This window comes from Lycorma delicatula, chromosome 8, assembly GCF_047948215.1.
Source record: "Lycorma delicatula isolate Av1 chromosome 8, ASM4794821v1, whole genome shotgun sequence".
Lineage (NCBI taxonomy): Eukaryota > Metazoa > Arthropoda > Insecta > Hemiptera > Fulgoridae > Lycorma > Lycorma delicatula.
In genome coordinates this window covers 21,182,460-22,147,284 of record NC_134462.1, presented here as the reverse complement: position 1 = coordinate 22,147,284, position 964,825 = coordinate 21,182,460, and the positions used below count along the sequence as shown (strand labels likewise).

General features: G+C 29.9%; 15 protein-coding genes, 1 long non-coding RNA gene and 1 other non-coding gene across 35 annotated transcripts; 7 read left to right on the top strand and 10 right to left on the bottom strand.

The window, feature by feature from the left end:
- Nucleotides 1-14,226: 14,226 nt before the first annotated feature.
- Nucleotides 14,227-156,128, bottom strand: Taf1 (TATA-box binding protein associated factor 1). Of its 4 annotated transcripts, none has more exons than XM_075372406.1 (29): nt 155,953-156,128; nt 119,899-120,558; nt 112,181-112,408; nt 106,342-106,524; nt 103,964-104,083; nt 96,589-96,776; nt 91,725-92,117; nt 84,837-85,077; nt 80,999-81,133; nt 68,766-68,989; nt 63,204-63,324; nt 61,116-61,257; nt 60,595-60,725; nt 59,667-59,888; nt 55,166-55,291; nt 53,935-54,068; nt 53,399-53,567; nt 48,590-48,740; nt 41,420-41,695; nt 39,569-39,774; nt 37,348-37,530; nt 36,946-37,188; nt 32,280-32,424; nt 31,744-32,037; nt 29,310-29,452; nt 24,923-25,054; nt 22,675-22,798; nt 19,745-19,927; nt 14,227-14,643 (listed from the first exon to the last, which is right to left on the bottom strand). In XM_075372406.1, exons 2-29 carry the CDS (start codon nt 120,541-120,543, stop codon nt 14,453-14,455), a joined length of 5,673 nt encoding a protein of 1,890 aa, XP_075228521.1. In that variant the 5' UTR covers nt 120,544-120,558; nt 155,953-156,128; the 3' UTR covers nt 14,227-14,452. The 4 variants fall into 4 exon arrangements, with proteins under 4 accessions (XP_075228521.1, XP_075228520.1, XP_075228522.1 ...); XM_075372405.1 differs by having other exon boundaries at nt 14,228-14,643; nt 24,917-25,054; nt 155,953-156,127; XM_075372407.1 differs by having other exon boundaries at nt 14,229-14,643; nt 24,917-25,054; nt 48,599-48,740; nt 155,953-156,126.
- A 13,252-nt stretch (nt 156,129-169,380) lies between these two features.
- LOC142329296 (uncharacterized) lies at nt 169,381-204,145 on the bottom strand. The gene is made up of 9 exons (XM_075373742.1): nt 204,021-204,145; nt 200,401-200,556; nt 197,698-197,828; nt 192,596-192,722; nt 190,594-190,719; nt 188,189-188,275; nt 178,171-178,311; nt 175,130-175,252; nt 169,381-169,547 (listed from the first exon to the last, which is right to left on the bottom strand). Exons 1-9 carry the CDS (start codon nt 204,115-204,117, stop codon nt 169,426-169,428), a joined length of 1,110 nt encoding a protein of 369 aa, XP_075229857.1. The 5' UTR covers nt 204,118-204,145; the 3' UTR covers nt 169,381-169,425.
- Nucleotides 204,146-220,787: 16,642 nt separating this feature from the next.
- On the bottom strand, nt 220,788-346,092 carry LOC142329033 (inositol polyphosphate-4-phosphatase type I A). 2 transcript variants are annotated; one of them, XM_075373288.1, is made up of 21 exons: nt 345,546-346,092; nt 310,228-310,305; nt 286,884-287,039; nt 284,889-285,089; nt 277,478-277,632; nt 268,555-268,716; nt 258,887-258,940; nt 256,483-256,647; nt 253,367-253,578; nt 248,858-249,018; nt 247,854-248,037; nt 246,519-246,609; nt 245,289-245,402; nt 242,799-243,442; nt 241,427-241,616; nt 238,923-239,156; nt 232,282-232,499; nt 227,578-227,861; nt 226,123-226,254; nt 223,646-223,781; nt 220,788-222,233 (listed from the first exon to the last, which is right to left on the bottom strand). In XM_075373288.1, exons 1-21 carry the CDS (start codon nt 345,661-345,663, stop codon nt 222,101-222,103), a joined length of 3,822 nt encoding a protein of 1,273 aa, XP_075229403.1. In that variant the 5' UTR covers nt 345,664-346,092; the 3' UTR covers nt 220,788-222,100. The 2 variants fall into 2 exon arrangements, with proteins under 2 accessions (XP_075229403.1, XP_075229404.1); XM_075373289.1 differs by lacking the exon at nt 258,887-258,940.
- A 29,596-nt stretch (nt 346,093-375,688) lies between these two features.
- On the top strand, nt 375,689-451,733 carry Trhn (tryptophan hydroxylase). The gene is made up of 12 exons (XM_075373209.1): nt 375,689-375,773; nt 397,727-397,821; nt 408,539-408,643; nt 411,198-411,411; nt 414,353-414,450; nt 418,404-418,471; nt 422,677-422,727; nt 437,618-437,763; nt 438,495-438,630; nt 441,763-441,889; nt 443,682-443,911; nt 448,541-451,733. Exons 2-12 carry the CDS (start codon nt 397,732-397,734, stop codon nt 448,782-448,784), a joined length of 1,509 nt encoding a protein of 502 aa, XP_075229324.1. The 5' UTR covers nt 375,689-375,773; nt 397,727-397,731; the 3' UTR covers nt 448,785-451,733.
- On the bottom strand, nt 405,083-405,166 carry TRNAL-UAA (transfer RNA leucine (anticodon UAA)). The gene has a single exon. It is a non-coding gene; the product is annotated as a tRNA-Leu (tRNA).
- A 3,854-nt stretch (nt 451,734-455,587) lies between the features above and the next one.
- On the bottom strand, nt 455,588-473,611 carry Arp6 (Actin-related protein 6). Of its 2 annotated transcripts, none has more exons than XM_075372626.1 (7): nt 473,379-473,611; nt 467,648-467,762; nt 467,356-467,548; nt 464,847-465,036; nt 459,310-459,508; nt 457,564-457,829; nt 455,588-455,989 (listed from the first exon to the last, which is right to left on the bottom strand). In XM_075372626.1, the coding sequence occupies exons 1-7, from the start codon at nt 473,453-473,455 to the stop codon at nt 455,860-455,862; spliced, it is 1,170 nt and encodes a 389-aa protein (XP_075228741.1). In that variant the 5' UTR covers nt 473,456-473,611; the 3' UTR covers nt 455,588-455,859. The 2 variants fall into 2 exon arrangements, with proteins under 2 accessions (XP_075228741.1, XP_075228740.1); XM_075372625.1 differs by having other exon boundaries at nt 464,847-465,039; nt 473,379-473,610.
- Nucleotides 473,612-473,701: 90 nt separating this feature from the next.
- Nucleotides 473,702-485,252, top strand: LOC142328693 (splicing factor C9orf78). The gene is made up of 6 exons (XM_075372627.1): nt 473,702-474,118; nt 475,085-475,199; nt 477,348-477,499; nt 480,597-480,815; nt 483,547-483,680; nt 485,030-485,252. Exons 1-6 carry the CDS (start codon nt 474,003-474,005, stop codon nt 485,182-485,184), a joined length of 891 nt encoding a protein of 296 aa, XP_075228742.1. The 5' UTR covers nt 473,702-474,002; the 3' UTR covers nt 485,185-485,252.
- On the bottom strand, nt 481,264-523,197 carry Hsdl2 (Hydroxysteroid dehydrogenase like 2). 2 transcript variants are annotated; one of them, XM_075372624.1, is made up of 9 exons: nt 523,056-523,197; nt 522,051-522,214; nt 520,486-520,699; nt 514,486-514,691; nt 505,872-506,081; nt 503,221-503,451; nt 501,520-501,648; nt 493,470-493,626; nt 481,264-481,280 (listed from the first exon to the last, which is right to left on the bottom strand). In XM_075372624.1, the coding sequence occupies exons 1-8, from the start codon at nt 523,067-523,069 to the stop codon at nt 493,514-493,516; spliced, it is 1,281 nt and encodes a 426-aa protein (XP_075228739.1). In that variant the 5' UTR covers nt 523,070-523,197; the 3' UTR covers nt 481,264-481,280; nt 493,470-493,513. The 2 variants fall into 2 exon arrangements, with proteins under 2 accessions (XP_075228739.1, XP_075228738.1); XM_075372623.1 differs by lacking the exon at nt 481,264-481,280 and having other exon boundaries at nt 487,023-493,626.
- A 412-nt stretch (nt 523,198-523,609) lies between these two features.
- On the top strand, nt 523,610-540,114 carry Lamtor5 (Late endosomal/lysosomal adaptor, MAPK and MTOR activator 5). Its single transcript, XM_075373736.1, has 4 exons — nt 523,610-523,838; nt 524,702-524,763; nt 529,259-529,373; nt 539,892-540,114. Exons 1-4 carry the CDS (start codon nt 523,804-523,806, stop codon nt 539,956-539,958), a joined length of 279 nt encoding a protein of 92 aa, XP_075229851.1. The 5' UTR covers nt 523,610-523,803; the 3' UTR covers nt 539,959-540,114.
- On the bottom strand, nt 537,586-573,060 carry LOC142329288 (man(5)GlcNAc(2)-PP-dolichol translocation protein RFT1). The gene is made up of 9 exons (XM_075373734.1): nt 572,719-573,060; nt 567,705-567,907; nt 564,154-564,343; nt 560,666-560,920; nt 556,466-556,726; nt 553,612-553,862; nt 550,812-550,940; nt 546,327-546,447; nt 537,586-540,269 (listed from the first exon to the last, which is right to left on the bottom strand). The coding sequence occupies exons 1-9, from the start codon at nt 572,776-572,778 to the stop codon at nt 540,114-540,116; spliced, it is 1,626 nt and encodes a 541-aa protein (XP_075229849.1). The 5' UTR covers nt 572,779-573,060; the 3' UTR covers nt 537,586-540,113.
- A 53-nt stretch (nt 573,061-573,113) lies between these two features.
- On the top strand, nt 573,114-610,650 carry LOC142329290 (mitochondrial S-adenosylmethionine carrier protein). Its single transcript, XM_075373735.1, has 6 exons — nt 573,114-573,321; nt 573,924-574,080; nt 583,860-583,969; nt 596,697-596,967; nt 601,557-601,695; nt 604,821-610,650. The coding sequence occupies exons 1-6, from the start codon at nt 573,250-573,252 to the stop codon at nt 604,954-604,956; spliced, it is 885 nt and encodes a 294-aa protein (XP_075229850.1). The 5' UTR covers nt 573,114-573,249; the 3' UTR covers nt 604,957-610,650.
- Nucleotides 610,651-611,389: 739 nt separating this feature from the next.
- ValRS (Valyl-tRNA synthetase) lies at nt 611,390-675,896 on the bottom strand. Of its 2 annotated transcripts, none has more exons than XM_075373732.1 (21): nt 675,672-675,896; nt 669,738-669,914; nt 667,017-667,144; nt 663,080-663,244; nt 658,624-658,825; nt 656,678-656,773; nt 655,590-655,782; nt 655,313-655,437; nt 650,189-650,334; nt 649,892-650,008; nt 648,266-648,356; nt 647,620-647,796; nt 644,563-644,684; nt 643,402-643,658; nt 639,357-639,877; nt 630,686-630,829; nt 623,585-623,794; nt 621,148-621,271; nt 614,553-614,722; nt 613,694-613,941; nt 611,390-611,739 (listed from the first exon to the last, which is right to left on the bottom strand). In XM_075373732.1, the coding sequence occupies exons 1-20, from the start codon at nt 675,816-675,818 to the stop codon at nt 613,720-613,722; spliced, it is 3,534 nt and encodes a 1,177-aa protein (XP_075229847.1). In that variant the 5' UTR covers nt 675,819-675,896; the 3' UTR covers nt 611,390-611,739; nt 613,694-613,719. The 2 variants fall into 2 exon arrangements, with proteins under 2 accessions (XP_075229847.1, XP_075229848.1); XM_075373733.1 differs by having other exon boundaries at nt 639,711-639,877; nt 675,672-675,891.
- A 4,709-nt stretch (nt 675,897-680,605) lies between these two features.
- On the top strand, nt 680,606-724,355 carry LOC142329388 (suppressor APC domain-containing protein 2). Of its 2 annotated transcripts, XR_012757485.1 has the most exons (9): nt 680,606-680,888; nt 681,828-682,051; nt 684,980-685,278; nt 691,897-692,185; nt 698,152-698,360; nt 701,983-702,129; nt 706,630-706,851; nt 712,315-712,643; nt 723,253-724,355. XR_012757485.1 is itself a non-coding variant. In XM_075373950.1 (8 exons), the coding sequence occupies exons 2-8, from the start codon at nt 681,844-681,846 to the stop codon at nt 712,450-712,452; spliced, it is 1,512 nt and encodes a 503-aa protein (XP_075230065.1). In that variant the 5' UTR covers nt 680,606-680,888; nt 681,828-681,843; the 3' UTR covers nt 712,453-714,984. The 2 variants fall into 2 exon arrangements, 1 of the variants encoding a protein (XP_075230065.1); XM_075373950.1 differs by lacking the exon at nt 723,253-724,355 and having other exon boundaries at nt 712,315-714,984.
- LOC142329389 (putative palmitoyltransferase ZDHHC24) lies at nt 715,032-729,285 on the bottom strand. 4 transcript variants are annotated; one of them, XR_012757486.1, is made up of 3 exons: nt 728,622-729,278; nt 720,025-720,223; nt 715,424-715,560 (listed from the first exon to the last, which is right to left on the bottom strand). XR_012757486.1 is itself a non-coding variant. In XM_075373953.1 (2 exons), the coding sequence occupies exons 1-2, from the start codon at nt 729,257-729,259 to the stop codon at nt 715,316-715,318; spliced, it is 252 nt and encodes an 83-aa protein (XP_075230068.1). In that variant the 5' UTR covers nt 729,260-729,285; the 3' UTR covers nt 715,032-715,315. The 4 variants fall into 4 exon arrangements, 3 of the variants coding, with proteins under 3 accessions (XP_075230068.1, XP_075230066.1, XP_075230067.1); XM_075373953.1 differs by lacking the exon at nt 720,025-720,223 and having other exon boundaries at nt 715,032-715,560; nt 729,253-729,285; XM_075373951.1 differs by lacking the exon at nt 720,025-720,223 and having other exon boundaries at nt 715,157-715,560.
- A 9,158-nt stretch (nt 729,286-738,443) lies between these two features.
- Nucleotides 738,444-833,309, top strand: LOC142328751 (DENN domain-containing protein 1A). 4 transcript variants are annotated; one of them, XM_075372756.1, is made up of 15 exons: nt 738,444-738,585; nt 742,943-743,113; nt 752,829-752,966; nt 754,904-755,039; nt 756,601-756,654; nt 764,033-764,290; nt 770,281-770,382; nt 772,415-772,642; nt 774,763-774,939; nt 779,582-779,614; nt 783,580-783,809; nt 787,006-787,198; nt 799,528-799,887; nt 806,465-806,498; nt 832,611-832,772. In XM_075372756.1, the coding sequence occupies exons 1-15, from the start codon at nt 738,569-738,571 to the stop codon at nt 832,622-832,624; spliced, it is 2,145 nt and encodes a 714-aa protein (XP_075228871.1). In that variant the 5' UTR covers nt 738,444-738,568; the 3' UTR covers nt 832,625-832,772. The 4 variants fall into 4 exon arrangements, with proteins under 4 accessions (XP_075228871.1, XP_075228870.1, XP_075228869.1 ...); XM_075372755.1 differs by lacking the exon at nt 806,465-806,498 and having other exon boundaries at nt 799,735-799,887; nt 832,611-833,309; XM_075372754.1 differs by lacking the exon at nt 806,465-806,498 and having other exon boundaries at nt 832,611-833,309.
- A 4,909-nt stretch (nt 833,310-838,218) lies between these two features.
- On the bottom strand, nt 838,219-915,117 carry LOC142329334 (uncharacterized). 4 transcript variants are annotated; one of them, XM_075373820.1, is made up of 8 exons: nt 914,643-915,117; nt 912,283-912,441; nt 877,427-877,518; nt 873,134-873,300; nt 862,657-862,870; nt 859,937-860,091; nt 850,901-852,472; nt 838,219-840,390 (listed from the first exon to the last, which is right to left on the bottom strand). In XM_075373820.1, the coding sequence occupies exons 3-8, from the start codon at nt 877,437-877,439 to the stop codon at nt 840,328-840,330; spliced, it is 2,184 nt and encodes a 727-aa protein (XP_075229935.1). In that variant the 5' UTR covers nt 877,440-877,518; nt 912,283-912,441; nt 914,643-915,117; the 3' UTR covers nt 838,219-840,327. The 4 variants fall into 4 exon arrangements, with proteins under 4 accessions (XP_075229935.1, XP_075229938.1, XP_075229934.1 ...); XM_075373823.1 differs by lacking the exon at nt 912,283-912,441 and having other exon boundaries at nt 850,901-851,139; nt 851,536-852,472; XM_075373819.1 differs by lacking the exon at nt 912,283-912,441.
- Nucleotides 910,380-930,703, top strand: LOC142329335 (uncharacterized). 2 transcript variants are annotated; one of them, XR_012757471.1, is made up of 4 exons: nt 910,380-910,475; nt 914,297-914,476; nt 919,602-919,846; nt 930,141-930,703. It is a non-coding gene; the product is annotated as an uncharacterized LOC142329335 (long non-coding RNA). The 2 variants fall into 2 exon arrangements; XR_012757470.1 differs by having other exon boundaries at nt 910,384-910,460.
- The last annotated feature ends 34,122 nt before the right edge of the window (nt 930,704-964,825 follow it).

Below are 964,825 nucleotides of genomic sequence, written 5' to 3'. Positions count from 1 at the left end.
GAGCATACAGGAAAGTTAAGGAAAATTTTGGGGTACATAAATTAAAATCTAATAATATGCAATATAAGATGGGTGGAATATATTGAAGAGTTATACGGAGGAAATGAATTAGAAAATGGTGTTATAGAGGAAGAAGAGGAGGATGAAATGGGAGAAACAATACTGAGATCTGAATTTAAGAGAGCATTAAAAGATTTAAATGGCAGAAAGGCTCCTGGAACAGACGGAATACCTGTAGAATTACTGCGCAGTGCAGGTGCGGAAGCGATTGATAGATTATACAAACTGGTGTGTAATATTTATGAAAAAGGGGAAGTTCCATCAGACTTCAAAAAAAGTGTTATAGTCATGATACCAAAGAAAGCAGGGGCAGATAAATGTGAAGAATACAGAACAATTAGTTTAACTAGTCATGCATCAAAAATCTTAACTAGAATTCTATACAGAAGAATTGAGAGGAGAGTGGAAGAAGTGTTAGGAGAAGACCAATTTGGTTTCAGGAAAAGTATAAGGTCAAGGGAAGCAATTTTAGGCCTCAGATTAATAGTAGAAGAAAGATTAAAGAAAAACAAACCAACATACTTGGCGTTTATAAACCTAGAAAAGGCATTCGATAACGTAGACTGGAATAAAATGTTCAGCATTTTAAAAAAATTAGGGTTCAAATACAGAGATAGAAGAACAATTGCTAACATGTACAGGAACCAAACAGCAACAGTAATAATTGAAGAACATAAGAAAGAAGCCGTAATAAGAAAGGGAGTCCGACAAGGATGTTCCCTATCTCTGTTACTTTTTAATCTTTACATGGATCTAGCAGTTAATGATGTTAAAGAACAATTTAGATTCGGAGTAACAGTACAAGGTGAAAAGATAAAGATGCTACGATTTGCTGATGATATAGTAATTCTAGCCGAGAGTAAAAAGGATTTAGAAGAAACAATGAACGGCATAGATGAAGTTCTACGCAAGAACTATCGCATGAAAATAAACAAGAAGAAAACAAAAGTAATGAAATGTAGTAGAAATAACAAAGATGGACCACTGAATGTTGAAATAGGAGGAGAAAAGATTATGGAGGTAGAAGAATTTTGTTATTTGGGAAGTAGAATTACTAAAGATGGACGAAGCAGGAGTGATATAAAATGCCGAATAGCACAAGCTAAACGAGCCTTCAGTAATAAATATAATTTGTTTACATCAAAAATTAATTTAAATATTAGAAAAAGATTTTTGAAAGTATATGTTTGGAGTGTTGCTTTATATGGAAGTAAAACTTGGACAATCGGAGTATCTGAGAAGAAAAGATTAGAAGCTTTTGAAATGTGGTGCTATAGGAGAATGTTAAAAATCAGATGGGTGGATAAAGTGACAAATGAAGAGGTATTGCGACAAATAGATGAAGAAAGAAGCATTTGGAAAAATATAGTTAAAAGAAGAGACAGACTTATAGGCCACATACTAAGGCATCCTGGAATAGTCGCTTTAATATTGGAAGGACAGGTAGAAGGAAAAAATTTTGTAGGCAGGCCACGTTTGGAATATGTAAAACAAATTGTTAGGGATGTAGGATGTAGAGGGTATACTGAAATGAAACGACTAGCACTAGATGGGGAATCTTGGAGAGCTACATCAAACCAGTCAAATGACTGAAGACAAAAAAAAAAAAAAATGATATCAGCAAACATAACCTAACACTCGCTTATATTGCTGACCTCATCTAAATAACTTTAAATATTAAACTGTCCAATTGGAAGGCAGTATACAATAACCAATTATTTCGTCCAAAAATAACATTAAAAAAAAAATTACATTGTGCATTATTGAATTACAAATTATTGGTGAGGGTACTCTGTAATATTAGAGATGTAAATTGGGTGGCAGGAATCATATTGATGATTTTTTGGAAGCTACATCAGTCATTTTCATGTCATACGCAACTTCTCATATATTAAGAAAAAGTAAAAAAAACCATCATTATCACAACAATAAGATGGTAAAATTTAAAAACTATGGTAGAGCAACAAACCTCTCTTGTTATTGACGATTACCAAAACAAGATATGCCATGATTGACTTTTGGATGCACATCTTTCTAAATAATTAACCTCTTCTACTATTCAAGTTCTATACATTATTCCATGAAACAAAAATAATTATCTAATTAAGGAAAAATGTATTGAGAATGATAATTAAAATGTGCTGTTAACATTGTAAATATAGAAAAAAAACCATTTTGTTCAACTTTTATATGTAATTTGAACAAAAAATTTTATTGATGAAACTTTTAGGCGAATTTGGTTAGGTATTAAAAAATCCTGTATGTCTCTTAAATTTAGACAAAATTTTAATGAATCAATCTTACAAACATTCATACTTAAAAAAATCATGGGTCAACTCTTATGAAAATGAGTATTATGAAAATGAGTATCATTTCATATGAATCCTACAAAACAAATTACTTTTATCACAATTAAGGTTAGTCAGCAATTATAATTTGTAAATTAGATAACTGTAATTAACACAAACATCATATTTTTCAGACCTTTATAAAATGTTTAAAAACGTTGCATCAAGAATATTAAATTTTTCAAATTATTTCAAGAGTTTCAAAACCAGACGGGAATGCAAATTATTTTCAAACCCTTACATTACAGTACATGAAGAAAAAATTACTAAATACAACTTAAATTAATTTTATTCAATTTATTATACTCTAACTTAAGTATAGACAAATTAAAATATTGGAACAAAAATAAAAAACAACGGACTAGTAACAAAACAAACCTCTTAAAAGTAGATTCAAACAGCTACATCAGACAACAGATTTACATCGATATCAACAAATCGCAATTCAAAACTGATAGTAAAATATCAAGTAATATTATTTTTAATAATTAAATATTGCATAAAGGCTAATCAATGAAAACTATTTCAAATGAAACTGAATATTTAAACTGTTTTAAAACAATGACTAAAATCTATATAACTATACACATGTGTCTAAAACGATCTGCGATGGAAGCTATTTAAAACAAAATTTTAAAATATTTCTTATCAAATTTCATAAAAAAGTATTGTATTAAGTCACCACTTAAAAACGTTTTCATACGCTTTGGCGACAAAATTGTGTCTGTTGTAAAGTTGTTTCCATGTCGTGTCGGATGAAATTAAAACGGGCGTTTTTTTTTAATTACGCAGAACACATGTTAGTTAAAATTTATTCGATAAATGTGGATTTGAATTGTGTGTAAATAAAATAAATCTTTATTCTGATCTACACATAAAAATACATTACACAGATCACGGTCAATTTAATATAAATTATAAATATAAAAACGAATAATAAGATAAAAAATATGTTTTTTTTACAGATTTTGTTAACACGAAAAACGGCTGGTATGGTGTGGTATAAGTTTAATCAATTATAAGCAGCTCATCTGATACAACAGCTCCCAAATTTTTCATCGGTAAAAAATTTGGAAGTAATGATGATAATTTAATGAGATCGCCAAAAATTGAAAACGTTGTCTTTTTGGTACGCTAAATTTAAAATATTTCCACAAACTGGGAAATGGCTGCGGCAGTAGACAATTTTTTCGTAAAATCTACTACTATGGAGGGCTTCAAATGTTTGTTGGACCTTTGTTTTTATACCCATTTTTTATGAATTTAATGAATTTTCTCTGATTTTTTGTTAATGTGATGTATTTTTTTTTTGTTGGAATACTATTATATGCATTTGCTTGTGTAGGTATTTTATAAGACATAATTCTATGATGTCTTAGGCAACAATTGTATTTGATAGATTATGCACCTTATTGAAAAAGGGTCCATCCATTTGAAGTGACCCAAGTTGACATTAAAAAAAATTGAAACTTACTTGTTTCCTACATATTTCAGGTTTTTAAAACTATTTTTTTTTTTTTAATTTTTATTTAAGCAGTAACCTGTGACGGTCGTTTTTGTTACAGTGCGCACACCTATTTTTGTGATTGTAAGGGTTTATGGAAAAAATCATAACTAATAAAACTATTGTTCTTGGAAGGATGAAACAAAAAGCAATTTAATTATATTTTCTCAAGGTAAAAAGATTGGTCCAGTGGTTTATTTACCTACCTCTCTTCTTTCTATGAGAAAATTACTAATAAAGTTGAACATGGAAAATAGTGAATTGGTAATTTTTTTCAAGAGGTAGGGATAACATACACAGTTTAAATCATTTTTTTTATATGTAGGTATATGTTAGTAGTTAAATAAATAATATTAATGGTGATATAGTTACCCCTTAATTTTTATGAATTTTTGAAAACAATTTTTTTTTTAAATTCCAATTTTGGCTTAAAATAACTCTGATTGGCCTGGTGATAAAAATCTCAAATTTTGACAACTTGCAGTGTTTTTGTAAATGTTTATGATGAATAAAAAGGTTTCTTGTGTATTCCTAATGAAAATGTTATAACCTCTCAAAAATAATGAAGAATCTGTTAAAAGCAATACCATTCTTACTTACTAAATAAATGCTTAAAGGGGGTTTCTTGCCTTCTTGGCATCTTAATATTTTTATACTTATAGTTGAAATAAACTTGTTTGAACCATTCAACTGCAGCATTCTTATAACTGGTGCTTGGAAGTAATTTCCAGTCAGGAAAATTCATGTTGCAACATACTGATTTAGCTTTGTAGTTACAGACAGGTCAGTCTGACATTAGTCAGCGACTAGTTCAAATCTTTACTGAGTGTCTTAAATTTCATCCTGTGTTTATTAAATAAATAAGTTTTACTTAATAATATTATATTAGCAAATTTTAAAAAAGTTAAATTTTTCAAGTAATTTAATGTAAAACAATGGAAGAACAATGTTCCATAGGGATTTATGTGAATGACGAGTGTTATAAAACAGTGTATGATACAGTACCAAAAGAACTCATTAAAATTTGTGAATTTAGTGATGATAACCAACAACTTATGTTTTTATGTGTTAATTCAGATGTCATTAGTGTTTGTAAATATCATGTAAGAAAGTTTTTGTCAAAATTCAGTCACCTGTATGGACAGTTCTGTTGTTACCCTAACTTAAGACAAATAACAGTAGAGCAAGCACTTGAAGAATACACTTTTCCAGATTTAAGTTTAGTTCCTGGGATGTCTCTTTGTGTTAACCGATTCAAAAGTATTTTTTTCTCAGCAGAACAAAGAACTATATGAATGCGAAGAAGACCAATAGCAATACATTGAACCACATCACAATATTTAACAATTGGATGCTGCTTGTAGCATTTTGGTTGTATCACCTCCATTGAAATTGAAAAAATTAAGCACTGATCAAAGGCTATCAGCATTAAAATTTAAAATAAATAAGGTATCTGAAAAATTAAAAAAGAATCTTGAATTCTGTTTTGACTCAAAAGTTTCTGAAAATGAAAACTCAGCTCCATCTTCTTCACATGAATATGATGATCTTATTTTAAAACTAACAGAAAAATGTGTTCTTCCTTCTAAAGAAGATAAGGTTAAAATTATCAGTTTACTTCTCCAATCTTGGACCAGATCTAAAATAATATCGTTGTTCAATGTGTCTGAGCGTTTTAGTTAGTCTTACAAGTGAATTTAATGAGCAAGGCATTCTACCAGAGTTAGGTAAAATACATAAAACAGGAATTAGTAATGACAATTAAAAAAAGCTGTGTAATTTTATGAAGATGACAACAGCAGGCTGTGTCCTGGTAAAAAGGATTGGGTTAGCAGGCATGTTGACAGTGTCAAAATGCATAAGCAACAGCGCCTTGTTCTGATAAACTTAAATGAATTGTATGTCTCCTTTAAAAGTGAAAACCCTGAGAAAAAAATTATAAGATCAAAATTGTATGAACTCCGCCCAAAATAGTATATCTTCACTGGTGCATCTAGGATTCATACAGTTTGTGTCTGCCTCCACCACCAGAACATCAAACTCATGATTGACGGCTCCAAACTTAATGTTGATTATAAGGAATTAGTAGATATATTTGTTTGTGACAAAGATAACTACAGCTATATGATATGTGCACTTGACATGCTCAACTTTTTCAAAGAGTATGATGTGTTTCCAGATACAATAATGTACAAACAGTGGTAGCAGCTGATAGGGCAGAGATGATTACTGTTCTTCAGACCAAAGATGATTTTTTAAAATCATTAGTGGAAAAATAGGAAAAACTGAAAACTCACCATTTCATGTCAAAATCTCAAGCTCAGTTTATCAACAAGAAAAGATAAGAATTAGGTGAAGAAGAATGTTTGGTGTTGACAGACTGCAGAAAACTTTTAATTTCTTGTTCAAGATGAAATACAAAGCTTGAGTCAACAGACAAGCCACAGTTAACTCTTTTGTGTTCTATTTCAAGGAAAATGATATATTACAACACAAAAGGGTCTGTATTTTAAGTGATCATTTGAAGCACAAAACAGCAACATTTTATTGCTTTCAGAAACAGACCATGTTAAGGAAGTACATCAGAACATGAAAATCTCATCTATTTTACTGATGATGCTTCAAGTCAGTATAAAAATAAAAAGAATTTTGCTAATTTGTGCAGTCACAACAAGGACTTTGACCTTGAGCCGGATGGCACTTCTTTGGATCATCCCTTGGGAAAAATGCCTGTGATGGTGTGGTTGGAACAACAAAACGAGAGGTGGCAAAGGCAAGCCTGAAAAGGCCATTAAACAGTTAGATACTAAACGCTGAAGAAATGTATTCATCTTGCATTCACAAGCTGAAAAACATAAAGTATTTTTGATTGCTGTTAGTTCTAGAAGCTACCACAAGTAGGTTCCTGACTCAGAATACATTGTAAGATGTTACTTTACTTCAGACTCCAAGGACTATGAAGGCCATCCTTTGTCAAGTATTGCACCACTTTTACTTAAGGAAAAAGACTCTATTGCTTGTCTGTGTGACGATCAGTGGTGGATATTAGTCTTGAAAATGATGATATCCAGGTTCATTTTTTCCACCCAGCTGGACCACGCACATCATTTCAAAAGTCTCAACAAGGAAAAGTGTGGGTGCCAATTTGCAAAGTCCTGAGAAAGTTGACACTTGAACTAACTACATTGATGGGTCATTCTTACATAATTTCAAGAGAATTAACAGAAGAGATATCACAGCTGTTGGTTAACCACACTAAATAACTTTCATTGCTAAAAAACAGGTTATTTCATTGAAGAATAATTAAAATTCTGTTAGTTAATTTTTTCTTTGATAGTGTTTTCAAAAATAAATAATATAAAAATAAAAATGAATTCTTGAAAAAAAGATTTAGGCTACTCATTAAAATTTCAGTTAGGGTAATTTTTCAGTTTTCTCAGTTTGGGAATCAAAATTGTATTAGGTTACTGATATTGGTTAAGTTATCATTAAATTATGACCTATCATTAATAATTTAAAATAAACTATTTTAAAAATATTGAAAAGTCAACTTCACAACAAATATAAAAAAAAATGTAAAGTGCAAAGAAGACAAGAAACCCACTTGGAGCACTTATTTAAATCACTTTTAACAGGTTTTTCATGATTTTTGAGAAGTTATAACTTTTTTGTTAGTAATACATAAGAAACTTTTATTTTCCATTAACATCTAAAAAAACACTGCAAGTTGTCCAAATTTGAGATTTTATCACCAGCTCCATCAGAGTTATTTGAATTTTTAAAAAAATTGTTTTCAAATATTCATAAAAATTTAGGGGTAAGTATATCACCATTAATATTATTTATGGTAAAGTTACTAAAATATAAAAAAATAATTCAAGCTGTGTATGCCATCCCTCCCTGTCTGTTGAAAAAAAATTACCAAAGTGAAATTTCAGTTTTTCATGTTCAACTTTATTGGTAATTTTCTCATAGAAAGAAGAAATATAAGTAAATAAACCTTGAACCAATCTTTTACCTTGAGAAAATATGATTAAATTGCTTATTGTTTCATCCTTCCAGGAGCAATAGTTTATTAGTTATGATTTTTTTCCGTAAACCCTGTCACAGTCACAAAAATATGTGTGCGCACTGTAACATAAATGGCCGCTACAGGTAAACTGCTTAAATAAAAAGTTAAAAAAAAAAAAAATAGTTTTAAGATCTTGAAACATGTAGGAAACAAGTGAGTAAGTTTTTTGGGACACTTCAAATTGACCCAAAAGAGAGTTCATGTGAGGTCAGATTGTGGCTTTTTGGACGATAGTGTATGTTATTATTCTATATATTTATTTGTATTTTAATATTTTAGATGCTTGAGTTTTAAAGTGTGGTTTGTTGGGCAGATTATGTTTTTAATTTTATCCATGTCTTTCTCCAGACTGGAAAACACAAACAAGTATGTATTATTTTATGTTCATTTACTTTCTGAACTTAATGGCATAAACATCTAATTTGATATAGATTGGCATACAGTATATATTACATCCTGGGATTTTTATGTCTAAATCAGTATTACTCTTGTTTTAATCGGTGTTCATAATCTCATTTCCAGAAGTATAAATCTTACCTCTAACACTTAATAAAGAGATGCCTGTATGATTTGGACATTCTCTGGTGACTGCTTTCCTATAAATTGATAGATTATTGTTACCTCCAAATCCTTTGATATAATCTTTGTCTTCTGAGCTTATTCCAAATCTCTGACCATATTCTTCCCACCCTTATAACGTTTTATCATCTTGACTATCCCACTACATCCAGCCATTTTTTCCAATTTTGTTCTCTTCTGAACTACCTGCATTTTCCATCTCACTCTTCAGTTAATCCCTGACAGCAATAATCCAAATTATTCCCTGCTATCACCTACAAAAAACATTCCTTCAGTTTTAACATAATATTCTCTTTTATCAATTTACCTTTCTAAATTTTTATATAATTTATTGCTTATTTGGGCCCTTTTCTGACATTTTTATAAAATTTAAATATAGTAACAACTTATGATTTGATTTTATGCTTTCTATGCCATAAAATCTTCCTTTATTTATAATACAGGTAGTAGTTTGAAAGAGAAGGCTTGTTATAGAATATACTTACAGAAGATGGAATTTGCAGTTACTAATACCCAAAGCTAAATGGACAACTTACAATACACTATTCTCATTTTAAAACTACTATAATTAGGCAATTATTATGTAATGCAGTACGTATTATATAATTTCTTCATATTTTTTTAATGTGTATCTTAATACACATTAAAAAAATATGAAGAAATTCAGTTTTCCTAATTGGTACTATTAAAATTGTTGATCAATCAAGTAATGTTTTTTTAAAATAAACTTTTAATATATTGGTCACAAGATATACTATATTCATTAAAAATGAATTAGAAGTATTGTCTGAAGAATAATAAGTTTCTACTTACAGGCCATAGTATTCAGCTGTGTGACACAAAAACCAAATTTTATGTAAAGTGATTTTAAAAAAAATTTACTTCATCTTTGATAAGACAAAAATATTCTGAACTAAGACTAAAAACAAATTTATACAGTTTGGTTTGGTGAATCATTAAAAAAGCTTAAATTTAAAATTACTATTTTTGGGTTGGACAGCATAATACTTTGATCTACAAGAAAGATACCTTATCTAAAAGTTTTAAAGAACACATTTTAAGGGCTTGTAAAATATTTAAGCGAGTCACAAGATTGTCAAAGTAATAATAAAAATTTCACATCAATTTAAAAATAATTTTGGCGTATTACTCTATAGTAAATAAGAAAAGTATTGTTCTGGAAATTGAAATCCAGTATTCTTCATATCTTTCTTTCTAAGTGAAGCAAACAATTTGCAATTTTCCATGAGCATGATGAATCATAATTGCAGAGTAATATGTATACAGTTAATAATACATCAATGAGTTACCTCAACTATAGTGAGTAAGAGTTACACTAAAGACACTGCAATTGGGAATTTTATTTCTAAGAGTGAAAGGCCTAGAAATTGCTGTTCCTACTTGAACACAGAATTTTCAGTCGTCTAGGAATCCTGTGATTAAGCCCAGTACATTACAGGCGCATGATATTATTTAAGAGTATCATATACGAAGGTTATTTTTTTTTCAAGGTCCGATCGGTCACAAAATAAAAACCCGTGCAAAAATCAGATCAACCTTTGCGCATATGTGTTGCGCAGCGTCTCTAGTATGGACTTCAATCACGCCGCGTCACTTCGTTTAGTTCTGAACACGCAGCTAGCACGTAACATGTCTACAACAATAGCATCTCCCGCCAAGTGTGTGTGGTAATTCAATTTCTTCAGGCTGAGGGGTGTAATGCAGCTGAAATTCATAGATGAATAAGTAATGTGTACGGTGATACTTCAATGAGTGTCAGCAAAGTGGGACAATGGTGCAGGAACTTTAAAACAGGACGTACAGATGTTCATGATGCAGGTGGTTAGGGAGGAAGCGAGTGTAAACCGATGATCTTGTTGAGCAAGTGGATGAGGCAATTCGAGAAAATCGAATTCGGTTCACAATTTCTGTATTGAGTGATTTGTTTCCTGAAATTTCAAGGTCAGCTCTCTACACCATTGTGAGTGAGAGACTTCAGTAATGCAAACTGTGTGCGAGATGGGTTCCCAAGATGCTGTCCGACCATCACAAAACAATGAGCCTCCTAATGTTTCTCCAGCGCTACCACAATGAAGGAGATGATTTTTTGAACAAAATTGTCACAGGGGACGAGACATGGGTCCATTTCGAAACTGAAGAAACAAACGAACAATCCAAACAGTGGATGCATTCTCATTCTCCCAGTAAACCAAAGAAGTTCAAGTGAACCTTCTCCAACAGAAAGTGTACGGCTACTGTGTTCTAGGACCGGAATGGAGTTCTCGGTGGAATTTATGGAACGTGGCACGACCATCACTGCAGTCTCATACTGCGTGACTCTTCAACGTCTATGAACGGCAATTCAGAATAAGTAGAGAGGAATGTTGTCATCAGGCATTGTCTTTCTCCATCACAATGCTTGGCCGCACACTATAGCTGTAACAAAGAAGCTCCTGCAGCGTTTGATCACCCACCATACAGCCCGGACTTAGCTCCATCCGATTTTCACCTCTTTGCTCACATGAAACGCTGGCTAGGAGGAAACATTTTGGCACAGACATAAAGCTGCAGACCAGTGTAGAAACATGGCTGAAAACACAGGCGGTTCTGTTCTATGACGAGGGTATTGGAAAGTTGGTACCACGCTACGATAAATGTCTAAATTGGAGTGGTGACTATGTAGAGTAATAGCATAACTATGTAAGTACTTGTTACAAATAAAAAAAAAAATTATTTTCACTGTGGTTTTAATTTCTTGACCGATCGGACCTTGAAAAAAAAATATCCCTTGTAGCTTGTCCAAATTGAAGGTGACAGCAGCAAAGCATTGGTGCATTACTAAAGCACTTAAGGCTTCTTTTTTATTTTTTTAGTTGATGATTATTAGGTGATCAGACATTTGAATTTGCACTTCTCAAATTAGAGAAAAACTGTGATAAGAGATTTCTCAAGATATCACAACATTCTGTGATTTACCATTTTCTCTATCAGCGATATGCAAGGTACTTTAATTTTAAGGGAAAGTGCCCTATAAATGATTTATAGTATATTCCGAGTGGAATGTTAAAAGGAAAAATTGATTCTCCAACTGATAGAGTGCTTTGTTTGAGGTGTAGTTTGTGCTGAAATTCTGCACCGTAAGAGTTAGTGCAGGGACTAAATAATATTTTATTCCTAAAATACTAGTAATATGTATGTAGGGCTGTTTTTCAGTTGACAAACAGATCTTACTGTTTCTCCACACAATGAATGTGGAGGCATAGTTCTACAGAAGATTCAACATACTCTTAAAACAAGCATCTGCATTCTCGAAGGGTTGATTGCAAACTGTCTTTGTGTTAATAAAAATTACATTCCAGCATGAAATTGCAATGTTACATGATACATAATTATACCCCTTTCTACTGAAAACATTTATTTTGAATACAGGTTGGGGATGACCATTTTATCCTGATCTGGACAATTTAATGGTCAATATCAAAAACACGTATGAAGCTATGGATGTGGACTTTTCACTAAAGTTTTTCCCATACAAATCTACTGGGAAATGATGTGTAATATGATAATCATGCCATTTAAAAAATTAAAGTTCAATTCAATATGGCAGACAATAATTTCAAACAAAATTTGCAGTAGTTTCTTTGATACTGTAATCAGTTCTGGTAACTTAGTCACACTCTGTTTTCTATAATTAAGCCGTTTCTGTATATTTATTTTCATTAGGCTACAACAATACTAAACCAATTATTATGACAAAAAAATTAGTACTGTTTAATTTTTCAAAGAATAAGGCATGAACATAAAACAACTTATACAGGTCTAATTAACTATGTTTTCCTTTATCAACATCAGTAAAGAATAGTCAGCAAACATTTATAGATGTGCAGAATAACCTGTTAAATAAGAAGAATCTGACAGGGAAGGTCAAGGTACTGAACCAAAAGAGAACTAGAAAAGAAAATGACTAAAAACAAGAATCCAATGCTCTTAAATCCCATGACTTTGCCTCAATCACTTGCAAGTCCTTCAACATTTTTTTGGTATATTGAAAGTATTACATTTTTTTTGTAATTTAGTTGGTAGAATCTAAATAACAAAAAAAAAAATTATCGTTAATTCATATTTTGATTTGTACGATTCAGTTCTTGAGTAATAAATTATTAGAAAATTGATACATAAAATTAAGACGTATAGTAAAAACAAAGTATATCTAACAAAAATATAATACAAAAATGTTTTCACACTAACATATCCCATGTATGCAGTACTTTGCTTTTTTATAATATTCTTGTATATTAAATTTAGTATCTTTGGGTATAAATTAAGTATAAAATTAATTCGAAAGAATACTGGTTTATATATGTTGTAATGTCAAATTCATTTAATTGATGTAATCATTTAACATTTTAATGAAGGAATTTTTTTATATGTATACATAAAGCTCATGATTTATATAATATAAATGTATTTTATGTCTAGAAATGAAATTAACTGCATAAAATGTGGTTTATTCAGATTGTTACATTAATTGTAATGTACGGATTAATATCTCTGTCATCACTCTAACATTTTTCAAAATGTTAGTACATGTACTCATTTAATGCCTTACATGAGTATAAATGAACAATGAGCGAGATCAGATTGTGTATTTAAACACAGATTTGTTAAAATGTACAAAAAATAATCAAAATGCATACAAGAAATAATTACTATACTTATGTTATAAAGAGGAGCCAGAATTTGTGACTATGTATTAGAAGCCGATATGCAAAATCTACCAAATCCATTTATTTTTGACATTGAGATGTTCAAAACTTTCTTGATGTGAAGTTTTGAGGGTAAATTTGTAACATTTTCATTAAAAAAGCCTGAAAGATTGTGTTAAAAGAGGTAATTTGGAAATATCAACTGAAGGGTGAATTACTTTTTGGTCACCCTAAGGTGAAGCCTAAGACTCTTATAAAACATTTTCATTGTATTCAGTTCAAGCTTTAAGTGCCTTTAAAGCTTGCAAAAATCACAGATGCTAAATGCCTTTTGATACTTCACTTTGTAAGAATTGGTGGGTTTAGGGTGGGTATATTCAACATTGTCTCAACACTTTCTGTCTCATATCTTGAAAATATGTTAACTAAAAAACTTGAAATTTGGCATAAATATTTGACTATACATGTATTCCATTCTAGGTCAGCCTGATTTTCAATCCATTTTTTATTTTTTTTTTTATTTTAGTAAACTATATATTTTTTTATCCTTGATGAATAACATTGCACTAAATTAGACTGACTCATTACAATAAATAATTTCTCCAATAAATAAACCTTTAAGCCCTATATATTAATATTTTTATTTTAATTCTAACAATCAAGTGTGATTAAAGAATTATTATTTATAAATTGTGATGTTGAAGAATTTAAATAAAACTGATTAATAAGGCAAAATGAGAATACTGAGAAAAATATCCTCAGAAAATTTCAGAATCTCTCAAAGCTTGTAAAAAAAAAATATAAAACTGCTGAGAATAACTTCTACAAAAATAAAATATTCCATTAAATTGATGATTCTTTGGATGCTACATTGCTACAACAAAATTATTAATAATGTAAGGCTAATAATGTGATATGAAACACACACATCTGAGTAGAAAAGTAAAGTTTTTTATTATATTTTATTTAAATTTAGAGAAAAATACACCAAGAAATATTAATTTACATAAAGATAAATTTGTCCTACATAAACTATAACATTTACTCCAAAATTATTTACACATTTCTATTTCAAAACAGAAAACATAAATGAATACTATCATTAAACAATTATATATAAATATATACAATTTCTGCATAATAAATATGTATATTTTTAACATATATCTACAATATTAATAATTTAGAACCACAAATCTCCAGGTTTTTCTTCAATGTCTTCATGTTTAATGATTTGATTTTGTCCTGATTCATCATCAGATTCACTAACAGCCAAATCATCATGAATTTTAACATTATTAGACTGATTCTGAGGTAATCCTTTCATAAGGAAATCTGATGGATCATAATTTGGATCAACATCCATACTCTCTTCTGAAAAAATGAAAATAAAAAATAAAATTTACACAAATATAAATTGATTAATTATAAATTTTTTCATTTGAGGGATTTTAATTACAAATAAAATAAAAGTTTGTAATCTTATACGTACATCTTTCAATGGAAATAATGGATTCATTATTTCTGTTAAATTCAGTCATAGCGTATAGTGATGTTAATGTTAACTTTCTAGATGATTTTATTCTTGTGATGAATGAATTATTAATTTAAGTTAGTAAGTCAATAAATGATTACATTTATTTCTTTAAAAGGGTGATCAATAAGATTCAATTAGAAATTTGAAAATCTTGTTCGAAACCAAAATTGGGAAAGCATAACAAAATTAGCTTTGATGAAAAATTTTACAATTTTCATTCATTCATTACAGAAGGCTGTTTTTTTCTAGCTTGTCCTTTAGTAAAAAAAGAAACAGTTTACGGATAAAAAGAAAAATGCATGGATTACCAAGGGAATAGTTAAATAGCTCTACACTAAGAAATCTCTGTGAAATATCTAAATATAATTTGTCAGATTAGTTTGAGTATTATTTGAAAAATTATAAAGGATTTTACGGTAAAGTTACTCTTACTGCTAAACAATTAATTTATAACAATTAAATAACTAAAAGTATGTGGATGGTTATCAAAAGTAAAAGTGGATTTGAAATAGGTTGATAATTTCACCAAAAATACAAAACTACTCGTCCATAATCTCACCCCTATTCAGGTAGCAGAAGAATTTAACAATTTCTTTTTCAGAATTTTTAACAACAATAATATTGATCCATGTTAAACAAAGCCATTAACCTTAAATGGTTTTGCTGATTAATCAGAATTTTTATTTCCTGTTGACAATCAAGAAGTTAAAACTTGTATTCTATGTAATGAGTAAACTATTCAGTGGGTATTGATGAAATTTCTGTCTGTATCTTAAAAGAAGTTGTAGAACACAGTATTCCCTAACTGCTTTAAGAATTCCTCTCTCTTTATTCCCCTCTTTAACCCTCTCCTGGTCATTATTTCAACTATTTACGAGGGATATCTCTAAAGTAAAGACCACTGGGAAATTTATCTCCTTAAGGTTGTCGAACTTGTGTCGTTCATGGGCACGCTAGTAATGTACACACTGCATTGTTATCTGTAAGTTGTTGCATTGTAGTGTCTTTGATTACGTGTGAGTTATTACGTTATAAAATGAATAGGAAAATTGATGTTGCTGCCGACTGTGAAATATGTGGTATCATATGTTTTTTTAAACCATCAAAATGTTAAGCTGGCTAAATTCATAGGCAGTTGGTTACTGTGTACAGTTATAAAGTAATGAATGAAAAAAATGTCCAAAAATGGTATGAAAGATTTAGAAATAACAGAATCAGTGTGCATGATGAAAAACATTCGGGGAGGCCCTCGATAATCACCAAGGACTTCAAACTTGTCGCTCAATGATTTCCGACCTGGCTTCTTCTTTTTACTGATGTTTCAAGAGCTGTTATTGTTCGCATTGTTCATGACCATTTAGGCTTCAGAAAGGTTTGTGCACGCTGGGTGCTGTACGTCCACATGTTGCGGGTCCAACACGTGATTTATACTGAGAACATTTGGATGGGAAATTTACGATCACCTACCACATAGTCTGGACTTAGCTCCTTCTGATTACCATTTGTTTGGGAAATTTAAAGAATTTTGAGTGATAAGCAATTCACGGAGACCAACTTAAAAATGCTGTTAATCAGTGGCTAAATGGAGTGGCAGCAGAAGAATATGATGACGGTATATTGAAGCTGGTGTATCGCTATGATAAATGTCTTATTAATTCATGTGGCAATTATATAGAGAATTAGTATAAGGTATGTAGTTTGAGAAATAAAAAAATATATATAAAGTTTTAAAGAATAAATTTTTTTACAAAGAAACGGTCTTTACTTTTTTAGAAATAACCTCTTGTATATGGTGGTACTTACCTGATTAATTTGAAGAAATGTTGATTTCAGGTTGATCTTCACTCACATAATGTTTATTAATATCTATCACTACAGCAATAAATATGGTCTATACTTAAAAAGCCTACCATTAATATAAAAAATTAAAACTAAAAAAATTCAACTATTTTTTATTGGGACACTTCAACACCTCTCTTTTGATGATACTCAAGGAAACATACCATTCTACATAATGGGAGATTGCACTGTTTACATTTAAATGAAGACCATAAAAACTCCCATGTATATCTATTCGAATAAAGGCCTTCACTTCAGCAGGTGTTACAAGCTCCCAGATCAATGATATTTTTGGTTTGCAGGACACAGTTAGCATAATTGTTTATTTCTGTGGCAATTATGTTGAAAAAACTCATCACCACTTAAAAGCATTAAAAAAAAAATCTAACTCTGGATCACAGTCATGCAGAAATAAATTAGATTCTGTAAAATTATTTTGATTTACCCAGTCAACAGCTTGACTGGGTAAATCAAAACTGGGTGATAACTATTATCACCTCTGGTTCCATCATCTAAATTTTTGTCATTATCGCTAGAATCACTATCGTCAGAAACATTACTACAACTAACAGAAGATTCACTATCACTTAAAACACTAAATCTTCAATATCACTGTCAGAAACCTGAATGGCTCTCATAGAAACCATTTTCATGTACAATGAAAATCAACAATGAGTTTCAAAACAAAACACAGCTGTTCAGGTCCAAATCAGATGGTTAAAAACATTGTACAGTGTAGAAAAATTAAAAACAACAGTACTGTGAAAGTATTATAAAGGTTTTGTCCACAAAAATAAACTAGATAGCAGCAATAGACCCATATAGCTGACATGCGACTTTATGCGCTTTGACCAAGAGGTTAGCATAGGGTGCCGTGTGATTTTGTGTGTCATGATTGGGACACGGTTAAGAAAGATTTGACTGTTGAGTTACAAAATTACAGACTAATTTTTTTACTGTCTGTATTCAAAAAATGATTAAAACTCGGCTTTTAACATTTCTTGAAAATCTTGCCAAATAAGCAAACTTTCAGTATGGTTTAAGAAAAAAAAATTGTCAATAAACACACAATTTCCCAGTTTTTAAAAGATATTTTAAAGTGTTAGGTAACAAAAGATTATTTTTTATTTTTTTGTTATTTGAGGAAAGCACACTTGCTTTAATTCCAAATTCTTTTGTGATAAAAAACTTAATAGCTATGGCATCAGAGGAGCTGCTACAACTAATTAAAATCATACCTTACTAACTGTAAACAAATAGTTGATTTCATATTTCATTATACAAAGTAAAATTTAGGTCCTTATTTCAAGATAAGTCCTTATTTCTCAATATAAAACACCTGCTTTTTTGTTGTTTATTAATGACCTGCTTCAAAATCTTGAGCCAAATATTGTAAACCTCTTCATAGATTCAACTGTACCTATTTCTGAAGATAATTATTTAAAAGGAATTGAGAGTTGTACGACAGAAGCTCAAAAATTATTCACTAAATGGATTATAACCATATAATTCTAAATATGGATAAAACTATTATGTTATGTTTCTTAGAAAGCTGTAACAATGCTGAACGGGTGGACAGAATTCCCATTAATCTTAATGATAGTATTTCTGTTTCCTATAAAGCAAAATTTTTGGAGGTTTTATAAGCTTACAAGTTCTCATGGCATCAAATTGATTTTGTTTATAACAACATAAACTGTTCTGTTTTGTTTTGAGATTATTATGCCTGCATATGTATTCCTTCATATGGTATAATGTCATCTCTTGTGGCTCTCTCAAAAAGTCGAAACAAGTTTTTAAGATACAAAAATGGGTTGTCAGGTCACTGTTATTAGTGCTTAAACATAAGAATCTTGTATATTTAGTAAATTAAAATTGTTAATTAAAGTATTTAAATGTATGAATATGCAATCTTTGCTAAAAAATAGTTACTTATTGATAAAAAGTAACACTACTTATCTTTATCAAAATAGACAACAGAAACTGTTTTTTAATATAATTAAATTTTCAATTGGCATTGTTTTGCTTCAAGAAAATGCTCACTTGAGCTCAGCTGCAACAACTTAAGCAATGCTTAAAAAATTTGTCTATGAAGTATTGAATATCCACCATTGATCTGTCTGTATGTTCCCTAGCTATTTTCAATTGTTTCATTAACTAAAAGAATTTTCAGGAGACAATAATTTAAAAAAAATATAGTGAGATAAATAAGTAATCACTGAGAATATGATTTTTTATATACAAGAAATCAGTTAGTATCTTTTTTTTTATTCATCAGTAATTTGATTAGTTTGATCCTTTCATTCATTCTGTTTTGCTTTTGTTAATCTTTTAACCTGCATAATTACTACATCCTACATTTCAAGGTATGTTCATAATCTAAATCTTATCTTCTTCATTACCCTTCTTTCTATCACATTTCATTATCTTTTTTTTTATTCTTATATTTATTTATTTTCAAATTGAATTTTTCTGCTAATAATAAATTCATGCCATTTAGAATTTTTATTATCTCAGGTTTTAGTTTATGACAAAGATATATGCTCAGGAAAAGTTGAAATTTTTTTCTCTTAAGATTACAACATTCTTTAGTTTTTTGTCAACTTAAACAAAATAAATGGTATCTACATCGAAAAAAAAAAAATTTGTTCATAAGATCACATTTTAAGTTTGTTATTCCCTGAGAAATTTACATTCTTGTGACCATTATATTATATCAAAAAGTCATAAATAGGGATTTTCAGATCAGTTTTCCTTAAATATTTCTGCTTTAGACATGAAATAAAACTAAACATATCTAGCTGGAGATCGATTAAAGGAATATGAGAATTTTGCTGATTTCAATTAGTTTATTTTATATAACTAACTATGAACTAATTTATTACGCTAGAAATTAGTAAAGAAGTATCACCTAATACAGAGGACATGAACTGTGCTCTTGTGCTTGTGTGTAATAAAAATAAAAAAATGAAATAATGCATTCTATAAGATATTTTATGAAAACTAGTAAGAAATGTATTAAAATGGGTGGCTTATGGAAGAATAATAAATATTTCGAGAAATTAATTAAAATTTTTTTTATTAGTTGAATGGAGTTACCCTGATGCTGCTGAACTGAGGTATCAGGCTGGTAATAAGCAATATTTCCAAGTTGCATCATTGCCTCAGCAGCTTGCTGACTATCATCATCAGGTGCAGGTTCACCTTCCCCTTCGCCTTCCACTTCAGCCTCACCATCACCCTCAACCTCTTCCAATTCTTCATCACTTGAGAACTGTAAATCTATAAAACAAATTAAAATAAGAATAATCGCTTATGATATTTTTTCTAAACCTATAAAAAGAATGCACTCTAATAATTAAATATCCTTTATAATTTGATTATTTCACTACAATAACATTTTTCATCCTTAATGTAAAATGTTCTTTTACAGTGTGCCCACAGCAATAGATAACTGCTTCTTGATGTTAAATTAAAATTAAAATGTACTGGACATATTGCTGAAACAAAAAGTATGAACATTTTGGGAGCCCAAAAGCGATTTAAAAAAAAATTCTTTTAACAAAATTATCTTTGATGAAAAATTCTAATGTTTTTTCAGAACCCTTGCCCTTAAGTAAAAATACAGTTCTACACTATGGAATTTCTGTAAAATGTGTAAATATAAAAATTATTTTAAAAACTACAAATGAATTTATGCTAAAGTTAAAAATTCTTTGAAGTTGAAACTAATATTTCAAATATAAAGAACAAACATTCTTGGGTATTGATGAAATTTCTGCCAGTATTTTAAACATTTTACATGCTATTATCATTTCTTTTAATACTGAACTAATTAATCCTTCAACAGTGGGATTTAAACTGAGGATCTTCCAAATGAAAGGCAGAGGTACCACGGATATTGGCAGAATGGCAGACTTACTGTTATAATAATAAAATAAAGGGCTAGGTTTAATACATTAAATGGAAAAAAATAAAGTTCTATAATGAAACTCAAGTTATTTGATAATTATAGCAATGTACCATAAATAATAAAATGAAGTTATTATAAAAATGAGGTTGGTGGCAAAGAAGTATACAAGTAAGAAATGTTTTTTATTTTCTTTTTTAAATTAATGCTAACAAAATTTTATGATATTAATCTTTCTAAACAAGTAATTGAAAAATTCTGCAACACTATTTACAAATACTATGATGATCCAGAAAGTAAAAATTGTTTGAACATTCCATACACACAGCTTCACTCAGAACAATAGGTCAAAGGTCAGCTGGTCTTGTTCTACTATTGCTGTACACCTTTGTAACTATAGCGTGACACAGAGTGATTTTGGGTGTATTTATAATGAATTAGAAATCAGAAAATCCAACTGTGAGAAATGATTGGTCATATTTTTTTGAATGTTGAAGATGTTTCATCCTGTGGAAATTTGTCAAATTACTGCCATATATGATGTCAGTGTAATGAATGAAGGAAACATAAGGAAATGGCGTCATTTATTTACGGCAAGGAGAACATCTGTACATAAACAGCAACACTCAGGACGTCCTACATTAATTACTGAACAACTAAAAGAACAGACTGATAGACATGTTAAAAGAGAACCTTTTCACATTACATGAACTTAGTGATAAATCTCCTGTATGTTCATGATCTCTGTTACATGAAATTATGACTATTCACCTAAATTATTGTAAAATTTGTGCCTGATGGGTACCAAGAATGTTAATTCTTGGAGCGGTACCGTAGAGATGGCAATGAAATGCTGAATTATATAGTGACTGGTGATGGAACATTGGTTTTGCGTTTCACCTAGAGTTTATACACTGAGAGTAAACGTCAATCACTTCAATAACATCATTCTTGATCGCTTTCAAAGCCAAAAAATTCAAACAAACATTTTCAAAATGAAAAGTAATGGTTGCAATTTTTTGGGATTGCCATGGGATGTGTGAGGTTATGCCTTGTGGAAAGACAATTAATGCTAACTTTTATTCAAAAATTTTGATGAAACTTCGTTGTAATTCAAAATTGCCAGTGTAATCTTTTGATTTGAGGAGTACGTTTGCTTCATGACAATGCACATCTATATACTGCAAAAAACTTGTTAACTTCTCAAAGGTTTCGGATATGATGTCTTTAATCATCCGCCATATAGTTCAGATCTTACTTCAAGTGAATTCCACCTGTTTACAAAATTGAATGAGTTTCTTGGCGAAGATTGGTATGCAAGTGATGATGACATCAAGAAAGAAGATGTTTGTGAGTGGCTTAATGGACTGGTATACTTTTCTGACAAGGGTATACAAAACTTAATGTGATGGTTTGACTAATGCTTGAACTTAGGAGATGATTAAGTGGAAAAATAAGTTAAAAAATATGGATTATGTTGCATATATTAAAGTTAAAATAAATTTGTTATAAAACAAAAACAATTTAAGGTCTTAATATTTTAAAATAAATATAAAATGCACATTCATTTAACAAAATTACACCACAACAAAATCAATTTATTTTTAGCAAAAAAAGAAAAAAGAAGAAATTACAATTATTAATGTTATTGAAATATGTTAATCATATAACGTCAACATTTATTTTATGAAGGAACAATTTACTGTTATATACTGGAAATTTTTAACTGTTGCGAAGAGTTGAGAAGAGTATGATACAATGATTTTCAGTTATTCTGTAACATTTTATATGATTTCTAAGTTTTATATGTTAAGTAAAAACATAAAATCCAATATCTCCAACAAAAAATACACAAAGTTAAAAAACCTACCACCATGTGCATCCATGAGCAGCAGAACTGTAAATGATAACATACAACTGTGTATAATGTGAGTAAAGTTTTGATTCTGAACCACAAACAGTACATAAATTACAATAAAAATATCTCTTAAGAGGTTTTTTTTGGAATTATGGTTTTGAAAGTTTCAACACTTAACAAAAAAATAATCTATTCATTTGGTAATTAAATATATTATACCAGTAAGATACAGCTTAAGAGAAAAAAGTAATAAAAAAATACCTTCTTCAAGAACACCGGCTTCTTTTTTAATTCGTCCTCTAATATCATGTTCTAAGTCACCTTCCACATCTACAAAATCAAAATCTTCCAATCTGCTCTTATCATATGGTGAACTAGTATGGCTCTATTAAAAAAAAACACAAAACAAAAAAATAAACACAACCAATCGTTATGAATTAAAAAGGAACAAAAGATTTCAGAGACAACAAAATTTATAGGTAAAGTAAAAAAATTACCTATATTGAAGTTGGAAACATTGGTTACTTACGAGGAATTTGGTTTGTTTTTTCACAATTATGTTTATATGTGTTTTGAATTTAGTAATAAGGTAATGATGAAGTGGAGAATTTGACATTGTGGATTTGCAATAAATCTGTTTGCTAATTTTGAAAATGTACAGCAAGTTTAATAATTATTTTAATTTTATGAATACTGAAGCAGAATACCAGTTTTAACTCATCAAATGTCCTATCATGGGAAAAAAGTGGAAAGATGTAATCGTGAGAAGAAAATTAAGTCATTAAAACTGTCATTGGAACAATGAATGAGTAAAAGCTGCTATACTGAAAAGGTCCAATATATTCAAGCAAGATATTCATTCCCTCTAATTGCAATCATTGCTGAGTCCTTCATTTACATATTGTTTTTCACCCATTTATCTTGCTACTGGGATCTGGGCAGTTGCACGACAATGCCCTGGCACACATGGCAACAGTTTTAACAAGTTATTACGCCACAAATCAAATCACCATCTTATCTCACTTGCCCTATTCACCCGACTTGCTCCAGCAGACTATTTTCTTTTACAGAAACTCAAGTTAAAGATGAAAGGCTGCTTTTTTGATGACATTCCGACCATCCAAAGGGCTTGCAATGAGCAGGTGAAGGAGGCGTTGAACAGGCTCTACCAACGCTGCAACACGTGTATAACTAGAGAAGTGTTCTATGTAGATGGCTGATGTAAGTAAATTCATTTATCTTTAAATCTGCACTTTTACTTTATTTATTTCTGGAACTTTTCAGACATACTATATAATAAGTAATATAGTAATTATGTTATACAATAACTTTAACACTAATCTTCATGGCAGAGTGGTAGTGTCTCAGCTTTTTATCCAGGGGTCCTGGGTTTAAATCTGTCAGGCAAGGCATTTTTCATACATTATAAAATTTGAATTTCATATTTCCACATATATGGTTCTCTAAACTTCTGTGGTGAATTAATTTACCAAGTAAAAACCATTAGGGTATGGAGGAGTGCTAATGGGTATGATGCAGATAAAAGTGGTAAACAAAAAATAAGGATAAATTTCTGAAATATTAAAGTCAGGGATGGCCAGAAAATAATGTCTGTTTTTAATACGTAACATTTAACTGATTAATTTAAATCAATTGAAAAAATGAAACAGACATTATTGTCACTTTCCTATAAATTCTCCGAAACAGAATACATGTCTGTCCCACTGGTAAAGAGTTTGTTAAATGTTTGTAAACGTTTCTGCCTGTCTCTTCTCATAAGAAGTTTTAATTATTTCTTTCAGTCAGTTATTTATCACTGACAAAATGCTTTTCTCTGATATGATGTTCCTATAACTTTCTGAATAATTGAAAATAAGAGAAAGAGAGCAAAGTCAGGATTGTATCTCAGATGAGTTGTGGTTTCTGCAACAAATGGGTGTGTGCATATTAAGATTATTCCAAGTGAGTCTGCCTAAAAGTGTTTTTGAGATTCAGATGAAGATTTCTGACTTTCCTTATAAGCATAGACAATTTCTAACTCTAGACAACTGGCAAGAATAATAACACCTGCAAAAAAAATTACTGCGTGTTGTAGATTTATTTGCTAACATATGGGCAAAATCAGTTATTGATGATGAACTGTTTCTGGACATTTCACACAAATGATACACATTCATGATATCTGGTATAAATATGTTAACATTAATGTTCTATGAATCTTTTTAAGATTTCTTTTTTGCTGTAAAAAAATTATGGAATACTAATATTGAAAACTAATAAGGATGTACTTATTGTAATATATTATCACTTGGACTGGAAACTCACACAGATTCTGGTTTGGTATTATTTAACACAAGAGAAATTGTGCTCGTAGCAAAGCAATAGGTGGATATTACTTTTTGAATATTCCTTGTAAACTTAAAAACAAACAATAAATGTGATATTTAATATCCTGGAAAAAGTAACAACAGTACACTTACTCTCATATTACATCCATACTTACACCTACATGATCTTCTTGTTGATAATTTTCATCTTCAGCTCCTAACCATGTACCAAGAGAATCTGTTTCTGCTTGTTCAAGGGCTCTTTCTTGAACTAAGCTAATATTTTGTTCCAACTGAGTCAAATGTTCATCGTACTAAAAAAAAATATAAACTCCCAATAAGCTTTAAAAATAGTAAAAAATAGTTTAACAAAATTTTTAAACATACTTATCACTTCATATAATATAAAATATTAAAATAACTGAACAGTAAAAAATAATAATTATAACTGATGTCTAATATATTAGCTTTATTTTATTTTACGTAAATACTACAGCTATTGAGAAATTAACTTACATTTTGCTGTGGTTTGCAAAAGAGTGGGGCTAGCAGCACCATCTTGGTGATTGCTGCCTGACTCAGTAACACATTGAGTTGTACTATGAGTCTATGGGAAAGACTGTGACAAGACTTGTTGATTTTTTACAATTGTATAAAATGTGTTCTGTGAAAGAAAATCCCACCAGTTGTGAAGTAAGATCGGTTGGTTATTAAGTTTCTTTTGGCAAAAACTGCAAACCCATTGAGATTTATTGGGAATTATATGATGTATATAGAAAGGCTTTAATGAATGAAGATGCAGTGAGGCAGGGGTGTATTATCCACCCATCTCAGGAATGACAACCTGTGACTGTACAAGACTACACTTCTTTTACATTCATATATATCATCCTCTGAAGTAATACCTCATGGTGGTTTTGGAGGTTAAAATACAGAAAAAAAAGAGAGAGAGGGGGTACTATGCTTAAAAGTGGGAATTTAAATGTATGATGAAAAATGATGAGGCTGTTCTGATGAACAAGTAGCGAAAATTGATGAAAAGATTAGGACTAATTGGCACTTTACCATTACAGAGCTTTCATTTCAGTTTCTAAAAATTTCACATAGCCTTTTGCATGAAACTGTGACAAAAAATTTGGGTTATTATAAGATTTGTGTTCGATGGGTTCCAAAAGATCTATGAGAACAACTGTTTTTTGGGACAGAAAAAGGGGTGGTATCCTTGGTTGAATTAATGGAGTTTGCTGCTACAATAATTGGGGCAAAGTTTAGTAAAACCCTAAAAATCTATGGAGAACAATTCAAAACAAGCAATGTGCCATGTTAACATCTGGGATTTTCTTAATCCATAACAATACAGGGTGTTTCATAATGTTCTTAGGAGTTACAAAAATTCAGTACAAAAAAAGTATTTCACTTATCTAAATGAAAGTTGTAAGAGGTGATGCAGGGACTCAAACAGTTTTTGTTAAAATCCATAAATTTTCAATATGTGCTCCTCTGGTGACACAGCACACATCAGCACGAAAGTCTAGCTCTTGCCAAACTTGTTCTAACATGTCATTTTCGATAGAGTTGATTGACTAAGTAGTTTACTCAATAGAGTAAACAGACTAAGGAAGTTTTCACTGAGTGACTGAAAAACCGGCAGCAGAATTTTTTGATTAAGGGTTAAATTCATCCACAGATATGAAAAGTGTCTCAATCTATTTGGTGACTATGCAGAAACATAGTTTAAGGGTATATTTTCAAATTGTGTATGGTAAGAGATTTTTTTTCAACAGCTGTGTTTTTTATACCAAAACGTAAGCTACTTTATGAACAACCCTTGTACTTATCTACCTTGTGCTTAATCACATAACTAATTCAATAGAAATCTAACTACTATTTTTAAATTTAAAAAATCCAAAAACTTAAAAAAAAACATTAAAAAATACATATACTTGGAAATGTTGCAAGATCTTGATCATATTAAAAACTCCTGCAAGCTGTTATGGTGTAAGGGTTATTACTCACTCTAAAAGAAATTTGCTGAACTTACAGAGAGGAATTATCTTGGTAACTCCCATAATTTGTATACTGATAAGAAACTTGGAATGAAAAAACATAATGCTCCACTATTTTTAATGAAATAACAAGTATTCAAGAGAGAAAGCAATGTAGGAATAGTTAATTAAAGATTAAACATTGTTATATTGCTTATCTATTTTGTCGGCCTTTCCTATATTAGAATGTTAGAATGAAAGTGAAAAATATATAAATTAAAAACAAAACTAAGTATCTTAATTATGAAATTTTGGGAAAATTATTTTTAATAATAAACAGATATTTTTTTATACATGAATTTTGTTAGTGAGTTGGTCCATTAATAGAATTATTCCTATACTGGAATGAAACATAATTTAAAAAGGGTACTAATTTGTTAGGTGAATATTTAAAGATCAATATATATATACATATATATATATATATATATCACATGTTTGTTTATATCTTCACTGGAGTTTAAAATTATTTTTTACAAGGTTGATGTTACATTATTATAAGTAATAGTAATTAAATTGTTTAATTAATTAAGAAAATTAACATCACAATCTGAATTAAATTGTTTATTATAATTTCTTTAAATAATTAAGTAATAATATGTTTTTTCCAGAATTCATTTCTCTTTGCTTTTTGATTTATTGCAATGGACTTCATTTTTTTCAGGCGATATTACTCTGGGCAATTGTTGTTTTTCAGTCTATATGATCGGTGGTTTGTAAACACAAAATTGTTATCATCAATTAGCAGAATTATAGAAACTGATATTTAATTATTTTTATTTTACGCATATTCAAAATTAGCCAATAGTAATATATCATTTGATATATCTGACGAGGATAATCATATCATTGGTATGATTTAGCTTACTTCAGAAAGTTATAAATGGGCTTCTGTTAAATTACTTTCTATCGTTCATGACTTTGATGATAAATAGTAGAGTAAAAAATATTGAAGATTTTTCTGAAATTGATTTTTATCTAGTGCTTTTTACCAGAACTGTAATTGTGACAAAATAAACATGTATCAAACGTGAATTACTATGCAGTATCCACTTTCATTTAATTCTTGGATTAAAGTATAGTTTATTTTAATTTTTCTGTATCTATGCTATTCCAAGATTAACAAAAATAGACTATTAGTCAATCCTGGATAGTGCATAATCTTAATTACACACCTATATTTTTGAAACCATGTCTTGTAACAAATATTTGATATTTTTAGTGTACTCCATTTTCCAAATGAAACTTCTAAGAATAAAGAAGATACACATTATAAAATAAGACTTTTTCAGAGCACAATCATAATATAGTTTCAATAATTTTCCTCAATTAACGATTAATCTCAGTATCAATGAAAGTATTGTCATTTTCAAAGCAGATTGGCCTTCTAACAGTTTATATCTCTCGAAAGTCATCATTTTAAAATAAAATTATTGGCATTATATGGAAAAGAAACATTATATTTTAGAGATTACAGTAATCTATGTAGGATCAAGAATTTTGAAGATTCGTTGAAATGACGATTCTTACAATCTTGGTGTGTCAGAAGCAAATACTGAAAGATTATGTAGACAAGAGTCGTAATATTTTTAAACAACTGGTACAATAATAAGTGCTGTTCAATAATAAGATAAATGCTTTTGGCACAATTAGAAAATGTAGGAAATGCATGCCCCAATTTTCAATGAATTGAACAAGGGTGGATCTTAATCTTACTATAAGGACAACAAGCTTGCAGTCAAGTGGAAGAGTGATGTTAAGCTGATAACAATACACGACAAAGTTCTAGTAGATGTGATAAGTATGGGGTTCATCCAAAAAACCAATCAAAATCTAAAATGTGTTGATGTGCTGCTTTGTAGAGTTTAATGTATTTGGAAGTAGATAAAATGATGTGAGAAACTGACATTTCATCTTTTAGATATTATTCTCAGTCCTTATTCCTTATATAAAACCAAAACTCATAAAAATACTCCATTAGTTAAATTCCAACTTGTAGTAATTAACCAGCTTCTTGAAAACTAGTGGGGCATTAATTTCTGTCAATACTCTGCTTAACTTGACTCAACAACACATTCCTGACTTGGTACTCACAACAGAAAAAGAACAAAAACCATCCAGGCAATGCTATGTTTGTACAACATGTAAACATGTAAACATGTATGTTTATACAACAGTAAGAGAAAGAAAAAAGAACAAAATCTCGTTTTATGACTTAAATATACATACCTTATGTATGCATTCCTGTTGGCTGATTATCATAAAATAATAACTGATAAATAATAAATAAAAAATAAATCAATAAATAAAGAAATAAAAAAAATAAATTCTTTTAATAACTTAGTATGTAATATTTTAAAATGGGTTAATAAAAAATGAAAATTTATTAAGTATAACTCTTTCTTTACAAGAAGAATAATATTTAAAAAACCCGACCCTAAGGAATAGTAAAGGATAAAAATTAGCCTTACACCACTGATAGCAGCATTTCAAACTAAAAAAAAATAAAAATATTTATACTTACTTCTTCCAAAGTAGCCTTGCAAGTTTTCACAAGTGCTTCTGCTTTTTGTGTATATGGTGAGTCTTTTCCATTATATATAATACAATTTTGGAGAATCTGTTCAACATCAGCCACAAATTCATGACGGCTGTGATATTTGTGAGCTGGAAATAAAAATAATCACAGCAAAACTTAGTAACATTTTTCATTGGAATTAAAAGTAATGTGATAGTGGAAACATTTTATAGATGTGAAATTTAAAAACTGGGTGACTTAGTTTCACAAACAATACTTTAACTTACAAATATTTTACACTTTCCTAACTTTCTATTACATAGCATGAAAAAAAACGTTTCAGGCCACACTGTTTTTACTATTTAGCGGTTCCTGGTTTGAAAACATATGATCATGAACAATTTAGATGTTTGTAAAGTTTTAATTAATATGCATAGTGATTTTAAAAAATTTCTTAAATACCATGTTAGTATAATATTACAGAAAGTTATTATAATGGTTTTCCAGCAACCATTAATTCATTTTTATATCTATTTTTTAAAAATTATTTTCATTTAAGAGTGATTTAAGATTTTTAATTATTTATTACAATTACTTCACTACTGTGTAAAGCTAGAGATGCTTAGGCGAGTGCTGGATGCTTCTGATTAGCTAATGGTGGTTGCCTATAAACTGTTTCAAGAACTGCTCTTACTAGAACAGAAAACTGGTTATGAATCAAGGCTATTTATTTATTTTGAAAGCCTGTTTATATATATGTCTACTTATATATTTTATATTTATCCATAAAACAGCCTAGGCAAAGAAAAACTGTTAATGATATTAAATGGGCTGTATTTTAGTCTATAAATTATGATGTTTGTAAATAAAAAAAAAATACATTTGAAGGATAAATTGCTCTTGCTGAAGTAACTCATTTACCAATAGCATGTCAATTCATGTTTAAAAAAACCCTCTACTTATTAATATTTAAAAAAATAATTGAAAGAACGTGCATTCTTTTCTTCTTAAAAAACTGATACAATATGAAGACAGTGGTTCTCTTTTTTTAATATTGACTCTGTAATGAACAGATTCCAAATATGTATAGTACCAATCGATTTAAAAACCAAAATAAACCCAATTTGCAATTTTGTGCACTGATCTATAAATACAATGCTTTTTCCCCACTTAAATCTTTTTAGAACTTTTCTGTTAAGTATCAAGAAGGTGAAATTAATAATTTTTCTAAGTTGTATTTTATTACTCTAATATTAATTACTAAATTACATTATATAAAAATAAATTAATTACATTATTATTTTTACACACCTAACCTTTATTGCAGAGACAAGTAGCCACTGGCTATGTCTCCCAAAATTTGATCAAACAAATCATGATCTTTGTGACATTGGTGCTACAAAACTCCACCAAGTAAGAGTCCACCAATCCTCGACTGTGCCATACTTCACTTTATTTCATTGCCATGTTATCTTTCAACTCTGCCAACTGACTGTTTAACAAATGTCAGCACATACTTCTTGCATATAACTGGACGAAACTACTATACTAAAGTGATTTATTTCTAACTCTTGTTCACAGAATTTGATAAATGACAGGCCCTTTGCCAACAGTATAAAAATACAATTTTATGAAATGTTAATCTCGTACTCTTCAGCAATTTATCTTGATGAACCTGTTTAACTTACCAACAATGCTCTTTGATACACATCAAACAATCCTAAACATAAATCATACCATGCACTTGGCATCCACTTGTGAGTTATACAAAATTCAATTCTCTTATAGAAATGCGACTGCATCTTGTTCTTAGTTAACACAGTCAACTAATTGTATGAAATTAATACTGACAGATCTACGCACAATGAAAGTGAAACAAAGATGGATTAGCCGGCAGGCCAATCTAATTAATCACTCAGTGACTCACATTACATCCTATCTGTATTGTATGATGATTTAATTTATTACTGCTGAATGACTACATAATCACATAATAAAATAATATTTTGTACAATAACATAGACAAAATACTAAATTGACACTTAACGGAAAATATCAATATTTTTTACACCTAAAAGGGAAGTTCCTTTTTTATCAGTGAGGGATTGTTGCTACATAATTATTTTTTCTTACAATTTGACATTAAATAGAAAAAAACATTGCTGTTAAAAGATCCATAAGTATATATATATATATTTATATATATATACTTATAAATTACTTATATATACTTATATATATACTTCTTATATATATATATATAAGACTAATACCATATGAATAAAACTATAATGAATTTAAAAATTACACACAAAACACTAACTTTAGAGTAATAATTAAGCCACTGAAATACTAAGAAATATCAAACTAAATAATAAATTATGCAATAAATATAATAAATAATACTGGTTACACCTTGTAAAAAGAAACTCATACATACATTTAACTTTTTTGGCGATAGTCTCTAAATCCATTGGACATTTTATGATGTTATAATAATCTTTAACTAATTTCTTATTAACAGGTTTTACAAAAGGCCATGATTCTGACATAGTTTTCAATTTATTATTTACAACATTATCTAATATAAATGTTAATGCAACTTGATCATTATCATCTAATAATGGATTAATTGCTTTTTCCAATCGCATAAGTCGTTCTTCCTTCTCACCAAGACGTTCAACACACAGACTTAACATTCTCCTAGCAGCAACAGTCAATGAACTCTTTGCTCCTACAAAAAAAAAAAAACAAATTTCAAATGATTACTCATAAGAGAGATCTTAGAAATCAAAAAAATAAAAACAGTAATAAATATTTTTTTTTTTAAGTTAATAAAAGAAAGAATTATTTACACTATTCTAAAGTTTACAATTTGTTTGTTGGGCACGAAAGTCTACACAAAAATGTAAAACATGTTTATTCTTAAATTTACATTAAAAGTTTATTATTTTGAAAGTTAATTTTCATACAAACCGTTATATAATGTAGAATTCTCAACTATCTGGTTGACATCAGCTAAAAATTCTTCACGGCTTTGATATTTTTTCTGCCTTAAATTTTCTCTGATAGTTTGCAAATCCATTGGACGAGAGACAATTTTATAATAATCTGGAACATCCTTTTCAAATGGATAAATTAAAAACATTATAATGTTAAAATTTCTGAAAACTGAATATTTTTACAATGGACAGGCAGAAAGTATCTACATATCATAACAATGTCTCATTATCAAACATGAGATAGCTTCAAAAATATCCAAGAATACAATTATTTTACAAAATCTATTAAGTTTCACATTAGATTTCCTTCAAAATAGTTTCCATCAGTGGCTACACTTTTTTCACAATATTCATTTATTTTATTAATACATTTCTGGAACCCATTCTTAAAAATTAATCTTTAGCTTATTCTTTGGCAACAATCAATTAAAAAATAATAATTGTAACTATAATAAAAAAAAAAAAAAATATGAGGGATGTTCAATAATCAACAAGACAAACTGATGTAGAGAAAAAACAGTTCATTCAATGACAATAAAACTTTTTGTGAGTCAAGTTGGCAACCTTGGGAACACGTTTAATCAGCTGTCCAATCATAATTAAACTAAACATAACCTCTTTTATTGATTTCAGAATGTCAGCTCCACTTGAAACATGTACGCCAGAAGAGTTATAAGATTTGAGTAATAAGATGAGTAATTTGAGTAATAAGATGAGTAATAAGATTTTTGCTTTCAGAAGGTGTCAAATGGGTGTAAATTTACTCAAGAATGTTGAAACAGTATGGTGAAAAGTGTTTAAACTGCAGTAACATGTATAAGTGGGTAAAACAGTTTAATTCGAGCAGATCAAGTGTGACTGATCTCCATTGCTCTGGAAGACCAGCTGAAGTTTTAACTACTGCACTGCAAAATTGCATAATATCTTATTTAGAAGACAGGAGAGTCAAAATTTCTCAAATTGCTAGTTTGTGTTGGAACCGGCATTCAATCATTCATGATGTGCGGAATTATCGAAAAACATGTTCGAGATGGGTTCCAAGACAGTTGACTCAAGCCCACTAAGACATCCAGATTTGCATTTGTTCTGAGCTCAAAGAATGGTTTGAAGCGGAAGGTAATGAATGACTTTCTACCTGTGATGAAATGTGGATACACACCATTTCACTTTCTCAAAAGGTGTGATTCTCTTGCATGACAACATATGTTCCCACATCTTCCTTACAGTCCAGACCTTGCCCCATCTGATTTTCATTTGTTTGGCCTGCTCAAAGAATTTTTACATGGCAATAAGTTCAACAACATTGAAGTGGTCAAAAAAGCAGTAAAGGAATGGTTCAAACAGCACAGTAGACTTCTATGTTGTGGGAATCAGAAAGCTCACAGAATGGTGGGAGAAATGTATAAATGTTGCTTCTAGAGACTATGTTAAAAATTAGTTTAAGTTTCATTAACATTGAAAAAATTGCTTTTTCTCTATATAAATTTGTCTTGTTAATTATTTAACCTCTCTCATAATAATAAATTCTTCAAAATCAAAATACATAACAAAAAATGCTTATGAACAAATAAAAGTATAAGTTTTGAATTATACATGCCTTCAATCAAGCGTCTTGCTTTATTTTAAATATGATTTTAGATATTTTTTTTGCTTTAATTATTCTTTTTGTTCTGGTACTTTATTAGTTTTTTTGGAATTTTCTTATTTTGAGTTCAATTTTCTACTCAATATTTTTTTGCTTTTAATAAGACATTTATAATATATTAAAACCATACATTATACTTTATTAAAAAAAAGTTATAATATTTACTTTAGTAATGTTAAATAAAGAATTTATTATATAATGAATTGACCCTTTCAGAGTCAATTAATTTGAGAAAACAAATAAAAATTTGCTGGTATCAAGCTGTGAGAATATGGTGGATAATATAAAGATGTTGTTATATTTATTTATATTGGCAAAAACAAACTGACACCCAATTATAATTAACCTTAATTTTTTTTTATGACGATATGAATTTTGAAGCATATGTGAGCTGCTGAACCTTATAAGGAATTAAACCTAGAACCTACTAAAAGCTGGAACCTACCTAATATAAAGTGGGACACTACCAATTGAAGGTAAGTAATATGTCATGAAAAATAATTCTTGACTGGTATGAGTTGATATGATTATTATTTGATTCCTAGCTGGCATTTGGATTGGATCAACTCCTAAGCCCAAATGCTGGTGTGGGCACCAATTGTTGTCTGATTTCATTAACAAGACGCTTCCATGAATGGCAATCTTGGCTGTTGTCCTGGTCTCGTTGAGGTTTAGCCTGTGGTTTTTTTTATATCATCATCGATTTGCTTGATCCATGTTTTCTTTGGAGCTGTTAATTGGGCTCTCCAATGGGTGGGTCGTTCCATGCCACAGGAGTTTGTATGGTAGTCAGTTTCCCCCCTCTTCTACAGATATGGCCAAACCATCACAGTCTTGATTTTTTGAATCTGTTTCTCGATTGTTGGCTGCTGTTCACAGCAATGGCGGATATCCTCCTCATTTTGGATGTGATCATGAAGTGAGACCCTGATGATCTGGCACAGGGATCATATTTAGAACATCTCAAGTTTGCTCAGGTCTTACGTAGTGTCTACATTTCTGCTCCATACAATAAAATTGACAGGATCAGTGTTTGAAAAAGATGAACTTGGGTCTTCAATAAGATGTTGCTTTGTTACCACAAGGACCACTTCAGGGAAGCAAATGCTGTGGTTGCTTGACCAATTCGACTGTGGATTTCTGCAATAGCTGCTACTTTCTTGTGGACTAGTGACCCCAAATATTTGAATTCTTGCAATTGTTTAATTTGCGCACTATCCAGTTGGACGATGATGCATAAGCTGTCTGTTATTAATAAATGTGTCTTGTCCACATTTATTTTCAGGCCATAAGATTGAACAATGTGGGAGATATCATAGAGAATATCATTGGCCTCAGCATCACTGTCTGCGAACATGCCACTGTCACTGGCAAACATCAAGTCAGTCAGAAAGCTATCTTCTTCAAACTGAATTCCTTTTCTGCCCTGGAAAACTTGTTATATTATGGAATCAACCACAATGTTTAAAGAGGAGTGGGGAGGCAACGTCTCTCTGGCAAACTCCTGTGTAGATGGAAAACTCCTCAGATAACTCATTTAAAATGTGTATCTGACTTGAAATAGAAAAACCAAACTTTTTCTTTTTTTTCTAAAGGTTTACTTCTAACTAACTGTATCATGTAAATAACAATGAACACTAGATTTTTCTTGTTTACTGTTTGACCTTGTAGTATGAATTACAACATTATACAAAAAGAAATCATGTGAATAAAAAAAAACTTACCACAAAGCATTTACATGATTGCACCAATGAAAATTACAATGCTTAAAATAATATTAATTAACTGACATTTTATTTGAGGATTGTGTAAAAAGCCATGCCTTATCTTCAATGATTAAACCTCAGAAGATTTTTATCTTGATCAGCCATAATAAGATCTCCTGCAAGTGTAATTAGTATTTCTTTCTGATATGCAGACAACATTTTTGGAACAGTATGTTAATGAAAAGAATGCTTACTCAAATCATGGTGGAGAATTATATGGAAACTTCCCACTGATACTACAACTTATGATAAAATAATTTGTCAACAATTTTTTTCAACTACTTCGACCTTGTTTTAGTCATCTAGCTGGGTACAGAAGCTTACGCTTTGAATATCATTATTAGCAGCACAATGTTTTTCAAGGAAGTTCTTACACCAGTCATAAATTTTTGTTTTTTCCATTAACATTTCACTATATACCTTTTAACTTATGTCAATATTTTTAACAATGATTTTTAAGCCAAAACACAATAATTGATACTAGTATTCTGTTCAATGACAAATACTTTGACTATGATTACATTCCATCCAAAAGCATATGACTGTTATTGTTATTATAAGAAATAATAATTTAATGCTGTCTATATTGTAACATCATGAATGCAATAAATTTATAAATCAATAATTTCCTCATTTTGGCAGCTTTTTGAAGCTATCTTGTGCAAGTGTTATTATACACATATTTGAGAGGCTACACACAAAATTATAACCAAATAGAAACTACCAAAGAATTAAAGAACATTAAGTTAATCTGAAGCAGTGCATAATTACTAGATTGATTGTGTTCTCCAACCAGTTTTCCAAGTACTGCTGGATCTGAATGTGTGTGTATATAGGCAAATGGAATTATCGCTACTGACTTGCCAGGCCTGACGTAGCTGCAGACTTGGTGCAGTGTAAGTGTAAATGTACCGGTAAACTTGTAGTCTAGAACAGACTCAGGTTGACCACTTCTCAGACGTGTGGTTAATTGAAATCCAGCCACCAAATAACACTGGTATCCACAGTCTAGCATTCATATCCATATAAAAGCAACTGCCTTTACAAGGACTAGAAACTTAGAACTCTTGACTTAAAAAATCAGCTGATTTTTTAAGTGTAATATTTGCTATGTTTAAAAAACTGATTAATATTGATACTGTTGTGTTTATATCTTAAAATTATATGCAATATAAAAAGTCTTAATAAATAAATAAATAATAAGAAAAACAAATAAGTTCCTTTATTACCTTAGCACTAACTGGAAATAAAAACGGTTGCACATCAGGAAGATCTCTCATTTCATTAAGAATGGTTTCAAGAATAGTAGATAAAACAACAACTGGATCTGTACGACGTCTGTTAGCTGGTTTCTGCTGCCTCTTAAGATAATCACAATGGAGTTCATTTGGTGGTTTTCTACGTTTACGATTACTGACCGCTTCTTTTGGAACTTTTAATAACAATGTTTTTCGTTTTATCTCTTCAGCATGCTACGTAGAAGAAAAACCAAACAGTTAATGGAAGATAATTTTTTAAAGTTACTAATAAAAACTATTCCATCACAAATTCATGTAAAAATATCATCATTTTACAACATTATAAATTAGTTTATCTTTTTTGTTTAATTTAAAAAAAAGAAATCAGATTACCTTCAACAATTTGGATGACAGTTTCACTTTGGTACCATCAACATTAACAAGATCTTCATCTTCTTCATTAAGCTGCTTTTCAATTTCTTCTTCTTGTTCCTCAGTCATGGCGACATTCAATGGTGGAGCAGGCGCTGATGACTGATACAGTGGGCATGACTTGTTGGTTCTCATGTGGCCAACCTAATGATAAAAAATACATTATACAATAGATATGTTCATTTATAAAAAAAAAAACACAAAAAATAAAAATTTTAATCAAAACTAAGATCAATTCAACTGAATAATACAGTAAATATAATAAACTTAAAAAAGAAGGGAAGAAAAAACCTTAAGCAAGGTAGATTGAAAGACATTCACGGACTATTTTAGAAAGGCCATCAAACTTGTTTGTGAACTTTTAATTAAGTAGATTCTTACTAAAACTACAAAGGCTTTCTAAAGCTTTAAACAATTTTATAAGTGAGTTTACTTTTATCACAATTTTAGAACAAATATCTACAAAAGAATGGTTGAACTTCTAGAAAGGTTTAATATTTTTAATTGTAAAAAATTTAGTCTTTTAAAAAAGTCCATAAATAATAGCAATTTTTCATTGGTAATTTTTTAAAAGTAATTAATAAAAAAATTGACATTAGAATTATTTACCATTTATATGAAGCATTTGATTAGGTGCAGAATTTAAAATATATAGGGGTAACATCCATTAGTAAAGACTAGTTCATCTCTTATTTTAATAACAGTACCTATTTCACTGAAAATGATCAGATCAGATCTAAAGCAGTTCTGGTTAGAAGTAGTGTTCCTCAAGGATTTGTATTATTTCTTATTTTTATCGATTATTTCCCTGATTCCCTTCCAAAGTACCATTCTATGTTACTTCTGATGGTACATGTTCTTATCCATAAAAACGTCATTCACTTCAGGCTGCTACTAATAGTGTCATTCACAATTATACCTAATTAAATTCAACTTTTCTTTGATGAATTTGTCTTTGTAAAACTTTTAACTGAATATCTTCCATTTTTTACAGTCCAAACATCTTCCTTCATTAGTAAACATCCTGATCCTTTTTGTTGAACTTCATTTATCTCCTTTTCTTTCTTTCTACTTTCTCTTTATGATCCTATTTGACAAAAATTTCTACAAAGATATGCCTCAAACAAGATGTCTTCCTGATTGTTATCATCAAATTCTGGTCTTCTCTTATTCGCTGCAGTACAATTTCATTTCGCATATTGTTGGCCCATTTCACTTTCTCCATAACAACATTTCATAATTATTCAAATATCTGTCTTTTGTCTTTCTGAGTATTTACATTTCAGATCCATATGATGGCATACTAATTTAATTATACTTTTATTAAATGTCAATAAAACTTCTATTATTAATTTTTGTAGAAAAATATTACCCCCTCACACGTATTTTATACAGAATATTATAAAGAAATTTAAAATCAGTAATTTCATCTGTCAATTTTTTTTTTCTTCTTTTGATGAACTGACTATTGAATATAAGTAAAAATAAATTTTTAAATATTGCCTTGTTTTCAAAATCTGTCTAATGCTTTTTACTGTAGCAGAAAAGGCTGTTTATTTTAATTATTATCAGTCCATCATTAGCTTTAGTATTTAATTATTAAGAACAGCTAATAAGTAATAGAAAAGTTTTACTTGGTCAAAATAAAGATTCATCGAAAGAGTAATTAAAGTAAGCAGCAAATCTTCAGATAGTCCATATTATATTTATATTTTTCCTGTTACTTTCAGTAACAGGAAAAATAAGTGAAATTTTTATGAATGTTTTTTTTTTTTTTAATAAGTATAGGAGACATTCTTGAAAATGTCACCTATATTAAGCTAATGTCATTAGCTTTAAAAACGATTTGAATTGCCAACACTATTCTACTCACACTATTAATAAGTTTCACAAAAATTTAAATATTTTAAAATATGTACTCCTTTATAATAAAATTTCCAAAATTAGTAAATAGTTAAAAAAAATCATAACATTTATCTCTTTATGATTAAAACATAAATACAACTTTTATACTGAACCACTTATACGAGGTGTGTGAGAAAAGTAATGACTTACCAACTTTTACTTACCAAGCTTTACATATTTCACTTAACTATACAAATACAGATTTGTATTGAAAATATTTTATTACTAATAAAATAAAAGATACATTTAAAAATATCACTGTTTTTATACTACTTACATTTCCACAAGCACCACATTTAAGTTTTAAATCAGGTTTCATCTTGCTTGGTTTACGACGTCTTGGAGGTGTTGGATGCTGTGGATTAGGCAACTGATGGTGTTTATGGTGATTATGATGATGATGATGGTGAGATTTATGCATTAACGGATTATCAGTATTTTCACCATCTCTGTTACGATTCAAGAATGGCTGAGATGACATCACTATAAAATAAGAAAAAGAAACAAAAATTATACCCTAAGTTTCCTTTTACCCTGTTTTATTGGAAATGGTAGGTAACTCTTGATTTTTCAACAGAGACTATTGTCGATGTATTTGAACTGTTATACAAGTGTTGGTGTTTGAAAATGTTACTGTAATAGTTGCTGATGTACTAACTAAATTTCATTTTATTTATAGAGTTGTATTAGTGTTTGTAATATATTAAATCGTGTTTTGTACCTTTTATTAAAAAAAAAAAAAATTAATGAAATTTTTAAAGAAAGCGACTCCCCAACATTAGTGAACAAATGATAATATATATTATGAATTATATATTAGTTCTGAATAAATTTCAGCTAATTCAATCTGCTGAAAAGCAAGAATTTATTAACAGACAATAATAAATAGTAAGTAAATAAACATAAAAACTTAGAATAAGATAAATCCACCAAGAAAAAGTAAACTTGCCATACAAAACTTTCCTCCAACTATATATTCTATTTTTTGTTTTGTTTATTCACACTTAAGTATTTTAAAATTAACCATTAAAACATGCTACATAAAATGTATATATGTTTCTTTTTATTTCCTTGTTATAATTCTTCAATATGATCCTAAAAAAAAATTGCTCTTTTTCCATATCATTATATTTTAGTTTCTCATTTTTAACAGGATTCATATTTTATCTGGATACTTAATAATGTTAAATTATAATTTATTTGTCAATAATAGCATTCAGCCAATATTTATTTATTTTTTCGTCGATTTTTGGTTTTGGTTGATGAAATTACACAGAAGCTTTGAAGCCTGTAAATGGAATACGAAAATGGAATTTTGTATATGAAAAATGCCATGCATAACCGAGAATCAAACCCGGGACTTCCAGATGAAAGGCTGAGATGCTACAATCCATCATAGAGATCAGAAAAATGATAATTTTCACTAGTTAATTTCATTATCTTTCAGAATTTCACTTGTTTCTACACTCTCTTTCTGCACTGTAACTTGGTTATTGAAGACTTGGTTTGAAGACTCATTCTAAGTTTTCTTTAAAATACTTCATTCATTGAAAAGATTCATTTTCTCTGCTACTTCATTCAGCATCTTTTCTTTGCCTCTCCTCACTATTTACTACTTGTGTAATCATCTTTCTCATGTTCTTTATGTAAAATATTTTTAATATTTTGATTTTATTATGCAACTCATTATTTTAACATTTTTGATTGTTGCCAAGTTTATCAGAATATTCAATAAAACATATATAGTAATATATTAAATTCTCATTTTATAGGTACAATTTTCAAAAAAATGTGAATAAAAAACAGAAATAAATTTCCAATAACAAGAATTCTTGTGCTACACTATAATGTATAAATGAATTTGTAGTTGTTAATTTGATTCAATAAAGTAGAAGATTTAATTATAGAGTGATTCAAAATAAACAGCATTTTTTATGGTTATTATAGTACAAACAACATTTATTTTATAATGCTAAAAGTTCATGTTTTGTAAAATAAATAAATACGTTACAAACCTTTGTTGGGATATCATAACAAAAATACACTTACAAATAATGAACAACAAATAAGGAAATAAAAACAATCCTTATTTGTTAACAACATAAGAAAGCAAAAAAACTAAACTCACTCGATGGATTCCTTCCAAATGCGCCTCCGGTGATTCTCTCACGTTCTTGATTTCGTTTTATGCGTCTTAACTGTTCTTGTATTCTTCTCTTTTCCCTCTTCATTTCCTCTTTCTGAGCATCATCTAATGTTGCAAATTGTCTGATAAAAGCTTCATCTTTTGTAGTACGTATTTTAACATATGTATCAATAACAGCTGGTTTTCTTACAACTTCCATACGTGTATACTCTTTACCTTCTGGATCTCTAAATGTTCGGTATATTTTCAAAACACGACCTGCAAGAATTGATCACAGTACAGGAAAATATGATAATTAATATTTTGTTTCTTGATGTGATAAAATCAAGCAACATTAATAAATGTAGAAACGATTATTTTAATTCACATACAATTCAAAAAAATCAAAATAGTAAAAAATTAAAATAACATATTTACATTAAGCATGAAAAATAATACAGCCAAGGAAATAAAACATGTAAAATCTGTAAAAAAAACACACCACAATTAATCAAACCACAATCTAGTATGAAATAGATTGACAAAAAGAAAGTAACTTTCACCTAATCTCCCACTTAATGATATAACTAAGAATGAAAAATGCTCTCATGACTACAGCATCCATCCTTCTTTTACAAAATTTCATTTGAGTAAAGTGAGTTAGCAACTTAGTTCTTAGTTCAAAATTTGATATTATTACTACATAGTAGTATTGAATGGAATGAATAGTTGACGCTCAAAGAGGATTTTTAATTGTATATCCATCAGTAATCATAGTTTTTAATTATTTTTATTTAAAAAAAAAACCTAGACAATGTTTTAACGAAATACATTAGCAGTTGAATTTCCAGAAAAAATTTCATTTGCCAAAATACTGTTGTTTTATTAACAATAAAAAATTAACACACATTTTTATTGGTTTTATCGTATTTAAATAAAACAAATTTCAAAGTGTAATTTCATAGAAACAAAATTGTTTTTATTTTTTTAAATTTTTCATTACTAAGGTCAAGAAAGCAAAGTATTAATTGCTAAGACTACTGGCAAAAAATGCTAATATTATTAATAAATGTGAAAGAAAATCAATCGGTATGAAGCTGATAATTTGTTAGGCAAACTGGGTAGAGTATTTTCATCATAAAAGAGGACTGCCTTTCCACTGGAGATACTTAAATCACTGGTTTGGGTTTTTGTGTAACCCGTCTATATAGTTTTTAGAGAATTCCACATGTGGAATCACCATTCCACTGAGCCAAAATAAGTAATCATCCTTATATAATACAGGTAGATCAAAATAATTTACAAAGTAATCACATTACCATATGACATTAGAGGAAGAAAGTTGATCAGGAAGATTGACTATTCTAAACTGTTTGTAATGTGGCCTGGGAATGAAACAATCTATTTTATATAATTTTTGTACTAAAATGGCAACCTAAAATAGTACATGAATAAAGAGTATTTAAAAGAGTGTGTTGAACAAGATGAGGGAGCAGTGGCTAAGATGTTGGGGGAAAATGGAGAGAAGGAAGAAAGAGTATATGCAAGAGGAGAAAAAGGGTTAGACCCATGATGATAATGAGAAATATGATGCTCAGTGATCTGGAATGTGCTGTGCTTGTGCCAGATTACCTGTTAGAAGGATGAATATCATAAGCAGGTGAGCGAGGGAAAGCATAATCAATAAAAGACTATACAAATACAACAAACATAACAAAAAATATTAAAATAACAAAGAAAAATGAAACAAAATAGATTAAAATATTGAAAAAAATTCAGCAAAAACTGAAGATGCACAATATGGTCAACTATCAACAAATCAGTGAATAAAAATTAATACAAATATAAGTATCTTTCCCATAAAAAAGGAAGGTGCATGGGTTTGTTTGATGCATGTGCTCACATTTCTATTTTAGCTGATATTGGCGCAGAGTGGACCACATGGTGTGCCACGCAGCACACAAACGATTTATACTTCTCGAACAATTCATTCATAACGATTGATAGTTCTTGATATGAATGATATAACTAAAATTATATTGCTTTGGCAATAAAAATGGAAAACGCTGGGGTTAGAACTGTCCTAAGAATCGCAACTCAATAAATGGCTAAAAATGTTCAGGAATTTAAAGCTTTTTGTTGTAAAAGTTTTTGTTGTTGTTAGTATGCCAAATTCATGAACATTGTTTAGTTATAATTGGCAAAAATATTTAACAAAATTATGTGTAATGAAACAGAAACCATATACCATTTTTGCGGCAGGTCATAGGCCCGACTTTTTTCTAGTGGTATTAATTTTTATTATATTAAGATATGATAGTAACTACTTCAATAAAATTAAAGAAAAATTAAATTATGAACAGGTAAAAATTGTATAAATAATATGAACCACAAATGATGAATTCTTAACAAAATAAATTACAGCACAAACTTGTTAAACTACAATGATTTTATTAAATTTATAATAATTTAAAAAAATAAATAAATGAAGTACAAAAATAATTTCCTTGTAAGTCCAGTGAAAACAATTTAATTATTAACCCTCTCAAATCCAAATTCACATAGATGCTGCTACCTTTTACTACAATACTGAATATCTAACATTCTTCTGTGTTTTTCTGTATCTTTTTTTTAAATGTGCTGTCGTTTTTTTGACAGATATTCTTTTTTTAGTCTTTAAATATCATTTTTTCTTTAAGATCATAAAATCTTTTTCAAATGAATTATTGCATTTATCAATACTTTAAGTTTGATTAATTACTGTATATTTGATTTGAAAGTTATTTTCTGGCCTTTGTAGCAATTTGGAGACCTTCATTCTCAAAACTTTTTTTAACACTTGAGTTACTACAAAATGTATCAACTACAAATGTTAGCCTAACAATGCTAGGAAGGGGCAAAAAATAAATCAATTATGATAATCCTAGCAGAAATATGAATTACTGTGGAGATTCTTTATTACATACTTGGTAAAATATGAAATTTTATACCTTCTGCAGGGAGTATTGATTTATAAATAAATGCATCAGTAAATTTTTTAAAATAATTTAATCAATTTTGGACATAAAAAATATTGATAAATTGGATGTTTATTTAATGTTTAGCTTCATTAGTCAAATTTAGGTTTATAATTAACAATGATTTATGGCGCTTGTTAAATCTGATATTAAATGATCTATTAGTTGTACTGTTATAAATATGATAGTTTTCACGTAATATTTCATATATCAGATTTATAAGACAAATTTTTATTTTTACTTTTGTAATTAGTTTATTTTTTAGACATAAATAGATTAGGTCTATAGTTCAGTGTTTCTCAACTTTTTAGTATTTACGACCCAATTTTCAATCAAATTTCCATCACGCTCTCTCATATAACAACAATGTATACAATAATAATGTATTTTGATGATAAAGCTACATTACGACCTTAATTACAAACCTTAAAAATTACCAAGAATAAGTAAATTTATTGATACTTGGCAACACTGATCCACTGCATTGACAAAACCAGATCGATGCCTCTATTGCTCTCTGTGTTATGACCATCATATCGGATATTCTTGCAGTTTTGCGAGAAGTTCTGATATGTCTTGAACACTCTGGAATGTCTGCACAAACATGCATAAATGCTGCAGTTTGTCCAATTCCAGCCAATCGAGTTGATCATTCTATTGTTAACGAATCTATTGTGAATGTGTGTATGTTGTAATTTGCGTGTTAATTGTAATTCATGGTATTAAATATTCATGGCAGTAGATTTATACAGAATCATGGACAAATTTTTAAGTAGGCGTAAGTGAGCATTAGATGATAATGAAGGATCAACAAGTGCAATGAAAATAAAATCAAGAAAATATTCTCAAGAATACTTAAATTTTGGGTTTACCAGTATTGAAGTAAATGAAGAAGAAAGGCCCCTGTGTGTCATTTTCTCAAAACTTTTGGCAGCAGACAGCATGAAACCTAATAAAAACATTTGGAAGCACTTCATAGTGAATACATTAACAAACCCTGAGAATTGTTTGAATTAAAATTAAATCACATGAAAAACAAACTTTGTCTGTGAATGAAAAAGCTTTACTTGCCTCTTACAAACTTTCATATAAAATAACCAGATGTAAAAAGTCTCACACACACCATCTGCAATTGAGATTGTAGGAACTATGAAGATAATTTTGCCAAACAACTGCAGTCCAAACCTCTATCAAATGATACTGTTGCCCATCAAATTGGTTATATAGCTGATGTACAGCATCAGTTTTTTTGGAAGTTGCATGACAAACTGTTTTCAATTCAGCTTGATGAGGCAACAGATAGCAATAAAGATGCTCCTTATATTGCCTATATTTGATTTTGTGATGGTCATGTCAGCAGTAGAACTATTTTTCTGCAAACTCATAGAACCCAAAGCAATAGCATTCACATTATTTGCTACCTTAAATGATTTTATAAACGAGCCAAACATAAAGTGGAAAAGTTGCATCAGAGTATGCATCGATGGTGTTTATTCTGGAAGATTCCAAAATATACAAGCCACTTGTGAAACAAAAATCACCAAGTGTGTTTGGACACATGCATGATTCACTGAGAAGCTCTGGCTTCCAAAGAAATGAATCCTGGTCTGAATATCATGCTAACAATGATTGTAACCGTAGTAAATTATATAAAAATGAGACCCCTAAAATCAAGAATCTTTTCTGCAATTTGTAAAGACAAGGGTGCAGTACATTCACTATTACTATTTTATTATAAGGCAAGATGGTTATCACATGGGAAATTTTTGCAAAGTGTTTATGAACTAAGAGATGAAATCGCCATTTTTCTAGAAGAGTAAAACCTGCCAGAAACTGAGAAGTTTCAAGATGGTTTATTTGAGATAGAATTAAGCTACTTGGTCTAACATATTTGAGAGATTAAATACCTTAAACCTTCAACTCCAGGGAGGAAATATACATATGTTGGATATGAGTGATAAAGTTAATCCTTTTTGTAGAAAACTGGAATTGGGGAGCAGAAATTTAAAACAAAAAAATGTAGAAATGTTTGTAATGTGTATGAATGTGTTAAAACTTACAAGGCTGAAGAAAAAAATGTGAAAGTTGTTTTTGTAACCAATGAAAATTATTTAGCTATGCTGGCAAAGAATTTTAAAAAGCATTTTCTTGCTGATGTCAACTTGGTAGCAAGTTACGAGTGGGTTAGCGATCCATTTCAAAATACTCCCAAAGGGCTCTCATCTGCCGAAGAATAAATCTTAAATCAAAAAGACAATCAAAAGACAATTTAGTAATAAATCACTCTTTGGATTTTGGGCTTGGATGGATGAGTTTTCTGCACTAAAAGCAGGAGCAATTCGTATACTATTACCATTTTCAACATACTACCTTTGAAAAACTGGATTTTCTGTGGTGGCTGCTTTGAAGACAAAATATAGATCTCAGCTAAATATAGAAAAAGAACTTAGTGTCTATTTCTAATATTAAACCTTTCTTCAAAAAACTTTTTCTGCAAGACAGGCCCAAGGGAGTCACTAATAATTATTAAACTTGTCTTTAATTTAGTATTGATAAGTTAATTATTAAATACACTGTGCAGTACTGATACAATTCTATTTATAAGTGTATTATACCATTGTAAATGTGTATTTTATTATTTATTATGTCAAAATGTATTTTGTTTTACTTTCCTTATAGTAAATTAATAAATTTTTTAAATAATATTTTCTTTTTAATATGCTCGTGCCCCTCATTTAGTGTTAATACACTCTAGCAGGGCGCGCCCCACAGGTTGAGAAAAATTACTATAGGCTGCAAAAATTGTATGGCTCTTTCTTAATAGGATTAATAATTTTTTTAAGTTGGAATAAACATGTACCAAATATTAAAATAATTTTTCGAACTGACCTTAAGATTCCTGATCTTGAAATGAGTGTGTATAGGAAAAAAGAAGAATCACACTATTTTTTGTTTATAAGTTTATATATATAAGTATATAATTCTGTATATAGGTTTATATTCCTGAATTCAGTCTTCATTCCTCAATAAATATATTAGAGATTGAAATAAGAAAAAAAAGTTCATATAAACCATATGTCTGAAATCGCTTTATAGATTTATGGCTACCGAAAAATTTCGCCTAGATTTCAGTTCTCCTGGTGAAATGAAGTCACATTGAAATTTTTAAGGGGTTATATAAGGGTAAACTTGATGGTTTCTTTTATTTACCTGAAAAATGGAATGAGGCAGGTCCCAGAATTGTGTCTCCTGTAGTTTTCATGATAACCACTATAAAACTAAATAATTTGGTGACAAAAAACACAATGAGTTTAAGATTGAAGTAAAATAACTTAGTTAAATGACTAATAAATATGTAACTTTTACTATTAAGAATTTATTTCTGAGAAAACTGATGTAATAAAGCCAATAAAAAAACAACATAAGATCAACTTTTATGCTTAAAAACAGGTATAATTAACAGGCCCTTTCGTACTAGAACTACATGTCATGGAGAGGAATTAGCTGGAATTTTTAAGCAATAAATTTCTTAGTGTTTGAAAATTTCTCATTGGCAAAATGAATTGAAATGTACTACCAACTTGATGAAGTGCCAACACATTTCACAAATGAAGTAGACCAATACTTAGATGAAATATTTACTGGTAAATGGATTGGACACAGAGGGCTGGTAAATTGGCCATCTAGATCTTTGGACCTTACTCCATTAGATTACTGTTTATGGGGTTGGATGGAATGCAAGGTGTACAAGCAAAAAGTAGAAACACGTGAGGAAATGATTGTTAGCATTCTCAGTGAACAATCAGGTTAATACAGACTTTTGCTGAAATTGGTCTCAACAATTAAAAATTATAGAATTCTCCAGTACATATATCTATATACAAAATAGACACTGATTACAATGATTACACAACACAAAATAAAGCAAAACATAAAAATATTATCCAAAACAGAAGACTATATGTTAATTAATAATTTATAATCAACTAAACAGATTTATTTTTATATACAACAAAACTATTTCTTAATACATGCAGTATGCACATTTTAAACTAATAATGCTGTTCAAACAGTGTTTATTTAAAACTTACGAAAAAGGTTAAAAAAACCTTTATAAATTCAGCAGCATTTATAAATCTAGGTAAGAGATACTTGCCAGGCTGACCAGTATAATTTGTAAGAGAATGATTATCCTCCTCTTCTTTTTTTGAATCCTTTTTCTTTCTAGGATCATTCATATCACCTCCTTCACCCATTATCATTTTTCTTAATTCTTGTCTTTCTTGTTCTTCTTTTTCCAGTGACAACTAAAACAAATGAAGTTAATAAATGATTTTCACTTCTTATAAATAATAATGATTTCACAATTTGAAATACAATAAAGTGAATGCTTTATTCACAGATAACTGGAACAAAAATCTTATATTCCAAAATTTAATCTTTAGGTTATAAGAGAGAGTTAACATCCAAGTATTTACTGTAAGTCTCAGTTTTGTAAGTGTAGTTTTTGTGCAGGTTGGTGAGGAAGTTATAATGTTGCACTGCCAGAATGGTGTGAACACACTCATCTGAGTGTGAGCATCCATATTTCTTTCTACAAGCAGCAGAAGCTTGTCTCATTAAATAAATCTTTTATTCTGATCAGTGAATAATATATTCACTGATCAGAATATTCACAAATGATCAAAATGATTTATAAATTGTTTCAGGAATGAGTACAATTAATTATAAGATAAAAAAAATTGATTAAGTCCATATTAAAAGTTACTTCAAATATAAACACCTGACATAATGTTAAGGCGAATACATTAAATATAAAAAATAACTATTGTTTCCCTCTCATCTTATAAACTTTCACTACATCTCACCAACATCAACACACCCAGAGGGAACCAAAATGCAGTGCACATCGACCAACCACGTTTATAAAACTTACTATATTTGAATAGAAAACTTTTATCAAATTTTTATTACAAAGAGTCTGATTTTTGCTAATTTTGTTCGTTTTTCATTCTACTGATATAACCTATTGATTCAGGAGCTATTGTAATGTTTTCATGTACAAGTTACTAGTGTCAAACAATTTAAATTTTGTATCCTAATAAGTGACTGAGGAATTTCCTAAACTGTCGGAGACAGGTTGCAATTAAGATTAAAACTGTTTCTAATTGAAATCTAGATAATCATTAAAAAAATTTCAAAAACTACATTAGACAATGTATAACAAAATAAATAAATTTTGTGTTACAAAATACATGGTTTAAATCCTAAAAAATTCTACAGAATATATTTCTATTTTAGTAAATAAAATTAAAAAGAATGTGATAATAAATAACACAAATATCTGCAAAAAACTACACCAATGTAAACAAATAAAAATTACTTAGGTCACTGATAACATGAGATTGTTGCTTCATGTTGCAACTGTAGTAGCATTAACGATAAAATAATTATAATAATGTGAAAGAATGGAATTTTATATGTAACATTGTATAGACTGACTCTTCGCAGAACAGTTGATAAGATCACTGATTATAAGGGTTTACTATCTATGAGATCTGTTGAAAAGGTTCTTGAATTTTTTAAATAGTTGATGCAAAATCATACATTGACTGGTAAATGATGCTATGAATTGTCATTCTTTCGCAACTTATCTGCCACCATATGAAGATGAAAGTTTGTCACAACTTCTGATGCAGGATCACAGGGACAGTCATGTTGCTATCTGTTAAGAATATTTTGATTGTATTAATGATAATGAAAACTTTATAAAACAAATGATAACAGTTGATGAAACATAGGTTATGGATTCATGGGACAACAAAGGAGTAATCTTAATAATGGCTTGGAAAAAAATAACTGATATCAAATCAAGCCCAAAAGGTCAAGTTGAATGAGAAGTTGATGAACTTTTTTATAGTGATGGCGAAGATACATCCTGAAAGTTAGATCAAAAATGTTTCTAGAAGTGGTAGGGGTGAGGCTCATCTCAGAAAGGAAGACAACTGAAGGAAATATGCTCATGGATATGGATATAACTAAAATATTTTGGAACTTTTTAAATATATCGTTGTTCGCTTAATTATGAAAACATGTATTATTAAAATATGTTTTTCTCTAAAGCTGACTTTTTTTCACTAGTCTGATTTTTTATGCTTTTTTAATGAAAACTGAATAGAAATACGAATACAACTGCCTTAATGGTTTGAGACCTGTTTAAAATATGTGTTAACAGAATAATTTTGTTATTACTTAGATTCCAATTTTTGTGAAAAACATAGGAAAATTGAGTAATATCTTATAAAATAATTAGTCTTTTTTATATTAATTGTACTATACTAATATACTAATTTTTATATAATTTTATATACATTTTAAGTATAATATGTTAAAAACAGCTAATAGATAGTTTCAATGTAATGTTAGGTTTAAAAAGAAAAGGAACTCACAATAAGATATTTAATTTAATATACTTATCAAGGATATTTATGATATGTTAAGTTAAACCAATCTCTAAGCTGAAAACTGCAAACATATATTAAGAAAGATTTGCTAAGAAAGTTTACTTTTTTTAAAATATCATTTTTTTGTAACTTGTGCAGGAGAATATGGAGGAGAGTCAAAATTTAAACTTAAGCCATAATCTTTTAATCCTAAATCTATAACTACATAATTTATCTAAGATTGGGCAGGGAAAGTAATTCTTTTAAGAGTAATAACATATTCTTCAATTAAAAACTCCTTTAACTTTATTATAAAAAATTTCATCATCTAGGTGTCAATATCACAGAGTAATTTCACCTTCAACTTCGGCCATCAACAGTACAGCAACCTATTCTTAATTGCAGATCTTTAAAAGATTGCTAACATATACTTAATGACATTCTTTTTTAGCTTAAAGACTATTTGTTTAAATGTCTTTAAAAACAGCACTGAGCAATGTATATGAGATCGATCCAAAATAAACTGTTTTAATCAATCATCACCAAGCCAAGAAAATAATTTTAGATCAAAAATACTTTGAACATATTTTTTGAAACTGTAATCTAAATGGTCATTCACAGAGAAGTTACAATCAACCACTATAGTTAAGAATTTCATTAGTGATGATCGCTGTGTAGTATTACTGATCATGACAATATTATTTTCTTTTTCGCAACATTTACTTTTAAAGGTTATTATGCGAATCTTGCCTCCTGGTGTATTAAGAGGGTAATTCACTGGACCATAGAGGTGCTGGATTCATCAATAAAGGAACGCTATTCAATATTATTAGATAATGTTTATTTTCATATTGTTAGATTATTATTTATTAGTAACTAAGTGTAGATATTTTACAATGGTTTTGTCTGAATGTTCACATTAATTTCATATTACATTATACGTTTAAGTTCACTCTTGTTCCACTACATTATAAACTGAATGACAATATGTTCCTGAAAAAGAAAGTAACAGTCAAGAACTAATTTACATATGACAAATAGTTAAAAAGAAGAAACTATACACATGCTTCCATGATTGAACATCTATAATATTGGAATTATTTTCATTTATTAATAAATTACATCCAATGAGATGTTGAATAGCTGAATGTTTAAATGAGATAAGTTCCAAAAGTGGTGCTGGCTAGTGAGAACTTTCAGCAACACATGCTGTTTGACGCATCATGCTACCATTGTAACAAAAGAAGTAAACATGAATATTAAATTCTCTTGTTGGAATTTTAACAAAATGAAAGTGAACAATCATGAAGAACAATGTTTGTATCAAATCTTGCTTTAAACTTCAGTACAATTTTCAGAGAAACAATTAAAATGCTTCAACAAGACTTTGGGTAAGGCTGTGGGAGCAGTTTGCAGTACCACAAATGGTTTATAATCATATTAAGCAGGGCAGAACATCAACTGAAGAAGATTTTAGACCTGGTGGGACTTTCCACATTAACAAACAATAACATTTATGCAATTTATGCTATGGTTTGTAGAGATCACCGTTTAAATGTATAAGAGAATTTGAGGAAGAGGACATAGGCATAAGATCATGCTACATAATTATAACAAAAAAATAGCAAGTTGCATCTTCACAAAATTAGAGTTGCATCCACTGACTATTGACCTCAAAAGAGAATCGGGCTGATAACAACTGTCAAGACATTCTTGACTATAAAAACTCTTTAAAAAACATTATAACAGAAGATGAGACTTGGGTTTTTGTCTGCAATGCGGAAACTGAAATGGAATTACTGCAATGAGTGGAAAAAAATTTCAGCAACCAAAAAAACCATGCAGCATTTGTTTCTGTAGTATTTTACATGACCAAGCCAGCTAATTTTACTTGACTTAAATCTGACAATATGTCCTCCTTGAAACATATTTTCAATTTTGTAATTATAATTTACTTTCTGTACCTCTTCTTCACTGACAGGAGAACATATTTTTCTTACCATTTTTTATTCAAAATTCGTCTAAGTATTCATGTTGGCTGCTGTTAGAGTCAATGCATCACCACTGGTCCGATTAATGATTTATAAATTGTCATTCTGTTGTTACTGCATATTTGTTTTGATTTCAACAAGTTCAATTTAGTGTAATATTCCCTTTCTCCTGTCATTATTCTGTTATTTATTTCACTTGAGATGTTGTAATATATAATATATATTCGTACTAGCACTCAATATGTGTCTTAGATCATTTGAATAAAGTATTACTTGCCTCTTTTCAATCAATCATGATAGCTCATTGATATATATATATATATATATATATATAATAAATGTGGGATAAACATTAACAGAATTTTTAATTTTTTTAACATGGTACACTGATCATGTTTTCTGTATAGATATAAAGCACTTAATTCAATAACCTACTGGTAAAAACTACATAAGAACTGAATTTTTTATAGAATCATTCAAAAAATACACAAGCTATAACAACAAATAATATAGTTATATTACAATAATTACCTGAGTACTTGTTTTTTTGTTAGCTAACATATTTTCTATATTTTTCCCCATTTCTTCAATGTCTGAACTATCTTCATCAGAACTTTCACCTTCATCAGTCGATAGAACTTCACAGGATGACAAAACTCTGTTCTGTAAATCAAATATCCTTTGACATTCCTCTTTGTACCTAGAAAAATAAATGAATATTGTTAAACAATATAATTCAGACTAGGATCCTCTCCATGTACAAAAACGAATTTTTTTTTATAACTAACTTAGTGCTCAGTTTAAAAAGCAAAGCTTAAGTAGAAATGAAGAGTATTATTCTTTACTTTAAAGTTTTTTAAATTAAAATTATTTTTTAAGCTTATTTTATTATAATAAAAAAATATACAAAGACATATTAGCATCAATATAAAATAGTTGAATAAATAAATGCTTAATTGAACTACTGTACAACATAATCTTCAAAGTCGTATATAGATAGTGCATTATTAAAAAAAAAAAAAAAAACATTTTAAAACTAGTATTTGATAAATTTAGTTTCAACTAACCTTTCTTGATGTTCAGCAATTGAAAATCGATTGCCTCTAGAAAATTTAGTCATTCCTTCTTCACCAGCTTTAGCTTTTTCAGTAGATAATGTTCTAACAACATCAATAACTTCCCATCGAGATAATTTTTTAATCTGCAAAAGGAAGAATAAAAAGCCATAAATAAAAATAAAAAACATTAACAATTTAGTTAAAAATTCTTAACAATAAGATTAAAAAAATATCCTATTTGTACCTTATGTATAAAAGTAATTAAACTGATGAAAATCATCTGGCATTAAATCTGGGCTGCAAGGGATCAATTCACTTGTAGCTAAGTGATAAAATATTTCACCATCATAAAATTTTCACTGAACTATTTCACATTCTTAACTATAATTTACTGCATTTCCATCAGACTCACAAATCTGGTAAAATATGTCGGCTGGTATCGCAATCCTCACGTAAAAAACAGATTTAACCATTTATTTTTCATAAACCAATTTAAAAAAATATTTAAGGTTTTCACAAATATGTTCAAAATAATGTTTACATACAAATTGCTGTATTTGTAATGATGTTAACACCTTATCAAAGGCAACTTACATGGTAATCACAGCTCAAAATGAAAACTATAAAACTGTAATAAAAGTACTCAGTATTAAATACTTAATTTCTGAATACATCTAATATTCTTGTTATTGCAAGTTTCTGTATCAAATTCTAAATTTTTTTCATGGAATCAAGTAAGATTATGACAAAGAACCGATGAATAAAGTTTTAAATCCTTAAAATGTATTACAAAAATTGTATAAAAATGCAAAATCTATAAATCGATACAAATATCTTTTTGTTGTTGAGCACCATAATCTTTTCCATAAAATTAAGATTACTATTTAAATTGTAAATGCCCTTTCTCAGCTGTGTATAATCATTGAACATTTAAAAAATCTATTATTTTAATTTTATAAAAGGTGAAATTCTTAAACCTAACAGTATAACAATTTCATACTATAGATGGATAATACCTTGGTATTTTTTAAATATTAAACTGGCTCAAAATTTTGCTTAACTTGTATTTTTAATGAGAATTTACAAACAAAAAATTTCCTCAATGATGAAAATTAGATATAATTTTTGAAATTATGAAAATGATAAACATTTTTAAAAGTATACTAAATATTAAACAAAAAAAAAATCAACATACATTTAAAAAAAAATAGAATCAATAAAACATGAATAAAATACCAACCTCTTCTTCGGGTACTCCAAATTTTCTTAATAAAGCTTTAGCATTATTTAAGGACAATCTTCTTAAATCAGCATCTGTACCAGTTACAGTTCTTTTAGGCTGGGCTTCTTGTTCTTCTTTACTTTGCTAAAAACAACAAATTAGTAATACCAATTTAAAAACAATTAAAAAAAAAAAAATTAAAAATAATTGAATTAGTATAGTAAATATAATATTTCTCCTGGGAAAATCAAGTTTCTTACAACAGCACAAATTTAATGCAACATAGTAGCTATATATGACAAAAAGAGCTTTTTCAAGTTACAGAAGTAGTATATTAAAAAAAATTCTTTTGTAGTTCTGTGCAAGAAAACTGACTGGTTATTTTATTTTGTTTCCTTTTGAAACAAAATAAAAAATTAAAAGTCAATTAATCAGTTCTATTCTAAATTTTACAAAAAAAAAACTGATCCATAAAAAATAGTTACATGTCAAAAAAGCACTACAATAAAAAAAAAAAAACAAATTTCAAGTCACTTACCACTGTGACTCATTGCGTAAGTGCATATGACAAATATACCACTGTACAGTCAACATAACCTCAACTTTTTTTGACTTTAATTTGACCCTAACTAAAGAACAACTCCATCAATCTTCATCAAATTTTCACACGCACAACTTCAGGTGCACTTCTTCAGCATACATAAATTTCAATGAAATTGATCTACTTTCGGAGACTTTCAAGTCAAAAACTTTTATACAAAGGCCTATATATATATATATATATATATATATATATATATATATATATATATATATATATATATACACATTTTGTACTACTCCTCATATCCCAAAACATAAAGAAAATTCATTTCCCCCCTACTTCCACCATGTGACTTAAAGTAATACAATTCTTTCTTCAAAAAGTCATTAAAAACACTTGGAATAACGTAAGACAGCCCTACATTAATATATTATAACAAAACAACAAATATATCATTTGACTTTTTTAACTTTCACTGGAGAGTTTATTTTTAGTTTAGGAAATAATGTACTTATAAAGTTAAACACCATTTAAAAACTTTTTAAGTGTATATATATATATATATATATATATATCCTCCTCTATGAATCATGAGACCTTGCCGTTGGTGAGGGGGCTTGAGTGCTCAGGGATACAGAGTAGCTGAACCGAAGGTGCATCCATATCGGAGAGGTATCTGTTGAGAGCCAGACTAAGGAATGATTCCTGAAAGAGGGCAGCAGCTCTTTCAGTAGTTGTTAGGGACGTGAGTCACAATGACTTAAACGGCCGTATCAACATCACTCAGTCCTCTGAGTGCTGCGCAGCTGAAAGCAATGGAAAACTACAGCTGCTTTTTTTCCAAGAAAATGTGGCTTTCTGCATTTTCACATAGCAATAATGGAGGCGCCTTCCTTGGTAAAATATTCCGGAGGTAAAATAGTCCCTCGTTCGGATCTCCGGGTGGGGACTACTAAAGAAGGGGTCACCAGAAAATTAAAAAAATAACATTCTACGAGTCGGAGCGTGGAATGTTAGAAGCTTAAAAAAGGTTGGTAGGCTAGAAAATTTAAAAAGGGAAATGGGTAGGACAAATGTGGATATAGTAGGAATTAGTGAGGTTCGGTGGGAAGAGGAAGGCGACTTTTGGTCAGGTGATTTTAGAGTAATTAACTCAGCCTCAAATAATGGGCAGGCAGGAGTAGGTTTCGTGATGAACAAGAAGATAGGGAGGAGAGTGGAGTATTTCAAAACGCATAGCGATAGAATCATTGTAATAAGGATAAAATCAAAACCTAAACCGACAACGATTATTAACGTCTATATGCCCACAAGCGCCCATGATGATGATGAGGTAGAGTGTGTATACGAAGAGATTGATGAAGCAATTAAACACGTAAAAGGAGATGAAAATTTAATAATAGTTGGAGATTGGAATGCAAGCATTGGAGAAGGCAAGGAAGGAAATATAGTGGGTGAATACGGGCTGGGCAAAAGGAATGAAAGAGGGGACCGACTTATAGAGTTTTGCACAAAGTATAATTTAGTAATTGCCAACACCCAATTTAAAAATCATAATAGAAGAATATACACTTGGAAAAAGCCAAGCGATACTGCAAGGTATCAGATAGATTATATTATGGTTAAGCAAAGATTTAGAAATCAACTCGTTGACTGCAAAACTTACCCTGGAGCAGACATTGATAGCGACCATAATTTGGTGATAATGAAATGTAGATTGGGGTTTAAAAACCTGAAGAAAAGGTGTCAGATGAATCTGTGGAATTTAGAGAAGCTTGAGGAAGAGGAGGTAAAGAAGATTTTTGAGGAGGACATCGCAAGAGGTCTGAGTAAAAAAGATAAGGTAGAAAATGTAGAAGAAGAATGGGAGAATGTTAAAAAGGAAATTCTTAAATCAGCAGAAGCAAACTTTGGCGGAATAAAGAGAACTGGCAGAAAACCTTGGGTTTCAGACGATATATTGCAGCTGATGGATGAACGTAGAAAATATAAGAATGCTAGTGATGAAGAAAGTAAAAGGAACTATCGGCAATTAAGAAATGCTATAAACAGGAAGTGCAAACTGGCAAAAGAAGAGTGGATTAAAGAAAAGTGTTCAGAAGTGGAAAGAGAAATGAACATTGGTAAAATAGACGGAGCATACAGGAAAGTTAAGGAAAATTTTGGGGTACATAAATTAAAATCTAATAATGTGTTAAATTAAGATGGTACACCAATATATAATACGAAAGGTAAAGTCGATAGATGGGTGGAATATATTGAAGAGTTATACGGAGGAAATGAATTAGAAAATGGTGTTATAGAGGAAGAAGAGGAAGTTGAGGAGGATGAAATGGGAGAAACAATACTGAGATCTGAATTTAAGAGAGCATTAAAAGATTTAAATGGCAGAAAGGCTCCTGGAATAGACGGAATACCTGTAGAATTACTGCGCAGTGCAGGTGAGGAAGTGATTGATAGATTATACAAACTGGTGTGTAATATTTATGAAAATGGGGAATTTCCATCAGACTTCAAAAAAAGTGTTATAGTTATGATACCAAAGAAAGCAGGGGCAGATAAATGTGAAGAATACAGAACAATTAGTTTAACTAGTCACGCATCAAAAATCTTAACTAGAATTTTATACAGAAGAATTGAGAGGAGAGTGGAAGAAGTGTTAGGAGAAGACCAATTTGGTTTCAGGAAAAGTATAGGGACAAGGGAAGCAATTTTAGGCCTCAGATTAATAGTAGAAGGAAGATTAAAGAAAAACAAACCAACATACTTGGCGTTTATAGACCTAGAAAAGGCTTTCGATAACGTAGACTGGAATAAAATGTTCAGCATTTTAAAAAAATTAGGGTTCAAATACAGAGATAGAAGAACAATTGCTAACATGTACAGGAACCAAACAGCAACAATAACAATTGAAGAACATAAGAAAGAAGCCCTAATAAGAAAGGGAGTCTGACAAGGATGTTCCCTATCTCCGTTACTTTTTAATCTTTACATGGAACTAGCAGTTAATGATGTTTAAGAACAATTTAGATTCGGAGTAACAGTACAAGGTGAAAAGATAAAGATGCTACGATTTGCTGATGATATAGTAATTCTAGCCGAGAGTAAAAAGGATTTAGAAGAAACAATGAACGGCATAGATGAAGTCCTACGCAAGAACTATCACATGAAAATAAACAAAAACAAAACAAAAGTAATGAAATGTAGTAGAAATAACAAAGATGGACCACTGAATGTGAAAATAGGAGGAGAAATGATTATGGAGGTAGAAGAATTTTGTTATTTGGGAAGTTGAATTACTAAATATGGACAAAGCAGGAGCTATATAAAATGCCGAATAGCACAAGCTAAACGAGCCTTCAGTAAGAAATATAATTTGTTTGCATCAAAAATTAATTTAAATGTCAGGAAAAGATTTTTGAAAGTGTATGTTTGGAGTGTCGCTTTATATGGAAGTGAAACTTGGACGATCGGAGTATCTGAGAAGAAAAGATTAGAAGCTTTTGAAATGTGGTGCTATAGGAGAATGTTAAAAATCAGGTGGGTGGATAAAGTGACAAATGAAGAGGTATTGCGGCAAATAGATGAAGAAAGAAGCATTTGGAAAAATATAGTTAAAAGAAGAGACAGACTTATAGGCCACATACTAAGGCATCCTGGAATAGTCGCTTTAATATTGGAAGGACAGGTAGAAGGGAAAAATTGTGTAGGCAGGCCACGTTTGGAATATGTAAAACAAATTGTTAGGGATGTAGGATGTAGAGGGTATACTGAAATGAAATGACTGGCACTAGATAGGGAATCTTGGAGAGCTGCATCAAACCAGTCAAATGACTGAAGACAAAAAAAAAATATATATATATAAAATTAACATCAAATAAGAAATGTCTAGCTAAAAAATATATCCTAACCATAACAATTCATTAAGGTTAAAAAAAAATTTACATTTTTAAAGAAAGTTAAAAACAAACTTACAGTTGGCTTGTTTGGCATTCGAACATAGGAAAATCCTTCACCACAGCCTGTTGGATCAGCTGGTCCAGTTAACTGAAGTAAACACTTTCCTTTCATTGCTTGTATATAAGCACGTGTCGTATTCCAAGGAGCCACTTTGACCTCATCATCCATTTTTAACTGCATTTCTTCATCATCATCTTCACAAGGCGTAAATATAAACTTTTCTCCATAACCAGCATCCTATAATGCGAAATATAATTCATTAAATGATCAGATATTGTCAAATACAATCTGAATTTCTCAAATAATAGACCAACACCTGAAGTAAAGTTCTATTAAACATTGAACCAGAAGAGTGTTATTTAATTTGATTCTGTTGGCCCACTTGTACAAAGAATAATTTAGAACTTCAGATTTGAAAGGGCTATTCTTTGTTTATTTTTAACAGCATGTGACTTATATATAAATATATATAAACACTAAATGCTCTCTGTTTATACTTTATATTACTACAAATGTTCACAGAAAGTGAGAAACATTTTCAAATTTTCATTAGTTTTTTAATAAAAAATTTTAATTAAATTTTTTATTATATTTAAAGTGTGATCTTTCATTTATTTTTACAGCATAATGAACAAAAAAAAATTATATTCAAAATATTTAAACAATGAAATCAATAACAGGAGCTTGGCTGAGATATTCCAATACAGAAACCAAACATTTAGATGAATTTTTTCTGACCACACTTATTTTGTTCACTTTTCAAATAACAACACTGGAAAAATCCTCTGAATCCAGATAGCTATTCAAAATTTATATCTTAGGCTAACAACAAAACCCAAAATTGTAAGAATTTATTGTCAGAAATTTTCTTAGTTAAAAACTAAAAAAATTACAAATTTTTTTATAAATATTAAAACATAAATATCATACAAATAAAACACACTTTTAATCTTTGTTCTGCTGCAATCATACTAAAATATGCACAACATTGTTCTGGTGAAACCATTGCTCGTATTTCCTCTTCAGTAGGTAATCGGAAATCAGGTTTAATTACCCACCAGTTTGAATCCATACCTGAAAAATAGACATGCAATATCATTATATTCTTACACAAAAAAATACAAGCAGTTTTCAAAAGCAATTAACATAAAACCATAAAACAGATTAAAAAAAAGTACATAAATATCAAATACGATAATAAAATTTACCTTCATAAGATTAGAAATTTTTTATTGAAAACAAGTTCAACTACATCTAAAATTGCATTTATACGAAAGTATAAATGATGCAAAACATGTAAAATAATTTTTATAGTTATTTGTAATCTGATAAAAAGATTAAGATCAGTTTGTATTTTTAAGTATAAAAACTAGGTTTTTATTAAACTTTAAGGTATTTTTAATAATAAATAAATAGGATGCAAGAGGAAAGTAAGGATAAAAAGGATAGGTGCCATACCATTACCTGTGCGCTTGAAATCCGCACACAGCTTAAGTCTTTTCCGAATGCTGCTCTCAGAATGTGAAGGAAATGCTTTCTTAATATCATCCATTTTAATTCTACGAGGTACATCTTGACTTTTCCAAAACAGACGATAAATAAAGACCTAAAAAATATAAGTATATTAAAGATAAATAATAAAATTAATACTTATATCATTTAGATCTGCATTAGTTTAAAAAATTTTACCCACAGTCCAAGAGAACATTAAAAAATGGAAAGTTATGTATTTTATTGTTGTTATAAATAATCATTTTTATAATTATTTAAAATAATGGTAACAATGAACAAATATAATGAAAATAAATAAAATCATGCCTGGAGAGTATATTTCTATTGTTTTTTAAATAAAAATAAAAATGCTATTTTGAAAAAATAATTATATTAGTATAAAGATAAAATTCAAATTTATTAAAAGAAAACAATGAATAATAGCTTAACTAAAATTAATTACATCTAATTATTAAATTATCACTCATTTTGGGGTAAAAGTGAATGTTAGGAAAATGTAAGTAATAAGGATAGCAGAGCAATGCGTATTTATACAAAAGAAAAAAAGCGTTGAACAAGTAAAACAGTACAGGTACTTAGATAGTATGTTGAACAGAATATTACAAAAGTGAAAATAAAAAATAATATAAATGAGTAAGAGTAGAGTAGAATATATAAGAATAAGAGAGAGTAAGTATCTCAAAACTAGTGTTAGAAGGACTTTTTTTACTACTTTAGAAAAAATACGTCTCTAGCATTTGTCCCAGCTTTCAGCCATAATGGTCTTTTGAGAAGGTAAAATTAAATTGGAGTAGTTTACTACTAATTTTATTAACTACAGTTACACTTATTCCGTACTTAACAACTTCTTATAGTATAAGGTTAATATTCCCACAAAGAGTAAAAACAGACGATACTTTTCTGGATGTCAAATCTACTTTAAACATCTTTCACAAACTGCTGCTTAAAACACTTATGAATTACTGTCCACTCAGTGAAAATCCCTGAAATCAAGTATCTAAACAAAATAACAAACATAAAAAATTATCATATATCCAACTAACAAAACATGCAACAGACAAATTCAGCACTATAAAAATTAAACTGCAATAACTCTATTAAATATTATATTGGGCAGATTGACACAAACTCACTCACAGATACTAGAATATATCCAAACATTGTACCTAACAAAAATCAACCTTTATAAATCACATCACAGACACAGGATATCCATAGAAAGACATTAATCACAATATACAGATTAAATACAGCAAATCAAAAACTCAACACACTTGAACTTGATACAAACTCGCTAAATTTTCCAACAACAAATAAAATTAACTAACACAACATATATAATTTGATTACAAATTAAAAGGGTTTCCTAATCACTTATAGATGTGCATCATTCATAACAGTCTCACTGATAAATCCAGTGAAGAAAGAGTTGCAAAATTGACATTTCCATAATTTGAAAGTAAGTTTCTGACATTTCCCTAATTTGAAAGTAAGTTATTAATCATTTTTATGTCTGCTTTATTTATAAGAAGTATTTACAATAAAGAAGGTTTTATAATTATAGCTAGGTAATGCTAAAAGACAAGTGTTCACAATTTGCATTAAAAAAAAACACCAAATATTTTAATGCATAAATTAGTCTCTCTTTATTTTTTTCACAGTATACTCTAAATTAGTTAAATCTTGCATAAAACCTTATCAATATATATATATATATATATATATATATATATTCACGAAACTGTGCAACTTTGAACATTTGACACTTAGTCATTCATTAGACCTCCTTTTTTAAAAATATATTCCATTATTACATTATCAATAAAACAGTGCTAATACAAAACTGAACTAAGGCGAAATATTCCAACAAAGTATCAAAAATACTTATGTACAGAAAATCCAAACTTTTTTGCTTAATGAACAGCTTAAAATTCTTAAATAAATACTACTGAATAAAATTATTCTTAATTAGATGGGTATCAGATGTATTATATATGCCTTAATATTCAAAATTATAACCTTATTCTATAAATTATGTACCTGCAGAAAATCACGAACAAAGTTATTAGCTCGTTTTGAATTTGGACCTGGTACTTCATATAATGGACATAACTGGCCTGCAGCAAATAAAGAATCCATTTCTCTAACACAGTATTGATGTCTGTAATAAAAGAATTAAAAATATATATATATATATAAAATAGATGGATATGTGTTTAACTGAATTACACAAATATTAAAATTTTATTTTATTAACAAAATTTTAATTATTAATTAACATTTTTTATTTTTTAATTCAATTAAAAAATGAAACATACACACATACACACACACACACACATATATATATATATATATATATATATATATATATAAAGACATGTAAACAACTATTGTTAATAATAATAATAATAATACTTACTATATGTACACCATAAGTGTAAGATAACAGTAGAACTGTACATATGATCATATATCATATAAATATATTTATTATATTTATAATATTATAAATACTATATTTCACTAATCTGTTAGTCTGTTCCAATTTTCCAGGCTTACCTATGTTCAGGCTTTATCATATATTTCTACTTTTCTCTCACCAAAAACAACTTCTCTTTCATGACTTTTTTCTCTTCCAATTTCCTTTGTCAATGTACCAAACCATCTCTTTCTGGATTTCCTTCTAGAACTACTGCTTTTTCTGCTTAAATAGTTATTTTCCATAGGTTTTCATTCTGCATTCTCTGCAGATATGACTCATTTTAATTTCTCTTTCCCAACGTCTTGTTTTTTTTTTCAGTGCACTTCTCAGAAATTTAATTCCTATCCTTGCATTTTATTTTTCTTCTTCCTTCAGCACCTAAATTGTTACAACCATAAAACCTTCTGAACTTTTGACTAAAAGTATGTAATGCAATAATGCAAGGTGGTAATCAGAAAAAGGGGAAAATCCTGGAAGTGTTTAAAGAAAAGTCAAGTATGAAGATTGTAGGAAATAAAATATATGAAATAATCAGAGGTCGGAAAAGAGGTAGGAAATTTTTCTGTCCAGTAATTAAGAACAAAATTCTTGAACCTATTACATAAAAATTGGAGTTTGGATGAAAAAGTAGAGATAAGAATTAAGGAGATAGAAGAGGCTCTAAAGAAGAAGAAGAAAATGAAGAAGGCACCACCAGGAGATATTTAAGTATCAATAATTATTATAAAACAGCAGATGTGAGGTCTACAGAGGCTCCAAAGACTATTTTACAGTGGTATAGGAGAAAAAGTATACCAGTCTATTCAAAGAGAAGAGCTATTATACAGATTCATAAAAAGTGAAACAGAAAAAACTATGTCAATATTTATATTAATACCAAATTCCTAATAGAAATCAAATTTGGTATTTGAGAAAGTGCTAACAACAGAATAAGAATTGAGAATTTTTTTTATACAAATGTATGAAAAGAAATGGGATTATCAGAAACATTTAATTACAGTGTTTTTTGGACATTAAGACAAGCAACAGTATCAGAAGAAAATGGCTACAGAAAGAACTGGAGAACTATGGTGTGGAGGTGATGATAAGTGTCATGCAAAAGTAATAATTGGAAAAACAGACTGGTACTCAATCAAATTAGTAATTTTGTCAGAGAAGTGCCTCTCTCTGATGTTTATATTAGGAACAAATGGAATATGTTAAAAAGGGTAAAGCGAAGGTGATTCAGAATCTGGGAATGCAGATGTTTACAGATGACACAGTTATTTCAGGATAAAAGAGGAAAATTATCAAAAGGTGTTGCATAAACAGAATAAACAGTAAAGGCAAGGATGGGAATTAATTAGCAGTTCATTGGGTGTTCATAGAACTCCTTCTGAAGGAGGCTAGGGTAAACTAGTAGTTTATCTTAGTTTTTTCATGTTAGGTCAACCAAGAATTAACTACATGAATAATAGAAAATACAATACACGTAAGTATAGTCTAGTGGAGCGTTTCTCAACCTGGGGATTGTGACCCCCATGGAGGTGACAATGAAATGAAAGGGGAGGTTACAAATTAGCCTACAACTTTACATTTATGCAATGAAATTATTTTATGAGAAAAAAATCATTAATTATTAACATTTTAGTTACAAAATAAGTATACATGTAAAGAAAATAAATTAATGAGATGATTGTATTTGTTTTTCATTTAAAAGTTTCTCGATATGTGGATCTACATTAGAAACATACAAAATCAAATTTTTTTTCAAGTGATAAAAGAGGATTCCTATACTTAGTTTTAAGCACAACCATAGATGAAAAACCCTTTTCACAGAGGTAAGACATGGTGAAAGGGATTAATTTTTTAATGTTTTTTTGATTAAATTTCCATATTCACTTTAATGAGCAAGCCAAAAACGTATCTAAATCTTCAGATATGAATTGTAGTTGTAACATTTTTTGGCAATTTCGATGAGCTGGTCATGAATCTCAATTGGTAACTTGCAGCTGCAACAATGTTTTCACTAAATGGATTCAGTACCCATCCCTTTGAGAAATAGTTTTTTATATTCCGGGAAATATTCCACCAACTGAATTTTTAGCTCATACTAATGTATTTACATGCTCTCCAAACTGAGGTGAATAGTAGTGTCTTTTTTCATCCAAATTTTTCTCAATATAATTGGAAATGAGTGGAAACAAATCAAAATTTTTTTTAAGGCGAATAATCCAGATATCAAGCTTCTTAATGAAAGCATGAACTTTGCCTGTCATTAATAAAATGCCTTTATCACATCTCTGTAAATTCACATTTAAGTCATTTAAATGTGAAAATACATCAGCTAAGTAAGCCAACAACAAAATATGCTCATTATTCGGTAAAAGCATTGAGAATGGTGTTTGTTTATCATTATTAATTCATCTTGCAATTCCAATATCTGGGTTAACAATTTCCTCTGTGATACCATCTGACTTCTACATGGAAAATAAGAGGTTTTTTCTTTTTGCCCATTTCATTGCATAATCTAGCTAATAGCCTATTCTGTAATGGTCAACTTTTAATAAAATTAACCATTTTCACAGCTTTACAAAGAATTTGTTTGAGATTTTCCACCATATTTTTTGTGGCAAGACCATGTCTGTGATGGAAGCAGTGTGTCCATTCTGCCCTTGGTATAAGATGCACTTTTAAGTTTTTCAGAGATCCATTGTTCTTTCCTATTATCGCCTTTGCACCATCACTACATACTGTAATACATTTTGTCCAATCTATGTTATAGTTTTTAACAGCTTCATAAAAAACATCAAACAGACATTGTCCTGTTGCACAACCAGTTACTGATATGCAAAGCAACATATTTTCTTTGACTGATCTGTCCCTATTGCATTCATATTTCACAAAACATAAGAACTGAGAAATGTTTGTCACATCTGTTGATTTACCAAATTGAATTCCATAAAACTCACTTGAACTTACTTGCTGAATTATCTGATCACAAACATCGGCAGCCATGTCATTGATTTGCCTTGATACTATATTGTTAGAAAGCGGTTTATACTGCTGACCGCATGACATGTTCAAACATATCATTTGCATGTTTGAACATGACGCTCTCACAGGAAATATTATGCAGCAGAACAAATTACAAGAAGCACGTATACATCAAGTTGTAACCTATAAATCACTCCTCATGTTTGTACACTTCATACAAGCATTTTCATACTCATCACTATCAACACTGCTAAATACTTTATTTAGCAGTGTTATTTCACTGGATTGGGGTAGGGGGTTGTGAAATATTCATTATTTTTATTTTTTTACTTTTTGGGGGTTACAGAACCAAAAAGGTTGACAGTAGCACTGGTCTAGTGTACGTAGACCCTAGTACATACACCATGCAATATGTTATACAGTAGATTTCTACTTAAAAGATTCCATTTCAGCTTTTCTCACTAATAGCAGGATATATTGCATATTTTAAATGCAATTAAACTTTTTTTTAAACCAATGTTATTTATAGTTAATTTACATAAAAACTTACACAGAATATATTATTTTTTGGTAGGTATTTTTTCTTTTGTTAGATCAATTAAAAAAAACTTATTAAAATTATTGAAAAAAAAAGAAAGAAATATTTGGTATTAATTTTTGATAATTTAAGGTAGTCCTAATTTTGTTCACCATGAAGTATTAAACCTACTTCCATATATTTAAAACACTTTATTCTTGATTTATATTGCAGGGATTTTTAGATATCCTTACAAAAACAATATGAAGTGATAAATGGAAAAATATTCAAGAACAGACTATAAAATATGTATTAATATTATATATATATATATATATAAATTCTCTATAAGGTTAACTAGAAATTTTTATTTGTTTATGGCAAATTAACAAAGTTATTTATTTCAAACCCAAAAAAGTACATTTTCTGACAAAACGTTTTCATGTTTTACTCTGTTTTTCTCAAAAGCTATGTGAGATAGAGGTCTGGGACCTCCACTTTTATTCAATTTTTTAGATAAAAAAACCATAAGGGAGCACCAAATTTACCCCTCAATTTGTACCCCAAGAATTTTAGTACAGTTTAATTTCACAAAGTGAGCAGAAAGTAAAGCTAAAAGTTGTGAGCCGAAACTCATAAACAAACCATTCTGACCTAACTTCTTTTTTCTTACTTTTTGGCTACTAAAACATTCTTGAGAGATTGCCTGGCAATTTAAATGGAATATAGATAATTCTATTGGATTATAAATAAATCCAATAATAATCCAATTATTATTGGATTATAAAAATATAACTGTGCTAATAAAATTTAATATTATGTATGAAATATAAACCACCAAAACACAGTAATTAGGTAAGTTAAACTTATCATACTAATTTCCAAGAATCAATTTCTGTGGCATCCTGCATCTTCAGTTGGTATTAAATTCTATAATTACATTACAATAAACTCCTTTTAAAAAAGTTGTTATTTTAATTTTATTTTAGATTGTTCTTTGTTTTGAAATTTTGAAGTATTATGAATGCATATGCAAATTTTGTTGTTCAGTACTGTTATCACTAATTTCAATGTTTTGGTGGTTTATGTTCATATAATATTAAATATATAAATCATTGCAATTAATAATGGTAAGTTTAACTGTCTTATTTACTACGTTTTGGTGGTTTATATTTCATTTAAATATAAATGAAATTAATATATATATATATATATATATATATATATATATACATACAATATTAACTGCTTAACCACCAAAACTCAGTAACAGATAAAACCTAAAATAAACTATTACAGATAAAACCAATTGCCATTTTGTGTGGAGTTGTGTTGTTCATATATTTTTTGTGGTTACTAATAGTGTTTATGTTTTCTAAATTTTAAGTGTTTTAATATTTACTTTACGTAATTATAGAATTTATATAACAATTGATGATGCAAAAGTTGACTACTGGTATTGCTATCAGTATTTGTTATTGTGTTTTGGTGGTTAAGTTGTTAATATTTAATTTAATTAGCACAGTGGTCAATATGATAATGAATTATTTGAATTTTCAAAAAAAAACAATAAAAAACAAGAAAACACACTTTTTTTTTTAATTAATAGTAAACATATCATCACCTTGTACGTATAACAAGAAAATCAGAATGTGGTATATTATGTTCATATATAGGAACTCGATACATATTATTTTCGAGAGCTTGTATTGAGCGACCAGGAGGTAGAACACCGAGAAACGGAGATGTATGTGCATAAGCAATTTCACCATATTTATACTCTTGAGGACCTTGATCCTTTCCAGCCTTCCTTTTATAATAATTTTTTATTTTTGTGCACATTCCAACCTATTAAAAAAAAAACACTGAATAAATAAATGAAATTTTTACAAAATAAAAAAAAATTCTGTTTAGCATGATCATAATAAAATTTATGTATTTTAAACAAAATAATATTTAAAAAATAAATAGCACATTTTTACTAAAGGAAGAATTATATTAATATTATTGTTAACGTTATTAACAAACTCAATAGTTAATTCTTTTTCAAAATAAAAGAATGTACAGGAGAGAAAATACTGTAATACATAAAGCAAATAAGCTAATAATAAATTGAAGAAACAGATTTATCAAATGATGGTTCAAAACAAATGAGGACTTTCTGTAACAATTTGATTTTTATAAATTGTATCTTCCTAACTCTAACACAACTACCAGCCAGTGTTCATTATGGTATGTTTTAAGCTTTAAGTCATACTTACACAACCTATTCCTTATTTTAGCAGTCAATCACTCTTATGACGTCAAAATGAGAGGTGCCAATATTGTGCAAAAATCATGAAATTTCTCAAGAACAAATAGGTAAAATCCAATGAAATATTTACTAAACTTCAAGGAAAGTTACAGAATGAATATTAATCACAAGCAAGAGTTTATGATAGAGAAAAATCAATTCCTGGAATAAGAGAGCTCTAAGATAGGAAAAAAAATCACAATTTTATTGACCAACAGCTATAGCTACTCCTTATAACTACTGAAATTAATGGAAGTGTTTGGGCCTATTTGGTATTTCTACAACTGTCATAGAAATCAAGAATTATGTTGGAAAAAAACATTGTACATAAACAATATAAAAATGTATGAGTTCCTCACCTCCTCACCAAATAATAAGGAAAAATGTTTAGCAGCTATGAGTCAACTTCTTTAACCCTTACTAGTTTTTGATGAGATAACTCGTCATTAACTACCTTGATAAGAATTGCCTATGACAAAGTAACTCATTATCCACTTTTTTGAAAAGTGCTTCTGATGAAATAATTCATCATTATGAATTGACCTGTTTTTCGATGAGTTACTGCAATGTGAGTCAGTCTAGTACCATTTTTACTATAATTTTACAGTGAAGCGCTAGTAACATATCAGTTCTCTATTTTACATGTCTTGTTTCATACCCTTCTGAACAGCTGAAGTGCAATTGTTTTTGTTATTTTGATTGTTCCTTAAGTTTCTTAAGTGTTTATTTTATAATTTCTTTGTGTTATTTATTGTTTTTCATAATTATTTTTGTATAATTTTCAGTCATACTTTTATATCCAATTGTTTGTGTCTATTGATGTGACTGTAAGTAAATAAGAAATAACAGAATTGTTTACTATAAACTAACTTTAGTAAATTTTTATAAGAGCAAACAATCTTCGTGTTATTATTTGATTTACTTAATAGTGTTTCATAATAATAATGATATAGCAATTAGGTATTGTAAATGATATTTATTAGTACAAAATGGTCTGTTCATCACGTGTACATAATAGTGATATAATTGAACTCTTAAATATTATTTTTTATATTGCATGATAAGAAAAGTATATAAGTAGATCCTTAAATTAGTTTTTTGTTGTATTTCATTACATAGATCAAAATTATGTCAAAAGAAGGGAAAATAACCAAGGTATAGTGAGAAAATAATATGATTTTCAACTAAAATAAAGAACCGTTAAAGGGTTAATAATCTGAAAATTTAAAAATAGAAAGAGAATATTTTTCATTATTATAGCCTCCAGTGAATTTTGGGCCCACAACCAAATTATAAATCAAACAGAACTAAGTATGCAGTGGAAAGACTAGCACCAGCTTCAGTGTTCATTCTTATATTGCTGCTTAACATACTTCTGGTTTCATTCCAGGGAATGTTTGAATGTATAGACTGACTTATTTACATGCATGGCCCAGGTATTCATATTTAAAATGATTTTAAATGACTGTTAAGATGTATTTGAGAAGGGTTCATTGAAATTCATTGATTAGTATCGTTTCAAGTATTTCCTGCAAACTTGTTTGAAATTATAGAAACTATAATGGAACAAGGAACATTTTTCTCTGTCTGTGCTTAGAATAAGTTTGATATTCTAGAATGCTTTTTTTCATATATACTAATTCTAATAATGTAATATAAGTATAATTACTAAAGCTAGTATTAATAAATCATGATTAATTTTAACATAATACATAAAATTATTAATGAAAACAAAGCACAGTAATATAAACTAATACAACAACTAAAATTCATAGCAATTAAGTTATGATGTTATAAATGAATATAATAATAATATTGCATTTAGATTAGACACAAAATGTAAAGGATAATACAGGGTCATTCACGGGAACCGGATGTTTTTAAAATAATCATAAAAAATTGAATATTTACTTTAAAAAAGTTTTATTGGTACTGAAACACTTGTTAAATCAAAGCATTTGTTACTTACTCATGAACGAAAAATTATGTCCGGCAAGTGATGTCCATTTTGGGCAATACATTGTTGTAGCCATTCACGGTAACTGGCCTCAATTCTTTGCAGCATGTCTACATCAATCTGGGTGATGTGATGACGAATTGCGATCTTTAGGTCCTCTAATGTACGCGGTTTATTGCTGTGCACACACGATTTCAGAAACCCCCACAGAAAAAAATCACAACTACTCAAGTCGGGGGACCGAGGGGGCCAAGGAATGTCGCCGAATCTGGAAACGATCCGTCCCGGAAACAAGTTACGGAGAACAGCCATCGTTACCCTCGCTGTGTGCGCTGTAGCTCCATCCTGCTGGAATAACACATTTTGAAAATCGATTCCCTGGTTTCGTAACTCAGGGATGAAAAACGTATTCAACATCGCAATGCAACGATCAGCTGTTACAGTTACGGCAGCGTCATTTTCTTCAAAAATATATGGTCCAATAACACCGACCTTTCCTATTGCACACCAGACAGTAACCTTTGGGCTATGAAGTGGTCTCTCGTGCAGCTGATGTGGGTTTCTTTCTGCCCAATACTGGCAATTCTGTTTGTTGATGAAGTCATTCAGATGAAAATGGGCTTCGTCACTCATTAACAATAACAAATTTTCATTTTCTTCAAAAATGGTAAGCATTTGTCGACAAAATTATAATCGCTGCGTGAAATCTTGCTCGTTTAACTGCTGCACGACGGCTGTCTTGTAAGGATGGAAATGCAGGTCTGTATGCAGAATTCGTCTTACCGTATTACGATGGATATTAAACTGACGGCGAAAATCTCGCTGAACAGCAGTTACAGATTCGTCATTTCGCACAAAACTGTCATACGCGTACAGTCGTTGGTCTAGCATCCACGGCTCCATCTCAACAACTAAAATGTAAATGCTATGAACAAAGGAAACGTCAGACACCAGCCACGTGCCCCTCCCACCACGAACGCTCGAGTACAACTCACTTTAAAAATATCCGGTTCCCGTGAATGACCCTGTATATACAACATTATTTCAAGTTCATATTAAAAAATATCTTTTTATTAATTTATTGTTGAACTTATCAAAATTATGAATCTATTTCATAATTTCATTAATTTTAAATATACTAATATACTTTATGATGCTATTATAAAAAAAGCCAGCAAAGAATTGCACTCTGAAGGCAAAATTAAAATAACATGAATAACCCATATTCAGAAATCATCGTAATAAAAATTTAAAAAAAAATTGGTTAATCCATTCTGAATGTATTAAGTAAAAAATAATAGCTGAGGATGAAAAATTAGGTTTGTTATCTGCCATCCTTGAATGATACTACCCAAATGCATAACTAAAATGATATTAATGTAATGGAATTATCAAATTAGTACAAAATTGTGATAAGTCCACAAATAACAAAAAAGAAAAATGTTTTCTCTCTGCCATCCCTTTATGGGGATCTGAATAATCCCAAACACCATCAGAAAATATTCTAGTTACCTATGGAGCGTTACATTTTGAGATATTGGATCTGTGATGTCCATATTTCCTGCCCTCTTGACAAATTGTAACCAAATTGGCATCAGTGCTCAATACACAGAAATCACCATGCCAAATTTTATTCAAATTGATCCATTTATTTTGTAGATATCAAATAAAAAAGCAGGTCAACATCTTTCCAGACATACTTAGACATAGACATCTTTCCAGAATTTTTCAATGGTAAAATTGTGATCTTTGTTAGTTATAAAAATCGAGATCTGCAGAAACCCTGACATACAATTTTTGAACAGGTTAGCATACTTTACCTGGTACAGTGTAAAATATAACTAAATAATCCAGCTATAAAGATAGGAAAGTAATAGATTTAGAATATTACGTTTTATTTATTTTATTAAGATAAAAATTATTTTTGTTTCTTGTGGTATGGTTCACTTTCATTAACCTTTAATACTTCAATTAAATAATATGGAACTTCACCAACTATTATCTAACAAATTTAACAAATAGATGTAAAGTTAATAAAGTTTTCAACTGACATCCACTTATATTTGTTTAATATTGGGATAATATAAGTTCTGTTAAGTACTTATTCACTTGGTGAAGTACTTATTTTGAAGAATTTGAAATCTAAACATATGTGTTATATTTAATATTGATATTTTAAATTTTATAATATAAATCACCTTGTACAGAATATTTAGATAAGATGTATCTTACCTTAAATTTGTCATGAAAGTATTTTCGCAAGATCCCATAGCCTCAGTCATGACTGAATTATTTAATTAAATTGCATATTATAAATTAATAAAATATTAAAAATTAAAAATAAAATTATTAAAAAATTAATTAAATACTAAAGTATTTTTAATTTTTATTTTACAATTTAATTAAAGAATTTAATTATGACTGGGAATGTGTGATACTGCAAAAGTACTTTCATGATATATTTAAGGTAAGATATGTCTTATCTAATATTCTGTTAAGGAGATTTATATTACAGAATTTAAAATATAATTTAATAGCACAGAGGAATAATATGAATCTTAAAATGACTAATAGCAGTAAAATAATTAATACTGATAATATACTAAATAGTAAAAATGTAGTACAATAATAATATATATTAATAGTTTGGATTTATGATTTAAATTACTGGATATTCTACAGAAAATCTAACCTTCTTATTAATTTAATTGTAAATAAAACAAAGATTATCATTGAAATGTAAATTATTATCAACCATTACTCAAAGGTATTTCAAATAATTTTCTTCTTTAAATAATCATTCAACAAATGACACATGTAATCAAACAGCATCCTTGTTATTAGCATATATTTAAATTTCTTACAATTTACTTTTAATCCATTTTATAAGTAATCTTTCATAAGTTCTAACTTAATTTTCATAGGTCTATATTGGTACAATTTATTATTAAGATGTCATCTACAAACAAACATTTTTGACATAGCCCCTGAAATAAATCTGTTGAGGTCACTTACAAATAAAAGAAACTATAGTGCTCTGGACACACTTCACACCATAATTACTTTCTATTTTTGATAATCTTGAGCTTATTGTTAATTTAATAATTAATGATTTTCTTCCATAGCTTCCATCACTCTTACCACACATCTATAAATACTACTGAAAAACACATCTCTTACAGTTTCTTGTCTCCAATCATTTAGTACAAGTTTTATAGCAGATTCACATTATGATGTGCTTTAAAATCAGGTTGGCATATTAATACGTCATTTTTTTAACAACAGCTGCTTTTGTTTTCCCTGTACCTCATTTCCCATTTCCTCTATTCTAGAGAATGTTTGTTCTTTACTCTTTATTTCTGAATAAAAAGTTTTATTCTTTACTTAATAAGAATTGTACAATTTTATTCTATTCTTTGTGTTTAAATAATACGAGGGATATCTCTAAGTAAAGACCGCTGGGAAATTACACTCCTTAAGGTTGGCAAACCTGTGTCATTCATGGCCACGCTAGTAATGTACACACTGTATTGTTGTCTGTAAGTTGTTGTGTTGTAGTATCTTTGATTATATGTGAGTTATTGTTATAAAATCAATAGGAAAATCTATGTTGCTGCCAACTGTGAAATACGTGGAGTCATATGTTATATGTTTTTTAAATCATCAAAACGTTAAGCTAGCTAAAATTCATTGGTAGTTGTTGCTGTATACGGTGATAATTTAATGAATGAAAGAAACATCCGAAAATGATGTGAAAAGTTTAGAAATAACAGAATTAATGTGCATGGTGAAGAGACCTCGATAATCACCGAGGACTTGTTGAAACGCCTCGATGATAAAATCAGAGAAGATCATTGCTTAATGATTTCCAACCTGGCCCTTCTTTTTTCTGATGTTTCAAGAGCTGTTACTGGTCGCATTATTCATGACCATTTAGGCTTTAGAAAAGTTTGTGCATGTTGGGTGCTGCACGTCTTAATGAACATCACAAAAAAATTTGAATGGATCTGCTTTGGAATTTTTGATGCGCTATACAGAAAAAGGTATGAGTTTCTTAATTCAATTGTTACTGGCGATGAAACATGGATTTCGTGTTAAATGCTGGAGAAAAAAAATCAGTCAAATGAATGGTGTCATTCTCAATCACCAACCAGACCAACAAAGATGAAGCCATTTGGGTGCAAACTGATGGCCACACCCTATTGGGATTGGTTTAGCATACTGCTTATTGATTTCATGCCACGTGGAATGACTATAAATGCAGAAACCTACTGCGAAACTCTACGTAAGTTACAGTGTGCCATTCAAAATTGGCGACTTGAGTGGCTGACTGACAGTGTCGTCCTGCTACATGATAACGCATGTCCACCACATGTTGCGGATCCAACACATGATTTACTGAGAAGATTTGGATGGGAAATTTACAATCACCCACCATAAAGTCTGGACTTAGCTCCTTCTGATTACCATTTGTTTGGGAAATTGAAAGAATTTTTGAGTGGTAAGCAATTTGTGGGTGACGATGAAGTTAAAAATGCTGTTAGTCAGTGGTTAAATGGACTGATGGCAGAAGTATATGATGAGGGTATATTGAAGCTGGTGTATCGCTACAATAAATGTCTTAATTCATGTGGCGATTATATAAAGAAGTAGTATAAGGTATGTAGTTTAAGAGAAATAAAAAAATATTTATAAAGTTTTCAAAATAATTTTTTTTTACAATGAAACGGTCTTTACTTTAGAAATAACCACTCGTAGTAATAATGATTTGATTTTTCAATATTTTGTCAGGACTAAATCTAAGGAAATTTTGTAATATTTTAAATGTATAATTCTACGTTTATCATTTATAATTGTAATCAATGAACAAAATATTATACACTTGTTAAATTTCTGTTAGTTATATACTTTAAAGATTTCTGTCAATTATCATAATTTTCTTATGATAAATTTTTCATTTCAAGTTCCTTTGTATTGATTGTTTCATTGAAAATGCTATGTTTATATATTGCATTTTTTTTATTTACAAAAAAACAAGAGACTGCATTTACATATTAGGAAGACAATGTTGAACATGTGAAAAATTAAAAGCCTCAATGAAAGAAAAAGAAATCTCTTTTCATCTGGTATCATTAAGCATGCTGTGTGTGATGCAGGAGGAAAGGTAAATAATTTATCTACCGATTCTAGAGCTTGACATAAGGAAAAAAGTTCATACAAACATATGTTCAAAACACTTCGTTATTGAGTTATGGCTAGCAAAAATTTTGCCTGGATTTCGGTTCTCCTGCTGAAATGAGGTCATACTGAAATTTTTGAAGTTCCTAAAATACAAAAGCAAATCAACTTTTATCATTAAAAACAAAACAGAATAAAACTCAACAGAAAAATGTTATAATTTGTAAAAATTAAAAAAGTATCTGTTTTTAGTACAATAAATCTCTGAAAAATTAAGTTAGTAAGAATAACTAACTGTATGCCTCAAAATTAATATGAACACTACTCATTGTGGTCATAAAATTGTGTTGATAACAAACATTAGGCAGTTTAGTTGTTTTTGACATAATTTTGATTGTGTTTAATTATTTTTGAAAACCAAGTATTGTAGCATTTTTGTGTTTGTTGTACTCTAAACTGTACTTACATTTTTCCAATTGAATCTGAATTTGAAAAACTGAAATTCCATTTTGAATTCTGTGTTTTGAAAAATGCTACAACTCTTCACTCATGAAGAATAAGCTGATATGATTTTTGAATAAGCTGATATGATTTTTGAATAAGATGATATGATATGGTTTTACAGCGTTTGTGATGCAAGTGCTCCAGCTGCGGTGGAAAAATACTGACATAGGTATCATGAATGAGTAAACTGTCAAGTATTTTGTAGTATTTTTAATAACCTTTGTGAGACTGGTATACTTCCCAGCACTCATGTGTAATCTGAATGTCAGCCGGTACTTGGTAACAAAAGGAAAAAGATTCTTCAAATGGTACAGCTTAATCCTACAAGCACGTGAAGAATTTATACAAGACTCAAAATTCCACAATGTACAGTATGGTGGACATTACATGCTCATAGAATGGGTCCTATCATGTTCAGAAAAATCAACACCTCCAGCTTGGTGATCATGCCAGAAAACTGCAGTTTTTTCAACAGGTTAACAATAATTACCACTTGATTCTGTTCATACTATTTTTGGATGAAGCTACTTTTACCTGTAATAGGATAAACACTCAGAATTCACATCGATGTCTGAACAAAACCAACATGATGCAGTGAATCAAATTTCCAGCAAAAATCTTTGGTAAATATTTGTGTGGTATGATCGACAACCAATTAATAGGCCCTTTCATATTAGAACAACGTATCATATGGAGAGATTATCTGTAATAATAATGTATTTCTTATAATGCTTGAAAATTTGTAATTGGCAAAACAAACTGAAATGTACTATCAACTTGATTGAGTACAAACACATTTCACAAATGAAATTAGACAATTTTACATGAAAAATTTACTGGTAAATGGATTGGAAGTAAAAGGCGGTAAATTGGCCATCTAGATCATCAAACTTTACTCCCTTAGTTTACTGTTTACAGGGAAGGATGAAATGTGAGGTATATAAGCAAAAAGTAAACATGTGATGAACTGTTCACTCGCATTCTCAATGCACTACCTACCTCATCAAGGAATGCGAAGATATCATTAGGTTGGCAACAGAAAATGTAAGGAAACGAGTTGAAAAGTGCATCAATGTAAATGGTAGAATTTTCAAACATTTATTGTTAATTAGTTCAGAGTAAACCACAGTGAGTATTTTTTTTAACGTAAATTATTTAAAGTATTTTAATTTAAATTTATTGTACTAAAAACAATGCTTTTAATTTTGATAAATTTATAACATATTTATGTTAAGATTTTGTTCTGTTTTGTTTATTTCGTTAATTTTTTTGTTTTGTTTAACAGTTAATTTTTTTTTCATGGACTTTATTACATAAATTCAGAATTAAATTCTCTACAAGTTTTGATAACAAAATGTGTGCATTCATTTATTAGTCATTTAACAATGTTATTGAACTTCAAACCTAAAAAATGTTTTTGACATCAAATTTTTCTGATTTGCATTGGATATCATGAAAACTACAGGAGATAAAGAGTTCCGTGACCTGTTTTATTTGATTTTTCAGGTAAAAAAAAGAAACCATCAAGTTTAGCTTATATAACACCTTAAAAATTTCAATATAAATTCATTTCATCAGGGGACTGAAATCCAGCAAAATGTTTCACTAGCCATAACTTGATAACAAAGTATTTTTGGAAACATGTTTTTGATATCATATGTTTTGTATAATATGTTTTGAATATCATGAACTTTTATCCTTATTTCAAGCTCTGGAATCTGTTCCCAAATTATTTATTTTCCTCCTAAATCACCCTGTGAGTATATATATATATATATATATCAATCTTCATTATCCATATATAAGAAATTTTATATTCTTCAATTAAATATTGTAAAAATTGCTGGTTTACCAACATAAAAGCATGATACACATACACAATGCTAGATTAAGTGATAAAAATTTGGAAATCATCATCTACTCAAATAGGATATTTTTTACCTTATCTAAAATGTAGTGTTGATATGATATATTCAATTGCCACACATAAGGGTCAATGAAGGAAATTTTACGAAGTAAACAGTTCAAGAATAATGATGAGGTCATTGAAGCTGTTTGAGAAGCAACAAAAAAGTTTCTTTGAGACTGGAATTAATAAACTTTCATAGTGCTGGAACAAATGGATTGCTGTTGAAAAGTAATAGGAAGCAAATTTTAATTACAAAGTAAGTAAAATTTATAGAAACAGATTCTAATTACATTTAAAATCAAAAGATTATTGAGAAACACAAAGGATTGGAAAAGTGTGTCAAATCAGTGATGAAACTAATAATGGAATAAACAAATTTTCAAATTAAACTACTACATATATTGGACGAACAACTAAAAACTGAACCAAGTTGTCTCACACTGTAATTATTTGAGCGTCACATTTAATAGTTCTACTACTAGCATCATTATTTGGTTATGCATGTTACTACTCTCATCTATTGCTGTCAGTGTAAACTGCTTCACTGGTTTTTTCTTTGTAGTTATGTTTTTCTAAAATGCCTTATTCAATCAGTGAAAGGTTGCTGCAGTGTGTGTTTTGGATCCTTTCAAGAAATGATCAGATACTCACAGAAAAATTTCTGAATCCCAGTATCCCAGCAAAGAGTAGCACACAATTTAGTTAAAAAATGGAGTACAATGGGATCGGTCTCAAACACAAAATAAAATAAGCGATCTTCCATTAGAACTCCAGAAGCTGCATCTGATATTCAAAAACATTGTTGATGGACAGGTAGACCCAATGCTATACTTCATTTCAGATGAAGCATAGTTTCATTTATCTTGGTACGCTAATTTACACAAAACCAGGTACTGGATGACTGAAAATCCTCACTGGATATTTGAGTGTCCACTTATTTGATTTGAATATCAATATATTGTGAACTGTTTCTGGTAATCATATAGTGGGACTGATATATGACTGTCAATATAAAAGTGCACCATATAATTATTGAAGAACTCAAAGCTCAGTTAACAGATTGTGAAAAAAGAATGTGGTTTCTCCAAGAAGACAGAGAAATGTCACACATCAAACACGTCATGCGTTAATTAAAAACAGAATGTCAGCAGAGGGCAGTTGCACTCGCATTCCCCAGATTCATCTAGTTATGATTTTTTCCTACAGAACTGTTTGAAGGATAGAGTTTATAAATTACATCAAGGTAAACATTTAACAAGAAATTTACAACATCGACAACGTATTGCATCAGATGACTTTCAATATGATCACTCAAGCAAAACTGTATTGCTCATTTCAAATATTTTTTGTAAAAATATGGTAAACATATAAACCTTTGACAATGTAAATACAGAATTTAATTTAATTTTCATCTTCTTTGGTTCATAAATGTTACATGTTACAATTGTGTTAAGTTTGTAGTGGTTAGTTTGAAGTTGCACACCTACATGAAGTAACAAGTAATCTACAATTTTTTTATAATTGTAGGTAATTACCTACAGTTACTATTCTAATTATAGTTAGATATCTATTTCTTATCAAAATCCACCAGCCTATGAAATATACATCATATAAAACGTAAAATTAACTACGAAAAATAAAAACATTTTACCAATCAATAATTGAACATGGCAAGGCAAAAAATACATTCAAATAAATATAAATATGTATGTATGTTAAAAATGAGTTCTTTGCAGTCATTAGAGCAAATATATTTATTTAAAATAACTATGCTAATCATTACAAAAATGAACAGTCAAAGGAAACACTAGTGTGATTTTATAATGAACTACTATTATTTATGGGGGAAAAAAATCATCTAAAATTATGGAAAAAAAATATGCATACAATTTTTTAAAATGTAATAGTCAGTTCAAATTGTTTAGTAGTTTATACAGATAATAACTGGATAACAAAAACCGGTAACTTAAATATTAATAAGGTAAATGTATGTTGCTAAAAATTAAAAGAATTTACCTGATTAATCAATGGTGGATGTTCCTCACAAAATTCTACTAAAATAAGATCACCGTCTTTTCCAGTTAAATCTTCAGGAGTTCGCATAAAGAATACATCACCACCACCAGATGCAGCACGTTCTTGCTCTCTTTGCTACAAACAAAACAAAAAAAGAAAAACATAATGCAAAACCAATTTAATGATTTACATACAGAACAATATCACTCAAAATGAACTTAAAGTTAAATATTTTTTAAAGGCTATTTTTATAATGCACCTTTCAATTTCACTAGAAATATAGTATATGAGGTAGAAAAAAAAGATATTTTAAAGATGTCTCAATGGGCCTAGTGAATAAAAAAATAAGTAAAATCTTACCTTAAAAATCTGAAGTAATCACTTCAAATGGGGAGAATAAAAATTAAAAGGCAATATCTAGTATTAATGTACAAGTGACATGTGATGCGAAGGAAAGGTTCACTAGCACAGACGCGCAGTGGCCAGGAAGTTTATATGATGGCAGGCAGCATTTGACGATGAAGTGCAATAAAAAGAAAAATGCCAATGTTTAACGGCAGGTTCTGCTTGTTAGGTGATGGCAGTTATGGTTTATCTCCAAGGTTCTTTACACCCTTTCTACTATGGATTAATGGACAACAGGAATGATTCAATTTTTTACATTCCAAGTGAGGGTCATTAAAACTGAGGTTCCCGATGTTGAGGAGTATAAGGGTATCTATAGAAAAACCTGAGAACAATAGTATGCTGGACAGTTTTACATAATTTGTCAAATATTTAAGTGACAATTTGGAATTACCAGATGAAAATGTGGATGAATATCCAGATGAATGTGTGATGATTGGGGTCCATGGACCCAGGATGAATTTAATTGATGAAGATGAGATAAAAACAATGAGAACAAAAACGTCTTGACATTTTAAGATTATTGAATTTGTAATATCCCTTCCTTTGTAAGTACGATAAACACATAAAAATTAAATGATAAATAAAAAAATACACTATTTTGCAAGCACAGCTTTTGCCAAGCCAATCAAAGCATCGAGGCAGCTTGTTAAGCTGAAGCGACAAGTTCAATAGAAGAACCTGTTGAAGTGCTGAAGGTCATCTTGATAAGGATTCCGTTCAAGCTTAACAGGCATGCCATTTTAGGCAGCCAGTTTATTGTTTGTATAAAATTTAAAAGAAGGGATAATGGGTTTTATAAGGATATTTCATATCTTTATCAAAACTCAAGTATATTTGTAATTGTGAGAAAATGTTACGACCTGTGATAGTTATGTCATTTCGTTCATCTTTTTTATTCTCGTATTTCTCTTTCAGTATTTCCATTAAAAATTTTATAATGCACCAACATTCTTTTTCCATTTGCACTTTAAAAAATTTTTGCTGTTCAGCAAAAATTTGGCATAGCTCTGTTAACATTAGCCGCTGTAGTTCTGATGCCGATAATTCTGATGTTTCTTCTGTTTTGTCTTTGCTTTGAAAACAATGTTCTCTTATTTTCTTCTTTTTATCTTCATTTCCTCCACTGTTGGGGGAATTTGGAATATCAATAGGATTTTCATAATCAACTGTGGCAGCCGATTTTATCTAATAATTTCATTCACAATAGTCTTCATATTGTTCGCATTTTATTTAACTGCGGAAATGTAACTTTTTTGCCAATCATATTACTAAATTTTTCCATTAAAGTTGTCCATGCCTTTTCTTTCTGTACAGTTATGTGAGGCAACATAGATCTATTTAATAAAATTTGATTATCTTTTAAAATTTCAACGAAACACATCCAATCTGAAGAAAGTAATTTGCCATCCTCAGCTGGCCATGATGACTGCTTTTTTCACAGACGGCGACAAAAGAACTGAAATCAGCTAAGTGAAATGACAAAGGTTTGGGTTTGTTGCACCACATGACAATTGATTACATCGTTCTGTAAGTCAATCATAACATAAAATATAAACAGATGAAGACAACACTTCATACATTTAAGTACTCACTTTAAGTGAATACTTAAAATATTTATTACGCTTTTCCAAGTGATCACTTACCTTAAAAGTAAATGTTTATTCACTCTTAACCCACTGTATACTTAAAAGCACACACAATACTCAGAAAAGAACACTTTTAAGGTAGGTCATCATTCATGAGTGATTTTTTTTTATTCACTAGGTCCATTATCTACACCAAAATCTTTCACATGTTATTAGAGGCACATAATACATCTGTTATATAATAAGTAATCGTCTTTTTTATTTTTTTGTTCAAAACAAATGCTTAATAGTTCATTACAGATTTTTTAATTTTTTCAATCGATTCAAAATATAATTTTCCATTCTTTTATTTTCACAGGTTTCATTTCCCAAATAAGTGAAACTTCCAATCTCTCTTAAAGGACCCATCAAGTTTAATATCTGTTTTTCCATCTCCTTTCCAATCTAAATTTTCTTATTTCTTAACAAACAACCACTTCCACATGTTTCTTTACTTATTTTACATGTACTCTTCTTTATAACATCATCCTACGCATTGATCTTGGACATTTTGAACTTTTCCCCTGAACTTACGTCATCTGTAAAAATCATTCTACCATCTTTTTCTCTAACTTTTCCTTTTTCTTGCCTATTCATTCCTCTAATCACAAAATTGAATAGTGTTAGGGATAGGATACTTCCTTATTTTAGTTGACTATTTACACCAATTCTACTGTACTGCTGAAGAGAATTCTAATTATTCCTCTATTTCCTCATTATAATTATTTCTCAATTACAAAAAGAATATAAAATTACATAAAAAATATAATTATTAAAAAATATGGTACTTTTTTGTTAATTGTCCACACCTGAAAACTTCTCCTTTACAAAATATATTGCTATGAAATAGATTTTTTCATTTATATTTCGTTATTAGTATTATTGTAAAAGTTTTGAATTACTTAGTCATGTAACAATACTACAATTTACAATTACTTTGAGAGCAATATCAGAAAACCCACTTCAAACGAACAATGAATTTACTCTTTAAAATAATAATGTTATCTATTCAACTGGAAAATAAATTTAGAACGTCTACTTTATTTGTTAAGATGAATAAATTATATTTTGTTTTCCAGTTGTAATCTTATAGAGAATTTTCAAACTCCACAATTTATGGCATAACAAAACCAATGATGTAAGATTTTTACAACATCTGGTATCTTGTTACAAAGAGATGCAACAAAGGTCATAAAATAAAATGAGTTTAGCTATAGAGGAAGAGAAAAAACGTTAAATATATTGCAAACAGAATGTCATATCTATATATACAATTGTTCATCCATTCTGTTCAGCCATATTGCTCAGCAAAATAAGGAACCAAATGAAAATATTATTTCCTATTTGCAGTTACGTAGCTATGATACCGTAACGCCATTTGTTTGTGCTCATACAGCTCCTGGAACAACAATAGTGTCTGATAAGTAGCAGATCATGTAATAAGATCCAATATTAACACTTTACAATTAATCACATTGAACATTTTGTTGATTCAGTATCTTTTGTTGTTGGTCAATATATACAAACGATTGTCTACCAAATTTCAACACAAAATATAAAAGTGGCACAGCAATTTATGTGAATTTCTGTAGTGGCATCCTCCTCCTCCTAACATCAACCGGCTTGAACAAATTTGATATAGTATTAGGAATAGTTAGCTTCTAAATTGCATAATTATATTGTGAGCTACAACTTGAAAAAGTAAAGGATTTCATGCTAGGGAAGAATTAATGGAAAAGTACTAAAATTATGCATGTTATACTTAAAGTTGGGTTTAAAAAAGAAAACAAATAATAAATAATTACTTTAGCTTTTTTTTTAATATGTTTGAGAAGTGGTAAAACAGTATGAGGTCCAGGATGACTGAGTGGTCCGTGTGAATATCTTTTCATAGGAGGTCGATGGAAATTTCTTAATCTTATAGGACCCATATGAGTTTGCACAAACGGTGCTCTAAGTTCAACAACTGGTGTAGAATGCTGAATGAGATTTCCTCCACCCACTTTAAGTCTTAATGAAGTTTCTGATGAACGAGGCATATAATAGCTGCAAATAAAAATAACACACACTTCATAAAAGAGAGAATTTAACCATTACAGAATGAAAGTTTACAAATAAACACTTAAATACACAAAATAAATCTAATTCGATTTACTGATTTTGTAAAACAAGGTAATAAAACTTTAAAAACCTCACATGTAGCCCAAGACCTTAAGATATGACTGGTTACACAGAACTTCATAGGAAAAGAAATTCAATGTCATAAACTATTATTCTGGAAAGGTTTTAAAATATGACTATTTGCTTTTTTGATGGTGCTGAACAATAATTACAAAATTAAGATATTAATCTAATTGAATTTTTTCAAAGGTGGCTTTGCCCTACCAGTGGGTAGAAAAATTGTACACTGCATCAAAAAAGACAGGTGTTAAATAAAAAAAATCCAGTCAGATGCAATCAGGAAAGTTACCAATGGCATATAATGAGATGGAATTGTCTAAGTAGTACAAGAATGTGACTCATTCAAAGCTCCATAAAGGAGTGGGAGCAAAAATATTTTTCCTTTTCTGTCATTTCTGGACTCAGAGTCACATTCTTGTACTACTTAGACAATTCCAATCACTGTCAATTTCTTAGACAATTTTGGCCTAATTCCAAATTCCTGTACTTCCACAACACTCCTATTCTCTGAACTAGCCCATGCCGACTTCTACCTGTTTCCTAAAGTGAAATTTTTGTTTAAAGGGAACAAATTTAACTCAATTCAGGGTGGAGTGTGGACTGAGAAGCATGGTGGACTAGTTCCGCAAGAACTAGTGGATTTATGTTTAGTTTTTTTGACTAACGTGGAAGAATTATGTGCGGGGAACATTTTCATACATAAATTGTCAAAATTGATTAGTTAGTTTTTAGGATATTGATTTTTAAAAACTGAACTGTGTGAAGGCCACATGGTCAAGCATTCTTGTATATTAAGTTTTGTGTATTTAAGTATTTTGTACATGGTTTAATGTGTTCTACAAACTTGGTGGTGGTTATTAATTACTTTTAAAACCTGTAAATTTAATAGTGTTTTTTTAGTGTAAATTTAATAGTTTTATCATTCAAGTTAGTAATAGAATTCAAACCACATGTTTGCTAAATTTTTAGTTTTAAATTTTATTTTTACAAACAGTGCATAGTTACATAGAGTAGCCTTCCGTGAGTGATTTGATATTTAATTTATATCGAATTTCTAACTTTTAAGCCATTTATGGGTGAACTTCTGGTTTGCCACACGTTTGCTAACTTTTGTGTTTCGGAACTTATTTTTATTTTCAGTGCATAGCGACATTAAGTACGTTCTCGTGGGTGGTTTGATGTATTTATGTTATATTTCTTAATTTTAGGCAGTTTACAGTTAAACTTCTGGTCTACCATGTGTTTTGAGTCGTATTTTGAGTACATATGCGTGTTGTTATGCCAATCCATATAGGCATCCCTGACTTTGGGACCTAACCCCCCTAGGTGCAGTTGCAAAAGCAATTTCATAATTGATTTGCCTTGAGCGTAAGCAGTTTATGTACTTATCAAGGGGCTGTATCTTCCAATTTTACTGGTACACGAAGTACAGGATGGCAATATATACTATATTGTAGCTACGCATATACGGCATAGGTTTGATATCAGCCTGGCACATATCAGCTTTGTGTTTTTTGTGGTTTTTTTTTTTAATTAGTTTGTAAATTATTGCCGGTCGGATCGTGTTTGCTGACGTCACTTGTTAATTGGAAAATTTTTATTTTGCAAGTAGTACGTGTAGGCAGTGACAGACAATTTTATTTTCATTTCCTACGTTTCTTGTTCTGCCAGGAGTCTTGTGGCATTCTTGCCTCCCCCTAACCATGTAAAACCCTTATATTCCCTTCAACCCCCTTTTTAACTCCCCTAATTTTCACTACTTTACTATCTTCTCCTTATGCACTCTTAATCCTCTACCATCCTTGTATCCCCTCCCACTCTTTTTTCTTTTTCACATGATTCGCAATGAAGAACGCATTCTTTAAGTCAAAGAGATCGTTGCAGGGGTTTCCAGTTGCAAAAGGAGGTTCGGACTCGGCAGTGGCTTCTAGTACAGGTAAAACAATCCCCCGGACATCAGAGAAGGTCAGGGCTTCAACTTCCAAAATCGGAACTGCGGCTGAAGGCGGGGCCATGTTCCTGGTTACAAAGCCAGGACAGCCATAGTGGATTTGAAGTCGCCCAAGCAATCGAGCTCATTGGACCATCTCCAAAAGCGGAAGTAGTGCATTGAGGATCTTGATGTGGTGGCCGAGCCATTGGTTGATGTGGTCAAGAAAGTTGCCAGCCATGTGGGTAGCATGCTCAGACACTTTGACCGAAAAACTAAAAAAGAATTGAAGTCTGGGTTCATCGAGTTGCAGGCCATAGTGGAGGAATTAAGAGTTCTTTCCAGGGCAGTTGGTACACAATGAAATGGCATTGATGTTGCCACACAGACGCCAGTAAAGGAGGTGGATGGCATGCTGCAAGACAAAGTGGAGGAGGGCTTGCTTAATGATCTATCCAGAAATGAGTTGAGGTGATGTTGCTCAAGAACTGGAAGAAATATTTCTTGGCAAGGTCTATCGTTGAGAAGGTGGGAAATTTATGACGGTGGGAATGTTTTCACCATAGTAGATTTGGCAAAACTTAGAGATAAGGGTGTGCTCACTCATGTCAGTCAGCCGCTCCTGGGTATGATTAAGGCGAAGAAGCTCCAGAAAGGTACAGTATACACTCCTCTGTGGCTGTTGTTGACGAGGACATGTGCTCACAATACAGAATTGCATCGATTTGGATGGTAGTGACGAGGCACCCTAGATCCGCTTTTGCATGGGTTCGCAAAGGCAAGGTTACAGCAGAAAGGTATTCTGGACAGATGTGTTGTCGTCGAGCCCAGGGTATTGTTCCTGGTCAGGAAAGTGCTAGAGAGGGTTGGGCGCTATGATGATGTGCACTTTTTACTCCTAGTGTATCCAGGAGGTGACATTGCGACCGACATGTCGGATGCAAGCAGAAATTCCATCCACAGAGTGGAGATGGTTGTTATATCTGCAGAGGGTAAGGGATATGCCGATGTGCTCAAAAAAGAGGGAGGCCATGGTAGTTGAGGGAGCAGAGGTACTCTATATGAGAAAGGGCCTGAGGGAGGAACTGGAAATAAAAGTGAGTGAAAAGAAGGAGACTTCCAGTACCATCAGAAGGTTGATACAGGAGAAACTCGCAGGTGCTAAGGTGGTGAGCAAAATCTGGTGGTGGTGGCATCTTTTACCAAGGGCAGAATGGCGCACTCCTTCATATATATGATCATGGCACAAAAAATATGCCAAAAAATCTCAAACAAATTCTTTGTAAAGCTGTGAAAATGGTTAATTATATTAAAAGTTGACCATTACAGAATAGACTGTTTGCTAAACTAAGTGATGAAACAGGTGAAAAGAAATAAAATCTCTTCTTTTCCATAGACGTCAGATGGTTATCGCAGGAGAAAGTTTTAACTAGGTTATTGGAATTGCAAGACAAATTAATAATATTTTTCCAGGATAAACACCACTCTCAATGTTTTATAGAATAATGAGTATAAGTCACTGTTGGCTTACTTAGTTGATGTATTTTCACATTTACATGACTTGAATGTGAACTTACAAAGACGTGATAAAATCATTTTATTAATGACAGACAAAGTTCAGACTTTCATTAAGGGGCTTTTTATTTGGATTATTCACCTTCAAAGCAAAAATTTTGATATGTTTCCATTCATTTCCATTCATATTAAGAAAAGTTTGGATGATGAAGAGACTTTTATTTACCACAGTTCTGATAGCATGAAGGTGCTGTCTGTGAGCTAAAAATTCAGTTGGCAAAGTATTTCCCGGAAGATAATTATTATTTCTCGAAGAAATGGGTACTGAATCCATTTAATGAAAACATTGCTAAGCTACCAGTTGATATTCATAACCAACTCATCAAAATGTCTGCCGATAAAATGTTACAATTCACATCTGAAGATTTAGATATGTTTAAAGTCAAATTTAGTCACAGAAACATTAAAAATATTAATCCCTTTCGCCGTGTTTTACCTCTATGAAAACGGTTTTTTGTCTATTTTTTTTTTTTTGGAGGGTGAAAAACATTTTCACATTATCATTGCTCAGAACAAACATAATAAAATATTACAAAAAAAAAGTAGTGGAATAGAGATGCACGGCCTTAAGATATAGCAAGATATTCGACAGCATACTGTTTCTAGAATACCTTGGATGTTAGCTCCTAATTTAAATTTGCGATGCAATGTTGCATAACACACACAGTCCACAAGGATGTGGTGTATCTTTAGTTGCTGTGAACACAAAGTGGTGGTACACTGAGTAAGATTTGTGTGTCCAACTTGGAAATGGCAAATAACAACGTCCTTTCGATGATTTCCGAATAAAGGATTCAATGGAAGCACAGTATACTTGATGGGTTAGAATTTATTATTTTCTGCAGCAGTTCAGTCACCTTGCCACTTTCTTCAAAGAGTGTATTTAATATAGAATTAATAAAATTGGTAGTAATAAGAGTCGTAAAAGACGGTTGGCTACATGTGTCTTTAGCAGCGGAATCTGCACGTTCATTAACTGGGATTTCCACATGGCTAGGGATCCAGCAGAAACTCACTTGTGTGTTGTGGCAGTTCAACTCAGTGATACATTATGATTTCAGTGACAATAGGATATCTTAGAATACAAATCTTTTAAAGCTTGGAATGCACTATTGAATTACAACAAATAAGGATGTGACAGTATGTTTGGTTAATGATATTCAAAGCCTTATTGGTGGTGTACAGTTTCTAAATATAGGAATCATCTTTAATAATTTGAAAACAACTTGCTTTTGTGTGTTTCTAACATAGATCCACGTATGGAGAAATTTTTAATTGAAATACAAATGCAACCATCTCATTAATTTATTTTGTTTACATGTGTACTTACACATTTGCAAGTACACATTTGTATTCGCACACTTGTGCCGGCCTCCGTGGTGTGAGTGGTAACATCTTGGCCTTTCATTCAAAGGCCCCAGGTTCGAATCCCGATCAGCATGGCATTTTCACACATGCTACAAATCATTCATCTCATCCTCTGAAGTAATGCCTAACGGTGGACCCGGAGGTGACAAAAAAAAGTGTTTATAATAAATGATTTTTTTCTCATAAAATAATTTCGTTATTGTTTAAGTCTAAATGTCTATTTGTTTAAGTCCCCAGGTTGAGTAACACTACATTAGACTATATTTAAGTGTACTATATTTTCTAGTATTCATGTGGTTAATTCTTAGTTGTCCCAACATGAAAAAACTGAGATAAACTAGTTTTCCCTAGTTTGCAAGCTTTCAATGAAGAAGTTCTATGAACGCCCAATGAACTGCGAATTCCCAACCTTGTGATTTTAATCTATTTATTCTATTCATCTAGTTCCTTTTGATAATTTTCCTCTTTTATCCTCAAATGACTATGTCATCTGTATTCAACAACTGTGTTCCAGATTCTGAACCCCCTCTCTTTTACTTTTTTAAGTATTCCATATGTTCCTAATACAAATATCAGAGGCACTTCTCTAATGATTGAGAAGGCTAATTTAGCAACCACCCTTTCATATTACTGTGACCCCCCACCAGGTTCGGAAACTAATATAGACTAAGCAAAGTTCTTACTGTTAAAAATTTATATATATTAAATAGAATTTATAACAAAAATGTTAGCTATGGTATAATTGCACAGGGTCAGCTAAAAAAAAAAAAAAAAAATATCATAAAGAAATTAAAAACTATACATAACAAAATAGTAAAAATTAAAAAAAAATCAAATAAAAATATTAAATTATCATTAATTTATTTGAAAAATATGTATTAGAATCTTTTGAGTCATCATTAAAATGAAACAGCTCTACACTATGTAAAAACTTGTAATTTCTCTAATATAAGATATAAATCCAATCAATTATTGAGAATATATAAAGAAATTGGTAGGAGGAATCATAAATATATTGGTATGTATTATTTTAATAAACTGCCTCTTGAAATTAAAAGTCTAGAATCAAGAAATTATTAGAAAAAGGCTTAAGATGAATGAACTTGAATTAAGGCTACTTCACACTGATGAATACTTAAATGACTGTATTGGATGATATCATTATTTTTGTTTTTAAGTTCTAGTTTTAAGTTTTTGTATTTCTTTTTCTTGTATTTTTTTGTATTTGTTCACCTGACTGCGTACAGATGCCTATTTATTAAATAAATAAATTATATAGCAGAAGTGACAAAGGAGAAACAAACATTGAGCTTGGGAGTTTATTTTAAGAGATAGAAAGATATTTTTGTTTACAGTTGTATAGTAACAGTATGACGTTGCACATTCCCCTTTTATCATTGGTGCATCTATAAATATAATATAATTATGTATTTGTTACTCTAACCTATAAACAAAGATGACATACATTTTTAAAATTTACTCCTGCAAATTCTACTCACTATGGGGTCTGATATATACTTACTTATGCTGATATACTTACTTAACCTTGAAACAAACAGGATATTCAGCAGATGTAATTATAATAATAACAGTAAACATGCATAAAAAATTATTTTTTTGATAAAATGTTGATAATTACCTATCATTGGAAACATTGAATGGATCTCTGTCTGGAGATTTTGGTGGTGGTGGTGGTGTATCTTCCTCTAAAACATTAATCACACCAGCTTTTCCTAAAAGTATTTTAGATTTTTTCACATGAGGGTGTGGTATTTTAACTTTAACAGGTGTAACAGAATCAAGACGTTGTTTAGAAGGATCTACATCATTAGGTATGCCAAGAATAATATTTTCATCATTTGGATCCAATGTTAAAATTTTTGGTTTTGGTATATGTGTCATAGCTTCAGCATCCCAAATTACTTCATCTTCCCACATTCCGTAAACTAATTCTTCATTTTCAACAGGAAATATTGAATACCAAGTATCATCACCATTTTCTTCTCTGCCACTGGGTGGTTTGTTCATCATTCTGCAACAGATAAACAAATCATAAATTATTGTAATAAATAAAACATTCAATTATCATTATAAGTGAGAGATTAATGATCATTACTGGCCAATTAATCAGGTTCTTGCAGTATTATAATTATGATAACCCTGTCACCAGCTGTATGTTTGTGCAGGTCCAAAATGTTATTACCGAATAATTGCACTGCATGTTTGTAGGGTTGTTTTACAAAGTTTAAAATTGAACTTGATATGGTTATGCTGTTCTTTCAGATCTGCCATTGCAAAATTGCAATCACAAGCAAATGTGATGATCGAAAACTGCTTGCCACAACAAATGCATCCATCCACTTACACTGGAGCAGCAAGGCATACTTATGAACATACTTACTTACGAAGGATTTATTAAGCTGTTATCAAAATCATTTGATTGTATAAAAATTTCTGGAACTTTGGTAGCATCTCATATAAAGATCAAATGCTCATAGCAGAGGTAATGAATAAGACAGTTGATATAAAAAGCTAAGGGCAAAAAAATGAAATTACAACACATTATCAGATTTTAGATTAGAAAAAAAAATTTAAAGCATGTTTTATCAAATAATCCCTGGATTTAATTAATTACAACTTCGTTATATTACCGTACTGTACTATACAACCCACAGCAAGTCAAATTCTTTATGGAATTCATAAATAGAAGAACATTTAGAATATAAATTAAATACCAATTATTAATTTATGAAGATTTTATTAATAATTTACATACTTGATGAGCAGTTTCCAAAATATTCCTAAATATACCTCCCAGATCATTCTATAATTTATTATTATTATTATTATTACAACTGTATGTTGTACACATTATTATTGTTATGGATCCCACAAGGAATCATAATTTATTTTTTTTAAACGTTACAAAAAATTTTACTTTCAAGTTACTTGATGTATTATAATATATATTCTGAAAGAAATTATGACAGTTACATAACTTCCAGCACAAAAATTTTGGAAAGTCCTTGCAAACTCTTGTAGGAGCATTAAAAAAAAAAGGTTTAAACACATGAAGAAAATAATCTCACAGAAAACATTTAAAAAATTAACAGGTAACCCCTTAAACTAATCTGATGCCAAATTTCCTTCTGCCAAAAAGTATTCTACTATTTTTACATAAGATTAACATAACAATACCAAGAAAAAATTCATAAATGAAAATCTGAGCATTAATGAATACAAAAAACATTTAGGAAAACACATGTTATTTTGTCCAGAACAGTGCAAATCATTAAAAGAAACATCAAAGGCAAAGAAACTGATGAAGGAAACAAATTATATAGAAAACAAAAAATATGGATGAGGTACTTTTAAAGATCTATTATGAAACAAAAATAAAACTGAAAAATATGAACTTTATTTATTACTTACAACTCTTCAAGAGATTCTGCTGCTAGTGACTTAAACCACACAATGACATTTTTTTCAATTAGTTGTTATCGTCAAACTTTTGTAATCAAAGTCACTGTTTAAGATGAAAAAAAAAAATAATCGCTTGGAGCTAACTCAGGGCTAAAGAGTGAATGATTTAAGATTTCCAATTTCCCAACAATACAACTGCCTCACTGTCTGATTTACTGTATTTGACCAGGCACTGTCACACAAAAACAAAATCCTGCAGGGTAGCATCCCACGTCATTTGTTTTTTATAGCTCTTCTAAAATTTTTAACATTCAAAAATACATACTGGCATTCACAGTAGTTCCACGATCACTGAATTTGACAAGAAACTAAATTTGAAATGCTCATTTGGGTAAACTTGGGGGAGCGGAGCAAGGGAGAAACAGTCAGCTGGGTGGTAAATATGCATGATCCATAACTCGGAGGAGCTGAGTTTGTCCGAGCAAGAGGGAAACAGTCAATTGTGCATGGCTTCTGTGTTTGGCTGGATTGATTACACTTTTAAAATTGATAAACTATAATCCAGATGAATATTATTTTCTAAGATTTGCATGCATGTGAGGTCCCCAGTTACCCACGATGCGTCAGAAGTTGCAAGAATAATTGAGGAGCTTTTTCCTGTTGGGGATGTTGCACTGGAGCATGAGGAGATGAATGTGGGAACAATGCCAATGTTCACAGTAGAGGAACTTAGGGCAGCTGTACAGAGAGTTCTCTTGGAGAAGGCACCTGGTCCTGATTGCCTACCAAATGCGGTAGTTAAAGTGGTAATAGTAGCTGAGCCTGAGACATTCTTAGGGGGTATATAATGTATGTTTGAGCAAGGGAATTTTTCCTGCATGGTGGAGGTGGCAGTGCCTTGTCTTGATACTGAAGCCGGGGACGGATTTGGCGCTCCTGTCATTCTACCATCCATTATCAATGATTGATACATTAGTGAAGATATTCGAGAGAATAGTACAACAATGACTCGCCTGCGCTGTGGAGGAGGCTGAGGGCTACGCGGCAATCAATACGGCTTCAGAACCGGCAGATCTCCTCGGCAGATACTGTAGCGAAAGTAAAAAGCTTAGCTGAGAGCACCATTGTGAGTTGCCAATACTGCAAAGGGAGGATGTACACTCTGGTTACACTTGATCTGCGTAATGCATTAGTCAGTGTGTAACCCATGTTACAAACAGAAATGTGGTGCAGGGATTTCACATACTGCAATATTTAATGTGAATTATTTGTTCATATCTTGCAGACAAAAGATTCATATGGTGCAATTGAGCGGCCAGTTGACAGGGGTGTTCCTCAGGGTCGGTCCTTTGACTGACCCTCTGGAATATTACTTATGATGGGGGTTTAGCATCCCACTGCCCCCTAAAGTAACAATAATTGGATTTGCAGATGACATAGAACTTGTCATAGAACCCGATATCCTGAGGGAGGCTGCCAACAAAATCAGGGACTCCTACACTGCTGTTGGAATTTGGATGGCTGAGGCAGGACTCAGCTTGACGCCGGAGAAATCCGAATTTGTGGTTATATCTTCTGCCAAGTATTTACCTACCTTGTCAGTTGAGGTGGATAGGAGATTAGAGTCAAAGAATTATAGCAGGAATTCTACCTAACTGTGGGGGTCTGGGGCAACTGCGAAGGAGGTTACTTACAGGAGTTGCATATAGCGTGCTGCTATACAGTGCAGAAATCTGGGTAGACATAGTGCGGTACAGAAAGTACAGAGGGAGGATTGAGGCCTTACATAGGAGCTGCTGCCTCCAGATTGCGACAGCCTACAGAACTGTTTCTCTGGAGGCTGCAGAGGTCTTGGCAGGGATGCTTCCTGTGAACTTAGCAATTGAATAGAAGAGAGAGGCAAGAGAGGCGATCAGGAGGAGCTGATGAGGGCATGGCATAAAAGGTGGGACAGATGTGAGAAGGGCAGGTGGACCTATAGAATAATGAAGGATGTTGGAAGATGATCCAGAAGAACCCATGGCTTGCTGGATTTTAATTTAACTCAGCTGCTGGCGAGCGATGGGGGATTTAGAGAATATCTATTCCATTTTGGGTTGGATTACTCAGATGGATGACTGTGAGGTTGAGGAGAAGGTGTTCCATGTGTTCTTTTGTTGTCCTTGTTAACACAGAAAGAGAGGAGATGATAGATGCCATTGGAAGAGACATAATGTTTGAACCAGAGGAACTGATGCGAATTATGCTGTATGGTGAACAATATTGGTCAGCCGTTTCCGGATTTGCAAGAGTGATAATGATGAAATTATGCATTATCGAGGAAAATTGTAGGCCAAGAAGGGATCCTTGGAGGGTGCAGAGGCGGAAAGGTGCGTGGCTGAGAGCCTAGGGGGTTTCCTGTATGTGTGGGGGTCACCTGGGTATAATGAGGTTGTGGGCACTCTGCTCCCGCATCAGATGGTGACCCGTGAGATAAGTATGCTGTAGTGTTTGATTGCCTGTGAGGTGTTTGTTTATGTGATTGGATGTGACTGATTGATATGATGTGATGTGTGGAGTGTGCGGCATGAGGTATGTATTCTGGAGTGATGATTGGATGTTGTGGAGTGTGTGGTGTGATTTTAGTTTGATGTGAGGTATCTTGTGGATGTGTAAGGTCGGTGTCTACAGACTGGTGTCTGAATTTGTATGAGGCCGTATTCCCCCTTCTTGAAGTAATGCACACCAGCTGTACCTGGAAGGGTGGGTAGCCAGGGATGGAGGTTTAGTCGGTAGTGTGCAGGAACACATACACATTTAATAACATCTAACAGAACCTGTTAGCAAGCCTAACCCTGCCTAGGCACCCAAAAATGGGATTCCTCCACCTCTTAAAAAAAATCATTCATTAAATAATATATGTTTCTATTTATTTATGTATATTATCTGTTCTAAAAAGAATTGTAATTCTACCAACCTAAGCATTATACTCATAATACATAAATGAAAAAATAAATTTTCAAATAACAAATTGCCATAGAATATTTTTACATAAATGTAATGATTACAATTTAGTATGTATAATTCAAAGTGCAACTTACAAATGAGGTTTATTCTGCTTATTCGAAGTATTCCCTGGATTAGCAATTTGTATAGTTGCCAATCGAACATTAGCACCTGGTATCTGAGGTATACCTTTACCAGGCTGACTGAATGCTTGAGCTGTACGATTACTACTACTAGGTAACCAACCTGCTGCATTTGTCTTACAATTCAATTTTTGTAAAACCTATAGAACAATAATATAGATAACAATTCATTAATCTATTAAGCATATATTTATTATTAAAAACTGACAATGCAAAAAGTAATAGACATAAGTGAATCTACAGTATCTTTGTTAATTAGGTTTATTTATCAAAAAATTAATGAAATTAAGTTAAAAATAATAATTATAATAAAAATTATTTGTTTTAATAATTGATACATCAAACTAAGTAAAACAGTTTGAACAAAATTATAATAAGCACATACTTAAAGAAAAAATTAAAGGTAAAGTTGAGAGCTTTAAAAATACATTTTTCCTATCAGTATAAGAAAGTTAAGTTGCACATTAATTTACTGCTATGGTGCGCTAATAATTTTAACATCAGTTAATAATGTAAATAATTCTAATATGACTTACTAAAGATCAACTACACTGTGGTTAAATGTTTTAATTTATTTCTAATAGTATCAGAACGCTGTAGAAAGTTAGTTCTGTCTTCTTGAACAAGAGGTTAACAATTGAATTTAAGACTAGCTGGTTACATTTTAATGCTAACAGCTTCTCAATGTTGTTACCTGATCACAAATCTGCTGTTGAGTTCTAATTAATATGTATTCATCTGTCAATCTGACAATGTAACATCTTACAACACAAGATACACAACAGCTTACAGGCCTTCATTCAGTAAAACCGTGCAGGATATCCAGACTTCTGGAAAACTGTATGAAATCATTTCCAATACTAAATAGAAAGGAAAAAATGCATTCTTTTCTTTCCTCATCTAGTATCTAAGTAGGAGGGATGGATTCTCCAAGTTATCTAGCCATTTTTTTCTTGGGCCTATTCCCAATTATCTACCAATTCAATATTTTTGTTACTGATCTTTCTTCCCTCATTATTTTAATATATTCAAACCATCTAATTTTACTCTCAGTACTTTGTACAACACACTTTCTATGTTTGTGAACATTTGCTTTTTCTTAACACAATCCCTGTCAGTCTTGGCAAACCATGCTTGTAAGAAGTGTCATCCCCGCAAATTATAGCTTACTTTCTTCCTGTTGTTTCATAACCAAGCCTTTGACCAAATATCAGAATTGATGTGAAGTACACGTTTAATACTTGCACAACATTACTAGTGTAATTTTCTTGACTCTTCCTTACCTCCATAGTAATCCTGTTACACCATGACCAAAATTTATACTCTTTATTCTTCTTACCTCTCTACTGATCTTACTAAGCTCTGCCAAATACCAGAATTAGAACATTTTACCTCTTCAAGAATATAATTTTGTAATTTTTTCTTTTTTCCTTATGTTTATTTCTTTACTTACACTGACATCCCATTCTGCAATCCTTTCGTCCCAAACATCAAGACATTTTTGAACCTTTTTTTCATAAGGGTGAACTTTCACCCTACAAGAAAATGCTGCCAGGAAACAGTCATAATTTCCTTCCTTTCTTTTTTCCTAGTATTGTCTTTAGTACTTTACAATGAATGTTCAAAATGGAAGTTGTTATTATTATTGCTATTACTTTTTAGAAATTTTCAGTGCCACCAACTGCTATGGTCATTAGTCAATAACAACTACAACAGTAAGCTAAGAATTTGTAATCAGGATCATTTTACTAGGGTAATCAACTAGAACTAGTTTACTAAACACGACTTCCTAATTCTTATTTCACATGCTTCAACTGTTCAGGAGATGACAACTTAATGATATGTTCATCATATTATAATTATTTGGTTAATTTATACTCAAGCTGGTAATTTATACTACTTTTATTATTTTAAATGTTAATCTTAGTAGTTTTTATTTACATTTCAGAAATTAGGAATTTTAATAATTATATTTCATTAAATATTGTCTTAATCAGTATAATTAATATAAAAATATTAATAATAAGAACAATAAAAAAAACCAACTTTTGGGTGCTTTCGGCTATTTATATAATTGTCAGGATAAGATATTTAAAAATTAGTTACACATAGCTGTTTGCTACACCTTACAAACATAAATATTTATTATGACATTATACTTAAAAATTTTTTAATATCTTATGTCCTGACAAATGTATGAAAAAATATATATATATATAATACAGTGCTGTATTTAATGGCTGGCCACAAACATGTTTAAAAAATTTTTTAATGTTTTTTAAAGTTGAGGATTTTTAATTATTTTAATTAATTATTTGACTACATATATTATGTAATATTATTGTTGGGTAAAGTTAACAAAAAAACACAGCTCGTATTTGCCAAAAGAAATTGGACTTTAATGAGAAAGAAAACAACTGAACTTATGTTAAATCATAACCTTAAAAACTAAAAAGAAAATTATGAAAATAACATAATTTAATGATACATAAGAATATCAACTGAAATCAGCATATGAACAATGATATTAAATGAGAAAATACATGAATATACATTTTTAAATACACATTTTGACAATATACAATTTAACAACTCCTGAAAACAAGAGAACATAAAACACCTTATTTTCAATTATAAATTTAATTTTATAAATTTATTTTAATTATAAATTTAGAAAAACATAACATCAATAAACATAGTATGTCTGAAAAACTATTGCATTGCTGACAAATGCAGTAATATTGAAAATTAGGAATGAACAAATGTCATTAACTTAGAAAAATGAATTACAATAATTTCAGTATAAAAATCAGTTAATTACAATAATCAAATTGGAATAAGTAATAATATGTAAATAGAGTTCATTTTGGTAAATAAGCAATCTTGAAAATATAAAATTGCAAAGTCCTAAAACATAATTGCACATCAGGAATAAATTGTTTTAGGTTAATTTTAGAGCAGAATTATGAACACAGTTCATGAGTAGAAAAAGATTAATCTCGAGGATTAACAAGATACAAGATTAAATTGTAGAGTTAATTATCATAACTACAAAATTGAAATTAATAAAGCACGTAAAATAGGTTGCAGCTGAACAATGACACAACCTTATGTAAGTAACCTGTCGTGACTGTACTTAAGTGAGTAAATGGTTTTGTGAACTACACTTGAAAGTGAAAATGCATAAGGTACGATGAACTGAATGTTCCACAAATTTTTACTGATAAAATAACTGTTTAAACATAATAAATAATGAAAATTAGACTTGCCTGTAGCACACAAATATTAGTAAACGACGAACTCATGAATGAAGGTAAATGAATACATACAGTAATTCCTGGGCGTAGTCCGCCGTGGTGTATCAGGAATGCAGGGGTGAGACATGATGTAGAGTTAGGCTAATACGTAGTATCTGAGATATGTAGCAACGAATTTAGAGATTCTGCATCGGTGAAAATGTAACTGCAGTCTGAGAAGATTCAGCGTCGATAGAAATGGCAGTTTGTAGTAATTGAAGCACTTTCAACATAGACGTAATATAGTGAATTTGAAGAATAACTTAACAAAGAAACGAGGCTGGACGAAGTAAAGAAGTGACTGAGTCCATAGGTCTGCACACCAAGAAAGTCTGTCCTGGACTGAAAAAATGATGGCGTGATAAACATAGAAAATTGTGAAATCACGAAAAACTGACGAGTAGAACTAGAAAATATTTTTGACAGAGAAATACCGCAACGTTTATGAAGACAAAGAAAGTATTAACATTAAGCAAGAGAAAGAACGGCAAGCTGGTCCCCGCCCGGGGACCAGCCTATTCATCCAAACAACATGAAATACTGAACTGGAATGAACAATGCTGACGTAGTGAGAAGAGGGGGAAAAAGCACGCAATGGACAGAGGAGTGTGTGTGTGTGTTGACAACACGAGCTAGTGTGCTGGTATTGGTAAGACAAAGAAATTAGCATAGACGGGAAGTTTGGGTAAGAAAGAACATATCGAAAATTAATATTATAAGCAAACAGACCATTAAAAGAATTACGTAAGACAGATAAAAATTGTTAAATACGAACGAGCAGAGGAAATGACGTAGTCGCAGACAAAGAAATGTATATTTCTAGGAACTTGACAATATTGAAATGAGCTAACAAAAAACAGTTAAAAAATTAATGTGGTTAAATAGAAATTGCTTTTATGAAACATTGCAACCACAGCAGATAAAAATAATGATAAAAACATTATTGAAAATAAAACAACTTTACGCAAAATGGCGTAAACAATTATGTTTAGTGTTTTATTAATGTGTAATTAATTATTTTAATAGACTGATGATGAGGAAATTCCTCGAAAGCGCTTTTGATATATAGAAAATAAAAATAATAAGATAAGGTAAGAGCTCCTATTGATTCTGTACTTTGGTGGATTGTGATGAATTTTGTTTATGCTTTTAGAATATATATATTTTTTATTTTGCTGAAATTCATCTTTTTAATTTTCATACTATTACTCTGTACTGTAAAATTATATTAAACCACCAAGAACAGAATGTTGAGATAAGACATATCTTACCTTAATTTTTCATTAAAGTACTTTTGCAGGATCCCGCATCCTAATGATTGAAATAATTGCATTATTGCATAATAAAGATTAAAAAAAATACTAAAATAATGAAAATTGCATTTTAATTTACAAGAGTGCTGCTACCTCTTGCAGTTTTTATAAGACCGTCTCCCTCAAACACTATCTGGTGATTTATCAAATTGAAATTTTGACTTTTTCAGAGAATTCTGCTTAACATCATAGGCATAATCTTCTAATTAAAATAATGAAAAAAATTTATTATACCATTATATATGGTCTGAAAATGTTTTGTTAGCTAGTTACAACTAGTGAAAGATTTCCCCCTGACTTCTGCTCCTCTACTGAAATGAAGCACTACTGAAATTCTCAGAAGGTAAATTAAGATGTGAATTTAGTGGTTTCTTATGGTTTTTGACCTGAAAAAGTTTTTAAAATAGGACCCACAATTGTATTACCATTATTTTATTCTAAATAGGGTATAAATAAACAAAAAAAATTGAGTTCAAAAACACAGTTTTTCAACTTTAAGCACAAATAATCTTTTTAAGTTGTCAATACAAAAATAAATTATTAGTTAAAGAGTATTTAATTCTTAGAAAATTGATGTAAAGAAAGTCAATAAAATATGAATAATAGTGCAAGAAAATAATGTATTCTTTAATGCCGAACAATAAGTACCAATATGGAAAATACTGAATTTATATTTTAGACTAAAATGAATGGCATTCTATTATTGGATAAAAATGGTAAAAATAAACTAAACTTCTAAAACCAAATAAATTAACATAAGATTTTCTTATATTTCATCAACAGTTCAAAATGTCAATCATCAACCTGAAAACACATTTCACCACAAGTTGCAGATGAGATGGAATTTTCTAGCATTCATGGGCAATTTTTTATTTCTTCAATCGCTCATGTGATTCTTTGTAAAAGTTCATTTGCATGTTCAGATTTTTGTGCATACACTAACGCTTTCATACATCTTCACAAACAGAAATCCAAGGGATTCACATCAGGTGATCTAGCTGGGGATAGTTGAGGTCCATCTCGACCAATCAAGTGGTTAGGGAAATGTTTCATTCAATAATGAATAATAGGACCATAAAAATGGGCTAGTGCGCCATTGTTGGAAATACATATCAATCCTTTTACTAAAAGGAACATCCTCTAAAAGTATTGACAGCTCATTTTGAAGAAAGTTCAGGTAAACATACCTGTGAGTCTACTGTTGAAAATGTGAGATAACATTACCTATTATCCCACACCAGACATTTAATGAAAAACGGTGTTGGAAATTAGTTTCAATGGTTTCACGAGGATTGTCATGTTTCCAAAATATTTGTTTCATATACTGCTTATCCCACCTCTCGTAAATGTTGCTTCATCTGTAAATAATACCAGCGATGGAAGCATGTTGTTTTGTAACAACCATTGACAATAATTCAGCTGAAGACTGTAATCACTTTCTTCCAGACAATGAACTGGTTGAGGATGACACAGTTAGAGACCTTCATTGTGGAATATTTGCCATATACTGTTGCATGGAATCCCAAAGATAATCAATGAGAATGCAGATAATCAATGAGTACTAGTAGCTGTACTTCGCTCTATCAAAGTAAAATCTGCCCATTCACATTTGTTTTCTGTTCAGATATTATATTAAATGTTCTACTTTCCCTTAGGTGCCAGTGAGTATCTGCAAATACTTGCCGGTTAGGAGTGTTTGGATTGGGAAATCTGCCAGGATATTCTTTAATGGCTTGTGTAGCATTATCGTTACAAGATGAAATGAATGTCGGCATATTCCTGATTTGTAAACTTATACAGCATTTCTCTTTTACTATAAAACAAATCACTAACTAATTATTATCAATAACTTTTAAAATCATTACAAATGAACTACTTACTTCTCAAAAACTAATTAACAAGAAAATTAACTTCTCAATAATAATACAGCACACTGAAGCAAAATTCTGAATCGTAACCATAATAATGTTTGCAGAGCTTTGGTGTCAGGGAGATTAAATGTAGATTTCCAATATTGTACAACATTACAGTGCCCTGAAAAGGAAATTAATGCACTACTAACTACAAAATAACATAATAATAATATAGGTAGACAAATACGTATTAGTGTAATTTTTCTGTTATTGTTTGATATGAAAGTACAATTAAATTGCTGCTGTGAGATGATGTTGGTAGATAACTCACTGCTATTATTTTTGTAAATATTATTTTTTGGAAAATATTACATACAACATTAAAATCATTACTAAAACTTATAAACATTCTATTTCTGATATTAACTCAAATTTAGAAATACTAGAAATTAATACAGATGACAAAATTAAATATTTAGAAAAATATTACATATATAAATACAAACAAAATTTCAATTTGATAAACCACCAGTGTTTAATGGAGATGGTCTTATAAAAATTGTAACAGGTATTATTATACCTGCATATTATTATATGCAGTCGCATAAAATTAATATGCAATTTTCATTATTTTAGTATTTTTATTTCTAAATTTTTGTTATGCAATAATGGAATTATTTAAAAAATGACGGAGGATGTGGGATCCCACATAAGTACTTTCATGAAAAATTCGGTAAGATGCGTCTTATCTCACTATTCTGTACTAGGTGGTTTATTTCATAGAATTTAAATACATATATATTTAATATTTTGTTGTTAATAGGTAATCTGTAAGTTTTTAAACAAATACTTCATTTTCACGAACCTTGTGTTTAATTTCCTCTCCATTCCAGACAACATCATCTTCCCAATGCAACTGTGATACCATTAAAAATGTATCATCTGGAAATGAATTTTCATCATCCTCTTTCTCATCTTCTGATTTCTAAGGTTTGGAAAAATGTGAAACATTATACAAAGTTAACATGCATAATAAAATTTTATTTGTAAATTTACTGGCATATGAAAAATAAGTTACACTGAAATAAATTACTTAAAACTAAAGTTACCTTCATTTCATGCTATAATTTGATCAAGAATCCTAATTTACACAATATCCTAATATATACAGATTTATTTTTAAACTTTTAGTAATTATCAATAATTGAAATAAAAAGTCATCAGAGCAGCATCCTTTCACAAGAATTTTATACTAATCTTTTTTTTAATTCAACTATTTTTTTTTGTTCAAAAGTCCACTGATCATTTTAAATTTTCTCAGACTACATTATTCAAATATTTTGAGGAAAAATTAGAAGAAATTTTATTGTTAACACATAACAAGTATTAAAATGGGGGATTTTTGTTGATCACTCTCTACAAGCAGAATTCCACAAGCAGTAGTATTGATATATATATGTTTCGCCAACCAGTTTTCCAGCTACTGCACTGCCGGATCTGGATATGTCTATAGACAATGCAATTACTGCTACCAGCTTGCCAAACCTGACATAGTTACAGATATAGTACAATATTAAGTGTAAATGTATCAACAACATGTAGTCTGGAACCGACTCAGGTTGACCACTCTGATGTGTGGTTAACTGAAACTTGACTACCAAAGAACACTGATATCCTCAATCTAGCATTCAAATCCATACAAAGGCCACATAAAGGCATAACTGCCTTTACAAGTATTTGAACATTAGAACTGTTGACTTCAAAAATCAGCTGACTTTGCGATGATGAGTTTAATGATAAATATGAAAATGTTAAATATCAACATTACACACTACAACTTATTTCAGAATTTAAATTGGTTGTTTCAGTTTTAAACGGAAAGGATAATTTTCAACAACCTGAAATCAAAATATAATTGTTTAAAGTGGTTTCTTGTTATTGTAGTTTTGATTTTTTATTATATATCATGATATGCTAGGAATAGCTATAAAAACAAAGAGGAACAAACAACAATAAAACAAATAGAAAGAGCAAATCAAGATGAAAACTATTAAAAGAATAAGAAGTGAATAAAACTTAATGGCTGGGACATGAGTAATTAAATTAATATTCAATTCAGATAACAGAATTATCTGTTATAAAGATCATGTTAGGAATGAAAGGTGTTCTAATTCATGGATAATAAAAAGGAACTGCTCTAGGATTTGTCAAGAAAGATCAAGAAATACTATAGAAAAATCTTCAACAGAATAGCTTTACAAAGTAAAAATTCAATGAATAAAACACAAAGGGTAATAATACATAAAAATAAAAACTACACGATAAAACCACTCCGTTGATCTCTTGGCAGAGTGATAGCATCACAGCTTTTCATCTGGAGGTACCAAGATCGAATCCTGGCAGGCAAGGCATTTTTCGTAAGCTATAAATTTCCATTTTCACACTCCCACGTACAAGCTCGTTTGTAAGCTTCTGTGATGAATTATTTCATTAATCAATTTGGATCATAGTCATTTTGATCAACTCGCACACAATGCCCAAGAATGTTACATCACAAACAACAGAAATATACTAATATCATTAATGGTAATACTAACTATATGGTTAGCTATCATACAACTACCTGAGTAATTTAGCACAAAAGACCTTGGAAAGAGAATCACTTAAAATAAAATCATGCAGTGATATAGGAAACATGATAAGATCAAACTGAGATATCAAGAAAACAGAAAAGGAATGGATATAAAAGGGAGGTTTATGTAGTCTATTTGAAGAAGCCATCCAACATCAAGGAGTCTTTGTCATCCATCTCTGTCTTCCATTCAGAGGTTTCTGTAGTTTGCATTCAGGTCAGGCTTGGCAAATAAGTAACTTAATTTAAACTGAACATCTGAATAAGTTGAAGAATAATAAGAGAATTTTCCAATAAAACTAGCCTGAGTTTTTTCTTCAGTTTTAACAGAAAGAAGTTTATCCTTTGCCCCATCTTCAGAACAGACCTGCGAGAAAATATAAATTTTTTAAAGATAACCTCTAGTACATTTTGACTAAGAAGAAAATGAAGAAATAAAAAATAATTTACAGTTGAAAAAACCAATATACACAAACACATGCATGATGTCATTAACAAATTTACAGCTTTTTTTAAAAATAGAATTAAATCTAACTTACAAAAAAAAAATAAAACAATGAATTTAATTTCAATAAAATACATTTAGACAAAAATATTGCTTAATAGCTTACCTTTTCTTTTATTTTAAATCCGTAATTGAATCCTTCACCAGTTTCCGGGACATCAAGCATATCATACCAGACCTGTGCTGGACCAAATCTCCAATCAGCTACTTTTGGTCCCATATCAGAGTTATCACCATTCTCTTGAGTTTTATTCTGTATTTTATCTTCTTGTGGTTGAAGAAGTTTTTGCTGAAAGTTAAAAAGTAAATTTAGCTATTTGTTATGAGTAGCCATTATCCTAACAGTATGCTTCCCAATGGGGAGTTTTACTCTTTAAGACTTTAGGGGTTGGCATTCCCACAGCCCTAACCTATACACATACACCACATCACAAACACTGCACAAATTACAACATAAACCCTTACTCAGCAACATTTTACACTTGCATTCGGTGTTGTAACATTTTACAAAACATAACCGTAACCCAAGGTGGAAACTCATGTCGATGGGTGGATGGCTCTATGTAGTGAGTCTCAAACAATATTCTTTGGACATCAGAGTGAAGCCAGTTGTACACAGCCCTAGCTCTAGTATGTGCTCTTGATGGAGTGGTCATTGTACACAGCCCTAGCAATAGTATGTGCGTGGTCTGATGGAGTGGTTTGTTAAATTGCTGGTACTCATGTGAACTGAATGCCAATCCCAATAAAAAATCTTTTGGTGGTTGCTGGTCCACTTCAAAAACCAAAAAAAATTGTAAGTTTGGAAAGACTTCGACCGATGTTGTCGGCTGAAGATGTGTAGGGCGGCAAAGAGCCAAGTAATGTTAACAGAGAGTGCTAAGTTATTTAATGTAAGATTTCTTACAGCGAAATGTATGGAAGAAGGTAAATCCTTTTCTAGCGTTTCTCTCTTTTTAATAAATAAATGCATAGTAACAGCTTGCGGCTTACCAAAATCAATTAAAAAGCTTAGGATTGGAATAATAATAATAATTGAGGTGAATAATAATAAACAGAGCTGGAAGCTCGTAGCTCTTAGGTACGTAGGGAAGGATTAAGTGATAGTGGGACCACTTAACACACTAAGTTTCAGCAGGAGAGTGATTTTCTGCCGTGACGTAGCTGATATTGAACTATCAGGGACTTGACCAACGACTAATATGGGTAACACATTTAAAGGAGCTGAAGATAAAATGTCTAAAAATGCTGGTTATGCTGAGAGTACTATCTAATACTTGTTGGGGAGCTAATTGAGTATGTATATATCGCTTCTGCTGAGCTCTGCTTCATTCCTGCTTGGACTATGGTTGTGTGGCTTATTCTTCTGCATGGGCCACCGCTCTTAGTCCATCATTCATTATCCGGCTGCTAAAGAAGCGTTTTGTTCTAAGCAGAAAATGAAGAAATAAAAAATTATTTACAGTTGAAAAAACCAATATACACAAACACATACATGATGTCATTAACAAATTTACAGCTTTTTTTTTTAAATAAAATGAAATCTAACTTACAAAAAAAATAAAACAATGAATTTAATTTCAATAAAATACACTTAGACAAAAATATTGCTTTAAAGTAAGTCTTTAAGTCTACTAGTAAAGAATGGTGAGCGCTCTTTGTAATAGACAAAATCAATTGATCTGCTCCTATGTAGCTCCCACTAAAACATAACTAAATCATCCTAACTTTGATGCGGCATGTTATTTGATATGAGGAACAGCCAAGATCTACTGCCTCACTAGCCATCAGAGCTCATCGCCCATTCTTAACTCTAAATATATTACCACCACTACCTCCTGTTACTCAATGTAATTACTTGGTGGCCTTATCTCATGAATTTTGAGTCTTGGTCAGTATTAAAAAAAGGATACAAATCCTGTGATTTTATGTGAAAATTTTTTAATGTTGTAAATAGTGTGAATCCTGATGCCATTGTTTATACGTTTATGGCTCTAGACATGATAATTCTGTTGGTTGTGTTTTTGTGGTTGGCAATAGAACACACATGTCTGGCCTTCCCAACATCTGCAGTGTCTTCATTGTGGAGCTGTTTGCTATTAACAAGCCTTAATTATACTTAGCCCAACGTTCCAACATGTACTTGTGTGTACAGATTCCATGAGCAACTTACAGATGATTAGTGACATGTACTCCAAACACCCTTTTGTCTGTGATATGCAGTCTGTTATCTCTGAAATGACTCAGCATAACACAATTGTGAGATTCCATTGGATCCCTAGTCATATTGGAATTTCAGGCATTAAGTGTGCTGATCGTGGAGCACTCTTGTGTGGTGTAGTAATGTACACCACATTCTTGTACACTGTGTCTGCTATACGGTGTTGCAGCAATAGTTTAAACTACGGGCTAACATCCAAAATATCTTTGGTAACAATGTATTGATGTTATCTAATCTCTTACAATTTCTTAAAGCCATGCATCTGGATTCAAATATTAGATTAAAATTGTAATGTGTTTGCCTTTTTACAAATGGCAATTTTGTTGTTTTATGTTAGATTTTTAATATTGTAATTTTGGTTTTATTTCACACGTAGCATACCGCATAGGTATTTTATATCTATTTAATTTTTAAGGTAGATTTTAACTGTTAATTTTTGATTATTTACTATTGTAATATTGTGTCGAGTGCTGATAACATCACCTTGATGGGTGAAAAAAAAACAAACACAGTATGCTTATTAATTATTATTCTTCCCAATTAGTGTAATTTTTGAGTAGGTGTTTTTCAAAAACAACATTCCTGTGTAGATCAACCAATTTATTTTAAACTTTGCCTAAATTTCTGGATAGTATAAGTTTTTATTACAGTCATAAATATTGTTTTCAAAAAGTAACTATACACGTCATATAATAGACAACAATACATAACATTGATTTACTTTACAGTAGTTTGAAACAGTTTCCATGAACATAATATTTCTTCTTGTTCTCAAAAAGTCTCAAAATTTGTTCATATGGAATGTTATTAGTGAAATTGCAAATAATAGTTTGAAGTTCGTGGAGGATGTGGGGTTTCCTTGATAAACATTACTTTTTGCATAACCTCAAAATTAAAAATGTAGTGGGCTTAAAGTCATAATGAGTTGGCCACAAACCCTTAGAAATGATTTGATCTCCAAAAACTGCTTGCTAACTTCATGGACTGCCTGCCTGTAAGCGTGGTTGCACTAAACATTATTAATTTTTTTCTTGGTTAGTTCTCCTGCGAACTGGTGAATGATTTCATAATAACAAGTTGAATCTAATGTTTCTGTGTAGAATATTGGACTGAATACTCTTCTCCTGGATATTGCAATCCACACCCCAATCTTTTGAAGATTTAGAGAAATTTCACTTAAGACATATGATTAGATGACAGACCATAAACATGATTTCTGAGTATGCAAAATTATAATTGTAACCATGATAATTGTAACCATGCCCAGTCAGTATAGAAAACAGTATAAATATCATCAGTATTGTCCACTGAATTAGAAACTGTTCAAACCATTCACATTACTGAATTTGTTTTCCACATCTGAAACCAATAATTTTGAACCACTTTTACTTTATGAGTTAAGACTGAGCTTCTTATGAACTGCCTTGTGCTCAGTTGCAACACTTTTGTTTGTTTTTCTGTGAAGACTACTTTCATTAAGTACTGATGGTAGCTACTACTGATTAAGTACCTTGACGCATAATCCATTACTGATATTTGGCCAAATTTCTTGATTGTGCTCTTACATTACATCAATTAGGAACCAGTATACCTGAAAATCTAATGGAAAACTTTTCTTTCACTGCCTTTGTGTACTCACCATGCTCACAGAAGATGTATTCAACAAAAATTATTCATTGTTCTAAAGTTAAGACCATTCTGAGTCCACACAGAAATACACAGTTTCAATTGTTCAAACAAAAAAATTAACAACAAAGAACCAAACACAACTTCTCACTTCAAGGTTATCAGCCTGACTGAACTGTAGAAGCAAACAGCATACAATCCAGGATTACAAAATTTTGCAGAAAACATTTTAAAAAATGATAGCTATTTCAGTATCACTATCTATTTAACTTTTTTTTTCTAAAAAAAATAAAACATTTTAATATCTTGTTAAAATGGATTTACTGCCATGTTATAATATCAACTGTATAATTAAGTAGCAGCTGCAAAATGGTAATATATTCTGTTTTTGATCAGTTTTTATTTTACAATTTCATTGTGAAGTTACCTGTCTAAAAAAAAAAAATTATTAATGTAGGTATATTTATCACACTAGTAAATAAATAAATTAGCTGGATGTATATTACTAGATATAGTTAATATTAAGATTCAGACAATAGAGTAGCAGTTAAAATAGCACGTTTTACTTTCCCAGCTATAAAGATATATGCTGCTATAGCAATAACTGGAAAGTATATAGATTGGTAAATAATCTAAAAAAAATTGAACTTTTTTATGTTTTGTGTCTTGTTAAAAAAATTTAACAAAAAGAAAATAGATTTAAATAAATTATAAACAATCTGTGAAAGGATTTTTTTATTCCAATGCTTCGAGTTCAAACATCTATTTTTGTCAGATGGACATTTGTGTGTATGTTGGCCTACTTCTTATAATTCTGGATTTGATGGTATATGTAACTAATTTTCTTCAAACTTGGTAAACAAGTACTACCTTCAGGGGGTAACATTTCAACAATATATCGTAAGTGGTTCTTATTTTCATTTGTTCCAGAGTTATAGCCAAACAAAATTTTAATTAATGAAATATTTGGATCTTTCAAGGGGAAGGCAGATCGATTGGAATCAGACTTCATCTCATTTTTTATTTGATTTAAATATATTGATTTATTAATAATTATTAACCTGTGATTGTAAAAAAAAATTTATAATAAATAATTCAATAATAAAAAAAAAATGTAAAAATATCAGAAGTTATTAATGAAATAAAATTTTATGTACTTTTCATTTAAAAAAAATGTGTACATATAATTTAATAGGCATAAAAGGAAGTTATGTGTGTCTACATCAGATTTTTTAAACTTATTATCGCCTATTAGAGATTATTTTCTTAAAAATTATTTTTTTCTGAACGCTTCCTGTTGAGTACGGGGGAGGCCTTCCAAATGGAAAAAGGATTTTTCTACAATTTCAAATTTTTAATGCTCAAAACACATTTTGTTAACCAATAAAGTTACTAAAATTTGTTAATACCTCTTCCCTGATGGGGGAGCTCCCAAATTAAAAAAAAAGCATAGGCAGAAAGTTTTTCAAAAATAGATTGCATACCAGTAAGTCGGGAAAGTTAGGCAATTCATTGCCAGATTTTTTACCATGTAATTTGATTGAAGAGTTGGAGGAAGAAAGATTACCCAGTTTAAAGAAACATCACAGATACAGAACTAAAAAGTGTTCTTAATACTTGTAATTTTATATTTCACAGTTAACACAATTCACTTATATGCAATAGAGGAATAAAGATTTTAAATATTTTATAAGTATATAATCTTTTACAGATTTTTTTTTAGGGCAATAGTTATTAATGTATAATTTCAACAAAGAAAAAAGAACTGGAGTTTTAAGAATTAAATAATACAATTATTTATTTATTAACTCTGATGTTCTTGTTTTTTTATCCATTCTTTTATGAACTTCCCAGCAAACTCTACCAGTACCATAAATAAATTGAAAATAAATACTAATCACCAATTTTAAATGATATATATATATATATTTAAAAAATATATATATATATATATATATACATATATTTAAAAAAAAAATATATATATATATATATACATAATTTTTTAAAAAAACACTGGAAATATTATTACCACAAATTCTACATCATCTTTCAAACAAATTTCAGTAATAAAATATTATCATACTAAATTACATACCTCATCATCAGATGAAAGCAAATCTTCTGTAGGAGAAGGGCCATAGTTAAATGTCCAACCACGCTTTTTTGATTTATAACTCTCCTGATCAGAACCAGAATCAGATTGTTGAAGCTGTTGTTGTTGATTCAAATGTTTACGGCGTTTACGACGTTTTCTAACACTTCGCCAAATCTGTGGAAGACTACTCGGTTTGCCTGGACCAAATAATCGAGAAAATCGTAGTACCTATTTTAAAGTAAAATGTTATACTAATAAAGTCAGATTCATGTTTAGTTTAAACAAAAGTTTAGTTCTTTGAACAGCTAGTTTGTCAGTTGTTTTGCCATCTCGTACATGAATACAATCCTAGTAAAATGAATAGAACAATTTCAAACATGAATGATAATACTTTTACATGGCAGATAAATTAATACTTGTTAAGTACACAAAAGGGTAGATGAGTACAAGAAAGTGATTAAAAATAAATAATGAATTAAAATGATGAGAATTTATTTGAAAGATGATAATTTTCAATAAAAGAAAAGAAATGTAAGTATGATATTATTGTAGTAGGCGATCTACCACTGTAGTTAGTTAGCTCTTAAATGGTACCACTGAAGTAAGAAAATAAATAAAAAACTAACACGTCCCTAACTAACCTTGACTAGCGAGCGAAGGTTAAGTTTGGTTAGATTATATTTATAATTTCATTTATTTTTTTTCTATTTCAATATAGCATTTCAGTGGCACCATCTAAGAACTAACTAATTACAGTGGTAGGTCACCTACAACATTAATACCGTAAGTACTAATTTACAAATGATTGTAATCAACTGTAAACTACTAGCATACAGTAACATAAAAATAATAATCACATTATAGTAATAATTTTTAAAGGCATAATCTACTATTGATGATGCTGATAAATTTACTGATTCTCTTAATTATTATTACTACTCCTTTTTTCCCTCTCCTTTCTGGAACCGCTCTTGGAGCATTACCTCTGACTGGGGAAGTATACAGCCATCAGATGCCAGTATGCGGAGTGCCCATGACCTCATTGCACAAAGACGACCCCCACACGCTCGGGGGGGCTCTCTAAGCGTTCAGCTGCAGGCCTGTCCAGCCCAGCACCTTCCGGCGTCGAATTCCCTGTCAAGCTTCTTCTGAGGCATACACTTCCTTAACGTAGTCCTCTATAGCCTTCCATTCTAGGGGTTCTCTCATCATAATTCTCTGAATGTCTTCTGGATTAAACATGATCTCTGTGCCCAAAACTTCCAACATCTCTTGGCATTGATTCTCAAATCATGAACAACTAAAATAAGCATGTAAAGGGGTCTCCTATTCAGCATACATGGAACAAAGGTCTGTGTGGTTCAAACAGAATCTGTAAAAGTAAGCTCTATAGCCTCCATGGCCCACCAGTAACTGTGTTAAAAGAGTAACCCAATGAGCCAAGAGTCCTTCAGTACCAGCTTCTTATATCTCTGACAATGTGATGCGTCCACCACCCTTTCGCCTCACCTGCTTTACCAGATTCCTAGCAACTCCTCTTCTATGTAAGGAAATTCTCCACTTATTGACAGGAGATAGAGATCCCGATGCTCAAAGTCTCTTCCTTTTCTCAATCAGCAGACCAATAGGTAAAAGGCCAGGCACAACCTCGGCTGCCTCCTTAGAAACTGTGCGAAAAGCACAGATTATCCGTAAACAGCATCTCCTGAGTGAAGCCTCGAGTTGTCCTAAATATTTCACGTACTTAGTGATGCTCCCCCACAATTCAGCCCCATACAATACCATGATGTATGCAATGCCCGCCAGCAGTCTCCTCTGCAACTGGGTCAGGCCACTGCAGTTGGGCAAGAGACTGGCAACCAACATTGTCTTCTCCGCTTTGGCAGTCGCCTCGATGGCCTGTGTTCCAAACCAGAGCCTCATGTCAACCCAGACCCTGAGGTATTTAATCGTAGGTCTGGCTTCGATCCCTCTTCCCTCCAAGGTAAGTTTCAGCTTCAGGCGTCTCTTGAAGGAAATTGCCAACATCTCTGTTTTATCGGAGGCAAGCATAAAACCCACCCCCACCATCCACTCTTTGATGGCTTGATAAGAATTGCACATCTTAACTGTAGTCTTGTGAACTGTGCCAACCTCCACCGCCAAAGCGAGGTCATCCGCATTTACCCACCAGGGTCACCCCTGGCGGAAGGGATATATGGAAGATCCCATTATAAGACAACACGCAGATAGTCAGTTCGAGGACTAACTCCTGTAGTATTCCTCTGTATAGCTTATGCTCAGTTGTTGTTCCATCTTCCAGGCAGCAAAAAAGCCTATGCCCAGTTAGATATGACTTGATCATCTGTCAGAGGTACAGCAGAATTCTGCACACCACTAGCGACCCCATTATTGCAATGTGAGAAATGCAGTTGAATGCATTTTTCAAATCAAGGGCGACAAGGCCTCATGGCTCTCTCTGTAACCTGGCATACAGCGCCCACCACATCAATGATGGACCTCCCCTTTTGGAAGCTGTATTGGCTGGCAGAGAATCCGCCTACCCTCTCCACCACCTCGGATATTATGCGTTGGAGCACATGCTCCAACACTTTCGTTAGGGCGTCTATCATGGCCAACGGCCAGTATGAGGAGAGCAACAGCGGGTCCCTCCCCAGTTTGAGAACTAAAACCAGCTGCTGGCATCTCTACCTGTGGGGGAATACTCCCTCTGCGAGGCAAGCATTATATACCTCAAGAAATACATCTGGAGTGGCCCAAACCCCCATCCTTATCACCAAATTCGGCAACTGGTCCAGGTGTGCCCATTGATTATGCCTTGCACTTCTTGGGCATTCTGCGTAGCAGGGATCATGAGTCTCATCCTCCTTTACACCAATATAGTGTATGGCCTACCCCAAGGATCTGCCTCTAACTTCGCAATTAGCTCATTCCATGGTTTCTGTTTCGCCTCTTGAATGCATGATGCAAGGTCCTTTTTGGTCTTCTTATATTGGGCCACACATATATCCCTCAGGACAGGAAAACTAGCCCTAGTCATTTTCCTTCTGGCTGCTAAACACACCCGTCTCTTGTTGGCAATCTCTGATGACCACCAACCGGAAGGTCAAAAGCCCAAAATCCCAAAAATTTGAATTTTGGACTTTTCTTAACTGCAGTAATAAGCCCTCATTGAGAGCTTTTCAATGATGTATCATACGTGGTACATATTTTCATTGGTTCCAGTTATAACTAAATGAAATTTCAATTAATGAAATATCTGTATCTTATAAGGGGAAGGCACATCGGTTCAAATCAGACTTCATCTCCTTTTTTTTAATTTTTTTTTTTTAATTTAAATATATTGATTTAATAATAATTATTAACCTCTGATTGTAAAACTATTTTTACAATAAATAATAATTCAATAACAATAAAAATATATGAAAAAATATCAGACGTTATTAATAAAAAAAAATTTTGTTTTTTTCATTTGAAAAAATGTGTATATGTAATTTAATAGGCATACAAGTAAGTCAAGTGGTGTCCACATCAGATTCAGTGAAACATTTGATTATTTGTTATTGTTTTCATTTTGTTGATGGTAACATCATAATAATTTAAAAAACATAGTATTAGATATAAGACACATTTATTTAAAGAGTAATAAAGGGACTTTTACTGTATCCCAATATTTCAGGTAAGATTCTTGAATTAATTGTATACATATTTGATGTTAACAACTAATACTTTAGCAATTGTGTAACTGTCCACTTTATTAAAGAATTGGAGGATCGTATCTCACTTTCAAGTTTAAATGAAGTACAGCAAAAAATGTATATATATATTTAATAGGTGTACAATGAAGTCATGTATTGTCCTTATCAATTTTTTTATTTTATAATAAATTGTATATTTTTTAATGTGCCTTTGATCAAGGTTTTAACACAGTTTCCTTGAGTCACCCAGAGAAACTCTGTGTCAGTTCCTTTTTTTTATTTTATGGAGTAGCATATGTATCAATTCCAAACATTACAATATAATGTATTATTATATGTAAATCGGAATAAACGATTTATTCATGTAATTCTTTGTTCTAATTTCTTATATATTTGAAAAATCTTGAGTAAAATAAATTTTAAACTTAATTGTGACATCGTAAGTATAGATTTTTATTACTGGATTATTAATTTAATTGTTCCTGCGTTAGTATTATTATTTTTCTGCTGGCTAATAATAATTAACAAATTTTTACTGTCCTATTTATATTCTAATTTGTTTTTGTTGTTTTTCTTAATTCACTTTTTTCTGGTTGCGCTTTTTCTTTCTTTCTTTGTACAGATTTACTCTTAATTTATGTTGATACAAACATTATCTAATGTCAATGGTTTAAGTGAATTTTTTTAGAGGTAATAAAATTAATATTTAATACCAGAGTATAAAGAGTGCTAATAGAAATTTTTATCATTTTGGTACTTATTTGGTATTTTACCTTACATTGCCTTAACAGAAATATGGACCCAAAATTATGGAAATTGATTAAGATTAATTTTGACGGATGGTATAAAAGGTTAAGTAAGTTCTAGTTTGCTGAGTATGGCAATGTGTTCACTGGTCATCAATAAATTTAGTACATATTTTTGAGAAGTTCCAGGTAAATTAATGCTTCATTAAGTGATGCAATCCATGTCATGATGAATAGTGATATTGAAGAATTTTTTAAACACATATACACTCACAATTAAATTCACTTTTATTTGAAAACCCGTTATAATGATTACATTTAAAAAAATATATATAGATGTTTTGCCATTGAATAAATCAAAAGTTATATAATTTGTTCAACAATCAATAAACAGGTTTCTCGTGAAATCTGTATGATATTAACATTAATTTTCAATTTTAGTTTGGAAAAGGAGTATTTTTCTACTGGGTTGGAAATTGGTAAAGTAATTCTTATTTTTAAGTGTGGAGTAGAACCAGGGATTGAGAATTACATAACAATATCTTTAGTGTTAATTTCTTTAAACTTTTTAATTAGTTTACCGAAGTTGGATTAATAAATTTCTTAGAAAGTAATAAATTCTTTGCCGATTCGTAAAAAGGCTTTCTTTCCTGGCACAGAGCAGAATTTCACTGTTCAGCTACATAATAATTTAAATGATCCAGTATATAAAAGGGTTTCTGAATTTTTCCTTATGTAAGAAAAGTCTTTGATACTATAAATCATGATTTATTACTTAAAAAGTTGAAGATTGAGAATATAAAAAGGTTGCTATTGAGATGATTAAGATCATACCCTCTTCAAAAGGCAACAGTTTGTTGTGATAATAACAAAAGTGAGTCTAATTATGGTACATAATTTTAGGAACACTATGGTGTCCCACAATAGTTTGGTGCTGGAGCTGTTTTTGTTTTTAATCTATTTATGATTTATAGTACCCTTAGTTTAATAGTTTAATAAGTACTTCTGCTGATGTCCAACCATTATATATCGTGCTGCTGATGTTAAAACATTGAATGAATCTAAATAGGGTGATCTCAACAATCTAACTTTACAGACTCTAGTTGTATACTAGTTGTACTAGTTGTATAAACACAACTAAAATATCTTAACTAAATTTTTCTCTTTCTAATTCTTTCTCATTTCATGTTCCCTTGTGTTATCATAAAATTGATATGTGAGTGTTTCTTATAGCTGATATAATATTAAAAAGTGATATACATACATATCTGGGAATGTTTGTTGATGATTAATTGTTATCGTTCGATTACATAAGTATGTAGCATACACGGATAATATTTGCAAAAACTTATATATAATTTTTATTTGAAAAAAGTCTGTCCATTTTATGTTTTTAGAAATGCATACTTTGACTTTGTTCATGTTAAATTAAATTGTAATCTTGCAGTAGAGTATTTATCAAACCAATAGAAAATATAGCATAAATCTTTTCTTCCTGTGATGAGAGGAAAGTTGATTAAGACATAATCCCATCCAATTTTAATGGAATATAAAATTCTGCCACTTAAATATATATATATATATATATATATATATATATATATTTATTTAAGGTTTTACTTCTATTTTTCTTAATAACTGGTAATTTGGGGGCAACTGATGATGATGGAGGAAGAGTCCTTACTGGATATATCCATTTACAAAGCCTAATTCATCACTTTAAAAAAAAAAAAAGTATATATATATATATATATATATATATATACTTTTAGGACCAGAATTGTTCGAATGCTTTATCTTCTTCTATAAAATGTAGTAATAATATAAATGTTTTAAACAGCAAGTTAGAAAGTAATTACTCACTCTTGTTTTGAATTTAATAACTAAGTGTTCCAAGCATTCCTGCACTGATGTACTACTTTGGAAGCATTTTATAGTTGAAGGATAACTGAGCAACTACAGAAATAATAGATTGTAAAAACTTGTGCATATGGTTGAAAGCTTTTCGCCCTTTGCATGCAGTAACAGAAGGGATTAAATACGGAAATTATGATTTTAAATATTACATTTATTATTTTTCTATTTTTAAGTGGCTGAAAATTTACTGTAAATCTGTAAACAACTTCATTGTATTAATATTGTAAATGCTTGCTAATATTTGTAAATATTTATTAATATTTAAATTAATTTTTGAAATCATTAGTACAGACTTGAATGGTTTTGTACACTTTATTATTACCTTAATTAAATATTAACTCTAAATTTTAGCACATTTGTTATATTCTATTCCTTCAAATTTTGCTTTGTGTATTCTAACTTTTGTCTTAATCCTAGAGTTATTATCTTCTGTAATAAATTAAAAATAAAACTGCATCTAGTATTGAAACAGCAGTTAACTAACTGGGACCAATGATTTCTACCTACTTCAACATCTCGACTTATTTCTACACACTGTTTCCTACCTGTATGATATTATTTAAACCGCCAATTGGCTACTCTAATTTATGCATTTCTATAAATTTCTTTTTTTCTGCACCCACGTTGTACTGAACTTACTTTAGTTTCATTAGGAAATTTGCTAGAAAGAGCAATCTCCAGTTACGAGCTGGATCTTACTTTGAACATACATATATTTCATACCGATTCAAAATCAATGCCATCTGTAATACCATGCTAAAGGGATTAAGTTGCCATTTTGAAAAAAAAAAACTATCACCTAAAGAGTATTTAAAGTTAATTAATAAGTACTTTATATATATATCTTCCTTATGAAAGTTTATCATGCTGATTTAGAAATGCCACGGTGGTTCAGAAAGTTCTCAGCCCGCACAAAGTTGGGTAAAGTATGACGGCTGTGGTATTTATCAAGTATGATCTTTTTTTTGTTTGTATGCTGCAAAGTTTCAGAAGCAAGTGTTTAGTTGCTCTTTTATAGCGATTAAGTAAACGAAACAAGTTTTGACAGTTTCTAAAATTTGAAGTTTAAGCTCTTATACAATAAGAGCTTTAAAAGATTTTAGCCTACTGGACACACAAAAAGTTAGATTACACTTTACGGTTAGATTAAATCTTCTTCTTCATTTTCAATGGTAAAAAAGTGGGCTGCTACATTTAAACATGGTTAGGTTGTACATTCATTCAAGCTGATGAACACTAGGGCTACAGCTAGAATTGAATATTAACTACAGTACTCTAATAATGAGCTTTCTTAAACATCTCATAATCAGAAGTATAATACACATATAAATTTAAAATTACTTATTTTTGTCATTACCTTATCAACACGAAAGTCAGGAAATAATTCACGAACATCAACATCAGCATATTTTGATGGTAACATTGCAGCTAAAGGAGTCTCTAATTTACGTTTTCTCATCTCCTCTTCAGATACATAATTGTTAATATTACCATTATCTTTATCGCTCAATGGAGGTGGTGGAGGCATAAGCTGAGAATCATTTTTAAAAGAAGTTGGTCCTTCATCATCAGCATCATAATCGGTAGTATCATCCTCTCTTTTAATAGCAGATTGTTCTTGAAATTCATCAGCCAGTTCATTAATATCAGAATAATCAATAGCCGATGGTGATTTAATAGCATATCCTTCATCATCTTCATCATCATCATCATCGTCATCATCATCATCATCATCATCGTCTTCATTATTTTCTTGTTTTATATTTATATCACCATTCTCAATAGTACCTAAATTGTTCGACTGATTATTTTTACATTCTGATTCATCTAATAGTTCATTTATTAATGAATTCAAACCTAATCTTTCTAAGGAAACTAAACTTCTTTTCGATTCACTATCTAAAATATCATCATTTACCAACTCTCCAGATTCATCAATATTTCCAAATAAAATATTGGCTAAATATTTACAAGATTCTTTCCCTTCCTCTTCATCAGCCATTATTTTTCATTTAATCTAAAAAAAAATAAATAAGAAATGTGTTAATATTTTCTTTTACATAGATCACACTTTTATGTGGATTTACATACTGTCTCATTCTGGTAGAAAATTCATTATAAAGTGAAACTTTGTAATGTCATGCAGATAACTAAAATCTTCATAGCATTTCCAAAGTTTTCACTTACATATATAATACTTTATAAAAAATTGTTTTGGTCAGAAACAATATATCTGTTTATCCACACACATCAACAGGCTGAAGCCCAGAAACATTATTTTTTTAATAATTTAAATATTCATTTATTTAAATAATTAATGAAAAATGAATTTCTAAGCGAGTGAAAAATGCCATGTTATCAAATTTTGAGGTATCTCATGTTTCATTATTGAATGTATATATCATTGAATTGGATTTTAACTGGATTTAATTAAATTTACTTTAAAATGTCAGTCAGGTAACCCACAGGACTTTTCATCGCACTCACGAGAGGGATTTGCCACTCGGTTGGGAAGAACAACAAGGAAGGCTTCTTGTGATACTTTATGGAGCACCAGACGGGGAGTGATTGTTAAAACGTGTGGCACGCACACCTCCATGGGAGAAAGTGGGGAAGGAGACATGTGATTGAGAATACTCACCCTTGTCTCCGGAACCCAGGAGAGGGACTGAGACACAAGATACTTGCTCTCCCACACTGCTGAGAGGTCATACATCAATATCAGCGACGGAGGAGACCAAAGCAGGTGGAGGTCGTAAGGTGGAACAGGAAAGAGCCGTTAGGGGTCGATTATGATCTGAGAGGACCAGCACATCATGTAGCTACTCGCCCTCAGTCTACTCCTCGGAGGATGACGTTTCAGGAAACGTCCCTGCCTCTAGTGAAATCAAAAAGGAAAATTATTTTGTAGAAAAAATCAAACAGAGTAATAAACACCCTACATCATGCTCTCCACCATTGAAAGGTCACAAATGGAAGCAACAGGCGATTGGAGGAGGTTCCATGGAATCTGACAGGGAGTCCAGAGCTCGTTTAACCAGGGCAGCTGATCGAGGCCACACGACACCATGAAGCAAGGAGTGTCCAGCATTAGAGGGCCCTGCAATCTTCCCTGCTCTCTTAGAGGGCCCTGCTCTCTTAGTTAATTGAGACAGTGAGCAGAAACTGGCCAAGCAGTGTGATGGCATGAGTGAAACACATCATGGAAGGCTAGGCTGTGGAGGCAGATGTGTGCCAATTCGTTGATCTAGCTTCAGTTAAATCCAGTGGTGGTCAGGGGATGTATTGCGGTGTCGCTGCTGGAGACGTTTGGAAGATAGTTCCAGGTTTCTTGAGCGAGATATGACTAAACTGCCCTCATGGCGCTTTACTGTTTTCTTTAACTCCGAGGTCAGGGAAGTTGCATTTCTACAGATGATATTGAGAGCCCTAAGAGGCATTGAACAAGAAACATCTACGGCTACATTCATCTTGCCACGCAACGAGTTTGGACGATGTGTGGAACAGTTAGTCCTGTATTTATTTGGAGTCAAGGTGGTAGAACTTGGAGGCACCACTGGGAAACGGGATACAGTGACTCCATCTACTCGGCGTTCTACCCCGGATGAAGTGGAGAGTGGCACAGTGGTTGTGCGGGCCTCTGGGCAATTGTACGCCAATTTAGAAAAAACAGTTAAACAATCAGTAGTGGGCCAAGAAGTTGAAGACATCCAACCCGTAAGACAAAGCAATGGCGGAGGGTTGTGCATTAGAGGGAGAGGTGCGGAGAAGGCTGCTGCCTTGATGAGGGTAATTCGAGATAATGCATCAGATTTGAAGATTGACCTAAAATCGAAGGACAACAGGGGCTCGTTAGTGCACATTTCTGATACTGAAAATGATGTGACCGAGGCTGAGGTTGCAACAGCACTAAGGAAGCGATCGGGGCGGACATAGAGGTATGGTATGGCCAAGCAACTAGTAGCATGACAAGTAAGGATCGGGTGGGTGCATGGTAGAGTCCGGGTACGTGACCCGGAGGAGAAGTGCTTTAGATGTCTTGGGCCTGCACCAATTAAAGTACCAGACCGCACCAATTTGTGTTTCAACTGTAGCCAGGAAGAGTACAAAAGGACCCAGTGTACCTGCCCAAGAAGTTGTGCGATTTGTAGTTCGGGGGGCCACATGATGGACGATTGTACAGCACGAAAATTGATTCTTGCAGCTGAACATAGGCAGAAGTAGGCGCTCGCTCGATGTTTGTTGGGAGGTGGCCCTCCAACATTCCACTGAAGTTGTTCTTCTTTTCGAGCCACCAGCCTCGGTTATTGCAGGCTCTATATGGCTGTTGGGACACCTTATCAACTGCAGCGATTGGTTTTGTTAAGACTGGCGTACCGGTAGTGGCCATTGGCTCAGGAAAAGGCTTTGTATGAGCGAACACAGGAGTTCTAACAGTTTTTTCCTGTTACTGCTTCCTGAATACTGGTACCAAAGGATTTCTGTCGTTTCTGGATGGTATGTTCATGAAGCTCCACCGCCATCGAGCCGAAATTCTGGTAGTTGCCGGAGATTTTAATGCGAAAGCAACTGATTTTGCTGGGTCTGTCACTGACATCAGGGGCCGACATCTCAGGGAGAGAACGGCGGCTATTGGGCTGGTATGGTTGGAACGAGTAAGTTACAACGTTTATGAGAAGGTCATGTTCTTCTTCCACCATAGACCTGACTTTTGTGACGGGTAACAGGGTACGCGACTTTAAAACCTGGGAAGTTTTGGACGCATAATCGATGCCTGATCATCTATTCTCGAATTCGCAATTCAGTTCTCCATGGGAGTGTTAAGGACAGACAGAAAGATCATCTCCAGGCGGGGGGATACATTCGGTTTGGGGAAATTATCCAAGCTCGACTTACTAATACCCTGTCGCATGTGGAACTGGTGGCGGTTATTCAGAGGGCATGCCCGGCAGCAGGTGTATTTATCAACTGCAACCCCTCTCGTCATGCCTACTGGTAGAAAGATAGGATCTCCCGTCTCAGACGAGAAACAAGGGCAGCTAGACGATCCTTCCAGCGGACTATGAGGAGGGGCTCAGAGGACGCTCAGCTCCTAGCCCGACGTAATTTCATGGTGAAAATAGCGGCGTACAAGGCAGAAATTAAAGAGGCCAAGAACAAATGCTGGAGAGACCTTTGTCGACCCAGATCCTTGGGGCAAGGGATTTCGGATTGTGGCGGGCAAACTTGGGAAGAGAGCTCCAGTCCTTACAGAACAACAAGTTGAGGAGACTGTGCGGGAATTATTCCCGAGTGACGACGACCCTCCGAGAAAAAAGATAGTAATTGATACCTCTTCTCTATTCCGCATGGAGGAATTGCTGTTGGCTAGTAAGAAATTGAAGCCACGAACAAGCCCGGGATCAGATAGAATTCCCACAGAGGTTGTGCGCATTTTAGTGGAGAAACCCCCGGGAGAACTTCTCAACATCATGAATGGTCCGATCATATCCCGCGGGAATGGAAGGTATCCCGCTTGATTTTACTGCGGAAGCCGGATCGTCAACTCGCCAACGGTTACCAGCCGATTTGCTTGACTAACCCGTGCAAATTACTAGAAAAACTGATTGACGCAAGACTGAAAAATGACATCGACCTTCACGGAAGATTCTCCGAGAATCAATACGGCTTCCGTAAGAGATCAGCCCCCGATGCGGTATATTGTCTAGTTACAGAGGCGGCGTTCTTGATATCAGAAATGCGTTCAATATGATACGATGGGGAGCCGTGTTTGAGGCCCTGCGGGAGAAGCGGATCGACAGTGAAATACGGAGACTTATTCAACGGTGATTCGAGGATAGGCATCTGACGTACAAATGCACGGACACCCAACTCCGATTCCCAGTTATGTGTAGGGTGCCACAGGGATCGGTAATTAGCCCAACATTGTGGAACATAGGGTTTGATGGTGTACTTCGATTACAATACCCAGCGGGAGTCATGTCAGTAGCCCTTGCAGATGACCTTACACTCGTAGTTTCGGCGAAAGACGGAAACGAGGTAGTTGCAATTGCCAACGAGGCTATTAGAACAGTAGTGTTGGCTATAGAGTAGAGGACTTTCTATATCTTCAGACGAAACATCATTTGTATGTATGGCCGGCAGACGCCCCCTACCTCCGCTGCAGATCAAGGTTGGATACACGTTTGTTTCCAAAGTAGTAGTACGGAAATAGGGGTACGGCGTCAGGAAGTGACGTCATTCCAAAATGGCGGCCGTCCGCCATCTTGGAAACGTCACTTCTGACGTCACTAATTCAAGATGGCGGTGGTCGGCCATCTTGGATTGTGACGTCATTGGCGCCGGTGCCCCGTCAATGTTGCCTACTTGATTTATTTTGTGTCGAGAGTCCGTCAGTGTTGCCAACTTGATTTAATTTGTGTTGGCAATGTTATATATTGAAGTAATATTTCAAAGGTTGGTAGCACTGTTGTGTGGCGGTTGGTTTGAATTAAATAAATAATATTTAAAGTGAAAAAAAATTCTGTCGGCTAGAGGATTCGAACCCGGTCATGACGGGACGCGACCGACTGACGCCTTAAACCAATCGGCTGCGATGACTCCCTGATGTAATGAGTGAAAAATGTTCTACGTAAGCTGTGAATTTTAACGTCACATGAGTCTGTACACACACACACACACACACACACACACACACATACATATATACACACAAGTGAATAAAAAAAAAATTAGATGTACCACGAGGATGATCCTGGTCGTCCAGGCGATGGCGTCGGGAGGCGTTACCGCGAAGGAGAGAGGTTCTCGTCGTGGATCGTGCACCGGGAGGCGGTGGCGGCGGTGTCTGCTGCGCGTGTGTTTGCGTGCGTGCGTCAGCGGATTGACGCAGATGTTTTTACCGTGCGAGATGCGGCGCTCGACTGAAGAATTGTGGGACCGACGTGGTCTAAAGTTGTCCGGTTGACCAATCGCAGCGTTGGAATTCGAATCGGCGCATGCGCACTAGCCGTTAGTGCGTACGTGCGAACCGGATCGTCGTCTCTAATAAGGGCGGATGCGATAAAGAATTTTTTTTTATAATTATCGGGTCACTAATACAAAAGTGTCTTGAGTTGTAACCGGCTAAATCCAGTTGTGTTTGTATATAAGTGAAAACATTTGTGTGATTTCATCATTCGCAATCTGTTATTGAAAGTGAATACATCGATCGCAGAGAGATCATTTGATTTCATCATTCGCAATCTGTTGTTGAAAGTGAATACATCGATCGCAGAGAGATCATTATATTTTCATCTTAATTAGCAAGGTAAGTTTTCCTTAAATTAAATTTAAAAAAATACAATTAAAAGAATACGATATAAATTTAAAAAATAAATACTAATGGGACAGTATGGTATTATCAAATAACTTTCAATCAAATCAAATAAATTATTTAATTAAATTTTAAAAAAAAATACAATAAAAAAATAGATTATAAATGTAAAAAAATAACTACAATAAAAAATACTTTTAAACAATTAAAATAAATAATATATATAATGAAAAAAATTTCTTCTTCTTCTGTTATTCACTGAAACACACAAAAAAACAATGTTACGATATATGTTATTTAAATTTGTTTCAGATATTACAAAAAATAGAAATGGTATCACCGGTAGTTATCCATGCAATAAATAACAACGTCATCCGTCTTCGATGGGACCTGTCTCACTTTGAGGAAGTATACCTTCATTCAACCCTTTTGCGGTATCAGACCAACATCCTGAATAGTTTGAAGGAAGAAGGCAGACGCTTTGATGGCAACATAAAATGGTAATTAAAAAAACGTTAATATTTTTTTGTAAATGTACTGTTTTTATCTTTAAAAAAGTAGTCAATATGTACTAAAATTATTCTGTATCTACAGGTACGTTGCTGTAAATGTTGAGTTGATGAAACAGACACATCTCGAAGACGGAGTAGAAACAACATTCACCAATTTGTACTTGCATGGAAAAACTAGAACGGTGATAAATTTGGACGATAACACCGACGTTGTTGAAGAATCGTGGATAGAATCTCTGGAGAAGATTATAGAGACACTAACCAAATTCATCAACAACGGCAGCGGGTGGGTAATGAGTAAAATAATTTATATTGATTTAAACATTATCCGTTACCGTCCGTTATACGGCGCCTCTAGTTCATTTATAAAAACACCCAGCAAACTTGTAAAAAGAGAGGCAATAATTAATGTAAAAAATCCGCATGATGAAAAATGTTTCCTATGGTCCGTACTACCATGCCTGCATGACCAACAAGGTCGTAACTATCGTCAGAGTTGGTATGCACGCTTTGAACATGAAATTAACATGAACCGGATATCATATCCAGTAAAGGTAAAAGATATTGATCGCTTCGAGGTGTTGAACCCCACAATAAGCATCAATGTCTACGGCTATGAGGAAGATAACGATCGCGTGTACCCGGTGCGTGTTACCGAAAACCGCGATCGTACCCACTGCATACACCTATTGCTGCTTGCAGGGGAGACAAGAGATAAATTCCATTATTGCCTTATAAATACCAAACCTGGTATGAACGGGCTATCTCGTCTCCTTTCGGGTCTAACAAAGAGTCGATGCAGCAGTCAATATTGTCCGTATTGTCTCCACCGTTTCAGTTCATCAGACCCACTTGTCGCTACACAAAACCTAAACCAACATTTGATCGAGTGTAAGCGACACGGTGCACAATGGATAAGAGTACCCGATCCCGCTAAAGAAAAGGAATGTGTGATGAAGTTTAGGGACTACTCGTCCACACTACGCGTTCCGTATACGGTGTATGCAGACTTTGAATCATTTGTACATCCGATGGACACTGCCACCCCTAAACCAAACACTAGTTTTACCGATAAGGTAGCCCATCATCTTCCGTCCGGGTACGCCTATGTAATCGTCGACGAGAAAGGGGAGATTTGTGAAAGTCCTGTAATCTACCGAGCGAGAACCGATGGTGAAAATATCGTTGAAAAGATGCTGGATGAATTTCTCGGTCAAGCCGATAGATTGCACAAAATTGTGATTACCGAAAAACCGGTGGTGATGACTCCCGAAGACACTGAAACATTTCAAAGGGCTACCGAATGTTTTCTTTGTCATTGTGAGTTGACCGATGACCGTGTACGTCATCACTCGCATACCACAGGGCGGTTTCTCGGTGCATGTCATAACGAGTGCAATTTAAATTGTAAGCGCACCGAGCATATTCCAGTATTTTTTCATAACCTCCGCGGTTACGATAGCCATCATATAGTTCAAGCTTTGGGAAAATATAAGGATGATGTAAAAATAAACTGTATCGCCAACACGTCCGAGCAATTACAGTCACTGTCCGTCGGTCCGTTTAGTTTCTTGGACTCTTTACAATTTCTTTCGTCGTCGCTCGAAAAACTTGTGGAAATCTAGTAAAAGATTGTCAGGACAAAGACACCGTATTTAAACGTCTCACAAACTGTTACCCACTACCCGAGAAAAGAGATTGTTTAATCCGTAAAGGCGTTTACCCGTACGAGTACATGACCCATATAAACAAGTTTTTCGAAACCCAACTTCCACCGCAGACGGCATTTTACAGTACGCTAAGAAGAGAGAACATAACGGACGATGATTACGTCCACGCTCAAAACGTGTGGGAATCGTTTGACTGCAATACGTTAGGCGATTACCACGATCTTTATCTTCTTAGCGACGTATTATTGTTGGTAGACGTCTTTGAAAATTTCCGAAGTACGTCTATGCAATATTACGGTTTGGACCCCTGTTACTTTTACTCCACCCCCCATTTCACGTGGAATGCCATGTTAAAATTTACCCAACAAAAATTGGAACTGTTGACCGACATAGATATGCATCTGTTTGTCGAAAAAGGTACACGAGGCGGTGTAGCCATGATTTCAACCAGACACGCCAAGGCGAACAATCCAAACATTCCAGATCAGTATGACCCATCCGAACCCACATCCTGGGTTCAATATTACGATTGCAACAACCTTTACGGAACAACCATTATTGAGCGCTTACCACACGCTAATTTTAGGTGGTTGAGTACTGAAGAGATTGATAATCTCGATATTAACAGCGTTGACGATCGTGGCGAAAAGGGCTACATCTTGGAAGTGGATCTTGAGTATCCACAAGAATTGCACGATCGTCACAAGGATTACCCTCTCGCACCAGAACGGTTAGTACCAACCGATGATATGTTGTCCCCCTATTTGAAGGACATAAAGAGATGTCCCGTAAAGAAATTAATGACAACATTGTACGACAAACAAAAATACGTTTTATATTACAGAAACCTAAAGTTGTATACTCGACTAGGACTGAAAGTGAAAAACGTTCACAGAGTTCTGGAATTCTCCCAATCGCCTTGGTTGAAACCGTACATCGACTTCAATACTGAAAAGAGTGCACAAGCACGAAACAGTTTTGAAAAGGACTTTTTTAAGTTGATGAACAACGCGGTGTACGGCAAGTCCTTGGAAAACGTACGAAACAGAATAGACTTCCAACTGGTTACTAACGAACGTAAATTAGATAAGGTGATTGCAAAACCGAGACTTAAGGCTTGGTACATCTATAACACGGATGTCGTTGGGGTAAGTCTGAAGAAAACTGAGATATTTCTCAATCGTCCGATCTGCATCGGATTTACCGTACTGGACATTAGCAAAATGATCATGTACGAATTCCACTATGACTACATAATAGAAAAGTACGGTCATAATATAAATGTTCTAATGAACGATACGAACAGTCTGATGTATCATATCGTGACCGATAACGTTTACAACGATATTCTTCACGATATCGATCGGTTCGATACTTCAGATTACCCTCGCGATCACACATGTTTTAGTAATACTAATAAGAAACGACTTGGTAAATTCAAAGACGAGATGAATGGAAAAGCTATTCGTGAATCTGTCGGACTTCGTGCTAAGATGTATAGCATTCTCGATTTCGACAAGAAGAACGTTGCAAAGGGTATTCCTAGAGTATCCATTGCAAAGGATCTTAGACACGATCTGTACAAAAAGTATTTTTAATGATTCCGTAACGTATACAAGCGCGTACGGAATCATAAGCACTTTGCACAATATATTTTCTATTAACAAGTCAAAGAAATCGCTTTCACCGTATGACGACAAACGTTACATATTAGAAAACAAAATCGAAACTATTCCTTACGGTCATTATAGCATAAAAAAAAGAAAAGGACCCGCCAATGACAACACTTCCCGAAAGAGACCAAGAATCGAAAACGATGTCCTCATAGCCCATGGTCATGACTACATACAAAGAAGCCAGAGAACCGAAGACCACATAGACCACGATCATGACTATTTTTAATATTATTTTATCATGCGGCTATATATTGCCTTTCTTTTATTTTAAGTGAAAAAAATTATTTATAAAAAAATAGGACAAAGTATATATCTAATTACATAAATAACTTTTTTCAAAAAAAAATTTAATGTAAAAAAATATGAAATATGAAATGTAAAAAAAATTAGAATTACTTACATCAATTACTGTCGTCGTCTCCCTCTCTCATGCGATGGTATCCCAACATATCTCGTCGACAGACGGGACAATTTCTGCTGTATCTCCATAATTTCCTCACACAGTCCTCGCAGTATCGATGACCGCAACCCGACAACTCAACAGTAACCGATTCTGTTAAAGAGATCGGACATCTGTCGGTTGTCGGGTTACCATCATCGACCTCATCCGACTGGCTTGAATTAGCGTTGGGACCTGTTGCAGAACTCTGTTTAGAGTACTACAATGAGGTCGTCATGGTCGTGGTGTTGAACTACTATCCACGTCTGTGACCTCCCGACGACGACATTGATGACCGCGTTGAACACGGTGATTGGTACTATGTTCATTGTTATCACTTTCAACATCGACAATTTCCTGAATAATGTGTAATTCGTTTTCCGGTGGTTGATCATCATTGTTGTTATTGTTGTTGTCATCGTCGTCGGTGTTGGGATTGAAATCGGTCGCGGACCCATCGGATTCTGCAACCTCTTGTTGATGATGGTTAGATGGTGATGACGGTGGAGGCGATGCATCAAAACGAGCGGCTAAAAGCATTGCCCGTCTTCTTGCCCTCAATATAGCATTTGATAAATCAGTCGCCGCGTGTTCGACCTCGGAGTGGTCATACATATTTCTGAGTATTCGGTCCTTTATCTCCATTAGGTCCCGAAAAGCGATCATTAATTCATCAATCTCGTGTTGAACTGTATAATATGTCATTGTGAATACTTGTTGAATACGTAATGATGACATTTGAAACGTTGAATGCAGAATGATATATATATACAAAAAGAAATATTAAGTAAACTGCAATCTTATCAATTTAGTTTATGTACTGTTTTTAATTGCAGTGTCAGCGATAACAAGTACGCGGTTACCAATTAATTTTATTAAAATACAATTTTAACTGCAGTGTGAGCGATAACAACTATGCGGTTTTGATAAAACTTCTTATAACAAATAAATATAATTATTATCATCAAGAGAGAGAGAGAGACGTAATGCATTTCATAATAAAGAAATAATTATTGCATATAACAATAAATAAAATTATAAAAATAAACTAAATTTAAAGAAATAATTATTAAATGAATTAAATTCTATATAACTTATCAGCGGAAGTTGCATTCACATAAAAAATAATTGGAAAATAAAATAAATTGCATACGATAATTTAATTGCGGTTATAAAGTCAACTCTTTGTATAAATTTTATTTTCGGAACTTGCATTCAGATAAAAAATAATTGGCAAATAAAACAAGTTAATTTTATAAGAGATAAAAAATATTATTCGAAACTTTATTCATTCTTGCGTTAACACTCAATCATAATGGAACGTTCTTTTTATGATAGAGTCCATACATGTTACAGGGTTACTAGAAACGGCAACAAAAAGATTTATACGCCGTTATGGCCACATATGGACAATCCGTTACTTTCCCCTCTGATCCTAGCTATGCATGGAATTGGGAAGAGACAGACAATCCGTATGTGGAACATACACAGCGTATGACATCTTGTCGGTTTTTTCGGTAACCGTTTAAAATGTAAAACGACACTTTATGTAAAACGGTCCTTTTCAGGACCACCCTAAACCCCCCGAATCGATCACACATTAAATCTTTAACCGATCTGCACATGTGCAGATCGGTTAATGATTTATCATTGTTATCGATACGGCCGGTGCCAAGGCCGGGATAGTGGTGAAGCGGGTAAAAAAAAAGAATAAAGAAATAAAGATCCTTTTTTTTCTTCCTATTCCTATCCAAACACACACACACGAAATACGGTCAGTACAACAATGAACGTCAAGGCGTCAATAGCTAAAGAGCTCCATCGACAGGCGCGTCGAAACTACCCCACAAGACGCGATGAACTTAAAGGTATTTCAGACCTAAATCAAGCTGACCTTGTTGAGATGATACCGTATGCTAAATCGAACAAAGGTTATCGTTACATACTGACGATGATAAATTGTTTTTCTAAACTAGCATTTGCCGTACCGATTAAAACCAAAACCGGTACGGAGATCGCTAAAGCCCTCAAACCCATATTGGATAAACACAAGATGCGACATTTTCAAACCGATTTGGGTAAAGAGTTCTACAATCCGTCGGTTAAACGACTATTACAGTCGTACAATATAAAACACTATTCCACACATTCGGATAAAAAAGCGTCGATAGTCGAACGATTTAATCGAACACTGAAAACGATGATGTGGAGAAAATTGACCGAACAAGGAACCTACAGTTGGTTAGAATTACTACCGAAATTGATCGCAAAATACAACTCCAGTCACCGCACTATCGGAATGAAACCGAAAGATGTAAATAAGCGAAACCAAGCCGCTGTTTTACAGCGGTTAAATACGGTACTCTATCGAAAACCTACTTTACCGAAATACAATGTCGGCGATCGAGTGCGTATAAGCAAATTTAAAAAGACATTCGCCAAAGGATATCTACCGAATTGGACGAATGAAATATTTATCGTACATAAGGTACATGATAATATGCGTCCGTGTACTTACACGTTGATCGATGTTCACGGTGAGGTGGTGAAAGGTAAATTTTACGCTGAAGAGCTCACTAAAACTAACGTTACAAATAATGTGTATTTAGTCGAGAAAGTCTTACGAAAAAAAGGCGATAGGCTATTTGTAAAGTGGCAAGGGTTCGATGGAAAACACAACAGTTGGATACATAGGGCGGATTTGGTGTAGTGAATCGATCAGTCATAAACATGAAGTTGGAACGTCAACAGGTCGGTAATATTACGCTAGAAAACTTCGACGATTATACAGGAGCCGGGTGTGGAGAGGGAAAAAGGTCTCGTCATTCACCTCTTCTAACGAATACAATCAGATGTATTATCTGCGGACCGTCTAATTGCGGAAAAACAAATGTCCTATTCAACTTGCTGTTCTCACCGGACGGTTTACGATTCAGAAATATTTACGTGTTTTCTAAATCGCTGTACCAACCGAAATATAAGTTTCTAGAACAAGTCATGACTGGTGTCCCGGAGATCGGCTTTTTTGCATACTCAGAAAACGATCATGTGATGGCACCCGACGAAGCGGAACCGAACTCGATAATGATTTTCGACGATGTAGCTTGCGAAAAGCAACATAATATTCGCAAGTACTTTGCGATGGGACGACACAACAACATCGATAGCTTTTATTTGACTCAGACATATTCCAGTGCCGGGAAGCACCTTGTACGGGACAACGCAAATCTCCTTCTTATATTCAAACAAGACAATCTCAACTTACGTCACATATATCAAGATTATGTAAATACCGATATGAAATTCGATCGGTTTAAAAGTCTGTGTGGTGTTGCATGGAGAAAACCTCATGGATTTTTGGTTGTGGATAAGGAGAGCGATATCGATGGTGGACGATATAGAGTAGGCTTCGATGTTTTTGTAAAAGATCAGTTGATAGTCGGTAACAATGGCAAGCATACACACCTACGAGGACGGAACACCGTACGCTAACGCCATACGTTTTAGACAAAAACCGCAAAACAACTTGTGTTCCAAATATTTTAGCGACCGTCAGAAGTTTTGCGGTAACTACGTCTGTCATAAAGTGAACTACTGTGAAAATAAAGACCGACGATGCTGGCGACATGTAAAAAGAATGAATCGTGACTATCCGTTGGTCGTTCTGTTGATGATTACTAGCGAAGGTAAGATTTTCAATAAGCGTATATGATTAAAATTTTTAGAAGAATGTGACAAATACGAGATGCCAATCGAACTGGTGATATACGATAAAAACATGTTCAACACCACAATTCGACACGGATGGAACTTTATTTCAAGATTTAGACCCTCTCCGCTCGTGTACAAAAAGCCTTTATTGGAACTTCGAAACCGGCATGCATCTATGCACTACACAAACGTTTACATGCACATGTTGGAATACGGTAGTCGTCTAGAAGGAGCGAGATGCTGTAGAGTGATCACGAACGAACTATTCCTATCAGGTCGCCAAAAACGTTGTACCGCTTAGCGTTATCATACGGTAGAAAATGTTTTGTGGACACGGCTTACGGAGTACAATTTACCGACGACGTACTGGAAACATTACCGATAAGACGAGGAGGATTATTGTTCGACATCGTGAACAACAGGGCGCAGGCGCTCTTTTCTGGCGAGTTTCTAAACGAAGCGCTACCTACGTTGCGATTATACGCCGATTCGTTCGGATTGAAGTACAACGAACGACGCGAACTGTTTGAAATCTAAAACGAAGATCTGCTGCGAAAGTGTTGCGAATATGCAGGAGCGAAACCGGACGAATTTTGGTTGTTGAATAGCTATCTGTTGCATTTACATTCGGAAGGTGACCGTCATCCGATCAGACGACTTTCCACACGGTACTTGACAAAGGTACCACAACGCGATCACTCAACGGTTGTGGATATTCCGCTGTGGGTTGGAAATGTAAAAAGGGCTGTTGTCTTTAAAGACACAAGCACGAAACTCATGATACCGTCTATCGATCAGGGTGTGACACAATATTACCGCGAATTGTGCAATACCAATCGTCGTCCGGTGAGAATGAATGTTTCGTTAATCGATGTTATACGTTTCCTACGCAGAACCAAAAAACATGCAGTGTTCTTTACATCGGTGGAACTAAGATGGTGATGTGATCGACTGTTTTCCGATCATTCGTAACCACGATGTCGAACAAGAACGAGGTCGATATGCCATCCTCGTCGTCATCATTGTCGTCTGCGAAGTTGGTAATGGAAATCGATAGAATACGAGATTCGATTAAACGAAAACATCGCGCTATTACGCAAGGAATAACAGAATCGGAACAAATTATTGAAAAGCAATTTAAGCCTATTGTCGAACCGCTCCGAGAACTTAATCAATCGTTTAAACAAAAGTACGATGTTAAAAAAGAACAAGAAGAGAATGCAAATGGAGTGGTTGAAAAGGAGGAGGTGGTGGAAGAGACACCGACAGTTATGAGAAGACTCTTTAAAACACCGACGTCGGAAAAACAGTTCGTGAAACCTGTAGACCCGTCGACACCGAAAACGATGGGGTTTCGTGCAAAACATTTCTTGGATCTTACCGTAACGGATAAAGGTAAAAAAATAAACAACGTCTACGGAGTTAAAAACATTGACGATCAATGGATGATCGGAACAAAACCACTCCAGTTCAAAGGAAATAAAATAGTTATCGACAACAAAACGTATAGCGGTTCCAAAGGTTTATATCAATTGATTTTTTTGAATGAGCTTGTAGATTATACAAACAAAGATTTAAATAACTATAAGAAAATATAAGAAACTACTGAGGCGCATAAAAGTCAAAATACCGGTCGCATAATTTCCAGTCGATCGTTAAAGTACAAGAATATTATCAAAAGACTGTTTCCTCGTACGCACCTTCCGTCGGAAAGCGGTCATGACGACGAAAGTCCAATAACCGGATCGGGTCTGTTGATGAGAGCGAAGAAAACGGTTAGACCGGATTACGTTTACTGGGACGATCCGAATGAACTGTGCGATAGACGGCGACTTTTATTGGTTTCGAAACGTGCGGGTCATACCGGTCATAATAACGAAATAGTTTCGATCATAGAAGAACTACAAGAAGGCGGATACATAAAGGAGGGTAGTACAGGGAACTTTTTATTTTAGACAGTCTGAAGATGAGTATCGACAAGTTCGGTCGTTCTCAGGTTGGGAGTGCAACCGCCCAACCACCACCAACTCGGATCGTCGAAACGTTTGACAAAACCGCCGATGGAGATTTCGATATCAAAAAAAGACGTTTGTGCAACGTCGGACCGCCTGTTGAAGATGATGATGGTGCAACAATCGGTCACGTTTAGAAAATGTTCGTAAAGCAAAGCGAGTTGAATAATAAATACTTACCAAAGGTTTCACCGATGGACAACAACGCACTCTCCTTTTCAGAGGCGATTGTGCGATATCGCCGATCCAATTGTAAAAACAGATGCCGTAACTGTCGACTATTTACGGAAAAACCTTTTCGGTAAAAATGAGACAATTAACGCGAGAGCGTGCGTTATCGCAAATGCTGGTGCACCAATTAATAGCACAGATCTCACTACAAAGTCATACGTAGACAAAGTGACAAATGGGATTTTTACGAGTAAAGACGGTGTTGTGGATATCCAAAAAAGTGTTATAACAAACGCCAAGGCACCTTTTCAGTTGACTGACCTCGCGACTAAAGGATATGTCGATCTAATGAGGGGTCAATTGAAGAAAACGTTGGTGGAAGAGTACGTAATGCATAGCGATCTAAATCGTGTATTCTTAGCGAAGAGTTTTAAAGATGATGACAACGCAATTAATTATGAAAATAAGCGATTATGTAGAGTCGGTGATCCTGTCGAAAAGACGGACGTCGCAACAAAGTCCTACGTGGACGATATGGAATTACATATACAAAAATTGATTACTGCGACTAAGGGATATATCGATGACACACTATTTAGGTTCTACAAATTTCTATTAAACATTAACGACAACGCTAACAGAAACTTAAATCAACAAACGCTTATGAGTGTACTAACCGCTGACAATCTTCACCAAAGCGATTCTGTAAACACAGATCTAAGTAGTAAAGATACAATAGAGAACGAGGATGTGACAAAAAATATGGTGCGTCCACCGATCACTGATAAGACATTGAAGAATGAGGATGTTAATAAAAATATGATACGTCCCCCGGTCTCGGATGATGTGAATAAAAATATGGTACGATTGCCGAACACGGATCCAATGTAAGATGGTGGAATGTAGTTAACAAGCTCATTGTTAGTCCGACATGGCAAGAGTGAGGAGGTCAAAACGTTCTTCTCCTGTTCGAAAGGGTAAGGTGAGAAGATCTAAACGAATAGCCAGTCTTAAACGAGGCGGTGGACTGTTAACAACTCTAACAGCAGGAGCTGCAGGAGCGTTGGGATCTTATATTGGCGATAAAGCATTAAAAGGCGTCAAAAAGGTTGTGGGTACGGTTGTAAATAAAGGGATCGATTTACTACCGATAGAGTTACATATTCCGGGATATCAGTACTGCGGACCGGGAACGAATTTAAAAAAACGATTAAAGAGAGGCGATCCCGGTGTAAACAAGTTGGACGCCGCTTGTAAAGAACACGATATCGCATACGCAACGTACAGCGATAACGAAACAAGAGCGGCAGCAGATTGTAAATTAGCCGATAGCGCTTGGGAAAGAGTTAAAGCTAAGGATTCGAGTATCGCGGAAAAAGCTACGGCATTGGCGGTTACAAACGCGATGAAATTAAAAGCAAAGTTCGACGGTGGAAGAGCACGAAGACGAACAAAAAGGAATAATATAAAACGCCTTGTCGAAATGATGAAACAAAAAGCGGGCGCTGCAGGGCAGGGATTATATCTTAAGCCCTACCCTTTGACCGGATCGGGGATGGGCGGTAAAAAAAACGTCGTCGTCGTCGTCGTCTCCAATAAAGGGAATACCAGTGCGACCTCTATCGAACATAGAACTAATGTGGTACGCGAGAAGACTAAATATAGCAGATTTTAGAGGGGTCTTCATGTTGGACGCATTACCCACACAACCGAAGACTAACGAAACTGCGATTGTTAATCTTGACCGCAGTACCGGTCATGGAACACACTGGGTATGTTATAGAAAACGTGGACGGATGGTGGACTATTTCGATAGTTTCGGTAATCTGCGTCCACCTAACGAATTGATGCGTTATTTTCCACTCGATTCGATTATAAATTTCAATTATAACGCCAGACAGAATATAAACACGGTTATATGCGGTCATTTATGTCTTGAATTTCTCAGTCGTGATTCGTCAGCCTACAGGTAAACGTGTTCTGCATAAGTGGAAATACGTCGGTCTTACACGCTACATTCTTTCCGTCATTGGATTTGTCTGATGGCGAATGGGAATTGGCGTTGATAAACTTAACCACATACAACTCGATTCCAAATGTCGAAGAGGGAATCAACAACACACTTACTGTTGTACCAAAGAAACCTCAAAAACCGATTAAGCTGACACTAGCAACCGGATCGTACGAAGTGGATGATATCGCCAAACGCTTTAGCGATGAACTCAAAGACAAAAGCAAAATAGATTTACTTATGCGTCCGAATAACAACACGTTAAAATGCGAACTTAAATGCAGTGCCGCGATCGATTTGACATCAACGGATAGTTTGGCACTGTTGTTGGGGTTCGAGAAAACTAATCTGACGGCGAATATATGGCACGAGTCATCGAAGCCAGTCGCCATTAACAACGTGAACACCGTACGGGTCGAATGCAACCTTATACGAGGCTCCTATACGAACGGATCAGAGGGACACGTGTTGCACGAATTCACGCTAAGCGTACCGCCTGGTTTCAAAATAATCGAATCGCCGAAGAATATAATCTATCTACCGGTGAATACGAAGAGCTTAGACGAGATCGCCATAAAGTTTACCGATCAAGACGGAAAACCGATAAAATTTCGCGGTGAAACCGTTACGGTGAGATTGCATTTACAAAGGAAAACGAAGTAAAAGGAAAGCCAATAAATGGGGTTAATATACAATAGCGCTGGTACTAGTAGCGAAACGTCACGCAAACCGATCAGTCTACGTGCAAACACCAAAGCGTTAACATCGCGTAACGTGTTGTTTCTTCGAAAACTTGGTTTTACAGTTTTGGTGAATCCTAATGGCAGCGATAGGAGCGAATATGTTGGACGTCGGTGAAAGTTTTTCGTTCGACAACACGATCACACAGTACGAATATCATACCCATCTACCGTACGCTTCGTCGACTTACAACAACAACGATGAAATCCGGATTCCGATACACCAACAAGATGTGTACACGTTACCGCATTAAAGCTATTTGATGGTCGAAGGTGCGTTAACTACTAAAGCAGGCGATAAAAAGGCAACGGAATCGTGTTTAACAAACAACGCGATACCGTTTCTCTTCGAGGAGATACGATACGAGATAAACGGCGCGGAAATGTGTCGCGTACAAAAGTTAGGAATAACGACAACGATAAAGAATATTCTTTCGTTGCGTAAAAGCGAAGAAAATATTTTGGAAAATTTCGGGTGGAAGTTCAACGCTACGGATAAGTTCGACTTAGATGAAACCACTGGAAGATTTTGTTTCTACGTACCGCTGCGTATGCTGATGGGTTTCGCCAAAAGACTACAAACACATAATATTGAACGTCAAACAAGAATTGGTCTTGCTTAGATCTTCCAGCGATGTGAACGCATTAGTGTCTTCCAAAGAGGCACCTGATTCCAAGTTGAAAGTGACTAAGATAGCGTGGAAAATTCCGTATGTTCACGTTGCCGATACGATGCGATTGCAATTGTTGAAGGTCGTAGAACGAGATAGACCGTTAGCGATTGCTTTTCGTACATGGCAGATCCACGAATATCCGGCTCTACCACAAACAAACATACATTCACGGACGGTAAAAACATGTGCGCAAACGGAGAAACCGAGATACGTGATATTCGTTTATAGACGGACAGAAAGGATAAAGCTACAAAATCATTGACGCTCTTCGATATGTGCGAGTTGGTAAACGTTCGTCTGTATTTGAATTAGCAGTACTATCCGTACGACAATCTACAGGGAGATGTGAATATGATGTATGAAATGTTCGCCAGCTTTCGGTCGGCCTATTATAACAAACCGGAGGACGAATGTCCCGCTTACAGTTTGGCGGATTTCAAGTCCAGTGTACCGTTAATAGTTATCGACTGTTCCCGTCAGAACGAATCGCTTAAAACAGGAACAGTAGATGTACGTATCGATTTCGATACCAAAAACAATATACCAGCCAATACGACTGCCTACTGTCTCATTATACATGATAGCATCGTCACCTACACTCCGCTCACTGGAATAGTGAAAAAACTTATGTAATGCGGGAGGAATTTGAGATCGATCAATTAGGTGGTGAACGGGGAGAGGAACGTAAAAAGCAAATATTGTCAACGTGGCGACAGTTTACGAAATGGCTGATAACATTTAGTGTATTTAAAAAGGGTATTGCAGTTGGAATAATCGTAACACTGTTACTGGACGACTTTTCGCATGAATCTTGTACAACGGTGAAACCGATACGGTGTAGAGTGACTTTTTCTGCACAATCGCCGGTTAACATACCGTTAGTATGGTGTAATTCATCGTCTGTGGAGGTTTTGTCCATTTTCTACAACGCTACAGTATCACCATCATCTTCAAAAAACGTGTCTGCTGGCGTAGTTAGCAACAACACTACATCGTCACCTTCAGAAAAAGCAATAGTGTTACCAAAGGTAATTATCGACAAAACCGCATTGAAGAGGAAAACCATAGTGAATGTAAAATCATCATTACCTTCAGCGAAGACAACAGTGTTACCAAAGGTAAACGCTACCAATATCTCATTACCTAACATAACGTTACATGCACATGATGATGCTGACTATGATGGTCCTCTAAACGAGGAAGAAGAACAGGTGGAGGGGGTAACCCCCACCACTTCTACTTTGAAAGTATAAAAAGGCTTAATCCGACTGCGTACACAAATCAGTAGTTGTTGAGCATCCGTCATGGAAGGAAGTGGTGTTTATTCGCCAGACGACGTTCAATCGTTTCTATTCATGAATGATTCTTTGCATAACATCGATCACCATCCTGAAGTTACGAAACCGAGTGAGAAGGAGGTTAAATCGAAACCAACGAAGATCCGCAAAAGGAGAAATCCGCGTAAAAAATCTTATGATAAACCTTCTTTAGTTGAACACACGATCACAAAGACCAAGACTAATAAGAAGCAGAACAAGAAGGACAAAAAGAAGGTGGGTAAGGGGGAGGAGAACGAAGGGATATCCCCCACCAACATTGTGATTTCATAGACATCGTCGGTGGTTACATATCGCCATCCTCATACACGGATGAGCGATCGTCATGGAAGGAGTTATCGAGTATCACGGCTTTCTCGGCAAACGAGGTGAATTTATAGTTAAAGAACTTGCTGTTGTCGGTGATGGAAACTATATGATTCTTCACTTTCGATCACCGTACCCAAAGTCTGAGTTGACATCTAAATACAAACGGATGGCCGGATGGTTGGAGAGGAATTTTCACAAAATCGATTGGAATTACTGCGAAGTCGTATACAACGACGATATCATGAAGGCGTTATGTTCGCAGTTTGCCACAATACACACCAAAGGGCTGGAGAAAGTGGAATTTTTGCGACGGTTTCATAACGATGTTTGTCAGATACCGGACGGCGCACCGAAACCGAATTCAAATTATATCGTAAATTGTCCGTACCACACGCACAAGGAGAGTGGAAAATGTGCGTTACAAACCGGTTGTTTCTACATGGAGTGGTTGAAGATGTGTAAAAAGCCGTTGGATCTGGTGAGAAGCCGATCGATTGCGATCGTTTGCGAACACAAACGCGGAAAACAAAGAGGAATTGGCAAAAAACGGTTATTACTATTCCTTCAACGAATTGTGTGTAAAATGTTGTTGGTGTAACGAAAGGATGGATGTGCATCACCACTCAACTCGTTGTCAAAACTGCATCAAGGAAAACGTACCGCTTTCGTTTGAACATGTTGTTCCACGTCGAGTACTGCTGTAGAGCTCAGTCTGCTGCAAGATGTTGATGAATCAACTTCTTTGGTTAGAGATCTCAATTATAGTTATTGCCTTCTATCTTGGTTTTATGCCAGGAATATTATTTATGCTTGCACTGAATCACTTGCAAACATATACAAAAAAAAATATACAAAAAGATTCGTATGTTTTACAGTAGGCCTATTGGGGAGAGATTTCACTCATGTAAAAAAAAATCTCAACGCGCCACGGTTGCTACCTCGTGGGTGGTGTGGAAACGTAGCCGTTTTTTTAAATTTAAAATAACAAGCGGGAAATAAAAGGAAGTACAGTCCATAACAGTCGCACTGATAAGGTATATATATTTGTCGCTCTGCTCACTACAACATTCATTTCACAACACAGCTGCACATCAGACGAACATGGGTGAGAGAACATCGACATCATTCGAACTTGCTAAAGCAAGAGTGGTTACCAGTATTAGAAACTTGGTGCGCAGTATCTCCAGTGTGAAGGGTGCAGATGTACCCTTTTTAGAATCGCTTAGTGAGGCATTAAGAAATATGAAATGTGCAGTAGAACGAGGTGTTATACGGGATGAAGATTTGACCAGTACACTGCGATGTAAAATATGTCTGATTGCACGTGTAGGAGCAACGATACTACCGTGCGGTCACACATTCTGCATAGATTGTGTACGGTATTTAATACAACACAACCTTCCATGTGGGATGTGTAGACAAGCGATGACTGGCAATATAAAAATCTATTTCAACTAGTCACCTCTCCGTCTTTCCCAAACTGTCCTTTTCAGGACAAAAACATATTACACAAACAACACAAAATTACACGCGTAGACAAAACAAAAAACACTTTAAACCCCCATACAATAAATTGTACCTAATTATTGTTTTTTAATTTAAAAAAAACGATATTTATTTACATTTATATAATGTAGTGGTTCCAAGGCCCGTGACACGATATGATATTGGATTTATCCACTATCAATTGTGTTATAAATGGCGAGGAGAGTGTTTTATAGTAAACCTATTGCATTTTTTTCTCCTTAAAAGTCCTTCCGATGTGTAATTCCATCCGCAGTTTAGCGATGGACGTTGACATAGCCGCATCGGTGTGGACGATTAGATTTTTTCTGAATCGCCGCGTAAGAACGTTGCGTCATCTTATGAAACTTACAATTGCTGCGTTTCCTCACGCAACAAGTATTACCGCAGATATACACCGTTTCAATACGGTTAGAGTGGTTTTCAATTACGACGCCACTTACGCTGAACTTCACGACGGTTTACAAGAATATTTAGACAGTTTAAAAATAGATACTGTAGACGGCTTGTGTAATTATATTCACTATAGTGACGACCCGATATAGTAGCGATGAAAACGTTTAGCGATTCGGTAAACGAATTGAGGTTTATTGCATCGTATATTTGCAAATATTGTTTTATGATGCTTACCACCCACTTCGATGTTAATGATGAAATACATGCTTTCGATTGTAAGAAATTCGACTATTGCGGTCGTGGTCTACCAGAATACGTATGTTCGTGCGAATCGATTATTGAAAACGTGAAAAGAATGCACGCTATGGTACGTGCAAATAAATACGAAGTGTTATGGGAAAGTCCGCTCGCCTGTACAGTTATCGATAGTAACGAACTCTATCGGTTGTTTTGCAAAATTGTCGTGGAAATAGGGGGTAAGAAGGTAAATCACAATTGCAATTGCCATTCGAGTGTGAGCACTGCGAATGTTAAGATGGACACCGTAGCATTTATTAACGTTTTCAACGATGAATATTGTTTTCTAAAGAAGATACCGTACAAGAGGTTGACCGATCTTGATATCGGTGTGAGCTACGTACTGTTGGAAATGAGAAAAATATTTACTCAATACGGCGAACTCCGTATTTGCGTAATATTGTTCGACAGCGAATCGGATGAACCGGACAGCTTTCAAACCTTATTATCAAAGACGTATACAAACAGATTTACCGACGATGAATTGAACGTTGTAAAAAATCATTCGATGAAATTAACTTATTTTGGGAAGAAAAAACTCGCCAACGGAGACGTTGACGCGTTCAACGAGGATATAAAAATAAGTTTGTAAAATTTTGCACGAGTGTTTGTAGGCCTATTGGGGAGAGATATCACTCGCATAAAAAAAATCTCAACGCGCCGCAGTTGCTACCTCTTGGGTGGTGTGGAAACGCAACTCGAACAAATGTATTTTTTTGTGGTGGTGGTAAAGGTTTTTAAGACTTATAAAATTTCTCTCATCCTCTCACAACGCGAATGTACCTTTACTCGAGAGGCTTTAAATCAATTAAATTCTTAAATGTACATAATTATAATTTTGTGTAAGTCTTTTTTGCTTTATTCTTTTTTTTCTTTATAGGTCTTCGGTATTGATTATTATTATTGTTTGTTAAAGTTTGTAAATACTGAAAAATCTCACCAATATTTGGATCGATATTTTCTTTATTATCGCACTCTATGTCGTACAATATAAATTGCTTGTCGGTAACAAGATCCATTGTGAATAGCGTTCAGTGGACCGTCTCTCAGTGAACGTTATAAAAGTAATTTTTAATTGATACGACTGAACGCAAGTTATAGATAAGAAATTAAAATAAATACGATTCGTGGAATTATTTATCGTGTCGATAAGAACAAAAAAAATAATTGCTTGTGGTTTGGAAAGAAAAAAATATTTATCGCGTTGATAAGGAAAAAAATAATTGGCTCGACCGGATGTGGGTAGTAGATAAGAAATTAAAAATAGATACAATTCGTGGAATTATTTATCGTGACGATAAGAATAAAAAATTATTTATCGCTTCGATAAGAAAAAATAATTGGCTCGACCGGATGTGGTTAGTAGATAAGAAATTAAAATAAATACAATTCGTGGAATTATTTATCGCTTTGATAAAAAATTAAAATTAATATTATTCGTCGATTCTTTGAATACCGAATGCGGATGTTGATAAGCAGATTTGTGGGTATAAATAGCCATTCGTAACCGTCCTAGTCTCATTCTAGAGCTAAAGTTTGAAGAAATAACAACACCATAATGACTGACGGTAGAAACAATTTTATTCACCAATTGAATAAGCGTCTGGTTGCAACCAACCTAGAGACGAAGATCGTTGGTGATCTAACAATTGGGAAACCGTACGAGGTTGTATGGTTGAGAAAAATTGGAACGCGGTATGGAAAAAGTATCGTGTGTCGTTTACGCGATGGTGAGGAAACGACGTTCAAAGTTTACTTGCCGAGAAGGTTTGCGGAAACACTGAAAGAGGACGAATTTGACACAATAATGGAAATGAAACTTAAACTCGTCTTCAAAGGACGCATCGGAAAAGCCTTCGATGTGGTATTCGAATAATACCAGGTAGCTATTCAAACTGTCCTTTTCAGGACAACAACACATTAAACAAACAACACAAAATTACACATACATACACAAAACAAAAAACACTTTAAACCCCCATCAATAAATTTGTAACTAATTATTGTTTTTTTAAACAAAAAAAACGATATTTTTTTACATTTATTGAATGTAGTGGTTCCAAGGCCCGCGACATGATGTGGTAATAGATTTATCTACTATCAGATTATGTTGCAAATGGTGAGGAGTGTTTAAACAAAAACGATCTTAGTTCTTTGTTTTTAAAATTTCTCGCGAGGGGCGTCTTAGTCGTCTGCTAACGACAATAAATTTATTCGTACTTCTGCATTTGGTGTGAACGGTTGAACATCGGGAAAATGAATATTTTATTGTGTGTACAGATTTTGTGTTACATTATAACTACTGTAGAGTGTCACCATTCGTTATTCTACGAAACGTATATGCAAACGTTAGCTTTTCGGTGTAAAATACCGCAACAAAGATCCGTACCGGAAATGAGTCTTTTGAAAGATTTAAATTCTCAAAGATTTATTTTCAGACCGGTTTGTCGTTCTACATCGTTGTGATATAGGTTCGGGTTGTTGCCAGAGTCCTGAATTCGTATGCCAACCAGATGTTAATGGTATCGAAAAGGTGATAGTCGAAATTAACATAACAGAACAGTTTATTAATAACACTTTGAAAATGTATCATAGAAAAATTGTAGCTTCAAATCATACAAAATGCACTTGTCAGGATATCACCATACCTATCAGATGAATTTTTTTCGAATTGTGGAGGGGAGGTTGTGACATTCTGATTCGTTGATAGCAGGGTGTGGTAGTTGTGGTGGTGGGGAGGAGCTTATAAATACAGTGTAACTGAGTGAAGCAGTTTATTCGTTGAGAAACGTTCGAGTTGTAAACATGATTCAGTTTAGTGAAGAAGATGTACGCGTGCACGTCGGTGACCAACAACTGACGACTGTGTTTTAAATTAATACACAGTTACGTATATATTGTCGATTTATCTGAACATGATTTCGATAAAAACGGTGATAACTTGGCCATAAGAGTGGTTTTCAATGATGATGATTTCGGATATGGACGAAAATATTATTGCGAATTTGAATGCGGTGAACAAGCTATCGCACTCATTCACAGCAAAGAAGTACTGTTTTCTGGATTCTACGGTGACGACGGTAACGTAAAGGCGTTCAAATTAAATCGTTCGTCGAATATGAATTTGAATGCGTCAGTGTTAAAAAATCTCAATACGTCGCATCGAAAAAATAACGTACTCGCTGTAAACGTGTATGCTGCAAACGAAAGAAGAAGAGTAACAGCTAATGTAGCGACGGACGGAGGACTTTTCTTCAGAGGTCGTGATGAGGTAGATTGTTCTGCCGATGGTTGTGACGACGATACCCAACCGCTGTTGGTAGCGAACGACACAAATGAAAATTCAGAATTCGATTACGTTAAAACCAATCGATATATGAAAGGACGTCACATCGCTTCTCTTTATTTTATTTTATACAAGAATACGAAACGCAAAGAAGAGGATAAAGAAAACCGTCAACGAATTTTTTAATTTCTACGATGTTTAAATAAGTCCTTTTAAGGACTACAACACATTACACAATCAACACAAAATTACACACATAGACAAAACAAAAAACACTTTAAACCCCCATACAATAAATCGTAACTAACTATTGTTTTTTTTTAAAAAAACGATATTTATTTACGTTTACTGTATGCAATGGTTCCAAGGCCCGTGACATGATATGATATTGGATTTATCCACTATCAATTGTGTTACAAATGGTGAGGAGAGTGTTTAACAAATCTTTTAAGTATTTTCAAAATAGAAGAAAGTGGTGCGATAGACATATGCTTGCAATATTACGTTTATGTATGCGAATCATTATTTCTTTACTTCTTTACAAGGGCGTGATGTTATAAACGACAAACGCAGATGATGAGTAGTGATAAACTTACACAAGAAGGCAGGTTTCGCATACATAAATTAGACAGTTATCTTGGGATTTTTTTGTTTCACATAGATGTCCTTTCTTGTATGAGTTTATCATTACTCATCATCTGCATTTGTCGTTCATAACATCCCGGTCTTGTAAAGAAGTATCATGAAGTTGTTTCTTAAGATATATATAGTGGAGTGTTTTTTAGGCCTACTGGGGAGAGATATAAATCTAAAAAAAAATCTCAACGCACCGCGGTTGCTACCTCTGGGGTGGTGTGGAAATGCAACAACACTCTAAACCCCCATACAGTAATGTAAAACTATTTTTTTAGAAATAAAATTTAGTCGATCGGCATTACTGGATGAAGGTTCCAAGGCCTGCGGTGTAATCCGACGTCAGATTCACCATCTGTTGTCGAATTACACTTGCGAATGGTGAGGAGAGTGTTCCAACACATAAATTCATTTCATAACTTTTTTTTATTTTACAGATCCAGACACAACCGGATTTAACCGGTTACAACAACTCAAGTCACTTTTGTATTAGTGACTCGATAATTATCAAAAAAATTCTTTATCGCATCCGCCCTTATTAGAGACGACGATCCGGTTCGCACGTACGCACTAACGGCTAGTGCGCATGCGCCGATTCGATTGGTTAACCGGACAACTTTAGACCACGTCGGTCCCACAATTCTTTAGTCGAGCGCCGCATCTCGCACGGTAAACACATCTGCGTCAATCCGCTGACGCACGCACGCAAACACCGCCTCCCGGTGCACGATCCACGACGAGAATTTCTCTCCTTCGCGGTAACGCCTCCCGACGCCATCGCCTGGACGACCAGGATCATCCTCGAGGTACATCTACATTTTTTTTTTATTCACTTGTGTGTATATATGTATGTGTGTGTGTGTGTGTGTACAGATTGATGTGACGTTAAAATTCACAGCTTACGTAGAACATTTTTCACTCATTACATCAGGGAGTCACCGCAGCCGATTGGTTTAAGGCGTCAGTCGGTCGCGTCCCGTCATGACCGGGTTCGAATCCTCTAGCCGACAGAATTTTTTTTCACTTTAAATATTATTTATTTATTTAATTCAAACCAACCGCCACACAACAGTGCTACCAACATTTGAAATATTACTTCAATATATAACATTGCCAACACAAATTAAATCAAGTTGGCAACACTGACGGGGCACCGGCGCCAATGACGTCACAATCTAAGATGGCCGACCACCGCCATCTTGAATTAGTGACGTCAGAAGTGACGTTTCCAAGATGGTGGACGGCCGCCATCTTGGAATGACGTCACTTCCTGACGCCGTACCTCTATTTCCGTACTACTCAAAGTACGATATGTGAAGCATTTAGGAATCTGGTTAGACCATCGGCATACGTTTGCCGTGCACGTCAAGAAAAAAGCGGAGAAAGCAGGGACGATGGCCCTAAGTAGACTCCTGGGTAATATGACGGGACCGTGAGCATCGAAACGGAAAGTTTGCAGCCACGTCATTAGCTCAATGTTGTTATACGGAGTCGCAGTCTGGTCGATAGCTTTAGGATGTGAATCGTGTAATACTGGAGGGTGTGTAGAGACGGATCGCCCTCCGCGTCATTTCCGCATACTCTTCCGTTTCGACCGAAGCAGCACTTCTCATTGCAGGTGTTCCCCCATTTCAGCAGTTAGCAAGGGAGAGAACTGGAATAGTCCAGGGTGCGGACAGAAACGAGATGAATGAACGCCTCCTCCCCGCCCGCTGGGATCAAGTTTCCACTGACCGATGGACTCACCGTCTGATCCAGCAGATCGAGCCGTGGGTCAACCGCAACTTCGGTAAGTTATCCTACTGATCGACTCAATTTTTGACTGGCCATGACGTGTTCCAGGTATACTTACATGCCAGACAACCCCCTCTGTTTATACTGTGGGGAGTTGGACACACCGGAACATGTCGTGTTCGACTGCCGAACGTGGGTCACCGATCGCCACGGCTGTGAAATGGTCACCGGGCCCCTTGCAATCGAGAACATCATCGAGCGTATGTTGTCCGTTGTGGAGGAGTAATAACCAAGAAAGAAAGAGGACAATAACCAGTTTTATCTTCAACAGAAAAGTCGAGACGACGGAGCGGCGAGGAGATGAGGGATAGCCACCTGCGGAGCTGCCGTTCGTCGGTAGTGATGAGACACTGGGACTCCCTCGTCCCTTCGTGAAGAAGACCCAACACCCTGTGTGGGTCCCTTCACGATGGGTCCCTCCCACATTAGAGGACCGAGTGTCGGCTTGAGAAGGTTCACTGGAAATCCGAAGAAAGCGACCGGATGGCGGAAGTGAAGGGCAGCTCCCTGCGGAGCCGTCGTTTATCCGCGCTTGCGCAGGTGGACGGCGGTGATGATGCACGGAAACTCCGGATTCCCCCTTGCCCAAAGAGGCACCTCCTGGGGCCGTGTAGTGCTCGATCGCGGATCCGGTCCCAGGATGGAGAGTTGATGAGGTAGTTAGGTTTAGTCGATAAGGCGCAGGCATACATACGCACTTTGATAACAACTAGCGGAACCTGTTGCGAGTCGAACACTTTGTCCATAAATGAGAAAAAAAAATTCTTTTCAAGGCTGCACAATAAATTTACACAACGGAAGAAACATTAAACACTGAAAGGTATATTATTTTTAAAAGATACCTTTTTGTTAAATATCCCCCTTTATGAAATCCTTTCCTCTACAAAACTTATTAATTTTGAAAAATATAAACTTACTCATTGAAAAGGCTAATTATTGCTAAACATATAACATTTTTTCAAACATGTTGACAATGGCAATGAGATGATGGTGGTATAGACATTCATACAAATATCTATCCAAGATGGCATTTGCTATGCCACTGTTACATTTGTGTTGATGATGTGACCGACTTCTACAATCTTTCAACAGTTTGCTGACTGGATATTGAATCAACAAAATTGTCTATATGATTAACAAAAAATGTTATGGGTAATGATTACCTGTCATTACAAGCACATAACTTATCACATACTATTTTTATTCCCAAGGCAAAACGTATGCAAATAATCATCAATAAGAGATTACGGCTACAATTTGACCAACAAATGGAAAGACTTTTTTCATTTTCTTGGTTATTCCACCATAAATCAGAGGCTTAACTGATAATCTCCTGGTATTAATTTTTTTTTTTTAAATAGTGACTCATCCAGATAAGTAACTGATTTTACCCAGATAAATTCTGGGTCATTCCACAACAAATCAACAAAAATTTATGCACTTCTAAGATTCATGTCCAGTAATTCAAATAAAATTTACAGACTTGGCTCTGCCCATGAAGTGATGCAAAAAAATATTTTTTTCTGTTACTTAGTTTTTTGTGTAGGACCCCGTAAAAAAATTGCAAAAAGCAAGGCTTGGGTAATTACAAAAGAATAAATTTTTCAGCTCCAATAAGGGTTAGGGAGCTCATTTTGGTGTCATTTTAAAGCTCTTGGAATGGGTTTTCATACGATATGTAACTTGACAAGGCTTTGTGATATTGGTGGTTCCAGGTCACCAAAAACATTATTTGACCTTGAATATATCCAAAGTGTATTTTTTAAATTTGAAAAAAAAACAATTTTTTGCTTCCTAATTTATTGTACATGTGGTAAAAATTTCACAATGGGGTCATGTTAAAAAATTGTTTTTTAATAATTAGGTACAGTAGAATATTCCAATTGTTCCCCCTATGTGGCAATTGCTAATTGAGATTCAATCAATGAAAACCCTTCCCTTCCAGTCATCCAGACTGGGTCACTTGATGAGGCAGAAGAGTAGCATATCATGACACACACTCCTGGTGCAACAAAAGTACGTACATGTTTCATCTGTTGAGACAAGTGAAGTAATATTCAGTCTGGATCACCTCTTGGAACAGAAGGTTCAATGGTGTATTCCCCAAAAGGATTGTTCATATCTATAAAGTGATGCAAAAAATATTTTTTCCAGATTTTTCAGTTACTCTTTGTTAACTGAGCTTGCCTTTCTCTACAGGTTTGGAGTTTTATGACTAATTCATCACAACCTAAAATGTACTGTTGCAATCCATTTGAAAAGTCAAGTCATAATTCCTGTAAGAAAAACCTAAGTGTAACTTGGTGGAAACATTTACTTTTCTTAAACAAGGTTACAAAATTTGTGATACTTGCCGCAAACAGTTAGAAGCATCTGCTAAAAATAATGCTGAAGAATCTACTTCTGATGAAGAATTTCAACAATTAGATCCTTTATGTTTCCCAGAAAAATATGAAGCTGTAAATGCTTTCAACAAAAATTTGATTGTTTTAAATGAAATGCCTATTCACAAAAAACAACTATGTGAAAGAAAATACTGTCAGGAAAAGCTTAAGAAAGCAGCAGCGGTGTTCAAAAGCTGAACAAGATGCTAGCTATTCCTCTCTCCTCTGACCGTGAAATTATCAATCAACTGAAGGAAAAATTTAATACTACAGATGATAAGAACATTAGCATGCAAATATTGGCAACGCTCCCTAAACGCTGGGCTTTAAAGGACATTCAAGATGAATTTGAAGTGTCAGACAACACTGGAAGGAAAGCTAAAAGCCTGGCTAAAGAAAAAGGTGTCATGTCATGTCCTAATCCTAAACCTGGTAGAACTTTAGATTTTGAAACAGCAGAAAAAATAACTGATCTGTATGAGAGTGAGGAAATAAGTTGAATGATGCCCAGAAAAAAAAATTATTTCTCTTACGATAAATGAAACACGAGAGCAGTTCAGAAAAAATTATTTCTGTGTAATCTCCGTGAAGCTTTTGAATTGTTTAAACAGAGGTATGCATTGCTGAAAATAAGATTTTCAAAGTTCTGTGAAGTCAGGCCAAAGTTCTGTGTTCTTGCAGGTGCAAGTGGAACCCACACTGTTTGTGTGTACAACACATCAAAACACAAAACCTATGCATTGTAGAATAAAAGGATTGATACAAGGTGATAGACCGATTAAGTCTTACAGAGATATGACAAATGTAGTGTATGCTAATCCAACCGAAACTTGCTACTTTGGAAACTGCAAAAATTGTGAAAGGATTCAAGCTCAACTCCATTGAAAACATCACCTACAGACCGTGGATACAAGTTGAAAAAGAACATCTTTTGAGACATTAGTCAAATCTAGTGAGCAATTCATCTGTATACTTTTTGGAAAACTTCTGAAACTTCTTCAACACTCATTTCTTGCTAGTCAACAGCTTAGTTACCTCACCCATCTGAAGCAATCTCTGAAAGAAGGTGAATATGTTGTAATCTGCGACTTCACTGAGAACTATTCATTCATTTTCCAGGATGCACCCCAAGGTTTCCACTGGAACACATAGGCAACAGTTCACTCATTCACAATCTATTTCCCATCACCCATTTCAAAGATCCAACAACAAAAACATTAATGCATACATCTCTTGTCATAACTTCTGACCGTCCCACAAATGACACAATAGCAGTGCCCCCTTTTCAGAAATATTTAATTGGTTTCATACAGTCTCATTTTACCATAAAACCGAGCCTGATCTGCTACTACAGTAATGGTGCTGCTTCTCAAACTCAATTTTCTCAACTTCTGTTACCATGAATCAGACTTTGGGATCAAAACAGAGTGGCATTTTTTTGCCACATCTCATGGCAAAAGTGCATATGATGGTGTGGGAGGGGCTGTTAAAAGACTTGCAGCTAGAGAAAGTCTTCAAATGACCTACAATGACCAGACTCCATGACAGTTGTTTGACTGGGCAAATGGACACATTGAGTCAATACATTTCCATTACAAAGCAATTGAACAGCATAAAGGAGAAGAAGAGGCTTTGAAGCATAGGGTAATGACAGCAAGAACTATACCAGGTACTCAGAAACTCCACTCTTTTGTTCCACTAAACATGAATCACATGCGAGTGAGGGTGTCTTAATTTTCTAACAACTCACCAATAGCAAGTACAACAAACATTGAGGATGATTTTGAATTCACAGAAATAAATGGGTTCTTGATCTGCAGATATGATGGGCACTGGTGGTTGTGGTGTGTTCTAGATTCAAATGAAGAAAATCAAAAACTGAAGATGAAGTTCTTACATTCACATGAACCTTCACCTTCCTTCCACTACCCAGACTTTGAGGATGCTCTTAGTGTACATAGGAGTGATGTTATTTCAAAATTAGATCCCAGGGTAAATCCAACAGGAAGAGTTTATAAGCCCTCAAAGCAAGATGTGGACAATGCTAATCAGAAGTAGTAAAAAGAAGGTACATTGTGTAATTCTTCTGTAAATATCTTCTGAAGCTATACGAATTTCAATTAACTGGTGACTTCATTATTTTATTTCACCATGATCACATTGCAAATCCAATATGAAATGTCACATGTACAACACATTAGGAAGCAAAAAAAAATGTTTTCCCAAATTTTAAAAAGAATATACTTTGGATATATTGAAGGTCAAATACATTTTTTGGTTACCTTGAACTATTAATGTTACAAAATCTAGCCAAGCTGATATATCACATCCCAACGACACCAAATTGAGCTCTTAAAAGAGCTGAGAAAATTAATTTTTTTAATTACCTGAACCTTGCTTTTAGCAATTTGTTCACTTTTTACAGGGTCCCGCACAAAAACTGAGACTGAAAAATCTGAAAAAAAATTTTTTCATCACTTTATAGACATGATCAATATGTGAATTTTGATGAAATTTGTGATGGTCAAGTTGTGAGGCTTGTTAATTTGACATGAAATGACCTTACTGTAGAGCATGAGTTAAGACACACAAATCTCATTTAATAGTTCCAATCTGCGATTGCATTATGACTGAGACAAAATTCTGTTCCACAGATTTAATGGATATTAGTTCAAGCTGTATTACAATTATACAAATTATATACGAGTACTTTATTTAACTTACTGAATAAAGTAGGCCTTTTAAATTTTTTCTCCATAAATAGAAAATATTATTATTTTAAAAAGCATAACGGATAAATTCAGCATTAATGTAGTAGGCGATCTACCTCTATAGTTTGTTTTTAAATGGCGCAACTGAAACGCTATATTGAAATAAGAACATAAATAAAATTATAGGAATAATCTAACCATATTTAACCTATGCTTGCTAATCTTGACTAGCGAGCAAAGCAAGTGTAGGTTAAATTTGGTTGGATTATATCCATAATTCTGTTTATTTATTTTTTATTTCAATATAGTGTTTCAGTGGCACCATCTAAGAACTAACTACAGTATTAGATTGCCTACTACATTAATAACATAAATTCATTTTCTGAAAAGCTTACTTGATATTAGTCCCCACCGACAAGTAATTCTAGATCATAGTATTACATGTCTATGTAATTCAAAAGTTGTACAATAAAAACAGTAATATAAAACAACTTATTTATATATAAGTAACATAACTTTTATACAAGTTTTTATGATGGAGGACAATTAACAGAGAAGTACTGATTAAAAGAACATAATAATATGAGTCTGCAGTGAAATTTACAGGATTTCAAGATATTATTTTTGGAATTCACATAAACGTAAAACTTTAAAATACCATACATTATTTTAATATATTCTTCCAGTTAATAAAATATTGAGAAACCCTCACAAAAAAGCAGGGGCTACCACATGAAAAACAGGAGGAGCACTTTTTTTCATAAATACAATAATAGTAGACCTATCTTGCACATCTGAAGAATCTTTTAACACCAATGCTACACATATTTTACCAGTTTATACATAAATGTAGATTTATCCTAGGAATAGACACACCACTACAAAATATAATACAGTAATTACAAAGTAGTCAATTAATAACAACTAACTTGAGTAACATTTATAAGTTATTTACTTTACAAACAACACTATTGAACCACTTATCAATAATAACTATCATATCGAATACCCAACATTCTAAAGCATAATATAACATAATCAACCTACACAATATTTATAAATTTCTAAGAACTAAAAAGATGACAACTTGAATAATAGATAATATGACTTTACTATCCATCCACATGGTGACTACAGTAGTTGGCTAAATGTCACACATATGCAAATCAATTATCAATGCAACATACTGTATAAAAGTACAGTAAACTAGTAATTCATAGCTTCAATTACTGAAATTTAAAATTTGTAGGAGTCCTAAGTAAAGAACTGGCATGTAATAACAAATTGTATGAAATAATTAATTTAGTCTACATAGTAAATAAACGTTTAATTCTATAACGGTATCTATTCACAACAGAATATTGTCTTATTAGTAACTTCTCAGAAAATGACATAATAAAACAATTTTACAAAAATAAATCTTAATAATTAAATAATCAATAACATGTGAAAAGTGATCATACACTAAACCACAACATTTTAAAAGTATTTCTGATAATAATACATAAAATTATTCACGTACAGTATACCAGTCACAGATTTATACTATCTATCTTGTAAACAACAACTTTATTCGTAAAAGTTTTTTCATTAATGAAACATTGTAATGTAAATACTTACAATTTAGTGCAACTTCATATTATAAACTGCAACTAAATTAAATTTAATTTCAACATAAAATGTATTTAAACACAAACGGATAGATTAATAAACTGAATCTCAATCACAAACGTTTATAACCTCAATTGTTTTATTAGCCTAGCTGTATACGATAACAAAGTACAATGTCAGACCAACAAAATTACTTACTTTGCGTACAATAAAGATGAACTAAAAATCGATCTACTTTAGAAATGACAATAATTGCTAAAATAGATCACTTTTAATAAGCATTTATTTATTTTTCTTGTCGTTCATTAACTAACTATCTTCACACAACAGACAACAGAATAGTGATGGGATGTCTCGAATGAAAAAGTAGTAACAATTCGATTACTGAAATATCTCGAGATATCTCGATTTACTAACTGCATCATTCGAATGATGTTCTTGTTTGGAATACACACTACTAATTACTAATGTAAGCGAATACTACTAATGATAAGAATGATTAGTAAATTTTACTACTATTTTTAATTCGTCACTCGCTCACATTTGGAAGATGAATAGGGCAATACTAAATGAATACTAAAATACTAAATGAATAGGTGAATACTAACTACTAATATGAATACGAATGATGTTGAGAAGAATCTCAACTACTACCTTTCATTTTCACGGGAGTGTATATTTTAACACACAATTACTAATTCCAGCAACGAGACATTTATTTTCAGACGTCATTTATCGGTACTTGGTTCAGTATGCTATCACCACTCTTCCTATTTATTTTTAAAAAAATGTTTAATTCGTACTCATCGTAAGCTGTATGTTATCATTTCCAGGTCTTAGAAATTAACATATCGCCACACTATTATTATTCCACTTTCACTTAATTACACAAAAGATATCACTTAAATAAAATGCCAGAATTATGTATTAATTTTTTTTAATTAAAAAGAGAAGAATTTGATGTAGCACAGCTAAATTTTTAACTACAAAAATAATTATTAATATTCTTTCAGAAAATATATCAAGATAATCAAATAAAATAAAAATTAAACAAAATAAATGTTCTCCATCACTTTCAAATGCCATTTATAATTTTTTTTTAAACATTAGCGTACGATCTATTTAATTTTATTCACAAAAAACACATTAAATTATGATTTTAATTTTGGCACGTAAATTTAAAAGTTATTAAACTTAATATCAGGTAAAAAAAGTTATGAAAGATAAATCAATTTAAAATTCTGCGTTAAATAGCAATTTAAACAAATTTTTTTCCCAGGTTTTTTGGATAGTCTATTCCTACACAAATTGGTTAGCTGTTCAGCCTTAGAAAACACTCTTTTTGAAGGAACTGATGTTGTAGGTATACAGGAGTATTTTAAATTTATCTCATATAATTGAGATAATGAATTTTTATGCAATTCCCAAATTCAAAAGGATTTTCAGTCTCTTTAGATGTGGCGTTTCCAAATATTGTTGTATTTGGAATATTCTGGTTGTTGCAGGGGTCATTGTTATTTGCACTATAATTTTTCTTCAAATAAACTCCAAAGATATTGTTAGAATGTGTTGTGTCTGAGGTTCTAAAATTTTCATTTAACGGCAGAGTATCAACGTCCATTCGCCTTGAATTAATTAAATTTGTAATCTCATCAGTTATCCATTTTTGGGCATGCTTTGCATTTTCTTCTACTCCAAATGTCTTTTTTTTTAAATCTCAGATCAACAAAAGTAACTTTGGCTAATAATTTATTACCTACCAAATGGCCAAGCCTTCAAGTAAATTTTGCCAATAACTTCAAGTAAATTTTCTTTAAAATTAACTCCAACATTTGTTTTTGGGATTAAAAAATTTAATGTATGTTGCAACCTAATAAGAGAACAATTAATGCCACTACTGGATATTTTTCTTCTGACAAGTTGACAGTCATTTGCTGAACAGGCTTTAAAACAGTAATACAATCGATGACGATTATCCATTCTAAGGCATCCAAATATTGAGGAGCATTTGGAATTTCAGATGTAGTAATTTTTCATTTAACTGTAAAGGTTCTTTCCATTTTAAGCGCTCTTTTAGGTTTGTAGTATTGCTGAAAAACTTTAAATATTTTTTTTGAAAATTTTACAAGAAACTTTTTTTGTCTTCATTTTTAGTAAAAAATGTTCAAATGATTTATGATTCCCCTCTGGTTTTATAATTCTACTCTATAAATACAACTAAATGTGAAAGTTTCTTAATGGCTAAATTATAAACAAAAAATAATGAAACTCAATAAAACCAAATTTTAACAGAGTAGTCTAAATGAGTAAATTCTATTACGTAATAACCCCTTATAATACTAAAATAAATGAAAAATTCTGTAGACTGAATCAAAAAACTAAAGAAACAAAACTTAAAAACGCTATTATTTAACACTGACTGAAACGGTAACAAATAACACCATATGAATTAATGCATGATTTATAAACAAAAAACAAAGATACCAAAATATTAGCGACTGATTGAGAATGAGATAAAAATTTAAATAGAACCACTGCATTTGCAGAAAATAATTTCTAGGGAGGGATTAATTGCGGTGCCAGTAACCAGTAGACAATCATAACTTATGAAATAATTCATTAGTAACAGCTATTAAAGAGTATTAGTCAAACTATTAATATTATTCAATGTTTGTATTTATGAAAAAATATTAGTAATATTCATATTTAGAATGAATTATTAGATTATTATTTATATCATTCTATTACTAATATTTTGATTATTAAAATCATTCAATTTTGTCCATCACTACAACAGAACACTGCTGATATCCACTGAATCTGGTCATAATGCTCAGTAATTCTAACATGAAAATAAACGATGCGACTTATGCATTTACATGTTATATGTTATTTCAATATCGTTTGGATTGCTGTAGTTTACAATAGCATTCATTAAAATCAAGTAATTTATTAAAATATATATATTTAGCTTTCCTACCAGCAGCAACGCTAGTAAGTTGTTCAATTAGACTCCTTTCCCAGTATTTTCTACATTAAAATCCTAATCTTTCAAATTATGAATCAATTCTCATTCGATATCTGAAGGAATTACTAATTTAAAATTCTTGATGTGATAGAAGAATTAGCTAATATATTTAACTAATTCATAACTATAAGAATGTGTACATCCCAACACCACCAGTTACAAATTGTTCACCTTACAAAAAAAAGTCATTAGTTTTCTAGTTTAAAATATAAATTTTATTAATTAATTTATTTTTATTGGTATCTCTCTAAGTATAAAAAGTACCACTTTTATTACTCATTACTTTATGTTTATGTGTGTAAATTACTTTTATTAGGTCTTCTATGCTTATTACTGGACTCTCTGATACCTCCAAAAAAAAAAAAAAAACTATTTCAAACCCAAAGAAATGTAGTTCTAGGGACAGGGAGGTGATCTGAACAATTGCAATGGTGACAATACATTTATTTCCATTGTCACCTAAAAAAAATGGTGAGTTCAATTGCCTGCCAGCAGTATTTCTGTTTCAGATGCTTGTCTTTAAATAAATATTTTAGATTTTAAATATTTAATATGAAATGTTACTTTTTAGGAAAATGCATCCATATTTTCTAACTTGATGTTTTGATACCTGTGACATACCACATATTAAAATCTAATAAATTTTCTTTTTAAACAATCAGCTGCAGCACACTTTACTTACAAGTATTCCGTATTTATTTGTATCAATTTTTAAAACTAAATATTTATATATATATATATATATATATATATATATATATATATATATATATATTTAGTTTTAATATATATATATTTAATATATATATAACTTATACAACATATAAATATTATTATTTAATAAAAATGACAGCTCAGTTTTGTTTTCAAAAACAACAATCACAAGCTGTCATTATAATACTAGAAGGGAAAACTATCTTAAAATGAAGTTTTTAAATGAACTGTTTAAATGAAGAGTTAAATATAACTAAATATTACAAAAATATTTTAATATCAATCAAAATTCTTTATGTAACAATTTAAATTATCTTTGTACCAATTTTCTCTTAAAACTTAGTAATATATATAAATGATTTTTTTACATCATTTTACTGAACTTTTAGAATGGTTGCAGATGTAAATTAATACCTCCAACACCATTATTAACAGATTGTATTTTGTTTTAACGTGTCATTTTTGTGTAAATATTTTGAATTAATGATTGAATCACATAATGTTAAGTTATTCTTATGAACAGATTTCGAAAATCAGCTGAATTTAATACTGATACATTTTTATAAGTATGATACTATCCTTTGTTCATACCCAAACTCCTTTAATCTCCTCCTTTCTGCACACTTTAGAACAGGGAGAATTACTTATATTGAGATTCTCCTTCTAACCTCACTCAAGATATGGTTCAATTTTGAAATCCCTGCACTCCATCACATACACCTCCATTGCCATTAAGTCTGTTTCTCAACTTCCAAGTTTCGGACTATAAAAAATGATAATTGTAACTACTGTATTATAAATATGTGAATAAATCTACCTTCATGTCTTTCCTTAACCTGTCTGATCCTACAGTATACCACATTTATTAATGAGTTATTTACCCGGAATCACGTGATTCCAGGTTTAAGCTCCATTCCACACTGCCTTTTGCAGTGTGGAATTTTAAGCATGAATATATATAAATTATTACATTCTTTAAGAAATATTTTCTGTTTTTACTCCTGCAACCATCTATCTGGCTTTTTAAATCGTATTTTTCATATGTTCCTACATGTCCACCAGGATGGTCTAGTGTCATTGCAAATCAATTGTTCAACAGCTCATTTTCGAAGTCGAAGGTTCTGAGGTTCAAATCCTAGTAAAGGTTAGTTGCTTTTAAACAAATTTGAATACTAGACAATGAATACTGGTGTACTTTGGTGATTTGGATTCAATTAACCACACATCTCAGTAATGGTCGGCCTGAGTCTGTACAAGACTACACCTCATTTACATATCATAATGTCATGTATATCATCTTCATCTAATGGGATGTCAGGGAGGGGGTTGCTTATTGTTCACTAGTTGAACAAATAGCAACATACTTATTAAAAGAAATAAAAAAATACATTTTGTTAATTTTCCTCATCACATATCTAGTATCATGATCTTCAAAAGCTAAAATAACCTGATGATTTTCAAATAATTATGAATATAGATAATCATTTTCTACCTTTATTGTCACACACCTACTACATCTGTCTTATGTTCCTTTATAACTTTGCTAATAAATATGTATCTTATAAAATGTTGGAGGCAGATAAAAACCTGGATGAAGACCTTAACCATACCAAATAATTTTGTAAAGAAAGATTTTATTGCAATTATATTGAACCATAAAAACATAAGATAATTAAGAGAAGAGCATCACACCCTTTTCTTGAATCTAAAAAAAAAAAATGATGTATTTCTTTACTGTTACTTCATTTCTTTTACTAAGCACTGTAAAGTAAGTATTACCCCTACATGATGTATCAAAAGTAAACCAATTTGTAGTTCTCCTATCTCTACTAATTTCCTGTTTTTCATCTTTATTTTACTGTAATAAGACCGGTATAATGGACCTGGGTAACAGATTTCTACCAATTAAGAAGAAAGTAGTAGAAAATATAATAATGAGAGAATCCAGAAAGAGGCTAAAAGAAACCCTTTTAGTAAAGGTAACAGGTTTGTTTAACAATCGTCTTTTATAATACTGCCCACTGACTCACCTAAACAGATGTTGTTCTGTGAGAAAAGTTACCAGATCAGGTTTGGAATTTCATAGGAATATGTGAGGACAAACAATCATTCTCATGCTTCGAGTTGGTCCTGGTCCGGCAGGTAAAGGGGATAGGAGTATAAATAGTCTGGGTAAGATCAGCGAGATGTGGGTCTGTGAAAGAGTGCTACAATGAGTCTGCAAGATGTGAGTTCTGCAAAATCAGTCAAAGTGAGATGTTATCATGTAAGTCTGGGAGAGTGTTAGGACAGAGGAATTATTATGCGAGTTTGACACAATTAAGGTGATTTCACAATTAATTCCAGTAAACGAAAACAAGAAATGGGTTGGTGAGTTAATGTAAGACTATGAGTGAACGAGATAATGCTCTAAATTTCATTCATAAATAGTTAGGGTAGTTTTATCTGTGAACTGCAAAGGTATTTGCAATGAAAGAACTTTATACTTGTCTTATCTATTGTGTTATTGTTGTTAATACAATAGTGGTTAAAAGCTTAACACTAGCAGTGATGCTAATATATTTTGTCAATGGAACTGCATTCTGCTTTTCATTATTTATCTACCTGTGAATAAATCCTGATAATTACTTTAATTTCTGTTTTGTATGTAATCACTGTCTTTATTATTACTATTATTAATATACAACTGGTAAAATATACATTAAACATATTCCAAATATTCCATGTAAAATTACTTTATAATAATGTAATCAAAATTCAATTTCTTTAGGACAAATTAGTTAATTTATCCTAACATTAGTTTGTTAATTTGTTATATAACATACACTGACTTTTTTTTTTATCAATGACAAAATACTTCTAGAACTTATTTCACTTTAATTCGAAAATGGTAGTTCAGTTTCATAATTTTTCTCTACAGAATAAACCTTGAATTACCTCTACAACTCTTTTTATTCTTTATCTTTCAATAAATATATAAACCATTTATCAACAATTATATATGTAACATGTCCAAGTGCTTTCAGAAAGTAATTTCCAGCATCAGGTACACACTAAGTTATTATATATGTAATAACCTAACTTAAAAACTAATTCCAAAAGTAATGTTTTTGAAAAATTTCATATATTTTTAAATAATAACAAACTGATATATGAGCAAACAAAATTTGATAACATTTTATTCAAACACATATTGAATAATAATTGTTGACTTTTAGGTTGGCCAGACTGATCCTCTCCCTCAACTATACATAACAAGACCACTATATGGACAAGATGTTCTGCGTTGACATAATTTTAACATACATGACGATCAATTGTTAAATATACAAGAAAAATTTATATAATTACTATGTGAAGTTTTATTTATTATTATAAACAAAATCAATCACTATTATTATTGTTGTTGTGATTACTGTGACTATAATTTGTTTATTAGTTACATTTATTATTATTATTGTTTGCTATTGCCATTATTCTAATTATTATTGTGAGTTGTTTATTATTGTCACTTATTATTATTACTATTGTCATTAATATTATTGATTTGTCTTTTTTTACTTATGTTCTTTAAATAATAAGTTGTAATTATACAAATATTTTCAACTACCAATCTCTCAATACCCTGATTGAGGAGTATGATAATACAACTTTCCAGCAGAGGAAGACTAGAACTTGCTAATTCTGACAATCGTTCCCGGTCCCCTGTTTAAACATAATTAACTAATGAAAGCCACCTTCCCTTCATCTGGCACTTCAGCTCATCAATCAAAAGAATTTTTGGTTAAATAGTTTGGGTGATGAGGTACTAAAAAGTTTAATATTTTAAAATATCTTTGTATGAAACATTTTTGGAACTTTGACTGAAGGTTCCCAGTCTAAAAGACACCATATTTGTTTGCAAATAATAATATTCACACATTTGTCTCAATATTTTGTGAACAAACTGAATAATTCTTTTAATTATTGAACTTTGAAGAAGGTACAGAATTAATCACACAGTTTGATTAGAGGATTTAGGGCTTAAAATAAAGCAGCATGTTTTTTATAGTGATATTTTTAATGTAGAAATTTTCTGAATCAATAACTAAATCACATTCTACAAGGGCTATATGGTCCCAACGAATAAAAACTGTGATGTATTTCATTAAAACTAATAATTTATTTGGTCTAATTAATTTTACTTATTTGGTTTAATCAGTTAATTTATTAGTCTGTTTATTAAAACTGGGTGATCTGTTCTCAAGATATCATAATTTTAATGTCCTAAGTCAGGACTGTTTCACAATTTTCATGGATAAGCTAAACTGTAAGTTTTTGCAAAAACATTTTATTGGCACATAAAATCAAACTGTTTATTTCTTACTAAAAGCCTTTGTTGAGGAGGTATCTCTTTTGTTATATAAAAAAAATATTTTTTATTACTTTTAGAAAGATAAGAATTAAGTTTTTTTTTCTAGAGAACTCTATGATTGATTTAATCTACAACACCCTCTTGATTAAGAGGGTGTTATATTTTACAGGGTTGTTTTTATGTAGTGCTGTTTAGTGTTACTAACCTATGATAAGTCTGTGACTCCCATGAGAGAAATTTACAAGTAGCATGAATTTTATTTGATTTTACATTTAACAAAATTGGGCAGTTTCGTCTGTAGATATCAGAGATTTTGAAGAAGCTATATGTTTCACCTCTTTTGTTGGTAGGCAGTAATGTAATTTTTCATTGTTAAGTAAAAAGTAAAACATTTTTCAAATGTTAAATACTTACTATATATACTGTTATAAAATCTTTTTTTTAAGCTACCATACTAAGACTTCATTTTTCATATATCCAAACAGTATTATAAGTTTTAGAGCTAATACTAAGGTTGTTTGTTTAAGAGAAATGTTTTAATTTTAACATATTAATTGGTAATAATAAATATTGTAAATTTATCTGTAGAATATCCAAAAAAAATATATAGTTGCTATTAATAATTTGATGTATCATTCAGGATATATTCTCTTAATGCATTGTACATAGTATTAAGTTTAGTTACTTTGTGTATAGAGCAATTAAAGAATAAGTCTGAAAAGTAATTTCTGAATCATTCATATTATAAATTGGGCAGATTGTGAAAAAGATTGATTACAATAGACATAATCTTATGATTGAACCAGATAATCTATCAAATTAGCTAAATAACTTATCTTAGCTTATAATTAATTCATTTTGCTTATTCCATCCATCTTTAGCTCTACTAAAAAGTATTGTTTGTTTATTGTGGCAGCCAAACACGTAAAGATAAGCAGACTGATGGACTATGCAGATTTTCAGATAAGCTAATTTTGACATTCTATCAGTTGCCATTGCCAGCATTTTTTTCCAACTAACATACTCTTGAATACAAGAGAAATCCTACACCAACCAACCTTAATAAACCCACTAACTCAGCCCTAATAAAGTGAATCAGGCTGTTTTGATGTAACAAAAATAGTGGTTTCATAAATTTCATCTTGAGTACTTTTATTTTATCCAAATAATGAGTCTCCATAATTTCACAATTAAAACACAGTGTTGAGATAACTGTTGATCTTAACACTATTAGAACTGTCTTTCAAAAATTGTATTTGAATTAAGCTATAATTCTACACAAACTATTTGCTGTCAACTGAGCTCATTCCATGCTATTTTTGTGGGATTATTGAATGTGAACAGAAAACATCATAACTACATAAAAGGATTCCCTTTGCAAGGTAATACAACTTCACCCCTATTTACAATCTTCTGTTTTTTCACGCTTGGGGACCTATGAAATGAAACTTCATTGGTTTTTCTAATATTTAATTTCAAAACCTTTTTGTCGCAGTAACTTAAAAATATCAAGTATTAATTGAAAATCATAAATGGGATTTGCCAATATCATAATATTAATGGCGGATAACAGCAGAGTACTTTCCACCATAAGAGTAATCCCCAAGCTTCATGAATATTTGAAAATCTATAACATTTGCTCAGTTATACGAGAAAAAAAAATGGTTCAATGTTTCATTCTGTAAAACACCCTTGATGTTTTCTTGACATAACTATCTCTTAACATTTAGGATCACTATAGTACAATCATAAAACACTGATAATATTCTTAACATTTAACTGTTAAAACCCATAACATGTAACTTTGACCAAAGCTTTGCCTGTTTCACTGAATCAAAAAATCACTTCAGGTCTGCTAATATTCTAGATTAATAAGCACTCTTTTTCAGGAATCCAGATGTTAATTTTTTATTCAGAAACTCTATGTTAATGCAAAAGTTTCTTTTCCTTCTAAATCCAGATTGTCCCTCCAGAATTAAGCCCACTTCTTAAGACAAAAGATATTGTCTTTTTATTTAAAATACTAGTGAATATTTTTATTATTGTGTTTAGTAAGACAATTGGATGGTAATTATTTGATATTAGTGGATCACCACTGTGAGGTTCATCCTCAATATTTGCTTTACCATCTTCTGATACAGGAAATTCTATTTTCCATCTATCTACTTACAATATTTCAATCAATAGTTTTAACACCACAAATGGTTAAAATTTTCACAATTTTATATTTCTGCCAGGATTATCAAAATTGATTTGACTGTTATTTTCTGACTTTCCTAGTGTCAGATGTTACTCTAACATCTGTAGTTAATGTGTTTTGGAATACTTCCATTTTCAAAACTATTTTTAGCATTCAATCTTCTTGAGATGGGATTGTTGGATATTAGCTCCTCCCATTCCCCAACCCTGTCATGGCTTCTTCTACTTTGTCCCTCCTGCTCTAACAGTTCTACAATTTCTTTAAACTAATCCTTGTGAGTTTTTATTTTAACAACTTTAGATTTTTAAAAATTACATTAGATTGGATGTGTATTTGTTCATTAATTATGTCCTGTCCTTTGAATTTTAGCTTTAATATTTCCATGTTTTCTGCATATACCTTTTCTGCATACATATAAATTTAATATTTTCATAGATTCTATTATTTGATTGGGAATACATCCTTTTTCTATCAATGTGTTGCATAATTTGAATCTATATTCTTGTTAAATACTTAAAAATAACACTGTTTTACATTTTGTTAGTACAGTTAAAATAATCCAATATGTATGTGTGTGTGTGTGTGTGTGTGTGTGTGTGTGTGTGTGTGTGTGTGTGTGTGTGTGTGTGTGTGTGTGTGTGTGTGTGTGTGTGTGTGTGTGTGTGTGTGTGTGTGTGTGTGTGTGTGTGTGTGTGTGTGTGTGTGTGTGTGTGTGTGTGTGTGTGTGTGTGTGTGTGTGTGTGTGTGTGTGTGTGTGTGTGTGTGTGTGTGTGTGTGTGTGTGTGTGTGTGTGTGTGTGTGTGTGTGTGTGTGTGTGTGTGTGTGTGTGTGTGTGTGTGTGTGTGTGTGTGTGTGTGTGTGTGTGTGTGTGTGTGTGTGTGTGTGTGTATGTATATATACAAGAACTTATATATTCATTAAATCTTGTTTTAAATTTTTATCGCGTTTGTCCTACATAGCATTAAAATCACATTCTAGTTGGTATACTCCATCTGTGTTGTAATTTTTTTATTATTTCTAAAATACCATCAGGAATAAATTTATTCCTGAAAATATTACATTATACAAAAAAAGGAAAACCTTTAAATATTCTAGAATACATGGAAATATAAAAGCTAAAATTAAAAGAACAGGACATAACTAATAAACCCAAACACTTAGTCTGATGTAATGTTTAAAAATCTAAAATTTTTAAAATAAAAAATCAAAAGGATCAGTTTAAAGATGTGTAGCTCCTTTAGAGGAGAGGCAAAGCAGAATTAAAGGCCATGGCATTGGGGATGGGGAATGGAAGGAGCTTAATATCACTATTTGTTCAACAATCCCAACTTGGGAAGCCTCAATGCTAAAAATAGTTTTGAGAGTGGAGGTACTCTGAAACACACTACAAATGAATTATAGAGTTGAAGTGATAGGAAAGGCAGGAAATAATACTCAAATCGACCATAAATGGTTTTTTGATGACAATGAATGTCACTAGCACTCACATTTTCCACCATTAAAAATTCAATCTCTGCTTGTTGTTTTAGATACATTCACACACTAGGCATACTTAATTCCATACTGATAGTGACTGACAGAAAATGAGAGTCATGTTTTGTAATGTTAGTAGTGAAAGATTAAATGAAGATTATATCTAGTGGTGAACGCATCTTCCGAAATCAGATGATATGGAAGTCGAGAGTTACAGCGTTCAAATCCTAGTAAAGGTAGTTACTTTCATACGGATTTGATTATTAGATCGTGGATATTGGTGTTCTTTGGTAGTTTCAATTAATCACACATCTCAGGAATGGTCAAACTGAGACTGTACAAGACTACACTTCATTTACACTCATACATATCATCCTCATTCATCCTCTGAAGTAATACCTGAACAGCAATTCCCAGAGGCTAAACAGGAAAAGAAGAGAGTAGTAGAAGATTAACTACAAGATGGCATTTTGTGCGATATTTAGTTCTACTGTTACATATCAGTATGCTTACATTTCAGCCACCCCTTGTAGATAACAGGCAAGAGAATAGCTTTACAACTTGTTGATAATATTAAGTACAGTATAGACAGCAAAACTGTTCATTTATTGTTGTTCTACATAAGTTATTACAAGTTCTGCTGTACTACTTTAGAGTGATATCAGAACACTATTGTAAAAGTACATGAATATTGTAATATTATTTAGTAAATCAGTTGATTCACTTTAACAGAAAACAAATTAAAAAAATCAAAATTGTGTTATACTCATTTTCACGTTATTGTACAAAGTAAAAAAAACATACTAAAAAAATTACTTTTCTCTAATAATTTTAATAAATTATTATTTTAAATGGCAGAAATTTGTTTTTTTGACATTTTTTCATCAAACAGATTATTAATCTAAATGAAAATTAATCTAAACATCATTCCATCTTAATTGAAACATGTTTTTTTTTTAATAGGAGAACTTTAGAGCAATGATATGTTGGGTCATTTCAACACACAATGTTGTCTTTGATGAATTTCTACTACTGTAACTAGTCTAAAAATTCCTCATAATAATTTTTATCAATTTATGAACATCTGAAACCTCTCCACTTCCTTTCATACACAGATTTCCATCAAATCAATACTGACAAACTTACTTGTTTCTAAATGGGTATTAATCATAACTTTTCACAGGTAATGCATTCATAAATGTCAATGCAATTTATCATATTTACACAAGATCACAATTACTTTAAGAAATTCTATTTGTGAAAACTTTTAAACGAGTACTTTAAAAAAAAAATTTAATAAATATTCCAATTTGTATTGTAAACAAAATCTGTACTAACAGGTGCATATGTAATTGAATTAACAAACAATAACTGTGGTATGTGTAAGATGACCTTGTAGCTAACTATACCATTCTCAGTCTTCTGTAAATTAAGAACAGAAAATGCCTCTGCATAAATAAGAACATGAGAAATCAGTTTGATTAAAGCACATTGTATTCTTATAACATGTGTAGAAGTTATACATACAAATTATTTTACCTTCAATTTTTCTTGTTTATTGTTCAGAATGCCCAGTGTCTCGAATTATTAATTATGGAAAATTATTTGAAGAAATAGTTTTGGAAACTATTCTTATTTGAGAACTATAAAATTACCCATTTTTTTTTTGTGTTGTATATAGTTGAAAGGCATCTATTCAAAGAGGCTTCATCTCCAAATCAAACTAAGCAGTGTGTACAATCTCTAGTTTAAGATGATAAATATTGGTATTCAACAACATATACAAGAATGAAGTAAAAGTATTGAGAATGAATTCATTTTATATAAAACAAAAGTAAGAACAAAAAGTACAGAGCATCTTCTTTAATAATTTTACATCAAAAGAAACATGAATAAAAATGTTTATGTAAGAGTACGAGTACAACGACTTTGTCTAAAATTAAGATGAAATCCTCTGTTTCCTGTATTGCTTTCAGTAGAATTAAGAGCAGTAACTACATATAAAACAAATGGTCTAGACATTGCTGTAAAAAATAGAAAAATAATATTAGTAACAAAGTTCAATGATTAAAAATATATACTATATGTGTGAGGGCAGTTTTGAAAGTATGGTAAAACTGAAAAAAAATTTAATACTTAAAATATACAATAACATATCTATTTATTCCAATAAATTTCAGTTCTAATCGTCTAAAATGAAATCTGATTCTTACTTATTTTTCAACATTATTCTTGTTCTGCTTTAAATACTGTTGTTTTTTATATCTTCTTCACTTCCACTCCCCTTTGCCTTTCTTTTCATCCTTGTATTATTTTATATCATTTCATTGCCAACATGAATAATATTTTTATCAGACCATGCTTACCTCACAAGACATCTGTTGCTTTTGGCTTTGCCTAGTCTACTTTCATTAAAAATTTGTAAAAATCAGACTTATAACAGTTACATTTTAATTTTTTTATGATTCATTCCTCTTGACAATGTCTCCTGAATTAGGGTAAAAAACATTCGTCCTCATGTGACATTACTCTAAAAATGACCACTGCCTAAAATTTTAGGTCCTTATTTTTCAATCTGTTTTTTGGGCTTTTGTAAAGAAATTGAAATTCTGAGTTTGAAATGTTTTAGGTGCTACACTTTGATCACTAAACTCATACTCATTTCCACCTATTTGGGAAGCTGAAGGTATATCTTTCAGGAAAATGATTTTTATCAGATTGACAAGTAAAATCAAGATCAAAAATTCTTGAAAAATATAGATGAAATGTTTATTTAAAAATATTATTCAGAGTGTATTTTAAGGCTAGTGTCATGATCAAACAAATGTATAAAACCTTGGGGTTAATATTGAAAGATAGTTGAGATAAATTTCACTTTGGAACATAATTGAAAGTAGTTAGCGTGACCTAGTGATTGTCAAAAAATTTATTCGATTTTAGATGGAGTAAAAAACCAACAACTTTATCACTTCGGGACATTAGCCACTAGTATGGCATTTTTTTCAAACTCTATAGAAATTTTATCCTCAGACAGCCCACAGGTCAAGTTCACTTCTCCCAATAAAGAAGTAGCTGCTCTGCCAACTACTGAAGTTGTCAATATGGTATATACCACAGATGGAGCCAAGGTAGTAGTTCGATAATTTCATAAGCAGTTAATGTACACCAAAGTTTAATTTTCGGGTTATGTTGTGTTTGTCAAACAGCATGAGGGTTCTTGTTACCCAAATTTGACAATTGTGATGGTTAATGAGACCAGAAATATGAGAAGATTAGTCATCAGAGAAGATTCATCAGAGAAGATTAATTTTTCTAAAAACACATTATCTTTGTTCATTTTATCAAGAATGCCCATGGCAAAATTTTAACGGCATGGTTTATCGTCAATTTCAATTGCAAGCACTGACTGAATTTTGTTTGTTTGAAATTTTTGGTGGTTGTCGATGCGGTACTCCCAGTTCTAATTTAGATGATGAGTTGATTTACTTGGGCTTTTCTGAAAAGTTTCTCTTCCTCGATCCAAAACTTCCTTGTAGATGGGAGGTCTGCCAGCACCCCTTTCTGTAGCCTTAAACTGTTGATATCAATGTTTAATAGTCTATTAGGAGGATCACAGCCATTCTCTAAATGAAAACGTCTACAAATAGTAATAACAGATCTGAATTCATGAAACCATGGTATGCACATTGCTTTTTTCTGCATGGTAGCCATTATTAAACTACGATTCACCCGTTGTTAATCCCACTGGCGTGTTCATTCAAAGTCTTCAGTAAGTCGTTACACTAATGTTTAAAAAAAAACCACATGCTTCATTGCTTTGTTCATTTTCTATTAACCCTTAAAATGCTCTGAATAATTTATGTTCACTCTGTACGTTTTGATAATGTGTTCAGTTACACAGAGTGATTCACAAGTATTACAACTTCTATCTAATTCTACTTTTAAGCTGTTTTTATATGGAGATTTGAAACATTTGTAAGAGTTTATGGATTAACTATGTTACCTTTTGATGATAATACTGAAATTTTGCTCCTAGTGGGGCAGCTCTCAACAAGAAGAAAAAACAGCATGAAGAACAGCATATCTCTGTAATATCCCAATCCATAATGGCAGACGAACCAAGTTCAAAATTTTCCAATTATTTGAAATAAAATTGAATATTCATTAAGTTGGAGGTCTGTAGGAGTGGGACACTTTGCTTTTAAGTTACTATAAGAACCATAACTGCATACTTTCTGAATTTATATTTAAATTTATAAAAATAGAGCTGTTACTCACAAGCCATTCTTTGAAATGGTACATTTCAAAATAGGAGCATGATTAAAAAAAAGTAGCACTGTACAGCTCATAAATATCTTATAGCTCATCTTCATATATATTACAACTCATAAAAAGTATAAGATCATACAGCTTTACTATATGATCTTATACTACTACCCAAGTGTCTCATCGTTAAAATGTTTACTGGTTGCCATTTTTAGACAAATAATAATAAAAAAAATTAGAAATATTGCAAGGTAAAAAATTAAGTACAGAACGAAAAGATTAACTTAATACAAAGTGAAGTAGTATGCTAATTCTAATTCTATTGGAAATTATGGAAAGGGTAGGGGGCTGTAACATCACTTTTTAGAACACTAAAAAGCAAATATTCTGATCTAAAAATTTTGAATAATTCTAGGGCTAGTATACACCAAGCAGCAGTTTCATACTTTAAAATAAATCAATATGAGATTAATTTGGCAAATGCCAAATTAATTTTTTTTTAATGTTTCAGTGTTGAGTAGTTACTACGAAAGCACTGTAGTCAGTTTTTGAAAGTATCTGTGAAAAATATTAAATGAACAATTTGGTAAGAATTGTATCAGTTCAAAGTTTTTTTTTATAACAAAATGTTTGTTTTTCAATGCCCCTTTAAAATGATTTGTCACAGCCTTAAACTTTCCATTTAAATTTTTGAGTCTCCCTCCTTGGATGCTTGGAACATAGTGATCTCATATTAAAAAGTAGATTGCTTCATGACAGCAGCATTTGCTACATTTTATTTTTCTATATTTAACTATTAAAAAGTTAAGCTCCATTAAGACTTTGTATATATATATATACTGGACCCCTAATGTGGTTATTATCCTAATGTTTTTGTGTGAGAATAATACTGAATAACAATTGAAGCCTGTTCAATTTATAAAAGCTATCAGTATATTGTAATTTCATCAGAGCAACAGTTTGGTCAGCATAGGTCTCAAAACCGTGAGTCGATCTAAAGTATGCGGGGGTTCAGCATAGTCAGTCCCCACCTTAAAGACAGTAGTTAAAAAAGTATTTTGTATCGTTCTTGGCATTACCTGACAAACACCATGAGAAGATAGGTAATCGAGAAGCTTTGTTGCTTTTTTTTCTTTATTTTATGTTTTTTAGTCAAGTAACCAGAGACAGGTTTAGCCAGTTGTGACATGTTGCCTTGCACATAAAATAACAGTGGCAGTGTGGCTGTGTTGGTTGAGTTGCTACACTTTAAATCACATCTTTAAAGCTACTTTTTTCGATAATCAAAAGAGATAGTGATAAAGATAAATGAAATATTTTTTGTAGAAAATTTAATTTCAAATGTTGCAAGTGACTTTCAAATTCGATTTGACTTATGGTTTAACCACAGTAAAGTTGAATATTGGCAAAGAACATAATCTGCTTGTTATCATAAGCCATTAAGACGACCACCATCTTGAAATGGTGAAACATTTTGTAATGGCAATCAATAGTCCTGTGTTCTTCCAAGGTATAAAAGCTATTTTCATAAAAAATTCCAGCTCGGTTGAGTAGTTTTTGTGAGAGAGTATCAGACTCACAGGAACCACTAGCATTTTATGTATATATATATTTATAAAACTCTAGTGGTTATATATAACGTATATATATAAAGAGTGTTCTCTGAGTTAGCTAAACTTAATGGATTGAATTAGAACAACAAAATAAACAATAAAGATCAAGTGGATATGGATAAATGCCCTAACTTGCTTCATTTTCCCTCTTTACCATTTTGTATCTTTTCTATTCTGTTATTATGGATAATAGAAATTATTATTAATTTCTTTTTAAATTAGTAAAGGAAATGAAAACAGGAACATAATTCAAGAGTACATAGTTCTTCCATTCACTTTAAACAATTTCACCCATATCTTACGTATTTGAGAACAGATTTGAATAAATGGGATGTCATTTTTTTTTGTTGTAATAAATAGATTAAAATTTTATCTAGTAAAACATAATTCAACAAAACTAATATGTATTGAACTATTAATGATTAATTAATTTAAGGCCATTTCAGAATTTTCAAATGATACATTTTGGAGTTTTTAAATATACATTTTCAAACTTATTTATTTTGTACAAGATTTTGGTCATTGTGTAACAGTAACCAAATTTCACTAAATCATCTCAATCTATTCTTAACATTTAAATATTTATCAGAAAAACACAAAATAACACAAATAAAAACAGAATAGGATGTTTACATAAATAGGAATAGGATGTGTACATAAACTTTTTATTTATGCAAACAAACACCCTATTTTGCTTTTACAACTTCTGGGACACCATACATCTGAATATATGAGGCTTATTTTTTTTTCAAGGTCCGATCGGTCGTGAAATAAAAACCCGTGCAAAAATCAGATGAACCTTTGTGCATATGTGTTCCGCAGCATTTCTAGTATGGCCTTCAATCACACCGCTTCAATTCGTTTAGTTCTGAACACGCAGCTAGCATGTAAACATGTCTACAACAATATCATCTCCCGCCAAGTGTGAAGTGCGTGCGGTAATTTGATTTCTTCATGATGAGGGGTGTAATGCAGCCGAAATTCATCAACGAGTAAGTAATATGTACGGTGAAACTTCAATGAGCGACAGCAATGTGCGACAATGGTGCAGGAACTTTAAAGCAGGACGTACAGATGTTCATGATGCAGGCGATCAGGTAAGGAAGCAACTGTCAACCGATGATCTCGTTGAGCGAGTGGATGAGGCAATTTGAGAAAATCATCGGTTCACAATTTCTGTATTGAGCGATTCGTTTCCTGAAATTTCAAGGTCAGCTCTCTACACCATTGTGAGTGAGAGACTTCAGTATCGCAAACTGTCTGCGAGATGGGTTCCCAAGATGCTATCCGACCATCACAAAACAATGAGAATGGACGAATCCCTAACGTTTCTCCAGCACTACCACAATGAAGGAGAAGATTTTTTGAACAAAATTGTCACAGGGGTCGAGACATGGGTCCATTTCGAAACTGAAGAAACAAAAGAACAATCCAAATAGCGGATGCATTCTCATTCTACCAGTAAACCAAAGAAGTTCAAATGAACCTTCTCCAACAGAAGTGTATGGCTACTGTGTTCTGGGACCGGAATGGAGTTCTCTTGATGGAATTCATGGAACATGGTACAACCATCACTGCAGCCTCATAGTGTGACTCTTCAACGTCTACGAAGGGCAATTCAGAATGAACGTGGCACACGTTCTGAACGTGGCACTACCTCTGATACATATTGACAACAATTTTTTTCAATCCATAAACAAAAAATTTAATTGTTTTGTCAAACTCACTTTGTATTGTTGTTAAAGCATTTCCACAGAATCGATCATACGGAATAGAAGTACCATTAGAGAATGATGGATTAGGCACAACAATATAATTTGTTACACAGTTTGTGCCATTGAGTGGTATACCTAAAACATAAATTAGCAAAAATTAAAATATAATATCTTGTAATTTCATAATCAATTATTTTAATTTCTAAAAAATAAATTAATAGATTCCTCTATATGCCGTTGAAGTTATAAGTGTATTCAATACAAAGAATTATAATTATAGTTTAAGAAAATGGTGTTATACAAAAGTGTTTGTATGATAGATAAAACTTACCTCCAGAAAGCACTTATTCTGTGTATTATATTAAAAAGTAAAACACCTTATATATACAATTACAGTTCTATTTTAACATACATGTTTCTGAATATTCACAGTCATTCAAACAATTTCTAGTATAATGATGATGTACATACAGTATTACGGTAGAAAGTGTTCTTAAGTTACATTGGTAATCTAATATTTTATTTTAGCTGATTTATACAGTTATTATCATAAAAATTAACACTTACTTTATGTTGCATAGTAAAACAAAATTAAAAATAGTAAACCAAACAATAAATTTCATTTTAACATTAATATTTTATGAATTATACAAATACGAGTTAGAATTATTAAAATAAAAAATTAGCAGAATAATAATTTATTCTGGTATATAAAATTGGGCTATCAGATTTTTTTTATCTGTTAAGAATGATTTATGAGGATCATTTTTAATAAATAAAAAAATTCTAACATTATCATATGTTTATATTTATGAAATTAGGCAAAAATTAGTCACTAATTCCAAAATTAGCAAAAATTCAACAAAAAAAATATTCACGTGAATCAAACAGGACAATGGAACATTTTTGTATTACACAGCATAATATTTCTACCTACAAGAAAGTAGCTTATTCTTCAGTTTCAATTTTTATTAAATTACCTATTAATCTACAAGATCTGTCTATAATCAATCTGTGGCTGTTGCTGAATCAGGTGCCACCCCTGGTAATGGGGTATGCTTGCTAACTGTGGTTGGAGGGTACTGGGTAAATAAAATACCCAGGGTGGAGAAAAACTCCTGGAAGAAGACCCATACAAAAAATTACCTGGTTCTCCAGGTTCGGGGGTTGGGTTGCATTAGGTCAGCAACCCAACATTTGAAAAATATTCTACCACTAAAAGTCTTGATCAAAAGCTTTGAAACAAGGACAGGAAAAATAGGATAAACTAAAATGGAAACATAAATTTCTATAGCTACATGAACTGTGCAAGGAATTAATAATAAATGTATGGAAGTGTTTCAGGAGTTGGATAAAATGTCGGTGGATGTACATGTTCTTATGGAAATAATGAAGAAGGGAAACAGGAATGAAATAATTGGAAAGTATATTAACTTTTACAGTGGCATTAGTAGGGATGAAAGAGCAAAGAGAGGGGTAAATATTGGTATTTATCAGAAATTAAACAATATGTTAAAAACTAGGAAGAAATTGATGAAAGGTTGATCCTAGTGGAGCTTAACATATATGGAGGTGCATTAATAATAATAGGAGTGTATGCTGCAAATGATGATGCAGACAAGTTGACAACAAAAGTTTTATGAAAATTTGTTGAGAGTTCTCACAGATATTAATCCTTGAAAGGAAATCATTATGCTTAGGGATTTTAATGCATGGACAGCAATAGATAGTAATAGCTTGATTGTTGGATAATATGGAGATGAATGTGTAAATGATTTTACACATTACTCGTCATTGTTATTTACAATGATCCTGGGCATTGTAAATGAAAATGGCAGGAGATTAATGGATACGTGTAGACGACTAATTAAACATTTTCAATGGATTTTTTCTCCCCATAAGGTAATACACAAGTTCACATGGATTTGATCACCGAAGAACTTTAGGTCAATTTCAATATTATTCAACATCAGAATTCCACAGAAAGGAATAGACACAGGAAACAATTACCTAATTCACTGTTCTTTGTGGACGATTAGGTGGTGTTGGCTAATGATGCTGAGGATATTTCATGTATGCTAAAGAAGTTAAGAAAGAAATACTTAAATGGGCATGAATATTAATTTAAGAAAAACAGGATATGTTGTAATAAGTGGGAAAAGACAGAATTTAATTGCAAAGGCGAAGGGGGTGCAAAATTATAACAAGATTAAGTACCTTATTTCTGAGGATGGAGGGTGTGAGATTGATATCAGAGTTAGAATTGGGCATAGAAGAGCGGCCATTTGGAAACTGAACAGTTTGTTCTGGTCATCAAAGATAACAATCAGAACTAAGCAGATGTATAATATGGTAGTTGCATCTACTGTGACTTATGGCACAGACAGAAAGATGTGATGAGAAGGGGTGCCAAGGGAATTTGTGTAAGAGGATTGATTGGTGAGGAAGATTGTATGGACAGAAAAGTATGGAGATCGAGATGCAGGATGCAAAGAAATCTATAGGAACCTCACTTAAAGTAGAGTAAAGTAATCTACAAGTAATCTTTAGAGTGATTTACTTAAAACTAAATTCAAAAAGATTCCTTTTTAAAAAATATTTTAAAAAATTTGTTTTAAAAAAATATGTTGTTCTGTAAACAATTTTTTTAAATAATATTAATTAGATAAATTTTTTAATATTGGCTCAATTTGTTCTTAAACATTTATTCAAATATTTATTTATTAACAATTCAAAAATGTTATTTTTTATTAATTTCATTTATTTCTTATCTTCAAGTAGCTACATCACTATTACTTCATATATAGACATTTTTAATATCTTAATTTGAACTATAACCTTTTTTCTATTTTATTCATTAACTTTGTATATTTTAACGGTGTACTGATCAAGGTTTATCAGTGGTTTTCCTTCATCCTTCCAAGAAAAGTTGGAGCAGCTCCTTTTGTTATCCAAGTAATAGAACACCTGGTATTCCAGACATGATCTATATAATACATAATTATGAGCCACCTGAATAATGTATTTTTCTATTTATTTATATCCATATTTACCTAGCTGATATGTTGTATTACTAGAAACAGTAAAAGAATATTTATCATTTGCGGCTTGTGACCACTGAATGGTACAGTAACCAGCTTCATTTCTTATACACACACCATAATTTAATCCTGCCAACTGTCTGTTTGCTAAACCTGAAATCAAATTATAATAAAAATGCTTATTAATAAATGGTTGATATTATGCTCACTGTTACTTTACAATACAGATTTCTTACCCTTCCTTCACAGTACAATAATCAGTCAAGCAACTGCCTACAGCCACAATAAGAGGGCTGCCTACAGCCTGCTAAGAAAGTGCATTGGATCCTTCACAAAACTAGGGCCCTCAGGTGCATTGTTGTGAGATTGAAAGGCACTAGCACCAAGAGGCTTTCAGTGGAGGGACTGAAGAGGAACTGCATTGGGAGAAGGAATTGCTAATCTCCCAAGAAATAACCCAAGTAAAAGTATTTTCTACAAACACAATCTACAAAGTATCAGAGCGCAATCCCAAATTCTGTTTATCTTAAAAACAAGTTAAAAAATAAATATGCACCAGTCATTAAAAAATTAAATACACACCAAATAAATAGAATCACCCAGCAGCAAGAGAATTATATAAAGACTCTACAATAAATAGGGGATAAAACATTCCCTGACATCCTTGCATTCTGTTCCATTCCTGTTACTTTATAACAAATTTTCTGGTTAAATGAATTAAAAACTCCTGCATGTCCTCAAGTACTTATATGGTTAACAATGATACTTATATGGTACTTATGGTAAACAATGACGGTCCTTGGGTTCTTTTGATTTTGTACAGTTCCAGTTTTAAGAAAATTTATGTTAAATGTCATATTGTTGTTTTATTGTTAAATATAGATAAGAGAAATTTCAGTTATTAATATCATTTAACAAACAGTTGGTGGTAGTATGATCACTTATAGTTCAAACTGATTAGCAAATTTTTAGTGCTAAGTGCAAATGCATGTTCATATAGACAATCCCATTAAATTGTTTGTTCTGTTGCATTGTACTTGTTTGTTTTATTTTTAAAGTAAAAGGATTCTCTAAGTCTGATGGTTTTGCATATAAAGGCAGGAAATTTCAATAAGAATCATGCCATTGTTCTACGCTGTATTGTTTGATTAAATCTACAGAAAAGGATCACTTTACAGTACCCGAATTTTCAACGAGAAGAATACACCAATAGAAATCCACACAGACTCCAACGAAGTCTGGAGCTTTGACTCAACTAGAAAGAAGGCGCGAGTAGAACAATCTGCTTATCACGTTGGTCTATGAAATCATACTGCACTGAGGATCAGTCATTTGGACAGTAATAATTTGATCTTGTGCATGTAGGCCAGTAGGAGGATGAATTTTAGGCTACAAGATATACTAACTGTACAAGATATAATAACTGTTCCCCCAACTTTATACTTATGGGGGGAACCTCTACTCAAGCGCAAGATTATGTAAGTCTGGACCGAACCTAGACAGTCTACACCAACATCAACGGTACTGTTACGAAAGTAATCGGCCCTTCACTTGCTAATCAACAGAACGTTGATATCACAAGAAGCAAGAGTGTGAATAATCGATTTGAAGAAAACTACGAATCTACGAATTAACCAGTTCGTTGACTGTCTTCGACAGTTGATCGTTAACAAGATTAGTCGAAGTTTCTTACCCGTTTTTTCGAGGAAGCAACTGCTTTATGCCAGAGATCCACGGGAGAATACTATTCATCGTATCCGTGCAATGTACATGACCACATTCACACGCTAAAAAGCAGATACCCAAAAACAATTCTGCATCACTTCAACACCGTGTACCCGTGCAAGGGAAAAGGAATTACCAGATGTACATAAAAAAAATCTTATCTGATTCATAACAATGATTACGTGATCGAAACCGACGAATGGTTCTTTACTATCTTGAGAACTGATCTAGTTTCGAATCTGTTTCCCGGAATTCCGACTGGTGTGGATTCGATGTTACGTTTCAACAATGAGATACGTGTTTTTTTGTTTTTTTTTTAAATGACGGACATTATGAATACCGCAAATTCTTCAAAAAGAACGCGAGAATAGGTAAGATCGGTTACGAAATCTTTGGGTTGGGTGCTACAGTATCATTCTGGTACAGTTTGACTTGACCATTAATTTCATAATTAACGTTTATCAAATTCTAAAATCAAACAGCAGATAGCGATTTCAATTCACTGCAGAATCTGTACTGTTGATTATCTGCATATATAGGGATTTTTTTTGGATGTAAGTGCTGCAAAAGAGACAACATTTTTTACCAGGTTTCGGGAGTTTAGCGTCTTTCTATACTCTTATCGTGCGGCCGAAAATGATACCTTCTGATCGGTACAAATTTTGAGAATTGCCTTCTCCTGTTTAAAAGTGCGGCAATCTCGTGAGTAGGCTGAATGTAATCCCCCACAGTTAACACATTTTTCTTTCTCCTAACATTCAGAGTCATTGTGGGCTTCGTTTGCGCATCGAGCACAGATTGCAATGGTCTGGCTAGAAGATGTAGTGTAGCCATATCTACGACACTGGAAACATCGCCTAGGGCTAGGAATGAATGGTTGTACTCGAATAGAAATGTAACCTACTCTTATTTTCTCCGGTGGTACGAAAAGGTACCGCCCTATCAATATAAGACAGGGAGCAGGTTCCTCTATTCCACTATGACGTTTAATAATTCGTCTCACCTCAACAACACTTTGGAGACGAAGATCATCGGTAATCTCACTGACATAATGCTCCAAAACGACCCGACGAAAGATTACCTCAGCTGGTATTCAAGGATTTTTGGCGTACCTTTTTTATGTTAATACCACCCATGTTAATGAAACGCAACCGGGATCGACTCCGTAACTAATTGTCTCAATAAGTATCGTATCATACCTCAATTTCCTGATGTTTTTAGGTGAAACACTTGAGCCTGTAATAACTTGATTGATCAGGAAAGGTGAGACCATTTGAAGGGAGCCTCCTTCCTGATTGTGTTTAAGAACAACAAATCGTACATTATTATACAGTGGACGAGATACGTCAACAGTTAGCGTGTTCTCATCAACAGCATTTTTATCCTCATCAGACAACGCTGAGAGATCTTTTCACTTGTTTTCGGGTGATGGTTTTTTCAGATGATCACCAACCATCATACGGGTTTCTTACGAATTTCCATACAGTTCCCACGAGTCCCGGCGATATAACAGACCACTCCAGCAGAACACACGCGTTCTAGAGCTAGAGCTAAGTGCAACTGGGTTCGCCCAGGTACTCAGAGGGCACCGTTCGAGACTCACTACGTAAAGCCATCCACCCATCGGCACGATTGTTTCCACCTTGGGTTACGGTTGTGTTTCGTAAGGTGTCGCAACATCACTGAGTGTATGTGTAAAAAGAAATAGTGTAGAATGTTGTTGTGTAAGGGTATATGTTTAATTTGTGCAGTGTTACTGGTGTAAGTATTCTGCAGCTCAGTGTGTAGTGGTAAGAAAGGCTGCAGAGGCCAGGCCTGTGGGGACGCCAACCCTCAAAGTCTTAAAGAATAAGACTCCCCGTCAGGGAATAAAATTTGTATTTAACAAATTAAATAGGGGACTTGAATCCTCAAATTCAAATTTTTTGTTTATTCTTTCGCATTTTTACTCTTTAATGATTTTAAATATGCTGAAATCATGATTATACATGAAATATATTGAACAAGGGTAAAATACTTTATGCCCTAACTCGCAAATACATCTGAGTTGAATGAAAGCATCAATTTAAAAAAAAAGAAATTTAGTTTCATTTAAATTTGAAAATGAATGCTTTAATTCAGTATTGATTGCTGTTCAATCATTTAGAATATTTTTCATGTCCTGTGTACATTAATAATGATGGAGATGTATTGAATACGAAATGGGAAATATTATTTTTAACTATATACTCTAACTCAAGCGTAAGGGAGCGGAAGACTAAAATGGAATCATTTCTTAAATATTTTAATCATATTTGTTAACTTTGATATGATTTTTTTTTTAAATTTATAAATTATTATAATAAATAAATTCATTTTCGGTATTTAAATTTATAATAAATAAATTTTTATAAATTTATTATAGATTATAAATTTTTTGATAAATTATTATCAATTTTTTTTCGGTATTTAGTTATAAAGTCATGTTTAACTTTTCTTCTAAAATTAAAATTGAACATTAAAACTACAAGCAGATTATAATAAAACTGTAATATGCATAAGATAATATCCTCGTTTCTTCATTTTTTTCAAACAACAAAAACATCATAAGAGTCATTATATTCATCACGGCCTTCGTCTTTATTCATCGAAAAGGTCTTTGAAACAGAGGTCCAATCTTAGCAGCTCAAACAGTTCCATAGTCATCAGATATCGCTTGGACGCGAGTATCCAAGCGAGTAATTGTCTCTTGTTCACTTTCATTAATATTGACTCGAAGACGGTAGTAACTCACTGTGGCGACGCTTCTTTACTGAAGCCATCCTTGTTCATTTCTTTGAAACGAACTTCATAAAAATCCATTTTTCATCCACTTAAGTTCGATTAAATTGTTTTAAACTGGACCGCTCAATCCCTTCATCTTTGTTCAGTTCTTCACCAACGACAACGGCTTCGAAAGGGTAACTGCTTGCGGCAAATATTTACTACGCATCTACAAAACAGTATTCGGATGGTGCAGAATTGGCTCGTAATTCGAGAAGTATGTATCATGAAATTTAAACGATACTCACCTTTCTAATAAAGATGTGCTTAAGGTAAAAGATAGAACCCGTATATTACTGCATTGTTACGAGTCTGAAAAAAACCAACTTATTGAAAGGATTGCAGAAGTATAATCGAATGATAATGATTATTTATAAGGTATAGGTATAAAAAGGTATAAGGTATAGGTAAAACGTATCCTCCTCTATGAATCATGAGACCTTGCCGTTGGTGAGGGGGCTTGAGTGCTCAGGGATACAGAGTAGCTGGACCGAAGGTGCAACCATATCGGAGAGGTATCTGTTGAGAGCCAGACTAAGGAATGATTCCTGAAAGAGGGCAGCAGCTCTTTCAGTAGTTGTTAGGGGCGTGAGTCACAATGACTTAAACGGCCATATCAACATCACTCAGTCCTCTGAGTACTGCGCAGCTGAAAGCAATGGAAAACTACAGCTGCTTTTTTTCCAAGAAAATGTGGCTCTCTGCATTTTCATATAGCAATGATGGAGGCGCCTTCCTTGGTAAAATATTCCGGAGGTAAACTAGTCCCCCGTTCAGATCTCCGGGTGGGGACTACTAAGGAGGGGGTCACTAGAAAATTAAAAAATAACATTCTACGAGTCGGAGCGTGGAATGTTAGAAGTTTAAAAAAGGTTGGTAAGCTGGAAAATTTAAAAAGAGAAATGGATAGGATAAATGTGGATGTAGTAGGAATTAGTGAGGTTCGGTGGGAAGAGGAAGGCGACTTTTGGTCAGGTGATTTTAGAATAATAAACTCAGCTTCAAATAATGGGCAGGCAGGAGTAGGCTTCATAATGAACAAGAAGATAAAGAGAGTAGAATATTTCAAAACGCATAGCAATAGAATCATTGTAATAAGGATAAAATTAAAACCTAAACCGACAACAATTGTTAACGTCTATATGCCTACAAGCGCCCATGATGATGATGAGGTAGAGTGTGTATACGAAGAGATTGATGAAGCAATTAAATACATAAAAGGAGATGAAAATTTAATAATAGTTGGAGATTGGAATGCAAGCATTGGAAAAGGCAAGGAAGGAAATATAGTGGGTGAATACGGGTTGGGCAAAAGGAATGAAAGAGGGGACCGACTTATAGAGTTTTGCACGAAGTATAATTTAGTAATTGCCAACACCCAATTTAAAAATCATAATAGAAGAATACACACTTGGAAAAAGCCAGGCGATACTGCAAGGTATCAGATAGATTATATCACGGTTAAGCAAAGATTTAGAAATCAACTCATTGACTGCAAAACTTACCCTGGAGCGACATTGATAGCGACCATAATTTGGTGATAATAAAATGTAAATTGGGATATAAAAACCTGAAGAAAAGGTGTCAGATGAATCGGTGGAATTTAGAGAAGCTTGAGGAAGAGGAGGTAAAGAAGATTTTTGAGGAGGACATCGCAAGAGGTCTTAAAAAAGATAAGGTAGAAAATGTAGAAGAAGAATGGGAGAATGTTAAAAAGGAAATTCTTAAATCAGCAGAAGCGAACTTAGGCGGAACAAAGAGAACTGGTAGAAAACCTTGAGTTTCAGACGATATATTGCAGCTGATGGATGAACGTAGAAAATATAAGAATGCTAGTGATGAAGAAAGTAAAAGGAACTACTGACAATTAAGAAATCCTATAAACAGGAAGTGCAAACTAGCGAAGAAGAGTGGATTAAAGAAAAGTGTTCAGAAGTGGAAAGAGAAATGAACATTGGTAAAATAGACGGAGCATACAGGAAAGTTAAGGAAAATTTTGGGATACATAAATTAAAATCTAATAATGTGTTAAACAAAGATGGTACACCAATATGTAATACGAAAGTTAAAGTCGACAGATGGGTGGAATATATTGAAGAGTTATACGGAGAAAATTAATTAGAAAATGGTGTTATAGAGGAAGAAGAGGAAGTTGAGGAGGATGAAATGGGAGAAACAATACTGAGATCTGAATTTAAGAGAGCATTAAAAGATTTAAATGGCAGAAAGGCTCCTGGAACAGACGGAATACCTGTAGAATTACTGCGCAGTGCAGGTGAGGAAGCGATTGATAGATTATACAAACTGGTGTGTAATATTTATGAAAAAGGGGAATTTCCGTCAGACTTCAAAAAAAGTGTTATAGTAATGATACCAAAGAAAGCAGGGGCAGATAAATGTGAAGAATACAGAACAATTAGTTTAACTAGTCATGCATCAAAAATCTTAACTAAAATTCTATACAGAAGAATTGAGAGGAGAGTGGAGGAAGTGTTAGGAGAATACCAATTTGGTTTCAGGAAAAGTATAGGGACAAGGGAAGCAATTTTAGGCCTCAGATTAATAGTAGAAGGCAGTTTAAAGAAAAACAAACCAACTTGGCGTTTATAGACCTAGAAAAGGCATTCGATAACGTAGACTGGAATAAAATGTTCAGCATTTTAAAAAAATTAGGGTTCAAATACAGAGATAGAAGAACAATTGCTAACATGTACAGGAACCAAACAGCAACAGTAACAATTGAAGAACATAAGAAAGAAGCCCTATCTCCCCTATAGATGTTCCCTATCTCCGTTACTTTTTAATCTTTACATGGAACTAGCAGTTAATGATGTTAATGAACAATTTAGATTCGGAGTAACAGTACAAGGTGAAAAGATAAAGATGCTACGATTTGCTGATGATATAGTAATTCTAGCCGAGAGTAAAAAGGATTTAGAACAAACAATGAACGGCATAGATGAAGTCCTACGCAAGAACTATCGAATGAAAATAAGCAAGAATAAAACAAAAGTAATGAAATGTAGTAGAAATAACAAAGATGGACCACTGAATGTAAAATAGGAGGAGAAAAGATTGTGGAGGTAGAAGAATTTTGTTATTTGGTAAGTAGGATTACTAAAGATGGACGAAGCAGGAGCGATATAAAATGCCGAATAGCACAAGCTAAACGAGCCTTCAGTAAGAAATATAATTTGATTACATCAAAAATTAATTTAAATGTCAGGAAAAGATTTTTGAAAGTGTATGTTTGGAGTGTCGGTTTATATGGAAGTGAAACTTGGACAATCTGAGAAGAAAATATTAGAAGCTTTTGAAATGTGGTGCTATAGGAGAATGTTAAAAATCAGGTGGGTGGATAAAGTGACAAATGAAGAGGTGTTGCGGCAAATAGATGAAGAAAGAAGCATTTGGAAAAATATAGTTAAAAGAAGAGACAGACTTATAGGCCACATACTAAGGCATCCTGGAATGGTCGCTTTAATATTGGAAGGACAGGTAGAAGGAAAAAATTATGTAGGCAGGCCACGTTTGGAATATGTAAAACAAATTGTTAGGGATGTAGGATGTAGAGGGTATACTGAAATGAAACGACTAGCACTAGATAGGGAATCTTGGAGAGCTGCATCAAACCAGTCAAATGACTGAAGACAAAAAAAAAGGTATAAAAATATATTCAAAGTGAATATTGGTAAATTAAGTGTTAAAACGGATGTTAAATTAGTAACAGCGACACAGCAACAGATAGTTAGCCGATCGAATATATAATTATGTTGTAGATGAAAATGACACCAATTAAAACAATCTCAATAAAGTAAACTAAGTTGTGATACTGAAATAGATTTAATGTTAATACAGATATATTAAACTATATTTATATCTATATTAAATTATTAATATACGTGTATATTATGCTGTTGTTGGTATAGCAAATCTAAAATTTCAAACAAGTGCAAAATAAACTTAATTAAACTTTACAGTTCATCGACTTCAGTCCGATCAAATTGTTTTAAATTGGACCGCTCAACTCGGTAAATAGTATAGTTAGCACCGCATTTTTGCCGGGAGTTCCAAAGACTCGTTCAAAATATAAAGTCGGATTACCGTTCGCTAAGATGAATACGGACGTAGTTAGCGAACCCACCGGGTTCGTCTAGTGGTGAATGCGTCTTCCCAAATCAAATGATTTGGAAGTCGAGAATTCCAGCGTTCAAGTGCTAGTAAAGCCAGCTATTTTTACACGGAATTGAATACTAGATCGTGGATACCGGTGTTCTTTGGTGGTTTTTTTCCTGTTTAGCCTCCGGTAACTACCGTTAAGATAATTCTTCAGAGGATGAATGAGGATGATATGTATGAGTGTAAATGAAGTGCAGTCTTGTAAATTCTCAGTTCGACCATTCCTGAGATGTGTGGTTAATTGAAACCCAACCACCAAAGAACACCGGTATCCACGATCTAGTATTCAAATCCGTGTAAAAATATCTGGCTTTACTAGGATTTGAATACTGGAACTCTTGACTTCCAAATCAGCTGATTTGGGAAGATGTGTTCACCACTAGACCAACCCGGTGGGTTTCTTTGGTGGTTGGGTTTCTATTAACCACACATCTCAGGTATGGTCGAACTGAGAATGTACAAGACTACACTTCATTCACACTCATACATATCATCCTCATTCATGCTCTGAAGTATCTAAACGGTAGTTACCGGAGGCTAAACAGGAAAAAGAAAGAAAAGAAAAGGACGTAGTTAGCGATATAACATGGTGTAACAATGTAGCTATGTCTGCTATATAGCAGAACAGCAGTAGCATGATTCTAATGGTAATTTTTAGCCTTTATATTATATGTAAAACTATAATAAGGCTTAAACGACCTTTCAACAGTAAAAAGCAACATAACGGAAAATTTATTTAGATTGTTTGTACTGATGCATTTTACACATGGGACTGAGGGCTATATCAATGAGTATACTAATCAGTTGGCACTTTGAATAATCAAGATATGACCAACCATTTCAAGATAAAATTTTTTAAACTGCTGATATTTGAACCTAATTATTCAAAAATAAATTAATGTTTATTTTATAAAAAATAATTCATTTTTAAACAACTTGTTTACAATGACCTCGATCTTGGGAGTCCTAATTCCTAGATTGTCCCAGAACTGGCAATTTGTCCTACTATTATGCTTAAGTTATACACAGCCATTCTAAAATTGTGCTTTTTCTACAGCCATTAGTTTATAATTTTGTTAATTATGAACATTAATAGTAATATAATATAGTATAATTAAAAATAAGAAAGATTACTTAAATACATATCAAAAATAAGAAGGAATACATAAAAAGAAACAAAAATTATTTTTATGTTTATAGTTTTTATAAATTGATAAGTTGTATTGTTTGATTATATAAAATACTTAAAAATGTAAGGTTAAATATAATAGATAATAACCTGAACCTCAATTATTTATTTTATAACATAAACCTAACATATTACCTCCACCTGCTGAAGATGATGGATAATAATTAAAGCTGTAATCAGTTCCTTCAACACCAGTAAAATATTTAAGACACCCGGAAGGAGCTGTGAACAATAAAATGTAATGCCAATGATTTTTTATTAATGATAACAAAAACAAAATTGTAATGAATCTGATTAGAAAACATTAATATTATAATTTTTTAAATTTAGAAAGCATATTTATTTATTACAATCATTACATTTCATTAGCTGTCATAAATGAATGGTTATATGTAACCTGAGATGAGATTAAAGTTTAAAGCCATTAAATAGATTAAAAATGGTAAAGTCATTTCAAACAACAATAAGCATCTCAAACCAGGAATGGTTCACATTCCAAACTAGAAAATGTGAGTAATTAGTAGTGTATTCCATTGTTTTCTTAATTGAGCTGAATAAATTGTTATCAGTATCCCAAGCCCCCTGAAATGGAGGTGATACTCAAAGAAATCACCTCTAAAAATCAGTCACTGTACTCAGTAAATGAATTAAATTCATTAAAGAGTGAATAATTATGACACTTACGAGTATATGGTGATTATTTTACTTTTACTTATATAATTATGACTTTTACTTGTGTATATATTATTTATAAAGGTTATAAAGTATACAGGTAAGTAAAGTTATACAGCTTATAAAGCATTGAAACACATAAGTAACTTTTCAACCATTTAAACATAGACAAATTAAATTTAACAAACACCCCTACCTTGAAACAGTCATTTTTCAATATGAGATCCATCCCCCACAAGCACCTGTGAGGATCAACTCAAACATTTTAAACAGAAAGAGTACGGTTCCGATACATTATATTAAAGGACAATGGAAAATAAAAATTTGGCTATGACAAAAATTCTGACCATTTAATATTTTTTATTAGTTTCAAAAGTGGATCCCAACTAGTGGTCTCATACTGAAAAATAAATCGTTTTGAGATAACAATATTTAACAAATTTTATTTTTTTAGTGTTTCACTATTAAGCTGTTATTTAAGAGGTATTATAGAACACTTTATAAATTAATTATGAAAAACATTAAATGGCCATCATTTTGATTACAGTTGTTGCGGTCCGAAGTTTTACATCAAAATTCCTGTTTTTCAATACACTTTAAAATTATGTGTCATATAACCCTACCCTTTCTATTTAAAATTTTTAAATTTCTTCCTGGATGCTTTGAGTATGGCGGGCTAATACTGGAAAACTAAGCTAATAGCATTGGCCGAATTTTGCTTTTCTGTATTTAATTTTTTTAAAGTTATTTACGGGTTTCAATACTTTATTAACACTGTAAGTATTAGAGTATGAAATTTAGAGATCCAGTAAAGATTAAATATATTACTTGATCACATAAAATGTGTTTCCTACCAACCATTTCAAAATTAGCTTCATTAACTGCAGAGAACTCTACAGTATCACTCAGGGAGAAAAGCGACTGCATCATAGTTTCAAAAGTATCAAAGCATAATTCCAGTTATTTAGATTGTGAGTAATGAAAATGAAAATCTAAATGGAATTGTTGATCATAATTGATTTAGAAGGATTAGATACTGCCAAAATAATCTTATTGTATTAGTAATATTGTAATTACTCTTTTCAAGATCACTGGATGTCATTGATTAATAACTTTTTAAGAGGTTTTTTTTTATTCAATGGGTGATGAGTAATAGTTGGAGCTTTTCCAAACAGTTGTGCTAGTTGCCATTTTGAAATTGAAAGTTTAATAAAAAAAATGATTGTATAGGTTGTACTGCATTATAGGAAGAAACATTAATGCAAACTTTCATAAAAATCAGAGGATTCATTTGGCTATATAATCACAAAAAACATGAATACCCAAAATTATAAAAGGTCAAGATAGAACAGAACTTTGCTTTGTTCAAGAAATTACTGAAATACATTAGTTAATGATTTTATTTAAACAACAGTGATAATTAAAAATATTATCAGAAACTTCATTTACATTACCTAATAAATAGTAAATATCCTAAATTCCTAATTCATAATACTATTACTTTGATGGACATCATAGCCCACAGATGTAATGAGTGGCATACTAATCAGATCCCAGATGATGTCTTAGGAACTATAAATTTCAGTCATTTGAGATGTTCTAATCCCTGCAATATCACCAGGAACAGACATTTTTATTCTCATAATATCGTAGGACTTGTCAAGGATCATTCCAGGATATCCTGTACACCCACTAACCCACTAGATATTTTTTACATCCATTGGGTACCCTGAAAATGTTAACACACTAAATAGGATAAATATATGCAAACATACATTTTGTATATGCTTAAGATTATATATGCAGTTTACAACTATTGTTTATAGTTGAACTTCATACTGAAATGCTACTGATAAAAATTTACTTGCCTCTATTACTACTGTTGCATGCAATTTGTGAGATCTGAAGATTCCATCTTCTATTACAAACTGCAGAATTTAAACTATCAATTGTGAGCAAGTGGCTATTACTTCCAGAAACAAAATCAACATAGACTGAAACAGTTGGAAAGAACAATGAAATCATTAGGAAAAGGAACAAAGGAAAATATTGATTAAAAGATTTTAATGGGATGATTTTATAAGAAAGAATTTTATAAGTAAAAAAAAAAAAAACTTCTATCTTAATTAATATGAATCAAAACTCGAAAACACTTTTTTGAGAAAAAGTTATTTACAAGCTTAATGAGTAAGCCATTAAAAAGGGTGATAATAAACAGTTTTTTCTCAGTATTTTTTGATATGTGTGTATTAGAAATTTTATACAGAATATGAATTTCTGAAAATTATATTAAAAAAAAACAAGAAGAATATTGATGTCTGAAAAATAAATAAATAAATCGAGAAAAGGTGAAATCGGGAAATACCTTAAAACAAGTGTTAACGATAAGCTATAAGGGTAATAAACAGCGGGTTGCCGTAGCATTGTTGTTACCTTTTATTGTAGGGATTACGGCGGCCCAACAATGCTACGGCAAACCGCTGTTTATTACCCGTTATCACACTTGACAGCTTGCAGTTATCACACAAATAAGATTTAAGGTGTTTAATAGCTAACTCAGTGTTGTTATAAGAAGGCAGTTCTTTAATTAGCAAATCTTGCCTAATGCAATCAATGGCCTTATTTAAGTCGAATAAAAGAGTGGCAGAATATAATCTTTGAAAACAGTTCAAGATGTAATTTACAAAGCTCAAAAATGCTTTACTCATACTTTTACCTTGCCTGAAACCAAACTGTGAATTTAAAATTAATGTATTATTTTCTAAAAAAAATTAGTTAAATGAATTTTTAATAACGTTTAACATTTCTTATAGAACTGATAAAATAAAAACCAATAAATTGGTCAATAATTTGATAAATCTTCATCATCTATTTTTTATACAATAGCAACAATAACTGCAACTTTCAAACTATCTGGGTAGATAGATCTAGTAACATAATAATTAATCAGGAGCCTTAAAAGAGTCATTGTTAAAAGAGGCACAAATTTAATAATTGGACTAATTAAGCCATAACAATCTGGACAAGAAATATTTTTTAATGAATTAATAATGGAAAGCATCTTGTGTGATTCTACTATAATAATAATAAAAAATTCAATTGCTTTAAATTTATTATTAAAAGTATGGCAGCCTAAAGTTATGATTGATACATTTAATAAATTCTTAGATATGTTAATAAAAAAGTTATTATAGTCATCTGGAATGACAATAAAGGATTGTTTGTAATTTTATTCCTTTTTTTTGCTTAACAACATTATAACTACAACATTTTTAAGTGAATGGATAATAATATTTACTCATTTATTTAACATTAAAAAGCAGATATTCAATGTTACAATTATAAACCGTTTTAATGACAAGAAAGCAATTCCAGTTTTAATATTTCAATTACCTCTATGGTATCATAATTAGATAAATCTGACAACATAATATAAAGTATTCCAAAAGTGTAATTTTATTGTATACATCAATAAAATCACAAGATGTGTAGGAATAGTGTAAATTTTTAATTACAGTTTGTTGAGCAACTAACAATAAAATGCATGGCTATTGCAAAATGGTTTTAATGTAACCCTTAAACCATCAAAAATAAAAAGCACTAATTTTCATTTAAAAATAATAATTCTGAAGTTATTCTTTAATGAAACAATGTATTTAACCAAATTCTCGATTCTGTAAAATTTTATTTATTCTTAAAGGATTTAATTAAAATTTTTTAATTTAATTAAATACTTTTTTATTGAAAGACAAATCTGAGTCTGTCTTTCATCATGTTGATTCTTACAGTAAATATTTATTTATGGGAAACTATATTAGTGTAAAATAAGAACAATAGAATATGAATTAATAATTTCATGAAAAAAATTACCATGTTGTCCAGTATTTTCCCCACATATTTTTGGTAAGTATTCATTACCCAAATTTAAAAAATCATTATTGCACACTCCATTACCATTTGGTTCAGTAATACTCATTTCTATAAAATCAATTCTCATCTGTAAATAATGACAGTACTGTTAAAACCTTAAAAATACAATTATTTTAATATATATCTATAATTATATGTTAATAAACACCTACTTAATTTTAAATCATACAGAGTGTCCATAAAATTATAGTGGGGTTTTAAATGATTTTAAGTTAGGAACAAAGGATTGTAGAGCATATGAACTGAATGTTAAATGAAAGAGGCACTCCAAGTTTATGTGTGCAACAGCTAGCATATGCGCTAGGTGTTTTTTTTTTAAACTCCCCCAAGACAACCAGCCCACGCTAAAAAGCTTAACATAGTCGCCTCAGGGTTTCATGGCAGCGCAGTCTGCCCTCCCTAGCTCATCCGAACTCGGACATCCCATCGGGGGTTCTCGTGCCTCCTCGAAAACATACTAATCACCTCTTCCGGTGATCAGAATTTTTCTCCGCAGGAGAGCACCCTTCCAGTCCCTATTGTACCTGATCAAGACACACATTTCGTTTGCCCTTCACAGTTACGCGTCCCCCATGCCATCATCGGGGAGCTCCGACCCACCCACTCTTGCGCCTGAGTAGGCCCGAACACCCTAGGCATAGAGGCTGCCTCCCTGGCCCCTACATGCATCAAGATGGACTTGTACCTGTCCTTGAGCTACCACGCATTCCCATGACCCCTCATTACTTGTTGCGGCATACCTCCTTCGCCGTCAGCGGTAGAGCACCGCATATAATATCCCCCACTCCATGTCCATTGATATATCCGGCAGCATAATCGGCAGCATAATCCAACAACAACTAAGTAAACACATTTCGACGCCTCTTTTGACATCGAGGGCCGTGTGCACGTCAAGGGGAATCCTCCTGCCTCTTCGCGCTAGGTGTTTCCAGTCATGCAAGTTGCATGTGCATGTTAGTCATCATGTTTGTGGTGCAAAGAAAGTTTCAATGTATGTTGTGGCTTGCTATGTTTGAGTCATTTATGTGTTCGGTGTGATACTGTTGTGTATACAATGAAGACCTCCCCACATGAAAATAACATTCGGCAATGGGACAAACAACTCAAAGAAACAGGCAGCCTACTGAAGTGAACATGTTTCTTGTGTAACTCAAAGAAATCCATACGGAAGTGTTCTAGACAGTTGGGCATTCCTAAAACAACTGTTCACAATGAGGTAGGTGAATAAAAATCAGTAATTACTAGTCAAGTATAATAAATACTGATTAAGTATAATAATTACTTAGAGTTGGAAAATAACATTTTACTATTGCTGATAAGTAATAACTGAAAGGAATTGGAATTTTTGTGTAGTGTACTGAATTATGTTCAGTACTTACTGATAAAACGATTTGTTCTCGCGGACACATTTGTCGCTACAAAATTAAGTCGTTTTTGCCTGTAATTAAGTTGATACGTTATCACATTTGTTATCTATTCCTGCAGTTTGTTCTTGAAGTTGGAAATTGATCCTTTATTGACCTACTGCTGTATCGATATACATATTTCATACCACTACTAGAAATGCTTAGTGACAGCGATAGTGAAACGCAATTTGATGGATCCTTAACAAAAGCAGAACCTCAAAACTGAAATAAAAAAAATAAATACATAGACAACAGGTAACAAATGTATAAATATAAAAGGATGGGAAAAAGATTTTATTGAGATACTGGAAATATATGAAAACCCTACTGTAAATAAAATACCAGACATGCTTGCTGCTGGAGTTGTTACAAAACAAAAATGTGGCGAAACAAGTATGACAGATGAAGCATCATCTCTGAGCACAACTACTGAAGTTACTAGTCAATGTTCAGAAAAGGAAAGAGCTATTCCGAATGGGAAGAAAACTAGGTATGAAACTGAAGAATTGGTTGCTTTATCCGCAACTGACTTACAGTGACTGGTTCTTATCGAACAGCTAGACTTGATCAGAACACAGAAGAAACACAAAGATTTAGAAATGCAGCTTTTACCAAATGAAATTATAAATCAGATAAAAATAACCCACTCCCACACCAAACAATGATGTGAAAATTTTTTTTATCAGATTATCTTGTGTTGAATTAAGTTTCCTTATTTTATTGTTTTGTATTAAATAAAAGAAATAAATAAGCTTTCCCTTAACATTTTTCCTGAAATTAAAAAACCACACAAAAAAAAGTAAAATTGCAATAAAACTAAATAGAGAAAATTATTACAGAGCCGACAACCATCTGGTTGATGTGGAACAGTCTATTCATTGTGGTCAATCCATAATAAGATTGACTAGATTGAATAGGTTAACCAGACTGTAGATCTGACCAATTATTTTTATTTTGTGTTTATTGGTATCCTTTTTTATTCCTTTTATTACATAAAATTAATTAATCATTATATAAAAATACGTGACAAATAAAAGTTACTATTACTTGGTTAAGTTCAACAATTATATGAAATTATTTACAATAATTTTTAAATTATTTGTAGCAAATTAGCCGTAATTTGATTTCGCTTTGCCTGTCCTTTTCATTGAAGCTCTAAGTCTGTGATTTGGATATTGTCTTCTTAACTACAGCTTCTTCTTCCTCACATTCTTGACATCCCTCTTCATTTACATTAAATTGATCATGAAGGGTTTATCCTATATAGTACAACATTGCATAAGCAATAACTACATCTGGCACTTTTCCCAGTTTCACTCAAACTAAATTGGTTAATATTGGAAATCACATTTTCATCTGACCAAACATTCTTTTCGCTGTCACTCTTTCTTTAGAATGCTGTTTGTTAAAAGTCTTTTCTCCTATAAACCGTGGCCGACTGAATAGTGTTAGGAGCCAAGGAGCTGCACCATACCTGCTGTCTGCCAACAAACGACACCATTTAATTTGGATATTTCTTTACACACTGCTCCGCCTCCAAATGCGGCTGTCATGAGTGCTACCAGGTCTCTCAGCTTCGATGCTTGTTATTCTCTCCTATGTGCTGCATGTGACCTGTACGTTAATGGTCATGTAACCCTTTCTATTGATGTAGGAATCACCAAAAGCTTTTGTTTTTTAATCTCTAAATGAGTGCAGTCGACTGCCCTGATTGCACTAGGCATTTTGAACTTTTTACTTCATTTTTCTCTAGCTTCTGCAATTTCATTTACAGTTTAGGGAAAATTAATCCAATCAACAGCTTTGGAGGTAACTTTCTCTAGAAACATCATTAAATATTTAATAGACTGTAATTCTGTGAACTTCGAAATCTTCGGCAACACCATTTTGATAGCCTGGATCAGACAAGTATCTTAAAAATATTTCCATTCTACACTGGGTGTTTACAGCCCCTCCTCTTGTTTCATTAATTTCTTGTAAAAACAAGTTACTTAAGTATTTCACAGATTTACGCTTCCTAAAGTTTTCAGGTTTATGTATTCTTGAGAAAACAGCCATCTCTCTTGTTCAGTAGAAACTTTCAGTATGGGTCTTATATTACTGAAAAAAACCTACAGTAATTACTGATGATTTTAAGTAATTGAAAACTTTTATTCACTCTTTTTAAAGTATTTACTGGAAAGAACCAGTAATTTCATACATTTTCAGTCAAATACTAATTAAGTAAAAAGAATACTACCAGAAGTTAAAATGTGACACAATTACTTATTCTTTATTCACCTAAACTTCAGTATTTATTGAAAAATGACTCAGTTAAAGTAATTACTGATTTTTATTCACTTCCTTCAGTGCTTAAATAAGACGGTTATGTTTTACTGCGCACAAAATTCAGGTGTTATAACATCTTTATCCATAGGACAAAGTGAAACGATTTGATTTTGGTGTAGACATACTGGATAGGTTAGAGCAGAATGATGATTTTTTTAAAACAAGTTCATTTTCAGCAACGTTTCATGTTTCTGGACGAGTACTCAGCATAATGTTTGTATATTGGGTACTGAACTTCCACATGCCATTATTGAACATAAATATGTACTGCAACATCAACATGCCATTATTGAACATCAGTATGTCAGTGAAAAAGTGAATGTATGGTGTACTACTGGATGAGACACAGTTATTGACCCCTTGTTTTTTTACTGCAAAAACAATGACAGGGAACACCTTCCTGGATACGTTAGAAGGGTATGCAGCACCCCAGATACGTGAGAAAGAATTACATTTTCACATGGAGCTCCTCCACATTTCTGCAACTGTGCAGAATTTTTTAACGAACCATTTCCTTAGTGATAGGTCAGATGAGAAGGGTGGACCCCCACAGTCTCCACCTCTTACTCTCATGGATTTCTATTTTTGGGGTTACATAAAAACACAAATGTATTCTGTTCATGTTTGAAGTCTAGATAATTTAACTAGGAGGAGTTGATTTTTCTATCACGCCGGATGTTCTCTGCCATATATGACAAGAGACTGAATATTGTCTTGATGTCTGGAGGGCAACTAAGGGAGCAGCACATATTGAAATCTACTGAACAGGTAAGAAACATGGAGTGTTTCTCTTACATTTAACTCTCTACAATACTTTGTTCTAAAGCTATAATCATTTATAACCCCACTATTATTTTACAGACACACTATATACCAACAATATATAAATTTGATAAGATTTTTTCCTTAATTTGAAGAGAAACAACTAGGCCTATTACTTTATAGGGTTGTAAAAATTGAACAACTGGCAATGTTCAAAGAAATTTTAAACTCACTTTTGCTGGCAAAGCAACTAAATATGGGTATACATATTCTATTTTGTTTCTTGATAGGTTGTAATAACTTTTTGAAGGTTTTTCAAGAGACATAATCACAATAATAAAATATGAAGACAAAGAATTATAAATTTGATTACTTCATGGTAAGATTATTTATTTATAAAAAAAAGGTTGTAATAATTCAGTGTTGACAAGATATATTTTTTTGGTCCATTATATTACCATAAATAATGTAAATAAGCAAGATAAATATTTGTTTTAATATCTATATAACTTTAGTAAATATATGTATTTCATTTATATTAACTACCTGGCAAATTCCAGAATTAATTTTATTGACTGTTATGGTACATGATATTCCTGTACTATAAGTGCTAGGATAGTTTGGGTTAACAAAATATGTAATATTTGCATTGCTTGTTCCTCCACATGTTCTTTGATCTGCAAAAAAAAAACACTTAAAGTTAGGTAAAATTATTTAAATATTAACTACTAATGTATTTAAAAGTTTTGACTGATAATTTAATATGATGTAGAAATAAACAAGTTTATATCTCTGTTCGCATTTTTATACCTGAGTGTGTGTGTGTCCGCGCGTACAAAGGAACCCATACACAAGGAGTGATCAAAAAGTACCCGACCCTGACTCAAAAATACAAAAACTTACAACAAAAATAAATAATACTTAACTTAAAAACAAAAATTCTTAACCTACTTAGTTCAACTAATTTCACTTATCTTATTAGGGTCATGAAATTCACTTGTTCCCAAATGTGTTACATCAGAACTCATTTGGATAAATGAGTTCTGATGTACCAGCAATGTTTTCATTGTTGAAACCATTTTTTCATCATTTATAGTGAGCACCATTAGTCCTCTTATTGCATTTCTCTTGATCTCTTTGCAGTCTTCGAATTTCTTTCCTTTAAGCAGAATAAGCTTAGAGAGAACCAAAAATTGCAGCATTGTTGGAATAAATTTTCATAACAGATGAAGGTCATACTGATTGCCTTTTCTGATTATCAAGGCATGGTTAATCACGAGTATGGTACTCAAGAACAGATTGTCAACAAAGAGTACTACATAACTGTTCTTCGTCAGGTAACAGATGCTGTTCAACATGAGAGACCACAGCTTTGAGGAAATGGGAATTGGAAAATTCATCATGACAATGCTCCAGCCCATGTACCACAACTTATCCAAATTCTTGGCAAAATATGGGATTGAACATCTTCAGCAGGCTCCGTACCTCATTAGAGATGATTCGCTGTGATTTTTGGCTCTATCCTATGCTTAAAGGAAGTGAAACCACTTCTCACTTGATGAAAACAATTTGGATTCCAATGGCTTTTTCAATGAGCTAAATGCATTGTATATAAACACATGTCGAGTCCACCAAAATGCAAGTAATATTCAACCCGTCTGGCAATTTTTTTTTTAATGTTTGACCTCTTGAAGTTTGTATAAATTTATGGATAAGGAGACTGAATGTACTTGAATTTATTTTGGTATAAATTTCAAATAGTTAAAATTTATATAAGTACTGAAAAAGAACAGAAACAGGTGGAAACAGCAGTGGTGCTAGGGGTTTGCCAGCAGGCATAACACCATACGATAATGATGATTGAAAAAGACTGACAAAGAGTGGAATAATTTTCCCAGCTTCACTGGGAAAGTTAGATATATCCAGCTACCAAGGGGTAGCTGGTTACTTAACAGGCTACTCAAGAGGAAAATTACGTGGAACATTAAATTATGTAAGTATGCAAATAAAGACTTGTAGAAAAATTCTTTTACTTTTTGAGTACAGTTTTGAGGTATGGGATCACTGATGACCATATTTCCACATCCTGTTTACCAATTGTAACAGAATTAAATAAATCAGTGAACTATATTCAGAAGTCATCATAAAAAAATTCATAAAAATTGGTTAATCCAATCAGAAGATATCAAGCAAAATTAAAACTGATGAAAAAAAAATTGTGCTTATTATTTTCCATGAATGAAATCTTCCAAATACACAATCAAAGTAATTTATTAATGTAATGGGATCATCTAATTAATACAAGAATATGACTGACTCCAGAAATGAGAAAAAAATGTTTCTTGCCTCACCCCAATATGGGAGGTTGAATAACACCATCAGACAGTATCTTAGTTATTTAAATTAATTAAATCATGTGGAAAAAATAACTATTCTTTGAGTATAATTGTAGTATAAGGGATCAATAAAATCTATCATATATCCCTTCCCCTTTGACCAATTAGACCAAAATGAAATGGCATCAAGCCCTTATATTAACTTCAAAAAATAGGTAAAAAGAGGTAAAACCACTTTATAGACCACTTCATATAAAAGAGGTAAATAGATGATCGGTCTTTTTTTTTTAGAAATCATTGTGGCAAATTTCATCCAAATTGGTCCATTCAGTCTGGAAAAATCAAGCAAAAAACAGGCCAATATACATATGTATGTATGTACATACATCTTTCTGAAATTTTTCAATATTATGTTTTTTGCTTAGAGAAAATGTTAAGATTTGCAAAAACCTTGGTGTGAAAAATTTGATCCAATCAGCTACTTTCCCTTAAATAGTATACTGTAAAGCTTATACAGTGTAAGTAAAAGTATTTTTGCTTTTTAATATCGGTTTTCTAATTTTTTTTTTATTCACAACTACTGCAGTAACAAAAAGCCTCTATTAAGACTATTTTTAAATCACTGCAAGTAGTTTTCATAAAATAATTAATTTAAAGAACATGAAATTTACAAAATTTATTTTGGAAATTTACTGGATAATTAAGAAAATTTATGAGGAGTTGATTTATAAGTAGGCAGTTGTTCCTAAAATCAACCAAAAAATGTAATGGAATTTAAAAACTCTTTATGGATTCGATTATATGTTATCATCAATATATGGTATATTAGGAGTAGTATATTTAAAAAAAAAACTATTCCTAATAATTTTCTATACAAAAATAGATAAATGATATTCACTGTTTTAATACTGACAAACACAGCAGACTCCTTTGTTATTAGCACAACTTCCAGAACAGACTCCATTCCTTGCATTACACTGTCTTTGTGTCAGACAAACACCTTGTAAATTAGTACTTGTTCGGCATGGGTTTCCAGGTAGAATTCGGTAGAATGGGAATAGAAATAAAACTGTTAAAAAAAACCCCAAAAAGTTAGACATTGACTGATGAATAACTAACAGATAGTAACAATGTAAATATAAAAAATAAAACAACAGTTCAGTGTAACAATGATTAAAAAATTGTTAAATTTCATAAAAATAAATAAAATTTGATATCTCATGCTTCCAAATTACTAACTTGAATAATTTATAGAAGAACGAAATGAAAAAAGGTGCACTAGATGAAGGGCAAGTTTAATAAAAAGCATAGGAATACAATTTTTAATTGTAACAGACAGATTAATTTTAAAAGGCAAGATGATTAAAACAAATTATTCATGACAACTTGAAAAAGCGTTTGATAATAATTAAGACTAGAATAGAATATTTAAAATTTTAGGGAAATTACGGTTGAAATATATAAAAAGAAGACTTTTAACAATTTAATATTTTACAATTTGTTGTTTAATTTTTTACAAATTGTTTACTACCATTTATACAATTAGGTAATATTACAAAGTATAGAATGTGTCATTAAAATACATAATATCTTCCTTAAATTTTTACTGTTAATGTGAATTTATTAATTTGTAAAATATTGTGATACAAAAAGCAGTGGAATAATAATAAACTATAAAAAAAACTATACTGCATGTTCATAAAGTATGGAAACGTCAAATAAGCTTTAAACCATTAAACATAATAAAATAAACTTTAGCAAATAGAACTAGCTTGAAGAAATTTATTTATTTTTTTTGTATGATACCTTCATAACCAAAGCATCCAGGAGGCAATTAAAAAATTTAAGTCCATAGGGTAGAATTGTGAAATACATTTTAAAGTGTGTTGATAAACAAAAGTTTTAACAAAAAAAACGTTGTGTTACAATAACCCTAATGAAAATGGCAATTCTTTTTTTTATTACTTACTGGACCCCAAAAAAGATATGTGTAAACAAAACAGTAGTCGTAAATAAACTATACATTTAATATTTTTTATCACTAGTTTCGAAAGGGGTCTACAATAAACCACAAGTAGTGCTCCCATATAAAAAAAACCATATAATTTTGAAGTAAGAACAATTACTACACTTTATTTTTTTAGTGTTATACTATGAGTAGTTAGTTACTTAATTGGTAGTGTATACCATTTTCTAAAACTACCTGTGAAAAACATTTAATTGGTACCATTTCTGTTAAGGTTGTAATTAAAAAATTTATATGCAAAAATTTTTGATTTCAACAGCCTTTAGAATGATCTATCATAACCTTACCCTTATCAAATAAAATTTTTCAGTTGGGATATGGAGATCTTATACTGAAGAATAGATTGTTTTGTAATAGGAAGATAAATTAAATTTAATTCTTTTCTAAGTTTGAAGTTTGAAAAGTCATTCAGAACATCTTGATTTACATTCGCCTACATACATACATACAGAAAAAATAAAATTAATACAGCTATCATAATAAACTACTGCAAAATATCACTGTATTTAAACTGGACATGTATTTTACATGTAGCACTTAAAATCTTAGCACAGTTAAAATAGTATATCATTTACTAATATATTAAATAGACCAGGGCACAAGTAGACTATATGACAACATTTGATAATGTGAAATCATAATAGTGGTTTCACTTTGTATCCTAACCAATTTAAGATGACCTCCAATAACAACAGCTCTGTAGCAACATCAACGAATAAGTAACTGCATCATGGTTCTGAAAAAAATTTATTTGTTTTTATAACTACACATCTTTTTTGGTAAATAAGTATGTAAACAACTGTTAACCAGCTGTAAAAATTTCATGTATAAACAACTGTCAAACATTTTTTCATCTGTAAATTTTACGCTAATAAGACAGTCATCAAATATTTAGAGTTACAAGATTTCATGGCAAAAAATGTTAGAATGTATTAATTTATAAGAGTCAAATAAAAAACTTCATTTATTTATTTATTTTAAAGTAACAACAGGCTTTCACTCGATTACAATTACTTTTTGAAATATTTTTTTAAAAATATTAAGTGAATGAAAAGTACAAAGCAACTTCACCAGGATTGGAACTCAGAACCTTCTGGATGAAAGACAGAGATACAACATTAGTTGGTAGAATAGTAATATTTTGTAAAATTCCAGTCACTATTATAAATTAGTACAACTTCATAGAAACTAATTTTGTTTTTTAATGCAACCATGAAATTATTCAGATTTTTAACTTCTTGCCATGCATGGTTTAAAAACAGAATAACATAATTAAAAGGAAAATGTATGATTATTTCAAATAGATGCACATTAACGATTTTATGTCTGTGAAAGCATCTAAATCACACACTCTTTGTTGTATATGGTAATTAAACATTTCTGATAATGATATTTATAATGTCTGTAAGATTCTATAACGAAACAGTTGTAGACAATATAACATGAATCACTACTGAAAATGGGTTGACTACACTCAAGAATAATAAATATACCACACCAGGCTTAATGGGAGATGTTGTTTCTTGTTGCCTACTTCACTGAACTGAATATACTGTCAATGAATATAATATATTACAAGCTCACTGAAATAATGTAATATTCATCTCTATAAGTGACACCTTCACTCTGTTCACCAGATGAAAAGGATAAATAGTGAACATCACTATTATCAGAGAATGCAATTAATGAATGGTGTCTCTTGTAACTTCAGATCCTTTACCATGGACATAAAAATGACTGGAATATAGAGTATAAAGAAAAAGTCAATGTACTTCTTTCTGTGAAACATTACATTATATATGTTGCAACTAAGCAAGGAACTAATAAATCTATATTGTGATGAAATACTGTAACAAAAATTACATTTGCTGTTGAAAATAAAACTAATTTTGGTCATGAAAAAATTTATTAAATAAAATGTTATACCATACAGAAGTTTTTAATTCTTCCTCAAATTCAGAAAAACGACGGGGTAGAATTAAACCTTAATTAAATAAATTATTGCCACTGATTGAAAAACTAAAGAAACATATTTGTATGTAAAATTTTATTATTTCGAAATACATTATTTTCAATCTGAAATATAAGTTACTGTAAATTGCACAACGGAAATGTATATCATATAACGAAACCAAGTATGAGAAACATGATTAACTAATTCAAGGTTTACTTTTTGGTATAAAAGTAATAAATAATATAATAAGAACATGTAAGAACAATATGTAAGAACATTTTCAATCAGAAAAAGCAATCTGAATGATGAATTCTATTACTCAAATGCTTTACATATTTCACTAACATAAAAATATTTAGGAAGAAATAATGTAAAACATCAAAGTGATGTTTTCCTTTCTGTTGTAAAAAAATTAATTATTTTTACCACCTTCCATTACACACTTAATAAGGGAAAGAATATTTAAAAAGACATCATTAAAAAAAAAAAAAATTTATATTAAGAATAGTTGAAAACTAAACATAAATAAACCAAAAGTTTAGGAGTTACTTACATCGCTTTGATCTAATAGAATATGAATTTACTTCATCGTATGTAAATGTAATACAAAATATAATAAAAATAAACACATATACTGTTAGACGTAACATTATTAAGAAGTGGTCTTACCGAGGTTTACTTTATAAACTAAGTATGTTACTAAAGTGATTTGAATGGAAAAGGCTTTGTTTTTTTAACAAATTAACACATTCTATTAACACAACAAAACTTTTATGTCAAACTTGACACAATAGATACTGTATTACATTTATATACATCAGTTTTTTTTTCAATTGTTTGTAAGATTTCAAGGTAGAAAAATTGTAGAACATTATGAATTGAAAAATATGAAAGATAAAATTATAATAAATTGATTCATAAATAATTAACTCAAATATTTTCACTGCTATATTACTTAAATAATATATCAATTTTACTTTTATGATATTATAATTATCTCAAACAAAGATAATAATGAACAGAAATAAAATAAATTAACAGAAACAAACTACAAACAAGGAGAAAGCTATGTTAACAGTTTAAAATAATGACAATAAAAATAAATAAATAAATAACCACTGACTACAAAATGCTATAAATTGAGTATATTTCTTTCTGTATGTGTTCACAAAATAAAAAAAGAGATACAAATGAAAACAACTATTGAATAAAAATTTACAATATTGTTTTAGAAAAAAAGGAAAAGTTTTTTAACTACTTGAACTCCCATTTGACCTTGCTAATCCAAGCATTTGTTTATCATAGTTAATAGGTAAGATCCATAAGGAAACAAAAAAAATAGAGAGCCAAGAAAGATAAACATTATTTGTTTATATTGTAATTTAAAGGAAAATTTAACACAAAATTACTTTACAATTTTGGTGGAATAAACAAGAAAGAATGAATGCATGCAAGGAAAAAATAAAAAAATAAATAAATAAAATGCTGATGGAAACTAGGAATGATAAGACAAAAATCAAGCAGTTAATAAATGTAGGAGAAGGATTGGAAATCATTATTATTCATTTTAGAATGAAAAATCTATTGGGAGATTAGTAATATGATGAAAATAACAGGACGATTTTACCAAAGTACCATAATTTTAAATATGGGCTAAGGAAGTACAATGAAAAATATAAACAGCCAATTTTTATAAGTTACCATACATCACTATTCTAACACAGAATCATGGGTAAGACTACTAGAAGAGAATGAAGTACTGGGAATAGTAGACGACTACAAGTTTCTAAGAAGCATGTAGGACAGATGAGAAGCTTAAATAAAAAATGCTACATAAGAGATGATGTAGGGTATAGAGTCCTGCTTAAAAAACTGAAAAGGACAAATTAAGATAGTTTGGGCATTTGTAGGAATGCAAAATGTAAGCCTCTACAAAAAAAAATTAATCAAAGCATTAGTGTAAGATCTAGAGAAAAACCAAGAAAAAGATGGCTAGATTGTTAAAGGAAGAGAACAGTAGAGGAAAAACCTTTTGCTGAAGAGCAGTGGAGAGATAGAAGTTAAATGGATATCTGCGATCTGGAACTTTTCTTTTTTTTTGTTTAACCTCCGCGTCCGCAGTTAAGCATTTCTTTTTGCAGAGGATGAGATGAATGTTTTGTAGCGTGTGTGAAAAATGTCATGCCTGACCGGGATTCGAACCCTGGACCTCCAGGTGAAAGGCCGAGACACTACCACTCATGCCATGGAGGCCGGCGATCTGGAACCTAACCAATAATAACTGGATGGCAATATGAAAAAATTCATTGGTAGAATAATAGTTTCCTGTAAGAGAAAATCCAGTGAAACCCTTAAAATGAATAAGTAATTTATTAAAAATGATAATGGAAAAGTAACGTTCTTTCTTATAAAGGAAAATTTTATGGTGTTACACAAAAATAATAATTCTAGTTTGATTGCAGTAGTTATTGTTATCTTTTAGCAAATAAGTAAATATATCTATCGTATATCCCACAAAAAGATACTAAATCAAAAGCATGGGACCACAATATATATATATATATTTTCTTTTTTGCAACATAGTTATTTATGGTGCAAAAATATATGCACTTCATGTACATGCATAAATAAATTAGATTTCTCATTTACTATGTTAGTCTACATAATTCATATGTTTGTGTGCCAAACAATGTCTGACAATCAATTTTTGTATCTTAAAAACTTTCTAGACTTTTGTATCTTGACTATCTAAAGGAGCCCCTGAGAGATTATATTATATCTCAAATGGAAATATTCTTAAGCATAGTAAACATTTAACAATCGTAATAAGACTAGCATTTTATTAATGTTTTAAATCAAATCAATATGATTTGGTCTTTTTTTTACAGATAAAATTAGTTTCATTTTACCATGATAATTTATTGCCTAACAAAACAATGAGAATTTAACATTATCTCTAATCTGTGTATTGCCTAATAAAATGTCAGGTCTTCATAAAAAAAAAAATACATTAACTTTGCTGAATATAGTAAATACAATAAACTTTACTGTATACAATAAAGTAATTGAATAAAAATATATTTGTTTATTACTTTAGATTTATTTAGTGATTTTAAGTTTTATTTTGAGTTAGTAATTCAATAGATCTATGTATTTTATTTTGCATTAAAATAAAATTATTGTATAGTTTTTCAGATTAATGTCTTTTCATAAACAATGTCAACAGAGTGATAAAACAAATGTCGTGCTTCCTACTTATATTAAATATGTATTTAATATATACATTGTGGTTATCCAAAACATCCTGCACCATAGGGGAAATTTCTGTGTCTGGTTGCGGGTAATGATGTTATTGTAGGAGTTGTGTTTGGAAATCTTCCAGTGTGTGACTATGAAGGTTATTCACATAATGTTAGTAATGAATTTAATAAAGTTCATCCTGAACATCAAGCAGTATCACACAGCACTGTGAACATTACTTGACAACTTTAAGGGGGATGGGTAATGTTACTGATTTGCCCCACTAGGGAAGACCATGGACTGATGATGCACTTACAAGAAGCTGTAATTGTCAAAGAAAATTGCTATGGCAGTTCAAAGAAATCACTGGTAGAAGATTGCTATAGCAGTCCAAAGAAGTCACTGGTGAACCAGCCTGTAACTGAACATTGTTTCATCAACTTTCCTTTATATCCTTGAGGAAGGAAAAATTTCACCCATGCAAGCTCCAACACTTATTGGGGGATGATCCTGGTCATAGGCTGGAAATGTGCAAGTGGTTTTTGGGCAGGTTTGAGGAGAATACGGACATCCTATTCTTTGCAGCTATCTCTTAAGTGAAAGGTGAAGTCAACAGACAAAATATGCGCTACTGGTAACAGAACCCTTGGGTCTGATCACAGAGTGGTGTGGTGTGGTGTGGTATCATTGACCCATACTTTTTTGGAAAAAAGTGGATGGCAAGAAGTACCTGCAAATTTTAGAGATTGGCTGATGCCCACATTGGAGAGAGTCCTGAGTGGTTCAGGCAAGACATTGACCCACCACACTATGCAAGTGTTGTACAGCACTGGATGGATGAAACCTTTCTTGAACTCTGGGTTGATCACAGAGGACCTGTTGAATGGATTTCACTGTCATCAAATTTGAATTCTATGGACTTTTCATTCTGGGAGTAACTGAAGTCATGGGTGTACTGTGTGAAAATTTACAATGTGGCCCACCTATGCATCAGGATTGAGGGCTAACACCATGCCAAAGACAATCATTATGGTTCCAGGGTGTAAAACAACCTGAAATTCCACCTAAAGATCAGTCAAGAATATGATGGAGGACATACTGAACAACTTTGCCTATGGTGTAGACTAACCTGTATAAAGTGATATGTTTGATAGTTTATATTGTAAAATAATAATGTGAATACAGTAGTAATCAGTTATCAATGAAAAGTCTAATAAGACTTTCCCGAATGAATATTATTATTACTGTTCTCTCTATTATTAATTCATTTCTAACAAAGTTATTATCTCTAACTTTTACCTACGCTAAGTTATATAATTTACTTTATCTCAGGTTTCATGGTAAATTTTATTTATTTTTTTTAATTATTAAAATGATTTTCCATAATTTTGGAGTCCTACACTTGAATTATAAAATTGATATTTTATATCTCATGCATTTTAGTAAATCTTACATTAGTGCGTTAGAATCAGTTATTGTGTAACGATTACAAAATTTTAATTTTGGTGGCCATTTTGAGGTAAACCTGATCGCTGATCATGTATTTTCTAATCCTCTAATTATGCTTAATCTGAATCCGAAATCAAAATCAAAGACAAGAAGTGATCACACACATATATATTGAATGCAATAACGAACTGTTTGCTTGAAAATCCTAGTCGGTAAAATAACACAGTAACATGTTTGGATAAGTGGATACTGTACTGAAAATCAGTATCATGGCAACTCATTCAATTTCATCACATTTTTATTGGATCTGAATATATAAACTATTTGTTTTTTTTGATTACTATTTTAAGACCAGTAAGCCTAAACTTGAATAACATCATAACAGGTTGAAGAACAATAATTTTCATTTTAGCAAGCACAGCTCATTTCAAAAATACATTTTTTATTTTGATATGCAACAATCAAGGAAATGAAATTTAAGCAAACAGTGGTAAAATAAAATATAAAATATTTAAAAAAAAATTTATTGATGATAAATAATAATATAAATAAATTAGCATTTTAATTTTTTTTTGGTAAAATGTTAATTATTTTGGTGTAACTGCTTAAAAATAAATAATATAATTGCATAAACTAATTATTAAATCTTTATATTAAAGCTACATTTCTCAAAAGATATATAATAATTACATATACATAATACATAAATAATATTATGCTTAAAAAAATATAATCAACTATATTATATTAAACTAAAACTAAATTATAAATAAAAGCTGTAAAATATAATGTTATCACTGAACAAAATATATGTGCGCAATATTTAAATTATCAAAGTAATAAAAAACCAGTATATAATATGTAATTAACTGTAGTGTTTTTATGGCACACATATTAAGCATTTTAATTTTATAGTAATAAAGCAAAAACATAAAAAATAATATTCTTCACATTAAACCTTATTTTCTAACTAATAAATAATTATAATGCTTTATTTTTCTTTATAGGCCTAATTCATTTCTAAAAAATCTAATTACGATTAATAACAGTCATAGGCTATATATCTTCAGTTAAAATATAAAAACTCATTAGTTATTTAATACCAGAATAATATTTTTTATTTTGTTGCACAGTTAATATGAATGAACTTAATTCAAATAAATTGAATTTAAAATTAATAATTTTTCTTGTAATATAATGTGTTTAAAATACAAATATCAAATTATATACACAATATAATATCAAATGTAAGAAGCACTTTTACTAATGATTTATTTCTTAAAAGAAAGTGGTTGCACCTTAAATTCAATGGGAATTTTAAAAAAATGTTCAAAATTTTCAAGTTATTTCCTAAATTTGTGAGTACACAGTGACGAATGGTAACAGATTCTTCCCTTTATGTTACACCAGTAGTAGAAATAAATGAAGCACTAATCTTCATAAACTGAACCATGATAGAATAGGTGGTTTTTTATAATTTAACAATTAAAAGCAGTTGCAACAAATTAGTTTCTCCTTATCAAATGCTAATCATAAACTGGTCATAATTCCAGGAGGGATGACAGCCTCTAGATCTTGGAGTAAACAAATCAGTTAAACATCAAATTTGAATACAGTATAATTAATGATTGTTACAATAATAATCACTTGATTTTATATCTAATGACAAAATAAAAATTGAATCAGCAACAGAGATTGTAAAATGGATTTCGAGAGTTGTCTCCAGATATTAAAAAATAATTTTTGATATACTGTTTATGAAGCACAGAAATTCCCTTTTGAAGTTAAATATTCTGTGGAATGATTATATGCAATTGAACCCAATTTTGTATCTGACTCCTGTTAACAACTCTGATATTGATTCAACAGCTGATAAAAATAAAAGCAACTGAAGAAATGTAAAAATTTAATCAAAATAAGTGAATAAAAATTGAAAATAAGATTGAAAATGCTTTTGGAATAAATAAAATCTTCATTCAGTTTTTAATAAAAAGAAACAAATGACAATAAAAAAAATAATTTAAAATAACCACTTTTAATAAAATCAAAACATTTAATTTTACACCTACAGATATTAACATAATGGGCGATAAGTTAACTGAAGAAAATGTGGATATACAATAAAGAAGGTGAGTTTTAAGATAATCCTTTATTTCTACTTTTTAATTTTCTAGTTAATTATTTTCAATATATAATTTCAAATTTCAACTATAGTCATTCTAAAATATTTGGGACAGATATTTTTAGAAGCAGTTTTTTGAACTTTAACTGGCTCAAAATATTTAGCAAAATGAATTATTCCAGTTATTACAATCCTTAAAAATACAATGTTACAAAAAAAATATTATGGTTTAGAATTATAAGTATACTGTAATAAAAACTAAGCATTTTTTTATATTTATAATATAAAACGGGGAAAATATATACACTGTAACTCTCAATATAAAAGTCAAACATAATTTTGGAGGATTAAAGAGAAATCAAACTCCAATAAATAAACTGAGAAGAAATTATTATAAGTAATAATTGTTTTTCAGATCAACTCATTACTACAGCACACTGAGTATATATTCCTAAGAGGACATAAGTAATCATTTGTGTTCATCTTCGCAAACTGATGCTGCTGAGTTATTTAATTTTAATTGAAATCTGTACATTTAATAATTTATATGTTTAAAAAAATCAAAACAATAGTAGAATGGGATTTATGTACCTTAATAAAAGTGAAAAATAAAGCTTACTAAAAATGGGTAGTTCAAAATATGTTGTATAATTAGACAAAGCTTATTGGTTTGATTTGGAGAACCAAATACATAAAATGAATACTGACTGAGGGACTAAATTATTACACTTTATGCTATTACACATGCAATGAAATGGGCAAAAATAATCCACAAAATCATAAAACACATCAATGAATACATTAACACATGAACAAATTATTTTCAGTTATTTTTTTAATTTGAATAAAATAATAAATGTTACGATTTATATTTAAATATTATTACAGTTTAATTTAACCTTTAATAGTATAAGTTGATCCTTGTATTATTAAATAAAAGAAATTCTGAAAACTCAGCTTGTAAGGTAGGATTTACAGTAAATATAGGATAAAGATTGCTATTATGGGAAATATATCAAAAGGACATTGTTAAAAATAAAAAAACTTCACATAAGTAGATATTTTAGAAAACGTTTCATTATGATTATCAACACTAAATCTATTTTTTCATAACACTCAAATCAATAAATTGACAAATTGAGTGTAATATATTGAAGAAACTATTAACTTATTGATTCATTTTCTATTTCTCATGAAAGCATTTTCAGAGATATCTTCATCGTCATTAGTTTTTTTTTAAAAACTCAATTTTAAAAATCACAAATGTTAGAAAAAAATTTATAAAAAGATTCCATTCACAACTTTGTAAAGTAATATGAACTTTTTATGTACTAATTTTTACTTTTAATATTCCTGACACTTAATATTAAAAATTCAGTATTTTAAGCAGAAAAAACTCATGGTGGTATCACATATCATTCTTTAAAAAATTTCAGAATAAATTAAGGTAAAAATATCTTCTTTGTATTTTATTGCCAAAATGAATTCATTGATTTAATCATTATCTAGTTATTTATACACTGAACAAAGTAAAAATTCATAATTTTTATTGTAAATATACATAAAGATATGCTTAAATTACAAATTTAAGTTAAAGAAATTTTTTTTTTACAAATGATATTAAATTTAGATGATTTTAGAAGAAAATGTTTTACATGATGTGGTGATTCAGAAATCACTCCATCTTATAATGTGTTTTTCCCAGTGGTCTAAGATGAACACATTAAGTGATATGAGGTATATTTTCCTTTTCATCTTGATGACAAACAGTTGCCTCTTATCTTGCTTAGAAGCAAGATAATTCATAATCAGAAGTTTAGAAACTTCTGATTATGAATTAAAAGACTTCAATGTAAAAAATGTATAAATAAAAATAAAAGATGATTAAAAAATATATAAATAATAAATTGATTACTTTAAATATAAGTACATTGTTAAAGAAACAATTTTTTTAAATGTTTATTTGTTGCTACACAGCTATCTTTGATAACAGATGCCCAGACATCTGGGCATCTGTTATCAAAGATAAGTATGTAGCAACAAATAAACATTTTAAAAAAATGTACTTTTACAAGACTGCCCACAAAGGAGTGTAATGTATTTAGGGTGTATGTATGTAAGTATGTTCTACCATAGCAGCTTAATGGCTGAACTAATTTAAACGTATGACCCTGCGTTGGAATCCTTACATTACCAGTAGTGTTGTAGGCTGTAAAAGTATGTACAAAATTTTTGAATAATTTGCATCTCACATTTCAGATATGAGGTTTTCGAATCATTCAGAATGAAGTGTTGAGATGCAAGTTATTCAAAAATGACTTCATCTGATAAATCTTTACAAATTATCATTTCATAGATCAAATGATCAATTTTATTTGTGTAACTAGTGTTTCTATACAACTGCCCAAAAAAGAGTGTAATTGTAATTATGTATATATGTACTGCCACCATAGTAACTCAATGACTGAACCGATTTAGATGTATGATCATGCGTTGGAATCCTTACATTACTGAGAGTGTAATAGGCTTTATAAATATATATATGTAAAAATAAATATATAAATAAAAAATTCTCACTTGCATACTCTTTAATTATTCTGTATTAAAGAGCAATATTATTCAGCAATGTTTTTTGGCAGTCATGTTTTTTAATTTTTAATACTTAACTCTTGTTAATAATGTACTTATATTTAAAGTAATCAATTTATTAAAATTAGTATAAAATGTTTTACATAAAATTTATTTATTTTTTTGTTTAATTTAAGGCTACAACATTTTATAAAAAAGTATAATAAAAAGGCTTCTAAAAAAAAAAATCACAAGGAAAAGTAAAAATAAATTATTAAAAACAAACCAATAGATAAATAACATTAATAATTATTAAGTATGCAAGTTTATTGTACATAAAAAAAAATTTACACAATAAAAACCCTTGACAAATGAAAAACATGATCCTAGGCCAAAAAATTGTTTACGTAGGCCATTATTATCTTTTAATACTATAATTCTATTTCATATGATACAATAACAACAAAAAAAAATATATACATAACAAACTCATTTACCTATATCACAATATCTGAAATACTTGCTTATTTAATTTGTCAATATTTGTACTCACTCAGAGCCGCAGATAAAGTTTTCAAGCTTTTTAAAGTAAACAACGTGATCATTTATTCAACTGTTGAAGTAAAGGTTTCCTGATTTAATTTTAATAATAAGACATGCTTCCTTAAAACTGATTACCCTTGAACTAGCAACTAAAATTTTCCAAATTGGCAAAAAGCATTTTCAGCAATTCTGTCATTCACTATTGATATAATTTTGCAGTAAGCCTATCAATCGATACATCAAAATAACCACTAGCAGAGATGCTAATTATTATATTGCAATGCATATTTTATTTTTTTGAAGTTACAGGCCTTTTTATATAATTATTGAATGACTGGTTTTTATAAAATTTCAAATAACACCCCTGTTTAAAGTTATCTAGTAATTAATATAAAACTAATTGTTTCAGTTAGCAAACAATATAGTTACAGAATTCCTTTATAAATAAACATTATAAAGCATCTTCTCATTGATATGTTTAATTTCTAGAACACAAATCCTAATTTTATGTGTTTTTTAAGATTATTTTATTAAATACCTACAGAGTAAAAATTATTTTTGTTTAAGTGCACCCTTTAAATATTTTACTTGAAAGTTAGTAAGAGTTCAGTCATTAAGTAACTGTCATAAATAAAAAAAATATGATGTTAAAGAGGAAATAAAATACAATCATTTCAAGGAATTAAATTAAAAAAAATTATATAAAATCAGAATCTAAATGAATGATTTAAGAGAGTTAAATAACTGTTTTATCACCAAAGCACTAAAATTTTTACTTTAGGAGTTGCAGGGTTTATCCCACTAATTAAATCCCAAGTCCGTTTTCATTAACAATTCCTAAGCGAATCCTTGTGGATCTTTCACTATAATGTATCTTTATTGAAATAACTGAATTCTATTTAGATTGCATTTAATTGAATAAATTAATTATTGAGCATTCTATTACTCATTATTTTTTCAGTAACTGCTGTAATAAATATTTGCTATAAATTTTTAAAGTTTGTTTTGAAATTATTTGTATTTGTACGGGTAACATGTATTATTGGTGTCAATCAAAGGGAGACTATGGGAAAAGCATTTTTTTATTACTTTAAAGATTATATTTTGTTTATTATAATGACTGTTCACAAATATGTGTAAAATAAAATATACCACCAGTTTATTTATTTAATATGTTCTGGGTTTAATGTGTTTCCACACCATTCTAGTCGGAAATGGAAGTTCCTGATGGTGAATATGTTTACAAAGATAACATTAAAGATGGAATATAATAAAAATAACAATGAATTTGAGATGATGATGGGTGAGCAGGTACCCTGTCAAGGTACAAGGTCATGAAGAGTGAGTAAGAAAATTATGAATGCAAAGCTTTTGATCAGGAATTTAGATAAGTAACTAGTGCAATGCACAGTACAGCACTGCTTGTAACTTCAGACAGCTTGAAAGTTCAGGAAAACAGATCATTGTAAAATATAACAATCTTGTACAAAAAACCAAAAATTTTATTAAAAGAAAATTTTGCATCCAAAAAATAACATTAAAACAAATTAACCAATCTGTATATCAATCTCAACTTTATTTCCTACTTTTATGAAGTATTTAATCAATATTATTAAAGTAAAAATGAAAAATTTGTGTTACATATTGATAACTTATGAACTTGAATTTTACTTTTATAAGGAATAAAAGGTTTTATCATAATATTATATTACATGTTCTTTTATTCATATTATCATCAAAGGTAAACTTTTTTTTATAAACAATAATTTTTCTATGGTATGGTTTGCCTATATAATAGTTTAGTTTTATCTTGAAAAATCAGGTATCAGCTGAACATATTTTGCTAAGTAACAAATGTGGTGATTTATGAAAACTAACTGGACAACTGTGTGAAAATATTATATTATTAATAATATAATATTAATAAAATTACTATTAATATTTATATATTAAGTTTAGTAAACTGTAATCATTTATTTACAAATTACTTCCAAATTTACATCACAGAATTATTCTGAAAAATGAGTAAAGTACAAATAAGATTTAATAAGTACTTTATCATCATTTCACCCCTGAAACCTAACACATACTACATTTTTATAACTTACTAAATTCAAATAACATAAAATGAAAAGCATGCCCTGATAATTTCAGGTTAATTAAACTATTCTATGCCTTAACTATATTAAAAAATATTATGCTAAACGGTTATATATTTGATGGTTAAGAACCAGAAAAATGCATTTGTAAAAATCTTCCTTTTTTATTTTTTCAATATTTTGAATAATTTTTTTCTTTGTAATATAAAGAAAAAATTATTAAGATGCTCTTTAATCTTTCTATTTACTCATTTTTTTAATTATATATTTGTAAAAATTGGTTTTGTTGACAGTCAGACAAACATATCGGTTCATGTTTTGTTGTCTTCCAAGAAGCTGAAGGCTTACAGATATATTTCTCTGGTTCTGAGCCATAAAGATGTGTATTGATTCTTGAACAGAGATGTGTATTCAATGCAAATTATTATGTAACATGTGCTATTTTAATTCTTTCAGATGCATTATTTATTTCTTTAAAATGGTCTAAATTCACGATTATGAAAATTTCAGAACATGTCAAGCATCAATCACATGTCAGAACTTAGGAAAGAATTGGACTGTTTTATCATATTAAAAAAGAAGATATTTAGAAATTCTCTATAACTCTAGATTTTTAATTTATTCAAGGTATATTAAGATCATTGAAACAAATTTAAAATGAAATATATATTTTTCTTATTCGGAAACTATAATAATTTGTTAGGGAACATTTTCATAATTAATATTACACACTCTACACTGCAGGGTGGTAGTGTTTCAGCCTTTCATATGGAGCTCCTGGTCAGACTTGGCATTTTTCATTTGCTAGAAATCTCCATTTTCACATTCCCACATGCAAGCTTCTCTGTAAGCCTTTGTGGTGAATTAACTGGTAAAAAAGAATTAAATAAGTACATTTTTTAAGATTTGGCCCTTAAAAGTAATATTGTCTAATCTTATAAAATATTTTAACTAATTTTCAGTGATAATGAATACAACATTTAAAAAAATTTAAACATTGACACATTTATATGTGTAAATCAGAATTATTTAATATTAATATCCAAGAGAAATGCTCTATAAAAACTAAATACTTTGGTTTTAGTTTACAGAATTTTATATTAATACGAGACACATTTGATAATTTTTATGATTTGTAGAGTAATTAAAATTTCATTTTTCAAACAATTCTTCATTTAAATATACACATTTTTTCTCAAAGCTACAAGATTACAATTTACATAAAAATAATATTAATTATATAATCTCCTCAAAATAAAATGTAAGATGGGCATAGATTTACAGGGTGAATACTTACATAATTCATTAACATAAAAAACTTCAGAATGATTCCAACATTGTATAGTATAGATGCTAAAATGTACAGAAAGAAAAATTGACTAAAAATTCAACTAAAAAACCTTTCTTCAGAAATGTTATGTTTTAAAGCAAAGGAAATTTATGAGCAGATGTAGTAGTGAGAACAGATTAATAAAATATATAAAAAATTGTTCTTTTTAAAAACAATTCTTTTAATAACCATACTCTCTGTACCACTACATTTTTTAATTTTTATCTTTATTTTAATTTTAATTTATTTGTTTATATTGTATGTTCACATATGTAAAGATTTTTACATTTTATTTTTTTAACTTAATTTTAATTAATCGATCTTTAAAATTTTTAAAACAATTTTTTATATTTTACATCACGTTTTAATTATAACTAAACATCTTTTTAACTTTTGTATAAGCTTTAAAAGTACGATAAAGTAAATTAAAATTTAATTAAAAAATTTTTAATAAAATTTAATTAGTTTAAAAAATTTTAATATAAGATATAAATGAATAAGTGATATGATATTATATATTGCGAGTTTATGATGTTTTCTGAAGTATGTGTATATAAATATAATGCAGCTGATGATGGGAATTAAGTTTGTGGAAGTGCTTCTGCTTATGTAATGAAATAAGGTAAGTCATCCTATTTCAATTATTCTCTATGGTTGATCTATTAAATATAAATTAATATAAGAAATATATGATAATGATGATACAAAAAATACTGATGAACTGCGGTACATGCACAGAAGGAAATCATAGAAATACTGAACCAAAACTGTACAATCTGCTTATAATTTAGTAGAAAATGAGATTATTAATTACTGCAGATATTTTTTAAACTTGAGGATAAATAATTCCTGAACCGATTAGAAATTATATTTCATGCTCTCAAAATTTATTTTTATTTTTTTCCTCAAAATGAGTATATAAATTGTTTGCTTTACTCTGTCTATCCCCACCATTTCTTATGATTACAACATATATAAAGTACTTTGGCTACAAGTAACCCTATTCAAGATTTTCTTTCTCAGAGAATAACAATGTTCATTACAGCCACTCCTTTATGATGTCTTACATAGGAATGCATTTCAACAGGATTGGCAATGCTGATGTCTGACAGCATATTTGTTTCAATAACAAAGGCAACAGGAAACTATTCCTATTTCCTCACTTCCCTGTAAAGCTTGGCATGGAATGTTTGTAATTCTAGCAAATAGCTTTGTCTTTTTCAGGAGAAACTGGTATCTTATGTTAGGATGTTTATATATGGGAGTTATAGAAAGCTTAATATTACATCACCTAAAAGACAGAATTAAAAATAAATAATGAAGAAGATATTAGTACAAAGAGCAAAAAATAACTAACAGCTTATACCAGACTTAAAATTTTCAGAAAATAGTTTGATGCCAAACCAAACACTTTTTATGTTTGATGCACAATTATTTATTTCAAAGTGCTCAGAATTAGCTACTGTCTTATACTGGTTATAATTAGGAGGCTTTATCCAATAAACACCTCATTCCAGGATGGGCTATTTGTGTATTCACTGGATAGAAAATAAAGTCTCTACAATTAAAAGAATATTGCACAAAGATCATACATTTCAACATAAATTTAAAGAAGTTGAAATCTAAAGAAGCATTATTAAACAGTCTACATCTTTAACGTAGATTGAATGGATTTCTAATAAAAAATCCTATGGACAGGGAAAGGGGTATATTGTGATGCTCAACCCCAGAATTGTGTGGTACAAGGAACATTCTATATATATATATATATATATATTATTTATTTATTTAAATTCTATTAAATAAACCATCTAGAAAAGAATATTGAGATAAGACAGATCTTATCTCAATATTCTGTACTAGGTGGTTTATTTAATAAAATTTAAATATAATTTAACAATACAGAGAAATAATACAAATTTTAAAAATATTAATTTCAGTAAAATATATATGTAATTTTCAAATAATTCAAATAATTCATCAATATACTGACCACTATGCCAATCAACCTCAAAAAATAACAACCTAACCACCAAACACCGTATAGAAAAATCTAAAAAAGACTGAAGTTGTGTTGTTCAAGTTTTGTGGTTGTTAGGGTTTATGTTTCCTAAATTTTTAAGTTTTTATTTCTGTTTTGTTTTTTTATGTAATTGTGAACTGTGTTTGGTGGTAAGGTTGTTTATATATATATATACATACATACCATTCAGTCAGATCCTCAATGGAAGGTACAGAATTAATTAGGCTTCATATAACTAGAATATATCTTTGCCTCTGATACTCTTTTACAAGATGTACTTTTTATACAGAAAGATTTATAGGAAAAATGTTTAAATAAAATTTATTGGATCTTTGTTCTGTCACCTGTATCAAAATTAAACCCACCATAATTTTCAACACCAAATGAAAAAATTTAACATTAGTTAACACAACACAAATAAGCTATATAAATTTAATGTATATTTCTTTCTACAGTTTAGCAATATGTAGCCAATTGAACAGTTAGTTCAACAGCTGAGGTTCCCATGATTAAAACAGGGACTTAAAAAAAATTTAGTTTTCAGAACTTTTTTTGTCTTTCATTATATACATACAATATATAAACACTAATATTATTTCTAAAAAATGTAAACAGGATTTTAATGCTTACATTTTTCAGAAGGATAAAACGTTTCTACCATTTACACTATACTAACATACAGCTAAATAAGGCTTAAAATAATATGGTACACTTACATCTTTAAGTGGCCCTTACAGATTTATTGGTTTATTTTAAAGGAAGACTCAATTATTTCCCACTGTCAGCAATCAAATAGGATCTGATTATTACCTACAATATAAATGAATCATGATACGCAAATCAGGCTAAGTTGCAATCATCATTAAATATGGTGCTCAAGGATTTAAAAACTAACACAAAACAGTTAAAAGTCATATATAAAAATAAAAAATATAAAAATGGTGATTCCATTTTACAGAAATCAAATTATCTATAAGAACGTGGCATAATAGATTAAACAGACAAGCCATTTCATTGGCAGAAGCACATAAAATTATAGGGCACCTGTTAATACAACAACAAAAGAGGTTTAAAAAGAAAATATAAATTTTTCAAGGCACACCTTCCTTTGATATCTGGGACACTAATCGAAGACAGTTATGAATATCATTTTTTATTGGTCATCTATAAACAAAATATTAACATATTACATATAACAATTTGTTATGAACAAATAAGATATGATGTATTTGAGTTAAAATGTATTCAGATTCCATGTAGATAATTAAATGGTATGCATTCTGAAGTCATTATAAATAGCCAACTTTAAAGGCAACAAGAACTTCAAATCAAACAACATACAATATTTATATGAATACACAATGAATGAATACCACATCATACATAAAATTATTTAATGAAACTGAACTGAAAGAAGGAATGCAATCTTTTACAACACTTTCTTCACACTATTTTTGTATAGATGAATATCTACAATACTGCAAACTTTATTATATATACACTTCCTTTTAATTACTACTAACACAATGGCTTTTTTATATGGCATTATACACCCATGACATATTTAACTGCTTTCAAAATTTCAATAAATTGAAATGATTCAATGTAATTTAATTTATTTCTATTTAATTTAAAACTATTCCATAAATAATGCTGATTCAACTTTTCTTTTTATTTATGTGCTACTTATGAATAATAATACACTTAACTTGCATCTACTGTAATTATTAATTGTATATCAATTAACATTTTCATTAATTTAATTAAATTATTAAATCTTATAAACATATATTAAATAACAATAAATTAGCTTTTTTTTTTTAAAATTAAAAGATTTAACTACAGTAATTTCATGACCATAAGATATGATTTTATCTTCAGAAAACAATTAAAAAAAAAATAATCTGAATTTTATAAAACTAAGTTGAAATATATAATATAATTGCTACAGATGTAAACTAAAGTTAAAGAATAATTACCTTCAGTTTATGCCTGAATTGTCACTTTTTAGTAATAAATAATGTTAATTCATATTTTCCAGTCAACTGGAGTTGATGACTATTTATAACAAAATAATAACTATTCTATAAAGCTAAAATGATTCTACATTAATGTTTTGTTAAAATATCAGATTTTTAAATGTATAAAAAAATCTGGTTTTTTGTGGTATACAAAGAATCAGCTTGAAATGGGGAGAACAGAATCAAAATATTATAAAAATTATAGCAATAAAAATGCTATAATTGTTAAATGCTAAAATTGTTATATAATGACAGATATAACAATTTGCCAATAAAAATAATCTTTTGACAAGGAACTGGTTCATATACAGACATTCATTAAGTAATATCTATAAAGACACAATCTGAATGTGAACCTAAGAATTACATAGTTATATAACAGTATTAGTAAACCAAAATGATTTGACTGTAATCAGACGTTGATGACCAGTTCATTGATGACCATTACATTTTGCAGAGGGCTAAAGCAAAAACTTCAATGACATAAAGCAATGATTGATTTACAACATATGTTACTGAAGCAATGAAAGAAATAAACCTTAATTTTTAAGCAATAATTCTTAACAAGCAGTTAGAATATTTTTAAATGAGTACAATATTAGAAACATTAGATAATCTGACAATTAATTGTTTTTTAATTTTGTCATAAAATGTTTTTTAATTTTTTTAATTTCTAATATTGTAATGCAAACTTTTTGTCCAATGAATCCACTGGTCTTGAAAAAACTGTAATCAAACTTATATCATTAAGAAAATAATTTATAACATATAAAGTAAGCTAAGAAAAATAATAAAGTTATCAAACTCTAATCAAAATTTGAGATACAGAACAAATATTCTAAAATGGAATGTAAAAAAAAGTTAACAATAACAAATAAAAAAAGGAAAAATTTAAATATAACAACTTTCATCACATCATGCATTTATAGTCATTACTTTACTACAATATTTATCTCCCATTAAAGCTATTAAAATAATTATAATTCTATGAACATTTTACAATAAAATTATATACTTATTATAAAAAGAAAACTAGTTCCTTTAATACAATATAACAGTAATAGGGTTAAAATAGTTGTTAAAATTATACAACATTTATAAATAAATATATTTATATGAATATGTATGTATATGTATATGTATATGAATATGTAAATATTTACAAATAATACAAAAGGAAGTTTTAAGTTGAGCAGATTATTTACATACAGTACACACATTATATGACAATTGGCACACTATGTTTGTGCAGAACCATAAGTACCAGCTGGTGGTCTATATAATTTTGGCAGCGTTAATAATTGAAGACTATTAAATGCATATTTCCTTGCACCAGTATTCTTGTATGTATTTTCTCTTCTACATCCCTCACTGAAAAACAAACAAATAAAATAATAAAAATAGAGAAATCATGAAACAATAGCTACCTGAAAGTTCCCAAAATATAACTCTAAATACAATCAATCATACCTGAATCTTATTCACCACAGTCACCTTAAAGCAGCTCCTTGAGAGCTCAAACACCAATTCCAGCACTTCTGTCACAAATGGAATACACCCTTAAAGTATATTTTGGTGAGTGAATTCAGTCACCGCCTATGATTATGCTTAAATTTCCTTTATTGTGTCAAATTTTTGCTCTTTTAAAAGTTTTTTATTTTATTTTATAAAATCACTGCAAGTTGGGCAAATTTAAGATTTTTATTGCCAGCCCCATCAGAGTTATTTGAAGCCAAAATTTGAGTTTAAAAAAAAAATTAGTTATCAAAACTTCATAAAAATTTAGGTGAGAAGTATATTACCATTAATATTATTTATGGTAAAACTACTAACAAATACCTACATATAAAAAAATAATTCAAACTGTGTATGTCATCCTGCCTCTTGAAAAAAATTATCAAAAGTGAAATTTCACCATTTTTCATGTTCAAAATTATTGGTAATTTTCTCATAGAAAGAAGAGATGTAGGTAAATAAACCACTGGAGCAATCTTTTACCCTGAGAAAATATGAATAAATTATTTTTTGTTTCATGCTTCCAGGGACAATTGTTATTCTTATTGTTATTGTTTTAGTTATGATTTTTTCTGTAAATCTTTACAATCATAAAAATAGGTGTACATACCATAACAAAAATGGCCACCATAGTTAAACTGCTTAAATAAAAAAAAAAAAAAAATAGTTTCAAAGTCCTGAAACATGTAGGAAACAAGTGGGTAAGTTTCAATTTTTTTTTGAATTGGTCACCAGCTTATGTTTTTTTGGGACACTTCAAATGGATTGACCCAGGCACTAAATTGAATTCTCAATTTTCCTCCACACATCACTTGCTCCAGAACACTATGGTATGGTTCTTAATTATCTCTGCTAGTTTTTCCTTTTATTGCTCTGAGAAACTTAAAGCAATACTCCTGACATAAATTTTAAGTGGTCTTTATTACAATTAGCCACAAATAAATGACAATTATATTTTATACTAGCTTCAGATCCTTCAATTTCTAGGATGCAACTCAAAGAATTTTTTTCAATAATCCAATATAATATAAAAAAATTAAAAATCAAGACTTTTAAACCTTACACATTTAAAAAAATTCAGAAAAATGCAGACAGACAAAAATTATTCTGGTATTTTTATTAGAAAAGACTAGCCTGAAACATTTTTTCATTAAATTTAAAGTTCAGCTTATAAAAACTCTCAAGTTTCATAAAAATCATAAATTCTTAAACATAATAGATATGAATGTAATAAATTCCTCAAAATTCAAAAAATGTTTAAAACATACCTTCTCATACAATCAAGTGCTCTTTGAAATTCATGTTCTGCTAGGTCATATTCTGAACGGAGAATACTGCATTGTTCTAAAGTGACCGACATTCCCGTTCTATCTTTTGCACTTTTACAGCTTGTAAATCGTAGACCTTAAATAAAATGTTTTGTTTATATTGTATTGTTAAAGTATAGTTTATATTGAGTTATAATAATATTTAAATGAATCGTAAAAATATATAACACTTAAACTTCATAATCTGTAACCAATAAACTGATTAAACAAAAATAAAGAATTTTTTACCTAAATTTTATTTTACTTCCTAATAACAATACATCACTATTTTTGAAGCCAGAAAAGAACTTTTTACATCATGATGAAAAGATCAGTAAAACACTAATTTACCACAGTAATTCATTAATCAAAGGCCTATTTTACATATATTCATTTTTTTTTTGTTGAGATAATCAACAAAAGTTTGAAAAGTGTGCATAAATTCTATAATGAAGCTGAAGATACAAATGAAAGCACTGATATAAGTGCTATTGATATAATGAATATATAATGATATAATTGATGCTATTGATATAAGTGGTTTTAAATGAAGATTTTTTGAAATCTTATTTTCATTCCCTTTTTAACCAAATAATGCAACAATTACATTTGTAAAACAAATTTAAAAAATGACTTGATTACAAAAATATTTTATAATTTACTTACATAGAACTCCATAATATCTCTTTGTTCGATAAATTTTACAGGTACTCTACTACTTCTTCTCACACTATACCCTATACAGTACATGGTGTTCACATCTGGGACAAACTTGTTATTCTGGGAAACAGGACAACCAGGATGAGTACCTTGGGATACTACAATTTTTCGCTAATGACTATATGTAAACTGGGATAAGCAGGATATTCAGGAGTATCATGAAATAGCACAGGATATTTAAAACTGATACTCCAGGATATGTCCCACTGATATCTTAATTCCCCTTGAATAAAAGGAATATTTACGTAACATTCTACAAATTTCAGGAAAAATAGAAAGCTCCTAGCTGAGTATTTGTAATTCTTTTGAAAAACAACAAAAAATATAGGATAAATGTTAAATAATATGCTACAGTAACAGGGTGATTTGCAAAAGATCTGTAAACCTTTTTAATCAATAAATTTCATATTTTGGTTAAATGAGTTTGGGAAATTATGTATTAACAAAATGATAATAATTTAATCTTTGATGTTTTAATTTCCAGCTCTCCTCTACCAATTGCTTTATTGGCCAAACATTTTTTAGTAAATTAAATTCTTTTTTAAATTTATTTTTACTAACTTTACTAATACATCCTTTTTTTGATTCTTATGAATACTTATTTTTCTCGAACATTGCGTAGGTTTTGTACAAAAACAAAATTATAAAAAAATGAGAAATTTCTAATAAAATTACTCTATATTTATCATATCCTAGGAATTATAAACATCAAATCTCAAGAATATACAATAGGAAGTTCTATAGGTATATCTCTTAATCTCCCTGCCATGGATATAAGCAGAATGATTATTTTTATTATCATAGGCATGGTTTTACAATATCATGGGATTTGTCATGGAACATACTTTTCTTTTTCTGTTTAGCCTCTGAAACCACAGTAAGGTATTACTTCAGAGGATGAAATGTATGAATGTAAATGAAGTGTAGTGCCACGGATATAAGCAGAATGATTATTTTTATTATCATAGGCATGGTTTTACAATATCATGGGATTTGTCATGGAACATACTTTTCTTTTTCTGTTTAGCCTCTGAAACCACTGTAAGGTATTACTTCATAGGATGAAATGTATGAATGTAAATGAAGTGTAGTCTTGTAGAGTCTTACGTCGACCACTCCTGAGATGTGTAGTTAACTGAAACCCAACCACCAAAGAACACTGGTATCCATGATCTAATATTCAAATCCATATAAAAGTAACTGCCTTAACTAGGAACTGAACCTTAGAACTCTCAACTTCAAAATCAACTGATTTGCAATGACAAGTTCACCACCAGATCAACAAGGAACATATTAGGATATCCTACTAGGACATCTTCCAGCTACTTTAAGGACATATTCTTGAATTTTGGAGGAGAGGTAAAGTTATATTGCTAGGGAAACTCTTTTCCAAGAACATGTTCTGATTTGATAAGCTGGGTTCTGAGTCTTACCACAAATGTATTGAATTAATAGAATAATACAGATAATAGATTGATGTGAAAAAATGGATTTTAGATAGAAAAGCATAGGACACCTGTTTCTCATGAAACACTATGTTTATGAAGCTTGAAACCTGCTCATTCTAAAATACACATATATTCATTCATTGCATTTATTAATTTCAGTAAACATAGAAAAAAATCACCACAATACTCATCACAATTGTTATCACATCTCTAGTTCATGTCAATCAATACATTCTCATTTAATAAAATAAGAAAATAAAATCTATCTACCTTTCATTCTTCTGCAGATTCGTGAAGACAAATGTAAAATTTCAACATTTTTACTTTTATGAGTATTTACAACAACCTTTAACTGATCAATTAATTCTGACAAAGATGGTGTTTGTGGCGCACTTATCGGTCCTGAAAAGTTGAAATATAAAACAAAATAAGATAAACTAATCAATAAATTATATTTTTTTTATTATACAACTAAACTTGGATGAATGAAATGGAAATAGCAGTATATTGAAGAAAGCCGAAGAGATAAATGAAAGAGAAAGAAAATAAACAGGGCAGATGTATAAGTAGGAAATAGACTGAATGAATGTGTAAATAAAGTATAAAATTAAAGATTTAAAAAACTGACAATTCAAAAAATTATTAAAAATATGATGTTTACCCTTTTTTGCCAATAATAATTAAACTAATGGTAATAAATAATATTAACTGTAAAATAAGTTAACTTTACTGCAAACTGGTAAACAGTATATACTGCAGATACATGTATGATATCTTCTTTTTCCTGTTTAGCCTCTGGGAATTACCATTTAGGTATTACTTGAGAGGATGATGTGTATGAGTGTAAGTGAAGTATAGTCTTATACAGTCTCAGTTTGACCATTCCTGAGATGTGTGGTTAATTCAAATCCAACCACCAAAGAACATCAGTATCCACGATCCAGTATTCAAATCCATATAAAAGTAACTGCCTTTACTAGGACTTGGACACTGAAACTCTTGACTTCCAAATCAGCTGATTTGGGAAGATGTGTTCACCACTAGACCAACATGGTGGTAATATGTACGATACCTATTCAAAAAGTACCATACTTTTTTCTTAAAAAGTATTTTAATATAAGTGATAAAACTTTATATAATGCAGTAGTAGTACATAATGTGAGTAAATAACTTTTTGTAACCTCATACAGCAGCTTAGTTGTTGATCAGTAGCTATTATGTATACTTGTGTAACAGGGGATATCACATTTTTTTATTTTGTGCATAACAACAGAATGCATTGTAAAATGTACTTGCATTCAATTCTGCCAAAATCTTAGTGATATCCAAAGGCAAACGATTCTATAACCATGTTCAAAATGATCATTTCAAAATTTGATGGCTTTATCTAATTTTTTAAAATTAGCCAGTTCATAAATTTTAACCAAAATCAATGTTTGCTAGCATGCTGTGAAGTAAAAAATCCAAAACTTTTGAGCCAATTCAATATATATTTCATTAAAATTTTCTATAATATCAAAATTCTTTCTTATATATTTCCAAAGGAAATATATAAGAAAGTAAATATGTGGAAGTGATGATTAAAATTTGAAATGTTCAGTATTAATTTGAATTATAATGAATTTGTTATGTAAACAACACTTAAGTCTAAAAACAAAAATAATATCCTAAGAAAATATAAATTTTATTTCTACCCAATTTATAACTGATTAAAATAATTATTACCTCTTTTTTCAGTAGGAATATTAAGCTTGCGGAAGCGGTGAAAATACTGATTAACTCTATCAAAATTATCAACATTACTCCTTTCTTGAGGACGTGTGTCACAAAGACTTTCAGCTAAAGTTGCCATTTCATTAATACCAACATTAAAAAATACCGGAGTAACATGAAATGATAGAGCAGAAGGCGTTGATAATGGAAGTAAAGAATGAACAGCATCAGGTACTGGTAGTAAAACTGTTATGGCAGACCTTGAACCAACTACTCTTGGTATTATTTGAGTATTTCTAAATTATGAAAGAAAAAAAACTTAAAAACAGTCAAAACTTTTATTTTAGCAAAATAATTAATATAACATTTAGCAAGATTTCTTTTTTAAAATAGTTCCTTTGGGTAACAGGCTGACCTAAAATTATTTTTAAAGCAACAGAAATAAGTTCATGTTCACAAACATTTAATTTATTATAATCAAATAAAAATGATACAAACAGGAGTACTACTTACACAATAAATTTTATTTACAGAGATGTTCAATATGCCATTCTGTTTCCAGTTATGCCTGACCATGTTTCAACATACTTGAAAATACATACTGAAGCACCACAGGAGTAACTGCATTTACAAATTCAATAATACTATTTTTCAGTTCATCCAAGATATGAAACTTGTTCTTGTACAGAAATCCTTTCATCTCTCATCATAAATAAAAAAATGTATATGTAAGGTCTGGGGAAGTTGGTAACCAAATAGGCTCTGAAATGAGCCGAAGGTAAAACTTCACGCAAGAAATTTAATGAAACATTGTTGGTGTGTGTCATTGCTCCAGTTCCTTCTCATTTAAAAAAGGGCCTTCTTAATTTAGTTAGCTGATGAAAGGATAAATGATTCCATTTGATAATATTCTAAGCTTACTATATTTGGGAAAAAATGAATAATTATCTGCTTTTAAGATATAGCACACAAAACACAGGTTTTTTTTGTCATTTAACGCTCATTCCAAGATTTCATGAAGATTACTCGCAGACCACACCTGACTGTACTATTGTTGACAAGGCCTAATAAAACACATTTCATGTGAAAAAATGTTATATTGAGAAAGGAAAATCTCCAATCTGCTCCTTTTTCATTAATATAAAATCAAAAAACTACTGACAATATCTAACACATTTAAGAAAATCAATATTGTGTAACTGATGCACAGCAGTTATTTTGCATGTAATTTGGATATAATTTTTAATGTTTAGTGGGTGCTCAGTGCATTCTACACCTTGAGATTTATCTCTGTTGTGCCAATTTTCTGATAAAGAGTTTATTGGACTTTGAGCTGTACAATTAGAAATATCATCCAACTTTTTCTATGTTAGGATAGGCCTTCTTGCCTTGGATGTGTCTTTGACAGGTCCAGTTTCAAGGAATTTATCAATCAAGATTTGAACAGCATTGCGATGTGGGGCACTGAAGTCTGGAAATCTTTAATGGAACATTTCCTTTATGTAGTCTATGTTCTCATAAAAAAAAAAATTGCAACCATTGTCATAGTTAATAAAAAAAAAAAAAACACTGTCAACAATGCAATATGGAAATCAGCTGTTAATTTCACTGCTGACAATATCAAACACAAGTTAAATTGTATTTTATTGATTGAGATTCTGCTTTTGTTTAGGTGCACAGTTACATTTAGGACACCCAATATAAATCTTTTCAATCTTTATTTATTTCTTTACTTAAGCACTACTTCTTGACCTTATGCATAACATAATATACAATAATTCTAATAGCTTACTACTTACACATTGTTTCAATAACCAGAAACTGATGTATGTTTGCTAACTATACTATTGTACCACTATTTGGACAGAGTAAAAATATACTTCATGGACTATAGTGATAAAATTTTGAATATTTATTGTTATTCAATTTTTAGTTGATAAAAACAAAGATTAATATACAACACTGCAAAACAACTTATAAAACAACACTGCAAATCTATACTTCATCAAATTAACCAGGTGTTTAACATGTTAAACAAAAAATGCACAGATACAATTCAAATTTAATACATAATTTAACTGCACTCACTAAATACGTCCTTATATGATACAAAAAAAAAAAAAAAAATAAATGCCAGCAATAACTTCAGTTAGAACTACAGTGTAAATGAGCAGTACTAGTATCACTTAAAATGACTACAAAGAAATATTGTATTCTGTGTAATAACTATTCTGTTGTAATGAAACTACTTCAGTACAATATGGGGTGCAGTTAAAATTATATGCGATGTTATAACTATAAATTTATGTAAATGAATTTGAGTACTTATAATATCATTTTTTAACATAGTATCCTTGTGTTTCAATACACTTGTTCCATTCATGGACACAAGCTTTTTTATGCTTTCAAAAAAAAAGTCTCTGACAGAACAGTTCTTATTCTGAGGTGAACTGATAGCCTCTAAATGTTTCTTTAAGTGGACCGAGTAAGAGGAAATCTAAAGGGGTGAGAACAGTATTATATGGAAGCAAACTTCATTTTCTGGAGGGTTTCAACAATGCTAGCAATAATGTGGATGAACAATGTCATACACACAATACATTTTGGCATCTCGCTATAAAAACTACTAAATATAACTGTTGTGTCCCCTTCTAACTATGCTACAGTACTGAACCATTTGAGTCCCAAGAAACTGCACGTATAAATTTTCCTGCTGATATGGTGAGTTTCTGAACATTTTTTTGGTGGGTGTTTCTATTCTGTACTCTGCCATTTACTACCTGACTTATAATAGTTGATACATGTTTCATCACCAGTGATTGTTTGTAGAATACTGCGAGTTGTTTTAGTATTCAACTTTTATAAGCTTTATTAAAGCCAAGTTTATGATGGATTTCATGTGCAGAACTGTGACTAATTTATTATGATGTAAATAATCGATGATGTCACTACTGGTGGCAGTGGATGGTCATATCGATTCTTCTTCATATAAATAAAAACACTCATTAGTGAGACCACTTCTGAATTTTTCAATCCATTGTATAGACAGTCTGTTACTGCAAAACACTGTTCCCTTATTGTGATAAGAATTTGATTCATTTCAGCAAATGTTGCACCTTCTGCTCACAAAAGATGTTTCATTGACTGCTGCTTTTTTTTTTAATTGAAAATGGAAATCAGAAGAACCTGTTAATGTTAAGGCAGCCAAAACTGAACTACCTTAGTGTTTAACAACTGTGGCAGTAATTATACAACATTTTCACTTAATAAAAGATGAGCACATGATAATGCTATAAATATAACTGTTTCGACTAACTCTGGTAATAAGTGGACTGAGTAAGCTTATACTTTTGTATTCTACAACAATGATACACTCTGTAGTATTTCTTATTACATAAACAAACACACTGGATAGCTTTTAAGAAAAATAGTACTGTCTTATTAATTTTTTTCACTAAATGTCATGGCAAATAAAAATGATAAAAATTCATTTAACAAAATATCAAATATAATTATAAACTTTTGAGTAAAAATACCTGAAAAAAAATTATAATACTGTTTACTAACTAAAACGAGTTTATTAGGAAGAAAAATGAACAAGGAAAATTTGTATTTCAACAAACTCTAATAGAAAAGAAGAAATGAAACAACAAGGTAAAACCATCAATAGACACTTAGATAATGTGATCTATTTAGTGCAAATTATAAGGCCCTTAAAATTTATAATTATCAGTTAATGAAATTTGAATGATAAATTATTACTATCCAAGTGAAACTTATAAAATTTTTATATATCTTTTTTTATAACTAAAATATTATGAATGCTGATTTTTAACATTACAAATGAATGATAGCTTTTAATTGCAACAGCCAGGTAAGAAGGAAAGAAATACAACAACAAATATCAGTTATATTTTATGAATATATTGTATTTGTGAATATATTCATATTTGTATTTGTGAATTATGTACCACTTCTTAGTGTTTTATGTAATATTCAGATGCATGCAAAGTGTATGAAATTGGCATTTGCTGGATAAACATGTTGCAGCATTTTTACCTTCTATTATTTTGTCATGTGCTAACTTATTACTTATATAAATTCAAAAAAATAAATTACTACCTTCCACAGAGATGTACAGAGCTAGGTATTAGTTTACAAAAGAAATCTAAGAATCCATATCTTTGTTTACCAAACATGCATATCAACCAATCAAAGTTTGACAACCAATTTGCTCATATTTTTAAAAATTTTGTTTACATACACTGTTTTATGTAACAGCCAACAATATTTTTCTGCATTAGTGTTACTTAATTTGTGATTAGTATGTAGAGTTGGTGGTAGAATATGCTATATGGATGTAAAGTAGAATTCTATTTCTAAAAAAAAATCAATTTTATAACCTAAAATATTACTAAATTATAAACTTGTTTCATTTAAATTCATAGAATAAATACGAAAGCAGTGCTTCATTAAATAAATAAATGATTTATTTAAGTTAGGTTTCTGATTTTTTTTTAATTATTAAAAAACAGGTGTTGTTTATTGAAAAGCTGTTTTTTTTATTACTTTAGATCAGTATAACAACTTTTAAGGAAAGATATGGTAAAAAAACCCAATTTCTTTCTGTTGTTAATTAATCTTCCGAATTATTAATTATGTTTGAACAATAAACATAAGAATTTAGAGAAAAATACACTGTTAGCAGAAGCTTACCTAGTGTCAGGAGGGCATCTTGTAATAGTAAATGTTACAGTGCGTAAATCTTCAACTGCAATAGCCATATCACCCCACATATCAATTTCATCGCCATAATAACTAAGGAGCGCTTCAAATGAGACAAGTGGACCAATAGAGCTAAGAATAAGTAAGAAAGTAGGATCTGGCTTTTGACACCAAAGTTTTGCCATCAATCCAGTTACTAGAGATGTAAGCTGTTACAAATCATAAGATAAAATATTAAAGACAAATATACAAAATTAACAAAGTATTACAAAATTGTAAAGAGAAAATTCTAAAAACTGTAAAAAAAACCAACATCAGTACATGTTTCAATTATTAAACAATCATCATCAGCAAAGTAGAAGAGAATCAGTTAAAGTAAATATAATACAAGAAAACAAAATTAATTAAAGCAAAAAAATACTTTCTATTTGAATTTATATGAAAAACAAAATGAAATATTTTTTATTAATATAATAAGATGTTGATCTCTATGGGGAGTGGTAGCATTTCTCCCTTTTATCTCATCTGGAGGTTTGGAGTTTGAGTTCCAGTCCGGCATGGTATTTTACACCCACTACAAAAATTTAATATCATCCCTCATCGGGAATTCTAATGGGTCTGATGTTACTATTATATGATTAACAAAATAATGAATATTATTATTATTTAAAACAACAGAAGGCAAAAATGCTAATACACATTATAAATTATGTAATTATAGCAAAATGAAATTTCTAAGCTGAACAATAAGTAAAACAAGAAGAAACTATGATGAAAGTAATTCACTGAATAAAAACACTGTTTACACTTAATGAATTCCTGAGATATATATGAAATATACATATTATCTAGTCATTACATGAGTTTTGAATTGCAGAGTGTATCATGAAACATGAAGTCATGCAATACCGATAACCCATTACCATCACATATATTCCCATGATTACAGACTCCATTAGATAAACTAGTGCACTAGTAAATGTGCTTCATAGGGTGGCAATTCAATATTTTGTTGGTTTGCCTTCAACTGACGATCCCACTTGCTGATAGAGCAGATTCTTGTGTAAAATTTTCAATATACTTTATGTAAGCTTCAGAATGTAACAATCTCTGCAGGCAAGGTGGTACAAGCAAGTACAATAACAGCTTGTCGAGACAACATTCATTCTGAGAGTACTGTGATGGATTACTTCTAGACTGATTCATTAAATCAGATGTCATGGCTGCATTTAAAAATGTATATCTCCTTCACATGCTGAGGAAGTCTGTGTAATGATGAAATTGTGCACATGGTTTCTTCATTCTCATGCACGTCTTCCACTAGCATTGAAATTCAAGCTTTCACTATGGTGACTACAGCAAAATATTATTGACAACAATATTTTATTATTTTTAGCTACAATATTGCTGTAGCAATATTTTACATGACCATTGGCTTCGGCTACATGTTTGATACAATCACTGTCACTAACATCTTCAAACTGATAGTTTGAGGATGGGTTATAGTTATCCCAGTATAGTTATGGTTTCTCTTAGCGAAGATTGAGAAAAGAAGTTTAGATTATTTGGAACATGAAGAGAATAGAAGATATGAGACTCTCTAAGAGGATGAAAATGATACAAATGAAAGGAAGGCGACCAAGAGGAAGACTACATATGAGAGGAAAAGACTACTTAATGTAGTCTTTTATATGAAAAAAAGAAGTGTTTTTGGGAGATGGTGGTGGTGGTAAAGGAGAAGGAGCAGTGTTGGAGTGAAGATTGTGAGGCTTGATTGATAACTGATTAGTAATGATTTTGTTATATGAGAGTAAATAAGTGATTCTTATAGTATTTTTCATGCTGATTTCAAATATGCAATCAGAATTCTTCTATCAGGCTTAGTCTTTTTGTAACTACCACTCTTATTTTCAGGTAGTATCATGCATGAACTCCATAAGCATAGCATTTTGTGAACGCAAATACATTCACAAATATCCCCTCTGCCATGTGGCCAGTGCCATACAGCCAAGAGCTTCCAATTCCAGTATCACCAAAACATAGAACTTAAATGAAGATGAAAATGTCAAATCTTGTGCTGATATATCAGACAATGAAGAGATTCAAAATTTTTAGAAAATAGATATACTGAACCCCATTTAATTAATCAGAATTAAGTGATCTTGTTCGGGATTTAAATTTATCAAAGAATCAAGCAGAAATACTGGCATCAAGACTGAAAGAATGGCATTTTTACAATCCAACACTAAAATAAGTGCCTTCCATGACAGACAGTCAGAATTTGAACATTTCTTCTCTCAGTATGAAAACTTAGTATACTGTAATGATGTGGACTATTTACTGGAAGCTTTGGGATATATGCATCCTGACAAAAGGCGACTTTTTATTGATTCGTCAAAGCTGTTTGAAAGCTGGTCTACTTTACATTGGAAATAAATACCCATCAATACCATTAACATACGCTGTTGACATGAAGGAGTCTTATGAAAATATGAAACTTGTATTGAGCAGGATTCAGTATGGGAAATATTTACGGCATATTTGTGGAGATCTGGAAGTAATAGTGCTTTTATTTGGACTGCAACTTGGATACATTAAGTTCCTGTTGCTTTTTGTGTGAGTGGGACAGCAGGGATAGGAAAAACCATTACATAAAAGAGAAGTGGCCAAAGAGAGAGGTACTGACTATAGGAGAGAAGAAAGTTGTTAGTCAGGCATTAGTAAACCCAGCAAAAGTTTATCTTCCACCACTACACATTAAGCTAGGTTTATTAAAAAAATTTGTTAAAGCAATGGATTGCAATGGTGCAAGGGTTTAGTTTCTAGAAAACAAATTCCCTAATATAAGTGATGCTAAAATAAAGGAAGGTATATTTGTTGGAACACAAATAAGAAAACTAATGAGTGATCCGGCGTTTGAAGAATGTTTGAATGACTTTGAGGTTGCTGCAAGGAAATCATTTCAAAATGTGGTAAACAACTTCCTTGTAAACCAAAAGGCCAGAATCTACAGATTCTGATACTACAGATTGTAAGTGAACTCCTTCAAAACTACAAAAAACTTGGGTGTAACATGTCATTCAAAAACAATTTCTTATATTCACATTTGGATTTTTTCCCTAAGAATCTCAGCGCCTATCAGCGATGAACATGGAGAACGCTGTCACAAAGAGATATCTACAGCGGAAACACAATACCACGGGAAATGGAACCAAAAATGTTTGTTGACTACTGTTGGAATATAAAGCGGGATCTACCTACAGCAAATTACAGCAGAAAATCCAAAAGAAATAGATATTAGGTAAGTACAAAATGCATATAATGTATTGTCATATTACGTTCACTATACATTTTTTGTTTCAAAAGAAATTTCAGTTATAAAAAAACTGAGCCTGATAGAAAAAAATCTATTAACATATATGAAATCAGCATAAAAAATACTATAAGAATCAGCCATTTACTCTCAATTAACAACAAAAAATTTAATTTTGTTGACCAGAGTAACCAGCCCTCAGTGACCTGAAACAGGAATTGAATGTGCAAGAATATATGCATATATTCTTGCAGATATACGCATTGCATATATTCACTGAATATATGCATATATTCAGTGGAGGACACGCATCAGAATGAAGAAATTATGTGTATCTTTTCCATGGGCTAGTTCAATATATGAAAGTAATGTTCAAATTTTAAAAAGTACTGGTGCTTTAACTAATATTACAAATAATATTATGAGATTATTTACAGAAACTTAATTATTATTACAGACACATATGGAGTTTAAGTTGATATAATTTAATTTCTGAAACAATCTCCACCATAATTTTCTGAACACTTTTCTAATCTTTGTAAACTTTTGAATGTTCATTTTCAATTCACAATTGTTGGCTGGCTGTATCTTGTAGACCTTGGCTTTCAAATATCCCCAAAAGAAAAAAAATCTGCTGCTAAAAAATCTGGTGACCAGGCAAGCCAGTGATATCACCATAGCTGAGGAACATTCTTTTTAACATGAACACAATTTCAGCAGGTATGTGAAGGGTAGCTCTATTTTTTGAAATCAAAGTGCACATTTTTCATCTGATAAAATGAAATCCAGAAATTGGTTCAATAAAAAAATCTTTCAGCATTTCGCAGTAGTATTCACTATTGATGGTTACAGGAACACCATTATCTGTTTAAAAAATAAAGATCTAATAATCTGATACAAAGTTACTGCAAACTACACAGTCATTTTTCTGCTGTGTACTGGCTTTTGGTAATACTTGAGGGAATTAAAACCAATCAGATGAAAACGAGCATGAGACATTACAATGTAATAAGTACGCTGCGATTTCTATTCATCAATGCTAAACATTTTTTGTACTCACTCACTCACTCAACTTGTGAATAAGCTGCAAATATTCACAGCAAAGTGATGAACACTTTGAGAAGATATGCAAAGTGCCATGGTGTGGCATCAAGCTGATCATTTTAATTAAGTTTTGGGTGATGGTAAGTTGACATGGTTTACATTTTTAGGATTGATACCAAGGCGACAAACAAACATTCTGGTACAAACCAACATTCCATGTTGAATAATTCTAAACAACGCACAATTGGAAATTACTATAATTTTGGTGCTCAGCAATACTGGTGATTAGCTGTTTATGCCCTGCCTTTATATATATATAATGTATTATCTTATTAATATTTTTAATGCACATAATATCTTTTGTAGTTTACTGAAGTAAAACTTTTTGATTTATCTATCACATTTTTTTTCAGTGTAAGTATTTATCTTTACTAATTCCTATATCTACTGATGATAAGAGTAAAAACTGAAATGCACATCCAACTTTACATTTTTACTTTTTGCCAAAAATCTTTTAGTATTTTCTTTAGTTATATGGCTATTTCAATCATTCATTGTAGATCCTTATTGTAATAACAAATATTTAAATATTTATGCATTATCTTAGAGAAAATCAATCACTAAATAATTATTTTTAATAACCATAACAAACACAAACACACATAAACTTAGAACATTTAAAAAATTATTCTTCAAACAAGAAGAACTTATTATAATACATTCAATAAAACAACAGATCAATGAAATATGACTGCAAACATTAACTGTAACAGATAAGTTTAAAACTAAACCGTTTAAAAAATGAAACAGATAGAGCATTCCAAGTGGCATTTGTTCATTATTTATTTGTTCTTTTCTCTTTCCAAAGGACTTTATCTGAATTTAACAAAGTTTTAGAAATATTTTTGTTTGAAATAAAATGATCATTAATCTCAAGTAACAGCAATCAAGTAACACATAAATCAAGATTGAATCTACTTCATTATAAGAGAGAGAAAGAAAATAACAATAAAAAAATAAGATAAAATTATTACTAACAGAAAAGAATAGCTAATGTGAAAAAAATACATTAAAAGGTAGGGTTTCTTGAAATATTAGTTTGATAAAAAATAAACCATGAAAAAATAATAATGTTAATTAAATTATAATATTACAGAATATATGAGAGTAATATTTTTCTTACTGATACTTTCATCAAGTACCTTGATGAAAGTATCAGTAAGAAAAAGAAAAATCAAATGTAATCTTATTTGTTATTTCATATTTTAACCCTAAAAAGTATAATTATTAACATTCTATTAAGTTAAAATTATATGAATAATTTGTTGATATATATTATCAACATTACCTCTAGGGCCACTTTTGAGGTTTCTTATCACCAATGCTATATTCTCAAGGGAGACTTTTTTAAAATTAAAACTTAATGATCTACTTTCAAATTATAGGGAAACTTTTCTTAAGAGAGCTTTTCAGGGCTAATTATGCATTCCTTCATCAGTGAAGTTACAGCACTGATATTAATAGCACCTATCTGTTTTAGCACATTTCGGAAAAGCTCCTTTATAATATTTTTTTTTTTTTTTGTCTTCAGTCATCTGACTGGTTTGATGCAGCTCTCCAAGATTCCCTATCTAGTGCTAGTCGTTTCATTTCAGTATACCCTCTACATCCTACATCCCTAACAATTTGATTTACATATCCCAAACGTGGCCTGCCTACACAATTTTCTTCTTCTACCTGTCCTTCCAATATTAAAGCGACTATTCCAGGATGCCTTAGTATGTGGCCTATAAGTCTGTCTCTTCTTTTAACTATATAATATAGTCAAATAATATATTTAATCTACATTGTGTTTATTCATTTGTTACATTTTTTTTGTTAAATTTTGCTTGTTTATGAATTTAATATTCAAATGTACTTCAATATTTGACAGGGAGGTCAAAATCACAAAGAAAAATATTCTAAATATGGAATACACATGAATTCTTTATAATCTATTTAAAATAGATATTTTAACCATTAACGAATTACATAGTTAAGAATATACTAAAAATTTTTACAACCTCTAAGAAAACAACATGAAATTAATTGCAAGGACAATGAAAATTTCTATAGCTTATTTTATAGTTTTTTTAACTGCTACAAAGCAGCAGTTAAAAAAACTTAATGTTATATCATAAATATAACTGCAAAGTTGAGTAATGGACTTCAGTCATTTATTTATTCTCAGAATTATCTGTAGGATTTACTGTAATATCTATAAACAAATACAAACCGCTTGGGAAAAGCAAACGTGTCTTCTATAACGAACATTACAAGCTCTTTGAGCAGCCCGCCGATCCTCTTGTACTCTGAACACACTGTGAGTTAATCTAGCAGTCTTAAGGAGTCCGTCCATTGCTTGTCGTAATTTTCTCATACTTGGCCTCAATTCTTGTGTCCAATCAGTCATTGTTGCAAAATCTAGTCCTTCGGTAAACTTATTCCTTACAACTGTTGCACAATCAACCTGTCAAAGAATTAAAGAATAAATAACTAAACTTACAACTTTTCCAAGTCTAAAGATAGAAAGTAAGGGATGATAATTTAAAAAAAAGATAAATAAATAAAACAATGAGGAAAAAATTGTGATTCAATACTTTTATATAACATATTCATAAAAATCTGTTACAACTTGAGAAATCAGCCAGCTGAATAATGCTATTTTCAATTCCTAAACTTCTTTGAACCATCTACCCTACTAAAGGGCATTTGTATGTGTGTCTGTCTGTATGTGCGTCCCCCTTAGCTTAGCACCAGAATGTACCGATCACTAGTGGAAAATCCAGATTCGTTAGTATGTCTCGTGGTGGTCAGGTGTATACTTGTTATATTATTATTATCGATAGATATGACCTTCTTGAACACACACACACACACACACATATATATATATATATATATATATATACTGATGGTCCTGCAGTTTCAGATGTTAGTTCTATTTACTATTTTTAATCTTATTATTTATTCACTACTTTTGAACAAGCAATTCAAACATTTAGAGTGAAAATGCAGTATTATTCAAACATATTGTGTCTTTTTCTGTAAAACAGAAAATACCTTTTTCTGTAAAAATGTAGTATAAGAAAGTTTACTTATTTACCAATATTTAAATATGAAAATGTATTTCCCATGGGATTTGGTTATATCTTATTCTAAGCTAATGTTTAATTAACAAAATTCAAACAAAAAATTCAACTTATAAAGAAGAACATAAAAAAAACTAAAGCTAAAGCATAGCCAATTAAAGTGTTAAACTCAGTAAAACCCAGTAAAAAACTAAAACATTTCTATATTTAAAATATTCTTTAAACATCTTAAAAAGTAAAAATAAGAAAAGAAGTTTCCTAAGTTTATTGGTTATTAAGAATGTAGTCAGCTATCACTAATCTTTTCAATAAAAAAGAAGGCAATAACTTTTCACAGACAATTCTACTTACAACTATCACTTAGAAAAATGTATCAGGTCTACAAAAAAGAATATCAGAGTTTTAATTTGTTGCAATACCTCTTGGATGAGATGTAAAGTGTTGATTTAAGGCTAGAATCAAAGAACAAAAATAACAGTTTTAGTTGTGCATGGTTATTAATTGCTTCCCTATCTTATGGCTTGAAAGTACCACTAGCAAAGATTATACTCCTGAACAGAAAACCTGTGTTTTACTGTTTGCTAAATGTGAATCTGTAGTTACAGTTCAATGTGTGTTCCGTAGAAAGTTTAATTAACAATAACATTCATCGATGGCATAATCACTTTGAAACAACCAGATGTTTATGTAAAGAGAAGTATACAGAACTGAAGGTGTTTGAAGAAATTTTAATGTGTCAGGGAGTCTTTTTTGTGTGATCCTAAAAAAATTTGCTAGGAAGACTGGGAGTGAACTAGCAATGCCAGTGACAACGGTGTGAAATGTTTTAAGGAAACTCTTATACACGTGCCCACATGGTTTACAGGTGTTAACAGGTTTTGAATCCAAATGACTACAATGTGCATGCCAACTTTTCAATCAAAATGTTGTAGCATGAACTTTCTTTATTGAATTGTGTTTAGTGATGAGTCAAGATTTCAACTTAAGGAAAAGTTAACATACATAATGTCCATATCTGGGAGGGGTCAGAAAATTTCCATGAACTCTAATAATTTGAAATGGACTTCCTAAAATTAAATATTTCCTGAGCAATATCCTGACAGCAAGTTTACAGGCTGTTATTTTTCACTGAAGCAAGTGTAACAGTTTTGGTCTTTTGGATATGCTACATACTTTCCTCAACTGTAACGTGGACTAGATAATTTAATTTGGGAACAAGATGATAATACAACTGTACTAGATTGGTTGAATGATGTTTTCCCCAACTGCTAGAATCGGTTGTCATGGACCTGATAGCAAAGCTTGTTTGCAGTTGCCTCCATTCACCCCATCTGATTCCATTTGATTTTTTCTTTGGGGTTTTATAAAGAATCTTGTAAACGTGCACAACCTACTGATCTAACCAATTTGAAGTACATGATTGGAGTAGTTGTTGCTTCTAATATTTCAGACATGCTGGTAACGGTATGGGACGAACTCTCCTATCAGATAGATGGGTGCTGTGAGATGACATTTGAACACTTGTAGGGAAAAACTGTAAAAGTTACTGTTTCATTTTATTTGTGATTTAATTTTTAACCAGAATAAAGGGACTAATTATGTCTGAAAGCAGAGGGTCATCTTTAGTTTAGACAATTAATATTATTACCGCTTTATTTATAGCATCGTCACTGTTTGTACGAGTAGCACTGGCACGAGGTTGAGTAACAATAGCAGTTACAGCTGTGGAGCTGGTAGGTTGAATGGTTACTACTTCATGTTGCTGCTGTAGTTGTTGGCAATTAGATGATAATTCACTTCTAAAACTTCTTGACCTTCCTATACTTCTTTCAGAAGATCTGATGTAACAAAAAAATACAATACGTGACATTACTTACAGTACTTAGAACAAAACAACTAAATTAAACCTTAAAACTAAAAATTTTAAAAATTCATCTAATTACAATAGTAATAACGGATAGAAAAAGAAAATAACTAATATCTAAGTGCTTACATGAACCCTCTCCCTCCAAAAAATGACACATACTGTTAATTTTTTAGTAAGTTCAATCTGAACACTGATTTGTTAACATTTACTTCTGGTACTACCTTTTTTATAATTCAAATTTTGGGTAATTTCAAATGAAATCAACTGGACTTATTTTTTTCTGATAATGTAAACAATTTTATCCATGTTGCTACAGTCAGTGGCAACATTGATTTTCCTATTCATTTTATAATGTAATAACTCACACGTAATCAAAGATAATACAACATGACAACTTACAGACAACAATACAGTGTATAAATTACTGGCATGGCCATGAATGAAACATTTTCACCAACCTTAAGGAGAGAAATTTTCCAGTTTTGCATCTGCTGAATTTAATAGTTTCATCAATTTACTTGGATTGAAAGCCATAAAATATTAACATTGTAATATTAAAAACTGGAATTAACTTATTTCATATAGAGTTACTTATTATAGAATTTCTTTGATATAAGAAAAAATGTACTGCTTTCAAATTGTAACTAAAAAACCTAGGACAGGATTATCTCCCATCAATACCACTATATTTTCATTAAAAAATTCTACATTAAAATATTTTTCATTACAGCTTCGCAAAGATAAACATTAAAAAGGTTTCCATCACCATGTTAGAAAGGTTTCTGGTTTATGAAAGGCTTATACGTTATGAAATGATTAGTACTAATTTTTTCTGGTTTCACAGTATTTCACTTTACTGAGAGGCATTTATTAAAAAGGTTTATTTAAGATACAAATTAAAGTTTAGTATAATTAAAACGTCCTGAGTATAACAGTTTAACTGCACATCTCATAATTGTACAATTCCCAGAACATCTTAATATGCTGTAACATTCTAATAAATTTAATGGCACGAAATAAGATTAACAAACTGACAGCAGAGGCAGTTTGCTTTAACAGGTAAGTCAAGTTAAATAACAGCAGATACAGTCTTCTTACAAAAATATTAATGATATAGAAGTCGGTTATGTATAAAATTTATATAATTAATTACCTTAATCTTACAGCAGGAGAGCCACAACGACCACATAAAAATTTAACTTTGCTGACTAGGCACATTACACTGGCTTCAATATTTAATTGAGTTAAATCCCATGGTTCTGGTTCATCAGTTGGTTTATAATAATTAGCTGATGGAGAACTGCACATCGCATGTGTATCTAAAAATTTTCTACCTATCTCACAATCAAAACCATTTGACATTGTTGAGTAACCGTTATTTGGTTGTGGATGGTCCTCTTCTTGTTCTTCATCTGTTTGAGCATTCTTTTCATCAGCTAAATTAGAATTTTCATCAATAGAATTTTTTTCAATACTTTTCTCATCATCTTCTGCATCCGGAAATATAACAAATTGTTTCTCACTATCGTCATTTTTATGTTTAATATTTGCTGAAGGAACATTCCAGAATCCTTTTAAACAACGAGGACTATCTGGAGTAACCAATTCATCAACATCGGGTGACTTTAATTCATTAAAACTAAGCTGTTGTGTAATACGACGGAACGGTGATAATGTTAAACTTTCTTCTCCACTACTTCCACCTGTCTCTTCTGATAAAGAGACTTTATGTTCTTCAACAAATGATAAAGCTTCTTCTACTAGGCCTGGGTCCCATAAACTTAATAGAATACGAGTCTAAAACAATATAAAATATAAAGATAAAAAATTTGTAATTATATTTAAAAAAAATATGAACACAAACAATTAAAAATGATCACAAAACTACAAACTTACTATTTATTCATAATTATGATAATATTAAGTATGCATTACATCACATAAACCAGTTCTGAAAATAAATTGTTATGGCAAATTGATTAATGATGTAAAAACTAATGACATTTATCTAATATATTGTTAATGAAAATCGTAAAGTGCCAATTTTAATATGTTAAAAAATTATATATTTGTAAGAAAACACAACTCAATCAAGATACTTTCTTAATGAAAGTATAACATAAAGTGGCAATGAAAGATAAAATCAAATGTATATGGCTGCAATTTGGTTCCAGTAAAGAATAATTCCTTTCATACAGCTCCAAATAACTTAGTCATGAAGTCTTTAGTATCATTATGAAGTCTCTTAGTCTGATTTCAAGTATACAGTAATTGATTCTTATATTAACAGCATATATTGCAGCCACCCACCCAAATGAAAAATGGATCTAATGTACTCTAACTTCAGAATGTTTCCTCTAGTTTCTCTGCATGCCTTTTTTTTTAGTTAGATAGTTCTTGAGTGTGTGTATGTGCGTTTTCATCAAACATGACTTGCCCACTCTCTTCCCAAACCTCATATTTCAAGATGAAATTTTCTGAAAATATTCTATAAACATCTACATCACAGTTAATTAGCAAACTGAAGTAAAAGGTAATGAAAAATGATTAGTTTATACCTCTATTGTAAATAAAATGTATAATTCTTGTTTTGATACCTTCAAAATATTTGTGACAAAAAAACAACACATCCATTTAATTCCAAATCATTAGAAACACTATAGTAATTTGTAATGTTTTTGTACATGACGTTACTGGTTAAATTACTACCGTTTTAATTATGATTAAACAAATTTATTTAATACAATCGCTAAAGAGACAAAATAATGCTTCAGCTGGTTTTGTGACCTTCTTTAGTGAATGGGTTGATGTTATTCAACAAAAAGAAACAATTCATTGCACTAAGATATATATTAATAAACATGACAATAAATATCTTAAACATTTAAAAAATCTGGGTAGAAATGTAATATTTAAAACTAAAAAAACAATTATATAAAAATAAATGTTCAGGAAGTATATAAAATGAATTTCTACCACTAAGAAATGTTCATCAATGGATAGGAAATAACTTTAAAATAAGATACAGTGAACTAAATGAAAGATAAACAATCATCTGACAACAATTTTATTAATGCAAATCAGAAACTCAATAATATTGTCCACTTAATATTCTAGACATGTACAGAAAAGGACCACAAATTATACATGAGTATATATACTTATTGAATGTGAAGTATAATTACACAGAACAATACAGATGACAAATGAATACAAAACAAATGATTACACAAAAATCAAATTTAAAACATTACAAATAAATTTATGTCATAAATCAAGAAAACTAAATTGCAATAATGTAAAATAATTGACACTGGTTTGTCTTAATAAATCTTAATAAAGAGGAAAAAAAACAATAGTTATTTATGAACAACAGTTTCTTCTATTCAACCACTGTAACAAAAGAAATTATTTAAGATTTTAACAAATATATTTTAATAGTTAAAATAATAATTTAAATGTACGATAATAAATAATTATTTAAATTTACTGTCTAATGTTTGAAACTGAACTTATAAATTAAATTAAAAAAAATAAATGCAGAAAGATAGAGCTTCTATCAGTTAAGTACATTTGAGTTGAGTACATTAAAAATGAACTATGATTATTAATAAACTGAAACTGCAATAATGAGATTATTTACCTTAGAAATCATATCTTCACAAATTGGAAGCATACCAGCTGTTTGTTTCTCTTTTGCTAATTTCATTAATGCTCTCATTGCATCAACAACTTCTCTACGCAATTGTTTAATTGCCTAAATAAAAAATTACATAATTAGAAATTCTTACTAGATTAAAAAAAAAAATTAAATCACTTAAAATGAAAAATAACAGAAAAAGCATTATAATATTTATCAAACTACTTAGTAACAGCAGTGATCGTAATAGAAAATAGATGTCTTAGTAATCAGTTATGAAAATATTTTCAGGTAATATTTAAAAATACAGAATTATTTTAAAAATCTGACCATATCTGATTTCTCACTTAACAAAATTATACACTTATTTATTATTTAATTCCTTGGTTAAAAAAAAAATAATATTACACATATGATGCTTCCTAGTAATAAAATAATTTAAAAAAAGTGAAATCAACTAATCTTTTCAGTTCTTTAAATTTCAGTTTTTTGAAACTGCTGTCTAATTAAGAATTGATTGATCCTTTAATTTAATGCCGATCTTTGTGGTGGAGTGGTAGCGTCTCGACCTTTCATCTGGAGGTCTCAGGTTCGAATCCCGGTCAGGCATGGCATTTTTCATACATTACAAAATTCCATTTCCATATCCCACCCACAAGTTTCAAGATTCTGTGGTGATATGATCAAGCAAAAAGAAAAAATTGCCAATCTTAAAATAAAAACCAATTATAAGGGTATTTTTTGTTAAGTCTGTACAATTCTTTTTTAACTTATTTTATCTAAAATGTGGATAGATCTACAAAAAAAATAATCAAACTCTTTACGAACAAAAAATGTTTCTAAGAAATTAAGTTAAGAAACCTTACGTCTATCATTATGCTACAATAATCCACTATTAAGCAATGATGGTGATAGAGAAAAAATCTAATCATTGACATAGATAATTTATTTTTTTGTTTAAATTATCTCCTACTTTAGTTACATGGAAAAACATTATAACAGGACTTCCTTAGGAAGTTTCCTCTGTTGATCATCAAATTGATTTGTTTAGTGAAGAGAAACTCTTCAATCCACATAAACAGAAAGAAGTAAATACAAAACTAAAAACAAGTTTTGGAATTAATTGAGAATCTCCTCTTTTAACAAAATTTGGTGAAATATAAAAATAACGCACATACACATATGGTGCTAAAATAAAAATTAAAAAATTAAGTTAAAATTTATTTTATTTACCTGAATAGCATCACTGGCCATAGTAATTTTGTTAATACCAGGCCCAGTATTAGCTCCTTTAATAGGAGACTCTTTTAATTGCTGAAGCAATCTGTAAAGAAAAAATTATTTACTGTGATATTCAATATACCAACAAATGTCCAATTTTAATGGAGTGAAAAATAAATAAATGTTTTATTCTGATCAGTACATAAATATATATATATTAAATAATACAAAAATCATATAGATTAATCAGGAATTCTCGATGATTAAAAAAAGAAACTATCCGCCATTTGCCTGAATGGATCAAGCAAAACTGTGATAAAACTTGAGATCAGTGGAACAAAGTAAAATAAAAAATTAATTACAAACGAATCTATGTGAATGGCATTTATGGCCAAAATTACAAATGCCACTATTTTGTTTGCAGATTAAATAAGAAATGCGTATGATAAGTTGAATATTTCATTGCTAAAGTTTGACCTTTTTTTTTTCTAAAACTTATTCGTTGAATAACTTGAATAAAGTATTAATACCCAAGACAGGCTGTCAAGATAAAAGTTTTTACATTTATTTAAAGAATAACGGCTGGTTACTTACATTCAATAAGTCACACTGCACTCTATGAATGCAGTACATTATTTAAAAAAAAAAAAAAATGGAACATAAGTCAAGCCCATGTAATATGATGCACGTACATGGAATTGTAAGATTTCCACTGTCCCTACCAATGCTGCATATTATATATAATATTTGGTCTGAAAAGTTTAAGATGAGATGTCTCGATTTTTTATGATTTTATTAATGGTGCTACATATCTAGTGCCAAAACTCACATTACCTGTCATATAACACCATCACACATTTAAAATATCAGGATTCCCATTGGTCTCTACTTACCCGCCAGGCGGTGAAAAAACTTTTTTTGTCAATCTTCAGACCAATTTTTTGTCTAACATTTTTTTTCAACATCATGATACTACTGTAAAAAGCAGTTGCATTGATTACAACAAGATTTATTTCAATCAGATTAATAGGAAAAAAAGTTATGTACAATCAAACATAAAAAAATATATACCGGTCAAATATACAACCTCCTTTTTTGAAGCTGGTTAAAAATTGGTAATATTACATTTTATTACAATCAATATTACAAAGAAGTATTACTTTGTAGTGGAAAGAGATTCTGAAATGACTTTTCTTTCATCAATTAGGAGCTAGATCTATCATCTAATTATTTTTAGTGAAAAAGAGCAATTTGCCATATTGTCTTTATTCAACCCAGTTATTCAATTGTATTTTTAAGTAAGAGATTGTTTTCATTATTTAAAATAAAATAGATTTTTGGACTTACTTAATTAGGCCACCATTTTTTGATTTATGTGAATGTGCAGTAAATGCTCCGACAGTAATTATATCATAAAAATCACATTTTTTAAGTGTATCATTTTGTACCCACATTCGTTGTAAATGAAGATTAATCGGTGCAAATTCTAATGAACGATCATTTTTCCTAGAACTTGGTTTAAATAAGCTTCCTGAAAAAAAACCACTAATTAAATGACAAAATTATGTTATAATTATTATTAGAATTATTGAAAAAATTATTTAAAAATCAAAAGCTAATCTGAAATGCTTAAATCATCCTATGGCGAGTTTAAATCAAATGAAACTAAAATTGAGGGCATTGTACTCAATTTTTAGCCAAATTCTGTTTACACTTTAGATTAATAATGTAATAATTGTAATTACTAATCTATAAATCATTCGTATAATTCTGACTAATAAGCAGACAATATTTCTGTTACATATAAAAATAAAAAATATAACAATTACAAAATAAATTCCAATATAAAAGTTACATATACCAAGTGAAACTAAACAAAAATCATTTCTCAGTTAATATTAAGATGAAATATAAAGATTCCATAATAAGAATATGATTGAAGCCAATGAAGAGAAAATTTTGTTTATGGCTGAGGGGGCCATAAATAATAATTTATAGCTGAGGGGGGCGTTTCATTTAACAGGTTGCTGAGTCAGTGACAGAGATAGTGTAGCTGTCTTACAATGTATTTAACTACCTTGAATTTGGAATTTTTCACACACTACAAATTCATTTCTCATCTTGACATAAAATTAAAAAAAAAACAACTTTTCTACTACTACTTAAAGGAATGAATAAATAATTAAGAGAATACACAATTAATCTTTTTATCATATGTAAATCCAGGAAAATCACTTAACTACAAATATTTAAAATAACTATAAGTAAACAATTTTAAATTAGGAACAAACAATTGAATTTAAATATGTGATAAAACACATGAAATAAAATACAAAAAAAAACAGGCATACCTCTATGAGCACTTAGATTTTCTTTAGCTTGTGAATATAAATGAAGCAAGAATAAATGTCTATCCAATAATTCAACTTGCCTAGTGTGCCATGGTTCTACAAGTTCTCCCATACCTGCCACTTCTTGTAAAAGCTCTTTTTCTTCCTGAATCCATAAACCTCTGTGAAAAAAGGGAAAAAATAAAACATTAAAAACAGAGAGTAATATATCTAAAAAAACATATAAAGTATGTACAATATTCATACCCACAATCAGTTAAAATTCAATTTTCCCTGGATGTAGATTTAAATTCTTAACAACTTGTTAATAAGTGGGAAATTCTGACTTTATAGTGATAATCAACCATTAAATAATTGCTATTCAATTTTGTTAGATTCATTTTTATATCTGTATTGAGAATAATGGGATTTAAGTACGCAAAACCAAGACTGAATTTATATTTTCAGTGTTGATGAAAAAATAATAAGGATACTGCTGTCATTCATGAATAATTCCATGTGAGATTTCTTAATTCTCCATTACCAACCCGTCAGCAGTTGCAAAAGCTACATAAAATTTGAAAATACTAACGGCATTAGAGATGCACCACAAACAAGTACGTCTAGATCTAATTGAATCTTAGTAGGTGGAAAACTAATACTTTGATCCCTGCAAAATATGTTCCAAATTCCAAATATTTTAGTTTTCTGACTTCAATATTTTAAAAGATATTATATATATATATATAATCACACTATGTATTATCATATATCAAAATCAAGGTTTAAGCTTCCATGTCGACTTTTGTGTAATATGTAGAAACAAACTGTCAACAGAATGTTACTAGATTCAACAAATCTAAATAAGTTTGGTTAAGTTAAACCATTTCTTTAGTTTTTATTTAAAAAAAATTTGAACTGAATACTTGATTTTATTTGAGCATAATCATCAACCAAAATAATGATGAATCTATACATTATGTACTTGCTACATATATGGAAGTAGGGCGTAAAATTCCAGGCCTGGATAAGAAAACAACATTTTTCTGGGGATATTTGATTTATTTTTCAATGTAGTCACCATTAAGGTCTATATACTAAGTCCAGTGTTCTACCAGTTTGGTACGTTGATTTATTCAATTCCTTAAAATAACCATCTACGATGGCAATAGCTTCACTGATGGTCAAAAATATCTCCCCTCAAAACCATTTTTAGGTTAGTCAGTGGGAGCCAGATCAGGTGAATATTGAGGGTGCTGGAGCAATTTGAACTGTAATTCGTTGATTTTTGCCAATACAATGACTGAAGTGTGAGCTGGAGGCATTGTCTTGATGGAAAAGCACTTTTTTTTTGCCAAATACAGTTGTTTTTCCTTAATTTCATTGCTGAGATGCTGCAATAGGGTTGCATAATATTTAACATTTATTTTTAATTCTTTTTAATCAACGACAATTATTGAAAATTAATGATATAATCATGAAAATTATATTTAATGTAACTATAATAGATCCTAAATGAATATTGTATAAGTAAAATGAAAGTGAATTTGATACAAAGAAAAAAAACATGTTTATACATATATTTAACACTGCAGTATATTAGAAGGTTGTATAATTATTTTTATAAGATAAAAAATGAATGATATATATAGGATGAAAAAAGAAATCACAATAAATTTAGCCAACAGCAAGAGGCAGTGAAGAGTAAACAATAATAATATTAATAAATGTACACTTCTCAAAGTAAAAAGAATTTGAATTTTTTTTGCGCAGTATAATGAAAAAGTCATAAAAACCGTTTAATGTATTGTCAGTTAGTAAAATACTGCAGGAAAATAATAAGCATAAAACTATTCGCAAAGGGAAGTGTTTTTTTATTATTTATTTTATTAGAGATCAGAGTTTTTTTTTTAAAAAACCATTTTGGGACATTAGTAAAAAGGAACCAGTACCTTAAAAGCTGGCTAAGTATTGTATACTTTCCCAGCTATGCTGTTCATTTTATCTATAAAGAAGTAAAATTTCTTAAAAAAAAGAATTATTATTTAAAAATTGAAAAAATAAAGCAGTATAACTTTTATGAAAGTAATGAAAAAAATTGCTTCTACACATGCCAAAACTATTTTAATTTTAATAGCTCTTTAAGTGATGAAGAAAAATACATTTTTTTCAATAATTAAAATGAAAAGTTAGAGACAAAAAAAACACAATATATATTTTTTAGAGCGGGGAATAAATTTTAAGGAAGGTTTTCTAAAAATATTCATATACAGGTTAATTTTAAGTGCTTCAGTAAAATGTTTTCTCTAAATCTAACAGCTCCTTCAATAATGGCTAAAATAATAAAAAGAAAATTTTCAAAAAACTTTTCTGAATTTTAGGTTTAGTCTATAATTAAAAAAAAATTAGACATTTTTTTGATAACTCTACATTTGAAATGTGAACTCAAACAAATTTTGAAAAATTTTAAATTGAAAGGAGAAAAACAAAAAAAAAATTAAATTTTAAGAGGTGGAGATTGATTTTTTGAAAATATTTTTCTTGATTTTTATTATAAGAATTGTAGGTGCCAAATTTACTTTAAAAAGATTTTCTCTAAAATGCCTCTGAAGAAAATTGAAATTGTTTTTTTCACAATATCACGCATCCTTAACAAATTCTGAAAAAGAATTAATATAATCAATGCTCCATAAATTTGAAGAAAATCAATTTGATCAATCCTGAGATATAAGGTCAAAAGGAGTGCAACACACATACATATGATTTTTTGGTCTACGTGAGCTAATTGGACACTAAAACATAAAGATTTACAAAGAACCAGTTAACCCATTTTTGACATGATTACTATACTTTCCTTTTAATACAGCAATGCTATCTATGTTCACCAGGAAATTAAAATTTATGAAAAGAAAATACCATTTTTTTAAAAATAATTTTGGATGATGGTTTCCTCTTCATAAAAATTTTCTTCTTTAAACACTTAGAATAACTTATAAATTTAGAAACAACAACATAATTCTAAATCTTTTGCAGGAAACATGTGGAATTTTGACCAAGTTGTTTACCTAGTATTAAATCAGTTTACCAAACTGAAAAAATAATCCTGATGACATTACCATATTGTCATAATTCACACTGTCAACATTATTAGCTGTCAACATACATTCATTGATTCCTAATAATTCATTGTTTTGAACCAATACGTAAATATACAGTTCATATAAACAGTATAAACCATGAGCTATTTATTCATTCTTTAAGAATAAATTACTTTCCAATGTACTAAAATGTAAAAGCTTGGAATACAGATTACATCGTTTCCTAAATAAACATAGCAATGGAGAGAGATTTCCAAAATTCAAAATCAATGTTATTTCAAAATCAGTTCCAAGAGATCAAATTCTGAAATCAAAGTACTTTTATGTCCTACAATCAAATAATGAGCAATCTAAAAACAAAAAAAAAGTGTTAACTCAAAACAGAAGCTTTATAAAACAACAAAGTAATAAAATTAAGAATGTATGCATTCAAAACATTTCTTCATCAACCCTTTTTATTTATTATTATTATTTCCCAAGCTGTGAGAAGAGAGAATAAATAATAATACTGTTTCCAAAAGAAAAGGATGGTTTGATTTGTTTTGTTAGAATATATTACTTCCAGTCTTTCTTATGGTTTTGATGCATACTAGTATATGTATATTAGATAACATACATACAAGTATATTAGATACAAGTGGCATTTAACTAATTTGGTTTATCTGAGAGTAATAATGTTTGTTATATAGTCAATCCGTGTGAACAGAATGAATGTCACTTGAATGGCTAAATATCACTTGCATTTAGTAGGCTTGGCATGCTGATATGAAACTGTATATTTGGCTCAGTGAAGCAGTAGGGAAACAATTTAATTCTCATTTTTTCTAATAAGTTGGCATGGGAAGGTTGAATGAGAACTATGACATTTTCAGGAGTACTAGTGTCTCATGTCAGATTGTCTACAACTGTTTGATTATGTCACTTTATACACATACATTATTATTTTTTAACTTTACTGTTTGCTACATAACTGTGTAGTGTATATTTTTTTTCAATGAAATAATAATGAATAATATTTGTAGTTATCATAGTTCTTATTTGTGTTAAAACTAATTTCAAACAGTTAACTTTTATCTTCCCTCCATTAATAGAATTAATCATTTCAGTAGTTCTTAATTTATGACATAAAGTAAATTAGCCTCCTTGTTTAAGTTGACTATAAATAGCAATAAAATATATATAACATTTATAAAAAAAGAAATAAGGTAATATATCTAAGACAGTACATAATCTAACAATATCTCTTAATTTTTCTATATTATATCTTTTACAAAGTGCAAGGAATTTGATATCTCAGTACCAAATTTACTTCTACCAACTGATGTGGGTTTTTCTTTAAATCTAACAATTTGCAAGTTTTTTATAACTAGAGCTAAGAACACTAGTTCACATATAAAATTTAATCCAAATTAAATTAAAAATAGGAACTTACAAAAGTTGTTGTGGAAACTGAAAACAAAGATAACTTTCAGCCATGATTTCATGAACACTAATATCACCTCCAAGACCAGAATGAAATCTGTAAGTCTGAACACAAGCATTTGCAAAAAGAAGTCTCAGCTGACCTTGATGTGGTAATTTTAATTTAGTGCCGAGACGAGGCGGTAAAGATTGAGATCTTCGATGACAGTAAGTCTTAACAGCCTAAAAAATGGATTAGAATATATTTTATTTAACAATACAATATACACTGGTCTATTAATGTTAAAATAATGTCACTTCAGTAGTTCAGTCTGTATAGCAGCTGATTGGTGTGCTAAAAACCTGATTTTGATTTCTAGTTTGGGCTATAATCGTTTTATCAGTCACAATTTCATCTTGTTATTTTTTTTAAAGCAACATTCTTAAATGGTTGATTTCTGTGTAAGCAAAAACTTCTGCAGTAACCGTGTTACTGGATAAGTTTAAAATGTATGCAGTTATTAAATCCATATATGTATATATGGATTTTTAATTAAATTAATCATTTTAAAGTCAAGTAGAGACTGCTTGTATTTATCACATTGTTTTTATTTAAAATTTCTTAGCATTACCCCTTCCTAATATACCTTATACCAAAATATTATACCCATATATGTAACATAATTTTGATCGGCTAATTATCAGTGTCTTTATGTAATCTTTTTGTCCCCTAAATTTTGTTAGTGGAATATCAGTCAATCCTGGTTGAATTCTCTGAAGAGGAACATATTTTTAACAAATTTTATAAATATTAAAAAATTACAATTACTCAGCTTATATCATTAAAATTTACTTTGAGGCAACATATATATTGAAATAAAGGAAAAGAGTACACTATTACTCACAAATCCAAGATTTCCTCTATAACGATTTTCCAAGCCAAAAATTAGTAAAGTAGAGCCAGATTCAAAATCACTTCATTCTCCTGATTACAAGGCAAGATAAACACTGAAGATGAACATTCATTCTTCAATGTTTATTCCATCCCCCTGTAATATTATATACTTATAATGAAAAATACATGTATGAACACACTCGTGAAATGCCTCTTTGGATATTACCTTGAACTTGGCATGTAATCTCATCTATAGTTGAAAAACATTACCTTGAGTGTCCTTTTAAGTTGGGAAATAAGGAAAAGTTACAGGGAGCTATGTCTGGAAAATAGGATGGTTGCGACATCATGATGATGTTATGTTTTGCCAAGAACTGTTGGATAAATAAAGCAGTGTATGCCAGTGCATTTTCAGATGCAAAATTGACTAATTGTATCTCCAAAGTTCAAGTCACTTTTTCTGGACTGCCTCATGCAAACTGCGTGAGGTAGTATTCCTTGTTGATTGTATGGCCTTTTGAAAGGAATTTGTAACGAACAATTCCATTGTAGTTAAAGGAAACGGTTAGAAGGACCTTTACATTAAGACCAGATTTGATGTGCTTTTTTTGGTCTTGGCTCCTCAGAAAATTTCCAATGAGACAAGTGAGTCTTCGTCTTGACGTCGTAGCCATATACCTGCATTTCATCATCAGTTATGACACATCACAGCCAGTCAGGTCATCAGCAACGTCAGCAAGCATTTGTTTGGCAATGATAATTCGATGCTGTTTTTGTTGAAAATTTAGCAGTTTTGAAACAAGCTTTCCTGCCACCCATTTCATGTTCAAAACTTTAGTACAAATCACTTTGTATAAGCTGTATGAAATTTCCATTTCTTCACCAACATCTCTAATGGTGATTCTGTGATTAGCATGCAATGTCTCTTTAATATTTTCTACATTTTTATCAGAGATTGATATGCTAGGATGCCCAGGAAGTTGCATCATCTTCAATGTCTTCTAGACCTTCCTGAAAGTGTTTGTACCAATTTGTGGTTGTGACATAGCATTGTTGCTAAAAGCCTTCTTTAACATTTTAAATGCTTCTGTACACTTAATTCTGTTTTAACAAAAAAATTTCAGGCAAATTCACTGATCCAACATTTCACCACACAAAAATACCAGGAATGTTTTTTTCTTGCTTTTTCACTGCGAAACACAAACTAAGCATTGCAACTCGCTGAGAATTAACACGTATGTGACTGATATGATAGTGCTACCAATATACAAAAAATAGATAAACTCAACTGACATGATACAGAGTGCGCAATTAAAAAATTCTTGTTACTTTTTAATCAGACCTCATATATCAAAATAAAAATTAATATAAAAATACAAATAACTTAACTCACCTAAGTAAATATTTTAATCACCTGTTGCTATAAAGTAAAAATCTACTGATTTTACCTATATAAATGATTTATTTAAATAAAATTTTTATAACATGAAAACATACAAAAATATAAATATTAAAAAAAAACATCAAATGTGTTGTTACTCATATTTATATGAGGTGGATATTATATTTAGTATTATATTATTTTAATCATACTTTTATGTTTGTTTTTATAAACCAACCATAAATAATTTAGAAGGTAAAATGGACATGTTAAAAATAATATTAATGAATTAAAAAAAACAAAAAAAACAATGAACATAAATAAGTTAATGAATTCACAAGAAAATTGTAAGGAAGATATCTTGTTTAATTTAGCAGAGAATATAATATATTTCAGTGATTACAAAAAGTGATAATCTATAATTTAAATTATATATAAATCTTTTATAAAGTAACAAAACTAAAAAAGTTAAAAACTTTTATTCTGCAGAATCAAATAGTGTAATTTTTACAAATGCAATAATTTTTAAGAAAGAAATGATGATGAAGGTATTAGAGAAAATGTGCTCAATTAAGTAAATGTCATCATTAAGGTAAGAATGTCTTCCTTAATTTTTACTACTTAGGTTAATTTATTAATCTGTAAAATATTAAAATAAAAACAGCAGTGATATTTATAATAAAATATTTAATAATATGTATATCTAAATAAAAGTAAAGAAAAGCTTCATTCCTCTCCAGTACTCCTTTCCAACTGAACATTCAACATTCACAGTATATTTGCAATTTTATTCTTAAGACCAGAACACAAAATAATTCCTAAAACTAAACATAAAATTAACTAAAACTTTACTGATGACTGTTATACTAACAGAAGCGAAATCTTTAGAATCATTTTGAGGTTGTGTCCGACAAGGTGTTGATTCAGTGCTAGGGTTGTTAGTATCTTCTCTTTCCAATGACCAAACAGTTAAGCTCAGAAATCCAACAGTCGATCCTGAACTAGATTTAAGTGGAATACGAATTCTTTCAGATTCCTAAAAATAAGTTAAACAAGTTTAGTTTTAAGTAGTTTACGTGACAATTATTGCTAAACTAAAGTTCATAAGAATACTACTGACAACTATCTTGATCCAAACTAAATCAATGCATGTTCTTACTTGTATACTTAAATTTTTTAACTCAATTTAAATGGGTGTAAACTAAAATAACATAAATGAAAGAAAACATAAACTTTCTTTATTAAACATAAATAAAGAATATATTGTTATCCTGCATAAACATAACATAATTAACCTAAAACTAAATAATAGCACTAAAGTAACAATAGTTAATAATAATAAAATGTCACATACAGTAATAAAACAGGAAAAGTAAATCAATTTAAAAACGATGGATATCAGTTAGATATTGCCCGAGACAATATCTTAGACTATAATAATATGCTGAAGATACCACTTTGGGGAATAATTATTGAATTCCTGGACTGTATTTGAGACTTTATGTAATATTTTCAAAGGAGAAACTAATACTGTGTCAGAAGTAGCTTAACTGACATAATAAAAAAATTAAAAAAAGTCTACTGAGAAATAAGAAAAGTTAATATAACTTAGTAACACAAAGACATATAGGCCTGGTAACAAACTAAGGGTTACAGATGAGAATGTGCAAAAAAGAAATGGTAACAAAGACAAGTTGTCTTAAACTCAAAATTTAAGTATTATAAAAAATATATTTAAAGATTGGACAGATCTCAAATGAAAAGATACAAAAATAGGAAAAACGTTAATAACATTTTCATATGGTAGCGAGATCAAAAAATCTGAAGAAAACAGAAAAACTTCTGAGAACAACAGAATAAAAGACACTGCTGTATAGATACAGGCCACTCATCTGCACAGGTAAAATGTTACAAATGCTATAAAAATGTTCCTTGATTGACATCTGATCTCACTTTTCAGTAGTCCCCTAATGACTACACAAAACTATGAAATGACTGTGAAGTCATTTAAATTATATGCATTTCTGATGTACCTTGAACATTCCTGAAAAGTGATTTTCTTTCCAGAAATTAGTTAAGCACTACTAACAAGTTTTTTTGATATCAAAAATATAGACCCTTCAGTTTTAATTTATGTGAAGTTACAAAGGGTAAACCTGAAGCGTGCTAACAGAGCAATATGACCAATTTGCTGATAGCAGCCAAAGTCTGTATAATTCTTAGGGAAGAATGAGATGAACTGCTGTGAAGTATGAGCCAATGTAGTTCATAGCTTGACATTCATTTTCACTATAGGTTAGTCCTCTTTGACACCTTCTAAGAACAACTTAGAAATTATCTGATTTCAATTGAATTCTGGAGACACAATCCTCACCTCAAAAAAAAAAAAAACCAATTTCTTTGTCACTTTATTATCTGCTGTACGTTTATAACAATTGCTATTTCTTCTAATGATGCAAGTTCACCTTACCCAACTATAATGTAAATTAGTTTCCCAACACAACTGATTATAACTATATAACAGACAACCAGGGTGATAATAATTCTCATGAATGAACAATCAAATTTTTTTTATGATTTCATTACTCTGAAATGTAAGTTATGAGTACTCAAAATGTTTTAAAACCATTAATCCAAAAATAACTAGGTTTTCAAGAACTTTAAAACCTGATAAAATTTTCAAGTATAATTTATTGGTTGCCAACTTGCCGACTTTTATCTAAAACTTAACATACTCAGGCTTTGTGTGAACTAAAATATAGAGATAAGATTTTCCATTTTCCCAAAACATGACTCCATTTTCTAGAAACTTCTCATAAGGAAGTAATCTTGTTCATAACTTTTTAACTTCTCCATTGCTTTAGATGATTATTAATTATAGTTGTCTAAGCTGAGAAATTACTGTGTCCACTCATTATTAGCCTGGGCTGATTTTGAATACAAAAACTGAATACCAGAAAGTTATTGACTTCCAATATATACTTTCTGATGATGCAAATACTTGAATGTTTAATTTAACACATATAAACTGAACTTAAACAACCACATCCAGCAAACATTTAAAAATTTTGTTTTATAATAAAATATGTATACAAATAAATGTGAAATGCATGTAATTTAAAACAAATATTAAAAAAAAAATTATTATTATCCAGACAAACATGAAAATTAACTAATAAAAGCGATAGATAAGAAAGCAATAGATAGAAATTAAAATGACATACAGTCAAACCAATAGATAACTAAAAATACAGATTAAAATTAAAATGCAATACCTTGTTAACAGAGTTTGGCCATTTTTTCTTAACTGTGGACCACATGCATAATTTCTGTTATCAACAATGAAAAGATTAGAAGAAGAAAGAGAATAAACAGCAAAAATAAAATTGAAAAACAAAATATGCTCACATACGTATATATAAATAAATCACTCATAAATAAGAAATGCAGAGATACTCAACTGTATATTTTCTGACTGCCAGTATAGTTTTTTCAAACATATGCATTTTAATTTTATACCACTTCATTAGGTTCATTATTCTACATTTGATTTTTATAAATGCATGTATAATATCTATCTAATTTTATGAAACAAACTAAATGGAAAATAAATAAATAAAAAAATTAATACTGACTTTAATTCTGATAAAATTATTCAATATTTATAGTGTGCTTTTTAATATTTGTTTCATCTTAATAGTAAATCGCAAAAGATATAAACATAATTATGTACAATAAATATTTTCCAGACATGATGGCATAAAATAATGAACACATTTACTTCAAGATGGTGGTATACCACTGAAATGTTAAGAAAACATTTGAATACATTGAACCCTGTTATAAATGTCTATAAGGGAGCACTCATTATTTATTCAGGAATATTGTGAGATATTAATATGTTTTTCACACTATGTTACAAAATTAAAATAGATCCTAGATAAGACAATAATTTACATCCTTACAAGCTAATGATTCTGCAATTAATAGATGTTTTGATGAACAGCAAAATGAAAATAAAAGGATGTGAAGTAAGGATGAATATTAATGGCTGAAGTCATATTTAATAAACCAATCTTTATACTATCACCAATGTTAATCAATAGTGAGGGCATTTTCATTGTACATATTGCATATACTCACAACTAACCAACAAATTAAGTCACTGCGATTTAAAAAATATATATTATTGTTAAGTGTAAAGTAATCCCTTGTTAATTGAAGATTATATGTATTCAGTTTTAGCTATTCAAGTTCTATAAACTCACTAAAAATTTTTTAAGAATAATAAAGTCTTCTAATCACAATAGTGATTAGAAGACTTTTAAGTTATTTAAATACTTCTTCCTAACACAATATTGCTAAGACTGCTAGTTGAAGTAACTAACTATACTTAGTTTTCAAAGTTATAACTACTTAAGTTGAATTTTTAGAGTTTATATAGTGTGTAAAAAAATAACTGAAATTTATACACTACAATTTTGAAAGAATTATAAAATACTAGATTGTATAGTCAACATTACTGGTTCAGTTAAAATAATAAAAATCATCAACTTTGCATGCTAAAAAAATTACATAAAGGATGTTGATCATATTGATAGAGTAATGGGAACAACACCTGATTAGAGATAACAGGAATCATTATTCTATCACACAAAATTAACAAAGAATTTCAAGAAATCTAGCCCTTTAATATTGCATAATTTGTATAATTATAAATAGATGAATTCACAAAGAAGGATCTAATGGAATTAATAATACAGCAATGAGATGATTTTTTTTTACTTAGTGAACATAAGGATGGAAGCACTTACAAGAAAATTGATTATGAAATAATAGGCTGAAGAATGTAGTTTGATGAAATCATTACAAATTCATATCAGATCCATTCATGAAATTAAGTGTTAAGATCAGATAGGAAATTGAAATTCTAATGGAATCATAAAAAGATTTACAGATTTAAAAAAATAAAAGAAACAATAAAAGTTACAATTTTCTTTCATCAGCATCAAATTATCTTTTTCCAAAAGGTTAACAGTTTTGAATAACAAAAATTAGACTTTATAATAGAAGGAATATTTAAATGAATAAGTTCAATGAAGAAGAATACTATACAAATTTGTTGGAAATAGTTGTAAATACCAAATTTTTTTTTATACAACTAAAATTATTTGTAAATTTAAGATGAACCATTTCATGTTTTAAAGAAGCTCACTGTTTCTTCAAATGTTTACAGTCCCGTTATTTATGATTTTCATATTTGCACCATTTTCAAAAAATTTAAAAGTCATACATTTTTTAAATAATCAAAATAACCAGTCCTGATTGCAATAAACATTACTTGAGAAACAGTCAATAACTGAAATACTGCTGATGAAAAATATCCAAAGTAAACAGGAACAATCTGAAAAGAGTAGTTGTTAGAAAGACAAAGAGTAACGTTTAAAAACTTATTTTATGTATTAAGAGTTATCCTTTCCTTAGATTTTGTTCAAGTTTTTTTAAAATAAACCTCAGGTATGAAACAGAAGCCAAATAATAACACATCAGTTCAAATTAATCTTTTTAAGTTTTGAAAAAGAAAGCAAAAGCACAAAGTATTAATATCTAACTGATATCTGATCAGTGAGAGATTAAAACCTCAATTAAATATGAATCGGTCAATATGTAATGAAGCAATTAAATTTTATATCATTTTCTTTTCTTAAACTGGTGGTTTATATACCTTACTGCTCAGGAAAGTTAAACAAGGCTATACTTACAAAAACAAAGAAAACTATACTATTTCAGTTCAATCTATCTTGCTAAAGGTAGCTTCTACTGTGTGTCTTCAAAATCACATCTGGAACAGGTCCCTGGGAATGTTTACTTATAATGGAATAGTTTTACATTCTGCAGTGAGAAGATAAATCATGGACTGATTTATGAAGACTTTCACTTGAAGCTGAGATCATATGAGTATTGCTATATTTCATGATGACATGAAGTGTTAAAAGAATAACTTTCACAATTAGAAGAAAGAAAGGCTGTGTTATATCCAGGTGACAGTTTAGTTTAGATGTATCAGTTTGGTAGTAATGGGAGTGCAAAAGATTGCAGCACTGAAAGCTTAGCAAGTGACAAAAGAACTTGGATATTGTACATCTTATAACCAACAAGAAAAGGAAGCTTTTTAAGGGTATATGCCCACTTGGTGGAGAATAAAAATAATATATATGAAAAATCTTTTTTTTTTAATAAATATCTTATATTAATAACTGGTTTACACTTCTTAATATTTAACAAATACATTAAAATTTATCCAAAAAACTCTATTTTAATAAAGTCTTAATTTATGTTTCTTTTTCGGAATGTAAATCAATGTTGTTAATCACATTTCTCTGTAATACGTTGTAGATCATTTTGGTATGTTATTAAACAAACGTGAATATAAATTACAATTATGTGTAGAAAATAAACATTATATAAAGATATCTCTTACTGAAGAAAGTGAGCACTCTGCATGAAAATTTGACCACTCAAGAATTTCAAAACTGTTTGTCTCAAGATAACTTTATACTGTTTTTTGAGGTTACAAAGGAAAAAAAGTTCATAGGAACTGGAAAAGATGTTGGTTGGCCAAAGAACTAACTTGTTTAGTAATCTTAATTGTTTGCTAATATCCTTTTTTTGCACATTTTATATTAAAATCTTTAGTACAAAAATGAAACTCAAATATAAAAAAACATACCTTAATATTTCTGTAATTGGCTGTTTTGTGAGAACGATTTAAAAGAAATAGTATACATGGTGATAAGAAAACAAAACTTGTATAAAACTGCTGTTTAAAATTCACAAAAGTAAAATGACTTTTAGTAACCATCTTGCGTATTAAATAGGTAAGATAACAAACAGGATTCAAGAAAAAACTGAACTATTTGTTTGGTTTTTAACAGTTTTATTAACACCAACGTAATTTATGTAACAGGCAGCTTTTTAAGAATGCTATATTTTGATTGATATTATATAATTGATGACCATTATAACAGGGTTCTTCAATATGATATGTTTGAAATTATATAAAATAAATAAGCTTTAAAAATATATAGATGAGTACTTCTTTTAATAAATATTTACATAGCTTTCACTTGAAAAAAACATCTATATTGTTAAAATAAGTCATTATATAAACGCATCACTCCCAATAATAAATATCAATAAAAGATACAAATAATTATAATTAAGTAAAGCAAAAATACAACAGACGAATAACTGTATGACATTGGCTCCAATCTTTAAATTTGTCTATTTTTCTATTACTGGAGAAGTGCAGGTCCACTAATAAAAAAATTATTCTTAAGGCATTCAGACACAAATTAGTTTTTTCTCAATTTCTGTCCAGAAGACTACCCAAACAAAATTCAAAGCTACAGTTTCCACTACAGTAAACTTTAATTGTACAAGGTTTGTTAAAACAAAAAACAAATGTTTTTAATTATGTGCCAATGGAGATATTTAGTGATGTGCGGTTGGCAGCATTGTTTTCCGCATAACCTCCTCTCTAACCACATATTCTTGGATTGTTGATATCTCATTTAGTTTTTGTGTTATTGTTATTTGAGTGCAATATGTTTAAGTGTTAGTAGCAATTTTTGTAAAGTACGATTTTTTGATGATTGAACTTCTGTTTCAATGTTGTAGCCGTAAACGCAGCTTTCGTATCCCATTATGATCCTTTGCATGAATGTTTTTTTATCATCATCGGCTTGTTCAAGGAGTTGACGGCAATTGTTCACTTGATGTTGTTTCTGGTATTCGGTCATCAAACAAGGAACACACTTTGCTACAACCCTATGCATGTTCAATTTTTCAGTCAAAATGTCATAGCATGATCCAGTCAAGATGTTAACCCTTTCTGCAAGTTCTCTGACAGTCAATTGGTGATTTGCACACACCAGATTCTCGATTTTCTGAACGTGTGTATCATCAGTTGAAGTCGAAGGCTTTCTTGGTCGAGGGTCATCTTCAACTGACTGACGACCACTTTTAAATCATGAAAACCATTCGCAGCATTGCGTATGACCCAGAGAATAATCTATGTAAACTTGCTTCAAAACCTGAAAAGTTTTTGTGGAAGTTTTCCCCAGTTTCATGCAAAATTTTACGTTGTATCATTGCTCCCAAAAAAACGCACATTACAAAAATCGCTACTAACACTTAAACATGTTGCACTCAAATAACACTAACACGAAAACTAAATGACATATCAACAATCCAAGAACATGTGGTTTTGGAGGAGGTTATGCAGAACACAATGCTGCCAACCGCACATCACTAAATATTTTCATTGGTGCATAATTAAAAATGCTCTCTTTTTTTTAACAAACCTCATATCCTCCAGTTTTTCCACAGTTCTTACTTAGTTGTGTTTGGTACAAACAGAAACAGTGAAGCATATGACCATATTCTGATGGTACTTAACCAGGTAAGAAGAGATTGACATTAAGAAATGGACAGTAGAGATAGAAAATAATCAACGGCACAGGGACTATGAACCTCAAAATTTTACAGCTTAACTCTGTTACATTTTAGTGACTGATAAAACAGTAAAAGTAATAATTTACAAAATTAATTAAAAGGTCTCACAAGTTTTGATTCATAAACTGAAATTTTTTTAACTCATTACATCAAAATGTGTGATTACTGGTTTTGATAGGCTGCAAATGTAAAAAAAAAAACTTATTATATTTTTTTATGTATCTTTGAAAAAATAAAGGAATAATTTTTTATAATTTAAAAATTTATTTACAGGAAGAAAAATAAAGTGTTCCCCTTATAATGATCTCTTTGATAATGGTACAAAAGAACAGAAACTCAGAACAGTAGTGTATAAGACTCGCATATTTAATAACAGCATTCCTAAAATAAAAATTTTTATGCCACAAAAATATTTGTTTTCCTTGGTCCTTTTTTAAACAATAAATTGCCTATGGATACCAATACAATATTTTACATAGTTTCAGGGGAGAAAGAAAAAATGGCTAAGTTTTACAGAAGATATTGACGCAAATTGTGTAGTGTTACAAGATGACATGGATGGATTAGTAATTTGAAAGAATTTTAAGTATTCTTTAAGAATAGGAATATTGATTAATTATGTTTTCATTTTTTTCCTCTAGTAGTAATATCTATCAGCTAAGGATATGTGCATGTTCCTATTTTTAATGAAATTATTCATTTTGATAGTAAAAAAAAATGTTAATCTGGGTTATCTAACTATAGCCCACTGGGTTAGTCTAGTGGTGAATGCGTCTTCCCAAATTAGCTGATTTGGAAGTTGATGGTTCGAGCGTTCAAGTCCTAGCAAAAGGCAGTTACTTTTATGCAGATTTTAATAATAGATCATGGATACCAGTGTTCCTTGGTGGTTGGGTTTCAATTAACCACACATCTCAGGAATGGTCGAAGACTACACCTGTACAAGACTACATCTCACACTCATACATATCATCCTCGGAAGTAAACCTGACGGTGATTCCTAGAGGCTAAACAAGAAAAAAGTAAGGGTTATTTAACTACATCTTTTTTTTAATTTAATCTCATATAATTTTTTTTTTTTTTTTAATTTGTTTTGTTTTAGCAAGACAAGTATTTTGTTCTATTCTTCTTTTTGTTTAACTTTTTCAAAACACAAACTGAAATTAAAAAAAATTTTCACATTATATTCTTTGTGTTTCTTCTTTTTCTGTTAATGATTATTGAGAATGATATAAAGGAATGAAAACTAAGTTTTACGTTAAAGTAATAACAAATAAATAAAAAAAAAGTAAAAAATATGCTGCAAGAGATAAAAGATCTCCATTACTATTTTAATGAACAAAAATGAATTCAGCAAGCAAAAGATGTTAAATTTTTTTAAAGAAATCTGTATGATTTCAAAATTTTCATACTTAGACGAGTAACATTATTCCCGCATAGCAAGCATTGTATTTATATACTGCATTAAAAATAAAGTTACATCAATAAAGTGCTAAGTTGCACTTTATATGAGAATCTAATTTTACCTGAACTATTAATTTGTAAGTCTATACATATGAATGAACACATTTAAATTTGATTAGATTATTAATGGACGTGCCTGTAATCCCTCTTCATGGAGCCTTATCATCTCGTGTGCTTTTGTAATAGCAAAACGTGATGCGAGTAAGCAATAACTATTATCATTATACAAAATAAAAGTTTTAGAAAATAAATGAGCAATGATTTGGAATGATGTGAAGCAAAGTTCATTTTTGAACTGTGACAAAACCTTACATGTGACAAAACCTCGGTGCATTACATTCCTCCGCAAGATGAAGCAGACTAGTATACAATGGTGATAAAAAGAGGAAGCAGATCTATTGAAGGAAAAAACATGGTTTGCCTGCTGGTAATATTCTTGCCACATGTTTTTATACTATAAAGGGATGGTGTGCATCATATTTTTTTTTATGATAAGAGAACACAATAAATGTGCATATTTTAATTAAATTAGCCAAGGTTGAGAAAGACTATCAGTCCAAAAGACAGGAAATTACAATATAAATGCACTGCTCCTATGTAACAGTGTACATTAGTCACTACCTTAGTAACTAAATAAAAACTACTCAAATGCATTAGACAGTTCAAATTACTTCCTTGTAGCCAAGCGACTATTTGTCTGGAGCATTTAGAAACACTGGGAAGTCAATGATTTGAAACAGTGAAGAGGTAGGACACTTAATATAACTTTGAAATGTCTCACAACTTTTTACATTACATGAATAAAACATTTTTCATTACCATAAATGTTTAAAAGGTAATGTAAATACAGACTGAATAAAAAAAAAACTGCAACCAAGTTTTGGTTTATACTTGACTGTTCCTCATATTTTCATGTTAACTTTGTGCTATACAGTCAATTACTACATAATACACAATGGTAGGCCATAATCTCAATGTTTACTGATCTTTCTGTTTATACAGGATTATGCATGGATGGCAAAATCCAATTTAATGAAATCTTATTTTATTAAATAAAAATATAAATTTTCATCATTGAAATTTTAGCCAAGTGTTAAATCTTTTCTAAAAATATCTGTCAAAGAACTACTCCCTCTAAAGTAAAAATAATTTTTGGGATTCACTTACTCAGGAAACACTTAGGTAAAAAAAAAATTAAATCTACTTAATTAAACTCAAGATGCGTTTTAGAAAAGAACACTTCAAACAATGAAAATTAAACTTCAGTGACGAACAGTTGTATAATTGTGCTGAAACTGCTTTGTATTATAAACTATTGCCAACAAAAACATTAGATGCGAAGTGGGTACCAAATAAGTCTGGCATGAAAATGAACAAAGAAAGGGTAACTTTTCTTTTGTGTGCCAATAAGTCAGGAAACCATAAGTTGAAGCCGTGGCTCATTGGTAAGTATGCCAGCCCAGGTTGCTTCAAACACATTAATATGAATTCATTACCAGTTATTTTTAAAAATAATAAAAATGCTTGGATTACGTGTAAAATTTTTTTAACGTGGTTTAACGACAAATTTGTGCCTTGTGTTAAAAATTACTTACGAGTTGAGTTTGAAAATTGGAAGAAAAAGCTTTATTACTTCTTGACAATTGCCCTGCTCATCCGCCTACTGACTTGCTGAAATCTACAGATGGGAAAGTAATAGCAATGGTTTTACCCAAGAACACCACATCTTTGATCCAACCATTAGACTGAGGAATTATTCAAACATTTAAAGCTTATTAACAATGAGAGCTACTGACTAATATCGTTAATTCAGAATTACTTCTAATTCTGAGTAAATTCTGTCACTTGTAACAGAATTTCTTAAAACTAATTAAATTAATTTATTAAAGTTTTATATACAGTGCTGGAACAGCATGGAGTAACATAAATTCTATTACAATTAAAAACTGTTGGTATTGTCACAGAATAATACTGATGATATTGAAACAGGAAATGCTCATATTTTTTCTGACATACACGCACTGGAATTGTCAAATTAAACTGGGCAAGAATTGTTTGCAAGTGGTCTCAATGAGTGAGTTCAATAAGACAATCAAACAACACCTGTTGCTCATTACATGACCTACGAAGAAACTCTAAACTCTGTTCTACAACCTAACAATAATTTGTCGAAGGAAGAAGGGAAAGATGCTGCAGAGGTTGTTGTTACAGAAAGGTCTACACCCTCAATAGAAATTCTGGAAAATATAAATAGTGTACCTAATAACATGGATGGAGCAACAAATTGATAGTGATGATCGACATTTATTGCATTCACAAAGAAGTATAAATTCATATATTATAAAGAACAACCGTGAAACAAAAAACAATTACTTCTTATTTTAAAAAATAATTTACATTCAAAGAAAAAATGTTTTATCTTTTGCACTTAACTTAATTCTATGTAAGAACACATTATAATGTATTTGCTTTTTCTATTAAACCATTATTGCTTAATTTTTTCGCTTATTTTTTTAAATGATCCCCTTTGTGATTTAAAATTTACTTCTACAAATAACACGAGTGTTACGTAAGTCCCCCGACAACCATGTTATAGCGGGGTTACACTGTATTAGGAAATGTTATCCTTATTAAGGAGCAGGTACAGAACACTTATATGATCAAATGAAGCCTAAGTCATACAAATTTTAGAACAAATAAATTGTTTTTACATCTTCAAATCTAATTTTTAATTACAAATTAAAAACAAATGTTATAAAAATTTAAATAAAAATATACAAGAAAATAAGAAATTATACAAACTTTTCCATGCAAAGCAAAAGAAAAATTCAGCCATTTTTTTATTTTTTAAATTTCATGCAATGAATAAGAATGGGATAAAAAAAATTATTTTTAAAACTCTATTGCGGATAAAAGAGGTATAAAGAACCATACATGAAAGAAATTTAATTTCTAAACTGACCTGCAATGCAGCTAATGTAACAGTTGCACTACCAATAGGTGTAGCTGTCTGTGAAACTGGTTCGCAGACATCATATGCAGTCAGCCTAATTCTTGAATTACCAGTTAAACCATCACTAGCTCTAAAGCTGACTGTATTTAAAAAACTAGGATTACTGCTTCTCTGTAAATTAATTACAACTTAATTATATTTTTAAATATTAATTCAAAATAAAACTTACTTAACTGATATAACCTTTCTCTATATTCAGTACATAAGGTAGAGTTTGAGTTGCAATCATTATTTCAAATTTTGATAAATTAAGATTAATAAGCTTAATATTTAAAAATATTATTAATTTTGATTAATTTAAAAAATAAAAATAAATAAATAATTTCAAATAAAAAAAGATTCCTGTAACTGATATGTTAAATGCCTTGCCATATCCTTAGTAAATCATTAAAACAACATTATAGTAGTTATAAGTTAACAAAAGCTTGATTTTGAAGAGCTATAATCATATGAAAGATTAAAAAAATTGAGTTTTCTTACTTTATAAAACATTCTTCTTTTACAAGTAATTTTTGAGTTTCAATTTATTTGAAGAGAACCTGTAGAATTAAGGCAAATTAAACATAAAAATTATCTTGTTTGTGGTATAGAACAATTTCATGTACTGCTTCATTAACAGATTACATAATACACATATTTAAAAATAGTTTTATCTGTTATTTATTTTTATTTTCCTGACTATTAGTTGTATTTCTGCTGCAGCAGTGCGCCCGCAAGGACATGCACGTGCGCGCCCACACACACACACACACACACACACACACACACACACACACACACACACAGGGAAAATAGCATTCAGCCAAAATTTTGGGTATTGGGGTTTTTGTTAATGTCACCATTTCAAGACCTCTTAAGTACAAAAAACATAAAAAATGTTATACAAATATTCAAAAGATATTTGTGCAAATATTTACATGTGTTGGCCAATATTTTGGTTAATATCTCTAGTCTGACTCTACATAAATTCTTTGAAAATGGCTCAAAAAATTTCTATTCATGGGGCTTTAATGGCATTAAATTTTGGACAAAATCAAAAAAAAAGGGGAAGGGGTAGTTTTAGCCATTAAAAATTTACAACCTTTTATATAGTGGTTGTAGAAAATTAAGATTTAATACAATGAAAGTACTTATTCAGTTTTTTATTTAGAATTCCAAGTTTTAGGTCAATCAGATTTAGGAGAAGGGATATTGAAAGCTATTATATAAAAAGATTTTGAATCATATCTTGAAATTCCGCTAACCAAAAAAGGTTAAAATTTAACAAAATATCTGGCTATAAATATCCCAGCTTTGGCCTGATTTTCAACCTGATTTGTAAACAAATTTTTTTTTGTTTTATTTTGCTGAATAACATCAAACTGGACCAACTTATTAAAGAATTACTCCAATAAATAAACTTTTAAGCCTCAAAAACGAAGTAGCCGAATGGGACAGCAAATAAATAATATATCAATTTTTTAAACTTAAATTTTAACCACTGAAAATCCAACTGTATCTAATGTAGAAAAAAAAAAGTTTTTTAAAAATGAAGGTTCGATAGGTCCCAACTTAAGAATTATATTTTGTTATTTCTGATAATTCATCTATTTTTCAAGTTGTGGCTGTAATTAAAAATGTTGTATGAGGTAGGTATTGAGCAAAGGAGTTAAAAAAAAATTGATTTTTATTTTGATAAATTTTTTTTTGGTGTGATGTTAATTGTGATGTTGCTTAAGGGCTGATTGGCTGCTTCCTGACGAATCTGGGTTTGGATGGCTGGTCTTACCATTCAGTACGTTACGGCTCAAAAAAACCTGGGTGTTATCTTTGATGAGAATTTTTGATTCAAGGAACATCGACAGTACGTAGCAAAAAGGGCCATTGATGCTTTTTATGGAATCCGTAGAGTAATTCATCCCGATTGGGAGTTGAATTACTGTACCATGTGTATCCTTTACAAAGGTGACAGTAAGGCTATTATGCTATATGATGCACCTGTGGGCTCACCGCTTGGATTTTAGGTGTTACGTGGACATTTTGCTGTGGGCCCAGCGACTCCTCTTGCTGGCTGTTATAGACGGTTATAGAACAGTCTCGTGTTATAGCTGGAATCAAACCAATAGATAGCTTGGCTAATGAGCATAAGGAATGCTATATTTCCAAGTTAAATAATCTATTGACGTCCGAATGAAAACAGGAAAGATTGAAAACCAGGGCCTTGCGTCTTGGAAAGGTGGGACGAATCCCCCACAGGTCACTACACGCATGGTATATTTCCTATAGTGTCTAATTTAGGTGCGATTAGATGGGTTTCCCCCAATCAGTATATCATACAGTTTCTCTCCAAGCATGGTGCCTTTTGGGCAAGTTTGGCTAGGTTTCGTTTGGTGGATTCGAGCCAATGCCCGGATTGTGGGACTATGATACAGTGGTTGGACCACATCCTCTATATCTGTCCCCGATATGAGGTCGAACGTTCACGAGCTGTTAGGGAACTTGAGAGGCTACATTCCTTTCTGAATTTCCGTATTAACTGGATGGTCCGCAAAGAGTGGTCTATAGTGGTTGGTTTTCTTCGTGCCCTTGTGGTGTATAGGTCTGTAGAGGGGGTTTAATCGAGGTATTTGATCGTGGTAGGATCCCAAGTGCTAGAATTCTGGCCTAGACATTGGATTGGTTGGAAGTAGGCACGTTGGCATCGTGCCATGGTTATATTGGTGTTGTTGGCGATTTGATTTGGGGCTCCTGTGGGTGGGGGTGGCTGTGCTGCCAGGGTATAGTAGCCTGTGCGACCAGGGATGTGGCTTCATTCCGCCAGTGGCAGTCCTGATCATGACTTGGTAATGCCGCATGAGATTCCATGATGGGACAGGTGGGAGTGCGGGGTTTGTCCCCATCTCCTGGGCAGACCGGAATGAGGTTACATTCCCCTTGTTAGGTGACCTAAATTGATCGACTTTTTTGGGTCTAAGTCTGAATTTCTATGTTGCGTAAAACATAATTTTGATTGGTATGAGTGTTGCACTGATTTAACTTCAAACTTGTTCGTTTTCTGAGGCATTCACAGTCATGAATGGTGCTGTCTAATCTGGACTAGGCGCAGGGTTCGCGCTTCCGCGGTTTCAGTCAGTTACTTTGAGGGAATCATGTTAGGTTGGATGTAAAGATGTCCGTTTGAGGCCTACTTGAAGGCAAAATTTGATTTGTATTTTACTGATGCAAATGTCTGCTGAGGCATTTACATCGGCGGCATCCCAACCGAGGCCTGGCTGATGACTGTGAACTGTAATCAGTTAGAGGGTCTAAAGACAACCTCCGGTAAAGCCCCTCAGGGTTTGGAATGGAGGGGGTGGTGTGGCAACCGGTAACGTCACAAGGTGAGTGTCTTCCCCCTGCGGGGTTGGGATGTGATGTTAATTGTACTTTAAGCATTGAATAATTAAGTCATTAATATTTTAGAAACCCTATGGTATATTTAAAATAAAAATCTACAAGGGCAAAACCAGAATAGTTTTGTAACCCCTTTGTTGGCTTTTTCTTATTTTGTGATGGTTGTCACCACGGTTGTTATTTTGTAATGATTGTGGTTGGTAGTATGGCAGTCATAAAAAAAAATACAATGCTAAAGATGGAAAACATATTTTCATCAAACTATAATTTTAACAAAATTATTAAGGTATGATAAATTTCAATTAACAATAAAGGAAAAACAGCTGTGAAGGAAGAACTGCAATTAAAATGGAAAAGAACTTCCACCAACTATTACAAAAGGAAATAGATGAAAAAAAATTAAACAGTGCTGAAGGAAACCGTTAGAAGCAGAGTAAATAATACCACTGCTAAAATCTAAACTCTGTATACTTATGATATAAAGGGAATACATAAGGTATACCAACTGTACGAATACACTACATCAGTACTGCTTATATTATAAAACTTAGTCAACTTTTGATAAATAACACATATACAGAATTTTAATTCAGCTGGTTGCCTAGCCAGCTTATTAGTCTGGTTAGAAGCAGCTATGTAATATAAAGGCAGCTCTAATAAAACATTATTAATTTAAAAACACATTTTGCCAAAATTATAATGATTTGTGGTATTCCTTTTAAAGAACTATTTCATCTATTTCTTTTTTGAGTTTATTTTTTTTTATTATTTTTTTTTATAATGAATAGCTCTAAATGTAATGTATGTTTTTAAATATATTTATTTTTTGTGACCATGGGTGGTTAGAATTTAAATGTAGTGTAATATTATTTGTTGTATTGTTATTTGTTGTCTTATAGGATTATTTATTATTATGTAATTATGGTAGTCCGGTGAGTTTTGGGGGTGATGGTATATAGGGATTAATATATTGAATGGTAATTTAATTTATTATAATTAAATATTGGTTTATATTTACATATTACATTTTCTACAATTCTTAAAAATTTGTTTGTTGGGCGTTTTATTTTTTAAAAATTATTCCTTTAATCTAATCTGTACCTATAAAGCAACTTGTCTTGATTGACTGATTCATCGACGCCCAGCAAAAACGTAAGATAAATTTAAGACAATTTAAGGTAAAATGATGAAAATTTTAAATGACTTTCTGAAATTCTGAGTTTAAAGGGTTAAAATGGATTATTATTATTATTTATATTTTTTTATATTACTTATACTTTTTATATTACTTTATATTATGACTTATTATATTTCTTATTTGATTCTTATCCAAATTATCCATTTTTTCAATATTGTGTTCAATATCAATTGTGATATTCTTCATTTTATTACACCTGCTCATCATTTAAATTAAATTTGAAAGCGTTTTGTAATTATTAATTTTTCTTTATCAAAAATATATTAGTAAAATTTTTAAATTGTTATTTGATTCTGTTTTTTAAAATTATTTTTAAGAGAATTAGGTTCTTGAAATTAGATGTTAAAAATAAAATAGTTCATTGTATAATAAGTACACACCAAATACTATTATGGATAAGATTTGTAGATGATGTTTTAGTCATATACAACCCAATTATAAATAATGAACATCTGATCATTTTTAATAAACTTAACAATCACAATAAGAAATTAAAATTTACATACAAAATAGAAAATAATAGAAAAATACATTTTCTAGATGTTGAAATTGAAATAAATATAATAGAAAAGTCAATTTTTAGAAAACCCAGAACAAATAATATTACAATACATTTAAATTGTAGTCACCAATGATCACAAAAAATTAATATAAATAATAACATGAAATTTAGAGCTATTCATGATAAAAAAAAAAAATGAAAATAAACTCAAAAAAGAAATAGATGAAATAAAACAAATAGCAATAGTTAATGGTTTTGATGATAAAATTAAAAAAAATAAAAAAATACTGTGATAATCATATAAAAACACAACAGCAGGAAATAGTGCACAAAGATTAATAATAGTTTTTCCCTAATATAGAATTACACAAAATAATAAAAAAAAATTACTAATGAATATGATAAAAATAAATACAATAAACATAAACCAAATAATCAACTTGTAAAATATCTAAAAGATAATAACAATAATAGTCCGCTACGGAAAGAAAAAAAATAACAATAATAGAGAAGATTGTAATAATATTTATATTGGTAAAATCAACAAATTATTAAAAAAAGATTTACAGAACATTATACAGCATATAAAACCAAATAAAGAGGTATATTTTATGTAGCTGACCATTGGTTAGAATGAACATACTATAACTCATTACAAAAATAACTTAGATTTTGGAAATTTGTAATAATGATAAAAAATGAATATACTCAAGAAATATTACACTTAAAATATAAAAAAAAAAAATATATAAAATGATGAACCTCCAAATCGCATTCGAAAATGATGATTTAATTAAAAACATAATAAAAAAAACAATCTAACGGTTGGCAATAATGACAATAGAATAAAGAAAAATATGACATTTTTAAATATTACATATCGTTCCAGTACTGGACAGCAGAATTTGCATATTTGTCTATAATAAAATTCAAAATTTAAAAAAAAAACAATTTCAACAAATTGTATTTATTTATGATTTATAATTTGTCAAAATTGTTTTCTGGAAATTCAATTGTTTTAATGTAATTATAGAGTTTAATAACAACTGAAGATGCGGGATCCCATGAATATCAATTCTTGTAATTAATATGGTGTTTAACTTATCGATTTACTTTGTTTTGGTGGTTTATATTTCATTTAATATTAAATTTTACTAGCACAGTAGTCAATATGTTAATGAATAGTTTGAATTTTCAAAAAAATATATACATTATATTTTGTAATATATATATATATATATATATATATGATACCATAAAGTTATTAAGCACCATGAATTCCACTTAATAGAGTAATTAATATTAATAGGGTAACTTACTTCAAATGTTATACATTCAAGCTTTGCCATGTCATTAAATTCTGGAATCATCTTCATTCATAGAGTTATTACATTCATAGAGTTATTACATTAACTCTGATTAGTCTTAGTAAAGTTAAGAACTTAGTTAAGAACTAGTCTTAGATTAATCTTATCGTTATTATTATTGTGCTGCTTGTTTTATGCTTGTTGTTATCTATAGTACCCTAGATATGTGGATGAGTAATGTGTATTTAAGCAGAGAAATGTTTAAAGATAAATGTATAGGGTTGTGTGTGCATTTGCATGTTTGTATATGTTCACTCACAAATAATAACATTAGTTAATTTCAGTATCCTCTACAGTTGTTGAATTCTTATATTTAATGCAAAATTCTATGTACTGTTTTTGCTTTGTATAATTGATCTGGATGTGAACACTGATTATCTCTTTCTTTTAATAACATTGTAGTGGCAAATATGGTTAAACAGTGATTATTAGATTCTAAGATTTACTATGTACCAAATTTATAATGTAATTATCAATTTTGAAATTAAGGAATATATAATAATATAATTAAAATGCCTGTTGCTTTGTGTAAATATGTGTTTGTAAATTATGTGTAAACATTAGGAAATATAATAAATTGTTGCATTATATATTTTTTCCTTTATCAACAGATAATGTTGCAATCTATTGAATGGTTCTTATAACACTGCATTGAACTACGTTGATTCAATATTTAAATACTCTGTTAAATAATTGATATGTAAGCAGCTCTGTATGTGGTAAACCCCTGAATACAAACTACTGAATAAATAAATATTCAAACTTTGACACAGAAGTTTTTTATCGCCACAACTAATAAAATAAATTACTATAAAATGTATAGAAACATAGTTATATAGTCTGTTATGGCACTGAAACTGACCATGCATTTAATTTGTTTGGCTACATACATTTGCTACAGCATACATTACCAATATAAATAACCTTGTCCCTCTTACATTTAATATGAATGAATGAAATAATCTTCTTCTGTAGTACTTAGCAAAATATTAGAATATTATTCAGCAGTTGAAATGTATGCATTTCAAACTCCATAATCATTTAATTTCTAAATCAATCAAACCACCCTCAGCTGATACAGAATGCTTCTTCATTTTCACCTTGTACTAAAATATGTCTGAAATATTGATGCCTATTCACAAAGAGCTGCCTCATTCAGAGATCATTGAAAACAACAGTGTAAACTTATTACATCTTTCAATACTTGTCCTTAAATTACATAATATTACTTATAGTTAAACACAATACCTGTTTCAAGATTTCATTTCAATCATTTCTACAATAATTGCCTATCTTAAATTTTTTACTTCCATTTTTCTACGATTATATCACTGAACAGTTATGGTTCCTATATAGTCCTAATAATTATACTAATTACTTATTCAATGAAAATTAATCATTATAATGATTTTTTTTTAAATGTAAAATAATCATTGCATACTAGAAAAATCATACAAAAGCAAAATATATCACAGCTAGTATGTAACAAAAATTTTCTAACTAAACTGTTCAGTTAGATATTGTAATAAAGGTTCATCAACTGATCAGGAAAGGTAAGAAAACTGATATTTCTAAAATTTTAAATTCCCACTAAAAAAAAAACAATACCAAAAACACAGTACTGGAGTATAAAAATACAGAGAAAATGAAATTATTAAAATAAGCTGGAATAGAAGAATATTTAAGTGGGATGAATTGGTGAGAGTTTTAAGTCAAGAGAGATTCCTCTTGATAACTCCTTAAGTGAAAATTCACATTAGGAAGGGTTAGTAATAAAGATAATATATTATAAAATTTTGCACAGGCAGATAACATATAGTAGTGAATATTCCTCTTTTCTTTTATGCAACCCTTTATTCAGTTATCAGTAAACTGAATGGTTGTAAATCAACGACACACTGAAGAACTGAGAACATGTATTTCTTCTTCTTTTTTTCTACTTTTATATAGTGTTATCTTTTCCTCTTGCTGCTCCCTGAATCATTCCTCCTCTGAGAGATCTTCTGAAAATCTTGTATTTTACTGTCCCTCCAACCTCTTTTTAGTTTTTTCCTCAACTCTTACATGTATTCTTTTTACCTTTCAAATAATTTACAAAAGCTATTACTACTGAGGTAGTGCTATAAATATAGTGACTAGTTGTACATAAAATAGCAGTAACTTCTATCATGTCAAACATTTAAAATTGTAAAAAAAATTCCTTAAAAAGCAAACGAATTCAATTCTGTATTAAACAAAAAAAAACTTCATAGTTTTAACCAACAAGTACAAATGAATACCAGGTCAAACACAGTAACTTAATATAAACTACTACTTGAATTAATAGCAGATCTTAAATATTTATAAAACTTGAGTAATTCAATAAATTTATTATAGTATTATAGTAAAAATTGGGTAATAATTTGATAAAACAAGATTGTCAAGATAGTTTACCTCAAAAACTTCAGTCTTTGCATATTTAAGTAAAACACCTTCTTGTGGTAGATAGACTTGTACTAATAATACAGGATTTGGTGGCCGGCCGTTTGCATCACAAAGTAAATTATCACAAGCCAAAGATATTTCACATAATGGAAGTTCACATGGATCTATAAACAATTAAAAATTATAGCACCCAACTGCATATTTCTATTACTTTATTGTTGCAAATAAACTGAATTAATCCATATAAAAAAAGAATAAAAATAAATTAAGACTGAGTATAAATCAAAAACCAATATTTACCAATAATAACAATAATTAATAAATCAATAAGCGCATACCATAAAAAATTAGCAACATATTGTAATATGATTAATAGCGCCATAAACTGTGTAAAAGATAATATTGAGTTAAATCAACAGATTAATCTAATAAAACACGTAACACCTGAAAATGATTATAATGTAAAGGACAATAAATTAATTTTAAAATGTCGCTTGAATATAATAATAAATTAATGAACTTACAATTTTAAAAGCACAAAAAGTAATAATTTACAAATACCATTAAATTATAATACTAACACGTATAAATATTTTTAAAAACTTATTAAATAAAAAACTTAATTATGAAACTGTATTTAAAACAAGCAATACAAAATTAGATTAATTAATAAAAGAATATACTTATAATATTTATAAAAAAGCATGAGTTCATAAAGTAGTATACAGAAAAATTACAATCCCATGAATATAGTAGATATTTAGTAATACTGATCAGATTAGAAATATTAAATGTGCATTATTATCAAAAATAGATAACATGCAAATTATTATAATAAATAATAGTAAATTTAAATCCCTTACTCTTGAAAAAATATGTGTAATAAAAAAGAGCAACAAAAAAGTAATTAATGAACAAGTTAAGTTTAAACATGATGATTGGGCTTCAGAAACAGTATACTGATATGGTAAACAAACATTCCTATATTCCAATTTTTTGAGATGCACTTTATCTAACATATATAATTATATACATTTTGATGATGCAATGACCTCTGCGAAAGTGCTTGTGAAGAATAGAGAAAATAATACGCAGTAAATACGTGAAGATTAGTTTTTATAAATACTGTAATTATATGTATATATTAATGTAATTAATCTTTTTAATATTCTTATTATTTCTTTGTAATATAAAATTATATTTAAATTCTATTAAATAAACCACAGTACAGAATATTGAGATAAGACATATCTCACTTCAATTTTTCATGAAAGTACCTTTGCGGGATTCCACATCCTAGTCATACTAGAAATAATTGCATTATTGCATAACAAAAATCTAAATATAAAATACTAAATAATGAAAATTAAGTGTTAATTTTAATGAGTGTTGCTATCTACTGCAGTTTTTATAAGACTATCTCCCTCATAAACTTCTGATGGTTTATGAAATTGAAATTTTGTTTGTATTTATACGTGTAATATTTTTCTAACATATTTACTTTTATGTCATCTTTATTAATTTCTAATATATCTAGATTTGTGTTAATATTACAAATAGAATGTTTATTGTTTATGAGATGGTCTGCCATGTAAGATAAACCTAATTTATAATTTTTGTAATTTCTATAATGTTCAAGAAATTTAGTTTTATAGATGTATTTGTTCTTCCTATGTAACACCATTACAATCATTACATTTTAATTTTATAAATTCTATACATGTTGTTTATTTTATTATTATTAATTTTGTTTGTTTTTTTAATATTTAATTAGGTGGTTATTAGGTTTGTATGCTGGTTTAAATACTTTTTTATTTTAAGTTTTAGTAATATTTTCAATGATATTATTAGAGTGTAAATACTTGTATATTTTTCACTCTTTTTGGTGTCCTATTATATATTGGTTGTGAGGTAGTTATTTTATTATGTTTTTATAGTTTTTTTTATTAATATTATTAATTAAAGTAGTATCATATCTATTTTCAACCACTGTATGTTTTATGATGTTCATTTCATTATTCAACTTTTCTTTGTTATAATGTGTGAATTGGATTACTCCAATAATCATATTTGCATATGTGTTAATTTTATGAGACCAAGTGCGATTTGATTTTTTACGAATTGTTACATTATTTGATTTAGGTTTTCTAAACACTTATGTTTCAATTTGGTTGTCCTTGTTTAATTTGATACTGACATCTGAATAATTTTACATGCTATTATTATTTATTTCAAATCTGAATTTTAAATTTTCATTATAAGAATTTTATTTGTTAAATATTTTTAGATGTTCATTGTTCATTACCAGGTATACCTGTTCATTATTTGGGTATTTCCATTGTTCATTACCTAGGTATATAATGAGAATATCATCAACATACCTTGTCCATATTAAACCTTTATAAGAGTTATATCATGTATAAATTAATTTACTCTCAAAATCCTGTAAATATATTTTTGATATAATTGCTGATAGTGGAAATCCCATAGGTAAGGTATTTTTTTTTTGTGTATAATATCTGTTATTAAATTCAAAATAGTTTTCTTGACATATATTTCTTATAATAATGAAAACTGCAAGAGATAGCAGCATTCATTTAAATTAACGCAAATTTCATTATTTTAGTATTTTATTTTTGGTTTTTATTATGCATTAATGAAATTATCTCAATCATGACTGAGGATGCATAATCCTTTGAAAATACTTTCATGAAAAATTAAAATAAGAAGATACGTCTTATCTCAATATTCTATACTAGGTGGTTTATTTAATGGAGTTTAAATATATAGTGTGTCTCACAAAGAGGTATAAACATTTAATTTAGTATCTGTCACTCATCCATTCCTCCACAGATTCTACTGAAACTTTACAGACCCATTAATGAATGACCTTTTCTGTAAATGTTCTGTGAAAATTTCAACCTTCCAGGATTTATAGAAATAAAATGGTGGCATTCAAATAAAAAAAACATCAATTTTAGATAAACCACATTTTTTATTCATTACAAAATAGCTGGTAAAAATGAATAAAGACAGATTATAATTAGAACCAGAATAATTAAAAACAGTTAGATAATTATTCATGGTTATGACTAATTATTAACTTGTTTTACTCAATTTGAACAGCTGTTTAACTTCAACATCTGTTTTTAATCATTTTTACCAGCTATTTTTTAATGAATAAAAAATGTGGTTTATCTGGAATTGATGTTTTTATTTGAAAGCTGCCATTTTGTTTATATAAATTCTTGAAGGTTTAAATTTTCAAAGAACATTTTTAGAATCTTCATTAAGAAGTCTGTAAAGTTTCAATAGAATCGATGGGGGAATGGGCAAGTGATACTAAATCAAAAGTGTATACCTCCTCATGGAACACACTATATATATATATATATATAATATATTTCTTTTAAATAATTTTTTTTTTAATAAGTGGTCTACCTGAAAAGTAACTTATATCTTAAATACAGCAAGTAAGAAATGGGATTAAATATTCAATTTTAGCACAATACTATAAACTTGACAAAGTTTACAGAAAGAGTGTAAAGAGTATGGGTGTTACAGAGAAAATGGTGTAGTAAGTTTGGAAATAAGAAGACAGATTTCCATGAAGAAGAAATAAGTAGTTGGCTGACTGTTGTGAATGATAAATTTGTTAAGAAAATTGATGACTCAGTTTAAGATAATCAGCAATTTAACATTTTGGAGCTTTCAGATTCATATCCTCAGATTTTTATGATGTGATCACATTAAAACTAGACTATCAAAACCTTTAAAGATGGTAAACTTTGTAAACATTTTCTATGGGGAAATTATGGTAACTTCTTTCGGAACAGAAAAAGAGTCTTGTTGGTTGATTTCAAACAAGTTAGTACCACAACAATTTGGAAGAGCATCATAAGACATTAAAAAAGTTAAGTGCTATTTAAAATAAACATCATGGTACGTTGAGCTCTGATATTATTTTCTTGCATGACAATGCCTAAATATATATTGCCAAGCTTAACTGCAACAATTCTGATGCACAGTGTTTGATCATCTAACTTCCTTAAAGACAAGATTTCACACTTAGTGATTCTCATATTTTCAAAGAAATGGTTCTATACTACTGCTTTGATAACCATGAACCAACTGCCTGAATGCTGACTGGCAACAATGAAGAAAAGTAAGTAAATATATCATTTTAAGCTGTATTTAATAAAAATTTTGCAGTTGTATGGGTATTTTTTTTTAATGAAAATAAGTTACTCTCTTGATAGCCCACTTGATAAACACATATTAACTACTGTGCTTTATTTATAATTTCAATATTAGGAGATGAACTTCCATGTATAGTAATTAAACAAAACTCACCAATTGAAGTGCTTTTCAAGCGTTACATCATCTTCAGTCTTGATTACAATGTGTATACATTTGTAAAATATTGCAGTAACAGTATTTTTTAACAAAAAAAAAAACCTTTTGAAGTGATTTCTTTGTATCTGATAAATTATTTTTTTAGATTACTCCAGAAATTGACTAATCACTATAAAAATGTTCTTTGTCTTTTTTATAACACTTACTTTTTGGCTTAGAATAGCTCCTACTACAAGAAAGAAGCCTTCTGTTGTGCGTGGCTATATGCAAAGTCTGTTGTTGGTATAGTTACTGTATTATTTGTTAAATGTTGGGCTTTAAATCAATCTTTTTTAAAAAAAATGTATTTTAGGGTTTTTTAAAGGTATAATGAATTAATTCAGTACCATGAATTTTATTTTCAAACAAAAAAATAAGGAAAGTAATAATAAAATGATTAATGTAAAATAATAGTCACAATTTCAGATTGGCAACATTCATTGTAATTCTGGACTATACGTACAGTATATGGGCAAAAAACTAATCAAAGATATTTTGCAATTTTTCTATGAATCAAATGAAACATATTATTTAGATTATTTGAAGTTTTTTCAACTGAAATGGGAATTCTGTCTTATATGGGTTTTTTGTTATTATTAAAGAAATTTCCATGTTAAACTTATGAGTAAAAAAAAAAATTATTTTACTGTAGACAGTTAATAGAAAATATTACATATAAAAATTGCTAGCAAGAAACAAAATTTACATAGACTCAAATTTCTGATCATACTTAATTGTTGAACTTAATTTTTAAATAGCTGGACAGTCATGTCATATGTGATTTTCATCCAAAATCTATTGAGAAATAAAGTAAAATTTTTTTCAATAACTACCAAAACCACAAAAATATTAAAATCACCAAAGAAATAAAAAGAGAGAAAACAATTGGTATGAATATTTTTAAATACATTTATTTTCAGATTGGATTCAATATTGTATTGCAAAAGTTACTCAAAATAACTCGCATTATTCAAAGCATTCAGTTTTATTCAATAACTTAGCTACACTGTGTATAATTATACGTATTTTACTGTTATAACCAGTAACCCCTGATTACAAAAAGGATACAGCAAGTTAACATTTTCTATGTAATAATATATGTTCCACTAATAATTCTACAGAAATAAAAAAATAACACTGGCTAAATGACTGCCAGAACCTTGAGAAATAAAAAAACTTCATGGATGTAATCTGATTTATTCAAAGAAAGTTTTCAAGAACATTTGTTCAAAATTTTACTAATTTGCAATTTTTCTAATAAAAAGAGTCTCTTTGTCATATCTGAAGTTTTCCCCTATCTGAAACATGTCCTTTCTACATTATTTGGATTATAATTTATTCTAGTACTATAAACTGATTCCCTCAAGCATGAAAGTTGATCAATGGCTATCAGAACATGGTGAATGTAGAATAATTTTTTAAAATTCATTTTCATCTGTAATGTGTCAATAACTTATTATAACTTTACATAACTAACTTTGTTTAATATTGGACTGCCATCTGTTTGAAAATTATAAAGACCTAAGTATAAAATTTTATACTGGAAAACTGCATTAGCCAGTTAAGTCTGTTTTCTTATAAAAAATGTAATTTTTTTATCATTCTACTATATATTACTTGGATGAGCTAAATCTTTTTTTCCCCTTGGTATCACTATTCTTTCATCATTTAAGAACCACAAATTAATTTATCTTATTACTTCAATACATAAGGCTTACCTATTTCAGATGTTTCATAATTTAATGCTAATAATCACTAATTCTTCATTATTTACAGAAAACGTTTTTACTTTCTATAAGCACTTTTTTCTGGGATTATATACAAATATATTTACAGTGAACATTCACTTTATTTTCACATATGAGAAGGATGTGTTATTTTACAACGCTCAAATGCAATGATGATCAAAAAGATGATGCGAAATCTATGATAACAATAGTTAAAATACTTAAGACCGAATAAATGATTAACAATCAATTTAGAAACAACCAAATTAGCAAAAAAAAATTAGAAATGAATACCACCAACAACTTACTCTAACTTTTAATCTGAACTAATTTAAATTCATCAAAATTTGAAAAATAATTGAAAAAGTATTTAATTTATTATATCTTTTAAACTTTTTTTTTTTTTAATAATTTTGATTACGTTTTTCTTTAAAAAAAGTGTAATTTGTAAAAAAAAATGTAAAATTGTATATATAAGAAATGCAAGAGTGAGAAATCTACATCTTGAAAAAATAAGTAAAAGAATGTAGAGAAATTATGTTACATAACTATTACTGGGCAAACTCTTTTTTAGAATGCAGAGGAATATGAATTTCTTCTTTTTTTCACGTTAAGTTTTTCAACTAATTTTAAATTTGGGGCAAATGGATGGTGGTATTTTTTTAAACAAAGAGCGACTGAATATTAAGTGCTAAAAATGAAACATGTTTGGAACAACTTTTCTGTTCTAACTTCATTAACAAAAAAAGCTAAAATTTTATTTGATTCATAATTAAGTGACATAAAGCATTTTTAAAAACAATGCTTCAAACTTCAGTCTATATATTTTTTAAACAGATAGCAGCCAACATATAGCAGCTGGACTGAAGCATTAATTAGCTTTCAAGACAATAAACATTCTTTACACATAAATAAAAGACTTTAATTCAAAATCAAAATATAACTAAAAAATAGAAGTATAACTGAAGTGTTACCAAGATGCTCTTCTGATGTACGCTTCACCTTTAGATACCAAGGTCTACAGCCCGACTGTATCAAACTAAGAGTAAGCAAAAGAAAAATTTACTTATTTACTCTTATAGAACACAAAGTATGCTATTTAATTACTAAATATAAACATTTTACCATAATATTGCTCACAAGATGTAGTATCCATTTAAAAAATCAGGGTAACTGCATAATACCTAAGTAAAATTACATAAAAAAATGAAAATTACAAAAATAAAGGACGATAACAATACATTCATTTTAAAAAGTATTTGAAAATAAATACTATAAATTAAATTGAAACACATTACCAAGATGTTGTCCACGACGCAACCTCCACATCTGAATATCAAGATCAGGGTCCTGACCTCTACGAAGTTCCATCCTCTGTTGTAATGCTAACAACTGTGATCGCATACTCTCATAACTGCCAAGCTGTATTGCTTCTAACCAAGCATCTCGTTCTTGTTCAGAATGAGCAGCAATATGTTGACTTAATCCACCATCAAAAACTACAAAATAAAATTTAAAAAAATTATATGGTAAGAATATATAACCTACAAGATATCTAAAACAACAACTGGAACAAACTGAACCTATCAGTATAACTTATATATAGAAACCTATATAAGTTAAAACGTATAACTTATTTATAGAATAAATTTTCATGTCAATGTATTTGCTAAAAAAAGTTAATTTTGTCAAAATATGTACATAAGTCTCATAATTGTGATGGTCATAGATGACATGCCATGAGTCAAATCATTCCCAAAAATTGTATAGCCATAAGCCATTCTCAAGAATAAGATGAATTGTGTTTTAGGCATATTACAGAAATTTAGAAATGAAATAATAACCCAAGCCCATTGGAATGTAGATAATACAGGAATTTAGCCCTACAAGTGATACCCTCACTCTGATCAATATAGAAAAAGAGTGATTGCAATGAATATATTTGTCAAATTATTAATTTAAATTATCACCTGACGATCAACAACTTAACTTAGACTATCAATTAAGTATAACATAATAAACAGGAAAACAAACAAAAAATCCATGCCCTTACAATACCTAGGATAACTCGGGGAGTAGCATCCTGGGAATTAAAGTGGATGAAGAATGACACGGCTCTGAGAAATGACCAGAAGCTTTGACTCTGGCAAATAAGAACTTGAGTGTTAATGCACAAACACAAGTGGAACAAACAAGGATATAATTACTGTTAGTAGAAATAAAGTATAATCTCTCTAATTGGGGAAAAATATGAAATTATAATGAGTGCAACTAAGGGGAAGAGCATTTAAGAATGAAGAACACCAATGATTGTAAAAGAGGTTAAAAGAACCCGATGCTAATGACTTGCACAGCAAGTTCTCAAATTTTTATATGCCTGTCCTTGCAGATAAAAACATAAATGTGATTTTGCATCAGTCAAAACTCCAATGGGCTTTCATAATGGTGAAAATTGGTGACACTTGTTCTGCCTAATTTAAACTGTTCGATCCACTTACAAAAATTTTCACAATTAGATACTTTTAACCTTCACAAGTAAATTTCAACCAGTTTCATATCTTCAGAAAATAAAAATCTTGTCACTGCATGCTGTTCTTCTATAGTAAACACTTTGAGCAGAGTTGACATTTTGAGATTTACAAAAAAGATTAAAACAATGGATATTCTTTTTTAGCAGCTGATATTTTCTATCAGGTGCGCCAAGTTAAACCTTAGACATTTCAATTTATTCTATTAAATAGTTTTTCCAGTGTTACCATTTGTCTCCTTGATTACTGAACGACTTTCATATTTATAGTACATGTGTTCCTAATCTAAAATTCATCTTTCAGATTTACCATGATTATTACTCTGGGAAAAAGGATGCCACTTTAAATTAAATGAGCTGTGGTCAACCTAAACTGGTCAACCTAAACCTAAAAATGATTTTTATTGGTATGAACCCTAGAATTAAAATTTCAGTGGAATACAAAATTTTGTTAAAATACAATTTGAACTAATTGGAAACTTAACCAATGTAGGTGACCAGTCTCATTTTTACAAACTGATGAATGTATTCTGGGCATTTCACCATGTGAAACTTGTGAATATGAGCAGGATTTATGGTTTATCAAATATTTATGCAGGAGATACTATATCATATGACCAAGGATGTTTACAGTCATGATAAAAATTTTATACTAGTACGCATGTAATGTACTACTAACATAAATAATTAAAATCAACAGTTTAATTTATGTTACAAATCACATGGATATTTTAAATAAAATCAATAGAGATTAAACAGATAATACCTAGACTAAATCCAAATGGTCCTTCAGTAGAGGGTGTGTCGATTTTAATAGTGCACTGTTCCAGAATTATGACGCCGAGAGGCTCTGACCATTGATCTCTTGATTTAAAGTAGAAAAGGAGGTTACCTCTTAAACGACACCACCGCTCTAAACTGACTGTAAATTAAGAACCAAACAAATATTAGTCAACTAAATAAGTAATAATTAAAATAATACAACTAACATTTATTTATTATTGAGTAACCACCATAGGAATATAGATTTTAATATTTATCAAAATTAAAAATTATTTAATTGATAATATAACCAGAGTTATTTTTATAAATTAACAACTACAGTTATGCTAATTTTTTAAAATTTATGTTAACAGGATTAATGTTCATAAAAATTTCTTATCAGTATTTCCTCACACCTTGTATGAACAGAGTAAGCAATCAAAACTAATTAACTCATTGTATGATCAGTTAAAGTTTTATAAGTAGATAAATTTAAAATCTTACTTTATTAAACAAATATTTTCAACCAATAAAGAGAATAATAAAACTACAAATATTCAGTTATTAAATTAAAACTTTTATCAAACTTCAAATTTCATAACTTGTTTTTTTTTTTACAGATAATGAAAGTATTTTTTCTTATAATGATCAATTTATTACATAGCTTGTGTAAAGGAATTTGGTGTAGAAATTTCATAGCACATGAAATATTCCAAACATGACTGGGAATTAAACCTGGGACCTTTCAAAGTGAGAAGTTTTGATGCTACTATTCTATCAAGGAAGTTGTTAAGTGATAACCTATTTAACAAATAGATTACTTTGATAGATAATAATTTTAACTTTTTATCTAATACATTTATGTTAATTACAATAGTTTTAATAACTGGATAAAGTAGACAATCTATTAAAAACTTTTTTAAGTCACACCACCTATGCAATATCTACAATTACAAGCTAACAATGTGACATCAGTAAAGGTTGTTCATGCTGGGGGTTGATTTATTCATTTTCAAACCCTAACCAGGAACTGAACCTGGGTCCTTTGGTGTACAGCATCTTTATTTTTTATAAAATTTATTTATAAACAATAACACAGCATAAAATTCATTTTACAAAAATTAATACATATGCTCAATATATGTATAAACAATGTAGAATATGTTATTGTACATATATATATATATATATATATATATATATATATATAAACAAACATTTGCACATATAAATTAAGACATAGCATGTATATAGATAATATTTGTATAAAACATTCATCATGCTTTGTAACAACATGCTCTACAAACAACAGCAATATTTAAATATCTGTACACGAAATGAATAATTTAAAAATAACACTGACAGCTCAAGAAACAAATACTGCATGCATACCAAAATTTACAATATAAAAAAAAAATAATTATACAAATCTTCTACATAACATTTTTTAACTTAATGAAAGGATACTGTTAATTATGAATAACTTTATATTTGTAATGGATGAATATTAAGTGTTATTATTAATATTTCATAGACTAAATTAACTAATTAAAAGACACACTAAGTTAATTAAACATAATTATATGACACTATTAAACTTCAACAAAAAATCAAGTAAAATTAGTTTAATATGTAACATTTTATTATCTCCATTATAACATTTTCAGTCACGTTTGTGCCCATCTTCAGTGGCCACTGTCACTATTTTTCAATATGGCATCAGCTGATGCTATAGCTGGATTTATTTTTTATCTACGTAGACATGTATTTATAATGTGGTCAAAAAGTGAATTAGATTTGAATAGTTTTCATGTACTTATACATATTTCATTATTATTACACAATGTGTTACAATCACACAAAAACCAACCATAAATGCATAGGATTACAAGTTCAATGCAAACTTACCAATTTACTTAAAAAGATTACTATAAATTTGTTCTGTTTTATTCTTGGCCTAATTGTATTTTTTTAAATATATATTTGACTGCTTTGTGTATCATATTGTGTGATATGTATTTCTGTGGATGACAATGTGTTGCTTTTCTAAAATCTCAATAAACTATTCTATTTTTTATTAATGTTTGTTCCTAATTTAAAAAAAATACTGATCTAATATTTTCATTGTTCTACAGAAATTTTAATTTTTTAGTAAGGATGAATTTAATTTATTTATAAAATGACTGTTTCTAATTTTTTTATAAAAGGGTTAAAAAATTACTAAAATTTTATCTACATATCTTGTCAAAAGAATGATATTGTATGAATGGGTTAACAATCATATACCTAAATAAGGTGTCTTAAAATTAAAGCAAGATTTAAACTGTAGCAATTTTTTTCAGTTCGGTTGGCAATGCTCCCTGAAGGAAATGTAGTAATCACAATCTGGTTAGTAATGATGATGGAGAGTGTTGTGTTGAAACTGTCAATGGTGCAATTTATCATGAGATGGTAATAGCATTTTTGCAGCCTCAGTTGTAAACCATAGATTTTGGCTTGGTGAGACATTCTTCCAGCAGGATGGCAGCATGCGAAACCATTGAGATGTTAAAGCAGAAATTTTATAGGCAGCAAATTTTGAGCAACAGTGAACTTACACCATGTGACTTTTATCTCTGAGGATTTGTAAAGTCCAAGATATTCGGCAATACATACCAACCATTCCTGAACTTGAAGAAATCTGACGTGTTATCACAACAATTGAGCCAAAAGTCTATGAAAATGTGATTGTAAATTTTTTCAAAAGATTACGCAAGTATCATATGAGACGTGGAGAACATTTGCAGAATGTTCCCACATTGTATTTCAACATGTACTTCCCACATTTAATCAGAGTTTACTCTTTCAAAATATGTCACAATTTTGCTTGCCAATTCATGCAGAAATAAAGGTTTATTTTGTAAATTCAAATTCTGCATTACTATGGGGGCACCTATTTCTCAAAACACATAAAAATTTCACTCATAATAGCACATAATGGAAGCCTATCAGTAAACCATCATCCTATACATAAAATTTAACATTGAATGTAAAATAATTTTGTTTATAATAAACTACTAGTAATGATTGTAAAGAAATATACATTGGTAAAACTACTAAATCCTTTTAACAGATATTTTTAGACTTATCAGTAAAAAAAAATAAAAGAAAGAATTTTTTAAATGCTGTTGGTCACCTAACTATACACCAACCTACAATAATAAATATGGAACATAATTTAGATATAATAATAATAAATTGGAGTATTTAGAAAAATGTTATATTTACAAATATAAAAAAAATAAACATAAATGAACAGATAAATTTTGAAAACAATAAATTGTTTAAATTGATACCTGTCTTTGTGGTTGGCTTAATTTTAACAAATTTTAAATCGGTTTATCATGAAAACTACCAGTTTTAACATATGACAAATATAATGAGTTACTGAGATTTTATTAAAATAACTAATGAAGAATGAATATATTCAAAAAATGTTTTTTTATTAAGTTTATACTGAGCTGGCTATTAATATGGTGTGTTTATACATGTTTTTTTATTGATAGTTACATTTCAAGATATCTACGTAATTGTGGTATTTTATTGTATAAGTGTAGAATATCAAGAATTATCTGAATTTTGGTGTATTTTTGTTAATATCCATAGGGTAGTTGCTAAAAGTAAACAGGTAAAAATAGTTAACTGGTTAGTAGGTTAGTAATCATTTAAAGTAGTGTTTTATTTGTCAATAAAGGAAATTAAGCAGTTAAAAAAATTTAATTTTTACACGCTAGGATAATTTTTTTTTAGTGATTTTGAGGGTACATATTTTTTTTTTGAAGATTACACTGCATCTAAATTTTTTAAATTTGTGATCAATTTCCTCTAAGTCTTGTTTATATACATCAGCATGATGACTTTTTTCTTATTTATATTTATTTTCCATCAGAAGAGTCTGACATGGCATATATCTATTTGTGTGGGGTAGGAATTTTATAGTCTTTTACATCTATGAGGTTATCACATATCATGGGTATGTTGAGTAGTCTCTACACCATACATCTAAAAGAAGATCGTTTATATGAATTGTTGTGCCAACAGAAGTAATATACACTGATGCCAAAAAGAGAATCAGCAACACCAGCCATTGAAAATAGCATAGATGACTGAATATGTTATGATATGACTTTATAAATGTTACATTAAAATAAGCTTGGTTTGATTCATTATTAAAAATTAACAGTTATACATAAAATTCACACCAATCATCACAGACAAGAATTATTATTAATATAATGATTATTATTTATTAAAACAGTACATTATAATGCACTATTAATAATAATGCACAAATAATAATTTTATAATGTACTCTAATGAGGAATTAATAGATGGCAGATCCTTACACAACTATCATTCCAGTTGTTCCTAACCTAAGTGACTGCTTTTTGGTTTTCTTATGAAGCCCTCTCTTTTGAAATCACTTTTCTCCTTTCCTCTCCAACTGTTCCTCAAGACTTATCATTATCAATCTTTTCCCTTTCAGATCCCTATTTCTTAATCCCATTTCCTTTAGTATATACATAGGAGTGCTCTATCCTCAATATTCTGTTCAGCATTTCCTCATTTCTAACTAGTTCACCCATTTTTATTTCCTCCATACCCACATCTCAAGAGCTTCAATTTTATCCTTCTCTTTCTTCCTTATGTCCATCTTTCATATTCATACAACACAATGCTCTATTATTGCAGTATTTGACCTGCATTTTCCTTAGTCTAAATGTATACCACGGCATAAATTTTTTTTTTTGGGGGGGGGGGGCAAAAAATGCTTTCCCATTATCCTTGTCCAGGTCAAAAAAATAACAAAAAATCTCCTTATATTAAAATATTAATAAAGTAAGGTTAAAACTACGATGAAAACTTAACATAATGATAGAATTAAAACTAAAATAATAAAAAAACGTAACCGTTCAAATAAAATATAACAACAAAATAAAAACAAAATTTATGGTTGCCTAACATTAAATTATAATGTCAGGCATGTTAAATTAATATATTATAATGTATATTATAATTATAATGTCATAATTATCATTGACGATCGGTATTTTTCTAATGGCAAAAACTTCCTTCAAATGCGCAAATCGAGATGTAGATCTTGGAATGCATCAACTGAACTTAAGAAATGCACAGAAGTTAACCCACAAAATTAAACAATAGTGACTGAATTTAAATTTAACAGACAACTTAATAGTACATAATAAAATAATAATTCTTTCTCTGTTTATTTGAAGATTTCAGATCTTAACATGGGCCCTCGAAATGATCTAGGGAAAGCTTTGATTATGATAAATCAGAGCTTGTAGCATTAATACATGTATCAGCAACAGCAAAAAAAAAGAATTAGATAATAGAGGCCTTTCTACTTCAAATTTAAAACAGCAGCCCAATGATCTATGTCTCAGGGAGTGCCGGCTCCAATATAAGGTAGAGTTGAAAAATGAGTGAGATACACCCAGTCTGTTTAATTGGAAAATTTGATTGCATGGCAGTAATTTACGTAGTATGAAATTTAGAACCACACACAACAAAAAAAAGGAAGTAGCACTACACAACAGGCACAAATAAAGAAATGGGTACAAAGAAAAAGGAAGAAATTTTAACATAAAATTAAAATAATAAAAATTGAATTATATTCAATATGTAATCAAGAAATTTGTTACTAAATAACAAGATTAGAAAAAATGCTCCTACCAGGTATTATATATTTATAACCTAACATTCATCCAACTAAATATTGCTAAGATTTTTTCGTTCAAACTCTGAACAAAAGTCAAAAACACATAACAGTTAAAATGATTAATTAAATATTATTTTATAACAAATACTACAATTACACAACTTCTACCAAATGTTATTCAATATGTTTGTGGTTAATAATATGTAAGATACACAGCACAAATATTAATCATTAATATGTAAATATAAAAATGCTTCAAAATTTTAATTAAAGGAACCAAGTTATTAAAACATCTTATTTAATTAAGCAGAACTTACCTTAAATGCTCCAAAATGTTATTAACAAATTAGAAAAAAAAATTAATTTTATTTTTTTCTAATACCATAATATAATTATTGGAATTGTCTTCTTAAAGGAAATAAAATTGAATATAGTATGTTTTTAAACACACTACAAATAATATTAGTTTTGAATCATAACATAAGAGTGAGAAGAATAATTATTAGGGTTATTCCATATCAAATCAATGAAAATAAATGTACTACTCAGATTCATGTCCAGTAATTCAAATAACATTTACAAGTTTGCCTCTACACATGAAGTGATGCAAAAAAAATATTTTTTCTTATTTTTCAATCACTCAGTTTTTTGTGTTGGACACTGCAAAAAAGTAAAAAATTGCAAAAAGCAAGGTTTGGGTAATTACAAAATAATAAATTTCTCAGCTCCTATAAGGTATAGAGAGCTCATGTTGGTGTCATTTTAAAGCTCTTGGAATGGATTTTCATATGATATGTAACTTGGCAAGGTTTTGTGATACTGATGGTTTCAGGTCACCAAAAATATTATTTGACCTTGAATATATCCAAGTGTATTTTTTTTAAATTTGAAAAAAACAATTTTTTGCTTCCTAATGTATTGTACATGTGGTAAACATTTCATAATGGGATTGCAATGGGATAATGTTAAAAAAAATTATTTTGTAATAATTAGGTACAGCAGAATATTCCAATTGTTCCCCCTATGTGGCAATTGCTAATTGAGATTCAATCAATGAAACCCCTTCCTTCCAGTCTTCCAGAGTGGGTCATTTGATGAGGCAGAAGAGTAGCATGTCATGACACGCACTCCTAGTGCCACAAAAGAATGTACACGTTTCATCCTGTTGAGACAAGTAAAGTAATATTCATTCTGGATCATCTCTTGGAACAGAAGGTTCAGTGGTGTACTCCTCAAGAGGATTCATCATATCTATACAGTGATGCAAGAAAATATTTTTTTCAGATTTTTCAGTCACTCTTTGTTAACTGAGCTTGCCTTTCTCTACAGGTTTGGAGTTTTATGACAGTGATCACCATGAACCACCAACTTCTACAACTTCAAGTAAAAAGTACTGTTGCAATACATTTGAAAAGTCATGTCATAATGCCTGTAAGAAAAACCTGAGAAGTGTAAACAAGAATTTGGTGCAAACATTTACTTTTCTTAAACAAGGAACAACATTTACGATACATGCTGGAAACAGTTAGAAGCTCTGCTACAAATAATGCTGAAGAATCTACTTCTGATGAAGAATTTCAACAATTAGATCCTTTATGTTCTCCAGATAAAGATGAAGCTGTGAATGCTCTGAACAAAAGTTTGATTGTTTTAAATGAATCACCTATTCAGAAAAAAATGACTATGTGAGAAAAAATACTCTCAGGAAAAGTTTAAGAAAGCAGCAATATTGTTCAAAAGTAATATATTGAACATGGATTCAGATTCTGAACAAGATGCTATTCCTCTCTCCTCTGACAGTGAAATTATCAACCAATTGAAGGAAAAGTTTAATACTATAGATGATAAGAGCATCAGGATGCAAATACTGATAATGCTCCCTAGAAGCTGGACTTTAAAAGACATTCAAGATGAATTTGGAGTATCAGGCTACATTGCAAGTAAAGCTAAAAGCCTGATTAAAGAAAAAGGTGTCATGTCACGTCCTGATCCTAAATCTGGCAGAACTTTAGATTTTGAAACAGCAGAAAAAGTAACTGATCTGTATTAGAGTGAGAAAATAAGTCAAATTATGCTCGGAAAAAATAGATTTTATTTCTCTTAAGATAAATGGAAGACGAGAGCATGTTGAGAAAAAATTAATTCTGTGTAATCTCCGTGAAGCTTTTGCAATGTTGAAACAGAGGTATCCACTGCTGAAGATAGTATTTTCAAAGTTCTGTGAACTCAGGCCTAAGTTCTTGCAGGTACAAGTGAAATCCACAGTGTATATGTATGTATAACGCTCAAAAATGCAAAACTCACGGTTATGCATTGAATGAAAGAAATGATAGAAGATGATAGACTAATTAAGTCTTACAAAGATATTATGACATATGTACTGTGTGCTAATCCAACTGAAGCTTGCTACTTTGAAACTTGCAAAAATTGTCCTGGGTTTGAAGAAGTCAAGGGAAGGATTGAGAAAGCTTTCAAGCTCAACTGCATTGAAAACATCACCTACAGACAGAAGCAAGTTGAAAAAAGAACATTTCTCGAGACATTAGTCAAACCTACTGAAGAATTCATCAGTATGTTTTTGAAAAACTTTTGAAACTTCTTCAACACTCATTTCTTGCTTGTTAACAGTTCAGTTACCTCATCCATCTGAAGCAATCTCTGAAAGAAGGTGAATATCTTTTAATTTACGACTTTTTAGAGAACTATTCTTTCATTCCCTAGGATGTAGCCCAATGTTTCCACTGGAACAATGCACATTCAACAGTTCACCCCTTCACAATCAATTTCCAAGATCCAAAAACAAAGACATTGATGTATACATCTCTTGTCATAATTTCTAACTGTCACTACTAGAGCAGTAGACCTTTTTCAGAAACATTTAATTGGTTTCATACAGTGTCATTTTACCACAAAACCAAGCCTGATCTATTACTACAGTGGTGGTGCAGCCTCTCAGACTCAATTTTCTCAACCTCTTGTTACAATGAATCAGAGTTTGGAATCAAAGCAGAATGGCAATTTTTTGCTACATCTCATGGCAAAAGTGCATGTGATGGCGTGGGAGGGACTGTCTTAAAAAGACTTGCAGTTAGAGTAAGTCTTCAAATGACCTACAATGATCAGATCATGACTCCATGACAGTTGCATGACTGGGCAGATGGATATGTTGAGTCGATACATTTCCATTGCAGTACAATTGAACAGCATAATGGAGAAGAAGAGGCTTTGAAGAGTAAATTATAGTAAAAACTATACCAGGTACTCAGAAACTCCACTCTTGTTCCACTGAACAAGAATCAGGTGCACGTGAGGGTGTTTTTGTTTTTTAACAACTCAACAGTAGCAAGCACAACAAATACTGAGGATGATCTTGAATTCACAGAAATGGTTAGGTTCTTGATCTACAGATATGACGGACACTGGTGGATGGGTATGATATTCTAGAAAATCAAACAGTGGAAATGAAGTTCTTACATACACATGGACCTTCACTTTCCTTCCACTACCCAGACTTTGAGGATGTTCTTAATGTACATAGGAGTGATTTTATTTCAAAAGTAGCCCAGGGTAAATCCAACAGGATGAGTTTATAATCTCTCAAAGCAAGAAGTGGACAATGCTAACCAGAAGTTGTAAAAAATTAATGTACACTGTGTAATTCTTTTGTAAATATCTTTGGAAGCCAAACGAATTGCAGTTAAGTGGTGAGTATGAACAAGTTCATTATTATATTTCACCATGAACACATTGCAATCCCATTATGAAGTGTTTACTACTTGTACAACACACTAGGAAGCAAAAAATATTTATTTTTCAAATTTAAAAAAAAAAATACAATTTTGGATATATTCAAGGTCAAATAAAGTTTTTGGTTTCTTTGAACTATTAATGTCACAAAATTTTGGCAAGTGATACATCACACGAAAGCTCACTCAAAGAAGTTAAAAATGAAACCAAGTTGAGTTTCTAGCTCTTATAGGAACTGAGAAAATTAATATTTTGTAATTACTAGAACTTTGCTTTTTGCAATATTTTCACTCTTTTACAAGGTCCTACACAAAATACTGAGCGACTGAATATCTGAAAAAAATATTTTTCTGCATCACTTTACAGATGTGATCGATCAATCCTGTAAATTTTGAATAAATTAGTGATGGTCAAGTTGTGAGAGGCTTGTTGATTTGACATGGAATGTCAAATCAACAAGCCTGTAAGATAATAATCCAGTTTTGATTATTGGGCCAAATGACAATTCATGGTGACAATTCATTCCAAAAGGAGATTTGCTCAATGTTATACTTATTTCCTCCAGGACAATGTTTCTCCTTACACTGCTATTTTAAATATGACAATTATATAAAAGAAGTGATACCTACTACTCCATCCTCCATATAACCTAGATTTAGTGCTATCATAACTATCACCATCTCTTACGTTTATCATTTGAGGAGAACAAATTAACTCAAAAAAGATCAAAACCTCTGTACAAGGATGGATCAACAGAAGACCAAAAGAATCCTCAAGTGGGATCATGAAACTTTCTGACTATGGGAACAAGTGCACTGCAACGTACAGATACTGCCACTGTAATGCAGAAGATTGTTACTTCATTGTACTCTGTATATAAATAATACATAAATGCAATTTCTTTGAATGATTTAACACTATAGCATTTAAGTTAATAGAAACTTTGTTAAACAGAATGAAATAAATAATAATGCATTCGATAAAATTGTATTTTTTATTTCCTGAATAAATGTACATGAACAAGTTTTTCACAGAAATTTAAATTAATTTATTATAAATAAAGAATTTCATTATTAAAAATAAATAAATTTAGAAATTTTTATTATTTATTCAGTTTTTTTTATATACACTAGTAAAGATTATAACTAGAAATAAAAATAAACCATAAATTAAACATTACTGACTTTAAAAAAAAAGGTCTATAACATTAGTATGCATTTTGGGGCAAAAAAGTGACAAACTTAGTGCATACTTTAAAGGATATGAATAATTTAAATGAATCAGACATGCACTAAATTATATCTGGTATTCTCTATAGTTAATACAAAGTTATTTGATAAATATTAAAATTCTCATGTAGGGAGATATGAATTTTTAAAATCTTAATCATTTAAAAACTTGTAATTATTTGACACAAAATAGTAAAAATAATTATTATTTAAAAAATAAATAGAGCCACAAAAAAAATTTACTGGGAATTAAATATTCTTTAAAAAAAAGTTATCAAAACAATAAAGTAGCATACAAGTATGGTACACTTTGCAACCTCTAATTTAACCAGGGAGGCATTAAATATAAGCTTCCCACAGATTAAATATGGTCTAAGTTGAAATATCTATCTTTCATTTGAATTAATATCGACAGATTTGATTCATTAAAAAAAAAAATTTCTACATTTACACTTTCATTTCTTTTGGCATAAGTAAAAATAGAATTTCTCATAATAACAAGTGTTTCAAAAAGGAAACAACCTTAGAGTAAGAGTGTATAACTAATACACAGATACGTTATTTGTCATATGGCAACATTTAATTCAAGGTTAGCTAAATGTTAAAAATTACTGAAATAACTTCATCAAGTTCAGTGGTTTCAATATGCATTGCTTCACATTGTTTTCAAATTATAAGCATGTGTTACACATTTATTTATTTATATGTATAAATTTATTTCATGTATAAATTTTTCAAATAATCCTGGCAATTATAACCACTGAAATTCTTAAGGATGTATAAGTGTTTTAACTTGCTTACCGTGAAAACCATTTAGAAATTACCTTTCCTAATGAAGCTGTCAAAAACTATTGAGGACTATATATGTTATTTATATATGTTATATATATGTTACTTTATTGAAATAAAATAAGACAATAAAAATGCTTATAGTATTATCATCAGTTTTGATCTATTGTTGATCAGAGAAGGATTGAGATGTTACATTGTATTTATTTTAGTGATGAAGCTTGATATCACCTGGATGACTATATGAAAAAAAAAAAATTTACAGAGATTGTCTCTAAGTTTTTACAAACAACCACTAAATGGTGTTATTGAAATGTGACATTACTAATTTTGTAAAATCTGACTTTTTTATTATTACAACAATGATAGCTCAGAAATCGGCCAAGTAGTTTGTTTAAAGTGAGCATTTAAAAAAAATATTTTTGTGAAAAAATGAAAATTTCACATGAAGGTTTTCATTAGATGATTTCATTTTGATTTTAGTAAGGGCCTAACTCAACAACAATGCCTTGAATTGCTTCATTCAACTTTTGGTAATGAGCCACCATCAGAAAAGACTATTTACATATGGTTTGCAGAATTTCATCGTGGTCATGTTTCTGTTAGCAATGAATTTTATGAAGGTCAACCAAAATCAGTAGTTGTTTCAAAGAAACATTGATTCTGTGCGCAACATGATTTAAAAGAATTGGCATGTGACTTACTGTGGGATAGAGGCACCCTTAGGCCTATCAAAGACTACAGAAAACTTGATTTTGCACGAAAATTTAGCTTTGAAAAAGATCTGTTCCTGAGGGATTCCTCATAATTTGATAGAAGCTCAAAAGTAGCCTCATGTCAACTGGTTTAAGGAAATGCTCAAAAAATTTGACCGAGGAATGCAAAATCCACATACAACATCGTAACAGAAGACGAAACTCGGATATATTCGTACGAGCCGGAAACCAGCAAAAATCAACTACTTGGACATTTCAATATGAACCACATCCTACAAAAGTGGTTAGTTCGTGAAGCACTTCAAAGAAAATGACCGCTTGTTTCTTCGGTTATAATGAACACCTAACAACCAATGCTTTTGAGGATCGAAGAACAGTTAATGCTGAATGGAATACAACAATCTGTTTGCCAGAAGTCATCAATGAAATCAGGAAAAACAATCAAAAACTTCGCATCATTCTTCATCATGATAATACCAGCTCTCACACATACGTCAAATTGATTATTTGATGGAAAAAAAAAACCATTGAATTAATGTCTCATTGCCTGTATTCACCTGATTTATCGCCTAACGACTTCTTTTTGTTCCAGAATATCAAACAAAAAATGCGTGGACAGTGATTTTCATCACCTCAAGAACCTGTTGAATCCTTCCAAAATCATGTTTTTGAGACACCAACTCCGAGTGGAAAAAGGTTTGAGAATTTGTTCGAACGAATGCAAAAGTGTATAAATCTTAAAAAAGCGAATATTTTGAGAAACAGTAAAACGATTTGTATCAAAAAACGTTTTTCTTTAATTGTTTTTGTAAAAACTTAAAAGGCGGCCCTCGTACCAACTTAATAATTTTGTGCCAACTTCAAAGTCGAAATTTAAAGGTTGAAAAAGATAAATACAGTATTTTTACTTTTGGAACAGTTTTTTAAAGCAGGATTTATTTTTATTTCACATTTATTTAAAACATGGACACACCTACAAAAAAGCAGCACCCATATGGAAAAAACCAACCAAAGAAACAAAAAAAAGAAAAGAAAAAGTCTTTAAATTGAGATTATTTGCCCTTTAATAAATGTCCCACTTAAATTATGTTGGAAAACTTTCAACAACACTAAAGGAATGCCTCAAAAAATGAAAAAAAAATATTCAAAATTGTTCCACATGGTAAAGAGGTTCCACATGACTTGAACAAACAAACAAAAAATTATGTACTGATCACATTGAGAACCTCCTGATTGAAATCAGTTCATAACACCACATATTGATTACATTAGATAATCCGAGGCATATTCATAAAGTACGGGCCGTTTGGTTATTAAAAAGAATTAACTCGTGAGAAAAGGTTTTTACTTACAGTTAGTTTACTACATATCTACTTGACTTTTCCACATAATCGCCATTCTGTTCTAAGCACCTTTCGTAACGCTGCAACAGTTTCTTTAATCCTTCAGCATAAAAGTTCGCCGCCTAGGAATTGAACCAGTTGACAACGGCAGTCTTGAGTTCCTCGTCGTTTTCAAACCGTTGCCCCCAAATCACTTTTTCAAATGCAAGAAGAGGAAGTAGTCGCTAGGTGCAAGGTCGGAACTATATGGAAGGTGGTCAAAAAGTTCCAACGAAAATCTTCAATCTTCTTCTTGGTTAAAGCGGCGGTGTGAGGACGCGCGTTGTCATGGAGGATTACGTCGGCCGACAGTTTCCCGCGTCGTCGGTTTTGGAACGCACGTCACAGTTTGGTGAGCGTTTCGCAATACACCTCAGCTGTAATTATTGATCCACGTTCTATGAAATTAATCAAAATTAACCCTTTTCGTCCCAAAAAAAAAAAACGGTAGCCAACATTTTGCGACTCGAGTACGGAGATTGCTTAAACTTTTTCGGTTCTAAGGAACTTGAATGGCGCCACTGCATTGACTGTTGTTTTGATTCTGCGTTGGTGTAGGATATCCACGTCTCGTCGCCCGTAAGAATGTGGGAAAACAAATCATCTCCATCTTGTCGACAGCGGTCCAAAAACCCTAGTCTACTGCACATTCTTTGCTCTTTGTGTTGGTCGGTGAGCATTTTCGGTACCTAAGTTGCACATAATTTCTGATATACGAGCTTTTCTGTGACAATCGTGTAGATAGAGGTGCATCCAACATGCGGAAATTCATCAGCCAGAGCACTCACTAATCGTCAATCGCCGATCGCATCGCAGTTTTCGGTTCACTTGTTCCACGATTTCGTCGGTCTGAATACTAGGCCTACCACTCCGCTCTTCGTCATGCACATTTGTGCAGCCATTTTTAATTTGTGCACCATTGTCTAATCTTTCCTTCACTCATTTCTGTAGGTCCATACACTAGGCACAACTCCCGATGAATTTCAGCGGCTGAAGATCCTTTTGCACATAAAAATCTAATCACAGCGCGCAATTTACAACTGGCGGGAGAAACGATTGTCGTAGACATTGCGATCTGCATTCACCGGCAGGCAAACGATTACGAAATCAAAACAACTGCAGTGGCTTTGTAAATAGACGATAGATGGTCTTGCATGCGTGAAACTGTGTTCAGACCCGCTAATATTTAAGTATATGCCGACGGCCCTTTATGAATATGCCTCGTAAATATACAATACGCAATTTAAATTATCCTTTTTTTTCCTGTTTAGCCTCCGGTACTACCGTTTAGATAATACTTCAGAGGATGATATGTATGAGTGTAAATGAAGTGTAATCTTGTACATTCTCAGTTCGACCATTCCTGAGATGTGTGGTTAATTGAAACCCAACCACCAAAGAACACCAATATCCACGATCTAGCATTCAAATCCATGTAAAAATAACTGGCTTTACTAGGACTTGAACGCTGGAACTCTCGGCTTCCAAATCAGCTGATTTGGGAAGACGCGTTCACCACTAGACCAACCCGGTGGGTCAATTTAAATTATCCTATTTTTGAATAACGAAACTTTATTGCCAAACATGTTTTAAAATTGTTCATTCTAGCATGTATCACATGAACTATTAAATTTACCCAATTGAAAAATAATAGTACATTCAGTGGTGTATATAAATGATTAAGATACAACTTACTGTTGCACACAATAAAAGCAAATATACCATTTCTTTATAAATTACCTTCACTTTTTAACATAACATAGAATAAGTTCCTCCCTCAACTGAGGCAGTTAACTGCCTCATATGTGTATATATATATATATATACATATGCGCGCGTGCGCGTGTGTGTAAGTAGCTATAATTTTATTAAACATGTTGCTTGTGTTTCAGATAATAATTATTACCAAATATCACCAATGAATATATCAAACTAACAAGCTTACTACTAAAGACTAATCAATTTATACAATACAAATTTTCAAAAGGGGTAACTAAAATGGTATGCATAGTCGTTCATAACTTGCAAATGAAAAGTGATAGTCAAATGAAACAATTTGGCTAAACAGTACACTTAATCTGGTACAAGAACTTATATTTATTTATCCACATAGTCTCCATTTACAGCTAAGTACTTCTCCAAATTTGAACCAGTTTTTTCATTGCATCAATTAAAATTACTGGCAGTCTTTCCTTGACCCACAACCTCACTGTCCATCATCCATAAAGGACGATGTTCATCATCCATTATGGTTGATATCATTAAGGGTGTTCATTATCCATAGTGAAATGAACATCCTTAATTTTCTCTAAAATTGTGGAAAGGAGTGAAAATCGGAGGGCACCAAATCTGGTGAGTATGACGAAAAAGAATAGATTTAAATTTTAATTTCACAAGAGCCTCAATGTTTGCACACTTTGTGAGTGGCCATGCATTATCGTGTTTAACACAATACACACACTTCCTAAGGTTCTTAATATCTCTATTATTGCACAGAATATACAGTCAACCTAGCTTCTAAGAAGTCAGTCACATACATGTGTTTAGAATCCCAGAGCACTTCCATTACAATCTTTTTCCGAAGGGTTATGTTTTGAATCTTTTTTTGATTGTGGTGACTCATAGTCCTGGTATTACATACTCCTTGTTTTTTTTTGAATTTGCATTCAATTTTTCCACTGTTAAAAATTCAATCAATGCACATAGTTTTAAACATGTTGACATAGCACACATATTCAACTCCATAACAATGGCAACTGACAGAAAATGAGAGGGTGTGGGTCAAAAAGTTTTGAAATGTTAGTAGTAGGAGAATGAAACTACAATATACCAGAGTTGCTTTGGGTGACATTTTGTTCTCCTGTTACATTCCAGAGAGTTTTACATTTCAGCCACCCCTTATATATAAAAAATACTAAATAAAGACAAATATTAAAAAAAATTAAGGATGAAAGAAAACTGAAAAGAACCAAAGAGAAAAAAAATAAACATTTTAGGGTTTAATGATGAATTGTTTTTCTTTATGTTTTTTCCTGAAATGAGAAGGGGGGTTTATTGCTAGAAGAAACATCCAATTTGCGATTAAATAAAATTCTGAGATAATGAAATTATATAAAAAGAAAAATTAAATTAATATACTCAAATTTTCAACATTTTATTAGGTAGTAGAATTACAAAGGTTAGTAAAAGCAAAATAAAACTGGAATTAGTAAAATAAGATTTTACCCAGAAATTCTGCTATAATTTAGAAAATATAGATTATGAATTAGAAAGATACTCTTAAAAAAATTTATGTGGATTATAGTGTTTTATGGCAATGAAAAATGAACAATTTGAAAAAGAAGAAATAAAAACCTCTGAAATATGGATTTACAGGAAAATGTTGAAAATTAGGTGGCTCAATAAAACACGATATGAAGAATTTTAAAGAAAAATAGAAGAGGACAGAAACTGTCACAGAATATAGTAAAGGCACAAACTACATGTTGTAGGCCATCTTCATTCAGTTAATTTGAAAGCAGAGGATGTGTTAATGATACAAACAGTATACTGTGAACAGAGGGGGTGGTGTGGTGACTGGAATCATCACAAGGTGTCTTTCCCTTCAAGGAGTCAGGATTTTATAAATAGTAGAGAAAGATAAAGATTGGAGTTTACTAAAAAAAGAGTACTGAGGATGTAGCTTGTAAAAATGCTTAAGAAAAAATCAACAAAAAACATAAAGGAGAAATAAACAAAAATATGAAACTAGATAAAAAAATGACTGTAAAAACCAAAAAAACTCATGTAGGTCTTATGTTACCATAAAGAACTGAGAGTTTACACAGACACTGATTTGTATATCTGTTAGTAAATATGTTTCCTGATATTGTAGTGTCTAGATAAAGAAAAACTACACTCGATATTAATTAACCTCAATTGTTTAAAGCTGGGTCCAATCAAATATCACAATATAACATGATTGGATGAGAATTCACAACTCACATCACATCAATGAGATCAAACAAGTATTAAGAACGGAGAGATGAGAGCAAAGATATACCACTATATCATTAAATTGCATCATCTTTCAAGTGTGGAAAGAGCTTAACAAAGTAGTTTATTAAACAGCATATTCAATATAAGCATTTAATTTTTATTTCATACTTGTTTTTATTTCTGAATTTTAATCCCTGACGTGTTGTTATATAATAAAACCATGGTTAATGTATTTTACCTTCATTCCTGATGAATGGAAAACATTCATCAATGAATGTTTTCATTCATTGATGAATGAAAACATCTTTATTCAACAATAAAGATGTTATCTTTATTGACAACTTTATTTAAACAAAACACAGCTATATAAAAGTTTTTTTTTTGTTAATATTACATCTCCTACCACACGTGATCAAATTTAAGCATTAAGTGCTATGTGAGTAATAAACCTACAAAAAATCAGAATGTGACACACAATAAATTTACTTATTCAAAATTAAAATAAGCAACAATCAATAGTATTAAAGACACAAATGTCAAAATTATTTCATTAAAAGAGAAGAAAAAATCAAAGAATACAACAAAATCTTTTACTTAAAGTGAATGGATCCTACCCTAACATAAACTACTAAAAATTAATACTGTATGAAAGTGGCAGCATATCCACAATGGTTGCTGGATAATCATTTTTCAATAATCTTCACAATTTTTATAAGAGTAAACAGTTTCATTATAGTTGCAAGAATAAGAAATGAATGAAATATAATAGAAGTGTACTACTATCAAGTTGCACGCACAGTGTCAAATCACCAGTGAAACTGCAGCTACTAGGAACCTGGCCATTCATAGTAGAAAGTGTGAGCAAATTTTGCTTATTATACTCAATCAAGAACTCATTTAAGTAATGTGTCCTTTAAGTAGTATTAATTCATACTGCTATAAAAGCATTTTACCCCACTTGTATATAGACATGTGCTCATTCAAATAGAGTTCCTCAGGTTTTACAACAATCAAGAATAATTTATATAAATACAATTTTCTCAGGGAATATGTTTTATTCATTAATAGGGTTCCTTTTGTTAGAGAAACAATGAATTTTTTTCTTTAGCTCTATAATAAATTTTTGTTGCAATAAAAATGCTACTGGTCTTCAATTTTGTTAAAGAAAGAACTGCATGTCGTGCATATAAGCAGAACAACAGCAAGCCAAATTCCTTTGGAAAAATAGTAATATGGGACCATCCATAAATTACATAAGCATTAAATAATTTTCAGAAATTATGGCTCCTAATTGTGATCTTTCAGTTTTAGAAGACATCCTTTTTGCAGTTCTTATGCAGAAATTCAAAAGTTCAAGAATAAAATTAAAAAATAAGGTACTTTGCAAAAAAGTGAAACTATATCTTTACTAAATACATTTTTTTAATTAACATTTAAAAAACAATACTGTACTAATTGTTTTAATTCTAAATGAGAAATCACTCGCTGAATTATATTAACGTTTGATAGAATATTCCTTAAATACATTCATGTATTTAAAATACAATGTCGGGTATTTAAATGTCAGTTTCATTATTATAAATACAAATATATTTTATTAAACTTTTATGCAAAGTAACAAATACAGAATTTCTAAAAAGAATTTTATATAATTTGTGCTTTCTTTCTTAATACAAAAAGTACTTTATTAAAACAAATAAAAACTCCTGACACATGGCATTACTATTTTAAGTCAATAAAAATTCATACATCATCCACATGTTTAAAAAAAAAGAAAACTTTTTAATAAATCTGTAGCTATTTTAACCTTAAATTACATTTTGAATTTTCTTTTAATTTTAAAATTAGGTATTGAAAAAAATTGTATTATTTTGTTTTAGTTTTACATACTAATATTGGGATATATAAATGTCTACAAGGAATCTTATGTGAATATTTTAGAATACATATTCACATGATTAAGTGAGGTGTGGCAAAACCTGATCATATTTATATAATTAATGGACGGCAAAAAAATAATCTCAGAGGATGACATCTGCTGACTGAAAAAATCAACATGTCACAATGTATCAAAAGTCATAGAGTATTAGTTAATAAACACAAGAATAGAGCATTGAGCGACAGAAATTTTACTAAATTAAATGAAAAAGTATACAGAGTGCCCCACGAAGAAATGGAGAAACTTTCCGGACATGTACTACTGGATTAAAATAGTTCATATAAACATAGGTCTGGAAACGCTTTGTTTTCGAGTTACGGCTAGCGAAATATTTCGCCCGGATTTCAGCTCTTCTAATAAAAAGAAGCCCTACTGTAATTTTTGGGACCCAACTTCAGGAGTAAAGTTGGTGGTTTCATGTAATTTGTGCTGGTAAATAGAATGAAACAGGTCCCCGAACTGTAACTCTGGTAGTTTTTAGATATTCAACGTAAAACACAAAATTTAGTGTCGAAACAATAGTATAATAGCTTTGTTTAATGACAAATGCGAAAGATTTAGTAGCAAAACTTGTAGAGAATCTAATTTCGAGAAAATTAATGTAGATAAAGCCAATAAAAACACATAAAAATCGTTTTTCACTGAAGCAAAACAGACAGAAAATCGTATTATTCTTTCTGTATCTAATAAACATGCTTTTAAAAACAAAACCGCTAATCACTGAAAATAATTTTAAAATACAAAATTTATAAAACAAATTTAGCTGAATATATTCAATAATTTACATAGAAAATAAAAACGTAAAAAACTAAATTGAAATGTATGTTTTTTAGAAGTATTTAAAAAAAAGGTTTATTGTACGGTTGGCAATACTTATAGCTGGTCAACAATGAATATTGTGCACTTCGTTTGTAACTGTTGTCATAAATTATCATTCAGATAAAGGAAGTGCAATGTTATATCGAGTGTAAAAATGCCGTTTCAGTTTTCTAACGAGGAATATACCGATATAATTTTTATTTATTGATTTTGTAATGGAAATTCTGAAGCTGCTCGACGTGAATATGAGGAGAGATTTCCTGGAGGCGGATTCCAAGTACTAAAACTTTTTCTTCGGTGTATCAGCATTTATGAACGGGTCATTTCCAACGTATTCGTTTTCTGCTGAACGCCAAGTAAATCATCGTGATGAACAACATGTGATTCAGCATATTCAGCGTAGCCCAAAGCGAAATTTACGTCGCACTAGTTTGTCAAGAAACTACGTGTGGCGCATCCTACGGGAAGAGAATCGTCATCTTTTCCGTCTGCAGAAGGTTCAAAATTTGCGGCCATCAGATTACCACCAGCGGTTAAACTTCTGTCTTTGGCTTCTAGACAACGCCGGTAAGGTAAATTCTATTTTATTTACTGATGAAGCCACTTTTAAGAGAAACGGAGTCTTCAATTCTAAAAATAGTCATTTATGGAGCGAAGACAATCCACATGGTTCTGCGGAAACTAGTTTCCAACATAGATTTCACATAAATGTTTAGTGTGACATTACTTATGACAAAATTCTGGGACCATTTGTTTTCAATTATGTAAACCTTAAGGGAGATGCAAAGTTCATTTCTTGAGAAATAATTTTCCAGTTCTTTTGAAGGATGCAGCTTTACAAATCGCAAATGATTTTCCTGCACGATGGTGCAACGTCACATTTTTCTTTAGTAGGTAGAAGTCACTTGAATGTAAATATCTTATACTGAACTGGAAATTGTATACCAATCAATCGGGCACCACGATCACCTTACTTAACGCCACTAGATTACTTCATTTGGGGCCGTATGAAAACGATAGTATACCAACAAAAAGTTAATACTAAAGAAGAGTTAAGCATTAAAATACGAAATGCTACTGAATTTATACGAAACAATCCTGAGATGATACGCAAAGCCACCGGAAATATGTTACATCGGGCAGATTGCTGTGTGTACTGCGAAGGAGAGAATTTCTTCGAACAATTATACTGTAACCAAAGTTTCTCTGTTAACATTCATCATTTCTTTAATTTTTTTTGTTTTGTTATATTAAGAATAATGTTTATTACGTACAGAAAGAGTAATACGATTTCAGTCTATTTTGTTTAATAAAGCCGATTTTTAAAAATTATTTACTTTTTATTGGCTGTATTTAGAAAATTTTTTTCATAGTTAAATTCTCTACAAGTTTTATTATTAAATATTTCACATTTATTATTCATTTAACCAAGCTATTGTACTACCCTAAAAAACACTCGTTTTTCGACACCGAATTTTTTGTTTTACGTAGGATATTTTTAAAACTACTGGAATTACAGTTCTGGGACCTCTTTTGTCCAATTTCCCGGCTCAAATTACATAAGTGACCATCCAACATTATTCCTTAATTTGGGTCCTGAAAATTACAGTAGGACTTCTTTTTATTAGAACTAAAATCCGAGCGAAATCTTTTGCTAGCCGTAACTCGAAAACAAAGCGTTTCCAGATCTACCTTTATATGTACTTTTTTCATTATTTTTTTCAGTAGAATATGTCCTGAAAGTTTCTCAGTTTCTTCGTGGGACACTTTGTATATCCACAAGCATAAACGAAAATATATCATGTTAGTTATAATGTTCAGAAAATCACTTAGTTCTTGAATTCATACATCAATTAACACAAGTATTTCTGAACAAAGTTGGTAGAAATGATTACTTGAGCAGATTTACATTCCTGGACACGATTCAATATGTTTCAAAAGAAGTACCAAACAATAAAAATCCAGTATTTATTATTATTCTTTGCCAAACTGATTCTTTATAACATTTTTAGGAAATATTTGACGTTACATTATTTACAGAGAACACTCGATTCATTTGAATAAAAGCATTCATTAATCTCCGATATTGATGACTGTGATCGACTGTATATTTGACTCCTACATAATTACAAATAAATAAGGATTGGACTTGACAAAAATTGTATTGTTGGTCCTATGTTCTTTGAAGAACCTGTTAATGCTGTGAGTCATTTTTATCAACAAGCACACAGAAACAATCAATTATCCTTGGCTCTAACAAAATGATGCTGTACAGGCAGGATAAAAAGATTCTAGCATGGTGTCTTTAAAAACCACTATCACCTCAAAGGACCTTTAGTTCCTTTGATCACTGAATTTGAACTTACCAAATTACTTTCTATTGGAATTGGTAAACCAAAGAGTGTGTCATAACTGATCAAACATGCTTGAACAAATGAATTTGATAACTGTATAAATACTAAGTATTCCGTGAAATCAATACTCAATAAATATTCCATGAAATAAATACTAAAATTCCATGATTAAAGATTTTTTAGATGAAAGTGAATCTAGTATTGGACTGTAAATCCTTACAAGGAGACTGCCACCACTAACTGATATCAGAAATTGTAAAAAAAATTTAAATTGTAAATAATAAGGATGAAAAATGAACTAAGCAAGAACCATCATGATTTAAATTTTATATTTTTTAGTCGATTAACAAAATAAAGGCTCTTAATTGCTGTTATTTTTGAGAGATGAATTTTAGAGCACATAAAATATACAAAGCCTGATCAAGAATACAGCTTGAAACCTTCCAGATGAAAGGCATATGTTATTCTATTGCGGAGGTCGGCAGGAGTAATGAAATCTAACATATGTATCTCTAATACTTTGATTGTATAAAATAACAACAATAATAAATAGTGTTAGTAAATAGCCTAGAAATTATATTAAACAATTATACAACTGTTCTCATGTTGATCTTTTTTTTTAATTTACTTTTTTATACATGCTATTGACCTAAACATCAATTAGAAAAGATACCTTTGCTTGCTCCACTATAGCAGCTGAGTTCTCTGAGCCCTTTTGACCTTTTCCCTCTTTTGCTGTCTCTATCTTTCCCTGGAACGTTTTAGAAGATGTGACACCTCCCTGGAACCACTAGTAGAGCCAAATCCCAGACCACCACCTTTGTTATACTGCATTAGCTCTTATAGAGAGAATAAGTAGTACCTTTGTACTAGGAACCTCTAATGCATTGACTTAACCCTAGAAATACCGATTTAATTATATGCAACATTAATAGCTTGTATTATTAAGATCGTTTTCACATATATTGAATGAAAACTATTATCAAAATAAAAAATTACTAATAAAATGAAAAAAATAAAATCTTTTTATTAAATAAATGAACATATTAAAAATATAAAGATTATAACATTTAATATGCATTATTATGGTATTCTAGGGTTAAATTTGTTAAATAAATAAAGTAATAAAAATTTTACCCCAAAATAAAAAAAAAATTAATATATATACAAAAATACGTTAAGTAATTCCAAACCTCATTTAATAAATAATAAGTTAAAGATTAGAACCAAAGAAACCACAGTTTATTGAATAAAACATGAGAGGTTCCTTTACGTACTAATAGAAGTGAATAGAATAGATAAACACAGGAAGGAAATAATATCCTATCCTGTGAAAAAAAAACACAAATTAAAAAAATATATATGTATAAGAAAAAAGTGTATACGAACAAAAAAAAAACAACAAACAATCACACAAAATAAATAATAAAATTAATGAAAAATTACTGACTGTTAATAAATCTAAATAAAATAGTTATGTTACAGCAGAGTAAATTATGTTGAACTGTTATCAAAATTCAAACTATAACAAACACATAAAAAAGTATATTAAATAAACTATCACTAGCGTGTATATATATATATATACGTATATATTTATATGTGTTATATTTATATAACAGCATAATCTCTTATGCAATTTTTTGTTATATATTTTATTATTAATCGTTAACAAAGCCGATATGATCTGAATTTTCGCTTTTTGATATTATTACAAAATTATTACATTTTTATCAGTATTTTTTATTGTTAATGTAAAATAACTAATTTTTTAATATTAGTTAACCAAATATCATAAATTTAATGTCTGAAAAAATAATTGATAATGTACGTTATAAGCAGAGTGCGAATAACTACAAATGTATGAATGCACACACATACACATTTTGTTAAGCTGTTTTTATTGTTTAATGACATTCAAATCCACCTACACAGTAAAACAGAAAGATATTCTTACCTTGTCAATTCATTCTATACAGATGACATATTTTCTGAGGCAGTATATCATCTTCAGTTCTTTTTATAAATAATAATGAATTTCAAAAAAATTAGGCTACATATATCATGAGTATAATAGAAATTTATAAAGGCGTATTTATGTTAAAGTCTTCAATGAAAATAATTACAAAGAATTACATAGTACTTGTGTAACACATGTCATTTCTAAAATTTAGTGCAACAAAAGAAATAAATTGATAGATTAAACAAAAATTAGAATAATTTTATAAGGTAACAATATCTTTCTTTTGTTAAAATGATTAGGTGTATTCAATGATTAGAATACCAAAAAAATCCAGCAGTCATAATAATTATAACTAAAGTTTGAGGGCAAACTAAAATTGCTGGTTTAATCAATCTAGCAGAACTAATTAGAAGTGTTTATTCATTTTTGACTTTCAAGTAATGTGAGAAATTTGTATACCACGAAGTCAAACATTTATACAACTTTTTGAAAGCATCTATTTGTTAAAATAAGAAAGTTTTACAAGGTCATTTGATAAGTAGATGTTAAAGAAACATATCTAAATAAGAAATATAAGAATTTCAAAATCAAACACTGGCATCATGTAATCAATTCACTTGGTGATGTGATTAGTAGTTTCAGAGTGAGTAAATTATTCACAGATTAAATGTTCATATGTTGTAAAAGTTGTTTGAATCAGGCAAATATTTTACAAGTGGATTAAACAGTTCAAAAGTGGCTGAATAAGTGTTAATAATAACTAATTCAAAGGAATAATGATAGACTAGAGGAACCTCAACTCCAGCTCTAGAGTCGCACATTAATTAAACTATTTAAGGAAACAAGTAAATTGTCTTTCTTTTCTCCTTAGACTTTGGAACCACTGTAAGGTATTAACTTCAGAGGATGAATGAGGGTGATATGTATGAATGTAAATGAAGTGTAGTCTTTTAGTATCAGGTCAACCATTCCTGAGACGTGTGTTAATTGGTGAATTGTTTCTTCTTCTTTAGCTTTTGGAACCATCGTAAGGTATTACTTCAGAGGATGATATATATGAATGTAAATGAAGAGTAGTCTTGTACAGTCTCAGGTCGACCATTCCTGAGATGTGTGGTTAAGTAAAACCCAACCGCCAAAGAACACTGGTATCCGCAATCTAATATTCAAATCCATATAAAAGTTATTACCTTTACTAGGATTTGAACTCTTGACTTCAAAATCAGCTGATTTACGATGACGAGTTCACCACTAGATCAATCCGGTGAGTTAGGTGAATTGTGTAGAAATAATTGAAAATTGTAATATAAGCATTGGTATAGTTCACTTAAATAAAACATGTGTAACATAGTTTCCAAAATGGCTCTCATTATTATAAAGATATCAGATATTTTTGTAAAAAAGCACTCAAACAACATTATTTTATTGAAGAAGAAGAATTTTTAGAAAGAATAGTGATATGATGTGACCTGCATCCATTATAATGAGCTAAAACTGAAAGTGGCAAAGCGCGAAATGAAAACTTCAGTCTTCCAGTCAGGAAAAGTTGAAGTTCAAGTAAGCAATCAATGAAATCATAGCAATCTTCTGCGAATTGAATCTTCTGTGAAAATAATGGTCCAATTTTCTGTGAAGGCCAACATGTTATTAATAACCAATACTGCAGAGATTGGTAGAAAATACAGGCAACTTTTCAACTTTTTAAAAAATGGAAAGTTTGTAGAGAATAGAAGCACTATTTTTTCAAGATTATGCTTATCTATAAATTTCATCTGTCATATCTAAACTACTATAGAAGAATTATGCTATAAGGTTCTGTTACAGCCAGCTTACGAGATCTGTTCAGAAAATAACCCAAAGTTTTAAATTACGCGCCAACGTAGATATTTAGTGACGTGCGGTTGACAACATTGTGTTCCACATAACCTATTCTGTAACCACATGTTCTTGGATTGTTGACATCTCGTGTAGTTTTCATGTTATTGTTATTCGGGTGCAACGTGTTTAAAAGTGTTAGTAGTGATTTTTATAATGTGCGATTTTATGCTGATTGAACTTTTGTCTCAATATAGCAGCCGTAAACCCAGCTTTCGTCTCCCATTATGATTCTTTGCATGAATGTTTCATCGTCATTGACTTGTTCAAGAAGTTGCCAACAAACGCCCATCTCGTTGTATGTTCAATTTTTCCGTTATGATTGAGCGCTCGTACGGTGAGGTTGTGCCTGGGCAGTTGTGGCTTATTTTTAGCGACAGAGTATTTAAACTGTGTTCAATATTTTGTGTATATGTTTGTCATTTAAATAATACATCCATAAGATATTCTACTGATTGTATATTTTTTACTCAAATTTGATTTTCACGCCTACTTTAATATGTAGTGTTCTACTTGTCTAAAAACAGTTCGCGGATCGAAAAGTATTATGCGCACCAAATATAGCCGTAATTTTCACCCACAGCGCGTTAATCTTACTCAAGAAGAGATTAATTTCGTCGAGCACGAAAATAAAACTTGGAGGTGTGCTATCTGTGAAAATGAAAAAAGAAAGTGCTGCGCTGCAATCGGCAGCTAAAGGCGGTTCGATTACGATAAAAGATATTGTAGTTACTGAACGAAATCCGCAAAGAAAATCGGGAAATGGAGAGAAAATTGAGGTATCACAGGGAAATTGAAGCGCTATCAAAAGAACTCTTAGCTCAAGAAGAAAAAATGCAACACGTCCTAAGGTTGACGATCTGTCAGGTGATCTAAAAACGGAAAAAAATAATTTTGCTAAACAGAATTAGTGAACTTAAACAGTATTCTCGTGCAAATAATTTAGAAACAGTACGTATACCCGAACAGAAAATTGAAAATTTTTAATTTAGTAATTAAAACGTCGCTAAAGCTCTTGTCTACCCGATATCTGAAAGCGACATAGATGTGTGCCATAAGCTGACAAACAGAACTCAAAAAAGACCGGCTACGATCATAGATCCTTTTACCAGAAGATCTGTAAAAGATGTCATCTTAAATAGAAGCTGAGTCAAGAGGGACTACTCAACGAAGAACCTGGGGTTACCAAACGATAATCCAGTGTACATAAATGAAAATCTTTCAGCTGATCGTAGTAAAGTGTTTTTAACGGCAAGAGAATTGAAAAAGGAAAAGGGTGTCACGTACCTGTGAGTACGTAGCGGAAAATGTTTTTACGCAGAAGTGATGGTGCTCCTGTAATTATGCTTACTTCGGTTGATTACGTTAATAAATTTAAATAGTACTTTGTTAAAATGTTTATTATTCACGTTTTTCTTTATTTTGTGTAATAGCGTTTAGTGTTTGTTCTTAAATAGTGTTTTGTTAAGTTTTTTATTATGCTTTTCTTTTTTCTTTTATGGATGATAAATCTTCATTTCTAATTCGTCAAAATATAAAGAGCATGCGTAAAAATGTTGATTTATTCTTAAATGATATTATTGTTTTTAAGATTATTTCCTAAAATAATAGTATTAACTGAGATATGGATTTATGATGAACTAAATAATTATCAAATGGCTGGATATAATCATTATCCCAAATGTAACGAAACTTATTTCTGGAGGTAAAGCAGTGTACTTGTAAAACGACATTCCAGTCGAGGTCGATGAGGTCAGTTTCTTATCGGCTGACGGCATTTGTTTATCTTTGCTGATAATTATAATATTTTTACTTTTTATAGATATCATTGGTCGATAGCGGAGGTATTTATTAATGAGTTACGTAATTTCTAATATATTAACTATAGTAATCCTATAACGATGCTTGTAGGAGACATAAATTTAAATCTTTTAGAGGATAACGATACTGTTAATAAATACAAGTTTTTGCTTTATTAAAATGTATGGAGTCTCTGGTCAACACCCCTACGAGGTTAGATACAAACTCTTGCATAGATCATTTTTTCATTAAATGTAAGCAATTCAAAGAAATTTCTTCAGATTTTTTTTGCTGATGTCGCACATCACATGAATATTATCACAGATTATTCCCTTATACTTATCTGGAGTGATATTAAAAAGCTTATATATAAAGTAAAATCAGAATGTAACACAACACTCTATATGAATATAGTGTTATTAATTTAGTTCAATTTAAATATGAGATCTTAAAGGCTGATTGGAATAAAGTATTTAATGAAAAAGACATAGACAGAGCTTTTGAGCTATTTTATGAAGTTTTAATGTTCTGAAAGAGCAAAGAGTTTAAAACAAAAACTAAAAATGTCATCAAAATTAAACCCTTGGTGACGGATAATTTATTAAATAGAATTTAAAAAAAAAATTGTTTAAAAAAAGTTAAAATCAACCGTATAATTTAGATTTAAAAAGATATTACAGTAGGTACATGGGGGATTCAGGTCTTATTTGTACAAATTTGGGCTCGAAGTGTCTAAAAATTGCCCGGAGTGCGAGATAGAAGAGACCCTCCCCAACATGTATTCTTTCTGTACCCGCGATTCGCCATAGAGCGGAGAGAGATGCTTGGCAACCTAGGATGTGAGCACATGTTTCACCCTGAGGATACCCTACGGATCTTATTACAGGTAAGGCATAGTGGAAGACTGTGGAAAGATTCGTCAGGACGGTCATGAGGAAGCTGCATTTATATGAGGAGTCCCGCAGAGGAGAATGGCGCCGGAGGTCGCGGGGGCGGACAGGTTCTCGGCTGAGTGCCTAGGGGTCCCCCGTACGTGTGGGGATCGCCTGGGTGCGATGAGGCCGGGGAAACTTTGCTCGAGCGTCTGATGATGGCCACTGGTAAGTGGTGTGACTGTTTTAGATTTCTGTCTTGAATGCTGTGTGGGTGTGTATCTCGTGGGTGTTGTGAATGTGAGAAGCTTTATCCTGTTTTCTGCATGGTTATAGTGCGATGTTGTTGTCGGGGTTTATATTTGATGTGTTGATTCCAGTAGTGTTGTTTGTGTCATGTGTGACATCCTGTTGGTTTGTTATGACTGTGTGTGCGGGCGATTCCCCCTTCCTGATGAAATGCTTTATAAGCAGTACCAAAAACGGGGAAGCCAGGGGACGTTGGTCGGTAGTGCGCAGGTATACATACGCATTTAATAACATCCTGCGGAACTTGTTAGCGAGCGCCCGTAAATGGGGTTCCTCCACCTCTTAAAAAAAAAAAAAAAAATTAAAAAAAATACTTATATGTGATACAAGGAAGGCTAAAGAATTATGTTTTAGAAACTTTAGTAATAACACTGGTAATACTAGGGAACAGTGGAAACTAACTGATCAGTTAATGGATAAAAAGGATAAAAAAACATGAAATAGACGGAATTAAAGCCGAGATAAATAAATAGCCAGATATTTAGTGAGGTTCAAAAGGTTTCGGATATTTTTATTAACTATTTTTTAGGAATCGCAAAGAAACTAAAAACACCTCTTGAGAAAATTACAGTTCAGAATCAATATTTATATAACAATATTTTTACCTTAACCGACGCCACTATTTTCCTAGAGCCTACACATTATCTCAAGATTGAAAAAATTATAAAGTCTATGAAAACCAAAATGTCATCTGGTTTCGAGATTTCTTCGTGTGTGAACATATTTCTCATGTTTTTGCGTATTTAAGTCTGCAGTCAGGTAAATTTCCAGATAAACTTAAAGAAGTAGTAGTAGTTCCTATTTATTAAAAAAGATATAGTAATTATGTCGGGAACTTTAGGCCCAAATCCCTGCTTTCACGATTTTCAAAGATTCTGGAAACTGTAGTAAAGTCAAAACTGGTTAAAATTTTTAACAAAAATAATTTTTTCAATGTTAATCAATTTGGCTTTCAGAAAACTTTAGGCACTAAAAATGCCTTACTTAAATTTGTCTCACAGTTGGTAAACGGCATCAATGAAGATTCTAAAGTTGGCGCCCTCTTTCTGGATATCCAGAAGGCTTTTGATGTCGTTGATCATAATATATAATTAATAAGATGGAGCAAGCGGGTATAAGAGGTTTAGCCTTTAACTGGTTTGAATCCTACTTAAAGGGAAGGACTCAAAAAGATAAAATTAAAAATACGCTCAGTAATGAGGGAGTATTAGAATTCAGTGTCCCTCAAGGGTCAGTTTTGTGCCCAATTCTGTTCCTAATTTATATAAACGACTTCTGTTTTGGAAAATTTCAAGGTTATTTGACCTCATATGCAGATAATATTGCCCTTTTTTATAGAGAAAAAAACTTTGAAATCTGTCGAAGAGGACTTTAAAATTAGGTAGTGATTAACCAAAAACGGAATTACGTTAAATGTATCTAAATCACATACATAATCGTCCAGTTAAAGGGTGAGAAAACTCTCCGCCCCGCATGTTAGAAATCATAATCTCACTTGCTCTAGAATAGCTGGGTGTAATTGCGATAGCATTGATCAAGCGGTATGAAATATCTACGGGTAAACTATTGATTGTAATCTTTCATGGGAAAAACATTCTTAGACTAAAGAATGAAAAGTTATGTTACGTGAGAAAGTTTTATTATCTTCGAGATTTCTGCCGGATGGTATTCTAAAAATGCTTTACTTGGCTTTGGTTTGAATCTCGTTTAAGATATGGAATTGAGTGTTGGGGTGATGCGTATTTTAATAAAATCCAACCTATAGTGATAGACCATAAACATCTTATACGTATATGTAGAATACCTGCTAGGACACATTTATTCCCGTTTTTTTTTTATCTTGAACTTGCTTCCTTTGAAGCATTTATACTTGTTTAAGGTGCTTAAAATTTTCTTTCTTAAATATAGACTAATTGACCGAGATATGCGAGGTAATTTTGTACTTCCTAGACCCCGGAAGGAGTGTTTTTGTAGATTTTTCAGTTATATGTCACCAAAGGTTTACAATTCTTTGCCTATTGTGTGAACGATGGTCTAGGCTTAAATTCGTTCAGAATTTTGTTTGAACGCTGGCTCATTCAGTATGAAAACGTTGAGTTCTTTTTTGATTCAACTGTGACTAAAATTGACAAGTTATCCTAGGGAAGCATAAAGTTTATGGCTTTCGTGAATCACATTTTGACTTCTAATGACAAACTGAATGATTTTCCCTCTCTTTAATATTTCTATAATTTATAGTAATGGTTAAATTTCTATCAATATCTTTAATATTGTTCAATGCTTTAATCATAAATTGATACTCCTAAAAGGTTTGTCCAATCTACTATTAAATCACAAAAATTATTATTTCATCATAAATGATTGCATCACAGTTTTAAATTAGAAAACTATAGTTGCTCTTGTGACCCTGTTGTTCAATTAGAAGCTACGGGTACTAACTGTTGTAGTTCAATAGAAGTATATATATATATAATTCATAAGCTATGTCTAATTTGTAACTCTGTTGTATATTGTAAATAATATTGTATTGTTTGTCTTAAAAAGTATATTCCTATTTTAGAAAATAACTTATTTTCGGTCGAAATGTCATGGCATGATCCAATTGCGATGCTAATCTCTTCTGCAAGTTCTCTGACAATCAATCGGCGATTTGCACGCACCAGATCGTGGATTTTCTGAACGCGGATGTCATCAATTGAAGTCGAAGGGGTCTTCCTGGTCGAGGGTCATCTTTAATTGACTGACGACCACTTTTAAATCGTAAAAACCATTTGTAACATTGTGTACGATCCAGAGCATCATCTCAGTAAGCTGTTTCAAAAGCTGAAACATTTCTGTGAAAGTTTTCCCCAGTTTTACGCAAAAGTTTACGTTCTATCTTTGTTCCCGAAAATCCCAGATTATAAAAATCGTTACTAACACTTAAATAAGTTGTACTCAAATAACAATAACACGAAAACTAAACGAGATATCAACCATGATGAAAGTAACAAGGTGTAGCATTGCGCACAGTATTCGGCGCGCATGCGTATACGCTCGTCCCAAAATCTCGTTTTCTACCGTGTTATTTGAATATATAAGTAAGGGATTTTGGGACAAAAGTTTTTAGTTGTACAAAAATTTTCCAAAATTTTAAATACATGATAATGATTAAACGAGCTAACAATCGAATATTTATGAATGATTATTCACTTTCAATATGAATTAGTATTATTTGGTACTGATAAAGTTGTAATATTTATTAAAAATAATAAAAAAATTTTTTTTAATAATCCTTAATAAAAATAAATATTTTATACAAGTCTATTGATTCTTAAGAGTATTGAAATTGATTGTTAATTAAGATAAAATTCAGAATAATGGATGAAAACCTAAACAAACAAACAGGGGACACATCTTATGAAGTGCAACTGACACAAAGTCTTCGTGTAGCGTGTGTGGCTCTATGGTAACGACTTTTGCTATTTTTGGTGGGGTTCGATATCGAATCACCGATAATTTTTTTTATGCTCATAAAATATTTTTTTTACTAATTTTTCATTTATAATGTGAAACTATTTAATGCTGTTAAAATGGAAAATCAACTAAATGGGAGATAACTTATTTCAAAATTTTATAACTAAAGATATTATTTATTTTGGTCAATCTTCGGAATTGATGATTTTTTAGTTTAATTAAAAATATTACCACAAAACAATTTTTGAAAGAAATTGCTTTTAATAATCTAATTTACACGGGAAAATGAGATATTACTTATTTTTTTACGGATACCAAAATGAGTATTACTTTATAATACTGAAAAAAATAAAAATAAAAAGTTGTTTAGTGAAAAATAATTTTATATTCAACAAACATATTTTTCTAATGAATCAAATGAAATGCAAGGGATTTTCTAGGTAAACCATTTTAAACCGCGTGCAATAAAGAGAACAATTGCAAAAGGGTCGGTTTTGGTTTTTATGTTAATGAAAACTATGTTATTTTCTATTTCATGTAAAATGTTTCCATTATATTTTCATTTTGAATTAAAATAATTAAAGTTAATTATTTTCTGAACCGCTCTGTATCTAATAGTACATTAATAATTAATTCAAGGTAAATTGTTTATTAAGAAAAATTATTAGAAATTATTATATTGTTAAGAAATAAACGAAATTAATCATTCAGATCATAATTCTCGATTCCACGTACAGTCAATTAAATTTTATATAAATAAACAAAAAAACTTACACTCCATATTTATTTGGAAGTGCGTGTACACGCACACGTGAGTACGGCACTTCCTATTTATAAATATTAGAGTAAAAATCCACATTTCGACGCCAATTTTCATATACGTCAATAAATTTTATTCTTTTATGTTTCAAAAGTTTGTTTATTTTTGATAATTCTGCCTTTAATCACATTGATGTCTTGCTTCTGTTTGTGCGCCAACCGCATAAACGAATTTAAACATCATGGCGGGAAAAGGATTTTGGGACGAGCCACTGCGCAACGCTGGGTGTGGGACACCTTGTTACTTTCATCATGATATCAACAATCCAAGAACATATGGTTACAGAAGAGGTTATGCGAATCACAATGCTGCCAACCGCACATCACTAAATATCTCCGTTGGCGCGTAATTAAAAATTTTCGGATTTTTCTTAAGATACCTAGTACATGCCTGACCTTATCGTATTACTTTTTGAAAGGGCCCCTGCAAGATTCCATAAGTGGAGTCACATCTCATAGCAAAAGAAAGTAAAAAATTTACAAAATTGTTTTATGCTTCAACACAAAGAATGTTTTCCTACTGACCTGTATATATATATTTACAAAATTCATACAGTAAAGCAATGAAAAAAAGTTGAATAAACCACCTTAAAATAATAATTTCTGTTATTTTAATCATTTACTTATTAAATGAATCTTGTAGAATTGAAAAAGGGAAAAGGAGGGAAGCATATACAGTTAAAAAGAAAGTTAGAACTTAATAGCAAAAGTTAGAACAAAATTGTAAAAATTCACTGGAAATTTGTTGAGATATTTTCTCTGTGTTTTGTCATAGATAAACAGGAATGATTATGATGATGATGATGATGATGATAACACTGAAGCAATATATACATGTATTAAGTTATACCACTAATATGACACAACAATAATACATTATAATTACTACATTAAAAAAAGTTCATGAAATATCTTTCAACATATGAAACAAATAACTTTAATAGCTAAATCATTTAGAAAATTATTAAAAATTACATTTTGCACAAGAAATAAATAAATATATATATATATATATATATATATATATATATATATATATATTTAAATATAAAATATTTATCTGTTCTTTAACTAACCAAAATAATTTAAAAAAAAAAAACTGTTCTTATGCAAGTAAAATAATTTTGAAAACACTATCATGTATGAATTGAAACATCATTATGTTGTACTCATTAATATCGGATACAAAAAAAGTTCTTCATTACAAGATTTTGAAATCTACCTAACTCCAGATTAAATGCAAGTTTAACAAAGTGGCATTAAAAATTCCTTACATTGGCATAGAGAAACTCAACAAAAATTATAAACACTTCTATGAACTATAACTTTAGGACAATAATTATCTGAAGGGTAATAATTATTTATTATGGTAATCAGTCAATCTGAATAATAATGTAACATGCAAATACAAAATAAAGTAAGAACATATCCTAACTAGGGCCTAAAATTAGCAAGCCAGTAAAACTGGATAGTCGTATAGCACTCACAAAAAAAGAAAATATTAATAACATAACAATTAAAACAGAAAACTGAGATAAATGCACAAAGAAGGTACAACACAAATTTATAATTAACAATAATACTATAACAATAGATTAACAATAACAAATAACAGCTACTCTTGTATTTAAAATAAGAAATAAAATTAATATTGTTTTTATTCAGCTAATAAAATAGGTTAGGGTAAAAATGCATACGAATACATAAAAACACACAACGCATACACATAATTATACTAAATACCTGTAATCTACAAAAAAACTCAAAATCTGTAATATGTAATTTTTAAGAGGATAAAATTCTATTTTTAAATAAATAAAATAAAAATTATGGTAAAGAAACTACATATTAGTAAACCATGACTTTATAAATTTGTTAATAAAAAATTATTACTATAACATTTCAAAATTGTAACAATAATACAATAATAATTTGACTGTAAAACTAATTGAATTCACTGACTATGGTACGCAGATGGGAGTTATTATATATCTTACAGTATACTGATTAAATTATTTTCAAAAATTATGTTATTAGCATTAAGTCAATTTAGAAATAATGAAACTAAAATATAAAAAAAACACTAGAGCAAAATTGCTATCTATGGAATTTCTTTCTTTTTCTGTTTAGCATCCGTTACCACCATAAGGTATTACTTCAGAGGATGATATGTATGAGTGTAAATGAAGTGTAGTGTGTAGTCTTGCAAGTCGACCATTCCTGAGATGTGAGGTTAATTGAAACCTAACCACCAAACAACACTGGTATCTAAAATGTGTAGTGTTCAAATCCATAAAAAAGAAACTGCCTTTACTAGGATTTGAACCTTAGAACTCTCGACTTTGAAATCAGCTGATTTGTGATGACAAATTCCCCATTAGACCAACCCGGAGGGTTGCTATTTATGTACTACCACAATCTATGAATTAATTCTAAATATAAGTAATAACATTATTATTATTACAATTTAATCATTAAAGGAAATTAGAAAAATGAAAAGCATTTAATAATTACTTTTCTTGTTTCATTAAACATAAAGAATAATTTATATATGTAGCTAAGTAAAGTGCATAATAACAAATAAAATGTTATATATGTGAAAGAACTCTCAATGGTACATTACATTATATATCCAAAACAGTTAAAACATGTAAAGAGTATAGAAAGTATAAAAGTAAATAAAACTAATAAGAGATTAAATTTAGGTTTTACATGAAGCTATATGATTATTTTAGGTTATATGAAGCTTGAATTTTACATTACAATATTGAAACATAAGTCATGTAATTTTTAGTACAGCAGATTACATCATTAAACAAAAAGGCCAGCTATTATAAGTTTCCAATACAATGAATAATTAATGTTAATATTGTAGCTTTTTATTGTAGTTAATAGTGTAACTTTAATTATTATTAATTTTGGAACTTAAAATCTGTTTGTTCTGCTTCATTACTTACATACTAATTAACAATTTTATACACTAAAATATGGAACACTATACAAAATATATAAAATAATGTCTATTTGTAATCAACTTATGAGAATGTTTGATCTTCATCAACGTAATCATTAACTATTATAATAAGCCTATTCAATAATGGTGAAGTGTACTCATGAAGTTTCATAAACAGTGCCGATGAGTTCGTTCCTCCTCTCAACTCGCATAATGACTGATATATTTCATGGATAAATGTCTAATTAACAAAAATATTGTGCTCTTATCACATAAAAGCTGAATTTAGATTTTAGGATTAGTAGGAGGCCTGGTTAACTTGATAGATTCAGATGGTAGGTCTGCTTTTTGTGTAACTGGTTAAAAAAGAAAATTTCTAGATAATCCCACAGATACTTATCATCTCACTCAAAACAAATAAAAAAACTGTTAATAGTCATGGTAAATGATGAGTTTAAAGCTTAATAATTCATTTTATTACAATGGACAAAAATTTTGGATGATTATATTCTATTCCCTGATCACTTTTCCATGACCAATTTCATTTCAATTAAAATTTTTCTTCAAAAAACCTATGATGAACAAAAGAAAGTATCCTTTTTGGCTAATTTTAACCTAGTACCACTTTACACCTACACGGTGTGCAAAAAAAATGCCAATTAATTTTTTTATTAATTAACCCTCATTGTCATCACCCAATTTTGACAAGATTTTATCAGCTATTTTCAAAGAAACAGCTATTACATCGGTTAATGGTCAATTGTCTACTACTGTTTCTCTTTTTACAGTTAACCATTGACCATAGAAAAAAAAACAGGAATAAGAAAAAGGGAGGAAAGTAAAGGAAGGAACAATCTACCCATATAGGGATGCCTCTGTTTGGGATACACTACTATCCAGACAAGACCATGTACCAATAATTATCATCAATCAGCCAGTAACTTGATCCATGGAATAATAATTAATGAAAATTGACAGTAGGCGTTAGTTGTGCTACGTTAAATCGTAATTCCATTAATTTCAATGGTCAATTTTAAAAATTAAAAAAAATCTATTTGTAAACTCAAGAGGAAAACATAAATAAAAGCAAAAATTAATGCAACGATGAGTACTATTTAAAAAGCATATATGTTGTTTTAAAATTATTGCTACGTTAACTGATGTAGAATAAGTACTGTAACAATCATATCATATCACAGAATGTACCCTTCTGTGGTAAAATGCTTATAAAAATGTGCCAACGAAACATTCTTTTACAAGAGTTACAGTACATTCTCCATACTGATGCAAAATATTTAATCACATTTTTTGATACAAATATAAATTTATTTATGAATTTTCTCATATATATTACATATATAATTTAATAATAATAATACATATAGTAATATTAAATATAAATATTATATCAATCTGATCAATCCAAGTACAGAATTAATAAAATAAATTAAATAGAACTACACCTACCTCATTTCATAAACCAAGCAAGAGCGCTTTCACAAGTACCTTGCATCATCAATTGCTCTATCATTTTTCAAATGTTTTGTCGCAAATTGCACATTAACATTAAAATTGTAAAAAGATCCTTTTCCAATTAAATTAAAACAGAAATAAAACTATTTTTTTTTTAGATATTCAAAATTTTAAATTGTAAATTAAAATTAAAAATTGCATATATACAAAATATGAAGTCATTAATAAAAAAAAAAATTAAATTAAAAGTCAAAATTAAAAATAAAATAGAAATCCATATAGACTAACTAGCCAAAGTTATCTCACTAGAGTTGAAATATTATGAATTATCAACATCTAAAGAAGTGCTACTATCTACAGCAGCTTTTATGATTGCGCCATCCTCATAATATATGTAGGTTGATCAAATTAAATTTACTATTATATTTATAAATATAAAATCTTTCTAAAATGTCAAAAACTCTATTATTTGTATTAATATTGTATTTCTTAATTTCCAGTACTTCTAAATATGTATGGATATCAGATATTGAATGTGTATTAATAATAAGATGATCAGAAACATTAGAGAAACCCAATTTTCTACTTTTGTAATACCTAAGTGTTCATCAAATCTAGTTTTAAAGGATCTAGTGGTTTTACCTATATAAATTTGTTCATAATCATTGCACTTTTTTTATAAATACCACACAAATTGTGTAAATCATATGAAGCAGTATGTGTATTATTTTTTAAATGATTATTTGTCTGGTATGCAGGTTTAAATAAATTTTTATCATAAACCCTTGTTGTTTTCAACAATATTATCAGTATATACATATTTTAAATATACATTGTCAATTTTCTGTGTGTTATTTATTGGTATTAAATATGTATTATTGTTAATTTTTTACATTTGTTTTTTGTATATATTATCTACTACAGATTCGTGATAATCATTATATTTAGCAGTTTGTTTTATAATATATATTTCTTTATTTAATTTATTATTACTTCCATTATACATTGTCTAACTGATTGCTTTTATAACTATGTTCATATATGTATTAATTTTGTGTGACCACGGGTGATTTGAATATCTATGTATAGTGGTTTTGTTGGTTGTGGGTTTCCTATGTACTGAAGATATGAATTGGTTATTTTTATTCCTATTATCTATTTCAATACAAACATTTAAGTAATTTGTTCTCCTATTTTTATCAATTTTAAAAGTAAATTTCAATTCATTATAGTAAGAATTTAACTTGTTCAAAATTATTAAATGTTCATTATATATAATGGGATTATAGACCACAAAAATATCATCAACATACCTAATCCAAAGTAAAATATCATGAATATAAGTAATGCTATAAACAATTTTACTTTCAAAATTTTGTAAAAATATCTCGGATAAGATGGCTGACAATGGAAAGCCTATTGGTAAGGCACTGTCTTGAGTATAAAATTTATCATCAAACTTAAAATAATTCTGTTGGCAAATATTTCTAATAATAATGATAATATTATCAATAAATAAAGGGTCTTCATGAAATTGTATTAATTTATTTTTTATTATGTTGACTGTTTCATCTATGGGTATGCTAGGGTACATGTTACTAATGTCATAACTAACCATCCTGGTGTTATCCCCAATTTTTAAATCTTTTAATTTATTTACAATTTCGTATCCATTCTTTATATTATATTTATAATCTAAATTCATTTTGATTCTAAGTAGTTTATCTATTATTTTGAAGATGATGTAAGAAGGGGTGGTTGTGAAATTAATTAAAAGTCACATAGGTATACCAGGTTTATGTATTTTCATCAATCCAGTTAATACAGGTGCACTTGGTTCAAAAGGGTACAACCTAGAGAGATCTGTTAAATTATACCATAACTAAAAATATTCTGGTATTTTGTTATTAGACTTTCATTATTCTTAAAATTTTTTTGGTGGGGTCATTTATTTAAAAAAAATTATTTTCTATATATTGTTCAATCAAATTTTTATACTTTTCAGAGTACATGATGACAAGAATGTTTGATTTTTCTGATTTTAAAATGATACTATTACTGTAATTTAATTTATTTTTCAAATTGTATATTAACTTTTTATTTAAAAAAAAATTCTGTGGTATTTATAAAATAAAGTGCGATGATTGTGACCAAATTTACATAGGTAAAACCACTAGATCCTTTAAAACTAGATTTGATGAACACTTTAGATATTACAAAAGTAGAAAACTGAGTTTCTCCAATGTTTCTGATCATCTTATTAATAATATACATTCAATATCCAATATTCACACAAATTTAGAAATACTGGAAATTAAGAAATACAATATTAATATAAATAATACGGTTTCTGACATTTTAGAAAGATTTTACATTTATAGATAAAAAAGTAAATTTAATTTGATCAACCTAATACAGAATATGAGGATGACACAATCATAAATGCTGCTGTAGGTAGCACTTCTTTAGACATTGATAATTCATAATATTTCAATTCTGTATAGTCACATAATTTTGGCTAGCTGGTCTATATGGATTTCAATTTTATTTTTATTATTAATTTTAATTTTAACTTTGACTTTTAATTTAATTTTTTTTTTTTTATTAATGACTCATATTTTGTATTTATGCAATTTTAAATTTTAATTTACAATTTAAAATTTTGAATATAAAAAAAAATTAGTTCTATTTCTGTTTTGATTTAATTGGAAAAGGATCTTTTAAGAATTTTAAATTTTAATTTTAATTTTAATGTGCAATTTACAACGTAAAATTTAATTTTAATTTCCAATGAAAGATTTGAAAAATTATAGAGCAACTGATGATGCAAGGTACCAGAGAAAGCACTCTTGCATGGATTATGGAATAAGAAAGATGTCATCATATTTTATTTTATTAATTCTGTACTTGGGTTGATCGGATTAATATAATTTGTATAGTGCGGAGGAATATGATTCCCGAAAGGACAGATTTTAGAAAAATATTATATAATACATGAGTGTAAGTCAAAAAGTAAAAGTAAATTTGGATTTCCCTCCCAATCACATATATGGCAGCAATGATAGTTCTGCTGTAACTCATAGCCTCTACCAGCTGTTCATTTGAAAGTACTGTTTCATTGTTAGCTATTTTTGATTGTATTTGAGATACAGCTAACCAGTGACAACTACTGTGAGCTACTGCGTTTACTGAAGCAAAAAATCAAATCCAAAAGACATGGTAAACGTTCTAAAGACGTGATTTTGCTTCAGGATTTTAACGCTCGACCTCACATGGCCAAAAAAACAGTCCTTTGCCTTAAAGATCTCGGTTCTGAGCTGCTGGACCACCCTGCATACAGTTTGGACTTTGATCCAAGCGATTTTCATCGTTTTAGCCCATTAAAAGAAACGTTGCAAGGGAATTATTATCAATCTGATATCAAAAGGCCATAGAAGTAAGTGGTGAAAGATTTTCTGCACACCAGACTGAAACTTCCTTCCAGGAAGGAATTCAAAAGCTCGTTAAAAGATGGACTAAGTCCATAGAAGTAGGAAGGAATTAGGTTGAAAAATAATACATGTATCATTTATGTAAGTACAAATAAATATATTGATTTTTTGAATTTCACTTTACTTTTTGACTTGCCCTCATATAATATTTATATGAGTATAAATATTATACTCATTTCATTATTTAAGTTATAAAAATTAGTGATTCATTACACAGTTACTTTTAAAATTAAAATACACTAAAGCATTTTAAATTAATTTTAAAAAATTTAATTTGTTAACTTAATTTTTTTTTAAATTATACAAATTTTTTAGGTTTTAAGCTCATCAACAAAAGATATAGTGTTACAAATTTAATATAGAAGAAGGTGCCAGAATAGTGGATGAACCATTACTGATTATAACCTTACAAGTTAGAACAGAGGAATAAAAAGAAAAAAAGAGGAAAGTAAGAAAGTAGGCAATCAACCCACACAGGGATACTTCTGACTTGGGTATACTATTGTCTAGACAAGACTATGCACCAATTATCATGAATCTCTCAGAGGCTTGGTACATGGGATGGTAAATTTAATTACAGTTATGCTTACATGTATAGCTAACATATATTTTAAGAAAACAAATTATGTAAAAACTATTGATAAGGAAGGTATAAGGCAGCAGTAATAAGCAAGAGATTGGTACATGTTCTCAGTGGCTACTGCCTGAAAATTAAAACATAGCACTAGCTGTGATCTACGGCTTATGGTGGATTACTGTGTCATACTTTGTTATTGGTAATTATGTAAACATGAGCTGAACTGAATAAAAATGATAATGATTTAATTTAAATTGCAGAAACAATGGTATATAATACTAGCTCATATAGTATATTTTCAGCTCATCAGAAAACTTTTGAAATGATGAGATTTGAGAACCATATTCAGTGTTGATGTCCGTTTTCTAACATGAAAACATTGATTAGTCAAAAAATGTATCAAATTAAATGCAAAAAACAATCCTACACTCTATTAACCTAATAATATAAAAATTATTTCTGTCAGCAACATAATCCAGTGAACATGAATAATAAACATAAACATCTTATCAATGCAGTATTAAATAAACAAAAAAAAGATGATGTAATTCATCACAGTTGTAATAAACACAATACTGCACTCCACAATTAATACAGAATTAACAATAATAAATTCATACTACAAATTAACAATAAAAATTATGTCAAAATCAAATTTATGTAATATTACAAAATCATTACAGATTTAACCATTCTACTTTAGTTTCGTAATACTAGATATTACAAAAATTTTTCAAAACTTGCTTTATACTTTTACAGTTTTTTACATCCGCACCCTTAATTTATCCCCGTACGGGAGGATGTTTGCAAAAGTAATTGGTACAATATTGTATTGTTACCCGATCTTAGTAACTGCAAAATTTCATCAATTGGCAATGTCAGAAAGTATGTTAAATTAAGGATGCAAGATTTGAGGACAAACATGAAAAAAAAAACACTCTTGAGTTAAAGAACAGCAAGTAAAAATAAAACTGATTTAAAATAACTCTAAATACTTTTTTTAATACTGTATCCTCAAACAAACATTTACACAACCAAAACTTATTGATAAAAAAAATTACAGACACAAAACAGGGTTAAATAACAGAGTAGCTTATTAAGAAATAAACATGTTGTGATTATAATACCATGTAGGTCAAATAATAATAATAAAAAATGGATGTAGACCAGTATTTTAACCAGCATCAACTAATCAGGCATTCAGAAAAAAATTAATATCTTAAATACTGAACAAAAATGTACGTAATCTAAATAAGTAACTTACATTTGAAAGGCAGTAATACAAAGTTGTCGGTTTATGCGTTATCACAGAGTGAGATAGGCCAAGCAGAGGGGAGTAAGTTAGATTAGATTTGATTTATTTATTAACTAATATGATAGGAATAGAAAGGCCTCTTTAACCTCAAACTATTGACAGAATACATACAATAGTTTGTATTTTATTAATATTTATAATAAATACTATTTGAAAATATTTCATGGTAATGAATGTTTCATGAAAATTTCACAAAATTATTAGTTTTTTTTATAATATAACTTTCTAAACTAACATCATAATAATTTCACTTTCTTATGACCATCTTCACAGTCTAGTATTAAAGTATTTCAATGTCAAATCAAATGTTGTGGTGGTGGTTTTTAGAGTATTAAGAAGATATTTATTATTCAATTGAAAGCATATAGAAGCAATGCCAATCTTTCATATGTAAATAAATTACATAAAATAAATTGTTTTTTTAAGCATTTAAGAAAAGTAATACTGACTACTTTGGCTAATAGATATAAATGCTAAAGATCACTTGTCTAAAGAGGAACTGAATCCAGCACTGTTTGATAATTGCCAAATTTTCCTATTTGTAGGCAAATTTAATGGAAACAGCTTGAAATTTTTGACATTTTAATAATTTTCTATAAACTTTTAGTTTCTAGGATACTATTTCCTTAAAGTGTTCAAACTACAATAACCTCCAGCTTAAAGTACAATAGGTCCCAGATAAAACTATAGCTTACACTGATTTTTCAACAAGTTACAATATCTAAGCTGATTGTCCCTCCATACCTATTATTTCTTTTCTATCTTTGTTCCCTTGTTGCTTAGATAGATACTATGAGAAGTCAGCTACTCCCTTTGCTTTGTCTGTAACATTCAGAAAGTAGTAACCAGTAGAATAACTATTTTCTTGGTAACATATGATGTTTCTGAGGATAATCTTTGCTATCTGAGGATTGCACAAAAAGTGCCTACTACACACCCAAGATAAGGGATATTGACTCTGCTTTGATTATTAGATCTAAATGTTAAAAGGTAAGACCACCTACCTAAAGAAACTGAACCCAGTTTATTAAAAAAATATGCAGATATTTAAAATTCAGATATATATTGAAGAAAACCAATCTTCCTATTTATTTTAGAATAAAAGAATCTCAATGTGGATGCAGTAAAACCGTCTTGTTTAGAACTAAGGTCCATGATCATTAACACACAAGCAGTAAATTCCAAGAGTATTAGAAATAAACTAAAATTTTACAAATTACTATCACTCCCTAAAAAGAATGATCTAACCTTTAACCACAACAAAGCATAGAATGAAATTAATTTATTAAACTTATCTTTATTCAAGATAAAATAATGAGCTTTGCAACAAAACAATTATCAAAATAATTGCAGAACAAGATTTTCCTCAAAATAAAAATTTTACTTAAAATCTGAAACTAGACAACCAATCTGTTTACTAAAGAATCATATAATTAGACACCGGACATGAAATAGAGATAAGAAAGTAAGTAAATAAATTAAAAAAGAAAAAACAGTAATCAAAAATATAAGTTGACAAATAAAGAAAACTTATAAAACAATAAAATAGGTATTTTAACAAAGATTTTAGAGGAAGAATAAAAAATAAATATCAACTACTGTTGTCATTTTAGGCAATGTAATAAAAAGCATAAATTTAGCTTAAGATTATCTAAACACTCAATTCAGATTACTCACCATGACATAATGCATGCCTGTTGTATAAGCAGATAAATAAATATTTACCTAAAGTAAGACAGCATAAATCTTAAACCAATTAAAGAGATATCCTGGCCTGAACATAATTTAAGGGAGGAATAACAATTTAATATTTCTTAAGATTGAAAAACACCCTTTCGCAAAATGATTATTAATAAATTTAAAATCTAAAAAGGCTATTACAGATTTGTCCATATCATACATAGTTCAATAACAAAATTTCTGTATCTTTATTGATAAAGTAAGTTTCCCCAATTATTTAATTCTACTTTATTGTACACATTTTTTAAAAAGCTATTGTTACTGCAATTTATTTTGTTGTACATACTTTTTCCTCAGTAATTCAGACTATGAATTTTTAACAATGAAATGTTCAACTATATTTAGTTTTTAAGTAACTTTTTTTCTAACAGTTTTTGAGTTAATCTTGTATTTTATAATTTATTAATTCAATAAATTTTGTACAAAAATATTTCTACATTGAAAGCACTGCAACTCAAAATTATAAAAATGGTACATCAATAATTGTAAAGCTTAAAATTATTTATTATTATAAGTATTATGGATTAGAAACCATTTCATTTAATCCCATTTTTTAATATAACATAACATCACTAATTGTGAATATTAAAATAAAACTGAACAAATTACAGGTAAATAATATAGTAAATAAAAGTTAAAAAATTAAACTTCATTAATATAACTATAATAATTAGTATAATTTATACAAATACAAAAACAAGAATTAACTATTTATGTAGTTAATATCGTTAGCTCACTAGTGAAGTGATCAGCAATAACAGGGACTTTTGTTCCATCTCCAGAGGTAATATAAATTTAAAAAGTAATTGAATTATATAGTCAACTGATCAGTTAATCAAAAAAATCTGATGTGGACACCACATTACTTCCTTGTATGCCTATTAAACTACATATACACTAATAACGCCTATTACACTAATAACTTCTGATTTTTTTCAGTATATTTTTTTTATTATTATTGAATTATTACTTATTGTAATTATTTTTTACAATCAGAGGTTAATAATTAATTATTTATAAATCAATATATTTAAATTAAAAAAGAAAAATGAAAAATGGAAAAAATGTTTCAAGCCAAAAAAATTAACAGAAAGAAAATGTTGCAAACAATGAAAGAAGATGATAAATATAAAAAGGAAGAATACATTAAGACCAATTGAAAGAACAAAATGATTAAGAAAGGATGATGAATATATAAAGAGAGAAAATTTGAAAACTAGAGAACGTGAACATAAATTAAGATAAGAAGAATTATATCAAACCAAAGGGCAATTAAATGATCGGTAACAAAAAACAAACAAATGAAATTATGATTAACTCCGACTATTGTTTGACAATATCAGAGGAGTAATGAACTAAAAGATAAGAATTTTTTGCAATTTATCAAAGATTGGGCATGTACGCGTCAGTGTATATGTTGTTCTTGTGAGGGTCTATTTTTTGGTCACTTTGTAGTTAACTTTAATGTAAATAAAATTAAACAGAAATTAAACTAGAAAATCCAAAAATAATACGGTTCTAATATAATTTTCAATTAATATTAAATAATTAGATGTGTTTCACCAAATCTATTTATAAATACACATTTTTAAATAACTTTTTCTTCAAATTTTTTTTTTATTGTTAATAATTTATTGTACATTTTGTTTAACAATCACGGGTTAATCATTATTAATAAATCAATATAATTAAATTAAAAAAAAAAAAAGTTAAAAAAAGAAAAGGAGAAGTTTGATTTGAACCAATGTGTCTTCCCTTGTAAGATCCAAATATTTCATTAATTATAATTCTATTTGGCTACAACTCTGGAACCAATGAAAATAAGTACCACTTGTTATATATCGTTGACAAGCTCTCAATGAGTGCGGATTGCAATCAAAAGGGGAGGTGCACAACTTGATGTTACAACAGTCCTAAATTCAAAATTTCAACATCCTACGGTTAATCGTTTTTGAGTTATGCGAGATACGTATGTACATAGTACAGATGTCAAGCCGAAACTAGTCAAAACAAATTCAGGGTTGGTCAAAATGGATATTTCCGCTAAAATCTGAAAACCGAAATTTTTCGTGATCACAATACTTCCTTTACTTCATACAAGGAAGTAAAAATGGAACAAGATCAGTAATCAAACAGTTTCAAATAACAACTGAACAAATGATGCATTAAAAAAATTATCCTGTGAAAATGTATCAATTTTCCACTAAAAACTTAACTATTTGTAATTATTTAACTGAGGAACAAAAAATCAACTGAAAAATTACAAAGTAATAAATAATGGAAAAAAAAATTATGTTAGAACGGCAAATCATTTCATTAACGAATAAATACTTCTTTTCAAATGAAGAGAAAGTACTTTCAAAATTAAATTAGCTTTGGTTTTTTGCATCCAGGGCTCTATTGATTATATTGCTCTGTCTGCCACTATACTTATAAATGAAATTAGGTAATAAACAATTAATCTAGATCAGTCTGGAAATAGTACGAATGACTAGAAGCAAATAGATAAAATTTAAAACAACTCTTTTATACTGTAATAATGAAATAACAAATAAAACTACAAGTAATATATATGCAATGGTGTTACTGGTAATTATTTGTTTATATAAACCTTTGTTCATAAAAGCTGTCTGCTTTTAAATGATATATAATTAAAAGACACCATATGTGAAAAAAATATGTATATATTATAAAAGCAAGGTAAATAATGAACTAAACTGAGCTTAAACAAATAATTTTGTCTAAGGTTTAGAATCTAAAATCTACCCACAAACAAAGAACATATTAATTACAATAAATTAATCTATAACAATAACATTCAAAAGAAGAATACACGTTAGACACATTATGAATAACTGAATACTAAACTAGTTAAAAAGAAAATAAAACAATGATCTCACAGTTAGATTAAACAATCATTACAATAAAAAATGACAATCTTAATGTTTAAATTCACATATACACACATTCATATGAACATACTGCTCACGCAGTATACAACTACCCCTATAAATGATTAATTTTTTTAATAATGATACAAAATAACAATATAAATCTTAAACATAAATGGAAGAAAAACTACAATCATCAATCATTACATTTAAGAACACAATTGTAAAATACAATTAAACAATTAATCTAGATCAGTCTGGATTATAAATTAGAATTAATGCATAAATTACAATTATTATATAAATATTTAAAAGATAAAAAAGAAAAATTGATCAGATCAGAAAAGTACTCAACTGTTATATTTTGAAGTAGACAATGATAATAAAAGAAACTTGAAATAGAATAAAGGAACAAAAGGTAATCTTCACAATGAAAGAAACAATGAGGAAAACAATAAACTTAAAAAGATTAGTATGAAGTTACATTTATCTTGTAAGGTCCTTTTTTTACAATTCATTTAAAAATTATAATTACATTAATTATATTTTTATATTGTTAAGGGTTATAAAATTATATAATTTAGGGGTAAAATTATCTAGGAATAATTGAAGAATAAAATATCAATGTACTAAAAAACTAAATCTAAGAAATAAAAATCTAAAATTAAAAGAAAAAACCTCAGAATCATTACAATTTAAACATTTTTTAAATTAATAACCAAACAGAGAAGAAAGAAAAAATTTTAACAATGATAGCAAATTTTACCCATTTCCAACTACACTAAATGAGATATTCAGTAGATTTTGGCTTTCCAATAATCTGTGTGTGTGTGTGTGTGTCTGTGTATGTGTGTTATGTGTGTGTGTGTGTGTGTGTGTGTGTGTGTGTGTGTGCGCGCGCGCGCGCGCGTGTGTGTGTGTGTGTGTGTGTGTGTGTGTGTGTGTGTGTGTGTGTGTGTGTGTAATACTAATAAATTATTAAAAAGTTTATAATTAAATTGAAAGACAATAAATTTTAAAATATTTTACTGATATTTTAAAATAAAAAAATGCATTTTAAAATAAATTACTGATTTTATTTTACAAATATTGTACAATTAATTTTTTTTTGTAAAAAAAGTATTAAAAAAGATTTGGTTTAATTGACATTTTAAAAGTTTACAATTTTAAATAATTTTCATTGCTGACAATCATGAATAAACACATACTGAACTTAATATCTGTTTTCATTTTATTAAAAAATGTAATATTAAAAATTTATCAGATTACTTCACGGAATGTAGCCACCTAAAATAGCAAAATTTTCTTTATAATATTATGAATAATTTTATTGTTGCAAGTTTAATATAATGCAAAAATTTTTAATACATTACCAAGAGATAAATTTTATGGTTATTAATAATAAAAAAAATATTTTAATAAATACCACACAGCTAATCGAATAAACAAAACAAAGGATCTTCAAAAGTAAAAAGTTTATAATGTGAGGATAAATATCTTATTCATGGAATATTACATAAAGTACAAATAAACATATATTCTGCTTAGTTTTATACTCATACATTACTTTAAAAATTTTTCAGACACTTTGCTTGGGAATTTTTAGTAAATTGAAAAGAGGGTTTTTTAAATAATATATCCCCCCAAAAAAAATAATAAAGCATCTCAAAAATGTTTAAGGCAACATAAAACTAAACATAATTGATTGAATGTTTATGTATACTTTATGAAAAAAAGATTATTGTTCCTGAGATATTTATCTCAAATGTAATCAGAAAATATCTTTTTGATTAAAGTTGTAAATCTTAAGAAAACAAAAAGAAATTATACTGTTCAAAGGATAATATATGTATTAAGAAAAAAATTAATTTTGAGGATTATAAATATAATGAAATAAATCAAATAAAAAGAATCTGAATCTTCATTTAAAAAAAAGTCATTGTATGTATGCATGTAGTTATGTTCCACATCTCTTACAACACAGGACTGATTTCAACCAAACTTGGTTGAATTGGTCAATCATTATTCACTAACTGAGCAAAAATAATGTTAGACAACCCTATCACAACTGTTGGTGGGGAGAGGGGTGAGAACATACTACATTTTAGATTTTTCACAGTAGTGGACATTAATGATACAATAAAGTTTACCGTAGAGTTTTTAAAGTCACTAAACCCTCCTGGAATGCCACACATTGTCTCCAGGTTAAAATAGTTTCTGTCATTATGTTATGTGTAATTTAGATCCACCAAAACTTTGCAACAGCACAGGCTCAATATGAAACATAAGCTAACATCATAGAAACTATAATATTAACAGAAAGTGAGAAAGGTCAGCACATGTTCATTCCTCAGATAAATTGATCCCAACTGATTTATCCTTTATTTTCAAGTGATTACGATTTCCTGTTAGACTTGCTTTTGCCATCACAATTAGCAAGGCCCAAGGACAATCAATACAGTGGTGTAAAGTTAATAACTGCCAGTAAATAAATAAAATCAATTTTACACCAGAACTTAAAAAATAATAATTTTTCAATTCTTTTTTTTTAATTTTGACGTTTGACTTATGACTGTCATTAGATATATAAAAACATTCTGCCCGCATGAAAAATACCTGTCATAAAAAATGAAAGATGAGAAACTTTATATATATAGATAGTAAGCTAAGTGCTCTCTGGATGCAGAATATTTTTTCTCTATTAAATTTTGACTAATTTTCTTTAATTTTTACATGAAAATACTCTGAGAATCAGAATAATATTTAATTACATATTATACTATAACAATCCAATAAATAATAACAGGAGACTGAAAAAAATATCATTCATTTTTACAGACTTTTCAAAGAAAAGTACAGTATTATTTTTGGTCTCGCACTGTGGGATGGGGGGGTAAATTTGAATTTTCTTTACATTTTGAGATATGAGAATTACGAAAATACCATTTATGTATAAAATTTTGTGGCTCACAAATCTCCAAAACTACTACATAATTCACCAAAATATAAATGTGCTCTGGTAGTTTATCTGGTGGAGTTATGCATTCAAGAATTTGATAAAGATTGTTTGAGTTATTCTCGAGTTATGCTCAATTGTTCCAAAAATTTGAAAATGTTGTGGCTCAAAAACTATTACATCAATTTCACTGAAATTTAGATATGCTGTAGTAGAATACTTAAAGTTACGGATGTGAAAATTTGATGAAAATTGGTTAGGTTATTCTTCAGTTATGCTCAATTTAAGGCAACAACAGACAACATAACCTCAGTTTGAAGTTATGTTGTCAACATAACTTCAAATTAAAGAAATTTGATGAAAACATTTTGATGAAAACATAACCTCAAATTGAGGTTATATTTTAATGATTTTGTATTTGTGTATTTTTCATACACGCTTACACAGTGAGTCACAGTGGTGAGTGAGTTTAAACTTGATGCTTGTATGTAGAATCTACTTGTTATTTTTCATAATTTCATCAAATTAAGGTTATGATAATTTAATTTTCTCATAAATAGAAAATATATTTTAATATTAAATAAAAGAAAATTATAACTTTTTTTTAGTTGTCAGTTAACTTATGTTTTGTTTTTTCCTGCGCAAAATAAAATAAAATGTTAGTTTAAGAGAATTAAAAAAAAAAAAATCACAATATATATAAAAAACTTACAAAGGGATAAAAAGAACTTCACTAATTAAAAAAACAGGAATGATCAGAACAGGTTTATTTAGAAACTCATAAAAAAGCTTAAACATACATAAGAAAAAACTATACAGATTGAAAAGAAAACTCCCTTTTTTGTAATCAGTTAGGATTCTAGACAAAATATCTTATTTGTAAAATAAAAATTTATAATTCTTATAGTTAACATACATTTAGGTATCTGCAAAGGAAGAAAGAGATCAAAATAAAATAACAAGTACTCACTGAATAGAATACTGGAAATACTCAACTAAGAACAGATTAAATTAAATGTAAAACATAAATGCCTTTTCCGTCTACTGTAATATTATTCAATACCATTAAAAATATATATAGAACAACAAATACCATTATCACCAATGAACAAAGAGAACGGCTATAAATTTCAGTTCAAGAAATAGAAAAAGCTATTAATTTAGCTATAAATTTTTATTTATATTCAAAAAAAGACAATATGTATATTATTAGCAACTGAATCAAGATATAAAAAAAATTATGATTCATAATATTTCACATAAAAAGGAAATTGATGAGTAATCATTTAATTTAATAACGAAATGCACCAGTTACCAATTATTAGAATAATAAATAGAACATTTTTTTAATAAAAAAAGAAACGTATAAATTCAATTGAATAGGATGGGTATGAATAAGCTGGGATGATAAAATGAATAATTAAGAAAATTCAAAAGAAATATGCAAGTGCATGTGTGTTTTACATATATAAATTAATTATGTTCATTATTTATTTAAAAACCACCTTCTTGGTCATGAATTTTCCTCATGGAGGTAAGCATTTACAATGCATGTAATAACAGGATGTAAGTATTATAAATATTGTGGTTTTCTTTTTTATCATATTAACATTCCAGAGTTGAGGACAAGTCACTACTCACCATACATTTTGGGAATATTTCTGGACATCATAATAATATTTGAAAATTCAAGGTTATGTTGCCCAATGGAGGATATTAGGTATTTATAAATTATTGTTTAGATTATATAATCTAACAAAATGACAGCCTTAAAATGTAAATGTACATCAACAGGGGATGACAAAAGGGTAATATTTTTTACCTCTTTTTTTTTTAATATAAACTACATCTTATCTTTCTACTAAGCATACCTGCAGTTAATAAGCACTTTGCATTTGGTAAGCTGCATTATTACCGGTTGTGGACGATCCTAAGAAGAAAGTAGAGTTTCATGAAATTGATGTCGGCAACAGTAGAGGAATTCGCTTAAATAGAGATTTATACCACAAAGTTATTATTTTTTTACAGAATATCAAGTCATGGACCAAGAATCTACCACATCCACCCTATGTGGCCTTGCACTATGTTGAAAGGAAATAAGTTGTTCCAAGAAAGAAAGAGTTTAAACAGTAAAAGTGATTGGGTATGGCCAGTCAAGAGATCCAAGAGTTTCATTTTATATCAAAATAATAGATAAACAATACAGAAGATATTTGAGAGAAATAAAGTATTCTAAAGAAAAAGACTATCTTTATGGCCAGCCGATTAAATATGTAGTTAAGGTAATTGAAGTATGGCTGGAGTAAATCCTTATTATGCGTTTCCCCTTTTTCCAGGTTATAGATGAATAGTGTTTATAGTAGCACTGAATATGTTAGATCAACCTTTAAAATTCATTCTTCTCTACAAGATAAAATAATACATAGATTTCATTTCTAAGGCCTTAGAACTCTATTCAGGCAATGTTAGCATTCTACCAGCAGGAAGACAACATTATTAGAAAGTTAATAATTTGAGAGTGAAATTATTTAAAAAGTTTTCTACAATTAAACTTCTAAACCAACTTGCATTTTTCAATTTTAGGAATTGAACAGCTTTTATCAAATAGGACTCATAAATAAAAGATTCTCTCAGCTGGATAACAAAAAAAAAATTACGGTACAAAATTATTCCTTTCAGTTTGTTATGTTTGTAAGAATTAGCAATGATCAGTCACACAGTTCTGCTTCTATCATAATTCTACGAGTGGTTTTTTTCTTATACTGGATAAACAACCAAACATTGTTATCACAAAAAAAAAGCACTGACTGGTAAAATATAAATAAACTATGAATAAAATGGTGTAATATTTACGAAAAAGGGGAAGTTCTATCAAGACTTCAAAAAGAGTGTTATAGTCATGATACCAAAGAAAGCAGGAGTAGATAAATGTGAAGAATACAGAACAATTAGCTTAACTAGCCACGCATCAAAAATCTTAACTAGAAATCTGTAGAGAAGAATTAAGAGGAGAGTGGAAGAAGTGTTAGAAGAAGACCAATTTGGTTTCAGGACAAGTATAGGGATAAGGGAAGCAATTTAAGGGCTCAGATTAATTGTAAAAGGAAGATTAAAGAGAAACAAACCAACATATTTGGCATTTATAGACGTAGAATAGGCATTCGATAACAAAGACTGGAATAAAATGTTCAGCATTTTAAAAAAAAATAGGGTTCAAATACAGAGATAGAAGAACGATTGCTAACATTTACAGGAACAAAACAACAACAGTAATAACTGAAGAACAAAAGAAAGAAGTCTTAATAAGAAAGGGAGTCCGACAAGGAGTTCCCTATCCCCGTTACTTTTTCATCTTTACACAGAAGTAGCAGTTAATGATATTAAAGAACAATTTAGATCCGGAGTAGCACTACAAGGCGAAAAGAAAAAGATGCTACAATTTGCTGATGATATAGTAATTCTAGCTGAAAGTAAAAAAGATTTACCAGGAGCAATGAACAGCATGGATGAAGTCTTATGCAAGAACTACTGCATGAAAATAATGAAATGTAATAGAAATAACGAAGATCGACCATTGAATATAAAAATAGGAAAATATTTGTTATTTTGTTATTTAGGAAGTAGAATTACTAAAGATGGACAAAAAAGTAGCAATATAAAATGCCGAATAGCACAGGCGAAACGAGCCTTCAGTCAGAAATATAATTTGTTTACATCAAAAATTAATTTAAACGTCAGGAAAAGATTTTTGAAGATATATGTTTGGAGGTAGCTTTATATGGAAGAGAAACTTGAGTGATTGGAGTACCTGAGAAGAAAAGATTGGAAGCTTTTGAAATGTGGTGCTACAGGAGAATGTTAAAAATCAGATGGGTGATAAAGTGACAAATGAAGAGGTGTTGCGGCAAATTGATGAAGAAAGAAGCATTTGGAAAAATATAGTTAAAAGAAGAGACAGACTTATAGGTCACATATTAAGACATCCTGGAATAATCGCTTTAATATTGGAGGGGCAGATAGAAGGAAAAAACTGTGCAGGCAGGCAACGTTTGGAATATGTAAAACAAATTTTTTAGGGATGTAGGATGTTTTATACCAAAATGAAACAACTAGCACTAGATAGGGAATCTTGAAGAGTTGCATCAAACCAGTCAAATGACTGCAGAAAAAAAATTAATAAAACTTGTATAATTTTCCAGACAATCTTAGAACAGATATAAAAAAAAAACAAATTAAATGTTTCAAGTAAGTAAGTGAGTAAGTAAGTAAGTGTACATCAAAATAAAACAACAATCTCACAAATGAATCACATACGTAAAAAAACTTGCATCTTAATAGAAATAATAAAATCAATATACAGAAACTATGTAAAACGATGACAACTGTCCATGAGCCAAGTCACTTGAATGCAAAAATGTAAATAATTTTTTACCTCAGTTTTCCAGTAATTTCTATGAATTTTCACATGAAAGTACTTCATCATCAGAAAAATATCTTACTTTATATATAAATTAAACAAACCAAAAATTAAACTAAAATTAAATAAACCACATAGTACCGAGTCTTAAAGAGATTAATTTCAGTAAAATAATTTATATATACATAAATATATAAAACTTCGCTGCAACTATTCAATACCAAGTAATGGTTACAAAAAAAAAGGTTAAGGTAATATCTTCAAATGGTCTAAGATGTCAACATTTCAGTTTAAAAATATTTTACAGTTTTAAGTTACATAGAAAAACTTTTCAAGACCACAACAGGAACCTCCCCTAGTTTCTCTACAAAATAAAAATAATCGTCTAAATTGATCCATTTGGTGAAAAATAGGTCATGAACATATATTTTTAAAACATAATATGGATTGAATTAAAACATCCTACTTTTTTCTGTCAGTCCATAATATCATAAGCAATAATAATATATGCATACTAGAAATAATTGATGTGTAAAGGCCATCCATGAAAAATAAAAAAATAAGGGGAACACCCAAACAAAATATAATTTTGTAACATGTGGGTTTGGAAGATTTACAAGTGAATAAATGAACAAGCTGTAATTATGTTTTATACAACAAGTGAGAAATAAACAATTACAAAAAATTATAATAAATGTAATTAGTTATGAATCAAAGAACTGCATTAAGGATTGTTCGATTCTGGTGATTACGAAAATGAAATTCATCTGCTTACAATATGATTGTTCCAACAAATGTATCATTTTTATCACATCCACATTTTTTTAACTGGGTACTTATTTACATTAATAATTTTAATTCAGTATTATCTTATAAAAAACTAGACAGATAAACTCAATGTTAAATTAGTACACAGAAAATAGTTTCATATCATGTTTTTTACATTCACAACATAAGACTAACTATATTTCAGAGCCAAGCTCTGTAATAACTTCTTAATCAAAGATATACAAACATTACAAGAAGAAGCAATCACTTAACATGTGACATACATGTTAATAGTTCTGCAACATGGTTTTTATAATACAAAAACTTATTTTCTGTACTACAATACAGAACTGAACAGAAGATAATCTCTAATGAAATCTTTTCATAGATCTTGTATGATCAGTTATTATTTGCATATACTGAGTATATATATATATATATGAGACAAAAACATAAGAAAGACTGGGTCATACAGTATACAGCAACATCCATTTTCTGTAGTGAAACAATAGATTACATACGTACTTCAACTAAGCACAGAAGTTTGTGTATTAAAATAAATAAAATTTTTGGGTCTCTACTTCCCTTTGACAGAATTATTTTTAAAAATGTGAACATGTACTAATGTCAGTACAGCACTAATTAGTAGAATAGTATCATGTACATTGTCATAAAATCATTTTGAAAAAGAGAAGTAACCTCCAATACGATATATTTTTATGAAAATGTTTTATGCAAAAATTGCTATAATATAAGAGATAACAATTTTTAAATGTAATCTTTATTATTTATTTTTTATCTTTATGCCATCAAATTTCACTTCACCTTGTTCAATTTTGAAAAAATATCAGTGATGAAATGGGATTCTACAAAAAAACAGTTTTAGAAATATATGATAAGAGGGTTTCAATACAATTCTGAATTGCATTTATTTTTTCCATTAACTGAAGTACTGGTGATGAATCAGTTATTATTATAAACCCTTTTAGACAATAATTCTATTGATTTATTTAAAAATTACAAAAAGAAATACTCAAAAACCATTTACAAAAATTATATTTTATAAGAAGTTATGCATTTCATATATTTTGCTCAGTATTATGTACATAGTAAATTAAAAACACAAAAGATAAAATTTAAATATGAATAAATTATATTAAACACTACAGAAACAATTTCTATATTTGTATGTTAAGTACCACAACCAAATCATTGTAGGTAATCTTAGACAAGTCACTAACCACCTCCAGGAATAAAAAGCATCCTGTGCCTGATATAGTAAAGTCAAAAGTACAGAAGTTTCCCATAGCTTTCTTCAATTAAGGTGACTATATCGTTGCACATCAGAATGCCAACTCATAAAAGAGTGATGAAGATAATACTCAGTCCTAAAAGAAATAAGTTCACTTTATTCAATACAGTCTGGTCATATACTGAAAATCATAACTTTCACAGAAATCAACTATGTCTTCCCAAGAAACTTTAAACTTTCTACCTGAGGTTTAAATAGTGCAAGCTGTATTGACATTTTAAATTTTAAAAACTAAAAAAATTAATACAACTTCTTAGTAAATAGTCACAGTTGAAAAATAATCACTCTCCTAGCTGAGGTGAAGAATTCAAATAACATACACTACATTTTACACTAAGAGGTTTTCTTTTAACTTGGATTGTCTATCATTATCATTGTTTTAATTTTTTGTTTATTTTTTTTTTATAAATTTAAGCTTTTTGTATGTTTTTTTTAGAGAGTTGACATTTATGTTTATTAATTTTCTTTAATAATACTTTGTATTTTTGAGTATATCTTAAATTTTGCTTTTGTACATATGTTTGTTTTAAATGAACTCCTGTATATCTATTGTTAATCATCTTTAAGACAAAAATTCCTACCTAATTATTAATTTATTTTTTCTGTTCTAGAGTGTTTCTCTTTGTAATGTTACATTAAAAATCAGTAAGCATAGTTCTTTGTATTAAGTACAATTTGACAGTCACAAATAAACAACCTTATAAAGTCATGGTTTATAAACTAACCTAACATTTTATCTTAACGGATTGTAATGCTCTATTTTAAAATCAAGTTAAAAATAGATAATATATTTAATGTTATGCTACATTCAATTAAGATTTTTAAAACTTCTAACACTTCTTTAAATGATACATGCAAATACATCAAAACATAACCTGAAAAAAGTCATAAGAGACAAACAATTAATAATTAAAAAGCATGTAAAACTTCATAATCACAATAAGGAAACATCTATAGGTAACTGATTATACGGAACATCAATTAAATTCATGCAAATGACTCACTCTCAGTTCGGCGAAAAAATCCTTCTTGCCTTTCGCGAAGAAATAGGACACCTTCCTTATCAAATTTCTGGGATGGCTGAGTAGCTAAAGTTTGAAGTTCTTGTTTATTGAAACGCATTATATATGTGTGAATATTTTTTAAGTGTCAACAGCCAACTTGTTTACTTTAATAATAAATACACTTACGTACGTCGATTGTAGTTATTACTACATTTTACGTACTATGACCATTTGCATAAATATTTAATATATCATTATAAATAAAACGTAAAACTAATTTATTTAATGATAACAATACGATACGGAATACATTTTTTGGTTTATTTCTATTATTTGCATTATATAGGTAATATCAATTGAGTGAGAGGGATACAACCCACGTTGAAATATTGCTTTACTATAACTGAAACGTTTCATTTGTTATGCAAAACTTATCGATGAAAATATAACGATTTACACTACACTAGAAAATAAACATTTTCACTGATGCTATAAATTTAGGAGAGCTTGCTGGTGACCTGACAACCGGAACGGCCACCAACTTCGATTTCTGACCCCCCTACCAAGATAACCCAGCTGATCTCAAAATTACAGCAGCTGTTCAAAAGATATGACGGCATGACTAGTGGCGCTCCCAAATCGGATTTTAAATTGAACTTTTTAAAAAATTAATTTTTGCCGCTAAATTTATACAGCGGTGTTTACCCGATTGTAGTAGATCGACTCGTAAGAAAAAAATCATTAATAATTAGATGAAGGAAAGGTTTACGGCATTTAATAGTCAATGACTTTGGTGATCCCCACCTGAACACATTCCTATCCCACTCGCAGATACACCTTTGTTTACAACATTCAAGGGTATATGACGATCTTTTTTTTGTTTAATATGACGTTCTCAATGCTTTAAATTAACAGCTTCTGTAGACAGTTACTATGATATTTTTATTTGTTATATGTGGTTAATATGTTATTAATTAATTTATTGTAAGTTAGACCTAACATAGAACATAAATAGTATCATGCATAGATCGGCGAAGTAGACGATTTCCTTTCTAAAAAAAACATGCATGACTGTGAGTAGAGTTATTGTTTCGGTCCCATAGTACCTACCGTTTAGTAAGTTAATACAGTGTCAAAATGTATTTTCTTCTTCAATGGTTTGAGTAAATAGTAATTAAATTAGCTTTATTGCGTATATTACAACTGCAGAAGATTATGTTTTTCAACATAGAAAAGAATTGCTATTGAGAATTAAAAATGTATAATGTTTTTAAATTTGTGTTACGTAAGACTACAATTTCGGACTATTCAAAACTTATACGTTATCTGAGTAAGCAAAAATACTATGTATTTTAAGTTCAACTTCAGAAATTCATTTGTACGTGTGTTTGCGGTGTAACTGTGGCCAAATATTGTCGACCTTAATTAAATTTTATAGAATGGTTTTTGCTATTATGTGGAACAATTTTTGTGTAAAGATTTTTCGTAAAATTTTACGTTTCAAAATGGCCGCCAGTGCGACTGTTGGAAAGACCACAATCTGTCGTACCTCGCTATTGGTTGTTGGTGGGTGTGCTCTATCTATTCATTTCTTTGTAAATATTAACTTAGTTTATGTTTACTGTAATACAATAGTTGAAATAACTGTTGAAAAGTACATTTTTTAAAATTAAAACACCACAATGGTATTGCCATTTTACTTGTAATATAATGAAGGGAGTACATCTTCGACTTTTATCAGTCATCGACAACCGGTTTCCTGGAAACAGACCTTATACTCAATATTATGAAATATTATAAACTAACATCTTGTCGGATTCATAATTATCGTACAAAACAAGACTGTCTTAGATTACATATTTTGATTTTATTTCATTTTTTTAAAATAGTAATATTTTTGGACGGGACATATCGTATTCGTCAAATTGATTGACAGCTAAATCCTTTTCTTTTTCTGTTTAGCCTCCGGAACCAACGTAAGGTGTTACTTCAGATGATGAATGAGGATGATATGTGTGAATGTAAATGAAATGTAGTCTCTCAGGTCCTGTTAAAAACAATGAAAAACAAAGTCACCCAGAAAGAGACAGGTGAGGTTATTTCCCTCCGGAAAGGCCGAAACGAAGAATTAGAGGTGAGGATAAAAGGAGCGCAGAAGGCAGGAGAACTCACTACTCTTCTGAGAGATCGGGCAGCAGAACTTCAGTTGGACCTACGTTCTAGGGGTGACAGAAGGACTGTGGTCCATATTAAGGACCTCGATGTAGACACAACCGAAAAGGAGGTGAGAGAAGCGGTTTCCAGAGTTATCGGCGCGGGGGAGACATTCCAGGTCACCTCCCTCAGAAAAGCATATGGTGACACTAAAAACGCCACCGTCATCACGACACATAGAGGCGCCACAAAGCTGGTGGCATCAAGACTACGAGTTGGCTGGGTCCATTGTAGGACCTGTATTCGTGTAGAAGGAGAGCGCTGCTACCGTTTTTGGGGCACCGGACATGGTAGCAGAGACTGTAAGGGCCCGGACAGAACCCGGACAATCTCTGTTATAACTGCGGTGGCGCTGGACACCGTATCCGGGAATGCAGAGAGGCTTCCAGATGTCTTGATTGCAAAAGCCTGACGCACAGAACAGGGAGTGTAGACTGTACCAAGCGGTATGCTTAAAGTATTGTTAGTTAACAATAACAGAAGTCTCCTCTCCAATGACTTGGTGGAGGAGATCGCCAATAGAGGTGGCTACGATTTCATCGTGGCAACCGAAAACCGAACCGAACGTCTATTCGGTTGCTAGGTCACAGTGGATGGCTGACACTGTTGGAAATGTGGCTATAAGAAGAGCCACGGGAAGCAGGGGATTCGGCCTTCGCCTCAGAGCCGAGGGAACTCTGGCCATCGAATTGGATGAGTATGTGATATTTGGTATATACATTAGTCCAAATGTGTCTACCGGGGAATATCAGAACAGGATGATTCAGCTACAACGCCTGATAATACAGTCCCCCAAGAGAGTCATCATTTTGGGGGACTTTAATTGTAAGACTATGGCCGCCGGTGCGGAGTCTACCAATGCGAGAGGTAAAGCCCTGGAGGATTTTCTAGCGGCCACTGGCACTGCATGCCTAAATAACGGAACGCCAACCTTTAGAGCTAGAGGACATGAGTCCATCCTAGGCCTAGTGATAATAGATGGAAGAATGGCCCTAAATTTAGCCGCGGTAACTGTATTGGAGGAGGAGACCGGTAGTGACCATTTGGCAGTATCCTTGGAAGTTATGAACCCACTTGCAGCTCCTACTTTGCGGAATCCCATCCGTAGGCTGACTGAGAGACAGGTGCGGATAGTTGTAGAGAGATCTGCACAAAGAATTATTGAAGTCAGGAGGCTAAATCCCGATATACTACAGAACATCATTGGGAAGGAGATCTCTAATGTGCCGGTCAGAGATGTTAAACAATACTTGGTGTACTTGTGGAATCAAGGGATTGCTGACCAACGGACAGTTTTGCAGCGGTGCAAACGGAGGGCCCAGAGGCTGAGAGCGCGTGTAGGTCTGACGACTGAAAGTGAAATAGCGATTGAAGATAATAGGACGGCTTGCAGGAGACTGAATTTCCTTATCAAACAGGCTAAACGAGATAAATGGAGGGATTTGTGCGATGAGTTAGATGCGGACCCTTGGGGGCGCGCCTTCCAGATTGTTACAAAACGCCTTGGAAGGCGTCTGCCAGCTCTAAATAAGGATAAAGTGGCACAACAAATGACTATACTTTTCCCGCGGGGGGAAACTGAGAGACAAGGTACAGTCCTGTGTGAACGTGGCAGGTTTACACAGGACGAGGTGACTTCTGCAGTCAATAAACTGAAGAATAAGAAAAGCCCGGGCCCAGATGGGGTTCCGGCTGCAGTCATTAAAGGTCTAACTAGGATCGTCCCGTGGGAGATGACGGACGTCGCCAGTTATGGTTTACAACACCGCACATTCCCAGAGTATTGGAAGGCAGCAAGAACGGTCTTCCTACCTAAATCAGCCGCTAGTCTTGGCACCAACGACTACCGTCCAATAAGCATAATAAACAACATGGGCAAAGTCGTGGAAAGGCTTGTAGCAATCAGGCTACAAGATGAATTAAAAAGAAACAACAACCTGCACACTGAGCAATACGGTTTCCGTATGGGTCGCTCGACGGTAGACGCAATAAATAGGGTGGTGCGATGGGCAACTGAGGTCCGACAGAGACCTCCGGTTTTGGAGGTGTCCCGCAGGGATCCGTATTAGGACCCCTGCTTTGGAACGTCTTTTATGATTTCGTGTTTCGGCTTAATTACCCAGACGGCGTTACTACCGTAGCATATGCCGACGACGTTGCTGTACTGGTTGAAGATCGGGAGCTAGACGATGTGGAGGCAAAGGCTAACCTCTCCCTTAGATTGATAGATGAGTGGCTAGCGAGAAATAGTATGGAGGTGTCTCCTACCAAAAGTAGGTGTATCCTCTTCACGGGTAGACGGAGACTTAGCGGTGTGAATATTGCGATCCGTGAAGAGGATATTACTGAAGTTACTAGCACAAAATATCTGGGGGTTGTGCTAGATAAGAATCTAAAGTTTGGCAGGCATATTGAAATGGTATGCAAGAAGGCTTCATCGACAGTAAAAGCGATCAGGGTGCTGTTTGCTAGACACACAGTACCTAGAACGTCAAGAAGGAGGCTCATCACGTCTGCGATGGTGTCGTCTGTACTATACGCGGCATCAATATGGACTGATGATTTAAATATACAAAGAAACAGACAAAAACTGACAAGTATGCATCGGGTGACGCTATTAGGTGTAGTGGCAGGTTACCGTACAATGTCGTGCAACGCGTTATGTGTTTTGGCATCAGTTCCGCCAATTTACCTACAAGTCAACGGTAGGAGGCTAAGGGCGGCTGGTCATAATAAAATTTAAGCAGAAGAGGTGGTCAGGTATGAGTGGAAGACGGTCTGAACCGAGTCATCAGTAGCAGAGTGGACCAGGCGACTAATACATTAATTAGATAACTGGCTGGACCGGCGTCACGGTGACATGGATTACCACATTACCCGATTAATGTCTGGCCATGGGTGTTTCAGCACCTACCTCAATAGAATTGGTAAGAAGGAGTCGCCTGTTTGTGAATATTGTCAGGGCGTAGATGACACCGAACATACGCTGTTCGAGTGCCATAGATGGGTGCAACACCCCCAACGATTAGTAGATGAACGCATTGTGACGGGAAATCTTGTGGAGTGGATATTGGCCTCTGAAAATAACTGGAAATGGTTCGCAAACTTCGCGAGAACAGTTCTCCGTACGAAGGTGGAGGAATATCGATGCCGGGGTTACTAGAAAGCTAAGTGTAGGGAAGGATGGACAGCCGCGTCTCGGAGAACCCGTATGCTTAGATGTACGGGTTCCTGTGAGGGGATGGAGACTCCATGGGAAAGCTTTCGCGAGGGGTTAAGTTAAGACCGAGACCCGGCCGAGGGTGTTGGTTTTCTGGGGGTGCTTGCGCCCTTGGTGCTGACACCTTTGGTTTGAGGTAAGGCATAATGACCCGGTTCCTGGGGGGGGGGGGGGGGGTGGACATGAGGCTATGTACCATTACGGTACGTAGCCTCATTTCGGTACATTGCCTTAGTATTGAATAATAATGAAAAATACTAAGGCAATACTAAGCAATGATTATTATGATTAAAGAAAATAATAAAATAAAAATATTTTCGATTTCGTAACAAAATATTGTTAAAAATCAGTTGGATGGATAAAGTGACAAATGAAGAGGTGTTGCGGCAAATCGATAAAGAAAGAAGCATTTGGAAAAATATAGTTAAAAGAAGAGACAGACTTATAGGGCACATATTGAGGCGTCCTGGAATAGTCGATTTAATACTGGAGGGACAGGTAGAAGGGAAAAATTGTGCAGGCAGGCAACGTTTGGAATATGTAAAACAAATTGATAGGGATGTAGGATGTAGGAGGTATACCAAAATGAAACGACTAGCACTAGATAGGGAATCTTGGAAAGCTGCATCAAACCAGTCAAATTACTGAAGACAAAAAAAAGCAAAATATATAATCTGAAACGAATGTTACTTTTTTAAACCTTAATTTGTATTTTTACTTTTCCGGCTATAGTTCTATATTGCTGCTCTAGCAGCATAGCTATAAAGGGAAAGTACAGGGTTAAGTCAACATTATGGGGATCGTGGTTTTGCAAATGTTGACGTTCCAGACCTTCTTAGTTCAAAAACAAAAGTTGTTTTATTTAATTAGAAGATGTATGTACGTACTTTTGTTGGCATGCACTTTGGTTAACATCTCCGCACTGGCTCAAAATAAATTCTTCGAAAATGGCAAAAAAAATTTATATACAAGAATTGATGGCATTAAACTTTGGGCAAAATTAAAAAAATCTGACAACAAAGTTGTAATTTTTTCCTGGCATTGGTTATTTATACTTATATAATATAGTGTAAAATTAATTATACATGAAAAGAATTACCTATGATTAATTTTTTGGAGTGGGGGTAATTTATGATGAAGTTTTATTTACAGTTATGTTTTTAAATAAACCAAAATAATGATTTAAAAATTTCAAAATTGGTTTTTTTTCTGCTCCCACCTCCAAAATTACAACCAAGAATCTTTTTTTGATTTTTCTACGTTTAGTATGTTTAATGGAAAAGGTCCACTAACAAATGTATAACCAATAAAACGTTACCTAAGATTTATTTTTTGGGGGGATATGAACTATAATGAAATTTTGTGGTAATATCATTACTAAGATTCTTAATTTTAATACTATTAAAATTTTAAATAAACCCAAAAAAACTTTTGAAAAATTAAAAAATTTATGTTTTTAAACTTTTATAGATTCTCCCAATTTTTTTTTATCACTTGCACTACTACTATGCCTAGGAAGACAAAAAAATTCTGTTAAAAAGTATGCAGTAAAAATAAATATAAGTTTTTTCGATTTTCGGGAAAGGAAGAGTTTTGGGGAATTTTTTTTTAAATAAGAAGCATGTACACAGTACTGAGTTTAATATAAACTTGGGTTATGTTTGTAAAGTTTTGAAACCCCAAAAAACCCACCCTCCAACCCCTTAAAGATATTACCCCAAAATTCTACCAACAAATTGCCTCATGTACACGAATCTCTGTGCAAAACTTTTATCAAAATCTGTTGTTCATCCAATCAAACGTTATTAAGCTTCAAATAAGTCAACGTACGTACATATATACGAACATGACACCCCCACGTATTTTGTTATCCCTGGGTGATGAAATGTGGAAAAATGAAAAAAAAAAAACTATACCCCATTTTTTGACTGATTACCATACTTTTCTTCTTGCAGCATAATTCTCTGAGTTATGATACCAGCAAAATAAAAAGAAGGGATTTTTTTGTCCTCGCTGTATATAAAATTACACCAAATCGACTGGACTTATTGAAGTAAATAATTACTTCAATAAATAAACTTTTAAGCCCCCCAAAAATAGGACCCTAACGGGACTAATACTAAAAATATCTTCTTTTTTTTAACTTTAATTTTCAAGACTGAAAATTCAATTGTAGGGTGTCACTTAAGTTTTCATACATAGAAAAATAAACATTTATTTTTATGAAAACCATTTTTACTTTCCCGTCTAGCGCTGTAGTAGAGCTATATCTTTAGAAGGAAAGTTTTATAATCGGTCCAATTTGGGAATATGCAGTTTTCACCGGATCTTTACGTTCTGACACCTAAGGAACCCAAAAAACCGGATGGAAATTTTCCGGATGTTCGTATTTACGTGTGTGTTCGGTGTTGCGTTATAAATTTTACCTTATATTTCCAGAACTACTCGACCGATTTTGACCAAACTTGATCAGAGTACTTCTATGTATGAGGCGTTAATACCATTAAAATTTCAACGTAAAAGGTCAAGAGAGTGAGGCTGTAGAGCAAGATCACCCTAGTATCTCGAAATTTCGCCTAATTAAGGAAAATTTGTTAACAATTAAAAAATAATATTTACAAAAAAAGATTTGCAAAATCGTACCCCCATCCCAAAAAATGCTGTAAATAAATTAGTCGCTAAGTGGATATACTGCGTCGTCAGCACCCCCTCTTACTACAAGGAGTGCTTATGTAGCACTCACATACAGCTTTTGTAGTCGACTGTTATGTTGAGACGTCACAGGTGAGCGGTAGAGTTAAATAAATGAATAATATTTAAAGTGTAAAAAAATGGTCGCTAGTACCACCCGCGCGAATGAAATACGGTGTGCGTACGTGGCGCTTTAGTTAGAATCATTGAATTAAATAAACAAAAAGCATTATATTTAAATAAAATGATAAATATTTTAAATTAAGATATGTGTGTAAGCCGTGCATCAGAAAAAAGCCGCGGGACGAGAAAGTTCTACAAATGTGTTAATGAGCTTTTTATTTATATAATATCCTCTACATAACTAAGATTATTTTGAAAACACATTTCGATGTGTTGAAGAAACACGTACAAGCACAGCTAGAGTAGAGTTTCACCTGTAATAACAAAAATAAATAAAAATGGTTTTCACAAAAAATTGTTTATTTTTTCTATATATAGAAACTTGTGGGACACTACAATATTAATATAGATGACATTTGAACTTTTTAAAAGAAGAGAGTCCCGTCGGACCCGACTTAAGAATTTTTTATATTTTATCTATTTTTCAAGTTGTGGGTGTTATTAAAAATTTCATATGAGGTAGCTGTCGAGCAATTTTTTTTTTAGCAATTATACTCCAGATATCAGCATAATTTTGATGATGAAAACATCAATTTGGTTAAAGGAGTCAACTGGAATTCAAAAGATTTACTCAGAATTTTAATTTTTTTCGGTAATTATTTTTTTAATACATACTTTTATGTATATTTACTGAACATTTTGATTTTTTCGCAATAATTGTATTTAAATATTGTATTAAGTCACTTAAAAACTCTGTAGCATATTTTTTTATTATGCAGAACTATCCGACAATGTATTACTTTTTGTTTCGAAGTTTATTTTTTGGGTTGAATTTTTAAGTGTCATTCTCATATCCATGTACTAAGATAATTTTTCTTATGTCTTATTCGATTCAAAATTTTAGTTTGTATAGAAACCGTAGTAAAATGAATATGGAATAAATGTTACATTATTAAATAAATTTAAATTATTTTTAATTTATTTTATAAATTTAAGCAATATACATTTAAGAAAAATGTACTTAATTTATAGTTTGATAAACAAATATATATATTTAAAATTATAATCTTTAAGGAAAAGTAGACCAAGCTTTCAGAAAATAACTAAAGAGTGAGGCTTATTTTATGTTGACTAAGAGAAAACAAGGAATCACCATCAACTCAAGTGTACTTACTTCAATCCACAGAAATTTCCATTTTACTCTAACATTATTCCAATACTTTGATTCAATCAATTTCAAGGCCGATAACAAATAGATATTTACTGATAAAACAAATTTTGATGACGTAATTATCATCACAAAGCTATTTATAATTGGTTATATAAAAAAACGCATCGATGGATATTCAGGGCATATCCTTATTTCACTTATTATAAAAAAAGTTATAGTAGATGAAGAAATAAAAAGCTGCCATTACACTATAAAGTGTCAAATGTGGATAAAAATTATGTAAATTATATATCTTTATATATATATTTCTTGTGTGCGTGTGTATGAAAGTGAACTCCTCCTAAACGGTTGGACTGATTTTGATGAAATTTTGTGTGTGTGTTCAAGGGGATTCGAGAATGATTTAGATTCACAATTTGGTCCACTGGAAAATGTTTTTTTAATTAATTTTTTATTTATAAGTAGTTGTTGATTTTGGAATTTTTTACACTAGATCCGGCAGACTGCACTACCATCGCAGTATCGAATATTCAATAATATTCTATTTTAATTTTAGTTTGTCCCGACAGTTGGTGCTGCGATCAAATTGAGAAAAATATTTCGTAATTTTGTGTTATTATTGTGTTACAAAAAATCGCAAGAAAACAGTTTTTTAATAAATAAGAGGCTAATAAATGGAAATGTAAACAAAGGAAAACCAATCAGATCAATGCAAGATGGCTGCTGTCAAACACAACGACCAATCACAAAGAGCCCGTATGGCCGTTGCCAATGTAAACAAAATCACAACTGATTAAGTAACAAGTAGGCAGCACTGCGATCGCGTTTAGAATTTTGCACGTATTGAGAAATATTATATTATTATTTATTGAAATAACGTTTTAAAGTGTAATTAAGAAATATACATTGTGCAAATTTGTAAGGTACAGTATTGAAGTGAAAATGTTTTTTTAATTTATTTATGTGTTGTTGATCTTGGGATGGTTACGGTTCACAATTGGGTCCGGTAGGCAGAGCTGCGATTGCGTTCTAGAAGTTTTTTTTTAATTTTTGGTTTATCAGTCAAACCCGGTAGTTGGTGCTGCGATCGGATTCTAGGAATTTTTTTTATTTTGTTGCTTTTTCGCATATCAGTTACTTGCGTCGTAGCTTAGTACATTAAAATTCGTACTTAGAGAATAGTTTTAATTAAATCCGATCGGTAGTGCTGTTCTGACAACTGGATTTATTTACATTCTGAATTTTATAAAGTTAAAGGTGAAATTTTATAAGGTTCCGTAATGCTTTGTAAGTTTCTTAATGTTCAGTATTAATTGTAATGATTTTGCAGTCACAACACTTTTCGTTAAAAAATTATTTTCCACCGAATACTGTGATTAGAGAGTGATGTGAATTAAATCCGATAGGTAGTGCTGTTCTGACAATTGGATTTATTTACATTCTGAATTTTATAAAGTTAAAGGTGAAATTTTATAAGGTTCCGTAATGCTTTGTAAGTTTCTTAATGTTCAGTATTAATTGTAATGATTTTTCAGTCACAACACTTTTCGTTAAAAAATTATTTTCCACCGAATACTGTGATTAGAGAGTGATGTGAATTAAATCCGATAGGTAGTGCTGCTGTTTTGCCATTTGGATTTATTTACATTCTGACTTTTATAAAGTGAAAGGTTAAATTTTGTTAAATTGCTAATGTTCAGTTTTTAAGGTTTTATGAAACTTTCAATTGTTGTCATTTAATCTATATGTATGTATACTCAGATCTAGCAGTAGCGAAGCATTGCCGAGTCTGCTAGAACTGTGCGCTTATGGAGAATATTATATTATATTATTATTTATTAAAATAACGTTTTAAAATTTAATTAAAAAATGTACATTGTGCAAATTTGTAAGGTGCAGTATTGAAGTGAGTATTTTACATGAATTTTAATGATGTATACACGTGCATTCAATAACAATCAACTTAACCTACAAAATTTAAATTGTCAGTTCTCATTTGATTCTATGCAACTTATGAAGTATTGAACGGCTTTTTGAAAATAAAAATTTAAGTTTGTAAAATAAATTATAATATTTATAAAATTAAAATATAAGTTACTTATAATATAGTTTAAGTATATTTAAAAAATTGAATTTATAATGTTTTAGCCGATTAATTTTATAAAAAGCTTTCTAAAATTATTTTTAATTTACAATTATCTAAAATTTGGTAAAATAGATGTTAAAATAAAGAATGAGAAAAATGATAAAAATTTCTACTAAAATTTTAACTACGTTGCTTTTTTACAGTGCTTTAATTTTTTTATTAATTGATTAATTAAGCTGTTACATGATTATGAAACATCAAAATTATTAAATAAAAAAAAAATATGTAGGAGGTACTTTTTTAGAATGATGTTAAGTGAAAATTAGTAGTAATGTGGATGAAAATTTATTAATTACACTAATTATTAATTTTACGACGTTTTGATTTTTTAATTCAATTTTCATCGGACATCTCAATATTTAGTGAAAATATATATTAACCATACTACACATAATTAATAAATAAACCCATTACAATAATACAACAATCACAAACTGATAATATCATACTAATAGTCATTTTAATGAAATTTAGAACACATTCCTGCTAATTTTAACTTAATTAAGTTACTTATATTTATGTGTGTGCATTTATTACAGAATAATGCCGCGTCAGGACAACGTCTGTCGGGTCCGCTATCAGGTTGTATAAAGCGTATTTAGCCTTTGTATGCCAAAATTGAGAACACATTTATTGTTACTGGAAATAACATTATGAAACCCACATATGCACCATTTTTCTCGATAACCATCTCCCATTTTTCTGGAAACACCGTAATCCCGTTGCTGTAGAATTTCTGTGGTTTCTGGTCAAAAAATTGTGACACGTGCTTTTCACAGGCCTCTTTTGAAACTAACTTCGGGGAGTTCTGCAGAGACCGAAACAAGTGAAAGTCTGACGGTACCAGGTCCAGACTATGCGGTGGATGCATTAAAACCTCCTACTCAAGATCTTTCAATTTCTGATGAGTCGTTAAAGATGTATACGGTCTGGTGTTGACAACCAGATGTATATGGTCAGCGTGGTATATGACAACCTTTTTGTTGGCCAATTCAGGCCGTTTCTTTTGAATTGATAGATGCAATCGCGCTAATTGTTGACAGTAAAGGTCTGAGTCTATCGCTCTGCCCGGCGACCGCTGCTCGTGAAGCACGATGCCCTTCCAATCCCACCAAATACACAAATATCCTTCCTGGGAGTCAGTGTAAGCTTTTCCAGACTGCAGAGCTTCTTTCTTCGCTTTGACTACGATCTTTTTTGCACGTTGTCATAGGTTATCCACTTTTCATCACTTGTGATCAATCGCTTCAGAAATGGTTTGATTTCGTTACGTTTCAGTAGTGATTTGCATATAGAAATTTGATCGAGTAAATTTTTTTGAGTCAGATCATGTGGCACACAGATCTTGAGCTTCTTTTTGTAGCTAGCTTTCTCCAAATGGTTTAATGCTCTTTGGTGATAGATGTTTAGGTCATTGGCGATGTCATGACTGCTTATATGCCGGTCTTCCTTGACTTTTGCCAGAATATAATTCAGTCTTTCTGTGATTGGTTACCCACTGCGAGGAGTGATCTTGAACATTGAAATTACTAGAATGAAAGCGACTGAACCATCTTTAGGCTGTTGCTTCTGATAACATATCTTGCCAAATATATTCGTAGGCTTGCGCAGAATTTGCGCCTTTATCGAAATAAAATTGTAAAATGTAGAGCAGTTTTGCGGGAAGTTCACTCATTATCATAGCGTAATACCTTACGTCTGAGTTTAAGAATTACAATAATTTTTATCCACCTACTATCTTCAACTACCAGCTGTCAAATGACATTCGGCCTGATGACTACTGCGATACATACATGCTGAGATTTGGCACGCTAAACGCTATCTCGTGCGAAAAAGGCTTACTACTTTTTGACTACCTATTATATATATGTATGTATATATACATATACCGTGTGTGTGTGTGTGTGTGTGTCTGTCTGTGTGTGTGTGTGTGTGTGTGTGTGTGTGTGTGTGTGTGTGTGTGTGTGTGTGTGTGTGTATGTGTATGTGTGTGTACGTACCAGATGCAAATCTTAACCGATTTTGACGAAACTTGATGGGATGACGTAAACCTATAGGAACAATACATAATACCTCGAGTAGTATAAAAGAACATATGATACTATCAAAACATGAAATACAAAAAAACACCGAAAGTAACATTCTTTCTTTTTTAACTAAAATCGAAACCCCTCCTTCTGACGCATTTTATGTGACGGAGTTTTTTTTTTGTTAGAGAATCAAGAAATATCGAGATCTGTTATACTTCCTACGTAAAAGATTGGGTGGGGGGGAGGCAAAATTTGACTTTATTATTATATTTTCTTTAATATAGTAAACAGTATAGCTATATAGTGGATAAGGATATAGCAAAGAAATTAACAAAAAAAAAAAAAATTAACAAAACGTTTATGGAAATTATTTCCCTTCCACATTTTTCACGTGTAAGTAAAATTAACGGTAAAAAAAGCCAGGACTTTTTAAAATGCATGTTATTATTTAAACACTCTAACAGCAGAAAAATATTGTTCCTGTAAGATAGATTTTTAAATTTTATTTTTAAAAAGTTAACGAGAAAATCTTTTGAACCGATCGGTAATTTGCTAAAAATGGAAACGAAATTATAATAAGGGCTTTCTTGTATTCCCAAACACTAGCCTGATACACATGAAAATACTTGTGTTGTTTGCTTTGAAAGAGATAAATTCCATTACTAATTTTTAGCCAGTAGGTGACTAATTTATTTTAAAAACAAATTGGGATTAGCGCACTGATAAATAGAAATTAATGGATAAATAAAAATTTTTAATTCTCATTACATTTGGCTACACATGGTTACCAGAACAATGATCTGACTTATATGACTAATGATCTCATTTATATGTTTTCAAAATTTATTTTTACTTACTGAATAAACACTAAAATATAATACCTAATACAGTTTAGTTGAAAATACATGTATTTGAACATAATAAATATCTAATATTAATAAAAAAGATGCGAGTTTTAGACTTTAAAGCTACATACAATTTGGTTTGATTTTTTGAGGATAAAATAGAAATCTATATAAGAATAAATAATTTAGACAAAAGTCTCAGATGTTGAGACAATTCGAAAATCCTAGACTCTTATTACTACTTAGACACACACACAAACACACACATGCATAAAGTATTGCATACAGCGTTTTAATAGAATAGCCCCTACGGGCTAAGGGATCTCATGGGGGGAGGCAACTCAAAACATTTTAATGGAAAGGGTAAAGTTGAGTCAGATCAATTTAAAGGGCATCATAAAAAAAAAAAATTGACGTAAAGATGCTTCGACTACGAAAAATTTAACCAAATTGGAAACCATTTAATATTTTTCAAAGCTATTTTTAAAAGTACCGAAAATAGATTATTTTGAGATAGAATTATTTGTTAAATTTTATTTTTTCGGATTATATTTTTGAGTAGTTATTTAAGAGCTACGTTTCATCTCTTTTGAAAAAGCGATTCGTCGAAATTAAAAATGTCCACAAATCCTTTTTTTAATTTTTTTGCGTACGTTGCGTAATATGAACATACACATACCGTGGTTCAGGTAACTAAATTGGGAGGACGGACATGGAGACGAATGATTCCATTAGAAAAACAACCCTTTCGACAACAATTTCACGTTGGTCCATACGAATAGGAACATAAATCACCATATCCGTCCATAAATAAAACTTAAAATTAATAACCGCCACCAAATAACACCCAATAACCCGCCCGATAATAGAAATACAGCAATAAGGGATATTGTCCAGGCTCCGCAATCTATAGGGAGAAATAATGAAACTCCTGCCATTCTTGCGTTCAGTTTCCTGCCAATTTAAATGTAACTCCTCAAAAACATTTCCAATGTAAAAAAAAAGAGGATGTCAAGACTATCTTTTACAAAATTGCACTGTGACAAAAACTAATGATATCATCGCAGTACACCAGTACTTTACTTAATTTTAATTAAAAATAAATTTTTTTGTTTAATATATATATATATATATATTTATATTAAACAAAAAAAACAAGTTCTGCAACGTTTTTCTTCAATTGGTGAAATGCTTCTTATTTGAAGTGAGTGTCAAATGTTCAAAATGAAGTCAGTACTGTCTTATCCTTTCACAGTTCTTTTTTTGTTTACAGCTACCAAAATAATTGTTTAGAGGTTTTTCAATATATTTTTTTTTACATCAATACAAATAATAGATCAGTATAACAGAACTCAAATATGGAAGAGCACGATTCAAAGAAGGAAAGTTAATATCTTTGTAATGTTACCGGATAGGATGCAGCTGCAGTGAACAGCGTGTCAGATAACGAGCTTCATTCTACATTTACTGCCACCTTTATACTACTATACATATGTATATATATATACACACATAGATAGGGATATACACACACATAGGGTCACGCAACGTTGACTATTGCCAGTTCACTCACTAACTTATTCAACATGTACATCCATTCATACATTGACACTAACTCTTTCTCTCTTCCACCTTTCCACTGAATCGCATCTCATCCAGCTTTGAATAAAATAAAATTTAATTAACTCCAACCAGAGAGAAATCCACGTTATTTTATCAATAATATAATACTCTACCTAACAACACAACAACAGGTGGTAGATAACAATTTTTAGTCGGAAGTCATGAAAATTTCTGACTAAAAGGTCGTTAAAACATATATATATATATATATATATATATATATATATATATATATATATATATATATATATATGTTTTATATGTATATATATATACATATTGTACTCAAAAATAATAATAAATATAATAGAAAACTAAAAATAAAAATACTATGAACAAAATTAAAACAGAAATTCTATCCTTGATAAAGTGAACATTCTTAAAAACTGATCGAATATCCTAGAGTAAAATTTTAAATTGAAACGTGTATTGTAAGGATAAAACAACAACAACAGTTTAAAACATATTCAATAAAATGGCTTTTGTAAAATTAAATATTCGAAAATAAAAACCAGTTTATGAAAATAACTTTATGCTAGATGCCAGGGATGCGTTTGTAAATTTTCCAGTACCAAAATATTTGATTTTGTATTGTAGCAGTTTGTAAGGATATGGTTCAAAGCCACAGGCCTACATGTCAATCAATATTATGAAAATGCATATTTATTTTGATGATTTTATTGACAAGAAACAAAACTTATCTTTTTCATGTCAAAATTTTAACTATTTTTCTTGAATTTGATTTTTAGTGACTTATTTTGTCGCCGTTGTCTACGAATGTCAAAAAACAAGGACCATTTTCGTGCGATCTGAATTTTATGATTTACAGCAATGTCGTTCGTCATACGCCATTTAAGGAAGTAGATGAAACAATTTATTTTATTAAGAAATATTATAACAATTAATACTTAATGTTAAAATAAAATGTAGACCAGACTTCAAGTTAAAACAAATTTGATGTGAAAGGACAATTTTTAATTTCTCCCTAAAAGCAGTATCGAAACAGCGTTCCGTCATCAATACATTCCTGTTAGATGTCGATTCAATCGTTAGTGTCTTACTAGTCTACTAGGAATAAAAATTCAATTTTCCGAGTGAAATATAACGAGTTTAGTTTATTATTAAATATACAGAACAATAACGTCAAAGATAAAAGTTCGATTTTTAAAGAGGGTAACACTTAAATCACCAGTTACAATCTCTCGGATACTATGAGCAAACATCCAATAAAATATGTACCTTAAGAATTTATTTTGGTTCCTTTCAAATTTATATACAGAATTATTATTATAAGGATTCATATAACATTGCTACTCCGTAACAGAAAAATAAATTTATAACGGGTGAGCCAATAAAACAAATGATTGTTATTTGTAGATTTAAAAAAAGTGGTTAAGAATTGTATGACTTTCCCAGTTATGTCAATCAAATCAATTTTTTTTTTGTCTTCAGTCATTTGACTGGTTTGATGTAGCTTTCCAAGATTCCCTATCTAGTGCTAGTCATTTCATTATACCCTCTACATCCTACATCCCTAACAATTTGTTTTACATATTCCAAAAGTGGCCTGCCTACACAATTTTTCCCTTCTACCTGTCCTTCCAATATTAAAGCGACTATTCCAGGATGCCTTAGTATGTGGCCTATAAGTCTGTCTCTTCTTTTAACTATATTTTTCCAAATGCTTCTTTCTTCATCTATTTGCCGCAATACCTCTTCATTTGTCACTTTAACCACCCATCTGATTTTTAACATTCTCCTATGTTAGGAGAACTTTACATTGAACTGCTAGTTCCATGTAAATGCTCTCTTAAATTCAGATCTCAGTATTGTTTCTCCCATTTCATCCTCCTCAACTTCCTCTTCTTCCTCTATAACACCATTTTCTAATTCATTTCCTCCGTATAACTCTTCAATATATTCCACCCATCTATCGACTTTACCTTTCGTATTATATATCGGTGTACCATCTTTGTTTAACACATTATTAGATTTTAATTTATGTACCCCAAAATTTTCCATAACTTTCCTGTATGCTCCGTCTATTTTACCAATGTTCATTTCTCTTTCCACTTCTGAACACTTTTCTTTAATCCACTCTTCTTTCGCCAGTTTACACTTCCTGTTTATAGCATTTCTTGATTGCCGATAGTTCCTTTTACTTTCTTCATCACTATCATTCTTATATTTTCTACGTTCATCCATCAGCTGCAATATATCGTCTGAAACCCAAGGTTTTCTACCAGTTCCCTTTATTCCGCCTAAGTTTGCTTCTGCTGATTTAAGAATTTCCTTTTTTAACATTCTCCCATTCTTCTTCTACATTTTCTACCTTATCTTTTTTACTCAGACCTCTTGCTATGTCCTCCTCAAAAATCTTCTTTACCTCCTCTTCCTCAAGCTTCTCTAAATTCCACCGATTCATCTGACACCTTTTCTTCAGGTTTTTAAACCCCAATCTACATTTCATTATCACCAAATTATGGTCGCTATCAATCAAATCATAATTATCAAAATTTTGATTTAAGTTTTTTTTATTTTAAGAGCTTCCTTACTCTGGGAAAAATAGGATAAAAAATTTATAAAGGAGTAATACCTAACAAAAATGATCTGATGTGGATACTACATGAGATATCATTACTACTACTTAATTACATATATTTTTTATTACATTTTTCGTATTTTTTTCTTTTTTTTTATTGAATTATTTATTGTAAATTTTTTTTACAATCAGTGGTTAATAATTATTAATAAATCGATGTATTTAAATTAAAAAAAGTTAAATAAAACGAAATAATCCTGTTGAAACATCGTGTACGGGCTGGTTTTAAGTTCTCTGCTATTAAGAAATCAAAATTCTTCAAGTATTTTTCGACATATTAACTCTGAAGTAATGGTAACAAGATTCTCATAATTTTCCTAAAAAAAAAAATATGGACCGATTACTCTAGAAGATGCTATTGCACATCACACGATGATTTTATTACTGTGTAGTGGCTTGATTAATTTCATCAGGGCTGTTCGTTACCTTCCTGATATCGGAAGTTTTGTTTATTCATTCATCTTCATAAGTGGAAATGTGATTACTAAATGACATGACATTGTGTAATGAATCTCTGTTTCATTCTGTCTTTTTATCTACTTTCTTTGAGTACGTTATTTTCTTGTAAATAGATCAGTTTTATTATAAATGAGTACAGTTTTTGATAATCAATTTTTTAACAAATTAATCGATTTCGTTTACAGGATTTAAATGAAATTTCCAAAGATGATGAGATCTACTTGGAATCGAGAAATATTTTTCAAAGAACATACAAGGAGAGTTGAAACATGTAAAAAACCAGTGCCCTTGTTGAAACGCAAGTCTTCTGACGGTCTGCGTAGGCGTTGTTCTGATTCAGAGTGCCGTAGAGTGTGGTTTCAGGATAGATACACTTTTTTAATAATCAAAACTGTCCCTTTTCCAGATTTTTTAACCTCGTACTTATTTTTGGGCTCATGAGGTTGATAAAAAAGGATTTTTACACTTTCAACCGGACAATGTAAATTTACAACTTAGTAGTGCCACTTAAGTGACGGAAAAAAGTTTTGTCGGGGTATTTGTGAGCAGCATTTATTGAGACATCCGTTAACAATTAGGGGGCCTGGGATCCGTGTTGAAATCGATGAGACTTTATTAGTCAGAAATATAATGTTGGTCGTGTTGTGCAGCAGCAGTGGGTATTTGGTGGAGTGGAGGTCGGTACTAATCGTTGTTTTTTCGTACCATTGAAAGATTGATCGGCAGATATACTTTTATCAGTGTTGAAAGATTACGTTTTGGAAGGGTCTATTGTTGTATTTGATGTGTGGAAGGCACATTCTAACATTCTTGACCTGGGATTCATGCGTACTGTCAACCACTCAGAAAATTTCATTGACCCAACAACAGGTGCACGCACTAATCGAATAGAGTCCATATGAAAAACGACCAAGCAAAAGCATAAGGAACAATACTTCACACACAGAATGTTACTTCAGTAGTACATGTCTGAGTTCACTAGACGCTAGTTGTGTAGTGAAATAGATTTTCTTATTTTTGGATGTATATTAGTGAAGGGTACCCTTGTGTTTTAATTCTGTTTGTATTTCAATTGTTTCTTATGTCAAATAAAGTTTAGTTTTGTTTGTGACGTCAAAAAATACGGAGTTGGACTCTTCTAAATAAGTATCCCCGTTACTTAAATGTTTATTGGGGATCTAGTTGAACGGTTTGCGGTTCTTTTAGATACTTCCACAAAATGGTCAGTTGTGGAGATAGACAAGGATTTTCCTTAGTGAAAGCTACTGCTGTCAGGTAGCTATTTAGACTGGAGAATAAACAATTTATTGAAATGTTTTGAACGAAAGCGTCAAAGCAGTTACGTGTTGGTTTAATACTGGATAAAAATACCTCTATCTTCGGAGGGATTATAGGTGGAAAAAGTATCCTTTACCTGGAGGGGGTATGGAGTCACGTCTTAGGGTTTTCTTTGTCTCGATTCGATATCCGACTACAATAGATCGTCTCTTTCTCTCTAGCTATTCTCTTCTCTTACCCCTTTTTTCTTTGGTTGTTTTTTGGGGTTGACTGTACGTCCAATAGCCAGGATAAGGAATAGCCAGGAGTACTGAACGTGTTGATGAAAAATCAGTATAATTTATTAAAGATCGAATATACATAGAGATTTTTTCGTAGTTGTGTTTTGTATTACTCTTTAAATATCTTACACATTAAAATATTGTCAATCGATTGATTTATTTACAAATACCAAATATTAGTTATAAATTCTAAGATGAATTTTTAGTATACATTAAATAAGTTTAGCAGTACAAAAAAAAAATTATCACTGAAATATTTACAAATAAATATTGTAATTAAAATTAAATTACTTAAATTAAATAATAAAAATATAAAATTAAAATATAATCATACTTTAAAAAGTTAAATGTGTTTACGAATATAAAAAAATCAATTTTTTTCGCCGTGATATTTAATATCTAGTAAAGATTTGTAGACATTACATTTTTCAGCCTTTAGATGTAATGTACACAAGGGCATTTCATTGTTTGATTCGCTATTGTTTCTGCACAGACGAACATCGCTCAATCTCTTATTAAAACCGTTCCAATTATCTTCCTATCTGCTTTATAAACACCGTCTCTTTCACTCCTCATTCCCCCACTCATCTCCAGTTCGATATACATATATAATACCCACTATGTATTATATATAGCTGGTGTCCCTCCATATTTTGAAGCATAATTAATATTGTTCTATAAATTGACCGGACAGAGTATATCAAATCGATCAAATGCTATTGTTATAACCACATAATATCTCGTAAGCTATTATCCGATAGATTACTAGTACTGTTATAATAGTCACGTCTGATAATTATACTACTAGGTGTTGCAGCAGAATACGTAAACTTTATTTTGAAAATAATTAAAAGCAACAACACAAAAACTAATTTTAAAGTACTTTTATGTATAAGATAAAATCTGCAAATAAGTTCCGAGACTAAAAGTAAAATTTAAAAAAAATGACATACAAAACAAATTGTCCTGACTGACTCATCAACGCACACCTCAAACCACTTAATCTAGGTAGGTGAATTTTGGAGGTTCCATTATTTATAACGTAAGTACCCAGTAAATCAGGACTTTAGATTTTGGAAAACTCCTTCAAAATGGGAGTAAAAATAAGGAGGAGAAAGAAATTTTTTATGAACATTCTACATCTTATGAACCGATACTTTAACTGTGAAAATTACTCTTTAGACTATTTAAAAAAAAAATATTTTACCATTTTTCAATAATCCAATTTGAGGAGTAGAACAGCTGGCTGCAAAGTCTTTATGGAAGTTCTATTTCTCAGGAAATGAAGGTTTACACTCGTAAAATTTAACATTTTTACTTTTGAAACAAAATAGGTAAAAGTTTCACCAGTTTTCAAAAGTTCAGTTTGGTGAAGAAGAGGGTGGAAAATGTATGAAAATTCTAAATTTGAACAATAGGCAATGAATAATGATTATATTTTAGGAGATAACCCGATCTCCAGTGCTAATCGGTTGTGGCCAAGGGCAGTCGGTGTGGTTGTTCCGTGAATATATTTCTTATATCCTGAGAATGTCTTTTTGAGTCCACAAGACAGACTTCAGTTTCCTCTAGAGCTGTGTTTTGCCATGATAATCAACATCTCCCAGGGGAAAACTCTGAAGATGGCGGGAATTGGCCTTCGGGAAAATTGCTTCTTTCATAGATAGTTTTTGTGCCCTGTTCCAGATGTCCTGTTCCTGGGCTCATCTAACTCTTCATTCTCGCACCAGAAGGTAAAACCGCTAATGTAATTTACAAAGAAGTGCTGAAATAAATTTTTGTGTAGAATTTTCTATTTGCCTAAAAGAAGAATAGTCCACGAACGCTAAACTTCTAGCAACAAAGTCTTCAGTGTATGAACATTCTCACGATAAAGCCAACCATTAGAAACAATTTGACAAGACCAAAAGTTTTGCCAAAGTAAATAGATTAATTTAAGCCTAGTGAAAATTATCCTTTAAATTTGATAGAATTTTAACAAAAATTTAACTTTTTTTTAAAACTTATTCTAGGTATAAATCCAAAGTCCACCCGTGCAAAGCCGCGGGGAACAGGTACTATGGGATACAAAATAAATTCAGAATTAAATTGCATTAAAAAATAATCTTATTATCAGTTAGCAAAGTTATTACATAACATGAAAAAGTTAAAAGCAAACATCGTTATTAATTTTGGAATATGAAATCTGAAAAATCCTCCACCACACATCTGAGATTCCCTAGTTCTTTTGATAAAATTTTGGATCATTTTTTCACATAACTACAGTTCAATGCAGTCGATAACTCTATGAATTTTTGCTATTAGTTCAAGAATCGTTCTTATATTTTCGCAGCATAAATTCTAGTCTTAATGAATCCCCAAAAGAAAAAATCGTACGATGTGAAGTCACACAATTTTGTTGGCCAATTCAGTTTGTCGTTATGGAAGATGAGTCACCGATTGAATTTTTGTAACAAGTAAATGTTTAGACTCGTTGTACGGCAGGTGGCGCCATTCTGCTGGAATTAAATTTGATCTAAAACCGTGCTATCTAAATGAGGCCACTAAAAGTTGAATATCATCTCACTATAATGTTAATCATTGACAGTCACTGCATTTCTTACCTCATTTTCAAAAAAGAACGCCCGAGTTACTTCACCAATATAAAATTTGCATCAAACTGTCACTAGTCGGGTATCTGAGTATCCATAGGCAGTTCTTGAATGTTTTTAAAATTACCTCAAATACGACAATTCTGCTTAATAACTTATCCAATAAAGTGGAATTCGCCTTGTTACGAAAGATGATTTTCTTAACAAAATCACTGTCCATTTGTTGATTTTTTTATCATCCAATCAATGAATACTCAGTATTTCAAAGGACATTTGGCTATAATTACTTGAATGGGTGCGGATGCAGATCTTTTGTTAAAATCCGCAGCATTGTGCTTTTTGAAATGTCCAGAGTGCAATGACCGACGGGCACTGAGGTTTTGGGGTATTCCGACACACTAACGCTCACAGCGGCAATATTTTCGGCTGAACAGCCGGCCCAAGGTCAGTCTGTGATTCTTTGTCACCACCAGATCGGTTTGTACCAATTTTTTCACTAGTCGTCAGGTTTTTTAAATTAGTACTATTTAAATAAAAAATAACTAGCAGAAAAGTACGGTATCTATAAAAGAAGAATTTTTAAATTATAATTTAAATAAATTGTTGGAAAGTTTTTTTTAAATAGTTCGGTAATTTATATTAAAAAAATATGACTACAGAAATATAATATGCTTCTTTTTTTATATCAAAGTATTGTGGTGAGTTACATGAAAGTAGTTGTATTGTCTAGTTTGATAGAGATGGATAGTGTTATTTTTCTTTTGTTATTCGTTTAAGCAAAGATTGCACATTCATAAATATAAACACAAGGATAATAACATTTTTAATTTGTTAAGTATAAGTCTACATAGGTCTGCATAATTCAAACTTATGGATGCCAAACAATGATCTGACAGTCCATTTTTGATCTCGTTCTGATTTTTTGAGGGAACCCCAAGAAATGATATTATACTTAAGACCTGAGTTATAGGTTAGTCGTTAGTATAATAAATATTTAATTATTATGACAAGCTTAGAGTTTTATTAAAGCAAAACAGTACGGTATGATTTTATTGCAAACGAAATCGGTTTAATCGTTCCAAGATAATTTTTCATCTAATAAAACACCCTGAAATTTGTCACTATGGGTAACAAAAATGTTATCATTATCTTAATGGGAATTCCCTTTATTCCATTACTAATGTTACATGTACTTGAGATGCACAATGCAACGGTTTTATCCATATTTAAATTTAGATTCATCCAGCGAATCATTTTTTGAATTGCTAATGTAAAATCTTTAATACTTTTTAAATAATTATCTTCAGATATAGATACAGTTGTAATATCTGCAAAGAAGATAATGAATGGTTTAAGATTTTAAGGCAGAACATTAATACAATAAAAAAGACAACAAGTGGTCGAGGATAATTCCTGCCGCACTCTACGTTCTTTATCTTGAAGTGAGGATTTTTCATGTCCTTAAAATCATCTTCACATGTTGCGAAAGTAGTCCACTTTCACGTGTTAAATAATTACAATAACTGTAATCTTAAAAAAAAAAATTGATGGTTTTATGTAAAAAGCTTCTTACACTTCAAAAATCACAGCATTTCTATAAAACTTTAATGATATTGCAGAAAAAAGTGTGGTCTAGTGAATCAAAAAGATTAAATATTTTTATTTCTATTCATTTTTCCTTGAGTTTATATTAACGAAATACTGGTAACAAAATAGTCATTCTTCTTTTTCCATGCCATTGTTGCCAAACATGTTCCATGCCAAACTAAAGATGATTAAAAAAAAATTCCTAGTAAGCTTAGTATTAGATAATTGTTATTTTTGAGGATAATCCACCAATTTTAGGAGTATTTATATCTATCTATCTTTGTCAGATGTCACCTGAAACCTTTTTTGGCTTTGCGTTTAAATTATATCTGCTACTTTTTAATTTTTTTCTTTTTTAGATAATTCATAATATAAAGAAATTAAAAGGTGCATCAAAGCAGATAAACGACTAAAATTTAAGTTAAAAAGAATAATTGATAATGTATTTCCCTTTTTAATTCGGTCAATAATGCAGTCGGCTTTTAATTAAGAAGATCTTTGGTTTAATTCCCAACAAACGTCTTCATTTTTTCCATTATTTTATTGTCATCATTTCCGTAAAAATATAAGAAATTATTTATAACTGTATTATTCCTGTTGATAATAAATGTTTTAAAATAATTTATTAATTTTTAAGTTAATTAATATTTAAATAAATATGAAGGATTTTTTTTCATTTAGTGTTTTTAACATAAGATTTATGGAAAAAAAACGATACTAATGAAGAATTAATTAGAAATAACTTATCAGCTACTGAATTTCTAATGTAAATATAGATTCTGCTATTAAATGGTAAGGATATTGAACTCCTCTTGAAAATGGAGGAAGGATGAAACTTAATATGATTTCAAATTTAATCTTCGAAAGACGAAAATTTAACAGAAGATAAAATAAGATAAATTATTACCTCAAGCAAGGGAGAGATATAAATGTTAGTTCATTAAATCAATGTCAGAAGAAGTATATTATTTATGAATAAAACAAAAAACCAACGAAGAAAAATCTTCTTTTTTTATTTTATCCTTTAGTTCATTCTTATGTTCTTATTGATCGATAAATGTTATTTGTAAAGTAGATCAGAATTGTAGAGGTGGCTACTGTAATGTGCTGATTCTGTTTAGAAGTGAACAGAAAAAAAATTCTACACCAATCTCATCACAAGAAAAGTGATATAAATTCACCAACGAGGGAATCTGAAAATAATTTTTGATTAAAGTATTGTAATATTTAGGTAATAATAGAATAATATGTATTATTTCTTAAATATAATTTATTTAACATTAAAAAAAAAACAGTTATAAACGTTGATATCAGGATCGAACTCAGAAACTTTTACTACCTACTCGGTTGAAAAGGTGAACAATTTGTTTTTTCTTCTTTTTTGTAGATAATATACCGGTTATAAGTTAATCACTTAATATATAAATAAAATTACAAATTTTCTTTGTATAAAGAAAAAAATAATAAATGAAATAATTTAAAAAAAAGATTTTGTAATCATTATTTAAAAGCAGCTATTTTTACCAGGATCGTTCAATGAAATAGTTAAAGAGAAAAATGAGTCCTGAAAAATGATTATTTATTCAATTACAATGAAAAAATCCCTTTCGGCATACCGGAAGGCGGAGATAGATTTTACCGGTGCTAAGTAGGGGATAAAAAAAATTTTCATCTTAAAGTTAAGAAAAACTTCACATTTACTTAATATGACAATGGCTTCATGTGAAAAAAGTTTCACATGTTTAGCATACGACAAGAACCATCTTAAAATTCCAGCAAAATTTTGGTCAGCCCTTGCCGTAAGGGTTGATCATATCAAAAATAGTTTCAAATGTTTTAAGTAATGTTTAGAGGACTAACGACCATCTTAAACCGATTCAATACTGTGCCTTTTAATGTAGATATGGTTTTTTTGTCTTCAAAACCCCATTTTTTCACCCCCTGGGCCAACGATTGGTGATATAAAAAATCGTTATTTAGATAAGTTTTAGGCCCTTGTCCATAGAATAGTAAGAACTTTATACGAATTCGATATTTTACTTAATAAGAAAGTTATAGCGATATTTATTTATTTATTTTTTTTTTGAAAACGCCAACCATTTCCACCCCCACGGTTCGATTTTGGCCGTTAACGAACTCGACTGATATTTTGGATCGATTTATTTCTAGGGAACAATTTGAAAGTGACTGGCGCAAAATTACGGTAGTAATCGTGTCTGCAAGAAAGTGAAATATATATATATATATATTTAAGCTGACGGTGGTTTTGGGGTCTGGAGGATGTGAAACGCGAAGATATTACGTAGCTTTCTTACGAAATCTACTTAAAAGTTACTTTTCAATATAATCCCCGGGTACATTTAGAAACTTGTCCCATCTTTCTATGAGCTTTTTTATTCCAACAGTAAAAATTTGTTTTCCCGGTGCCTTGAATGCGGTCCTTCTTGGACCGCATTCTTGTATATTCACTGTTGCCGAAGTCGGTGTCTCATAAAAACTCTTCGAGTGAGCCGAACAAAAAATCAGTCTGACGATGAGAGATCGCGTATGTAAGGTAGATGTAGCGAAAACTTCCGACCCGACATTTGAAGTGCCACTTTGAGCGGTATATATTAACAGCTCTCCCGTGCTTTTGAACGGATGGGGACTAGCGTTACCGTGCACGAAGAATTTAATGTAGTATAATTAGTATATTATTGTGTATCAATCAGAATAAAATACTCTTTAATTATTTTCTACAAACCTTAAAATTTAATGAAATTGATATTATTACGGATATTTGTATGTAATTTAATGTTTAAATGAAGTAATACACTTTACGAAAACTTTTACGCATAAAAGTTTAAATTGTCATAATGATACTTCTGGTTGTTTTTGAAGAGAAATAAGTACTCCATATCATTATTACTAACTAAAGTATTAATTAGTTCCCTGCTGCGTACTTCATGGAGCCAAACATTCTGTTACATATCGATATAACCAGCCCACCGTAATTCTTTATTTTTCTGTTTAGCCTCCGGAACCACCGTAAGGTGAATCCTTTAGAAGATGAATGAGGATGATATGTATGTAAATGAAGTGTACAGTCTTGAAATGTAAGTCTTGTCCAGTCTCAGGTCGACCATTCTTGAGATGTGTGGTTCAACGAGGAAAAGTTAATATATCGTTTTCAGTTATAGATCTCCTAAAATCTCAGTATCCCGAAATAAGAATTCCAAAGCCCCAAACCTAAAATCGAAAAAAATTCATACAGCTTGTGAAACTTTGGAAACAACATCTTTCGTAAATTGGTTAATACGACTTTCAAGAATAGTATTATTATTTTTTATTTGTTGGACAAAACTGGTTGAACCGTAAAACTAGAAATTACAATTGATTACGCATAAAATATATTCCGTTTTACGTATGTTATCCTGGTAGTGAGATTTCAATGTATCATAATTTTAGACTTTAAATTAAAAAAAAAAATTACGTATATTTAAGAACAGAGTTTTTTTACCTATCGTAACTACAGAATTGTATTGCCCGTCATCCCAACTACTAGTTTTTAAGAATTTAAATTCTTTTCCGATAGGGTTTCAGCAATGCAGCCATTTAAAAAACAAAATAAGTTTCCTACTAAGCACAAAGTAACAGCAACCCTCTTTGTGCTGAGTTTCCTACTCAGCACAAAGTAACAACAACCCTCAACAAAGTATACAATATAGATCAGACTTCGTGTTAGTATGCGTTTTTACTATGTAATATGTGAAATAATAATATACTTTTTTTTTTTGTAATAGACGATCGAGATTCCCGACAGTTTTAATTATAATTTCTTATTTCCTTAACAATTCTTTTTACTTCCTTGTTCGAAATAAAGGAAGTACTGTGATCGCGAAACATTTCGGTTTTCAGATTTCAACGGAAATATCCATTTTGACCATCCCTGATTCCATTTTGACTAGTTTCGGCGTGACGTTTGTACGTACATACATACGTACATAAGTATAGTATGTATGTATAACTCGAAAACGATTAGCCGTAGGATGTTGAAATTTTGGATTTAGGACTGTTGTAACATCTAGTTGTACACCTCCCCTTTTGATTGCAATCGACTGAACCAAAAGTGTCCAAAAAAGACAAAAAAAAAATTGGGTTTTGGACATTTTCTTAACTGCAATAAGCCCTCATTGAGAGCTTTTTAAGATATATGATAAGTGTTACTTATTTACTTTGGTTTCAGAGTTATAGCCAAATAAAATTTTCATTAATAAAATATTTGGATCTTATAAGGGGAAGGCGCATCGGTTCGAATCAGACTTCATCTCCTTTTTTTTCTTTTTTTTTTTAATTTAAATATATTAATTTATTAATAATTATTAACATCTGTAAAAAAATTACTATAAATAATAATAATAATAAAAGAAAAAAATGAAAAAATAACAGAAGTTATTATGAAGTAAAATTTTATATACTTTTCATTAAAAAAAAAAAAATGTGTAATTTCATAGGCTTACAAGGAAGTCATGTGGTGTCCACATCAGATTTTTCTGATAGTTTACTTACAAAGTTATGGATCGTTGAAAAGTAGAAAATACGCTGTATTTAATAAGTAATTTTCCATTATTTCTAAATGTTTTCTTCAAATAGATAAAAAATTTATCGAAAGCATTGTAACAAATAAAAATTTATTAACAGTTAAGCTTTTAAAGTTAAACTTATTAGCAAATAACAATAAGTTTAAATAAAGTAAAAAATATATACATTTTTTCAACCAAGCCTTTTGTAAAATGTAATGTTTTAAACATCAGTTTTCTCCCGTAATGCATACTACAGTAATAGCTCTGAATAAATTAATTATTTTTAGTAGCACATTGATGAAAAAAAGTAGAAACATAGTAAATGCACTTAACATATAATATTGGCAATAAATGGTCAGAGGATAACAAAACATGACATTTTTATTAATGATTAACATTGATCTTTATTAAAATAACGATTTAAAAAACTCAAGAAATTTGTTCTGGATAAATAAATTCTAAATGACATTCGTTTAAGTTAAACGGTAAACATAATTTATCTACAGAATATAACATATATACAAGTGTGCGCGCGTAACTGAAGGGGGTAAGATATACAGTTCGAATTGGTTACCATATATTAGTTTTAGTAAAACAAAGAGAAAATCGCCCAGTGGAAAAATTCATGACGTCACTAAAATGAACCAATAGGGAACAAGCTTTTCACCACCTCATGATCTATTTAACCACCCACTAAAACACCCTACCGTTATACCAACCCGCAATCAGTTCTCTGCAAAAGGCACTCGGCACAGTAGACCCGTTTGGAACGTAACTCATCGTTTTGAAAGCTTCTGATTTACATGTAAGTTAGAGTATTTGATATTAAACTTATCACATTTAGTACTTAAAAGTTTCTGAATAATTTTTAATAACATAACATACAAATAGAAATGAAAGTTAAAAAAATATATGAATCAATCAATTAATTAACGTTTAACATTTGTAAGGCGTTAAAATTTATTTTTAAATGGTGGTTTGAATTTAATGGTACAATAATTTAAATAAAATATTATGAAAAATAATTATTGTATTTTGAGTTTATTTAAAGGAAGCAGACTTAATACTTTTCAAAATTAATTTGTAATATTTTAAAAATAGATACATTTTTATTAGTGTATGACAAATTTTATATCTAATTTATAACTTTTTTCATCAAAAAATAAATTTATAATTTAATTTAGCAAAATTTTGCTTTTTACTTCCTTGTACGAAGTAAAGGAAGTAAAGTTTCAGCATGACGTCTGTACGTACGTACGTATTTATCTCGCATAACTCAAACACAATTAGTCGTAGAATGTTGAAATTTTAGATTTAGGACTGTTGTAACATCTAGTTGTGCACCTCCCTTTTTGATTGCAATTGACAGAACCAAAAGGGTCCAAAAAAGCCCAAAATAAAAAAAATTGGGTTTTGGACGTTTTCTTAACTGCAGTAATAGGCCCACATTGAGAGTGTTTCAACGATACATGATAAGTGGTATTTATTCTTATTTGTTCCAGAGTTATAGTCAAATAAAATTTTAATTAATGAGATATTTGATTCTTACAAGGGAATGGCACATTAGTTCAAATCCGACTTCATCTTCTTTTTTTTAATTTTTTTTTTTTTAATTCAAATATATTGATTTATTAATAGTTATTAACCTCCGATTGTAGAAATATGTTTAAAATAAATAATAATTCAATAATAATAATATAAAAAATATCAGAAGTTATTAATGAAATAAAGTTTTATGTACTTTTCATTTAAAAAATATATATATATGTAATTTAATAGGCGTACAAGGAAGTCATGTGGAGTCCACATCAGACTTTTTTTCTTAATTGTAATAAAATATTGAATCATTAAAATATTTTTTTCCGTACATGTTTGTTGGAATACCAACAAGGAGTTAAAACCAAAGGTTTTAACTCCTATAAGAAAGCGAGACTAATACAAAAAAATACAATTTTAGCCAATAGTACGCAGTAACAAGGTATAAAGGTAGCACCACACCCATCTGTAATAAAGAAAAGTTTATTTCATATATTATGAATAAATATATTATTCTGATTGGTATTATATATAAAATCACGTCAACAATGATAAGGTATGCTACTCCAATTACAAAAACGTAATTTGCTCCATTTCTTGATTTGTCCTTGAGACAAATTTATTTTTAATACGTCATAGGGTTTTTAAGTTTTTAATGACTTTGCAATAAATATCTATTGCATAAATTACGTAATATAATTGCGAAAAATATCAAAATTTTCAATTAAAAAATTTAGGTACGATTTGACTAATCTGTACAAATGATGTTTTTACCTTAAAAATTATACAGTATTAAAATTATAATTGAGAAAAAAGAAACAAAATTCTTAGTAAATCATTTTGGGTCCCGGTCGATTCCCTTGACCAAAAGATTCGTTTTTACCATCAAATTATACGGCATTTAGAGTATAATTGCTTAAAAAAAAATAACATTTTTAATAAAAGATCTGGATTTCATACTTGACATCTAAATCCGGGTGCCATGGACTTTTGAACAAAATTAAAAAAAAGGGAGGGGTATTTTTCATAATTTTGAATTTTTTACTTTTTGTTTAGCGGTAATTGAAAAAGTCTTTAGAAAGTATTTATAAAGTTATTTAAAATTCCAAATTCTAAGTCGATCGGATTTAGGAACTCATAAACGAGGATATTCAATATTAAACAGTTTTCTCTCACATCTTGAAAATCCTTGGACCGAAAAAATTGACAATTTGGCACAAATATTTGATTATTTATATCCCAGATTTTTTATGCCGATCTACATGGCAGAGAGGTAGCGTCTCAGCCTTTCATCCAGAAGTATAGGATTTGAATCCCGGTCAGGCATGGCAATTTTTCATATGCTAAAAATTTCCAACGGGCTAATGGCTAAAGCAGTTGATGCCCGTAAAACTGAAAAAAAAAGAAATATACATATATACTCGTATATTTCAGCTTCAGTCTGATTTTCAACCGTCGGTGAAAGGAGTATCACAGTACCCATTTTTACTTATTTATTTATTTATTATTTTTTTTGTTAACTAATTTTTTTTAACTTCATTGAATAACATAGCACCAAATTGCATCATCTTATTGAAATAAATAATTACTCCTAAAAATAAAATTTTAAGCCCCAAAAAACGAGGACCCTGAACACTTGAATTTTAATTTTCAAGACTGAAAATCCTCCGTCTGTATCAAATATTAATGTAGCAGACACGAGAACTTTTTAATAAAGGATGTCTCACGGGATCCGGACTTAAGAATTTTCAAACTTTTTAAAATGTTTTATAATTTTTAATATTTTATCTGTTTTTAAAATATTTATTAGCAACAGCTATTTGGTTGTTGTATGAGGAGCTAGCGGAAGGAATCAGGAGCACGAGAAGCAAAGATGCAAGGGGTCAAATGGGACCCCAAAAATGTTCTTACTAAACGTTTTGATTTTTTTTTACTAATTATACTCTTAAGACAGAATAATTTTGAAGATAAGAGTTATCTTATCGGTCGAGGGGATCGAGTGGGAAAAAATCTTTTTACTTAGGTTTTTGATTTTTTTGCGATTGCGGATCAAATCTTTTTCCAGGACCGGTCAGCCAAACGAATAAAAACAATATTTTCGCTATTAATAATAATAATAATAATAATAATAATAATAGGTCAAAAATCAGATATATATAATGGAATTTGTTTAAAAACCATTAATATTATAATTAAATTAATATAATTTGTATCCCTTATCTTTATTGTGCGATATACCAAGCCTTCTTTTCTGTTCTATTGTAAAAAATAAAATAAAATAATTATTTCATTAAATGATTATTATTAATGATAAATAATGAATGGCGAATTAATGATTATTATTATTATTATTATAACCATTAATAACTTACACTTAATAATAATACTCATAATTTTTATTTATTTCATTTGATGTAATAAAATTATTAACGTCATGGCTCTAAAATATCTATACTATTACATAAAGAGGAAGAGGGTTTTTTGTTCGGAATAAACGAAAAAATTACCCGATCTATCGCTTATATATTTACCCATGTTTCTTGGTGTAACTGAGAAGGTTTTTGAATGTACTTCATCTCGAAAATATATATATATTGATTTTTAATTCTTTTTGAAACCCTGTTATTTTTTTAATTTTTCGGTAACAAATGTAGAAAATCAGTTTGATTTTTGGTGAGTGTCATGTCAATAAATCAATTTCTAGAATTTTGAAATTCGACCTTGAAAGGGGATCAACAAAGATAAAAAGGTTTTGAACAATGATTTTAAATATTTTCCAATCCCGACTATGATAAACGAGACATTCAGTAGATTTGGGATTGCAGATACTCTTTAGACAGACTGCCAACTAACTGTACACCACATCCTTGTGGATTGTATCTGTTATGCGGCATTGAGTCGGAAGTTTAAAATAGGGGAAAATTTCCGAAATATCCTAGGAAATAATTAGACGATGTTATCGAATGTTTTACGATTTCCGTTTATATTCAAATATTTGAGTTTTCTGTAGTATGTTTCAGCTATTTATGCCGTTTGGCGTATGGCAGATGGTAAATTTATTATTTTAATTTACATTATTAATGTAATATTTCATGTGGTTTTATTTAAATTTTAGCATACATCTCAGGCGTTTTCCATTTATGCTGTGTTTTCAACATTTTATGTTACTGGGTTTTAGTTTTTAATTTTTAATATTTATTCATTTACTATATAAAAATATCGTGTCCGGGCGCTGATAACGACACTTCGTTGTACGCCCAAGAAACAAGGATCTTTATTTTCATCAGCAGAACATATCCTGAAAGTCTGGTACATTATTTGTGAATTATTCCTCATATATAACGATGTAATTACAAATTAAAAATAAAATATCATCCGCTATATAAAAAAATTCAAGATAAATAAAATACCCTAAAAAAAATCTGATGTGGACACCACATGACTTCCTTGTACGCCTATTAAATTACATACACACATTTTTAAAAGTACATTGAATGTTATTTCACTAATAACTTCTGATTTTTTCATATATAATTTTTTTATTGTTATTATTGAATTATTATTTATGGTATTTTTAAAAATATATAATCAGAGGTTAATAATTAGTAATAAATCAATATTTTTAAATTAAAAAAAATTTAAAAAAGGAGACGAAGCCTGATTCGAACCGATGTGCTTTCCCCTTCTAAGATCCAAATATTTCATTAATTAAAATTTAATTTGGCTATAGCTCTGGAACCAATGAAAGTAAGTATCACTTATGATATATTGTTGAAACGCTATCAATGAGGGCTTATTACTGCAGGTAAGAAAGTCCAAAATCAAATTTTTTTTTTGATTTTGGTCTTCTTTGGACACTTGTGGTTCAGTCGATTGCAATAAAAAGGAGAGGTGCACAACTAGATGTTAAAATAGTCCTAAATCCAAAATTTCAACATCCTACGGCTAATCGTTTTTGAGTGATGCAAGATACATACGTACATACATACATATGTACGTACAGACGTCACGTCGAAACTGGTCAAAATGGATTCAGGGATACTGAAAATGGATATTTCCGTTGAAATCTGAAAACCGAATTTTTTCGTGATTACAATACTTTCTTTAGTTCGTACATGGAAGTAAAAAAAATCTAATCCTCTACAAAATGGTTTAGAAAATTACAAAATTTTATGGTAAATGACTCTATGCTGAGCAGTCCAAGTAGGAAGCAAAAGCTTAACATACAACGTAGTAAATTTCACCTAAACACACCATTATTAACTTTCTGCCATTTCCTTCTGTTCTTTATGAATAGTATTGAATGTACTTTGCATAATGAAAGTAAATTAACCATGTCAGGACAAGTATGTTTATTTTTAAAACAAAGTGCAATCTGTATATAACTATTACGTGCGAATTCAACGGTTTTTTTTGTTTTTTTTTTTTAATTGGCTCTGATTATTAAATCATTAAAAATCGATTGTTTATTACTGATGGAAAAATAATAAAATCTATAAAAACACGATTGCCGAAAAAAGACATTGTTAACAAATATTGCTCTTTTTGTACTGGTTTGGTTCATCGTGATTTTTTTTAATCCAGTTTAAATTTTGAAAATCGGAAGATTGGTTGCGAAGATATAACAACATTTCCGAATAACCGTAATCTGTTAGATCGATAGTGTACCTGATGCATACAAAAGTTAGCCTCTAACCTACATAAATACTCCGTTTGAATTTTGAAAATCGGACGATTGTTTGCAGAGATATTATAAGAGCACCCCATTGCACCTCCGAAACAGCGCCTCAGGGGCAGTCCGTTTTTTATCAATTGATGGAGATGATTGGTCTAGCTTCGTACGAGGTGCTCGTATCACTTCACCACTCTAGTTTCACACGCAGTCCTCCACGGAAACAGAGATTTTTTTAATTTATTTAATATTGAGTTAATGTGAATTTAATTTTATTATTTTTGTATTATTATTCATACGATTCATTAGAGTCATTATTGTTCAAACCCAGCTCAAACAGTGATAGAGGCTCACAGTTCATTAATTCAAGTCATTTAAGGATTACAACTCAAGGTCATACATTTAAATCGGTTCAGTCGTTGAGCAGCTACGATGGAACATACATACTTACACACTGACAAACATAAATACATACAGACAAACATACACCCTAAATTCAAAAATGAATATACCCTGAATGATCACCACACTCTCTTTTAAAAAGAGGGTGTGGTGATCATTCAAATGCAGTGTTTTGTAGTATACATTATACTATAAGTATACATTATATTATAAGGCTTTTTCCCTCAATCATAGCAAAGTTCTATTATTATTTATTATTTTTTAATACAGGTATTTTTTTTTGTATTGTTTGGTAAATATTTATTTTTTGGTTACTATTTAGGCTGATTCTAAGTAATTTTTTTTTAACAAATCAAAACGATATTTTTAACAATCAAAGCACGCATCTAGTTGAAGATGTTTTAAAAAAAATTCCCCTACCTTGAAACGGTCTATTTTTGGGTATGGTATCACCACACCCCTAAACATCAAGGGAGCTCATAGAAGAGTAACTCAAAAATTATAAATTGAAAAAATTGGAATGTGACACACCATATTAGACGGCAATGAAAAACAAAAACTTTGATTTGAATAAAACATTGAACTACGATAACCAAAATGCCGGCCATTTAATAATTTTCTCAGATAATTTAAAAAATGACCTACAATACATCCCCTAGCAGCGATCTCACATCGAAAAATAATTCGATTTGAAGTAGAGGCATTTGCAAAATTTTTTTTTTTAGTGTTTCATTGTTGAGCGTAAACCAGTTTTAAAACTAGCTGTGAAAAATATTAAATGACCGCCATTTTTGTTAGAATTGTCGTAATTAGAAGTTTTTACATTTAAATTTCTGATATTCAATGCCTTTGATGTCACAATCTTGCTTATTCCAGCCATAAGTTTCAGTTGCTTCCTCTGGTAGTTACGAGCATTTGCTAAATTTAATTTAACTATATTTATTACTTAAGAAGTAATTTAAGGGTTGCCATATTTAACGAACATCTCTTTAAGAGAATGTAGGAAAAATAAAAAAATATTAATAAGAGTATTAACATGTAGAGTGCAGTACGGTATATCACAGTTTTATTGCAGCATAGTCGTATAGCTTAGAGAAGCAATACTTTTTTTTAATAAATTATTTTAATTTTATTCAATACCATTAACAGTTACATACTTGTAAAGAATAAGCAAACTTCATAACAGACTATTCTATATACGAATATCAACAAGTTATATCGGTTTAATAAAATATAAATTATTTTATTAATAAAATATTAAACTATTTCTTAATACATTAACCACATTATACATTCACACACATTCACCACATTATACAGATTAGATAAAAATTACATACCGTAGCCTACAAATAAATATTTTAATAAAAACAAAATATGAATACGGATTTTCCTTGCCGGCAATATAAAGGGAAAAGTATGATGATCGTGTCAAAAACATCGAAGCTATCGGGATTTATTTTGCAAATCTTTACATTTTAGGGTCCAACTAGTTCATCTTTCTCTTTTTTTGTTTAGACTCCGTAATACCGTAAGGTATTACTTCAGAGGATGATATGTATGAATGTAAGTGTAGTCTTGTTCAGTCACAGGTCGACCATTCCTAGTTCACCTGGCTGGTCTAGTGATTAACTCGTCAACGCAGATCAGCTGATTTCGAAGTCGAGAGTTCTAAGGTTCAAATCCTAGTAAAGGCAGTTACTTTTATACGGATTTGAATACTATATCGAGGATACCGGTGTTTTTTGGTGTTTGGGTTTCAATTAACCACAAGTCTCGGGAGTGGTCGACCTGAGACTGCACAAGATTACACTTCATTTAGATTCACACATATCACCCTCATTAATCCTCTGAAGTAATACCTTACGGTGGTTCCGGAGGCTAAACAGAAAAGAGAGAGAGAGAGAGAGGTCAACCATTCCTGAGATGTGTGGTTAATTAAAACCAACAACCAAAAAACACCGGTATCCTTGATCTAGTAATCAAATTCGCATAAAAATAACGCCTTTATTAGGATTTGAACCTTAGAACTTTCTACTTCGAAATCAACTGCTTTGTGATGCGAGTTCACCACTAGACTAACCCGGTGGGTTAACTAGTTCATCTAACACCGTTTCTCAATTGAGGGTGGGTGGTTCGCGGTGATATGATTGGGGGTTCGCGAAAATAGCCTAAAACTTTACACGTAAACAATAATGAAATCGTTTTATGATAAAGAAAAATATTATAAATCTACTACTTACGTCTTATAAGTGCTCATGTAAAGAAAATAAATTAAGGATATAGTTGCATTTATTTTTCATTTAAAAGTTTTTCCATACGTGAACCTATGTTAGAAACACACAAAAGCAATTTGTTTTCAAGTGATAAAAGACAATTCCTGTATTTAGTTTTAGCGCAACCGTAGAGGTAAAACCCTTTTCACATAGGCAAGACGTGGCGAAAGAGATTAATATTTTCAATCCTTCTGTGAATAAATTTCCATTTTCGTTCGACAAACAAGCCAAAATGTTTATAATTATCAGATGTGAATTGTAGTTGTAACGTTTTATCGGTAGACATTACAGCGAGCTGGTAGTGAATCTCAATTGGTAACTTAGCAGCTGCAACAACGTTTTCACTAAATGGATTCAATACTCATCCTCTTTGAGAAATCATTTTTATCTTCCGCGAAATACTCCACCAACTGAATTTTTAGCTCAAGAAAATCTTCATATTATCCAAACTGTGGTGAATAATAGTGTCTTCTAAATTTGTTAAGCTTAACCTGTATAGCGGTCGGCCAAAATTTCGGGTATAGGGATTTTTGCAAACATCGACATTTCAGGATCCAGTTAATCCAAATAACACAAAATTATAGAAATTTCCAAAAGATGTATGTACGTGTGTGTTAGCCTATATTTTTCTTAATATCTTTGGACTGACTGCATAAAAAGTTTTCGAAAATGGTCCAAAAAATGTTTGTATATGGGGTATTGATGGGATTAAATTTTGAACAAAATTGACAAAGGGAAATGAGGTAGTTTTAGCGGTTTTTAATATTTTACCTTTTGTGTAGCGGTCATAAAAATTTCAGCTTTAGCATGATGAAAGTTCTTCAGTTATTTAAAATTCCAAAATTTTAAGTCATCGGATTTAGTGATGTGGAATATTCAACATTATTTTTAAACAGTTTTTTCTCATATCTCAAAAGTCTGTTGATAAAAAAACACTGAAATTTATTAAAAATATTCGACTATATACATCCCAGCTTTGGCCTGACTTTCGATAATATCATCAGGGTACCCATACATTTTTTATTAACGCATAATTTTTTTTTAACCTTGTTGAATAACATAGCATAAAATCGGACTGATTTATTAAAGTAATAATTTCTCCAATAAATAAAGTTTAAAGACCCCCAAAAAACAAAGAAGCTGAATGGTATTCATACTTAAAATATCAATTTTTTTTGACGTGAAGTCTTATAAATCGATGAACGCCGGCAGCACGCACGAAAAAGCATGACTCATTGTCCCGTTCCGCCTGAGCCGAGCATACGAGCGAGAGCGCGGCACGAGCAAGAGAGAGGTACGATCGGCCTAAGCGTTCGGTTTGTGCCGCATCTATCTCTCTTCCACTAGATTTATTGTCATTGATTTGATTTCAGTTTATTTCTATAATTAATTATTCATGATTATATTTAAACAAATTATTTAAGTTAAACTTGCAAAAACTATAAATAATATTTAAAAATTGAATATTAATGTTTTTTAACCAGAATTTCGATTTAATTAACTCGAGTTTCAAAAATATTTAGAAGTTTTAATGACAAGTTGAACCGCCTAACCGTCGTACAATGGAATATACTATCATGTCAAGCAGGTTTTGGCGGGCTTTTCAAAAACAGCAATTTCATGAATTTGATTTATGACTTCAATTTTTTAAACTATAATTTTCATGTTTGAAAATCTGACTGTGTCCAGTATTAATGCGGATGACATGGAAAATTTAAAAAAATGGATGTTCCATAGGACCTGACTTAAGAATTAATATTAATTTTTTTTAATATATGATACTATATCTGTTTTTCAGGTTACACATGTTATTAAAAATGTTATACGCGGTAGCTAATAAACAAAGATATCAAACGGAACCCACATTTTTTTATTAAAAATTCTGATAACTCTTTTTTTGCAGTTATACTCTAAATAGTTTTAATGATAAAAACGTCAGTTGATTGAGGGAGTCGACTCGGATCCAACATTTTTTACCGAGTTTTGATTTTTTCTCAGTTATACTCGTAGTTTTAATATTGAAAAAGTTTTTAAATAAAAACGTCATTTGACTCAAATTTGTTTTACTGAACTTTTTGACCAATCAGTCAAACCGGTAAAACACGATTTTTGGATCGTTTACAATGTTAATTTAAAATTAAATAAATTTTACTTAATTTTTATTGTATTATTTTCATTTGAAAAATCTGTTGAACATATCAGAGAGTGCCGGGAATGTTCTGTAATATTATGCCGTTTCTTCTAATACAACCTTTTTAATGTATGGCAACCACCCTTTTTTCAACAGTTTAACAAAGAAGAATAAAATTTAGCAAATGCTTTTATCCTGACTATTTTTTGGTATAAGACAACTTCACCTTCAAAGTTCCCAAAGAGAATAACTCAAAAATTTTTAATTGGAAAGAGTAGGAGGGTAGTGAAATATCATTTTAAAGAGCATTAAAAAATTAAAGTTTTTACTTAAAAAATATTGGGCCTGAACAAAATGGTAATTTAATATTTTTTATTGCTAGTTACAAAAGTTGCCTATACTACACTCCAACACTAGTTGGAGTCTTACACTGACGTTGTGCTTTTAAGCCGTTTAAAATGATTCGTCACAATACGATCCTGTTAATTTAAAATGTTTGTGTTATCCGAATGGTTGCTCCCTTAATGCTTGTTTGAAGGTTTTGTGTCTCATACCAAAAAATAGATCGTTTTGAATTCGAAATAGGAGCATCTGCTAAATTTGCTTTTCTATATTTAACTGTTTATAAGTTATTTTAAGGATTCCCACGAACTTTGTATATATAATTTATATCCAGGCTTTACTCATCACAAATAAACCATGGGGGTACAATATACATTATTTTACATTTTAAACACCCTATATATACAAAGTGTATATAAATATAATATATATATATACATTTATTATACACGCTGTATGTATATGTATAGCTGTATATATATACAGACTGTATCACGAAGTTCTCCTGGGACTTTCATAACCTATTCTACACGTGAAAATAATGGAAAAAGTTCATATAAATTATATGTCCTAAAATGCTTCGTTTGCGAGTTACGGCTAATGAAAGATTTCGCTCGGATTCAGCTACCTCGGTGAAATGAGGTCGTATTCAATTTTTAAGACGTTAATTAAGGGTTAGAATTAGTGATTACTTATGTTTTTGACACAAAAACTGAATAGAATAGGTCGCAGAAACACATCTGCAGTAGGTTTTAAGAAATCTGAGATGAAAACCAATAAATTGGGGTAAAAAAACCCTGTTTTTTATGTTTGACATTCGATAATGTTGAATTGGTAATAAATACATAAAAATCATGAAAAAAACTCGTAGACAATTTAATTTTCAATAAAATGATTAATCATAAAGCGCTCGCGTCTTGAAGAGTTTCACAAGCGCTCGCGTGGAGGCATTTGGCCGCCCACTAATTCCTGCTTATATTTCACGTTTTACAAATTTTTTTCAACATCAAAAACGGAAGTTTAAATAAAAATTTATATTTTCACATATTTAAAAACAAACCTTTTATAAAAATAAATGAATGACATTTGTTTTCAAGTGTGATAAATTAAAAATCCTACATACACGATGGCAAGATATGAAAGATTAAAAATTTTCAATAAATGAGAAAAAATGTAAATATAGTAAAACAATAAGAAATAAAGCAATGCAGTTAAACTATTTACTAAAAAAACAAAGTTTTTAAAGTTTCTTGCACCGAAGTAAGCCATCACTGTCCTTCATCTTTATTTACAATTTGAGCAAGTAATTTGTTGCTAAGAATGTTTTTTACATACACATCTTGGCAAATAAGATAAGCTAATTTACTTGCGGTGATTTTTTTCGGTCCATATATACAACTACGAATTACTACTCGTAATTAGTCGGATATTTGATACTAACGATTGTGCTGGTTGTAATCCGTACTTTTATAAGAAAACCTGAAGATCTTTTTGATAATTATTCTGCCCTTTCTTGCACGTTACATTCGATTATTTTTTTTATCTTCAATATGAATGTGTATTTTCTTCTTAGAGATTTTTGATCGGGGTTGTTAGCATGAAAAATTTTCATCGAATTTATTCCGGCGATATCTATTAAGCGGAAAAATTTAGCCATTGGCCACCGCTTAGTTCTTCTAGAAGTCGAAATTCTTGAACACATTCGATCGACAGTGACCACACCCGCTTTTGTAAAATTATAATCTGTTACATGCAACGGCTTTCTAGCTATCTACTCATCGACTTCATCAGCATCATGCATTGTTAACAAAATCATCACAACCTTTTTTTTTTTCTAAGAGAGAACCAAAGTTTTGAAACCCAAACTGGTATTTTTTGGGAATCAAATGCCTATTTTCAGTTCTTTTTGTCATATATTATATAAAACTACAACGGCATTGAAATCCAGTTAGCGTTACATCAATTGTAACAAATTTCCCTGGGTTATAAGAAATATGGCAGTCTAATTCAAAATGATTCAAAATTAACCAAAAATTTCAAAATTGGAACTAGTTTGTAGGTGTTACAACGTTGAACTCTAGTATTTATATAATCGAAACTGAGGCTTCTCAATTGAAATCAAAATCGATTATCACTGAAGTTAAGCTAATTTTTCCTTGTCAATAAAAATATTTCTTTATTTTACAATATTATCGATCATATCACTATTAAGTATTCGAAAAATACAATCCGGCTCTGTTTTACTTTGGTGGGAAGGTCCTTTAGATCCAGAGAAAACCGTCACAATATTTTTTGATTTAGTTTCTGACACTGTTGCAGCAAAATCAGAGGCCCATAATGAGTAGCCGTCTTTACCTATGAAGAAGCGAAAGTTAGATTTTTCATCGACAGTTCAAATCGATTTCAGAGTCACTGTCGTGTTCATCTAGTTCGATATTTTGCAGCTCAAAATCTATATCACTCTCATTATCTATATTACATAGTTCGTTCTCGTTTTCAAGGTCTTCCAGTTCATCGAAAACTTGAAGGTATTCAATTTGGTGTATGAAATACTTTCCCAAAAATACTAGCAAAATTATTTTTTACGTAAAAGTTTTCTGCTTCTAATAGAATAAAAAACAAATATGTTTATACCAATTTTAATAAATGCAACTATAACACATTTAAAACAAATAAAATAATAAAAAATATTTACTACATTTTGGTTTAACGAACAAACAGCTAGTTGAAGACGACGAGCTACAGTGGTCAGAGTGAACGCTCGATTTATATCACAACGGATTGCGTAGGCGGCAGATTGGCCACCTAGAGACTCTTGGGATTTACCTTTTTCGCCTCTCCATCACATGGTCAGCAGTCAACATAATAACGGGACCTTGTCTCTGATTAGTTCATTTGAAAAACCTAAAGAAGGCCCAACTGTCTTGTAAATCTGCTTACTAAAAAAATTTTAAAAATTTAGCCCACTACATGAGTGCTTGAAGGTTGATAAATAAAAACACACACACATTCTTCAGTAAAGATCACAGATTACACTTAATATGAACCGCCCACCGTGATTACTTTAATATTTATCCAATAACAATTGGAAAATCGATAAAAATTAAACCAATGAAAACGCACATTCTTCATTCAGTATGCACCGCCTTCCTAGATTATTTAAGTAACTATCAATAACAATAGGAAAGCCGATAAAAAATAACCTTCAAGCGCTCGCGTCCTGGAGAGTTGCACAAACGCTCGCGTGGCGGCAATTTGGCTGCTCACCAATTCCTGCTTATATTTCACGTTTTACAATTTTTTTTTACCATGAATTACTGAAGTTTAAATAAAAATCTATATTTACACAGATTAAAAAAAAAATATTTTATACAAATAAATGAACGATATTTGTTTTCTAGTGTGATAAATTAATTACCCTAATTAAACGATGGCAACTAATGAAAGATAAAAAACTGCAAATATGCAGTTTATAAGCAGTTTTATTATGTTTTACAATACAGTAAAACATAATAATAAATAAAGTAATGGCAATTAAACTATTTACTAAAAAAAAAAATCGTAAAAAACAAATTGTAAAAAAAAATAAATAAATAAAAAGTAGAAGTATTTACTACATTTTAGTTTAACCAACAACCACTCAGTAGTAGACGACGAACTACACTGGTCAGAGTGAACGCTCGTATAACACAAGGGATCGCGTATGCGGCAGGTTGGTTGCCCGCAGATCCTTGGGAATTAACTTTGTTTTTGCCGCTTCCTCACATGGTCCAGCAGTTAATATTATAACGGGAACTTGTCTCTAAATAGTTCATTTGAAAATATCTGAAGGCCCGACGGCTTATTAAACTCCTTACTAAAATAAATAAATAAAAATATTAAAAAGGCGGCCAACCTGCCGCTTACGCCAGCACTTGTTAAGATAAAAGATAATAAAACAAAGAAAAGTTAGAAAAATTCGAATTTTACTTAGAAACAATACATTACCACATTTGTCAGAAAAGTACTTATTTAATGGTTGGTGATTTGAAACATTTGTAAAAACAAAATTTACTGTTAAAAGATTTTTATAAAATTGGTAATTACACAACAGTTTTAATATAAAAATAAGCAAAAAAAACTTAATTTTTATTTTGAATTCGGTAACAAATTAATCGGTTGTTAATAATTGTTCTTAATTTGGCACCCAGTTTCAAAAAGTTGAACTTTACAGAATTAAAAAAATATATATATATTTTTTTTACATTTTTAGTGCAGTTTATTTTATTTTTTTCATTTTATGTAAAGTTAAATAACATTAATAACAACAAAATATAATTAAATTAAAAAATTCAATTTAGAACATGTTTTTAAAAATTACAAAAAATAAATTTTATTCATTTTATATATATTAATTCGTTTAATACCGTAACATCATTTTTTTATTTTATAATCAACTGTATTTTCTGTGAAGCTGTAGGATGGATCAAGAGAAACTTTAGTAAAACCTTGATCAGAGCATCATCATAAAATACATTAAGTACCATTTAAGTAAATTAATACTCAGTGAATACTTTTAAAAGTTCTTAAATCATTTATTTAATTATTATAATAAATAAATTACTTGATTTACCTTAAATTTAATTAATAAAGAGTGGAGGTTTTCATGATGATAATTAAAAGTAATTGACAATAATAGAAATATTCATTTTAATATTTTTCAACAAAGAATTAGTTGACGTGTTCCTGTTTACATTTAAATTACTGAAATTTTTATATGGTATCTGTCAAGATTGACTGTAATTTATTTTGGTGCATCCCCATATTATATTTGTTTTATACTTTGATAAGCAAACAGATTTTGACTTTTGGATTTCGGGCTGCCTAATTGTTTTTTAAATTTGTAAAATTTGGTAATTTATCTTTTTTAATTTACTTAAAAAAATTTGTAATATTGATCAGTTCTATGTAACGATGGCAAATAAATTTTAAAATTAAAAAAGATAAATGTGATTAAAGTCCATATTAATTATTTAAAATAAAATATTAAATATGAAAAAAATATTACAAAAAAGTTCATAATTTAAACGGTGTAAATAAAAATTATTTGAAACATATTCATTCATTCCCACGAGCTAGTCTAGTGGTTAACTCGTCGTCGTAATCAATTAACAGCTGATTTTCGAAGTCGAAGGTTCTGACATTCAAATTCTAGTAAAAGTTAGTTGCTTTTATATAAATTTGAATATTAGACATTGGATACCGGTTTATTTTGGTGGTTGGGGTTCAGTTAACCACACGTATCAGGAATGATCAGCTTAGTCTGTACAAGACTACACCTTATTTACATGTCATACTATCATCCTCATCTCATTGGGCTGTGTGGAGAGTTGTTTCATATTGCTCAATAGTTAAACAGTTTAGGAAAATAAATATTCGCATTAAAAAAAATGAATTCTTTTCTACACAAATTGATGGGAAAAGTTATTAACGAATCGATAATTAATTAACCACGTCAATGGAAGTAATAAAGCCGATTCTAGCCACAAACTTCGAAAAAAAATTATTTTCTTAAATTAAAATAATTTCCTTCAATATTTTATTAAAATAAAATAAAATAAGAAAAGTAAAATCTTATTTCAGATTATATGAAAATGTATAAATGATTAAAACCTAAAACAGAAATAATTAACGAAAATGTAGCAAACTCTTGATTAATAAAGATTCAAAATAAGAATTTAAAATTAAACGAGAAAATGGTAACGTCGAAATAAATTAGAAAAGTAAAGACCAAAGTGTAGGTCATGATGATGAAAATTATTTGACAGTACAAATAAATTCAGAAAAAAAACGTGATTAAAGTTTTAATATGTGTGAATACCAAGAAAAATATGCCTTCTCATTAATAACTGGTAATAATATATTCGCTAAGAAAAAATACTAACAAAAGTTCGATAACCTATAAAAATATAACATACTTATTTTTGCTAAAGTAACCAATTTTAAGAATAATCAAACGTTAATTTGAGTAAGTTTTCTTTTATGAAATAATTTAAAAATGTTTTGATAATTAATTGTCCTTATTTTGTGTATTTATTTTCTTTAAAATGTTACTAATTTTTATTTATTCTTGGCATTTATAGACATAGAAAAGGCATTCGATAACGTAAACTGAAATAAAGTGTTCAGCATTTTTTAAAAATTAGGTTCAAGTACAGAGATAGAAGAAAAATTGCTAATATTTACAGGACATTTACAATACAACATAAATAACAGCAACAAAACAATACAATAAAACATAACAAAATATAAATTGAATAAAACAGCAACATTATTAATTGAAGAACGTAAGAAAGAAGCCGTAATAAAAAAGGGAGTCCGACAAGGATGTTCCCTATTCCCGTTACTTTTTAATCTTTACGTAGAACTAACAGTTAATGATGCTGAAGAACAATTTTGATCCGGAGTAGCAGAACAAGGTGAAAACATAAAGATGCTACGATTTGCTGATGATATAGTAATTCTAGCTGACAGTAAAAAAGATTTAGAAGAAATAATGAATGGCATGGTTGAAGTTCTACGCAAGAACTACCGCATGAAAATAAACAAGAACAAAACGAAAGTAATGAAATGTAGTAGAATTAAAGTAGATGAACCACTAAATATAAAAATAGGAAGAGAAAAGATTACGGAGGTTGAAGAATTTTGTTATTTGGAAAGTAGAATTACTAAAGACGGACTAAGCAGGAGCGATATAAAATACCGAATAGCACAGGCGAAACGAGCCTTCATTCAGAAATATAATTTGTTAACATCAAAATTTAATTTAAACGTCAGGAAAAGATTTTTGAAAGTATATGTTTGGAGCGTAGCTTTACATGGAAGTGAAACTTGGACGATCGGAGTACCTGAGAAAAAGATTAAAAGGTTTTGAAATGTGGTGCTATAGGAGAATGTTAAAAATCAAATGGGTGGATAAAGTGACAAATGAAGAGGTATTGCGGCAAATTGATGAAGAAAGAAGCATTTGGAGAAATATAATTAAAAGAAGACAGACCTATGGCCACATATTAAGGCATTTTGGAATAGTCGCTTTAATATTGGAGGGATAGGTAGAAGGCAAAAATTGTGCAGGCAGACAACGTTTGGAATATGTAAAACAAATTGTTAGGGATGTAGCATGTAGGGGGTATACCGAAATGAAACTACTGACACTAGATAGGGAATCTTGGAGAGCTGCATCAAACCAGTCAAATGAATGAAGACAAAAAAAAATTTATTTCGTTCAGCGTTAAAAAAAAAAATGAATAAACGTTCAGTATTTTGAAATAAATAAATAAAATTTATTTATTTATTGTTTATCGTTTCCTATATATGTAAATAATTATATAAAAGCATTTGAAATTTCATTGTTAGTAGTTTAAAATATTATTCTCTGGATGGATTTTAACCATTTAAATTTAAATATGGATAAAACCGTCGAATTTTGCTTCTCAGGTAGATGTAAAGTTGTTAATCGTACTGATAAAATTCCAATTAATTACAACGATAGTATTTCTGTTGGTCATAAAGCGAAATTTCTGGGGTTTTTTTTACATACACATTCTTTTCATGTGTACATCAAAATCAATTGTATTACTTAGCATTTAAGAGCCATTATTAAAACTAAGCTTGTCAACATTATTACATATGTATTATCTATGGTTACATTTTATATATACATATATACACCAACCTGAAGTAAAATATAATTTTCTTGGAGCTTCAAAAAATCAGAACGAGTTTTTAAAGAAACAAAAATTGGTTGTCGGGTCATTGTTTGGCGCCCATAAGTATGAATCCAATATTTACAAAATTAAAGATTTTTCATCTATTCTTGTGTTTATGTTTATGAATGTGTAATCTTTGATAAAAATAATAGTCATTTACGAGGGTTGTCTGAAAAGTTTTGAGCCTCAACATGAAGATGGCACCAGTCGTCAACAAAGGTTAGGGAATGTAATCGCGCATGCGTTGATAGGTACTCGCTAGAATTTCAGCCATTTTAGACGCTCAGTTGTTTGATAATAGTTTGAAAAAGTCACTGTGATTTTTTTTTGCGAAAATGAAAAAAATCAAATATCGTGCCCCGATTAAATACTTGCATTTTAAATGCAATACACCTACGAAAATTATAACCGAGTTGGATGCTGTTTACGGGGACTCTGTCCTATCATTTGCCACCGTGAAAAGATGGGCAGCTGAATTTAAACATAGTATTAGCTACTAGGTTGATGATGAGCTTCCGGGACGGCCAAAAATTGCAACCACCATCGATATTATCAAAAATGTTCACTAAATGGTACGGGACGACCAACGAATTAAGGTTAGAGATATAGCAGAGGCTATGGGCATGTCGAAAGAACGTGTTTGTCATATATTAACTGAAGAATTGGATATGCGTAAGCTATTCGCGCGTTGGCTGCCGTATTTGCTTTCTTTAGACCAAAAACGCATTCGAATTAACATTTCCAATGTCCTGCTGGAGCAATTTAAACAAGAGTCAGATTTTTTGCGTCGATTCATAACTGTAGATGAAAAGTGGTTCCACCACTACACGCCTGAGACGAAAAATAATAAAAACAGTGGACTGAAAAGGACGAACCTGCTCCGAAAAAGGCGAAGACAGTTCCATCCGCCGGGAAGGTAGTGGTGACTCTTTTTTTGGGGATAGAAAAGGAATTTTTTTTATCGATTATCTTCAAAAGGTAAAACAATAACAGGATAGTATTACACATCATTAGTTGAGGAGCTGAAGGTAGAAATTACAAAAAAACGATCACATGTTAAGAAGAAGAACGTGCTTTTCCATCAGGACAATGAGCCTGTTCACACTTCAACGGTCGCCACGGCTAAAATTCACGAATTGCACTTTGAATTGGTTGACCGCCCATAGTATTCACCAGATCTGGCCCCAAGCGACTTTTTCCTGTTTTCTAACATTAAAGTTTCGGTTGGAGTAAAGAGATTTTCATCGGATGAGGTTATCGTATAAGGTAAACGCCTATTTTGCGGAGAAAGACTTTAGCTACTATTTGGAAGTGTTAAAGAAGTTAGAGAATCGCTGAAAAAAGTGTATCGAGTTGAAAAGAGACTTTGTTGAAAAATAAAACTGTATTTGAAGAAAAAATATGTCTATCTATGTTAGGCTCAAAACTTTTCAGACAATCTAGGCATTGTTAAAAAAACAATATTCATCTCAATCAGGTCAGACAATAGAACTATTTCTTTCTTTGTTTTTCTGTTTAGTTTCCGGAACCACCGTAAGGTATTACTTCAGAGGATGATATGTATGAATGTAAATGAAGTGTAGTCTTTTACAGTCTCAGTTCGACCATTCCTAAGATGTGTGGTAAATTGAAAGCCAACCACCAAAGAAAACCGGTATCCACTATCTAGTATTCAAATCCGTATAAAAGTAACTGCTTTTATTAGAATTTGAACCTTAGAACTGTTTATGTATAACTAAATTTAATATTTCCAGTGGACGAGAAAGGGCCATATTTTAATGCCGTTATAATTTTAATATGATGAAACCGTTAAAAATCTCCCCATTATTTATTAATAGTATGCCATTAAAATATTTTCTTTTAACAATATTAAATCTGTCTAAAAATATTTTAATAACAGTAATTTTACTCTGAATTTCCTGCATAAAAGTACAAAGTTTGCATAAATATGTGTTCAAATAATTTTCATTAACGCCTTCTGAATTATGAATTATTTTTTAGTTATTTTTACCGATAGATAAAAATTACATAATTTACCGTATATTTTCATATATGTTTTATGTTTATGTTTTATGTTCATATATATATATATTTTTTTTTTTTTTTTTTTTTTTTTTTTTACTTTCTTGGTATCATAGCTCTAGAGCTACGCTGAAAGAAGGAAAGTATGTTGATCAGTCAAAAAATGGAGTCCGGGTGTTTCATCTCGTACTTTGTATGTACGTGCGTTGACATATTTGAAGCTTAATAATTTTTGACTGGATAAACCAGTTTTGATGAAATTTTGTACAGAGTCTCATGTATATATGACAATTTTTTGGTAAAAGTTTGGGGTCAATATCTCCAGGGGGGTTTTGTGGGGTCAATTTTCTCAAAATTTTGAAAACGTAACCCTACTTTATATTAAGTTCAGTACATACATGCATGTTTACCTTAACATTAGATAAAAAAATGTCTCAAAATTCCTCCTTCCCCAAAATTTAAAAACGCTATCTTTTTATTTATTGCATATATTTTAACCGAATTTTTTTAATGTCTTTCTAAATATCAACTTTTTGAATTTTTCAAAACTTCTTTAAGTTTATTTAAACTTCATTAAAAGTTAAAATAATAAATTTTTAGTATTAATATCACAATAAAATTTCATCATAATTCACCCCATCCCTAAAAAATAAATCTTAGGTAACTTTTTATTGGTTGTACATTTTTTAGTGGAATTTCTTCCATTATAAACTCCCATTCCATTCCATTATTTTTTTCTTCCATTATAAAAACTTTAGTGGAGTTTCTTTCACTTAACATAGTAAAATAAAACAAATTCTTGGAAGGGGATTTTGGAGATGGAGAGAAGAAAAAACTTTTGGTTTATTTAAACACATAATGATAATTTTACAATAAAATTTCATCATAAATTACTCCCGCTCCAAGAAATAACGATTACGTAATTTTTTTTCATGTGTAACTATTTTTCCATATATAAGAATAAATAACCAATGTCAGGAAAGCATTATAATTTTATCAGATTTTTTTAATTTTATAAATTGCGTATTCTACGGGATTGTTTTGATCAAGATTTTACCATGGTTTCCCTTGATACAACCAGGTACATGCGGTAGGGAGTTAATATACTTTTATCTGTGGAAAGCATATCTTACCATTCCTGACGTGATGTAAATAACGTATTGCTATGTACCGATCAGAATAAAAGATTTATTTATTTGTTGTTTTATAAAAACCCAAAATTCGTAACAGTTACTAATTAACAAATACGGAATTCTTTGAAAACTTACTTTATAAGTTCCTTTTAAACCGTTCTTAAAAGCGAGAAACTGGATTTTTGGTTCCATATTTTCAATTCTTATTCTGAAAACGTCTCGTGATAAAGTTTAAATAGGCAGTGACGTACTGTTGAGTTACTGAATTTATGTTTTACTTAATGACAAAACCTCACTACATCATTCATCACTAATTTTCCCATCTCTTGAACACCTAGAAAACTGAAATTTAATATATTCATTCCTAAAGATGTTTCTCGTGAAAAAAATACAGGTTCTTAAGTTAGTTTTAAATAAAATAATTAAAAGTCGATTAAGATACTGTGTAAAATTATTTTTTTTATATCTAAATGACTTTGTTTTCTTTTGGTTTTAGAAATAATGAGTGGATCTGGAAAAGGTCTACTCGGTCTGTGGTTATATAGAACCGGTGAACAATGGGCTTTGAAGGAATCCGTACCTAAAACACAGGTAAATATTTTTGTTTTATAATTGTAAAACTTAAAATGAAATTGTATCAAAATTAAATACAAAATTATTACTTCTTATTTAACTGAAAAGTGAAATTTTTTTATAAAGTATATTAGTCTTATTTTATAAATAAATCAGAATGTTTGAGTGTTAGTTTATCTGTATAAATATGTATAGTTTATCTATAACAAATAAGTAATTACGAATACAGTAAAAAACTAAAGAATCAGTGGACTGATTTGAATCATTTTTTTTACCAATTTATTTACTAAACTTTGAGTATGGGTTTAAAGTTTAAATTTATCCAGATAACTGGATTCATTATTGGGTAAAGCAAAATGACTAAAATAGAGTAAATGTCGTATTTTATACGATAATTGTTTGTGGGCATAAATATTTTGAATAATTGACACTAATTGTGGTACACAGTTCCCATGACTAAATTTATAAATTCATTTATGAGAATCGGGTTGGGTTCCTGATATCGATTTAATAAATAATTTTTGTTCCTCCAGATGTTCATATAGCTCTTAAGAAGGACATTTTTGAAGTTTTACTTTCCAAACGAATAATTTTCTAATTTAACAAGAAGAATTTTGTATTAAACGGGAAAAGTTGTTGAGCAAGTCAAAAATGGGGTATAGGGTTTTTTGTAGATCTTTACATTTCAATTTTGTTTGGATGAATTTTATAGGAGCTTTATTAAACCAAATATGTTGCCTACTGCATATATAAACATTCAATTTTTTTTTTCAAAAAATCACTCTTAAAATTTAAATATATATATATATATATATATTTTTGCTCTATCTCGCTTCGGTTTTAATATTATTAATTTTTTTTTTTAATTTTATACATCATATAGAGAGCTATCAAAAAATGTCTACAATTTTCAAAAATTATAAACCCCTGAGCTTAAAAATGAACTTATTTTAGCCACATTTAAAAAGAAGTAATTTACTAAAATTAGCCAGCATTTTGGTTGCAAGCATTTACAATTAGTAACTTAAAAACCAGAAACTTTATTTATCTCTTACGTTTTTAATTGAAATTTATATAAGTGGACCACAGCCGCCTTAAACATAAAATAAATTTGGCATTTACTTAGTCAATATATTTATAGCTTAATAAAAAAAAATCCCTTTCGGCATGCCGGAAGGCAGAGGTAGATTTCACTGGTGCTAAGTAAGGGATAAAAAAGATTTCCACCTTAAAATTAGAAAAAATTCAAATTTTCTCAATACGACAATGGTTACACGTGAAAAAAGTTTCACATATTTGTCATCCCTTGCCATAAGGGTTCGTCATATCAAAAATTGTTTCAGACAAAGGGTTAGCTAATGTTTAGAGGACTAACGACCACTTTAAACCGATTCGATATTGTGCCTATTAAGAGAGGTATGACTTTTTTTATCTTCAAAATCCCATTTTTTCCACCCCCTGAGCCAATGATTGGTGACATTAAAAAATTTTACTTAACAGTGTTTTAGGCCCTTATTCAAAGAATAGTAGGAACTTTCAACGAATTCGATATTTTACTTAAAAATAAAATTATAGCGATATTTTGTGTTTTTCGAAAAAGCCCTACCATGGTCCGATTTTGGCCGTTAAAAAACTCGACCGAGATTTTAGGTCGTTATATTTTATGTATCAATTTGAAAGTTATTGGCGCAAAAGTCAGTTATCGTGTCCACAGTAAAATGATATATATATATATATATATATATAAACTTTTGAACTGACGGTGGTTTTAGGGTCTGGGGAATGTGAAACGCAAAGATATGTCGAAATTTCCGGAAGTCGAATCATGGTACCTATTACAATCGGTAGCTTTATTATGAAATCTACCTAAAACAATGTTGACCTTCCTAGATAGCTTTTTATGTGAAGTATAAAATTAAAAAAAATTTTTTAATATTTAAACCGAAGGAAGATATATTTTAATTTTAAGAGGTGAAGGAAAACTTTTTTTTATAAGCATTGGATAACAAATTTGATTTAAAATTTTTCTTTAAAATGCCTCTCAAAAAAACGAAATTGATTTTCGGCGATATCCTTCCACCCCCTTATCGAATTTTGAAAAAAAGATTAATGTATCCATTGCCCCATATATAGAAATATTTGAGCCAGATTTGAAGAAAATCGATTACGTTAATTCTAGAGATATAAAGCCAAAAACAATATGACACACATACGTACGTACGTACGTACGTATGTATGCAATATATAGTTTTTTTTTTTTTAATAATTACTGCAATAAAAATAATATTTGGCTGAATAGGACTTTACCAAACTACCAAATACCAATTTTTTTTTTTTAACTTTAATTATCAAGATTGAAAATCCAACTATATTTAATACTAGCTCCCAGTCGCAGCTTCGCTCGCGCTATATGGTTACTTTACGTTTCCCATGTTGGTCAATCTTTTTATTTTATATTTATTAGTCAAGTAACCGGAGGCAGGTGCAGTTAGTCACACATACAGTAACGATGGCATATCGCATTTCCCGTTGCTCAGTTGTTTCAGTCGAACGGGATTGGGCTGTGTGTATTCAGTCGCTTTCCAATCTTGACTGTCTTTCGTCTTCAGTCTCTGCCGCACGAACAGTTTTCATCATACGTGCTTTTCTGTATTTCTCCCGATTGAAGAATGTCTTTAGGCATATCTTTTAGGCATTTTAGGAATGTCTTTGAAGCATGTCTTTTAGGTATGATGTTTTGCAAAAAAATCACAGAATTTAAAAGATTGCAGTTAAATACTTTACACAATTTAAATCAGTAACACACACATGATAAACAAAAGCAGCTATTTATTTATGTTTTTAAACAGCTGTAAAAAATTGTAAATGAATGAATCGTAAAAATTATATATGCATGTGCGCTAAATCAATTTAAACTTTCTTTCTTTTTCCTCTTTAGCCTCCGGTAACTACCGTTTAGATAATTCTTCAGAGGATGAATGAGGATGATATGTATGAGTGTAAATGAAGTGTAGTCTTGTACATTCTCAGTTCGACCATTCCTGAGATGTGTGGTTAATTGAAACCCAACCACCACCAAAGAACACCGGTATCCACGATCTAGTATTCAAATCTGTGTAAAAATAACTGGCTTTACTAGGACTTGAACGCTGGAACTCTCGATTTCCAAATCAGCTGATTTGGGAAGACGCGTTCACCACTAGACAAACTCGGTGGTCAAATCAATTTAAACTTAGGAATAACTAACTACGTTAAAACCTCAGCTCTTTTCAAAATTAATCAATCGAAAAAAATGTTAGCTAAAAATTAAATTTTTCTTGAAAATCAAAGTCATTTTGAAAATTAAATAAGCTTTAAGGAAGAAATAAAGTGTTTTAAATTTCGTTATGTCGGAGGTCCAAAAAAATTAGCTTATGTTCACCGCAGGGCTTCAAAGTGTGTGCAAAAGTTTAGACAAATATGTCCGGTAGATCTCGAGTTAAGTTGGAACAGACAGACAGACAAACAAACATTGATTTTTATATATATAGATTAATGAAGATGATGTGGGAGTTTATTTAAAAAGTGGGTCCAATTGGACTCAAGATTTAAATTATTTTTTTTTTATAATTGTGATAGTTTATGTAATTTTGAAGTTTTGCTGTTATTAAAAATTTTACATGAGTTCAAGTATGGGGATCAAACAGGATCCAAATCTTTACTAGAAATTTGTTTTATTTTTTTTTAAGAATTGTACTCTAAATACAGTATAATTTTGATAAAAATGTCATCTGGTCAAAGGGGTCATTTATTTATTTCGTTTTTTTTTTTATTGTACTTTCATGACGGAGTAGTAAGTTTTTAAAATGGTATCATATTTCATCTACAGTGTTAGTCTTTCACGTGTATTATACAGACGGAAGTGAAACGGGTTATCTGATGAATGCCGTGCAAACCAACTCAAATGGTAATAATGTAATTAAATATCCTCCCAAATAACATATCGTATTACCATCTAAAAAGTAAATTTTATCTACGCTACGCATTTTTATTTTACTTATTTGTATTTTTATGTAAAAACAAAAACAGGTTTTTAAATTAAATTTTTTGTCTTGATAGTTTTTAAAACTGAAATTGAATAGTAAACAAAGAATTTTAAACGGAAGCGGTTGTGGCGTATAATTTTTAAAGGCCACCGAAGAACAAAAACGTATAAACAACGTATTAAATCAGCTATTTAATTTTGCTCACAGCTAGTTTCAAAACTGATCTAAAAGTACATTCCAAGCAGTGGTCTCATAGAGAAAAATGGATTATTTTAATGTAGAAGCATTGGAAAATTTTCGTATGTTTTATTTATTTATTCTAATGTATCATTGTTGAGTAGGTACTTAGGAGTACCGGACCACTTGTGAAATTAGTTGTGAAAAAAAGACCGCCATTTTGGATAAGGTTATCGTAACCCGATTTTCTTTACGTCATAATTTTTGCTTTTTGACGCCCTTTAGAGGATGAAATGAATGATTTGTAGCGTGTGTGAAACTGCCATGCCTGAACGGGATTTGAACCCGGGACCTCCGGATGAAAGGCCGGCCCTTTAAAATTGTGTGTCACAATCCTAACCTGTCCATTTGTAATTATTGAGTTCCCACTGGATGTTTGGGAGTATGGTTGTCTCATACCAAAAAAATAGATCGTTTCGAGGTAGGAGCATTTACTAATTTTCATTTTTCTATTTCAATGACTAAAAAGTTATTTAAGGGTTATCATACTTTACAAACATACTTGTATGTACGAGGGTTATTTTTGTTCAAGGTCCGATCGGTCGCGAAATAAAAACCCGCGCAAAAATCGGATGAATCTTTGCGCATATGTGTTGCCCAGCGTCTCTAGTATGGCCTTCAATCACGCCGCGTCACTTCGTTTAGTTCTGAACACGCAGCTAGCACGTAAACATGTCTACAACAATAGCATTTTCCGCTAAGTGTGAAGTGCGTGCGGTAATTCAATTTCTTCTGGCTGAGGGGTGAAATGCAGCTGAAATTCATCGACGAATAAGTAATGTGTACGTTGAAACTTCAATGATTGACAGCGAAGTGCAACAATGGTGCAGGAACTTTAAAGCAGGACGTACAGATTTTCATGATACAATCGGTCAGGGAAGGAAGCGACTGTCAACCGATGATCTCGTTGAGCGAGTGGATGAGGCAATTCGAGAAAATCGTCGTTCACAATTTCTGTATTGAGTGATTCGTTTCTTGAAATTTCAAGGTCAGCTCTCTACACCGTTGTGAGTGAGAGACTTCAGCACCGAAAACTGTGTGCGAGATGGGTTCCCAAGATGCTGTCCGACCATCAAAAAACAATGAGAGTGGACGCCTCCCTAACGTTTCTCCAGCGATATTACAATGAAGGAGAAGATTTTTTGAACAAAATTGTCACAGGAGACGAGACATGGCTCCATTTCGAAACTGAAGAAATAAAAGAACAATTCAAACAGCGGATGCATTCTCATTCTCCCGGTAAACCAAAGAAGTTCAAGCGAACCTTCTCCAACAGAAAGCGTATAGCTACTGTGTTCTGGGACCGGATTGGAGTTCTCTTTGTGGAATTCATGGAAGGTGGCACGACCATCACTGCAGCCTCATACTGCGTGACTCTTCAACGTCTACGAAGGGCAATTCAGAATAAGCGGAGAGGAATGTTGTCATCAGGCATTGTCTTTCTCTGTGACAATACTCGGCCGCACACTGCAGCTGTAAGAAGCTCCAGCAGCGTTTTTGTTGGGAAGTGTTTGATCACCCAACATACAGCCCGGACTTGGTTCCATCCGATTTTCACCTCTTTCACATGAAACGCTGACTAGGAGGACAACATTTTGGCACAGACATCGAGCTGCAGACTAGCGTAGAAACATAGCTGAAAACACAGGCGGCTCCGTTCTACGACGAGGGTATTGGAAAGTTGGTACCACGCTACGACAAATGTCTAAATCGGAGTGGCGGCTATGTAGAGAAATAGCGTAACTACGTAAGTACTTGTTACAAAAAAAAAAAATTTATTTTCACTGTGATTTAAATTTCGTGACCGATCGGAACTTGAAAAAAAATAACCCTCGTATGTGTGTGTACACGTACTGTATATGCACCAAATACAGGTGTGTATAATGAAAAAAGCATTAACTGACTTGAAAATACCTCTAAATTAAAGAAAAAAACATTTTTTTTTAAATTTCTTCTTTAAGTTTTAGTTTTCTGATTCGGCGAAAAAATTAAAGAATTATCACTTTTCTAAATCTTTAATGCAATCTAAAATCTAAAAATATAAAAAACCATTGTTTTTGAAATTTTTAGTATGTTTTTGAATCTGATATTATTTATTATTTTTGTAATTTGTTTAGGTAATACATTTTTAGTCATATTTTATTCAAAATACGGATTAGGTTTGCTTAAATCACTGTATTAAAAGCACAATCGGTATTTAATATCAAAATAAATATTTAGTAACACATCATTTCGCAGTAACAATCGATGAAGACGTAAGCAATGATGACTAAACAAAAAATATTTGCAAATGTTGATAATATAATTTTTCGTATAAAAATACTTTCACTAAAGTTATCTAGAAAATATTTTCACCAGAGCAGCTTCTTTTCTAAAATAAAACAATCATCGTAAATAGAAGATTTAGTGAGAATAAGACTCTGGTCATACATAGAGAATAAAATATACGGGTCAAATTTATACGGGTCCATTTTTTTAAATCAGTCGAGGGTTGGTTATAAAAAATTTATCTAAAATATCTTGCGATACTTTTAATTTTTTCCTTTTGACAATCAGTTGAAATCGAAAAAATCTCGATTCACCATATCTTTTTGTAATAATTCATTACCTTAGGCAGCCCCTCACTACATTTGTTAAAGTACAAATAATTACAACATAATATATGTATATATTATATTTAAATATTAAAAATGTTAAGTTAATTTTTTCTTTTTAATTTAAACGTAGTTTATTTTTTGTTTTCTATTAAAAAAAAATTATTTGAATTTTATAATAAAATGATTTTAAAAAAATGCATTTAATTCCCAAAATAAAATAAATAAATAGCAAACGTAACTAAATAAATTTACGTATTAATTAAAATAAAAAAACTAAATTGTTTTACGATTAGTTGTATAAATTACAATATAAGCTAAAAATAATTATTTTTCCGTGATTGGCCTACTTTTTTAATTTTATTATCTAATTTTTTGGTTTTTATTCATATTATTATTATATAAACAAAGACAAAAAATTAATGTCAGGTGTGGGGTTCGAACCCACGCTCCCGTTTGGGAACCAGAGCTTAAATCTGGCGCCTTAGACCACTCGGCCAACCTGACTTGACTCTTGCGGAGTTCTAGCATAATTTATTTCAGTAACAGAGAATACTATAAAATAATTATAAGTAATAAAACAATACATTTTTTAATGAATTCCTGAATAAGAAGTCATCGTATACATATAAGTAAGTACTTACACAAACATTAACTTTATTGGGAACGGAGAAGTTAGTAATAATTATTATCTACTATCCATCGTTGAAGACATACGCAAAATAAACACGTATCTAACACAAATAATATTAAATATAATGATTAATCATAATATAATTGACATTGTGCAATATAACTTAACATTGTGCAGTTTTGGCAATACCGTTTTGCAGTGACTGCAAACAAAATAAATTTTAAAATAAATAATAATCCTTTGTTAATTAGTCATTAAATTACAACTTTTTGAATTTGGTGCCAAATTAAAAATAACCAAGCACAACTACTTAATTAATGAAGATGGATAAAGAGGATCAACCCAACATACCTTAATACTTAATCCAGTGATTCCCAAACTGTACACCGCGGCCTCTTCACAAGGGCGCCGCGAAATATTGTAAAAGCTTCATTATCCAAGAGATTTATAATTATTAATTTTAAAAAAAGGATAAATAATGATGATAAACGAGTTTTATTTATTTTTATCTCTTACTTACGAGTAGCCACACTTTTACTTAGGATAGGGCGCCATGGAAAATTTAATTGAAAAAGGGAAAGTTTGGGAACCACTGCCCTAATCACTAGGGACCGTTTTTTTCGTTTAAACAAAATGAAAAAAAAGACATAAATAAAAAACAATATTGTTTTAATTCGACTTTTTTAAGTGATTTTATTTAAATTAAAAAAACAAATAATACAAACTGGAAAGTGTGAGTTACTTGAGCGCCGACTTTCAAATTTTGAAGTTTTTTTGTCAATTAATCCACAATCTTACTTTTAAACCTTATTTTTAATAAATGTTAACATTTTTTTTTTATTATTCCTTTACTTTCCCGTGTAGCGCTGTAACAGTGTTATAACTAAAAAAGGGAAAGTATTATAATCGGTCCACAAAAAACCAGATGGAAATTTTCCGGATGTTCCTATGTACTTGTGTGTATACGTACGTGTATGTACGTATCAACGTGTATAAGGTGTCTTGACACCTTATATACCTCCAGAACTACTAGACCGATTTTGACCAAATTTGGTCAGGTTACTTCTGTATATGGGGCACTGGTGCTATTAAGTTTTTGACTTAAAAGGTCAAGGGGATGAGGCTGTAGAATCAGGTCATCCTCAGTATCTTGAGATTTCGCCTAATTAAGGTCTTATTTTTCTTTCTTGTTAACAATTAAAAAATAATATTTGCAAGAAATTTTTTTTTTCAAAATTGCACCACCAACCCAAAAGTGCTCTAACTAGTGGCTATGGATGTACTGCGTAAATAGTACCCCCTGTCACCGCAAGGAGTGCTACTGTAGCACTGACGTACAGCTGTTGTAGAAAAATATTATATTTTAGTTATAAGTATTTTAAATAAGTTGTGTGTGTGTGTGCGCGCGCGCGCGCAAGCTGTGCATCGCAAAAAAGCGGCATGACGAGAAAGACCTACAATTGTGTTGTCAGCTTTTTTTTATTATATATAAATACTACTTGAGAAACGATTTGTAAATATCCGTTTTCATTGAACATATTTACTTAATACTAAATTAATACATCATTATGATACATATTCTGACAGTAGTGTTTTCAGGCAAAATTAAGGAAAATTTACTTTAAAATTTAAGGCGGAATAAAAACTCCTTGCATCTCAGAGAACTTAAAATTGATAATTCCTTTACAAAGTTATTCTCTACCTTTTTTCTTATCAAGGATTTTCCTTTATTTGGTTAGTGTTTTTATTTTAGGATTATCCATATTTTAAATAAAAACTAAAATAAACATTTTTAAATTAAATAAACATTTAAAAAAATAAGGAATCGATTTTTTAAAATGTAAAAAATTATTTTTTGACAATTCTTCTTTAAATTTCGTCCTTTTAAAATCTACGCCAAACTAAGGATTAATAAGTTATAAGTAAGTTATAACTTATAATAAGTTGTAGATAGTTATTAGCTTTTCATTTGGTCCCCGGTTTTAAAAATTCAAAGTTAAAATAAAAAATAAAATATACAATTTTTTTCTATTTTTTTAAGTAAGTTTTGTTTTATTTCTTCTTTTTTCTTCTTAATATTGTGTTTCTGCTAAAAGCGTAACAGTTTTTAATAACCTTTTGAAAGTAATTTTCATCTGAATAAAAATCGTATTTATTCATTGTTGATAAAATCCCAACAAAAAAGGAGAATGGATAGAACTTTGCCAAACAAAATCAAATCGTTCGACTGCCACCCTTATACCCACAAAAATAATTTCATTTAATATTAGTATAATATAAGTTTAAAAAAATCTGATGTGCCAACGACATGACTTCCTTGTACACATATTAAATACACACTTTTTTTTTAAATGAAAAGTACATAATATTTTATTTCATTAATAGCTTCTAATATTTTTTCATTGTTATTATTGAATTATGTATCATAAAATTTTTCTGATTCGAACTGATGTGCCTTCCCCTAAGATCCCATATATTTCATTAATTAAATTTTTATTCGGCAATAACTCTGGAACCAGTGAAAATAAGTACCAATTATATTGTTGAAAAGCTCTCAATGAGGGCTTATTACTGCAGTTAAGATAAAGTCCAAAATCCAAATTGTTTTGGAATTTGGGCTTTTTTGGTTCAGTCGATTGCAATCAAAAGGGGAGGTGCACAACTAGATGTTAGAACAGTTCTAAATCCAAAATTTCAACATTCTATGGCTAATCGTTTTTGAGTTATGCGAGATACGTACATACTTACAAACGTACAGACATCACGCAGAAACTAGTAAAAATGGATACTTCCGTTGAAATTTGAAAACCGAAATTTTTCGCGATTACAATACTTCCTTGTATGTATAAAGAAGTAAAAAATTATCAAAATATTTAAATTAAAAATATATTTTTAAATAGCTCTCCCACAGTTACAGCAACTCCCTGATTTTTAAACCATTTTTGAGGAAATAGCTCTTTTATAAATAGTGATTTATTTTAGAAGTGATAAAGGACCCTACTAATTAATTAATAATCTGTATAATTAATAATTTTAAATGAAAAATAAATGTAGCCACTTTTTCATAATTATCTTTAAAAATAAGATTGATAATTAAAAATACCTCATACAAGTATTTATAACTTAAATAAAAATTATTTATTAACAATAAACAAATTATCAGTTGTGGTAGTAATGTATGAAAGAATGTTCCCATTCTTTGTTTATTTATGTTATCTAATAATAATTATAATAATTTTCATTAGGCAAGAGGAGAATCCTCAACTGTCAGCCAGGAATGTCACAATTCTGTTATATTCTCTTTGAAGAATCAAGTTGGAGGTCTTGCAAGAGCTTTACAAGTTTTCCAGGTAAATTAATAAAACATTATTTTTCATCTGCAATATACTACTTGAACTTAACTGACCATCTGTGTTGTCTAACCTGACCCCCTTTTATTTGTCTTAATATTTCATGTTTATTTAACATTTAATTTGTTTATTATATTTAAAATTTTTAATAATAATAAAGTATTGTATTTGAGGTATGAATCATGAAATCATTAGAAGTATAAATAATAGGAGAAACAAATTTATCTGCCAGATTAAATTTAAATGTTTTACAGATGTTCATTATTTTTGTTTCTTTAATGAATATCTTTAATATCTTAAACCCCAAGTGGACTAGGGCTTAAAATTTCCTTGGGATAACACGAATATATCCACATTGTGGTTACTTGTCTAAAGGTAGTTTAATAGGGCCAGTAAACAGACCAGGGTAATGAATTTCTTCTAATTAAAAAGAAAGTATGAGAAAGTAATAATGAAAAAAAGAATGCAGAAGTAACTAAAAGGGATCCTTTACTCAGGCTAAAAGGTCTGTTTAACAATCTGATATTTGTAATACAGACAATGGCTGCTCCAACAGCTGTTGTTCGACGAGAAGGAACTACTGGACCGGAATAAGAATTTAAGGGGAAATGTAAGGGCATGGACAATGGAAATTATTATACTTCAGCAGTTAAGGAATGAGGCCTAAGCAAGTAGTGCTACGAGGCTGTGTTCAACATGATTGTGTGCATCAGTAAGCACACAATCGTAACGAGTGAAGAGTACGTACATCACAAGCATTCCAGTGTGGACAGTGGTTGAATGCAGGAAGTTGTTCAGTGAGTTGGTAAATAGTAGTGAAAGTGACAGTAATAAATTCATTCACAAATTGTAGGGTAGTTCTGTTGTAAACAGTAAAAGAAATATCTCAATATTGCTTACTGCAATCTTGCAATATTGCAAAAAGCAATGTTTGCATAAAATGGAAACGTATGAACTTTACTTTTTTCTTTTTAACCTTCAGGACCACCAGGTTTCTTCAGACGATGAGATGAATGTTTTGTAGCATGTGAAAATGCCATGCCTGACTGGGATTTGAACCTGGTACCTCTAGATGAAAGGCCAAGATGCTACCACTCGTGCCACAGAGGCCGGCATGAACTTTAGACTTGTCTAATCTTATCTTGTTGTTAATGCAATATTAGTATTAATATTAGCGGTTATTTAATGTTTTTGCTAAATTAGACTGTATTCTGTTTTTATAACTCAACTATAAACAAATCTTGTCCTTATCTGAATTACTATTTTGTATATCATATACTCACTATTATTATTGATGTTATTGTTACTATTATTATTATTTATTTGTTTATTTTATTCTGTATGTTTTTAGAGTAATAAATTGTATTTATAAGAAATTTTTACTTTGTTGGTCTCTTAATATCCTGATCGAGCCATGAACATGTGACATAGTTAAGAATAATCAACATATACATAGACAAATTTTGCTGTATTTATTTATTATGTATGTATATACATGAGTAGATGCATGTTAGATATACATACATATTATATATGTATGAATATAATATGTATGTATTAAACATTTTCTTGTAGTTATCAATCTATTTTATTGGTATAAATTTAGGGTTTGTTGCTATTCTCCATTGCTTCTGTTTCTGAATTACTCTTTTAATCACAACAAATTTTCTACATTTTACATCCTTATTTATGTGTTTTATGTAATCCTTTTACCCATTACTCTATTAACAAATTATCTAAACCTGGATAACTATTGTAAATATATGACCAACCAAACTGGTTAATCTCTTTACAAGATTCTGTTAGAAATTTTGTACTCTTGTATTTGTTTTAAGACTTTCTCCTTTCATATTAAATCAACCCTGTGGAAGTACTGTACTTCAAAACCTATTTTTTCTTTGTTCTTTTCCTAACATCCATATTTCATTACCATAAAAGCACATTACATTTTAAGAAAACTTTTCTAATATTTAGATATATAGAAGATTTTTTTTCTGTACAAAACATTTCTTGCTCTGCCAGTCTGATTTTCTTTACCTTACTTTGTTCATTCTTTGTTTTAATTCCTTAATAGCAAAATTCTGTCACTTCTGGTATATAGTGTCCCTTATCTTAACATTTAATTTCCCATTATTCTCCTTCTTCTCACATTTCATTACCTTTGTTTTGCTTATTTTTCAAAATGGATTTCACTCCTACAATAAATTCATACAGTTTAGTATGTCTTGTAATTCATTTTTGGTTTCTGCTGAAAAACTAGTACAATGTCATCAACAAATCTTAAAATATTTATTTTCTCTTCTTCAATAGTAAATCCAGTTTAACTGTTTTGGTACAGCCATGTGAAAAGTTGAAAAGCAGTAAAGGAAAAAAAAACATAGCCTTCACTCACTTCTCTCTAAATTAATTATTCAGATGAAGATTTCTTCATTTTTTACTCAATTAGGAAAAAATGTCTAAGTTATTTGCATATGTATCTAATTTAATATTTCACTGTATATAAATTTTTATCAATAGTAAAATAGATTTTCTTTTTTTTATTAACTTTGAACAGGATTTAGGTGTAAATGTATTGCACATTGAATCACGTCGATCGGGTAGAAGAGAATCTGAATATGAAATATTAGTAGATGTTGAATGTGATAATAAAAGAATGGATGAATTAATTTCATTGTTAAAAAGAGAAGTGGCAGCAATTAATCTGGCTACCTTTGAACAAGGAACTGATTTACCACCACCGACACCTTTATCAACTACAGCAAGCTTCGGTCAGTAATTGATTTATTAATTTTATTTTATTATTTTATTTTAAATTAGCGGTATATAAAATAAATAAATTTAATATTTCTCATAATTCCTTCCAAGTTTAAAGTTTAAATTTTCTTATTTTGATAAAAAAAAATAGTTTTCCTCATAATAAGGTGAAACCTAACTAAATTTGACATTAGATCTTAAATAGCCTTAGTCTGAAATTCACAAAATAGTGTTAACTGAATAGCTGAAGTATATTAAAACCCAAAGAAATTCAAACTATTATATTTTTAATTAGAGTTGAACCTATGTCCTACAAAATGGTTAAACACCTGAATGACTTATATTTACATCTATTTATATAGGACTTGTGTCCTATACATAAAATTTGCTCATAAATGATGTCATTAAATTAAAAATCAGAATGTAGACTCAACTTGACATACTGTGTGAAAAAAACATTTTTATCCACCATAATAAATAGATAAGTTAATTCATTAAAGGTATTAAAAATGAAAAGTAAAGGAAACAAAGAAGAAGAAAATGGATGGGAGAAAAGGAGTTGAGTGTAGATTTATCCACCCAATTAAAGATTACCCATACCTATCCTTAGATATGCCTTCAGGTTATTATTTATTAACTGGTATATAGATACGGTGTTTATAAAATATGGCAATCCTTAAATATCTTTTCAACATGTAAACCTAGAAAAAAAAGAAATTTAGCAAATGTCCCTAACTTAAAACGACCTACTTTTTGATATTTTCACCATAATCCAACCACTCAGGGGAGCCCATTAAAGGCACAACTCAAAAAAAAAGAGTAGAGTGTGACAGATCATTTTAAAGAGCATTAACAATCAAAAATTTGACATAATAATGTTTGGGCTATGATAACTTTAAATAAAATGGCATTTCATATTTTTCACAAATAGTTTTGATTGAGATCTAAGACAGTTAAGTGATCTACCTCTTAAATAGTTTCATATCAGTGAAATTATAAAAAAAGAAGAAATTTAGCAAATCTTCCTAATTCAAAAGGATCTATTACAATTTTTACATTTAAAAGTTTTTCCATTGTTTACTATTATTATTTCTATATATATTCATTCCAAAATTTGGAAATGGAAAATTTTTAAATGGAAGCGGTAGGGTTGTGATAGATCATTTTAAAGGCCAATGAAAAATAAACATTTCACATAAAAAAAAATCAGGCCATGACAATTCTAACCAAAATAGTGGCCGCTTAATTATTTTTTTCAGATAGTTTAAACAGTGGCCTACAATACATCCTCAGTCATACCGATTAAATAGATATGTTCCAGGTAAGTTGATTTGTTAAACACAATTTTTCTATATTTAACAGATGAAAAGTTATTTACCTGTTACAATACTTTATGAAATCATACAACAAACATATATATATATATATATATATATATATATAATATAAATAATTACATTAAAAATAATTTTAACTCATTATCATTGAGTGGTTTAAAGAAAATTTTTTTCAAATTGATTTCATATGAACTCTATTACATCATAATTTCTCTATTTACCTTTTGTATTCTATACTTATTTTAATTAATCTGTTGTTGTAATTAATATTACCATAATCTTAAGCTATAAAAATATTAAATAAATATTAAATATTTTCGTAACCTTTTGTAATGTAATGATTTTTTGATTTATAATTATCAAAATCATTTTCTGTATTTATTATGGCCAATACATTCAATTCAATATATAAAATATAATATTCATGTTTATTAATATATATGTAAAAATTTAAATCCATAAATTGAAAGAAGTTAATGCTAATTAATGATTGAATGTACAACTGTTCGTCCTACTAAAAGCGCTTCCGGAAGTACTTTTGTACAAAACATTTTTAATATGACGTCCTACCGGCAGGACAAACTCCTTTTAAACATTTGCATAAACAGGCCTTCCGGAAGGCTCTGCAGAGTTAGACATTCCAAGATCGACAATCCGAGACGATATTCCGAAGGACTTAGAAATTAAATGTTTTCGTTCAGCCACAATTAATTCCGAAGTGCAAACGATAAAAAGAATTTCATGTTCTCAGATGAGCGTGCAATTTATCGCAGCTCTCGTAGCCGAAATGTTTTTTTTTCTGGGCGAAAGACAATCCTCACTTTTTTTAGAAAATCAAACATCATCCGCCTCATGTTATGATTTCGGCTGGGATGACAGCTGAACATCTCCTTGGTCCTTATTTTTTCGGTGGCGTAGTTAATAGATACAGTTTTCTGAGGATGATCGACGAGTGGTTGCTTCCAGAATTAACGGCAAAAGGGATCGTTAACATCATTACTTTTCATTAAGACGGCGCTCTAACGCATTTTGGTTTGAATGTTCGCAGACGCCTCAATGAAATTTCTCCGAATCGCTGGATCGGACGTGGCTCAGAAAAGTTACCGGCTCCATTGCCTTGGCCAGCAAGAGGTCCTGATTTCATCACATCTGATAATGTACTCTGGAGTTTTGTAGAAAAAGAGATCCGAAAACGCATTTACGTCAACAACGAGCAGCTCCAAGAGGCTGTTCAGTCAGCATTTGAAATGATCACCCCTGATAAGCTGTTGCGGATGAACAACCGGACACGGAGGCGCATACAGCTGTGCTTTGAACATGGTGGAACCCATACAGACATTTTAGATCCGCAGAAAATAAGCTGCACCTACCCTAATAGTTTCATACCTAGCGTAAAAGAACGTCCCACCTGCTCTGTACAATATAAAACATGAAAATTACTAATTTTGAAATTTAAAAAGTAGGTGCATCTAAAGTAAAATTTTATTAACTAAACAAAAAAAGGTCTCTTGCAGTTACAGGACAAAGAAACATGAATCTTTTTTTAATTAAAACTGTTAACCCCCTTCATATAACTATGTTTAAAAACCTGTTTAATATCGGTAATTTTCAATTACAGATTTTGATGATATACCATGGTTTCCTAAAAAGATTTCCGATTTGGATAAAGCTCAAAGAGTACTGATGTATGGAGAAGAATTGGATGCAGATCACCCGGTAAGTTTAATTTAAGTAAAGAATATACAATAGTATATTTTCAATAAAATTTTTCAGAACCTTTTGGAAAAACCTTATTTATAAAATTATTTATTAGTGCAATGTAATTTTAATAATATAATTATTTTATAAAAATAAAAATTATTTAGAATCTTTATATTTTCAAATTATACATTCATTTAAATTAAAATTTAACATACAAGTAACTATAGAATAGAGAATGCTCTATATTTTTGTTGTGTATAAATCTTCTTTTTTTTTAAATTACATTTAAGAAATTTCTTTATTCATTAATAGTACATTACGCAACGAACCTCGTATAATGATAGCCATTAAGGCACGAATGCGAAGTAAGTTACGACCCGAGCTTTGGCGAGTGTCATAAACTTCGCAAGAGCCAGGCTCAGAATCGATTTAATTAAGAAAAGGATAAAAAAATAGTGTAATGTATAGATACTTAATTATCTATTGATGTACTTTCAAATTAACCTCTCCTTACTAACTACTAAATCGGATTAAAATGAAAGTTAAAAAAAAACGAAAAAAAAACAAAAAAACAGCTGATACATTTAACAGTACCCGCTTCTGATTGGTCGGTAGTTAAAAGGAGTAGGCTTTTGATTGGTTGAACACATGTATTATAATGAAAATCTGTTTCATTACGACCTTCATTGTGATACAGATTCCAGGTGCATCATTCAAACACTATAATACAGATGCAAAAAAAAAAAATACTATATAATATTGTTGAAAAGATAGTGAAATATTCGGCAAGGGCAAAACTTTCCCGGCTGTACTTGTTCAACAAAATTTTTAAATGGAAATACAATCAAATTAAGTTGCTAAATAAAATTTATTTAAATTTTAAATAAAAATATTATTGTTATTATTATTGAGGCTTTTACGAATGCAAAAATTATTAAACAATATTTAGTGACATGAAATGAATAACTTTATTAAACAAAATAGATGAAAATTAAATTGTGAATATTATTTTATTATTAATAACTGTAAAATAGTATTTTTATTGGTTAAAGATCAAGTACAGGAAGCAGAATTCATCCAAAATTACGAAAAAGGTCAAAATGTTCAATAAAAAAAAAGATTTGGGTTTGTTTTAACTCCCGTAGATCAAATGATGGTTTTACCTTTAAAATTATGCAGTATTTAATAGTACGAGTATAACTGCTAAAAAAAAATCAAAAGTTTACTAAAAAAATTTTGTCTCGTCTGACTCTCGTTTGACAGCTACATCATGTAACATTTTTAATATCAACCATAACTTAAAAAAAAAAAAAAAAAAAAAAAGTTTTATAATTCTTTAAACCGATCCCTTTTCAAAAAGTTCCCATGATGCCATATTAATCCTAAATACAGTCGAATTTTCTATCTTGAAAATTAGAATTTAAAAAACTGATACTTTAAGTACGAGTCTCACTAAGCCCCCTTGTTGTTTGGGACTTAAAAGGTTTATATGGAGTAATTATTTCCTTCCTCTGCCGGATTTGGTGCTATCTTGTTAAACAAAGCTAAAATAATTATTGTTTATTAAAAAAAAAAAACAGATGGATACTGTGATGCCCCCTTACTCGATGGAGGACGAAAATCATGCTAAAACTAGGATATATGGATAGTCAAATTTCAACCTTTTTCCTGATAAGGCAAAAACAGTGTAGAAATAATATTGAACTTCCCCACGTCTAAATCCGATCGACTTAAACTATGAAATTTTAAATAATATAATAAATAAACTTTCGTCGTACTAAACCGTAATTTTTTACAACCCCTACACAAAAAATTTAAAAAAATTAAAAACTGCGAAAGCTACCCCCCCCTATTTTAATCTAGTCCAAAATTTTCATGGTTCGGCAGAGAGCTTGTTGAAGAGTGTGGGATATCAGCTGGATCATGTTACGAAATTTTGACCGAAAAATTGAAGATGCACCACTGGTTTTTTTCATCATGACAAGCACCAGCCCTCAGACCCATTCAGCCTTCAGAACTCGTGAGTTTTTGGCTAAACACTCAATCACTGTTCTTCCCCACCCACCCTACTCACCTGACCTCGCTCCTTGTGACATTTTCTTGTTCCCCAAACTCAAAAGACCTTTGAAAGGAAGAAGATTTGAGGCGAATCCCGAGATTGAGGCAAATGCGACGAAGGAACTGAAGAACATCACAAAAAGAAGCGTTCCAGGACTATTTCCAAAAGTGGAAACACCGTTGGGATAAGTGTGTGCATCGGAGAGGAGAGGACTTTGAAGGGGGATCCAGACAAGTAACTTCTAAAAAAGTACATTTTGTTTTATGACGTTAGTCTACGTATTTTTTGAACAGACAAGATAGTAAAAATTAAATTTATTTATTATGAAAGCAAAACATACTAAACTTCATCAGCTTTTAATGAATGTTAAAAAATCCGATGTGGACACCACATGACTTACTTGGACGTCTATTAAATTACATATATACTTATTTTTTAAAATGAAAAATACATTAAATTTTATTTCATTAATAACTTCTGATATTTTTTCATATTTTATTTTTTATTGTTATTATTGAATAATATTTTTTTTTTTCATTTTTTTTACAACCAGAGGTTAATAGTTGTTAATAAATCAGTATATTTAAATTTAAAAAAAAGGAAATGAAGTCGGATTCGAATCGATGTGCCTTCCCCTCGTAAGATCCAAATATTTCATTAATTAAACTTTTTGGCTATAACTCTGGAACCAATGAAAATAAGTACCACTTTTGATATACCGTTGAAAATTCTCAATGATGACTTATTACTGCAGTTAAGAAAAAGTCCAAAATCCAAATTGTTTTGGACTTTCGGCTTTTTTGGACACTTTTATTTCAGTCGATTGCAATCTAGAGGGAAGGTGCACAACTAGATGTTACAACAGTCCTAAATCTAAATTTTCAACATCCTACGGCTAATCGTTTTTGAGTTATGCGAGATATATACTAAATACATACGTACAGACGTTACGCCGAAACTAGTCAAAATGGTTTCAGGGATGGTCAAAATAAATATTTCCATTGATATCTGAAAATCGAGATTTTTCGCAATCACAATTCTTCTTTTACTTCGTACAAGAAAGTAAAAATTTCACTAATTAAATCAATGCACTTTTTAACTCATTTACGATCTTCTCATGCACTTACAAGTTCCACTATGAGGGCAACATTATCTAAAATTCGAGCAATTACTTTATCTCGAGTTACGAGCTTATAAACATTTTATTCGTTTAGTCCCATGATCAATAATCTAATGGAGTGAGGTCTGGAGATCTTCAATTAAAAGGTCCTCCACGACCTATCCTTTATCCACCAAAATGTTCATTTAAAATTTCTGTTTACATGATAATTAGAAGGTTCAATCTTTTCTCTTATTTTTAATTCTAAAATAATCTCCCATAGTGTTCTTTTTATGGTGGACACTTGGGAATCTTCTTTTATACATAAATATAAACTGCTTTCTATTTATTAAAGGCTATGTGAAAGAGTAAAATATAAAATACTGTAGTTCGTTATTTTATAGATTGATAGTGACGTCTACGTTAAAGCGTGGGTAATAAAATAAACAATATTATAGATTCCCAGCATTGTTTTTTTTCCACCTGTAATAATTTCATCCATCTCATTATTTTTATTAAAATCAGACTAAGTGTAAATTTCCGAGTTTATAAGTACAAAATAAAGTGAATTTTAATTTATGATTTAAAAAACTGATTGTTTATAATTCCGTTAAAGAAGAGAATTTAATAATTTGATCGTTCACAACTATAATACAAAAACTTTAAAAAAAAATTATTAAAGAATTTGTAATTTTTTTTTTTAATTGTATTTTTAAATCAAATGGACGAAATATTATATAAATATCAACAAATATTTCTACAAATATGTTATACGAATATTTTGTGAATGAAAGTTTATCATTTTTCTAGGGATTCAAAGATCCGGTCTATAGAAAACGGAGAGAACAATTTGCTAACATCGCTAATTCATACCGATAGTAAGTATAAAATTATAATAAAGTAATTAACTATCTATATAATATAGATACAATATAATTTATTTATTTTTATTGTGTATTTTTTTTATAGCTAATATTTGATTATTTCGTTTACATACATTTAACAGCGAACGTTCGTATACAGAGTGATCAACTCAAGATGGCCACCAATGGGATTTTAGAAGTTATAAGTTATATGAGAAACAAGCTCGTGTATTTTAAACGCAGCCGTTACGGAGCTTCGAGCTGACGATTGTAAAATCAAATATGGCGGCAAACTTCATTATTTAAAATGGAAATTTCATGATTTTATCTCATGGTTTTTAATGTTTTTACCGTAAATTTTTAAACTTGTTTCCTTAAATTTTGCGTGAAAATACATTAAATACCATCATGAAAAGCTAAAGAAAATTATTCTATAATAATTCATTACAAAGTATTGTCGGTAAAAAAAAAAAAAATAATAATATTCTCATCTATGTAGAAAAAATAATTTTTAGTTTTAAATATAAAAATTACGTTATTTTGTACTTCCTCTACAAAATAAAAAATAAAAATAGTCTTTAAAATTGGCCCATTTACTAAACGATTAGACTTTTTTTTTTCTTTTTTTTTCTCTTTCCGTAGGGGGAGGAAAAAGCTCTACCAGCTGCCGTCAGGCCCGCACTGACGGCAGTGTGGGGCTCTCACCCGCTAAAAAACCTCCCCCCCCCTATCATGCAGAGGCCGGATCTAAGCCATATGGTTTGTACAGTCCCTGCATCATCACCCAGACACTCTACTATCCGAATCCGTATGACTAGAAGGCGTCCCCAGGGGGTGATCGACGAGCGACGACTCCGAGGAGCTCCCGTCGCCCACCACCAGTTGCTGGCCTCCCGTGATCACCCGTTATCGAACTCCACGTCTGTATAGATCCGCATCTGTTCAACCTGTCGTCGCCTCTCTTCATTGGCCTTCCCTCCTATCATTGATGTAAACGATTAGACTTAAATCATACATAAAAAAACCTGGCACATAAAAAAGAGTTGTACAGTGTGGGTAAAAAGTACAGTTAGATATTTCGATAAACATATCTATTATTTGATTACGATTATAAGTGTTATTGTTTATTATTTCGTAGGATTGTAATTTTGTATGAATACAAAAAAACAGTAATTTCAACACTGATGTCTGGTTAACATTAACATTATTGTGAATAACATTGTTAACAAAGGTTCAAGGTTCATTTATTGGCTTGGAAACAATTCATTTGGCCGTGTGCGGACACTCACAGCAAAATGTGATGGAGCGCCGTCTTGTTGAGGTATAACGTTGTCAGCTATTCCTCTTGTCGTTAATTCTGGAAGGCACCACACGTTAATCATCTGAAGATAGCTGTGCTGGTTCACAGAACCATCAAAGAAATACGGTCCAAGCAGATAGTCTGCCGTTATCCCTGCCCAAACCATAACATGCAGAGGATTGCGCTCGATTTCCTCATAAAAGTGCGGATTGTCTTTTGCTCAAAAAAAGACGTTACAATTTTATGAGCTACGATAAATCGCACACCCGTTAGAGAACATAACGTTTTTTTGATCATTTGTATGCGGGAAGCGTGCGAGCAGCATTTCACATGCATGCACACGTTGATCCAAGTCACGATCACTCAACTCATTCGCTGAGGATGGCCGAAAAAATGAAACATTCAAATCTTTCCGCGTGTGGTGTCGCACAGTCGATAGCGGAATGCCTAATTCTACAGACCGCTTACGGGTTGACTTCATCAGTGATTGTTCAATTGATTCCGCCACATCAAGCACAAGTTTCGGTGCGAGTCGTAGGCCTTCCGCTACTTAGTTCATCGTGAACACTTCCCGTTGCAAAGGTTTTCTTCTCCCATGCGAATAACGTTGGTCGTGATGGCGGCGGTTTTCCAAACCGCATAGCGAAGTCCCTCAAAATGTCATCGTCTTCTTTGTGTCCTGACCTTCGTGAACCCATACAGAAGTCACCAAGAGCTCCTCAACAGTGAAAGTACTTGTATCCGTCATCTTTTAACTCGAGACTTTTGTTTCTGCTCAGCCTCCGGGACTCACCGTCAGGTATTACTTCAGAGGATGAATGAGGATGATATGTATGAGTGTAAATGAAGTATAGTCTTGTACAGTCTCAGGTTGATCATTTCTGAGATGTGTGGTTAATTGAAACCCAACCACTGAAGAACACCGGTATCCACGATCAAATCCTGCCTTTACTAGGATTTGTTAACTCGATACTGTCACGTTTTTCCCACGCTAATCAAAGTAACATGCGGAGGACTCAGCTTATGGCGGGAAATAATAATAAAGAGTCAATCTGTTCAACAATAGTAAAAAATATACCGTTTTTTGTATTGTTTTGTTTCCATAACAATGTCTAACATAACATGTGTCCGTAACATGTCTACTGTACTATGCTATTAACTTGTAAATGGATTTTTCGCCCACAGTGTATAACTTTCCCACTCTATTAGAATTATTTTCCAGCCCTGAATGAAATTTCCCGAATAAATAAAAAAAGTGGCGTACTAATATAGTAGAACACCTAATCAGTACAAGAATGTAAATTTAAATCCAAAAACAAGAAAAAAGTGAAAGAAATTTATGCCCTCATCCTTTTATGGGGGTTTGAATAATACCAGACACAATCAGAAGGTATCTTAATTACCTAAAGGGTATTAAATTAAGTGAAAAAGTTTATTTACCTTTTGAGTAAAATTTTGAGAAACGGGACCATAAAGTACATAACTTCCTGCCTCCTTAAACGATTGTGACCAAATTTTATCTGAATTGGACCATCTGGTCGAGAAATACCAAGCAAAAGACAGGATAACATAAGATACATGCTTTCAGAATTTTTCAATACTAAGACCATATTTTTTATTTAGAGAGAGTTATGAATCGTCAAGATCTGCAAAAGTCACTGCATGCAAACTTTGGCCACTTTTCGTATTATACATTACATATAATATACATTATATAGTATATTGAGTAGATATACAGTTTAACTAAGAAGCCGGGAAAGAAAGAAACGGGAAAAATTAATTCCTTCTTTGCTATTAAATTTTGTTAAAAACATAAAACTATTTTTATTTAAATATCACTTTACGAATAAATTAAAATATTTAACATTATCAAACTTTAATGCCTTAATATTTGTCTTCCTGAACTATTTATTCCTTTCTGTAATATCAATTAAGCGTTGAAGAAACATAACATCTGTAATCGCTTACCATTCGTTGTAAGCCAATGTCACCTCAAAAATTTATTACTGGCAATCTGTTACACATTTCTTGTTTTAGTTTTAATATATACAAACTTGTTAGCACCTAAATTATTGTCATTCTCATCCCGGTTTACAACCATTATAATTTATGTTCATCATTTAATTCTTATTACGCGTATTTATCAATAAATTAAAAGCGGTAATCATGATAAAAAAATATTTTTACCAAGATAATTATCGTCATCGAGATAAATACGCCTTTCAAAGGTAAACCGCGTAAATAGATCATCGATCATATATCGAATAATCGGGAGTGTACAGTACGTAACTATAGATACAAATATTACATTTGGTCGGCCTCCGTGGCGCGAGTGGTAGCGTCTCGGCTTTTCATCCGGAGGTCCCGAATTCGAATCCCGGTCAGGTATGGCACTTTCACACACGCTAAAAATCATTTATTTCATCCTTTGAAGTAATCCTAACGGTGGACCCGGAGGTTAAAAAGAAAAAATATATATTTCGTTTATCAAATGCGTTAAGATCAAGCTCTGTTTATTTGGAAGGGATTTTATTTAAGGATTTGGTATAATGAAGAAAACATATTATGTTTTTGCGAATCTAAAACTAAAAATATTAGATTTTATAGATTTAAAAAAAAACACGGTATTAGATTACATATGAAATCATATTATAATATTTATGTAATTAAAATTGATAGATAATAAATAGAGATTTTCGTTTTTTATTTACTAATATGTAAAACATAAGTATGTGAGGCTTTCTTATGTTTTCAGAATGGAGTTTCAGTAAACTGTAAATTCCCCCCCCCCCCATCAACAGCAATTTGGTAGTAAGGTAGAAATAATGCTTCCCGCATACAATCAACAGTGCTTTGAAACTCAATCTCATACTATAATCATTTTTAAACTTAATTTGTTTATTTAATTTTTTGCTTTCAGTGGTCAACCTATACCTCGAGTACAATATACAGAAGAGGAAATAAAAACCTGGTACGAATTTTTCATTCACTACTTTTTTAACCTTGATTTTTGTAAATACTTAACATACAATAGATAAGGTAATAATAATATTAAAATTATATTTAATAATATTAAAACCATATTTTTTTTTAACATTAACTCTAACATTTATCCAATGTAATTAAATATTTCTTCTTATTATTATTATTATTATTCTATATTATATTATTAATGTAATTAAATTTATCTAACATTTCAAAAAATATTTATACTTCATATTCATGAACATAAAAAAGGGATTCTTTAGTAAAAAAAGATAGAAATAATAATAATAAAAATACTATAGAAAAAAGTAAACAAAGTTGATTAAACGAAAAATTTTCAGATAAATTTAAAAAAATGAGGTAAACAAACTGATATTTAACAACGCACGCACACATACACACGTTAGTATAGTTATATCTCAGACATCTAACTAATTAGCATTAAAATGTATATTATACTAAGTGCCAAATAACTTGGCAAGTGATTTTTTACGAGTTAGTGTTTCTCAAAAAAAATAAAAATGGTAGAATAAATTACACAATTAAATTCAAAATTTCTTATATAAAACGTATAAAACAACTCTTGATCGTTTTCTTTTTTATTTTTATTGCCCTGAAAATATAAAAAAAAACAAAGCCTTTTAGGAGATTTTTGGTCAAATAACATTTAAACTAGCTAAATAACCGATAACGATAAAAATTTCTTATTTTAATATGTTTGTACAGAGTGTCCCACGAAGAAATGGAGAAACTTTCAGGACATGTTCTACTGGTGAAAATAATGAAAAAGTTCATATAAACATAGGTTTGTAAACGCTTTATTTTCGAGTTACGGCTAGCAAAAAATTCCGCCCGGATTTCAGCTCTTCTAATAAAAATAAGCCCTACTGTATGATTTTTGGGACCCAAATTAAGGAGTAATTTTGGTGGTTTCTTATCTAATTTGAGCCGGAAAATAGGATAAAACTGGTCGTAGAACTGTAACTGCAGTCGTTTTTAAGATATCCAACGTAAAACACAAAATTCAGTGCCGACAAACAAGTTTTTTTTTAGGTTTGTAATACAATAGCTTTGTTAAATGTCAAATAAATGCGGAAGATTTATAGCAAACATTTATTATGACATTTATAACAAATGTCATAAAGATATATAACAAGATTCCTCATTTATAACAGATGCGGAATTTAAATTATTACATTACATATAATAATTTTTATATAATTAATATAATAATATTTTAATTATAATAAAATTACTATATAAAATATTTATTTATGTAATAAAATATTCATATATGGATTAAGTTTAACAAATTTTCTTAAATAAAGTTTTCTCTAAATCGATCACTTCCTTAAATAGAGGCTAAAATAAGAAAAAGAAAGTTTTCAAAATTCTTCTGCATTTTTGATCCGGAGTCTAAAATTTTTTTAAATTGTAGGCACATCTTGATAGCTCTATAAAAGAAGCATAAACATTCAAACATTTTTTTGTAAATATTTAAACCGAAGAGAGTAAGAATGAAAGAACAAAAAACATATTTCAATTTTATGAGATTGGAGTTGATCTTTTGAAAAATGTTTTTTTTTTTTATTATTTATAAATGCATTGTAGATAACAAATCTGCTTTAATAAGGTTTACTAAAGTGCATTCCATATATTGTAGTAATACGAAAAAACTAATTAAAAAATCTGATGTGATACTACATGACTTCCTTGTACGCCTATTAAATTATAAATAGACATTTTTTTAAATGAAAAGTACAAAAAAATTTATTTCATTAATAACTTCTAATCTTAAATTTTTAATATTATTAATGAATTATTATTTATCGTAATTTTTGTTTACAATCAGAGGTTAATAGTTATTAATAAATCAATATATTTAAATTTAAAAAAAAAGTTAAAAACGAAAAAAAAAGGAAATGAAGTCGAATCGAACCGATGTGCCTTCCCCTGGTAAGATCTAAATGTTTCAATAATTAAAATTTTATTTGACTATATCTCTAAACCAGTGAAAATAAGTACCACTTATGATGTATCGTTGAAAACCTCTCAATGAGGACTTCTTACTGCAGTTAAGAAAAAGTCCAAAATCCAAACGTTTTGAATTTTGGGCTTTTTTTGGACACTTTTGGTTCAGTCGATCGTAATCAAAAGGGAAGGTGCACAACTAGATGTTACAACAGTCCTAAATCCAAAACGTCAACATCCTAAGGCTAATTTTTTTTAGTTATGCGAGGATCATACGTACGTACAAACGTCACGCCGAAACTAGTCAAAATGAATATTTCCATTGAAATCTGAAAACCCAAATTTTTCGCGATCACAATACTTCCTTTACTTCGTACAAAGAAGTAAAAATGAACTTAAATTTGTTTAAAACTAAATTATAAGAAAACAAATGACACAATTTTACTAAAAATGTTTAAGTTATACCTTTAAAATTACTGTTTATTAATCGCCCCAAACATTTCACATAATGCAGTCTACCCGTTTCATGATTACTCATTTTGTTTTTAAAAATTAATTTTGATATCTGATTATAGGATCCTTAACTCTTAACCGGTTCGTTTACACTTTTCAGTTTATACATATCTACTTGAGATTCTAAAAGAATATTTTGAAAATTATTTAAACTCGGATGGTCTTTGTAAAACCTTTCATTAAATTATGACTGAAATGATTTCAGCAATTTCTGGTTCTTTTTAAACTACGAGAGCGATCTTAAAAGTAGTGAGAAAACAACTGCAGTTCGAAAAAGCTTTATTCTGAACCTACATTTACAAATTCCTTTTCAAAATAGTCTCCCTTACGTGCAACTTACTGCTTCCAGCGCTTGATTCACCTTTTAAACACGAAATACAGGTCATCTTTCGAAAGCCCTTTGAATTTCGCCACCAGAGCTTTTACGACCACTACATTCGTCTCAAATGTTTGCTCTTTCAGGTCCTTCTTCACCTTTGGGAACAGCCAAAAGTCCCACGGAGCAAGATATAGGCTGTATGGATGTGCGAGGAACCGTTTTAATTTTTTTTGTTAATATTCAAAAATTTGCAGACTATCTGAGCGACATGCGGACACGCATTATTGTGATATAACAGAAGTTCTACAATTTTTTCTAGAGCGTCGGCATTATCTTAAGCATACCAGAGAGCACTTCAGTCGTCCCTGTAGGCACCTGATTTCGGTAAATGAATCCTTCATGACCAAAAACGATTATCATTATGGCTTTACCTGCGCTGCGTGGAGCTTTCACTTTTATTGGTTAAGAAGTTGCTTCTATTGGAAGCTTTGCTGTTTCATCTTAGGATCATAATGGAACATCTAAGATTCGCAAACGGTTACTACATTATGCAAAAAGCGTGTTCCTTTCTTCTTGTAGCGAGCCAATAATTCTTTGCAGACAAGTACTCCATTTGGTCAGGTATTAAGAGCCGCGGAATCCAACGACACGCAACGAGTTTCTTATGCATCCGCTCATTCAGAATATTCGTATTTATTGCTTTTTGAGATGTGTAGCAGTTCCCACAATTGTCGCACACCAATACAACGATCTTCTTGATGACCCTCGCTGCGTTCATCGTAACGTCGTTAATCGACGTACTCAGTCGACTCGCTCTCACTATGTCTTTCACGCTTTCTCTTCTAAAAAATGAAGCATGCCGTACGAAAAGCTAATGAATAGAAATTGCACACCATAGTGATGCGTACGTTGAGATCGGCCGGACAAGATCAGAAATTAATACATCCGTAGATCTTTTAAAACGCGCCGTTACAATAAAAAATTAGGTAATATGTCTGCACCGGTATGGCCATGACATGCATAGAGTATATGACAAGAAGGACTTTTGGAATAGAAGAGGCCGTGACCATTCCTAGTCTAGGCCATACAAAAATATATAGCGACGATGGAAATGAATTCTGCAGTTGTTAACAAAGAAGAAGATTTTATGATAGCCTTTTTCTATAAATTTTGAGGCAAAGTTTCATAGTTGGGTTACGATATAAAAGTTTCTATTAGGTAGTTAACCGGTCGGAATTTCGAAAATCATACATTTTTCCCCTGATTTGTACGTTGCAATCTGTTCAACTAGCGAACAGTAAGCAACCCTCCCTCAACTGCCCAATCCGATGAAAATGAAATATATGACACGTAAATGAGGTGTAATCTTGTACAGAATCAGGCCTACCATTCTTGAGACGTGTGGTTATTGAACTCCATCCACCAAAATACACCGGTATCCAAATAATTTTGTTTACTATTCAAACCCGTACATTTATTATTTAATTTGTTTTTATTATAAAATTGTTACATTGTATATTAAAAATATTGCATTCTTCTTTATTATACGTCGAACCAAAAGTTGAGGAAGGTAAATTTAAATCTAATCTCTTCAATTATAGCGGATTTCAAAACATGGGTTCATAAGATTAATTTTTCTTGAAAGAAAAGTAATTTGTTACATTCTATCACTTTTTATAACGAAGAAAATGATTTCAAATACATCTTACATAGGAAAAATTATAATGGTGTGAAATATAAATCTATTATTGTAATATTATTCATTCAATTTATTCCAATCATTCAGTTCAAACTCAACTCACACAGTGATAGACTCACAGTTCATAGTTCATTAATTAAATTCATCAAAGTTTATACTTCAATCGGCAAATCTTCACTACTACATATATATATTTACTAGCAGACCCGGCAATGCTTCGCTATTGCATGATTTGATTATATATATAGATTAAATGGACACAATTGAAAGTTAAAAAAATATTACAGAACTTCACAAAATTTAACCTTTCACTTTATAAAAAAAGTCAGAATGTAAATAAATTGAATTGGCAAAACAGGACTACCTGTCGGATTTAATTCAAACCACTCTCTAAACACAATAGACGATGGAAAATAACTTTTTAACGAAAAGAGATATGGCTGCAAAATAATCACAATTAATACTGAACATTAATAAACTTACAAAACATTACGGAACTTCACAAAATTTAACCTTTCACTTTATAAAAGTCAGAATGTAAATAAATCCAATTGTCAAAACAGCACTATCTATTGGATTTAATTACAACTACTCTCTAAACACAGTAGTCGGTTCAAAATAGCCCTAACGTTTTTTCTACTGGTCAAATCGCGGATTTCATTAGCTTTAAACCTTCTCCGGACAACGCTAACCATTTTGAAAAAAACCCGCGCATAAATCGGTTCAGCAGTTTTTTAATCTATAGTGAACATACATACGAACATTGCCTTTTATGTATATATAGAAGAAGAAAGAGTGTTTGTATATTTGTTTGTTTGTTTCGTTAATATCTCGTCACCGGCGCCACCTTTTCACGTAACTAATGTATATTCTGAATATGAGCAAAGTCAGTCCATAACTTGAATTTTTCTAATTAAATCAACCCCAGTGCCACCTAACGGGTCCATTTTTCGTAAAAATAATATTTTTTAAAATTAAGTTTTAATTTTAGATAAAATTAAAACTTAAAACTACTATCACAGGAAACAAAATCCGGAACGGGTATAAAAGGCCCATTCTCGGATAACAAAAACACTAAAAAAAAAAAACACTAACATGTAACTTAAAACTACGTTAAAAACTAACATATTAAAAATAAATAAAACTTAAAACTAAAAAAGGAGATAAAACTTAAAACTATTATGTTTAAAGTCTTACAACTAATATCACAGACGAATTTGTAAAACATAAAAAAATATGAATATATATATATATATATATATATATAATTTGACAAATTCCGATAGGGAGTGTAAAAGGCTCGCTACTCGGATAACAAAAACAATACATAGGACTAAAGTAATTAAATTTTTATGTTATGTTAAATTTTTTGTATTAACCCTATACTACGAAAAAACAGAAACATCCGGTTTAAAACCTCTTTATCATTACACAAGATACCACGGATGTTTCTGGGTAGTTTAAATTTACGACGCAATGCCGCATAACATATGCAGTCCACGAGTATGTGGCGCACAGTCACGCGGCTGTTGTATCGTGCGCATATAGGTGCTTGTCCTCTTGTCAACACGTACTCGTGTGTGACCCTCGTGTGTCCTATCCGCAATCGACAGAGAACTACTTCCTCACGCCGGGGTTTTCTGTATGAGGAGTCCCATGGTAACACAGAATCTTTAATCTGACGGAGTTTATTATCAACGGTAGCCGTCCAGTCACCTTGCCACCTTGCTCTTATTGATTGTTTTACATAGTAAATAAAATCAGAAGTATCAACTCGGGTGGTGAAAGGAGGCTGGTTACATGCTTCTTTGACAGCGGAATCTGCATGTTCATTACCTGGAATCCCTACGCGGCTAGGGACCCAGCAAAAACTTACTTCTGTGTTGCGATTATTCAACTCAGCGATTGCGTTATAAATTTCAATGACGATAGGATGTTTGGAATAACATCCTACGTCAGTAGCTTGGAGAGCACTACACGAGTCACTGCAAATAAGAGTTTTTCTATATTTAGGGTTAATGATGTTTAGAGCCTTATTTATAGCGTATAGTTCAGCGGTAAACACACTCGTAATACCGGGTAGACCAAACATATAAGTTCTTTCATTGACAACAAATGCACAGCCAACTGTATCGTTTTGTTTCGATCCATCAGTGTATACAACCGCGTCTGGTTTCATTTTGGAGAGAACACACTGAAACATTTGCTGGAAGACAATAAGTAGTGTTGATTGTTTATTGTATGTCGTAAGGTCAAAAGTGAAATTTATAAGGTTTATTCTCCACGGAGGATATGAGCAAGGATACGTAGGAAAAAATGACGGTGTGTCAACATTTATATGCTGCAGCAGACGCCGGATACGGACACCTACAGGTGCAGTACGACGTGGATGGTTCTCATACTTTCCTAGATTAGGATTTCTAAAGACTGAGTCAAGAGCCGGGTGATTTGGCTGTCCTCTGAGACGAGCAAAATAACATAATAAAAGCTGGTCTCGTCTATCCCAAAGTGATGGTTCACCACAGTCTACAAGTAAGCTTGCGACAGGACTTGATCTAAACGCGCCTGTGGCAAGCCGAAGGAAAGCATGATGTACACTATCCAGCATTTTAAGCACGGTTTGACGAGCTGAAGAGTAGGCGACACAACCATAATCTAAACGGGAGCGAACAAAGGAATAGTAGAAACGTATCATACATGACCTATCGGCTCCCCAGTTGGTGTTAGTAAGGACTCGCATCATATCTAGAAGTTTGGAACATTTTGTTTTCAATTCTTTTAAATGTTTGACCCAAGTAAGACGGCTATCAAAAAATCATCCACACGAACACGAGCCGTTCGGTGATTTAAGAATCCCCGGATAAAAGCAAGCATATTGGCCTTGATTCCCCATTCTTTGAGAGTGTTAAGAATACCACGTCGCCAGGCTGTGTCATACGCCTTTTTTATATCGAAGAAGATAGCGACGAGGTGCTGGCGATTGAGGAAAGCGTTTTGTATGGCTGTTTCTAGTGACACTAGATGGTCAATGGAAGATCGTCCTTGTCGGAAACTACACTGTTCTGGCGATAGAAAGCCATGTTTCTCCAAGTACCATGTAAGCCTGCGGTTTACCATTCTCTCCATTATTTTACACAAAACGCTTGTTAATGAAATAGGGCGGTAGCTTGAGGGGTTGGTTTTGTCTTTACCAGGTTTTAGTACTGGTATAATAAATGCTTCTGACCAGCCGGGTGGGAAGACTTGTTCGGAGAATAAATCGTTGAAAATATTCAAAAGTTGTTGTAGTGCCGAATTAGGAAGGTGTGAAAGCATTGAAAGGCGAATGTTGTCCGGTCCAGGGGAAGTGTCCCGTGAGTTTTTAAGTGCATGTAACAATTCCTTAAATACGAATGGAGTGTTTAATTCACCAACCGAATCACCAATGTTTAACGATAATACTTCTATTTGTATCTTGTACCTTTGAAAATCGTTATTATATGATGAGGTGAGAGACACCGAGCGGAAAGAATTTGCTAGACTATTTGCCACTGTTGAAGGTGATGAAAGGAGTTCTCCATCATCAATAAGACCGAGAATAGATTGTTTCGGTGATCCGAAAATTGCACGAATTTTCTTCCATACATTAGACGTGGGAGTAGTGCATGAGATAGTGCTCACGTATTTCGTCCATGAATTCCTCTTAGCGTTCAAGAATACCCGACGGCACACCGCTCTAGCCCTGCGGTATAAATTTAGTTGTTCTGCTGTAGGCCTACGATTAAATTTGGGTAGTGACTGCCGTCGATTCCTAATAGCATTTTTGCAATCATCGTTCCACCATGGAACGAAAGGACTTCTAGGATTACCCGATTTTTGTGGGATATATCTGTTGGCATTCTCAAGTATCATGGACGTAAAAGAGGAATATTGGTCGAGGATGTTTGCTCCATCGTCATACTGCGATTGGAATGCTTTATGGTATCCACTCCAATCTGCCTTTTCAACAATCCATCTCCGTGGCCTTCTTTTAATCTCGCAGTCTACACCGAAACCAATAATAATTGGTCTATGATCACTGCCGTGAAAGTCATCACAAACAGACCAATTAAAATGAGGGAGTAAATTCGGCGAGCATATGGAGAGATCAATATTAGATACAGTACCACATGATGACATGAATGCGTGTGATCCATTATTCAGTAGACAAAGGTCAAAGTCTTGTCTCACTCTGTTTATCATATTTCCTCGAGTGGAGCAGAAGATTGAGCCCCAGGAAATATGATGGGCATTGAAGTCTCCTAGTATTAATGATGGAGATGGTATTTGCGTGAGGAGATTTGAGACATCTAAAGCACTGAACTCAGTGTTCGGTGAGAGATACAGGTTGCAGATATGCAATTTGAAGGAGATAGAGACCTCTATTACAATAACAGGAATGACAGTGGTTAGTTGAATTCTTGTAGCCGACACCCCATTCTTCATGAAGATAGCCACTCCACCAGTCTCCCTACTGTCTACTAGGCAGTCGTATCTCTCACAGAAGTATCCTCCGAGTGTAATTGGGTCATGTTGTAGAAGGTGAATTTCTTGGAAACACATGATTAGTGGATCATGTGCGTGCGCCAATATTCTAATATCTTCAATGCAGGACCGAATACCTCGAACATTCCACTGAATAATAAGCTCCCTTTACGGGGAGCTTATTAGGTGGCTTACTGCCAGCTGTGATAGTCGCTACTCGTGCCGGTACGACTTTGGGAACAGGAACTTTCGTATGTATCACACTGTTAGATTCACTAACTGCGACGGAGGACTTTTTATTCATTTTTGTCAGGTCTGAGATAGTGGCTGTAAGTGAAGCTACTTGATCAGAAAGCATCTGAACAAGTTTTTTAAGCTCATTGCAGGATCCGCACTGCTGATTATTAACATTTGTAGGAATTTGTTTAGATGTACCGGTGGCAAAAGATACATCTGGTTTAACCAGGTTCCGTGAATTGTTTATCTTTTTTATATTCTCTACGTGCATCCGGGAACGATAGTTTTTGCTCCGTACAGATTTTGAGAATTGCCTTTTCTTCTTTAAAAGTTGGGCAATCTCGGGAGCGGGCTGTATGTGGACCACTGCAGTTTGCACATTTTTCACTTTCTTCGCAGTTAGTGTCGTTGTGACCTTCTTTACCACATCGAGCACAGATCTCAGTTTTCGTGCAAGATGTTGTAGTGTGACCAAAACCTTGGCATCTGAAACATCGCCGTGGGTTGGGTATGAATGGTCGTACCCGAACCGAGAGGTAACCCACTTTAATCTTCTCTGGTGGAACAGGGAGATTGAATGTTAGTATAAGAGACGGTGTCGGTTCTTCCGTTCCGTTCTGCCGTTTCATTATACGTTTCACTTCAACAACATCTTGATGGCAAAGCTCATCAACTATTTCAGAGATATCTATATCTAAGAGGTCTCGACAAAAAATTACACTCAGGCTCATATTTAACGTTTTCTGGCTTTCTGCACTAATATTTATACCACCCATATTACGGAGACGTAAGATAGATCAACTCTGTTCATCGTTGAATGTTTCGATCAGAATCGATCCGTCACGTAATTTCCTGATATTCTTCGGGGAGCCACTTGCACCTGTTATAGTTTTGTTTATTAAGAAAGGTGAAACCTTTTGAAGGGAGCCACCACCGAGTGTAAATGTAAGAAATATCAGTGTACGTTGTTGTTGTGTAATTGTGTATGTTGTAATTTATGTAGTGTTCTTGGTGTAGTATATGTGTATAATGTAAAGTGTTCTGCAGCTCATTGTATAGTGGGAAGAAAAGCTGCAGAGGCTAGGCCCGTGGGGACGCCAACCCCCAAAGTCTTAAAGAATAAGACTCCCCTTCGGGGCTTGCGAATGTAATGGCTGTTCATGGAACACATGTGGGTTCTCTGAAGACCATATTCTGCCATTTTTACTGATAACATATCCGTTAAGATGAAACCAAGCTTCATCGCTGAAAAATCCTTGTCTAGAACAGATATGTCATTTCGAATTAAACTTCTAAACCACCGACAATACTGCATTCGTTTATCCTTATCTGGATCTTGAAGCTGATGACTTACGTTAATCCGGTACGGATGCAATTTCAGAACTTTAGTAATCCTATGAACACTTCCGTAAGATAGCCCAATCCGGTTAGAAAATTTTTGAAGAGATTGTTTTGGAGAACGAAGAAGTGTTTCATTTATCCGTCTGCTTTTCGGCAAACTGCCGTCAGTTACAACATTTGGACGGCCGATACGCTTACGGTCTTATACACTACCTGTATCCCAAAAACAATTGAATAAACGACATATAGTGAATTAATTTGACTGGCACATTAGCATCTGGAAAAGCATTTAATAATTTTCTTGACACTGTCAAGAAAATATAATGTATTATATTTTCATACGATTGACACATCTCGTACACTCACAACAATAACGACGTATTGCCCTTGAGTAAGAGACGTTGCTACTCGGACTAAACAGTCTGCTTGGTGCCACGCCCACTGTTGCCCGGAGACGTTATCTAACAGTACTACCATACAGTATTCTGTCACACAAAAAATTACTCTAATTAAAATATCTTTTACAAATTTAACTAACATTCCTACAAAGCAAAAAAAATTCGGTTGCGTGACTTTACGATCACCTGTATATACATCCTCGTAGTCAGTTATTTTTACACGGATTTGAATACTAGATCGTGGATACCGGTGTTCTTTGGTGGTTCAATCAACCACAAAGATACACTTCATTTACACTCATATATATCATCCTCTGAAGTATTATCTGAAAGGTAATTACCGGAGGCTAAACAGGAAAAAGAAAGGTATATATATGTATGTGTTTGTGTATGTATATATATTATGTATACAGCATATGACACTCGGTAACGCAAGGACGATGACGGTTTTATTTTTATAAAGCCTTAAACTAAAGTGCACATTTTTTCTGCCCCGCTAATAATAATAATCGCGTCGCTTAAGTTGCAATACATCATCTATTAGTATGGTTAAATGTTATTTATGAAGAAATATTATTTATTTTTGGCTAATATAATAATCATGTTCCTGAATTTGAAATATCATGATTTTAAATTGCGTGCGTTTTTTTACTTAATGTTGAAAAAATATCATCTTCACATTTTTTATATTGTTTCGAAGAATATTATTAAAAAAAGTGTTTCATCCATAAATAAAGACGTTTTTTTATCAATTTATCAAAAGAAATTAGTTAAAAAATTAAATATCAAAATGTGATTAAATACAGGCTAATATTTAATGTAGCAATGATTAAATCATTACCAAAAAAAAAAATAAATTCTATGAACAGTAACAAGAATTCAAAATCCCTTCGAATTTGTTCACAGTATAATATAATATAATAACAAGGCGTTGTTGAACGGCTCGTCAAAATGTCAACATCAGAATCGGTTTAGAAAGTTTACTACGAACTGAGAAAGGGATGGATATCTTGAAAGGGATAATCAAGTCAATTAGGAGATGTACAGCTCCTCCCTATACTTGAAAAGCAAACCCTTCCTATCACTCACTTCCACCCTATTCCATTACTATTGCTTCCATTCAGTCTAAGAGTAGAAACAAGGGTCGAATAAGTCAAACGTGTTAAAAGATAAACTAAGACAATTTTATTTTAAAAGGAGAAAAGAGTAAAGTAAATTATCGAATAGTAACATGATCATATTTATTTTATTTCTCATTATTTCGTAAAAATTAATAATATATTTTTCAAAAACTTTTTAACATTAATTACTATTTTTAATGCAAGCAGTTTCTCATCAAATTGTAGTTTTATCTTTTTGAATTTAAAAAACAAAGCAATTCCTTAATGAAAAAAGTTCATGTATAATGCATTATTACTTACCAGAAATCGTACATTATTTTACATTACCAATATGGCTTTCTCATGGGTGAATCTTTATATGAAGCTCCTACAGGATAGTTTATTCAGGAATGCAAACTGCATTAAGAGAAAGAAATAGAAAAACTTAATTACATAAGTGCACAGTAGTTTAACAAAACAATGTACACAGCATTAAAACACGTGCTGTGATGGTTTAGTTGACCTATTCTAGATTTAAAATAATATGCCTTATAATTTTTTTTTTATTCCAATTATAAATTTAATAAACTTTTTGTTTTACATGTTCAAATTTCCTGAAAATATTTTTAATAATAACATTGGTAATTATTGATTACATTGGTAATAATTGAATATATAGAAACTTGAATGAAATTTTTTACTTAATCAGAGCTGGAGTTTCAATATACAGTATTCAGGGATACATTTTATTAAACAATAGATAAATGCCTAGGGCCTGTAATTCAGAGGTCCTAACTCCTTGAGTACAGGAAAAAATAATAAATTTAAAAATATTAAAAAAATTCTTTTTTTTTCTTTTACCTTTAATAATATAGAATAATATATCATTATTTTTAAATAATACAAATAGATGTCATCCTAATAATTGACAAAGTAATAAAATTGGATTAATGCCATTGGTGGATCCAACGTGGGCCACGGCAACCCCCTTTGAGATTTACATGGTGTAATTTTTAAAAAGATAAAAAATAACTAACAAAACAAAAAATCCAAAAACAATAAAAATCTTTTTTTGTTTTTAAAATCAAATAAAAATACGAGAAGTGGTCTTTTTCTTTTTTTCTGATGTCGAAGTAAATAAAAATGAATACAAATGTATGTTTATTTTAAAAGGCACTAAAATAAACTTATTTATTTATTTACAATACATTTTATAATTTATATTTACAGCACGTCCAAGTTAACATTGCATGAGGAAAAAATGTGACTAAAGATTCTAAATCAACCACTTGAATCAATAGTCATAAGGTAACAAGTACAGATGGGCTGCAAGCATCTTTTACAACTGTTCATGTATTGTATATTAAGCACTGTTATTTTCTTTTATTATTATCAATAATTAAAAAATATATATTTTAATTATTACTATTTGTACTCAGTACAGATATTAATATTTAATTTTGCACTGTTTATCTATTGAATTTTCAGTTATCATTACATTTATTCTATTTTTTTTTTTTTTTTTTATATCACTGTCTTAGTATAATTTTTTTCAGTTAAGATGTAAACAGGACAAGTCCACAAATATGATAAAACTGTACATTCATACTGAAAGTAGAAATATTATTAACAACATTATTGTATATTTAAATGAAGAAAATGCAGGTAGATTATTTTATCTACTTCAATTGCAAGCTGTTAATTCACATTTTTCCTGAATGTGAAGTTAAGTTGGTCGTGCTGTAGATTGGTGTTGATCGTAATGTTAAACTGATCAAGATCAGGTGCAATGTTAATTTGATCATATAGTATAACTAGGTTACATAATTATACCAATTCCTTTTAAATTTTATTCCCTTTCTCTCATACACCTGCTGTAAATAATGAATTACTTTCATTACATTTCCTAATTACTTATTTAACTTAGCTAATCTGAATGTAAAAATTTTTTTAAATTAATTAAATCTTTTTTCACTTTTAGTTGTTTTTTAAGATTGTTCTTTAGAGATTATTTTATTTTAAACTTTGGCTGGCTAAGCAAATCAGCTGATATATAAAGCATACAAAAAACATTAGAGGTCATGAACAGTCTTTTATGAAGTAAACTATCAATAAACATAACAATCAATGAAACAAATATTATCTGATTATCACATTCACGTCATTGAACTATATTAATCATTCAATAGTTTTCCATCACTGATCAGTAATGACTTTACTTATTAATGAATTATTGTTAACCAGTTCAATTAAAATGCAATTACAATAAATCATAAAATAAAATAATATATATAGTACTCATTATTTTTTAATAATTTTATCAAACATGGCCCATTGGTATGATTATACAATAAATAATTAAAATATAAAACCCACTTACCAACAATCTTTTAATGTGTCCTAGCGCTTTCAGAAACGAATTCCATCTTCAGAAACGTAGCATTTTTTTTATATTAACTAAAACTTTGTCGTCATGAGTAGAAATGTTATGTAAATTGAGTCATGTGTTAAAATTGTGTTGACTTAACGTCCTGTCATAATGAATGTCTCTACCGTTGTGTAATGTTATCTACATAATAGTGGAGACATTCATTATGACAGGACGTTAAGTTGACACAATTTTAACACATGACAACAAAGTTTTAGTTAATATAAAAAAAAAATCTAAGTTCCTGAAGACGGAATTCATTTCTGAAAGCTAGGATGCATTAAAAAATTGTTGGCAAGTTGGTTATTTTATATATATATAAAAATACACACATTTATTACATTACAAGTTGCTGTTTTTGATTTAGGGGAACAGTTTTTCGTGAACTTCATAAGCTTTATAAAATACATGCTTGTCGAGAATACTTAGAAAATTGGCCTGAGCTTGTCAAATATTGTGGTTACCGAGAAGACAACATACCCCAGCTTCAGGATCTTAATAACTTTCTAAAAAGTAAGTAATTTTATTTTTTTTAAGTAATCTTTTTTAAATTTAATATTTTATTATTTTTTCTGTAATGAAAAAGTAACAGTAATTAATGACTTAATGTAAACATCAAATAATTTGTTTTTTTTTTTTTTAATTTACATCCTTAACAATAATTTAAAACTATTAAATAATATTCCATACTTTGTAATCTTACTGTACTATAACTGATAATCTCTTAGTATAAATAAAATAATTACATTTTTAAAAAATCAATTTGTTTTAAATCAACTATGTGATAAAAGGTAAATATTTTTGATCAGATTATATATTCTAAAACAGTACTACAGCTGCAACATAATAGGGTCTTAACCACAGCATTTAAATTTTAACTTGTGACAAATACTACAGAGAATATTTTTTCAGAATTATTTCCATTGGGTCAACTATATTAAAAAAATTAATCACTTAATAAATAAACACACAATAAATAAATACATGCTAATAAATACCCACAGAATTAATGATGAAATTAAATTCAATATTTCATATGTATAAATCTTTGAGTCAATTTTGTAAAATACAAAGTTATATGACATTACCTCATTAAACAAGATCAATTTCATCAGTACTCACTGTATAATAATGTTATTCAACAGCTAAATAAACTTTAAATAAAATTATTCCCAAGAAAAATAAAACCAGTTTAATAAATGTAAACGTTTTCCTATGTTTAAATAATATTTTTAACTTTACAGGAAAGACAGGATTTCAGTTACGACCAGTAGCCGGCTATCTTTCACCAAGAGACTTTTTGTCTGGCCTTGCATTTCGTGTGTTCCATTGTACTCAGTATATTCGTCACAGCTCTGATCCATATTACACACCAGAACCGTAAGTGTACAGAACTATAATTGTGTAATTATTAGAAATATAAAACAGTAATATTGAAATTTAAAATAAATGGCTGATGTAATGTACTTATTTTAAATTTAATGCTGTAATAGACTGTTAGTTTTTAATAGTACTGTTGCATCTATATTTTTTTTGTAAGCTTACTGTGTTAAGAGTATTCATGAAACTGCACCAATATCAGGGACTGGTTGTAAAGAGCTTCATGAAAATATAGTTCATTAAAATCCACAACCATAACAGCCCAGATCACAATGACTATACCATATAAAATATCACAATTCCTTTTGCAGTAATGACCTCAGACAAGTTTAAACACATATCTAAAGAGGAAGATGAGATAAATTAAATGACTGGGAAAAAAGTCAGACTTTGATGCTGAAATTCAGCCTGCAATGATCAATTGATTTAAAAAATTTGAAAGAATTTCTTAACCACAATAAACAAACAAGTACCAGGATAAAAAAAACAACCAGTTAGCAAGAACAGCGATCTGCCCAGAGAAGTAAATCTACTGTAATCTCACCATTCTTGTGTTAGACACCTGCATCAGTGGCGAAATGCAATTAGGTTTGACCAAACTACCAGACACAGTATGATCTTATTTTGCATTTTGTTTAATAGAAATAAACACTTTTTACTGTATAGATAATATATCTGACGACCAGATGAAGACTCCACAGGAATGGAAGATCCAGATACAAATTAATAACATTACACAAGAAAAAAATAGGAGATATCTGTTCCAAGTAGCTATACAGGTACTAGAATTGATTCTAATCAGCTTATATCAACTATTTAAACACTCAGTTAAAAGAACAGATGAGATTTCAAGAAGGGAGTATAAATTCTGTTGAAATATTACTCTGAAATAGCTAAACGAAAAGAGAAGTTAAATTGTGAAATCCATAATATATTCTTGAATTAAAAGAAGACGTTTGGGTAACTAGAAGAACAATGTGGGCTTAATATGCCTGCTACGGTATAAGAGGGAGTATGTAAACAATTGAATAAGAATTTAAATGACACCTGTGATGTAATGGCACTAGACTCTTGTTTCCTGTAAAATAATAGTCAAATTTTACAAGCAGTAAATATAAAATTGGAAAATTTATACTATTTAATTTATAGTTTGATAATAACATAATGTTATGGGAGAAAAATAGTGACTTCAAATATTATTGGATACATAACTGGAAAAACTTATCTTTTTTTATATGCTTATAACAATGTAACAATATTCCATTCAACATATAATACAATTTGTAACGAGCAGAAAATAACCTGGAAGTAAAAGGTAAAAAGCATTCCTAAGCAATTAATCTGAATAGTATAAAACGATGTTATATAATCAAGATAATGAACACGCTGGATTTCAAATCTATTGAAAGTTTGGTTATATACACTGTAGGAGAGTATATCACCTATATGTTGTATGTATGTTAGGGATCATAACACATTGATACATAGATTTTCTCCTAAAACTGAGATGAGAACAGTTGTATAGAGTAAATCGCGAAGCGAAAAATCCCGTTTGAAAAAAGATTTTATCGGATCGCGTTAATTAGTTATTAACGATTAAAGTTAAAAATTTTTTGACTGTCAACCATATGATTTTTTGATATGTGTGTATTGGAAATTTTATACAGAATATGAATTTCTGAAAATTATATCAAAAAAAAGAAAACAAGAAGAATATTGATGTCTGAAAAATAAATAAATCAAGAAAAGGTGAAATCGGGAAATACCTTCAGACAAGTGTTAACAATAAGCTATAAGGGTAATAAACAGCGGTTTTCCGTAGCATTGTTGGGTCGCCATAATCCCTACAATAAAAGGTAACAATAATCATCAAAATGCAATAACACCAAGGTCATTCGTAAAGTTCTTGGCCTGATGCCCAAATTCTTGGTGCAAGTATGACCAAATAACTATATTTGTCAAGTATTAAATGTGTGGTAGGAAGTCTCAAACATGTGTTTTTTCTTGCTCGTTTCTGACAATTGAATAAAGCAAAAAGTTTTCTGGAAAAAATTGAAATTCAGCTGTTATAAAATACTTTATTTTTAAAGGTTTAATCCAGACAGGTATATAAAAAAATTAAATACTACTTTAAAGGAATCTTTCCCTTCATTTCTAATTGTAAAAAGCAGGCACTAAATTTAAATGTGCTCATACATCTGTCCAAGATGAATGCTCAATCACCCAAAAACCTCTACGACCAATGAAATCATCACAAAAATCCTCAGTGTCATATTAAATGATCACCAACTGAAGGTACATGAGCTTGCTGACATTACTACCATCTTGACAGATTGTGTTCATTACAATTTACACAATGTTTTGTGAATGAAAGAATCTTCCACTCAATGGGTGCCAGATTTGTCAACAGTTACCCACCAACCGCAAACATATATGATCTGATACTTCTCAAGAGCATTTAGACTTATTTAAACACAATTCTGCTGAATTCCTTCAATATTTTATAACAGTAGATGAAATATGTTTTCAGTTACATATCTATCAGAGACCAAATAATGGGTGGGAGAGCAGGTGAGTGTGTTAAACAAAGTAAAAATGGTTCCATCTGTTGAAAAAGTCATGGGTATTGTTGTTTCGGATTCTCATAATGTGGTGCTCATAGACTACTACCTGGAAAAATGCAGCACCATCACTGGGAAGTATTACACTTCACTACTGTATGATTGAAGGCTAAACATTCACATGTGACCAAAAAGAAATTGCTCTTACAGTATGATAATTTGCCTGCACACATGTCTTGGGTTGTTATTCCAAAACTGCGCTTCTAAATACTTCCAAATGTGGCTCCAAGTGATTACTTCTTCTTCCCAAACTTGAAGAAATGATTCTTTGGACAAAGACACTTCAGATTATGAGATTAAAGCACACAATCGCTTATTTAGCGATTTAGAATTGGATTAACTACATTATACTGAGGATATTAAAAAAATTGGGAAGTTGTAAGTTTAAACGTATTAAACTGCAAAGAAAATCTGTATTAAAAAATAAAAATTTCTGATAATCTTATGTTTTCTTAATTAGAATTGACTATTGAAAAAAATTGTTCATTATTTTTTTTTTTCAATATCTCAGAGACTGCTGTCATGAATTACTAGGACACATGCCATTACTAGCAAATCCAGGTTTTGCACAATTTTCTCAAGAACTTGGGCTCACTTCTCTTGGAGCAACAGATGAGGATATTGAAAAACTAGCAACAGTATGTACAAATTTAACATTAATTTTTCAAAAATATTTACTGTAATCTTTTATAACAGTCATAAACCACTTCATGCTAATGATTAGTTGATATTATTAATTGTAACTGCTTTCACAGAGTATATGTTGTGTATCATATTGAATTAGTATCTTTGTTATTAAAAATAATAAATTTTTATTTATCCCACTGTAACTTATTTAAATACCTCACTGGCTCAGTCAATGCCAAAGGTTTTACATATATATAAGGGGCATGCCACAGCCATAAATGTTGTAGGAAACCTGACATGAAACACGTTATTTCTGAAATGGAACAATCATTCTCAGGAAAAAACTCACGCTTACTAAGTAAAGTGAGGAGTGAAGTGGTATCTGTTGCCTTCACCAAGCAATATATACTTTGGTATATCAGCATTCAAATCAAAATGTAAGTGATATTTTATCTTACAAGTGACATCTTCATTATAAATACCATATAATGAACACCATTATTCCCAAAGAAAGAAATCCTGACTAGTACCCCCTATACTTCAGCGCTTTACATTTGTGCTGAATAACAGTTAAAAATTGTAAATCAACAAATTACTATACTCTTTCTGAGAACAAAGCATTATGCATCCTAGTTCTACTTAGTTCTAGTGCATACTAGATCGTGGATACCGGTGTTCTTTGGTGGTTGGGTTTTAATTAACCACACATCTCAGGAATGGTCGAACTGAGAATGTACAAGACTATACTTCATTTAAACTCATATATATCATCCTCTGAAGTATTATCTAAACGGTAGTTACCAGAGGCTAAACAGGAAAAAGAAAGAAAGAAAGTTCTACTTAGTAAGGGAATGTTTTACGAATGAAGGATAAATAAACCAAATAATTTAAACCTTATGTAATTATGTATTAAATTAAATCAGCTAAATAATATTGGCATTAAAGTTCATACATGAAATCAGAGCTGCAGTTTATTATATAATTATCATTTATTTTTGTATGGACTCAATCAAATAAATACAGTCAAAACAACTGACAAATGATGGATTCATAAAAATATAAATAATAGATTCACTAGTGCTTGAACACATTTAGAGAATAGCATGATTTAAGAAAGGCTAAACTTGTTCTTGAATTTTGAGTGATGGAATCATCATATGATGAAAACATTTTTTCATTATACAAGAAAACAGTTTTAATTAATATTTTAAATTGTTATTTATTCCACTTGTCCAGTTATGTGTAAATAAAAAAATAAAATACATAAAAACGTTATGAAAATGATTTAATTCTAGTATTTTTACAGATACAGAGAATGAAATCTTCAATTTTCTACCAGATTGGTTTGGGCTATTATTCAGGTTAGCTGGTACAAGAAAATAGCTTCTAATTAAATATACAGATGAAATTAGCCATTAATTTCATTAAAAAAATTGTTTATATGAAAAGTACGATAACAGCAAAATTATTTTGTCAGAATTCCACTATCCTTGAAGCAATGATGAATGAGATTTTCCTTATAAGCCAAATATCAGCAGATATTTAATTTGCCATGTGTTTTAATCTATTTCAGAAATTCCAGTTCGTTTTACTAATGTTAAAACACTTCCAGATATACAAATTTTCCCAATTGTACAAAAGTCAATTGGATTATATTTTATAATTGACAAATTTTCCAAGAGAATGAAATGTTTAGATTTTTCTACTAATGTTGCAAAATAGTTAATATTTTGCATTGTATCATAACAAGGTTCTCATAAATGGCATAGTTTATACCATTTGTTTACTTTGCCATTGTTTCAGTTATATTTCTTTACTGTGGAATTTGGATTATGTAAACAAGATGGCCAGCTAAGAGTTTATGGAGCAGGACTTTTATCATCGATTGCAGAACTGTGCCATGCAGTTACAGCAACAGAAAAGACAAAAAGATTCGATCCAGAAATAACTTGCCATGAAGAATGCATAATAACATCATTTCAAAATGCATATTATTATACTGATTCTTTTCAAGAAGCTACAGAGAAAATGAGGTTTGTATGAATATTGAAAATAATGGGTAAGAAGAAACTTTAATTTTATACAAACTGTGTGAATATTACTAAGAAATTTAAGTTTATAAACCAGTACAATACAAAAATCTATCTTAAACATTATTGTAATCAAATCAATTGTAAAATATGATTATGTTCAAAAACTGTTTTCAAAATTTTTACTGAAAATTTAAAAAAATTAAATGGTCATTTCAACTGTTAAATAATTATTATCAGAAGATACTGAGGAAGTAGAATGTATAAGAAATAAATTAACTAAAATCAAATGAATGTTGAAATAATAAAAAATAAATGTTAATTCATAAACAGACAATATTTTATGGGCTTATTAGCAAATAAATGATAGCGTTTTGTAACTACTGTTTATCACTAAAAATTTTGCATTATTTCATATTTTCATTTATTTTCCTCTACATACATTTTGCTCTGTACCCACAGATGATGATTTGTTTAAAAATTGAAATGGCTATATAGTTTAAAATTTTAAGTAAAATTTTTGTCAACAGTTTTTGAACAAAATAAATAAATTTTCTATTCTGATTGTCATATAGTAACAAATTACATAGATCATGTCAGGAATGAATAGATAGTCTATTCCATGAATATGAAAATGTACTGCCTCAGTACTTGCCTGGACGGATAAGGGAATCGTGATCTATCAATCACATTGATCTGAGCAGCATAATCATAATTAATTATAGAATAAAATTAATTATTGGAGTACAATTTATTAATTATAAAAATTAACTATATTTTAATACATGTAACTAAAATTCTTATCATTTATTTAAAATATTAACAACAGAATAATATTATAAGGTAGATATATGAAGATACAACATATAAAAAATAATTCAGGAGCCATTACTGAAAATTATTTATTTAAGCATATATTTATGTACTGCTTGAATGAAATGCTAAAAATTTTAAGGTCTTTTTTGTAATTAAAAATCATCAAGATAATATTGTAAAGAAACTCTTTTAGTAGTAATTTAAATAAATTACTGAATATATTTTTTTAAATGATTCAGTAATTAATTAAAAATTGCAACAGAAGTATAATAAGTCCCTTTCTCATATACTAAGGCACTGTCTTGAAATACTAAAAAACAGTTCTGCTGTCTGGTGTGATAAAATTTAAAGTTATTTTTTAAGAATAACTATTCTTTTAAGGAACGATTGCACATTCATAAATACAAACAAAACATTAAGTAACATTATATTTAATTTTTTAAACATTGGTCAGCATAATTAATACTTACGGACACCAAACAATGATCCATTGTTATGCACTGGATAAGAAACAGAATTCCAGAGTCGAACTACAGACTAAAAACAAGGCCCGAGTCATTTCCACCAAATATCAAGGATGTACAGGCTCTTTATGTTCTTGCAATCATAGATGGTGAACCCAGCAGGGTAAAACCTGCACCTATAGACTCAATAATAGCATAAGGAAAAGGGGATGGATGATAAAAATAGATGATCTACAGGATGGATGATAAAAACAGATGATCTACTATCAGGATAGTTTACAATCTTTTCCAGAACCCTTTTTACTTAGGTAACTGCTATCCAGAAGGTTTTAGTACATTCTTACAAATTCCAAACCAAATAAAACCCAATGTTTATCTTTAATTAATTATGTTTAAGTAGCTTAATAAAAAAAAAAGTCTTATTGAAGAGCTTTCTTGTGTATTTTTTTTCATACAGCTTGGATTTCAGCAGATAAATTGCTTTGCAATTTTCCTGCAACAATTTCAGTCCTACAGGATTTTGATACACAACTTTTGTTTAAAATGATAAACTGTAATGCAACATACTCATTAATCCAGACCCCTATATATTTTATTTTTACTAAAAATTACTGAATAAATACTGTTTAAGTTAAATTTGTCATGCCTTATAAAAAGTGTTATAACTTTTATCTTAATTCTAGTTGGATTTTAATTATTTTAAAAATTGATGAAGTTTTTTACACTATTATTACCAACCGACCGGGCTGGTCTAGTGGTAATATTTGTCATCGTAAATCAGCTAATTTTAAAATCAAGAATTCTCAGGTTCGAAAGTAGTTGCTTTTATTCAGATTTGAATATGGTGTTCTTTGGAGGGTTTTTTTAACCTCCAGGACCACTGTTCAGTATTGCCTCAGAGGATGAGATGAATGATCATTTTTGTACCGAGTGAAAATGCCATGCCTGACCAGGATTCGCACCTGGGACCTCTGAAAGGCCAAGATGCTACCAGTTGCGTGGCGCAACTGCCTCCGTGGCGGAGGCTGACATTCTTTAGAGGACGGTTTCAATTAACCACATATCTCAGATATGGTAGCCTGGATCTGTCCAAGAATACGCCACACTCACATGTCACAAACAAGAGACGTGGCTGCCTAAGGACTCCAAATCTAAAAACTGAATGAGATATCTGGAGACTTCTGAAATATTCATAAGAAACTAACTAACTACTACTGAATAATTTATAACTTAAAGGAATCTGAGATTTAGCAATAAATGATCTTAAAAATAGTTTACGCTAAGACATTTCATTAAAAAGATAAGAGTTCTTTTAAAATATTGTAATGTAATAAACTCAAATAATCATAACACCTTGTACTTTACAGAACTCACTGATATATGATGTGAAATACAATTAACTGTTACTGTTGTTGGTGTTTCTCATAACATAAGTAAAAATATATTCCACATTTACAGAACTTGGTCAGTAAGCGTTAGATAATTAATTCAACTAAACAAATAAAAATATTTGATGAAAGAAGTACACACCAACGTTTTACATGACTATCCTAGATTTGAAATTACATTACTGGAAAGGAGTAAAACATTTTAATTAATGAAAAAATAATTGAATATAAATGTCATGTACATATAGATTATATATGTAAACTTATTTTCTATAACTACTAATTTGGAGAAAACTGACTAATGTCATAACTATTTTTGACATGAATACACTATTGTTTTAATTTATTCTAATAATTTTGGCCCCTATCTTATATTTAGCTGGCATTATGGTCATTAAACATCATTCCATGTAAATGACAAAAAAAAAATGGTTGGAAAAACTGTGCATTGATATCTCTATTTTTGATACTAGCCTTTAAAAAGCCTGCTAACTGAGGGTGGTTATTTATTTATTTTAGGTATCTAAATTTTGACTAATCATAGATCACAAGAAACTCACTTAACATTTGTGAAATTGAAACAAACTGTTTAACTGTTACAGATAATGTTAATTAAAAAATTTGTATTAATTTATGTTAGGAGCACAAGAGCTCAAGATGTAATTCTCCAACCTTTAAGCAGTAGTATATTCTACCTTGAAATGCTCTCATTGCATTTGGTAGCATATCAGTAAGGGTAAGAATAAGAAATTGACACACATCAGTTATCCTGTTCTTCAGGTTTTCAATATGTGCTATAATTGTCTTGTATATATACAGTGAGCTTTAAATGGCTCCACAAGAAAGCATCCAGTGCTCTGGAAAATGCTAGATATTCCAGTGGACCTCTCCAACCTATTTCTCCCATTTCTCTGGAAATTCAGCATTTAAGAATTAATCCTCTATAGTTACTGGAAAATGATTTCACCTGACAGTTAATTTTTCAGGATGATAAGTCATAATGTTTCTAATGAGTGGCACAATTTTCTCCTTTAACGTGTTGAAATAAAGTTTCTGTAAGATTGCCATCAGTGAATAACAGCATAGCTCTGATGCAATAAACTGTAGCAAGCGTTGAAGTTCCTCAAATCTGTGATAGGGTAAGTGATAGTTTTATTCAGAGCCAATGGTAATCTTTAATGAATGCTTCAAAATGACTTCAAGATCACAATCCAGAAGGGAAAGAATGCATTACAACAGTTGGTACCAAATGCTTTTAATATATTGAACTGTGACAAAGATGAACTAAAGGAGTAAACAATTTTGTACAAGCTAAATTTAACATTAAGTTACTGATTAATATGAATGCCGCTGAACATTCACTGGTATACTGGTACTCAATGGCAGTGAATGATACTGACATTTATTGGCTTTTTTATTGGTTCAAAAAATTTTTAAAGAAAATCATTTTGAGTATTATTTTTTTAGGTTGCACAGTTATCAAAAGAAGCAACTTCAGTCAGAAAGCTTTTTAATGGGTAATATCTTGAAAGCAGATAGAGATATAGATACACTGTTTTTACTGTCAATTTTTTCGCCAAATTTTATACAGTATATCATATGACCGTCTAGTTAAATATAATCCAGTATGGTGGAATCATAATGGTACCCAAAATTCAAATTTATGTACAAAATACAAATAACATTAGTCAGGATTCTATAAATTAACATGAGTAGAAAAATTACAGGGTAACTTTATACATATCTTGTTTAATAGTTAGATATACATTAAATCTTTATAAACTGATCCTATATCTCTGTCTATGTTATCAATTAATTGAAAGGTGGAGTTAGTCTTTCTATATATTTTGGGAAATTTTCAAGTTTGGTTTTGAATTTTAAAGCTTATATAATTTTTATGAAACTTTCCAATTATGTTTGCCATTATAAAATTTAAAATGAGTATTATTATATTTTTTTTTTAGGGCATTTGCTGCAACAATTAAAAGACCATTTGGTGTACGATACAATCCATATACACAGAGTGTAGAAGTATTAAGCAATGCACAAAAAATTGCAGCAATTGTTTCAGAATTGCGAGGTGATCTATGCATTGTAAGTAATGCTTTAAAGAAAATCCATGAACAAGATGAAACAGTTGATGTAGAAGGTATAGCAAACATGTTACATACTGGATTACAAATTGAAACTGAAAAGGAGAAAGAGTAAGATCCACCCTAAACTAAAATGTAACAATTAAGTTTAAACATATATATATATAAAATTATATGAATTATTTTTTCACATATACAGTAAGCTAACTTAGCTTATCAGTAAAGAATTACTAGAAAAAATTAACTGGGCTAGCAAGATATGACCACATAAAACAAAGAAAAATTTAACAAAATTGGCAAAAATAGTCATAGAAAATTAAAAATAAATATTAAAAACAATATTTAGATGAGAAGTTTTCTAAAGCAATACAACTTAATAATTACATAAACACTAGAAAATGCTACCTCTGCATATTTTAGAAACCCATTTTTTTTTTCATTAACCTACCAATAAAGTACTTGGTCTTGTACAATACTTATTAGGTTTGTAAGCACTAAATTGTTACTGCTGTTAAGTGAAACTCTAATCCATAAAACATGTTTAGCATGGGTATTCAAATCCAAATTAAGACACTTGGAATTGAATCTGTGCAGCATCATTACGAAATGGCTATCATAACAGCTGATTAGTGATTCACTGCTTACCCGCTAATTAAGTGAATTTACAAAAATACCTAATATTATTTTTTTTTGTACAATTACAAATGGGTCTTACTTGCATGAGAAATTTTACGTTTCTGAGTAAATGTACAGCTAGAAGACTGAATACCCCTGCTATCATAAAGGTTAAATTTTATTTATTTTTTAAAAATCTAATATAGATTTAAATTTAAGAATGAAAAGAATTACATGGTGTATATTTTAATGTTTGGGTACTTGTGCATTAACCAGCACATATATCATTTTACATAATTCTCTTATTATGTATTTATTTATCTAATGCTAGTCTTAAAAGTAATTTAATTAAAAAAAAACATTAAAAATTTATTGTTTAATAACATTAACATTTAATTTTAATGTTCGGTTAATTAAGAAGGGTTTATTTTTTACATATTCTAAGTTTGGTTAGATTATGTTGATTTTGTTTAGTGATGTACGTATGTGATGTTTGTTTGTATATCAACATAACCTAAAATAATGTGTGTGCCGATTAATGCCATTAAGTACCAATGTACTTGGACATTAATCAGCACACATAAGGTACTTGGGCATTAATGTGTGCATTGTTACAATCACACATTTTGTTTTCTCAATTGTAATAAAATTTTATATTTTTATAACTTTAAAAAAAATGTAATGTTTCTTTGAAAAAAAAAATTTCTCGTTAATATGTATATGCTTATATACATATATATTTTTTTCAATTATTTTTTACTGACACAACTGACAATATCCATTTAAAAATGTCAGTGAATAAATAAATATATTGTTATTTTTAGGCGTTTTATAGAAAAAATGTAGTATGTCATATTGCATGGTGCTACAAACATAAGTGACAAATGAAGAGGTATTGCGGCAAATAGATGAAGAAAGAAGCATTTGGAAGAATATAGTTAAAAGAAGAGACAGACTTATAGGCCACATACTAAGGCATCCTGGAATAGTCGCTTTAATATTGGAAGGACAGGTAGAAGGGAAAAATAGTGTAGGCAGGCCACGTTTGGAGTATGTAAAACAAATTGTTGGGGATGTAGGATGTAGAGGGTATACTGAAATGAAACGACTAGCACTAGATAGGGAATCTTGGAGAGCTGCATCAAACCAGTCAAATGACTGAAGACAAAAAAAAAAAAAAAAAAAAAAACAAACATCTGAAGTTTGAATTATCACATGGTTTAATACCGGAAAAAAATTATTTAGAAGGAAAACAATCCTTTCAAAATGTTTTAAGTACTATATAATTTACACTGTAACTAAAACTGACTTTCTAAAGTCTAAATTACCTTTTACTTGTTTTTAATGGTCAGTCTTGAAATGTATAACTATTTTAATAAAAAAAATAATAATTTAAGATTAATAACCACATAAGTTATTACTACTTACCATATAAGTTATTAGTAAGGAAAGATAAGATAAATATTTTTAAGTTTAAAATATTATGGAGTATCTGGCAAAAAAAATTTTTAAATGCCTACTAAATGTTATACAGACGTAATAAAAATGTAAACATAACTAATTGTAGATTATTAATACATATGACCTGATCATATATTATTACCTTATTACCGACCATAAATAAAATATACATAGTAGTAAATAATGCTTTTGCAGTGTGCTTAGTCATAAGATTATAAAAGTATTATAGTTGAAATTATATTATTACATTATCTGCAATATTTGTTAAATTTATTACTAGAAAACAAAAAAATAAATGTATATAATATACAATTCAATAGCTAGAAAAAAAATTATCTAAATAATGTATATAATGTCTAAAAAAAAGAAGAAAAATGTAAAATAAATGCTTTTTCATAAGATAATGAACTATGAAATACAGGCCTGAGTAATAAATATACAAAATAACACCATAAACAGAAATTGGGTCAACTGAAATAAAAACAATAAAGGATTCAGATTCCTGTGTACATGTGTGTGTATATATATATATATATATATATATATATGTATGAATGTAAAGGAAAAAGTTTATTAAAATTCTCAAGAACTCAGAATGTTGAAAACTGAAGAATGATTTGAATCAAGAAAATACATATTGCTCTGAAAGAAGAAGTAGTATAAAAACAAAAAATATAAGAGTTGTATTAAAACAATGTTTCATCAGTATGAAAAATTATATATATATTTATTATTAATATATTAAAACATATTCTTATTTGCATTAGCATACTTTACAGGCACTATAAGGATATGAGTAGTTAAACTTTATATTCATAATTATGCTTTGCTAACAGATTAATTTTGTTAGAATAACATTGAATTATGAATTATACAATTCAGTAACACTTAGCTCATAAAAATTATGAATAAGATTGTATCAGATTTATTGTAATTAATATAAATAAATGTGCTTAAGCTAGAATTATAATAAATTTATTCTATTCAGCAAAATATTTTATTTATTTCACTAAACCCAATAACTTGAAACTAATCATAAGACAAATAAATTAAAAAAACTAAAATATAATGGAAGTAAAGGTCGACTGAACTGCTAATAGCGCAGGTCTGAGCATAGCATTTGTTACTAAAGTTCTCCTTCCTCCACATAATATTAAATATAGGCTGTAAAAACATAATAGTCCTGGAGCCAGTGCACTTTTTCTGGACTAATTTACATAAGGTTGGAAGTGAGTAACATTTTTAGTTTACTAAATGGCAGAAAGAAAAGGTCAGTAGAAAAATGTTGTGCAGATGTTTTTATTGAAAATAAGCTGATAAACTTGTAACATTTTATGTGATTTTTTATTTCTTTATAAATTACTGACCCACAACTAACTCAAGAACCAATTTGCATCTTGGTTGGTTCAGGGTCATAAGCAGTTATCCTATTTCTTTGAATTTCGAATTTGGTTAAAGAAAACAAGCAATTTTTTTTAACAAATATTTGATCTAAAATAAATACTTATACAGATCTTACTTATGTTAGGTCAATTGTTTGTTAAATGATTTATTAGTTTGTTGTAAGTTTATCATCTTACTATCAATAAAAGCAATGACAGAACATTTCCCTAAGGATCTTTTTTGTCTACCATATACAATTTAACAAACTTCCAACATGATGTAAATTAGTCATGAAAATATGCATTACCTCCAGTACTGTAAGGGTAAAGAGTTACAGAAGACATGCTAATTAAAGCACATATGATATTGTGTAATTACATGAGAGGCAGCTGAAATATAATGGGAAAATAAAATTTTGCACAAAGTGGCAGATGCCGCCATCATTTAGTTTTGTTCCTCTATATGACTCGTTGGCCCACAACCTCTCGTTTTCTGTCGGTTGACATTTTTATGGAGTTATGTATATCTGCTATGTAAACTCATCTACAACAATGTGCAGCGATCAAATTTTTAATAGCGGAAAAAGTGAACACTAGTGACATTTATCTTGTCTAAAAGTCATTTGTATGGAGATGAAACTGTTGAGTGAATTACTGTGAGTAGGTGAGCAATAAAAATTTTGTGCATCACAAGTTAGTAAAGCGAATATTGAGGATGAACCTTGTAGTGGTCAATCAGATTCTGAGGCTGATGAGAAGCACCAAAAGCTACCTGAAACCTGGGTTGAGTGTAAATTCCATGTGATACATAAAGATATTAAAACACATTAAGAAATGTGTATGTCATGTCTGACACAATAACACTCAGCCATACACACACATGCAACTGCTGAGGCTCTTGTGAAGTTGAAATTTGAACTTACACTTATCAGTTTTTGTGCCCTGTGATTTTCACTTCTATCTGCAATTAAAGAAGGATATCAAGAATATTCATTTCACCATGGATAATGAACTGAAAAACTCTATGAAGTAGCATGGATCAGGAAAGACCACCAGCATTCTTCATTTATGGAATGAGAAAAGTGGTTCTCTGTTGCAAGAAATGTGTGCCTGTAAAAGGTGACTACATGGAAAAATAAATATAACTTTTTGTAGAAAATAAAATGCATTTTTATGCTGTATTTGTTTCATTTGCGAGTTATTAGTGACTGGCACTAAATTTCAGCCACCTCTGTATTACTACAGTTTTATAATTAAACAGCATTATCATATATGCAAATCAAACAAATAAAATATAATAAATAATCAGCATTTTGTAAAACACAATTTAGCATCCACACAAATGCTTACTTCATTTTACAATGTGTTGTTACAATAATAATATTAATTTTGGAGACTAATGAAAATATTTAAAATTTTGAAACTTAATATTGAAATTACTAAATAAAAAGTAATACTGCAACTCTTTAAAATTTGATTTAGATGTCAATCCCAATTAAAAACAACTACTACACAAGTAGTTGTTTTCACAAGTAGTTTTTCATCCGGAATTCCTTGCTGAATTAAAAAAGTCAAGATTTAAGAAACTGAAAAGTAATATTTTTAACTGTGTAGTATAACTTCTTAAGGTCAGTTTTATAATTTTTCAAGTTTACTTAAACTAAATGTTAATAATCCAACAAAAACAGCACTTGAATTGGATCTGTGAATTTTGGATTTGGTTAAAGAAAACAGGTAATTTTTTGCTTGTTATCATTGTCAGCACAAAAAGTATGCGTAACATCAACCTCCCCTTTTTTTTATTTTGAAGCATATAACATTACATTTTGTTTGAAAAACAATATCATTCATCTGGCCTCCATGACTTTGCTCGACTTAGCCAAGTTTATCAGCAGAACTTTACAAGACTTTTTTGCACTTTCAGCTTGAACTCCACTAACAAATTGAATATATTTGCTTTCAAGTCATCAATTGTTTGTGGTTTGTTGTTATGGACTTGTCTTAACCTACCCTCAGAGAAAAAATTCTAAGGGAATCAAATCACATGGATCTTGATGGACAATTGGCATTACTATTTCATGAAATTATCGAATCACCAAACTTTTGATGGATTAACTGAATTGTTTCAACACTTGTTTGGCATTTCATTCAAATCAAAATTTTTAAAATTTACAAACAAAAAATCACGAATCATAGCTTGATAGTGATCACAAGGAAAAAAAAATGGCTCGATACCGCCAACCCATAATCCACACCAAACACTTTTTTTTTTAATATAATGGTAGCTCTTGAATCATTCGTGTGGTGGATTCATTCCAAATACAGCAATTTTGCTTGTTTACAAAGTAATCAAGCCAAAAGTAAGCCTTATCAGAAAAGATGATTTTTTGATGAAAATATGGATCCACTTCGAGCTCCTCTGTAGAGTCCAATTAGCAAACCCTCAATGCAAAGAATGATCGCATGGTTTTAATTTTTGAGTTAGTTGAATCTTTTATGGGTTAAGATCAAAATATTTTGCAAAATTTGCCATGTTATTGAAAAAAGGACCAATTCTTGTGAACAATGTGAAATCAATAAATTTTGATTTTCATGAAAACTTGCACTTACAGCAGAAATATTCTCTTGACTCCTTGCATTTCTTTTGTGAAATGGTATTTCAACATCAAGCAGATAAAAATTTTCTTTGATTTTTTTTTAACTAAATGATGAACTATGTTTTTGTTTGATCAATTATTGATATCATAAATATCATGAAGCACACGATACATAACTGTAACCGACTCCATATTTCAATAAATAATTTTTTTTGATTTGTAAATGTAGTTGAGGTGTGTACCATTCCATAGTGATTTATCATAAATTACTGAAAACAAATGATGCTTAAAAAATTAAAAAAAGTCACGTCACCATCACAATCTGTCAATTTTTTGCACTCAATTTTAAAGACACCTTATAAAAATAAACCACTCACAAGAAACATAAACATGAGAAACCTAATGAGTCCTACTGAATGTAAACTAATATTCCCTAAAATATGAGAATAATTGATATTCTGATACAATTTACAGCCTGATATCTATGTATTGTTAAAATATACGAATCAAATACACAACAATAATACCAACAAAAAATTAAACATCTCCAAATCACGTATATAGATGATGTAATTTGTTTAAAAGATCTTCTGCTTATGTTATTTGAAAAAATATACGACAGGACCAATTGTTGAGAAGAGAAATATCAAAACCATAAAAGGTGAATCAAGAAACTCAATTTCTTTTATGCCAGTTAAAAATTTAACTGCAAATAAAATTTAAAGCTTAATTTAAAATTTGGTATGAGTCAGTATAACAAAAATATTCTGGTGGAAAAGCAGCGAAATAAACTTTAATGCAAACTACAAAGATTTAAAACTCAGTGTTTACTGTATGTTCTGAAATAAAAATATAAGACCAAATGTTAATGACAGAAATGTTTAATGTATCTTCCTCTTTGCATCATAGAGATTAGCCACATCTGAGTTCCATTTCATTTTAAATAAAATTAATAATTAAAGATATAAGAAAAATTTTTCTTAAAAAATATATTTTAAAATATTTACAAAATTACACAAATTCTAAGTAAATTCAGATAAAAAAATTAATCAGTATAAATGCACAAATTTTAATTCACTGGAATAAAAATTAAATAGTTGTACTCAGGAAATTCAAAAGTATTTCACAGTAACATTTAAATATCAAATCGCTCATAGCATAATGCATGACCTTCTTCTTCAAATTCTTCCTTAGTAACACAATATGAGTAGAATTCTGGATTTTTACTTAAGTAAGTCCCACCTTCCCAAGCATATGAAACAGGGCTAGAATGAAAAAAATAAGCAAAATATTATATTTATTTTAATGCTGCTGTAATAAAAGATATAAACTTCAGTCCAATTATGACTGATAGGTATATGTGTATATATATTTATTTAAATACTAGAGCAAATCACAGCACCCTAGCAGCAAAATATAATAAATTTAGTAAAATTATTTTTTTTTACTTGCTGCTTTTCCTTTTATCACTGATCCAAATTTATCTTGAGTATGTAACTGTTGTTTGGGATCATGACTGTTATTATATAAACAAAATGATTTGACATGAGATACATAGGCCTTGAATATTTCCCACAGTAAGTTGGATCCAGTGGCCTGGAAATTGTTCATTTAGAAAATCATGCACTTAAAAAGCAAACGAGCTAGAATGCCATCTTGCAGCACACAGACATATTCCATGATAACCTTCTTTTAAAGTCAAGGAATTAACCATCTTTCCAACATTTGCAAATAAAAAACACCATTCATGAATTCTTCAAAAAACATGAACAAATGAACAAGTATTATGAAGTCATCTTGGGCCATATCATAAGATGTGGCAAATTCCTTTCTGATTCACTCACAAAATGAGGACTTTTTTGGCCCAAAAACCCAAATTCCTGTCTCGTGAACTGTGATTAATTGCACATTCTTCAGAAAACAACACTCTTGGGTGGGATACCATACATGGAAATCATGGCAGAGTGCAACATGCTGTTCCATGTCTCAGATGGAAAAAATTAATATTTTTCTTAGCTTAAAAACCATAATCCGGCTTGTGAACTGTGATAAATTGCACATTTATCAGAATACAACACTCTTGTGCGAGATACTGTTTTTGGAAATCATGCTAATAAAACATGGCAGAGTGGAACATGCAGTTCCAAGTCTCCATCTGATAATTCATTCACAAAAGTGATTTCATGTTCAGGTGTTTTTCAATATTCATTGTTGACTGCAATATATTAAATTTACCCACTCATTTACGAATAAATTTAATTATAGACTGCTCAATCAAATCAGCAATAGCTCACATGTTTGCATTCTTCTTTCATCACTATGCAGGCTTTCTTTAACATTGCTGGAAGAAAATGCACATTTTTTCCAATTTAACTTTGCTGCTTTATGATGTGAGTCTTCATTGAAGTGTTCACAAAATACATTCGTTATTTATAAGATTGTTTGTCCTGTGCTTCATTATTTTCGTACCCAAACACTTGTCACAAACTGTTCCTCAATAATAATGGCATCTAGAGAGCAAGAAAGTGTCCTGTGTAACCTGGAAAGTACAGACACTCAACAATGATAAACAAATTATTTGCTAGGAACCAAATAATGAGTGCCTTTCAAAACAGCACCAACATGTTAACTGCACAGAGCACAGGAACTTCTTGGATGCCCAAAACAATATAAGCAATGCTATGGAGCAAGTACTTAATGCAATGATGCTATGGGTGCGATGGCTATGATATATTAGTTCTTACTAAAATAATTCAAATAATAATAAAAAGGAAAATCTATAAATTAATCTATTAAAAAAAAATTAACAACTAAATGCAGAAAACATAAAAAAACATACTTTTCTGGAACAGTTACTCTAACATCATATTCTTCTGGTGCCATTGCTCTTAATTCTTTCTGTAGTCTTTCTTGAAATCCTGGGAAACATGCACATCCACCCACTAATAAAACATTGTTAAAAAGGTGAGGCTGTGTTTCTGGTGGGCAAAGTGAAATACTTTTGACAACACATTCAGCAATTCCCATTTGTGATATACCAACATCGGATGGATGAAATAATAATTCAGGTACAGAGAACCTTTCATTATTTAGTCGCAAAATTTGCTGTAACAGAGAGAATTACTGTGTTAGGGAAAACAAAATTTGCAACCAAAATCAACACATATTTTTTAATGGTAAATATAAAACATTATAACTATTAAGGATCAAGATTTAAAAAAAAAACTGAGTTAGCAAGATAATGAAGTCATTAATGAATTAAATGCAATATTTATTTATTTCTTTTAACAATTAAATACATTTTTAATTGATTTTACTTCAATTTTTATCTTCATCGGGTAATTTCAATTCTGGGAGCTGATTATTTATAGGTTGTAATGACTTATTTTTGAGTAAGCAAAATTTACTTATCAATTGCCAGTAGTAGTTTTATGCTATTTAGTCATACTCTTCCTGCATAATAGTAGGATTTCTGTCTCACGATCACCATAAACTTCACCCATTTAATAGTCAAGTAAAAGATGATGATACTATGACAGAAAAAGATGTATCTCATAAAACATTGACTGAGAAGTAAAATGTAATAATTAAGAATCAATAAGTCTTTCTTATACAAAAAACCAGGTTATCCTGTCCATGGGCTATTTATGGAAATAATAAACCTTTTGTGGTAGGCAGTACAAGTATAAAGTTAAGTTACAGATTAAGTACATTATACTTCTATGATAGGAGAAACATCCAGCAATCTATATGAAGTGAAAGTATCAGACTGAAATACAATTGCACTAGAACTACTGCCCCTTACATACACATAATTGATGATGTTAAAACTGGCATCATACAGAGTTGTTGCTCTGGATGATAAGAAACAAAATGACTTAAATATTTTTTCAAAGGTGAAAACCCAGAAAGGCTTTAATCTCTTAAGAAACATGTCTTCGTATTTAAACATTTTTAATGAATTGAGGAAAAGCTATGCAGAATATATAACAAGGCAGTTTATAAAATATGAAAATATTTTGAAATACAGTTCAGGTATTTTAAACTGACCTGTTTAAAGATTTTATTTTTTACTTAGGTTTAAGTTATCACTATTTCACTGCTATTCTGACAATATTAGAAATAAACTAAATTGAAAAATCTTTACTTCTGAAATGATTAGGAGTATTCTTGTTTTTCACCATGATTCCAGGAACCAGAGTACAAAATGTTAGATCAAGGACTTCCTTGGCTAACATGGTATAAAAACAAATACTTCCCCATTAACAAGCACTCATTCGTTTTTTGTTTTATACTTGTAATATAAATAATTACTGATAACATAATAATCATATATAGTTTTTCATGTTGAAATATATACCCTTTTAACTAAGTAGACAAAGAACTGGTCATGCATGAATAGTTACAAGGGAGTGTAAAATCCTCAAAGACTTTTCTGTAGCAATTTTAATAAATCTTTTGATGGGGCAATTACAATTTCAAAGTAAAAAAGGTAGAATTATATAAACAAAACATCATCTTGAATGTAAATATACATGTGTAAGTATCACAACAAGAATAGTAAGTAAGAAAAATAATAAATTACATGTCCCCCTTCATCTGGTTCTCCAACTGGTCTTACATAACCACGACGTATTGAAGTAAAATCTGGTAACACATAATCACGAGCAATTTCATTAGAACGGCGTGCAATCCACATATCTTCCATAAAATTTTGTGATACAAAGCATGAATCTTCTTTCACTTGATTCATGACATATGTTTCATCCATTACATGTAACTGTCTGAAAAATAAAATACAGAAATGTTTATAAAATGATAAAAGACACTATATAATCAACTTATCACAAAGGAATAAATCATAGTCTATTAAATAATACTGCATCAGGTATCTAAAGGCATTTTAAAGTACCTTTATATACCTTTACCACTTATACTGCCTTTGTAACTGCACATTTATATGTACAATTGTCAAGTGAGTAAGATTCAATGATTTGAAGATGGAAAAGATTTTTTTCAGCCAATACCACACACACGTGCGTGTGTCCACACAGATATGTTTAGATATTGTCACATGATTATATCACAACTACAATTATTTGTAACATACAGCTGCAGAAGTATATATACATCCTTATACCTTATATATAATTAAGAAAGCCCTCACTGAATTAAGTCATCTTATTTTCTGAACAGCTAGAAAACCAAAATTGGACTTAGTTATTCCCATCTGTATCTTAAGAAAAATACACCAAAGTTCTTCTGAATAACTCAAGGATTAAATTAATCACACTGTTGTAAACAGTTATTCATCTTATCTTTTAAAATCACTGTTCTCAGAGATGGTAACAATCAGATACTTGAAGCTTTCCACTTTTTTGAATCTAATATTTTGTTAACACAAAGTAATCATTTTAATAGCTTACTTTCATACACTTTGATTTATTTTCCTTAATGCATAGCCGCTTTTTAATGGATTCATGATCAACTTTAAAAGATTATTTTCTATATACGTTTTTCAATTGACACTCATTAGCAAGTGCCAACATTTTCAGCCTCTCCATCAATTTCTGCCTTAATCTTCTTACTTTTCATACAATAGTCTCCAAAATAATATTAAATAAAACTGGAGAGTATCTGTCTAAATCTAGAAACAAGATTGAAAGTTTTATGATAATTTGATCTTCTCTTAAACAAGACTTTTATCTTGAACTAATAACACACACCTTATATGATCTAATGATCTCTAGAATATTAAACTCTTTCACAGCATTCTATAATTTCACGGGATCAATTCTTAAAAAAATCAATTCCTAATCTTAAAAATTTAATTATTTGTTTTTTGGAAATAACTGCATCAGCAAGTATATAATAAAATGTTTCTCAGTATGCTAATCTCAGTAACTTTTGCATTAATTTAAACAATTTTTTACAGTAGAATGTTAACTGCCACAGTGACATATTTGTTGTTAAGCCATATCAACAAGTGTTTTAGCAGCATGCAAAATGTTAACTAAACTGTAAGAATCCATAAGCTAATGAAAGATTTGGACTTTGAATGAACCGAGAAAGCAAACATGTATCAATTCAAAATATTGTAAAATCACTCCTGGGTAAAAAGAGAGAGCTGAGAACTACGTAAAATTGGTGAGTGAACCTCTTAAAAACTTTAAAAAACTGGGATGTCAAAAATTTTGCATTCAAACTTGCAGTTTTTTTTATCCTAACTGTTAGTAGTGTTAGTGAAAAGCATACTAAATGTTTACTCCAGAATATATAAAAAATGAAGCTTGAATATGCTTGAAAATTACTAGCAAGCTGGAGACTGAAAGAACTACATAATTCCTTAAAAAAATGAGGTCTTTTAAATCCATGTTACTAAAAAAAACCTCCCCCCCATTCAATTTTTGTTTGCGGATTTGAAATCAGCAGAAAAATAATATCAGACTCAACTTATTGAATCCACATAACAAAAAAAACACTTCTTTTATAAACCAGTGTTATACATTATTTCTTTTAAAGTTTCTTTCTTATATATGGTTTTATGTGTTTTCAACTAAGAATAAGTACGGAAACTGTTCAGAGCTCTGATCCACAAGTGCCAACTTTTTAAAAATCGTTTATGTTGTAACCATTCTAAATTTTGTTGGTTACGAACGATATATATATTATGTCATAAAGAAAAAAGTTTCAATATTTTAAAAAGTAGTTAATATTCATTTGGCTTAGCTGATATTAAAAACAGAAAATAGGCAATAGTATTATATTATTTTAATAGTTAAATAAAAGTAATTAGTTTGATAAGAAATTGTATTACATAACTTTGTTTTTTGATGTATGACATGGTCTGGATAGCCAGACGGTTATGTCATCGTGGACTGGTGTGAGCATATACATTCTCAGAAAAAAGTGTGTACGTGCTAAAATATGAACGGGCGTCTGGCGGGGGAAGCCAGACTGACATTCTTTGTTTCGGGGCTAGTGTGAATTTAGCAGTCATGGAGTGGAGACGTGTTTTGAGTTGGCTCGCACAGAAGTGGTGATGTGTTCTTTGTTCGATGAGACAGGACAGTGAGACTGGCTAAAAAGGTATATTCGATGCGAGGTCATCATTATTTTTATATGTGCAGGAAAGTATCCTTATGTATATGAAGAGAAAAATTAATGATATGATTCAAAATATATGATTCCATATAATTCTTATATAAATAATATGTTTAACTAACGTTAAAAAAAAATTATTATCTTCTTGTATTGTTAATGTTAATTACGTTATTTTATATTTTTTAAATATGACAGACGAGTAGTGTGGAAATGTGTTTTCTATGATTCCATATATATGATTCAAAAATATATGATTCCATATAATTCTGATATAAATAATATGTTTAACTAACGTTAAAAAAAATTATTATCTTCTTGTATTGTTAATGTTAATTACTTTATTTTATATTTTTTTAAATATGACAGATGAGTAGTGTGGAAATGTGTTTTCTATGACTCCATATATATGATTCAAAATAATTTTGATATGCTTAATGTGTTCAATTTATGTTAAAAAATTATTTTTCGTATTGTTCATGTTAATTATTTTTTTAATTTTAATAATATACATGTGATCAGACTACATAGCCCTAGTACATTTTTTCGTTGTTCTCCCCTTAATTTGAATTGTTTTGTGATTGAGCTTTTATTTTATATTGATTCTATAATGAGCTTTTCAAATTAAATTTTCTTTTTTTTTAATTTGGAAGTAAGCTCGCAATGTAGACTAAACTCTTGAAAGCTAGTCTTTGTCTAGGTACTTAAAGGACCTAATTTTATAAGTAAGCAAACATAATAATAAGTAATATTACTATTGGCTGTTAAGTAGGCGTACTTTTAATGTAATGAATGTGGATGAACTGCAACACTAACAATACTGCACAAACAAACAGTCAGATAGTAAGAAATTATTAATTTTATCCAATAAAAATATATAATAATTCATTCAATTTTCCAGAAACAGGGTAATATATTTTTTCCTATCTAATCATAGATATATTTGAATTAATACATAATTAGATAACTATATCTGAAAATAAAATACAATAAATTAAAAGAATCTAGGCATTTCAAAATTAGTTTACCAGCTAATAACAAATCCTAGTAAAGGCAGTTAATACAGATATGAATACTACTAGATCATGGATACTGGTGTTCTTTGGTGGTCGAGTTTCAAGAAACCACACATCTCAGGAATGTGTCGACCTGAGACTGTACAAGAGTACATTTCATTTACATTTATACATATCATTCTCATTCATCCTCTGAAGTAAAATACCTTACGGTGGTTCCAGAGGCTAAACAGAAAAAGAGAGAGAGCTAATAACAACCTACAAGTGAAATTCTGACAAAATATTAATTTTTTGGATGGCAACATAATTTTTTTTATAATGGTACATTTACATAATTTTAAGAACAATACTCAGATTATAACAAAAATGAAAAGAAAACTACACATAAAAAAATTAAATCAAAAATTCAAAAAAATAATTGAAGTTGACAATAGTTTATGTATGTATTAAAAATTTATTCAAATAATTAAACGATTTTATACTTACTGCATTTATGTTTTATATCTCCATTTAATACTTTTATGATGATTATTTTTTCTTATAATAAATAAATTAAAAACATAATTATACTTTTAAATTGTACACAGGTTTTTAAAATATTTCAGTTATTAAAATTAAAAAAAAATTATTAAAAAATGCATTCTTAAGAAATAGATATCTTTCTCAAAGTATTCAATGGAGGGAGACAAAAAGAAAGGCGGTACACAAAAAGATTTTTAGTTAATTTTAATAAATTATTATAGTTTGCTGTTAGGATGCAATTTACAGAATTTACTAAAAACTACAATTTAATTTTATGATTCAAATTAATATCTCAGCAATTACCACTTCTCCAATTAATGTACCCAAAACAATGAATTTTCTATTGACTATGTTTTTAAAACCAAACTTAAAAACAGTAATGTAACATCACACTATACTCTTGTTATAAAACAACTCAAAAAAAAAGAAGAAATTTTTCAACAAAAGTTATAAATGAAGACGAAAAATATAAATAAAATAATATAAAATTGACTACAGAAAACCAGAAAAATTTATGCATTTGAATTGTGGTCCATAATGCTGATTACTATAGTGGTCTCATTTACAGGTCAATCAATTATAAAAGAAAATTAATGTTACTATCAGTAAGTGGGCATGTAATTAATTGAAATAGCAAAAGAGATTATTGGAAGTATTACAGTGTAACTGTTACTTTCAGCAAAGAGCTAACTGGATTTGCGTTGTGAAAAAAGTAGCCTTTGCAGCACAAATTAGTACACCTAACTCACTCACTTAATATGAGGCATATTTTTAAAGTAAGCACCGTTTTGAAATTCCGCCACTACTACACTCTGGTCGGCATTCCACACATGCGTATTGTGTACCCACATCAATTGGCAAGCCAAAGACACCTTTACAGAAATATTCAACTGTGTTTGTTTGTTTGTGAGTATTTAAAATGCCTCTGCTGATCGAGAATCCCGCCTACTGTGAAATAGATGGTGTGATTTGTTTTTTTAGTGCAAAGTGCGTGAAAGCAGCTGAAATTTATCGTCAGATCAGTGAATTGTACGGAGAAAACATTATGAGTGATGGAATGGTACAAAAATGGGTTAGAGCTTTTAAAGATGGCTGCCAGAAAGTTCATGATTAGAAACAGAATGGATGACCTTCTGTCATTACTGAAGAGTTTCCTCAAGTTTCAAGAAGTGTTGTCTATGAAATTGTGACCAAATGCTCAAATTATCGACAAGATGGTGTCAAAGCGACCATGTTGCAATGGTTATTAAGTCAGGCGGCAGACTTCTATAATGACAGTGTTCAAAAGCTAGTTGCATAATATGACATGTGCCTTAATATTGGTGGCAATTATGTAGAAAAGTAGATTAAAGTACAGGCTTTCACATAAAAATAAAATTGTTAAGAATAGTGTACTTATTTTCTTTTTAATTTCAAAATGGTGCTTACTTTAAAAAAATGCCTCACAGTTAAAAAACCATTATATACTATACCACTAACATACCTATAAGAAATAATTTCTTTAAGATGATTAGTTAAAACTTTTCCACCAATATCAATTCTTCTTATGCCAAGTTTATATTTTTTATCCTTAATATAAGGAGCTATGTGAGTAAAACTATAACCAGCATCAATTACCATACAACATAATGAATCTGGATTTTTTTGTCGATAATGATAATTACAAAGATCACCTGCTGCTGACAAAAAATAAATAGATTAATAAATAAATAGGCGTGTGTGCACACACACACACACACACACACACATATATATAATATAAGCCATCAAAACACATTAATTACATAAGTTACACTTACCATATTAATTTCCAAGAATCGATTTTTGCAGCATCCTTCATCTTCAATTGGTATTGAATTCCATAATTATATTATTATTCTTAAAAAAAAATTTGTTATTTTAATTTTATGTTATTTCTTTTCAAATTTTGAAGTATTATGAATGCATATGCAAATTTTGCATATGCGCTCATAATACTTCAAAATTTCAAAACAGGAACAACCTAAAATAAAATGAAAATAAAAAATTCTTTAATGACTTTTATTATAATGTAATCATAGAATTCAATACCAACTGAAGATGCGGAATGCTGCAAAAATCTATTCTTGGAAATTTATCTGGTAAGTTTAACTTACCTAATTACTGTGTTTTGGTGGTTTATATTTTATACATTATTAAATTTTATTGACACAGATCAATATGTTAAAATATATATATATATATATATACATGAAGCAACAATAAAAAAGTAATAAAGTTTTAAAATGTTAATAAGTTTTAAATTGTAATAAGCAATAAATAACTGGATAACACCTACAGTAAAATTTTATATTTCATTTTTCAGTGACTAATATGATAAAAACATACTACATTTTAACACCATCAAGGCCAGTTTTTCAGTATATGTATGTGCTGGCATTACAGCCTGTTGCTGTAAAATAGAAGGGTTGGGATAAACCCATCAATGCACTAGCTGCATTTCCCTATTCCTTTTCTTTCATGGCAACAAAGTTATTTGTTATTTTAACAACTCTAGCACACAATATGACACTTCTTTATAATACAGAAATTAGTTTTATTGATTTTAATTTGGGTTTCTCAGTTCTTTCAAAATTATACTTTTCCAACATTTCTTTTTAAAGACAAATTTACTTGTTTTCAAGTTTTTAATTTATTAACCAAGTAAAATAACATAATTATGTATATTATAAAATATACATATTTTATTTTTAATATCACATTTTAATTTTTTCTTATCAATTATATACTATAAATGCTGTAATATCAAAACATATATGTCAATCTTTTTTAAATACATATTTTGTGCATCATGATAAAAATTAAAAATATATCTTAAATCATTTAATCGCTTCCAGAATTAAACAATGTGGGCTAAAATAGTAAAACTAATAGTAAAATAGGTAATGTAGCTACTGAAGATGATAAATGCTTGGGATGCCAAAAAATTGCAATAACTGACAAAATCACCACAAAAATCTACAATGCTGTATTAAATATGAATAATCGTCAAAACTGAAAGTGCTTGCCATCATTCCAAACCTCCTGACAGACCTTGCCCATTACATTTTTCATGCTGTTTTGGGTATGAAAAAACTTTTCGTTTAAAGGGTGTAATGTTTATTAACAGTTGACCAAAAAATGCACTGACTGAACACTTCTCAAGAGTGTTTTAGACTTAAACATGATTCCACTGTGTTCCTCTGACTTATATATAACAGTAGATAAAAATGATGGCAGCATTCATCATACCCTAGACGAAAGAAGCCATTCTTGTTCATCTAGAAGCCTTGTTCTAGACGAACAAGAATGTTCAATACAGAAACTTATGGGTACTGTTTTTTTTTGAGACAATGGATGTCCTGCTTATCAAATTTAGAGACTGTAGAAATACTGTGAATGCTGATACATTAAAAGTACAGTGAAACATTAAAAATGTTTGGAACTATAAAAAAAAAACACATGAGATGCCATCCCATGAGATTTTGTTTTTGCATTATAATGGCCTATGTGTCACAGCAAATAAAACAGTGAGGCAATTTGGAAAGATTTTTTTGAAAAATTACCAATTATCTTACCTACAGCCTAACTTAGCTTCTAGAGATTATTTTCTTCTTCTTCATCTTTAACAGTAGCCATCAGAAAGATCTGACAATGACAATGAATAGAAAAATGGTGTCACTTAGTGATTAAAGTCACTGGCACCAGAATTCCTTGAAAAGGTAATGAAGAAGCTACAGAAACAATATGAAAAATGTATGAAGCTGAAGACAGCTATGTAGAACAGTAGTAAATAAACATGGTTTTTATGTGTAAGTAATAAAGTTTGTTCATATTTTTTCAACTTTGTTTTATTTAATAAAAAACACCTTACATTAAAAACATGCCTCATATATACTATATAATATTGGGGAAGAATATAAGTCAATATATACAATAAAATATGTTATAAGAAAAAAAAGAAAAAGTTATACCGCTTATCCTTAAAATAGACTGACACTCATACTCTTCAAAGAAAATTTCATTCATAGCCTCTTGAATAGAATTGAAGTTAAAAAATGGCTCAGTAACAATAAGAGGTGTTTCAGCAAAATTAACTGGACAGCATTCTTTACTAAATATGTAATCCCACACAGTTTTTTGAACTCCCCAATTAACTAGATAACCCTAAAATAAAAAAAAATCATAAAATTAGTTTGATATATTCATCAAATTACAAAAGTGGAAAATTTAACTAACAATATTTAATGGTAAAAACCAACTTACCTTCTGAAAAGGTAATATATAAAAAAGGCTTGATGCATCACTACATTCTTCCACTTGACTTCCAACAAACCGACGTCTCTGACTTTTAGCTTTCATAATACAGTTTGGGACAACTCTGTGAAATATAACACAACAAAATTATATAATTAAAAAGATGTAAAATTCAAAAAACTTCATAAAGAAGTGATGCTTACACTTATAATTAATATAAATCACATCTCTAAGTTACTAGAACTATGCTTACATGAAATCTTTCTAATACGTAATTAAATTTAAGTAAATTGATAGATTAATTGGTAGATTAAGTAATGCTCTCAGTACACACTATTACTGCAGATGGAACTTAAAAGTGGTGAGAAAACCTAATCAGTAGGTGCTCAAGTAATATGTTTCATATGCACTTATTAATTTATTAGTTTTTATCACATTTAATAGGAGTGTACAATTTTTATTTGTCAATGTTAAAATAAAATAAATAAATCTTTCATTCTGATCGGTAGATAATTTCATTTTTATAAAATTAAATTTAATGATCTATAACTTGTTAAAGGGGGACCGACTTATAGAGTTTTGCACGAAGTATAATTTAGTAATTGCCAACACCCAATTTAAAAATCATAATAGAAGAATATACACTTGGAAAAAACCAGGCGATACTGCAAGGTATCAGATAGATTATATCATGGTTAAGCAAAGATTTAGAAATCAACTCGTTGACTGCAAAACTTACCCTGGAGCAGACATTGATAGCGACCATATTTTGGTGATAATGAAATGTAGATTGGGGTTTAAAAGCCTGAAGAAAAGGTGTCAGATGAATCGGTGGAATTTAGAGAAGCTTGAGGAAGAGGAAGTAAAGAAGATTTTTGAGGAGGACATCGCAAGAGGTATGAGTAAAAAAGATAAGGTAGAAAATGTAGAAGAAGAATGGGAGAATGTTAAAAAGGAAATTCTTAAATCAGCAGAAGCAAACTTTGGCGGAATAAAGAGAACTGGCAGAAAACCTTGGGTTTCAGACGATATATTGCAGCTGATGGATGAACGTAGAAAATATAAGAATGCTAGTGATGAAGAAAGTAAAAGGAACTATCGGCAATTAAGAAATGCTATAAACAGGAAGTGCAAACTGGCAAAAGAAGAGTGGATTAAAGAAAAGTGTTCAGAAGTGGAAAGAGAAATGAACATTGGTAAAATAGACGGAGCATACAGGAAAGTTTAGGAAAATTTTGGGGTACATAAATTAAAATCTAATAATGTGTTAAACAAAGATGGTACACCAATATATAATACGAAAAGGTAAAGTCGATAGATGGGTGGAATATATTGAAGAGTTATACGGAGGAAATGAATTAGAAAATAGTGTTATAGAGGAAGAAGAGGAAGTTGAGGAGGATTAAATGGGAGAAACAATACTGAGATCTGAATTTAAAAGAGCATTAAAAGATTTAAATGGCAGAAAGGCTCCTGGAATAGACGGAATACCTGTAGAATTACTGCGCAGTACAGGTGAGGAAGCGATTGATAGATTATACAAACTGGTGTGTAATATTTATGAAAAAGGGGAATTTCCGTCAGACTTCAAAAATAGTGTTATAGTCATGATACCAAAGAAAGCAGGGGCAGATAAATGTGAAGAATACAGAACAATTAGTTTAACTAGTCATGCATCAAAAATCTTAACTAGAATTCTATACAGAAGAATTGAGAGGAGTGTGGAAGAAGTGTTAGGAGAAGACCAATTTGGTTTCAGGAAAAGTATAGGGACAAGGGAAGCAATTTTAGGCCTCAGATTAATAGTAGAAGGAAGATTAAAGAAAAACAAACCAACATACTTGGCGTTTATAGACCTAGAAAAGGCATTCGATAACGTAGACTGGAATAAAATGTTCAGCATTTAAAAAAAATTAGGGTTCAAATACAGAGGTAGAAGAACAATTGCTAACATGTACAGGAACCAAACAGCAACAGTAATAATTGAAGAACATAAGAAAGAAGCCCTAATAAGAAAGGGAGTCCGACAAGGATGTTACCTATCGCCGTTACTTTTTAATCTTTACATGGAACTAGCAGTTAATGATGTTAAAGAACAATTTAGATTCGGAGTAACAGTACAAGGTAAAAAGATAAAGATGCTACGATTTGCTGATGATATAGTATTTCTAGCCAAGAGTAAAAAGGATTTAGAAGAACAATGAACGGTATAGATGAAGTCCTACGCAAGAACTATCGCATGAAAATAAACAAGAACAAAACAAAAGTAATGAAATGTAGTAGAAATAACAAAGATGGACCACTGAATGTCAAAATAGGAGGAGAAAAGATTATGGAGGTAGAAGAATTTTGTTATCTGGGAAGTAGAATTACTAAAGATGGACGAAGCAGGAGCGATATAAAATGCCGAATAGCACAAGCGAAACAAGCCTTCAGTAAGAAATATAATTTTTTTACATCAAAAATTAATTTAAATGTCAGGAAAAGATTTTTGAAAGTATATGTTTGGAGTGTCGTTTTATATGGAAGTGAAACTTGGACGATCGGAGTATCTGAGAAGAAAAGATTAGAAGCTTTTGCAATGTGGTGCTATAGGAGAAGGTTAAAAATCAGATGTGTGGATAAAGTGACAAATGAAGAGGTATTGCGGCAAATAGATGAAGAAAGAAGCATTTGGAAAAATGTAGTTAAAAGAAGAGACAGACTTATAGGCCACATGCTAAGGCATCCTGGAATAGTCGATTTAATATTGGAAGGACAGGTAGAAGGAAAAAATTGTATAGGCAGGCAACGTTTGGAATATGTAAAACAAATTGTTAGGGATGTAGGATGTAGAGGGTATACTGAAATGAAACGACTAGCACTAGATAGGGAATCTTGGAGAGCTGCATCAAACCAGTCAAATGACTGAAGACAAAAAAAAACTTGTTAAAAAATGCAATCTCATTAAAATATTTAGATTTCAAATAATTTGGATTATCAAAATATTTTTATAGGTTAAGTAACAGTAAATTTCTGAAAAAAATTAATAAAAAAATGAAAATTCTGGACTCCTATTTCTCAGGTAGGAAATTTTAGAAAATATATATTTTACATTCTCTAGTATTTAGATTTTGATGATGAAAATAGGAAAAAATCTGAAACAGCCACATGGCTTATTATACATATATATATATATATATATACACACCCATTTTCTCTGGTATGGCCCTTAGGTGTTTTAACCTATTAATCTGAAATGGATAAATAAGGAATAATGACTCTACTTGGTACTAGACCAACACCTAAACACCTATGGCCCTTAGGTGTTTTAACCTATTAATCTGAAATGGATAAATAAGGAATAATGACTCTAGTTGGTACTTAATAAAGAGTTATAATATGATGCAGATAACAATGATTTTAGTAACAAATAATTTAAGTAACTGCTGATACTGAATGAAGTGAAGAACAAAGATTACTGTAAATGTGAAATACAAGGGAAAGATGATACAAAGTAAAAAATAGTGATATCTATTAAGTATCTTCCAAACAGTGAAAACAAATATGAAGCTTCCTATCTGCTGTGTAATGGGTAGAAATCATTAAGTAGATTCTACTTATTGTGAGAAATATTTACTCACTTCTATTTACTATACAAAGTGCTTCACAAAGTACCTCACAACTTCAAAAGCATGTAAAAATTTACTGATATAACATACAGATTCGGTTGAGATCTAATCTCATACAAAAACACATAAAGTTTGTCACCCAACATTCACTTTGATTCAATATGGTCTCCATTTGTAATGGAACAAACATTGACCTTAGGACTACCACAAATGTGCTGCAAAGTTTCATGAGGGTTTTTGCTACCCCATATTTGGTAGTTATGGATGTTCACCTTGCTACTGATGTGAAATGTTGACTTATCTATAAAAATGACATTGTCTAAAGAAATACTGTTGTCTGCAATTCCATCCATCATTTCCACACAAAACTACAGCCAAAAACTTTGTCCTCATCTGTAATGCGTTGAACCATGGTTTCAACTACAATCGTTTATGTAATATATGCTTAAGTCATTTGTGGAATGCCAGTCTCACGTGACGCACATCAACTTGATTTCTTTGAACTACATGCAAAGCTTCCTCTGAGTTGTTTTACTGCAGCTTTAGGAACACATGGGCATTCTGGTAATTTTGTATGTTTAACAGAACAACCTGTCTCAATGAAGATTTGGTGCCAAGAGTAAATTGTACACCTACTAGGAGGCTTCCTACCATACTCTCTACAAAAATTAAGTTGAACTGCAAATCATGAAACTAAAACATATAGTAAGCAGGTTCCGCACTAGTAAATGTATCAATTTTTAACAACACTAGTGGCTGAATTTGGTACTACTGAACTACGTGAATCAAAACTTGATGTGTTTTGCTATGCGATGAAACGTCAACTGAATCTGTAAGTTAACTAAATAAATTTTTAAATGTTTTTAAAGTTATGAAGTCCTTTTTGAATCACCCAGTATTTCCGTAAATGGTAGTTTAATAACCTTACTATTTCACCATGCCTCATAGCGAGATACATAAAATGGTCACATGAAGAACACTGAGACTAAATTCTACATATCAAGTAAAAGTGATGATGATTTGGATAAGATGGCAGAAAACTATTCAATGACAAGAAAAATCAATGGATGGCTGGGTGACCATCTTTTTCATATCTGGAAATAACAGCAGTTATCACTTACTGGGGATGGAGAACACCAGTAATGATGTTAAGAAAAAACCAATGGAGAGAAGAAAATTTACAAAAATACTTGGAAAGGAATTTTTGAGATAGTAAATCCTGATTACAAATTTAAGTCTTCTATGAATATTACAACCAACAAGCAACTTTTTGGAGGCAACTCCTACAGTATTCAAAGGAATCAAATGAAAGCAGAAGTATAAATATAAGCAATATTTGCAATATAACTAAAAATTTCATTTCAATTTGCAAAGTATATTTATAAAAATCTTATAAAGCTGAGGTACAATGAAGAGCAATTAAATTTTTGTAAAAAAATGACTGATATTTACATAAAAACACGTTTTTCAAGAGAAAATATCTTGTTTTATTTTAATTTATTTGTAAAAGTTTATGTAAGAAATTAATTTTTCTTTTATAATTACAACCTTTTATTAGATATAAAAATTATTTTTATATGATTTACTTTGTATTTGTAATAAAACTGTTATGAAATAACAGCTTTTTGTGATAAATTGTGTATTTTTACATACCACGTAAATTCTTATTGAGTACACTTTAGATTAACTTGATTTTTAATGAAAATTCCAAAAACTTCATTGATGAAATTAAACATGAAATATATATTTATTTAAACACGGCTAAACGTTAAATAAATATTATCATCAGTTATAACAATATAAAACCTTGGTGAAAACTATAGAATGTTAACTAATTAAAATTAATACTAAAACGATAAGAAACCATTCTAAAGACTAGATCAGGTTACTTTTCTACATAATTGTCAATTTTTTTAAGGGAAATTCCCGCCAGACATTACTGTCAAGGAACAGAATTTCAATAGGTTATGTTACTTGACATACGTAAACTACACCATTAATTAATTTTGACGAGTAAAAGAAAGATATTACTAAAAGAAACTTAGTATGATTTATTTCCTAGAGAGATTTCAATGAAAATAAAACATGTTTATAACCACAAAAATGATGTAAATATAAAATAAACTTACTTCGGCGAGTTGGCTCTCGAAAATTCAACTTTAGCAGTATACGCTCCATTATCCAATATATAGGCATTGTCTACCATAATTACAAAACTATCATCTGAATTAAGAAAAACTTCACTAACGTAAATCTATTAAGCGGGCTTTCATTCGTTAACAAGCGTGCAAACATCGGTAAACAAAACATTCCGTAGTAAAATTTACGAGGTTTGAATTGCTACCAACTTACTTCAATATCTTCCACCTCTTCTTCTACTTCATATTTGTAATAGTTAATAATGGTGAAATGTATGTTATTAAAGTTGTTTCAAAGAAACTATTTATTTTAAAAACAAAATATAAAACTTTTTTCATTCACATACTTTCTATAAAAAACGTTTATGTGCATTGTAGTTATGATAGTAGATTCTGCAGTGTAAATTAATGGCAGCTGATGGTTGTAAATAAATGAATTCAACTCAGGTAGTATAGGTTATGAAAAGATTTTGTGAAAATTATATAGAATTTCATATAATAAATCTTTTAAATAATTACAAAGAGAAACAGGAGCCAATGTGTATGTGTACTTATTTAAAAACTGATGTTAATTTATTTTAGATTAATAGAATTTGTTTGAAGTGAAGGTTAATAATGTCTGTTGCTGAGGAGCAAGTAAAAATAAAATTTAAGCCGAGAAAAAAACCAATCCGTAGAAGACATGAAAGTGACGAGAGTGAAAATGAAGCCGAAGAAACGGGCAGTGTTCTGTGAGTTCTTTTATTTAGGGTAATTTATTTAAACTACTAGTGCCCCATTTTTTATCCATACTTATACCCATTTTTTTAACAGATTTGAATGCTTTTATTAATACATTTATTTCTTGTATTTTATTTAAAAGATCATTTTTTTCGAAAGTACTTGTATGTAATTAGTTTAAAAACTAGTTTGTATCATGAATCTAGTCCTTTGTTTAAAACTGAAGTTATTAAGTCCAAGAATGGTATTCTAATACATTTTTATATACAAGAACGTATCTATTCAGTATATGTGTGTTATTAATGAGCATGTTTGTACTATTACTGTGGTTCAATTTTAATTGACATTTAAGCCTACAATTGTAAAATAACTTTAAAATGGAAGTGGATTGGTTATGCTTATATCTGGTCTACTTCAAGAGTTAATGTTAATATTTGATTTGAGTTGTACAAGAACTTCATTACAATATATTTATGTTTATACAAAAATTTATCAATAGCTTATAATTGCCATAACTAAAATTTTTTAAGTGATAGAAATATGTTAGAAATTCCATAATTTTGTCTATGAAAAGTAAAGTTATTTAAAAGTTTAAGAATAATTATTATAAATAAATTAACATTATTTTGTAGCATTTAAAAACTTTTTGGTAGTAATAATTATGATATTAATTTACTTTACTTATTAATTAGCTTACATTGAATAACAGCTATTTTGCATAAATCTTTACTTTTTTTAGGCTGTTGTTTACATCCCTAACTGGCATATATCATTAAAGTTAAATAATATTTTTAATATCCAAACTGAAAGTTTAACAATCCAAGATTAAAAAAATATGTACAGAGTAAATTGATTCATTACTTTCACTACATATTAAGTAGTAAGTATTTTGAAGTAGTTTCTGTAATATTTAAATAGCAAAATAAAGTTTAGACATATTTATTATCAATATTGTGTTTATGATCTATTTGTTTTAGAAATAAATTGGAGGAGATGAAGACAATTCAGAAATTAAGACAACGACCAAATGGTGTTAGTGTTGTCAGTCTTGCTTTGGGTCAAAAGGTTTCTGAAGAGGAAGAGTGCCTTGTGGTCAGTTAATTTAACTAAATTAACTAATTAAAATTATATTGATGTGGCCATACCCCTCCCCCGCACGCGGACACACACACACAATGTTCAGGATACCAAAATTACACCATATCAGGTTCATATCAACATTAAGTACTATTTTGCTTTGTTTTCCTTCTGGCCGCCATTTTGTGATTTTCAACATATAGATTATTTCTTGGGAACAGGTAAACAAACCTACTTTAATTAAATTTGGCAGATCTAACACAAGTGTCTTGTTCAAAAAATAAAAAATGTTGATAACTGTCACCTTCAAAAATTTCAAAATGGCAGCCATCATAGTTTTTTAATCTTCAATATATTTGTAATTATTTCTTTGATCAAATTTTTAATTATTACAAAATTTATTTTGCATTTTATTTTTAACAAAATGACACCTCAGTTGTAAACATCTGTTGACAAACAATCGAGTTATTGCAGACAATTAACCCAGCAGTACACTTGTTTTTACCTATTTTTATTTTTTCCACTATGTAATAAAAATTATTAATAATAGTAATTTAATAAAATTTATCAGCTTGCAAGCATACTGCCTAACCAGGCAGTATACCAGACAGTTAACCAACTGTCTTCAATAACTTGATTGTTGTCACAAATCTTTACAAATGTGATGTCATTTTGTTAAAAATAAAATGCTTAATAAATGTTGTAATAAGCAAAAATTTGAGTAAACAAATAATTACAAAAATATTGAAGATTAAAAAATTAAGATGGTTGCCATTTAAAAATTCTTGAAGGTGAGGTTTTAAAATTTTTTATTTTGTAAAATAAAACACTAGTCTTAGATTTGCCAGAGTTAATTAAAGTAGGTTTACATGTTACTGAGAAATGCTGAAAATCACAAAATGGTGTCCAGAAGGAAAACAAAGTAAAATAGGACTTACGTTAATATGAATTTTTTGTTCATTTTGGTGTCCTGAAGTTTGGGGAATACATCCTGGAAGATTTAGTATAAAAGTAACAATATATGTAGTTGAAGAACTGTTATAGTTAAATTTTTTTAATATCTTTGTATGATCAGAGAGTGCTTTATATTTTATTTCTTAAATTTGCAAATTATCTTAATCAGTCTTAACATAAACTGACAATAGCCATGGTTTCAAAGTTCGTAGTCAGCCCCAATTTGATGTCTATCCGTTTATTCTTTGCAAATGTTACTAAAGAGTTGATCTACATTTTTATTGAATACCATAAAATTTAAATCTCAACAAAATCTCTTATTCAGGTTTTCTTTTTATTATTTATTATGGCTCGAAAGAATAATTTGTTGCATTAAATGATTAAACATCCACATCCAAAACTGACTTTTGATTTGGCTGGTAAAGAAAAAAATACTGGTAAATAAAAGATTTTATTTACTTAACCTGTAAATAACCTTCAAATCTGCCTTTACTGTATGGAGATATATACAGTTTACTGTACAGTAAACTATACATATCTCCACATAGTCAAGATCTATGTTCTATAGTTCTATGTTCTAGAACTATAGAACATAGTTCTATAGTTCTATAGAACTATAGAACATAGTTCTATAGAACTATAGAACATAGTTCTATAGTTCTTGACTATGTGAACATAGAACATGTTCTATGTTCACATAGTCAAGATCTATCTTGAAAACAACTTTTGTAGACTCTTAATTAAGAACTCCATTGCCCAGGGTACCCACCCAGTTATTAACTCCATCCAAGAGATCTTGGAAATTGCATCAATTTGCTTGCAAAAAACTAATCTCCAAATAACTCAAAGTTGTTAAGAGTGAAAGCAAGTTCCATATTTTATCAATTGCTGTCCATCAGCACTGAATGGAGTAGTTAGGAAATGGGGATGTAATGAGATTATACTTTCCTGACTGCTATTATACATGTATCATCTGCTGTAATGTTAATAAATTTATTTTCTAAAAAACCATTAAAACATCAGTTTTGGAGTAGCCTTTTTACTTTTCAATAAAATAGAATTTATTTGCAGATTATTTTAACGTATTAAATGATTTTACTAAGAAATTATGTAAAGATTATTATTACATAATTACCAAGGTAAAAATTTGATATTAAACAATTTTTGTGTTTGTAATTATTTATTTTGGTATTATTATTATTATTGCAGACAGATCCTTTCAGAGTAAAAACAGGAGGGTTAGTAAATATGGCAGCATTAAAATCTGGAAAAGTTAAACAGACAGTTGATGATGCTTATGATACTGGAATTGGAACACAGTTTTCTGCTGAAACCAACAAAAGAGATGAAGATGAGGAGATGTAAGTGAATATCTCTTTATTGATATTTGAGATGCAGTTTAATTTATTTATTTTTAAAATGGCAGAATTTTATTGCACTATATTAAGAATTAGAAAAACTGGCTTACCTGATAGGCTCCTGTCATTAAGCTTAGTGTGCAACAATTTACATGAATTTTACATATGCAGGCAGGTTTTCCCCAATAGATGACACAAAGAAAATATTGGTTCACATGAACCTGTCTGTGATATCAGACCCATATAACCTGTAGTAGAGAAGAAGGGATTGAAGATAAGGAAAAGATGTAGATAATGAGAAAGAAATTTTTTCAGAGTAACTGCAGAATAAAACAATCCCTAGGATTGCCTCTGGTCTAGCCAGCATATATTTAGTTCATTCTAAATCTCTTAGGTTCTGTATTTTATATTGTTGATTTTACTTTGTAATTCCAATGTCGTTTAAGTTTATTAATATAAACATAAATGTTACTCCTAGAGCCTATATTGTTTCATACATAAAAGCAATAAATGCTTATTTCAGATTTATTTTCTGAAATGAGCTTCTTTTTATAGAAGACCAGGCATATTGTAATTTAACTTAATCATCATCTTTTGTGGCTTACTGGTAGTGTCTTAGCCTTTTATAAGGAAGATCCTGGGTTCGAATTCCAATTAAGCACAACATTTTTCATTTGCTATAAAAAGTTTCATTCCATATTCCCATATACAAACTTCAAGCTTATGTGGTGAATTAACCATTAAAAAATTGAGTTGGAATTAAAATATAATGTACAATTATTTTTAAAATCTTAAAACACGAAGGCTGTTGAATACGAAGTAATTCAACAGCCTACGAAGTTAGTTAGATACGAAGGCTGTTGAAAAAGTAATGATAAAAACACTCTACAGAAAAAAATATTTATTCAGTCTTCCAAATCTACGTGCTCGTTTTCAAAGTAACCCCCCCTCAATTCTAATACACTTTTCCCACTGATCCTGTCACTTTTTAAACACAAATGTTGGATCATCTTTCTCGAGCTCCTTGCAGGACGCCTGAGCTTTGATGACTCGATTAGTCTTGAATTTCCATTCCCTGAGCAGAAACATGACTTCGGGGAACAGCCAGGAGCCAAATCTGGATTGTATGGTGGGTGGGGTACATTTGTAATGCTGTGAGCCTTCAAGAAATCAACTACAGCGTGAGCAACGTGGGGGCCACGCATTGTCATGATGTAGTAAAATTTTGTTGATATTCTTGTGCGGCCATTTTTTCTTAAAATGATGCAACATCATGATCAAAACCTATTTGTAATAATCTGCTGTGATCTCATGGCCGAAAATGCACTGCCAAATGAAATGTCTAGACATGCGGTGAACTCCCTAATGATTAGTCGTCATTCTTCATGGACAGTAGTGACAGCTATATTCTTTACAACCTTGGTGCGAGACATTGAAGGGTGCTCCTCAAATGGTTCGTTAGCAATGCTCTCTCTATCCTCCTTGAACACTTTATACCACTTGTAGAAGGTCACCTGGTTCTTAACATGCTCATCATACACCATAGTTAATAATTCATGTGTGTCTTTTCGGTTCTTCCCAAGTTTCACTAAAAATTTCACATTACAACGTTGCTCTAACTTTTTATCCATGCTGGACATGGTAGGCAAATATCGAACACACGTTACGTGAATCGTCACATACATCCACTCACTGCACTGATAGACGTGAAACTGACACGTACTCGTTATAGATGGCTAAAAGAATGGGGTACATGATGGTATGCAGTATTACCACCCTTTGTAACACATTTTCTCTCAGGGTCACTATTATCATTACTTTTTGAACAGCCCTTGTACATATGCTATAATTGGTTCAATTGTACAGTAAATTTTAAATGAAGCACTTCATTATAGGGCTCAGTACTACTGCTAGACTGTTTATGCATCATTGCTGATAGGGATCAGAAATACTATTCTGAAATAAAGGCTTCTTAGAATTCTGGTAGCTGAAGAATGTAATAAAAACCTAACATCTTGACATGGGTCAGATGTTTCTTATAAGAGTTTTTTATGTCAGTTATCTGTTGTTTATTATAAACACCTACATTCATTACCTAATGCCCAGTCCTGGGCAAACAATAAACTATCCCTGATCAGAGGCAATTCATCTAAGTTGATTATCCCTTTTTCCCCTATGATCATCTTTTACTCTTACTTCTTGGATGAATATCGCGGGAATCAGGTCAAATGCTGCCCCATTCAATCTGAGACGTCTCCTGCCATCTTTTGGTAATTTCCCACTTCTTTATTGGATTTCAGTGAGGTAGTTTGCTGTAACTAAGGTGCTAACTGAGAAAATTCAGACCTATATTTTCTTTATAAAGTGAATCTACTCTTGGATCTAATACAAAAAATCTTTGATGATAAAAAGTTGATGTAATTGGAGAATTAACCTTACAGCTGTCATTAATTATTTATTAGAAACAAAACAGCCATTTTTTTCCTAAATTTGAAAATTACTGTGACTAAGCTATAATGATTGATCATTACAGAAGCAAAGCTGGTGAACAATGTATGAAACACATTATCTTACTCAACACAGGAAGAAGAAGAGGTATATATTTAGAGGAAAAAGTTTGATATAGATTTTCAGTCAGCTAATATTAGTGACAATTAAATAAAAATGCTTACAAATTTAATTATGATGCAAGTCTGAGAAATACCACTGTTATGCCAAGCTCTTCAAATTGCTGTAGAAATGACATTAGTGATAATGAAAATGTCACCAGCATGTATAAAACTATCAGAAATTCAAGAAAGCTAGGGATTTGTATTTGCATCAGTAGTAATCAGTCAAAGTAATCGAAATGACTAGTCATGGTTATTATCTCCTAAAGAAATTTACAGTTTTTTCTTTAAAAGATGATTCTCTCTTTTTGTATTCATAGATATGAGGTCCTAAATCCATAAATTCAGAGAAAGTCTCAAAGGAATATTATTAGATGTTCATCTTGAATACATTTTGTGCACTTGTGTAAGTGAATTTCTTTTTCATGATAAAAATAAAATTGTACTTTTATAATAATAGTGTCATTATTTTACTGTTTTTTTTTTTTAAGGATGAAATACATCGAAGAACAGTTATCAAAAAGAAAAGGAAAACAGAAAGAAAGTGATGCGGATAAAAGTGAAGACGGTAAAGGGAAGTACTGTTCTCCAGAAGAAGCTGCTCTTCAAGCAGTACCTAACCATTTACGAGCTTCTTCTACGCAACGATCAGAAGAAATGCTTTCAAATCAAATGTTGAGTGGAATACCTGAAGTGGATTTGGGCATTGAGTGAGTTTACTTCTTATATTCAAGAAATTTCAAACCTGATGGTTTTAAATATTTGATATTAAAATACATTAACAAATTGTAAACGGAAAATTATTTATATTCATAACTCCGAGGGAACATTATTTAAAAAAAAAAAAAAGCTATAATATCTAACCTATAAATCTGGTAATATGCTATGCTATACATAATATGCTAGGTAAGCTACACTATTTAGCGTTCCTTTGAGCATCAAATTTTATTTATTACGGAATCTTGGTCAAAATTCAAAATTATTTTCCCATAAAGATTACTTCAAATTTAATTTATTTTAATTCTCACACCTCAAAATATTTTATTAGAGTTCATCCTCAGCAAATAAAATAAAAAAAAGATTGGGGAGAAACCTCCATTTAAAATTTAAAAAATAGTTTTTGTGAAAGGTCCAGAATTGTACGTAATTTCTTCATTCTCATTAATTGACTTTTACTGAAACACATTTTGAAAACATAAATATTACTAAAAAGGTTATGGGTTTCCTCTGCTATTTTTTTTTAAATTAAGTTTCAGTAAATTAAGAACTAAAGATTTTTCATCACATTGGGGGCCAATGATTAATATTTCGAGTGAATATGTATTCTAAGTGTTTAGTCATATAATTGTTGATATGTACAGTTAAAATAACTTCATTCATTAAGTTTTGTTAAAATAGGTTCGATCATTCATGCATAATCTCATACAGATTGTAAAATGAAGAGATAAATTGAGATAATGAGCACAAAATTAAAATAATAATACCATTGAGCCTAAGTTTTGTATAGAAAGTAACTAACTATAACACAAATAAAAAGCATCTAGATATTATTTACAGACATAACTTAATGCAGTGCACAGCTGCTGCTTATTGTGAAAAATTACATCGCTCACTTTTCAAAAAATTGTCGCAACAGAAATTTCTGTTAAAATAAATTATATGTGAAAAATTTGCTTAATTTTAATAAATGAAATACCAAAATAAGTATAGTCTGTTTTCTAAATCTTATTTGTGAAAACTATATGGCTATATCGTAAATAATATGATTTAAGATATATATATATATATATGAGGTGTGTTCAAAAAGTAACAAGAATTTTGAAATTCTGTGGGTTGCATTAGTCTGATTCTTGGGATTTTTTTCATTGTTGCCTGAAAAGTGTCTGTACATTTTTAGCCATATTGGATGTTCAGTCTGTTGTCAGCTGTCAAAAGGATAACATGTATTTTGGTACGATAGACAATTTTTTATTTGTATAAATAATGGATCAGAGAATTTGTATTACATTTTCCTATAAGAAAGCAATAAAGTGTAGCAATGTTTTAAAAAATTTAAATATTGTTTTTGGTGAGTCTGCTGTGAGTAAAGCAAGGGTTTATGAGTGGTATAAGCATTTCCAAGAAGGTCGTGAAGATGCTGAAGATGACAAGTGTCCCGGACGCACCAGCATGTCAACAACCGATAAAAACATGGAAAAGACGGAAGAAATGCCGAATCACAATCTGAGAAGTCGCTGATGATGTTGGGATATCATTTGGCTAATGCCATGAAATTTTTTCAGATTGTTTTGAGTATGAAATGTGTGACAGCAAAATTTGTTCAAAATTGTTGAATTTTTAACAAAAACAGCAGTGAATGGAAGTTGCTCAGGAGTCACTAAATGAAGTCAACAATGCAGAACTACTGAAACGTATCATAACAGGTGATGAAACATAGATTTCAGATATGATGTTGAAACTAAGACTCAATCGTCCCAGTGGAGGCATTCTGGATCACCAAGACGGAAAAAAGCTCGACAAGTACAGTCGAATGTGAAGGTTTTACTTTCTGTATTCTTTGATTTTAACAGCATAGTACGTCATGAGTTCTTGCCACAAGATCAAACTATCAATAAGGAATATTATCTACAAGTTCAATGCCGTTTGCGTGAAGCAATCTGAAAAAACGCCTGGATTTGTGGCGAAACAATTCATTGCGCCACAATAATGCACCTGCTCACACTTTATTGCTTGTTTGTTAATTTTTAGCCAAAAACAACACTGTAATGACACCATATTCGCCAGACATGGCCCGTGTGACTGTTTTCTATATCAAAAAAAAATAAAGAGAATCTAACTCTTAAAGGGCTGTCGTTTTACAAGCATGATGAGATTAAACGTGAATAGCTGAAAGAGCTAAACACTATTCCAAAGATCGAGTTCCAGAAGTGTTTCGGGGATTGGAAAACTCGCTGGCATAAGTGTATAATATCTAATGGGGACTATTTTGAAGGGGATAACATTAATAGACGTATTAATAAAATTCTTGTTACTTTTTGAATACATCTTGTATTTGAGTCTGTGATTCAAAATATTACTACATGAAAAAATGTCATATTTTACAGTGCTAAAAAAACACCTTGAAATATGACACTCTATAATGAACTTATCTGAATAAATTTATGCCTAAAACTATTCTTCGAGCAAACCAGTCTCAAGTTCAACAAACACAATAATGCTTTAGATCACACAGGTATTAATGAATTTTAAGAAATTAATAATTCAAAATTATTATAAATAAATAACTATTAATTCTATATAACTTATATTTTTATGAAATATTTTATCTTAGGTAAGAAAACTTCACCTAGTGTTAATGGTCATTTAAATGCCATAATATGATGTCACTTTTGTATTAAAAAAAATCATCCTCTTTTAATTGCTAATTTTATTTTATTTCAGTGCCAAGATAAGAAATATTGAAGCAACAGAAGAAGCAAAATTGAAATTGTTATGGGATCAGCGAAGCAAAAAAGATGGTCCTTCACAGTTTGTGCCGACAAACATGGCAGTTAATTTTGTACAACATAATAGGTGTAAGTTATAAACAAAAACCTATTATTTTTGGTTAGTGTTATTAAATTTTACCATTTGTTCTTTTTTCCTGTAATAATTTTGATTATTATTTTCTTTATTCTATTTTTCAAATATCATCCCATGTTCTTTCATATTTCTCTATCATAAATATTTTACATATATGCTGAATTTATTTACACTTTGAAAATATATTTTTTTGTCTTTCCTAGATATTTCATAATGAATGCATTATTTTAACATAATATTGATGATATCTTACTACTAAAAACTTAAAGTAAATTTTTTTTTAGACCTAAACCCTATGTTGGGCAAATTTCATTATATCTTTAATTCGTTTTAAGTCATTTTTATTAACTTGCAGCATAATTTCTACAATTAAGATGTCTTTCTTTTTTGTTATTCAAAAATAACTTCCAATATGCTAGTAAAAAAAAAAATTATTAAGTTACCTTGCTTCCCATTATTAACATTGTTTTTCACATAGTTGCCAGCCTCACGTACGGTGTAAAATATCACACCAGTTTTTACAAACTCTTTGAATTTAACTTCCAGGGTATCCAGCAGGTTACTAATCCCACCATCAGCTTCTCATCAGTTTCAAAAAACCATATTTTCATTTTGGTGAACAGAAAATTTCCCCTCAGTATCAAATTTGGACTGTTGAGGAATAATAAAATTATCTCCCATTTGAACTGTTTATGTTTGTACAATCTTTGGAGTAGAGCAGCACCACATTATCAGCCAGAAAGTATAATTTTCTGGCACCATTTTCTCACATGGCAGAGTAGAGGCACTGTATGATTTTTATCCAGAAGTTATGGGTTTGTCTTGGTCATTTACTCATGGCATTTTTCAAATACTTCTTAACTCATTAACATAATTAGTAACTTTTATAGAGTGCCAGCCTGTTGTTGCTGTATAAATAAATAAATAAATTATTACCTTAAATGTGAAATTGTAGATAAATCTTGGCAGCAGTGTGTCCTGCATGCAAAAACTAACCACATACCATCTAAGTCTCACTGATAATAATTAAATGCCATCATAAACGGCTAATTAAATGCCATCATAAACGACTAATTTACCAGCACTGAATAAAATATATGGCAGATTGGTATATTATGAGTCTATTAACCGCTGGTGGCTACTTCGTATATGCCAATGCTATTTTTGAAAACCAATCGAAAATCAGTTTTGGAATAACCGCTTTATATCCTAAGCAAATGGTTTCTTTCTTTTTAAAAATTAAAAAGTAATAATTAATTAAAATTAAATAAACTAATTGCCATTAAAGTTTTGTATTATTCATACTGAATCTTAACTGTATACATACGTTTTTCTTCAACAGTTAATATAGAAGAATCAGGTCCGCCACGTAAAAGAGATAAGGTTGAACCTGACAAGAAGAAAGTAGTTCCAGAAAAAAGAAACAGAGAAAATGGAGAAAAAGCTACTGATGATTATCATTACGAGAAATTTAAGAAACAATTCAGGAGATATTAAATAATAAATTATTGTTTATTTTAATGTATATATTTATTCTGTAATAAAAATTTGGTAACCTATTATTATATCAGTTATTTATTTAATTATTAGTTAGTTCTTGTTGTGATTTGTCTTTTACTTTATATTTCTTATTTTATACATTTAATTAAAGATTAAGAGAAAAATAAAAATTGTCTTATTTATATATATATTTTATAATCTTTGTTATAAATAGTGAATTTTTTCAAATTTACCAATTGAGTGCTCATAAAAAAAATTTGTTTGGGATTCCAGAAAGTATTACTTTAAATAATAAAAAGAAACATCCTAAAATAGGTATTACTCCATTAAATAGGCAATTCAAAATAGTTCTCAATTTAAATGCAAGAAAAATTTGATTTTAACGAGATATTTTTTGTCAATCTATAAAAAAAATTTGTTTGGGATTCCAGAAAGTATTACTTTAAATAATGAAAAGAAACATCCTAAAATAGGTATTACTTCATTAAATATGCAATTCAAAATAGTTCTCAATTTAAATGCAAGAAAAATTTGATTTTAACGAGATATTTTTTGTCAATCTATTTACATTCTAATCTGTTATTATTATTATTATTATATATTACATAAATATTTTTTCCTGAAACTTTTTTTACAATTTGCTATCTGTATGAACTTGTTGACACCAAAAAAAAATTCATGATTTCTATTATAAGCAATGAAATATAGCAAAACCTTTTAACTTACAGAAAATTATAGATTGTATTATCAATTTTTATATATATTTAAACTATTTATATAATAGTATACCATTTATTTATATATTTAAACTTTTTTTGTATTTTTAAACTATTTTATTACTTTTTTTAATAAGAAGCTTTTTCCTAAGGTCCAACAAAGTGGATTTGTCTTTAAAAACAATTCCATTTGTAGGATTTTCTACAATACTAGCTGTTTTATCATAATTTGATATTAAAACACTATACAATTTTTTTTTTTTTTTTAATGATTAATTCATAACATAAGCTTGAAGCTTGTGCATGAAAATATGGAATGAAAATTTTTGTAGTAAATGAAAGATTAAAAGAAAAATAATCAATTTTTAAAATTTTTTGTTCAATTACAAAATAAAACGTAATATTGTTAACTCTTTAATTTTAATTATCCTTAAATGCTATCAATAAAAAAATCATCAGTTTTTTAATTCCTTGAAGTTGTTGATTCCCTGAATCAACAGTTTTTTTGAATTCCAGAGTTTCTCATAAATAAGAAGTATACCAAATCTTAATAACAACAAAATGAAAGAACAGCCAAACACAAAAAATAAGGCACAGATGAACAAACACATGAATTATAAAAGCAAAACCACATACAAAATGTCAAACTAACAGACAATTAAGGTTTTGTCAGTAAAAAATCTAAATATTGCAAAACAAAGTAAAAAAAAAATTTACGTTTGCATGAAAGCTAACTTAAAATAATTCATAAAATAATTCACTTAAATAATTCATTCATTAAAATTATTTGTATATTTAAAAAATATATCATCAATATGGGAAAATTTAAGGGCTTCAATAAATTTAATCAATTATAATATGTCTCGCATAAAAATTTTCTCCATTCAAAAATAAACCCATAAACACCAACTTGTTTAAGCACGACATATTTACGTCAAAAGAGTCCAACATAATTTTATGTTTTCAAAGTGTGGATAATAAATTTGATTAAGTAATATTAAATTTTGACTGTGCTCTAATTGTACCTTTAATCCTTTTTTGGAACAGTGAAGTAGAATACAAGAAGTTCAGTAGATTTATACTAATAAAGATGAACATGATATCGGAAAAAAATCATCATTATTTTATGTTCTTTGTAAAGAAACTTTAATAACAAAACAAACATTTGTAGTTATATTAAAGATACAAAATACACTAGTATAAAAATACATAAAAACACAATAATACATAACAAATAACAGATTTTAAATTCAATATAAATTAATAAGTATAGATAAGACTAAAAATTAATTTCCTTTTAATCAAGCACTCAAAGACAGTATCATTATTAGATTAACTTCTTAATTGCTGATTTACTAGTCCACCCCCAAAAAAAACCTTGAGTATTTTTCCAGATACTTCACTGGATGTGGGGTTATAAATTACAAAACAAAACACTCATTTTAGAAACTAATTAGATACTTATTTAATATATATTCTCAAAACTGGAACGAATGAACATAAGTTTACCACTGAAAAAATTGTTTCAACGAACCCCTAACTAATTAATTTTGTGGTAGAAAGAACATTTTACCAATATTAATTTTTTATAGACAAACCCTAAAATCAAGATCTTCAAAAAATAAATCATCAATATGGAAACCAGAAAGAACTATTATTCGATTTTTATAAAACTTATCAATCAAAGCCAATATATTATCATAAACTTAAGATATGTAATACCTTGTTGAATAATGAATTCAAAATACGGTCCACAAAACTTTTGTGAGTATCTTGCTTTAAGTATAAGATATTAAAATAGTTTATTCATTTGTTACAATGACCATGAAAACAACAACATTCATGTGTAGAAAACTATATGGCGCATAATACAAGACACTCAACTCATTTGCAACAGTTAGGAAATAATCAATGTAGTAACTAAGTAGTTTTGGAACTGATAATTATTATAATTCAGAAAATACTATTTTACTCATAAAAATACTCTTATGAGTATTTTTTTTAAGTGGCAATTTATTTTTAAAATCACTAAATTGTGTAAGCTTGGAAAGGTATGCAATTCAATAAAATATACAACATCCCACAATTTCAACAACATTGTGTATTACATTTTGTGTAATACAACATTGTATATTTATGAATGTTTTTTTTTTTTTTTTATTTTACTGGTCAATCAAGCACCATAATTTTAATTTATACAGTTGATAGTATATTACACTTGAACTTTCCTCCCAATTAGTGACAAAGAGAATTTGTTTGGTGGTGATTCTAATTACGATCCTACTTAGGATAATATTGCAACTGGTTATGATAGTGATAGAATTGATGAAAATGATGTGACTGACAGGAATTCAGATGATAGAAAAATAGAGGCTAATATTGGGATTTGCCTGCAGTTGGTGATTTAGAACCAGAAGAGATGGAGGTAAATATATCACAGCTAAAGGTATAGGACAACTAGATAATTAGGCACCTCTAAAAGATGGTGAAGAATTGAATGAAATTATTTACAACCCATTGATGAGCCTGTTTGAAAAGATTCAGATATAGTGACACCACAAAAAAGTGCATTCCTTATGATTTCTAGAAATTGTCACTGATACTAATAAATAAAATTGTTTTAGAAACTAATTAGTATGCACAGCAGCAAAAGGTTTCTCAAGAAGTAATTTCACTCAAAAGCAAGGATTAATAAATAGGAACCTACCATTACAAAAGAAATTATCAGCTTTTTTTGTAAAATTATTTACATGGGTTTGAACCCTCTACCAACAATTAATCACTGGAGGAATGATTCACTATATTCTATCCCTTTAACTAAAGTTATGAATAGAAACAGATATGAATAATATGAGCGTGTTTCATTGTTGTAACAATAAAACTGCATCTCCTAATAATATATTATATAAAATTAAGAATATAGTAGATCCAGTTGTTCACAATTTTAGGATGGCATTAATACCCAAAAAAACTATGTGTATCAATGAAAGTATAATCCCATTTTTGGTGAGACTATATTTCAGACCGTATGTAAAGAAGAAGAGACGACACAGGTACAGAATATAATACAAAATGGTATCGAAAAGTGATTTTTGATCTAATTTTGACAACTGCAATTATTAAAGGTCTAAGTATTTATAAGACTGTTGAAAATCATTTCTATTACAGAATTGAAAGAAGATTGTAAATGTTATATTTTCCAGAAATGAGATATAAATAAATATTCAACAAGAACATAAATTGATTTCAAAGCAATCAAACGTAATTGCTACAAATATTACTACAAAGAAAAGGGTAAACAGTATGCAAAAAATCGAACAAATAGAGTGAAAACAACCTGTGCTAAGTGCAACATAGAAATGTGTGCAGTTGTTTTATCAACTCCCATGTTGCAAATATTAAGTAGTTTCAAGTCTAATGAAGTAATAAGTACTATATAGATTAGTACTATATAATATAGAATATATAGTATAATATATAGAATAGTACTACATAGAAGTAATGTACCATATATGATTCAAGAGTAGATTTTTTATGTGTTTGTTAAGTTTTTATTTCTTCCATGTTCTAAACTACTGTAAGAAAACTAATATACTTTCAAAATCCAGTCAGCTAATGAAAGTACACCTTATTTTTATTATTTTCTAACAAACATACATTTTATTAAATAGCCAATACATTAATCCTTATTTTTTTTGTAAATTACTATTTTCATGTAAGGTGCTCAAGCTACATCCACAGCTACAAGGAATTCATACACCTCGCACGAATTTTGGGTCATAATACCTACATTAGATATATCTAAACCATTTTAAATGTTTCCTAATAGAACACATAGGTTTACGCATGAAAAAAGCACAAAAATAATACCCTGTATATTTTTGACTTTGTGCTTAAAGAATTGCATACTGAGGTATCTATCCATAAACCCCAGTTGGCACTCAACCTGTTAATAGCATTTTTAATAATTTCATAAAAAGACAGTACAATAAAAACTCTAATAAATCACGATATTGCATAACAAAAAAACAACCACAGATGTGTGTAACCCATCACCTTAACTCGCCATATATAAAGACAAACCTAAAATTTTGATTCGTTCAGAAACCAAATACATTCCATTCCAATAAATATTTTCTTACTTGTTTTTACCATCTGGGGACTGACTGTTTCATAAAAAAACTAATATGAAATTTAAAAAAAATCTGTTTTTTACAAGTATACAAGTTTTTTTGTATAAAGATATTCTTTTCTTATAAATTATTTCTTAATATATTATTATTATAATAAAACATTACAAATTATTAAGTTTTTACTTGTTTTACATAAGTCAACTGCATCTACATAGCAGTTGTTTGGATATTTATTCATTTATGTTTTGTTTTCTTTAATATGTTGAACCACAATCAAAGAAACATTATAAACTATTTTTTTAATAAAAAAATCTTTGAATTATTCGATGCATATTCATTGACAATAATGAAAAAAAGCGTGAACAAAAATTTTATTTATATAAGGCATAAATAAGAAAAATCTAAGGAAAAGGATAATGGTAAGCTACACTAATTAATTCATAGTGCACGGTAACACACAACAGGTTTTTAGCAATAACAATATTACATATGTCATTAATTTATTAAAAATATAATGCTAGAAATTGCAATAAGGATCATTTTATAAATAATTCATGTTTGTGTCTCATTGAACCCTAAGGAAAAGGGGGTCCTCTCAGTTTTGAATTTTGACTGAGGAAATATGGCCATTGTGGCTGTGAATTGCTCAATTCAAAAACTAGGCTTCAAGTAACGTTTAGTAATTAGGCTCAAATGGCAAACTTCATAAAGGCCTATAACCATTTTTTCAAGATTAGAACTCACCTTGTTAATATTTAAAAATTGTCTGTGAAATTAGATAACTAAACAATATTATTGTCATGGAGAATATATCCTAACAATACGTAAAATTTCTTTATATCTACTTATAAAATCTACTTAATAACATCTTTATTAATAAAAATGTTAATAAAATAATACAGCATACTTTTTAAATGAGTGCAAATAGTTAATTATAATTTTATTTAAATTAAGATATCAAATTATCCAATTATATTTTTTCTAATAAACTTATTTACCGATTGTCTTCTAGTTCATGGCAGATTTATTTATTTTTAGGATAAAATACAAACTGGAGGGAAGTCCAGACATGATGTTTAACTTTGTACACCAGATAAATGTAGCAATATTTAAAAAAAACAAAATTGTTTGTCTTGATAGATATAGGAATTGAAACTCCATGCAGAGTGGATCTAATCTGACACACATACATACACACACACACACACACACATAAAAAAAGTGTAGAGCTCAACATGCCGTAGTACTAACAGCAACAACATACTTCATACAATGGAAAATATGGATCTTAAAAAAAAAATTTCTCCTTGATGTGGATAAACTTACTGGTGCACAAGAAAAAGGTAAAGTATTATATTTTTCCATCTGTTGGCAGTGGTTTTACATAATCACTTGCCTACTAGTACACTGTTTTGATTTGTCATATGTTCAACTCAGGCAAAACGAAAAGTGGTCATTATCAGAACAGTGAAGAATTAAAAATATATGGAAAACTTTTAGTCCAGAAACTAAAAGTTTTAGAACTAAAACTGGAGATTTCAGAAACAGAAAAGAAGTTAAAAGACATATTTAAAATTAACTGAGCGTATGTGAATATTCTCTCTTCATGAGCCCATTGATCCTATGAACAATGTAGACCTTAAAAAAAATCTAGCTGTAATGAGATAACAATCTAATTGTGAATTGTTTTAACAATAACAACTTTCCTACTAATGAAGAATATAAAAATGATTTCTTTACTAGAAATTAAAATATTCTGCTTTACTATAGCTCATAGCAAAATGTTTTTGAATCTATGGTAAATAAAAAAGATGTATTGCTATGAAGTATGTATTCATTTATATGTGATCCTTTTTAATATTGTGTAAATTTCAGATATTTCACATCAAATAAAACAAGAACTCAAACACTAAAAGTAATTTAATGGATTAATACAATAATTGCATATTAAAAAAAAATAAAAAACAATTGTCTTTATAACTCTAACTATTCATTGAAACTGGTGTAGAAAAACAATAATCTTTCTTCTATTTGATTGATGGATTCATCATTTTCATTTAATTTTGGAAATGCATCAATATTTTCTTCATAATCTTTTCCTATGCTTTCTTCCATATTTGAAAGATTACGTAAAGCTATAAAGAATTTTACAATATTACATGCATAGAACGGGTTTACCTAAGGTGAACAAGAAAAGGAAACTTTCCATTCAGTCCTTCAGTAAAAAATCCACAAAGTAGTACATTTTTCAATGGGCTCTAAAAAACAGCACTTGTGGTATATTTTCAGCATTTGGTAATACCAATGGTATAGGCCAAGGCCTAAAGTGATATATGGGGTCTCCAAGAAAAGCCCTCCTGGAAACAGCTTCCATTCTGTGACACAAATATCTGATCTATAACACTCAATTGTTGTTTTCACTCTAAAGTCAAATAGTATTAACATAAAAAAAATTTAAAGCACAGACAAGTATCAAATCTATTCAATGATTTTCATTTTTGTCCATATAAGCTGGTTTATTTTCACTTGGGACAAGTATTTTACTAACATACCATCAATGACATCACAAATGAGTAGGCATTCCAGCCAAATCACTAAAAATTGTTAATAAATCTACTAACATCGTTGGTCCAACAAACAGTACGGTTAAGTAGAGAACTGTTTATCACAGTGAAAATGTTTTGAGTAACAGTGCCTTTTCAAACATCATGCACATCTTTAAAACAACAGAATCATGAATCATTGTCCAGCCAGTGCAATACTATTTGTGTTATTGGTGTAAGCTACTTATTTTTATTGGCTTTGTGCTCAGGAAAGGTTCGATGCTAGTTAACACCATATTAAAGTTTTTGAAACATAACCTAAATCTTTTTCTGTACTTGTATATTTTTTGGAGGTATAGATATGATATTCCTGATCATCTCATATTAACTTTGCTTCCATATCAATTGATGATGCCAAATTCATTTTATTTAATTTGAATGACTAAAAACCACAGGCATAAAATCAAACACCAACTGTAAATGCAAAAACTAATAAAATAATTATCAATATTGTTATATTTTCACCCAAAAATCTGGGTCAAAATTATAAATCTAATATGTTTATGAAACAAACAGAATTTGTACACTTGTATACACAATTTGTAATATAACTGGTAGTCCTGCATAAAATACTTTATACACTAGTATTTTTATGAAAATACTAGTATTATAAGTATATAGTTTATTACTTATTAATTTATTTTTAATTTTTTTTATGAAACAGGCCCCTGGCTCAAATAGTTAATTTAATACATTATTATAAACATACATTATAACTGAATATTTTTATAAAAAAATGTTTACAAATATAAAATATAGTTCATATACGTAAATATAAAAATCTACTTTTAAAAAAAAATAATATACATACATTTTTGTTTTTATCATACCTCTTAAAGATAAACCATTTATTTCTAAGTTAACATTTACTGGATCATAACTTTGCTTTTAAAGCACCCATTAATTTCTCCAACTTCATTGCTTTTTGTAAATTTCCACTGATCTTTAATTTACCAGTCATAAAAGCAGCAGCTGGTTTCAGTTTACCTGAAAATGGATTTAAAATATTCATTTTGAACAATAAATAATATAATATTCAATAATACAACACAAAACCTACCTAGATTCCAGACATACAGACCAATTCAGTATTAAAGCATTTTAAATAAAAACATTACTTATTCTTTATAAAACTTCAGAACCTTACTTTTTTTACAATTTTGCTCCAATGTTTTAATTTCATGAGGGTACAGTATTATGAAATATACGAGATAGAACAATCTAATTTATTAATTTTTTCAACCCAGAAAAATAAAATTTCTCACATCTACTAATCAATACATTAAACTATAATTTATATATATATATATATGTAAAACAACAAAATAAGCACCAAACACAGTAACAGAAAACCTAAAATTAATACAAAGACTTTCATGGATCCTGCACCATAAGTCGGTACAAATTTCTACAATTACAATTATTAGCACAGTGGTCAGTATGTTGAAATATTTAAATTCATACATAAAAATTTACCTACTGCAATTAATTGATTATTATCATTATCTGTATTAATGTTAAGTTGATTGTCAATAATTATGAATGAATTTTTAAACTGAGTATAAAACATAAGCTCACTACTACAAAGAAAACATTTGGTCCTTGGGCCATTTTCAGTCCAATTATATTATTTATTAATTTCCAGTTATATATTACAATAAAAAATAATTAATTAAATATAACTAGCAATAACATGTTGTAAAAAAAAAGAAAAATAAATTTGTAAAATATTAGAAAAATTTAAAACTAAAATGAATAACTTACTTCATATTCTGAGAGTATGATCTCAAACTAACTCTCAGAGTATGTTGTTAATTCTCTGAGTATAATCAGATATAATTTTTTTTTTTTTCTTTATATGCTTTATAATTTGGTAGGCAAGTTCATTTACTAACACAGACTTAATGGATGTTATTTTTAAATTATTTAAAAAACAAAAAAATTAAATATATAGAGTACAAATTGATTATAATGACCTAGGGACTGGGTGAATTCAGTTGCTATAGCCAATAGTCAAAAACGATATCGACCAATATATGTAACTACTGTATAGAGTTTCCAGTATTGTACTTTCTTTTTCCTGTTTAGACTCTAGTAATTACTGTTCAGATAATACTTCAGAGGATGATATGTATGAGTGTAAATGAAGTGTAGTCTTGTACAGTCTCAGTTCGACCATTCCTGAGATGTGTGGTTAATTGAAACCCAACCACAAAGAACACTGGTATCAATGATCTAGTATTCAAATCCGTGTAAAAATAACTGACTTTACTTGGACTTGAACGCTGGAACTCTTGACTTCCAAATCAGCTGATTTGGGAAGACGCGCTAACCACTAGACCAACCTGGTGGGTTTCCAGTGTTGTACTAAATAGTATTAAATTTATTTTATTCTTTTCCTGTATTTTATGTTTGTGGGTTTTTTATTTTTATTTACAAATATAATAATTATATATTAAATACAATATAATGATATACGATATAGTATTCATATAATTTTTACTCCATAAGGTTTATTTTATTTTTGTATTTTTCAGAAATATATTTCTTATAAAACAAACAATAGAATAAAAGTACAATTATATTTTACAGTGAGAAAATTTAACACTGTTTACCGTAAAATGATTTAAAAAACTTTTAATACATAATGGTTAAAATAAAAGTGTAAAGTATGAAAAATATGAAATTAACAATACAATAAGAAAGGTTTTTATAAAAACGAATTAACATAGTCAAAACTACTAAAAATGTATTTAACAAGTAGCAATTCAAACATTTTTGATAAAAAGTCTGTGTTTAATGTTTGCTGTAAACAGCAAATTCAATATTTTTATGTATGGTATTCAAGGTTTCTTTAGGTTTTGATTTTGTCCACAGAAAGAAAAAATTGCTGAAGGGTTGAAATAGCAACAAAAGTTTCCTTACAACAGTATGTTTGTATTGTTATGAAACAGTCAGCAGTTTTAATTCTTCTTTAGCATCATCAAACTTTTCTGTTTCTCTCACATTTTCGGCAACTTCTACAGAGGCCAACATGTCATCATCTGTTAGTGATGGAGCTGTTTATATCTGATCATCGACTGTGACAAAGTCATTGAAGTCAGTAATTTTCATATTTTCAGACAAATCTAACTCATTAACCCATTGGTTAAACTGTTTTCACTCGTTGTTAAATTAAATGTTCTTGATAAAAAAACCGGCATGTGTGAAACAATTTCATATTGGTCTTTTGTCACTTTATTCCATGCTGTGGAAGCCATTAAACTTGAAGTACATTAACATTTTTTCAAACTTTAATTCTATGATTTCTAACCTCTTAACAACAAAAGTTTACAAAAATGAACCTTGAATGCCCTGGTCTAACAGTTGTAAAATAGAGGTTGTATTTGGAGGTAGAAAAATAAGTTTAATTGACTGAAGCGATTTAACATTTGGGTGAGCAGAGCATTTATCAACAAGAAGTATCTTTTGCTTCTTAGCTCTAAGTTCTGAATCCCACTCATGAAGTATTCTTTCAAACAACTTGGACATCATTCATACTTAAGAATTGGATTCATACTGCACTAGCAAGGACTTATGTTTTTAAATCAGCGAGGTTTCTTTGCTTTTCTAATAACTACCAGTCTTCTCTTATCTCTATCTGTCATGTTTGCTGCAACCAAGAGAGTTATTCGTTCCTTTGACATCTTCCCTCCAGAAGATTTTTCTCCCTTAAATTTGAAAGTTTTATCTGGCGTCAGCTTGAAGAAGAGAGCCATATCATCTGCATTATAAAATTGATCACTGGAGTATCCCTTCTTAGTTTAGGTCAAAAGTGTTTAATTTTTGGTTGCTTCAGATGGAACACCAGATGACTAACCAGAAATCTTTCCACATGCAATATCATGATGATTACGAAAGCATTGGATCCAGAAAGAACATGGACGAAAATTTAAATTCAGTTTTAATGCAAAATGCTCGGTCTTCTGCAATAGAATTGGTCCATTTATTGGAACATAAGAACTTCTTTGAATCTTGAACCATTTAAGTAATGCTTCATCAAGTGCTTGATACTTCTTATTTTTTATTTATATTTCTTATTTTTTTGGATGAAAAGAACTACTTCTCTCATATGTTTCTTTAATTTTATCTTGATTTTTCCAAATTGTTCGAGACAATTGAATGATTCACTGATAATTCTTTACAGATATCAGTGTTTTTTTCCTGTCTGTAACCTACAAACTATGTGTGCTTTTTCTTCTACAGATAGTGATTTTCTTTTAGACATTTTAAAACCCGTAAAAAGAAAAGCAAAAAGTAAAAAGTAGAACTATATATCGAATTAGATGTAATGTAAGATCAATTAGTGATACGTAGTGTTTTATGTTAACTTAACAACTGATGAAGGCGTAATGGTAACATTTTTTTTATGACTGTTTCAAAAGAAGTTGTTAAATACAGGACAAAATGCTGAGAATGATTCAACGCAGGTTTTGGGAACAAAATGACAGCTTACTGCAAACACAATTGTGACACTGTTACTACTGTTCAATTACGACAGTTCAAACGAATGGTGAATACAGTGCAGTATTTACTATTCTACATAAACATCTGCTCTATGTCTTAACAATATAAACTTTGCTATAGCCGACTAAAAATTACTTATCTAAAGATAAATAAGGTCGTTATTCCCAATTTCATTGTTACAGCTGATGTAGTTATAGCAAGTATTTTTTTTATAAATGGTACTAAATTAATACATACCAAACAGGGACCAATTTTTTCGTTGTTACAGCTGATTTGTTGTTATTAGCAATGTCGTTATAAAAGGTTTTTCTGTATATTATTTTTTTCTTCACATTTATTTATTTTCTCTGGTAACTACAGGCCTAAGTTACACTTTTAACAATTAAAAGTTGCCAAAAAGTTACACTTTTAAGTCCTTCACTATTAAAGTGAAAATAATGCTTTTCTCTTGAATATTTTAATTTTACTTTGTACTATTTCTGATGATAAAAGATACCCTTTGAAATTAATACATATGAAACGTATGAAGTTAAATGAAAAGTAGCAGCAAAATACATAGAATAAGAGGAAATATTCATTTTTAATATATAAATAAGAGGGGGGTTATATAAATAAGAGGAGAGGAAACAAACTGATGTGGAACAGTTGAAAGTAGATTGAGCAATTTTTAAACATACTTAACTTTTTAAGTATTGAGATTGTTATTCAAACTTTTATATTCAGTTATCAGTTGTTAAATGGCAGAATCATGCATATCTCAACGTTATTTATGATCTTTGAATTTCCAAACAGGGTATTTACGAAGTATGGCCAGATAACTGACTTACAAACAGAAATTGAATCGAATGGGTCTATGTTCGCAAACATCTACCAACGAGCCAATAAGGGAAAAGACACTTCCTTTCATGACGTCACTACCAACCTAAATAAAAAAAAAGATAAAATGGAAATATAGTTTAACTTGTACAAATAATTCAAGGTGTTGCTGTCAGATGATAAGGTTATATTTACCACACTTTGGGGTTCTAAAGAAATATTCCCAGCCTGTTTCCAAAACCAATGTGATAATCTCAATGGGAAATCATAATGTGAAGATCTGTTTCAGTCTACAATTTGAAGAAAATATTAAGGTTAACCGATTAGATGAGTTCCATCATGACAATGCCATAACCCTTGATAAACAATGGAGAATTGAGAATTAAGGGCAATGACTTCAATTTACAACTTACAGTGCCAATTTAGCTCAGAATGATTTTCATCTGTTGGTCAGCTAAAAACACATCTGAGCTAGAAATATTTAGTAATGAAAATGTTGAACTTTATGTTCAAACATGTTTAAGATAGCTTGACTTCAATTTTAATGAAGGGATGGGATAAATGTATCAATATTGACAGATTAAGTTAAAAAAAAATAAATAAATAAATAAAAAGACTTCAGTAAATCTTACAACTATTTTTTACGAACAATTGAAGTTTATAGTATATTAATAATAGAAAATCTGTTTGAATTAAAAAGAAAATTGTGATAATTATAACTAAACTACAGTATATCATTTGGAAAAACAACAGGGGCAATGTATTTATGTTGTTTTCATGTGTGAAGTAACTCGTCTACATGTTTTTGATCATTTTATCTATATTCATTTTTTTTCTCATCATTTAACAATGGGCAAAGGAAAATGTGTGTTTAATGTTAACCTGCATCAGGAATACAAATTTTTGAAACTGTATAGTGACAGTAACAATGAACGTGTTTATTGTACATTATGTACTGGAGAATTTTCTGTTGCACATAAAGGAAAGGGTGATATTGAAGAACACGTGAAAACAGATAAACATAGGAGGGCTATTAATGATACTGCTTCAGCAAACATAAGAGATTTTTTAAAGCCAATGTTGGGAATAATAATAACAGTGATCTGGAGTGTGCTGCTAAAGAAGCTATTATCTCATATCACACTACTAGACACGAACTTGGTTTCAAAACATCAGACTGCACATCTAAACTGGTTAAAAAGTTATATGACCCAAAATTTTCATCTACTAGAACCAAAACCAAGGCAATTATTGTTAATGTTATTTTGCCATTTATATTTGATAATATGTTTCATTCTTTGGAAAACATTAATTACGTAACAGTAACGATGGATAGCTCAAACAGAAGTGAAGTAAAATTTATTCCAATTGTTGTAAGATATTTCAGTCTGGAAGAGGGAATTCAAGTTAAACTTTTAAATTTCAATGAAATGTCAGGTGAAACTGATCAAATTTTGACTCAGTATCTCTTGCAGTGTGTGAAAAATACAAAGTTGAACAAATGTTGGCTTGTTATACTGCTGATAACATTAACAGTAATTTTGGTAGTGTGAAGAGAAAGGAGAATGAAAATGTGTTCAGAAAAGTTCAAAGTGATTTAGATAGACCTATTTTAGGAATTGGTTTTTCAGACCACATTGTACAAAATTCAGTACAAATAGCATGTGATTCTCTACCCCTAGCCATAGAAATTATTGTTATAAAAATTTATAAATATTTTTACATATAAGAGTAAGAGTAACGAAACTGGAAAGAGTTTTATTTATTCGTCTACATTAATGTTATCCCATTCAAAATAGTCCCCATTAGCTATTATACGCTTATGCCAGCACTTTTTCCAATTCCTGAAACACTTCTGGAACTCGATCTTTGGAATAGTGTTTAGCTCTTTCAGCTATTCACTTTTAATCTCATCTATGCTTGTAAAACGACAGCCCTTTATGATTCTCTTTATTTTTGGGAATATAAAACAGTCACACGGGCCATGTCTGGTGAATATGGTGTCTGAGGTATCATTACAATGTTGTTTTTAGCTAAAATTTAACAAACAAGCAATGAAGTGTGAGCAGGCGCATTATCGTGGTGCAAGGCCATGAATTGTTTCGCCACAAATCCAGGCGTTTTTTTTCAGATTGCTTCACGCAAACGGCATTGAACTTGTAGATAATAATCCTTATTGATAGTTTGATCTTGTGGCAAGAACTTATGATGTAGTATGCCGTTAAAATCTAAGAATAGAGAGAGTAAAACCTTCACATTCGACTGTACTGGAGCTTTTTCGGTCTTGGTGATCCAGAATGCCTCGGACGATGGAACCTTAGTTTCAACATCATATCTGTAACCCATGTTTCATCACCTGTTACGACACATTTCAGTAGTACTGCATCGTTGACTTCATTTAGCAACCTGAGCAACTTCCATTCGCCACTTTTTTTGTTCGAAATTCAACAATTTTGGAACAAATTTTGCTGTCACGTTTCATACCCAAAACATCCAAAAAATTTCATGGCTTGAACCAACTGATATCCCAACATCATCAGCGACTTCTCTGATTGTGATTTGGCGATCATTCATAACAATCACTTTTACTTTTTCCATGTTTTCATTGGTTATTGATGTGCTGGGAAATCCGGGGTGTTCGTCATCTTCAACGTCTTCACAACCTTCTTGTAAATGCTTATACCACTCGTAAACCCTTGCTTTACTCATAGCAGACTCACCAAAAGCAATATTAACATTTTTAAAAGATTGCTACATTTCATTCCATTCTTATAACAAAATTTAATACAAATTCTCTATCCATTATTTATACCGATAAAAAATTGCCAATTGTACCAAAACATATGTTATCCTTTTAACAGCTGACAACAGATTAAACAACCAATATGACTAAAAATGTACAGATAATTTTCAGACATGTTTACCAATACAACAACAAAACATTTCCAAGAATCAGACTAATACAACCCGTGAATTTCAAAATTCTCATTACTTTTTGAACACACCTTGTATTTGATGAATGCACATTGTTGAACCAGGTAATTCAATACCAAAGGGTAGGTTGTGGTTCAAGTTCTGAAAAAGTACCATATACTATTGAAGAGAAGTGAAAAGCAATTTTTAATATGTTTAAAAGACTGATATTTCATGCTGCAATATTTCTAAAATGGTTGAGTTTGTGATGTCTTTGCCTGGGACATCTGCTTTAGTTGAGAGTTTTTTCAATTATGGGGAACATCTGGTCTGCAGAAAGGAATAGACTTTCAATATCTACTGTTAAACATGTGCTAAATGTTAAAATTAATTCACAACTTTCTAGCTGTGAATTTTATGATGTAATTAAAACAAACAAACCATTTCTGAAAAAAGTTGTCGGGTGAAAGGTACAACTGAATAAATAAAGTTTAACATTTCAGTAAACTGTTAAGACTTTTAAGTAATTTCAAAAATATGTCCTGGGTTGAACCCAAAAAATGAGGAAAATGTGACTATTATTTACATAAATAACCCAGAATTATGGTAAAATAAATTAAATAACTATGAATAAACTGAACATACCTGAGAACATTTCAAAAAAGTTTTTAGAATCCATCGTTAAAGTAGCGTCTGGAGTTGATGATGGTTTACCTTTTCCAGCAGCACCAGATCCGGATTTTAAATCAACAAACCATATACCTTCTTCTGAACCTATAAAATAAAAACAATCTTATGTCATTCAAACAACCAGCAAGTTAACTACTGAATCAGACCTATTTCATGAGAATAAAATGGGGAATTCATGGATGGTCATCTCTTTTCTCAATTAACAGCATATAAGGAGATAATTGTAGCTACCATTGTATCCAAAAACCTTTCATTTCCTTTATCAATGAAGATGAAGTATCCCTATCAATTAATTATGGTTAGATGGGAAAGTCATCAAATATATGCCAAGTTTTAACTGGTCTCAATCAGTTTTGAAACTCTAAATAAGAGAAATAAGACAGTCACTGAGCTGACCTTGACATAAACAGTAATTACATATAAAATTCAGCTATTATAAAAGGTCTAGTAAAGATTAGGTAAAAGGTAGTAAAGATTATCATAAGACAAAAAGGAAAGCATGGGACAGAAATAGATGGAGACAATGCTGCTGCCAGGGACCTGCCAACAGGTAGAACACAAATTAATTTAATAATGCATGAAAACATGATACAGCAATAACTTCTTTATAAAAAAATTCCTTTCAAAGAAGTTAATCTGGTAGAATTCCCTAATCTAAAACTACTGGAAAATAGTGATTTTTTTTAACTTCACCTTTGGGCATTTAACCCATTTATTTATAAAGCAGTTATGGGCAAATATGTTTTCTGATTTTTATAAAATTTTACAACAAGGTTTGTGGTTATTAGATAGAACGATGTGTATTGATTTTTCATAACATTTTCTATTTCAAAATGGCAGCTAGTAGAGATGGTCAAGGTTGAACATGAGATCTCCCTTTACTTCCTGATAAAGCCATAACTATTGCTCACCCTTCCTTGGGTAGTGTCAGTGCCCATTCCACAACTGATTAGATATCATTATTTCTAGTTTCAACCACTGTCTAAGTAATGCTAGCATACTGCATAATCAATTTTGGCAGTACTCCTTTTGCAAACGCTCAATACATACTCATTCATTTTATAAATTCAATTATTTTGTTGAATAAATTTGTTAAATTCAGTATAAAATGAGTGGGTTAACCAAGTGCAAAACTACTAATTACAATTTTCATTTATATGGACTTTATCAGTGAAAGCACAAATGGGATAAAAAAAAAATTAATTTTTTTTCTGAATGAGAAGTATCTAGAAATTTTTTTAGACATTCAATGTACAATGTATAAAAATTATAGCTAACCTGACATAAGTGGCAAGTGTTATTATTAATTATAATTATATTACATTTTGATAATGTTAGAATAATCATTACTCACTATTACTTTTTTTTTTAATTTTCAAAGGATTAAAAACATAAATAAGAAAAAACTGTCACACTACAGAAGATATCACGAGAATATTTAGAACAACATCTACACTTAAATATTGCCACTGAAGCATGGTTGCAAAACCAGTTTTGCATGAAAAAAGTGAATTACCAATTATTACTAAGGTTTTAATAAATTCAGTTAAATCCAATTAATACAAATTTAATCCAATTTTAATAATGTTTTTTTAAAAAAAAGGACAAACAGGCTACAGTCATTAGAAAATATATCCAATGGAAATCTATACAAACCAGTAACATTAAACTGAAATATTGCTTGTGTTTTGGAGACAAGTTCATTTGATAAATTAGCTTCGATGGCATTAAATATTCCTTGTACTGATCCACCAGATGGAGCAGCTGATTTAGAGGATTCTGATGAAGTTTTATTTTGTTTTTCATGAAATTCTTTTGCACCAGTACCAACATTATGTGTTGTGTAACCATCCAAGAAGAAATCAGGCATAAGATTATCTTTGTTAGCTGAAAAAAAAACGAATTACAGAATCATGTCTACAATTACTACTATATACATTTTCATATATGTGATATTTACTATTTTTAGTCTAATTATAATTTAATCTTTTTTTAACCAAGTTTCTTTTAACCGTTTACTTTATCAGCAATCTCAATGAAACTGATATGTATGATGTTACATATCAATGAGCGTATGATACATTACATTATAATAATTCATTAATCTAATACAACAACGCTGAAAAGGTTCATTGCAGGAAAAAATAATGACTACATTAGCAGGAATTTCCTCATTCAAAAAGACAAATAATATAAAACAGTGATTATAACAATTTTTATTATTTTGTATTCTATAATGTTTTCTATTAGCTAGTTAACATTTAAAATCTAATTCAACTGATGTTTTCTCTTCCTGATTCCTGATATTTAACATTCTTTATCTATTTTGTTAATTGTTATCCTGTGCTCCATTTCCTTTTATTTAATTTCAAATATATATATTTTCAAATTCTATTGAATAAATTAGTACACAATATTGAGATAAGATATATCTTACCTAAATTTTTCATGAAAGAATTTTTAAATTAAAAGAATAAAAGACTCTACAAAAATTAAGGTAAGATGTATATCATATCTCAATATCCTATACTATGTGGTTTATTTAATAGAATTTAAATATAATTTAACAGTACAGAGAAATAATATGAATCTTTAGGAGATTAATTTCAGTATATATATATATAAAAACACATACAGAATGTTCCAGGATGTATTCCCCAAACTTCAGGTACTGATTCAAGACACGAAAATGAGCAAAAAAAATCATATTGACATAAGTCCGATTTGGCTTTGTTTTCCTTCTATATGCCATTTTGTGATTTTTCAACAAAAAATTATTTCTCAAGAATGGGTAAACCTACTTTAATTAAATTTGACAAATCTAAGACTACTGTCTTATTCTACAAAATAAAAAAAATTGAAAATGTTCTTTCAAATATTTCAAAATGGCGGCCATCTTAATTTTTTAATCTTAAATATCTTTGTAATTATTTATTTGATCAAATTTTTACTTATTACAAAATTTATTAAGTGTTTTATTTTGAACAAAAGACAACATGTCATTTGTAAAAATCCATTAACAAACAATGGAGTTATTACAGACAATTAACACGAATGCAAGCTGATAATTTTTATTAATTTACTATTATTATTTATTATTAATAACTTTTTTAGTGGAGGAAATAAAAACAGGCAAAGAATTATCAGCTTGCATTATGGTGTGCAAGCAAGGAATTATATTTATATTAATATTTATTTATATATATAAACTTATTTTAATTTATTTATCAAATTTAACACAGTGTAATATGCAATTAATGACTTTTACAAAGTAATAACAAATTCAATTTAAAGAACAAATAAACACAAAAGCATAATTTAGTTGAACTACAAAATGAACTATGAAATTTATAAATTCAATAAATCAAACGATAACTAAACTCATATAAAATCGAATTAGTGACATCATATGCAGCAATTAATTTATCTGACTTTAATTTACTATTTCATCTGTTTAATCTGTACATACAAAATTGAAATTTACACAAAATGAAAATTATTTACTTTAAAGTAAATAATTTTAGAGAGAGAGAGAGAAAGAGAGAGATTTTGGATTATATAACCTGTTCCATGACATTCTGTAGAAATGAAACAGTTAAACTTTTATGTGAAAGTTTAGGCACCTGATCTTTTAATACAGATTTAAACAACAAAGATTATCATAAAACAAAATAAATAAATTATATTATTACTTTTATTACAGGGCTAAGCAAAGCATAATAAAATATTTAAAGTAAAAATAAAAAACTTACTTGAAGTAATAAAAATAAGCTACAGATTAATATTACCGTGAAAAATGAGTAGCCTATTACCTCCCTATTTTAACTGCCTATCACTGGATTGACCACAATTGTAAACACATGACATTGAAGTATAATTTTTATTGTTAAGCAATAAAAATTTAAGCGGTAAATATAGCATAATATTCTAGCATAGTATTATGAGTATATCTCAAAATTAAAAAAGCATTAACACTTAGATCTGCAATAGTTCTACCTGGGTATCTAAAGGAGACACCCAACCTGGTATTTACAAGACCAGAAGTCTACCCCCACCCTGTATATCAACTGAACTTTCTAAGTTCTGATGAGAAATACTATGTATTTCTCATTATATAGAATAAGTAATTTTATTCTATACAACTTTCCAATGTACAGAGCTTCTATATAATGAATAGTTTAAATAAAAACCATTTTCTCTAGTGAAACATTTACAAATACATACATCACTATAAAACTAAATCCTGCAACCAAAAAGTAAAAATGTACAATTAAAAAAAATATGTATTTGCTCAAATATCAACTTACAAGGATCACATGCATACTGATCCAATTGTACTTGACTCAAACCTTCCTCTTTCAATACATCTTCATCAATATAAAAGTTGCCTGTGTTTTTACTATTGGCTGGATCACGGCAAAATATAGCATAAGCAGCATCAGCAACTATCTCTGGCTTTCTTGAATGCCGACCTGAATCAGGTCCAGTTAACATTTCTATTGCTGCTGTGTGAATGGCTACAAAGAAAAATAACAGAAAATTAAACAATATAATTTCAAATGCAAACATCAATATACACTTTAGCCAGTCAGGGCTCCCTTCACTTGCCTTTCCCTTCTAGTCAGGGGCTCTGCGCCCCCTGCATTCATTAGACTCATGCTTGTGAAAATAATAATGATAAATGAAAATTAAAGCCTGTTCAATTTATAAAAAACTATCAGTGTATTGTAATTTCTTAAGAATAACAGTTGGCCTCCATCTACAAAATATTAGTTATAACTGTTTACCCATACTTTGTATGGTAAAAATGTATTTTGCCCGGTTCTTAGCGTTACCCAATAAACAACACTAGGAGATGACTATACTATGTTTCTTTTTTTTAATTATGCTTATTTTATGTTTCTTAGTCAAGTAACTGAAGGCAAGAACAGTCAGTCACATTTCCACATACAGTAACAGTGGTTGTGTTGGATGAACCGCTGCACTGTACACAGTTGCACTCCTTAAAAAAATTGAGAACAAAACTTGAAATGGTTTTTAGATATTTATCTGAAGAGTATTTGCAAGCCCCAATTTAGTTAATAACTTGTTTAGTATAATCAGAAATGGGGAAAATTTGTTCCCCATTTTAAAATTAGTTTTTAGATGTTCGCATGAAGATTGCACATACCAAAAACAAGTTATTATCTTCATTTATTACAGAGAAATTAAAAAAATAACAAATTTCATTGTTTACAATTTTAATCCTTTAAAAAAATCCTTCCTTAGCATCCACTTACACCATAAGAACGCATATACAAATTTTCATTAATTTACCTTCTGCAGTTTTTGCTGGGTGTTTATGAATCAGTCAGTCAGGACAAGTTGCTTTAGAGGTACAAAAGATGACTATTATAAACATATATTTTAAAATTTTGGTTTTCAGTTTTAAAAAAAAATCTTAATGCAGGTAGTTATAAGTCAAAAGTTTAACTGATTGATGCCGCCTCTATTGTTGTATGCTGCAAAGTATGAGTAACTGTGTACACCTTTGCTAAGTTATTGAATAAAATGTTGAATGATTTTAATAGTATTTGTGGATTTTATATCAGAAAATGTTATAGATATGTTAATAAATGGAATTTTATAGTGAAGCAAAATTTAAAATTTTTTCAGGACATTTTCTCTCATATAATTTACTAGGATAATTTTTGTATTTTTGCAATTTTGATTGTTGATAACTCATAAAAAAAGAAATAGTTACAAAAATCAGGTATCATTATTATTATTATTTTATCAATTTTTATTTGTATCATATGACCATATTGCTGTTTAAGAAATAAAATATTTGGTTCAAGATACAGATTCAAGTGATAAACAGAAATTTATAACCTTCTGTCAAATATTTTTATAGTTGTACACACTTGTAATAATTGCTATCATTTAGCACATTCGATTTGTAAACTCATTACAGACTTCTAACATTCTGTGTAGAACAATGGATGTATCTGCTTATATCCTTTGACCTTTATTTTTATAATAGTTGTATGGTAAAAACCCTCCTCTATGAATCATGAGACCTTGGCGTTGGTGAGGGGGCTTGAGTACTCAGTGATACAGAGTAGTTGGACCGAAGGTGCAACCATATCGGACAGGTATCTGTTGAGAGCCAGACTAAGGAATGATTCCTGAAAGAGGGCAGCAGCTCTTTCAGTAGTTGTTAGGGGCGTGAGTCAGGACGACTTAAACGGCCATATCAACATCACTCAGTCCTCTGAGTACTGCGCAGCTGAAAGCAATGGAAAACTATAGCTGCTTTTTTCCAAGAAAATGTGGCTCTCTGCATTTTCATATAGCAATGATGGAGGCGCCTTCCTTGGTAAAATATTCTGGAAGTAAACTAGTCCCCCGTTCGGATCTCCGGGTGGGGACTACTAAGGAGGGGGGTCACCAGAAAATTAAAAAATAACATTCTACGAGTCGGAGCGTGGAATGTTAGAAGTTTAAAAAAGGTTGGTAGACTGGAAAATTTAAAAAGAGAAATGGATAGGATAAATGTGGATGTAGTAGGAATTAGTGAGGTTCAGTGGGAAGAGGAAGGCGACTTTTGATCAGGTGATTTTAGAATAATAAACTCAGCTTCAAATAATGGGCAGGCAGGAGTAGGTTTCATAATGAACAAGAAGATGGGGAAGAGAGTAGAATATTTCAAAATGGATAGCAATAGAATCATTGTAATAAGGATAAAATCAAAACCTAAACCGACAACGATTGTTAACGTCTATATGCCTACAAGCGCCCATGATGATGATGAGGTAGAGTGTGTATACGAAGAGATTGATGAAGCAATTAAACACGTAAAAGGAGATGAAAATTTAATAATAGTTGGAGATTGGAATGCAGCTTTGGAAAGGGCAAGGAAGAAAATATAGTAGGTGAATACGGGCTGGGCAAAAGGAATGAAAGAGGGGACAGACTTATAGAGTTTTGCACAAAGTATAATTTAGTAATTGCCAACACCCAATTTAAAAATCATAATAGAAGAATATACACTTGGAAAAATGTATCAGATAGATAGATCAGAAAAATGTATCAAAGGTATCAGATAGATTATATCATGATTAAGCAAAGATTTAGGAATCAACTCGTTCACTGCAAAACTTACCCTGGAGCGACATTGATAGCGACCATAATTTGGTGATAATAAAATGTAAATTGGGATATAAAAACCTGAAGAAAAGGTGTCAGATGAATCGGTGGAATTTAGAGAAGCTTGAGGAAGAGGTGGTAAAGAAGATTTTTGAGGAGGACATCGCAAGAGGTCTTAAAAAAGATAAGGTAGAAAATGTAGAAGAAGAATGGGAGAATGTTAAAAAGGAAATTCTTAAATCAGCAGAAACGAACTTAGGCGGAACAAAGAGAACTGGTAGAAAACCTTGAGTTTCAGACGATATATTGCAGCTGATGGATGAACGTAGAAAATATAAGAATGCTAGTGATGAAGAAAGTAAAAGGAACTACTGACAATTAAGAAATCCTATAAACAGGAAGTGCAAACTAGCGAAGAAGAGTGGATTAAAGAAAAGTGTTCAGAAGTGGAAAGAGAAATGAACATTGGTAAAATAGACGGAGCATACAGGAAAGTTAAGGAAAATTTTGGGATACATAAATTAAAATCTAATAATGTGTTAAACAAAGATGATACACCAATATGTAATATGAAAGTTAAAGTCGATAGATGGGTGGAATATATTGACGAGTTATACGGAGAAAATTAATTAGAAAATGGTGTTATAGAGGAAGAAGAGGAAGTTGAGGAGGATGAAATGGGAGAAACAATACTGAGATCTGAATTTAAGAGAGCATTAAAAGATTTAAATGGCAGAAAGGCTCCTGGAATAGACGGAATACCTGTAGAATTACTGCGAAGTGCAGGTGAGGAAGCGATTGATAGATTATACAAGCTGGTGTGTAATATTTATGAAAAAGGGGAAGTTCCGTCAGACTTCAAAAAAGGTGTTATAGTCATGATACCAAAGAAAGCAGGGGCAGATAAATGTGAAGAATACAGAACAATTAGTTTAACTAGTCATGCATCAAAAATCATAACTAGAATTCTATACAGAAGAATTGAGAGGAGAGTGGAAGAAGTGTTAGGAGAAGACCAATTTGGTTTCAGAAAAAGTATAGGGACAATGGAAGCAATTTTAGGCCTCAGATTAATAGTAGAAGGAAGATTAAAGAAAAACAAACCAACATACATGGCGTTTATAGACCTAGAAAAGGCATTCGATAATGTAGACTGGAATAAAATGTTCAGCATTTTAAAAAAATTAGGGTTCAAATACAGAGATAGAAGAACAATTGCTAACATGTACAGGAACCAAACAGCAACAGTAATAATCGAAGAACATAAGAAAGAAGCAGTAATAAGAAAGGGAGTCCGACAAGGATGTTCCCTATCCCCATTACTTTTTAATCTTTACATGGAACTAGCAGTTAATGATGTTAAAGAACAATTTAGATTCGGAGTAACAGTATAAGGTGAAAAGATAAAGATGCTACGATTTGCTGATGATATAGTAATTCTAGCCGAGAGTAAAAAGGATTTAGAAGAAACAATGAATGGCATAGATGAAGTCCTATGCAGGAACTATCGCATGAAAATAAACAAATACAAAACAAAAGTAATGAAATGTATTAGAAACAACAAAGATGGACCAATGAATGTGAAAATAGGAGGAGAAAAGATTATGGAGGTAGAAGAATTTTGTTATTTGGGAAGTAGAATTACTAAAGATGGACGAAGCAGGAGCGATATAAAATGCAAAATAGCACAAGCGAAACGAGCCTTCAGTCAGAAATATAATTTGTTAACATCAAAAATTAATTTAAATGTCAGGAAAAAATTTTTGAAAGTATATGTTTGGAGTGTCGCTTTATATGGAAGTGAAGCTTGGACAGTCGGAGTATCTGAGAAGAAAAGATTAGAAGCTTTTGAAATGTGGTGCTATAGGAGAAGGTTAAAAATCAGATGGGTGGATAAAGTGACAAATGAAGAGGCAAATGGATGAAGAAAGAAGCATTTGGAAAAATATAGTTAAAAGAAGAAACAGACTTATAGGCCACATAGTAAGGCATCCTGGAATAGTCGCTTTAATATTGGAAGGACAGGTAGAAGGAAAAAATTGTGTAGGCAGGCCACATTTGGAATATGTAAAACAAATTGTTAGGGATGTAGGATGTAGGGGGTATACTGAAATGAAACGACTAGCACTAGATAGGGAATCTTGGAGAGCTGCATCAAACCAGTCAAATAACTGAAGACAAAAAAAAAATGGTAAAAACAGGCTGTTATTGACAAAGCCAACAATACTGTATTCTCACATACATTAGAAATTAATTATTCATTACATTTATTATTTTCTTTTGTTTTACTGTTGTCTCAACCTTCACAAACAATTTTTTTTATAATGTACACAATATTACTTATATATTCCCACATGTTTTAATAAATATATTTATCTCATGTTGGAAAATAAATACTGGATAAAATAAAATTACTATTTCAGTTCTGTCAACTGTGGTTGACAGAATAGTATGTTGTTTTACTTAAATTTAATTTTTTTTAGCCTTCATTTTATACATAATTTTAATTACAAACATTTTTTTATTTTATTTTTTATTTTTTATGTTTTATCACTATTATAGTAAAAATATATATCTATTTATATTGTGCATTTTATTCATTGATTTTTAAGAATACCTATTAGTAAACAACTTCCTTTTTGTATAACACAAATTTAAGTAATCTTCTAGTAAATGGTCAATAAAAAAAAAAACATTACTTTAACGTTTGTATGCATTAGAACCATGAGACAAAGGACATCTATTTAATCTGATTTTTAGTATAAATTTTGTTATCAAGAAAAAAGAAAAACATTAATCAACTGATTAAAATCTATTTTTTAAATAAATTAAGTAACTTAAAATATTAATAAAAAAAAACTGTGCTCTTTAGGTACAGATATCAGTGTTTTATTAGATAAGAAGATGTCTTTGACAATGTCAAGTTCAAATAGAATAAGCTACGGAACTATTAAAATACCAAGGTAAATTGAAAAAATAAATTAAACAATTGCACCTTAATCAGAAAACAGCTATGAAAGCAAAGGATTTACAAACTGAGTAAGTTGACATAGAAAAGAATAAGGAAGGGCTTTTACCTATCATTAACCACGTGTAATATTTACATTGAAGGTATGATAAAAAATATGTTCTAGAAGGAGATAAAAGGGAATTTTGGAGGGAAAAATAAATTATATAAGGCTTGCATACAACAAAATATTTTTAATATAAATATTGCTAAATATTTAAATACTACTACTGAAATTGTTTTGCTGAACCTATGATTTGGCATGAATTTAAGGATCACTTCTTCACAGACTGCTATTTTTGTGTGAAAATATATTTATATTTTCATTAAAAAATAGAAAGTTCATAAACTATGCAGATGTATCCTCAGCTCCAAAGCCAGTACCACATAGAGAGGAGTTACCTGTAATTGTACCACCATCTATTCCAACACTGAAGAACAATCTGAAAATGAAGTAGATGATGTAGAGGATGTTGAACAATTTCTTCCTACATCTGATGAGAAATCGCCTTATTTAATTCAACAACATGAGCTTCTTGATTTAAAGTTATCAAAGCAGCAAGCTTAACTTCTGGAGTCTAGACTGCAAGAATGGAATCTTTTAGCGGAAAAACCAAAAGTTACTACGTTTAGAACATGAAATAAGTCTTTCAACTTATTTTACTAAGAAAAATTCATTGTGTGTTTATACTGATGTCTATGGCCTGATGAAAGAATTTGAAATTCAGCATATTCCTGAAGAATGGTGCCTTTTTATTGACTCTTCTAAAGTTAGCGTGAAAGCAGTTTTATTGCATAATGGTAACAAACAGCCATCCATTCCATTATGGAAGAGCTCATGCAGTCGACATAAAAGAAATATATGAAACAATATCATCAATATTAGAAGCAATAAAACACAAAGTGCATATGTAACCAATTTGCAGTGATCTGAAATTTGTTGCGTTACTTTTTGGTACAAGGTGTGTTTAGGAAATGTTGTTTTCTTCATCTTCGGAATAGTCATGATACAAAAAGTCATTAATACGTAAAGAATTGACCACTGGGCAGAACTTTGTAGCTGATGAAAAAATGTAAAGCATTTATCATTAATTGAAAGTAAAAAAATCATACTGCTGCCAATTCACACAAAACTCGGACTCATGAAAAATTCTGTAAAGGCACTAGAAAAAGATGGAAAAGGATTTAATAATTTAAAAATAAGTTTTCCTAAATTGCGTAATGGTAAGCTCAAGGAGAGTATATTTATCAGTTCGCAAATCAAGAAACTGTTTAAGGACTCAATTTTTGACAATAAACTTGGCGAATGAAAACTAGCTGCATGGAAGTCATGCAAAGACGTTGTTTATGATTTTATAGGTAACAGAAAAGACGAAAACTATGTTTTTTTTTTGTTAATAAGCTGTTAGAAAACTACAAACGTTTAAGATGTAGGATGACATAAAAAATTCATTTTCTACCTCCCACCTAGACTTTTTTCCTGAAAATTTGGGCTCTATCAGCGATGAGCAAGGAGAACATTTACATCAGGATATTCTGACCATGGAGCATCTGTACCAAGGAAGATGGGTGACTACTGTTGGTTTTTGTTAATAGAAATTGATCAAACATCGTACAAGCGAAAAAGTTTGCAACATATAATAAAAATTAAAGGTACAACAATTAAAATAATTTAAACTTTTAAAAATTGTTATTTTAAAGACATTTCCAACAATTAAGAATTTTAGAAACTGTTATTTTAAAACTGTATTAATATATTTCAATTTATCTGTGTTTGAAAAAAGAAAAATTTAGTTGATTAAATTTTAAATGAATACATATAAATAACAATATTTTTTTTTTTAAATATTGATTTCACAGTTACTACGCATTTATTGGTAAATAGATTGTGTGTCTAATTTATATGTATCAAAAAAATGTAACGTATTACAGAAAATTCTGATAAATTCTGAATTCAGCACCTCAAAATTAGTTAAAACACCATGTATGATTCCAGATACACGAAAAAAGTCTTTTATGTATTTTGTGATTTTTAAAGTATTTTAAAGTATGAACCACTTTCTTCCAAAAAGTATGGTCCAATCAGGTGTGTTTCAAATGAAATAGTTTGATTACATTATTATTTTAAAAAACTATTTACATTTTATTTTATCAATGTGAATCCCATTTCTAACTTTATTACTTTCTACCATAATTTTTATATCTTTAGTTAACCTGTGAAATAATAAACAAAAATTGAACATCTCAAATAAAAAAATTATGAGTTTGAAGAGAATAGCAGATATCAGGGGCGGGAAAGAATCAGAAGAAGAACAGAAGTAATGAACAGAGAGAAGGCAGAGAATAAGATCTGTGAGAGTTGACAACTAGTGAATTCTACTCAAATGTCCTATTCAGAAATCCAGGATTGGTGGACAGGACTGACTGAGAACAGCGATTCTGATTAACATGTCACTGTAGTGACCAGTTCCTTTAGAAATCACGGTATGTGATTTCATACACCACTAATAATTAAATATAGCTTTACTGACATTTTTCTTACTTCTTATAATACATCTTTCAATTTATGAGAGGACTACTCATTTAAATATGTAGTAGAATCACCGGGTTGTAAGGGATTCAAAGCATTATAATCTCAATCAAATCCCTTACCAAAATTGTGATATTTTTAATAAAAATATACAAATAGTAATCGGTAAAATTAACTATTAATGTTGTGCACTAGTAAAAGTTAATAGATTTGTAATAATATAAAAATCAAATAATAATGCTAAATAAAAACTTACCAGTCTTTGGCCAAAGAGCATTGACAGCAATTTTATCATTACGAAATTCTTCAGCCATTCCTAACACGCACATAGACATACCATATTTTGCCATAGTATAAGCAACATGATCCCGAAACCAGTGAGGTGTCATAGTCAAAGGAGGACTGAGATTTAATATGTGTGGACTAGGGCTCTTCTTCAAATACGGTAAACATACTTTGGACCTGTAAAAATAAGGAGAAAAGATTTCACAAGGGATTATTTTACATAATAATAACCCGTGAGAGATTTCTTGTCCCCCATCGGGCGCATCCCCAGTTGGCAGAAAGGGGAACACTCTGCAGATGTGATGGGTATAGGGGAAATAAAATACCCCCCGCGGACCAAAACAGGAACAAAATCCAAGCAGCATCTGTCTCAGAGTGAGCGGGTAATAATAAATGGTCAGTGTCTGCAATTCATGTCAGGATCGGCTGGTATCACTACCTGGCAGTAGGTATAAAATGTACACTAAACCCATGTAAATGGAGAATAATAATAAAGCCTTGGATAATATGGATGAACAAGGATGTGGACGGGCTGGTCCCCATTCATCCTATATGCGACAGCCCCCTGTGGCCTCTGATGGAGTCAGCAGCATAGAGTCGTGTAGAACAACTACTGCTGCACCACTTGAAGAAAACGGCGCTTAATACTATCATGCCGAGCCCACTGCTAGTGCTTCGCAGGCAATGCCTGTGACCACTGATGCTGGAAAACCAACACATTGCTTAAAATGGACAGACGAAATGAATGAGCACATCGTGTGCTATTACTATACAATAACTAGATTGGAAAACAACATGACAAGGTACAGCGTTCCATTATATCAGCAGTTCATACATAGATCCCCGCAGTAATCAAACCTGACAGAACAACGAATTGCAGACCAAATGCGGGTCATTGAGAAAAACAACCAGATCACAATGTACACGCTAAAGAAAATAAAGAATGAAGTCAGAGAAAGATTGGAACAAAGAAGTAAGCAAGACCAACCAATAGCACAGGAACTGGAAAGGCTAACACCAAATATTGTCGACAACACCAGCAATAATGAGAATGCAATAAGTGATCATGCCACAAACGCTAGTCAGGAGTCTCCACAGAATATACTGAGAAATATAAATCAAAATGACTTGGTGGAAGAAGTAAGAGAAGAATTTCAAAAAGCTCTAATGGAATACGGTGACCTGGCACCCCTCAACGACCACGATTACCTAAATTGCTGTATCGAAAGAATACCTCAATACTAAAACACATGGTAAATAAAGAAATCTAAAATAAAATATCAGAAATAATAGAAGAGGCAGAATCTAATGGAATAAGTTTAGAAGAAATAAATGGCTTAATCTACTGTGGGACGGTAGCTGTTTTAAGAAGCAACTCGCAAAAAATATTAGCAACACCAAAGTTAGAGATCAAAAATGTTAACCCACCTTGGCAGAAAATACTTGAAAATAAAACAGAAATGATACAGAAAGAAATTGGGAAATTAGAAGCATACAGGGAAGGAAAAGTCAGATTAAGGATAAAACAAGAGGTGAAAAAAATTATTAGCACGTACTAAATTAAAAGTGCAGATTATACATTAGAAATGAAAAAGCAAAAACTAGCTGTCCTCACAACGCGATATAAGAAGTCAAACAGAATAAGAGAAGAAAATAAAAACTTTGAACAAAATACGAGAAATTATTTTACTGAAATGTCAGAGGAGAAAAACAGCAACTTTGAACTACCATCCAAAGAATAAGTGGAAGAATTTTGGAAGAACATCTGGTCGAGTAGCACAGAACATAATAAAATGCCACCTGGATAAAAGCAGAGGGTGAAAAATGGAGAAACATCAAAACAATGAATCACACTCAATGATGTGAGGGAAACAGTTAAGGCCATTCAGAGTTGGAAGTCACCAAGATTGGATAAAGTGCATAACTTTTGGCTAAAAAAGTTTGATGTGCGCACCCAATATTACCAGAGGCATTTAATGATATAATTGAACATCCAGAGAAAACACCTTAAGTGGTTAACAGAAGAGATAACATTCCTTTTGCTCAAAAGTAATAACATGAAAGACCCATCTCAATATAGAACCATCACATGCCTTAAGACAACATATAAATTACTGACAGCAATTATTGCTAACAAAATATACAAGCACCTGGAAACCAACAAAGTCCTCCATTTGGAGCAGAAGGAAAGTGCAAGAACAGCTAGGGGAGCAAAGAGTAAATAATCGTAGATACGGTAACCACGCAACAAGACCAATACACTAAAAGAAATCTTTGGATGGCTTATATAGACTATAAAAAGGCATTCGATATTGTGCCGCACTCATGGCTGACGAAGATCTTAGATACCTATTAAGTTGATGAAAAGACGATTAGGTTCTTGAGGCATGCAATGAGTTCTTGAAGCATGATACTAATCGCAAACAGTGCAACAAGAAAAATACAAACAGAACCCATAAATTTAAGTAGAGGAATATTTCAAGGGGATGCTCTAAGCCTGCTCTGGTTCTGTATGGCTGTCAACCTGCTCTCAAGCATGCTAATGGACTCTAAGTACGGTTTCAACATTGAGCAGGAGATTATAAACTGGCACACCTATCCTATATGGACGATTTAAAGATTTATGGAGGGACTGAACATAAGCTGCAGCAACTGCTCAAACTTGTCGAATTGTTCAGCGAAGACATTAAAATGGAGCTTAGTCAATGCTAATGGAATAAGTGAATGCAATATAAACGTCATTGTGAAGGGAAAGTTCTACCAGGCACAAAATTATGACCTGCAGATCCAAGGTAGCACAGAAGCAATGAAAGAAGAGGACATGTGCAAGTACCTAGGATGCGATCAAAAAAACTGGAGCAAAAGCCATTAAGGAATAACTTAAGAATACATATGAAAAGAGGTTAAAATTAATTTTAAGATTGGAACTTAGTGGGGGGAAATAAAGTGAAGGCAGTGAACACATATGCAGTACCAGTACTTACGTATGCATTAGGTGTAATAAAGTTCAGTGAGACAGAGTTAGATGAGTTGAACAGACTCACTACAAAAATATTCTACCAAGAAAAGTCTCCCCATATCCACTTGTCAAAAGAAAGATTCACACTCCCGAGAAAGGAAGGTCGAAGAGGAGTGCTCAAAATTAAAAATCTATGCTACGGCCAGAACAAAAACTTAAGGGATTTCTTCCATAGCAAGCCAACACGTCTTCTATCAAGCCATCGTAGCGACAAACCAAAACTCTATATCATTAAACCTAGCCAACAGGACTAACAACGTAGAACACAACAAAGAAAGTAATGCAGATAAAATTCTAGATTGCGGAAGGAAAGAGCTGCACGGGAGATATACACACTGTCTAGACCAGGAAGGAGTTGACAAAGCAACTTCAAATAATTGGCTTGTGCAAGGAAAGTTACAATCGGAGATGGAAGGCGTTTATACGTAGCATACCGGATCAAGTAGTAGAAACAAGAAATTTATTGTTAAAGAAAATAACAACAAATTTAGGCTATGTATGCAACACAATGAAACAATAGACCATATAATCACTGGCTGTCCGATTCTAGCTCTGATGGAGTACACCAGGAGGAACAAGTGGCAAAAATTGTACACATAGAATTCTGCAACAGATACAAGTTAGAATTTCTAAATAAGCCCTACTATACTTATGAGCCAGCCGTCTTTTTGGAGAACAATAACGCAAAATTTTCTGGAATCAAGGAATTGTAACAGCAAAACCCATCAACTTTAATAAGCCAGATATAGTAGCAGTTGACAAAATGGAAAAAGTAACTTACCTAATAGATGTAGCCATCACATCAAGTAACAACATCAACATTAAACACAATGAGAAGCTGCAGAAATATACAGATTTTTGTAATTTTGTGTCTGATTTCATGTCCACCACTTTACATTCAACTCGATTAAATATTAATTGTTTTTATTTATTATTAATTCTAGTACTGTAAATTAATATCAAATTAAGTAACAATTTTCTCACAATAAGATTTAATATTAAATAATAATAAAACAATTGATATTAATTTTTCATTTTTGAATAATTTTACACAGCAACTGTTACTGTTGATCATGTTAACAATGTAAAAATGAGGGTTTTTTCAACAGGAATGGTATTCAAAACTATCACAACCAGCATATCTTGAGCAACAAGAATCCTCATGGTACCTTCAAAAGTAGCCATTAACAAAGATTTTCCCTGAACATATGGACAGGTATTTTTAATGACAACCTTTTGGGTCCCGCCATTCTACCAAATCGTTTAAATGGAGAGAAAATCATCTTGATCATTTAACTGAAAATCTTTCAAATTTTTTGGAAGACCTACTCCTCAAATAAGAGGAAATATGTGGTTTCACCAGGATAGAGCTCCAGCACATTTCAGTCAGTCAGTATCAAATTTCCTGTATGAAACTTTCCGTGAAAAATGGATAGGCAATGAAGGGCCAGTACCCTGGCCTATCTGATCACCTGACTTAAACCCTCTTGACTTCTGCTGGTGGGAACCATTTGAAACATATTATTTGTTTATTCAACTCAACATTGAGGATCTTCAACAGAGGATCCAAAATCAATTTCAAGAAATTAGGAATGTTCCTGTCATTTTTTAACGGTTTAGACAGTCTTTCAGAAAAAGAATAGAAACTTGTGTAATTTCTAATGGTGGACACTTTGAACATCTCTGATAACTTTTAACAATTGTTAATTGTTTAAGTACACCTAATGTTCTGCAATAAATAACGTAAGATTATCACAGGTTTTATTTTTTTAATTATTAGGTCTATTACTGTGAAAATATTACTACTTAATTTGATACTAATTTACAATACTAGAATTAACAAGAAATAAAAACAATTAATATTTAATCGAATTGAATGTAAATTGGAGGACATGAAATCAGATACAGAATTACAATATAAATTTTCTGCCATAACTCGGCTATTTGTCAAGTGATTTTAAAAAATAAAATGTCATTTTGTTGGAAATAAAATGCTTAATATTTTAGCAATAACATAAATTTTGATAAAACTAATATTTACAGAGATATAACGGATTGAAAAATAAACATGATCGCCATTTTGTAATTTGCAAAGGTATTTAATTCTTGATTTTTTGCTAATTTTAAAACTTTATTACCAAGACGCTTACCGAATATTAATGTGATTCCTCTATCTGAACTTGAGATATAAATTTTTATATAAAAATAACAAAATGGCAGATAGAGGAAGAACAAAGGAGAAACTGTCATTTTTCCTAAGGATATATTTTGTTTAGTTTTACAAGTAGAATCTGAAAAAATATAGCCAGCACACCATTTTAAAAAAAACACACACACACACACAACATATATATTTAAATTTTATTAAATAAACCACCTACCTAATACAGAATATTGAAATAGGACATATGCTGAAAGTAATTTCATAAAAAATTAAGGTAAGATATGTCTTACCTCAATATTCTGCATTAGTTGGATTATTTAATAAAATTTAAATATAATTTAACAGTGCAGAGGAATAATATGAATCTTAAAAAGATTAATTTCAGTAAAATAATACATTTTATATATATATATATATATATATATATATATATATATATTATTATTATTATTATTATTATTATTATTATTATTATCAATAATAAATAAAATAAAACTATCACTTGCTGCTTATTCTTTTTATAAAATCATATTTTCACATTTTTTAACAATCTGACTAATAAGAGGGTAACGTCCTTATTTTTTTACTTAAATTTTTAATAAATATGATGAAGCAATGTGCACTGCGAAAGTGCTAATGTGAACTTTTAAGAAGAAAAAGCAATAAGTGATATTTTTATTTTATTTAGTATTGATAGTAATTACACACTGCTAGAATATATATATATATTTAAAAAAAATCTAGTACAAACATTTTTATATATATATAAAAAGTAGTAATAATCTTACACAAGAAATGTTCCTCTTGTATTAATATTATGCATTAAATCATATCGTTTCATATCAGTTTCTAATGTACCAGTTAAATTAATAGCACTAGCATTGTTAACTACAATATCGATTCCGCCAAATTTTTTCACTGCATTTTCAACTGCAGCTGTAACCTGGCTTTCTTCACGTACATCAACAACACAAGGTAAAGCTTTGCCACCAGCATCTTCAACTATAAAAAAGATATTAAATCATCATCAGCCATATATTTAATAGTAGATAAAACCTTCTTTTTTTCTTTTTTTTACAATTATTCTAAAAAACATATACAAAGTTTTACAATTTCTTTTTGAGGTTTTTTTATGAATACTCTATCTTTCAAGATGGCCCTATTAATATTATAAATGTATGTTATCAAACATTTAATTATTTCCCTTGAGGAGATTGGCACATAACTTCAGAACAATAAATGAAAAGGTTTGTTGATACTGGTTTCTATAATCTATCAACTTCCACGCTATTCTCCAAGTTTTCTTTTTTACACATAAGTTTTAGAGTCTAAAAACGAATAAAACAACAAAGAAATTTAAACTATATGATTTTAGATATTCAAAATGAGATATCGATTTAAATTCATAAGCAACTAGTTAAGTTAGTTGTCTTGTATGATGTTAAGGCAATGAATGAAATAAATGGAAATAATATGAAATGTTTTCAAACAATAGAATGAATTTATTTGAAGAGTATTTCAGGTGACTTTTAAAATCAGCTTTATCCATGACAATCAACAACAAAAATTATTTAAAACTACAAACTTTTGAAACAATAAACTGAATCAAACTACTTGTTTAGTTTTTAAAATAAACAGTTTGATGAACCGAACCAGTTGACTGATGTATTATACAGTAAATCTAAGTTTCTTAATTCTGAAACACAAAGAAATTAATAAATAAATAATTTATGATATATAAAATTAAGCAAGGTCCACAAAACTATATAAACTAATATGAGTGAGAGATTATTGTTAATAGATTGAAGCAATTAATTCTGTGAATATATAATTATTTTTAAGCTTACTCACAATTCACTTAAAAGTTGACCAATATGAATATGGAATTTTTTAGCACAACAGAAGCAAATATCACAAAGACATTTCTACTTTAAATAAATTGATTATTCTGATAGGTACTTAATAATGAATGCATTACATAGATAACATCAGAAATGTACAGACTTGCTACTTCATACATAAAAAAAAGTAACTCCCCAACATCTGCTTGGATGAATCAAACAGAATCATGATAAATCCTAGTTCAGAGCAGAATCAAAGAATACACATTTAATTATAAAATAAAAAACTGATGTTATTAAAGTCCATATTAATTATTTAAAATACCAACACATGAAATAATAATGAGGTAAGTACATGAAAATACTAAACATAAAAAATATCTTAATATTACTGTTAGTTTTTAAATCCTAAACAACGTCTGTAAAAATTATGCAGTTTTATTAAAGTCAGTAAATAAATAAAAAGAGGCTTTGAGAGGTGAAAAAGAATTAAAACCTGATATTTTATTTACTTTCTTTAGCAGCAGTGTAAATAGTTCCTGGAAGTTTTGGATGAGGTTCAGCAGTTTTAGCAGCAATTACAATATTTGCACCATCTTGTGCAGCTTTTAATGCAATAGCCTTTCCAATACCACGGCTTGCTCCAGTTATAAATATTGTACGACCAGCAAGCTTCCTAAAGTGATAAATAAACAAGATATAAAGGCAATTAAAAAGACATACTACCTATTATCAAACAAAATTAGTAACAAAGCAAATAAATATATATCATCACTACATACTTACTTTAAAATTAAGTTCATAGAAGATTCTTTTTATTAGACACATTAGGATTTTATTATGAAAGTACTCCATGCTTAGTCTTCCTCTTACTGAAATTTAATTTTCATACGAGGACACATCCTAAAAGAATATTTTTTATCTTACAAATAAAAATATTATCTGTTGTTTATAATACATATCTTTCTCAAATAAATTAAAAAAGAAATATATCTATATCAGAAGAAATAATTAATATAACTTCCAAAACAACAGAATTATAACATGCAAACAAAATCATAAACTTTTTCCAAGTTTTAGATATTAAGTATGGTTGTGAAAACAAAAATATATACTTCACTGTGTAAATAAGTATAAGTGTTCATTTATTAAACACTCTGCAAGCAGAATTATACAATAAAGTAACACTGGAAGAAACGACATTAAAATATCAAGTAAAAATTACACAACTTTTAACTTTTACTTAGATCAATCTTCTAATAACTTCAGATTACATACATAACAAATAAAAATTCTATTTTAGTTAATTATGGATGCAATTTCAGCTCCACATTGTCACTTATTTCACCGTAATAAATGACTTTGAAAATACGATGGAAAAAATCAAATGATAATAATACTGTAATTTGTTAAAACACTATTTTAGCTTTAGTATAACCTAAATTAACACTTATAATTTTAATTTGAAAGAAAATTCATAATTAATTCTATTTTTAAGAATTTATAAAGCGCTTTACCCTGAATTAATCATTATCGTATATTAATTAATTGAACTCAATTATGACTGAATGACTTTTAAAACTGAATATAAACTCCCTAATTGACATTCCAAAGTCTACGCCAACTTTACAACTATTCATTACTGTTAGAATAATATGACCTATATTTTGTTCTATGAATAAATTCCCTTATTCGATTAGAAGTTATTGCTATCTATTATTATCTCATTAAACTAACACTTCCAGTTGATATAATAGATAGCAGCACAACACGAATGTGTAGTAATGGAGATTCTTTCTACACAGTAACCGAAAAATTGGAAATACAAAATTTCCTCTATAACTTGTTACATTTAAACTTAATTCATTGTTAATTTCATAGGGAGATTTTTTTCTTATAATATATAGCTCTATTTTAATGATTTTTCGCGACAAGAGTAGGATCTATTAGAATATTTCCATCTCTGCTGAGAAAAAACCTTTTATTTTCTTTGTTTTTTATCGTATTCAAATTATACCATAATTTTAACCTTTTAAACTATAGAGTTACATAGTGAATTGACCATGATACGATTGCATTCAACGCACTCTTAAGGTTGAACGTAACAAAAATATAAGCTTCGTTATCTTCCCTATAGAACTATCCTTTCCGTGAAACAAAGTTTGATCATCTGTTTATTTGAAGCCACTGTCAGATTGTAAACTTTGTTTAAGTTTCAATATTTATTATAAAGTTTGTTCTTTTACGAAAACAATATTTTACAAAATGGAAAAAAGTTTGGAATCTTGTTTGCATGAAATGTGAGTTGTAGAAATATTTTATGTATATTTGTTTATTATAAGGTTATGTCTATTTATTTTGCAGGGTATAACCTCAACTTTATTAGTCATCCAGTATACTGAATAATACATGTATACCTGTGTTTTTGCTTATCAAAATATAGTTTACCTGTTGGTTCCAAACTGTTATATATGAGATCATTTGTACTCTTCTGGTAAATGTGCTAGAGTAGCAGCTCCAAATTCATGACTACCAGACTGCTCTTACTTTCTCTTCATAAAATAAGCCTGAAACTGATTTAATGTATATATATTTTATACATGTACAAAGAAACATTACTTATGAGATATACATTTTTGTTTAAGTTGTTGGTAGTGGTAGTTTTTGCTTGTTGGATTATTATATTTTATGGTATGGTTCTTGAATTAGATGAGGAATGATTTTAATGACATAAAAAGTAAGTTAGTTATAGTTAGTAAATTAGATATATATATATATTTCTTTATATGAAGTAATTATTGTTATATGGTTTTATTCTAATGGAGAACCATTGGTTTAGTTACAATTATGGAGGTTTACAGTTTCAGTTTTATTATAAGTTGCTTAAATGTATTTATTTACCTATAACCTTACCAGTGTTATAAAGGAAATTATTTTTTTACATACCATCAAAAAAACAACTGAATTACCCACGATTTCATTTTCATTTATAAAACCGAGGCCAAAGTTGTGTATTAATTGGCAAAACATGAAATAATTGTATTTTACATAGTGTTAGATAGAACTTGAATGCTTTAATTATTGTTTTCCATTTTTTTTAAATATGTTAGCATTAAATACTTAATGAAATAATTTCTAATATTATGTTTTTTTTTATTTTTAGACAAAACAGTGATGATGTAACAGGTTGTCTTGTTGCTGATAAACATGGACTTTGTCTTACTGGTAAGTGTAGTGGTAACTGAAAAACCTATGATTTATTTAACATTTTTTTTTTACTAAGATTTCTTTAATCACTAAACAATAATTGCCACTACGAGCAGTGGGAATACTATCATTAATTTTATTAAGTGATTTTTAATTTGTCTTATGCAATCATTTCATATTTTGGCTTTTTTGACATACATTGACAGACTTTTGTTACTGTCAGTGTTTTTTTTTTGTTTTTTGTTTGTGGGCGAAAAACACCTGGGCGTTATCATCGCCCAGTAGTTATTAAAAGGGTAAAATAACTCCAAAATAATAAACCATACAAGGTGTAAACGTAATATTAATCATATAATAAAAATTTACTAAAACAAGCCAAGAAGGCAAAATAAAACCCAAAACTAATACCACAGACAAAGTTGATAAAATATAAAAGCTAAAATAATAGAATAAAGAAAGTATAAAAACTTACCTAACTCCTATGGGTTGTGCAAAAATTCCCTCCCCGGATAGTAAAATGTGTTGTGTGTTGTAAAATGTGTCAGCATGTTGATTGGTCATACTGAGTGATGTTTGGAAAATCATTGAGTTGATGCAATCATGGCCTTGTGAGCAACGCATAATCTGGTAAACACATTTGGGATGTATATAGACTACTTATTATTCTATACAGGGGACGATCCGGGACGTATTTCCTAAACTTCAGGTACTAATTCAGGACACCAAAATGAGCAAAAAAGTTAACTTAAGGACTTATTGACATAAGTCCTGTTTTGCTTTGTTTTCCTTCTTGACGCCATTTTGCAATTTTCAACAAAAAAAATTATTTTTCAGGAACGGATAAACCTACTTTAATTAAATTTGGAAAATATAAGATTACTGTCTTATTCTACAAAATAAAAAATTTTGAAAATTTCACCTTTAAACATTTCAAAATGGCAGCAATTTTAATTTTTTAATCTTCAATATCTTTGTAATTATTTGTTTGATCAAACTTTTACTTATTAAAAAATCTATTAAGCATTTTATTTTTAACAAAATGACACCTGATTTGTAAATATCCGTTGACAAACAAATTATTGCAGACAATTAACCTGGCAGTACACTTGCACACTGTAATGCAAGCTAATAATTTTTTTGGCTGTTTTTATTTCCTCCACTAAATGTAATAAAAATTATTAATAATAAATTAATAAAAATGATCACCATACATTACAGTGTGAAAGCATATTGCCTGGTTAATTGTCTGCAATAATTTGATTGTTTGTCAATAGATTTTTACAAATTGTTCAAAATAAAATGCTTCAATAAATTTTGCAATAAGTAAAATTTTGATCAAATAATTACAAAGATATTGAAGATTAAAAAAAATTAAGATAGCCGCCGTTTTCAAATTTTTGAAGGTGGCGTTTTCAAAATTTTTTTATTTTGTAGAATAAGACACTAGTCTTAGATTTGCCAAATTTAATTAAAGTAGGTTTACACATTTCTGAGAAATAATTTTTTTTTGAAAATCACAAAATAATGTCCAGAAGGAAAACAAAGCAAAATAGAACTTGTCAGTATGAATGTTTTTGCTCATTTTGGTGTCCGGAATCATAAGTACATGAAAGTTCAGGGAATACATCCTGGAACACTCCATATACCACTGACTTTATTGGGAGCCCATAAAGATACATTCTGTTACTGAAAGAATTTTTTTTTCTAAGTGATAAAATTTGTAAAAATATAAATTAACTGAAGTTGTGTTTCATTGTCATGAAGAAGGAAATCATTTATTTGTAAAAATAACCAAAACCTACGTATACTTTATGCTGTTGTAATGAATGAGGTACCTACTGCTGGATGCAGCATGTAAGATATTATTTCTATACTTCAGTATTATTGTAAACCTACTGATTAATTTTAATTTGACAAAAAATGTTTTTCTTAAAACTCTTACCAAGGATAAACCTTGACAGTTTAACTCTCTCCTTGAGATAAGTATAGTTTTTTCAAAAAAACTACTTTTGAAAAATATTAACCAAATGTTATTTTGAATGTAAATTTATATATTTGAAGGACTTTGGTAATCTTTATGTTAAGAACCCACTCCTAAAGTATATCTAAATTTTAAGATGCTTATGAGCTGATTATTATTTTGTACAAGTTGAATTAATATTTTGATTTAATTCTGTTCATTTGTTAATCATCAAATGGTATTGAATATAGTTGGATAAAATATATTTTGTAAGCATGATATTTCAAAATGAATAATATCAATATTTTAGTGCCGATTGCAAATAATATTATTTATTTAATTAAATTTATTTTTTATTTTATCAAGTAAAAAATATTATGAGTACGTATATTCCTGTCCGATGTATATTACCTATTGGACTTCCTAAAAAAATTGGAGATTTCAAGGTAACAAAAATGAACTGTAAGATTGTTGGTTGGCACTCCTTAAGTATGAATCATATAGACCAATATTTAGAAAATTAAATTAAAATATTTTATATTTATAAATGTGCAATCTTTGCTTAAAAGAATAGTTGATTGTTAAAAAATAACACAATATCTACCTCTACCTCAGCAGATGAACAGAGCTGGTTTCATGTAATTCAACATACTTCAACTTGCATGAAAAGACCTTATTATGCCTCTGTTGCTATTTTTAATAAATTACTGAACCATTAAAAAACTTTCCAGTAGTTTATTTAAAAGACAATTAAAATATTTTGTTTTATATAAGCAGTATTAACTCAAGATGAATTTTAAATAATATTAATTAAACAATTTTTTTTTTAATTTGTATTTTCTGAATACTGTTCAATTTATCCATAAATATGTGCTTGAATAATTTTATTAACACCTGAATTGTGGATATTTTTTTAGTTATTTTTGTAATACCAGTATAATGTATCTTTATATATTTACCTTAACATTATTTCATCATCATCTGGTGTTCTGCCTTACAGTCACCGGCTCCACCTGACTCTATTCATTTAAGTTACCTGACTCCATTCATTTCTGTCCTAAGCCTTCTCCTTCATCATGACCTTGTGTTTTCCATTCTTCACCAAATTTATTAAATTCACTTCTTCCTTGCTTCCTTTCTCCTTCTAATACAGTTTTCATGATTCCATTTCCTCGAACCATATGGCCTAACTGATTTCCTTTTCTTTTATGAGCTTCCTTGATAGTGCTATTTCTTCTTTAATCCTATTCATTACTTCCTCGTTCCTCACTTTATCCATCCCATCTTACTTTCTCCAAACTCGCATCTCAATCCAGTTCCTCTACCTCTTCCTCATCATCCATCCTTCATTTCTATACTAGACACTCCACACATAGCATCTGGTAAACCTCTTCCTTAATTCTAATTTCAGACTTTTTCTACATAGTAATTCCCTCTTCTTACTGAATACTGCTTCCTTTGCCATCACTATCCTTCCTTTTGTTTCCATTGTGCTCTTCCAGTTCTCTGTTACAGAAGTATGCATATCTGTAATTTTTTACTTTTTCTATTTTGTCCTTACCGCTAAATTCTCTTTGTTGTTAACTTGCATTAATTTACTTTTTCCTGTATTTATTTTCATTCCTTCTTCCAGGGCTGTTAATAATCTTTGAAGTTTGTCTGTACCAACAGCTAGAATTACAATATCATCAGCAAATTTATGGGTTCTATTTTTTATCCTCCTATACTTATTCTTTCTTCTAATGTATCCCTTTCATATTTTTCAATATAAATATAAAACAGTGTCGGTGAAAGGCAGCTTCTTGATTAACATCTCGACTTAGATCCATTCAGTCAGTCATATTCTTATTCTTTTTTCATTGCTACTATTTGACTTGCGTATAATTCTCAAATTAACCTAACAGTATTTCATATGTTTATATTTAAATAATTAATTTGGATTTTTAATTACATTTACGTTTTACATTTCTGATGTGATGTATATAATGGTATTTGCTTCTATAGTATCAAAAAACCTCTGTATTCATTGGTCAAGTTTTAAGTGAATATAATAATAATCTTTTACTTTTATTAGTACTATGTAATTTTCAAGTCCTTGCTCACTTTTATAAATCATAAATTTTGATAATATAAATGTATGAAATTTCTGCTAACTATATTGAATGTAAAATAAGTATAATGATATTAAATATAAGTATATTGATACTAAATAAGTATATTGATATTAAATATAATAATTTGTTAGGCTTTATTAATATATTTATGAAAATAATTTTATTTTCTATAAAATAGAATATTTCTATAGCTATTTTGTTCTGTACATGCACATTATTTTTGTAATTAATGTATTTAAGTATTTGTTTTACAGTTTTAGATGGTGCAGCTTTTTTTTTAATCCACAACTTAGTGTTTCTTTAAGAACATTACATAATAACATTTGCTCTTGAATAAAGTATAAATTTGTATTTAATATAACTTAGTTAAATCAAAACTGTAATTACTGTATTAAGAAAAAAAAGTTTAGTTTTTGACATTACTTTTTTTATTCCACAGCTATGGGGAATGCTAAACCTGAAAATACCGGTATCATATCTGCATTTGCCAAACAAGCTGCCAAATTGGAACCAACAGCTGATATGCCAGTTATACTTCTTGAAAGTGATAACAGGTGATTTTTTAATTTACATTTTAATACCTTCATTTACATACTTGCTGATCAATTTCTCACACAGAGTATATATATTTTATTAAAACCATCAACTTTCAGATATTTCTTAAAGATTTTGAAAATTAGTTTTCTTTATTTTATTTTATTTTACTGTAATTTTAATTTCTTTCTCAATTTTATAGTTCTTAGTAAAAAAAAAATGTTTCTTCCTTAAAAAAAGGGTAAAATATAAAATATTACAATTTTATAGTAAAAAAAAAAATTACTAAACCTTTTTCCTTCATTAATTTAAAATTAAAAATAAATAATACTTACAATATTCAAGAACAAATAACAATAAATTATTCCAACAATTAACTAGCTCCCAGAAAAAGTACAATATGAATCACTAAAAGAAAGGAAAACAGAATAAAATCAGAGATCCAAATCAATATCCTTTACTATGTAGTAGTACAGTGTAAATGAGCTTTTTAGAAAAGTTTGACAACCACTTACCCATAGGCTAGCCAGGGAAAGAACTAACCTTCTTTCTATGACTTTTCTCTTTTTAGCAGTTAAATGAAAAGAATTAATTCTTTGTGCTAAAAATCTCTAAAAAAAATTTAGATTAGTGATAACTTCTTTAAGATATTTATCAATTTAAAATGATAAAAACAGAGCCTTGACTCGCTCTTCTACGCTGTATAGTTTCGAAAATAAAATGCGTTTTATAAACTGAATAACAACTCACAAACTGTTGAAGGTACAGATCTGAAATTTAAGGGGTGATAAATTAGTAAGATTGGTCACCTTGTGTAAAACTGTGGGCAAGATTAGTGCAGTAGTTATTTAATGTCATGAATCTTCTGTTCCTATAACAAAAACATGAAAAAATGATAAAAAAAATTAACATCATAAAACGCAGAATAAAATTATGTAAATTTTTATGCGACTTGTTTTGAAACCGGCTAGATATTTGTTTTTTAAGGCTTCAAATTTGAGTCATAATTTCTACAGCTCACAGTAGTTATCCAATCTGATTTTGCTTAGTCTTTCCTCTCAAGTCTCGCACATCGGTATTAATAACAGTGTACATGGTCATACCACAAAGGCAAATGTTTACAGATTCTAATTTAAGGCTGTTTTTCAAATAGCTCAGTATATTTTTAAGAATTATATGAAAAAATTTCTGTTGATTAGTTTAATAACATGCGTTTATAAATAAAACAAATTTAAACTGGTTATTAATTCAAAAAAATAGAAAGTTATGTTTACACTCTTACATGAAAGATATTAGTTTTTAAATTTACTAGTAGTAAATGGTGTTCACAAACAAGTAAAACTTTGAATTAAATTAACTGTATTATTGAAAATTGTGTTAATTGATATGACATAACAGTTGTAGGGGACCTGACATGAGTCACTTTCAATGTAATTTTTATGCTTAACATTACTCTTTCTGATGTACTCCAAATAGATGCTGACAGTACATGAAATAAATTAACTGTTATCCAATGACTTACCAATCACAGCCACTTAGCTATTTATAAAAAAAAAAACAGTATATTTGCATGATTCAAGCTGTTGCTTACTTATTTTTAACGTTGTATTTTAAAGTGTATGTCTCAGTAAACATTTTATATACATATATCTCACCTCTCCATTCTTCAATCCATGTTAATGCTCATAATCTGTAATGATTTTGTTGATAACATTGTCTGTCTGATTTCCCGTGGAAAACAATATTTTGATAGTTACTTTATAAATACTGTTCAATTAAAAAATTGAAATAATTTTATTAGTATAATATTTTTACCAAATTATTACAGTTGGGATAAACCTTCTCTAAAATATGTAAAAAAAGAAATAATTTATATGCCAGTGACAGGCTCTTTTATAAATTATGTTTGACAGAATTATTATCAATATAAACATTAATTGTACCATTCAGTTGTAGAGTGAATTTGCATCTGTTTGTTTGAATTCTATAGAATTACTATTTAGGTGGAATTTAGCTGCAACTGAAAATACCTCATTCAATAGCGTAAAAATTATCTTTTCATGTATTACAATAATAATAATTTAGTGTCAGCACGACAAAATATTTTTAAAAATAAATTTAAAAAATTATTAATGATATTGTAAATTAAGTGAAAATTGTACAAAGGTTGTTAAGTAATTAGAGATAAATAGCACTGAGTACAGCAACAATGATCAAGTCAAGAATGTGGTACAAGAATCACTCAGACTACTCAGGTGAACAATTCTTTACTACTGGAATAAGAAAACTCACAGAAAGTTGGGACAAGATGGGCTCAATGTAGGCACAGGGATTACATTGAAAAGTAATGTAAGTTTCATTGTCTTTAAATAAATAATATTTTTCCATAGTCGTCTGTTTATTATTGAGTGACCCTCATAATTTCAGAGGATCTTTTTGAAGCTAATTATGCTGAACATATTATTATCATAAGTGGCATTACTGAGGGAGTGTTGTTAACTTTGCCTGTCTTAAAATTATTAGCATATTCATTTACTATATAGTTAAATAATGATTATTTGACTAAGAAAGATGTCTTGAATACTTTGAAACAACACTGAAGGTGTTACGTAACTAAACCTGCAAAGATTTTCTGAAGCATAATTTTTTAATATATATTGAAAATGATTTTTTAATCAAATTGTCAAGAAAATTACCAGAAAGAAAATGACAACATACAACTAAATTACTATTTTATTTTGGTTTTAAAAAAATACAGATGAAATAATTAAAATTATTTACAACATACATTAATTAATATTATAATGTTGAAAGTAAAAGATCAGTGGAAAAAACTTCACAGCCTATCTTCTTACAAAATTACTAATCTTTACTAATATTATAACTTTATATTAGAATACATAATTTATTAAATATAAACATTAACAACAATAAACATATAAATATTTTTTTTTTTATAATGGATATAACTTAATTTTTAAAAGTAATATATGGAAAAATATGGTCAACAGAAAGGATTAGGCAAAATTTTAAAACATGGAACATTAATAAATGTATAACATTTGCTAAATTAGTTTATATAAAGGAGTAGAGATGTTGTTTTATCCAGTAAATCTGTCACTAGTTAGCTTTTTATGCAATCTGAGAAAAAGAGACCCTGGACAATCAACAGCTATAGAAGGTAATATCAGGCACCAGTAGGAGGTAGCTGTTCTACCCCCTCCTAGAAGGTGCCAGAGTATCATGGTACAGCTGGAACCAGGGTGCAAACTGACCCAATTTAATCTGAGGGAGAAGGAATAAGTAATAAAGCACAAGTAAAGGGACAATCAACAAAAATTAGTTTCAGGCCAGAATGGCCTGACATGAAAATAATAATGAAATTTTATCTTAAATTAGTCATATCTTTCATTATAATAATAGTGTAAACACTTTGTTCTCAGGAGTAAACTTTTTAGAATAACCATTTTCAAACATATGTCTATGATAAAAAGTTGCAAATCAAATGAAATATTCTTGTTCAATGTACCTGATAATGGTAAAAAAAAAAGTATTATACTTACAGCGATTTCTAATTTACTAAATTAGTAATTCTAATTTAGTAAATTAGTTCTAATTTACTCAGTATTGTTAGGGTTGTTGACAATGCTATCAGTGGACTGCCTCTGATAACAAAAATAAATTAAAAGATTTTCTTTTAAAGAAATATTTCCTTGAAAATAATACTTATTAAAAAATTCTTCTAAAAACTCTGAATTTTCTGTATCCCATTCATTTATCATGACATTAAAAACATTTTGTGTGTTTATTTTTAAAATTAGTATGGAATTTAATCAATCTGTTCTTTATTTTGTAATTAATGCACAGATCAAGGTTTTACCATGATTTCTCCTGGTCCGTCTAGGCAGTTGCTGTAGTTCCTTTTTTTCCAGGGAGTAGTTAAATATCTACTCATTCTTGAGTGATCTATATAATATATTTTTACGTATAGATCAGATTAAAAGACTTACTTATTTATTACTTTACCTTATTTCATTATGATTTCATCCAGAAAATTAAATTTTATTCCACTTCATTCTCAAAAATAAATTCTATCCTTTTGTTTAAGATATAATTTTTAAGATTTTTACATAATTGTAATTAGATTACATAATTTAATTGTAATATGTACATGATATATTATCTTTGTTAAATATATTAATTTGTTTTTATTGGAAAACACAAAAGTATTTTCATAATGGTTGAAATTAATATCAGCTAATATTAAATGATTATTATGTGAATATGCAAGGACATCCATGATTCAATAATTATATATATATATATATACACACACACGATGATGGAACATATATTGCAGTGTGTTTCTGTAATGTACATTTCAATCACAAAAAAAAATAAAAGAAATAACTTTGTTTTTATTTTTACATTTAACTTTATACTTGCTATAAAGTTTTAAACCCAAACAATAGCTGTACTTAGAAAATTCCATTTTCCTATATAATAAATGTTATTTCAAAATAATACACAGCAAATAAAGTAGAGCCACAAATATTTAAAGATGAATCTTTAAATTAAGAGTAATATAATGCTGGTTTATACTAAAGAAAAATGTCTACAGTATTGTATGTCCGTATACATAAAAACATGTTTGTACTATTACAGATTAAATATAAAGTATGTACAATTTTAGTATCAAATAATTTATAATTTTATTTTCAAATCATATATAAAATTCTGAATGTTTTTTTTTCATTTCTCAAATATAAGATAACAATGAATCATATACTTTTGAGGCAGACTTTCTTTTACTTAGTAATCCTCTTATACTGAATGCAGTAAATTTTCAGTAATTTTAGTTTCTTTAATTACAAACCAAACTGGAAACTTCATTTAAAAAAAAATTGCTTAGTACCAATTTGTTTCTAATTATTTTTTATTTTCTTATTGGAGAAAAGTTTTAAAGCTACATATTTTCCCACAGGCAAAAAACAAGAATTAAGTACAGCTTCACTTTTAATCAGTTTGTAAAATGTGGTTTTCAAATAAAACTTAAGTCGTACATCAGATTATGCAAATTCAAATTATTGAAAACTGGATTTCCTACCTACTTCATTATTTTTTAATTAAAAACCTAACAAAAAGTTTCTATAGTTTAAAATACACTTACGATTTTAATCCACTCCGTTCATACAAATTCCGTAATTGTGCTTTGAGTTACAAATTTTCAAGGTATTTTTATTCAAAAACATCCTCTGACAATAGTTAAAGTCACATAATGCCCTTAAATGACATCTCTTTAAAAGATACCGTCTTACAGTCTCTTGATTTTGTATTATTTTTATAAATCTATGCAATTATAATTTAATTTTTATCTCATATTTATTTTTATTTTGTGATTTGTTACGTTCAAGTAATACTTCAAAGCAGTTTGTCTTGATCCGTTATGGATGTCATATAAAAAAAAATTACAAAATAGTCTTTGATGACAATCGATAATTTAAAGTTATATGAAAACATTTTTGTTAAAATGGAAAGTTTTTAATGATGTTAAATTAAGTGGCTTGTTTTTTAAATGTTTATGACAATATTATGAACTAAAAAATATATATTTAGATTTTAATTATAATATAGTATTTTCTTAAGATAAGTACATTATAATTAATCATATATAAATTATAGGTCTTATACTAGCTACCTCATTTTCATAATATAAATTTTCAAAATTATTTTCATGGTTTCAATATATCTTAAACATTCTGAGTTTACTATATAATAAATAAATACATTTTCAGTTGTTTTTCAATAAACAAAATAGATTTATATAACAATCCTCCACACACACATATATATATATATATATATATATATATATAGTATACATATTTTCAAATCTTGTAATTTTACATACTATTTTGCTGTTAATTATAAATACAAAATAAAAAGCGATTTACTTGAATTAAATATTTTAATAAATGAAAAACTATGTTTTTTTTTTGTAAACTTATGAATTTGTAATAGTTTTCTCAAGAAAAAAGTTATTGTTATAGATAGCTTTAATTTTAACATTAGAACATGCTCTAATGACATTTTATTTGTATTGGTTTCATAATTTTTTTTTTTGTTCATTGTTTAATGAACAAAAAAGCTTAAATACTTTTATTTTTGAATAAGATTTTCACACACATATAAATAAATCTAATAGGTCTATTTTATTTTCCGATTTTTATTGACGTCACAGCTTTGTTTGATTAATAAAAATGCTATGAAAGATAATAAGTAACACACAATTAATTTAATAACAGGTTATATGTACATTCAGTCTGAATATTACAGGTGTCATAGTAGTACAATAACAGGCCAAGTAAAACAACAGTAATACAATAATAGGCCAAGTTTGTTTTACTATATATGTTATTACACTGTCATTTATGTATAAATTATAAAAATAGATATTTATGCTGTATAAATTATTTAATTTATATATGCTACTTATTGTTAAATTTAGTGATACGACATTGTCTAAAATCTCTCTTGTATATATTTACTCTTATTTTATTAATTACAATATATACCCACACTACCATCACAAAAACATTTTATAAAGTGAAAAAATAGAATCTGCACCAATGAACCCAATTTACATTTACAAACTACAAACAAGCCATTTATCAACAAACACATTAATATTATCCTACCACCATATGGAACATTCAAGGTTTTTATTATGACTAAGCATTAATATAGCACTTCCTAAACTGGCCTGTAAATTTTTTGCACTTTTCATCTAATAATTGATTTATGAATTTTTTAGAAATAAAAGTCTTATTAAGTTAAAGTATTTTTAAAGAGTATTCATTGATATTTATTAATTCAAGTAAATATCTCTTGTAAATTTTTAGAATAAGTTTTTGGGAAAAGAACAGATAATGTATGAAAAATGTAGATATTTTAATTTTAAGTCATATTATTATTGAAAATAATTATAAATGTGCATTTACGAGTGCAATTTTAGTTTGTTGGTTATTTAATTAACAAAGAAATTGATAATTGTTCTGTAAATTGATTTTTTTCATTAGCTTTTTTTAATAATTTAATCGAAAGAAGGTAATTACGTAGTATAAATTTCTTTTTGAAAAAAATTAATTGAAATACATTAATTTAAAATAATTAAATTAAAAAACATATATTATTGACCATTATAAAAATACATATATAAATTTAAAAAAATTAAAAGGATGGAAATCTTTATAAAAGAAAATTAACGCAACGTGGCTAGCTTACCAACTGTACGGCTAGAGACTGGAATTCACATTCCCCAATTTTGACTTGCTCATCATGCATATTTTAACATTTTTGTTGAGTTTTAAAATTTCTGTATTAGTTACAGTAATTTTTTTTTATAAATACTTGAATATTTATACGAAAGATTACTTGACTTTCTCTTTGTAATATATTCAAAATTTAAACAGGGTAATTTTTTTTAATTTAATGAAGGAAATTTAATTAATATTTACTTCCTTGTATGAAGTAAAGGAAGTATTATGATAGCGAAAAATTTCAGATTTCAATGGAAATATACATTTTGACCATCCCTGAATCCATTTTGACTAGTTTCAGTGTGACATCTGTACATATATATGTATGTACGTAAGTATGTATGTATCTCGCATAACCCAAAAACGATTGGCTTAGGATGTTGAAATTTTGGATTTAGGACACTTGTAACATCTAGTTGTGCACCACCCCTTTTGATTGGAATCGACTGAACCAGAAGTGTCCAAAAAAGCCCAAAAACAAAAATTGGATTTTTTCTTAACTGCAAGTATAAGCCCTCATTGACAGCTTTTCAATGATATATTATAAGTGGTACTTATTTTCATTGGTTCCAGAGTTGTAGCCAAATGAAATTTTAATTAATGAAATATTTGGATCTTATAAGGGGGAAGGCACATCAGTTCCAATCAGACTTCATCCAATTAAAATTTTTTTTTTTTAAATTTTAATATATTGATTTATTATTAACCTAATTAATTATTAACCTCCGATTGTAAAAAAAAAGTACAATAAATCCAATAACAATAAAAAAAAATATCAGAAGCTATAATTAAAATTTTACGTACTTTTCATTTTAAAAAATGTGTGTATATAATTTAATAGGCATACAAAGAAGTCATGTGGTTTCCACATTAGATTTTTTGTTAAGTGATCAATTTAAATGAAATTAAATAATTTATTTTGAAAAATTTATTGAAAGGCCATATATACATAGCTCCAGACAAAGGTTTTACCTAATTGCACTGAATGTGTTAGTAATAAATTGTTATCCCAACAATGAAAATTTATCTAATATAATAACATCACATAAACGTCAACAAATATAATGTGAAAGAGAACAAATGCTATAATTGAATATGTTAAAGAAAAACCAAAAAATTAATGAAACCAAGAATTAAAATAACTCATCTACTTATCTTTATAGTCTTGGTTTTACAGCTAAAGCTTAACAAGTGAAATTAATCAACACCTTACAATCTCACAGATCTTGTGTACGCTTTATGTGTACAACTTAAAAGGAAACATAGCTTAAATATTAAACTACCAAAAAACCTGTTACACTGCATTGTTCAATACCTAATAATATTCCATTATGGTAATAAATATCTATTCCATAAATATTACAAAACGTTTCATGTATTCTTAATATGAAAGTCAGCTAATTTATTTTGTTGTTAATTGAATAATGTACTTATTAACTTAAAAGAGATCTAACATTGATTTTTTACGAACTTCATTGCAATTCATCTAAATAAAAATATATATTCAGATAGAATTATTAACATATATTTTTTTTAAATTAAGTAGATAGATATTAATTAAGGGTAAAAGTTCTAAAAATTGCTATTTTTACTACTAGTCTGCATAAAAAATGTTTCATAGTATGCCATGTATATAAAATGTCACACTTACAATTTGTTCAGATTAAAAGATCAGTACAGAATTTAACAGAGAATTTTATCAAACAAACATCTGAACCAGTTTACAAAATGGAATTAACTTGATTTAATCATACTTTATTTTATATCAAATTCAATATTTTTTGTACTTTCAGTAACAATGCATTATCAATATTGATTGTTATGATGGATTATTATCAATAATTTATTGAATTCATTAATTTATTTATTAAATTTATAATTATTAACTTTAATTTTCATTACACATTAATTTTGGTATCATTAAAAATGCAGTTTATTTTAACTTACTTTGAACTTCTCAGAAAGATGAATTTTTACATGAATTACCATAAATAATGTAACCACTTTCTTCAACAGATCACCAATAAGAGTCAGCTGAACCCTTTAAATAAACCAAGGTGATTCGGCTTTAAATTTACCAAGGTAAATTTTCAATAGATGCTGCCAATATCAACTAAAGATTTTGTTCAATAGAACTATCTCAAATTCCCATTTTTATTTGATAACAAAATCTGAATACATAATATTACATGCAACTGACTTTCCTTAATACTATAATCTAAGAAGTAAAAATGTCACATTATGTATTTAACATTTTTATTTTATTATATCTATATTAAAATTCTATTTATTAAAAAAAAAACTACAAAAGGAATATAGTGTTATTAATTAATGTTATTAAATATTAATACTTGCTTTATAAAACTATCAATTAAAATCTCACTTAAAATTATAACCTCAATAAAATATTTATTTTATAAATATGACTATTTAATGACAACATACGTATATATTAATTACAGTAGACTTCCCTTTAGTTGATCTCTTCTTTAAAAACAATAAACTGGGTAAACTGTATTCTTATAACTTGATGTTCTATTATAATTGAAATATTCAATGGAGTATTTTGTAAGTAAATCGTGTGAAGCAAGGAAAATAAGATGCCAATAATCATAAACATGTTTGATGATAAAGTACAAGTGATAATTTAAAAATATTTGGTGAATTTTCAATTGATTGGGATACAATATTCAGAGCTGATGTGTTAAAAAAAAAATTTGCTCAGTCATATAACAGTACTGAGACAGCAATCCGCTGGTACGAAAAAAAAAAACATTCTGTAAATGAGTGATTGTTGATTTTATATGTGTATAATTATAATAACATGTAATATCATGAATAAAAGTTTTATTATTAAAAATGGATCTTGTTTACATAACGAAAGCGTATGTATACATGTGTTTAAAAACAATGATGTGATAAAAATTTACGACTGCTTCTTCCTGCACTTTACCTTAGATAATCTTTCAAACTTATATGATATCTGCTGATTTTACCTTTATGAAAGTAATGGGATTTATTATACCATTACACATAATTTTTAAAGCTATAAAAAACATCATTATGGAATAATGATAGAAACATCATTATGGAATAACACTAATCCGGAATGGCTTTTCTTTAAATTTGTAAAAAGGAAGTCTCAATGTACTTTTTAATATAATATTAAGTAATAAAGAATGTGTTTGCTAATACTAAATTGTCATTTGTTTGTTTCAGAAAATGTCTAATAAAACAGACCGGAAACATAACAGGTGCTGTCTTCAAATGTTCTCAGCTGTCATGATTTATTTATTAATATTATCTACCCTGTTAATATACAAGTATAACTATTTTTTTATACAATATATATAATCATATCTGTAAATTTTTTTTTCTTCATACTGATGATTTTAATTTATATTTATACTTTTTTCTTTTAGTTATAGTAAAATACAATATTTAATTTTCTTTACTAACTAGAGAATGACGTCTAAATTTTTGTATACCTATTGTAAATAATTCTTTTTCTTCAAAAATCCAGACTGATACTACTGTAAAAAATGATATTGCCCCGATTACAAAATGTGTTGTTTTTGATTTATCATAAAAATACACCTGGAAAAAAACATTAATTACAGGTTTTTTTTTAAATTTTTAATAAGAATTGTTTGCCTTCAATCATTCAATTTTCATTGTAATAAATCATTCATAGCCAGTGAAAAACTAGGTGAATAACACTTAATATCAACAAAAAAAAATTTAAAATAATTTTTTTAAATAACTTTTTAGTGGTATTCGTAGGTTATTATATTTTAACAACTTTTCTCAAATAATTATTAGTTTCTGCAACTATTCGTTTAATACATTTTTTTTTCAGAATTCAAAAAATAACATAAAAATCATAAACATAAAAAATATCTCTGAATTAAATTTTATTTTTTAATTAATGGAAAGTAGTACTAAACTGAATAACAGCACAAAATACACAGTTTTTCACTTTCTTTGTTTAGTAGCAATCAATGGTCCTCATTCATTCTCAATTATTTTTAATATGTTACATTTAAGGGAATAATGAAACCACTATCAAATTACATGGTGCCAAAAAAGTTTAAATGATGTTCTACTATGCATCTATGGATTGTAAACAATTTTTTTATGCATCATCCACCCATGAATAGGTTAAATATGTTAGAAAAAAAAACAGCCTTCTTTTTAATTAAGTACTGATTAAAATGCATTTGAAAATATCTATGAAAACTTAGAAAGTGTTCAAAATAAAGAAAAGAGACATTTCTTTACGTCTTATTAAAGAATAATTAAGTAAAAATATATAACAAATGACATTGATATTTTGATCTCACTGTTTATTTAATACAAATACTTCATGCAGATTTGTTTTATGAATAAAAGTATCTATTTTTAATAAACTAATTTCAAAATGTATGAGAATTTTTAAAAGATTAAGCTGTAATTCACTGTCATAATAATATATTTTTGTTAAGATATTGTTACAAATGCAGTAATTTTTAATTACAGAAACTCAAGTTTGTATCATTATTGCTATTACTGTATAAATTATTTAATGTAAGAAATTAAAGGCACCAATTTATTTTTACAAAAAATGATTTTGTATTAATTTAAAAATCCTATAAAAACACTTAACAATGTCTTTTTTTTAATTTATCAGCATTGCTAAATGAAAAAATACATTTTGGTTATACAAAAATGTATAACCAATCTATATAAAACTTTGTTTTATATAGAAAAAAGTTAAATATTCATTATACAAATTTCTAATTCTATATATATATATATATATATATATATATATATATATATTATAGGTTAACCTAATGGGCTATCATCAAAACACAGAACTTTTTGAACAACCAGAAAGGTTACCAGTTACCAGAAGAATGTGATGGATAGTTAATAGTAATTGCACAATAGACCAATTTAACAACTAAATGACACAAAAGCAAAAATGACTAAAATTCAAAAGCTATTAGTCATAATATATAATGCAGGATTATATTTCTGCATTAAGTATCTCACACTGATTACATCATTTTTTCATTACGTATCTAACATTGATTACTTCTACAACAATATTCTATTTTTGCTTCAATTTGTATTCAATTAACATCCGACCATTTTACAAAGAACATGCAGGTTCTTAAACAAAGAAATATTGCTTTTTAAACAAAACCAACTTCATGCAGATTGAAAGCCAGCTAAATAACATACATAATAACCAAATCAGTTCAATCATTATCTGAAATCCATTATAATTAAAAAATCAATAGAAAGAAACAAGTAATGCAGTTCCCTAGAAGTGTGATATGCATATCTGTCTAATTATTACAACAGTTGTAAATATATAAGATTATTATATTTTAAAATCGCTAACTGAATCACAATTCAGAAAAATGTGTTGCGGGCTACCACAATACAGCAATGTGATGTAATGTCTTAAGTTTGGTTCTTATCCAGTAGAGCATACAAGTATTTATATTTAGTACTTCTATATGAATGCTTAAAAAATTTTAAATACTCTGCAAATAATTATTAATAAATGAATTAAAACAAGAAAACAAATGTGGAACTAAATTTTTAATTTTTTTATAAGGCCGAATCTATACTGCCCAATACCATTTTATGAAAAGTTATTTTCCTTTAGTTTTACTTTATAATGGCTCTGAACCACATGTCAATATGACTAAAGCAGATGCTAAATTATAATATAATGCATAGTATATTTAATCTCAATCAAAACAAAGTTTATGTTATATTAGCAGATTAACGGATATATAAAATAATGAGACTGAATATTACATGAATACAAGCTTTCATTTGGAGAGAAGGTAAATTAAGTAAAGTTAAAATAATTTCCCACTAATTGGGTCACATACAAAACCCTAAACAATTTAAATTGTTATAGGGACTTGGATAAAATTAACTTTGTTTTGCTTTGCTTTTGTCCATGATAATCAATGATAAGGATAATTTAAAACTATATTTAATATTTTAAACAAACTGAATCAAGTTAATTAAATATATTTTTTTAAAGTTTTCTTTTAAAGGGACAAACACTAGATGGGTTACTGTTGCCAAAGCTAACAACCAATACATAGTCATATGACAGATGAATGTAATGCAATAAACATAATAAAAAATTTATCAACTCTTTAAGCAAGACACATAAACATTATATTATTTGGGGTTATACAACTCTCAAAGGCAAAACGAATTAAACAAAGGTGGTTACAATTCCTCATAAAAAAAGTTATTTCTTAATGAATTTTAAAACAAATATAAACCTTAAGTCAATAAAAACCTACTGATAGATACATAAATTCATTTATAATCTTACACTCACACATACACATGCACACATGCGCACAACAATATATACAGGGTCATTCACGGGAACCGCATGTTTTTAAAATAATCATAAAAAATTGAATATTTACTTTAAAAAAGTTTTATTGGTACTGAAGCACTTGTTAAATCAAAGCATTTGTTACTTACTCATGAACGAAAAATTATGTCCAGCAAGTGATATCCATTTTGGGCAATACATTGTTGTAGTCTTTCACAGTAACTGGCCTCAATTCTTTGCAGCATGTCTACATCAATCTGGGTGACGTGATGACAAATTGCGATCTTTAGGTCCTCCAATGTACGCGGTTTATTGTCGTACACATGCGATTTCAGAAACCCCCACAGAAAAAAATCACAACTGCTCAAGTCGGGGGACCAAGGAATGTCACCGAATCTGGAAACGTTCCGTCCCGGAAACAAGTTACGGAGAACAGCCATCATTGCCCTCACTGTGTGCGCTGTAGCTCCATCCTGCTGGAATAACAAATTTTGAAAATCGATTCCCCGTATTCAACATCGCAATGTAACGATCAGCTGTAACAGTCATTTTCTTCAAAAAAATATGGTCCAATAACACCGACCTTTACTATTGCACACCAGACAGTCACCTTTGGGCTATGAAGTGGTCTCTCGTGAAGCTGTTGTGGGTTTCTTTCTGCCCAATACCGGCAATTCTATTTGTTGACGATCAGATGAAAATGGGCTTCGTCACTCATTAACAATAACAAATTTTCATTGTAATCGCTGCGTGAAATCTTGCTCGTTTAACTGCTGCACGACGGCTATCTTGTAAGGATGGAAATGCAGGTCTGTATGCAGAATTCATCTTACCGTACTTGTGCTCATTTGAAGTGCTGCTGAATGCCTCTGAATAGAGCAGCGTGGGCTTCTGACAATGGCTTCCCTTACTCGTTCAGTGTTCTCCGGAGTGCTAGCAGTTCGTTGGGGACCCGGTGGTTTTTTCTTCAATATTGAACCACTTGTTCGAAGGTTGTTTACCCATCGCAATATTTTGTTACGAGAAGGGATACTTGCATTACGATGGATATTAAACTGACGGCGGAAATCTCGTTGAACAGCAGTTACGGATTCGTCATTTCGCACAAAACTGTCATATCCGTACAGACATTGGTCTAGCATCCACGGCTCCATCTCAATGACTAAAATGTAAATGCTATGAACAAAGGAAACGTCAGACACCAGCCATGTGCCCCTCCCACCACGAACGCCCGAGTACAACCCACTTCAAAAACATCCGGTTCCCGTGAATGACCCTGTATATAAATCAATATTTTAAAAGTTAAGAAAAAATCCAACAGATTTCAGAATTTAAAAAAACTGTATATTTCAGTCACATCACCTGAACACAAATTCTGTGAGGTAGTTTTAATGTACACAATTCAAAATTACTTAATGTACACTGTTTAAAACTTATCACTTTAATCATGCTTAAAGCCCTTCAGCATTTGATGTTGCTGTTCATATCCTGACACCAGCTTACATTATTGGTGGTGTTTTTGTGTGAGGTTTGTTTTTAAATCATATCATTTTAGTTATGCTTGAAGCCCTTCAGTGATTGGTATTGCTGTTCACATCCTGCTACCAGATTATATTACTGGCAGTGTTTTTTGAGTTTAGCAAACATCTATCTACATGGTCAAAAAGTGTGTTGGATTTTAATTTTACCTGTACATTTAGTATATTGTTTCTTTGCTTATATTTTCATAATATTAAGGCATGTTAATATAAAATCCAATTTTTGTATATATGTAGAATATATAAAGGCCTTTTTAATGTTGAAGGTTTGTGGTCTGAATAGATTAGATGGTCGGCAAATGCTGACTCTTGCAAAGGATGAAGCATAGGTATTCATAATTTCATTTTTGAAGCTTCTTCTCATTTGATCAGTATACAATATTTTGCATAGACTGAGCAGTTTTGTTTACTTACATTATTCAATTTATAATAATTTGGTCTAGATTGTCATTTAGAAAATTGATAGTTTTTTTAATAGTTTTCATCACCTACCACACATAATGAACAAAAACTTAGTAAACGTAGATATTCTAATTAGTTTACAACAAGCCAGGAAGAAAATTTATAAATATTCTATTAATTAAGGTCTGACATTTTTCTTTTTAAAGAAAAACAGCAAAGTTACGTATAAAAAAAAATTAACAATTTGAAAGTTGATCTTCCAAAAAATCTAAACTTAATATATAATCCAGGATATAGAGTTAAATTTATCCAGAACCTGAAGGTAGCTGTGCTTATTGTAAGAAGTGGTAATGAATAAGTAACTGCATTATAATCCATTTTTACTGGCACCTAGAAATAAAAAATTCTTTTCAGCTCGCCGGAAGGTGGAGGTAGATTTCACCAGGGCAAAATAAGGATAGGCGAACTTTGATTGTATGAGCTCAAATCAAACATTACTTTCCATGTTTTATGGACACTATGTTTTCTCATTAGTCTAAAAGGTATTGCTAAATTTATCAAAACTTCATGATTTTTCCTGAATGGTTTGACAACATACCCATTTGAGAATTAGTGGGAAATTCTAGGTTTGTCTCTTTGTATTGATAAAAAAAGACAATGTTTTCAAAAGGTTTTATTTAAAAACATGTATAAATGTAATAACAGTGACGTTGAGAAGATAATCCAAAAGTAAAATAGGCCTACATTACCCATAACTGTCACTTGCAAAAATTAAAATATACACCATACTAAGTCACGGCAGTTTAAATGCATTCACTTCAAATTCATTCAATTAGACAATGGTTTCATATGCTAACAAATTTCACATGTTTAGCATATAGGAAGCCTCTTCTTCTTACAATTCCAACAATATTTTGGTCATCCCTTGCCATAATAGTTGGTCATATCAAAAATCATTTTTAATATTAAAATTTTTATAAACTGTTTTTGATCAATCTTATTTTTATTTTTTTTTTTTTAAATAAAAAAATAAGACTTACGATTTAGCATAACTCTTCATTTATAATAAATGATAATTGATTCTGTAGCACAATATCCTGAGATCTTTAAAATGAAAGGGGAAGTATTTTCAAATCTTTGTTAATCCATTACAACAAACAAGACTTTATATAGCTCAAAAACTACATTAAATGCCACTATAAAACAATATATTCAACATAAAACGATTTCACTTAATAAAAATAGAATTGAATAAATTTTTTATTAATTATGCAATGAAATCAAACTAAAAATCAGAAATATAATAATTAATTAATAAATAACAAGTAAATTAATAATGAATAAACTTACCTCTGAAAGAAATGTGATAATAAATGATGTAATTAATGCAACTGAAAACAATTTCCCTGGTATTATTCCATCAAGTGGCCTGAACTGAGTATCTTTATATTGATGTTTTATAAACAAAATACTAAAACAAATTGTATAAGAAGTTTCATAAAAGCTATTGCATCAATAACAATTTAACTGTTATATATTAACATATGAAATCATACATTGTTATAAAACTCATACCAAATTAAATATCTGTTCACAAAAACTAGCTGGTTTCAGTTTTCAAGTTACACAGTAGCTTGCAAATTAATCTGAGCACAAGGAATTTCTAGTTTATTTCTATGTTATGGCTACCACTGCTTGACACACTTTTTTTAAGTTGGCTATAATGTGAGGTTTTTGTTCTTTGGTTATTTCATTTTTTATTAAAAAATCAATTTTCATATTTTTTGTTCTGTCTTGAATTTATAATAAGGGACATAACTCCAAGAAAGCGTTTGAAAATTGTTTCTCTTTCTAAGCATACCAGTATGACATGTGATATGTGGAGTTGAACAAGGGACAGTGAATGCTATTTTAAAACTATTTTTAAAAAAAATTATTACTTTTCATCCTAAAAGAAAGGCAAATGTGGCCATAAAAGAAAAACTACTCCAATATAGGATTGATTATTAGTGTGAAAAAGTAAACTTGATCCAAAATTATCTGCTGTGGGCTTAAATAAAGAATCAGCAGCCAGTGGAATAGATTTAGACATGACAACTTCTTGCACCTAGATGGAAAGCTCATTGGCCAGCTAGAAAGCAATGTGCAAAAAGAGGCTCTTCTGGGCCAAAACACATAACTGGACCAAAGAAGACTGGAAAAATGCTAGGTTTTCCAAGTTACATTTTTTATTCAAGAACAAAGGATTCCATATGTTAGAAAAGTATCAAATGAAAAAATAACACCAGCTCATTTGCAACAATCAGTTAAATATTCCCCATATTTAACTGATTGAAATATTAACAGAAAGAAATGTTTTGTGATTTCCAGTAGATGGTACGTTGAAAAGTGATGGATGTATCAAGATTCTGAAGGAAAGGGTTTGACACAACTTCAAAACAAATTCCTACAAGGTAACAGAGTGTTCCAACAAGATTTGGCACCATGCCATTACTGCCACAAAAGTGGAACATTTTTTTGAAGAATGAAACGTGCTGCCATGGCCAAGAAACTCCCCAGACTTAAATCAATTGAAGATCTTTGGGCAATAGTAAAAAAAACTCTCAATTATACTACAAAAATTGACCTCAGCAATAATATCGATATGAGTTAATGATGAAGAAATCAAAAAAATGTGTAGTACACTTGTTGAATCAATGCCAAATCATGTATGCAAAGAATAAAGAAGGAAATGATATAATTACTAGATATTCACAAATTGTGCAGGTATGATTTTTTCTAAATAAAGATACTTTTTATTAAAACATCTGTGTTTGAATTAATTTGCATACAACTGTAACATCTAATTTTAAAAATTAAATAAACTCTACTATTATGCTTTGCATTTATACAGAACACTGTCAATAGCATGGATGGAATTACAAGTAATAACAACAGTATTTCTGTTGCTCATAAAGCTAAATTTAAGTTAGTTTAAGACAAATAATATGTTTTAATATAATATCAATAATAATTCACTTTGTAGTAATTAAAGTGAACTCTTGTGGTTACATTTATAGTAATAAGGAATTAGATGAACTGATGAAAAATTTGTTTTTCTTATACCTACCTGTCATCCATTCTGCCTGTCTAATTATTTTTATTTTTTTTTTATTAATCACTAACCAACATAATTCTGATGCTCTAAATTCTTTCTTTCCTGTTAATTCCTTATACTATCAGAAAGCAATTGTTTCTCTAAGCTAAGTTTCCAGCATTTATTTGTCATCAAGATAAAGTGAAGTTCAGAGATTGTATTTATTAACTGAACTCTTAATAGAAAAAATATCAAAAATATGTGGTATTTTATTTACATATATAACACATTACTGATTTTGTATGAACTTTTTGAATTGCTTTATTACAAAACTGCCCAAAAAGGAGTGTAATGTACTTAGAGTGTATGTTTGTAACCTGGTTGGAATTATTTCTGTAACAAGTTTTATCATCATATCTTTCTATTTTTGTTTAACTTCTATGTATTTTTTTCTAAACTGGAGGTGACTTTATATAAGAATTTCTCTGGTTCCATTACGGAGGCCAAACTAGATAATACTGGGATACGACTGTGATCTAAACATTAATACCTATACACTTGCAGGTTTTCTTCGGTGATACCTAAACATCCCTCTCCAGAGTGAAGAACATATGGAATAAACTTTTTTTATTTTTTATTTTTAATTATGAATGTTTGGCACTGAATATAAAAATTATAAATATGAAACATGACAGTTTTTGTAAAACTTATTATCTCCATCAGTAATTTAAGGAGCACATTTTAACTGCACTTTAATTATCCTTTATTAGTAATTATATTATATTAAAGAGCAATGTTTGTCAGCAATTTTTTTTTTGCAGTTGTGTTTTTTAATTTTTAATGTTTATCTCTTGTTTTAGTTTTTAATTAAAATTTAATTTATTTTTAGAATTAAAAGAAAACCATAAAAATGAATATACTAGTAAAGTTTTGAAAAAACATGTAATATTGTTCAGCATTCTTGATGCTAAACACAGATTTGCAAATTAGAAGAACCAACAAAAGAGTGCAAGAATTTCATATCCAATTAAAGACAAAAATTAAACACTGAAGTTATGGCAGCATGGGGGCAAAAGAAACCTGAGTGGAATTAAAATTTGATAGTTCTCATTTGAAGATAAAATATTGAGATTATAAAAAAAGAATCATATTGGAAGCCAAAAACACACCAGTCAAAAGGAAACTATCTTGTTAAGTTTTTCAATCTCAATTAATTATCAATCTGAATTAAATCTTGCCCCTGCCAAGTTACCAAAAAATATAATTAAAATTTACGATTGGCTACTTGTAGCATATTATTGATGATGCAACAAGTGAATCATGTCATAGGGAATGCATCACAAAGAGCTAAAGTAATTAGTCAAGATGAGACAATGGACAAGTGAAAGTAGAAAAGATGCTGAATTTATTACTGCAAGTGTGAACCAAAAGCATATATGCAACAAATCTTCTGCATGAAAATGATCAGTCTCAAAATGCTGTTGCCTCCTGTCACTGTAGATGGAAAAAAGATTTTAAAATGATAAAAAAGATGGGGCTTTTAAAGTAATCTAAGGCTTCTGAAATAGTTTTTATCTGATCACATTTAAATTATAGTTGCACCTGGGTATTCAAATGATAAAAGTATTTCTTCCAAAGTTAAAAAAAAATTATTGAGGAAAACACTTTTCTGGTCTACTACATGATTAGTACCACAAAAATAAACAAGCTACCAGATTGGATGTTAACCTATAACCTACTATACACAAATGGGTGTTAAGAAATATTGCACAAGAAAAATTTATAGTAGTAGATTATTTAATGCTTGCATAAACTGTTTGTTTACCAAAATTTAATTAATTTTATTTCACAATTATTTTCTAGTCAAAAAAAGTTTACTTTAAAAATATTACTTAAAAAACATAAAATACTGACTTTTTAAAAATAAAAACAAATTCTAAACACAAATCTAATGATAAATTAACTCTTTCACTGTTCATTAATTTAGCCTCTAACCCATTCAGATTCCATTTCTAGCTAAAAGAATTAAAATTTCAGTTTTAGTCTAATAAATGTATAGTTTCCATCTTATAAACATCATATACATCTCTGTAAATATTTTTCACAAATACTGGGATAGGTTTTATAAATAAAATGAAAATAAACCTCCAAAATTATATTTACATTGACTATCAAATGTTTAGCCGTATTAACAACCTTTATACAAATTTTAATCTTTTTTTATATTTGTCTTGTTTAAAATTATGTTCAGCAGAACAAATATTTTAAAAAGCAATTAATTACAAAGGAAACAAAAGATTTTTGTAAATCCTTGTAATAAGCAAACAAAAAGGTGAACTAATATTACTACTATTTTTACATAAATGCATAAGAATTGAATTAATGTGAGTTAAAATATCTACCAGATTTAAAATGAAAAACTCAATTTTTTTTATACGCTTAAGGCTTATTCACAGAAGATATGTAAACAAACAAAAATACTAACTACTAACAGCTGAGTATTCAGACGCTATGCTTTTGTGTATTTCACAAGCTATCACAAAGTGAGAGCTCATATCCAACTCAGTAGTTTTTTGTTTTTGTTAACTATAAACTATTTTAGAAAGAAGAGGTAGCATAAGATCAGTACAGCAATGTTCTCTAGTATGAAATTTAACTATTCAAAATTATGAATAATGCTCAAAATATTTTTAAAAAACCAAAGATTTTATTTGTGTTCATATTTCAATTATGTAGATGAAATTAAGTCTTATACAAACCTATGTGTTATACGTGCAATCATATTACAGCAATTAGCCAATATAAATCCAACACTGCCAAAGAGTGTTGTGAATAACCACGAGACCAAGAGAAAACCAACTGACAGTATTGCCATCCAGTGATTAAATCTGGAATAAAAAAGATTATAAACCAATAAAGTTGAGTCACAAGAAAACTCTGAGATATATTACTTCTAAAGAGAGATCCATTACTCAAAACAACCTTAATACTAAGGAGTGATGAATATAAGAAAAATGTGAAAACATTTTTAAATGTATGTAGATAATTTAATTTTTGTTAAAAAACCAATTATCTGGAGAAAAATTACTTTAAGAAGGAACCAGAGGAACTTTCCCTACAAAATAAAAAAAGAATAATCAAAATCAGGCTAATTGGTAAAAAGTAGAACTTGAACATTCTAAATATAACACAAAATACAAATGAAGCCCCAGTAATTTTTTATAAAGTTTTTAACATTGTATATAAACAACTTACATAATTGAAAGAAACCAACTCTTTACTAATTATTTTATTTTTTTTTTACACAAACTAAGTGAGGAAAACTTAGGGTATAACTCAGGAGGGAAGACTAGAATATTTAAATTAAACAGTTAAAAAAAAAAAAATTTTTCACAATTAATTATTGAATGATATTAATATGAGTAAAACTGTAAAATATTATGACATTAATATCATATCAATATCTCTTTAAGAGAAGAAACAAACCCGAGAGATTAATACTCAGATACACACTTCTACTTCTTTATCCAACTAAAGATTAGGCATTATAATTTTGTCAACATTTTCATATCTTTTTTTTCTGGGATTCTCCCAATTCTCCTAGACAATGGGTGAAATAATCAAGATCACATCTTACCAAGATGTCCTTATTTGGCATTCTCCTGATGCTAAACCCACCTTTCTCTGTACTTTAATACATTCCTACTTTCACTTTCCCTCCTTGCAAATTCATTTATTAACAGAAGAATTCATTCTTATCATTTAATGTTAATGGAAACAATTTATAAATTAGGATTACAGTTAATTATCTCTTGTGGATCTCATTTTTAAAAAAAATGAAAGTAAGTACTTTTATAATGAACTGTGAACAAATTTGAAATGGATAGTTGATTTTATTAGCCAAAACAAACTAAATATGAATATTTTTTATCATTTTATACAAGTAAGACATTTCAGTAAATAATTAGATGAGACTGAAATATAATTCTGATAAATACTAAAAGAGTTATAAGAAATTAAGTTGGATAAAATACACATACCAAATTTTAACTTAAAATTGTATGTGTATTTAGCATAAGTATATATATTTTTTTTATTTTTCCCTAAAATTGATCCTTTCGGGAATCATATTCCTCTGCACTTTACAAATTATATCAATCTGATCAACGCAAGTACAGAATTAATAAAATAAAATAAATTATTTTTTTATTTATTTTATATATATATATATACTTTACTGAATTTAATATTTTTTTTTACATTATTGATTACCAAATAATTTCCAACCTAAAAAATAAACAAAATCTTTTTTATAGTTTCAGACAGAATTTTATTTCATATAGTGGAAAAAAAATTTGTCTCTTGTTTAATGACAAGATTCATAGCAAAAATATATTTATTCTTCTATTAACAAGCATTATAAAAGGAAAAAAATGGATATTTTATCTAATTAATAAATGATAAAATCCTACTACACTGATAAATGATAAACATATGAAAAAAATATTTCACAACCTTCCTTAAAATAAATATTTAAATACAGTAAAGCATTAGTAACAAAAATCATTAGTAAATAATTCAAGGGAAGCTAATTTGCATCCTTTAAATAATCGGCTTTTTGAATGGTTTAATCCTATTCTTCACTACTTTCTTTTCTGTCTAAATATTTTAATTTTAACATACATCTTATGTTTTTCATTTTCAGTTATCTGTTTAATATGTTCTAATCTATATTTCCTTAAGTAGGTTTTACCTTGCACTCATTCCTTCAAATTATAAAGTGAAATACTTATAATCTAGTTTTAAAGTCTTATAAATAATAGTAATAAATAATAATAAGTTTTAAGGCTTATAATTATGAAAAATCACATTACTACTTAAAAGCACCAAAGTCCAATAGAAATTAATTAACGTCAAATAAAAGCTAATTTTCATTTACCAGTCTGACAGGGTAAATAGTATTCCTTTTTGTTTTATATTAATCTTTTAACTCGCATCCTACATCTTCAGATATCTGTTTTACATATTTTGACATTTGCCTTTCTAATATTTCATTTTCTACTCATGCCACTATTAATAAATGAACTACATCTGAATTTCTCAGAACATGGCTCAAAGATCTAGTTAATCTTTTAACAAAATTTTGCCACAGATTTATCTACTATCCTGTTCACCTTAACACCACTTCATTTTGCATTTGATCAATTTACCATCCAATTTTCGACATCTGTTCTCTACTCTTTCTTTTCTGTTACACTATACTTCAAAGATATCTTTCTAATTCCTAGATCTATTTTTTATACCTGTTTTTAATTTTTACTTTACTTTGCTCATCCTCTAAATAATAGTTTATAGTATATTATGATCACCTAACTTAACATTTAATTTGATTGAACCTAGAATTAACTAGAATATACATATGCACAACCTACTTTCTAATAAATCACAAAAGCTTGTAAAGGCATGCTTTTGTCATAAGTCTACCCTACCCTCGAGTCGGGATAAGTTTTTTAATAAACTATAACAGAAGCGATTAAAATAAATAGAAGTTTATCTCACCTGTCAAGCTGTTTAGCATCCATTGTAGCAAGAACATAACCTTCAGCAGTACCATTAATTGCAATAAATAGTATAGCAAAACAGTGTGTGCGTAATAACATAGGTGCTAGACCTATAGCCAGTTTACTACCACCATACAATAATAATGCTAACCTTGTATATGCCTGACCGAATGCTAAAACAACTAAACCAATACTAACAACTGTCCTTAATAACTGTTTTAATACTGTTGATGCTTCATTTATTTGATCCTGGAATTAAAGAATATCAAACTGTTACAGACTAAACATAATTGCAACATGTTTCATTTTACAAATGAAATGCAAACAAGAATTAAATTCTGTACTTAAATTAGCAAAAGTTTACATATTTACCAAATTTTTACAAAATCTGTTCGAAGAGAGCGCCCTGGGTGATACACTTTTGTGCTGGAGTGATTACACTAAGTTGCCTAATGCAAAACGTTATTGTCAATGCCAATGATATCTTATATGATTGTCTTCAGTTCATCGATAGTATGGGAATTTGATTCATAAACTGGGAAACGTAAAGGCCATCACCCTACCAGATTCTTTTTCACAATCTCCTGACAAAGTAGAATTCTTTGAAAATTGTACGCTACACTTTTACATTAACAGTCCAACCAAAAAATATTGGCTGCACTATGTGATTACCAGAACAACCCACAATACACTGATTGTCTCATTGTGAAGTTGACACTCAAATATCTGATGAGGATTTTCAGTCAAATGAGATCTGGTGCTGTGACCAGAAAAATAAAACTATGCCTTGTTTAACATAAAATATGGCATCACAGATCTATCTGTCCACTGACAATGTTTTTGAGAAACTGTTACAATAATTAATACATTTTGGTTTGTCTGTTCTCTTAAAATTGTTACATAATACAGTATCAAATATAAATTGTGAAGAATCTTAACAGCAATATGAGTATTTTAATGGCTTTGTTGTGATAACGTACACAAATCTTTAGAGGTGTAAAAACTTTTCTTTGAATATTGGCTATGGACACAAGATTCCTTGCAGAAGGTCACCTCTATTTCATTTCACATTTGAAACAAACGCAGTTGAATGCCATTTGACATGTTTTCTTAAAGGATCCAGAACCCACATACATTTCAGCAACTCTCCTCAACCAAATAAGGCATTTTAGAAAAGCAAAATTGCAAAGAACAAAATTATAGCTCCACAGTGTACAACTGACAACAGACAAGTGCAGCAACATACACAACCGATAATGGCACTAGTAGTAGCAGCATTGAAGGTGATGCACAAATAAATACAATACCAAATAAATACATGATTTAACACCCATGTAACTCTGACCTAAACATGTCATTTAGGTTTCATGAACATGATTTTTTTTTTTATCAAGAACAAAAAGAATCCCAAGATAGACATAACAGAAAAAATGAGATACTTCTTGAATTAATACCAGTTTACATTTCAATTTTTTTTATATTGATCAGAATATGCTGCTGAAATGAGTGCGCAAAGCCTGTAAAAAAAATTCCTTACTAGTGATATTTCTTGATAGCATATAAGTCTGAATAACAGTTTGCAAGGCATACCTGAAAACAACACATCCAGTCTCAAAAATAAATAGAATCCCATGATTCTAAGCAGTTTACCATTACCTACTTTAGTAAGTTTTTTCTGGGCAAAAAACAGTTTTGTGTTATCATTGCAATTACTCTAACAGAAAGCAACTCTTAACTGGTGTTTCTAGAACTTAGAAGCTCTGCATGTATCAAGAAAAACTGGGACAAAGTGTAAAGCAATGGATAAATGTATCTCAAAATGAATGTATCAAATAAATGCTACATTAGGCATAACCTAAAATAGCAACAAGCAACATTTTACACGTTGATAGCATAGTATTTTTCATAAGCTACAAAATTTCCATTCCATATTCCTATACAAAATTTTGAGTTTCTGTAGTGAATAAATTATCAACTGTGTGGTAAAAGAAATAAAGTAAAATTATCAGAAAAATGAATAATTTTACAAGAAAAACTGATGATACTAATTCTGATTATTAAATTCTTTGTAATAATCTAGAGAATAAATAAGTCTTAAATTTATTTAATTTAATTAAATTTTACTGTAATACTATAATTGATGTTGTATGAAAACAACAGACTTTAAATATCATATAATTAATTCATTTTTTATCCAATTACTCTAACTTCTATCGTACTCTTTTATTATTTTTGTTTTACTCATATGTATGCAACCAGATACGTTTCTGAAATAAAGCTTCTTATTTTATTGAACAATAAAAGAAATGTATAATTTCATACATATTAAATATTTTTACATAAATTTACTCATATCGTTAAATAATTAATTAAAATAAGTTTGTAATTAGCATTCTGTAGTAACTTGATTACGATTAATTCATGTTCCACAAATAACTACAGAGCAGTTAACCTTTAGAGACTCTTCCTGTTATGTAAGAATGTATGGAAAATATTTCTATGCTTACAAGTTTATGAAGGAAAAAAACAATGTATTCTGAAAGACGTGGTAATACAACAATATCATAGATTCAGAGTTAAAAACACATACTGAAATTGGACAAAAGCAAAATGAATATCTATAACATCCTTAAGAATGAAAGATTATGAAATTTATGCTGCTAAACAATGTGTAATCTAGATAAAGTTTTGTGTGACTTCTGAATAATAAAAAGAAATTTATTTGCAATTACAATGTTAGTATTTTAGGATTGTTCATTGTTTAAATAAAGCTATTACACGTATTAAACAAGTTATTAATAGCATGTTTTAAATAAATAATAAAAATTATTAAAATTTACTATATAACTTACTACATTTTGTTCACTTATAGGTATATCCCTGTGAACAAGTTGAGAAAAGTAGAAATATGCACTTTCTTCAATCGGCCTAAATAAAAATCTTGCAGCTAATGAACCTAAATTGTTAACAACATCAAATACTCCTTGTTCATAAAATGATAGAATGGAAAATAATGTCATGATGTAGCGTTCACCTTCTGTAAGTAGTTGCTTTAAAACACCTTGTTTAATAAAACTCCATGTCAGTATACATAGTTTCCAATCTACAACTTGCTGAAAACAAACTATAATTAGAATTATTTAAAAAGTTCACTTCCAATAGAAAACAGCAAAAATATATATTGCTTAAATTTCTAGCATGTTAATCTCAATTAAATGAGATTGTTCAGTAGTTGAAAACATTCTATTAAGTGTGTATAATTCAAAATTATTACGCTTGAATATTAGAATAAAGATTTAAATATGAAACAATCAAAAACTAACAATCTATTCTTCTTAATGGCAGAAAGCCATTTCTTATTTTTATATTATTAATTATTTCCCTTTTCAATTCCTCAAAAATATAATTTCTAAAACTTGAACTGCACAAAATCTATTAGACCATTTTAATCTGAATAGAAAAGCACGTACAGCTGTAGTTTTCCTATAGTTTTTCACCTTAAATAAATAAACACTTTATTCAGACTATAACATACACACATTATACATATCATTTCAAGATTGGTAGGTTTGCTATTCCATAGATAACAAAGAGGAACTGCTCTAGCAGTTTCTTGGAAGGATCTTGATCCTTCATTACTTCCTATGAAAGATTCAAATGAAGTTACAATCAATGGTTTCCCATGGAATACGTGTCTCCCTAAAAAGCTGAGGATTTTAAATAAAAAAATAATAGTGTTAATAAGCTCATATTAATATATCATAAAAATAAAAAATTTAAGAAACAATAATGATGGAACTAAGTGGTGACAAAAAATAAATAAAATTGGTTCATGATAAACAAATAATTTTAAACGTATAACTGCTAAATATTTGAGTATGTATTGTGACTAGTAGAAAAGCTTCTAGAAATGGAAAGTGAAAGAACAATAAAGAGAGAAAAAACAAAGTATCTAAACAGACAAATCAATTTTAAGAGAAAAATTGAGAAATAATAGAAGGTTTGAAATCAAGAAAATTCTGGAAATAATTGTGAGACAAAGGATAATGTTTAAAAACAGAATATTTTGTTTGAATGGGCAAGGAGATCGATCAGCTGGTGTTACATCAAGGCAAGCCCTGGACCCAGTATCTGGGGACTAGTGTGTGTGATAGCATTCAGAACATCTAGCAAAGAGTACTTCACAAATTTACTCTATTTTGTGAAAAAATGCAACCATGTTTTGTTCTGTGTCTGAATGAGAGAAGCTGTGAATGAGTTTATTGTGAAAAGAGGTCAAGATCACTATTTATTTATTTTTAACAGCATAAGCTAGTTTCATTTTATAAATAGTAGATGTAAATAATAATGCATAAAGTTTAATTTTTTACTTTTTAATTGCAATCGCATTGCTGTAGTTTCTTCTTAAGTTTGCATTAATTTTTATTAGTTACTGTAAATTTCATAATTTAATAAGAATTATTGTTTGTGTTATAATTTCCTTATTTTATAAATTAAATATTAAAAATAAACAAATTATATATTGGCAAGAGTTTTAACATGAGCAATCTCTTAATATCCTTTATCAAACTGATAACATGGGACAATATATAAGTTCATGATAAATGAATATATAAAAAATTAATTTAATTAGTACTATTTAGAAACTCAAAAAGAGAGTAATGTTGATTCTATAAAATGTCATATTCATGAAAGTCTGTTGTCTGGTTTGATATAAATACATATTGTTAGTTTAGTAATACGTACTTCTTTTTAAAATCTAACATTGGATATTCATAAACATAAATATAACGGGTTTTCGAGAATTATAGACAACTTTGATGTCTTATTAGAAAAACAGTAATAGTCCTATTAATGAATGGTTGGGGGGGGTCTCTTTAAAAGGTAACATACAGTTTCCCTCAGCAAATACTAGATAGCACACTGATTGCATAAGTAACAGGAAACATAAGTCGCCATGAATCCACAGATAAAAGCATAATGCATAGAGAGGTTTATTGAAAAAAAATCAGACACACAAGAACTCGTGTAACATAAAGCCATCCTCTAGAACAAGTATTCGTTCATGGTATGATAAATTTAAAGAAACTGGCAATGTTAAGCATAAAAAGGGTGCAGGCAGACCTAGAACGTCAGGTGAAAAATGGAGATCATTCATCAGTCTTTCGTTCACAGCCCTGGGAAGACAACTCTGAGTGCAGTGCGTGAGTTAAATCTTCCACGATCTACCATTCATGATGTTTTGAAGAAGTGATTAAAACTGCATCCTTATAAATTACAAATATTTCAGCACATTACACAACATGATCACACAGCTAGAAATGAATTTGCTGTGGAAATGACTGAAAGAATTGAAAATGATTGTTACCTTAAAAAAGCTGTATTCTCACATGAGACTACATATGATCTATGTACTGTGCAGTTATGTTCTCAGAGAGGCTAAATATATCCCCATCAGACCATGGGATCAGAAAACCCACGTTACACTTGACCATACTAGAGATAGTCAAAAAATTAATGTTTGGTGCAGACTGCTTCATGATTGTATGATTGGACTTTTTTTTTGCGGAAATGATAGTTAAAAGGGTTCGTTTACCCTCAGCTTGAAGAGTTACAACCCAAAATCATAACCCAACAAGATGGAGCACTGCCACATTGGGATTTATTAGTATGTGAATCCTTCAACAACACATTCCCAAACCACTGATTGGATGTGATGGATAGATTGCTTAGCCACCTTGCTAGGTATAACTACAGATATAACTGCATGTGATTTTTTCCTTAACTCATGTAGTGAATATTGATGATCTTAAGGAGATGATTGTTAATACATTCAAACTAATAGATGTGGATATGTTACAATAAACATGGCATGAAATTGATTACCAGTTGGATATTTTGCAAATTACTAATGGTCCACACATTGAATGTCTTTGATTACAGGCAAAAAAAAACTTTCAGTTTTAATGTTTATAAATTCATATAACTGGTTTTTTTAAACTTAATAAAAAGATTATTTATTCAATATAAAAGTTGTTCATATAATTCTCAGACATCGGTATATATATGCGCACAGAAATGTTGGGCATTTTAAATTTATTAAAAATCTGTCAAGTTAATTTTTACTGGCACCAAACAAAGAACTGACAACACATCTTTGTATATTAAAAACTCCTGATGTTGTTCAAGTATTCCCACGATGTAATATTATATCTTTTAATAGAAGGTAGACAAGAATAATAAATATTTAACAGTGATGCCTAGCTTGGCAACCAATTAAGACACTTCAAAGTGAAGTTATTACATTATTACAGTTTTATTTATATTTAAAATTAGATAGTCATAATCCATTTGTGAACAATTTTTTGAAACACTAACAAAGAATTAAATCTTTCAAAAAACATAAAAGTAGGCTACATTTTCATAAGAATAAATAAGCACAAAAGGACATTGTTTTCAAGGTGCTTTTAATGGCTCCTTAAAAACTAAACCTTTTGAGAAGTGTTGAAATAACTGCTTTCAACAGCCAGAACATACACAAGTGCACACACACACACATACATGTGTATGTGTGTGTGTGTGTGTTTATGCGGTATTTTTTGTGTTTTACAATGTGATCAATGGTGGTGAAAATTCAAAAATATTTTTTAAAAATCGATACATTTTTACAATTAAAATATTTTGTTCTACTTCAAGTTAAATGAAAATAATTTATGTTTGTATTATACATAAAACAGGAATAGAAATGACTAACAGACATTTATTGGTAAATAATAACAGTTGTACACATATATAATACTGAACGTATTCATTTGTTCACGTACTGCACTTATGATATATCAGTTACTTCAATTCTTCTTGTCATCATTTTACTTATTGATACTGTAATATATGACCAGTAAATAAAATCATAACATATAGTGAACTAGGGAATATATAATAAATAAAACCATATGTTACAAAGGCTGGCAATAAGAAGCTTATAAAAAATTTAATGAAATATAGTAATCTATGATGAATGACTGAAAAAAAAAATCAAAATTACAACTTACCTCACCTGACGATGGTAAATTTGGTAAAAACTGTGATAAACTAGTAAATGGAAAATCATCATCAACAGTAGATGCGTCATTCTTTTTTCTTTGTTTTATATAATGTGAAAAATAACAATAATAACAGACAGCATAAGCGATAACTGCTACAATTTGTGCTGTTGAAAATGCAACAACAGCACCATCTGGCCACCATAATACTATTGTTGTAAATGTCACAGAGCGAATGAGTAGGCATATTGTATCCATAACTACCTTCAAGATGATAAAAAAATAAAAATCACAGAAAAACTATATTTATAAAATTATGGTACGCTATAGCTAAATGTCCAATATTAAAAAAAAAAGAATTAAGATAATTAATTACATTAATGTATATATAACATTTAATTAATATTAAATTAATCTGTTTATTTTAAATAACCTACACAAATTCAGTGTAATACATCAAAATATTTACCTTATAACATACACTTACACAAATTTTAACTATATCATCTAAATAATTTCTTTTTAAAAACTGGTTTAATTTTGGGTCATTAGTCAGTCATCTAATTTAATGCTATTCTCAATGCTTTCTGTTTTGTGCTAATATTTTAACTTCAACATATTTATTATATCATACATCCTAAATTATCTATTTTATACATTACAATCTAATTTCCTCCAACATTTTTACTATTAAAAGTCCCTTTATTACCAAAGTAACCTAAATCTAGATTTCTTAATACATAGACTATCACATCTGATACTTCATACTTCTGTTTTCACATTTTCACAAATCTCTCTCTCTCTATATATATATATCTTCTCAAATTTACCTTAAGACTTTATTGACCTATCTAATTTTCAACATCCTTAATTTTTCAAAGGTTCATATTTTTATTTTCTTTCTATTTTACTTACTTCCATATTTTGCTAGCATTAGTTACTACATCCATACAAATGTATTTTAGAAAAATAAATAAACTAATAAGTAACAAACTAATCGTTTATTAAAAATGTTCCTAGTTAACAAATCCAGAATAATTTTTTTGCAGCTAATTCTTTGCAATTTGATCATATCAGTTCCACTAACATGTATAAAAGTCATTATTACAAATCTGTTCCTTACCTAACAGTTTATTTCTATTTATTATTAGTGTTTCTAAAGGAATACAAAGGATAATTCTTGAAAGGTAACAGTAGCCCTTTCAAAGTAATTGGGAAATGAAAAAACTAGCTTTTACAATTTTTCACAGATCATAAACTAGAGATTGTAACACCCCATTTTAAGCTATAATAGAAGAAAATACATATTAATGGGATCAGAAGATAAAGAAGACTTAAGATGGTCAGGCAGAGATTTTACAACTCTAAATTATTTTGACTGTAAATTGTACCCAGGAGAACTTAAGTTTAGATTTTTTGCAATATAAGTTGAAGTCTATGAAAAAAAAAAATGAGTTCAGAGATGAAATACTAGGTAGAGAAAATGAGAAGTTAAAATTTAAACATGTCAAAAACACAGGATTAGAAATTATTATGTTCATGGATTCAATTGAAAATGAATAGATAAATTTAAAAAAGAGGAATGAATAAAAGGGAGGGAAAAAGGAAAGAAGGAGCAAAATTTAGATAGAAAGGTAACAATTTATAACACAAGGTCAGTTTATAACAAGTCTCATATAACACAAGATATATTAGTTGTTGGTTGAATATGGAATACATAAAAATTCTAAATATGATAAAGAAACTGTAATTTACATCAGAAGAGAATATATGATGGAAGGTGAACTAGATGAGGAACAGTAAGATTTCAGTAAGATACAGGAGTCTGAAAACTAATCTAAGAAGACAAGCTGAAGAAGACTAAAACCACTCCTAAAAGGTATTTTTACATTAAGAGAAGAAATTTTATAACATAGAATACAATAAAATATTTAAAATTTAAAGGAAAATTAAGACTGAAATATAGAGAAAGAAGAGTTTTAAACAATATAAAAGAATGAAGTGGGAAAAAGACGATAAAGAAAGTTAAGCTCTGATTCAGAAAGGAGCAAGGCAAGGATGCAAGGCTGTCGTTATTTGATCACTTTGTTTTTTAATACAGAAATAATACAGGAATTATGGGATGAATTTGAGAATTAATATCTAACAAGAAATAATAAAAATGTTAAGAAATGCTGATAACATTGTTCTTTTGGCAGAAACCAAAAATGTGTTAGAAGAAATTCTGGATGGCATTGTATTAAATATTAAAATACCAGTAGAAGAGAAATATTAAAGATATATTTAAGAATCAGAAATATATTTTAAAAGTATTTGTGTAGAGGGTAAAACTTGAATAGTAGTGAAACAAAAATTACATGTAAAGTAAAAGGGAATAAATAGAGAGACCTTTCAAATGTGATTTTACAGAATACTGAAAATTAGGTAGGTCAGAAAAATTAGGACAATAGATTAGAGAGAATGTACTTTACAAGATGCACTGTACAGAAATTAACGTGTGAGGTGGTGGTAATAACAGGTCATGATAATTGTTAACTTTTGAATACTTAATAACTTGTTTAATTAAAATAAGTCACCCATAATTATAAAATCCATCTGAATGTGTCTATCTATGAGCGATTTCATGTGTTTCTATCTTTGCTTCTTTTAGATCTTTAACATGTTTGAACCTCTTTGTAGTTATAGACTTTCTGTTACGATATCTGTAGAAGGCAAGTTGCATTTCCAAATCACATCTGATAGTTTGCCTAGCTCCCATAAAGTTCATCGTTTTCAATCATCTTCTAATATTTTCCTTTCTATATTTTCAAGTTTGTTTATTTCTACCTAGTCTAAGGCTGTGCAATCAGCACGCACAATATCTCCAGTTTTACCACTATTATGTAATGCCTCAGTTTTTCAATTCTTGAGATTCATTTCTTGTTAGTATTCTTGGTCATTCCATAAGCTTTTGTGAGTGTGTGTGTCACAGTACTCAGGAAAATGTTAAATTACACAACGGTTAGAAGCAACTATGAAAATGACTATTTTATGGACAGAGGTAGAAGTTTCACATGATTACTTTTAAAGTAATAAAATCTTAATGCAACAAAGGCTTTATATATCAAAATTTTTTTTTTTGCTGTACTTGGTTTCACTGGTGAATAGTGCTGCATAAGCTTTTAAGTAAGGGAGATGAATGTAATACTCTTTTTATACTTTTTATATAGGATATATGTAAACCCACAAAAAAAAGAAAATGATGTGATAACTTAACCTGGAATACTACACACAACCACAAACCCCATTAGTTAATGGTGAAATCTGTAAGTAAAATAGCTATAATACATTTTTAATTAAAAAATATCATTACATAAAAATGAGATTGTAAAGAAATGCACTTAATTTGTACTGGGATAGTCAAAATAACACATTTTATCTAAATTCTATTGTACATGATTAATGTTTATCTCAACTTTAATGTACATGAAGATAAAAAATAAAATAAAAATATTTACCCTGAGTTTAACGAAAAGGAATGCTTGAGACACTAGATAAAGTGGTTCAACACACATTTCAATTACACAACTTATAGCAATTGCCCACACTCCAATACGATAATGTGGAGTTATTGAAGAACTTGGTGTCTCTAATACAGACAACCAAATCCATCCAAAAAATAAGCATAATGTACAACATAATGGCACACTGAAACAAATAATAAAAATATAATAGTTAGATATTAAGCAAAAAAAACTAATTTTCTTTTACTGCATACAGTGTCCCAGGAGATGCTAGCCAAACTTAAGGGCCTGAGAATTCTTTGCAGGACATCAAAATAAACAAAAAACTTGCATCTCACTTCATTTCCCTCTGTCCAACATTTTGTATCTTTTCAATAAAAATTTATATCTTAAGAATGGATCGAGATATTTTAATGAAACTAACTATACATGTGCCCAACATAATTTTCAAAATATGTTTGAAATTCCAAAATGGCACCCAATAAAATTGTTGAATCATTAACAGCTTTGTAAATATTAGTTTTATAGAATTGTGTTTTTATTAGATAAAATGTTAAAAGCCTTTTATTATGAACAAAATGAAACCTCATTTATTTAAATCTGTTGTAAACGGCAGGAATTGTGTGTCTGTTCCTCCACTAACTGAATAAAAAATAATTAATAATCTCTATTATTAGTAAGAGTAGAACAGGAATAATATACATAAACAGAAGTGATTATAACAGCAGTAATACAATATATGTCTGTTATCCAAGTACTATTTTGTTATATGTCTGCTGCAGCGCAACAGTCGCCGTTTCAGCATGTGGACTGAGAAACTACATCTACTGGCTCACTACAGACACCATTACCATGATTGTTAGTCTTTGCTTACAGTTTCCTGTATGTGTTTAAAATTCATATGACTATAGATGGATTATACCACCAATTGTGAAAATGTGCTGCAATCTGTTTCTTAGATGCAAGAGGTACGAAAGTGACTGAAATTCATTGATATATTAGATAGTGAAGTGTCTCGCATTATACTGGAATTAAAACAACAGACTATGGAATGGAGACACTCAATATCTTCAAAGAAAGTGAAATTAAAGCAAACAATGTCAGCCCAAAAAATTATATGCACAGTTTTGGGATAGACAGGAGCCATTACTTGTAGATTTGTTGCCTTGGGGTGAAACAATAAATGCTGAAATATATTGTGAGACCTTGACTGAACAGCACCACGCAATCCTAAGCAAGGCCTAGTCACACCACAACAACAATGGCATCAAAACAGCTGTTCAGCAATGGTTTTCTTTTCAGGCAGCAGATTTGTATGATCTTGAATGCAGAAACTGATCACACAATACAGCAAGTGTGTTAATGTAGGCGGAATTTATGTAGAGTTACAGATAATGATCCAGGTTTTCAGGTGAATATAGATTTTTTAAATTTGCTTTTTTTTATATAAAAAAGTGCTTAAAAACACAGCTCATATTTTATTAAAAAACTACAAAATGGGAGACAGAGGGAAAATGAAGCACGAAAGAATATTTGTCTATATGAATGATTTTGTTTATTTTCATGTCCTGAATGAATTCCTTAAGTTTGGTCAACATCTCCTGGAATACCCTATATACTCTATAAAATAAATCCAGAATGACACACAAACAACTGACTCAAAATTAATAGAAAAAAATGAATGAGCAACATAAAAAATTGGTAGATAAATAATCCATTAACAACAGATTTATGACAAAAAAAATTCAGCAGTAAAAATGTAAAGGTATCAGAAGATAAAATATGCAACGTAAAATATATCCAAGGTGCTTAATTGTGGTAGTGAGACAAACTATGGTTACAAAATTGTGATGTTTTATAAAAGTATAAAATAATCAGAATGTTAATATTTTTATAAAATAATAAAATCATGATCCACTTTTTAAAATACCTGGAATACACTTCCAGAGCATTTTTTAAAGATTATACTCTGTCTCTACTTCACTGGTATACAGCACTGATTGTTTATTTTATAGAAGTATAAATATCATGTCATCAAATTAATCTCTTTATTTTTACAATGTTTTAATGTCTTCTGTAATCAATTTACTACAATAATACACAAACCATTCATTAGACGCAATGTAGTTTTATGTTCTATTATTATTACTCATCAACAACCAATAATGACTGATTTAAGGCCATATATTTTGTACACACCAGTTTGTTTATAACAGAAAAGGTCTTATTCTAAATTAGTCCAAGGTATAATGTTCTCTGGTTACACATGCTTAAGAAGACACGGTGAAAACTAATATAGGCATCTTTGTTGTACAACAAAATGACTTCCCTGTCATATAAAATGCATTTTCACACTTTTTAATAAATGTAGACTACTTTATTTTAATTCTAACAAAATATTGTATAGCCTAAAAAATTTTTTATATGTGAAAATTAATTTATGACTGAATATAATAATGGGCTACATATTATTCTTGTATTAAAAAATCTGATATCCGTTTTTTATGATAACTCAATATTCAGTAATAAAAAAAATTAATTTAGTGCTATGTACAACATTTATGAGAAATTAATGTTTAAATAAATGTCTGTTACGTTATTTGAAATACCCAAATTTGTTGAAAATATACTTTACAAATTTATTAAATGCAAGATTAACATTAATTTATAATTAATAAATTTTTTTATAGAAAGCTATTTGTATAGCATTAAAAGTTATAACTTTTAATAGTAATACCTTTTTATAGTTAAATTTCTAAAACATGAAAAAATTAAACTGCAACATTTTCACTGAACTGATAGGTTTTTGTACTTTGAACTACCCGATTGCAGTTTTTATTCCACCAAGAGCAATCTGAATTGAAAGAACATTATTAACTGCTTCATTTTTACCTTCATCCTTATTTTCTTTATTTAATCATGATCTTTGTTAATATTTTGTCAATGATTACTATAAATATATACCAAATATCAGTTTCAAATCAATACATGTATTATGGAGCAATCCTTATAAGAGTTAGTATTAAACCAGTTCTTCTGTGGTTTTAATTAATTAAAATTGTTAATCTTTGATAAAAGTCATTAAGTTGATATTTCTTCATTTACAGTTTTGATATTTTCCTCTCTAGCAGGCAAAATTTCAAACCACTTTACCGAACAGCTTTGAATTGCATATCTTTTTTACACTTTTCTCATGTAATTCTATTACATTAAAATTAACAAGAAAATATTTCTTGTTACTTTTCATCACAAAAAAAAGAAAATAACTTTTCAGTAGTATATCCAAATTCAAATCTATATTATAGCAGAGCAGTATATTTAGGAAAGAACTTTGAATGTCTACTGATGTAATTAAAAACTTAAATTTAATGAAATATTCAGAAATATATGACAAAAACAAGAAAAAATAATTAATGTAAATAATTTTATAAATTTCAAATCCTATTTAATAGAATTGGTCAATACATTATATTATTAAGAGAAATACATAATTACTATAACACAGTTAGATATTCAATTATTTTATTAATAAAATTAATACCTACGTTAACCAGAGAAGGTTGATAACTTGAACCCAATTGTGGTCAACAGTTTTAGACAGACACGCACGCCTAAATGCTTCTCTGCTTAAAAATAATATTGTTGATTCAAGTAATAAAAGTCTAACATTCATAACACCAATAACAGCTTGGCTTATATGCCTCAATACAAAGGCATTCATTAAAAATGTTAAAGATCTAGATAGTATCTGGAAAAAAACATAAATTATCAAGAAAAAATATGACACAATTAAAAAACAGAACTGATATTCTCCTACTGTTTTGAAATAAAATGTTTAGTTAAAATGAATTATTCTTTCATTTTCTTATCTCAATCATTTTTTTAATGATTAAAAATGATACTCACTTTCAAATTAATTACTTTTCAGAATTCTGAAGCTAATTACTCAGTATATTTCTTAGTAGAGTTCAGTCAGATTTAGAGGTGAAGGGCTATTCAACATTATTTAAAAACAATTTTTGCCTAATAATCTCGAAAAACCGTTGACCAAAAAAGCTTAACGTTGACATAAATATTTGGCTACACATACTCCAGCTTTGATCAGATTTTCGACCCCTTCAGAAAAGGGAGCGTTATAGCACCCATACTTAATTTTTTTTTTAGTACAGCTCTGGTTTGCTCAAGTGTCTTTTCAAGCTGATATAATAAAGTCATTGTCAATCAAGAGGATCAAACTTTTCAAACTAAAAGTTTTGATTTTTTCTGTGTGGTTTTTTTTAGCAATTATACTCTAAATACAATACAGTTTTAATAATAAAAACATTTAGTCAAGGGAGTCAATTAGGACCCAAAATTTTAGATTAAGATTTTTATTTTTTTCTAAACTATACTTTTAATACTGCATTAATTTTTAAGGTAAAAATTCATTTGATCATGAGTTAAATCAGATCCAAATTTGTGTACTGAACAGGTTGATCTTTTTTGCAATTATATTCTCTAAATATTGCATAATTAACTCAATATTATCTACAAGCCCTTTAGTGTATTTGAAATAAAAGTCTTTCAAGGGCCAAGCCAGAAAAGTTACAATCCTATACTGGCTTAATTAAATTAAACGAGATAGGTCTACATCAATTAGTGATATTCTAATCATAAAAATGATTACAGTGAATTGTATTTCAGGAAACTTTAAAGTTACATATTTTAGTATAATTTTTAATCTATTTTAAATAATTTCAATTACCCAGACCAAAGCAGTGACTATTTTTTCACTGATCTACCAGAGCAGTTCTTTCTAGTGACTTTAAAAAGACATAATATTCTCCTTTTAACATAATTACAGAATGTATATTACGATGCAATAAAATAATTATTTATTATCTTTTATTTAATTATTGAACTGTACTTGGGCTTATAACCAGTTAGCATAATCTTACATAATAATTACATATATATATATATATATATATATATATATTCCTAAACTGAAGATTAATAAAAATGTTATTAACAATAAAATTTATAATAAAAAATTTTACCACCAGATACAGTTCATTAAGAGTAAGAAAACTTATCTATATCTCCAAAGTGCTTTCAGCTCAATCATATATATATATATATTTTTAAATATGTCTTTTTATTATATTTCATTCTATCCAATCACGAGGAAAATAGACTTAAATAAATTATACATTTAAGTTACATATATATGTAACATCTCATGCAGGCAGAATATATAAGTATATATATAGCAGGCAGAATGATATAAGTAGAAAACCACTTTTAATTAATAAAATTAATAATTAACTATAATAAGAAAAATTAAGAGGACATTTTATAAGTATTACTAACAAAATATTAAATATATCAAAATAATCATAATATTAAGTAGTAGTATATGCAAAGCATTTCACTGCATACTAAAATTAATATTCTTTCTTGATAACTTCCATAATTTTCCTTCTGAAGAAATATAATCAGTAGTCAGTAGCACAAAAAATTTAATCTCACAAATATGGATTCCATAAAGTTTCAAAAAATATTGTTTTGAACATTACCATCATGCTTTCAATAATTAATACAAATTAATTTGTTTTCTGTAGCTGAGTAAAAATGCTACGTAATAAAAATAGACATATACTAAATACACAAAGATAGGTAAATTTAGAACAAGATAATGGCTATACCGGTAGACATGGGTATCATTAACAAGGAAAAGTTACACATTCAGGCAGCTGCAACTGGAATGATCTGTATTGCATATGATGAAAGGCTGCTTGAAAAGATATTATAAAGAATGAAAATTAAGGGAAGAGTTTACCAATATAACTGATTAATGAAATAGTGAAGATTTACAAGTGAAAATGACTAGAATATCTATTGAGAATGTCCGCATACTTTCCTGTATGCAGAATTACAAACTACTGAAAAACCCAAGAAAACAATAAGCTGGGTGTACTCTGAACAAGAACGGGCAAGAAGATCTGAAACCCTTAGAAATTACTGGCAAAAAAGAAAAGCTGAAAAACAACAAATCAGCAAGAAAAGAAAGAACTTGCAAAAAAAAAGTGAACTAAAGTGATCCATTATGGTTTTAAAAGTAAAAAAAAAATAATAAGAGGATCCAGTTGTCTATTTAAACTATCTAGAATACATATTCTCAATAGAATTTTCATCACACATAGTAGATATAAGTAAATTAAAACCTAAATTAATATATCTTTATTTTTAAAACTAAAAAAATAGTTAGAAACTTGGTAGAACAAATTTCATTACATGATAACAATTTTCCAAAAATTAAACGCATAAAATGATTGTAACCAAATAAAGAAAATGTATTATAATATATGCACACATCCCCACCGCCTCCTGCGCACACATACACACATACATCAAAAACATAAACAAAATTCATATATATATATATATATATATATAGTGTTTCTAAAATGGTAGGCTGGCTATACTTTTTCAGATTCCACTTATAAAACTAAACAAAAAATATCCTTAGGAAAAATGGCAATTTCTTCTTTTAAAATTAGCAAAAAATCAGGACTTAAATACCTTTTCAAATTGCAAAATGGCATCCATGTTAATTTTTCAATCCATTATATCTCCATAAATATAAGTTTTATAAAAAAATGTATGTTATTTGCTAAAATATTAAGCCTTTTATTTTGAACAAAATGACATTTTATTTTTTTTTAAATTGGTTAACAAATAGCCGAGTTATGGCAGAAAGTTGGTTTTGTAATTTTGTGATGTTTTCATATACTCCACTTTACTTACGTTCAGTTCAATTAAATATTAATTGTTTTTATTTATTATTAATTCTAGTATTGTAAATAAGTATCAAAATAAGTAATATTTAAAAATTTTTTTTTTTAAGTAATAAAATTTAATATTACATAATAAAACATCTGACGTTAATTTTTCATTTTTGAATAATTTTACAGAGCAACTTTTATGCTGATCACATTAACAATGTAAAAATGAAGCTTCTTTCGCAGGAATGGTGTTCAAAACTATCACAACCAATGTATCTGGAGCGACATGAATCCTCACGCTATGTTCCAAAGTAGCAACAAAGATTTTCCCTGAACATATGGGCAGGTATTTTTAATGACTATCTTTTGGATCCTGTCATTTTACCAAATCGTTTAAATGGAGAAATTTATCTTACTCATTTGACTGAAAATCTTCCACAATTTTTGGAAGACCTACCTCAATTAAGAGAGAATGTGTGATTTCACCACGATGGAGCTTATTCAGCCGATTTCAGTTAGATGATATCACATTTCCTGTATGAAACTTTCCAGGAAAAATGGATATGCCGTAGAGGAATAGTGCCCTAGCCTGCCCAATCACCTGACTTAAACGCTCTTGACTTCTACCTGTGGGGCCATTTGAAACATTGTTTATTCAACTCCAATACTCAACATTGAGGATTTTCAACAAAGGATCCAAAATGGATTTCAAGAAATTAGGAATACTTCTGGAATTTTTAAACAGTTAAGACAATCTCTCAGAAAACTGGAGACTTTTGTGTATTTCCTAATGGTGGGAATTTTGAACATCTCTTATAACTTTTATCAAATGAACTGATTATTTTTAAAATAATATGTACCTGATCTACAATTAACATAAGGTTATCACAGGTAGTTGTTTTATTTGTTTTAATTATTAAGTCTATTATTGAGAGAAAATTATTACTTAATTTGATACTAATTTATAATACTAGAATAAATGATAAATAAAAATAATTAATATTTAATCAAACTGAATGTAAAGTGGAGGGCATGAAAACAGACACAAAATTCCATCAATTTTCTTCCACAAATCGGCTATTTGTTAACAGATTTAAAAAAATAAAATGTAATTTTGTTCAAAATAAAAGGCTTAATATTTTACTAAAAACATACATTTTGATAAAACTTATATTTATGAAGATATAACGAATCGAAAAATAAACATGGCCGCCATTTTTTTAATTTGCGAAGGTATAAGTCATGATTTTTTGCTAATTTTAAAACTTTATTACAAATATCCTTACCAAATACCAATATGATTCCTCTATCTGAACTTGAGATATAAATTTTTATATAAAGATAAGAAAATGGCGGACAATGGGAGAGCGAAGGAAAAACTGTCATTTTTCCTAAGGATATTTTTTGTTTAGTCTACAAGTAGAATCCGAAAAGGTACAACCAGCCCACCATTTTAGAAACACCCCGTATATATTTATATACATTATATATATAATATAAGTGTGTATTATGTCGACATATTTGCACGTACATATCGTGTTCTCTAGTTTTCAAGGTGCATTACAATTTCGTTTCACGTGCTAATACCACAAATATGAATTATGTAGCTATTACAAACAATTATTTCTTATTATGCAATGTGAATGAAGGTTCGATTAAAAAGAATAATATTAACATTATACAAAAATTATTCATTTTAATTTTACATTCATAAAATTGCCGGTTTAAAATTAGCTTAATCAAAATAAAATAACAATCAGTAATTATTAAACCTGTACACAGATTCACATACCTGAAAAACAATATTAAAGGAAGCATTTTGTAGGCTACTTTTTAAGAAATTCTTCTTCATCTTAAAATAATATTATAGAACAATAATAATAATAAATAATAGCTAGTGATAGAAAAATAAACTTGCAATTCACATTATAGGTTATATACGTTTGAATAACAAACCGACAGTACACGGGGTAAACCGTTCACATTCAAGTATATTACAGAAATAAATTTAATCACATTTCTTCCAGACGTATCTCGAGAGATAAGAAACGGTATAACTGAATCACTTATCAGTGCGACCACTGTTTTCTCACTTCAGAATTACATTTTTCGCTTTTCCCCAACCGTGATTATTTATAACTGCTTAACCTGTTCTGGCAGATGATCAGCTGACTACAGCTGAGATGTGTCGTCTGCTTAACGGTCTTGCGTGCATTGTTAGTTTTAGAGGTTAGTTTTTAGTCGACTGAAACGATCTATTCCACTTGTTTATTTACTATGTTTTATTATATGTACAATTTAAACTTTTTATATTTTAATAATAATGGCTAACGAAGAGGTTGTTCGCGATGTTTCCAAACAAAACGATTCTAGATCAACTAGTACATCTTTATTGGTAAGTTCATATAGTTAATTTCTCATGTGCGATTTGAATCATCTCTTAAAATAAATGTAATCTAATCCGTAATGTTTATTTGTTAGTGGAATGTTGTTCTTGTAATACTCTTATATAAAGGTATCCTTGACCAGAAACTCACAAGGAATTGTAAAAGTTGTGAAGTAATGAAATTTATAGCTGAAAGAGTACATAATTTGAAATATTACATCACTTTTATCTAGATTCGTAGAAATAACCATTTCGTATTTAATACGTGACCTTGACTTTTTTTATCACTTAAAATTCAGTCCAATGTATGAAGTACACAATATTTATACGTTTTAATTAAAAAAAGTGTTTAATTTCCTTATGAAAAACTTTTTTTTGCATGTCATCCCTTTGAATATTAAAAATACTGACCTGAGCAGCAGCTTTCCAAAAGTCTAATTTACATTAAAATATACTTTATATGCATATTTAAACTCTACCAGCTAACTGTTTTACATTTTATTCAAAGTTACATGTAAGGAAGAGTGCACAAGATTTTATTTTTTAATTATATTTATTTGTTTTAAGGTCCAAAAATTTTATGTTATTTGAATCTTATTTTTTTATTGTAGGCTGGAGCAATTGCTGGTCTGATAGTTGATGTTACGTTGTTTCCATTAGACACATTAAAAACAAGGCTTCAAAGCCAGTATGGGTTTTGGAGGTCTGGTGGTTTTTACGGCGTTTATAAAGGGGTTGGAACAATAGCTGTTGGATCAGCACCTTGTGGTAATAAAACAAGGGTATTCTTTTTTTTAATTTATGTTATTTTCACCTATTGTTTTAAAACTAAGAAAAACTTCAATAAAAGCACGGTTTTTTTAATATCTTAATATGATTGATTGAATGTTAATTGCAAATACTAGCAAGTATTATTAAAAAGTACGTGCTCTGAAAATTAATGAAGCACTTATTCTTCAAGAAAAAGTGGTTTTTAAAATTTGCTAGATTTAGAGAAATACTTAATGGGAAACCATGATAAATGTTTGTTTTTGATTTATTTATTATATTACTTTATATCACATCTGATAAATGGCTCTGTACAGCAAATCATGTACATTTTGCTGCAGTGTTTTAAACATTTAAACAAGTACTAATTTTATGATGCTTCATATTTCTATTAATTTTCAATCTACAGGTTTTGCTTTACATACTAATTTATCATTTTTTTCATACTGATGTTTTTATCTGGTTATTAATTTTTTTTATAATAAACTGAAAAGTTTTGTATAAAAAAAAATAGATCATTGTTTATGCAAAATAAATAAATAGAAAGGTAACTGAAACTGAAAATACATCATGGTAATATATAAATAAAGAAAAGAACCCTGGATTCAAAAGCCTTAAGAACAAAAAAAAAATCTTATGTGGACACCACATGTTTTCCTTGTTATTAAATTACATATATAAATTTTTGTTAAATGAAAAGTACATAAAATTTTATTTCATTAATAACTTATTATTCATATAATATTTTTTTTTTTTTTAAATTTTTTATTGTTATTGAATTTTTATTTATTGTAAGTTTTATTTACAATCAGAGGTTAATAGTTATTAATAAACCAGTATATTTAAATTAAAAAATATATATTAATTTTAAAAAAAGGAGATGAAGTCTGATTTGAACTGATGTGCATTCTCCTTGTAAGATCCAAATATTTCATTAATTAAAATTTTATTTGGCTGTAACTCTGGAATCAATGAAAATAAGTGCCACTTATGATATATCATTGAAAAACTCTCAATGAGGGCTTATTACTGCAGTTAAGAAAAAATCAAAAATCCAAATTTTTGGATTATGGGCTTTTTTGGACACTTTTGATCCAGTTGATTCCAATCAAAAGGGCAAGTGCACAACTAGATATTACAACAGTCCTAAATCCAAAATTTCAACATCCTATGCCTAATTTTTGAGTTATGTGAGATACATATGTAAGTATGTGTGTACAGACATCACGCCAAAACTTGTCAAAATAGATATTTCCATTGAAATCTGAAAACCAAAATTTTTCACTATCACAGTACTTCCTTTACTTCATACGAGGAAGTAAAAATTAGGTGTAAATGGGATACAACTTGAAAATGCTCATATTACTTCTCCATAGCAGCATAGCCAGTGTTTACCAATCACGTCATAAATGTTAATTGCAGATCTATTAACATTATTCTTGATAATAATAACAATTTTTGTTCCTAATTCTTCTATGTGGAACAATGTGTTCTCTCTTATAAATTTAATCCTTTAGCAACACATTATTCCCTAGCTGTCTTAAAACATACATTGTTATTCTTTAAGAAAGGTTCAGTACTTAATTTAAAACATTATAGGCCAGTTTTATTATTGTTTCTATTTTCTAAAATATTAGAAAGATTGATTTTTAACTTTTGTTGTAAAGCATACCATTTTAACAAACTTCATCATGGTTTTAAGAAAAAAATCCATTGAGCCATTTCTCAATTTTTGGAAAATATTTTTAATTCCTTTGATAAAAATATTCCATTTTCAATTTTTGTGATCTCAGTAAAACATTTGATTTACTTACATTTTTTTACTGCTGAAAAAAACTTATTACTATGATATCGAGGAGCTGCTTTCAATTGGCTATCTTACCAACTGTAAACGAGTAGTTGAAATTTCATTTTTTTATACATATGTAAAATTTAGGTCCTCACATCAAGATGTAGAACATGGAGTACCTCAGGGAAGGTTGTTTGTTTGTTGCTTTTTTTATGTTTATTAATTATCTGGCTCAAAATCTTGAGTCATTCATTGTAATCCTTTTTGCAGATGGCAAGAATTGTGTCTATAACTGAAGGTGATTGTTATTTTAAAGATTAAATATTGTATGATGACAGCCCAAAAATTGTTCACTGGATGGATTGTAATCATCTAACATTAGATGTGATTAAAACCATTACATTGTGCTTCTCAGGTAGACATAATTTCTGTTAACAATAACAATAGTATTTCTGTTGTCCACAAAGCAAAATTTCTGGTTTTATTAGATGATAAGCTCTCATGGGATAATCAAATTGATTTCAATTTTAACAAAATCAAGTAGTACTGTATTGCTCGTACTTTACTAGGTACTTTCATAGCACTAGGTCCTCCAAGCAAAATTCCTGGCGTTCCTTCATTCAGGAGCCAGGGAATAGAGACCCTTGGGGCATTGCGTATACAGTCCTTGGATATAAGTGCAGGAAAGATGTCCTCTTGTCAGCTTTGTCGACCCATGAGGGGTGTGGTAATTGATAAGGACCGTATCCTTAATATTTTGCTGAATGATTTACTCCTGGATGACATCATGGTGGGTGAGGTTTCATACCAGCAGCATGTCAGGCGGGAAATCGCAATTTTTGAGACCAACTTACAATCTTCTGAGATCCCCCTCATAGACGCGGCGGTGGGGGGTGTATTGCTCTAAAACATCTCAATAAAATGCTAACCTTGACGTCATTATTAAATATTTATTATGAATACATATATTCTTGTATAAAGTATAATTTAATCTCTGGGGTTCTATCAAAACGTCAGTACAAGATTTTAAGATATAAAAATGGGCAGTCAGGACATATCTGACATCCAAAGTATAAATCATTAAGACCTAAATTAAGAAGATGTCAATTGTCAATAATTTTGTCCTAAATGTTTACTCTCTTTATTTTTATAATATGTTTAATTGTAGATCTTATGACAGTATGGTAATATTCCAGTAATAACAAAATTGTTAATTAGATTAAACAAAACAGACGCAGATCTTTCCCACGATATTGTAACAATTCAGCTGTTATATCATCCTAGTTGGTGACTTATTTGCTTTAAGTTAGAAATCAGTTTACTCATTTCGTTAGTATTTGTTTTATAAAATAAAAAGAAGTCCTGTATTGCATTAATATTAATTATATTTCTATTAATTAACTGTGGTGAAATTATTTTTTATGCAATAATTAGTAAAAATGTTGCAGACATAAACAGGTTCAATGACTTACATCACATCATCTAAATAGAGTTCAGTTTTTGGTTTTACTGACACAATATTTTTTATGTTAATTATTGTTTATATATTTGCCTAACAGCTTTTGTCAAATTGAATTTATTTTTATATTATTCTATTTTCATGTTTAGATTTAAATGTTTTATAAACATTTGATATTCAACAGTTATGAAAAAAGGACTACATCTAAACTAACTTGATCATTATGACGTACACAAAATCACAGCCGTGATTTGTAATATATATATATTATAATCCAACATACTTTTTAATCATATTCTAAGTATATGTTTTCTTATCTTAATAAACTGCTATCAGTTACATCAGGTGGTAGGATACACAAGTCTCTGAAAATTGGCACAAAGCTAACCAAAGATATTACGACAATAATTTTTAAACCATGTTCATTTATTTACCATTAAAAAAATAAATTTTATGATTTTGATTATTATTGATCTGGATTTTTTTTTAATTAATCGATGAATTATATGTTATTCAGGTAATGGTTTATTCTATATTTTTGTATTGTTTAAACATTACTGACTTATGATCTATTAAAAGTTTCTTCATCCTCTTTGTTTCTTGTGTGTCCCCCCCCCCCCCCCCAATTAATTATTTCATATTTGTACTAATTGTTAGCGGTAGGCCAACAATAATTAATTAGTTATTATTTTACAATTTATATATAAAAATATGTATGTGTGTGTATACATAAAGAGTGTTTATAAAAACCATTTCAAAAATTTAAGAGATGGACCTCCACTGAAATAAAGAAGAAATGTTATATCAATATATGTTCAAAAACACGTAGTTGACCAGCTATCCACCATTTTGTATTTTTAACATAAAAATTTATTTCTCAGGAATGGTTAATTGTATTGAGCTGAAGTTTGTATGTGACTGCAATATCTGGAGGTGTACTAGAATAAAAATAATGAATCTGATCCATTTCAAACTGGCGGCCATATAAACTTTTTAATTGTTAATATCTTTATATCCACTGGTTTATTTAATTGTTGTTATTACAAAGTATTTTAAGCGTTTTATGATAAAGAAAATTACACTTTATGTAATCAAATTGATTCATAAATTAAAAAATTATGGCAAAAATACTAGAAGTAACTCATTCTAGATTAAAGAACTTGTTTTCATCTCCTTTTGAATTAAATGAAATAACTTGACACAATTTCAACTGATATTTTATTAATGTTATCATGTGATAAATTATAATAACTTAATAATATTCAAAATATGACAATAAAATAATATTATTGAAATCATGAAAATATAGTAATAAATAATTTTAATATTAAAAAATAGTTTGCATTAAAGCAGATGTAATGAACAAGTCATTTTTGTAAATATAAATGAAAACTAATACCCAATTTGTTTTTTGCTATTGACCAATATATATTGATCTGTACTGTACGAGTTTAATTATTTTTTTTACCTTTACCTTTATTCACCATGGCAAGCAGTGTGAATCATATTTATACTAACTTAGAAATGACTGATATCCATTTAATATATGGTCTCACACATTGGAACACTCTTGAGGCAAGACGGTTGTATCAGGAACAATTCCCAATCGAGTGTTACCTTATCACACAATGTTTTCACCCATTCTTAGATGACTCAGAGACACAGAAACCTAAAAAATTTGGTAAATCAGGACGACGATGTTCAATATGTATACTCGAATTCGAGGAGCGTGTTTTAGATGAAATATCTAACCATTCTGAAAAAAGTACTAGAAAGCTGGCCTTGGAGTTCAATGTTAGTAATGCAACAATTAGGAAGGCTTTACATGAACAGCAGCTCCATGACTATCTTTATCAACGAGTACAAGCTATTTTACTTCAAGATTATACTCACCATATTTGGCTATGTCAATGTCTTATCTGAAAATGTACTAATCTGAATTTTTTGAATGATATTTTCTTTACCATTGGAGCCAAATTCACAAGATCGGCCATCCTTAATACCCACAACATGTATATCTGGTCAATTGAAAACCGTCATCAATATCAGTTTTCTGTAAACCTATGGGCTGATATTCTGGGTAACCAATTATTTGTTTGTTTTTTATTTGAAATGCTAAGTAGTGAAAGATATTTATATTTCTTGATGACAAATCTTCCACTTTTACTCAAAGATTTGCCGGTAAATACATGCAACAAAATATGGTTCAGATTGGATATGGCTCCAGCTCATTACAGATTACAAGTTCGAGATCACCTAAATGAAGCATAAACAAACAGATGGATTGGTCGAGGAGCCTCATTAACATGGCCTGCTAGGTCTCCTGTTCTCAGTCCTTTTGACCTTTCTTTTGGAGATTTAAAAATACTTTTATACAACACCCCTGTTGATACATAGAAAAATTGTAAATGGTATTAACAGGATTCATCAGACACCTGGCATCTTTGAAAGAGTCTAGCAATTAATGAAAAAACATCTGGGTGCATGCATTTTGAACAGCTGTTGTAGTTTCTTTTATTAATATTTATCTTCACGATAATTCATTGTTTTTAAATAAATTTTATTTGAAAAAAAAATAACAGTTTGTGTAATAACGGTTGTCTCTTCAGTAAACAAAAAACGTGTAATGCAAATTATTTTTCACTACTAATATTATTTATTGTTATATTTTCATGATTGCAATAATATTTTACTTTATTGCCATATTTTGAATTTAAGTTTATTTTAATTTATTACATGACAACATTAATAAAATATCAGTTGAAATCGTGTCGAGTTATTTAATTTTAGTAAAGAAAATGAAAACGGATTGTTTAATCTAGAGTGACTTACTTAAAGAAGTTTTGCCGTAACTTTGTTATTTTTGAACGGATTTGAATAAATAAAGTGTCATTTTCGTAGTCATAAAACGCTTTATTTAAATAAGCTTACGGATGCAAAGATATTAACAAAAACGTTTACATAGCCACCATTTAGAAATGGATTGAGAAATCAGTTTCATTATTTTTATACTACTACACCCAAGGCCGGCCCTAGGCGGTAGGCAAGGTAGACAACTGCTTACGGCAGAAAAATTTAGGAACAGCAAAGCCGCCTGAATAGAGCACAAAAAAAGTAAAAACAACCCACAAAAATATATTTCTATTACTTGAATCTAGAAAATAATATTATTTACTATTTATTAGGACAGTAATATTATTGTTTTGTTTATTGTTTTAGAATTATATTTAAGTTATAACCGAAAAAAGTAGGTAAACTTACTAGATTTAGTTTGTAAGTTCGTTAAAGATGTAAATTGTTTTTTAATGAAACAATTTCCGTAAATCTGTATAAGTATTATTGCCTTAATTCAATTAGATGTCATTTTTCTGGTTAACATGGTTCTTTTATAATTCTGTTTATTTTTTGAAAAATTTTAAGTTTTTGTGGCGGAATTTTTTTGGGTTTGCCTACGGCGGAAAAACGCTAGGGCTGGCCCTGAGTGCACCTCTAAGTACCTTAATCGCATACGAAATTTCAGCTCAATACGATTAACCATTCCTGAGAAATAAATTTTTTCCAAAAAATACAAAATGACTGATAGCTGGTAAACCAAGCGTTTTTCGCCATATGTTGATATAAAGTTTTATTTCAACTTGGGGGTACCATCCCCTGAATTCTTGAAACGGTTTTTATAAAGAGTGTATGTGCAATTTGTATACTGTATACAGTGTTCCGAGATGTATTCGCCGAACTTCAGGAACTGTTTCACGACACCAAAATGAGCAAAAAGGTTCATATTGACATAAGTCCTATTTTGCTTTGCTTTCCTTCTGGACGCCATTTTGTAATTTTAAACGAAATAATTATTTCTGAGGAACGTGTAAACCTGCTAATTAAAGTAGATTTAATTAAAAATTAAACCTATTTAGATAATTAAGAAAAAACCTAATTAGCCACATTTAATAAAAAATTTGGTAAATATTAACATAACATTTAAATAAACTTACGGATGCAAAGATATTAACAAAAACGTTTATTATAACGTTATATTAAGAAATACTAGTGTCTTATTCTACAAAATAAAAAATTTTGAAAAGTCACCTTCAATATTTTTGTAATTATTTGTTTGATCAAATTTTTACTTTTACAAATTTATTAAGCATTTTATTTTGAACAAAGTGACATCTCATTTGTAAAAATCCGTTGACAAACAATCGAGTTATTACAGACAATTAGCCCGGCAGTACGCTTACGCACCGTAGCTCAAGCTGATAATTTTTTTGCCTTTCCTCCACTAAATGTAATAAAAATTGTTAATAATAAAAATTATCACCATTTGTAAGATTTAATTAAAGTAGGTTACCCGTTCCTAAGAAATAATTTTTTTGTTGAAAATCCCAAAATGGCGCCCAGAAGGAAAACAAAGTAAAATAGAACTTATGTCGATATGAATTTTTTTTGCTCATTTTGTACGGCGAATACGTCCCAGAACACTACGCGCATGTGTAATTTATCGGGAGATGATAGTATAAGAAAAACGTTTATATAAACATAAGTCGTTATCGAGTTCCGACTCGCGAAACATTTAGTCCTGCTTTCTGCTTCCTCTGTGAAAATAAACTGTACTAAAACTCTTCGGGCGGACATAAATCGAGGGGTAAATTTGGTGCTTCCTAATGGATTTCGATCAAAAAAATTAAATACAAATGGTCCCACACCTCTCAAGTTTTAAAACACAGAAAGAGTTTTTTCGGAAAATTCACTTTTTTAGGTTTGGAATAAAATAACATTATTAATTTACCAATAATCAAATAACAATTTTTAGTTAACTTTGTAGAGAATTTAAATCTGAGAAAGTTGATGTAAATACGTCCGTTAAAATTAAACACTAATTTGAGAAGTTCAGCTTTAATTAGAAACAAAACACACAAACTGGATAAGAAAATTGATATGATATTAAACAGAACAATTTACATACAAGTGCAAAAAATTACAAAAATAAATTTTAAATACAAACTAAAACTTAAAAATAAAAATTTTTAATTTTTATTTTTTTATATATTGGCAATAATAGCTGATCAACAATTAAGTTTAGTGTCTAGCATTTGAAATCCATATGAACGGTGTTTGTACTTTTATTGTTCAGTTAGTCATTCACAATGGTTAAAACCACAAATTCATTTTTATTTGAAGAGTTGATGGACATGTTGTTAATTTATGGTAAAGTAAGTAAAAATGGATTGACTACTGTGCGTGGATACTGGAAGGTTATCCATATCGAAGAGTATTGGATCGTCAAACATTTCAGGCTTTGGAGAGGCGAGTCTGATAAAACAGGTATATTTACACCACAGCGATTCGATGTTGGTCGTTAATGTTTTGTTAGAAATACCAACGCTGAAGAAGCAATATTGAATGCAGTAAATATCCCCCACCTGAAGCACTAGAAGGTTGTCACGTCAATTTCATGTTTTACAATCAAGTGTGTGACAAATTTTATGGAAGTAATAATTATACAAATTCCATACAACACGTGTACAAGAGTTATTATCACCTGATTTTGATAAATGGATGAAATTCTGTTTGTGGTTAATTATAAAATGTGAATATCATCTTGATTTCCTAAGTAATATTCTAATTACTGATGAATCTTAATAGATGTTATTTACATTAACTTTCTCAGACTTAAATTTTGTACGAAGTTAACTAGAAATTTTTATTAATTTATTGGTAAATTAAGTGTTATTTTATTCCCAACCTAAAAAAGTGCATTTTCCAACATAACTCTTTGGTGTTTTACCTTGTTTTTCTCAAAACCTAAGTGAGACAGAGGTTTGGGACCACTTTTATTCAGTTTCTTAGATCAAAAATCATAAAAAAACAGCAAATTTCCCATTTGATTTATACCCCAAAAATTTTGGTATGGTTTTATTTCACAGAGGGAGCAGAAAGCAGGGCTAAATGTTTTACTGGCCAGAACTCGCTAACGAACCGTTTTCTGACCTATGTTTATATGAACTTTTTTTTTCATTTTTGACTGCAGAATCATCTCCCAATAGATTGTTATGTAATTTGGAATCACTCTGTATATTAACAAAGTATAGGAATCCTAACTTTTCACCATAAAACATACAAAAAAAATCTAGCACGTGCACCATCCTCAAAGGAATGAAATGAAATTTTCAGTATTTGACCACATTTTGAAATATAAAATTTAGGCCACTTCTAGAACTAGCTGTAAAAAATATTAGATGATGCCACTGTATGGGTTAGGGCTGCCTTAGTCTAAATTTTTTTATAACAATTTTTTTATATTTCAGTACTCTTGTAAATGATGTGTTACACCCTTCTCATTTCATTTAAAATTTTTGAGTTATTCTTCTGTGGGGGCTTGTAGTGTTTTCACAACAAAACTAAATCATTTTGAGGTAGTTTACATTGTTATATTTCTGTTTTCTATGTTTAGCTGTTGAAAGTTGTTTAATGGTCGCCATGCTTGTTAATATGAAATATATATATATGTAACATAAATATTTATTTATTTTTCAGCTGCAGTGTTTTTTGCCAGCTACAATTATATAAAAGATGTACAATATGAGAAAATGCCAGAATTACTGTTTCCGGTTGGTCATATGCTATGTGCATCTGTCAGTGAAGTGGTAAGGTATCTATTAGGGTGGTAATTATTACGGGTAATTTTTATCAATTATTAATTTATGTTTGTTAATTTTTATAAAACATTAAAAGTGTAAAAATAATAATAAATATTACTAATATAAAAAGTATTATGTTAAAGGATATATACTGTTACTGATTTATAAAATTTAATATGGTGCAATAACATTATTTAATTAAACATCATTTTAAAGTGCACTCTAAAGGATTAAAAGAGGAATACATTATAAAAGTCAAGTTACATAAATTATATTAAATAACCTTTAGTGTACAACTCAATGAAATGTTATTAAGTTTGAATTTTATTAATTCATTTGCCTTCATATTATATTTTTCGAGGCATATAAACCATATGAAATTCTCTCCTTCATTGAAGTTAAAAGTTGTAGATTTCGTATAATCAAAAGAGTTATTGTGAAAAGAGATCTAGGTTTACTGTTAATAAAAAATGTTACTGTAGGAAAATAGATATTTTTTTAAATATCTATCGTATTCAAAATGTGCTTTAGGTTCAACAAAATATGTTCACTTAATTAGAGATCAATCTGTCAAAATGGGTACACGAAAACTTACTGTGTAGCTATGTTATTGCATGTGTTGTTCATCTATAGATATTGAAATGGGAATGGATAATCCTTAATATAAAAAAGATACTAGCTCCCTGTCGCAGCTTCACCTGGACTATATGGTTACTTGCATTTCCCATAGCGGTCAATCTTTTTATTTTATGTTTTTTAGTCAAGTAACCAGAGGCAGGTGCAGCCAGACACACATACAGTAACAGTGGCAGTGGCTATGTTGGTTGAGCCACAGTGCTATATATCTTTGTACCCATTAAAAAAATCTGAATCAAAAAACCTAAAAATGGTTTTTAGATATTTAACTGAAGAGTATTTGCTAGCCCCGATCTACTGAATATTTCATTTAATATAATCGGGATTGAGAAAATTTACAATCATTGTTCAAAATTTTATTTACCTTTCTTCATTCCAGTTCAGAGTCAAATTTCAAAAATCTAGAAATTGGTATATTGATATGAAGATTACATTCATCAAAAATCAGGTTGATTTCTTCATTTGTGACCAAGAAATTAAAAAAAAAAAAACGGGGTATAAAAAAAATTCAAAAATCACTTTTCACCTTGAAACTCAGAATTTCAAAAAAAATTAGAAATTGGTATGTAAATATTCATAATCATTTAGTTAAAATCCATCTCACACAGTGATAGACACTCACAGATCACAATGCATTAATTCTCAGTTATGTCAAGAGAAATGGGAAAAAATTTGGTTGTGATTGATCAGGTAGTTTTTTTGTTTATCCCTCTTCCTCTTTATACAATAGTATAGATTGATTACTTTATTTAATGTAAATTTAATTGTATTATTATGTAATATTATTCATTGGACTGATTCCAATTATTCAGTTCAATTCCGTTCACAGTTCATTAATTTATTTCATTAAAGTTTGCGTTTCAACCAGCTAATCTCCATATATATATATATATATATCCTTTTTTTCAACATTTTTCAAGATGAAATATATATAAAAACCTTCTCAGTTATGCAAAGAAACATGGGTAAAAATTTGGTTGAGATTAGTGAGGTAGTTTTCTTGTTTATCCCGAACAAAAAAGAACATTCTTCCCTTTATATAAAAGTAGAGATTAATAAGCAGTATGTGTATTAAGTATTCTAACTGTAAAAGTTTGAGGTTTCTGGACATGAGTTTCAAGTTGCTCTTGAAAATGATAAAGCCATTATCAAGAATAATAAGAATCCCAAGCCATGTGTACTAAGAAAATTGAGGAATGAAGTAGTTTCTGTTGCCTTTTTCACCTAGCCAAATTGAATATTACATATCAGCATGTACCACACCAAAATGCAAGTAATATTCATGCTGACATGTGACTTTACCTTTACTCTGTCTATCACAGGGGTTTTTATAGAGTTAACTTAATTACTCTCAAAAAGGAGCAACCCTTTTGTGGGTACCTTTTGTATTTTAGGATCTCTGCATCTGTCATGACAAGAAAGACTGGGACAGTATTGTAAAGAAATAAATTAATATACTTCTTTCTGTCATGAATATTGATTCATGCTTGTAAAATGCATTGATTCATGCATATACATTCAGATGTAGAATTCATTGGAATTCTACATGCTGAATGTATATTATACATTTTACATGCTAACTGGCAAGTGTGTGCTCATAAAATTTTCATAGATGCCTTTTTTATCAACTTTTTTTATATCTAGTATCTTCATGTATTTATCTTAACATTATTTTACTTGTTTATATTTTAAATAATTAATTAGAGGATTTTGATTGCATCTATTTCTTATTTTGTGATGCTGCGTTGTTCAAGGTTTTATCATGTTCCACCTAATCTATCCAGACAAAAGCTAGGTAGTTACTTTTTTTTTTATCCTAGGAGTTACATATCTACCCATTTCTGACAAGATTTGTATTTAATTTATTTTGAGGGTCATTCATTAATTAAGAGACAAATGACTGTAGAAAAATTATTATTTATACAATGACAATGAAGCTATATTTCAACATAAACCTGAGCTGCATTTAGGCAGTTACCCATCTTTCTGTGAACTTTCTTATTCCAGTAGTAAAGAATAGTTCACCTCTGCATCTGAGTCTTCTTATACAGCATTCTTGGCCTGCTCATTGTTGCTTTATTCAGTGCCACCAAAAAACTCTTTGAGAGGTCCGAACAAAAAATATATGATAGTGCAAAATTGAGATTGGGACTATAAGGTGGATGTGGTGGATAAGATGTGTGACATTACCCAACCTGATTTTTTAACAGTTCCCATGTCTTTTGAGCAATATGGGGGCAGGCTTTATCATACAGAAGAATTACACCTTTTGTAAGAAAACAAGGACATTTCCTCATTGCCAAGTTTCAATTTATTTACTAGCATGACAGAATAATCATAACTGTTGATTACATGTTGCTTCTTCCAAATAATCTTAGAAGATTGGGTTTTTTTTTACCCAAAATATGTTAATCTCACTTTACCGGCTCACATGTAGTTTTGAATTTTTTTCTGATAGGCAAACTGTAATGTTCCCATTTCGTACTCTAACATTTGAATTCTGTCTCAAAATGATGAACCCAACTTTCATCATTAGTTATTATATGATCTATAAAAGTGTTTATGCCGTTGGCGTAAAGTCGTTTTATTCCAATGAATTCAAGGTTATGGTCGAGTCTTGTAGTTTACAGGCTTGGTAATTTATTTTGCTTTTTTGTAAGGCTTATCTACGTGCATTTTTAAATAGGTTATTTGGATTTATTTTCGATATCAATTTCTCTCAGGCTCCAGCTTGTCTGACTATTGCATCATCGTATTGGTGTTAGCTTATTTCTATCACGCATTATTTCATTGCTGTCTAGTCTTAATGTATATATTAGGCTTAGTGTTTTTTTAATTATCAACCAATTTCAATGTTGTCATAGTTCATTCATTCTAGTTCGGGCTTTCACGTTCTGCGGATCCTGGTCCTCTTGGAGGGTCAGGCTTCGATGTTTTCTTTCTTTCACTTAATATTAATACTTTCGTCGTCTTCGCACTTATAAACGTTGCGGTATTTCTCTGTTAAAATATTTTCTAATTCTACTCGTCAGTTTTTCGTGATTTCACAGTTTTCTATGTTCGTCCAGCCTCGTTTCTTCGTTAAGTTATTCTTCAAATTCTACATTACTTCTCTGTGGAAAGTGCTTCAATCATTACAAGCTGTCAATTCTGTCGACGCCGAATTTTCTTATTACAATTTCAGCGAAGCAGAATTTCTTCAAACTCATTGCTACACATTTCAGACGCCCAGTCTTGCTCAACCTCAAAGCCACATTCTCACCACTGTATTCCTGATACACCACGGCGGACTACGCCCAGGAATTTACTGTATGTATTCGTTTTACCTTCATTCATGAGTTCCTCTCTTACAAATATTTGTGTGCTACAGGCAAGTTCAGTTTTTCATTACTTATTACGTTAAACAATTATGTTATCATTAAAATTTGTGGAACATTCAGTTCATCATACCTATGCCTTTCAAGTTTCAATTTCACTTAAGTACAGTCACGACAGGTTACTTACATAAGGTTGTCATTGTTCAGCTGCAACCTATTTTACGGAATGGAATGCAAAGTTGGCGGGAGTTTATTACTCCCTACTTTATCGCAGAACCTGGACAGAGTCCCTTGCTGCTGGATGATTCTAATCGGGCTTGGTTTTTAAAAGGGTTATTTTATATCTCGAATCTAATTTTTTCAAGTTTTGTGTATTATTATTTTAGTGAATTTAAGACGGATTTAATTGCATTCCAATCCGTTGTTGAACCAGCGTTATCGAACCCATTTCATGGGCCGACCGCGGAAGGCTAGGCTTATAAAGCCTGTCCTCCCGACGTAATTCCCCTTCAGACCGTCCACTGAAGTCCTTTCGGTGCTAACTCTTAATAGGCTAGCAGGAATACGCCACAACGGGGCACTAGCTATAAGGAGGGAGCAATGCGTCCCCTTTTCCAGAGGAGTCGCAATTGCTGGGTTATTTTATCTTACTGTAAGTTTTGAAAAGGAGAGGTTGTGTAGAAGCTCTTCATCCGCTTCTGGTATGGCTGCCCTTCAGGACGCATCTCTGCTGGGCTCTGTTCCGGACTCCAGTCCGTGATGTTGAGACGAATGGTGGGTCTTCCTTCTTCTTCATCTTCTTCTTCTCCCTCTTCTTCTTCCGAAGACCTCTTCGTTCTTCTTTGGCCTGCACTTTCCAAGAATTGGTAGTAACCGAAGTTACATACCATTAACCTTGAAATTCCCGAGGCCCCAAAGGGCTGAACGGGGGAAAGTGCAGGTTTCTTCGTTCTTCCGTGCTGTCAGTGGCTGCTGGGCAGGTGACTGCTGGGCTGATGGCTGCTGGGCTCGTTCCCTCTTTCTTCTTTCTTGAAAGGAAAGGAAGGTAATAGGGAACTTACAGAATGGTGATACCTATTCGCGATCGCGGTTTTGGGGCGGCGATTTTCTTAGAAGAAGTAAACGGAAATTATTTACTCAACGTAATTATTAGCCTTCAGACACACGTGTGTCCGAGAAGGGGTTGGGGGGACCGCGTGGCCGCAGTGAAAAAACCATTTGTTTTGTGGTGGCTGTTGGTATCTGCAACAAAAGAAGCAGAACACACACACACGAAGAAAAATAAGTAAAAAAATAAATAAATACAAATAAAAAATAAAAATTTGATTTTTACTTTCCTTTGGACTGGCAGGATGAGAGGAAGGAAAGGCCGTTTCCCAAGACGGCACGACGAGTCGTTCCACATCCACGTTTCTCCCGTTTCTGAAACAAGAGAAACAGAACAAAACACCCGCGGAAAAAATAAAAAATTAAAAATTTTGACCGCGTTTTTGTTTTATGCGCGACTTACCTTATTTTGCTGTATTATCTTCTGACTGTATACCTCGCGAAAACTATTCACTCGCGACCCCGGAAACGCGTCTGACGCGCTATTCCGTTTATGGCTCATGCGATATGGAGGCCCCTAAGCCTGGTTTGTCGATTCTCGGCTCCCGCACCAAACCATCACGGTGGTTCGTCCAGTACGGCGTGAGGCCGCTTCCTTACAACTGTCCGGGTTGGGTCCTCTCGGCAGATGTCCCAAAGATGACTGTGTTCGGACACAGCCGCTCTCCCGAACAGTCTGCGCGCCTGCGCCACCCCCACCTCGGACACGGATTGAAATCTCGCATCAGATCGGAGAGTGGCGTTCCTGATGAACCACGGAGCTCCAAAGATCGTCCGCAACGCGATGTTTTGGACGGCCTCGATCTTCTTTTGAAGCGAGGAGCTCAACACTGCCCCCCATGCCGGGTAAGCATATGTTAGAATCGGCAGTACGTACAGCTGAAAAATGAGAAGCTTAGTTGCCAGTGGGTAAGGGCTGGCACTGTTCAGCACTGGGTAAAGCGAGGCTCTGGCGGCCTTAGCCCTCCGGGTCGCATAATTTACATGTTCGCCGAAGGTAAGCCGCCTGTCCAACACCACCCCCAGGTACTTAACTGTTTTCTCAAATGGGATTTTCTCCCCTGAGATTTCCAGCTGTCTGGCCGATTTTCTTGTCTTGCATGTGAACATCACGGCCACCGATTTTTCACCGTTGACCCTGATTCTCCACATGTCGAGCCACGGTTCCACTAAGTCCAGCTGCCTTTGGAGCCTCCGGACCGCGTAATCCACATTTGCGGATTCGTAGAAATATGCCGTGTCGTCTGCGTAAAGGGCCGTTTTGACACCTTCCGACAGCGGCATATCGTTCACGTACAAAGTGTACAAGAACGAGGAGAGCACTGCTCCTTGGGGGACCCCAGCGGCTATTTCTCTGGTAGAGGAAATCGTTTCCCCTACGCGCACGACAAAATGTCGGTCTAGCAGATATGACCGCATCAGTCTGACATAGCGGTAAGGGATCGCCGATCGCGCTAGCTTATAAAGCAGCCCGCTATGCCAAACTTTGTCAAAGGCCTTGGCCACATCCAGAAAAACGGCTGCAGTCACCGCTTTCCTGTTCAGGCCTCCGACAAGGTCATCTATTATTTTTACCAGTTGGAGGGTAGTTGAGTGACCCTCCCTGAACCCAAATTGCTCGGGCCGCACTTCTCCCTCCATGTATTCGCCATGTATCGTATGTTTTTCGAGAAAAATTCTCTCGAACAACTTAGACAATACCGGTAACAGGGAGATTGGCCTATAATTCCGTGGGAAAAGTGAACTTTTCCCCGGTTTGGGTAAACATACGACTTTGGCCGTTTTCCAACAATTCGGGAAATATCCAACGTACAAAATGGACGTGAATATCACAGAAATTGTTGTAATCACGGAGGCCGGTATGTTCCGGAATGCACGGGCGCTGATCCCGTCGACACCCGGGGCCTTGTCGGGGCTTGTGGCCTTAATGGCTGCGAAAACTTCCGCTTCAGTGACTTGGTCAATCTCTAGAGGGGCGTCCTCCACCTGTGAGAAATAATCTACAAGAAAGGATTCCACCTCGGTTGTGTGCTCGTCGTTCGCGGCGGGAGGGGGGTTTGGAGTGAATTGCTCCTCCAAGGTATCGGCGAAAACCTCGGCCCTCTCCGCCTCCGAGTAGGCAAGAAAACCTCGCTGCCCCACAACCGGATGGCGAGGCTTCTTCCCTTCTCGCAGTCTCCTGTTCAACCTGAACACCGAGGAGATGTCGTCAGAGACCGAGGCGAGGTATTCATTCCACGAATCCTCTCGATGGCTTGTCAGCAGTTGTTTTACCCTGTCCGTTTGATTATAAAAGGCCCGCTTATCAGCGGTGGACAGGGTGATTCGATATCTCCTCCTCAGTCGTCGTTTCTCCGTTATGGCTTCGGAGATATGAGGAGGGAGGTCGTTTCGAACAACTGCTCGAGTCTTGGCCGATGAGCTGCCTGCCAGGGCCTCGGTCATTGACGACGTGACGCGCCCGACAGTGTCGTCGATTTCCTCCGGGGTGTTCAGGAGCTCAGGATTTACCGGCCTGCACTCCCGCTGGAGGGTCTCGTAGAACCTTTTCCAGTTAACTGACCGTCGGGGTATAGGCGGGGGATCTCGGCCACCCCCTGCCTGACCCAGTTCCAACAGGACAGGGGAATGGTCCGAGCTGAGGTCTTCCATCGTTTCAATCATGAACGGGAGGGTACCTCCCGTCATGACTGCGATATCCAGCACGTCAGGCCTACATCTGCCTGAACGAACGTGGGCACCTCAGGGCCTACGACGACCAAGCGGCGGGCTCTCGCCCTTTCGTACAGCAATCTGCCATTCGGATTTGTCAGATTGCTGTTCCATGACACGTGTTTGGCATTGAGGTCGCCCATGAGTATCATGGGCCCATCCCAATTTTCCAGCACGGCATCCAGATTTGCTCCGGTTACCGCATCGTTCGGCTTGCTATAAGCCGAAACCAGCCGATACACCGTGCCTAGATGCTCCACATGCACACACGTTTGCTCCATCACGTTTGTATGAAGAACAACGCGCGTATGCATGTGGCGTCTGTGGACTAAAACCGCAGTTCCACCAGAGGCGCGGCTTCCGGGTCGAACTAGCCTATCCGTCCTATAAGTAAAATAGTTCCGAAGGGTCAGTTGCCTGTTTGGGTTCAAGCACGTCTCAGACAACAGTATCACGTCTATCAGTAGATCCTCGGCCAGACGGCATAGTTCCTCCGTCCGGCCTACTACTGAGTTGGCGTTCCACTGCAAGAGTCTGAGGGTGGGCCTAACCATACCTAGACAGTACAGCCATGAGGCACTCTATTAAGGACTGGATACAGTCCTTTAGAGATTTTGCCTGGAGCAGGCGTGGCAAAACCATCATTATATCTGGCAGGATATCCCTCACTGTCATCTGTGACAGGAAGTCCATGCCAGTGGTCTCCAGCGGGGTAGCCGGTTTCGGATTGCCGCTGGAGGTGCCTTTTGGCGCGGCCGCCCTTTTGGTGGGGCGCGGGGCCACAGGGGCCGCGGTGTTTTTAACAGCCTGCTTGGCCTTCCCAGCTGGAGCAGGCTTTGCCTTTCCCGTCGAGGAAGGCTTGGCCTTCTTCGCCGGGGCCGGCTTTGTCGCCGCCTTTTGTTTCACCACCTTCTTGGTGGTTGCCGCCGGTTTTGGCTTGGCGGGTGTTGGGGAGGGTACCTCCCCTTTTTTCACTACCGCCTTGGCCACAGGTGCCGGCACCTCCGGTTTGGGGGCTGATTTTCCCCCACCGGCAACACGGGCCCAGCTGCGGCCGTCAACAGTCGCGGGCTTTTTAATACCCTTGACCCTGTTGACTTGCTCCTTATAATAGGGGCAGCCCCTGTAATTCGCCGGATGAGGCCCCTTGCAGTTAACGCATGAGGCTGGTTCCTCACGCGGCTTAACACATGTGGCAGTGTCGTGGTCCCCACCACACTTGACACATTGCTGGGCTCTCCGGCAATAATTCGAAGAGTGCCTAAATTTTTGGCATCTGTGGCACTGGGGCGGCCCCCCTCGTGACACAAAAGCGGTCACTCCGACCTTGCAATAAAAAATATCGCTGAGGTCATATATTTTGCGGGCGCTAGGGGTCCTTTTCAGGGCCACTAGGCAGGTCGGGGTTTCTAGACCGTCCCTTGTGAGGAGCTTCTTGACCGAAGTCACCTCAAAGCCAAGGGAGGTCAGTTCCTCCCTTATCTCCTCCGGGGTAGCCCCATAGGGGATCCCCCGTATTACTACCTTCAGCTCCCTGTCCTTCGGGAGCTGAAAGGAGTGGAAGGCGATTCCCTTCGAGTGCAGGAAACTCTGCACCGCCCGGTAATCCGCCTCGCTGCCCAGCTGCAGCCTGATTGAAAGCCCGGTGCTCTTGGCAACCAGGCGCCCCCCGATCCTTGACTTTATATCGCGGGACAATGCTGGCCACTCCTTCGGGCAGCCCAGCATTATTGGCGGGATTTTCTCCCGCCTGACGGTAGCAGGCTGTGATGGGGCTCCATCATCAGCCTGCGGGTTGGCGGCTGCTGCAGCCCGCTACGGGCTCTGTCTCCATAGGAGGCGCGGAGTTCCGGCGTTTCTGGCGCTTCCTAGCGCCAGCCCCGCTTTCCTCTCCACCGTCGGAAAGATCCGGGGTGGGGGAGGCCTTATTTTTCCTTCCATTGAGGAAAAATAAAACAGAAAAATTAAAAATTTAAATTTAAATTAAACTTAATTTAACACTTCTTAATCTACACTTGCTGCAAAATAAAATCACTGACAAGAAAAATCAAAATAAGATATAACCCGAACAGATTAAATTAAAACTTAATATTTCCTGTCGAACAAAAATAAAATTAAAATTATTTTATGTATCACACAATAGTCCTAAATTATAGGCTATTAGACTAATGTAGTATAAGCGACTATTAAAGTTCAATTTACATAATACAATAGTTAGTTGAAATAAAATTCTATTCTAAGCTTATCTGAATGGAGAACAATAGCCTGCTATACAGGCAGGTGCGGCCCGGCGGATGTCCTAACAGCACTCCTCTACATGGTCGATCAGGTAGCCAGTCGATCCAGGTATAAAGTACTGCAGAAGCCGGTCCTAGTAGCACTGCACAGACACACTATAAATCACGTCCTTCCACTACAAAAGCCAAGGATGGAATCCTCTATTTTACGTGCTCAATTAATTTCAATGCGATTATATTGTAATTAACTCTTTATTTTTATGTTTACTTTTCACAATTTGATTATTGTTATTAACTCTTTTTGTACTAGAATATCATTGTGGCCTTTTTTCTACACTAAACTAGAATTACATGTATTAATTATTTAACGCTAAGTTTGTGGATGTTCTTAATTCAGAAAAGGCCAGTGCTAATTAAGATTTATTGTAATTTGTTTATCTAAGTTAATGACATCTGTTCATTGCTATTTGTCACATTATAGTATATGTCAGTAGTAAAACTGTTTTCCAGTTACATTTTTCTATTGCTATTATGTTTTTCTAAATTTACAATTAAAATTAAGGTGTTTCATGTTCTCTTGTTTTTCAGGCTTTGTCAAATCTGTATTTAAAAGTGTATATTCATGTATTTTTTTTTTATTTAAAATCATTGTTCAGATGCTGATTTCAGTTGATATTCTTATGTATCATCAAATTACGTTATTTTCATAATTTTCTTTTTAGTTTTAAGGTTATGATTTTTTAACACAGTTCATTTGTTCTTTCTCATTAAAGTCCAATTTCTTTTGGCAAATACGAGCTGTGTTTTTTTTTTAGTTAACTTTACCCAACAAAAAGCATATCTTTCACAAAATTCAGTCATACAGTTCTTACAAATGTGAATTCAGGTGTCTGTATTTTGAATAATCAGCTGTGTCGGAGCCCACCTGGAACATGATTTGCAGTAATTCAACATGGATATTGTCACAACTTGCACTACAAATTTCAATACTTTCCCAAATTTTTATGCTATTAATGTTTCAAAGTATCAGTTGAAACTTCCACCAGTCTCCTGCTAAAGTAATTATCTGTAACACTTGAACTGAGTAAACAAACATGTTCGTTGAAAAGAGTATATCCATTTAAGTGGATATACTTAATTAAGTGAATTTTAATTGATTTTACAGCTTCAGAAAAAAAAATTTCCAGTATATATTAAAAGCAAGAGCCAACATTTTGAAATAAACAAAAGAAGTATTGTAATAACGGAAATTCTTTTGAACAGCTGATATTCTCTTTCAGGGCCAACTTAAATGTCAGACAGTTTCAGTTTTTTTACTATACCCAATTTTTTTTTTTTTTATTACTGAATGACCCGTGTATTGTAAATAAAAAATTTATTTGCTTCACACCTTAAAGAATTAAGTCAAAAATGGATAAAGAAACAAACTAATATAATCCTTCTGTTCTGAAACAATATATCACTCTCCTTCAACTCAGTAGGAGAAACAAATAATGTCTAAAAATATATGGTGAAAGTTTTCAAGTGTTACTTATATTTGAGTATTAACTATGATTTTAACTAATTAAACCAGAAAAGACAAGAACACTTAATTTAATTCTCAGTGTATAATTTGATCCTTATTATTATATTTCAAACTGTTTTGGTAGGTATTCATTCATTTACATTTAATAATATTCATTACAAAAATTGTAAATTAAAACAACATAAACCTACATAGCTTTAAATATAACCTTCATGGTGGAAATATTACTATTTATTCTTGCAGAGGAAGTTAAATATGAGTTTTAACATTTTTACTTTCTGAAAAATTTCCGTTTTCAGATTTCTGTGGAAATATCCATTTTGACCATCCCTGAATTCATTTTGACTAGTTTTCGTGCGACATACGTATGTATCTTGCATAATTCAAAAACAGTTAGCTGTAAAATGTTAAAATTTTGGATTTAGGACTGTTGTAACATCTAGTTATACACCTTCCATTTTGATTGCAATCAACTGGACCAAAAGTGTACAAAAAAGCCCAAAATCCAAAAAATTTGGATTAGTACTTCAATGAAGTTTATTCCACTTGCACATTTGCAAGTGGAAACCACTAAACTCTAACCACATTTGCACATCCTAACCAGTTTCCATTTCTTTTGTAATTGCTCTTTCTTCTTTAATCCTATTCATTATTTCCTCATTCCTCACTTATCCATTCATCTTATTTTCTCCATATTTTTCCATATCTACATCTCGGAAGTCTCAATCTAGTCAATCTCCTTCCCAGTTGTCCATGTTTCACTTCCATACAATGAATATTATGTTAATTAATATTTTAATTATATTTGTATTTTTAATTAATATTGTGGATATTTAGTTAATTATTTTTACTTATCTTTATTTTTAAATTACACAATTTATATCAGACAAAAGTTTTTAGGATCGAGACAGTTTTTAATATTAACATAGCAAAGAAATAACCGCAAAGTATTCTGCAAACAAGAAGTAAAATAAAAGCTAATGATTAGGTATTCATAACAGTAGCATGTTTTTACACTTTTAACCAGAATAAATAATTAAATTTTTTTTTAGACAGGGTAAAAATTTGATAGCCTTAAAAGGGGTTTTGTGTTCTCTAACTGAATTTAGAATCACAATTTATTTGTTGTATTATATAAAATGTTATTTCTTGAATGTTTTCAAATTAAGACTCATCTTAATGCTGATATTTTTTTGCAGGCCGCGTGTGTGATTAAAGTTCCTTTAGAGATTGTTAAACAACGGCGTCAAGCCATTGAAGGAGCAGGTCATCCTTTTCGTATAATTGGTAATACATTAAAAAGAGAAGGTTTCCTAGGAATGTATAGAGGGTTTGGTACAACTGTAATTAGAGACATACCCTTTTCTGCTATACAATTTCCAATATGGGAAGCTCTTAAAACACAGTGGCGAGAATCTAGTCAACGTGAAATCAGTCCTTGGGAAGTTTCTTTGTGTGGAGCCATTGCTGGTTAGACAATTTATTTATTTATTTATAACTATTGTACCTAGTTTGTAATAAATAATAATAACACTGATCTAGAAGAATTTTTTACAGATAATTTTGGCTTATACTTTAGTATTTTTGTGATGCTGAATCCAAATATGACTTCAAGATTTGTCCTAAATGATGCATTTTTTGCAATTATCACATAAAAAATGAAAATTGTTGAAACAAATTATTTTCTCTATTTAAAGTAATCACTTGAAAAAAATTGTGATCCAGTGTGATATTGACAATGGAATATGAATATCTGGAGTTATTTATAAATGAACTATATTTAAAATGGTTCTAAGTGAAATAATTTGGAGGAGTGACCGGTGTAATTGATATATTACATCACAGAATGACACTGATACTAACTGTTTATTATGATGATTTATTTCTTCTAGCGAAAATAAATTTATTACAGTAACATGGTTTAATTAATAGCCGTTATGAAAGAGATCATAATTGATATATTTATTTCAGTCACTATTTTTACTGTGGAATAACCAAGACCAGAAAATCAGTTTCATTATGGTTTGCTTATGAATAGCATCACGAGTTTGATCTTTTATTGCTACTTTTTCTCATATAGATGTGTATTGTTTTTGTATATTGTTAGTATTTCATGTAAAAATGCCTTGTTTGTATTTGTAAAAATCATCCTATCAATTTTTGTGATGTGTGTGGTGAATTAACTTTTCAATCTCAAAGAAGAAATATTACTCTTTCAGTTAAAAAATCATATGAACTCTATTTTTGATGTAAAACAGGAGCTCAGGGGGAAGTCTTGGGCTCCTCATTTCTGCTGCAATTCTTGTCTGAGTCTACTGAGCAGCTGGCTTGGTGGGAAGTCACAACATATCCCTTATGCTGTTCTTATGGTATGGAGAGAGCCTAAGAACCACTCGACAAATTGTTATTTTTAAACCACAAAAATTGAAGCTCTCAAGTAAATTTAAGAAATCTCTTGCATATTCTTTCTTCAGCCATAAGACAAATTCCACACAGTGAAATCTTATTGTTTCAGTTCTGCCAGAAACATGGAGATTAGAAGAAAATGTTGATGATTAAGTAAATTACGGTTATTTAGAAATAATCAAGTATAAGAGAATCCAAAATTCCAAGGTGAGAGCACTGAACCTCACAAAATTATTCAAACAGAACTTAATGATCTGATTTGTGATCTTAATTTGTCTAAAATGCAATCACTGGCTTCAAGGTTAAAAGGCTGATTTCGAAAGTGGCACTAAAATATGTATTTCTGTGTTAGGCAGCAATAATTTCAGTAGCTGTTATCCTTACAAGATAATATAGTGTGCTGCAATGATGTAAATTCTTAATTGGATTTATTAAAACACTATCACAATCCTACAGCGTGGATATTGTTTATAGATTCCTGTAAAGCGAGTTTGAGTCATCCTTCATATGTAAATAATGAGAAACCATCAATTCCTCTTGCTTATGCAGTACAATTAAAGGGAGATCTATGAAAGTATGAAATTTTTACTGATTATACCATGATCTTGGCACACCTGAAGGTGATAGCCATTTTATTACCACTGCAACTTGATTATATTAAGTACTGCTATTTCTTATATGAATGGGACTGTAGAGACAGATAAAAACCACTACAAGTGAGAAGCATTCATAGCTGGACAGAAAAATCTTATTTGTCTCTTGTGAATCCAAAGAATCTTTGTTTTCTATGATTACACATAAAATTTGGTTTGTGAAAAATTTAGTCAAACCAGTAAATTGTAATGGCCAAGTTTCTTTCACACTAATGCAAGTTTCCTAGTTTCAGTGTGTTAAAAATCAAAGAAAGAATATTTATTGGACACAGATACATTACCTTTCCATGGTCTAATAAATGATTCCAGTAATGAAGGTTTTGAACTGAATGAATTTGAGAAAGTAGCAAGGGTATCAATTCTGTAAATCATTACTGGGTAAAAGAAGATTAAGAACTATGTAGAATTGACGAATGAACTTCTTGAAAACAATGAAAAAACTGGGATGAAATATGTGTCTAAAAATATACATGTTGCTTTATCTTTGGAAATTTTTCACCTAATCTTGGCACTGTAATTGATGAGCATGGTGAACGCTTTCACCAGTATACATCAATGATGGTAACATGCAACCAGGAAAAACAGAGCCTGAATACTCTTGTCGATTACTACTGGAACTGAAAAGGAATATTTCAAAGGCTCAAGTACAGGAGAAAACTGAAGTAAAGCAGATATTAAGGTAGTATTATTATACTAGACTATATAATTCAGATTTGAAATCAGTTCGAAAAATGACTGACAGCATATAACAGGAAAAACAATTTTTTTTTATGGACCAGTAATCATCAAAAAATAATGGTAAACTGAATTTTTATAACTTAATGTCTCATAACAGCACTATAATTAGTACCCTAATCATCAGCTACTTCTACTTAAAATACACATAAAAATAATGTATACTATATTAAATAAAGTGTACTGTCAGATAATTAAGAAATTCTTCTGATCATTTTAATTAGAACAGTTCAAAAATGTAAAGGTTGCATTCAAATATTTTGTTTAAATGTTCAGTGATGCCAGCTTAAGCAGTTTGTCACTTTCAAATTCTGTTTGGCGATTGAATAATTTATTTTTAAATTTAACTTAAATTCACTTAACTAAATTTTGACCAGTAAAAACAGAAAAATCAAAATATAGGCTTAGATGAAAATGGATACAAAATAAAATAATGGGATTTTGGTTCAGTTTTTTGTAAAATGCAAAAAATAGGATGAAATTAAAAGATTACGTTACCAACTCACAGATATGATTTCTATTACTTATGCTACTGCAATCTATCAGGTTTTAAGAATTATTATTCATCCATTAATGAAATTGCTTTGATAAATTTATCTCCAAAATCATCCTCAAAGTTTTGTAAATCTAGCGGTAAAATAATTATTCAAATGAGCCCAACAGTTCTCGAGTCTTAGAAAATATAATTACAGAAAAAATAGACATTCTGATTGTATTGTTTTACTCTTTTTTTGAACAAATTTAAATTATGTATAAGAATATAAGATTCTTCGGCATTGAATAAAAAATTTAATTTGAATTATGTAAAACTTCTTGAGAAAACCCTTTTTTTAATGAAATATCAGGGTGTTCCATTAGAAATTCTGGTTTTATTACTTTGAAGTGAAAGTAGAAGAAAGTAGTTAGCTTTCATCTGGATATCTACATCTGATTTTGTTCTTACTTGGTTCCCTTTCATTACTTTAAGTAACTAGTAAGGTTAGTTAGGCCCAATAAGGTACCTTGAGTTAGGGCGGATCCGGCTGCTGAAACTAAGGACGAGATGTAGTGATAATCTCTATTATTTAGTATTAGGTTATAATAATTTATTGTTGTATTGTAATGGTTAACTATGTTGGGTGTGAATGGGGTTTGAATAGAGGCGTAATGTGTAGGGATGTGGGAGTCACTATCAAGCATTTATATAAAAAAAAAAAAAAAACTATATGTAAATTAGGTTAGGAATTGTGTATTTTATACCAGGAGGCTGGCTACGGAGTTTTGTCCAGCTGTGCTGGATTATTTTTTGTTTTTTCTGTAAATAATTTTAATGTGAGTAAATTTTTACACAGAGGGCTCTAGTCCGGACACGAGCGAAGGGTGGACTAACCAGAGATACCACAGACGGGCATCCGAGAACGGATGCGGTATACCACATGTCTAATGGGAAAAAAAAAAAGGGGGTCAAAAAATACTGGAGACTGGGGATGAATCGTGGCGACGATTAGGGCCAGGGAGGTAGCCTTATTGCCTAGGGCGTTCTGGCTCCATGTAGTAGGGTCCGGGCTCCCCGATGATGGCATTAAGGACCCTCAGGTATGAGAGGAACGCGAGGGGGCAGCGGCACGCATAGCGCAGGCCGGCTGCAGATAGGATAGGGACAGGGAGGGTAGCCCCATAGCGGAGGAGGGAGTTGGCTGTCCGGAAGAGGTGGTTGGCTCGCTCCGATGAGACTTTGGGAATCCTGGTGAGAGATCCTCCGGAAGGAAGCAGCTAGGGTGGGCAAAGACTGCTGCCACGACACACTAAGGCAACCATGCTATGTCCTAACGGGCAGAGGCTGGTTTCCTTGGGGTGTTAAATAAGATTTAAAAAATAAAAAAGTAAGGTACCTTAACCCACTGGATTGGTCTAGTAGTGGGTTAAGGAACTCTCATCTTCCCAAATCAGCTGATTTGGAAGTTGAGAGTTCCAGCGTTCAAATCCTAGTAGTCAGTTATTTTAACATGGATTTGAATACTAGATCGTGGATACCGGTGTTGTTTGGTGGTTGGGTTTCAATTAAATGACACATCTCAGGAATAGTCGAACTGAGACTGTGCAAGACTACATTTCATTTACACTCATACATATCCTCTGAAGTATTATCTGAAAGGTAATTACCAGAGGCTAAACAGCGGGAAAAGAAAGAAAGTAAGGTACCTTGACTAGTTCACTGCTAAGTTTTATTTATTTTTTCATTATCATTCTAGTAATGTTCATAATAAAAATATATCATGTTTATAGGTGGTATAGCAGGTGCAGCAACAACTCCTTTGGATGTAGCTAAAACAAGAATTATGTTAGCTGAACAAAGTGCAAACACTAAAACCCCAAGCTTTGTTACTGTATTGATAGATATATACAAGACATCAGGAATGAAAGGGTAGGTATTAATTTTAATTATATGTATACTCACTTTTGCCTTTATTACATTTTTAATGTTTTGTACCAAAATAGAAATAACTGATGTATGGAATTCAATACAGGTAGAATGATGTATATTTTAACCAGTGACTCTTGTTGAATATTCTTAGACAAAATATGCAATTCTGCTAATCTAACAAAGTTGATTCATTTATGGTTTGATATGCATTATCTTAAATTTCTTATACAAACAAAAGGTTTTCAAGATTAAATACAGAACATATTAATTAATTTATTAAAAACATTGGTTTAGATTTATATTGATTATGTAGGGAGGATTTCCAATTTGAAAAGGTAAAACATTCGTAAGCATAACACTTATGAGCGACAGATTTTACTCAGTTACTATAAAAGTACTTAATAGTATTACTACATTTTTCATAAGTAAAAATGTACAACTAAATTTAATGTTTTACTAAGATAGTAAAAAATCAAAAGGGAACTTTCTAATGTAATATTTAAAATATTTTCTAATGAGATTGCTATGCCAGTAGACAATTTTTTTCTTAAACAATGCTGAAGATTTGTCTTTACGTTATACTTTTCAAGAAACGTTAATAGTATACTTCTCATTTTTTCAAGCATTTAGAAAATATTGACAATACAAAATTGGCCTACAATTCTGTAAATTAACTGCAAACCTTTCTTAAGGAGAGGAATAAAAACATAACTATTAATGCACCTTAGAAATACTCCAATATTGAAAGATTTATTGGGGAACAAATGAATCCCACTAAGTTCAATTGTATAAAACTTTATTTAACGATATCTTATCACTGAATATTAACCACTATGAATGGTTAACTTAACTTAAAATTAACTTATTTAATTTATTAACAAATTTTTAACGAACATAATTAAATATAACTGAATTGTAACAATTAAAATCTGTAATTGTTCTGGTTGAATCTACTGATTATGTATCATGTTAACTGTATAAGCTCCGCATCTGAACTGAACTGCCAGCTCTCCGCATTATTTTGGCAACTGTCCATAGAGCAGCACTCAACAAGATTCATTAATTAAATTTGTAAGAGGGATAATACTAATCCGCCAACCATAATGATTGAGTGATGGCATATTCACTTTTCATCTAGAAGGTTCTAGATTTGAATCCCAGATAGGAGGTTGGTGTTTTTTTTTTGTTTTTGCTTATTACAAAAATTATCTCTCATCTGTAACATTCTTTATCAAACTAAATATCATATTCAACTTCCTTCAAAACGTGGCAGAGGTTTCATCAATACCCTCTGAATTTTTAATCATTATATTTTAAAATGTAGGTTTTAATTTCCTGAGTATCAACAGGATACAAAAATGTTGATACATAAATTGAACTATTCAAGGCTGAATAGCTTTGTTTTAAATGGATTAGTATTATTGTTTAAAATACTAGGAAAAAATGTATTAAATTGCTCTGATATATGTATGTAGTAACAGGGAAAAGGATAATGAAAGTAAATTCCTATTATATTTTTGATAAAGATATTTTCTGAAGTTGTTTGAGTCAATGTTTGTATTTGAATATTTTGTATTTCACGGTTATAAAACATAAAGGCACAATTCAAATCTAACACACATTTTAATCACATTCTAATTTTATCTTGCGTTGCACTAAAGCACAACCAGCTATAAATCGGTGACACTAATAAATTTTTCTGAAAATAGCAGTCACTGAAAGAAATTCTTGCACTTTCAGCTGCAAAACTTGCAAAGTACTATAACATGAGTTTTAAAAGTAACTTGCTTTAATCTGACTTATTATTTTTACTTTTCTGGATGTACAGTTACACTTTCATATAGAGTATAAAGAAAGTATACTAATTGGGTCAAATTTTTCATGTCTTATGAACCCTAGCAAAAAGTAAAATTTTAGCATCAAAAAATTTCAGAAGGATGTTTGCATATTGGCCTGTTTTTTTTTTCATGACATCTCCACCCAGGGGAGACAGATTTCAGTGAAATTTGGTACCATGAGTTTTGTATACAGAGCAGTGATCCCATTTAATTTTGGTCACAATTAGTCAAGAGAATAGGTGGAGAGATAAAAACCATACGAGTCCTTTATCTGAAAATCTTAACTCAAAGGGTAGGTAATTTTTTTTATAGATAATTTAACTCCCCTTAGTTAGCTAAGATACTTTCTGATATGAATTTGATCAAACTCATATCCCCATTACCATTAATAGGTGAGGGCAAAGATCCCTTTTTTCTTTTTGTTGTTTCTAGAGTGAAAGTTACATTCTTGTATTAACTAGATGATTTCATTACATTAGTAAGTCACTATGGTAATATATTTGAGAAATTTCATTCAGAGGTGCAGGATAAGCTTAATTTTTTTTACTTGTTTAGTTATCTTTTTGCTTGATATTTTCAGACTGGATTAAAAGTTGTAGAGTCTATATTAAGCATGGAGTTTCAAAAACCCATACCTTCTTTTTTTTTAATCAAGCTTATTTTGCATTAATAATTCAAATTTTTAACACAAATATATTTTTTCACTTCATTAAATAAAAAATAAATCCTTAAAAGATTAATGAGAGCTTATAATGTAAGTTAAGTTTCGTAAATCCAAAATTCAAATACCTAATGTTCCAAATACCTAATTTGAAATATGAGTATACTTCAATCTTATATTAAGAATTCCATTTAAAAAAAAGAAGAAAATAGAAGGAATTAATACTTATATGCAGGTCAAAAACTTTGAGCAAACAGTTCCAGTAACAATGTTTTCTCCTAATGAATAATTTTTGAGATACTCAGTTTTTAGCTTCAGATATGACAAATTCGTTTCACCTTCAGCAACTATAGAAATACTGTTTATTACTATTATACACATTCATAAATTTAACTGGGATATTCTTTAAAAGCAGTGATGTAGCTCCATGTAATGCAATAAATCATTTTTTTCTACTGTAATGCAGTTAATCATTTTAGGAATGTTATATATATAAAAGATAAAATGTATATATTTTATAGTTATAGTTACTAAACATCAAAGAAAACTTGTCACACTTTGTTTGTTATAAATATGGTACATAATATTATACATGTATTTTTTATACTTTATATTTTCTTTTATAGGCTGTTTGCTGGTTTCATTCCTAGGATAGTATGGATTTTCTTAGGTGGTGGAATATTTTTTGGAATTTATGAAAAGGCAGCTAGAATAATTGACGATGTTAATAATAATAAAAATACAAAGTTAAATACTTATTAGTATAAGTTTTTTATAGTAGCAATAGTTTTTTAAATGAGATTTGAAAGTGTTATCACTCATTTTCATTAATATTACATCATCGTACAGAAGGCATTATTTGCTAATGATAAAAATATAGGAAATGATTATTTGAGGGGAAAAACATGTTTTTATGTCTTACCAGTAGTTACATTTTTGCAGTAGTCTATTATAACCAAACGTTTATGAAACAATTTATTTTCATATATATAATTTAGTAATGCCATTTATTTCACATTGAAACTGATTTCTTTCTTAGATTCTTAAAGAATATTAGATTTATTTATATATCAGATATAATTAGGGTAATTTTGTTATCAATGGTGTAGTATTTTTAAACTAAAAATACATAACATTTAAAATTAAATATTTTATTTTATTAAATCTGCAAAATATATTTCTTTTATTACAAAACAACATTAAATAATGAAACAGAGCTTTATATAATATTAATTTTAATATGATATTTTTAGAAATACATTGAGCAGATTTATTGTTGTAAAGTATATTATTTCTTTCAAATAAACAGAAAAGTATTTATTTGTATTATTAATATTTTATTTAGTGTATTTTAAAATAGTACCATGTACCGGTATCAGTTTCAACACAGAGACAGATATATTTAATTTTTGCCTAGGAGTTTGAATTATTCATATCAATATTTTTAGGATTGTTTATGAACAATTAAAATAATTTATTAACAGTTGGAAGATAAAGAGTGTAAAGATATAAATGATGTCTAACAAAAGAAATTTAAGTGGTTTGGTTTTGCAGTATGAAGAGGACAGTTGATTCAAGGATCCTTTGATTTTACAATGAGTACTTTATCAAAAGTGAAAAAAAGGATTCCTTTGATTGATGGTGGAGGGACAAAATAGAAGAAGCAATGAAAGCAAGAAAGATAGGGATGGCAAGCCTGGTAATGAAAAATCGATGCAAAAAAGCTGTGTATGGCAGATGACAGTACTTTGATTTTAGAATCTAACAATTTTGACTTCTGAAAATAAAATCTTGAGTCTACTTTCAGCTTGGTGCCATACAGTTTGTTCTGTGAATATTGTTCTGTCAAATTCTGTGAATCGATAACAATAAATTGATATCAACATAACTAGAAATTGTCACAGTATACTCAGAAAAAAAAATTACAGTACTACAAAGGTAGTAAGGTTGTAATCTATATTAAGTTTTGACTGGTTTGTTGGTATTCTATACATCTCCATACATCATCTAGCTCAACTTAGTTCATTCAACTGTAGACAGCTGTGCCTCTTGATAACATAATCTGTCTAATTCCTGTAAAATATCTGGATCAGCAGTTCATAATATAGTACTTAATAGGGCAGTGTATTGAAGTGCTACTTAAATATAACTAGTTAGTTAGCTACTAATCAATAACAAATTATTTTATAATATATAAAATATATTTAAATATATATATATATTTTGCTTTACTGAAATTAATCTTTTAAAGATTCATATTATTTCTCTATACTGTTAAATTATATTTAAATTCTATTAAATAAACCACCAAATATTGGATTGAGATTGAATATGTACAAAAAATTTGAATCTTTTTAACTTTTCTTTATTTTATTGTTTTATCCATTTAACAAAGGTATATACATCATACATAAAAAACAGAGTCTTTTACCCGATTCTATTGTGGCTTTCACCCTAGATTTCTCAAAAAACTACCGGAACTTATTTTATTCAATTTTTTCAAGTCAAAAACGATAAGATATCACTAATTCCGTACCTTAATTAAAGTCCTAGAAATTTCAGTTGACCTTATTTCATTAGGATAGCTGAAATCCAAGTTAAATCTTTCACTAGCTCTAACTTTAAGGGAAGCATTTTAGGACATATATTTATATGAAAGTTTTCCATTTTTCACAAGTAGAGTAGATTACAAAGTCCCAGGAGAACTTTGTGATACACCTGAATGTAATGTATGTTTAATGTTATATACAAGATGATATAAAGTCGCGCAACCCAAATTTTTCTGCTTTGTAGGAATGACAGTTAAATTCATAAAAGATATTTTAATTAGGGTAATTTTTTGTTTGATAGATAGTATATGGTAACACTGCTAGATCATGCAACAGTGGGTTTGGCACCAAGCAGTTTGTTTAGTTGAGCAGCAATGTCTTTTACACAAGAACAACTGTCTTTATTGTTGTGAGGTACTGTGAATCAAAATCATACACAAAGTGCCAAAAAGATTTTTTATATGCTTTTCCAGATGCTAATGTGCCAAACAAATCCACTATATATTGTTTATTTAATAGTTTTCAGGATACAGATAGTATGCATGATCGTGAGTGTTACCAGCTGTCCAAATGTTTTAACTGACGACAGTCTGGCAGACAATAAATGAAAACCTTCACTCTCAAAAAGACTCTTTGCAAACTTTCTAACCAGACTGGGCTATCTTACAGAAGTGTTCATAAGGCTACTAAAGTTCTAAAATTACATCTGCACCAGATTATTGTAAATCAGCTCCAAGAAGCAGCAAATGAAGTATTGTCGGTGGTATAGAAGTTTCATTCGAAATGACATATCTATTCTAGATGGGTTTTTTCAGTGATGAAGCTTTGTTTCATCTTAGTATCAAAATTACAGAATAAAGTCTTCAGAAAACCCGCATGTATTCCATGAACAGCCATGACATTTGCAAAAAAATTGGGATGTGATGTGGTGTATCTCGTTGGAAAATTGTCAGGCCTATTTTTTTTTTTCAGAGACCATCACAGCTGAACGGTATCAAAAAATAATCATGCAGTATTTATAGCTTTGCGCGATTGTTGGCTACAACAAGACAGCAACTGCACACAAGGCAAACAGTAGTATACAATTCTTGACCGGATAATTTCTTGTGGTCTATGGCCTCTTCATTCACTGGACTTGAGTCTCAGTTTTTATTTGTGGAACGTTTTGAAAGATATTGTGTACTCAAAAAGCCGTGTAACTTGATGAACTTATATCAAATATCACTGCTGCTACACTGAAAAAGGTCGCTTACAATGTAAGAAAACATGCTGATGCATGTATTGAAAATCATGGCGGACATTTCCAGCATTTATAATAAACTTGTACGTTATATTTTTGTAAATGTTAATATTATTTTGTAAATTAATACAAAGGCATTCTAAAAAACAATCTGTTGTCTTTTGGGTTGCGCGACTTTACAATCACCTGGTTTTTTTTATCTACCTGCCCCAAAACAAAAATAACCAGTGCCTATGAATCAGGATGATGATGTCAGCAGCCATCTATTGGTAAAGCCACTAACCATTAGTCTGTAGCATTAGGTTATTAAGTATTAAATTACTCAATATTTAAACAGGTTTTTTCAAAGATAGATGTGTTTATAACTACACTAAGAATCAAGATATACAATAACTCATGATGCATAGAACTCCATAAAATTCTTTAATAGGAAATAACCAACCACCTTACCCATAAGAGGAATCTTCCATTACTGAGAATCAAAGTTATTACCTATGAATTATTTTGAAGCGTGCAGTTTTTCAAAATCACTCCCAAACTAACAACTCACCATGAACTATAATAATACAAATTAAACAATTATTTATTTATTCCTTATTTAATTTTTAGAAAATAATTGAATGAAAGAGTGCATTTACATAAACTATGAAGAAACAATTAATATATAAATATAAAAAATAAAGTAATACAATAATGTAATAAGGTAATGCATACAATTTCAATACAAAATAATTCAATTTTACTCCCTAGTTACTATAATATTGTTTACTTTTCATGTTTTTTTTTCTGGTTTTATTCCAAGAGAGTTGTGTATATAGTAATTTGAACTGGATCATTTTTTTGTATTTATGAAAAAACATATTTAAATTACATATTCAATTAAAACTGCAAATATATATTTAATAACATGATTTCAGTAGTTATTCACTTTATACATTTTATTATTTAAAAGTGAATAACTACTGAAATCATGGTATTAAATATATATTATCATAAAAAATAAATCACTCGCTGAAAAAACATCCACTTCATAATAATATACTCAAATCTAAAAATGATTTTTTTTGTTTTGAAAATTGAATTACTGTGATTTCTGTTTAGATTAATTTTTTTAACCAATTTATCTTTCCTAAATTATGTCCCTTATCAAAAGGGCAAATAAATTTATTATTAAAGGACAGAAGGAATAGAACTACATGATTTCTAACTGTAAAAGTACAATCTGTAAACCAGAGTATGGTTAGTAAATCACAAATTCCAAATTTGTTTTTTTTAACTGGCAAATATTTGTTAAATTTGATTGTCTTATTTATTTATTCTTATCAGAACAAAATAATACATAAATATAGATTTCTTGAGTATAAGATGTTTAAAGTCTACATTATTTAAATACAAACACAGGAATAATGTTAAAGTAAATAATTTAATTTGAAAAAATACTACAAAATAATAATTAATTCACAATTCATCATTTTTTTTGTTTATTTAAAAATTTACCAACCAAAAAACTTGTTTTCTGCAAAAGATCTTTTAATTATATTTTAAATAAATTGGTGGGAAGATTTTTCAAATGTATGGCAATTTATTAAAAAATGGCTACAGAAGCATTGTGTTGAGTTGTATGATGGAGGTGATATTGTTATTTTTTAAAGTAAGTTTTTTTTTATGTAAGATAGCACATTCATAAATATAAAACCAAGAATTGCTAAAATTTAATTTTTTAAATATAGGTCTGCACAATTCATACTCATGGACACCAGATAACAATTTGACAAATTTTTGTATCATAAAAACTTGTTCTGACTTTTTGAGTAGGCCCCCACAGAAATACTTAATGATGATGACAAGCTTAGCATTATGTTAAGGTGCTTCAGAGAAAACTTTTATTATTTTGTTTGAAACAAAATTCTTTTTTAAGGTTATAAAATCAGTTTCAATCACAAGATAACATATTTAATTTATATATGTAGTTTTTCTTCTGTTTTTTTTTTTCAGTATAAATTTTATAAATGTTTAAGTTAAAAAAAAATATTTTTGTAGTTCATTTCCAAACATTTTATCTGTAGGACACTGAAGTATACATTTATGGCATGATTGTGATGGTTATAGATGTCTTGCTTGGGTCACTTGGTTATAGATGTCTTTTTTATTGAGTCAAATATATTGTTGCATATTAGTATGTCAAGTTCATGATATTGTAGCAATGATATTCAGTGAACAAGTGATACATTCACTACATCAACCACAAGGTCTGCTGTATAATTTCCATTATTAAGTTTTAAAGAAAGCAACTGATACTACCTCTAGCACTATAGGAACACTATCGCAAAAGAGAGACCAGGACAAATAGCGTAAAACAGTAAATTATTGTATGTACCCCCTTGTTATGAAAAAAAAATGTGTACTAGTTTATACTACAACTCATAAGGGATAAGAAAATTGAGATGAGGTAAATATTTTGATAGTCATAAAAAATTTCATAATTAATTTGCTTCCTGACAAATAGTTCAAGATAGTACACATGTATTTTTAATTTTAAAGCAGCCATCATATCTTTTGACTTGTATTCAATAACATATACCTTTCGATTTCAAAAAAAAAAAAATTGTAAAAATGTGTGTATATATATATATATATTACTTTCTTTCAAAGCAATAAATATGTTTAAATCATACACAATTTTTTTATCAAATCCAATCTTTTTTTTTTAAATTACATTTCCTACATTATATTAACTCATAAAAATTTCTTCTTCTTTTGTATTCTAAATGGCGGCATCAACTCTTATGCTAAATAGCTACTAATAAATGTAAATGGCAGTATGTGCAGTAAAAATCTACAAAGTGTTGTTTACTTTTTATGATCCATGGAAACTCATTTATTAAGCAAGACTTCAGCCATTGGCATTTTAATTACTTCCTTTGTGTCTATAGAGGAAGTAAGGAGTGTAGCAGGATTACCAGGTTATAAAGAAAGCAGCCTATCTTCTTACTCTCATCACCATTAACTATAAGATATATAATTCAGTAAACAGAATTAATTTAAAATAAAATACAGTAAAAAAATATTTGATTAAAGAAAAAATTTATATTGATCACATAATCTATTATTGCTAAACATTATAAATTACAATATAAAATGAAATTGCCACTAATTGAATACAAATTAGTAAAAGTAGAACTATTATACAAATAAATATATTTATAAAATTCTGATTTCATGTATGCCATTTTTTATTTTTGAGAATCTGTCTGCTCAAAATTACAAATTCAATTTAATCCTTAAAATTAATAAATAATTTTAAATAAAAATGCATTAGCATGATATATCTAAACAGTTTGTAAAATATTTTAGGAACCTCTCAAGTAGACACCGCAGATATTTTAAAATAAACAAAAACAACTAATTAAAATAAATAAATAAATTATATTTCTTAACTTCTAGATTTTTCTGAAGATATTATAAATTGTGTTTATCACCAACCTTATATATATATATTTCAAATTAATGTTCTTATAATACTTTTAAAAGGGAATTGAATTTTCTAATATTAAAGAGAAAAATTAAAAAACATACATATACATTTATTAAACTCATTTTTAAAGCCTGTTGGAACTTCAGCTTTAAAACATTAAATGGATATAATATAGACGTCTTTCATTATACTATGTATTAAATATTCTGAGCAATAATCAAAAAAGTTCCAGTAAACTGTAAAAATATAATTATCTTTTTTTATCTTCAAACACAGAAAATCTGAAACATAAATATTTAAATAATAGAAGATACGAAACAGATTTATCTATAACAATTTTAATATTAAAGAAAAATAAATGATGGAACAACCATACCAGAAGTGGAAATTATACTACACAATAGAAATCTGAAATTACCTCTTTTACATTTTGTCATGTTCAGTCACATAATTCCTGGTACCTTCTTTTTTTTCTAACATGTAAATAGTGAACTACATGTTAGTGCTCAATTGCTTAATGTGTGGGTTACTTATATAATTAAAAACCAGTCTCTATGTTTACATACATAGCACATTAAGGTACTTTTGATCTTCATTGATCATGTGGAAATACTGAGATGTTTGGAATCCTTCATACAGATTTTAGAGAACATTCGTTGGCTTGAATACAAATTTTGAATATCTGCTCATTTCAAGGCTCAAAAAGAATGTCTCTTAAAGACTAAGATTGTTTCAAGTGAGCTTCCACTGAAAATTAAAACATCCAATTGTGTTGCTTCAAATTTATCCCTCGGCTTGCTACTTGATCAAAAGCAGTAGCATTACACAAGCTTCATGACATGGCTAACAATGATTCTACTTTCATCTCTAGAATCATAACAAGAGATGAAAGTTGGAGTTACAGCTATGATCCAAAGATAAAACAACAGTCACCAAAGTGGAAGAGACTGAAGAAGGTGCAGTAGGTGAAAAACAAAGCAAAATACATGTTCATTGTATTCGTTACATCAAAGGCATTGTTCACTGAGAATTTATTCCTTCTAGTGTTTCAATGAAATCTGACTTACAACACTTACAAAGATTTATGGCAAAAAAAGACCAGTACTGGGAAGAAACAAAATTGAGGGACAATGTGCTCACTCACACACATTTCCCTCAAAAGATGGCTTTTTTACAAAGAACATACTAGTTCCTCCACACTTCTTGTACGCTGTATCTAGCTCAAAATGACTGCTTCATTTCCAAAATTAAAATATATATCAAAATGAATATACTACTAAAAATTACTTTTTGAAATAGAAAGGTCCCCACTTTGACACTATATTAAAAAAACAAACACAGGTATAAATAAAATATTTATACCTGTGTTTGTTTTTTAGTAGTATATTCAAAATAAAAATTTAATGATACAGATGTTAAAAAGTGTAAGTATATGAGGTTAATGAAAATAAGAATTAAAAGAACAAATCAGTAGGAATCAATCCAGAATAAAATTATACAAAATAAAAACACCTAACTTAAGAAATTAGATGAAAATTCAACAATAAAAAATTTACAATAATCAATACAAACTGTGAAAAAAAAAATTTCAGACCAACTGTAATATCATAAGAATAGAACAAGCAGGTATACCTATGATACAATATCACGTAAACAGTACACTATGCTTAACTGAAAATTTATTCACACCATATAAAATCAGTATTATTTCAAGAATGGAAGATATAATCAAAGTTTTTGATTATAAGTCTTTTGTCTTTGATTAATCAAAGACAAAAGTGCTAAATATGACTGACATTTTTTATAGATTTGGTTTAGTTTTGTTGTTTAACAAAACAATTATTATGCAGAACATCAAAACATTATTATATACAGATATTTTTTACAGAATAAAAGCTTATTACTCAAAATTTCATTAGCCTATACAGAAAAAATTTCAGAATAAAAAACTGATTAAAACATTTTGAAAAACTTGTAGAGGAATATTCTATCCGTAAAATATGTAACAAAACCACTACTCCAGGAAAAGGAAAAATTTGTTTTTACCAGCATAACAGTTATTTTTATTTTAACACAATTTTTAAATACTTGCCTCCTCAGAAGAGGGTTTGATTTCCAGAACCTGTATGATCTGGAGAATAACCAAATTACATCTTAACACAACAAACTTACTTTCTTTAAATGGTTTATGAGAAAATTATCTGAAGTGATTTTGTTTCTTAAAAAATAAATTACCTGCAATGTTATAGATACAAAAAGATTTACGATTCCATCAACTTAAGAGCAGCCATTGCATCAGTAACACGTGATAACTCACGCTGTGCTTGTTCTAATCTTTCAGTATTTGTTTGTTGTACATCAACTGGCACCTTATTCTCATAATCTTCTATGGACATAGCTTGGTTTAGTCTAGTAATAGTTTGTTCTAATCCTTCTTTCTTTTTATCCAGTTTTTGCAATTCTTTACTCGGTTCAATCAAACCCTATAACCACAAAACAAAATTAGTCACACTTTTCATTAAAAAAATATATTTCACAGAAATAATTTCCTAGTACAAAATGCAATTATTGATAATCAACTTTTTTTAAAACATCTATTATAACAGAAGGCAGATTACTAATGTGAGTAATCTGAATGACCAGATGTCTACCTCACCATTACACCCCTGATGACAAAATGATATTAAACCACTATTCATTCTCAAATAACCTGCACATTATACTGCAGCTATTCATTTACTTGCTCTCATCTTAAACAATACCCAATCCCCCGGAATCCAGAAATTCAAAAACTAAATGGCAGGTTTCTTTTTATTTATAGACACCTATTAAAGGCCCCAAATGAGCTTTTCTAAAATATCCTTTCCTAATGAGATTATTAATTCATATTTTCAACAATAATAGAATTAATTTCTTTATTTCACTTTACTTTCTTTGGGCAGGGCAAAAAACTGAAATCCAATTTTTCATTACATAAATACACAAATAAAATCTATCAAAAGCAAGTTTTAAAGCTATTAGAAAAATATCAGTTTTAATAGAGCATTTAAATACTATAAACTAACTTTTTAAATTTAATAATATATCAGTGTACCTTAAGTAATAGATGGACCACACATTTATCAGATACAGTTATTATAGCGCAACCAGTTGTAGGTGGTTTGTCTGTAAGTATTAAATCTTTACACGATGCCAATGTCATTATTGTGGTTTTGAATTTTTCAACAGTTTTACCAACACTTTCTTCAGAACAACAAACAAACACTGAAAAGTAAAAAATTAATTATATACTCAATAAAGTAATTATATTTTCAAACTCATTTAAGTAAACATAAATAATAAGATATTATAAATAACTGAGAGTATAATGAATACATCGATCTGCTACTTTCACACACCATCTGTACGCTAAATGATGTAATGAGTGGAGGAATGGATTATAAATGGCATATATTAGAAAAGAGATGGTGGTATATTGTAAATTTTTATCTTCTAATATTCGCACTGCTAAAAATAGCATCATGATGATGTGTGAAAACAACAGCAAGAGAAAGCCATGTACGTACAATATTCACTCTCTTCTGCTAAAAATAAGTACTTATAAAGATATTTTTTTTTAAAACTGTTAAAGAAATGGAAACTATTTATTTTTTATTTCAATATTAATAAATGAAATGTCTTGCACCAGGCTTAAGATTAAAATTTAGTCAGTCTTCTCTATTTTAGGAGATAATTATTGTAAAAGTATCATTAATTGGACTCCAATGACTTAATTCTTTCTAGAATTAGAAAGGCATTAAAATTCCATAAAAATTAATTGCGTGTTCTTTTAATTGTTTTTCTAAAGTTGTCTTTTTTTTCTTTAATGGGGAAAACCCTGATCCAGAAGTGTAAGTAGTATTAATCAGCTACCATGAAAAATAAGTACTGAGAATTAACAATGTTTTAACCCATTGTATGCCAACGTAATAGATCCGGTACATCTATCTGTTTACATTAGTGGCCAGCATATTGGTCCCAATACATTAAACAGATGTTTTTTCTATGCTCTGTCCAGACACCAGCACTCTCAGATATTTTTCATTTCACTAGTGGCCATTTGTTACAGTTTACAGAGTGTGTTTATTGCCCTGATTATTAAAACCCATTTCTCCATGTCATTTTTGAATGTTTTTTGCTTACAATCGCCTCCTTTTGTGCCTGTTTTTATGTAGTAGTTTTACCATTTTTAATAAATAATTAAATTTTATATGTTTAACTGTTTTCTGTGTAATGTTTTTATAAATATGTTTTAATATTTAGTGAGTTTTTTGTATAAAAAACTGTTATAATGGAGCAGCGTCCTGGTCCCTCAAGCACTCGCTCTCCATCTGACTGAGTTTCAGAAGAAATTTCACAAATCCTGCGTGATTTAGTGGAGAGTGATGATGATCTGGATAATTATTTGGCTTCTTCACAATTGGAAAGCAATATATCACTTTCTACGTATGAATGTGATACTACTCAGGACGAGACACCAGCCCCAAATATTTTTTCCCAATCTGCAGGTAATAATTTGTTACCTTCTAATAATAATTTTTTGAATTGTGGTAGTAAATGGAGTGATATAAAAAATTTAAGAATAATACATTTTTCAGCTGTCCCAAGTTTTCAAGGCTGCCGTCTGCTGCAGACAACAGAATCAATTGATTTTTTTAATTTATATTTCTCAGACGAATTTTTAGACAAAACTGTACAAGAAACCAATCTCTATGCTGAATCCATGTTTTTTTTCTGCAGGTGTAACTGAACAATCAAGAATTACTACATGGAAACCAGTAACCCAGGAAGAATTAAACAATTTTTGGCCGTTATTTTTCATATGGGGAATATTAAAATTAATAGGTTCAGTAATTATTGGAAACAGTCACCACTTTTCAGTATTCCTATGTTTAGTAAGTTGATGAGAAGAAACCGGTTTTATTTATTGTTGCGATCCCTCCATATTTGATATAACGATGGCAATATTCAAGACTGGCTATATAAAATTAGACCTGTCATCGACCATTTCAACAACACAATGAAAAGTATATGTTACCTAGGCATACAATTGTGTATCAATGAAAGCATAATGCTTTGACGTCGTCTTATTTTAGACAATATATTAAAAATATGGAGTGAAATTATATTTGCTGTCAGAACCTGCTGAAATGGAACATAAACTTCTTGTGTATGCTGGTGCAAATGATATTGTTTTAGCAAGAAAAAATCATGTACAAAAAGGTTGTAATGAATTTAATGAAAGAAAAATTAAATAATTAATTAAATTAAATAAATTATCCCCTTTATTTAGATAATTATTATAACATATGTTTGGCCTTCCAAAAACTGTAATTGAACCAAAATTATGCGAAGGACAAATCAATTACAAATATTCTACTGCAGGAATTTGTGTGGGAAAATGGTGGGATAAACGAGATCTTATGAACACAAATTCGTTTTGGTCGAAGTACCTACTAATCGAGGTAATATTTTGAAACCACTTGCAGTACAAGAATATAGTAATTACATGAGTGGGATAGACTTTCAAGACCAAATGATGTCATACTACTCATTGAACAAAAACTTTGAGGTGGTATAAAATGTTAGTCTTATATATATTAAAAATAATGTTACAAAATTCATTTTACCTTCACTACAGATACACCATTGGATGAAACCTTAATTTTGATGATTTTAGAATGGGTATTATAACAAGTATACTAGAGATTACTGAATGTCAAAATGTTCCAATTCTGAAGAATCTAACAGACCATGAAATAAAGAAAATTGAAAGGGAGAAATTTCAAATAGGAGATGTCGATATTGTTCATCAGCACAGGAAATAAAAATTTTAAGTATTTACTGTCCTCAGTGTCCAAATAAGCCTGCTCTACGCACATTATGTTTTAATAAATACCAAGTTGATTAGAAAATAAATGCTGTGAATAATTTTTTCCAATATTATTACTTGTTACATAACTTTTTACTGATATATTTGTATGTACATATTTAAAAGTTTTGTCACATTGTATCTAGCATTAAGTTTTTGTCAATCTGGCAACGCTGTGTCTGCCAGTCTGTGCTAGACTGGTTTGTTCATCCCTTCCACATGCTTAGTACGAGTTTCAACTCCGTTCAGCCAACACATTAGTTTTGACAGCGTCATCAGTGAAGTTGTGTGTTACGAAAATGGAACATTGGAATTTAGAGCAACGTTGTGCTATCAAGTTTTGTGTTAAACTTGGGGAATCTGCAAGTGAGGCCTTTGAAAAGTTGAAACAGGCCTATGGGGAACATTGCTTATCAAGAGCACAAGTTTTTCACTGGCACAAATCGTTTTTGGAAGGCCGAGAACACGTTGAAGATCAACCTCGCTCAGGGAGACCTTCAACTTCAAAATCTGACGAAAACGTTGAGCGTGTGAGGATTCTTGTGAGATAAGACCGTCATTTTAACAATAAGGATGATGAGTGAATGGTTAAATTTAAACAATTTCACCGTACATCAAATTTTGACTAACAATTTGGACATGCGAAATTGGTGCTGAAAAACCTCACAACGCAACAGAAGGACAATTGAAGAAACGTGTGCGTTGATCTTCTTCAGAGGATTGACAATGACCAAGAATTCTTCAATCGTGTGATCACAGGTGATGAATCCTGGATATTTTAGTACGATCCTGAAACAAAGCGGCAAAGCAAAGAGTGGCACACTCCGTCATCTCCTCAACCAAAAAATGTCAAATGAGCAGATCAAAGAACAAAACCATGCTGATTTACTTTTTTGACAGTAGGGGAATCGTGCATTAAGAATTTGTTCCTCCAGAACAAACTATCAACCAAGTGTTTTACAAAGGTGTCCTTGAAAGGCTCGGGAAAAGAGTGATTTGCATGAGACCAGACATTGCCGACAAGTGGATGCTTCATCATTTTGGAACTCTGGAGAACATTCAAAAGACTGTGACTGACCAGTTAAAACCCCTACCAGTTGAAGCCTTCCAGCGCTGCTACCAGGAGTGGGAACAACGACTCCGCCGGTGTATAGCTGCTCAAGGGAACTACTTTGAAGGGGATAATGTTGTTTGAAAAAAATAAAAACTTTGTTAAGTAAAAAGTCAGTCTCAACACTTTTCTCACACACCTCATATATACATAGTGTGTGTGTGTTTGGAAATAAATTATAAAAAAGTTGTAAAATAATTCTGTTTTGTTTTATTAAATATATGTTAAATATTATTGGTACACATTTTTTTTAAACAAACAAATACAAGAAAAAAAAGTATTAAACAAAAAATTATTTACTTTGCTTATACACCAGCATTACAGTTCCACAATGGCAGGTAGAATGCCCCTGAACAAGGGTACTGCGTAAATACTCACTGCATTGGCACACAGTGGGTTAACAAGGTTTCACAAAAACTAAGAACCATAAAGACTAAATTAGAAGTTACTCTGATGTGTAATCATCATATGAGAGGCATTTTACGGAGCTTACAGGTATTTTACATTACTTTGTGAAAAAAGTAATAGAAATAATACTTTTTTGGTGAAATCTTGTTCTTCGTCAGAGACTCCCTTTAGCTTATTCCAGTGAATGAAATTTTTTGATAATACATCAGAAAAACATGATTTGTCAAAAAATCTAAAATATTAATTTCTTTCATAGATTACTTCATTATTTATGAAAATATCTTTCCAACACACCAATTTTTTAGTGTTTATAAAAACAGGAAAAAGTCACAGCAAGGTACTGAATCTGGACAAAATTTTGAATGAAAAAAGTATTTAGAAAATAATTTTGCTTGAGCAAATGGCATACGCGTGGACTGGTCTTTTCTTTTTTCAAAATAATCAATTACAAGGGTAAGTCAATTATTATCCGCAATTTAGTTATATTTTTGTTAATTTTGGTAGTACTGTTGTGTTGCGTAGATGACGCATGCGTGGTTTAATTGTTATGTCTGTGGAGGTCTGATGCTGCTAGATTAGTTCCATTATCGCTGCCCTGCTGTTAACCATGGCTGCTCCGCTTTCTGTTTGCACCAAAGAATAGCAACGTTCAGTGATAATTTTTTTTGGTCGGAAGGTGTATCAGGGGCCGAAATTCATCGAAGACTTTCGGTACAGTACAGGAACAGTGTGTTGCTGCAACAGTGTCTACGAATGGAATGGGCGCACAAGGGTTCCGCATGACGAAGAAGCCGGATGACCGTTTACCGCTACAAATGAGGAAAACATTGAGCGTCCACGTAACATGGTTTTCTTAGACAGATGAGTAAATATTGATGAAGTGGCACATCGTCTGCAAATTAGTCATGGTTCTGCCTACGAAATCATCCACAACAGACTTGGGTTTCATAAAGTCTGTGCAACATGGGTCCTAAAACAACCCACACAGTTGCATAAACAAATGTTCTTGGACATCAGCCAAAAACATTTGGATCGCTATAATAACGAACAGGACATCTTCTTAAACAGAATCGTTGCTGGTGATGAAACATGGATCCATCATTACGAGTTGGAGAGTAAACAGCAGAGTATGGATTGGAAACAACCAAATTCCTGCTGCAAAAAAGTTCAAGACCCGATCATCTGCAAGAAAACTGATGCTTACGGTTTTTTGGGACTCACAAACCCCAGTACTGGAACATTATGAGGAAAGTAGCACGACAATAAACAGTGCGCGTTACAGTGAGATGCTTACTGCCAAGCTGAAGCCTGCAATTCGAAGCAAACGCTGAGGACTCCTGTCGAAAAGTGTTGTGTTGTTGCACAATGCCCGTCCACATACTGCTGCCCACACTGCTGAAACGCTCCAGAAACTCAACTTTGAAGTACAGGCTCATTCTCCATATAGTCCTGATCTTGCCCCTTCTGACTACCACTTGTTTGGTCCACTCAAAGAGGCATTCTCAAAGGGACTGTCGATTTACAGACTGAAACGAAACAGTGAAAGATGCATTCCTGCCAACCAAAAACCTTCTTTTATGAGGACATCAGGAAGCTTGTGCAACAATGGACCAAGTGCATTGAAAGGAGACTATGTTGAAAAATGATGTACATGTAAGTTTCTTATTTGTATTGCAATAAAATTTATAACTACATTGCAGATAATAATTGACTTACCCTCACATGTTTCTTTTTGGGATGATTTGGGCATAATTTTTCCATTATAAAAGCATTATATTGAATTCTATGATACCTTGAGGAATTTCAACTGTGTGATAACATAATATTTCAACTTGCTTTTTCCTTCTTTAAAAAAGCCAAAAGTTTACTTTGAATGTCTTTAAAAATTAATCAATGGAATGCCATGAAGTTTTGAGAAGTCATATGTTTATACTAGTCAAACCATATCAGTTATCTATTACTGCAACAGATTGTTGCAATTCTGAGTAACTATTGCCACTACTATAACATACATTATGATTACAAAAAAAAACTTCTTTCATATTAGCAAGAATTGCATACTTTCTTTCTGAAAGGCAATTAACACATACTAGTGATTTAGTACTTAAAATTATAGGGAAAAATTTTTAACTACAAGCTAACAGAAAAATTGCACTGATCATTTTACATGTAAAAATATAACTGTTCTTATCACATAATATTAGTTGTGTAAAATAATTATTAAATTATGAGGCAAACTTAAAAAGAGTTAACACATACCATCAGCTTTCATTCTGTTAACTAGATTGTAATCAGATCTCGCTGAACGTAAGCTATGAATTAAATTTTCTACAAACTCCATTTCCTTTTCAAGAGATATATCACGCCACTTTTGATATTCTTCCTGAATATAATCAACAAATAATAAAACGTTACAAAAACTTTATAAAAATATAATAATCTAGTTTATATATATTTTAATTTGTTTGCTTCATCAGTGTTAATTACTCAAGTTTAAAGGAGTACAAAAAAGTTTAAAAAGTTGTAAAGTTCAATGAACAGTGATAACTAGGGTCCTGTTTAAGACCATAGACTCACTCCCTTTTTTAAACTAATAGTTCTATAACTGAAAATAAAATATTAAAATGCCATTAAATAGATCAGTCCTTAGGCAGGGTTTTTTAATTAATAATAGATATAATTTCACTGCACACTGTTACATTTATTAATATTAAAGTCTATACCAGTTGATACGATATCGACAGAATGATTCATAAAGAATGTAACAAACTTTCAGGACATTTTCTACTGTGAAAATAAAGAAGAAAGTTCATATAAACACAGGTTTGGAAACACATTGTTAGCAAGTTTGGCTGGCAAAATATTTTGCCCTGATTTCTGTGCCTTCAATAAAATTAAGCCAGTAATTCTTGGAACCCAAATTAAAGGCTATTGTAGTTTTATATGAGTGGGCTGGCACAAAGGGATACTGACAGTGGCAGTGTGAGTGGAGGGTGGATGCTCCAGCTGCCTCAGCATTCAATTTCTCAGTCAGTTCCATTACATCAGAGGAAGAGGTGTACAACATATTATCATAAAATTTCTCACAAATGAGGGTGTCAAATCCTCCGAAATAGACTGTGCGCAATTTAGAGATATACACATACCTAAGTCTACAACTAGGAGAGCAAATTTAAAGGAGAGCATCAGGCAGTAGAAAATGATAGTCACAAAGGCATTCAAGGTTAAATATGATGAATGACAAATTTGATCACTCTGTGACCTCATTGAAGGCAATTGGCACCTTATGTTTGATGAAATTCATTCAATAGTGGCTATTGGTCATTCAGTTGTTCATTCCATTATCAAAAGCACCTACTTTCTGCAAAGTCTGAACAAATTGGGTACTTCTGAGCCAAAATCAGAAAAAGGTCCAACAGGAAATTTTTCCAAAGGCTCCTGAATTAATTTTGATGATAAAAATAATTTTTTGCATTTAATAGTAACATGTTTGATGAGTCATCACTATACATTAGAGTCAAAATTGGCAAGTAAGGAATGGCACAGGAATCTTGAATCTGTAAAGGTAAAAATGCATCCATCAGTTGGAAAAGTTCTTTCAACCATCGTCTGAGACCAAAAAGACATCAATATAATATTGTGAATGCTTTGTTCTATTGCCAACTCTTGAAAAAAAGTGAAAGATGTCTACAGGAATCAAAAATGCCACTATCTAACAGATATATGATTTTCCTGCAGGACAATACCAAATCTCACACTGTCTATAGCAGTTCGAATAAACTGGATGAAATTTACTGGATAATCTTAGAATATTCCCTGTATAGTCCAGATTTATTTCCCAGCAATCTGTTTTTGTTTAGGCCATTGAACGAGGCATTGGGCGAACACTGTTTTCAGACCAACATTGAAGTAGAGGAGTATGTACACAAGCTCATAACACACCCTCAAACTATTAGTGAAGAAGGAATCCACAAACTCCCCATACACTGGGAAAAAGTTGTAGAACTTCAGGGAGACTGTGTAGGAAAGCAATAAATATGTTTTTATTCTGAACTAATAAATTTAAAAACAAAAGTTTGATTTATTAAAGTTAGTGGTAGGTACTAGTCAATCAAGTACACTAGATCAGTCAAATGACTGACCTAGTATATTATAAGGTAATCTAACCTCACATCTCCATACCTATTTTTTACACAATTTTCAAACACTTATATACATAAATCTGTCCATACGTTCTAAATACCAAAATAAATTAAAAAAATTATTTGAATAATTAAATGAAAAGAATCAACAAAAATATTTTTATAAACAATTAGTAAGAAACTGTAAAAAATAATTAGAATATAGATTCATATTATGTGATTTATCTATAGTGTGCAACAGAAAACTGTCCTATAACTAAGGTTACTTTTAATACCAAAGAACTTTGGAAATATAAGATAAACCCAGTCAAAACATTTTATATTTTATTTAATATACTGCAGTATAAGGAACAGTTTATGAAAGCTCTTTCAAAATTATAAGATGACTCCACCTGCTGACATTGTTATAAACTATATAGTAAACTGACTAATATCATGGCATAAGTTCTCCATTGTTGTACAAGTGTATGAGCATCCATGTAGGGATACATTAGCTTATTTAAATGATAAAAATTAAATTATCAAATAAGAGGATAGAAATAAATATTACCTACCGGTTCAGGATAAGATGCAACACATATACTAACAGGTCTTGACTTATTGTCAGGAAAAAATTCTGCCAAACGCTGATAAAGTTCCTCTGTGATAAATGGCATAAAAGGTGAAATAAGGCGAAGGCAAGTATCAATCACTGGTAATAATGTAGCACATGCTGATTTCGCAGCTGCCTCATCACTTCCACCGAGTACAGGCTTTATAGCCTCCTGTATAAGGAAACAAAATATAATAACACAACAGTTCTTAAGATATAAAACCACTTTATCCAATATATTACACATATAAGATTAACATCACAAAATAGTTATATATTAATATTTAATACTATAATTTAATATTAAAGTTATTCAATAAATAAACAAGTATGATAACATCTGAATTACCCATTTACATCATTAACGAGGCAGCTTTTAAAACTGATGAAAATGGTGCCTTGTATACTAATGGTGTCACACTAAGTAATTGTGACATGGAAATTACTAATTCTTACTAGGGAGCAATTCCTGGTGCCAAAATACGACTGACATCATGTTCTATTTTTCTCTCCAACAATGCCAACAGCTGAGTGTTTATGTAATTAATATACTTAATACAATACTGCTGTTCAAAATGTATATCATTAAACTGCAAAAAAATTGTTATTATATTTTAAAAATCACTTTCAGACATTAATATTGCTTGAAAATGTGTATTGTGATATAACAATGAAAGATATAAATTTATTAACACAAGTATTTCTGTGAATGTCATGTTAGTCTTAATGATGCTCTTATTGAGTACACACATACCTTGACATTTCATGAAAACACTAATTTTGACAAATTGATAGAAGAATGTTTACAGCATTAGAAGATGTAATATTACTTGAAAGTTTCCACAGAATTGTCCATAATGAATTGAAAGTGCATTGTGTATGTAAATTGTTCCAAAAATTTAAAATAGATTTTCTGCCAATCTTCATGGCATAGTGGTAGCGCCTTGGTTTTTCATCCAGAGGTCCTGGGTTCAAATACCAGAAGGGATTTTTCATATCTACAAAATTCCATTACCATATTCCCAAGTATAAATGAGCCCCCCCCCAAAAAAAAAATGTTGCCGGCAGATCAGAAAGACACACAATGACAGTGGCAAGACATATAACAGCAAGATGACTTAGCAAGAAAAAAAATTTCTGAATATAATGACGGCTGAGATATTGCAGTTGTTACACAATTCTCCAGAGAAAAATAGTAATTATTATAATCTACTTGGACACAGAAATTTTGTTTTAAATAAGAGCAAAGAAAAAAATGTGGTTTCTTTTTATTAGCAAGAAATAGATTTATTTTGAAAAATCAAAAGAACAAGCATTTAATATTAATATACTTCATCATCAATGGAACACAATAAAAGAAACATCGAGAAAAATGGAAACAACCAGGTTCTTTTACTTAAAAACATAACACGTCAATCCTAACCGAAGCACAGCATTTCCCAAATTATACTAAAATGTATGATTGTAACCCAGTTTCAACAAAGCATTTTACTTTCTGATTAACTCCGATTTCCATTTACATCAATAATTTTTATTCTTTTTCATGCTGTCTTCTTTGCAATTTTACCGTCTAAAAATGCAAAGAATCATGAGAAAAGGATCATGTAAGATCATGAGAAAAGGGTTGATTAAAAGGGTTTTAATCAGCCCTCTTCTCATGATCTTCAGCCACTTGACTTTCCTATTTTGAATATAAGATATTATTCACAATTCATTCTCCTTATTACTTTTTCATATTTCATCACTCTATCCACTTTCTCCTATTCCTCCATGCTAACACTTGGATTTGAAAGGTCTTTCTTTGAAGGTAAAATCTTTCTTAATCCTTTTTTCTTTGGTTTTCATATTTTACATCCAAGCAAACAAAGCCAATTAATGAGACATTTTTTCAGTCTATATCTTTCTTAATACATAAAAAACTTGTTTATTTCAAATGAATGATTCCTTATTCAAAACAATTTCCTTTTTGTTTTTACACGCTGGTACTTGTTTAGTAATGGAAAAGCCAATAGTAGTTTACTGTCTTAGTCACTGTATTATAAACAACTTCAGTCTCATTATCTGTTTTACAATACAATATATCAATCTTTATAACGGTTTCTTAATCTCAGCCTATTAAAGAACACAACAGCAATAAAACTGCTTGTAATATCAGCATTGAAAGAAACATTATAAAATGTCTTAACAACCATTACTTCAAATTCAAAATTGAAAATGCATTTCCTCATCCTGTTCAACACAATCATTACAATTGATTGTTAATAAATTAGTATAGTAAAACTTCCTTTAATCCGGCATGTTCAGGACTTGAAATATACCAGATTACAAAATATTCCAGATCACAGGATGAATGTCAGGAAAAAAGTGAAGGAATTAGAACTACACAAAAAAATTACAATAAAACATCATTTTTATTATGCATTAAAACAGCACAAATAGCTTTAAAAAAATTTAATGTAGTATGTACAGTAAAACCTAACACTGCACTATAGGCCTTAAAAAAAATGAAAATGAAAACATTTTAATTTTTTAAACAGTTTAAATACAGAAGAGCATAAGTATAAAAAATTACAGCATTCAGTACAGTACAGTAAAGTGCACTGTACAAAGACAAATGAAAATGAGTGTCTTTTTAATATGAAGTTGAGCAAGAAGACTTATCTAATCTAAGGGATTGTTCTTGTTGGTAGAAGCCATCTTAAACAAATATCAAATATTGGTTTGTTTTTTAATCTTCTTTCCTCATTTTTTTTATTAAGTCATTTTGTATAAAGTGGAATTACATTATTTCAGCATCATTAAACAAACTGTGCATTCAGCAAATTTAATAAATGTGTTCAAGGCATCAGCTCCTTGATTCTAAGTGATGTTATTTGATTTGTCCTCATCATCTTCATCTGAGTCAACATCATTTGGAAACTGTTGCATTGATCAAACTATGTATGATGGCCTCATCTGTCAAAATTTCCTCTGTTGCCTCATTTTTACCTGCTTCAATCCATTATCTAATTTCTTCTCAAGTCAGATGTGACATAGGGTTCTCTAAAAGCAAATCATGTAAAATCTCTTCTAATTCATCAACAGTTTCACTTTCAGTAACTTTGACATTTTGATCCACTACTTCAGGTCAAAGTTTCCGACATGACATTTTCACAGTTTCCTGTTTTACCCCATCCCAAGCCAAAGCAATAATAAAGATAGCATCGTTAATAGAGAACTGTCCTTGAAAATCCTGAACATTGCAATTTTATACCAGTAAATTCTATACAAAGTAACACCTATAGTAAGACTTAAAGTTCTGTATCACCACTTGATCCATTGGTTGCTGCAAGGATGTAACATTGGAAGAAGATTCACGACTGAAATGTTACCAAACACTAACTCCTCCTCATCTGAATGAGCTTTGCAGTTATCTAAAAGTAAAATAGCCTTACTGTATTCAGGCATTTTCAATTTTTCAAGATGGGTTTTAACAGCTGTTACGAAGTCTTTGAAAAACCAGTTTTTAAACAATACTTGATTCATTCATGCATTGAATGTGTTCCATACATCACAGGTAAGGTTTTCATGCCTTTTAAGGCTGTAGGCCTCATTGACTTTCCTATCACAAAAGGTGATAGGAAAGTCAATGAGGTTTTTGATCACTTGACAAATTAGAGCAGAGCAGTACTGTTAACCAATCTTTATTTTTCTTAAAACCTTTACACGTTTCTCGTCACCACCAGCTAGGGTAGAATTTGGTAGCAACACCACAAAAGGCCAGTCTCATCTGCATTACACATTTGACAAGTAGTCAGTTCAAGTTCAGACACAACAGACTTGAATTTAATTTTAAACTCTTCACCCCCTTCAACATCTGCAGATTTCAGCTCAATGAAATCTAATTTCCTGTTGCCATGATAAGTCTTAAAACTCCTTAGCCAGCCTTATGAAAATTTACAATCCACATCTGTCATGTTCAAATCTCATAGAATGTTTAGCTTAACAATAAACAGAGGGGCAGTTACGGGTTTACTCTAACATTTTGTTGAAAACCAACCGTACAAAACCGAATCTAGTTAATCTGACTCGGTTTTTTTTTAAGTTTGCCTTTCAACAACATTTTTAAAAGTTTCTGATTCATTCAGAAACTGTTTCAACTTGTTTTTAATTTTTTTATGTCATAAATTGTGGACAATTCTATATTATAGTCTTTCATAATGATGTGCCTACTTACACCATTTTCAAGCTTCTTGACAGTTTCCAGCTTTTGAGCCAAAATAATAATAATAATAATTCTTTATTCCATAATGCATACACAAAAAAGAATGTTTTTACAATATACAGTAACATATAACTATAACTGAAAAATATAAAATTAACATTAATAAACTAATTTACAAAATTTTTCTTAAGTTAATTAAAATCACAATATCCTTAATTTTGTTTTTAATTACTATTACATTTAAACTAATTTAATTAATTAAATGTAGCGTTAAATGAATTTTCATTAAAAAATTTAAATAAGTCAGATGTTTTCTTTTTGAAGAAATAACATTAAGTTTTGGACCCACGACACTGTCTAACACTGTTAATCAGAATCTCACAAGCATTATAAACACACTTTTTTCAACTGACAACAAACGACTAACAACCTGAGGGTAACTCAACCAAAATGAAGGAAACTGAATGTGATGTAAAACATCAACAAAGACAAAGTAAAGAACACATGGTCCCCGCATCTTTATAATGTCACCCAAAGACAGTGAAGATAAGCGCACTGTTATATTTGATGATTGCCCTCTTCAAGCATGATATTCCATCCGATGCAACATCTCCCGCTTTCACCTTCGATCACATATGAGCTTGGACGCGATTGCTTGTTTTGTGAACAATTATTTTTTCAAAAAATTGTGCTGTACCACAGGATGACAGATTAAAGGAAGTTTACTGTACAATGTTGAAAATGGAGTTTCCCAAATACTAAGTAAAATAGTCGTCTTACTACTACAACAAAATAGTACTTTACTAGTCAATAGATTGTGTGTAAAGGGCAATAACATGAAATTACACTACGTGATTACTTACAGCAATGCTGTAAATTATGTAAATGCTGGATGGTGTATCAAAAACTGCTTTCAGAATTCAGAAAGTTATTTGTTATTGCCATAAGATTTATGTTGGAGTGAACAGCCATTTATATAAAGTCGTATTTAGCTGAGTTAATGGCAACAACAACAAATACATTCAGTCATATACTGAAATCAATTGCAGACTTCTGATCTCTGGCAAAACACAACCAGTGACTTCTACTTAGCATAATACTCATAAGTAGATACATCAGATATTAAATATAACACCGTTGACTAATATTAAAACATACTGGTCCGCCTTTAATAGATAAGTACCCAATTTTTCTATTAACATTGCTTCTTAAATATATGGGTACTACTTTAGCATGCAATCTTCCATCATCATGATATCTAAGTAGCACTGTCACACCTATTTATTTTAAATAGTGAATTAATATAATAAATTATGTACAAATTGTATATAATTTGTACATTTAATGATGAGGTTAGCGAGCATTAGGTTAAGTAAATTAAGTACACAATGGTATGGTAGACTGCATGTACTATAGTAGTAGACCACACGATGATGGTAGACTACATACAAAAGTAGCAGCAATATATGTGCTGTTTTACTTTCACAAATCTTTCTTTTTTTTTTAGGAAGCCATTCACTCTTATTTCTCCTATCCTAATTACTTCAGTTTTCTGAGTATCCACATGCATATCATAATATCTTTAACTTTGAGATTATCAGCTGAATATCCCACACTTCACCTTCTAAAGCCACTTTGTCTGTTGACCCTATACAAAATTATTCCCTTCCTTGAATTCATTCAAGTTCTAAACCATTTGTTATCATACTTCAACACACAAATCAAAAAAAGGTTAAGGAAATTAACAAGATTAAGGAGAGGCCTTGCCTTCTCCTCACCATATGTCAAACCATTTACTTTGTGAATTCTTTATTTTCATAACTATTTTAAACTACGTAAAATTCTTTTATTAATTTGAAATTAAAAACTCCTTGTTTTTAATACTTTCATTAGCTTATACCATTTTTTCATTACCATCATCCTTCTCCTTTATTTAATAGTTATTAGGTCAATTTGAAGATCATGGAGCTTTCCTTAACTTTGTCCCTTTACCATTCCTCCTGTCAAACTTTTATCTACTTCGTTTTCTTTTTCACCGACCAACACGTTTTTTCCTTTGCACTCACCAATCATTTTTTTTTTCTTGGTGTCTCACAATTATGTTTAAATTATTATTAAAGTCATCTTCCTACTGTATTAAAATCCCATTTTACATAATCAAATGCTTTTTTCACATCTGTATATAAAAAACTGAAAGAGATTTAAATCTTTACTCGATAAAAAAGGATCATAAATAAATTGTTGTTATTTTTCAGATCCATCTTTTTCTAGTGTTGCTCTACATAAGAGTGATGTTTGTAATATTTTGGGTAATACTAATTTTGGAAGTACTAAGAAGAATGACTTGTTCAACTTATTTAACAAATAAAATCATTAAACAAATTTACTAATTCTAAACCTTTCTGGGCTAAATTCAGAAAAAAATATTGATCAGTATAACTAACATCTAAAACCTAATGTAAGAGAATTGAGAATGTTTTATAATTCATAAACAAATTTAGATAATTGCTACACACTTGTAAGAGAAAAAAAATTAATAAATAAATTTACACAAAAATACCTGACTAAAAGAGAACATAAAACAATTAATTTCAAAACCAACATTTCTCAAAGTTAAAAAGAAACAGATTTTTTTAATGATTAATTCACCATATAAGCTGTAAGCTTGTGCATGGGAATATGAAATGGAAACATAGTGAATGAAAAATGGTATGCCTGACCAGGATTTAAGCCCGGGACCTCTGGATGAAAGGCAGAGGTGTGTGGCACCACTTCACCACGGAGATTGGCGGATTAAAGAGAGAAAAAATTCTCTCTATTTTAATTTTTTTTTTAATGTACTTAACACAGTAAAATTACCAGATAAACGTCGCACACTTCATACAGCCAAATATTGTAACATGATGTCGTTGCTGTAGTAAAATCATAAGTTTCAAATGCTTTATTACAAGTTTCCACAGCATATGCTAATTTACTGAGAATCCATCTATCAATTGAGCTAACCTGTAAGCAGAAAATTCCTGTTTAAAAATCATCTTTATGTTTTTAAGTTTTATTTAATAAAATAAAATATTCACTATACCATATATATATATATACATATATATATAAAAGACTACCACACCAAAACACAGTAGCAGATATGTAAAATAACACCAATAATCCGACTTTCATAGGATCCAGCAACAGTTGGTATATAATTCTGTAATTACATCAATCAATTAAAAAAAAATCCTTAACATTTAGAAAAGCTTAATTATCTCTATTATAACCCTAAAATTTACTGACGCACACAACTCCACTACTATTACTGGAATGATGGAAATTTAAAACATTATACTTTCTTTTGTTCATAATATTGCTGTAGCCAACTGCTACAATTTATTACGTCTAATCAAAACATCATCCTCAAATGCAATCTGGTGGTTTATGATTTCATACTTTTGTTTAAATTTAGAAATATAATATTTTTCAGGTAAATTCACTTTTTTATCGTTATAACAAACCTCCAAAATTTCTAAATTATTTTTACAATCAGTAATACAATGCTTACATTGCAAAAAATGGTCAACCATATTAGAAGCATCTCTCTTTTTTGTTTCTGTAGGCATTGTAACGTTCTGAAAATCTTTTCTTAAACAATCTATTAGTTTTATCAATATAGATTTTATTACACTTAATTTTGTATATTCCCCGTAAGTTCTCTCTATTATTTTTATTACTTAAATATCTTGTAATATGGTTATTTGGTTTATACCTATTTTTATCTTATATACATTAGTAATTATTTCTATTATTATTTGTATAACTATAATTTAGGTAAAAACTATTACTAATAATACTGATATTATCCTGCTGTACGAGGTCTGTTCACGAAATAACCAAACATTTTTAATTATGCGCCAACAGAGATATTTAGTGATATGTGGTTGGCAGCATTGTGTTTCACATAAGCTCCGTTGTAACCACATGTTCTTGGATTGTTGATATCTCATATAGTTTTCATGTTATTGTTATTTGAGTGCAACATATTTAAGTGCTAGTAGTGAATTTTGTAATGTGCAATTTTCAGGAGCAATGATACAATGTAAAATTTTGCTTGAAACTGGGAAAAACTTTCACAGAAACATTTGAACTTTTGAAATATTTTGAATTTGAAAGCTTACAGAGATGATGCTCTGGGTCATATGCAATATTATGGATGGTTTTCATGATTTAAAAGTCGTCATCAGTCAATTGAAGATTACCACCTTAACCAGGAAGGCCTTCAACTTCAACTGATGACACCTGTGTTCAAAAAATCAATGATCTGGTGTGTGCAAATTGCTGATTGATTGTCAGAGAACTTGCAAAAGAGGTTAGCATCTCGATTGGATCATGCCATATTGTAACTGAAAAATTGTATAAGCATCAAGTTGTAACAAGGTTTGTTCCTCGTTTGATGGCAACTTCTTGAACAAGCCAATGATGATGAAATATTCATGCAAAGGATCTTAACAGGAGGCAAAAGTTGGGTTGTTTATGGCTACGGCATAGAGATAAAAGTTCAATCATCACAATGGATTGGCAAAGGATCTCCACACCCCAAGAAAGCTCCAATGTCAAAGTTATGCTCTCCATTCTTTTTTTCCATTTCAATGGAATTGTGCATTTTGAATTCTTGCAAGGTGAAACAGCAAACCATGCATACTATCAAGGTGTTTTACTGCTAAACCTTACTAATGAAAGGTTTACTAAAATCCATAAATACCAATTTTGGAAACCGATTATAAGACCTTAAAATGACAAAAAACTAACTCTTTATAAACTGAAAAAAAATATATATATATGCCAATTAAACTTCCAAAACACAAGATAAATTAATTATATTAACTTCATGTTTATAGCAAAAGTAGAAATTAGACAAAAACTTTGTTAGAAATTAATTAATAATTGAGAAAACCAATAATAATAATAATAATAATTCAGGAAAGTCTTTCACCAGACTTTTCATTGGTTATTTATGAGGTCATTTGAAAGGAACTATTTTCAAGAACAATCTGCATTTTGGATGAATTGAAAGAAAATATTGAAGACAGCATCTCTAACATCAGTGCACCAACTCAAAGGAAAGGTGCACTAAACATGAAGAAATGAATTGATGTTTGCAACAACCCTCAAGGTGGGCATTCTGAAAATTTATTCTGACAAATAAGAGGAAAAAATTAAATAAAGTCTGCTCTGTTTGTTGTCCCATGCAATTACTCTTTTCATTAAAAAAATATATTTTGTTGAACACATGGGTAGCACATGGGTATTATCATATAGATAATCATAAAGCGTGGCTTTATGATTATCTAAGTCTTCCAATTATAAATTAAAAAGTAATTCATAATTTATTTGTAAAAAAATATCACTGCTGAATATTCAAGAGCTCCAGCAAGCAATAAAATATAAATTACTTATTACCACAACTTGATGAAGCTAGATATCTAATACAACTAGTTCATTTGAATATGCTTTTTTGACAAATATTATTTCAAACATCTGCAATTTTTCTGTTAGGTGCTAAAACTAGAACATTTATAAGTGATGCATATGGCATAAATAAATCATTTCTGAAAATGGAATATATAGGTACTGAAGAGTAATTAGCATTCCATACAAGACATGCTATGGAACATGGTAACAGTGAAGTAGTTCACACTGCTTTCTTTACTAAGTCAAATTCATTATTAGCAATATTCTTTTTATGATTCCATGCTCATTCGCTAAATCAGTGTAGTGTGAGTAGTTTCAGAATAAAATGAGAGAAATCTCTTAATAAAAGCAGAACAATAAACAAAGTTTGTCCAGGAAATTTTCAAAATTATAATTATTAATTTTACTTTCCTGGCTAATATATATATATATATATATATATATATATATATATATATATATATATATATATGTGTGTGTATACATATTAAATGAAATTTAAACCACCAAAACACAATAAATAGATAAGTTAGCAAAGTAGTCAATAAACAAACAAAAAAAATATATATATATATTATATATTATACGGGGAAAGTATTGCAATCGTATAAAAAATGACCCATCAAGATACATATTATCTGATCCAGGGATCGTGACCATGAAATGTAGAATTCCTGCAAAAAAAAACTGCTTACATAAATGTGTGTGGCCTCTACTTCAATTCATATCTCAGGAAGGGGTTTATGTAAAAACTAAAAATTTGGTAAAATGACTTAAGTAAAATCCATCTGTTGAATGGGAAGGTACAGAGGTAGGAAGAGTCATTTCCTGACAAAAATGGCAAAAGAGTAATTTTTCTTGCCTATTTATTGTCTTTGCTATACAATTAATATGTAAAGTAACCTTTTATTTTTTTTTAAGACCACCTCCTTCCCAAAAAATCCAAATACATATAAATTTCAATGAATACTGTTTTTTTTTTTTTTTTTACAAATTCTATTGTAATTTAATAGTTTATTAATACATAAGTCTTAGAGATGTTAAAGTTGTAATTTGATAAATAATATTCTACAAGTAACAAAAGGTCATTTACCTTTTGTTACTTGAACAAAAGGTAAATAAAATTTTTCTTCAACCAGTTTGTTGCATTTTCAACACAAGTATTGTAAAAAAATGTTTTTAAAAACCACTACTTCTACAGATTTTCAAATACCTACATCAACTTCAACTAATGTTGATTTTCACCATTTCTATAGTAATTCTGGGAAAGTTATGCAACTCACTGCTGTTTTTTATACTGTTTGTATTAACTACAAGATGACATGGAAAAAATAGCTATTAACAGTAAGAAACTAAAAGATCTGGAATTTGAATGGTTCTCATCAACATATATATATTTTTCCTTTTTTTTTTATCAGTAACATTATTAAGAAAATGTAACAGCAACATGTAAAGTACACAATACTGTATTTTTTTTTGGCGTTTGAACAAATAATAATTAAAATTAAAAATACATATAAATGTTTAATTTCTCATACAATAAAAACAGTATTTGCTAAAATAATATGTGATAAAACAACAATGAATAAGAAAAAAGATTAACATATGAGGTGTGGCTATTAAATAATGAGACTTATGCTGTAAAATATTTATTTCAAATTTACACATATTTAGTTATTATTCTCTTCAGTATACACTCCTCCTCTATCCCTACAACATTCCATGCAAATTTTCCATGGATCGAAACAGTGCTGGAAGTATTCTTCTGTGAGCTCTTTCATGACGTGAGCTGCTTTTTCTTTCACAACTTCAACGGTCTGAAATCTTGTTCCTTTTAATGCAGATCTGACCTTGGGGAACAGATAAAAGTCACATGGTACCAGGTCAGGCGAATAAGGGAGATGGTCTAACACTGGGATGTTATACTTGACTAGACAAATCTTGACAGACAATGTAGTGTGAGCTGGTGCGTTGTCCTGATGAAGAACCTGTGACTTAGTTCTTCCACAACTAGGTTGTTTTTTTGCTTACCTTTTCAGAGAGTTGAGCAAGGACCTTGAATAAAGACAAGAACAGTTAACTGACGGTCAGATCGGATCAGATTACCAATTTTCTCAATATTTTTATCTGTCTTTGACGTGGAACAGTAACCCGGGAAAACATCATCTTCAACGTCATCTCGGCCATCTTGGAAATGCTTAAATCACTCAAAAACCCACCACATGATAAATATTTATTGCCATATACCTTTTTTTAATAAAAGATAAGTTTCAGTAGCATTTTCCAAGTGTCATATGAAATTTCATAATTCTTTGCTGTAATAAAGTACTTATCATTATTTTGGCAAAACAAAAAACAGATGTTATCCAAACAATGGCCACAGCCAGACTAATATGTCTACAGAAACTGGAGAAGCAACAATCAAAAAAGAAGGCTTCATGCTACATAGATGTCGGTCGTATAAATTTGGTTCAAGTGCAGTTCTTCTGTAGCAGCATTTGTCTCATTATTTAATAGTCACAACTCATAGTGTAAGAAACTGTTGAATATTCTACAATGGTAATGAAAAGTAATATAATCTACATACAGACATATGTATGTAGATTATTACTATAGTGATGCACAGCATGACGGCAGTGTTACTTGCCACTGTTGAATGTTCTATGATAAAATTTTCAAAATTATTTAAGATAATTGAAAAGTATAACAGATAACAGAAAAGTGTCTTCACATAACTAGTAGTATTTTGTAAAAAGTTCAAAACATTAAGAAAAAGTGGCACTGGGGTAAATTTTTTTTGAAAATGTAGCAATGAAACTATTCATGAAACATGAGAAGAGAGAGGTAATAAATAGAACACACAAAGATTCATCTGGCTAGAAATTCAGCTGGCCTGATCCCATGATCCTCAGAGATTGTAAGATTGCAGATATTCTACATGTTCCATGTAACAAGTAGAAGCCTTGTTTAATTCACTTCCTAAAGAGTATGCTTCCTGATAACCTGAAATATTATAAGGAAAAGTTAAAAATAGATGAAATACGACTTCAAGAAGATTCTAAGATCTCCTCACAATTCAAAGTTTTCCCCAATTTTTTTTTCTTATAAAGTTTGTTGGAAATATAAAATTATTTATCATGCATGATAAAAGCAAAATAAACAATTTTTATATTTTAGTTTGCAGCAAATCACATGTACAATCAACACAAAATTAAATGTAACAAATGAAACATATTATTAAGGCCTGACTGCATACAAAAATCCTATAATCAGAAATTTAGCTCCAGATGGGCATCCAATGTGGATAGCATAGCAATAACCAAATAATACATGACCAGTTAGAACTTAAACAAGAGCAGCTAACTGTATATACTGAAACACGGAAGATATTAGCAACAATTATCAGCTATAAAAAAAAACCCAAGTATTATAATAAAAAATAAAGCTTATGGATTAAGAAGTATATTTATGGAAATAAAGAAAAATCCCGTCAAAAAAAAAAGAAAGAGAAGAATCCATTAACTACATAAAACAGCTTCTGTATTCTTCAGACTTGATATCCTGTGACTCTTTTTTCTACTAATTAAGAGAACATTAAAAAGGGCAATGATTTGTGACAACAAATGAAACAAAGAAAAAGAAATCACAGAGTAAAATTAAGGCTATATCAAAAAATGAGTTCCACAAATGTTTCACGGATAGGAAGAAATGTACGTGTGTCACATTTCTGGGGGGTCTACTTTTAAGTGGGCATTATAAATATGCGAGAATAAATTCCTTTTTTTTAATAAAAATGAAAATTCTCATTTTCTTTTTATCACACATTGTATTTGCTCAAAATAAACATAATAAAAAACATTATATATTATGAACTGTCAAGAAAAAATATGAGCCAAGATATATAACAAAAGTTAAGCTTTACAATACCGTACTTATGTAGTTAAGGAGTAAAAAAAATGGATTATAAAAGCATACAGTCAGAAAGCATTTTTTTTATTTTAATGCCAATTTTAATTCAAACAGAATGAAAACAAAAAAGGAGCTAAAATTGACAATTATGAAAAAAGTAGCTAAACCATTTATTTACAAGAAAAAATTAGATAATTCAACTATTAAACCTTTATGATTTTTCAATAGCAATAAAAACAGAAATATTTATAAAAAAGGAAAATCTGTATATACCTTAATTCTTTGTGAACATTAGTACTTGTTGAAAAACTATCTGTTATTTTAATGAACTGAATTTATGCAAAAAATTGAAATTTAAAAATGCAGTACATTTCTGAAAACACTACCCAGCCCAATTGTAGAGTCCCTAATTGAGTAAATTTTTTAATGTCACTTTTCAGAAAGAATCATGCATGAATTGCAATAATCATTTCTTTATTTAAAATTAAAACAAAAATACATTTCAATGTATTTTTTATTTTTATTTTTAAATTATGTTTGTTTTTTCTTTTACAATTATAGACTAATAAGAACTTACTATGTGTGATACATTAGTAACGTTTATATAGAGCTATAAACAGCTTATGAACAGTACTGTTAAATCTTTTAGACCCCATGGTGAAGTGATAAGCTCTTGGTCTTTTATCTCAAAGTTCTAGGCCTTAGTATCCCCAGTAAGGCTTGGCAATTTTCATAAGCTATAAATATAACATATTATAAACCCAGATACAAGCTTTGAGGCAATATGAGTTTATCAATTAACAAAAGGGAGGAAAACTGGAAATTTGAGCATGAAATTACTCTACCTTACTACATTTATAAACATAAATCACATACATGTGTACGCACAAAAGTTTTTACTACTAATGAATCTAATGTTTGCTATTTAACAAACTATTATGATTATGATACATTATGATACTTCATTATAATTACAGTGTTTGCGAACCAAGATTACAAGCACTGAAATAAAAAGATGCAATATGGCAACATAAAATTCACACACTATACAGCTGTAACAAATAAAACTCCACAACCATAGAATATAAATCAAACAATTTATACTTAATACATTCGCTGAAATGCCTGCATATGTGCAATAAGGATAACAATGGTATAATTCAAGGTATTTTCATTTTTAACAACCCTCTTCAGGATCACCCTGTTAGTCAATATTTTTCTTTAAAGTAAATTGTTTCTTTATTAGTTTCTAAATGTTTAAGAGTTAAATTTAATTTTTCTTATTAATAAATTCTAATAGAAAATACATAATATGTAATTGCAAATTTATTCTTGTATAAATAATTTTTTATTTTATTACTATTATTTTTTTAAAGTACTTTCGTAAGATTGCCAAGATTTCAATAGAAATCTTTCTGGTTTGTATATCAAGGAAATGGTGTAGATTGTATTCATATTGTCATTTAACTACTGTCATGCTCAATCATTTGACCATAAAAACACAATATAGCAGGAAAACACATATGCAGCAAGCACAGTAATGTTATGCAACTTCTTCACCATGTGCAGGTATATGTTTTCTCAGTCACAATAGGTTTTTCATAAAAATTATACAAAAAATTATTACAAGGCTATACTTACTAGAAAATGCACAAAAACAATTTACCACAGAGGATACAAATAACATAGTGTGTAGCAGTGAATGTATTAAGTAAATTCCACAAACAAAAGTGAATTAAATCATTAAATATTGTTTATCCAAAGCATAAATAAAATACAGTAATCACCAATTATTACACTCACTAATTTTCCTGGCATGTCATTATTTGGATTAATTTAAACCAATTAAATATGCAGTAAACATTGATTTTGTGGCTAATATTATATAGCTAATAATGCTAATATATGCAACAATATAGTTTTTTTATTACAATGAAAACTTAAATAGCAATCTATATATTAATTAATCTTGGAAAAGATGGTTTTTCTTTTGAAAAGGATATGAACCTTTTCTTCAACCAACTTCACGTAAGTTTCTGGCACATATTATTTTTATAAATCTAACTAATATAAAATAAATAGCAATTCCCAGTGAGTGTAAAATATGATGACTGCTATATACAATTAAAATGTTAAAATAAATGAAAAATAAAGTTCTTACCCCACTTGTGTTACTGTTTATCTGTTGTGATTGCTGTTGTAATGTTTCTTGCGATGATTTATTAAAGCTTTGTATATGTCTAGCCCAACGATTTAAATGAGGAAAGCGAGATGATTTACTGCCAACAATGTCATCTAAATTACCATTATCACACACAATGAGAGTATTTAAAACAGTTTTATCGATATCAGTCATCGTATAACCATTAATATAACTATTATCACATAAATATGAATTTAATATATTTTTATAACTATTTACATCACCAAAAACACCGCCACCACTATTAACAGCACCATAACTCCCATTAGCAGCAATATATGTTTCCATTACACTATTCAATATTTTGCTTACATCATTAGTATTGGCAACAACATTATTTAGAGATGAATATCCATCTGTATTTGTTTTTTTCATAATCTGTGTAAGATGAAACATAGTAAACTTAACTGCATTCCAAATTTTATTACAGAAAAATCTATATCCCTGAACACGTAATATATCCAAGTTTATATCTCGACCTGAAAAAAGGATTAACTAAATATATACATATTATTTAAAATAAATTATATAACAGTAATTATTAAATAAATGAATTTAACTGAGAAATTTAAAAAGTATAAACAACAATAAACTAAGTGAATACATTATATATAAATATCCAAATGAGATGACCAAAATATTACATACCATAAAAAAAATACATATTTTTCCACTTGTCCAGTTTCTTGGGTTGGGCAATGGATCATATCCTCCTTGATCTATCCCTTCAATACTCATCTTCCATAACCTTTCACCTTTTGCATATCTGTTCATAATACCTTCCTAAACTTAACCTAGCCACCTCCTGAGTTTTGCTCTACTCTGTCTACACATTTTCTGTATTTGTGAAAGCCCTTACTTTTTTCTACACAAACACACACACACATACACACGTAAAAATATTACAAACCCATCAAAAAAGTAATTCAATACAAATCAAACAGATATAGAAAGTTTTAAATGTGCGGTATCTATAAAATTATATCCCATGATTTCAAAAAAAACAATTATATTAGAAAAACCACCCCATCATTCAAGAAGAGATTTTTACAACATTACACATATAAAAAAATGTCCAATGTCATAGAACATAAATAAAGGATATAATTTATTAGATATAAAAATAACTTAAGAAACATTAGATTTGATGATAATAAAATAGATAAATTACAGAAATAATACACCTGCAAATTAAAACATATTAAGCAGCACACATTCAAGTCAAAAATAAAAACTGACAGAACTTACAAAATCATGTAACAAGGAAATAGTTTTAACAGATTTATTCCAAACCTAACATGATACCAAAGAACATAGATTTAAAAAATGAAAGAGTGTAATTTTTACGGTAACTTTCTTTGTAGGTGATTATTTTTATAACTTAGCTGATGATATATGATAAATGTAGAACCTAAACATAATAATAACTCGAAACTCACAATATACAGTTTTCTTTTCAGTTACTACACCATCTTTAGACTTATTTTTTTTTTAATCTTCTCCTTTTTGTTTATTGCCACTACAACCTGAATCCTAGCCAACTTCAGCTTATATCTTCATTCATCCCTACTTAAAGCCACTTTTCTCCTGGTCTTAATTCACATCCACTGCTACCGCAACAATTCATCTTGTTTTTATCCTGCCTTTTTTAGGTCTATTACATACTTCTCCCACTATAACCTGCTTCACAGTAAAGATGTCTGCATGGACAAAATGCCATGATAATCATAACCAAACAATTTTACTTTACTATCCTTCTTCCTATGCTCATAAAAATTATTGTGACTTCTGTACTTTTCCGTAATATTAAGGAATAAAGATTTCTATATTTTAAATGGTTATTACTACTTAATTGCAATAATTAAAAATATAATAACATTCTTTATTACAAACTTTTTGAATAAAAAGTGCATTATTACTTTTGGTCACACAGTGGGATTGGTGGGTGTGAAATTGAATTTTCTTAATGTTTTGAGGTATGAGTAGTATGATATACCACTGACTTTAAATTTAATTTCTTTATATATATATATATATATATATATATAGGTCTATGTATAAAATCTGTGGTTAGAATATCTCCAAAACTACTTAATTAGATTAATTTCAATGAAATTTAGATATGCTGTATTATAGTGTATCTGAGGTTGTACATGTAAAAATTTGAGGAAGATTGGTTGAGTTACTTTCAGTTACACTCAATTTAAGTTCAACAACAAACAACACAACTTCAATTTGAGGCTATGTTGGCTGCGGTGTATTTTTCATACATGCTTAGGCAGTGAGTCACAGTCATGAGTGAATTTAAATTTAACGCTTATGTGTAGGGTGTAATCATTATTTTTAATAATTTCAACAAATTACAATCATAATAATTCAATTTTTTTATAAACAGAAAATATATTTTAATATTATATAAATAATTATTCTTGCACACAAGATTATAAAAAATAATTATACAAAAAATATTATAAAAAATAAAATAACGATAAGTCAATCTTCTTGAACAGAACTGTAAAAGAGTTATTTTTTTGTTAACTAAAAATCAAGATTTCAAACAACTTAAGGGCTATAAGATCTCTCTTAAACAGTGGTTTATGTTTTATTACTCTATTTAAACGATTCACTTAAATAAAAATAAAAAACTTAATATTATAAAAATGCATGGTCTTCTTACTATGAAAAAAATCAAACTGAAGCAAAACAAACTTAATGAAATGTCAAAACAAAAGACGATAACACGGAATTAAGCATTAAAATAAAGAAACCTAATACATCAACAAGATTTTGCTGTGTAGAGAGTAAAATTTTTAAGGTAAAGACAAAAAACAATCTGGCACAAGGAGAACTTACATGTATAAAATAAGACTGCTTGTGTTGATTACATTTAAAAATTAAAGATATTCTTAAGTCTACATGCAGTGTAGTACTTAGCAGTAGCAAAACATGATCAACAGGAAAAACAAAAAAGAGAAGACTAGAAGCCTTTGAAATATACTATTACAGAAGGATATTGGAAATTAGACTTATCAATAAAATATGAAATGAAAAGGTCATAAAAAGTAGAAGAGAAAGGAAACTCATGCCAGAAACGTGTAATGAGATGAACTAGGTTGCTGGGTGTATATTAAGAAATTTAGGTTTGATAAACTTAGACCCACCGGGTTGGTCTAGTGGTGAACGCGTCTTCCCAAATCAGCTGATTTGGAGTTCCAGCATTCAAATCCTAGTAAAGCCAGCTATTTTTACACGGATTTGAATACTAGATCGTGGATACCGGTGTTCTTTGGTGGTTGGGTTTCAATTAACCACACATCTCAGGAATGGTCGAACTGAGAATGTACAAGACTACACTTCATTTACACTCATACATATCATCCTCATTCATCCTCTGAAGTATTATCTGAACGGTAGTTACCGGAGGCTAAACAGGAAAGAAAGAAAGGTTTGATAAACTTAGTAACAGAGGATTGTTGAGAAGGTGAAAACTGTAAAGAAAGAAAAAAATTGAGATCTATAAAAACAGATGACCAGGAACTAATATATAGTAAGTATATTAATTAAAGAAAGTCACAGAATAAAGGAGAATCGGCAATAGCGTAAAATCAGTGAAATTACTGTTGATTCCAGAAGAATACAAAATATTTTTATTTTCAGACAAGTGTTATTTTCAATGGAAAAAGAATCACTTATTTAAAACGATGATACTTAAGGTTAAGATTGCATTGTGGCTTCAGTACAGTTCATGTACAATGTTACAGATCCTCTAATTCAGTGATGAAATGATTATTAGTTAATAAGCAGTAAACAAGAATTTACTAACTTTGTTAATCACTGAGGTCCAGTACATACCTGCTAAACAGTAAAATAATGCTGAGATTTACTTAACAGACTAAATAAACAACATTTGCAATTTTTATAATCTGTAACCGAAGTAAAAAAATAACTAATGAAAATAAACCTTTCACTAACTGAATTTAAAAAAATAAAAGAAATACCACACCTGGTGTCATATAAGCACATAATGCAAATCTTAAAGCATCAGTTCCACATTCAGGAATACCATTTGGATAATCACATTTCTGACCCTGCATTGCTTTTTCAATCTCTTTTGCATCCAGATTACTATCACGTAACTGTTCGTGTAGCTGTTCAAGTGAAGCACCTTGTATAACATCCATCGGATCAATTACATTACCTAATGATTTACTCATCTTGCGTCCATGTGCATCACGAACAATTGGATGTAAAAACACATCCCTGGAACAAAATAAAAATTTAAAATTAATATAATTCAACAATATTGGCTAATTGAAAGAAAGAAATAACAATTGCATTTATGTAAAGTCAAAAAAAAAAAATGTTTTGTCACCAACCAACAAATAAATAAATTTAATATACATGCATGCACACACAAACATGTTTTACCGTGTTAAAAAAAACAAAAATTAAATAGGAACTAAAATTTATATATTAATTACACATCATTGTACACTGATGACGAAATTGGTGCTTATTGTAAAATTCACTAGTGCTCTTAGTTTGTTCATAAAAAAAGGTACTTGGGAAGTTTTTTATGTAAAATTTCCTTAGCCACCTATTGGTGCTTTATATTTTTACATGTGATTAAAAGTAAAGCTGCTATTGGTGAAAAACTAAATATTTCTCCTTAATTTGTTAATAAACAAATTGAAGTTGTTCACTCATGTCCACTAGGACACACTTATATTCTACATACTTTTCCAAACCCATTCCAATAATTTTTGCTGTAGTGAACTTTTTTGATGTTAAGGCCTTTTTGAGTCTCTGTTCACTCAGCTAACAAACTGACGCCTTTGTAGTCACTTTACAGCAAACATAATTAAAAATAAACACTTTTATTTGCTACGTCATGTCAAAAAACTGATCTAAATAAAACCATAAAAACATTCTATTTATTTTTTTTGTAATGTTCACTTAAAACAATAAAATGAAGTACAGGAATCATATTATGTATAAACATCAGTAACGAAATAAAGTTGCTAGACAAATATCAGTTGAATGGAGGAGAAACATTGTGTGTGATGTGTGTTGTACGTGTGTGTGTGTGTCTATGTGTATATATATATATATATAAAATCACTACAGTGAAATATGTAATTAAATGAAAATAATATATTCTTACTTGAAAGGTAATTTATTTAATAATCTTTGACCAAAGAATACCATCCTAGCAACCCAGAAGAAAATAATGTCATGTCCCGTTTCTAATAAAGTACCAGGGTAGAAAGTTCGCAATTCCTCAGTCTGTAATAAGATAATAAAAACTTATATATATATATATATTTCTGTGAAAAAAATAAAGACAATGTATAAAAAATCAGATTAATCAGCCATCTCTTAATCACTCACACCATTTGATACACAGTACAGAAATGAAAAAAAATTATTTTGTAAAGAAATAATTATAATTATTTACTTTTTCATTGAACATGTTTAATTTTATTTATTTATTAAGATTCCGAATAGTCCTAGCAAATAGGGTCTAGTCTATAGAGTTAAGAAGAGAAAAAGGAATAAGATTTTTTTTATAGATATACCTGAAACACTACTCTGTTTCAGGTATATCATTAATAAGTGTTGTCGGATATCTGAGAGGAAAAAATACCCCATATGATTCATTTAAAAATAAAAATTTTCTAAGCCCTTTTAAAATTCTTTTTTTAGAGGAAAAAATTGTAATTTTTCAAATATATTTTACATAATAAATGTAGAACTTTAACTTGTAAAAATATAAAGAACTGTTTAATGTACCAACTTGTAACACAATTAATTTTATTAATTTATTTTTTATTAAACTCATCAAAACCAATTAAATTAAAAAATATATATATATATATATATTAGCTTAAATAGTAAATATAATAAGTTATTAATTATATAATTATAATTTTATTATAATAAAATATAAAGATACAGTAAACAAAGAAAACAAATTGTAGAAAAAAATAATTTTTCCAACTTTGTTTTAAGTGTTTTTTTCTTACCTACTCGGGCTTGGATTAGCTGGCAAGACACTTTTTACATTAGAAAGGAAAAATTACAAACTTTATAAACACTGTTCATTTTTATCACTCAGGGTAAAACTAAAATCAAAATTCAAGGAATTTTATAAGCTTGAAAGAAGCTCTAAATATTTTTTTCTGGTAAATTCAACTATTTTTTTGTAATATTTACAAAATAAATTTCCTCTCCATCCCCCTCGCCAATCTCTATAGACCATCCTTTATTTCATGAGGGCAGGCAATCAGCTTACAACGAACAGCCTATCCTATCAAAATAAAACAGCCTGTCTTTGTCATAAGAATCTTAATAAAACTAGAATATCAAACAAAAAAGTCAATGGTTCTTAATTAAATTTCTATTTTTACAGTATGATAAAGACTGATAAATATCTAACATACAAAATCATTTATAAAAAATTAAACTCAATTGGTAAATATTTTGAATAAACTGCACGCTAAGGATAGTGCTTGATATATATGGATTCCAGCAAGTAACTTGCAAAAAAATATTTTTTAACAAGAAATGTTTCTTACCTTATATAACTCTCCAAACAAATGTAGTAGTGTTTAAAAAACATTCAAATATTATTACCATAAAATTCAATCACTAGTGATTTAACTCCATATTAAACAAATTTTTGTCATCAAAGCATTACAACATAAACCATTTCCTAATAGGATCTCTTAACAAAAAAAACTGGAAAAAATTTATGGGAACCTCTAAAGAGGTGAATAAACAACTGTCTCAATCACAAACTTTCTGAACTGGATTAATGATATTCATGACATTCAGCAAACTATGTTTCTCTTCTTTTAAGGATATAACCTAACCTGTTTCTCAATTTATGAAACTTGTCACCAATCATCTTCATTCCTTACACTCTTTCCAAAAACTTATGCATTCAAGTACTTTAAAAGTTTGGCTAAAAGAAATTTTACTATAGAATGTACTTCTACACTGGTGAGATTCTCAACTGCAATGAGAATATTAAATTTTGTTTTCTTTTAATCCTATGGTGGTAAGCAGTCATTGACTATCACATTAGCTGCTATATTACTATCAAGATTTTATTGACAGTTGCTCAAACAATATTTCTACAAACATCCTAAACCACTGTCTTAAGTTTCTAGGCAGTGAAACTCTCTTTCTATCATGATTATATTTTCAAAAAACTTTTCCCGGTGATATAAAAGAGATAAGATTTTATAATCATCTTAGTGTCTCATAATATAATTAAAATATTCAATTTTAAAATTTTTTACAATCTTTTATAACTAAATGTTTAAATGCAGCCCAAATCTTTCAAAACCTGATCTGGGTGCATTTTAAGTCAAACTACAATGCATTGTCAAAATGACAATACTGACATTATCAAAATTTCTTCAAACTCCATGTTAAAATAAAAGTTCATTTCTTGATGCATTAGAAGGTCCAGGCTCATCTAATATACAACTTAGCTTATGTAGGATTTATAAGCATGGGCAGATTTATGAGCAAAAACACCCTCATTAAGCCAGTCAAATACAAAGGACAAAAGAACACAAAGTTCTTTGTATCCTTAGCAGAGATCTAATAAGGTTGTCATACCAAGCCTACAGATCACCAGAGAAAGGGATCAAGTAAAAGACATAAGGAGAAATAGCAAGGAAGAGATGCTTAACAGAAAAACTGCAAAATGAGACAAACAACACCACCTGAAGTAGTGCTTAAGGTTTTCTCCAGAGAGTAGGTGTATATCTCACCAGTAACCTACAAGATCAGTATAGTTTACCAAGCCCAGGAGCAGCATACTAATCAATGATTTTGTGAAAACCAGTTTAAATATATGTTGCAAAAAAAACATTTTTCTTCATAGTAAAGAGCCAACTAAGAACAGGCGACTGACTCAATCTTCCTGTATCTAAAGAAAGCCCTTACCTTACTCCAAGATGTGAGACACGTGGAAATATCCAGCTGAATCATGATCCATTCAACTAAATCTAATTAGAGAGTTACTTACTAGGTAGTCCTTCAAACTTAAAAACTGTGTATACATGCACAATCAGTACCACACACACTTTAGAGGTTTGCAAAAAAAGCATATAAATATATATATTTAAGCAAGCAGCAAGAATTAAGTGTCAACAGCTAAATAATTAAAACACTGTAATTATCACCATAACAAATTACAACTCACATCTTCAGGCCATCCGAATACTGAGAATGGAAACAAACCGGAGCTGAACCAAGTATCCAAGACATCACCATCTTGTCTGAGGTGAATTTTTGATACAGGAACTCCAAAACGTTTTGCAGCTTTTTCAGTAGCTTCCTTTTCTGTACGTCCACTCACCCAATAGTTATTATCAATCTCCTACAAATTCAATAAATATTCAACACAAAATGAAACATTATAATTAAAAACAAATTGACTTTAAAATTATAATTTAGAAAAAGTAATAAATTAATCATAACACTAAGAGTAACCTATCTCTAATCTTTTCAATAAAGCATCTTCTTTTCTTCAATATATAAAAAGGTAAAACACATGCAAATAGAAACCTGATTTCAAATACAAATACATAATAGAAAACAGTATTTACATAAACACAAACAAATGAAAAAGGTCTCACCTTGAAGATAATTTTTTTAATGACATTAATATAAGTATGCAATTTTTAAAAATTAGAATATAAAGTCAAAAAAGTTAAAATTTGGTAATAAAAAGCTTAATAAACTAATAACTAACATTTCTATAACTTTAATGATATAAAAATAATATAAGAAACAAAATAATGATATTTATGTAATATAATAACAACATGAATAAATTAATGACTCACACTGCCAGGTTTAACTGATGGATCATCAACTGTGACAAAATATGCTGGAATACGATGACCCCACCACAGCTGTCTAGAAACACACCAATCTCTGAAAAAATCAAAAGCTATATAAAGATCATTTAGGAAAATATGAAGTTTTTTATTCCATTTATCAAATGAATAAGAAACGCATTTAAAAATGCATAAAAAATACTCTAAAAATATTCCTAAAAGTTTAAACTAACTGTACTTCTTACCTACTAAACCTATCTATAATAAACATAGATTTCAAGAAGTTAAAACTTACAAGATTTGAAAAAGTTTTTTTCTTTAATATTTCATTCTTTTTAAAGAAATTTTTTTTTGTAACAATTTTCTTTTATTTTAAACCTTTTATGGAATATCTATATTAAACTGATCTAATTATAAAAAAAAAACAACTGTTCATATGAAATGAAAACACAAAAATCCTTTTCTTGATAAAAATAAGAAAAGAGATGCAGAGAAATAACATTGAGAGATTGCCTCCTACTGCAAGCTAATTCTTTCTGGAATGTAAACATTACAACGCACATTTACCCTGACTGTTAAAAGAATTCTTAAATTCTTTCATGTAAATACTTTGAATATCAAAATGATTAATTTACCATTACTTTTTAACAATCTGAAAAAATCTTCAAACTATACATGTAGAGAATTTATTTAACATTTGTAGAAATCTCTCAATTTAGCAAGTATACTATAAACTAAGTAACTATAATTAATACCGGAGAAAAATCCTTTACAAAATAAAAAAAGAAGAAAATCATCAAAACTGAACTGGTGAAAAGCAAGATTTACTATTATTTTTTAAAAAACTAAACATAAAAAGAAATAAGATTTAATTGACAACATCCTCCCTCATCCACCTCTTTTTTTGAGCTTGGTCAATAAAACAGTTTTTCTTCTAAATAATGCAGGTAACATAAGGACATATTTTTCTATTTTTCTTTTATTGCATAAAAATGCTTATTATTTTATGCCTAAAACATAAATTCACATTAACAAAGCTTACTTAGAAAATAAAGATAATAAAAATGCAAGAGAAATTATTATTTACAGATGGTAACATTATGTCTTTGTGTTAAAACTACTAAATGGGTTAAACATGGCAGTGAAAGTTGGCATCCAACATTTTTATTTCATGATCCAACATCATTGGATTGGATATACCTCAAGATCCTAATTTCACACCCTAAAATTTCCAACATTTCATATATTATATATATATATAAAACATTTCATTTCAGAAAAGAAATAAGATTTACACTTTATACATAACTTTTAAGTTTTATTCCAAGCCACTTAAGCATGTTTCAGTATTTTTCATTTTAAGAGATCAATTTTATCTTTTTTTTATGCGCTATTTATTTACGCTGGAGTTAATTATAGCCTTTTTTCTAATTTTACAATCAATGAGCAGCCACCTGAAGTCAAAACACAGTTACAATCAACTAAGCACGCAGTCAGGTAAAAATAAGATCAAATCACACATATCATTAGAAAAAAAAAAGATATTTAAATATCAATCTACCAAATTACATTTCCCACTGCAAAATTACGCCTCTAAAAATATTCACTATTAACAAACAATATTAAAATTACCTGATATTTTCCATCCAGTGAAACCACGTCTTGTTATGAGTCTCTGGAATTATTTTTAGTTCACCTGACTGAACTGCTTCCATAGCTTTTTTTGCCATATCTTCACATTTTATATACCTAAAACAGATAAGTAATATAAAGTAATTACAATATTTTGCTACGATTACTTTATATTTCAAATATAAACATAAATAAAATCCTGAATTTTTAAAATAAGATTATATTCAAAAGAATCCAAATAATTATTATAAACACTTAAATTATTAAAAAGCATTAAAATAAATACACAAATCTTACCACTGTGGCTTAATTAAAGGTTCAACAACATCTTTGGAGCGACTGCAAATAGGCACAACCATAGGATTATCAATCGTATCACGATATAAACCAAGTTCCTTTAATGAAACTATAATCTCTTTCCTTGCCTGAAATCTTTTCATACCCTGAAAACAAGAAATTATGACAAAAATTACAAAAAATTTCTTGCAAATATCATCATCGAAAAGCAAACATAGTTGACAGGTGTCGATTATATCAGTGATATATATATCAATGATAATATGATGCTGATAATATATGCGACTGCTGATATTTCTCAGAAACAATTTTCATGATCTGTGAGGTTGATGTGGATCATTAAAAATATTTTGCTTTAAATATAGAAATAGAATTGATCTCTTTAGTTATTCTTAACAATTAGCTTATTCATTAATATGGTTCCAAAACACAGTTTGGAATATGTAAAACAAATTGTTAGGGATGTGGGATGTAGAGGGTATACTGAAGTGAAACGACTAGCACTAGATAGGAAATCTTGGAGAGCTGCATCAAACCAGTCAAATGACTGAAGACAAAAAAAAAAAAAAAAAAATTAATATGGTAATAATAAATTATGACACTGGAATAAAATGTCACCATAAGGATTGGCTGAAATCAACGTTATGTCTCTTGGAAAAAGCAAGAAAATCTGTTAACAGATAGTGTAAAGCATCAATGCAATAATTCTACACTGTTCACAAACAATACATTTTTATTTTATTTTTCAAGTTAATTTTAATTTTTAATTCTTAATTGACGTCATATTTAAATATACCTAATTATTTTATTTAACTGACTTCACGTTTTCTACATATGATAGTAATTTTAATTTTAATATTTTAATTTTTTTCTAAAAAAAAAATATGCTACGTTTTGATATGTAATTTTATTTCATTTATACACAACTGATGATGATGATGATCTGCAAAATTATAAAAAAATACAATACATTTTATATGTGCTGCCACTTCTCAGTACGGGAAAATTATATAAGCAATTTAATTAATACATTTTTGGCTGGAATCTAATAGATCAGTTGCTTTGATTGTTCAATGTTAGCCTTCTTCCTGAACACAGTTTCAAAACTATAATTTCCTTTTTGTGCTAGGAGAGCTATAATTTACATTATACAAAAATCCCAAATTAGTTTTTCTTTTCTCATGTCTTAAATATGTTACTTTAATCATACTGCTTTAACACATATTTACACCCTTTCCCACATCAATCAAATTACACCACAATGAAACTTTAAATCTATTATTGAATTATACAGATTTCAGTTAAATTAAAATTAAATACATCTGCTATCAATTAAATTTCAGCTGGTGTGTTTACATAGGTGATAACATATTGATTAGTTAATGTGTTATGATTTCTATGATCAAGCATATGCTAATCAACTGCAAAATAATTATTTTATCATTATTCATCAATTACATACTGTAAACAAACATGGGATTTATCTCATATTTTGATGTATCTTTTAATCTGATAAGTGATGTATACATAAACTAATCTAGTTATAAAAATCTTCCACAAAATATTGTTAGAGCTAGATAATTCTTAATCAAATTAATCAGAAAATTGAAAAATAATAGAAATACAATGTGTTCATTGTCAGCTTAATAATGAACAGTTTGCATAAAGTCAAATATTTCATTTAGGTAAATACAATTTCTCACAATCTTGGATCAAAACATAATTAAGTAGCTGCAACAGAATTAGATTTCCTACTTCTTTAAAAAGGAAACTATTATCTTCAAGTTCTTAGACAATGGACAAAAAAGAATCTCATATGGTGATCAAATATTATTTTTTGAAAGGCAAAACTGCACAGGAGATAAGTCAACCTGGACAAATGTTATGATGAGTCAACTCCATTGATTAGAACAATTTAAATGGTTTGGTTATTTTTGGAGGGGTCATATGAGCACAAATAATGCTAAACTTTTTGGATAGCCTGTTGAGGTTGCAGCTGTAGAGAATACTGAAAAATCCATAATATGGTACAGAATAGAGAGGATAGAAAATGTATGAGGTTGCTTAATAAGCAACTCCAATGAACAGTGGATCATATTCTATACAAATATTTATGTGTGAAAACTTGAGAGAAACCCATTGCATTTGCTCACAATTTATCAAAAGCATGAAAGTAAACATTACTAAGAACGGTTTGGGACTGTTTCAACAAACACGAGAGAAATTTTTGTGTTGTTTCATAAGAGTTGAAAATATTTGGATACATCACTACTGAACTAAAACCAAGGATCAGTCAAAATAATAAATTCCATTCAGAGAACTTGTCCCAAAGAAGGTAAAAACCACTCTGTCAGAAGGAAAGATAATGGTCATGTCTTTTGGAATGTTCGTAACATAATCTTCATTGATTTTCTGGAGAGAATAAAACAATAACTGGATAATATGCATATTTGCTGGATTATCTAAATAATAAGATAAAGAAAAAATTTGACAAAGATTTTTTCACCAAGAACTCACTCTTTTGCAAGCAAAACCTTTTTGATTTAAGCTAAGAAATTCTGCATCACCCCTTATTCATGACATTAGCCCCTATAAAATATTATCCATTTCTAAATATGCAGAAGTGGTTTGCTGGAACAGGATTTACATAAAATAATAGATACTGCCAAAACACCTGCCTACTGAGAAAACTTTGTTAAATCATACTATAAGGATAGTTCAAAAAACTTGATCATAAGTGTATAGTAACATGATTTCCTTTTAAGTCTACAATAGCAAACAAATTAATCTAAACAAAAGGAATTTTTGTTCTGTTATAGGGAATTTTCATTCTGTGGCAGACTGCTTGCTGTTTGGTGTTTCAGGTTATGATGTGTTGCTCTGTCCTAACATGCCAATGACTCAAAGAGTCATTGCCAGTGAGTATAGTGTAGGGTTAAGTACTGTAAATGAAATCGTGAAAATGTTTAGTGAAATGGGTTCTATCTCTACAAAGAGAAAAGGAAAATGTGGACAGAAAAAGAAAACCACACCTACACAGGCTCAATTACTAATAAGAAAAAGCAAAATTAATCCACGATTGTCAGCTGCTAACCCCTTAATAGGGACTTGAGAGCCAGTGGGACTAATGTTTCTGATATGACAGTCCATAGAAGATTGTTGGAAGTGGGAAGGATTGCTCGAAAATCTAAAACGAAGCAGTTATCAACACAGGTTGTGAAGATAAAATGACTTCAATGGGCAAAGGAACATAAAGAATGAACTATTGAGATGTGAAAAAAGTTATTTTTTCTGATGAGACTCATTTCTTTGTCCAAGGAGAGAGAGTAGCCTATATTCATAAGTCGGCATATAAGAAGACTACTCGCCAGCACAACTGCAACAAGCTGCCAAACACCCAGCCAAAAAGATGTTTTGGGGATGTTTTACAAAGGGCCGGGAGCACTTATGCCTGTGGATGGATGATAAAATCAGACAATACATTAATATATGCCAAAGAAAAATAGTCCCACTTACGCAGAAGAACCCAGAACTCATTTTCCAACAGGACCTTGCACCATGTCACATGTCAGAGAAAGCAACATATGCCAAAGAAAAATAGTCCCACTTATGCAGAACCCAGAACTCATTTTCCAACAGGACCTTCCACCATGTCACATGTCAAAGAAAGCAAGAGTTCTTCAAAAACCAAAAGATTTGATTCTCTAATAGCCAGGGAATTCCCCTGACCTGAATTCCATTGAAAATTTATGAGCCATGGGCCATACTAAAATAAAAACTTGGGAAAATGAATTGTAGCACAAAAACTGACCTTATTAATTCAGTGATACAGGTTTGGTTTCGAGATGAAGAAATCAAAAATCATTGTTCTACCTTAGTGGAATCAATGTGAAAGAGGATTAATGAGATAATCAAAAATAAAGGAGGGCACATAAACCAATAAATTTGAGTGAGTTTGACCATTAAACATTTTTCTTCTAAAAATAAAATTTTCGGTTAAAAATATTATGTTCAGATTAATTTTTTCGCCACTGTATATACTTAAAAGACTTGAAAGGAGATTACATTAAAATAAACAATTTTTTCCTGCAAAATTCTTCTTTTTATTTTTGCACAGACGTATCACAAACCACTTGTATTTGAAAATATTATGTTTATAAATGTAAATTAAAGTATAAGATCAAAAAATGATTTATTATTGAAACTGTAACATTTTTACTTCTTGATAGTTAAATGATAAATACCTGCCAACCTCCTTTTAGATTTCCTTTTAAACTTATATTTTGTGTTAAAAATTTTATGTATATGAAAATACTATTTTTATAATAAAAGCTAATCTTTATTATTCCAACAATCATTTCAACTCAAATGACCAGAATAAAATTAATAATAATACCAATGTTTTTTTTTGTTTTTTTTAAAGATGCGATGGAAACAGTTTTATTGTTTTCTTTTTAAAGATAACGGAAACAGTTTTATTAAACTATTTATCAATATTAAATTTACTGCATCTAATCATAATATGCAAACTATACTCACAGCAAAAAAAAAAAAATTCAACATAATTGAACAAAATTAAGTTAACAATAAAAAAATTTTTACAAAAACACATTGAAAAGTTACAGATTAAATAATTATTTGAGTTTCTTAACTTTTTTTAAGACAGGTGGCATAGATTACATTGCCACCAGTAAATAAATAAACTGCTAATTTCCCCCAAAAGATTCCTCACAGGAAAAATTTTCCTTTGTTTGAAAGTGGATCATTACAATCTTTAACATTTTATAGTGTTATCACATTTCACCACACTGTTCAATAAATAGATTTTCTGGATAGAATAACTAATTTTTATCCTGAAAGTAAGAAATATTCATTGCTTCCATAATCACAAGTTTAATAAAAGGCAATAGAAAAATATTCAGCATCATCCTTACAACTGAAGATCTTTAAATGTAATTAAGTACCACTTTTTATTATACAAACAACACACTTTTTTACATCCACTTTTCTTCATTGTTGATCTTTTAACATATAACTTCTTTATACACTTTTATATGATCAAAACATTTTTTAGAACAGAAGATATCACTAATAACAAATTAATATGAAAAAACTAATACTCACAGTAAACTTGCCACAATCACCAGTTATATTTCCATCCTCATCAATAACTGTAATAAATGGTAAACTATGCCTCTTGCCAACTTCATAATCATTATGGTCATGAGCTGGTGTAATTTTTACAGCACCTATAAAAATCCAATATTTATTTCCAATAATAATTAATAAATACTAGTAATAATAATATCTGCTGCACTAATAAAAACAATAAGAAACGCTAAAATTAAAATTAAAATAAAATAGTGAGTTACTATATAAATAATATATTAAATCAAAATACCTGTTCCAAAATCCCTATCAACAAAATCATCTGTAATAACAGGTAAAGTACGTTTACAAAATGGATGAACAACATTCTTGCCATGTAAGTGTGTATATCTCGGATCTTGTGGATGTACAGCAACAGCTGTATCACCTAACATTGTTTCAATTCGAGTGGTAGCAACTACAAGTGATTCTGAACTATCTTCAACCTACAAACAGAAAAAGTACAAAATTAAGATGCACTTTACAAAACTTAGAACTAAAATATAAAAATATATCAAAATAATAAATTAAAAAAATAAGGTTTAATATAATAAATTAAAAAATAATATTTAATTACAATAATTAAAAAAAATAAATAAGTAAATATTAAATATTATTATCAAAATAATAAGGATGTTAAAAATTGAAATAAAGTAACAAATTGATAGCGGATTTACACCAAAAATTTAACAATATCTTCAAAGTAATCTCTCTCCAGAAAACAAAATACTTCAAAATTCACCCTATTAAAAACTCTACTATAATATAATTTAATTTTAATGTATTCAAATACTCTGAAATTTTAGCAAAGTAATTATTAAAACATATCCTATAAAATTTACATCTTTTACTTTTTTTATACTTGTTAAAAATCTCTATTTTCTGTTATAAACAAATTTTTACCTTTTACCATTAACTTTCTTAATTCAGATAGATGTTATATTAAATACTTATAATTAAATAATTATTCAAGAAATTAACTTTAAAATGTTTCATAATAGAACTAATATTTGTATCAAACAAAAAACTTGTAAAAAAGATCTAATCTAGTAAAGTTAATAAATCACAATAAATAGGCTTACAGACTACTGCCACTTCTGCAGTTAATGGAAATGAAAATAACCCTACAAAATCACACAATATAAGTTTAATTGTTATTAAACTTGCAGAATGCACTGTTTCTACCTTTCATCCAAAGATTTCGATTTCAAATCCTAAACTTAGTCAGTCTAGTACTTCTCACTCACAACAGAAATTCATATCATTAATTGTATCTTATCTGTATTTGGGTTAAAACTGTAGTTACTTATGAAAAATAGATAAATAAAAAACTGATCTTACCATGTAAGCAAATGACACAAGCACACCAAATTCTACTCTCTCAGGGTAACCAGGAATAGAGAGTAATGTTCTTCCAGTCAATTCCATTTTGTCAACCTATTTTTTTAAAAAAAATGCATATCATGAAGATTTTATAAATACTGGTAGCAATGCAAAATAGACTTTAAATTTATAAAAACAAAATAAATTATTACATTAATAGTTCATCACGATCATTGAATCAGGCTGCAAATCATGAACCTTTACTTAATTCTGTCACTTCAACAATCCTTTTCAAAAATCTTTTCTTCTGCACTCTTTTTCAGATCTTCCTTTACATCCAGTAATTTTTTTGTCTTTCTTTCACACTTCTTCAATTATGATTAATTTAAAAAATTTCTTCTGCTATTTTTTCCTATGCCACTTTGCCTCTAGAGCCACTTTTTTCTAGTATTTTAAATTCTATATCACCATCCAAATCACCTTAAGTTTTCTGGATTCAAATTCCCTCCTGGACATTCTAGGTATTTTCTCATGGTAGCATTTCTTATTCAATTTCTTCTCATCTTTCCTACCACGCTTCTTAAAAACTTTATCACAATCATCTAGATTTTACTTTCTCTCTCTTGTACACTCTATGATTCTGAATTGTATGTAAAAGAGGGTGAATGTTGTCTAACTTATAACTACCTAAAAAAATAAACGATATACCAATTTTACTCATCAGCAAAAAGAATTATGACATATTGCTCCAAAAACTAACCACACTTTTTGGATTATGTTTACATGATACATAAAACATAATTTCTAATCAACTACAATTTTTCTTTGAAATCAATTTTATAGAATATTAAACTAAATTTGCCTAAAATTACAATAGTTCCACTATTATAACTAACAAATTGTTTAATTTCCAAGATTAACACACTCAGAAGTGGATTTTTTATCCAATTTTATTTTACTCACTTTTTTATTTTTACCTTTCACCTTTTTTATTTTCACTTGTTTACTTTTTTATATTACTTGAGATTAATCAATTTCAAATTTAAAATATGATAACTTAAAAATATTACATAAGTGCAGTTAACTACCCTAACACTTTATGTAACAACTTTTCCTTTTTTAAAGGTAAGCAAAGAACTTTTTATTAATGTAAAAAAATGGTTAACTTTAAAATACTAAGATAACACCTTGTGAAATGTAAATGATTTTTAATTTTAATCATTTTATTTTTTGTTTAAAAAAATTCAATTACTTATTCCAAAGAAGAAACACAGTTTCCGAAAAGCAAATTTAAATATACATTAAAGTTATGTATATGCTACATCATAACATTTGTAAGTGACCTGAAATGAATAAGAGACCAATCTTTAAAAAGAACAGTGTTTTCAAGAACAAATATTTTGTGCCAAAATTAATGAGAGAAGTGGGGAATGACATAGTTTCCTGATGCCTGCTTCAGGGAGTCAAATATATAGCTATATGTTAGCATGCTAGACCCAGCAAAACGCAAGCAATATTCAACCCTATGAGCGACTCCTTTACTCTGATCACTATAGGGAATGGGTGTACAGATAACATCATTGGTTTAACCTTAGTTTAAATGTGATACAGCCAAAAAAAGACTGGGACAGTTATGTAACACAACAAACTAAAGTAACCCTTTCTGTTGTGAAAAAATGCATTATACATGTTGTAAACACATACATAAATTAACAAGCATGACCAATTACACTGTGTGTGCACACACGCATGCACACACACCCACACATTAAACTAGACTACAAGCTCTAGATTGATGATGATCAATATCATCCCTGGTGTGCTAAGGGAGCAAACATAAGCCAAAAATTCACTTACAGCAATAATTTTTACAAAAACGTTCTCTATACAGTAATTATTTTTAATAATGATCTAAATTATAAATATACGTAATTTGGGTAAATATACGTATAACCAAATCTCACCTCAATATCAGATATAGCTGATTTGAGTGAACAAGACCAATTGACAAGTCTATTACTTCTGTAGATATCACCATCATCATGAAGACGTACAAAAGCTTCAACTACAGCTCGGCTAAGTTTTGGATCCATAGTGAAAGCCGCTCTATCCCAATCCAGTGAAGATCCTAACCTTCGCAACTGGAGGTAAATACGATCACCTTTTCTAAACATAAAATTAAATCCTTTCTAATCACATATAAATCATAATAAGAATAACTGCACCTGTTAGTAAATAATTCTGTTAGAACTGATTGTAAGTTATAATTTGAATAACAGAAAGTAAACAAACTGATGAAAAATATTTAAAATCGGTACAATCAACTTCCACAAGTAACATGGCTCCAATCCAAACTGAAAATAGCATATATTTTATATAAAATTTTATTTTTTCTGCAGTAAAAATCTGTACAAAAAACAGTTCTGATTAACACAATAGCAATAATAGATTGTACTACACCTTTACAGTCTGAGCAAAGAAAAACGACTAATAGAAATTACTTTATGATGAGCAGCTACAAATAATGATTGTGTAATTAAACCATTTGGATGACAAGAAGGATTTGTACATGATTACAGGCTAAACTTACAAACGTTTTCTTAAATTTTTATGGGTTTATTTAATTTTTAAGCTTTTTTTTATAGTTTTTGGGTCTTCTTTTAGAATTTTATGTATCCTTTTAAAGAATTTTAAGTATATGGAGAACTTAAGAGTTTGATATCTTTTACCTTTTTAAAAGAATTGTAGTGTTGGTTAGTGACCATTAAAGTTTGTGATAAAGTTGAGACTTTGATAAAAGCATGAATCCTTTTAATCAATCATTAAATTTAACACTAAATCCTACAATATCAGAAGCTGTCATTGCAAGATATGCATAACTGAGCAACTACTAATGGATGATCAGTACTGTAAAGGTACCTTTCATTTGGGCAAAAGCATTTACAGAGAAAATACTAATTGAATTTATATTGTTTTTTACATAATTATTCAACATTTTTTCTAGAAAGCTGAAAGAAAGTTAGGGTTTGGGTGTGACATTATCCACCTGCAAATCTTAGCTAGGAACAGGACTCAATCTCGTACTTATCTTCATATTTAAAAAACTGCTGAAAGTATAAAAAATCAATCTTCCTTTTATTGACGCACAGTAGTCATTATCAAATAACAGAAAGTGACTAGTGAAAGAGAGTTCTGGCATAAATCTCGCCCCCAGTATAGCTCATAGTGTTTGGGTGAGTATGTGTGTGTGTGTGTGTGTGTGTGTGTGTTGTGCGCGCGCACACGTGCCCATGTGCATTGTACAGTATCACAAACAAGATTATCAGTACAAAATTGGATGATGTTGCAAAAGCAATTGTTCAGATAAAAAAATACACTGTCTATAGTGATACTTTAAAAATGTTTTCATCATTTAATCTCTGGGTGTTTACAGAGTGATATTTAGCCTGCTGGCAGTCAATATTTTCATACAAAAATTCCAAGAAAAATAACTGGAAAACTCGGGTAAAAAATAAATGTATTAAATAAATTCAAATTTCTGAAGTATTATTGCTATTGAGGTACTACGGTATACAATTTCATCAGTAACATTTTTTTTTTCTTTGTATTAAAGGTAACAGTGTTTAAAATAAGTAATAACAGTAATAATAAATATGCTCAAACAGTAATTTCCAATTATTAAAATTTAAGTAAGACAGTGTATAAAGTAATAAAGTCCAATTTATTTAATAATTTCATTTGTAGCAGTTATTAACCATGAATTTATATAATAATGAACTTAGCCTTCAAACATAATTTCTTTCCACTGTTAACTTACTTTAATGAAAGAGAGCATTCTCATCTTTGATTTCTTGCATAAAAACATTTACCCACATTAATAAAATGAGGCTTAAAAAATACAACAAAATAACTGTTTTGAAATTCTCTCAAAAGGAAATATAATTTTTTTACTTCTTTTAAATTTCAACTTTTTGAAGTTGGCAGCAAATTGTGAGTTATAATTATTTTTCAATTCAGCACAGATTTCAAAAAGAAAAAAATTAAAAAACTGATTTTTTTTATGTGGCCTTCAGTAGTTACTTATGAGGTTAACAAACATAAAACCCATAAAAATAATATAAAGTTCCAGTATTTTTTCAAAGAGTATGAGAAGTAATAAAAAACAAATTGTAATAATTTATAATTAATTTAGGAAACACTTAGTCATTACCCTCTTTTTCTGCACAATCAATAGGAAATAATGATTATATTATTATGATATTATTATCAATAATAATAATTTTAGAAATCAAATTATACAAGATTTATTAAATTTAAACAAAAAGATATTTCCTTTAATGAAAATTACTTCCCTCAACATCATTAACAATTTAAAATTCATCTTAAGGTATCCAAGCCACAATTGATATAATTAATTTAATAAATTATATCCGTCTATATGAACTTTTTATTCAGTATCTACTGATTTATACAAATTTTAGAACTCTATCTTTAGAAAATACTCCACTGGCGGTCGTCATCATATCAATATAAAATAAAAAACTAAAAACAAACATACATGTATATACACAAAGTCATAACACACAAACACATATCAATAAACATAAAACCACCACATACAAATGTGATATGTACACAGTCACCCACATAGAGGGACTGAAGAACTCATGCAATACAGCCATTGCTATTCCCTACCACCAACCTCTGATTTTATCACCAAATCGTAAAATGAACTGGACTAGAAATTTAAATGATGATTCCATACTTGAATTGAACTATATTTATATGCATTATAAATCTCATATTCCTTGGGCACATCCATGCATCTAACTTTTTTACAAAAATGCAGTGGTAGGAAATTGGTTTTGAAATCAGGGTACATATGACCACAATCCATAATGTGGCACATGTAGTTAAGATTTATTGAAAACAACATTGTGGTTAGGTAGATATTCTTTGAACACTTTCATAAAATGTCTTCCAGTTTAGTCTATACAAAAGCATTCACAATCATTACATTTAATTTTGTAAATCCCTGATTTTAACTGTATATTTGTGGTTTTAGGTTTTAACATTTTCTTTGAATTATTAGTGGAACGGAAAGAGATTCTTACATTCAGTCTCTTAAATTCATTGGTTGGGATGCTGGGTAGAATGTTGCCATATTCTGTTGATCTGACTATTTCTTTAATTTTAATTTGACAATTTTGTTCAGTTTCTTGAGATCCTCCCTACAATGAAATTATTATAACCATTCACTATGGTTAAATGCTTAATTGTATTGAGCTTATTTCGGTAATCAATATCAACCAAGTGAAACTGTTACAAGTCTATGAATAAAGCTATTGTATCAGCCATTTTTTGAGATAATGGGTGGTGGGAATTGGCATGGATCGTAGCATCTGTTGTTGTAGGCTTCCTGTATATTTTGTTTGTAATTAGTTTTTAATTTTATCTTGATGCAAGGATGACCTCTAGAATGATTTTCTGAAGATGAATCAGAGTTCCGAAACACTTAAAAGTAAGTAGATACCATGTAAAAAGTTCACATAGATAGATGTAATGTATTAAATTAATTATATTAACAATGTTTTCTGGGCCCTGGAAGCCTATGTGGAGGTGAGAGTCTTTAAAGTTTTGGATTTAGCAAAATAGTATTGTAAAATTGATTGTAGCACATTTGTATCAGTAATATAAAGATTTAATAAGCATATCCTCATAGGTTCCCCATTCTAACTCATGCATTTAATCAGTATGTGGTGCTTCTAAAAAATAAGTTTTAACATAATCTAGTAAAAGGTTGAGTATCCAATGCCAGCAAGAATCTAAGTCAGCCAATAAATCCTTAGGGAACTATATAACTGATAGCTCCCAATCATTTAGTACGTCTTGGGGAGTAGTGACCCAACAACAAAAAGGTCAAGAAATATAAAATTGAATGAAACTCCACAGAATAAGCAAATGAGCATGCATTAAGGTGGTGAGCCCCATTAGTTAGCCAACTAACTTAGGGTGCTACAAGGTATTAAATTTAAACCAAAATAAAAGACAGCAGCACAGGATTATATGGTTAAAAAACTGGCACAGACACCAATGTATGAGAACCAGAAATTGAAATATTACAGACCTCACAGGAAGAAAGGAAGAGTTATATTCAGAATACTTCAAAATAGATGTGAGAGAAATAATCGAAGAGTTTGATAACAAACATCAAAGGCTTAAAAATCATGAACTATATCAGAAATGACAGCCTTTCTTTAAAAAAATACATAGATTGTAATATAGCTCCAAATATTAATTTCTATGGTACAAAAAAGTAAAAAAAATAAAATTATAACTTAATAAAAATTATGATTATGATGTCAATGGAAACATTATCATTAATTTTTGTTTAAATTATATTAAAAAATAATATCTTACTCTCTTCGCCACTCCCACACTTTCTCAATAAATTTTTCTCTACCAACATCATGTCTAGTTTTCTTCTCTTCACGCCATAACTTTTTCTCAACAACAACTTGTGTTGCAATACCAGCATGATCACAGCCAGGGTTCCATAAACTAGTACGACCCTTCATACGGTGCCTAAAAAAACAAAATTAAAAAAAAATTATAATTAATAACTCATAAGCTTAATAAATAATTGTGCATTTAAAAACAGAAATATCAAAACAAATATATAAAAAAAAAATCAAAATTCTAATTAAATTTGTAACAATCCATACCATAAATTACTACAATAGATATGTTGCATCATAAAACAAAAAATTAAAATTAAAATAACATAGACTGAAGATATCTTTAACTGCATAAATGGAATTTCCTATCAATTTAGCTGCCAACAATTAAAGTTTTCAAAATTTGTAATTTTTGCAATAACCAACTTGTAATAACATTTTTTAAAAAAAACCTATTTGAAAGCATTTTCATTCACCTACGTAATCATTCTCAAGGACTGGTGCTGCTGTTTTCAAACTAACATTAGCTTGTTACTAGTGATGGTTTTTTAATTACACAGACATATATTATGAATAAAGGTAATTATATATAATTAGGGAGTCACCTCCGATTTTGATGAAATTTAGAATATTTTTTATTTACGACCTAAGTTATTCATTACAATTGAAACTTTTCATCAAAAACACCTTTCATCCTAGTTAAGTCCCTCATAAGTTACACACCCTCACTGAAAAGTTTGTAATTCAATACTGCATAAGTGTAAAATACATTATTTTCTGATTAATTTGGTTAGGTTTGTTAATTTAATTAAGAATGAAATTATATTCACTTAAGACAGAATTAATTAGGTCGCTTAAGTTGAAGTTAGGTTAAGTACAATGAACTGGATGACACTGCTATTAGGACCATTTCCAACCGCTTTGCGATTCTGGATGTGAAATCCTGTAGAGGCTTAACTTCAGTATATCTGACATGTGTCATTATTGGAGGATATATTTCGCCTACTGGAAAGAAAGAATAATATAAAGAATTTCTATCTGATCTCAGAGAAATGATAAGAACAGCAGAACAATCGATAATATTGGTAGGTGATTTTAATGTCAAATCCCTTGAGCTTGGAGGAACAAGATCAACCCGCCGAGGGCACGAATTAGCAACACTACTTGGTTCCCTTGATATAGAAGTACTTAATCTACCAATGGTCCGGACATTCGTTGGCAGAGGATCCGGCTCAGCAATTGATATAACTGTGGTTTCTGGGAGTATAAGAAGAAGCGTTGTGTCATGAAATATGCTACAGGAAGATCTTACTAGCAATCATCTAAGAATTTTCTTTGAGATCAACCTGGGAAATCCGATAATACAAGCGACCTGCCGCAGATGGAGATCAATGACGAATCAGACTGGTTCTTTTGTTAGATTGGTTGCAGAAAGAATGACTGCAAGAAGAGACCATAACTCAGACAGATTCTTGAATGTTATGAATGAGAAGTCTGATAAACTTAGACCCTGATCAGAGCTGTGTAGAAAAAACATTTATTGGTGGTCTCAAGAAACAACGGACCTCAGGGCTTCAAGACTTACAGCCCGCAGATAACTACAAAGAGCAAGATGGAACCACCCTGAAGAGATTGAACGGGCAGAAACTCTTTACAAGAATACACATAAGGAATTCTGCACTGCAGTGAAAACACCCAAACATGAGGCTTGGAAGAAATTGGTACCTGAGCTAGATGACGACCCATGGGGGAGCGCGTACTGGATCTTAATGAAGAGATTCAGTGCCACCTCCCTCTGCTTTCAAGCAGATAAGTTATGAGAGTAATAATGAACCTCTTTATAATGCAAGAAGCAAAGTGGGTGGTTGCACCATACTTCGAGATAGACGTTTCTCTGTGGGTGAGCTGTGTTGGGCGGCCTCTCAGATCAGCCCCAATAAAAGTCCAGGGCCAGACGGTGTCCCAGGAATACTGCTTAAGGAGTTAACAAGAGTGCACCCATGGATCGTACTAGAGGTCTTAAATGAGGCATTGACAATGGGCAATTTTCCTTTGGAATGGAAAATGGGAAGATTCGATTCCAGCCTATCAACCAATATGTTTTCTGCCCACTGTGGGGAAACTTTATGAAAGACTCATTGCGGATAGAATTTGGAGCAAAGTTAACGCTACAGGAGGACAGTCACCAACCCAATATGGTTTCATAAAAGGAAAATCGACGGTTGATGTTTTGAGAAGAGTGGTGACATGGGCAAATACAAGCAGGACAGGCACCTGGACAACCTGAAAGATTCCCTTGATGGTCCTCCTGGATGTCCGCATTGCCTTTAATAGTCTACCATGGGCAGAGGTGGTTAATGAATTGGCAAACAGAAAGATTAGTGATTATTTGAGAGCAGTGATATGCGACTTCCTAAATGCACGTGAACTACTCACCACAACGGAGGACAGTGAAATTAGTTTCTGAATGCAAGGTGGGGTGCCTAAGGGTTCATACAGAGCCCACTCCTTTGGAACCTTACATTTGGTGGGATTTTGAACCTGGGGTTCCCAAATAGGGTCTCTGATTGCTAATGCAAACAACCTAGCACTGCTAGTGTCAGAATGTGAAAAAGAAGATGTCGAACCCAGAGCGAATAGAGCGATTAAGAGGTGAGCAGATGGCTCCAATCCAAAAGGCTAAGTCTCGAACCCAAGAAAACTTAGCTTTTCACAATGTTAAGGAAATGTAAAATCAGACCCATAAACATCAGGGTGGACGACAGTTTCCAGGCTGCAATGATGTCATGCATCAAATATCTGAGGATTTGGTTCCAACAATCAGGAAAATTTAACAAACACCTTGAGATTGCCACGTGAAAGGCTGAAAAAACCACAAACTCTTTAGGATGCTTAATGAGAAACACATGGGGGCCAAAGGCCACGAAAAGAAGACTGATCCTCACAGCAGTGACGTCCATCATATTGCATGCCACTCCGGCTTGGTTTTTGACTTTTAACATTATGAAGAATAAAATTAGACTAAACTCCCTACAACGAAGAATGAATTTGAAAATTTTATAATCTTATAGAATTGTTTCTACAGCCACTGCAAGGGTACTGGCAGAGGTACCACTCATTCACCTCCGGGCCCAGAGAAGAAAGCGAGTCTATGAAGGCATGAACAAGGAAGACATTGCCGGATTGTTATATCAAGAAAGGGCAAGAAGAGTGGAATACGACTCGTACAAGTTCCTGGACACAAAGGTTAATCCCCAGATTGAGTCCATGGCTAGAGAGGAAACATGGGGAGTGGGATACTACATCTCTGTTCCTCTCCGACCATGGGGAATTCAGTGACTACCTGAATAGGTTTAGAAACAGATAATTCTCTAACTGTCTATTGCGGAAGTGAAAACCCCACAACACACAACATTTGAATGTATCAAATTGGAAGAACACAGAGAGTGAGAGAGCTTGAGTCTTGGATGTCACTCCAGATACAATAGTAACATTATGCTTAAAGGTCAACATGAATGGAGGGTAGTTGAGAACCTGGTCACACAGATCCTAAAAACTAGAGATTGTACAAAATGGATCAGAGACTTTAATTTAGAAAAGGGAGATAAAAGACTAAGACCTGGCTGCTGGGTGGAACCCAGGAACAACATAGTCGGGCCCAGTTCCCCCTGCCTGGCGGTTTGAGGCAGGCATACAGATAAATAACATAAAGTGTACAGACTGAGTCCCGGCCGCTGTAGAGGGACCCAGGAATGACATCAGGAAAGAAAAGATTATATAAACCAAAGGTCTGTGGTAATAAGCGATATCACAATACACCTTTATGTAGAATGAGCATAATAAATACACTTCATAATAAATTTCAAATTAAAAATTCTAATCTGATTTTAACAGCTTACCATCTAGTAATTGCATCTTCTACAGCATTTGTTAATGCATGACCAAGGTGCAAAAATCCAGTTACATTGGGTGGAGGAATAACCATAACAAATCTTCCTTTTGGATTAGGTTCCGATATACTTTTTCTCTGAAATCAAATATAATTTTTAAAAATTGTTTATGATATACTTTAAATAAATGTTTTATGAATAAATAGATTACGTAGTCTGCATTTTCATTTCTTAATAATCTGAACTTCAGACAAAATATCAGTAACAAAGGATTACCAAATTATTTAGTAATACTGTTATTTATTTTTCATTTTATTGATAACATTAAACAACAAAAAATGATAATAACTTTTAATTTTAGTTTTAGATAAGCCTTTTTTAAAACTAAAAACATCCAATCAAGATATGTTTCAATAGAAAATAAGTGAATTTGGATATATCCAAAAATTTGTTAGTTTCATTCAACACTACAGTTTACCCTTTAAACCAATAGCTGACAATTTTTCAACACACATGATACAATTCAAAACATAACTGTCAGAAAATCAACACAGATTTATATATATATATATATATATATATATATAATTGACCGTATTATTATATGGCTAGCCACATAATAAAAAATTTTTAATTTTATAACTTTATATTTTTATGTGTTGTAATTTTAATGTTTAAATTTAATGTGTGATTTGAGAAAAAAAAGAAAAGTTTAATTGATGATGAGGGAAAACCTTGAAAGTGCTATTAAAAAGTAATAAGCATAAGGTAAGAAGCATTATAAATTCTGTACTCTTGGTGGTTAACGGTTTTTATACTTTTGTCTTTGAGATATTCCTACAGAAGGGAATATGGAGAAATACAATAACAAAAGAATTGTTTTTGCTAAGTTAATATATTATATATTGTATTTTTTATAATCAAAAACCAACTTGAACAACCCAAGTACAGAATTACAAAGTAAATGAAACGACAGTTAACAAACATAATTTTTTTTTTTTTAATAAAAATTAAAGATAAAATTATTAAAATTACTATCATATATACAAAACATGAAGTCAATTAAATAAAATAACTACATATAATATATTTAAATATGACATCAATTAAGAATTAAAAATTAAAATTAAATTTTAAAATAATATAATTACAAGATTTATACTATGTAACCTGGCCAGCCAGTGTTACATTACAGAGTGGATTTGAAATTATTTATATACATTCTGATTATATATATTTTTATCTAAAAACATGCTGCCATCTGTTGCTGCTTTTATAAGAATGTCATCTTCATATTCTGTCTGAAAGTTGACCAAGTTGGAAATTATTTTGTTCTATACATATATGTAAATAATAATTATTTTATTTTTAAATTTAATTGTAATTTTTAATTCTTAATTGACATCATATTTAAATATATGTAGTTATTTTATTTAATTGACTTCATATTTTGTATATATAAGTAATTTTAATATTTTATTTTTTTCCTAAAAAAAAAAATTATGTAATTTATAAACAACTGATGATGCTCGGCGAAAATGCTAGGTATAAAGAAAAGAAAAAAATAATAAAGTGTCATTTCATTTACTTTTTAGTTCTGTACTTGGGTTGTTGAAGTTGGTTTTTAATTTTAAAAAATACAATATATTGGTACAGAAGAATATATATATATATATATATATATATATATTTTACAAGAATTTCTGAAGAAGTTTTTATTACAATAAGTTCTGAAGATGTCATGACATTCTTTGTTACTTGTAGTTATACTTCAAGTATAACTACTTGTAGTTATATAAAATTATGAACATAGATAATGTAAATTTAAAAACCTATATGTAATGCCTGTTGGTAAAAATAATCTCAATTTCATGTACAGAATTATTTTTTCGTTATATAATTTTTATTTTTGTGAAAATGTATGATGAACCTTTATATGAAAGTGATATTCCATTATTTTATATTATCTAATTTAGGGGGTAATGAAAGTAATAATTAAAATCTCTTGGACAATGGCGAAGATGACAATAATGATTCAGTAACTCAAATTACGAAATGAAGGTATTACATCAACACTATTTCATGTAATTTACTGGACAACAGTACGAACATACATGTTGATAAGAGTAATAAATTTGCCATAAAAACTTATTCTTAAATCAAATTAATCTCTCTGGAAAGTAAAATATACTTATATTTTAGCAAAATGAATGTCGGCCCTACTGATATGCCACCACAAGATTCTCTAATTATTACACTACTACACTCATGTATTATTTTATACATTGAATTTATTTTTTATATTATGAAATATTCTGGCATCTTGGTAAATCACAAATATTATCTGTAAAACATTTATATTTCTCACTCTTTATACCTTGTAACTCTTCAATTTTATTTCAAGAATAGATTTTCGTTTCTGAATTCTTTTAACTTTTTTATTTTAACGTTTTCAATAACAGGCTTGATATAACATTTGAAGTTATGATTTTATAATAACATAAGAAATTATTTTAAAATGATAAGTGTAATATGGCTAACAAATTATATTAAAAAAAATCCAAAGCTAGTTTAAAAAAAATAATAATAATAAATCTGCAATTGCATAACTTTACTGCACCTGCTTTTGGGGTAAGATAAATAAAAGAGTCAAACAAGAGTTAAAAAAAAAATGTACTGACAATCTACAATTGTTTAAAAAGAAAAATGAGGAAATTGTTGAATACTTACTCCATATTCTGGCTTGAAGAAACCTTGTTTTTCCCACCAACTGTACCAAGCTGCTTCAACATATTGAGGACTATAAGCATCTGGCATCGGACCAAGAACATCTTTTTTTTCACCAGGTTTTGTATTACTGGTATACAATATCACCTCTTTTTTACCATCTTTCTTTTTATCTTTTTTCTAAAATAAACAAAAGAAATAAGTTTTTTAAAGTTTTATTCTGTTTTAGAATAAATAAATCAACATTAAATATATTTGTTTTCTTCCAGAAAAAAGCTTCTAAGGATAGCAATACCTGTAATATAATATACATACATTTTTTTCTTATTACAAAAAATAATAATAAATAACTCATATTTGGTAAATTCTTTGTATGCTTTTCTCAAATTTAATTTTACACTCACCACTTTAATTCTTTTTACACTTTAACACTTTTTTACTTTTAATTCACCCACATATATATTAACACAATTTTAATGTAAATAAAATTCATTGAATGTATGTTGTATGTGAATATATACCATATGTACGTTCCACATCTCCTCCTAAAGCATATGTCTGATTTCAACCAAACTTGAGATAATTATTAATTACTAAATGGGCAAAACTACTATGGATGTTACACTTCCCAACCCCTTAGAACATTATAAAGGTTAAAATTCTGGAATATGAGAATATTTTCTGGACTCTTACATTTTGGAAATTTGTAGAACTTCCTAAAGGTTTCTAGAACATGTTGGATCATTCTAGATCATTTTTGAATATTTTTTAACACTATTGCAATTTGGAACAAGAAGAAAAGACAAAATGTTTTTTTCAGCTAAGGATGAGTCATTGCATTAGTCTTAGTCATTACAACCTCAAACTCTGTTGTGTCATAGTTTAAAAGCTGTTTATTTATATGTATATTGTAAAACTGTTCATACTGTATAGTTGCATTAATTTTTTATATATTGTACATTTGTATTTGCATATGTATATATATATATATATATATATATATATATATATATATATAATGACAAAAATATAAAAACCATTTAAAACCAAGAGTACAGAATTTAATAATGCTTCTTACCTTATGCTTACTATTTTTTAACAGTGCTTTTGAGCTTTTCATCATCAGTTAAAATGATGAGATTTTATATGTTGTAATTTTAATGTTTGAATTTAATGTGTAATTTGAGAAAAAAAAGAAAAGTTTACCTGATGATGAGGGAAACCTCGAAAATGCTATTAAAAAATAACAAGCATAAGGTAAGAAGCATTATTAAATTCTGTACTCTTGGTGGTAAACAGTTTTTATACTTTTGTCTTTAGATATTAGAACAGAGGGGAATACAGACAAAAACAATAACAAAAGAACTGTTTTTGCTAAGTTTTATATATATATATATATATATATATACACCTTTGTGTACAACTTATGGTTGTCTATAGCATCTTTCTCTAGGCTCACAGATGAATTAATTAATTAAATTACAAATTAAAATGTACTTATTTGTATGCTCGCATAAGTTAATTGGTGTGTTATTGTATTACAGTGTTTGAAAGTTTAAAATACATGTTCTTCAAACTCCTCACATTTTCATTCAAACCAAACTATTATAGGACAAAACACAGGCTAGATTTGAAAGGTTAAATTCTACAAGAAGGAAAGCAAAGGAGATTTATGTTTGTTGTGGAATATTAATGACAATTTTTATACAAAAGAAATGTATAAACTAATGAAGAAATTATGACTTAGAGCAATACTAGGTATATAAACTAATTAATTATAAAATTTTCCACACTGAACTCATTAAATCCTTATAAAAATTATGAACTCTGTTATAACTATCTAGAAACTTATTTTGTAAAAATAATTTAATTATTTTTGCAAAATACCGGGTCATACCTTCTTTTGTGTAAAAAATTAAAATGAGTAATTCACTAGCGAAAATGATCCACCAACAGATAACTTTCCATGTTATGTTTAAAGGTACATATGATAATAATAAATAAAACCTTGGATATGTTCTTGATAAACATATTTGGAATATCAACTGATATAAACAAGCATTTCGTTTGACAAGTGCAAAATGGCCTTGTATTTTTGTTATACAAACTGTATCTTTGTTATATTTTATAAATTATACAAATTAGCCTTTAAAGATTCAGTTTATCAGTTGACTCAGTCAATGATGTCTAACTTTTCATGAATTCAATTTTTTTATTATTAACATGCATTAAAAAAAAAAGGTTATTTAAAATTAAAGAATACTGTGCTTTACCTTTAAATAAACATGTATGCATGTAGTAAGTAAAGAATTTTTTAAAAATGATTTAAATATCTAATATACAACACACTTATAAATTATAATAAAATTAAATGAAAGATAAAACTACACTGCATGACGATGTGAACAGCATGTTACTGAATATAACCATATCCACTTGAATATAAAAAACTACATTCTTCTACCACGCAAAGTTCAGAATTATAAATCAGACACTGAAGTAGTAAATAATATCCACAAAACCAGATTAAGAATTTAACAAATTTGATTTTGCACTTGAAAATTGATCAGTAATGTATTTAATATTTTTTGGTATATTTCCCTAATTTAATAGCTATACCCAAGTCACCTTACTTTTTAAGATAACAAAAAATACAGACCCTTAACTGTAGTAAAACCCCAGACTAGCTGAGGGATAAACCACCACACAGATTCCTAACTAACTGGGAAGTTCATTATCTGATATAAGTTGTATAACAAGCTGAATTTGCTGTCTGATAAACATTCAGCTCTATTTACAGAGTATATAAATGACTTTTAAGTAGAAACTTTAAAACTCAAATTTCAAAATTTACAAATAACATAAAGACAAATAAAAATAAATTACCCTAAAAAATGGCATTAGTAAGGTGGTCAAAATTGAAAGTTAATAAAAACAATTAGTTTCAACAAAATACTAATATTAATTGAATACAGCTATAAATATATACCATACAAATTGTTAAATAAAGATCACAGATTAGATAAAAGGCACTAAAAAATGTAACATTTTTTATTTATTTACTGATTCATAAACAGATATCTCAAGTTAAAGGTAAATTACAGTGCACAATATACTCTGATATAATAGAATCATTTTAATTATTTAGATAAAAATTTAAATACAAATATGAAATTTAAATGTAAATAGGTTCATCAGTAACAAATAATTACTCTTACAATCATTCTAGTTACTTTCATCATTCTAGTTTCATTCACAATTTACTGGATTGATTTTGATTACTTATATAATTGAAATTACTTTTATTCTTCAAAATTAATTTTAATTATTTTTAAACCATGATTCTAGTAGACATATGCTGTTGTTACGGTAGTAAATGATTTCAATAAATTTTTTCAAAGGGCACTAATCCCAAACAATGATAATCTATTTAAGAAATTTGATCAACAAAATAACACTTTTAAAAGCAAAGGTTATTAAGAGTTCCAACAAATTATGCAAAGAGAAACAAAATATTTTACATTGGAAAAACTCTATGAATAACATCATACTCCTGCACAAAAGAAACATTAGACAATGCTAAAATTCCTCATATTTGGTAAAAAATTACATTTTAATTTACAATTTACTGCATAGTGTGAACACAACCAATTGCTTCACTTCCTCAACTTCACCAAATCCATATCACACAATAAATACATTTATTAAAATACATAGAAAATATACTACAACTGATACAGTTATCTGCAACACACCTAGCCATATGCTAGGTGTGCTTAATACACACCCATTTTCCTCCTGACAACTACACGGAAAAACTAAATTTAATGAAATATCTGGCATAGGTTAATCTGCACTTATTAATAACATGCTACATGAAATTTTTTAAAAAAACATCCAATCAAAAAAATTACATAATGGTATCATACATCAATTAACAGTCTTGCAAAATTTATATATTTTTTTAAGTTACTGTCACTTTCAAAACAATAAACATGATAATACAATTAACTTAACAAAACTCAGAGACCTAAAATTATAAAAATTGAAGGGCAGTGATTGAACTAAGTACTTTCTATATTGGAAAGACTGGATACTATTTCATTCAGAGGTGAACATAAAAAAATCAATCTTTGCAAATCATCTCATACAAACAAGATAAATGTTCAAAGATATTAACACAACATGCAAATTTTACACATAGCACAAAAAAACAAAAACTCATCATACTTAAACAATATGCAATTCATAAATATATTAGACAAAATAAGAAATTTCCACAAAAGGAAAAATAACATCACATGTATTTCTAGTGAAGAAGGTGCAGAATAATTTAACTCCAAAATGATCTGGAAAAAGCATCTCAAAATAATTTTAAGGTGAGTCAGAAATAGATTTTTTAAATAATAATTAAGAAAAAGATGTTTATTTAAAGTACTAGAAACTGGCTCTCTTAAGTCTTACTTAAAACAGCTATTAAAAATATTATTTAAAACACAGATACACAACAAAAGATAATTTATTTAAAAAAATAATTAAAGAAGTTATAATTTTTAGCAAACTGTAGCACGCCACATTAAGTATTGTTTTCAACAGCACTTGTACATACAAAAATATTTTTTTTTTCTAGCCTATACGTAAATATTTGGCAGCTCATGACTAAAAAATATTAACATACAAAATATTTGAAATTTTAAGAATAATCTAGTGTAATATACTTTAAAGAAGCTTAAACAACCAGTTTTATTACTGAGAATCCCACTCCTTGTTAGTATTAAAAAAACTCCAGCAAGTATTAAAAAAGCTTCTCTAATACTTTTCATAGACATCTAAATTATGTTGTACACATTAATTATTGTGAACTGAAAATTATACTAAAATACTGAAATTATAAATTTTCCTTTAGTTTGGTAACTATAACTAACTGACTACATGAGCAATATTCAGTTTAATTCAGTGGCGATTAACGATTTTTCCACTTTAAAATGTTTCCTTCTTTCATAATAAATGTTTTATGTACTCTTTTTATTAATGGTATGAAATAATCCTTAAAATATCAACAAAAGTGTGGAATTCATTTTTTATAAACATCTTACTTGTAGTTTCTCATAATGTTAAAAATAACTATAATTAACAACTTTTTTTTAATTATTTTCGAGTGAACCAAATGTTTATAAAGTTTGACAGATTTACAAAATGTATCAGACATTTCTGGATTAGCACAACTTTTTTTTTTTTAATAGGTACTGCTTCATTTCTCGTTTGAGTAGCAAGTGAATCTCTAGCTTGTTACATCTCTAGTACTGACTCAGGATGTATGTTTAATTATAAAAAATTATGGTGACAGTATCAAGGAACCATAGTGGCTTCAAAATGAAACCGAAATCTTGTTACTTTTTATCTTGCATATCATTAGATGAAAAAATCCTCCCAAGTTCTTCAGACATCTGAGGATCCTTCATACTAAAATACATTAATGAGTTAATACTAATAACAATGTAATGGAGTACCACGTATACATACATACTACTACTGTAAAATATAACTGGTTGTAATATGAATTTATTGATGATACTTGAAAAACATTGTACCTATTGTAAATGTGAATAATTAAAAATCTCTTGTCTGAAGGTTAAAATCAAAATGATGATGGGATTTGACATAAAAGACACAAATCTAGTAGTGTTAAGCAGCTAATAATTTAGTGTGAACATACAAGCACAGCTAAAAAAAAATCAATCCCTTTCTTTACTAATGTTATATTCTCAAAGTTCTAAATTTATTAGATTAACGATTTTAACAAGAAATAATCTGTCAGCAAAGCAACGTAGATTGCAAAGTAGCGTTAATTAAAAACGATTCATATGGTTTAACAATATGGAACGCTAAACCTACTGTAATGCTGGAATGTAGCAAGATAAACAAATTATTACTGACCTCTGACTTTTCTTTCGGCTCATTTGGTTGAACAAGTTTTTCTTTCTTCTGCTTGAATTTTTCTATTTTAGCCAATTTCTTGGCTTCTTTTTCGAGCTGTTTTGGTGTTTTTTGTGGCAACTCACTGCCGTCCGTCTGTTGCATCATTTTTCAACCACGAGCCACTTAAGAGGTTAGACGTGAGCCGTCACCACATTTTCTAATAACGTGCTTTCGGGATGCAAAACGTTATAGTTTGCCGCTAAGTAATGTTAAAATTTTCTTAGAATTTATCTTCTACAACTACAACATTTTAACGTATATTTTTAAATATAATTTTTTTCTTTGTGGTGTAATGGCCTTTAATAACAACTGTATTTACGACATTTCTGTATCATATTATAATAATCTGCAGCGATTTTAAATAGTTTTACCAATAAAAATATTACTATTCTGATTTATGTGATAAAAATTCGACTTTAAAATATACTTCGTGTAGATTGCTTTTTTTTTGGTGTATAATACAGTAATATTTACCTACACCTACATCAGAGTTTGGTATCACTTTGTGCCGCTATCTTAAATACTTACCGTTGCTCTTAAGTAAAAGCAAAACATGGAAAAAGGAAGTGCAAACCAGAAAATGATGACTGCTACCAGATAATGATTCCAAACCAAGAATCACGGTATGAACGGGTACACAGACTTTAAAACACATCAGTTAAGACTAGATACAAAACACATGCATTGCCCTCTTTATAGTGTGAAAAATAAGTAGCCGTGTAACTAATTGTTGAATATCTATTAATCATAGGCAATATCATCAGTCTATTAATTGTCTCAGAAATTGACAATAATTTGGTTATAATTGTCAACAATAAGAAACAAGTAAAATGATTTCTTACCTTATTAAATGTAGACATCAGCATGACAAAATCATATTAATACATTTACAAATAACAAAAATCATAATTCACTTCCTAATGAACCGGTAATGCATTTTCTAAACATCTTTACAAGATTTTAATCCACTTTCTTTCTAATACAAACGTTTTACAAATTTTATTGCAGTTTGTCAAACTTAGAAGATGCTGCATTTTTAAAAACCAGCAACATACTAAATACATCCAACATATATGAAGTATATTTTTAAAGCACAATCTGCATGCAGTTCCACTGAGGAAAAGTAAGATCGCAATCTTAAAAAGATTTTTTGAATACAAATTTGCATTTTGTTAGGTGTGAATAGTGAGAATTATTAATCTAGAAATTAAAAGAACCCCCTGTGACATGTGTTTTCTGCCTTCAGCCCCAAACAGCTAACTACCATGGGTGGGCAGTGTATTAGGAGCTTCAAAGACAGCGACAATGCCACTCATCCAAATCTACTACTTTTAGCAATCTCCCAATATTGGCCGCAACAATACCAGTGTGAGATACCTGACTGTTTCCACCTATGTACTCATCAAACTCATATGGTAACACTAACACAGTATAAAAATACAGTTAGCTCCTGGGATATACACAAACTATAATAATAAAAGTAATGAATGTAATGATGTAGTTACTGAAGAAAATATTGTAAATAGTGCTAACTTAGTAAATAGTAATAGTAGTCATTTTGTAAGTAACCACATTTTAAAACATTTATTGGCTTTGAGAGTATGAGGGGAACAATCATCTCGTACTAACTCCTACAACTTGTTATCTCACATTGTTAAAATTTCCTAAGTGTTAGACGGCACATCATAATACCACTTCATCATTTACTCAGTCGATTCAAGCTCTATTAATAGAAAATGGACCACTTTCTCATTCCTTGTTGATAATTCAATGGAATAAAAATGAGCCCTAAATCATAAAAACCAACTTAAATGCATTTTAAAATCATTTGTGCAGTTCTTTCCAAAGCATGTCTTACTGCATAACGTAGATTTTCCAACATAACTGCATAATTTACAGCCCAGATCATCCTTATGTTACTGTTTACATTGGCACAGTTTTCTGTTCTTGTGTATTTCTCTTTTCCTGCACTAAAGTGTTTTGCTGACTAAGAATAAATGACCTGAGATTCTAGTTTTTTCATCACCTACAATACTTTCACTTCTATTGATTTAAGTGATGAATTATCCTCAGATCATTCTTGTTTACTGTTTTTTTGCACCCATTTGTGTTCCTCTAAACTCAGATTGAATAACAGATCTAAACTAGAGATTGAATTGACTGATAAATTTCCCTTCACAGTAATGTTCATAGCAGCATTATTTCATATTTTCTTTTAAAATCACTTATTATTGAAGCTGCAATAGAATATTTTATCATGTCTATTCAATAAACTGACTGGTCTGCCTGGCCTGAAAGACCAGGGGCTTTTTTCTAACCCAGCTCAATCACCTCAATATCCTGGTTTTATCTGATTGCTCATTCATGAAAACATTAAGGCACGTAAAGCATGACAACTATTAAGACAAATTGCTGATAAAATGCAATATGATAGACTAAATAACAAATTAAAACAGCATATGAAAAATGTTAAAACTCACATTTTTAGTAATAAGGTAAAAAGTTCTTAACAACTGGCAACAGATAGATCCCTATGAAATAGGGATCTTAAATAGCCTGCTTAAATAGCTTTCTCCTTGTTTTCTTTGCTGTTTGGCTCATGGGTGTTTATGATGAATATACGTTTCAGAATTTTTCTTACTCTTTCTTATCATACTCTTAATCCCAACAAAATCTTCCAAGTTAAATAACTATTACTTATACCACCACAGGAGGTAGATTTACCTCCTATATTATTTATCTAAAATGAAGTCTATATCTAAATTTATATATTTAATCCTATTCTTTGTACAACTAAAATACCAATTCAGTGGAAGTTCCCTTATAAAAATTGTCATTTGGTGGTTTTTTAGGTCCTTAAGCCAAAAAACTGCCAAATGACCTTTTTTCATGTTACTATGAGAACATGAAAAACTCTCCTCTCTACTCGTACTTTTTTGAAAATGTTTTCGAACATTTTTGAAAAACTTCTCGCTTGCAATGTAGTTCTGCTTAACCGAGTTGAGAGATAAGAAATTCGGTGAAGTTGGTACTCCGTCATTAGTAGCCGTGGAAAAAATTTCCACCTTCGAAAGTTTACCGCCGTAGGCTGTACCCTAACTAGCCTATCTAGAAAACCCACTGGCTTAGGTCTAGTAGTGAATGCGTCTTCCCAGATCAGCTGATTTGGAAGTCGAGAGTTCCAGTGTTCAAGTCCTAGTAAAGTCAGTTATTTTTATACGGATTTGAATACTAGATTGTGGATACCGGTTGGTGGTTGGGTTTCAATTAACCACACATCTCAGGAATGGTCAAACTGAGATTGTACAAGACTACACTTCATTTACATTCATACATATCACCCTCATTCATCCTCTTAAGTATTATCTGAAAGGTAATTACCAGAAGGCTAAACAGGAAAAAGAAAAAAGCATTTAATAAAACGGAGGTTCAATACTAATTAAAACTTTTGAAACCTCAGACTTAGTAATCATCAACAAGGCTGCATTTTCTACTAAGTTGCTGTTAAATTGCAAATCGTTAGTTCGTGTTTCTCGAATTAGGAATTTTTTTATTTATTTCTGTCCTATTGAACTAACGTTGGACTATTTTATTCGTCAGAGGTTTGTATTTTATTTCTCTTACTGTATTCTAGATAAAATAAGTATAACAAGAGATAGGTATTAAAAATTAAAAAACACGCGTGCCAAGAATATCATTGCTCTTTAATATAGGATAATTAAATAATTTAAACACACACACACACATATATATCGTAAATAAAAGTTATACAACCCGGTAACGTAAAAATTCCAAGCGGGGTCATACGTCTAAATCGGTTCAGCCGTTGAGCTACTACGGTGGAACAAGCAAACAAACAAACATACACCTTAAATACATTACACTCCTTTTCGGGCAGTCGTATAAAAACACTAGAAGATGACTTCACACACATGAGATACGAGGTATCCGAATTGTTCAGAATGAAGCGTTGAGATGCAATTTATTAAAAAACGACTGATAGACTTTTTCAGAATTTAAAAAAAATTATTTTAACATGTATATAGCTTATGACACTCCCGGTAGTTTCTAAGCACAAGTGTAAAACATGAATAAAATATTTGACTATTATCTGCTACAAAAGTTGTCTTTTCTGAATTATTTCTAGAATGCATGATTCTGTATTCTGATATATTTCTGAGAAGGTAGACGAATGAAGCAACTTGCAATTTAAAATAAGAATATATTATCTTCGAAAACTGAGTTGGAATTTTACGAAATCACTCATACCTATTAATAAAATAATCGCTTTATTAATGACTAGCAGTCGTTTTGTCTACGTCCTCCTGCTATCTGGTGGATAAATCGTAAATGATATCTCAACATTTTCAAAAACTAGAGATATTAATTAGATTTTATTCAAGAGATAAAAGGGAAATCCAAAATTTGGGTGGTAGTATCCATCTATTGACAGAATTTAACTTGTTAAAAAGTAGATTCAAAGCCTGTAAACTAGTACCTTTGGATTTTCGGTAGCTAATTTTATGATTGTGCGAGACAAATTAATTCTAGGAGTTGAAAAATGCTACCTGTTGATTTGTCTAGATTCAGCGCTATCTGTGTGTCGTTTTCATATAATTTAATAAAACGTTATTCCAAAAGAGCATTGAAACATGGTATTTTGCTTTCTTGAATATAAAAATAAATGAATAAAATTAAATTGCAGTTTGTTTAAAATGTTGTTTTCATGAGCAAGGCAAATACTTTCAGTAAGCTACTTCTTTGTTATTACTTGTATCTCGTGTTACTTATTACTAACAACACAATACTTCGGTACTAGCGCATTCTTTAGGTATGAATAATAAAAATTATGTATTGCCGTTTATATATTGTTTAATCCACAGAGACGGTAAAGCAAGGCAGTGGTGGCAAGAGTGTGGTAGTGTGTTCTATCTCCATTCGTTTACGGTTTATGTTGCTACCACCGGACTGTGATTATGTCAGCGACTGGAATTTTTAGGTTTGGTGTAAAAACAGATGTAGTTTATTATGAGTTTAGTATACAAACAGTGTGGGTGGAACCCTGATACGTTTTGTTAAGTTCTTATACAAAATAATTATTTGTTATGTAAATAATAATTCGCATAATCTTTGTTTCACCTATATAATTTGCATTACCTTATTATTATAAAGAAGGTAAGACATATGTTTTAACGTTCATTTCAAATATTCATGCCATACTGTTTTACGTGAAAAATGAAAAAAATTGTAATTCTGGATTATTTTTAAAAAAAAGAATGACGACCCAAAAATTAAAAACTAAAGATTTTCATTTATTGGTGAATTATAGTTTTTAAGCTAATTAATAACTTTATAATCTAATTAGTTACTTTATTGTTTGGTTGATTGTATTTTAACTTTTAGTGTTTAAAACGTATTTACTGAGAAATAATTAACTAGTCAAGAAGTTAGTTTACTATTATTTATTAGTTGAAAAGAAATATTTCCAGAGTTTATCAGACTAATAATGTCAGCCAGTAATATTCAATAAGTCATGTAGGCTAAATATTTCAATTTCATGAAATTAAGAAATTTAAAATCTTAAACTATAAAAAAGGTACTCTTTGTGGTCATATAAGAAATAAGGACAGTATTTATCAGTCATCACATTTAAAGTTATTTGAAAATAAATCCATCATATATGGTGTTAATTATAAATTCTTTCAAACAAGAGTAAAAGGTCATTAAACACAGTATTAATTTGTTATGCATTTTATTCATAAATAATTTATTCTTTTACACAAAGCTAGGTTGGTTATATTTTATATAACCAATTGTACTTCATTTTTTTATACTTTATTTGCTTCTTTAAATTGTTTAAAATTTGCTTGAAAGTAAGTTTAACGTATGACATTAATTATTAGAAAAAAATTGTCTTCCACACATTCATTTTTGTATATATGCATATGATATTTGAAATTTGTAAGTTAATGGTAACTAATATTTGACTTTGTTAAGAAACTAGTAGTAATAAATAGAAAAATTTGTGTAATTATTAAATAGTTAATTGTAAAAAAAAGGATTCATAATAAACAAATTTGATTTATATTTTTTCATGTTTTAACTTTTTTTTAGATTTTCTTTGTAAAATATGTCACCACCTCCACTGGTCATGCCTGTGGTTCAAAACAATAGTAATACTAATGCAAATGCCAGTGTTGCCACTACATATACTGCGTCATCATCTTCATTATCATCTTCTTCATCATTGGATGGACTTCCAAAACAATTTGTTATTGCAATGCGAACATTATTTGATATAATGGATGACAAGGGTGCTGGATTTGTTAAGTTTTCTGGTAATTATTTTATTATGTTTCATATAAATTAATATGTTATGAAACTACTCAAATGATACTATGGTAATGCTTGAATATTTTTTTAAGATTAATACTGACGGTTGAAAAACATGTAATGTAATTAATGATTTTTAATTAAAATATTAAGTTAGTATTAATGGAAAATACTGAAAAGGCCTTCTGGAGCTAATTTTTAGACTCGCTTCAGTGGTTTTACTCGCTTCAGTGGTTTTACACGCATACAGTGATGCTAGTAGTTTTAATTAATAAACATTAGGAAATCCTCTTAATTATGTTTCTGAACAGTAATACTTATTATTTGTTAATTTTGTTCTTTTAAAATATTGGTTTCTACATGCCATGACTAAAATTTATGTATTGTGGTTAATATTTTGTACATCTGTCCTGTTAGTATAAAGTGATTTGCAAGAGTAGTTTCAGATATGTGTAGTGCTTTTATTACTTACATCTGTGAGTAAACGTTTTTCCAGTTGTCTTAATTTAATATTTAGCAGAATCATTGCAGTTTAATTTGTGTATTCCTGGGTTGTGATTATCAATTGTGTTTTGTTAATTTGTTGTATTTTGTTTTAAAAAACAGGACCTTCTTTCCTGAAAATGTTCATCATTTTTTAATGTTTAATGTATGTTTTCTGTAGGTTGAATGTTTTATGTAAGATGTCTATGATTAATTTATTTGTGTCAGGTATTTTAATGTGATGAATCCTTCACTGTTATAGACTGTAACAATTTCAAGAAATCTGCATGATTACACTGCACAGATATGTGTTATGAATCACACTTACTGGTTTCTGTATATTTTAATAATTATTTATTTTTTGTTTTGGATGTAGTGAAATCAAATAAATTAAGAATTTGTTGTGTTCACATTCTAAATTAAAATATAATTTGTTGATAAATGTATGAAATGAAATAATTTGCTTAAAATTAACTTATCTTTCTTATTTTCTAATCTTCATTGACAAATTAGTCCAAATATTCCGCTTCAAAATTTTATATCAGTTCTTTAAATTTTAAATTCATTAAAATTCTTTAAATTTTTTATGAAAAATATAATTAAAATTTTAAAATTGTAGATAACTTTGTTTTCTTTGCCATTGAAGTTAAATATACTATTCTGTTGTTAATGCCATCTGCTGGTAGATAATGAGACTTATTTTGATATCATATATTTATCTATTACTGAATAATCTAAATTAAATTATTTTTAGCTTAATTCAGTTTTTGTTTTATTATATTAAAGTATTCTTTTAGAATTATGTTTGTCATCTGTACATAGAATTATTTATAGTTTTGTTCTGTTTGCATGTGGATGCCTACTTTATTATAAATATTAAAATTAAATTAATTTTTTAGTTTCAAAAGCATTTTTTTTTATCTATTCTTATTGTTTGTGATGTGTAGTGAGTGCCAATTTGACTCTGTTGTAGGCGATTGAGGCTATCCAAATAGGGTTTTTGAATTACATTTTCAGTATCAAGAATGGCCTTAGTTTATATTTTATTATTAAGGTAGACTAGTTTTTATTATATTTAAGGCTTTTCAGACCAAGTTCTCTTGCAAAACCTTTATTAATTTGATTACTTACACATATAATATATATATATATATATATATAAAAAGGATATTTTATGAATTTGTGCATTTTTGTTTAGTAGTGATGAATTTTTTTAAATAGACGTTATATCTTTTTTTAGTTTATTTTATATTCAGAAGTTTGTATAATTTTATACATCTTGTATATATTGATTTGTGTAAGTCTTCAAAATTACCTAATAAATATCTTGCATTTGCTATTGGTATAAACTATTTAAATATTTCTTTTTAATATTTCACTATTTTTGACCTATACATTTTAAATTAAATTTACTTTTAAATTATCTGTAAAGCATTATTATTTTTTTAAATTAGTTAATAAGAACAGTATAGGTTAGTTTACCTTTTTTAATAATTTATGCTAATCTTATTAATTGAAAGTAATGTAATAAAGGTGAAGTGTTTGGCTACTGTATTTGTTAGAGTTATTTTTAGCATTATTGGTTGATGTGCACGTGTCCACTTAGATATTTCTTACTTGAAAGTATAAATTTATTTTATCTGTTGTTATATCTCTAGAAAATTGAATCTGTGTACATTTTTGAGTTAGACAACATATTTCTACTTACAGATTATTTACATCAGACTTACCGTGTAACCTTACTGTAAAATAATTTTATATCTGCTTAAATGTAAAATTGCAAAAAAAGGTTTTTGTGTTAGTACTTCAGCTTATGAAAAACGTTTTTAATTATGCTTCAGTTAAGATTTTTAATAAATTATTGAACCTTGTAAAAATATTCCTATTGATTTATTTACAATAGAATTTACAATAATATTATTCTTATTGATGAATTTTTAAATAATACTAATTTAAAAATTAAAAAAAAACCTTAATGTTCTTCATCTTGTTTGTTCAACATGTATATAAGTATGTGCTCAAATAACTTTCATTAATACCTTCTGAATTGTGATGTATTTTGTAATTTGCATAAAGTATCTTGAAGTCTTTTTCTCAACATTATTTCATGAATTTTATTTTAAAACTAATACGGACTTTAATTACATCTATATTTTATTTTATAATTAATTTTGTATTTTGTGATACTGATATGATCAAGGTTTTAACATAGTTTCCTTTGATCCATTGTTGAGTAGCATATCTATGCATTTCTGACATGATCTGTATGTTTTATTATGTACTGTCAGAATAAAATATTTATTCATTTATTAGGTATGTAAAGAATAATAATTTTATATATAAGTTTATCAGTGCTAAAATATATTACGTAAAGTGTGTTTACTTTCAGGTATTATTTATTTGTCATCATTGACATAGCTGTATTGTATGTAAATGTATTTTTTTTCCAGAAATAGAAAATCGATGGCAGGATGATGGGACAAAAGGTTTGCCAAAAGGTGTAATTGAAAGTTTACGTAAAGTAACACCACCTAATGGGCTGTTGTCATTTGAACGTTTTTGTGCTGGATTAAAAATATGCTTATTAAAAAATCAGGTTGAAGGTCGTTCATCACAGAGTGTTAGAAATTTAGCATCAGATCAGCCAATATCGTCTTCTGCACCAGCCAGGCCTACATCTGCACCCCTTTTGGATATTGATCATCATAAACCATCGTCAACTCAATGGAATAATGCTAACACAGCAACTGTAAGTGTTTTCATTTTGTTATGAGAAATTGTTATTCTCTTTACACTGGATTTTGTAACCTTGTACTCTTTAGCAAAGGATTTTTTGATATCAAATCTGTTTATTAATGTTGTTGAAAAGCATCAACCCTTATTGAATTGAGTTAGTGTATTTGATGCATTGTTTTATCACAGAAAGGGTCACATTAAATTGCTGCTTTGTAGTATTTATTTCAATCTTTTCTTATGGCTATAATGGGATTGCCAGATTTCATTTATTAGAGAGTGACTATGTTCGCTATATAGCTAGTGATGAACAGAGTAGAAGTGTTTCTTATATTGCTAAACATCATGTGCATTTCAATGGACTCTGCCTGTTAATATGTGACTGTATATTTGGGTGTGTAAAGCAGTCGATGGAAAATTGCTTTGTTTCTCACTTTACCATACTAACTCTGGCGTATGGTGCTTGTTATTCTTGAAAATGGTTATGTCAATTTCAGGAGTGACTTGTAACTCATGGCAGGTCTTTCCTATAATCAGTAGTTATACAGCACTTGACAAACATATGATGAAAAGTAAAAAAAAATTACAACTATAAATTGTCTTTATCATCGCTTTATTCCTTTTTCTAGTTGTGCAAGACACTCAATCATGGACTTTTTCTTTATGTCCATCTACCATTCCATCTTGAAGCTTTCTCCCCTACTTTTTGAAGACTTACTTCACACCGTCTTTTTTCATGTTTTTTTTCTGTCAAAAATTAAATATTTTTTTTGTTGCTCTTTCCTCTGGCATTTCATGTAAGAGCCCGAACCATCTTATCCTTACTTTTTCAGTTTTTGTAATAGTGTTGTGCTTGTTATTCTCATAATGTAGGATTTCTTACTTGATCTTCTTAGATGTTCCCTAACTTGCTTCTTAAAAACTTGATATTAATCACCTGTATTTTAATTTCTCTTTTTTGTAGTCACCTAAGACCAAACCATATGTTAGTACTGGGAAATATAAACTCCATGTCTGTTTGTGTCATTTGTATTTCCCATATTAAGTTTGTAATTTTGATAAAAGCCTTCCACCATCTGCTCCTTACTATTATCATATTCTCAGATATTATATACCATAAATATCTAAAACTTCAAAAGTAAAATTTTCTATTGGTTGTATTTTCAGACTGTCTGTTCAATTTCAGGCATTTTTTGTCATTACCATTTTACTTTTATCCACTTATTAGCTTCTCATCCTTTCCTATTCCTTCACCCAAGCTGTAAGGTAATTTTGGATTAACGGGGAGGTGATATTTCTGTTTCCTTAAAAACAATATCATCAGTGAATAACCCTGTTTCTTTTTACCTTCAATTTTCCTCTTTTTTACCTACTTATGAATTTTGTTATTAACAATTATAAATAACAGAAGTGAAGGTACACTATATAGTTTGTCAACTTACCAACACAAAAGTTTCACCTTCTCACCAAGATCTGTATTTTAATTTCACAGTTTTTTGTATTCCTTCAATCATTTTCATAATTTCTGGAGAAATAAAGAAACACCTTTTCTTCCATAGTGCTGCCCTTATGTTTTTTATTTTTCTTCTAGGAAGGCTTTTTTTATTATCTATAAAAGTTTTAATTAGTCTTTCCCAACCTCCAGACTTATCAGTCGGTCACTTGTCATTTGGCTAATATCAAATTATCTGTAGACCTCCCTCTGTAACCTATGTTGTTCTTCCTTTACTGTGTTATTTTACATTATGTAATGTGTGTGATAATATAAAAACGGCTTGCCTGACATTATTAAAACAAAATAAACAATCAGCTTATTTTCTGAATTTCATATTGAATTTCCTTTTTCAGAATATGATTATTCAGCAACTGAAATTATTTCTATATGAAATATGACAGACTTTTTTTAATTTGTTAATATTTCAGCAATTTTAAAGAAATGTTATGTGTAAAATTTTCCAGAGTTCAATAAATACAGCTAGAGAAAAATCATTCAATTGATCTCAGTGGTTTCTGAGTTCCAAGTAAACATCAGCATATATTAATACATGTTAATATTTAATAATATAAACTATTCTAATTTATTTGTTTAATTACTGTTGATAAGATTACATAGAAGCTTTGAAAAGCTTGTACGTGGAATATGGAAATGGAATTTGTAGTGTGAAAAATGCCATGCCTGATCAGGATTTGAATCCAGGACCTCTGGATGAAAGGCCAAGATGCTACCACTCCGTAACAGAGATCGGCGGAGATTCTGATATATAAATTGTTTAATCTATGTGTGAAATTATACAAATTTTGTTACTTATTCTTTTTTTTCTTTATAGTCAATTATAAAATAGTGTTAAATATCAAACTGTCAATTTTTTTTTATTCTTGACAGAGTGTTGTGATTTAAAGAAAAATCAATTAGTAAATCTGAATCTAGGCTGCATCCAAAATGTTTTTGTATAACTTAAAGAAAGTTAACTTAAAAACATAATTTTATATATTAATTTAATGTGTCTTTAAAGGAAAGATAACAGGCATGAAACAAGTGTTGAATTAAAGAGAAACCTTTAAATATTTTACTTCATTGTCAGTAAAGTTAAATGGTAGCTCTATAAATTGCCCTCCCCATATTAATATAATAACCCAGTTTCTGACTTATTCTACCAAGAACATCAGGATTGATTGGGAATGGATAAATGATAACATCTCGATTGTGATGCAATTGAGATGTTGATTTGTGTCGATTTATAGGGAGCAAGCGTCGATATTAACAGTAGTGTAAAGAAAAAAAAAAAGAAAAAGACAACAATAAAAAAAAAATACATGCATTATATGAAACTGTGGAACTGAGATCGTAAATATTTTGTTTAGTTGTGACCACGTAAATAAATATGGAATTGCAGCAGTGTGTGAAGTTAAATGAAAATAACTGGAACGTTTGAAAATACCAGATGAGATTAGTATTGATAGCTAAAGATTTCTTCAATATACCAATGGAGGTAACCATAAACTTTGAAAGCTGCAGAATTGAGAAAGTATGAAATGTATGATGCATGCAAACAGGAAGTGTTAATGCTTATGGAATTTGGGCCTTTGTCACATGTTTTAATGTGCAAGACTGCAAATGAAATGTGGACTAAATTGAAAACAGTATATGAGCATCAGTCAAGTGTGAGTATTCATCTGTTATAGCAAAAACATTTTAATTTGAAAACTGTGTTACGGACTTTCTATCAAAAATTCAAAATGTATTGCAACTATTAAGAAACGGAAGGAATACATGAAAAAAAGGTTATTACAAAAATAATTATGTCTTTACCGGATCAGTGTAAACATTTTATATCTGCTTGGGAATTGGTGGCTGAAAATCAATAAAATCTAAGCAGTTTAACAGATAGATTATTGATTGAAGAAGAGCATTTGAAATCTATTGAAAATACTGTGGCATTAACTGCTGAACATGTAAATAGATTTAGTTTTAAATGTTTTTCTTGTGGAAAAGTCGGGCATAAAAAGAATCAGTGTAATTATTATTCAAGTTCTATGAGAGATAAAAAGTATTTTTTTCATAAGAAGAGCCATTTATTAAAAGATTGTTGGTTTTATAAAAAAAATTGCCAGAGGCAAATAAACAAATTGTAAATGGTCCATATGAAAAATTGGCCTTAATTGTAGTTTCTGAGGTGAATTTGGATACAGAATGGTATTTTGACAATGGGAGAATCAACATGTGTAACATGATATAAAGATGTTTGAAAAGTATGAACAGCATAATGAACCAAAAAAATTAAGAATAAGTGATGGTTCTGTAATCATTGGAATTTGTATTGGTACTGTTTTTATTAAATCGTCGATGGACAAAAGTTCATAAATATGAAGATGAAAAATATGCTATATGTATCTGGTTTAAGGATGAATCTTTTCTCACAGAGCAAGGCTCTGGATATTACTTTTTATTTGAAGTCAGATGCTTATGAAATAATTAATTTACAAGAAAAAAAATCAAGTTTGTGCATTGACTAGATGTTCAAATAGACTTTTGCACATGAAATTTTGCTTGGATAACCAGAATTTTGTAAACTAAGATATTGTTGAATGGTTAATGATGTTTTTGAATCATAATGGTGTTATGTGTGAAGATATAATTGAAACTGTGTTCTACCAAGCCTTTGTGCTGGGAAAACATCATGACTCATTGAAAGTAAATAATTTACAATCAACTGAAGTTGTAAACATAATCCATGCTGTCAGAGGTCCTATAGAAAGTTGACTCAATACATGCTCTCATTACATGTTTTTATTGAAAGATGAAGATGACTATTTGCATTACAGACAGGTGTATTTTAAAAAATGTAAGTATGAAGTTTGGGGTAAGCTGAACTTTTTGTGAAAAACTGTGTGAAAATCAAATGGGTCAGAAAATTAAAATCTTAAGAATAGATAATGGAAAGGAATTTGTTAGAAAATGTCTGACTCAGCAAGGAATAGAACATCAAACTACTGTTTCTTCTAATCCCGAACAGAATGGATCTGCTGAACAAGAAATGCATACAATCATTGAGGCAGCTAGAATAATGATGTCAGCAAAACATTTAAATAAATCATTTGGACTGAAGCAGCAAATACAGCTGTGTATCTGATTAATAGAACAGGAATAAGTACAATTAAAAGACCTTATGAGTTATGGAATAATAAGCAAAGTTTTGATTTAAGAAAAATAAATCCATTGTTTGGTACAGAAGTGTGGAGGCATATACCAAAAGAGAAGAGAAAGAAGCTTGATTTTAAAGGTTTAAAAGGAATCTCTATAAGTTATGGTAAAAGTACAAAAGGATCGAAAGTTTATTTTCCAGATATGAATGCAGTAACATTGGAAAGAGATGCTATTTTTGTTTTGTATAAACCGAATAAGTTCTCATTATTTGATTGTAATGTCAACTTGAAAAAAAGAAGAACCTATGTCTGAAGTTGAACACATTAAAACATAATTAAGAATGTGACTGCAGATAAAAGTTTAGAAAGAGATTCCCTGAACATGAACATTCATAGTCCTACTGATAGAAGACAGTTTCATCCTAGGGATCAGCTGCAACCTGTAGTTAAATATGAGACTGTCTTTAAATATCATGAGACTGTCTTTGTTAGTGTGACCGACATTGAAGAACCAACATCATATGAAGAAACTAAACAGTCAGATTTTGCTAAGTAGTGGCAGAACGCTATAGAGGTTGAGTTGAAGTCATTAGCTTTTAATGATACAAAAGACCAAAGGCCTCTTGGCAAAGTGTCAGATTAACAAAGCTAATGTTAAAGTAAGAATTGATGTTTCTTTTTATTTTTTGTTGACATTCTTAAAGTTCATTGTTTTGGTTTTTTATGTTATGAAAGTGTAATATTGTTATATTTATATGTATTATTTTTATTGTAAACATTTCGATTGAGGGAAGATGTGATACTATCGAGATGTTGGTTTGTATTGATCAATAGCGAGTAAGCATTGATAATAACAGTAGTGTAAAGAAAAAAAGAAAAGAAAAAGAGAAAGTGTAATAAAAAAAATACATGCAGTATATGTGAGTTTTTGTTTGAGTAAATAAAAATAAAATTTAAGAAGTAAACTGCTGGTCATCGTTGTGCATATATATTTAAAGCAATCTGTAACACTCTGATCCACATTTTCAAATTGTAGATGTTATTAATGGATATAGAATAAACAACTTCCTTCACAAACTGTAGAAGTGAAAGTTTACAGAATTAATATCATAGGACCACAGAGGTCATTGTTTCTATTTACCTCTTCTGATTCATCATTTGAAAAAAAATATTTCATTAAGAAAATCGTGAATATGATTTGTTTATATAAATTGTTACATGTACTCTGTTGTAGAGGAACACCATTCTGTGAAAGATGACATCATATGTTATGGGAAAACAGTTCATGAATATCAATGTAGCACTGAGATGTCGTCATAATTTCTACAAAAAAAGAAAAGATTAATACATCCTTATTTTTTCAAAACTGTTCTTGTTCAATCAATTTATATGGATTTGTGTACTAAATGCTCACTGTTCCTGTAAACATGCCCAGGAACATGAAAATTGACTATCACACAAATTTTCTAGGATTACATACATAATTTTCAGATTTTTTCATTGCTTATATGTTGAGGTGATCTGTTTTTAAATTAAATTGCTCTCCTTGTGCTTAACCATTTAGCCAGTTTTTGAATTGAATGACTAAGATATTAGAATTGAAAAAAATTAACATTTTCTTTTAAGGTTTGAAGTAACATTGATATAGTTTTTCCTCTGTTTTTAAGTACATTTTAATTTTTGTTTCTAGGAATGTAGTTTCACGGCTGATGTATTTATTACTAGTAAATTCATTTTGTTTTTTAAGATAAATTTTAGGAATTAAGAAAAATTTTGTTCTAATCTGTTTTTCATTTAACGTAGTTTCTTCTGTTTTTGACAGCTTTTATTGAATCTATGTTTTTTTTTTTGTGACTGTTGAACTGATTGTGAACTGATTGTTACCTTGTTAACATATCTCTTATAAATTTTAATTCATGCGTTGTGTTAAATATTATTTTATATGTGCAATGTGATTATTTTAACAAATTATGAAATTGCATTACTACAGGTACGGCCAAACAATGCAATATCTTCTTCATCTACATCTTCATTACAATCATGTCAAGTGCCTAGTGATGCATCATTAGGTATACCACTTGTTAAGCAACATCACCACGGTGCTCTCTATGGACCACCTAAACCACCACGTTCTAATTTAGCAGCTATTGAAAGATCTAGTAATAGTGTCACTGGAACTGAATCCCGTAGTCTTTTGGATAAACAAGAAATACGTACTGTTCTACATAATTGGCAGCTTGGATTAATGAATATTAATAATAATAAGAGTAGTACAAATCGTAAGTATTACCATTAGTTTCTCAATTTGATCAGTAAATGTCCTTTTAACCCTTTTTTTTATATTTTTCTATAGAAGAGGTTTTTGTCAACAATTAATAATTTTTTGGTTTCTTTATCTGTATATGAATAAACAATTATGTTTTTATAGTAATTAATTAATATACTAGGAAATTTAGGTATAAATTGATATTTCCTGGCTGCAATTTATTTATTGAATATGAGTTGACTCATATGAGGTTCTCATATTATTTATTTATTTAATGAGGTGACTTGCACATTATTTCCATGTAGTAGTATTCTGCTATTCCAATGACTTGATTACAATAGACAAACGTTTGGTTATGTTGGTTAACCCATCCTTGCACAGTGTCAATGACTTGACACAATCAGAAGACTGAGTGAGTCTTAATGATTGTGTTCCTTAGATAACTACTTTCTAACAAAGCATTACAAACTCTTTGTGATTGCATGTTTAATCTACCATTGCATAATAAATTTCAAAATAGTACTCCATAACAAGTACAGCCATAACAAGTAAACAGAACGTGTAATAGCACGTTCTGTTTACTTGTTATGGCTGAAATTGTAACATTTAAAATTCTTAAAGTTTGACTTTCATTTCATTTAAATACGAAAGGTAGATCAAAAAATAAGTTACACCCTTGCCATGTGCTTGAACTGAAAGGGATATATATATTAATGTCTTGTAGTGGCAGCACTGGTTGTGTTGTCTCCATGATCCCCCAGCAGAAATTCTGAAGGACATTCAGTATGTGTGTAATGTCGTTGTCAATAAGGCATGTCCTCTAGGAGTTTTGTCCAGATTAGAAGTGCATTCAGCAGTCCGATTTTTGTGAGCAAAAAATTACAGTTGTGAAATTCATCGCCAAGTTGTTGAGATATGTGGTGAGAATGGAGTGTCACGCCTCATGATCACAAAATGGTGCCAAGTGTTCAGAAATGGAAAAATAAATGTGTGTTGAACTGTGTGCTGGGCGTTCTTCAACTGTAAACACAACGGGTAATGCGGAACGTGTGAATAAAATGATGTTTGAGTGACCAGCACATTAAAATAGAGAGATTGCAAGTGAACTTAACATTAGTTATGGTAGTTTGTTTGTGATTATTCATGATTAGCTTGGTTACGGTAAGATGTTTGCACGATGAGTGTCACATCTGTTGACCGACAACCATAAACATCATCGTTTTGCATCTGCCCATTTTTTCTTCGATGTTATTCCAGGACTGGTCTACAGTTTTTGAAATGAATCATCATAAGGGATGAGAGGTGGGTGCTTCATTACACTCCTGAGACTAAACGAGCATCACATGAACAGACACAAAAATTCGCCACAGCCAAAAAAAAGTGAAAACATTCTCACATGTTCGAAAGGTTATGCTGACAGTCTTTTTTGATTCTGAGAGATTTGTTTACAGTGAATTTATGTTCTGAAGAACAACAATCAATGCCGAATCTTACTGTGAGATTAAAAAAATTGCGTAAAGCCATTAATGGTTGAAGATCCAGAAGATTGAGCAATGGGGGTTGTCTTTCTTCACACAGTGCTACTCTTCATTCAGCTCATATGACAAAGGAGTTTCTGCAAAATTCAGTTGAGGAGTTTGGTCTCATCTGCCTTATAGCCCTGACCTAGCACCCTGCGATTACCACCTGTTTGGTTCTCTCAAGCGAGATCTGGGAGGGGAGCGTTTTGCTAATGATGAGCTGAAGGAAGTGGTTCTTAAATGGTTGAAGGAAATTGGACACAATTTTTATGAGAGTAGAATTGAAAAACTTGTCACAAGGTATGAAAAGTGTTTGGAAAACTTTGTGATTATATCGAAAAATAGATAAAAGTATGTAGTTTTTTGTTCAATAAAAAAAATTGTTTTATGTGTTTGTTTCATGGAGGAGGTGTAACTTACTTTCTGATCACTCTTGTATATTTTCAGGCATTTCTCAGGAGCTCTTTACACTCCGTTCTAAACTACTCCAAGTCAGTTCTACTCTTATTATTTTTTATTGGTGCATTTATACTTTTAGCCCCATTCCATTCACTTATATCACCCCTATATTTATACTGCCCCACCCAAAAATCTCCAGTGGGTCCCTATGGGAGGGAAATTCAAATATTTTAAATGAAAAGGATAAAACTGTGACATGTTTTAAGTAGCATTGAAAAACATAAATTTTGACAAAAAACTTCAGATTATGACAGCCCTAACCAAAATGGTAGCCATTTAATAATGTTTGTTATTTATTTCCAGTAGTTGTCTGGAAATCATCTTAAATTTCTGCTAAGGAGTGAAACCCTAAAAAAATACAATTTAACAAATACTCCTGCCACAAAGTGAAATATTTTTCAGTATGAGATGAACTTTGTGTTCTGTAAGTCGCTTTTAAAATTTGCTGTGAAAAATATTAAATGGGGATCATTTTGGTTGGAGTTGTAGCCCAGTGTTTTTGAAATAAAATTTTTCTTATCAGTGTCTTAAAATGATGTCTATCAATCCTTTCCATATAAAATTTAGAGTTGCTTCCCCCCAAGGAGACCCCATAGGGACTTGTCTTTTAGCGATCTCAAAAAAAGAAATAGCTTCAAGGTAGGAGCAGTTGTTAAATTTCATTTTTCTATGTTTATTTCTGAAAAGTTGGTTAAATTTTTAAGTAGTAAGATTAAATAACTTTTAAGATTATTTAAACTTTAAAAGGTATTTAAAGATAAATATTAACAATTTATCAAACTGCATCCTAGCAGCAAAATATAATTATTTATCGTAATTAATTTTTCTTTATGTACTGCTTTGGTTGTTTTGTTTATGATTCACACTTAATACTTTTGCAAAAATCTCTGCTTCTTTAGGACATTATTATAGAATTTAATTAAACACAAATTTAAACAATAGAGATATACAAGGTTTGTTGAGAAAGTTCATGACCTGACATAAAAGTGGCACATGACTAAATGATTATGATATTTATCAAGCGTGATCCTTTAAATTGGGTGCTGCAAAATTTAGATGCATGCATTTAGTTGCTTGGGTGTGGTGATCGAGTAAAGCAAATAAGTTTTGTCCTTCTCTGAAAAAAAAAACTGAAGCTCAGTTTTTTAAAGTAACAACTTTATAACAGCTCATTTTGAAAGGTCAGACAAACTGAAAGAGATCAATTTCACTTTAAAGGATTCTTCCCCTGCATTTTTAAACAGTAAAATGTTCTCTGCTGAATTTAAACATGGTCATTTATACATTCAAGATGATGAACACTCAGGATACCCAAAAACTGCTAAAATCAATGAAATTGTCACAAAAATCCACAGTGCCATATTAAGTGATTACTGACCGAAGGTGTAGAGCATATTAACATTGCAACATTTTGATAGACTGTGTGCACTCCATTTTACATGCGTTTTGGGTTTGAAAAGCTATCCACTTGACGGGTGCCATATTTATTAGCTGACAAAAAAAAATTTGACTGAATACTTTTCAATAATGTTTAGCCATATTTAAATTCCATTCAATTTCGTGGAAGCTTTATAACAATAGATGAAACTTGGATTCACTAAGTTACCCAGAGAGTAAACAGCAGTTCAAATAGTGGGTTGGAGCAGATGAAAGTGCACCAAAGAAAGTGTAAACAGTTCCATCTGAAGGAAAAGTCATGGCTATGGTTTCTGGTATTGTGTGTTGCTCATAAGATGAGGTAGAAAAAGGCAGGACCATAACTGAGGAATATTATACTTCACTATTGGGATGATTGAAAGGTGCTATTTAGGCTGAACATCCATATCTGGCCAAAAAGAAAGTGCTCTTTTGACATGATAATGCGCTTTTACACAGTTTACTGATTGTTGCTATAAAATTCCATGATCTACGCTTGCTCTTCTACATGCGCTGGATTTGGCTTCCGGAGATTACTTCCCTTCCCATACCTGAAGAAGTGGCTTGCTGGACAAGGATTCGTTTCAATTGATGAAGTCAAAGCTGAGACAACAACTTATTTTGAAAAGTGGAATAAATTGTATTATACTGAGGGTATTGGAAAAAGTTGGAAATCACTAGTTTAAGTGCATCTAATTGCAAGGTGACTACATTGAAAAATTGAAAAAAAATTTAGAAAAATCTTCTGTTTTTTGTCAGGCCAAGAACTTTCTGAACAACTCTTGTATTATGTTTACCATTTGATTAACATAATAATCTCTATTTCTTATTATCTTACTGAACATGAAAATATTAATATAAAATTAAAAGAAAAAAGGAAGGTCAAGAAAATGAGATGACACATGAGTTTTATTTATAGAAACTGTTAATGTTAACTATTTATCTTTTGAAATGATATACAGGCTAAAGGTATCCAAAAGTAATGGCCTTTATTTATATTTAATCCAGTTGCAAACTCATGAACAAATGCTCAGAGTCAACAGGAAATATCTCCAAGACTTGTTCAGTATACTCTCAAGGTCAGGAGAATATGCATGCGCAGGCAAGCCGACTCACAATGTAATGATAGTCTGTAGTAGTCAGTCAAGGTGTGGACTGCACAACAGAAGTTCAATGCTGCTTTGGTTAGTGGAGTTTCAATAAGTTAGGTGTGTTCAACAGTGTGTTTGAACAGAATGGAATATCAATCCTCCAACATCAAAGTCTATTTGTTAGTGGGATATGACTTCCTGGAGAAACTGGATATCATCCAAAAGGTTCGATTAGTGATGAGACTGTAGATCATGTATGCGATGCATTCACTGCCAGACCTGAAAAGTCAATTAGTCAGGCTAGTTAAGAAACTGGTAATTCCTTGTTCCATTGTTCACAACATTATTCATAAGCGGCTCCATTTACAAGTGTACAAGTTACAACTTCTTCATCACATTAAACCAAAGTTTGCTGCAGAGGTTGAAAACAATCCTTATTGATCTTGATATGTTGTTATTTAGTGATGAGGCAGTCTTTCATTTGTGGTGGAAAATTAACAGACACAGTTGTCAAATTTGGGGTACTGAAAATCCCCTTACAGTAATCGAAAATGAAAGGAACACACTAAAAGTCAATGTCTGCTTAAGACTCCATAAAAATGGTTTCATCGGTCCGGTTTTTTTTTTATGGAGCCCACTGTGACAGGACACACATATCTTCATATGCTCGAGATCTTCGCTGGTCTTCAGATTCCTGCAGTTTTCAGTTTCCAACAAGACGGTGCTCCACCACACTTTTAAGATGTTGCCATGTTCTTGAACAACACTTTCCCTGGATGTTGGATTGAATGAGGAGGTCCAATTACATGGCCACCTAAATCTCCAGATATCACTCCTTTAGACCTTTTGCTTGGGGATTTATTAAAAAGTGTGTGCACCAAAGAAAATTTTGAGATTTAGACTATTTAAAAGAGAAAATTATTTAACCTGTTGATCTAATGCTGCAGATGCTCCTATATACCTGGCAAGTTAGATTATTGCCTAGACATCTGTCTAGCTACTAAATGTGCACATACTGAACTTGACTAACCTATATTAAAAAAAAAAAAATTGTTAATTGGTTCTCTTAATATAAGCTGTTACTTTTGGATGTATTTAACCTGGACACCCTGTACAAAACATTGTTATTGTAATTTTGTCACTATTTTAATGTGTAATAAAGTAATAGAAAATTAAATGTTCATTCATTATAAATATAATAATTATTATAGCAGATAGCAGCATATGTTTTGTGTTTATATGTTAAGTCTATGCATTAATACCAGTATTAATATGTACTTAATCCTCTCAACCCATCCAGTACATACAAAAAGAGTTTGTCTGCTTCTCTTTGTTGTCACATAGTGGTAAAATCAAATGTAACCCAAATAAGTATAGATAAAATTGAAACATTAATCTGTTAAAAAACCTGTGATATTGGGTTTTTGTAGGTTTTTTAATTCTGTATTTTTGTTTAGTGGAAGAAAATTAATGTCATTATGAACTTGTTTTAGTGTCTACATTGTCAGACCAGCCTCCTACACAAATTCAGTTTAATAGCAATAGTAGTAACAGCAGTAACAATGGTAATATTGGTACTGGTACAGTCATGCCTTCTAATACTATGTCAGGTCATCATAAAAAATTAAGTGGTCAGGGTGGTACGTCACGAAGAAAAGAACCAAGAAGACATACATTACAAAATGGAATTGATTATAATATGGTAATATATTTATTTATTTTTTTAAATTTAATAAGAATATTTGTTGTAGTAACTAAAATTTAAAAAGAATACCTATCTACAGTCTAAGAAATTTATCATCACCAGTTAAGAGACAGTCAGATGCTAATATTTCTTAACTTAATATTACTTTCCTAGCTGACCTGAATGTTTTTGTCCACTTTATTTTCGGAATGCACGATATAATGTATATTTAGTAGATCCCCTGCTAATCAACATAATGGGGTGGATTAATTTCAGATTTTTTTTGTCCATGAAAATAGTTTATTAATTATACATCTTAAGAGGTGTGATAAACTTAAAAGTAATGGTAATTAATCCTATTCTAAATATCATATATAAGTAATTGTGTTGATTTATTATTTTTTAGAAAAAGATCTAATATTTGTTTCTTTCCTTTGTCTTGCAATTGTTACAACACTGTTTTATTTATAGTACAACATAGGGTGATGATTTATTACTTTTTTTTAACAAAACTAAAAATGAGAATAAATATGAATGAGAGAAATTTCAATGCTGATTTTAAATATGCAAAATATATAGTCAAGAACAAAGTAGAGATTTCTTACCACTAAAAAATCATTGAATATCCCCTCTCAGCTGTAACTTGAGCAATATCAAACAGTTTTGACATGTTCTTAGCATGTTATCTGGAACTTTTTCACAGGCATCTGTGTCACTATCACTTCTGTTCATAATACAACATCCGTTATTTCTTGATCATTTGATAGGTCCTGTTCTTCATTGTTTGATATTAACACTTTCTGTACTACTTAGTCTCAGTATTATCACATCTAAGAATCAACTCTTATCAACTATAAACTGTTTTTTTTTGTTTTTTTTTTTTATCAATGGCATCTTATCTTCAGTTAATAGTCTATTTAATAAATTTTTGAAAGTCACAATATATATTTTGTATTTTCTCCCAAGAGTGAATCCATGATAAAGTGGACTTTTTATCTTTGTCTTTTTATCATGTCTAATTTTTGGATGTACAGTGGACACTAATCAAAAATTTAATGTTGCTGAAATAATCCTACATACTAACATTTTTTTCAGTTTTTTTTATTTAATCTGAAATTAATTTTTCATTTCAATATTTTTTCTTACTGTGAGTGATATCTGGGATAGAATTAAATTTTATCTGCATTAAAAAATGCCTATTAAAATAACCCTTTGCCGCTTTTTTAAATTCAGTTTTGAAAAGTTTAGCTATGTTTTCATCAGCTATTGAAACTCCATATCTGATTTTCCATCTGTTTAACTCTCCAGAATTGGTTGTAATGTTTTTAGATTTATCACTAAACATATCTACAAACAGTTGAGCTTTATCTTGAATAAGAATGGCTGATCACAAGTTAGGGCAGGTTAGGGAAGAAGTTTTTCTCCCTTCTTGCATAAATCTCAAAAAGCCTTTCATTAAATTTCTCATATTGAGGAAGTTCTATTCTTCTTCCAAGTTTAAATTCTTTTTACCTTTTAATCTGATCAGAATCTGTTGAAATACTGATGTCAAAATCTACAGCAATAACATGCATCTGTATATTATTAACCCTTCTTATACCATCAAATTGTTTATTAATTGTTAGAATGACCTGTTGATGTTTACATGACATTGTTAATTACATTATTACTATGCCAGGTACAGAAATAAGAAAAATATCAAAAATCATTCGTTACTATACAAATAGTATCACCAAGTAAACTGCCTTGTCTTGTAAAAATAGTTAGTTATCATATGAAACATATATGACATGGTAATTGATTATATATATATATATATATATATACATACTTATAAAACATTAGTTTAAATAGCTTTCAGAAGAAAATAGAAGCATAACTATCATGTATTAAAATGTATGTTTTAAGTACACAAGGCTACAGACACAAGTAACTACAGGCTTATGTGCAATAACAGTTGTTGGAAAAATTGTGATGAATTTTATAACATTTAAAAAATGCCAAGCCTAACTGGGATTTGCACCTAGAACTTTCCAAATGAAAGACAAAGAGACACTATCACCCTGCTATAACAATCAAAAAATTAGTAAGATGATTTGTAGTGGAATGGAAAAATATATAAGATATATTTTATTGATAAAAGACTTGTCCTGCAAGTGACAAAACAAATTAAATAACTTGAGTTCTATTGCAATAGAACTTCGCCTGATTGCTCCGATTGAATGTGGCATCTTATGAATGACCTGGTACCCCTGAAAAGAGCTATTTGGAATTCTGCAGTAGTGGCCTTGAAAAGGGACGTTTGTGCATTTGATTAGGTAGCCTTGTAAAGGTCTGTTGGGTCTGGTCTCCAATGATGGAGATAGATTCTGATTCCAAAGGACCTTCGTCTATTGGAATCAGACTGAGGTTTCCCTAAATGGCAGTTGGATGTCCACTACAGTGTAGCATAGTTGGCCCCAGAGCCCTGCAGTGTTGGGTCAGTGTTGGTCATCTTTCACTGGCAGACTGAGGTGGTTCTTCTGAAGTGGCACTCTTCTGGCTCTGTTTTCACTGCTATGCCTCCTGGCACTAAGGGGTTTTGTGTTAGGTTGGCCAGACTTACTGTTGGCCATTCACTGGGCGATACCATTTTGGGCCAGTTCCTGCTGGTAGGCTGACGACAAGGGTGCTTGAATCCCAGCAGGCTGGGTTGAAAATGTGGTATCTGCATCCAGTGGCTCCCTCAGTGAGCTGGCCAGGCCTGGTGCTTGGCAGGAATGTTGGCATCCACCGGGAGGTCTCATGTTGAGCCAGTCAGGGACTTCTTCCTTCTTCTTCTCTTGGTGATGGTCTGTGAGTGAATGCTTTCACCTTCCTGCATCATTGTTTATTTAGTTGCCAGCGCACAGTGGGGTGCTGCATGTCCAGCAGCAGAAGGCTAAATTGGGCAGAACATATGTGCATGTGCATATATGAACTGCAGCTTTCTGTTACATTTTACCAGCTAGCAACACGCACACTGGTATAAAGGAAAAAAATTTGGCAACTACTCATACCATATAGTTCACATGATATATATGTATCTAACATAGCTTTTTGTTACTTTTTTATACACATTTGGTAAATATTACATCTTTTATCATTTGTTCTAGCCTACTATTGTGATAATTTAAAATCACTTTCATCTTTTTTTGTTTCTGATTACCGGCAGCCAGGTTCGGATAACCAGGATGCTATACTATATGTGCATGTGTAAAGGTCAGTTAGTTTTTATTGGTTAACTAATATCTCATGTTTAACATTTACTCAAGAACTCTAAAAGATAATTCATTAACTTTCTATTAACCTCTACCTTTTTTCTTTCAAATTTTAACTTTCAGTATTTTCAGAGGGATTTAGATGAAAGAGTACTTTCATTAAAGTTTAACCGATTGGGGCCTGGCTGGTTGGCCTAGCCTGGGAACACTTGGGGAGAACCACCTTGGCCGCACCGGTGAAAGATGACCAACACTGACCTGTCACTGCAGTACTCTGGGGACATACTGTAGTGGGTATACAAGTGCCACTGAATGAACTGCAGTGGTTTTTTTTTGTTGAATGTTTAACCGTACTAGTCAAGCAACAGTTTTTAATGTTTTTTTTTTTTTTTTTATTACAGTTAAAACGTATGAAGCAGATTGAACAGGAGAAAGAAGTGCTAATGCAAGGATTGCAGGCTGTGGAGAAGGCACGTGATTGGTATATTAAACAAATTACTGCTGTACAGGAAAAAATGAAGTACCTTGGCAGAATGCCTTCACATATGGTAAATACTCTCTTTGTTTTAAACAATCTATCAATCTATTGATATTATCTTGAATTTATTTTATCCTCCAATAAATAAATGAAGAGTTAATCTGTACTTTAGTCACTTAATGAGAGGATGGTATGGTATCCATACCATACTCTCATCTTAGGATGGGATGGTATGGAGAAGAAGGATGGTATCTCATGTTATAACACAAACTTTGGGTAGTGTGATATTTTAAACATCACCACCTAAATATAAAACTGTAACTACTTCATTATATAATTCATATTTTTAATTTTTTTGTAAAGGAGTTTAATAAATGTAACATTCAATGCATTTTCTCCTCTGAACTTTTGGTATCATTCTCCCACAGTGCTATGAGGGAGGGATTTGTTATGTTATCACTGTAAATACCATATAATCTTTAGTGGATCTCAGGTGCTGTGTTTTTCCTTTGCAAAATACAGATTGTGCCATAACTCTGCACTTGGTTGGAGTAGCAATAACAGAGTCCATGTTAATTGACCATTGTTTTATTAACACTAAACAGAATGGACAGTGGATATGCAGAATTAACAAGATTAAAAATTACTGATAGCTACTAACTAATATCATTAATACAATTTTGTAAAATAATTAAATAAGATGTTTATTGTGTCGTCCCCTCTTTTCATTTACTTTAATAAAATGCTCGGCCCATCTGACATTTGAAGCTTTAAACATGTACAAATACTCCAGATATAATAAATTTTTTGCTAGTGTTTACTTGTATCTTTGTATCTATTCTTCAGCATTTCAATAAGGCATGCATCATGCCCATTAAATTTTCTTTGTGCAAAAGTCTAATAGAATTAATAATTACTAGCAGAAACGCTAAGTCATGAATGCTGAATCACTATGTCCAGTTCATTGTTGAAAATTTGTATTTAAGAACTGTCAGGCATTGATAGAAGACAGATGCCATCATATATAAATACATTCTTGCTCATGGGATATTTATTAATACTTCTAGATCAGTTTCATTAGACACAGATTTCATAAAAATTTGTACCACTGTAACTTAGCATGATGAGGTAACTGTTGAAAACTAATGTTTCAATAGGGGGGAGTGTATTTGGCAAAAGGTCAGGACAAGAGAATAGGTCATAACTTTTATTAGGTCTTTACATACACCTTTCAGATTTATTTGGCTTTTTTAATTAGAGTAAAATATATTTATTAATATTTTTGGTTGACAAAAAACAGATGCTGATGCTGTTCTAAACACAGGGTACATTTCATGCACAATTTGTTGTAGTTCCTATAGGTTTTCTTTAAATTACTCTAAACTTAACCCTTTTAGTACCAACGTCTGATCAAACTGTCTGTAAATTATGTGAAAATTGCCAGCATCTGTTTGAACAGATGTTTCAAAAATGTTCTTTTTTTAAATTAAAAATATAAACTGTTTAGAAATATCTTATTTTTGTGAGAAAATATTTTTTTCTAAAAGATAAGTTTAATTTCTAAAGTATATATACAGAGTTCAGTTAAATAAAACATAATTAAATCCCATCTTGACCAACCTGTTGTACTGGCAGCTCCGTAAGTTGTTGTCTTGTGATTGCTTGTTTGTTTACAGTCATGCTGTCATTTGTGTTCTGTTTATTTTAACTGTGCACTTTTATTACACTAAACAAGTATTCGTGTTTTTAATTTTAACATTTATATGTTCATGTTTTTGTATTATAATTAATAGGCAATTTAGATCGTTTTCAATTATAAGTGATAAAATGCTTCAGACTGTTAATTGAGTTTTCTTTAATGATTTAAAATTTACTTATAATACGTATTAAACTGAAAAGTTGTGTATAGATAAAAAACATATTTTTCTTTCTAGTGGACTTGTTGATATTATGTAAATATTTTTTTCTACCACTCTGAAGGGGCTGAAAATGAAAAAAAACCTCATTTATTCGTTAGTAGAATATTTTTTTTTTTATAAATTTCTCTTTGAATGTAGTTGCATTTCCAATAAAATATGTGCATTCTTTGGCCTATTTCAAATTAATTAATATAAAGTTTAAAGGCGTATTTTTAAATTCACTCAAGGTATGATTATTCTTGTCTAAACGTATTTCATACAAAAACACCCCTGGCAATTTTCGCAAGGTAATCACAAAAAAGGTTGGCTCTGAAAGGGTTAAGCATAGTACAGATAAGATGCATACTTTGTATCCTCTAAACTATGTATATTTAATCTCAAATGTTTTATAAAATGTAACTATTCTAGGTCAATCATATTACTTCACGAACTTGTCTATAATAGTTCTCTAGCCCTTTCATAGTAGCAGTTTGTAATTTATTTACCTGTTTAAAATAGTTATATGAATTTTCATTAATAATCTTTTAGTAATCTATTTACTTTTCAAATATTCTGTGACAATTACAAGATTCAATTTTTAAAAATAAAATGTAAAAAAGAGAAAACAAAATAATTTATTAGAACTGAATTATTTTTATGTTTTGAAATTTGATTTGTTTATTCGCTCTGACAATCTTTCCCATCACTCAGCTGTCAAGAAAATTTAATTTGATTAAGTAAGGTTTTATATTTTTCATAAAAAGATGTTATCCCAATAAAATGTTACATGATGTTTTGCAAATTTTGAGTATCAAAAGGAATGATAGCTGTTAACAAGGATACTAAAAAAATGTTATAACTTGGCATCTGACTTATAGAATGTATTAACTTATAATCAAAAATTGACTATCAAGGCTCTGTATACCTTATCATGTTTTGCATCACGACTACACAGTACTTGCATTCAGGCAGTAAAATTTAAAATTACTAAAGTAATAGTTTGTATGACATCAAGATGATTAAGAAGGATTAATTTGGATGAAAAATCTTTAAAAAGATGTTTAAAAATTTAATTTCTATAAATATGTATTGATAATTTTAGTATTTAAACATGCCAGTTTTTGCTAAAATCTATTTTTGACTTTGAACAGAAAATTAAGTCTTTTGATCCATGTTAAATTCACACTTTTTTTCTATTTAGGTTAAGCAACTTAAATATACGAGGTGTGTGAGAAAAGTAATGAGGCTGACTTTACTTACCAGATTTTTATTTTTTTCAAACAACAATATTATCCCCTTTAAAGTAGTTCCCTTGGGCAGATATACTCCGACGGAGTTGTTGTTCCCACTTCTGGTAGCAGCACTGGAAGGCTTCAATTAGTTGGGCTTTTAACTGGTCGGTCACAGTCTTTTGAATGTTCTGCAGAGTTCCAAAATGATGTTCTTTTAAGACATGTTTCAATTTCGAGAAAAGGAAAAGTTACAAGGACTCAAATCAGGTGAATAGGGGGGTTGAGGAACCGTATAAATGCATTTTGAGGTAAAAAATTCCCTGATGGAAATGGCCGTGTGACACGGGGCATTGTCATGATGAAGCATCCACTTGTCTGTAATCTCTGGTCTCACGTGAATCACTCTTTTCCTGAGCCTTTCAAGGACACCTTTGTAAAATGGTTGGTTGACAGTTTGTCCTGGAGGAACAAATTCTTTATGCACGATACCCCTACTGTCCAAAAAACAAATCAGAATGGTTTTGATCTTTGATTTGCTCATTTGACATTTTTTCAGTCGAGGAGATGATGGAGTGTGCCACTCTTCCACTCTTCACTTTGCCACTTTGTTTCAGGATTGTACTCAAATATCCAGGATTCATCACCTGTTATCACACGATTGAAGAATCCTTGGTCATTGTCAATCCTCTCAAGAAGATCAATGCACACGCTTCTTCAATTGTCCTTCTGTTCCGTTGTGAGGTTTTTCAGCACCAATTTTGCACAAATGTTTTGCATGTCCAAATCGTCTGTCAAAATTTGATGTACGGTGAAATTGTTTAAATTTAATTGTTCATTTATCATCCTTATTGTTAAACGACGATCTGATCTCACGAGAACCCTCACATGCTCAATGTTTTCGTCAGATTTTGAAGTTGAAGGTCTCCCTGAGCGAGATTGATCTTCAATGTGTTCTCGGCCTTCCAAAAAGATTTGTGCCAGCGGAAAACTTGTGTTCTTGATAAGCAATGTTCCCCATAGGCCTGTTTCAACTTATCAAAGGTCACACTCACGGATTCCCCAAGTTTAATACAAAACTTGATTGCACAATGTTGCTCTAAATTCCGATGCTCCATTTTTGTAACATAACAAAAACACAACTTCACTGATGGCACTGTCAAAAATAATGTGTTGGCTGAACAGAGTTGAAACTCGTACTGAGCATGTGGAAGGGATGAACAAACCGGTCTAGCACAGACCTGTAGACACAGCGTTGCCAGATCGCTCTCAGTGTTAGCAGTCACATTACTTTTCTCACACACCTCGTATGATTGCCCTTATATACATGTATAGTTACTGATACCACTAATATGTTGTGTTATTTTAATATCTTTATGTTTAATTGTATACTATTTTATTATTTGTATGTTTAATTGTATACTATTTTATTATTTGTATCAGGAACAATGGAGTGAAGCTCAACAGGAGAGGCTTGAATTGCAGCGGGCTCGTGTATTAGAGGTAAACAGACATCTAGCGACCTTAACTGACTGTGGTGAACGTGGTGGTCTACCATTACATATGAATCTAGCAATAAATCATCACCACCATCATCATCATTTAAGTCATACATCACCACATGTACTGTCACGATTGAAACAGCAGAATCACTTACTAAATGAGGTTAGTTATGAGAGAAAAAAATCTAGATTTTGATTTGGTTTATAAAAATTAGTTAGTGAATTAATGAAAACTTCATTCTAAATTAAGGAATAAAAAGAATCTAAATGGTCAGAATTTTTATCAACTTATTTTACAGGAATCTGTGATTTCTGCAATGTCCAGGATTAAATCATTTTTAAATTATATTTATTTTGATTACACTGAAGACTCATATGCTATGTACTCTATGAGCAATTGAGCATGCAGAAATAGTTTAGTTCACTGTGTTCATGTACAGTCAGGGTAGTAAAATATCCATTATAGAAGCTGTTAAATATATAAGTTGTCTAATGTATTCATTTTAACAGCTATTAAAATTTCATGATGTGTTAGAATTCAATGAATTCTTACCTGCAATCTGATACAACTTTTAGAAACTAATGGAACAAGGAATATTATTCTGTGCACAGCACAAAACTGTTTTTCTATGTTTTGTTTGTTTTTTGTTTATGCATGTGCATCTTTTCCATTGAGTGTTCTGTTATTTATTTGTGAAGTATATAATTTGTTAGCTACTTTTAATATATGTTGCTGGAAATAATGTCAGGACCATTTATATTTCTAAGATAGTTTGTTTTTATACATTAGGAAAAGTGTATTGTTTGTGAAAAAAACTTAAAGAAATTCTTTTGCAATTAGTGTCAAGAAGATTCACCTAGAGATTTTTTACTTTTAAATTGAGTTTTGCAAAATAATCACTGGTTTACCATCCCCCAAGCATGTTTAACATTGTGGGCATTGAATCACTTGCTTCCCCTGGATAAGACAGCAAACCAGATCCTTAACCTGATGGTTCCAGAAGATCTGAATATTCTTGGATGTTGAAAATGTTAATGGTCAAAGCAGTGTTTAATAAATTGGTTACTGCAGATCACCAAAGTTAAAAAATGTTGAGTTAAACTTTATTGAATACTGCTGATCTTTGGCTAGATAAGACTTTGTGCTATGAAAATAGATCAAGAACTTGTGACATAGGTTCTAATTCTTTTACTTGTGTTAATAACCGTGAATATTATTAATGAAAGAAAAGATTAATCTAAATTTGTGAAGAGAATATTATTTACCTATATTGCTTTTATGACAGATATTTGTTGTCATAAACCTGTTTTTTTTCTTTAAAGTCGTCAGTCAGTTGACTGGTTTGGTGCTATTCTTTATTTGTTTCTATTGTCTGCTAATCTTTTAGCAAGTCTTAACCACTTGTTTTATACATTCTAATTTCTTTTTTTTTTACCGTTTACCCATACTTCTATTATTTATTTCCTGAGATGTAGCAGATATGCTGAAACATTTGTTAAAGGATACAGGATCTTAGGTTTCCTTTTTTATTGAATATACATGTATTGACCCTTATATTTGCCTCATCAACCTAATTCAGTTCTTTACAAGATTCTCTTGTATATTTTTCTGTTCTCCTATTGGTCTTAAGGATTCTTCAGTTTAAATTTTACAGGTAGATATAATTTTATTATTACCCTGCTATAACAATAAGTTTCAAAGTCCTCTGTTCTTTTCCTTTCTACTTTTTCTTTGTCCATGTTTCTCTACCATAAAATGCATGCTACACTCCAAACATATATTTGCAAGAATTTATTTGTAATTCTCAAATCTAAATTTGGCACTAAGAGACTTATTTTTTTTAGATTAAAGCTTTATTTGGTTGTGTAAACCTAACCAAATTGATGTCTGCCTTACTTCATCAGTTTGTAATTTTACTACTAAGGTAACAAAATTTTGCAATTTCTGGTTTATTTTTCTCCCCTATTTAATATATAATTCCTTATTATCCTCAATTCTAAATCATATTTTTCATATTTCATTACCTTTGTAATCTTTAACTGTTTTCAAATTACTAGCAATAAATCTGCTAACTTCAAAATTTTTTAAATTCTCTTCTGTCAAAAGAACAGTGTCATTAGTAAGTATAATAATTTTTATTTGATAGCTGCTCCACTCTTAGATTGGTTCTGTATGTGCAATTTGATAAGTAAATGGTATAAGCAATATGTCCTTATTTCACTTCTTTCTTCATTATGTAGTCTTGTAACTGTCACTTGATTTTTGTACAAATTATAAATAACTTTTCTTTCTTTATATTTAATTCCAAATTTTCTTATAATTTTAAACATTTTCACCCCTTTTTTTGTACTACTATTTTTGCTACCCAAAATGTTTATTTATCTATTCCCTGAGTTGTTCCAGATTTTGGTGAAACATTTGGCTGTTGAAAGGAATGCAAGACCAATTTTTATTTATTTTATTATTGAATATGTACATATATTGACCCTTTTTTTCCTAATTGATGATTTGTTCTCAATGAATTAGTGTTTTCTCTTGTTTTTTATTGTTATTAACACTATTACGTGCACAGTGTTTATTTTTATTAAATAGATCAGTATAGAGAAGAGAATATGTTAAATTTATATTAATTAGTACTTATATTGTTGGATTGCAGGTGAGTAATTAAGATTCCTGTTATTATTATTATTATTATTATTACTGTACATTTTTTTTATTGCTGTCCTTATTATAACCCTACATCTTTTTCTATTTCTATAACTACCCAGAGATTCCAGTACATTTAAATGTATTTTTATCCGATGATATTGGGAGGATGGGCGATTTCAGAAAACTATCATAATTTATAGGTTTTCAGTAATGCAATCAATTCTGTACATGAATCACTTGAAATGTTATATTTTCATGTAAATACATGTTGCTTAATGAACTGTAGATTTCAGTACCTTTCTGGCTATTCATTGTTGAAGTTTTATTTTGCTTTTTTAAGTGTGTTTTCGTGGACCAAAAATTACCACAATTTAGGCTTCTTAAATTTGTAAGAATTTAGGTTTATTATTTCATTTGATTTTTTATCTTAAATATTCATTTCAATCATTTAATGAGTTTTTATGTGTAGTATTAATAACTATCTCATTGCATGTATTTGTGCATGGAACTTCAATGAAGTACTAGTAACTTTACTCTGCTTTATTCCTCCTGTCATTAATTTTTCTGCCATCTGATCTGCGGTCTGTACCTTTCCACATATTTATATATATATTATAATAATAATAATATTAATTATAATAAATGTAATATATTTTTATAATTATATATTTAAAACTTTCTGAAAATTTAAATAGTCAACATAGCCATATCATAAAATATTTAAGGAATTTTATCATAAAAATGGAAAGGATTTAAGAGGAATACATAAAATTAAATGTAATGAATGTAATACATATTGGTAAAACTAACAAATTTAAAAAAAAGAAGATTTATGGAACATTAAAATGCTTACAGAAACAGAAAGAGAGGTGTGTCTAATATGGGCGACCATTTGTCATTATGTAAGCATAGTATTACTGATTATAAGAATAATTTAGACATTTTGGAAATTTGTAACGATGATAAAAAAATGAGAATAATTAAAAAATATTATATTTACAAATTTAAACAAAATTATGAAATAATTAACCAACAGATGGTTTTGATGTTTTAATTAAAGACATGGTGGTTTGTAGCAGTTGTTAACAGTGTTTATGTATGTAGTTGTGTGACGTTTTAAATTTACATCATTTCAGTATAGCAGTGAAGTTGTGTTGTTACAACTTTTATGGTTGTGGTTGCTGGCCTCCATGGCATGAATGGTAGCGTCTTAGCCTTTTATCCGAAGTCCCAGGTTTGAATCTCAGTCAGGCATGGCATTATCACATGCTAAAAAAATTGTCATTCATCTCATCCTCTGAAGTAATATCTAATGGTGGTCCTGGAGGTAAAAAAAAAAAAAAAAATTGTGGTTGTTAGGGTTTAGGTTTTCTAGATTTATAAGTTTTTCTTTCTGTTTTTGTTGATATAATTGTGGAATTATGTATAGATTGAAGATGCGGGATCTTGTGAAAGTCTACTATTGGTATTAGTTTTTCTCTCTTACTTTATTGGTATTTTATGTTTTTCTCTTAGTGTTTGGTGATTCTGTACCTTTCCACATATTTCTTTATATATATATTATAATAATAATAATAATATTAATTATAATAAATGTAATATATTTTTATAATTATGTATTTAAAACTTTCTGAAAATTTAAATAATCAACATAGCCAATCAACATAAGTTGTTGTTTTTTTATATTTACATATACTGTGTGTACAATATGTATATAAAATTCTGGGACAATCCATAAGCCTCCCTTAAATTGACATCAAGTTGAGAGTAATGTTATAAGCCATTTTAAAGGCGATGGAATTTCACCATGTTATTTTGAGGAACATGGTGCATCAAATGATGATACTTTTTCTCCATTGACTTAAAAATTAAAGACAACATCCAGTTAGTAGAGAGAAAATAGTTTCTTCTTGGATATTTTTTCCTTTCTTTTTTTGAAATATTTTGTAAGACATTGAATTATAATCATACTGAATTATATGTAAATCATTTTAATAGTTATTTATATTAATTTATTTAAGGATTTGATTAAATGAATACTGAAATTGTCAACTCATAACTGATAAAAGAAGATTTTTACAGATGAGTAGTTACTGTTTTTATTTATGTTTTATTTTTAAATTACTTTTTCAATTATTTAAAGTATGTATCAATTAAATGCAACATTTAATAAAATTAAATTAATATTATTAATAAGACTGAAAAAAAATTAAAAATTCATGTTTAAAATGCTGACAATCATTCTATATATTTCATCATTCATATATATTCACTTTTTACAGTACTTCATCAACAACAATACCAGTAATATGTAATTCTACAATTTTCTTTCAGTTTATAATTTAATTAGTATCAGGTTATTCTGCTTTTGGTGCAGTCATTTGTTCATCCTGTAAATTGTTCATTTAATTTTGGAAAAATAAACTTTAATCAGTATTGTAAAAATATTTAATTTAAAATTTAACCATTTTTACTGTGACATCAGTAATTCAATAAGCATTCTTCCATGAAATTCAGAATTCCAAGAATTCTTTTTCCAAGTCAATTTTAGGTCATGTTTGCAAAGCTTTACTGTAATAAGATTATATCCTTTATTAATTTCATTTCAGCAGGTCAGTTTTTCTTGAACTGACTTACAGTAGCATTAGAAAATCAGTTGCCTACCTCTCTTACAGGTCTTTTAATTTATTCTTATTATCCAATCTCCATGGCAGAGTGCATCCCTGACTTTCATCTGGTGATTCTGAGTTAGAGCCTAGACAGGCATATCATTTTTCACAGTCAGGGACGATTGATAATAATGAAGCTAAAAACTTCATTATTATCAGTCAGTAACTGTTTACTGGGTGTCAGCCTGTTGTTGCTGTATAAGTAATTATTTTAAAATTATAATTATTAAGCTAATTTAAAGAAAATTAAACTGTAATAGGTTAAATTTTTTAATGAATTTAATTGGTTTTCTTTTTTTTCATTTAGGAATTAAGTAAAAAAAGTGAACGAATAACTTTGTTGGAACGTGAAAAAGCATCATTAATTAGGGAATTATTTCAGAGTAGAGCTCAGATAAGGAAAACTGATCAGCAACAACAGCAACTTCAAGATGCTTTCATGTGACATTACCTGATATATGTGTATGTGGCAACTCTATTACATATACATGTACTAAATAACATATGCAATTATGAGATACCAGTGTGGTTTTTTTTTTACTATTAACTGATTACCGTCTTTAATAGTTATGTTTACCGTTAAGGTTATTTTTAATTTGCTTTAACATTCATGGAGTCTTGGGACGTGATGTGATGGTGAGCATTAATTAAATTACTTATTTAACCACGTATTCTCAGTTGGAATTAGACCTTATTTTTTTATTATATCTCTGCTTGATATAAGTTTGAATGTACAAGAGAAAAATATTGACAAGAGAAAAGTCAACAAGATACTAATGTTTTATGGGCCAGAAGTGAATAAGCATATAATTATGTCTAGCTTCTTTACCTACATATATAAGTGCCATTTTAATATTTATCATTATATATTATCTATAATTTATTAATGTATGTTTTTTAACTCATGTAGTGCTGACATTAAGTTATCTAACAGTTTTAATTTCCAAGGATTTTATCTTAATGTTTAAAGATGTGACACTTATACTTAATAGTTTGCTAATTTTACATAGTATACTAAGTTATTTACCATACAATTTAAAGATTAATCTGATGAACATAAATATACAGTCACACTTTGCTGTTAATAATTTTGCTAATTGCAGGTTAAAGTTTTATTTATTTATTTTTATTAAATATAGAGATAAACGTAAGAAATTATGTTATATACTAAACTATTACTTACATTAACATACTGATCTCCATAGCAGAGAATGGTAATGTTTTTGCTTTTCTTCAGGAAGGTTCTGAGTTTGAATCCCCCAATCAAGAATGACGATATTTTTCATACATTAAAAAATTTATCCCATCATAAAAGAAAAAATTAGCTGTAGCTTATTGTCTATACAAATAAATAAATAACCATATGTAAGCTTACTTATGTATGGTTAATTTTTTCTTTTAAGAAATTATTGTCTATTAGGTAATGAATAAAAACATTTACTGAAGGAATAAAACAAAAACAGGTTTAAAGATATTTTTTCAGATAATAGTTTCTTTGTCTATTCACTTTGAAACATATTTACAATGATGAATTTTCAGAATAAAATGTTCAACATTTTAGACAATATGCCAAAATTAATTAATATTGAAATATTCACAGACATATATGGTGGAGTTTCAGTTTCTGTGGCATTCATCTATCTGGTTACTCCTTTTTTGGTAAAAACAAAGTATGTAGAGCTATAACAATGCAGTTTATTTTTAATGCTGTTTTCTGAAGAATGCTTTAGTAGAAAATGATGAGGTACAACTGTATTTTTACTTATGTAATTAGGAATATTAAAATTAGAATCGACTTACAATGCAGAAAAATTGGGATAGTTAGAACTGTAGTTAAATAATTCATTTAACCAAAATGAAATTTTATTTTATCTTTTAAAACATAGTAAATTTAGTGTTAGTTTTAAAATTTTTACATTATAATAATATTAAAATATTTTATACTATTTAAAAATAATTTTATATTACAATGAGAGTGATTTAAAGTTAAGGATTAATTTGGAATTTATCTTTTAACCTTTCCGTCCATTAAATATTTTATGGTGATTTTTAGTGCTAGTGAAAAAAAAATCCTTCTGATTCTGTAGGTATGAAACAGATAAAAATATCATTTAATATAAGTAAATTGGTTTGGCCTTTCTGTTAAATATTCAAATAACATTTTGCGCATTTAGAAAAGGTTGTTTCTCTATGCCTTTCATCAACTCAGATAAAGCATGTATGGTTGTCCAGAAATTTGGAAATCATACCTAAATGCTCACTGAACCCCAAATATTTATGAAAAAAATCTATTTTTCTAAGGAAACCCTAAGAAATTATTGTTTCCAGAATCCATATACTCTTCTTTAAATTAAAAAAGTATGGCTTCTGGAATTTATTTCATTATATATTACTAGTTAATTTTTGTTTTTTAACATTTAAGATATGTTTTTATTTTTCTCTTTCAAATAATGATTGTTGTATGCATAAAAGTTTGTTTAAAGTCCTTTTTTTTTCTTTAAAATATTTAAACTCGCTGATGTAACTCTGGTGATGGGTTTACAATAGATTAAGGTGAATAAAGGCAGCATTAATATTATAATATAATTACAATATTATGTTATAATTGAACTTTATTTTTTAAAGTTAACCATATAACCAGTAGGAGAGGAGCTGATTTGTTCTATAGTGTTTCATTACGCTTCAAGTTGCAAATTGTTAAAATATTTCAAGTTGGAAAGTTGTGCTGTTAATTTTTAGATTTATTATCGTATAATTGAAGACATATTAAACGGTATTAGTGCCAAAATTAAAATTTGCCAGGAAATAATAAAAACGTTTCATAGTTGTATTTTATGTTTTTTGGGAATTAATATTACATGTCTGGCAATATTTTGGGATGGGGTTTTTATTTTTATAAAAAAACTTAAATATTCTAAGCAGTATATAAATGAAATATTGTATAACGAGTGGAATTTCATAGAAAAAAGTGTCAGAAGGTATAATGAGGCTTTGTGTTTACAAATGAAACTAAATTTTATGATGAAGAACATTTTTATTATTGATTACATACATTAAAATCTTTTAACAAAACAGTGTAAGTGAAAAAAAAATTATTTTTTCATCTTACGAATTTGAAGTACACATTTTTTGATAAGAGTTGTGATATTTCACATGCATGTAGTCAAGCATATTAAGTAAATCTCTTTTTTTTTCTGTACTAATGTCATGTTTTGTTTCCAAATTTTGTAAATCAGTAATTGCAGCAAGATCTTTCATAAATATGTGATAATCATTCCAGTCTCCTGACTCTGTAAATGATTTCCTAGTTACATTTGCTTATTATCAAATGTAATCCACGAAAGTTTAGTAATTTGCAGTTTATTTCTACTTATAAACTTATTGGCTAACTGTCCGAAATCGGTGTTATTCATTTTAACTACAATAAACGGGTTATTGAGTCTAGCATTTCTTACTACATCTGCCGGAACTTTGTCAGGTACCATTGGTTTGCAACATCTCTTTCGTTTTTCTATAATACCATAATCACGGTCATGTGGCATGTAGCTATGTCCTGAAATCAGAAATTTATGGTCAGTGACTGAAAACTGATTTTTTTGCTATAAATTAGTAAAAGTTACAAGTGTCATCCAGTTCTTGTTTCGCTCAGTACAATTATCACACCATATCTCCATGTGTTTTTTTATTTGTTACACCCGATAAAATTTTAAAGAGACATGAAGCTATTTCATTTCTTCCTCGACCATGTACCTGTTATGGCTTCATGCCACATGCACATGTACCTGTTATCTGTATCACCTATATGTATGCAGAAATTGTAGTTAGATACACGACAAGAATAAAACGTTAGTATGTGTTACGGTTGGACAAAAAAACACTTTTTGCAGGTCCATTGAAATTGAACATATAGTGATTTGTGGTAGCTTTGATTCATTTACTGATTTGCTAAGTAAACTGAGAGCTTTTTGAGATTTACGCTGATAAGAGTTAGGTCCTGTATAACATTAAGCTGCTCATCAACAGAACCCAGTGATTTAATTTTAACATTACGCCAATCACATGTGCTACATGTATCCATACTAGGTTTCTTAAGACAGATTTTTAAAATGTTTCTTGAAAACTATGATAAATTTTACTTTTTGGATGTTTAATTTTGAAAGCATGATAGATGCAATGAATGTTCAAATGAGAGCTTAAATACTTCTTTTTAGTCTTAATCCTACCATAATGATTTTCCTCCCTAGGAAAGAAATTTGCATGTTTTACAATCATAATCAGTATATATCTTTTCATGTGGTATATCTCATATATGTCAGAAATAACATTATCTGTTCTTTAGACAATTTACAGCACTCAAATTTACACTTACATTTCACCCGTAAAAACAAAAGAAAAATATTGTAGGCCTACAGTGTCATCAGTATATTTTCAAAATATTAATGCAAATTAAATTATTTTATATGTATAACTTATATACAGTATATAGAAAGTAATCAACAAAAAAAAATTGCAAATATAAGAAAACTGAAAGTAACAAAGAGGTTATATACAAAAAACACAATAACTTAACTCATTTACTGGAAGTTTTACAGATCTTGTTTTATTCTTTTTGGTTTGGTAAGGCTGTTCCTTCTCTTTAAACCTTTTATTTTAATTAGTCTTTTCTTTAAAAGACATATTTTTATTTCCTTCAACACTTTCTTCCACATTTCTTAAACTATAACTCAAAACACAGCTTCAAAATTACACAAAATGGCAAACTGTTTATAGGGGCACTTATAATATTTCCTGTGAAACATTCTCTGGACATACAACTAACTTTATCTTTTGAGTAAAGCAGGAACTATATAAAACTGAATTAGTACAGATAATGTTTATTACGCATTGGCATGGTTACATGGAGTGTTTTCAAAGAAAATATTTATTTCCATTTTTGTGGTGCTTATACTGTTTACCATGGACAGTCCTCAGTTGTGAGAACATTTTTCAACTATGACAAATATATTCTCTTCATAATTACGCTTTATAATATTAAAAAAGCAGTACCTTTATTTTTTATATTGCTGTGTTAGAAATCTTATTGATATGAAAATGAGGTATATGAAAATGTATACTGCCATTTTTAACACTATTGGCAAAAGAAATCCAGCATTTAATGACAAAGAATTTAATAAAAAATAAGTAATATTAACAGAAAGCTTATCTTGTTTGGTAATATATTTGTTTATGAAGTTAAGAAATGTGTGGTTGTTACTAGTCCAAAAATTATGTACAATTTTTATCTCATTTTTAGATGTACTTATGCATTATTATTGAGCCATTACTAATTTAAATTGTTTCATTGCATTAGAAAGGATGATTGTTAAATTTTGCTGCTTTTACTAAGGTGCTCTATTATTATAATATTTTTCTAGTGAATTTTAATCATTTAGATTATTAGATTTCAGTTTTGGTTATTTTACATTACGTTAGGTATGAATAATTATTTAAAAATCGATTATTCTGTGAAAAAAATATTTTTGTGCTATTTATAATGTAATATATATATATATATATATATATATATATATATATATATAAGGTCAGGTGAGACAACTGGACCATGATTTTGCGAGGTTAAGAATATCTGAGCTTATTACTTATCTGATAATCATATGATAGGTTTTTTCAACTGTAACAGTTGTAACATATGTTTAAATTGATACTACTGAAATATATGAAACCTTTTTTTTGATTGCGACATTTTCAGTATTAATAGAATGAATAAATAAATTTTAGTTCCAGTGGTCCCAGTTACCCCTTAGAACTGGGATAACTGGACCAGCTGGCCCTAAATATCATATGAGCTTGTATATTTTGATGTGGGTTATCTGGGCCTGAACAAATACCTTTATAGTTTTATAAAAAAAAATCACTAACATTCATTTAAATTTAGCAGTGTTGAAGCTAGAATCAATGTAAGAGCACTGCTCATTATAACTGAGATCCGGTTTATGCATAAATTCAACACAATTCATATTTAACAACACTTTTATTAGTATAAAATATTGAATTGAATATTTCTAACATAAACTTGATAATTTATAGTTAAAAAAGCCATACAAAAAAGAAAGAAAAAAAATACAATTGACAAAAAAAACTAAATTTTTTTCTAACACATTATATCTTAGATATCCCACAAATGTTTTAGTTCTTTAATATTAAAAAAAAAATCTCTTTTAGAAATAATTTTTGGTTCCTCAATTGCTCCAATGGCATCCTCCCAGTTGTATTTTTCAGTATCTGCTTTATCTGGCCACTTCCCAGGACTTAAGAGATTTCTGCGTTGCTGTTATTTCTACTTGATTATCTGAAATGCTTAAAATTTTTCCTGGGAAATATTCATCTTCGTACATGAAGACATATCTCCTGACTTTCTTATCAATTTTTTTTATTTTAAGCAAATCTGCATAAGACTGCTCGACATTACACAGCTTTTCAAATTTCTTCTCGTCTGCAAAATCCTTTTTATTATCTTCTACAAAGTCATTAAAATCAAAATCTTCACTACTTTTTGATCCACCATCAAAATCCTTTTTTTTCTTAATGTTATAAATATTCAACTTATTTCATTTGATTATATTTATTGGTATTTTCCTCTTCTCTTCATCATTTTGAGTTTCTTCCTTTCTATTTCTTCATTTTTGTCTTTCTGTTCTTCATCTTTCTTTAACAGATAATCTTTACTTGTGATAATTTCACAGTTTGTGACAAGTCTTTTTTGCTTCTTCGCAGGGTTTTCTGGTTCTTTCTTTTTTAATCATTTCTAACAACTCAAAGGTTTTATGCCCCTGTACTGCTGATTCTGAGGAAGTACTTCCTGCTTCTGGCTGTACTACAGCTGAAGAAGTATTAGCTTCCAGTTGTACTGTGGCTTAGGAAGAAATGGCTTCCGAGTGTGTGGAGTAGCTGCAGAAACATTAGTTCTGGCTGTGCTATATAGGTATGGCAAATTCTTTTTATACCTAAGCAAATCATCTTCCTTAAACACTGACACAGGAATTGCTTCCTTGTTTATCTGCGTCATAAATTCCTGTAGCCTTAAACCCATTGACTATATTAAGGACAGGCATGTCTTGTGCAACCTTAGTTATAATTTGAACAAATGTTTATGTTGTAATGTTTTTAAGGGGATTTTACCCTCTGCTACTTACAGAGAGTACAATTAGTTTTCAAATTTTTAAATACTGCAAACATCTAATGGTTGGAGTACATGTGTCATGTGAGACACATGTACTCCAACTTCATTATAGTTATTTGATTTTCTTGGGCTAATCTGATCAATTGTGTAGAAGTATGAGTGGTGTGACCATCATATATTATTAATACTGGTCTGTTTTTAGTTATGTTAGGCAGAAAAACATCATGAAACCAATTATAAAACTAGGTGGTTTCCATCCAACCTTAAGATGTTACAGAAACTGCTGTTTGTGTTTTGGCATATTTTCATTCACCCAATTCTCCATAACATATATACCTTTAAAAACATACAGAAGACTTATCATTTGGCCATTGACAAATCAACATAACAAAACAGATGTATTTTCATGGCCAGATGAACTAGTCTTGCGCATGCTTTTTGTACCAATAACTTTTGTTTTACTAGGGTCATGGCAAAATGATGTCTCATCACAATTGAATATCTGCCCTGGCTTTTCCTTAAGATGAAGTTCTTCCACAGTAATTCAAAATAATTATAGATGACACATGAGTTCACCTGATCGCATCTAACATGTTCAATGCTGTGGACTTTCTTTACTGACAGGCGATGCCTAGTTTTAAAGGTACCAGTCAGTACCAGGGTGCTGATCTTTAAATCTAGTTTGAATGTTGTTCTGTCATATGTATAATTGTACCAAGTCTAACCCATCTCTCTAGATAGGCCTTATCCATTTTTTTCCCACTACTTTTAAACACTCTACTATTTCCTTTTCTTCAAGAGTAGACAAATATGTTTCAACTCCACCACCACCCTTACCTTCTCTTGAAGTCAGTCCAGTCCCATGTGTTCCCCTAATATGATGTTTTAACATAGAACATGGAATATTGTAAAATATTGATGCTCCCTGGGTCATCTTTTTCCCATTTCTAATGTCATCAAGTGCCTTATTAAGATCCTCCGTGGTGTACGAAAACTCTGCCCCTTTTTGAGTATTACTTTTATATGTTACCATTGTCTGCAACAAAACCAAAGGGAATTAGGAAAAAATAGGTAAACCATTGATTAGGTCAGTTTAGATGAGGAAAACAATACGACATAAAAGTATATTGGTAGCTTATTAAAGTATGCCTAATGTTAACTTATTTTATTGGTAGTTACATTTTGATAAGCTTTAGTTGTTTATTTTTATAGCCTAAAAGTAGTCTCAAGTTATCTGTTCCTATAACAACACATCAAAAGGGGTAACAGGGCCCTGTGTGGGGTAACTGGGCCCATACTTGAGGCAGTTACCCCATAAAAGCAAAAGCTCATGGAGTAACTGGACCATCCATCCTAACCTCAAAATTTACAGCATATACTTGTAAAATTAAGTATAACATTGCTAAGTATATGTATTCTTTAGTATTGCTAAAGTAAAAAATATGACAAAAACACTTACATTGATTATTCAAAAAATTATTTAAATCGTAATCACATCATAATGTTTCCAGAAAAAACAGGTAAAATTTTTGAATGTTCTCACAAAAACCAAAAGTACAAGTGAGTTGTTTGAGACAGAAGACATTTATGGATCCCTCATCTTAGTGCTTCATTCAAATAGAACTTAAAAAAAAAAAAACTGAAAATTGACAGCATCCTGGTTTCAAGTCTTCATTTATGAAAGGATGATAAATTTTTCTTGTTTAACTGAGCAACTGTCATCTTTGTTTACTCTTTGTGCCGACTGTTAAATGTTGAAATGCTCTTAGAGTTTTAGGAAGTAGACCCTATAGCCCAGTTACACCCTTTTTTTTTTTCCTGTTTAGCCTCCGGTAACTACCGTTTAGATAATTCTTCAGAGGATGAATGAGGATGATATGTATGAGTATAGTCTTGTCCATTCTCAGTTCGACCATTACTGAGATGTGTGGTTAATTGAAACCCAACCACCAAAGAACACCGGTATCCAGGATCTAGTATTCAAATCCTTGTAAAAATAACCAGCTTTACTAGGACTTGAACGCTGTAACTCTCGACTTCCAAATCAGCTGATTTGGGAAGACGCGTTAACCACTAGACCAACCCGGTGGGTCAGCCCAGTTACCCCAGCCTACCTTACATCTTAAATTCATTTTTTCAGTGCAAGGAGATAGCAGTTTACAAATAACCAGTTCTTTGAGTAACAATTGCTCATGCATGATGATTTGAGAAAGTTATTTACAACTTAGTGGTAGTGATGGTTTCTTAATACAGCCAATACTTATGACAAAGTTGTTTTCTCCCAGCAAAATCTAACATTCATTTGAAAAATAAGGGAGTAGGGAACATCCATAAATTGTGTAAGCATGATGAGGAGGGGATTTATAAAATTTGATTGAATCGGTGGTGGTGGGTGGCGTAAAATTCTCTGATATAAGATTCATGGTAGAAATTTATAGATTATCCATCTGTGAAAAAAAATTAATTCAAAAGTATTTAAAAAAATTTTATAACAAAATTTTTATTTACAAAAGTAGAGAACATATTTTATTTTGAGAGTAATATATAATACTAATAGAATTATAACCAACATTCTTTTATTTAAATTTTCATATTACTTTTACATTATGCCCAGATCCTGCACCCCAAGCACCATGAGTTTTTGTCCAGACAGTCATCATCCATTAGTTATTGTGCAAGCTCATAACTTTCCATTCCTTGATGTTGTGTACTTCTTTGCCTTTCTTTTGGCTGATGACTTGACAGACAATAATAATTGAGCTTTATGGTCATCTATTATCATACATCCTCACTACTAGCCATAGCAAACCAACTATTCCTTTGAATTCTCTCCACAATTGTTTCAAAACTCATTATTTGTCAAATTTCTGTTCTTGATACAAGATGTAAGTAATTCATTTCCAATACCTTCAATCTCTCAGTTTCTCCCATTCAGCTTCCAACACTCAGAATCATAATTTGTTATCAGTTGTATCACAGCTCTAAAACCATGAACATAGTACTTGCTTTAATACAGAATTTAACTTGAAGCTGTGAATTTAATTTTCCTGTTGTCTTCTTCCTATCCTGCACCAACAATGTGACTGATGTCACCATCACAGCCGCCACTGCTTATGAATGTAGAACTAAGTTACTTGCATTGTTCCACAACTCACTTTACTATTCTCCAATTTAATATTTTCCAGGTTCCACATATACAAATTAATTCACGAGCTTATGCATTATATTATGAACATTTTCCCAAGCTTTAAGAAAAATTTAATTTTCATTAATTTGTTTTAATATCAGCCATTTTGAATATTGTAAAGCATATTCTACATGCAAAATAGCTGTTGCTCTAAGAGAGCTGTCACAAAGGATGCAATTACAGTGTCTCTTACTGCACAATGCTTCAACCAGTGTATCATTTAAAAGTTGGGGATTTTTAGACCCATTTTCTTTTTGGTGTTGCACTCTTTGTTTTATTTTAAAATTACTTTGAATTAAATTATTAATCAATTTTTTGGAGTGTTCTTAAAAATATCTATTAAATATTTATATATCTTGATTTTATATATTAATTTATATTTTTTAAGCGTACTTCTAGTTTTGTAGCTACTTTATTATTCTTAGCACCACCATTTTCTTTTTTTGTGAAATTTAATATTTCCCATCTAAGATTATTTAAGTTATTACATTGTCATGTTTAAAAAAGCCTTTTATTTTGTAGTTGCTAATTTTATTCTATTAAATAAAATTTTATTTTATTATTAGTTAATTATAATCTTACACCTTATTTTTTTAGTAAATAAACATAATTTATTAATAGATGTTATAATAATTGTTAAAGTAGAATGTTTTGCTTGTTTTTTCTTTGTTGATTATTAACTGCTTTATTTTTTATAACAAATTTAAAAAAAAGGGATAAAAAGTATGACCGATTATTTTAAAAACATAAATAATTGTTGCTGCCTTTCTAGAATTAAAAGCTGTAGGTATTCTGAACTTCAATATTAAAACAATATTTTAGCAGTTTTTTCTCCTCAGTTTACAATAAAGTAATTCACTCTTATTTTGTTAATTTAGGAGCGAAAAAAAATTATTGTTTGTCATTTAATCCTTTGACCAGCAAGTTTAAAATATTAAATGTATCTGCTATGGTGAGTTTTTTAAATTGCCTAATTTTACAGTGCATATATTTTTTTAATTTTAATTTGACAGTGGAATAAAATTATTGTCTAATGAATTCTGTTGTATTAAAATAAAAACAGAGTTGATGTGCAGCAAGCAGAATATCAAATCCAAATATAAACAATCATTAGACCAATGCAGAATATAGTGTGGACTTAACAGACTTTTGTCATGTTATTAAATATCTATAACCAGTGAAAGTTGTTATTTAATAACTTAAGTTTATTTGATAACTTTATAAATTATTTATAATTATTTAAATCTACTGACAAAAGATCAGTTCTAATCAATATAGTAACCGTAAACTTTTGTATCATAAGTTTTTGTAAAGCAAAATTTGAAATCTTAAAGATACAACTGTACCACTTGAGGCCAACTTTGAAAACCACAAGTTTACAATGTTGTACTGGTCAAAGATTTAAAGCAGTGTAAGAAATCAGACTCATTGTTTAAACCATCTTGTTCTTCCAGCATTTAATTTTATACCAAAATAAATTCTCATTTATAATGTTATTAAATAATCAAGAACAGATTTATATATATATATATATATTTTATTTAAATCGATCTACTGCCAGTGATTTAAATTATAATTCATTAATATTGTAAATAATGTAAGTAGTGCATAGTATTATAATTTATGTAATATTGTAACATGTCCGTCCATGTTATGTGATAATTAAAATCATTTATATTATATATAGGCTATAAGATTTGTACCAGAAATTTATATTTTGTAATTTTTATTCTTGTATTGTTAACAGATATACTTAATATTTTATTATACAGCAGTTTTGTTTCTAATATGTTAATAATAATAATCAGTATATTTTTATTAAAATAGAAATTTGTAACATTTTTTTTTTTAATGACTAGCATTTAAAAATATCTTTCATAGTTTTCATTTATAAATTTTATATTTTTTTAGCTTTAGAGGGCTCTGTTATTAATTTCCTGACTGTTGCAGATCATGTGTGAAGTAATTATAACATTTTAGGTACTTAGTTTATTATTTCTTTGACTTTTTAATAATTTCTCTTCCTTTAAATCTCTTTACCAATTCTCCTTCTCTGTTCTTTATTCTTGTCTTCCTTTAGAAACAATGCTTTTCTCTTGTAATGCTTAATAACTTGATCTCGGTCACCTACATTACCCAGGTGAATGTACAGATGTACAACAAAAGAATATCTGGGTTTTAAAGCCATTTAATATCTCATAACTTTTTTATTATTTTTTAACTTTCTTTAGTAATAAATAATGGAATAAACTAAGTTGTAACTTATAATTTTCTCAAATGTTCAATGTGAAGTGTTCTTTTATCACATAGCAAACATCCAACTGATAGAAGAGTTCATCCCGTATATTAATCAGCATGTCTAGAAAAATGGAAATGGCACCTGCTTCATTTCTGTAGCTTAAATTGGGTAGATCAATAGGTAGCAAAAGCAAATACATAAGACCTCTATAAAACCTCAAAGAAAAAATCATATGCAGTGAAATCAGGTGATCTCGGAGGCCACCAAAAACAAGCTTTGTCATAGAGTCCACCTTCATCAATCCAGCAGTGAGGGAAAAACATCATTTAACTGATCTTGTATAGAGTTATGCCAATGAGGAGGTGCACCATCTTGTTGCTAAATAAAATTATTTGGTCCATCTTGAAGTTGAGGAATGAGCCATGTATACAGTATGCATTTGCCATTAGGATATCATTGAAAACATTTAATTTTGGGAGTCCCTTTGGCATTGAAGGTGTTTATGGGGATTTTCTGACCCCCCCCTCCTTATGTGGATATTATGTGTGTTTCCATGAAGATGAAATGTTTTATCACTAAACACAATAGGATCAAGAAAGTCATCATCTTAATGCTGCAACATTTTGACTCTGTAGTCTGTAGGCTTCAAAGCCTGTAACAGCTATTTTAAACAGTATGAATGCATTAAGCATTTCCTTAAAACATTTCACATTGTCATCACCAGCATTGCTAGTTTATTGGCCGATCTTCCTAACAGAATTTTTTACAACTAGCAGAAACGCTCTCTCTTTTCTTAAAAATTCTTCAAGAACCCTCAGTCATCCTGTACTCTTCCCTTTACATAGCCATTCAGTCTTCTCAGACTGATTATGATCAATGAACGTTATTGTCATTTGGAGCATCACAATTGTAACTTTCTACAGAATGCATGTTGAGCTATAACTACACATTCAGTCTGTTTTTGCTAGCAACACTGTTAAGCAGAAAGATAAGGAATCAATCTGTGGTCATGCGCACAACTAAAACTGTTTTTTTTTTTTTACTCTTTGATTCTAGCCTTAATACATATCATCCTCATTCTTCCTCTGAAGTAATATCTTACGTGGTTCCGGAGGCTTAACAGAAAAAGAAAGAAAGATATATATTATTCATTCATGTAAAAATCAGAAGAGCTGACAGTTATCTATTAGCTTGTTTCTATTCGAAGCACTGCATTATAGTGAAAAACTACACTTTGGAACTCTGAATATTATAAACAATGGAGTAAAAAAAATGTTATCTCTTAATCCTCAAAGCCAAAAAACTAGTTCAAATGATTAGGGTTTTAAACCTTGTTACTCAGTTAATATGTATAATTGTTACTGAGCAGGAGGGATGAAAATCCCCATTTTGGGTTCAGATTAGGGTGCTAGACTAATTTGTTTTCTATTCTTTATGCTACTGTCAGTATTAAAGATTTTCAAAGTTTTTTCTAAACACCATTAGTAGTAGTACTACAAAAATTGACCTAACTTTCCTCTGCCTTATCCCCCAAACAAAAAAAAAAAAAATGAATCTTATACTAAAATTAGAATATATTGACAGTTATGTTGAAACAGGAACATTGTGACTATTTTTTATACATATTTTAAAATCATTTCATTTAATTTAGAAATGCACAAAACAGTTAAAGTACACTATTAATGTAGCACTTGTGCTACATTTAAGGGATGGTGGCTAGGAAGCCACCATTCTTTTGTTGGGAATTTAACAAAAGATGCATTGTTAACTTGGCAAAAGAACAGGGAGACGCTACAAAATGTGAGCAAAGATTCTCTAGAACAAAAGAATAAGTATTAATTTTTTCAACTGATCTTCTTGAATCCTCACTTGAAAATAGTTTATTAACACTAAACAGTAATATGACAAAAAAAAGAAGAAAAATATCTTCAAATCGTTCATGCTACAAGTAATTTTAATTTTACATTTCAGTTATCGGAAGAAATTAAAAAGACCTCCAAAGGAACTTTCTTTACAAAATGAAAAGACAGTTGCTAAAACCATATTTTTTAAAGAGAACTTCTCTTTCTTTTAAGTTGATTAAAACAATATAATAAATTTTAACAAGATTTTTGGTCGTTTGCAAGTAAATAGACTACTACGGATTCCAGTTAATAACCTATAAATAAGGTGATCTCTGTGGTAGCATCTCAATAATTCATCTGGAGGTCCTGGATTCAAATCCTGGTTAGAAATTTCAATTTCACATTCCCGTGGCACAAGCTTCAATCTTATATCGTGAAATCAATGATAAAAAAAACACACATTTTACAAATCATTTGAACAAAATATTTATGAAAAACATCTATTTAATTACAACAATAAAAAGTAATTTACAAGGCATTTAAAACTTTTACATTATATTATATAAACAATCAAATTTAAATATATTTACATAATAAAGATGTAAGACAGTAAAACCCTGTTAATCTGGATTTCACAATTGGTTTCTCTTTTTTTACCATGATGACTAGTTTTTAATAAGGAAATAAAAATACATAGAGGGTTAACAAATTTCTTTAAATAACAATAATATTTTAATTACATGAAGTAATCATATTATCAAATAGATTTTATTTTCTGATAGATATATAAATACACATTATGATCATTACAAAAAATAAGAGACAAATAATATTAAATATTACAGAAATAATAACATAAAATGAAAAAGACATAAATCTTATATTTGCTACTGAATGATGACAATAGCAGTACATTTAAAACAAACACCTTTACATTAAAAAAATAATAATTACAAACAAATTATTACAAAATTTGGTGGTAATATTATAGTTATTTTATAACAATGCTTTGTAATCTGAATATCTGATGTATACTTATCATAAACATTGTAAGATTTAACCCAGCTTTATAATTTTTGTTAATTTTTCCTGTGACATAATTTCATTGATGGTAAAATGAAGTAAAAATTTAAAAAAATAAATGTTTAATTTAAATTCTTTTAAAACCATATTAAATGAAGTAAATTTCTAAATACAGTATAGTCATGATTAACTGATCATGAGCAATCAGTGGTGTGTTATATATACAATTATCAATTGCTCTATATAAATATATAATTTCTAAGTAGTGTTTATATCACAGTGATTTCTTTGTTGTATGTTTTAATTAAATATTTAATGAAAAATATGAACCGACTTGAAGAATTTGTACAAAAAAATTCTTGAGGTAATGGATGTCTTGATTCCTTAAAAATAGTTTATTGAATGATTCCTGCATTCATTTTTGAATGTACATATGAATGATGAAAAATGCTTACCCAATTAATGATTCCTGCATTTGCCTTTGCATGTGTATATCAATGGAGATAAGAATGATAAACCCAAGCCAGGAACTATCAGTAAAAATGACAGTTCTATCAAATGAATTTCCTTCTTGCTTCTGCATCAGTTTTCTTCATTTATATTAAATGTTCTTCCATTTACAAATTCAAATCAGAACTTTAACATATGTAGTAATAATATTTCTAATAAACTATATATAATACTCCTATTAGCATTACTGGATTTGTACATTAACAGCTGTATGGACTTCTTTGGCCCCTTCTTATCATGGCAAATAGGGTTTTACTGTACAACTATTCACAAATTTTGATTATAGCATTGTACTGTCTTAAAAATTTGGCACATTAAGAAAAACATTCTGTGCAAATAAATATGAATTATTACAAATATTTTATTGGTTTGTTAGCTTGTGACAAATCCCAATGAATACCATCACTTGGTAGATTAGATTTAATAAAAGGAGATATCCATGTTAGATACCAACGATCACCAAATACTTGTATTATATTTTTTTTAAGAGATCCAAGATCATAATCTTTTATATCATGGAATTTTTCATACATCACCATGCCTTTCATTAATAATCTTGAATGGTATACTAATAAAAGAATGCATGCCAACATACCCAATAAATTTATCACGAATATTAATATGTAACAACCTTCAAATGATGCATCCATTCCAAGGGTGAAAACTGCAAGAGGAAACAATATCTTTATTATCAACCATATACTTAAACTTTCTCTTTCAATTACAAAACACGCATTTAATATAGTGGTATGAACAGTGGCTATAGTCATATATATTAAGAACATAAAAAAAAATCTTTGGTTGTTATGACCGATACAACAACCAGAAAAATGGCAGTGATGGTCCCGTTTTAGAATACACACTTTGCATACTTCACAATGCCATGAACGCGGTGGAGTAACACACTGACATAAATCACAAAATTTCCAAGGCGGCACCAAAGTTGATGGCATCACTTCACCACGGATACTGCAATCCGTCAAAATTATATACGTTAAATTACTTACTATACTAATTAATAGAAATGTAAACCATACTATATATAATGAATACCAAAACGTAATTCCCGGGGCGTGTCTAGTGGGCAAAACAACAAACACCTCGAACCAATAACAAAACGGTAACATAAATATTAAAAATGTAAACGCAGCAATATCGCTTATGGCACGTGGAAAAAACTGTTTTCTTAATTTTAATTGAGTCATTTCTATTAAAATTCTAATCAGTCTTAAAACAAATCTCACGGAAGTATCATTACTAACCTGCCATAGTTTCGGGTTATGTATGTAACAATTAGTTTATCGATAGTATCGAAGTACAAAGATACGGTGAATTCGAACTCGAGATAAACCGGGATCGAAGTACTGTTAAATAAGATTTCATTGGTCTATGAAATAACTATCGATAGTTTGTTATTGATGTATATATATTTAGACGGTGAAAGCATTGCTGTTTAAATTTGTGTACCGTGTTTTATTGTTTGTACTGGCCGATGGCTGGTAACGCTGGCTGACCTACTCATGCTACATAAATATAAATTGATTGCTTAAGACAGTTCCATTAAGAAAGATTAAATTCAATGAAAGTAATTATTATATTACTTTTTAATTGAATTTGTACAAAGATATTTTAACTACAAGTGATCAGTGATGATATAAATGCTATTTTGTTAATGGTAAAAATTATTACTAGAGAAAAAATTATTGTATTGTTACACAAAATTAGAAATACCATTATTCAATTTTTTAATTAACAAAATGTTAATAGAAAAACATTGAACCTACACACAAGTGGATGGTAGTAATCTATTTTACATATTTCCTAGTATGTTTGATTTTTTTTGTCTTAGCCATTTTACTGATTTAATGCAGCTCTCCAAGATTCCCTATCTAGTGCTAATCATTTCATTTTGGTATATCCCCTACATTCTACATCTCTAACAATTTGTTTTACATGTCTCTGCCTTTCATCTGGAGATCTCAGGTTCGAATCCTGGTCAGGCACAGCATTTTCACATGCTGCATTGTCATCCATCTCATCCTCTGAAGTAATACCTAATGGTGGTCCTGGAGGTTAAACAAAAAAAAGAAAACAAACGTTGTCTACATCTATAATTTTTACCATTTACCTGTCCCTCGAATATCAAAAAGACTATTCTAGAATTTCTTAAGATGTGGCCTATAAGTTTATCTCGTCTTTTAGTTATACTTTTCCAAATACTTCTTTCTTCATCAATTTGCCACAACACCTCTTCATTTTTCACTTTATCCAACCATCTGATTTTTAACATTCACCTACAGCACCACATTTCAAAAACTTCTGATCTTTTCTTTTCAGGTACTCCGATCGTACATGTTTTCACTACCATATAAGGCTACCTCCAAACATACACTTTCAAAAATGCTTTCCTGATGTTTAAATTAATTTTTGATGTAAGAAAAATAATATTTTTGAGTGAAAGCTCATATCGCCTGTGCTATTCAGCATTTTATATCGCTATATAAAATGCTTTATTATTTGGGAAGTAATTCTACTTCCCAAATAATGAAATTCTTCTACCTCCATAATTTTTCCTCGTCCGATTTTTATATTCAGTGATCCATCCACTTTATTTCTACTGCATTTCATTACTTTCATTTTATTCTTGTTTATTATGTGGTAGTTCTTGCATAGGACTTCATCCATACCATTCATTGTTTCTTCTAAATTTTTTTTACTCTTGGCTAGAATTACTATATCGTCAGCAAATCGTAGCATCTTTATTTTTTAACCTTGTACTGTTACTCCGAATCTAAATTGTTCTTTAACATCATTAATTGCTAGTTCTACGAGGGTCGATCCAGAAATAAGGCTCCCAAAGAGCTCCAGCCGCACGGGAAGGTGCGAGGTGAAATCCGGCAACACTGCTGTGCGCGGCTGTTCCTGCACTAAAGATTTCATTTCCCGCGCTTCGCTGCGCCGCTTAGTCTTGGCTCAGCAGCCGTCCGAGATGGAGGTTCTACTTGTTGATCCCTCCAAGTGCAAGATTCGTTCCGTAATTCACTTTTTGCACGCCAAAAGGACTCCACCCGTGGATATTCATCATCAGTTGACAGAGGTGTATATCCGTTCAACACGTCCGAAAGTAGTGCAGGGAATTTAGTGCCGGAAGGAAGGAAGTCCACGATGAAGAACGGAGTGGAAGACCGACAGTTTTGGAGGCGGTTATCGAAATGGTCCAACGCGAAGTGCTTCAAAACAGGAGGATCACCGTCCGTGAACTTGTTGCTCAGATTCCTGGGAGTTCTTACGGTACAGTGGAAAGAGCTTTGACTGAAAAATTGGGGTATCACAAGTATTGTGCTCGATGGGTTCCGCGGCTATTGACATCAGAACACAAGGAGAAACGCCTTGTCTGTGCTCGCCAGTTTCTTCAAAAGTGTCAAGAAGATAAGGAAGGATTGTTGGACTGCATTGTTACGGGAGAAGAAACGTGGGTGTTTCATTTCACTCCTGAAATGAAAAAAAGTTCAAATAGTGGTCACTAGTCGCAAAGAAATTCAAACAAATTCCTTCTGCTGGCAAAGTGATGGCCAGTGTTTTTTGGATCGTAAGGAGATACTGCTGATCAATTTCATGGAACCTGGGACAACAATCAACTCAAGACAGTTATTGTACAACACGAAGAAAACTCAGGCGAACTATCGAGAACTGCCGGTGAAACGCTGCTTCACGACAACGCGCGACTTCACGTCTCCCGTCAAACCCAGGAACTTTTGACACACTTTGGGTGGACTGTCATGCCCCACCCACCTTACAGTCCAGACCTTGCGCCTAGTGATTATCACTTGTTATCCCCAATTTAAAGGAACACTTCAGTGGCCAACGCTTCTGGAGCGACGATGAAATCAAAGAAGGAGTGAAACGCTTCCTCAACGGGTTGGCGGCGGAGTTATACGACATTAGGATACAGAAATTGGAGCACCGTCTACATAAATGCGTAGAAAAAGATGGCGACTATGTAGAAAAATAGATCAGAGTTTCTTCTTTCCAACGATGTCAATTTCTATGAGAATAAACAATATTGTCTATTTGTAAAATTGATGGGAACCTTATTTCTGGATCTACCCTTGTATGTAAAGATTAAAAAGTGATGAGGATAGGGAACATCCTTTTCTGACTCCTTTTTTACTGCTTTTTTTATTACTGTTTCTTTCTTATGCTCTTCGATTATTACTGTTGCAGTTTGATTCCTGTAAATTTTAGCAACTGTTCTTCTATCTCTATACTGGAACCCTAATTTTTTTTTTTAATTCTGAACATTTTATTCCCGTCTACATTATCAAATGACTTTTCTAAGTTTATAAATGTCATGTATGTCGATTTGTTTTTCTTTAATCTTCCTTCTACGTAATAGAAGGAAGATTAAAGAAAAACTTCTTAGATTATTATCTAAGTGCTAAAATTGCTTCCCTTGCTCCTACGCTTTTCCTAAAACCAAATTGATCTTCTAACACTTCTTCAATTCTCTTCTCAATTCTTCTGTACAGAATTCTAGTTAAGATTTTTTATGCATGAGTAGTTAAGCTAATTGTTCTGTATTCTTCTCATTTATTTGCTCCCGCTTTCTTTGGTATCATGACAATAACACTTTTTGAAGTCTGATGGAACTTTCCCTTTTTCGTAAATATTACACACCAGTTTGTATAATCTATCTATCGCTTCCTCACCTGCACTGTGCAATAAACAGCAGTAATTCTATCCCAGGAGCCTTTTTCTAACTCAAATCCTTTAATGCTTTCTTAATTTCAGATCTCAGTATTGTATCTCCCCTTTCATCCTCTTCAACTTCCTCTTCTTCTCTATAACAACAATTTCTAATTCATTTGCTCTCAACTCAGTAACTATTCAGTATATTCCACTCACCTATCAACTTTTTCTTTCGTATTATAAATCAACATACCACCTTTATTTAACATATTATTAAATTTTAATGTATGTACCACAAAATTCTCCTTAACTTTCCTGTATGCTCCATCTATTTCACCAATGATCATTTCTCTTTCCACTTCTGAACACTTTCCTTTAATTGCACTTCCTGTTTATAGTATTTCTTAATTATCGATAGGTCCTTTTACCATCTTCATCACTAGCATTAATATAATTATTATGCTCATCCATCAGTTGCAATATATCCTCTGATATCCAAGGTTTTTTCATCAGTTCACTTTGTTCTGCCTAAGTTTGCTTCTGCTTCCCAGGTTCGAATCCCGGTCAGGCATGGCATTTTCACACGCGCTACAAATCATTCAGCTTCATCCTCTGAAGAATGCCTAACGGTGGATCCAGAGGTTAATAAAAAAAGTTTGCTTCTGCTGACTTAAGAGTTTCCCTTTTAGCATTCTCCCATTCTTCTTCTATATTTTCTACTTTATTGTTTTTACCCAGACCTCTTGCAATGTCCTCCTCAAAAATCTTCTTTACCCTTTGTTCCTCAAACTTCTCTAAATTCCATAGATTCATCTGGCACCTTTTCTTCATGTTTTTAAACCCCAATTTACATTTCATTATCATTAAAGTATGGTCGCTATCAATATTCTTCTATTATGATTTTTAAACTGGGTGTTGGCAATTACTAAATTATACTTCATGCAAAACTCAATAAGTTGGTACTCTCTTTCATTCCTTTTGCCCAGCCCGTATTCACCCACTATATTTCCTTCCTTGCCTTTTCCAATGCTTGCATTCCAATCTCCAACTATTATTAAATTTTCATCTCCTTTTACGTGTTTAATTGCTTCATCAATCTCTTCGTATACACACTCTACCTCATCATCATCATGGGCGCTTGTAGGCATATAGACGTTAACAATTGTTGTCAGCTTAGGTTTTGATTTTATCCTGATTACAATGATTCTATTGTTATGCATTTTGAAATACTCTACTCTCTTCCCTGTCTTCTTGTTCATTACGAATCCTACTTCTACTTGCCCTTTATTTGATGCTGGATTAATTTTTCTAAAATCACCTGACCAAAAGTTGTTCTGCTCTTTCCACTGAACCTTGCTAATTCCTGCTACATTTACATTTAATCTACCCATTAATTTCTTTAAATTTTCTAACCTACCAACCTTTTTTAGATTTCTAATATTCCACTCGTAGAATGTTATTTTTTAATTTTCTGGTGACCCCTTCTTTAGCAGTCCACACCCAGAAATCTGAACAGGGGACTAGATTATCTCCAGAATATTTTACAAAGAATGGCACATCCATCTTTATTTCATGAAAATGTAGAAAGCTACATTTTCTTAGAAAAAAAATAGGTGTAGTTTTCCATTGCTTTTAGCTGTGCAGTACTCAGAAGATTGACTGATGTTGATATGGCTGTTTACGTGTTCCTGACCTACGCCCTTAACAGCTAATGAAAGAGCTGCTGCTCTCTATCATGAATCATTCCTAGTCTGGCTCTCAACAGATACCACTTTGATATGGTTACATCTTCCATCCAGCTACTCAGTATCACTGAGCACTCAAGCCCCTTCACCATTGGCAAGGTCTCATGATTCATAGAGAGAGACACACAAATAAAAAAAATATGTTAGATATGGATTCTTATACCATGATTTTGTCATTCTTAGCTGTCCATTTTGTTTTGTACAGGTTGCATACAACCAGTCTGCATTAAACATTAACTGGCAGATTCAGGAAGAGTAAGTATGAAGCTAAATATAGTTGTTGCATTCACACTTCTGTTAATAACAATTTATTTTTTGAGTCTTATGTATTGGTCCCATAATGGTTAAGTTTTTTTTAAAGTGTACAATTTTCTACACCAAAATTAATCACCCAATCTGGAAAGTCAAGGACTCTTTAATGGGGGATCACTGAAACTTATCAGAAACCCACTGGTTTGTTCTAGTGGTGACTCGTCATCGCAAATCACTTGATTTTAAAGTCAAGAGTACTAAGGTTCAAATCCTAGGAAAGGTAGTTACTTTTATATGGATTTTAACAATAGATAATGGATATCAGTGCTCTTTGGTGGTTGGGTTTCAATTAACCACATATTTCAGGAATGGTCTACCTGAGACTGTACAAGACTACACTTCATTAAATTCATACACATCAACTTCATATATCCTCTGAAATAGTAATTTATGGTAGTTCTGGAGGCTAAACAAAAAAAAAAAGAGTTGAACCTTGCCTCCTAAAATGGAGATCCTTCTGATCTCCATTTTAGGAGGCAAGAATCTGCTTTTTACCTTCTTCCACCCCATAAAAATTACTTACATGCCACTATTTACTGCCTTGAGGGAGGGGTGATCAAAGCCCTCAGAAAAAAAAATTTGTTGGCAGACATATTCTATTATATCAGTAAGCTTAACTGTGATTTTGTGATACATTTTTATGTAAGTTTTTACCACAGCCCGATCTCCAGCTTGGAGCCAAGCAAAAAGATGATCTGTCAGGCCCAGTGTTTAAAGTAGCAATAAATATCATTATTGAAATGAGTAGAAACATTTTTCTTCTTTTTTTAAAAATTCTTACCAGATATATGCATATGCAGTTGTATTGAAGAAATGCAGCCCATCTTATTATCTCATTATTAGCACACAAAAATGTTTAATTTTCTACCTTTCAAATTATTCACTTTTTGAAATGAATCTAGTTTTAAAATTTATCTCTTAGATAGCTAATTACCAAAAACTAACATTCATCTTATAATTAGAACTACTAGTACTCATATATCATAAAAAAAACATAGAATTATTTTAATTTACAAAAATATCATATTTTAAAATTGTATGAAAGAGAAGGAATAATACCAAAATTCACTAAATAGAATTAATAAAGTTTTTAGAGTTTCAGACAGTAGAAGTGCAAGTTTTATGACATCACTTCCCAATTGTCATTCAATCTGAGTCAGACTGAATATTTCCTTTTACTATTAATTACCTCTACTACTCACTAAATTAATTTAATTTCAGATATAGAATTAAATAACACAGTGATACATAGATTTTCTCCTAAAACTGAGATGAGAACGGTTGTATAGAATAAATCGCGAAGAGAAAAACACGTTTGAAAAAAGATTTTATCGGATCGCGTTAATTAGTTATTAACGATTAAAGTTAACATTTTTTTGACAGTCAACCATATGACTTTTTGATAATAGCATAATTTCTAAAAAGGATAAAATGATCTCATTAATTATGAAAATTTGATGTTTAGATTAAATGTTTTATTTCAAATTAACAACAAAATCGTAGTGATAGATGGAGTTTAACTTTTTGTTGAGTACCCATGAAAACTAAAATTGAGTCAACGCAAATCGGGCAAAGTTCATTATTTTTATCAGATGATAGTAAACCACAGAGGATAGCAAGTTAAATTCACTAAAACAATAATTAATATCTAAACATGTACCCTATATAAATATAGATCATATACAAATATAGATCCTTGCTAGATAGCTATCAATAATAGCTATTCATATGATACTCAATGACTCAATAGCTGATATTGTGAAAGAAAACATTTAAATACCCTCCACATGGGGAGTGAAACCAAATATGTCTGTTAAGAAGTGTATTGTAATTTTGTAATTACTACGTGCTAATAATATGAAGTAATATGATGTCTGTTCAGAAAATAACATAACATTTTTAATAATACGCTAACGGAAATATTTAGTGACTTGCGATTGGCAGCATTGTGTTCCGCATAACCTCTTTTGTAACTACATGTTCTTGGATTGCTAATATTTAATTTAATTTTTGTGTTATTGTTATTTAAATGCTACATTTTAAGTGTTAGTAGCAACTTTTGAAACAAGCTTATGGAGGTAATGCTTTGGGTCATAAGCAATGTTATGAATGATTTTCATGATTTAAAAGTGGTCGTCAGTCAATTGAAGATGACCCTCAAACAGAAAGGCCTTCAACTTCAACTGATGACACCCACATTCAGAAAATCAATGATCTGGTGCATGCAAATCACCAGTTGACTGTCAGAGAATTTGCAGAAGAGGTTAGCATCTTGATTGGATCATGCCATGACATTTTGAGTTAAAAATTTAACATACATAGAGTTACAGTAAAGATTGTTCCTCGTTTGCTGACCAAACAGCAGAAAGACCATCGCGGGATGATTGTCAGCAATTTCTTGAACAAGCCAATGACAATGAAACATTCATGCAAAGGATCCATAATGGGAGACGAAAGCTGTGTTTACAGCTATGACATTGCGACAAAAGTTCAATAATCATCACAATGGATTGGCAAAGGATCTCCACACCCTAAGAAAGCTTGTCAGTCTCGATCCAATGTTAAAGTGATGCTCTCTGTTTTTTTTTCGATTTTAATGTAATTGTGCATTTTGAATTCTTGCCTCAAGGTGCAAAGAGACCAGAGTTGTGACAAGACAATTCATGGTTCCTTCACCACGTCAATTGTCTGCACACTCAGCTTTGTCAATTTGTCAGTTTTATGTAAAAAAAATCAGACGACTATTCTCCCTCAGCCTCCCTACTCATCAGACCTGGCTCCTTGCGATTTTTTCTTATTTCCGAACTTAAAAACAGTGATGAAAGGACCTGAGTATTAATGGCATTAAAGCAAATTTATCACAGACAACTTAAAAGCCATTTCAAATGAAGCTATTCAGGACTGCTTTGCGAAGTGGAAACACTGCTGAGAAAAGTGTGTAGGGGAGAGGAATACTTTGAAGGTGCAAGGACCAATAATCTGTAAAATTAATAGTAAAGATTAAAAAAAAATAAAGTTTGATTATTTTCTGAACAGACGTTGTATCTATTAACAACCTCAAAAAAGTAAACAATTCTTTTCACAGTGCATAATATTTCAAATGTTGGTATATTTTATTTAAAAGATTATACAATTAACTGTTACTTAAGCAACTGAAGAAATACAAAAAGCTTACTGCAAATAAATTCTACTTCATTTTATCAAATGTGTTTAATAACCACTTTAGCAGAGAGGTAATTCATTACTTAAGTGCTTTAAGTTTATATATGTATGTACTTTTTTAAATTAATTATTTATTTATTTACAGTTTTTTTTTAAGTATTACGAATCAATACATTGTACAGAATTAGTGGTTTTGATGACATCTGATATAAAAAATATAATCTGTAAATCATGTACGATTTAATCTTAAGTGTTTTTTATGAGATGAGGCCAAGTATTTAAGAAAAAAATAAAAAAAGACACATAAAAAATGTAAATCATACAATGAATAAAATTGATCGCGCCATTAAGAATTCATTTGAACTTATGTGTATATTAAAGAATGTTATTACTATAACTTTGTTAAATAGGATCTTTTTGAACATTGATACCGTTCTTATAACTTTCTATTTATTCAATTTAAATGTTGGCGGTAAATTGATAAAATGACAATCAGACAAATTGGAAAGTAAGGAAACGGAAATTAAATGTAAAAGGCAGTGGGTGGTTCCGTCCCAAAATGTTGTTATTAAGGTTATCTTTGAGTTGTGTTAAAAGTTTGAAACTATGAAGAATCATATATTTTTTAAAAGAAAAATGAATACGTAGTAATTACAATTTTTTTCCAAAAATGGGTTCTCGAATCAGGTATTTTTATTTTATTTGCCATAAGTTGATTTACTTGGTTGACGTTTCAGTCTATTAATTTATGTATTGACATAAATTATGTATGAGTTAAGTTGGGTAAATTTTGTTAAGTTAATTGCTTTATTGTTACTATTTAAATTAGATAATTCGATAACTTAAACTGGAAAGCTAATTTTAATTGTTCTTAAAGTTGACAACAACGTATAGGTCGTTAAAAACTTTACGTTATGGAACCCCCTGCTGAAAAGAAAAGTGTCAAAATGCTTTGTCTTAATTTTTAACAAATCTTTCGATCAGTTATGTAGGATTTTGTGATTCCCCATTTGCTCAAAAGTTGTACAGCTGTTTGATTTTTTTTTCATTTTAGTTTTTTTCTGCAAGTAATTTTATTTCTTTAATTATGAGTTTTACCATTTAAGGATATTGAATATCATATCCTTAAAAGGTGACTTAAGTACGAATTTTTTTTAACATATTGACTAACAAGTGTAGTTACTTATATCCCTAGTTAACAATTTTTATTTTAATTGATTGGCCATAATTTGTATAGTTTGCAGCCATTGGAGAAGTATAATTTATTAAAATCTGACACTATTTATAGTGTCGTAGGTATTTTATAATTTTTTTTTAGAATTACTTTCCTGAGCAAAAGGAAAAAATATTGAATCCAAGTAAGTGCTTTGTTTGGGTTCTAAAAAGTAGTAAGTAAGCTGCATACATTTTCAGTATAGTTAATTATTGCTTATGTAAAAAACAAACAAGGAAGTTTACAAAACCTTTTATTCATTTAAATAAAAATAATGAACCTAATAAATTCAATTATTTGTTAAAACTTTAATATTTTGAGTGAAAATGTGAAGGAAATCTTTTCCAAGTTACTTCATGATTTTCACTGTCCATTGTCTTCAAGATTTTATAATTTTTTTAATTAATAGTACAGATAAGTTATGAAAAACCTTTTTAATTAATGTATGAGTGGTGCATTTTGTTTATTCTGTTTGCAGGGGTCCTTAGGGTTTTTTTACTGCTAGAACAAATTTTTCCCCTTATTAAAAAAAACAAATTATATTATCAGAATTGACAATAATTTTCCCAGTTTCTTGAATGTTACTTGCCATAATAAAACTTTCACTGTTGTTCAATATTGATGAGCGCTTAAAGAGTTGTTAAATCCTTTGTTAATGAGAATTTAGCATATACACTATTTAGTTTTTTAACATTTTAGTTCATAATGAGAAAACTATTTTTCTGATTAGTTACATGAATAATCAGTTTTATGTACAATGATGTAATGGAGCCATTTTAATCTACATTCCCACTACTGTTTTCAAATTAATTACTTGCCCATTTTAGTACAGACTGATAATATCAAATTATCTTTTTAGAAGACTGCTTCTTGATTATGCAATGAAAATAAATATTGTGAAAAAAATAAACTTGAGGGTAATAAAAATATCAGAAATAGTAGGATTCGATAAATGTTTATGTGCATAGTTTTCACTAAATTATGTCAATTATTGGGTTTGTTTTAAAATAAATTGAACTTAATAAAAAGAATGATTTTGAATGAATGTAGAGGGTTAATATTGGTTTTGACAATATTAAGCCTTGGCCAGGATTATTAGTCATTCTTTGACTTGGGGTTAATGAATGAATCATTCATTTCAAATCAAAGTTCAGGATGAATGAGTCATCCTTGGGTTTATTCAGTGAGTGAATAAAGCCTGGTTTTAATGAAATTTTCCTTATCTCTAAAATTAATTGTTTGAATTAGGCTACTCTGTACAAAATATTTTCATGTCATTTATACAAATACTGATATACAAAAACAAAAGTAATTTATGTTTGGATAGAGGATTTTATTTATTACTTGTCCAGGATTATCTTTATGGCAAACATATTTAATAATCAACTCTGGCCCAACTGGTCGTTGACCCAGTGGCCAAGTTAGAAAATTTATTACCCGAAAAATATTTATCTATATCTTATTTATTTTATTCGGTACTAATTCAGTCTATTATTAGCTTGTATTCATGAAAAGTAGTAGGTATTAATTATTTTTTTTAAAAAATAGTGATATTAAGGGCCAAGTATAAAGTTTTAATTCTTTTCTATGTTTGAATTTAGCAAGAATAAGCAGTCTTTTTTGTTTAAGTAGAGTTGGCGCTTCTGTGGATATGATTAAGAGTTGTGAGGGTATGAAGTAGGATAGAAAGTTAAGATTTCCAAAAAAGTATAAATGAGGGCAAAAGCTGTGCATAGCTGTGGAAATGCCTACTAAGGCATTTGCATCAGTAGTATCTGACAGAGGCAGGTCTAGCTGATGACTGCAAAGTTTCATCAATGTCTGAGAGTAAATAAGATGACTTCTGGTAAAGTTTATCAGAGTTTGGGACAGAAGAAGTGATGTGGGGGATTGGAATGACCACAAGATAGATGGGTGTCTTCCTCCTCAGGAGTCAGGATTTGTCATTATTATGTGTGTTAGTAATCAGGTGGGAAATTCATAGTTTCTGTACTGCACAGTTGTACAATTCATTTACTGATGGGCCTCCAAATTATGTAGGAGCAGCTTGATGTGAATTGTAAAGTTGTGATTGACTGGAACAGTTATATATGGGTGTTTTGTCACTGGATTTGTGGCAGTATCATGGTAGGTTATGTGGGTTCAGGAAATTTGAGGAGATAGACAAGAACTTTTGTCTTGATCTAAGGTGAATGCCTGGAGAGTGTTGCCACATAAATTGATATTTGGGGATTTGTATTGAGAGACTAAGGGACTGTTCCCTGGTTTCCATAGTTGACCTACTACTGAATCATTATTACCTGTTGTTGTGGGTCAATTTTGTATTATCTATTTTAATAGCTGACGAGAGTACATTAAAATAGATTTAGAGAGGATGAATTTTAAGTATTTTAAAGTGAACTATCTGTATTGGGATCCAATTGTTGGATCCCAAAACGGGGTTCACATCTAGAGTATAGATGTGGAGATCTGCAAAATAGTGGAATAAAAGGCAGAATGGTATGGTATAGCAGTGTCTGGGCAGGTACTTCATTGAATTTGTGAGATGGTGTGTGCATATGAAAGAAAACCTGTTTGTTGCTACTTTCTGCTGTATTACCACTTAATGGCACCAGAGATGGTATTGTAGGTTAGTGTCCTCTGTTTAATAGCATACTGGTTTGCTGGCTGAATAGTTATAGGTTCAGTTTCTACTGTTATTGTAAAAAAATAAAATAATACTGGTGGACATGTGGTTAAAATAAACTAAAAATTGAATGGGGCATTATTAATTAAATAATACCATATTTATTATTTTTTTAATTTACCATTTTGCTTTTACTGTATATTTTAAGGTTTTTATAGCGCATCTTATCTTTCAGATTTTTTGAAGAATGTTATTTCTCTAAGTAATACAAGATGCAGACTTGTTTTTTAACTGTAGATATTCTTCAACATCATGTCCATAGAACATATTAATCTAATATTTTAATTAACGAGGATTAGAAGATGTAGCTACTGATAAATGAGTTAACATAATCAAATAAGCAAACATATATTAGAAAATATTAATCTTAACAATATATACCTTCAAATAGGTTTGATTGTTTAAAGATTGTTGCATTACTCATACATATAAAAAATGTTTGAGCTTTCACTAAGTCTTCATGAAAATTGAAATGTGGTGGTGGGTTAGTTGTGACACTTAAATTGATGAGAAAACAATTCACATAGGGATTCTATAGTTTTGTGTTAAGGTTTAAAATACATCATTGAGACTCAAACGGTTATTCCTATTAAAATACTGGTTTAATCCATATTCTTTCTATCATTGAACTACAGTCTCCGTCAATGATGATTTAAATAGTACCACAGATCTGAAGCTTATTGAGTTATTTTTTATAGTGTCAATGATTTTTTTTTTTCAAATTGCATGTTGTTGAAAACAATGTGTGGCAATTTCTTTGTTTATCTTCTTAATATTAGCTTTGTTGAATGAATTAGAGATGCAATTTTAATTTGTATAGATTGTTTGTTAATCAGACATGGATCCAAGAAGGAACAATGATCATAGTTACCTGTTAGTGATTGATGTAAAGTCCAGGTCGGTATAGAATGGAATGAGGTTTGACCAAAGCATAATATTAATTTAAAAAAAAAATGATCCCATATTCATGGAGTGAAAAATTTTTTTTTTACTTTCATATGCATACTACTGCTGTATATTACTACTACACTGCATTATTGCTTTTTAGCCCTAGTAATAGGAAGGTAAGAGAAAAATATCCTTTAAGACTATTGCTTGAATTTTGATTAATTTATTTAAATAATTTATAAAATGATTTATTTCAGGGAGAGTGTGAAACATTTGTTCGAGTGTTTCTGTGAGGTGGTTGGACCTCAGCCGCAAGCCAGCAATGGAACAGCTGATGCGTGGATTATTCAGAAATTTCCAGAAACTTATAAAGATGAAGATGTGCTAAAATCTGTTCCTAAATTTGCCTACCCTTGTGAATTTGACAAGTAATTAAACTAATATTGCATGTATACAAAGGTCATTGAAATATAAACCAGAATTTTTTTGTATAGTTTTATTGAGGTTAGAAAAATTTACAAATAAATAGTTTTATTTTTCTACTTAATTTCCTTCAAGAGAAATACATTTCCTTCATCGGGTAGGCAGCCTTCTGATTCCCTCAAAAAAAAAAAAAAAATGGCAGTCCCAACAATCCAAATTGTACACATATTGCTCAACTGCTGCATCGTCTTTAAATCTTTCCCCTCCTAAAGTTTCTTTCAACAAACCAAACATTTAGAAATCACATGGTGACAAGTTTGGATTGTACAGTGGATGATCAAGAGATGTCCATTAATTTTAGTGTACTTGAGCTGCTGTTTGGCCATGCATTGTTATGGAGAAGGAGGAGGAAGTTGTGAATTGGTTGCAACGTCATGAACAACCTGCATGTTGTCATCGTTGATGCTAGTTCGAGGATAACGTCCGTGACTTTCGTTCTCTACTGCATCATGGTTACTTTGAAATTTTTTGGCTCAATGAAACACTTCAGTTTTTGATAAGGCACCATCTCTAAACTGCCTGCGATTGAAGTCAAAATTTCAGAAGATTTGACACCTTGTTGATGAGAAATCTGATTATAATTCATTGTGCAATGGATGATTGTATCTCCTGCTCAGACATTCTGCTACTGATGTGAAAACGTGACGTATGGTTATGGCTGGTCGGTTGCTTTCCTCTATACATATCCAACTAACTGTCCACAACACCCCACCATAGTCACTGCTCTTTCTCAGTCCTTGCGGAAAAATTCTGGTTTATATTTGAATTTTCCTCATATTTTATGGTTTTGTTGGTATTTACCTAGAATACACATGTCACCTGATTACCTAATATCAACCTTATGTAATATCATACCTTCATATAGAATAGGTAATACGTATATTAAAATAAGCACCATAATTTCTTAGTTATTAAAAAATTAATAATAATGAAATCCCAATCTTGGACTTGATGACGTAACTATGGCCTCTTGGACTTGATGACGTAACTATGGCCTCTTGGACTTAACTATGTTAGTTTTATATATTATATCTTATTAAATTGAACTACAGATTTTTTTCTCATTATTTTATACTTATTTTATTTAGAATATTATATTTTATAAAACATTTGCTTGTAACTAAAAAATCTTATGGGGGCACCACATGACTTCCTTGCACCTATTGAATTACATATATACTTTTTTTTAAATTAAATTATATAATTTTTGTTTCATTAACAACTTCTGATATTTCTTCAAATTTTTTTTTTTTATTGTTATTGAATTATTATTTATTGTAAAACTTTTTTACAATCAGAGGTTAATAATTATTAATAAATCAATATATTTAAATTAAAAAAAAAGAGATGAAGTCAGGCTTGAACCCATGTGTCCTTGTCCTTGTTCAAAATATTTCATTAATTAAAATTTTATTTCACTATAACTTTGGAACCAATGAAAATAAGTACCACTTGTGATATATCATTGCATATATCTCAATGAGGGCTTATTACTGCAGTTAAGAAAAAGGCCAAAATCCAAATTTTATTTAATTCTGAACTTTTTTGGACACTTGATGCAGTTGGTTGCAATCAAAAAGGAAGGTGCACAAATACATGTTACAACAGTCCTAAATCCAAAATTTCAACATCCTATGCCTAATTGTTTTGAGTTACACGAGATACATATATACATACGTACAGATGTCATGCCGAAACTAGTCAAAGTAGATTCAGGGATGGTCCAAATGGATATTTCCATTGAAATCTGTAATTTTCTGCGATCACAATACTTCCTTTACTTTGTACAAGGAAATTAAAAAAATCTTGCAAAGGGTTATATAACTTTCTTGGGTTTGCCTTTGACAAATTTTTATTTTAAATATGTCTTATCATAGGGTTTTTAAATAGTAAGGACTTAATTATACAGTATTGTACAATTAAGAAAAAAAATCAAAATTATCAGTAAAAAATTTGGGTATAATTTGACTCCCTTGATCAATTGATGTTTTTACCTTAAAAATTATTCAGTTCTAAAAGAATAATTAAGAAAAAATCAAAATTCTTCAAACAGTTTAGGTCGAATTTGACCTCCTGTTTGACACTCTCTCATATCAAATTTTTATTAACAGCCATAGTTTATAAAAACAGATAAAAAATTATTAACAACTCTATTTAAAAAAGGTTTTAGGTAGTACCCATGGGATCCGATATTTTTTTCTAAAAAGTTCCAAGTTGTCTACATTAATCCAGTTGGCTTTTTGATCTTAAAAATTAAAGGTAAAAAAAAATTGATATTTTAAATAGGTCCCATTCAGTCTTCTTTTTTTTTGAGTGTAAAAGTTTATTTATTGGAGTAATTATTGAAGAAATCAATAAGTTAGCTGAACTTTATATAATGCTATTCAACAAGACTAAAAAAAAAAGTCACCACCCTTGTTCGGTGAAGTTGAAAATTCAGCACCCTTGTTCAATGAAGTTGAAGATGGATGTTTAGAAATTTCAACATTTGTGATTGATGGTTTTCTGAGATTGGAGGCAAAAAATGTTTAGAAGTACTATTGAATATCCTTCATTCCTAAATCTAATTGAATTAAAACTTCATAATCTTAAATATGTAATATAGTAGCTTTCATCATACTAAAGGTCAGTTTTTTGTGACTGTAAAAAAAGTTAAAAATGGTTAAACTACCCCTCCTCACTCTTTTTTAATTTTGTCCAAATGTAATGCCATTAATGCTCCATTTATAGAATTTTTTTTCAGCTTATGTCAAAGAATTTATATCTGCTCAGTCCAAAGATATTAAACAAAATTCATGTACATACATACATCTGGAAATTTCTATAATCCTTTTTTTTTGTGTTTTTGGAATTAGGGAGTTTTGAAAAATTGACATTTGCAAAAAATCTAATATACATAATTTTGGCCAGTCAACTATACTTTTCGTTTATAGTTATGTTAGCTGTGTCATAAAACTGTAGCTGGGTGAGTAAATATATGTCTGCATAAATCTGATTTAACAAACTAAGCAAATAGGTCTACTTAATGTATAAAAAGTAGATAAAATAAAAATTACAACCTTAACCCCTGTAAAGCAGTAAAAAAAAAAATAATAAGCAAAGTGTAGCAGTACTATGCTGGGTTAATCATAATTTAATGAAACATTTAAATTAATTACCACTAGCAAGTTACGAGGTAAATTTTAAATAGTATTGTACTAAAATGATGCTAAGTCTCAATTTTTTTTTTTACATATTTACAGATGTTTGAAACAGGTGTGTAGATAGTAGTACTGTGTCTTGTTCCTTACAAAAGGAACTATTATTATAATTGATAAATGTTACACATAAATAATTTTGAAGTTCAGTGGGCTTCAGGAGGAAGTGGGATGCACAAATACAGTATCCATCTGAATCATCAGAAAAAATTACATTTTGTCACTTATACAGAAATACAAAGATTTGAAAATAATGGAGAATTGCACCATCCAGTTAATGATAAATGAATCCCTAAAATAATTGTAGTTCAGCCATATTTTCTGATTGTAGTGGCTATATAATTTGTCAATATCTCATTAATATTTAATTAGAATAGTATCATTAAGAGATAATTTTTTAATTAGAGAGAGTATTTTTATGTAATAGAAATGTTGAAATTGACATTTATTTTACACTGTTTAATAATAAAAGGAAGGTTAACAATCTGTAAATCGTTGTTTTGTTATTTGTTGCTGTTTATGAATGTGGGTGTGAATTGGGATGTCTGGCCGGCATGTAATTTCCTGCCTGCTTAATGTGGTACAAAGCTGTCGGCCCTGGATATTTAGGTATTGTGTTTAGTCAGTATTAATTATTATGATCCAATCTTTGCAATACTATAAAACTTTTTTGTTGCATACTTTTTCATAAACATGATACATAATCATGTTTTGAAGTTTTTTTTTTATAAAGAAAAAGTTATATAAATTTTAAGATCACTGTTAAATTTAAATATCCATAAAAAAATTTGTTTTCACAATTTATAGTATTTTTTGAATTTGAACTACTTACATACTGTAAATTTTGTTTTTTTTATGAAATGTTAAAAACAATGCCATTAAAAAAAAGAATAACATTTGTGTTTATATAAACTTATGTTGTTAGTTTTTGATTTTATATTATCTTATGTCATTAAGAAAAATTATCAATAAAAACAATTGAAAACTTGTAATAAACATAATTAGTAGTAGGAAAAATCACTGCTAAATTAATAAATAAAAAAATCTACTAAATAGTGACGCAAAAATCTATTTAAGTGATTTAGAACCACTTTATCTACTTGTTTAAAAAAGGTGGAAAATTAAAACATAAAAAGTATTTTTTTTATTTCACTAAATGAGAAACAAGAAAACGTTTGTGATTTCTTAAGATTTGAAGTTAAATAAATATACAAAATCCAATTTTTGTTTATAATCAGATTATTGTCATGCTTAACTTCTTGGATACACAGCTGTAGTTATCTTACAATATGTATTACAAAGGAAAAAAAAATAATTTAAAAATATATGACTTACAAACTGCTTGGTGGAAAAACTAGTTTTATATTACATTAAACTGTGTTAATTTAGTTTTCTCATTATTATTATTATATATGGTGATTCATATAGTGCTACTGGTGCTGTCAGAACTCATTTTGCTAATGAAAATGATGAAAAACGTTCATATAAAGATGGATCTAGAATTTGCTCTGTTAGCAAGTTATGGCTAGCGAAAGATTTTGCCCTGATTTCTGAGCAAAGAGTGAAATAAAACCATACTGAAATTCTAGGAATACAATTAAATGGTTAACTTGATGGATTTGTATGATCTTTGACCTGACAAATTGAGTGTAATCTTGTCATTTTTATATGGTAAGTGTAAGTAATGAAATCAAATTTCTTATTTGAATTTCTTTACAATTCCCATAGAACCATTAACTAACCATCAGAAATTGATATATTACTTGAGGGAGTTTTCCCATTTGTTGTAGCTTCTCGTGATTTGTCAATAGCGTTAATAATGTAAACTATTTGTTTTTGATATCATATCAAAGTCATACTACAATTATATTCATCAACTAATTTAGTTTAGTAGTTGGGAATATTTGTATAGCATTTCCATCTGCAAATTCATCTGTTAATGGGTACCCTCATTCTTTTGCAAAGCATTTTCAATTGGTCAGTTGTAACTTTTCCAAAACGCAATTTGTTTAATAAATCATTGAAATCCATGTAATTTCTTTGTCTCATGTTTATTGTTAGCTCCCAGAATGAAAACTGATGCGACAAATTTATTTCTGCTTCACACCAACGAGGTTGAACAAAACACCAGTGGCCTTTGAATGGAGGCAGCTGTGTTATATTACCAAAAAGGAGCGCATTAACTCTACCGAATAACTAATAATTATTAATTATGAAATAATTATTTTTTTTAAAAATGGAACCGATATCAAAATGCGCTAAGAAGTAAGATATAATTTTGTTCAAATATTTAATTAATTCCTTAGACACTTTTTTGAATCGGCACCTGCTTCTACAAAATTAATTTCTAGATATAATATAAATGCCATCTGTAGGTCCATTCAACTACCACATAAGTATGATCATGTATTTTGGGGCTGCTCAAAAAAGTGTGTACGGAATTAAGTATTGGACACAATTATTTCTTACATTTTATTTTGACGTCGATTCCATTTAAAAAAAAATAATAATTATTTTACTCAACATTTTGATATTTTTTATAATTGTAATTAAAATATTGCATAATTAAGTTATAAATATTTAAAAACTCTATGGCATATTTGAAATAAAATTTGTCAAAGGTAAAACCAGAAAAGTTGTACAGTCCTTTGCTGGCTTTTTTCATTTGTGATTAATCAATCTAATTATTCAGTATACAGAGAATCACAATTATGGCACATATCAACGTTATCTATTTAATAAGTGAATCAAATTTTTTTCTTTTTGTTATTATTACATTTATTTTTAATTTTTATGTCTATATAAATTACTAATTTTTTGAAAAAAATCATTATGATTTTGTAAACTTATTTTACTCTTTGGGAATGAAGAGCACAGGGTTTATTTTTTGTGTTTTTGAACAATGAAATTGGAAAGCAGTGTAAAGAATGAATGCAAGGATTTGTTAATCCTTACATTCATTCTTTATGTGCTTTCAAATGTGCATTCAAATGTGCTCTCTACAGGGTTTAATAAGGAGATTTATAAAAAAGTTTATGCTTATAGTAAATCTTTTAACATGTTGATCATTTTCTGTCACGATTTTTTTGTGGCTATAATATAATACTTGCTTTCGAGTTCCTACAAAATTTTCTAGTTTGAATTAGTTCTGGTCTTTATGCTAATATTAAATAGATCTGAAAATATATATTACAATGTACGAGGGATATCTCTAAAGTTTAGACCGCTGGGAAATTTCTTTTCTTTAAGGTTGCCTGTGTCGTTAATGGCCATGCTAGTAATGTTTACAGTGCATTGTTGTCTGTAAGTTGTGTTGTAGTATCTTTGATTACGTGTGAGTTATTACGTTATAAAATGAATAGGAAAATCGATGTTGCTGCCGACTGTGAAATAAATACGTAGAGTCATATGTTTTTTAAACCATAAAAACATTAAGCCGGGTGAATTCATAGGCAGTTGGATGCTTAATATAGTGATAATGTAATGAATGAAAGAAATGTCTGAAAATGATGTAAAAGGTTTAGAAACAACAGAAGTAATGTGCATGATGAAGAACGTTCGGGGAGGCCCTCGATAATCACTGAGGACTTGTTGAAACGCATCGATGATGAAATCAGAAAATATCGTTGCTCAACAGTTTCCACCTCTTCCATCTTTTTTCTGGTGTTTCAAGAGTTGTTATTGGTTGGATTGTTCATGACCATTTAGGCTTAAAAAAGGTTTGTGCACATTGGGTGTTGCACGTCTTAATGAACATCACAAAAAAAATCCGAAATCCGAAAAAAATCTGTTTTGGAATTTTTCAAGCGCTACACAGAAAAAGGTGATGAGTTCCTTAATTCAATTGTTACCGACAATGAAACCTGGATTTTGTATTAAATCCCACAGAGAAAATGGCAGTCAAGTGAATGGTATCATCCTCAATCACAAACCAGATCGACAAAGGTCTGGCCACAGCCATTTGGATGCAAACTGATTGCCACAGTCTTTTGGGATCGGTATGGCATACTGTTGATCAATTTAATGCCGCATGGAATGATTATAAATGCAGAAGTCTACTGCAAAACTATGCAAGGTACATTCAAAATCGGTGACGTAGGCGGCTGACTAATGGTGTCATCCTGCTGAATGATAATGAATGTCTATATGTTGCAAGTTCGACATGTGATTTACTGAGAACATTTGGATGAGAAATTTACAATCACCCACCGTATAGTCCGAATTAGCTCCTTCTGGGGACCATTTGTTTGGGAAATTGAAAGAATTTTTAAGTGGTAAGCAGTTCACGGGTGATGATTAACTTAAAAATTCTGTTAATCAGTGGTTAAATGGACTGATGGCAGAAGAATACGACAAGGGTATATTGAAGCTGGTGTATTTGCTACGATAAATGTCTTAATTCATGTGGCGATTATATACAGAAGTAGTATAAAGTGTGTAGTTTAAGAGAAATAAATATTTATAAAGTTTTCTGAATAGATTTTTTACAATGAAACTGTCTTTACTTTAGAGATAACCTCCTGTGTATTGTGTATATATACTATATTTTTTTATAAAATTAATTTAATTGTAAGAAATCTACACTGCAATAATTTCTATTTTGAAAAATATTTAATGCAGTCATAAAATTGCACATAAAAAAATTAATAATTTTACTTTTGTATTTTTTTTATTTGTTTTACAGAATTAGAAAAATATAAAATTAAAGATATCAACCAGATAGCAGAACTTGTAAAGAAAATTTTTTAATTTTAGTCAGGTAGAAATAAGATAATTTAAAACTGACTAATAGTGAAAATGTAATGCTTCTTAATGCTTTATTTTATGATAATATATTTTTATTTTGAGGTTCAATTAAAATCTGACAGTTAACAAGTTATTAACAATGTAGTGAATGAGAAAAGTTTTTTCTTTACTGGTAATTTTTTGCTTGCTTCGCGAAAGTATAAATAATGTTAATGCTCTTATTTTGTGAATATTTTATTATTGTTTTTGTGTTATTGATAGTCCAATAAAAAGTGATGTTTATTTTAATATATGATTTCTAATATAGTTATGCATATAATATGGTTTATAATATATTATATTACATTAGGTTGCATATGAAATATGCAAGGTAAGCTCAAAAAACTCCTGAAGTTGGTTTTATTTTTCATAAACTGCTTACATTAAAAGGTTTTAGAATTAATTTCCTTCAAAGTAGTTTCCTTTGGCAGTTACAAATTTTTGCCAATGTCTGTAAATTTTTGGAAACATTCCTGGTATTCATTTTGAGATACTGTCTGCAGCAGTTTTGTCACATTGGCTATTATGTCATCAGTGTTCCTGTATCTTTTCTCCTTCAGGGTTTTTTTAAGTGAGAAAACCAGAAAAAGTCAGCCAAGTTGGGAGAGTATGCCCGATGATTCAAAGTTGTTACATTGTTGTGCCAGACACTACATGACAAGCACATGGGTGCACTGTCATATAAAAAAATCAAATTCTTTGGTTCCCATTTTTCAGGATTCTGCCTTCTTGCTGCCTTCTGTAAACTGCAATGAATATTGATATATATTTTGTTGTTTATTGTCAGCACTCAGGAATCAATTAATTTTGAACAATATCTTGTAAGTGAAAAAACTTCCAATATAACATTTCCTTTGCTCTCGCCTAAACAAAATTTGAGAGATTATGTTGATTTCTAATCTGACTTTTTGTGTTTTGTCTTAGATTGTACAAAAAACTCTGTTTCATCTTCTGTCAATATGTTTAAACTTAATCAGCAATAGTGATGAGATCTGCCAGTGACATTTTGAGTTTCTTCTGATTTGCAGACAACATTTTTGTAATAGTGTGTAAACAAATGTGATACATGTTCAGATCATTATTCAGAACACCGTTACAACCTCCAACTGATACCACCCCACCTGTTGATGCTATTTTCTTGACAGTTTTTCTAACACTTCAAAAAAAATTGTTAAATGCTCGTTATATATTCTTCATTTGTTGGGGATAGATGGCCATCCCTACCTGTTATCATCTGTGTGTACATGACCATCACTAAAATGCCAATTGTAAACTGCTCTTTTCTTCATTGCTGATTTTTTTATATGTTTGTACAAAGAGCATTAATGTTTCTTTTAGTAATTTCTTCAAGGAAAATGCAAAATTGATATTTTTGGGTTGTTCAATTGCAGATATTTTTATTGCGATATACATAATAAGAAGCAAACACTTTTAGCATTATTGTATACAAAACAGGAAATGTGTGGTGCGGCTGTATTGTGTTTTCATGAGTGCTTCCAATATAAAAACCAAAGATTTTCTTATTATGATAGGTATTTTAAACTGTATGTAACAATTTCAGGAACTTTTTGACCCTATATTTTATTAGTTTGTGCTAAAAATATTTCTGCTGTTAATATTTTTTTAATGTTTTCGTAAATGATTTTTAATTTAGTTTTTAATTTTTTTCTTTAACTAGTTCAGTGGTGCAACATTATTCATTTGTACTGACCAGTGCTGATTCCAAATGGACTTTCGGTTTCTGCAGACATGATCCAAAATCAGCTACTGCCCTAGTTGTGTTAAGTTTCCTGCCTTGGCATGAATCCTTCTACAAGTAAGTTTAACTCTGATTAAAAACACACTTCAACATTTTATTTGACATTGCAAATTAAAATGGCTTGGGTATTTTTATTAAAAAAAAATATATTCTGGTTTGCTGTAATATATCATTTATTAAAAAGTTTGTCATCTTGTTGCATACAGATTACTTTTGTATTTGAACATTGAGTTATAAAGAGTGATTTACTGCTTTATATAAGCAAATCATGGCAGACACTCAAAAAGTAACATTAGTTTCAAATCTGCTGTCCCAAATATTGCCTGAGCCCCTTCTCAGCCAATACGGCTGAGTGGGGAAAATATGACGCTTTTTGTGTCAAATAGTGCTTCATTCTGGCCTTTGTGTTAGTTTTCAGCCCAAAGTGATAATACATTAAAATTGATTATACCTTGTTAGTGTTTGTCCAAGAAGGTATGCATTTTTAAATTTGTTTTTTATAAACCAGAAAAATGAAACCATTAGTAGAATGTGGATCAAATGCTATAGACATCAGGAATGTTTGTTGTTGTAATGAGATTTAGAACAATAGCTGATTTACATTTTTTATTACTTAAGTGTCAGAAACTGGTCTCCGTCACAGGAATTGCTGCCTTCCTTTTAGGGAACTATGATTCATCCACCATACAGTCTTGACTGTATCAACTGTTTTTGATTTTATTTATTTGGAAGGTTAAAAGAATATCTTGGAGGTAAATTTTTGTTATAAAGAATAATAGAAAAGTCAAAATGTTTTTGTTCAACATTGTTTTTGGTAGAAATATCTACAGAGGTGCCTTTGATAACCCCATTTACTTCTTGGATAAATGTTTAACTTATCCAGTTTCAGTGATTATATAAAATCTAAAAATTATGCATTTTTTCTGTTCCTTTTTTATGTCTAATAAATGTTATAAATTGAAAATGGGCATTACATTTTTAATTTTACTTTTAGTATTTTGTAGAATGAGTAAATATGTAAACACTACCCTGTGCATAATATGTAATGTCAGTAATGTTACTTTCAGACCTGTTTTTTTTATTTATTTGATTTTTGTTCATTGCAGCTGTAATTTTTTAATGATTTTTCGATGTGCTGTTAATGTGATAAAAAAGTTAGGTTTTGGTTAATATTTGTTTTATTTAATTGCTTTTATCAAATATTAAAGTTTTTCTTGATAAATTTTTCTAATAAAAATTTTCAGATCATTTTAATTGCAATTATAATGTAAAAAATTACTGCAGAAGAAAATTTAGCTGATCACAAAAATTTGGGCTATTAGAAATAATAGTTTTAAAAAAAATATATGTAATATTCAGTAATTAGATAGGAAATTTTTATCATTAGTGATGCAGAAACTTCATTGTTGAATAATGATATGGTATCAGTAGGTATCAATTTTTGGTTGGGTTTTAGAATTCTAATTTATATTAAACATTTTTTGTAAAACTATAAAAATATTTTACAATTTTCCCATACCTTAAATTTGTTCATGGGCAGGGATATTGGGCTTGAGATATCTATCCAGCCTATGTAAGAAATTGAATTAAGTCATGGTGGAAATCTGAATTGAAAAATATCTGTGTATAGAGTTTTGTTGTACTGTTTATCAGTCAGTTAATATTTTTAATAATTATTTTTTCTCTTTTTTTATTTAACAATATAATATATATATATGGAACATTAACCTAACCAGCCAGGTGTTTTGCAAACAAAATTGCTTTTTATGAGTAATTATTTACGCGATTAATACATTACTTATTTCACATATTGATAACACACAGAACTGAAAATTCAGTGAATGATGTGTTATGTAATTAATGGTGGTTTTAATTACATGACATTTTGTTTGGTTTTTGTTTACTTTAAATGCTATTTTATGGATTTTTTTTATTCTTTAATAATATTTGTATGTTATATAATCTTTCTATATACATTCTTTTTGTTGAAATAGATTTTTAAATCATATATCTGAATTGACTCATGGGCCTAATATGGATGAATTATGGCAGTTTTTGGATAAAGTTTATCAGAGTAAGGTCCCAGATCCTGGTACTACAATGCAAATAACATTTAATAAGAACCAAAGTGTAAGTGTAATTATTTAATTATTTAACATAGTATAATTAATGAGCAGTGAATGACTAATTAATATAAATTATAATTTATATGATTAATTATTTTTTAATTAATGAATTAATGTTTGGATTATTGATGGTTGCATCAACTTCAATGAAAGGAGGAATTTGTCAATTTGACCCTACCTGTATATATAACTTTTATGTTTAAGCCAAAATTAAAGTTAATAAAAATTAAAGTGAAACTAATAAAAAGTAAAAATTAATAAAATGTATGTTTTATGCTTCATGAAATTTATTCTATAAAGTTCCCCTGGTTGGTTAGATTTAATTTTTTTCCATGTAACATGTGGAATTTTTAAACAAAAAAATTACATTTCCTACAAAGATAATGCAAAAAATATTTTATTCCCATCATTGCATAGTATTGTACTTAGCATATGATGTAGTTTGATGCTAAATAATGTAAATGAAAAAGAAAAAAAATAGTCATCTTGAATTATGTTTATTTTTCAACATAACTTATATTTAGTGTGGGAACTTAATCCAGTGATGTTCAAGAGATATTATACCACTTTTTATGAGAAGATTTGTTCAGCTCTTCAAGTCATTTACAGTATTGCTGTGACATCATTGTCACATAAAATTTCTTTCTTTCAAGTCATTTCTTTAGATTTAGGAATAGATAGTAATCATAGGGAGCCAAATTTGATGAATAAGACAGATGTGATTGCAATTTGAACCTCAGTCAGTATAACTAATTTTATCGTTATAACTAATGAAGTGTGAACTGGTATATTATTTTGATGAAACACCAATTATTTTCTCACCTAGTTGCAGTCCAGTTTTCTTGATTTCAGGACTCCATTGTATGTCATCATAAATTGATGTAATACTTACCGTTGTTTGTCTTTCATTTTATAAGCTGTCAATGTAAATATACTCTTCATATCCCTTAAAGTAGTGACCATTTTAGCAAAGTTTACTGACTTGCTTTCTTCAGCATTTGATTTCTATTATTTTGACTGTTGCTTAGTCTCTAGAGATGTAGTAATGAACTCAGATTTCATAGTTATTATGAATCAGCACAATAATTTATTTGGGTTCTGTTTGAAGTGCTCTAAATGATGGGATGAAACATCCATTTGAACAATTTTTGTAGACTGTGAGCAAACATATGATACCCATTGGTGGAAAGCCTCTTTAAATCCAAATGCTCATTTAATATGTTATACTTACCAGTGAAAGAAACAAAGAACTGATAAATGTGTATGATTTGTGACAGTAGTTTATAAATATACAACTTACAGGTTTATTGACTATTGTAAAATAGTTATGAATAATGATAATAATAATAATAACATTGATCTAGTTTTCAACAGCTCTTAGAAATTTTTTTATTATGTGTATTTACATTCCGTTTTTTAATATAATTCTTGTATTACTATACTCCATAATATTATTTTTTATGATATTTTTGTACATGTTTTATTTTATATGAAGTTTTTCATAAAATTTTTTCACATTGCTTGTAGTTTATAACAAATTTATTTACTCTATTTTTTTTTTTTAGATATTTACTTGTCAAGGTCCTAAACAATTTCAACTTCCTAGTATTCCTGAAAATGTAAGTTATAAAAATTTTTTTCATAGTGTCTGTGTGTATTGAATTTATATTTAATTATATCATTTATCAGCAATTTGAAAAAAAATGCAGAGAAGATACACTGTTAGTAACATTCATTTATTTTGTAAAACCAAATATTAAAATTTTTTCACTGCCAAAATTTTTGTTGACATTAACATTGCAATACCAAATTTTTTTAAAAGTTAAAATTTTTGGTTTTCTTCTTATTGTCATACTGATTTAGGGTTAGATTTATGGAAAATATTTAAATAATGGCTTTGAAAATACTGGTGTCATAACGCTAAATTACTCTTTGAATTTCTTTATTGTGTGTTTAGATTTCATTTTTTAATATAATTCTCTGTATTACTATGGAATTTTTTATAGTAACATTGTATGTAATTATGGATATAATTTTAAACAATTTTAATACCACATCTATGTATATTTTTGCCAATTGGCCCATGCATCTTATATGAGTTATTGCTTTTTATTGCCTTTTTTTTGTAAATGAGTGGAAAAATATATCAAACAAGTCAAGTTGTTTAGAACAGAAAAAATGTTTTAACATAATACATATGTTTACTGGATTGGATAATATGATTCATCAGTAAACAAACTAACTTAATAACATTGTTTGTGTTTATAAACTGTTAAATGAGATGCCAGATGGATTAAAAATTTACTATCGTTCTTTACTGGGGAAAAAATTGATGTCAATCTATTAATAAAATATTTTACTAATTTTGTTAAAAAATATTCCTGAAATCAGTATTTTCTACTTAATGAATTCAATGTTTTATTTATTAAATATTACCATCTAATTAAAAATAGTAAACAGCAACACAATCATTTCAAAGAAAAACTTAGTTGTAAAAATATTTTCAGTAGTAGTGAATTCACGTGGTGTAAGATCTGTGTAATATAAAACTATAAATAATTGTATAGTTGATTCATTAGTTTTTTTGCATTACATTTTATAAGTAAATGTTTTTCTAGCTGATATAAAAATGTATAGAAAGTAAAAGGATTAAGTATACTTTAGCATAAGTTGTACAATAATAGTAACAAAAAAACAAACAAGAAACAAACAATTAGAATACAGTTTTTAAGTAAAAAGAATTTTACCTTGACCTAGCTAAACAAACTTCACAATTTCATTTATCATCGAGTCATACGCCACTATTACCTCACTAGATTATAGAGTTGTAACTCGGGACCTAGTCTCACCACAGGTGACCTATTGATAGTCAGCTATGAAAGGTCTTTTAAGAAATACTCCATCGGCTGAACCAAGCAATACCAGAGTTCAGAGAAGGCAGCACTTGGATGTGGTGCTTAGATATGGCAGCGCCTAGAAGATAATATGCGATCGGAAGCATTCCAATGTCCTAATTCTGCACACAAGAACAATACAAAATCCAAAATGAAATCGATGCTAATCACCTAGATTTCCACATGTAATGTAAACTCACTCATGCTGATTGGTAAACTAAAAATAACAAATAACCTAATGGACCAACATAAAATTCTCATCACAGAACTATGGAATCGTTCAAGACACTATGGAATCTCAAGGATTTCGGCTCTACAAAGGTATACCTGGGAAGAGAGTGATGAAAACTGTCCTGCAGTTTGGAACAGACTTTTTGGTCAGCTTCAAAGTAATAAATTCTGTACAAGAATTCAAGTCACAATCCTCAAGCATCTCAACACTCACCCTAAAAGCATCTAATAAAATCTACATTATAATAAACACCCATGCTCCTGCTAATAATAGAAATAAAAACAAATCTCAAAAAGACTGTAAAGAAACAGAAAAGTTCTGGGACCTCTTTGACCAGACCGTAAATAACATCCTCAAAAATTATGTTAAACAATTAATTATAGATTTCAGTGCTCATCTAGTCAGAGAAAGAAGATATCGCGACATCATTGGAAAATGGCCTGCCCAAAAGAGAACAAATGAAAGTGGACAGAGACTCATCGATCTCTGCAGGAAGCATATCCTAATCTCCAAATCCACTTATTTCCTTATATCCACTTATTTCCTTATATCCACTTATTTCCTTATATCCACTTATTTGGACCCTGCCTAACAAATCAAGAATGAAAATTACCAAAAAACAACCGAAAAAATAACAGTCACAGATAAACTCAAAGACCTAGTCAACAGCCTTAAACAGGTTGCAGAAGAATTAGCCCCAGTAAAACCCCATAAAAAGTATCAATGGTGGAACATGAATGGAAAAAACAGTAGAGAAGAGACATCTAGTATAGCTATTACACCAGTCCCAAAAATCAGCAAGATTCTTCAAAAATCTAGTAAAAAGAAGAATTAAACAAAGTGCAGTCAAGAAAATACCACAAAACCTTAAAAAAAACTAAAAAAATATGACCAATCATGAGTCTCTAGCTAATAATGGATTACAACAGAATGGCAGCAGAGACATGGTGATAATGTTTTAGACTTCAAGAAAGCATATGTTGACATCCACAAAAAATCCCTATTAAACATTCTGACACCTTAGACTACATCCCAAATTAATTAATAAACATAATAAAACGGACCCTCACAGACACTAAGTCAAAAATGAATTTCAGAGGAGGCAAACTCTCAGAACCATTTTAGATCAAAACAGGACTGCGCCAAGGCGATGGACTCTCACTTCTTCTTTTTCCTGTTTTAGCCTCCAGTAACTACCGCTCAGATAATACTTCACAGAATGATATTTATGAGTGTAAATGAAGTGTAGTTTTGTACAGTCTCAGTTCAACCATTCCTGAGATGTGTGGTTAATTGAAACCCAATCACCAAAGAAGACTTATTCACGATCTAGTATTCAATCCGTGCAAAAATAACTGACTTTACTAGGACTTGAACACTGGAACTCTTGACTTCCAAATCAGCTGATTTGGGAAGACGCGTTCACCACCAGACCAACCTGGTGGGTTAATGATGGACTCTCACTGCTACTATTCAACTGCACTCTGGAAAAGATAATAAGGGAATGGTGCAAAAAATGCCCCCTAAAATAAAAATGGGGAGAAAAAAATGAAAACAAACTGTCTTGGTTTTGCCAATGACTTGGCACTGCTATCAAACTAAATCAACAAAGCTAAAACAAAGATATTAGAACTTCAAAACACTGCAAATAATATCATTTGAAAAGACAGAAATTATGTCCTAAAAACAAACACAAAAGAAGTAAACATAAACAGTAATAAAGTCAAAATAGTAACCCAATTTATACCTTTAAATTAAATACCTTTGAGAAGTAAATACAAACAACCTAAATGAAAAAAAGTCAATCCAAACGAGAACAAACTAGCTAAAACACAAAGATTAACCTTGTCTAAAAAATATCTATCCATAAACACAAAAATAAGACAATACAAATTAATTATAAAACTGGAAGCCACATATGCAGCAGAAACACCCTTCCACCTGAATGAACAATCAAAAACCAACAGACTCCAGAAAATTCAAAGAAGAATTAGAAAACCCTGCATTAAAAAAAAGTATCAGAAAGATGGGCAGTGGTGGATCAGGCCCAATGAAGTTGTGTACAAAGAGTTACTGATCGCTGATATCATGCATAAGAGGAGATTAGGATTCTTTGGACACATCATGTGTATGCAAGATTTGAGATTTTTGAAATGTTGGTACAGTAAAATCAAGGATGAGAACACTTGCTTCGCACTCATAATAAAGAAACTCACAACATGACAATTTTCAACACCAGAAAGGACACGGAGATCAGAAAATATCAAAAAGTACTGGGAGGACTGCAAGGCCCGAAGAGTTCCTTCAAAGAGACTTGGGTAATGAACTGACTAAAGTGTGGTTATAAAAGATGAAAAAAAAATCAGTAAGGTGTAATAAAAATTGAGTAAACATTGACAGGAGCATAAATAACACTGTATGTAGTGTAGATGTTAAAGTATATTAAACAATGGAGTGTAAATATATTTTCTCAAGAGTATTTGATCATTTTTTTTAATACGTAAAAAGTTTAAAAAAACTATTATTTTCATTTTAATTATTTTACTTAAAATATAAAACTTATTTTAATAGTGTTAGTGGTAAATGTGGGTTTCTTTGGGCTCTTTTTTATTTGTCTTAGTGAGTTTGGCTCACCAGAAAAATTTAAGAAGAGAATTTTGTTATTTTGTGGCTGCTTTGCATGTATTTCATAGAAAGTGAACATCTTGCAGGTCATAAATGTGTTATGTTTTTTACATAGTAATAAATTATGAAAATTATAAGATTTTGAAATGATAATTCAAAATAAATTCAATAATATAGTTTATTAATGCTACTAACATAGTCATGAATGTGAAAACAATTAAAAAATATATAGAGGTAGATAATTCAAAGTGAAAGTTTCATTGTGATTTTAAGCATGGCTTAAAATGTTCATCTTCATTTTGCACAGGCTTAAGCCTGTGCAAAATATTTGTGAGAATTATTTTGATGAAAGGATTCCACCAAGTTGTGATCTATTGTATAAAGTGTTATATTATTAAAAAAAATGTAAATTGTGAAGAAATATTTATACACTGAACTGTTATGTATATTAAATATTCAAAGTTGTTTTTATAATCTTGGTAAGAATGAAAAAAATTTAATTATGTACTATTACAATTATGATCACTGATCATGCTTACACTGATGATTAATGTGTTCCTCAGAAACACTGTGAAATTTGAAACAAAACTATGAGGTCTGTAAAGTAATGAGGCTGGTTCAGAAAAAAACATTTTATTTACAATCCAATTATACATGGACTCTATCATTTTCAAAATAGTTCCCTTGGGAAGCCATGCAATGCTTCAAATGGTTTTCCCACTCTTCATAGCAGTGTTGGAACTCAGAAAAAGGAATATCCTTTAGATAGTTGGTTATATTTTTTTAAACGTTTTCTACTGTTCCAAAATGACGTCCTTTGAGATGTTTTTTTTAAAGTTGGGAACAGGAGAAAGTCGCAGGGACTCAAGTCAGGTGAATAACGTGGTAGAGGAACTACAGAATGTTTTTCTTTGCCAAAAACTCATTAATTGAGAGTGCAGTGTGACAAGGTGCATTGTCATGATCCAGCATCCAGTTGTCTTTGATGGTTGGTCTCATGCAGGCAACTCTTTTCTGCAGTCTTTCAAGAATTTCTCAGTAAACATATTGATTTACAGTCTGTCCTGTAGGCAAAAACCCCTTGTGGACAATGCCATTGCTATCGAAGAAACAAATTAGCATGGTTTTGATTATTGATTTGCCCATTTTTGCTTTTTGGGACATGGTGAGTTTGAAGTGTCCCTCCTTGCCTTGGCGTTTTGTTTCTGGGTTGTACTCAAATATCTAAGATTGATCATCAGTAATAACATTTTTTAGAAAATCAGGATCAGTTTCAATTCACCCTAGAAGATCGTGACACACTTCCACTCTGTTGTTTTTCTGTTCAACAGTGAGGTTTTTTGGGATCAATTTTGCACAAACTTTTTTCACATTCAATTTGTTTGTCAAAATTTGATGGACTGTGGTATGGTTCAAATTCAATTGTTCTGCAACCATTCTGACAGTTAATCGCCGGTCGTAGTGTATCATGTCTCTGATTCACTCAACATTGTCATCACTTTTTGACATTAGTGGTCTTTCAGAGTATGTATCATCTGCAACTGATCCCAGCCATCTGAAAATGCTTTTGACCACCTAAAAACTTAGACTCATGACAGAACATCATTTCCATACGCCCTTTTCAACTTTGAAAAAGTTTTAGTAGCATTCTCACTGAATTTAACACAAAACTTGATTGCACAACATTGCTTACAGCTAGTATCACTCATTTTTGTAACACACAACAAAAACTCGTTTCACAAAAAGTTTATTTATGTCTCACTTGACAATAGATTAAAAATACCTAATATAAATCAACTGTTCATATAACCATATGTTTACTAGTAACTTTACAGTGTTGCCATTTTGGCTGCCAAAAAAAACTAGTCTCATTACTTTATTTACAGACCTCATATTTGGCATTTTTAAAATGCATTAAAATAATAATTCAGAAAATGGTTTTGTCTGAAAATATTAGTTTTCAGACTTAAACTTAGTTATTAATACTTAATATAACTTACTTAATAACTTAATATAACTTACTTAATAACTTAATTATTAGTACAAATTGGTAAAATAACAATTGGTAATATTCTGAAGTAGAATTTAATGATTTTAAATGAAGATGTGATCTAAGTGCATTAACGTTTTTAAATGTCTTAAATGTTTTAAATGTGAAGTAATGTTGTTAAATATCTATAAAATTTATTTTACTTTGTTCAGGTTTTTTTTTACTTTGATTTCTAGATTGTTGCCAGTTAAAACTAAGTTTATTGGCATTCAAATCTGCATTTTCAATGTTTGTGAATTTCAGTTTCCAAACATAATGATGTTTAACTGTGTAAAAAATAAATTCAGACAACTTCTTCTGAAATTTATTCAATCGAAAATATTAGGAAATAATAAAAATAAACATTACTTTAAAATTAACTTCATTAAACCAGTAATTCAGAAGGTTATGACAAAGAAATCAAGATTAAAGAAATTAGTCGAAAACTATGCCTGCAACCGACAGGTTATGATTACTAGCTCCAAAAAGTTAAACTTCTATGATATTAAAGCACAATGAATAAAAATATGGTTTTTAGGTTTTCTAGCATTGATTCTAGTTGACTGGTTTTATGGCTGTTATATGTATATTAACTTCGCAAAAATAATTATTTTGTTATTTTATTTGTCCATATTCCCCTCTGTACTAATATCTCAAAGACAAAAGTATAAAACCATTTACCACCAACAGTACAGAATTTAATTTAGTAATGCTTCTTGCCAAAGACAAGTACAATAACATAAGAATTGTTTTTGCTAAGTTAATTATAAATACCAACCAGACAAAAATATTGTATTATTTTTATAAAATGCACATTATGCTACGAAATGTTATACATTTAATAAATTTCAATAAAACATGTTTAAAACTAAATATAATACCCAGATATGCTAAAATAAATATAAAAAATTCCTAATATAATAAACCCTTAAATAAAACAAAAATGTTTGCAGAGTAAAAAGTTAAACTTTTCTTTCTAACTGTTGATGAGGGGAAAACCTCGAAAGCGCTATTAAAAAATAATAAGCATAAGGTAAGAAGCATTATTAAATCTGTACTCTTGGCGGTAAATGGTTTTATACTTTTGTCTTTGATATATATATATATATATATATATATATATATATATATACAATTTTTCATTTTTTTTAATAGTTCATTTATGTCTTTATTTAATTACATGATTTTTTAATCTTGTGGTGTTAATTTGTTTTTAGCGTAACCTGACTGAATATTATAATGCGGTTGATGGACCTAACATGATGATCATATTTGCATCAATGCTTTATGAAAGGAGAATAGTTTTTACATCTAAAAAATTATATAGGTTATCTGCTTGTGTTCAATCTGCTAATGCTATCATATATCCAATGAACTGGCAACATATATTCATTCCTGTTTTACCTCAGCAACTGGTAGATTATTTATTAGCACCTATGCCGTATCTTATTGGAGTACCACAACATCTATTACAGGTAAGTTTTCAAACTATTCTGTACATTCATACACGAGAAAGCATTATAATTTATCAAAGATATTGTATTGCTATGGAAAACATTAGATACATACTCAAATGAAACTGTCCTTGTCATTTACATTTATACCACACCAATTTAACACATGGATTTTTCATGTTATATTTAGTAACCATACAGTATGCTTACTAGATAAAATGACATACTTGTTTAATATTTAATTTTTAAAAAATTTTGTTGTTTATGTTTTTTTCCTGTTTTGCAGTGTTAATTTAACTAGCAGAATATTTGATAGTATATTATATGTGGTGATGTAGTTAAAAGTTGATAAACTTAAAAAGTTGTTAAAAGATGTTGTTGCTTTTAAACATGAATATTAACTAGTATTTTTTAAGTTGTTTTTACTGTGGGTAGGAGTCCTTTACACCCCCACCTGGATTAGTTACACCCTGTTTGAATGTAGATTTATTTTATTACTTATATGTAATACAGTATATTTTACTTTTTGAATTTGTTCTTCATCTATATTTTAAAATTAGTTTTTGCTTTTTTTTATGAGTAATCGATTTTTTTATTGATTTTTCAGTTTTCTGTGTGGTTCTTTTTATAATAGTCTTGTGTATTTCTTTTTTAACTGAATCTTTTCCGTTACTTATTATGTGATTTTATGATAATATTTTGTGGGGAATTTTAAAGAATATAGTATCCATGCTAATTTTTTTTTCATTTTTAAAAGTATATCTTAATTCCATATCAAAAATATATTTCAACTATTTTTTGCACTATTTATAAGTATTTACAAGATATTTTTTTACAACACTAAAATGTACTTTATTCTCTGTTTATCTTGCATTATTAATTTATATTTTGTTACGCTGTGTTGACTATTCTTTAATATTTAACAGTCAAACCTGTAAAAGCTTGTTTAAGTACAAACATTTTAATATTTTTTTTAATGTTTTATTTAGATATTTTATAATTAGATTTTCAGTATTTATAAGTAGTTTTCTGGGCAGGTGATCTTAGTTTTATAGAAACCATAAAACTAAGATCACCTCTTAAACAGTAATATTATATTATGTGATTATTTAATTTATGATTGGCATAGAACCGAGAGTGATATTATGCCATCAAAATTAACTTGTAACTCACTGTAAAAAAGTAAAATACCCGGGTCATTCGTAAAGTTCTCAGCCTGACAAAGAAATGACTCAAGTATGACCAAATAAATATGATTTTTGTAAAGTATAATCGTTTAGATGATGTGCTGCAAAGTTTCAGTTGTTTGTGTTTACTTTCTTATTTGTAGTGATGGTGTAAAGCAAAGAAGTTTTGACACTTTCTGTGAAATGGATATAACTGAAGTTCCAGCTATTATAAAGTACTTTGTTTTAAGAAGTTTAACCTATACAGATATATAAAAAGAGTTAGATTCGACTGTCAGGGATTTTTCCTCTTTTTTTCAACAGAAAAAAGTGGAATGCTGAATTTATATATGGTCATATATCCAGTTAAGATAATTGAATGCTCAGGATACCCAAAGACCGTTATGACTGATGAAATCATTACAAAATCCTCAGTGCCATATTAAATGATTGCTGATTGAAGGTACACGAGCAGCTGATGTTACAAACAACTTGATAATGTTGTGTGTTCGCGACTTGATCAGGATATTGAGAGATTGATAATTTAGAATGTTTATATAATTACAGTTTATTGTTTTAAAACATAAGTAAAGTACGAAAAATCAATAATAATGACAATGGTAATAATAAGCAATAATAATAAAAGAATAAATGAAAAATAGTATACACACAAATATTAATCATAGTGATCGCAACTACAAAATTAATCAGATAGTAGTAATAATAATAACAGACAATAAAAAAATCTCACAATAGTAATTAGAATAATGACAGTAATGGCAACAGTAAACAATAATAATATTAATTGTCAGTAACAAACAAATAATCATAAATACCAGTAAACAGAGATTACATACAAAACAGAATTTAAAATTATAGTCAGGGTTTATTCACAGGTAGATAAATAAATAATGAAAACCAGAGTTCAGACTCATTGACAAAAGATATAGCATAACTGTTGGTCTTAACACCTTTAATCACTAGTCTTGTATTAATAACAATAGTACAATAGATAAGACAAGTATGACATATTTTCACTTCAAATATCTTTGCTGTTCACAAATAAAACTACCCCTAACAGTATATGAGATTTAGTACTTCATCTCTTTCACTTACAGTAATTCACCGATAGTATTTCTTGTTTACTGGAATTACTTATGGTGTCACCTTAATATTTTTTTGTTGTCTTCAGTCATTTGACTGGTTTGATGCAGCTCTCCAAGATTTCCTATCTAATGCTAGTTGTTTCATTTCGGTATACCCCCTACATCTTACATCCCTAAGAATTTGTTTTACATATTCCAAACGTTTGCCTGCACAATTTTGTCCTTCTACCAGTCTCTCCAATATTAAAACGACTATTCCAGGATGTCTTAATATGTGGCCTATAAGTCTGTCTTTTCTTACTATATTTTTTCTAACTATATTTTTCTAAATGCTTCTGTCTTCATTGATTTGCCGCAACACCTCTTTATTTGTCACCTTATCCACCCATCTAATTTTTAACATTCTCCTATAGCACCACATTTCAAAAGCTTCTAATCTTTTCTTCTCAGGTACTCTGATCGTCCAAGTTTCACTTCCATATAAAGCTACGCTCCAAACATATACTTTCAAAAATCTTTTCCTGACGTTTAAATTAATTTTTCATGTAAACTAATTGTATTTCTGACTGAAGGCTCGTTTCACCTGTGCTATTCGGTATTTTATATCGTTCCTGCTTCGTCCATCTTTAGTAATTCTACTTCCCAAATAACAAAATTCTTCTACCTCCATAATCTTTTCTCTTTCTATTTTTATATTCAGACCTTAATATTATCAGACTTAATTTACACTGGAAATTTGTTCCTTTATTGTCTTGCTTGCAGAATGCTCTTGTTGACCGATTTCTCACAGACTCACATCGTAGACTCTCCTCGCTGAACTAATTTTTAGCTGGTCTTCTCCAGAGTATTTATATTCCTATCTTCTTTACCTGCTGAACTGAACACAACTTGAAGTGTGAGAACAATCGACCGAGCCCTTTTATTCCCAAATTCCTTGCCTTAGTCTGGTAACTCTTAACATGGAACAAGCATTTGTTCATTGTGTGTCAGTGAGTAGTATTACAAAAGACGATTGTTAAATGGATCTGTTACCTTTACTAAAATGGTTTCTTTTAGCCTCTTTTTGGATTCCTCCATTATTGTATTTTCGACTATTTTCTTCTTAATTGGCAGGAATCCGTTACTCAGGTTCACTCTACAGGTTTTGTAATAGACTGTGTCTATTACATTTTACACAATGTTTAGGATATGAAAAAACTTTCTGCCGATGGGTACTGCAGTTTTTATTAGACCAAAAATTTATTCAACTGAACACTTCCTTAGGCTGTTCAGAGTTATTTAAATGTGATTCCATTGAGTTTATTCAGTGCTTTATAACAGTATATGAAATATGGATTCACTATTACAATCCAAAGAGCTTTGGATGGAAGTAGGTGAAGAGCGTCAGAGAAAACAAAAACAATTCCATCTACAGAAGTCATGGCTACAGCTTTTTGGGATCTCATGGTGTGTGACTACCTGAAAAAAGGCAGGACCATCAAAGGGAATATTACGGTTTATTACTGAACTGATTGATGGGTGCCATTTTGGGGTAAATGTCCACATTTGGTCAAAAAGAAAGTGTTTTTTCACCTTGATAATGCTCCTGTATACACATCTCAGATTGTTGCTGCTAAACTCCATGACGTACACTTTGAAGTGCTTTTGCATGCACTATATTTGCCGGATTTGGCTCTGTGCAATTACTTTTTCTTTCCAAATCTGAAGAAATGGCTTGCTAGTGAAAATTCACTTCATATAATGAAGCCAAAGCTGATACAACCTCTTATTTTACAGAGTTGGAAAAATCACATTATTCTGAGTGTTAAAAAGTTGGAAAGTGTAGGTTTAAATTATGGAATTTGGAAGATGACTATGTTAAAAAATAAAAAAAATGTTGAAAAATCTTATTTTCTTTGTCAGGCTAAGAACTTCTCAAATGGCTATGAATACTATAGTTTTGTTCATTATCTATCAAATAATACTTCCAATTTATGGATGAATGAGAAATCTAGATGGAACAGTGCGGTGCTTTAGTTTAAAATGTAGTTAGTAGATAATATTTTGAAAAAAATAAATATAAATATTTTGTTACAAAAATTTGCTTTTGTACTGTCTTAAAATTTTTCTGGAATAAAATAGTAGTTGAATTTTAAAATGTAGCTTACTGTGTTACAATTTTAATGGAAATAACTTGCAGAATAAAATAAGTTTAGTGCGAATATTTCAGGTTTTACATTTGAGTATTACACAAAAATAAGCGAAACCTGCTTGGTTTTGTGGTTGTATGTAAATTGCTTGGATATAATGTATATTAAAGTATGGAAAAAATCTGATATGTATCTTGTGCCTCAAATTGGGTAGATCAGTAGATACTGTAGATTCATTTATTTTTTTGTCCTTTTGGTCAATGTAAACATCTCCTGTCATTTTATTATTTTCTTCTTTCTTATTTGTTAATGAACCAGCTGATTTATTCTTTATTAGAACTATTAATATATTAACACTTTCTTTCTTTTAGAATGTCAACAATTAATATGATGTACAATTAACATGAAAATGTATCTGTACTAGTCAGAAAGTTTAATGTTTTACAAATGTGTAATTAATGTAAATGTGAATAAAGTAAGTATAAATTATCCATTTGTTGTTTTGTCCAGCTATACTTACTGTATACAATTATCGCAACCAATGAATTGCTCCGTGTTTGAAATTGTCGTAGCAGAGGTATATATGCAATATCCCTTTATATCCCAGAGGAAAAAATTACATTGGATCAGTTGAGGTGACTTCATAGGCTACTGCAAACAAGCTCTGTCATTGGATTTATACTGACTGATTCAGTGGTTGTGGAAAATGTCATTCAACTGATCCTGTACAGATTATGCCTGTGAGGAGGCAGACGCACTTTGTTGCTAAATAAAACTCTCTATCCATCTTGTAGTTGAGGAAAGAGCAATGTGTGCAGCATATCCAAATAAGCAACTTCAGAACACTCACTTCATTGAAGAAGAACAGCCTGTTAAGTTGACTATTAAGTTGCACACACAGTGCAGTTGGTAGGCTTCAAAGCTTGTAACAATTATAAATTATATAGACACATATGTAAGCATTTCCTTAAAACATTTCAGACTGTCATTACAGACATTGCTAGTTTACAGCTAGCCTTTCGAATAACTTTTTTAGGACTGTGACATGTTCAACATTTTTTTCTAATACCTTAGGTCATCCCGTATGCTTCACTTTTTATGGAATGCGTGTCAAACTGTAATTGAAAATTCACATTTAGCAAACTGCAAATCACAGAAAGCTTTCTGTTCAGGAGTCATCATCTTTGCTAGTGGTGATTTCAAGTGGAAAGATGGGGAATCAGTCTATGGCTATATGTGTAACTAAAACTGTTCTTTCAGGTCTTTGATTCTAGCCTCGAATCAATATTGTACATTTCATCCAAGAGATGCTGTAACAAATTAAAGTCCTGATATTTTTTTTTGTACTACTGGTACATGATGTAATGCCAATTATGATTTTCCACGTAGCAGTGTTATAGTTAGTAAGTGATCTTCCTCCCCAATTAAGTAATTGGTTACAATTACAATTAGTAACCATTGTAATTGGTAAGTGTTCATACTCACATTCTTTGTTTGGAAATTGTGTTTAGATATTATATAATTCAGAATGTGGTTATGCACTGGAATAATATTTACAACAAATTATTTTCTGTATTTTTTAATTGTTTATTTTTTAATTTTTGTTTTAGAAAGTTAGGAGGAATGACATGGGTGAAGTTGTTATACTGGATGCTGATAGTAACACTATAGAAACACCTTTTAATGATCTTGAAACTCTTCCACAAGATGTTGTCAGTATATCTGCTATTTATTTATTAACTGCATATTTACTAATTACATAATGCTGATCCCTAGCTTGACTATCCCATTCACAAATAAAACAACAGTATTTTGTATACCCAAATTTCATGCCTAACAAAAGGGCTGTTACTTCTAATTGCATGCCTAACAAAGAGCTATTACTTTTAAGTCTTCATACATGTTCCGAATATGCTTTTTATAATTTACTTTTTCAATAACAGTTTTCATAATATCATACATTTAATTCAAATAAATTCTATAACAGATCAGTATAGAAGGGTATTTATTACTATTATTTTTAGAACTGCTTTTAAGCTATACTTTGAGGAATGAATGAAAAGGTGCCATTCTTCAGGTTCATTAACTCATCCTAATTGTAACATAAGCTCATCAATATTTGTACAGTACACTAAGTAATTTTCTTCTGCAAAGTATTGAGAAAAATCTTTCTGTTAGTTTTAATAGCCTGAGATTTTTTTTAAAAGTAAATAACTTTGTAATATTAAGCCTAAAAGTTCAGCTTGATTTTTTGAAAAGTTACAGTTTCTTTGAAAGTCATTTAACTCATCGTGTGATATAAAATGTGGCTCACTGGATTGTATTCAAAGTCTGATTCATGATTGTCTTCTTCCATAATGTCCGCTTCTTTCTTCATCACAGTTTTCAGGAACGATGGAACGAATGAATTCATAATGAGGTGTAGGACTATGTGCAGGTGGCAGTGAAGTGTAGAGTACAATGTGGTTAGACTTCTTAGAAATTCCAGATACATTAATTAAACAGAAATAACTATTGGTTAAGTGATATTTAGTTTACGCCAAACCATACAGATGTTGAATGGTAAGGCCTTCTGTGTGCCTTTTAGTTATCCTCTTAAGTTGACTGCACAGTTACTACATATTATATGAGGAGGTTATGTCTTATCCTGATAATTGATTTTGCAGTCAAATTATAATTTATAACTTTTTTTAATTACAGGTGTAATGTTTTTCTTATATGATTTTATAGTGAACTCACCACACACATAACAAAAACTCCAGATCATTTATACACATACAAGACTTCGAGACTTCACTGTTCTCATTCACTTCTTAATACAGTTATCACACTGACTGAAGAAATTATATTATTAAAAGCATTAGGCTAACGAAAAAACAAATTTTGTATTATTTTGAATAGTAGAGACATGTACACTTCAATCGAGAGGGTATGATGTCATATGTTGTGTTTGTGTTATGACTAAGTTATTGTTTCACATTAACAACCTATTAATAGAGTTTAAATTACATACTGAGCACATAAAGTAATTGAATAAAATAAAAAAATATATACTTGTGTAATCTTGAATTGTATAACAACAATTTTCAAAATTAAAATTTTTGAATTTTTCAAAAACAGCATGATGGAAAAATTCTGACATCAGATTTATTTTCAGCATTAAAAACAGATTGGCTTCATGTATTACATGTAAGAAACAGAAATTGTGTTTATCAATGTTGTTATATAGTGTTTGCACATTGACTAATTTTTACAAAGATACAATTTAAGCTAAATGTTATAGTTTGAATACATCATCAAGTCCTACTTCTTAAAATATTTCATTTGAAGCTACCACTGTCTATGTGATAAAATACTGTTTTATTTTCTTAAGCCACAAGAATAGTAAAAATTTGAGTGATTATGAAAGAAAAAAATATTTTCAATTAACAATTGATTTTTATAATAAATAAGTATTATTAAAAAAGCGTATGAAGTAAATATCAGTATGAAGTAATATTTTCCTCTGGTGCTAATATCAGAGTAATGATATTGTACAAGCTTGTCTACACAAATAAAATAAAAAAAGATTTAGATAAAAGTTTTGATTTTTAATTCTGTATGTTTTATTTTTCAAGCCTTAAGCTGAATGGGAAGATAAGTTTAAACATTACAGAATTAATCTAATATAACGATGCCATGTTTAATGATTTGTCATCATAATAAATTGTTTTGGATATAATATTAATAAACTGTATTGGTCAGGTTAGAAATTTACGGGCACAACTAAAGAATAGACCTGCTTTGTTGGGTGATGGAGTATCGCGCGCATTCCTACGAGCACTTGTTCAACTGATTGGAGGATATCGAGATGCATTAAAGTTCCATCAAGGTGAAAGGATCACATTTAATCGCGATGCATTTGTTGAATCAAGGCCAGCTTCGATGCAGCCATTTTTAAGAAAAATGCTAGAGTTACAAATCTTCCAACAGGTAATTTTTTGCTGTAATTATTAATCTAAAATTGAAACAGATAAATGTATTGTTTAACTTTCTTCTTACAAGAATTTTTATTTTTACGTTTTTTAATATTTATTTTGAAAATATTTAAATTTATGAAAAATTTGAAGCTTTTTATTTCATAAGTAGGTGCCATACAGTGTCAGGATCCTTTAAAATAGTTTTTTCATTTACAGTCTGGCACTTAAGGTAGTTGAATTTGAGTTTTTTAGGATCATTTATAATCCAAAAGTAATCAGATATATTTAAATTTAATTTATGTGCTTCAGATTTCATGTGATGTATAAATGTCACCATAAAACCTGACATTTATTCTAAAAAAATTTACTGCTATCAGTTTTCACAAAATAGAATCTACGTTACTTTTATAGTTCTATGTAGAAATTTTTGTCGTGAATAATTGTTAAGTGTAGTGTTATCATTACAATTGTACCAAACTATTATCCTTATACCAGTAATTCTACTTTCTTGGAAAATAATATATAAATAAAATTTTTATTATGAAAATTTATTATCCATGAATATGAAAATAACAAACCTTTTAAATCTAGATAAAACGTATTTTTATAAGAAATAATAAACCGGTACACAAACAAGTAATGATGGATATTTTTGCAAATGTTTTCCTTGCCAAGTGAAACAATTAGATATAATAAATGAATCACCCATATTTTAAATTATCTGACAGAGTGTCTTTTTTTTTTTTTTTTTAGAATAATTGTATGTAAATAATTATTTTAAAGTAGAAATAAGTTGACAACTACAAATAATATCTTTAAGTTGTTGCTTCTGTGTAGAGTGTGTTTCTGCTGCTGTAGAGTTTGCTTTCTATTTTTCTTGATTTGTGATAGTGTATTATGTATTGGGTAAGAAATATAATATTACGTATTGGTATGAATTAAATTTTTTTTGGGAACTCAGAATTAATGACTTTGAAGATGAAGATGACGTATAACCATTGTTGATTTCATACTGGTTTTTTGTTTATTATTTTTTTTTAATGTGTAATGTTTTATTTTTCTAAAGTCACAATTAAACTTATTGTGATTTATTAATGGATTGGCATGATATCAAATTAAAAATAACAAAACTTAACTATAAATTTATTTAGTAGAACAATTTATAGAACTATAAGAAATTACAGAACTTTTTATACAGTGCTAAAAGGATAGTAGAATGTCTGCTGGTGGAGAAATTAGGCTCAATTCAACTTAAAATTTTGTTGCGACTCTATACCTACAACAGTTGCTTAATCTCATTGGTACATTGAGCACATCTCTTTTGTAGAATGATATTTTCTCTTTATGTAATATTGGTAGCTAGAAAATAGTTGATATAGTATTGCGTGTATTTAATGCTATAAAAATTAAACTAATGAGTGATTATTTTTCTAAATAGAAAATACATGGTAAACATAATATTAATTGCTTATACTTTATTTTTGTGTAGAACATCTTGTAAGTGTGTGTCAAACCGTAACTATGAACAATGAGGAATTGTGTAAAATTGAACTTTTCAATATATTAACATTTATTATACAATAACTAGCGCTCTCTCTCTCTCTCTCTCTCTCTCTCTCTCTCTCTATATATATATATATATATATATATATAGTTGATTATCTTCTTATTGATATGATATTTCACCATGGATTTTGTTGCTCTATTTTCTGAATGTCTGATAAGGTAGTCAACTAAAACCATTGGATAAACTAGACGCGTTCAAATATGGTTGCAAAGAACACATACAGTTACTTGGGCTTTACAAATAAACTCATAGAAAGTGGATAGATACAAATTATGTAAATTTTATATATAGTACTCTTACGTAAAAGCTACAAACTCAAACACTGTAAAGTTTATCGATGCAGTAAATTTGATAAAACAATATGCTAAATGAACAAACAGCAATAAAAAACTTATGAAAGCATATTTTGAGTAATAACACATGTATTTAGAATAAATAATTATTTATATTGATTTTTCAAAATTGTGTAGATTTCCTGGTAAATGAGTTTTTTAATATCAGTATAATTTTCATTTACAAGTAATGAATGATTTTTGAATTAAAGATGGTATCTCTTTTTGCTTTAGTTTATTGAAGAACGTCTTGATATGCTGAATTCAGGACTTGGATTTTCAGATGAGTTTGAAATGGAAGCCTGTAATTATTCGGATAAAACTAGTTCAAGATTAAAACAACAGTACAAAGAATGGACACACAATATGCGAAAGGAAGGAACAGCATTTTTCAAAACTGTTAAGAATAAAGTATGTGTCTTACCCTTGTGTTTTTGTTTTATATTAATCCATTATAATAATTACAGTAATAAAAAAAAGGTTTTAAATTACTACATTTATCTATTTTAAATTTAAGTATGTGTTACATGTTATCTTAAATATAACATTTTCAACTTTCCATTAACTCATTCGAACACTTTTATAATTTGACACATGTTTCTTAGAAGTAAGTACTTTACATATGCATGTATGCAGGACAGTGACCACATTCTTTGATTACAGTTAATTTTCTTTCCAGGTTAAACAAAAGAATTTTTTTCAGTTAAATTTTTTAAAAATTCTTTTTGTACAGATATGCTATTTTTATCAGTTTTAATGTAATGTAATAATTTTATTCTATACTGTATTCAGTTAGCTTTTAGAGTGAAGAATAAACAAACATTGCATTTGTGTGAGTGAATTCATCATGATTCTGCTGAGTCATGTCCCGTGTATCAGTGCTGATTCACAATATGGCCTTATCTATATACAACACTATAATCATCCCGGTTTCAAATCCTGGTCAGGCATGGCATTTTCACCTGCTATAAATCATTCATCTCATCATCTGAACTAACTGTAGTCCTGGAGGTTAAAAAAGAACACTATAATCATTACTCATGTATTAGTCACCATATAATTATTCATGTAATCAATTGTTTTATATAATGTTATGTTTTTCAGTTTTATTGAAACCTTTGATATTTTCATATGATCACTCTTGTCAAGTCACTTTGTGTGACTCGAGTTATACCATTATTTTGATACCATATTTGATTACAATTCAGCTGATAATAATGCACAATTATTGATATCTTCTCTGAAAAAAAAGGCCATAAAAAACCCTTAAGTTGTGTGAAAAAACACGTCATTTTAAATGCTTACAAAAGCGAATTACAGAGTAATCCAACTGTTGATTTCAGATGTTGTTAATGAAACTGCTAACATGCTTCAGTAGTGCACTTTGTGATTCGTGAGTATAAATCGACTAATGAATTACAATTTCCTAAGAAAACAAAACCCAGTAGGTCAATTAAAGAAAAAGTTGATGATCTCAATAAAAACACAATTCGTAAAAAATTACATGAATTTTATTTTCAAATGAGAATTTGTCAAAAGAAGCCTTTCTGTGTGACTTATCAACTGGTAATAAGGCACCATTGGGTAAAGCTAGGTGCCTCATAATTATGTTTATTGACAGTGATGCATACTGGGTTTCTAAATCTACAGGATCTTTTGTCTTTTGAGAAATGGTTTGGTAATATGTAACCTCTTCTGGAAGATGATTTGGTTATTATCTTAGACAATGCCCCTTATCATTCATGTAAAAAGGAAAAAATTCCAACCATGTCTTAGAAAAAGAATGATTTCAAAATGTGACTTAGTTCAAAAGGAATTATTTTTCAAGGTCCAATTATTGCAAAGGGCTTCAGATATTAAAAGTAATTTTAATATGCATAAAATTGATGAGTTATCAAAATCCACTGGTAAAACCATGCCTCGATTACCTCTCTATCATTGTGAACTCAGCCCAGTTGAATTAATTTGGGGACAAATCAAAAGTTATGTTGCATCAGAAAATACTACTTTTAAAATATCTAATGTTAAAAAATAATGCTTAAAAGCCATCGATAAAACAGGCCACCAGGAAGGGAAAAATTATGTAAAACATTTAATGGATGTTGTGAACCAAATTATTAAAAATTGTATAATATAGTAGAAATCAAAATTGAGCCTCTTATTTATCTCTTAATACTAACAGCACTATGGATTTCTTCCATCAAATGATGAAAACTGAATTGAATTTATTACTTGTTTATTAGTCATAGAAATTTAGTGTAAAATATTAGTGAACTTTTACTCTTAGTAGACATATGATAGTTTCATAACTTAAAAAACTCAAGGAAATTACATAGTAATAAACAATTTTAATGAATAAAAGGGTTATCAGACGTTCCAAACAAGGTAAGAAATATGTATTGATCATTTAACATGTCTTAATTTATTTAAATTTAAAATATGTGTAATTTTTGTAAACTATAGCAGTGCGTGGTTATTGAACTGTCGCTTAGTTTCTTTTATATGCATTAGGATTTACTGGAGATGCTTGTGAATCAGCTGCCTGAACACTCATATGCAGTCTGTTTACTTGAACTCTATAAGCTAACTGATTAGGTTTAGTTTGTTTATGATTTCTTTTATCAAATAATTGTTCTAGCCTTCATGGTGGTAATTTTCCTAAAGCAGTAGCAAAAATGGTAGTTTTAGCAGTTTAGATGTTGTCATGTATAATAAAAATGTAACTTTAGCAATTAAATAAATTTTGTATCAGTTTTCAGAATTAATAAAAAAAATCTTGTCTAGATTGCTTGATGTATTTGTTAAATATAAGATTGCTTTTTAGGTTAAATGTAAAATACAAACATACATTGTGTGTTATGTGTAAATGATTAATTATATATATATAAAACACACAATGTATGTTTGTATTTTACATTTAATCTAAAAAGCATATATATATATATATGCTTTTTAGGTATATAACTTAAGTAGTATATAACTTAAGTAATATGTTTATTCTTTACTATATTAACAACTATTTACATATAGTCAATACTTAGAAGACCCATATCCCTCTGTGCCAATATATTGTATTTTTATAGTCAACAATCAACTTGATCCACCGAAGTACAGAATTACAAAGTAAATAAGATGACACTTCCGTTATTTTTTCATAATTATTAAAAAAAAAAAAACACTTTTGTGGCAACCTACAACCTCAGTTGTAATTTTTCTTTTGTTTTTCACTTTTTAAGTTCTTTATTAGATCACATAAAACACTCAATATAACCAAAATATAGATTAAAAATATAAAATATTCAAATATAATAAAAAATAAACATTTAAAAACAGAAATTAATTTAAAAGTCAAAATTTTTTATTTATTTACTTAAAGAATGTAAAAACTGAAACTACATTTATATAAATATGACATCATAATTAAAAAATTAAAGTTAAGACTAAATTTAAAAAATAAAATAAATAGAACAAATTTATACTATGTAACCTGGCCAGCCAATGTTACATTACTGAGTGGATTTGAATTAAATTATTTGTATACATTCTGATTGTTTCTGTTTTTATCTAAAAAGTGGCAACAGATGGCATCACATTTTTAGATAAAAATAGAAATAATCATAATCTATATAAATAATTAATTCAAATCCACTCTGTAATGGATGGCCTGGTTACATAGTATAAATTTGTTGTGTTTATTTATTTTTTTTTTTAATTTAATCTTAACTTTAATTTTTTAATTATGATGTCATATTTATATATATGTAGTTTCAAGTTTTAAAATTTTTTAAAAGTTAATTTTTAAAAATTTTAAATCTTGACTTTTAAATTAGTTTCTACTTTTAAATGTTTATTTTTAATTAATTTGTATATTTTATATTTTTAATCTATATTTTAGTTGTGTTGAATGTTTTATGTGATTTGACTGAGATTGTGGGTTGCCACGAAAGTGCTTTTGGAATAATTATGAAAAAATAAGGTAAGTGTCATCTCATTTACTTTTTAATTCTGTACGGTGGATCAAGTTGGTTTTTGATTTTGAAATGTAATATACATATTTATATATATTACATTTTTAACAAGTGATTCTTAACATTTTTAGTGTGTTGTAGAAAGTAGACAGAAATTTATATTTCCTCTTATGATTTAATAAAGTATTGTTGCTGACATAAGTATTTATTTTTTCTCGATTTATATATATATATATATATAATTTCTTCTGCAAACACTAGGTGATATTGATTAATTAACTGGTACCTTTGAGATTTTTGTGTCATGTGTGAACAAGTGATTCTTAAAATTTTTAGTTAGTTGTAGAAAGTAGACAAAATTTATATTTCCTCTTATGATTTAATAAAATATTGCTGCTGACATAAGTATTTATTTTTTCAGTCACCAGTTTCAATTCAAATTCCTACCAACTAGGCTTTATTCTTATCTCATTCTCATAAATATTTACTTTGTTTTGAATAAATACTAACTTGTAAATAAACTGCTGTAATATAATCTGGATGTATATAATTATGTATTATGTATGTATATAGGATGTATTGTATAGTGTATATATAATATAGGACTATTATCTCATATTAATGAGTAATAAATAAAATAATTAAAAAAATGTTTTAAAATAATAATAATTATTGCACATACGCTGAAGGCAACATAAAGATTTCTACTGTAGGCATGTTGATGATCTTCATGGTGGTTTGACAATGTTTTTGTCCTTTATCCTGAAGGTTATGAATTTAAATCCCAGGTAGGGTAGCATTCTTTAGATGCTACAAAATTAATCTCTTATATAAAAAAAGAGTAGGTTACTTGTAATTGGATGTAGATTTAGAGTTACTAGGGAAAGAATAAATAAAAAAATTAATGTTTTAATCATCAGATAGTTATAAGAAAGATAAATATGCCCATGTGTATTTTTATTTTTTACTTTCTGTTAATGTTGTACTAAAACATTATTCATATATTGATTATTTGTTAATTTTAACTTAAGTTAATCAATTTTATTCTCTCTCTTTTAGTGATTTCATGATTTTTGTACTTCCAGGCAAATCCTGCTATGAGGTCTGCTGTAAAAACAGTAAGTCTTATTTTGTTAATAATTTATATTATAATATATAAAATTACAGATGAAGCTGCTCTAAGTGTTATATATCTTGTCAATGAGAAGTTAAAAAAATTGAATTTTGGTTTGTTTTCAAGGTTGATCTTTCTTTAATTAGTATGCAATACTCATAACAAAAGTGGTCTTTCATTATAAGTACATGATTTTTAAACATGATTAAATTTTGAGATGTTAATCTGTTTGACTACTGCTTTTTTTTCCATTACTGTTTGACTAAGCAGGGATTAAATGTGGTCGAGAGAGAAAGAAAAGGGGGACATGTGTCAAATGATCGGAGGAAATAGGAAATGAAAACTTCATTTTAAATTAAAGAATTCAGGATAAAGAAAAAAGAACTGGCTCTTCTGAGAAATTAGTGAGTAAAATCCAAATAGATATGGAACTGTAATCTGGAAAAAGAAAAAGTAGAAGTTTAATTATCAATATTGTAATATTTTCAGAGTATAAAAAATGAGCCAACGTGTTTGGCTTTTTATATATATATATATTTTTTTTTTTCTAAAGTCAGTACTTATAAGACGCATATTCCTCTGTACCATTATATTGTATTTCTATAATCAAAAACCAGCTTGAACAACCCGAGTACAGAATTACAACGTAAATGAAATGACACAACTTTATTTTTCTTAATTCCAAAAGCACTTTTGCGGGATCCTGCATCATCAAGTTGTATATAAGATATATAAAATTACATATCAAACATAACAATATTTAAATTAAAATTAAAAGATTAAAATTACAATCATATATACAAAAACATTTGGAGATAATTAAATAAAATAACTACATATATATAATTATGATGTCATAGTTAACAAATAAAAATAAAAATAAAATACAATAGAAAATTTATTCTATGTAACATGGTCAGCCAATGTTACATTACTGAGTGGATTTGAATTAAATTATTTATATACATTCTGATTATATCTATTTTTATCAAAAAACGTGCAGCTATCTGTTGCTGCTTTTATAAGAGTGGCATCTTCATATTCTGTCTAAAAGTTGATCAGGTTGAAAATTCTTTTATAGTTTTACATATATATATTAAATTTCTCCAAAATGCTCATACTTTTACTATTTTATTTAAATTAAATTTCTTGATTTCCACTATTTCCAAATTTGTCCTTGTATCAGATGCAGTATGTTTGTTATTAGTAAGGTGGTCAGCAATATTAGATAAACCCAATTTACCATTTTTATAATTTCTAATGTGTTTAAAAATCTAGTTTTAAAAGACCTATTAGTTTTACTTATATATATGTGTTCACAATCGTTACACTTTATTTTATAAATTCCGCATGAATTATATATGTCAGTGTGATTGTTATTTAAATATTTTATTATATGATTGTTTGTCTTGTATGCCGGTTTAAATTTACTTTTATATAAATATTAGTTATATTTTCAACAACATTATCAGTATATAAATATTTTAAATATACGTTGTTAATTTTTTGTGTATAATTTTTAGATATAAGAGTTGTAGTATTATTAATTTTTTAATTTTGTTTTTTGTATATATTATCAATTAAAGAAACATAACCGTATGTTTAACAATTTGCTTTATAATATCTATTTCTTTGTTTAATTTACTTTTATTTATATTATATTTTGTGTAATTAATTGCTTTATTAACCATATGTGTATTTTTACTAATTTTGTGTCATCATGGATAATTTGAATTATTATGTATTTTAGTTTTATTGGTTGTGGGTTTCCTATATACTAACATAAATTGATTATTTTTGTAAATTTTTATATAACATCCACAAAATTAATTTTTCTATTTATGTCAATTTCAAAAGTAAATTTCAAACTATTATAATATTAATTAAATTTTATTCAAAATGATTAAATGTTCATTGTGTATAATGGGATTGTAAACTACAAAAATCATCAACATACCTAGTCCATAATAGGATATCATGTGTATGTATGAATAGTGCCATAAATAATTTTATCTTAAAAATCCTGTAAATAAATCTCGGACATGACAGCTGGTTGTGGAACATTACACTCTTATAAAAGCGGCAACAGATAGCAGCATATTTTTAGATAAAAATAGATATAATCGTAATGTATATAAATAATTTAATTCAAATCCACTCATTAATGTAACATTGGCTGACCATGCTACATAGTATAAATTTTCTATTTATTTTATTTTAAATTTAATTTTTTAATTTTAATTAAAAAATTTTTACGTTTGATAATTAATTTTATATAAATGTATCTTATATTCTATTGACGATACAGGATCCTGCGAAAGTGGAATAAAAAAAAGAGGGTTAATAAAAATTGTACTTGGGTTATTCAAGTTGGTTTTTAATTATAAAAGTACAGTATATATAAATGTATAATATTACTTTCCCAGTGAATATAGCTAGAATTGCTGTATTAAATGGGAAAGTGTTGTGATCATGTTAAAAATGGGATATTGAGTTTTGCAAATCTTTACATTTTAGAGTCTAACTAGTTCAAGTCGACAAAAAACATATATGTATGTATGTATGCACTTGTGTATCTGTAGTAGACTGCTTTTGGCCGTATATTTCAGGATTGACCCAACTGATTTTCTTCTAACTTAGCTCAAGTATTTTTATTTATGGAGGATTGATGATAGTAATTTTTTTCAAAATTTGTTAAGAGAATGAGGATATCACAAAAAAACCGATTTAGATTTTCTTCAGAGGCACTTTAGAGAAAACATTATTAGAACTAATTTGTTACCTGCAATGCATACATAAATAATCTGAAAAAAAATTAAAAAAAAAAAATCACTTTCTACCTCTTAAAATTGAAATTATGTTTTTGTTCTTTTCCTCTTTCTCTCTTTGATTAAAATATTTTTCAACATTTTTTTGAAAGTTTGTACTTCACTTATAGAGCTATCAAGAAATGCCTACAATTTTTCTAATTTGTAGACCCTGGACCTAAAATGCAGAAAAGTTTTTTGAAAATGGTTTTGTTTTATAGGTTTTCTTTTTCTTTTTCTGTGTAGCCTCTAGAGCCACTGTAACGTATTACTTTAGAGGATGAATGAGGGCAATATGAAGTCTTAGTCTTGTGTAGTCTCAGGTTGATTACTCCTGAGATGTGTAGTTAATTTAAACCCAACCATGATAAAACACCAGTATCTATGATCTAGTATTCAAATCGTAAAAAGTGCCTTTACTAGAATTTGAACCTTAGAACTCTTGACTTTATCTTAGAATTTATCTTTAGAAATTTAAACTTTATAAATTTAGACTTTATCTTTATGTTAGTTAATCTAGTGATAGAAAATGCTTTTGCATGCACTAATCAAGAAACTAAACACAACATATCAACACTCAATTTTAAGAGAGTATTCCATATTGCAGAATTTTACATACTCCTTAAGAATTTTTAGAAGGTAAAAAATATAGAGGAAGGTGAAGAAAGTCTGTCTCGGTTGTGTGATTGAAGTAATTGAGGGTTAGTAAATATGTCAGGTTAAGGCACTAGGAGAACAGAAAGGAATGAATATATCAAACCAGTCATTGACTGATGATGCCATAAAAAAAGGCCTGTTGAAACATTTACTGTGCATTGTTTGTGTTATTTTACCCATATATGGTTGGAGTATAATTTTCTTATATGATTCTTGTCTTTGTTGGTTTTTACCTTTAAAATAACAAGCTGTAAAAGTTTTTATGAAATAGGGATCAAACAGAATGTCTTGATTGCACAAATGAATACTGGTTAAAAAAAGCAAAGTGGCAAATGTACTGGATATGGATAACATTAATCATATCTGTTTGTTACCAATCTTTAATTAATAATTACTGATTAATAATGTTGCGTACAAACGTTTTTCATTGTTCTTGACATGTTTTATTATGTAAATTTTAGAGTATCATTGGTTTATAGGTTTTTTTAATATTGATGTGTTTTAGGTGAAGGAAAGAGGTAAAGATATGGGTAAAGCATACAAGGGTATTAGATCAAAATTACGTGATTTTCAACCACCTCCACCTTTAACACAGTTGAAGACTGAAGAAGATTATAATAAATCTGGTAAACAACCGAGACCTCATACAGCATTCTATACGGCTACAACTTCTTACAGACGAGATCTCAATGTTTCTAGCTCAAAGTATAGAAATTCTGCAGCTCCTGATTTGAAGTATGTCTGTAAATATGTATTATTAAAATTTTTGTTATACTCAGAATAATTTTGTGCCTTTTATATTGTACAGTTAAAGCTTGCTTCAATACTGTTTATTACAGTTCCATAATAGAGTAGATGTACTCTGTATTTTATCACAGAAACCTACTCTTTTTATCAGAGACCCCTACATTTCTTGGAACATATATCTCCCATAAAGATGCAGAAAAGTTAAAAGAATGAAAGATAAGGTTTGTATGTTAATATAGCAACTTGCTGTTTAATTTTTGCACTTAATAGCCAAGGATTACAATTCATTTTTAAAATTAAACAATTTTCTATTCCAACTTTCTACAGTAACATAATTATGTTTATTGACACATTGTCATTTATAGGTATTACATTACCTAAATCTACTTATCTAATTTTATTGAAACTATCACATGGAATTTTACATTAGTTGCTTAAATCAGTTTTTATTTTTTATTTCTCTACATATATCTTTCTTATCCTGTGTTTTTGTCTATTGGTAAATCAGTGTGGTTTTTTATGCTTACATTTTTTTTTTTAAACATGTTACTGTATTAGTAAAACAATAGCAATTGAGAAGAATAAAATATGTTCAAGTGAAGTTGAAAATTATTGACAAAGGACAATATGATTATTTAATAACTAGTCTATTTTATGAATTAAATATAGCAAAGGGAAAACAATGAAGCCAAATGAATGAGGGATATAGTTTTATTTATATCACATGTATAATAGATTTGGTTAGTTAAGAAGAAAATAAGATTGTGTGATAAAAACTGCAGTAGAATAAGTTTTTTTACCTGCTGTATAATTAAATCTCATCTACAGCCTGGATAACACGTGACCAAGCATGGTCATTGAACTTTCATGCATTTTCAATTACACGTAAAAAATATAGTTTATTTTGTTAGATTTTAAGCATTGTTACAGAAAAAGGTTTTTTTTTACATTTTGAGACGAGAAGTGTGAAAATACCATTCACTTAAATTGTGGTTCCTTTATATATTTATTTATAGGCCTCTATATAAAATTTTGTGGCTGGAAAAATCTCCCAAACCATTAGATCAATTTCATTGAAATTTAGATATGCTATATTAGTATATGTGAAATGTGCATTGGAAAATTCGATGAAGATTGGTGGAGTTGTTCGTGAGTTATGCTTAATTTAAGGTCAAAAAAATTTGTACAGGGCAGGTTAGAAAATATGTAAATTTTTCTTTTCCATTATATTTTATGTAATATATATTATATTATTGGAAAACTGGAATAATTACTGATTTGGGGAAATAAATTTTTTTAAATACTGACAAAAGATTAGTAATTTTTTTGGTCATTCCAAAGTATTTTATATACTGAATGCATCAATCCAGAAATAATCACAAAAATATAGATACTAGAAAATCTAAGTCAGGATAAAGCAAGATTGATGAATGAGAAAAATAAATTTATTTTTATGATGAAAATATATTAAAATTATTTTAATTGGCTTTAGAAGTAATTAAAAAAAGGAAGAAAAATAGGTCATATTTATCTAATATAAGTTTTAAAACTTTAGAAATAAGTACTGCAAAAGATTTACTTCCCAAAAAGGTAGTGAAATCTTTAAAAAAATCCAAAATTCTATAAAAAAAAAAAATAAATAAAAATGACCTTGAATGATTACTATACAGTCTTGGTAAGAATCTAACAACTTATATGGAGCCACCATTTCAATAAAAAAGGATACTTCTCTATCACAAGGATCTGTGTGATCCTTTACAACAAGTAATATAGCCATCATGGCTTGAATTATTCATTTGTTTACAATGGCATTTACTGCTGTGGAATAGAATTTTGTTCAATACAACTGAAATTTTCATTACTGTATTATATTACATTGGGAACAATTAGTAGGCTTTACTTAGCCTGATAACCAACTTAGCCCCAGGTTTGCTTGTATGCTGCCATTGAATAGAAAACAGAGTCCCTGGATTGGTCTTTAGGCAGAGCTGCCCCCCCCCCCCCCCAATCAAACCCTACAAATTTCAAGGGTACAGATATATGAAGAGGGCAGTTGCAATAACCATATCCTTAATATGAATTCAGTGGGTAACTAGCTAAACCTGCAGTAAACTATTAATGAGAAGAGGACCGAAGGAGTGAGTTGATGAGATGGATCTGCCCATAGAGGGACTACAAAACAAGATAGAGAACAGAATGAGTTTAATAATCTCACTTAAAATATTATCTCATTCTTCCTCAAGGCAGTGAGCATCTATTCTATCCAATTTTTATTAGGAGCAGGGTGTCTTTAAAATGGATGGGAGCATATTGCTGATCAAACATTTTACAGTTCCTAGCTTAAATATACAATACAACTGTTTTCCTTCAGTTTTCTAAGAATTGTATAGTTGAGACTCTGGCATCCTTAAAAAAATACTTTTCATCCTCCAAATAGCATAGAATTGAATCTCCAGATTGATGTGTATAATACATAAATCATTAAGTGAGATTTTCACTAAGGGTACTCCCATTCAATACTTAATGTGATTCTAAATCATACCGATGAATACTACTTATATTACTCTCAGATTTACTTTTATAAGACAATTAATTATGAGTTTTCAAAATGATTATTTTTATGGATAAAATTATGATTAAAATTATTGTTGGCTGTCATTGTGAATAAATAATTATAATAATGTTATAAGTAAACATACTTCTGTAAAAAATGTGCCTCAAACATTTAAATAAAAATCCTAATGCTTTATGTAAAGAATAAAGTGAAAAAACCTAAGAAAAACAAATTGAATTTCTTGGAGAAATATGTTAAAAACATAATTTTGATGCAGATGACAGATAATGCATCGCATTTGATGTCTGTTTAAATGTTGTTATGGTCTTAAGTCACATTTCTTGCATCAGAAATAGGTTAATTTGTAAATTGTATGATTTTATTATTTTTGTTAGAAATCGTATTATAAGATAGTAGACTTTGTTTATTGTCTTATCTGATAAATTTAATTTTAAAAGAAAGACGGTAGTATTTACATATCATAGTTTGAAATTTAAGTGCTGTAAAAAGTATAGATTATTAAGTGTTTACATCTGCATGGATCAATGTCTTAGCATCTGTTAAATGATAATAATTTAACCTATCCTTGTTTACACGTACGCATTATTTATATGTATTGATATTTTTCAGTAATACTGTCGGTGGTAGCACGACTACTCAGTATAATTATAGTCCTCTTACTACTCCATCACCTTCATCGTCATCATCTCCAACGGGTGGTGATTCTTCAAATCTACAATTATCACCTTTGGATATGGATTTAATGGGAGATTTACAAGATGTTATATTTCGAAATTGTTCTGCTTCCAGTAATGATGCATCGGTATGTAATTACTTATTTTTATTTGTCACAGTCTTTCTTATTATAATTCATAAAAAACATCTGAGTGACACCAGTCAGTGTTAATTTTTCTAAGTTATGATGTTCATTGTATAGCTAATCTTGTATAAAAAACAAAATGGTCTCACATGGATGGTTGAATATTAATTGTATTTCAGTAGGCTTGGTATGGTAATATGTAATTGTATATTTGACTTGATTAATAAGCAATGGGAGACTACATCACTCCTCACTTTACTGAAAAGCCTGGCATGGGGTAGTTGGTATCTGGGGAATGGTTATTTATTTTTAGATTTTGAAATGTTTTGTTAAGTTGAATCACCTACAACATTTTCAGTTACAGCATTAGACGTATGAATATATAATAAAAATTAAATTACATTTGTTTTAAAGCATAAATTTATGTCTGTAAGGTATTGCAATATTTTACTTTTGTTAAAATGTGTTATAATGTATTTTCTACGTAGTGCACATCATAAATTTATTAATCATGTAGAGTATGAATAACATCAGATACAGGTCCTATTCAAATATGGAGAGCTTCGCTCTCTGGAAAAGTCCCATGGTAGGCATATTGGAAAAAGTGAGAAGTAAAGTTCTTTCCCATTACCATCTATTGCATACAATTTGATATCAGCATGCCAGTATCATTGAAGTCTAACCGAAGTTGAAACTGTACATTTATCTATCATCAATATCCTGATGACACCTCTCTGTGTATTAGCTGAACATTATTACTTTTTTATGTGCATTTCATCCACTTTATAAAGAGATTAGGATAGTTAATGTAAAGTATTTGTTCTTAAAGTAGGTGATATGCCCCCTTGTGGGCGCTGGAGACCTTCAGGGAGGACGGTAGAAAACCCACAGAAAATTAGTGAGGTTCAGGCAGTCTAGGAAGGCAATGGCTGATTAAAAAAAAAGGAAAAATGATGTTTTCCTGATATTTCAAACTAAATTTAAATACCTACTACACTAGTACAAAAAATTAAAGGGACATCTATATTTTATGATAAAAAATAATTGTATTCAGACTTCTTTAACTTTGCAACCAAGAGGCTTAGAGAGACGAATAAAAAAAAGATAAAGCTTGAATACAATACTTTTTGACATTATACTTCAGATTTAAAAAATCAGTTTGAAGAAAGTTTTAAGAATAAAGTTTTTTTTGTGTTTGATCGAACGCAAGGGGGAAACAAGATTTTTTTCAGTAAACTACATTAAAATTGTTTAAAATCTCAAGACTTTAGCTTTAATTTATTTTATTGTGTGTTTCTGTGATTTTTCTGAACCGAAATATCCCACTTTAAAGATAAAAGGCCAGTTTTTTTTAAAGAGAAAGTAATTTTAATAAAAATACTTCCAAACATGATTAAATTGTGTTTTAATTACTCTCATTTAAAATGTAAGTTTCAATTCAGAAATAGAATATGCCACATTTAAAAACAATAATTGCAATTGCTGTTTTTAAGATTGCATCTTAAAAAACAGTAACTGTAAGTATTTTTAACAGATGGTAAGTTTAAAAATTTGGGGGTTGCTAGAAAATTTTTGATTCTCAATGTGAGTGGTGGGTGAAAAAGTTTGTGAATTAATGGTGTAAAGAAATGAGTCAGTATCTGTTGTAAAAAATATTGCGTATATTAAGCTACGAATGATGTTATATATAAATACTTGTGCTTACGTTTCAAATTCACATATTTAATTCAACTGGATGGTGTAAATTGCATCTCTATTAGTTGTTACATCAGCCATGTTGTAATTATGTTCTAATGTGGTGATAAACAGACTATCTTAATCCTAGTAGCTTTACAGATATTTTGAGATGTATTACATTTACACTTTCTAGAACCTTTTCTACTATAAAAATAGCTGAAATTTTTTATAAAAATAAAAACAAGTATTGGAGGAATGAAAACTGGTATAGATTTCTTGTAAGAATTAATAAGTCTATAATGTTCTTAAAAGTTATAGCTGCTGTCTTAATAAAAGGTTTATACCTTAAAGCTTATAATATTTCCTTTAATTTGGTTTTTGATTTGTTACTGTACTGTAAGAAATTGTCTATCTTTTCATTTGGAAATACTATCCTTTTTTAGAAATTGATTGTAGTGAATAAAACTGATAGTCTTTCTAGGTAGCTTTAATTTGATTCCCATCCCATTATTGTACTGTATTTTACTCTAAACTTTTTCATGAAAAATTTACATTCACAAACAAATTATATATTATAATTACTTTTGTAAATTAAATATGTAAAATGTCTATGACATTATGGCACTTCTGAATTCAGTTTAATGAAGTTCTGTTTCAGGCTTTTTTCATGAATAATGGCTGTTCAAATGGTACAAGATAATAGAAATCGTACTGTTTCAAAACGAGAGCATAATTTTTGTTTTAAAAGAGCATAATTTATTTTACCATAAATAAGTAATTTTTTAATTATAACAAAAAGTTATTTTGAAATAAATTTTTATTCTGATCAGTGCTTAATAATGCATTACATAGAAAACACGCCATTAAAAGATTTTATAATATTAACACAAAAAATAGATGTAATTAAAATCTATATTAATTATTTAAATACGAACTCAGGAAATAATGTTAAGATAATACATTAAATATAAAAAATTACTACAAAATAATTCACAATTCAGAAGCCGCTATTGAAAATTATTTTGAGTACATATTTTTGTACATGTTGAACAGGAGGGAGATAAATCATGTTTTTTCTTTTTCATTAATTTTAAAAATTTGTAAACAGTATATTCTTCCTGAAAAAGAAAATATATAATTGTTCTTTAAATAAGTTGGAAAGATTTTTCAAATGATTCGGCAATTTTTTAAAAAGGCACAGAAAATTTTTTCAGGTCCTTTCTCATGTTTAATTTCATAAATATCTGTCACATTTTATAATTAGGGGCACCAGATAATGATTTGGCAGCCCACTTTTGAATCTTAAAAACTCATTCTGAGTTTTTGAGGGAGCTTCGATATATAACATACTTTATACAGCTATATGTTGGCATAATAAATATTTAATAATAATCTTAGCTTAGTATTTTATTAAGGTCATGCTTTCAAACAAAACCATATGGCTTGATTTCGTTATAAATCAAACCATTGATGTGTCAGTAGGCAAACCATGATGTTATCAGTGACAATTTTTTATTAAAACCATTTATTTCTATGTTATAATGGATTAAAAGATAATAGTTTAAATCTACAATGCCATAACTGTGTGATGTAAATATTCATTGCTTTTATTTAAAAATTTTTTGTTCTCATTAGATTTAAAATTAGCTTCCTTTTAAAAATTTATTCAAAAAAAGAATATTTTAGTTTTATCTTGTAAAATAAAGATTTTATTGCAAAAAAAAGAATCATTGTAAGTTAAAGCGGATTAATTTTTCTAAGATGAATAGGATCAGTTAATTTAGAATATTTTATATGAAAAATGCTTGATTTTAGTACAAAAAGATATATTTTATAGGCTGGTTAGGTTACAATAAATGATGCCATATTAAAGCTGAGAAAATTTTCTATGAACTGCCAACTTCAGTTTTTTGTTTAAAAAAGTATATTTTTAAGTAAGTTGGAAAATAAGAAAATGCTCAAAAACTGATTAAAAAAGTTTACTTCTAATTTAAAATGAGTTGGCCATTTTGATTGTTAAACAGTCATCAGTAAAAGCTGAGGAACTAGTGTATACGAAAAAATAAATTAGTTAACGAAAAAGATAAGTAATAATAATACAACTATATTAATTGACATTGTATAATTTTTATGAAACACTATAAAAAGAGTTTTTTTTTTTTTTTTAATTAAGAGTAAAAAATATAAACGAATGTAATTCCAGGCAGTGCAAATAGAAAGCATAATTTAGCTTAAATATCTAAACCACAGTACCAGTCTACTTTGTATTGGAGGTCATGGTGAGCTGTTAGAGTTGGAGGAGGTATCAGTAGTTTAGGTATTTTCTACTTAATCTAACAAATGTGTGTCTAGTTTTTAATGATGACATTAGAAACTAGCTATTACTAATTTTTTGTGCGCGTGTTCAGGAAGATAATGAGGACAAATTTGTATAACAAGAATAACAAACTACTCAGTTTTTTCTGTACTCAGCATGCTGAAATTTATACCTGATGTCTTTCAGTATTATATTTAATAAACAATACAATAATTTTAAAAATATTGTTGTTGGTTGTTGTGTTGATTTCATTTAATACAATGTGTAAAAATATGTTGGGTTATACATTATAATAATTTGAAAACGGCCAGTTAATTGAAAGTCATTTAATGTTTTATTTCTATATACCCTTCTATTCCTTGCTGATCTTTTTGTTTCAACATATCTTTATCTGGCTTTTATCTTTTTTATGATTTTGTTTTATAGAATTACATTGATTTTTTTAAGAATGAAATACAATGTATTAACGTTTGAGTCAGAAGACATGGTTCATTGTAAAAATTATCCCATTAATCAAATCATCTAATCCAATTTTTGTTTGGATGCTGCATCTTCCTTACCATTAGAAGACTCCAGTTGGTCTTAATATTATACATTTTTAAAAATATTCTCAAATTTTTGATTTTAGAAAACAAATTGTTTAGTATTATTGTTTTAACTACGAATTTTGTTAAAAGGATTTGTATAAATATAATATCAACCATGTAATTAGTTTTTATGTAAAAACTGCAGATAATAATGAAATAGGGGGAATTATACCAAATTTTGAAAAAGTAGGCTCTCTCTGTAGACCTTAATAACATTTCTTTTTTTTTAATTTTACATATTTGTATTAACAAAAAATAAAAATTTTGTACGATTATCTGGATGAATTTTTCATAATTTTTTTCCTATTAGTTACTGTTGGTTTACATTGCTATAAGTGTTATCTACCTGTTTGTTACACATTACACAAGAAACTCCAAACCTATTTTAACTATTTTAAGACTAAAAGAGTTAAAATAGGAGACCTTTATGTCTATGAAAAAAATTCACAGTCTGTTTTATCTGAAAATTATAGCAACATGATAAACAATCAATTTTTTGGTATTTTCTCATTCAGATTGCATTAAAATGAAGTGGGTGTAATAACTAATTCTTTCAAAAATTTGTAAAATTTTCAACTTTTATTATAGTAATTTTAAGGAAAAAACAATAGTTTGAGAGAAGGTCTTTTTCTCTCTTCTAATTTTTTTATCAAAAAGGCTTAATGAAATTTTTTTACACATGTAGTTTACATTGTATGTGGTTGCAATAATTAAAGAATAGTACTTAATACTTTATGTTTGGGGTTGTGCCTTAGTGGAGTTCTTTATGTCCTTATTGTTTCTTTCTTTTGTATGCTGCTGCTTATAACTTTCTTGTGACAATTACACAGGTCAACAAAAAAAAGAAAAAAAACAAAATAATAATTTGGAACTGAGATAAAAGTAGGTGAGTTTAGAATGTATTTTTTATATTGAATCTTAAAATAAAATCAGTTTTTCTTCATCCTCATATTTTTAATTATAACCCTTTAAAATATTGAGAAACTTCTTAAATAATAGAATATAAAAATAATAATAATTACAATTAAAATTCTTATCTTTATTTTGCAGACATTTATATTTATCTTAATTTCTTTTTTCTTATTATTCTTTTGTGTTCAGTGAAGTCTTCTCTTTTTATCATCCAGCAGTAGTCACTCATCATAAATTCATCCCATCTGCCTTGATAACATTGTTCTATCTGCAATATATTTTGGTGGAATTTTTCCCTTGTTTATTGCTGATGTCATCCAAGTTTAAAGGGAAAAAGTCCAAATGAGAATGTCAAAAATGAATTTCCAATGATATTCTGCAGCCTAAATTTTTGTGGTTCACTAAGAGTTCATTTATAAGCTGATCATGGTTTTCAGCTTTTTTGTTTCCAAGAAAACCAGTAACGACATCTGAATGACGTTCATGCTGCTAGTTCTGTAGGATTCAGTTTCCTGTCAAATATATTTTCACGAATCAATTTTCTTATTTGTGGCTCAATGAATATACCCTCTTTTAATTTGGCTTTACAATTTTGAAAAAAACCTCAGTCAAATATTTAAAGCCGTGTCCATCTTTATCACTGCTTTTTCTTCATCAGGCCTAGTTTTATGTGTGAAGGAGGTAAAATAATACGATCTACTTCGACAAGGGGAGTATTGACAACATATTTTCCTTTCCAGGGGTAAACCGATTTCTTTTTAGCCAGTCTTTAACTGCATAGTGCTTATCTGTAGCCCGATTATCCCATAAACACAAGAAACACATATATTTTGTAAAGCCACTGTTGATACTAGTTCGTGGATACTGATGTTCATTGGCGGTTGGGTTTCAATTAACCACACAAAACAGGAATGGTCTCAATCATCCTCTGAAGTAATACCTTACAATGGTTTCAGAGGCTAAACTGAATAAAAAAAGAGACCGAAAAGAAGCCCTATTGCCTTCAGGTCAGCAATGATTTGTCATGAGTGTTCATCATACTATAATTGCTTTTAAAATTTTTGACATACTTTCATATGTTTCTTTCATTCCTACAGCATATTTTACCAGTATAGAGAAAACTTATTCAAGCTATGAACAACGCTGCCTTTAAGTTTCTTTTTGATGATTCTATAAATAAACCCCAATAATAACATATTCAATGCCCAGTTTAAACATTAGCACCCTAACATCATGGCAAAAACAAATAAACCATCTCTTCTAAATTTCAGTAAATTTTCGTTTCAATTTCTATGTATTGAAATTTTATTATCCTTTAATGAATTCCATTCTTTAATGTGTAAACCTCTGATGTTAGGGTTAGATGTTCTACATGTTGTTTCTACAAATACGAGTCATGAATTTGGTCACTCAGTTCTGCTTGTGTGATGAGGTGAAGTTTAGTATTTGATTCTTCTGGAATGTAATTAATATCTATTAAGTTCTATTAAGTCTATTAAGTTGAGGATTCATTGGTTAAGCTTTCTGGGAAATCAGAATTTTCTTTCCAAGAAGTTGGAGCGATCAGAATTGGTAAATCAACACAATGAAGTTACTGGTCTCATAGCTGAACAAACATTTGGGTATGCAATACTGCTTTTATTGTTTGAATTGAAATCAATTCATTTGTTAAGCAAAAATAGCAGTTATCATAGTGATTAGTAGGCTCTCGCCAAATCATAGGTACACAGAAAGGTAAATGAAACTCTTTTTTTCCTTTTAACCACTGGATTAGTTTAACGTAGCACTTGATGCATGCTACATGTGGAGATCAGGACATATCTTGGTCTTTTTTTATATATATATATATATATATATATATATATATATATATACACACATTCATACATATACACATACATACATACACACACATCTTAATGTTTAATAAAATAATACAAAAAAGTTTTTCTTTCATAAAAATCTTTCACTAAATTTATGACACTACTTATGAATTAATCTTTATAATATGTAAATGTATTGTTGATAAAACCACTACCATAACTAATGAAAACAGTAAGTCACAGCAAGAGCTGAACGTATACTGAAGAAAATTTCATCATGTTGAATTACTCATTACTTGAATCATATGTTTGGCTTCACATGAAATGACATCATTCGATTGTTATGTATCAAATATAGGTTTACAGCATGCATCACAATATAAATCAGATGTGAATAAGGAAACATACAGATGTACTAACTTATTTGTATTGTTTGTTCTGTGAATGATGAAACAAATAAATTTAAGGAGTTATGTGTGATGGGTTTTTTCAGAATAAATATTCAGTTTCAGCTTTTAAAGTACTATATAGAACACCTACTCCTTTTGCAGTTCCAAATTTTATGCTAAGCATTGTTGTTATTACTTCTTTTTCAGTGTAAAACAAACTTTAATTGAACTGTGTTGTAGCATTATTTTGTTGGTGCATTTAGATAGTAATAATCTTTCTGGAAGTTTGGCTGTTAGTGAAAAACAAATAGACTTTTTTCTAAAAAAATAAGTTGTTTGCTTCAAATTCAGTACCAACTGTATTTTACTACATTAGTTAGTATAAATGGGAATAGTTTTCTGATTTAAAGAGAGGGATAAAAGTATTAGAGAATATAACTGAACGAGTATGTAAGTTGAAATAAATGAACAAAATAAATCAAATATTGTAAATAAGCGTAGCTTTAAGTACTTTGAAATAGTTTAAAACTTCAGACTTTTAATTAATATTAATGTCGTAGTCAAAGAAACAAGTTGTTTATCATGACTGAAGTGCACAGTGGTGTTAGGGGTGTTATTTGAAAAATGTAATTGTTACTTTATTGCAATCATGGTTGAATCCCATAAATTATATTTTGTCTCATTTTAGTTTGTTGTATGCATTTTCTTATTTTTTTGTTTGTTATTATTACATTTATGTATTTTTTATACATCTTTATTTTAAGGTATTTAAACGACATATAAAATGTATTGACTTCAAATTTACCTTTCAGTCTGTTCAAAACTGCAATTCTGCTTTGCATGATAATAACTTTAAATGATAATAACGTTTTTCAATTATAAAATACATAACAAAAAACAACTAGACGGGATGTAGATTGATCAGAGAAATAAAATATGATCTGAAGGGAACTGGTCACATCAGAAGACACCACAGACATGATAAAATTAAATGAAAAATTCAAGGACAAAAACACTTGCTCCACACTCAAAAGAAAGAAACTCACTACACAAACATTTTCAACACCAGAAAGGGCACGGAGATGGGAACATATGAAAAACTACTGGGAGGACCACAAGGCTCGAACAATCCTTTTGAAGAGGCTTGGATAATGGACTGACTAAAGTTATCCTATGCATAAAAGATGAAAAAAAATTTTAATGAAATACACACCGTAAATTCTGATTAAAAAATAATTCGGATGTGGACACCACATGACTTCCTTGTACGACTATTAAATTACATATACACATTTTTTGCTGCACTTCTTTGAAACTTATTTCATTTGAAAGTTAGATATGATCCTCCAATTCTTTAATAAAGTGGACAGTTACACAATCGCTGAATTATTAGTTTTTATTAACATCAAATATTTATACAATTATTAATTCAACAATCCTACATGAAATATTAGGATAGTGTAAATTCACTTTATTACTTGAATTACTAAATCAGTATTATTTGTGTCTTTGTAAGTTGCTGATTAACAAAAGGTTCAGATTTCTGGCGAGTCATATAAATAAAACTTAATAATAATTAAATCATTCCGTTTAGTGAACTCCTTTACACTGGTTACAAATGTTAATTTTGACCTTGTGATGTAAAGTATCTAGTTTTTATTATTGGATTATTTGGTGAATAATCAAAAATGAAAACAAAACAATCATACAGGAAAAAGAAAGATAACATGAAGAAATATGTCTCAAAAAACCGACAAGAAGATGAATATGAAGGGGGAAGAAAATGTTAAGAACAAGGAAAGAATAAAAAATTAAGAGATGATAAATATAAAGAGGAAGAAAATGTTAAAACCAAAGAAAGAATAAAAAATTAAGGGAAGGTGATAAATATAAAGAGGAAGAAAATGTTAAGACCAAGGAAAGAATAAAAAGATTAATAAAGGATGATGAATATAGATAGAAAAAATTTGAAAACAAGAGAACGTGTACACAAATTAAAATCAGATGAATGTCAACAAAGAGCGATTAAATGATTGACTTAAAAAATAATAAACAAAATGATGATCAGCTTAGGGAGAATATTGTCCGACAATATCAGAGGAGTAATGAACTAAAAGATAAGAATTTTTTGCAATTTATTAAACTTCGGGCATGTATGCCTCAGTGTATATGTTATTCTTGTGAGGGTCAATTTTTCAGTCACTCTGTAGTTAACTTTAATGTACATAAAATTAAACAGAAATTAGAGAATAATTAAATAAAATTGAACAGAAATTAAACTAGAAAATCAAAAAGTTATAAAATTCTAAATTATAATTTTAAATTAATATTAAATAATCAGATGTTTCATCATATATATATATACACATTTGTAATAATGCCTATTAAATTACATATACACATTTTTAAAAGTACATAAAACTTTATTTCACTAATAACTTATGATTTTTTAAAATTTGTTTTTGTTTTTGGATAATTATTTATTGGAAAACTTTTTTTACAACCACAAGTTAATAATTATTAATAAATCAATATATTTAAAAAAAGTTAAAAAAAAGAAATAAGAAAAAATTAAAAAAAAAGAAAAGCAGATGCAGTTTGATTTGAACCGATGTGCCTTCCCTTGTAAGGTCCAAATATTTCATTATTTAAAATTTTATTTGGCTATAACTCTGGAACCAATGAAAATAAGTACCACTTAGGATATATCGTTTTAAAGTTCTCAATGAGGGCTTATTACTGCAGTAAAGAAAAAGCCCAAAATCCGAACTTTTTGGGACTTTGGGCTTTTTTAAACACTGTTGGTCCAGTCGATTGCAATCAAAAGGGGAGTTGCAGAGCTAGATGTTACAACAGTTCTCAAACCAAAATTTCAACATCCTACACTGTACGTACAGATGTCATGCCGAAACTAATCAAAGTGGATTCAGGGATGGTCAAAATGGATATTTCTGTTGAAATTTGAAAACTGAAATTTTTATTATTTTTAAATTTTAAAACTGAAATTACCTTTACTTTGTACAAGGAACTAATAAATGAAGACAGGAAGTATTTTATGTGGACTGTAATCTAGTGATGAACTGAAATTAGTTTATTGTTAACATCTTGCATAGCATGCATTAAAAAAAAAATATATTTTACTGGATTTTAATAATTATCAAACTTTCTCTAATTTTACGTCATGGAAGTTTTGAATACGTATTCTCATTCATGCCAAATAAATAAAGTGCCAACTTGTTGAGAAAAACCTATGAAGTTATCTAGAAAAAAGGAAAATTTTTACACTTTTGTAATTTTACAAGAAAATAATTATAAAAAAAACAATTAATTAAGACATTTTTAACTATGAAGAAAATATTACACTTTTTTATGTTGAAGTATAATATGTAAATATAAACTAACATCAAATGACGTGTATTAATTGTGTTACCTCAACTCTTAATGATCTTATTAATTGTTCTTGGTTTTATATTTCATTATTTCTGTAAAGATTGCTTGCTTTATTTGCTTTTTTAACATATTGCATGTGGGCTGTATAAATGGATGCACAAGTATGTAATGATAGATAGTTGGTTATAATATGATTCCCCTTTTAGTTTTTAACTTCTTTTTTGTTATTCCTTTCTCATCCAGAAATTTATTATTTTATCCATTTTTAGACCATCTCTGAAAAATGTGTTTATCAATTTGACCCTTTTTTTATATGCTTAGGCCTCTTTATATAAAGACTGATTTTGAAGTTTTTTGTTGCTATTTTCTACAAAAATTTTCCCTGGTTGTCCCCTTGTAGTATTTTCTAGATAATTTAAGTAGAAGATTTTTTAACAAAAAACTGCATTATATTAATAAGTAATTTGAATATATTTTCTTTTTTCATCATCATTTCCTGATATTGGATGTAGCTTAATGATATTTAACCTTACCCAAAAATTCAAGAAACAACAGAAAATGTAGGGTAAAAAAATAAATACATGTTCACCAAATTTCAGAGTACCTTAACTCATGTTTTTTAATAGCCTCTGTGCTGTCTCCATGTAATATTTTATTTACTCTTATCAAGACACATTTTTCTCATTTTGTACTTCTTCTGAATGGGTTTTTTTTTATATGGGAAGTGCTTTTTTTTGTAGGAATATCCATATTAAAAGAAAAAAAAAAGCTGAATACCTCTCTGCTGACCTCTGTGATGGAATGGTAGAATCTTGGCCTTTGATCTGAAGGTTCTGAGTTCAAATCCTGGTCAGGCATGGTATTTTTCATACTTTAAATAATTCGTTTCTACATTTCCACAGACAAGCCTCAGGCTTATGTGTGGACTGAATTCATCAAGCAAAATAAAAATACAATCAGTTTTTAATCAATTTTAATTTTTAAATTTGATATTCATTTTGATTATATCATAAATTTCATTTTTTTATTTCATTTGATTTTATGTTCCTTTTTTGTTTTTAAATATATTCTTTTTAATATTTTTAACATTGAAAATTGTGAGCTTTTTTATAAAAGGCTTAAATTTAAAAATATTAGGATCAATTAGTTAAAATTTCTTGAAGCATGCCTTAAGTGGATGTCCAGTATAATTATATTACAGCCATATCAATGAATTTATATTTTCATTCTGTTTCAGTTAAAACCTGTTAGGAGTTTGGAAAATTTCCCATTATCCAGGTCGTATACAGACCAAATAAAGTTAGTAAATAGTAATGGTAATTCTAGTCATAACCAAATGACAAGTAGTAGTATAGACTTTTTTGAATCATTAGATGATACAAATGGTGGTGGAAACAATAGTGGGAATAACAGTGACAGTGTATTTTTATTATCTAAATCACAGCAACAGTGGTCGCACAAAAATAGTAGTTCAACTGCACAGATGTCTTCTTCCACTTCGTCTTCTCCTGCCGATAAACGGCGAGATGTATTGGCGCCCACTCCTCGTCCTCCAGCAATAAGACTAACATCACCTTCCTCTTCGTCACAAAACAAGGTAACTGATCATATTGTATTGTAACCTACTAACTGTGGTTAATTATTGTTGATTAAATTAACTATTTAAAAAAATATATATATTAATGTTTTGTTTATTTTTCATGTAAAGTCTAATTGGCTTATAGAGAAATGGTTTTTGGATTTAATTGTTATGTTTAAGCTTTTTCTGTTTCTTTATTTCCCTCCCTTATAAATTTCAGTAATTCTAAATTTTAAATGAAATCTTAAAGGAGCATACTTACATTACATTAATATTAATTTGTTTAATTTTATATTTTGATTACATGATAATATTAAAACTTTCAAATAGTACAAAAAAAGAAAGAATTTTACCCAAAGAGTTTATCTAATTTTTCTAAAATTAAATACTTAAATTTTTAAATGTTTTATATATGGTAAATATTAATAATATATAGCTGTGAAATGATTATAACCTATAAAATGATATAGCAAGAGAAGGAGATTTTCAGTCTAAATGTCATATGTATTTTAAACAAAGTTGTAGAGAAATAAAATATATATATATCTCAAAGACAAAAGTATAAAAACCATTTACCACCATGAGTACAGATTTCGATAATACTTCTTACGTTATGCTTATTATTTTTTTCTAATAGTGCTTTCGAGGTTTTCCCTCATCATCAGTTAAATTTTTTCTTTCAAATCACAGATTAAATTCAAACCATTAAAATTATAACATATAAAAATAAGTAGTCATAAAAATTAAAAAATATAAAATTAAAATTTTAGTTCAGAGAGCAATGTGGACAAATACAATAATAAAAGATTTGTTTTTGCTAAGTTAATATATATATATATATATAAAGATCTTGTCTTTTTTTATACAAAAAATATCAAAATGAATTATTGATAGTTGAAGTTATGTTTGTGTTCAATAAACAATTAATAAACCTTATATATATATATATTTTTTTTTTTTAACAAAAACGACAACTTTACCACCAAATACAGTAAGAGAAAAACCTAAAAAGTAATTCCGACAGTCGACTTTTGTGGGATGATCATGCATCATCAGTTGGTACATAATTCTACAATTACATCAACAAATAACAAAAACAAAAAAGAAATAAAAACTAAATTTTAAACTCTAAATTTTTAAGTTTTTATTTATATTTTGTTTTTGTTGATGTAATTGTAAAATTATGTTTTTCTCTTACTGTGTTTGGTGGTTAAATTGTTATTTTTGTGAGTTTAATTTACACAGCGGTCAGTATGTTCATGAATTATTTGAATTTTCAGAAAGTTTTATATATATATAAGTTTAAGCATATATTAAACTTAAGCACATATTAAGAAACTAAAAAAAAATCTGAAAAAAATAAATGTAATTGTTACTGAATCACTAATAAGCTCATTAGAAGTAATTATACTTGACCCAAAAGAAATAACAAATCATAATATTAGGCTGATGATTGTGAACCAGTGTCATTCATCAAAGGCAATGCAAACTACAATCGTTAACCATGAACATTTTATTGTATAATTAAAAATATACTCACAATTGCAGAATTTTCTTCTTTTTTTTGAAGGGGTGAGTTTGCTCTAAACTATTGAAAAATTGGCATATTAACAAGTATTTTTTTTTTTGAAAATGTCTTTGGACTGGAAGTTTTTGATTTAAGATTATTCAGGAAAATATTTGATAAGCTAGATAAAATTTGAAACTTTGTTGGATCATTAAATAGGGTTTACTTGGAATAAATTTTTCTATTTTTTTTTTTTTTTTTTTTTTTTAATTTTGTGGACTATTTATAAATTAACCTTCAATCCAATAATAAAAATTTTTTTTTTTTTTTTGTCTTCAGTCATTTGACTGGTTTGATGCAGCTCTCCAAGATTCCCTATCTAGTGCTAGTCGTTTCATTTCAGTATACCCTCTACATCCTACATCCCCAACAATTTGTTTTACATACTCCAAACGTGGCCTGCCTACACAATTTTTCCCTTCTACCTGTCCTTCCAATATTAAAGCGACTATTCCAGGATGCCTTAGTATGTGGCCTATAAGTCTGTCTCTTCTTTTAACTATATTTTTCCAAATGCTTCTTTCTTCATCTATTTGCCGCAATACCTCTTCATTTGTCACTTTATCCACCCATCTGATTTTTAACATTCTCCTATAGCACCACATTTCAAAAGCTTCTAATCATTTCTTCTCAGATACTCCGATTGTCCAAGTTTCACTTCCATATAAAGCGACACTCCAAACATACACTTTCAAAAATCTTTTCCTGACATTTAAATTAATTTTTGATGTAAACAAATTATATTTCTTACTGAAGGGTCGTTTAGCTTGTGCTATTCGGCATTTTATATCGCTCCTGCTTCGTCCATCTTTAGTAATTTTACTTCCCAAATAACAAAATTCTTCTACCTCCATAATCTTTTCTCCTCCTATTTTCACATTCAGCGGTCCATCTTTGTTATTTCTACTACATTTCATTACTTTTGTTTTGTTCTTGTTTATTTTCATGCGATAGTTCTTGCGTAGGACTTCATCTATGCCGTTCATTGTTTTTTCTAAATCCTTTTTACTCTCGGCTAGAATTACTATATCATCGGCAAATCGTAACATCTTTATCTTTTCACCTTGTACTGTTACTCCGAATCCAAATTGTTCTTTAACATCATTAACTGCTAGTTCCATGTAAAGATTAAAAAGTAACTGAGATAGGGAACATCCTTGTCGCGACTCCCTTTCTTATTAGGGCTTCTTTCTTATGTTCTTCAATTGTTATTGTTGCTGTTTGGTTCCTGTACATGTTAGCAATTGTTCTTCTGTCTCTGTATTTGAACCCTAATTTTTTTAAAATGCTGAACATTTTATTCCAGTCTACATTATCGAAAGCCTTTTCTAGGTCTATAAACGCCAAGTATGTTGGTTTGTTTTTCTTTAATCTTCCTTCTACTATTAATCTGAGGCCTAAAATTGCTTCCCTTGTCCCTATACTTTTCCTGAAACCAAATTGGTCTTCTCCTAACACTTCTTCCACTCTCCTCTCAATTCTTCTGTATAAAATTCTAGTTAAGATTTTTGATGCATGACTAGTTAAACTAATTGTTCTGTATTCTTCACATTTTTCTGCCCTGCTTTCTTTGGTATCATAACTATAACACTTTTTTTGAAGTCTGATGGAAATTCCCCATTTTCATAAATATTACACACCAGTTTGTATAATCTATCAATCGCTTCTTCACCTGCACTGCGCAGTAATTCTACAGGTATTCCGTCTATTCCAGGAGCCTTTCTGCCATTTAAATCTTTTAATGCTCTCTTAAATTCAGATCTCAGGTTTCTCCCATTTCATCCTCCTCAACTTCCTCTTCTTCCTCTATAACACCATTTTCAAATTCATTTCCTCCGTATAACTCTTCAATATATTCCACCCATCTATCGACTTTACCTTTCGTATTATATATTGGTGTACCATCTTTGTTTAACACATTATTAGATTTTAATTTATGTACCCCAAAATTTTCCTTAACTTTCCTGTATGCTCCGTCTATTTTACCAATGTTCATTTCTCTTTCCACTTCTGAACACTTTTCTTTAATCCACTCTTCTTTCGCCAGTCTGCACTTCCTGTTTACAGCATTTCTTAATTGCCGATAGTTCCTTTTACTTTCTTCCACACTAGCATTCTTGTATTTTCTACATTCATCCATCAGCTGCAATATATCGTCTGAAACCCAAGGTTTTCTACCGGTTCTCTTTATTCCGCCTAAGTTTGCTTCTGCTGATTTAAGAATTTCCTTTTTAACATTCTCCCATTCTTCTTCTACATTTTCTACCTTATCTTTTTTACCCAGACCTCTTGCGATGTCCTCCTCAAAAATCTTCTTTACCTCCTCTTCCTCAAGCTTCTCTAAATTCCACCGATTCATCTGACACCTTTTCTTCAGGTTTTTAAACCCCAATCTACATTTCATTATCACCAAATTATGGTCGCTATCAATGTCTGCTCCAGGGTAAGTTTTGCAGTCAACGAGTTGATTTCTAAATCTTTGCTTAACCATGATATAATCTATCTGATACCTTCCAGTATCGCCTGGCTTTTTCCAAGTGTAAATTCTTCTATTATGATTTTTAAATTGGGTGTTGGCAATTACTAAATTATATTTCGTGCAAAACTCTATAAGTCGGTCCCCTCTTTCATTCCTTTTGCCCAGCCCGTATTCACCCACTATATTTCCTTCCTTGCCTTTTCCAATGCTTGCATTCCAATCTCCAACTATTATTAAATTTTCATCTCCTTTTACGTGTTTAATTGGTTCATCAATCTCTTCGTATACACACTCTACCTCATCATCATCATGGGCGCTTGTAGGCATATAGACGTTAACAATCGTTGTCGGTTTAGGTTTTGATTTTATCCTTATTACAATGATTCTATCGCTATGCGTTTTGAAATACTCCACTCTCCTCCCTATCTTCTTGTTCATCACGAAACCTACTCCTGCCTGCCCATTATTTGACGCTGAGCCTTCCTCTTCCCACCGAACCTCACTAATTCCTACTATATCCACATTTGTCCTACCCATTTCCCTTTTTAAATTTTCTAGCCTACCAACCTTTTTCAAGCTTCTAACATTCCACGCTCCGACTCGTAGAATGTTATTTTTTAATTTTCTGGTGACCCCTTCCTTAGTAGTCCCCACCCGGAGATCCGAACGGGGGACTATTTTACCTCCGGAATATTTTACCAAGGAAGGCGCCTCCATTATTGCTATGTGAAAATGCAGAGAGCCACATTTTCTTGGAAAAAAAGCAGCTGTAGTTTTCCATTGCTTTCAGCTGCGCAGTACTCAGAGGACTGAGTGATGTTGATACGGCCGTTTAAGTCGTCCTGACTCACGCCCCTAACAACTACTGAAAGAGCTGCTGCCCTCTTTCAGGAATCATTCCTTAGTCTGGCTCTCAACAGATACCTCTCCGATATGGTTGCACCTTCGGTCCAGCTACTCTGTATCCCTAATAAAAATAAACAAAATAACTTATTTTGTTTATTTTTATTAGTAAATTTTTATTAGTATTATTTTGTTATTTTGTAAACAAAATAACAAAAACAATTACATGTGTGTACAAAAGTTACATATGTAAATGTACTTATTTGTGACATAGTCCCTCCCAAATTCAGTTACTAAAGTACCCATCCATTTGTTGACGCCATTCATGAGTTTGTCAGTGCTTTTGAAGTGCTGAGTAACCAACAGATATCCAATTTTGCGAATAGATGAAAGTCAGATGGTACCAAATCAGGGTTATGTGAGAATAGTAAAAATCTACCACTTAAACTTCTTTAGTACACTCTTACTGATAGGGGCGGTGTGAGGCTGTGAATTGTCATTAAAAAAAATGATCCTCTCTGTTGTCCTAAGCTTTGTCAACGTGTTAGAATAAATTCCTGTAGTTATTGTCATATCTGACTTCATAAATTCTTCCAACAAAATTCCTTTATGGTTCTGAAACATGGTACAAATAATTTTTTTGGCTTATTTGGCAAGTTTGTATGTATCCACTGTTTGTACTCTCTTTTGTTACAATAATGATGAACTGAATCCACATCTTGTCCCATGTAATAATTCTGTTAAACAATTCAGTTCCTTGCCAGTGCCAGTGCAATTCTTTTCTTTTTGTGGGCATTTATATGTTTTGGTACCCATTATGAAACCCAATCTGTGTAACAATTCTGAATGAAACTTGAAACTTGAGGAAACCTTTCTCTAAGTTCAGTAATTGTGAATTGGTACTTACCACAAATGGAATGTTCAATTTTTTTAACATTTCATCACTCAGAACGGAATGTCATCTTCTTCCTTCCTTGTTGTCACATTAGTTTGTCCTTTGAATTGCTTGCACCATTTTCCCACAGAACCATCACCACATTATTACTGTAAACTATTCACAGCTGACAGTAGATCTTGGCTACAGTTGTTCCTTCTGCTTGTAAAAATTGAATGACACCTAACATCTCACAACTGACTGGAGTGATCATTTTCATATCGAATGGTACATTCACTATGCATTACTTGAGCAGTACAGAATGAAATGGCAACTGACTGTATGTGTCAAGATATTTAAGCTTATCTGATTTTTACTGCGCATGCGCTAAATTGCTATGATATTCAGTTTTTTTGTAACCCCCTGACCAGAGATTAATTTATAAATAGCCTGTGTAGAAATTATGATTTTAATTTTTTTGGCATTATATTTATGTAAAATTAAAAGAGTGTATTCTAAGTGGAGATTAATATGTCAATTTTTACCTTTAAAACAATTTGTTTTTATGTTCAGCTGATATATTTAAAACTTTAATTTTATGTTTATGACATTTGGAGGTTCAGAATGTTATTAAAAGTAATTGTTTCTAGGTTTAAAATAAGAAAGTTATTTATTTTTTAAATTTAGTTCATAATACAGTAAATGTATTTGCTAATGAAAATTTATCTGATGTTGAATAAATTTATAATATTTTTATTTATTTTTTAAGCCAGTTTTTCAGTCATTCAGTACTTTATTATACATGAAATATATAGTTTTTTGTTTTTGCCAGGTTGATCGTGTATTTTTTCGGCTGAAATTGAAGGGTAAGAATATATATACATAGTCCCATATCAGTATGGGCTATACATATGTGGTGGGCTCAGTGTATGCTTAGTGTCCACATTTCTTTGCTGTAAATAGTTTTATCACTTTTTTTTTGTAAATAGCTTTTTTGTTCTTTTATTTATTACAAGTTTTTCAGATTGACTGTGGTACATGGTTTTTTTTTTTTTTAATATATTCATTGCTTTTTGAATTTAGTTGTTTAAAATTATCCTCTAAAATACATAAAATTGTAAAGTATAACTAGGTATTGATTGTTTTTATTATGGGTTATAAGAATTTTTCAAGATTTTGGAAGTTTTTTTAACTAGTTTGATACCCATCTCAGTTTCTATTCTGCACTGATCTTATAATTAAATTTTATTTTTTATATTTACATTTTTTCTTTATGTATTCTAACTTTCATTTTCCTGTACAATTTCACCTTCTAAACTTGTTCAAACTGTAAATTAACTAATTCTGGTTATGTGCTATGAATTTTGTATTTTTTTTCTCTTACAACCTTTCGTTTGGAATTTAATAAAGCTCATCTAATTTTCAACTTTTTCTATAACACCACATTTAAACAGTCCTCTAATCTTTGTCATTCTGTCTTTGCTGTTGTCATTATCTATTCGTTGCCATAAAGTGTATAATATTTTAAAATATCTCTTTCTTATTCATAGATCTTTGAATCAACAAACATCTTTCCTTGCTTTCCTCAAGGTTCTCTTTTCTTGAGATGATTCACTTCTATTATCTTCCTTAAATCAATCATTGTAATTTTATACTGAAATAACAAAATTCTTTCTCTTTTAGCATTACATTTTTAACATGTGATTGTCTTCCTTTCTTTCATCTTACATTATCTTTATCTTTCTCATATTTATTGTTGAAGGTATATTTTTTAACATCAGCAAATAAAAACATTTCAGCATTTATTTTCTTATTCAGTTCAACAAATTTTAACCTTCTTTATTTTATCTCTGTTATTTGTATTCTTTTCACAAAGTTTTTTTATGTTCTTTATTGCCTAAGTTGAAAAGCAATGAAAATATACAAAATTCTTATCTCCGTTGTTTCAACATTTGATCACTGTAATCTACATTTGTATGAAATGTTATGATTTATTGGGAAATTTGTATTTGCTTAATAAAATAATAATATTGCAGCCGGTTCATTTTTCATGTTTTAATTTTATTAAACTGAATGGTTTCATTGATTGTCATTGTGTATCTTTAGTTTACTGTGTATTTACTCTTTGTTAATGTGATTTCTGAGCATTTTTAATTAATTCTTTTGTAATACACTTGATAATGTTTGTTTCAGTAGAAATTTACTGAATATTATCAGGACTTAAACCAACCTTAGGCAATCGTAGAAAGTTTAGGAAATTTTTTGTAGTCAGTGTGCTGGCCTTATTAATCTGGGCCTGGTTTGATTTAGGTTAGCGACTAGAATTTTTCCATGGTTAAATTTTCATATATATCTTCCTTTTTTTTTAAGCTACTATTATTTGGTATGCTGATGTAGAATTAGTGAAAGGGGAGGAGTCCCTATTATGTATACATGCAAGTGCATGCACATTTGTGCATACAAGCGTGTGTATTAATGTGAAAAGGAAACTTATTGTTACTAACCAAATAATGAAATGTAGATAGGGAATATTAGTGGTTTAGTGTGCTGTGAATATAGGAAAACAGTATTGCTTCCATGCCATTTATTTGTTTATAGCTTAGGCTGGTTATGTATTAATAATATAATTATAATGAAAATAAAAGATTGCCATTGAAGAGTTAGAGCTTACGAACCATTTGATGAAAAAATTCAGTTTTAATATTGTATTAAACATAATTCTTGAGAGTTCAATTTGTTCAAGGAAAACTTATGGGAATTGCAGTACATTGTAAATATAATACCCCATTTATGTGGTAGTGCAATTTCAAAATTTTATAATTTTAATAGTAAATTATATCAAAATTAGTTTTAAATATACTGAAGAACAGAGTAATATGTTATTAAAAATTTACGTATTTTTGACAATGAATTATGAATATTTATAAAACTGCATGGTACTTACATAATTTCATTATTTAAAAAATCTGATTTGGACACCAGATGACTTCCTAGTACTCCTATTAAATGGTAATACTCCATACGATAGTGTAGCTCATTCTTTTAGCCACCTATAATGATCAGTTTCAAGTCTATCAGTCCAGTGAGTAAACGTATTTGACGATTTACATATTGTGTGTTAGATATTCACCTACTATGTCCAGCATGGATAAAAAGTTAGAGCAAAGTTGTAATGTTAAAAGATACGTATGAATTATTAATTATGGTGTATGGTGAAGATGTTATGAACCAGGTGACCTTCTACAAGTAGTATAAAGCGTTTGAGGAGGGTAGAGAGAGCATCGCTCTCAACAATAAGATTGAAAAAGGGTTGAGAGAGAAAGAAGTATTTCTTTTTAAATTGCTGGGGATCTTAGCTTTCTGTTCTTAGAAGAATATAGTTAGTTGCATTTATAGAAAAACAGATTTAATTATTTATAGCAAAAATCTGTTTAATGAGATACAACGGTAGTACTGGGTTTTATTTGTTACTTATATGAAGAAACTGTACTCTTCCTAATAGTTAGAAAAATTCCTGCCGTTGTTAATGGAAATATTTTGTTTCCTGCTTAACACTTTTTAAATCCCATTATTAACTGAATTGTATACTTTACCTTATAGTGTTGTTAAAATAAAATACATAATATAGGACAAATAAAAATTCTTCCATTGACAAATTCTATCTATACTGGAAGATGAAGTGCAATGTTTTTTTTTTGTTTTTATGACCACCATATTGAAATTAGGTGTTGGAAAATTCTTAAATTACAGATAAACTGTGTTCTTAAACTTAATTAAATGCTATTTATTTTTTTAAATTAACTGTTACGTATAGTTAAAATTACTCTGTTATAAAGAGATGTGTAAAATGGAATTCCTTTTCATGTATAATTTGTAGATGTTTTCTTTAAATAAATTGAAAATTTTTAATAATCCAGAAAAGAACAACATTAATTCAATAAAATATAAAAAGCACTTTTTTCATCAAATGTTTCTTAACTCCACAGACATTTTTTTTATTTGATGATTACTGTTATAATATTTTCTTTCTTTGTGAGTGTTGATGATGAAGAAATGGATGTTGGAATTTAAACAGTTGATTAGAAGGCATTATATTTGATAATGTCAAGTAGGTAAAAGAAATAAACAGGTTTTCTTGTTTTGTATAGTAATTTACTATAATTAATATTTATGTTAAAAAATAAAAGAAATTGGTATAAAAAAAAAATGACTGAATGCAAAATGTAAAGTACATTCTACCTACATTTTAAAGTTTAATCAACACCATGCTTTTATTGTGTTTTTTAGAATTCTGTATTTTAAATAAATGAACTATTTTCTTTTTTTATGTTTTTTTGAGTTGCTTATTAGATTTTTTGGTTTCACTTATGGTGGATAAATTGAGTGCCGGTCATGAATAGTGTGTTTTTATTGTCTAACTTTGGTTATTTTTTATGGGTTCCCATTAAAACTCATTTTGTGTAGTGTTTTAGTTTTTAATGAACTTTAAACTACACTGTATATTTTTAGTGTTTACTGCTATTAAGTAACTTTAATATGATTGCAATGTTGTACATTTTTTTAGTAGTGAGGCAGCAGTTGTCAACATATTTATTATTTTAATGTAGGAGAAAATGTAAAAATAATAAGTAGGATTTTGCAGGTTATTTATCTTTTGATTGCTTTGGTTTAGGATCTTAGTTTAACCCATTCATCACTGCAGATGTTTTTGTGCTTTATTAAAATGATTTCTGATGTGCCATGGATATTTATGGGCAATATATTTCAACACACATGGTTGTATCTATATATATATATATATTAAATTGCTTAGCATAAAACATTAACACTTTCCCCCTATTTTAAACATATTCTACATATAGTACTCGTGTTCAATTCTAAACTCACTAATATAGTAAATAATAACTTTTGTATTATTGTCATTAAAATTATGTGGTTTTTTTTCAAGCTATAGTGATTCTCTTATCGCTGTGTCATAAAAAATGTAAATGTATAATAAGCAATGTTTAATAAATTCCATTTATAGTTTTAGTTATATAGTTTTTCTAAAATCATTACTTGTTCAACTATTTTAATATGGGAAATATATCAGCCAACTTTAGAATAAGTCATTTTAAGTTTGAATTTAATACTGAAAAATGAGTGAGTCTGCTACTTTAGTGCTTAACAACTACTTTAGAATAAATATTTTGCCTTTTAATAATAATAATTTCAACTTAAAATTGATAAATTACAACTTAAAAATGAATAGTTTCTCTTTATGAAATGCATAATAAACAAAAAAAAGAACATATGTTCTACTTGCAAAGCTGTATAGCTCTGCAACTGATAATGCCTGAACCTTTCATTTCTAAGTGATGCCAAACATTTTTCACTTGCAGCCTGTCAGCAATTTCAGGTTGCAGTTCTGAAAAGCAGCTGTGATAACTTTAATGTCAATTGATAGGTTTTATCAATATAACAAAATCTATTGTCATTAAACATTTGACACACCAACTTTCTTGTTTTTAATGGCTAGCTCCCGCATTTCATTGATGCGATTGCTGTACTCATTTGTTTTAAATAATGATACTTCCATATTTTCGGTAGTATATAAGAGATATTATCCACAGGATATTCATTTTGCCTATATTGAGCTGCTTCGCATCAATATGTCAATTTCAATCTGGCCAAGCCATAGTTTTTTGCACCATATTTTATTCACTCTTGGTTTTTTATTTTTATATAAAAATAAAACAACATATCTCATGAATAACTGTCTGAGTGATGGTCAGTAACAGATTCTGCTTCACTATTCATATTAAATTGGACAAATGGGCAGTAATTTTAGATAGATTAAATTTGCTCTTGATAGATAACGATATACGTGTTAATTACATACATGTTGATATATATGTTAATAGTGAATTTATTTTTGATAATAAACTCTTCTATCAGCTCAATGGCTTGAGGGTTTGTGTGTATTAATTTTATCTAATAGTCGTAATGTAAAGTGTTAACTATTCGTTTTAACAATAGAATAGAATAGAATAGAATAGAATAGAAGTTTTCATGACTACTTTTATTTTTTTGTAATATTAATACAGTCAGCTCCCAATTATCCGTGATAATAACCGGGAAGAGGATTGCAGATAATTCAAAATCATAGCAAAATCGCAGTTGATCCGAAAATAATATTTAATAAAGTAATATGTTTAAAATGATCTGATAACTTTACTGCAGTTCAGTATTTACATGCATTATTATATTAAGATATAATGGTAAATAATAAAATAAAATACAGTACACTACCCTATTATGTACCTGGTATAAGTAATATGCAAACATTTATTCAAAATACATATTAACATAAAATAAATTTTCATTATCACTAATACTGTACATAAATAGATTATATATACAGAAGTTTATGTACTACATAATGCATTAACAAACACTTATTAAAACTACAGCAACTAACAAGAAAAAAATACATAGATGTTAAGAAAAAAAGAAAATTAATAAATTGTGCATTTTACTCTTTCAGGTATTCCCTTTAAATAAGCGTGATTGATTGTTATTTTAGTGACAGAAAACACTTTCTTTTTATTAGTAGTTTGCATAGCGTAATAATATTGCACAATGAATTATTATCCTTTCATATCCTCAATAAACTGCAGTACAGCATTAGCATATTCAATACAAGCACACATTCAAGTAGTAAATGAATGAAGGAGTAAAACCTATCATAGAACGATGAAAAAAATTAAATCTTAGCTTTTTATGAGTTTTTAAAACTAATTTTATTCCAAGATGAAAATCGTGTTGCTTTAAGCCACAATGTGTTCACTTATGTGCTCACTTATAATTGGGAGTTGAAATTTGATAGTGAAAAATTTTACATTTTGTCTGTAGAATAATTAATAGTGTGCTTTAAAATTTTTTTATGTTGTTAAACTGGATATAATTTTGTTAAATTTATTTTTCTAAAGTAGTCGTAATTAAACATTTTTGATGTGAAATATTTTGTAGTGGTTTATGATTTTTTAAAGTGAAATGATTTTATTCCATAGAATTTTATTTAGTGAAAGAAATTTAATTGATAGTTATTTTCTAACCTTTGAAGTTCATTTAAATTATATTCCTTTCAAAACTTTTTTTATCAAAATACTTATTGAAAAATAGTCAAGATTACTAATTATTATTTATGGCATTTTTTCTTAAGTTAAGCTGGAAATTACAAACAAAAATTGTAAAAGAAACTAATTTTCACTTTTATTCTAATATATCAGTCTTTTTGCTGGCACTTAATGGCTTAATAATGCCTAATGAGCAGTGTAGTGCAGTTGCTTCTTGCCATGATAACAACTAGTGGTGGAATAAAATGAATTCATGCAAGCTTATGTCGAAGATAACTATTTAATAATCTAAACAACCATTTTGTTGTTTTATCAAAATTTGTTGCCACTTTCTTGCAATAACAGTTTTATTAAAACAATTGTGTTTCATTGTTTTGATTTAAAAGAGTTTAATCCATTGATACTTTCTGTGGTGAAGTGAAATTTTGTGAATTTGCTACTTTTTAATATACCGTAGTTCTTCAAATATAAGACGTCTTTGAATTTATGATGCACCCTAAATTTAGTAGATAATTTCTAGAAAAAATAAAAATATCCAATAAAATAGTAAAATACTGTATAATTTATTTATTTTAAGTTTCTGTAAGTCATATAAGTAAATATTTTGTATATATATCAGTATTTTTCATTAAGTTCATCCTATTTTGAAAAATGAATAGTTAAATAGTAGCTACTTAAAAAAATTTATTGAATAATCCAAATCTGCAGTAAAACATCTAAATTGAAAGCACTTAATACTGTATTTTGTATTATACTATCTCAAATGTAATCTAGTTAGCCACGTACGTATTTAGCTTTATAATTATGGTATTTTATCACTAATCACAGTAATTTTTCATGACTAAACAGTGTGTCTTGTTAGCTTTCTATGTTGTTGTCAAGATATCAGTTTCATCTGATTCAGATGTTGAGTTTGATTTCATTTGTGATGTTAAGTCACTGTTGTTCCAAAGTACATTGTCTTCAGAACTACCCGATGCATTCAACCAGCAGTATTCCAAGAATGACTTTTTAACTATTTCTGATGAAAAATCATTCCAAGCTTCCAAAATTCATTCTGTAATCGTAGTTGCTGATGCTCGTTTAATTTTGCCATTTGGTGTAAGGGGATGATCGTTTTCAGTCAACCATTGATTGTATTGTGCACAAATAGTCTTTAAAAGATTTATTAATCCCAACATCCAGTGGTTGTAATTGACATATCATACCTACAGGAATTACAACTAAAGTACACTTTCCATTTGTTGATTTAATTTTAATGTTGTCAGATAAATGACAACGAAAAGCATCCAACACTGACATACTGTTTCGTTTCAGAAGTCTGCCCAGTCTACGTTCCCATACACATTCTAACCAATCTTGCATTGAGATTGTCATCCAGGCATTCCATTGAACTCGATCAATTACACCATAACAGAACCTTTCTTTTAGCACAGTTTTCCTGTTCAGAATTACATACGATGGTAATTTATTTTTGTCAGCAGCATTCAACATAACAGTTACTCTTACTTTCTCATATATAGTTGTTTCTATTGTTACTTGTTTTTGCTCCTTCTCACTTATAGTGCAATTTTGTGGCATATCAAAGAACATAGCAACTTTATCAGCATTACCAATTTGACTGAGATAGTATTGTTTCTTTAATTTTAGATCGATTATGTAACATTGATATTGCACTAATCTATGCTCGTAATCTGATGGTAATTTCTGGCAGATGGAGATTCTGCAATGCAATGACAGACATTGCCTTTTTATGAATTTCTCACACCATCCATGGCTAGCTTTAAATTGAAGATCACTATTCCTGGAAATTTCCCTGGTCTTTAATATCAGTCCATCTCTTGTCATTGGATGACCTTTTGTGCAAAATTTTCTGAAATTGGCCATAACAGCAGTATCCTGACCCCGTAGGGGAAGAGATAGTGATAGTTGTGAGATGTGATAGTTGCAGTTGCCACACCACCCTTTCTGTACCTAGCCCTTATGGTCTACCAGAGATCATCTTCAAAACCTCGGCAAAAGGCATCTCTCAGCCTTGTTCTTCCCTCAGTCAGGATGCTACTGGTAATATCCTGACTGATGGACAGGTGGCAAATGCCACATATAACATTCATATTGGTGTAGTCTCAAACAAGACTGAGTTAACAAAATAAGGAAAGGAACTGAAATCCGCTACCTACCCAAAGGCAAAAGAGTGACTTCAACACACAATTAAAACAAAACAAACCAACAACAAAAACTTCAAACTTACCAATTACAAAACAAAGAAAAGAAGAATGCAGGAAGGCCCATGCGGCACCCTAAATGCACTCTGCAATCCTTTCTTTTATCAAATAGTGTATAAAATTCTCAACTATTATCCATTCGACCTGGTTTTGGCAATTGACACGGAGATCCAGCGCCAACTCGATAATATTAAGGTGACAGATAGTCTCTGTGCGTATCAGCTCAAACTTTGAACAGACATACAGAACATAATCTACATTGTCCAATTGTCCACATTGCAGACACATTCCTGAGTCCACCAGACTAAACCTCTGCAGCCCGGAAAGCGCTATGTCCAGAAAGATATTGTATCACGTAGTAATTCGGGGGTACCCAAGAGGCGCACTGCAAACTACCAACATCAGGAAACAGACCATGTGTATAATGCCCACCCTCTGCCCAACCCATCTGGCCTGCCACAAAGCATTACCATGTTGTTCAATTTCCCGAACTTTGTCAGAAGTTAATTCACCTAACTTCTTGATGATGTAATGCTGTGCCAAACGGCCTTTGAGGAGCATCATAGTGGTCTTCTCCGGGCTGAAAGTCATCTTATGTTGATGATCCCACAGCTCAAGTATCCTTCAAGCCTAAGTGGTTAGGAACTCAACCTCCTTCTGTGAGCATCCTTCAACCAGCAGGAGCCCATCATTGGCATAAGCCACAATGCAACACCCACTGGGCAACCTCAGTTGCCAAAGAGAATTGAACTCCACCACCCACAACAAAGGAGACACCCCTTGGAAAGCATCTTGTATACCTCAGCCTTTTTTTTTTTTTCTTTTTCCTGTTTAGCCTCCGGTAACTACCGTTTAGATAATTCTTCAGAGGATGAATGAGGATGATATGTATGAGTGTAAATGAAGTGTAGTCTTGTACATTCTCAGTTCGACCATTTCTGAGATGTGTGGTTAATTGAAACCCAACCACCAAAGAACAGCGGTATCCACGATCTAGTATTCAAATCCATGTAAAAATAACTGGCTCCTTGAACGATGTAACTCTCGACTTCCAAATCAGCTGATTTGGGAAGACGTGTTAACCACTAGACCAACCCGGTGGGTTTGTATACCTCAGCCTGCCCTCGCAGAGCAGCACATCTTGATCACTGAAGTAACTTTGCATTACCTGCAATTCACAGTGCATTCTCTTTTCTGCAGTTGATAAATTGGTCGAAGGCCACAAATTGTTAAACACCCCTGAAATGTCTAGGAAACAGCAACATCAATTTCTAGATATTTACTGTGTTTTTGTCCTGAAAAAGATTTCTTCATTTGTTTACATGCAAATAATTTCTGTTTGATACTGCACCACCAGTGCAAATTTGCTTAGTTTAGCAAGAACTATTTACAGGTGGCACGATTTCCAATCTGTTCAGCGCAAAAAATAACCTTCCATTTAAAGTCTGCATCATACATAAAATGCTTTTCTATGATGATGAAATGGTTAGAAAAACACAACAAATAGGTAGAATGAATAAAAAAAAAAAAGAGAACCGATTTACAACTACAGTAGTATACTGTACACTTTTCAACATGAAATGGAGGTTAGACGGGAAATTTAAGGTATGTTTGTTATCATGAATAGAGCACATGCACAAATTCCTGAACAATGACTCAATAAATAAATTATGTTAACAGTGATAAAGCTGTTCAGATGTAAAGCTCTTTAAAATGAGTCATTGTTGTAGAAATTTGTGTATGTTCTGTGCACAAAGACAAATGTTCTTTCATGTTTCTTGTGTCTCCATTTGTTGTACAGGCGTACAGATTTGGAAACTTCAGCTTTATGCCCATTAATTATTATACGTTTATGTCAAATTGCATTAGACCTCCAATTGAAGATGCACCTCGAATTTAGACGCACCTGTCATTTTGATTATAATCTGTAAAAAAAGGTGCTTCTTAAATTCTAAGCAGTATGGTATATATACACACAGAGGTCATTGGAAACAAAAGTTATTGGCCTGACACAGAAACATAAGATTTAAAAAAAAAAATCTTTTTTACAATTGCAAGTCACCTTGCAATTTGATACAGTTAGACCAATGATTTTTTGACTTTAATACCCTCGTCCTTACCCCATAGCGAAAGACACCCTTCATGTGACAGTTTTAGTCGCCATGCCACCCATTCTGTACGTAGCCCTGATGGGCTTTACCAGAGGTCATCTTCAAAACCTTGGCAAAAGGCATCTCCCAGTCTTGTACTAGCCTCAGTCAGGATGCCACCGATGCAAATCATTTGGAGTTAATCAAAAACATGTAAATTGAAAGGGTGTGCGCACGCACACTTGTGTGATTTTATTAAACCTGCAAATAATAATGTGATTAATAGAATGGTTGTTTTTCATTAACGATAATGAAAATTAACTGAAAAAAGTGATAAATTATGTCAAAAAATTGTAATCCACACAGGAATTATTAATTATAATATTATTTAACTTTATCTTATATTTGATTTGTATATTTTTTAGGCCAACTCAGAACTACATTAAGATCACCATGTCTTTCTATTTTCTTGATATATATTTCTAAGATTTAAATTGTTCCATCATTATCTGTTGTAGTGATAAGATATTTAATTAATTATAGTGCCAACTTGACTGATTTTTTAAAATAAAATTTTAACTTAACATGTTTTTATTATGTGTGTTCTTATCTTTTATTATATTGCATATGCTGTTTAGTACTTTTAATATGTAATATTATTATCATTTCAGTGATAAACATTCGATAAATTAATTAATTATGTAATATCAAATGAAGTTTTTAGTTGCTGTTCTGTGTTAAAAATTAGTTAATCGTCCCAATTCAGTTATAAGTTGTAGTCATGTTAAATTTTAAAATGGAGCTTTACCTGTAACTATTCTGCAAAGTTTTAGTAAAACCATTAGGTTTGTTTCCTCTGATCTCTGCTGATTATTGTTTTCATTCTTATTTTGTCACATTATGTGGGTCGTTAAAGAAGGATTAGCCAATCGGTTCTTTAACTTAGTTTTTAAATATCGCTCAAAATGTTTTTTGTATGTTTGTGAATGATATTCTAACTGATATTCATGTCTATGCTTCTGGATGGCCATTCATTGTGTTAATATATTCTTCAGCAAACTATAATGCTGCTACTCATCTAGTACCATAATTCAAATTTTATATCTTATTTTACTCCTAAATATTTTGGATCCTTCACAGAATGGAGTGGTATTTATTAATAATTATATCTGGTGAACCTTTTTTTCTAGTTTTCTTCTTTATATCTCTAAAAAAGGTGTTATGCACACTGTTGTTTTTTTATCTGTGAACTGTAAACACTGCTTCAATAAAATCTGATAGATGAAATTATTTTTATTCTAATTTTTTTTAACTGTAGTAAACTTATCCATTACAGTTTGCCTGAACTACATGCTCTGTTTTTGTAGATGACATAGAATCTGCTGTTAAGTGCTTCTTTTTCTTTTTTTTAATGATTTTGCAACTTTTTTATTTTGTGTGTTTTTACAGAAATTATTCTTCAAGTATTCAGAATAGTATTGGAAAACACTATTTTACTGGCTAATGTCAATTAAAAAAAAATCTGATGTGGGCACCACATGACTTCCTTGTACACCTATTAAATTACATATACACATTTTTTTTAAAATGAAAAGTATATAAAATTTTATTTCATTAATAATAACTTATGATATTTTTTCATATTTTTTTAAAAATTAATTTATTTTTTATAACTTTCCTGGCATTAATATATTGTTGAAAATTTACAATCATTTAGAAAATGTTAAATGTGAAAATTATTACTATTAAATTTTACTTATCTTTTTAAAACAAAGAAAAAACATGTTAAATCGAAAAAGTTGGGCTTCTTGAACAAAAAAAATTACAGTTTTCTTTTATTTAAAAAATTAAAAACTCTTTCCATCTTGATAATGGCTAACCTAAAAAAAACTTACGTGGACACCACATGACTTCTTGTGCACCTATTAAATTACATATACATATTTTTAAAAGTACATAAAATTTAATTTCATTAATTTCCGATTTTTTTCATATTTTTTTATATTGTTTATTGAATTATTATTTATTGTAAATTTTTTTTTACTATCAGGGGTTAATAATTATTAATAAATCAATATATTTAAATTTAAAAAACGGTTAAAAATAAATAAAAAAAGAAATGAAGTTGAATTTGAATCGATGCGCCTTTCCCTTGTAAGAGCCAAATATTTCATTAATTAACATTTTATTTGGCTATAACTCTGGCACTAATGAAAATAAGTACCACTTATGATATATTGAGCTCTAAATGAGGACATATTATTGCAGTTAAGAAAAACTCCAAAATCCAATTTTTTTTTTATTTTGGCTTATTCTTTTTGAGTTATATGAGACACATACATACGTATTTACAGATCTCACGCCGAAACTAGTCAAAATGGATTCAGGGTTGGTCAAAATGGATATTTCTGTTGAAATCTGAAAACCGGAATTTTTTGCAATCATAATACTTTACTTCGTACAAGGAAATAAAAATTAAAACAGATTAGTTGTGTAAGTAGAAATTTAATGCTGATACTCTATAAAAAATTTTTCTTTTAATATCCCATAGTTTTCTGTTGAAAGAGAGTACTGTGAATATTCATTATATATAAAAGTTTTTATATACTGTTCTAAGTTAATAGTTTGTTTTCTATTATATATTTAAAATTCTTTAGAAGAAAGGTTTTTTAAATTTTAAATGATTGTCAGTTGAGTAGATTAAATATTACTACATATCAGTATAATAAAACACAGTGTTATGAATTTAGAGTTTTATTCTAAAGTTGTCAAGTTTTAAATAAATATTAATTTGCACTAATCTTAAAAAAAATCAAATCCTAGATTTTTTTACAAAATTTCACATTCTTTTAAATAAGTTTTTAAAAGAACAAATTAATGTTCCCCAAAATTTCCTTGTTTCAATATTAACAGTACAAAATTTATGTAGTGCATTATAATATCAAAAAACTATCTTGAAAATTAAAATGTGTATCATCTGTTGAGCTTAAATATTAGGGTATTATTTTGTAATTATAATCATTTGTTTAAAGATATAATACAATATTTCTCATAATTTTTCATGATAGGAAACTGTACAAAAGGGTGGGAATAGTTTAAAATTTACTTGATTTTGGAGTCACGTGCGCTCTCATTTGGGGAATGATTTTATCCTCTGTCTGTTTAGAATTAAAAGGAAATAACGAAGATGTACAACAATTGTTTCCTTAATTAACTAGGTGAACCAAGTACCAGCTGATACAGTTCTGTGACTTATATGCTGAACAAAACTTCCCAGGTATAATTAATATACATTCAAGTAATAAATTGTTCAGAGCACATAATACTATATTAATTAGTAAAATATTGATTTGATGATACAAGATTTAGAGAGATTAGGATTTTGTGTTGGTAAATTAGATTTAAAAGGTTTTAGTATAAAATGAACTACATGTAATTTTCATTTAATCAATATGTGTGATTTGCCTTTGGTTGATTAATATTGGTTGTGAAATTTATGGTGAAAGTATATTTATTTGTTCTGGCAGTGTTTTGGTGATTATATAATAGTAGTTTTTGTGAGGGAAGAAAGAAAATAGTCTGTTATGTGCATTTATTGATTAAATTTGTTAATATTACCATTAGTATCAATTGCTCTTATAACAGTTTATTTCTAAGATACAAACTAGTGATAATTTGTACTTACAATATATATATATATATATATATATATATATATATATTTATTTATTTTTGTTATTGTTGTATAGTTTATTTTTTTTTATAAGCTGTTAATAGCTGTAGACTATTTGTTTGAGATTGCAAATTGATAAGACTTGCAAATTGTCTTTTAAACTAAAAATTTACATGGTCTCTGATTTCTGTTCTGTAAATTGTATTGTTTACTCATTTATAGTTTGTAAACAGCTGTGTTTGAGATAGTAATATGTTTATGTGGATTTGTAATTAAAAGTTTACAGTAATAGTTCCTGTTACGTTATTTGCAATTTTACGACACAAACAGATTGAAAGGTTGTTCAGCAAGGTGTTAAACTATCCTAATAAGAGGGAATCATCTCTTATCTTTTCCCCTTCTTTAATATTTAATCACTGCTTGGGTGCTATGGGAATTGGATCACATGTCATCACAACATCCTTCTATGGCATACTGGTACATTCTAGTAGGGTGGAAGGGCAGCCACTTCTTAATGTGGATATGACCCTCTTTTTTTTTATATTTGGACCCTCTTTTTTTAATTAAGAATTATTTATTATTTAATCAATATTTGTTTGATCTATTATTTGTATATATTTGTATTTTCCACTTGAACTCAATTGAAAGTGTAATCTGTAATCAGTTGGAGATTACAAATGTGGTAGATTTGTATTAGGTTATAATAGTAATGGATTCTAAAGATCATTTTAATATGGGAGAGAAGTAATATAAGAAATTAATTTTGTCCAGAAAAAAGTTTTTTTAATTCTGTAGTGAAATATCATTCCTGAAGAAATAATGGATAAATTTTGTCGTGTAAAATACAAATTAGTTTTTCATACACCATAAATCTTTTACAATTTTATGAAATATTACAAGATTAATGTACAATGTTTTTCAAATTAATGTAAATACTTTAAATTTTAACAGTTTTTTTGTTGACTTTACACTGTTAAATTTTGTTCGTATGAAATTTGTCTTTTATATTTTATTCCCTCTTTCTCATAGATTGAATTAGTTGTACACTGTTCTTTAAATTTTTCAATCTGAAACAATATATATTGCATATTATCATTTTCTTCTTTGTCATGCAGCCTTTCTTTTTCATTTTCCTCTTGCGTATGACCTATAAATTCACAATAGGGTTAAAATTGGGTAAGTTTCCTGGTCAGTCTAACAAATTGTTATTATTGTCATTTATGAAGTTTTTTTGCTACTTTAAAAAAATGACAAGGAGCAAGGTCTTGCTGAAACAATAAATCTTTGCTTTCCACAATAGGTAGAACTCTATTTTTCAAAATCACTGTATGTTTTTCTGTATTCATCATTCTTTTGATATGAATAAAACGATAGGCCCTTTAAAAGAAAAACATTTTTTTATTAAATGTTTCACTGATTGAACCATGATTTTGGGAGAAATAGGTTCTCCATCGGTAGACATTTCCCTTTTACAAATCAATTTTGGATCACTTTAGGATCAAGCTTCAAAATTTTATTTACATAGCACATTGGTAGTAATATTTTTCTTCATATTTTCTGTTAAGAGCTGTTTATTCAATGAACATCATGTTTTTTGATCTTGTTTGTATAGTTGAATCATGAATTTCAGTACCAAAGCCAGCTGTTTCCCTTTAAAGATCTCACTTTGATTTTTTTGGATCAACATTGATAACCTAGCTAGAAAGAAATTGTTTCTTCTAGCAGTCATTTCTTTTTTCATGACTTGACCGAACCAGTCTTTTTTTGATCAGATAATGAAATTGATAACAGACTTTAAATTCAAATTCTCCTTACATTGTGCTGTAATCTGATTATACATTAAAAAATGTTCATGGAGAATTATGATCTTAGTTATTTTTGTGTAAGTTGTATTTAAAAATTAGAAGTGAATGATCATATGAAGCAAAAACCAAATGCACTGATTACAAAAATTAAACAAATGTAATTAATTGCACAATTCGTATTACTGAATGTATTTGAAAGTTTTTTTAATGGAATTTAACACTTTTGGGCTCCACAGTTTTATCCTTTATACTGGCATACAGAATGTTCATTTTAATTACTCTATTATTAGTCATTTATTTTTATTCATCGATTATGTTAGTGAGATCAGTCTCAACACTTTTTAACATGTTTTAAACATTTTTATCATTATTTCTCACTTAATGCGTTGCACACAGCATTGCAGTTGCTCTATATTGTTCATTGTGAAAGAAAAAATTTCCTTAAAGATTTATATTTCATAGAAATTTGATAGAAAAAAATTGAGTTTTATACCATATTAAACTTTGTTGTTTTCTCCATTAATCTTTTGTGTTAAAATTTGTTTAAAAAAGTTATGCATAAAAAAGTACTCCTTTTTTTGCCTATTTTCCCACTTTTCATAACTTCATAATTTTAAAAATGATTATGTGTATTTAAGAACAATTTTATATGTCATTTAACAATTTATCAGATTTTTCCAAAGTTCTATTATTTATCTATTTATCTATTATTTAGTATTGCAATCATTTAAAAATTGTGCTGGTTTAGCTCTTAAGTAACTATGCACTGAGCTGTATGTCATAACAGTACTATTATACTAAGTACATAGCTTTAATTAACAGAATGAAAAAAAGTTTTGAAGGTAAGAAAAATTTCATTAAGATTGTTGGCAATCTCAGACATTTTTAGAAAAACATGGAGTGTCTTCACATATATATACAGTAATTCCTTGGTTTAATGAGATTTGATTTACGTGATTTTGAATTTGCACGGTTGATTTTATAACACTGTCCCTTCACTTAAGGTGGGCGTGGTTTCAGATTAATGAGGTCAGAATTATTGTATAAAGGTATAAAATAATATTTGTGAAAGAATTCATAAAAAGGTTTTCGGTAAACAATTCACATGGACTTATATACACATGTAATGCAATAAACAATGAAACAGGTTTTCCTTTTCAATAATAGTATACTGAAGTGTATTCGGTTGGTAATACTGACGTGTTTGGTTTGTAAACATTCTAATGATCACAGTCAGTCAACCATTAGCTGTTCATAGAATATGTTGTGTTATTCTGTCTTACATTATACTACTGTGCAGTATATATTTCTGATCGGTTTGTGTTCAAGATGTGATACAAAGTCTACAGTATGAACAATATTTGTAATTTATTGTGAGAAATATTTTAGGATTATTTTTTGTGAATTATTTACATATCACCTTTTTATTTTATATTTTTTGTGTTTTTAGTTGATGTCTGTTGTTATCTCAAATCATCAAATCAACAGTCGAATTAATTTGTTTGACTTGTCAAACGGCAAACAGTTGAATGAATAATTCCTTCAATAATTAAAAATAAGGATACAATTATAATTGTTGGAAAAAATGCTGTTCCTCTTCAGGCTTCATGAATGGCTTATTTATGATCTCCTTTAATGGTTGAAGTTGAAAAACTATTGAATATTGTCATAAAAGATTGTACTCAATAATCAATATCGTATTCCCATGACTACTATTATTATTCATGAAAGAGTGTTAAGTTATGAACTATTAAGACCTAAATACCATTATGAAGATAACCTATTCACTGCAAGTAAAGGATGGTTAACATTTAAACCTGCATAGCATTTTGATTTAAGGTGAAGCAATTAATGCAAATGAAGAAGAAGCTGAAAAATTGAAAATATATTACAAATTATTATAAAAGAAGGAGTATATATGTCACAGCAACTATTTAATGTTGATGAAATGGCGATTTTTTAGAAAAAGATGCCTGAACATACTTTTATTGCAAAAAAAGAACATCATTTGACCGGTTTTAAAGTATCTAACGATTGATTCACACTTTTACTTGGAGGAAACACAAAGGGGAACTGTAAACTAAAACTGTTGCTTGTATATCATTCAGAAAATCTCCATGCTTTTAAAAGAATTAATAAACTGTGTATTGTTCATCCAACCTAAAAGCACAGGTAACAAGGCAGATTTTTTCTGACTGGTTTAAGAATGTTTTTGCCTGCAACTCAGAACTTTTTGCACAAGAAACAATATCGCACACAAAGCCATTCTGCTGCTCGATAACGCTTCTGGTTATCCAAGCTTCGAGGAATTGGAAGCAATTAATTCACATGTAAAAGTTGTTTATATACCTGCAAATATGACATCACTGATACAGCCATGTGATCAAGGTTTAATAGTTACATTCAAGGCTTACTATCTTAAAAAAAAAACATTTTTTCAAAAATATCCTTCAAGCTGTACATAATGTTGGCGAAGTTTTGAAAGAAATCAAAGGGAGTATGCTTTGTGGAGTATGGCACAAGCTGTATCAAGATCAAACTGCATTTGATGATGATAATGGACAAGGAATTAGTACTATTAAAAATGAAGTTGTGCAACTTGCCAGCAGTGTAGGGCTCAAAGTTGATGCTGAAGACGTGAATGAACTTGTGGAAGGAGATCAACAACTTCTAGAAAATGAAGACTTGTTAGCACTAGCTGAGTCGCCAAACGAGCAGCTAGATGACAATTCGAGTAGCAATGACACATTTAAATTAGGGTCCAAAACTCAACAGTGGTGAACCTTCATCCTCATTCTCCATTTCTCAACAGTAAAAGGAATACAGTAGGCATTAAGGCACATTGAAAAGTTTTGTGATTATGTAACTGATAAAGATCCTGATCAACAACAAAAGTATAAAAGTTGTAAATGGATGGTTAGGTGATATGAAATGCTACAAGATGGTGCTAGATCAGTTGTAACTATCAGTTAAGCAGAGTAAACTGGACAGTTATTTTAAGAAACCAAAGCTGAACTAAATGAAGTTTTTTTTTAATATTGTATTTAAGTCTTTAAACATCTATTTTAAGGTAACTGTTTTTTTAATAATACTATGTTGTATTATGATTTTTCTTTTGTACTTTATTATTTTTATATTTTTTACTTAGTTTCTACAGTACTGTACTGTATGTAATCATATTTACTGTACTGGATTCGATTTATATTCTATTAATTAAAGCATATTTAGCCAAATTGTCTAAAACTTCTGTATGTTATACGTGCGAAAATAATTATGAATTTAGACTACTAAATAAGTACACTTACAGATACTATACTATACAGTATACCTTTTTTGAGAAAACAATTTTGATTTATGCAGTTTTAATTTAGGTGACAATTTTCAGGGATGAATTAACCGCTTAAATCAAGGTATCCCTGTACAACATTCTATAGACTTTGTACTAATTTATACAGCTATGTTTTGCAGCACAGTACTTGAATGGAGGGTATTCTTTTACTAATGTTTTACTTACCTGCCTGTAATGCACTGCTCTACAGTATTCTATCTAAGGAAAAGAATGGTAATTGGATCAAATTTTGCATGTCAGGGTTTTTGTAGATATTGTCGTTTCATAACCCCCTTTAACTAAAAATCAGAATTTTAGGATTGAAACATTTTTGGAAAGGTATGTATTTACATTGAACTTTTGCGTGGTATCTCCAAACTGGATGGACAGATTTGTATGAAATTTGGCATAATGATTTCTGTATATGTAGTATTGATGCCATTTAAATCTTGATCACAGTCAGCCTAGGTGGATGGAGATAAGGACCTTATGGTTCCTGCATGTCAAAAGTTTACTTAGAAAGTTAGTAATTTTTTTCACAAAATTCAGTGCTTCTAGAGCATTAGATCAAATACCTTCTTTCTGGTAGTGTTTGGTCTTATTCAAACCCCCTCATAAAGGAGTGGAAGCAAAAAAACCTTTTTTTTGTTTCTGGACTCAATTCATATTCATGTATTAATTAGATGATTTCCATATATAAATTCGGTTGTATATTTGGCCAGTTTCATTCTGGATAGGGAATAATAAACTCAATTTTTTTTCTTCTGTTTTTATCAGTTATCTACTTTTTTGCTTGGTATCTTCAGACTGGATTAACCAATTTATTAAAGTTTGTTTGATGACTTGTGCATACAGATCATTATATAATTTAATTTTGGTTACAATTGATCATCATGGTTTCTGTAACTCAAAATATAACTGAGGAAAAAAAATCTTTTTTTATACAAATAATTCTTTACTTACATAATTTATTGTTATATTTAATTTTTCTCCTAATTAGTAGTCTGTTGAAGGTGAAGTCTTGTGTATGTGTGCATCAGTAAGTTTCCTGATGAAACCAAGAAAGTTATGCTATTGTTTGCAACATTTTTTATAATCTCTTATTGAAGTTATTTATTGCAAAAAATATACTACCAGTAAAAAAGACTACTTTTATACATAATTCTCTGAAATCCCTGAAGGTTTTGTTCAAATAAATTTCATTAATGAAAAACAAAAATTAGGTTTAGTGTGGTAAAAAGTTTGGTTTTTCCCCAAAACTGATTCGTAACATCATTTGTCAGACTTTTTTTCTCTTTTGTTACAAATGTTATTGTAAAATACTGAACAAGTTTTGAATGTATAAAATTAGCAAATTTCATTTTAGTATCACAGATTAGATAAGTTTGTTGAAAGGAAACAAGAGAAAGTTTGAAATTGTTTTGATTTCAGTGTTAAGCTAAGATGAAATATTGTTTAAAAAAAGAGATTAATTTAAAACCAAATAATCAGCCAACTCAACCAAAGTTAATGTTACCAGATCTTTTTTTAATGGTTTTTCAAATTAATTAATGATCAGATTTTAGAATTCTGAAAGTAAGGTATGAAAAATTTGGAATTGAGATAAGTAAGGTTAAAAGCTTTAGTCATTTGTGTATGTTATTTTTGGAATAGTGCATCCAAACTATGCACAATATTATACCACTTTTTTATAGATAGTGGAAGGAGTTCAACAATACCAAAATTATAGGAATACATACCATTGATTGAAAAATTTAATTTTAATTTGGTTATTGATAGAATAACCTGTTTAACGTAAGAAATGAAAGACCCTGACCAATAACAATAGGATTAGCGTAACCGAAAATAGGGGAATGACTACACTTTCAGTGAACAAGTTTGTAAAAAACCTATTAACAAAATGATTAATAAAATATGATTATTAGCTGATAGTCAACAAAGGTTAGAAAAATCGCTATAATTTTATTTCACATCAAATTGATTTACTACATCAAATAATTTAGAGAGACTGTATTCAAGACTACTTGTGATGCATGCTTCATTTATATAATGTATACAAAACTATGAAAGATAAGTTAAAATATACACATAATTATATAAGAAAACATAAATATTTTGTAATATAACAATAAATTATTGTATTGTAAACATAACACAGTATATTGTAATATGTGATGTCTGAAATATTAATTAAATTCTTCTTTTTTTAATATTGAGAAATCATTTAAAATAAGATGTATAAACTAATTTTTTTTTAATATAAAATTTTACGTTTTGTAATATATATTGAAGGCTGGGATTTGATTAGTTCTAATTAAAAATAGAACATTAGTTTTTATTTATGATATTTGCATAAAATTTCAAAAAATATTTGTTTATTATGTTTTAAAATCTTAATAGTTTTCTCCTGTGTGTATTGAGCTAATTTTACTTGTAACAATTCGTCAGGTACAGAATGTAAAAGTACTTGGATGTATAATAATAATAATAATAATAATAATAATAATAAATATCTGATGTTGCTTAACATATCTGTGATAAGATTACAAACTACTTCAATATTGCAGTAGAATAGATTTAAAAATAGGTTAATAATGTAAAAAAACATTCAAAACATTCAATGTGTGTGTTATTTAAAAATCATCCAGTGATTAGCCAGGGTCAATCTTTTTATTATCTACACAAAAACACACACACACACTCTCTCTCTCTCTCTCTCTCTCTATATATATATATATATATATATATGTTTTTTTTTAAATATTATTTCTTTCCTACGAATATAGTTAGAATAGTTGTATTAAAGGGGAGAAAGTATGATCATGTCAAAAATAGGGTATCAGATTTTTGCAAATCCTTGCCTTAGGGTCCAATTATAGATCTTCTAGATAAAAAAAAAAAAGAAAACATATGTATGTTACACTCATACGTGTGACCACTATGTTTGCCTTAGGATCTGTCTTTATATCTCAGGATTGACCAAACCAATTTTAGTTAAATTTGGCTCAAATATTTCTATACAAGAAGGATTGACCAGCCATTTTAATTTTCTTTTAAAATTCATTAAAAATGGTTGGGGGATATCGCAGAAAAACAATTTTAATCTTCTTCGGATCCATTTTGAAGAAAAGTATTGAAGCAAGTTAACTGCAATGCATATATTAATCCAAAACTTTTTTTCAAAAAATCAACCCCCCTCACCTTATAAAATTGGGATATTGTTTTTTTACCCTATCTCTGTTTGGTTTAAATATTTTTCAAAGTTTATACTTCATATACTGAGCCGGGAAGAAATGTCTAAAAAATTTTTTTAATTGACCCCAGACCTAAAATGCAGAAACGGTTTCTGAAAATCTTCTTTTTCTTATTTTAGCCATTATTAAAGGTTGGTGTTAGATTCAAGTAAACTGTTGTACTTATGCTTAACCTATGAGTGAATATTTTAGAAAAGTTCTTAAATTTATTACACATCTAAAATAAATTATAAAATACATCTAAAAATTATGTTTTTTTTTTTTGTATTTTGGCTCTAACTTTTAATGTTTGTTATTAAACATTTTCTTTCTTTTCTTTATCACTTAAAGAACTATTAAAGTTAAAGTAGCTCTGGCACCTATTTTCTGAAAACGTGAAGCAATTTTTTTTATTACTTTTATAAAATATTTTTGATATAGCCATCGAAAGTCATGCAATACTTTGCCAGATTTTGTGTGTGTGTGCGCGAATGTAGCTTTATGTATATTTATATATAGTTTTTTTCTTAGTTGAACATGACCTATATTGTAATTCATTTTTATAATGCTCTGTTGTGTAATTTAGTTTAATTTATAAAATGCCAGTTTTAATCTATTTCTTTTAATGTCTGTTATATCATCTCTTCTCTAAATTAATATATCCATTGGGATTCTGAAGATCCTGTGTTTCCTTTTTTTCGATTGCACTACTTACTTTAAAATTTGTTTTTTATCTGTTGTAAGAATATGTCTGTTCTAATTTTCTGGATATTTTTGTATTTATTCTTTAATATCAAAATTCATCATTGCCACAATCTATTTTTTATCCAATAAAAATTTAATTTCTAAAGTTTTTATAATACTGCATTAATATGTTGCATTTGTTAAGATTGTTTTGTTTTTATATTTTAGCTGATTTTGTTTTTTTAACCATCGTAAAAGAAATGAGGATGTTCTCAAATTTGTCCTGTATTATTTTCAAGCCTTACTCAACTGACCAACTGCAGTGATTTTAATGTGACTGTTGGTTTCGTAATAAGTTTCTTCTAGATAATGTCAGTGTAAGATATCTTAAATTAAAAATTAGATGGTCTCATTGACAATTTGAAAATGACAACAAATTTTGTTGTTGTTATTACCTTGCAAGGCATTACTACAGCATGATATGGCCTGAAATCATTTTGAAACTGCATTTTTGTTAGAGTCTTAATAAGAAATTAATTGGAAATCTTAAGATTAAAAAAAATATATATATATTCTCACATTTCTAACAGCTAACAGCTTTAACTCACGCTTGGTGGTATTTACTTAAAGTCATTTCTCTGAATTTTTAAAATTAGTTTTCTACCTTTTGTGTTTTTTAAGGTCTTATATGTTAAAATTAAAAGTTTCAATATTTTGAAGTATGTAACAAATTAAGGATTAATAAGCTGTCTGTAATTATTTATTCTTAATTTGGTATAGACTTCAAACATACAAACCATCAGAACTTATTATATAGTGTGTTTTTGGAAGTTGGTGTTAATTTATATATTAATTTTATTTTATTAATTAATGTAGTGTTATATTTCTCTGCAGAACAGTAGTTCATTTATTTCATTCATTTGTGGTAAAATATATGTAATAATTTGACTTAATTATTATGTACCTGCACAGTTTTTTATGTATATAATGATCGTTTGGTGTATGGGGATTGTGGTAATTTTGATTAATATTAATCAGGCGATCAGAAATAGATATTTGTTCACTTTTATCTTATGTATGTATTTTGCTTTATTAATTTTAAATGTTGTATGGTAAGAATATGTTCTTTTTAAATTTTATATTAAAATACATTAGTTGTGTTTTATCAAATGCAGTTGTGGTGGGTTGTTCAAAAAATATATTATTCCAATCTATTTTTAAGTAAATTTTTAGAATACTTTTATAACCGCTTTTTCATTGAAGTGGTCATTTACACTAATTACCAAATATATTTTTCCAAATAAGCAAAGAATTTTCAGCAATTTGTTTGATAGTAAAAACCAAAAGTGAAAATTCCTAAAAATCATTTTGTATAGAAATTTAATGTGGCATTAAATTAACTACAGACCTCAGAAGACAATAATTATAATATTGTGATGCTTATCTTATCTTTTCTTGAAGTTGCAGCCTCAGAATACAATTATTGGATGATAATTCTTATTAATCTTCAAGTAATACCTATTTTAAAAAAAATTGTTTGATCATTTCCATTATCTCTAAATCTGTACTAAAATTTTTTATTGCAAAATGAAAAAGAAAATAAATCTTTAAACTATAATATAAATGTTATGTGCAAAAATCTAGGAACCAAAATGCAAAAAATAAACGTATTTGATTTCAAAATCAAGGTCCTCATTCTAATTTTTTTTAAAAGTAAAGGAAGCCTTAACATCAGAGTATTTTAAAGTATATATTTAAAAGTTAAACATATTTTAATATTGTATATAAAAAAATATAAATTTTCAATAAATGAATGAGCACTAGCTACCAATTTGACTCGCATTACATGTTATTCGTAAAGAATGTAGAAGTGAAAAAAATACAAAATCATCACATTGTTCTTCAGACTGTATGAAGCTATTGTATGAACAAGTAATGTGATGTCCATGGGAAATTATTTCTGCATTATACTGTAATGTAGCAAACGTGATTTATCAGCTACTGGTTGAATGAGGAATATCATTGTTGCTAATTCAATAATTAAATTCACTTTGGCTGTCATTGCTCCAGAGCATTTGATGTTCATCAATTGACAGTAATAGCGTCCAATTTGACATTAATATTATACCATGGGTGTGCTGTTTCAGTTTTAGTAAAGAGTGAATTTATATAGAAGTTAGATGTAGTGACTTCTGATGTCCAGAAGCTCATGTTATGGCTATAGAACTGTAATAATGACTTGGCAGCTATCTTTGATCGTTGTTCTTAATCTCTTTTCTTTTAGATTATTTCTAGATGCTTATTGATCTTCATTACGTAATGTTGTAATGTTTCAAAGAAGTCTACCATGATGGTGTGTCCACATTTCAAAATAATGATGTTCCATTAAAGATGATGATTTATCTCTAATTATAACTAATACTATGGAATTGCTGTTGGTGGAGAATCAGAATGGTTCCAGACTATCCTTTTCATTTTTTACATGGGACCAAATGATAGATCCAGTTCATCCTCTTGGTTTCTAATGATTCTTGGCCAACATTTTTCTTTGTCTTCACTTAGGCTTGCCAAATGAAATTGGATATAGTTGTTTCTGAGGTGTATTTTGAGTGCCTACCAGCATTACTGAATCCATTTAGAATTAATAACAACAGTATATTCAGTAAATTACTTAAAACTGATTTCGTTGTATGCTTAGAGTCAAATACAGAAATTAAAAACTAGAATGAAGCAAAATTGGAAACTAATCAGTGAATTTAAATTTAAATATTACAGACCGACTATTCTTGTTATGTGTATGTTTTTGTTTTATAATGTTACAGGTAAGAAAAAGTGACAATCATGATCTAATAAGATTAGATTCTTCTTCTTCTGATAATGTAACAGCTGATTTTGATCCATTGTTAACAAAAAGTGATTCACCACCTTCTCTGTCATCTGCGGATACTCCAGATTGCAGTATCGGTCTAACTAATCCTTTGTACCCTTACTACACACCACCAGTTTCTGCAACAAACACTACATCAATAAAGCAGCCTAATAGTAATGATTTTGATCTTTTAAAGGAATATGGCCTAGATTTTAATAGTCTAACCTTACAACATGAACAGCCTAATGTTACACAAACACCAGCACACGGCCAAGCATCATGGACTAAATTTAATGATTAATGTAAGTAATATATATAAATAAATATATATTTGTGAATAAATAAAATGTAATTACTGTTAATATTGTATTAAAATACAAAAAATTGATATTTTATATGTAAAGTAATAATAGTTTTATTGTTATTAGTATTATTGTTTTAATTTGTTATTGTGTTGAGATGGGGCGAATTGATGAGTGCTAAACAGATGAAGTGATAAATACGGTGAAAGTACCTAATTTAATAAATATATGTAGACTAGTCTCTTTAATTTATAAATATGTAAAATATAAAATGTAATTTAAAAAGTAAATAATTATTATTATACTGAATTATTCTTATATTTAAAATAAAAAAATTAATTGTTATCTAATTTTTCTTTCTTCTTGTTACTTTCCATTTTTCATTTGAATTATGTATGCAGGATAAAAGTGAATGGGTACTTAAAGTTTTTTGGTTGGTAGTATGTAATATAGTGATTTCTGTTGTTTAATCCTAAATTTTACGGTGGAAATTATAGTTCCGTGGTGTAAGGTAATTTTAGTTCATTTTCTTGCAGTACTTAAAAATGTCTAAGTTTTTAAAATAATTTTATGATATTGCATACCATTTTGTCTTAAACGTTGTGTAGAAAATTATTCCATTACTAAAAAAAAAATGTCCTCAAAGAATTCTGGTTTATTTATATTTATTCTTTTTCATTTTTTTCTAGTTATGCCCATAACTGCTTTCAAAGTATTATGTGTTTCAAAATGAATATCGGGGGTTTAAGATTATGTAGTATTTATTAAATTTTACATATTGATAAATTATACATGAATTGAAAGAGTAACTCAACAGTTTTTCCTGAAGTGTACAGTGTGAGCACATTTTTCACATGGTACACGTCCAGCCGATAGGAGAATTCATCCCATACTTCAATCAGCAAGTCTGGAGTAATTGATGTGACAGCTGCTTGAATCCTGTGTCTCGAGTTGGGTTGGTCAGCTGGTAATAGTGGCAGTTACAATTTATAAACCTCCAAAGAAAAAAAATCAGATTAGGTGAATATGGAGACGATGGCAAACAACCACCATTATCTGATCCCTGGTGAACAATCCAGTGATCGGGAAGAATTTTATTCAACCAGTCACATACAATGTTATGTCAGTGAGGAGGTGCACCATCTTGTTGCCAAATAAAGTTCTATGGTTTGTATTGCACTTGAAGAAAGAGCCATAGTTGTAGCATATCAAGATAGTTCATTCCAGACACACTTGCTTCTGCGAAAAAGAACGGCCTGTAAACATGCTGTCGGGATACGGCACAAAAAACATTCAGTTTTGAGGAGTCTCATTCACACTGCAGTATTTTGTGAGGATTTTCTGATTCCCAGATATACACATTATAAGTATTTACTTTTCCATTAACATGAAATGTTGATTTGTCACTGAATATGATACAATAAAGAAGGTCTTCATCTTCACAGTGCATCATTTCATTTGTGAAGCTAGCATGCAAACCATTATCTGTAGGCGTTAGAGCTTGTAACAGCTGTAAATGGTATGGATACAGTTGTAAATATTTTCTTAAAACCCTTCACACAGACGTCACTAGAATTAATAATTTGCAGCTAGCCTTCCTAATGGATTTCCTAGGACTACGCATAAAAGACTCTCTTACGTGTTCAACATTGTCTTTGGACACATTTGGTCATTCTGTACTCTTCCCTTTACAAATACAGCCAGTGATTTCAAATTGTTTATACTATCTATAAATGTTATTGTCACTAAGGGGATCATAATGAAGCTTCAAACAGAATACATGTTGAATGATAATTACCGATTTGCACTTCGCAAACTGTAAAAAACATGGAACGCTTTCTGTTGGGGGGGGTCACCATCTTTAGTGCTTTCAAGCAAAAGGTACAAGAAACAGTTTATGGGCTTGCGCACAGCTAAGACTGTTTGAGTTGCTTTTTCATTTCATGTATAATTAATCATGTACATGAAAATTGAGAAATATTACATAGCTTTAAAACGTTTTAAAGCTCTGTTTTCAGTTTGAAACGCATGTTATTACAGAACCAGAATGCACAAAAGCAGCATTTTTTAAATTTTGTTACATATGTATGTTATACATATTAATGTTGTAACTACAACACAACAGCCAACACTCTAGCAATGAGTTGACTTCTAACTGTTTTGATGACTTTTAAAATTATATCTTCAAAAATTGTTATTAAGAGAAAGAACAATGTAAACTCTCGCTTGTTTCTGAAATATGAACCTGAAATATAGTGATGAAAATATTAACCGAAAGAATAACTATCATTTTCTTGGTATTAATTTTGAAGGAAAAAAATATTGGCTAGTTCTAGAGTTACGTTTTCCACATTTTTGTAGATGAGATGAGAACTAAATTTTTGGTTAATCACTGAAAAGCTAAAAATGGTAATATCCCCTTAAAGTTCATCTATTTACAGATTCTTCACATCTTTATTCGATTTGCTTAACAATTTCTTAAGTGTTGCTGAGGTAATATGTAATTTAATTTAATGCATATAACATTTAATTTTATCCCTTTCAGCATTTGATGCAATAAACTGTTAATAGATTATTATTACTAATCAGATTTACCTTAAGGTAGAGTGGAAATGTTTTGTATATACACAGTGCCCAGGCTAAAGGTATCCAAAAAAGTAATGGCTTCCACTAAGAGAACCACTTAATATAATTTAATAACTTTTTTTAATAAACACAGCAACTCACCAAGTTTTAATATAGGTATATAGGTTAGTCAGGTCAATGTATATACTTTTTATAGCTCGTCAGAACTCTAGACGATAATGTAACTCTTGCCAGGTGTTTAGGAGCATCCATGGCATTATTAGACCAGCAGCTTTAACAATTCTTTGTTTTAAATCAACCAAATCTTAAACTTTTCCTTGGTACACACAACTTTTAATAAATCCCCAAGAAAAAAAGTATAAAGCAGTGATATCTGAAGATCTAGGTGGGCATTCAGTTAAACCTCCTCACAGATCCAACATCCAGGGAAAGTGTTGTTCAAGAACATGATAACACCTTGATGAAAGTTTGGTGGAGCACCATCTTGTTGGAAACTGAAGCCTGCAGGAATCTGAAGAACAGCAAAGTTCTCACACATGATGAAGTATGTGTGTCCTATCATGAAAAAAAAAAAAACAAACTGATGATGCCATTTTTGTGCAGTTCTAACCAGACATTGATTTTTGGTGTGTGTCTTTCATTTTCAATTTCTGTATGGGGATTTTCAGTATCCCAAATTTAACAATTGTGTCTGTTAACTTTCCGGCATGTATGAAAGGTTGTCTCATCACTAAATATCAACATATCAGGATTGCTTTTGACAAGGTGCATTACCTCCACAGCAAACTAATATTGTAGGCAGCAATTATTTGGTTGAATTTATTAGAATTGTATCTTCTATGCTTGCAAATAAAGCTGCTTATGGACTATATGTCGTAAACATGGAATGAGGAATTTGCAGTTTGTAAAACTAGCCCACCTAATTGACTTTCTAGGACTTGAAGTAAATGCATCATGTTCATGATCCACAGTCTCATCACTAATTGAAACTTTTGGATCCAAGCTTCCAGTCTCTTTTAAAAGTCATGTCCCACTAATGAATAGAGTTGGATGTAGGAGGATCGATATTCCATTTAGTTTGTTCATGCCATTGAACACGTGCAACTGATTGAAACAACACTAACAAAAGCACGCACTGAACCTTCTGCTATGGGATCCACATCAATGCAATTATTGTCAGTAGAGAACTGACTATAATTGCATTGTGAGTTGGCTTGCCTGTGTATGCATATCCTGTTTACCTTGAGAATATACAGATTAAATCTTGGAAGATATTGCCTGTTGATTTAGCCTATATTTAAGAGATTACAACTACTCGTTTTCTAAATATAGGCCATTACTTTTGGATAGCTTTAGTACGGACACTGTATAATGCATTGTTTCCCTTATAAAAGGAGTACTTCAAGTTTTAAACTGTTACAGCTATAAACAACTGCTGTTACAACTTTAAATAACTGTTGTTTTAAACAACTTGTTCTCAGGCTACTTTAGGTTGGTATGCATGTAAATCTGATAAAAAAAAGGCTCTAGCCAGAGTTGCTTTCTTTGATCATGATAATATTAATGTTCTTTGTGCAGCCAGTTCCTAAGATGAACACAATAGTAGTGTTGTTTATTTGACTTAACACCAGCTGCATTTTAGTGGCTTTTTACCAATATCTAAAAAATATATTTGATTTAGTAGAGAAGGCAACATGAAACTACTTAGTTTCTCACTTCTCTTAATAAACCTGGTAGGGAATCCTTTTTTACTTCAGAATGGCTGTACAAAATTTTTGGAGTGGTGTATTAGTCAGGTCACCTTATTCAAATTTATTGTAGCACATGACAAGTTATATTGGAACATATTTTACTGATGTAATTAAATTGGGACAAAAACTTTTCTCTTTTAAAAGAAATAAGAAGTTCTTCCTGGCCTCATCACTACTACTTCTATATTTTCTATTCTTATTTAAATTTCTTTTGTTTTTTTATTAATATCTCATTCACCTACATATAAATAAACTATTTTCCAAAATGAGTCAGATTCTGCACGAAGTAAAATCTTTTATAAAACAGTTTTCATTACGTGGGAAATGAGATTGGATTAATTCTAGTATTAAATAGAAATTAACATATAAGGAAACAGAGCGATAAAAATAAAGCTAAATTTATGTTATGGAGGATTTATTATTAGTTGTTTTATAAATGATTATTAAAGAAGTGTAAATAAATATGCTGATAATAATTTTATAGGATGGCAAACTGGTGATGGTTGAACAGTTTCTGTCATTACCTGTGAATGGGTTAATAGATTTTAATTTTTCCTTCACAACCATGTAAGACCTTTCTTGTAAAATATATTAAAAAATTTGCACATGAATAAGTGTTCAACAGAAATTTTGTGAACAACACGCTTGTTTGTATTAGAAGTTAACTGATGAGAACATGTTCCTTGTTTACAGTAGTGAGACTTTACAGAAGGAAACTTCATTTATTTTATAAAACAAATTCAGAAAAATTTTATATTTGGAGTTTACTTGCTTGGAATTTTATATACAGTAAATAATATGATATTAAATATATGTTGTATAATACATTTTTCTGTTTTTTTTTAAATTTAAAGATAGAACTTTTATATATGGGTCAACTGTAACTTAGATTAACAGGTTTTAAATAAAAGAAAAAAAGATGTATAAAAAATATGTAGATTTATTAACGAATGGCTTAACAAAATTAATAAATTCAACAATATAATAATTATCTAATAATAATAAATGTATCTGGCGCCATAATAAAATTACTATATAATATACTTTTTATACACTTACATAAATAACAAACTTATAAATAAATTATTACATAATAAATATTATCATTTATTATATTATAATATAAATGGACTGATAATATCACAAAATATAATAATAATTAAATAATAATAATAAATTGGAACCTCATTTTTTAAACTTATGGTACGGCAACACAAATTAATTTATTTTTACATTTAATTATGCTTATATAATTTATTTTTCTATTTTAAAAAAATAGGAAAGTTATTTTTTAAATTATTTATTTAATTTCTATTTAAATTATACTTCATTCGTTTATAAAAAGTATCAACTTTTGCATAATTATTATTTTAGTTTTTATTGTTAACTGAGGGAGATCTCATTAACAAAGGGTAAGCAGTATTAAGTTTCTCTTATGTGTCTCCTGTTTTTAAATGGCGTATGGGATAAGCTTGCCTCAGTAATTTCTAAATGACTTTTAAAGAGAGTGTAAAATATAACTCTCGACTCTAGACACAATTTGTTAAGTAAGAGTAGGATAAGTCCAACTTATGGAGGAGAGTAGGTTAAGTCCAATCCACTTGCATCAAATCAATCCAACTATTTGCATCAAATTGTGGTGAAAAAGTTCAGAGAAAATTAGGACATCTTGTGAATATAATATTTAAACTCAAGAACCTTGGATTGGTTCTCATTAAAATTTTATATGAAGATAGTACTACAGTCATTAAATCCTAGAGTTTCATAAATGTATATGATGTTTCCAAATATAATTGTAACAAACCAATTGGTTATAAATAAAACATTTCAAATACAAGGATTATAAAAACGATTTGTGCTGAGCCTGCTCTTGTTCAATCAGATCATGAAATATTTAACACCAGATGTACATTGATTGATGTTGACTGTTAATATTTTATATGTATGCAGATAAGCAATAAACGTAGGTAGAGTTTGCTAGAATATCTGGAAATAGTTAATTAAATTTTTTATCGATCTGTAAAAGATTAATAATAAAGTGGTATGAATTCTTGACTCACTCACAGTTTACACTGTTTCAAGAAGCTGGACAGTTTTAATTACTTGGAGGTCTTCATTTAAAGGACGGCATAATTAATGAAAAAATTAAAATTGGCTGAATGAAGCAAATATAGAAGCTATGAGAAGAATGTACAAATTAAGGAATGTATACACAAGGTGGTGGTGAGACAGACCTATTAAGATTTGTAATTTGTGATAAAAACCTTTTAAAAAGGTTGCTGAAGTAGTGTTACCATGTAGGCACAGTGCTGATACGACAGATAAATGGACATTTTTTGGAGTCCAACTTTTTTTATATGGGGGGAATAGTACTGAGATAATTTACTTGATATGGACATGTGATGATATTTTCTTCAGAAAATGTAACTGGGAAATTCTAAGAAATATATAATAAAGAGATGACGTAGTCGATCCCAATATTCATCTCATACTATATATATAAATGAAAGAATTTTAAACAGTCCAGTTTGATGTTTCAACACAGGACTGGAAAATCGGGACCTAGGACCTTGGACTTTGGACTAAGTGAGTTGATCCCTATTGAAATGGAATAACAAAAAGGGTAAAATGGAAAATATTTTTTAAATTTATTACATTATTTGAAGTTTATATATCATATTTTTTATTATTATTCTTATTGTAAAAAATATTATATATTTTTTGTAATAAATAAAATAAATTGATTTAAAAACTTCATGAAATACATATCAGATCAAATTGTGAGATATAACATTTAATATTTATATCGTTAGCATAATAATATTAGTCATATTTCTATGATTTATATCCAAGAATTCAAGAATTATTTATAAAAATGAATACATAATAATATCAAATTACAACCTCCTCAATTCATTTTTTTTCTCTTAATTATAATAAATTGTAGATGACATTCTTTTTAGCGTTCTCAGTCAAAAGAGCACTCAAGCAAATATGCTCATTTTGTTGAACGTGAATCAAGAATCAACTTTCAACATGACGTATCCGAGTTTGATGCACCATTTATTTGCTGCCAAACCTTTTCTTCAATTTTCTGAAAAACAGTGACAAAAAAGAGTGTGTAAATAATAAATTTGACAAAATATATTATATATTTAAATTACCTTACTGCTGTTTGAAAACAAATAAATTTTATTTCTTCTGTGACAGTAATTAATTTTTTTTTTCATTATTTTATTTGTAACAGTAATGTATATTTATATCTGTAGATAGTTTAAATTAAGCATTTATTTTTCTTACTTTTTATGGACATGAAAGATTGTGTAATATTACTTTAATTAATCATAAAATTACAAAGAGAGAAGTTATAAAATATTTTGTAATCAAGGTTATTCACTTCATATTAAATTAAGTGTAAACAAGGTAAGTCAGAAGATATTATCTTTTATTAAGATTAAATCTAACAATGAATGGGGTGACTTGTTTTAAGTCTGTAGTTATAGAGACAGTAGAATTGTGGAGCAGAGAAACAAACAGTGTAGCACATTGTAACATAATGTTTTAAATCATTGTATTTCCTTACGACTTAAGAACTTCTAACAACCCTGGACCTTGAGTAGTTAAAAAAGGTCATAAAGTTGGAGCCAAGTTTAATTTTTAGTAAGCGATGAATCATCTAAGTGTTAACTGATGATTAAATGAATTATATTAAACATTAGTCATTAAAGTTTTTCATTAAATGAGAGATCAATCTGGCTGTTATAAAATAAGTTAGTTGTTTAAGATTTTATTACTGTTGTGAATTAAAATGCTCTTTCCCTTTCTTTATAATAGTTTTCTAATTTTGGAGGCACTAGTTATATCATGATGCATACTTGACTACTTCAAAGAAAGTTATCTTTTATCTTAAATAACATTCAACAGACAGTTTTGAGCAGTATTCCACATTTCCAAGATTATTTGTATTAAATGCATAATTTAATTATTGACAAAATTTTCAATTGATTGATTTGAATGAGTTAACCTGTTCTTAATATATTCCAGAACAACTTTGAGTGATTTTTATAATTTTTTTGGATCGTTTAGATTTGCAGTTGGCAAAACCATTTTGTTGTTTTAATTTTAATGCATTATTATATATATATATATATATATATATATATGATAAAGAACCATAAAGAACCAGTATCAACATAGGTGTAATCTACAGATTAATTTTTTTTAAACTAAATTTTGTAGTACGTTAAACAGATTTTCCTTACTTTGAGGACAGTTTTTAAGTAATATTGTAATATTTTAAAGTAGATGAATTTTTGTGACTAATAATTGTTTTTCTATAAATCTGTTGCTTTTAATTGCCAAGTACGTTTGTTATATAATATTTATCACGCATAGCAAATCACTCTGTTATACTATATACAATGAAAGACAAAACTGGCTTAAGTATAAGTTGCTCACCTATGCAAATTCATAAAAATTTGATTAAAAATCATATGCAAATGTACTAAAAATTAAGCACAAGTCTTTATTTTTTGTAAAGTTTTACATCAAAATTTTAAAAATAAGTTAAGAAAATTATAAATTAAAAAATAGAATAAGCTTCAAAGTAAGTCATACATTTAATATAATTTTATATATCCACCTAAAATTATTAGTAGAAATATCTAAATATAAAGATCATTCAATGATTGGAGACAAATAGCAAACCAGGAAATAATTCAAAACCTACGTGTCAGCTGGTTAAGTGATGCTAGCAGTATTTTGGGACTGTAAAGGACCAATTTATTGTGATTTTTTGGAAGAATAATATGCTCTTACATCAACAGTGAGTACTATTATGAAATATTACAAAATAAAATGAAATTTGGAATAAGGAGAAAATGTCTTTGTTTTCTCTCAAAAGGGTTCATTTTTCTGTGTGAGAAACCCTTCCCCATACTGCTCAACAGGTGTGGGAACTATTAAAACGTTGGGTTGGTTGGTGTTACCACATCCACCTTACATTCCCAATCTTTGACAATCAGATTGTCTTTTGTTTGGACCTGTTAAAGAGTTTTTACATGGTACCAAGTTCAACAACGTGTGGGTTAAGAATTCCTGAGACAGTTCTTTACTACTACTGGAATAAAAAAGCTCACAGAAAGATATGGGACAAGAGGCTAAACATTGCTGGGGATTATGTTGAAACTAGCATTAGTTTGAATTGTCATTGAATATATAATTTTTCAGTAGTAATTTTTTTTTCAGTCCTATTGAATGACCCTTGTATATTTACAAAAGTATACAATCTATTAAAAGAAAAATAATCATAAAAATGGAAAGAAATTTATCCCACTCATTGATTTTTAATCACTAATTACTTGCAAAATAATGCATAGTATTTTATTAATTAAAAATTTAGTAGAAGCTAATTAATTTTTGCTTTTATTTTATTGTGATGTTAATATGATTAGACCTTTAAATAAGTAACCTTAATCAATTTTTACGCATTAAAAAAAAGTGAAACTATATTTGTGCATATGTATAAAATACAGAAAATTTTATTGTTATTAAGAAATAGGAAAAGTTCAATATTTAGGTAGTGAAATAATGAAGGTTGATGTATGGCAGATATTGAAAATAAATATAGATATAGGAATTAAAAAGAAGTTCTTGAGATATTTGTATGGAGTGTAGTGCTTTGTGGTTGTGAAACATTGATAATAGTAAAGGCATAAAGGAAAAGAATAATGGCTAGAAATGTGGTGCTACAATGCTGAAAATTGTCATAATGATAACATAAGAAATGAAAACAAAGTAGACAGATTTTTGTAGAAGAGACCAACTAGGCTGGAGGATCATGTAAAATATTCAGCTTAGTTAATTGGTTAATGAGGAACATACAGAAGGTAAAAACTATAAAAGGAATCAAAAGTTTGGAGTATATAAAACATAAGTAAGGATGAAGGCTGTAGTAAATATGTTGAGATTAAAAAATTAGCAAGAACAGAGAGTAACATTAAATAAGTGATACTGTTATTTAGTCTGAAACTAATATCAAGTTAGTATTGTAACAGGACTGGTATAACAGACCTGAGAAACGGATTCCTACTAATTAAGAATAAAGTAGTAGAAAATATAATAATAGAAGGAATACAGAAAGGGGCTAAAAGAAACCCTTTTATTAAAGATAACAGGTCCGTTTAACAATCGTCTTTTGTAATACTTCCCACTGACACACCTAAACAGATGTTATTCCGTGAGAAGAGTTACAGGACCAAGGTTTGGAATTTCATGGGAAATGTGAGTGGTTGATAATGCTCATGCTTTGAGTTGGGTCCATCTAGCAGGTAAAGAGGATAGCAGTATAAATACTCCAGGAAGACCAGTTAAAAATCAGTTCTGTGAATCAGTCTAAGCGAGATTTTATGATGTGAGTCTGCGAAGAGAATTCTGCAAGATTTCAGTCAGCAAAGTATTCTGCAGGGAGGTCAATGAAGGAGTGAATTTCTAGTGAACTAAGTTTGGCAAGATTAAGGTCATGTCATAAATTATTCTAGTATGTGAAAATAAGAAATGGTTCGGTGAGTTACTGTTAGACTATAAGTGAAATAGATAATGTACTAAATTTCATTCATAAAATGTTAAGGTATTTGTAGTGAAAGAGCTTTATACTTGTCTTACCTATTGTACTATTTTTGTCAGTACAAGGCTAGTGGTTAAAAGTGTTAAGACTAGCAGTCGTGCTATTTTTTTTTTGTTAATGAGAATGAACTCTGCTTTTCATTATTTATCTCTACCTGTGATTAAATCCTTGACAATTACTTTAAATTCATTTTTGTATGTAATCACTGTTTATTATTATTATTCTGATTATTATTGTGGTTGTGATTACTATTTTTATTATTGTCATTATTATTATTGATTTGTCTTGTTTTACTTATTTGTTAGATTAATAAATTTTAATTATATAAACATTTTCAATTGTCAGTCACTCAATATCCTGATTGAGCTGTAAACATGCGACAGTAATGATACTGTCGCGTGTTCACGGCAGTATCGCAAATAGAATTGTACCTTCTTCTATGAAGAAGGTACAATTCTATTCGCCATAAAATTTTTAGGAAGGTTATGGGTTTTCCTTAGAAATCCTGTAATGCACATGAATAATCCTGTGTGTTTAGAAAACCAAATTGTTACTGTTTATATTTGGTAAATGAATCAGCTGTTATATTAGTACACTAAACTGCTACTACTATTGGGTTAAACTTTGAGGGTACTGTTTGTAAACTTAAACTGATAAATGCTTGGGGTATTTAAGTTGACATGCATTTGTTATTGGGCTTTTGGTGAAGTCCAACTTAAAGAAGTAAAGATAATGTCTTCAGTTTTCATTAAAAGAATATTAATTATACTTTTCATTATATTACTGATTAATTGTTAACAGTTTTGTTTAATGGTCTCTTAGTAGATTATATATTTTTATGTTCAGTGTAAGTATCAGTTTACATCACATTATTAGTATTTAATACGACTGAAATAAAGGAACAAAATAAGTATATCATAGTTTTGTTGAAATACAATCTTGGGTTTATTTACAGTTTTCAATAATCTGTTTGTCCTGTGCATAGTGATTGATGATAGAATGAAATGCCCCTGGAAGATATAAACTAAACTAGTCAAATTGTAACAACATTTTACAGTGGTAAAATGGGGTACAGTTTTAAACAAAGGTACTAGAATACATAGAAGCCTTCCACAACAAAATAGACAACATTTACAAGTCACATGACAGACACAAATGCATGAATATTTGATATTCTACACATAAATAAAAAAGAAACATATCTTAATACGCTTAAACATTATGAAGTATATATACAAAAACACAATGCAATGGTATACTAATGAAATCACACACAATTTTGGCATATTCGTAGTATATAACTACCAAATTAAAAAAATACTGCCATGAGAAATATCAGCTGTTGCCAGTATAAAAACAGTAGTACCCTTTGCTGGGGATGGTTTTCAAAGATGACTGAAACCATTTTGAAGTGAGTTTTTAGAAAATGGTTTTATTATACGATTTTGTCTGTTTTGTCATTACAAAAATTTTAATTTTGCCCAATGTCATAGATAGACATTGCTGTTTATGTTAAACATCATAATACTTCAGTTTACAAGAAAGGACCATATTGTTCCTTAAATTCAATTTTTAATAAATTACCTAACTGTACAAAAAGCTTTTTATTACGATTTTGTTTAAAATTAAATTAAAAGATTTTCTCATAGAAACTAATTCTCTTTATTGATTTAATAAATTATATTTATTAAATAAATAATTATATTTATTATGTTTTGATATAGTCGAGTACATTATGTAATAGAAAAACAAAGTTTAATAATATACTAAAGAACGCTCATTTAGTAATTTAAATTACTAAATGATATAAGCATAATTATAAAATCATATTACAGTGATATCTTATAGCAGTAAAAACAATTTAGCTAATAGAGTCAATTTTATTAGCTATAATATTTATATATAACTTGAATGAATAATACAGAATAAAAAAAAAACAAAAAAAATAGAAATAAAGAATCAAGAATGAAATTTATGTAAAAAAACTATTTAAAAATGTCACACAAAATATTAAAAATTTATAACCACAAGATGATAAAACTAATAAACTGTAAATTCTATAGAAGAGAATGAAAAATAAATATGAAATAAATCTTAAAGATTATGTGACTTAAATGAAAGCATTAAGATTTTTTTTTTGTTAAAAAAATAGCTATATAATGAAATAACATTTGTTAATTATTCTTTGCTTTTAAAAATTGTTCTACTTTAATTTAATAGTTGGGTAAAACTTTTCTAAAGAATACAGCAAAAAACAGATTTAAGATACCATTGAACAGGGACTTATGAATTGAAAGGTGTAAAAATGTATGATGATGTAAAGGGGCTTAAATAAGTACATAAACAGATACGGAAAATTACATTTATATCTTTTTTAATTGATATTGTACTTTAATATTTTACACCGTGTAGGAGCATTTCACTTTGTAGCACTGTTTGGTGATATACAGGAACCAATTTATTAAATGTGACTTAAGGTGTTTGAAATTTATACTTGCCTCACAATTTCAATTTTGGTGATTGTACTTCCTGAGAATTTTTTTCTGTCCACATTTAGGTAGACCAATCTTAACATGGTGTTGTTAGTTTGATCCCACAAACAAAGAAATGCGATTGGTATTGCAGAATTGATTTTTAGAATTTGGCTTTAATATTGACAAAAGTCCAAGTGCTATATTTAGGAGTAATGGTCCTGTAAAGACATATAACAGAAGTCTGTGAGATTTATATGGGAATGTTGAAGAGAAGATTGATGCCAAAGGCATACTTTTTTTCTGTTTAGCCTCCGAAACCACCAGAGGCTGAAGTTGAAGTGTAGTCTTGTACAGTCTCAGGTCGACCATTTCTGAGATGTGTGGTTAATTGAAACCCAACCATCAAAGAACACCAGTATCCACGATCTAGTATTCAAATCCTTATAAAAGAAACTGCCTTTACTAGGATTTGAACCTTGGAACTCTCGACTTTGAAATCAGCTGATTTGCAAAGACGTGTTCACCACTAGACCAACCCGGTGGATTAAAGGCATACACTGACCTGCTAAACGATAAATTGCCTGTGTGGCAAGAGAAAAGAGTGCTGCTGGTTTGGGTGAAATGTTCAGGAATTTGTGTTGAGCTCATTCCCTTTTATAATGGTTATGAATATTATTTCAAGATATAGACAGGGTGAGAGAACCAAATCATTTATTTTTCACAGGTGATATCCTAATGGGAAAGAATCAGCAGGATGTGTGACAAAAGTTGGATCTTTGTGTTGAACGGTTAGAAAGACAGAATTTGAATGAAAAAACCCATTATGATTAATGTTATATATAATTCTTCACTAATTCTGCGACTGATTATGAATTAAAGGAGAACTAACAAACATACAAGTCACTAATAAAAAAATAACACGTAACAGTTATATGATGTAATATTATAAAACAAAATTGTATTATCCTTTAGAAAACCAAATTACTAAATGGTATGTGCAATAAACAAAAATTCTGTGCTCAAAAACACTACTTTCACTACTTCTTTGAAATTAATAAGATTGCCAGTATTGGTTCTGCCAACTTTTATAATAAACAAACAAGTACGTCATTCCTAAATTAAAAAAAAATATCTTGGATTGTTAAGTGCTTTTTCACTTAACACATAAACAGCAACATATCTGATTTGAGTAAATGTAGAAATAATATAAATTATTCTCCTAATTTATAGTTTATTTATATATTTAATGATTGGTTGTAGTTCAAATCATACCTCCTCAGTGATATCATGATAGAATTAATAAGATTAACACTAATCTCATGTACAGAATCAAGTGTACCTCACCATAATTAAAATTCTTCTTTTTAAGTGATTTAAACAAGTATTTTAAATCATAATAAATTAATAGAAAAAAGTTGTAAGAATGATTAAATAGTAATAGTGTAATGATTTATTATAAAAGAACCAATTAGTTTTAACTAAAGAGTGTGTTAGTGTTACAACAAATTGGCTTTAGATTAGATGACCTGCTATGGAACAGGAGTCGCTCTAGAAAATGGCTTAAGTATTCCCAAAAAATAACAAATATCATCCTACATTAGGCTTTCTAAGTAAAGTGATGAGTGAAGTGGCTTTTTCCTTATGTAAGACTTATTGTTTTAGGAACTCTGATTATTGCCACTTGAACCTTTACATGTGTATTAAAAAAGATAGATTATATAAAGAAAAATCTAAAATACACATTTGTGTGGTAAATAACATAATACTTATTTTCTCCAATCAGTAGAGATATTACTTATCTAAATGTTCGAATCTATTTATTCCTGTTTAAAAAATATAACGCATCAATGTCTAGTTTTAGTTTTTATGGTTTGGTTGTAATTTATATACTTAAAAAATAAAATTGATTATTATTTTAAGCTGCAGAGGGTCAGTACAAATGTAAAGTCTTGCATAGAATTTAAATCTAAATAATGATTAATGTTGAGTTATCAGGTGGGTTTGTAAAACAAGAGCTGAACTGATTGATATATTTGAATAAGTACACTTTTAATGTCATGAATAAGATGTGCTCACTACGTAACTTTATTCAATCTATTCTGTATTAGGTAATTTCTTATTTTACAATGAAAATTTTTAAAGGTAAAGTTAGATAGATATTTATTAGATATGAATACTTTTACTCACTAGGAATCCTGGGTACAGTGATCTCAGTAGAAATTGATGTGAGTGGATAACCAAAATGTTATTTATTTTATGTCCTATTTTGGAGTAGTATAATCTTGGGGGAAAAAAATCAGCATTATTTTTTTAAGATAGCATATTTTAAAATAATTTTTTTAATACATAAAAAATTTAATTTGTATATTCTCCGAGAAAAGTTTTCTACCACTGTTGTTGGGTTATTATTGCATAATGATATATAGCCTGGTGTTAATCTGATAATCATATTTCATATGAAAGTTCAAGAAAATTTCAAGAGCTAAAAAGAAATAAAAGATTCTTGCATTATAAAGAACCTAAGATGATTACACTTCATAGCGATTTCTTTTATCTTACTGCATTCCTTTTTATTTTATAAAGATGCATGTTTATCACCTTTGTGTTGCGTGCAAGTGATTTTTTTATAGGGTAATGTTTTTGTAGATTTAGCAAAGCCGTAAATAAATATAAAATTAAAAATTATTAAATAGAATAAACTGTAATAAAAAATAATACAGACTTAAAAAAAGGGTAGATTTTATATAATTCATGCAATACCTTGTACGACTTTCATTACTTTATATTAATATGTGTAATTATTATAAATTTATTGTATTATATTATTATTATTAGTATATAATAATATATTATATTATTAGATATGAATAATTTTACTTTTAGTATAGAATAATAATATAATTATTATAAAAATATTAACTTATATATATATATATATATATATATATATATATAAGGTCCTTACATAAGGTCTTCTATAATCTAATACCTACTTTGATTAAGGCTAAAATAAGAAAAAGAAAAAAATGTCAAAAAACTTTTCTGCATTTATGGTCTGGAATCGATAATTTAAAAAAATTGAAGACATTTTGTGATAGCTCTATATATGAAGTATAAATATAAAAAAGCTTTTTAAAATATTTAAGCTGAAGGAAGCCAGAGCAAAAGAAGGAAAACGTAATTCAATCTCAAGAGTTGGGGGGGTTGATTTTTTGATTATTTTTATTTGAAAACCTTTTTGATTATTTTATGCTTTGTAAGTAATAAATTTTCTTTAATAAAGTTTTCTCTAAAATATCTCTGAAGAAAATTGAAATAGGTTTTTTCATGATAACATTAACTCCCTTAATGAATTTTGAATAAAAAGAATGAATGTATTCAATTCCCCATACAAGAAATATTTGAGCCAAATTTGAAGAAAATTGGTTTGAACAATTGGTTTGGCCTTACAATTGTAAGGCCAAAAACAATGTGTGTCACACATATGTGGTTGTTAGGTGGGTTTGTAAAACAAGAGCTGAAGTGATTTATTTGAATAAGTACACTTTTAATGTCATGAATAAGATGTGCTCACTATGTAACTTTTTTCAATCTATTCTGTAAAAGGTAATTTATTATTTTACTACGAGAATTTTTAGAGGTAAAGCTAGATATTTATTAGATATGAATAATTTTACTAACTAAGAATCCTGGGTACAATGATCTCTGTAGAAATAAATCAGTACATAGCAGTAGAAATAAAACATAGTTTTTTTAATATATATGTTTTTTGGTCTAGATGAACTAGTTAACCCAAATCATAAAGATTTGCAGAAAACCTGATATCCCATTTTTGACATGATCACCTTATTTTTCCCTTTAATATTGAGGCTAAATTCACTAGGAAAGTAAAAAAATGTTTTCAATACTTTTAATTTTGTTAGTGCTAACTTTTTATTAGGAATTAATAATTGATTAATGTTTCTTGTTAATTTGGTACTACATTTAAAAAAAAAATGTATATTTTAAAAATTTCTTTGAGCAGTTTTTTGATTTCAGTTTTATTTATTTTTTTTTAATGAAAAGCTAATGTTTGATTACTACTGGAAATTTCCCAAATTCCAGTCTGCTAGTCATGATTTACAATCTTCAGTGTTGTGGAAATGTGAGCAACCCACATAACATTGCATTATTATGTTTAACATTATAGCTATTTTAATAACACTATAATAGATTATTTTTTAAAAAGAAAAAGATTTTTTCATTTATAGCTCTTTTAAAAGAAGTTTGTGTAAAGGAGATATTATTATGTTCTGAAGCATTTTTTTATATACCACTACCACACACTCACAAATCACTCCTTAAAAATAAACTAAATATAAATAAAAAAAGCATAAATCAGTATTGCATTTAATTATACTACCATTAATTGTGTTAGTTCATAGCACCAAAAAAAAAGCTGATTAATATACCATCACCTCAGCAACCATGATGTTATAAAAAAAAATTGCCAGAAGTTATCTTACCCGCTGTTCAGATTTATTCCTGTTGTAACGTTGTATCAATTCGACTTCAGACAAATGTACTAGACTTTCTGATTTCAATATGGTGCTTTCAAGTTCAGGAGTTAATATCAATTTTCTATGCTTTCTTGATAAATATGATGATGATTGCCCTCTCGGTTTCAAAAGTGACCTCAGTTTAACGAACATAGAAGACGATGATGTTGAAGAATAATCACTTGGTTGTGTTTGACCAGATAACACTATTACATTATCATTATAATTACAATTATCACCATTTATAGCTAAACTATTGCTAATACTATTACTACAATAATTACCACTTATATCATTATTAACATTATTATCATTAATTTCTGATGACAGATAACTATCAAGATCTAATTTTTTTTTTCCATCATGTTGTTCAGATTCATCTATTTTATCTAAGACATTAAAAGTTCTTTTGTTTTTGTCTGATAATAATGGTTGATAACCATTATGGTTATCATATAAAGATTTTACAGGACTCAATATATCATCATCATTTTGATGGTATTGTAGTTGTTCTTGTTTAGTTTTTTTCTGTAACGGTTGTTGTGACATATTATAACAATTATCACAATAAGCATGATGTAAATAACAATATTGTTTCTTACCATCACTGCTGCTGCTGCTGTTACTGCCACTGTCGAGATCTGTGCTGCATTCTGTCATTTGTGAAATCAAACATCTAGGTTTTGTGTGTTGATCCTCATCATCACCAGGATGATAAGTTGTAGATATCACAGCTGGGTGATCGGAAGGCGTTTCTGCAGTATTCGGCGATTCCAAATCTTGGATTAATTGGAGTGCTGCTTCTAGTTCCTTACTGAAATCTGTATCACTTTGTGTTTGACTTGAACTCTGCAAATTATGTTGATGATGATGGTGTGAAGAGGCATCGTCTCTAGATGATGGTCTTCTACTGCTTTGTCTGGTTATATTTTCACTACGATTATCTGGAGATTTACTCGTCGGAAATTTAGCTACTATAGTTTTTTCTAATTCCATCATCAGCGATGCATATTGTACCTGATCGGACACTACTATACTGTGTGGGCGTGGTGATACACAAGGTGACATGCGTTCTGCGTTTATCACTAATGCTGTATTTAATCTTGATCTGTAAACTGATGGCTCTGTTAAACGCTCTAAACACTCATAAATCATTGGAGGATTAGAAGCAGGCGATGAACTATCAGAATTATGACCGACAGGTGATGGTGTTCTTGAAAAGCTTGTCATGAACTGTAATTGTCTGTCGTTATTGCATGTAGTGTCTTCTACTAACACCATTGGCTGTGATTTAGACTTTGATGTTGTCGAAATAGTATTAGAAATTTGTTCACAATCAGGTCTCTTAGTTTTTCGTTTCAAGATTACTGTTTTACTGCCATTGAATTGTTGTAATTTACTATAAGGCGAATCAGACTGAGAAGAACCGACAGTGTCTGTATCGAACACCCATGACTGTGCGTATTGATTATATACATTGTGTGAATTGCTAGTATTTCTGCTAGGGTCACCTTGACTGTTATTTGAGCCTGATTTAACCTGGAACATCATGACCAACTGTTAACATTATAACAACTTATTACATTACTTACATATTACAATATGGAATTTCATATGCTTAAATATTGTTCTCTGACAAGAGGTATACAGAGTTTGATAAACAGTTTTATCTTAAATCTTATTGCCCAAGACAAGTATTTTATTTTTATCGAGTAGCGTTGCTAGCACCGCCTCTGGCAAGTATGACAACTTGACAGAGAGGCAGAGATGCTACCTCTATAATCTTTAAAATACAGTGTTTTGTCACCTTCTGTACCTTCAAATTCATTTTATTAAATAATAAGAATGATTTTGGATATATAAATTGTGTTTAAGAATCCTGAATAAAAAAAGTAATCTTATATGTAAAACAGCTTTTCAATTAGCATTTTTTAAATTTTATTGGATCACATGAAAATCTAACTGTAACGACTTTAAAAATATTCGGACTTAAGAAGTGGTCCGATTGAGATCAGCTGATCCTGATTGATCAAGAATTTTAACATCAATTTCTAAGCTTCAATAAAACTGATGTAGTAGTTTGGAGATTTTTGAACGTCAAAATTTTATACATAGGCATATATAAAACAATCATAAGCATATATAAAACAATATATAAAACACATCCCATCAAGTATTTTTCATTATTTATTTAATATTTGTATTGAATACTGTTTATGCATAATGTTTTTTCAGAACAGAAACTTGTTTCTGAATTTATTTTCAAAATTTAATGATCATTCTTTTTTACAAAAAAAAAGTATTTATGAGCAAGTATAACTTTATGGTTTGCATTACTTTAGTATTAAATTTTTACATTTATTAGACATTTTTATTAATTCTAACATACAATTCCATTTTTAACTATGCAAAAAATGAAATTAAAACACATTCTTAAACTTTCATTTTATCATTTTCCTACTAGTGAAGTTTCTTTTATATTTCAATATAAGACATTTTTTTACATATAATTCCATGTCTAAACAAAGGTCTCAAAGGTCTGAATAGGTCTCATATTAAAATGGGATCCTTATAGAAAAAATATAGTCAACCAATTAACCAACATCGTTACTAAATTTTTCTTATAAATGCAATTTATTACTCTAGGCAGCATTTCTCCTTTCTGGGATTCTTGGTATGAAAGGGGGGGGGGGGGAGGGTGGTCACGAAATTAGCTTAAACTTTACACACAAACAATAATGAAATCTTTTTATGAGAAAATAATAATTTATTATAAACATTTTACTTACATTTATAAGTGCACGTGTAAGGAAAATAAATTAATGAGATGGTTGCATTTATTTTTCATTTAAAAGTTTCTCGATGCGCGGATCTACATTAGAAACACACAAAAGCAAATTGTTTTCAAGTATTCCTGTATTTTGTTGTTAGCATAACCATAGACGAAAAACCATTTTCACAGAGGTAAGATGTGGCGAAAGGGTTAATATTTTCAGTGCTTCTGTGACTAAATTTTCATATTCACTTCCACGAGCAAACCACAACGTATCTAAATCTTCAGATGTGAATTGTAGTTGTAACGTTTAATCGGCAGATACATCGATGAGCAGATCATGAGTCTCAACCGGTAACTTAGCAGCTGCAACAACGTTTTCCCTAAATGGATTCAATAACCATCTCTTCGAGAAATCATTTTTATCTTCCTAGAAACACTGAAACTGAATTTTTAACTCACGCAAATGCATCTTCATGTTATCCAAACTGGTGAATAATAGTGTCTTCTGCATCCAAATTTTTCTCAATATAATCGAAAGTGAGTGGAATCATATCAAATCCACAATGGGCAGGTTTTTGCTTTGAATGCGATTAATCCAGATACTCGTATAAAACTTCTTAATGAAAGCATGAAGTTTGTCTGTCATTAATAAAATGTTTTATCACGTCCTTGTAAATTCGTACTCAAGCTGTTTAAATGGGAAAATACATCAGCTAAGTAAGCCAAGATTGAGAATGGCGCTTGTTTATCCTGAAAAAATAAAATTACATCTCGCAATTCTAATAACCGGGTTATAACACTTTCCCCGTGATATTCGTCTGACTTCTGTATGGAAAAAAATATTTTTTTCTTTTAGCCCAGTTCATCGCATAGTTTAGCAAACAGCCGTAGCTAAATAGTTTTAACTAATATTCTCCTGTTTTAGCCTCCGGAACCATCGTCAGGTATTACTTTGGAGGATGATATACAATGAATGTAAATAAAGTATTAGTCTTGCACAGTCTCAGGTCGACCGTTCCTAAGATGTGTGGTTAGTTGAAACCCAAACACACAGTATTCAAATCCGTATAAAAGTAACTGCGTTTACTAGGATAAATAGTTTAACTAGGTTTCACTGGGTTAACCTATCGGGTTGGTCTAGTGATGAACTCGTCATCGCAAATCAGCTGATTTCGAGGTTGATAGTTTTAAGGTTCAAATCCTAGTAAACACAATTACGGATTTGAATACTAGATCGTGGATACCGGGGTTCTTTTGAAAGTTGGGTTTCAATTAACCACGCATCTCAGGAATGGTCGACCTGAGACTGTACAAGACTATACTTCATATATATCATCCTCTGAAGTAATACCTTACGGTAGTTACGTAGGCTAAACAGAAAAAAAGATAGGTTTCATTAGGTTGGCGTTGGGGTGGTCGTGAAATATTCATTTATACTTTTAGGAGGTTGTGGAGCTAAAAAGTTGAGAATTGCTGCTCTAGAGACATAAAACTAAGTAATAAAAATAATAATGACAATATGTATATATAACATACAGGATCGTAATTCTAATAAAAAGACAAGATTTATTTAATGACAGTTGAATTATAAAAACCAGAATACAGACCAATTTATTAAAAACATTATAATAACTGGTAGAACGTAATATTAGATTCACAACAAGATAAATCTAGAGTCTAAAGTTAATACAATTCAATTTTTGTATTATTAGTTTTACTGTTTATAAAAGAACTACCCTACATTTTATAAGTGAATATAATACCGTCACTTTCACAACCGTCTACCAATAACTAATCGAAAAACTTCTTGTATTCAACCACTGTCCACAAAACAATGCTCTTCTCTTGTTACCAAATGCTTACTGTTATTGCTGTCATCGCAACTGCATTGAACACGGCCTCACCGAACTACTGACTCTCTCCACTGGTCCTTCGTAGTATTTATATTCCCTGGTTTGCAGAACTAGTACCTTATCCCTTTAATTGTTGAAGTGTAATAATTTTCATTGCCCACGCCCATACGTTTTTCTATAAATCCTTATTCCGGTCTAGTAACCCTTCTGGTCAAACTACAGCTTTTGGAGGTGCCGTTGTCTGTATTACAAAGAACAGACTGTCCAACAGACCTGTTACTCTAAGAAAAGAATCCCTTTTTTTAGTTTATTATTTTTATAATTTATAGTCATTATTTTTTTTCCTTCTTTCTTTTTAATTGGAAGAAATCTGTTACCTTGGTTCATTATATAAAATATGCCATAAGCAAAAGTTAAATAAAATATTTATTTTATTTCTTGAGAATAGTTATGTCATTATTGGGAATGATTTGTCACTCGTGTCAGGTTCTGATAACCAATATAATTATGGCACTGAACATACGAGGGACGATCAGAAAGTAAGTTACACTCCTTCTGTGAAACACATTTATAAGACTTTTTTATTTTTTTATTGAACAAAAAACAAAATATTTTTATCTATTTTTCGATATAATCACCTAGCTTTTCTAAACACCTTTCATACCTTGTGACAAGTTTTACAATTCCACTCTCATAAAATTTTTGTTCAATCTCGTTCAACCATTTAAGGACTGCTTCCTTCAGTTCATCATTAGCAAAACGCTCCCCTCCCAGGTCTTTGATCCCCCGACGGAGAGTCTTATTCTTTAAGACTTTGGGGGTTGGCGTCCCCACGGGCCTAGCCTCTGCAGCTTTTCTTCCCACTACATACTGAGCTGCAGAATACTTTACACTATACACATATACTATACCAAGAACACTACACAAATTACAACGTATACATTTACTCAACTACACAACATCCAACACAATTTTCCTTTTCATTTACACTCGGTGGTGTTGTGACATCTTACGAAACGCACCCGTAACCTAAGGTGGGAACTATCGAGCCGATGGGTGAATGGCTCTACGTAGTGACTCTCGAACGATGTCCTCTGGGCATCAGAGCAAACCCAGTTGTATTTAGCTCTAGCTCCAATACGCGTGCGCTCTGTTGGAGTTGTCTATTATATTGCCGGTTCACGTGGGACCAAAATTTCAGTTCCTTCAGTAAATTCTATGATGGTTGGTGGTCCATCTGAAAAACCCACCAATTTCAGTCTAGTGAAAAGGCCTCAGTCTCGTCAGCTTCGTCTGACGAGGATAATCTTCCCTACAGCAGACGAAGGTTACAACTCCTTTATCACATGAGCTGAATGAGGAGTAGTGTTGTCGTGAAGAAAAACGTTCCCATCGCTCAATCTTCCCGGTCTTCGATCTTTAATGGCATTTCGCAATTTTTTTGAAGTCTCACAGTAATACAGCATAAATTCACTGTAAACAACTCCCTCAGAATCGAAAAAGACTGTCAGCATAACCTTTCGAACATGTGGGGATGTTTCACTTTTTTTGGCTGCGGTGAATTTTTGTGTTTCCATTCATGTGATGCTCGTTTACCCTTAGGAAGATAATGGAGCAACCAACTCCCATCTTATATGATGATTTCTTTCAAAAACTGTGGACCAGTCCTGGAATAACGTTGAAGAAAAGAAAGAGCAGACGCAAAACGTTGATATTTGTGGTTGTCGGTCAATAGATGTGGCACCCATCGTGCACACATCTTACGGAAACCAAGTTGATCGTGAATAATCGCAAACACACTACTATAACTGATGTTAAGTTTACTTCAAATTTCTGTAATTTTAATGTGCCAGTTTCTCAAGATAATTTCATTCACACGTTCTGCGTTACTCGTCGTGTTTGGAGTTCAGAAAGGACGTCCAGCACGCAGTTCGTCACTCACATTTATTCTTCAGTTTCTGAACATTTGGCACCATTTTGTGATCATGGGGCGTGACATTGGATTCTCACCGTATATCTCAACAATGTGGCGATGAATTTTACAAAAATTATAATTTTTTGCCCGCAAAAATTGCACTACTGAATGCACTTCTATGCTGGACGAAAGTTCTAGGGGACACGCCATATTGACGATACTTCACACGTACTGAATTTCGTACAGAGTTGCTGCTGGGGCGCATGAAAACAACACTACAACCAGTGCTGCCACCACAAGACACTAAAATATCTCATTCAGTTCAAGAACACGGCAAGGGTGTAACTTATTTTTTGATCCACTTCTTGTACAAAATGACTTAAAAATTTCTGTTTCTAATTTTGAAAAACTTTTCAAAATTTTTTTAATAGCAAATTTTAATCTCAGTAGATAGTATACGTTCAACCAAACTGAGATTTTAATTTCTTAAATACTGAAATTTTTCTCATCCAAACTGTGTCAACATCTCATTATGTAAATGTTGTGCACAATAATAACTGAAAACTGTACACCTGTTTTTGACAAATCTACACTTAATAAGGTTAGAGCATAAACAAATATGAGAAAGGGCTGAATTTGCTCTAAAATAATCAGAATTGTAATTAAAATATACAGAATAAGTTCTAAACATAATTAAGTAACAGTGATCAAAAAAATTCTGTAAATGAAGAGGAAAAAGTCCTGTAAATGACAATTAAACTGTTTGGGCATGTTGATAAGCAATTATATATATAGCCCTCTCTATTTTGGCTAATAGAGAATTTACTATACATGGATAATCATAATTTTTTTCACTGTTGTTACAACTTTGCATTTCATTTTTAAAATATTATAAAAATGTAATTTATAAATTAGGTCTATTCTTTAAGATGTTACATTATTCATGAAGAGAATTTTGAGAAATTAGCAAATAAGGATTAATATTAAAAAAATGTATTCTTTGAGAAATTTATTACTTTTCTCACTTTAATTTCCCCTCGACCAATGACTGTACGACCAAATGGACTTAACAGTGTAAGTCCATTTATTATATCATAGCATCTAGTCAATGGGAAACACCATGTTGTTTTTTTTTTTTATAGTTTGTGATTTATGGGAACCAACTGATAAAATTTGACTTTGACTATTCAAATTTTGTTCTTAATTCACAAACTTTTATTTACTCAAATGTTAAACCCCTCCTTAAATATTGCACATATTATGGAACCATCAAATCCAAAGTGGATGTAATTTAAGTGGTAGTTTGACCAACAAACTACCTCGTCGATTATTATTATTATTTGATGTAAAGTATTTATTAAAATAGGTAATTCACTGTCTACATTAACACATAATTTTATATACTTTAATCAAATAATTATTAAGCAGTAAAACTTATGATGTTTCACCAGTCTAGTTCATAAAAATAACATAAGGTAGTTCACAACTTCCATAACCACTCACTCACTGAAGGTGTAATTTAAACACAATATTTTTGCATTATCCGTGTTAATACTACAAACTTTATTCAAGGTTAAATTAAGATTTACCTGTTAGTGGCCAGGTCCAATAACTTTTTATTTACATAATTGATTATATAAAAAGAATAAATCATGTATTTTACATTTATTTACTTATATGCAATTTAAAATTAGTTATTAAACTAAAATATATTTTTTTACAACTTGAAGATTTATATTTTTATAACTACGTGTTTTACTGACAATGCTTTAACAAATTTAATTAATCTACTTATACAGCAACAGCATTCCTATGTCCAATTACAGTTAATAAGATAGATAAAAAATTTTATACAACGTGGAAAAATGCCATGCCTGATTGAGACTTAAACCTGGAACTGCCAGATGAAAGAAAGAGATGCTACCTTCCACCATGGAGACTGGCAAATTAAAATAAAAAAAATTAATGATTTTAGAATAAAAATTATAACTTTTACATTAAAATAAAATATAATAGAGTTAGTTAGAAAACTTTTCAGTTTTTAAAACAGTACATCGTGAATTTCAAAACAAAATTTTTTTGTTATACCCTTGCCAAATGTTTTTTTTAATTAAAATTCTGTTTTTCCTTTTGTATTATTATCTTAATTTTATTTATCATATGCTGTACTGTGTTTTATTTAATAATTTTTTGGGGTAAAAACTGGAAAAAAGGCACAAATGTTAATCACAACTATTTATTTATCAATTTGTTCCTCTAAGTAACATTCCATGAGTCACTACTGTGAATTTAACTGATTTACATAAAAACTACAAATTAAATGATTATTTGTGTTAATTAAATGAACGAGATCACAACTGTATGTTTTATGAATAAATAGGTTACTTAATAAAAGTATTATAACTTTTTATTTTCAAAAATATCTTATTAAAAAATTATAATAAATTAAATTAACTTACCCTAGGTATTATATACTCAATATCTGATACTGTCTCTTTGTGATCAAGACGGTTTCTGGGTCTTAAATTATGTTCCAACCAGCAGAACATAAATTGTGCATCAAAAAATGATGTTATAACTGCCACACCAGTACTAATGCTAGTCATCATTCGAGCTGTAAGTATAATACAACAAATGCAGCAAGAGAATATTTCAAAAAATAAAATAATTAAAATTCTATGTGATATAAGAGTTTCATAAATTGAGATCTTATAGAAGCTTTGAATATTCTTGTACAATATTAATTAAACAGCTTATTTCCAAGTTGTTATTTTGCCTTTTACTGTAAAATACACTGCAAATTTCCTTTTTGTTACATTTTTGTAATATTATTGCCTGGAAATTACATATTGTATGTTAGCCATAAACAAACAATTATATACAATCTGGTACAAAACACTAATCACTTTTGAAAATACCTTAATCATTCTAAAGAACAACAAATATTGTATGCTTGGTTTACAAAGAAGAATAAGAAGTGAAGTGATTTTACACATTACCTTCTTGTGCTGAATATATTTCTATGTAGAAGGATACCAAACACACTGAATTGCAGGTGATATTCAGCATAGCTACAACTTCATTGTTTTTATTATATAGATTAAATATGTAATTAGGTTACAGAAAACATTAAAAATGTTGAATTTTACTAGATTGTTTCTAGCAGTTCTAAATATCAATATACAGCAAGAATGTTAATGTATCCTTGTGTTTAAATGTCTTTATATTTATGAATGTGTCTGCTGAAATGAATGATCACTTATTCTTAAAAAATAATAGTATTCACTTCTATCAAAGTGGAAGACAGAACTAGCTTCATGTAACTCAATACAATATTTTGGTTATGAGAAGGGGCTTTATTATTATATTATTTTATCGCTTTAAAGCTTTATTATTTTATTACTAGCTCTACCCGCCACGCTTCGCTGTGGCACATTGTGGTTGCATGGATGAGAAACAAAACAAAGCATATGTTTCATAGAAGTTTAATTTTGCAATACTTGTGGATATACAATATTTTTTGTTTTTCCACTGTCTGCGTAGATATAAAGGCATTGCAGAGTTTTGGCTGATTAATATTCCGCAACAGGATAATTGTCATTTTTTGATCGAACCGTTGCTAGAATCAATCTAATGAGGAATGTTTTCCCAGTTCCTCCTGGCGCATCAAAGAAGAAGGTCCCCCCAACTCCGTCATTCATCATTTGCATTATGTTATCATAAATGCCTTTCTGTTCACGCGTTAATTTGGGAATGTTTGATTGGACATATGACTGAAGATCACCAATGTTGTAACTCTGTTCACGGCGTAAATCCACATCAAATGAAGCAATCGCAGCTCGGGTGGGTGCTGGCATTCCCAATTGACTAAGAACTTTATTTGCATTAGCTAAGCATTTGTCTTCAATATTTATCAATGCTTCGTTGTAAATGCCTTCTGTAAATTCAGACAAAAGTGAATATTTAACCTACAAAGTATTTTTGGTCATTATGTAGGGATATTATTTTCTGTGTATTTGGTTATTTCGACTTTTTTTGTTTGCATAGTCTTGTCTATCTGGGCTATAAGAAGGTAGGGTGTATTAATTTATTTACTGTAAGCCATCCTTCTTGGTGGCTTTTCTTTTTGTTTTGGTGTTTTTTTAAAAAATAAAATACAGATGTTTTAGTTGTTAAATATAATTCAAAGAAATTTGTTACTTAATCAGTTCTGATTTTGTTTACATTGGCAAAGGCCATACGGGCTCTTTGTGATTGACAGCGGCCATCTTGCATTGATCTGATTGGTTTTCCTTTGTTTACATTTCCATCTGATTTATTAGCCTCTTATTTGTTAAAAAACTGTACAAATTAAAAATAGATAGATAGATTTATTAAAAATAAATGAAAACAATCTTTGATGCGGGTTATATATCGTGCTAAAATTTGAGCTCAATCGGTGCAGAACATTTTGAGTTTTTGAAGCCGTACACAAACGAACTTAACATTTTTATATATATAGATTAGGCTTCTATTGACATTTTTAATGAGTTACTGACCCATTTAAAAAAATCTTCCTATCAATTTATTTTAAATAAATTAAAAATAATAGTAAAAGATCGTGAATTTGTTGCATCCTGTTCAACATTTATATAAATATGGGCTAAAATAATTTTCATTAATGCCTTCTGAATTGGGAATTATTTTTTATTTCTTAAAAATATTTAGTATCTTCATGTATTTAAATTAACATTATTTCATATATTTATATTTTAAATAATAATTAATATGGACTGTAATTTGATATATTTCTTACTTTATAATTAAATGTTTATTTTGTGATTCTGCACTGATCATACTTTATCAAAGTTTTCCTTAATCCATCCAGGCAAATGCTGAATTAGTTCCTTTTATTATCTGTGAAGTAGCATATCCAGCAATTTCTAATGTGATTTATATAACGTATTATTATGTACTGATCAGAATTAAACATTTATTTAACTCTAGAGTTATTTAGTGCATGAAGAAAGTAAATAAACAAAAACTACTGCAGTAAAATAAAATTTGACTGGAGTTACTACAAAATTTTATAAGTACTCTAATTTTATGCTTCATTAAAGTTCTTATACTATTTTTCCACAATTTATTAATTGTTTATTATGATTAATTTTTTCAGTTTAAAAATATTTGATTGCCTTACCATATAGAACAAGTGTTTGTAGATTCCGTTTTTCTATTACTGTTTTTACAGTCTCTGGCATCATTATCCTCCATTCCCCTAATTCTAGTACAACTAGATTTATGACATTAAGTACTAATACAGAAATAGTAAGGTATAATAAAACTTGTTGCTTATTTGGATTCAAGTCACCGACGCATGAAAATACTGCGCCTCCAACACCAGCGACAACATTCTAATTAAAAAGAAAGAAATAATAATGTTAACATCCTGTACATTGATTTATTTGATTGTACAATCAAAACAAAAAATTAAATAAAATTAAAAAATGTGAATACTATTAATAACAAATTCATCTGATAAGTCCCCATAATTCTAGACAAATGTACAGTGTAATTTGTGATGTCATCCCTGCCCATTTCATGATATGTGGTGGATTCTTTTCCGACTCATGTACAAAATGATGATTCTCCTTTTCTCAGAAAACCATTCCTGGTTCGTAAACTATGATAAACTATACATTTATCAGAGAAAGATTCTTGTTCAGATCACTACATTTGGAAATTATGTTAAGTATGGCAGGTTACAACATCCAGTAACTTAACTCTATGAGATAATTCATTCACAAACATTGCTTGAAATAGTTTATTCAAGTGTTCTTTAATTTACTTAAGAACAGAGTTATCAATCTCAGGAAAGAGAATATTTCTTAAGAATTGAATACTGAGTGACTTTCAAATGTAGCAACATTTTAATTGCAAGGAAGGGCACAGGGACGTCTTAGGCAAATTGGAAAAATCAAGGAATGCGTTTTGTAGGCTAAGGAAAATCCTTGTTTTGGGTTTGAGTTGGAAAGGAATCATATGGGCCATATGATGGCCCATATCATGATATGGGCCAGGATGATGTGGTGATGCACAAGACATATTTTTCTAGTGATGTAGGGACATTTTGGAGATACTGTAAGCATATAGTTTAATGGCTGGTCAGAAATTTTTTTCTATTCATATACTCAATGTGAATGGGCCATTCTAAACAGGCGAATAGGAACCTAAATAAATAATTATCACATTTAACTGGTTTAACTTCTCAATTTTATAATTCTCATCTATTAAATATATAAATTTTATTATTTACATATTTATTTTATTACTATTTATTTGAGCTTAATGAGAATAGCAAGATTTATTTAAGAAGAAATGCTTATAAAGAAGAATAAAGTGAGTTTTATGACATTTGTATACCTGGAGATAATATTTGATAATGAAGATTTAAAAATTTTAAGAAAATTCAGTCGTTACAGATAAAGAAGTTATTTACAATTTGTAAAAGAAGAATTAGATAGGAGTAGTAAGAATAGAAAATGAAGAAAGTGATTCAGAAAGAAGTAAATCAAAAATGTGGTCTGTCAATATTGCTTTGCAAATTGTAGAAAGAAAATGCAGTACAAAACTAAGAAGAAAGTTTTGAGAGCAGAATCACTATTTAAGAAAAAAAATAGATGTAAAAATTTGCTAATTACATTACATTTTTGGCAGGAACCAAAAATTACAATTTCTGAACGGCATAGAATTTATAACTGTGAGAAAAATTTGGTTAGAAAATAAGTATGAGTAAAACAAATATAATTAAGTAACAAATAGAGCATAATGATAAAAATTAATATAGGAAATATGGTATTCTGTAGGTTGGAGAATTTTATTGCATAACGAGTAAAATTATAAAGGATGTACAAAGTAAAATATCAGAAGGAGACTGGTACAAACAAGAAAAGAAGTTTCCTTGCAAAAAGAAGCTGATCAGTATAATTCTAAGAATTACAAAGAAATTCTTGAAAGTAATTGTCTGGAATGTATGACACTTGATTTGTGGCCATGAATTGCAGAAAGGAATAAAACAAAGGCCTTTTAAATGGGGTGTAACAAGAGAATGTAAACAATTATTTGTGGGTTGATAAATGAAAAGGTCTTAAGATATAGGGTAGAAGAGAGAAATTTGTTACAAAACCTTGTAAAGAGACGAACTGGATTTTCAGCATACTGTCTATTTATAAAGATAGATACAATCTTCCGTGGCTAAATCAATTGTACTTTTTTCTTTTTCTGTCTTTTTCTTTTTTTTTAGTTTCGTTAATGAACATTTTGTTGTTTTTTTGTTACTGTTTTCTACTGTGACAAGTGTTATTAAATAACACATTTTCAATTTGTAATGAGGATTTAAATTTTTGCTATCATTTTCATATGACTAGCTATTGTACTGACTGATGGGAAAGTCTGGCATTATGTGGAATCCTGTGCTTTTGAAGGTTTGACAAGATAACATTAAAAAAACTGAGCATTAAATAACTAAAAGCATTAAAATAAAGTAATAGTGATAAACTAGTTAGTGAATGCATGGCAGTATATAAAACTGGGACTAGGCGTAAAGGATAACCCACCGGGTTGGTCTAGTGGTGAACACATCTTCACAAATCAGCTGATTTGGAAGTCGAGAGTTCCAGCGTTCAAGTCCTAGTAAAGGCAGTTACTTTTATATGGATTTGAATACTAGATCATGGATACTTGTGTTCTTTGGTGGTTGGGTTTCAATTAACCACACGCTCAGACTGTACAAGACTGCATTTAATTTGCACTCATACATATCATCCTCATTCATCCTCTGAAGTAATACCTGAATGGCAATTCCTGGAGGCCAAACAGAAAATAGATTATTATCCATGTAAAATTATTTTTACACGGATTTGAATACTAGATCGTGGATACCGGTGTTCTTTGGTGGTTGGGTTTCAATTAACCACACATCTCAGGAATGGTCGAACTGAGAATGTACAAGACTACACTTCATTTACACTCATACATTATCATCCTCATTCATCCTCTGAAGAATTATCTAAACGGTAGTTACCGGAGGCTAAACAGGAAAAAGAAAGGAAACAGAAAATAGAAAGAAAAGATGTAAAGGATGATGAGATATAAAAATAATGTAACAGTAGTTATGTTTTTTAACTGTTCTACAAATTATAAACCTATGATAAATGTAATTTATAAACCTTAGATGACAAGAAAATAGATTAAACACAAAACTGAAAAAAATAAAAACAGGTAATATAAAAAATATACTAAGTTATAAAAAATTATGAAATAAGTTTAGGTTATATGATACCACTTGCATACACATTTTATAACATGGAGGGGGAAAAATTATGTAGAAATTTAAATCTAATTATTAATTGATTTTTTTAATTTTAAATCAAAATATAATGGACCTTAGATAAAAGCATTAAATACAACTTTGGCTACTGATGTTTAATCTTTACTTCACACCTTTTAATCTTCAAGATACTTGAAAATCAGGTTACTAACTAAGTTGTTTTCATGAGTTGTGGAATCAGCAGGTTGAAAGGTACGCCATTAACCATTTTAACTGAATCTGCTTATATGAGCCTTGTCTATTATCCCCATACAGTCTTGTCCATTATTTATTATTAGTCCTTAAATTGCTGATAAGTTAAGCTAATATTAAACTTTCTTTTAATTGCTAAAAATAAAAGTTTTGACAAAATTAATTATGCTTTGCAATATTTTAGATACTTTTCATGAAGATGCCCGCAGCCGATTTGTAGTTAGTCAGTTAGTCTCTGTTGTTAGTCAGTTATTTGTTAAATGACATCACTGAAAGGAGAAAATAAATAAATTAAAATTATAATCTAACTTTATATAATAAATAAATATAATCTAACCAAACTTAACCTACGATCGCTTCGCTCGCTAGTCAAGGTTAGCGAGCGTAGGTTAAGTTTGGTTAGATTATTTTATAATTTGAGATTTATTACATATATATATATATATATTTATTTATATAAATTTATTATACAGTGCACCTTCAATTTACGCGGGTGCTACGTTCCGGAAAATTTCCGCGTATGAAATGACGTAAATATTATTGCAGTAAAAAAATACTGTACTTTATTTTACTATTTTATTATTACAGTAAAGTTGTATTATTTTAATGATATTTCAGTATAGTGTATGTATAAAAAAGAAAAAAAAGTACTATTTATTTATTTTCTCCTTTCAGTGACGCCATCTAACAATAACTGACTAACAACAGATCGGCTGCGGGCATCTTGAAAAGTACCATATTTTGAATGTTACATAAACCTGAAAGTTATAAAATAGAACAACTGAATTCTGTTTATAAAAATATAGTGCTTTATTGAAATTTATTTAACAGTAATTCAAATTTCATTTAGGTGTGCTCAGATGTAGTTTATCTTTAATAAATTACTAGTAAAACGATTTTTAAATTTAAGTTATGTATATTCTAAAAAATTAAGACCGGTGATTTGACTCATTGTGTAAGCACTGTCATGGTTAATAATTAGTGATCAATAGTCAACTAATAGCATATTTGATCAAAATATATTTAATGGTATAAAACATGTTAACATAAATTTTCACAAATTTTTCTATTGTTTACCAAAAAAATTTGAATTACATAATCTTCCGAATCCAAACTTTCTCAGCTCCCAAATAATAATTTTAAACTTGAACTTACTGGGATAATTAAGGTACGAGGGAGAAATTTTTAATTTTGTTCATGTCAGAATATGATAAATTATGTTTAAAAAAAGTGTAATCAATCAATCATTATTATTAATAAATCAAAATTATTGTAGTATTTTGTTTTTAAATGTTATTGTATATCAAATCCCTCTCATGACCTTTTGAAGGAATGATTTATATATAATTTATCCATTTAAAAAAGAAAAGGATCACTTAATAATACTGCAGGAAATTAATCATAAAAACAGAATTTCCTGAAATCTGTGTCTGTTGTAGCCGAGTATTTTTAGATCCAATTTAGTATTTATTTATTTACTTATTAACTACAAGTTAACGCCCAATTACAGAGCTTATTTTCATTTTATGGTGAAAAATGAATTCTTTCATAGCATGCAAAAATATTTATCCTGATTAGAATTCAAACATACCTTTGAGATGAAAGGTAGTGATACCGCTATTCTTTCATGGAGGTATATTTCTTAGTGTCCATAAATATTCATAAAAATATATATTTATCTGAAAGTTTATACTTTTTTTTTAAATTTACTCAAGTGCCCCAGGCTACCAAGATTATCTTTATACATTTTCTACTCAAAGGTTAATGACATCAATTAGTAATGCTAACACATTCATTCATACACAAACTTATACAAAATATAATACTGGATAAAATATGCTAGATTTAAAAACACAACCTTAATATGCTAATTTAAAAAAGTTATTTTGAACTTGAGAACTCGTTAAAATGTCATACTCTTTTGCTTGGTTGTTATCTTGTATAATAGAATGGAAGAACAGTCAATAAACAACAGAGCCCAATGTTTTTTGTATTTCTCAACATTTTAAGGAACCTGAGTTTGAGAAACTAAGTTATAAAATTGTTTCTTTTTCTCTGTTTAATCAATAATCACAAACATTCTAATCTACAATCATGTACGCATAGATCTTCCATCTAAAGCAAAATATTACTTCTTGGAACCACTTCTAAAAGTGACCATAAGTTTTCATGTAATTCATTACTTGAGAATTTCTGCCTATGAGACCGAGCTTATTAGGCTTTTGTTGTTATTTTTAACAAATAACCAAACTATTTAAAAAATCTTACCTCAATTTATCCAAAATGCAATTAAAAGATTTTCTTTTACATAAACAATGTTACTTAATAGATGAATAGTACTCTATTTTATTTAGATATAATTAATTTTCTGCTTCCTATTCATGTACATAAATGTGTTCAAGTAATTTTCATTAACACTTTCTGAATTATTTTGTAGCCATTTTTTTTTTTTTCATTTAATAACTGCATGTTACCTTAACATTATTTCATGTGTTAATAATATTTTAAATAATAATTAATACTATATGAACATTAATTACATGTATTTTTTTTTAATAATTAATTATGTATTTTATGAGACTGTTCTAATCAAGTGTACTCTAATTTTTATAATGATTTTCCTTTATTCATCTAGGAAAATTTTTGAAAAGTTGACTTTCTCTTAAAAAAAAAAGCCTTGTATTTCCAGTGATTTTTTTGTTGACATGACCATTTTAAATCAAAAAATGTTTTAACTAGAGATTCTGCCTTCAGTATATAATAAAAAGCTATTAAAAATTGTACTTTGATACAAATAAATCTTAAATAAGAAATTGGCAACCAAGTAAGAGTTAGTTAATTGTTTTTAATTATACTGACCTTTGAAAATCAACATTTAAAGAATTTCTCATAAGCAGAAATTCTCAAGTAATGAATTACATGAAAACGTATGGTCACAAGAAGTAATATTTTGCTTTAGATGGAAGATCTATGCATACATGATTGTTGATTAGAATGTTTGTGATTATTGATTAAACAGAGAAAGAGAGACAATTTTATAACTTAGTTTCTCAAACTCAGGGTCCTTAAAATGTTGAGAAATATAAAAAACATTGGGCTCTGTTGCTTATTGACTGTAAGAACAAATCTTAGTACTGAGTAAATCATAAAAATACTTAGCAATTTTTTTTTGTTTTTTTTTTTTTCAGCCACTTGACTGGTTTGATGCAGCTCTCCAAGCAATTATAAAAACTGTAATTTCATTTTGAAAATTTATTGAGATTTCTTTACTGATTCTTGATTGAATTATATGTAAATAGCAAAGATATTATAAGAATATTGTGAGAGATTTACACAAGAGAATTACTATTTTTTTTATAATCATCTACACAATTTCCTTTTCTAAGTAGAAACAATATATGCATTTTCATTGTTTCTTTACAGAAATGTTAATTTGTTGCTTTATGCTATCTGTCCTAGTTTTAAGGCCTGTAATGGATGTGAGCACCTGATATATAAGAGACAATAATTAAATATTTCTGAATTGCTTTTTCTGAAAATAATGTTCATTATAGAGGCAGTCTCTATTGTGCAATTGGAGCAATTGTGATGCCTGATTATCTCCACTTTGATGGGTAGCTTACTTGATATAATAAATTATATTCAACTTGGTGGAAAAGGCAGTGGGAAAGATCTCCACTCATTACTTTCAATGGTAAATCTGGCATAGGATCTTGTTGCTCTTGTAAATGGCTTTACCAATTTTTATTAATGACTTTTGCATTATGTCAGGTCACTTCCAACCCTTGGATATGGCATCTATATAAAAAAAATAATTTTAAATTTTATTAACTAAACTTGTGGAAGTAGTACGTCACTGACTTGAAAACTTGATGCCTGTTATTGAAAAATATCTGCTACTGAAAGATTGAAAATAGTTTAACTTATATGTAATTAATATATTTAAAAAAAGATTAATACAAAAATAAAATTTTCAATTTTACACATTTGTATAATGGATGTAACAAAGTTTACTGTAGAATAATTACCTAAATATGAACAATAATAATTATTTTAACAGTATTACATATATTATACAAGCAAACGAGTTTTTCTTAAGAAAATTGCTTATAATAAATACACAAATTTACTTTTAAATTGTATGTTTAATTTTGTAATCTAAGAATGAACTACATATTAAAATGTTTTGAAAGAAACTATAATGATTATTTATTTTTATTATTATTGTTATTATCATTGAAAAATAGCTATAACACATACTTCATATTTATCTTACCAAAAAAATATGTTATAAAAAAATATGTAAAGTAGTAGTTGTAAAAAAAATAGTATTTTTAAAAGTCATAAAATAATAATAACAGGATGTTATTAAGATTATTTATTTATTTATTTATTTTATTGTTCTAAGATACATTATACACATTATCAAGTGATGAGCATGCATTCATACAAACATGTGCATAGTACAATCATTAAATGAATAATTTGTGTCTTGATTCTATTTTGACTGTAACTATAGATAACATAGTTAATTAAATATCTAATATTAACTGTATTATTAAAATGACAAAATTTAGGTCATTTATTAGTATTTTAATATTTTAAATGATACTATGCTACTAATGTGTAGCTACTGTAACTTATTTGTTTTAATTTATAATCAACTAATATTAACTCAAATATGATTTAAATTATTATCTATTGTAAACTAAATTATTCAAACAGTAATAATCATTCTAAATGGAATATCTTATAATTTTATTATTAAATAAAAGAAAAATATTACTTTTTAAGGAAGCATTCTTAGTAAAAAAATTGAAAGAAACCTTTTAAATAGATATGAAATGAAAATATTTTTTAAAAGTAAGTAAATTCATTTAGTTGATTATATGAGTGTTTAGAAATACATTTACTGTACTAACTTGAATTTTACTTAACTAATTTGAATTTTACTAAAAATATATACCTAGTATGTATCTCACTGCGTATTATGTGTATAATAAAATACATAATATAAACAATTAATTTTTAGTGTGCTAATAAACCAAATAGCTATTAATTATTTTTTAAGTTTGTGAACTGTTATGTACAAAGTATTTTTAAGCCAGAGAGATTTTAGGTGAGTGTAATAGTTACTTAGAGTAATATATCCACAGGTAGTTGATGAACATTCTTTTTTTGTTTATAGGTAACTTATTCAAAACAGATTTCTATATACATTTACTTAAATAACTTCAAGACAAAACATTTTGGAAATTGTTTATTTTCTCATTAATTTTTTTTATCCAGCCCATTGCAACATGATAACACTTTCACTTATTTTTTTGGAACATTTTAGGTTCAAATTCTAATAAGGCTTAAACTTTTTTTCTGGACTTAATGTATTAAATTCCCATGAACAAAAAAAAATAAATTAAATTAAATTCCTGTGCTTATATGGTGAATTTAACACCCCCTCAAAAAAAAATTATTGTAGCTTTGCCAGCAGTAATCCATAAAAATTGTTGTAGAACAAATTTTTATTGGAATGATTGTAAAAACTAAAGTTAGGAAAACAAAAAAGGTAAGTAGGATTAACAAAGGACATTTCCTGCGAAAAGATAGTAAAATAATTACATCCTTTTACAATCTGATAGTTTCAAAACAATCAGATGTCTCAATGAATGTAATCTAATTATGAAGAAAGTGTGAACAGATAAAATGCAACATATTAAGTAACTTTGTTATCTTAATAATTTTTTAGCAGTGATAACCTGTACCCTTATTATTTTTCTTTATGTTTGATAATCGCATACTGCTGAAGTGTTGAATGTAGGCAATGATTGTGTAAATCTAAATATGAACTTAAAATGCGCTGCATCTAGTAATGGTTAAATATGGTTTTACAGAAGGTAATCTTTTGAAGAAGATCTTTTCAACAAAAAAATTTAAAAAATCATATCAAACTTTATGAAGGTTAGTTATTGATGTAGTTTTTGAACTATACCAATTTTTTTGTTTAGGGTATTTTCGTGAGACCAATATGGTTAGTATTGGTCCCTGAAGTATAATATGTAACTTCTTTGTGCAAATAACTTGAACAAAGTAACAAATATATTTTATTATTTATGTGTTTCCATTTAGAACATAAAATCTTTCTAATCTTTCACTTTTATGAACAATTTTCCCAGTTTGTATTTTGTATAACACTATAAAAAAAATGTGAAAGTTACATCTAAGAAATTTAAGCCTGGGATGCAGATTTATCTTAAAAAAAAACCAATGCCATTGATATGTTTTTTTGTAACGAAATTTCCTTTTCTAATATCATCCTGCAACCAAGTAAAAGAAAAATTAAATCTAAAAAATTGAACTTAAATATAATTCTAAACCACAATTATTTAGCAGCTCTTAGGAGGAAAAATGAATTTTTCAGTGGAATAAAACAATTTTTATTTAAAATCCGCTTTAGCCTTTGATAAATATGTTTTTGTCATCACAGATATTGACATGTATATCATTGTTATACATATATAAATCTGTATGAACCTGAGGCTCTTTATAGGATGATTTATATTTAGATAATTAAAAAAAAAAAATATTTATTGGATTTCTGTATAATCCTGTCTAAAATATAATGCCATTTCTTGGGGTGCCTTTGAAAAGTTAGTATCTGTTTTGAAAATATAAGAATGGTCTGATTCAAGCTGGAAGTTCATAATAATAAAAAAAAACAGTGTGTTAATATCAAATTTACATTCAAGAATTATAAAGAAATTCATAAAAAATGTCTAAGGTGTAACATTTTACTGTGTAGTGAGTTTTAGAAATAGTGAAGCATAGCAGCTGTGAAAAAATAGAGGAATTTGAATGGTGAAAATTCATTGCATTGATGAAATTTAAAATTAATAAGTCTTAAGATCTATTCATTTCAAATTGTAGAAGGAAAAGAAAGAAATTGTGGTGGAATATGTAGGAGGTAAAAACTATAAAGGAAAACCAACTTTGGAATATAAAAAATTGAAAATTAATGATGTAGTAAATATGCTGAGGTCAACTAACTTATGACTACAAAAAAAAAATTTGTACATAAGAAATACATTTAAAGACTACATACCCAAACACCAGTCCAGATATTGGATCCAATTTTAAACACTGGTAATGAAATGAAAAAGAATATGCCAGCTATCAGCTGAATAGCACCAACTACAATATATATAATACTGCAAAGGACATGAGATGCCACACATATTCGCGGCCAACACACACACATCAGATCACCACCTGAAATCATTTAGAAAAAAAAATATATATAAACAAAAAATATACTCATACATGAAACAATTTATTTATTCTAGTACAAAAAAGGTAAGATTAATAAAAAGCTGTCTTTTTTAAGGGAGTAGAATTGACAATAATCTTTTATGTATTTTACATAAAATCCAAAACATGTCTATTCTATTTGAGTTTTATGCACTTAAGAGGAAATTACTCTGAAGCTAGAAGACTGTAATTTTTAGAATGTATATATATTTTATGAATATATTACTTTGGTTACAGCAGAGAAAAATCTTAAAATGATGTATTTTTATCCTTAATCCATCAGGAGGAGAAAAAAATCTTCTGTTTATATCCTCTTTTTCTTTCTTTTTCCTGTTTAGCCTCTAGCAATTGCCATTCAGGTATTATTTCGGAGGATGAATGAGGATGATATGTATGAGTGTAAATGAAGTGTAGTCTTGTTCAGTCTCCCTTAACCATTCCTGAGATGTGAGTTAATTGAAACCCAACCACCAAAGAAGCACGATCCACAATCTAGTATTCAAATCCATATAAAAATCCAAAATCTTTACTAGAACTTGATTGCTGGAACTTTTGGCTTCCAAATCAGCTGATTTGGGAGGACGTGTTCACCACTAGACTAACCTGGTGGGTCCTGTTTGTATCCTCTGTTTTTTTGTAACTAAATTCCTTGTCTAATATCATCCTGCCAACTAAGTAAAAGAAATATTAAATCGAAAAACATCATAAAAAAATATTTTATTACATTACTCTGGTTGCAGCAGAAAAAATCTTAAAGTGATGTGTTTTTATCCTTAACTCCATCAGGAGGTGAAAAATATCCTCTGTTTATAAAGAAAAAAACTTCTTAAAATTTGGCTTGCTAATAGTATTTATGTGAAAAGAAACAAAGGAAGGACATATTAAGGTAAAAAGCTAGCATAGTTATTCTGATTTCTTTTAAAATTAAGAGGGTGTTTCACTCAATCAAGTTGGTATTATTTTTTTTTTCTATTGGCAATAAGTAAATAACAAACTATTATACTCTCTTTGAAAGAAATATTATTAAAAAAGTTTCTTTAGTGTGAATCATTCCAAGTGTTTATCATTTTGATTTTTTGTAAATGACTACAATTTGCAAAATTATTTTCTGTATTTTAGTCTGTTTTTGTTTTTCTTTACTTTCCATATTGCCAAAAGTTGTAAATAATTAATCAGATTGAATTTCTGTGGTACATTCTCATATATTCAAATGTTTATTAAATCATTCAATTGCACTTAAAGACATTGAAAACAGTCTAAATTTTAATAATTTATACAATGTATAAAATTATAACAGTTTGCAATGTGGGATATTTGATTTCATGAGTTAAAACAGAATACTCTGAGACAGAAAATGAATTCAGTACTGGAAAAAGATGTATCATAGTAAGATAATTTCAATTGTTGAATAATAATAATTCACTTAATAATGACACTTTTGACTTAATAATTATTATAATGTTGATTTCCATGTTAGCCTTTTTTCCTTTAATTTAATGACTTTGGGTTCGATTCTGGGCAGTCACAACATTTTTCAAATACTCAATCCTAATAACTGTTTTTGGGTGTTAGCATGTTTTTGCTATATTTATAAATAAATATTAATATTTATATGGAAAGAGGAAGATGCATTTCATTTCATAGTAATTTGTCAGTTTTCAGTTTCGTGTTTTGGGAATAGAGTTAAGTTCTGAATTTATTTAAAAGAAATTTTGATGTGAAAACTGCATGATATTAAATTATATAGAAATATGGAGATTATTACAGTTTTGTTCAGGGTTCCAGTTGTTATATTTATTTTGTGTACATGAAGTCTATTCGTAGTATAAAAAAATAAAACTTAATTATTTTGTATTATATAAAGAAAAAAGGTAGAAAAAATAAGTATGAACATCCTTCAATGGGCAACTGAGTAGAAGGTATTGTCAACTTTTCTTTTTTATTTTCAGGTATTGCAAAGAGAAAATTTATTTTTGTTACTGTATAATTTTGCTAAGGGGATAGGGAGCCCTTCAGTGTAGCTTACTGGTGTCTGTCATGGTGTTTCTCTTAGATTACTAGTATCTCTACAGTTGTATCTGTATCTGTTCATGGGTGCATCCTCTAAAGATGTAAGGAATGAATCTCTACTTCAGCTTACTTTTGTTTGGTGGGAAATTGGTTTACAATTTCCAACAGAAGACAGCAAAAAAAAAAAAAAAACAAAAGCTCCTGAAAATTGGGAGAAAAAAGAAATGATGAAGAATCTTACATAACGTTTTGTAGAAAATGCTGTTCATGCGAAACAATTGAAATGGGCTTGCAGAGATTATTCCAATTAATATACAATAAGAATTTTTAGAAGATGACAGGGAAAATATTTTAAATCAGTTTTGAAAAACAGGTAATGTAACAATGCAGAGAAATTTTTTTTAAAATATGAAGGAAATAAGACCAATGTAAACAACATATAAAGCAGACAGCAAGAGTTTGATCAATTTTACTTATAACCTCCTTAAAAACAACTATAAATAAAACTTATTTGGAGGGAATTATTGAAGAACTATACAAGAAGAATGTAAAACAAACAATATGGGACCATATAAATTCATATTTACAGTGAAAGTAACGCACTACTGTAAGACTAGAACTTCTAAAAAATATCTAGGCAGACCTTAATATTACCTTGATTGTAGACATTACAAAAAAAGTATGTAAGAAATTACACTACTGTATATGGTAAGTAGAGCATATCTGAGAATGTATTTAGAATGCTTTAATTAATCATTTATATTCCTAAGATGGATCAAGAACAAAATAAGAAAAATTGAAATTTACAGAGGTCATCCAAATAGTATGAAATACATATATTCCTAATGAAGAAAAGTGTGAATGGAATATAATTAATATGAGAACACATGAGAGGTCGACTAACTAACATTACCCTAATCAGTTTACTCATGAAAAGAAAGAATGTTTGTCACAAAAATCAGATTTATCTTTCTGTTAGGCCAGCATAATTCCTTTTGTTCACCAGAGTTACTTTGAGTTCATTCCTGCTGATAATTCCTATGCTAGTAAACAAAACTTTTAGATAAATCTGAAAGCAAAGAGCTGAAAGTAATTTTTTTTATTTGTAATTTAAGCTAGTTTAGACCTCCGATTTGAACGAAATCCTACGTAGTAATTTAATTTAATTTTTAATTGAGACTCCGTTTCAATTATTTTAAAGATTGTGTTTAATTTAGATTTACCACGATAATGTTGTAGCTTTACATTAAAGTAATATATATTTTTTTACATTGCAATTTTATATTCACTTTTTTGGTGTTAATAGTTTGAAATAATAATAAAGATTTCAGTTAACGTAAGGAAAAAATAACTGCTTTTTATGTTAGATTTTTTTAATAAAAAATAAACATTTCAGATTAAAATGATTGATTTCTTTATATTAAAATTTTATGTATAATATTTCTTTGGTGATATGTTGTAATAGTTTTAAGTAATAAGAATTTTAATCAAACTTAGTACTAGATTGTGGATACTCTTTGGTGGTTGGGTTTAAATCAACCATACATCTCAGGAATAGTTGACCTGAGACTGTACAAGACTACACTTTATTTACATTCTTCATATCATCTTCTGAAGCAATACCTTACGGTGGTTTTGGAGGCTAAACAGAAAAAGAAACCCAAATTAATTTTTACAATTTAATTATATATCAGGCAAGTACTCAGCTCTTCTTTGGAAAACTGTACCTCAAGTCATATTTACAATGTCTTTAAAAAGAAACCCAAATTAATTTTTACAATTTAATTATATATCAGGCAAGTACTCAGCTCTTCTTTGGAAAACTGTAACTCAAGTCATATTTACAATGTCTTTATTTTTTTTTTAGATTATATTTCTTATAGCATGCTGTTAGCCCAGTTTCAGTTTGGCTGTTGTTTTTTTTCTATTTTCAGGGCAACCATTTCTGAGAGAGTTAGTTAAATCCCAAATAACAGATCATATGAAATATGTATATACAAATTTACTAAAAGAAATTATACTTTTATATAAAGCAGTATTATATATTACTTTTATTAAAAAAGAGAAACAAACATACCCTTTTCAGTCATTTGATTGATGTATCTTGTTAAGTTTCACATTTATGCAAACGGATTGATAATGTATCTGCAGTTATAACTGGAGTTTCTTCTGCAAATGAATAGATATATTTGCACTAAAAAATTATTTCATCAGAATTTTTATAAAAAAAAATTACTTACATTTGAATAACTTACTTAAAGTTAAGTTTTGTAAGAATTAATAACAACTAGAAATTTTCAAACAGAAATAAAAACGTCTTTCATGTGGATCTGTACAAAATCACAGTGATGTACAAATATGAAGTATGGATATAATCAGAAATATGAAAGAGAAAGCTTTGAAATTTTGTTTAGGAAAAGAATAAAGAAATAAACAAAAAAATGAGGAATTGCAAGATTTTCAAGAGAGTGAGAGCAGAAAGGACTTTGAGAGTAATAATAAAAAGGAAAAAATTGTGGGTAGGTACTTACTGTTAGAAATTTTCTAAAGCAAAATATTTGGAAGAATTTATAAAGAAATGAGCTAAAATATTTAGGAATGAGAAAAATGGAACTTGGTAGTTTAATACCAATTAAAAGACAGTTTCTCTGAAAAAAGAGTACTATTAATAAGCAATTTTTTTTTTTTAATTGATGTTTAATATTATCTCTTAAATTTATTTTCTAAAAATAAGAAATAAAAAAATGTGGTGTTATATGTGATATTTATTACAATAACTACTATAACACGGCAGAGTGTCTGCTTTTCATGTGAAAAGATCTGGGATCAAATTCCTGCCAGACTTGGCATTTTACACATGTTTAAAAGTAACTAGTTTGAAATCAGCTTGTAGTTACTTTATATATAAATAAATGACTGTGACATGATCATAATTTCCATCAATCTCAATGGTAGGATGTTGGCATTTATACCTTTCTGAGTTCAAATCAAGGTCCAACTTTGCAAATTTTGGATATTTTTATATTACTTTTTATATTACAATATTAACTTCTAATTCTACAAAAACATAACTATAATTGAGGATTAACCTTTGATAAAAAAATAAATAATTATTAAAAACTAGGCTTTCTAATAATTCCAAATATTTTCATTTAAATAATACTTAAGCTATCAGAAACTCAATAGTTTAGCTGGAGGTAGAGCAGAATGGAGACAGACATAGTGCTAGGGACTTACATCAGGGTAGGGTAACCTTATTATAAAGATTAGGTTTTCTACATAAAAGTTGGTTCCTTGTACCATTTTACAAGGTCTTAAATTTGCTTAAGTATTAATATTATTTTTGGGTCCTAGATAAGATCATAAACTGCACCTTTTTACAACATGATGGTTCCACACATGTAGGATGTCTTGGGAGTAATACGAGGGTTATTATTTTTTCAAGGTCCAATCAGTAATGTAATTAAAACCACAGTGAAAATAAAAAAATTTTTATTTGTAACAAGTGCTTACATAGTTACGCTATTTCTCTACACAGTCACCACTCCAATTTAGACATTTGTCGTAGCATGGTACCAACTTTCCAATACCCTCGTCATAGAACGGAGCCGCCTGTGTTTTCAGCCATGTTTCTACGCTGGTCTGCAGCTCGATGTCTGTGCCAAAATGTTGTCCTCCTAGCCAGCGTTTCATGTGAGCAAAGAGGTGAAAATCGGATGGAGCCAAGTCCGGGCTGTATGGTGTGATCAAACACTTCCCAACGAAAACGCTGCAGGAGTTTCTTTGTTACAGCTGCAGTGTGTGGCCGAGCATTATCATGGAGAAAGACAATGCCTGATGACAACATTCCTCTCTATTTATTCTGAATTGTCCTTCGTAGACATTGAAGAGTCACGCAGTATGAGGCTGCAGTGATGGTCTTGCCAAGTTCCATGAATTCCACCAAGAGAACTCCATTCTGGTCCCAGAACACAGTAGCCATACACTTTCTGTTGGGGAAGGTTCGCTTGAACTTCTTTGGTTTACTGGGAAAATAAGAATGCATCCACTGTTTGGATTGTTCTTTTGTTTCTTCAGTTTCAAAATGGACCCATGTCTCGTCTCCTGTGACAATTTTGTTCAAAAAATCTTCTCCTTCATTGTGGTAGTGCTGGAGAAACGTTAGGGAGGCATCCATTCATTGTTTTATGATGGTCGTACAGCATCTTGGGAACCCATCTCACACACAGTTTGTGGTACTGAAGTCTCTCACTCACAATGGTGTAGAGAGCTGACCTTGAAATTTCAGGAAACGAATCACTCAATACAGAAATTGTGAACCGATGATTTTCTCAAATTGCCTCATCCACTCGCTCAACGAGATCATCGGTTGACACTCGCTTCCTAACCTGAGCGCCTGCATCATGAACATCTGTACGTCCTGCTTTAAAATTCCTGCACCATTGTCGCACTTTGCTGTCACTCATTGAAGTTTCACCATACACATTACTTATTTGTCGATGAATTTCAGCTGCATTACACCCCTCAGCCTGAAGAAATCTAATTACTGCACGCACTTCACACTTGGCAGGAGATGCTATTGTTGTAGACATGTTTACGTGCTAGTTGCGTGTTCAGAACTAAACGAAGTGACGCGGTGTGATTGAAGGCCATACTAGAGATGCTGCACAACACATATGCACAAAGGTTCATCCGAGTTTGGCACGGGTTTTTATTTCACGACTGATCGGACCTTGAAAAAAAATAACCCTTGTATTATGCAAATTGAAAAGTGTATAGTAAAGTAAAATCAATGACTAAAGCAGTGTTTAGTAAATTATTTTCCATGGATCACCAAAGTTAAATAACACTGCTTGTAGTAGATGTTTAGCTAATGACCGTAGCAATTGATACCACTTGAAATGCATTAAAAGAAAATAAATAAATGAATAAAAAAATAAAATATATTTGATTTGTAGAATGATGTTGACAAGACAGCTTGTTATTTTACTTTATCACAAGTCTTTGATCTTTATCAAGAAGGTTTTGGGTTTGAATCTCAGTCACGTTTGACATTTCTCATATGCTAAATATATTTTGGTACCATATTTCTTTGAAAAGTTTTTGGCTTTTGCAGTGATTAATCGTTAAAAAATAACTGTAACAAGTGTTTGAAAATGTTATATGTACATTTTCAAACACTCAATTTGATTTAATTGTATTGAATTATCAATACCAATATGGAGAATTATAAAGGTCTGAGTATCATATTGACAGATTAATTTACACAAAATAAATATTTTGCTTAGTTGACAGAAGATTTGAAAAAGTTTCTGTTTATTCATATATAGAAACAAAATACAGTAAAATAAAAGCAGTTATTCATAAATTGTAAAAAAATTATATAGTAATAAGTTATATTTAAAAATATTTGTTAGTTTACTGAATACTTATTCATTACATTGTAATTATATATTTGCGTAGTTAAATAACAAGATAACAGAAAGTAAACAGGAAATTATCAGAAAAGGGTTTTCTGCATATGGCTGTTATTGTTACAGATATATTTAAATTATTTTCTCAAACCAGATGTTTGCTGTATAATTCCTTTGTCAATAGTAATTAGTAAGGCATTGATAATACTGTTTGGATTATATCGTACAATATTAATTAATAAGCTTAAGAAAATTAATTTATTTGTTACAGTTAATACATTGTTAAAATCTCAATTAAATATGACTGTAATGATAAGTCCCCAATTTTTTTTTTGTGAAAGAATTAGGATTTGTAATTTTTATATAAACTTGCAATCTTAGTAAACATACAGAATGTTTTCATTACACTGAGTATTTAAGAAAGCATATTTCTTCAGGGTTATCTATATATGGGCTATGTGAATCAGAAAGAACAGACCCAAGTGGCTATTGTAAGCTAATTTGCATCTGAGATCTCAGGATACAGACAATATTTTTGTAATATCTAATTGTGCCACTTGTTACTTTTCATAGGTAATTAAAGATGTTGTAGCTCTTACAACTTAATGGTTGGTGGTCATTTTTGACATTTTAGGAATAGAAGTCAAATACATTAAATCACGTAAAAAAGATTGAAAGAGAAATAAGCCCAACTAGTTTTTCAGGAATAATTATTGAAGCTTCTTAGCTCCTAAAATGTGTAGATTCATTTTTAAAAATTTAATTACGTATTGGAATGGGAAAGATTAACTGACAATTAAATTTATTGTAATTGTGTATGAGGGGATAATGTTCTAAGAAGTGACTTACAGCCCTGTGGTTAAAAAAAGTAGATAGTGAAGAAAAAGAATATTAATATTTAAAAAATGTGTGAATAACAAACTCCTTAGACAAAGACAAGTTTCATTCATTTAAGAGTTAGTTTATTTGAAAAGATTATTAAAGGACTGTAATCCGTTAATTCAATAACATGAAACTAAAATTTTGTCAGATTCATAAATAGCAATCCTTGAATCACAAACACATGAGATTTATAATTTTATAACATTGGTATTCAATTTCGTTGAGTTGAGTGACGTTACAAAATCTACTGATTCAGGTTGAAATTGATTTCATTAATTTTATAGTAACAAAGGAGATATTTCACACATTTTTACTGCTTGTAACTTATTTAAAAATTTATTAAAATGTAATTAATTTTTTTATTTATTTAAGATTACAACTCCTGAATATGGCCAGTTAGTTCAGTAGTTTGTCTTGTCCATTCCTGGGAAAGTGCCATTAATCATGTTAAAATGACTTACAGGATCTTGACTAATAGGATCTTGCTGTATAGTACTAATTATTTTACCCAAATTACTAAACGATTTACTGCCTGATGATAGTGAAGCTGGAAAGACCGTATACCATCTGCAGGTGCGGCAAGAGGTCACTCAGTTCCGCAGAGGTGCAGTGTACTTGGAGATCACTGAGGCTGAGGTGTGTCATGCTATCTGTAGTTTAGGCAGGGGTAAGGCCACAGGCTTTGATGGAATCTTTGGCGGAGCTTCTTGTTCCCGCAGTTGGGGGTGAGTGTGAGAGTTGTTGCACGTGTATTTAATAAATTGTTGTTTGGAAGATACTTCCCTGTGTGTTGGAAAAAGGGGCTTATGAAATTGTTGTTTAAAGGTGGCGACAAGGATCCTGCTGTTAGTTCGTCGTACAGACCTTTGACGTTACTTCCGGTTATTGGCAAGGTCTTTGAAAAGGTTCTGTATCTACTTATAAATGAGAGATTAACCTTGCAAAGATTGTTGATGGGGAATCAGTACTGGTTTTGTCCCAGAAAGGGTACGGAGGACGCCATACTTCGTGTGATGAGTGTGGTAATAACCAGTAGGGTGGAATAGGTCCTTGGGATTTTCTTGGACACTTCCGGAGCATTGAATAATCTACGGTGGCCTTCTGCTATTTACCAACTCCAAAAAAGAGAATGTACTGTAAGTGAATTGCAAGTTATGCAAAGTTACTTCAGTCATCGGGATGTGCTGCTCCGCGAGGGCGGCCATGAGGTTGGCAAGATGCTGTCTAAGGGATGTCCCCAGAGCAGGGTTTTGGGTCCATTATTGTGGGTGGTGGAGTTTGATTCTTTCCTGCGGCTGAGGTTGCCCAGTAGTTGTTGCATCGTGGCTTATGCTGACAATGGGCTCCTGCTGGTTGAAGGAAGCTCACGGAGGGAGGTTGAGCTCTGAGCCACTCTGGCTTGCCGGATGCTTGAGCTGTGGGGTCATTAATACAAGATGATGTTTAGCCCAGAAAAGACCATGATTTTTTTTTTGTTTTAGTATTACTGTGTTGTTATTGTTCCATGTAATATTGTTATGTTTTGCGTTGTGTGCTGAACTCACTTTTACCTTCTACAGGTAGGTAGTTCAATTCCTTTATTGGTTAGGTATTTTCAGTCTTGCTTAAGACTCTGTGAGCAGTGTGAGATTGTTTTGAGTTCATTAATTAGTATTACACTGATGGGAATGTCACTCATGGCATTCGCATCGGTGGCATCCTGGCCGAGGCAGACTGGAATATGTAAAAAGCCGAGGTTTTGAAGATGACCTCTGGTAAAGCCTATAAGGGTTCTGAACGGAGGGGGTGGCAGAGGGTGTCTTCCCCTACGGGGTCAGGATGTATAGTATTAAAATCACTGTTGCATTTCTAGTTACACTAATATACTTTACACATGTTACAGAAAAAATACATTAAGGATGAATTGTATAAAGAGATTAAGTTATGGCTCTCGTCAATTTCCAATATGTGAATATATGCATTTTTACTTGAAGTTGAAAGAGATTTTCAAATGATTTTTAAATCAATCTTTTATATTTATTTTACTTCCTTTTAGCAACATAGGCTATAAGCCCAGTTACAGCAATTTATGAGAGATGAAGATAGTAGCACGGAAAAATGCCAAGTCTGACCAGAATGCAGAACCCAGGCTGTATTAATGAAAACTTTCTTGAAGTTTTACGTAAAATTATTTAAAAAAACACCGAACTCCATACCAGAGTAGTAGAAACACTCTTTTACATCTGATTGAGATGGTTTATTGTATTGAGTATTTTAATGTACTTGTCGGTTGACAAAGGTGTATGCATTAGGTAACATAACATATATAAATAAGTTGCATGTTTGTGTTGTGCAGTTTGATTTGATGTCAATAAGTGTATTAATAGTAGTGGTCTTTCTTTACTTTATAAGTTTTTTTAGCGATATCTTTTAATTTATCCGGAAGAAACTTTCTACAGACTATCAGTCCTTGTTACAGGACTTTACAAAATAAAGAAAACATTCACAGATTGAATTGATAATCTCATTCTGTTTTTAAAGTCGATTTAAAAATGTTTTTAAAGTTCTGTTTTTAATGCTAAAAACATTTATAATTAATTTGTAATCTGCATTTTATAATACAATTTCATCTTCATGACAAAATGATTATTTAAATATTAAAAATCTGTTTGCAAGCGAAATCGTAAGATCAAATAATGTTACGTAAATATATAGAAAAACATGATGTTTTTTTAGTATCCAAGATTATATTATTAATTTATTATTTTAATTTAATAACTAATGATTTATAACAAAAAAAGTTGATAAGATAAAAAAAATTATAATATATTATAACCAATATTGCATATAAAATTATTATGCAAACACAATTTCATCACGTTATAAAATAAATTCAATTGCCCTTGAATCCAAATGCACACTAACACAGTGTATATATATTTGTGTTTGTGAGTAGATATAGTATCAAATAAATTAATTATTTTTAAATCATTTATTTATTTTTAGCTATGACTAAATTATTGTGAAATTTTATCATTCTTGAAAAGTATGTTTCAAAGGTATGCGCAAAATATTTATTCAGGAATTTATGTAAAGAAGTAATAATATATTTCAATAAAGAAAATTATAAAATGATTCCAATACTATGTAGAAATATAAGTACAATTAAATAATTCTTCATTAATCAGTAATCTACAGTTAAATCATTGAATTGTACAAGTGTATGAGAAATTCAAAATCTATTAAATAAGATTTTTTACTGTGTAACTTTCCAAGAAAATTTTTCAAGAAAAATTGGGAAAAAGAAAAAATGGAAAAAGGAAAGAGGGGAAAGGGAAAAGGGGAGAAAGGGTAAAAGGAAAGGATAAATTTTGTGAAGTTTCGTAATGTTTTATCAAACTTTCAATTGTGTTAATTTAATCTATATATATATATATATGATATTGTGATTGAAGGTGTTAGTTGTAGTAAAAAAAATATTATAAGTTATCACATCAAATCAGTGACAGAATTAAAAAAAAATTGAAAAGTGTGAGTATAGATTGAGAACGAGAAATTTCTAATTTATTTAATTAAACTCATCTACAAAGTAATATTATTTTTGTAAAATAAAGTCTTATAAAGCCAGTTTAATTTAAAATAAATTGTAGGAAGATATTTAAATGATTAGGTTACTTAGCAATAGAAAGGTATTGAGGTCCTTTCTTATAGGTTGAAATATTATGGTATGATGCATGAAAATATTTCTTCCATTTTGTTAAAAGTGGTTGTAATCACTTTGAGAAGGTAGAATAGTGATATCTATTTTTGGCAAAGTTGGCACACTTGTAAAATAAACATATAGAAAAATTAAAATTTTTAGTTTGCTAAATATTGGGCTATATGATTTATATATATTTATGAACATGAAACAATATTTTTACAGCTCATTTTTTATCTCAAAATACGTAGTTACTCTTTGAATGAGCAGTAAGATTTAGCATTGTATTTTGAATAGAATTTGAGTAGACATATAAGTACAATACATTTTTTCTATTGACAGTGATAATGTCACTGTCAATATCAGTCATTGTCATTATATTTTTTATACTGACAAACAATATTATAACATCCCTGACCATATCTAGTAGTAAATTAAGTGCATGTAGTAAAAATGTATTTATTTTCAAATTTAACATTGACCTTGAAACACACATTAACCTTGGACTGATGTAAATATTGTATGAATGTAAAGGTTAATGGGCAATTACATTTTAACAACTGAAATGTCAACATATAAAATGTTAGATACTTTTCTTATCATTTAATTTTATAGTTTTCTTATATCATGTAACGTGCTTGTAATATATATATATTATTTGTTATACATTTATGTTGCCTTAAATTACTGTATTTAAGCAAGTGTTTTTCTGTTGTTACTAGTATAGTAAAATATTACAGTTGAAATGACTCATAGAAGGTGATATCTCACCTGTATTAATATATAATATAATAATACAGTACATCAAATACATCAAAACAATTGTCTGAGCACACAAAATGTAAAGACATTGCATAAGTAAAACTATATTTTATTTGAAAAGATAGAACATGTTAAAGATTATTCTAATAAACATAACTAGCACAATAAAAGTATATAAATTCACAAATTACAGCTGAATTATCATAATTAATTATAATTTGCTTTAAATATATTAACATCTGATTGAATAAAAATAAATTTCTCTAGTAAAGATATTATTAGTTAATAATTAAAAAAACTATTTTTATGATTTGGCTTCTTAATTAATTAATTTTTCAAATTATAGATTACAATTATTTTTTTCTAATCTTTATATTTCCATGGCTAGAGTTCTGATTAAAGATTATGAAATTTATGTTACCCATAAAGTGAAATTTCTGGATTTATTACTAAAATCATCTCTTGAGGCTCCCTCAAAAAGTTAGAATGAATTTTCTCGTTAAAAAATGGGCTGTCGGATCACTGTTTGGTGTCCATTAGTATGAATCATATAGACCAATATTTAAAAAATTAAAACTGTTGACATATCCTTGTGTTTATATAAATATTTAATCTATGATAGAAAGAATAGTTTACTTATTCTTAAAAAAAAATAACAAATTACTTCAGCTTATGAGAAAGGTGCTTATTATGTTGCCATTGTAATTTTTAATAAATTCCCAACTATTTAAATAAACTTTCCATTAATTTATTTAAGATAAAATTAAAGAATTTTATAGAAACAGTATTACCCTTTCAGTGATTTCTTATTTAAATAATACTAATAAAAAAAAAAATTAAATCCTGAACTTTCTGCATCTCTGTTAAATTTGTACATTATTATGTGCTCAAATTGTTTTTATTAATAAAATCACAACCTGAGTTGTGATTTATTTTGTAGTTATATTGTATATTCATGTATTTACCTTATATAATTTCATTTATTTATATTTAAATAATTAATATTGACAGTAATGACATCAATTTTTTATTACTTCCTTGTGCAAAGTAAAGGAAGTATTGTGATCATGAAAAATTTTGGTTTTCAGATTCAGAAATATCCATTTTGACCATCCTGAATCCATTTTGAATAGTTTCTTGAATTGGTACCAATCAAAATAAATATTAATTAATTTTATGTGGATTGGTACATTTGATGTTTTTTTTTAAAGTTAACTATAGAGTGACTGAAAAATAGACCATCATACAGAAGTTCACTAAATGGAATAGTTTAATTATTATAAATTTTTATTTATACAACACGCCAAAAATCTGAAACTTTTGTTAATCAGCAACTCACAATAATACTCATCTATAATATGAGTAATAAAGTGACTTTTACTCTATCCTAATATTGCATGTAAGATTGTTGAATTAATAATTGAATATTTGATGTTAAAAACTAATATTTCAGCAGTTGTGTAACTGTCCACTTTATTAAAGAACTGGAGAATTGTATCTCACTTTCAAATGAAATAAGTTTAAATGAAGTGCAGCAAAAAATGTGTATACGTAATTTAATAGGCATACAAGGAAGTAATGTGGTGTCCAGATCAGATTTTTTTATGATTAATTGTGTATTTTGTGATACTGTTCTGATCAAGGTTTTACTACGGTTTTCCTCGATTCATTTAGGTAAATGTTGGAGCAGTTCTTTTAATTTACTTGGGGACTAGCAATCTATCCGTTCTTGATGCAATCTACATAATATATTATTTATTATGTACCAATCAAAATAAATATTAATTAATTAATTTTATGTGGATTGTTACAATTGTTTTTTTTTTCTAAATGTCAGAAAATGTTTTATTGTGAAAATAATAAATTCATGCAGAATTAAGCATGTTTAAACACGGTGGCTTAATGATCAGAAATACATAAAGGTTATATGAAAAAGTTTGTAATTTTTAAATTGAAAAATTTTATAAACATTTTTTTTATCAAAAGTGAACTTACACTTTTATTAATTTATTTGTGTAAGTATTCATTTTATTATAAATGAAATTTTGCATAAATTAAATAAAGGTAGCATATTTGTTGGATGTTTAATTGTACTTGTTGATACTGATGTGAATTCTATTAAGGGATTGCAATGGATTAAATTAAATCTGAAATAATTACAAATTTATAAAAATACATATGGAAAATATTATAGAAAACATTTTCTAACACCTAACCTACATCTGGATTTTTCAAAACATATGAAAAATTCTAAATCTAAAGAGAATTATCCAAATTATTTGATTACAAATTGAACTTATAAAAATAGAAAATCATATTGGATATTGAAACTGTATTTTAATTTACTGTGAATTAAATGAGAAAATGTTATTTTCATATCTTTAATTTTGTGATGTGTACGATAAAATCAGATTTAAAATTATTTGATTGAATCTTTTGTTACAAAAATATCATTGAGGTAAAATTGATTTTAAGTAATAATATACTCTGTATCATTGTTATTTCATGACGAAAGTTTGGTTTAGTTTTTCCTAAGAATTTTCTGTTTTTCCTTAAGAAAACTAATTTTATAGTTTTTGATTTTAGTTCTGAAATTAGGCTCTCTTCTTTGCACTATACAAGAAATCACAAGTTTCTTTCTTTTGACAGCAGTAGAATTTCATGCAAATAAATAATAAAAATTATATCAATTCTTCTTTTGTAAAAGTGTCCTAGATTTTGATGACAGCTGACTTGCAATCTTTCTCTGTCCTGGGCATCTTTCTTCATTTGCTCATGACTTCTTCTTCTACTTCTTATTCTTCCTCCTTCCATGATAACAATATGATGGTTTCATTTTTTAATAACATACAACAGAGATTATATTACTGCTATCTTAAAACTTCATCATTTTTCATTGCATCTAATGTTAAAATTGTTTGGATTTTGAATGTGGGATGCCATGAAACAGGCAGTGTTGGAAGCAGCTGAGGAGACCATTGGAAAGAGAATAGTGGGAAGGAATATAGAATGGTTTGGTGAGAGTATAGAGAGATGGTATTAAACAAGAATCAGCTTAGAATGGTGATGATCCAGAGGAGTAACAAGACAGAGTAAAGAAAAATTTAAAGAGGCTAGGAGAGCAGCTAATAAAGCGATAAGAAGGAAAAAGAGTGAGTACATGAAAAGTAACTTAGAAAGCATAGAAGAACTCAATAGAGTAAATGAGTCAAGAAGGTTTTACAAAGCTGTTACTGTAATGAATACTGTGGGGATTGGACTAATGTTGTGGAATGTAAGGATAAGGAAGGAAACATAATAGCAGAGGAAAGAAGGTGATGGAAATAGGGCTGAAGTCTTTGAAGAGCTATGCTCCCAGAATGAAAATACTCAGAAAGTAGAAGACTGGATACCAGAGTATCATACAGCTAAAGAAGAAGTGTCAGAGTCCGCCTTTGGAGAGCAGAGGTGTTGAAGAGATTGAAAAACAGAAAGGCAGCTGGTGAGGATTCAGTGATGGCAGAAATGTGGAAGTACAGAGTAGAGGAACTGGCAAGGTGGATTCACAGACTGATTCTGATTTGGAGAGAGGATGCCAAGAGGCTGGAGGAAAGGATTGGTGTGCCCTATGTACAAGAAAGGTGACAAGTTGACTTGCAGCAATTACTGGGGATCACTTTGTTATATGTAGCCAACAAAGTCTTCTCTAGAGTACTGACAAATAGATTAAGCACTTTGGTGGAAGGAATAGCTGGAGAATACCAGTGTGGATTTACACCTGATAGAGGTACCATATATCAAATATTTGTGCTACGGCAGACTATGAAGAAATTTTGTGAACAAGGTAAGGTATAAGTTCATATTTGTTTATTTATTGACTTTAGATAAGCCTTTGATAGGCTGAGTAAAGTTAAAGTATTAAATGCTCTAAAGAGTTACGGTATTCCCAAAAAATTGGTGAAGCTGGTGAGAATGACCATGTCCTGTAGCATAGGTGTGGCATTGAGTAATGGAAGAATGGTAGAGAGTTTGACATAGCAAAGGAAGTCAGCCATGTGGATGTGCTCTCAGCCATGTTCTTTAACCTAACGGTCCAAAAGGCAGTGGAGAGCATTGATATGAGAGGAAATATCATAAACAAAATGGTTCAAGTACAGGTGTATGTGGATGATGTTGTCCAGGTAGTGAGAAACAAAGGAACCTTGAAGCAGATGTTTGTACAAATAGAGAAGGTGACAAAAAAAGATTGGACTGGAAATAAACAATGGAAAAACCAAATATCTGAAGATGAACAGTGCAAGAGCAGGAGGACAGGGAAATGAAATGCAAATTGGGCATACCTTTGAAAATGACAGAAATTTCACATACCTGGGAATGGAAATTAATAGTGACAATATAGTGTACATGGAAATTAAAATAAGAATTATGTTTAGCAACTGTGTATACTTCACCAGTGCTAAGTTTTTAATAAAATCTAAAATTATCACACAAAGTGTGATTTAACTGATCCGTGACCTATGGATGCGAAGCATGGACCTTAAACATGGGAGTCATTAAGGCTTTGAAGGTGTTTGAATGGAAAATAATAAGGAAAATATATGAACCTGTTTTTGAAGAAGGAACATGGAGGATAAGAAGGAATGAGGAAATAGAAGGAATACTGCAAGGACAATTATAGTAAAGGTAATAAAAACACAAAAAAATGGTTGGTTGGGTCATGTGGAAAGAATGACAGAACAGAACAGAGATTGGAATGAGGGATAATGCATGGAGGAATAGACAGGACTAGGAGAAGAGACATGCCAAGAATATGCTGTCTCCAGGATATGATAAAGGATCTGACAGCAATAGGGGTGAGATGATGGAGAAAGGTGGTGAGAGTCAGGGGAGATTGGAGACGAATCATGGAGGAGGCCAAAACGCATGTTGGGCTGTAGAGCGCTAGGATAAGAAGAAGATAATTTAATTGTGTTGCATTATGACTAATCGGTCTGAAACTGAAGAAATATTAAATTTTGAATAGTGAATAGTCCTATATTTTTGTGAATAGTCTAATAATAAAGTAAATAAAATATTTAATTAAAATGTTAAATATTTTAATATAGATTCATATGAGAATTTTATGACGCATAAAAAAAATAGAGAAAGATTTACATAATGTAAAAGACCTAGTTTTTTAATCTCAAAACCTGTTCATATTATACTAAAATATTTGAAAATAAAACTTGAAACAGATATTTCGATTGTTAATCTAGTATATACATTTTTAAAAAATGAATTCAAAGTTGTGAAAAAATAAGGTTATTTTAAAAATTTTATTTATCTCAAAATATAATCTGGCTCATTATAAATCAGATTATAATCTATAACACATCACTTGGTGCTGAATAACTGTTGATTACATATTTTTTGAAAACAAGATGAGAAATATATACATTGCTAAATCTATTTAAAAAAAATATCTCTTATTAAGTAGAGACTAATGTAAACTGACTAAGTGGTTATAATTTATCATCATCATCATGCAAGTCTGATGTGAGAACTGTGTGTTAACCTTTAATTGGCATGATGACCCTAATTGGAGTGGCTCTAATTAAATTAAGGATTCCTTTATATAATATTCTGTTCTAGTATAATTCTTTTTTTGTGAAAGTTATTGAGTTTTCTATTTTGTTTTCTTTTTAATGAATAAGGAAAAAAATATTGCATATTATATAATTGTAATCCATCTCAAATAATTTTAATACAAGTCTACATTGTAATTCTTATCTACTGGAGATACTGTGGTTGATCACATTCTTTACAGAATTAATTGTTGGTTATTCAGAATATAGTTTTAGTCAATAATATTCATTTATTTAAAATTTATTCATTTAATTAATTTGTTATTAGTGTATATGCTTTTGAGAAAGGAAAAGTATTTTTGTTTTAGATTTTAGTACAGAATTTTAAGTTGGTGTTGCTAATATTTTTTTCAGTAATTCTACTTACATTTTTCAGTTTTATTTTTATTTCAAATTTTGACAGGCATGAAACAAAACACTGCCCGTTTGAAATAAAGCTGTTTATAAAAAATATAGAAAAATGTTGTAAGAAATGTAAAAAAAAATTATGGAATGAAACAAATATTGACCATATGCTATGAATATTTTAAATGCACAAATATGTCTTCCTTTCTTCAGTGCAGCTGATAAAATTATGAAAAGGAATGAGAAACGTAATATAAAGAGATTACTAACAAGCATTAGCTGAATGTAATTATGTGTAATTTTTAACCATAAATTTATTAATTTTTTTGAATTGTTTTCATGAAAATAATAACTGTTAAAATTATGCCACTTTATATCATTATGCTGTGATATTCCAATACTATGTGACCACACAAAAAAATTCAGCTTTTAAAAATGGGCTGTCATCATTATTTGGGTAATCATAAATATCAATCATGTAGACTGATATTTAGAAAATTAAAAATACTAACTTATCGTTCTGTTTATAAATGTACAACGCAACACAATACTTCAGTTTACGAGAAAGGACTTTATTAAATGTTTCAAATACCTTTTCTAATTAATTACTGAATCATTTAAATCTTCTCAAAAATTTATTTAAAAAAATATTTTTTTTTACACAAACAATATTACTTTACTTTACTGATGAATTTTTATATACAAATTTTAAAAAAATTTGAATTTTTCCATCCCGTTCAACATGTATATAAATATGACTCAAATAATTTTACAAATTCATTATTATTATTAAAAAAAGGCAAAATTTATTTGCCTTTTAAATTGTAAATTATTTTATTATTCTTATATTGTATTTATCTTAATATTATTTCATGTGTTTATATTCTGTGTACTACAGGGACTTTAATTACAGCAATTTTATTTTCATCATAGCTCTAGAACAATGTTGCAAGAAGTTAAAAAATTGAGTATAAGTTTTTTTGCATTTCTCACCATTTCATGACTAGGGGGACCCCAAAAAACAAAAAGGTGGTGGATAATATTTGTCTGCATCTACAGTATATATGTACACGAGTTGGTATGTTTGAAGCTTAATAACTTTTGGCTGAATAAACCGATTTTGATGAAATTTTATTCAGACTGATATAAATGGGGCAATTTGTTGGTAAAATTTTGGGACAATTTTTTTCAAAATTTTGCAAACATAACCCCACTTTATATTAAGCTCAGTACATGTGTGCATCCTTATCTTACCATTAAAAGAAAAAATGCTCCAAAATTTCCCCCTTCCCAAAAATTGAAACAGGCTATCTTTTTGTTTATTGCATATTTTTAAACAAAATCTTTTTAATATTTTTCTAGGCATAGTAGTATTGCAAGCAACCTAAAGAAATACTTTGGGGGAATATTGAAGGGTGGGGATCAAAGTTTAAAAATATTAATTTTTAAAAATTTTTAAAAACTTTTTGGTTTTTTATTTAAACTTTTAATAATATTGAAAACTTAAATAAACTTTCTTCTACCCCCAAAAATGAAATCTTAGTTAACTTTTTATTGGTTGTATATTTTTTTAATGGAATTTTTTTAGTTCTTCATTTAACATAGGAAATGTAGAAAAAAAAAAAAAAAATTGAAGGTGATCTTGAAGGTGGGGAGCAGGAAAAACTGTTTTTTTTTTTTTGGTTTATTAAAACATATAATAATGATTTTGCAATAATCTTCATCATAAATTATCTTCACTCCATAAAAATTCTCAAATAACCTTTTTTTACGTTTAATTACTTTTCCACTATATAAGAATAAATAACCAATGTCAGGAAAATACTACAACTTTGTAGTTAGCTTTTTTATTACTATAACAAGTGTAGTTTAAAATATTTTTAAAAATTACACCACAGCTGGCAGTAAGAGAATCCATAATCTTGCTGTATCGCTCTGAGAAAGGTACTTTGTAGAATGTAGAGCTTCTTGGAAATATTTTAATTTAACTGTAAAATGCCCAAACAATCTGTGCTTTTTACACCATAAGTTCTTCAATTATACATTGTTACTTCTAATCTTGTTTCTGAGAAGTTTGATCTCTCAGTCGACCAATGTTTTCATTAATTGTTTATCTGGACAGTTAAAAATCTAAGATACGGTTATGAAGATTATTATTTATACCAGCAGAGATCATTTGACTTACAAATTATCAATCTTAGCTCTTATATATTTTTATCACAGAGATTCCGATTGTATTATTGCTATATATTATTTATTTTGAGGATCCTACTCCTTTTTGTCATGCAAAATTAAAATTCTTAATGACATATTGTTCCATTTCTCTTTCGTTAAAGATACCCAAAACATTTTGTGTAATATCTAAACAGGAAAGATAGCAGTTATTGTTTTTATTACACAACTGCCCAAAAACGATTGTAATGTTTTTTGGTGTATGAATGTATGTTTGTTCCACCATAGCAGCTCAATGGCCGAACCGATTTAGATTTATAACTGCACTGGAATCCTTACGTGACGGGGAGTGTTGTAGGCTATATAAATATGTATATATGTATGTTTAATTGTAACTAAAAGGCCACAAAGAATCATATATACGGTCCTAAATGGATAATCGAGTGTTCAGTATACACAAATTTATTTGTGTAAAAAATAGTTGTGCTTTAAGATCTGCCACGATATTTAATGAATGAATTACGGTAGTACAATTTATTAATTAATTTTATAATTATTATTATTACTATTGTTATTTAATGTTTATAATATTTTTAAAAAAATCTTATGAATTTCTGACAGGGAGTATGTTTGATCGTGTAAGCACTTTCTTTCTTCTTGCTCATATTTGTTAGTGTTGCTTCTTCTTACTTATTGTTTATAAACATTTAAGAAAAAATAAGTCATGATTTTTTAACGGGCAGTATGTTTGATCATAAAAGGATGTTCATTATTGCAAAATATTAACTAATAATCCCCTTCTTTTATTAATAAATAAAAATACAAATATAATAAATATGTAATTAAAAATAATTTACTCGTAGAAATTAAATAAAATGATTTCTAAATGAATTAACAACGGAGTGCTTCTAGCAGGAGAGAGCCGTGGGGAGCCGCTCGACGCAACACCATTGGTCCGCTGTGCGTCACAATTTTATTGCTAAATATTAACTAATAATCCCTTTCTTTTATTAATAAAATTAAATAAACAAAATTTCTAATTTACACGACTGCCCAAAAAAGGAGTGTAATGGTTTTAGGGAGTATATATGTGTGTTTATTCCACACAGCTAAACGGCCAAACCGACTTAAATGAATGACCCCGCGTTCGAACCCTTACGTTTCTGGGAGGGTCACAGGTTAATAAATATGTATATATATATATATTTATAAAAATATATGTAGCATCTCTGGGACGCTGTTTTGGGAGGTGCAGTGGGGTGCTCTTATAATAACTCTGCAAAAAATCGTCCGATTTTCAAAATTCCAACGAGTTATTTACTAGTTAATACAAAATCACGATGGAATCAAAGTGGAACAAAAGAGCAATGTTTTTTTTAGCCAGTCGTGTTTTTTTTAATTTTTAATATTTATTTTTATTTATACTTTTTAAATTGCTGGACAAGATTAAACCATTTCGATATCTACTAGTTTTGATTTATTATTTACAACTGCAAAGGTATCGATATCGTGTTTTCTATTATTTCAAAATAAGAACGCATAATTTCCTGCGTTTTCTCGCCGCCTATGGAAATTAGTGTTACGTTTTGCGCTTTTTTTTTGCACGCCAGGCCGTTTTTTTTTTGTAGAGAAAGCAAAGCATTTTGCTACTGTAAGAAATGCAAAATTCTTTTTTAATATTTTTTATTGGAGGAGCGTAAATACACTCTTCTTATTTTGTTACTTTACAGATTATAATATTGTCGTAAAAAGTGCCTTGTAACAGGCTTCTTGTTTCGGAAAACCTTCAATATAGTTTTTATTTTCTATATTAAAAATTATGTTGTCAATTTTTTCCTTTAGAAATGTATTTAAAATCGCGTGGATGACTATGGTTTTCATTTCTATTGCAATTAGATGAGAAATTAGTATTATTATTATTTTTAATTGATAGGATTGTTTAATTTCATTTGTATTATGGTTTTACTTAAGTAGTAGAAACTGTTTTTTTCAATTATTCATTTATTACTCATTTTTTCTCTCCACAGTAGTTCGACTGTGGAAATAATTTCGGTTGTTAGAAAGGAATAATGGAAAGTATCTGCAGAATACATTCTTACCCATCTGAAAAATAAACTTAATCAGAAATTTAAATCATCACTTTTATAGTACAGAAATGAATAAAAAATCTACATCACCAAATGATGGCAAGAAGATGGAATAAGTACTTTACCACAGGAACATTATAGATTGCATTAGGTTTACTTTTGTTTTAAAAGACAAGGTCTATTTTTTAATTATAGCAGTACTAGTCTTTATTTTTTGAATAAGGTTGATGTTTGAAAACGTTTTTGAATTATTTCATGATAAGGTCAATTTTGAAAGAACTTTTAGTTATGTCAGTTGTTACGGTTGATTTTTAAAAATTTATATAAAATGTCAGGTTGTCTGAAAGTGGTATTATATTTCTACTTCATATAAATGAGTATATATAATGAATGCAGATCATCAACTTAAGGTGTAGGTTAATTACTTAAGCATTTAGGTGTGCACATGTGTATGATTAACTTATGTATATGATCACAGTTTCCCACCATTTGCCTGGAGGGTCAACGGAAACTGGGATATAAACCTTGATAGACCAGCATCAGAAAATACATATACACTAAAATAAAAAAATAGCTGTGATTAAAGTCCCCATAATTATTGTTTAAAATATAAACACATGAAATAATGTTAAGGTAAATACATAATAATAAATACAAAAATTAATTCTCAATTTAAGACATTAATAAAAATTATTTGAGCCCGTACTTATAAAAATGTTATAGAATGTTACTACTTGTCACAAGGTGGAGAAAAATCAGACTTTTTAATTGGTATTATTTAAAAATTCATTGATAGATTAATATTGTTTGTGTAAATGACAATATTTTAATTTGTATTTTAAATGAATTAGTGAAAAAATTTTTAAATGGTTCAGTAATTTATTAAAAATGGCAGTTAAGCATTTTAAGGTACTTTTTTGTAAGCCAAAGCATTGTCTTCGGTTACATAAAAACAATTGGTTTTACACGCGCGCGCGCGCGCGCACACACACAAGTGGAGGAATAATTTATGAATATTTAGCTGTTCAAGGATTATATTTGAATAATTTAATTTGTAATAAGCAGTCAAAGTACTGAACAATACACAATCAGCAACTACTGAGAGTAATAAATTTATTTAAAAAATTAATGTTGAATTTCCCTAATATGTAAATTTTTTAATAGGATGTGGTATAATATGACAGAGTAACTAAATATCGGATTTAAATTATTTAATATCAAAACATTAAAATGCCTAAGAATTCACCATGAAAATCATAATTGCAACATAAAATATAATATCTATTTGAATGATACCACAAATATTCATAAAATGATAATTTTATAGTAGAAAAAAGGTATTATCTTAACCGATAGGATTTGCACAGAAAAATAAATCAAACGGTAGTTAAATGAATGACATTAAATCAATACTGTATCATGTAATATGTCTAGATGTATCAGTTAAAATTATAATAAATTCACTACAATAACTATAGAGAATGTCTTTGCATAAATAACAGTTTAAACAGGGTAAAGTAACAAGATGAGTAACATAAACCATAAGTTTTTAACAGTAAAATATAACCTTCAGAGCTTATCAACAAAGTAATTAAGTTGACACATAAATAATCATAATATTTAAATAATCGATAGTTATTCAATGAATTATAGATCTGCCCAATTATAAGAATTATTAGTAGTCATAATATGGATGACACTGTTTTTCTTTTTTTATATTTACATGAATTTCATTAACATGTAATAACTATTATCAGAATAGTTATGAAACATTAGAAAAAGATAGGATATTAAAATTAATGAAGAAAAACAATTTTGTAAAAACTCCAAATTACAACACATCTTTTGTAATTTAAATCAACCCATTTATCAGTTGAATAAATAAATTCTTTATTGCAAAAGAAAAAGAAGTATAACTATAGGTTCTAACATAGGGATTTCTGGATCAACGTAGCTGCAGGGATATCTCCATTACGTAACACTTTTAAAAGTATCTTCAAACACCTTTTTAATTAACATTAAAAATGTTATTCCTACTCTACATAACATTTTTGTTGATAAACATTTGTACTACTTTCAACAAGGTGGAATACCATTTACACTTTTGGGACTGAGATAAATATATGATGATGAGTTAAAATAAGGAATGGAAGTGGTTTCTTGGATTCTTTACCTTTTTCAGTAAGCCATTTAGACTGTTACACATCAAAATATCATGCCCATCAAGATTGCAGATAATATATGGTAAACATAGTTATTCCATGGGAAAGCGATTCTGACTGGTGCCTCTTCTACATTAAATGCTTTATCTGTCATTACACTCATAAAAAGGCCAAGGAAATTATGTAATGTTAGAGATTAACATACCCATTTATGTTGAGAAATGGCGCATTTTATAAAATAGCTTTACTCATAGGTACTTTTTTTAAATAGTGTATGTGCTTTGCTGTGGTTTTAAAAAAAATATTTTATAAACTTACACTTAAAAAACAAATGGAAATAATAGCCAAGGAAATTCTTCATTTTTAATATCTTGGAATTTTAAGTATTATAGGCTATGTTGGATTTTCAGCTGCATTATAACTTTTGAGGTTGGTATAGTTAAACTGTATTTTCTATGTGTTTAGGAACTATTAATAAATTCTGTAATTATAAGATTTTATGAAATGTATTTATAAGTCTTTAATTTTTGAGATTTTAGAAGAAACCTCTCTACTTATGGCCTGACATAATAACTAGTTAGAGAATAAGCTTAAAAAGTAATAAACAAAAAAAATCAGGTTATTTTAACTCTTCCAACTTTTTTGGTTTACCATTATGTAAGTACATAGATAATTTTATCTGTGGATTAGCTAAATTAATAAAACTATTCTCTGTCTAATCATGTAGACCGATGATTAGAGAATTAAAACTGTTAACTTATCCATCTGCTTGTATTTATGAATGTGTGCAGACTTCACGAAATGAGTTATCACTTATTTCTAAAAAATAACAAATCTACTCCATCAAACCAGACAACAGAATTGTTTTTGAGAAGTAAAATTTATCTTAAGAAAAATGGCCTTATTACACTAACATTGAAATTTTTAATAAATTACCGAACTATTTAAAACCATTTTCCTATCAATTTATTTTAAATACAATTAAATCATTTTATTTAACAAAAACAATACTACTCTATCAATGAATTTTTAAATAATACTAATTTTCTGTGTTTCCGTTCACCATCTACATTTATTGCATATGAGCTCAAATAATTGTTATTAACAATTTCTGAATTGTGAATTATTTTGTAGCTACTTTTGAGATATTTTTAGCATATTTATTTATTTACCTTAACTTTCCTGTGTTTATATTTTAAATACTAATATTCACTTTTACTATTTTATAAATAATTGTGTATTTTATGTTGTTTTGATCAAGATTTCACCATGGTTTCCCTTGATATATCCATGCAAATGGTGGGGTAGTCCCACCATTAGCCATGGAGTTGCATATCTACCCATTCCTGAAATTATATATATATATATGATGTATTATTTATTATATACCAATCAGAATAAAAGATTTATTCATTTATATATTTTTTCTGCTTTGGGATATTATGTAATCCAATAAGAAAAATTTGACTTTATTTATTTTTAAAAAAAATTTCCTGTTTTTAATAAAATAGGAAAAGTAAAGAAGCTAAGTGGAGCATATGGCAACAGGTTTTTTAAAATTCAAAACATATATATATATATATATATATTCTTTAAACAAAAATTGCTCTGATCTGTAGCAATGGTATATTTTTGAACCATTAAACCAAAGAATCCTTAGAATTAGAGATATTTTTTAATAAATTATGTCTTTTATTGGTTTTAATTTTAAAATTTTTGGAGCAGCGAAAACTGTTTTTACTTTTTAGAGTTGTGTACAATATTGAATACTCATAATAGGAATTGAATATGCTTTTCTCTTTTATACATACGAAAATATCAATGAATATAATTTTTTAAATGAATTTGTAGATGCTTTGATATTTTAGTTACATTTTACCTGATTTTTTTTTAATTTTGAAATTAGAAGTTTGATATAAATCTTTTAAAAGATGGTCTTTACCTAAACTAATTTAAAAGGTAGATAATATATCGATTTCTACAAGGGATCTCATTCAAGAATATTTTAGACCCTATACATAACATAAAACACAATTTTGTTAAAACCCCTCATTTTTATGCTTATGCAATTAATGGGCAGCCCCATAAGACTTTTTAAATGGTAGTTATTTTAACTACCTGTAAAATTTCAACTTCTAGGATCAGTAGTTTTCGATAATATACCATAATCAGTTTGTGAATAATATTCTGGGTTTTTATATTGGTATGTTTACTGTAGGATATTATGGTCTTTTATTATAATAATAAATTTTTCTTAAAGAAAAATAATTTTAGCTGAGCATAGTATTTTATCTAAAAACCTTAATTATATAAGTTTTAGGTTTGATTTACATAAGAGTTTTAAATGATTGACTTATTATAGGTAAAAGTTCAAATAGAGAGGGTGTTAAGTGTCTTGCTATAAAATTTAAAATTAGTTGACAAGAATTTTATTCTTAAAAAGTTTTTGAAATATTGCATCATGATAAAAAATGTTAAAAATCATTTTCCAATCAGTTATTAACCAATATTACAGACAGTATTTTGAATTTATTACATTAGTATCTAACTAATGATAAATAAATGTGCCACATAACAATGATCCATTGTTTGTTATAATGGGTGGAAGTAATCTAAAAGAGAACTTTCAGGATAAATCCAATAATTTAATTTTTATTATTCTTCTAACATAATAATAATAATAAAATTATTATTTAGTAAATATTATTTTATGCCATTTTCATAAATGTTCAGCGATTTTAACATCAGCAGTAAAGTAAACTATTCAAATTAAATCTCCTTGATACTGTGTAGACCATTCGTATTTCTGGCAATAATATTTGCCAATCTCTGTGGTAGAGCGGTAGCATCTCGGCCTTCAATCTTTAGGTCCCAGGTTCAAATCCTGGTCAGACATGGCATTTTTTCATTCAAAATTCCATTTCCATATTCCATGCACAACTTCAGTGTTACATGGTGAAATCATCAAGCAAAATGGAAAATCAGGTAAGCTCATCCTAAGTTACGCTATATAGATTTGGCCTCTTAAGACCATGCTTGTCTTTCAAAATGATTGTCCATTTACTGTGTTAATTATCATAGGAAAACAGAACCTGATTGGAAAATTGGAGATACAGAAACAAGGATCAAAACTAGTGTCCCTGTGATCAAACCCTATGAAGATTATAACATTTTTACTTGATCAGGGTTCTGGTGACAGTATGTAGTTTTGAAGCAATTATCTAGCAAACATGATACTCCTATTCTTGAGGCTAAGGCTGTGAGGAAGGATGCCTGGAGGGTTGAGTGTGTGTAAAAACTCAACAGAACAATAAAACAGATTGTGCCTATATATATATATATATATATATATAGGTCACAATCTGTAATATTTATATATGTTAAGCAGTGAAACTGTAATGGTTGTAGATGAACAGATGTCACAAACTACTCCAATCAGATGTCATAAAAATGACATAGCTATTAATTTTTCATGAGCTAAATATATGGTTTCATATCAGCATGCCAAACTTCCAAAATGTAGATGATATTCAGCTCTACACCTGCCACCTTCACGCTGTTCATCACAGGAACTAGTGCATAATTAATCTAAAAGGGAAAGCTACACCTGACTGTTGTTGAATTATTTAAACCCTCTTTTCAAAAAATGTTATTTGATAAGTTTCACATGATTGTTGTTTTTTGCTTTGGAAAAAAGGTGTACACTTAACTACAATTTACACCAATTGAAATTGAGATGAAATTATTTGATACAAGTTCTATGAAAAAATTGTGCAGCCATTCTGGAATTACAGCTTAACATACATATTATAACAAGACGGGTATAGTGGACCTGAGTAATGGTTTCCTACCAATTAAGAAGAAAATAGTAGAAAATATAATAATGGGAGGAGTCCAGAAAGGAGCTAAAAGGAACCCTTTTAGTAAAGGTAACAGTTGTTTAACAATCATCTTTTTTAATATTGCCTACTGACGCATCTAAACAGATGTTCCTCCATGAGAAGAGTTATTGGACCCAAGTTAGGATTGCATGGGAATGAAAGGGCCCAGTTGATTGTTCTCACTCAAAGCTGGAATCTAGTCTGGCAGGTAAAGAAGAGAGAGGAGTATAAATACTCCAGGGACCACCAGTTGAAGTTAGTTCTGCGAATCAGTTTAAGCATTATGTTGTTAGTCTGCTAGAGAATTCTGTGGGAGGTCAGTGAAGGAGCAAATTTTTAGTTTAGGTTCAATGCAATTACAGTGACATTACAAGTAATTCCAGTACATGAAAAACAAGAAATGATTTGGTGAGTTACTGTAAGACTATAAGTGAAAGAGATAATGTACTGAATTTCATTCATAAATTGTTAGGGTAATTTTATTTGTGAACAGCAAAGGTATTTGTAGTAAAAGAACTTTATTGTCCTATCTATTGTACTATTGTTGTTAATACAAGACTGGTGGTTAAAAGTGTTAGGATTAGCAGTCATGCTAATGTGTTTTGTCAATGGGACTGAATTCTGGTTTTCATTATTTATCTAACTGTAAATAAATCCTGAGGATTACTTTAAATCCTGTTTTGTATGCAATCACTGTTTACTATTATTGTGATTACTATTTTTATTATTCTAATTATTATTGTTGCTTATTGCTATCATTACTATTATAATTGATTTGTGTTGTTCTGCTCATGTTCTTTAAATAATAAATTGTAATTATATAAACATTTTCAAGTGTTCAATCTCTCAGTATCCTGACTGAGCCGCGAACACGCAACAATATTGTATGTACAAAATTGTCAAGTCATACATTTCCTACCATAGTTTGGTAAAAATAAAAATATTGATATTGATCTTGTCAAATATATGACTTCTCTACTTTTTTCCCCTACATCCCTGGGCCGGACATCCACTCAAGTATACACGGCCCAGGGATGTGTCCTTGTGACTCTAAGGGGGCCTCCCCACTGTACATCCGGCACGGCAGATCAGCCCCCCCGGTTCCGGATCTTTTCTTATTGCTGCCCGCCTCTAATCCTCCGCACGTAAGGGAAGGTCCGGCTATGCCGTCCCCCCCACCCCACGCAGAGAACCGGGTCTCGGTCTTTACTCTTTTATGCCTGCCTCAAACCGGCGGCGGCAGACCCAGCAAGCACCGAAGCGCCCCCAGGAACCGACACCACCGGCCGGGACTCGGTCTTTATCCCTTTCAAGCAACCCCAGGAGTTCCCACCCCATCACCGGAACCTGCATACCTAAGCATACGGGCCCTCTGGGGTGGGACTGTCCTCCCTGCCCTATCTTCGCGCCTATCGTCTGTGATGCCTCTCCTCTTCCTCTTTAGATTTGAGGACGGTGCTCGCAAAATTGGAAAACCAATCCCAGTTGTTATTGGATTGCATTAGCCAGCTAACCAGGTTGTCAGGTTATTATGCCTTATTTCATGTCTGAGACCCTCCCATCTATAGCAGTTGAATACGGTGTGTTCCGCGTCATCTTCTTCCTGACAGTACGGACACCTTGATGTCTGCCTTTTCCCGATTCTATTAAGGTATTTCCCGAACGACCCATGTCCTGTCATCAACTGAGTGGTGTGGAAATTTAGTCCGCCTTTCTCCCTACCCAACCACTCTTTCAGATTGGGAATAAGTCTCCTTGTCCACTCTCCTGTTTGAGCGGATGGCCATGCGGTTTGCCAGTTGCTAATGACTGTGTCTTCTACCTCGGCTCTTGGCACACCTGCTGCCCTCATGCTTCGGCCTTTTATCTGTAATTCAATGGGAGGCGTTTCAGCCTCCCTAGAACACATAACGCATCGTAAGAAATTGTTCTATATCCTGAGACAACTCGTATTAGTGCTACTCTGTGCACGCTTCTAAGTTTGCGTTTATTGCGTTGTACATTCATTGCAGTGCCCCAGACTGGTGCCGCGTATAAGATAGATGACATCATTGCCGTTGTGATCAACCTTCTGACCACCAGTTTCGGTGCACAGTGGTTATTAAAAAGACCTCTTAGAGCCTTAATTGTAGGGGCAACCTTTTGACAAATCATATCTATGTGATAACCGTACTTTAGACTCTTATCTATGAATACGCCCAAGTATTTGACGTTACTGACTTCACGAATAATTTCCCCCCTTATTTCTATATTTATTCCTGTGACCCTTCTCCTACCAGAGAGCAAAATGAATTTTGACTTAGCTGGGGCTACTTGGAGTTGGTTGTTATCTAACCATTCGTCTAATAGTTGTAAGGCCTGATTTGCCTTAATTTCAAGACGGTCCACTTCCCTATCTTCCACCAGTACCGCAACGTCATCTGCATAGCCGACAATCCTCACTCCTTTCGGATAAGGAAGCCTGAATATTCCATCATAGAAAACATTCCAGAGTATGGGTCCTAGAACGGACCCCTGTGGAACGCCGCCAAACATCTGAAAATTTACAGTGCCCTCAACAGTCTTGACCTCAGTATGTCTATCATGTAAGTACTGATTAATCTGATTTACAATGTAATCACTGATGTTCATGTTTATTAGAGCATCAATAATCGTCGGCCACGGTACAGATCCAAATACGTTTTTACACCCAGTAACACAAGTAATGGCAGACTTCTAGATCTCCGAGTACCGCTTTTGGCTACTGTTGCCCATTCCGTAACTCTCTTAATCGCCTGAATCGTGGAACGCCCTTTCCTAAAGCCGTACTGTTCTTGGTGTAGGCAGTTCTTCTCCTCTAACTCATTCTGTAGTCTGGAGGCTGTAAGTCGTTCAACCGTCTTCCCCATATTATTGATAAGACTTATGGGCCGGTATCCAGCTTGATCTACATTCGCGGCTTGCTTGGGCAGGAAGACGGTTCTTGCCGCCTTCCAGCAGCTTGGAAATATGCGGTTTTGAAGTCCAAAGCTGGCCACGTCCACCATCTATATTCTATATTCTACGTTCTATATTCTTCCATGGCTCTACTACTTTCTTCATTTATACCGAAGTGGGTGCGAAGCCTCTGCGCTTTCCTCTTACATCTGTGGATATAATCTCTTTCGCTAGCTATATCACCATTCCACCAATACACAGTAGTATGCCTTGTTGCATTACATGGGATTCTGGACATTTCACCGGTGATAATGTTTTGAAAACTGACAGGATCTATTTGCATGCACTCTGCGATTCTACGAGCCGCATTCCTTACGATCCTTTGAATTTGGTTGTTCGACCATCTTGGTGTGACATTTTGTTGCTTCCTGTAACTTGATCATTGATATCTACGGCTAGTAGATTCTGATTTTTTTCTTTGGGGGGGGGGGGGGGGGGGTAAAATGGTACTGATTTTAAAGTTACCTTAGAGGCTATTATTACCAGTTGTATGATTAAAAATGGATTGATAATCTGTTGTAAGCAGTGAATCAAATAAATAAAAAAGCTTTTGATGTTCTTGTTGGATTTTCCGATTGAGATTAAAAAAAAAAAAAATTAATGGACTAATTCACACTAATACTGAAGTTGACATACCAAATTTTATGTTAGACTGGTCCTGATGTATAAAGTGATTTGTGATGGTTATTAAATCATTATTTATATTATAACGTATGTTTTGTTTTAATACATCATAAGAAATGATTATGAACTATATATTTTACTGTTTATTTTATATATATATATTTCACTTTTTTTTATTTTATATATATATATAAAACCAAAATATTTGATATGCTACCAATTCTATTAACTTAAGTGAACTTTCTTGATGTTTTTAGGTCCCTGAGTCCAAAAGAAAAACTGGTCGCAATTTTGTATTATGGATTTATGTGTGCGTTGGTGTCTATTTTGCTTATTATTTCCAGACAGCAGAAGTGTAACTATAGAGTTTGTAAATATTATAAATATTTATTTATTTATTTTTTATATTTTATAAATATTTTATTAAGATTAAATAAACATTAAAAAAAAATGTATAAAAAATATATAAATATAAAGAATATCTTTAAAAATCAAACAATAGGTTGACATAACTTGAGCAAAATACAATTTGGTGAAAATTGCACTACGGTACGTATTAATTTTAGGGTAAAAAATCTTCCCTCACCCTTTATTCCAAATTTTAAACTTTTTGACATTACAGACAGAAATTTGTATAACAAGAGGTTTAGGAGCCAATGGGAGCACAGCCCCCAAATTGGGTCTAGGAAAGAGATGGATAAAAAAAAGTTATAATGATTTGTTTGCTTGAAAAATGTTCCAGATTGTTCTTACTTTAATTATTTTTTGACATTTTTTAAAATAAGAAAGTATGTATAATTGAAAGATTAATTAATTACTGGGGTAGGAGTTAAATTTTAATGTCTATGCAAATGCTGTGAAAGCTCAGCAGCATTGCTGGTAGTTTTTTAATTTTAGTTGGTTATAAAAACAGACAATAATAAGTTGAATTTTATTTTAGCATGTGGATTAAATGTGAAAATTTTAATGAAATCCAGACCAACATAGTTGGTCTGTTGGTTGGTTAGATGATGAGTGCCCTACAAGCATTATGCATTTTCATTTTAAATTTATAGGGAAGTAGTACATGTAAAGGCAGTTAGACAAGATTATATTCTTTTAATCTTGCATAGACTGTTAAATGAGACAGTTCTGCTTGATTCATTTCATATACCTTCAGGGATACAGCTTTCTGTTTAGATGATAAATTCAACTTTTCTTTTCTAAATTAAAAAAAATTATAATTATTGATTTTTATAATTCTTACAGTTTATGTGTACTCATTTTTTTTTTATAGTGAAAATATGGGATATTAAAAAAATATATATTCTATAGGTGATATTTAAAAAAAAAAGAATCTTTATAAAGATTCCATATGATATGGGTTGATATTTTTAAAAGGAATATCCCATACAATAAATATGTTACAGATGTGGTTAGTGCAGGTTTGTTTTATATAAATGAAAGGTATGAAAGGTAATTTCATTGGTACTCAGTTTACTTGAGTCTTTTAATTTACTCCATTTTTATAATAGTTTACCGTGTTGTATATTTCATTAGTATAAAATTTTTTTCTTTTTGGTTTGTTGCTTTTCCCCCATCCATTCTGTTTCATGTTAAATCTTTAATTCCAACATAATTACTACATTCTACCTCAATTATCAGCTCTATGAATTAATTACAATTTTTCTTTTACTCTGCAGTCTTTATCTTGTTTTTTTTTTACATTTTTTTATCAACAAATTAAATAAATAGTGGCTGTCTGAATGATCAGCCACTATTTGATGGATTGATTGGTTTTATATGCCAACTAGGCTATTTGCTAGATTGATAAGTCTTATATGCTAACTAGATTACCTCTTTTTAAGATTCTGCGACAATTTTCTATCTTTCCTTTTTAAAATGGAAAGATCTTAAGAAGATCTTTCCATCTTGATCTTTATTGACCTAATTTTCAACATCTTGTAACAACACACTTCAAAAGTACTTCTAGTGTCTTTCTTTCTGATATTTGTATTCTCTTAATTAGGCAGAATGCTGCATTTCATGTAAATTCTTTTAAGAATTTCTCTTTAATTTTTTCATCCACATTTGATAGTGGCAGATTTAGTTTTTTCATGAAAACTCTGCTAAGTCATACCAGCCTGTTTTAGTTCATCAATTATTTGTAATATTACTACCTAATTAACAAAGTTCTACAGCTTCTGATATAATATGGTATCTTAACGTTTGATTCCTCTGTATTGTCCTTACTGTTACACATTTCATTACCTTTGTTTTAATGTTATTTTTTAATTTTATCTTATAAAAAAAAATAGTTTTATAAAAAAATAAAATAGAAATTTAAATAGTTTAAATTAATATAAAAATTTAAAGTATTTTATAAAAAAATTAGTTTTAATATTGTATACCAAGATGGCTTCCATTGATAAAATATATTTTAACTTCATTATTATAAGTTTTAATCACATTAGCAACAACTGATGAAATGAAAAAAAAAATATTAACTCTATACACTTTTCTTTTCAACTTTTATTTGAAATCATAATCTACTGAAATCACCAACTTTTATCACAACCAATAGTGATAATTAATTTTCCTTGTATACTTAATATTGTTAAAGCTATTTTTGTAAATCTACACCAATATACAAATAATTTATTCCATTAAAACTATTTGATTGTTGAATCATGATATACATGGCAGTAATTTAAGAAATAAAGAAAGTCTAAAGTCTGAGTTTTCTTAAATAAATATAATTAAAAATATCCTGACAAGAAAGCTGTTATACTTTTCTGACTGGTTATTTATTCTTATATGTGGAAAAATAATATACTGAAAAATGATTTAAAAAACTGTAATTTTTAAACTGTGATTGGCTCCCCCACTCCCAATATTGACACCTAAGTATTTCTTTTGGGCCTCTTGCACTACTGTTGTGCTTCAGAAGATGTAAAATAAAATTGTGGTTAAAAAATATGTAATAAATAAAAAAATAGTTTTATTTTTTATTATTGGTGAAGGAGAAATTTTGGGGCAAAATTAAAAAAAAAAATGGTAAGATAAGCATGCACGCATGTACTGATAAAGTTGGGTTATGTTTGCAAAATTTGAAAAAATAATCACTAACACCCTTGAGATACTGACCCCAATATTTTACCAACAAATTGCTCCATATATATATATATATATATATATATATATATATATATATGAGTCTCTGTACAAAATTTCATCAAAATTGGTTTTCAAGTCAAAAGTTATTAAACTTCACACGAATTACATCTTTAGATTACTTCAAAAAGTCAGTTTGAGTTTCAGAGTATAAAAATGGGCTTTCAGATACTTTTTTTATACCGGTAAATATGAATCATCTAGACCAATATATACTTTTTAAAATATGTATTAGTTTATATTTTAATTGTGCAACTTTCTTCAAAAAAGATCCTTTTTTATAAAAAAAAAAATATCCTTTATTAAGTACTAAATAAATCTTTTATTTTGATCGGTATATAATAGCTAATATATTATATAGATCAAATCAAGTGGGTAGATATTCTACTCCATGGATAAAAGAAAGAACTACTCCAGTACTTTCTTAGATGGATCAAGGTAAATTGTGATAAAATCTTGACTAAGACCACTAAAATATCACAGTTAATTATAAAATATAAAAAAGAGATGCGGTTAAGATTCATATTAATTATTTAAAATATAAATACATATAATAGTGTTAAATCATTCATGAAGATAATAAACAAAAAAAATAACTACAAAATAATCCATAATTTAGAAGATAAGAATTATTTGAGCACAAATTTATGTACACATGGAGTAGGATGAAAAAAAACAATATTTTTTTTAAAATTTTTTAATCAGTATTTAAAAATTTAATTGTATTTTAAATGAATTTATGGGAAGATTCTTTAAAATGACTTGGTAATTAATTTATTAAAATGGCAACTAAAGCATATTAAGGCATTTGTTTGTAAACTGATGTACATTTTTAGTAAAAAGACACTATGACATTTCAATTTTGAATTATTACACAACACATCTGATCAATTTATTTAAATATTACATTAAAGGATTTAATTTCATAAAAAAACAATGTTATTGAGCAAATGATTATTTGAAATCACTCTTAACTAAATAATCATATATTTTCTATATATTTATTTAACTTAAACTAATATTTTTTAACAATATCTTTAAAATATTGATTTCATTTTTTTAACAAATTTATTTCTTTATTATCTTCATTTAGTTGCATTTCTATTATTTTGTATACAATTTGTTTATACTTTAATACAAAGTACTTTTTTTATTTATTAATTTTTTCAAGGTTTTCTCACAATTTTTCTTGGCAAATGTCCAGGTCAAAGTTTTCCTACTATTTTAAAAATATTTTAATATAAAAATAACATCTGAATATCAGATTGGAGTCAGTTATGTATCATTATGCTATAACAATCCAGTATTTAGAGCAGTTCTATTTTATTACCAGTTAATAGCACATTACCATTCCTGGATCAATATAATAGTGTAATGTATCTCAATGTAATGTATCTGTATAATTAATATATTAATGTATAATGCTCTATCTGAATAATGTATTTATGTGAGAAAAAATTCAACTTTTCAATCTACTTTAAGAAACAAAAATTATACAGCACCAGCAGTTATTTTTTCCTTTAATTATTTTTGTAGAGGAAGGCAGTTTTTTATTCTCTATTTTGAGATGATTCATGTTTGATATATTTTTTTTATTCTTTTATTTGGTAATTATTCCTTTATACAAGAAAGTCATTCCATTTTATAATTCACACAAGAAAAACAACACTGAACTAAAACAAATAAAATTATGCATAACCTTGTATAAAAAAATATACACATATTTTTATTGTGTTATTATCATATCATGAACAATTGCATGCTTGAAAGCTGATATAGATCAAAGATTTTAATATCATTAGGCTTGAAAACTATATATATATATATGAATAAGGGACAGTCTAATTGCCCAGTTACAGCTGCTAATAAGAGATGCTTCATAGCATAGTTTCATAGCATGTGAAAAATGTGCTAATTCTGACTGGGATTTGAACCTAGGACCTGTCAAATGAAAGGCAGAAACACTATCAATCTGTAAGGATAAAGATTATTCTTTCACAACAGTTTCATTTATACATAAACTTAGAATATGTAATTAAACCTAGTGATGCAAAAGCCCTTTCTAGATTACTCTTTCTCATTACACCATATTTATTTGATTCATTTTAAACAGATGTAGCCCTTTTCTGAATTCTTAAATTTTTAGTTAATTAGAACATGATGAGATCGTTTTCTGAATAATTCCATACCATAATATATGTATATATATTATGTATGTATATGTATCATAATATATGACAAAATAAGACAAATTACAGTAATAATATTTAGTATTCAACTTCTCTAAAACATTTTGCACATGTGTTTTTACTGCATTAACTTCAATATACTATTTATTCTACAAATAATACTTGTTAATAGTAATTACTAGAAACATGTAGTTATTGCTTTAATTTAATTTTCATATAGTTTGGTCATCAGAGAATGAAACAAAACAAATACACAATTACCAAACTGACATAATGCCAGTAGAATGTATTTTTTTTTTTTGGCTTGATGATATTGTCACATAAGGTTGGAGTTTGTGGATGGAATATGGAAATAGAATTTTGAAGTATTTGAAAAATGCCATACCTGACTGAGATTCAAACTCAGGATCTCCGGATGAAAGATAGAGATGCTACCAGTTCGACATCTGCATTAACTGAACTACTTCAGTTCCACATTGTTATAAATTGTTCAAACAGGATGCAACATCAATCAAAGATACAGTGAACACTTAAAATCCTCCTTGTAACCTGGCATTAATATTTTTATGTACTATCTCACAGATGCAGCTGACAAATTGATTTTCTATTCCAGTTTTTTATATGACTGTGATGCATGTGAATCACTTTAATTACAAGAGGTACCAACTGGAGTCTGTTTCTTTGAGAGTAATATTGTTTTCACTATGCAGCTAGTCCCTTTAGAGAACAGAATGAAGGTATTATAGGGATGAACATCACCTGCATTACAGATTCGCTCTAGAGTTAAGGAAATTCCATTTCACTAATCGAATTACATAATAAGCCTTGAATTGGATGCTTGAAATCCTTGAATGTAAATATGACATTTTTGGTAGTGACTTTTTAAGTGACGTAATTCCTTACAATCAATCATTAATGGTATGGAACTTAACATAACTAACATATCAAAATAAGGAATACATTTTCAATATTAAGAAATAAATAAAAACTAAATGAATACGTACAATTCAAATACCGAACATTACATCATATATATGTAGCAATGTTTTTATTATATTCTAAATATGTGTTTGTCTAACTTCAATAAACAATTAACAGAAACATAAACTGACACAGAGGTTGAGAATAACAGCATGAGCCTCTGAAGGTGGCCACAAGAGCAACTGAAAATAATAAAATGTTATCACTGAAAAGATTGTATTTATTTAATCGGATTCAGTTGTCATTTAAAAAGTTCATAGTTTTAAATAATTTATAAAAAAAATTAATAAATAAATCTTTTATTCTGTTAACAAAATGATTGGTAGATATGCTTCTCCATTGATAAAAAAAGGAACTGCCACAGCATTTGCCTGGATCGATCAAGGGAAATCATGGTAAAAAATTCATCAAGCACAAAATTAATATGTAAAATACAAAATTAATATATAAAATACAAAAAAATAATGTAATGAAAGTGTCCATATTGTTCATTTAAAATATAAATGCATGAAATATTATTAAGGTAAGTAGTATGATGATGCTAAATGTAAAAAATAATTCACAATTTAGAAGGCATTAATGAAAATTATTTGAGTACATTTTTATATTTATGTTGAATGGGATCCAGAAAATTGTAGACTTTTTTAAAAATTTTAATTAGTATTATTTAAAAATTCAACTGAATAATATTGTTTCTGTAAAAAGAAAATTTATTAATTGTATTTTAAATAAATTGGTAAGAAGTCTTTACAAATTGTTCAGCAATTTATTAAAAATTACAGTGGAAGAACAGTAAGGCCCCTTCTTTTAAGCCTATTTCTTTTGGTGTATTATTACACCAAATAGTAGTGATATGTATGTTATATTTTACAAAATACTGAATTTAAATTGGTAATGTGACTATCATGGTCCGATGGTTTTAAGTTCGGCAGAATTCTGACTTAAAGTGTAAAATTAAACATCTTGTAAACTGGGTTTTTCTTTTATATGATTTATTCGATAACACAGTTGTTTGAAAAACATGTTATGTGTTGCGATTAATTTTTTAATTTATATTTTATATGAATTTTTTCTTGTGATTACAATGTTTTCATAACAGGTTTTTTGACCAGCTTCAATTTAGTAGTTGGATAGCCTGTTTTTAGGTTAGTCATATTGAAGATAATGTTGGTTTACCTAATTTAGTGATTTTTAAGTGAAAAGCAAAATTGTTATTCAGTTTTTATCAACATAACTATTCCTTTAAAAGAATTCTAAAGCAGTATAATTTATTTTGTTTTATTTGAATGTTAATTGAAATCATACAACTACAAAACTACTGTTTTATATTCTATAAGGAAAATAGGCCTAGTTAGTGCAAGTATCAAATGTATTGGAAAATCTCAATAAAAATAATCAAAAATAAGAAAGAATATTTATTGGTAAAGAAAAAGGGAATAAGAGAAATATACAGTGTAAAAAATATAAAAGTAGTCAGAAGTTAACACTTTTTCCCAAGTAAGTGATTTATTTTAGAAAAAAAAAATAAATAAAAAAAATAAAATGAAATACCATTACAATAATCCAACTAATTGCAACAAATATTGTAATGGTTTACTGAATAATTTGTTTTTAGTACACACAATTTAAGTTAAACGAAATGTTTTTAGGCCTACATTGAATTCATAAGCATTTTACTCATCAAAAAGTTGCAAAGTTGAAATTATTCTAGAATTTAAAATTCATATTTGTTCCACTGATTTAACTGCCTTTATATTTTTTTAATGAAAAAAATAATTGGTGTTTTAATACCATGCTTACATTATTAATTGTTAAATTTAAGCTTACATCCTACAACATTAAATGAGTTTATAACTAGTATTACTTTCATTTTCATTTCCCTTACATTAAAGTTATCTTTATCTTTTATTAATTTTTACTTATTTTAAAATAAATTTCAATAATCTCTTGACATTATAAAGTTTACTACTATTTCCATCTATGAATACAGTGAAAATGTTATATTTTATCTTGTTGATTTCAAATTCTGGATTACAGGTTACAGTTGATTGGATATGTAAAGAAGAGTGTCTGACTTCTAAATACATATGGTAACTATCTAGATTGTAAATAAAGAAGCGAATGGACAATCCACAGAATAATTTTTGGTTGCAGACATACATAGCTTCGATATTTACAGTAACATGTGGTCAAATTATAGGAGGAGGATACAGTATTGTAAGTGTTGTGCTGTTTTATATATTTAATTGTTAGCAAACTTTAATTAGAATATAATATTAAATTTGTCATAATTTTTTGTTACACTTTTTTTTCATCATTTATCCTGCAGTTTAAAAACATTATTAATAACTAAGTATAGTGGTCTTTTAATGTTTTAACTTACTTGTAAATACGGATCGTTGATTTGTAGTAAACTAATTATTTTCAGTAGGAGTTAATGCCAAAAAAATAACGGAAGAGTGGCATATACTATATCAATTATTATGAATAATAAAAATAATTTTCAGTAAATCGGCACTGGTAGGTGTCAGCCACTTTCAAACTATGTAGTAACATGTTATCACACACACAAAAACACAGGGACACAACACTATGTCACTGTGCCACAGAAAATAACGTTCACCGATAGCGGCCGCCGCGGCAGGTTCTATCAGGACAGATAGAAATAATAAAAAACAATAATTTAATTACATGAGTATAAAACATGTTAAATCAAGTATCGATTGACCTGATCGTTTCTTTTTTCAATTAATAAAGCAGTTCGGATTAATCGTATAATAAATAATAAATTACCACACAAACCAGCCCATACTACGCAAGCGGTCCGCGCAGCGAGCTATCCCTTATCACTGCAGAACCCTCAGTAATGCAGTGATGCTGATCCCGCTCACAACATTCAGTATAACAGATTAAAAATTCCCTATCGTTTAAAAATTTTCCCCTTTAGGAAAAAGTACCGTATACTTATTAATTACATACAGTATTTATTACTCATTCATTTAATTGTAATTATAAACAATAATCACAATAATACTAGTAAAAGGTCGTAAAAGGACACGGTGCAAAACGGTGACGTAATATTCTTGCTTATTTTCCTACTACAAATGAATGAAATAACAATACTGAATATACAAATTACAACTGCTTGGACGACATGACAGTGTACCGCCGCCTGTCAACAGCCCTTTTGTGCACATACTACCCTATCACTAATAGCGATTAACATTAGCCTTTTAAACTTTGAACGCCTTTTAGGTAGATTTCATAAGAAAACTTCCTATTGTAATGGGTAATTTGATTCGAATTCAGGAAAATTTCGACATGTTTTCGTGTTTCACATCCCCCAGACCCCAAAATCACTGTCGGTTCAAAAGTTTATATATATAATTATTTCACTTTCTTGTGGACACGATAGCTGCCGTAGCTTTCCGCCAATCAGTTTCAAATTGATACATAAAATATAACGACCGAAAATCTCGGTCGAGTTCGTTAAGGATCAAAGCCGGAAATGGGGAGGCTTTTTCGAAAAAAACAAAATATCGCTATAACTTTTTTATTAAGTAAAATATCGAATTCGTTTAAAGTTATTACTATTCTTTGGATAAGGGCCTAAAACGTATCGAAGTAAATTTATTTTATATCACCAACCATTGGCCCAGGGAATTGAAAAAATGGGATTTCGAAGACAAAAAAGAATCATACCTCACTTAATAGGCGCAGTATCGAATCGGTTTAAAATGATCGCTAGTCCTCTAAACATTACGTAAAACCTTTGTCTGAAACAATTTTTGATATGATCGACGCTTACGGCAAGGGATGACCAAAATATTTCTGGAATTGTAAGAAGATTGGACTTGTCGTATGCTAAATATGTGAAACTTTTTTCACATGCAACCATTGTCTTATTGAGTAAATTTAAAGTTTTTCTTAACTTTAAGGTGGAAATATTTTTTATACCCTACTTAGCACCGGTGAAATCTACCTCCGTCTTAAAAGGGATTTTTTTAATTATTGACCTTTAAAATACAAAAACCCAGAAAATTTTGTACACCAAAAAAAGTTGTTTGAAAAATTATACTCAATAAAATATCTTTTTTAAAAATAGAACTGTTTACAAAATAATGATAATGTCAAATTCATAATTGTACGACACCATTTTATGTGTAAAGAATAAAGATATCATGAATTCAAAAATAAATAATTTTTCTGAATTCGAGCTACAAAATAAATCTACTCCATCAGATTACAGTAGAAAGAAGTAATTCCAGAATGATTAAAAAGAAAAAAAACAACTGCTAGTCAGTATTCAATTCTAATAGCTACAATTGTTTCTAATATTCTCTATTTGGGTTTATCTAAAATTGGGTTCTGCGTTCAGAAATAGACAAAAAAAATCATGAAAAAATGTTAACTGCAGATATGTTTTTAAAATATCTTTTAGATAAAAAATAATTTTTTTCGTAGAATGTTAAAGGCTGTTATTAAAATAGTATTAGAAAACAGAAAAATTAGTTTGTGAAAAGTCTATAACAAAAAGAATTTTTCAATGAATGCGAAACAGAGACAGTATAAAACAGTGAGTGATAAAACCAATAATAGTGTGGAATTGAGACAGCAAATATGACTAAAATAGAAAACATAATAAAAGTAAAAAGAAGAATTTTGGGAAATACGTAGACCAAATAAGACAAAAGAAGGATGTAGAAAAAATCAAACAATGAAATGTATAACAATTAAAGAGGATTCAGAAATAGCTATTCCAAAGAGAAGATTAAGGTTCCTGAGTCACATGATTCGAATGGTCCCAGAATGATTAAACAAAAATCTTATCGATAAATTTTGGCATCTCAAAAGTTCAGGTGGAAATATTAAACAAAAAAAAAATTATTGAAGAAATAGAAAATATCAAAAAAGACTACCTTGATAAAAAGAAATTTAAAGAAATAGTACCCAACGCAAACAGTACCCTGCGGTAGAACAGAAAGTTCAGAGACATCGATGGTTTAAAGAACGAAGAGGAAACCACAGTAAAGTGATGAAGGAAATAAGAAAGAAAACAAGAAATAGTATTCGCGTGGTTTTTAGAAGGCCCAAACATGATAAAAAAAAAACAAAAAAAAACAAAAAAAACAAAAATTGTGCTTTAATTTATTTATGTACATTACTATAGATTTTTCAAAAAGAATGCCCCCGAATTTTGATAAGAAAATACAGCGTGTACCAAAAAGGATTTCAAAACCTTCTTTTCGTTGTTTCCAGTACTTTTAAATTCTTTACGAGAGTGTTTTTTTTTGCTCTTCTGTAAATTTTCTGGAGCTGTTCTTTAGTTTTTCCTTTTCATCTAGTTTGAAACCCTCAATTGTTTTTCGAAACTCTTTTTTCCGTTATTTTTCTAATTTTTATTTAATTTTTCTAGGTCTTAGTTTACTTCCCCGTGCTATTCATTTTTGTTTTTCTATTTCTGTAAAAATTAAAATAATTTTTTTGTAAGTATATTGTCACTCATTCTATAAATATGACAAAAAACCTGATTTTGGGGTCTGGGGGATGTGAAATACGAAAACATGTCGAAAAAAACATATGACGAGAAACGTTTTTGCATTTCATGGTAAAGAAATCTTTTCTTATTTTTTTGGTAGTTTTTAGCCTATAATCTTCCTCTGCTCTTTGTGTCCAAAAATCTTCCTTAAAATCTTTAATCTTAAATCTTTCTTCTTTTAAAAGATTTTTTACATTAAACTTTCCTGAACACTCGCTTGCATATAAGGCTTTGGGCAAATTATTGTTGTATGGTAGTTATTAATTTTATGGTAGTTAAAAAAAAAAAAAACAGTTTGTGAAAAATCCCGTTGTCAGTTAAACTTAGGAATAAGTTTTTCGTGTATCTGAAAATTATCCGGAAATTATTAATTTATATCAAGTTTTGTTTTTAATCGATCATGAAATAAGTTAACAAATTGATGAAATCGAACTGACGAAGTTGAAATAACGATTTAAAAGAAAATTATTGTAAATAATTCCGTTATAAAATATAATTTAACAGTTAAATAATATTCTATTTGATGGAAATAAATTGTAGAGTAGAAAGAATGCTTTACTTCCATTAAAATTCTTTGTACATTCTAAAATATTTCACTTTCATTTTTGATAAGCGCTACCGAGCGTTATATTATTATTATTATTATTACTACAACTTTTTTTTGATTCGTGTTAAGACGTTACGAAAAATTCATTGAAATGAGTTATTTATTTATTTTACTGATCTAATTATTTGATAATAACCTTATCTAGAACTGAAATGACTTGTAATAATTTTCTAAAAAAAAAAAAAAAAAAAAAAAAAATACTTATACAGAGTAGATGTAGCGTTATTTTCACAACGCATGGTGTTGATTAATTATTTTAATTAATAAGCATGTGCATGGATGCGTGGTAGAATTCGATTTTATTTCATATTTTCTTGAAAATTAATCGTTTAATTTTATGGTTTTTGTACAATTTTTATTTTGTTCCTACTTTTTCAGCCGCTACAATATATAAAATAGACAAGAGTTAAATATTAAAAATTAAAAAACGACTGCCAAAAAAAAAATATTGCTCTTTAATCTAGGATAATTACTAATAAAGGATAAATTAAAGAGCGTCTGAGTGACAGTTTTGTATGTAGTATATATATATATATATATATATATATATATACTTTTAAATAACGTTTATGTACATTTAATACCGGTGATGATTTGAAAGTTACCACATTTATTATTTAACAGCTATCAGTCCTATCGTATTTCTGTTTACAGGCATGTACGAGTATACCATTCTCGAAAGCAACCTTCCTTTGAAAATTTATTTTCAAAGGGGTGGAACCCACCCTTTCCGCTACATCTATCCCAACTCAAAAATCTTAAACGACAATGGTAACATTTAATTACATTAATTGACAACCCGAAAAAAATAATGAATTTTGGTTAAAAGAAAATTAAAATCCGCCCACCCCTTCGCTCGGTAGGTGCGAAAAACCATTTGAGGTAGTACTTTTTTAAATTTCAGTCCAACAAAAATAACTATAAAATTACATGATTTATTTCTTAAACCATTTGAAATAATCGTAATCTGTGGATTAAAACTGTGAAAATTATTTGTTAAATTACCAACACACAATTTCGCCCTTAAATGTTTTCTAAATTTTCAAAAGTTAAGAACTTGTTTTTTTAAAATGATGTAGCTTGTGACACATCATTAGGAGGCCCTTTAAATGACAAGTAATTTATTTCAAGTTGAATAAAAATTGGTCCACTGGTATTGAAGTTATGATTAAAAATGTGTTTTTTTTTTTTTTTAGGTTACGTTGGGATATAATGTTACAACTCAATGTATTAGGTCTGAATTCGTCCATTCTTGTTAAAAATATGGGTTTTAAGTCTCCAGCACTGAAAAAACGTAAACAAAGCACTATAACATCAGTTAAACATACGAAAAACCAACAACAAGGTACCTACTTCTTTCCTGGCAACATGTTGAAAAATTGATTACCTTGTTATAACAGGTTATAATTTTCAGCCAATTATTGAGATCGTAGTTTCTATGGTAAATTTTTGCAAATTGTTTTCTTTCATATTGTATGTGATTAGTGGCAAAAAGTATTTACTGCATTTATTTCATCGTGTTTTATTTTGTAACTATTTTGAATATTTTTGGTATGTTCACATGTTTATATTTTATTTTATAATTAATTGGGTAGTTTTTATGTTACTCTGATCAAGGTTTTACTCGTGTTTTCTCTCCATCTATCAAGAAAAATTCTAGGGAAGTTCCTCTTTTTGTCATCCGTGAACTAGCGTATCTCCTCATTCCTGATGTGTTCTATATAATGTATTATTATGTAAAGATCAGAATGAAATATTTATTTATTTGTATATTTTTGTGTAATCTATAGTTTACAATTTAATGTAAAAGACGAGTACTACCCATTAATGTACAAGTAAATAATAATAACATTATTTACGATGTACCTTTTTTCCACTTGAGGGAAATGAATCAGTCAGAGGCGTTTTCTGGTTAATCATCTTTAGTTAAGTTGAGGTAGACTGCTTGGGCTCGATTACAAGTACGAATTAAGTCACTGACACGCACACAGACTGAAGCGTTTGTCGAATTGATAAGTCGGTATTTTATTATACAGTCGCTCTACAATACGTGGAAATGTTGACGCATTTACCAAGAAACAAAGCTGTGAACGCTATTGAGTGGTTTTCTAACAGACTTGTTGAGTAATCAAGTCCGTTGTCAGTTAAGCGATTTATGATTGCATTGTTATAGGTTTGTCCCGTCAGACGCAGCATTTTAAGCTGTTTTTATTATTTCGGTTTATTTCTTTAAATTATATCTTTTATTATTTTTTAAAACTAAATAGGAGTATATTTTTTGTTAATCAAATTAAATTAAGTAATTAAAATGATTGGAAGAAGTGAAAAACTTAAGTTTATAGTAAAAATTATAAAAGTATTTGAACTCCTTTATTGCCGCACATTTTATAACTTTTCCTCGAATTTCAGCACACCTCCTTACGTTCCACGATCAGATTGACATTGTAATCCAACGGGTTAAACGTAATTATAAACGATAAATGTATCACTGCCACGGGGTGAGCAACTTAAAACCTAACCGCTACAGAACAAACACAGTTGTGATATGTAAGATTTTATATATGACATGGATAAATGAAAACGTAAATTAAATTCTGTACATTCGTTAGTAAAATTTACATTTTTACTGTATTTCTTACAAAAGATTTTCGAAGTGAGCGCCCAGCGTAGTGATACAATCTTGTAGTCGAGTGATCGTATTGAAAATCACTAGACGTAAAAAATTGTTGTAAATGCCGTAAATTTCTTGTTGAATATTCGCTTTCATTTTATTGATAGTGTGGGATTTTATTCATAAACGCTATCCTTCAAATAGCCCCGAAGGAAAAAAAAGAGGCAAATCTAGGAATGCGGAGGCCATCATCCTCTGCTGATAGTTCATTCTTCTGAAAAAGCCACACGAATGCTTGATTGTGAATCGTTTGATGTTGCACTGTCTTGTTGGAAGAAGCCGTACTCTTTTTCACGAATTTTTAACTGGGCGTAGAATTCTTCGAAAATTGTACGATACAATTCTGTATTGACAGTCCGGTCAAAAATACCGTAACGAGAAACAGCATACACCGATTTTCTCATCGTGAAGTGGCCACTCAAACATGTGGTAAAGATTTTCAATCATCCGATTTGGTATTGTGCGAATTAACAAGTCCAGTTAAGTGAAACCGTGATTAATCTACATCTTATACAGCATCGTATCTATCTGTTCATCGACAATATTTTTGAGAAGCCGTTTGTTTAATTTTAAAAAAAACATTTTGAGCTTTTCCAGCCCCCACGTAACCTGCATCATTTTAACTAGAGGCGGACTTAGTGATCATTCTTATAAGTCGACCGTTCGTTATTGGCAATTACTGTGAATTAGTTAAAACTCAAGTGTGAGATTACTAGCGATCCGTTAGAGGATTTATTTTTAGCGTATTCCTAGTGTGATTGCATCCTTTTTTCAATACCGTTTATTAAATAAACAGTTTGCACAGTAACTCTGAGAGTTAAATAAAGTATTCAAGGGGTGTAGATACAAAAGTCGATAACTGACTTCTAAGTGATTTAAGAGTAAGCACAAAAAAATATATATTCTGTTTTATAGATTGAGTAGTATAGATATAGAAGTCGATAACTGACTTCGAAATGATTTTACAGTAAACACACAAAATTAATATATTCTGTTTTATAAATTGAATAGTTGCAAAGGTGTTTTTCTTTAATTAAATCACTATTGTTGAAATTCCAAATACAATTGTTATTTTGAACAGCTGTATTTCGTTTTCTTAAAACACAGGTGTAATATCGAAGTTTACTTCTAATGGTGGAAATGTCTGATTTTACACCACTTTTGTCTAATTAAGTGATAAAATCTCTCAATCTTATCACAACAAACAATAATAATTTGTTATTATGGATTTTATTAAAAATATATTGATTATAATGACATTATATGTTTATAAAATTGTTTTATATTGAGAGAAAAAAAGGCTGTAAGTTTGGTAAATTACTTTAAATTGATTGATAACGACAAACATAAATTTATTTCATTTAAATTTTCAATTCTTCATTTTCTTTTTGCTGTTCACATCTGTCTATATCATTTGTATAATTTTATTTTCAGAATCAATTTTTGTCTCTCGTTGCCATTTTTCAGAAATTGCAGGGCAGGGCTGCGGACGAGTGTCTAGAGGGTCCCCCGATCTTGTAGGGGTCGGCTGGATGGAATAAAGCCGTGGTCACTCCACCGGCTGGGGTCCCGGGGGCTTTCCCCACTTCCGAGCTAGAGCTGTTGGCATGTAACTATGTGTATGGTAAGCTTGAGTGTTGCGAGAGTTGTTTGTGTGTGCGCGGTTGGTGTATTCGTGTTGGTATGTTTGGTTCAAGTGTGTTTGGTGTTGTTTTGTGCTGGTTTTTTTAGTTACTTGTGGATCTGTTTTTGTGTGTGTATGTGTCTTGCTATTTGCTTGTTGTCTGAATGTGTGTGTGTGTGTGTGTGGGCGCTTCCCCCCCCCCCTCTTCTGAAGTAATGCTATTTCCAGGAGGGACGGCTCACCAGGGGTGGAGGTTTAGTCGGTAGTGCGCAGGAATACATACGCCTTTTTTACTATCTTGCGGAACATGTTAGCGAGTCCGATACTGTTTCGGCGCCCGTAAATGGGGTTCCTCCACCTTTTAAAAAAAAGGAAAAAGAACTAAAGTGTGCAGCCAATAATGAGCATAAATATACATTTTTTTTCTTTTTTAATTGAATTGTCTGTTGCATGAAGAAAAGGCTGAATATTTGAAACTCTTTCCAATATTAGAGCGTTACAGAGACTCACCTCCTACAAATACATTTTGTATATTTCATGTCAAATTCATAAGCTTTACACAATTTAAATTTAAAGTGCCAAAATTATATTTTAGATTTTGTTTTGCTGTTTTCTGCCAACTGTATGCTTTAAAATCAGAAGATGCTACATTAACACTACCAAATCTTTAAAAATTATTAAAATATTCTTCTGGTCAATTTTTCTTTCTTTTCTATTAGTGTTATATTAATAAATTCTATAATGTTTTCAAAATACAAAAATATTCTAGAACATTTAGAATGCAATTTGTTGTAAATTTAGAGATGAGCAATGTATTCAAACTAAGATGACTTCCATCTTCAGGTTTTGTATTAAACAGCAAAAATGTAATCTTAACAGCATAAATGAAATGTAAAACATTTCATTTATTTGGTTTTTTTTCTAATTAAATAATACTACTGTATTATACAAAGGCGCTATATTTTTTTTTCTGTTTAGCCTCCGGGAATTACCGTTTAGATATTACTTCAAAGGATGATATGTATGAATGTAAATGAAGTGAAGTCTTGTAAATTCTCAGTTTGACCATCCCTGAGATGTGTGGTTAATTGAAACTCAACCACCAAATAACACCGGTATTCACGATCTAGTATTCAAATCTGTATAAAAGTAACTGCCTCTACTAGGAATTGAACGCTGGAACTCTCGACGTCCAAATCAAGTGATTTGGGAAGACGCGTTCACCACTAGACCAACCCGGTGGGTTAAAGACGCTATATTATTATTAGATAAGTTTACAGTAGTAGAGATTGTTAAAAAACGTAGAAAAAGTTGGTTTTTGCATTTATATCCCTCATATGTGTGTTTATTTTAGTGATTTAAAAAAAAAAAAATAGTTTAAATCCACCCAAGTATAGTATTATTTAGAACATTTTTTTGTGTAAATTATTTAATTAGCTGATAAAATCTTTGCAAATAATTATAAATTTTAAGCTTGTCTGTACCGACCGTTTGTTGACAGTACTGTTGAAGCTCGGTAGGGAAAAAATTGTATGGTGAGGTATTCCTGTTTTAATTTACCAAATACATTCATGTTTTAAAGCGCCAAAAACCGTTGTCTAGTTAATGCAAACATTCCATCTTATAACATAAGAAAATCTTAAATTGATTTGTTTAAAATATGTCTCTGTTTCTTAAATTTCTCTTAATTAATTTTTGAATTAATCTCTATTTTTTACATAAGGTAAAAAATAATATTAATGCTTATAAAAAATGTTGAAAAAAGAAACTTAAAAGAACCATTATATTTTATGACCAAGACAACTTCTCATTTGTGCGACTCGATCGAAAAATAGGGTTTGAAATATTTCATAACGTGTTTTTTTTTTGGGGGGGGGAGTTTCTGGCCCGGATACGATATTCTTTTTGTAATAGACAAAGATATATCATATTATATATCTAAATTACCGTAAAAAAATAACCATCTGCTTTACGGTAATTGGCGTGAATAGCTGAATTCGAATACATGAAAGTAAATGGACGGGCCTAAGAAAACGTAAAACATAAGATAGTGTGTCATCGTTAATAAATTAAGACAGTAATGTATCAAAATTGAGTTTCCTTGTAATAATTGAATAAATTACAACTTATAATTTAAAAAAAATTACAATCGTATGAGATAGTTTTTAGTTGTAATAAGATAAATAATTTACTAGATACACAGTACAGAAATGTCTCTAAAGGAAACATGATCTGTATTATTATGTAATCATGAATTCGAATTCGAAGTGTAGGCTAAATGTCAGCTAAATTATACTTACCGACTGTGTTTGTCAATTTAGAAACGGACGAGACAGATGACACTCGATGTCATGAATCTGAAATTGAATTCATTGTAAAAGCACTTCAATGTTATCCTAAAATACCATCTATATTTATTTAAAAAGATAGTATCTAGATAATTAATTTGTTAACACTATGAATGTAAAAAATGTATATTATTATTATTTATAACCTTGCTTTTTGATTTTTTAAAAATAAATAAATTTATATTATAATTAAATATTGTTCAAATAAAAGGAACAAAAGCCTTTATTTATATTAATTAGAAACGATTTCGTGCTCTCATCATCAGCTCTTAAAATTAATCTCGAAAAATCTAGTATTTATTTTTTATAAAACTTTTATTTTTGTTGCAGTTCGGATTGTTAAAATATGATAGAAATTCCGTTTAAAAATATTTTCTAATTAATAGATTTTTTACTGTATAGTTTTTAGCAATTATGAACTGATGATGTGGGATAATCTAGTGTTTTTTTTTCAGTTTTGTAAAAATAATTATAATTATTATTTTTAACTTTATTTGATTTTTATTGCAGCTGATTATTAAAAGTAAGCTGATTTAATATTCGTTTGGAGAGAGACAAACCAAATCTTTTGTCTAATGTTCTGCCTGGCGACAGGTCCCTTACGCCATTATTACTTTCATCTATTTCTATCCCAAGCCTTCTTCTTCATCCCCAAGTAAATTGCAATCTTCACCGGATGAAGTTAATAGATAACTTCATCCTTCTTCTTTCTCGTTTCCTCTCTTCTCTCTCATAGTAACCTCTCTCCTCGCTTCTCAATTGACCCTTCCGGTGTAATTGTCAAGACACCACTCCCTTTAACCAGTTTCCTCTTTTTTTATGTACTTCCTGCATAAGTGATATTTCTTCTTTAATCCTGTTCATTGCTTTCTCATTCCTCACTTTATCCGTCCGTCTTATTTTTTCCATCCTATTGCATATCCACAGCCAAAAGACTAAATCCTTCTCCCGTTCCTTATCGTCCATGCTTCACTCACATACAAGACACTTTATACATAGCAGTTGGCTACCTCTTCCATAAATCTAAATCCAGACTTTTATTACATTGTAAATTCGTCTTTTTAGTGATGGCTTCCTTTGCCATCGCTATTCTTCCTTTTATTTCCATTGCGCTCTTCCAATTCTTTGTCACCATAACACCCAAATATTCGTAATTTTTACCAAGTTGTTATGAGAACGGATAAAATTTTTTTATGATGCGGATTAAATAATTATTCAACTTTAAAAAATAAATAACTATTTATATACAGAATGATTCAGAAGGAAAGGGAAATAATTTGGGAACTGACTGTAGAGTTGACTGAATTACGGAGAAACGTTCAACCAAATATATGTCCAAAACGTTTGTTATCGATATATGGCAATGAGAAATTTTCAAACGCTGCGCTTAAACAAATTCATTGTTTAAAATTCCAGATAATTTCTTCTGGTGACACGTTGTTTTTCTATGAAAGGACCTATTAATTGGTTCTCGATCATGCCACACCAAACGTTCACCAAAAATCGTTGCTGAAAAATTGATTCAAATACAGCATGTGGATTTTCTTCAGACCATCGATGTGAATTCTGTATGTTGTTTATGCCATTACGTATAAAAGTAGTTTCGTCTGAAAATAGTATGAACAGAATTAAGTGTTAATTATTGTTAACTCGTTGACAAAACTGCAGTCGTCTGGCATGGTCACCAAACTGGAGGCGTTGAACTTTCTGTACATGATAAGGTCGCAGTCCGTGAACATGTAATTTCCCCCATATTGAACTTTGTGGAATTTTGAGTCGTGTAAAAATTCTTCGCGTACTCGTTGTAGGCTAAACTGTACCACTTAAAGAATGTTTTCCCTTTCATCACCATATACCGGTTGAGTTCCAATGAAACAAGAGCGCTTGGATGTGTACCATTCTTACGAATATTAAAAATTCTACAAAATACTTTACGGTTTGGAACTACGAGTCCAGGATAGCTACGTCGGTATTCTTCTATCGTGGCTGGAGCACTTTCATCGCAAAAGCCGAACACAAAAATCTTACCAGCATACTCTGCATGAGTGAATAAAACCCGCATTTTACAAAACAAAAAATTCAAAACAGAATTTCACCTTATTAAATTCAGATTCAATTGGAAAAATGTAGGTACAGTTTAAAGCGAAACAAACATAAAAACACTTTATATAACTTCATTCTGAAAAATAATTAAACACAATCAGTATTATGTCAATAAAAACTAAACAGCCTAATGTTTATTATTAACACGTAACCAAATTTTTTGATAACAATGAGTAGTATTCTAATTATTCTCAAAGCATACAGTTAGTATTGCCAACCTAATTTTTTAAAGGTCTAAATTTATTTAACTCTTAATATTTACAAATTCATAACATTTTTCTACTAAGTTTTGTTCTGTTTTTTTTAATAATAAAATTTAAGTTTCTGTTTTTCGTAGACTTATTATTACATGAATTTTCTCAGAATTAAATTCTCTCCAAGTTTTGAAAATAAAATTTAGCATTTGTAAGTCGTTTAATAAAGTTATTGTACTTAGAATCTAAAAAAAAACATGTTTTTCATCACAGAATTTTTTATATTGGATGTTATGAAAACTACGGAAGATATTGTTCTAGAACCTGTTTTATTCGATTTTCCAAATCATAAAACTTAAGAAACCATCAAATTTACCCCTTATATGGAATGGAATGGAATGCAAAAGTGGCGGGAGTTTCGCAAATTCTCCCTTCGAATCGCAGAGCCTGTCCCTTGCTGCTGTATGATTCTGTAATCGGGCGTGTTTAAGGGTTTATTTTAATGAAGGGTCTAAGTTTTAAGTTTTATTATATTTTATGGACGGATTTATGATTAGCATTCCATATCCGTTTGGACCAGCGTTCTCATACCCATTTCTGGGTCCAACCGCGGGAGGCTAGGCTTTTAAAACCTGTGCCCCCGACTTAATTCCCCTTCAGACCGTCCGCTGAAGTCCTTTCGGTGCTAGTGTTTCATAGGCTAGCAGGAATACGCCACAAAGGGGCCCTAGTTTTGGAGGGAGCAATGCGCCCCCTGAAGGAGAAGATCTTCATCTACTTCTTCGATGGCTGCCCTTCACGTTGCATCTCTGCTGGGCTCTTTTACCCCTTATATCATACTTTAAAAATTTTAGTATGATCTCATTTCACCGGGGGAATTGAAATCAGGGAGGAAATATTTCACTAGCCGTAACTGGATAACAAATCGTTTTTGAACATATGTTTGTATGAACTTTTTTCCTTATTTCAAGGTCTAGAATCAGTTTCCAAATTATTTCCTTTTCTTTCTGAATCACTTTGTATAATTAGTATTGCGTATATGTAAGATGAATTAATACAAATATTGTAGACAAGCAATGTCTATTTAGCGCTGCAAGTGATATAATAATATCTTTACTATGATCACTGTAGGAAGTGGCTGTAGAATACTGTTATGAACATTGCTACTCTCAGGGAAAGCAACTCTTAATTGATATCTCTTGATCTTTTGGTGCTTTACAAGCGTCACACTCATAACAAAAAATTACAAAAGATTTTGTGTAATAATAAATTAATATACTCCTTTCTGTGGTAAAAATACGCTGTTTTTATCCGGTAGGGAATATATATATATATATCCTGATTTGAACAAATCAGGAATCATTTTGTTCAGAATAAAAGGCTTTACATATTATATAATAAAACGTAATTCGATAAAAGTAATATTTACTAACCTATTAACAATTAAAACATTTTAAATTGCCGCCATTGTGGAATTTTTAAAGGTAAAATGTTCAAATTTTTGTTAGCTACATGTACACATGCTCAATATATTTCATTAAAATATCTCATTCCGCGCGGGCGTTAGTGTGTGTGTGTGTGTGTGTGTGTGTGTGTGTGTGTGTGTGTGTGGATTTCATATCTATTTATATACGGAGTATATTTATTAAAAAAAAAGAAGAAAGCATATATATATATACGGATATATAACCATATATATAGTGTTACAAAATTTGGCAACTTAAATGTGTTTTTGACATCCTGACCCCTGTAGGAGACGATCCCAGCCGCCACACCACCCGCTCCAATTTAGCCCTGCTAATTAACAATTTTAATGAATAAAATACTCATCGGTTATCAGATGTGCCGAACCAGTTAAGAAATATTTATTGATCATTTAATATGTCTTAATTTATTTAAATTTAAAATATATAGTTACTAGGAAAATAATAAATAAAGAATAAATGTTTTTAATTATCAGATTTATAAGAAAGATAACTGCGTCTATGTTTTTTTTTTATTTTTTCCTTGTTAATGTTGTATTAAAACATTATTCATATATTGCTTGATCTTTGCTTAATTAGTGTACAATACTAATAATAAAAGTGGTATTATTACCATACCACTCTCTCCAAACAATACAGCTGTCCAATACTCTTTCTGGGCATACCTTTCTTTATGCTAGTTAATCTAGTGATAGAAAATGCTTTCGCATGTACTAATCTAGAAAATGAACACAACATATCAGAACTTGATTTTATGTGGGTATTCTATATTGCAAAATTTCACCTACTCCTGAAACAAGAATTTGTAGAATGTAAAAAATATAGAGGAAGATGAAACTTTCAGTTATGTAAATGAAGTAATTGAGGGTTAGTAAATATGTCAATTTAAAGCACTAGGAGAAGAGAAAGGAATGAATATATCAAACCAGTCACTGACTGATAATGCCATATAAAAAAGGCTTGTTGAAACATTTACTGTGAATTGTTTGTGTTACTTTACCCAAATATGGTTGGAGGATAATTTTCTTATATGATTCTTGACTTTTTTGTTGGTTTTTACCTTCAGCATAACAAGCTGTACAAGTTTTCATGAAATAGGGATCAAACAGTTTGTCTTGATTGCATAAATGAATACTGGTTAAAAAAAGCAAAGTGGCAAATGTATTGGATAACATTAATCATTTCTGTTTGTTAGCAATCTTTAATTAATAATTACTGATTAATAATGTTGCATACAAATGTTTTTCATTGTTCTTGAAATGTTTTATTATGTAAATTATTTATGGGTTTTTTAATATTGATGTGTTTTAGGTGAAGGAAAGAGGTATAAGGAATACAGGTAAAGCATGCAAGGGCATTAGATCAAAACTACATGATTTTCAACCACCTCCACCTTTAACACAGTTGAAGACAAGAAGATTATAATAAATCTGGAAAAACAACCTAGATCTCATACAGCATTGTATATAGCTACAATTTCTTACAGATGAGATCTTAATGTTTCAAGCTCAAAGTATAGAAATTTTGCAGCTCCTGATTTGAAGTATGTCTGTAAATATGTATTATTAAAATTTTTGTTATACTCAGGATAATTTTGCCTGCTGCAATACTGTTTATTACAGTTCCAAAATAGAGTAGATGTACTCTGTATTTTATCACAGAAATGTACTCTTTTTATCAGAGACATTTCTTGGAACATATATCTCCCATAAAGATGCAGAAAAATAAAACAATGAAAGATAAGGTTTGTTGTGTATTAGTATAGCAACTAACTTGCTGATTGATTAATTCTTGGATTTAATGGCCAAAGATTACAATCCATTTTTAAAATTAAACAATTTTCTAATCCAACTTTCTACAGCAACATAATTATGTTTATTGACACATTGTCATTCATAGCTATTACATTATCTAAATATACTTAATCTAATTTTATTGAGACTATCACATGGAATTATAGATTAGTTGTTTAATCATTTTATTTTTTTTATTTCTCTCTCTCTATATATATATCTTTCTTATCCTGTGTTTTTGTCTATTGGTAACTCACAGTGTCTCTTAGTTTTTCATGCTTTAATTTTTTCTTTTGTTCAAAACATGTTACTGTATTAGTAAAATAATAGCAAGTGAGAAGAATAAAATATTATATTCAAGTGAAGTTGAAAATTGTTGACAAAGGACAATATGATTATTATTTTCCTCATTATTATTATTATTATTATTATTATTATTATTATTATTATTAATGATGTTAATAATGTTAATAATTATTATGGATAGCATAATTGGTCATGGTCTTTTTGTTACTATGTGAAATGGATGATTTTTTTTCATAAGGTACTTCTCTAGAATAAAGAGTTACAAGTGTGGCAAATACGTATGCTTGGATTATTGAAATTGCTGTTTCAAATGCTGTTAAGGTTATTTGAATTGGTATAATGAATACTAATATTTTAATAGATGATGTGTTTCCTAATAGGGTTATTAATAGGTGGCCTGCAATTATATTGGCAGTTAGTCGAACTGCTAGTGAGATTGGTCGAATTAAATTTATTAAATAACTAGTTTATTTTAATAATTAAGTGTAGCAAAGGGAAAAACATGAGGGTTAGTGAATGAGGAATATAGTTTTTTTTTCTTTCTTGTACGAAGTAAAGGAAGTATTGTAATCACGAAAAGTTTCAGTTTTCAAATTTCAATGGAATTATCCATTTTGACCATCCCTTTATTAATTTTGATTAGTTTTGGTGTGACGTCTGTACATATGTATGTATCTCGCATAACTCAAAAATTATTTGCTTTAGAATGTTGAGATTTTGGATTTAGGACTGTTATAACATTTAGTTGTGCACCTTCCCTTTTGATTGCAATGGAGTTGCCAAAACTGTTCAGAAATTCCCAAAATTAAAAAAAAATTGGATTTTGGACTTTTTCTTTACTGCACTTCATTACCTTTTGTTTTTGAGTTTTTTTTTAATTTAAATTTTTGATTTATTAATAATTATTAACCTCTGATTGTAAAAAAGAATTTACAATAAATAATAATTCAATAATAACAATCAAAAAAATAAAATAAAAAATAAATATGAAAAAATGAGAAGTTATTGGTGAAATAAAATTTTATGTACTTTTAAAAATGTGTATATGCAATTTAATAGGTGTACAAGGAAGTCATGTGGTGTCTACATTAGATTTCTTTATATAGATCAAATGTTTAATAAAATTTTACTAGTTAAAAAGAAAATAAAAACTGCAGTAGAGCAAATTTCTTTACCTGCTGTGTATTAAATCTCATCTACAGCCTAGATAACATGCAATCAAGCATGGTCATTGAACTTTCATGTATTTTCAATTACATGTAAAAAATATAGTTTATTTTTCTAGTTTTTAAGTGGTGATTACAGATTATTGTAACATTAGTTTGTTGTTCATCCTGACCGCCGTAGGGGAAGACACCGACCTTGTGATGCCTTATGACCTCTTCAACCATAACCATTTATCATAACTTACAATCCTCAACTATCAAATTAATCGATTCAGGAAGTGCGATCCCAAGCCTTCCTCTAATACTGAAGGTTTTATACAAAAAATCTTCCTGTTTCTAACTTCAATCAGACTATGCACGTTGACCTTACTTGATTGAGTCTTTAGACACAAAAAATACTCTCCTCATACCAACAAAACAAGTATTGATAGCAGCAAAGACAATTTTGTCCTACAAATCAATTTACTCAAGTCCTCTGTATTTACTTAAAAATCAAGAAACAGATTCACAAATTTAATAAGCCTCCAATGAAAACATACGCTATCTCTCTCTGCTGTGATCCACTTTCAGGTGTGTGGTTCATGCCTACATCCTTCCAAACTGCAGCTTCATCACGGAGTTCTCTACACAACCATTCTCATCCTAACACAGAATAACTCAGCTAACTGGGGTTTGATGTCAAAATGCTTATCTTGGCGACATAAGCACCCAGATGGGCCCCTAGGCACGTGGGTTGCTATCCATAATAGCATCAGAATCCCTCAGCCATCCTCTACAGTGCTAAGAATCTCAGGAAGCAAGCAACTATATTCCATTCCCTTTTAGTTTTCCAATTAACTTGCAGATCAAAACCAGAATTGATCTTCAGAAGATTTCTAACTTCTTTGGTAGTTCATCTTCGTGCCTGGGGTAGACATTTAAGAATAGCGCACATCACCAATGACCCTACACTCCAGACACAAGTCTGAATTAATCAAACCAAATCTGGCCAACTTATCTCGAAAAGTACCATGTCCAGAAAGAAACTGTTTAAGATTCTGATTGGGGGATATCCACCTAACTACCTGCATACTTCTCACATAGAAAAATACTATGCGTGTAATGGCCATTGGACGATTCAGTTCACCTTAACTGACATAAATGGAAATCTTAGTCGTCTATTTCTTTTATGCACCCAGAGGGAAGCTGGCCTACTTTCTTAGCATCATAATGTAATTGGTGCTTAGTTGCGAGGATGTCAATGGGCTTAATACCAGAGATAAACAGGGCCAGCTCTCATGAGACATTCCTACAGACACCTGTCACAGATAAAATTAGGAGACATTGGGCTCTGAAAAAATAATCCTATAACATTTGTACCTTATTCGATGAGATCAGACAGGTGAAAAATATTAGATTTTGGTTTGGAATGTCGTAGCTCGATATTTTTTACTTCAGTTTTTTTTTATTGCCCTTTAAAATGATGTATTACAGTCCTACCCTTTCATTTATTACTTGTCTCTCATCAGAACTTGGGGTATAATGGTCTCATACCAAAAAATGTATCGTTTCGAGGTGGGAGTAAATTTCACTTTTCTATATACAACTTTTGAAAACTTATTTAATCGTTCCTGTATTTTATTGACATGCTATATTAAATCTGATAAAATTAAAAATTTATTTTTTATTTTTCATTAAAACGAGTTTTTCGTTTATTTCAATAGCTCAATTTTTAAAACCACCAGCAGGTATACTGAAAATCCCGGGTTCGATTCAAAGTTTAAACTCGGTTGGGGGCTCTGTTACTATTCACATTTTATTACTTATAGTACTCAAGTGAAAGTTCATTACGCCATCTCATTAAAAACACATTTACACTGATATTATAGATCTGTTTGTTTTATATTTTGTTTTTATTTTTACGTAATAAAAATATTATCATTTGAAATATCATACTGATTATCCTTTTTGTAGATGTCATTCTGTATGTTAGCCTGCATCGTTTTGGAAAGTATAGGCTCTGCATTTTGTGAATTATGTAATAAAAATTTGAATAAATGAATAACGTTATCAGGTCTTAAATAGACATGAAAAAATTATGAACATCATTTGCGATCGATGTTATCATTATTTTACATTCATAACTTTGTTTTTTCATGTTATTGTTTGATGTTCATTGGAGTGAAATAATTTTCTGACAGATTCTAACTCTACTGCCTGATTAATCAAACAGTTCCATAGTTCATTCTAATTAAACTACTTCATCCGGATATTGTTTCTTTCATATTTAACCTTGTAAATTCACGCTGTTAACTAATGTTATTATATTAATTAAAATTATATTTCACCGTAAAATTTTAATAATTTTTCTGAAATTATTAGTATTGTCTTCTAAAATAATCCTCCTAGTTAAAATTTATCAGAAATATTGCTTCTGGTTAGTTCATGTTTATTTATTTATTTCAGTTTAAATTTTCATAGATAATTAATTTATTATTAATTAAAGAATAATTATCTGTATAAAAAGTAAGAAACACGTAAATCACAAGATTTTGATATTTAAGCACTAGCAGTCGAGGTAAGCAATTTAAAATCGAACCGCTACAGACTAAACAAGTTGTGACATAAAACATTTTATTAATGAAAAAAAACATTCACATTTACATTAGCAAAAGTTTACATGTTTACTGTATTTTTATAAAAACTTTTCAAAGCGAGTTCGAATGATCATGTTGAAAGTCACCTGATTCAAAAAGTTGTCAATACCGTCCATTTCTTATTAAATGACTTCACTTCAATAATAATCTGGGAGATTCGGTTCATAAACGCTAGCCTTATAATAGACCCGAAGAAAAAAATCGCAAATAGACAAATCGGCGTACGCGAAGGGCATCGCCCTCAGTTGTCATTTCATTAATTCACGTTGCTCTGTCTTGTTGGAAGAACCGGAATTCTTTTTGACGATTTGTTAACTAAATGTAGAGTTCTTCGAAAGTTGTACGGTATTGACAATCCGGTTAAAAAATATTGGTCCCGCTATACGATTACCAGAATCAGCACAATCTATACAAAGATTTTCTTATCGTGAATTGGCTGCTCAAACTTGGTAAAGATTTTCAATCATCTGATATCTAGTGTTTTGCGAATAAACATGATAAGATAAGTGAAATCATGTCTTATTTGGTTCACAATGATGCGTTCATGCTTGACATCATCGGATCTGCCTGTACATTAACATTGTTTTTGAGAAGCCATTCGCAATAATTATTGCGTTTCTGTTTGACTGTCCTCTTAACTTGCTGTATTGTCGTTTTGGCTTCAAATTTAAATCATGAAAATACTTAAGGCAAAATGTAGATTTTAAACCAATTATTGTGATAACTATGTATATTTTTAGATTGGCAGAAATTCTTCTTTAAATATCGGCTATGTTCTTTTAACTTCTAACGGAATGTCGCTACTTCGTTTTGTGTTTGAAACCAACCCCGTTGTTCGTCATTTTATAATAGAATCGTGTATGCTACTCTCCACTCGGAAAATTCGGCGAATATTTGGGACGTTTCTTGAAAGGATCTAGAACGCATGCAAGTTTTCACTACAGCGACTCTTTCCTCGATTGAATAATACATTTTAGAAAAACACAATCGCCAAGAACGAAACAATCTTGCACTGAAGCATGAACAGTTTACGAAAATAAACGATAACAATAGACGAGAGTAGTAATATATACAATTGGTAGTGGCGCTAGCAGTAATAGCGACGGTAGCAGCGTTAAAGTTGGCACTCAACTATCAATTCGAGCCGGTTCGGTTCTACTTAAATTATTCAACCTGTATTAATAAGAGATCATAACCGGACTTACACAAACCGACACTACTTCTATCCACAAAACAAATTTGTTGGTAATATAAATTTTTGGAATTACGAAGAAATTCTTAAAAACATTTTTATGTGTAATAAGTTATATCATTGAAATACTGAACAACAGGAATAATAAACGGTTTTGAAAATAAATATGTTAAAAATAAAGTGGATTGATGGAACTTAAAAGAGGAGGTCTTTTATTAATAGAAATTAAAGAAAAAAAGGTTTGTGGTAGAATCTTGAAAAAAATGACAGACGGTTTAACGGTTAACAATTTATAAAAATATTTAACTTATAATTGAAGTTATTTCATTTTACTTAAAACTATGTATTAATGTGTAGGGTTCAATATATTTATAAATTTTATGTTTTGGTATGATTTGAGGTCATGAGACGTTTAATTTATATTTTAAAATATGTGAATTACTCAATATTTAATTAAATAAAAAAAAAAATTACGGTAATATTATTGTTACCCTTTCCGGGATGAACGTAGTTCTCGATATTATTTCAGAAATGAAAGCAGTTCCATTGAGTTGAAAAACTGAAACATTATAAAAGTCGTTCTCTGCGGGGGAGTGGTAACGTCTCGGCCTTTCATCCAGAGGTCCTGGATTCGAATCCCGACCAGGTTTGGAATTTTTCGTAGCTACAAAATTCCATTTTCATATTCCTACGTACAAAATTTTCAAAAGATTTTGTGAATTAATTAATTTATTCTTCATTACAGAAATAAAGTGTAAATATCAATATATTAATTATGTAAAAAAAAAAACCAGAAGAATTGGGAGAAAGTGGTCTGGAGAACGTAAACATCCTGACCCCATAAGGGAAGACACCCTTGATGTGACGGTTTTGGTCGCCACGCCTCCCCCCCTGTACCTAGCCCTTATGGGCTTTACCGGAGATCATCTTGACTACCTCGGCAATGACATCTTTCAGTCAAGCCTCAGCTAGGAAGTCACCGATGCGAACGCCACAAGCGGACATTCCTATGGTTGTCCTACTAACTAATATAAACTCAAAACAAAACACATCTAGCCAAGTTTCAAACAAGACTGAATGACTTTCTAAGAACGAAGAAACTAAACCCTACCTACCAAAAACGAGTTCAACACAAAACGAATCGTAAAACGCAACACAAAAACACTAACAAAACATAATAAAAATACAAGTAATCAAACAGAAACAGTTTAAAAAACCATAAAAAAAATAACAATAAAACCAAAATAAACACAAAGTCCAAGCGGAACATCTCACCCCTTCGACGAACATTCGGCCCGGCTTTTTCAATTAATACGGAGATCAAGTGCCGACCCGATAATATCAAACCGAAAAATGGTCTCCGGGCGCATTAAGTCATACCTAGCACATTCATATATCACATGATAAGCATCGTCCAACAACCCGCATTGCGGACACATACCAGAGTCCGCCTGGCCGAATTTCTGAAATCTGTCCCGAAAAGTGCCATGCCCAGAAAGAAATTGCGTCACATACTTGTGCGGGTGTATCCAAGTGGCGTCCCGCAAATTAACAACATTAGGGAAAAGATCATTCGTATAACGCCCACACTCATTCCACCTGGCCTGCCACAGGGCGACACTAAGCAGTTCTAACTCCTTTATTTTCTCCGAAGTTAATTCACCTGATTTCTTAACAATATATCGCTGTTGCCTCTCAGACGCAATCATGCTTATCGGGTTCACGCCTGCGATCACCAAGATCGCCTCCCGTGAAATTGTACGGTAACCATCCATTACTGTTAACAATGTAAGGCGAGGAGCCCGTAACAAAATACCCCGATAGATTGTAAATTTTAGCCTATCCGCCCAAACAGGCGCCACATGTAGTATAATTGCCTTGCAGACGCCCTCATACAAGGTACTCATAGTGTTAAAATTCTTAAAACGTCTTAAAAGGCTTACGTGTAGGTTATGTAACAAAAGACGTATGGGTTCCTTTACAGAATGGGGCTAGTAACCTCACGTTTAATTCCTAACCTGGAGAATCAAAGTGTTTCTATTGGGGATTTCCTTGCCTTAACTAAAAATTTCCTACTTTAAGACGCAGAGAACTTTCCTTTTTACCCTGTTCATAACAACCCACATACCGCTATGCATTGCTAAGAGATCAAGTCAAGAACTCATGAAAGATTTTCTGGGAGAGCTGACCAATTATCCTGTAAATGGCTCTGTTCCATCCGAAAGAAACAGAAACAATCGACAGAATCTGGCGATACTGTTGTAAAAAAATCGGGTAATCCCCTCTCCCATCAATCATCTCTCATAACGTTTTCAAAATTATATCCTTGTACCTATCTTTTCAAAAAAATAAAATTATTGGAGTAATTTTATGCAAATAGATGCTAAACATACACACAGCTACACTAACAATAACATATGCGTAAATACCAAATAACTCTCTTTTTTTGGGCTTGTAGAATCTCAAAATGACAAGAACAGCTTCCTGAAGTTTAGACACATTTAAATACTTTTCAATAATTCAATAATTTTTCTCTATTCTAATAGTTAGGAAAAGGTCTCTTAACTATTATCATTTCAAATTGACAAACGCCTCAACAATCGTTTCAAAATTATTGTTGAGGCGTTAGATTTTCTGTACAAGAGGTTGATAATTCGAGGCCCGGCCGAACTAGTTATATTTTAAGGCTAAATGGTTCTCGAAAACTATTGTTGAATTCTAATTAACAAGATGTCCTGGCTTGCTTATGAACAAGAGCATCATGTCTTAAGGCTCTTTCAAAAGTCAAAACGAGTTTTCAAAATACTAAATTGGGTTGTCAAATCATTGTTTTACTGTCATAAATATGATATATGTACGAAACAGTAGGTATTAATCGGCATTTAATCGTAGAATCTATCCGACATGTTCCCCACCATCCAGTGCTTTTTCAACTTTTACATAAAGCCAAACTGCTCCACAAATGCGGAAGAAATAGCCAAGCAGTCGCCCGACGGAAGAGGAAGAGGCCTGTACTTTCACCCGTGGAGTCTTTTCAGACACACGGTACAATTTAAGGTTTACGGTTTGTAAATTATTTACAGCCGGTTTTACGGAAAGACAGGCTAAAGAAGAAAGAAGGATAAAGATCGATGGCTACTGCGGACTGAACCCGGCCTGACCTGAATGCAACTGAGATGCGGTGATGAAGACAGCTCGAGTAAAAGGTTTCCTAACTTTGTTTTACCAACCAACCATTCTCCTTTCTTAAATCTTACAATTATATCACAGCTAGCACATGCGACTTCCTCCGACGAGGGGAGTGCATTGCATCCTCCAAACACTAGGGCCCTCAAAAGGCGCATTCCTGCTAGGCCGGAAAGCTTTAGCATCGAAAGGACTTCAGGGGATGGACTGAAGGGGAATCACGCCGAGAGAACGAAGCACATACGCGGCCAGTCTTCCAAGGTCAACCCCGGTTAATATTTCAATCTGGTCTAAAGGATTGAAACGTAATTCCATCCATAAATAAACAAAATAAATTTAATCGCCAATAAATAAATACCCGTCCGGTAAAAGAAAGACACAGAAGCAAAGGTTTTTATCCAGATTCTGCGATTAGTAGGGAGATACATAAATCCTTGCGTTCCATTACAAAGCGCTCGCAAGGTTAATTCCTAACGCTCATTTTATTCCTAAAATAATAATAATAATTATAGTAATACATTATCTAGTTATACCGAACAAGAAAATGTATCAATTTTTCCTTTAGACAGTATTTTTTCTTTTCTTCTAATTAAGAAATAAATCTTATTGTTTTTATAAAGATTACTAATGATCTGAAATTTCTTTCGACTAATTTAAATTAAATTGAATGATTTACATTTACAGAAATATTCTACTGGTGAATATTGAAATAATTTAATAATCTGAATTTTCTACTTACTCATTTATCATGAACTTAAATATATAAACAAATATTTATCATTTTATAATTTCTGTTTAATAATCTTAAATACTGTCAAAATTTGTATCCGGTTCCGTATTGATTTTATTTATTTACTAGCAGACCCGGCAATGCTTCGCTATTGATAGGCACATTGTGGTTGCATGGATGAGAAATGAGAAACAAACCAAAGGATACGTTTCATAGAAGTTTAATTTTGCAATTTTTTTGTGGATATACAATATTTTTTTGTTTTTCCACTGTCTGCGTAGATATGAAGGCTATCTGGTTTGCCGACTCGGGAACACGCAACATACAGTTGCCCATGTGAGAAGCAATCCGCATCTAAATCTAAACCACACAATTCTAAAGATTGACCTTGAGCTTTATTGGTTGTGATTGCAAATGCCAATCGAATTGGAAATTGCAATCTTTTAAATTAAAATGGTGTATCGGTCGGGATCATGGGTATTCGAGGAATGACGACATCTTCACCTTTGAAAGGCCCCGCTAAAATCGTTGCTTCCACTACGTTATTCATCAATTTCTTAACTGCAAGTCGCGTGCCGTTGCAGAGTTTTGGCTGATTAATATTTCGCAACAGGATAATTGGCACACCTATTTTCAATTTTAATATGTGTGGTGGCATCCCTGGCAGATCAAGTGAGTTTAAAAATTCCGTTGGATAATTAACTACTTCATCTGCTTCCACAACGGTGTCTATCGACTTATATGTAATTTCCTCACTTTGAATGCTGGATTGAATAACATTATTAAGTTGATAGACATCTTTATTCTTTGCGACAAGGATAGCTCGTTCACTGAGCCGATCGTGATTTCTATGATTAATTTGAATATCAGGAAATACTTTTTCGATCAGTTCTTCTTTCGATGTTATTAAATTACAAAAATTATCAGGAAATGATATTCGTCTAGACGTCTCATCGACTGGCAGCTGTCCGTTTCCAATGTCCAGTAACTGTCGTGAGAATACCTCAGCTGATGGATCATTCTGCAACTGGACACTCATATTCGTATTCAACTGCAATGTACGTACGTGTCGCCACAGTGTTGAATATTTCAGGCAAGCATTTATTTCGTCTGCTGGTGTCGATCGAGAAATTACAGGCAATGTTTGCCTAAAATCTCCTGCGAGCAATATCAAAGCATTCCCGAATGGTTGAACGTTTCCACGCAAATCTCGTAACGATCGATCAAGAGCTTTAATCGATTTTTTATGTGCCATCGTGCATTCATCCCAAACAATGAGTTTACATTTTTGTAATACTTTTCCCATACAGGATGCTTTAGAAATATTGCACGTGGTAGTCTCGATGATTTGCATGTTTAATGGCAACTTCAGAGCTGAATGCGCAGTCCTTCCACCTGGTAACAATGTCGCAGCTATTCCAGACGAAGCAAGAGCTAAGGCTATATCATTTTTTGATCGAAACGTTGTTACAATCAATCTAATGAGGAATGTTTTCCCAGTTCCTCCTGGCGCATCCAAGAAGAAGGTCCCCCCAATTCCGTCATTTATCATTTGCATTATGCGATCATAAATGCCTTTCTGTTCACGCGTTAATCTGGGAATGTTTGATTGGACATATGACTGAAGATCACCAATGTTGTAACTGTGTTCACGGCGTAAATCCACATCAAATGAAGCAATCGCAGCTCGGGTGGGTGCTGGCATTCCCAATTGACTAAGAACTTTATTTGCATTAGCTAAGCATTTGTCTTCAATATTTATCAATGCTTCGTTGTAAATGCCTTCTGTAAATTCAGACAAAAGTGAATATTTAACCTAAAAGTATTTTTGGTCATTATGTAGGGATATTATTTTCTGTGTATTTGGTTATTTCGACTTTTTTTGTTTGCATATTCTTGTCTATCTGGGCTATAAGAAAGTTGGGTGTTTTAATTTATTTACTGTAAGCCATCCTTCTTGGTGGCTTTTCTTTTTGTTTTGGTGGTTTTTTTTTGTTTTTTTTTTTTAATAAAATACAGATGTTTTAGCTGTTAAATATAATTTAAAGAAATTTGTTACTTAATCAGTTGTGATTTTGTTTACATTGGCAACGGCCATAGGGCTCTTTATGATTGGTCGTTGTGTTTGACAGCGGCCATCTTGCATTGATCTGATTGGTTTTCATTTGCTTACATTTCCATCTGATTTATTAGCCTCTTATTTATTAAAAACCTGTACAAATTAAAAATAGATAGATCGATTTATTAAAAATAGATGAAAACAATCTTTGATGCGGGTAATATATATCGTGCTAAAATTTGAGCTCAATCCGTGCAGAACATTTTTAGTTTTTGAAGCGTACACAAACGAACTTAACATTTTTATATATATAGATATATATAGAGTAATTGAACACAATTGAAAGTTTGATAAAACATTAAAAACTGAACATTACGGAACTTCACAAAATTTAACCTTTTCCCTTTCCACCTTTTATTTTCCCATTTTACCATATTCCCTTTCCCCATTTTCCTCCACCTTTCCATTCCATTCCCCCCACTTCTCTTTCTCTTATTGCCTTTTCCCCTTTTATTTTTCTCCTTTCCCCGTTTTTCCTTTTTTCCATTTTTTCCATCTTTCCTTCTTATCTTTCTCAATTTTCCCTTTTTCCCCCGCGCGTAAATCGGTTCAGTAGTTTTTTAGTCTACAGCGGACACACATATCGGAAACATTGAAATGGAATCGTAAAATATTTAGTATTGTGTGTGTTGCTTTTACGACCAACAGATAGCGCTGTTTTTCAAAAAAAGCATGTTTTTACCTGTCACAGGAGTGACATCTTCGGTATATAAATATTAGGTATATAAAAACACGCCCGTATTTGATTGCAACGTGGTGTCAAAATTTCAAAGCAATCGGTGAAGAAATTTCGGAGATTTATGATTTTGTATTAACGTTTACATTTTTATTTATGTATGTTATCTTATCTTCATTTTAATTATCGTTTCTACATTAATAATATATTTATATTTGTAATTTATTATATATATGTATATTAATAAGATTTATACTTTAAATTTATTTGTTCATTGTAGTACTGTTGTGATCAATCCATTCACATGGTTTACCTTCGACCTTCCTGGTGATTGCTGGAACAATTCCTTTTTAATTATACGTAGAGTAGCACACCTAACATTCCTGATGTAAAGTAATTACGTATATATAATGCTTATTATTTCCTTATTTAAATAAAGTATTTCTTTTATTTATTTATTAAAATTATAATTTTTAGATTGTTATCGACTGTACAAGTTTACTTAGATATTTACATTCATGAATTTTCTAATTATTACTTGAGATAGTATATCTTCACCTTTTTCATGAAATTTCATTTCATTTCTTACTTTGTAAATATGTCCTTAAGTGACTATTATTGTAAACGTTACAAAATGGAAAATATCAAACGAGTACCGTTAATGTAAAAGCTAACAACAATTTAAAAAAGGACAAAAAATTACTTTTTTCCCCTTTTTTAAATTAACATCTGCTATTTAATTAAATTGAACAGAATGAAAAGCTGTGATCAACTAATCGAAAGAGAATGTTATCTCAAAACCATAATATATATATATATATATATATATAAATTTTATTTATTCATATTAATGATGTTAAAGAACAATTTAGATCCGGAATAACAGAGCAAGGTGAAAAGATAAAGATGCTACGATTTGCTGATGATGTAGTAATTCTAGCCGAGATTAAAAACGATTTAGAAGAAACATTGAATGACATCGATGAAGTCCTTCGCAAGAACTACCGCATAAAAAAATTAAAAAGAACAAAACGAAAGTAATGGAATGTAGTAGAAATAAATTAGATGTACAACTGAATGTAAAAATAGCACGAGAAAAGACTATGGAGGTAGAAGAATTTTATTATTTGGGAAGTAGAATTATTAAAGATGGACGAACCAGGAACGATATAAAATGCCGAATAGCACCGGCAAAACGAGCTTTCAGTCAAATATAATCTGATTACATCAAAATTTAATTTAAACATCAGGAAAGCATTTTTGAAAATATATATTTGGAGCGTAGCTTTATGTGGAAGTGAAACTTGGACGATCGGAGTACTTGAGAAGAAAAGATTTTGAAATATGGTGCTATAGGAGAATGTTAAAAATCAGATGAATGGATAAAGTGGCAAATGAAGAGGGGGTCAAATTGATGAAGAAAGAAGCATTTGGAAAGATATACCTGAAAGAAGAGACAGACTTACAGGCCACATCTTAAGGCATCCTGGAGTAGCCACTTTGATATTCGATGTACAGATAGGTGGGAAAAATTGTGCAAGCAGGAATTTGAAATTTGTAAAACAAATTATTAGGGATGTAGGATGTAGAGGGTATACCGAAATGAAACGACTAGCACTAGATGGGAATCTTGGATAGCTGCTTCAAACCAGTCAAATGACTGAAGACAAAAAAAATTTATTTACCCGAAGTGTTGATATAGTATAGAAAAATTAAATTTAGCAAATATTTCTTCATGAAAACTATTTTTCAGTATGAAAGATACTCAATTATTTTAAATGGAAAGGGTAGGCTTGTGAATTACAACAAATCATTTTAAAAGGTCTGGAAAAACAAACTGGGATATTTTAGTAAAAATAATTTTAAAGATATTAGTTATATTTGTAATAAAATTGCATCATTTTAATGTATCATTTATATTCTTTTTCTTGGGATATCGGTTTTTCAAATCTTTACATTTTAGATTTCAACTAGTTCATCTAAATAAAAAAAAAAAAAAAAAACATGTATGTATGTATTTGTGAAGGTATGTGTGTTACACTGTTTTTGACCTAATATCTCAGGAATGACCGAACCAATTTTCTTCCAATTTGGCTTAAATATTTCTATGTGAATTATTGATGGTATTAATTTTTTACTAAAATTCTTAAGGGGGTGGGGATATCACGAAAAAAAATTCTATTTTCTTCAGAGGCAATCTAGAGAAAACTTTATTAAAGCAAATTTGTTACTTACAGTGCATATATAAATAATCCAAAAATAAATTTTTCAAAAAATCAACCCCTATCTCTAAAAATTGAAATATATGTTCTTTGTTGTTTTGCTTTATCTCCCTTCGGTTAAAATATTTTTCCAAATTTTTTGCAAGTTTACACTTCATATAAGTTAGCTATAAAGAAATGTCTGCGAGTCTTTGTCTTTTAAAATTATTTTTGTTATAAGTATATATTTTTAATTTTATATTTAACATTATAATATTGTATTGAATATATTAAAAAATTTGGTTACCGAAAAATTATTCTAATTTTATAAGTACATATTCGTTATTTTTTTTTTTTTTTATAAAAAGATGAAATTATTTTATTATAAAAATAAAAGTTAGACCCTTAATATTAGAATTGCAATGAAAAAGCTGTGCAAGATATTATACAATGTGGCGCCCGAAATGATCTAACATTTGTTTTAACAATAATTATTTAGGTTAATGTGATTTTTGTTGGCAGAAGTGACAGCAGTTCATGAATATTGGTTTCTTCTCTTTCCGAATACGCTGTTTGTGTTTCGTTCTAAGATGGCTGACAAAGAAAGACTTGACTGTTGAACAGCTCGTAAAGACTGTTTTGTTTTTAAATGAAATGAAACGTGTAGTACTTACACAAAGACGGTTTCGTTCTTCTTTTCAAACTCAGTGGTCGCCCTCATTTAAAACAATACGTAGATTTTACGAAAACTTTAATAGTGATGGTTTAGTATTTGAGAGTAAGCGCGTACGGCTTGCCGATGTTCGTTCTCCATAGATGTCGAAGCTGTCAGAACAGCGTTGCTGAGGAGCCCGAGAAAATCAACTATAAAAGCAGCAGCACGACTTGGGATTTCTAGGCGATCTGTGCAGCGAATTTTAAATACCGATTTGCATTTGTATCGGTAAAAAATTACAGTTTTGCCTAAATTAACGGTTGACAACAAACATCGAAGAATGGCATTCGCTGAACGGGCTTTGTACCAACACGTATTGTTGAACGATGTTTGGTTTTCAGATGAACATTTTTACCTAGACGAGGTTGTTAATAAATAAAATATGCGTTTTTGGGGTTCCGAAAATCTACACTGCTTCATCGGGCCGCTATCACAAGTCATGGGGTAATAAGGCCATTCTTTTTAGGACAGTGAACATTATCTAAACATGCTGCGAGATAATTTTGTTTCTCAGCTTGTTGCAAAATAGTTTCGATTAGAAAACGAGTGGTTCATGCAGAATGGAACCAGACCACACACAGCTAATGTTGTTTTAGATTTTCTGCATGAAACTTTTAACGCAAATGTCATTTCAAACCTATTTTCTAATCGTTTTGCGTGTGGACAAAACCGCCCCCCCCCCCGAACAGTCGTGATTTGAATCCGTGTGATTATTTTCTTTTTAATTTCTAAAGGAAAAAAGTTTCCCTAAACACCCTCGTACAGTGTTGGAACTGCGAGAGCTGATCACTGCGGCATGCAACGAGATAACCGAGGATACGTGTCGTCGAGTTATTAACAACAAAGTAATTTTGCGTTAAAGAAATTGCTAGATATGATGGTGGTCATATTGAACATGTAATAAGCAGAATATAATCTCCAGATATATAGTAAACATATTGTATTTTAATTTTCTGTATCGCGATTCAAATAAATAGTTTTTAACAAAACCAAATGTCGGATCATTTCGTGCGCCACTGTATGACTGGACCGCGTATCGGGAAGTCATGCAATACTTTTTAGCTTTTAAATTAATGTTTTCATATATTACAATATTACCTAGATTATTATTTATTCATGTAATTCAGGTAAACTGTACGGAGTTTTCTGTTGTACATTATCTTAATCTAGGGTGCGGTGTGCCGTTCGTTTAATATTTTTCATATCTAGGTATTTGGTGCGTAATTCGAGGCCGACGACGGATACAGTGAAATTTAGGAATAAGAAAAAATAAATTTTTTATATAATAAAAAATATTTCTTACATATTTTCTAGCACGGTTAATTGCAAAGCTAAGGAAAGGTTATTTTTCATTCCTTTGGAATGGGGATGCAGATATTTTGTCGATCCGGCTTTTCGTTGTTTTTTCTCAGTAACTTATTGATATGCCTACTATAAAGTTCATTTTTATTTAACTTATAAGAAAAAAATAGTATTCTTTCGTATTAGGGGATTAAAGGCTAAAATTATTCAATTTAATAATTTCTAAAATTAATATGCCATAGTTACGTTTTCCTTGAAAATTTTAGCTCTTCTTATCGGAATATATTAAAGAAATATTTCTTTTTTTTTGAGAAAGAATATAATACTTATCTTAAACGATAGAGCGTATTAAATTTTAACAACTTTTCTTCTTTCTCCTATTTTATATTAAAAAGTATATTAAAGTGGTGCAAAAAAATTCTGATTTTTTTTTTACGAAGCAATCGTTTTTCAATATCTAAAGGAGTTGAGGTTAAAGATTTTCTACCGTAGAATTTTTCTCATCTAAATTGTTCCTGAAAATTTCAATTTTCTATGTTATCAGGACGTTTTAAATAAAACCTTTAGGACATATAAAAAAAAAACAGATGGATGGGTATATTTATATTATAAGATAAGTGACGTGTAAAAACAAAAAGGAGGTAGAATAAAAAAAAATATAACCTTTAATGACATTTTCATACATCAATAACAATTATCATTTTCATTTGATAATCTTTATAAATAAATTTAAAAAAAGTATCGTTGATTTAAATAAGGCATGGATAAATAAATAGGAATACTATAATCCCACATCCAATACTTCCTCCTGACTGTACGACGCCTACTTAATGGGGTGTAATTATTTTCAATCTGCTGATCTGTAATTATTGAAGGACTCTTAATATTCCATAATTTATTTTACGTTGCATTTAACTACTATTTTATACTTAAATGGTTTTGAAAGCATTGAATGATTTGCGTAGGTATTCTTTTATTTTAATGCCGATCTCCATGGCGAATGGTGGCATCTCTGCTTTTCATCCAGAGATTTTAGTTTCAAGTCTTGGTTGGATGTAAAATTTTCACACGCTAAAAAATTCATTATAATATATCTATTATTGAGCGTCAGCCTATTGTTTTGTATAATAAATATTTTTTTTTTAATAATTAAGTTTTGAGAAATTTTATATTTGTGGAATAGATGTAATTTCTGTTTATTTTTAGGAATAAAAAAATAATTACAAGATATAATATATAGGATAAAAAGCTAATAAAATATTGCATGACTTTCCCGTTAATTAATTATAAAAAATTAAATGGATGAGTCAAAAAATAGAAAACAAAATATATATTTTTTTAGAATTGGAAATAAATTTTTAAAAAAATTTCTACAGATTTTCATATATAGTAGGTTAAGCTCAACAAATTTTCTGAAGTAAAGTTTTCTCAAAATTTAACACCCCTTCGATAAAGGTTAAGAAAAGAAAAAAAAATTAAAAAAATCTTTTCTGCATTTTAGTTTTGGAGTCTTCAAATTCTAAAAAATTGTAGTCGTTTCTTTTTAATACTTTTATTTATAACAATTAAAGACATAAACGACTTATCAGTGTAATGTAACTGTACTGATAAATGTATAGTCTTGAACAAACTCAGACCAATTATTCCTGAAAAATGTGGTTAATTGATTCCCAACCACCAAAGATCACCGGTATTCACGATCTAGTATTCAAATCTGAATAAAAGCAACTATCTTTATTAGGATTTGAACTTAAAAGTACTTCGACTTCGAAATCAGCAGATTTACGACGACGAGTTTACCACTAGACCAACCCGGTGGGTTAGACATTTCTTGATAGCTCTATATGAATATAATCTTTCAACATTTTTTTAAAACTATTTAAATCGAAGGTAGATAGTACAAAAAATAAAAAAAATAAATATTTCAGTTTTAAGAGGTGAGGGGTTGATTTCTTAAAAAAAAGACTTTGAATTATTTATATAGATATAATGTAGGTAACAGATTTTCTTTAATAAAATTTTCCCTAAATGCTTCTGAAAAAAATTGAATTTGATTTTTTCGTGATATCCCGATCGCCTTAATGAATTAAAAAAAAACTAATATGATCAATATTTATGTACATCGAAATATTTGAGCCAAATTTGAAGAAAATCGGATCGGTCAATCCTGAGACATAAGATCAAAAGCAGTGTCACAAATATATATGATTTTTTTTGGTCTAGTTGAACTAGTTTCAATCTAAAACGTAAAGATTTGTAAAAACCCGATTTTTTTTTACATGATGACCACACTTGCCCTTTTAATACAGCTATTCTAGCTACATTAGCTGGGAAAGTAAAATTAGCAACGATATTATTGAATTTTCCCGGAGTGTAGAACTTTAAATTTAGCCTTCCTATTATGATGTAGTTGATTATATCATTACCCGTACGTTTTTTAACTTTTAATAAAATGGTTATAAAAAGAAAAATAATTAAGAAAATACTCTGTAATTATTTGTTTGTCCATTTTTAACCAGTTCTAAAATTAATTTAAATTCAATTCGATTCTAATATATTATTTAATAGGTATCATAAAACGCGTTAAAAAATCTCAAAGGGTAGTATTTTAGGTTTTATAAATAAATATTTATTTTTATTAAATATTTTTATATCACGGATGTTCGTTAGAACTTCGTTGGTAAGAGGCGACGAAGTCACGATCTACATTTACAGTTCTAAATATGACCTAACCCAACATTAAATGAAAATGGGAAAAATAAATAAGCGTGAAAACATTATATTTAAGTTCAATTAGATTAGTAATAAAGAATACTTTCAAAAATACCTCGAATTTTGTTAGACGTCGTTTTTTTTCCATCTGATGATCCGCGGGACTCAAATATATCATTTTATTAAGTTTTTTAATGTAGCTTTACGAATCGCGCCGCTCGATAGCAATACTTAATAGTACCAGGTAGCGTACAAAAACTTGATAATGTACTTGAAATAATAAAATTTAATAGAAAATATACTACAGTTTGTTTTAATAGTAAGTGCTGTTACATAAATTAAAGTACTGAAGATCAAACAATTTTTTCAATTCCCATCACTTGAAAAAAAAATTGTATTAGTTTACATGAAATATACTAGTTTAATTAAAAAAGGAATAAATAAATTCGATTCTATCAATCGAATTTAACGATAAAAATCGAGGGTTACACTTACAAAGTAATATTACATCATGGATTTTTGATTCGTAAAGGTATACTAAAGGTATACTAGCTTTATTAAAAAAGGAAAAATATGGTATGAAGTGAATGAAATGATTATCAAAAAAAAAAAAAAAATGGCCATGAAATTTGTTTGTTCTAAGACAATAAATTTTAATAATAAATCCATAAGGTAACAATCAGTAATTCATAAAAAAAATAAAAGAATAATCTAACAAAACGCAGTGATATCCAAAAAAAATTACAATGAAATTGTAAACCGCATGGTAAGAGTCTCACAGATATCATTTCTTCTGGTCAAAAAACAAAAATTTCTGTAATATAAATAAAACTGTTTTTAACAAAACGATACTGATATCAAAAAAGGTAGGACACTACATTTCTCTTATCAAAGACTGTTATTAATTTAGAATTTTGTTTAAAAAAAAAATACATGTTAAGTATATGTAATAGACAATAGATATACTGTAATAGATAATAAACAATGTTTAAGCGTTCCATATAGTAAGCAAAAAATAGAAAGATTTGTTACAAAACTCTTATCGGCCTGATTTCATTTATATGTAATAGATATCACATTTACAGAAATAATACAATTCTTGTGATTATTCGTTGTTTAATAAATGAAATCGGACCGGTAAGAGTTTTGTAACAAATTTTTCTTTTTTTTTGCTTATGATATGGAACGTTTAAACATTGTTTATTATCTATTATTGTATATCTATTGTCTATTACATATATTTAACATGTATTTTTTTTTAGAGAATGAAGTAAATTACTTTTTAAAAATAATACTTGTTTTTAAAAAACTCTACACTGTAATTAAAAATTAAATTACTCAGTTTTTTTTTTTATTTTGGTTTTAGAAGTTGAAATCATGCAATAAGAAACTACCTGTCAATAACTTATTTAAAATTAAATTGGCTCCGAATTCAAACAGTTGAAATTTTAAGAATTGAATAAGTATTATTTTTCTGTTTTCATTATTTTTCGTTTCGGCGAATTATGGACTACGTTTACACTTTTAACAGTCCTTCCCATTCCTTTCCTACGAGTATTTTTTAACTCATCTCTCACTGGCCTTGTTCCTGATTTCTTCTTTTACTACTCTTTTTGTTTTGAAGCTTCTTCTTCGTGGAAAACTTTCCTTTCCGAAATTTCTTTTAATTTTTTCTTGATTAATTATCGATTTCATACGTGCGGTATTATAATTCCTATTCCTGTTTTGTTTTATTCTTTCTTTACTTTACAAAAATTACTATGCTAGTTTTATTTTTTGATAAACGAGGAGGATTTTATTATATTACTCATTCTTAAAGTGTGGTTTATGAAAATTGATCTCCTCTCGTGGAAAATTTTTGTTATTTTTTTAAAAAATCTCTAGAGTTGCATTTTGTGGGGTCGGAGTTTATATTAGATATGTCGTGTTTTAGAGATCTAATATTTACCTTAGAAATCTTTTTTCTTTCTTTTAAATTTCTTTTTAAAAGTCCACATTGATCATCGTCAAATATTCAGTACCGTACAATGTTTCTGGACAGATCAACGTATTTAAATGCCTTTAATTTTGTTTTTAAAGAAATACATTTTTTGTTTTAGATGCTTTGCCTTACCCGGTAGGTCGATTTGAACTTGTTTCCCCGATTTCTTAGGGCTATATTTTTTTTAGCCGTTCCATTCTATATTTTATCCGAAGTATTTAAACTATTTTACTTTTGCTATTTATTTTTTAATTTTATTTTTATTTAAAATTTATATAAGTAATAGAAAAATGCTGCCTGTATAAAAAAACGCTTACGAACTCAACAACAAAATTTGTCTTGATAGAAGTTTTAAAAAGAATTCAGAGAAACAACGTAAAATGATTGATAAGAAGTAAGAACTAAAGGTAGCAGAAGTATGTGTTATTTATATAACGCTAAGTTTTGACATTAGTTTTCTTGAGTTTTTGATTGTTTTTAAAAAAAAAGGTAATATTCTTATTTTTAAGGATGAAGATATATTGGCTTTTCATTCTCTGATAGTGATTGATATTGCTGTATCTTTATAAAGCCACCTTTATAGAGGAATAGAATTTCAAGATCGTAGATCGAAAAAAAAAAAGCTTAATAATAATTTTTTCAATCAAACTTTATTAGTAAAGCCTATGAAAACTAGAAAATCTTGAAAACTAGATCGTGGATACCGGTGTTCTTTGGTGGTTGGGTTTCAATTAACCACACCTCTCAGGAATACTCGACCTGAGTTTGTTCAAGAGTACAAATTTACCGGCACAGTTATATTACACTGATAAGTCGCTAATGACTTAATTATTGATGCGACTATAAATAAAATTATTTAAAAAAAAGTTATTAAAATTATTATACTGTTTTCAAAAATTTAACATTTTTATCATTAGTATTTTTTATGAAAATGTTTTTCCTAAATAATAATGATGAAAACTAAAAAAATGTCTAAGGGATTTTTTTTCCATAAAGCAGTTCCTTTAGAAATATATTACCCATTCATCCTAATTAAAAAATAAAAATAAAATAAAATGAACAATCTCGGTTACAGATAAGCTACCATGCCAAATTTCTTGATTTTAGATCAAACTTTATTTTAGATATAAAACTATACAGATACAAACGCACGAGTAGAATTGTGTGTTGTATATTTTTAGATTTTGTTGCCGTTAAAACAAAAATTTATACGGTGTATTTATTTGTTGACCAATAGGAATAAATTAACTTCAGAATTAATTTAACAAAATACGATTTCAGAAATTTTAAATGGAAAGGGTAAGGTTGTAACATCACTTTAAGGGCTTTGAAAAATAATTAATGTAAAATAGTTTGAACTACGATATCCCTAACCAAAATGGCGGCTATTTAATCATTTTCACTGCTAATCTCAAACGTTGCCTACATTATACCTCAAGTAGTAGAGTGGTCTCATGTTAAAAAAAGATCATTTTGAAGAAAGAATTTGGTAGATTTTATTTTTTTGAAGATCTTAACCGGTGAATTCGGGATTATATAATTCTATTTAATATAATACGGTGTTAACGAATTATTGCAACCCTTAAATAACTGTTCGACAGTGAAACATTAAAAAGAATAAAATTAAGCAGATAATACTACCCCAAAACGATCTATTTTTTTGGTAAACTCCAAGTCCCAATAAGGAACAGGCAACTCAAAATTTTTGATGAAAATTTGTGACACATCATTTAAAGAGCTTTGAAAATGTTAATGTAAAAACCGTCGGACTACCTTTACCAAAATGGCGGTCAATTAATATTTTTTACAGCTTGTCTCGAAAGCGGATCACAGTAGTAAGCAATGGTATCATACTGAGAAATAGATCATTCTGAGGAAGGAAGGTTTGCTTAATTTTTATTATGTTAGTGTTTCTCTGTTGAACTGTTATTTAAGAGCAATGTAGCCCACTTTTCAAATTAATTGTGAACAAATATTTAATGACCGCCTTTTTGGTAAGGGCTTTCTTCCACTTGGGGATGTTTTTACATCAAAATGTTCATTTTTTCAAAGCCTTTTAAAATGATACGTCACGAATTCCCCTTCCATTTAAAAGTTGAAAAATAAATTGCTTTGAAGAAGAGTATTAATGAACTTCATTTTTACTTCCTTGTACGAAGTATTGTGATCGCGAAAAATTTCGGTTTCCATATTTCAACGGAAATATCAATTTTGACTATCTCTGAATCCATTTTGACTAGTTTCGACGTGACCTCTGTTCGTACTTATGTAGGTATCTCGGCATAACTCAAAAACATTAGCTGTAGGATATTGAAATTTTGGATTTAGGACTGTTGTAACATCTAGTTGTGCACCTTCCCTTTTGATTGCAATCGACTAAACCAAAAGTGCCCAAAAAGCCGAAATTAAAAAAAAAAATTGGATTTTGCACTTTTTTTAATTGCAGTAATAAGCCATCATTGAGATATTTTCAACGATATATCTTAAGTCCTTTTTTTTCCGAGAGCAACTCACAAAGATACGAATAATACTGATCTAGTAATACGAGTAATAAAAGAACTTTTACTCTATCCTAATATTGCATGTCAGATTGTTGAATTAATTATTGTATAAATATTTGATGTTAATAAAAACTAATATTTTAGCAATCGTGTAACTGTCCACTTTATAAAAGAATTGAAGGATTGCTTCTCACTTTCAAATGAAATAGGTTTACATGAAATGAAGTGCAGCAAACAATGTGTATATGTAATTTAATATGCGCACAAGGAAGTCATGTAGTGTCCACATCAAATTTTTCTATTTTAACTATTTAGAAGTAATTTATAAATTCCCATACTTCATTAATATTGTATAAGGCTGGGGGAAATAAAACACTCGAATGTCTTAGATTTATATAATACTCAAAAAATAAAGAAAATGTATTATAATAGAACTCTTAAGAAGTTGCTCTATTTTTGTGTCTTAATTGATTGATAATACTACTGGCAGCAGTTTTTTTAACGTTAGATTTTAATCTTGATGACGAACATCGAGGATTTGGTCATTTTGCCCTTGTAACATATGAAAAATTCCATGCCTGACCGGGATTCGAACCCAGGACTTCCGGATGATAGGTTGGAACGCTACCACTCCGCCATGGACATCGGCAATTAATTTTTTTAAATATTTTAAAATATCTTTATTTCTTGAATTTTTTAAATACAGTTCTTTATATGAGTATAAGAAGCAGAAAAAATAATGGTCTCTTCAAATTATTAAACTGAACAATTTATAACGCGAAATGCTTAAAATATAATTTTTCTTACATATTTATTAAATAAGAGTCATACAAGTTAAATGAACAACCGTAGTACCTTATAATAAAAGTATTCTAAACTGATTTTTTTTTGGCATTTCAAGTATTAAAAATAAATGTTTTTTAATATCATACTTCTGTTAATATGAAACGAACAATTAAAAAAAAATTCATAACTGGAATGATATATGTAGTTAAGTATTCACGGAATATTATCTATAAAAATCGTTGAAATAAATAGTTTATAACTTCACGCAATAGAATTATCACTATTTTTATATTTTCGGAAAATAGTTTGAAATTAAAAAAAAATTTAAATCCTACCTTGTTATTTGTTATGCTGTCTAAAAGTTCATAAAATTAAAAAAAGAGAGATTTTTTAATTACGATTTAAATATTTTATATTTAAATATAACAACATATAACTAACTATGCATAAATTAATGGAATAATAAGCATGGTATATGCATAAATTTTTATTCCCGATATAATTACGTAAAAAGAACTTTAAATGTGCAGTCAAAACCGTTTTTTTTTGACTCTGCTGTTGAGTACCATATGGTACGGTAAGAATAAAAAACCGGGAAAGTTTGAAACGACTTAAAGTGTATAAAGAAGTGAGACAAGGATGAAAAACTAGTTCCATTGATTTTTAACTTGTTTGTTGAAGTACGGGTAATAAATGAACGGAAGGGAAAATTTAAGAGCGAAGTAACAATATAAGAAGAGAAAATAAAAATGTTGCCCATATTGATCTGTAGCGAAAGTAAAATAGAGTAGAAAGAACTATCGAATAGCAAGGAGTTATTTCTAAGAGCAAAAGTTAAGTTCAAAATAAATACGAATAAACAGAAGTAATAAATGTAAATAAAGAAAGAATTAATCAAAAAACAAGATTAAAACTCATAAAAGTTGTTCACAAAAATTTTACGTGCTCATTTAGATTGTTAAAATATCTGATCATCAATAGACACTACGGGAAAAGTACGTAATAAACACCAGGAACGATTGCATAATTTTCCCGGCTTTGCATTTGACTGATTTTTATTTAAAATAAGCCATAATGTTTTTAAATAATAGTGACCTAATTTTCCAATATTTAGAGTATAATTATGAAAAAGATCAAAATATTTAGTAAAGAAAATTGGTCCGATTTGATTTCCTTGATCAATTGACGTTTTTACCTTAAAAATTATGCAATATTAAAAGTATAATTGAGAAAAAACCTAAAATTCTGGATTTCAGTTAGTACCCTTTGAATAACATTTTATCAATAAAGTTTTTCTGTATTTAGAATATAATACCTTAAAAAAAAACTGACAACAAAGTGGTAATATTTTCCTGGCAATAGTTATTTATTTTTTTATAGTGGAAAATAATTAATTATTCATGAGACATTTATCGAAGATTTATTTTTTCGGGTGAAGGTAATTTTGATGAAGTTTTATTGTAAAATTATCATTATATATTCAAATATACAAAAAAAGTTTTAAAAATTAAAAAAAAAACGGTTTTTTCTTTTTCCTTTCTCAAAAATCACCTTCCAAGTAAGTTTTTTGATTTTTCTGCGTTTAATGTGTTAAATGGAAGATACTAAAAAATTTACAACCAATAAAAAATTATCTAAGATTCCTTTTTTTGTATTGGGGGAGGGGTGAATTATGATCAAATTTTATCGTAACATTATTACTAAAAGTTTATTTTTTAAACTTTTAATTCTATTAATTTTTAGAATTTATAGAATCTAAAGTTTATATAAACATAAAGAAGTTTTGAAAAATTCAAAAAATCGATATTTTTTAACTTTGATCGGTTCCCTAATCCCCAATATTGCCCCTAAATTATTTTTTTTTTGGGGCACCTACACTACTACTATGCTTAGGAAGACATTAAAAAAAATCGGTTAAAAAATGTACAATAAATAAAAAGATTAGTAAATTTAAAAAAAATGGTAAGATAAGCATGGAAGCATGTACTGATCTTAATATAAAGTTGGGTTACGTGTGCAAAATTTTGAAAAAATTAACCCCCCCAAAAAATCCACTTCCTGGAGATATTGATCCCATATTTTATTTATTTTTATTTTTTTTAAATTTATTTTTATTGCCTCATATACACGAATCATTGTACATCGAAATCGGTGTATCCAGTTAAAAGTTATTATCCTTCAAACACCCCAGTACACGTACAAGCACATATGTACGTACGAATATTACCTCCAACGTTTTTTGGGTGTCCCTGGGTCATCAAACGTCGAGAAATACAAACAAAAACCCATACCCCACTTTCTGGCTGATTACCATACATATTTTTTTGCAGCATAGCTCTCTAGAGTTATTATGCCAAGAAATTAAAAATAAGAATTTTTAGTAATAAAATTTGATTCCCATTTGACCCCCTTGCTCAACAATCACATAATATAATATTTTTAATAACAGCCACAATTTGAAAAACAAATAAAATATCAGAAATTGTAAAAAACAAGCAATTTTTTAAATACAAGTTGGACCGTGGGACTTATTTTAAAGAACTTTCATGTTGTCTATATTAATATTATTGCAGTTGATTTATCAAGCTTGAAAATTAAAGTTAAAAAGACTGATATTTTAATGTAAGTCGTATTTAGCCCCGTTGTTTTTTTGAGGACTTCATCAATAAGTTGGCTTTATTTGGTGAAATGTTATTTAACAAATTTAAAAAATAATTATAGTTTATTAAAAAAATATTGGTATCTTGACGCTTCCCTTGTTGTATGGGATAGAAAATCAGGTTATATACTTCACTGGGTATATAAAAACAGCTAAATTTCAACTTTTTTGGTCAACAGGTTTTCGAGATACGGGGCAAACAATGCTTACAAATAATTTTGAATATCCCATCTCTAAAACTGATTTTTTTAAAAATTGAAATTTTAATTAACTTAACAAATACTTTCATTGTGCTAAACCTCAATTTTCTACGATCATTGAACCAAAAGAAAAAAATTCAAAATGGTTAAAATTACCCTTCCCTTTTTTAATCTTATCAATAATTAAATGTCATTAATCCATCATTATATCAAACTTTGTTGAGTCGTTGTCGAATGTTTTATATTGATCTACTCCGGAAATATTAATCAGTACACAAGTCAGTATAAACACGTTCGTATATATACATTTTACGGAAACTTTTGTAACTTTTTGTCTTTTTACTTCCTTGTACGAAGTAAAGGAAGATCACTTTACTTCATATATGTAAAGTGATCGCGAAAAATTTCGCTTTCCATATTTCAACGGAAATGCCCATGCTGACCATCGCTGAATCCATTTTGATTAGTTTCTACGTGACGTCTGTACGTACGTACGTATCTCAGCATAATTCAAAAACAATTAACCCTAGGATGTTGAAATTTTGGATTTAGGACTGTTGTAACATCTGGTTATGCAACTCCTTTTGATTGCAATCGACTGAACCAAAAGTGTCCAAAAAGCTCAAAATCAAAAAAAAAAATTGGATTTTGGACTTTTTTAAATTGTAGTAATAAGCCTTCATTGAGATATTTTCAACGATATATCATAAGACCTTTTTTTTTGTTTGTTTAACCTCCGGGTCCGCAGTCGAGCAATTCTTTCCGCAGAGGATGAGATGAGTGTTTTGTAGCGTGTGTGAAAAATGCCATGCCTGACCGGAAATCGAACCGAGGACCTCCGGGTGAAAGGCTGAGACGCTACCACTCGCGCCGCGGAGGCCGGCATATCATAAGTCCTACTTATTTTCATTGGTTCCAGAGTTATAGCCAAATAAAACTTTAATTAATGAACTATTTGGATCTTACAAGGGAAGGCACATCGGTTCGAGTCGGACTTCATCTCCTTTTTTTAACTTTTTTTTTTAAATTTAAATATATTGATTTATTAATGATTATTAACCTTTCATTGTTAAAAAAATATTTACGATGAATAATAATTCAATAATAACAAAAAAAAGAAGAAATATCGGAAGTTTTTAATGAAATAAAATTTTATGTACTTTTGATTTTAAAAAAAAATGTAAATGTAATTTAATAGGCGTACAAGGAAGTCTTATGTTGTCCACATCAGATTTTTTTTTTTAACCAAGAGTAGGTCTTGATGAAACGTCAACATCTGCACAAAACAACTCCGAAATGAAAATTTTGACCGATCGCTATACATACCCTTTATAACTATGCTGCTTCAACAGCAATAGAACTATACACGAGAAAGTAATATATTTATTTGTATGGAATAAATAAATAAATAATAATTTGTAAAGAAGTATGTAAAAGAAAATGTTTCCTTATCATTAACTTTTCAAATTCCGATGCCTCTCGTATATCCTAAAGACAATTGTATTGTCATTAATCGTACATATGAAACAATTAACAAACCGGAATCTGTTAATTATCTTCGTATTATGTCAGATAAACTGATTCGAAATATACACATAAAAAATTAATGAAGCATATGTTAATTTTTACAACAATTTACTGCTGCTATCTGGTGAAAAAACTAGTAGTTTTTAATAATTTAATTAAATCCCCTAAATACTTTAAGCAATTTGCTTTTAGGCAGTTTGCTTCCTTTAAACATCTTCTTAAGTAATCTGAAAAACTCACTCACTAAGTTAAACGATATGTTTAATATTACTACTCGACTTGAACTACCGTTTATATTTCTCGAAATTAGCTTAGTATTTTTAAAAAAATTACGGAATGTCGAAAAATATCGTGCAGTTTAGATTTTTAATTTTGAAAAGATACAAAACAGAATAGAAAGAGAATAAACTCTTAGAGATCCTTAAAAATAAAAATAAACTTTTAGATTTAAAAATGTATTTCTAATTTAATTTGTTTTACGTTCAAGAAGTTCATCTAAATATAATGACTATTGTAAACCTATATATTAAAAAAAAATATTTGACGTTTTTAAAAAAACTTAAATAAAAAAAAACAACAGAGAAATAATCGTAGTAATAACAAAGAATATTAATTGAGAAATAAATAATACTTTATGAACCGCTATAGAACAAATATATTTAATTGAATTTTAGAGTAAAAATAAAAACTAAAAGTTACAAATAACTTTTAACTATCGTTATATCGTAACAAATAACTTTTTGTTATCGTTCTTGGTAATCCCAAAAGAAAGCAAGAATGAAGTTTTAAAATATCTAAACCATTTAGACCTTCAATACATGTCACCCACCACGACTTATTGAACTCCTCTTTTGGGTTGATAAAAAACTTATCTTAAGAAAGATAAAGATAGCAAGTAATTTAAACCAATCAAATATATATTCCTGTCAATATAACTTTAGGGGAGGGGTGAACAGTTTAATTTTGTTAACACTTAGAAAAATCTTGTAAAAGAACTTGTAACAGATTTAAATTTTAAACAAGCTTTTAGATATTGATTCCGTAACATTGTTAAATAATGAAAATTTCTGCTTCACTATATCCAATTTCAGGTTATTGTGTATATTTAAAAAAATAATCGTTTTTTATAAATTAATTTTGCGACCAGCTTTCAGGCAATTCTAAGCTACATCCTATTTCGCTGGTCATATATATATATACTAGCTCTACCCGCCACGCTTCGCTGTGGCACATTGTGGTTGCATGGATGAGAAATGAGAAACAAAACAAAGCATACGTTTCATAGAAGTTTAATTTTGCAATACTTGTGGATATACAATATTTTTTGTTTTTCCACTGTCTGCGTAGATATAAAGGCTATCTGGTTTGCCGACTCGGGAACACGCAACATACAGTTGCCCATGTGAGAAGCAATCCGCATCTAAATCTAAACCACACAATTCTAAAGATTGACCTTGCGCTTTATTGATTGTGATTGCAAATGCCAATCGAATTGGGAATTGCAATCTTTTAAATTGAAATGGTGTATTGGTCGGGATTATGGGTATTCGAGGAATGAGGACATCTTCACCTTTGAAAGGCCCCGTTAAAATCGTTGCTTCCACTACGTTATTCATCAATTTCTTAACTGCAAGTCGCGTGCCGTTGCAGAGTTTTGGATGATTAATATTCCGCAACAGGATAATTGTCATTTTTTGATCGAACCGTTGCTAGAATCAATCTAATGAGGAATGTTTTCCCAGTTCTTCCTGGCGCATCCAAGAAGAAGGTCCCCCCAACTCCATCATTTATCATTTGCATTATGCGTTCATAAATGCCTTTCTGTTCACGCGTTAATTTGGGAATGTTTGATTGGATATATCACTGAAGATCACCAATGTTGTAACTCTGTTCACGGCGTAAATCCACATCAAATGAAGCAATCGCAGCTCGGGTGGGTCAGCACCCACCCGAGCTGCGATTGGGAATGCCAGCGCATTCCCAATTGACTAAGAACTTTATTTGCAATAGCTAAGCACTTGTCTTCAATATTTATCAATGCTTCGTTGTAAATGCCTTCTGTAAATTCCATGGTCATATTGGTATTTTCTAAGCGTACTCTATGCAAAATATCTTCAGCTATATGCGATCGATATCTTTCCCATAAATCTGTGGGAGATGAAGGGAACCAAGCGGTCAATATAATTGCGAATAATGCGCGAATTTGGTTTGGATGTGCAGTGTTGCACGCGTCATTAATACATATATCCCACTGTTGGTCGTTTTCTAATAAATTCAGAGCTTGGTGAAAGGCGCACCCCAATCACGACACGATCACACAAAAGTACCTCGATTAAAGTGAATATTTAATTCATTGTATAATAATCTGAATCAGATGCAAGTGGATACGTTTTTTTTTTTTTTGTTAATAAACAATGTAATTGGGAACAGGTATTGTTTCACATGTGACTGCGGTTGTCGTTAGCTAGTATGGCGAATCTTCCTCTCGTTTCCGGCAGATGGCGCGGTGACTGGTACACAACTGACCGTTAAAAAAATTGTTTTCTCGCGGTCGCGGGTATGTAACTGATGCGAAAAATAGATAAAAACAATCTTTGGTGCAGGTTATATATCGTGCTAAAATTTGAGCTCAATCGGTGCAGAACATTTTGAGTTTTTGAAGTGTACACAAACGAACTTAACATTTTTATATATAAAAATTTGTGGGCTGGAAAAAAAAGCCCTTAAGTCGTGCGAAAAACACATCATTTTACATGCTTACAAAAGCAGAGTAATGCTTGCAAATTACAGAATAATCAAACGGCGTTGATTTCAGATGTTAATAAACTGCTAACGTAAGTAGAAGTTGTGCTGCTTCAGTGTACAACGTGATTCTCAAGTATGAATCTACTAATGAATTACGGTCTCCAAAAAAAAAAACAAAACCCCGCAGGTTAATTGAGAAAAAGGTGAGACTCTGATAAAAACGCGATTCGTAAAAAAAATACACGAATTTGAATTATTTAGAAATAGTTTAGCGGTTTATTATGTCCTTTGGAAGAGAATTCGGTTATTGTCTTCGACAACGCTTCTTATCATTAAACGAAAAGAATTCCAACCGTGTTATAGAAAAACAATGATATCAAAATGTGGCTTAGTTCAAAAGGAATAATTTTTGAAGAGGTTTAAGTTAATGTTCAATCATTGCAAACGGTTTCGCGTATTAAAAGTAATTATAGTCCGTATAAAATTGGTTTGACACACAACGCCATATTGGTAAGTCGTGTTTTTATTCGGCTCCTAACGAATACGTTTGCCGTCTCCGTGGCGCGAGTGGTAACGTCTCGGACTTTAATCCGGTGGTTCCGAGTTGGAATCCCGGTCAGGCATGGCATTTTCATACGCTATAAATCATTCATATCATCACCAATTGCGGTTGTCCTTCTTGGTGGCTTTTCTTTTTGTTTTGGTGTTTTTTTAAAATAAAATACAGATGTTTTAGCTGTTAAATATAATTCAAAGAAATATGGTCGTTGTGTTTGACAGCGGAAACAGACAAGCAGAAATGTGGTGTCCACTACAATGCAATTGTGTAACTGTCCACTTTATTAAAGAATTGGTATAAACTGTCCACTTTATATCTCATTTTCAAATGAAATAAGTTTAAATGAAGTCCAGCAAAAAGTGTATATGTAATTTAATAGGCGTACAAGAAAGTCATGTAGTGTTCACATCAGATTTTTTTTTAGTGTTTCATTGTTGAATGTTTATTTAAGAGATTCTGTTGATCATTTTTTGACCTAATTGTGAAAAATATTAAATGGCCGAAATTTTGGTTAGGTTATGGTAGTTCCTCTTTTTTCTGTTTAGCCTCCGGAACTACCGTAAGGTATTACTTCAGAGGATGAATGAGGGTGATATGTATGAATGTAAATAAACTATAGTCTTGTACAGTTTCAGGTCGACCAGTCCTGAGATGTGTGGTTAATTGAAACCCAACCACCAAAGAACACCGGTATCCACGATCAAGTATTCAAATCTGTGTAAAAGTAACTGCCTTTACTATGATTTGAACTTTAGAACTCTAGACTTCGAAATCAGCTGATTTGCGATGACTTGTTAACCAATAGACGCGCCCGGTGGGCAGGTTATGGTAGTTCAGAAGTTTTTACGTCAATATTTTTTGTTTTTCAACGCCCTTTAAAATGACGGATTACAATACTACCCTTTTCATTTAACATTTTTGAGTTGCTCCTCTACGTAGACCCCTGGGGGCTGCTTCGATTGCGGTGGTCTTATAAATAAAAATAGATTGTTTCAGGTAGGAACATTTGGTAAATTCCATTTTTCTACGGAAAATTATTTAAAGATTCCCATTCTTTATAAAATTCCGGTATTTTTTTCCGATTTGCCATAAATACAGGGAACATTTTTTAATCCTTCTTGACCGAAAAACTTTTCAAATTCTTAAATTCTTTTATTTGATTTTTAAATTATTTCCAGGGAGCACTTTACACTTACTCCCTCATTGAAGATATGTATGTGCAATTTATTAATTTATTTTTGTATTACTATGTTCTACATAGTTTATTTTCTGAGATGTGGAATTTTTCGTCAGTTTAACTTTCAAAATGTTTTCTCTAAGTCGGATTCCCTTTACAATTCCTACGTTATTTATTTACAAAATACTGGAAGTTCTTGAATAATAAATCTATTTAATTACTCTTCATACATTAAAAAATTATCCTTTTTTTGTGTACTATTTTATGAAGGCTTATTTTATTACTTATGCTCTTTTTTTCTTCTTGTTCCGACCATTACGGATCACGTTTGCATAGTCTTGTCTTCTTTTTATTTTCCCAAAAGTTTTCATTCTTTTCCTCTGTTTTCACCTTTCTTCCATCTATCTATTTAGGTTTATACCTTTATTTTTCTTTCTGTCTGGAAACTCAGATTCTCGAATCTGACAAAGCAAATTAAATATTTTCTTTGTAGACTTTGATAGTTCATTCTGCATAAATGCCCATAAAACAGTAATCTTCTTTCCGGATTAAGTCTCCTATTTTTTCTATATATTTGTACTTTTTTTTTCACTTTTCGATTTGTAAATTTCATTTTCATAATTTGGTCCATAAATTTTTCTTAAACTTCTTTTTCTGAAAAAAAAAAAACTGCAGGATATCTGCCCCAAACAGTGCTTCTGGTAGGATTACAGATTTACAGTGCCTCAATTTGGAGTTAGATGACAGGAATTTTTTTATTGTAATTGTTCTTCGTGAGATGAGGCAGTTTCCTTTTTCGTACTCTATTCTTCATCCCATTTTATTCAGTTATATTTAGTGTTATGATTTCTCCCAAATATTAAAATTTTTGAACTCTGCTTATTTTTTTGTTGTCGGAAATTTTAAGAGTTTGAGTTCTGTTCTATTTGTCATTGGAAAACCAGTTAGTTTTTTCTTAAGAAATTTGAACACCAGTTTTACTTACACTTTGCTTAGTTTTTGAATTTTGATTTTAGCTTCGTCTATATCTCTTGTGAAAATTGCAATGTCGTCTTCGAAGGCCAGAACGTTTGTATTTATGAATTTAGTTTTAGTGCCCATTTTTACGTTTTAGTGTATGTTTAACT

Coding starts and splice junctions, on each gene's coding strand:
- Hsdl2 (XM_075372624.1), bottom strand. Junction 520,700..522,050: donor TTACACTGCTGCTAAAGAAA/GTAAATAAAATA, acceptor TCTTTTTTATAG/TTGAAGATGCTGGTGGCAAA. Junction 514,692..520,485: donor ACAAGAGGAACATTTCTTGT/GTAAGATTATTA, acceptor TTATTTTTACAG/GTCCAAAGTATGTTTACCGT.
- Arp6 (XM_075372625.1), bottom strand. CDS start 473,455: ATGGTAGACAATGCCTATATATTGGATAATGGAGCGTATACTGCTAAA. Junction 467,763..473,378: donor TCGAGAGCCAACTCGCCGAA/GTAAGTTTATTT, acceptor TATATTTCACAG/AGTTGTCCCAAACTGTATTA. Junction 457,830..459,309: donor AACCAGATGAAGGGGGACAT/GTAATTTATTAT, acceptor TCTCTGTTACAG/CAAATTTTGCGACTAAATAA.
- LOC142329389 (XM_075373951.1), bottom strand. CDS start 729,195: ATGACTCAATTAAAATTAAGAAAACAGTTTTTTCCACGTGCCATAAGC. Junction 715,561..728,621: donor AATGGATGCATCATTTGAAG/GTTGTTACATAT, acceptor TTCTGATTTCAG/GACATAGCTACATGCCACAT.
- LOC142329288 (XM_075373734.1), bottom strand. CDS start 572,778: ATGAAGAAGAATTTCTTAAAAAGTAGCCTACAAAATGCTTCCTTTAAT. Junction 553,863..556,465: donor CTATAAGTGAACAAAATGTA/GTAAGTTATATA, acceptor CTTTAATTCCAG/GATCAAATAAATGAAGCATC. Junction 546,448..550,811: donor ATTGCACGTATAACACATAG/GTTTGTATAAGA, acceptor AATTTGTTTTAG/TATTTTGTTTATAAAACATC.
- Taf1 (XM_075372405.1), bottom strand. CDS start 120,543: ATGGCTGATGAAGAGGAAGGGAAAGAATCTTGTAAATATTTAGCCAAT. Junction 63,325..68,765: donor TTTCTTGTTATACGTACAAG/GTGATGATATGT, acceptor CTTTTATTACAG/ACATCAATACTGTGTTAGAG. Junction 54,069..55,165: donor TTGGAGTACCCGAAGAAGAG/GTTGGTATTTTA, acceptor TTCCTTTTGCAG/ATTAAAAAATTATCTCGATG.
- LOC142329334 (XM_075373820.1), bottom strand. Junction 860,092..862,656: donor ACAAACACTTGTTCTATATG/GTAAGGCAATCA, acceptor TTATACTTACAG/CTCGAATGATGACTAGCATT. Junction 840,391..850,900: donor GGAATAAATCTGAACAGCGG/GTAAGATAACTT, acceptor ACTGTTTTTCAG/AAAATTGAAGAAAAGGTTTG.
- Lamtor5 (XM_075373736.1), top strand. CDS start 523,804: ATGGAAAAAAGTTTGGAATCTTGTTTGCATGAAAT. Junction 523,839..524,701: donor GAATCTTGTTTGCATGAAAT/GTGAGTTGTAGA, acceptor TTTTATTTTTAG/ACAAAACAGTGATGATGTAA. Junction 529,374..539,891: donor CTTCTTGAAAGTGATAACAG/GTGATTTTTTAA, acceptor TGTTTGTTTCAG/AAAATGTCTAATAAAACAGA.
- ValRS (XM_075373732.1), bottom strand. CDS start 675,818: ATGATGCAACAGACGGACGGCAGTGAGTTGCCACAAAAAACACCAAAA. Junction 658,826..663,079: donor GTGTGGGAGTGGCGAAGAGA/GTAAGATATTAT, acceptor TTTTATGTTTAG/AAAAGGTGATCGTATTTACC. Junction 613,942..614,552: donor TGGTCCATCTATTACTTAAG/GTACACTGATAT, acceptor TTGTGGTTATAG/GGTTTGATTGAACCGAGTAA.
- LOC142329033 (XM_075373288.1), bottom strand. CDS start 345,663: ATGCGTTTCAATAAACAAGAACTTCAAACTTTAGCTACTCAGCCATCC. Junction 285,090..286,883: donor ACCATTTGGATTTAGTCTAG/GTATTATCTGTT, acceptor TTTATTTTGTAG/TTTTTGATGGTGGATTAAGT. Junction 239,157..241,426: donor ACGATGCTATAAATAAAGCG/GTAATAATATTA, acceptor ATTCTTTGACAG/GTTGATTGTGCAACAGTTGT.
- LOC142329388 (XM_075373950.1), top strand. CDS start 681,844: ATGTCACCACCTCCACTGGTCATGCCTGTGGTTCAAAACAATAGTAAT. Junction 698,361..701,982: donor ATGGAATTGATTATAATATG/GTAATATATTTA, acceptor TTTTTATTACAG/TTAAAACGTATGAAGCAGAT. Junction 702,130..706,629: donor GCAGAATGCCTTCACATATG/GTAAATACTCTC, acceptor TATTTGTATCAG/GAACAATGGAGTGAAGCTCA.
- LOC142328693 (XM_075372627.1), top strand. CDS start 474,003: ATGTCTGTTGCTGAGGAGCAAGTAAAAATAAAATTTAAGCCGAGAAAA. Junction 474,119..475,084: donor GAAGAAACGGGCAGTGTTCT/GTGAGTTCTTTT, acceptor TATTTGTTTTAG/AAATAAATTGGAGGAGATGA. Junction 475,200..477,347: donor AAGAGGAAGAGTGCCTTGTG/GTCAGTTAATTT, acceptor TTATTATTGCAG/ACAGATCCTTTCAGAGTAAA.
- LOC142329296 (XM_075373742.1), bottom strand. CDS start 204,117: ATGTTACGTCTAACAGTATATGTGTTTATTTTTATTATATTTTGTATT. Junction 192,723..197,697: donor TTAATTCTGGAATTTGCCAG/GTAGTTAATATA, acceptor CATTATTTACAG/ATGAGAATTGATTTTATAGA. Junction 178,312..188,188: donor ATCATCTTCAGCAGGTGGAG/GTAATATGTTAG, acceptor ATTTGATTTCAG/GTTTAGCAAACAGACAGTTG.
- LOC142329290 (XM_075373735.1), top strand. CDS start 573,250: ATGGCTAACGAAGAGGTTGTTCGCGATGTTTCCAAACAAAACGATTCT. Junction 583,970..596,696: donor GTGCATCTGTCAGTGAAGTG/GTAAGGTATCTA, acceptor ATTTTTTTGCAG/GCCGCGTGTGTGATTAAAGT. Junction 596,968..601,556: donor TTTGTGTGGAGCCATTGCTG/GTTAGACAATTT, acceptor TCATGTTTATAG/GTGGTATAGCAGGTGCAGCA.
- LOC142328751 (XM_075372754.1), top strand. Junction 756,655..764,032: donor TTCCTAGTATTCCTGAAAAT/GTAAGTTATAAA, acceptor ATTTGTTTTTAG/CGTAACCTGACTGAATATTA. Junction 799,888..832,610: donor CCTCTTCGTCACAAAACAAG/GTAACTGATCAT, acceptor ATAATGTTACAG/GTAAGAAAAAGTGACAATCA.
- Trhn (XM_075373209.1), top strand. CDS start 397,732: ATGAGTGGATCTGGAAAAGGTCTACTCGGTCTGTGGTTATATAGAACC. Junction 397,822..408,538: donor AATCCGTACCTAAAACACAG/GTAAATATTTTT, acceptor AATTTTCATTAG/GCAAGAGGAGAATCCTCAAC. Junction 422,728..437,617: donor GAAGAGGAAATAAAAACCTG/GTACGAATTTTT, acceptor TTTTTGATTTAG/GGGAACAGTTTTTCGTGAAC.